Genomic DNA, 989,679 nt, shown 5'->3' with positions numbered 1-989,679 from the left:
AATATACTATGTAATATATTTGCACAAATTACCACATTCTCAATATTAATCATTTATTTTACAATTTTGTGTCAATATATTTCGAGCTTAAATCTATCTCTGTTCCTCGTGACAAACCCGTTACAATTTGTTAGATTTTTAGTGCGATATAAACTTCATTCAAAAGTCGAGAAAGTAACTCGAGTAACACTATGCCGTTGTAGTATTTCTGTCTTGCCTTTTATCTGTATCTATTAGCACAGTTTGTTACAGAAAATGCCTACTTTAGCTCTACGTTTTCTCGTGAAGTACTTTAGACGTTAATATCAACGTTAATGCCATTGCAATTCGACATTTTAGATCGAGATTGATCGAGAATTAAATAGGACGCATATATATATATATATTTCTCTATTTCACTATTAATTATGATTAATAATCATAATTATATATATATATATATAAAGTAACATTTGCTGCCAGAAAGTAGAAATGATGAGATTAAGAATGGAGATTTCGTAAAGCGGCTGTTTTCATCAAGCCAATCAAGTCCAATTCCCCCCGAATGTAGCTCGTCGTAATGTTGCATAACGCGGTCCAATTGTCGCCCAAGAAATCCTAGTATTCCGGTGGAAATTTGCGATCACCCGAGCGACACGGGTAATAGGATATCTGCCCTCAGCCCTCCGCAAACAACGGCGCACGAAATAACACGTGGCTGCCAAATAACTATATTGCGATGCGGCGAAGGGGAGCAAAAATTACCTTGGGAAGTTACGCACGTGTGTAATGCCCGATCTTCCTCAAATGTACATGGTATAGGGCTCGGGAAATGTTATAGATAGACGCAGAAACGCTAAATTTAAATCCGCCCATTGGTAACGCGTACATAAGATAATAGAAAGGTTAGTAAAAATTGTGTCGATAGTATATATACGAGAGAGAGAGAGAGAGAGAGAGAGAGAGAGAGAGAGAGGGACGTATGAATATGTAGAGTACGGAATACGCGTTGCACGATGTTTGCCTCACGCACGATTGCGGCGGGTTAAAAATATATGACGATGAATTTTAACTCTCGAAGGTCGACGGACTCTGTCCCACCCTCCCAACGTTATCAATTCCGTCCTATTAGAGGGGCACGAATTATACACGTTAGCGTATAACTCCATTATTAAAATATGTATATAGCCTCGTAACGCGTATTCTAATATTTTCCATGTTTTTGTGATAAAAAGGAGCTATTTTTTTAAACGCGGGTCACCAGATCACTTGGCTGTCTTATCCAATTCTTTTCTCTTCTTCTGCCTTATGTCCATTTCCATCAATGCGGATTAACTTGCCTTTTATCTTTTTCTAGAGCTCTATAAAGAATAAAAGGCAGGTTAAACCGAGATTAAAGTTAATCCGCATTGGTAGAAATAGACATTATATACAGTAATGCTTGACCCAAATTGAAGGCGCCGCGAGTTCATCAAAGATAAATTTCCGTTTCCGTAGCACAGATTTGCAACTGTATCCCCCATTCATTCCCGGGCTAATGGAACGAATTTATCATTGTCTCTCTCTAACAGTCCGCGAATTGTAATCGACCGGAAAATATTGTCGCCGTTGCAGACGCGGTTGTGAACTCGGCTGAAAAGGTGGAGGGCCCGGGGACGCAAGGAGCCAAGGAGTCGGTGAACGACTCGAAGGACGAAGACGGATCGGACGTCGCTTCGACTCTGAGCGGCCTGCTCGCCGGTCTTCCGACCTTGGCGGGCTCCCAACGCCTCGCCAATTCCCTCAAGCAGAAGTTCGCCAGTAACTCCGGTAAGTCGGTGAAACGCCGTTTTTTTTTTTACATGTGCGGCCTTCTTTCGTACGTCGGGAAGACTCGTTGCCCGTAGTGGAGCCCGTCGATCGATCGCGTTGCGCCATTAACGAGAGTCACGGTGATGACGACGATTGACAGGCGCCATTTCGCAAACGCGCGAAGAATACGCGGAGGAGCCATCGCGTCGTTCCGGACGGTCGCCCGAAGGTCCCGGCTTAAATGTTAGTTCGCGTGTTATTATAGTAATTTGCTATCGACCGGGGCGCGCGTCTTTTTACCGTCGTAAAAAATTCCTGACAAATTAGGATAAGATAACGATAGAGTAAATAAATAATGAAACTGCAAGATCCTCCGATAAATAATTCACTTCTCGAAAGAAATAAATTGGATCAGGTAGATTGTTAATCCAGATTGTTAAAATGTTAGGAAAAAGTTGATAAGTGCACTTTTTGTTAACTGCACTTGCCAATCTTTTCCGTCAGACCGCGAGATATTACTTCAGTTTCTTTCTACGATCTTCAGATCTTTTAAGAAACACTCTTTAAATTATTTCATTACGCTATTAAAGTATAATTTAAATCCGCCATTTTTCATCGTGCTTTTGCGCTATGCTTCTGGTAATTAAAAAAATATATAAAAGGCGAGGATATATAGGAAGGAGATTTAACAAAATTAGTAAATTGCGTCTAAAAGAATACCTACTTTAGCGCAATTATTTTTTTTCATGGAGTTACTTTAGCTATTAATTTTTTCTAGCTTTGATAAATAACGATAAATAAGATAATGCAAATTTAAATAGTTAAATCTTTACATACAATAGTTTTAAATGGAACCCATTTAATATACATGTTTATTTTTCTTATCTTAATTGGTCATTGTTTCAAACTTGACAAAAAAAAACAATATCGTCCACAATTACTACCGAGCCATTCCCTTCGACACTAACACCCGCGAAGTGATTAGCGATGACCCCGATGACAAGCACGTCACATCGATCCTCGCCTCTTGTTTTCTCAATACTTTTTTTCGTGCTGTTTTTATCTCCGCCGTAATGCGATACGCAATACACCAGCAAGGCTCGCTCAGGTACATAGAGTCGATCCCGTGACGTCTTATCGTGGGGGAGCCTCTATCCGGTATCGTGTTCTCTTTCACGCGCGCGAAGGGGAGCACAGCCTACGAGGAAAAGCCAAGCCGAGTGCGGGCGAGCGTTTCCGCAACGTGTTTCTTTCCCGCACGCAAGACGGTAGTTGATGCGTTCATGGTGCTCGCGAGGGTTACAAAGTTGGGGTCGGGGGGTTGAGGGGTGATGGGTGAATGGATATCGTTTCGCGCTGACCACAGGCCGGGTCAGGGCTCCCCTATCTTCTCCTCTCGGCAACTCTTTCCCTCAGTCCCGAGTCGCTTCTCCGAATCCGCGTTCTCGCGAAGCGGTTTGCCGTCGCGCGTATAGAAGCGCGCGCGGAAGCGTGTTGCACGCGAAGTCAGTTTGTTTCCGCGAGCTAATCGTTGCCAAATCGGTGATCTGTTGTAGGTTACCCCCGGCCCGGCCTGATGCGCGCCGCCCCAATCGCGACGATCTTGTCGTCACGCTCGCTTCCCGAGGTCGCACGACTGGTTGTGACCGCGGTTAGTCCCTTCCACTAAGACACACACAAAAAGACCCAGAAGACGCCGGTCGCCCCGCGGGCGGCTACACCTAGGAACCATGACGACGATACCGATACTCAACATGGAGTTCGGTGAGCTCAAGGAGATCATCTGGACGAAGCTGCAAGAGCCGAAAGCTCAGCGCAAGCTGATCCTGGTCATCGTCTCCGTGGCGCTGCTACTGGACAACATGCTGTACATGGTGATAGTACCGATTATCCCCGATTACCTTAAATATATCGGCGCGTTCGGCGAGGTCGAGGAGGAACCGGTCAACGCTACCGGCGCGCCTAGTCATCACGGCCAGGACTCCGCCACGGGGGTACTATTCGCGTCAAAGGCAATAGTGCAACTGATGGTGAATCCGTTCTCCGGCGCGCTGATCGATCGGATCGGCTACGACATTCCGATGATGATCGGTCTCTGCATCATGTTCCTCTCGACCAGCGTGTTCGCGTGCGGCAAGAGCTACAGCGTGCTGTTCTTCGCGAGAAGCTTGCAGGGCGTCGGCTCCGCGTTCGCCGACACCGCCGGTCTCGCTATGATCGCCGATCGCTTCACGGAGGAGTCGGAACGCTCGAAGGCGCTCGGCATCGCACTGGCGTTTATCAGCTTCGGCTGCCTGGTCGCGCCGCCGTTCGGAGGTGCCCTCTACCAGTTCGCCGGCAAGGAGGTGCCGTTCCTGATCCTGGCGTTCGTCAGCCTGGCGGACGGCTTCATGTTATTGTTGGTGATGAAGCCGATCAAGCAACAACTGCAAGATCGCCGTAACAATGCCGCCAAGTCAACGATACCGATCTGGCGGCTGCTGATAGACCCGTACATCGCCGTGTGCGCGGGCGCCCTGATGATGTCCAACGTCGCGCTCGCCTTCCTCGAGCCGACGATCTCGCTGTGGATGGAGGATAATATGACGCACGACAACTGGAAAATCGGTATGATCTGGTTGCCGGCCTTCTTCCCGCACGTGATCGGCGTCATAATTACCGTGAAGATGGCTAAGCAGTATCCGCAATATCAGTGGCTGATGGCGGCGGGCGGCCTCGCGCTCGAAGGTCTCTGCTGTTTCATCATACCGTTCTCCAGCTCGTACGTGGTGCTGATGATACCGCTGTGCGGCATCTGCTTCGGTATCGCGCTTATCGACACCGCGCTGCTGCCCACCCTGGGCTACCTAGTGGACGTTAGGTACGTGTCGGTGTACGGTAGCATCTACGCGATCGCCGACATCTCGTACAGCTTGGCGTACGCGGTGGGTCCGATCATAGCCGGCGGGGTCGTCGAGGCGATCGGCTTCACCGCCCTGAACTTTGGCATTGCCTTCTCGAATCTGCTCTACGCGCCGGTCCTCTACTACCTGCGTCACATCTACGACTTCAAGCCGTTCCAGGACGAGGCGAACGTGCTGATGCAAGATCCGCCCGACAAGGAATACCAGACGTACGTGTTGCAGGAACAGCGGCCGATCACCGGCGAGATCGGCAACCATCTGAACCAGACGCGTATGGAGACGAATATCGATCAGGGCTACGATCAGAACTATCAGACGGCGGGGCAGATCGGTTACGATCAGCGCGCCGGCGGTTATGGCGCGCAGAACACGATCGGCGGTTACAACCAGCCCGCTCACGAGCAGCCGCCGGTCTACAATCAATCGGCTGGCTACGCTCAGCCCGGCGACTACGGTCAACAGAGGAATTACGCGGCCGAGCGCCAGGATCAGCGGGGTGCTGCCCAGGCTGACGTGAACCCCTTCAGAAGGCCGGATCCGGCGGATCAGCGGCCGGCCGGGGACAGCAACCCCTTCAGACAAGGGATGTTCTAAAGCGATGTCCGTCGCCGAGTGTCGCCGTAGCGATCTAACCGATCGCGCATGCGCGTCCCCTTCGCTCGAGAGTGTGTTCGAGAGTCTTCGTGACAGGCTTCCACTTATATCGGCAAGAAAAAGAATCGACGTCATCGCGGAGCACGGCGGCTCGGCGGAACTCCCGGGCAGCGATGGCGATCGGGACGCGCGATCAGGGGGGGGGGAGGAAGGATCGCCGATCGCGCCGGCGCGGCGTTCCGCCGGATCTCGATCGTCCTTCGGAGTATCGTCGGTGTTTATCGGGGATGGCAGGTGCAACGACTTCCAAAGTGATTCCCTCGGAGCTCTCGCGATGGGTTCACGTCCGCGAACAGTGAATCCTGATGGTCCTGGCTCGAGCTTCCGTGCGCAGCTGGTAATACGAGTCGCGAGGAAAGAGGGGAAAGGAAGAGACGGGATAGGAGACGTTGAGAGAAGTGGAAGGGAAAGCACGGTCGGATAAGCACGCGGAAAGGACAGTAGTCGTCTTCGTCGGGAATAATAAGGACCTTAAGGAGAATAACTACATCGAAATAAAATTAGAGTGAGAAGACGGGGGGATGTGTCGGTGCTATGGAGGAAAGAGAAAAGAGACAACGTTCTTTGCAAGAAGTTATTGCGCGAAGTGTAGACGGATCGAAAGATAGAGGGAGGATTCACGGCCGCGACGAAGGCTTCCCATCAGCAAGGACCTTCGCTCGCGGATTGCCGTTGGGCAAGTCTTGAGTTTTTAATGCTTTCGTTTGAGAACCGTATATTGCTGAACGGAAATATCATATCACTAATTAAGACGTCAGAAATCTAGGAAATAAGGCTTTAAGTTAAGTAGGCGATTGTATAGTTGTGGGGTTGTGATGAGGGCGGTCGATTTGCCCCACGAATCGCTCTGTATTGGCAAAGTACTCTCATCTCTGCTTCGATTTTTAAATACTCGTTACTAAAACGCCATAGACATGTTAATAGTGAAACTTATATTACAAGAATTGTTTTCGGTGATTCAAATAAAACGCGTATATATTCTAAAATTGTTATTTGTTACATATTCTATTATTAATAAACAATGGGTATAAGCATTACGAACATTGATGGAAATGGCAGGTTATTAATTAAAGCTGTTCTACTAAAAAATTTTTATTCCAGGTAATTTTCAATGTCTGAAAGCTTGTCCTTATACTCATTCCTCGTCTTTAAAAGAGATATGAAAAGAAAGTTATTTCTGCTATTTTTGAACAAAATCTAAAACGATGTCTCTTGCAATATTACCAACAAAACACACATATAGCGTTAGAATTCTAAAGAAGTCGACTTCTATTTTGTTAAATAATTAAAGATTGATAAGTTAACTTTATAATATAATTCTAATATTTATAACATTTCACGATATTTTTCCCTAATTATCTGTTTCTTCGCTTCAGTGTCATACGATTTCTTTCGCACTAATTGAGTACTTTGCCGCAATAATGGAGCAATACCAGTACCAAAGCGCGAGCGCGTTAAAGTAAACATATCTGTATTTTTATGAGATTACTTTTCTAATTGTAGGGATATATATTTCGTTCGAATACTGGTCACAGGGGGGGGGGGGAGGGAGTTTGGTTCACGCGGCAAATCGCGTGTGATATCTAGACGTATCTAGGCGTGCATAATAATTTCTATATGTATGTAAATATATCAAAAATTTTATTATGTGTCGGAGTGACTTGGACGCAAGGTTTCGCGGTGACTATCGCAAGCTGCTCTCTCAAGATGCATTTCTATTTATTTTAGATACATTATTTACTCTATTTTATTTTTTTTAAATTATTCTAGAGATATACAGCAATGCACACAAGCATAATTATTTTTTTAAGCACAAAGCAGGGTGAAAAAGAGAAGATAAAACAAAATTCCTTTCTCGAGTTATTTAGAAGAAGATTATTTAGATATATAAAAATATTAAAAATTTGCTTTTACGATTTTTCTCGGCGATAGCCGGCAAGCCTTACGGCCGAGGGCACAGCACACATTCGTACCTACTCGTCAATACTAAGAAACATCGGGAGAAGCAAATAAATAAGTTGTTAATCAACTATAGCACTATACACACTATACCGGCACGGCGATTACATCGCCGGCGTGTTGGACGCGAAAAGAAGAGGTTCCTCGATCGTCAGGGAATCCGTTTCGCTCGCGTCGATCGGACTTCAGGACCACTCGCCCATCGTCGCGCGGATCCTCGAGAATTGATTCGCGAGTGCTTTGAGTTAATTCAGTGCCTGAACTTTGCAGTTTTTATCCCCGTGGTCGCGTAGTACGAGCGAATAATTGTAAAGCTCTCCCCATAATAGATATATATCCAAGCAAGTAACCCGACCTAACGTAACGTAGATACACTCTCTATATTAGACCGCTATACATATGTACCTAAACATAGGCTACGCGTTTCTGTTTTATAGCCGCGTGGAAGAGAGAAAGAGCGTGTTTTATTCTCCGCAATGGCATTTCGTTTCTATGAGCTGGCCTCTAAAGTTAAGGATTTTACCAGGTAACGGCAACGTCTGGCCTGGTTGATGGTTATCGTCGCGATTCCGCCGAACAAATCGAGCGAAGGTCAATGCAATAAGATCTCGAAAGTAATTAGATAGATTTTGTGCTTCTCTAACTCTTTAATATTGAAATGTCATTTTTAGCTGAAATCTATAGGTTATTAAAATAATTAGATATGTTAATCAAATTCTAGGATACATTCTCAACTGGTAACTTTTGGTACTTTGATAAACATTCTTTTTTTTCGCTCATTATTTTAAGAATTTACATTTGTGACGTTAATCTCTTATCTTTTCGATTCGAGACCAGTGAGAAATCGAGTTTACAAATGTTACAATGTTAAAGTGATCATGATAATTATCGGCAAGGCGTTGCGTCAGTTGCACTACGGTTATACATACACATTCACACATATACATATATATATATATATATACATATATATATATATATATATATATATATATATATATATATATATCGTACCTATATAAAATTATATTCGTAGCTTCTTCTGCTCTTGTAAATATATATTACGCGCGAAAGTGAGAAGAAAGAAGCTTTTTCCTTTGTGAATACGTCGCGTATTGAGTGTCCCGAAACTGTCACTCCTCTCTTTTCCAGTTACGAATTTTTTTTATCTTTATCTTCGTAAGAAAAGCTCAAGCTAGAATTCTGTTAAAACTTTCGCTTAAAATTGGATTTTATTTGCTTTCTATCTACACAGCTTACTATGCGAAATGATCCGTTCCATTTTCAATCGCGCTTACGTTTCGATCGAAGCCACGATAATCGAAGCAAGCATCGTTGCTCGTTCGACCTCTCTAACAAGTCGTCTTCGTGGTCTTCGATAGTGGCAGTAGTCCCGGGGCACTCGGTATATCTTGCCTACTTGTATCATATCGTTTGTAAGTGTTGTGAACGCGACGGTTGTGTGTACGTGAGTATAGAATCCTCTTTCTTCTGCGTCGGGACTGAAGGCCAGTGCTGGGCAAAGGTGTTATTGTCCTGACACTAGGAATAGAATCTGGGGATTTTAAAAGTGAAATAGAAAACTGAATCTTGTTGGAACGAGATAAGTTTCTCTTTGAATAAAGAAGAAAAGACATATACATTTCTCGCGTTCCTCGAAAAATAGTGAGTTACTTCTTTAAAAACATAGTAAACGCATTAAAAAGTTTTTTGTTTTACCAAAAAAAGGATCCTTTATTGGAAAAAGATTATTTTGTTCCTGAGAATTATTTTTCTCTCGAAAAAGGAAATTATCGCTAATTTCATTTTGCTTTTGAGATCCTCAGCTAATTACAATATATAATATGAAAAACTTACTGTTATTGTACACATACACAAATTTCGTTAAGTTTCGACGATTATATGATGTATCATTTGTTATAACTGTTAAGTCGGAGTGGAAACGACAAGAATTTTCTTTATTGTGTACAGAAGATTCCTAAATTCCACATATTAATAACCTGTAGATAATTATCGGACAATTTGCGGATAATTCGTTGCTTCTTCTACGCTTGAGAAAAAATTCTAAATTAAGAAAGCGGTTTGGAGTCTTCAAGATATTCATCGATTTAGGCTCCTAAACTGCTAATGCGTAAGTAGCTTCCTCGGTGACATACATAATACGTTGTGCAAAGCGAACGGAGCGCAAAGTGCGTTCTGTATATATCGAAACCTTGCTCAGCACTATCGGGAACGACGTTTAGAGTGAAAACGCGGGCGCTAGTTTCCCAACGATATTTTTCTCACCTCGAAACCGAGTCTAATTCCCAAGTGTTGCGAAGAAGGGAGACGGCGAGATGGGAGCAGTCCGTTACGACAGAACATCGCAATACGCGAGAACACATATCACAAGATGAAGGGAGGGCGGAACGAGGAGAAATGGTCACCGGGATTATATGTATCTAATTATCCGTGCATAATGTATATTATCCGTGCGCGATGAAGAAGCGATCGTGCATCCAGAGATTATCCGTAAGCGTAGCGTAACTTAACTGCAATACATCCGCACTTTGCGCGTAACATACTCACACACATAAAAAGACACACATGCATATACATATATATATATATATATATATATATATATACACAACACGCAGATACATAAAACAGGTACATACACTCAGTATACATACATACACTCGTGAATTCTATACTTATACGCAGAGACACACACATGTATGTATATTTATTTGATGAAAAACCAAGTAATTCGAAATGCGTATGTAATTGAAATCCTATGACACTGTAATATTGTTGAACCGGTTATTAAAGATGTCATTGTTACCGAAGAATACCACGTGTTGCACTTTATGTCACGCCAGTTCGCCTCAGTTTTCTCGTTTAAGGAGTTCTAGGGTCCGGCCGAAAGAATCTTTTTTAATTTCGGCCGAAACTGAAAACGAATATTCGGTTATGTGTAAATTTTTGCCGAAACCGAAACCGAAGCTTTCATGGGAATCTTAGAAAGGCTATATGTATATGTATACGCGCCCATATACAAGAGGAAATGGTGGTAATATGAAATCCCACTTTGTTTTTGACCGATTTCTTGTAAATTATAAGCTTAATTTTTTCATTCCTGATATGCTTAAATTCTTTATTCTATTGGCAACCCATTTCTAACTTTCAATTTATAATTCTCCACTTACAAGAAAAGTGGTGTAAAGATTATCGAAAAGTTGAGTCGTAAGTCATAATATGCTGGTAATATATAGAACCCACTATTTTTTAAGTGCGGAAAATATAAAAAAAAATCACAAAACGTTGAATGCTTTTCAAAAAAAGTAATTGATTAAAAACAAACTATTGTGAAAGAAATACATAATGAAAAATATATTGTCCTATCAAAAAAGATAATTATATAATAAAATAGTTAAAAGAGGAAATTCATTATCTTTCGTCTATCGGCAAAAATCACATACGTATTCTTTTTTTCTCTGCTCCTGCACACTCATTGTGAGCTCAGACTACATTGAATCCACAGACATTGACCCAGTACCTTAGGGGTCCATGATACAAACATTGACATCTTGAAAAACAATAGCGACTACAGCAAAATGAAAAGGGCTAAATATTCTTAAACACGTGGAAATATTAGATAATATCATATATGTTAAGTGTCTGGCTCTAAAAGTTATCTGTTAATCATGGATAGTTACAAATAAACAAAGTTTTACGTACCTTTTGAAAGGTTTGAAAATCGACAAAACAGAAATAGGTTAATTAATTTACCGCCATTAAAGAATCAATGAACCTACACAGTTGGAAAACTTGTGTTAAATTTAACACAATAAATCACATGTCCCAAACGTCCACTCAAATTTTTGTGTTAATTTAATATAATATGGATGTGTTAAATGGTAACACTGATACTATGTTAATATTTCAACAAAAAAAGAAATATAATTGTGATCGTAATTTGAAGTCAATTGGGTGTACAATTAACATAACTTTTATGATGAAATTAACATATAAGAAATGTTCTTTTTACATTTTACAAATGTAAACAACTCGAAAAGAGTATTGATTTTACTCTGTAAGAGTAAAATCAACACTCTTTTTCTGTAAATTTTCAGACATTTAATAAATACGTACAAATTGTGTTACTTTAACGTATTTTTTAAATCATTTTAATAATTTTACATTTTATATTTGTTAAGTTCAGTTAACATAGCAGACATATGTTAAATTTACACATGAATATGTTTATTATTTAACACAAAAACTTTAACCAGCAGATTTTTTCACAAAAGTACACAAATTTTCCAACTGTGTAGCGCTCTTATCGCCTAGAGAGCAACCTAATAAATAAGTTCTAGTTGTCACCTTTAAAGTACAGCTAAATATTCTTGAGATATTGAGGGGTTCCATATTATTACCTTCTCCTCTACTGTACACTTTTTATTTACAAATATCATAATTTAATTATTAAAATAATAATTACACATATTATCATAATCCTACTATTAATCCTATTATCACAAATTGTAGTATGCTATATACTATCCGCAGTATCACAATCATGAATCATATTATTTTAATAATAACAAAATTTCTAAACATAAAATAATAATATTTTTTAAATTACTCTTTAGAAAATCTGTGGAAAATAAGTAGTTTCGGCTACGTCGCCAAAACTCTCTTGCAATTTCGGCCGAAACCGAAACTCCGATTTTTGGCCGAATCTGGCCAAAACCGAAAACGAAATCGAATTTTCAGTCGGACTCCAAAGGGTTCTCATTCAAATATTTATATAATCATAGAAACAAATAATCTTTTCGGGTACCTACTATTTTTTATGTTTTCGAGATTTAAGTTGTAATAGTCGCTTTTTTCGAAAATTTTGATTCTCATAAACATTTCTTTCACTTTGAAGCGTCAGTAATAGTAAGTAAAATAAAAATATTTTAATAAAATGCAAATCTTCATGACACATGATCTGGGAGAGGAAAAAGGTACAAATGTCAACTCTTTGTAAATCCATCTTCGCTCGGTATCAAGATCATAATAGGATCGCTTATCCTCTTCGTTCGCTCACAACACGCTCGAGAGAGAGAGAGAAGCAGCCGACAGGCCGACTCATATCGGTAACGCATACCGCGGGATGCTGCAAAGGGTTGGTCGGCGAGGAGGAAGAGGAGACGGGGAGGCGAGGAAAGAGCTTAAGCCCTTAAGAACATTGTCGTGCGGCACGCGCCGCGTGGGATTCGGGCCTAATGAAAAAGCGAGCGAGAAGAGAGCGAGGCATTCACGGGGATGTCTGCGGGGCCCTAGTGTCACCGTAACCCCATCAAAGTGTAATAATATTTATATTAGGGTGCAGCCCGAGAAAAGAGGGAAGGGTACGCCGCGCGCGATGGGGCTGGAGGCGAGCGAGATGCTTCGTTCGGGGCGTCCACCCCATCTGCTGTACCGGGTGTCTCCTGGTAACGACTGGTCCGCGACTCGTTCGTTCCGTATAGATATCGATCGTGGCCCCGTTAACGAGCGCGCCGCATCGATTTATCAAACGAGGTATATACATGGGGTACACTTGAATAATCGTGCGCGTTTCTTGCGCTGTGTAAACAAAGGCCGGATCACGATTACGTGAATTTTGCTGGCGTAATCCGGAACCACGAGTTTTAATAGGAACGTGATAATTTTGCTGGTTTACTTTTTATCATTGTGAATGAAATTGATTTACATTTCGCGCGTTGTATACTCATCGTGAAAGGCGTGTTCGCCATTCTCTTGCCAAAAAAATGAAATGTTTTTTTCTCAAAAGAACGTCACTGCGTGAATTTTCAACCTGTGATCAATTACACGAGAAGATACTTTGATAAATTAATTGGCATTTAGAAAAATTTAACAGAAGCTTGACGTAAAGCACGATTACTGACAATGAAACATTTTATCTTGAAATCATATAAAAAGTATGAAAAAATGGAGTATTTTATTATATTTAGAAATAAAAGCAGAGAAATGATTATTTTAGTTAATATAAGACGTATAGACCCAGACAGCATGCGGTTTAAAAGACGTTTTTACGACGTATTTTTTTGGCATGCGTGCTGTCTGGTCGTGAATGACATGTGCTTTATTACTGAACATCTTGTACAATAGACAAAAGTATGATTTAAAAAATGCAACGAATTATTTTCTAACTTATCATGTCTAATTATAAGCATAACAATTCATTTCAGAACCATTTTAGTTCTTCGCTACGTAGGTAGGCCAGTAAAATAGAGTCTGAAAATAGAAAATGGATAGACAAGCCAATTTTTTTAGAGTGTGTGGAAGGTCATAGGAGATGCCCGAATTCACAAAGTTCCAACAAAATTTTCCTGTGCGTCGGCGGCCTTCTTGAAAATAGGGGTAAGTTTGAATATCTCGGCTCCTATTGGCCGAATTTTTTTCTTTTTTTTAGTTTTGTAGAGAAAAATATTTGCTACAACTTTTGTTTGAAAAATTTTTTAATAGCTGTCAAGGAAAAAAAGTTACATCCAAAAAAGTGCCGTGAATTAGGGGTTGAACATTTTTTATTGACACTTATATTGCCCCTTGTTGGTTTTATAAAAAAAATGTTCAAATAAAACTTGTAGAGGACTCAATTCTCTACAATTTTTGTATATCTGCTTTTGCGGTGACTAAAAAAATACCAGAGATAGAGGACGCCAAAGTTGAGTGTGTCAGCAAGACTGTACCCAAAAAAGAACTTTCTTTGCAAACTGTGTTTTCGGTTGAATTCTGGACAGTAGACAACAGAGTAGGTCTGCGTAGCATCGGTTTTTGCGGGACCAGATGCTTTTGTGTGCTCCGTCGACAGTTGTGTTATTTTCGGTCAGTCGTAAACTGTATTTCGAGCGTTTCGGAGTGAAACTCTACTTCAGTGGTGGTGCAGAAAAGAGTTTTATAATGTACGACAATTCACAATAAAACCGCGAATTTTCCCCACGAAAAATAGCATTTACTGGACACAGTCAACTTTGGCGCCCTCTATCTCTGGTATTTTTTTTAGTCACCGCAAAAGCGGATATACGAAAATTGTAGAGAATTGAGTTCTCCACAAGTTTTATTTGAACATTTTTTTGATAAAACCAACAGGGGGCAATATAATTGTCCATAAAAATGTTCAAACTGACTGCACTTTTTTGGTTGTAACTTTTTTCCTTGACAGTTATTAAAAAATTTTTCAAGCAAAAGTTGTAGCAAATATTTTTCCCTACAAAACTAAAAAAAAAAGAAAAAAATTCGACCAATAGGAGCCGAGATATTCAAACTTATCCCGATTTTCAAGATGACCGCGCACGCACAGGGAAATTTTGTTGAAACTTTGTGAATTCGGGCATCTCCTATGACCTTCTACTCACCCTAAAAAAATTGGCTTGTCTATCCGTTTTGTAGATATTCGGTGTTTTTGATGCTAATTTTACTGGCCTAACGATAAAGCGTTCGTTGTGCGCACCACTTATTTTGTGAGAATTACATAAGTCATACATATAGGTATACTTCGGCCGCATATAATCATCTTCTCAGATCTTTACGTGTCCCAGATCGGAAAGTTGCCCTAGATTAAGGTTGACGCGTCGGTGAGCGGTTTTAAGGCGCGAATATCGATTCACTTCTATTCTCGCTGCCTATAGCAGTGTCTTGTATTTTTGGTATATTCGCGGAAAATGGGACTGGCATTTTTATCAAACTTCTGATGGTTTTTTTAGCAAATATTTTTGTAGCATCGAACTTTTTGTATTAAAAGTTTGACCTAGATTTCTTCGTCCTGGGTATACCTTCAATGGCCCTAGTGATTGAACAATGTCGTCCTTTCGGAGACTTCAACGAGGTTTTCGAGGACTTCAACGAATCGCGACAGTTTGAATTTTGAATGATACGTGACATTATGAAATATAAACAAGAATGAATAATTAATAAAAGTAACATGCATCTTTGAAAGAAAATTTGAACAATTAAAACTTCGATGTTTTATTTATTTTATTCACTCTTAGAGTATATAGAATCGCGGACAATTATTATTTTTAATATATTATCTCACGTGAACACACAGAAATAAAAAAAAGGGGCAGTGAAGACTTTCGTGGTGCATGATTCCAAGGTATCCAATTCCAAAAATGATGCACCTAAAAAGAAATTTATTTATGCAGAGAAAATATATGAAAGAACGTATTTCTCTTTTATTATCGGATATATCACTCTCGCTCAAAATTTTACGTCAACTCTTCTCGAACCAAATTATAGTTTTATTAGGAAGCTGTTGTTATACGTAATTTATTTTGAAATAATCAGTCGCGTATTATATAAAATGCAAAAAATTGGACGCAGTTCTGTAATGCGGAACCAACTCCAAAACCTAACTATTTTATTAGAACAAATTTTGCGAAGCATTAAATATATAATGACCGAACTATAATCCTCTTCAAATACAATTCTATATGTTATATGCGTTTTTAGAAAATTTTCTGTTTACTTGTGAAGTATCACTTTGCAATACAGAGCTAAAACTCACGAAACTCACTTGGTTCCTTATTGCACAACTGCATCAAGTTACTCGAGTTTGTCAGAAGGAATTCCACCAAGAATATCTCGGGAATTCGGCTCCAAAGCGGCAAACGAGCCGACAAATTGGATTCGCAGGATGCTGGACGTTACGTCGCGCGAGATGCGCGGTCGGGATAAGGTGGTCCACCACCGAACTCGATTAGGTTTCTGGCGCCTTCCCGTGTCTGCCCCTCGCTCCTTATCCAGATCCCCGCGACCCTTTGAGATTGGCCAGGCACGATTAATTGACGGTAGTCCCTTCGAGACTTCTCGACGAGATTCGAAACGACAGCTACGAATTCCAGGAGGGTGCGAAGAAAGGCATAAGGGTGTACGCACTCGACGTGGATCCGTGTCGGGTGTCAGTGCTTTAAGATTAAGTCATTTAGCTTAACTTGTTGATCATAAGTTTATGTTACGCTGTCTTGGAACGCGTCGAGAGATGCGAAGAAGAGTCTTACTACGTAATTAAGGCGCTACGTAATTAAGTTGAGAATACCTCGAATTTTGAGCGAATTTTTGACGGAATTATACAATTCTTATTACAAAAGATCACTTTATTACAAAAGAACGATATCTCAGGAGCTTATTTAACCGAAAGGTCTGAATAAAGAACTTTCCTAATTATAAATTTAATTTCCGATATTTCATAAATAATTAATAATTATTTTTTGGAGGATTATTGTAATATATCGTAATAATGGCTGTAACTTTTGTTTACGGAATAAATTATAAGTGTCGGCAAAAAGTTTCTAATGTTCCTCAAATCATTTCATGCTATTACATTGTACGCGAATAGACGGTCTTGCGTTTCAAATATTTCAATCAGTTCACTAGCGTTCCATTTGTCTATTTTGTATAATTGTGCCGGATGGCAAAAGCGGAGATTCCATGACATAATCGTGTTACACGTTCATCGATTACGATACGGCCGTCATTATGCACCTCCCCCGGGTATAAACCCATTTATCATGCCGATACGTGCGTCTATCGTTAGTGACCGACCGTTAATGCTTGCTAATTAATGATCCCACGGCGACCGCCGTAGTCGAAATTCAGGACGGGATCTAGAATGAGAACTCTGCCGCCATTTGTCTTCGGCAGCAGAGTTGCGTGTGAGAAATGAAAGTGAAGCTACGTATATGATGTCATCGTATCGCGTTCAAACCGTAAAAGCAACAACGATTTCGAGAGAAGAAGAGAGAAGGGCAAAGGAGAAGGGAATGAGAGAACGAAGTGTCAGAACATTGTTATAATATTCATTTTAAATTAATTTATTCCGTAAACTCAAGAAATAATAATTATTATATTTATCTTAAATTAATTTAGTCCGTAAATAAAAGTTATGGCTATTATGATATATTACAGCCATTAAAAGACACTCAAGAAATAATTATTAATTATTTATGAAATATTCGAAATTAAATTTATAACTATAATTAGGAAAGTTTTCTATTCAAACCCAGTGACATTTATCGTTCACGACATAGAACGCGACCTATATCCGCGATAGGCTAATCTGGGAAACATAGCGCGACATTTCGAAAGAGCATGTGTTGGAATTAGAGATTCAATTCAGAACTACGGAAAATATCCTGACTTGCAGGATCTGAAGGATTTTCGCCGATCCGAGCCGCGATCGCCAATCAGTCAGAGACGGAAAAAACCTAGAGAGGAAAAAGACGAGTCACGAGTGGCATTCACGGTGGCAAAAGAAACATTGATTGAACGCGGAGGGTGCCACGCCGCGCGCCGGTGTTGTTGAGGACCGATGAGGCGAATAATCGGATTTAGGGATTATCAGCTCTCTTCGGAACCGGACCGCAACCGTCGTTACCGGTACCGTCATCGATTTCGGAAGTCATTAGCGAGACAAACGAGACAACGGTGTCACAGTCATCGACACCGAAAATCGTCGAAACATCATTTACCTGGATATAATTATCTTCGCTAAGTCCGAGGGTTTTAAATGATATTTAAAGTGGACCTATGACATCTCGTTACATGTTTGCAATATCGATTTTTTTAACGATCTAGCGACGTGTGAAACGAGATATAACATTTCTTTTTATAACACTACACGTTTTCTTGTCAAATTAATAATCAATTTCTAAAGACCCAGTTTCGAGGTACGAATCGATAAGAAGCTTTTTTCGAGTTAAGTTTCAGAAGCCTAGATATATTAGAGAAATTCCAGATAAATCTATACAGATAGGAAGAGGATCGTCTCGCTTTAGAGAGACCATAAAACCGTAAGGTCTAAGACTCGCATTGCTACCGGCATTTCCGGTAGTAAGCTACCGGACACGCTTTCACGCGCGTTTTACGCCGAATCCTTTTATCACGGCGATAAATTTCCTTCGGCACGCCATATACGCGTGAACCCTCCGCCACTCCGAACCCTGGATAACCCCATCGAGCGTACGTCGAATCGGTATCTGCGGTTCCTCGCACCCGGGAAAAATAGGGATCCAGATAGGGATGCCGCGCGGTGCGGCCGATAATAACGCTAGTTTATCGCATGATTTATCAAGCGCGATCCTATCGCTCGGCACCGCTCCATGAGAGACATCGGTGATGGAAAGGGGGTCGGGGGAGCATGCTGCTGTGACAAATTGTCGGTCCACGGGAAGGGTGAGAGAAAGAGAGACGCGTCGGTCTACGCCTACATCTGTTTCCGCGCTAATACCTTGTATAACTCTTACGAGGCCGACGACTTGGGGGACCGCTACGAGCGGGGGAGCGCAGTCCGGAAGTGGGAAAGAGATAGTACACGAAAGAAAGCGAGAGGCGAATGAACCATTCTTGTATCGTCTATATACGTCCCGGAGATATATCGCGACTGACCTGTCTCCGCGAATTTTCGCGACTGACCGGCGAAAACATAAATAATGCATCCCGCTTCCATCGATGTTTCGCGATCGCGAATGTAGACAGTCGACATGTCGATTTTTTTTCCCCCGAACAGCCATCCATCATCGTAGGATCCGCGCGGAGATGACCTGTGCGTGTCACGCGCGGTTTCCTTCCTTTCTGGATGCAAAAGGAGGCAGGAGAGAAAAATGCATTTATCGAGATGGTGCGAAGAATTTATTTATGCTGTCTAAAAAATTATATTTTAAATAAAATTAGTGATATATGCTTGGAGTTCTCTGGACATAAAATTGAAAACCTTCTTTCTCGATGGAAGAAGTACCTATATTAGAATCTTTAGTGATTACTGGATGGAATTTAATATTTCGAAATAATATGCCCTTTTCAACTTTATTTGATAAATACAGAAATATGTATATCTTCTTCACTTAAATGACTTTTTTAAATCTAAATATCCAGTTTAATGATAAAATATAATATATATTTCTCTCGAATATTTTTAAACATATATATTTATAGGACAAGTTTTACGCAGAAAATTTTTAGAGAAAGAGAGAGGAAAGGGAAGAAGGAGATAACGGAGATGCAGTTTAAAGTTTGCGTCATCGCGTTGATAGATGTGTATGCTGAAAAGCTGAGGGAGGTTTAGACAACGTGCGCACCTGTGTCTCTGTAAGAGTTTTCTTTGAATTCTCTTTGTATTCCTGCAATGTTAAACTTCTGAAATGCGTGTATATATTCATTCAACTTTAGCTCACGTTACAAAATTCTTTTTATTTGCAATTCACGTGCGTAAAACAGCATTAACGTAAAGTGCACATTATATGCACAGGAACGTTCAACTGAACAAAAATATGCGCTTGATAAAGAATTGTATACAGCAGAAAATGCAGTTACTGCCTTAGATTCGCGTGCGCATCTTACATTTAGCGTTTAACCCATGGGCACCTTCTCTTTCTTTTTAATGCAGGAAATGATTAATTGATCAAGAAAGAGCATCATGAAACAAATAAATACGCGTTTAGTAGAAAATAAACTCCTGTAGATTCTAATTTAACTTATAATTATATATATGGATTGTAATTCACTTTTAATTTAATTATGTCTTAATTTTTTTATAGAATATAATTCATAAATCCACATTGAAGTATTTGAAAACAATTTATAAAACTATACAAAATATTTAAAGTATTTGTAATTATATATATTTACAGAATTATTGCAATTTTTAGATAATAGATATAAATCAAAATAAGCAAATAATAACAAGGCTAATTAATACTCTGTTTTCCTCATATCTCTAAATATTTGAACCAAGTTTAAAATTAACCGTCGACATCTTGAAAACAATTATTATAATCGACCGATTTCGAACTGGTACCATTCTTTACGCCCCTTACTCGAGACATCTACCAATCCCGTTTTTCGTCGCCGTTGTTCAAAGCGGATCTCCGAAACAGTGCTCCTGACATGCCAATCTAAAGTTCGCAAAAATTCGACGTGGGGGTGAGCAGCGGGAGCGAGGGAGAGGTGGATGCTGCTCCACTATAGTAGTATTCGGACGCGGCCCATCCAAGTATCCCCTTCAGCGCGCTACGACTCGCGTGCTCTATCTGCCGTTGGTCGCCCTGAGGCCGACTAACCCTCTATAGACGGGACCGAGGAGAACGGGGCGAGGGGCTCCGTAACAAACGCGGATCGTGTAAGGGGTCGAGGAGATAAAATGAGATCGTGTCTCGGGGCCGGGCGGCAGGGGAGCGGTTACAAGACAGAAGAGAAAAGAAATTGGTACATCGTCCGGGAAGAATGAGCCAGCCGACCGCCCCCGCTCGTCGTTTCCGATGCGAATATCTTGCCGGTGGATCCGGCGATGGAGAGGGCATTGTCTTTGCCGCGAGGAGCGATCAAATCGCCCGATTGTCCTTCGACCGACCTTACAACGCGAGAATCTCCTTCATCAGGAGATATATATTACAAAAGTTTCATCAAGAGAGCAGACTGTTTCTTTTTCATATTTATATATTATATTTTACATTATGTATTAAAGTATCTGATTTATTTTCTGATAATTTATTTATTTTTGCGAAATGTTTAAAAAATTGTAACTTCCCAGTTTTTTTTAAATTTTGTAGCTAAAATTTTGTTAATTTATTAAAGATTATGTAATGAGAGAGCTTCAGTAGATTTAGGAGACATTTAATTTTTGAAATATTAAGACGTTTATTGAAGCGATGTGAAAGATGTTGCCTGCAGTCCAGTTTTTCTTAAAGAAACTGATATTTTAAGTTCGTAGAGAAATTATAGACATGGATACACGCTGTGATTAACGGCATACTTTAGTCTAAATAATACTCGATCGTAAAATTTACATTCCACATAATCGCAAGACATCTCTCTCGAGTAGGTGTACCGATCATTTTGTATCTCGAAACTCGTCGGTGTTGCGTTACCTCGAGGGAAACGTACCACTATGTGCTTCTCTGTCTCTGGCTCCACTTGAGTAAGCTGAAACCGCTTCGTTTACGACCGAATGAGATAGCGCACGACTTCATGCATAAGTCGTAATAGCGTATTAAAGTCTCTCGAAGTAGCATCCAACGGATGCGTATTTCTCGACCACGCGCGACACGGTTGAGTCACAAACAATGTGCAAGCCTTGCACTCGTCTTTCCCATTCGTAACATCGTATAAGCATCAGCTAGCATGACTCCGCGAATAACGGGTTTTAAACTGCAAATTGATGTGCAACTATTTCCGACTCTAAAATTGTTACTTCGGTATTGAGCGTCACAGCCGACGCGCACCATAATTAACACAACTTTCCTATTTTTATTGTTTCAAGTGGTACTTAATCGTTTTAAAAAATTCCAAAAGTATTGGAAACTGTAGTGCTCCTCGAAGCCTAGAAAACTCTATCATAGTTCTAAAACTGCGGTTGAGATAAAAGTTTTCATAAATAAAAAATTTGTTCAGTAACCATGGACTCAACATAAAAGGGATAATAAAAATTTAAACAACGAATGATCGTTTAAAAGTTATAACTATTAATCTTGAATAAAATTGAAGGCTTTAGTCTAACTCATCTTTTTTTCTCTCTTTGTTTCCTTAAAAACATAACTTGAATTTTCTCTACTTTAAGGAGGCTCTTACCTCGATCATAAAACGACAGATCTTTATGAAATTAAATTATGTTGTAAAGTGAACCACAACGAACCGATGCCCAAAACTTTAGCATAGGTTGACGATAAAAATTTTAAAAATATCAGTATTGAAATTCGCATTTTTAACACAGGGCATATGGTAAACACTAAAATTTTTACCGGAAGTGATGTATTTTCTTGGCAAGTTTGCGAGCCAGGTAAACAAAAAACTAAGGAATTGTAGTTAAAATAATAATCTTTATAATGATAAGAAGAAAACTTGGTGTTGACGATGAGTTATAAAAGATATTGTAGTTTTAATATGACGTACGACAGATTAGGCGAATGATCTTCCGAGTGTCAAAATCGCGCGAAGTTTCAAATGTTGTATTACACGTAAATAAGTAAAATGCGTTTTTTAAACATCTATATAAACAATAAGTTTCAATTATTTGCCAATCAAACCTTGAAAATCAAAAAGTAAACAATGTTAATTATTCTTTCTAACCTCACTTGCACATGTCTTTTCTCTGCGCTGTATGGTAGCGGCATAATTATTCTCTCGCGCATTGACAACCTTTATTTTCGAGAATTTTCCTTTCATTTTCCCTCTCAGCATTCTCACGTTATATCTTTCTTTTGGCTCCATCTCTTCATCGCATCAATCGCTACAACGCTACACGGCTACACCTCACTTAGCTACAGACTGCTGCAGACGACGTTGTAACACGCGCATGTTATTATTCTGCTCTTTAGCACTGACGTAGTCAACTGACTTATTGTATAAATTTTAATATTTACACTAATAGAACATATAACTTACTCTTACACTATGTAAAAATCATTATTTATTTTTTTATTTAATTTTCCGATAATTTTATAACCAATTATTAATGATAATTTTTCGGTTGCTACATTGATTAGAGCAGCCGGGTAAGAGCCTCCTTAAGGGATTAATATAAATAAACTTTTAAATAAGACGTTGGAAATGTTTAATGTCTAAAAAAAGTATAATCCCTTCGACTTGGAATTTTTATCAAAGAGACTACAGTGACATACCTACACTTTTTCTACAGATTTTTCACATTTATTAACGTTCTGCGTAAATGACGGAAAGAATTATTAAGTACTTTTCGAAAAAGAGATCTGCCATTTTCCGGGATGGCCGGCAATTCGGTCGAATTACGAGAATTGCTCGCTAAACGAACGGCAGAAATAACCGGGAAGTGCGCTTGCGGCGCGAATCGCTCGGGAAGCGCCAAACGACCGCACTTCCGGTTCGTACGGCAAAGTGTTTCCTGCGCCCTCCGCCGCGAGGGGCGGCAACCCCTTCGTATTCCTAGATGGTTGCGGGTTGGGGTAAAGGGCAACAATGCCGCGAGCAACCACTCGAGCGCCCGGGCCTTTGTCTGAAAATCTCACTCTCGGGCTCTCTCTCTCCTTTCCGCTTCACCCTCTAACCCTCCGCCCGTTCCTCTACGCCCCCGCGTGTCTCCATTCCTCCCTCTCAGCTCTCCCTTTCACCCCGTTTGCCTCCTTTAACGGCGGGACACGTGTGATTGCTGTTCCTTTGAATTTTAAGAAAAAGGCTCCCGTGGGTACGTCTTTGTCTCATATATCGCTTTGGCATTTTGATCAAAAGAAGAAGGGGACGAGAGAAGGCGGGCATTGCTACTTTTCTTCTTGATTATTAAGCGATTGAATTTTAAAAAAGGTGATAAAGTCACGATTCATGACGCAAGAGTGCAAGAGTGTTGAAAGTTCAACTCTTTTTCTCTCTCGATATTAATATTCGAATAATATTCAAATCGCGTTATTTAACACGAATTTCCATTTCATGGCAAACTCATTAATCGATTGTAAAATATTAAAAGCAATAAACTGCAAATTATATACTTTTATGTTGTTTGTGTGGAAAAAAGGATGAAAGTAATTTAAAAAAACAATCATGCGGAAGTTTAATAAATAATGTCTTTCTGATACGTATAACGAACTATAAATATTATACATCGGCTGTTCGGGCCTGTTAGCCGAGTCTATATGCAACATTGACGACAGCCAGTGGCGTTTCCGACGTTACACGAGCGCGCGCGAATCTATAATTTACCTGCAACCTAAATAAACATTTTGCATTCCTGAACGAATACCGCATATTTGCTGGCAATTATCAGCAAGCTGCGAATTTCTAATAGCTGGCCGAAGTTTCGCAACGCGCGCTAATTTCCGTTCTCGAACTGCCACTGGTCTTGAAAGTAACGACGATGCAACGGAGATCTCTCGCTGTCGTGCGCAATCGGCATTAAGAGTTACGAAACGGGTTACAGAGTCGATTCGAGTGACGAAAGACGCAATATCACGAGTCGGCGAGCGAGCGAGAAATTATTCGCAACCATTTGTCTGTAAAATCGCCTAGGGAAGACACAGAAAAGTTTGAATTCGTATTAAGGATGTATTACCTATACCTTCCCAGCCAAAAGTACAGTAATCTGAGAAATCCAATTATATCGGTTGTATGCATACTTTAACGACTTACTACTATTTCATATCATAACAAGGACATTAATGTTACTTATTTAAGTGATTTTAATCAGTTTTTATTATTATTAACAGCGTATTTGTAAATATTCTTAAGGATGTATGTCCGTTCAGTCAAAATAAAGGGATCAAGCTGAAATTTACAGAGATTGTGCACTTATATGTCCTAAAAACCTGTGTTAAATTTCAGATCGATTGTCTGACTCGTTTAAAAGATATTAATTTTTTAATCAAAATTAAATTAATTATCAAAATTAAAAAATTAATATCTTTTAAACGAGTCAGACAATCGATCTGAAATTTAACACAGGTTTTTAGGACATATAAGTGCACAATCTCTGTAAATTTCAGCTTGATCCCTTTATTTTGACTGAACGGACATACATCCTTAAGAATATTTACAAATACGCTGTTAATAATCATAAAAACTGGTTAAAATCACTTAAATAAGTAACATTAATGTCCTTGTTATGATATTAAATAGTAGTAAGCCGTTAAAGTATGCATACAACCGATATAATTGGATTTCTCATATTAATTACTGTACTTTTGGCTGGGAAGGTATAGGTAATACATCCTTAATTGACTTTTGTCAAATAAAAAAGCTACTTATATGATTCATTAGGAGACCAGGATATTAATTACTTAACATGTTTACATTTATATATAATACAATAATATATAATATATATTTTTAATAATTTGTTCAAATAACTTTAATAAATTTGGCAATCAGAGCCAGGCTATATAATTTATTATAATTCCAGAGAAAAGGTGAAAACGTAAGCTAATTTTATTTGTTCTAGATTAGAATAAATTATATAGCGCACGAATTACCGCGCCTATATTTCTAATTACCAAATTTACTAAAGTTATTTCATTTTATTCAAGAGAGCCTTCATATATTCTTATTTAATAATTTGTATCAAGTATAAGGGGGAGAACCAATTCATTAAATTACATTTCCCCAGAAGGGAAAAATAAAATTTGCCATAAAATTAAATACTCGATTGAAACGACAGACGCAAAAATTGTTGCTTGCTGATACTTTTTGCTAATAAGATGCAATTAAATATTGAAACTAGCAATAGTTTACAGTTTAATAAAAGTATCTCACGATTCAGAATAACACATTCGAGAGTGATATGTGAGTGACGTACTGCGCCATATCCCTCTCAAACTCCCTCCGTTCCTTCCGGGGAATAATGACTCGCTCGAAAGGAACGACGTGTCTCCGAACAGAGGAACGAGGAACATCTGATATCGCGCTTTTGTCGCGCGGCCGTGCCATCAAGAACGCCCCGTAAAAGCGGACCACCCCGCCTTATGAATAAAGTAAAGCGTCGCACGACGCGGCATGTCATTCGACACACCAACGGTTCCCTACGACGATGACGACATCGACGAGATCTTTCCGCCCTCGCTCGGTCTTCCCGCTTCGCACGCGAGCTGGTACCATCGCCGGGTACTATGTTGCGTTATGAGTATCAGCCTGCCCATAAAACGGCATTAGCGCTACCCCCATATGCCGGACGACCGGCTGAGTTTATTCGAACGACAGGGAAAGGGCGATCCTTGCCGTCGAGGAAAACTACTTTGACGATCATCCTAATTCTTGGTTAAAAAAATATATGTATTTTTTTTCATTGGCCAAGCAGAATTATGGAAATAGAGTCGTGGCTTTCTTGTTGATGCATAGATATCGGGGTTTTTCTAAAAATATAATAATTTAATTTAATTTAATTTATTTATGTATAAAAACGGGATTTAGAGAGATCTCTTTAGTACACATAGGTATGCTAGTTATAATTATAACATTAGCAAAAGACGCAGAAAAAATGCTGAAAAGAAGAGAAAATAACAAATTTACAACTTACAAAACAGATGAGATCTAACGAAGACAGTAAAGTATTGAACGTTTAAAAGAGATGCTTGAAAAAAAATCCATGCGATTGGAGAATTTGTTCGCCAATAAGCATATCCTATTCAAGGGTTTGAATTTATCACAGAAAGAACGGTGCAATTTTTCGTAAAAAAATTAAATTATTATAATCTATTATTTCTAAGAGACCTGACTGTAAATAATATATCTTTACTTTATTGAAAACGTCGATATAAAAGACCGAGTTTTCCTGCATTTATGTAGTAATCTAAACTCGATGGAACTATACCGGGTCGAATTTCTGGTCCGAAGTTCATCCGGTTTGAATTTCAAGTTTGATCTGACTTCTAGATAGGCACTCGACAATTTTATCGTTTAATTCGATCACGAGTGATGTTGATAAAAGCGTTTGCGAGCTGCTAAAGCTCGCTCAGAGGGCACTCAGAAATATAGAACCGTGAACAGAAAACACGAATCTGTCACAGCGGAATGATCGCTTTTTCTAATCAGCTGGTACCTAAACGCGTGAGATTTTATTCGACTTTATTGTGAGTGTTACTAGAAAATACTGGGTATTCTGGGTATTGAACGAACAACGGGCCGATAAAACGAACTGAAAAGTCTCGGATTGGTTTGGCGATCGTAAAAATTTCTCGTTCTACGCCGTAAAAATTCCTAACGCGGTTCCTAACTACCGCGATTAAATCGTCGAAGGCTGCGGTTGATTTCGAGAAAAACGGGATGAGACGATCGCATCCTCTTCGTACGAGCTTCAAATGGCGTCGGTCGGACACGCATATACTCGCGGTGAAAGACTTTATCGAGAAGAGAAGAAAAAAAAACCGCAAACGTGTGATCGTAGTGGATAAAGGGCGTATGGGACGCGGTTCCCTTCCGTCTTCTTCTTGCCTAAGGCACCCCTTAAGCCTTGGTCCACCCCTACGGGGTAATAGCGGACCGGCCGGGGTGGCCGCAGTAACGACGCGTCGTCAGTTAATCAAGCCATTTCGTTCCTACGGGATTGGAATGAGGATTCGGCCGGAACGACCATCGATTTTCCTTCGGCCGCAGTCGTACAACTTTCCCAACTTCCGAGAGAAAGTTGGAATCCGCATCTTCATTCGCTTCGGGACAATTTACGCGCTTTACCGCCGTCAGGTGAGGAAAAAGGAAGCGGCAATTAGATCGAGAAATACAAGTTAAGTTCAACTTTGCTTTAAATATAATTTATAATTTTTTTTTTAACTTTTACCTAGGACTGCGCGTTTCGGGAAAATCTGGAATTTAAATATATACTTTTAATTACGGTCTCCGGTTTAAGTATACCTTCCGAATTTAAGTACACTCCCTAACGAAGTGGATACAAAGTAAATACAAGCGTAATACTTATGTCGCCTCGCGAATATCAATAAAGGCATACGGTATGGTAATCTTGTTGTACCTTTACGGCGAGGCGAGTTTTAATCCACTTACAGAAGTTGTAGCTCGTCGCGAAACGAGATCAGAAACTCCAGCATTTCAATAGAAACGACTCTTGCAACTTTCCTTATGGTTGGATCCTTTTAGAATTTGAACTTCAATATAAATTATAAACGAGCTCAAATTCCCCGTTAATAAAATCGCGTGGAAAAATCCCGAGTTACCGAAGGATAGTCTCGACGCTGTACATCTTCCCAATTAAATCTAAAAAAAATTCTGTTAAAGCAAAAGGTAATATAAATTTGAAAGAAGCATATAAGTTCGTCTTTTTCATTATGATTTAATTAGTTGAGAATTTTTAGTGCTTTTTGTTGAGAAAAGGTTATCTTTGAAATTAAACGAGAAAGCTTTTGCTACAATTTAATATATTTCTTACTAAAACCTTTTGTATCACGTACATTCAGCTATTAGCACATTATTTTTTATTAATGTCGTATTAAATTACATTATGTCATATTAAGAAGAAAATGCGTGATATTAGCACATTAGCACGTGTATTAACAAGGAAACCGCAACTATCTCCCGTTCCACCAGTCCTGGTCAACCAGACTTGGCCAACCAGAATCTCCAGGAAGATGGAGTGCTCTCGTATTGCGTCGCTTGGAAGACCGCGGCAAGATCGTCTCCGGTGGTCACTGCGATGGTACGCGAGGCGTATCTCGGTCGAGCACCGAGTCCATTGTCATTGAGATTCCTGGGCTGTTCCCGAACGGGAAGAGGGATGAGGAAAGGGCGCGCACCGCGCGCAATTTCCGCCCATCGGGGGAGAGACGCGCCCCAAGCCCCTCGTAATCCCGCGACTGAAAGCCTCGTTTAATATTTATGATTTATTTCGGTTTAATTCGACGTGCAAACGAGAGGCGTATTTGTATTCAGCGGCTGCCTGCCTGGCTGGCTGTCCCGCTCGCTTTGCGACGTCTTAATCCCTCGAGACCTCGCGATACTAGCTTCAAGCATCAGAGTTTTACCGCGACTCGACGGGAGGAAGACGTTTTTCCCTTAGTTCTAATCTGAATGCGCTACGAATTCTCGCCAGCTCACGAATTGCATTGTCCCTGATTTATGGCGCGTATTGTGCAAGAACGAAGTTGAAACAGCAAATAATAAAAATTTATTAACATAAAGCACAATTCGCAGTTCAGTATTTTTAAAAAATATTAAAAAATAAGAAATTACAACAGCTTTTACATTAATGGATTAAGATCTTGCGATTGTGGATGCAAATGCATCCACAATCGCAATTCGTCAAAGTTTCGTTTTTTGCAATTGATAAAAATTACCATCGAAGAAAAATTGCCTTATTTTTTGACAAGGAGATACCGACAAGAAACATTATCGAGGATTTGACATGCAACGCTTATTGTATTTTCCTTTATTAAATTTCTGAAACCTTCTTTGTTATCCGCGCGCTGGTTATCTTTGCGGGAAGGTTAATAGCGACAGACGCGATCTCCCCGCTAATACAGAGCGATACAAGTTTCGAGAACGCGCGGCGGCGACGAGTTTACAAGCGCGGCGGAATCGTCGGCGTCATTGTCCCGGCAACAATGGGCGATAGAAATGCCTTCACCCTCGCATCCGGCAGGCCTCGACGCGGGGCCTAGGGGAGAGAATTACCCTCTGCATTAACTCGCGTAATTGAGATTTATTAATCCGGCGGCCGGTTAGTGGCCGCGCGCACCAGCCATATCTTGTTCTCCTCCCGAACCGAGGTTGGGCCGTAACTTTATTATTATTACGGAGCGAAGTATGTGCACTCGTCCGTAGGATTTTTCAGGGGGGCAGAAAGGCGTTTGTCATCCCGAATGAATGAACAATAAGTTCGCACCATTCTTACTTCAGCTCATATTTTACACGCGACGCGCACCTGCTTCGATAAATAAGAATTAGAGAAAAATCGACTTTTATTTCCGCGACTACGATTGTTACACCTTACCGTTTTAAGCTTTTTTTTACTCTGGAATATATTCGAATATATGCTCCAAGGTAGATTTCAACCGCTCACAAATTTGCGACGTAATGCGTACGGCAAGAAAGTACGTGTTTGTGGAATAATGCGGTTACCGGAGGGTAGACTACGGGTTAAGCCCGCAGGGAAGTTTCATATTGCTAGATTAAGCGTTCGACTTTCACCTTAGTTCCTCTCCCTTCCTTCATCTCTCTCTCCGTTTCTCCATCTTCTCCGTTTGCGTCTTAAGCCGGACGGCCCTAAGTTGTAGGCGCGACTTTCATTAAACGGCTCGATGACAGATCGCTTGTCTTCGTTCGTATTAAGGGCGGCACTGAAACCGGATTTAGGCGGCGGTATTACGATTTGGCGACGCGACTGTCCTTAATTCAAGATCTTGAGATTTCCCGGCTACGTGACCGCGTTTCATTTGTACGTTATCGCCCAACGATAGTAAATGATTAAGGCCGGCTTGAAGGCTGCGGAAGGATACCCCGTGCACTTCCTCTATCTTTAGAAGCGCAGAAAAAAATCTTCAAGAGTAAAATGTTATAAATTATAAGGCGATTTGATATTAAGATTTAAATTCTATAATATTGATGTAATAACTGTAATAATATGCATAAATACACAAGTAATATAATAGATATAATACTTTTCTTTCTTTCTTATTTTATTATATAGAATCTTGAAGACTTAACTCTTTGTGACATGATGGATCGCTCAGCGACCCACCTTTTTCCGCTCAGTTTTTAATTTATCATAACGAATTTCTTGACGGTAAGTATCGATATTTTGTTTTCTTAAAATCCCTAATACATGAACAAGTGCAAGCATAAACAGAAGTAAGCAATCGTAAATTTTTATTTACATAATTACTATAAATAAACGAATAGTCAAAATTTGTGCTTTTTATGAAAAAAATTTATTTTCCACTAAACTATTATCAATATCGAAACAGCAATTTAGGCACTTATTTAAGACACCTTAAAGTATTTTTCAGAATTTTGTCACATTTTTTTGCTGTGTTGTTTTCTTTTATTAAAAATTAATGATTTTTGAAAAATATGGAAAAATCAATATTTTCTACTGTAAATCCAAATAAATAGTTTGAATATCTTTTACAATGGTGTCCTAGGGGTGTCTTAATGGTGTCCTTCAGATTCAGCGATCCAAAGAAACCCCATGTACTGATTTTCATGAAAATTTTTTGATTATTGGTCTGCCATATTAAAATCGTAAAAAAAATCAGTTTGATACAAAAATTCGTGACACAAAGAGTTAAGTACGCGAGCGTTTCACGTCGACACAGTTCGCTGTTTTGTCAGACACTAGCCGAATTCTAGTCGGCCCGCTCGTCGAGGAAACAGATGGCACATCGCACGCCGAAATGAGAAATGTCCATCGATGTATAATGCAATTGTTTCTTGCTTCTTGCAGAGGGATGGCGAGACTCGGTGTTGGGGGCCCCGCGTCGTTTATTGGTGACTCTCGGCAGTCTCTCCAGGGACAGCTCGCCATGTCCTGCCGCGGTAAGTCGCCGCTTTGCTCGTCCCTTATCAACAAAAGCCCCCCGCGATCAAGCGACGATCTTTATTTGCCGTGCCGTACGACAAAGAGCGAGATACGCGCCGAGCAGAGGGACTCGCCGTGATCGATAAGATCTGGGAAGGAGTTAACTTTCTTGTCGTCTTACGGCAAACACGACGCGACATAATGCTGAATATCACGATCTTTGTGGAAAAAGAAAACGGGATCGCAATGCAAATGTATTTGAGATTTGAATAACAAAATTTTGAATAAATTCTACGTTACGCTTAAACGTGATTTATTTTCCAGTAAAGCTCCAGAAAGAATATTTTATTTTTCTTTGTTTAAAAATTTTCACAAATTTAACAACGAGAAAGATCGGTATACCTCTATTTTAATAAACCAGTTTCTCGAATATATTTTTTCGTCAGCTCCAAAAAGAATACTTAATTTTTCCTTCTTTATAAATTTTCAGAAATTTAACAGCGAGAGGGATCGGTATTTCTCTATTTTAATAAACCAGATTCTCGAATATATTTTCTCTCTCTCTCGTCAGAAATATAAACCCGCCGACCTTTTGTCGTTTTACAGACGTCCGTGTTTTTCCTTTTAGGAAAGCGTTATTCTTAAAGTATAAAAAACGCGACGGTTGTATCCTTACGCTTTCCGGCCTGCCACCTTATTTTTTGATGTTCGATGTGAACGGAAGAAATTGCGCCGTATTCGCGAAATTTGCGACGCGTCCGTGCGAGAAATTATGAGATCGTACCGTCACGACTTTCCGCAATGTCATGCAGTGAAAATGGCGTCGTACGTGGAATGTATAAATTTTCGTTAGCATTTCAACGCGATTACCGGTACCAATTGTGTCGTCAAAATTTATGGTCCTGCGTATTATGCATGCCCACTGCGCTGGCGGGCAAATAAATCAGAGTTGCGGTAATACAATTGCATCCACCAAACGCTACCAAACGACATCATTTCGTTATCTTTCGACATCGATAGATACGTCGCATCGGTTTTCATTTTTTTAGCATTTATTGTTAAAACATGTCGAGCCTATTTTTTAATTTTGCTTAAATAACGGAAATGTACGCTGCAAAAATATACAATTTCTTATAATAAAGAAATTATACCGGTATAATCGCAATAAATTTACATCGGATCGACGTTACGTCAAAACTTACGAGGCGACAGCAATTCACAAACATGAGACAGGATATCTAACAAATAAGCAAATAGATATTCGATGCCAAGGCGCGAGGCGTGAGAATTATACGCTGCAATATCTCGAAAAACGTTTCGCGATTTCGACTTGGCGAGAGAGCGAGAGAGCGAGAGGCGGATTTCTCTCGATTCGCATTCCGTACCAAGGAGCTCGATCACGTTCGCGACCGCTTCACCTGATCTCGAGACCGCGTGCGTTCGAGCGGGCTCCGACGGTGATCCGTGCGCAATAAATTTTGCCTCTCGGCTCCCTTCCGAGCGCTCGCGCGCGTCTGTCGCGCTGGTAACGAGATCGTATCTGACGCGCCGCATCGCGCCGTGTCATTTACATACTCTTCGCCCCGAGGCAACGCGCGACGAGGGGTTGCGCGTTTCGCCTCGCCTCGTGTTCGGCCTCCTCGGTTTGATTTACATTTCCAGCGTGGCGGCCGCCGAGGATCAGCGGCGTGCCTTCGTGGTGACGGATGTGGGGGATTGGCGCGGATAACGAAAAGAAGCGGCCGCGAAAGTCTCACCTGCCCGCCGGCGCCGCGCCGCGCCGCGCGCCGGCAGGGTGGGAATAGATGCAAATTTACTTGTGAAATATATCACTTTCGCTCGACGGCGCATTTCAACGAGATGTCTCGCGTTTTTGGCACCTTCCACGCTAACGCCGACTCGGTGTTTACTTTCGAATTATTTATCGCTTGTGAAGCCGTTAATGCGTGCGAAAATTACAGTGCTATTATCAAGAAGAAATTGCTTTATTCGCGACTATAATAGCCTTTTTTATTTTCCTCGCTTTAATATTATTCCTCGTTTATTCTCTAATGTTTAAAAAGTATATGCTAGAGAACATGTAACGGTTCTCTTCTCTCTCTTGTAATAAATGAAAAAAGTTAACAACGGCAAGGAAAACTTTATTGCATTTTTAAAAGTTTGTAAGCATCATTTTCAAAACAAAGTGCGTTTGTTAAATCATTATTAAATTTCTTTTGTATCATAATATTATTCATCAACTTTTTACGACTTCGGACTAGAAGTCATGTATTACGGTCATTACGAGGTAATTAAGAGGGCAAGGAAAAACCCAGTTAATTTACCTGGAAAATACTGCGCGAACTTTGAGTTATACTTGTGCTACGTCGGAACAGGGAAGAAGAACATAAGTATGTCCGCTCACGAGTCGGGATAATGAATTCCATTAGGACAAGAACTCGGTCGAGAACGCGATCGCCGTTAGTGCCGGAAGAAAAGTGCCGGACACGAGCGTGGTGGAAATGTCGGGAGAAAATAGTGAGTCGGGTAAAATCGCCTGCGGGAAGTTCGTCGGCAGGTCTTACTCCCGGGAAACTTTCCTCGTGCGTGGCTTCCCTTGAGGAAAACTTTGCCCGGAAAATCCCACGCATGAATGTATAAAAAGGATACTACACATTTAATAATGATTTTTACTCGACCCGATTGGTCACATTTATTAAATATAATTGTCACGATAACGTTTCGACCACACACACATTGTATGTATAGTTTTGGTATTTCTCAAGTGTGTAAATCTATAAATCACATATTCAAGCAAAAAACATGTAAATTATTTACTAGCAGAATAAAGTTTATTTTTTGTTTGATACACGCATTTGTTATACGTTCGCGGTATTGGTTACCTTACGTGTAGGATGTCCCACATCTGAAATGTTAGTTATTTTTAGTATTTAGAGAAACAGCCTACGCGCAAATTTATTTATTTCCCTTCATGTTTTTAGTAAATTCCTATTTAATGTTACTTGTTATTTTATAATAATAAAATAAACTGGCTTATATTTACATACTCATTTACAATATTAATAGATTACATATACATTTTTAATGCAATGCAAATTAATTGAAATAAAATTATTATATATTAAATATAGATATATTAAAATAAAAGTTTAATCAAGAGAAATTAAACCAACTATGACTTATAGCATAGACGAAAATATAATATATAACTAGATTTAAAAAAATATATTTGCAAAATTTAAAAAAATCGAAAGAATATGGAAGACTTCTTTCCTATATATTTCAATAATATTGTAAAAATATAATTAGATATATCGCTAAAATTTGGAGCGTTCTTAGATAAAAAATTACAAATATGCCCTATATAATTTAAAAAATAATTAATAAAATTATAACAAAAAAATTGTAAATTAATAAACAAATGATAAAAGATAAAAGATAAAAAAAGTGGCACAATAAAAGTTTCACGAAAATGGTGATTTCAAAGTTTCGTGCAAAAATGTACAAGTGCACGAAAACAATCTTTAAGATCCATAATGTTAAAATAATAATAGCTTATTAACAGTCGAGCGCCGGAAGTGCTCCGTTTAATCCGAAGTATCTGCGCGTACTTGCATACGTGAGAAAAATTTCTAACGATTGATTCTATGTTTTGTGCCAAAAGATACAAGTGAGGACAACCTTTTATCAAGATTACGTTAAAAGAATAATAATTTATTAATAGTCGATCTATTTTTTTATCGTCATTTTAAAGATTGTTCTCTTCTCGCACTTGTATATTTAGGCACGAAAAATAAAAAAACACCATTTTCGTGAAAATTTTATTCTGCCACCTCTTTTATTTTTTGTTATTAATTTTAAATTATTTTTTTTACAATTTTATTGTTTGATATATAAATACATTTCTTTTTGTAATCCTCATTAGTACAAATTTTTAACGTTCGCTTCAAGAACGCTTCAAACTTCACAATTGGATATATTGAGACATTCAATTAATCCTTAGCGAAATTTCAGTTTAATTTTAGCATTTCATAATCTTGCGCCGATTATCTTACAATTAATCTGTCCACATTCTAATAAATAATCGTTCGCGGGTCGCAGGTGTCGTCGAAAGAAATTGTGGTGAACCCCGCCGTCAACTATGGATCATTCAATAAGGTGGAGTATCTCTCGCAACTCGTCGCTCTTAAAGGCAATATGGGATCTCACCACTCCGGTATTAAACTTGCACTTCACGTATTACGCGAGCACTTGATCGTGCCCACGTGGCCGCGTACGTGTTTTCCATCAGCTGCCGTTTCCATCACGCTATTCCGTTGTCGAGCCAAATGGTGTGCGTTGTTTATCTAAACGATTGCACTGAAAACACGCGCGTTGCAAACGACACGTTCGACTCAATTATCGATTACTGCAGCGTACGTTGTATCGAGAATAAACACGCAATACACCGATTCACATGATGTTTTTGTGCGCACTCTGCAAAGCTACCGAAAAGAAAGAAGAGTATAAGAGCGTCTTCGTACACGTAAAAAAAAAACTAGATTATTGGCACTACGTAAGTCACATAATATGTAAGTCACACGTGCTCGTTTAATAATAAGAACTGCATTAGGAGAAAATATTTAAAGAAAGAAGAGAGAATTTTTGAGAAAATATATTAATTAGTTTCAAATTCGTCAAACAAATTAAAATCGTATTGCTATTTCTATGGAAAGCTTGAGCTTCCATCCAATAGCTAAACAGTTGCACTTAAACACTTAAGGATGCGAGTCTATAAATTTTAATCCCAGTCAACGCATCGATCATTGCCCATTCGTTCAGGAGAGCCACACTGAGCGAAATTCCAGACGCCCATAAGAAAATTACTTTCGCAAGGGGAATTGCGCGGAGGGGGAGCAGAAATAGGAGAAGGAAGAGGGAGAGCGACTCGCGAGAGGATGAAGGTATTCGCGGCTCGTCACTTCCGATATTGGTTTTATATTGGATTTTCGCTCCTGCTGCGCGACGCAAGAACGGCGACGTCTTTGATTTCAGCCGCCGCGCCGTCGGGAAAAAAAAGCGTCAGCCAATCCCGAATTAGTCGGTTTTGCTCTTTCCGGAAATGTAAAAGGGCGCGCGCAAGGAAAGGGGGGAGGATGGGAGTACGCGCGGCCACCGGGGGGTCCTCGGTATCGATCGGCAGCCCAGGTGTTACCACGCCCAGATATCAATTAATTCGCTCACGTGAAACGCGAGAGAAGATCATGTCGGTTGATGATTGATCATGTTGATTGATGGATCGATTGATTGCTCGATGACAGCCAAAAGGATTAGAAAGTCGAGTCACTTTTGTTAGCGAATTAACCTTATGCACCTCTTACGATAGCTGACATGATCTAATAGTAAAAGCTTTCTAAAAAAAAAAGTCGAAAAATTCGGAATATGATCAGATAATTACTTGACCAGTATGTTTAATAACTCACTTTTATTTTCAAGACAGTTTTCTCGAAATATTCTCAATTTAAAATATTATTTGACATCAACTCTAATTTTATAAGAAAGACCACGTTTCTTACCATTGTCTTAGCCTCTTGTGTTATTTTATATTTCTTGTGTGTATATATTCTTACTGTTATTATTTTTAAGTTTTAATTTATTCCAAATAATGTGTTATTTATTATTCGTTACAATTGCGGCTTTATGGTAGATTAATTCCGTTTAATCATTAATTTATTATTTCAGTACTGAAAAAGACTAACAATAAGTGAAGTTGAAACGTTTACCGTTTATCTAATTTATTTATTTCTAATTTATTTTGCTCATATTGTTGGCCCATTATATTCTGTCGTTTAAAATAATTGATTGATGCTCGATCATTCTTAAAGCGTTTTCAAATCTGCGAAAGGCGTTCGTCTGTAAATCGTCGAACCGAGATCTCATCAATGATTGGGATCGCTGTTCGTGATCACGACACGCGTCGGCAAGTGGCGGCTTAACGTTGGCGAGCCGCAAGTCCACTTATTCTACCTGAGTACTCCCGCGATGCCCCTGTCCGATCCCCTGTATTGCATTAAACACGGCCGAGCGGTCAGCTTTACCTGCGGATAGGGATAGAAATGTTTGCCAATGCTTCTTTGTCGTGTGCGCTGGTATCTAATTATATGCTAAATATATAATGTCCACTGCATTTCAGTATCGAGAATTTAAAAAAACATATTTTTGAAGATAAATATTCTCCTTGAATTATTAAATCTTAGCACGTCAGTAGCTTTTATGGGTAATAATAATAATAATAACTTCCGGAGATTATTTTTAGAATGTACTTTGAAAATTATATTAATTAATTGCACATAATATGCATGTCTATACAATCTTGTTTCAAAAAATTCTTTTATAATACGTATTAATTATTTGCACCTTGCGGGGTATCAAAACAGATTTGGAAAAAATATCAAGAATGGGATTTGCGTGATACAAATATCCCATTAAATTTAAGCGCCCCTACCTGCACGGACATTGCGGTGTTTCTTAAGAGAATGCATCGTCACGAAACGATCATAAATAATGCGTTATCGCGAGATCCGATAGCGGCTAATTTATTTACGAACTGCCGGGGTACGGTGCATGCGTGAGTCACGTGCCATCTGTCATCCGGTACCCGTTCTATTATGACACGTGGAGTACACTGCGTTCTATTATCCGGGATGACCGAGTTTTTCCGCAGCCCCCCCACGAGCGTGATTCGACAAACGCGGCGAATAGATATCGATAGAATTACATTGGAGACGTTTCACGAAAGTAATCGACGAGATTACTGGCGGGTGTAGAAAAGATCGCGATAATTGATGAACTCCATCAAATCAAGATAATGATTTTAATTGGTTAACTGTAACTGTTTTATTTCTAAATAAAAATTTTATTTCTTGAATTATTATATAAAAATATTATTCAAATCATCTATAAGTTGCTTTTATTTTATATTATTTGAAGCTATTCTAAATCTACTTTATTTGTGACAATTTATTTATTTATTTATATTTTACTATTTGCATTTGATCAAATCAATTATATTAGAAATTGGATTGTCAATAGTGTAAAATAAATTTTTAATATCTATGTCAAGCGTTAATATCCAGTGCATTTATTTTTGCCTTCACGGATTAGATAAATATATTACATTTCTCTACTTTATATTTTATGTTTCTTTGTCATATTATTACTTCATCCTTCTTTTATATTTTTGCATTGTGTAAAACTGCGTTTTGCCGAGCGTAAGGCTCGCAGTAGAAACTGCTGCTGAGGGTCAGACACGGCCTGCGCTCGAAGAACATATCGTGTCGTCGTTCACAGCTTTTCGCAGCGTTTGACACACAAATCTTATTTACCTCTTATTCAAATAATGTTGTACCATTCAATCACATCTCTATTCGCAATGCAATCGTATAATTGGTTGCGAAACAATTCCGTGGTCGAAATAAAATGTTATTGACTCCTCTTTCAGTCATTTGTAAAAATAAAAATCCATGAGGCAAATCCATCTCGGCGAGAAGACCGAAACCATGTTTTTCATTAGACTTATAAATAAATAAAAAACTCATCGAAATTCGATCTCGTCTTAATAATAATCGATTCTTTTATTTACGTCAGTCGGATATAAAATATAGAATGCGAGAAACGTACGCAAATTTGTTCTACATAAATGACTCTCATGTCTGAATTTATGTCACAAATTACACTTGTGATTTATTACACTTGTGATTATTGCACTTGTGATTACTACACTTGTGATTATTACACTTGTGATTATTAATTGCGAGTATAATTAACGAGAAAAGTTCACATTTTTAAAATTCTAGAATAATATTTACAATTATACAACTTCCTACAAATGTTTCACGTTAAAAAATAAAAATATAATCACGAGAGACAAATTCGAAAAGTGAAAGGAAACCACCCTGTGAAGATATGCCGTTCCAGATTTCAAACTAAGTTCCCGGAATTTCTGCTGCTTTTAAACATCTCATATTTCTGCACGAGCGAAGCTAATACGAAGCTAATCACATTAAAAGCAACGCCCGACACGAGTACTAAATGCCGCATAAATTCCAGCGTGAGACACAAAACGCTCTCGGAAATCAAAGAGCTCTCTCGCTTGTGCCTTAATGCCCTAGCTTGCGATAAGCACCGGTAACTACAGATTATTACGAGGAGATGTCTCGAGATGTACCGTCCGGCGCGGTACGATCCATTCTCGCTAATAAGCGCGATCGAGGGAGGAGAAACGAAGGGATGACGGGCTCGTCGAACTTCAAAGCGCGGGGCTAGTGTCGCTAACTAAACTCCGAGAGAGAGAGTGAGTTTGCCGTTTCCAATCCGAGTCCATTTCGTGATTAAGCGCAAACTTCTGAAGCTGCCCCCGAGGACGTGCGTAAATACGCGCAACACGCTTACACGCAATACACGCACCCCCCGCTCTCGTATTCACGAGAGCGCGGCTTCACGAACCCCGGAAAATCGCAAAGTTCGACCGTCGACGAATATATAGATACCGAAAAGATAGCCAAGCTCGAGTCGATTCTGATTTTATTCGAGATATGGTGGATTCATGTGCGAGAGGAAAACCTCGCGCCCAGGTGAATTAAAAATTACAATCCAGCAACAATATTTTTCACTAAAATGCAGTTTTCTATTATAAACTTGAGTTTTATATCCTATTTCTTGTTTAATATATACAGGGTGATTCAGAAATACTTGTACAAACTTTGGAGGTAAGTTCTCCACATAAACAAAAAAAAGCCATATACTTATACATGTGTCCGGAAATACCTGGTTCGTACCAATATTTCTGAATCACTCTGTATATAATATGTATTTTTTGATAGTTGAGGGCCGAATCGATTGCAGAAACCGAGAAGGTCCCGTAAACGCGCGTGGCGCGCAGGGTTACGCTCGAGCGTTTTAAGGCGTTTAAAGTTGCACGAGCAAAAACAAATTATCAACGAGGCCGACGACGAGGGAGGGTCTTCCCGATGGGTCTCATCGATATCGGGTTGCTAATGGTGTAAGCCAAACCGGCTGCCATAAAAACGCGCGTCGGGATAATTGAAGGGTGGGCCCTACCGTTATCTAGCGACTATTCTCTCTTTTTCGGTTTCTCTCGCCGATCCATCCCTCTCGTTCCCACCGTCTCTGTCTCTCTTAAATACTGCGCCAAATTGCTCTCCGACGGAACTAAGCCGTACGGAAATTTATGCTTCCGCAACCGGATGCGTTTCTCGCGCGCCGTTCTCATTATCAGCGTGATCGTTAATCAAGTGTTCCACTTGCATCCAAGAAGAGGATGTCGTTTCCGAATAATCTCGCGCACAACGAAAATGGATTTCTCCACAAGCAATGAAGACGACGTCCCGGATCTGCGACATTCTTCTTAAAATAGACTTCTTAAAATAAATATCGAAATATCTTCTACTTCTCTTTGATTATTTTGAGGTCGAGATTTTCTCGAGCAAAAGGAAAAAGTAGTTCGTGGTAGGTTTTAATAATTTTCACACATCGGGATTAAAGATAAATGACTTTTCTATAAATTAAGTTTTATGCCGGGCAAATAGATTAAACTTTCAACTTCTCTTTTCTGAGAAAAGCTTAATTCTAATAACTTCTCTCGTTAAATTTCATTCAAAATGAAATGAAAACATATCGAGCAAACTTTTCACGGATATAACTGTACTATAAAGATTAACTCAGGTCTTTAATGAAAATAGAAGTTTCCGATCCTTTATCTCGACTTAGAGGTTATTTTAAGTCTTAAATCACAATAAAGAAATCTAAGAAAAATGTAATAAAATCTAGAACACGAGTATAAAAGCTATATTGTGAATCTAATATAATTATTATGTAATATATTATTATAATATATTATTATTACATATTATTATTACATATTATTATTACATATTATTATTACATATTATTATATTATTATACATATAATCGTTTTAATTATTATATTGCAATAATATTTAATATTATAAGACTTTAAATATCATAATATTATACAATACATATTATTTTACGTATATATCTTTTTATATAATACTACGATCAATATAATATGATCTATTTTTTATGTGTATAATCTAAAAACCTTATTCTTCTTTTATATTTTTCTGTGCTCAATATTTTTTTAATACCAGGAAAAAAAGACGCAGAATAAAATCGTTTTGCTTACTCATGCTACACGATAACTACACTCCTGGGTGCCATAAATAAAAATCGGGAAGCTGCACGAAAAAATTTCGAACACGCGAGTCTACGTGACTTCGATGTAAACTGATTGCTCGATGTTGAGAAACGCGCATGTTATTTTTTTTCCTCCAAGGTTACACGTTTTCCGCGGCTTAACATCAACATCGTCGAATCCGCCGACGCAAATCGGGAAGACAAATTCATTGGGGGGTGCGAGACATTCTTCCATGGGGGTCAAGTTCTCGGTCGCTTCATTAGAAACGCGAGCATAATCCCCACCCGCTTCGCTCTCCAATTACTGTTCGCCCGTTCCTGGTTCAGGCAAAGTTCAGGCTCGAGGCAATAGCGTAGAAACGTTACAGTCGCAGAGAGAAATTTACAAAGCCTAAATTTCTGTCGTTTGAAAATTATCGACGATGAAAATTCCATGGTAGATAACTTTGATTTATCGTACAATATCGATTGAATTCTGCGGAGCTTTAAATAATAATTTAATAAATGTTAAAGCAAATTAATATTTCAATATACATATTTTAAGAAAAAATCTTTTGAGAATATATGTAATAGTATAATATGTAATAAAAGCTTTGTGAAGAGCTTTGTAATGATATAAATGAGAATTGTGCATATTTTTCTCAAGAATTAAATTAAAATTTATGCGATATATTTTATTTCCCTATATTATCCTCATAAATCGTTTTACAGAAAATAATTAAATTATTCCCTCGGAAATTATACCCCGAGGGCAACTCGGTAGTTACGCCATTGCAAAGGAGTAGAAAAACCCTCACCGCGCCCTTCGCCCTTCGTACAAAGAGTTTGTGCGCGTCGTTCACGCAAAATCCGTAATTGCTTCGCACGGTTGCACATCCCCGACTGTTTGCCAATTTGCTCGGTTTGCCGCTGTTTGCGTTACGCTGGAAACGCCGCGGCGATGTTTCATTCCCTCAAAATTATTTTAACTCTACGTATGTGTGTGTGTGTGTGTGTGTGTGTGTGTGTGTGTGTGTGTGCCAGGTTGATCTAAATGTGTTTAAAAAATTTTTCCTATCGTATAATTATAAGTCTAAAAACATATTTTTCCTTTGCTGCAAAAAACAGGAAATAAGAATTTTTTACTCTATTTATATATAGAGTGGCATTAAATCATTATCAATCCATATTATATAATTGAGTTTTAAACATCTGACATTTTTAAATTATAAATCAGAATGCTGAATTTCCTTTTCATTAAATCAAATTATGTAATTTCAAAATATTTTGTACATATTATATCAAGCTGCACTTCAAGAAGTGGAGCTTCGAAATGCCGAGGCAGTTAGTCCACTTCATCACCAACGTTCCTCGACAAACATCATTAATTCGCGAGAAAATCGCGCTAACGAGGAAAGAAGAGGAAGCGTTAAGGGGTCCTTCGGCAGGACGAACACTCCGGCGTCCTTTTTGAGTCCGTGGAGGAATATCGCGAAGCGGAATATCTCTCCGTTGCGCTCTCCGTTGCGACGCGTAATCTGACTTTGATCGTCGTCATTCCTCCGGAGAAATAGGCGCGAACTTTCGTGCCCCAAGCAACTGGTCCGTCCTCCCTCGCGTTGCCGGCGAAAAACTTATTTTCTCCTTGAAGAGGAGACCATCGTGGGAAGGGGGCAGTTCGTTACAAAGGCGCGAGCGGGAAAGCGTCCCCGAGAGATTATGCCAGGCGAGTTGCATCGACTCGACCGACGAAGAAATGAGTCTTGATGAGAATCAAATAATATTTTATTCCCCTTTGTGTCTTTTTTCTTCATAGATGTTTAAAAAAGATACGATTAATCTCTTCAAAAATTAAGGAGACGAATCTATAATTGTACCATAGTGAAAAATTATAATGAGGGATTTAACATAAGAGCCCTTACAGAAATTTAATACTGTAAGTGATTATTTGGCTAATAATTAATTACTTATTTCGAGTATTAAAAGCACTGTTTTTAATGCTTTTAATACTCAATAAGTAATTAATCACTAGCCAAATAATCACTTACAGTAATATTAAATTTCTGTAAGGGAGATATAACGGGAATAATAAACGCGACACAAATTCGAGATTTATTTTTTAATGTAATAATTATATTTGTCCAGGAAATTACTTTTATAGCTGTATTTAGACAGTTACAAATACGTTGACCTTTAATTACCAAGTTTCGACGAAGGACCTCGTTAGAATGTTAATGCAAATTCATCTCGGTCAGCAATCGTGCGCGGGCAATATCGCCGTCATAAACAGCAGTTAAAATAGCAGTTACAATTCCAAGTTTACCTAGAATCAGTCGGGCGATAATTGCGCAACGTGTGTTTACGGCGATCGTCGGCGATACTAATCAGCATGGTCCGAGTCCGCGCAACGCTAGACTGGCTTCGATCAAGCACCCTCGTTTGCTCGACTCGATAATAATCAATCGGACGTGGCTGCCATTCGAACGTACTGAATTCGAAATAATTGCCTGTCCACCCTCCCTTTCCATCCCTTCCTCCCTCCCCCGCCCTCGCCCCGGCGCCCCGCGTCTCTTTTCCTTTCTTTCCCGGACGGCGGGTAGCGGGAGCGCGTAATCCGTTCGGCATAACACATTTTCCAGCGAATTATCAACCTATTAATCGGCTAATTTCTTACGGTCCGCCGCTCATTGTCTCTCCGTTCGATCCCGCTGAATTATTTTATCTCCGCGGTCGGCGTCGTCGCGTTTAAGCATCTGTCTTTATTCCACGACTCACTGAGTATCGGCGATCGCGATATTCATTTTTTATCGTATCTCGTTGAAATTTAAATCTACTCAGTGGAAAATTATAAAGATCTTACTTTGCATTGTCTCATTTTACATTTTTTTTTAAATCAAAAATGCACGTGATAGTTTAACTGCAGACTGCATTATTTTAAAAATTATATATACGATGTATAGCTGTATAAAATATTAATGCAGAAATGTTAAAACAAAAACCTTTTTCGCACATATATGGAAGATCTTTAAAATTTAAGAATTGGGATGTCGAATTGACCTCCCAATTGCTGCACCATTATTAACGCTACGAAAATATGTTTGTGCGTCGAGGAACAGAAAAAAAATGATTTATATGCTTTGTGTCACGTGATACGGTGCGCGATAAAGTTAAAAATTAACTTCGCGCGGGGGCGAGATCGTCTCCCTCGAATTTTCCATCCGCGAGCGCATCTCAGATAATGTGTACTTACCATCGCGAGAGCGGCACCTCGCAATCTCCCGCGGAAGTCCCCGGTGGACCGTCGCGGTATGCAAACAAGGGCAAGATAGGTCGAAAAAGCGGGATAGAACCGCCGCCGGGTGTGGTAGTGGCAATGGTGGACGACTGTCGACGAGGGGAGCCCGAGGTGGTTGTTCCGCCGTCTAGCGCGCGGTGCAGCGGGAGTGTTACTAATTGGAGGGGCACCGAGGGGAGGAAACCTTGTTATCTCTTAATTGCTACGACCCTCCGCGCTGTTTTGCATCGATAAGGAGCGCGAGTCGAACCGACGCGGCGGCGTTTGTTTCGCGGACCATGTCGTTGCGCTTATCGATCTGACTCCTCGACAGGATTATTCAGCCGGATCTAACGATCCTTCTCTCAACCCTTGACTCCCGCCACCCCTTCCTTTTTCGTGTCCTCGCAATGCGATCGTGTGACAGCTAACTCTCGTGGTCCTTTTCTTCTTCTTCTTCTTCTTCTTCTTCTTCTTCTTCTTCTTCTTCTTCTTCTTCATAAGATTGTGTGTTTCATCAAACACCATATATAGTGTTCATTTCTTAATATATCCGATTATTTTCGTGGAAAACACGGGTAAAGCGATTCTTAGATATACAGAGTAGTGCTGGGCGCGGATAGTCCGAATTATTTCATTTTTCGAATATCCGAATATTCGAAAGAGGAAAATAATAAAGGAATTATCCGAATATTCGAAATTATCTGGATAATTCAGATAATCCAGATATTAAACGGAATAGAAATCAATCTTATACAATAAATTTTCTGTGAATTTTTCGAATGAAAATTTCACTTTAACAACGTAAATACTGACACTACAGTTTAAAGTGGTGATTCACTCCCTTGGATTGAATTTCCACTCTTTATATAGAGAGTTTGAATTTATTCTAAAGTTGAGTCAAATTCACTCTATTCAGAGTGAAATTTTACCCCCAGGAATTGCCAGAGTATAAATAAAAATAAATAATAATAATCTGTTTAGCATCAGATAATATTAACGTATTTGAATTTGACTTATTTTTGTAATTATTGTTAATAAGCCGAAAAGTAAATGTTTTTAAAAAATTAAAATTTCTTTCTATCCTTGCATTCAAAACAATTTTATAGTTTTCCGAATATTCGGATTTTATAGGATTTTATTCGGATATTCGAAAAATAGGTCACAAATATTTTATAACGTATATTATTCAGATATCCAGATCGTTCCAGCTCTAACACAGAGTATATCTAAAGACAGTTAAGTCTGTAAAAGATTGTATCGGGCGCCGTAATCCCGATTCATCGATACACCACGCGGGAAGCGATACGCGATTCGGCGCACGAAACGAATCCGGGGAGCCGGATCGTAACGAGTTCGATTATCCTGGCGCGGCATGAGTCAGTCGTTCCTGTCCTGTTCCTGCAGCCTACCTCCGCAACGCGACGCACGCCCTCCGTTTCATTCCGCCCTCCGGTATAACGGGTGTCCGGATTCCCAGGAGGTTTTCCGCCCCCTTTTCAAGCCTCATTGCTATGCACCGCTCGAAACTCCGCTAACGACCTTACACACCCCCGACCCGCGACCTCTCCACCCCTTCCAAGGCCATCTCGCACACCGATTTTCTCGTATCCAAGATCGCCTTCCGCTCGCTCGGCTCGGAACTCGGAACTCCTCGCGCGCGTGCGACCGCGGCATCGTGCCCTTTGATCGCGACGCGACAAAGTTCGCGAATCGTTCAAGAACTTGCGTGGATGAGTTTCTTGACGCGTGCGCGCGAACACGGGAGTACTCCATTTAACGGAATAATACGATGGGAAAGTTTCTCTCCTAAAGGAAACTTGGGGATCGGTAGAATATTGAAGGAGTCGAAGGCAGCATAAACTGATACTTTGCAAAATTCAAACGAATCCTGCGCATCTCTATGTACAAAGTTCTTAAATTTTCCATGACTTCCACTCGCGTGGTTTTTCTTCAGAATTAGATGGAGCATCGATTGTTTTAACAAATAAAATTTATTTCTTCCGATAAGACTGAAAGAGAGGTGACTGCGCGACAATTTACTAGTCTCTTATTTTTATAAAAATGTTATTTATCGCAGTATATTGTGTCGAGAATTTCTTTATTTTAACGTACTAAATTAAAGTGTATTATAAAATACTCGAAGGAGCGTCTATGACAAAATGGCCGGCCTAAGGGCTAATGAGTCTACAAAACACGCGAATCTACTAAAAAGGGAATAAAGTCTATCACAGGGTGACAGTGAGTCCTCTCCTTTTCTCTCTTTCGTCTCGTTCTTCTCTCTTCTCTCTTTTGCTCTCGCACGAGCTCGCCGGAAACACTCAAGCTGAAGGACGAGGGTGTTCGGATCGCAAAGTTGGTCTTGTTAGGCCTGCAAAAGGGGATTCCGCTCAACCAACCGTGCTAGCCTTAAGGGCCCTTACTCCACCAGAGGCACGCTTCGTTTCTCGATTGATTCTTTATTTTACAATCGCCGTGGCCCCGCGCAAAGGGCAACGAATACACGGCCGGCGCGGCGCGGCGCGACGCGGCGCCGGCGTAGGGCACAGGACACGCTTGCCCTGTCCGTGACCCTTTCCGTCTGCCAATTTCCGGCCGCCCTATGTCATCGTTTTCCACGTCGCCTACTCGTCTCCGGATTCTGACTATCGGACGTCGCGTTATGCAATAGTAATCAAAAGTTTGTAATACATGTCTTGAACTCTAAAATGGAGAGAGAGAGAGACTGCTCTCTCAAAAATGCTTTGCTTCCCATTAAACGTAAATTAATAGCTTTACTCTTTCTCTATCTTCTTCTTTCTTTATTTGTATTAAAAGTATGGATTACACTAATCAATTACAATAACAGAACAAGATATTATTATGTATAGATACAAATATATATACAATTATTATATATATATGTATACAAATTTCAAAAATATATTTTTTTTTTCTCGACAAATATACATATGCATACATGGCTTAATTTGAGCACCTAATGTCTATGTCTGTCTCTCGTTGCTCATCGCGCATTGAACGTAATTTATTTCAATCTTCTTTCTTATCGCTCGTAGTAATCGCCTATTTCCGTTCGATTTGCAGAAGGAGGAGGCTCTACCGAGTCTTCCGGTTCCGGACCTCGAGACGACCTTGCAGAAATACTTGGCGCAGGTCGAAACCATCACGCCGAGCCACCTGGAAAAGACTCGAAGCCTGGTACGAGCCTTCCTCTCGGGTCCTGGACCGAAACTCCAGCAACGTCTCCTGGAACGTAGACAGAAAGTGACCAACTGGGTGAGTAATCATATATCTCACACAAACATCAATCCAAGGACGATAATCGCATTTTCATGAAATTTTATACGTAAGTTTAATGCGTAACTTTAAGAATAAATAGAACTATGTCTTCATGCGTTGGATTGAAGATATTGATTCAGGGGAAAATTGCGTTTAAGATTGTACTGTTCCGAGTCACGATGCTTTTCTCGGATTTACGTATTACGGAACTTTCTTTGTAAGCCGTCAACGTACCAAGATCTTGTCTACTTCTCTATTCCGTAACATCGCTGAAAAGACATCGACTCTGCCGGAAAGCCGAGTCAGACGGCGTAATCCGTAATACGGCCGTCGCTTTAAAATAAGGGTCTGTCGCGAAAAGGAAGACGAAAAAAAAAAGAAAACCGCGGTGTGTCACGGTCATGGGGATCGAGCGGGAGAGAGAGAAAGAGAGAGAGATCCTCTCCGCGTCTAAGTGGCACAACACCATTTTCGTTTCAAGCCGCGATGCCTCGGGAGAATTTGCTTCTACACAGGGTGGTCGCCTATCGTTTGATCGATCGTAATATCTGCGAAAATGAGATCGGCCCTGATGCTCATATAGGAAAAACGAAAAAGTTTGAAAATCTAAACGAGACTTTGAAAGATGAAAACTTAAGTAACGCTTTAAGACTTTGAAGAAAATGTTTCAAAGATATAATTTCAAGATGTAGCGTTAATATAATTATTAGCAATTAAAAGAAGTGGAAAATTTTAGATTTGCCGGAATTCTTTGTTTTCTAATTTTTCGAAACTAAAAAGTTATCGACATTTTATTCTCTACTAATTAAAACTTTCTTTAAACAAATTATTTTATTTAAATAGTATTTATATTAAGTCTTAAAAAATTAAATATAGAAGCAGATTCTTTTTACAAACTTTGTTTAACAAATTCTAAAACTTCGAATTAAATCTAAGTGGCCTCTTACACACGTACAGATATAGGGATACATTCTTTTTGCACAAATTCTATTTTATTTAAAAATTAGGAAGAGTAAGAAACAAATTATCGAGATAGAAACTTTTACACGTATTAATTTGTTTACATAATTTTATTTAAAATAACGTATATACAATAAAAGAACGCAATAGGGAATAAAATTGAATGTATAGATTTCTATGTCCAATTGTGACAATATCTTATTTAAATTCTGATACTAGAGAGGTTCTCATTCTTGGACAGGAAATATTCTACATATTAAACGTGCGAATAAGTAAACACCCCGTATATTCCGAGCGAGCTTCTGGAAAGGTCCGTAGACGGAGATCGAGTATCCGCGCGCGAGTATCCCCGTGACTTTTGCCGTCTCCCTCATCCCGTACGGTCGCTCCCGTGGGATTCCCGGTTCGATGCATGCGCCGGCTATAAGCCGCGCCTCGCACCCCCTCGTCGGCCCGAGCCCCCCCGTGGCACATAAATAAATAAATAAATGGATTTACGCGAGGGCCCCGGCGCCTCCCTCCTCCCCGCGCATTACTCCTCTCTTGCAACGCACCGGTGAAAGGGGATGGACGTAAGGGTCGCCCGGACTGTACCGGAACAATGCAAATATTGTCAGAGGAATGAGGACGGGAAGGGTGACACACGCGGAGTCGCGTTGTAAGAGATTGCCGGGCAAAGAGGAACCATTATTAACACTGATAACCGCGTCAGTCGAAATATTCAAATAACGTTTCACGCTTCACTCGAATTCGGGTTCAAAATGCGTTTGTTTTCGTATTTCCGGGAGTATTTGTCATCAGCGTGCGTCAAAAACACGATAATGACATTCGTTATAGATAAACGCATATACGGAAGCCGTGCACAACGCGCGCGGCATTTTATTTTCAGTATAAAATAACTTTACATTAGAGGGCAAGAGAAGCGCGTCACGGATATACATTCTATACATAGCTGTCGAGAAGAGACGAATTGCGACGATCAAATATTTACGGACAACGTTACGCTTTACTCGACTCCGGATAGCGGGCACAAATGTGTTTATTTTTGCATTTTTCAGCAAAAGTTTACGCTCGGTATAAAATACCTCCGCACGCGAAGGTACAAAGGATTACGTAGGTTTTGTAAAATTTCCGTGCTGGAACGAAACGTGACAACCATACAACAGAGGGACGATTACAAGTATATCTAGACTAATACATTTTATTTGAGTATTTTAAGAAATTGAATCCCCGGACGTTTCTATTTCTGCAAAACTTCCATTGCTTTGTAAAATTTATCTTGTATAAGATATTTGTTTGTCACTTGTATATTTTCAGCATAAAGTATATTAAACGTAATTGAACGTTTTATTATTATTCCGAAAATAATAACAAAATATAATATCTGCTCCTATCGGAAAATATCTTTCTAAAGCGATATTTTTAACAGATATCTTTTTATCGCATCTCATATATATTTTCTGGAACGTTTTAATATATCCGTTACAAGGTAGATTAATTCACCGCAATTTTATCTCCGAGGAATACATTTATCGCGCTGCGCGATAATGCCTCCCTCTCTTCACCCCCTTTCCGCGGTCTTCCGCAGAACCATCTTATTTCTTGCCACTCCGAGAGCAACTCCGTCCTTCTCTCTGCTCTTTCTCTCCCATGTAATTTTTCTAATTTAGCCGAACGGCCCATTCAGCATCGAGGCGGGAGCAGCAGGCCGAGCTCGAGGCTCGGCTCGCACAATCGCCGATCCGGGTTTTCGATTTGCCAGCATACATCCGGAAATACATTTTCGTTTCTCGTTTCTTTAAGGGTCGATCTCTCGCACTCCTGCCGCCGCGCCCTCCTCCACCCTCGTTCCGAACGAAGTGTCGCGAAAAGCCAGACTGAAAGCAATTTTCTCGCCAGCGGCGACTGTCGCACGAATTGCCGCCGCTCCTTCGATCTTGCTTTCCCTTTCACGCTATCTCTCCATTCATCTGATCGATGGGAATGCCTGGCCGCATTATCCGGTTACGCGTTTCGAGATGGCATGACGCGCCGTCTTGCAAAAGCGAGCGCCGGTCAATCGAGAGACTCGTCGACGAAATTGTTCGGTCTTTCCGGAAATAATATTAGGCTGAGACTATACGTTTTAAGTCTGAAAATAGCGTGATTAGCTAACAATAAGGCGAAGAATTGCATAAAATTCACTCTAATAATATTATTAGGCAACCAAGAGCCAGTCTTGACCATATTAACGGTGTTTTTCCTTAATTTAATTTGATTGAATATCAGGTTGGTTCTACATATACTGAGATTTACGTTACAAGAAAAAAACTTCTATTGTGAGTCCACGTTGTTAGACGTGTCTTTGACTATAAGAGGTTGCGGCATTGATTAATTCACCTAGGCGTAAATCTTCATCCCCTTCATCTCCGCGGCATCTTCTCTTTAACTCTGATATTCTTTTCCGCGTTTGTTCTCCGTTTGATAGCCGTCGACTTGGCGGGGGTGAGAAAGGTATGAAGGCGTCGTAGAGCACACAGGGGTGGCCGAGCCTAAAACCTCGGGTCGGGTTGTGCGCTTCATGGTCGTTTCGGGCACAGTCGCGGGCGAGTCGCGATGGCGACGGTAAGCTAATATTACGGTGCCCCGCGGCGAACTGGAAAATCTCATTGGGGCCTCCATTATTCATCCGCAAGCCCGGGCCTGCCGACCCCCCTTCATTCGTTCGTTCGTTCGTTCGTTCGTTCGTCACTCGGTCCGTCTGTCCGTTCGTTGCCTCATAGTTTCCGCGGTGATAAATTCAATTCGAATTACAAACGCCCGGGATTAATCCCCCGTTCCCCTCCCCCCGTCCCTTCGTCACGCTCGACCTTTCTCGCATTCTCCTCGTACACAGTTCACAACTGACGCGACGACTCTCGACGAGGACGATGCGATTAAAACGCCTCGTGACTACCGGAATGAGTCGCCCGTGAATTTGCAGAGATCTCCCGGAAACTAATTTTGCATCTCGTTTCAACTAAAATTCTCTCGCAAAGCAAGATAATGGTATCTCGCAATTATCTTTTGAATAGACTTCCTTTTTAAAAATAAATGACATATTAAGCCACAAATTTAAAAATTTGTACAACGAATTTGCGTGTTATCACGATAAAAATATGTAATTTCGTTACGACGCGTCATTTCATTTCTACCTCTAAAGGCAGAAATTCGCTTGCCGAGGAAAAAATAAAATTTGGTATTTTTTTTCATTAAAAAGAAATCTGCTGCAGATTAACCAAAGATCTACCATTAGAAATAATATAATAAAAATGAAACAGTTTGACAAACGCAGCACAAATTACTTCGACAAAATTAGGTTTAAAAACGTTATCCTAAGATAAAAAAAACAATTTTTAGCGAAAAAATGTTTATCCTTTTATTTAAATTATTTGTAATTATTATATCTTGGCAATATTTGCATCAAATATAATCAGATATATACGTACATATTTAAGTGCGTGTGAAAGTATAACGCCGTCGCCCGCCGCAAAAAGGATTAAAGTAGATGTATCCTCCCCGCGTACGAGAGGGAGGAATAAGCAGATAGGATGGAAGCAGGTGGATACCGTTTCAGAAATATCGCGAGCACGTGCAAATGGCCGCGTGTCGGGACTCAGGAGGGATCTTCCTCTGCGGGGAACCGACAAAGTCTCATCCCCCGCGAGAAGCTGGGAAAGGAGTGAAGTACGGAAAGGAGAAGCAATAAACTTTTATGGCCGTAAGCTCTCACTTGCGCGGACGGTCGTGCCTGATGCTCGCGAGCATCCGAAACTTGGGAGAAATATAATTTCATTCCTACAGCTCGCAAAATTGTTGCAGAGAAAGATATCCGAGCGAGCCAAGAGATAATTTAACGACACGATATTTGCAGAATAAATCAAGGACTAAAAGTAAGAAAGTACATAGACAAGGAAAATCTTTTTCAAATTTATTTTACTGCCGTGCAACACAAAAATGTTTTATACACCGTCTTAAAGATGCATGTGGTGCTTTCGCAAAGAACTTCTTAAAACGTTAAATAATAAATCCGGAATTGAAAATATAAGTTGCCCACTGCGCTCGTAAATGCCATTAAACGATTCTTAAATATTTTAGAAAAGAATTATAAAGTGCCTTAGTCTGTTTAAATCGTTCACTTTTTAATTTTATAAATGCATCGTTTATTTAAGATTTCGTAAGTGAAATGATAATGTGTGATCACTTAATTCACATTAAAACTCAACGGTGAAACTTCTCTCAATAGTTTAGAGTGAACTACTGATTCGACGAAGTCCACGCGAGTATTTGTTACATCCGCTTTCCGCGGATAAGAACGGCAGAATTGCTGTCAAACTGAACAGCCAAGAAGAAAGGAAACTTTTCCGAGGGAAAACGCACGCGAAAGGAGGAAACCAGCTGATCCCACGAAGCCGAGCGTTTACCGTAACGAGTGGATCGAAAGCTAAACCGAGCTGGCGCTTTTTCGAAAGAGGGATGTCCCCGTCCCGTGGAACGTAACTTTTCTTATGAATCCCTGCGGACAGGAGAGAAAACGCGGTGGTGAACGAGGGTGAACCCCGTTTTACTCCGCGCGATTCACCGAGCGCCAGAAGAAGGGACTCGCCTCGCGTAAAAAGAAAATATTTCTCGTCGACACGCGAGAGGCGATACAAAGGATCCTAGTTGCGCTTCCTTCCTTCCTTCCTTCCTTCCTCCGCGTTTCGCTTTCCCTTTTTTTTCTATTTCAGGTCTCGCTTCGAGAATCTTTCGGTGCGGCAGGCGATAAAGTTGAAGTCTCGACTAAATCGATATACCACCGCGCCGGGATGTATGTACCTTTTTTCCCGTATCTCGTGTACCTTTATGGCAGCTATTTGTACGATTTTTTCTTTTACGCGGACGCTCTTGTCTTCTTGTCTCCGAAGACAAGAGCTTTGATCTCAATTAGGTGTATACTGCTTTAGATTAGATTCGTTAATTAATCATTAGATATTAGATATCAGATACATAAAGTCAGTAAAAATTACAAATATTTATTTAGCAGTCAAATTTATAAAAAAAAGTTATAACTATTAATCAGCAGAAAATCTCATCATAGTTATCCCATTAACGCTATCACGCCGAAGTACCTTATTTGCAACAAACGTCGATTTAAAGGCGTGAGTGTAAAAGTGAATGAGAAAACAAAATTACTGCTTATGTCCCACGTTATCGGAGAGCTCGAAAGGATTAAAGACGTTTTCACGCTTTCGAGCCACACTCGAGTATCGACGATGCTCGAGGTTGAGCTCGAGGTGATTACTGACATGCAATCTTGCGCTGTAAACCGCGGCAAATAAATGTACAAGGTGTTAGAGAATTACGGCACTTTTTCTCAGCGCTATACAATTAAATTATCGATTGAATTTGATAAGGTGATTCACGTCGACCCAATTAAGCTTCAAAGACATAAATAGATGAAAACCTTAATTGTCTATAACTAATCTCAAATGGATTTTTATTAACAGTATTATTATCGCGGGTTCTTAGTTTCCAAAATACTTGATATTGAAACTTTTACGCCAAAAGTCACACAACGATGTCTTACGGGACTATTTAGCAGGTAAGTTCCACGAAAATTCGTCAAGCAGCTTGTAATTAAGTGAAAGTACGCAACTTTCGATACATCCCGTATATGCCAGACGGTAATATGCACGGCATTGCGACTTCATAAATAGCTGCTGGCTTGACACGTTCGAAGATAAACACATACATGCGTCACGCTTTAAGATGCGAAGATGCGACCCGCGGTAAGAGACCGTGCCTCTCTTGTGGTTCTCGTGCCGTCAGATATATTATTATCTCGTGTCATCAGATATAATATTATCCTACTTAAATTGAAAGCTAATTGCCAATAATTTGTCAAAAATTGTAATGCTAATTAACAAGCAGTGATTAATTAAGATTGTATTTTTAGAAAATATCTTCAATTTATTGTCAAGAAAATCCCCGAAGAAAAAAGAATAGTCGAAGTATCTATTATAAAATATCCCAGATAAGCGTCCTTTGTTACAAAGAGATCAGTGCAAGAACTCGAAAAGAAGTTAAAAAAAGAGTGTGCAAATTAGAAACTTGCACATTGTTTCCTTGTCATTTTTTCGCTTATAAAGCTCCCTCTAGAAGACACACATTTTTTGAAAAATTAAGACTAAAATCTAAAACACTGTATAAATTTTTATAAAAATGACAGTAAATAAAAGTGTTGTACTACTTTACTTGTATGTCAGAATGCAACGCTGTAGCTCAAGCAGTTTTTGAGTTATAGAGACTTTTGAATACATACACACACACACAACATACACACATACGGGACATTTAAAAAAAAAGGTGATTTTTCGACGTTTTAGAACATTCTAAACACATTGGCATAGAAAACTGAAAAAAAAGAAAATATTTATTATAAAAACAAAGCTCCTCTATAAGGAAGCAAAAAGTAAAATTGAATAAATTAAATTAATTTGATTCAATGTAAATAAATCGTATATTGTATTTAATGGAACCTAAAATACGAAAGAGATGATCGACATGGATGACCCGTTTTCGCAAACAATCGCACATCTCTTGGACGGTGTCACTTGCTAGCCACTTGACGTAATCTTGGCAATTTAAATGTTTGTCCCCGACACGCAGGTCCGCTACGGGGCTGTATCGCGTATCGCTCGGCTTGGGGACGCGCCGGTAATCCCTTGTTGAAACAGTGCTAAGCCCTTACGGATTGTCTGCGGGATACACTACGGCGATACGACAGCGAACGGCCTATCCGAAGGGCGGCAACCCCTATCCGATGTTTTCGCTCTCGCGGTTTGTCCTATTCGCCTCGCCTTTTACTGCTGCTCGTTAACCGCGCTTCACGGATGTGTTCCTCCACGTCTGTTCGTTCTAATTCAACTTAAAATCGCAGAATGTTTTTTTTTAAATTTTGTTTTGTTTAAAAATCAGTCGCGAAAGCATGCTCGGTGCTCGATGAGACACCCTGTACAACGGAGTCTTTATAGTTTTATTCTACTCTTTTCTTCTTCCATTCTCGGGAAATAAAAGAGCGAAATGAAAACAAGCCCAGGAGACACGAACGACCGATGGGAACAAAACGAGGGCCATTCGCGAAATTGGCATATCACCGATATGTCTGATGCGCGGTGGATAAATCGTTCCCGCGCGAATAAGGGATGCACAAAGCCAATATCACGCGGGAGATTCACGATGCACGATAGACAGAGGTGAATGACTCAATGATCCCGAAATATCCGCAACTCTAATTCGACAAGAAATACCGCAAAGCGGTGATTTCGCAGAGATTCGGATGGTTATTTCATAAATTTATGTGTGTATATAAAAAAGGTGTGTTTTTTGTATATACATTAACAATTTAAAAATTTATGTAATCAAGAATCTCACAGTTTGGAATCTTAACAGATGAAGAATGCAGGCTTTATAAATTTAACGATTTAGAAATGAATTAAGAGTTAAAAGAGTTAACAGTTAACCAAGAATATGAGATTAAAACTAATCGCTAGACCAAGTACGTAAAATTTCAACGATTAAAAAGAATGTGTATGAATTGCATGTAATATTTCTCGCTTTCAATGCAAACCAGTTTTGCGAAATCTTAACAGATAAAGAATGCAGGCTTTATAAATTTCACAATTTGGAAGTGCGAATTAAGAGTTAATAGTTAATCAAGAATGTGTGATCGGAACGAATCGATGGACCAAGTACGTAAAATTTCGACGATTTAAACTAGAAGGAAGTGGGTACGAATCGCATGTAATATTTCTCGCTTTGCAAACCAGTTTTGCGAAAACTGACATGGATGAGCATTGAGCTGAGTGCAAATTTAGTTGCACACGTAAAACCTCTTGGAGGATACTTCAACGACAGTCTCTAACGCAGTTTCCGGAGAAGCTGATTAAGTCAAGGAAAATCGTTCTTCACTCAAAAGAGCAGCCTGTGCGAGAGATCCGGGATCTTCTTAGCGCGACGCCTCCTCTTATATTCCAGGAGCACTTAAGAGCGCAAATATTTATGGTATCTTCCAACGAGAAACAAAACCCTCCTCTCCGAGAGAAGAAGACGAACACGAAGGAGGAGAGAAATCCGTCTCTTCCTCTCTTTTTCTTGTTCTCTCTCTGTTTTTCTCTCTCTCTCTCTCTCTCTCTCTCTCTACCTCATCGAGTAGATATACCCCGTGGGATTAACCTTTAATTCTATCCCGTCTCGACAGCCCCTTTTTCGTCCTTGAAGAAGGGTCCTCGGCGTGCGTATCAAATGCTCTCGACATGGGCCAGGAACAAGACCGAAATGAAATTTTCGAAATGGCTTGACGAGCGGCTTGGCTTACGAGATTGGCTGCCTTTGCCACGTCACCCAAATGGTATTATGAGCCAAGAAGAGGAATAAGACAATACCGGTTTAAACGAAGAATTTATAATTCTAAAAGATGACATTATTTACGACGATAATAAAAACTATTTTAGAACAGCTTAGCAAATGAGTCACGTGATAAATTGATTACTCGTATGATAACTGAACTATTAATTAATACTGCACAAAACACAGTTATAGGAGCTACGAGGGATGTTTTCATGAAAATTGTGCAATTTACTTATTGTTGTTGATTTACAGCGTTATTGCCGCTCGATGGCTCGAATTTTAAGAAATTACGATCTAAAGTCTCAATTTAAAACTCTGGCGTTGTCACGCGACGCGGATTCGAGGGACAGACTTGTGTTGTGCGAGCGCAGTCGGGGAAATCGTTCCCGAGTTCGAGCGTGTACATGCAGGAAGGGACGACGGCGGCAGGGCAGGCCAGGTGGATCGATCGCAGGTTGCTTCCGGCGGTCCACAAACCTTTGCGAGCCACCGTGCACGCGCAAGCCTCCTGCCCTTAGCCGGAGAAAGGAAGAACTCTCGTGTGTATCGTAACGCGCGCGCGGAACGGAGAGTTTGCAGGCCGGCGTTGTTTTAATTCGTTCGCACGTAGCAACATCCTTCCGCAGCGTTGCGCCGCGGCGGCGGCGGTCTACTTTCGAAATCTCTCCGTGTGGCGGATGGTAATTAAATACGCCGATGAACGCCTTTGGGAAAATTCAGACTCGCGTAACGCAACTCGTTAGGATTCAGAAAAGAGCCGCGGTCGTCGTTTACTTTCACGCAGCGTGACTTCGTCACGGTTTGGATAAAACGACGGCTCTCGCGAGCACGCCGGAAGAAACGTCGGAGTTGCGCTAAGTTGCGACATTATTAGAACATGGCAACGACATATTTGTCGAGTTTAATTTTCGACGACGGAAAAAAAGGAGAATGTAAAGAATTTTATTTTGCACGAGTAGTCTTCTGCAGAGAAGAAGAAATCCAGAATTTTGCACATTATCTACAGATATGAATAATTTCATACAATAATTGATACCGAGTATGGAGAAAAAAAATTTTTTGGATACGTTAAAGTATTATTTTTCTAACAACAAATGTATATTCTGAGAATGTTCAGAGGATATCGTAAAATATAAAATATTATAAGGATGTTCTCAGTATATTAAGTACATCCTTAGTATATTCTATAGATATACAGGATATTATTGCTGTTAGGGTTACTTAGATTATTAAATTATATTTGTAACATTCAGCAATAACATAAGCTCTATTGATGTCTGTCAAGAGGAGAAATGGTTATCTATGTAACGCGCGCGCGTATTCAGAAAGTCACTCTTCAAGTCCGAAGTTCTCCCGTCTGATAACACAGGCGAAACTTGAGCCATTATTACCGAGCCATTATTTCGCCGAACGACCGAAACGTACAAAGATGCGTGTTATCGTCCATTGGGAGGTGAAGGAACGAGGGATTGACCCCGAACGAGGAGTATTCGACGTGGTGATGCGCGCGAGGTGCAGGCTCGGGCTTCTCGCACAGAGAGGTATCCTCGATGGTGACGATGAGAGTGCGCAGAATCCGGGGTAACGATTGCAGGCAGGAGAGGCACAGCCGAAGGCGGCCATAGCGCACGCAGGTAAGGCGAGGTAAGGCTCCTAATTTGGGTCACCGCGACCTCGTCCCAAAGGCCGGACTTGCTAGAGGTTACGACCCGCTTAAAGAGCCGGATCGATTCGCATCGACCGACCTGGCTGGCGCGAGCAAGCCGGACCGCCTTTATCTCCGCCGTGTACCGGCGTGGTTTCGGATCGAAACCGAGCCGCAGCATCACGATCTCCAGAGATAACACGCTGCAGATGTGCAATACGTCGCGAATTACATTCCCCGGGTCTTCGTAGCGGGTATCTCTCTGAAGCCCGTCTCGTGTTACTCAAGCAAACAAAAGCTGGAATCGAATCGACCAACATTGAAGGAGTTTCCCTTCGCTCTTCATTTATGCTGATGCTGACGTATGATTCTTACATCGTGTTCTCTCAGAATGATACCTCTACAGCTTGCAGCATACATTTCCGAGTGACGTTCCTGTGGGATCGCCTGGGCAGTAACAAAAATTGATGCATCTCTATACGAGACAAAATGGAAAATAGGAAGATAATAGAAGACAGCCTGAAAAGTTCCAAAGACTCTCTGACTCAAAACGTGTTGAATTTTCTCAATATCTGTCAATAATTTAATATGAACAATGATCTTCATCGTAAGATTATTAATCGTAAAAATCATAATACGTCGAATAAAAAAGCTATTAAGGGAAGACTCGCAAAGTTCGAGCGACGGCGAAACTTACCGTCCTTACCGAGCTTACGGATTCTGCGAATGGGAAAGTCTCCCCGAATCCGCAAAGCGCCTAACTAAAAGCCCAACTACACCCTGCGAGGGGTTTCCCCCTCGTGCGTGCACCTTTCCTTCTTCCTCTACCGTGGAAAGAAACGCAGACATGGCAGAGAAGGAGGGACGGGATGGGAGGGAAAAAGAAATTAATTCGAGATTTTTCAAGGCCGCGCGGGGACTCGCCCCGAGATTGAGAACATACGCTTAGTTAATCCTCGCGGTCGCGAGGAACTTCCTGATCTCGTTTTCCTCGCGGATCAACGGATCCCCGTGCACGCCGTCGAAGTCTCCTCATCGAGGTCTCCGCAATCCGGCTTCCTATTCCTACGGCCAGGATCGATCCCGGCTTCCGACTGCGAAGGATGCCCATGAATCTTCCATGATGAATCGCTGTGAGCTACGCAAGCTGGGGAAAGAGAATTTTCTGTTCGATATTCTTAATAATTCAGGACAAATAGGATTGTCAAAAATTTATTTACACTCGCAGAAAAATTATTCAGTTTGTTAAAAAGGTTATTTACGTCGTATATAGGCGAAATTCCTTTCTGCAAAGACTTGAAAAATTTATCTAATTATACACAGGAAAAACAGAAGTGTTAAATCAAGACTTATATACTTGTATATAAGCAAGAATCTATAATCATGAAATTAGATATAAATTGCGTTAAACGAAGAAAACTTGTTTAAATAAAGGTATTTATTTATATAGTTTAATCAAGAAAAAAAGTTGAAATTCTTATAAGACGATTAAAGATTCTTGCTTATATACAAATATGTATATAAGTCTTGATTTAACACTTCTTTTTTTTCTGTGTAGAATATCAATGAAAATAATTTTACTTGAAAATCATCAATTGCTTTTCCTCTAAATTCTTCGAGACGAGTAATTATCGAAAGTTATGCAAGCGATTTGATAGATGGGATCTTTACGATAATGAAAGTTTAAGTACCTTTCCATTAAAATGGCGAAGAAAATGAGATTACATTCCCGATATAAATGATAGGCAATTACTCAGCGGAGTTCCTCATCCGATTATCTCATGGCGAACAAAGAATCGGAACTAACCGTAATCGCCGGTATTTTCATCGCGACAAAACGCACATGATTCCCACATAATTAACACTTTCGCGTCCACGATAGCTCGCGCGGAGTGCGTTCGCATGTCGGAGTGTGTTATATGCACGCGCTATATACGTATACACTTTGTTGCGATCTGCGAGCGCAACAAAGAGCTAATAGGAAAATAAGAGCCCTGAGCTCATTACTCGCTACATTAATCCATTAGACAAGGCGCATGCACGGCGATGTTTATCCCGGAGACTGGCGCACGTTTTGCAAAACGCTCGCCGCATATTATCATCACGATCATCTATATTAATTCGTTTCGGTACTCTCTCTCTCTCTCTCTCTCTCTCTCTCTCTCTCTCTCTCTCTCTCTCTCTCTCTCTCTCTCTCTCTCTCTCTCTCTCCTCTCTCTCTCTCTCTCTCTCTCTCTCTCTCTCTCTCTCTCTCTCTCTCTCTCTCTCTCTCTCTCTCTCTCTCTCTCTCTCTTATTTTAAATCTACTTATTATATACAATAATACTTTAAAATTTTCCCAGATTGCTTCGGGAGGTCTATAAACGCATCGCGGATCTTTTGCAAGCCAGTTTCGTCCGCGGCATTGTATACTCGACAATTAACTACATAACGCTACGAAAATATGTCAAGTTAATTAAGCTGAGTAAACTGGCATAATTAAGTTTGCTTGTATACCAATTTTGTGTTTTAACTGGGCAGAAAAGAGGTTGTTTTGAGGCGCACTCCCATATTTGTTGTCAAAATGTGCTAATGGAAAATTGAACAAAATCCCGGCGTTGTTGTTACAATATCAGAACTGCAACGCGGGATTTATTTAACCGAAAATTAAACGAATTTACTGTTCACTGTTCCGTTCCAATTGCGGTCGCATATTACAATCGACATCGCGGGACTCGAACCTAATGTCTAATCAAGCGATTTGGAATTAATAATACCGCGCTCAGGCGGAGCGGATGCAACCCGTAATTAACTCGCAAAATCGCCCCCGGATTGGTTTCTCTGTGCGATTGCGAGCTTCAGCCTCTTCCATACGGCTAACGATATTAATATTATCCGAGTTGCAACATTAACAATACCCGGATTGACGTGTATGTGTGTGCACGCTGAAACGATCCGGTCTCACCTCGCCGTTTTTTGCGCAATCGATTCTACGTGCATTTTGTAGCACTTCGTAAAATGCGCTCGTGATGGATGCGCGGATAGTATATTTCAATTTTCAATTACATTTTGTAATTGGTACGTTGCGTTGGTACGTAATCGTAACACGATGTTGGGCATTAGCATTTCGAGCAGGTCAGAGTATACAGTCGTAAGCGGGAATTGCGCGTAGAGCAAAATACATTCCGAGACGACGAGACGAAATTGCATCCGCGGTCGTTGCAATTCTACGCCGGCCTCGCTGCATAATGCCTCTCCCAACGAGAAATGCTTTCCTCGAAGCGCGCGATGGCCTTTCCCTGCAGGTCAGGTGTTCATTTCTAAACATGCCGTTTATTTCTAAAGTTGCCGCGCATATCGGTTTCGAGAAATTCTGAAAGCTTTATGAACAGAGATATTACGAGCCATGATATAATATTTAACGATAAACGTAGTCGCCCGATTCCCCTTTCATGACATTGATCGCACTCCAAATGTGCGCAGATAAGTCTCTCGAGTCTGGGGCGTTAAGGACGTTATAAAAATGCATTTCTGCATAGAGCGGCATCGATTCGTACCATTACTTCGTCCTGATACCTTATACTTGTGTCGCACACGTCGAACGAAACGTCGAAAATAAAAGTCAGCGAGTTTAACATCGAGTTTAAATAATATATCGATATCTATATGACAGGCACGTCACTCTTTTAACGTGTCGCGTTTTACATTCGGGATCGATCGCGTCATGCGAAGGGACGTGTCTCTTCTTTGTTTTTCTAATTTCATCGCGCGCGTACCTCGGGGAACTTCCCTACCTGCGGACGCGACCGGGGATGAAGCGTACCGAAGGGATGAAGCGAGAGGTATCCATCGATTTGAGAGCGCGTAAGAGTTTCCCTTCATGACCCGACCGTCGCGCGTTTTCACCGTGGCTAATGAAGTATCGCGTTAAACGGGGGAAACTCGATACACCGTGTACACTCGCCGCGCGAGTTGTCTGAAATACGAGCGGTCGTAGTAGGAGCGCTCGAGGGAGCCGCTGATGTTCGGGGTTCGCCAAAATTTCGCCAAGTTTGGTGACATAGAACGGCGCTGGAACGACCGAGAAGGTACACGAATAGATCAGAATTATTTGTCCACGGGCGTTACTTTGAACGAGTATAGAGCATTCGCTTGTTAAATGTGTGAATCAATCCGTGTGAACACGTGCGTAAAGCACATCAACTACCTATTTGCCCCAATCGTTGTCGATAATTGCAACAGAATATCGGTTGTTTTAACAACGATCAATGATTGAAGTAACTAGAAGCAATTAAAAACATTCGGACACGTGTGTTTTGCTCATTAACGTCACCTCGTGCGTGCATCGCGTCGCGTGTATACTACTGCACTGTACACGAGATAATTTATCCACACAAGCGTTACACAACGTCGGAAGTATTTCAAGAGCGCGCGGCGGCGGTCGAAATAGATCGCTGCGCGATTGCGGGTTTTAATTTTAAATAAAACGCGTATACTCCGTTACGCGACATCCGCGGGCGACGGACGTGGGACGTGGGGCACGCGTGCGACGGCGACGACGGCGCCCGCACGCGAGCACGGAAGCGAGACGCGGCCGGACACGCACTCGACGGGTGGTCGATAACGCCGCGTTTGCGCCGACCCGGCGTAGGAGGACGCGAGCGAAAGGGAGCGAGAAGGAGAGACGGGGAGAGACCGGACCAAGGGATCAGAGAGAGAAGAAGAGACGGTGAGAGAGAAAGAGTGATGCGGGGAAAGGGCGAGGAGCCGACGAGAGAATTCAGGCACTGCCCGATGGCAGTGGCAACTCTCGCTCCGCTTGCTCGCTCGCCCTGTGTTTCAGCTCCTGTTGAAATCTCCGTAACCCGACACCCTCCCCGAATGCCGAACTTCAACCGAGCGGGGTTGATGTCTCCGGCGGTCACACGGTGCAACCGTTTCCGCGACTTTTTGATTCCTTTTGGGCCTCTTCACCTTACGCGACGGACATTTTTACCTCTTCCAAATGACACTAATTACAAATTGCGAATTGCGCGTTGCATAGATAGACTCGCTTCAGCGGTCCCTCGATAATTCGCGGCGCGAATTAATCGCAAGCTTATTTCAGCGGTTCCCGATTTGTATTTCGTAATAGCGGACAGTTTAATTCCTATAATTTCGCGCGCCTCCGCGAGAAGCCGGGAACACCTTTCGATTACGCGACAGCGCAACAAAAGCGAGATCGTTGCTATAATAATTACGAGGGCTATTATCTGATAGGGTTATTACACGGCATTACACTGTTATATTGCGCCGCGACGTAATTGCACGAGGACGTAGACAGATCCTAAGTTTTGCTCACGTTTTGCGCGTGACACGACCGTGTCTCTCGATAAGGTGAACCTATCAGGCCGATAAGACGACGGAGCGCGGAGCGCGAAGAGCGGAGGGCAACCCTTATGAGAATCGCGTAACGATTACGGCGAAGGACGAAAGTTCGCGGTAACCGGGACGACCGCGAAATTAGCCCCGTCACCATCATCCGTCATTCTTGCTACGGCGGAACAAATCGTCTTCCTCGACACCGCCCTCGTCTCCGCGATGAAACCAAATTCTCGACGAATTATTCGATTATGCGGCGTGCGCCCTCCACGACGCCGTCGACGACAATTAATAATGTTAATACTGTAATACTGTTTATTCGCGCGCGTAAGAGTACAGGTGTATTTAACGTCTTGCTGAAGATAAGCGGAGTAAAAGGCATCATTAAGATTTACTCCGTGAAATTTCACATCGTTTATCTTTAATCAAGGATTGATGTAACTTCTCATCATTTTTTCACTATTTGTACTCTTTTTCACGTTGTTGGACCGATAAGGAGAAGAGGAAGGGAGGGATTAACTATAATTAAAAAGTAATAACTCGTCTTCCTCGCGTTTCCGACGTCATCAGCAATTAAAGCGTCTAAGATATCGCTCGCCGTTAGTTCGCAAGAACCCCTTTGCTCTCTCACCGTAAAAAACATATTTCCGGAATTAAACTTTCCCAGTGAAACCTTTGCTGCGTGAAATTAGGCGAATTTGCTGCTGGAGGTCTTCCGGCGATCTCGTGCGTAGGCGCGATAAACAACGAGCGAACAAACGCAAACATCACCCATCAAATGATGCATTGAGACGTTATTGCGCCAGGTGTTTCCTCATCGGGAACGACGAACGTGGATCTCCTCTCGTAATTCTGCCCGCGCTGCTCGTTAAGCCCTCGCGTATCGCGCCATTACGCGCGATGAGCGCAGACACGCGGTATCCGACGTGTAGGAGTCCTGCGCAATCCCGAGGATTTTATTTCGCGAGATGCGCCGCGCGCGATGAGCATCATCGCGAGAGATCATCGCGATGATAAATACCCATTTCGTCGCTGTACACATAGTGTACATGTACAGCTCGCGGTTAATTTTCCTTCCGCTTGTAGCTGCGGAATTTTTACACCTCGTAGCATTTCGTCACCTACGTCGGAATTACTCATACCATCAATTCGGCTGATTTAAAGAAGAAGAGCCCTTCAACAGCGTCCAATGGCTTTGTCAAAAAGAAGATATCAGATCAAATATTAGACTTAGAGATTAATGGGAAAAAGAAGGATAGAGAAAGTGCGGGTATTATGGACCACCCTAAACTTTTTCCAAGATAACTTGAAAAGTATTAAAGATAACTGAACTTTGTTTTCGCTGAGTTGTAATGCAAATATAACAAATGTTCGTTACAACGCGTTCCTAACAAATTTTGTTTATTTATAGTGAGTTTAATATAATATATTAAAAGTTAATATATAAAGTTAATATTATAAAATTAAATTAAATTATAACAATAAAAGTTAATTTTATAACAAATTTATCGAAAGTAGATTTTTGAAGGGCAATTTGGACTATGTTGGACAATGTAAACACTTTATTGATCTTGCAAAAAAATATTTTATCTCGTATTTTGATGCATATTAATGATCAAATAGTCTATAATAATTATTATATTATATATTTATTATATTATAATTTATTACAAACTCTAATTTTTATGCTTTTGTAACAATGTCAAACAAATATATGTAACATATTAAAAACTTTTACTTATAATAATATATACTTATAATGTATACTTATCATAATAATATTACTCCTGAAAGAAAGAAACAATAGAAAGAATACAAAATGCAATACTTATAAAAAGTAACGAGTTATACAAACTACCCTGTATTATCTGATATCGCTATTTTTATCTTTTTGTCGTCCACAATAGAAATGTACATCATATGACACTTGTTAAATAGACTATACTAAAGTTCCATCTTAGTTTTACATGCAGCAAAAAGCGACTAAGAATCTGTGAAGTAGATTGACTGCAAATTAAAAGTTTATAAACTAACTTTACGCAGTAAACGATACACACCAAATATTCAATTTAACGTATTAACTCTATGACACCTAGTACTACATTGCCGCTTTGTACGTTAAGTTAAGGGTCCAGCAGCTAGTAATTCCACTGCTGTCCACACACTTAGGGCCGATTGTTCCAACCTGTTGGTAAACTAACTAATAGTTAAATCATATATATGTCTCTGTTTATTATTTATATTAAACGAAGATAGACATATGATTTAACTATTAGTTAGCTTACCAACAGGTTGGAACAACCGGCCCTTAATAGGCTAGATATCGTGATGGTTCATATTGCCCCCCTATCTCACAATACTCGCACTTCCTCTAAGTCAGTGTTTTGCTGCATGTCGCGAGTTAAGCGTTAAAAATAATTCATAAATTACTGAAAAAACGTAAATTACCGCATTGTTTTCCCAAAAAGCCGTCTCATTTCTACAGATCGATTCTTTTTGTAATGCTTATTAAAGTTACGGCTGAAATGTAAAGTCATTCGTTTCGCATTCGAAGCTCTCGCCGTGCGATGCGGAGCGACGTTATAACGAAACACTTGGGCTCGGAGATGCATAAGGAGATGCGACGATCGGCGAGCGACGATTCGACGGGTAATCCATATTCCACCGGAGGATGCTCTAATGCACCGATCACGTGCGCCGGGGTCTCATTAATCCGCGGAGAACGGCGCGCATCGCGGAACACCGAATGCCGGTTTCGCAAGTACTTATCCATCTCGCGGCCGCGGCCGCGGCCGCCGCGCCGAGTTGAAACCGCGTCGTCGTGTCACTGACTGATCCTGGAAGTCTTTCTCCACCGACATGTGCATCAGGAGTCGTGAGATTAATCGAAGAATAAACTTCTTCTCTCTCTCTCTCAGCTATCCCTCTTTCTGCTTCTGCAGTATAATCCTTTTCTCTTTTAATCGGTCATGGCTGTTTGCATTTAAAATCTACGTAAAATTTACTTGAACCTTTCAATATTATTAATAGAAATAACTTCCTTTGATAAGGGATAAACATCACGCTCGTCTTATTGCTTACTATTATTGCTAAACGCCGCGTGTATTAAATTCACACGCTCCATTATGCAGGACATATCAATCTAATACTCGGGATCTTTAATTAGAAAACGTGAGTGTTAGAGTGCTCACAAAGTAACAACCGCAATTACTTAAGCATCTGGTAATTGTTCGCGTGATTGCGAGGGATTGCGGACGGACGCTGCCGACTCTACTTTCACAGAGATCTCCGAGACGTGTGAACGGATCGCTATCGTTCGAACGCGGCTCGCCGACTTCGTCACGTCAATGGGATACTTACTACCCCATGCGTATCCTTCCAGGAGCACCAATTACGCGTGCTTACGTACGTACGTATCGTGCCATGCGTGCGCGCGTGCACACACGTGGGCCCGCGTGACGCAAGACGTTAATAACGCCACACGAGTGTCTTTTTGAAACGTGCATGGCTGCAGCGTCGGGATAATTGTAAGCAGCGCGGTCGTTACACGCGAGTCAGCTAACGCGTTTCATTTACGCGACTTAGGGGGAGGTGGGCGCTCGTTAAACCGGCTCCCAAGCAGGAGTTGACAGAAACCGTTCAATCTTGAAACCGGAATTCTATTCCTACACAATTTAATACTCAATAACAAATATAATCCGACAGTACGCGTTTCATGTCGCTCGTCGCGTGCATATACGTGTTGCGCAGCGCGTTGCACGTGCGCATCCGCGTATCCGTGGCGCAACGCGTTGTCGAAACATATTCGTTCGTGCCCGAAGGAGTCATTCGGCATCGTAGTCGGCAGTCAAAGCGACCGGCTGTCCCCGGTCGGATAAGTCTTGTCCGCGCTGCCGAGTGCGGACCAGCTCCCGTTCGACCCCCTCGACGCGATGAACCGATTTGCGTCTGCTGCGAACGCGTTGCGCTCGACCTGCAACTCGTTTTGTCTTTGCGCAATCCGGACTCGCAGCGGAGACGCGCATTCGAGCCGAAGAGCAGCGCTCGACATTCGTACTTGGGAGGGGTAGACGGAGTGAATCAAAATAAATGATTTTTTTTAGATATATTTAATTTAAATAATGGCGTAACACCCACAACAAATGTTTAAATGTCATAACAATTACGGATTATTAATTCTTCCATAAAATATAGTTTCCTAATAAACAGAAAATGGTAGTTAACGAAGTATAGATAAAAAATATCCTTCCACGTACAATCAATTCACACACACATGTGGAATTACATATTTATTTGAACAATCTACAAATCATTTAAACCATGAGCTTTATATTCTCGCATTTACAAAAACCAGTTTAGTAATTTCTGTAAATATATATCCATTATTTAAATTAAATTAAACTCTTTTGGGGAAAAAACATATTCCGTAATATAAAATAAAGCTTTTCTGGCGAAGATGACAATAATCATCGATTTTGTAGCAATTTTTTAATTCACAGCATGGCCCCAAATCAGATTTCAATCAAACCAATATAAAATTTTGAGCTAAAGTTAATTCTGTTAAATTAAATTCTGAAAAACGAAATTTTTCTATTGTGTCTAATAATTATTATGTTGATTAAGAAATGAATAATGCAAACGATGCCACTCAGCTTCTCTGCAATGCCTATCACACGCGATTTCATTATAAAATGGCGTAACACCCACATCAAATGTTTAAATGTCATAACAATTATGGATCATTAATTCTTCCACAAAACACAGTTTCCTAATACACCTAATACAAGCCTCTTGTTACGCGATAGATACATTCCGCGTGAGAAGAAATTGCATTATTTGGAATAAACCGCCGAGTATAAAAAAATGGTGCTATTTGGAAAAATTTTCTTTTTACATGGTTTTTTCACTCGGTATGTATCTATCGTATAAGAAGACTTGTATTTATGCCAACCATTTGAAAAAAATCTTTTGTAATATGGATTGAGAAAATGGATTATGTTTCACTTCTTCAGGATCTACTGGCAACATATGGAAACTTTAAATAAAAAGATACATATATGTAATTAACCAAACAAAACTTTATTTTATTATCACATTATTTATGACTTATTTTCCTACATAGTCTATCTGAGGTATTACTCGTTTTTCAAAATAATAAGTATGGAGGGACATGTGTCTGATTGAAAAATTTTTATTAATTTGTTATTAGAAATTTAAATTAAGTTCTGTACATATACACGAGAGATTACAAAATTTTTTCGAGAAATCGCGTAATTTAAAAAAAACCGCATAAAAAGAATCGCGCATAAAAGAAAAACATGAAAAAAATCGCGCAAAAAGAGAGTTGGGTGTAAACAGAAAATGGGAGTTTACAAAATATAGATAAAAAATATCCTTCCATAATTATTTAAATAATCTACACATTATTTAAACTATAATCTTTATATTCTCGCAATCTCAGCAATTTTATAATTAATGAAACTCTCATCGATTTCTGTCATGGACAAAAAATTCGACCAAACCTGTCCTCAAATTTAAAAATGGAAAAATGTCATGTCTATTTTTTTCAGTCGGAAAAATTCACATCCGGTTTGAAAGAAAAAAATCAAACTGACGAGGTGTCTCGCTGCTGCCGTGCGCGCAATCCTTTGTTCGCTATATCGCCGAAACTATACATCAGCGATCTAAAAAAAGAACGCAAGTGCTCCATCGACATCCCCGTTGCGATGTCGAAACGGTGTCACTCCCCGGTCAAATATAGCCCTTTATACACGCGAATAACGCGGCAAAGCTCGAGCTCGTAAGTTCTATCTATAGGCGATTCGAAAGCGGTGCTCGCGATACGTATTGTATTGACGTGGAGACGGATCTCGTGAAACATGCATGCACGCGAGCTACGACACGCGGCACGTCACACTGACCTAGAATCGCGCCAAGAGAAACAAGAGGTCCCGCTTCTCAGGGGGATGATACAATTACGACCGCGCATGCACGCGGATTACCCGTGTCTGCGAGATGAGATTAAAGTCGCTGGCCCCGATCGCGAGTGGGCACACGTCCCGCCGCTGTCGAATCACCGTACTCGGTTCTTCGAGCAATTTCAACTCGATTTTCCACCGACGAAAATACCGAAGATTGTCTCTTGTCGCAAGCTTTCGGCATCCGATAGACACTGAATAGCTTAGCAATTGATTTTTCGACGAAGAAATAAGAAACATTTTCGAGGAGTTTACCACTCGGAAAAGTCGCGGTTGCGAAAATCTCGAATTGAATCGAGAAACCCCGGAGATTAAAGGAGATTTCTCTGAAATCTCGTAAAACTGTATCGTGACGTTAAATACGATCATGACGTTGAAACATCGACGGAACAGAAGTGTCTCTGCGGAACGTAGGCGTTTAATACGTATACGTTTTCTCGCGAATAAACGAAAGACGTGTTTTACTACGGGTTTCGTGCGAGAGACAAGTACCGGGGAAAATATTTTCTCTGACGCGACACAAAAATATATTCGTTGCGTCTTCTCGACAGTCTCGTTATGTTTGCGAGAAAGTCCGTGACGTTGATGCCTCTGTCAAACAGGTTGTAAAATAAATAGAAGATATCTCAAACATCACGAAAAAGACACATCACGTAGACAAATGGCGAAATTTACTTGGTTGTAATTGTATATGCGCGTTAAATGGCTGATTAACGGTACGATGTGCGCAGTATCCTAACAAATAACGTGTGTAACTACTACGGAAATACACGATCATTAGCGCGATCATTAAATGTGTAATTAACGAGTCAATCAACGGAAATTTTAAAGAATGTTGCTCTGGGAGATCCAATAAATTATTAAAATATTCTTTTCAATCAAAAATCCAGAAATAAAGAAATTATTTACAGTAATTCTGTAAAGTTTTAATGTTTCGATGATTTTTGTTTCTCTCTCAGTATTTAAATTTATTTATTTATTCTCGAGATCTCTGCTGCACTTTGCACGTAATATAAATTGCTTCATATATTTAGATGTTATATTATATTAATACAATAATTTAAGATACTCCTAAATAACGGATTTTAACGGCAATTCTGCCATTTCCCGTTTCAACGTGAGTGATTTTATCGCGCGGAAACGAAAATTGGCGCCGCAAAACTCGATTGTTTAATCCGCATTTAATGACGCGTCGGGGCTGATCCCCGATTGCCGAGCGCGAAAAACGACGTCGCGACGCCGCCGGAATGACGTTGAATTACGCAACGAAATTACGCGCGATTAAAAAGACAAGAAAGCGACGGTTAAAGTGACAGTAAAATTAAATTTCGTGCCGAACGATGAATGTAATTTACAACGAGGAGAAACGTCCGAGTGTGTTTTAAGTTCGGAAACGCGTCTGCGGGACTTTCCTGATGCCTTCGAGACGTACGCTGGATATTATTATCATTAGTTGTCTTATCGACTCTAACGAATCGCGCACGATAACGCCTGGCTGATCGCGGGTGATTTATTTCCGGGAAGTTCGCAGCACCCCCGGCCACGTATTAGTACCTTCTCGCAAATCATTGCTTCGCGAAATAATCACGCTCGCTTCACTACCGGTGCACTCTCGGTTGCAGCTTCCCTCGAGAATCTCTTTTCGCTAATATATTTTATTTTTTTTTCCACGTGGCAACTTCCGGGTATGCTTTCACGCAAGGCTGCGCGACGTCATCTCGGGTAATTAACGTGATTGTTATTATGCAATCTCACGATGATATGCTTTATCGCGGATTTTCTGACATAAAGATCGTCGGCCTCCCCGTTGTTCCTCGTCATTGGACCGCAGAAACCTGACTGCTACATAATTTTTAATCGCAGTCATTGCTGAATGACTTTACATTTAACTGTAACTTGTAATTAACAATAAACACCCGCTTGACTGTAATTAATAATTAATACAAATTTATACGTCCAATTGTACACAAACACATGCTTGTTACTTGCTCATTTAACGATGCATTAATTTAATTCCGTCGTTTGCAGGCGACAGAATGGTGGCTAAATGACATGTACATGTCCGTCCCGCTGGCCCTGCCAATTAACAGCAACCCCGGCTTGGCCGCGAAACCGAAGAGATTTGCAAACCAGCAGGAAGCCGCGGTATTCCTCGCGCGATTTCTCACCGAGCTGCTTAATTATCAGGAATTGCTAGACAGGTGAGATAATGAGGCGCTCACCGCAATTTTCCGCAATCTTGCTCGTTTATTCTACGTGATAATCCGAGATGTGAATCGTTCAATCGGAACTTGCAAGGTTTCGCTCAGTCGCTGAATACTGCAGCGGGTGTATTCGGTTCAACCCCATTAAGTTCGGATATAATGTATCCACCTAAAAAAAGACATTAAAAATGTAAAAAAAACGCCAAGTATATTTTAGACAAAATAATTTTATAAATAATATTAGACAAATAATGAAAATATTTATTTAAAAAACACAAAAAAATAAATATAATGGCATGAAAAAGAAGTGAAATCAAAGTATTATTCCAAGTATATTTATTAGAGCAAGTAATATTATTTAAAAAACAAAAAATATAATAAATATAATGGCATGAAAAAGAAGTGAAATCAAAGTATTATTCCAAGTATATTTATTAGAGTAAGTAATATTTCGCAAGATATATATTTTGTGCGTGAAATTAAATTTAAAGGAATATAAGTACAATATTTTATAAACTATCTCTCAAAATTGCTGTATATACTTAATATAGGATGCAGAAGACATTTAAAATGTATGAAATACAACGACATAATAAAATGAGAAGATATAAAATACAATAGATAGCGTAATAAAAGGTGCAGAAATTGAAAAGGGTTTAGTTGCATCGACAATAAGCACCAAATTATGTGAGAAACAACAATCGTTCTCCTTCCTGTAAAAGATACGCTGTAGCGTCTCACTTAATAATTAATAATATTATTATATTATGAAAGGAGGATATATATGAAAGGAGGATGTATCGCTTCCTGTATCTTGTTAATCGCTTACGAAAGGATGTATCTCTCTTGTATCTTGTTAAAAAATAATCTTGTTAATAAATTATATACTTGGCGTGAGACGCTATCGCGTCTCTTGATCTACAAGTTTCGCTTTAATCTTCGACTTGTATTATACGATTATTTCGTTTGAAATGACCGTTGACACTGAAGCGAGCGCAATAATTTATCAATAAATCGAGGGAGAGACGCGACGCGACGTGCCGATCTCGTCATCGTCTTGGTCGTCGGGGACAAAAAGAAGCCGCGCTGAAATCAATTTAGAGAGAGGACGTACGTCTGCGAGGAAATCCGGCTCGTAAGATCCATAGAAAGCGAGCATAAAGAGGAAAGGGACTCGCGAGAGAGAGAATGAGCGGACTCAAAGGATCCTCGGAATCCTGCATCCGGACGAGAATAAGCCGGCGCTACGAGAGTGTTCCTTTCTTTCAAAAACTAACGCAAATTCGCGATAGGGGGGCGCCGCCGGTATTCTCAACGACGAACATAGCTCGTCTCGTTTCGCGTTTCTCCCTCGAAAATAAAACGAGAGAGAGAGAGAGAGAGAGAGAGAGAGAGAGAGAGAGAGAGAGAGAGAGAGAGAGAGAGAGAGAGAGAGAGAGAGAGAGAGAGAGAGAGAGAGAGAGAGAGAGAGAGAGAGAGACAGAGAGAGAGAGATCCGAATGGTGAGAATAATGCAGTCAATGGAAAGTCGATCCTATTTTTTTTAATTCTCTGGAAGCTCACATTTTTTTAAATGCTAAAAATTCAAAATCATGAATAAACAAATAAACTGGATAAATTCGATCAGGTGGAAATTTACTGATTTTCTCGCTATTATGATTTAAGAAGATCACAAAATCAATACTCATGGACTCGTACGCTTTTACTGTTCAAGTAAATTTTAATTTAATTCATTCGGGCTGTTTGTAAACCTTTGTAGACTCGTTCGTAATAAAGAAACGTACGCAAATGAGACAATAAGCTCTGGATTTCGAATAGGTCCGGATTGGAGGTTGAACGTGTGAAATCCAAGGACGGCAAGACCATGCAACCACTCTGCATGGCGCAACATTATCAAATATTTCGGATTTATCGGCGGCCCGGTGTAAACAGCGACGAGCAGATTGTCCTGGACAGAGCTTCCTCCGGCGACCACATTATCGTCGCGCACCACAATCAGGTGGGATTCAATGATGGACAATATATCGCATTAATGCGAAATGATTGACGCTTTAGAAGAATGCATATTTTAGGGTTTACTCATCGATTAAATTAATCGTAATTATATGTAGCAATTGATTTATATTCGATTATCTCTGAAAATTCAATTGATGTGCTAAATTATCAAAAGTAAATAAAACCGCGAACAACACGGTATAGGAAGACAATTCGAGATATTTTGATCATTGTCACGATCTTCGCTCGTCCTGTTACAGTTTTACAGCGTGCCGGTGAGGGCGTCGGACCGAGGCCGGATCACAGAAATCGAATTGGTCCAGCAGTTACTGAAGATCATGGAGACCAAAGCCGATCCCAGAACTCCGCCGGTCGGAATTCTCACGACCGCGAAGCGACCGGCCTGGGCGAAGGCGCGGGAGGAGTTGATAAAAAGTGCGTATAACGTATGACACGTTTAAAGGTGTCCACTGGGTATAAGCATTTATATAGCATCCTATTCACGAAGAGAACATCGTGCTTTAAGCGCCTGATTCAGAAACTCTCTCGTGCAGCGGATTTTAAAAGGAGGGCAGCGCGCTTGTAAAAAATATTGCCTAAACTTTTACAATTATAGTAAAGATAAATATTGAAGCGGTTTAATTGGAGTGAACTCGTGTGAGTCTCTAAATTTTTTTAAAGGAGAACTTAAAATCTCACGTTTTTATCGCGTCGAGCTTCTTCGGGGTGTATCGCTATTATCACCTTTATAGAAACTGGCAGAGGAGATAAAGAGCTTTATTGATCCATAACGCGTGTAACGTTTGGTTTTTATTAAGGAATAAAAACACAATTAGTTCAGCTTCACGTTGCGATGCAGCGCGTTCCAAATTGTTAAAATAATTACGTGTCATCATATCATAGTTGATTTTGTTGATTTTTCTCTCGAGATCTGTCATTGTGCGCCACGTGCAAAATAAACGCCTCGTGCCTCGTAATTTTATCCGTTGTCAGTGTTAAACGATTTATTCACGAAGCTCCGCACTTACAGTTTATTTTATCGTTAAGAGAAAGAAAGAGAGGGAAATATGATAATCCGGTTATCCAAAAAGTAGCTCGCCCACCTTCGGGCGACCCTCGTCGCCACGTGCCCTCGGTATAATTATTCAGTCGCGTTCACCGCGCTTCGCCAATATTCGCAATATTCCCATTAACTCCCTAACCCGACCTTGCTCAACGAGAACCTACGACCCACCTACGCCTGCAAATCGAATGAACGGCCGACGCTAACGAGCTAACGGCGACCCACGTTCGCCGTTGATTAATTAAAGGCAGGAGCGTCGCGCGAAGACAACGAAGAGATTGTAGCTCTCGTTAATATGGCAAGTCCTGGCCGTTTCGTTCTAATAGATCTCGTCCTGTAAATACGCTCAAGTTTCGTGTTTACGAGGTAAAAGTTTTGCACGATAAAGCTACTTAGACTTGTGTTACATAAATTTGATCGCGCGTCGAAATGAAAAGGGACGAGCTCAGACGTCTTCGCATCGCTGTGAAAATTAATGAAGGTTTTTAAGATGTAAAAATTATGAGCGTATAGATATTTCTGATCGAAATTTTAACATCTAATATTCAAATCCGTAGTGAAGTAAATGGAATCAAACGCGGGAAAAAAGGATTTGCTATTATAGCAAAATTATATAGTTAAATATGGGATAACTAACATTTTTTGCTGCGAGAGCTAATTAAAGCAATAGTAGCAAAACCTTTTGTTGCAATACCAAAAAGTTTTGCTACTGTTGCTAAATTAATTAGCTCTCACAGCAAAAGATGTTACTTGTCCCTATAGTATAGCAAATCCTTTTTTTCCGTAAACTTTCTAAATTTTCATTTGATTCCCATTATTATTGCAGCGATTCTTTATTATCGCTTTTTTGTAATATCATGCAACACACGCGGATGCTACCTACGGGATGCGAAAATCGCTATCGCCGAAGCTGATTTGTCGCCCGAATTAACGAGACTGCAAAACGACTTTTAGACGAGCGCAATCGTCACAATCTGGAGCTGCTGGAGCGTTGTCTCTGCGTCGTTTGCATCGACGACGACGTGCTGCCGACCACATTTAACAATCCCATGAAGAAGGAGGACCGATGGATCGGCGACCGAGATTACGCGAACGTGCTTCATCACGCTCTTCACGGCGGAGGATCTCGGCACTTGGGCGCGAATCGCTGGTTCGACAAGACTTTCCACGCTATCCTCGGCAAGGTATGTTTAACGGACGTACGTTTAAACTGCTACAGCCGGCTGTCGATCTGCGAGACCCCTAAATGCGCTCAGCTAGGTTTCGTATTTATAACGTAAGTTTTATTGGCACAATGAAGCTATACTTATATTTATGTAACTTTCATCATCCTCTTTCCTGCCTCAAAACGAAAATACAACTTCACTCATTTGCAAATTGCTACGAAAACCAATAAAAGTTTCTGAGATATAAAAAGTACGAGGGTATATATATATATAGGTATTTCAGATCAATTAAAAATTTAATTTCTCCAATTCTGAAGTGAACTGAAGTGAAGTAAATGGAATCGAATTTTTTAATATTTTTTTATTGTAATCTGATCGAAACCCAAGCTCGGCACGATTAGCGTCGTTTGACGGAGCTCTCTATCATATGTAAATTGGGAAAACGCACAGCGCGATGTCAAATGAGCACTTTTCCGAGAAACCCGACAATCAACCAGACAACAATCCGCGACGGTATGTTTTCCGCGGACGCGCTCGGCCGAATTGTACTTATCACTTTCACCGCTTCCAAGATGACTCTTCGATTTGATTGGTGTCAGGGTTCACGGGCAAAATCGCCGTTCGTGAACTGCCGCGCCGCGACGTTGCGGCACACACGTTGCGCGCTTTCATATATGCCGCACGACGGAATGTGTTTAACCCCTTCCTCGTCGAAACATTTCCACAGACGATAAAAATGGTCCCGCGCATTCGTGTCTATCTCCGCATCGCGTCTCATTTACGATTAATCGGCTAATTAATCTCTCGCGGCGGGAGATATCTCTATAGCTTCATTTTATTTATTAATCACATTGCGTAAACGAACGAGATTGTTTGATCGATCGTTTCCTCTCTTTTAGCCGTTTGCATATCATTTATTAGTGCTTGATATAATAACAATATTTGTAATTAATATTTATAATTCATAGACAAACGGTCATACAATAATGGACTTTGTATAATAATAACAATGAATATTAACAGAATAATAACAATGAATATTAACTTATAAATTTTAATTGTTTGATATATACATAACATTTCTTGCGCGTATTTCTGTATTATCCATATTTATTAGATCGTATTTTCACTAAAATATTCCTTTTTTAATTTTCGCGAGGTTGAATTATATATTTAACATTTATAATGCAGTTTAATATCATTTGCGTTTAATGTCACTGGCTTTACCTAATATACATACGTTGTATTTTCCACAAATTTCATTCATTGTTTCTACATTTCAACATTTCAAAAAGGATTGTTATTTCTCGACATGAATGCATGAAGCAGAATTCTGTTCAATTTTTTCGTTTGTACTCATTGTTAGAGCCTTTACCCCAGAATTATGTCTTACTCCTTTTTTTTATCAATGATCGTTTTGCACACACAGGACGGAATGTGGGGATTGACGTACGAGCATTCCGCCGGCGAGGCACCGGCCGTCTTCGCGGCGTTCGAGGAAATAACGGAGAAGGTGGACTCCATGTCGCCGCCGGACGAGAATTTGGTGCCCTCGCATCTGCCGGCGCCCGAAAAGCTGGAGTGGTGCCTCACCGAGCAGAGTCTGAACGATATCCGAGAAGCCATGATGAACTTCGACGCGTAAGTAAAAGAGATAAAGAATCGCACGGAAAGCTCGTTTGTTCACCTGCGACCAAATCCAATTCTTGTGAAAATTGTTTTTGAAAAATTAACCGTTAAAAACGTGACATTCCGTTTATAAATCTGCACTTATAATATTTCTTTCTTGTCTTTCAGACTGGTCGAAGATTTGGACCTCTGTATTCTGTGGTTCGAAGACTATTCGAAGGAGTTTGTGAAAGCCTGCAGAGTCAGTCCGGACGCGTACATACAATTGGCGCTTCAACTTACATATTTCAGGTAAAGTATATCGGAAGTGATGAAGAATTCTCCTTTAACTTCAAAATTTCACACACAAAACTGTTTTCTCTCGTTGATTCGTTCGCGTGGATTGCGTATATGCGTTTTTAGCCCTAGCTCGTCACATTCCGGTCCAGTTGACCGTTGAACGTTTTTCGGTTTCCTAGTTTTCACATTTCCTTACAATAAGTTCAATTTAAACTCAAATCACTCTCTAATATTATCATAAATATCTTATTGAAACTCTGTATTTCCAATTCCTATAAGTATTACAAGTTTAAAAATATGTCTATTAATTAGAATGAAAATGACAATGCGACAAAGTCAAGTGGTCTCACGGACCAGAGTGTGGCGAGTTAAGGACTCGAAAATGTGACCAGCTAGGGTTAAAAGTATTATATTTCTGTGGAATTTGATAGCAAAAATTAGATTTGAGAACAGAATCTTATCTGAAAGACTTTCTTCTATTTCTCTATCACGTGGAGAAAGCCCGCATGCAGTTGTTGATAAGTTTTTGAAACCGCGCCAAGTCGTCGCCGTTTCACCGTCATGATCTCGCGGTGTTCGCAGACTCCACGGGAGATTGGTGGCCACTTACGAGAGCGCCGGTATCCGGAGGTTCGCGTTGGGCCGGGTGGACTGCATCCGGGCGGCCAGCCCGGAAGCGTTGGCGTGGGCGAAGGCCATGTGCCAGGGGGATCCGCACAGCCAGATGAATCAGCCGAATAACGCCGTGGACGGGAGCCCCAAAAGAGTTCAGTTCACCATTTACAGTGTAACTGAAACTTGGCATTTTTCCTATGCGATTCTCGTGTCGTGTAACACACACAGCTCGAGTACACTCGACAGAACTGCGACAAGGTCGAGCGGAATGCGTTTACCTACTTTACTTTACTCCAATCTCGCCAGTGCTTTGATTCCCGAAGCGTTCCTTGCCGTTTGTGTTGTAAATACAAATAAATTTTATTTCGTATGGATTATTTTGCGTAAGTTCTATGATATTTTTTATGATAATAATTTAATTATAGGATAATTTAATTTAATTAGGACAGTTCGCGCAAGATAACGAAACCTTAGCGAAATTTTGCTGGATATGCGCTGGTCTCGAGAAGATTAAATGTTGAAAATAACGGACGATACGATGTTCGAGCACTTACAAAATTTTCACGACTCGATAAATCGCCGGTTAAAAACGCTATTTTCAAAAATCTTGCTTCGAATACTTTTACTACGTAGTAACTACTACGTAGCAAATTCGTTCATATATATCACGATGCGTCTTTTGCAGTGCTACAAAAAGTTTCTCAGCGGTTGGTCGTATTGCCCATTTGCATTGCCAAATGCACCCACCTACGAGAAGGTTTCGGTATAATATCTATGCTGTTTTCTTTCCGTTTATAGAGTATCTTGTCCTACATTATTATAAAAAATTATACATTATCTTCATTTAGATTACGTCATATCGTTTCTGTTACAATCTATTTTCGCCGTTCATTGGACATTTATGTGTGTTTATGTGATATTTTTGCAATTATGGTTTTACACCGACATACGATACGTTTATGTGATATTTTTACAATTATGATTTTGTATCAACATACGTTACGTTACGTATATGTATATACTACACTACGCTTCAGCTGATCTTTATCTATAAGGTGCACGAAGTCATCGGTGTGTAGAAATGTTATGTACGAGTTCCTGTATTTTAGTAAACGTTATTTATATGTGATTTTTTTATTTATGTTATATTGAAAGACGCTCAAATTGTATCTATAAATAACGCTTCTGTCTCTCCGTGCGTTTATATTTTCTCAATGTATAAAAGCTCCAAAAGAGAGGAAAACCGCCGTTACAAAAACCGTTTGTCGTGTAAGGTCCGCAAGTTTGGCCGGACGAAAGGAAAAATAGGGAACCCCCCCGAGGAAAAGGCAATCAATTAGACCGGGCCGCCGCCGGCCGGCTCAGTTCGCTTGTCCTTCGCGATCGAGTATTTGCACGATCCTCGAGAGGCACCCGGGCAGGTTCCGCGGGGATACTCCGTTTGTTTCCCTTACGCGGTTCACCCTCATTCGGGAAATACTGCGGCAACGAGCTGTTGTTTCTCATTTACCTCGGTTGTTTCCCCTTTAGCGGAGATGTTGTCTCAGCCGCTCTTTTTTCCCTCGCTCGTCGTCATTTCCTGTTCATAGTATAAGCTGAACTCTCTACAAAGATATATCCCTTCAAAATTCGCGGATACATCTTCAAAATTCTTACAATTATAGTTTTCAAATTTGATTGATTTGCTTGACTAGTTGATCCCCGCAAGCACATTTTCCTTGTTTTAGGGAAATTATCAACTTATCTTTTGCATTATTTATTTGTTTAATTTGGCGCTTCTTGAATTTTATTTAACACACGTTTCAAGAACTGATTTAATGAACGTCGATTATCTTCACGCTCGATGTTGCTTTTCACCACGGTGTTTCAAAAGCAATAAGCTCGTCACAAAGTGTCGTCTACTTCACGAAATAGTAATAGCTGCAAAAATAAAATTCACTGTTCATATTAAAATCGGAATATCATGAAAAGGAACTTACGGTGCAAATTAGCATGAGATGTAGAAATATTAGTTTAAAATTCATCAAGAAATTTATTGGAGTAGCAAATCCGTCTTGTTAAAATCAATGGAGCGTACCGATTCCCTTCGTGATTTCTCCGAGCTTCTCTTTGTCGATCTTCGATATGTGTGATCGGGAAAATCTTTCGTCAAACGAAGGCGCGAATCGCGATGGATTCAATTGAACGTTGCTTCCGGCTCGCTTCCCCAGGCGGAAAGGATCAAGGAGCTGTTCGACCTGGCGGTGCAGAGGCAGACGAAAGAGATGAACGACAACATACACGGCCAGGGTATCGACAACCACCTTATGGGGCTGCGTTACGTGGCGAAGGAGGCCGGCGAGCCGATCCCGGAGATCTTCACGGACGAGGCTTACGCGATCGTTAATCACTTCGCCCTCTCGACGTCACAGGTCAGTGATCAGGGTCGGTCCACCGGCTCGAGCCGTCATCGGCGCCAATTTTGCAAAATTTGTGACATGATTGCCTTTCAATTAGCTATGAGTGCATATTTCGCGAATTTTCTCCTTGGTGAAAAAATGTCTCAGAATTTTTCATATTATTAATCAGAATTTCTATAACATTTTTCAGATTTTTCCAAAATGCTCAGATTTTTTAGATTTTTTATATGAATTTGAATGTTTTTCAGACAAATTTAAACAAAATAATAATAAAATATTTCAGATTTTTTCCATCAACACATTTTTGTAGAAATCTGAAGAAATATGAGAAAATCCGCGCAATTTATCAGAAATTTTCATATATACTGAAATATTCCGAAAATCCTCATCCTATTATTTCTGAAAGTATCTAAGAAATTTTATATATTTTTCAGAATTTTTCATAAGTCTCAATTCACAGAAAAAATATAAGACATTTTTTTCATCAGGGCTGTTACAATAAAAAGTATATATTTATAATGTTTGAGGAATAGGATGTCACAAACTCGAAATTATTGGCTTTTCCGCGAGAGAACGATGATAAGTCGCGATAGTCTGAAACCTATTTTCAGTGAGAACGTTCCGCCTCTTGATTGTCTATTATTATGCCGATACACACGCTATAAAGATCGTTTATTTAAAGTGGTCTATCACGACGAAATATAAGTCAAGATCCCGGACATGCCGTAAGCATGGTTATAAAGATACTTAATGGCTCGGACAGCTCGAGGTCGACGCGAGATACGATCAGTTTGTTTAAGATAAGTTACGTAACTGGGAAGATGATTTACATCTTAAGATCGACGCGATCTTAATTAACATAGAATAGAAATATATTCGCTCTATGCGCGTTATTCCAACGTACTTAATAACCAGTTCCCGGCAGGATATTTCCTCGGTATATGTCGCATAAATATTACACAAATAAAAATTACACGATCTTACTAGTGATTTTGCAAACTCTTAAGTTTTGTCAGTGAAATTGTGAGCTGAAATTTTTATTAATTTATACTTATAAATATAAATATAATTATATAAATTTATATTTATATTAATTAATAATTTTTATTTATATCCCGATTTTTGGATTCCCTAGAAATTTTGCAAAAAAACCAAGTTACACGAAATCCTTGCGACATATACATTCTGCGAGACTCAAATGTCTCTTTCGATTCGTTAATTCCTTAATTTACGCTAAAAGAAATAAAGATACATCTTCCTTAGCTCAGTAGTGGCGGCGACTGACATGAGTCTATGCCGACGTTAAAAAGGACAGGGATACATTTTTGTTGACTAACAACGTGACGCTTGAAATGAAGGTAAGATCTGTCCCGCAGGTAACGACGAAAAACGACGTGATCGCCGGATACGGGCCGGTGGTGCCGGACGGCTACGGGTGCGCCTACAACGTGAGGAAGAACGGCTTCATCTTCTCGGTCTCGGCCTTCCACAGCGACGGCAGGACCAGCGCGATGCAATTCGCGCAAACGTTAGAGCAGAGCCTGCGGGACATGGCGGCTATGATAAAGAATTCGAAGAAGTAATAGACGCGCGAAGCGACAGCTTCTCGCGAAACGCAGCGCAGATTCTCCGATAAAGCTGATCCCGGCGGGGAAACGTGAAGGGGTGAAACAGAGGATCGTCGAGCTTCGCGCATCGCACGATGCGGTGGTTCGAAACGCAGATCGGACCCGTAAGATGCACGATCGAATGGCGTCGAGGAACACTTTCCTTCGTTCACCATATGTCTCTCGACGTACTCCATTCGAGAAGTCGCGTAAATACGAAGCGGCATTCCTCACATATCATCGTTTAATTTCCCGCGGTATAGATCAGTCGATTACTCCGTCTCGAACGAAGTGGACAGCACGACTTTCGAAGCACCCTTGCATGAAGTCATGTATGAAAGTATAACTTAATTGTCGCGTAATGAATTGAGCAACGCGAGCGTAGACGTAGCCCAAGAGAGATTTATCAACTCGTTCTCGCACAACTTCTTAGGTATATTTTTGGTTTAATCTTTGTATAATCTCTGGAGAATATACAAAGAGAGAGAGAGAGAGAGAGAGAGAGAGAGAGAGAGAGAGAGGAAAATTAGCGAAGAGGAGAAGCGTCGGCGAAGCGCGCTTGTTCTTAAGGTGTCCTTCGTTGTATGGGCTGGTATTAGCGAATCTCTCGTTGTCTGTTTTCTAAAAGAATATGTACAAAACGCATACACACACATACACATAACACACACACACACACACACACACACACACACACACACACACACACACTTGAGCGTTTACATAATCTTCGCAGTGACAGCGAATTAAAAATCCTTCAGCAGTAGTCGTATAGTAGGCGTCGTATGTTATAGATCGATCGGTCGTTTTAAAACTCTAGTCCGCTCCAGGAGAGAGAGAAGAATAAAGTTTCTTCGAGCGTTATGCCCGGGCGCTGGAAAAATCGCTGAAACGATAAAAATTACTACGTACTCTTGGTCGAAAAGTCGAAGAAAGATAACGCATCACCAGATCTTTTTCTCCAATCGAGTTTCCGAAGAGGATAAAGCTTGAAGTTTACCCAGAAGATAAAGCTCAATTCGCTCTTCTTGCTCTGTTCATTGCTCGCGTTCTCGCAAACGACCGACTTGCCCCAGTCTTCTTTTTAGGAATCCAATTTGAACTTTTGTCATTCCATGTGGTTGCTATTACAGTTCTCGCAACAGTTATTACAGTTGTTATTACCAGTTATTACAACTTTCCAGCGCGCGGGACTCGTCCATCGCAGAAACACTCTAAATGTGGCCAATCGTACGTATGTTGGCGCCCGCACAGTAAACTCTTGTCCAATTCTTAGGTAGGTCGGCGGATCGCATCGCTCGACTTCGTCAAGAGCCGATCGATCGTCGACGGTATAGCTCTATCTGTCTATCGCGCTATTCTTCTACTCCCCCTACGATTTACCATAGCTGACTACCCCGTGCCGTGCCAGGGTTTGCGACCGATAAGACTATAACTATATACATACGGTTGATTCGACAAAGTCGCACGTGTAATTAACGTAATAGTGATTATGTATGTGTCATTAATATGTAACAATATTTGTGCGGTTTCTCTCGGAGGATTATTGAACGTTTTCTCAATCGCAATCTCCTTGGCCAATTCGGAAAACAATTTTTCTTTGGCGAAAATGTTGATGGAAGTTATCACTTTTCCAAATTTTATTTATCTTTATTGGTTTTTGATAGATTAATCTTCGAATCCTGGCTAGCTAAAGACTTTAGGATAAAAAATAAATGACCAAAATCTGTATAATTGATCATTTATTTTTTATCCTAAAGTTTAGCTTGCTAGGATTCCAAGATTAATCGATCGGAAATCAGAAATATCACATTTTTGTTAAGGAAAAGTTGATTCCAAATCGGCGAGAGATTCGGAAAAAGACATGCAGTCATTTTGGGATAATCTGTACATAAGTAACATAATGGTAGCTGTATAGTATGATATAATTCTGCTGAGATCGGATTTTAATGCCTCAAACACAAGAAGGTGAACTTCGAGATGATATCGGTCCCAAATCTTGGTATATACTGATCTCACGAAAAACGGGAGGAAACAGATTTCTCCGACTCTGCACAATTTAGATAAATTTATCGCCCGACGCGATTCTCATGCATTGTTACGCTCGCGCTAGATCTGGTAATATTTACGTATTATTGTTCATTTTAATGGGATCATGACAGAGAGCCAAATGAGAATTTCTAAATGAGAATTCTTAAGAATATACAAAGTGTCCCATTTCTATGTTATTTAACTCTTTAACTCGTTTAAAAAGTCTATTTTTCCATATCAAGGCACTTATAGCTCTTGAATAATCAGTGATTAAAGATAAATGACGCGAACTTAGTTTCAGCGAAGGAAGGTAAATAACAAGATCAATTAATTTTAAATAAACTTAACTTTAACAGAAGCTTGAGTTTGTTTTGCAACGTTAAAAGCTTATCTATAGATTGCGATAAAGCGACGATCCCTCTCAATGTTTCGCTAAAAAATTTAATTTTAAATTAGCTGAAGAATCTATATGAAAAATAATATGATAGGAACGAGATATCCTATATTTCTTCACAAAGATTATGCCTTTATGAAAATCTATCGCATATCTATCTATAAATATCACATACATATCAGATATCAGATATATACGCGTAGTATCGTTCCATTATACATCTCATGATCCCATTTCTCTGAACAATATATAATATATGTTTGATTCGTTGGATACAGAGGCGTATCCGCATTTCTTCGACTCCGCGATTTAGGTAATTTTAGGCGATCTGTCGCGCTCGCCTTGTCCTCTCGTACTGGGATATTGCTGTTATCAATAGCATCGTGTGCTTGTGTGTAGTTGTAACAGCGATTGATCGAGAGGCATCATCTCTATAAGATAAAGTCGCGGCTGTAAGCTAAAGTTTTTAGATATCAACGTTTAGTTAGCTTCTCGATAGTTCCTCTAGTTAATTAAGATATAATTAATTGCTAGAAAAAATGTGGGAAAATGGGAGAGGCTTTGAACGGGGCTTTTCCATCGTCAGATTCGTATGAAAAAAATAATGCACTGTCGTACACAAAAAAAAAGATACTTTGTATCGAAAATTTTCGATCTGTTATCATATCTTATCGCGATCTGTCATTTCATCAATACTGACCTGTCACGATCGATTTCTTGCGCGTCTGAAAGTAAAAAAATTACCTGCGACTTTGTTATATATCGCATCTCCCTCATCTTCGTATCTCATGTTCTTGCAAAAGTATTGTTAACGTTAAATGCGATAGATTTATTCGTGTTATTCATATTTTATGAAGTCATCGGACTCGAGTTTTAGCTTTATTACGTTAAATTTGTTAGGTTCTTAAAGAAAGTGGGTCGGTGGATCTGCAATTAAAAGTTACGGACAGTTTTCGTATTCCTAAGTTAGCCCTGAAGGAATTCCGCGTCGTTCTAGTTCTTCCTTGTTGAGCTTTATCTATGTTATCATTATTCGATTTGTTGTTATGTTAGAGTTACACGAATTTTACGGAAGTTAATCGCGAAAAGTACGAGAGAGCACGGTGCCTCGTTATTGTTAGTGAAAGGAACAGAAAAGAAGATACGTGTATATTACGACAACGCGCGCATTCGAGAATCATAGAAAAAATAATGTTGTATCTATTAATATAGTATTAATCTAATTGGAAATCATCTTGTTAATTCAATACGTCATGCTCTTGTTTTAATAAAATAAGTGTTTGTTTCACTGTTATTGAATTAACAAGATTATTGCCAATTAGATCTAATATATGCTGTTAATACAGCATTATTTTTGTTTTGTGTACGTTCGATGGCGGAGAGCGTCGAGGCACTTCCTTTAATTTCCGACGAATTTCGAAACGCATCGGTGTTGTAAGAACGCGAAACGTTGTCCACAACGGACGCCCGCGTTTTTACAGCATTGGTCGAAAGTCATATCGAAGAAAAGGGAGCAAGCTTCGGCCCTCCGCTGCTGAAGGTAAAGGTACAAACGTGTTTTCGCATATGCAGGGTACGGTCAAAACGTACGCCGTTGAAAGCGCTTTCTCGAAATCGTTGCCCTGGTGGAAAAATGTCAAAATTTTTCATATTATTAATCAGAATTTCTATAAAAATTTTCAGACTTTCTCAGAATGCTCAAAATTTTTCAGATTTTTTATACGAATTGAAACGTTTTTCAGAACAAAGTAATAAAATATTTCAATTTTTTCCCGCCAATACATTTTTGTAAAAATCTAAACAAATATGAGAATATTTGTATAATTTATCAGAAATTTTCATAGATACAGATGCTGAAATATTCCGAAAATCCACATCTAATTATTTCTAAAAATATCGGAGAAATTTAATATATTTTTTCAGAATTTTTCATAAGTCTCAATTTTTACAAAATTTCTGAGAAAATATGAGAAATTTTTTCGTCAGGGTGAACCGCACGAATATTGGATGAGTCTTTGGGTTTATAATTGCAGAGTTTATATTATACATATATTTTCGACGCGCGACCTACGTCCGTTTCAATTGCATCCTGTACAAGTACGATGTACGCGCGCGCTAGGTGTTCTATATTAGATTCTAAGAAAGAGGCATACAAATACCGCTACTATTACTGCATAGTTTAAAGCCAGGAAGTATGACTAGAGATATATATACTTTACTTATACATATCGCGAAACCAATTGTGATCGCACTTTTGCGGCCAAGAATATCATATGCATATCAGGCGAAAGCCAATGTAGCGACGATCTTATTCTGGGATATAATCACATATCCTGATAAATCGTTAGAAGCACTTACGAATGTAATTACGATATAACTCGAGAGTTCTAAGTAGCAAATAGAAATATATCGGTGCGTTATACTATTCGTTGTTTCTGGGGTGTTTCGTATCGCGTGAATCGCAACAGAGATTCTAATTCGTGACTTTTTAAACACTCACACACACAATAATGCCTTCGCTTAGTCAATAATTAATTGAAACGTCAAATAATTTCCACGTAAATTGATAAATATTGTTGGGGAAACACAAAAACGACATTAAATATTGATTCGTAACTAATTCATTGATTTAAATATGTATTAAATATGAAACTCATATGTATTTAATGTTGAAAGTATAGTGAGGCAGGTATAAAATATATATTTCTGGAGTAAGCAGATGACCAAAGCAATAAAAATATATAATGAACAGAAAATAGCACGCGTTTGAAACTGCATTTAGATTGGTAATATAATCTGGATTAGTATTTAAGGATCAATCTCTCGTAGCTCCAAAAAAAGCTATTAATCCTATGTGAAATCGGTGTCTAGTTTGTGAAACGTATGGAAATTATTGTTTCCACAAACGTGTTGGTTATTAGAATACACATTTTAAACTATGCGTTAAGACTGTTAATGTTAGCGTCGCAGGGTGATAAGAAGCGCAACAAAAATGAAAGTATTAATATATAATTGTAGCGTATTCGTGTGAAAATAGCGTTGTAATGTTAATAGATGTAGGACTCATCTTGTGACAACTTGAACAAAGTACATTCATAGCAAATTGCATTCTTAGGCATCAATAGAAACGATTCTTTTTTTTTCTACTTTAAAACGTGACGATTCACGCATGCGACTCGTAATCGTTATATAGGCGAAGGTAGCTTTCATCGTTGTTGAAGTGTTTATTGAAGACTTCGTGGATATATATATATATATATATATATATATTGTATATTATTAAGCTTTCGGTTCTTCGGTCAGTGCTTGAATCTTGCAAGTGTAGATGCGAAGTATAGATGCTATAGTTGAAACGAGAATTATCAGGGCACACATAAGAATAATGTTACATTATAATATAATATACTTTAATGTCTGACTAGTACGGTTGTCCGGAGCCAATTTTTGAGGATTGACTCAAGTTAATCCTTGACTTCAGTTCCTTATGTAATATAAATTATAGCTTTTTATTTCGGTCTTTTATTTCATACTTTCAATTCTTTGCACAATGTATTAACATTGTTATTAACTCTGCTGTCCAAAAAATTCTACATATATATATATATATAATTAATTCAGATTTCCTTTTATTTTCTTTATATCTCTCTCATATAATAAATCTAGAGGAAAAAGTTAAATTTTTGTCGTAAAACTGAACATAGGTAATAATAATAATAATAAAGAAATACATATATATAAAACAAGAACGAGGTCCGATAGACCATAAACTGAAAAGTTAAGACAAACTATAATTTCTAATTATATTTTTAACGTTACGTATGAAATAGTTCATACATAAGCGTATGTAACAAAGACTCTGACGCAAATATGTTCAAAACTCGATGGTATTATATTTGAAGTCTGATAGGTAGTTTAAACAATTCCTTCAGTTTGCATAGAGTTTTCTTTACTTTTAGATCATGTACAACTGATTTTAATTCTTGTGCGAGCATCTAAAGTTTTCTATTTAATTTGAAAGATTGTCTTCGTTTTCGTAAGTGAAAGATTGTTCGATCTTTTTGCTCACGTTTATTTATTATCTCAATCAGATCTGTTAAAAATATTTTTCTGTTAAATAAACTGAACCCTTGAGCGTAATTGATCTTTCTAAAGAGATAAAAGAGATTGCTCGGATAAGAATTAAAAATCGTGGCATAAGTTATATATACCTTCGTGCGTAAAACGTTCGATAGATAAACGAAATAAATACACTCGGCTTACCGTTCGCGCGGAAAGCATACACAGCATACCTCCGCTAAGTAATTGACCCATGTCAAAGTATGTTGTATCACATGTGTACATTTCCTCGTGCAGAAATAAAACTCCATCGGAATATATCAGGTTGTTCGTTGTCTTTTCTTTATTGTTCGTCATTTTATTTAAAATAGAATATCCATTCTATAATAGTAACAAGTCATTTCGTCTACGAAATAATTATACGTATAACATATAGGCATAAGACACGCATGCATGAAGCTGCCGTTATTGTACCTTAAAAGGTGCCTTAGAACAACGTTTACAATTAATCACACCTCTTTTTAGGTCGCAACTAGCACTAAACACGAATGCCTAAACATCCAGGTGAAAATGCGAAATTTGACGTAATGTGAGTGTCGGACAGCCGCATTTAATACTAATTGAGGTGAGGTGTGGATATAATCCTCGGAATGTAAAGTATCTTGCCTCTATCGTTTGTATCAGTCATACATTTATAAGGAATACACAGCACTATGCTAAAGCTTATATAAACGATAAATGCAAGTATTATAAAACTATATTTTGTATATATATTTTTAGGTATATTTTTAGATAAAAATGAAAAGAGATGTATATTTTTCACTGCATTCTTATATATACTTAAACACCATACTCTTTATAAACATATACCACTCGACTGACAATGAGTGAAAAATTATACATGCGATCATTTATGACAATCGAAATTAATTACATTTCGTTGCAACGCTTTTGGAGTCTTTCATTTTTTAGCTCAAATTATTCAAGTTATTCTAGTGTAGCTAACTCACATAAAAATCACATAAAAGACATAAAGGATATTCCAAAGCTGCACTTTCTTCCCACCAGGGTAATCCTGGTGTAAAACTACATTGAATTTATTCACAAACATTAAATCGACGCCACTATTAATAATAACATTTTTAATCTTTAACATTACATATCTTTTTATCATTGAATCTACTAAGATTCTCTATATATATTAGGGGCATTTTGTAAAATTTATTTCAAATTAATTGTAAAACTAAATTTTGCTATTTACATTTTTTTGCATACCTATGTACATCAATATCTAATTTACAACTTTCAGTGCTAAAAACTTTGTTTCTAGTAATCTTTAGCCTCATCATTTAACAATTGTAATGGAAAGAAAGTGTACTTTGGGAAGCACTATATAATTAAGCTTAAGTAACATGATCACAATAATATTTATATGTTACACTGATTTTGTCAGTAGATAAAATATTTTCAGACTGCCTTGTTTCTTTGTATAGCCTGCCGCAAATATTACCGGCTATTATATTTAACATAATATTATGTTTAAACAGTGCCGTTGAAGCTGAATAAAACACATTGGATTGATGATTGATTGCTCAGAAGAGCTTATAGCGAATTCAGGCGCTTGCACTAGTGCACACTGTGTGCGTACTAAGGCTTGTTTATAATCTATTCTTATATTTAAAGTCGTTAAATACACATTTAAAAACTTTTTAGCCAATAAAACAATCTGTAATATCTTATATGGATGCTGTACAAATCATTTTACAGACTAAGAAGTATTTAAGATGATCTGTAAATATAACAATTGATTAAGAACAAGCCTTAGTGCGCACTCAGTGTGCACTAGTGCAAGCGCCCGAAAATTCGTTATTATTCAAATAATACAATATAACAAATGAGTAGAACAGTTCTACCGATTAAGTACGAATGCAAAAGCCAGTTTTGCATCTCTGACGGAGATCGTGTACTACAAGAAACATAGATATGAATATTATCTCTCTAGATTGAACGTCATATGAATTCCGTTTGAAATCTTTTCTTCTTAGCGATTTTACCGCAAACTATATCTTCGCACAGATCACAAGTAATTGACTTTGTCTTATTTTGATTTTTCTTATGATATATCTTGCTCGATCGATGAGAAAAAGATTATAATTATTATTTAAAAAAATTAAAAGATTAAAATTCGTGAGTACTTACATCCGCCTGATAACTCTAACGCGGCATCGTTAAATCAGCGTTAACATCTTCGTACTCTCCACGCGCGAAAGAGTGCGCGAGGAGATTATTTGCAGTCAACCTTTTCTTCGGATCGTGTTGAAGACACTTCTTCACGAGGTCTATACCTTCGGCGGAAAGATTTTTCGGAAGGGCTGGTGTTTCTCCCATTCCGACCTTGGCATAAAAAGCAAAAAATCTCGAGTTAGTTAATTAATATTTTAAATTTCAATAACATTTAAAATTCGATTTAAAAAAATAAAAATATGAGAAGAAAGATTCAATTCTGAATTCTTAAACACCTAATCTTCATTTATCTTATCGTTATTTCAAACCATCAAAATAATTACTTTTCAACTTTATAATAATGCATTTAATTGTAATTACCTTAAACATAATTTGATAATTTGAATCATAATCTGACCAAGGCCGTCTTCCACTCGCCATCTCGATGATGCAACAGCCTACCGACCAGATATCGGCGGCTCTACCGTGTCCACTACTTTCAGACTTCATAAATACTTCTGGTGCCATATAAGCTTTAAAAAATTAAAGAGATAATTAAAAATACAAGAATTGTGAAGTCTTTGAACAGTTTGTTAAATTTTTAAACGCAATTATATAATCAGTTGCAATAAATTTATGAGATTTTACTACACAACAATTAAAATACTAACCTTGAGTACCGACAAAGCCTTGGAGTTCCCCAGGCATAGTTGTGTGTGCTTTAATCTGCACTGCGCTACCGAAGTCGCCGAGTTTCAGACAATTACCTTCGTCTGTTAGAAAAATATTTGCAGCTACGGAAAGAAATAAATATTATATAATGCATAAAAATAGCATGAATTTTACAAGAGATTATTTTATTCAAATGTAACTACTTTTGATATCTCGATGAACTATTCCGTGAGAGTGCAGCGCTGCCACAGCTGAAAGGAGCTGATGAGTGTACTTTCTGACCAATGATTCCGGCAGTCCATTACCGCTACCTGCCACTAAGCTCTCGAGAGTTCCCTCTGCGCAAAATTCCATGAAAATCAACATCTCCTCCTAAAAGTGAAATTTATCGCAATAACGCAATAATCACGAGTTGATATATCGTAACAACAACTATGTTATGTTTATCGTACACGATGAATTTCTAGTCCGTAATATCGCACTAAATGCTGATGCTGGATTCCCTCGAATATCTGTAATTCCTCGGCGACACGCCTGATCGCTCTGCAATCGCCAGGTTGCAGTTGCACCTCTTTCATAGCCAACAATTCACCGGTTTGATTGTTCACCACGGTATACACTTTGCCAAACCTTCCCTGACCTGCATAATAAAATTCACTTATTAAAATATTGTTACTAAAAATTATAATATATTATAGTTAATTATCTATTAATACAATAAATAATTCTTTTACGTGTTTCAGGTGATCGTAAAACATACCTATTTTAATACCTCGTTGCCACGTGAACGTAACTCGTCTCGCCTTAATGTGAACTCTATCTACTGCTTTCCTGTCGATGACTTGTCCGATGAGTTCCCGGCTCCGCAATCTTTCATCGAGCTCGTTCTCCACTTTCCTGAGAGCACGGATAACCCTCTCGTGCCTCTGCGTGCCTCGCTCAGGCGTGTTTATTGTCACTGCGAGATTTCCGTCAACCATGCTCGGCGAATTACCTTTCTTCGCATTGACTGAAAGTTCGGGCGACTTCAAAGCGTCCCGTGGCTTCTGAGAGATGCTGATGCTCGCGGTTCTAGGGCGACCATGGTGCGACGGCGATGAAGCTCTTGATCGCGACAGTTTTCTTAAGTCTGAAAGCAAATATTGCTAATGATCGTAACAAAATCTATTCATTTAATCAAATTAAACTTGATTTTTAGGACAAAATTATTCATTTAGAAAGTTTCAAAAACTTTAGTAAATTTAAATAACGAAACAGACGTCTAAAGTAATAAAATTGATATTTATAATTTCTGTTAAACTTATAGTCATAAAGATAAATGGCATTTAGAAACTAATCATAAAAAAGTTAAAATTAACGATTGGAAATTTATAGATTACTTTCTGTTTCTGGCGTCGATCCTGTAACTGACACGGTTCCCACCACATGAGATATGCAGCGATCCATACACATCTTTAACTCCTCGAATTCCTGATCGGTGAGATGCTTCGTGTTGTACGGCTCGCACACCGTTATTAAAAATTCTAGACCTTGATTCGCCCACCTGGGCCTCAAGCCGCGGCCACGCTCGCATCGCGTTCTCACAAACTCCATCCATAGTAGTGCGAATGATACTAAACCCCGCGCCAGAATGGCTTTTTCTTCCAGCGAAAATAGCTTGCACATCTCTTTGTGAAAATCGAAACCCATCTTGTAAGCTTGATGGAGAATCTCGCGGATTCTCGATCGTAAAGGCATCTGGTCGTTCTCGGTATTCGATTGCTCCACTTCGTTGGCTTCTCTTTGGAAATCTTCGATCACCATTGTTATACGATGCCTCAAATCCAGGACAATATCCTATAGCGCCAAAAAAAAACGTTAGCTTTTCAACAGTTATACATATAATCGTTTATTTAATCTTACCTTCAACAGTTTTAACGATTCTTCCAATTCCTGGTCGGAAACGGGCCATTTTTCGATGTCATGTTTTAAGCATTTGGCGAGATTGATACTCTTCACAATCTTCTCCCGAGTCTCCACAAACATTCCTTGCCACTCGCGGCCCACAAACATCAGATGGAATCTAAACATTAATTCACTACAGAAAAAACAGTTTACAAAAGCATTAAAGCAGAGACGAATAAATGAAAATTTTCTCTTACTTGCTTGACAACTCATCGTCCTCTTTCTCTTCGGAATTCGCATTCTCCCGGATTTCGCGAGTTCGTTCGATGAGAAATTCATTCACTTGTTTAATCATCGTACGCGCAATCTTACTGCAAGAAACACACATACACACACACACACGTCTTCAATATCAAATATATAAAATAATATAAATTAAAATATAAGAATTAAAAAATACTTAATAATAATGTAACTTTCGTCATTATTACGTTACACTAACATTATTAATTCTATTTAGTTCATTCTATTATTTTCTCAATGCAAATGATATAAGAAATATCTAGCTGATATTATACTCACTAGAATTTCACGCCAGCAATCTTGTATCCATCGCTTATATTCCCAGCGATGGATTTGACAAACAACCACTCATCCATAATCAGATTTTTGTGGAAACTGTCATGTTGCACCATGTCCACCCACTGCTGAAGATAATCCAGGTACACCTCGAACACGGCTCTCAGACTCTCATCGAAGTACTTGACATCCTCCTCGAACAGACACTCACAGCCAGTTTCATCGCTGGCGACGGCAGCACAAGAGTGTGCGGTGAATCGATCGCGATGGATGCAAGCAATCCTGAGACCCTCGCGAAGCTCTCGCATGAGCTGTCGAACCGACAACGGACTCGGCTGCTCCGGTTTCTGCTCCAATCTCATCCTTAAAAATTCATGAACCACATCCAGAGGCACACGCGAGAGAAACACAAAAGCTGCCCTAGAAAAAAAATATTACTATTATTTTAGCAAACTATCTATTTTAACAGATAGCGCAACATATAGCTTAACATCCTCAACACTGCTTCTGAATTCGATTCAAACAAGGAAAATTTTCTAAGCTATTTCAGAGTGTACTTAAAAATTTTTTAAAAACAAGAGAAAGCACATTGCTTAAAAATGGTCTACACTTTTTTTTTCTTCAAGCGTATCATTGAAAATACAGACATTTACGTCCTTTCAGTTTAATTCAATTCATCTGGTAAAAGTACAAATTTGGTGTTAAATTCGAGTGCCAAATCAGAATTTTGAGACAAAACAAATCATTCTTCAATACCTGAACTAAAAATATTAAATATCAAGAAATCTTTTTAATTGGAAATTCCACGCACCTGTATGACGGTAGATTCAATTCCTTCGCTTCAGAGCTCCAAATACCATATCGTCGTAATTCTCTATCACCTTCGTATTCTTCATTTGCATTACTATCGCATCCCTCACAGTCATTTTTCTCCAAAGTTAATCTAGCTTTTCTCAATATAGATGTATGTAGTCGATCCAGGAAATTCAAACTCTTTCTGAGACCTCTCGTTTTCAATACATCCTCAATGTATTTTCTAAACAGATAAACAAAAATTGTCATCATATAATTCGTGTCATGTATTTATACCGTCATAACTAAGCTTAAAACTTTAATTAATTAATTGTTTGAAAATAAAATAAAGATACATGAAATTTTTTAATAATTTAAATAATAAATAATTTACCAATAAATTTAAATTAAAAGCAGAAATTAATATATTAAGTATATATTTATCAAAACACATACCTATAAGCGTGTCGATCAAATTCTACCAAGTAGAAATCGAGTCGATCGATTCTTTCGTCCTCAGGACACGAGAACGAAGTTTCCGGAGTAGGTGGCAGTGATTGCGATATAAATGATAAACCTCCGATCGAAGAATTGTTGCTGTTATTACTGTCGGAGGGACTGGAAGTTTCGTCCTGTTGAGGTAATTCAAATCGCACCATGGATTGTCGTTCCGCGGAATCGACAGTATCTGAAGATCGCGAACTAAAGATAAGAACAATCGATTACCTAACTCCGAAGCTTCTGTACATACATCAAGAGAAATTCCAAGGTATCTTCTGTTTTAAACACATTACAAACCGAACAAAATTCAAATACAAATAGTATAGTCTTAAAGTATTGCCAAAGCAAAGTTCAAATCAACGTACCTGATCCCAGAGTCGTTAAACTCGTCCTGTTTCTTTTTGCTGTGCAGCATCATGAGTAATCTACCTAGTATCAGCAATTTGAACCGGTGGTGTTTCGTCATGTTGTACCAGAGACACATAGCCTTTACTCTATCAGTGAACTCTGGACTCTTATACAACGGGTAATTAACGGCGAACGCATGGGAGGATGGATACAGGGCTTCCGCAGTTTCCAAGCGAGCCAGCAGACCTTCCACCTGCTGCAATGCTTCTCCCTGCGCACGGGCGCACGCACGGCAGTACATAGAAAGACAACCCGGGCATATACTCAGTTCAATGTTAGCGCTTGAACCGGAATTTGTGGATCGATCACTCATAACGTCGCCAGGGCTGACACTCGAGCCTCCCTCTTGGATGTCCGCGATGGGATCGTATCTAATGCAATAATTGCGTTCTCTTAGCACTATCGGTGTGTAACTGCTGTTATTCTTCTCTTTATACCTAATTAAAATTATTATATATCACAAAATTGATTCCCTTCAAGGAAAACGCCCCCGCTCACCTATATTCCATTATTTCTGAAAGTAAACCCTCCACCACCTCTCGTTGGCGGCATAGATATTCATCCTGCGCTATCAGACTACGGTCCGCATGATGCGCTTGCAATTCCAACCATATTAGATCCTTTAATTCGTTTTGCCATCTAGTCTCCTCGTGACTCATCTGGCGACGACAATTCCGTTCTGTACTTCCCTGCTCAACAAAAAAAATAATTTCATCAGTAATAAAGAATATATAAATACGATATACTCTATAGACAAGTACATTTGATTTAGCTCAAGTTTATTTCGTAATCAGATATTCACCAACTTAATTAAGAAAGAGAATGTGTCGTGAAAGATTTCTCTCTCCCTCAAACTTTGCGTTCTTGGCGATTGCGCGCGCAAGTTTTCCTCATTTATCAACACGCTCCGTTCGCTGACTTCACGCTCCACCTTCTTCTCCTCCACGTCAACGGGCTTGGATCGCAGGCAGCGAAATCTATTTCTGGTCTCGACCTGAAAAGAAGAGCATATTTTTTGACTATGTGCCAAATACGTTCGCAAAAAAGGTGAAAACGTGACTGCGTTGGGATAGCATAAAGTTTGACGGGCCAGGAAAAACAGATGATTGATCGATTTAAATGTACACTAATCACAGGCGCAACTGTTGAGTTTTCCAAACGCGGCCAATACTCTAAAATCACTTCTTTGCCTTGTCGAACCTTGATTTGATTCGGCGTCGATACCGCCACGTCGCCGGTGTATCTCTCGGCATAATTGTGGGCAGCCTCCACGTCGAGCTTCAGGTCCCTTTCGTTGCCACGCAATAGTTTCAAACTTCTCTTGCACTTCCTGCTACCCTCCTTCGTGTCCTCCTTCGTCTCGTCCTCATTATCTTTGTCAGCTTTATCGCACATCTCGTTGAAGATGATAGTGTCCAGGGTGTTGCGCCTGTGGATAGCCGTCCTTGGCCTGGCTTCTTTCTCTATTAACTTGAGATCGCTAGAATTGACAAAAGACTAAAGATAGTTCGCACACTTTGTCGCCACACAAGAGTGACAATTAAATTAGCGACCGACTTGATTCATATCGCGAAAACTTCTTCCGCGAAGCGTAAAAGCGATTTCCACACGTTGAAAATTTTTCTTATGTAATTTCTAATTTCCGAAATCGTTCTATATCTTCCGTCTTAACCCTTTATAGGGCGAGACTCCCGGAAAGCAAATATTAAATTATTTTTTTCACCAACCTCGTTGGTAGGAGAAAAACGTTAACGATCGTTATTTTGACCGTTCCTTATTGGTCAATTTGGCGACCAGTGTGCTATGAAGGGTTAAGATCGCAAAATGCATGTAGAGCACTTTATATATTACAATTATTCGTTAAATTCGTTTATGTTTAGCTGTGAAAAAATGTTGCGCCGAATGCAGTGCATCTGTATACGTAATAATTATACGTATGTATTCCCAACAATTCTTCGCGCGGATTTAATTTGCAGCTTCGTTGCACGCACCTGCCCGACGAGAGCTTCTGCTTCATGTGCCTCTTCTTGCGACTGAGACGTGTCCTGGGCGGCGTTTGTCCGTAAATATCCGACATCGTATGCAGCGACTCTTCAAACTCGTTTGGCGGACTGATTGAATCATCCTTACTACAAACAAGATATTTAATCGAATGTGTGTTTTTTCCGCCGGAAGGTTTATCGCTGATTGTCATCGGGGAAATTTGCAGAGACGGGACGTGTTGCTTCAGAAATAAAGCGTTATCGTGAATTCGTAAATTCTCACGCATTTTAGATCTACGCGCGATTCTTTTCGGAGAAAATACTAAGCGTTATGAATAAAGTATCCAACTCCGTTTAAGCGAATTAGTATGTTAGTAGTTCGCTAGCAGAATATTGCGATGGACAGGCATCAACTACGTTCCCATTAAGCTCATATTCTGCCCGCGAAAACCGCCGACGTAATCTGACAGAAAAAACCGGGCAGAATCTGTCATTTTTCCGTAATCATTTAAATGAAATATATAATATAATATTGAAATAAATGAATTTGCTCGGTTTCTGCAGTCACTCTGCCGTCAAATTCTGTTAGCGGATTCCGTTGCGTTTCTACTGATTTGCTGCTAACAGAATTTGTAGTGAACACTTTGCAAAACCCGTTTCTGGTAGATTTGGGCTATCTGGGGTATTCTACAGAAATTAGAAAATATAACAGTAAATTAAAATTAATATTAAAAAATAAAATAATTAGTAGAACATTTATATTTACAAAAGTATGCTACTGCCAAAGTAACAATTATTACAATAATTCAATATCTGAAAGATATCTGAAAGATACAAAATGTATATAGTATAAAACAGTATTGGTGTTTGGTGCGAATAAATAAAAAGGTCTTTTTTCTGGTGCGAGCATTACTACTACAGAAAAAGGCAAGAAACAACCGCGAATATAGAAACTCTTCTTTAAATCTTATTTAAATTCTTTTCACGGAATTATTAAAAGGCGACAAGGAATCACGAATTCGTTCGCAGCAACCGACGAAAGAGAAGCGACGATAATCGTCTCGCGCGATAAATCGTCGGCGCTTCGTCGCCGACGGAACACGGGATCAGTCGCGGTCGCGACTGGCCGGCGACGACGGCTGACGACGGGCGCGAACAGCGCGCTGGCCGAGCCGCCGGGATCTAGTTTGACCGGTCAAATTCGGCCATCGCGCGATAAGTATGTAAACAAAGAGCGCCTCGGCGATAGCGACGGTGGAGCGACACGCCGGTGTCGTTCCGTCAATCCGGAGCCCTCCGGCCGTCGCGAGTCGCGAGTCGCGTCGAGCCACGTGTCGCTGGCCAGACACCCACCGCCGAGCACCCACCTGGCGTGATCGACGTCCTCGTCGTCGGTGGACCCGTTGCCGGGGATTTTCGCGGCGCGACTCGACTTAGGCCGACGCAACATCGTCACCTCGCCACGAGAAACGCGCGCGACGTCGTCTTCGTCGCCACTCATCGCTCGTCGTTCGTTCTGCGACTTCTACCTACGGCTCCGTGAATTGCGGTGCGCAGGCGCGGCGCGCCGGCGCGCCGCCGACGATATATCGATTATAGCGCCGATATATCGAACGCGGCAATTTTTGAACCACGCGAGAATCGAGGGTTGAACGTTCGAAAGAGAGATATTAGGTGCTTTCCATTTACGTCAAAACTCAGATAATTCTCACTTGTGATGTCATTCTGTCTTTATTATTCATTAATTGCCAAAAAGGATAGAACGACGTCACAAGTGAGAATTATATGAGTTTTGATGTAAATGGAAGCACCTATTATTCAACAAATGCTCTCGTTTCGGATAGCAGAAAGGTCCAAGTTCGAACTTTGGAATGATATTTTTCGCAATAAATTCCATAGTTTTATAAGAAGCTTATTTACGTCAAACGGTATATAATATTGAATTATCAATGTAATAATGTGCAATAAGTTTTCGGGTTTGATAGAAAACCGCATTTGTATAGTAATCAGCGCATGGTTAAAAATTATATAAAAGCATAAATGTATAAAATTCATAAAAATTGTTATTAACCTGGAAACACCTGATTTTTAATAGTATCGAAAAAAATAAAACTCATATCACAGTAATTTTTGTTTCTTTTGTTTTTTAAAATATTTTTTGGTTTCTCCTTTTACTTTTTTCAGAAAACATTGAGTAAATCTCCATATACATATTGTCCTCAAATACTAATAAATTATAGAACAATAAAAAATATGCAAAATGTAATTAATAACAATGACTTTTAATTGGGTTGTAAAAATCTTCCCAGGTGACCATTTATGCCAAAAAAATCAGGCGTTCATTCCCGGGTTAAGCGTAAAATTCTGCCTGACGTCCGAAAATGTTAAGAAAAGAAGTTGACTCAAAGAAAAGATGTTGACTCTTCATATACAATGTTTCATCTAAAAAGAAATAATTTTTATAAATTGATAGAATAAAATATATGTTAATGGAATAAAATTGTTGTTTAAATGACTAGATTTCCCGGTAGCTTTTGGCATCTCGTTCTCCAATTCTCTGTATTGAAATTTAAAGACATTAAGAATCTCTGCCAGATCATCATTCAACTTGTGTTTGATATGATTTTTTTTATTTAAACAATCTCTAGCTTCCTCAGGAAAGTACAAGTTTCCATTATATCCTCGCACCAACAAATAATATTGTTTTCGTTAAAATACAAATGTCTATGCATCTCTGCATCGTGTGTACATGTCTCGTATCTTCGCTGGTTTGTTTAAGTTCTATAACATTGCTACACGAGGATCCTCTCACGGATGCAGGAAACGGAAAAAGGACGCGTTTGAATTCTATTCATTGCAACGCCACCGAGTTTTGTGTCTCAGAGCCTGGAAAGGAGGAAGACAAAAAAAGGAATGAAACGCATGTTTGGCGCCAAATACACACGTTTCGATATGTTCCAGTAAGGAAAAAATGCTACAGCACCATGTGCACGTTTCTACGTGTGTGTTGGGGTACCTTCATGAGGGACATACGACTACACGGCTCGCTACTTTAAGATCTACTTTCTGCAGCGGAGTGCGAAGAACTGGATAACGTTATTTAACTCTAGGATGCGCTTCAAGGATCCTTCGAGAAAAGTGACTCTAAACGGACCGTTCTTCTCGTTGAAATTTCCCAGACATCGAATCGTCGAGATCTGAGATCTTTTTATTTCCAAAAGATCTAGATATCGCTTCTCACGCCGATTGGGCAAACCCACAGTTTTAATTCGCATTACATTCCAATTTAAAAGATAGTTGTGATAAATGAATCCGAGAGTTCGTTTCTATCTACGTTTGAATTGACTTCGTGTATGATTTATAAATGATTTAGCATCCTAGAATTAAAAGCACGCTCTAGGGAACAAGTGAAAGCACAAAATTTTGCGAAGAGAGGAAGAAGGTCAAGGTGCGATTTCCAAATCGAGAGTTCGAATCGAATATCGAGTAAATCGAGGGGGAAAAAAACCTCTTTTCGGGAAATTTATCTGGAATGTCTCAATAAAAATTCATCGGTTTCGCCAAAGCGTTTAATCGCCAAAAAGTATCGAGACGAACTTTCAAGTTTGTTCTCGCCTATCATTCGTTCGTCGATTATCAAAATGTTATCTCTTTAATTAGTAATAATCTTGCTTCTCATTTCGTTCACACGTATATTTGGTCACAAATCTGTACACTATTAAATGGAAAGAATTTGAAAAATTTGGAAATAACTCTTATCAAATCACAATTCTCAAATACAATGTATTAGCGTGTAGAAAAAATTCCCCTACAAATCCGCAGGCAGATAGAATAGATTTAAAAAAAGCAACTAAGCATAATTTGAATAAAAAGATTGGATCATTATTCAAGTATCTCTGTAAACTTTTTTTTACCGTAAACTACGACCAAATCTACGTGCTGGATTATCTTAAGAGTATAAATTGACGACTATAAAATGCTTTAGTTCTCGTTCAATATTACCTGCATAATAATAATAAAATAATAATAACGCTACTAAATTGTAAACATTAATATTAATAATATAACACTACTAATTTGTAAATTTTTAATATTAAATATAATCAAAAAATATCTATCGCATTATTACTCCTGTACTTTTTCCTCCTTTCGGCTTCGCGCATATTATTGTAACGCGCGGATAATGATAGTAATGTAGCAAAGTACAAACTCTTTCGTGATACGGCGCGATCGTTTACATTACTTCGCGATCTTCTCTTCTACGTAAAGCTCACACATACGCCTCATCCGTATCACTCCGCTATCGCTCTTCGTTTTGCATTCCGTCATATGAAAAATTGGCAGCGTCTCGAGGTTCGAGTTTTCGTTAGTTGTAATCCCGTTGTGTATACAGAATATTCTCTTAAGGCGAAAGATTTTAAAAATTACAATGGCATATGATTGCCATAAATGTGTTTCCTCTATCACTTGGCCTCTCTCTCACTCTCTCACTCTCACTCTCTTTCACACGGTTAATTATTTCCCTTATCACATTCTCTCCCTCTCTCGCACTCGTTCCCTCATTCTTTCGGAAATCTTGGTAGCTAAAGCCATTCGGCGAGTACCGCGCGGTTCAACCTTATGTTGAAGGTATGCAGAACAAATTCTCTCTATATGGCGCGATATCCTTACATTTCTTTCTCTCTCGGCTAGTCATTATATTAGTACTACTCTTATAGTACTTCGATATATATATTTATTTATATACTTATATGTATATCAAGTAAAGGCCACGAGTGTGTTCAATATAAAATCGCTAAAGTGTTATCGAAATTCGCTCGTACGAAAATAGTTCGGTACGGTTTTACCAGTAGTAATAGGCCATGCCATCGTGTTGAATCGCTTACGTTTATTAATCCGGAGTGACAGATTGCGCCGCAATAGTGATTCGCGTGTGATGCGCGAGGGGACAACTGCGACATGCGATTTACAAACGACGACCGAGACATTTATCTTAAAAGTATTGCAATTTTGGAAATGGGTAAATTAAAGTATTGAATTTTGTAAAAGAATAGATTTCGAAGATTCATATCTGTTCGCATAGGATCACCAAGATTTCCTCTGAACATATACACGAGATACTTAACCAATAAGTAATATTGTTCAAGAAGACTCTAGGCTAATATAAAAGACGAATAAAATTGGATGTCGTGAGATGTCCCCTTGCTCGAAACGGTCGCTTCCCAATACGAACTTCAAGGTGGATTACGCCTAAATTTCTATCTAACTCGCTACAATATGAGCCACGTGCCTTATCTCGATTCCTCTATAGTCGGTGTTCGACGTAGTACCTAACTTAGATATCGCCGGTCAACTAGCGGCTGTCGAGCAGCTTTTCCGAACGTACAATCTGTCTACAAATATGGCCCGAATTAAGCGTACAAAATAGAAGAAAACCGTCCGTAAACAGGTAACGACCGCGATTGCCGTCGCGACACATCGGCCGAGATGCGAGTGATAGTCATAGCGTTTGATGGCTTCTCGAAAGCGAATCCTCATTATCAAGGACGGACAATACGTGACGGCGCGATAAGAACGTGACGGATAGGAGGACACCGGTAGATAATCAGCGGCGAAGGATCGGCATCTTGCGATACGAATAAATGACCGGCAGTAATACTTATTGTGAGGCGAGACCAATACTGACACCTCGGTGATCGAGATATTGGGTCCATCGATGCGCAGAGAAAGGTTTAAGTAACGGTAACGGACTGATTCAATACCGAAAATTTTCTTGTCACTTGGGCGCAAAGTGCCTTTTATCTTGTCGAAACCAGAATGATAATATCGTTACGCTAAATTATTAGAGTAATAATAATATTCAGAACTTAGTTTTTGCTACTAGGAGACAGTTAAAGTAAGGGGGAACTATCAGTTTCACAAGCAAGGCACTTCTGCGCGAAGTAGCGAGAAAATTTACTCGCGCTCCTGAGGCATGTGACGATTCCGCTAATCGTGCAGCGTTAACATGGAAGTATACGTGGAAGACGACGCGAGTCACTCGCTCTCGTCGCGTTTCTCACCAAAAAAAGGTGAGAGCTTTGATTATCGGTTTTGCGTAAAGGTATAGAATCGTCATCAAACTAACGTGGAATATTGCTCATAATTCTCGTTATACGATAATCACGGTTGTCATTCGCGCAAATGTTGAGAAAGATTGAAGTTTAATTGATCGGAAATATATATGTCTGTTGTTATTCAAATTATTCTATTTATACATTGATTGTAGAATCTATACTTCTCTCTATTTCTCTCCCTGTCTTATCTTCTATTAATCGCCTTCTCTTTTTCTCTTTTCGTTATCGTTAGCATTTTACTGCATTCCCCGCTTTCGCAAAGTCAGGTGAGAAATTGAAGGTAGGAAAGGACATGTATAAGGTAAGTGATTAGATGCACGCACATTAATTTACATGTTCTCGAACTGATCAACGCGGCGTTTGGTGTTCCCTTTGCGAATCTCGCGAAGTGTCTTGTACTTATCGCGGCCTTGGCGCACGTTTTCCCTGTGAATCTTATCCATCACCGTCTCCTTGGTTTCGTCACGCGACTGGGCAAGATCTTGTTTCAATGCCTGTCAATGAGAGCGTTCCATTATAGCAGTGCATACAAAATCTCTCGTGAAGTTTGTGTCAAATCGCATAAACGTATTTTCAGATTTTTTACTAGAGGAATAAACGGTTAAAAGCAGAAGTTTTAACTATATAAAATTACAAAGTTGCTTAAAATGAAAAGCTGAATAAAATATATTGAAATCAGATATCAAATATACCTTCAATTGGTCGTGGAGACGTTCATTTCTCTCTGCTAAAGTGCGTCGCTCTTCGACAGGATCGATTATTGACTCATCAGTCGCGAGGTCCTTAGTAACATCTCCTTGAGGAACCTCGTCTTCACCTTCCTCTTCGCCCTCTTCATTCTCCTCGACATGATGATGATGCGGAGTCTGATTGGCCTGATATTGTCGGTCAGCTTCTTCTTGTCTCATTCTTGCATAACAAGTGATAAACATGCAATTATCCTCGATTATGTCAACTAAGAAACAAAGAATGAGAAAAAAGAAGAAAATTGCTCATACTTGGCAGCTTCGAACTCGGCCTGTAACCTCCTAGCTTCCGCGTCCTTAGCCTCCACCTCGGATTGTATGCGTTGTACCTCCTCCTGTTTGGCTCTTATCTCCTGCTCGAGTTTAGCGCGCTCCGCAGCCTCCATCTCGTGCGACAGTTCTAACTTTTCCATCATCACTGTCAATTCCTACGTCACACGCAACACACAGGTTACAGAGAAAAAAAGCGTGCGTAGACACATTCATTGAGCAACATATGTAATTATTGGAATTATGTAAATTAGATAAAAGATAAAAACGACATTAATTATTTATTGGTAGCGTAGTGATATAGTTTTTCTTTAAATCATGGTTAAATAGACTCACTTTCTGGCGATTCTCTAGCTCTTCCTTGGCAGCCTGCAATTGTTTCAGCTGTTCCTCCAAGCGCCGAATCATTTCCTGAGCTTCGTTCAACTCAGCCTGCCGCCTATCCATTTCCTCGGCCATGTTTCTTAGCCTCTCTTCGTATTCTTGTTGTTTTTTCTCCGCACGCTCTCGGGCAGCTATCTCCAGTTGCAGTTTCTCTCTCTGTTGCTGTTTCGCCATTTTTTCGTCTCTAGCTTGAGCCTGAAGGAATTTCATCACAATCGTTACAATCTCAGAAGCAAAATATATGTTATAATTAATTAAAGTAAATCTTAAACGATTATATAATCAGCCTTTAGTTAATCGTTAAATTAAAATATTTTAATTCTAGATAGATGCAATATGCTATAATGGTTACGTAAAGTGATGATCAAATATTGTTAACGATAACGTTATATAATCAGCTTTAGATAAGTATATGCATCAATAATTATATATGTTTTATTTATTTCGCGGCTCAATATCAGATATAAACGTAATATTCCTACCTTCATCTGCTGCACGTCGATCGTGTCCGGCTTACGTCTGCGCATGTAAAGCTCGTGATTGCCCATGCATAGCGCAAGAATTCTCTTGTTAATCTTGACTCTGGCGGCGAAAAATACAAAGTCCGGTGCCTTCTTGTCGATTGGCTTGATTATGAATTTCTTATCGTTGAACGAGATATTCCGTATCTCGGACCAGGGGAAGCCGATTTTCGGCGTGAGCTTATCGTCCTTCTCATAGATGTTCAAACCTAAAGCATCCACACCCAACCAAAGGTCTGTGCCCTTCTTGTTGCGAATTTCAAAGTAATTCACACCATACATCTCTAAGTCCTACGGAAAGCAAAAATAAAGGAAAATACTAAAACGATACCAGTAATACTAATCCAAGAGTAGCAGTATTCCATAAATTTTCGCACGGTAAAATATTTCCGAATGCAGAAATAGAGTCTGCGTAATATTCTCGAAAAGACGGATTAAAAACCAATATCTTGTAAATAAATGTCGAGTTAAAATACGATATTATACGAGTAATTAAAAAGTATAATCAAAACGCGTTGCTGTTACACAGATGCGCAGACCTTCAGGAATGGATTGCAGCACCAACGAGAATGCTTTACATAAAATTTCTAAAAACAAATTATTTCTAATATAGTTTACGTAAATAATAAAAAATTAAAAAAATTTTGCAATCGGTAAATAAATATTGACGTGTATGTCATATCCATTCCCTCCTGAAGTCTTCGCCATATATTTCGGTTTTCTTGTACACGTTATTTAACAGCGAATTGATACCTGAGCAATTTTCAGATACTCCATCATGGCGTCCTCTCGCAGCATACCACGATGTTCCTGCCACCAATTTGTAATAGAGCTGTCCCATTCCTCTTTGCTCATTTTATGTTGGTCCACAACGCGCTGTGGTAACAGCCGATCATTCGCCAGGAAGCCAGCGGGATGGTTGCCCTTCTGATAGTCTCCATGTCTCGCTTGAACGGCATACGAAGCCAACAGAACGGATGTTTCCGGTGGGCAATATATTTCATCCGTGAGAATACCGTTCTTCACCTGCAATCAATTAAAATATTGATATCGATTATTTAAGATTACTAACGTATTACTATATAATTAATTATTTAAACAGCAATATCGATTAACGTAAATCTTTCTATATATATAAATGAATGTATGTATGTATGTTTGTCCGCTAGGCAAATCTACAGTTTTCAAATTAGAACAATTAAATTTGGTATACTATCTCATGATATTCTAACTTAGACCGTAGAGGGTTTAGGGAAAGGGTCTGAGCCCGGGGACAAGGGGCCCCCATACAAAAGTGTCTAAAAAAGGTTCATTTTTTCAAAAAAAAAATTTTTTGGGAGTAAATATTACTGTTCGGGGAAAAGAAGGAAGAGCCTTTGAGCCCGCGCGAAGTGCGGGCGAAAAAGCTAGTATATTGTAATAAAATTCAATAATCAGATTGCGGCTTATTTTATAAGCAATTAATAAAATATTTATAAATTAATATACAAAAACATTAAGATTTTATTTTACGATCGTTTGAGATGAATATTATTCCAAATTATAAATAAAATTCCGCTAATTTCACAAGACATCGTTATTCTTAAACACTGATGTATCTGGCTGTTTCAACTGGGCAAAAAAAAATTAAAAGCGTATTCGGCGCGAGGATGAAATGATGAAAGACGAGAAGAAGCAAATCAGATAAACGAACAGTCTGATGCACATGGCTTATAATCCAACCGACGAATGAATGAGATGCATTGTTTTTATGTTAGATCAATTTGCTCTGTACCTCAATCATAAGTTTCGGAATTACTTCGAGAATAGAAGTACCAAATTGAAAATTGTTACTAAAATCGCGAGTGGAAAGAGAGAGAAAAAGAAAACGAGAAAAATGCATAAATAATTTTTTTTACCTGGAGGTAAAAAAGTCGCAGCGTAATGTCTTGTATCAGTTCCTCGGCGACGTCTTCGGGATAGAATTTTGCACGAAACTTGAACTGCAGTGGAGTCTCCTTCTTGACTTCCTGGCTCATCACCTGCAAATATCGGAAGAAATAAGTGACTCAGTCGAAAGTGTCTCTCGTCTTTATCACACTTGACGCTCAAACGTGTAAAAGCGTGCAAAGTGTTTATGAGTCGCGTCATAAGATAATAGTTGGACAAACAAAAATCTCGTGACGTAAAGATATTCATGTCCATATGGATAAATATACATGAGACATGAGATTATGAGTTGCATGAAATAGCAGGAAAATATTTTTCATTAAAAGAGTTGTGATTTTGCATTAAGGAAATTGATATGTTAATCTTACATTACGTCTTAGAGTATATTATTACACTACTAATATAATTATTTCAAGATATTTTAATTTAATTTAATACATCTTTTGTATCGCAGTAAAAATTAATAAAGTAAGATATCTAGAATATCTGTTTCCGCTATCAAAAATTTCAGTTTTGTTCCCTCGTAAAAAATGTCGTTATACTTATATAAATTCTTCTCCATATTGTAATACCTCGTCACATATATATTCGCGCTATATTGTCAACGTTCTTATCAAGGAGTTCATCATAATTACGTAATGCGTGCGATATCAGTATTGTAGATACGATCGAAGTTGAGTATCTACCGCCGCATTTCTTAAATACAGATAGTTAAAAAATCGTTCGTCATCGTACAAGAAAACGTGTGATTACGGTAGAAATACTCTAATTATCTACCTTGATGAATACACATGTTTGGCAGTTGTGCAAAAAGTCAAAAAACTGTTTGTCTCAACTTTCATACAATTCTTATGCCAATTGAAAACATTATGCCGCTACGATAATGTAATTACGTAATTGTATTATTGTAAAAATAGAAGAAAATAAGGTACGCTCTATTATATTAATAGAAATAAAGTCTTTGTAGTAATTCTTATTTGATAATAAAATTTTTATAAGATAACGGAATTTCCCGTTACAGCTCGATAAATGAAACTGACAATCTGTCTAAGAACGAAGATGATGTTTTCGATTCATCGTGATACATCAATCGCGTTTTGTTGTGTTACGTTAAAGGCACTCGAAATGATAAGTATCGCGAAAGTTATTGGAGCGCGAAAGTGTCTCGAGCAGCGATTTCGTACGCGAGGAATGCATTTGCCTTAGTCACTCATTATTCATTCTCGCGGGAGTCTTATCCAGATGTACCGCCGAAAGAATTTGCGTCACGACGACGACGACAGTCTCGACTCCGTCGAGTTTGTGCTCCTCGCATTTTACCGGAGCAACTTATCTGTGTATTAACGAGGAATAAAAAAAATGTTGCAGCAGATAAGGAACCGCGGCGGCGTTCCTGGTAGCTATCGCAACGACAATTAACACCACGTTTTTCCGCGATATCTCGAGCGTAATGTACGAGAATAGCATTGCGATGCGTAATTATGTAACGTATACCTGTACTACTGAAAATCAAATTAAGCAGAAAGGATTTGGTGACGCGAGACTCTTTATTCCGCTACGTCATCCTATCCTTTTTTTACAGCAACTGCCAGACACATGTAATGAACCGTTCGCGATTCATATTATTTCATAAAGGTATGAGAAGCAAAAACATAGTTCGCGCGTACGTCACATCTAGTAATATTGTTTCAAAAAACACACGTGAGATTATTACATTATCTTGTGTCGAGACTTGCATGACATAAGATAATAAAATAAAAATAAAACAGTTATAATACATGACAGAGATAATAAAATAATAATTCAAACAATTATTCCAATTATATCATCCTGCGATAAGTTAAGAGATAAATTATATCTTATAATGGCAAAACATGGCAAAAGACAAAGCAACTTTTGCTACTAAATAAATTGTAAAAATTTTCGATCGAACGTTTAAGCGATGTCTAATATGATCCTATCGAATTTTGTCTTTTTGTGTGAAAAAAGAAAAGACATTCTCTGTTATCTTCATTTAAATTTTAAAATAAATTTCGCTAATTTATATTATTTTTTGTGCTGTATATCTTGTATAATTGTATAATATATCGTTGCAAATAAACAAACAAATTTGAAAAGCTTAGGTATATGCATCTCATGGAGATAATAAAAGCAAAACGACACTTATCTCTCTGAATAATTTAGATGTGTGAATAAGTAAAGTGCTCTTATCTGAGTAAGAATTAATGGGAACTGCGAATTTATCGTCTAGTGATTAATTCGGCTAATATATCAAACGCCAAGGACGAGAGTAAAAAGATCACCGATGACGTATTATCTCTATCTACTCAATTCGGGAATTCAAGTCTGGGTGCTGAGAACACATCGAAATAATATAAAAGGATCAGAAAACTCTTTGTGATCTTACGTGGCAGATTTTTCGAAGACCGCACGGAACCACCTGCAATTATTTACCAATATCACATATTGCCCTTACACTTAGGGTGTTATCGGTGCATCACATGCATTTAATCGAAAATATCGGTTTTCATGTTTAGTGTCACGAATAAATAAAACGAGATTACAATAAGCCGATAATACTAATATTTTAAAACCGTATTTAAACAACCTACGTAATTTGTGACAATTAAAATTTCAAATAACTTTCTTTACCAATGAGTAATACCAAAAGTGACGACTAATGTCCATTTCTACCAATGCCGATTAACTTTAATCTCGGTTTAACTTATATTTTTTATCTTCTTCTAATTTTCAGAACTAAGAAAAGATAAAAAATAAATTAAACCGAGATTAAAGTTACTTAATCTACGTTGGTAGAAATAAACATAAATGATTTTGACGCACGCAACAAGCGCGGCTTAACGTTACTTGCATATCTGTCGGACGAAAATAACAAAGAATAATTAGATTACGAAAAACTCGATGCATGCCTTTTTGTACGCGAGATACAGTTTCTCGCGAACAAACAGATCGTCAAAGTGGCATCCGTGCATTAGATGCGTTTCAAGGACGGCATTTAAAAAAACCCACCAGTCACGATCATGATCATGATCATGATCATGATGTAACGGCATGGAATCGCCTTCTTATTTATCAAACAACATATGATTTGTTATCGCTACTTTTTCAGACATAAGGTACGACAAATAGTTGACGCGACGTCTCGTTTGACGGCAAGTACAATCTCGCGTCTGTCTCATAACAAGACTACACAATTTATGAAAGATTTATACGAGTCATGGGGCAGTATTCATCGATCATCACGTTATTTATAGTCGTAGCTCCTGAATAAAAATTTCTTTATTTATACACATACTCGCTATAAGAAATTCTTATTCTTAAATGACTTTGAATACCCACTTCCGGACTCGATACTAAATATATATTTCAGAAAAGGATGTCTCCGTGTCGTCAAACGTGCATCGCGTTTCGTTGGCATGCAGCACAACACGCTGATCAAACTGTTCGCAACTTACCCTAGACAAGAACGAAAGTCCACTCTTCCAGTTGTTAGTATTGCGGTTGGCATGCGTTCAAAGAATAAAAATACAGTGATGTTAAAGTATTGCGGTATTAAAACCATTCTGTGCGTATCTCGGCCACGAGAGCGCGTCCTTGAAATTATCGGGTCGGCATTCGAGGTATGTTGCAGATTTATGGTAAACCAGGTAAATAGGATGCCACCTGCCGTGTCGTACAATGACAATAATTTTAAGGACTGCCGTGGACGAGAGAAGGAATTTAACTCAAGTCAGCGGAAGAAAGTGTCACCAACGTAAATGCTAATTCTATATAATATAACGTCTCATAACATAAATAACTCGTGTTATTATTCTCCCTTTTGTGTGAGAGTATAAAACCACCGACAAATTGGAAAAAAATTCCACCTAACATTTAAAAAATTAATTTTTGTTAATTTTGTAGTGACAAAATTTGTAACTATTTTAATGGGACTATATGGAAATCAGAATTCAGCTTTTTCTTAAGTGATAAATTTGCGTTAAAATTGTTTATCCTTATATCGTGAATAGAAAAATTCATGAAAATCGTTAATTATTAGGGCTCTCAGTTTTAAAAATATTCCTTTCTGACCGGATAACAGTCCTCCTAAATTTGCTAAATACCAAAAATAACGATGAGCTACCAGTTCTTAAATCTCTTGTGCTCATCGATAAATTAAGTATTGATAGGTCAAATTGAGACGGATAACGACAAATTTTTTACATCACAGTTTAAATGTCATTTGCCTGCTTAACAAAACTAATTAATTACCAACATTATAAATATTTAATGTTAAAATTTAATTATCCAATTTTATATAAAATCCCAATCAAATGTCTGTTGAAATAAAGTTTAAAACTGAAAAAGACGCACGTTCTTTATCATTTTATATTCTTAAAACTTGATTTAAAAAAGCCTTGGGTACAATATTGAAGTCTATCTTTAATAGAGGAGTATTGTTTTTCTAACTTTTAATCCATAAGTTTTATAAAAGAATCGAAGAAATCTGATACAGTTCCATATATCTTTCCCGAGATATTCATATCACGAATATATTAACATTCTAAAGATCGCGATCAAAGTCGCAACGCATTTTGAATTTAAAATAACGAACTGATTATCAGATTTTAGTTTCTATTTTTATCCCTCGATCAGTGCGGTGCAATCCGGGTTTGCATGCGTGGCCCAATATGGTCTTTTACAGCATTCGCGCGATAACGGAAATACGGCATGAGAGACGCGGAGAGAACGGGTCGGAATGACACGAGGAAAACGAGAATGTGCCAATCGCTAGAGATCCTGCCGCGTTTACGTAACAGCCAGTCCACAGTCCGCGAGGTGCGCACCTGCGTGAACCCGTGGTCTTTTTCGACTCGCAACCTGTTACGGAGATCAGGCACGATGATCAAGCATTCCCGCAGGATGTAGCCCAGTTATACGGAGTCCTTGAAACGACACGTCCGTCGCATACCTCGAGACGAGTTTTACGCGACGCCTTTATCACACGCCATTACGACTGTTGTCCTCTGACAGTGACATACTGGCGTGATAATGAAATGAGGCATTGCTGCAGTACGGCTTGACAAAAGCGCAGAGACGAGCGAAAAATGCTGTTTTCACCGAATTTTGTCGAACAATAAAGAGATTTTTTAAAATTCTCTGTATTTATTTTATTACAAAAAGGAAGATAATAATAAGCATTGTCGATCTATGCATGATAAGGATACTAAATTTTTCAGTTATGCGCTTAGGAAGTAATGCTTATCCTCGACTTATAACCGAGACCCTAATTTACTTCCGATCCGCAACGTGCGAATATACTTTGCCATTTTTATTTTGCAACTGAAGAAGAATTGACTTGTCAATGACTTAATTCACCACGCTCTGCAGGATAAGTTGGTGGCGTTAAATCCACGCCTATGAAAAATATTACGACGCGCCGTGCTTCACGGTCACTACAACGAATTACGATTCAATTAGCGATAAATTTATCGCGCGCGTTAATTGCGAAACGCGCGCGCGTCCAAGTATGGATGGAAGCATTAGCCGTACCTCATAAGTTACTCATTATCGCAGAATTCCAGTCATGTCAACCGTTCCAACTTTATCAAGATACCCGTGTTTTAAACACCGATAAAATTGCCATTTCGTGCCACGTATTAACAATATTACGGCAATGTATATCACCCAACTGAAGCTTTATTTGATGAATCAATACCGCACACTGAGAATGACGATTATTCGTGTAATTTGCAGACAATTTGCTTCCTGAAGAAACTAGGAATTATGATTCACTGTATAAATATTCAAGGATTACTGAAGCGAAACCATGTCTCATTTTGTTCCCGTCTATAATTAGTTAAAGAATATTTCTTGGATGTATTTCTGCAACTTTTAATCTTGAAAGAAAATAACTTAATAATTTTCTTTCCTTCCAGCACAGCATCGACGTATGCGTATTATTTTTCTTTAGCAGTTTGATTCGCGACGGTATTTTAGCGTAAGAAAACATTGAATTGCGCCTTGATGGAGAAAGAACGCGTACGACGTAATCTCAACAGGCATATAACGCTCGCAATTCACGCGAGAGCCGACCTCTGTTAAAGGGTTAATATGAATCCTAATTGGGAGAAAGTGACGCACCATTGGAAGGCTTAAGAGAAAAGTCTTACGCGGAATAATCGACGATTCCGCGTACGACAAATTAGTGCAACGCACGAGTTTCTTAAAAGATACAACTTTAGAATGAGAAAGCTGAGATGAAAGGACAAAACGAGAAGACAATGTTTCGCTTAAGTAATCCCTGAGAGAACTTTAATATAAAAATATATATATATTTTCAGAGATACGTTATATGTGTTATGATTCCAGTGAATTTTTGCGAGAAAAAGGAATATCGACGCCTTGACATTTTCATTCGATGCCGTAACTCTTTTACTTCGCCGATCATAAACAATCAATGATGAAGCTCTTCGTGCTTTCCCGCGAAGCAATTCCTTAGGCGGCTCCTCATCGCGTGACTCATCAGACGGTATTTTCATACTTACAACTGACGTAACACGCTCGATTGGATCGTTTAATAAGCGACACGCGTATCAGACAATGCGCGCGGGGGTGGTCGTCGTCCGCGTTTCTCTTTCCCGTTTCTCTCTCTTTTATCGCAATCGCGACGCGATAACCGGTCCGTTTCTGCGAAGACCCGCGGCACCAACGTCCTCGTTTTCTTTTTTTCCTTTTCTTCAACAATCTGTACACGCCTAGCAAGTCTTGCGAAACGGCTGACTCGTCTGCGGATGCTATCTTTTTCCCCCGAGATGAGAATGCCACGCAACGGAGTACACCGAAGAATACATCTTACGGAACATTCCAGATTCATCGCGTGTCATCTCATAGATTTCTCGAGGCTGTAGTGAATCTTCTTTAAGAAAAAGATAGAGAGATTGCGGATAAAAAAATTTTTCAAAAACTGAATTTCCCAAGATAAAAAACAAACACAAATAAAAATTTATTATTATAAAAATTTATTAGATTTTAATTTTAATGTTGCAAGTTGAAAGATCGATGACCTATCTCGACATTTTCACCGAGGAAAACGTCGATTCCAAATTGCTCGAAGAATCCACGGGTGAAAGATGGCCTCGCCAGGCCAACTCGGAGCGCCTTATTGGCCTTATATATCCCTCTGCACAAAGATGATTTTCCACCTCTGCGTATACACATCCGTACCTGACCCCGCACAGTACTTTCTTCTGTAATTGATTTATTAATCTCCAATTCTTTGCGATATCCTTTTACTATGAAGAATTAATAATAAACAAGCAAAAATTAATAATTAAACAAATAAAAAAGAAATTAATAATAAATAAAAGATAAAGAATCTATTTCTTTAAAAAGATTCTTTATTTTTTCTTTATTATTATTAGCTTATTTTTATTTGTTTAATTATTAATTTTTATTTTTTTATTATTGTCTGTTTTTTAAATTTTGATTATCCTAAGATTCCTTTCACTATTGTCTTAGCCATATACAAAAATGTTCCCCCTATATACTGACTGACCGACCATTACCTGTGGTCGTTATCCCTCAATCATGTCCGCAATTGCTCGCGTTAGGGCAAGTCTAGGGAACGAAAGGATCCTGACCCTTTCGGGATCTTACCAGGCCGTCGTCGAACTCGTCGTCGTCCGTATCCGAGTCCGTATAACCTCGCAGCTTTCGAACTTTCTTTTTCACCTCCTTCTTCACCACCCTCGCTATCGCGCTTTCCGGCTGCGTGCAATTGTTTCGTCATTAAGGGAAAATTTAATAAAAACGTGCGCTTGACGCCAGCTGGCTTATTATGCGGGGATGCGAGTGGAATAAACGAGCAAACTACATACTACGCAACGATACATATATAAACTACGTCGAAAAAATGAGTCACGGATTAATTGATGTATTACTACACAATAGTCGCTGCTATCTATAACAACAGATAACATAATTGCATTATCTAATCAGCGGTGATGCTAAATTAATGTCTTTCGGAAATCAGATTATCGAAATCATCAAAAACGAATCTGCGGCGAGTCTCTGTAAATATGAAACACCTTGATCCTGCTACTTGTGACGTATATGACTCGCGAGTATTTTTAACGTTGAAATAAATTCTCAGAAAGTGAGAAACTTCTCAGTGCGTGTAAGAAAAATAATGAAAAAAAGATCTCTTAATGGTTGCGGCATAAACAGACTCGAGGACGTGATTGTGTTTACAAAGATTTTAATTACATTTAAATGCAAATTCTTAAATATCTGAGAAAGATCTTCTGTGCATAACCAAAACTTATAAAGCGAAATTAACGAAGTCCCGCTTTCTCGCTTCAAGTACAAATCACATTAAACGGTTGTGGATATATCTCCCTCTCGTGTTAACACATTAACCTATATATTCTTTCCCATCTTTGTTCCCCAGCAGCTATTCACCTACGTTGGAATCTAGCTCTAATGTTTTATTTATTGCATGGAAGTGTGCTACCGTCGACGCATATCTAAAGTACACGTTAAGGTTCAACGTACGAACAACGATGTTGCATAAATAGCTATCGTGATTCACAAACGCGACAAATTCCGCGGAAAAACGACTCAAGGTGCTTTCGTTTCTCTATACTTATTTCAATATAAAAATAAAGAATGGAGCAACTTTGACTCGCTTGATTTATTTCTACGTGATTCGCCGCAAGAAATAGAAATCTGAATTTATTATCTATAGCAGGGGCGAAACTACTGTTGTATATTTATGAAGACAGAAATATAAACATTATTAAAAATGTACTCTGAAAATGCTTACGTCACTTAAAGGACCTCGTGGGATAATTTTATCGCATAATTAATCGAGACTAGAGTCAATTTACTTTAAATGTCACCTTATACGTGACATTTAAATGAAGACGAGCCGTATAGAATAATTCTACGTGATAGACGCGACTGCTAAAACGAGACTGCTACGTGAGAACAGGCATTGCCACGCCAGCTGTTTCGCAGTGGCCTGGTACCACAAGCACGTGCCTGTATTCCAGCCACCGCAATTTTCACCTGGCGAGCACCTGTCGCGTCGGTTTTTCCCCGTTTTCCTGTTCGGAGGCATAGGTTCGAAAGTCTAGTCGCGCGAGAATCGCGCCCGACTCGAGGCAGAACGACGAGAAATCTGGATGTGGTTTTTGTCGACGAGATAACCACTGAAAAAAAAGACAACCGACGAGACGAGCGACCAGTGGCGACTGTGTCAAGGTGAAGGAGCGTCGTCTCCGGCATTAACCGGTTGGTGAAAGCCGATGAAGAGTCTGGCTTGATCTACGAGTAACTGTACATGGACTCGAAAAATTGGAGTCGACTGATCGCGAACAGGTAGCAAAACCGGACATGCACAGTCGCTCGCCGAACGCCGGATGTTAATCCTTCGGGCGATGTGAGAGCCAATTCATATATCTTCTAACAGAATGCGATCTTTGAAAATCGCCTAAATTCAACATTTATCAAATAATCTTAATAATATTTAAGTACAAATTTATTATAAATTTTTAGATTTAATATAGATCTAATATACATCTATGTAATCTAATATAGATTATTAGATTTAATATAAATTATTTAATATAAAATAAACTTTAATAAAACTGTAGTAAAAGGAAACACAGAAGATATTTCAGATACATTAAAATGAAGAAAATAAATTCAATAATTTGTCTTCCGAATATGCAGAAAGAAAATCCATCTGGAATTTATCTATCTACAAATATTTAGAGGTTTGGAAAAAATAATAACGTGAAAGAGAAAAAAAGATTTTAAAAGTGAATTTCGCGGAAGCATCACGCGATTTTTTAATCGGCGATTTCTGACAGAAATGAGGAAAGTTTGCGAACTTCTCTGACGTCTTTGAAGACCAAGTCAGAAAAATCGCGCTCCTGGTCGTGATCAGAAAAAGAAGCGCAAAGACGTCGAACACGTGTCTCGCACTTGAAAGACGATGACATCAGCATTTGTCACCGACGAAGATCTAAGAAAAAGAACTCTTTTATCGCCGCTACGCGAATGGCGAGACAAAAAATCTCGCCGCCGCTGATTCGTGCACGATGTCACGCCGATTGAACGAAACTTCCATCGGAGAAGATATACAAGTGAGAGAGAAACTGGAAACAAGTTAAAAATACGGATAAAGAAAGAATATGATAAATAAAGAAAGAGAAGTGAATTGAGGATCTCTCTAAGAGAGGTGTTGAATCAAACGAGCGGATTAACGTAGGCATTCACCATCCCGGAAGATGTTAACGACCTCCCCAGTGAAATGCAACGTGACGACGTACGTAATTAAAAGATGTTAAGGGAATATAATCCTAGAAAGTCTCGACTGCCACGTCCCAACCGCGTCTAAGAACAGGTTTCGTGCGAATCGGCGCAATGTACTTCACGAACGGCCGCTATTTAGGATCCTTGCACACAACATCGACGGGATACCTGGCTGCGTGCAATTCCTTAGGAAGTCGGCAATTACTTGGTACTTTGCGCATTAATTCCATACACTTTATGTGCGCGTAAGCGTAAATCTAATGCACGGTCGATCGCGAAAAAATGCAACTTACACGCGCGAGATCGATAGTCTAATACGCCTAAACCGAATTAGACTATAGTTGTATACAAAGGAGAAGTTAACTCGATCGAGAGTAATTCTTGGCGATTGAGTCTTAAAATCAAAACAATGGCAATCTTGAAAACGCGTTACAAACGAGTTTCTACGAACAATATTTATTTTCAAAGTATACTTTCTTGCTTCGTGGAACTTTCAGATACACGCTTGTTCCTTTCCGTGTACTTTTTTCACAGTTGAACAGTCTTCCTTTCTCAAACTGTCATTAATTGTCAACGTGATTATAAGTTGGGAAAGGAATGGAAAATGTGAAAGATTATTAGCTTAAACGCAATGTACATATACATATGCAAGCGAATAATTATTCGTTTACGTATTACGTTTTCTGCTCTAATGCGATTCCAACTATGGCTGCATTCCGATATTCCGATTTACTGTCAGCAACTGTCAGTACTGAAAATTTATAGTATATGTATATGTGACGTACAATATACAAAAATATAGATTTTTAGTACTGACAGTGAATATCGGAATGCAGCCATAGTCTATATTTTTAATCTTATACACAGAAAAAAAATAAGTGTTAAATCAAAACTTATATACTCAAATTAACGCGTCATTGTTTCATATGTACACGACAATCTATAATCTTCTTATAAAAATTTCAACTTTTTTTCTTGGTTGAACTATATAAATGACTTCAAGCAAGTTTTCTTTTAACTTTAATGCAATATAATCTCATTTCAGGATTTTCACATTCAGAATATTTTCAAATAAAGACTATTCTTTTTTTCTGTTGTATACCTTGGGATATTTCCACAATGCAGGACTACAATTTTACAAAGCGGACACTATTCTACGAGCGGTCAGGTGTCACCCGACTTGACAATTTGGAGCATCTCCATTTTCTTTCATTCCCAACAATGTACGCGTCGATACGCGCGGGTGGATCTCGCGTGTCACGCGACGATGATGGCACAGCCGTTACCGGCGTTACCACGGGGCTCAGTTTTCACTGCCATCAACACCGAAAATTGATCACGGTGGAATTTCGCTCGCAGCCGGGACCGCCAACGAACGCGAGCTTCTCGACCGATTTCAATCCTCATCTTAGCTTCTAAAATGATTCGTACGATAGACCGGTGATCCTTGTTACGCAAATTATCGCTCCTACGAATTTGCATCTGAGGCAAAACGTGATTGTTTAAAATGCCATTCGTTAACATTGCCATAAAATTACAGTAATATATCATTTTTCATGTTGATCTAAAAGTTAAAAAATGTAATACTAATTTTAATTGTATATTTAAACGTACGTTATTAACCTCGATACAAGTCCAAAGAAGCTCGCTTCTTGGAGTCTCCAGCTAGACGTCGGATGAGCTACGAGACGGGAAGATAAAATCCGGTTGGAGGGCGGTCGAGGAAGCAGGAAGCGTTACGGGACGAATACGTAAGTATATCCTACCTTCTTGTAGAGCTTGATCCAGGTAAGGTCGCCCTTGTTGTCGGTGTACTGGAGACCGAAGAACCACACCTCGCGCAGCCCGATCGTCTTGACGACCTGGTCGAACAGCTGCTTCCCCGTGGTCGTCTGCTGGATCGCAAACTCCAGCTCCGCGTCCATCGTCGTCACCCTCACGTTCATCTTCGCGGCGCAGCACATGCAAACAAAACGGACGCCGTCAGGTGGTGCAAGCGAAACGCGTCACCCGGTAGAAACGAGGACTCAACCGTCGCGTTATTACGAGGCTTCTTGTGTCGCTCCAGAAAAAAATTAATTCATGTCATATTTTACTTCTTACGTCAATTTGTGCTCCTTTATGTTTTTTCCTAAAAAATTTCCATTGTTTAAAAAAAAATTCTAATTCAACTGCATTGTATATAGAAGACTTTCTGTATACAAGTATAAAATCTAGGGAAGCCTGCGTTGCAATTCTGACATATCCATCGCGATATAGAGAATGAAATTCAAACTAGTCTCGCGCTGGTAACGGCCGGCTTACCATCTTGCCGCCGGCGACCATGTCTGCGAGACTCGTCGAACACCTTCACAGCGAGGAAAACCACCGATTAAAAAAAAAGTCGCGAGACTATATACGCGGCGAATACACACGGACTCGAGACGCCGAGAAACGCGACGCGACAGCGATTCGATAACGTCGACGGCGCAAAATTAACGGATCGTGCTAACGAGCGTGCGCGATCGGCCTTCGAGCCGGTCTCCGGAGTCGCGGGACAATGGGGCCCCGAACCACAAGTGCAACTGACGGCGCTCCTTTCCCCTCTCCTACACGCGGGGACGCGACGCGACGCGACGCGACGCGCAACGGTGCAACTCTTCTCCCGCTCTGAGCGCGCGCGGCGCGCGAACGCGGTCACGTGGGCCGAGCCGGTCGGTGGCAGCGGCGGCGCGGCAACCAATCGCGGCGCGCCGCGCGCGCTCCGGCGATAAGTACCGGGTGCCGCGGAAGGAAACGACCCCGCCTGGCTCCAACGTTTTTCGGAAACCGGCCGACGCCGCGCCGCGCCGCGCCGCCCGGCCGATTTGCGAGAACGCGCGACCGTTGCAACCGTTCTCTCCTCGCGCGCGTGCGCGCGCGCACCCGCGCTGATTTGATTGCATAATTTTTCACTTTTGCCCCGAGATTTCCTGAGAACGCGGAAGTTTCTCTCCCCGCGCGCGCGTACGCGGGGGTCTCTACTTATCTCCGTGCGATGTCTAGACGCATACGTTGCTGGTAAAATGTAGAGCGTAGGCGAACGTCGCTATTCGTATCGAATTAACGCAGGATACGAACGAGCGAAGGATCCTGTTTCACTGAGGCTGACGTTATAATGTTGCTGGCGGGCATTTCAGCGACGCGCGACGCCACGATTCTCTCGCGTTAAGCGGGGAGCACACACCCCTGCATAACGCATAATACGTAAGCATAAGAAAATTGATTGGTCCATGTACATGTGCATAAGGAAATAGACCAATCAATTTTCTTATGCTTACGTATTATGCGTTATCCAAAAGTCTGTGTTCCCCGCTTTAAGGTCAATCCAGACAAACTTGCATAGGTGCATAAGCATATACATAAAGAAACGGATTGGTCTATTTCCTTATACACATGTACATGGACCAATCAATTTTCTTATGCTTATGTTTATGCGCTATCCAAGTTTATTTGGATTGACCTTTAAGCGGGGAACACACAGACTTTTGCATAACGCATAATACGTAAGCATAAGAAAACTGATTGGTCTATTTCCTTATGCACATGTGTATGGACCAATCAATTTTCTTATCCTTACGCATTATGCGTTGTGCAGAAGTGTGTGCTCCCCGCTTTACGCAGCTTATAATACTGCTTATAAATTTTATTTGCAACAGGTAACGAGAGAGAGAGAGACCGACATCAAAGTCCGAGAGCGATCTCTTCACGGTCTGCGTTTCTCATCTGGGTCGCCCCCGATCGTCGCGAGTCACGTAGAGTTTCATGAAAAACGGCGTTCTGGAAAAAAAAGATTTTCTTCCTTGCGTAAAAAAAATGCGTAAAGTCCAGTGGCCTCCTTGAAACGACCGAGCAGGGCACTCGTCGACCTCTCGGATGCGTTAAAGGCCGATGCCTTTCACGTTGCAACACACGCGATATCGCATTCCTTACGTCGCCGACCTACACGGCGCGATATGTCCGCGACCGCGCAATGAAGCGTGCAATGAATAGAAAAACGACCAAAAATTCTCTCATGTCCATTTCTATCACAATTACTACGTTTACGCGAGCGTTACTTCTGTAGTAACTTACGATAATTTACTCGTTTACGCGGAGTGTATTATCGTAAGTTATCACAAAACCCCGTTTACGCGGAGGAATTATCGTAACTACAGAAGTAACGCTCGCATAAACGTAATAATAGGAGATTAACTTTTATCTCGGTTTAACTCCTTATCTTTTCCTAATTCTTAGAACTAGAAAAAGATAAAAAAAGGGAGTTAAACCGAGATTAAAGTTAATCTATATTGTGATAGAAATGGACACAAAAATCGAAAATTTTCGTTCGTTTTTCTATTCTATTTTCTAGTTCTAAGAATTAGAAAAGGATAAAAAGTTTTTAGCCTCTTGTTGTGACCTCATATTCGTGCAATGTATCCTAGTGTTCATTATGTTCTAATTTTCTTTTAATTTATAATGCGTCACCTTTCTTATTTTTACAAATTTTAATTTAGTACTGAAGAAGATTTAATGAAGTCGAAACGTCTACTTTATATCGATTCTAATTATGAATAAAGTTGTAATATATCTTTTATTTATCTCGTATCGTTGGCCCAATATTCTTTCATATTGCTTTGCATAAAATGAGTCTAATATATTTAATAATTTAATAAAAAGTAAGTTAACTCGAGATTGAAGTTAATCTGCGTTGATAAAAACGGAGATTAGCCGTCGTTGATGCCATTTTGTGCACGATTTTTAAAGACGATTGAAATTAACTAAGCGTTTAGTCTTTTCCTTGACTCGAACTGCAAATCAGTTTCGCGTTATGCAACGCGGCCGCTTCGGTTTTATGCAAATGAGTATCGGTCTCTTGATAGACGATGCCTTCGCTCGTTTCGCGCAAACAACTGTACTGACAGCTGTACAACTTTGAAAGAGCGAGAAGCGCGAAAAATAAAATGAAAGTAGCTTCTTCTTAAATCTGAAAAAAATAGACGTACCGCGCGACTTGGACGAACAAATGTCTTTTGTACGTACGCGTCGCGAATTACATAATGCAGTTACATAAAAAAGAAATTTAGTCGTAAATGGCAGACGAGTCACAACACGTCTGCATATGCATAATGGTTAAAAATTTTTTACACATGAGTATTCATTAAAGCCGATTATAACGATAGATACCTTGCGTAATGTCGACAAAAAAAAGAAAAAAATACATCTTTAAAAGCGGTTGCACCTTCACGGCAAGGAAATGCCGCAGTTTCCGTTCCATTATTCATCGGTCTGCTGTATCGAACGGAAAGATGCATATCTTCTTCCGTTTTATTCGAGTACAAAGTACTTACATGTCTATCCGGTGACCCGACATCGGTCTAATCGCGACTTCAATGCAACGAGTACGACGTATCCGTTCGTGATTTACGGAGAAAAAAACTACGATTATCTTCGAAGCGATTATCTTCCGTACAAAAAATTAAATTAACCGAAATTACGATTGGTCTTCACCTCTGCCGATTCCTCTCAAACAAATGGGCAAACGGAACCTCTCGAGACTAATCAACTCCACTCTCTCTGCAGATCTCTTAATTTTAATACCAGAAAATACTGTTAATTAGTTTATGATTTCTGTTTTCTTATTTCATGGAATCGATCAGATTATAGCTTCCGAGAAGTTCACATGTCGCCAGCATCGCGCGATGTGTGGCTGCGACAAGTTGCGCAAACAAGTCGGATACCAGTCTTCCCGCACAGAAATTATTGCAAAGTGAACGCACGAAGTTTTAGGTCGATGTAACAGCATTCCGCGAACGTGTGCAGATCGCGAGTCGCGACTCGGAAATACATTCGGATTATGGATATCTTCCCGATATCTCGTCTCGATATCTCGTCTTGGTATCTCGTGCCTCGACGTTAATGTCTTCCACTTCGTATACTTCGTATTCTTTTAATCTTTTCCTTGCAGCAAAATATCAATTTATATCAATTATTAAAGCGCGAATTGTGCCTCAAGTTATTCTCTGTGTCGGAAATTAATTGTGGATGCAACCGCAGAACCGCAGTTTGTTAAATTGTCTTCTTCTAAGATTATCCCCAAAATTTTTAAGGCTCCTGGGCTCTTTCCCGACATCTCATGAGATGTGACGTCAGAAGCGAGAAATGTTGAGAATTGACACGTTGAGAATTCTTGCGTAGTATTTCCAAATAAAAAGATATTTGCTTAAAATAACACTACAGATCACTTCAGCACACTTCGAAAATACTCCGAGTTGAAGTTAAATCTACCCCTTTCCCTTGACAGTTAATAAACAGCCGTAAAATGAATGTAATACGAAATCTAGTCATGTGCCTGCGCACAAGCCTGCATCGTATCACATTCGGTAGACTTAACCTCAACTCGGAGTATTTTCGAAGTGTGCTGAAGTGATCTGTAGTGTTATTTTAAGCAAATATCTTTTTATTTGGAAATACTACGCAAGAATTTTCAACGTGTCATTTCTCGCTTCTGACGGGACATTCCAACATGGCCGCGACGAGTACCCAGAAGCCTTAATGCCAATAAGACGGTACATCGATTTAAAATATCTGAAGTGAGATACATACCGACTTCGGCATCGTGGCTGTTGTTTTCTTGTACTAAACAGCGGAACTATCCCTCTGAAACAGATATAAAGATTGCTGATTAAAATCTATTTACTTAAATAAAAATGAGTGATACGCTCTGGAATTTGCGAGGCGCATTACAAATTCTTCAAGAAATTATTCTAATTTCTTGGGTACATCGGCGGAGTTCTCGTGATTTTTAGAACGTGATTCAGAACGTCTCTTTATACCTTGTTAATGTCACACGACATGTTCAGACATGTTGGCAGATAATTACAGTATTATTTGATCGGTCGTTTAATTACAATGGACTCGATTCGTTCTTGAGATACTAAGTAAGATGCAATGAAATCGTGTGTGCTTCCAGAGTATCAAAGATCATTCCAAAGTATCAGACATAGACGTACATATAATTAATCAGGTGTAAACTAGACTTAAGAAAACTGAATGTTGACTTTATGTGAGGTAACGCGATTCAACAAGCGACGCACGTCAATCGTTGTCGATTGTGAATGTTATCAAGACACCGATAAGCTCTTAGAAGACAGATCATATTTTCAATTTTCTAATTTTTAACGTCACGACTTTTAGATAAACGCCGTATCTTACGGTATCTAACGGTAATTAAACTTCAAATCAAACTCAAAGCGAAGTCCATTCAACGCGAGATTAAAAACAGATAATTCCATCGAACGTTTTGTCATCGATTCTAGTAATCGACGATACCTGTTTTTCAAACATCGTGGTTCGTCACATGCTATTTTAAGTATGTAAGTCATAATAATAACTCGTCATAATAGCATTTCAAGTATATAAATCATAATAGTAAAGGCTCAAAATATAATAACGACGCTGATGTAAGCAATACAAAGATTGCGTAAGTTGTCCTTTTCGCTTCGAATCTCTTAATTTAATTAATGAGATAATTATATATGAAATTTTATGTATGTTTATATATAATATAAACGACCATTTTGCAATTCAAATCGTTTCGTGTGTCGATATCGGTACGTGTATTGATTAATTAAAGACAAAAAGAAAATAGAAAAACTAGTAAGATGAAGTAAAAAAATATATTATATTATAAAATCGAAAACATCTTTTTACCAAGGACAAGACTAAGTATAATCTTTACTGACAACGTAATCAATTCGCGCAAGAGTTTTAACGTCACTATAACTACCGACGTTAAGTTTAATCAACAGCGACGCTTTAAGTACCGGATGCAAACCCATTGTCAGACGAGTTACTTTCACCGTAATGAAGATGCAGCCCTTCAGTGACAAGGATAGCTAATTGTTATCATCATTACCATAAAAACTAGAAATGGATAGCTTACAATTATGCAAAGCTAACAATTATGCAAATAATTCGTAGTGCTACGTCATGTGTGCATCCGGTATAATAAAAATAAGTCTGATATAAATTTTGTTCGATGTCATGATTAATGTGAAATTCGCCTGATTTCCAGAAGTAAACAAAAAAAAAAGAAAAATCGGTTTGAAATAAACTGGATATCGCTGGTCGCTTTAAGCAAATGAATAATATCACGCTTGTAGAACTGGCAGGTATAGCCATATGAAGTTACATAAGCCTGTCGTTGCGTGCATGTTACGCCTCATATGCAATACGGGCATTCAACTACCTGTTACTGCTCGTTGCTCTAATCCCCGCGAGCTTTTCCTATCTTTCGGTAAACTCGTCGGTAAACTTTCGGTAATTCCCCCTTAAGGTAGTCGCCTCGTCTGATGGCTCTTTCCAGCGCCGGATTCAAAGCTCCGACACACAAGCGGCCGTCGGCGCGTCGGAAACGCAGGGTGGGGACAACGAGTTGTGATGCAAATCCGCGTGACCGACATCCGCCGCGGCCGAGGAGTGCCCGATCTGTCCCGTCGTCTAGCATTCCCCCTTTATCTAGGACCCGACCCAGCGTCCAGACGTTCGTTGAACCGCCGTTATCTCCCGCTTCTCGGCACTCGTCGGCGAAAAGACGACGTGGAGAATGGGATACCGCGCGTCTATATCGATAACAACAACCGGAAGCGACAAACGGGCGAATAATTATAGTAATTGAAAGAAATCCTCTCTCCTGATCAGGGTTCCTTATCAACTCGATGAAAATATTGAAAACTCATTTTGACGATTATTATAAAGGTTATTATGCGATAGCGTAACGTATCAGCTCGTCGCTATTTAAGCGACAATTGACGAACCGTCCTTACGAAATACCTTAATAAGCTACAATTGTATAACAGCTATTTATATATGATCGTTATATCTATGATATGAAATGATACTATGTCCGACCTTGCTGATACAAACGGTATGGAAAAAAAAGAAAAAAACCAGGCAGAGTGGGACCTCATACGATACACAATCGCTCAAGCGTTACGTCTATTAAACGATTATTTGTATAACGCACTATGGTATCTCGAGCGTGGCCGGGCATTAGAAACACGCTATCGATTGTACTACCAAGTTGCGCTATCAATATATCTTAATTAATCTCTAATGTTTGACGCTCGTCGCAAATTGCGCCGCTCTCGCGATAAAGGCGAATTCCAAAGTGATCGAGCCGGTATTAGGGCATCGCCGACGCCGGATACCGACCGTTTAATTATCATCCCGTGTTTACATTCGATGCAATCTTGACATTCGGCAAATAAAATACGGAATCACGTCGCGGCATTTAAACGCTTATCTCCATTTAGCGCCACTTAACGCTGAGCTGTAACCAGCATTTATACGAAATGTAATGGCTCGGCGCGTCGAAGATCTCGTAACGCGCCTCGGATCGCTGTTCAGAACCGACGTAAGATAACAATCGCGTGGGCGTTTCAATCGCTAAATGTGCGACAAAAATACGAGTCCTCGTACGGCTCTAACAACAACCTGATCGTCCGTTTCGAGGCCGTTCATCGACAAGCTGTAATCCGCCGATTATTGATCGTCAATCGCATCGATCTTTTAAGTTTGTAATTAACTTTTAATTTGTCGTAATATACGACGGAATATAGGAGAATGTAAAGTAAATATCTCTGAAATTAACACAATTATTAGTTCCCACTTGACGATTCGGCGAAACCTTCGAGAAGAGTAGCCGATTTTCATTAACAAATTAACAAATTTGCGCGACGATTTGTCGTAACGGATTGCCGCGATAAAATCGTAATTTACGCCGAATTCAATATACATGTAATTAATAGCCGACGTGACGAACATCCGGTCTCCTTCCCCAGAGAAGCACGACGATGATTTTTGCGGAACAAAGCCCGGAAACCGAGGTTCCCTCAGAGAAAAGTGCTGTATTCGATTCTCCTGTCTTCCAGAAGTACAATTTAATGTGCCATTAAGTCTCACCGATTCCCACAAAAAATACGAACCTGATTTAAAACTCAGTTTTAAAAACTGTAGGAATATTTTATGCGGACCGTATGTAAGGCTCTGCGCACAATAGAGCACATATTACAAATAAGAATAAATATTAAATATTAGGCTATATAAATATAGGAACATTCCTGTAATAAATATTAAATATTAGAATATGTAAATGTAGGAATATTCCTATTTGTATTTTATATTTTATTCGTTTACATTGTTACGTTTAATTATTTTTATTTCCAATACCTAATATTTAATATTTATTTTTATTCCTAATATGTGCTTCATTGTACCTTATTGTGCAGGGCCTAACATTATGATATACCTAATAACGAATTAAAAAATTAGAAACTTGCACATTGCTTCCTCACAATTTTTTTTCGCTCACGAAGCTCTTCTTCTGAAAAAGCTGACTTTAATTTTAAAGTAAAATTAGATTGGCTTCCTCAAAGCTTTGTTAGCAAAAAAAAGTGGTGAGAAAACAATGTGCAAGTTTCTAATTTGCACACTTTTCTAACTAAAAATTTAGAGATTATATTATAAAGGTAGACAATATATCGAAAGATATAGCAATCATATCTATCCATTGAAGAATAGCTATTTCGAACTCTAACAGATATAAATGCATTTATGCGCACATATGAGTAGCAATCACTTCATTTGCACTTGATATGTATACATTGTAAGACACACTACTGCTTGCCGTTTTGTAAAATAATAAATTGCCATGTCAACTTCCGATATCCATTCAATTAGCAGCGATTTTCTATTATGAAAAGATTTACTTCGCTAAGCGCAGAATGCAGGTAGTTGAGCTGAGTATTTTTTCTGTTGAGTTTTTCTGTTTGTTATTTGAGCTGAGCATACATTTTATTATATACTGCGTTTAACGCAGAATGCATTAGACATTATCACTTATCACTGCGCTCCGCGCAGAATGCATTTTCACAGTAATCACTGCGCTCCGCGCAGATTGCATTTTCATAGTAATCACTGCGCTCAGCGCAGAATGCATTTTTACAGTACTACTGCGCTCAGCGCAGAATACATTTTCACAGTACTACTGCGCCCAGCGCAGAATGCATTTTCACAGGAATCACTGCGCTCAGCGCAGAATGCATTTTCACAGTACTACTGCGCTCAGCGCAGAATGCATTTTCACAGGAATCACTGCGCTCAGCGCAGAATGCATTTTCACAGTACTACTGCGCTCAGCGCAGAATGCATTTTCATTTATAGTACTACTGCGCCCAGCGCAGAATGCATTTTCACAGGAATCACTGCGCTCAGCGCAGAATGCATTTTCATTCATAGTACTACTGCGCCCAGCGCAGAATGCATTTTCACAGGAATCACTGCGCTCAGCGCAGAATGCATTTTCACAGTACTACTGCAATCAGCGCAGAATGCATTTTCATAGTACTACTGCGCCCAGCGCAGAATGCATTTTCACAGGAATCACTGCGCTCAGCGCAGGATGCATTTTCACAGTAATCACTGCGCTCTGCAAAGAATTTCTCAAAAAATTTAAAATTTTATAAAAAATGAACTCCACCGACTCTCGCTCAATTAAATAACAACTTAGCTTTAATAATACCCTACATTTTAAAAAAATGAGTCTGATATCTCTAGAATTACAAAAGTTGGAGCTACCACAATACTTCTAATACCACACGCGCGCGCGCACATACGAACATTCTTTAAAAATGTATTTTTCGACATTTTAAAACATTCTGAACACATTGACATTAACATTGAAAAAAAAATGTTCTCAAAAACAAAGCTTCCTCTATGAGCAAACAAAAAGCATAATTATATATTTAATATATAATTATACAATAATTTATATATTTATGAATTTAATACATATTTAAGGAGGTTGGTTCGTTCTCTGTGCGGGGAAGGGGCGCGCGGCAGGGGAAAAGCATATAGGTTAGATTTTCGTCGCGTGAAATAAACGAATTTTAGCAAATAAATATGTGGAATGCATTTAATTGCTGTTTCTTAAGGTTTAAAAAGAGTTGTTTGTACAATTGAAACCCAAATACGTTATTATCCACATTAAAATGTGGAAATAATAAATGTGGTCCTGTTTTATTTTTACAATTTCTTGATAACTATAAAGACGAATCATTTCAGTCTTCGAGAAAGTTCTTCCTAAATATGTAAAGAGTTATTTGCACCTATTTTCACTAAATTCTTATCATTTTTAATATGCTTTCGTGAGTTACATTACAGGTTAGGTAACATTTCTGCTGTGTCGCCCGTGTATAAGAGAGAGACAAGAGTATAACTTCAATAATTAATTACTCGACAACCATGCAGACGATTGTCTTCAACTTTGGCATGGACGACAGATTCCCATAGACGAATATTCTCCGTAAATTTGAACTAATTCTTATCAAATTAATTTTACTAACCACCCTCCTTAAATATTATTTAAATATACTGCGTCACGTTCTTAAATAATTGTCCGTCAGGGACAAACGTCTGGGTTTCCAACGTTTATGTTTTACGACGACTCGCAAATGATTTAAGATTGACAGTGACTGAAATATCAACAGTTGTGCGGAAGGAAGCCGCACGGTCTACCACGATAAGCTCTGTCGATTCTGTGTGTCCGAGAACGATAAACTATCCTATCCGTATGAAAAAGAGAGAAAGAGAAAAAGAGGACCGCGATGATTCAATTCCGCCACAGAATCATAAAATAACGGATGACATCACCACGAAAATATATTACACAAGGTCGAAACGCGCACTGACACTGGGGACCAATAAATATGAACATGCATGACGATCTAAAGGCATCAATTCAAAACTGTCAGCTTGATGGATACCTTCGACGAAAGGCATATAATTCATAATATTCATTAACACGTTCGATTCTTTTATTTTTACAAGTGTAATCGGAAGGAATTTAACGCAACTGATTAACATCCCAAAATGATTGCGCGTACATCAACTTACTGTTAAAATATTAAAGGATAAAATTTAAATCAATATCTTGAGTTAAATAACATTTTTTATCTTTATCATGTGTGTCAAACTTTATTATTTTTACAAAAAAAAAACAGTATTATTTCAACTCAATTGGTTTAGTTAAATTAACATTGTTTTAATTAAAGTAATGACATATATCGACACAGTGGCGACTTACAGGTTAAAAGTGACTGAAATTAAATATAATTTGACACTGACTACGTTTACACAGTGGCTTACAATTTGGTTTTGCAACTACAGTATACTATTCGAGATCCAAAAGTTTTCTTCTTTTAATCATAATAATCATTTAAATAGGAGTTCCTATTTAAACGATCATTATGATCAAAAGAAGAAAACTTTTGGATCGAATAGTATACAATAGTTGCAAAACTGAATTGACTATGAATTTAACAGTGTATGTCATCTGTCGAAAAGACCGATAAAAAATGCAGATAAATATTATATTTTGCGTAAAGAAAATATCTATATGAAGAATATCTTTGCACGCGTGAAGAAAGCTCGGCGTTAATATAGTTTTCAATGTATATCGACGTGCCAAATTAATTATCTCCGTGCAGGAAGCGTACTTCGACACGGTATTTCGTATTCCGCTCGGGTCTTCTCTCCGACACTGAACCGTATTATTCGTGACGATCGCGATAGGCGTGAACGCGAGATGAGCGGCGCGGCGGCGGCGGCGGCCACGTTGAAACGCTACACGTGTGACGGGAATGAACGTCCAAGGATTTCTCAACGAGAAAGGCGCCGCGGGGCGCGCGAGCGAGCGTGCGCGAGGGGAGGGTACACCGTCGTGCAGGGATAACCTCTGTACGCTTCAGCGAGAGAGGTGATGAAGCCGTGTCGCGGGCCACATGACGGGATGGGGTCCCGTCCAGGTCCCGTATCCGGGATGGATGGGAATCTCGAACGAACCGACACAGCCGCCGCCGAACAGAACACACGACACCGGCTTCCCGTCCCCTTCCTTTCGCGTCGTAACGCGCATAACTCTCGACCAGAGGGGCAACGAAAGTGGAGAACGCGATTCGACGCGTTCGTCGAGTTGTCAACCGCGATTCCTTTCTAAATCCGGAGCTTCAGGTGTTTTATACAGGGTGTCGCTCACGCGAGTTACCTTAACGGGTCTCTTAGAGAAATTTCTCAGCGAAAACTGGGATACTTAAAATCACGTTCGTTTGCCAACACGTAATTTAGATTTCTAATCCAAGATTGAAACTGAGAGTTTTATCGCTTGGGATTTTAATCAAATTTTAATTCTATTAAATATTTGGATTTTTAACAATAATATCGAAATGGAAGTTTCGTTATATAGTTAGCTCGAGATTAATTGAAGAATATACATTCGTTGATGTTGATTTGCCATTCTAAACCGTTCGCGGAAATTTGTCAAAATATTTACGCCCGAACACATCAAAATATTTATTACAAATATAACTGCGCTGGCGAGTTTGAGACACCCTATAGACGGAAAAGGAAAATATACGGGTGCAACCGAATTAGTTGGTCGATTAATCAATTTATCATTCTATCCTTTCATAAATTCCTTCACATTCCTAGTCCCCTAATTTTTAATACAGCAAACAGAAATATGATTAGACGCTTATCAACAATTGTTTTGTACGATCAATTTGCAATTTTCTATTTCTTCAATCGTGCTTCAACTTCGATACGGAAGAAGAAACGTAGTCGTGGCTTGCTAACCGAGCGAATTTCGTCACGTCTGATTTATGTCCATTTCCACCAATGTAGATTCCAATTAACTTTAATCTCGGTTTAACTTACTTCTTATCCTTTTCTAATTCTTAAAACTAGAAAAAGATAAAAAAAAATAAACTAAGATTAAAGTCAATTTACAGTGGTAGAAATGGACATTAATAATTTTTCGTCCTTTTACAAGTCAAATAATCAGGAGCGTGTATCACTGTTGATTATTCATCGATTAAATATCCGTGAATACTTATATACGTACAAATATATGATCTACGAAGAATGAAGAATCGGCTAAATCACGAGGTGAGGCGAGGCCGAATCGACGTCGGTAAAACGTGGCGCACGGAAAAGAAAGAAAATTAAGTTACACGCAGTAAGCTCAACCGAGACGTCGGTACGATCGAACCGGTTTCCCGGCGAAGCAACCTCGATTCCTCGTACCTTCCCGGTGATGATATATCACGCGCCGAACTCCAACGTGCACTGTGAAAGAAAGAGGTAAAAGAGGCGGCCTGGCTTCACGGCGACCGGCGCGGCGACAGCGGCGTCGTTACGAGGTCGACCCCGCGAAGTCGCCTCGGTTGACCGACTCCCGGCTGCGGCGGCTGCCCGTCACGCGTTTCTGAATCACGCGTGATTCAGGATCCGCGACGCCGCGCCGCGATCGAAGACGGATCGAACGATCGCGATCGTCTCGATCCGGGTAACCGACGTTACCGGCGACGATCGGCGACGACCCGCGCGCGCGCACGCGAGCGCCGGCGGCGCTCGAGCTCTGAATTCCTTCTTTTTTTTCTTCGCGACGGCGAGAGACAGCGAATCGGGGAATCGCGAATGTAGCCTTTTAGCGCGACGACGTCGGCAACGGCGACGGCAACGTCGGCGACGGCGACGTCGGCGACGTCGACAGCGCGCTTACCTGATTCTGCTTGCACGCACCCGTGGTTCCCCGTGACACGTGTGCCGCACCACATCCACGACGATGGCCCGCCTGGCGCTCGCGCTCGCGCTACTAAACTCCCCGCGACAGCCGGCGAAACAGGAAATCGCACGATCCACACCCAAAAATCCCGTCACGTTCGGAAAATACTGACACCTCACTGATAATATGGCCGCCGCCGCCTGACCGTCCGTCCGTCCGTCCGTTTACGCGAAGCGGTGGTCGCGCGGGAACGGGAGGGGGAACGGGCACGAATCACGCGCCGCACGAAGATGCGCCGCACGCGGTTCAGAAAAGCTCGAGAGACGCGAGACCGCGAGATATATTTCGCGCCGTTCACACTCCCGTTTAGTTTCAATTCGCATTGACTGCAGTCTATTGGTCCGAGTCGTCCGAGAATGGATTAACGTTTAATCGATACCGAGAAGAGTGGCAAAATTGTTTAATATCTTCGCTGATATAAAAATCGTTCCACATTTTTTTTAATTAAAAATTTATCAAACTATTTTTTTCGGAACTATATTAAATAAACAGAAAATGTTTATTATTTTCGACAACAATTGGCTAACGGGTGCAATGACGAACCAATTTACGATGTTTCGACCCTCGGTTTGCATCTTTTTCAAGTAATCTGAACAACAAACAATTCGGATCCGAATTACTTGATAAGGATCCAAGGAGAGGATCGAGAACGTCATAAAGTCGTTTGTCATTATTACACTCGTTAGCCAATTGTTGTCGAAAATAATAAACATTTTCTGGTTAATCAATAAACAATTATTTCTATATATTAAATAAATCTTTTTAACCTACTTTTCTTTATATTTTGCAAATGTGCAGAATTGGGAAGAAAGTAACGCATTTACCTTTTTTTCTGTTTGTAATAATAACGGTAATGTCATTATATTCTTATCTCTTTCTCCGGTCAAATAATACACTTCATAACTGAAGTGTCATGATCTCATGTTTGTCTTTATAAGACAAACCATGAGATTCTCTTGGGAAGATACTAGAGGTAGTTTCCCGTTGCTTTCCTCTAGGATTTTCTGCAGGGTTATCCTATCCCTTAGGATATATACAGGGGTTTTCCTGGGCAAGATACTCTCGGTGGTTTGCCATTGCCTTCCGAGAGGTGGCGATCAAATAAAAACAGACAATTTTCGGTCGGATTTGAACTTGGATCTTCGGCTCTTGGCACAACTCTCTGCATGATTACCACTATATTCTTATAGTAACAACGAATTCAATCGTTAATTTTATTTTTACTTTATAGTTATCTCTATTTAATAGATAGCGCGTATTAGGTACTCTTGATTAAAATAGAAATATTCCCTTCATCTTTTCCCGTATTACGCAGTTAACGAATCAGTTGGCCCCAGTGTATATGTAATATGTACTATAAATGTTTAGTACTGGCAGTGAATATTGAAAAAAGTTTTGATAAAATTTGCATATTTTAATTACAATCTAGATTCCTATAAAGATAAATATTATATAAAAAATTAGAAAAATTATTTAGATATGTTTAATATGAAAAAGCCAGATGCTATATATAGAGACTAGTTTAGAGTTTGAATATTGATTATTAATAATATAATTTTAAAGTCAAATATTTTATTTTAGTATTACAAAATAGTAACGAAGAAGTAACGAATCGTTACTTTATTAGTACCAATAACGGTAACACGTTACTTTTTAAAATTAGTAACGATAACGAGTTACTTTTTGCAAAAAGTAACGGAAACGGTAACACATTACTTTTATGAAGTAACGTTCCCAACTCTGCTAATTATCCATGTAACACATATATCTAATGCCCGCATCAAACTGCGCATTGAAAATTGAAAATTACGAACTGTAAAGACTAGAATTTGGTCACTAACATTAATCTACTTAATTGTTCTAAAACTTCTAAAAGCATTGAAATGCGTGGACGTATAATATCTGGATCACAATCTGGATAGAGCTTATTTCCGCAGGGTTGAAGCTCAGAAGAGAAAAGGAGATTGAAAGTCTGTTGTAAGACTCTGCGCACAATAGAGTATATATTAGGAATAAAAATAAATATTAAATATTAGGAATCAGAATTAGAAATAATAATTAAATGTAACGCACAATGGAAAAGAATAAAATATAAGGTATAAGATATAAGTATAGAAATATTTCTTACATTTACATATCCTAATATTTAATATTTGTTACAAGATTATTCCTATATATGTATATATCCTAATATTTAATATTTATTCCTATATATTTAATATTTATTCTTATTTCTAATATGTGCTCTATTGCAGGTGCACAGAGCCCAAGTCTGCACGAGTGTTTCAGACGGTGATGAGGAAATTCAGAGAATGAGGCCGCGGCTTTTCGGCAGCATGAATGATAGAGATACGCACATAAAGCACGAGCTGCACGCTGCACGTGTCCGTGACGTCCGTGTGCGTCCGACGCCGCAAGGACACGTGCTCGTACATACTGCCGAGAAACCGCGGCCTGCCGCAATCCCATTCTGGCGTCACTGACTGTCAAGGAAAAAAGATAGTTTTCGGAACATTTTATTAAAGCGATCTGAAGGGTTTTTTCATCCAAATATCTTTTCAGTTGAAAATGGTACGTAAGAATTAATTCTCAGCGTATCATTTCTCAAGCGTCGTCTACAATACACGGAGTAAGCGTAGAGTAAGGAATAAGAGTAGGCAGGAGTAAGCATTATAGCCTGTTGCGTCCTGATTGACCGAGCGTAAGTGTAAGAATAAGAGTAGGAGTAAGAAATAAAATTAATTTATTTCGCTTACGCCTTTACGCCAGCTCTCTTAAACCGAAAATAGCTCTCTTACGCCTACTCTTACTCCTTACTCCACGGTTACTCCGTGTATTGTAGACGACGCTTCATATTTCACGATCTAACTTGATCGTGGCATGCAAGTATCCAGACTAGTCAGGAGGAAAAAACCTTAAAATACATAAATTTTATTTTATTCGGTACACAAGGTGAAGCATTTATAATGTTAATGACAAATATTTTGTAAAATATGCATCTTATGAAAAATGTTTCAGACAAAAGTTGTATGGTTTTAAGGGGGACATAAGATGGTGGCAATGATTTGACCTTGGATAGTCGTTTAAAGGTCACGTGAAGGTCACCTTCAATTTCTTAAATAAAACTCCTTATATTTCATTATTACATATTTTTGTAGCCCTTGTCGAAAGGTTTTTAAAACACTATAATAAAGCTCTCTTTCGTTAAGAATTTCCTGAGATATTTTAAATTTTGTCACAATACTTTTAATATAAAATATGAAATATCTCGTAAAGTACTCACTTTTCGATGATTTTACCAGGATACTTTTTTATATGTAGAATAATGAAAGAAATCGATTGTTGTAAAAAAGAAACAGAAAAAATTATTTTAAAAAATTTTTTGTAGACGCATAGAATTTTACAAAATTGCAAATGTAAAAATTAATATTGCTATCTGATTCCTTTCATTATTCTACGTATAAAAGTATCAAGGTAAAGTCATCGAAAAGTGAATACTTTACGAGATATTTCATATTTTATATAACAAATATTATAACAAAATTTAAAATATCTCAGGAAATTCGAAAGAAAGCTGTATTGTAGTATTTTGAAAATGTCTCGACATCAGTTACAAGAATATACAATAGAAAATAGGAGTTTCTATTAAAAAAAATTAAGTTGACCTTGAAATAACCCTCTGGATTTGGATCCAAGGTCAAATAAAGGTCACCATCAGATAATCCCCTCAACACTGAACAACTTTTGTCTAAAAAGTTTCCTTCTAAAACTGAGTTTTGAGATATTTGAGTGGATTAATTAAAATGGCCCACCCTGTATAACAGCCTGTTTCATCTTCCAATTAATTGAATCGAAAAGATCTAAAAGAATGTCCAATTATACCAAATATCATTATAGTACTCACACGCCAATTCTCGTTTTATTTTTCATAATTTTTGTTGCAATACAAAGGATTCGACATCACGTGATGAGACAACTGACTGGACAAGCATGGACAATTTGAACTATTTTGTTCACTCATCTTCGATGCAGCAAAAGACGATCAATAATCCGGGTTCCCTCACCCTATTATGATCGTTACGCTTCGTCATTCGCGAAAATTTAGGATCGATGGACTCTCTCAGGTAGCAAAAGCAAAAGCTGCTCAGGTAGCACGTTGGATCTGTTTTCTATTACTGAACTGGCTGCACCTAGTTCAGAGTTTATCTTTTTCCTTCCAATGTGGAGTAAAAAAGATAAACTCCGAACTAGGTGCAGCCGTTATTTCGAGTCAAAATAACGTTTTTTACGTTAAAATGACGACATGACGATAAAAATTACGTCAGCTCGCTACTCGCTACCCGAGTCAAGCACTTCATTGACATTCCAGGTGTTTTCGCCTATCTCGCATTCCGGTGCCGCGAGTTTCTTGGACTTGGAACCTCGGAGGTACGCGCCGAGCCGAAAGGCTATCGGGTATACATATTATATATGCACCGCTGGCTGGTATCGTGCGGAAGATTACGCGCTCGTCATGCCTGTTCGAGAAACGTGCGACTATCACACGCTGTGACGTCGAACTCTATTGTTTCACCTACCTCCGCCGGCGATGTTGATCTATCGAAAATGTAAGTGAGCTGCAACGCGCGCAATTAATAAATAATTATAATAAGCCGAACTGATTGCTCTTTTTTGCGCAACGCGAGAGATATGCAAGTAATATACGAGTGAAGTATTATACGTCCTCCGTTTCGTCCTCAGTTTTGCTCGCTCATTCCCGCTCGCTCGATCCTCGCCTTCGGAGTCTTCGGACCGAACGTCGTACTGCGGCTTTTCTGCATCGATCTGCAACGATATGATAACCTAAACGTCGCCACTCGGATCTCGGAGATAACGATAATGTAGGGAACCGATCGACCGCTCGTGGTAAAGTTCAGGGACGAATTGGATTATTACGTCTCCAAATAAGCTCCCCTGTCATTAGACAATAGACCTGTTTATTTTAACTCAAAATTCATGCATGGTTCGGCTTTCCTCTTTTTCTTTTCACGCTGGAGAGAAAAGGAGAAAAGATGAACTGTGCAAATTCAGCTGAAACGAGCAGGCCTAGTGGGTCTGTTTTCTATCGCTGAACTGAACTGGCCGCTGAACAGTTCAGAGTTCATCTTTTTCCTTCCAATGTGGAGTAAAAAGGATGAACTCTGAACTAGTGCGGCCAGTTCAGCAATAGAAAACCGATTTATCACGGATCGTTCAGATACCAAAATCGTCATTTGAAAATGAAACGGAAAAAAAAAGGAAGAAACGCGGGGGAGGAGAGACGCCGCGCGCTCGCGTTTTACGCGACGTCATTCGGCGTTCTGGAATCGTGAGAATCGTCACCGTCACTTGACGTCGGGAGATCGTCGAACGATCGCGAACAGTAGCGAACTCGATCCACGTCGACCAAGTCGGTCCGTTTACGTTTACGTTCCGTGATACCGGTAGGGATTAGGGATCGTCCCCCCTCCTCACCCCAACGTCTTTTCTATTTATCTCTCATTTTCGTCTCTTTTTTTTCCCCATTTCGAGTTTCGGGGACGACAAACCGGGGGAGGACGATGAGCCTGAGAAGCGGAAGGGTAGATTCGCTCGAGCATATTCGGTTGCAAGTTGTCGCGCGAAGGTGTCCGAGTTAACCTCTTCAGTCCGTCGCGACGCGTTCCTCGAGTCTCCGCTGCCACTTTTTCCCCCCCTCTCCTTCGCGTAGCTTCCACGCGGTGACACACACGGAGACGGCACCGAGACGAGGCGAGGCAGACCCGCCCGCACTATCACCGAGAAGCCTGAAGCTCAAGCGAATCGCGCCGCCAATCGCGGTCACGGACGGCGACGGGTCCACGCGGCTCGACCAGATACAGCACACACCCGGGGAAGATCGTCGCCGCGAGGAGGCATTATTTTTGGGAACCACGCGTTCCGCATAAATAACATGTGCCGCCCGCGGGCCTGATGCCTTGTCGCGTGCGCGCGCCCGCGCGCGAAAGAAAGGGAGATAAAGATAAATATGGTTAGTCACACCGAACACGATTCCTTACTCAGCCGCGGCGCCGAGACGCCGAATATCCTCTTTTTAGGTACTATGCTCGGCTTCACACGTGGACCTCGTGGCCGTCCATTGGAGTCACGCCGCGACGCGACGCCTGGCCGACTGGCCGTTCGGCCGAGGGAGAAACCGCGGACAGAATTAATCGTTTGCTAATTGACTTGTCCGGGGAAGCGTTTGTTTATAGAGTTCGCGGGGGAGATAGCGAGAGATAAGAGCGACGCCATGTGATGTCTGAGAAGTGCTCTCGCGTTAGTGCTCTCGCGAAGTTAATGGCAAAAGTTAATTACTAAGTTATTATGTCATTAATGAACTGATTGTCGTATGAGACAGCTAGGTACATCAATTGTATTTCCGTTAATAATTAGAGACGTGAGCGAGGGATTTCTGGGGAGAGTGAATTGTTCATCTTTGAAGCCGAGGACAAATTTATACCATGTTGCTCAATGTGTCATAATACATATTTGTGTTGAAAGTGGCATGTATAAATTGTATTTTGTCACAGATTCAAATCAAATTTCATTCGTATTATATCTATATATTATAAATGTAATAAGACTATTAAGTATATTCAAATATCTTTGATATCAAGTTTGTGAAATAAACAACATTTGGTGTATTATACGTGACTTTTTTTTAATTTAATAATGTACATTAACTTATCTAAAATAAAATTCATGTATCTGTTGATATAGGCGAGCAGATCGAGAAAGCGTTCGGTGGATGAGAGTGACACGGTGGTTCATATAGCAGTGAAACGGTTCAAGTACTGCCGCATTATGTTTTGTTGGGGTAGCACTATTCATGGAGAGTTGGGTTTGGGTGGTATCGAGGATGAGAATATCTTCATGCCGCGGGAAGTGGATTTTACAGAAGCGAAATATGTTGTCCAAAGTAAGGCTCTTGAAAGATTCTAACAACGTAAGGTCTATAAAAGTTCTGTCATGAGAAGGTTCTGACAAAAATTAAAATTTTAGTTGCGTGTGGAGAAAATTATTCTGTAGCAATTACAAAAGATGGTCAAGTGTATTCCTGCGGCAATAACGACTACGGACAGCTTGGTCATGAGAAGGCGAGGAAAAGGTTACGTGAGTACAACCAAAACTTTTACAATTAAATATGTAATTTAGATATCTCCTAAGCTGTAAAATTCTTTAACTTTACTAATATATATTGATTTTTTTTTATATAGAACTGATACCTGGCCTGGATGCATTTGTGTTCAGGAAAATAGCGTGCGGTAATTGTCATACGCTGGCTGTGAATGAATGGGGACAACTTTTCAGTTGGGGTTGTAACGTAAATGGTCAACTAGGTAATGTATATATTTTATTTTATTTTTTTTTATATTAATATATCTCAATATATTGAGAATGCTATTTTTTGGACATTATAAACATAATAATCGTGTGTTTATTGTCTCACAGGATTAAATATTGTCGAATCTACAGAGCGTGTTCCACGTATGGTAAAAGTATTGGGTGCAAATGTGATAGTGCAAATTGCATGTGGCGTTGAGCATTCGATCGCTCTGACCAATGACGGAGAGTTATATGCGTGGGGTAGTAATAGAGAGGGACAATTAGGATTAGGGTCCTACACGTCTAACGAGATAAAACCGAAGAGGATTACCACATTAGCTGCTGTACCGATTGCATTTGTCGCATGCGGCGGTTATCACACTGTAGTTATATCAAAATCAGGTTAGTATTATATTGGCATTGTGGGTATTATTCGACTTGACGCGTACTCAAACCTTGTGTTCGTTATCGTCTCGCAGGAGCTGTATTCTCGTGGGGAAGAAATACCTTTGGACAATTAGGACTAAATGATACAAAGCAGAAGTGTTTACCATGTCAGCTACGTACTCTCAGAAACTCGAAAGTATGTTATGCGACCTGTGGTGAGGATTTCTCGGTGTTCTTGACAATGGTAAATTTTATTAAGCATCGGTCAATATTCTGCAAGTTAGAGCATCCAAAAATAACTTTTTCTGTGGTTATTTCAGGACGGTGGAGTGTTTACGTGCGGTGCTGGAATGTACGGTCAATTAGGTCATGGGAATAACTCGAATGAGATTTTGCCGCGACAAGTTATGGAGCTGATGGGTAGTACTGTTACGCAAGTGAGTTATAATTTATAAAATATATTATTATGCATGTGATTAAGATGTAATTTTACATTGTGACGCAACTATTATGTCATGTTAATCTTAATTGCACACAATTATATATTTATTAATCTATTAGACTCTAAAATATTATATATAAATAATATGTTTTGTGCAGGTATCTTGTGGCAAAAGGCATACGCTCGCTTTAGTGCCGTCTAGAGGAAGAGTTTATGCATGGGGCTTGGGTGGTGCTGGACAGTTAGGTAACCGTTCTCCGCAGAGTGCTACAACGCCACAAGTCGTCCTAGGACCATGGTCTTCACCAAGCGGATCGTCGATGGTGCTCGACCTGCACTATAGCCCTCAAATCGACTGTGTTGTTAAGCATATCTTCAGTGGAGGCGATCATTGCTTTGCTACGATCAGTCAGAAAAAAGTGTGTTTTCCCATATCGTCACGCTCTTACGGCTTTTTAGTTTATTTCCTTTCAAATTTACAAGTTTAGATTAATTGGTTTTTTTTTCTTTCAAAAAAGACGAAAAATGAGAGAACGCAACAGAATATTTAATTTCGCACCGTTTCTATGATAAAATACGAAAAATTATTTCTACTTAAATATATCTACAGGATAATATAGAACCAGATGACTGTAGAATATTAGGGTCGACTTCCCAAATTCTTACAGTGACTGAGGAAAAGATAGGCGACTGTCAAAGGATTCCACCAGGTTCACCGGTTAATCACGAATTAATGACGTAAGTGAAAAATATTGCATACTAAAGAAAATTATACAATCTACTACAGAGATGTTCAATTAGGCGCTTGCGCATTTCCTTGTGTTTTTTCTCTTCGTTTCCCTTCGCTCCTTTGCTAGACAGATCTGACTTGATGAATAAATTTGCTGCAGCCTCGATTATCGCGTAGATATCAAGTATTTATGATGTTTTTCAGGTATTTAGAAACTGTATTCAAAAGTCAAGCGTGTATAAATGCGTCCTTTTTACTCAGCAACGACGCGCATTATGGATGTTCGAGCAAAAATCACGGGATTGATATCGACTACGCGATCAGATTATTCGGAATTATCTCAGAACTGGACAATAACACAATTCAAGAACTGGTACATACATATATAAGGGATACAGGTAAAATCTTGATCGACGTTTTAAGTGGCGACATCACGCTTTTATTCTAGATTTTCACAAGTGTAACTGATAGTCTGATACCGTCGTTTGTCGACTCTCCGCCCGATGTCGAGTCTTTAAGAGTGTACTTAACACTACCGCTATATCATCGCTTTGCCAATCTGTCAAACTACAGCTCTCTACAAACGCCCTTCTGCAAGGCGGTGTTAAAGCTGAAGGCCGAGGCTTGCAAGGTCGTTGGCATATGGTGGAGTGCGGCTCCGCCGTATTACTTTGAGAGACTCGTGAGAATGTACAAGTCCGTAGTACTCCATTTTGTGAAACAGTCAACGGCTGACAAGGTAAACTACGTGCAAGAATATTCGCGTGAGCGATAAATGATTTGGAAGTAAATTTTGAGATTTTCACGAATTTCTTTGGTAATCCTACGGCTGCGTTATAGGTCCAGCAATCAAAATTGATTTTGCGACTAGTTCTTGCTTCTATCGTAAAAGAATAAATCGGTACAAATAATATTTTTACAAATACACAAGATATTTGATGAAAATCTCATAACTTTTCTAAAAAGAGATAAAGATTTTTCTAATACGATAATGGGAAACATATTTTGCAGATTATTATGTGGACTGAGAGCCTACAATGTGCTCTGCAATTGTTAGCATTATTGTATAAACTAAATGTCACAGCTGGTATACGAGTACCCTATGAGACCTTTCACTTGCCAGAATTATCGGAATATGTAGACATTAACCGCGACTACCTCAAGTGGCTGACAGAAGACGATCGGTCTTATGTAAGTGATCCTAAGATTTTCAGTGATGCTTATTGCTGCACATACATGTAGCATTATAATCCTTATAATTTTTCAGTACCATAAAATATATTTTTGCAACTATCCTTTCCTATTTGATGCCGAGGCGAAAACCACGTTGCTTGAAACCGATCAAGCTATACAGGTAACTATATAGAAGAATCTGATATTATTTAGAAATAATCGTATACGCATTGTTAACAAACTATATTTATGTTAGATGCAATCCGCGATGAATGAAGCAGCGTCGCGGGTTGTAAGGGATCTGATGCTTGGTACAGCTATCCTAAACTTCGAGCAGTACAGTCAATTTGTAGTACTGCACGTTTCACGGAACAACATAGTCAACGATACCCTGCAACAGTTGTTCAAGTATGATTCTAGCGAGTTAAAGAGACCACTTAGAGTAAGTATCAAGCTTTTTAAAGCTTTTTAATGCCTTAAATTTAGATAATTAAATACATCTGTTGAGAATTAAATCTTAAAAGAGATCTTGATCTAGAGATTCTAAATCTTCTATGTACAAAATTTTATAACGCGTACTTAACTTAGCGCGTATTCACATTCTTCCAGGTTAAATTCCGTGATGAGGAGGCTGAAGACGTTGGTGGTGTGAGAAAAGAGTTTTTCATGCTTCTCTTTGCAGAGATTCTTGATTTTAAGTATGGTATGTTTAAAGAATATGAAGAGACGAGGACGATCTGGTTTAGCTCAGACTCGTTAGAGGAGGAAGATATGTATTTCCTAATCGGCGTTCTCTGCGGCTTGGCCATTTACAACTTCGTAATTATTAATTTACCATTTCCGCTGGTCTTGTACAAGAAACTTTTAGGAGAATCAGTCGGGCTAAGTGATGTCAAGGATATGTCACCGACAATAGCTAGGTACTCTACTCATTCCAGAATCTATACGTTGTTAATCTTATATTAAACGAAATACCATTAAGTATATGCATTGCAGAAGTTTAGAAGATGTTCTGAAATACAACGAATCCGACCTGGAGGAAGTATTTTGCTTGAATTTCGTGGTGACCAGGGAAGTGTTCGGCGAGATAAAGAACTTCGAATTGATACCGGGTGGTGAAAACGTTCCTGTAACATTAAAAAATAAGTACGTAAACATTGCATGCATGTCAGCACCAATGGTGATAATAGAGGAAAAAGAAGAAAAGGAAAGCAAAAGCTTTCATTTGCAGACAACAATACGTGGACCTTTACGTGGACTATATATTGAACAAATCGGTGGAAACGCAATTCAAAGCGTTTCACAAAGGTTTTCATAATGTATGCGGCGGAAGGGTGCTGGAGTTGTTTCATAGTCACGAATTGATGTTGCTTTTGATCGGCAATGAAAATTACGATTGGGAAGAATTGGAGAAGAATGCCACTTACAAGGATGGCTATACCAAAAGTGATCCCACTATCGTGCTCTTCTGGCAGGTCTTTCACGAACTGTCATTAGAGGACAAGAAGAAATTTCTACTTTTTTTAACGGGTAGTGACAGAATACCTATACATGGTATGAAAGCTATAAAGGTGAGAGAAAACAACATATTGAAATTTAGTTAGAAGACGTGAATGCGTGACCTTATGGAGAATGTGTGTCTTGTCTTTGTAAAGAATTAATATGTTATTTGCTACCTCTGTTGCAGATAACGATACAGCCAATGACTGACGAACGTTTCCTACCGGCTGCGCATACATGTTTCAATCTACTCGACCTACCGCGTTATCAAACTCGCGAAAGATTGAAATACAAATTATTACAAGCTATTCAACAAAATCAAGGATTCTCTCTTGTGTGAGACCACGACGCGCCTTTTTCATGACTCTCATGAATGTACGATAGCTTTATTCGATACTTAAATCTATCGTCAATTTAACGAAGACACAGAGAATATTCACAAAAAATAGCAAGTTCCTTACAAGCTACATTAACATTAATACAATTCGTTCGCGCATAAATCTCTCGTTTCGACTTTTCAAAATCATTGAAAGAAAAATGAGTTTATATTATTATTTATTAACAAACGTACTATAAAAAAGCGACTAATATAAACATATGCCTAAACAAGCTCAATAATTAATTACATACTGTATAAATCAACAATGAATAGAAAAAATGTACAAATTGAATATTCTTTTATTGTGATAACACTGTTTAACAAACAATTACTTTTTTTAAATACAAGGACGAAAATAATCATTTTTTATAGTTTTTTGAACGACCCCGTTTGCCAAATTGCTCTATCACATAATTTTGAGTTTGTATTTAAAATTGCAAAAAGGACTATTTTAATATATTTTAGCATATTATAACTATGACATGTGGCGTGCTGGAGAAGTTTTATTGTAATCAAAATTAAGTATGTTGTAGGACTTTCAATCCTCAAAAGGAATTTTTTGTTAAGATATACAATATTAAATATGGCGTTAATTGCGGAAAAGCTGTGAATTAGATAATTAACGATTTACCAAATAGCTTTCAATTAAATTTATTCGTTTATTACGTTTATTCAAACATAAGGGTTTCTCAGGTCACTGAATACTCATCTGACGTCAAAGTTAATAAATTCGAAATAGAGGAGTTAATACAACGGATATCAAAAGTGAAAGTTTGCCAATTTTTAATTTTGATATCCACCACTTTGAATTAAAAAAAAGTAGAAATTTGACAATTTGTAATTTTAATATCCGCCACTTCGATTAGTATTCAGCGCCCTGAAAAACTATGGAAAATGGTCATTCTTGTACTTCTTTTGTTGAACAGTGTAAATAACTCATGAATGTGTTATGAAACGAGTCAAAAGAAATAAACCTAAACTTTTAACTTTTTGAAAATAAAAATTCCGAGAATAATACTGTTTTAAATTAAATCAATTGCAACATCAACTTTTATTACATCAAATTAATAATAATAATAATAATATTGATATAAATAAAAAGGCATCGATTGATCTGAAAAGAGAAATGCATAGTGTTAATTTATAAATGTATTTGAGTCAAGAGAAGACGATACTCAAAGAAAGTTATCTAGTTTAGTAAGAACTTTTTTCACGCGACAAAACAAATTCCATAACTTTTTAAGAAACGTATTCGATATTTTTCGCAAACACGTTGTTAATTTGAGATTAGGTATATTTTCGAGCTTGCCGTATATACGTGAAGATTTAAGATATAATAAAATGAAATGAATATATATGTATACATATATGTTCATATATATATATATATGTATACATGTAGCTAGCATAGTAATTTCACATGACACTTGCGGCAAAATAGCATTGCTGAAAGGAAAGCATTTTAATAATATTAATTAAATATTTTAGGTTTTATTGCGACACACCTTTTTGATGGGAGTGATTTAGATAACTCGAATTGCACATTCGAGCCATATTCTTTTGCGAGACTTGGTATAGAAAATATTTTGTAAATTGTTACTTATTGTTAGATACGTACCTTGTATTACGTGGAAAACAAAAAAAATAAAGATCGTTATCTACCTCTTATATCCTAAATTTCATTATGAAATTTAGATATGTGCACATGTCATGTTACATTTTCAAGTATAGTTTACAATAATGATTATAGGCGTGTTGTCCAGCATAAATTGCGATATTTATTTATTCACATCGATATGTTACATTATTAAAAATTATTCGTCAGTTAGTTAACGGACAGATCATTGCCAAGTCGCATTATCAAATGCGTTGCCTTTCAGTATAGGTAATTCAATACATCACCTTCTATCCGAATACATTGTTCTGTACTCTATACGATTCGATCGATTTATTTCGCGGATTCTTGTCTATATTCAACGTTCGTTACTTTTCCATATATCGTCGTTGCCTTCGCAGTAAAAAATACAATCTGCCACTATTATTCTGCCGAAATCTCTTGTGATCCGCCATTCTTGTGATTCGTATGGCAAGCGTTAGTCTTGTAAACCTGTAAACCTGTTTGGAGCGTTAATTCTATCACAACAATGTTGAATCGCGTAGATCAGAAATTCCCAAACTGAGGATGTTCTTGTATTAACAAGCAAGAACCTCTAAAGAAATGGTCTTACGCGAAGAAATAAAATAAATTTTTTAAGGAAATAAAATAAATTATCTATATTTTTATCATACTGTTTTATTATAAATGTAAATATACCTAAAGACCTACTTTCTCGGTTTGCAGACTAAAAAAAAAAAAGAACGCGATGCTCACAAGCGTGGGAATCTCCGAATGATGATGCTCAAATAATAAACCGAATGCTGTAAAATAAACCAGATTTTCGGTAATTGTTATTAGTTTGCGCTACCCTGCGAAGATGAAAGGTAACTGTTCAGTCTCTGTATACACAGGTTCGTTGAAGCTCGAAATCCAGATCGGAAGTCTTTCTAGAAACCCGAGAAACGCATGACGTGTGAAATTTCTCTTCAGCTGTCTGAACCACATTCTGGAAGAGCGACAGCACGGCAATTCGTGCGCAGAATCGTGGCTTCTCCCCAAGAGTGTAGAAAAGAAGAAATCGCGTTTCAAGACGAAATTCTCCACTGTGTGAATTTCCTTTTTACAGCCCCTCGTGATTTTTCGAGATTTTATTCCACGAAGAAATCATCTCTCATGCGTTTCTCCGACTCCTCGCGGATCCCGGAGGATCCGCGAACAACGTCCTGAGTGTCCCGGTCGATGAGAAACTCAGGGCGATGCCTCTCGTGCTCGAATGCGTTACTCGGAACGGAATATTCGCTAATGATGGTAAGCCGGGGTGAAGTACTGGGTGCCAGGCGGTGTTCGGTAGCCCGGGTAGGTGCTGTTCAGGGCGTGTTGCGCGAAGAAACCGCTATAGTCCTTGTGCACTCGACGGGGCCTGACAGCCGGACCCCTCGCGAGATCCATTCTGGCCCGGTTCTCCGCCTCGATCTGGGCCTTCACGGACGCCGGCGGCCACTTCAGGTCCCCTCGCATGTTGCCCGTTGCCGGAGCCTTCGTCGCTGCGGGTTGGGCCTGGTACACCGGTGCTGGTGCCTGCGGATCAAGAATGAATCAAGGAGACTGAAAAAACAAACAGAAAACGGCGACGAGAAATGTCGAATAAACTTTTACAATATCATCCCGTTTCAGATATGTACGTTTGTGCTTTGAGAATACTTTTACTTTGCTTCTTCCCTGCTGAAAAATATTTAATCCATCAAAGTCGATAATATTACACAATTTTGTTCTATCTTATTTTCATCTTTTCCATCCTTCTTTTGCAATTAATTTAAGCTAATTTTAGTTTTTTATTGAATTGTATCTACCTATGGATTTACCATAACTCAGAAATTAACTTTTAAAATTTGAATTATCAGTTTAACTCAACTTGTTTTATTTCTCATAGAAATATATTTTTCTGACAATTTTGACGACCCCTCGAAAGACGAATTGACATAAATGCATCTATCGTTTGTATACCTAAATAAACATTTAAACTCTATGTTAATTATTTGTTTATATGACAATTATATTAATTGGACAAATGATTACATCTTCTCGCGTATCTTTAAGACGCGAGTTTGGCGCGATCCCCAGAGTCGCGAAAATATCTGAAAGGACAGCATTCTCATTAGTGACGCAGGAAACGATTATTCTTTCGAAGTCGAGAATCAGATTGGAAACAGATCGAGCTAGATGCGGGATATTCTTAGAAGTAAATTTCGGACAAGGGAGATGTAATCGATGCTGCGATGGAGTGACGAGGATGTATATTTAACGGCTGATATGCTGCCAAAGGCAAACTCTCACTGAGGAGAGCTTGCGCGAATATACCCTCGCAAAAATATTGTATCGCACCGCCGTTTCTCCGGTGCTATCTCGGTGTTCTTTCGTCGCATCTCCTGGGCAACCCACGCCCGATATTAAACGCGTGATGTTTTGGAGGCGCGCGTAATATTTTACCACGTTATTCTTAGCCAGATCAAAGTCGCGCGCGGGAGGTGTAACATAATCTCGAACATATAAATATGTTTATTAACCCGTTAATTGCCGAATCCTCCCGTGATGTAACACAATGTTCCGCGCATATGTGATCCCGACTTCCGATATTCGCTTCGACGGATTTCAACACCGGATTGGATCGGCATGCAACGAATGATCAAAAACCAAAAATGTGCGTGAAATGTTTTTATGAAGCAAGATAAAGAAACTTAACAAATATATATATTTTTTCGTAAGCAATAATTATTTATTAATATAAATTATTATCAGTTATATTTATATATAATTGGTAATTGTACAATTTGTACATAATATAAATTGTTATTGTTATTACACTAATTATTTGGCGGCGAAATAAGTTCTCCGAGCTCTCACCTGCGAGATAGGCGGCTCAGGACGGAGGACGATAGTGGAGGGTGGTGCTTCGAACGCCGCAGGGGCGGTTGTATAATAGCCGGATGGAGTCTGCTGTTGCCTCTGCGGTGCCCGGTCGTAGGGATCCTGGGGGTGCTGCTGAAAAAAAAACGCGGAGGACGCGTTAATCAGATTCAGTTCACTGTCGTGAGGGTGTCACACCCACGCGAAGACATCTACGACCGTACCAGTTGCTATTCTGCAAATCTTCCGAAATCCTATCCTCGCGAAACTTGGCTGAAAACGTCTCACGACTCGTGCGAGAGAGAGAGAGAGAGATATATATATATATATATGAGAGATAGGAAGAGAAAGAACACATGCGTGACCAATAATTTATCTCCCACATAAACAACGACGGCGACCGATGCTTTTTACATCCAAGATCACCAAGCGCGTTTGCCACGCGCCGTCGTTTCTTACCGAGAATCACCGGCTCTTCTTCCAAAATTGCGGAGGACGACCTTCATCACAGTCACATCCATGCGAGCATCACTTACCTGCCAAGGCTGGGTCTGCTGGTGCTGTTGCTGCTGCGGTTGCGGCTGCCGATGTTGGCTCGGAAACGGGGGATGCTGCTGGGAGAGCGGCGAGGTCGCCGGGGGTGTCACGGGCGCCCAGCCCCTGGGGTTCGTCTGCTGCTGATAGTGCGAGGGCTGTCGCAGGAGCGTGCCGCCAGGACTGACCGGCGACGGGGACGACGGGACGGCGCTCTGTGTCGACGACCGTGCGACCGTCGAGGGCGGTTGGGGTGACGGACCTGACGAAGGACTGCTCTGGTACGAGCCGAGATCACCGTGCCCACGGGTCTTACCGGAGGAAAACAGATAATTTTGTAGGCTCGAGCGAACGCACGGACTTGGTGTCCGTCGTCCCGAAGAGGATGGGGATGATCGCGCGCGTGTTTGAGGGAGGATGACGCGCACAGATTTACGAAACGACGCGATATAATCATATGTATGTCTATATTAATTATTTTATTTAAACTATCTTTTTCTCTGTGCCGAATATTCTTCGAGTTCTTGACATTATTAACACAATTTGGACAATAAGAAATTAGAAGCTGACAGTTCTATGGAAGTTGAAACTTAAATAATAGGACGGAAAGAAGATTTATGAAATGGATCTATATAAGATAAATGATTAATCTAATACATGATTATATATCAAAGAGTGATCACCGAAATTCGAATTATAATTAAATCTATAATAACAATCTTATGTCATTATATATAAAATAGAACGTGAAATACTTTGACGAGAGTTAGAATAAGATAAAAAAGAATAAACTCTTTCTAATAATTATATAATTAATTCATCATTATCGATTATTCAGATAAATTATTAAAGTAATTCTTCGTAATCTGGCCGCGATTCGCTCGAGCCAAGCACCGTCGGTTTTATCAAAAGGGACGGGCACCAATTCGACAACAATCTATCGTTTTCGTTTCGTTTCCTGCAAATAATTCATCGGTGGACCTGCCTCGACGACCGCAATGGTGGGCGTATTCGCGCGTTCAAGAGCAATATCGGTTTTGCTCACGATGATGTTCGGGTGTTGTTTCGCATCGTAAACTTTTCTAACGATATCGATATTCACTGCGTGCACGACTCGTCGCGAGTCAGAGATGGAACGACACTTCTTCGTATCGACTTTTCATTTAATAAATAACATAACAATATAAAATATTGATCGCTATAAAATTGTTGCAAGATTTCAGATTTTTTCTTGAACGCGATAATATTTCAATCAATTTTTTTTTATTTGCAGCTTAATTTTTCCGATATTTAGTGACAATTAAAAAAAAATTAAAAAGATGAGAATTAAAAAGATAAGAATCGGCTTCAATTTCATCGAGGAGAACGTCGGCCAAGTTTGCTGACTTAATTTAGAAACTCGCGCTGTGTATATCGTTATATTTGTTCTCCATCTCTGCTCCGAGTGAAACAGGGTGCTGATACGCATACACAGAGAGGAACGAACGTGAACAATACATAAAAGAAACACGTAAAGAACATCGTTGCACTCACTCTACACGCATAGCAAAATGCAGGAGAAGCTACATCGCTCTAAATGGAGATAAATAATATTACGAAAAAAATGCATACAACATGTAGACAATCAAAAAAATTGATATTTATAAGTGTCGTGTGTCTCCGCAATGCAAAAGTGTCCGTGTCCTTTCGGAGGTACTTAAAATTATCGCGATCTAATCGCTTGCTCGATTATGTTCGTCTATACCCTCGTCTCCTTCGTAATGAAATGACAAATGTTGTTACGGCTAAAAAAAAAAGCAGCGAGGCTTCTATGTCAAAATTTGATTTCTATATTTTTGCTTGTAATATTTTTGTAATAAATATTATTATTACATATATATATATATATATAATAAGATATTATATAAGAATCACTATGACACAATTAATTCCTTTTTTCCTCTTCTTATTGATATCTTATTATATGATAGTCTTATTATGATATCAATTTCACTTTCAATGTATTAATTTACGTTATCGTACGGAGAAAAGAAGAATTGCAAATTTTGTTTACCGCTGCCTTTTTTGCCGTATCGCAGCAGCGTAATAATGGGACAACAACGAAACCTGATTCTTTAGCGCGAAAATATGTACACGCATATCTGATTATCCGTGATATTACCTTCGCTTGGACGGGTGCTTGCTCCACGTAGTCGAAGTCTTGATCCTCTGGAGGCGGTGGCCAAGCTACTCGTTTGAGACCTAAGATAATAATAGAGTTTCGTATAAGATACAAAGGCTCGTTGGCGCGACTAGGTTCTATGAAATTTCTTCGTTTACGACCGCGATATATATATCTGTATTAACCAATAAGAATCAGAGACCAATTCGCTTAAATAACATATGACTTACATAACAAATAATAACATACGAGAATATATATTACGTTCTTTAGAGACGAGATTTAAACGGAGAGAATGAAAGTATTTTTGGATACCAGACATCTATAGATTAAATCTGAGAAAATAGATATCGTATTACCAGATTTTTTATTCTAAAATTGTAAGGCACAATCGATTCCGATCGATGGTAAAAAGAATATCACTCATTTATCTGTCACTAACGTCGTCAATCACCATGGTGTCGCGTATATTCGTTCAATCGCATATTCTCATCGAATCGCTGTCATCAATTTTCCTCAACGACGCACTTAATCCAACTTTATCTCATCACAGGGACGGATCATAGCGGTGTCGTCCTTTTTCTGCAATTTTTATCATCCCGCCAAAATAGTGACCTAATGACGTGCAATTTTAATTTAACTGTGTCACGCAGCTTTATTCGTATCATATATATCGATCGCGTGCATCGCGAGGGTGTCGCAACACGAGCGACCGAGTATTGCGACATCCGTATATGGGGTCGCGCGTCGTTAATCGCGCAAAGTGCAACGCGAACACATATTTCCTGGCAACTAATAAACCCTGCCTGGACTCTATAATACGTCCACATACCGATGCGATTCCCAGCGAGCTTGCTGGTTCAGCCGCGACGGTGAGGAGAACGCGACTCTGCCAAAACGCAAACCCGCCAACTACTAACCGCTATGGCGGAGAGTCACCTGTACCTTGCATTATCGTGGAAACTAGCTGGCTACCGATTTTAGAGCCTTTCTGGTAACCGGCCAAGGAGTGGGGTTTGACATTGTTCCCGATCGGGGAGGGGCAGCCCGCGCCCCTGAGGAGGGTCGCGAAAAATTTCCCGGGGGATCTCTACATATCGCTACACCCACCTTAATAACTCAGTGGACAAATAACAAAGATCGTAAAATGATTTCAGAATAATAAATCTTAATATTTCTTCATATAATATGTAAATTTAGACATGATTATACTTAATTAAGTATATACCATTTATATAACTTAATCTAAGCGGATTCTCGTTTTAACAGCAAGGCGCAGCATCTCTCTCGGCGAATTTATCAAGAGATCCCAAATACGCGCGCTTGACATTCGGACACAATGAGTCTCTGATCTAATTAGGAACAATTTTTAGGGGTGAATTAATGCGGCGCGCTCGACAAAGGGGACCTTTCTCGAGCACAACGCTCGGCGTTCGGCGGACTGAGAGGCTCGTGTGCTTTGCGAAAGCGCGTTGCCAATCTGGTAAACTCCACGTCTTTGAGTCGCGGCCAGAGAGTAACGGTTGTGTCATGCTAAATTGAAAACGTATTGCCAGCGATAGCGGCATTAATTCAGGGAGCTCATGCCGTCCTCGACCAGGTGATCGATGACCGAGCCATAAACAGTTCGCGAGGATATTTGCACCTGGTGAATCATCGCCGCTCTTATGACGAAGTGATAGACTTTAGCGCGTGGATTAAACGTAAGCGGACAGACACTTAACCCTCAGTTACCTTACGTTTTCACTACCCGTTGTTACCTCACCAGGGTCTGAGAGACCCCTGTCGTCTTCTCCAGCTTGTATCTCTTTTAAAGATCTACAAGACTGTGTAAGTTAGATTATTCCAAATTACAAAATGTAAATGTTATTAAAAAAAAAAAGAAAACTTGTTTTTCAGAAGAAGTGAAAAAATTTGCTTTTTTTCAAATTGACGTAGTACTGACTAAAAAAAGATACAAGGGTTTTATGAACGTTTTAAAAACCCTGCACGTTTTAACAACGTGATCTTCCTAATCCCAAGTTATACCTTCTAGGAACGTATAATTGTTGAAGAGGCACATCTTTCTTCACTTACCTGGTTGACCTCCGCGCTGTCTCGCTTCTTCTTCTTCGAGCATACGTAGAACCGCGCTGTTCTGCAAATTTGCTGGCTTGGCCAACTGGCTGAAGTCGATCCTGGAAAGAGGGAACTCCACGTTTAAGCTCGGCTTGTTAATAATATCTCGAATGCTGAAGAAATATCCATTTACATAGATAAAATAAAACGCAACTTCTTTTTGTTTTTATTAGCTCTTTGAAGAAAACGCCGCGACAAATGTGGATGAAACGTCGATTATGTATGCTTGAAGTATTTGATTTTACAGAATACATGCATAACAGATAATATAAAGTATGCATTATAATTTTATGCAGACTTATATGACTGGGAAGACGATATATTTTCTGATAGCAGTGAAACGTTTACAAACAAATACTTTAAAGCCGAATTTTTACAGTGAAAGAAAATATAGAAAATCTTCCGCCTTCCGCTTCATATGTTTGCTTCTATCTTTCATTAAGAACATTAAGAACTTCACTTTTACTATCCATCGTTCCATTCATTATCGGTGAAAGTCGACCATTAGCATTGAATAGAATGCGAGGTGAAGATTCTCCGTTCGCGTCGACAATTGAATCGTGTAGAATCGCGAGAGAAATTGCTAAGTCGGTGAACGAAATCGCAAACTTGCAGAAAAAAAGAAAGAGACTACTCAAGCTCGCGGTGAAGAAAAAATTCGCGGATTCTCAGCGGAATCCGCAGATCTTAAGAACCGGGAACCAGTGGTCGGATCGTCACCTCTTCGTCGCGATCATCTCGACAGGAGGGAATCCCGAAGCGATAAGGATAAGGAGGACGATGACGACGCGGCGAGAAGAAACGGAGCGGCGCGCGTCCGCGGTCCGTCAAACGCGAAACTAAGTCAAGTACGAAGACGCGACGACGCGGCGGCAGCGGCGGTGCGAGCCGTCGACTTCGCGCAGGCCGTTTATTTCCAACCGGCCGGTGATTCGGCTCACCGAAAATAACTGACGTCGCGAGTGGAATCGATGCCGACGGCTGATTCATGCGACCGGCGTCGCGTCGTCGCGCGACCGGCCGACATCGGCCGATACACGGGGATGATCGCACGACCGCACGACACGTGAACCGCGCGGGGTCCGACGTCCGACGTCCGACGTCTGACGCTCGGTGATTGACGCAAGGTGGTCGCCGCGTGGTTCACGATGTTCGAGAGTCATCCGAGTCGATCGCGACGATCCAAAGAATGGATTGGAATCCGGTCCAGAATGAATCAAGGGCATGTTATTTGAACTGAAATAAATAGGATAATTCCTCGTGAAACTAATAATTGTTCTAAAATATTTAAAAACGTAAAAATTTGTGGAGTTTGATGTAATAATTATCTATGCCTAAGAAAGACAATAATAAGTGGTTAATTGATCGATAATTCGAGTGGGTGTTGTTCGAAAGAGTTGAGCGAATTACAATAGATCCAGATCGTTGTATGAAGCGAAGACGTTTAGACGCATAATCTTTTCTTAAGTTTGCCAAATAAATCCTTCTTTTCTAAATACCGATTTGTTCTTTCCGGTAAATTGACTTCAACATTCTACATTCTTATATATTTGATAGATATTAAAATACTAAAAACCAACGATTAATTATACTGCATTTATCGTTCAAAAGTTATTGCTATTATATTCTTTTGTAAAAGTTAATTTTTAAGATCGTAAGATGATTTTAATGTTTTACTTATTCCATATGTATCTTCTTTATTTGGTATAACTTACCCGACTGCACCGTTAGCCAGAACTTGAGTCTGCCTATCCAGAGTCTCCTGTATCGCCTGTGGCGAGTACAAGTTGATAGGAGAGTTGAACTGTTTGTTCACAAGTCTTGCTTTCTGGGTGGTCATGTTGATGCCTTAATCGATCTATTCTCGAATTACTGTAATATTAGAAAATATTATTGTAGGAACGAAATATGCAAAAGTGAAAAATGTTAAGCGATATTCTAGGGAGCTCCCTATGAACCATAAATAATTAAGTTTGACTATTTCAACCTGACAATTGAGGAACATTTTTCATAGAAAATCCTTCAAGAAACCCACTTTACTTATTACTTTATTATATAAATACGCATCAAAAATATGCACATTAAAAAATCATAAATTACACGTTATTCTAAATGTTACTACAGGGAAATTACTCGCACAATTAGCACGATTTTGTCACTTTAAACCGTATGAGTTCACATTTTATTTTCAAAATTCTATAGTTATTGAGTTTTACGAAAACACTTTTCAATTATATGTAATAACATAATATTAGTACAACTATCTTATTACGAATTGATGGATACGATGAAAACTATCCTAGTTCGAGCACACATATTTTCCCTCGTTTATCGTAATTTCGAAGGAACGGTACCGTATATTACTTATATAATATTATTTTCCTAAGTGTGCCGCAAATGGTACGCGCGTCATTAATCTGCCACCGTCGCGCTATTTGCACGCGAATTCTGCCAGAATTTATCAGATCCTACATCTATGTATATGATGCAAATATGTATCGCCTGCGAATGAAAACTGAGCGCGGTAATAAATAACAAAGGCAATTTTTCGTTTTACATGCAATAACCAGCTCTGCTTGGCGTTCCCCTCATACGCGATTGGGGATGACGTTTGTTTACGTTGGCACGTTTTGCGCATCGATAAGAGAAATACAAAAGTTGCAAGTGAGGACTGAGCATGATTTATCATAAGCTTATAAAAAAGGTAAAAAGTCATATATTATTAATTTATTATCATATCATAATTCTTTACTTGCGTTAAATTTTCATTTTTTATTTTATTATCATATCTTGCAGAAAATGCAGACTGTCAAAGTAATTTGATAATAGATACCAAAATCGATACAATACATGATGAAAAATACACAGAAAATGGGAAAAACTTTAGCTAATGTTAAATCTTCTTGGCAGACAACGACGCTGAACTGACGCGAATAAAATTAATTAATAAATTGCCATGAAGAACGGCATTCATTAATCTGTCACGATGCGATAGCGACGAGTTCATGTAACGTAACGAACGGTGTATATTCCTGCCTCGACACGAATATGAGTCACGCGTATACTCCAATTCGACCGTAAATCATGCGAGGCTGAAGAGCAAATTTCGGCAAGTGGGTCACGAGCTATCGTTTCCCGATGGTCGTTCGACGATCGTTCCGCGATTGTTTGATGGTTACTCGATTCCGCGGGGTATTCTATACGGCTCGCTAGAAAGCGTGTGGCATTAAATTCCCGGCCTCGTGCCAAGAAATCCGTGCAGCGCGCGCCGTTGAAAGATATCGCGCGTTCAATTCGGAGTAAAGGAGAGAAAATAATCGACGTTCCTCGCGCGTAATCTTGTCGTTCTCGCATCTATAAAACGAAAGAATTCAAAATTGCTCCCTTTCTCCTCCTTCTCCATAAATCGTTCGGTATAGAGAAAATAAACAGGCGCGTTTTCTTCGAACTTTACACTTCGTTCCTCGCTAATTTTTATCTCACTGTTGATACAGTTTCTGAAACTGTGCACCCCGATTAATCCGAGACGCACGTCTGCCGGGTCGCCTTCAGTCGGTGACGAGACAGTGTCATCGCGAGTTCGCTGACACACGTGCGCGTGTCTTCGAAACAGTCAGGCACTTTCCGTTTATCGCGTTTAACGTATTGCGTAAAAAAAATGCGTTCAAAATAACCCTTTGCTTCGCCAGTAATAATTAACAAAATAGTTATTTAATTCGGCCTAACTGGTCATCTTTATTGTCACGACGTTTCGATCGGTAATTGGTACAATAGCCACAGTTTTACCGTTATGACTTAGATTAGCACTCGATAAGGATCAAAACCGGTGGTCGAAATGTCGTGACAAGATTAACATTCAATAAAGCTGGCCAGTTAATTAGATCAAATTAAACAACTATTTTGAAAAACATTACATGTCGCGAAAGGTATCTTTATCATTCCCTCGCCGCGTCTCTTTACATCCTTCACACAGTTCACACTTTTATATCTCTTCGCGCGTAACTATTAATTAATTTAATTTAATTCTGGATACTCTCACAATCGGAGGCCAATGTGGCGCGCAAAATCTTTTTTCAAGGTTTCCCGTTCTGATTTATCGAGGTCGCAACGCTTTTTTTAAGCAGGATTATATGTCCGTCCTCTCCTATCTACTCGATAAACATCCCGTACTTTTAATGATTCTGTTATGAATCTTGTTTCTTCGCTTAAATTAAAGAAACACGATGAAGTAAGATTTATTAAATGTCTCTTCTCGCGGAACTGCAGCGATCTATTTCTGATGCATTTTCCTTGCGATTTCGCACGCGTTTCGCATTTTATTCATAACTTGGAACGTATTTATATCCCCTAGTCATAAACACGAAAGCTACCGTTCTCACGTTTCTTCCTTTCCGCTGAATATCTCATATAATTTAAGACACGTTTGCGCGCTGCAAAATCACCCGCGGCAATAAATTTTCGTGGCAGTTACGTGTTTAATATCTTTTTCTCGTATACGTCTAACATTTCTAAAGAGAATTGGCAATAAATGTTCGCTCATATAATTATCAATCAAATCTCATCTCGCTGAGAAGCTTCTAAGAACGGTTGTTTATACTATTCTAACAGCACGGACAGTTACTGTATTTTATTTAAAACAAAGTTAGAAACAAATCTTCAAAAACTCAAGCCGTTATCTCTCTAATGATTAGAGCCTCTTTCCCTGCCTCTTCGATTTGATTACGCTCGATTGGTACCTGGACAAAACATGGACCTGGTTTAACACCCGAAAACCTCGGATTCTCGCTGACGCGTCCCTGCTGGGCGGCCACCGGTGCCTACCGCGGTTATTTTTGCCTACAAAATTCCTCCGAATATATCTACATCCTCTCCTCGGAGCCCGCGCGCACTTCGCGGGTCGTATTGAATTACATTAAAGCTCGCACGTCGCGAGAAAAATCGGCCGACATCGATGTCGATCTAACAATAGCGCGTATCAACCCGCGTTGTCGTTCAATGCCGAGGTTGTTGACAAATTCCTCGCGATGTTTTCGTGTTAAGAACCACGTGAGTTTTGAAATAAACACTGAAATACAGAGCACTGTTTAAAAGTGCGCTTGTACAAACGATAAGTGCTAGTCTACAACCTTGCTTTAAAGGATATTTAAGCTCTAAGCCGTAAGAAATTGACCAATCACAATGGAATGTGAGGAGAATACTCTATTGTGATTGGTCAATTTCTTACGGCTTAGAGCTTAAATACCCTTTAAAGCAAGGTTGTAGACCAGCACTAAAGATTGGTCCCCCATCACTCTTAATCAGCGAGACAAATTTGATCCAATGATATCTAATTCTAATCGATTTATGTCTATTTCCACCAATGTAGATTAACTTTAATTTCGGTTTAACTTACTTTTTATCTTTTTCTAATTCTAAGAATTGGAAAAAGATAAAAAGTAAATTAAACCGAGATTAATTTGAATCTCCTCAGTTTTATTACTCGTGTCCGAGCGTGGTGACTTCTCTTCATATACATGTGTTGCGCACGTAGATTATACACATTGTATAATCTACATTGGTAGAAATGGACATTAAAGATCAAATAATAGCTAAACGGAAGGGGGCATTCGGGATCGAACTCAAAAGCGCGATTATCGAAGCAATATTTTCTTTAAAAAATCTGCGAAAATGCATGGTGACAACTGGTTTTCGCGTCTCCCGGAATCCACGGAGAACCGGCCGGTTTCCTTTACATAACTCGCATCTATTCCAAGCTACGACGGCTTTTGGATGACGGCGTTTGCTCGACGTCGCGGCCCCGTCGAAACTCTCGTCGACTTCGCGCGTACACCGTGCCAGATCTCCGTGAAAAAGAAAGATCACGCGAAACGCGACCGATTCCTCGAGATTCTCGATCGTTTCTTCTCGCAGAGCGAGCACGGAACTAACGAGCGCCGATATTTGGCTGCTGCGTCGGACAAATGTGATAACGCCACGATAACGATACAATTAAAAATTATATTTAATATTAAATAATTATAAATAATAATTTAACTAACACTCTCTGAAAGTGTGATTTTGCTGATTATCCGACTAATTTCCGGTTTAATCAAGATTCTTCATCGTGATCCTGGAAGAACAGGCTTCAACCTTCTAAAAATCGATTGCAAAAACATCGAAATTAAATTTCTTAATAAAGTTATTTTAATAAACACTCGTCGGAAGGATGAAACGTTATGTGTGTTCTGCGAGTAGGAATAGCATTAGCCACTATGTAAAGGATTGTCAGTTTACCAAAGATTGGTTTATAGAATTAGGAAGAAATAAGGAAGAAATAATATAGATAAAATATAGAATAATAAATTAGACAGAGTTAAAGGAAAGGTGTTGAAACAATTATGGAAAGAAAAAGATTCTAAAGCGAGGAAGAGTAGATAGGACTAAGTATTAAAGTTGCATGGAAGGTATGAGTGAGTTAAGTTATTTTGTAACCAAGTCCACTTCTTGGCATAAGCTAAAGTTAATAAAGATTGATTGGTTGATAATAAATACTCGTTAATTGAACTCGACTATTTTTTGTTGCAGAGCTATGCTCGCAGAATTTTCGTGTGCCACGAGCGGGCGCGGGGAAAGGGTGATTTTTTCCACATTGCGGGATTATCAAGAGACACGGTAGTGTCTCGCGCCAAGTACGCGCGGAGCGAGACCGCACCGTGACTCTTTTACGCGAACGCACGAGTTGCGAGTACCCGAGATTTTTTCGTCAACGTGACGCGCGACGTGTCGCCTATTTCTGGCCGATTGTTTCAACGATACGATTGCGTGTAACAACTTTTGGCCGTCCGAAGTGTTGTGACGGATTCACCCGCGGTGTTTAAAACTATGCGAATAGACGGGGCGGCGCGCCGAGAGAGCGTTGTCGTGTAAATTTCAATCACCACCTCATCTACAAGAATGACGTTGAACGTCACGTTTTTTGGCTGGACGAACCTGCCTCTATACAATACGTCCCGCTGACTCACGAGCTCGTGGCTAAATTCGAGACACTTTTTCGACGTAAACGATCGTTGTGCTTTACACTTCATTTATAATTGTTTATTACGCTCTGCACGATTTATGTTTTACGAATTAATTACACAAAGACATAATTTACGCGCAAAGTAGGACAGATGTGGAGATTAATTTTCCTTGATATTTTATTTAAGTACGTACGATTCTGAATTTTAAACCGTTTCATCGAAAAATTGAAGATTAAAAGAAAATTTTGGAAGCGTTCCTATAATTATATATAGAGATCCGCAATTAAATCGATTTAATTGTAGATCGTTATTAATAGAATCCATAATTTCTATCCCCGTTGATTGTAATTGATTACTAACAACGGCTTGGCCTAGTTTCTCTTGATAATTAGGCGGTTAAACGCCAAGATGGTAATTGAGTACGACAACTGCCTTGTCAGTTAAGTTGCCAATAATAGGAAGATGGTGTGATCGATTGATCTCTAAAAATCTCTAAAATGAGGCATCTGTGGAAAAGAAACGTACAATAATTTCATCATTTCTGAACCTTCTTTCCAAATTTTAACTGCACGCTATACAATGATTTATTTTAATAAAAAATATATAGACATTTGTCGTGTTTGTTCTCTTGAATTTCCTATCCCTCTTTTTATTTTCAACACCGTTTTTGAATTCCTACATCCTTGATATTCTGTTATCAATTTTTCACGCTTCCCTTGCACCACTTTTGCGTCTTCGATTTTTTTCCTGCGGCTTCATCTCATTCTAACATATCCTCCACTTATTTTCCTCGGTTTTCCTGTCCCACCTGATTTCCCGTGTCCTCATCCGCCGCGGATCTCTTCCTTATTCGCGGAACGCGATCAACGAGACGGAGACGACGACATGCGTGGTGCAACGAGAGAACGCGGCACCTACCTTCGCGCTGATATACGTGGAGCACGCGGGTTCTCCTCGGGTGGCGAAACACACTGGACCCACGGAAAAGCGAAAGCACCGGAGAGCAGCAGAAGACAACCGTCGTCGGCCCCCTCCCTCACCCGGAACCGCCGCCGAAATTGTTCTGGCCCCCCTCGGCACCTTCCTCCGCCGCTTTCGGTTATTTTCGACCCCCGAGATGCTCTCTTTCTCTCCCTCTTCGATCTCTCCCGGTATTCGACGGATTTTCTGGCAATCGCGCGCGGGAAAGCCTCACCCGCGTGTCGTTTCCGAAAATCTCGTCTACGCGATCCGATCGTGAGCCTGATCAGAACACGTCGCCAATCGCGCAATTTATTTTTAACAAAGACATCGCAAAAAGATCTAAAAAAGCTTCTTTTCTTCTTTTTTATTTAGAACAAAATATTTGAGCGACTGACGTGTGAAACATAAAATCGCATATAAATCGCGCGAATTTTATTAGAATTTCCGCGGAACGTATTTCGCAAAACAACTGTAATCAAAAACTTCAGCCGCTTTGCACTTAATTAATTTTACTGATTTTTCGAACATTTCACATTATATATTACATATTACAAAATTATCTGAATTTTCTAAATTCCTACGCTCTCTTTATTCTAACTTGATACTTTTCTCTTTTATATTATTCACTACTATATTCATTACTACTGTTACTCTAAAATAAATATGAAACACATCAGAAAATTTGAGACACAGGAAATGCCAGAGCCGAGAGCGTAAATCATTCGTGAAAAATTGAGCACTTTAACATTTTCGCGAGTACTTAATAACGTGTAAGATGCCAACTTTTCGCACATTTTACGCGCAGATTATAAAACTTGATAACTTGACGACAGGTTCCGTAACTAAGGCCGGTATTCATATAGTCGGATCTTATATTTAAGACCGTCTTAAGTGCGATCTTAAGATGTTATGAACCAATCACAGAGCCGTATTAGCATCTTAAGACATTACTTTAAGACAGTCTTGAAATAAGATCTGACTATGAATACCGGCCTAAGAATCACTCGTTCATCAGCAGTCTTTTTGAAAATATTAATATCAATAATTGCTATATATAAAAGTGTGTTATATTGATAAAATTATTAATAATTAATAATTTATATTCTACACTTAAAAAAAATTATTATTTGCAAGAAAATAGATTTCTTTAAATTTAGTTTCCTTAATTCAAAGAAGTATTAGGTAGATTTAATTTTCAAGAAAATTAATTTCAAGAAAATATTTTAAACTCAGAAAAATGATTTCTTAAATCTACCCAATACTTCTTTGAATTAAGGAAACTAAATTCAAAGAAATCTATTTTCTTGCAAATAATAAATTTTTTTTAGTGTACACAAAACTATCAACTTAATCCGTTGCGTACATACTTAACAATTTTTTCGTTCGTCGCGTTCATCAAAAGATCCACGTTTAATAATTATCCCCGAGTGTTTTTTATCTTGCTAGCGATTCGAGGGATAACGGAAATTGACTGTATATCCACGTAATATCCACATTCGATAACTCCGAGAAGTTACGTTTGCCGACTATTTGGCGCAACATTGTTAAGTATATTCTACGCCGCGGAGAATTGAAGGGCCGCCAGCGCTCGCAGCCGGTAAATCGTAACGCTTTGTGTAACGTATCGCTCTCGTTAACGTAAACGAAAATAAATCAGTCCGAAGTGGCATCGCGCTTTCGCCTTGTTTCCACAGTCTGTTCCGGTTTGTGTTCCGACGGAGAAACGCGATATTACGATTCCCACAACATTTAGCGTTCGATTCATTGATACTGCCATTGAAAAAACGTCTGAGATCAGAATTGTTGTAATAACGATGTTATCAGTAGATAATCTACGTTTATCAGCAGACAGATATTACCATTATTACGAAATATGACTTTATCCATAATTTGAACGCGAGGTATATGATAAGTGATAATTTTGATGATAAGTGAAGATTTTCCGAAATAGAAATGATAGATGGATAAAGCAAACTTGATACGAGATGAATCACTTGATAGGTGAAGATATTCCGATGATATAATTGATAAATTAATAAATTTCTTTCTCTCTGACTCTCTCTTTTAATCATAATAACCCAGATATAGCCCAGATAATCCTTATAAAATCGAAAAGGATTCACCTTTTCAAATTCTTTATGATATCGTGTAATTTGTTCGAAATGAATTGAAAAAGAATTCCTTTTTGATATTTCAAAAAGAGCGCTACTGCCACGACGCGGCTACATGTGTCAATACCTTAGCGTAATAAAAAATTCTCACGTTCTAGGATAAAATGCAAACCTGCGAGACACTGAGGGCCACTTCGTCCAATTAAGTTAATCGAAGTTCGAGCGAAATTGCCCTGAGTTGACTGATTGTGAGTGCGATCCACTAGATGCTTCAAACGCTTCAGAGGATTATTTTGTCATTGTTTATTTGATAAATAAGAATGAAATGTTTCCAAGAGCGTTTACAGCGAGTGGATCGCACTTACTTTATTCTAATATTTTTTATGATATCTCCGAGATATCATACAAAGTACGGTCCACTTGACGCTATAAATGCTTTGAAGCGTTCTTCTTCTCCTTCTTTCTTCATTGAAAGAAAGGAGAAGAGGAATGGCAAGATGCACTAGTACATTTTATGTTCTTTCTGATACAGAAACTGGATCAGAAGATTTTTGATAAATCATGAAGGATTCTTTCTTATTCTTCTTCAGATACAAAATAGCGCTCAGATGAAGCTCCATTGGAATAGTATCTAAGCATAATATCGAATTTATTGCGAATTCTTATGGAGTAGAAAAAAAAATTTCTTTTGTACATACCTAAAGAAGGACTCAGAATTGATGACATAAAAATAAAGGTAATTGTTTAGATGGGGGGGATCACCTTGGATGACCTTGATATTTTAGTATGTTGTCAAGGTCACCCTCCTGAGTGACCTTCAGAAGGTTTCAGCCCGCGCTTGTTATTCGTTAAAAAGTTATTAACAAAAAAAGTTTGGAAAATATAGCAGCTATTTTAAGTATTGAAAGGCATAAATGACTAATATATATATATGTCATGTAATAATTGAAAAATATATAATAAGTACACGCGAACCTAGGTTCACCCCTACCCCCCGTTTTTGTAGATTAGTGACGCGTTTTAAACAGTTAAATACTTTTAAAGCGCGTCATCTAACCTATGTAGATTAGTGACGCGCTTTAAACAGTTAAATACTGTTAAAGCGCGTCATCTAACCTATGTAGGTAGTATTTAACTGTTTAAAGCGCGTCACTAATCTACATAGGTTAGATGACGCGCTTTAAAAGTATTTAACTGTTTAAAGCGCGTTACTAATCTACATAGGTTAGATGACGCGCTTTAAAAGTATTTAACTGTTTAAAGCGCGTCACTAATCTACATAGGTTAGATGACGCAGCTTTAAAAGTATTTAACTGTTTAAAGCGCGTCACTAATCTACATAAGTTAGATGACGCGCTTTAACAGTATTTAACTGTTTAAAGCGCGTTACTAAACTAAACAAAACTAAACAAAAACTAAACAAAAAAAAGTGTATGCGTGAACTATTTCGACATATATATTAGTCATTTATGCCTTTCAATACTCAAAATAGCTGCTATATTTTCCAAACTTTTTTTGTTAATAACTTTTTAACGAATAACGAGCGCGGGCTGAAACCTTCTGAAGGTCACTCAGGAGGGTGACCTTGACAACATACTAAAATATCAAGGTCATCCAAGGTGATCCCCCCCATCTAAACAATTACCAAAATAAATTACTTTAGAACTTTTAAGAGTCATTTTAGAACAGAAATGATACGGAAAAAGAATTAATTTCATAAATCGGGAATTTAAAAAGAATTCTTTTTCAATTCTCCTTGCTCTCTATCTGGGAAGATAAGATTAATATGCCTCTTAAAAGATATATTAATTAAAAATTATGAGTTTAGTATATCTCTGAAAGGATATATTAATCTCACAATTACTCATAAAATTGAATATTTTGTTAAAATTAAAAAAGAAAGAGAGAGAGTTCTTAAGGAAATACAAAAGATAAATAAAGTTTCGTCATCTCGTGCCCCACATTGCTTCTCGAAATATCCATTTATATATCCGAAGATATTTCAAAGTAAGCTTCACCCCCGGAACAGATGTTCGCGACGAGCGCCGATAGCTTCCGTTTGGGAACGTCCAGTCATCGCAGCGACTTCAAACTCTGATTAATGGCAATGGATGATTAATTCAATCGACAGTATTGTTTAAAGTAAAATTTTTATATGATCCATTGTCCCTAATCTTTTTTCTGTTAAACAAAAGAAATTAATAATTTTATGTTAATAAAATAGTATACTTGATAAGTTGATCATCAATTAAGTTAACCGGAGTTTAATCGAAGTAATATAATTCTAACGTCAAAATTTTACACAATAATACAATTTTACCGTTAATTACTTCTCAGGGCGACTAAACTCCGATTAACTTAATCAGCGAATTGCCTAATTTAAAAGCAAAATTTCTTATTATATGATTTCGTTTTTCTCCCAATCTTTTTTCTATATGTTAAACAACAAAAAAGTTAATAATTGTATCCATGTTAAAATAGTACAGAGTACAGATACTGCTACTTCATAAGTTGCTCGCCGATTAAGTTAATCGGAATTTATAAGTAAAGCAATTAAATTTAATTCCTATAATTGATATTTGAGAGCCACGATTCTCTTTTAACGTATATCCTCTCAATCTCTCTTTCTCAACGACTTATTTCTTATTGAGCTGATTATATTCGCAGGTGATTTGATATATTATTCACGTCGTTACCCTGCAATATTATATGAGAGCTGCTAATGAAATTACAGTGTTCAGTTGCTAGCAACTTGCGTGAGACTAGCAATTCGTACCATCTCGATTTCTGCATTACCGTCTCGAGAAAGAGATCCGTGTTTGCAACCAATCGTGCTGCTGCGCGCGTTCGGGATCTCACCTTCTTAGTACACAGACGCGATATATCGTGGCTTATTGTCTAAAAATTAAAAAAAAAACCGTACGTTAATTAAAATCTTGCGTAGCCATTAATTTCTCAAAGAAACATTTTTTCTGCAACCCTTTCCCCCGTATTGAATATCAATATCGTTAACGATTTCTCGCGGAGAAATAGTATCCACTACTTTTGATTATATCGATGTGTCCGATGTGTCATGCTTTCGCTGGCGATAATTTACACTCAGTAGTTTCATAGCATAATTATGGGTGTATCTTTAGGGTGTGTCCTTCAACGATGCGAAACGTGAGGGCTGAGTAATTTGACATGGTGGGGACTAATTCTCGCGCAACTATATCTGATGTAGGGCGATTTTGACCAAATCCGTATTAACTTATATAATGATTAACTTTATCAATATCTGTGATATGTTATCTTGTAAATGTGGATAAAATTATTAATATTTTGTTATTTATAACATAGAAAAAAGAAGAGCGATTTAATTTGGGTTGTATTCGTAGTCCAAACATTTATAGGGGTGACTCCGATTATATCCATATATTTTGTGAACATCAATTATAGAATTATTACATTAGTTTTTTTGTTTAAAGTATGGAAAAGAAATTAGATTAAGAGCAACGAATCGTACACTTGGAAATTCCATTTTAAGCAATTCCACCGGTTTAATTAATCGCTAATTAATTAAATTAATCAGAATTCGGTTCAAACGCTTTAGATTGTTAAACGCATTATTTTCGTTGTTCTCCATTGCCAAAACGAATTATCATACATGCGTAAAGGGAAACTAATTTTATACATGCAGTTAGAAATTCTGATCGCATCGATTCCGCCGGGTGAATTAATTGCCGATTAAAGCTAATCGGAGTCGCCGTCGGTTCGATAATAAAGAAACTAGATTCGCGAAGAATGGATTAAATGAGATCAGCCTATCCGTCGATACGGATGACCGAGAAGAGACAAGCGCGGCGGCGGCGGCGACGCCTTCATTTTCCACGGCGGTTCTTTCCGCCGGCGGATCTTATCCCGCACGCCACACGACGGGATGTTGTCGTCGAGGATGAGACATGCTTCGTCACCGGAGCGCGCGCGAAAGGGGCCCCGCGAGAACGTGGCATGTGTTGCAGGGCCGCGCCGCGTTTACCGGGCAGTCCATTTTTTCGCGCCGGAGGGAGGCCGGGCAGGGCTCGCATTTCCCGCCGTTGGGAAGAATGGAAAATCAATAATCGCAATCGCCCTTACCGACTCTCGCGCGCGCGGGGCAACGGCGCGGCGCGGCGCGGCGCGGCTGGCGGCGGCCCACTCATCTTATGCTTGCTTCTTCCCCTCCCTCCCCCCTCCCATCCCGCCGGCCGGTCCACCCTGCTCCGGACCGCGGCGCTGCCGCGTCGTTCGCGAACGACGCGCTCTAGAAAGCTCGTCGCCTCGTCGCTCTACTCGCGCTCTCGTTCCCTCTCGCTCGCGCGCCGATCTACGCGTCTCTCTCGCTCCTGCGGCGGCGCGGCTGTCGTTACCTCCTCCACCGCAACGACTCCACACAGTCCACACCGTGTGGCGCGCAGCGCGCAGCGCTGCCAGTCCGCCGTACGCGCCCGCCATTGAGGACGACCGCCATTATAGATTCCGTTGTGAGTGACCGAGTCCTGTTGGCGATTTGCGACTTTGCGATTTCCCACGGAAAACTCCGTCGCGCGTTTTCGACCTTACGCCGCCTCCGGTCCCGTGCACTTGCCGCGAATTCGCGGAGGGCGAGACGGAGACAGAGCGAGGGAAAAGGTGGGAGAGGAGGGGAAAAAAGGGAGTCGAACAGATAGATCGCGGGCGGACGAGTGAGCGAGCGAGCGGCACCCACGGCCGGAAAGGGCGCACGATGAAAACGTACAGCAGGAAAAAGGGCGACAGCCCGAGCAACGTGATCATCCACGTGAACGAGCTGTGCCGGCTCTGCCTGGCGAAGGAGGAGGAGATGGTGCCGATCTACGACGACGAGACCGTGCCGATGCCGTTGCGGATACTCTCCTGCGTCAACATCGAGGTGGGTCGCGGGCAGCGAGGAAGTTTTACATGTTACGCGCGCGAACGCGATCGCTGGACGTTCCGTCCCGTCGGAACGACGCGTCGTCGTCGTCGTCGTCATGCGTCGCAATTCATCGCATATATTCGATTGGGCCAGCGGGCGATAATAATCGGCGGCCGGGAGCGGCTCATCGAAAAATAGGAATCTAGTTTATCTCTCTGCGCACCGCGCGCGCACGGCGTCCTCTCGCATTATCTCCCCCCCCCCCCCTCCTCCCTCCTCGCCGCGTCGTGTCTATTCGTGCACGTATACGTACACATACCACACGTACGCACGAGCGAGAGAGAGAGAAAGAGGATTAGAGGATGTGTATATATATATGCGCCAACGTCACACACCGATCCGCTCGGCGCGTATGTGTATGTGCATACGTACGCGCGCGCGCGCGAATGACACCGCACACGAGATAGGATACGTTGCGCGAGGCAACTACCGGCCTTACCGAGTTATCGACGAGCTATGGGCGATAGGTATAGCGGGGTGCCGGCCTTTTATGCGCGCCGCCTCATTACAGAGACCTAGAACCGCGCGCGCGGAAGCAGGCATTCCGCTTACCCTACGGATTTATAGAGATCTGTAATTTGTTGGCAGTATGTCGGACGTGTAGCGTCCTCGCCGTAGCGATGTAAGATGTAATCTTCCTTCGGGGGAAGCGCCGTCGCCGCCGTCTAGAGACGCGATATATTGTCCTCCTCGAGCGGCGACATCGTCTCTCGATGTCGACATAAACTGCGGAGGACGCCCGGGCTTCTTGACGTTAGAGATTTTTTAATATTTTAAAGACCTTCGTATCAGCCTTTACTGATATTGTACTAATGTCCATTTCCAAGAATGTAAATTAACACTTTAATCTCGGTTTAACTTACTTTTTATCTTTTTCTAGTAGTTTCTAAGAATTAAAAAATCTATGATGGAGCAGAAGTGGACATTACTACACTATTAGTATTTACTATACAAGAGATCAATAATTATTTATCAATAATTTATATTGATATAAATAATAAGGTACATATTTTGATGTTAAGCTCTATCTATTAATCTTTGGATGATATTCATGGGGTCTGTTTTCTATTGCTGAACTAGTGTACACTGTACTTAAAGTGAAATAGGTATATATGTTTGCAATTTGGCGAAAGTGAAAAGGAAAGTTCTAGTGCAGTCCAGTATAGCAATAAAAAACAGACCCCTATGTCAGATCTTATATTTAAGATCGTCTTAAGCCCATCTTTATGCTGTACAACTCATTTCATTGGCTATGGAGGATTTAAAGATGACCTTAAGACAACCTTATGTATAGGATCTGACTATGAATACCGATCTGTAATCATAATTGAAGATAATAACTTGGGCACCTATGATGTTTCAGGTTTACGAGCAGGATGGCCTGCCTAACATGATATGTCATCCCTGCAAATATCAGTTGGAGAAATCCTATCAGTTCAGAAAAAAATGCCAGGCCGCGGACGCCAAGCTCAGAAAGCATATGAAGTTGATACAGCAGCTGACCGGGCAAGACGAAGAAGGCGAGAACCAGGATAGCAATAGGGACGAGTCCAAAGAGTCCACAGGAAAATCCAAGCAGGTTAAGCAGCTGTTAGCCGATCTAGTTGCGACTAAAGGCGACAGTGGCCAGACCGATGGAGATCCCATCGAGGTGACAGAGGAGGAACTCGTCGGCGGCTACATCCTGGGTGTGTATTACCGAGGAGTTTGTTTCGCTGCATCACCGCTCTGGACCTTCCGCTCTAAATCTTCCAAGCTGGTTTCGTTACAATGACAATTTTTGTGGGAAGGGATTGTAAGGTCCTTGCCCAATTTTTTACTTTGGAGACTTGTATTTCAAATAGGTTTCTATTCCGCAAAGAATGACGCAATATCGTGATTTATTTATCAGTTAACTTGGGATTAAGTTCATGTTTCGCAGTTTCTGTTTTTATCAGAATGGAGTATTTTCTTACCCAAAATTCCTATTGTCATATATGCGGGGCGTCAAATCTGGGAATCGAACACGGATCTTTTGACAGGCGACTGTTACAGCATTGAGCTAGTCGACACCTCTAGACCGGAAAGACGATGAACATTGAGAAATGTCTACAAATATTTGGTTCATATACAGGGCGTATCTAAAGGTTGTTGCTAAAGTTAAGGGGTGTATAGAGGAGTTGGAATAGAGCAACTTTCGATCAGGAACCCATATTCTCCGAAGTAATCTTGAGTCAGTACAAGCCTGTGAATGTAAGGAACTACATTACAGACATACCTTACATTCACAGGTTTGTACTGACTCAAGATTACTTCGGAGAATATGGGTTCCTGATCGAAAGTTGCTCTATTCCGACTCCTCTATACGCGCCTTTTTGGCAACAACTTTTAGATGCACCCTGTATATGTATAGTCGTTTAATACGCAGGAATGAATTCCGAAAATCCGGAGATGGAGGAAAATGTCTCGGAAGATCCGGAGAACATCACATTAGTACCCGCCGAAGAACGAACGGCGAAGGCGCGATGCACGATAAGGACGACGCGCATCAAGCAGGAGCAGGAGTCCGATGACGAGGCGGAGGAAGTGCAGAGAGCGATCGCGAATGTCGATCACAAGAACGTTTACATGATGGAGGTCACCAGCAACAATTCCAATCAGCCCGACTCGTTGAAGTTACAGCCTTTGGGTGATACAATCGGTAAGGAATGTACGAGAATATGTTTTATCTGTAACAAAAAAAAAGGCAAAATACGATTAGAAATTACAAATGGCAAATGTGCATTGTAGTCGATGGTAATCCGGAAATGAAGGTGTTTAAATGTGACAAGTGTCCAAAAGCGTTCACCCGAAGAATAATGCTGAAGAGTCATCAGTCGGTGCATTCCACGCAGAGAGGATTCACATGTCAGGCGTGCGAAAAGTGGTTTCCGACCAGATCCGCGTTAGTGAGACACGAACGCACACATACTGGTTCGTATCGTTTTGTACTAATCTCATTCGATCGTAGAAAAAATCTAATTCTTTATGAATAGCCTTACCACTATTCTTAGTAGAAGTAGTCGCGTAGCGTACGTTTTAATAGCATTGAAAAATGCGTAATTATTGAGTTTATTATAGAAATATATAATCAATGTTGTCTCTGTCTATACTTACAGGCGAGAAACCGTTTGGTTGCAACATCTGCCATCGTGCTTTTGCGCAGAAGGAGATTTTATTCCGACACTTAATGACACATTCTGGCCAAAAACCGTTCCAATGCCAGCACTGCGAGAAGAGCTTCACGCAGCGAGAGGCACTTAAGGTGCACATGCGCCGGCACCAGAAATTAAATCCGAATGATATTCAGCTACATCATTGTCAGCTTTGTCCAAAAGCATTCTGTCACGCGTCAGGTCTCAGCAGGCACTTGGTTACGCATACTGGTAGAACGTACAAGTGCGTCGAGTGCGAGAAGACCTTTACGGATAAGAGCTCGCTACTGAGACACAGTCGTATCCATGCGCCCAAGAAAATCATAGCAAATTGAGCAAATGTCTTGCTCAGTTTGTTGTGATTTTCCTGAGTTTAGTGGATATGAACAGTTTCTTTGAACCGGCATCTATGTCGAAATTAAACCTGCAGTGAATATTGTCGATATTAAGACCTGGGCTCTCGCCGCGACCATGTTAGATCGTGACGTTAGAGGCGAGAAATGACACGCTGAGAATTCTTGTGTGCCATTTTCAAATAAAAAGATATTTGCATAAAATAATACTTCAAATTATTTCAGCATACTTCAAACATACTTCGAGGTTTACCCCTTTCCCGTGACAGTTAATAAACAGTCGTAAAATAAATGTAATAATGAATGTACGAAGTCGAGTCATGTAGGCTTAAGCGCAAGCGCATGATTAGGCTTCGTATTATATTTATTTTATGGCTTTTTATTAACTGTCAAGGGAAAGGAACCTCGAAGTATTTTTGAAGTGTGCTGAAATGATCTGAAGTATTATTTTATGCAAATATCTTTTTATTTGGAAACGCAAGAAATCTCAGCGTGTCATTTCTCGCCTCTGACGTCACGATCTAACATGGCCGCGGCGAGTACCTCTTAACGAAAAAAATCTATAGATTTTCAAAGAGTTTATATGGTTATTTCATTGAGATGGGCTTAGTTGTATAATCATTATACAGGGTGTTTCTTAAGTAAGTACAACAAATTGAAGGGGATATTTTAGGCTTATTTTAGGAAGAGAAACTCTTATAAATGTATGCCCTAAACTGCTTTGTTTCCAAAATACAGGGTGTCAAAGTTGTGAAAAAAATGTGAAAATTTCGAAAATCTGGAAAACGTTTAAAGGTATTTTATTTAAATTTAGTATGCGTGATATTAAGAACCATTTTCCAGTACCGATAAAACTAAATAATTTTTAGATCTATCAGGGGCATGCGTATGGGTAATTTTGTATTTTGAAAACGAAGCAGGGTAAATTTTTACAATTAGGGCCCCACTTCCGATGACCTTGAATTTGACAAATATTGTCAAGGACACCCTCCCCGAGTAACATGCAAATGATTTTAGTCGGGGGTCGCTTTTTATTAAAAAGTTATTAACAAATAAAGATTGAAAAATATAGCAGCTATTTTGAGTATTGGAATCTGTTCTATGTATTTTTGCCCCCCGAATCCAAAACTGTTGATAAAATTTGGGGGTCACTTGTATTTACTAAGATATTGTGGTAAATATTGACATAAAATCATTATTTTCAAAAGTTAATGACTTTGTGGGGTAGACCTTGCTTCACCTTGCACAGTAAACATAATTCTCGTGTTCTCACAAAAATCATGATGTGTGTGCCCTGCTTTAACGAAAATCACAACTTTTATAAAGCAGGGCATACACCCCCCAAATTTTATCAACAGTTTTGGATTCGGGGGGCAAAAATACAAAGAACAGATTCCAATACTCAAAATAGCTGCTATATTTTTCAAACTTTATTTGTTAATAACTTTTTAATAAAAAACGACCCCCGACTAAAATCACTTGCATGTTACTCGGGAGGGTGTCCTTGACAATATATGTCAAATTCAAGGTCATCGGAAGTGGGGCCCTAATTGTAAAAATTTACCCGAAGCAGTTTAAGGCACATGTTTATATGACCTTTTCTTCCTAAAATAAACCACGGAATATCCCCTTTAATTTTTTATACTTACTTAGAAAACACTCTGTATGTAATTAGTATATTTAACGTTAAGGAACATTAAACATACGTTTATTTTAGTCACCCTTGTATAAATATTAGCGAATCTTATAATTGGGGAAGTTAACCCAAATCATGTATTCGAATAAAATGTATATACGAAACGAAATTTGAAATACAAAATTGTAAGTAAAGAATACATTACAAATTTAGACTGATATAAAGTTTTGAAAATATAAGTTGCATTTAAATGTAATAAAACAGATACTACGTAATGCAACATGCAAAATGAAAACATGTATGAGCAAATATTCAATATCTCGTTCACTTGATTGCAACTTATACAAGAATGATTAAGATAAACCCAATAATTAATTTTAAGTCCCGAACATTTTTTTTATTCAATTGATAAGGTTTTTTTCTTTGCGTGATTAAATTATAGCATATAATTGTTTTTTTAATACTAAGTGCAATTTGAATCAGGCATGTGCAACGTATTAAAAATTTAAATTACGTCACATAGCTAAATATAGCATAACGGCAACAACATTGAATGCATTAGTATAATTTTAAATAATTTAGCTTTCTCTTTAAGGCAATGATCATATTCTTATATATAATTTTTATATTCGGAAGATCACATATGATTATGTATCACGTACCCCTTTGCGATGTAGAATTTATAACTATTCATAATTGATGTATATAGTTCTAAATATAAAGCTATATATTAATGGAATTATGTCATTCATGTGCACATAAATGCTATTTTATTATAACTATCATCCTTATAACCACCTAGTCTAAATCTTCTAAAAATCCATATTTTATGCTATATATAGCCATTCATATACTGAAGTCCTATTTAAACAGTGTGGGGGAGAATATTTTGAAACACGAAATTTACTCGATATATAAAAGGAGAGAAATATTGCAAAATCTTATGTACACGGGAATAAGTTGTACTGACGAGTGTATCATGTACGTTTTATTCAAATCTATTTTGCTGGATACGCGCACCTACGGTACTCCAACACTGTAAAAGTATTGCTATAATGTAACAAAATGCGCGGCAAGGCGGAATAATGTGGGCTATTAGATTACAGGGATTAGTTCTACATATACATCTCGTTACATCATCAAATACTGAAGAGTGATAAATGCAAGAGTGCAAATGCATATAAAAATTGCTTGCTACGTTCGCGAACTATTATAGCCAGTCGCAGCGTCTTGTGCGACAGAGCTCATGTCACATTTGTCGGGGAAATGTTCACAGAAATGCAATATTGGTCCGTTAAATGCAAATTATGCGTTGCGTAAAACGTTAGGAAGATTGAGGATTAAATACGCTTTTTGCTTATGTAATGATGCGGTAGTACACAAAACGACAGGGAATACTTTTATTAAAAAATCCGTTTTATTTTCTTTCTTTTTTTTTTTTACGATCCTGTGCACTATTACATATTGCCGATATGATTTACGTCGCAACAAGTCGCACACATCAATTCTGCCAGAAGATGACTAAAATCTTTTTACAACTGTTTCTCTATTTGTTTCTCCCATTAAAATCCGACTATGTCGGACAATTTGTACCAAAAAACAATGAAAAATTCTACAACAGTTGCGAGCTCCGTCACACGATCTGTGCTGGACCTCTACCGGAATTGGATTTTCAATGGTTTCGCTTCCTTTCATAACATCTGCTGCATCAATTGTTCTATTTAGTTAAAACAATAGCAAAGGGGGAAATGACCGTACACTTCATGGGGTGATTAAAACACGTTTTGCTTAGTTAAAAATATTCGCGCGTATACTATAAAACAATGAAGTCTAATTCCATAACGAAGCTGTTCAATTAGACTAATATGATTTTTAAATATTCTAAAATATTTAACAATGGTTGATCTATCGTCGATAAATGCATCCGATCCGGCATTGTATTGCAACTGCCTTTCGTGAAACTCATGAACATGACACGCGAACACGCGTTCATGACACACAAACGTCATTTCCTTCTTTGCTATACACATTCCAAGGACACATTGTCATTAATTTACACTTCTTTTCCCTCCTCAATGATTAATAATTCTAATGAAGGTACGTACACGAAAGATCGATCGGAAAGTCGATAGCGTCACTATTGAAATAAAACAGGCTTACGTAAATTATCGTGTATAATTCGTGCAGTCTGATTAAAAATTTGCTCATTTAGCTGATTAAGTCGGAGTATCGAACTTTCGTGTACGTGGGAGGGAGCTACTAAATACAGCTAAAAATCTATGAGACTGCAGTTACATTTCCCGAATCTGAAAACACGTATAGCGCCCGTTTATACATTTTCTTCAGATGAAAACTTAATCCACTACAAGTTTCTCTTCTTCTTACTGGTTTGTAAGTAGTCAGCGTGTATCAGCGAGGAAAAAATCGATTTGCTGTTGCCAGACTGAGTTAACTCACAATCAGTTCAAGAAAGAAATTCTTCAAGACCTGAACAAGGAAACTTACAATGGGCTCCATAATATAGGCTCGGTTCGCTTTTACTTGCATAATGCGCCCATTATATCTAGATGGTTATTGTGCCGTATTGTTAAGAGATACCATCACACGAAAAACCGAAAGAGTGAAAGGAAGAAATGACTGTTCATACCCGGTGTGTCGGATTATGAACGAGATTTGTACTATGCCTGTCGTCACATATATAATGCGGTATTCCATGGCAAAAAGAACTAGAAAGAGAACTGCCTATACCTAGTCCTCTCTATTGCTAAGCATTGGCGTAAGAAATCGGTGGCTTCGGTGACGGTAGCGACACGGGAATTGAAGTATCGCGGACGAAATTGTTTTTTCTTCTTATTTGAAATAACACGATTACTTCTCTGAGAGGAAGATAGAAAGGGAGATAGAGTTAGAGAAAGAGAAACAGAGATGTTCTATCAAATATCTAAGACCGAGAAACGCCGAGACCAATTTAAAATCCATCCTCTCATCAATCGAGAATCAGCTTTTTTGGTTGCTCCCATGTGAAACCGTCTCGTCCAAAGTGACCGTATGTGCTGGTTTGTTGATAAATAGGGTTGCGAAGGTTTAGCTCCCTACAAAAAAGATAATTACACTCTTAATTTATTTATCTTCTTGTACATTTGATGTATTATATCACATTATTCAATAAATTATATCACACACATCATATAGTCGTTGCAATATATCATAAGTAAAACAATATTTATCATAACAGTTTGCGTAACACAAGTTATATTAAAGTTACGAGAAAAATGTTAAAATTATTTAAGTATACGTACTTGACGATCTTTCCGGGTCGCAAATCGAAGTTCTTGTTCACTATGCCTAGGAGCTCGTTTTGAGAACGCGTGGATGTTCCATAATCGAAAACTGTGATAGACAATGGTTCCGCCACTCCAATGGCATAGGAGACCTAATATAAGTAATCGTAAATTTTTTCATAATACAAAGATATACAATTTTCTTAAATTTTATTACAAAATAGTTGTGGAAATTTCTTCTTTTATTTGAACAAGAATAAAGCTTGACGTTTGTGAGTTTTACCTGTACAAGACAGCGTCTGCAAAGGCCAGCCTTTACCAAAGACTTGGCAACCCATCTCGCAGCGTATGCAGCTGATCTGTCCACCTTCGTAAAATCTTTACCGGAAAATGCACCACCACCATGCGCTCCCCAACCACCGTACGTGTCTACGATGATCTTCCGTCCGGTAAGACCAGCGTCACTCTAAAATTTTAAATAAGAATGTATCAGAGTAACTTGCAAAATATGTTGCACATTTTTATTCAAGATCGATTAACATCTGCATTGATTACATTATATAATACTTGGGGACTTTAATAATACCTGTGGACCACCGATAATGAAAAGCCCGCAAGGATTCACATGGAAGATTGTTCTCTCGTCTAAATATCTCGCGGGTATTACTTCTTTGATGACTTTCTCCATGACTGCCTTCCGGAGTTCGTCTAGACCGATTTTTTCGCTATGTTGCAGCGATACCACAACAGTATGGACTCTTATAGGTACGCAGGCTCCATGGTCCATGATATATTCGCAGGTTACCTGTCGTATACATAATTACATACGTCTTATATAAATTATACATTAATTTTTTAAGTTATTAAAATATTGTAAAAAAATTATATTTAATGGATTATTCTCAGCTAGGTTTTTATCATCATAGCATTCAAGAGTAGCAAATACATAAAATACATCATTGAATAATCATCTCACTGTCCATGAACTTTTTTTTCTTATTGTCTAGGTCTCTGAGCGTGAAAAGTATCGGGAATGATTAGATTAGAAATTTTTCGACTTCCAGGCGCATCTTCCGACAAATTTTTTAAATTCCATATTAATACTGACACTCTTCCGCTTGTTTTATCTTATCAAATTTATCGAACTTTGCTCTTTGTAAATTAAGATAAATAAGAAGTATATACAAACATATGAAAATCAAACCTGTGTTTTTGAATCTGGACGAGCCCACCATAGTTCGCCGCTTCGTCTTAGCTCGGCGATTTTCTGATTCAATTTATGTGCCAGCACGACCGTCAATGGCATACATTCGTCGGTTTCATCGGTCGCGTACCCGAACATTAGACCCTGATGAAAGAAATTGAGTTATTCCAGCTAAAATTTATAAGATATAAGCTTCAAGCATCGAACAGACTTTGTACATATAATTTCAAATATGTAGAGAAATTATTTGAAATTACGTGCCGTCAGAATATAAAAGTAAACATTGTATTTTTATGCGTAAAAGAAAAGAAAGCTTAATTAAAAATAGAAAAGCTTTTGTAAAGCGTAAATTATTACACAAGTATGTGGTATTATACAGTGTGTCCCATTTTAAAGTTTACAATGTTATATCTCGCGAACCGATGATTTTATTTAAAAATGTTTCAGACGAAAGTTGCATGGTTTGGAGAGGGACACATGATCCAGATGTGAGTCATGTCGTAGATGTCATCGTTTTCAAGAAATTTTGAAGGTGACTAATTTCTTAAATGGAACTTGATTTTTTCCTTGAGATAAAAGTTGTAGATCTCGTCGAGACGTTTTCGAAACACTGTAATAAAGCTTTTTTTTGTTAAGAATTTCCTAAAATATTTTAAATTTTGACTCAATATTTTTAATGTAAAATATGAAATATCTCATAAAGTATTCATGTTTTGATGACTTTACTTTCATACTTTTATACATAGAATAATGAAAGGAATCGAATAATAATAATATTATTATTTATAATAATAATAATAATATTATTGTTATTATTACTCAAGGAAAAAATCAAGTTCCATTTAAGAAATTTCTTGAAAACGATGGCATCTACGACAGGACTCACATCTGGATCATGTGTCTTCCTCCAAACCATGCAACTTTTGTCTGAAACATTTTTTCAGTAAAATCATCGGTTCGCGAGATACAGCACTGTAAACTTTAAAATGGGATACTCTGTATATATCTATGAGAAATATGAAGCAACATCTAATAAAAGGTGCCATACAGAACAGAACAGAAGTGATATAAATATGACAAAAGGGATATACTCATTAACAATTTAGTTAACATTAATAAACAACTTAATTTACAAGTTATTTACATTTCACACACCATTAATTACATAACCAACTAACTAGTTTACATAACGACTACTTAACGAATTAGTTTAAGAGTCTGGTCAGTGGCCAATCTCCTTTGGTTACAATTACTTAACAATAAATTCTTAACTACAGGTTAACGTTATACTAAGATCATGTTAACCTACTAAAGACGTTATTAATCTACAATAATATAAAACATGCAAGTGCTTCCAAATCTATGGAACCTACAATAACGTAAAACATGCAAGTGTTTCTATATCTATCTACATGAAATTTCTTGCACTAATTGTATATATCCTACACGCTCATTCACTTCTTATATATCATATCCCGCTAAACAATCAACGACAGAATAACATTTGTAGCAATGCATTCAAACTACCGTGATAATGTAACAAATATGTGAAGAACACTCAATATGTCATATACCACTTCCACCTCTATAGTGAAGAAATAAAAATAGGCCAGTGGGGTTACAAGAAGAAATGAAGAAGTGAAATGTTACTTATACAACTACTGTAACTTGTACTTAGTAGCGCAGGAGGCAAACGGTCAAAGAGAAGAAAACAGGAGATAAAAAGAAGAGGAAATTCAACGATGGCAATGCTAATTGACCTGATCTCCTGCTCCCACTTCCTCGTCGCTACGGTTTTCGTGAACGCCTGCCGCGATATTTGGTGACTGAGCGTCGAGCGCCAACAGAACATTGCACAGCTTGTAGTCAAAACCTGTAGAAATCATCGTAGTGAGACAAAGATATTCGCTGCTGTTTTACGCGTCGACGTTGTCCTTGCACGAAATTCCGCCATTTTGGTGCGTTGGGTTTTTAACAGACCACGTTGATCCCAATAATCCTGGAGTGACTAAAACTAATACAATGGCTGCATGTACGAGTTCGGGCACGGAAACTTCACGAAATATCGGAGATAATACTGAATCAAATTCTTTTGAAACTATCTAGTGCGTATTATATTTTTTTATAATTTTATAATTTGTTTATAATTAGACAACGAATTTATTATAACGAGTGAATTTTACGCATATGAGTGTATCCGAACATAGTACATACAGCCTCACATTCTATAAACATGATAACTAATATCGGCACTTTGTTGGAATCGCATTCCAGTGCTTTGTAAACCATCTCTCCGAGACATCTCTGCCAAATTAGAAATTTCTCCTGCACGATTGACGTAACATTGCGAGGAATTTTTCAAGAGATATTTTGCGGTATTATCTTACAACGATAATGCTTAGATAACTCGCGCAGGTGCTTGCATTCTCACCTGCGCACACGCACGCACGCAGGCACACGTAAGATGTAACACACGCTTGTGACACACAGAATAGCAAAACACAGATTTGAGAACGTCTGAAGTTTAAAGGAGGTCAGAGGGAAGAGGATAGTAAGAAGCAAGAACATGGGGTAGATCGTTGACATTTAATTATTTTTGGCTGTTCTGTGGCACGGGCTGAGAATGGGTTATGTACCTGGTCACCTGCACCCACGTCCATCTCTTGCCTGTCCGTATGGACACCATCCGCGATATTTGGGGATTGTTGTTCGATCGCCACCAAAAGGTTCAACGTACGCCAATCGAATCCTGCCACGATATGCTTACGTTACACAGTCTTTATTCATTCTTTTTGCATGATCTTTTTTTTGTCCGAAAGGTAATGAGCAGGATACTGATTATCCGAGCGATCGAGGCATGGAGGATCCAAGTCAAACATCTCAATGTGTGTGTACAAAGAAGAATCCTTATACTCATCTTAGTATTACCATTAATGTTCGATATAAGAAAACAGAAATCACAATGTTTGGTGCTTGAATCTTTTGCGCCATGATTCGATCGTGTTGTCGTGACAATTCGATGAAGGACAATTGTATGAGGCGAATTTTACGAGGACGAGGGAGCTGGCTATCTATTCAGCCACAGAGCATGCATGTGTTACATGAGTAATGATTAAAGTCTCTTTATCGCGAGTGTAAGGATTTTAATTTTTCTCGCGCAAACATAGAATTAACATCCAACAAAGTGTCAGACAATCGGAGAAAGTGACAGACGTGCATCATTGAGACTAAGGGCAGATATAACGCGCGTATCGCGTCGGCCTGTTGCTGTACCTTTTGAAGAATCGTCGTAGCCGATGTGTTGCACTGTATCCCGAACGATCTTCTGATAATCCACCACAGCCTTTGATGTAATCTCCCCGCACAGAAGTATCATCCCAGTTTTCGTTACGGTTTCTATTGAAAATAGAAAAACTCGATTAAGTATAGTGTAACATCTACATAATGAAATTACATATAGAATATATTTAAATGCGATTATATTGAAGGAATGTTATATAAAGTAAATGTTAAGGCAGCTATATATATATATATACTTGGGAAAACATTTTTTTTTCTTTCAAAGATTGCTCGTTTCAATAATATATTGCAAATGCAATAGATGCAGGAGTCAAAAGTTCCGGCCTAGAACTAGTTCAGGGCCGAACAAACTAATGTATAAATAGAATACATATTCATACATGATACGTGTTTAAATGCCTGTAGAAATCAGCACTGTCTTGGCGAAACTTACCGCATGCTACTTTAGCGTCGGGGTCTTGTGTCAGGTGTGCATCTAAAATGGCGTCACTTATTTGATCACACATTTTGTCTGAAAAATAACATAAGACATATAAATATATAATACTAATCAAAGTGAATTATTAATCAAAACCATTAGAGGATTTCTAATATCTATAAACATGATTAAAATATAATTAAAACCTTGTAAAGAAAGTAAATATAAATGTAATAAACAAAAAATGAGAGAGAATAAAAGACCCCGCCATATCCTTATGGAAATTGGGTTTCGGTGACATTAGCTGAAACTTTGGAAATAAATAGTTTATGTAATGCTGATCAAAAGTCACAATGGGCAAAATTCACAATAATCTACCGTTTAGATGCTATCAGCGTTCATAAGTCAAAATAAGGTGTTATTTCAGTACTATTGTGGTACAATGGATTTCGGTGTAATTGGCTGAAACTGTAGAAATAGATAGTTTATATGATGCTGATTGTGAAAGTTATAATGGGCAAGATTCACAATAATCGTCATAATCGATCGTTTAAGCGCTATCAGCGTTCAAAAGTCAAAATAAGGCATTATGTCAGTACTATTGTGGGACAGTGGATTGCAATGTATTATTCTACAGAATCACACAACTTATTCTTCTTGTCAATACAAAAATATGTATTTATGTGGAAAAAAATGTATATGCATGTATGTGAATTATGTTATAAGATTATAATTCATATATGTATATACACATACATGTATACATATTTTCTTCACATAAATACATATTTTTGTATTAACAAAAAGAATAAGTTGTATGATTCTGCAGAATAATACATTGCAGTCCACTGTCTCACAATAGTGTTGACATGCATAACGCCTTATTTTGACTTTTGATCGCTGATAGCATCTAAACGGTTGATTATTATGAATCTTGCCCATTGTGACTTTTGATCAGCATCACATAAACAATTTATTTCCAAAGTTTCAGCTAATTTCACCGAAACCCAATTTCCATAAGGATATGGTGGGGTCCTTTATTATTATATAAAGGAATAATAGCATAATAATTAATTTTTATTCTGTCTGTATTATAATATAATTTAAGAAAAGCAGCGAATCGCTAATCCAAGATTAGTTCGCCTAAATTGCTCACGTAACTCGTTTCTTTCTTTATCTTTGATATAATTAGAGCCGAGATGTAGAGAGGAAAAACAAGTCATTAACCGCAGAGATAATTAGCAACGTACGAGCCGATTGCGAAAAATTAATTTTACTATTCGTTATTTTTGAAACAGTTAAAGTTAAAAGACAAGAATTACCGCATCAAGATGTGTAAAAATTAGCTACATACAAAATCGAACGTTTAAATAAATTCGGAAATAGTATTGCGATTTTTTTAGAATGTTGGTGAAATTTCACGACAGCCATCTTGGATTGGGTATCAGAAATAAAGAAATTTACACGAACAATTGTTATATATATAAATCTTCATAGGCATTTTCTTTTTAAATAAAACTATTTGAGAAGAGAGTTGCATGAAGCACAGACATATGGAGCACCGCAAAACTGTTATCAGCTTCATAGGCCGGATATTCATAGTAGGATCTTATATTTAAGACCATCTTGAGTACAATCTTAAGATGTTATGAACCAATCACAGAGCCGTATTAGCATCTTAAGACATTACTTAAGACATTACTTTAAGACGGTCTTGAAATAAGATCCGACTATGAAATACCGGTCATAGAATTATTATGTTCTTAAATGTTAATTTGTTTATGTATTACGAGATTACTTTATCAAGTCAAAGCTATTTCGAGCTATGATCTTTTTACGATTAGTTGCAAAAGTCCCTTGCGCGATTTCCCCATTCCTGACATCATATCCTGTAAGATGACTAATACAGATAACGTTGAATCGTTGATATAATCGTGAATTATAAGGCTTACGGTTTAATAATGAATCATTGGAAAAGCATTAAAAAAAATGTGATAGAGAAAGAAGAAAAAAGACGCTGATTTCTGGCTCAGTAATGAATAATAATAATAATAATAATAATAATAATAATAATAATAATAAACGTTTGTCAGTCACAAACCCTCTGTGATCAATGGCGGTCGTTTAGAGAGCGTTTCGGTTGGAAGTAGAGAAAAAAGGGGTAAGAAGAAGAAAGCATTGTGTCTCAAAAGGAACAGATGGTCGTGAAACGAGAGCACTAAAGCAGCACTTCATATGTCGCGCTTTCGAGACATGAAACAATTTTTTTATTATATATAATATATATAATAAAGATACTTTATGTGTGTGTGTGTGTGTGCATATAAATTATAAATATTTTAATTTTATATAACTTAATATGATCTTCGCGCATTCCATAAATTTCGGATACACCTATCAAATGCCGCATTTGGCGATTGTTATCATTGAGATTAGGACATTATCAGTGTATCTAGAGAGTATTAGATAAAATAGATATTTGACGAATATTCAGATTTACGCGTCTAGTCTAAAATAGTGTATCTGCGTTTGTAAATAAAGAATAATATGTTTGCGATTAATAATTTCAATAGCTATGAGAAATTAAAATAATTGGTTAATTCCTGTGCACCGGTCCTACTTTTGTTACTAACATACATTACGGCAGCTTTGTTAGTGCCCTACTTTTTACATCTTTTCCATATTCATGTTCTTTGTAATTATTCGACTTATCATAAACAAATGTATGTAATGACATGAAATTATTATTATTCACTACGACCAAACGTCGCAATTTCAAGCGTCGGTCTCTCACTGACTCTAAGGCCAGTTCTGGAAGATTCCAACAGGTATAGGACAAAAGGAAGCACAAAGCGAGAAGGGGGGTCCCCGAAGCCTGTTCGTGTTATTCAATCATAGCTTCATGTTTCTCTTTCTCTCTTCCCAAGAAGTCTGCGATGCCTACAACAATCAAGTTATATCTTATTTCTACTCCAGAAGCAGACAATCGGCACGATAACGATTTAACGGTTCAAGTCAATCGATTCCGAGAAGAAACATCAACAAACATTTGAGCGGCGTCGACGAGCGACCAGCCGCGCCACCTAGGTCGCGAACAGAATCATCTAGAAGCTCTTGAAAATGGCGAACTTCCTTTCGCGCATGACAAACGATCGCTTGATGCACGCAGACTGGATTCGTAGAAATACCAGTGGATTCGTGACAATGAAGCTCATAATAACGAAGCAATAAGGAAGTAATAACGAAGAGAATTCGTAGAACGACCGCATTCCATCTTCCCGGCCGGTCTTGCCTTAGCAATTAGCTGTTCCCTTTTCTCTCACAGCCCTATCACTTCTATCTATAACACAGAGAACGGTTGATCTCGATTAGCCTGCGTTAATGCTAATGCATGCTAACGTAATGCATTTTTACATATGAAATATACGTAACTCAACTTGACTTGTATCGATTCAGCAGCATCTGCGCTTCGGTGAACGTTCAAGAAAAGAATCTAGAATGGGAGAATTTTTCGGGTTTCATCAAGCTCGTTCCAGAAAGAGGCTTTTACCAGGTAGCAGAGACCTTGTATCTGTTCCTTGTGTCTCCGTTGCATTTTCTGCACTCGAGAGGAAACGAGTAATCAGACGCAACAGAGAGAAAACGGGATAAAAGGGACGGAAGGTTCAACTGCAAAGAGCCAAGCTTCTAACGAAACTATAGTCCTGTGTCCTGTTTCCAATCGGTTAGGCGTCTTTCGTATCTATATGTATCTCGAATTTTTCGGTACATATTTGGGGTACGTATCTCGGAGCAACGGTCTCCCCTATCTAAAATGAGATGCGGAAAGGCGCCGCCAAGGCACGGCACAGCACGGCACGGGTCCATTCAGGCGGAGGCCAATTTCGGACACGACGCAACCGGCGTCCACCGAGCCGAGCGCGGTTCGCGCGCGCCGATCGCAGCGCGATCGGCGCCGCGAGCACATGGCGGTGGCGCGCCAGCCAGCGGCAATGTGCCATGCCCGGCCAGGTCACGCTGCGTCGGCGAGAAAATATGCAGAAACGCAGAGATCCCTTTGCGACCCGTTCGCTCGGGAATCGAGCAAACGCCTTTTTTTAGAGCACAATCCCGGCCGGGAAGGGAACGATCGGCGGAGTGTCACGGGAAGGCGGGAGACGAAAGACGTGTATGGGGACGTGTATGCGTCAATCGAGATGAGATCTCGATCGGGGGAGAAGATGAAAGGGTAGGTAGGTAGGAAAAAGCGCGCCCGGGATCACGGAGACGACTCTCCTCCATGATGGTGGTAGTGGCGGCGGCGGCAGTGGTGGTGTGGTGGTGGTGGTGGTGGGAAAGCCGCAAGAGGTACAGGGGGACGTAGAGCGAGAAACAGAGAAAGAGACAGATAGAGAGAGAGAGAGAAAGATGAAAGCTTTTCCGACCGATAATGCAGGGTCGCCCGATAAGGCCCGGCGAGGGGGTTGGTCGTCTCACGGGTGGTGGGAGGGGAGGAAAGACTGCTTTTCTCACCTGGGTGTCCCTCGCCGACCGATTCCGAGGTGAAGAGGAACGAGGTGTCCTGCTGCAGCTCGGGCGGCGCGTGGCCGTTCGCGTAGCCGTTCATATGGTGCGCGGTCTCCGGCATCTTCCTGCGTTTCGGGGTCGTCGCCGCCGTTGTCGCCGTGTCGTCTCTCGTAACGGGTGTAGTTGTCGTCAGTCGTCACTCAGAATCGTTGGGGGGGCAGGTGCGGGGGAGTCGATCGGTCACCGCCGCGCCGTCGAGCACCGCTGTCGTGTACGGCCGCGAGCGAACTCGTCTCCTCCACTGACTCCACGTGCCTCTGCCTCCTCCTCCTCGACGCCGTCGTTGTCGCCGTCCTCGTCGTTTCCACTCCGCCGCGCCTCGCTCCGAGTTCCACCGAGCCCGCTTAAAGATCGGTGGGGTGCAATCGAGCCGCGTCTCTCTTCACCAGGGCTGTACCCCGCGTGGCTCTTCTTCGAGAGGATAGACGCGACCGAGCGAGCGAGCACGGCGTGCGCGAGAGGGAGAGCGGGTCGAGTGTCGGGTGTCGGGACTGTCGGGAAGTGAGCGCGCGAGCTCCACACAGGCACACGGCACACCGCGTAATGATCGGGGAGTTATCGGGACGAATGGGACGAGACGAGAGACGACTCAGACGACGCGCCGCGGCGCGTAGCGGGAAGTGAAAGAGACTCCCCGCCGCCTGTCGTCCTCTATTTATAACCTCGGTCCCGCCTGCCCGCGCGGCCGACAGGCACCGCGGTCACGTGACGCGCTCGGGCGCACGGCGCGGAATTCGAGTCGGGATCGGAGATCGGACGGACGACGCGACGTCTCGAGCGCGTGTCTCTCTCGCCGCGTCGCGCCGCGCCGCGCCGGTTTTGCCGCTTCGCTTCTCCGGTCGCCCTCCTCGACTCCACGTGCTTCTCCTGCGAAAAAACGAAACGCAAGTTAGAGGTCAGAGTCTCTCCGAGGACGCTTGCTGGGGATTATTCTATCGCGAAACTGGATAATCGCGTTGGCGATTATTCCTCTTGGGAGAGAAGTAATTTCTGAAAACGTTTAGTTAAATGGTTTGTTTTCTGAAAGAGATGCAACGTTTTGACGAGTTTTAGAGAACAGATATACACTGACACTGATGCTACGTCATTTTACAATTAGTAAGATGAATTTGTATAACTTCATTGCAATTTTATTTTCTATATATATATATATATATTAAATTATACGTATACTCTGATAAAAAATTTTCTCATATTTTCTCTGAGACTTATGAAAAATTCTCAAAAAATATATAAAATTTCTCAGATACTCAGAAATAATTAGATGAGGATTTTCTGAATATTTCAGTATCCGTATGTATTATACATATACAGTATCCAAATGAAAAAAATTTTCTTATATTTTCTTAAAATTTTTGTAAGAATTGAAACTTAAGAGAAATTCTGAAAAAATATATAAAATTTCTCAGATACTTTCTCAGATACTCAGAAATAATTAGATGAAGATTTTTGGAATACTTCGATCAGTATCCGTGTGTATGACAATTTCTGATAAATTACGCAGATTTTTTCATATTTATTCAGATTTTTACAAAGATGTGTTGGCGGGAAAAATTTGAAATATTAGCATTTGCTATTTTATTTGAGTTTTTCTGAAAAACGTTCCAATTCTTATAAAAAAATTCTGATAAGTTCTGAGCATTTAGAGGAAGTCTGAAAATTTTTATAGAAATTCTGATTAATATGAAAAATTCTGACACCATTTTTCCACCAGGGTATATATATATATATATACACACCGGCAAAAATTTGAACTCACCGGAAATAAATGCAAAAAGTCAAGATTAATTGTTAAAATAAATGATTATGACATTATTTCTTAGATTTCTCAGACAAAAACGATACTGTATATTACGTAATTTATTTAGTTACCCAAAATGCATTTATTTTTTTTACAACAAGCACAGATATTTATTCATATCTATATTCACATAGGAAATAGGAATGTAATTATAATTATAAATTATAATAAAAATTACACCATTAAAAAACTGTCATTAAAAATAAAAAAATTGAAATTTTCGTTTAACTCATTATAGGTAATATCTTGTTAAACAAAATAATTTTTATTCGAAAGATTTATTTATAATTCTATTATTTAAAAAAATAACTGACAATGAGTGTATACACTTAAACACCCTGTATATCAAATATTTTCTATATTGCCAAGTATTTCAACAGTAAATATGAATATTTAATCATATTAATGCGCTGGCAAGTACTTCAGATACTAATATATCCGTTTATATTATGTTCGTATACATGAAATACTGTAAATAAAAGTATAAAATTGTATAATATGGTCAATTTCTATTTCCTTGATTGAAAATTCGCCGAATTTCCTGTCTTTAATTTTCTAAATTATTACACATAACAAGAATATGAGAATTGCATTGATAAACGCTATTTTTATATAATTAATATTTATTAATCGCGTAGTTATTTGTATCAAAAGATCTACCCAGCATTTTATAACGAACACTTTGAAACAATTATATTATTCTGTCAATCTCGCGTACATCAATAATTTCTCGAAACTGTCACGCGAGTAAATTAATTTTTCTATATATATTATATTGTATCATTATCTAATATATTTATTAATTATTTCAATTATCATCTAAAAATTATTAGCATTATGTTTATTATTGCAACTCTCTTTGATGAAATAAAATCAGTTTTGCTTTTAAATAACGATAGTCCAACTGTCGAATGTTAGAAGTTAGAAATTTGAATTCTTAAATCCGAGAACATAGATATCTAATAGATAGCCCGAAGGTGATGACACTATGAGAAGTTTACAATTTGTTTTAATACATTCAACGTTCCTCCTGGTTTATCAACATGACACTATGATCTCGACGAATAATCACTTAGGATTCGCTTCGTCATACTTTACATTTGGACCTTTTCATATTGCATCATGTGCCGCGGGAGTGATCTGCGAAAGTTGCAGGATAAAAATAAACTGTCCGTATCTCCAACCCCCTCGCGGTTTAACTCTAAACAATAAGTAGAATTTTCCGGATTTTTGCTCTCAATGTGCGCGCAATTGCGGGAACGTACATAGAAACCGACAAGTGGAGCTTGGATGCTTACCGATAACACCGGTCAAGTGCTTATCAGCACGTGATTCCAAGTCGCGTTATCTTTGGAGTGCTTGAGAGCTTCCAAAAGGGCGGAATTCCGTGTTGCCTTGTTGTAGAGCGTTGTCGCGTTTTCCTGACACAGCCGGAAATGTAATTTGCGCAAGACACAAGATGAAGCCGCGGTTGCGAAATTTGAGCACAAGACTCAGAGAGACCAACGTTATCGTCACTCGACTCAGAATTGCACTATACGAGAGTGTGCAAGCCGGCTAGACTTTTATATATCGCTCTCGGAGATATTCTCGAGAAATTCTTGAAGTGGAGTGGGATCGGCGGACGCAGCTATATTAGGATGTTGAATGACACACCAGTTTTACAGTAAATTGCACAAGTGTTTATTTGTTCTCTCGGGGTGATATGTAAATATAATTGTAAATCTGTCCAACACACGATATGGAGATGATTTAGAAGTTGGAATAGAAGCTCGATTGTTGTTTGGATGATTTAGAGATGAATAGAAACTGGATTTATTCATCTAAGATTATTTAAGACCGAGATTTGTGGTACATAAGATGACTTTTGATAAAGGATTTATGGAATAAAACAGTTTTCAACCGAGCTTGAATCCAAAAATCTGTAGGAAGCTAAATAGCTTCAAATCAAATTCGATAGAACTAAAAAGATCTAAAGCGAGCACTTGTATAATTGACAACCTATGGAACTGTTAAACTTCTGTGTAACTTCGAATTGGAAGGTCTCGAATTAGGAATTCGACTAAACAAGAATTTGCAAAGCAAGGCATCTATAGGATTAAGAATTTTTTGTGAAATATGATAATATAGAAAATTAATAAAAATGAATTCTGTGTTTGCGGAAGCATACATTTAATTTTGCAAAAACAAGAACCTTAAAATCAGCAATTAGAAAATGTATCAACAAGTGACATCTTCGAATTTGCAATTATCTCTTTGATAAAGCGTTATATATATTTTTTTAAATTATTGGTAACGTTTTGCTTATTGTGAATCTTGTATATTTATTTTCTCAACAGATCGACTCGTGGAGAAACTTAATATGCAATACACGGATAACATGATGTAATCGTTAATGACGTTAAAATTGCCGATCACTTCATACGTCATACAGTACTCGTAATAGTGACGAGTTGCGAATCATGTTAATGAACATGAAACGATTGCGTGGCTGACTAGTACTTAAGTTTCAACGCGATAGTGATTATCACCTAGTATCTCAGATACTCGATATAAATAGAAATGATTTTCTAGCTACTTAATTAAACAAACAGCATTCATTAGCTATAATAAATATAGACATACCTAATTAGTATTAAATATAAATCTGCGAATCTAAAGAAATTTTAGAGATTGTCGCAATTTCTTCTCGTGTCGACTTTCCTTCTCTATCGTGATAATTATACATTGTACATATACATTGTGCATTTTTATGGTTTTCCTGAATTATCATAATAGTACATCTATAACGAAGTTCAAAAGTTGGTAAATTAACATAATAATTAATGTGTATTATAAGTTAATTATCGTCGCTACAAATTGATTTAGTTTATTGATAAATGCTTAATCGACAATTACCGTTTTCTAAAATTACACGCTTTGTATTTAATACACGCTTGAATAGAACGATAAATGTTATAAATTTAAAATCAACTATGATTTTATATAACTCAATCGCAATAAACTCTTTTTAATTGTTTGAAATATCTGATAGTCATTTTAGAATAAATCTCGACCAGGTTTTGCTTGTGAAAATGTTTAAACAAATTTTTAAAGTGTGCACACGCGTGCGCGTGCGTGTGTGTATGTGCGAATTGATTTGATTTGTATCTTGCTGAAAATGTCATCTGTTTGATGACTTGTTTAATAACTGTACTTTGCGATTTATATACTTTGTGACGTTGCTTTCTGTTGAAAAAGCTTAAGTGGCCGGTAAAAAGGAAATTTTCATTTCATTTGCATTGCACGAGCAGTGACACTGATTGTGAGCCACACTGATAATAAATTCAACAACTCACGATAATTTTAGTAACAACAGAGATTTAACGGAAAGCAAATAAGGATCCTATACATTTTATCTCCTGTCGATGGCGTCAAATGTTATTTTTAAAAAATACATATATGTTCTCTGTTTATTGGCTCTGCTTTACAAACAACTCGTCTTTGTCGTTAATTTCATAAAAAGAATACGCCAAGATTAATAATAAATCATGATTTTGTAATAACATTGCATACGCGGTGTTGTAATAACGATACACGCGCTGTCTCTTTTTGTATTCGCCGAAGATTATTTTAATGCAAAACAATCTCCGAAGGAGGTGGGGAGCATAATCAGTGTGACGAAATTCTCGATTTTTTTATCGCAATTAATGTAGGATTATTACCAGAGCCTAATTCGTCAACAGTGATTTAGTTAGTTGATATCATTGCTTTGTATAAGGCGATTTTTGTACGTTTTCGCTTTTCGATAATTTTATTTATTTGAATAAAATATATTTTGAAATTGAGCAACTATACTAGTAGCTACAGTGAAAGCAAGTCGACATGAGACAGTGTACCAGTGATAATATTTTTAGTGAATACGCATTGCTTAGTGCTAAAAAGTGTTTCTACTTAATTTCAAGTTTAGTTTCCAATTTAAAATTAAGCTATTTCGCAAAAAAAATTACTTAGCTAAATTCTGTCGTTTCTGCTCTTTCATGATAAAAAGCCGTTTAAAATTTGAAATCTTAAAGGAAAAGATTAGAAAAAGATTTGTCGGATACGTAACATACGTAAGTTACCTACATATTCTTTTCGTAATATCATCTCGAGTATGATGTTGATAGCTATTTATAAACTTTAAGATACTATTATACATATACTAATACCATTATGTTGTAGCAATGACGCAAAATATAAAATATGGGCCCTCATGATACAATGTTAAAAACAAGTATTTTGTACCGTGATATATAGTATCAGCAATTTAATATTTAAAGCTAAGAATACGATATAATCTGCATCAGTAGCAACAGATAACTGAGTACTGGCGGCTAAAGTGCTGACTACATAGAAACTTATATGTACACGTGCACTGGATAGATCTTAAGTTCGTTAATTCTTCAGTTCAACATTGCGATTCAAGCGAAAAAAATTAAATCGAAAAAATAAACTGCATCTTTTTGTGCGAGGTCTTTGCTTTTAAGAAAATTAAATTTGAAAGTTTTATGTTCAAACCTGACCCATGTACCTAATTGAATAACTTGGTTGGCGCGTCTATATTTATTTATTACTCTGCATTCTTTACTTATGCTACATTTTATTTTTGGTTGTAAATGTTAACATTGCAAGTGCAGCATTAGATTATTAGATTAACTTGACTACTGATTAACATTCATGTGAATAATCAGATATTTTTTTTATTATACGAAACATTACAAACAAATTTTTTTTAATTCGCAAAATTTTTAATTTTTTTCTTACAATTTTCCACTTTTCTCTTACAATTCTCTAATTGCAGAAAATTATAATATGAAGATGTTTTTACATTATCATATCTAAATTGTCGGAATTTTCTGCAATTGGAATTTTTGGCGACCTAAAGTATCATTATCTATCTATGTATATGTAAATTTTCTATTGTCAGCAACAAGATATTGATGTAAAATTATTAATACAGATCATTGACTGCGACAATATTTGAAAAATGTCACAAGAATTGAAGCAGAATATTGGAAAAGCGGGAAAGGGAGAAGAGAGCATGGTTGTATCTCAAAAAAGCAAATATGCTTGAAGAAGAAAGAAAAGGAATGTAACAGTACACCTATGCGAATGTAATTAGATTATCAATTTTTCATCTCGTTAACATAAAATCAGTCGATAAATTATAATCGTTAATTGCAACGCATGATCGAAATTTGACATTTCCAGCACAATTGCGATTTGTTACTGTGCTTCTTCACAGTTTTGTATTAAAATCGATCAAGTTTTTTTTTTACTTGCTGACAATTAATTAATTATTTTATTTGGCTGTTCGGTATGCAATTTAAAATAAGATATCTTCCTGCGATAATAATAATTTTTATCAGACCGCGTTTGGTCATTTATTTTTTCACATTTTTTTGCAAAACTATGCTAAAATTTGCATAAAAACATGTTGCTATAAACATTTGATAAATACAATAATATCAATGATATCAGCAGGCTTTGTTGCAACATGTAATCCATACAAAGCTGTTTGTCTGGATTACTTGTAAAATAACATGCAAGATTAATGGTAAGTTTGATGAGCAAGTTTCCTGATTCTTATTGAATATCGCACTTCTCACTCGTGATTCATTGGAACAAAAGCACGTGAATCCTATTGCAAGATGCTTGACACACATACATGTTTTGATAATTCCATTATCGTTACTACTTTGCATTCTTTACTCTATATTATGCACTGTCTGAAAGCTACTGGACGCTCCCTTCATGAAAGTGGTATCAAAGTATTCATAATCTTCAAGTCACAAGCGATTAAAAATTAAAATTTTTTCGCGAATTAAACTTCAGAGAGTCAAATGAAGAATAAGACTAGATTTTTGAATTAATTTTAGGTGGATATAACAATAGGTGGGTTAACACATTTTAATTTAAAGCGCATTTACAAAGATTAAATAATACAAAAAATTTGCAATTTAAAAGTTACAATAGTGATGACTTCCCTTGGCATTTTCGCTAATAAAAAATCAAATCGACTTAGATTGACTACAAAATTTTATTAAAAAACATGAGTTTAAGATATAATATAATTATTTAATAAAAAATAAAAAAAAATAAATCAATTTAACCCTTAAATGCCACACCTCTCAAGAATCTCGTAAATGACACATGGGGTCTAAAAGATCCCAGCATGAAAAATGTCTCCTTACTTATTGATTTTTTGATATTTAGTTATGAAAATTATTTTCAATGTTGTTCAAGGCTTAGAAAAGAGAATAAAATGCTTATATTGTTAAAATTTCAATTTCAACATAGTATAAAAAATTAAGATCGCCAACAGTTAAAATGTTGGCTCCAAAATCAAAAAAATAAAAAATAATAAATTAATAAATATGAGCTCCATATTTGGCGGGAACATTTGAAAATATATCATTCTAAAGGGTCTGGGGTCCGCTGGACCCCGGGTGGCATTTAAGGGTTAATAAAGAATATAATTAAGGTAATGCTGGAGTCGTCTGTTTTACCGACATTTCTTTGTCGTCACGTAGCGTCGTATTAATTTGACAGAATTAAAAATTCTTTTCCAGAATTGCAGTACATACATCAATGATTCAGGGAAACTCCGATTTGATATAGAAAACGAGAAAAAATTACGGAATTATAGATTTCCTTACCTACTTTTATCCTAATATGGCGTCTCAAGTTACAGCGATCGCTGTCAGCTCATCACAAGATGTGCTTCATATAAAATATATACCATTGATACGAACGTGAAAACGAGTTTCCCTGAATTGCACAACAAGAAAAACATCGATGAACCCTCCAAATCGAGATTAGAAGTCTAATATAAGAGTATAGTGTATATGACGATTCGTGTGTATGTGTGAGTGCAATGTAGGTGCTATCCTTGTCTATATGTATATCCTTGTCTATACAAGGACAGATATAGGTCGATAACATAGAAAATGGTAATTTTGTCGGTTATACAGACGGCTCCAGCATCACCTTAATTGTAAAAAAACTTGATGTATATCTCAGTATTTTATGATAAAGTACAAAAATTTTAATTATAATGAAAATTTTAAATTTCATATTTAATGACGCATTGCATTTTAAATTAGAAATAATTATTTTAAAAAATAATTATAGGAAAAATGCAATTGCATTGCAACACATTATTTAAAATAAACAATAAATAAATAAAATTTAATTTATTGACGAGGGAGATAAAAACTATTTTCGAATCTGTGATTACAATGAAATAATGAGGTAAGTGAATAATTCTATTACGATAATTTATTCTCGAAAACTGCTTTAATTCTTAATCGTAATGGTATAAAATGGCCGGACTAGCTATCTCACCCAATTCGCGTGAGATAATATATTCGTCGAATCTCAGAGTTTTATTTTACTGAATAAATATTTGCTGACAAATAGATTTATGATGATATAACTAATCAAATATTTAAGATGCCAAGTTTCAAGATATTTTAAGAACTTTATCAATATGTACATCCATAAATAGTAGCATATATTTATAGATGCATGGATTACTATGCATATATTTGTTCAGTATAAGTAAGAATTCGATGTTGCCTCAATGATATACGTAAACCCATGTAAACCAATAAATACCTAATTACTTTATGCTGATGTTATTGTTGCGGAAAAATATTTTAATTTAAATTGCATGTCAAAGAGCCGAGTGAAAAATTTCATCAGTTGTCCAGAAAAAAAAGATTTAATCTATTTACGTCAGTTTAAAGTTTAAATAATTTAAAGTCAAAAGTTATCGAAAAAAGCCACCAAAATTAACTTCTTTATTATAAAATTATCCACTTATCTTGTTTATTCAGGATTTATTCGGGAATTCAAATAGCTTTTCGCTCGCTTGTCGATGGTAAATTTCACCTGTTTAACATCGCGGTAGTTGCGTTTAAGCGTCTCCTGATCGCAAATTAAATCAATATCATTCGCGGGTTCATCGAACCGGCAAGCGCAGCATACGTGGTTATCTAATTAACGTAAATTTTTATCGCGTTCATTACGCGGTAGATACATCAAAGTCGAACAATTGATAAAGTGATCCTCTGTGCTCGTATCGTTATTACATGTAATCAACGTAAATATGTATCACTGCATGATGTTTATATTTTGAAGATTTCAGTTGACGTACGGAAATAATAACGGTAATTCGCGTTTAGACTGTTTGCATTTATATATTATTTGCTCAATGTAAAAATGAACATATCTCGTATTACGATACACAACAGGGAAAGATGTTCAATTAGTGAAATCTAAGATTCGACTATTTTATTTTACAATACATTTTTTATCGTTATATATATTTATAGTAATTATTATTTAATATAATTATTATTATTATTTTATATAATAATTATATGGTTAATAATATGATTATATAATATAGTTAATATAATGTAATCATTTAATCATTGATATAAATAATTATATGATACAATATTTATGTGTTAATTATTATTTATATGCAATTAAAAAATAAATTTTGTTAAATCACTTTTTGATAAGAAATTGCACGTACATATACAGACTAATCTTCCTTGAACGGCGTTTCATATATGAAGCTCTATTTTCAGAAACAAATTATGGTGCAATCGACTCATTAAATGATGTATGACTTCCGCCGTGAATGCGTGTATGCTTTATACCGATCCTCATTTGCCTGTGGATTCGAAAAGTGCATTGTTTCATGATTTAAGATTTTGCGAATCCTCGCGAGTGAGAGTCAGTGATGAGAAAGGACGAAAAATTCACGCGATAAATACGCACATGTTGACTAAACGAGTTCTTCAGCTCGCATATCTAATTCTGGAAAAAAAAAGGCACCTTGTCTTATCGTTATCCCGCGTGACCGCGTTTTAGAGATTTAGTAATCTCTCATAAATATGATAGATATCGCGCTTAATTCCGCGAATCTAACGGTTCTTTACAGAAGATTTCTTTGACCCCGAACGAACTCAATCTCAACACAGCCAGATTTCGACGATGAAAAATCATCGGAGATCATCACCTCCATGACTCGTTACGACATTGGTCACAATATTATTGATATCCGCTCCACGAGTCAACGTCACGTGTTCCATCACAAATAATCGATATAGCCTTACAACAATTACATTATATCTACAGCAAATTTACAACGTTATAGGCTAATTGCATTATCGTTATCTGTCACACGAGTGTAATATGATACACGGCGATATTGTATTATTTCCTCGTATAATTCTCGTGTAATGCGTGTGCAATGAGTCATATTTCGTTTGACTGCACAATTTGACCGAGCCGAGTATAAGCATTATATAACAATCGACACGTGGCTTTTACATAATCCTCTTTCGTATATTCTGGATAATTCACAATTTTTTTTTACATCTGAATAGAACGGAACGCTGGAATAGGATAGTGTCACCGCGGGGTTGCAACGCGTGAAGAATAGGAGATATTCTGTTATATATCTTCTATTTTCGTTCAAGCGACGCAAATCGAACAATACGCTTTGTCATTGTAATTAATTCCTTTATCAGTAAAAAGATTTGAAAGTAATATAGGATTGTAAATTTATTGCGTCAGTGCTCTACTGATGATACATCTGCCTTCATTATTTAAGCGCAAATTACTATTTTTAGCGTAAAACAGCATAGTTCACGGCTAGCGAGAAATTTATTCTATTCAAATCTATTGAATAATGCTACTAACATTTTTATGTCTACTGTAGTATTATACTACTATAGTAGAGGAAAGCGCCCTATTATGAGATAGGATCCTAATATGAGATGTCGGGGTTTTTTCATGATGGGTTCAACAGATGGGGCCTATATAGGGCCTTTTAGCTTAACATATCTCATATTAGGATCCTGTCTCATAATAGGGCATTTTCCTCTACTAATACTACTATAGTATTATGATTAGACATCGGATTTTTTATATGCAGATTGGTGAAAAAGAGCAATTAATAACTAAGATTTTGTTATTTATAATATTCAACATATTTATACCTAACATATGTTGCAGTAGAAATATGATGGATATTATAAATAACATGAATTTAGTTATTTAATTGCTCTTTTCCACCAACCTGCATATAAAAAATCCGATGTCTAATATACTATTAAATAAGTATTATAACATATTGTTAAAATGTGCAAGTTATAAAAAGTTATAAAAGGTACCTTATAAAAGATCCCAGAATCGAAGAACATTTTCGTGATTATGTTTTAAATTTTGGAAAAGGTATATACTCTACTTATAACTTATTAGACATATCAATATTATGCTACGACTTCCAGCAGAAATCAATACGAGGTTCTTTATAATGAATTTTGGACCACCAAGAGTATAGTATTTAATCTGATACGAAGTTTAATCTACGATCTAAGGTGGCTGCTAATTTTAAAATCGTAAGAGAGTTTCGACCTACCGTTATACGTATATATACATATATATATACTAACGAGCACTGATAGCGCGTTGATTCGTTATCTTCGGAATAAAATTTCAAAGATATAACATGAAGAGGTTCGGCGTTTCCGTGCGATGATCGATTACGATTACGTTCCTTTATAAAGTCGCGATGATCATGATTCGATCGTGACGCCGAAAAAAGAAAATTTCTAACAGAAAGTCGCTAACAAAATTGCAATTGCAATCGTTTTATTTCTGCGAACTTTACGCTGCTACAACCAGGTCAGTTCGGATATTTGCGGTTTGCCTCCATATATGTACTATATAGAGACGCAGAATTTACTTTCGACGCGACTTCACATTTAAAGCGGATTGAAGCGGACCGAAGCGGACCCTACGAATTATGAATTCAGTATCGAGCTCCGAATAGCACGGAGACGCTACGCCGCATATATAGGACACGGATTAATCGCCGTTTCTCTCTTCACCTACAAACGTCCCGAAGTGAAATTACAAAATCATCGACTTCTTTTGCATTCTGTTATATAAAATTGTTATATAAAATCATATCGGTTTTATCGGGCCGATATTAACTTTGTTGGATCAGAAGTTCGGCGACCCTTGATACCGGTCTAGAAGACCGCATTCGCCAATTGGCGCTTTCGAAGATCAATCTAACGAAAAGAGAAGAGAGAACGACAGGGAGAAGAGGAGAGAACGACGACGAGAGGAGAATGAAGAGAGGGAAGAGCTCACTCGTCTCAACCTTGACCTCTGACAACCCCCTTTTTCCACCAACCCTCCCCGAGAGAGAGATTTTCTTCTCCCCCCCTCTCTCTCTCTCTCTCTGTCTCCCCTAACTCACATCCTCCAGTTCCAACTCCTTATATACGTCTTACCTACGCGGAAAAAACCGTCGATCGATGCCCAACAAGAGGCGCACACCGCTGCTAAAAATAGAAGTCTCCTAAATGTTGAAGCAGACCCCTCTCGCGTTCGCTCTCTCATCCTTAAATTATACTTGACTGAAGACTGTGAGAATTCGGATACTGCGCAGGAGAAGAACTGTGATGGAGCCCCTGAGAAACGTTTTAATCCTTTGCCGCTATTGCTTTAATGCCTTGCCCGTTACGTTTGAACTGATTTCAGTTTAGTGTCGCGTGTCTTTCGTGTACTTAAATCTCGATGATATTAAATAATGATATTCTAGCTGCCGCAAAGTGAACGATCTTATGTAATTAGTTGTAAAATAAACTTTGTATTAATAGGTTATTGAATTAATTATTAAAAGTTAATTAATTTTGAAATTTGTTAAGTTTTGATAAATAATAATTTTCTCGATATTTTTAATAACTTCATATTTTTCAAGAAACAATATATATTATATATCTATTTTTCGCCACCCGTATACAAGTCTAGAATATTTTGTATAGGGGAGACCGGGGCAAACTTGACACTAGGCTTTTTGTCAATTTAAATCTATCGTAGAAACTTGCCTTTCCTACTGTAAATGCGTCTTTATGTGCCAGTATTATCAACGGAATTTGGTGACATTCTGAGTTATGGTGTAATTTTTAGCGTGACATAAACGTTTTTGATGGTGAAAAGTGATTTTTCTGATCTCTCGAAAATTTCTACTCTTTCATCGAGCTTTACTCTTGCGAATCTACCGGTAAGTGATTTTGATGGGAAATTCGATGCTCTATACGAATCCGATAATAGTTTTTGCATATTTTCAAAATTTTTATATTTTTGAAGTGACAAAAGTGAAAAACGACGTACGGGGCAAAGTCGACGCCACGTCGTTTTATCGGCTTCCAATAACAAACAATGCTTGTCATGCAGCTATATGACCCATGACAAATGTGTGCGCACGTCTAATTGCGAATTTACTTGCATAAATTGTTTTTCAGACATGAGTTTAAATAAAAATAATTGAATGTTCAACAATTTTTGTTCTCATTATTTCCAATGATTGTTTCCGGCATTTTTCAATTTGAAAATTTGTCTTTGCGTCACTTTCCTGTAGTGCGATTCTGTAACTCGTTATGCGTCGTTATGTGCTCATAACGACACTTACGCAGCTTTTTTATTATATAGTATACCTGCGCAACTGTCGTTATAAACACAACGGCAGCATAAAGAGTTACAGAATCGCACTACTGGGGACAAAACTAAGCAACGTACGGCAAAACTTCCTTAAGCAATTTTGTACCTGAAGGAACACTCTTTAAATGTGTACCATTAAATTTGCTTGAAAATTTTAATTAATTGTTAAAAGTTGCCTTTGAAGAAATCGTGTCGAGTTTGCCCCGGTCTCCCCTATCTTAAATTTTTAAATCACACATAAGATTCATTCAACTAGTTTTATGAAACCGTAATGTAGGCCTCTGTACTTGTACATTTCACCATACGTGAGATGAATATCACTCGTTTCTTTAAATTGAAAACATTGTCAACACTGTTACAGTAAATTAATGAACCAATGCTAATACTGTTCAGTTGAACTGCTTCAAGCTCAGGTAGCACGTATCGTTTCCGAAATGTTTTTCAAACGCTTATAAAATGTTACGTACGTTGAAATAATGTATATAAAAGCAACATGTGCTACCTTGAATATTGACTTGATTGTAGGTACGTTGTCTACTTGTCTCTTACTGTACTCAAGTATATATATATGAATATAATTCTGAATATTTTTTTTTAAATTTCTATCAGATGAGTATTTTATTAAAAACGAAAAAAGGTGGCTTTTCGTAGACACTATCAGTATGACAACACATGCGGAATTATTTATCTCTCTCTCAAGTACTTTATTGACAGCAAATTAAAAACTTTTTCTTCAATTTTTTTGTAAAATAGTTAACTCAATCAAATTACAAGGGAAACGCCGTAATCGGTCAGGATTGGATCTTGATTGTTTGAAAAAGCTGTTCAGAATTAAAAATCAGGCACTCATACCAAATTTTGAATCAATCAGCCTACTTTGATGTTCGATTCATGGCATACCTTACTAATAATAAGAAAAGCAAGAACACACAGAAAAAAAAGAAGCGTCAAATCAACACTGGATATACTTGTATATACGCAAGAATGTATAATCTTGAAATGAGATTATATTGCGTTAAACGAAGAAAACTTGCTTGAATGAACTCATTATATAGTTCAACCAAGAAAAAAAATGTTGAAATAAAAAATTGAAATGTTGAAACAAAATGTTGAAATTCTTATAAGAAGATTATAGTAATCTTGCGTATATACGAAACAATCTACATCTTCTTATAAGAATTTCAACTTTTTATTTCAACTTTTTTTTCTTGGTTGAACTACATAATGACTTTATTCAAGAAAATTTTCTTTGTTTAACGCAATATAATCTCATTTCAAGATTTCCAACTTTTCCAACGTTGAAACTAAAGATATTTTCAAATAAAAAATATTCTTTTTTTTCTGTGCACCAAAGTATGCCGATTGATTCAAAATTTGATATACGGGCCGGATTTTAATTCGAAACAGCTTTCTCAAATAAAAATTTTCGCTATCTTTTACTGAAAAGGCACTTTATCTACACCGGAAAAGGCAACTTCACTGCGCGCCGTGTAGTACAGAAATGAGATTTTAGTGGACATGCATTCCTATACTCAAATTACTTATTATACCCCCCCCCCCCCTACAAGCACACAAAGTCTGTCCTCACCTTTTTGTTACCCTGTATAACATACACGAGGAAATTAGAAATAAACGAATATGAGAAATGCGATATATATATATATATATATATTATATAGGATACGTGTATGTAAAGGAAATGTTGTGAAAAATAACACCTCAGCCAGAATTGGAATCTGGACCTCCCTCATTCTGTGACAGGCGTCACAATAAATTCGACCACTGAAGGCCACTTCGACCAAATTCCGATTAACTTAATCGTTGATTAGTCCAATGGAAATGACCAATCGCATTTGTCAATCTGTTTAATGCGAGCAAATGTGATTGGTCATTTCCAATGGACTAATCTACGATTAAGTTAATCGGAATTTGGTCGAAGTGGCCCTGAGGCGTGTGGTGATATTTATCACAACAATGATTAATAAGGAAGAACGTCTTTATTGGCGACGTATATAAACAATAAGTGAAAACACGACCGATAGGCAATCAAGATCCAGCTCTGATCGATTACGATCTCTTAATTTTAAGAGAATATTCAGAATAACTATATACTTCACATGCATAATAACTAAATAATTATTAAAATTTAATCTGAAAAATTAATTTGCACTAATAGATAAGTCTTACATTTAATTATCTATTAATTAGACAACCATATATATTTACGTATGACTATAATATACATGCTATAATTTACAATTATTCATAAATAATTTGGAGTTGATTAATTAGTTTTTTTAAATATCTCGTGATGTAATTTACGCGAAATTGTATTCATATATCTATAATTGTAAGTAGACTCTCCAGACTTTCAGATCAGATAAGTAAAAACGATAAATAAATTATGACTAAACAGCACGTCAAAGTTTTGTCTTGTTAAAAATATGTATTCGCTTTAGGATTGATTCTCACTATCGGTCACGTCACGGTCCGGTCACGAATCCGATTAAAAATTGCTATCATTAAATTCAATACTTTTTTAAGTTTGCATTTACACTGCCGGTCACGGTCAAGTAAAGCGACGATCACTTGACCGCGATCATTCTTCCGGAAGATATCTAGACGGTCAACAGATGTTCAACCATGAAAGTGAGCTCCTCTTTCTCGTCTGAAGTAGACGAAAAACTAGTTGAATATATCAGTACTAACAAAGTACAATTTCGATTTGTCGTCTATAAAAAAATTCTGGATATTAATGTCCAGAATTCTTCTTCTCTTTTTCATTTTTTTTTACGTTTCAATAACGTCTTTTCTTTTGTCACATTTCCACGCTGTGTTCTTTGTCATCCAAAATTAATGCAATTTTAATAAGCAAACACCCTTGTGGGGAGCATTTTTATACAAAGTAATGATACGAATAGCACTATAACTTTGACCGATAGAAGATCGTCATATGACCGAATAGTGGGAATGCACTGAAAAATCCATGACCGCGATTTGACCGTGATCTGATACTTTTTGATCGTGACTTGACCGTCTATTAGTGAGAATCGGTTTTTATTATTATCTAGACTAATCTAAAGTTAACTGTCAGTCGTTAAATTATTTTATATGAATCTTTACACCATTATTTCGAAAAACAACCGACCGCGACGGTAAAATAGACGCTACTAGTAATATATATAGTAGTCGAGATCTTGCTATGATCAGCCACAATTCGTGTGATAATACATCTATTTTTATCTTCGCAATGCCGATAAGTCCCTTTTTTTTACGAAAAATAAAAAAAGTTTCCATTATTCTGCTCCATTTATATTACGAATATAGTATATGTTTTGTTCTTATTATTTATTTTTTCTTATAGACTAAATCGTGTTATACCTACTTTCCACTTTTCCCCAATGTTTATAAAATTATTACTCGTAAAAACGTGTAATATGAGTGTATATAATGAGTAAATGTATGTGTAATAATCGAACGACATCAGTGAACGATCGTTCATTATCACCCCATCCGCGCATCATTAGGATTCGTTCACGCTGCAATAATTCGTTAGCTATTTTTAGTCAAACGTTTAATTTTTAATTTATTAATTTGCGAATTAAAAAGACAAAAGTCCTCAGAAGCAGAGAGCGCTCTATTCTGAACGTTATCACCCTACCCGCGTGATTATGCGCGAGAAAAGAACACTGAATACCCTGGCGTTTTTGCGTTTTATATACTCTCTCGGAGTGTTGATCCACTGGGTGATTCAAAAAATTCTTATCTTAATTCAATGTCACATTAAAGTTTGGTTTTTCTTTACGGTATTTTTTAGAACACAAGCCATATCCAGTCACCTAGTTTTTGAATCTTGGATTAAAGAAGTAACAGATAAAATATAAAAATATAAAAATTATAATTAAACTGTAAAGAAACATCAATGAAACATCATTGAGATATTATTGTTAACATAAAAATCGTAATACATATTCCAGTGAATGCCGACAACATTACTGGTTTTGCGACTGTCGCAATCTCGCGGCACGTCGTGTAAGTGATTCATACACGGCAGAAAAATGCAACAGAAGATAAGTGATCACGTCGCATGTTACGATTCATAGATCCTTGGCGAAAGAAATCATTGAAGATCAGTTTGATTCGGTAAGAATCAGCTGATTAAACATAAGTTAATTGAAGAATTGATGAGTTGTGAGATAAGCAATTTTTTTAAACTTTATGAATAATTAAATTGTTTCTAGATTTATATAATATATATTATTAATTTCAAGAAAAGTAACAGAAAGTTAAATTAAATCACGTTTTTAATTGTTTCGTAATTTGTTGATTAATTATTTCTGTTACTTTTATATTTTGTTTTAAGGATGTTCTATAGGTACAGTCCCAACCAAAAGTATGCAGGAAATATTAAAAACTCTGATATTAATTCTCCAGGGATCCAAAGACAAAAAAATGTATATAAATAGTTACGGAACATCTAATAGAATGTAAAAGACGTAGATTTAGTGACTGTAAATAACTGTTACTACTATTTTTTTCAAAAAAAAATTTCGAAAAAAAAATTGTAAATCGTTTCAAATTTTGTTGCTATATTTTTGTTTGTTGATGATCTGCTTGTGTGTAAAATATTATTATATTTTTTAATGTTTACACTTTTCTCTGTAAAACCCTTTGTAAAACGGATATTCAAGAATTGATAACTTTTTATCTAAATTGTGAATCGATTTGAAATTTAGCCCCGAACTTTGAAAGAGAATACACAATATGATATTAAATTTTCGTCAACTTCGTTACATTTTAACTAACTCTTTAGAACACCCTTAATTTAATACAAAAAATTTCATTTTTTAATTTAATGTCGAAGTTGCGTTTTTCTTCTTTGGTTAATCTATTTTTCCAATAAAACCGACGTGTACATAACACTATAGTGTGATATGCCGCTTTAGATACGCGGAAAATATGTAAAATAGATTACATAAGTTAATGATACGAAATTATAAATCATATGCATTTAAGGAGGTTCCGTCGCTACAAAAAAATGCAGCCAGTTTCATGAAATTTTAATATGTTGTTCTAGAATGCAAAATAGAATTATGTGAATTTTTGGGGAATTTTTCGCCGTCCCATTTTGAAAAAAATCTACTCCAAAAATTGTACTTTTTAACATAGGTTCTTATGGGAAATGACATATTGCACACCTTCAGAATGAAATAAGTGCAAGAAAAAATGCAAATGATAAGGAAAAAAAAATATGCATATGTAACTTAATAATTTACAAATAAATGAGTGAAAGAAAGGGGAAGGCTACCGCACATTTCGTGGAAAAATTAATTATTAAAGCATAAATTGCTTGATTTTTCGTCTGCTAGACTGCCACGGTCGTGAACGACGTGAACAGCAGCACGCACTATACACGCGGCGACCAATCAGAGCAATCCCCTTCACTCTCACTACTTCAAACGCAAGTGGGCTGTTAGCAGAACCCCCGCGTCCCACTACTCCCGCCGATGAAGCAACCGAACCTCCTTAAAAAATGAATAGCTATACGAAATTACGAGTGTAAGGTGCTCGTTACACATCTTTCAAATGTTTTTATCATCAGAGTGCGAGCAATACCGTAACTAGATACCTTCGGGACTCTGTATGTCAACGTTTAATGCATCGTCTTCCTCTCGAAAAGGATAAAGCATCTAATATTTTCTAAGATTTCTCGATGTTTGTCCAAACAATACCTATAATATGTACCTATGTACAATTGCAGTCTATTACGTCACAAGTAACATATATATATTATTTGCATATTATTCAGTCAAATAATATTTTAATGCTGCCACTACGTTCTGTACTTTATTATTTACTGCAATCGAAGATCATGGATTAAATGTCAGATGCTAAATTTAATGTGTTAAATTTAATCCATCATCTTTCATTGTGGAATCGTGAATAAAACACAAAACGTAATGTCAGCGTTAAAATACTTTTTGACTGAATAATATACAAATAATACAAGTATATTACTTGTGGCAAGTAATTTAGAAAGGTATAAATGATAACAATTTTTATCATAATTCTACCGACATCGAAATATGATGAATACAAGAAATTTCTGGCATTAATTTTGTCGCCTTTCCGTGCTAACAGCTTTGCAAGATCTGTTTTCGATGTACCTTTTGCTATCCAAGTTTATACACGCGCACAAAGATCTTATTTATTAATTATTTAATTAATTAGTTTTAAATATTTCTATTTTCAAACATATTTAATAAAATTATAAATAACTCAGATAATTTCATTAGAAATCTACGCCGCTTTCAAGATTGATGTGGAATTACCAAAGCACAATTTGTGTGCATGTGTATGTATGTGTATTATAATGAAGAAAGAAAGGATCGATTCTTATACAATTTATTCGACCCGTTTGATTGATGTACCACGTACGTTGCACATTAAAATAAGTCGAAATGCGTTTTACAGCGAGTCGTAAGCTGAGACAAAAAAGGTAATTTTATTGTAGACAATAATGTTTAATAAATACAGAAATATATATATATATATATATATATAATATATATACATATATATACATATATATAACAATGATTTTTATATCACTATGATGTCACGATCACGATGGCACGTGTGCTTTTTGACCTTTATCAGATAGCGAACGTATGCAGATGCAGATAATTAAAATGTAAATAAAATATTTTGCTTTACTTTGTTGTAATAGTGTAATAAATACATTTTTAATGCGAAATACTTATTTATGAGTTTGTATCAGCAAATCGATGAATGAGATTGATTTTTCCTTTATAGGAGAAACATTCGCTGAATTCATGCTGAAGACAACTCCATCTTTGCGAAAGAAGATTAGCCTTTAATGAAAATCTACTAATAGCTATTGTCTTTTAGTTACCTAATATACGCCGTATTCGGGATTGACGTGTAATTTTCAACACAATATTCATCTATTCTTATATACAAGACACAGTGTATAAGATACCTACATCACTACAGCATTTGTGTAGTCAATATTATACCAGAATTAAGTTAATAATTTTAATTGTATTTTACGCGTACGCGTTATTTAAATATGTCATAAAAATCGCTTTAATTTTTTGCTTTTCTTTTTGTTTGTCCGCGTCTCGGGTAAAATATACGCTAATCGATTCTGTCGCCGACTACATGACTATTAAATTATTGCTCAATCTTGAAGGACTGTATCTAATGACCACAACATCATCTACGAGGACATCAAAAGATAGTCTTATTTCATTAACTTCTACACTTTGAAATCTCGATTTATTCAAGGTTCCGGCGGCGCAAAACAAAGTAGCCTTATTTGCGATTGACTGACAGCACGATCAAGATCTCGGATTTTCTACTGCATCCGAGCTTCATTTGCAAGTTCGATTCCACGATGGATCATTGGATACCTCGATCTTGGACGGTGCAACACGCTTCTGCTGCAAAACACCAAGCTTCACAGTTCGGGCGTGAACGCGGCGCCGCGGCGCCGCGCCGTCAAAACCAAGCGACTTCTGGCTCATTGTCCGCACCCCGAAGAACAATGTGGAGAAGTGGTGGCAGTTCTACTGCGCCTTGCTGCATATATCCGTGTTGGCATCGGATAGACAGACCGCTCTTGATACGCCCTTTAACATCATGCTCGTACGTGCCTTTCGAGAGTGGTTTTTCGAGGCTTTCGGTACGTATGTTAACCATCCAGTAATACGTTATTCATGCCATTACTAATTGTAAGAATTTAAGTACATTTTCCTCGCTAGTCGAACGACTGTTATTTTATTACAGTATGAGATGTGTACTTTATTGAATTGACTAATTACAATATAAAAATAGTCATAACTAAAATATATAATTCTTTACAATTTGGTTGATTAGTTCTTGAGTTATATATAAGCCAAAAAAAAAGTTCAAATTTCTAATTTGTACACTTTTTTTATTATATTGGCAATTTTTTTGTTTATCCGCGTTTTGTGTAAAATATACGCTAATTGATTATTCTGACACCGACTATCATGACTATCAAATTATTCCTCAATCTTTTGAGAAACTGGTTTTTAATGACCACAACATCATCTACGAGGACATCGAAAAATAGTTTTCAGTTTATTAACTTCTAGTATTTGGAAATCTCGAATTATTCAAGGTTCCTTAATTGTTCCTTGCGTAAAACAAATTAGCCTTGTTCCCGATTGACAGACGGCGCGATCAAGGTCTCTGTTATTTCCCACTTTATCCGAGCTTGTTTTGCAGGTTCGGCCATGGGCCATTGGATACCTCGATCTCGGACGGTGCAAGACGCTTCTGCTGCAAAACACCAAGTTTCACAGTTCGGGCGTGAACGCGGCGCCGTCAAAGCGAAGCGACTTTAAATTTTGGCTCATCGTCGGTTCCGTATCCCGTAGAACAATGTTGAAGTGGTGGCAGTTCTACTGCGCCTTGTTGCATATATCCGTATTGGCATCGGATAGAAAGACCGCTCTTGATACGCCCTTTAACATCATGTTCCTCCGTGCCTTTCGAGAATGGACTTTCAATGCTTTCGGTACGTATGTTAACCAGTAATATGTTATTCATGCCACCGTACGATTTGCAAGAATTTACTTTTTTTTCGCTAGTCGCACGACTGTTATTTTATTACAGTACTGAGATTTTCCAATTCCTCTTTTGATATAAGATGCAGTTGAAATCAGAATGTCAAATTACATAGCCGTGCCATACATTCGAGATCGCCCAAAAATAGATTTCTTTTATAACTAAAATATAGAGCAGTATATGAGATGTGTACTTTATTGAATTTTACTAATTACAATATAAAAATAGTCATAACTAAAATATAATACTTTTAATTAAAGAGAGATATCCACTAAAGTCCGACCGAAACAATTTTTTTTAATTTCGCCCAAAACTGAAAACGAATATTCGGTTATGTGTTTAATTTTGGCCGAAATCAAAAACCAAAAATTGAAATTTTCATGAGAATCCTAGAAGGGTCATATATGTATACGCGCGCACATATACATAAGGGTTGTTCAAGTCAAACCAGGACTTTTAAGAGTACGAAATAACAGAACGCATTTATAGAAGTAAAAATTACATTTATTTTTCGATATTCGGACAATAGTCCCCTGCTACATTTATGCACTTGCCACAGTGTTTCACTAATACCTGGATACCAGTAGCAAAAAAAGATTTGTCTGTACGCCGGAGCCAGGATCGGACAGCGTGTTTTACTTCGTCGTCAGTTCTGAAATGCTGACCTCCCAAGAAGTTTTTTTAAGGTCCGTAAAGATGAAAATCGCTCAGAGCGAGGTCTGGACTGTGAAGCCTTGTGTCCACGATGCTAGAAATTGCTCCGAGATCTTAGACGCAAGGCTTAGGGAGGATAAGACAATATCTTCCAGCCAAGTTCCAATAATGTGCAAGTAGTGCGATGTGCAGTATGATGTACAGCCATCTTTAAATTGTTTGCACCATTCAAATGCTTTACTGCGACTAATTGTCTCATCATTGTACTGTGCTTGAAGTCTTCGTAAATGTCCGCCGGTTTCACAACTTCATTCACAAGAAACTTCATAATAATTCGTTGTTGTCCGCCATTTTGCATAACTCAATTGATTCGAGAGAACTACGCCACATACCGATGATAGACACTTGCCATTTACCACTATAAAAAAAACTCGTCGCGATTGCATTCGTTTTATATCATGTGCAATTAAAAGTCCCGGTTTAAATTGAACGACCTTCGTACTTTTTCTTTATAAATATCCTAATTTAATTATCAAAATAATAATTACACATATTATCATAATCCTATACTATTACAACCTTATTATTACAACCTATAGTATGCTATATACTATCCGTAGTATTACAATCATATTATTTCAATAATAACAAAATTTCTAAACATAAAAATATTTTTTAAACAAGTTTTTGGAAAAATCTGTGGAAAATAAACAGTTTAGCTACGTCATCGAAACTCCCTTTTGATCGAAACCGAAACCCAACCAAAACTCCGATTTTTGGTCAAAACTGGCCAAAACCGAAACCGAGTTTTCGATCGGACTTTAATGTCTACCTTCTGCTCTTACAAATTTCTTCAAACGATCTGGCTTAAACTCTTACAGCAAAGCAAATGAGTATCAACACAGCTATTTTTAGATGAAAAAACTTGTTTTAAATCTCTTATCTCTTATCTTAAACAAGGGTTATCCGACCTGTGCGCAATATTGGCACGTAAAGACTTTACAGTAAGAAAGGCAAGTTTCTACGATAGATTTAAATTAGCAAAAAGCCTAGTGTCAAGTTTGCCCCGGTCTCCCCTACATAAAAAAGCTGCACAAGGACACTAAAACGATAACGATAATTTTATTATCATTCAAAAATAGAGCTATTCTGGTAAAGATAACAACGTCAAGGTTTGCATGCTGTGAGCGTTTAAAGCCCGATTATTTGAAAAAATTTGTATAAAAGTAAAAGATGAACATTTTTAATTGTTATGATTATTCTTTTATTGTAATTAATTAATTCAATAAAACAAGTATCATATTGCTTTGTATTTTAATTATAAACTAAATCCATTTCTTTTAAGAACAAAATTTATAACCGTATATGACCGTATGTCTCTATATGTATATAGAGGTACTAATTTCTCTGTAAATTGTAACTTATAACTTGTTAATCTTGCAGGTAGGACAGGAATGGAGGAAAAGTATCTGCAAGCAGCAAGAAACGCAAACAAAATGCAAAAAATAATTCCCGACAATGTTCCGTTCCCTTGTAATGTGACAGGTAGAAAAAGAACTCTATTATCATTTCTTATTTCCTTAACAATAATTGTTCCTCTGATCATAATTGTTTTATCTCTTTATAATTAATACTATACATCTGCATATAAAAATACAGTTATTAAAAATGTAAAGCTTCTTTACATGTCAATATAGTTTTTCTTAAAGTGAGGCATTTTATTCCTAGTTCAATATTTTTAATGTCTACGTTTCATATCTTTGCCTAACTTAAATTTTTTAAAGCAAAATCGTTACACATCGTTATTTCATTGCAATTTTTTTATTTTTCAATATTACATATATTAATAACAAAATCTTTTAGAGATATTACATATATCAACAACAAGATCTTTAGATTAATAACAAGATTAAGAACAATATCTTATATAACAAATTAAAATTTTATTACAGACCATCAAGGTTTATGTAACTAAAGAGTGTGATTTTATCTCAGTCGCTAATAAGAACGCATATGTCGACGTTTTCATTGAAGAATAGTCGATTCAAAGTTGTACAATTAATTAAATTGTTATAAAAAAGATAATAGAAATGCGAAACATTGTGTAATTGAGGAGTGCTACACGACTGAATAAATTTCAGGTGGCCGATCGTCAAAAGTGCCAGAGTCGGTGCATAAACTAAGACCGGGTGATATCGATGTCATTGCCGCGTTGGGCGATTCTCTTTCGGCTGGAGCTGGAATCTTTGCAGGCAATCTGCTCCAGATTCTCATAGAAAACAGAGGAGTTACCGCGGCTGGTGGAGGCCAAGGCACGTGGAGACAATATCTAACTGTTCCCAATATCATTAAAGTAAGGCAATCAAATCTTACAATGTTATAACATTTATTATTGAACAAATCATAGCATGCAAGATACAATACGAGAAATGGAGATTTAAGATATTGATGGCAGTCAATTATGGCAGTTAAATCAATCAAATCTTATATAGTAAAATCTAACGTTCGTTGCATTAACACTGCAAATCCAAGTGTGTCATTTTTACAGTCATTTTTACATTTAAAAAATTAACATAGAGACGGACACTACAACAATAAGTTAGGTAAGAAAAGTTGAATTACGTCTTGAGGGGGAAGGGAAGGGAGTAATGTAACACTAAAGGCTGATCTAACAATGTGCGCGTGTACAAATTAGTCATCATAAATTTTCATTATATTAGGAATTCAACCCCAATTTGATAGGATATGCATTGGAAGACTCTTTGACGACTGACAAGGCATCGCAATTGAATGTTGCCGAAACCGGTGCTCAGTCCGGAGATATAGTTTACATGACGGATATTTTAGTCAAGAGGATTAAAAACGATCCGAGGATAGATCTGCAGAAACATTGGAAGGTTCGTTGAACTAGACAAATTCAATTTGTTGCAAACACCGAGAGAAACGAGAGGCAGCAAATGTCATTACGTAAACTGCATGTTTTATTGTATGTAATAATTAAGTTAATTATCACCCCTTATAGTTTTAAACTGATTTTCCTTGCGATAAAAATTTGACGGAACTACTTATCATTTGTTATAATTTTTTAAATATTTCCGAGATTTTCGTTAATATGCTGTATTTACAATTAAATATCTCGCTTTGCTGTCAAAAATTTTGCATTCCTATTTATTAAACATATATATCGACGATAATAAAATTTAATTTGCAGTTCATCTCGCTGATGATCGGAGTCAATGACTTTTGCACTGAAATGTGTTGGACTCCATCGCCTTGGTCAATTCTTGAAACACATAAAACTGATCTACTCCAAGCTTTGCGGACGTTAAGAGATAATTTGCCGCGAACCTTCGTGGCATTGATTCCGCCACCACATTTAAAGGCTTTGGTCGAGACACGTGAAGGAAGACCATCGCTCAATTGTTTCCTCACATTGGACTTCGAGTGTTCTTGCATGTTTGGTCTCACATTTCGGCGTTTTAGATCTATGTATTACGACATTATGCGACAGTAAGCGTAATAACATAAAATAAAACGGAAAATAATCTAGAGTATATTATTTATTAAATGTTAATATATAATTATTTTCGGTAATGCAAAGTTATCTGTGTTTAATTAATCCGATACGACATTAAGTAAAAAATACGTGTTTGGCAATCTGCGACATTAAAAATTAATTTTAGCTTGTTCCGTTGAAAGTATCACTTATACCGTTGAAAGCAAATTGCGGATTTATTAAAAATTTGGAAATATATTTTAGGTGGCAGAAGCTAGATATGGAAATGGCAACTTATCCAGAATTCCAAAGAGATGACTTTACAGTCGTAGCTCAGCCTATCCTGGTGAATTTCAGTATTCCACTTGCTTCAGATGGGTATACCGATATGACATATTTAAGTAGCGACTGTTTTCACATTAGTCAAAAGACCAACGCTCTTTGTAAGTTTATTAAAAATTTCCTAAAAAGAAATTTGTTAACTAATAATTAAAAAACTGATCTTTCATATTTAAAACGCATTTTATTTATAGTTTTATATTTAAAAATTTTATATTATAAATTTTTATATTTTACATTTTATATTTTATATTTATATTTTATATTTATATTTTATTTTTATATTTAAACCTAAACGTAAAAATAAACGCGTAAGATGCACTTAATTTTTCATATTCTATATATTATAATGATGTAATAATGTGAGAAAGTGCAATAATCACCAGTAAATTTGATAAAAGTGTTCAAATAAGTTTCAGTCAAGTGGAAGTAAACCAACTTTAAAATGTGTATTAAAACTATTTTTAGTTGTTCAGAAATGATCTAGAAAATAATTCAAGATCTTCTATTTTTTGTAGTTGCAAACAGTTTATGGAACAACTTATTGGAACCGGTAGGTGCCAAATCAACGAGATGGAGCAATAATAAATTTCACTGCCCGACGCCGGAGAAGCCTTATCTGACTACAATGTTAAATTCGAAGCAACAAAGTGTTACTGAAACTGCCGCTGCGATTCGAACGAGAAATATTGGCGCTTAAGAGAAAGTATCGATAGCGTTATTAGGTCATCAATCATAGTTACAATGTCGCAAACAACTTTAAACAGAGTCGCAGTGTCAATTATTTAAACGTAGACAAGATGGCATGGTGTATTCATTGTAAGAGGCGTCTTTCGGGTTGGGCAAACTGAAGCACAGAGACAGTTTAACTGGGTTCAAACTAATGTATTTATTATACATTTTAATACTTAAATCGTACGTGCGCTTTCAAACAAACTCTCTACATCTCTACGTTACTCTCTTGTTTACATTCTCTTGATTACATTCTGAAGATTGATTTGTTCAAAGAAGAATAAAAACTGTTAACTCGATCTGCCGATGTGCCCACTAAGACCTTTAGAAGCGATATGCATATCAGATTGTTGGAAAACAATGGCGGCAGCGAACGTTATATGGACGATGGCTATGTAATCGTCGTTTGTCTCGCAGCTTTAAAAATAAATCTGTTGCATCAGGGAAACATAAGTTTCCCGATGCTAATTTTTCACGATTTACATACTAATATTCCTCTCAAAATGATTATAGACACCGATGCTAATTTTTACAAAATTTTGAAAAAATTTATTATCCGCAAAACTTCGTGATTTTGGATTTCAAATTTATTTTATATTTGGATCCACATATTTAATGCGAAACTTTATTTTCAAAAATTAAATGCAAATTGATGTTCTCGCTCTCGCCTGTAAAAGATCCCGAAAGTCGACCTAAATTTTCTTAATTTCTTGTTTATTTCTTTAATTCTGCTTCAGTTAGTTAAAGAGTCATTTTAGTCATCAGTGGATTAGGCCTACAGGAGATACACCACTTAAAAAAAAAAAACGCGTCAACAATAGTATCTCATGGGTGACCTAGAAAGCTATTGTAAACATATATGTTTACGTTCCTGGAGCCCTGAGCCTCGAGCGACTCGTGGGTCATAGGTTGCGCGCGGGATGGCGAGGTAGGGGAAATAGCGCTAGGCAGAGCCAGCTAAAAATCGGCCGAGAAGTGCATTTCTTGCAGTATGGACTATGGACTAGAGTTCCTATAATAAGAGTTAGGACACCGTTATAGCTTTGTCTCACTCCCACTAACTTCTTCTTGGCTAGAAAATGGCGGACTGGCGGGCCAGTTATAGCTTTGTCTCACTCCCACTTATAGCTTTGTCTCACTCTCACTAACTTGGCTGAAACATATGGCGGACCAATAAAAAATCATCATTACATTGGCTTAACTCTTATTATAGGGACTCTATAGTATAGACTTGAACTTGGCGCCACCTCTTATATTCTTATATACGATGAAATAAAAAAAAGTGCATTTCTTGCCGAGCTCTGCTGTAATAGATACGTTTTTAATGCGAAATACTTATTTATGAGTTTCTATCTGCAAATCGATGGTTTCAGAATAATCAATTAGCGTATATTTTACACAAAACGCGGACGAACAAAAAAAATTGCCAATATAATAAAAAAGTGTACAAACTAGAAATTTGCACATTTTTTTCTCTTATATATAACTTAAGAACTAATCAACCAAATTTTAAAGAATTATATATGGAATAGGGGTAGAAAAGATTGAAGAACATAATAGAATTAGAAAAAATTGCTAATATATTATAAAAATCAAACGGGCACACGGAGAAAATTGCTACGGTTGTTACAACAACATTCTCTATGATTGAAAAAGAAATGTATGTGAATTTAAGTTAAATTGATATTACATTGAATGTAGCTGTTAAGATATGCTCATTTATACAGTTTTCATAACCGTATAGTTCTTACGATACGTGACATTCGGTTACAATACCCTCGTATATGGTTGCCTCAACCAAAGGATTATTGCTATCTCTCTTATGTGGTCTGCAGCACAAATATTATGGTTGAGAGATCCATAAGATATAGCTGCACGGTACAACACTGAATCACTGATTGAGAGTTTAGTTCCATTGCGCGCGCAAAAGAATTTCTGCATAGAATAAAGTGGATTTGATAAGAATTTGATAAGGATGTTTTAACTTTATAAATATACTTTTTTCATAAATATATTTACGAACACAAAATTTCATAATGAGTCGACACTGATTTCTGACATTCACCCGACATTAAGAAATATTATATCATATATCCAATTCAAAATTTTATTACTCTTTTTAAACTGAATTTGTTTCTTAAGATAATTTTTGAAAAATTATATATTTGCGCTGATTATGACATATGTAGACTATATATAACACTTACATTAAATTAAGAAGTAGTCTACCACGTAAGGCAGTTGGCTCACGATCCAGAGGTCCCGAGTTCGAATCCCACCAAGGTAAGTGTTTTTTTCAAATACGAGAAAATATTTATAATTATAGACTGCATCTTAAGAAACAAATTTAGTTAAAAAATAGTAATAACATTTCGAAATAAATAATTTTTTTTATATTTAGCATTAGTACCTACACATAATCATTATGGTTGTAACATCCATATATTATGGTTGCAACATCCATATAGTAGCTACCTTCACTAAGGTTAGGGCAACCATATAGGTCACTTCCAGAGTACTATGGTTTCCATAACCCTTTTGTATGGATGGGCGAAAATTAACATTATTATTCTGTTGTAGCAACCGTAACTTTTTCTCCGTGCACAGTAACAACTGTGCCGCAACCAACAACGTAGCGGTACGTTAACCGTCCTTTCCTGAATACTTTAACATGAACTAGTGGCAGTAGACGTAGTTCTACATTGTTGGTTGCGGCACAGTTGTTACTGTGTCCGTTTGATTTTAATTATATTGGCAATTTTTTTCTAATTCTATTATGTTCTTCAATCTTTTCTACCCCTATTTCATATATAATGCTTTAAATTTTGGTTGATTAGTTCTTGAATTATATATAAGCGAAAAAATGTGCAAATTTCTAATTTGTACACTATTTTTATTATAATGGCAATTTTTTTTGTTCATCCGCGTTTTGTGTAAAATATACGCTAATTGATTATTCTGATACCGACTATCATATGACTATCAAATTATTCCTCAATCTTGAAAAACTGTTTTCTAATGACCACAACATCATCTATGAGGACATCGAAAAATAGTCTTCAGTTTATTAACTTCTAGTATTTGGAAATCTCGAATTATTCAAGGTTCCTTGCGTAAAACAAAGTAGCCTTGTTCCCGATTGTCAGACGGCGCGATCAAGGTCTCGGTTATTTTCCGACTGCATCCGAGCTTGTTTTGCAGGTTCGACGATGGGCCATTGGATACCTCGATCTCGGACGGTGCAACACGCTTCTGCTGCAAAACATCAAGTTTCACAGTTCGGGCGTGAACGCGGCGCCGTCAAAGCGAAGCGACTTTAAATTTTGGCTCATCGTCGGTTCCGCATCCCGTAGAACAATGTTGAAGTGGTGGCAGTTCTACTGCGCCTTGTTGCATATATCCGTATTGGCATCGAATAGAAAGACCGCTCTTGATACGCCCTTTAAGATCATGTTCCTCCGTGCCTTTCGAGAATGGACTTTCAATGCTTTCGGTACGTATGTTAACCAGTAATATGTTATTCATGCCACCGTACAAATTGCAAGAATTTACATTTTTTTCGCTAGTCGCACGACTGTTATTTTATTACAATACTGAAATTTTCAAATTCCTCTTTTGATATAAAATGCAGTTGAAATCAGAATGTCAAATTACATAGCCGTGCCATATATTCGAGATCGCCCAAAAATAGATTTCTTTTATAACTAAAATATAGAGCAGTATATGAGATGTGTACTTTATTGAATTTTACTAATTACAATATAAAAATAGTCATAACTAAAATATAATACTTTTAATTAAAGAGACATATCCACTAGAGTCCGACCGAAACAATCTTTTTTAATTTCGACCGAAACCGAAAACGAATATTCGGTCATGTGTCAATTTTGGCCAAAACCGAAACCGAAAACTGAAAATCGAAATTTTCATGAAAATCCTAGACGGGCCATATGTATACGCGCGTATATGTATACGCACATATATACTATATACAAGGGTCGTTCAAGTCAAACGGGACTTTTAAGGGTACGATAAATAACACAAACAGAACGCATTTATATAGAAATGAAAACTATATTTATTTTTCGATATTTGGACAATAGTCTTCTGTTACATTTATGCACTTGCCCCAGCGTTTCACTAACGCCTGGATACCAGTAACACAAAAAGATTTGTCTGTACGCCGGAGCCAGGATCGGACAGCGTGTTTTACTTCGTCGTCAGTTCTAAAATACTGACCTCCCAAGATGTTCTTTTAAGGTCCGAAAAGATGAAAATCGTTCAGAGCGAGGTCTGGACCGTGAAGCCTTGTGTCCACGATGCTAGAAAGCGCTCCGAGATCTTGGACGCAAGGCTTAGGGAGGATAAGGCAATATCTTCCAGCCAAGTTCCAATAATGTGCAAGTAGTGCGATAAGCAGTATGATGTACAGCCATCTTTAAATTGTTTGCACCATTCAAATGCTTTATTGCGGCTAATTGTCTCATCATCGTACTGTGCTTGAAGTCTTCTGTAAATGTCATTTTGCATAACTGATTATCAATTGACTCGAGAGAACTGCGCCACATACCGATGATAAACACTTGCCATTTACCACTATAAAAAAATTCTTCGCGATCGCATTCGTTTTATATCATGTGCAACTAAAAGTCCCGGTTTGACTTGAACGACCTTCGTACTTTTTCTTTATAAATATCATAATTTAATTATCAAAATAATAATTACACATATTATCATAATCCTACTATTACAATCTTATTATCACAACCTATAGTATGCTATATACTATCCGTAGTATCATAATCATATTATTTCATTACATGATGTGGTATAAAACATGAGTGTGGAATTATTCTAAAAAAAAATTAACTTTTTCACCGTTTAGTTTCAAAGATATCACTTTGCAAAGAATAAATAATACGTCTGCCTTCAAATTGAAATGTTTGTGATTTCTCAGTGAGGTTATGTGGCACCTGTTTACATTTAGCAGCATTTGCTATGCACATTACTTTTTATGCAACGGCTTTTTTTCGTTTGTCAAGACTTTTTTTCTTGATAAACCGACCTTTCAAACGCAATCGATCTGACATTATTCGAAAGGGATAGAACTGCGATGTTGCCACGATTAACGCGCCGTTTCGTAAGTGAAGTGGTGTATTCATACAGGAGCTGTTTCTATGTGAGCAGGTTCGGACTATACAGATTCAGTCAAAAGTGTCGCTCCGGTAGGATTGAAATAAGTGTTGAATCTCCCTATCTACTGGAGACGAAACTTTTAGTTGATACGTGTACCGACAGAACTACCTTAAATCTCATATCGAGGTATTGAAGGCCGATCTATTAACTACAAGTGTCCTTATATTGTCGTTGAGCAGGTATATTATATACATACCTATATACATAAAAAAGCTGCACAAGGACACTAAAACGATAACGATAATTTTATTATCATTAAAAAATAGGGCTATTCTGGTAAAGATAACAACGTCAAGGTTCTACATGCTGTGAGCGTTTAAGGGGGCTTTCTACTTCTATTGCACATATTTTCAAGAATTTTTTTTTTATAGTGAAATGTATTGAAATATCTCGAAACTTTTATATATTTTCTCACATATATTGAAGTACATAAAAAAAAATTTTTTTTGTTTTTCTTATTTATGGCGACAAAATGGCAACTGTAAGGGTACCCCATAGAAATCTGGTTGACATGATATCTCGAGTTAGAAACGTCTGAAACAAAAAATTCAAACGGGATATTAAAATATAAGTAAGTGGCTATAGCCGGTACTAGAATTAAACATTTTGGGTAAAAAGAAACAAAATGGCGGACTTTTGAATATCTCGACCCTTTTTTTGCAACTAAAATTGTTTTAAAAAAGGGTTAAAAATAATTAAAAAATTATGATTCTAGTACGGGCTGAAACTACATATGTGCTGAACAATCCCTGTAAATTTCAGCCCAATCGGTTAAATAGTTTCTCCAAAATCGTGTCAACCAGATCGAAAAACGAAAAGTGTTTGTACACTAATTCTACATATATATAGTTCACGAAAATAATGTTTTTAGAAAATCGAATTTTTCACCAAAATAGAAGTAGAAAGCCCCCTTAAAGCCCGATCATTTGAAAAAATTTGTAAAAGTAAAACATGAACATTTTTAATAGTTATGATTATTCTTTTATTGTAATTAATTAATTCAATAAAACAAGTATCATATTGCTTTGTATTTTAATTATAAACTAAATCCATTTCTTTTAAGAACAAAATTTATAACCGTATATGACCGTATGTCTCTATATGTATATAGAGGTACTAATTTCTCTGTAAATTGTAACTTATAACTTGTTAATCTTGCAGGTAGGACAGGAATGGAGGAAAAGTATCTGCAAGCAGCAAGAAACGCAAACAAAATGCAAAAAATAATTCCCGACAATGTTCCGTTCCCTTGTAATGTGACAGGTAGAAAAAGAACTCTATTATCATTTCTTATTTCCTTAACAATAATTGTTCCTCTGATCATAATTGTTTTATCTCTTTATAATTAATACTATACATCTGCATATAAAAATACAGTTATTAAAAATGTAAAGCTTCTTTACATGTCAATATAGTTTTTCTTAAAGTGAGGCATTTTATTCCTAGTTCAATATTTTTAATGTCTACGTTTCATATCTTTGCCTAACTTAAATTTTTTAAAGCAAAATCGTTACACATCGTTATTTCATTGCAATTTTTTTATTTTTCAATATTACATATATTAATAACAAAATCTTTTAGAGATATTACATATATCAACAACAAGATCTTTAGATTAATAACAAGATTAAGAACAATATCTTATATAACAAATTAAAATTTTATTACAGACCATCAAGGTTTATGTAACTAAAGAGTGTGATTTTATCTCAGTCGCTAATAAGAACGCATATGTCGACGTTTTCATTGAAGAATAGTCGATTCAAAGTTGTACAATTAATTAAATTGTTATAAAAAAGATAATAGAAATGCGAAACATTGTGTAATTGAGGAGTGCTACACGACTGAATAAATTTCAGGTGGCCGATCGTCAAAAGTGCCAGAGTCGGTGCATAAACTAAGACCGGGTGATATCGATGTCATTGCCGCGTTGGGCGATTCTCTTATGGAAGGACAACAGGATAGAAGAAGTCAAGGAGTTCAAATATCTGGGGTTCACATTTAAGAAATGCAACACCGATGAAGCACACATAAAAGATATAGTAAGAAAAGCAGCAGCAGCCATGGCACAGATTTGGGGAATAGGTGAAAGGAAATTTGGAGGAGACTTTGACAGGAGAATGATGATGTTTAATGTCATGGTCAAAAGCATACTCTTATACGGAGTAGAAATATGGGGATGGAAAGAATGGAAGGAGATAGAGGCACTTCAAGAAAGATACATAAGATGGATATTAGGTTTAGACAGATGCACGCCAGGCTATATAGTCAGAGAAGAAACAAAGATAGAACAAATCAGTATAGAAGCTGGAGGAAGAGCTCTAAAATACCAGGAAAAAGTAAAAGAAATGACTGACAACGAAATACTGAGAGAATGCAGAAGAGAAATTAGCAATATAGAATGGGAGAAGACACAATGGGGCGGCCGGATGCAGAAGTTTCACGAGGAGGGCGGATTAAACCAGTGGACAAGAGAGGCAAGAGAGGAACAGGGAAAAAACACGACAGAAGAATGGACAACCAACTACAAAGAGAAGAAATTGGAAGAGAGAAGAAAGAAGATGGAGGGATCGAAATCAACGAAAGAATACAACAGGTGGAAAACAAGTGAAAGAGCGAAATACTTGGAGTGCAAAGGAAAAGGCATAAAGATGAAAACAATCGCAAGATTCAGATGCGGAAACGAATGGAAAGGTAATAGACACTGGGAGGAGGAAAACAAGAAAATGTGCAGGCTGTGTGAAGAAAGAGAGGAATCCTGGAACCATATACTAAGGGAATGCCCGGAATCAGGAATAGCCAATCCGAGCGAAGAATTTATAATGGCAGAAGATGGGAAAGGAATAGAATGGATGCTGAAGCTGTGCAATAAAAGGAAAGAGAGGGAAAAACTGAAGAGACAATAAAGGAGCGTAGAAAGTAACATAGTAATATAGGAGATGTAAAATATGATTAAGCAAAATACATAACATGTATCCCGAGAAGGGAATCATTATCCTAAATAAAAAAAAAAAAAAAAAAATTAATTCAATAAAACAAGTATAAATTCCATATTGCTTTGTATTTTAATTATAAACTAAATCCATATTTTTCTTAAGAACAAAATTTATCGCCGTATGACCGTATATGTAGGTACTAATTTCTCTGTAAATTGTAACGTACAACTTCTTGCAGGTAAGACAGGAATGGAGGAAAGGTATCTGCAAGCAGCAAGAAACGCAAATAAAACGCAAGAAATTATTCCCGACAATGTTCCGTTCCCTTGTAATGTGACAGGTAGAAAATCTATTATTATTTCCTATTTCCTTATCGATAAATAATTGTTCCTCTGGTCATAATTGTCTTGTCTCTTTATAATTAATACTATACATCTGCGTTAAAAATACAGTTATTAAAAACTGTGAAGCTTCTTTACATGTCAATATATTTTTTCTTAAAGTAAGGCATTTTATTCCTAGTTCAATATTTTTTATGTCTACGTTTCATTTTTGGCTAACTTGGATTTTTCTCTTAGCAAAATCGTCGCACATAATTATTTCATTGCAATTTTTTATTTTTCAACATTACATTATTAATAACAAGAATCTTATATGTATAACAAATAAAAATTTTATTACAGAACAAGGTTTATGTAACTAAAGAGTGTAATTTTATCTCAGTCAGTAATAAGAACGCATATCCCTTACAGAAATTTAATACTTGAGAAATTTAATAAGTGGCTAGTGATTAATTACTTATTTTTAGTATTAAAAGCAATAAAAACAGTGCTCTTAATACTCAAAATAAATAATTAATCACTAGCAAAATAATCACTTACAGTATTAAATTTTTGTAAGGGAAGTCGATGTTTTCATTGAAGAATAGTCGATTCGAAGTTGTACTATTAATTAAATTAATTAAATTGTTATTAAAAGGATAATAGAAATGCGAAACATCGTGTACTTGAAGAGTGCTACACGACTGACAATAAATTTCAGGTGGTCGATCGTCAAAAGTTCCAGAGTCGGTGCATAAACTAAGACCGGGTGATATCGATGTCATTGCCGCGATGGGCGATTCTCTTACGGCTGGAGCTGGGATCTTTGCAGGCAGTCTGCTCCAAGTTGCCGTAGAAAATAGAGGAGTTACCGCGGCTGGCGGAGGCCAAGGAACGTGGAGACAATATCTAACTCTTCCCAATATCATTAAAGTAAGACAATCAAATCTTACAACGTTATAACGTTTATTATTGAACAAATCTTAGCATCAAAGACAAATACGAGAAATGGAGATTTAAGATATTGATGGCGGCCAACCATGGCAGTTAAATCAATCAAATTTAATTAAAATCTTTAAAACTATAGTAAAGTTTAATACTCGTTGCATTAACACTGCAAATCCAAGTGTGTTATTTTTACAAGCATAAACATCTAAAAATAACACATTAGACTGAAGCTCTTTTTACATATTTCTTTATGTGTTAAATTACGTCATTTAATATTTTAATCGTATTACATTAAAAGTTAGTTCGTTTAATCGTGTTAAAATGACGTGATTTAAAACAGTTAGAAATGTGTAAAAAGAGCTTTACCTAAAATAACGCATTTGGATTTGTAGTGCTGTTATATAATAATTATATAATACAAAGAGAAAAAAATATATATATAGACTTCTTTTTGCACCATTAGAGCTATCGCGTGTCTTCATGCGAGAGCGGCGAATTTGTAGTTAGCGGAGGGGGACTTTTAGGGGAATTCCCTCTTATTTCATGTGCAAATTTTATATTTCGTAAAATTCCCCTAAGGTAGTTGGGCGTGATGCTAACAACTTTACTTTGTAAAATAAAATACCAGGATATTAAGCAATGCCGAGCGAAAAAGTTATATAATAATAAAAGTTATATAATAATGTAATATAATATAATATAATATAATTAAATAATTTAAAAACGGCCAATTTTCGAGCAATTAAAGGAAGTTGAAAATATATTTAATAATTTCAATAAAAATATACAAACGTTAACGTTTCGAGCCTTACTTGGTGATTATTATTTTTTATTTAGAATATAATTAATGTAATATAATATAATATAATCAATATAATATAATATAATCAATATAATATAATATAATATATTATATAATTCAGGATGTGTTATATCGGTTGGTGAGATCGTTATCATAATCATCATTAAGCAATATTTAAGATTATGACCTCTTTACTTGCTTTCTAATTTTTTTCTTACTTTAATAAATATGTCTATCTAATCAAAAATTGTTTCTTTTCTTTTAATTTAGTTTATATCAAATAACCTTAGAAAGTTTATATGATTAAAATCACGATTTTGTGACAGATTGAACAATAATTAGAAAAGTTTACGTAGGGACGGACACTAACCATAAGTTAGATAAGAAAAGTTGTACGTCCTGAGAGGGAGAGAGGGGAGTAATGTAACGCTAAAGGATCTAACAATGTGCGCGTGTACAAATTATAGTCACCCACAAATTTTCATTGTATTAGGAATTCAACCTCAATTTGATAGGATATGCATTGGGAGACTCTTTGACGACTCACAAGGCATCGCAATTGAATGTTGCCGAAAGCGGAGCTATGTCCGCGGATATGGTTTACATGGCGGATGTGTTAGTCAAGAAAATTAAAAATGATCCAAGGATAGATCTGCAGAAACATTGGAAGGTTTGTTGAACTAGACAAATTCAATTTGTTGCAAACAGCGAGAGAAACGATGGGCAGCAAATGTCATTACGTGAACTGCATGTTTTATTATATGTAATAATTAAGTTATAATTATCCCCCCTTATAGTTTTAAACTGATTTTCCTTGCGATAAAAATTTGACGGAACTACTTATCATTTGTTATAATTTTTTAATTATTTCCGAGATTTTCATTAATATGCTGTATTTACAACAAAATATCTCGCTTCGCTGTTAAAAATTCTGCACTCTTATTTATTAAACATACATATCGATGGCAATAAAATTTGATTTGCAGTTCATCTCTCTGATGATCGGATGCAATGACTTTTGCACTGAAATGTGTTGGATTCCATCGCCTTGGTCAGTTCTTGAAATACATAAAACTGATCTACTCCAAGCTTTGCGGACGTTAAAAGATAATTTGCCGCGAACCTTCGTGGCATTGCTTCCACCACCACATTTAAAGGCTATGGTTGAGATACGTGAAGGAAGACCATCGCTTAATTGTTTCCTCGCACCGAGAATCCTGTGTTCTTGCATGTTTAGTCTCACATTTCAGCGTTTTAGATCTATGTATTACGACATTATGCGACAGTAAGCGTAATAACGTAAAATGAAACGGAAAATAATCTAGAGTATATTATTTATTAAATGTTAATATATAATTATTTTCGGTAATGCAAAGTTATCTGTGTTTAAATAATCCGATACGACATTAAGTAAAAAATACGTGTTTGCAATGTGCGACATTAAAAATTAATTTTAACTTGTTTCATTGAAAGTATCACTTATACCGTTGAAAGCAAATTGCGGATTGATTAAAAATTTGAAAATATATTTTAGATGGCAGAAGTTAGATATGGAAATCGCAACTTATCCAGAATTCCAAAGAGATGACTTTACAGTTGTAGTTCAGCCTATCCTGGTGAATTTCAGTATTCCACTTGCTTCAGATGGGTATACCGATACGACATATTTAAGTAGCGATTGTCTTCACGTTAGTCAAAAGACCAACGCCCTTTGTAAGTTTATTAAGAATTTCCTAAGAAGAAATTTGTTAACTAATAATTAAAAAACTGCTCTTTTATATGTAAAACGTATTTTATTTATAGTTTTATATTTAAAAACTTCATATTATAAATTTTTATATTTTATATTTTATATTTATATTTTATTTTTATATTTTATTTTTATATTTAGTGCATGCAATAATCATCAGCATATTTTCCAAATGTTAACCAGTTTGACCAGTTTGATCAGTCTACGAAATTTAGATTACCTAATTCTAACAGTTATATTATAGCATCGAGTTCCTATATTAGCATAAATTTTTAATTAGTATAAAAAAAGTTGTGTAAATCTGATAAAAGTGTTCAAATATGTTTCAGTCAAGTGGAAGTAAACTAACTTTAAAATGTGTATTAAAACTATTTTTAGTTGTTCAGAAATGATCTAGAAAATGATTCAAGATCTTCTATTTTTTTGTAGTTGCAAACAGTTTATGGAACAACTTATTGGAACCGGTAGGTGCCAAATCAACGAGATGGAGCAATAATAAATTTCACTGCCCGACGCCGGAGAGGCCTTATTTGACTACAATGTTAAATTCGAAGCAACAAAGTGTTACTGAAACTGCGATTCGAACGAGAAATATTGGCACTTAACAAAAGGCGGAGACAGTATCGATAGCGTTATTATGTCGCAAACAACTTTAAACAGAGTCGCAGTGCCAATTATTTAAGCGTAGACAAGATGGCATGATGTATTCATTGTAAGAGACGTCTTTCGGGTTGGGCAAACTGAAGCACAGAGACAGTTTAACTGGGTTCAAACTAATATATTTATTATACATTTTAATACTTAAATCGTACGTGCACTTTCAAACAAACTCTCTACATCTCTACGTTACTCTCTTGTTGTTTACATTCTGAAGATTGATTTGTTCAAAGAAGAATAAAAACTGTTAACTCGATCTGCCGATGTGCCCACTAAGACCTTTAGAAGCGATATGCATATATCAGATTGTTGGAAAACAATTGGCGGTAGCGAACGTTATATGGACGATGGCTATGTAATCGTCGTTTGTCTCGCAGGTTTAAAAATAAATCTGTTGCATCAGTGAAACATAAGTTATAAACTTTCACGATTTACATAGTAATATTTCTCTCAAAATGATTATAGACACCGGTGCTAATTTTTACAAAATTTTGAAAAAAAATTATTATACCCAAAACTTTGTGATTTTGGACTTCAAATTTATTTTATATTTGGATCCACATATTTAATGTGAGACTCTATTTTCAAAAATTAAATTTATAAGAAATAAAAAGCGTTCTTCCTTAAGCGACGATTCCTTATGCGGTTTGCTACATCTGATACGCAAATCGATGTTCTCGCTTTCGCCTGTAAAATCGTCGCACATAATTATTTCATTGCAATTTTTTATTTTTCAATATTACATATATTAATAACAAGAATCTTATATGTATAACAAATAAAAATTTTATTACAGAACAAGGTTTATGTAACTAAAGAGTGTGATCTTATCTCACTCACTAATAAGAATGCATATCCCTTAGAGAAATTTAATAAGTGGTTATTTGGCTAGTGATTAATTACTTATTTTTAGTATTAAAAGCATTAAGAACAATGCATTTAATACTCAAAATAAGTAATTAATCACTAGCAAAATAATCACTTACAATATTAAATTTCTGTAAGGAAAGTCGACGTTTTCATTAAAGAATAGTCAATTCGAAGTTGTACAATTAATTAAATTGTTATAAAAAAGATAAAAGAAATGCGAAACATCGTGTAATTGAGGAGTGCTACACGACAGAATAAATTTCAGGTGGCCGATCGTCAAAAGTGCCAGAGTCGGTGCATAAACTAAGACCGGGTGATATCGATGTCATTGCCACGATTGGCGATTCTCTTATGGCTGGAGCTGGAATCTTTGCAGACAATCTGTTCCAGATTCTCATAGAAAATAGAGGAGTTACCGCGACTGGCGGAGGCCAAGGCACGTGGAGACAATATCTAACTCTTCCCAATATCATTAAAGTAAGACAATCAAATCTTACAACGTTATAACATTTATTATTGAACAAATCTTAGCATCAAAGACAAATACGAGAAATGGAGATTTAAGATATTGATGAGATTTAAGAGATTTAAGATTTAAGTTAAATCAATCAAATTTAATTAAAATCTTTAAAACTATAGTAAAGTCTAATACTCGTTGCATTAACACTGCAAATCCAAGTGTGTTATTTTTACACGCATAAACCTCTAAAAATGACACATTAGACTGAAGCTCTTTTTATATATTTCTTTATGTGTTAAATTACGTCATTTAATACTTTTAATCGTATTACATTAAAAGTTAGTTCTTTTAATCGTGTTAAATGACGTGATTTAAAACAGTTAGAAATGTGTAAAAAGAGTTTCACCTAAAAGAGCGCACTTGGGTTTGTAGTGCTGTTATATAATAATTATATAATAAAAAAGAAAAATAGATTTTTTTGCACCATTAGAGCTACCGCGTGACTTCATGCGAGAGCGGCGAATTTGTAGTTAGCGGAGGGGGGCTTTGAGGGGAATTCCCTCTTATCCCATATGCAAATTTTATATTTCGTAAAATTCCCCTAAGGTAGTTGGGCGTGATGCTAACAACCTTACTTTGTAAAATAAAATACCAGAATATTAAGCAATGCCAAACGAAAAAGTTATATAATAATATAATATAATATAATGTAATTAATATAATATAATATGTTATCATATATAATTCAGGATGTTATATCGGTTAATGAGATCGTTATCATAATCATCATTAAGCAGTATTTAAAATTATGACCTCTTTACTTGCTTTATAATTTTTTCCTTACTTTAATAAATATGTTTACCTAATCAAAAATTATTTTTTTTCTTACAATTTAGTTAATTATATCAAATAGTCTTAGAAAGTTTATATGATTAAAATCACGATTTTGTGACAGTTTGAACAATAATTGGAAAAGTTTACGTAGGGACGGACACTAATAATAAGTTAGATAAGAAAAGTTGTACGTCCTGAGAGGGAGAGAAGGAAGTAATGTAACGCTAAAGGCTGATCTAACAATGTGCGCGTGTACAAATTAGTCACCCACAAATTTTCATTGTATTCCCTTAGGAAAATTTACTTAAAGTTTTTTAAAGTTACTTAAAGTATTTTAAAGTATTATAAAGTATACTAGCCGTAATAATAGTATACTAATAGTATAATAGTAGACTAATAGTATACTGACCGCCGAGCGTAAAGTTTTCTTTAAGTTATTAACCTCAATAAAAACTTTATAAGCAAGTCGCAAATATACTTTAAATTTACTTTTAACAAACGTAATACTTATAAATATACTTTAACTTTACTTTTTATAAAGGTAATACTTAAAGCTGATTTTAACTTATGCGTGTTGTTTCAACAGTATACTTAAAAAGACAAGTTCCCTTTTTCACCATACTTGCACCACACGAGACATTAAGAAATATTATATCATATATCCAATTCAAAATTTTATTACTCTTTTTAAACTGAATTTGTTTCTTAAGATGATTTTTGGAAAATTATATATTTGCGCTGGTTATGACATATGTAGACTATATATAACACTTACATCAAATTAAGAAGTAGTCTACCACGTATAAAGGCAGTTGGCTCACGATCCAGAGGTCCCGAGTTCGAATCCCACCAAGGTAAGTGTGTTTTTCAAATACGAGAAAATATTTATAATCATAGACTGCATCTTAAGAAACAAATTTAGTTATAAAATAGTAATAAAATTTCGAAATAAATAATTTTTTTTTATTCCGGGTGAATATCGGAAATCAGTGTCCTCTAGTATTAAGAGGACTGTAATCTTAAGTCTAGTGTCTCATGGTTAGAGGATATTCCTCTAGATTTTAAAATATTTTCTTGAGACCGTATTTCAGAGGAAAATCCTCTAAAATCAAGCGGGAGCAACTAAATGACAGAATATTTTTTTTGGGGTGATTAATAGTAATTGCATGAGTTAACTTAAAGTAACCTTTAAAGTATATTATAGAAATACTTAAAGTTTGGTTCGAAATCACTTCTAGTTTATCAATAGTTTATCAATAGTAATTTCTTTGGTAAACTTTCTAGTTTATTTTAAGTTTTTTTAAGTAAATTTTCCTAAGGGTTAGGAATTCAACCCCAATTTGATAGGATATGCATTGGGAGACTCTTTGACGACTCACAAGGCATCGCAATTGAATGTTGCCGAAAGCGGAGCTATGTCCGCGGATATGGTTTACATGGCTGATATGTTAGTCAAGAAAATTAAAAATGATCCAAGGATAGATCTGCAGAAACATTGGAAGGTTTGTTGAACTAGACAAATTCAATTTGTTGCAAACAGTGAAAGAAACGAGGAACAGCTATTGTCATTACGTGAACTGCATGTTTTGTTGTATGTAATAATTAAGTTAATTATCACCCCTTATAGTTTTAAACTGATTTTCCTTGCGATAAAAAATTGCCGGAACTATTTATAGTCTGTCATAATTTTGTAATGTTTTCCGAGATTTTCTTTAATATGCTGTATTTACAACAAAATATCTCGCTTTGCTGTTAAAAATTCTGCACTCTTATTTATTAAACATACATATCGATGACAATAAAATTTGATTTGCAGTTCATCTCTCTGATGATCGGAGGCAATGACTTTTGCAGTAAAATGTGTTGGATTCCATCGCCTTGGTCAATTCTTGAAAGACATAAAACTGATCTACTCCAAGCTTTGCGGACGTTAAGAGATAATTTACCGCGAACTTTCGTGGCATTGCTTCCGCCACCACATTTAAAGGCTATGGCCATCGCTTAATTGTTTCCTCGCACCGAAAGTCCTGTGTTCTTGCATGTTTGGTCTCACATCTTGGCGTTTTAGATCTATGTATTACGACATTATACGACAGTAAGCGTAATAACGTAAATAAAACGGAAAATAGTCTAGAGTAGGTTAGGTAGTCCAACAATGAACCAGTAGTATACACTATGAACCATTGCGATATTTCATAAATATGACGTTACCAGAGTGTGCTTGTTGCATTATATGCAAAGACTCGCATTTGAACTCCTCTTCGGCTCCCCAATCGGCCGGCAAATCACACGAAGGACGGCCGTTTAAGGCCACATTTTGTGAATTTTGACAAACTAAGTTTTTTTCGTAAGTTTTACGTATTTTTCATGTTTTTGTTGTTATATCTATCATTTTTTTTCATTATTCTATAGTTCTATAGTTTTGTGTGTATATATTTGGCTTTATAATTCTGTAAACAACTTAATTTTTTCTATTGCATTATTTTATCGTATTTTTTGGAGATTATCGTAAAAAATGTTATATGGTTTACAATAAACCATTTTGTTCTTTACTATAGTTATTGGTGTTATAAGTCTTATTAAACTGACTAATTGCTACAATAAATAATAATCTAAGTGACAAAAAGTCTGAATAAAAATAATAATTTTGATTGTAAGCTTCAAATAATAAAAATATAAACATATAATTAAGCTAGCTTTAATTTAAATTCATACTATCCTAACCTTACTTATCATGTCTTATAATTATCTCTTCCCTAAATAAACATATTAAAACATAGTAAAACTAAAATAACACTAACAATTCACAATATAAAACATGTGGTTCATTGTTAAAAATGGCTAGGTTTATTGTGTATACACCCCTGTATACAATAAACAATAAACCATTTAACATTGCTTTAAAAAAATCAAAATTGTGGCTAAACTTTAAAAATAACTTATGAGTCATCTTATACGATAGTAGCCAACTAAATTCATGACCTGCGTAGGCAAAAACACAGATCTCCAACTCAATAATTGAGAGATATAAGCCTCTGAAATTTACATGGTTCATTGTTGGACTACCTACCCTATATTATTTATTAAATGTTAATATATAATTATTTTCGGTAATGCAAAGTTATTATCTGTGTTTAAATAAGCCGATACGACATTAAGTGAAAAATACGTGTTTGCAATGTACGACATTAAAAATTAATTTTAACTTGTTTCATTGAAAGTATCACTTATACCGTTGAAAGCAAATTGCGGATTGATTAAAAATTTGGAAATATATTTTAGGTGGCAGAAGCTAGATATGGAAATCGCTACTTATCTAGAATTCCAAAGAGATGACTTTACAGTCGTAGCTCAGCCTATCCTGGTGAATTTAAGAATTCCACTTGCTTCAGATGGGTATACTGATATGACATATTTAAGTAGCGATTGTCTTCACGTTAGTCAAAAGACCAACGCTCTTTGTAAGTTTATTAAGAATTTCCTAAAATGAGATTTGTTAACTATAAATAATTAAGAAACTAATCTTTCATATTTAAAACGCATTTTATTTATAGTTTTATATTTAAAAACGCATTTTATTTGTAGTTTTATATGTTTAAAAGTTTTATATTTAAAATTTTTATATTTTATATTTTATATATTTATATTTTATTTTTATATTTAAACCTGAACGTAAAAATAAACACGTAAATAAACGCTAACTTTAAAATGTGTATTAAAACTATCTTTAGTTATTCAGAAATAATCCAGAAAATGATTCAGGATCTTCTATTTTTGCAGTAGCAAACAGTTTAAGGAACAACTTATTTGAACCGGTAGGTGCCAAATCGACAAGATGGAGCAATAATAAATTTCGCTGCCCGACGCAAGATAAGCCTTATCTGACTACCATGTTAAATTCGAAGCAACAAAGTGTTACTGAAACTGCCGCTGCGATTCGAACGAGAAATATTGGCACTTAACAAAAGAGACAGTATCGATAGCGTTATTAGGTCATCAATCATAGTTACAACGTCGCAAACAACTTTAAACAGAGTCAGTTATTTAAGTGTCAATTATTTAAGCGTAGACAAGATGCCATGATGTATTCATTGTATTAGAGGCGTCTTCCGGGTTGGGCAAACTCAAACACAGACTGTTTAACTGGGTTCAAACTTTCAAACTAATATATTTATTATAAAGTTTATAATACCTAATAAATCGTACGTGCGCTTTTAAACAAGCTCTCTACATCTCTACGTTGCTCTCTTGTTGTTTACATTAGCAACGTTATCAATATTAAATACAGCTGAACGTACAGCTTTGGCCATACCTGACTTTAGTCCGTGCGGATTTTTAAAGTGTGTTTAATAGTTATTATAAAGTTTTGTTTAAGTATAAAAGTAGAATTAAATTTAGTAATTAACGCAAAACATATTTTTTAAAACTAGATTTAAATCAATTAGTAATTAATTAATAATTAATTATTTAATTGATTACTAAATATCTAAGTTGTTTTATTACGCCACGATCTCAGATTGCTTGATATGATTTATTCGTTTTTTTGAAAGCCTTTAACATCAGACGCATTATGACGATTATATCGTGACACCTTTGTTATTATTGTTACATATGGTCCTTTAAACTTGGGAATCAGCTTCTTTAAAGCTCCAGGAGTACAGTCATAATTTTTAATCATGATTAAATCTCTTGTCTGATATTGATGTGCTTCTTTTCGTCTCTTATTTACTTGAGTTTTATTACGCTTTTGACTTACTATTATTTTCTCTGCTGCTTTGGATCTAATTAATTCTAAGTTTCTATTGTTGTCATCATATGTATCTTTTAAATAATTCGCTATTTCATCGTAGACTATGCCTCTCTGTGTGAATAATAATTTACTTGGAATCTCGCCAGTGTTTTTGTTAATTGTGTTATTAATATAGAATTCTGCTTGAGAAACCAATATTTTCCTTTTTTGAGATCAACTAATTTAGCTAAAATATGGGTACAAGTATACGATTGATTCGTTCTACTTGTCCATTTGCTCGTGGGGAACTAGTTGCTAGGTATTAATTTTATTAATATATGTTTTACGTTATTTTTCGTTAGAAAATCTTGAAATACTTGCGACGTAAACGCAGTACCTCTATCAGAAATTAATACTTTTGGAATGCTATAATTGTGCTCCGTTAAATAACGTAAAACTTCTTTACTCGAAGTAGTCTTTGCAGCAAATAGTTTTACATATTTAGTATAAGAGACATTTTTTATCGATATAGATCCTACAAAATCAATATGTATCTATCGTATGAAATGGGATATTACCTTTTGAATAAACTATTCATGAAACCTTCTTTTCGTCCATTAACAGAAGTAAAGGCTATGCACTTTAAACAGTTCTTAATGTGCTTTTCTACTTTTGTTTTCAAGTTTGGAAACCAATAGCTACGCATAATATTACTGACAGTTTTCTATACACTGTAATGCCCTATTTCATCATGATATTTATAAATAATATTGCTTTCCATAGATGCAGGTACATAAAACAATAATCTGGAATCTTTTTTTCCGATAAATTATTTTATTCCATATTTCAAAATAAAGTATCTTCCGTCTTTTCAAGTTTCTCACGTAAAGTCTTTATCTCCGGATCTTTACTTTGACCCTGCTAAGAGCATCAACACGTTACATTCAATTTCCTGCACGATGTTCGATTTCGTAATCATATAGTTTTGTAATTCTAATGCCCAACGAGCGATACGAGGTCTTTCTTATTTAAAGTGAGTCGAAGAGAATCACAATCAGTTACAATCTTAAATTTTATTCCATACAAGTACTCTAAATAGTCTAAATCTCTCTCTCGTGGAAGGGGGGGGGGCGTAAGGCATAAATATTTACAACTTCAATATATAGTATCTGATTGATATATTATATTCAGTAGAACAAATTAATAATATAGTCCTTGCTTGCAATTCAAGATGTAATTAGTAATGTGAATACGCACGGCCCAAATATATTCGAAAAATGTTTTTGGATAAAAATTTAAAGGATCACAATTAAAGCAGACAACAGTTTGTGCTTTTGGTTAAAGCAGAAAATACTCTGTAATACTTATGCTTTCTACTATTCTCTACTTTAACAAAGATTATAATTTTAAAATATATAATTGAACGAAGTTGTAAATAACATATGATCTAATAGTAAGAAGCGAAATATATATTCATAAATTATTATTTCTTCACTTACTAACATCGTGATATTTTAAGTATTAATTATAAACAAATGGAACATGAGCGATATAATTTTCGTTCTGAGAATCTTTTTTATTACCCAAAATACACAAAATTTGAAAATTTCAAAGGAATCGGAGAGAGTGCCGTAATACTACATATTTACCTACGTGAAAATTAGTATTTAGGCGAAGATAAATTAATTTCTTTTGCAATTTTCAATTAAACTCTGCAAAATATCAAGTTGTTTCTCATCGTTAGTTGCAGACGATAGCCTGCCTGACCTAAAGCGATTTTTTACGCTACACCAGTATCTTGAAAACGTCATATTGTTTTCAAAATAGTGGACTTATTAAATTGACGATTCGGATACGTGTCATTAAATAATCGAACGACATCAGTGAACGATCGTTCATTATCACCCCATCCGCGCATCATTAGGATTCTTTCACGCTGCAATAATTCGTTAGCTATTTTTAGTCAAACGTTTAATTTTTAATTTATTAATTTGCGAATTAAAAAGACAAAAGTCCTCAGAAGCAGAGAGCGCTCTATTCTGAACGTTATCACCCTACCCGCGTGATTATGCGCGAGAAAAGAACACTGAATACCCTGGCGTTTTTGCGTTTTATATACTCTCTCGGAGTGTTGATCCACTGGGTGATCCAAAAAATTCTTATCTTAATTCAATGTCACATTAAAGTTTGGTTTTTCTTTACGGTATTTTTTAGAACACAAGCCATATCCAGTCACCTAGTTTTTGAATCTTGGATTAAAGAAGTAGCAGATAAAATATAAAAATATAAAAATTATAATTAAACTGTAAAGAAACATCAATGAAACATCATTGAGATATTATTGTTAATATAAAAATCGTAATACATATTCCAGTGAATGCCGACAACATTACTGGTTTTGCGACTGTCGCAATCTCGCGACACGTCGTGTAAGCGGTTTATACACGGCAGAAAAATGCAACCGAAGATAAATGACCACGTCGCATGATATGATTCATAGATCCTTGGTGAAAGGAATCATTGAAGATCAGTTTGATTGATTAAAGAATTGATGAGTTGTGAGATAAGCAATTTTTTTAAACTTTATGAATAATTTAATTGTTTCTATAGATTTATGTAACATATCTTGAGGCTCCTGGTCCCTGCTTAATATAAACAGTGATAAAATGAATGTAATGCAAAGCCTAAAGGCTTATGCGCAGGCGTATAAACGTGCATAGTTAAGCTTCGTATTATAATAATTTTACGATTGTTTATTAACTGTCAGGGGAAATAGATAAAACTCGGAGTATTTATGAAGTGTGCTGAAGTGATCTGAAGTGTTATTTTGTGCAAATATCTTTTTATTTGGAAATACCATACAAGAAATTTCAACGTGTCATTTCTCGCTTCTGACGTCATTAAATAAGGACAGCATCAGCAGGGACCAGGAGCTTTAATTTCAAGAAAAGTAACAGAAAGTTAAATTAAGTCAACTTAAATAACAATAATAATAATAATCTCTAATATCTCTACGTTTTTAATTGTTTCGTAATTTATTGATTAATTATTTCTGTTACTTTTATATTTTGTTTTAATTTAATACAAAAAAATTTTATTTTAATTTAATGTTGAAGTTGCGTTTGTCTTCACAGTATTCTTGTCTTGATTAATCTATTTTTCCAATAAAACCGACGTGTACGTAACACAATAGTATGATATGCCGCTTTAGAATATGCGAGAAATATGTAAAATAGATTACATAAGTTAATGACACGAAATTGTAGATCATATGTATTTGAAAAATGAATAGCTACGAATGTAAGGTGCTCGTTACACATCAAATGTTTTCATCATCAGAGTGCTGCGTGCTGTCTGTACTGCATCGGTAGTCAAGAAGCTGAATACCTTGAGCATTGCCGTAACTAGATGCACTCGGGACTCTGTATGTTAAAGCTTAATGCATCCTCTCGAAAAGGATAAACCATCTAATATTTTCCAAGATTTCCAGATGTTTATCCAAACAATATAATATGTACAATTGCAGTGTATTACGTCACAGGTAACATATACCATTTGCATATTATTCAATCAAATAATATTTTAGTGCTGGACACTATATCTTGTGCCTTATTATTTATGACTCCAATCGAAGATTATGGATTAAATGTCAGATGCTAAAATTAATATGGTAAATTTAATCTATCATCTTTCATTGGAATCGTGAATAAAACACAAAACGTAATGTCAGCGTTAAAATACTTTTCGACTGAATAATATATAAATAATACGAATATATTACTTGTGACATTAGAAATGTATATGTAATAACAATTTGCTATAGTATTTCTGCCGACATCGAAATATGATGAATACGAGAAATTTCTGGCATCAGTTTTGTCACATTTTTCTGATGCTAACAGCTTTGCAAGATCTGTTGTACTTTTTGCTATTCAAGTTCATTTAAACGCGCAAAGATCTTATTTATCAATTCTAATTATTTAGTTTTAAATATGTTTCTATTTTCAAACATACTTAATCAAGTTATAAATAGCTCAGATAATTTTCTTAGAAATCTACACAGCATTCGAGATTAATGTGGAATTTTCAAAGCATAATTTGCGTGCATGTGTGTGAATGTATGTATGTGTATTTTAATGAAGAAAGAAACGATTTTCTTACAATTTATTCAACGCGCTTTATTGATGCACCGCGCACGCTGCACATTAAAATAAGTCGCGACGCGCTTTACAGCGAGTCGTTGAGCTGAGACAAAAAAGGCAATTTTATTGTAGACAGAAATTGTTTAATAAATACAGAAATAACAATGATTTTTATCGCTACGGTGTCACGATCACGATGACACATACGCCTTTCGATCTTCATCGGATAGCGAAAGTGCGCAGAAAATTAAAATGTAAATAAAATTTTTTGCTTTATTACTTTGCTGTAATAAATTTGTTTACGTTTTTAACGCGAAATACTTATTTATGAGTTTCTATCTGCAAATCGATAAATGAGATTGATTTTTCTTTTATAGGAGAAACATTCGCTGAATTCATGCTCAAGACAACTCCATCCTTGCGAAAGAAGATTAGCCTTTAAAGGAAATCTACTGATAGCTATTTTCTTTTAGTTACCTAATACACGCCGTATTCGGGATTGACGTGTAATTTTCAACACAATTTTCATCTATTCTTATATACAAAACACAGTGTATAAGATACCTACATCACTACAGCATTTGTGTAGTCAATATTATACCAGAATTAAGTTAATAATTTTAATTGTATTTTACGTGTATATACGTGTTATTTAAATATATCGTAAAAATTGCTTTAATTTTTTTCGTTAACGTTCGTCCGCGTCTTGTATAAAATATACGCTAATTGATTATTCTGACACCAACTATCATGGCTATCAAATTATTCCTCAGTCTTGAAAAACTGGTTTCTAATGACCACAACATCATCTATACGAGGACATCGAAAAAGAGTCTTCAGTTCATTAGCTTCTAGTATTCTGAAATCTCAAATTATTCAAGGTTTATTGTTCCTTGCGGCGACAAACAAAGTGGCCTTGCCTCCGATTGACAGACGGCGGCGATCAAGGTCTCGGATCTTCCACTGCATCCGAGCCTTCTTTGCAGGTTCGACTCCACGATGGGTCATTGGATACTTCGATCTCGGACGGTGCAACACGTCCTTCTGCTGCAAAACACCAAGTTTCACAGTTCGGGTGTGAACGCGGCGCCGTCGAAGCCAAGCGACTTCTGGCTCATTGTCCGCACCCCGAAGAACAATGTGGAAGTGGTGGCAGTTCTATTGCGTTTTGCTGCATATATCCGTGATGGCATCGGATAGAAAGACCGCTCTTGATACGCCCTTTAACATCATGCTCCTCCGTGTCTTTCGAAATTGGACTTTCGATGCTTTCGGTACGTATGTCAACCAGTAATACGTTATTCATACCATTGTACGAAAGAATTTATATTTTCCTCGCTAGTCGCACTGTTATTTTATTACAGTGCTGAAATTTTCCAATTCCTCTTTTGATATAAAATTAAAACCACAGGCATTAGTCCATTTGACGTTGTCTCCACGTAAGAACACGGAAAAAAGGTTAGCTACTATAGCAAATCTAGTCCCCCGTAAAATATTAAATAACGTTTTTTGCAGCGAGAGCTATATTTTCCGTAAAAGCAAAAAATGTAATACGTTACGTGTTTCTTTCCATTTCACACTGAGAAGATTTTCAGACTTTATACAAATCCGCACATATGAAAGATGTTCAAATTTATTATAATAAATCTTAGAAAGCAAAAAATCTCGTTTAAAAATACTTATGTATATGCAATAGACATGTATATTTTAGTAAGTCGCAGTTTAACTTGGTTACTGATATGTGTACATTTAAAATTTCGTGTGAAGAATTTGATAGTTAATTAGAAATGAAGTATTATTACAGTTTAGAAAAACAATTTTCTCAAAGATATAATCGTCAGAAATTGCCAGACAGTCTTTTCATGCATTGTACACATTACGCCAATAGGTATATTCTTATTTGTCTGTTACCGCCGATATAGTAAGTGTTGACATATCTAACTTTATGATAATTTGAGTGTACGAGTTGAATAAAATAAAAATGTCTTTTGAACTCGCATAATAAATGATCATGCGCGTTAGCATCAATAAAGCCTTGAAAAATGTTCAAACAGACACTAATTGACACCTAGTTAATACTATTTGGCACTTGTCAGTTTCTACGAAGATACTGTGACATTTTCAGCGAAATATAGTAAGCGTATAATATAACTAATATACTATAAGCATGATAAATGAAATAAATGTAACAGGAAAATATATACCAATTTTATTTCTCTCAGGCAATATTTTTTTACAGATTCTTCAATCATTTTTCGATAATTCCTTAGCGAAAACGCTGAAGATTCAAGAATTTTTGAATTACGAGCATGGAAGAAGAAGAAAATCTTCTCACGAATTAATCTTCACTGTAAATCCAAGTGTATTATTTCTACACGCATAAACGTCTAAAAATGACACATTGACTGAAGCTCGTTTTACGTGTTTTGTTGCGTGTTAAATTAATACGTTTAATCGTATTAAATTAAAAGTTAATACGTTCAACCGTGTTGAACGACGTAATTTAAAATGACAAGAAATGTGTAAGAAGAGCTTCAGTTAAAATAACACACTTGATTTTGCAGTGTTTAGGAGAATGATATAAATTATAAAATTTTTTCATTCTTAACTAATTTTAGATGGACATTACTTTAATATAACTATAATTTAAAGATAATAATTGATATTAAACTAATTTATAAGGAGACTCCAAAATTGATTTAAAAAATATCTAGTAAAAATTATGCACGAGAAGTAAGATATTTAATATATTTTCACGACTTGCGTTTTAAAAATCGTATTTTTTTTTTCATATTTTACACAGACATAATCGTGATCCTTTTCCTTAATGTATAAAGCAATATAATCATGTAATTAATCGGTACACACCCTATTATTATTATTATTATTATTATTACAGGTAATTTTTATTGACTCATGTTGAAAGGTTGTTTTACTGTTTTCCTATTACAAATGCGCGACATTTTAATTGATAGCCAGTGTCGGTTAAAACCTCTACGTGACAAATCATGCGTGTCGCCGCGAGCTGTCTTATTATACAGATACGATATTCGAGGATACGACACGCGAGACAATACGAATGGTACAGTGACTTATGCTTCCACAACATGTCATGCATTTGCATTGAGAATAAAACGCGTACGTAATTATCTTGATTTTTCCGAATAGATAAAAGCGCTTCGAACAATTAAACTATCATTTAAACCATAAATATGCGAATACATACGAAACTGCAAAAATACGGTACGATATGATTTTTCAAGGATATGTAATTCGCGCGTTGTAGTGTGTAAGATTACCTAATGATTATCTAATGATAATCATTAACCCTTAAATGCCACACCTCTCAAGAATCTCGTAAATGACATATGGGGTCTAAAAGACCCCAGCATGAAAAATGTCTCCTTACTTATTGATTTTTTGATATTTAGTTATGAAAATTATTTTCAATGTTGTTCAAGGCTTAGAAAAGAGAATAAAATGCTTATATTGTTAAAATTTCAATTTCAACATAGTATAAAAAATTAAGATCGCCAACAGTTAAAATGTTGGCTCCAAAATCAAAAAAATAAAAAATAATAAATAAATAAATATGAGCTTCATATTTGGCGGGAACATTTGAAAATATATCATTCTAAAGGGTTTGGGGTCCGCTGGACCCCGGGTGGCATTTAAGGGTTAAGTTCTTTTCTATTTGCGCATTCAGGCGATACTTCTTGAGTTTTTTTTGTCACGGAAAATATTTTAAATAGATATCGAGATTCTATATTCTCATGCATTTGCATTGAGAATAAAACGCGTACGTAATTATCTTGATAATTATAAACCATAATGTATAATTGTGTAAGCTTATTCCGTGTTTTTTGCTAGCTAATTTCGATTAAAAAAGAAATAATAATGAATATGCGTACAGTGTGTACGACGTAGTCTGAAGGAAGCGATTTTCTTTCCGGTAAACGCGGCAAACGAATGTAACTCGCGTCTCCGCGATACTCCTTCCTATTTTGTTTAGGTGCTCTTCTGCATAATTCATTGTTCTGTCCGGTATAATTCGATGCACGTACCGCATTACATTTAGGATCGCATTATTCTGTACTTTATCATTATTTAGCGACGGTATTTCTGTTCGTTTTGGTAAATATTTTTCTGTGTTTATTGCAGCAAGCTGCTTTCGCTTTTTTTTATATTAATCGCATGATTCGTACATTTGAAATCAGAATATCAAATTACATAAATTCACAGCGTTTTGCTATAATGCCTGTATACCAGTAGCACAAAAAGACTTGTCTGTACGCCGGAGTCAGGATCGGACAGCGTGTTTTACCTCGTCGTCAGTTCTGAAATACTAGCATGCCAAGAAGTTTTTTATAAAGGTCCGAAAAGATGAAAATCGCTCGAAGTAGTGCGATGGGCAGTGTGATGTACGGCCATCTTTAAATTGTTTGCATCAAATGCATTCAAATGCTTTACTGCGGCTATAATTGTCTCATCATCGTACTGTGCTGTCTTTAAGTCTTCTGTAAATGTTCGCCGGTTTCACACCTTTATTCACAAACAACTTCATAATAATTCGCTGTTCTATATATGAGTTAACACTGTTGTCCGACATTTTGCATACTAATTATCAATTGACGCAAGAGGAGCGCCGCATACCGATGATAGAAGACCACTTGCCACTTACAACTATAAAAAAACTCGTTGCGATCGCATTAGTTTTATATTCTGTGCAAAGTTTCGGTTTGACTCGAACAACCCTCGTACTTTTTCTTTATAAATATCATAATTTAATTATCAAAATAATAATTACACATATTATCATAATTCTACTATTACAATCCTATTATCACAACCTATATACCTATAGTATGCTATATACTATCTGTATAGTATCACAATCATATTATTTCAATAATAACAAAATTTCTAAACATAAAAGAAAAATATTTTTTAAACAAGTTTTTGGAAAATCTGTTGAAAATAAACAGTTCGGCTACGTTCAAAACTCTCTTTTGGTCGAAACTGAAACTCAACCAAAACATCGATTTTTGGCCGAAACTGGACGAAACCAAAACCGAGTTTTTGATCGGACTCTAATGTCCATTGGATGCTTTTACAAATTTCTTCAAACGATCTAGCTTAAACTCTTGCAGCAAAACAATGAGTATCAACACTATTTTTAGATGAAAAAACTTGTTTTAAATCTTATATCAAGGTATTGAAGGCTGATCTCTTAACGACAGTTGTCGTTATATTGTCGTTGAGCAGGTATACTATATAGTAAAAAAGCTACACAAGAACATTAAAACGATAACGATAATTTTATTATCATTAAAAAAATAGGACTATTCTGGTAAAGATAACAACATCAAGGTTCTGCATACTTTAAAGCCCGATTATTTGAAAACATTTGTAAAAGTAAAAGATAAATATTTTTAATAGTTATGATTATTCTTTTATTGTAATTAATTAATTCAATAAAACGAGTATACATTTCATACTGCTTTGTATTTTAATTACAAACTAAATCCATTTTTCTTAAGAACAAAATTTATGGCCGTACGTATGACCATATGTAGGTATTAATTTCTCTGTAAATTGTAACGTATAACTTGTTACTCTTGCAGGTAGGACAGGAATGGAGGAAAGGTATCTGCGAGCAGCAAGGGACGCAAACAAAGTGCAAAAAATTATTCCCGACAATGTTCCGTTCCCTTGTAATGTAACAGGTAGAAAAGGAAATTTATTACCGTTTCTTACTTCCCTATCGATAATTGTTCCTCTGGTCATAATTGTCTTGTCTCTTTATAATTAGTACCATAGATCTTAAATTATTAAAAATACAGTCATTAAAAATGGTGAAGCTTCTTTACATGTCAATGGTTTTTCTTAAAGTAAAGCATTTTATTCCTAGTTCAATATTTTTGATGTCTATATACGTCTCATGTTTGGCTAACTTGAATTTTTCTTTTAGCAAAATCGTCGCACATAATTATTTCATTGCAATTTTTGTTTTTCAATATCACATATATTACACAGTAAAAAATTTTGTGTCAATGGAAGTCCACTCTCAATTTTGTGTTAAAATAACTCATTCATCGTGTTATTTTTGACATTTAGAAATGTTATATCGACATTTATAACATTTCTAAATGTCAAAAATAACACGATGAATGAGTTATTTTAACACAAAATTGAGAGTGGACTTCCATTGACACAAAATTTTTTACTGTGTAATAACAAGAATCTTATATGTATAACGAATTAAAATTTTATTACAAAACAAGGTTCATGTAACTGAAGAGTGTGATTTTATCTCAATCGCTAAAAAGAACGCATATGTCGACGTTTTCATTGCGAAGAATAGTCGATTGAAAGTTGTACAATTAATTAAATTGTTATAAAAAAGATAATAGAAATGCGAAACATCGTGTACTTGAGGAGTGCTACACGACTGACAATAAATTTCAGATGGTCGATCGTCAAAAGTGCCAAAGTCGGTGCATAAACTAAGACCGGGTGATATCGATGTCATTGCCGCGATGGGCGATTCTCTTACGGCTGGAGCTGGAATCTTTGCAGACAGTCTGTTCCAGATTGTCATAGAAAATAGAGGAGTTACTGCGGCTGGCGGAGGCCAAGGCACGTGGAGACAATATCTAACTGTTCCCAATATCATTAAAGTAAGGCAATCAAATCTTACAACGTTATAACGTTTATTATTGAACAAATTGCAATATGCATAAAACAATATGAGAAATGGAGATTTAAGATATTGATGGCAGCCAAGCATGGCAGTTAAATCAATCAAATCTTAATTAAAATCTTTAAAACTATAGTAAAGTCTAATATTCTTTGCATTAACACTGCAAATCCAAGTGTGTCATTTTTACACTCATAAACATCTAAAAATAACACATTTGACTGAAGCTCATTTTACATGTTTCTTCATGTGTTAAATTACGTCATTTAACATGTTTAATCGTATTAAATTAAAAGTTAATACATTAAATCTCGTGTTAAATGACGTGATTTAAAACGGCAAGAATTTTAAAAGAAGTGCTTTAGCTAAAATAACACATTTATATAGGATTTTGCAGTGAATGTACGGTAATAATGTAAAGTCATAAATGCACTATTGGAGAACATTAAACATTTTTGTTACCGTACGCACTTGTAAACATACGTGTATTTCAGTTTCCGCATATATATTTCATAAATTTAATTTTCGACTACTCAAAATTTATTGCCGATTATGTAACATTCCATAAATTTCCATGAAATTCCATATTCATTATATAATTTTTTAATAGCAATTTGTTTGATCACAAAACTTCATATGTGAATATACTCATATATGAATATAAATGAGTAACTTGAAAAATCACCACCATTAGGATAGTTTATCTCTTCGCGAATTTTTTGCGAAAATTGTGCGCGAGCCGCGACGCACGATTTGTCATTATCAATTTTGAAATATCCCATAATTCTCGGCGTCGCGTCGGTAAAACAATGACAAGGCAATCGACATTTTCTCCGTAGTACGTAATGCAGCACCTTTCGTTTTACGATTTAAAGAAACGTGACAAACGCAGAAAGAATTGTTGCAATAGGATCTCAACATGACATTAACATATCATCACAATGTTGGACTGCCTCTTCTTTATGGACTTTCGTCAATGATTACCTCCGATCTTCAGTCGCGCGCACGCGTCTTATACTTTAGATAGACATTATACATATATTATGCATGTAAAATTGCAATTTGCTAACTTTTAACTTTTGAACGGAGGATTACCAACAGTGAACCAACACAATCATCAATATCATACCTGACTAATAGTAAATATCGTTATATGACATTTTAGAAACAGATTCTTCATTGTAAAAATGAACATTATATCTAGTGTACAATAATGTACATGTAAGTGATTTACACATTATATCTTCCTAAAATATATTTTTTCTTCAAAGCTCGTATTATACTCACTGTAAACCCAAGTGTGTTATTTTTACACGCATAAACGTCCGAAAATAACATTAGACTGAAGTCTTTTTACACGTTTCTTTATGTGTTAAGTTACGTCATTCAATACGTTTAATCGTATTAAATTAAAAGTTAATACGTTCAATCGTGTTAAATGACGTGATTTAAAACGATAAGAATTGTGTAAAAACAGCTAACACACTTGGATTTGCGGTGCTGTTATGTAATAATTATGTAATAAAAAGAAAAATAGACTTTCTTTACACCATTAGGGATACTACGTGACCTCATGCGAGATCGACAGATGTGTAATTAGCGGAGGAGAGCTTTGAAGGGGGAATTCCCCCCTTGTCCCATGTGAAAATTTTATATTTCGTAAAATTTCTGAGGTAGTTGATGCTAACAACCTTACTTTGTAAAATAAAATACCAGGATATTAAGCAATGTCGAGCGAAAGTTAATATAATTCAGGACGTTATATCGGTTAATAAGATCGTTATCGTAATCATCATTGAGCAATATTTAAAATTATGACCTCTTTATTCGCTCTCTAATTTCTTTCCTTACTTTAATAAATGTCTTTATCTAACCGAAAATTATTTCTCTTCTTCCTACTCTTATTTTATATTAAATAATCTTAGAAAGTTTATGATTAAATACATGATTTTTGTGACAGATTTTCACGATTTTGTGACAGATTTATAATTAAAAAAGTTAACATATGGACGGACACTGACAATAAGTTAGACAAAAAAAGTTGTATTACGTATTAAAGGGGAGGGGAGGGGAGTAATATAAATAACGTTATAAGCTGATAAGCTGATCTAACAATGTGCACGTGTACAAATTAGTCACCCACAAATTTTCATTATATTAGGAATTCAACCCCAATTTGATAGGATATGCATTGGGAGACTCTTTGACGACTCACAAGGCATCGCAATTGAATGTTGCCGAAACCGGTGCTGAGTCCGCGGATATAGTTTACATGGCGGAGATATTAGTCAAGAGGATTAAAAACGATCCGAGGATAGATGTGCAGAAACATTGGAAGGTTTGTTGCACTAGACTAAACAGATTCAATTTGTTGCAAACAGCGAGAGAAACGAGAGGGGCAGCAAATGTGTCATTACATGAACACGTTTTATTGTTTGCAATTAAATTAATTATCACGCCTTATAGTTTTGAACTGATTTTTCTCGCGATAAAAATTTGACGGAACTATTTATCGTCTGTCATAATTTTGTAATGTTTTCCGAGATTTTCGTTAATATGCTGTATTTACAATTAAATATCTCGCTTTGCTGTCAAAAATTTTGCATTCCTATTTATTAAACATATATATCGACGATAATAAAATTTAATTTGCAGTTCATCTCGCTGATGATCGGAGCCAATGACTTTTGCACTGAAATGTGTTGGACTCCATCGCCTTGGTCAATTCTTGAAACACATAAAACTGATCTACTCCAAGCTTTGCGGACGTTAAGAGATAATTTGCCGAGAACCTTCGTGGCATTGATTCCGCCACCACATTTAAAGGCTTTGGTCGAGACACGTGAAGGAAGACCATCGCTTAATTGTTTCCTCACAACGGACTTCGAGTGTTCTTGCATGTTTGGTCTCACATTTCGGCGTTTTAGATCTATGTATTACGACATTATCCGACAGTAAGTGTAATAACGTGTAACAAAACGGAAAATAATCTAGAGTATATTATTTATATGTAATTTAATTTAATTATTTTCGGTAATGCGAAGTAAATGTGCTTAAATTATCAGACACGACATTAAGTTAAGAATATGTGTTTGGCAATGTGCGACATTAAAAATTCATTTCAGCTTGTTCCGTTGAAAGCAAATTTGCAATGCGGAGTGATTAAAAATGTGGAAATATATTTTAGGTGGCAGAAGCTAGATATGGAAATCGCTAATTATCCGGAATTCCAAAGAGATGACTTTACAGTCGTAGCTCAGCCTATCCTGATAAATTCAAGTATACCACGTGCTTCAGATGGATATTCTGATATGGCATATTTAAGTAGCGATTGTTTTCACATTAGTCAAAAGACCAATGCTCTATGTAAGTTTACTAAGAATTTCCTTATATAAGAAGAAATTTGTTACCTAATAATTAAAAAACTGATCAGTGATCTTTCATATTTAAAACGCATTTTATTTATAGTTTTATATTTAAAAACGCATTTTATTTATAGTTTTATATTTAAAAACTCATTTTATTTATAGTTTTATATTTAAAATTTTTATATTTTATATTTTATATTTATATTTTATTTTTATATTTAACCTAAACCTAAAAATAAACACGTAAGATGCACTTAATTTCTCAGGTCACATTTCTAAATATCATAATGATGTAATAATGTGAGAAAGTGCTATAAAAAGGCTAGTATATTATCCAAATATTATACCAGTTTGACTAGTTTGATCAGTCCGTAAAATTTAAATTGCCTAATTGCAACAGTCGTTTTGTAGCATCGAGTTTAACTCTGTTGCATTTTTTAATTAGTATTAAAAAAGTTTAAATTTGGTAAAAATTTTCAAATATGTTTCATTCAAAGTTAACTAACTTTAAAATGTGTATTAAAAATATTTTTAGTTGTTCAAAAATGATCTAGAAAATGATTCAGGATTTTCTATTTTTTTTTGCAGATGCAAACAGTTTATGGAACAACTTGTTGGAACCGGTAGGTGCTAAATCGACGAAATGGAGCAATTATGAATTTCGCTGCCCGACGCCGAAGAGGCCTTATCTGACTACAATGTTAAATTCAAAGCTACAAAGTGTTTCTACTGAAACTGCCGCTGCGATTCGAACGAGAAATATTGGCGCTTAAGAGAAAGTATCGATAGCGTTATTAGGTCATCAATCATAATCACAATGTCGCAATCTTTGAACAGAATCGCAGTGCCAATTATTTAAGCGTAGACAAGATGCCATAATGTATTCATTAACTCTTTAAAGTACAAAAATGGAATACGGATAGAAAATTATTTCGTATTATGCCGATTATTCCACAATATTATAAAGGATTAAATAATGTCAATCTGTCAAATACTTTATTATCTGCCATTTCTTGTAGATTTAATATATAAAATGTATTCAATTCAACTGAATTTAATATCTTTAAGATTATATTGTAAACAAAAGGTATGAATGATGCGTTTAATCTTTAATATTATTTCTGAAAAATAGCTCAAAGAGAATTTTTCAATACATACACTCTCTTCAACAATACACTCTCTTTCTCTTTCTACATATACGTATATGATACGACACTGTAAACGAGTTTGAGAAGCAAAGTTTTATCGTAACATCGGCTGTAGTCTCTTACTCACTCTTGCTCACGTACCTCGTCTACCGCCTAGGAATACGAAAGAATGCAGGGGAACCGTAAATATGTTCACATCGCAAAAGTGGGGGGAGGATCACATCGATGGGCATAGGAGCGAGTCTTTCTTCGACACGCTTCATTCATGTTTAGTAGTGTCATCCGGTAGTACCGGCGAAGAGAATCGGCGGAGCCTCTTACCCGTAATTGAAAAATCGCGAAGATTTTTACATTTCGAAAGCAGCGTGATTTATTACAAATTCGGCGCGACAGTTTGGTGCTTAGATAATTGATTTATCGTTTCCTGTGTGAATAATGACACGGATAGTTTCTACGTGAAAGGAAAGAAATGTTAGTTATTGAACGTCTCGTGCCTTGGAAGGGTCAATTTTAGACGCGAGAATTATATTCAGTGAACAAAAAATATATAATTAAGATGGAAGATAACAAGAGTTACACGGCGTTTGATTGATCTCGTGACTGTAATGATGCGGAATAAGAAATCATCGGAAAGCAAGGTATACTTATATATGTATGTTCATATATTTAATGTATCCGCTGCGTAATTTAAATTACAATATTGTACATATTATACATTGTATATTGTATATGCCGTATATGGTAATTTACAGTATTGTATAAATTAATAAATTGAGTTTGTACAAAATAGACTTATTAAAAACATACTTAACCAACATTGTTAGAAAAGTTTTAATTACATTTGATTCGCGGAAATGATTTTTTAAATGTATGTGCGTGTTCTAGTGACAGTAAAAAGTTTCCCGTGTACTTGTGTATACATACGTAACCCGATATTCTTATGATGTTGTTCCTACTCTTTTTTTTTCGTGTATAACAAATGACAAATTGCATTTTCTAAAGGTGTGAAGAGTGATTTATGAAAATGCCCAGGGGGCTGAAACGCGAACTTAGACACCAGCGAAAGTGTGCCTTATGTTTCTTAAAGGGGATTCCGTAAAGCGACGCTTTCAAAGTCTTTGTCGACTCTTTCGGTTTTTATATCTTTGTAAAATTATGCGAAAACATATTGTTCGTCGTTCATTCCCGTTCGTACATTTCGTTCGAGTAATTGAGTGACAGCGGTTTCTTTCTCCCCCCCCCCCCCCTGAAAAGATAGTCATTTTCGATATATTATATAATTAATGATGTAAGTCAGAATGTGACGTAAAAAAGAAATGTGAGTTTAATGTGCGTTTAATCGAACGGCTTATGTAGGGCTAAACCAAATTTAGTCAAAATACCGGAAGACGTTCACTTTCTCTGAATCATAGATAACGAAGCTAATGAGGCTACGAAGGATTGAGACTCGCGACTATTATAATATCATTGCAAAAAGAAATGCTTTTTTTATCTTACCGATTTAACGTCGTCTTTAAATTTATAAAACGCAGTGCATGCCGTAATGTTTATTCCAAACCAATCTTATTGTCGACATAAATAATATGTACAAGAAAAAATTAATATTTTCTCTATTTTTCTAGATTTATTAAAAAATTACCAAAATAAATTTTTTAAATTTTAATTGGCGTTTTTAATCATATTTTAAAATATAATTAAAGACATTAAACACAGTTTCGTTGTAGACTTTTGCTTGGTAAAAATACAGACAAGGCTGCACTTTATCTTAAGCGGAAAAAGACCTGCAGATTGTAAATTTTTTTCTATTATATCTAACAGTGAGAGAAGATTGGTCAGGAAATTGTCTATCGCACGAAGGATTATGCTAGACGGCTAGACAACAGAGATTAGCTAAACAACTCTCTATGTCACGATGAGCGATCGCCGTTAAATAAACGAGAATCTGGTCGCGGCTTTATAAATATGATATTTCCGCTGGTATGTACGCGTAAATAATGGTCTGTACGTGTACGTCAAAGTTTGCAGTTCTCTTCAGTCGGAGACGCGGAAGAGCTATTAGAGACGCTCGCATTGTAGGATTGGAGGGAACGCGCCGATGGCGAGCGGAAGTCTCGTTCGACCAAGTCAAAGGCCGAACAAGATCTTCCAACATGGAATGATTATCACTCGAAGTCACAGGAAAGTCTGAAGAAAATTGTAAGGGGACTTTCTTTGGTAGCCAATTTTTGAAACGCTCGCCAATAGCCAAGAATTATGAGAGTCGAAATAATTTCCTTGCTCCTGATCGTCGCTGGCATCCATCCGGGCAAGTGCGATCTCTTCATGGATTTTTTGCGCAGCGTATTTCAAGGGGGAAGGGTAAGTTGTTATTGAAATTGCGCAGAATTAAGATTTCAGATCGATATTCACATTGTTAATACTTTTCTTTTCCTACAAATCATTCTTTGCGTTTACCACGTGTATTTTTCTATTAATATACATATAATTTTGTATTATATAACAAAAAATAAAAAGTTATTTATATGCAATGGGGAAATATGCGAATATAAATTCACGTAGCAAAGCCATGCGAGGAAAGAAGCTTATTTCGATAATATTAATTTCCATGTGAACGGAAGTGAGAGTTATCGATCCTGCACTTGCTTCGGCAATGGCTGACAGGTGAGGGTTTTTTATTGCAAAAAGATTACCGAAAATGTTTTAGCATGCAGGAAGTCCCCTGTACGTCCGTGCTAGACGAGAAATCGCACGTGATTTGCGAGTCAAAGTCAGGCCTTGTTTTACGTGGACGTTTTGTAATTTCTCGCCAGATTCGTGGAAACATTTTCGTCGGATACGAGTAAAATATGAATGCGTTATTAATCTGCCAAACAGAGAATTCTCACGCGCCAATTCCACGGAAACCTGTGCAAAAGTAGTATATATCACGTACGAAAATCATTGTGCGTTCTGTAACACGCGATATTATACAGTCCGACTACCAGTGTAGTAAACTTTTGATATTATTATTAAAAGATCCAATAAGAATGAATTACGATGTTAGGATGTTTAACGTTACGTGAAACCAGAAAGTGCGGACGCAATTCGAAAAGAAAAATGCTTTGCATTCTGAGCAATCGGAGAAAGGCCGGAACGTTTCTTTTCGTCGGCCTTGTGACCCGCGGAAAGAACTCCTATCGTGGCGGATGTGTTCAGGGCCGTTTTTTTTTAACACATTTGAGTTCCTATAAGTATACTATACATTGCACTCTCTATACCACTTTCCAAAATTTCCAATCCGTCCTTCGACATTTCGTAAGTGCCACTTTAGCCTTTCCTTCATGAAAATTCAACACGAAATAGGCATTAGAAATTCACAGAGTAAAGTCAAGCTAAACGCTTAAATTTTAATGATAAAAGTATTTTTAATTAATAAGTATTTTTAATAAATTATTCTAAAAAGACAAACTGATTAAAATGTATCGTAATGACATCGTGGCACAGTATCATGTGTAATAATAAAAAATGACTAGTACAGACTGGCGCTTTAAAAGCTTGACAAACAAACCATATTCGACTGTACAGTTAAAAGAGTTCTAAATACGTTGTTCCTTTTTCGGCCGATGGTGTATGACCACGACAAATTCATACGCCAGTATTTAAGTCGTGGCGCGACGCGGTGGAATGCAAATCCAAAGAAAGCAAGAGTGTACACGCGTGTCGAATGCTAAATGCGCTAATCGACACCGGCTTAAATGCTCTGGCAGAAAAAAATCCCAGGTGAAAAGATTGTCCCGAGGATATATTCTTACAACTGAAATAATGTATTAAATACATATTTGCGCAGAGCATTTGCAGAGAATCAAGCATGTTTAACTTACAATTAGCAAGAATATTTCCAAAATATCTGCAGTTACGGTAATTTTGCTCATCTTCCATCAATCACAACATTTTTAGATTCCGTAACAATTTTAGTTCCGAAAATTTAACAAAATTTTAATTGGTCATTATTCACTAATAACAGTAAAATTATATGAAAATAAAATCTTTAGGTTTTTATACTGTACACGAATCTACAGTAGTTATTCCTTATTAATTTTTATTCCTTTACATATCTTCTTCCAGATAGCGATCAATAAGGTGAATATTATCTTTAGCAAGCTAATTAATGACAAAAATGCTTCCTACTGTATCTACTGTTATCAAGAATTAAAGTTATCGTGACAGTTACGATATATTATTATGTATATAATCAAACTGTAAATCGTATTCGCGAGTTGCGCAAACTCAGATTACCGAAGCGAGTATCTGAATGATGAATATCACTTTAATGAAGATACGAATCTCGCGTAATTAGATATTGTGGTCGGAGTGACATTAAAGCGCACTAACTTCATCAAAGGAGAAATTACATCTTATGCGTTATGACCGTTCGGTCGCGCAAATTTTATAAGAAGATATGATTAACTAATCGTAAACGAAATCATACATTAATTTTTGCATTCTGTCCCGAAACAATTCCGCATAATTGTGGCCCACGCGCAAATATTTATAGCTACATCTAAATATAATAAAGTCTATATGAACACCTTCGAACATGTGTAAAATAAATGCGGATGTGCGAATTATTTAAATCACATAATTTTTAGGACAAAATTGATGAAATGGGAATTTCATATCCTGAACGGTATGGCGGCGTACGAAAACAACCTATAATTCCTGACAACGTCCCGTTCCCTTGTAACGTGCGTTTTGGCAGGTATAACTCTCTGCAATTAAAATTAATAACTTTTGAACCTAGGCTTTAATGCTTGAAAATTGATAATAATTCCACATTTATTTTTTTCTCACTGCTTTCTTTTTCTTCTCGTTGACATCTACGATTTTTTATATTCAACTACATACTTATATTTTCAGCGTAAATAAAGCTAAAAAATACTGCAATTTAAATTTTACTTATTATCAATAAATATTGTCAATAAATACGATTTATCGTCGCGTTTAATGATAAATATGAGTTTAAATAAATGACAAGTCTGGATAATTCCAACGTTTTTCTCGTGCATTACAGGTCCTTGTCGATACCAGACAATGTTCATCGATTGAGACCGGGCGACATCGATGTGATCGGTGGTCTCGGTGATTCCTTGGTCGCCGGAAGTGGCGCGTTAGAGGAGTTTGCGATAGGAACCTTCATCGAGGCGCGCGGAGTTAGTTGGTGCGTCGGAGGCCAAGGGGATTGGAGGCGGTTCTTCACTCTTCCCAATGTTTTAAAGGTATACACTATGCACGTAATATCAAAAAATGTCTCAAGGTCATTCACGCGTTGCACCGGTCTTTCACCGCCATCTCATCAGAATTCAGAGACCGAGTGAAAGAATTTTGCGAGAGTAAACGTACGTTCTTTGTTCTAGCACGATATGTTTCATGCGTAACAAAAACCTGATATCCTTCATCATCGTGACATATCGTTGCAGGTGTTTAATCCCAAATTAACAGGATATTCCACCGGAACGGGAGAGTTTATCTCGACCGCGGCGAAACTGAACATCGCCTTTCCAGTCGCCGCTACGGAGGATGCGTTGCAGCAAGCGAGAATCCTGGTGCAGAGAATTAAAAGTAATCCGAAGATAAATGTGAAGAAACATTGGAAGGTAATAAACCTTGATAATCTCTTTATCGCGACGTACGCTTGTCGGTGGAAAGAAACCTTGATTCTCCCTCCCCCTTGAATCTAATTATTCATATTTCCTGTATTTCCAGCTTATTACGATCCTATTTGGGGCTAACGACATTTGTTCGGCGCAATGTTACGCTCCGCAACAATTCTCGCCGTTGCGTTACGTCTTGCATTTACGAAGGACGCTCGATTTCTTGAGGATCGCACTACCCCGCACGCTAGTCAATTTGGTTCCAGCCATAGGTGATTTAATTAATATTTTATTAGTAATTTTTAATTTTATATAGGCGTAAGCAGAAAAAACGTACACATTATTATTGTAATATTACCAGGTTTTCTAATTCTAATAGCTAATGCTCTCTCTCTCTAAATTATAGATCTTAAAATGCATGATCTTATAATACATTACAGCATATATTAATTACGATGTACTTAAATTTTTCACTCATGTGCTTATATTTATAATTATTTTTTAACAGATGTCACAGTCTCTGTTAGAGTAACGCGAAGTACTATGTGCAATATATTGCATCCCCTCTACTGCGCCTGCATGCACAAGGGTAGTCAACCAGAAATCGCAGCGTCGAAAATGTCACGACTCTATCAGCAAGCCGCTGAAACTTTAGTATACTCAGGAAGGTATAATTGATGTTCAATATACGTAATTAAATGTATCTTACTTAATCAATAAGATTAATTTTTTAAATTCTTATTTCGTCAGAATTTACTGTACCTGAGAGAAGTTTTTTTATTATGTTTGATATACTCACTTTTTAAATCGTATTTGCGATACGTTATATCTACAGTTGACGCTGTTTATTCGTAGAGATTACATACTCGACAACTACCGCGAATATGGAATAGTTAAATGTACGTTCCAAGAAAAATTAAATTAAGGAAAAAAATTTAAGAGAAGAATATTGTTTTTTATTTAAAATGATAAAATATGCAATATTGTGTATGAACATATTTAACATATAATTTTAAATAATTTTTTAGTTATTAATTGTTTTAAAAAATCTACTTATTTTGCTTTGCACGTTGCAGCTTTTTAAAATAATTCGTGTAATCATCCATTGCCTCCGCTATTTTACAAATAAGATTTCTTTCTATATAGACGGATCGTTTCCCATAAAGAATTCACAGAGATCGTGGGAAAGCTTGTTTTTGTGACCAATATCTTTTACGTGGCATCATTTATTTCTGCCTTTTAATTCGCGTTCAGCTTTATCTTTTGCCGATATCATTCTTCACGGGACACGACACGATGTGCAGTAGCAGTACATACTGAAAGATTGAATAAATTCTGCCTTTTCTACTTATTAAATACTTTGCTTGCCTTTGAAACAAAACACTGCGCACGCATTGTGAAAGAGCGCGATAGCGCTATTTTACATTGCCGCATGATATCTTGCATTCTCAAGGCGGCAATGATTAAAATGCAATCACGTTGCAGTGATTCATATCCGCGAACACTGAAATATCTACCGCGAATAAAGAAGAATAATGTCTGGGCACAGACATGTCGACCGCGAATAGCGGATCCGCGAATATGAAGTCGATTGTACATCCATCCCATACAGCACACTTAATTGTACAAAAGCGGGACATAAGACGTCTTATGTCCCGATTTTAGACATGGTGCTGTCTGGGATTCGTATTGATAGAATATATGTATGCACAAACTTAGTAAAAACATTGTTATTTTGCTTTATAGATATGATAATTCTCCAGACTTCACCGTAGTGTTGCAGCCATTTATTAAATTATTCAATGCACCTAACGCAGATCCTCATCGTGCTCCGCCGATCGACTCCAGTCTGGTCACATATGACTGTTTCCACTTCAGTCAGAAAGGACATGCACTCGGTAAGGGATGATTCACTTTTATCATGATACACATATAAACGCATGTTCTTATTTGAGCGAAACAATAAGTTAAATTGAATGACGTTATTTGTGGCATTTATCGACTGAACAGCGCCTATCGTCATCGGAAAAAATGCCGTAATGTTAAAACGGTTGCACCTTACTAGGCGAGGGAATTTTGTGTGCGCGTACCTTGGCGCGTACGTCGTGATATAATATGTGTGTGTGTGTGTGTGTGTGTGTGTGTGTGTGAGAGAGAGAGAGGAAATGATAGTCTCGTTCTGGTATTTTTTTTAAACTGTGTTATTAATACGACTGAAATACTCTATTATTAAAGTTAATAGCAGTACAGATTGTAAAAATTTCTAACTTTATACATTATTTAAAACTTGGAATTTTTTCTATTTCATGCAAATTTAAAAAAAATTACTAAGATTGACATTAATAACATCAGTGCATCGACTTGATCATTACGTTTAATTACACAGGCACACACAAAAAAAAAGTGTCTTGGCCGAGACACTACACTAGTGTATTCCCATGTACTTTTTCCCGCTGAATCCGAATCCGAAGTCAGATTGGCTAAAATTTATGAGATAACCACAAAAAAATGCTCAAAAACACGAATTAAAGGCAAAAAAAATTGTTTTTTTGTGGTTATCTCATAAATTTTAGCCAATCTGACAATTCTGACTTCGGATTCGGATTCAGCGGGAAAAAGTACATGGGAATACACTAGTGTAGTGTCTCGGCCAAGAAACTTTTTTTTTTGTATGCCTGTGTTATTATTTCCTTATATTATTCATTAGGGTAAACTCGGGTAAGATGGCCATACAGGAAAGATGGCCAACCTATGTTCTTTCAATCTAGCTCGCCATGAAACATCGAATGAACATGGGTTGGCCATCTTTCCTGTATGGCCATCTTACCCGAGTTTACCCTACTCATAAAGTTTTTAAAAAGATGTATGGATTTTAATCATATTCAATTAAACTTGCTCCAATCCCTAAATAATTATATCATTTCTGTTCTAAATAATTATTTATTTATGCTCGAAAAATTAATACGAAATGATTTACATAAACACAATGTATAAAAAATGTGTTTAATCTCAGGATTTTATATACATATTAAATACGAGTACAATATATGCTGCTAACTTTGTTAGACACGTTTATATTCATATATTCGTATTCATATTCATATTCATATTCATATTCATAAATTCATTTGGATATTATAACATGAAGATGACATTTCAAAGTTAACTTGCCATTATATAACAATTCTATTTGCGCTAAGATCAATTCGTTAATAATTATTCAGCGATTCAGTTAAAAGTAAATGAATCATTTGAACACCGTCACGGACAATAAAATAATCATCAATCCCTCGCAGCTGGCTTGTTGTAAATGCGAGCGCGCGTTCATTAACGAGCGTGGATGGTTAATAAATATCATTAAACGCCTCTTAGACGGTGTCAACAAGAGTCATGGTGAAAGAAAACGTCATACCAGCTACTGTTGGCGATATTATCGTTTTTATACGGAAATAAAATAGAATAAAACATGCGCAAAGAGTATATATTCCGCGTGATATAAATTCGCTTCTGGTCTATTTTCAGGTGCTAATCTTTTGTGGAACAACATGCTGGAGCCAGTCGGAAATAAAACAGAAAAGGGACTGCCCCGAATATTGGAGAAGGTGCTCTGTCCTACGGAAAACGCGCCCTACATCTTCACGAACGTCAACACGCGGTTCTTCCGAATGACCGGCAGACAAGATGGAATTGTGCCTAGATAGCATAAGGCTCGGTAGTAATTGATCTCAATTTACGAGAGAAATTATTATGAAAGAATTTATTATACGGCAGCAATGAGAGGCCGATTATTCGAGAGAGATAATGCATTTGTTATCGATTACTCGCATAAAACTTTTAGAAAAAAAGTGAAATATTTTTAAAAATAATATAAATATAATAACATATAGTTTTAATGTAAATTAAGAATTTCTATTTGTATGCGTTCGCATAATTGATGTGTCGAATAATTGATATTTTATTGTCCTAGTAGATAACAATTAAATGTACTCGTCATTTTCTTCAGAATATTTTTCAGGAGAATGTAATCGCGTAGGATCTGATGACACTTGCGTTTCGAGAAATATTTATGGGCTATAAATGTGTAATTTGATGCATAAAAAATTATTAACTAATCAAATACTTGAATAAAAGAAAGATTTCAATAAAGTATCTCTGAGAAAGATTTCAATAAAGAACCGATTAATTTTTACAGACAAATCTATAAAAAACTGTTGTGTGTGTGTGTGTGTGTGTGTGTGTGTGTGTGTGTGTGTGTGTGTGTGTGTGTGTGTAATAAATATATTCATGTAATATATTTATTCATACAATCCTTTCATTATCAAGGTAGTTTGTACATGGCATTTTAAACGCGTTGGAAAAGTTTTTCATAAACACATACATTGAACTAGAATAATACGAAATTTATTTGCGATGTTTTTCTCCGAAGAGTCACATTCCTAATCGCACAGGTAATTATTTTTTTGTAGGAAACATTTTTGGACCGGGACATATTCAAAGACCACGTGGCCTAGGTCTAGACTTTGATCAGTATGCCTGTTATAGCGGGGTCCAAAGTCCAGCACGTATAGCAAAATATCCGGTTAATAATATATTGCATGGAATTTCGAGCTATATGTAGATATGCGTCAGGAAGTATCTTATTTGCATACATACCAAGGGATTTCCCCGTACCCATCCGAACGTTTTTGCCATTGTGACAAATACATATATCACTAATGGTAAGAACTAGGCAAACAGTAAAAGGAGTAATTTAGGAGTTTAAGTATTGTTTCTGATACTCACACACACACACACACACACACACACACACACACACACACACACACAGTTAATTATCTTCGCAATTAAAAAATTAAAAGGATTAAAAAGAAAAGATAATTAATATTTCATACCATTCTCATTTCTAAAAAAGAAAAATTGTCTAACTTTTGTTTGGCACGCACTTTAACTTTGTAATTGATGAGCCACGTCAAGATCCGACGACTCCTCCATTTATTAAAGCGATTGATCTAGAAGATTGATATACTTTTTAGAAGATTGATATACTTTCAGTTGTCTCTAAGTCGCTCCAAGTTTTACGTTTTTTTTAAATATATTTAAGGCCGTTTCCGTCACTTCGCGAAAGTTGTCGTCTGCTTCCTGACCTTTCCAAGCTTACTCGATCCTTCAAACGAAGGACCTAAGTTAACGGATTACTCAATCTTTCTCGCATGGAAACTTTTTCAAGTATCATCGATAATTCGTCAAACTTTCGGGGCCACTACATTTATGTTTCCTTATCCCGCGCCAAGTGTGTCGACTCCGCTGATATCGAGATAATAATAAGTTTACGCCACTCCATCCACGCGTCCTCCAATCTGCTTGAATTGACCCTAACCGACTTTTCGGGCATTCGCATGACCGAAGCGCAGTTATAAACTGCGCGTAAAAATGTACTTTTTACGTACGCGACGATCTAAATAAACTTTCTCGTGCAACTTTGCCGACGGAAATTATGGAATTCCATTAAAAAATTTTACGTGATCTTGAAAGCTTATTTAAAATATAGGACATCGAGTAATTTACGAGCGGTTTTACGACCTGTATAACGCAACACGACGGTCGCGAAAGGAGCGAGAGACACGTCAAGGTTCTAACTGTTGCATGATCTTCGAAGAACTTGACCCTGGTTGCGAGAAGCCGCCGATAATTAAGCGAATTCAATCGTCTGATCTGCGGTTTCGTTACGAAATCGTCGGTCATTGACCTGCCCGTTTGAGTCAGGTGTCTCAATGCCTGGTACAACTTCTTTTCCACCTTTCTCGATTTGATTAATTTATTATCGTTTGCCTAGATAGTATAAACGTATTTCCCGTACACATTTTCTTCTTACGCAATTTGTATCCTTTACTTAGTTTTGCGCGAATCTAGCGATATATTATCTCATAGACTAAATACTCACTCGTGTGAGAACGTGATTAGCTTTCTTGCGAAGTGGAAGCAAAGATAACGATAAGCCGTAAACAAGAGCATGTAGAATGATAGCGCGTGGAAAAAGCAGGATCTGCTGTGTGACGTTATATAAACTCTCAACAGTTCTTACAGTTCACAGAATTATCATCATTATATACGTACAAAAGAAAATATAAAATATAATTATTATCTCGATTGTAATAAGTCAACGTTCAATTTGTTACATAATTTCTTTGTGACAATTCTAGGAGATATGAGGCAATTCTAAGAGATTATTTTATGATGTGCAAAACTTCGCGTATCTTTTGAGTAATTTAAAATTATCTTCTTTCAAATCGTCGGGATATTTGAAAGTTTTTATTTATTGCTAATTTAAAAGTATAGAAGACTTTTGAAAGTAGATTTTCGTTAAAAGAAATCAGTTCCAATTAGGTCAAGGAATACAATTTCTGACCTATTTTAGAATTTTCTCGTAATATAATGTTGTTTAAAAAGTATTATGTATGTGAAACAATACATAAATCTCGAGAGCGTTGAATTTTCACGTAAAGACCACGTCACGGATTAAGGGAATCATTACACCGCACCGGCGAAAAACTATACCGGGAATGTGTTTGTGTCAGATTGCAGTATAAGTGGCGTGCATTGCGGCAAGGCGTTAATATAAGTGGTTGCAATCTCGGCCCCATCTTCGTGATCGTCCGGAAGAATTGCTCCTGCGGCGATCAGTTGGGAGAAATCTCGCGTGCGCAAGAGGAATAAAAGTAACAGATTATAACACGACGAATGGCAAGAAAGCATCCTTAAATCTTTTTCCTGTGATCTTCATTTGCATTTATAAACGTTATTGATCTTATCTCACTTCACATGCGTCGCTAGAAAATCTACCGTTATTTTATTATACATAATATATTCGTAATAAATGTTTCTTGTTTCTTCGTTACGACGATTGATAACTAGTTTAGCCGGATTTAGTAGGCCATTCGTCTAAACCAAGGTTAGGTAACCAGTTATAATTAGTAAAAAGTTAAATTAAAAAGTTAAAAAATTAATAATTTTTAACTTAGCTAATATAAAAATAAGTTAAATTTTAACTTTAACTAGTTCATTTTAAAATACATAAACTTAAACTTATTAATTGTAACTTGACTTATAATTAATTTAAAAAAATTAACTTACCCAACTCTGGTCTAAACTGTCTAAAGCTTCCGACATTTTAAATGTTATAGCGTTTCCTATTTTTTACGCGCGATATAATTTTGAGAACGCTTATGTAATTTACTCTTGACATTGCGTGAAACGCTGTTTGCGGGCAAAAATGACATAATTTGCACTGTGTGCTCTCTTCAATGTGTGCTAAACTAAATAAAGTAAAAATCAAACAGAAAGTACTGCTATGCTTCTCTCTCTCTCTCTCTCTCTCTCTCTCTCTCTCTCTCTCTCTCTCTCTCTCTCTCTCTCTTTCTATCTTTATCTCTCTCTCTGTCTCTCTCTCTCTCTCTCTCTCTCTCTCTCTCTCTCTCTCTCTCTCTCTCTCTCTCTCTCTTCTTTCAAAGCTTATATTTATCTCATCCTCTGGAAATAATCAAAGACAAAAGAATTAAATGAAGATCTTGCGGTGCATTTAAATGAGTGCGCGGATGTCCAGAAAAGACGAATAGGTAATTGTGTACATGGAGGGGATCACCTTGGATGACCTTGATACTTTAGTATGTTGTCAAGGTCACCCTCCTGAGTGACCTTCAGAAGGTTTCAGCCCGCGCTCATTGTTTATTCAGAAGTTATTAACAAAAAAAATTTGAGCAATGTAGCAGTTATTTTGAGGATTTAATTGTAACCCACAGTATTAAAAATTCAAAGGTATCATAAAAGTGTGATTTTTGCACTCTAAATTTGTGTAAAAAATTAGTTATAAAAACTCCTTCTAAAATATAATATGTACTTATATCTTTCACAGATACTGAATGCATAGCTTGTATAAGTGGAAACGTAAATTTCCGTATGAATGAAAGAAACTTTAAAAGAGACATCAAGTTACGAGATTTGTGTTTATGTAGAATACGGTTGTATAATGTGTAATTATAACAGTGCTAACGTCAGAAATCTACTGCCATTGACTTAAAATTATTATGTTTCATTAAATGCAGATTCATCGATACTACGTCAGTGAAGGAATCTTTAGAATTAAAATTCGGATCGAACAGAACTATCGAGGTTTCTCGGTAATATTCCTCAGGAATGTTCCAAAACAATCAATCATGTTTTAATGATAGCCTGGCTCTGTCTCCGGCTTTTTCCTTGATATTCATAAATTTAAATAACAAAGTTAGTTTATAATTTAAATAACAAAGTTAGCGGTGAAGTACATTTAATATTTCTTGCCTTAATTTACATAATTTTTATCACGCAATCAATATTTTATATTTTTTATATGTTTAACCAAATCGCAGGACGACTTTTAAACTGCTTGTACTAAAAAACCAGACGCTGTTGTTAAAAAGTAATTGATTATTCTGGAAAAATCCTTATAGATTACTTAAGACAGATTTCAATTGCAAATTTCATATTACATAAAAGCATATAACACAGTTAATGATTGTATTGATTGATTGATCATTACTTTTTGTCCGATGATCATAAGACGCAATTGAAAGTTCTAGAAAATTATTATAGGTACTTGATCGTCACATGTTATATAATTATAGGAAAACGTGGGACAGAACTGTACGAACAGTCTTTAGGCCTGTTCGTTTTAGCTGAACTTTTTGCACAGTTCATCTTTCCCTTTTTTTCTCTCTAAGGAAAAGAAAAAGAGAAAAGATGAACCGTGCGAACAGGCCTTTTATTTCTGCCATCTAACGATATAATTTGCGGGAATTTCTCGAAGCTACGTTAGTAAAGAGTTATCTACTCCCAGACGGCAGTTAGTAGTCATTCCTGAAGCCTTAAATCTTAAATGTAGCATCATATTGTTATGTTTTTGCCACAATATTGGGAATACTTCTTCCATCTCATGCGAGAGAGAGAGAGAGAGAGAGAGAATTACTTGTAAATAATTTCTGTGTATACTATGTTATGATATACTTCATTTACTTCTAACCCTGTGATTTTGTCTTTAAGTTTTAAATTTATCCTGTCACGATCACTTAATCTAAAAATAAGACTGTAGGGTATTATTCCGTTCTGCCCCACATGTTTTCTGTAGTTGTTTTACTTTATTAAAATTGGAGCTAAAAATGAGAAAAAAGTCAAGAAACCAATAAAAAGATGCCTTGCTTTGCCAAAAAGTGATCCGAAAAATTATTCACCTAAAAAGAATAAAATCTCTCGTGCTACTAAAAAAAAGTATAAAGCTAACCAGTTAATTTGTGAACCAATGACGTTCTATTAAATTAAAAGCGTTATTTTTTTGCTATTGTGATAATGTAACTTGTGACAAAATTAATAAACAAAGGTATCCTCCATTTTTTTGCCCCATCTATAAAGCAAAACGGAGCAAATGACATTTATTTGTTAAAACAAGTTAATTTAAAAAGAATTATTGCAAAATTGTAATTCAATGATTGTTTTTCGTTTTTGATGTAATAATAAAAGCACTTATATCATAAAACAGAAAAGTTGACATTATTTTTTATAAAATATTTGTGTTCAAACATTAAGTACCTTGTTCTGTCCCATGTTCCCGTAATTGATTTCAGATTGGCTTTTATTGTTCTTTGTTGAGCTAGCGCAAATAAGTGAACGAATAAACAGTTTGCTTTAATAAATGCGAACGTGTTCACACTTGCTTGATCTGGATTCTTTCTTTCATATTTATGGGAACATTGCATATTTATAGGAATATTGCATTATTTTTCTGCTATAAGATAAATCTTATATAGATTTGCGTGCGTGATGCAAAATATTATTAGACATCGCACATTATTCTTTAAATTATCCAATTAACGTGCTATATAATCAGATACGCTATCTATAAATCTTGCTGGTATGAAACAAATTATGAAATCCTGATCAGATAAAACAATATAATCATTGAATAATAAAGATCATTGAATCTATTAAGGTAATTAGAATACGTTTATTGAAAGATAATATAATCAATGCGTCTGTCGACACCTTAGATTTTTTTTCATCAAAGATTTTTAATAAGCAATGCTATTGCTGATCGTTATGTTTCTGTGTATCGACATGTGTTTTATTAATAAAAAAAAACTCTAAATCTCACGATAAATCTCGATTTCGTTAAATCGTGGATCACGAGCGAGAAATTTCGGCGGAACACAATTAGCATATGCAGCCTGTAAGAAACAAACATGGAAGTAGGGATACTACGCGGTGAATATTAATTGATTTCAGCCTACTTTTAGCCGCGCTGCGTTTGTGGTGTAAAAATATTCGTTGAAAAAATTATGCGCGGAGGATCATGAATAATTTATCTCGGCTATCGGCGATATCGTGTCGTCTAAAAATACCTGCAATTGGCCCTACATGGACCCTAATTTCGGCTAACTATAGCTTCTCATTGATGGTACTATATAGACTAAATTATTTTCTTTATAAGAACAGATATATATATCGTCACGTACGATGACTCATCTACTATATTAAGATTTAATTAATCTGAAGTTAATGAGATATTTTTCAATAATTCTCTAATATGTGTTTTTTTTACTTTTTATAATATAGTTATTAGACATCACAGACGCGCACTTCGCTCGCGCTACTTAGCTTTAACATTATACTATTACTATTACATTATTAACCCTCGGTTGTTACACCTCCTTTTTTTCGAACATTTTTTAAAAGAATTTTTTTGAACATGATGCCACTCAAAAAGTTAATTTTTTATAATGAGAATACATTCTACAATGTTTGAACTTAATTCTAGAATTTTTTGCGATCCACTTAAACTGCTAGTTTTTGAACAGCATGCAGCTGTTTGAAAATTGGTTGGGGTCATTTTGACCCCGTGTGACAACCGAGGGTTAACCCCTTGATACACGCACAACAACTGTCAAAATATACGATGACAAATGCTCACGAAGTAAGCGCAGTGAGAGAATCAGCATCGCGGAAAAGTGGCAACGGTTCAATCTCTTACATGCCTTCTTTAAGAGCGAAATAATGAAAAAAAAATAAGTATTGAATGGTTTTCTGATCGTACGCATTGATTAATCAGTTAACGATTTTTATGACATTTATTCCTATATAAAAAAAAGTGAAATTTTGGAACAGAATTGTACTATAAAACTGATTATGGATAACTCACATATCAGGGTAACGTTTATATCAGGTTGTAATGTACCAGTTCTCGTCCGATCACTGAAGTCAAGCAACGTTGAGCACGGTTAGTACTTGGATGGGTGACCGCTTGGGAACACCGTGTGACGTTACCACCCAATTTTTTTTTGCATTTTTATTATTTTTTATTATTACACAGACGCGCCGTACGCGCGCGTTATTTAGCTTTAATATATTAGGTCTGTTTTCTATTGCTGTACTGCTGAACTAGTGCAATAAGCTAGAGTGAAACAAGTACCTATATTTTGTTTCACTCTAACTTACTGCACCAGTGTGCACTAGTTCAGCAGTGCAGCAATAGAAAACAGACCTATTATACTATTACTATTACTATTACATTACACTATTAACCCCTTGATATATAAAACTGTCAAAATATGCGATGACAGATGCTCACGAAGTAAGCGCAATGAAAGAATTAATCAGCATCGCGGAAAAGCGGCAACGATTCAATCTCTTACATGCCTTCTTTAAGAGCAAAATAATGGAAAAAAATAAGTATTGAATGGTTTTCTGATCGTACGCATTGATTAATCAGTTAACGATTTTTATGACATTTATTCCTATATAAAAAAAGGTGAAATTTTGGAACAAAATTGTACTATAAAACTGATTATGGATAACTCATATATCAGGGTAACGTTTATATCAGGTTGTAATGTACCAGTTCTCGTCCAAGTTCTCGTCCAGACGCGAGCGAGTGCGCACGTGGATAGAGAGTATTAGATAATATAATAAAACAGGTTTGAAAAGAGCGAAGCAATATTCAATATTCATAATTACTGAATACTGCAAGAAGAAGGAAAATTAACGTTGAGGGAAGAGGACGTGGTGAAAATAGACAAAGAAAACACCAGAAATGGTCAAAGAGAGGAAACTAACCTCCATAATGCAAAGGGCATAACAAGCGAGCAGCATAGTGATTCAATAAAATATACAAGAGTGCTGGACGGAGCGATAAAAAGGAAGTACAGCGACACAAGGGAAACAGCAGAGGGCAATACAACCAAGAAAATGGCATATAAAGTAGACATCAAAAACAGATTCTCTTTACTTGCTGAGAGGGATGAAGGACAGGATAGTGAGGATATGGACGCGGACGACAGAGATAGTGAAGAGGACAATGTGCAAGAAGTAAAGACAAGGAAGCCGCCACCGCTAGTTGTACATGGCAGCGTTAAGGATCACAAAGGATTTGTAGAACTAATAAAGCAAAGAGTGGAGAGTAAGTTCTACATGAAATATCGTGAAAATCACGTACAAGTGTTCGTGAGCAACAAAAAGACTATGACGAACTAAGAAAAGTATGGCAAAGCAGGGAGGTTAAGTTCCACACATACACGGACAAGGATGAGAAAAGGAGAACATTCGTGCTCAAGGGCTTGCATGAACATGCAAAACCAGAAGAAATCAAGGAAAACATAGAAGAGCAAGGCCTAACAGTATACAATATTAGTATAATGAAAGGAACCAAGAAACCAATCTATATGGTTTCATTGGAAACAATAAAGCTGGGTGCGCTTAAACTAAAAGTGCAGTACCTATGTTACACGAAGGTGGACTGGGAGTATTATATTAACAAAAGAAGATTAGCCCAATGTCACAGATGCCAGGAATGGGGACATGCGACAATAAATTGCTATGCGGATCCAGCGTGTCTGAAATGTGCAGGGGATCATTTAACTAAAGACTGTATAAAACCCAAAAGCGAACCGGCAAAGTGCATAAACTGTAACAAAGACCATCCTGCTAATGCAACTATCTGCGAAGCGTACAAGAAGAGGCTAGACTGGATTGAAAAGGAACGGACCAGAACGAAAGGAAGCAGAAAGGATATGGGCAGACAGCAACAGAAGGAACCAGACGTTAACGACCGGAAGCAATTCCCGGATCTGAGGACAACATCGGAGACACGACAAAAGGAAAGCTGGAAAGAAGATAATAATATAGATAGTTATAGATCAAAAGTAATGCAAAGGGATACAGGGAGAATTAGGTACGATAGCAAAACAGATAATGACTTTAATGATTTTCTAAGGTTAATGGAAGAATTCAAAAAATTAAATGAGCATATCAATATTAAAATGATGTTAAAAACAATGAAAACCATCAATGAAAGGATGGAAGCATGTAACAGTCAAATAGAAAAATTCCAGGTAATGGTTGAATTTTATCAGACATTAGAATCATCTTCATGCGTAAAATAAAAATCTGTAGTTGGAACGCGAACGGTGTTAGGCATAAAACATGCGAACTCATAGAATTTTTAAGCAGAAATAAAATAGATATCATACTTATTAATGAAACAAAATTAAGTGCTAATGATAAATTTAAGTTAAGAAACTATACATGCGAAAGATATAATAGACATAACGCGGCAGGAGGAGTTATGATATTAGTAAAGAAAAATATCCCTTATAAGGTAATCAAAATTAAGTCATGCGTAATAGAAAATGTATGTATCATGCTTGCTAATGGTGTGCATGTAGTAGCGGCATATAACAGACCATCCATCCGTTACACCAAAAAGGATATTGAAGTATTACTAAATGTAGCTAACAAGGTAATAATTGCAGGAGATCTCAATTCTAGACATAAAGCTTGGAACTGTCACATAAATAACAGGAATGGACTTACTTTATATGATTATTGTCAAGCGAACAACTGCAGTATTGTGTTTCCGGATGAACCAACACACTATCCAGAGAATGGAGGTACGCCTACAACAATAGACATATTAATCAACAAAAATATCAATAACATAACGGAGCCTGTAGTTCTCGATGAGCTGAATTCCGATCATAGACCTGTGTTATTTGAAATAGGGCAAATAAATTGCAATAATGAGTTTGAGCAAGAAGTGTATAAATATAAAAAGCAGATTGGAAAAAATTTAGAAATATATTAGATGAGAGCATAACAATAAATAATAAAATAAATACAGAACAAAACATAGAACAAGAAGTATCTAAACTAGTTTACAATATAGAAGCGGCGCTTAAAGAAACAGTAAATAAAACCAAAATAAAAAGTGAAGAGAAAGAACTGCCTGAGGAAATATTAGAGTTAATTAAACAAAGGAATAGAACTAGAAAGCTCTGGCAAAGAACTAGGAATCCAGCTCACCGAGATGATTATAGGCAACAAACGCGAATGATTAGGGATGAGATTGTAAAATATAGAAATAACATATGGACACAAAAGCTATCAAAAATTAATGTACATGATAAATCGCTTTGGAAAATGACTAAAATATTTAAAAAGAAACATCAACCTATACCTACGCTGGAGGATAATAGTACTGAGGCATTCGATGACAAAGATAAAGCAGAAATGATAGCGACGCAATATGAGAACGTACATAATATTGACTTAATTAATAATAGTGTACAACAAGAAGAAATTATTAGAACAGTTAAGGAATTTATAGATAATAGTGAAGTAAAATTGGATGAATACAAAGGAGCTTTGACTTCACCGAAGGAAATCTGTACTATTATCCAGAAGCTAGCAGCACTTAAAGCACCTGGAAAGGATGGGATACAAAATATAGTTCTTAAAAATTTAAGTAGAAAAGCTTTAGTCCAGTTAACGTACATAACAAACGCGATTTTTAAAATTGGGCATTTTCCACAAGAGTGGAAGACTGCCATAGTAATACCAATACTAAAACCAGGCAAGGATCCGACCAAACCATCTAGCTATAGACCGATTAGTCTCCTATCAAGTATTAGTAAGGTAGTAGAGAAGATAATAGCGACTAGAATAAGGAAATATGAAGAACAAAACAATATAATAATAGATGAACAATTTGGATTCAGAAAGAAACACAATACGGTACAACAAGTAGTTAGAATAATTAATGATATAAGACTTAATTATAATAAGGGTAATGTTACAGTTATGATGCTTTTGGATATTGAGAAAGCGTTCGACAAAGTATGGAGGGATGGCCTAATATATAAAATGATAAAGAATAATTATCCTATTTATATTATCAAACTAGTATATTCGTATTTAAGAAACAGAAAGCTGCAAGTAAGAATAAATAATACTTACTCTACAGAAAGAGATGTTAGAGCAGGTGTACCACAAGGCTCGGTACTTGGTCCACCTCTGTTTTCGATATATTTAAATGATATAGATAGATTTGAGAAAACCAAATTAGCGATGTTTGCGGATGATACGGCGTCGTACGCACACTCCTTTAGCGCGATAGTTGCGGCCAAACAGATACAGATACACATTGATATGTTACAGAAATATTATGATAAATGGAAAATAACACTAAACGCAGCGAAAACAGAAGTAATAGTCTTTACGAGAAAAATCAAAGATTCACGTATTATACAACCAATAAGAGTATACAACCAGACAATAAATTGTAAAAGTATTACTAAATACTTAGGAGTAAATTTAGATCATAAGTTGACGTATAAAAGACATATCAATATAGTTTTAAGAAAAACATACATGGTAATGAAACAACTTTATCCATTGTTAGTAAGAGGCTCTGCAGTTAGTAAGCATAACAAGGCTTTGATATATAAGATGATATTAAGGCCGATAGTCACATATGCGGCGGCAGCTTGGTGCGGAACAGCTATAACGAATTTGTTACCTATACAAAGATTCCAAAATAAGTGCTTAAGACTGATTCTAAACGAAGGTAGATATTGTAAAATAGTAGATCTACATAAACAAGCGGAAATACCATATATAAGAGATTTTATTTATAGTATAGCGGAAAGATTCTACAACACACAATTAGAACATAATAATCTAACAAAAGATATAACTCAGCTTAGAGCTGATAACATGCCAAAACACTTTAAGTATGAAGTGCCTTACCAAAAATTAAATATATATAAAAAAAAGCAATATTTAAGTAAGTTCAAAAGTGTTGCAAATGTTTATTGCACTAAATGTTCATCTGACAAGTAGGTTTTTTCATGTTTTTCCTACAAAGCATATTCCAAAGGATAGGTATATAATGTAATGAGAATAAAGTAAAAAGTATCGGAAATGGACATAAGTTCAACTTGCATTTAATTGACAAAGTAGGTTAAGCTAAAATAGGCAGGAACTACAATGTATATAGTAAAATAATAGTGTATTTATATGAGTTAATAAATTATCCTCGTTAAAAAAAAAAAAAAAAAGAAATGTACCAGTTCTCGTCCGATCACTGAAGTCAAGCAACGTTGAGCACGGTTAGTACTTGGATGGGTGACCGCTTGGGAACACCGTGTGACGTTACCACCCAATTTTTTTTGCATTTTTATTATTTTTTATTATTACACAGACGCGCAGTACGCGCGCGCGCTATTTAGCTTTAATATTAGGTCTGTTTTCTATTGCTGCACTGCTGAACTATAATAGTGCAATAAGCTAGAGAGGGACAAGTATCTATATTTTGTTTCACTCTAACTTATTGCAGTGTGCACTAGTTCAGCAGTGCAGCAATAGAAAACAGACCTATTATACTATTACTATTACATTACATTATTAACCCCTTGATACATAAAACTGTTAAAATATGCGATGACAGATGCTTACGAAGTAAGCGTAATGAGAGAATTAATCAGCATCGTGGCAAAGCGGTAACAATTCAATCTCTTACATGCCTTCTTTAAGAGCGATATACAATTTTCGTATTGTATTTAATACAAAATATTAAAAATTCTTTTTTTCGGTAATAAAATATTTATTTCATCTTAAATCAATTAATTTTGTATAACGTGATATAAAATTTATCAATAAATATACGGATAGATAGATTATGAAAGATTCGGGTAAAACTGACTATAAAAGTAAATAGATTAATAATCATTAACGCATTTTTTTTAAAATAAATTAATTAAAATATGTTACGTAATTGTCAAATATTTCTTTTATTTAATATTAGATTTTATTTAATATATTTAATGACACATTAAAAAATTTCTAAGTATTATTTTCTTTCATCGACTTATGCAATATTTAATCCTGAAAAGAGATACACACAGAGAGGCCAAACGCAGATCTTATATTCTATTAAATCTATATTTGGAGATGGGATAAAAAGGAAAATAAAGTAAATAGCTAAACAATGCAAATTTTTTCCTATTATGTTATTAATTAATTTTTATTTGACATATAAAATACAAAATATGTAATATTTTGCTCCAATTTCCATTGTTCATGAAATATGAACACTACAACAAAATTAAAATAAAAGTTTTATATTCTAAAACTGTTCAGTTCTTTACTTGTTACGGCTTTATTTTACTTTTTCTTCATTTTTTTTATCTCAACAATGAAATTTAATCAAGGACAATATGCTTGCTTTTAAAAGAAATTGTCGAAATAACAATATTAAAAAATATTCTATATTCTTATAGTGTTTTCTTAATTGCGTTTCCTAAAAATATTATCTGTATATGAGACCGGGGCTAGACCGCTAACGGGGTAAATCCGCCAAATCAAATATCTCGGAACCTGTATATTGTGCGAACTCGCTATTAACATTGTAAACGCTGCTTATGGTACCCATGTGACCAACGGAGTTTCGGCAGGTTACCTGCCGTGTTATGATTTTTACGAGGGCAAACGTGTTTTCGGAAGGTGAAAGTTACATTTTCTGCGCGTGGAAATTTTGTAATATCTGCTATAATATTTGCTCTCCAAATCTCGAGGTACGTGATTATAAAGAGTAATGCATGCTGAACACGAATCCAGTGTAGTTTTTTCATTATCGTTGATGTCTAATATTTCGTGGGCGATCAAACCTGAAACTTAAGTTTGGGGTTAATCCGTTAGTAAGCAGTCCGGGTGCATTTCCAAGGCATTTCCGGGCATTTCCAGGCTCACTGCATATGGAATATGGATGAGACGGGAATTACAACCATTCAGACACCGAATAGAGTCATCGGACGTCGAGGAGTGAAACAAGTCGGGCGAGTGACTTCTGCGGAAAGAGGAACCCTCGTAACTATTTTTTAATAACGTTTTGCATAAAAATTTTAAATAAATTTTTATATTTTTCTCTTAAAAAACAATTATTAAGATGTATTCTATCATTTTTCAGGATTAGATGTACGTATATGTATTGAAAATGCAGTGTAACGGTTAAACCCCGGCATTTTTGAGATTTCAATTTTTGCACCGTTGTCGTTTTTGCTCTATACCGGTTAAACAAAGCGACGTAGATAAAAATTTCCTGTATAAATTTTGTAGCTAAAGGTTCACTCTTTACAGTGGTATACCACATTTAACTACAATTATTTATTTTGTTGTTAAAAATCGGCACCGAAAAAAAACTAACGGTCTAGCCCCGGTCTCCCCTATATGTATATCTGTACATGTGTACGTGAATTATACTTATATGTATAATAAACTTAATTGCATATCGGGATGAAATATTAAGTCTAATTTGTTCTCTAGTCCATCCGTTTTAAGACAATGGATCTATGAGATGTAATTATCTGTAATGCTTTTTCAATAATCCTAAAAAGTTTTAATTATATTTTATATTTATGATTTTCATAAATCTATCGCCTCAGATTATATAAAATAAAGAATAATTCCACACTCACCAATACACGATGTACAACAGCGGAGTTGTAACACTATTGATCTGTAAAATCCAAACATAAAATCCAATTTATAACAGTGCCTAAAGTAATCAATATTTCTAAGAATGATTATTGCATGCACTGAATTATTTATTTATTTTTTACAGTAAGAATATATCTGATAATTAATTAATTATGTAATTTCCTAAAAAAATAATTAATTCCGTAATAAATAATAAATAAGTAATAAAAACAAACAATTTCGTAACTTGCCAGTGATGATTAACGAATATATTTCAATTACATACATCGACTTAACTGGCCACAATTAAAACAAATCACTAATTACTCATTACAACTCATTAGCGATTTGTTTTAATTGTGGCCAGTTAAGTCGATGTAATTGAAATATATTAAGTAATAAAATACTCATCTTATAGTTGTCTCGCCCCGAATTATTCGATGTCTCCCAGGCCTCCTGTTTGCTTTTCAAATTCTTTCGTTGCTTCTTCATAACATTCACTCGCGAGACTATCGATTAATTCTGACACGTTAAAACACTTCGTACAAGCACTTGCTAGATTCCGACGGAGAATAACAAGGAAGAAATGGGATCACATACAAAGGCGCGCTTTATTATGCACAAAGCGTGAGAATTGATTAAACGAGTTAATATCGTAAAAATGCTTACTTTTCGAAAAGTACAACTTATACTACAATGCGATAACCTGCCGGCTCAAGATCTGAATGAGAGCGCGGTAACGCCCTATGTGTAAACATAGCGTGCTGTATCGCTTATACCCATAAACAACAAACATCGAGCGTATACCAGCCGCTATGAAATATTCATGAGAAATACTACGTATATTGAATATTATATTTTTCGCGTTCCAAGAATTATTAATGTACAAAAGTATAATATTACTTTCCAATACTAGCACTACTCTGACTTGTCTGCGTATTTGCGTATTACTACACATTCTCTGTCTAAAAATGGTAACCCATTACATTTCCACCGGAATATCAAATTAAAATAAATTCAAGCGCGATATAAAACGTATTGGTCAAAGAGATAATTATATCCGCGAATATTGCAAAGTAATAATTTATAATCCCTTTCTCTTAATATTTTATTTCAATTTCTACAGTAATTTCTATATACATTCTACATACTGTAAAATGAATAAATCATGCAAAGCACCCGCTTCGGCAAATCGCTTCGATACGTTTACGAGTAATCGTCGGACTCGATTAATTGCGCGAGCTGATAATCAATAGTTCTAAATAATCGTAGAGAATAATCGTACTTGGCATATCTTTTAACATTTGTCGCGATAACATTCCATTCCATTCCACCGAATAACGTGATGAAATACGCACGATTGCCAGCTCGAGATCCGAAGCGCGAATGATAGCCGATAGCGCGGCGACACCGGCGACCCTCTGTGTAAACACAGCGCGCTGTACCCATAATAATAAACGCCCGCCGAGCGCGTACTGCTACGAAATATGGGAAATACTACGTACGCCGAATATTTTATTCCTCCACATGAATTATTAATGTATAAACGACTGATAATAGGGAGTTTTTGCAATACCGTTTTTCAGATACAGTAAATGACAATAAATTATACAGATACGTTCACCGTCTAAATTTACATTAGGGATTTCGTTACGGTAATCATGACGTCGACGGTAACCGTGATCCTTATTCTCTTAAAAATAACGTCGGACGTTAATTTGAAAAGCGTTACGGTAAACGTATGATGTGCATGCGCAGTTTCACCTTCCGATCGATAACGTGAATTTAGACGGTGAACGTAACTATGTAATTCAGATACGTTTACTATACACAGAAAAAAAAGAAGTGTCAAATCTTGTATACTTGTATATACGCAAACACTTGTATACTTGTATATACGCGTGAGAATATATAATCTTGAAATGAGATTATATTGCGTTAAACTAAGAAAACTTGCTTGAAGTCATTTATATAGTTGAGTATTATATGGTTCAATTAAGAAAAAAAAGTTGAAATAAAAAGTTGAAATTCTTATAAGAAGATTGTATATTCTTGCGTATATACAAGTATATCAGTTGATTTCATGATTTGACATATCTTTTTTTTCTTAAGATTGCAAAAACTCCCTAATATATCACGAAGGTTTCCTATACCAGAATTATTCGTCTATTTGCACATTACCGTCCCTTCCAAAAATAGTAGGTAAGCTAATTACATATCCATCATATTAAATTAAAAGAAATTCAAGCGCATATAAGATATATTCAAATTCAAATCAAAGAGATAATTACCGTCTGCGAATATTGCAAAGTAATAATTTATAACTTTTTTCTTCTAATCCTCCGATTTTTACATATGTGTAGAATGAATGGATTATGCGAAACATTCGCTTCGGTAAATCGTTTTGATACGTTTAATCGAACTACGTCTTTGTCGACAGTAAGTAGGGGGTAACATTGGGAGCACCAGATGCAACGAAAACATGTCACACTTTGAACGTTTATATCTTCGAAACTAATAATCGTAGAGTAATGATTAATACGTCATTAGATAGCTTATATAGTCCCATTACCTCTTGAAAGTTTCAAAAGTCTCAAAAAGCTTCTTAAATGAGGAAGCCAAACAATTATAAGCAAATAATTATGCTCAGGTCTCAACCACTTTCAACTTTGGCAATTTAATATCAATTATTGGCAACTTTTCTAATTTCATTATATTCTTCAGTCTTTTCTACCCCTATTTCATATATAATACTTTAAGATTTGGTTGATTAGACCCAGCTTTATTAGGCTTCTATGTATGTACGTATTCCTAGCAAATTTTAACGTATGTAACTCAAGAACTAATCAACCAAATTTTAAAGAACTATACATGAAATAGGGGTAGAAAAGACTAAAGAATATAATAGAATTAGAAAAAATTGCCAATATAATAAAAAAAGTGTACAAATTAAAAATTTGCACATTTTTTTGTTATATATGACTCAAGAACTAATCAACCAAATTTTAAAAAATTATATATGAAATAGGGGTAGAAAAGATTGAAGAACATAATAGAATTAGAAAAAGATTGCCAATATAATAAAAATCAAACGGGCACAGTAACAACTGTGCTGCAACCAACAACGTAGAACTACGTCTACTGTCACTAGTTCATGTTAAAGTATTACAGTTGACGTAGCCCTACGTCAACTATCCTTCGCTGAATACTTTAACATGAAATAGTGACAACTGACGTAGCCCTACATCAACTGTCCTTCGCTGAATACTTTAACATGAACTAGTGACAGTAGACGTAGTTCTACGTTGTTGGTTGCGGCACAGTTGTTACTGTGCCCGTTTGATTTTTTTAACACTTGTTGCAATCACGGTACGTATAGTAACAAGGCGAAATTCGGAGCGATATGCGCAATTACCCGCCCATTTGAGATTTAAGGGGTTATCATACTTTGGTCAGCCTGAAAAGTGAAGGTCTTTTAGGCTTAGATTGCGGAAAAAGTAAAAATGCGATTTATTTCATGTTTGACAGTTGATTAATACATATTTTAAGTTTTCTAAAATTTCAAATTTTATTTAAAAATATTAAGATTTGAATGAGATAGGACAAATTGTATAAAACGTGTTTTTTATGCACGAATGAAACAGAAAAATCAATTTTTTTCATTAATTATATTTTACTGCCTTCCAAGCTTCGTTTTCTTAAAAACTAACGAAAAAAAGTATTTAAATTTTTTCTTAATTTTTAGCACACAAATTTTTATTATAGTTTTTAAACTAAAAATGTTACCAACAGAATCGTCGGTCGGACGAAAACTATTGTTTCTCTAAATGTATGTTTCAAATTTCAAGACAATTCGTCAATTACAGCCTGAGATATATCATGTACACCGTTTGGAAAAACATAATTTCGAAAAAAATGCGTTTAAAGTTTGACTAGTTTTTTCAGTTATATCATACATTTTTTTATCTTACCGCTAATTATCGATACCAGGACCGGTTTTAATCTGAGCGGGGTCGGGTGCAAATTAAAAAGCGAAGTTTACATTTATATCATATAATTCTTGTCGAAATCTGTTTCATACATATATATTTCTTATTTAAAAAAAAAAACATACATTATACAGAAAAAATATATTACATATGTGTAATAAATAACAAAAACTCAACTTTTTTCTTTGGTATTTTTAAAGATATACAGTAAATTTAAAAATGTACTTTTTTTGCTTTTGCTGCGAGGCATCAATTATACTGAAATCAGTCTGATTGCTATGCCTGACAGTTTTTCTTGCGATATATAAGAACGAAATAATACTTAATTAATTTTAATTTTAAACATTATACATATATAAGTAATAAATCTCCACTTTTGTTTTTGCACACGGACAAGCTTATCGGACGGTCCGATTGGCTATCGTACTTGGCTGGGATAGAGACATGTGTATAATATTTGCCTTATAGCAAATTCTGTCTTGGTTAATCCGGGGCCGATCAACCTAACCGCCCCGCACCTCGCACCGTTTGCACGCCCTTAACGTCTGCAGCCCTGATCGATACCTGCTCCATACAATGGACCTTCCTTTTTTTGTGCAGCATTCTCCAAGGATAATCTAGACCTTCGTCGTTCAATTCGGCTTTCTTTAATTGTATAGATAGAACGCTGTGCCGCTCGATCCGTTCGCATATTTACCTGCACCTAGGTATAGGTATACGCGTCAAACTCGAAGAATATTTTGAATATCCACTTGGAACTTTTTGCACATTAATTTTAAGACTTTAAACTATTTTTTAAGCAAAAAAATTTTTCGATTTTTTTTAAAATTTATAGTGCGGCGCTTGTGTAAGCACAGCACGGTGTATTCATACGAACAAACGTCATATTCAGATATTTGCTAACCGCTATGAAATATTTTTAAAAAATACGCTGAATATTATATAAGTTCCAAATAAAATATTAATGTATAAACAATTGATAATATCAAAGCTTTCCGATATTAGAATTACTAAATTTGTTTATATTACTACACGATTTTTGTTCATAAAGGATTTACTAGCATGATAAACAGATATATCAAACTTAATATTACTAATTAATCGTGCCGTAAATTCTAAGCACAATTTACATACTTAATCTTATATCTAATCACACACGATTCTGTGCAATGACGTGACGAATAATGAGATCACGAATAAAAAAATACTTTTAATTCAACGTCTGGAAATATGAATATATGGATAATTCTCAAGATAACTTAAAGAGAAGAATACTCACAGGTTAACTTGGGTTAACTTATATCGAATTATCATGTAAGAAATAAATAAGATAAAGAATAAGTGCTTGGATATTTATTATAGGGCGTTTTCGCACAAAACTGACGGCAAGAATAAAATATTTGTTTATTTTTCACATAATTCATCGTATAATTTAAAAATATTGAATAAATGTAGAAATATAATCAATTATCCCTCATAGCAATTGATTAAAAGTAAGTGCATTCTGAGAATGTTTCTAATTCTCTTTTCATTAAAAACTTTGTGAAATATTTTGTTAAATTGTTAAATTGTGTGGTCAATTACAGTATAATCATTCTTCTTTTATATAATCTCCACGAGATAGAGAATGGATTAATAAAAATAATGTTATATAAAAACAAATATAATAAAGGTTATCACGATTGACTGAGCATCGTTAACTATGCGATTGAATAATTATCTCGTTTCCCGCTTTTATCTGTCTGAAGATAAGACCCGCACGTGAACGCGTGTTCATCGGCCTGTTAATTGAACCGATGAACTGTATCGTTTTGAGTAATAAATTATAATGTCGCGCATTACAATCGAGACTTACAATTACATTCGCAATCCAAACGAATATGCAAACTGCATCTTTATTTGTATTCAAGTCCTTCAAGTACGATATAACCGATAGATCAAACTCCAATTAAAGCAATCGCTCTCTTCCTCCTTTTACCCTAGGCCTAGACTATTGCGTTCCTTTCGATTGCAAGGCCGACCGGCATGTTTTCATGCAGCATCAGATGAGCCTACGTAACACCTTATACCGATTGTCTTAGACATCAGACTTTGAACTTGCGAATTGCGATGCGATCACTTCCGATCGAGGTAATCAAGATGATATATAGGACTATAAAATATGTACAATCTCTTCATTTCTAGTAATTTATAATCAAATTAATTGTATATGAGTAAGAGTGCAGGAAATAATACAAAATACCTTAAAAAGAATGTTAAAAATAATGAAAGGTACAATAAAAAGGAACAATAACGTGAATTATACAAAAGTCAAGATAATTAGATAATCATATCTTATAGCTGCATTTTTGTAAATTCAAAAATACTTCCTTGATTAAATTAGAAATTGAATTTCAACTGAATTAAAAAAATGTAGCAAATGACGCAGTCAAAATTATACGATAATATATTTCATCAAAATATTTGCTTTCCGTTTGTATCGCATTTCGCCAAAATAAAGCCGTATCACGTGGCGTGACTCGCGATAAATAATGCAACCGACAGATTTACACATAAATTTTCGTATAAATAAATTATCATCCGCGTTTATATCCAAGACTGTCAAAATAATCCAATGATATTGCGTGTTATGCCGGCACGATATTTGTCTGAAAATTGGACCGGGAAAACCTGTATGATAGACGCGAGATATTTATAATGAAAACTGAAACGGAAAAAACCTGCGTTATAAGTGTGAGATATTTACCTGAAAACTGTGACGGGAAACCTACGTCAATGTATACTTAGAACGGAGTTTTATGAGATTTAATTTCTAGCCGAGATTATAGTTGGAAAAACCGCGTCTATGTATATTCCGGTTTATCTGATTAAATCGAACGCACATACTGTTATTAACTATACGTAATAAGCTGACATGCATATGCAACATAGACGTAAACGGTGAAAAAAACAAAAACAGAGTCTAATTTAAGAAAGAAAGATATCATACACAGTTGTTTCTAGTGCACTGACATAATTTAACGCAGCGAAATGTCGAATAAGGTTACTCATAAACGAAAAGTCGCAGATTTAAAAATCGAATTTATACATATGTAACAGCGTTCCATAATCCGGACTGGAGTAGTGTTTTGATTTTTTACGCGTTTTTTTATCTTCTTATTCTTATTAATGAAGAATGCCTCGAAATTTTGTATAATGACAAGTAATTTGAATTTATAATGCTGCAACAAGAATGTCAAGTATGAGAACCTTTTTCAACGAAGACGTTCTTGACATCGAAATATCTCACATCATTAATGAATAATAAAAGTGAAAGCAAAAGTAATAAAATTTGATTAGTATTACGATCGGATTGCGATTATAAGTTGCTAGGTTGTTACTTGTAAGATATAAAGATTTTTCAACGCCTTTCGATAATTGCGCGTCCTCGATTACGGAATTAGATATCGGTTCGATGATGACGATAATCTCTAATCGCGTCTAAGTGTACTGTAATACTTTTTCTTAGTTAATCGAGATATCCACGTGACATACGCAAGCTGCTATAATTAATCACATTATTTGACGTTAACAATAAGAACGTGGAAGAGTCTAATGGCGATCTCTGAATCGCCGCGAGTCAGAGAGACGGGAGGGGTAAGGACGTGCGATTAGGAATTAAATCATTTTTCAAACAAAGATATTTTACAAAATATTTGGTATTTATTCAAACTATCGTACAAAACGATCGAAATAAATTATATGAGAATGGTTGATGTGCGATATTGTGTAAATGTCAATCCCATGACGGTTGATAGCTAATACTGGTTTTGACTAGTGGCCTAAAATTGACGGTTGTCGGCTGGCGAGAGGAATTTATTTATCCTTCAGAGCCGTAGACATTCTGACGAATCTTAGGGTTCGAACTAATAATGGCACTGCGGGAGGTCGATGATGATGAGTCCAGGTCATGGGCTGTAGTGTGAAAGGGTCCAGTAGACAATACGAGAAGAGGAAGCCGTTTCTCTGCTGTTTCTTTTAACATCAAAAAGAATGTCTCTTCAACTGATTTGCAGAGGTCCGACTGCACACGATTAACGGCCATCTCCGGATTCCTATGGTCGCTTCGAGAATTCCTGACGGTGGCCTTCGGAGCCTCTCCTCGATTCTTCCAATGACGCGATTTTTGTGTCATCTCGTACTTAATTGCTAATCTTCCGACTCTTCTTCTTCTCGAATGGCCGCGTTGCTGGCGTGAGTCGAGAAGCGACGAATCGCCGCCGGAAGCCACGCTTTATGAGCGAAATTCAGTTTGTGAGCGAGATCAGACTCCGCGTTGCTTCTTCCCTCGATCGATCGCTCCGCCAGAAGGACTTCGGCCGCCGGCAATCCGCACGGCGGGAAAGTGCCACACGTATCGTGCGTAACTTAAGTTAAACATCGTAACTTGAATATCGATGGCACGGACGATCATCTTGCCGTGCGAGAAACAGCGCGAGGATTCTCCTCGCGGCGGTCAGGAGATTACTTCCTGCCCCACGGGAGATGACCTCGATGACTGTGCGTCAACGTGTAGTACCGTCCGAAAGATCCATGATTGCCCTTCGAGCTGTCGTTGCTGCTGGAGCTACAGACACTCTCGGATCTCCGGATAGGCTTCTTCGTCGGGTCCAGCAGGCGATCCAGCATCTGACGGATCGTGCTGTGTTTGCGGTTGAACGGATTGGTGTACATGATGCCAAACTTCTTCTCGAGTCCTCCCTGAGCGCGAAATCTGGCCGCGAATTTCTCGCGTTGCTCCTTCTTCTCAACACTCGAAAGGGCTCGCTCGAGATGCAGCTGGTGGAAACTCCAGCGATCGCCGTCCGTTAGCACTTGGCACAATCCGCACACTTTTCACTGCGACTGTCGCGAGACCAGAGAGATTAACGATGGTCACGCCGACTTAAAACTTGAATTCAGAGCTCGAACGAATCGACTGTGTACCGTATAAGCTCTTGCGAGTGAATGCGTGGACTATCCGGCCGGCCGGCTTTATATAGCCCCGCGCCCCGGTGCGTACTCGGCGGCCTTCGGACGAGCTCGACTGACCGACGTCAACTCTTGGAGTTTATGCGACTCGTTCCGAATGCGCAGGTATTCGTGCCGGCGATCCCGCTGCAAAGTGCAGTCGCGTCTGCCGGTATGCGTGAGCGCGTGAGGACGTGTGCGCACAAGGGGATAGTCCACGTGCTAATCCATTCGCGCCATCCACTCGTCGGCGCGTCTTGTGGTAAAAAAATAAACCTCGGGACTTCCCTGACCGAAAGGAGACAACGCACTTCGAACTGGCGCGTAATAAAAAGTTATGGTGTACCATAAGTTAACTGTTATATAGTTTCGTGTCGCGTTAATGATATTCGTCGGCATCTTGATTGTTAAAAAGAATCATCATGTAAAAAATGTTACAACAGTGGACTCTTGAAAAATTTGAAATTTTATTCCGACTTGGATCCGATCTTTTTCCTAACAAATCAGATTAACTTAGAAAAATTAGATAAATTTTTCACACCAGAAGATATTATACATAACCCTGATTATTCTGATGTGATATGTTGTGTTGAAGGCAATGTGCCTTCAGCACAATATGACTTTGCAATCTCGACAAAAAAATCAGATAATAGGGTCATAGCAATGAATATTATAATTGGTCCGATAAATAATGTTCTCATTCAACAGAATGAGAATAGGAATGTTGCTCTTCTACGGGATAGATATTTCTCGATTTTTCCGGAGTATAAAATTTACGCAACGGTAAACACCGGCGAGTAATTATTTATTACTGTGTTGAAGGCAATATTCTTTCACATTATTACTCGCAATCTCAGCAAAAAATTGAATAATCAAGTCATAATAATAGCAATGGATATAATAGGTGCAATAAATGACGTTCTATTCAACAGAATGAGAATAGGAATGGTGCTCTTTTAGAGGATACTTCGACTTTTTCGAGAAATAAAATTTTACACCATCACATAATGGTAAAACCCGGCGAGTAATTCACTCGGAAACTACCTAAGATTTGCATATCAAGACGCGGAGTTTATCTAGTTTCTGACGTCTTGCGGACGTCCGGTTAAACACCGGCAGAAAAATCCGCATTATTCTCATTCGAGTCATTGTATTACATTAACGACGTCTAGACTGATTTGTTTTGCTTGTTCACGTTCTTACGTGCATATTTGTGGGTAAAAGATACATATCAAAGTTAAAAAAAGGTGCGCCAAAGCGAAAACATTGATTTGAAAAATATGAGTTTTTATTATATCACCTATGTTTACATGAATATATTAAAATTGATAATGTAGATGTAGTTGACACTCTGAGGTCGTTAAAAAATTCAAACTTGCAACATCTTCAAAATAAGCTTCTATATTTATGTCTTCACTTACGTACCGGTTTTACTTATCCGCTGACATTTTAATCGTTGCTTTAATTAAGTAATAATATAGCGTCTTGATGAATTAAATAAGTCGATTAAATTAGATCAAATGTAAAAAAAATTAATGCAGTTCTATTTCAGTTTATTCTCATTCTAATTGCACAAATAGAAAATGCATGCTTGTATAAGTTTGCTCTCGATGTTTTTATGCCTTGTACGAAAATGGGAACGATACAAAGTATTCTACGTCACTTAGCCGCACCTATTCTTTTCATGTAGTCAACAGACTTATTAAAACGATTCGAACAACGAGATACGAAGTGCAAAGAAATGCGTGCTTCGACTATTCGTAGACCCCACGTCAATCGCAATTACTCGAACGAGGATCTAAAGCAAATTATAATAAAAGCGCGCTACTGCATCTTCGGAAATTCCATTTGCACGTTGGCGCAGTTATTACAAAAGTCAATGCAATTCAACGGAAAGTGAGATATTTCTAGATATTGCTAAATAAATGATAGATCTTAACAAGATATTGCTTAATCTCATTAGCGAAGCCGTATATTAACAATCAATTCAAAAATAAGGAGCATCGAGCCGTAACAAGGTGTAAATGTTAATGTATTGAATAAAGTTACAAAAACCATCGAGCCGTATATTAACCTTTAACAAATCAACTTTATAACGCCGAATGCGATTTATGAAAAGAAAAGTCCCAAATATGCAAGCTATGCAAAAATTATGCGCATAATTAATTATTTCTATCATTCATAATACTGTTAAACAATAAATTACGTTTTTCGAGCAAAAAAACAATAATCATATATGTCTCATAGTTTTTTGGACGCTGAATACGAGCTCGTTTAAATCACATCATAATTTTGAGAAATTTGCAGTTAAAGTTGCGAAAATGACTATTTAACCCTATTTACATAATAGAGAAGTTTTATTGCAATCAAAATTAAGTATGTTATTAGGGCTTTTAGCCCTTAAAAGAAAGTTGTGTCGATAACATTGAGTCTATTGCGTCAAAGTTGCGACTTACATAGACCATTAAGGATCTATGAAATATTTTTAAATTATGTTACTCAAAGAAGGATTTTAAGATCGCTGAATACTAATCTAATGTCAAAATAGATAAATTCAAAATGGCGGAGCCAATATAGCGGATATCAAAAGTAAAAAATCAACAATTTTAATTTAAACAGTGTAATCATTCAAATAAAACACATGAAAAATGTATAAATATCATAAACACAGAGTAATTAATGAAGGGATGATGATTAAAATTTGTCAAAATAAAATGTAGGTACTTTAGTAGATCAAGAGTTAGGCAGAATCTTTATTTCATATAAGTTCATGTTATTTCATATAAAATATTGTAATTTAATAATAAATATTAAATATGGAATATATACAATGTATAATTTTGTTCATGATAAAAACGACCCATGATTTTTCTATATAAGAAATAGTTATTAGAAGATCGCATTATCCCGTTGGCAAATTTCGAGGTCAAAGGCAATTTCCATCCTCAGAAGGATCGATGAGAAAAGAAAGAACGGCTGTTTGCTACGTTGGAATAACTCATCTACCAACGTACAAAAAAATTTCTACAGACTCCGTAGCGGAATTCACGTACTATGAGTAATTATGGTAATTAACAGCTTATAACTAAGCCGATCAGCGTGATTGTTTTCGTGTGAATTAACACATGACTACCGCAAATAGGTATAATTTTATTATCTTGTCAATCGATTGCGACTGTAAACGCGTAACACGCGTAGCACACAATTTTATTTATACGATGTAACAGAAGTTTATAAGCTTCTTAACAGACTTCCGAAAAAAATTATTACCATTGGAAATATTCCGACCAACGTACGAGTAATAGACGAGTAATAAACGATCAATTATACCACGATCGATTTATCTATTTGCGTCATCCACCTCTTTTGCGGAAAAATCTTATTACGCGGAAAAAAACTTACGGAGGTAAAAAAAAACTAATTTCCAAGATACAAAGATTACACGTTACTTGTTTCTGGAGTCACGCAGCTCGAAGGTTCGAGAACTGTCGAAGCAATCGGTAGGTTCCGTTTTGTATATAAGGTAATTTACGTGTAATTGCAAGCGAGAGTTGTACGATTTTGTACATTGTAGCTAATAACATGCCAATCGTACGATGTTATCGTACATGTATAACGTCACATGCATCGCGTGAGGCATGACGTTTCGTGCCATTAATAATAGATCCATCCAGACGCGGATCAGATGTTTGTTCGTTATAGAACAATCTGCTTCAGAGATAAAAGCGTCGTACGATCTCAACGAAACTTCAGCTTAACACTTGAGTGTTTACCGCCTATGATTGCGTCTCATTGTACAGCGAGACGTACTCTCGCGAAGATCTATACTTCAAGGAACCGCACGTGGCAATAATTGCTATATGTTGACACTGTCGATTAGTCTTGAAGTTAATTCTGAGCACACATATAACTAAATGTTCTATGAAATTTTATACTTCTGAAGCTGCCGATCTTCATATCGCTTCGAATTAATTATTGTAAAAATAGAAACTATGCGATGAGAATGAATGTTTACATTTCTTCAATACTTGACGCAAGTTGCGCAATCAAACTTGCAAGCGGAATTTTTAATCTTAAGACGCAAATGTGTTGCGAAGATGCCGGGAAAAATGCTGGAATGAGTTCGATATTTTTCAAGTGTCCAACGCGTAGAAATAATTGCTCGAGCTAATGTGCGACACGTGTCACAAGATAAAAAAGGAAAGAAAAGCTCATAGTTTCATCGACCGCAAGGTTACGTGTTTAATTCGATTTCCTAGCCGTTGTGCCAGCTCTGAATTGCTATTATTTCGTAACACGTCGGCTTTATTGGCTGTCGAATCACGCGTTGAACGTCAGAAACACGCCTACGATGACATGCCACGCGAGTAAATGCGGAATATCGCATGGCGATAGAATTTATCGCTTGAACTTTAGCCCGGTGGTTAGCGCCGGAAACCGATATTTCAAGAAGAAGAAGCGATGCGACACGTAGCGATTGAAAATGCTAAAATCGATCTGCTGAAAATACAAGCGATCCTCTGTAAATCGCTATGCAGTATCGTTATCGTTATATTGTCGTTGCGTAGCTTTTTTATCATCATTATGAGCACATAACGACAGCATAACGAGTTACAGAATCGCACTACGGGTCCGTTATCGGAAAATGGAAGCGCTGCTGACATTAGATCTAATTGTAAGCTATATCGGGTCTAGCTAGGTCACGGGTTATCGTGTACATAAGCCCGAAAGAAACATACATGTGCAATTAAACAATTAAGTTGCCTGATGTATTGCATATTTAAGGTATAATGTAATTACACTTGTACGCGTGTATTTCCTCTAATACAAAATGCACACAACACACTGATATTTATCTGATGCATCTAATTTCCTTTGAATAAGATATTTATAAGTAATATCCTTCTCTCTCTAGAATCTGAAAATCTAGAAGTAGATACGATAACGAAATCGAAGAAGCGGCAAGAGCTATAATAAATTTTCGACATACGTCCTGCATGTGTGACTCTAAGAAGAAACAGCCGGAAATAACTGATGTCTTTTATTACTGAAGTCACTATTGAATACTAATGCACTCTTACAAGTAGCCTCGATGATACGCGATTATGGCGGATTATCTTTATACACGCGCCTCATATCTAAAATCGCCACGAGCGATTGCGGCCTTATTTCGCTGACCCCATTATTCACGATCGCAATCGCCGCTAATGAACGGTGTGCTATCGTTAGATAAAACTCAGCTTCCTTTTTCAAATATTAGGTCTCTATAACTGTAGTGAAAACCGGAAAGTCGCCAGCTAATTTTCAAACGTTATCACTCGTATTCGAAAATGTATTCCACCGATGGCGCTCTTGACTTTGTCTTATGAATATGAATTTTATCTTAATCTCAACGAGCTATAAAATACATTTACACGAAAAAAAAATTATAGAGAAATTACATTTGCATCAGTTAACTTCTATTTTCTTCTTCTGATGCAAATTGACGGTTGGAAAGAGTACCGAGACGCTTTAAAATATTAGTACTATAGCAAAAAAAATATATCAAATATTTGTGAAAAAGAGATTTATCAAATAAAGTTTTACTTTACTATTATAGAAAAAGAGAGAGAATGAGAGATTTTAGAATTATGTCTGGTTATTGATGCATGTTTTTCAAATACCAATTTTCAGAGATGAAAAGTTCATATATCCTTGCATTCCTTGCGATTCTAATTCACAAAAACTGTAGCTTATTATCGAATCTAATTCTTTCCACTTTTAGAAACGCGGACGAAAAGCAGCTTAGCGAATCGCTAAGAGGTCAATCGACGCATTAAATACCTATTGACCCTCGTAAGCTCGTTTATTGGTTTAATAGGTTGCATAGACAAGAATAAGTTTGAGCGTGTCTTTGCACTCGAAGATTTTGACAAGCTGCTAAAGAAATATTTCACAAGCGCTTTCGATAAGAAAAAAAAACACTCATTAATCTCTCTAATAAAAATAATTTATATAATAATTGTGAAGATACATTTTTGATATTAATTATTATTTGCGGGGGGGTATTTTTCGCGCTTTAACTTTTTGATAAAGTCTATTATCATGTCTCATATGATTGTGCTTACAATTAGTTAGTTCAAAAGCTTTCATATTGTTTTGAAGCCAGATTATCGCGTTGTAGGTCGACGCACCAGACCGGATTAATCGAGCGGAATTTTTTCAGCGAGATACTCTGGGGTGGCGTGAAAAGTTTAAAGCGATTTGGATAAAACGAACCAATCTCTCTCGCGCAAAAAAAGTGGAAACGTATACATCTCGGCGTACATACATCTCTCCTTCGTAATTGTACAATACAACAGCTTTTTCCGAAGATTAAAATACTTTTTTCTAAAGATTCCTTTCTACTTGGTGCCATTTTCTGATATCATATTTTTTATAGGTAGAATATTTTTCCCAAGAACTTTTTCCCAAAGATTTAAAATATACAATAGTTTATTTTTCAAGATTTCTTTATGCATGATAATTTATGCTTGAAACTGATTGCTTTGTAGCTTTGAGACACACTCGAGACATAATACGTTTAACATTATAAAAGAAATTTGCACTTTGCCCAATTAAGGCTCCTAGGTATTCGCCGCGGCCATGTTAGATCGGTAACGTCAGAGGCGAGAAATGACGCGCTAAGAATCCTTGGATGCCACTTACAAATAAAAGATATTAGGTGAAAAAAACACTTTAGACTTAGCTCACTTATAAAATGTTCCAAAAAACTATTCTTTTCCCTTGACAGTTAATGAACAGCCGTAAAATGAATATGATACGAAGCCCAGTCATGCAGGCAGCGAGTACCAAGAGCCTCAAGGCCTTACGAATTGCCTTGCAGCACGTGAGATTTCTACTTCGAGATAAAGTAATTAGATAAAGGTAATTACGAATATTTCTAATGAACAAAATATAAAAATATTACAACACAATGCGATTATAAGGCGATACAGTATTGCTTTATTGCCACGTAATTTAATCTTTTTTAATAAAATTAAATTGTAGCCCGAGGTAATTTAATTTTCTTTAAATATAAAAATGCAGAAATAGTATGCGAGAATTAGGGAACTCTGTAAATTCTCGTATTAAATCCATGCATTCCCATGAATCCCGGTGAATCCCCGTAAAGGAGAGAAACCTCACGAAAAGATTATTTACTTAAAAAGTAAAAAAAAAATGCGCAGTTTGCAGTCTCGCGAGGAAGAGAATCCGGTTCGCCAGATATTAGGATATGCGCGAAACTACCAATAAATAAAAAACAAGTTTTTAAACTAGTTTCACGATCCTCGGCACACGTGGAGCCAAGAAAAAGAAGACGAAGTAGGGTGAATTAATACATATAGAGATTGCACCCATATATGAATATCCTATATATTGGCAAGATACGAAGTTAACAATATATAGGATTACATATGTCGTATATAATTAAACCACGATTTTGGTCTGTTTTGGAGTTTGCAATTCCTGCGAGATAAAAAAGAGACTTGTGCAATTTCTCCACTTGATCGAAATATATAAATATTTCTTTTTGTTTCTCGGATACACCCCAGAAAACAAAAGGAAATTAAGACCATTAATATCCGGTATCGTTGTAATCGCGAAAATAAATTTTATAAATAAAGTAATATCGCATCGCGAAGTGTTGCGATCAGAAATTAATCGTAGAAAGTCTGTATTCTTTTCGTGTTTCAAAATGCGCTCTTGATACATTGCAAATCGAACGCTAAGCAAATTCGTCTCGTTTGCATCGGCACGCTCGATTAAATTACCTTGTGCGCACGAGTTAACGTCACTGTAATTATGATTAATTAACTTGCTGCGTCGTTGAAACGAGACGCACTTGTGTGACGCTTATGCGTTGCGGATAGTAACAAGTCTTGTTGTCACGGCTTCTTACAATTAATCGATAAAAATGACTCGTCAAAATCAAAACTAGAAACGTCTTCAGAGACAGACGAGACAGGATTAACATCCTGTCGAGTGTCAATCGATTTCTTGTCGACTGTCTGGAATAGTCTGGATAGATTCTGCAGGATTTTTATCTCGCGCGTGTCTCACAAATATTTAATCTCAGTGTTCTTTGACTTATGTCCATTTCTATCAACGCAGATTAATTTTAATCTTGATTTAACTTACCTGTCATCTTTTCCTAGTTCTAAAGGCCCAGTTTCACCAACGTCGATTAAGGGCCAATTTCACCAACCACGGTTAGCTTAACCGACGGTTAAAGTTAGCAGGATTGACCAATAGAAAGCAGGGTGGATTCATTTCTATTGGTCAATCCTGCTAACTTTAACCGTCGGTTAAGCTAACCGTGGTTGGTGAAATTGGCCCTAACTGTAACTTTCGATTAAACTCACTCTTCGTCTCTTTCTAGAGGGACAGTTAGAAAGAGATGAAGAGTGAGTTTATTCGAAGGTTACAGTTAATCGATGTTGGTAAAACTGAACCTTAGAGTTAGAAAAAGATAGAAAGTAAGTTAAACCGAGATTAAAGTTAATCTACATTGCTAGAAATGGGCATTCCGCATTAGAGCGTTATTTTTTCTTACTTTTAAATTTTCGATATAAAATATCTTTGCAAATACGCGTTGCATAAAATAAAAATTTTCTTGAACTAGAATGTACTGTAGAAATTGGGAATGAGATTCGGTATATCCAGCGTATATTTATGAAGATAAAGTATCTCAGCGAGAAGTCATACACTTTCAGTCGCTTATTATTCAGAAAGAAAGTCCTTTCAGTTCTCACGTTTATGAGAACTTTCTTTTTCGTTTTGAAATTTTCGACTCAAGAATTTGAGGGCTCCGCGTTTTGTACATTCGAGTCAAAAGCTATTCTCTGTTAATCACTTGAATATTGTTATCCATTTTCTTCCGTCTATTCTGCGAATGCAAAAATGCAAGTAACGTTTCACGTGACGTCTGTCCACAACGAAACGATCGATACGTGTGTCATTAGAAAGTCGTTAACTCGAAATCCAAGGCCAATCGTGATATGGGCGTACGTTAGGTAGGTTCCTGACCTACCCAGGGTGTGTGTGCTGAGAGAAAGAGAGATGGAGAGAGAGAGTAAGTGAGAGAGAAATAAAAAAAATGTTCCAGGTCAAACACGTGCGTCAGCAATCGTAGAAACGTAGATATACTTAGCCCATGCTCGTGTGATTCTTGAAGTTGTCAGGTACAGTTAAATTCTACTCCGCAAAACTTTAGATCCTTGACGAGATTCGAGAAAAGCAGCGCACCTTCGATCCATTTAAGTTAATGGTCAACAAAAAGATAATGTTTCACCTCGTAAATAGTGTTTTATCGCGCAGTAAGAAAAAAAGAGGGAAAAGCAAAAAGAAAAATGGGATAAACGAAATGACGTCGAAGGAAGAAACAGTTGATCTCTGAACGACAATTATAGAGTACAGAAAAATATGTTTCTTGTTGAAGCTACTGACGTGAGATATACGAGCGATAACACAGTGAAATACTATTGCGATCTAGAGACGCGATTCGCATTTGCGTGAAATATGTGACAAAAACATTGTATTGCCGACAGCGATGTGATATGTGACTACCATTTAAACGTAATTTCAATGTTTTCTGCAAAATCAATTGGCAGAATATTTATATTGCTAGGCGCAAAAAGTGCACTATAGAGTTTTCTCGTAAATCATGTTTATCCAATCATGATTATCTGTGTCATATTAATAAAAGATTAGTTATCAAGTTATTGTCGAGATATTAAACGACGAGATAATGTGCAACAATGCTTTTCCGGTAATAATAAACCGAGTTGAATCTTGGAGACAAACATAAATCTGCAGTGCGATTCTGCGAAATATCCTTCGAATGGTTTTTCCTCGAAAAAATGCGCTGATGAATATTATAAATTATTAATAAATGTTTTTCCGTTATTGTTTCAATAAAGAATAACAATATACTCCATAGTTTTACAAATTTCACATCAATTGATTTCATCAAGATCAAATTGTCCGTGACATAAATTTAGGAGATATGCAGACAAATGTTTGACGGGATTTAAATTCTCGCAAAATTTCAGAAACGGGAAAGTCATACATTTAACATTTCTTAGCTGTCATAAAGATTGACAGTTTCTTAAGGCCCCCGCACAATGAAAAATATAAGGAACAAGGAACAGATATTAGCGACTAGGACTAAGGAATCAGGAATAAAACTGGATCCACAATGAAAAACACAGGCAACAGAAACAGGGAATAACACAGGCAACAGATTTTTAACCTATCGGAAGCCGTGTATCAATGCTACACCAGCTTTATTCCTGATTCCTTAGTCCTAATCGTTCCTTATATTTTTCATTGTGCGGGGGTCTTTATACTTCCAATATTTTTGTATTCAGTAATCTATAATTTATTTCTCTTATTTCGAACGCTTTTTTATTTATATCATATTTCTATAAGCTATATAATTTAATTATACTTTTTCAATTGCCGGATAACACATAACTTGTTGAATGCTCGTCGATCAATCGAGATGACGAAATTGGACAAGAAACGGGAAAAAATTAAAACGGAGAGATAACATAATCATCAATTTGTATCTTATAATTTATGTATCTGCTTAATTATAAACATATTACGGGAGTGGCAAGTATCTGATTAATCAATATATAATTACGATAGTGAAAGTATAAAAAATGTTTTGTATACGTTATATACGATATCAGCGATCCCCTTATCCTTATCAGTCTCTTTTCATTCGCGACAAAAGGTGGAATTAAAGTAATTTTAGATTCTGCAATCTCTACGAGGGGCTAATGATATTGTTGAACCGAATGTCGCGATAGGGTCGCAAGTGCAAGTGCACTGCAAGTACTCGCAACCTTCAGTCTAATCTAATGTTGCAACAGTTGGACTCGCCTGTCATAAATCACTCGTGCGAACGTCGCTCTTATTTTTATCGAAGGTATAGACATAACATGACATTTTTCACGACTATGTGGTATGTCAAGCACTTTTCTCTTCTTTTCTTTGACTATCGCGATCATGTTTGCCATTATCATATTCCCCCCGTATTAATAAAATGTAACTTTTATTAGGATACAATTTTATTCACCTTGCACGTCCTCTATTGTATCTCGATAACTTAATTTTTAAATTTTACATCAATGGATAATCGTATACTTATTCGACGAGTATTATCAGCAAATCATATTTTGGTATATTAACTGACTATTGAAAAGAACTTATATATATGGAGGAATAAAAGCCATAGTGGTGTAAGTCAAATTTTTTAAAATATTGACTCTTGTGCATAGATGCAATCTATACAATATACAAATTGCATCTATGCACACAGTCAATGTTTTAAAAAAATTTGACTTACACCACTATGGCTTTTACCCCTCTATATATAAGTATGTAAAAGAGTTTTAAAAGGAAGAAAAAATTATACATTACTGGAAATATATATATATATATATATATTATATCCTTTTAAATATTATTAAAATCAAATTTCCCTCCTAAACAAAAGTGTTAATTAACTCAATTCCAAGGTAAGGTAATAATTTGCAAACGTAAGATTATTATTAATTAAAATGCGGCAAAATCGGCAGAAAGATCGGATATCTCAGATCGAGATGAGAACCATGAATGATCTGCGGTGACGCGCGCCGCGCTGGGTAAACAATTTTATTGACAATACGCACGAGCGATCGCAATTACGTATGACGTAAGAAGTGACACTTGTGACTTTTGTTGGGAAGTCGGTAATAACTCTCTTCCTTCCGACTAACGGTTCTTTCCCGTACGTTCATGATAAAAAAAATACGACAATTGTAAAAATCTATCACGCGGGGAAACATCCGGAAACATCTGTATATCGAATATGTATATCTTTTATTATCGATTTAAAAGTGCTATTATAATCAACGTGCGCGATAATAATGAATTTCTTCTTGGACGATTTTACTTAATCATCATTTGACGCGATATTTAATACATGCAAAAAAAACACGTGGATTCTATTTTCCTTGAAGTAAGTGGCAATTTCTTTTTTTTCAACTTGTTTTTCTCGTCTACTGATTTGTAGGAATTAAAAATAAGTTATTCTATGTAGGAATTAAAAATAAGATCATTTTCTGCATTATGGTTGCGAAACCTGTCTTTTTCTCGTTCCCTCGCGATATTCTCTCTTTGTAATCCTAACGGCTATCTCGATTAAACTTCGATTAACTTATAAAATAATATCTGTATAATTTTGTTGTTTATTAATTTTTTTTGTTTAACATACAGATATAAGATTATTTTTGACGATATTGATATTAGAATTGTAAATAAAAAGTTCCAGGAATATTATTGTTAAATAGATTTATCATCCTCCGGCACTGCAATCGAGCAATTGTAATACAAGATGCATAAAATCTATTAGTGAAGAAACGCTGTGCTAATGGGCAATGCTAATTATTTAGTTACTCATTATTTCGCAGATATATATATATATATATATATATATATATATATATAGGAGGAATTGTGCAATATCTATATATAATAATATATCACAATTAAATCGAGGGCATATTTCAGAGTCTAAATAGAATTTAAGATCATCAAATTAAACTCGTTTTTTAAATTACTTTATATTATTTTATAAGTATAAGACTATTCTACAAATTAAATTTTCATTTGTTTCATGTTTTATGTACTATTACAGCGTAAATATTTCACAATATAAAATATCGCTACATTCTTTTCTAAAACAAGAATTATAGAAATACTTTTCTCTTTTTATTATATATATATATATGTATATATATGTGTATATATATAAGTCTAAAGATATTTTAATACAAAAATCAAATTCTTCAAATAATTAAAGATATCGTAACGTTAAATTTGGGACAACGAAATTATTTAGTTAGAAATGTTGCAATTATAGGCGGGCAATTCTGCCAGTTGAACTAATCACTAATTAAATTAATGGTTTGGTCGAAATCACTTTAAGGTTTGATTTTGATCAAACTCCGATTAATTTATAAACTAATATCTGTATTATCTTTTTAACATAAATAATTATTAACTTTGGTTGTTTAATACATGGAAAAAAGATTCAATTAAGGGACAAAATACAGCTAGAATGTTTTTAGCAATTCTGCCAATCAAACTAATCACTGATTAAGTTAATCGAGGTTTGGTCGAAGTAGTGGACGACTTCAATCCGAAACTCTGATTAATTTATTCAGTGATTAACTTATCAAGCAATATATTTTTGTTAACATGGATAAAATTATTACGGATAGAATTTTTTTGTTGGTTATATGGAAAAAAATTAGACTAGGGAATCATGACGTAGCTAGAAATTTTGCAGCGAGCAATTTTGCCGGTTGAATTATCCACCGATTGAGTTAATCGGAGTTTGGTCGATATCACGGCTTGAGTCACTTATTTTGGCGCTTCTCATCGCGTCGCGCGATCTTCGCGACGGAGATTGAAAAATCGTTCAAAAGATTGACTCACCATATCGCTAGCAATCGGGATTGATAAACGCCGGGAAGATTCATGATTCATTCTACGCTCCGGCTGGCCGGCAACCATTACCCGCCATCTTGCGGATTTTCCGGGCGCCAAACGAACACGTTCGGCGGCGCGATGGCGCGATATATCTCGTTGCGGTTTCGCCGCAATTTACACAAGTTGTTTCATTATTTCCTTGAAATGTCGAAATGTTTTTTTCCTCAGGCGAGTCATTCTGTTATACAGAAAAGATCAGCAATTCTCATTTCCGGTTACTCACACCGAAGAAACCTCTTCCTGGAAGAGAGACAAGATTTGAGATACATATCTTCTCGGAAGAACCAAAACGTTAATAAATAATCGATAATAATTATCACCGGCTTTATCGCGACATTCTTCTTCGACAAAAAGCTACCGTTCGGTCAAATCGAAATGAGAAACTGGAAATAAGCTCGAAATTATATCTCACCTCGAGGCAGACAGACGCGCGTTTTCTCGTCGCGGATCCCGAACGACTTGAAGTGCGCCGTGTGCGCGCGCGCGCGCGCGCGCTCGAGGTTGGCAGCAGTGCGCGAGATTTGAATCGGCACGCGTTTTATTACGATCTGTTCTCTGTAGTACCGCTATGTTGCACTTTCTGCACTTAAAATGAGACACACATTACATACATATGGTCTGTTCTTTACAGCTGAACTGGCTGCACTAGTTCAGAGTTCATCCTTTTCCTTCCAATGTGGTGTAAAAAAGATAAACTCTGAACTAGTGCAGCCAGTTCAGCTGCAAAGAACAGACCTATATATTAGACTTTAGAGGTTAAATGAAAAGAAAGAAGAGACGAGATAAAAGGTGTAGAATGTTTAGTCACAAAGAATAAACGGAAAGTCGGCCCAGCGGGCCCAGTCAGCTGTTGATTGCGGCTTTCTCGCGAGGCGAAAGATGGAGAAGAATTCGTTCGCGTCGTCCTCGAATTATTTCGACAGACTGCGGTGTAAGACGCGCGAGATCGACGGAGGCATCGAGAGGCTCGCCGAGACCTGGAAGACGCCGCATCTCCTCATCGGCGGCTACGCGGAGCGCACGGCCGAGACCAATGCCTGCCTGGAGGAGTTGTGGGAATCTATCCGGAGTACCAGCGTGAGTACCTGATCCCAGAGATCGGGTTATAAAACTTCAACAGTTTCTTTACGTGAGATAAAAATATCATAAACCAATGCGACAGATTACTTGACTGTGATCTTTTTATTTTGCCTGAAAAAGTATTATTAATTGACATTAATCCTAGGAGGCCTTCACGCGCTTTTCTCTCATTAAAATTGCATGCATTTAAAAATTATATTGCTGTATGCATGTATATTGATTTGTATATTTATCTTAGGGCTGGTTGTTCCAGCCTGTTGCTAAACTACCTAATAGTTAAATCATATGTATGTCTTTGTTTATCCTTTACATTGGACAAAGATAGATATGTGATTTAACTATCAGGTAGCTTACCAATAGGTTGGAACAACCGGCCCTTAAAGTAATATAAATTACATTTTAATTTTGTCTTAATTAAATCCAGGATCTTAATTTTGAATCTGAAAAATAACTGAAAAGATTAACTAAAACCAAAAAGAAGTAAATTATTGTTAATAATTTTATCGAGTCATTCTAATAAATATTATAACACATTTTATATTATTTTATTATTTTCTCTTATAATCACTATATAAAATATAAGATTTGATTAATCAATCTAGTAAAAAAACATTACATTTTTATAATTAAATCGTGGGGTCCTAATCAAAATTTTTTTATTTAGACCGCAATTGATATTTAAGGATAAAAAGAGTTGCTCTTTCCAAAAATCTAATCGGTGATAGGGTGGAATATCTGGAAAAGAAAGATATAAAGGTTGGAAATAGAGGCGAAAAGAAAAGTAAGTGACTTTTGCCTTTTTACTGACAAATATTCAACTAATAAATGATTTCATCTAGCTTTTTGAGTAGAATTCATGTTATGGATCATTCAAACAATAATTATATCAATTTTTTTCTATTCAAAAAGGTAGATGAAATTATTTATTAACTGAATACTTGTCAGTGAAAAGACAGGGATTACTTACTTTTTTTACCTCCACTCTTTCAGCCTTTACATTTCTTTTTCAGATATTCCACTCCATTGCCGATTAGATTTTCAGAAAGAACAACTCTTTTCACTTCTAAATACCAATTGTAGTTTAAAAATTTGCATTAGGACCCGAGTTACAATGATTTAAAAGAGAAAAGTTTATGGGGACCTCCTAGAATAATTTCTTTAATAATAGGTTAAGGAAATGATCATTTATCTAATTATAATTTCATTTGAGAGCGTTACAAATTGTCATATTTCTGTTATCAAACGTTAATGTCGTTGTATTGTAGGACATTATTATTATTTATGCTTGGAATCATGTATAAAATAAGATATCATTAGAAGCAATGTATTTTTTACTATAAAGAAAATTCTGAAGTGAGTATTTGATTATATAGTATGCAATTAATCATTAATAGAATGCGGCAGAGAAACTTAAGTCGGAGTTGGAGCCATCGTTGGACGAGACAGATCAGTTGCTGGAGGAGTCACAAACAATGTACGAAGACTTGAAGGAGCAGTGCGACAATTTAGACATTGTTCTAGCGGAATATGGTTATCATTATGAAGAGAGTAACGGCGGTTCAGAAAATCATTCACGGTACGGTATCACCGCTTATGTGTCTATCAATTGATATAATAAGTTTTCGATCCCCAAGAGAGAGATTGTTACTGTGCATTTGCAATTTTACCAAACATACAACAAAGACATAGTTGCTGTGATGTTTTCTTCTCTTTTAGAAACGTTAGTCAGGATTGTGCAAATGACAATCTTTTAACTACTGAAGAGATGCCCGACATGGAAGTCGAGTTTACGCCGGACTTGACATGGAAATGCAAGGCTAAATCCAGAGAATCAGACAGTTTGAATGGGAGTCAGAGGAATCCGATCAAGGGTATCGCGACGCCTGTAATCAAAAGTCTAAAGTCAGTTCTACAGTCAGAGATTCTTAATAGGAAAGGATCACTTTTAAACGACACACCTGTGCAAGAATCAAGTTACTCGAAACAAACTACAAAAGTATTGAGAAGATAATCTGATACCGTAAAGTTCTTAAGATTAGACGGTACTACTTCAACCTTTATACGATCGAAGATTTCCGAACAATTTACGCGAACCGATAACAGCAATAAGTTTTGCAAAAATCAAGGGACACAATTGTGGCTGCATTCCGATATTCACTGTCAGCAACTTTCAGTACTGAAAATCTATAGTATACGTATAAAATATAGATTTGCAGTACTGACAGTGAATATCGGAATGCAGCCTGTGTCTTGCACTTATAGTATATTCCATGAATAAGAACTAATATATCACTGAAAAATAATGTTTTCAGAACTTGATACACTTTCTGCTTTTCCAATTTCTCAGCGACATAAAAAAGGAAAGATGTGCCTGTCTAGATAAACGATAAAAATAATGATTAGAAAACAAATATAAAGTAATTTATAATTTATTTTAATCTTTCTTGAACTATAAATGCATATATGTTTATACATCGTTAGTATATGAAGCTGGAGTTACTTTAAGGTTACATTACAATTTTACTACCGTTACGATGTAATAGAGTTCGAATTAAAATTAAAACAGAAGAAATTAGTTTTTACAGATTTTTATACATATTTTTTGTAACAAAGAATTTTGTAATTAAGAAGTTTTATAATAAAAAAGCATACGAAAAAAATTGAATCGATCTTTATTGTGCTGCAAACAATCTTGCATGGATCAGATGGATCATGGAAGTGGAAGCAATCTTAACCAAACCGACTCAGCCTAACCTTAAAAGTGCGAAACTATTGTTGAGGAGTTGTCAAGAATGACGCATTAAATTCTCGTTATTGTTTGACAATATAAATTTCCAGATTGCTGATTTTCAGTCCAAGTTGGAGCAATAGATAACATATTTTATAATGAGTGAGATAAATATTATTAAGATGTTTTTTAAATGTGTATACATTTGATCCATATATTATATTTATATACACATGTTTACAGGAAATAAGAATCAATTTTGTCAGCACAAAGACGTCTTTGAACGAATGAATTATTTATATCAGGTACGAATAATTATGAAATTTGTCATCCTTCAATAAGCGATTTTTACTTACCTTATTACAATGTCCAGATAGCATATGCTGATGTTATTTATCGACAAATACGACGACAAATGACATCAGCTTGCTACCTGAGTAGTTTTTATCTGATGAAATACGAGATACTTTTGACGCTATTGTCATTTAACATTTCTTTGCAGGCTAGTCATCTAATGGCGTTAAAGAATCGAGTTGCGGCGTCTTACTTTGGCAATAATATGGTAGCTTGTGCCAAGAAGGCAGTATTACGCATGTAAGTTTCTAGATGACTCATCAATCTTCTTGAAAAAAAAAAGGTATTATTTATAGAAATTGTATTAATGATTTGTTATCTTAGGGAACCAAATTTGAAAAGAACTATCTGTAAATGCTGTCAAAGTCCACTTATACCTGGAGAGACAGCTAGAGTTAGATTAGTATCAAAGCCTGTAAAGAGTATCAAATGGACGTGTTTAACTTGCATGAATACAAAGAGATATCCTACGAAAAAAGGATACAAAATATGGCTCGATCAGCCTGAATCAGTGGTCGAGATGTTGGATTTTACACCAAAATCAAAGAATAAGAACAAACAGAAACCTGGCTCTGGAGACACTCCTGAGAAAGTAAAAGAACAAACTAAAAATCATCCTACAAGTTGATCCATTTTGTAAACGTCAATATACAAGCAGAGAAAGCCAATCAAGTTCAAAGCAGATCCACTTTATAGACTAGTCCAAGATCTGGTGTACGAATATTTTTTATTAATGACTTACATAAAATATGTTACAATATTACAATAAATTTGTAATTAATAAAACAGATACTTTTGCTAACTGGAATATTCATAACCATCTAGTAATATCATGATACCGATAATAGTTTTACATTAAATGTTCTTAGAAATAACTCGATCGTAAGTTAAGTTACTGCTGTTCTCGAGTAGTTGCGATACGTTTTTATTTTTTTTTTTTACGGAAAGTGGCATCCGCAGGGAATTCCCGAAGGTCACGATCTCTGTGTTCTCAGCCGAGGACGGTTTGTGAAGTCGCTATTAAAGTGTAAAGTCGACACGGTTTTTTCGAAGGCAAGATTATTTCGCCGCAATGACACTGGAATTCGCTGCGAGCGTCATTATACTTCATCTAACTATGATATGACTATGTCCGCCCACCGCCAGCGACTCGTGCAAAATCATTACGAGTTTAAATGTTAAATCATCACACTCATGCTCGGGCGCAATCAAATCACAGTTCAATCGGAAAGAAGAGAAAAATATCAGTCATTTAAATGTACTACCTTAAATAAATATACGCTAGTACGAAATTAACGGTATTTAACTTAAAAACTATACGCGCTATCTCGATTATAAACGTCCTTGTTGTGCGTGTAGTAACAATGGCGCAATTGTTTGTTCACCGAATACAACAACCGCATCCGTGTAGATGCCGAAAACGTGGCAGTGATCGTTGTAGAACATCCGTACGAGATGCGTTCGTGTTTCGAACGCACGCGTACGTACCCTTGGAAACGCATAAATACTAAACTAACGAGGAAAAATAATACGAAAACTGGGCTGGACGGAATCTACACATTCACTTATATACATATATCTGTCGTGCCAAGCTTCGGTCGTGTAGAGTTATCTCACAGTATTCTATTTTATCTAGCTTATATTCTTCTCTCTTTCTCTTCTTTTGCCTTCTTTTTTTTTTGATTCTCCTAAAAAGTAGATTCTAACGATAAAGTCAGACGGGACCCCAGGTTGGCAACGCACACATATATACATGCACACACCAGCTACAGGGATTAATTACTCCAGTAATATTGACTGTGTCGTTCGTCGTCACTCTTCATCATGAGTCCTTTCGCAAGCTCTCGTGGAAGAGTTTGAACTGAAAAAATGGCAAACGGTCACGCAAGTGAGAGAGAGGGCGGATCTCGCGAATGTCGTGTCTCGTGTTTGTGTGTCGTGTCGTGTCGTGTCGCTCTTCTCGTACACGCGTCTACTCGCAGGACAAACCCGACCAATATCTAACTCGGTTATTGTCAAAGAGGTGTGTGCATGCGAGTCGCCCGAAGTACGCTCCGAAGAGGCGCGTGCAATGAAAAAGAGCCGCGGACAAAGAGGTACAACGTACGGCGACGGAGCTTATTTTAGAGATAGAAAGGGGAAGGAGAGGACGGGCTGAGCGCGCCCGCGTATCAGAGCTGATTTATATTAGCCCCGAAACGAACTGGGGCTGGCCGTCGCGGTCGACTGTCAATTGCGGCATCACGTTCGGGGAAGGCTGGAATGTTGATCCTTGAAAACCCATTGCCGATTCGTATAACTGAAACGTAAAATGAAAAAAATTCATATCCACTAAGCGTGACACTTTTTTTATATGTATTTGTTCTTGAAACAAAAAGACACACGGAATTAAAGCAGATATTCTATATATCTATAGATGTATATATTCTTTTCGTTACTTCTAAGTCGTGTATCTGTCATTGATCGTTGTAATTTTCATTCATGTTACGGCCAAAACTATGATCTCAGAAAGAGAATCACCAATCAGAATCTATCGGTGTAACGAGGTGCCTGACGGTCTGTAATGCTCATTAGCTTCATTCGACTAATCGACTTACATTGTGATTTCCTGGAAGTGTCGTGTAATCCGGCGTGGTCGGACGATGCCTGTTCGTAGGCAATGGATGCTGGATGGTTGCGTAAGTGTTATCTTGGGACGTGTCACCCATGCCGACGCTTACGCCACTGCCGCGTCTCTCGCCGCCGAGACCGCCCTCGGGCTCGCTGAACACTTGCATCGTTAACTCCTGCTCCTCGTAGAGCTTCAATTTTCTACAATCGAGAAAAATACCTCGTCATGTATCTTCGCGTGAGACCAATGCGTGTGAAGAAACGAGACTTACTGTTCGATCCACAGGGGATTCTCCGTCGTGTTCAATTCGTCGATGATCTGTTTCTTAATTAGGCCGTCCTTCTTACGTATATCATTTGGCACAGTTATTACCCTGAAACATCATTGACGTACATGTATTGGATGTATAAGTGAGAGCACATTTGGAGCCTTGTTATTCTTACCAATGGCGTAAGCAGCAACAAACTACTGTAACAGTGACAGCGCCTACGAGTAAGACAACTAAGAGAGCTATTAAAGCAGCGAGTGCAGGGTCGAACGGTTCCTCTTGAACTCCAGCATATGCGGGCTGAAATGATCATAAATTACATATATTTCAATAATTATAATATTATCAGTTCTTACATCACAAAGAACTTAATTTATGCAGTTTACAATTATAAAGTAAACATATTTGTACAATCGCGATAATACTTACCACGACATTCTCTATGGCAAATCCGGCGTAGTAGTGCTTTAAGAAATCGTATTTCGCATCAATAACTTTGAGCACGTGGGGTATCGGCGCGATGGTTTGAGTTTTCGGTTCGACGACGTGCAAATACATATCGCACCTAAAAAATAATTTCATATAAATTGTATGTGATATATGAATATTATTACGACAGAACAGATTGGGAAAGAATTATATATCCGTGTGCAATTACCATTCTCTGCGGATATGTCCAGAAGCGTCAACGTGATATCTGATATCATCCACTACGACTCTGCTTTGCGTGGCGTTGGATAACTGCGAAACAATTTCGTCGCGCACGCTGTTCACGTCCTCCGGAGACCGGGACAATATGACACGTATTAGCTGAGATGGTTCAAACACCCAGACCTTAAGAAAAGATAAAAATTAATTAAAATGACGAAATAAAGACAGATATTTGACGCGGCAATTGTGTCATGCGAAAAATCTTACAATTCAATATGTTAATTATTATTAATAATGTTATGTGTTAATATTAATGACTAATATCAGAGAGAAGACTGAGAGCGGCCACGTCGGTGATCTAGTGAGTTCTGAAATTGTGGACGTAAAGGCCCCCTTGCACAATGCCAGGCAACAGGCAATAGGATGTATCAATTTGCAGAATGGACGATGATACAGGCAATAGACACAGCATTTCTGTTACGTTGGAAATTTTCAGCATTTCTGATTTCTGTTTCCTATTCCTAATGAGGGCCTTTACAACCACAATTTCAAAACTCGCTAGAGTTGCCGGCGTGACCACTCTCAGTCTTCTCTCCGCTAATATCAAGTATTAAATTATAATGACAACTGTAAAAAGCTTACATGAACTCTGGTCATCGCATATCTTTCTGGAATGGCCGTCTCCTTGGCGATGACTTCAACGATAAATCTATCTTGATTATACTCTGCCATATATCCGCTCGTAACGAGTTTGCCGTCCTGCGTGACGTTGAATGGGCTTGGCACTATTGAGCCGCTCGGCTTTTCTGAGCCGTATTTGTAAAGATTCGCGCTGGCGACGTAGTAATGAAGAGTACCGTTGTCACCGACATCTAAGTCGGACGCGGTTACTTTGGTCACAAAATCGTTTATATTCGCCATGGAATTTACGCCGGCATAATAATCGTTGCGCTCGAAGATCGGCGGATTATCGTTCTCGTCTAGCACAGTTATTGTTACGTTCACGTGGCCGTGCTCCGGATTGTGAATTAACGGCCGGCTGGCTTGCGTGGGATTGATATAAAGATCGGGATCGTTGGACGCGAGAATAGAGAGAATGTATTTGTCTCTTGTCTCGCGATCAAACGATTTATTCGCATAGATACTTCCGTCAGATTTATCCATGTAAAAGGCGTATCCTTCGTTTCCTAAAGGAGCGAACAATACACGTAAGATACTTGAACCTTCAATTGCGAAAATATATATTCAAAATCAAAATATCGTAAAAAGACTAATCTTTCTATCAAATTTTTATCAGAAAGTAACTATCAAGAAATTATAAGAAGTATAACTAAAAGAAAAGTGTAATATATTTACCTGCTTCTATGTAATAGTAAACTTTGGCATGTCTGCCCTCGTCTTTATCTTCCGCTGTAACTTTGCCAATGAAGTAACCCTTCGGTCGATTCTCAGACACGTGAAAATTATACTCCTCGTAAAATTGCGGCACGTTATCATTTGTATCGACTAACTGAACTGTTAATAGACGCAGGGTCTCATACGCCGTAGGACTGCCATGATCGGCCGCTACGAGAACAAGCTGAAAGAAAATGTACATAGAATTCCAGTCGTCTCGTTAGAAAATAATTTAACATATTAAGTACTCACTTCAAATTTGCTTTTGATCTCGCGGTCGAGGATAATTTTCGATCGAAGTTCTCCGGTCTCTTGGTCTATAGAAAATTCCTCGGTTTCCTGAACGTTCCTATTGCCGACTTTTAAGTGATAGCTAACACGACCATTCTCGCCGGGATCTCTGTCGATTGCTTTTACAGTTAATATTAGATAATTCGGCACACCTGCATTCTGAAAATTAACCGCCTATTAATATATTTCGTATAATAAATTCATATTTCGTATATTTTAATTTTGACTTGACTATAAAATCTATATGCTCTTTTTCTATTTTCGATGCAAACAGGAAACATTCTTATATGTACATACCTCTGGCACTTCCACGGTCGCGTTTGTCAGTTCCGGCATCACAAACTGCGGTTTATGCTGATTCACAGGCGTGACTCTTATATCGACGTAACATCTGTCCGAATGTGGACCATTTCCGGCGCCGTCGCGTGCTTCGACCTCGATCCTATAAGAACCGGCTCTGCCGAGGAGGGCGGCCGCGGGATACAGGATGCCCGTTTCGCGGTTTAACGAAAACGATTCATTCTCGTTTCCGTTAATGATTGTGTACCACACTTCACCGTTTGTTCCTTCATCTTGATCTACCGCTCGTACCTTAAAAACATCATAATTTGTTAATTTTTATCATAAGCCTTAAAAAATTAGTTAATTTTAAATAATAAAAACGAAGAATATTGCAAATTAAACATTGAAGATTAAAAAGTATGACTTCTATCGATATTTTCTCTATGAAAGGTTGACTTCAAGTTTTATATATATTTTTTCGGGCATTTTCCATATTAGAGAAGCTTAATTATAGCCTCGTATATAATTTAATGAAAAAATTCCATGTCTATTTGTGATAACAGTTATTACTTTCGGATTGTTCAACGTGATTTTAGTAATACCTGCAAGATGGGTGCCGGCGGATTAACGGACAAATTCTCCGCAACGGAAGCTCTGTAGCTGTGTTGTGAGAATATCGGTCTGTTATCATTCTCATCAATTAATTTGACAACCACCCGTACGGTAGTGCTTCGACGCGAATTTACATGGGCGCCGTCACTGGCCATCACCGTTATGGTGATTTCCGGTGTCACTTCTCTATCGAGAACCGTAGCACCGCCCACAGTGATCTCTCCGGTTTCATGCCCTAAAAATTGCATAAGATCGTGTGAATGTTGAAAAATTAAACGTCATATATCATTGTATATTGCTATATAACACTGTATAAAAATATTTACAAAACTAAAAAAAATATTTAATTTTCTTAGTTTTATTTTTTACTAATACAATGCAATCGATCATGTTTGCTAGCTTACCGATGTTAAAGTCAGCAGCATGTTCGCCAATCAGGCTGTAGCTGACATCGCCGAAAGGTCCCTCATCGCCGTCCGTAGCTTTCACAACGGTAACGCGAGTGCCAGGTGGAGAATTCTCTTTCACCGATGCATTGTACATGTCCTTCTCGAACTTCGGATCCTGATCATTCACGTTGATCACGGTAACGGTAACTTTCGCGGTCGCGGAAAGTTGCGGCACTCCGGAGTCGTAAGCGACCACTGTGAATTCTAATTGCTTTGTTTCTTCGTAATCGATCACCTGACTGGTTCTTACGATTCCTGTGAACAAAGGCATCACATTCGAAACAGACGCACTCTTCCTAGTAAAAAAAAAAATAGATCTGGTGTCTCGCATTCATTAGGAAGCATCCAATTTATTATCAATTATTTCTATTATTTGGTGATTTGTTTATTTCTTGATGCAAAGAGTAAGTAATAATATAGATCAATAAATTATAAGGCTATTAAAACATTCTCTATTTACAGAGAAATTATTTTAAGATCCCTTTAAACACATCACGTATAGTAAAGTGCTGCTTTAGCGAGCAAATTGATTTTCGGCAGTGACTTTCGGAACATGCTTACGTGAAACTGACATGGGGATTCACGACGAGCAACTTACCGGTAATATTATCAATATTGAAGTAAGGGCTCGGCGGATCGATGGCGTAACCCGCTATGTTACTATCAGCGTCTGTTGCCGTGAAAGCACCCACGACAGCGCCAGTGGGTTGCTCCTCTTGCATCTCTATCAGATACCGTGGATTTTCTCGGGTCCACGGCTTCAGAAATTCCGGCGCCATGTGGTTCACGTCGATGATAGTGACTACCAGCTTGCCTATTGAAGATTGCACGATGTATGTCAAGAATGACAAAGAATATTTCGTATCATCTTTTTGAAAAATGTATTATTTACCTCGTCCCTGCTGCAATGTGGGTGCCGTGGTGTCGCTTACGACGATCGTAACGCTTACCGTCGCCGCTATATCACGATCCAAGGCCCGAACAACGGAAACCTGTCCGGTAGCGCGGTCGACCGCGAAGAAATCCTACGAGAGCGAAGAAACGTGATAAAAAGATAAAGATAAGCTATGTATGAAGGTAAGAAAATATTTTAAAAATAATAATATAGTACATTATAAATCATATAAATTATTACATATATATTTTATATCTTTATTATATATTATATAAATTACAACTTCTATAAAATACACAATTGATCAAATTACGAATTTACACCAAAAATTTGATTTTTACGAGAAGATATATAGTGTATTTACTACACGTATGAAAGTAATTCACGAATTTATGTGGATCTAAAGGCTTTCAAACGAGAGTTAAAACGAAAATGTTTCTCGTACTTTAAAAGATTTGCTGTCGTTGACGCGCTGACCATTTCTGTCAATAGCGGTGATTGGCTCGGAAATGGCGAAGTTCAAAGCTTCGAGATTCGTGCTGTCCGGATCGGTGGCTTTCAATGTTGCGAAAACGGTACCGATTGGCGTGTCCTCCGTAACTTCGGCCCGCTGCGTTTCAGGCGTAAAATACGGGGCCTTGTCGTTGCTGTTCTCCACTTCGATCATCAGTGTCGTCGTTCCGGTCAGGCTTGGAGTTCCTGGAATGAAATACGAGGGGTCGTGGACATGAGCGTGGAGTCACTTGCAACAATTTTAGCGATTAATTGACGTTAAATTGCTCTTCGCAAAGTAAAAAATTTAGTTCCTTCGTGCAGAGTAAGCACGAATGTTACCATTGTTTAATTTTTCCAATCGTTCGTGATGATAATGTTACCTTTGTCAAACGCTATCACTTCTACGTGATACGTGTTCTTCTCGTCGTAGTCCAATTTTCGAGACACCGTGACCACGCCGGTGGTCTCGTTAATAGCAAAGTCGTCGAAAGCTCCTTTCTGTATTCTGTAGACCAGCTCGGCATTGACTCCGCTGTCGGCGTCCGTCGCGGTCACTTCCTCCACTACAGTTCCTGAAAAGTCGAATGCGGTCAACTACTAACTTAATCACGATTAGTTCACGGTAAATGGTAAATGAAATGGCCTCGCGGCGAGAAACGTAAGTCCTCCTAGCGGATGGGCATCGTTCAGGGCAGATATCCCATATCCGATGACCTTGATTACACCCGCGAGAGATTGCTCGTAATTGCGCAATCGAGGACACGCACGATCGTCGTTAAGCGTAATCCAGATACTTACCGATCGGAGATATCTCCGCGATACTGGCCGTGTATATGTCGTGCGGGAACACGGGCGCGTTATTGTTAACGTCGCGCACGGTGATGTTGACGAGCGCGGAATCGACGAATATGCCGTCGCTCGCCTGTATCGTCAGGGCGATCCAGTCGTGGGTGGCGTTGGTCATGTCGACCGGGCTCTTGATGGTGATCTCGCCAGTGTCCGAATCGACGGCGAACAAGCCGAGCTCGTTACCGCCCACCAGAGCGTACGTGATCTTGGACGTCTTGTCCTTATCGCGCGCTTGCACCTTCAGCTCGGGCTCGAATTTCTCGGCACCCTCGTCCACCACCGCGCGATACTTGTCCTGTAGGAAGCGTGGCGGACTGTCGTTCGCGTCTACCAGGCTGATGCGCAACGAAACGCTCGTTGTCTGTCCTTCCCCATTGTCGTCAGTTGCCTAAAAAAAGAATGTCACGTATTTATAGAATTTTTGCTGATTTTCTACGCCAGTAAACATAACTAAATTTATTTTTAAAAAATGCATGGAGAACGAAATCCGTTTTAGATAATATAAATTTAATCAAACTACATAATTCGATCGACTCAATTATTATCGCCCTCAGTTTTTAAATTTTGTAATACTATAGTATATATATTCTAAATATAATATTTTATAATGCTATCAGGCTTGTTAGTTGTTGGTATCGCAATTGTGAGGGCACCTTGTAAGTGAGAAAATACTCCGTCTGCTGCTCGTAATCCAGACAGGGCGACGTGCCGGGCGTCGGGCAGGGCGCGGCGGTGATGGTGCCGGTTTTCTTGTCGATCGCAAAGTGCTCCGCGCCCTGGCCAAGTAATTGGTAGACTATGCCGGCGGTGCCGAAGCTGCGGGACAGAGAATCGCAACGTAAATGAAGGGTGAACGTGCTTTGATGTCTCCCGGGTACAAAGCGCGTGCTTAACGAGCCCTTACCGCCCGCTGTCGCGATCCTTCGCCGTAATCGTTATAATTGGGCTCCCCGGGGCCGCCGTCTCGGACACCGTAGCCGTGTACGTGGGGCTCCCGAAGGAAGGAGCGTTGTCGTTTGCATCCGTGATGGAGATCGTTACCGTCGCCGTGGACGAGAGCTTCGGGTTTGTGTGGACTTCCTCGGCGACGACCTGGTAACGATAATCGCCACGTTTATTTTCCGCGTAATTTTCGCGCGCCGTTGTCGGCTACAATTAATTGTCTCGAAGAGAAAGAGAGATAAAGAGAGACGCTACGACTCGATATCTTTCTGATTATAATCATATATATTTATAATAATTATTGTACCAAATCATAGATAAATATAAAATAATTATTAATACAATTATTAACGATCAAGTGAATTTTATTTTAATCGGATTACGTTACATTTTGCATTTCTATATTAATTCCTATTTATTTTAAGTCACCTCCTGGCAGAGAATTATTCTCCCTTTGAAGGAGATATTGATTTAATTTATCCAGCGTCTGTAAAAACTAATTGAGAAAGGACGAGAGAGAGGTAAATGCCTCCAGCTCCACTTACCAAGATAATGAATTTCCGCTGATTAGGATTTTCGTAATCGAGCGAGCCGTTCGTAACGCGGATGTTCACGGACGTGCTGCCGGTCGCCAAGACGGGCTCCACGGTGAACGCACCCGTTATATCCTCCAGACGCAGGGAGAACACGGAGTTTAATCCCTTAAAGTGAAAAAAAAAACGCCACCGTCTTATTAATTCCCATTCGCGAAACACGTGCGGGATTTCCCGCGGCCGAAAGAGGCGAGGCGAGTTCCGCGCGTTGCGCGCGGAACAATGGAAAACACGTTCAACAATGACCGGTCAATACGACTGCGACAAAATAATGATTATATCCGATCGAGGCTTTATAACGCGTCATGAATTATTTATCCATGCCGTTCCATATTGCGCTCGCTACCATTAATACGCGGGACATTTAATAACCGAGTTAAACACGCACGCGGCGCTTTTCCGATCGTTCGCTATTGTTCCCCGCGGGAGCTTTACAAAAAGCCGAATATATTAATGTAAATGTTACGTACGTTATAGCTAGGCGTTTATCGTGCGTGCCGGATTAACCCTTGATTTTACGATGACGGATTTTATTGACCGCGCGCGGACGCGGAAGCTGCGGGCTCCGGTCCCATTTTTCGCCCCGAGAATCAAGAGAGCGCGAGTCTTGCTCCGCATTCGGGTTCGAACGCGCGCGACAGGTAATATCTATCGATATTAAATCGGTCCTGGTGCTCACCACGTCCGGATCTTTCACCGTCATGTCCAGATGCGGCAACGGCGTGCCGTCCGGCACGTTCTCCGGGATCTCGATGTTGTACTCGCGCCGATTGAACGTGGGCGGCTCGTCGTTGACGTCCTTAATCGTCACGGTCGCCTCGGCCGTCGATACCGTCAATTTGTCGTTGCCGGGTATGCCGTCGATCAGCTCGCGGGCCTTCACGATCAGCGTGAGCACGCCCGTCGAGTTCTCCAGCGCCTCTCTGTCCAGCGGCTTCGCCGTCCTCAGCTCGCCCGTGTCGTCGTCCAGTAGGAAGTAATCGAACGGGTCTGCGGAGAAGACGGACGGTTCGACATTCGTGATGTTTCGACATTCATGAAGACCTTCTATTGTTGCACGAGGAAGCTCGTGCATGCGCAATTAATTCTGTAATCTCATCGAGTCGTTTTACCCGAAATTCTGCGTTTTATCTGTCTTCAACAGAATTTCGGGTAAAACGTTTCTACTCCCTGGGAAAATTAGATACTGTTATACTAGGTAAAAACAGAATTGTGCGCCTAAACGTTGCCATTATGTTTGTTTCATCCAAGTCTATGCGGATAAACTAACGTTAGTTTGGAAGTTCGAATCCAGTTCGGATGAGAATACCGCGATTTTGTACTTATGATGACAACTTAGATATGAAGGATGAGGAGGAGGAGGAGGAGGAGGAGGAAGATGAATACTCACTGGTGACTAATTCGTAGATCATCTTCCGCGGCATGCCCCTGTCGCCGTCTCGAGCCTTTACGGTCATCACAAGAGTCCCGATGGGATCGTCCTCGCGCACCACGCCTGTCAGCGAGTCCAGGAATTCCGGCGGGCTGTTCTGAATATCCGCCACCTTGATCTCGACACCGGTGGTTCCATTGTTCAGGCCGTCCTGCGGATAAAATTCGCACGTTCGAGTCGACTCCGGTGGTTTCCTTTTGTCCGATCGAGAGATTCGGAACATGCACGACACCCTGACTCCGTTCTCACAATATACAGTCGCGAATCTCCATACTCTTAATTTTATTCTTTCCGCTTTCCCTTTCACATTTCTTAACACTAAAATTACCGAACCTATATCTATTTCTACCGAAGAAATCAAAATGAAAAAGAAAGAGAAGAAGAACAAACAAATTTTTGAAATTAAATATTTGTATATTCCAATAAAATTCAGAGAAAATTTCAGAAATCGTGATGTTTTAAAAATAAAGATAATAATTATTTAAAAATATGTCAAGTCATTTTGACCCCCTTAGTAGTTCTACTATTAAAAATGTAGATTCATCAATCATAGAATATAATGTAGGACTGTATGCGGAAGAAAATTGTCTCCTAAAATTTACCTTCGATTAATCATGCTTTTCTGGTGTTGAGAATAGAGAAGAGACTCGAGAATTAAATATTTAAAGTCACATGTCACTCCGATTTGATTTATCAAATATTTTTCTGATAAATTTTGAGATAAATTTCTCGAGGCTAGTTTCGGTTTATAAACCAATAATAGAATATTCAGAGTTATCCTTTCCGAGAATAAAACGTTCAAACGTGATAAGATCGTCGGTTCGCGCTATTATTTATATTGTCGATTGAGATTTGCGAGAGTTTTAATGAAAAAAAGTAGAGGTCCTTCGAAATAAAAAGATCTAAAATCTTAACCGGACTTTTGTCGCGACGATTTATTTCGCACAGTCGTGAAGTTTCAGTCGTAATTTACGTGTCCGTTCATTTCGCCGCTGTAATTATGCGCGCTATCGCGAACGGGACCATCTTCTTGCACGGCAAAGGGGATGGCACTTCGGTCGCTTCCGGAGAGAGAACGCGTAATTAAAATCAATCTCCGCTGCTCTCGCATACAGAAAGAGCTCGTCGTTCGCGAGCGCACGAAGTGTCGCAAGTAACCGCAATTATCTCTTTATCTCGCACACGTGAACGCGCGAGGATGACATCTCATATTGGAGCGCGCGCGACGTTGATTAATTAATCCTCGCAGGGATCCCCCCCTCGGGGATCCTCGATTATTGAGAGAAATCAACGATTTGGCTGTAAGAACATACATATTAGCGATTTTCGGATCAATCAGTTTTAAATTCCGGACTGCCGTTCATCGCCGGCTGAATGGGAATCTATATTTTCAAGATCATAATATAACACTGTTCATAGTGTCAAATTATATTCAATTTGAGTCATTTTTAATCATTCCTAATATAGGTCATCACTCCTACTCAATATGTCGTTAATTTAACTAAAGCAATTTTAATGTAACTAAATCAATGAAGAGTCCAAATAACACTGTTTTCTATTAGAATAATACATTTCAATACACATGATAGTTAACAATAACAAAATGTTATTTAACTCAAAATATTGGTTTAAAGATCCTTTAATATTTAACAGTGAATAATTCTCATATTTTGGATTATAAGGCGCATAATATGATAGCGTCGCATAAAGAATATTAAATTCAAATAGAAAAAATGAGAAGAGACTCGATCTGCAATTCAGTCGCTACACAGCAGCCGACGTTGTTTTTTTTTTCTCTTTTATTATACCTATGTAAAGATCTGATGCAAAGATTGCGGGGCAACGTCGCGTCGCGTCGGCGAGAGAGACGAGGATCACAGATCGCATTTAGCGCTAAATGCGCGACGAGAAAACGCGCCATTACATAGCTCGTACGTGCCCGTACGGCGGGCAAATATTTACTGTTTTTCTTCAATTTCGCCGCTATATTCCTCAGATATTGCGGCGAAAGGAAAATACCGCGGAATCGATGTACGGGTGAGAAAACCGCATCGATCATACGGGCACGTTCGCGGTGTAAGACCTAAATGAGCTCAATGTTTGCCGGTTTGCGCGGCGCAACGTACGTTTTCGCGCACGAAAACGCATAGTAAATCACGATTCCCTTTTTAGTTGGCACACGGGGAGAGAGAGCCGGCGGGCTTAGACCTTTTCCCACATATATATGTGTTTACGGTGTATTTTAACGTATCGGAACGACGTCGACGGGAATCAAAGGGTAACCGAGGTAACTGAGGTTTCCTATTTCCGGGCACCGGGCCCGCCGCCCGCCCCGCACGGTCTGCCTTTTATCTGTAAACCCTTTGAAGTCACGTAAACTCGATAGTGTTCTTCACGCTCGCCGGAGCTCGCGGAGTTCATTTTAAATAATATGATGCCTTTCTACCACGGAAGAAAGCGCTTCGATCCAACCGGCGCTAAAGCTTCGTGCTGCATACGAGAGAAAAGAATTCAGATTAAAAGAAGGTCACGTTTAATATGTAACAGACGCAATCTCCAATCTGCTAAAGTGGGACTGTAGCGTCAGAGAGGAAGAAGAGAGAGAGAGAGAGAAATGTTGTTTAAACGTCGTCATAGACGTAATTATCGAGAAACGTTCGAGCGTTAATTAACGCTGCCGCGAGAATCGCTCGTTTCGCCACTGAACGGACGGTTGGGGTTTAAGCCAACCCTGGGCCGACAACAGACACACGCGGGTCCGTCCGACGCACGTCATTCTCCGCGTCCTCGTTAGTTCGCAAATTCGCCCGTATCCCGAATTCGCCCGCAATCTCGCCCGTGTTACGGTTGCGCATCCCGTTTACGGACGGGTTTATCCGACGTGTTTGCGAGAAACGGGCCGATGCTTGGCTTTCCTTCGCGGCGCGCATAATTAGAATCAATCCACAAATTGAGGGAGAGAATTCAGGGAAGGGGGGAGAGAGAGAGAGAGAGAGAGAGAGAGAGAGAGAGAGAGAGAGAGAGAGAGAGAGAGAGAGAGAGAGAGAGAGAGAGAGAGAGAGAGAGAGAGAGAGAGAGAGAGAGAGAGAGAGAGAGAGAGAGAGAGAGAGAGAGAGAGAGAGAGAGAGAGAGAGGGGGGGGGAAATACTCACGCTCGCTCGCAGCAGCAGCTGATAGAAAGGCCTCTCCCGGTAGTCAAGGGGTTGCCGCAGCACCAGGGCGCCCACATACGTGTTCTGGCTCCTCTCGACGTTGACGATGCCGAACTTCTCGCAGGCATCCAGGAACTGCAACAAAAGTTGAGTGTTATTGCGCTTGTATGAGTTAATCACGACAAGTACGGCCGATCGCCTGGCATATTCGCCATTTTGGCGACGTATGAAGCCGGAATACTTCGGCAAGTATTCGCGAAGTTTTAGCGAGGATCCAGCGTTAATTAACCGATTTGTCGTTACATTGAGTACCCATCTAAAAGTTATGGCACCTTGTCACTTAATTGGAGCTCTTATGAAACGCTCTATACGTTTCGTCAAATTCGCGTATACACTGAGAAAAAAATACTTGAAAATTTATTTGTGGAATATAAGGCTTATTTCTGTGAAATAAACTTTACATTCCACAAATAAATTTTTGAGTATTTTTTTCTCAGTATAGAAGCTTACAAATCTATAAAACCATATTTGTTAAATCACACAGGAAATTTAGAAATTGCTGGCGCAATTTTCATGCGTGTCACGCTCTTTGAAATAAACGAAAAATATTAACGCGGATCCAGACATCACCATATAAATGTCTGGATGTCAAATGTCCACAGATTCAAAATAATTCGCGTTAAACAAATTCCGATAAAAAATAATAAGCGCGAATCGCGCGTGTCTCCCCAATTTATAATAAATTTCTGGCAAATTTCGTGTTTGCTGCGAGCGGTCGAGTTGCCGCATCATCGCCATCGAAGCCGCGGATCGTTAATGGAAAATTTCACCGTTGATTCCGATTTCGCGGATGATTCGCGCCCCAGTATTCTGAGCACTGTAAACATTAGTTACGCTTAATGACTGGACGCAATCGCGTCCTATTCGGCCAGTGCAGTGCAGCGGCGTCGCGTTTTCGCGCGTATAACGAAAACGAGGGAGGGCATTAAAGTTTGCCGCCGTAAAGCCGGTGGACCATTAGTTAAAAGGTTTTACGGTTTTATTGGTCGCGCCTAACGGCTCCGACCGGGAATTTATCGAGCGGATATGACGTAGAGGGTGGTGCGTTATACGTACTAATATCCCGCCGCGCATCTTTCCCGGGAGGAGCGCGAGAGAGAGAGGGGGTGCAGAAAGAGAGAAAGGGGGGTAAAGCCAGGAGGCTGCAGGCAGATAATTTTAACGGGTCGCGAGATGATATACGAATTGGATCTCTCTCTCTCTCTCTTTTTTCTCTCGCGAAAAGAAAAAAAAACGCGAAAGCGATACGTTGCTCGGTTTTTCCCGTCGACTGAATTTTCGGGGCATTCCTTCCTGCCCCCTTTTTGGCGAAACGAACGGCGCGTATCGCATAACCCATTGCGTGTTACATCGATCGGATCGGAACCTAAAACAGAAAGCGGTTTTCAACAGCAATTTTCCACGGTAACGTGTTACAACTTTCCGTAAATACGATCCTCGGACGTGACTTAAATTTTTCACAGACTCGCGCGAGGTGCAATGGAAGCAAAAACTTGATGGAACTAACTATCCGAATTGGATTTGTGCTAAATAAAATGTATAAAAAAAAATTACGTTTCCGGATATCTCGGTATCTAAAATAGATTTTCGACGATATTTCCTTTCCGTGTCGAATCAGCAGCTTAAAATGTAAAGTCGCGCTTTATTCCAAAAGCGGGGTATCTCCTGCATTTTATACGTTATTTAATTGTTTTAATCCTGCTACGCACACTTGATATTTGACGATATAGTAGGGAAAAAGGCGAAAGAAAAAGAGAGGGTAGCGATATCTCGAAATCATGGAGAGATAAGGTATTTAAACTCACGTCTGCATTTCTAATTGTAAAGCGGGATAAGTATCGCGCTCGCACATACTGGAATATAAACCCAATTTCATCGCCGGTTAAGCTACCGAAGAAACTGCTGAATTCACATTCTCCTACGCGAGGATGGTATAATAAAATTTCTCCTTATATACGCATCGGAACGATTATTAAATTTGCGAACGCGCTCCGTTATGCGAGCGCTACTATACGCGCCAGCTCGCGCGAAATAGGCCACGCGTTTTCCGCAGGGGTTAACGTCGGGCTCCACAACGATGATTGCGAAAGTCCGACTACTACCGGGAACTGGCTGCCGCCGCCGCCGACGTCGTCGACGAGTCCTCAGCTCCCTCGGGCGTGCTGCTCGGCGTTGCGAGACGAAGCGAGGTGAGGCGAGGTGAGGCGAGGTGAGGCGAGGCGAGGCGAGCCCGGCGTTCCCTCATTCCCCTCCTCTCTCAGCCTCTGAGTTTATTACAGGATACGAGGTGGATAACTTAATGGAAAACTGTGAATTACAAAGCGTCTCGGCGCCCGATATTCCGCCTCGCCTCTGCCTCGTCTCGCGGACAAGGGGAACACTTCATCCGAGCTCCTCTTCATTTACGTGAAACACCGGCACTTGTACATCTTTTATCCCGCTGTGCAACCAACTGCATCTCAACGAGGGAGCGGCCCCGTTGCAGCCCCGATCCCGATACTGCCAGCCCCGCGTCGCGTCGTGGAGACCGAGACGACCGAGACGACGGACGCGGACCGACGACTTCTTAATAAATCCTTTGAGCGGAAAACAACTCCCTCTCTGGCAGCCTGTTTATTATCCGCTTTCTTTCGCGCGGATGCGACCGTCAGCGACCCGATAGCAGAAACGAATTTAAAAGGGATCTTTTTCATTTTTTTCTTCTCATTCTCCTATCTTTCTTTTTCCTCGAACACTATCTGTATATACTTTGCGATAGAATACATAATTTAATTTCGATACCGATTGAAAGTAATCGAGAAGGCGGAATTTTCAAATAAACACAGAGAAAAATTACATCCCATGAAGTTTACGAAATAAACCGCAGCTCGCTGTTTGCGGTACTCGAAATAAAAAGCAGTATACATATTAGCGGGGAGATTGTTACATGAATCCATGTGGGACCTGTCAGGCCTCATTACTCCTTTACTCGATCAGCAGTTCGGAAGAAGAGAAATAAGGAAAAAAGTGACTCGCGTTTCTTGTCGGAAAGCGCGCGCTTCGTAAAGATATTAAGTCGAGAGAAATAAAGAGATAAAGAAAGGGAACACGCTGTTGTTCTCCAGGTAATTCTATCAACGACGGATTTTCCAAGACGATGGATCAGAAGGGCACGGCTCGTCGGTTGAAATTTTCCTCCACGGGAAATCCCACGTGGGATAGGGCGGCAAGAAAATTCGATCGCCGCGCCGCCGCGCCGGGGAGAGACCGGATAAAAGTATCTTTCACGGGACATTACCGCGCGCGCTAACGCGTATTAATGACTCACCTGTGGCTGCGGGACGCACGTTAGATCTATGATGTCACCCAGCAGGTCAGGGTCCACGACTCTGATGCCCGGCAGTATGGTGGAGCCGACCGGGGTGTCCTCCTCGGCGACCGCCTCGTACGGCACACCCAGGAAATGCGGCGGATTATCGTTCTCGTCCAGCACGATCACGTAAGCGTCGACGCCGACGATGTTCGGTTGCTGCCCCGCGGGCACTTCGTCCTCCAGAGTCACGCGAAAGCGTATCGTGTCGTTCTCCTGGAAACAGAAAAGAGGAACTCGCTCGTAAAACGTTGCAAAATTGAGCTCGAAGCTTTCAGCTCGCGGGAATTATGCCGTTAACTTTAAAGACGGTTTAGAATTAACTTATAAGAGGACTGACGCTTAGCGTTCTTAGTTCCAAGTTCGAAAGCGTTAATATTTTTGTCCTTAAGCTCGAAAGCGTTCAATTTATGCGTTTAAATTAAAGGTTCGGTGCAAGAGCGGGCTAATTCCATAATTCAAGTATAAAGTCGTAAAACGGACCTTAGAAATTATGGATTTAATCCACTTTTCGCCTAAATCTTCTTAACACTTTGATTGCCAAGCTAATTTCGAGTATAAGTTTTGGGAGAACCAAGCTCGAGAAGTATGAAGTCGTATATAAAGTATGCCAGGCATTGTCAATCGCTAAGATACATCTATCTTTTTGCCATGCCGCAAGAAAAAATACAGAAAAACGGTAATGTATTCCTCTATATGTCCTATAAGATCAAAATTAAGCTTTGTTTGATTGAGAATATCACTCAAAATTAATGTAATTTTATTTTCAATCATTAATTATATTATAAATATGATATTTAAATTGTTTTTCATCAATATCTTTGTAAATATTGATTAAAATAATTTCTGATTGTAATAAATAAAATTGTTATCCATCTTTAGATGATGGGGCCATTGCGGAAACTCATTTAAATATGAGTAACAAGGTAGTCAAAATGTTAAATATCTTTTGCAGTCGTTTAGTGATTTTACAGCACGTATTTTGCATCTAAATCCTTCGCAGTGACATCGCACACCCTCGTATGTGCCAGGATACACATGCGATTTTAGACGATCCCTCGCTGGGATCAGGAACTCCCTTCTCACGCTAAGAACTTTACTGTATCCCTTACGAAGCCTTAAAAGAAGGCGCACGGGTCTCGAACGTGCCTCGATTCGTACGTGAGAGAGCGTACTTTCAAGCATGCTGCCGTTTTACGAGATCGATCATTTGCGAACGGCTCTTCGCAAAAGTCTCATCTCTGGACCATCCCGAGAGGAGTTTTCTTCTCTCGACGAAGAGAAGTCGAGAGTTGTGTGTGTCGCAGCAAGTGTGGTAAACGCTCGGCTTTATTGGCGGATTTGTGCGACGGAAACCACTCCACTGTATACGGGAAGAAAGGAACAAATCCGTCTCTCCCGGATTTCGTGAGATGCGCGCTCTTTCTCTTCGTCGCTGGGAGAAATTTCGACCGTTTTTGATGAATGCATTTTTCATCGCGCGCATTGTTATACGTACTTTATCGTGAAGAAACGTGCCGCGCGTTTGCTCCTCGATGGATAAATACGTTATCATGTTGGAATATTCCCAAGCTTACGAATATACAAGTCGAGTCTCGAGACTCTCATTTGAGAAGAGAGCCGAGAGCCAATTTCTAATATTGAAAAAGCAATTCCAAGTCTGCATCTTTAAGCTACTTTCCGAAAGTTCCGTAGACAATTTCAGATCTTCGTCGCGAAGTTTGTCGAAAAATGACAAGAAGAAAGGCAGCTCTGAAAACGAGATATTCCTCCGTCACGTAAGATAATAGAAGCGTTTTTATTATAATTAGTTCTAATAAACTAGTATGATCAAAAAGACAGTTATTTATTGTAATATTAGGTTTTAAATGGACAACGGAAATAACGTAAAATCAGAAACTGCGACAATTTGTTGAAAATCGTAATGCTCGAAAGCAGTTCGACGAAAAAAAAAAAAGAAATACAAAGGCTGCGAAGTGTCGTTTCGAGTAGGTGCCGCTCGCGCGGAAGTTTGGAAAAGACGGGAAAGTGGGTAGCACCGAGGATTTAGTAGTAGCTAACGAGGTCGAGGGTGGAAAGATGGCACTCAAAGTTCTTGTCAAGTGTGTACGTGTACCCAATTGCGCATGCATTAGAATATATACATATTTACGCGGTAGATAGTCTCCCAAAGGCGTCATGGTAATGGAGAACAATAATAACGGCGATACACCTGACGGCGAAGTTGAATTTGCTTGTAACATATTACGGGGCAAATGCAGATACGCATTCCCTCGTAAGAAATTGATCGCGGTCTCCGTCGTTGCGCGGAGAGAGATTAAAAAAAAAATCAAAATCTTTTACTTAAATTAAAAAGAAGGAAAATTGTTTAAAGTCGAAAAATTTGCTGTAAAAATTTAATAAACCTTTTAGATGATCTTAGTCGTATGAAAATCTAGAATAATTCTATTTATAATTTTATATATTACCCAATATACATGTGAAAAACAGACATATAAAATAAATATTAAAATTCATGTATATATACAAATATATTATATTTATTTAATTATAAATAAAATTTATGATATCGGACGCAAATTATAGATCGTCTAAAGGGGCTTAAAACATAGACGGCAATGGTTTTAGCTCTTAATTACGAAAAGCTGTATGACGAACAAACATCGTAAGCGACTGTAATAATGCGGCGGAGTGATTAACAACGGCGTGCGAATCGTAACGCATCATAATGTGCTTGATAGTATACTGTAACGTAACAGCGGCGTTATCATACCCGCCGTGCTCTAATAATTACAACGCCAAACATCGAAAATTACCAGCGAGGCGGATAATGATGCACGCAATATTCGCGTAGGTAGATAATGTCGATAATGTTCGTGAACGCGAACGAAATCACTGAAAAAAAGATTCGGTAATAATCATCTAGTCTGGATCGTAGTTACTAAGTGCTTTAGTGAAATAGTTTCAACTCAATGTTTAGGTGAATATAATAACATAATAAATATTAACAAATAGTCATGTAGCAAGGTTTGATATTTGTTTCCAAAGACTTGGTGATTATTAGCAATTTATATGGCACACATTATCAAAAAATAATTTATTACATAAAATCATATTGTTTAGTAGTATTTTACCACATTATGTGATAAGTATTACCAAATATTACTTTTAGTTATAGTTACCAAAAGCTATGGTAATTATCAAATTATTTGATAATTATTACCAAAGTATTTAGCATTATTTTTACTAAGCCATCTAATTGTTTCAACTGCATAAAAAATCAGTTTTGCTAATTATTTTGTAATTATTATCAACCGGCTGGTAACAATTATCAAATCTGTTCCCACACAGCACAGGATATTCTGAGGGACACTTGTGCATCTGCTGGATATCCACCGGATATCGGATATCCACCGGATGTCCTACGGTTATTGAGATATCTCAAATGTTTGTAGGACGTCCCTCAGATAAAGTGTGCTGTGTGGGTTACTACTTACCAAATATTGCGCTGAAACGCACAACCAAATGCGTTTGTTAAGTATTGCAAGACTTTTTTTCAATGCGTCTATACAAATGGCTCGATCAAAAGAGAAAGAGAGATAATTTTATATATTACTCAATATAAAAGATAGAGAGAAAACGAGACGGTGCGAGACTGATACTTATTTTCGTTTGCAATTGCATCGATTTTGCGGAAACTCAATGCATAATGCGTGACACGTGGGGGATGCGTATGTACACGCACGTAACGTTTGCACGCTGTAATTTCAACTTTCAAGCTGACTGCGCTTCCTCTGCACGAGTTTCGAGCTGAACCGAGGTATTCCGTCTTGCTGGAGATTATGGAACATATAATAATTCGACATCCGTTTGGAGGGCGTAAGAATAAAAAAAATTGGTTGCACGTTCAGATTTCTCTTGTAAAATTAGCTACGATGTGTGCAAAATAACAATGCGTCGCAATGTTAAATAAAGAAAAAAAAATCAGATCTGCTAGGACAAAATTAGCGATCGAGTAAATAAAAAATGTGACAAATACACGGTCGGGCTGGATCTTTTGTGCTTAATAATATTTTTCCAATTTATTTTTAATTATTATCGAATTTATTTAAAATTGGCGCGCAGTTTACCGAGTTTGGAAAAAGTCCTATACAAAATTTACACAATATTCTTATTAAGTTATTCAGATCCAGTCTGTACCGTAAATGGTATTCTTCTCTCTAATTGATTGTATGTACGAGTATGTTATAACGGTCCTGTTTCACTTATTATTATTGTTTCGAATTTATGTACAATTTTCTGCTTAGCAAACTACGGCGCCGAATACTGTCGGTTTTGAAACACAATTCCAAGCTGAAGCCAGAATAGAGTATTATCACATACTTAATTAAATATACACCACCACTGGCTTCAGTGGTCGAATTGGTAAAGACGCCCGTCCCGAATAGTATAGGGAGGTCCAGATACATCGATTATGTATCTTGAAATGAGATGAAAATTTGAAAAATGAACAGATTTACTAGATTTCAACAAATAAAACCGTAGATACTCCAGTAAATTTTTTCACTTTTGTAATTTTTATCTCGTTTCAAGATACATAATTGAATCTCGGGTTCGAATTCTGGCTGGGATGATATTTTTGGCAACATATTCTTTGCATTTCTAAAGATATCAGTATTATTAAATTCAGTATTAATTAAATTATGTGATGGTACTATTCTAGTTTTAGCTTGGACTGTGGTTCAAGACCGACAGTAATCGGCGCGTACACGGAGAGAATTTTTGTTATATTTTACCCTTAAATTCACTTCAAACTTGGGACAACTTGGCAACCAAGGAATTTTTAAAATATACAAGACATTTTACAAACGATAAAAATTACCAAGCAGATTGGTAAATTTTGAAAAATTATTGAAATTTCCTAGATATATTTTAGTAAAATTAATCAAACATATTTTATATTTTAATGTAATAGATATAAATATTTTTTATTATGGTGCAGGATATTAATTAGAATAGCTCGCATAAAATTCTTGGTGGTACATGGTGTCCCACAACTACCATAATTTCAGGGTAAATTTTAAGAGAAAATTCTCTCCGTGTAGTTTGCAAAGTAGAAAACTGTACATAAATTCACGCGAGAAATATTATTAGGCACAAAAAATCCAGCTTAACCGTGTATTGGCATATTTTCTAATTACTTGATTGTTATCATAACGGTAATGTCTCAGTTATTAAAATTAGCGATGTCTCACTGTTACTATTTTTTAATGGCAAACTTCTTGGCTATTTCGCAAATTATACAATCGCTTCTAAATAAAGTTATGTTGGATATCTCAATTCCAGTGCTGCAAAAACTTAACAGTGTATTAATAAATTCATCAAAATATCTAAAAGTACACGTGCATTTCCAAGAACCTAATATCCTTTTTCGGAACAGTCCGAATTATACATTCCTAATATAGTATAAAATCAGGACAATCGGGCATTTGTGTGATTCTACCTCTCCGATACGATCCGTCTTGTCCTAAAACTTTATGAAAGATAATAAATTGAACTTCTCGATTTAGCACCAACCTCGAATCCGGGGCGAAGGCTACAGGCAAAGTATATATAGCTCGAGATTGCGGGGCGAAGTTTTCACAAAAAGGAAACAAAGTCCTTCCGGTTCGGATGACCTCGCACGTAAAACGCCTTATCGTAAACTCTTCGCAACCGCGCCGGACCTCCCTCGTAAATGCGGACAGCGAAATGCGACGGTCGAAATAACGCGCGGCCAGCGGTATATCAGCGGTGGGTCAAGCGCGGATAAGCGGGTCACGGCGAGGGGTGAATTCCTCGGAATGGAACTGCGGATTTTCATCCCGCGTCCATCTCCGCGAGAGTCGCATCGGGCGGGAAGATTTCCAGCTGCGAGTCCGGTTGGCCGAATAGAACGTAAAGAAACGACGGCGTTATTATTACGCGCGACGCGCGCCGAACGGCCGGGGAACGTTGAAATTACTTAAAAGCCGATCTGCTGTCCGCTTCGGAGTTCACGGTGGAATTTCCGAAAAATGTTCCCTCGACCCGCCCTGGACGGTGCCGACAATTCGCACGCTACGACGGCGACGGCTCGATTCGTTTCACCGTTTAAACTATCGACACTCGCGCGGTGAATGTGTCACGAGCAACTGGGTCGCTGCGTTTGACTCGCCGCGCCGTATTCTGGTTCCCGCTGATAATTGTGCGAGATTAAAATTAAACGCGCAAAGAGCTTTTAATAAAACATTTCTTTAAAGTGGCTTTTCATTTTACAAAGCTGCGGCGCGTTCTTTAGAACTTTGAATGACTTTCATCATTTTCAAAAAGTACATTATTCCGAAAATTTCGGAAAATACAAAGGGTATTCAGTGACATTAATGCTACTGCATAAAAGCGTCCATTTACTGCATGCCATTATTATTTTCACATCAATGGCGAGCCGCTCGAATAGAGTCTTTTCTAACAATACGCACAATGAAACCCCGCAAAAAATTTTGTGATAAGGTTCTTTCCGAAATATAAACGATTTATTTTTGGCATAAGAAGTAGGAATATCTACCATTGGAAAATGATACAATTTTTTCAACATGTGTTTATTAGTATTTATTGTGATTTTGAATTAATTCTGAATAAACGTATTTTTCAGTTTATTTACGATTGGAAGAAAAAAAAGGAAGTCAAAATACGGTGATTTCCTCGAGAGTTATAATGAAAAAAGTAGAGGGGGCCTTCCAACTCCAGTGTGGTATCTACGTATGCGAAAAATAAGTATAACTATAGAGTTAATAACGACATCCAAGAAACGTGTCTCTTCGCATATCCGATATTTGTCGTATATCAAGCATTGCGGTGATGCATTAAGGGAACGATATGTGATTGATACAATGGCTCGCAACTGCAGAAAGTAACCGCATCGGCGAGATACGTACGTGGAAAGGGAAACGGGTAATTGAAATGGCTGGACGTCGGGCGAAGTTGCCTGTTTCCATTTCGTTTGCCATCTTCCGTATCTTCGCGTGCCTTTGAGCAACTTCCGAAGCTTTGGCGAAAGATAGACGGGCGGACATACGTTTCCGTTGCAAGGGGAAAAAAAAGGAGGAAAGAAACGAATACGAGGAAGAAACGGACCAACTTTCGCGATTTTCCTTTACGGTCGAGAATGCGCGCGGAAGCGCTATACGTTCTACGTTCGATAGCACCCTAATTAATTTTAGATTATTCTCAGAGCAGCCATACCGCAGCGATTTGTCCCGCGGAATGAATAATCCCGCCGGAAACGGAGATTTAATCGCTCCGACGACGGCGGTCGTATATTTATGTGGATCAATTGGAAACAAAATACTTTGACGGCCGTTCCGTTCTTCGCGTTCGCGTCCTTCATTTGCGATATTAAAACTATAATTCACGCGCAATTGTGTGCCCGCGTACTTGGGCGGAATCGCGCATCGCGGCGTCCGCGTCGCGGAATACACGGATGTGGGATGCAGTAAGCGCGGCTAAATGACCGACGAAAATCGAATAACTCGACGGGCATTTCGTACCGGCTTGCGTGCGACATGACAAACACCCAACACGGTGTGGGGTCTTCGTTCCGGCTTATCTGGGGGGAGGAAAAAAAGTCGCTGGAGAAAAAAAAACGCGGTTTGCCGTCGCGCCCGATGAATTACTACGCGGCCGGCTGATATGCGATCTTATTATTTGTTGCAAAAAAGAGAGAGAGAGAGAGGGAGAGAGAGAGAGAACGAGCACGCTGCGCGTCCATGAGTTTCGAGGCTCGAAGATAAGTTTATAGCCCGCGCGTTGCTCTTTTTCGCGCTAATATCGAGATCGTTTATTTTAGAAAGAGAACTGTATTGCAAAAATATTAAAAAATAAATTTTCCTTGTACATGTTGCTCTCTTTTTTCGTACATAGGTGTGTGTTTGTAAAGAAAGAAGTTTAATACAAGCACCGATGCTAACGTGGCAAAAAAAGATTTGATAGCACAGATTATATAAATCTTTATTTAATTTTTTGTGCGCCTTTATGCACCTATTACATCCGATGAGATTATCTTTAATAAAATATCCACATCTGTTTTTCTCTTTATGTAAAAAGTGTTTTAACGTACTGTCGCACTCTCTGCCAATAAATAATGATATTATTCGCGTTATGCAAATTCTTTTTATAAAAATATGCCGATATAATCCGCGTACAAACACGAGTGCGTTTGTTGAGGCACACTAATTAATCGTTACTCAACGTCCAATGTCCACGACGCGAGTTCACGAGAACGACCCCCGCTTATAACGTAACACGCTCGTCGATTATTCGGCATTAATGGTATTATCCTTCCGCATTGCCTCCGCGTATAAATTGATCTGGACCGATGGCAATATCTGCGAGTGGTACTTTACACATCTACGGCATCTATATATACGGCAACGAGATATGTATCGAGACGCGCGCGCACATAATCGGATCTACGTTCTTATAGAACTTTCATTTATAGCGATTTCATCGTTATCGTTGTAGGTTTCATTATTGAACCTCCATCCTTTATTTGTTAGTTCTCGACTGCGTAGTATAGAAAATCTCGAGCTATACAGAATTATATTTCACTGTATTTTGTAAGAAGTTTTTTCTTCATATTTTTGTAATATGTGTAATTAACAAGAATATATAATCTTGAAATGAGATTATATTGCATTAAACGAAGAAAACTTGTTTGAATGAAGTCACTTATGTAGTTAAACAAAGTTTCATATAGTACAATCAAGAAAAAAAGTTGAAATAAAAAGTTGAGATTCTTATAAGAAGAATATATTATTCTTGCGTACATACAAGTATATCAGTGTTGTTTTGACACTTTTTTTTCTGCGTACGAACATTTTTGGCTCGTTGCTTCTCCAAAGTCGTCATAATTTAATTTCCTACGATCCCTGCATGGGTAATCGCGTTACTTAAGCGACGAAACTTTTCGCTTACGTCGCTCACGCGATTCGTCAAAAATTTAATTCGAAGGAAGCCGGCTTGGCGCCGGGGTCGGTCGGCACGCGCGCTGTTTAATGCAGGCAACTTTCTATTTTGCCAACGCAACGGCCCCGTCCGCGTCCGTGTGCTCCCTGTTCGCGCTCGCTATTGGAACTTTAATCTGCACGCGCATGCAGGGCGCAGCGGCGGCGGACGCGCGTCGCGTCGCCTCGTCAAATGCAAAGCGAAACGAGCGCGAGGTACTCGTGACAGAGCGTTTGACATGACGACAATTCCATCATTACGCCGGTCGACGGAATGCAGCCACGCTTGTGTGAAAAGCGCGCTCTAACTTTTCGCTCCCCCCCCTTCCCCACCTACCTCTCATTTCCCCGCGCGCGCATTCCGCGCCACCATCGATTATTTATTCGGATTAAATGGGAAGGAATTTTACGTTCGAACGCAATCGCATTTGTGCCGGAGGGGCTGCATTCTTTCGCGAAATTTCCGCTCGCGATTACGTGATTCAGAGAACTTATATTATTGAAATTAAAGGAAGAAATGCGCGGCTGCAATGGTTTAGTGTTATACATATATACATTTAGACGCGATATACTCGATACCGATCCATTGTTTCAATATTTCATTGAATTCAACGTCGTACTTTTTGACACGTTTTAGTTGTAAAACAAAAATACGATGACTGCTGATGCAAAATAGAGTTTCAATCGTATTCGACAAATAGTGAGCTATTTGAAACCGTAAATACGATACCGTATGTAAATACGATTCAAAATGTTTGTTCATAAAATCATTTGCCATATAATGTCGGTATGAGATAAACTTATGCAAATATAACCGTTTGTTATCTGGGTTTTTTTGTTCAATAATTTATTTAAAGCTTGATAAAAACGTATCTAAATGTCAGGCGATATTTCTGTAGTTTATTAAGTAAATATTACGAGTGACAAAAATAAGAAAAATTGGAGCAGTTTTCAGTAAAAATGGCAATTATATTTAAAAAACATCTATCCTGAAAATTTAGAACTTAATATCAGGTAAAAAATGACAGATGAAAAAGGCAGATCTCATCATTTATTAATAATTCATTTTCAGCGATAAAGCATTTTCTAAAAAAAAAAAGAAATAAATAAATGAGTTCAATCAAAGCTAATATAATATCGCTCTTTCCAGAAATTTCATTCGCATTATTGGACGAAAAATGACTCGCGTTTGATTGCGTTACAATGCACGATTTCCATGGCTTTAGCTGATATAATAAAATTACGTCCTACAAAAGTTCTCCTCGCAAAATTACGAAGAACAATTACGGTTAATTGCTTGTCCGCGACAACGTCGCAATACGAGACTCCCTACGATTTTGCACAAAAATTAATTGCCCGAAAAAAAAGAAAAGAAGCGAACGTTTAAGGAAATAAAGATCGAATAACGAACGTGTTACGTAACATTATTTTCGATAATACGCAGTCCGGTGTCCTTTCTCAAAGGGAGGCTAAAGTGGATTTGCCGACGCCTAATACACCAAAATTGCGCCTTTGAAAAATTCCTTTCGTCCAATTACTCGCGCAATTACCGCCAATTATTCCCTGTATCGCGACGTCACAATGCAGAAGCTCCGAGCGGGCCGAGCTTTATGCAAAATCGAACGTCCGTGTGTGTGTGTGTGTGTGTGCGCCTTTCCCTCGGCGCATCGATAAGAGCGTGAATTCACGCGATAATTGGGACTGACGGCACGCACGCACACACACACACACACACACACACATTACACATTACACGATCCACGATGAAAGGTGCACACAAACGGCAGACGTAGCTTACCCCTCCGCGCCCAGCCCCCTCATCGCTAATTCAAATTTAATTTCGTGCGAATTAAAAGTTTCCCCTCGCGCACGGTCCCACGTGCGTTTTAATCGTAATTGGCTGGCGTCTGCGAGCTAGCTGCCTTCGCGTCGGCTCGTTTCTCGATCGCGGAATATACTAGATGTACGACGTCCGGGTCGAACCCCCAGGATATCCCGGGAAATACGCGATCACACTAGTTTCACTTTAACAGGTCGCGCGCACGTTTGCGACTTGAAATCGCTGAGCTGCAATTTTTATTTCGCACGTATCCTGGCGATATACCGTTCCTGGGCGATGTAACTATCGGCTAACGAGCGCGTATCGCGTTTTTCTCGTCTTCCTTCACCGGCGATCGTGATTTCGGTCTGCGAGTTTCGTGACGTACGAGCTCGGCGAACGGCTCTAACGTCCGTCACAAGCGAGCAAAAATGTAAAAATTAAGACACGACAAAAATTCCGTGTCCGATACGAAGAAGCGCGTTCATCTTAGACAGAGGATTGATCTATATTCTATATCCATGAAGTTTCCTTGTTGGATTAAACTTGATTCTAAAACTTCTACCTTGCCAGTAAATAATTAACAATAAAGATTTTATTCGACCTAACTGGCCAACTTTATTAATTATAATCGATATAATAAACTTGATTATATCGTAGGATTAACAGAAGATTGATAAACTTCGCGAGAATAAAACTGCAACGGATAAAAAATATGCGCACCTGTTAAAATTGCAGGAATTAATATAGGAAACATTACTCGATCGATTCCAAAATGCTACGATTGACTAGAGTTTTAAAACAAAAAATTGCGTATAGAGATTGGGAATAGGGCAACAAATTACAATGATATCAAAAGCTCTAGATTCTCTAAATTTCATTCGATGACGGTAAAGCTGCTGCACGACTTGCGAGAGAGGGTGTCTCTTTCCGATTGAAACGCCGCGAAGAGATCGCATGGTGTCGGTTACAGATCGGAATTTTGAGCAAAATGCCGCGCTGAACGGCGTTGTCGACTATCTGAGCGGCAATTCGTATCGCGGGCATGTCGGCTGCACCGGCACCGAAATAAAACCGGCAAAAGGGAGGCAACGCGGCGGCGCGCGGCGGCTCGCACGCGCACCCTATTGTCCGAGGGGATCGCGATTCCGTGCACGTAGTCGCGATACACGACGCCCGCGAGGAAGAGGTAGCTCTCCCTCCCCGCGGGAGGGGATGGTAAAAGCATTGTGTCCTCCCGAAAGTAGTTCCCAGTCTGCGGTCGACAGGAAGTCCAAGAATACCGGGAGAATTATCTGGCGCGGGCGTAAAGGGAAGAGTCGTGACGAGAAGGGAGGAACGGTCGCGTGACCGCGCTACTTCCGGGAGGGAAGAAAAGCCGCCGAGGTTTGTTGCGAGGTACTTTTGCGAGGGACCCCTCGAGGGTCAGCGATAAAGCTACACGCGGAGGAAAGAGTGTCTGCCGGGACTATTTTTTGGATAGGGTGTATATCATACTTGGGAGCCGGGGGTGTGAGATAAGTCGAAGCTTAACGCGTGACGACCGGTCGCATTAGGAATAATGACGTCAGCGATCGCGTGAAATACTGCCGTTAGGTCGGAAACGTGATATCGCGAATTTTCCGTGTCATGGGCAGAAAAATCGTAGATACGCGCGAATAATTTGTAGCGCGACAAAAATGAGACAGCGCTAAACGGTCTCATATTTAGCAGATACGAAAGGTAAGAAGAAAGAAAAAAAATAAAGAGGAGGAGGGAAATGTGAAATTTAAAGTGATAGGATACACGAGGAAGGTAACTCGGTTATTTCCGCATCTCTCTGGGATAAGAGAAATCGAGGGGAATTTTTGTTCGCAGATTTGGGTCGTCGAACAGGTGTGAAGTTAAAAGATAGACGGCGGCGACGGGGTAGCCGGTCTAGCTCGCAGTGGGCTCGCAGCGCGACGCGCATCTCTAACGAGGGTGCATTTGCAGGGCACGTAGATGGCAAGGCACATCTGTATGTAACGAATGCAGCCGGTCGCAACCGTCGCGCGCTGTTTGCCGCGTGCACTGTAAATGCTTTCATAAAGTTACACGTGCTCGCAGCCTCCGCTCTGCCGTAAGCGGCCTTCGTGTCGCTGTAAGTAATGACGAGGATATCAACGGCGGGTCGAAAAGGTGAGCCGGGGCTGTAAGGTGAATTGAGGTAAATGCGCTTGTATTCGCATACCGTTGCAACGAAGAAATTGCAACGCAGAGGAGAAACCGTTCCGCGCAGACGGCAAAATCTTGATCGCTCTTAGTGCGTTTGTTCTGTGTGCTCGCGACTTATCATTACCTATTTCTCGAGCCGAAATAATAAACGATAAAAAAAAGTACGTTAAAACTGCTGCAAATAAAATGTGAATTTCAAGTCGCGTTACTGAAAGGAGAAAATATTTTTGAGAGTGAAGTACGAAGATTAATATTCTTTATGCAATTCACTGACGCGCGTTTGCAAATTCTCTCGGGATTTTATTCCATTTTTTTTTAAACTTGCAACTCTTCGTAGGTCGCTCAAGTGGTACCGCGTGGTAATACTAAGCCGAGGTGCAATTAATTACTCGTTTGTCGATATTACGCTGGACTCAATTTTTCTGGCGGAGACATTTGATCGACGCCCGCGCTGCGCCGTAATAATTCACTTTTAAGGCATGGTCTTCGATCGACCGACTCCAGTTAGCGCCTCTTTTTTCTCTCGTTCTGTTCAATTTCTTCATAACATGTGGAAAATCAACGTTATTTTTATATTGCATTCTTACGTATTTTATTGTTACATTGACTACACTGTTGGAAAATTTTTGTAGTTTTGTTAAAAAAGGTCCTTGTTAAAATTTTTGTGTAAAATAATCAACACATACATATGTAGATTCAAGATATGCTTGCTATGTTAATTGAACTTAACAAATTAAAAATGTAAAATTATTAAAATAATTTAAAAAATGTGTTAAAGTAACATGATTTAAATGTATTTATTAAATGTGTTAAAATTTACAGAAACAGAGTGTTGATTTTACTCTATAACAAAAGTGAGAATAAAAATTTACAGAAAAAGAGAGTTGATTTTATTTTACTAGGTGCGCAACTAAGTTTCCGGGTTTTTTTGATCAATAAAAAATGGAAAATTTCAAGAGAAATACAAAAAATGGTTTATTCAAGGTATCGTCCCTCGCTAGCTATACATTTTCGCCATCTCTCTGGCAATACATGAATACCGCGACAATAAAACGACGCGTCTTTGGACCGAAACCATTCATCCAACCAATTTTGCACTTCTTCGAAATTGGTCAAGTGTAGCCCAGCCAAGCCATGCGCCATCGACCGGAACAAGTGATAATCGGAAGGCGCCAGGTCTGGCGAATACGGCGGGTGCGGTAGCAGATCCCATTTCAGCGTTTTGATGGTGTCCTGGACGATGGAACTGCGATGGCACGGAGCGTTGTCGTGCTGCAATATCACTCGTTCGTGTCTCGTGTCCCATTCTGGCCGTTTTTCGAGCAATGTATGGTTTAAATTGATCAGTTGTTGTCGGTAGCGATGCCCATTGACAGTTTCGCCCGGTTTCAGCAGCTCATAGTACACGATTCCTTTCTGGTCCCACCAAACGCAGAGCATTGTCTTCTTTCCAAAACGATTTGGCCGTGCCGTCGATGTTGATTCTTCACCAGGTGAAAGCCACGATTTTTTGCGTTTGGGATTCTCTAAATATATCCACTTCTCATCGCCAGTAACAATTCGATGAAGAAAACTCTTTCTTTCATGCCGCAAAAGCAAAATTTCGGAAGTGGCTCTTCGATTTTCCATCTGTCTCTCAGTCAACTCATGCGGCACCCATTTTCCTTCCTTTTGAATTTTTCCCATGGCATGTAAACGTTTGGAAATACCTTGGTGAGTCATGTTTAATGCCTCCGCAAGTTGATCTTGTGTTTGCGTATCATCTTCATCCAATAACGCTTGCAGATCGGCGTCCTCAATTGTTTTTGGTCTTCCGGAGCGCTCCTTGTCCTCAGTGTCGAAATCGCCACTTCTGAAGCGTTTAAACCAATCTTCACAGGTAGTTTTCGATGGTGCATGTTCGCCGTAGGCCTCCTCAAGCAAACGACGTGCTTCAGCTGCATTTTTTTTTCAAGTTAAAGCAGAAAAGCAAAGCTTCCCGCAAATGCTGTTTATTTGGCACAAAACTCGACATCTCCGTTGTTAGAAAAAATATTTTTGCGTTGCAATATGTGTTTATATAACGACTGGTTATTGTTAACAGATGTCCAAGCTATAACTTCAGACAACTTCAGACATGTAAGTCGAGTACATGTGTTATTGGTGCCATCTATGTGTGAAACCCGGAAACTTAGTTGCGCACCTAGTACAATCTTAATTTCAACATAAAAGTTATGTTAATTGTACACATAATTAACCTCAAATTACGATCAGAATTACATTTCCTTTCTGTTGAAATATTTTAACATAGTATAGGTGTTACCATTTAACACATCCATATTATGTTAAATTAACACAAAAATTTGAGTGAACCGTTTGGGACATGTAATTTATGTTATATTTAACACAAATTTTCCAACAGTGTAGAGATCAGACTGTGCTGCCTTCCTTTAAACTTTTTACTCTTTAAAGCATGGAGATGAATACTTTCAAATTTTGTGGGAAATAAAGTGATAAAATAATTTGATTTAAAAAATCATAAAAAGTTATTTGCGATATAATCTGGAAATTCGTCAGATAAATAGTAAACACAATAAAGTGAAAAATTAAATTTGATGGAGTTAAATTGAACAAAAATCAAGTCAAGAAAATGTGCAGCTAAACTTCCGCTATACATTTTGTTATCTAATTCACAAATTAATGGCATTAAAAATCGTAATAAGAGCAAAGCTTGCACTTTTGCACACGTAGTCGTATAAGATGCAATCTCGGAATATCGTCTCTTTCGAGAATATTTTAACACTTGGTTCATCGTGAAATGTTGGTACGAAATACATCTTTAAAAGCGTATTTCCTCCCCATTTCCTCCCTACTGATACGCGTCCGCTTCCATTTGTACAAAGTCATTTGGCTGCGTAGTGTAACACACCGGATACTGTTGCAATGAAATTATTTAACGGCCGGCTAGCAGCGCGCTGTAAACAATACTCGGAAGTTCGCATTGCAATCTGCCAGGACAAAGGGCCCGGCCGTCCGGCTGCATCAGGGCTCGGACGATGTGTTTTTATTGCCCGGCACCCGGGTAGCCGGTTGACCATCGACCATGAACGAACCGCCTCTTTCTGGTCGTCTCTCGCGGTGCTTTCGTCAGCAAGCCGCCGGTGTGTCGCTGCAATTGTATATCAGGTGTGCGGCACTCTTTTTCAATAAATCCGTCGCCGTTTGACGATCGAGTGACCGCTAAAAGGACGATTATACGACACACGGGCGCGATTTCGCGTTCGAGTTTGCCGTGTTCCGGCAATGAGAGTGCGCCCCATCGACTATCTATTGTTCTCCGGCCGGTACACACATTCTCGTTACGAATAATCCTGATTTTATTACGGGAGAAAAAGATGAGATTGCATGTATACAAGAGCGTGATTTTATTACCAAGTTTGTAGACAGGTGGATAGATAGAATTTATTTCGAAGCTTTGGGACAAGAGTCTCCCTAGTAGAATAGTAATTCTCAACAATATCAGCTGTAATTGGTAAGTTGAGTGTAACAATGTAAAGCTTGAAACTTTGTTATTTATTCAAGGAGATGTAAACAGACAATATCTCTGAAATAACTGTAAATAGTAGATTATTTGTTTCTATCCAAATTTTATCGGTCAAAATATTGCTTCGTCATTACTTTTAAATTTATTCTCTCAAAACATTGTTTTCTACTTACTCGCTGTTATTGCGCCCAAGCTTTCAATTGTCGATTGTAATAACAACTAGAATTTAGAGCGTTTTCAACGCGGCGATAAAATTGGGACAACGTTACGGCAAAAACTGAAGAGTCATTAAAAAGTTTCAATTACTTTTTCCTTTAACTTTGCACTTTTCATTTGTAGGCAGGTGCGGAATAACACCAAGAAGTGCGAAGTACAAAGTGCAACATGAAAAAGCGGAAAAGAATCACGAAATAGGGCGTATAATCGATATTATGCGAAATCGCGTGAAATTACAAATACAATACGAAACGGAATCGGAATTACATTCGAAACCGAATAATCTTTTTACGATACCACGCGGGGGTAAGCTGTGATTTATATCTATCGGAAAATGATTTTCTTAACGAGACGCTCGCCATCACGCGGGTTTTAAAAAGTTCCGGCGGCACAATGGAACGCGCTGTATCCATTAATCGGCGGCATAATGCATCGATAACGAAGGGAAATAAGAAACCGGGCTATTACCAGGCGTAATCTACGGCTGGAACTTACTTCGCGCGAGTCTCGAGGATCGAAACGACTTCGGGGATAAGGAGCCATTCTTCCACTTTGGAGCCAGAAAAGTTCGTAATGGGAATACGATTAAATTGCAGTTGGATTGCTAGAAAAATATTGCCATGCGATGCACGAGAAAGTCGTTAATCTCTCACGGAATTCAAACAACGCTCGAACATTACGCCCGAACATTACCCCGAAGACTTTTATGCCTATCCAGAAGAGAATTCTCGCTCGTATATTAGACGAACGTTCATTAATCTTAATCGCATATTTTACACCTAGTATTATTTAATATAAATCTCTAAATCTGGACGCACCTGATATGTGAGACCATCCATTGCGTATTTTTCTATAACGCCAGATAATATTTTTTTTCCTTCGCAATATCCTTGTAGGAATGGAAAACTAAATTAAAAGAATGAGTATTTTATATCGAATATAAATCGATTCACACACAGCTACTGTATATCATATTTCGATAACGAATTTGCTCTCGTAAAATATATATTAAAACAAATTACACTTCGCTTTTACCTAGATCATACGCTTAATAGTGTGCGCAGGCGATAATAAAATTATACGCCACCGGAATAATTGACCGCATATCCAACCAATTATAGGATATTGATTTTCCTTTTTCCTCTTCGAGTGCTTTAATATACTGTGCTCGGATAGTGCCTCTCTCAAGCGAATTATTGGCAGGCTGCTTCCTTTCGACAAAGGACAAATTGTACGATATCCTTATATATCTGTAATAACCACTTCGCGTTTTCAGATTCAACTCGTAATAGTAAAAGCACACAATTTAAAATATCGACTTAAAAGTGACATTTTTTACGTTTAATTTCTTCGCTCTTTATATTTGACCTGGTACGGAGAAAGCAGTTAATTTCATCTTCTAATTTCCACTAAATTTATGCGCCGGTCCCGCGATGTTAAATTATGAAACGGCAAAATACAAACAAAATGGCAACATTTAAAAAAGCAAGCTTTTCGACGTTCTTCGCACGTTTTTCGGGAATTTTATGAGTATTCTATGAGGATCTCTTTGGTGGGGCAATTCAACCCTTCAACGCTTTACAGCGTCTCTTTCATCCACCTGCTATGCTTGGTTCAAGTTTGTGGACGCCCAGTCTCTGAAAGTCAAAGACAAGCGTGACACGCGGCGCCGCGCCATTCGTATGCTACTTTTCACTTTGGCAACAAATATGAAGCCGATGCACCGGCTGACACCAGTCCGAAAATCTCTAGTTCACGATTCCGATCCCCCTCTTTCCGTCGTCCCTCATATATCCGCGCTCTCTTTCGCTTCAGGATTAGTTGAAAAGTCGAGAGCTACGATCGCTACGTGCTTGAAATGGGGAAGTCCATCCATATTCTTTTCGCGCTCGCCTTTTTCATTTATACGGGGAGAGCGCCTCTGCATAAACGCACCGAAATTTATGGCCGAGAAGAGCCTCATTTCATCCCTTTTCTGTTCCGACGAAAGTGAGTGCCCACCCAACAAGCCTCCTTGTTGGTCATCCCTCTGCCTGTTCTCCAAAACGATAATTAATTATACACGAATCGAATTTCTCGATCTATTAAGACTCGGATCCGTGGGAAGGACCGAGATTTATTCTACGTTCTCATCGAACGAAAATCTTAATGGCCTCTCTATCTTTGAGTTAAATTATTATAATTGCTTCCGTGTATATATAGCACTCGACCTTAATTTTAATGACAGTCGCACCGTCTCTGACGAGCGCGGAATCCATTTTTTCATTAGCGAAAACATCGAGAAAAATTATCGGGCACTATAATTTTCCAATTTTTGAAGATAATCTTGTACCCTTTTTATCCTTTTTAAATTAATTAAGATTAAAGGCAAAATTAAATTAGAATTTTGTTAAAATAAACTTCATTTGACATTTTGATTTTGAGGCTATCGTTTCGTCATCTATTTACTTATAGATATATACATATCATGCGGTAATATTATTAATATATTTCATATCGCTGATGGACAGGAATAATATTTAATATCTTGATGGAGTAAGAGACTCAATATATTTAAATGCATTTATACATTACATTTGAAGTGTGCAGAAATATGGAACTCCCAGCAAATACGAATTTCGAAATTAATTTACGATGTCATTTTCGTCGTGGAACGAACGACCGATGCACGTGTCGCGAGTTAGGACTTAGTACTTAATTAGTCGACTCAGTCATATTACGACTGCTGTAACCCATATTAAATACCAACGTTCAATCGTCCTGTCGTTTCTCAATTTAGTCGCCGCAATTTGTAAAACTTTCAGTCTCGACTGGAACTGTATAAAATAAATGATCAAAGTCGATTTTTTTTCGTTGACACTAATAAATGCGCTAAATGACTCTAATAATAATAATAATAATAATAATAATAATAATCTTTATTAGCGGGCAAAAATTCCCTTTAGCATACAGTGAGAAAAAGAGAACATACATTTTACAAATCAATACGAAAAGCGTTTTATATCAAGCCAAGACTCTGGATTGAGTTGTTAATTGAATGTTACGAGAAGAGTCGAGAAAGCTTCAGTTTGAAAGTTGTATAATAAATAACCGATGCAAAAATAATATATCAGATTCGACATTAATTTGAAATTCTTTGGCAAATTTGTAGACTTTGGAAAACGCCGTTTCTCTGTCCATTTCAGATTTAAAACATCTTTGCAGTAGATATTCACGTAAAGCAGCACGTTCGCGTCTCTTCGATATTCGATTCGCTGGGTCGACGAGAGATCGATATCATGGTCAGTCGTCGCTTCACGAAAATATCGTGCTGTCCGCGACGTAATCGAGTTTGGTATTTGGTATCCGATCGCTCTCGATCGGCAACTGCGAGCCCCAACGAACGCCGAATTAGCTGCAGTTATCTTTATTGCTCTGTACAGGCCCCCCGTTCATTTCGAGCGCTTGACAAACGCGCTCGCAGGGAAGAGGAATGTGAATGGCCATAATAACATGTGACGTTGCGATAAAACTTTGTTAAACAACCGGCAGGCCTGGATTTGTCACCGTCGCGAGCGCGGTCGCGATACGTATTTGCACACGGTTGACATCGTTGGCCACAGCCATGTGAGCCATGCTTTATCCGCGGCTATCAACGTTATTTACGTTAGCCTTCGTTTAATTGGTCCAGCCCTCATAGAGAGAGAATAATTAACGCGAACCGATTAAACCGATTACCACTAGTCAGCCTCTACTGATCGCTTAATAACTTCTTTCTATTCGTTATGGGATAATAGTCTCCTCCGTTTGTATGTGAAACAGAGTTGTGCTTATGTAAGATATTTTGAAACCCATTATTATGTCCTGAGTCAATCTTTAGATTCGAGCCAAATCGAGCGGCTTTTGAAGAAAAGTCGCGAGGCATTCTCCGACGTTGTTGTTGTTGATAAACGGACACTACTCTGGGAACAAAAGACGATTAAGCAACCCACTTTGGGGCCCACGACTAGTAATCAAATTATTTGGATTCGTAACCCTAATAAACCCCGCGTAACTAAAAATCGTAATTAGCTAATCTATCTATTTCAAAGATTTTTAAGTTATACTAGTCAATTCTCTCAATTGGTTCTGTCGATATTCAGTTACGCAAAGATAATTTTCACTTAAGGGGCACTAACCAAATTGTTAAGTTGCTTAACTGCGGGAAAACCGGTCAAAATTTCTCCCAGAGTACGGAAATCTCGGGCTGAGTCATACGGATGTGCCTTCTAGAGCTGAATTGTACCTACCTATAGTATTGCTACGAATAATTAGTTCATTTCCGCAAGACTTGTGCCTTTATCTCTGTGTGTACAGGAGTGCGTGGGCGCGGGATTTGGAAATCACGCGAGCGACTCTCAGGCGCAACCGTATCACCTTAATTTTAATGACATTTCGGGAAACTTCGTATAATCGGTGGAATAATTTCGTTTAAATTCGATAACAGTCCACGACGGAATCTCGAGAGAGATCGCGAGCGCCGTTTACCCATTTACCTTACGACGTGTTACAATTATGTTAGTTCAGCCTTCCTCAGCAAGAAGATGGTAACTCGCGGCTAACGATCTTGCGAGCACCCGAGAAAGGAAACGTTTACCTCGTACTGTGGCGTGTCTCCTGCGTTATCGCGCGTACCATAGAGAGTTGCTGAGACAACACAGCGCAGTTCCGCGACACTTGCCGCGCGGCAAGATAATAATAGTACGGTATATATTTTGTGCGATTTTATATCTTGTGAATTCATGTAAAAATCGTCCGCGCCATACGAATGGCGAACGCGTTGCGCGTCGCTTCTATTTCACACACACACACACACACATACACACACACACACACACACACACACACACACACACACACACACACACACACACGTAGAGATGATATTTTCGCAATTAAGTCCGCCATGAAAACTCTCGGAGGTTCGCCGGCGGCGGGCGGCGGCAGCGTGCAGTAATCGCTTTCGATTCGTATTTGCGCGATGTTACGGCCACCGCGTACTTTCTCTCTTCTCGCGAGAAGCGAGAATCGCGTAATTCGCATGATCGGACACGGGGTGCTTCCCTTCGAGCGACAACGAGCTGCACAGTAGTGAGTAGCGTCGCGATTTTCCATCTCGATTGTTTCCGGGAAACAACGTTAGCGAAACGTTTGTTTTCGTATGCGCCGCTGTCCATCAGAAACTAAAGGGGAATCAAAATAACTGGCGATTTCTCTGCGGCCTTTGTACTCTCGGCGTACAGTTTCGATTAATCCCGAACGAATACCGAGATTTTTGCGCCCGTTATTTCGATGCCCGCAATCAAAAGACTCGCGTTCCGATATACGGTGCTAAAAAAAGCACGAAAATACGACCCTAGGTAAACAAAATGTAAAAAAAAGGGTTACCGATGTTGGTATCAAACGAGCGAGCTTTAGATAATTGATTTACCCGCGCTCGCTATCTCGATACTTTTTTCTCACCCCCTAAAAGCAATTATTTTTAATTCTGAGTAAATAGTTATTACGCAGCACGAGCAGTCTTTTAGTACACACATTTATTACACATTTATTACTTGGTTTCTTCGTTAACGTATCATTTCTGAATAAATAATACCGCCCATTGTAACATTTTTCTCCAAATGTACTTTGTAGCTTCGATTGTTATGTATCATCATTCTACACTCTACAGGGTGAGGTCGTAAATAATCATACATATTATTTTTAACTATAAGTTTCAATGTTCATTCAAGAATATTCATTAGATAGATAGTTGTATATTTCACGTTCGGCACAGTTTTTTGCCTCTCTTGAAAACTTTACTAATTGTTACATAGATGGTATTGTTTATTTATTGACAATATATATTTTTTTAAATTTTATACGATATTTTTGTAACGCAGTTCGAAATACATAAAACATAAAACACTTTGATATCGATTTATGTCCAGTGTAAAGCTACGGCAAGTAATAATCTATTATTGCCCAAAAACAACAATAAGTGCAGTTGATGTACGTACGCAATAATGGCGAATATTTCGGCGATGGCGATACAACGCTCGTAATTTTCGCATTGTAAACTAACACAATAATTAGATTCCACCAATATGCCAATGAACTGTTCCGCTAAAACGCGAGGCACGATTTTTCGCCGTTAGACGAGAAATTGCAGAGCGGGTTCCGCAAAACAGTTTCCATTCTTCTATCTTCTTTTTTCCCCCGAGATAATTAGACGTATTCAAATGAACCCGGAAATCCTTTCACGTTGTAACTTCAAGTGAATTTTGCACGTGCTTCGGCTAATTTTTCCTTCGCGGAGCGCGAACGTCATGTATCTCGGGCCACTGCAATTTGCGAATTTTTCCCCTCCGCTGAGAGGCGGATTCAGAAGCGCGTAAAACTCTCTTTGTTATTAAAACGAAAATCCAAATTACTTGCACTGCATATAGAGGTATGCGAAAAGAAATACATGAACATTAATGAAATATTCTCGCTTATAATGTATGATATAACACAAAAATATGTAAGTAACATTATATTATTATCAGTATAATTAACATTAGTGCATAAATTAGACACGTGCAAGTTAATGTCCATAAAAACTGTAATCTAAATACAGAAAATAAACGTAGCTAATAATATAAATAAAATCAAACTTAATGTAAAATGTATGGTATAAAAATAATACGAAGTAATAGTGCGTAACACAGAGTTAAAAATAAAATAGGTCATAACTACCATTTTTCCTCGGTTTCTTTTTCAGTGTACGTGACAGAAAAAATATCCGCCTGTCTTTACTGTGTAATTCTACTGCAATAACTCTTGTCAGAGATTCATGCATTTAACCGTGTCAAAATCCATCCGACTTGACCCGAAAGAATCTAGTGGAGTGATATATTGTTCGCGAAATTGCGGATGAAACGTGGCGCGAACGAACGGCTGTTTGGGACTCGGAACTTCCAAATGTGTATCTACGATCGGGCGGCCGCGCCGTCGCGCGCCGGTTAGTGTATCGCCCGCCTGCGGTTCGGGGACCTCGAAACTTTTCTCGGACGAACTTTATCGTCGCTGATTTTTCACGACTTCCACCCGTCAATGGAGCGACACGCCCCTGGGAGACGGGAATGTCGCCGGTTTGCCGAATCTTTAACGATGGCAGGAGATACAGTACGCGACAAGTGGTTGGCACGAACAAAAGAGATTCTGCCATGAAAAATCGGGTTCTTTACTCGTATAGAAGATATTGGTTGCTATTTAGAAGACTGTATTTCCACACCTCGCGTGTTACTCACGTAAGGTAGGAAAATAAGAATACGTCCAACGCGATACCAATACCGATCGACAAAGCTCTGATGGCTCTCGTGGCTTTCGAATTAAACAAACTCGTCGCAAATAAAAACGCGTGCGTCAATTATTCCCGTTGATAATTCCATCGAAGCAGATCTCGTCGAGTGGGGTCTCGTACGTGCTGAGCTCCGTCGCAAAAGGGATTCGGATTCGCGTATATGCGTGTAACCGGTTATTAATTTCGATCGTGAAAGGGGGACGCGAGGGGGCGAATCTCGCCTAATGCGCTCACGCATTACACGCGCATTCGGAAATCAGCGCGGGCACGTGCGAATATGTTCCGAACCTATTTAGCTAGATTAAATCAATGGAGAATCGGCCGAGATGGATCAGCGTACGAAAATGGATCCACGAAGCGCGCGCGCGCGGCAGTCGCATTATGTCCCCGGGACATCGTAATCGCATTAATTGCATTGACCGACACCGTGAGCACCGGTGCACAAACGCGGTCCGATTGCGACGCGCGGCAAGCCGGACGCGCGCGGCTGGGAATTCGCGCCGCGGACAAGTTCGGCGACGGAAAATTTCCGATATTTGTTTCGCGCTCGAGGTTGACAGGCTCCATTCCGAATTGATGGCGACCGTAGTATCGAGTGCTGGCTGTTGCTGCTGCAGCGGAAATGAATCCAGCCGCGAAGCAGATGGCTCGCGCGAAATATATCCAAAAACCGTTTGTAGTTCGCGACGTTATTTTTTTTTTGCGAATGCGGTCAGACGAGCCCTAAAAATATGCTTTCTAAAATATTCCACCTAAAATGGCGGCGTCTCGTCCGAGATTGCTAAAGATCTATGCATGTGCAAAAATGTGAACAAATGTGTCTTGAAAAAATTATTCACGCCAACCGGTTCTGCGGATTCTCTTCGTGCGACAAATATGCAGTCGCAAAAACATCGTAGTGCTAATAATACGCTTATTTCGAACACACAGGAATGCATAAAGACCGGATTACCGGTGAAATCATACACGAATGAAAAATATCCGCGCATCCGGTTTGTAGGTATTCAATCCTATTGAAGATTATCCCACACAGCATATATATGAATCGTACGAATCGATCGGTCTCGCGCTAATATTTATGATTTGGAGGTAGTTAGCTGTGATTAACCTGATTTCCTAAATTCCTGTCAATCAGAGATGCGCTGTTTCCAAAACGTGGTCGAATACGAATATGTCAGCATTAGTGATCGCGTGGCAGTTTTACGAAAAAAAAAAAAAAACGTATGTAATAATCATTACATGGTTGTCGAATAACTCAATAAAGAAACGGTTTACGATAATAATAGAAAGAATTAAATCGAAAATAAAATACTTATGTATTCGCACTGGCAGGTGAAAGAGAAAGGAATTGAGGACACGAGATTTGCTGGACTTCGGCTTTCGCGAAACGGATATGAGAATAATCGATTTGTCGAACAGATTAATAATTAAATAATTCCCCGATCATCCTTGATAAAAATAAGTATATGAAAAGCAAACTAAATCGGTATTCGTTCAATAACTTCGTGTCGATTAAAATTAATCAGATGTGAAGATTAAAATACATCGCAAATTTTTATTTTTAAATTAAATTCATGCCATTTCGCGCAATGGCTTGATTAAATGCCAGGTGTTTAATATTCTTGCTACTAAGTATGCTTGATAATAACTAATTACTTGGTCCCTCAGCCTCTCGGGTGTACAGGGACGTGCTGAAGATAAGACGACACTGTCTACGAACTCAAGCGTGTCCTCTTAGCGCTTAAGTAGTTGTATGAACCTCATAAGCAGTATTCATGACGCTGTTTACTTTACAGTGGTATAAGTAGTATAAGCGATGTAAATATAGCGTGTACTACAAGAAACTCTCCGAAACAAGATAAATTTAACAAGAGCGGAGACGACTGTTCGGATGGATAAATTTGTAATCAGCTTCCGGCGACAGCTCTTGATTAATTTTAATTGTCAATTTCCCTCCATCAACCGTTAGTTTCTGTCTGAATTTAGACAAAAAAAAATTCGGTGAATTGCATTAACCTGAATTGTTCCCATTTACGTAGAAGCTAAATTTGATCAAGTTGTCTCTGTCAATCGCTTTTAAGGTCAATTTGTGATATAACGGCGATATGTATACATTTATTAGAATTAATAATCTTTTTTCTTTTTCTGTATTGCCGGAGAGAGAAAAAAGATCTAGGAGAAGACAAATATAAAAAAAAAAAAACTGTGAGAGACAAACGACGTCGGTGAAGTCGCGCGGAAGATATTGCAATACGAGCTTATATAGAGTACCGCAAGAGATAGGGTGGGTATCTGTCGCTCAATTAAGGATTGCAATTTGCGTGCAAGCTCTCCCGTCCGATAAGGACGAGCCCCGAGTCGAGTCAAATCGAACGATGTCTTACCTCGCGATTGAGCGGCTTCGCCAGAGTGATGACACCGGTGCGCGGGTTGACGACGAAATGGTCCGTGAGTTGTATGCCATATTTCACCGGCGATCCTTCGGGATCGTGGCCCTTCAGGACGAACACTTCCGTCCCGACCTTGGTCGATTCCGAGAGCGGCAGGCCCGTGGGGTATCCCCCGGCCTCCAGGATAGGTGGCTCGTTCACGTTGTTACCCGCTGGAACAGCAAAAAAAGAAACGTTTGTTTTCGAGAGTTTCTGTTGTTGGCTATATTGATCACCCCACACGCCCGCGAAATCCCTTCCTATGTACCTTAGAGCGGGTTTATTTATTCTTCTCGTTAACTCCCCCTTACACGCTGCAAGCTGCGTTCGCTTGAAACGAAATGTCTAGGGTGTCCCGAAAGTTATACCCTCGCGAAAATAACTATAAAAGCACGAACAGTTTCAGCGTTGTTAAACTCGGAGTAAAAAAATAGAATAATGTTAGAATAATGCATGAAAAAAAACCATATTTATTCATTACTTTCATATATGCATTTAAAAAAAATTTTTACTTGTAGATTAAAATACATGTTTGTTATAAAACGAATAAAAAAATAAAAAATTTACATGTCGATTATTCTATTTTGTCTTACAAACATATTCCTCTTTTTTCGTCTGCAACATATGTCAATATTTGAAACTGCTGATTTCTACGATTATAAGATGATACCATAATCAGAACCTGTGTATTTAATCATTGCGTTGAATCACAATAAATTCACGATTGACGCTAAGGGTGTATTGGGGTCGGCGCATTTATTGTGCATAAATGCTATCGGATCGATATAGATGATTAAGGCTACACGAGCTAAGTAGATTATGATTGATGTATCCGTTGCGCGGAAATCGATTTTTGCCCGCCAATATCGCCCGCCGGACCTGTCGATAATCAATTTCGCTGCGAGATCCGGGGGCTTAGTGTTTTCATGCTCCTTTTGCAACAGGCGCAATCAATACGGAAATCCCAATTCAGTGCGTTGAACAAGAAAATATATCGCGTCGTCAAAGAAGCTTTCCCGGTTCTTATATCACATTATATCATTATATCGTTTGAGGACGAAAACAAGACGAGGACAAGGGAGAAGAACGCTTTATCACGAGAGACAAATGCCTTGGAAAACGAATTCTTGAGCTTAAAACTTAATAACTCTTGTATTTCTCTGCGAAGGTAGAAACTATCGAATTATCAATATCTCAAGAAAAGCATTTATATTCCACACTTTGTTCTCAAGAAAGTAACAAATTTAAACGTCGATATTTTACATTGCACATTTAAATGAAACGAAATAAATCGTGTGTTTTGAAGAGAAGTTTTTTTTTTCTTACAACGTTCGTGTTGAGCGTTTTATAAGCAGATAATACATAACATTACATATTATCTACACTCGAAAAAATTACAACGAAATATTCGCCTTTTCTTGTGTAATTACGTTCTCGCGGCGTAAAAGTTACTATAATGAAAGAAAATACGCCGAAACTCGCGTAATCAAAGTATCGGCGGACATATAAGGAATGGAATCAGTGGCGGGACACCCTGTACAATCACCTCGTCCCCGGGAAACATTGGATGAGCTTTGTTCGCGGCTAGGTCACGGTACTTCGGGACTCAAAAGAGCCCGGAGGTCCCAAGCCGCTAATTCGACGCGAGCACCAGGGCTCGACCCCGTAAGTCCGAAAAGTCGTAAAACTATTACCAAGTTGGGGCGTACGAAGTAGCCCCCGCAGCCGTGGAAACTTCTTTCCGAACTTCCGCAGCTTCCAGCCGGAAATTGTGGCGGACGTAATAGATACATCGCGGGCTTTAAGATCGGCCAAACGGGGCTCGCTATACTTTTTTACGGACCCCATTCGGCGCGAGGATACTGCTGCTGCGAGACTGCAGCTGCGGCTTTCCATGCCTCTCTCTCTCTCTCTCTTCTTCTCTCTTCCTCTTTCTTCTTTTCTTTTCCTCCCTCCCTCCCTCCCTCTTACTCTCTCTCTCTTTCTCTCAACAAAGGTCAAAACGAAGGGCGACGACAGAAAGGAGCCTCTTCAAGTAACAACGATAATCGTTAAAGGGGTAACGACGTATGCGATCGCGATCTCATTCCTTTCTTCGCGGTTGCCGCTACCGTCGCAGATTCACGGTCGCTTAGAATTTTTGCCATTACGTGTCGGGTTATACGGCGCCATCGTAAGAAGCCCAGACTTTTACGGGAATTGCACGCGCCGCTCGTAAGTAGGAAAATCGTGGGCAAAGTACCCGCTGCAGTACAGCGTCGTTGACTCAAAACTCATCGAGAAAGACCCATTATGTTTTAAGATATCTCAGGACAGACGGTGCAGTGAATAATCGGGGAAAAATTATCACTAGCGACTTTTAAAGAATTAAAAATATTAAATTATATTTTTCTGTTAGCAGAGCTGTTATATTTGGACGAATGATATTACTTCTGTCATCAAAAGTGTAACGACATGATTGTTTCATTAATTATTGATTAAAAGACGTGACAGAGACTTGCATGATAAAAAAGATATAAAAAATAGTAGAGGTAGAGGTAGTTTATTATATGGATTATATGTATGTGTATTGGTACATGCCAAAAGTTGTACAGTGTCCTTTACACATACAATAAGATATTTCACGGAACTAATTGAATGTAATTGGTTTTTATGTACCTAATGTGTTATATATTAATTCTAAAATTATATTAATTATAAGATTATAGAGGTTTTACAAAAAGGAGAATTCTTATACAAGAGTCCCTTTGATTTCTTACGATGTTGAAAGCACGGAACAACGGGAAGGAGATTCATGATTCAGTATGACTCCGAGAAGTTCGTCAGTAGAAGAGATAAAGCGAAGTCTCTGTGCTGAAAGTTCCCGCTGCTGCTGCATCGAAGAAGTAAGACTGTTAGAAACCGCGACGGTTGTACGCACAAATTTTCCCTGATCCATCAAAAGAGAAGCGACGGCAACTTTTCTCGTGGGAAGTTTTCTTCAAACGCATTTTGTAAATTCAAATAAGGAATTCGAGAATGACGCGGCGGAGACTGAACTTTCTTTGAGGCGGGCGAGCGCGAGTGACGGTCGGTATCGAGCATCACGAATGACGCAAATAACCGAATTACCATAAATTTTCAGTCACTAACTACCGTTTTGTAACTCCGTATATCTCCCCTCCAAATTAATCGTTGAACTTTCGACCGACACTTTTCCGGATCGTCGCCTACATTACCCCTGTCTCACGCAAAGATAAAAAATCGTCGCTAAAAGAACAATCTTTATGCTCTACGTGAAAGGAAACGTTAAATACGTTACGTTACGTTAATTAATACGCTAATGATGAACGACGAGGAGCAAAAATTTCAGAGCGCAAAGAGAGTCGACTGCAACGTCTTTCTTCACACAATGCCTTTATACAATTATCTTACGAATCACTGAAACTCACTGAACCGATTTGCTCGGAGTCTGCCTTACGCGATCGCGGGCAGGGGAGCACGGCAACAATTCCCGTTATAATTGTCACCTTAATTGCGCGAAAACTCGCGGAATAATCGGCGCCGCGAGGATTTTGTCGGGGTCGCGAAAAAGCTGGTTATTACGGGGGATTGACGGAAATCGAAAAGCGAGATAAGGCTGAGAATCGGTGACTACCATTCTCGCCGCGCGACTCTCCTCTTCGAGGTTGAACTCCATCATGCAATCGTGGCTCGGGGCTGCGATCTCACCTCGGCAGACCGTCGCGTCGCCCGTCTCTCGCCTCTACCTCCTCTCTAGCCTCCGCTCACTAATCTTCTCCATTTCCGAATCGTCCTTCCAGCGACAATTCTTCGCGCGCGCGCGATAAGGAACAATTTTCGCGTTGTGAGTCCCTTTTTATTGCGCCTCCTAAGCGCACTTATGATCCGCTCTCTTCACATAAACCGCGTTATTGTCGACCGTTCTGTTCCTCGTCGCGCCATTAACCCTAAAGTCGGCGATATATCCTGCGAAATAAACGCGTCTGTTTCTCACCGCGCGGAACCGAAGCTTTTTCGAGCGAAAAGACGGCGTTCTAAATCCACTTTACGAATATTACGTTATCAATAGTTTTAAGCGTCCACGATTATTACAAGTTTATTAAAATTCATAGACGTTATTTAGGGATGTACGTAATAAAATCGTATATATTTTATAATTTTATAAAATTTAATTATATTCATTAATTTAACGTAGTAAAATTATAAATTCAATCTTGGGAATATGAATGATTTAGAAGAACATTAATAAATATCGATCGTTTGACTATTCTCGTTAAAACTTGTCATAATCCTGTAATATTTCCTTCCTACTTTTATCGCAATAAATTATTGGTTGTCCATCGTAAGTTGAAAATGAACATCATAAAGATACGCGTAACTATAATACGAAAGATTAATGCGATATCGTAAAATGGAAACCAGCGGAATCTAACGCGGGTCGTTGTCCGGAAATTGGACTGCGCGAAAATAAATCTTCACTAACGTAGAAACCTGGTGCACGCATATAATATTGATAAATATCGATCCGCAATCGGTCGGGGGACCGTTTTTTGTTGTAATATATATCGCGTCTTTCCACGAGAGGAATCTCTTTACTTCTATCACAGTAAATTATCGGTTTTCCTCGAACACCGTTAATTTATTTGCGGAGTAAATTATTGCTCTTCCTTTTTCCTGTTGTAACATATTCGAAGCACGGAAGAGTGACATTTCGTAAATTAGATCCGAGTACGATTCGGGAACGCGCAGCTAATATGACAGATTAATAAAATGTCGTTTACGTTAAGCTTAATAAAATTTTAGTCGCATGGCCGGAAATTGAGTTCCGTGGAAATGCGAAAATAAATCTTAAGGAGTTACACACGTTTGACTGGCCTTAAAACTAGGTCGAAATTAACGAATTTTTATTGTAGGTAAAATTATGTTTTATTAAAAAATGAAAATACATGTCTTTTGTAATAGAGTAGTCTTTTGAAAATATCTCCTAAAAATTCGTTACTTTTGATCGAATTTTAGACCTGTCAAATATATAATATGAAACCCCTTAAACACGCCGTTATCTCGTGCAGAAGAACACGCCGCGTGAAAAGACAGAAGATGAAAAGAACTGTTGGGAATTGGTTTCGTCTGTTACTTAGAGGGTTTGAGCGAATCCAAAAGGGAGGGCAAACCGCTTGGCATAAAGGCAGGGGCGGGGGGCCATTAGCTTCATTTCATCTGAGTCAAACGTGTCAGAGCGTTTATATGACAAGATAGATACCTGTGGTGGATTCTGAGAAACGTACGGATACGCCGTGCTTCTATAGCTTGTAAAATCCGGATGGAACTCCGGATATTCAATTAATTTTCTCGGTGGATACATTCGAGTAATATATGTGGTAATCCAAATAAAAGCAATATTGTGTGTTACTCTTGACAAATAGCGACAGTTTTGAACATTTCTTCGAAATCTAAATGACATAAAAAATATTTTCAGATCCACATACTAATGATGAAATTCTTGAGTAAAATTCTTCAGATTTTTAAAAATTAATATTAAACAACAAAATTTTGTTATCTACACTTTATGTCTTACGAAAGAATAATTTAATAATAATATCGTAGCTAATATATTAATATCAATTAATATATAGATACTGGTATAATCAATTAATATATATTATAGCTTTATATTAATACGAGTTCTCGTAGAAATATATTTTGTCGAGACGATGCATAATTAAGATATAAAAACCCAGCAACATCGCTTGAGATTAATTACCATAAAATAGCCGTATTTTCAGCGCGGCAGGAAATTAACAGGTTCCTCCGGTGTTATCGCACCGCTAAGATGTCCAACAATTAATTCATCGCGCGCGATATCCCCTTCTGTTTCGTTACTTCTGGTTTTCACAAATTCCCGCGGAACCAAGGAAAGTCGGAATTTAAAGCCCGGAATAAATTAGCAAACATTAAAACGGTAGCGCAAGTACTAATAGCTTACGGCTCTCTATCGCTAATAAACAAACAGACCGATATTCGTCCTTACGAAATTCATCCTTACTGCGAATAATATATGACGTTTATCAAAATCTTAGATTAAAAAGATCCAAATTTAGGAAAATGGAGGACTTTGTTTTCATGATCCTTATTTATTTCGACTATATTCCTGTACTCATTTTCTTCCTGTAAGTTGTAATTATTCGTGGAATATCGATGTCGCAAACTGATAATGTGCTAAATCCTCCGATCTTTCGCTCCTTGATCTTCTTCTTCCTCTTGGATCAGGCTTGAGCTTGTTTTCCCAACTTTATGGCACTTCTTCCGAGACCATTGTTGATCCTGTGAGCATTTATTTTGTTTTACCACGGATAGGCTGCTCACGATCCCTGCTATAACACCTATTCTGAACGTCAAATAGAGGGATTCTCATGGCGAGATACTCTCGGTGGGGTTACCACTACCTTCCGAGAGGTAAAATAAAAATCTAGAATTTTCGGCCGGATTTGAACTTTGAGGGTTTTCGATTTATTACAGCAGCGCGCGTCTCTCTGCGCCACGATCGCTCTTTGATATTTAATGTTATCGCTCTAAGAGCCTGCGTGACGTAAGAGCCGCGAGGATCTTATCCTTGAAACACGAGGAGACCTGTTTGGAAATCGATGAAGCTGCCGGCCACGCGATCCTGCCGGGCCATTAAGCCAAGGAACGTCCGACGCGTTCGAGGGAATTGGATAAACAGCGCGCGCGAGCGCGCGTTTCCGACATCTACCTCCAAAAATGACCATTCCAGCACGGAAACCGAGAGTAGTCTTTCGGGCATCGCACTACGTAGTTACACAAGTAATCCCCGCGATATCGACCGATCGCTGTAAGCTCGCTCGTGACGGAAATCGGATTTTCGGAGGACGCGCGCGGCCATCCTGGCGCGTCTCGCCATCGAGCAAAGTGCTCCGCCGAAACTGGCTACGAGAAGCGCAAATAAAAAAAAGGCGGAGAGAGAGGAAGGAAAAAGATAAATGGATACCGAGAGATAGATAGGGGAAATAGAAACGTAAGGCAAGACAGTGCCCAAACTTTCGCGCCGGATGATGAATATACATGAAGAACGAAAATGGAATAACAATAACTTTGGTGTTTCTTATTCTGACGTAACAAATAATCGTAATGTAGACAATGTAGAATGTGGAGGGTAAAAATATCTTCCCTGATATTTTGCCAAATATTTTGAAGTGAAACGCGAATAAATGAAATAAGTGTAAATTAGAACAATATTTTTAGTTATTAATATGTTTATTTTAGTATCACGAATATAATTGCACGATTCTTTTGCGACTGAGAATGCGATTTTATCGTTTCGAGGAAATAGAAGAAGGGAGAGAAACGGTGTGTGTGCGCTGCGGGAAAAGAAACGACGTGGAGATAAGATTCTTTTTGGGATCTCGGTAAGGCTGGCTGCCGGCTCGGGGAATTATTTTAGACTTGTTAATGCAATTCCCTTGAAAGCTCGCGCGATACACCGCCGAATAGGTGCGCGAGGCACCCAGGCCACGTCGCCGTGGATCCGAAGTTCGGAGGATAAATGTAGTGGTTGGCGTTTTACGCGGTATCTGCAGTCCCTCATGTATGCGCCGGCATGGCGGCGCGGGCGGCGGGGCAGCCAGCGCTCCGAGAGAGATTTTGCTACAGCCGTATGAGCGATGCCGTGGGAGTGCAGCCACTTCGAGATGCCGCCTCCTCCACTTTCTCGTGAGAAAGCGAGGGGTTTCGTCGTGCCGCGAGATATTGCATCGGTCTCCCGCGAGATATCCAGCGCGCTTTACATCCCCTCGCGGGATGAAAAACGTAATTCTCTTTGTTGCGCGACATCATTTTTTTGGATTACAGTTTCAATACGAATCGAACTAATGTTAAAAGAAATACTCGCGATTCGTAAATAATTCATCATTTGTCGCGGTTTCAAACATCGCGCGTGGTATGAATTTTACAAAACATCTTCTCTCGTCGTTGGCGAATGCGCAATACGGCTTAAATGCATATGTAAGTCAGAACGCTGTGCCAAGGAGGAAGGGTTCCGCGTCGGCATCGCGGCCGACTCGTACTACTTACGTAGATTCTATTGCGAGTATAGGAAAATAAATTGTCGATGCAATCGCGCGCTCCTCGGTTCTCTCCGCCTCTCGAAGCCGCCATGAATTTCGCTTATCTGACAGGCCTGGAATCAAATCTATTCGCTTCTACGAGCTTCATATACAATTTATCGTCGGGAATCGACGGGGCCTGGGCTATAGACAAAAGGGCCGGGGAGATACGTACCTCGCGATACAAGGTATTCCGATACATTTCCGATACCGGTGAATGGAAGTCGGAATCAATGGCGGCGTTACGAAATCATACACGCGGATTGCCATTGTGAAAGTCCGAAAGGTGCGAGATAAATGCCCGTAGAAGAATAATTGACACGATTACCTTCACATACCGTTACAGGCTATATCCTGCGCGTGTCAGAACAAGTTTTACAACACATTGTTATCCCCGCGTGTGTAGCGCCGCTCAGACGGCGCGGCATCATTAATCTCGCTCGTTAGCGAACTCGCGCGACAAGTTGTCGAAGCAAAATTCTCAACGATAAATTTCATCGGTGTTACTTCACCGTGCTGCTGCTCCGCCGTGTTTAGAATTGCGATCCACTTCGCGATCGGTATATTGTCGTTGATGCTGTATAGGCACGAAGTTGTTCACCAATACAACAATAGCCCCGTGAATGACAAGCCGTGCGAAGTGTATATCTACACACATGTTTGAATTAGTATTGTATCTATTACGATATTACGAATGGTATTGCGAGTCGAGTAAAGATTTGTTTGATGTAGAAAGCGACTGCGGGAACGTTGCATAAACGCGTTTATATTTTTTTGCAAATAAATGTTACTGTAAAAATATTCAATCGGTGCGCACATTCTAGTGATCTCCTGCATTCACATTTTATTTGACGATCGAAAGAGACATAAAAAAGACTTTTTATCTTTGCAAAGAAAATTAATTTTGCGAGTGAAAAAAGGAATTAAAGCAATAAATGCAATAAATGCAATAAATGCAAAGGGATGTATTTTGACGTAAGGGATGAATTTTTTAAAAACTCTTCCGTGATAACAATAGTCGGAAACAACTATTTCTTTATTTTTACCGAAGAGACGAAATAACTGTATGAGAAAGGCAAATGTAGTCCAGAGTTTATCGACAATGCGAATTTATGCCGGCTGTTTGCAACGAGAAGAAAGCAAATAGTATCGATAAATCGAGCTAGAAAATCATTATATGCAAGACAGCGGAAGAGTTATCGACTGTGATATCGAACGCGAACGCGAGCATTGATGCGACATGCGGCTAATAAATGATATTTATCAATACTATAAAAAAAAAAGATATTGGCAAGCGCGGTCTCGATTTCATCTTCGCCTTCCGCTCGATATATTCCCGCGGAAAATCAGTTCCGTGCACTTTTATCATTTATTAATACATTATACATAATAAAAGAGAGTACGTAATATATTATATATTGGAAATTACACTTTTTATACGCACTCATTCGATACGTGGCTCTCATTGTAATTAACTGTTATATTTACATTAAATTAAGCATTCGAAATAAAGGCTGCATCATATGTTATAGAAGGATATCGATATGGGAGCTAATATATATGAACATATAATATCACATAATTATTGATATCGTTCTTCATCAAAATTTAAATTTACAAACAGATTTCTAATATTGATATTTGATATATTGAGGCTTTAATTGAATACGCTTTCAATGTATATAGTATTCGAAATTTATCCCAATATGGCTCTTTCAATATTGCTCATTACCATTGTTATTCTTTAGAATTCTATGATAATTAATAATTACATATTGTCTCGGCAGTTATTTTCTCTTATGTTAATCATCTGTTCGGCTGACGGAGCTGCGAAATAAATGCGCGTCCGAATTCGTTCTTGCATTAGGCAGAAAAGGAGCGGGACGTGATCCGAAGAAGCTGTCCGGGTGGTCGTTCGGGCCGAAAAGGTCCGAGAGACCTTAATGGGAATCCCTGGCGGCAGCGCGCGCGGATTTGCATGGTGAACGGGCTTTTCGGTCGTCGGGGAATCCTATAGAGGGTACCACGAACAAGGGGGAGGGATCGGACTGAGACGAGCAGTCTCCGGGGTAACGTTCCGCCGCGCGCGGAATTAATCGCACCCGGTTACAAAAGAAACCCCGTCGGCCATTGTGTGTCCGGGTCCGAGCTCCCCCGTCCGGGATCAAAAATAATTAGTTCGGGAGAGAACGCCGGCGTTCTCCATCCGTCCCCCCCCCCCCCCGTTCGTTGGCTCTGCGTGCGACCAGAAACCCTTATCACGTACGAATCCTCACCCGTTCTTGTCACTTCGGCGAGAACTACGTGCGCGGATTGCAATTCGCTGACAACAGGTGAGGAAATAGCAATACTTTGTTGGGGAACCATTTTTCAATTTAACCGAAGTATTTCTTTTTCGATTTTGGAAGCGCGGGGAAGCACCTAACTAATTGGAGTAGCCAACTTCTTCTTTTTCCTCTTCTTCTTTTTATATACTTAAATACTCTAATAAACACTAATATTTCTTTAATATAAAAATTAAAAAGCTTTATTTTTTAAATAAAATGTGTTGTATATTTATTTATTATGCTTTTCGTATTGGTTTTTTAGTATTTATTATATTTTTATATATATTTATTATTTATTATAGCGTGATCTAGAATTTGTAAGAATTTGTAAAAACAAAGTTTACAATAAAAAAACCAAAGATGTCTTGTAAACTCAAGAGCAAAAATGTCTCTAAATATTACGCCACCTACGTCAACCCTAAAATGTCAAAGTCTAAAGCGGACAAATAATGAACAATTTACGAAGTTTTGTTCCCCGACAACTCCAGAGCGGCCGCGCAACTTTCCCGATCTATCTTGCGGTCATGCGGCCTTGCATATTTTCGACAGCGATACCGGCGATATCGATTTCGCAGCTGGGCTAGCTGTCGCGGGAAAAATTTTTCGTTAGATGGACGCGTAATATTACACGCGCGCTGAACTTGGTTGGCTTCGTCCATCATCATCGACAACCGCACGACGACCGCGAGAATCGCGGACGAAGTTTCCGGGCGAGCGCGAGATGCGAGAGTCGACGTGATAGCGAAACTTTTTCGGATTGCCGAGCGTGGAAAATTGCGGAGAGGCGTAAAAATTTTTGCGAGCCGTAAAAAGGATGATTAGAATCGTCCCACGCAACACTCTTGCCTGGTGTCTTCGTAGAAATACCTTGTGTCTTCGTGGCGCGTGCTCGAAAGATACGCTCGGAACGATATCGCGAAGATTCGCGATTACTGGCGAGGCGAATCGCGGGACGCGTTTACCGACGTCTTTCAAAGATCCGACCAAATGTAAAAAAAAAAAGAAAGAAAGAAAGAAAAAGGAAAAAAAGGAAGTTGCGCCGCGCCCGCCGCGGTCTCGTCCGGAAACTTTCTTGCGGCTGACCGCGTTTTACCAAGACGCTGCACCTTAGAAGCGGCCTGTTCTCTTACTTTTAAAAAATTACCAAAGTTTTCTCGCGTGGTCGTAATTCTAGGATAGTATTAAAACTCTAGTATCTGGCCGCGCGTCTGCGGCAAGTTTAATTTAGCGATCGGGATTGATCGCTTTTTCAACTTGACAGTGTCATCGCTTTTAATGACGTTCTCTCTCTCTTTTTTTTATGTCATGTGATACCCGTTCGTTTTTTCGCTGTGAAAAATGCACTCTGGTTTTCAACTCATACTGCAAAAGTAATTTGTCACATTTAGCCTTTAGTTAAACGAAAGGCAGGGAGAACATAAATCCGCATAGAGTTCTTTGAAATCAGTGGAAAACACAATTAATCGTATTGGTCAGCGTACGTTCATTAATCCCAATTAGAGATCCGAATTAAAGGTGAAACAATTCGAAGGCTCGAGATATTAAAATGTTATCACACGTATTATCTCGGACATATGACACACGAGCTGTTCGGATATCGCGTTTTATTGTACAGTAATAAATAAATTTACAATCAATTTTAATTTTTTTCAATTGGTCAATGTACGCCGTAAAAAAATTATCTATGTGCAATATTGACATTACTGAGATTTGTTTTTAATTTGACTGATACAATCCGGAATTGGATACAGAAAAGGGTTGACGGCTTTCGGCTCCACGTCTTGCCACATCTTGCATTTTGCGCAAGTTGGGACACGAGTCACACTTGAACAACTTCAGTAACGAATGGAGCATTTCCCAGTCCTGGATGAGCAACGCAATCCCTGGGGAAATTAATCCCTGAAAAATCTCAGAAGCAACATCTTCTGGAAAGTAAATTCTCAAAAAAAAAAATGGGGTGACTTGTACGCAGTACCGGGAGGGAGCGAAGATCGCGCGCGCGTTCGTGAATTACAAATGAAACGAGATCGATATTCTCTTCGGCGGAATGTCGACCCGATGCAGCTCGAATCGCGGTCGTGTCGCGTAAAAGTGATGACGTCACATTTTCTCTGGTCACAGGTAGTATTAATACGCCGCGGTATACATGTTTCTCCAACCCTCGATTAACTTGGTAAATTTTCGCGAGTGGAATCGATTAAAAAATATTCATCGCATTAATGAAAATTCTGCAAAATGGACTTAGCTTTACAGGAAAACGTCTAAAATATTAATTACAGTAAAAAAGAAAGAGAGAGAGAGAGAGATAAAGCTATATCAATTGTACGTAATATATTTACACCAAAAAGAAGAAGCAGAGAAAAACGTGAAATGCGAGAGCGATATCGGGAGCATCTTTCAACTCGTAATACACCTCAAACTTTCATTCGGCAAAATTTACTACACTCGCATTTATTGTTCGCTACTTCACACGGCGGTGCATTATTAATGGCATCGTACCGTTTTCGCGCGTTACCTTTCGGGTCCGCGCAGAAGTACACCCGGGGTTGCCGCGGGCCTCGTAATGGCGAATACAAACTGCGGCGAAATTAGCCCCCCGAGAAAACGCTCGCCGGGAGCTCGTTCCGGCGCCAGCAGATAAATTCTCGCGAAAAAACTTTGATACCGCAAAGAACTGAAAATCGGGGTCGCGCACGCCCGCGCACGTCCGAGGGGTGTGGAAAAATGGCGCGAAGCAAACACACGTACGTGCGCGTCCCCTCCCCCCTCCCACACACATACACACACATACACACGTATACATCCAGGGTATTCGAAAGAAAACAATACCCATCGTTCTTTTTATCCGAGAGTTTATTTTTCAGAAGATTTTTCTTCCGAGGATTGTTTCCAGGGGATTATTCCCAAAGACCGAGACTTTTTTTGTTCAAATAGCACGATATCTAAGGGGGATTCTAGCGCGCTATAAACGATAACACGCTGTCGATGGATATGAATAACCATGCTTTATCCTTCCCACACGTGTCGCGCTACAGCAATCTATCGGAATATTTTATTTCGGTTTAAGTAATCTAATGTAGTCGCGATGCAAACGGCAGTGCAGAATATTTTAATTCGCCTCAGGCGATGAGAGGACAAAACGTATGGTGTTTATCACACGAAATAAAAATTTGAAAACTGCAGAGACATACGAACTACGTAAACTCACGAAATAAAATAAAATTTTCTCGAATAATAAAGCTAAATTATTACTACTATTACTATTATTACACAATTTCGAAGAGCTTCTTAAGGATGTTTTACGTATAGCTGTATATGTAGTATAATTTTGTTTTCTTGATTAAACAGTGTAAAGCTAGTCTCAGAAATTATTTATAAACAACATGTTATCATTGGGACAGAAAAAGCGTAAAAATCGCAATTTTGTCCCATTTTTGTACTTGATATTGTTTAAATAAATTATTAAAAAATTGAAAAAAAAATATTAACAGAAAAACTTAAAAAATCGTAATTGCAATTCTCGATGTCATAGAAGTGTACCATAAAAATTTCATTCATTTTTACTGTACAGGAGCAGAGATACATATTATGATATTTACAGGGGAAGTATATCTATATATACATATATATACAATTTCTGTAACGTTTAAAGCAAATATCTCAGAAACGGGTCAGACAATCGATCGCAAATTTAACACAGGTTTTTGGGACATATAAGTGCACAATCTCTGTAAATTTCAGCTTCATCCCTCTATTTTGACATAAGCGATAAACATCCTTAAATAATAATATCAATCTTCTCAGTTAATTAACGAAAACAAATTTATACTTGTCGTGACGGAAGATATTTCTGTGTGTACTCACTTCAAATAATCTTCGGTTTGTCAGAAATTTTCGAACCTGTTGGAACTCCATTTGTCGATATGTCGCAACTTACATATAATGTGCTGAATTCGATATTTTGGTTGAATTTGCAGCGAGCAAACCGTTTCATCAGCGGGAAACTTGCGCGGGTGAACTTTTTTGGCGTATTCCGCAAGACGAGTTCATTCCGATGACTACTAAATGAAGGCTGAAGCGCGGAAGCGGACTTACGATCGTGCGAGGCGAATGGAAAATTGAGCTAATATTCTCGTTCGAATAAAACCACGTTAATCCGCCGACTTATGCGAGCCAAGTAATTGAAAGATAACAGCGAACCAATTTTTTTTTTTTTTTTTAAGAATAACCACAATATTCGGGACGTACCGCACGTTATTGAATATGCTCTTTATCGTAAAGCCTTTAATCGATTTGAAATCGATTTCCTCCCTAACGAAAAGAAACAGCCCTATTTGTATCTCTATCAAGCCGTGCGATCTGCGTTAACGAGGTGAAAGAATTACAATTAAAATTACGGAAGAATAATAATTAAAATTATTGATTATCTGCCATCGTTTACCTAATAAAAGTTTCGTAGCAATGGCAGTTTTTCACGTTAATGTGGCACTGTGTGGCACATTCTTCACCTAAATTAACGCATGCCATAATATCGAGTATGCATTTTTTATTTCCTCAGGTTTCGCAATTATTCCGTCGCAGTAATGTACTCTATGATGCGGAAAAAAAAAAACTCCGGCACGTGATAAAACGGCGCCATAAATTAACGTCAGTGTCACAGCCTCTCCGGTAAATAATTCACGAATGCGACGACGATCTCTCGCGAAACGGTCCAACTGTTTCGAATATGTTGAGGAGCCGGAATCTGTTTTGGAGTTTTCCAATCAGGGCGCGATGCAAATATTTACGAATTTACGGTACGTCGCGTCGCCGCGAAATTGGTGCCGACGGCGCTGACGGCGAATTAAGATAATTTGCATCTAAAGCACTAGCCGCGCATCTCAAATTTAATCCGTCGGAAGCGCGCAGCTTCGCTTCCGCGAAAGGACGTATAGACGACCAGATTTATGGACGCATTTAGAAAACAACGTTCAGAGAATGCTTACAGAAAAAACTCGAATATTAGATTCTTGTGACTTTCATAGTGAGAGCAATAATTCCAAATAAAATACGAAATAATGTAAAATGATAATGACGTAACAGTATATAAAAGAAACGTGCAGCACAGAATTCACATCTAGAATTCACGACGTGGGTTAATTTTAAAATACTTCGTCGATAATTTTCTCTCCTTTTTTCGACATTCTGCGGCGTGTCTCCGATTCGCAATTTCCTCACGTAGCCGCAGTTTGAGAACCAATGATGGGAATTGCGGCACGCGGAAAAGATGAAAAGGTCGGGACAGATACAAGGTGTCGCGCCGTTGTTCGCGTTCCCGACAGCGAGGAAGTGGCGGGTGGAACCGGAGCGGCGCGGCGCGGTGGCGTGACGGACGTGGTGCGATCGCGGGCGCGAAAATGCGCGTTGGCAAGTTTGTGCATTTTTCAGAAAACGCGAGCCCGCCGTGCGGCGGTAAAGTGACACGAGATAGACAGGATACCTGCGGTGCGCGCGCCGCGCGGCAGGCAAGCTCCCTGTCTGTGCGATCGCGTGTTTTCTTCCGTGCCTCCCGTACCGCATCCCGAAAATACCGACAGCCCGATTCATACGACCGCGACCCCCGGAACCTTCCCGCCGCTCTTTTATACTCTCTCCGCCCGCTTTATTACTTTCGCAATTTTCCGCCGCGCAGCCCGGCCGAAAGTTGCTAATGCCGGCATTACCCGGAGGAAGCCGCAACTTCGACGTTTCGAGAGACTAACGGCCATGCGGGCGATATCCGACCGAGGATGGCTATCTGCAGGTCGTTCTGAAAGATGAACGCGCCGTAAAAGTGCCAGAGATTCCCGAGATCTTTACCGAAAATCTCGCGTTTATTCTTTAATAATACGAATTTTAATTCTTGATTATTTTTACATCGGCTGCATTAAAATACTTGCATTTCATGAAACAACAATTTTCTAGTGTCTTTAATATATTAGACGCTTTGATAATAGAATTTAGTTGTGAAAAACAAGATTAAGATAGAAATTGTATTTCAGACATTAATTTGTCAGTAAGAATATAGAGAAGCGTTGATAAAATATTCTCGGAGCTAAACCGATTAACGAAGCTTATTTGGACAGGTGAAGAACATTGTTGATTGAGGTTGCATTATATTTTGGAATATCGCGAGGAATCCGATCTTGATATTCCAATTTTCTGTTTGACCGTATTTCAAGTGGGAAAGTTTACGAAACCCTGATTACGGGCTTTTTACACGCTGCCTCACGTATTACGTCAATAACGCGTATGTAGAAGTTCGCAAATAACGTAAAGCAAATTTCATGCGAACTCCCTAGAGCGTCGAATACATTTGGCTTACCAATCAAATGACGATCAGCATTTACTATGAAATTTACGTGCGATATTAATATAGAGCTGCGATATTAATGCGACCTCGTCGCTTACTGGCGGCTTATAAACAGAGTATGAAAGTTTGATTAATGGTTTGAATGGAAATCGCATAGCTATTCAATACTTAAATATTTTCTATTTTTTATATTTTAATCTAATATTTCAATCTATTTTATTTTCGTGAATTTTGCGTTCTAGTCAATAGTTTTCTATAGTTTTCTTAGTCAATACGAAGTTAATGTTCCCTTAGCAAAATTAATTGAATAATATCTTTCTTAATCTTTTTAATTTCCAATATCAAATATTTTAAACATTATATTAAAATTAAATCTAAAATTCCATTTGAATAAAGCCAGCTTGGAATTGAATGAGAAATAAGGGTTTATCGCATATGACATAAAAAAGAAATCTTTCCATATTCATGTTCGTAAGAATCTTCTTAGCATTTTTGTATTGTTGAAGCAATCTGGAAAATTAATTATAATTCTTCAACATTTTATATAAGTTCACATTTATACATTTCCGGCATTCATGGGATTACGTTTTAGTCAACGCTAACAGCGACAGCAATGTAACATAATTCAGTTCCCACTAAATAAAAATGCAATCTCTGTCTGCTCAAAACAACCCTCGTTGCCACACATACACGTCACTTGTGGCAACTCGCATTAAACCCGCGCCCGCGCTGTCGTCGCAAAAAGTCGCCGCGTCGCGGTACGCCGGGGATAAGTGGCAAAAAGATCCTCGCACACGGCCGCGGAATTAACAGCGGGACGCGGAAAACGCGGGGGGCGCGGGGCGTCGTAAGTCGGCAATAATTCAAGAGTCCGCCCGCACACGCGGTTCGCGGTTAGAAAAGAAGAAAGGGGGACGCGCAGGACGAGATTCCGGCGAGTAGGACGAAACCAACGAGTCGCCGCGCGCCGCCCTTCGCAGCCGAGCCGCGGGTTTTTCCGCCGCGCCCGCCGCCTCCGTGGCGTCGTTCTGGGACCCGATCGCGTCTCCGACCAGCGAGGAGTTTTAATTGCCTTCGCAGAAGTGCTTTTCGTCCCTCCACCGAACGAGAAAACACGAGACTTCCACCTTTTTCTTTCCGCTTTATTTTCGGACGGATCGAACAACTTGTCAGTGTCGCGAACGAAAAACGATCCTTCACGATTAAATGATATTAACTATACGGTACTCTATGGTATAAATGATGTTATTTTCCTAACCGTGGTAAAGTGGCAATATACAAATAGTATACTGCTTGAAAAATATTTCAGTATAAATACAGTTACAGAAAATAATTTCAATGATATTGTCTGACAGTATTCCAAGACGAATGTAGAGCAGATGCAATATTTAACCAATGGACAACTACCACAATTCTTCAACATAAAATATTCAGCGACCAAGTTCCGAGATATCCAGCCACGTTTTCCGAAGCTTACCTAAAAATAAAGTTTATGCACAGAGGTATTGACATTTCTCAGAATACCAACGAGGGGGAATTAATCTATGAATGTCCCACGTCCGCCGCATTGAATGCCGTTCAACGACCGTTCGGTCCGTCGCGCGACGTTTCCACTCGGACCTTCCTCTCGTCGTCTCTCGGCTAAATGGATGCCGAACGGAGAAACAATTAAACAGTCCGTTCGCCAACGAAAACCGATGCGGCTTCGCCAAACTATGTTTCGCGAACTCTTGCGTCCCATTATCGTCCCCATTTTAACACCCTCTCGCGCCCTGCCGCTCCGTCGTCGCCGTCGCCGTCGCCACCGCCATCGCCTCGTTCTCCGTTAAAAGTCTCCAGAATCCCGAAGAGTGCTTTCGCCCGAACGCGCTACTCCGCCGAACCTTTAGCACTGAAGCGCGAAACTTTTACCACCTTGCCAGCCCGTCGTATCCCGCCGGTATTTTCCACTCCTTCCGTCGTTTCTCCGCTCTTTTCGTCATCGTTGCGGTCCTGCCGCAAGCAGCGGGACAAAGCAGCATTCAGATTCACTCGGTGAAATTAAAGCTCGTCTCGCGCACTTCGAAACCTCTCAGCCGGGAAATTAAAAGGGGGCCCGCTCTCTCACTATGGATGACGACGACGACGACGACGCCGACGATGATCCGATGATCGCAAATCGACAAAAATCGAAACACACGAAAATGTTGCAGGTCGCTGTTAACTCCGCCGCACCGGCGAAAGTCTCGCGGAAGAGTCATCGGGAATTCGATGAGTTTACACGCCACGTAATATGAGTAATTATGAGATTCGTAAGGAATATTTTCGAGTTTATTCAGCGTAGCGTGCATTTTTATTGATATCTCATTTTGAATATTCATTCGTACATTAATTGGATTAAATTATTCGTTGATACGATTAATTTCAGCTCTGCTGTTCATTCGAAATACCTCATTTCGAAATCAACTACCGTGATGTATCAAATTAATATCCAAAATATAGAAGCGCCTGCAATAAACGGTCTCGCGCGAGCTAACAGTTTATTTACGCGGATTGTAACCGAACCTCATACTTCCTGAAATGAATGGCATCTGTTTAATTAAAAGTCCGTGCGGTGCGCGCAATTGGCCTGTTATTATGAACATGATCTACTTCCTGGGATACATTAAACTAATAATTTCGAAGCTCTAGCCAACGCGTTTATGCACACGCGTTGTAAACTATTACTAAATTTGGGGATTACTGCAACAGTTTCTAACAAATAGCTTCCGCAATAAAGTTTATACGGTACGCGAAATTAAATTGTTTTTACGCATCCCTATCTGTAAAGGTATATACAGCTTTAATGTATCGTGACAAATTTAATTGGAATACGCTCGCAAATTAAAAGGCGAATGTTCATAATTAATTATAAAAAATACTGAAATATGGCCAATAAAATATTTCAATCAAAAATTCTTATCGTGTCTTTTAATTTTAACGCCGATTACGAATACCAATCAATTAGTATTTACTTCCCATCCTGCTTTAGAGCAGAACTTTTATTGGAAATAATTGCAAATTTTAATTATTGAAATATCTGGCAAAATTAAGTAAAAGGAAAAAAGATATCCGACGTACTTTAGGAAGAATGCGGAAAGAGAGGATGGCGCCCAACGAGATTCCCGCTGAACAATCGACTGCGCCAGCGGCCGAAAATTTCGTCGATAAAGTTTGCCGAAACTATTCGTTAATACCCCCCGCGCGTCGGACTAATTTCCAAATGAGAAACGCATACACGGCGACGGCGGTGGCGGCAACAGTTTACTCCACGCAAACTATTTCGCTGAAGCCGTCTAGCCGGAAGCTGCGGCGGCGGAAGCGCGTTTGCGAGCTCGCCTCGCGTTACGATAAAACTTAACGAAGCGGAGAGGCCCCGTGCAGGAAACGACACCGCTGCTCGCGTACGCGCGAGATGCCTGCCGCGCACCGGCGAAATTTGCATCCGAAGACGTAGAAATGGCTGCAAACTATGACTCGAGAGTACAGCACTATGACTCGATATGATAGACCCTATTGGCCGATAATTCACGGGAGTTCACGGCAATTTCGCAACCGGCAGCCGTTTACGACCCGTGTCCAGGGAGTGTTTTAACAAAGAACGCGTCTGATATCGTCCGCTGGTACGCAAAGGTACCATCGTGAAGCCAACGAACTTCTCCTGGTGCATCTCGCGCGCGCGCGCGCGATACAAGATCTTCCTCTCCGGTGTCGTATCGCGCTCTTTTACGCAAATAATACAGAGTTACGCTAAAGTGCAATTCGCTCGCTGTCGTTTAAAGGATGCTTCTCGCGCTGGACTCTGTTCGCAGAATACAGCGACACTTAAATTCACGCGATATAGTGCGAACGATCGTCCACGTACGGAGCGAGGTAGCCATGCGTTCTATCTTTCTTCTGCCTTTCCACCTGAGGCTCTCCAAAACCGAATAAATAATGCTTGCGCGAAATTGCAAGTTATTGTTAAGTGCCGGCACGTATAAAGTTACGTTAGTTTAGTTTTAAAACGGATTCGTCGTAAACATCTCGGAACGTCGCGGTACGGTATCGCGTATACCTATCCTCGCGCGGCTTAATAAATTCTGTTACTGAAGTACATCCACAGCAGCTCTAACGTTATTGTCGAGCGAGACGCGAATATTATTCGCAGCTCGAAAGTTGTCCCCGCCATCCTCGAACTTCGAAATGGAATTACAAGTCAACGCGGAGATAAAACTTCCTTCTTAATTAAGAATATATATAAATAAGAAATGAGCATTTTTTAGCTTTCGTAATCATGCCGCGCCTATGGGATATACATCAAACACGTATCTAGATTTTATTCTTATTATTCTTAAACCAAATTGTATCTTGTCTCCATTTTTCCTCAAATGTTTATTCCTATTATTCACGCCCTATCCCTCGCAAAAATGTATGTATACGGATGTACACTATGTGTGAGTGGGTCCGTGGATTCGCTAACAATAAGCCCAAATGACTGGGCGTGGATCAGTCTTCTCTCTGCGGGAAGGTAAAAATTGCGGAAACGATGTAGCGGGCGCGAGCTCTTGCATATTCTATGCGAAAGTCCTGTCGCGACAACAGAAGTACGGCCAGAGGTAACTCGTCTGTTTACCCCAGGTTCCCGTGCCGGTCTCGTTCGCGCAATAAACGAGACACGGCTTCCGGTCGGCCCCTTTACTTTTATTTGAGAACTGAGATTTCGTAGCTTTCAACGAAGTCACTTTTCTCCTCGCGCAGTGGAAACGATGTTAAAACGTAAATAATGAGTAATGTTATTCCGTGTGCCAAGTAAATGCCGTAAGAAAGAACTTACGTAGATTTAGAAACTCGAAACAACAGAGACGAGAGGTTTATATATACTGTGTAAATAACTCCATGTAAAAGCTGTATTAATTGTAAGAGACACACTTTTTGTGTTTTTTAATGCTGTCCAAAAGAATGCTCTAAATTTTTAGCATGACTAGTATCGTTGCGCAGAAATTTTTATGACATTATTAAAATTATAAAATATTAAAATTATTAAAATTAAAAGAGAATATATAAAATACGATCTAGTTTTGATATTTCAGTCATTTCAACCATGCTAAAACTTATTTTTTTTGGATAAAAAGATAAGGAAGCGGATATATTCTTTGTCATTTTAATATTCTAATTATGCATAATGCATCCTGTCTTGTAATTATTTTAGATATTTTCGTCCAAGTGTTATTTTGAGGTAAAATTTTATGATTGCTACGTCCATGAGGGCCAAGTCGGCTCTTTGAGTAAAATTCGATTAGAAAGATCCGCGAGAGAAGAGAGAAAAGAAATCTCCCTCGGTTCCCGACGTGGAGCTCGAGCTAACGTTCAGGAATCGATCGTGAAATTTATCGCAGTTTATCGGGTAATAACCGGCGAAAGAGATGACGGGAAGTCCTCGCGGATCCCGATGTTGCGCCATGTACCCCGCCGCATCGATCGTTTATGCGCGATCTCGTAAACTCTGTCATTTTATAAAGCTTCCAGCGGATTTTTCGTTTTATACGTGTAACACAACGATCGAGCCGGCCGATAAATCGGAATTTACCGAAAACGATGCGGTGACAAAAATTTCAAACGCAAACGCAAATAGGCACTAAGTATCCCATTTCATTCGCTTTTGTTCGAGAGCCTTTGACGCTTTTGAATTTCTGCAAAAACACACTCCACGTGATATACACAACGCACTAAAAAAACCACCACGTATTAATTACCTTTATTTGTCGCAAAAAAAAAGAATCTTTCAAATTCACACGCAATGAGATTTTTTCTTTCAGCGAAGGTTGAAACAACATTTATTGTAACTTCAATGTTTGGTATCGAATATCTAGCGCGCCACGCTTTTACGAGGGCGATCGAACGCGGGAACGAAAAATCCGTATCGCCCCCAATGTAAATGGTTCCCGAATGACCGATTCGACATTTGAAACTATGAACACCCGATACCGCGCGGCATCGCGTCGAATTTCGAGGAAACATCTCGTCTATTCTTTCAGTGCGCCAACTACACGAATTATTACAGCCGATTCAGGTAATTAAACGTTCTCGGATATAAATTCGTTCTCAAAGCAAGAAATGATGTTATACAAACGATATCCGTAGTAACGACACTATCGCATTTACACTGTTGGAAAATTTGTGTTAAATATAACATAAATTACATGTTCCAAACGGTCCACTCAAATTTTTGTGTTAATTTAACATAATATGGATGTGATAATGGTAACACCGATACTATGTTAAAATATTTCAACAGAAAGGAAATGTAATTCTGATCGTAATTTGAGGTTAATTATGTGTACAATTAACATAACAATTTATGTTAAAGTTAAGATTGTAAGATAAAATCAACACTCTTTTCTGTAAATTTTTATTCCCATTTCTGTTATAAAGTAAAATCAACACTCTTTTTCTGTAAATTTTAACACATTTAATAAATACGTTCAAATTGTGTTACTTTAACATATTTTTTTAATTATTTTAATAATTTTACATTTTAAATTTGTTAAGGTCAATTAACATAGCAGGCATATGTTAAATCTACACATGTATGTGTTAACAGATTATTTTACACATTAAAACAAGGACCTTTTTTTAACAAAACTACAAAAATTTTCCAACAGTGTATCTGTCGAAGGCAAAGCACCCTTCTTTATCTCGTTTCTCTCCAGGTTTTGTTTTTCGCACCGATAATTCGTTCCTGACGCTCTGTTTCATGGAATCGCATAAACAGTAACAACGTGTCGTCGTTCGCGAACAGAAGGAAATTACACAAGCGGGTGAGATGGGGTAGATAAAATTTCGTTCTAGAACTATTGAATAATTCACAAGGTGGAGTAGACACACGGCCATCTTTCGGAATCGCGACTGTACGGCAGCAAATCTCCCGATAATCGTTCAATTGTTCAGAGAGGATTCTAGGCCCCTTTCCCTCCTCCTTCAATCCTCTTTTCGGCCGCCTCTTCAACCCATTCGAAGGCAGAGCCTCGCGAGGTAACGGGGTAAGCCGAGCCGCATTGGATTTCAACGACGGCGGGGCTATTCGCGAGTGAGGAGACGTTGAGAATACTCCGAGCGAAGGAAAAACGGTACTAAGGGAATATTTTGTCGAAAACCTTGAAAGAAAAAAGATTAAAACGACTAAGAATAATATATCGTTAAGCGCTATATGTAGCTGGCTGAAGAAAATTCTGCTCTCTTCCATCTCTTATTCTCCAAAGAGGATCTCGTTAGATCATCAAGCTCTCTCTTTTTAATTTAAGATTTCAAACATTCGCTACGCTCCAGTTTCGCGCGTGTTTTTCTTCGAAAGTCAACGGTTACTCCGCGTCGGTAGTTTGGAATATAAACAGTCCGACGGACAAGGGAACGGTTTTGCGAAACTCTGCTTTAAATGGGCTTAGAGAAGCGAGCGAAATCCGCGAGAGCGGATCTGTCCGTACCCCCCCCCCCTCCCGATGCATCGGCGCGATGCATCTCGACTGCGCGAAAACAACGCTATCGAGACACGGTCGGTGCGGCTGGATTAATCGAGTTAATCGTGGAGAATTTACATTTTACAAGGGTCTCGCGTTCGCGTCCGCGTCCCCGCGGCCCCAGATAGATTTTCTATCTGTCGGGCCGATACGCGCGGATTCGACATGCGCAATCACGTCACCGTCGCCTCGATGCGACTAATTAATGCGGCATCGAGTAATGCAATTCGCCGCGGTCAGATGAAAAATGTCCGCTGCCGTCCGACCGACGCGGACGGGACGACTGGTTAATTATTCCCCTCGCTACGTCGCTAGTTTAATCTTTTTGCCTCTACAACCGTCCACAACTATGGACACAATTTTTTCCAATTTGTAATCCTCGTATGTAGGAACGACTCATGAAAAATTCAGACTTTTCTCGTGCGGTTCTATTTTTTTTTCCGTTTGCGCGTCTCGCAATAAAAATGGTTAAATCAAGCGATCCGAAAACCTGAACAATTGTACGTGTTGAGGATGTCTTATGGAAGAGAACGATATTTGCTTTTGCGACGAGAAAAAAAAATGCGAAATATAGATTTGCAGAATAGGCGTGAAAGCAAGAAAGAGCCATATCTACATGAAAAATAGAAAAGAATGTATAAAATTGACGCGGCTTTAAAAAAAGTAGCGTAGAAATTGTATGCAGAGCTCTATGTTTTTATTCATTTCCGAAGAGCTGTAGAAAATCGTTAATAAGCAATTTTTGATATATAAAATTATTTTTTACGTATCTCAATGCACAGAATAAGTCGTATAATTTTGCGATTTATTTTCGAATTAAATGATAGATAAAAATAGACATTACTGTAAAATAGATTTTCGGATATGTAAAATTTCATGAAGAAAAATTAAATATATTTTTATAAATGTAATTTTTTGTATTCTGGATTCTGGATTGTTAAAAAAATTAATTCACATGAAAAGATAATTAATATAGATAATTAATTATTCTTCATTCTGATAATTTCACGCATTGTCACAAATAAATATAGATCTTCGTTTAGATGGTAGCGTTGTTTCAACTTTAATACACATGCGTATGTAATGTAATTACTGCACTAATTAACTGTATGGAATGAATGAGTGTCGGGTGAATATTATCGGGTTGCAATAATTACTTTAATGGTCCCCTGGAAATTAATGAAGCAGACGAATAGATAATTGAACTCGCCATCGGAAAAACGTCGCGAGCGTATAACTCGGTAAAAAACATTGCTATATCTTGAACATAATATATATCTACATTTTTTACCCTTTCAATTGATATAATGTTTGTATAATTATTCTCTGTTAAAAAATATTTATTAATGTTAAGGCGGTTTTATATATACAGGGTGATTCAGGACAACCTCTGCGACAAACTCTCGGGAAGTCAGGAACAATAGATCTCGCAGAGAGGACCATTTTCTGTAAAACAATCCATATTCTCTAACACGTCGTTTAGGAGCTACACGATCGCGCATGCAGACAAGTCTTAGGTGACATTTATTACAATTATGAGATAAAAATTATTCAAGTACACTTGGTTACAAGACAGTTTGCAGAAGGTGTTTAAAGTGCATTCTGCGCCACAGTTGGTCGCAACATGACCTCAAATGTTTGATAGAGTCCGACAATCAGTGTTAAGACGGTGTCACGAATGCAATCAGGTTCAGGGTAGAGACTCTGAACGTCTTCTGTAAACTGTCTGCAAGTGTACTTGAAACAATAAATGAATAATTTATCTCATAACTGTGATAAATGTCACCTAAGACCTCTGCGCGGTCGCGTAGCTCCTAAATGACGTGTCAGAGAACATGAGTTGTTTCACAGAAAATGGTCCTCTCTGCGAGATCTGTCGTGCCTCAGAGTTTGTCGCAGAGGCCCTGAATCACCGTATATAATACTAAAAAATATATATGCTCGCGCGTCCAGGGACAAACATAATGCGAAATAATATCGTTCATTAGTAGTGGAGGTAAATTTCATTACGATAATCGTGAATATAGGATATGTTAATGTACAAAATTATCACATAACGATACCGCAATGGAATTTCTGATGATATCGGTTAACGTTTACGTGAAAATTACCAGATATTACCTTTATCGGTAATAAATCTATTATTGTTTGCAGTTGATTATGAGCCAGACAGCGCTTAAATACCGCCAAGATATTTGCAAAGCTCCGGAGTGTAACGGAACTCTAATATTTCTCTTTGGATCCGAAATAAATTCCCGGCGTTCTCGCTTATCAGCACTTAATTAAAGTTAGCACTCCGCGGGAGTGCGGGAGAAACTGCATTTCCAGGGGTCGATAGACGACGAAGCGCAAAACTGGGACATTTGCATTACAATCTATCTTCCATTTGAAATACAAGTGTAGTGCAACGTAGATATTTTACGAAAGATTTAAATTCAAAACATCGCAAATTACGGTTACGCGACGTTATTAGTATCTTCCAGCAAATTTATATCCCCGTTGTAATTAGAAACAATTACTCTCATAAAATCGAATAAAAAATTTTTGAATAGATAAAGGACCTCGCACTGTTCTTATGGAAATTGGATTTCGGTGAAATTGGCTGAAGCTTTGGAAATAGATAGTTTATGTAATGCTGATCAAAAGTCACGCTGGGCAAGATTCACAATAATCGTTTAGGCACTATCAGTGTTCAAAAGTAAAAATAAGGTGTTGTTTCAGTACTATTGTGGGACAGTGGATTACAATATTATTTTGACCTTCGAACGCTCATATGTAGCACTTAAACGGTCAATTATTGTGAATCTTGCTCATTATAACTTTCAATCAGCATTATATAAACTATTTATTTCCGAAATTTTAGCCAATTTTACCGAAATCCACTGTCTCACAATAATACTGAAATAACACCTTATTTTGACCTTCGAACGCTGATAGCGTTTAAACGGTTAATTATTGTGAATCTTGCCCGTTATAATTTTCAATCAGCATCACATAAACTATCTATTTCCAAAGTTTCAGCCAATGTCGCCGAAATCCAATTTCCATAAGAACTGTGCGAGGTCCATTATTTCGCGAATGTGTAATGTCTGCTCACAAACGTCGGATGCGACGAGAGCAATAATTCTGACATGCGTCGACTCGTCGCTTCTCCGACAGGCCTGCAATCAGCGTTTCTGCCGAATACAGCCGTACATCATTTTTTTTTCTCGCGGTCTCGCTTGCGCCGTCGCGTCGATTCAGCGCGATCGCTTCCTCCAGATTATTAAACCGCGATACTTCATCGGGCGTTATCGCCGCGTCGGCGATAAGCGTTCGCCGCGCGCTATCTTCGTTGTTGCTGCCGCCCGCGGTCGGTCGTTCCTCCTCGTCCTTAGTTCTGCTTCATCGCGCGTTCATCCCTCCCTCCCTCCCTCCCCGTCGCCCCCATAAATCTCACGCTCTTCGTCATTGATTTCTGCGCGAGTGCTCGCCGCACAAATAATTCCCCGACGTTTTCCTCCGACCGCTTTGTTCCGCGCGCGACCGTGCGAATATTCGCATTCGTCATTCTGAATCCGCCCGAGTATTCGCGACGACAGGATTTTTCCTTCCGCAGGATGGAGTCCGCGTGACCCTTGGCAGGACCATTTCTCAGAGAACTACTATAGGGCTCGCTCTGTGCGCGCTACCGCGCATTGTGTAACTGTTTAATGGTGTTTGATAACGGGTAATAAATTCGTAACGCTTACTTTTTTCTGATCGCACGGGAATAGATATGTCAAAGTAACACGTTATGCAACGTGTAAGAAAGTGTTCTGCTCAATCGCGATTAACAATAAAAAAAAGTCATGCGAGGCTGAGGGGTTCATGGATCGCTCTCTCACGTATTAAATGGCCGCGAATACTTCTTTTCATTATGGCGCAAAGTTACTCGTTGCCGGTGCAATTTCAGCCCATCATACCGCACCCGGGGAAGATCGAGTGCACCACTCTCGCAGTCCATTGAACGCGCAGGATGAACATCCTGGCGCGCTCGCAGTCTTTTGAATTTCCATCCGCGCGCTGCTGTAACGGGGGCGCGAAGAGAAGAAGGTGTGGAGGGTAAATAATCATGGGTCGTTACGCGGGGCAAGATAAAGGACCGCGCCGCTCGTCGTTAGGCTCTATCTTCGGGCGCCGAGATAGATCGACGTAACGTCGCGTCGGGTTTACGCTCGTGCCTCCCCTCGGGCTTCCTCCCCTCTCTCTCTCGCTTCCCCCCTTTCGAATGAAAAATAACACTGCCACCCCCGAGAGATGAGCGCGCGCGCGCGCGCGCGCGTTGTTCGCTCGCGCGCTGAATTGAAGATCTTGATGGAATGAACGGGTAGAAATTCCATTATACCGAACCCTCGACTGTCCGAACGGCGTTACCTAATGGAGGGAAGCGAGCATTTTATGCGAGATAACGGCCGAAGCGCGTGAAAATTGGCGGACGTATGCGGGATGACACTTGACAGAGTTGAGAGATGAGCAGAGCTCGTAAGTTACCCGTCGCTTATACATATATGTGTACGTACGAGACGTGAACCCCAGAGTATTCGCACATAATACTACGCTATGCGCGTTTATCGCACTTAGGTACACTCTGGTACACACGGTAGCTACCTGATGATATTCGGATGGAATTGTCGGATTCTTGCACGAAGATCCCCAATTACGGATGTAACGGAGGAAAAGGAAGGCACGTCCTCCGCATGCGATACGCACGTATGCCCGCACGACCGAAATCGATTATCGTTTCGCGAACCAACGTAAACGTCGTTGCTTTCAAGGAATTGGCTTTCGTTATTCGAACTCTCCTGTCATTTCTGCCCTTTGATGATGCGTTTCCACGAAGGTCCGCGTAAGCTATATACGGTCCCGTAAAAGCATGATACTCCGCGTATATTTACGTTAGCTCGTTCGATGCACGATGCGAGTGCACATGCTACCGTTGAATTTTTCAGGTTCTAAGCAGAAACGAGAAATTCGAAAGAGCGAGAGCGAGAGAGAGAGAGAGAGGGGGGGGGGAGGAGAGAAGGAAAAAGAGGGTGGAAGCATAAACTTTTAACGAGATGGGTATTGTGAATTTGAGGCTTTTTATGTTCATGAATATTCATTGAACGAAATCACAAAAAATGTTATTTATTAACCTTCTCTCTCTTCCCCCCCCTCTCTCTCTTTCTCTCTCTCTCTGTTTGTCCCGATAATGGTTCTCATACGATTATTTATTATTTTACGAACGCATATACATTAAAAGAATAAAAGTCAATGGAGAAAAATATTTTTCATCCTAGATAAATTAATTATTTGTCATGGAAATGTAAAAGCGTATACATATAACATCAGTGTAAATTCCTGATATTTACGATTAAACTTATTCCACATTGTACCACTTTTTTCTTCAACAGCAAACAAGATGAGAAACAGTAATCGCTAGAGGAAAGAATAACTTTACTGAAAGGCGATATAAATATCGAAGAAGCAGAATATTCTGAACGACCATTGTTCTAACGAATGCATTGTTCGACGGGAATCGAAACGGCACAATTGCAGGCATGATAACTTAGCGCAGGCGGTGCGTCGAAAGTTTTTGCCTGAAAACCGGCGAGGATCGACGGCAGCAGCGGCGAGAAGAGAGTTCAAATCGGTCGGGTCCCGACGACGAGAGACGCGGTAAAAGTTTGACTAGCACCGGCTACGCGCTGAAGAAGGGCGAGGATCCTCCTTCCACAGCAGATGGCGGTGAATTTCTGTTACGTTAGTATTGAAAGAATCGCGAGAGGCTGAGGCGAGGAGACGGCTGGAAAATACCATCCCTCGACCGGATCGTCCCGCGGAATTGCATTGTCGTTAGCGACAGATTCTCGGGCTGCCTCTGGAAGTACGGGAAATACCCTCTCGAATACCCTTTCTACTCCGTTATACCTTCGATTCTTCCATAAGCGCGCGCTGTCCATGCAGATGGTCCTCCACATTTCTCTTTCACTCGCATGACATTTTCTTTCATTCCTTTTAGTCCGTGAGTCCCGGATAAAAACACCTGACAACTATTTTTACCAGCTAATCATGTTCACACTGCTTAATACTGATTATTTCGCTCATGGTGAATTTTTTTAATTTTATTTAATAAAACGAGAGAGAACGATATTATGTACATTATTGCGAGATTATTTGCAGATAAGATGGTAATTAATAGTCGACTAAAGTTCGACTAAACTTAAACCGCTCAAGCATGACAATATTGCGAGAACTAACGACGCTTGAACTAATATCGTTTCCTAAGCTGACTAGTGAGAAGGATCATAACCATGCAAACCTCGACCACCATAAACGACCCTCCAGAACGTGGTCATCTTACAGGGTGTAACGGCGGAGCTGCCGGAGAGCTCCGAAATTAGTGCGCACCACGTCAAATGCAGTTTACAGTGTAAATGGACTTCGGGATAGGGAATGCATGCGCTCGATCGATATAGCTGGTGGTCAGTACACTGTACAGGTAAATATAGCCAAATTTCCATTAGAACATTACAGATGGAACTACGCATTACGCGTTACAGTGATTAGAGAAATTGAATTGGGTAAAAGATAATCGAAGAGAACGGGAATGAGATTGCCGTTAAATCGGAATGTTGTTCGACTTTAATAATTAATATTACTCGTACGCTACATGTATTATAAAAAACCGGCTTTTTATAAAATATTTATAAGCTATTTACAAAATACGACTAATGTGTTATTTATTTTTGGGTGCGCGAGAATGACGAAACATTTCGTATCTTGTTTTAATCTTGCGCGATATGCAGCAGCGGTAACAGTTTTGGCATGCAAAAAATTTCCAAAGGTAGGTATATTCGATATAACTCAAAATACCAATATCGTTTTTCAATATATCCGAAATATATCAAGAGAAGATACCTCGTTATATAAAAAATAACTATAATATGGATTATACACAGACCTAAATATAAAATCGAACAGACGTTGTAATGAACAAAAAATACAGATCCTGTCATTTCGAGTGTTTTTGTACCGTGTAACGACTGTAACAAAGGACCGTCCACTGTTGACTGCTAAATTCGTGTGACAGGAGCACATGATAGATGATAGATGGTTGACAGCCAGTTAAATTCACCAAATTCCACGTTAATTCACCGTACCGCAAGAATGTCAAGTAGATATCCGTTATCCCACAGCAGGAGCGAAATGTGTAACGATAATCAATTGCGACGTTGAATCAAAAGGAGAAAGTCTAAAAAATTTTTTTATCTTCAATGTAGAAGTGCGTATAGAATTTAAGTTGTATGTTGTATTACCATGCATTTAAATTGGATTCTTTTACGTTCGCATAAAATTGTGAAGTAAGTTAGTTTCTTCTGACAAATACGCCAGGATTTTACAAATGTCGGAATTTGTTGTCATTATTAAATTTTCCTCAATTAGCGGCGTAGCTTTATATTGATCTCTTTACGTTTAATGCGCGCGCGCACAAGAGAGAGAGAGAGAGAGAGAGAGAGAGAGAGAGAGAATAAACGAAAAAATATTTTATAACACGATTCCTAAAACAGAGATCTCAATTTACGAAAGACATAACATGACTCGTCAAAAAATATTCGGCACGAAATATTTCATCGTGGAAAAAGACTGCAGAATCTAAAACCATCACAAGCTGCGTTCTGAAAATTCTACGCGCTGATGGCTGCTGGACAGCCACGAACCCTCCGTACACGCTCTCGCGAGATAACAAACAATCAACTGTGTGCTTAGGATGCTTTCTACCGCCTCGATAGCCGGAATCCGGTGGATTTGTATTTGCATGCTTATCACCGAGTCCGGAGTAGATTGTTCCTGCATGCGCATTTACCGCGCTTCGTGCGATAACGTATAGTGCCTTCCTGCTAAAATTTTGGTGGCAAAGCAGCAAGTGCAGCGGAGGTAAACGTTGTAGCAAAAATTGAATGTCCGCTTGTACTGTTATCGTTAGCATATTTTTGCAATCTCGTAAAATGTCAACTCAAAAATTGCACTCCGATTGCAAGAAATTCTTTAATTCTTCCGCGTTTTTTACATACTAACAGATGGCCAAGAATATTTAATAATAAAAAGTCTTGAAATTCGATAATATCCGAATTGCCATTTTTAAGAACACATGAATTATGTCACTTTAAATGATAATTAAATTTTCTTTGCAACATATACTTGTGTAGTATAATTTTATATTATAAATACAAACATATCTCTGTAAGTTAAATTATTCGTTTACTATAATACGTTATATCTTGAGTCCTAAAGATCCCTAACGTTCTTCTGTTGCATCGATGAAGAAATCATACATGCTACCCATAACTCATAATCCGTGACTTTGATTCCTATAAATGTGTCAAAGGGTTAACGAATAAATCTCGTTAGTTTCTGATTCATCGCGAATGTGATGATTCATCAACGCTCGACCAATTTCCGATCCATCTTCGTTGCCTCGTACGTAACAAGGGCCATTAGGTCGACGCACGGCTGGGATTTCGAGGACCGGGCCGGAGTTTTGTACGGTCGCACGGAAAATAGCGCGTGCATTCCACCGTTGATGGAGTGCACTTACGTAAACGTACGCAGGTGCGCCTAATGGCTTCGTGTTTACTGCCATAGCCGCAGCAATTATGTCGTCTACACATTAATTTTCAAAAACCCCGATACTTACTTATCGCGTTCCGATCGTAGAACGATAATAAATATTCGAATTAAGAATATGAAAAAAAAAGACCGACAAAGAGTCATATTGATATTTAAAAAATGTCGGGAGCAACAGAGATAGATATCCCATAAATAAATGCGAAGAAAACGGTGCGTGATTGCTCGTCTCGACGAGATACGGGTGGAACCTCTCGTTTTCTCGCGACTACACGACATGTGATTACGGGTCGCGGCTGGCATTCCGGATAATATTTGTCGGCGAGATCGGAACTCGCGCAATCAAGTTCCGTAATATCGACGAGCGACCGGGCGGCGTGAGGAAACGAGACAATTGACCCGACGGTGGTGGCGGCCGCAAAGTTTGCTCGCCCGCCTCGCGAACGGGCACCACGTTCCATCGCCTATTGTATCAGGCGATTCCCCTCCCCCCCCCTGCGACGATCGCGGTACCGGGGGAGCGTATTTGAGTTTCGAGCGTGAGCCGTGATAAATTGCCGTGGTAAGAACGGCGTTCTTCGAATTCCGTCCTAATTTTCGCGCGAACGACGACAAACGGCGACAAAATCTGTGGACCGCCGCGCGCCGACGAGAAAAGTTCCGCGCGGCATTCGTGATTGATGAAGCGTCAATGAGAATACGACGACGACGCCGGTCGACGCTAACGGCGATTCAATCTCGCCCGGCGATAATAAGGACCGCTCTCGACTTTCGACGATCTGATTTGTATCGCACAGCTATCGATTATCCGCCCGCGGTATTTGTCTCTTGCCCGTGGAGAATAATTATCCGTCGAGATGCGTTAAATAATGGATCGGGAACGAAAATTCGATAGCAAAGAGCCGTTGAAATGTCAAAGACGATATCCATATCCGATATCCGTTGATGAATAATCAGAATTTCGTAACGTGTTCAGTCGTTCTTTTGTTAACTATTTAGTTAAAAAGGTCGAGCGCGTTTAAATTAAAAACTAGCTATCTCTTGATATCTACGTCAAGAAGAAATCGATTATATATATATATATATATATTTAAACAATATAAAATATACTTTCTCAAGCAACGTTTAAATAATATGTATTAGTTGATTTTCTTTCATCTACTTGTTATATTTACAAAGAGGTAAAAAGTATTAACAGCTAGGGGCAATCCGTGCCAGATGATTTTAAAAATCATAAAACTTGATAACTGATATTTTGATGGACGCATACGATGTTATAAGATATGCCGGTAGCGTCGAATATCATAGCGGGCACATAATGGTGTCCATTATCGTGGCACTCGACCACACGTTCTCCGCTCTTCTACGGAAAAAAAGCGGAGAAGACAGGTACACACAATATTTTCAGCAAGATAATAAAATCCCCCTCTGATGAAATAATTTTCGCGAAAAAGAACTGGGCGATCTCTGAAATTTTCAGCTTTCCACATATACACGAAATGACGTCGAAAGAAAACATGTTGGAAAGTATATATCAGGGAAATGCAAATCGAGAAAGCATAAATATTTATAAGCGAAAGAAAACCTACGGTTGCGTAACAGCGCAGTTACATTTATTAAACGCGAGGCGGCCTCACGAAGAGAGTGCTTCAACTATCGCAATTAGTTTCCCCGCTCGTGCCGTCTAGGTAATTAACTCTTGTAAATGAAAGTTTTATTAACAGCCGCTTCTCTCCCGGATTGCGCCGGTACGAATAACTCATCCGGTATAATAAATGCCCTCCAAACGCGTAAGTACGCTTAAATGTCGAGTCGTTTGAACGTGCCGCGTAACACACACGCAATGAGAAGTAATACGGCGAATTTAACTGGTCGGTCACGAGAATATCGACAGACCGCCTTTGTGCGTGTGTATTTCGCTAAAAGTATTGATTGTCCTCGACACATTGAAGCGAAGAAAGTTATACGATGGAAGAAGCGCGTCGTTAATTATCCCTTATATGTAAAAATGTTAACTCCTAATTATCTCGAAATATCATCCAGCATACAGTAATGTATGCAACTTATTTTTATCTTTTTGCTTTTATAATTTCATCATAAGTAGTGTATGAGGTCGCAGTTTTGCATACTCATTACGCATCAGATAAATGATAAAAGATAAAGTCGCAGCGGTTTGCCAACCTCATTAACATAGGATTAACATTCATTATTGGGGTCAGAGTAACTCTGCCATATCACGTTAACTTCCGCGGTGGTCGCGAGTCAAGTACGAGCATGCACCTATATGTGATATCTTCATATAGCTTCAAACGATTCGGAATTACTCATTGTCAGTTGGATTCAATTTTGTAAATAGGATACGTGCGCTTTTAGATAAACCGTTTTTACACATATCAAATAGGGAAAGGGCGGAGTATTTGAATAATTTTAATACCCTGCACACCCTGAATAGAAAGCGAATTGAATAAAGTATAGAGTAACAGAATAGAAGATTTTCTCTCGATGTACTAAAAATAGATCTTCCCAGCACCCAGTAAAAAGTATCGTTTCTCTTAAAGAAGAAAAAACAAGATGAAAAAACCATTCCATTGTGTGATACGCGATATCTAAATTATTCAGATATGCAGATGCAATTTATTCACACTTGATACCGAAGGAGGAAAAATACCGGTAACCCCGTTAAATTTAAACGTTTCTGTTTCCACAGATTGAAAATCTGCGAACCATCGCGACACGACCGAAGGGCTGGGAGAGCGGGAGACGTGGGTGGCAGGCTGACGGGGGAGAGGGGATAAGCACGATCGTAGGTATCGCGAATGTCTGGCACAAACGGCTCGTGAAAACGAGTTGAGAAACTCCCCCTGGTGCGCGTCGGGGGAGCTTTCGAACCCCCGGCGGGCGTCGACAGCCCGACGGGGAGAGGGCGCGAGAGACGAGGGTAACGAGGCCCGTAACCGAATTTCCAGATCGTCCGCTTTTCGACGATCCTCCTTCCGGGGACGCGCGTCGTCGAGATCCCATTCTCGCCAAGTGGAGCGAGAGATTATGCATTGAACCGCTCTTCCCCCCCCCCCCCGTCCGAGGAGGACGGAGAAGTGCCACTGATTGCCTGAGTTTCGCGTCGAGGCGACGACACGCTTAACGGGGGAGGGAATTGTCGTGTTCGCGGATCACCCGCCGGCGAAAAAAGGGAAACGCGGTCGGAAATCGCGGATAGCGAAAGGAGACCAGCTTTAGACACTAAATAAAAATTAACTCATCAATTAGAGCGATGCTCCTTTAATTTGTGATATTTCTCTTATAATTCTTGTATTAAAACTGTTATTTTAAACATAATTTTAGTTCTTAGAGCAAAGCCCCTGGAAGAAGAATTTTAATTATTCCTTTAAAGCCATTCAAAATTAACTTTTTCTGTGGTTAAGGCTTCCTATTGTTAATTATTATAAAAGCATGCAACATGAAACATCCTAGAATTCAGAAACTTACTAGGCTAATTCAATATTCAATCACTGCAAATCCATCAATGTGTGTTATTTTAACTGAAGCTCTTCTTACACATTTCTTGCCGTTTTAAATCACGTCATTTAACACGGTTGAACGTATTAACTTTTAATTTAATATACGATTAAATGTGCTAATTTAACACGCAACAAAACATGTACAACGAGCTTCAGTTAAACGTGTCATTTTTAGACGTTTATGCATATAGAAATAACACACTTGGATTTACAGTGATGTCGTTACTCTAGCTTAAATTTGTTAAAATTGTGTATGGATATAATTGGATACAACGAGGATACGACGTATCTCCGACGGTTGTTTTCAACTTTCTTGACGCACGGCTGATATTTATCAGAAATTTTGGTGACGACGGACGGGGTGAGATCGTCACAAGCCGCTCCGCGCGCAAGTTCTCGACGCGTCGTCGCTCTACCGTTGTTACAAGATTTTTGGCGTCAGATGGTCGCGTCGCTCGACACTTTTTCAACGTAGTTTCCGAGCAGCCGGGAGTTTTTCGATATTTTTCAATGCCGTCAACACCATGCCCCTTCCCGTACCTCGGCTCATCCGCGCGCGTGGACGAAGATGAAGTGGCGTTCGATGCCCCGAGAACCGAATTATACCGGAAATTCGATGCTCTCAGCACTTTCGTCACGTTGAGCCCTTCGGGGTCAGGGGCGCAGGGGGAGGGCGGGATGGATGAGGAGAGCGAAACCCCGAAAGTTCGCTGCCGGCAATTAAGGACCGCTCCTCGAACGTCGAGAGTCACCCGATCGGACACCGCGGAAGCCGCAGGCATCCTTAATAAGGATGTTACACGGACAGGCGAACGGAGGCGACACCCCGGAATTCCGTTTAACTCTCTTGCCGCACGTTTTACTTTTACTTCGACTGACCTCGGGCGCGGAATAACGCGCGAAGATAACGGCTCTATCTATTACAGTAAATTGCGATCTATCATATAATGGCGACCCCCGCGCCGAAAAGTACACAGGGCGCAATTGTGCATAATGCGGCTGTGCGAAGCGTACCCTCGGGAAGATGATTATCCGATACAGCACGGCCGAAGGATTAAACGAATCCGAATTACATTCATACTAAACAGAGAATGGAACGACGAGTCGGAGAACGGTTAGTTTTCCGCATGGCCGCGAGGATAAAAACGGCGGGCGGCGGCAACGTCGTCCACGGCGCGGCGGGCGAGAGACGGTCGATGAAAGGGGCGCGCGATTTAGGTTCGATTGTTTCCTCTCGACGCGGCAGCCGTCGCTCTTGTACGAGAAAGCTACGAAAATGCTCTTATCGCAAAGAGGATTTTCCTAACACCATTGCATCCGCCAAATCTTCCGTGTCGGACGTATACACGAAGGGTAAGCATCTCCCTCTAATCTTCGCCCCTCCTACCCCTCCCTCCCTCCCTCGCTTCCACATGCATATCCTCGCACACGCCACCGTGGCATCCGTTCTCTCCGCGGTGCTTTACAGTTTATTCCTTCGCCGATAGAATCCGAAATGAACAATCGCAGTCTCGGTGCCGTCGGTGGTTTCGTCGGGAGATGGGATGTCCGAAACCTTGCAAAACGACTGATTGTGAGTAACGATGACAAATCATCCCTTCATTTCAAAACGACAGCGAGGATTGTTTGACTTCGAAGTAACATGATTTCCCGCAGTTGAGCCGTCCACTACTTTTTGCGCCATCAATTCGAGCTATAAATAATGCAAATTTTTGAAAGATATAAATACTATAGGTATTGGTTGTGTTATACTGAAGATATTTACTTGCGCATACGAGGAAAATATCAGGAAATCTGTCATCGCAGACATTCGTTTTAATATTTTAAATTTTCCTATTCAACCTATATAATTGCTATTATAATGCAACAAGTATAAAACAGTGTAAATATTTACAATAGAGATCATTTTAAATATATTAAATGTATTCTTATTTTAAATTTTTCCACACGAGGCAATATTTACGTAATCAGAATAAATAATGAAATCGTAATAATTGAAATTTTAAATAATTTGTTACATCATTAAATATGCATACATTTATTATAGATGTTGTAACTAAATGAACAACAAAATGCAAGCAAATAATGCCAGCGTAGGGATTTAGCGAATCCCAGCGTTACCGTCCCTGAGTAATCAGGTAAAACGAGATATCGAAGTGGGATTTATTAAACTATATTTGTTTATTAATGAATATTTATTCACACCGTACAATTTCTCTCTGAATATTTTCATCGTATACAGCACAGAGATTCAGCAAGAATTCGCAAATTATCGCCATTTTTGTTTTTGTTTACAATTTAATAATGCAAGGAATAAAATAATATATATATATATATATATATATATATATATATATATGTATATATAGGTAATCCAGAAAACCCGGATAGCTCATAAAATATGGATATAATCGTTATAAAATTGACGAAACCTTGCCTTGGTCATCGCTTAATTCCAAATCGATCTCATTTTCATGTAAACTCTTTTATTCACGATAAAATCGGAAATCGGTCATAAGTTCAAATCGCGTTATATATATCTCTTTCAAATATCCGGAAAAGTATCTTATCGAAATGCAGCGTAGTGCTTTTAATTATAAAACTTCAATAAAATTCGAAAGGAGAAAAGTCTATTATGTGTGTCATTAGTATATTTGAGTATTATTTAAATTACGGTACCCGTTACTACGGTTTCTTTTTGCAAAGGGGGCGGGAAACTTCTTCTTGACGAACGTCCCACTGATACATCTTCTTATGAAGATGGAACCGATATAACTTTGGGAAAAGGAAAAGGAAAGAAGTTGAAGTTTAAATTTAAATTGAGAGATAGAAGTCGTATGGATCGGGATACACAGAAATAACTCGCAGGAAACCGGTGACGGTGGAGACGAACGAAAGTTATTATCAGTCGCAAACGGGAGAAAAATTAAACGTTTTAAGATAAAACCGTATACTCAACTATCTTCAAGTAACTCGGTAAAAATGAACTAACTATGAAAAAATACGAGAAAAACAAACATAGAGAGAAGCAATAGAAATTTGAACATGAAAGATAATGATCTTATCCTATCATTAACGTCTATTATTCATCAAGTTTGCTTAAAATTATGCACGCGATATCCAAGATGTTAGCCAAGTTTGCATAGCTTCTTTCATTACATTATTACGTTATTTGGCAGAAATAGCGACTCATCTTTTGTTAACTTTTCTCAAACGTTATATCTTTCATAATTCCGCAGCTCCTAGCATTAAACGTACTTCACTCTTTAAAACTATTAAAAATACCGTCTTAAACTTCACTTTATTTTATATTTGTATACAGTTAATTTTGTTAACAAAATAGAGGATTTTCTTAACAGAATATTATTTTTATCGAATACTGTAAGTTGATAGAGACAATTAAAATAGGCAGAGTATATTCTACAGAACCGATATCAGCAACAGTGTGGATCAATATTTTTTGATGGCTCTTTCCGTAACGATGAATGCAATGAAAGTATAGTGCATTTTATCAAACTCGTAGTTTTTTTTATATGTTCCAAAGGTTTACTCGGATCAATGATCTTTACAATCGTCATTGCGAAGCACTCTCTATGGAATGCGTCGACATTCGACAATTGATAGCTTTACATTTGCCAATAAAACCACGTGTAAAATTTGTGACGCACTTCTCTTTCGTTGTTAAAAACAAATTCATGTCGAAGCGTTACACAAACATAAACACTACTGGATAGTCAAATATAACGGGCATACTCCGAAACGATAAACAATATAACAAGTATCTTCAAATATTCCGTTATATTAATAAACTGTTCGATTAAATATTTAGACGGGAGCTCCATTTCATATCATCGGATTTGCATCGTCGTAAATGCGCAGAAACAATAGCCATCAAAATCCAATATCACCAGAATTATGCTGCTTTACTAATCTTCGTTCAAAATTCACGATGTCAAAGGTAAATGTCTAACATTATAGCTTAATGTATTTAATCTACAATTTAATTTCACAAACTGTTCTACATAGTATACTTCAATTCATTTCCTCGCGATAGATGCATTTTTGCACAGATTTCTTCCAGCAGAATTTCACATTCTCTCTTTTTGGACCCACAACCGCAACAAACGACCCCGCAACTCGGGACGAGACACGCGTTCCCGAAGCTAAAAACCAAGGGAAAATTATCTCTCGACGTCCGACGCGTAGCCGCGTTACTGAGCTACAGCGCGTTCCCCCTTGACGCGACGGCGACTGTTTTCCGCACCTGTCGGAAAATCCTCTTTTCGCTCGTGCCCGCGTTTTCGGCGTGATGATGAATAAAAGTGCCTACCTACATACGCTTCGAAAACGCGCGCGACGTGCGCGCATCGCCGACGTTATTAAATTCCTTTCTATATTACGTTTCCTCGGGAAGCGAATATAATCTGGCCGTTCGCCCCCTGCGTCCCCGGCCCGCTCCCTCCGCGTGAACCGGAAGAAAGGGGTTTGCCTTTCGCGCGCCAGGTAATAAATATAACCCCCGAACAAATTGCTTCGGCCATTTGACATCGCGCGCGTCGGCCTCGTGCGACGATTTAATAATAATCACGTACAAGAATGCGCATGTAGATTCACCCCCCTGCTACTGAATGCGCCCCGTTCAGCTCGGCCCTCGTTACTCGTCCGTCGCATCTATCCCGCCGATGAATGGAAACTTACGTCGCCCGGATATTGGAATTTCCTCGGCGAATTATACTCAGAGTTTAATACCGTCATTTGCACATTACCCTCTGAGAGACAAATATTTGCAAATAATAGCTTGCGAATTGAATTCGTGAATTAATGACGTATTGCAATAACGGAAAGTATAGGGGCACCGTACCGCTAATAAAAACCTATCTTTTCTATCAAACATCCTGATCAAAGTATTTTTGACACATAACAAAACGCGTATTTCTGTTAATTAATTACATTGCGTTTTATCATATTTATAAAATATGAAATCAGAAAATAAGATAATCTCTTTTCATTTGGAATTAATAATCTCTTTTCATTTAAAATTCAATGAGAATATTGTTTACCTAATATTTTGAAATTATTCTTTCAATTGATTCTTAACTTTCACGTAATTATAATTTTCAAACCAAATATGACGATATCTCATCGTTGTAGCAGACTTGATTTCGAGTTGGACAATAGAGATAATATTCTAACTACACCAACGATCTCGGGATCGATAGTGCATTGACTTCTGGCACGCCCGAAGTACCCTGATCCTGATGTGCGTACAACTGAAGCGCACGTATACACGCAGCCGTGCACACACACGCACGTAATCGCGTCGTCAATTGGATCCCCACGCTAGAGATGGAATCAAGCTCAATATGTACTCATGAATCTGAATCAATTCAATAGCAAAGTATCGTTGCATTGAAATCGCGTGTGATATTCGGAAAAATTGCTGTTTCATTTGGCGTATTATATTTACGGAGTACTTCGCTCGCGAGGGAGTACAATCAAGCTCCTATTGAAACTCAGAACTGGCTATAGTCGTGATTTATTAAAAATGTGTTATAAGTACTTCAAATTTTGCAGAGATTTGTGTTTGTGAAAATAATACTCGAACCTTATTGAACTTGTGTGCATATGAATTATTATAATTATTATTATAAAAGAGAGAATATTATTTTTTGGGAGAGAGAAGAAAAGAGATTAGTAATGATTACAAAATAATTCGTTTGCAATTATCAAAAGATCCAAAAGTATTGTAGTCCGCAAGTAATTATAGCTATAATCATACTTACACACAGCATTTTAACCTACTTTTTATGTACTTTATAAATAGTTGGGACATATCTCGTTAAAATGCTGTCCAACTTATAAATAAGCTATTTTCTAGAACATTCATATATTAACGTACATTTTCTCTGAAAATTTAATTATTCAAAGCTTAAACTATTTTTCGAAATATTCATAGAAATTCCGATATAATTCATCATATATTTGATTGCAGCCGTTGTTTGCACACAGGCGTTTCAAACACGCATACACACACAAAGTGCTATATTGGCGGTAAACAATTACGTTCAACTGGGTGCACTAATTACGTTCGCATTCCGGAGCGCACCGTCATGCGTTTTCAATTGTACGCGAGCACCAATTATCAAGTCGCTTTCGGTAAAATCGGATTTCATCCCTTGAATTTCGTCACGAGCACGAGAGAGCCTCTCTCGTTTCCAACTTCGCGGCGCTACTTCGAACCGGAAGTCCTTTAACATTTCACGATTAATCCCTGACTTCGTTCCCATGTCGAGCCGGAGAGAAAGAAAAATCCCTGCAGTAAATTATTTCTGAATTATTTCAGAATACGTCCGTTCACAGATATCCCCTGAAAGTTTTGGAATCGTCTACGATTCTGCAGAAACAATTCATAAAAGAATCAGCTTTTCTCGAACGATAAAAGTCAGAAACAATCTAAAAGTGATATCAAGTGTACACATGTGTGCCTTTCCCGACTATCAGCGATCACCCTCAAAAGTCGGACCCATGGAAACGACGCGGACCGGGGAGGTTTCCCGATGAAAAACTGATACTTTTCGGCGACCCCGGGAACATCGTTCGATCTTATTGCCCTCCTCCCCGCCCGCCCCCGGTATAATCTGCCGCGGACGCGGCCCCGGGGTTGCCACGGACTTGATTGATGGCAGCGTCGGTTCATTCGCCGAGCCTCCTTCCGTCTCTCCCGCAACCAGCGAGAATATCCCCGATACGTCTCTGGCAGGCACGTACTACAATGGTTGCCTCGGTTTCCCAGGCGCGAGAGCGCGGTGACCAAGGTTTCCATGCGAAGGGGGGGGGAGAGGGGGGGGGTAGGTAGGAGTGCGACGTGGGGTACCGCTTTTCCGTCCGCGGAACAGAGACGGAGAGGGAATCGCAGTCGTGTCGCGTCGAGAGGGTGAGAGGATGCCAGCCGTGCGCAAATTACTTGAGGTTTCCGGCAACTGGCGCTAATTGAATTCCCCGATGAATCGAAGTCTGCATAGGGCGCCCGGGCGGAATATTGGCTCTTTTCAACGGGGCTTTCAATGGACACTTGGACCGACCGACCGACCGATCGGCCGGCCGGTCGACCGGTCAGCCGACTGACCGCCCCCGGTGTAGTTCAGCTGAGCCAAAACCCTCGACGCAGAGAATTAGAAAGCGACAGAGAGATACGGTTCATTATATTATGCGCTATCCTTCCGCTAAATACGAATTTACGTAACGGCTACGCGAAGAAAATGTAGTTTCAAATATAATGCAGATATTTCATCGCGTACCTCCCCCAAATATTAACGATACAATATATATCCTGCGATGATATTAGCAGTATTTGTTTAAAGTACACGAAGCAGCGGCAAGTTGAGTTCCCGTTGCGGAATACGACCTCCGAAAAGCAAAGTAGCAAAAGAGCAAAGGCGCTACGAATTATGTACCCGGGGCGATTAACCGGGCGACGTGACGAGAGACGCGGTACGTCACGACGACGACGTGGCGAACACGCGTCTGCAGCGCGCGAGATAAAGGCCACGGCTCTACGGTAGATAATTACCCTGTCTTTAGCTGGTATCCCGTATGCACGCGTTATCAAGGCGTCGGGATAAGGCAGACGGACAGGGGGTTAAGAGAAGGAAACAAGGAGGAGAGAGAGAGAGAGAGAGAGCTCTGCGCCCGGCAACTCTTACTCTCCGCGTCTCTCCTTTTTCCGCGCGCCGTCTCAGCCCGGCAGCGCAAATTAAATGACCGCGAAGGCGCTTTGAAGTCGGGGGCTCGCCGTGAGAAGCGAGTAATTTATTCTGGAGTCGCGAGTCGCGACGCGAACAACGACGACCACGTTTCGTTGATTACGGCGCGCCAGACGCGTTAATTCGCGAGCAGCAAAACGCAGCTGGCGGTTTCGCGAGCGGAGATACAAGCGTATATGTTTTTCTTATTGAGACACGGTGAGAACTTACGCCAGCTATTACGCCACGCACTTTCGTTGCCTTCGCTTTCGAGGCAACGCTGCGGTGGGATTCGAGTAACGTTCCTGGGTTTCACGCTCTAAAATTTTCCAATTCAACGGAGATTAATTGAACAAATTGTTAAAATAAACGAAAGTTCGATCCGCGACAAAAATTAAACTGTGCAAATATAATAAAATAAATATACAAATAACAGATAGCGTACATTCAAGTGATAACGTTTTCAATGCATATAAAATAACACATTCGTCGAAAAATGGATGCGTGTAGTTTTCGATTTATAATAGTAATAACACCAATACTGTTTCGGCGGGGATTGTTACTGAAATTGGTTGCCGCGAGCTTTCCAATACCCTCCCAATTTCGTTCCAATATACGATTGCACCTGTAAAATCATTCAGCGAAACAGAAACTTGTCTCGACGAAATACAGGTCGGCGGCGCAGCAACGCGAGGCGATTTTTTAATAAAGTCAGAAATGAAGGCGATAACTTCACGCTTACTCGCGCGTGTCTACGTTCCTTTTTAAAAACGGGATACGCGCGCTCGGTACGCGCGGTGAGGAAATGAAGTGAGGCCGCGTCGCGGATTAACTTCCGACCGCGTTGAATAAATAACCGTTTGTCTACTCTCAAGTATGACCAACGGTCGCATTTCGCGCCGGAATCTCAGCGCGAATTCGTACCCCCAAAAAACGGGGTTAAAACGTAAAATCTCCCACTCGCCGTGGCCCGCTAAAAAAAAGGGAGATTGTTAATGCCTCGAAATTGGAGCAACCATGACAAAAGTTCCACCGCGCGCGCTACCGGTAATCATGATACACGACGCGCCTGCACTTCTCTTCCATCCTCCTTTTCCCACCCGTTCTTTTTCCTATCTGGCTTTTACATCATGCGATCCTTCGTAAATCCGCGTCGTTCGTCTCGCTGTCGTTTCGCGGAACCGCTTCGAAGACGCGAGCGTCTGCCGGCGCGGCGCATCGATCAGTCGAGCAGCGCGCGAAGAACGCATTGCGTTACATGACGGAATTATATTACGTCGCATCTAATGGAACCGCCGCGGAGTTGGCTGTCTCGGAATTCTAAACAAAATAAGAACATATCCGTATAGATGTAGAATAATGATGATGGAGTTAGATCCATCATCCTTCATCCCAGAATACGGAGACAGAATTAGAATGGACTGGAATTTCGTTTCGCGAAGATGTCACGTGAACGACAGGTGCTCGCGCGTCGAGACATCAAACATGAAGTTTAGCATATGGTAAATATAAGAGAAAATGAACTTCTGTCGATAGAAACGCGCGTTTCAACCGCGAGGTGGAAGAAGTAACGTGCGAGACGCCGAGATCCGTATCCGTGTCGCGAGATAAATTGCCGAGTTTTGGCGTTAAACGTGCAATTTTTGTAAAGGTAGAGTGCTGTCACGAACTACGATTGTCTGCGATTCAGGAGAATCAAGGATGCGCGACGCGGCAGTAAGTTTACCGAGAGAGAGAGAGAGAGAGAGAGAGAGAGAGAGAGAGAGAGAGAGGAGAGAGAGAGAGAGAGAGAGAGAGAGAGAGAGAGAGAGAGAGAGAGAGAGAGAGAGAGAGAGAGAGAGAGAGAGAGAGGAAGAGAAAGAGATACGGATCTCTTAAATAACCCCATGTATCTCGCATTCATCCTGCATCAGCTTGCGCAAGTCCCGGCCATTTTTAAGCGGCGACCTCCTCGCCGAGACGCGGATATCCGCCGCCGCGCCAGTGCAGTGGAGTCCGCCTCATTTTTGTTTAAAAGTAATGCGGCGATTTCCCCGCCGGCTTACCTCGGTTTTTCTTTTAACAAAGAGAAACGTCAAGGAAAACTAATAGCGGAGGGATAACGAGCCGAGGATTACCGAGGCTTAATGCCGAGGAAAACGGTACCGTCGGATACATATACCGCCCAAATATGATGGATTACTTCCAGAATTGTATAGCGCGCATTCAGCGGCGCGCATCGCGTGCGCTTTATGCGATTCTTCGATAACTGTTCGCGGTAGTTAACACAATCGGATAAGGTGTTTTGCTCTTGATGGAGACAACATGATTATTGATTATTCGGGTCTATAAGTCTTTATTAAAGATATAATTTTTGATTTATAATATAGATTTTCGCTACGCTTTGATAGCAGATTTCGTCGTTCAATGTTTGAGAGTAACCGATTTTAATAAATTAAGCCTATGAAAGCAGACAGGAAAATTTTCTTTATCCGCTTAGTTTTCCTGGATTTTACCCGAATACACTAAATTTAAAATGTAATCGTCAACAAGCTTGAGATTAAAAATTTTTAATTAAATTTTACCTTTACGAAGTAATTGCTTTCAAACCCATTATACAGAACTCATATATATACGAGGATATATTTATAATTTTAAAGCACACTGTACATCGATAAGTCATTATCAATAGTGTATGTTAAAACGTTGAAAGAACGATAAACAAAAATACCAATCTACGTTGAACCGACCATTAATAATCTGAATTTTTCGCGCACCGCGAGAGGTAATACAAGTACCTTGGAGAGCAGCTTTAACAGTAAACGTGTACGCAATGTGTGTGCGCGTATTTCGTATCAACAAACATGGAAGCCCTCCAAGAGTTTCGCGCCAATCAAAGAACTTGCGTTCCTCGTTAGCGAAATTTCCAGTGCGCGCTTCGGAATACATCGTCTCTCGTTCGCTAACTGCAATGGCGGACCATACACGGAGTCGAACTACTGACAATTTGTGGCTGCTTAGGGATAAGAGGGCTCCAACGCTCCGAAGACCTCGCCCAAATTTCACCACACGTAAAACGGTGAGTTCGTAATGAAATAGTGATAGGATCAAAAATCCAAAAATTTAATTCTTAATCTTAACGATCTTTGATAAACAAGATAATTTGTCTCCATTATTCTAAGAGATATGTATCATAAATCGGATATTTAAATATACAACATTCAATAACATTCTATTTTTAACGAAATTGGATATTTTAAATCATGTATTTTTTGCGGAAAACCAAGTTTAATTTGATATCTAAGTGAGATATCTGAGTAAGATTTTTAATCGTAGAATTGTTAACTATAATGGTAAGATCTTAAAATAATAAAGTTCTTATTTTCGTTTAAATGCAATATTATTAATATCAATAAATCATCTTTTTTTTTCTCGCACATAATTTTCCCAAATATATTTTATAAACTTTAATTTTAAGTAATTTTGCTTACAAGTGAATGATCTTAGTCTTGCTATGTTGTACCGTAAAAAATATTTAACAAAATCCAACCGTCATAAATTGAGACTGACGTGTCGCAGTATCGCGTATAGGATTGTAAAATTGTAAATCGTAAATAAAATTATCGTAATGCGTTACACGAGCGAGGAAACAGACGGAAAACGGGTACAGAGGAGCCGGAGGGAAAAGTGAGAACGAACGAGATGTGATTGAGGCGGAGGATCGAGCGTGCGATCGAGCGGAGGCGAATGCCGCGCGTATTATTGAACGCGGGATGCACTCTATCCGGTAATACGCTCCGTCGCATCCGGCGTTATCGGAAACTCGTTGCTCTGCCTCGTCGGAGCCGTATTTAACGGTTGGACCGTGAACGAGTCGCGACGCGCTCGGAAATAGCGGACAACGGCGACGACACGGAGAGTGATGGTCAAAGGGGGGACGAGAGAGGGGGAGGGGGTTCCTTCGACGTACGCGCTAACGAGTAAAGCCACGTAACTAGCGAGCGCATTGTCGCGTTTGAACGCACAAGGCGCGGTTGGTTGAATGCATTTGTCATCGTCGCGTCGTCGACGAGCCGACGCGACGCAACGACCCTCTCGATGGCGAATGACGGAATTGCTGACGTGCTTTTTCAACGCGCTTTTACGTCCCCTTTGATTCGCATCTAGTTCTTTCATAGCTCTGCCCTCGGATTTGTTCGATTTTATAACTGCAAAGCAAGACAATAGAATCGTGTTGCGCGTTGTCACTTTTCGCTCATCCGACATCCCTTTAAATCTATATGCATTTAATCCTGAATTGTGCTCTCTCTCTTTCTCTACGAAATTCTATTGCAATCTATTGTAGCGTAAATCCTCATAAACGGCTTAAAATAGATCACACGTAAATCCCGTATTCATCGTCAATATATCGCTGCATTAACCTTATTTTTTTTTCTTAACGAATCGGAAAAATGGAGTTACGTGAAATTAATTCCCATTTATCATGTAACGATCGGATCGTTCGGAAACGACAGTTCGCGCGGAATCAACGTCGGGGCGGAGAGATCGGGGCGAAAAAAAAGGATAACAGATCCGGAGAAAATGATCGAACTCGATCGAAAGCGCCGAGCAGTCTCGCCCGTGGAGTACATCGAACAGACGCGCTGAATGATTAATGCACTCGGGCAAATACTTTCAGCGCATGAGGTTTGCCGTGCAGCAGTTACGCCACTGCACACCGCCGCGCCGCTGTCTGCCCGCTGCCGTTGCCGTTGCCGTTGCCGTTGCCGTTGCCGTTGCACGCGATGCACTCGGGCGCGCCATTAGGACACGATTGATCACGTGTATTTGTAACTGCTCAAACGTTACCCGCCGAGTGATCAATCGTGCAACCAACCCTTCGACAGGACCGACCGACCGACCGGTCGAATTCCGAAGTACCCTACTACTCGCGACTCTCGCCCCAGCAGTCAATGATCTTCTTGAGCGGCGATGCGGAAACTGCGGAACACCCTGAGAAGAGGGTCGTGCGAGGGAATTTCCAGAGCCGAGCTCTGAAGAGCTTTATCTTCTCTTTCTCGAGCGTGAGAAAGAAAGAGAGGATAATAAATTTCCCGGTATCTATACGAAAATCAATGGAAAATAGCGCCATAAGCATTAATAACAAATGAGCAATTTTGTCAATGTTCAGTCAAAGAAGATGCGAGAGCTATAAAGAGATTTTGAACAACCTTAAAACGATATTGATATATTCAAAAAAATATACAGACTATATCGAAAAAGTTGACTCTCTAAAATACGACGGCATTTTAAAATAAATTTCGAGGTAAAATGTCTGTCTTTGAAAAATAAGATGTTAAGCACAGAGATATAATTAAAAATAAAATAAATTATGTTTCACAGATATATTAATATAAGAGAAATAAAAATCTATTACTCCTTTATATATTTTCGATAAAATTATTTTAATATATCGTCAGGATTTTTTTAGTAAATAGGAGGCTGTTGCACAGTTTCCGAAATAATTAGAATATTATTGTTTTCCGATAATGCCGGCAGTATTTGTGAGATGGTTCTCTCGGGATTTACTGAATGCGCGTATCAATACGCGTGCTCGAAATTTTTTAAAGCTGCGAACGGTGTTACTATCGATCGAATGTTTTTTGATGCGAAAGAAAGCGTTTTAACGCGAAGGAAAGTGTTTCGGTGCACAACAAGATTCCATATATGTCGCTGGAAACATAATTCTCGAGGAACGACATATCTCGCTTCGGCACGTTCGACCGTTTCCTCCTTGCAAACGCGTTTAACATAAATTATCGGGTTGACGCCTCGCGAGCGATCACGTAAAAGTCTCGCCGCTGACGAACCTACCGACTCGCGAGAATCGACATGGAAATGGCAGCGCGGTTAATAAGGAATGAAAAATAATGCCTTAAAAATGCGAGGGTGATATGCGCGAATAATAAATATCTGGCCGCTGTAACCGAGAGTAAAACACGAGGGACAGGAAGAAAGTAGGTGGCAACAGATTTACGACGACCAGCTTTAAGTGAAGAGGAAAAGAGGGAAGAGGTAGAAGAGAAAAAATATAGAGAGAGAGAATGTGAAAGAGAGAAAAGGAGTACAGAAAGTGGAAGGGAGAATGTATAGAGAAAAAAAGGGGGGAAAAGTTACAAGAAGAGAATATGAGAGAGAGAGAGACAGAGAAAGTAAATGAGTGAAGAACTGAATGAACAAATATTGAGTACATTATATCTTCAAAATGAGGGCGAAAGAATAAAACAGGATTATTTGTATCACGAAACATTTCTCCAAAAGACTGAACCCTACAAGAGTAAGATGAATTACACTAAAATATATTAACGAATAGACATTTAATTAAGAAAAAAGAAACTAGCGAAAATGAAAGGGAAGAAGCGAGCAACATGTAATAAAGTAAATTTTAATATGTAAAAATTGAGTAAACAAACTGAAAATGACTGCAAGACACAGGAACGTCAAACTTTCGCGAAACTGGCGAAATAAGCACATAGTCCTTTGCTACATTACTTGCCATCAACGTTAATCGCTATATGTATGCACATACACACACACACACACATACACGTATATGTATATATATATATATATATATATATATATATATATAAAACTGTACGCTATATTTTTATTTATAAAGTTATATATGTATATTATGTACATATATATACATATATAACTTTGGGTTATATATTTGTAACTTAGAGAAAGAGAGAAACGATGTTAGAAGAAGATGAAGAGGCGTTAGAAGGGAAAAGCTTCGCTCGCTTCCTCCAAGAGAAACCATTTCTCGACTTCGCCGAGATACGGTGATGAGGGGAGCTGAGTTGCGCGGGCAGTGCGGAAGAGGAAAAAGGCGAGAGCAGATGGAAACGAGAGAATAAGGGAGAGCGAAAGAGAGGACGAAGGGTAGAGCGGGGAGAGGCAGCTCGCTAGAAGCTTCCTGTTCCCCGCCGGAAGGAGGAAACGCCTTTCCTCCATTCTTGCACCCCCTCTCTCCCCCACGTGCGCTACCTAACCATCTTCTCATGCCTTCTCGTATCACTAAGGTACCCGGTACTTCGGTCTCGTTCACGACATATTTAATATAATGTATATCTTACGCATAACAAATAACGCTTTTCTCGTATAAACACACATATTTTCTAATTCTTTTTATCACGCAAATAAATTTTATCGCGGTCGAAAAGAAAGAAGTGTCCTCATAAAAGATTGACAACATATATAAGGTTGTCGTAAAAATTACTTATTCATAAAAATAAGTCCCTTTTTTTCGGACGTGTTTCTAGAGATATCGCGATATTCTACCGAGCTTCGCGCAAACCCCAATTCTACTCCGGCAACATTTCGCTCTCAGAATTCAAACGTGCACGAGTAGTAAAGCGACGGGTAGGATGCTATAACTTCCGCGTTCCCGAGACGGTCGACGAGACTTCTGAAACGGCCTAAGAGAAATCAAATAAAATTCTCCTCAGCGACGAGAGGAAGAGCATCGTCGTCGTCTGGCGCTGGTTATGGAGCGCCGTGCACGTGCCTCGACGAGAACGCGAAACGGAACGTCGCCATCCGCGTAACACGATCTACAGATCGCGCGACGCGCGACGTGCGACTGAATAAATTCGGCAAAGAGAACACGCGTGGGACGTCATACAGACGCGCGGAGGAGACAGACTTACCCGTGCAAGTGGCCAAGAGACAAATCGCCAGCAGAACCGCTCGCTTCCTGGGCAACCTGCAAGCAGAGGAGGAGAACGGTGATTATTGATTGAGCCCTCTAGGCCAATCGAGAGACGAATCGAGAGAAGGGTAACGCTCGACTTCGAACTCGGCGGCTATCAGACTTGCGATTAGACAGATTAATCTCGCGTCATGCTCCACGCGCACGCTGGAACGCTTAATTAATTGCACATTTGTGGCTTTCACGCGCGGATCTCTTGCTCAAAATACCTGCCTGCTCGCAGATGTTATAGAGTTCGAGCGTTACTCCTCTGAAACCGTCGACTTTCAATTCTTACTTCTAAAACACTTTGCGTTCTTAATCTATGTTATTGCAGAGAAGGATGAAGAAACAGCAATACATTTCAATTTTTACTGTATCAATAAATAAATTATATGAAAAAAAAAAAGATATTTTATATTATTCATTATTTATACCCGTAAATTTGATAGGCAACTAACGCAATTATTTCAGCAATTATTTGGAAAGCTCCAATTAATATTATATCAATATCCAGTTGTTGATGATCGGTCGCAACAGAATAGAAAATATAACAATAACGTGCTTCAATTTGCTATACGCAAAATGTACGAATATCCGTATTAATGGTTTTCAGGAGTGATACGATAAGCGAATCAATCGACGAATAGATGAATAGATAACCGCATTAAACGGATTATATTCCGTTGGAATATCTCGGCCTGTGCGCCGATCCAATAACAGGTATCGCGTTTGCAACTGCAAGTTAAAAATAAAATCCCAACAATCCCGACTGACATTACAGAGACGAGATACGGCATCGTGTCAGCATTAAATTTCGTTCCGTAAGTGACGTATTTTTAAAACGTGGGATTCGCAATTTTTCATTGGGTTATAAATATCGGAGCTGTGTGCTTGTTTCTAACTGACGAAACTCGGTTATCCACCGGCGGGATTGCCCGTGCTTAAATAAAGTTATGCAACGACACGGACACGATTGTAAATTTGGCTGGAAACTTTAATGAAATTGGGTCAAAACGACGGCGGAATAATCTCAGGGTTGAAATTGCTGCCAAAATGATCGCAAATACGGGGGGTATTGTCATGACAAGCGCATATACATCGCGGTAATTATGCGTTGTCAACTTTTCATTCTGCAATTAAACTGCTGTATTTGCTTAAAAAGGTAAAATAATGAAGTGACAAAACAAATATTACAAAGACGTATCTAAATAAAGCGCAAGAGCTTTTCTCGAAATCAAGTCTCAGAGAATTACGATTTAAGTTTCACATTAAAACCATTCGCCTATAGTATTTGATTATTAAACTACTCTATTCTCTCTTCTTGCAAAATGTGGATCTACAACAAAGTGATGAATATTCAACGGTATAACGGAACAATAAAGTAATGAATATTTAGCAAGAAATAAGTACAGACTGAAAGTTGCCGCTTGAGTTCTCAAAACATCGAGCAGGACTAGACTATACAAGATGTTTTTGAGAGAGAGAGAGAGAGAGAGAGAGAGAGAGAAGAGAATTCTTACTCAAAGTCTTTTTGATGATAAAGTCTTTTAGTGTAACTACGAAACATTTTGTATTTCCAAATGCTCTTTACATATCATTAGACTGGCCAATCAAACAGTATATTATTTCCTTCGGTGCGGCGACCAGGCGGCAAACCAAGTGGCATTACCTGGCGGGTTGACCATAGGTATGTACATGTCTGTTACATACTGCCATGTCGGTTACATAGGACCGCCCGCCAGTTCGATACGGACCGTCCCATGACATGAACGGTAAACAGTCTTGGGTTAATTGGTGATATCGACTTCGCGTCTATACCACCGAACGAGGGGAAAAATGAGCAACAAGTCTTATACGCGGCTCAACCTCTCCTGGCCCCCCCACCCTGGAAAAATTTCAACATCCCGCGGGAAAGTTAGCGTGGAGTGTCCATTTTATAAAGTACTATTCCGCACGGCAAAAAATTAAAGCTGTTTTTAAAAGAGGAGAGCGGAGCTCGTTCTTACGCGAGCAAGTTGTTACGATGTAATTTTACAGAAATTTACTAGAAGCAGCGCTACTTAGAGGAGGCAAAAATGAGAGAGATACCGCCCCCGCGTACTGCAGCCCATTTTAACCGCAGGTGTCGTTGGCAAAATAGACATATACAACAAATCTTGTTTAAAATAACACAGTCCAACGTATACACTATGTATAATTAAAACCGAGTTCTGCTGCAATTTCTTAACATTTTTAAAGAAAGTGTAACATAAGTAAGCGATTGTCAGACAAGACGTATAGATATAGACAAAAAAGAATAATCGTTCAAATTTATATAACAAACTAGTCTCTTCTTCATACAATGAGAGACATGTTACATAAAATGGGTTTTTGTACGAATATATACATTTCGTGTTACATAAATAAAGGTGGGTTTTTTTTACACCGAACGCAGGGTAATAAATCATGGTTATACTGACCATCGCGCAGTTATACTGACCACTTGGTTTTACGAATCTCTATTCGGAACAATCGCCACGCAAATTAAGTTGATTTTTCCCCCTATAACGTAATCTTTTTTTTTCATCCTCGAGCAAAGCATGATGGATTATCTCTTGCGGCAGGTTCTCGAAAGTGATCTATTATCGTATATATTTTCCCCATTTTTTATATTAAACGAAAAAAGCAACACTTCACAATTTTCAATTTCTCCATCTCGAACGTTAGAATTGATCTCGTGAATTGATCTCGTAGAACTGTCAGGGCAGGGACGATGATCCCAATCAGTCTACCACGCATAGAACCTTGATACCATAGTACCAAATGCATTGAAATATATATACGTCATATCGCCATATGTGCCTCGTATCACCTTCGGACACTTGCCCCTTCAATTACGATAATGGTTATAGGTTTGAGTATTGCTCACGCTAATCGCCGTGGGAATTAATTTGAGCGTTCACACGGCTATCTTAGCGTCGCTATGATAGCGTCACATTACGTTAGATAGGTATCCCATTAAAGCGGTCGCGCGAATTGCGTTTTACGGCGTCACGTGCGCCTGCACGCGAGGATGCACGCGATCTCGCTTTAATCGTCGTGACGAACAGCGGCGACTTTCGCTCGTGTTTTTCGTATTAATCGTTTTAATCGTTTCATTTGGCCGCCGCCGTCGCCGCCGCCAAACGCCATTATCTGGCGCAGAGGAGTTAGCAGAGATAACATTTGCGCGAGAGATAACACTGTGGCATTCAGAGTGACGTTTCCATTATCTGCCACATGCACCCCGCGGTGCCGTGTCGGCACTCAGGACCGACTCGAAATATGACGACGTTCCTCATCAACAACGTTCTCGAAACAAGACGCAAGATAGATCGCACGGTGTCGTAAGAATTGCGTAAGCCAAAAATCGCCAAGTCCGAAAGAACAATTCGCAAAAAGCAATCTGAATAATTTTCACATATTTTAATTAGCTGTATGTATGTTTAAAAAAATTTAAATTTGTAATTACGCACACGTTCATACGCAAACTGTTGTAAAACTCATAGAATTTGAGTCTCGTGTAAAAAATATAACGTAATTCAGTGCGTACAGGCGTACAGACTACATCAACGTTCACCGTGCACGCGCGAATGTTTTAATCATAGACGATAGAATCAGTGATAAATAAGCTGCGATGGACAGACAGCTTGTCAGCGTATAGATAGCGATCGCGTCTCGCTAACGATTATGTCCAATCGTTATTACGTCAAGCATCTATACACGTCGCAAATTCTGAAGTAATAACGTTGATTTAATCATGGCTTAATGACGTATCGATTTGTGCTTTATGTGCTTTATAGATACTGAAGGTATTTCCCATCCGCGGGGAAATCTAGATAGATCTAATTAGATTCTCGCGGATCTCTAACGACATTAGTTACATATAAATGTTACTGGACCACCGCAATAGCGAAACGAAATAGAAAAGCTTTTAACCTGTAATAAAACTTTGATGACATTCTACTGTCTATTCGGTGGCTCGCCAAATCAAAGTACGAGGTATTTCAAAATTGTTTTTGACGCGGATTTAATTCTGAAATCAAAACCAAGATCTTTAATTATTTCACAATCACTTGATCCGTTTTTTTTTTAACGACCAGCTTACGATACCCTATTTTCTATTGCGTTTACAGGATTATTGCTGCAAACTATCGTTCGGTGTCTTTCATTTTCACGCAATGAATCTATTGTACAATGTTAAATTATACAAATCTTGTCAATGCTCGAGCATGCGCACAAATTCACACGGATGCATGCAAAGCACTATGTGCTTTGGCGAACCGCGCGAACTGTTTCGCGGTCAAATTTGCAAATGGTCACGTGCTAATCAGTTAACGCGCGACATCGCAGTTACATCAGCACAATCGCAGATAGTGCACGCGAGATAGTTGTGTCGCATGCGTTCGTGCTGTTACAACGAGTATCGTGGTTCTCAAAGCAACGTCGCGGAACGAGCATGTCTAGCTCTAAAATATATATAGGACGATCATCATCTATAAAATAGGTTTCATATTACTTGAAAGTTTTACGCGTCTAGGTAAAAATGGCAAACGTATAATAAAAAAGTACGTTATTATAAAATGCATAACCGGTTATAAGAAAGTTTTCTCTTCGAGATCGCGTCAGATATTTCACATGGTAATATCTCATTTTTTAACAGTTATATCACAATGTCTAATGAGTATTTAATCCGACGACAATCTTCTGACCTAAAAGTCCGCGATGATAAAGTTCAGAGTGAGAAGCCGCAACGAGAAACGAAGCGGGTGTAACGAAGTTCATGAATCAGCTAGATTGACATTATGGCACGCATTCCGTCTCATGCGGAATGTGTGTTCATACATTCTCAAGTTAACCGAGCTTGAATTAATCGCATCAACTATTAACGTCCTGGCTTGTCCGTGCAACAAGCAAATTGCATTAATCGCGACTATCTCGCGTATAAGGTGGAAGAGATACGGCAGCCGCGCGATGGCTGCGGCACTCTCAGCCTGCACTATTGAGACCGATCGGAAATTATGCAAGCTCGAACTAAAGTTAACACGTCAAGCTCGGCTTCATCGCGACCGCGACGTTCCGATGATGCATTACCCCTGACAGACCGGAATTCGATAGTACGAGGTTAATGAGATAACTTGCGTCTTGCGCTTACGTTGCATCTTCATGCAGAGCTTCGGCGGATCCGTCGAAGTATAAAGGAAACGTGATAAATTTACATTAATACTGGCTTATCTATTAAATTTCATGAAATTTATCTTTTTTATTTATGCAAAAGTTAAAATTTATGAAGGTTTCCTATATAAAAATTGTCTTTTTTAATGGAAATATACATATATCAGATTGTAGAGCGTTTTGAAATATTATTTTATGAATTCTTATTTAATATCCCTCATTATAAATATCAATAAAAATTAAAAACACATTTATTTATAATTATTCTGTTTTTATTCTGACAAATTATTTATTCGAAGCATAAGTCTATCAAAGTGTTCATCATAAATAATAAAATTAAATGCTATATTACGTAATAGTAACAGTGATAGTAAAACTAAAACAGGGAATGGACTATGTCATTAATTCATCATAATCAACGTAAGTGCAGAATATATGCAGCCAGTAACGATCAGTAAGTGTAATTAATTAAAGCTGACACGCCAAACGCCATTACGGAAATAATATCATCAACGGCGATGAGGGACATAATGACTCCCCGTTGTCAGGTGTATTATAACGCAACGAATTGCAGCCGCGTTTTAGTGCACAAGAGTGCAAATATGCCAGCGACATGGCATACGAAGATGCTACGACGGAACCGCTTGTTAACACCGCGCAGTAAACAGCCCGCAGAGCGGTGTGTTATGTCGCGCCATAACCCAGTTTTCCTTCCGAGCGTGCACGTTTAATAATGTGCCGAGTTAATTGCATCGATTATTAACATCGTGGCCAGCCGGGCGGCGCAAATTGCATTAACATTGTCGCCGTACGTACGCGAAGCACATTCTAATACCGTCGGGAGACATTAGCGAATTATACACTATCATAATTTCAACCTGATCCGTAAACTCTTTCACATACACGTGATTATTATAAATTTTCATTCGTCCATCGATTGCAAAATGGTAACGCAGCATACGAGAAAGTAATGAGGAAACCTTATATAAAAAGATATAAAAAGAAGAATGGGGAATATATACTATGATCTTTTGACAGTAAAGAATAAAAAATTTTGACACCACGAAAATTGATTATAATGCTCTCTCGTTTCCTTTTAAATTTCTAATCAAAATTATTTCGATAAAAAGCATGAGAATCAATCTTAGTGTAATGCGCAGAAATTTCCACGGTAATGAATACATCGAGGATGATATATAATCTATCCACAAAATGTCGTGTATCCTGAGATATAATAGCTATGCCTTTCTAAACCACTGCAGCCCATTTTCCGGCAGCTATTTTCTTTGCCTTCATACGTCGCTCGACGCTGCACGCTTCGTATATTATTGACCGCATCGTAAATTGACAGGCGGTGCATACCTACCGTTGGTGTTACAACGCGCGCGCAAGCGGTCTGGAAACGAGCGTGTGCGCGCCAATTAGTTGACGTTAAACATCACCACCGTCGTGCTTATGCGGCGGCGGCGGCTACGAGAGTGCCTGCGGACTACTCCGTTTACTTATCGATGCCGTTCAGCAGCAAACAGAGGCACCTAAGTTACTCGCTACGGGGAACAGACAGCTTTAATAAAGTTCAACGTGGATTGTGTATACCCGGAGCGCTGTATTACGCGCGCGCCCGGCGTTAGGAGGTGCCCAAGTATAACGCAAACTTTCATTATTCAGATGGGAAGCGCGCGAAATCCACCATGCACAACGACGACGGTAAATTGCGGTCCCCCGCCCGAAATTATCCGTCGAAAGCTCCGGCGGATCATCTCGGAGTAATCCGGTCCCCGTCGCGAGACGCGTTTTCTTTTCGCGGCTTTCTGTACGCAATATCGCGGCTATATCGGCGCGTCGACGCGGCTTAATCTCCAGGATTTGAAAATTTTGAAACATAGCGCGAGACGCGAGCTAAATATCTCTCGTTTTTTAAATTATATCGCGCTTATGTCTTTCATACGGGATTCGCGGTGAATATTTCGCTATCTGGCATTTTCTCGTCGAAGATATTTTATAACGTTTCCACGTCTCAAAGAGTAGATTTTCTATCAGCGGGGCCGGTGTGTACACGGAGGTCCCGCTCGCTAAACTCGCGGCAAAGCACGTATGAAAAGATACGTGCTGGTCAGCGCACAATATTTCCCAGCTGCGACACGCTCGTAATTTATATAAAACGCGAGAAGCAACATCTTGAGGGCGCATCCTTCTCGTTAGATGCAACAGGGGCACCGTCGCGCGTCGGTCGCGTCGGTGCCGGATTCTGCGGACGCTCGAAATCCTTTCATCTCAGCGAAGTCTGCGCTGGGGCTCTTGCATCAAACAGATTAAATTAAGAATACACGGGAGCGCACGGAAATTCATATATTCCTTTCGACGACGACGACGACGGCGACGAAGCGCTCTGTAATTTGCCGCTTCTTAATTAAGTTATCCTCGGAACGACGTCGCCTAGCTTTGTGTGTCGCGTTGTACGCGGCGCGCGACGCCGTATTGTTAGCAACTCTCCCCCGTGAAACGGACATGTTTAATAAAGGCCCTGGCGTTGATTGCATAAATTATTAACGTCTACCAGGATAACGCGCTCGTGCACGCCCGCATCGACACGTCCTGCACGAGACTCGTAAGTCTCTCTCGGAAATTTCGCGCTGCTGCCTGCCTCCTTCACGCGGAATGACATCTCTAACGAGACTTCTTGACACTCGCAGAGAACGGAAATGTCGGCTAAATGCCAATAAGGACATATCTGAAATTACAGCGAGAAAGAAAATACTTAAAATTTCATGTTTCCTGAAATATATAGGTACCGTTTCCTCGGAATATCATTTTCCCCATTTATTGGTAGGAGAGAAAAATCTCTTTTCAGCAGTATTCTCTGCATAACACGAGATTTTTTCTCTCGCTGCAATTTCAAATATCCTTACTGATATGTATATATCAGTGAATACACGTATTGAGCTATATTTGTAATTTCATATTTACAGAACCCACATTATCAATATTTAGCTCTTATCTAGCTTATGCTACACGTATAATACCCTGTACATTTACAAGACATTGCCGTGACTATACCTCTGTAAATACATCCGCGAGATGCGCGCGAGCTACAATGTGAATCATATCTGGATATATCTACATATTTAACAACATCGTTCGCGGATAAGACGGAGGCGGATCCGACCCGAAAGTCGGGGGCTGCCGGTTCGAGAAGACGATTATGCCCAATTGCGTGGAATGAAGCGTGCCATTAACCTCGGAGGCGTACATTTTCCGGTTTTCTCTTCGGCTGCTAAATAAAATATTAAAGACGGATTCTCTCCAGCCGCGGCGCGCCGCGCGCCGCGCGCCGTGCAGTTTGGCACGTCGCGGATTGTACGGGCCGCGAGAGCGAAAGCACGCCACGGACTTAAATCCCGATTTCCAACTTCTATTTCCTATTTCCACGATTTTATTTTCCACCTAAGTATTTCTCGGTGCTTGTTCCCTCTTATCTCGCCGGTAGGGCACGGAATTATCAAACGATTTAACACTCGCCGGGATCGATTTATCGCGCCGCTTATCCGGCGGACGTTGCATTAATCAGGTTAAAGTCTGTTCGGCGTCTCCCGGCGAGCAATGGCGCGACGAGGAAACGACTTTATCAACGACTTTATCAGGATAATCGAACGAAATCGCCTGACCGGAGCGTTGTACTCCGCCGCGCTTCGCGTCCGTATACCTGACGAAGTGCCGGACCATCTAGCGACGAGCCTGACGAAGTGACTATTTCCGGCGCCGTACCTCGGTCCCGTGAATCACAATCGACAGAGCCCAGCCAATTCGGTATCCGTAAAAATTGCGGCTCCTTTCCGTGCCGGGAAGAGCTCCGAGAACGGCATTATTCGCGTCGCCCGGCGACTGCCTCTGGAGATAGAATTTAGAGCCATTGCGCGCGGAATAGTAGTATAGGTCAATAACAGTAAGAGTCCGACGCGTACCATTCTTCGTCTACTTACAGTCCCGCAAAGAATCTAAAATCCTTTGTCCGTTCCAATAGTTATTATTTGATTGTGTGACATCAAATGAAATGCCAATTAAAGTATACAAAGAGAACACATAGTGAAAATATGCCTCTAAAATACCAGAAAACGAAATTAAGAAAATACAACGAAATAAAAAAAAAACATTCTTACAACGCAGGTCTGCCCTACAAATTTAAATTGTAGATTTATATTGTAAATCCGAGATGCAGCGTAACATGAATTTTCGTCAAAATATGCGAACGTCGAGATATAAGATTGCGATACAATACTGATAGCCTAAATTTCAAAAATTCACTCATCCTCCTTGTCCACTTCCGCTCTTTCATCTTTGCAAGTATCGAGCGGGAGTAATTTTTGTAAGATTTCACTAGAATGGTACTTTGGGGTGCCAAATAGATCCGGATTCGTGCATACATATTGCACCTGATCCCTGGTGACCGCGCACGTTCAGTCATGTCGTAGGAAATTAAACGTCAGATCGCACCGCGATATTATGCGCCGTTCGTTTTAAGCCTTTGGCCGTGTTGAATTATGGACACATTCCCGAGTACGTTGAGTACATTGTATTAAGCGAAATTGAGATTTAATTTTCGGCATTTCTCGACAGATTCTCGAGAAGAATGACCGCGAAATTATTATCGATGTCTATGCTTACAATTAATCCTAGATCTCATAAAACGATATTAAAATAATATCCCAGAGAATTCTATAAAAATATTATATAGTTATAATAAAAAAATATGAAGTTTGAACATGAAAGAGTTTTATTATTTCCTCTGTGTACTTTTCGTTAATTAAATATAACTTTACGTTCTCTTAATTTTACTAAATTTAGATTTAAATGATTAACAATATAAGAGGGATGCAAAACGCGAAAACACGAGTTTCTTTATCGCATTTGCGCTGTAATCAGCTCGATATCGTGCTGCTGTTTACGTAGCATCGACGAAAGAATGAACATCTCTCTTCGCGATTCTCACTTGTTACAGTACTTACAGGGTTTCCCTTCTCGAAAAACCATTAACGGAAGAAAATCCATTCGGTGCTTGCTCCCTTTTCGTATCGCAGCGTCGATACATCGCGAGTAGCTCTCGGCGAAGCGCGATGCACCTGCGTATTTCGCAAAATATTTCAACTAATTAGAGGCGCTGTTCTTCTCCGCGCTCGCCGCTCTTTTTATTCCGCCGCGCCCGCGCTGGTCCGTTTCAGCGGTCGAGCTGTATGATCCACGTTCGCGAGGAAACCCGCATTAACTTCCGCGCATAAATTGTGACTTGATAACGCGTTCTTTTTTTCACGGTGCCCAGCTGTTCCATGACCGTGCTAATTGCCGCAAAAAATATGCAGAATGGTCTCATCTGCACTCACCAGCGGATGACCCTTCAGATCTAGCGAATGTTAGAGATCAAAGGAATTTACCATCGAACATTAATTTCTCAAGAGCCTCGGCTTTTCCATTAGTTTATAGCTAATGTAATTTCAACCTAATGTTTAGTTGGGAAAAATCTTTATGAAAGAAACTCTCTGAGGATTCTTATTTAAAAAAAAAATACCATTTTCCTATACTAATACAAACTGCTGTTTTCGTAGCATCAATAAAATTGCGATTACTACAGAAAATATTGACTGCACGTGTAATGTCAAAATTAAAAAAAAAAGATAAAAGAATTCTCTCGCGTTTCATTGTAACGTGGATGGTTTAACCCGCGCCCAGATCGTCGTTAAATCCGGGCGCGTTTACACGCGCGCAAGTCAAACACGCGCGTTCGATGAAAACGGGCCAGCCAGCGCCAGCTTGTACGTTTTATGAAATTGTTTTATATCACGCTCGCGAAAAATACGAAATATTTCACCCGGTGTTGCGCCGATCTTGCGCCGCGCCGTTCCGTCCGATCGGACTGGAAAGTCGGAAGCTTCCACACAAACACACACACACACACACACACACATCCGGTTCGCTTTATAAAATCTGCCGAACGGCGACATGCCGAAACTTTCGCGATGTGAGAACGAAAAAGTTCGCGCGCGAGCTCAAGTGCCGAGATTCAGCTCCGTTATCGGGCAATAATATATAGCGACGTTTTGTCTCTTGAAAACAGAAGTTATGTAATCATATGAGTTATATGAATCAAGAGAAAGAGAGAGACGAATTTATTTTTCGACTATTCCTTTTTTTCACCGTGAGAAAATTTTCTATCTCTTGAAAAAAATAACTCACAATAAATATAATATTTATAAAAGAATCTGTTAAGTCATATTTGATCCGGGAGCTAAGTGATTGTATAAATAAAACCTCCTTCGCTCTGAGAAACAAAATGGTTTGCGGGATAGGGGGTGGTTAACGTAAAACATTAATTTTTAATGAGATTTTGCCGCACCGTTGTATGGTGCTTCGTTGAATTAGACTCAACTTATTTGTTATGGCAAGTAACATCCAATTATATGAAAGCTGACACACGCTTATTTTAAATAATACATCACAGCTCTACCTTTTACTTTAAATACATGATTAATAATGTATTTTTATACAACACTTTGTGTAACAAACGTGGCGGCATACATCTCCTGGAGATATTAAGTCAGAGCCAGAATTGATGATCTCGTTAGGCGGGAAATCCCAGGGGGTTCGCAGAGGTAATAGAAAAGGGAGAGGAGAGGTCAGTAGGTAGGGAAAAGGGAAGTAATAGATATACACACCGCTGAATAGGGTAATGCAGCTAGAAACTCGGTCAACCCTTATCACAGCTGGAAGTAAATCCACCACCATCCCGGCTTTAATCCCCTTTTAAATAGTAATTAATACGTTCGAGTTATTGCGGTAACCAATGTAATTTAGAGAGACGCACACTGCGTGTAAATCCCGACTCGACCGTTCGCTCGTCCAATGAAACATTCAAGCGACTCGGAGAGAATTTTAATCCAAACTTCCCATTTCATACGTTTCCTCTAAATACGCCGATTCCTCTCGCGACCTAAACATTTCCTCGAGATGCCACGGAAAATTTGTCTCGCGCGAAGGAAAGCTCAAGTCAGATAAATCGTCGCGACGTCATTCCAGACTCGACAAGAAGTTACAGAAACACTACGACAAATAATCACTATCGATGGCGCTCTAGTACGAGCGCGCAGAAAAATGGAAAACGTGACGTCGCGTTTTACCAAAGTGTGAAACGCTCGCCAGATATTCGCGTGGAAAATTTGTTTTCCGCGAAATCGCAGCTGAGGATCGGACAAATGTGGCATCGTTTCCACGAGCGCGCACGACAAAAAGCAACGCGAAAAATGCGACAAATGATACCGCGCGTGCTATCAACGCCAATCGGGAAAAAAGGGATATACAAAACGCGACTTGTATAAATGTCATGTATAGCTCGAGCGGGTTGATTGCGAGCCTCGCAAACAGCGCAGCGCGGAGTCCGGCGCGGCGTGGCGCGGGCATCCCGGCGCTCTGCGAACCCCTTTTAGCCTCGTTACGCGTGAAACGCGAAACGCTTTTACGCTCCCGAGGACCGCAATTGGATTTGAGCGGAAGGTCTGCGGACGCGTTTCCGTTTACACAAAAGGAATCGCGTATTTATGCTTTTATTAGCGCGGCGCTTTCTCAAAGGCATGGGAGAGACTCCGCCCGGCTTTCATAAGCGCGGTGAGTTGCAACGCCCGGGCAGAACCGCGTTCTACAAGGCCGGTAATTATGCATTGACTACTTAATGGATGCAACGCAGGCGAGGCCACCCGGCGGGATCCGCGGATGCATATAAGCTTTTCGCCTTTCGGGAAACTTCGTCGGCTTGTGCCAGCCGTGTGTTTGTGCGAAACGACGGAAATGTGTGCAATCGTGAAAATACGAGAAAACGCGGCTGCACGAACTTTCGTTCTTATTACGAGCGAAGCTCGTAAGCAATCGACCTTGTAAAACAGAATTGTTTATGGCTTATGCTTAAACAATAAAAAAATATTTCGTAAAAATATATGCACCTGCCAGTCTAATACTCTCCCCTACGTCCGTGAATCCTTCTATCGTGTGAAATAAATTCTACATACCCGCATACCCTACCTTCTATAAATATAAAAGCGGATCTTTTAAATCGATCGATACAAAAAGCATTATTAAACCAATTATTACGTCATATGTGTCTTGTATCCTACACTAAAAAAAAAAATACTTAAAAATTTATTTGTGGAATTATTTCACAGAAATAAACCTTATATTCCACAAATAAATTTTTAAGTATTTTTTTCTCAGTGTATTAGAAGCATTTCGTTAAGAGACCGGCGAGAACGCTTAAAAGTAAATTCAAAGAGTTTCCTTTAAAACGCACAATTTCGACTTGGCAAATAGTACTCACTTTATGCCCATAATTCGAGGTCCGGCACAGCGGATCGTTTCGCGATGAAACTTTTATAAATCCCACGCGGCGCTTTTAGCTTGCAGAGAAATCGCGTTACCGTTCCGCAAAATATTCTATTACGCTACTTGACGCAACGTAAGTACAAAGAAAAGTGAGCGGTCCTATTTCAGAAATTGCAGATAAATTGTGACGCGCGGATTAAGGCGTTTCGGATTTACGCGAAGGAGTAGAGAAGAATCCGCGACGAAATTTAATATCGTTCATGATATTGTCACCGAAAAGTCTCATATCTGCGGAGCGCGATCAAAAGTTGAAACGGAAGGAGTCGACGGAGATACGGAAGTGTCTCGCGAAGATTTGTCTCGCCTATGAGAATTTCGAACGTCCGTTCGCGAGAATAACGCGATCCCCCGACGTGATTTCGTGATTGTGCGATGCAAGTATTTGGTAACTGTGCAATTCGCGTTGGAACACCATGCGTCTGACGCGCGGCTGAGTTCCCGTGGGCATTTCCCTGCATTTCCCGCGAGTAACGCGCGAAAAGATTAATTGGCGTGCGATTTAACGACCCCGACCTCTTCTTTGCGCGCGCGAGAGCGAGCTAATTATTCTCCATATACATCCTACGGAGGTCGACGTTCAAATTTCGTGGTCGTCGTGAAGAACGGAACGACGAGTAGCGGTCGACCTGCGGGCCCTCTTGTCTTCTTCCTCTCTCGGTCACTCTCCTGTCGCAAGTGTTAATTAGCAGTTTCATGCCGTCCGGCTTAATTGAATGCGATACTGGCCGCAGCCAGCCACTATATGCAGAATATTCTTCCGCTCTTATCTTGGTTTGTTCCTCCAGAATTATAGAAGGAATAATGCTGGCACATTTTACAATTCTCGATGTTTACTGATTATTATGTAACGCATATTTAACATGTCCGTTTTGGAGATATTTTAAAATTATTCTTTAAAACGCATATAAAATTATTATTTTTTATAATAAGCGTATTACAGCATGTAGCGAATTCTAAAATTAATTTGATGTCAAATTTTTATTTAGGTATAATCCAGTAAAAGAATAAAGAATTGCGAGCTATATACACTTCGTGAAAGTAAGTTTTTTGAAAAACGAACCTCGTTCGATTTTACTCTCGCTTGGTAAAATTTCTGCTCCAGCCTCATTATATAAGATGCGCGAAACGCGCGTCGGCCTGTCGGCTGATTCGGACGAGATGCGCAGCTAATGGAATTGCAATGCCCGTAGTCGAGTAATGAACCGTACGGGCCGTGGCTATCCGTGCCTACCTACGTAACGCGGGCGCTACATTGGAAACATCAAACGCGGCGCGTGTTGGCGGCAGATATCGAAAATGGATATTAAATTTTCAATGTCGGAGGCGGACGTTACCCGACGGAAACAACCGCGAATCGAATTGGACGCGCAATGTCCGGGGCTTTACGAGGACCGGGCAACTCTCTCGTAGCGGAGCATCACGACGATGTGGCCCGTTAATCCGATAAAAACTCATTATGAAAATGTCAATGACAAAACTCCACGCCACGGGAGATCCGCCGGCGTTTTTACGTCATTATCAGGAGAAAATGCGCGCGTCGTTGTCCTCGGCGATGCCGAGGACAACACAGGCGCCAAAGAAGACGTGGACAGGATCTTGAAACAAAATAAGTAATGAAAAACGCGAAACTTCTATATACATACGATAAAAAAAATCGAAATAGGAAAAATATGTAGAAATAAAAGAGATAATTCCGATTATTCATAGTTGAGAAAAAAAACACGCGCGATTTCGGAGGATTACATCAATTTCAAACCTGTTCGGACTGTTCGAAGTATACGCGTGCGGGATCTGCTTCGCTGCGGCTTACGAAACACGCCAGAATTTACGGGCGGCACGCGATGCGGCGTACGAAAACCGGTTTATCTATGCGTTCGCCTAAGTGCATTCAGCAGTAACGTCCATATTTGACCAACGTCGAAGCGGCCTGTTGTGACTGATAATAGGCAGCGAAACACGTATCTACCACGTCACCAGTTCGTCGTCTCTCGTTTCAGTTTAATTCGCGCGGCTCACAAACGTGGGCTCGCATTTAACGCGGGTCCATCTAAATTCAGATTTGACGCTACGTGTGGTGTACCAAATACGCCGAAACAATACGCGATCGTTTAGTTATAACACAAATCTCTCTAAAGTTACTATTTGCGCACAACATTTCTTTTTACATACCTTAGGAGCTTTTGAAATTCCTGTAATGCAAAATTTCCGCAACTAACTAGAGCACACTGAGAAAAAAAATACTTACAAATTTATTTGTGGAATATAAGGTTTATTTCTGTGAAACGGATGCAGATTGGATATTTCTGTGAAATAATTTAATCCTTATATTCCACAAGTGAGATTTATTTCTGTGAAATAAACCTTATATTCCACAAATAAATTTTTAATAAATATTTTTTTTCTCAGATAAGAAATAAAGGCATTAAAGCTGTCATTAAAGTTGAAGATTGGATTCCGCACTTACCACAGCTTAACATGATCGGTGAGAAACATTTTAAATGCACGGTGAGAAATTAGCGGATGACTATTCATAGACAATCTCCTCTGTCAATAAAACAACGGAAGCGAGTCGTCAGGGACGAAATATTGACGCGATAAATTCGCCACACGGTCGAACTCGTGCAATTTTGATTTTCGAGTATGCGCCTTGTCAGCCAGTTAGGATGGATCGCGTTCTCACGCCTGGGGACAAAATATCCATTTCGAACTAATTCCGCATGTACAAATCCAATCTGCAGTCGAATAAAACTGCCGCCGTGCGGCATCCGCTCTGTCGCGTTGACGTATCGCCTTACTGGTAAGTGCAATTCGTTTCGATCACTTGGAATCGATACCGCTCGCGATAATGGCAGCATCAGTATCGGCCGACAAGATATCGATCGGCTATCATTTTTCACGCAAGATGGAGGAGACATAAGTAGATATTGACAGACGCGCGGATATACGCCGATTAATACGACGTGTCCAATTTCCCCCATGTCAATCGTTAATGACGGACATTTTGAAGAACGTAAAAATGGTTTTTCCTCGATGAAAACCGTGCACAGAGCGGAAGAACTTTATGAGGACGATCAAATCTGAAACTTCACCTTCTGTAAATATCTCTACCTGAGATGTTTAATTAATTTTAAGTTTCTCAAGATATATTATTTTTATTTCTATACAGGGCGGAGCATTTAAAGTGTGACAAGCTGTTATCTCTGAAAGTATTGGTTTATTAGAAAAATGTTTCAGATAAAAGTTGGAGGGTTTAAAAAGGGCCAATAGAAGATCTTATTAGATTTTGAGTCTGAGGTTTATGTTGGGCCCAGTAGGGTCCAACTTGAATTTTTTAAATAAAAACCTCTACTTTTTATTGCACTGTTTTTTCTGCTAATTAATTTGACCAACTTTCGTCTGAAACAATTTTTTATTTACTTAATATTTTTTTAGATTGGGTCCAACACAGACCTCGGACCCAAAATCTAATAAGATCGTCTATTAACCCCCTTTAAATCCTCCAACTTTTATCTAAAACATTTTTCCAATAAACCAGTGCTTTCAGAGATAGCAGCTTGTAACACTTTAAATGCTCCATCCTGCAATATAAGCAAGTATAAGGACAGAAATAGTATATCTTGAGAACCTTAAAATAAAGTAAACTAAATAGTGATAAAAATAAAATAAATAAATTTTGGACAAAATATTAGCCAACTATATATATAGTTAATATTTAATCAAATTGCCTATTCAGTATTTTTCCAAGCGTCCAATGTTCATGTTAAAAATGAAAAATGTACACAATACTCGCGATGCAATGCGAATCGTGCGTTTTGCGATGTTTGAGGTTGTTGCAATAATTAAATCTCGCGAATCAAAAATCGCCGGAGGGACCGGATTCGCGCTAATTACTGCGCATTCGCGCAAATGATCGATAATATTGTTGCGACACGTCTCACATGCCGGAATTTCCGTATATAGTTGCGAGACCGTGTACTCGCCACTAGTTATGTAAAGCAGACACCGTCGCGGTACAAAGGGGAGCCACAAAAGATCGCGACATGTTCAACGCAGTCGCGCATATTGAATCACATACCGTGTGATTTGCATACGAATTCGGGTAGAAGTCACCGGTAGCAGTCGCCACGGGGCTGATGTTGACGATATTGCTGACGATGATGATGACGAGGATAGCGCGATACGCGGATTATCTTCGTCGTCACAGGTATAGCCGGAAGGGAGCGTCATGTCATCCCCGCGGATGACATTCCGCTCCCTACCATAGATAACCGGTTTCCGTTATGAGTGCTTCCTGCGGGCCTCGCGACGAATGACAGATAACCCACCACCGTGTACGTGTATGCACCGGATAACGCGGTATCCCTCGGGATAGAGACGTCAAAGTGAATCCTGCCAAGATACACCGGAGGATTTGCTGCCGCGCTGCATCGACAAAGACGACCCTTGCCGTCCGGTTCCCTGTAACCGCAGCTACAGGAAGTTAAGCCAAAAAACAGGGAAGCACCCGGTGGGTAACCACGGATCCGTAGGAGAACGACCGAACTTTCAGCGGGATCAACCTCAAAGTCGACGCGATGTTTTCGAGAGCGTGTCTTCGTCGAGCGCAAACGGATGGATCGGGATCCCGATAGATCGGCGCGGCCATTCAATCAGGTGATATTGAACGACCACGCGTTATCAGCTACGAAGCTGATAGATTTTGAAAATAAATGTGGCGATGGCAATAATGGATGGCAATAATGGATCAATTTAGATAGCATCATTATTAAATATCTGCTTAATAAATGCTGATGATAAATACAGTAAATAATGACTAAATGCAATTTTAATGTTACGTCATTATGTAACTGGTAATTACTAAATTGCATTAAATATTATCAAAATGGCGTGTAATTAAATTTTGATAAATAATAAAATCACAGGTGTATAAGTGAATAATGACTAAGAATATAATTTAATGTCGAACAAAATTTGTTTCTGATCGACAGAAATCTTCAGCGCTGATGCGCTTTGACGTTATAGAGAACTGCTATACGTGATTTCAGGCAGAATAACATTTCACGAAATTTCATATAATGATATGAAATATCTAAATTCCGAAATAACATTGGCGTAACTGAGTTTCAGATTCAACTAGCACGGGTTAATATCCGACGGAAGAAAAAGTAGCGGTTCTTCGTAAAAGTATACATGTTTCCGGACAGGTGCGCAAATTGCGGAGCGAGTTTCGATGTTTGCGCAACCGAATCCGACCGCTGAGTGAGAATATTAAAAGCCGTACGTCGTGTTGACGTATCGACTTGTCGGAAAGCGCCGTCACGTTTACGCCCGAAAAGCGGGTGCGCGAAATACGGTGAGATTTGGAGCAATTTTCTGTGAATTTGTGCAATACGCGATTTTGCAACTCGAATATCGACTTAATAAACAAAATAAACAGGAAAAGCTGATTAATTATTAATTATCGGTTGATTACCGTATTAATAAACCAGATAAATGAGAAAAACTTAATATATATATTTATTAATATCTTTTTAAATGTTAATTTATTGTTCTCTTTAAATTTAAATTTTATTTTTTTATACTTTTTATATTGTGGATATGTCTACACTTTAAAAGTTTTAGTTAAATATGATCAAACTGCAGTGGGATGAGGATCAAGTGGCCATGCTTAACGTTAAACGCGCGATATAAATGTGAGACGGCCGAATTAAAAGAGCGCTAAAGCGAGACTCGAAGGGAACCAACGGGGAAAATTCTTGTACTATATATTTTTTTTGCGCGGTACCGAGTGCGCTCCTGGCCGGAGTATCTTTCTCGTATTTTTCAAAAGCGACGAAAAAAAAAAAAACGCGGACGGTAGCATTAGAACGAGTCACTCGCCTGCGTGCATTTTCCAAAACCGTACATTAAAACCAACTATAAATCCCCGACCTGGATTCAGTTCCGCTCGCAAATTACCGCGAACAAACGATGCCGTCCACTCTCGCGCCTCGATAAAATTTTGTGGTCGCGACGATGTGTGATAAAAATAGAAAACCGGGAGAAAAAAGAACGCGAGAGAAAAAGGATCGTCTAAGATAAAAAGAATATTCCATAGACAGCGATAAATAAAATATTAAGAATAATATGAGAAATATACGACCGTTATGATGTACGAACAAATTAGATTAAATAAAATCGCCATTTACGGTCCGAGCTTGGATCTTGGTAGTCCAATTATTATATATATATTTTTTGTGTATTACACACGTACATATCTTTTCCAACATTAGTAAATTGCGCGCCGACTATAGATTTGTCAGACTTATAAAATAGTTCCCGTTGATTAATATTAGATAAAATATTAAGAAACATCACGATTGCGCATAATTAATTAAGAAGCTATCATATATGTACATCTGCTTGCAACATATGAATATAAAACACAAAAATTAAGGATACAAATTAATTAAAAGTAATAACTAAATTAAGTGAAAAGCAAATTCTCTTACATTGTCCTCAAATATAAAGAATAAGTTAACAAAATAGATACAGAGAGGAGAAGAAATCGAGATAATTACGTTATTGGACGTCTCGAATTTTTGGTAGATTAAATTCGAAATTATCGAGATGAAAATAATGTGATTTGCAGTCAACTTCTACGATTCAACACAAGAAAATGGAAAGGCGGGAGAGGGGAAAAAGAAGAACCAAATACTTTTCGTCGCCGCGAATAAAAGCGTCCACCGTTGAGCGATTCGGGGATGGTGTAATTTAATCTAGCGTGGAATATTCAGGACCACTGGCACGCACGTCCACACAGGGTGTGTATTTACCGGGCAAGTTTACATCATGTGTGTGTGTGCGTGCACGTGCATGTGTGCATGTGTGCACGTGTGTGCACGCGTACAAACACACGAGCGTGGGCAGCGGGCGGCACACGCTCTCCAGGTAACCAAGCGCGGCGTTTCCGGTTCGAGTGTTCCCTGGAATTTGCGGGACCGGGATGATATTCGGAGGGCGATTTCCCCCCCCCCCCCTCCGGCTACCCTCTCTCCATCTATCTGTCTCTCCACTCGCACGATTTCTCTCCGTTCCGCGCGCACGAATTTAATCCGCGAGGAATTTCCAGAGCGAGCCAGACGTCCTGAGTGCAACCTTTGAACTTGGGCCCATGTCCAACGATTATCGACGCCCGCGATTGCGAGAGGCCGTTCGGATCCAGTCGATCAAAACGCGATAACGCGTTACGCCGGCATACGGGTTTGTGTATCGGCCATACTGCGACCAGACGGAGGTTTTAATCCTTCTATAGGATTATCGTATACGCAGCAACGATCGTATCAAACAATTTCTATTTCAAAGAATTGAAAATATGTTCAATAAAATATTTCTAAATTATCCTTCTATATATTTTTCCGAAGAAAAATAGTCAACTTTTTACTAATAGCTTTATTCTTCTTTTCTCTCGCTCGCTTTTTTTGTAACCTCTGTTGATGGCGAATCGCTTAACTGTCCGACATAAAATCAATAAAATCATTAGGTCGTTCCATAAAGTTTTTACACCTCGCCATTAAACCGCGTGAGTAAAAGTACTAAGATTTATGAAAGCATTTTATATGTGCGGTATGATATACGGAGCTCGCGGGGCATTTGAAAAGTTTTATTCTACTCGATCGTTTTATGTGGTTTAACGTTAAACGCTCGCGATTGAATGTCATTAAAGATTGTCGTTAATAATTCGCAAGATTTAAATATATTTTATGTTAGGCAGAGCTTTCAACCGGGATGATTCAAATCAAATAAAGGGGTTGAGACATCTTCTCGCAAGTTAGGTAATCGGACATCGGCGTCGACGAGCGTCGCCGGTAAGCCATCCATTTTCAGGGCGAAAGGTTGAGGTACAAAGGTTTAATGAAGCGTGGCGATTAATGTAAAAGCTAGCGGGAGCAATTGAACTGTAGAATTTAACGGTCTACTTCGCATTGAATCTATCGACTCGTCTGCTTTATTCCCTTAACGTTAATCTTTGCTTCGTTAACATTTGATTCAGGCAACAAATAAATGAAAAATAATCTATCGCCAAGAAATTTTTCTCTATTATTATGCCACGTCATTAAGCAAAATAATTTTCTTTCTTAATGAAGCTTCGAATATTTTTGAAGGAAAATTGATCGCAGAGTTATGAAAATTGTACAGAGATACGTAGATACAGAAATTCTTTTCGTATAAGAAAAAATAACTTTACACAGAAAAATTATAGAGAAAGACTTTTGCATTATTTAAATTATTTTAAAAAGATAAAAACTAATCTATTTTCAAAAGTTATTTTTAAACGTTTCCAGGTATATACTTTAAGTAATCTACTTTTAATGCAATTTTTTTAACGCTTTAATGCAATCAACCCTTAAAACGGACTGTTGTTTTCCGTCAACATAAACCGGACTTACGAGTTTCTCGTGCCGGCACCTTATTAAATAATGTTAATGTGCTAAAAAAATTCTGAAAAAATTCACGTAAGTTAATTAAATGTCCAAATAATGAAATTGGCGAAAAGCTTATTTTGAATATTTGATTTTTATCGTATTTTGAGGTTAATAAAAACCTGTAGTTAATCAAAATAAATATAGAATTATTGTCGTTCAAAAGAAAGGTAACTATTAGGTCGCACGAAAACAAAGGTATATTTTAGAAAAGATAAAGACATGAAAAGGAAAAGAAATATTTTTCATCTTTATTTTGTGTTTATATTATTAGATATCTTATGAAATAAAAACATATAAGAAAACATATAATAATTAAAAACATATATATGTATATACAAAATAAAAATATTACACTTTGTGAGCCTTTCTCTTTTTTAATATTTTTTTATTTTTTATCTTTTAATATATTTATTTTGGTCAAAAGAATTGAATGCATACACGTTTATTTTTTTATTTCCGTTTTGATCAACAAAAACTGGACTCATAGGTCTTTCGTGTCCGTCATCGATTTCAAACAATTTCAATCGCTCTATATACATATAAACAAAAACTGACTGATGTCCACAAGCTTCTCACTCCACCGCTAACTTTTTTCTCACAGACAAGAACCGTCTACAAACTTGTGCGGGTTTTCGAGAAATCTTTAGTAATTGAAATCGCTAGGGTACGAAAGACCCATGAGAGAAAGTCCGTTTTGAGAGATTACCAATTATAATGTAAGAAGCGATTAGCCGAACACGCTTGCTATATCCATCAAAGAAGCAGTCGCGACGTCGCGACATTGCTTTGAGGGGGTACGAAACGATAACTTCGAGACTCTCGCCACTGAATTTCGTTATGACGTCGAAAAGTTAGACGGGTGCCCCTCTCTCCCTTCCATATTATCGGAGTTTCATATTACTGGACGAAGTTTCTGCTTCGCAGATTATCGAAGCCAGATACAATCCCCCTGCATTGTATTGGCAGAATTTTGCGTTACTTGACCAAATTGTTGCACAATCTGATCTACGAGGGAGCCTATACGTTCGTCTCAGAGCATTCCGAATAAAAACGGACGATAAAAGGATCAGAAATAATTATTCGACAAGCCCGAGGGTGAATAAATTTAATCGAAGAAGTTAGTCCAAGACGCGATAAATTCACTTTCAACAAACAATAAGCTGGTAATACAGCTGAATATCTTACACGTACACGACTATTCTACTAAAACTTTACGTAGTCGTGCTGCCCATGCTGGGAACAGCAACATCCCACCCATGCAGTTCGCGCTCCAAGATCTTGTGTGTGTATAACCTTTCTCACCCATACGCGAAAGACAATTGTGTATGTTAGTACTTTGCAGATTTACCTCTAACGAAAAGAACAATGGCTTCGCATAAAAATCGATAAGATAGTATAAAATTATCATAAGCATAAGATAATACCGCGCAATTTTCAAGAGTATAGTAAATATACATTTTTGAGACAACTCTAGAAATCATAACTTTTAAATATTTGTTGCCCCACTTTGTTGCTCAAGATCGGTGTAGCAACACCTCCGAAAAGATCCTCATCCTCTTCCCGTCACAACTGACAGTCTCCACCCTGGAAGACGCTTCTGCCGTAATAATCAATGCTACGAATTCGCATGCGACTGCGTTGAGAATTAACATTCACGCCCATACCAGACGCCTTCGACGACGTATATATTCGGCGTCTCGTTTTCGCTGTCTGTACGCTAATTGTGAAGTAATAGACAGACTTACACGTAGACACGGCGGCGCCGCGCCGGGTTCGTTTGCGAGAAACAAGGAGCATTAAGCGTAAACCGCGCGGTAACATTCCGCCCATCTTGAGAGTGTATGTAACTGGAAGTTGCGGAAATGAGTTGACGGAGAAACTGCGGCGGAGAAGGGGATGTTACATTATGTACAAAACACACGCAGAAACCGTGGCGCGCGAATTAAGGCGCTGCTGAAGAAAGAGGGCTGTGCACAGCGGGCTGTGTATACGTTGCTCGGTATACAACGATCCACCACCATCTCGCTTTTACTCAATCACGCTATTCGTTACTGCGAATTGTGATATAATTACCGCAAAACGCAATTTGTTTACATTTTCTATGGTTAAGACACTCTCTTGCATGTAAAATAGCTCTTTTTGCGGTGAAAAATCGACTTTCACAGCATTTAAAACGTAATTCAACGTCTTGCTCGTAATTTATATTTCTAGTACTCATTAAGAGACTCGATAGAGAATGATTGGAAGCGAGGCACCCCGTATTATTGCCGCTCCATACCTCCCGCATAGAATTCCAATCGAACATTTACAATAACGCTCGTTAATCAAAACTTTGATCACGTCCCAATTAATTTATTTATCGCTGCAGCATTATTTTATACGTTATACTCGTAGTTGCAAGCGTGCAGAATATTATTTTATGCATTGTCACGTACGTGTCTTTAGTTCGATTAGCTCGTGCCTGCAAATTACATTCGAGCAACGTTCGACGTACTCTTCCGGCTGTATAATTTTTCGTGCTTAATTACTATAAATATCGAAACGCGCCACGTTTGCTTCCAATTAAAAGCAAATTACGATTACTGCATTGCACTTTTGTGCAACGCGATGAATCGTATCCTCGCGCACGAGCTAATCTACATTGTTATAATACGCGCAGGTCGCATCGCAAAATTGCAGTTAACGTTTTAAATAGAATTACAAAAACAGAAGGAGATATGAACGTTCGGCGCGCGCGTGTTTTTGATAAAAATTCAGGCGAGAAACCCGGCAAGAGATAGATACGTTTATTCATTGTGGAGATAACGATGACATATACTCTCGAACAGTCTGTGACTTTTTCGACCGAAATTCCATGTTATTTTGTTTTAAAATAACATAGAATTCCGGTCGAGTGATCAGTCCAGCCGGAATGCATCGATTTTTTAAGGACAAATTCGACCATGCTGGCGGCTCTGATCGTAAACTGATACGAGCGAGCGCGTGTTCATGGCGTGATCGGCCGGCACGTCTGCCTATCACGGACAGACATTCGCGTTATGCAAAATTCACTGATATAACAGCGACGCTGATGTCCGAACATCCGGACAGACAATCGTACAACGATAGTTGAAATCGATTATCAAAATTTATCGAGCGAGGGACGGAACGTCATCCTCTAGGGCAGTCTAGGGGAATTACGATATTCCAATAAAACGCATCAAAAATAAACCCGATGCGCGATTATTTGATGCGCACAATACCTAAAATTGTAATATAATGTTTGAAAAAAAATTCAACAGAGTTTGTATCACTTCGAGCTACCGTCAGAAACAAACCTCACATAATGAGATGTTAGATATAAATCCGATATTAAACATTACGTTTATGAGGAGAAATACGGGAACGGGTAACATTCAATATTTCCATAGTCAGCGTCGAATTGTCACTCAATACAGCTGCTGGACACCCAGCAGCTACATTGCTCCGCTGAAATTCGGTGGCTTCAATTACAATGGAAACCGGCCGGCGCTCGGCGCGGCGCGGTGCGGCACCGCGTCGGCGCTGAAATTTATACGTTCGCGTAATTATGCCGGCTTGTAGTAACATGGAGGCCACGGCATTATCGAGCCGTGATAACGGTCGGATGCCAACCAGCCAGCCAACCAAACAGCTAGAACAAAGCGGTCCATCGCCATAGTTAATTATAATCAATACCAGCAAGCTGTAATAACGCGTAATGATATAGGTGGGGACAATATCCTGAACTGGAGAACGTTCATTGAACGTTTTAATGAATTTCGCGCGAGCTCTCGCGAAGAAGCTCTCGCAAACTTCAAGATCCTACTCATCGCGAGCCGGAGGGATGAGATTGCACCCCCGAGTTTAACTTTGCGCTGTAATGCGCGCGAGAGCTATCGCGGACGAACAGTGCGCGCCGCGTGCGAATTCAGAACCGATTCCGAGTTCCCGTGGGAATAGTAAGGGCGAAATTTCAATTCAATCGGACAATACGCTCCACTTCGTGTAAAAGTATTGAAAGATCGCTAAAGTGCGCGTAAAATTGTCAGATAATCCCTAACTTATTCGAAATTGAAAATGGAAAGCAGATTCAGATATCTATGTAAATCCGGGGATCATGCGCGTGTGCGAGAAAGAATTATTCGTTTACTACATATATATGTTTCTTTAAAAAAGTATAAAAATGAAAAATATATATATAACTGTCAAGTCTGTCTTGCGGAAGAAAATTTTGACCTACAGAAAATTGAGGTTTTTACTAATAATCAGATACGGAATACGACAGAGTGATTATCGCAAGCATAGTAAAATAACTGCAGGCCGAGAAGTCAGCATCCTGCATCGATGCAACGTCGCGTGGATTCGTTACGATCTTTATTGGGCTTTAAAAACGCGGAAAATGCCTCGGTTCGAAAGCTCCTTCCGTTATCGTCCGGTGTTACAACGTGTGACGAATTACGGCGGCATCGTAATAGCACGCTAACTGCTTTTTACTTTTTATTATCGGTTATTACCTCGTCTGGTTACTACGATAAGCAAAATTTATTTATGAAGGCATTTTATGCCAGGGAAACCAATACCATTCATATCCCCATTGGGATACCAGTACCAATTCAAAATTTCGTCTTCATCTACAGCCACTTTAGATATTTTAACGAACATTGGCATTCCCATAACGTACGATTACGACTAAAATTTTCAAATAATTATTCATACTATTTTCTCTTTCTCTCTCTTTCTCTCTCTATTTTCTAATTTTATTGTAAAATAATCTATACAGATTATCCGCAATAATACGACACACGTGTACATTATGAAATACGATAAAATATTATTTCGCGTACTAAAAGTAAACATAAATAATTTTGTTTTTTAAAGAAAGTTTCGGTAAAAAAATACTTGATTTTTAAGAAACTGGAATATAGACTATTGCAGCACGTATCTCGGTTTACTCTTAGCAATTAAGAATGAAAAACAGAAACATTTATAATATAGAGGTAATTGATCATTTATAGTGGTACTCCGTACTGCACGATTGCTCCATTAACTTTACATCCATCGTTTCCATCATAATATCACTTTTCGCGAGCGAAGAGGATTTTAATTTCCGTCCTTCATCCTCCTTATCCGCTCTTCCGAGTCCCTCGCCACTTTCCTTCGGAACGATACGACATCGTCGTCGATCGAGCCGATCGCCGGGAGGAATCTCTCTTATCTCCTACGACAACAACAACGACGACGACGAGAGGAGCGGGCGAGGAGCAGAAGGAGGAGGTCGAGGAGGAGCAGAAAGGACGAGGAGGACGACGAGGACGACGATAACGGGGATCAAGCCCCGTGTCGGGCTTGTGAGAAACAGCCATATCGATCGGGCATTGCGCATGGAAGCCAGAGAGCGTTTCGAATCATCGTGGTCGAATAAGCCTGTGTCGAGCGCTCTGGTACTTCGCTCTGTCTCCTTTACTCTCTCGTTATCCCGTCCACGTTTGCCGCGGGTCCTCCGTCCTCCCCGCTATCTCGTTCCGTTTCCTCGCTCCATGCGTCGCAGCGTCGGGCCCCGACGACGACGTCGACGGGGGTCCGGATAGACTCACGACAAGATTATCCAGTTAACAATGCGCCAAACTCGCCCCGAGATCTATCCTGCATTATTGCGGAACTTTTCCGTAGCCGTTTCCAGTCGGCGTGCTTCCTTTTCGGCTTCTTTGATTCTCTCTCTCTCTCTCTTCCTTTCTTCGACGAGGAAACGGCTTCTTCGCGCGCTCCTTAAAGTGAGAGGTATTACCTTGCCTCTCCGCGTCGCGTCGCCAGGACGACGACGTACTTCTCGAAGTGTTGCTCTTCGTCTTGTTGTACTTAGCCCAAAGCGATAGAGAAAGAGAGGGAGAGAAAGAGAGAAAGAGCCGTTATCCTTCTTCGCAGCATGATAAATTCGTACGTCCATTAAGCCGTACGCGGCTAAATCGATTACGCAGCTGTGTACAGTACTGCGGTGGTGATGGGTGTTTCGCAGCCGTAAATCACTAGCCCCATCGATATATAACGCAAAGTGGACTGATAGATCCGTACGTCCATAGATTCGCAGATTCTCGCTCATAATTGGATACAATGACCTCAGATTTGATGAACGACCTACCGCCACTCTCCCCTTTCTTCTCCCTGTCCCAGACAAATATAACAGCTCCAAAATTGTACGGCACGTAACATGATTTCGCAAAGCAGTATTTATATGCTGTTGAAACTCTCGCGCTCATACATATTAAAATAATAGTTAATTAATTTTATGTTTTTTTTATGTCACTCCAAGTTTCCCACGCTACCTCCAAGTTTTTTTATTTTAATATATAATTGACGTATTCCTTAAAACATATACTCTAAAGTATTTTTTTCTACGTCTTGTGCATCTTATTAAACTATTGAAGTATCAGTTTTCAAGAAAAAGATTTTCTACAAAAAAAATACTCTACCTTCAACTACCGGTTTAACGTCCGTTCTCTAATAGCTTTAATTTTCCGCGATTTAGTTTATTACAGCTGGTGGAAATTAACAAAAAATTTCACGTAAAGATTTTCTATACGATCAGCAGAACTCGAGTGTGGACTTACATTTTTATATCTTTATTTTTATAGCTGTAATAAAAAATGCAGGTCTCGCAGAACGAGGAGAACTCGGAGGTCGTGAGTGGCGTACGAGAAACGTCAAGGGGGCGAAGAAATCCGAAGAAAATGGACACGTTTCCGATACTTTGGCGTGAGAATCGCGCATCGCTGATCGCGAGCTTCCGATTTGCCGCACGATAGCTTCTTTAGCTCTGACGAGTCCTTTCATTCTCACTCCGGGACGGCTGCTCTCACGCGAGTGAGGATCATTGATCCTCCCGCGGCGAGAGAGAACATACAGTGTAGCGTGACTTCAATCCGAACGTACTACGCGGTCGAGGAGATTATCCTTTCCAGGAAATCGGAAACAGAGTCCGCGAGCGTGCAAGGTTTGTATTTCCCTTACTTCTCTTTCGGGAAAATCGAGACGAGCCGTCGCAATTTCGTATGATCGAACATTCCCAATTAACGTACGCAAATATTATATGTACGCTTGCGACCAATCCACGTAAATACCTATTAATCGAAAATATTCTATATGCATGCATATCGCTATTCAAAATTATGATTTATGTTATTAATTATTAAAATTAATTTCGAGACTTGATTGCAGCATACATATTTTGATTTCGCAGCAATTCATCATTTTTTAATAATTTAAAATGAGTATTCTCATTATTTTTTCCCCCATGATGTAAATATTGGGCTACATAAGAAGAGCAAATTTTCGAAGTTAAATAAAAAAAGTAATATAACGAAGAATTAGATTTCTACAAGACTATTATACTTGTGTGAACTTCAACGTTGTTTCGTAATCACGACGCAATGTATTTTATACTTATGAAAAGCATTACGTATTGATGGCACAATTCCCGATATAAGATAAACTAATTTTTCAGTAAGTCTTGCTTATTTGAAGGGATTACAATGTTGATATATTGATAATATACGAAGCCGCGCGTACGTCGCGCGAATAAAAATTGGCGAAAGCTCGTTAAGCTTTTCGCGCCCGTCAAAATAACGAAAACGAAGTGGTACCGCTCAAATTTCAGATAAGACCGTACGTGTTAATTATAATTTCTCCCGTCGCGTTTTCCTCCGAGGTAGACGTGTGATTCGTGTAATTGCGATTGCGCCGTCGTCCCTCCCGCGGATCAGCGGACGGATGAAATTCCGAGTTAAAATTTCTCCAACGACGATGTCGTTCGAATCAAGATGAAAGAAAAGAATCAAGATAGAGGAAATGAAAACCGACTTCTAAAATTTCATAGGATGCTCTACCAGAACGAAATGAGTTGTAAGATTATATACCGTGCGTCCCGCGAGTCCATGTCATAACTTCGGAATCTAATTTCCGGAGTTATCCTGAATTAAAAATTCTACATAAATTCTACGTGAATATGGGTGTCCTAGAGTTAGGAACTCGAGGAATTATTCAGGATCGGATCCATGTTCACCCAACGTTCTACAGTTGAAATCACTTCGAGAATCTAATCTCGAAGTTACGACATGAAGTCCGCGGAACACGTTGTATAATTTCACAGCTCCCTTTTTTATGTCTCCCTTTCGCAAAAGCGTAAATTCTGCTCTCCCTAATTTAACATAAATAAAATATTATATAATATATTAACAATCATAGTTCACCCCGCAAGAGACTGATGGTTTATAAACGATGCTAAATAAATATAAGAAACTTTACTTCATTAAATCATGGACAGTTGAAAAATTCACAAACGTACTGTGCAATTCTGAAGATCAAAGATTAGAAACGTCAAGGAGCGTTTGCGAGACAATCATGCGAGAGAAATATTGTCAAAGGCGATTTCCGGTCGTCGGTCTTTCTCCGTATTCCCGGCCGAAGGCAGTTCGGTGCGAATTTTTACCGAGAATGTCGACGTCGCGAATGCCGTAGCGCCTTATCGAACACGCTGTATTCTACTGAGACAACGAGAAACAATTCGCGTGTGAGTTCGGACCTTCGAGGAAAACAAATTTTACTGTCAGCCAACCGTATAGGGTTTTCGCTTTTTCCCCGCGACGTGCTCGGTGCTTGAAACACGTTGACATGTCCCGATGCCGGCAGGAAATTATATTTTCGCTCGTCGAATGAGAATGTACAAGAGATCGTTCTCGCAAGATACCGCGTGTCAGATATCAGGACACGTACTGGCGACGAGGGCGGAGAAGCGAGAGACGAGTTTTTCGCAGAAAAAGGAACGTAGCTCGGCTCAGCTAGACTGCAACAAGGAACCCTCTGCCTTCCGATTCTGATAAACTTTAAACACGTCGAAGTTATTAGGCTAAATCGAAGAGACTGTATAGAATATGTTTTAGTCATCAAATATCGATAATTATGTTATTCGATATTGAAGGTTAAATATCTTACTTTTTATTAACTGTATTAACTGCTTACGTTGAATTTTCCATAGTTTAACGTAAGAATTAAAACGATTAAAATATATGTAATGTCGGAGAGTCAAAATGGAGCTAAGGTTATCGATTTTTACACTTAATTTACCACGGAATAAAGTGCATTATGCACAATGCAATCTGCACTTTCAATGTATGAAAAACGAAATGACACAGAAGCTAGTCTGGCCGATCAGACCACCGGGCGAGTGATATGAATCTTTGATGAAAAATTTCAAGTGGATACCTGAAGGCAGCTTTACGCTCCTCCGCCTTGCATCCTACGGGTGGGTGTGGTGTCTCGTCGAAAAATGAGACGATAAAAGCGCGGCCTGAATAAAAGTCAAGATGTTTTCGTTTTACATACAAACGCAAATGCGAGCAAAAATATGCACGGCAAATTTCAGAGATCGGCTCACTAGAAAATTCTGCTTGTCTGCCGGAATTGCGTGGCGTTTTTTAAATTTTCCAATCGCGCGACTCCCAACCGCCTTGGCGATTCGCGCGACGCGCGCTTGCTTTATTTATCGCTTTATCACGTTAACGTTGTTTACGTTTTTCGCTCGCGTTCACATTTTTCGCTCGATAATCATTGGCGCCAACGTTTCCTTTTGGCCCTTTTATTTCATATTCCACTCGTCGCGTCGCGAAATCGCACCAATAACGAGAAAAAAGCGCCGTTTCAACTAGGCGACGAACAAATTCTCGCGAAATTCCGCCAATTACCAAATCCGCGCACGCGTCTGTAAATAAATAAAATTAAAAAAAAAAAATAACGCGTGCATGGCTTGACGGGGCAACAATAACGAGATTTCGGTGCAGCTGAACGTACCGGCGTGGATTCGCGGACGTGACGTCTCTGGCTGAAAATTTTAGCTCGATAGTCTTTGGAACAAAAGGCAGAATCGAAGCGAATCAAAGTATTAAAAAATGTTACTTTTCACAGCAAACTGAAACAATGCTATTTTACTAGAAAAAATATACATCTGCGCGAATTTGCTATTACAAATATATTTGCGAAAGAAAAATGGATGATACGGAAAAAAGCCAATCTTATTTTTTCTACGAATAAAACAAATTTTTACCTTCCGGAATATTCGAATAAGGAAAACATAGAGAGGAGTTTGGAGAACGAAAGATCCTCAGTTTTTGTTTTTTTTAATAGAGCGTTTCTCTCCGGTTTCTAAAATCTTGTTTCATATTTTCAAATGTAGGATGTATGGCTCTGAAGTTTTGACATTTCTTATTGTGCGCACCCAGCGGGAAGATTCACTCGAAACGCATGGTGTCGAAGTGTCTCATCGCAGTGACACGCAGCGTCGTACGCTCGAACGTCGGAGATATACGCGTGGAAGAAAGGAACAGTCGCTCGAGATAATCGCTCTTATTGTTGCCGGGAGAGAATTTTGCCGCCTGCACGACTAGAATGACTCTCGAAAGTTTCGTCGATTGCGAGAGAGAGGATGAGCCGCGGTGGCGGATCATTTCAGACTCGCGACTGCCTCGCCCTCTCGCCCTCTCGCCCTCTCGCCTTTCTCGACAGTCGCGAAAAGTCTTCGGGGAAACAGCTGTATAGAAGAGACGACAGAGAGAGAGAGAGCTGGCTTGAGGGGGAAAAATGAAGAAAAGCGACCAGAAAAAAGGAAGGAAAGAAAAGGGGGACGGAGAAGGAGAGAACGAAGAAAACTCTGAAAAGCATTTCCGCGTCTCCGGGAAAAATTCGTTATCGAGAATCGAGGAGTTTACGCGAACGTGCGCGCGTACTTAAATGAGACGGGGGTACACGTTAATGCCATATCGACGGGTCTCTCTCGCCTGCCTTCTAGGCTTTAAAAGAGCAAGTACCCGAGAGACCGAAGGCGGAGACTTTCAATGCGAACAGCAAGAAACGCGTGAATCCCTCGAAAATGAAGGTCTAATGGGTCATGACTTTTCTCTTCAAGTTTTTCGCTTAAAGCGGTGCGCCGCGCCGTGGCGATATCGAGGAATTTTTTATCATCGCGGGTTGAATAATTTTATGAGCAATATTTTATAAACCATCATTTTAATGGTTCTCGCGGAATGATCGATGAGTCTATTTCTCGCGCAATCTATTATAATCTCTTTATCCTTAACGTAAGTAACGTTTTTGAAACGTTTTTAAATCGTACGAGTATATAATTATCGCATTTTTATGATCGCGTTATTACCGTGCTTCAAATTAGATATAAACATTTATAAAGAAAATAAATGTCGCCTACGAATTTGGATTTATTGCGAGTATTCATCATTGTGAGTTCACCAAACATTTCGGAAATCGCATTCGATTTATCCTGAAAACGCGCGCTTCCCAGTTGCGGTTTTTCCGCAGAGAAGCCCCGCTAGTTATTTATTATCTCGGCCTCGCGATCCGATTGGAAGGTCTCGTTCGTTTCGATCGACTGCGGCCGAACTTGCCGACGTGGAAGTTTAAAGCGGTGTGCGCGCCGACCTGACAGATCCGATTTAAATTAGATCCGGAGTTGGCTTAATGGTCACGTCTGCAGCGCGCACGCCTATGCATGCAACTCCTGAGAGTTATTTATTGTCTCGGTTGGCTGGCTTGTCGATGAACTAAGCAAGCTTGAATATAGGAGCACCCTCTTACCATTCGTAAACTCCGCGGATGCGACTCCGGGGAAGGATAAAATTTATTTATGCGCGCCAACAAGATTTACCGACAAATGTATATAAAGGAAGCGTATAACGCTTGCATCGCTCTAACTCGAAATACTGTTCCTTCATCCAGCAGTCCTTTGTTGCTAAAAATAAGATTCGCAGAGTGCACTTCTAAAGTTTCCTAACTACGTAAAAGCGTCTACGTATAGAAATATATTTCTTAACCTTAGTTTGATAAAATCTAACTAACGCATAATAAAACATTAGTGGATTGTTCAAGGGAAAAAGAACGTAATTTAATCTAATAAATTACGATTTCTAAAAAAAACTAATTCTTAATAGCTGATGTGATCCTTTTTTCCGTTGTAAGTAAATGAGGGCAGAAGGGAGAAGATCGATTATAGCGGACTTCTTAGAGATTTATCAGGATCGTTGCAGCTATTTGCGTTGATAAACGATGTCTTTCGATCTGACAGAATCCCCACGGGTTCATCTCCTTTTGCGGAATGTGATCCAATTATTCGTCCAGAGTTATCTCGTACCCATCTCGGTACCCCTCGAGAACGAAGGAAGTTAGCCATGCAGTAAGGTCGACGAGGGCGGTCTTCATCTCGGAGCGACAGGGCTGCGAGTGGCTTCCTCGATCAGTGGAGATCTCTCGATCGAAAGACGAAGAAGCCCGATGGTCGATGAAGAAGAGATGATCGCGGCGGATAAACGCTGTATCTTTCTTAGCTTCCTCCCTCTTGCCAAGAAGTACGAGCGGAGAAAAAACGTCGACAACGCTGTCGAAGTGAGTGAGAAGGGGGGTCGAGATAATAACGACGTTCCCTACTAATAAAAAGCGAAACGGTGATACCCAGCGTTCGTTGGAGAGAAGTAGCGCTCTCGTCCTCGTCTTCATCCTCGTTGTCGTCCTACTCGTCGTCGTCGTCGTCGTTGTCGTTGTCGTCTTCGTTGCTACTCGAGACGAAACGAGAGGTCCACCGAGGAAAATTGTGTCTCTTGGAAACGTCAAAGAAGAAGAGAGAAAGAAAGAGAAAGGGCAGCGGAGAATAAAAAGACGACGGGGCGGGATGGAAATGGTGTCAGTCTCGATGGTGGTGGTGGTGGTGTAGTAGTGCCCGGGTGGTTCTGGTGGTAAGCTAGAATAAAGTCTCGCGCGCGCACGGGGAGGCCTGGAGAATTTACGATACCCCGTGCCAATAGTCGTTCGAGGCTTTCGCTTGCTTACGATTCGCGCGAGATTGGGCCGAGGCGAGGGTCGGCTAGTTTTCTCCTCGTCCTCCCGTCCGCTCCTTATTCCTTTCGCCCTCTTCCTGGGCGGAAACGCTTATCGTTGAATTACGGGCGCGGGGCACGGTTAAATTTTGCGGAGCGGACAAAGGGGCGATTCAAATTAAACGCTCGCCTTTTCCGACTCCGCCGAGTCCTCGTCCTTTTACCTGCCTGCGCGCTGCCGCTACGTTGCCGCCATCCCCCGATAGCTTGCTCTAGTCCTTCTCTTTCTTTTGGCGTTTCTTGGTTGCAACCCTTATCCCTCTTCTCGTCTATTTCGCTCCGCCGTTGCTTTCAGAAACGGCTGCCTTTCTCCTGGGCCGTTCAGCGCCATCCCCCTCGCCAACCTCCCGGCTGTCTTTCTTACGTCGTGTGTACGAGGGTAATGACCGAAGAGTGAAAGACAGAGAAGGAGAGAGGACGAGAAACAGAGAAAGAGAGAGAGAGAGAGAGAGAGAGAGAGAGAGAGAGAGAGAGAGAGAGAGAGAGAGAGAGAGAGAGAGAGAGAGTCGCATGTACTAGTCCCCTCTCCGCTTTCATCCACTTTCATTAGCGGCACCGCGAATCCTCGGCATCCCTCTTGGTGTAGATTACGAAATTCCTGCGCACGGGAATTATCTGCCGCAAATCCTCGCGAGCGAGCTAGAAGGAGCTTCCGTTTCGTTCATGCGACGATTATGGATCTAGTAAAGGAAAGTACCAGTGATAAGCTTGAAGCCCTGCCCTGTGAGCAGTAAGAAGCAATTGCATCCGTTTATGTCCATCGTCGCGGCAACGAGAGTCCAAAGAAGTTGAAATTTTGCCTTTTACTATATATAGCTATATACTATTTACTATATATAGCTATAGCTAGAGATATCAATTACAGACAAGATTTCTATTTTCGGCAAGATTTCTATCATTCCTTGTTCAATTTGTAAATTAACAAATAATCTGTATATAATGAACTTGATATACAATATTAACTCAGCTACCACCTTTGTCTGTCTATCTATTTTGTGTACTTTGTCTTTGACAAGCGTATAGAATCCGCAAACATGCAGAACTCCGTATTTCGCTGTTTGCATGAATATATTGAATTATATTAAAATACATCGGATGCCATGGTCTTGTGAGAAGCATATAAAATATAAGATTAAATAAAATCGCGTTTTCTTGACAAGAACTTGATTATTTTCTGGAATGTTCAATATATATGTATATATTCATACCTATATATATTTTTTATTATATGTTACTATAAATATGTCTCAATGTGTAAAAATTGGATGACGTTTCAATACGTTATAAATAAAAAATTACTTAAAAATTGTGATAGTAAATTATTTGACATTATCATACAGGATTGCCACAGAAAATGAATTTCGAAATTCCCTAACTTTTCCATATTTTGCAGACAATAATGGAGACTTTTCCATGACCGATATGTAATCTTAAATTTTAACATTTAGAAACAGTAATTGCAGGAAAGATAGCTTATACTATTAGAAGCAACACAAACTTGGAAGTTTAATAACATAATATAATTCTGAATGCAAATTCAGACTAACAAAACATAAATAAGTATTGAAAGAAAGAATCAGTTATGAGGAAAAAGGGCAATTGAACAAAAGCACTAAATAAAACATAAATTTTAATTATTTTGTTGATTAACATCGCAAAAGAGAAGCAGTAAGGGAAAACGAAACAAGAAATGAACGCAAGAGCGTCTCAAAAGTACCTCTTCATAGTAACACGTAAGAAATTACTTGTAAAGTGCACGAGTTTTGAACGCATTTGATTATAAATGTTAGATATGATATTTAAAAAATTATAAGTACTCTCTCTAACAAGAGCACTTATGAAAATTGTGAGCAAAGTTGAAAATTGCAGGCTCTTTTACATATTTACCTGATTTTGCCAGGTTTTTCCTGGCCATATTAAATTTTCATGACTTTTCGGTTTTCTCGGTTTTCCAGGTCTGTGGCAACCCTGTTATCAATACTCGACTGTGAATTATTATCTACGTTCAAAAAGTATAAATGTCAAATATTTGCGATAATTTTCATACCACGAATGATGTGATTAAAATAATTCTGAAGAATCTTGATACATTGATATATCAGCAGGAATAACGAGGATACAAGTTGCTAAAAAACGCTTGCTTGTACCGCAAGAAATTGTAACTACGTATCGATATTCTACGGTATTCTATTATACCTATACATATTTTAATTATGTTCCGCGAAATATCTCACATTTTTGCAAAGTACTTCCATGGACATTCTTTCTGTCATACTCATCGTAGTTACGCAAATTAATAGCGAAATATGTTTTACGCGAAATGTATTGTGAAATTTTTAAATCATTATGAAGGTAAAATAGACTATATAATTCGTTACAGAGTAGAAAATAATTACACTGTTGGATTTGTACTTCTTGTGGAACAAAATCTGCTGGTTAAAATTTTTATGTAAAGTACAACATCATAAATATGTATATGTAGATTTAACATATGTCTGCTATATTAATTGAACTTGAATATAAAATGTAAAATTATTAAAATAATTTAAAAAATATGTTAAAGTAACACAATTTGAACATATTTATTAAATGTGTTAAAATTTACATTTATAGAAAAAGAGTGTTGATTTTACTCTATAACAGAAGTGAGGATGATTCAGCATAAGATTCAACATAAAAGTTATATTAATTGTACACACAATTAACTTCAAATTACAATCAAAAATACATTTTTTTCTGTTAAAATATTAACATAATATCGGTGTTACCATTTAACACATCCATATTACGTTAAATTAACACAAAAATTTGAGTGGACTGTTTGCATGTAATTTATGTTACATTTAACACAAATTTTCCAACTGATGTGTACAAAATAATACCTACTTTTAATGTCATAATTAACATGTGACACACATTCAAAGTTTCTTTTTTATTAAACTAAAACGTGGCGTCTATAAAATCAATAGGATAAACTGCAACTCTTTAAATTCTATTCCAGTATTATGGAAAATATGCAGCGATAGCTGAAAAACTGGCAGAAAAGCGCATATGGCTGAGGAGCCGATACGAGCGTAATGTCCAGAATGAAACATTAATTTACTGTAGTAGCAAGCATATACGAGTTACGAGCATATGACAGGAACTGGATTATCCGGATGAAGCTTATTCTAAAATTTTCATTGTTACGAATGTATTATCGAAAGCGTCAATTATTATTTATGATAAAAGCTCGGTTAATGGATTACGTGAAAGAGGGTCGCACAGAAAGCATTGCAAGCTCTGTCCATGTGTGCGTGTGTGTGTGTGTGTGTGTGTGTGTGTGTGTGTGTGTGTGTGTGTGTGTGTGTGTGTGTGTGTGTGTGTGTGTGTGTGTGTGTGTGTGTGTGTGTGTGAATCGATAAGCATATCATACAATTCCACTAACAATTCCTTCTTCTTGCTTCTCTTTTTACTCAATGTCTTTTAGATGTTCGCAGAGCTCGGATAATAGTTCTGAACTCTTTACGGGCAAATCCGGAAATTATTAATCCGCCGTTTTTATAATCGGAAAATAGAATCTGAATAAATCAGATTTATCGGTCAAAATGGAAGAAATTAAATATCGGTCTATTACTCCCTCGGTGCTTCTGCATTCGGATCACCGAGTATTCACGATAACGAGCCACTTCGATATAATGACAAGCACTTCGCGCAGCTTTTATGAAAGTGGGATGCACTTCGCTTGGTGGAAGTATATAGATGTCGCTCGCCCTGATAAGGTCTAATTGTACCTTTTCGCATAGTACTTATTTTTATATGCGTGACATATCACTTGCTTGCCGTAAAGATTCCCAAAAATGCAGCGTAAGAATCGATTTTTCCTAACTACAAAATGCGAATTGTATGTACGCTAAAAAAATATTTAAAAAAGTTCAATTAAAAAAGATTAGTACGTAATTAATTTACTTATAAAAATTTAATTTAGATTTGTCAAACAATTTGTAATTAGAATTAAGAAAGCGTGTGACGTTTGATACATCCTGTATGCATAACTGCTACAGAGAGAAAACGTTTGAGAGCCCCTGGCGCTCGGACATTTCGCGAAACCGAGAAAGCTACATTTCGTTCGCTTCTATGTTGCGCGGGGCCATTTTGATCCCGCACAATGGTACCAGGTTCGCGTTTCACCGCTCATATTTATGAAAATAAAATCGGGAGAGTGGAAACACGTATATAAAAGAAAGAAAAGAGAGAATTAAAGACGACTGTCTCGGCGGAGAGCGAGCACCGATCCGGATCGTCGACTATTTACGGCTCGAGCGGAAACTCGGTCGACGGTTTTCGGTCCTCCGAGCGGAATAGCTTCGGCGAAATTGGACCCGCACGGCGACGGCGACGGTGACGGCGAACGGCCGACTCCACGATTTTCCGATGGTCAAGAGGTCAACATACGAAGCCACTATCGTTGAATTGGCAGCGGGGGAGGGGAAGTCACGGTTTTTCTTATAAAAGCGATCCCATCGACATCGTGTTATCGTCGATAGTAAGTCGTACATTCTCCGAGAATATTCCTCGATTTTGCTCTCTCTCTCTCTCTCTCGGGACATATTACAATATCGATTATCGCGAAAGAGAATCCGGATCCGAGATCAAACGTGAAACAATACAAATATTATCACGACGCTACTATTACGAACTAACGAGATGCATCAACTTTGGCAATTTATTTCGAGACTAAATTTGCATTTTTTTCACGCCGATTTGATATTAAGGTACGGTTCACCGAGCTGATCTCGAAACTTCGTAAAGACACTCTGTGAATTTCAAACTCGAGGTATTAAACAACTGAAACCGATATGGCAGTACCTAATACCGGCGCTACGCGGAAAGAGTGCCGCTTCGCGAGACCGGCGATCCATCGGCGATCTTGCACTTACGTTTGTGGATTTTGACGCGACGCCATTGAGTATTCAGGACGGCGAATGGCAGCGCCCGGTTAATGACTCTCGGTATTCCGCTGGAAGTGCCATCCGTCGAATTGGAATTCTTCATTGAACGCGCCGACGACGAGCTTACGAAGTAAAAAGGAGGGGGGAGAAAGAGAGAGAGAGAGACCCGATTTCGCGACGGAAACTGGTTCCCTTCTTGAACTATTGGCTGCCTTTGGCATTTGCGAGGAATAAGACCCCGCCGGTTCAAATACAATCGAATTTTATTAACCGCGCCGGATAAAGAGATAGCTGATACGATTACGCGACTCGTTCACCGTCTTCTTAACGGCTTACTTCGCTTCAATTTAATACACTCCCCCCGATGTAATTTTTTTATACGCGTTCGAAATAAAATAAAGTTAAGCAAAGCGGAATGTTTCGCGAAACCGCCAAGGTTCCTCGGGTGAAGCCTTCGGCAAAGTGATGAGAAGAGGAGAGATATAATCTTCGAACTCTTGCTCACGATGATGGTTTATAAATTTTCATGGAATTGTGAATTTTATTGTAGAAGTTTGAAGCCATATCGCGCGGAAGACCTCTATGACAAAATATAAATTTCAAAGAAGAAAGACTATTTGTCTTCCGACTTTCCAGCTATAACATGTAATATAATTTTAATCTCCTTTTGTCGAACTTTGTATTAACTACCGTTGCAATATGCAAAAGATTAGAAAACAGTCTGGAAAATTTGCATTTTGAGGAAAATTTATGGATTTATACGTCACAAAAAATCTCAATTTACAGATAAAATATTCGTTAATATTTTTCTTTTAAATTATTGTTGGCAGTTTTGTGATAAGCGAGCGATTTGTGGCTTTTTGTACTCGTCAGGGTCTCTTATTTAAGCAATAGTGTTAAAGTGAAGGATAGGAAATAGCGCGGCGCAGAGCGGCCATATCGGTAATGATCGCGGAAAAGAGAAAGCGTCAGATTTACTCTTTAATAAGATGGTGGCAATATCTTAGGCGCCGAAACGCTTTGTTACTCCAGGAGGAGCGATGTCATTACTTGCGAACAGGTCGCTTTCATCAACGTCTCTCTCTCCCTCTCGTGAAAAAAGGGAGTCTGTATAATATCATACCATAAATCATGCGGCGGTCACTGCCAGAATGATACATCAATTAGACGGAAATGGAAGCGGTTGCGCGCGAGCTCAAGTTGAGGAAAACAAACGTGATAAAAAATGATAATTAGAAGAGGTCCGTTCCTCGAGAAATGAAAATTAATGCGAGATAGCTAATACGAATGAATTCTGCGCCTCGCTAGTGCTATCGCGAATTCCGCGCGAGTTTTGTTCTCGAAATAGCGTCAAAACTACTTACTACGAAAAAAGTTATAAGATTCTGTAAATACTACGGATAAGAAAAGAATAGAGTACAATTTGAAAAACAATATATAAAATCTTTACTTTAAATCTTGAAAAAAAAAATGTATTCATTATATAATCTAAGAGACAAATTTAATATATAGATAATAACTTCAAGATAGAGAATCTCGAAAAAATGGACATTAGTTTTTTATTATACTGTTTTTATTAGTCCCGTCAGGCATATGCTAGTTGCGATAATTATTTCCTTGATTCAGAGAGAAAGAAAGAGAGGTTGGCAAACACTGCTGTTTGATAAATAGGCGGTCCAACAATTGGCAAGAATTTCACTCGCAGTCACAGTATATCGCGTTGTTAATGTTGACTGCGAGATGGTTGTGGGCAATGGGAACACGGACTGTTAGTCGTTACATTGGTTTCATCGCGAGGGGAATGCGTGCCTCCGGTACTGCTATGTCCGCATAGTAATACGAGCGGTAATGCAGCGGTGCCCTTATTGTAAATTACGAAGGGAGTGCTTAATGCGTTGCCGTAGGCAATATGCACTGCAGATTTCCCACACTGCGATGAGAAGCGATCGAACTGAGAGATGTAATAATTGAATACTTAGTTACACAGATCGATGAAACAATTCTCGGATTGTCTGCTGACGGTACACATTAATTAACTTGCAAATGCTAACGTCCGACCGTCCGTTCGTTCAATGCGCACATGGATAAAACGTACTTCGTTATACGACTCGTAATTATATTTGTAGATGTAACTCTCATGAGTATCCCATTAAAATTGGAAAAAATACGTTTCAGTAAACATATCGTAAACGGAAGATCAAATAAAAAATAATTAAATATAATTAAATACCACATATATAATTACATATTATGTCTTTCTCGCGTTTTTTGAAAGTGGAAATTGCTAATCGAAATTTAAGCTCCAAGATCTAACAAAAAGTCAAAATGCTATTGACGAAATTAAAAGAGAAAGAAAAATCGATCCTACATCGTTAATTACAATAATAACAATCGGTAGTTTTACGAAACAACATGCTTTTCAATTGCTTTCGGGAAGCCGAAAGAAATGACGAATGTAACCGTAACTATATAAACGCGAATACCTTTAAGAAATATCTAGCTATATCGCTTTAGCCGATTCCTATATCGATTCTATTACCGAGCGGATATCTTTCGCGCCAATTCCATAGTCATTATCCTCCATACTGTGCGATATGGCCAGCCGATGTCCAATGGGACAACTGCATAACGCAATAAAACGTCGATCGACCGTACGGCGGACAGCTTGGTCTGAGCTTTTACGAGTTCGCTCTCGCCAGCCAGGTCCAATCGTCGGATTATGGGGAAATTCGGATCACCGCCGTACCCTGTGCACGTGTCCCTCTCTCTCTCTCTCTCTGTCGAGAGAAAATTACGCCGCGAAAAGCACTTTGACTCCCGAAACGCCCACCACGGTACACGCACAGCCGCTTTCGTTGCTGGGAAGCCAAAACACTACTCAATCGTAAACAGCATGTTAGAGAGGCGGCTCGCTTTTATAGACCAGTTTGCAATTTGCGTAACTCGAGAAATTCACGATAAAATGATTACGGTGTGCGTACTCGTATTTAACTCGATAATAACGCGGGCTAGGAAGACCGTAACAAATTATGTGTTAATTACATATCTGAAAAAAATATTCTTGACGAAGATGAACGTAAAAATTACTTATACGATGAAGATACAAAATATGAAAAGACCGTGATAAAATTACAAACGTGGCAAAACTTTCTCTGATATGTAACTTTCCTGGGAATTATCGTTTACAAAACGAAATAGTTGCGGCAATAAATTCGCAGAGATACGTAAACGTAATTTGCATGAAATGCCAAAATTCAAAAGCACATTTTAATCGTGCGCGAGAAACGATAAGTCCGCGGTGCGGTGAATAACAGAGGAATGCATCACCGAAGATACATCGCCGAGTTTATTAAAGTTAATCGCGAGCGCGTATGCCCCGCGATCTACTGCGATCGTGCATATATAGAGTCGGCTGATTAAACAGATTGTCATACGTTGCTTATCACACGTACTTTATTTACAGATGTATAACGCGGCATATAATAAATGCGCATCCGACCAACCGCGCGGCCCCGTGTTCGCTGGTTCGTCTGTACACACGCCGTGTCGGAACGATGGTACGATGTATGTTTCGGGAAGTTTGCCCGACGCCATGGTTATGCATTCGGGCGTCGTCGTGGGGCCAGTGTCATCAAATTTTGCATAGCCAGCACCTAGCTTTTATTCGGTCGCGGTCCAACTGGTTCATTTGCATTCAAAATTCTCCGAGCAAGAATTTTCGTCTCTTCCCTCCCTCTATCTATCTATTTCTCTCTTTCTCTCTCTCTCTCTGTGTTTCACTTAATTTTTTTCTACCGCGAGACAATGAGCGTCCTCCACGGGACAATTCCCGTTGAGAGATAGTCGAAGGGGAAAAATCTTATCGACACAGGAAGAGACAGTTAAGAAAAAGTAGTGCGAAAAGTGCTAAGTTAAGTTCGGCACAAGTTACCACTCGTCGTCGATTTTGTCAATTCTCAACGAATTGGCCAACGGCACGGTCGTTCGCTTGCAATCGGGAAGGATTTAGCTGGCGCGGCCAGAAAGTTTCGACGGCGAAATCTTCGCAGACGACCGTCTCGAGTCAATTTAGAATTCCTCGCGATGTAAACGCATTCCTCGCTTCGTGCTTGTGGCACGACAATTGATTGCATTTCATTGTGATAAATGGAGAGGACGCGAAGGGACAAGGTTTTGTTTTATTGGGTTGATTCATGAATAAGTTCCCTTTTACTTAACAAACTGAATTTTTATATTTATAAAGCGTTTTAACAATATAACTACTAATTCGTAAATGATACACTCTTAACTGCTTGCAGCAGATAAAATAATTAGATGGACCGTGGGTAATATATTAGTTTCTCAGAAAAAGTAATTCAGTAATTATATGTAGCAGAACTTATTTATACATTAACCCAATACATCCAAAAATCAAAAAGAAAAAAAGAAGAAGAGAGAAAGATTCTTTTCCCAACGACAGTTGTTTTTGTATCAATGTAAATGTTCATAAAGTTAATAATTAGTTTTATAACAGAATACAGAAGACAGTTTCAACGCGCCCTTTCAATTCTCTCTGCTTTGCAGCAATCAAATTTTGGTAATAAATTATCACACATATATTTACGAAAATGATTTCTATATCGGTAGATTTATCGTCGCCCTTTTTTGGCCGATGTAATCATATTCCAATCATCTCTCGGGCCGTAGAATCCGCCGTAGCATATCCGCGATGCCGCCGAGGCGAACCGCACCGGATGCAGAACTGTTACGACCTGACTACGACGGTCTACGAATGCTGACTCAGGGTCAAGCGACGGATTATGAGAACTCGTGTCACTCTGGCCGTTTCCCTCCGAAAACGTCCCGACAATGCGCTTAGTTCCTGCTTACACACGTGTAATTTACACCCCAGCCGCCGCGCGCAGAAGTTCCCTTCTGTTTGCAAACCCCCGTCTTCCGTGTCGCGCGGTGACAAATGAATGTTTTAAATGCATAAAACAAGGGATGAAGCGTGCCATAATAATATATGGTATGTAAAAAATATAAAGTGATATAAGCGTGCAGGAAAGATGCAATTTCTAATCAACTGAAAAATTGAATTGCTCCGCAATTCAAAGATATAACTGTAAATATCAGTGTGTATTATATAATGCCTGTATTTATAAATAGTATCAATTATATATTTAAAAATACCCCTCTCCTCGCTACGCTTATATGATTATATAACAGTTACAACCAAACGATCGTAAATAGCTCTGATAACAGAGCGATATTGAAGATACAGATGCATTCCGCGTGCGAGACGACTTTACGGATGACTCTCTACCCCTCCTCCACTTCGTCCCTTTCACTCGCAGATTTCCATTTTCGCCGTTTTACCATTTTCACCATTCCACCGTTCGCAGATGGTGTACCGAGTGCATCGTACCGCGCCGGCAAACAACCGCCCCTCCGGTTTTCCCGAAAGGACTCCGCTGAAAGTTTCGACTATTTCGCGCGATAACCATCGCACCGCCGCTAACTCGCTCATGCATATGTGCGCACACCAGTATACGTGTATCGGTCTATTTACTGGCGTGTACGTGTGTGCACGAATAAATACACACGTGGACGCGCGAGCGCGGAAGGGCGTGGGAGGGTAGAGAAAACGGAAAAGGAATATCTCTCCTATTTACCCGAAATGCACTGCGTTCTTTGTTCACTTTGCACGCGTTTCTTCGTTCAAAATTGCAAAACGTGCAGTATAAAGCGCGGTTCACACTTAAACGAAAATAACAGTCACGTTAAACTCGAATTTTAACGTCACCATTCGCTATAGCGAGCTCTGTTCTGCGCTCGCTTGCACAAAAGAACTTTTTAAAAAACTCTTTTCATGGGTCATTAAAATATATGGTGGACGGTTGCTGGTCATTTTATTCTACAATTACCATTTTGGCGTAAGAATGGGCTAGCTGTTATTATTACATTTTTCAGTAATTAATTTAGTATTTACTGATATTACTATCATATACTGATTTGTATTTGTAACGTTGTAAATTGATGTTAAATTAAAATAACGAGACTATCATATCTATTTGCTCGTTTAGAAATATTGTTTTCGAGTAACTTCAAGTACCAATGAAATGCCGAAGAATTGCAGTGTGCCAAAGTGCAATTAAGAAAAAAAGAGCTGCAATATTGCGAAATTCGTCGCATCTTATCACAAAGCAAACCCCCGCTCTTACGGCAAATATAATTTTCTTTGTCTCTCATAACAAGTACAATATTACAATTTATGTCCTTTGCAACGAGTATTCAAGGATGTTACATCGATCGTGCAGCGGAGCAGTAGCATAACGTAAGCCGTATTAGCGAGCCGTGCGTTCAAGAACGAAGAGTCCGCACTTGGAGAGAAGTTTCCTCGGGAAAAGCCGTCCCCGTCGCGTCGGAAAGCGAAGCAATCGCGTTTTATTCCCCAAACTTGATGCTGCACTTGGCCTGACTTTGTGCAACCTGCGAGGTTGCACCGTCTTCCCGTCTCGCGGTTAACGATTCCGATTGCATTCGAATGCATTTCCGCGTTACTACGCAAACCGCTCACTGTCGTGCGTTCGTTCAGTATCTCGGTCGGTCTCTCCTCGGTCGACCGCAGCATTTATTCGCGGACTCACGGCGTCACGCAAAAATGCGGATTATTCTGTGCGAGGTGCTTTGAAGTCGCGCGGAATTCACATCCGCGGAATGCTAACTACGTACGACCTTATGAACGATTATGCGCGCGTGGCATCCCGAATAACGTGCCGTCATATGCCTATACCGACGAAAATAAAGCGTTAGCGCAGCATCGTCTTTATCTGCGTACATTTTATTAACAAGAATTTAAATGCAATTTTATGGTAAGAGTTTGTCGTTAAACCAGCAGATTGTTACACCGACTTCATCGTATAAAGATTTACAGACGACTAACACTGTCTAGAGCAATAAAAGGTGTAAAGCAGTCGCGTCTACCCTAAACAAGTACTTTTCTTCATTAACATATAATTTTGTAAAAAGGTATTATTGTATGTATAATATTATTTTAAGTCGCACAGAGAACTACATTATTACAATAAAAATCGTTTACGGTAATGAAATGAAATGTAATGTAATGAATATATAATGTAATGTAATGTAATGAGTATAATGTAATAAAAAATTATTAAAGATTTGTTTTTAGGTATTAGGTATTCATACTGTCAATTCTCATAGGTGTATATCAACTATTTATTTTAATCGCTTGACTGAGAATTTTGTGCATTTTGATTTAATGCTGCTTAATATTTTAGTTTATATCATATGTCATAGTTTCTCATAGATAAATAAATTCATTTTTTTAAATTTTTTTTATAGAAATGAAATAAAATGTGATACCCGTTGGAAAAATATATTGCTGAGAAATTATGAAATTTTCAGAAACATTCAATAAAAAATGCAGTTGTTAAAAATTATTGCAACCGTAATTAACCTCGCACTCTCTTCCATGTTTTTTTTTTTTACATATTTATTTAGCTCGTTTATTTTACATAACGTGTAAATTCACGAGAAACACGTGTCACGTGTCCCGAAAAGTAAATGCTCGCGATATATTCGCCAACTATGTTAAATTTAAAAAAAAAGAACTTATTTGAAAATGTAACAGAATAGAGTTTCTCTCGCTTTAAAATTTTCGCAAAAGTGAGGCACATTCTGAAACTTGATAATGACGATCGGTAGTACAAAGAGGCAGACCTTTCGCTTCGGCGAGAATTTCCCTCTTGAACTTTCCCGGAACATTCTCAGTAGCTTTGTACTGTGACATCGTAAAAAGACGCGAAAGAAAAGGCCTTTTGTACGGTATTACACCATTGCACCTGATACTTTGCGATTTGCACGCTACATAATCTTAAAGATCCGTCCATGTGTCTCGGCGTGAGCATTACACGAAGCGTGAACACGAAAATTGAAATCATTTCTCACAGTACATATTACGTTTTTACACGCCTCATAAATAACGCTATACAATCCGCATTCTGATACGCCGTTCGTCAATCTTGTCGTCACACACTTTGCGTGTTAAAAAAAGAGATGATTCATAAAAAGAGAATTTTTTTTCCTTGTCGGCGGCTGTCAATTCGCGATTGTTACCGCGTCGATATGCGTGCTCATCGATGCCACGTCAGGCGGTATCCGCGAAAAAAAAGGAACGACCGACAAAAAGCAGTATTACGCTCCATCTCTCATTACCAAACGCGTAGGATTTGTTCGCCGTGCGAAAAACGCCGACGCGCGCGCGCGCACACGCGGAAAAATCAGCGGCCGCGCAAATAGAAACGAAAGAGACATACGCACCGACGAGCGCGCTGGATGAATTTTTAACTTGATTTCGCAAACGAGCGAAATGAAAAACGCGTCGACGCGTCAACAGAAAAATTGCTCGGTACTGAAAACTTGCCAATCAGACGAAACGTCAATTCGCGCCGCGTGTACGCCAGAACAAAACTGTATCGCATAATTTCTTCCTTTTCTCGTTTCAGCGTCGAGTGTTTTAGCATAAAAAAATTGAGTATTGAGGTAACAAGATAATAATAAAATGCATTTATTACGCAAAAAAGTCCAAATACATATTATCTCTAATAATTTTTCAAGTATGCTATATATTTTTATTATATAATAGTTTTCTGACCATGTGATTTAAAATAATAACATACAATTCTTATATAATTCTACAAAAGATTTTTTTAGCAAAATAAAAATAATACCGACATTTTTCACCATAGTTTTTATTGTGAATATTGTGTCGTGTAAAAAACGGTGACGATGATGTTAGAAACTATATTCACAAATAAGTACGACGTGTCTTACGTCGACTAGGAAAGAAGTTCAATGGATTGAAAGCTTTGTATATCTGTCGGTGCATATGCGAAGTACATAAGAGGACCATGCGGGACCATACAAAGCCTCAGCTACATGTCTTTTTGCAAAGTTACCTAATTTCGCAATAGCGGATCAAGCGTGGTTCAAAACGACAAAGTCTTCGGGAAACTAGCAAAGTCGTTTCGATACAAGCTATCATATATATAAATTATGTTTCAACTTTTTCGGATCAAACAGCTTTCCGTCGAGAAATTTCGCTTCAAAACTTACGATTTAGAATAAAAGAATATATAAAATTAAAATTATAAGCCTTTTCTTCATCGTATATAAGATATCTCGTCTTTAAGAGAAAGACCTATTAAATGCAGGTCCGTTTTTTTTGTTTGAAAATCAACTAAAACATGTAAATTTGCTGAACTCCTTCTGAATATATCTGAATAAGATAAAATAAATGTCATAAATTTTAAAGAGTATACCATTTTTATTACAAATATTTATTATTTGTTATTTTGCTCACTAAATAATTACAGTAGCACTTTTACGATTTCTTCCATCTGCTGGAAGACGAAAAAGTTTGCTCGCAGTAAAATATTGAGAGAATTATTTTATGGTTTCGCGCTGCGATATTAAAAATCGCTGAAAACATGAAAAAGCTGCGTTCCGCTTTGTTTGCCAGAAAGCTTGTTCTATATTTCGCCCGCTATCGATATTTAAAGCTTTTTAATCAAAATGACCTGGTGTTATTCCGAAGCAATTCGTATTAATTATCAGGAAATCATTATGTTTTAAACCGCACGCGACGAACGTAATCGCGTAGGTAACACGAAAAGCGATGCACGCGCGAAAAATGCTTTTCCGACCTTTTAACCCACTTCAAACGGTCATTTGTAAAACAACGTAAATCACTTTGCTCAATTCAGTTTTTACGATTGCAAGATTTGATTTTCCCTTAATCAATTTATATATTTTTCGCAATTTTTTTGCACAATTTATAATATCGCCGTACGAAAGTTAAATAATTTTTTAAATATTTTTTACTGCACGCTAGCTCTTATCTCTCGATACATATAAGAAAAATGAGAAACGGATGTGAAAAGTGGTATTATAATTAATCAGGTAGCAATGAGTAATTATAAGGTACCTACTTATAAGCAAAGATTTAAAATAGAGAATTTATTTCCTAAAATTTGCATGGCATTGATTTTGCTTCTATCAGGCATACTCAAGAAATTCAGACCGTTCAGACGTCTTATTGTTAACTCAACTTTGTAAACCAGAGAGATGAATCAGCATTTATGTAATACTAAAGTACTAGCAACTGTTGCGAATGTATTAATATTTATCAGAAAGATTAATGAATAGTATTTTCCAGATATCAAGTTTCAAGATTTCTGTCATTTTCAAAAAGCATTAATAATATCATGAATTTTTTAGATATAATTATGCACGTGCAAGTCCACTTTTGAAATGTGAAAAAGCAGAAAATAAATAATTTTGTTTCAAAAATTCAGAAGTATCTAATTTATGTATTTACAATATTTATATGTTTCAATCTGCGTGTAAAGATGTAAATAGGTCAAAGTGCTTGAAAACGTCAAATAATCTGCTCTGCAGAGAAGTCAAATTTCATGAAAAGTATGAAAAATTGGCGCGCTTCAGGCTTAGGCAAGTTGCCAACGGATGCAAATAGGCTAACGGCGAAAGCATCGCGCAGACGCACAACTTCGATGCACCATAAAACTTCGTTTGCACGGTACAATCGTGACGATTAACGACGACGAAACTCAATCGCGCAATCGTATCGATGAAAATAATCATCGATTTACTCGCCGTCGATGCCAGTTCAATTCCGACGAAAAGCCCACAACGTGACACAGAGCGAGAGAGAATGAGAAAAAGAATATTCACATTCCAAGAATAAAATATTCACTTCGATCCATTTTCGTATACATTTTTTAATTGTCAGTAATGGAATGGCGTGCCTTTTAGCATAACCTACCTACCGCATTGGCTAAAAGCGTATGAAGCTTGTAATAAACTGTAGTACAACATTTAATAGCTTAAAAGCGTGCAGCACTTTCAAAACATCAGAATATTATTTATATTATTAGTCCTATGTATAGATATCTAATATGATTAAAAAATATATATCTCTTTTCAGAAAGTTTTTGGAGAGTACCTCGATACTACTTCAATTACGAGAAAACATCTTCCGCTTTCCCGTGTTCTACCGAAATACGAAAGATGGATAGAAAGTAAAATAAAAGCTCGAGGAAAGAGTACGCTCTCGATTCTCAAGCATAAACTTCCGCAAAGTGCGGGGGCGGCGAGGCAAACAGATGCACGAACTTCTGTACGCGACGGTATCGCATCGGAAAAGGCGAATAAGCGATTTTCGAAAGATGTAGTTTCCAAGACAAGAAAATTGTACCAGAAGAGAACGGCAGAAGGAAGAAGAGAAATCTCCGTAATTTAAAAAGAAAATTCTACTGTCAGAGAATATTGTCAATAATATTTTATCGGACAGATGATTTTGCGTAATATTGAAAATATATTGATTTTAAAGATAACCCATGGCGACGGCTGTATCTAATTAACGTTACCAATTGCTTTCTTGCGCACTGATTCTGATACGAAAAGCTGGTTTTATCGTGGCGCAAAGTTACTCGGTTTCGCGATGGCGGTTGTTGTTGCGCGTAAACGTCACAGCATCCGGCGTCTCGTCGGCAAACGCGCGATAGTGAGAAAAGGTCTTCAGCGATCGTTTTCCTCCCCTTTTCTCGCAGCCTCACCAATCCCTCCCTACTGCTGCTGCTGCTGCTGCACCCCGTTCTCGCGAGGAGAGACGCGAGAATCGATCCGGCAGCCGACGCGAGAGAAGATGCACTCTACCACGACGCCCGACGACGACGACGACGACAACGACGACGTCGACGTCGACGTCGACGTCTCCTGTCGGGCGGCGGTAAGCCACCATCACCAGCTACCTAGAGACCCCCGAAAATCTCTCAAAGTGAGAGAACTCGATTGAGGACCGGCGCCGCGCGCCGCGACGACGTCGACGTCGCAGTGTAGACTTTGTCGATCTCTCAGCAGCTCTCGCTGCGCCTTTTAATTGCATCCATTACGATGGATGCCGTTTCCTCGTCTTATCGCCACGCGACGCTTCTCGCATTTAACGACCACCCGTCCGTCACGCTCGACAGTCACCTTGCCGCACGTATAATCTTTTCTATTGTACTACACTTCATCTTCATTTTACTTAATTACTAATTTAACATCTTTCGAAAAACTGGCGGTGATTAGTTTCCACGGATTAACAGTGAGAAAAGAACGAAAGATAAAACATAAGGTACCATTGCCGGTCATTAATTCGTGAGCAATTGTGGGAAATTAAAATTTCAAGGGAGAAGAAACAATCTATGTGGGCCGCGATGCGTCACATAAATAATTACCGGCAAATTAAATAATTTGTTTGTCGTAATAGATAATGATAAGTCGCAAAAGTTACTCGCGGGTTATTTTCTCGTGATTTCCTCACTTCTTATGTCATAATACAGGGCGATTAATGTAGATATTAAGGAGTCTTAATAAGCCTTCTCTAATTAACAGTCTCATTTTTTTATATTCAAGCGGCCCGTTTACTTTCTGCGTCATGTCACTGGACTCGGCTACATATTCATCGTCTTAAATTGATACCTCACGACGTAAGAATGTAATTTCTTGATTATGAATGCCACGGCCAGCCCAACAACCGGAGGAACTGAAGTAACGGTGTGTTCGCGCGACGCGCGTTAATATTCATGAGACACTATCATCGCGGCGCGCACGAAGCTCGCTCGAGACGACATATTGGTCGCCAGCGGATTACGCGTTTTATTATAATAAATAATCGTGGCTATAAAACGTGCCCGTCAACCGCGTGATGATGCATCGGATGCGGCGCTTAAAAAACAGCCCGTAAATCACCGGGAATCGATACGGTGCATCCGGCGACGATAAAAATCGTACTATCGCGCGGCGCGGCGCGGCGCGGCGCCCTATCAAATTGCGCCAATTTTAACAGGCGTCTCTAAACATTTATGAATTTTATTCTAAACCAAGTGGAACAGAAATTCCGTCCATTTGCATTGGTTTAATATATATCCCCCGCGTGTGTGAATCGATAGCGTTACAATTCCACCGTAAAAATCACGTCCGGCGGGACGTTTCGAGCTTATGCCTGACGTATTTCGCGCGTTTCCGCCGCGTCCCCGATAAAATATATCACCGGTCGTATCGATTTCTCAGGCTACAGCGGACACAATGAAAAGCGGAAAATCGAATTAATTTACACTTAAAGCTTTGAATGATCGGTGATTGAAAACCCGGATTTCGTCACGCCGTCGAGCGTTGCGAGCTCGGATTTGAAATAGGTTAAAATTGAATTCCGAGTTCAAAATTTTGTGCTCCTCATGTTTTCAGTTTAACGAACAATTTACATTTACGCGTTTCATCGTTATCTTCGCTAGCTACAAATAAGATATCTGCGATATTTTCTCTGGAATACTTTTCTCAATAGTCAAATGCAATTCCTTTAAAAAATTCATGTAAGTACGAAGTGATTATTATCGAGAAGATCACGAACGTGTAACAATTTTCAACATATAATTGCATTATCATTGTTACGATTTCACACGAGAATATGATAATATACGTGGGTATTTAACGGATCAATTGATTACTGATGAATGAAAATCTTGATAACAAGCCACACATAACATTCGAACAGACTTGTGATACATGACACGCGACATATTCTGACCTGGCAAATACATTCGTCAATTATTGCAGAATTTAACTGTTGCGAAAATTGATTGCGCTTGCCAAACACGGATCGTTTACATTTCATATCGCTTAACGCGCGAATGCCGTTTTATCATATTAAGCGAGCAAACTAATTCCCGTGTCGTATAATAAATGTCACGCGAAATGCAACACGGAGTCCTTCGTTCGATTAGTGCTTTAATAAATGCGAATTAAACAGAATTTTTCATGCTTCACCCGAATTCTATATATATATACTATAGAATTTACTTTTCACGATATGTAGGGTCCGCGTTTATTAATAATGTCGGCTTAGCGTTGGAATAGATGGAATCGGACAAAATAAAATATGAGAAATCTCACTAATATCGGAAATTTTTTTAATGGCAGATTCTTTGATAAATTTGAAAAATTAATTTCCTTATATATAGATATATTTTTTTAAATTTTAACATTTCGTGTATACGATCACGCCGCATATATGCAGCAATATAAAAAACGCAATAAAGAAATGAAATTAACCTGCATTTACAAATTAAACTTATAAATCAAAAATATATATGGTAAACATGCAAATACTTCCGTCATATTTTCCGTGATAAAAAGTCAGCTTAAAATTCGTCAAAAATCCCGTATGAAAAAATCGTCCGGATCACGTGAGTGGGTAAACCTCTATATGTCGCGAATGTGATGGAACGAATGAAAATACACGCTCGCTTACGCGTAATTTTAGTAATTCGGTATTTATTGCGAATGAGCGCGTCGCGTGAAAAATCGCTAAATAGCAGGTAATTTTCGCGCTGGCATCCACGACGGTGTTTCACGCACGTGTTTCGCGAACGCGATAAAGATGCTGCGCGTTCTTTTTACAGTAAAAACGTAAAAAAATATTACACAGGAGAATGCCTGTGACGTGTTTCATAAGATATGAGCAATCACCGGGAAAGATGGAAATTCTGAAAAATCCTTGGATGATACTCGGCGAAAGCCCAAACAATATCTTCCGGCATCTCCTCCCTCGAACGTAGGGCAGAAATTTGCCTTTAAGATGGTATATGATGGTCGTTTTAGCTACGTACATGTATCTGCATATCGGTGACGTCAGAAGCGCAAAAATATACCAAAATTTCCGTGACGAACTACGCTTTCATGAAAGCATGTGTAGTCATAAAGAAAAATTTAAATTTATACGAAACTCTCGAAAACATATTGCCGTAAAATTATCTCATTATATAATTACATTATGAGTGCACATATAATGAATAGTTCAATGCAACCCGGACATCTTGCGTGCATTTATGCGTTCTTAATGTATATTGCAAAGCCGTTCCAGATACAATGACCCGCGATATCAATGCTGAATTCAAAATGTGTATGCTGACAATATTACATCGATCCCTGAATTATTATAAAGGCCACCGTACAACTATGGCACCATTATTATCCAATGTACTGCCATTGGCGACCATAAATAAAACCTATATCCCTCGTACCGACCGCTCCTCGATTATTATCCACGGAAAATCGAATCGATTACTCCCAGGAGGCCCTATTATATCGATATTGTTACCGCCGAAGCTCAAACATTATTATTAATGGAGAAGTCTCTCTCTTCATAGGTAATACGGAGCGATAATTTAATTCGCCATTCAATATACGCTAAGCTGTAATTGCTGGACGCAAAAATGAGGACATTGTGACGTCATCATCCGACTAATAATTAAAATTATGGACTCGTATTACGACGTACTATAACACTGGTCGACGTGTCAGATGGGGATTGGGTTTTTCGAGTCGTTTCCTGTAGATTTTTGGCCGCTAAATCCGAATCTGTCAGTGAAATGTTTCTATCACATCTGGTTTTTGAAAAAATTGAGGTCAAATGTGCAAAAAAGTGTGTTTTGGCTATTTTTTATAAAGTACAGGTGATGAACCCGATATGTTAGAAAATTCGAAAAAAGCTTAAAATGAAGGTTAGACAATATACTTTAGGCTAAGCAAAGTCATAATTAATCCGCAATTATCTATCGCGAGCTACAATATTTCTTTGTTGTAGAGTGCGCTCGCGCTTACGCCTCACCAGCCGTATGGCTGAGGGGAATCAGAAATAAATACTTCAAAGTACATACACTTGCAGATTAAATCTCAGTGTACACTAATCTAACATTGAAAACTGAATAAAACTTGTTGAATAAAATATTAATTCGATGAGTCAATAACAAGAGGGATTGACTTTTGTCAACGAATGTCGCTAAATTCAGATATTTGTATACCTACCCGCATTCGATTTTCAGATTCAACATTGAACGATGTAGCTGCTGAGAATATATTTGGCAGCGTGATTGCGAAAGGATGGTGGTGTATTTTTCACGTTACTGCGACAGGTGGACATGATCGATGGTCAGATGTGCTCTTTGTGCAAATCGTGACAGTGTAAACTAGCGATGGGATCAAAAGTTATAGTCAAACTGTGAATATTCTCGATCCAAAACCGCTGTGGTGAGCGAGATTAACCATTTAAACGAATTATCAATAATTTTAACTAAAAAATTGTTTGCAACTGTTTCTATATTTTCAAAGTATTTAATTATACGAAATTATATTTATTGATATAAATTGACGAAGAACTAACGATTGTAGAAATTACTTTTCTTTCTTGTAATATTTTGTACCTTTGCCTTTTATATATGATTTATATTTTATTATAAAAAATATGGAAGTATGTGTGTGTGTGTGCAACTAGATTTTTGACGAAAATAAAAAAAAACAAATCTTTCCCCTTCCCAATGTCACCCTGTCTGCAAAATTAAAACGAACGATGCGACACAAATAAGAAAGTTTCGCAAAAGATAGCATGAGAATTTCCCTTATAATCGTTACAACTCTCGTTTAAGAACGATCAAATAACTAGCATAATATGCAGCGCGTAACAATCTTCCAAGGAGAATTTAATTACTCCCACTGGTTTTAAATGTAGAAACGCAAACTGAGGTCCGCCAAATCAAAGGATATTTCCATTACGTTAAAACTCTCTTTGAACATTTCTCTCTTAATTATATTCTATCCCAGGACATTTGATAAAAGATTGAATACGTAATACTAGATTATAGCTTTGCCTCAAGGCTAAAAGAGATATCTTACATATAATAAAGATTATACCTATTAAGTAAGTGTTTAAAACGTCACTAAACTTTCTCATTACGTCAAATTTTCGTTTGGGACGTTCATTTATATTATCTTCCAGACATTCCTTAAATAATTAAGTCGATATAATCGTTAAATTTGTGTTTCGTAGATTAAATATTTTATACCCGGTAAAAATAGTATAAATATGCATTTAAAAAATTAAGCTTAAAAAAAACTTATAAAAAAAGAAACCTGAGATTTTTCTTTTATATAAGAATTTTTATCTTCAACGTTTAATTATATTCTTATTTTACTCGATGAAAGATTAGATATATGATACCAAATATAACGTAGGCACTTTTTAAAACAAATATTTTGTCATATACAATAAAAAGAACTACGCCTAAATTTAAAGGCGTCAATAAATCTTTCACTAACTCTCCTAATTACATTTGAATTTTTTCCTCGAATGGTCTGAGCCATAAAAAGTTAAGTACACAACGCTAGATTGCATCATTATCATTTTACGAGGTGCGAGGGACTTCAGTCGATGGAGCGAGAAAGTCAGCGAGCGCCGGAAAAGAAGGATGACGAAAACAAGAACAGCAGACCGTCGCAAATAGCAGATTTTAACGGCGATTTCTGTCACTTCCGAACGCGCGCAGGAGTCGGAGTTCCCTCTTTAGGCAGGGCAGCAGATGTTCTCTACGACATGTTCTCGCACCAGAGAACTTCCCTTCTCCGAGGGAAATGCGCTTAACTAGCCGTCACCGCCCGATGCTGCTCGCCGTTTAAGTCTCTCTCCCGACTAACCAACCACCCCACCCACCTTTGCCGCCCCTACAGAGACCCTAAACAAATCTTCCACCGTCGGGAGAACACCCCTTCCACGTTTCTAAGATTCGCAAACCACCCGCACCGAGCCGCCCTTTCCTTACGTGGTGATATTTTCCAACAATTTTCCGTCGCGCGTTCCGAAACAAATAAAATGAAATATTCCGTAGTTAATATCGGGGTACTCGTTTCCCTAATTTTAAACCTTTCTCCGAGACTAATACCTTCGTTCCACAGTATATTATTATGAACGTAATTTTACTCATTCGTATAATCTTCAAATTATACAGCAATAAAGAAAAAATTGGGGAACCATTATAATGTGTATATTAACATTATTAAACAATTTAAAAGATTAATTATAGCTTATTAATCCGTATTGACGTCAGCACAATTGACGTCAGCTTAATTCACGGACAAGTTTTGAAATAAGTCCAACAAAATTATGTTGAAACCTCGCTAGATGGAATCGTTAAAGAATGAAAGCGTTAGATGTTAGCGTAAGAGAAATATTTCCTGGTGTATTTGTATGATGTAATCTCACACGATGAGAAACAGTATCTTTATAACTTCACGTTAAAATAAAGATGAAATTTGATTACCATATTCTTAAGGAAAGATATATCAGTATTGTTTCGTATTCTTCTTTCTGTGAAAATCTCCGTGCATTGCGTCATTGAAAAAGTATTGCTTTTTAAATTAAAGTTATTAAGATAACTTAATCTGCGAGTGAAAATAGCCATTCTCGAGAGCTTTATAGTTGCTATAATACTCAACTGTATTATCACAGTCAGATAGAAATAAAAAATGTCCATTATATAGCTCAATCATTTTTAGTCGCAAATTAAATTTCCGTTTTTATCAGCGACAATCCAATTAGATACTGTTTTCAAATCGAAAAAATCTCTGCCGAAGGTTGTTAGCGCGACTTGTGCACGGTGAAGAATCTCGGTTGGAATTTTCTCGTGATCTCTCGGATTGCGGGGAAAATTTACAAAACGCGCGCGGCAATTTCTCAAGCAGCCCGCGAACCGCCCGCGAATGCAACGAAGCTGCGGGGACGAAGCGCTTTCGCACGTGTTACATCTGTTAGTTCCGACTGCGACGCCAACGGTCGCGTGACGAGAATTTCGCTGGGAGCGAGGAAATGCGCTTTTAACTAACTGTCACCGCCCGATGTTATGATGAGCCACTCTCCGCGAGCCGCTCTCACCCTCGCAAACCGCGAATAAATGCTCGCCTCGTCGACGACCTCTCCGCGAACTTACAATTAGTTGAGTCCTCGAATAACTGCAGCGATCTGCAGGACGTAATTATCATATTTCCATACGCGGCGCAGTTTCCAAAAGCGGTTTACGGTTATTTAACTATGTGTATTCCTATGCATTCCCTATATCTCTCTGAGACCAACCAATAAACCAATTAATTACTCCCTTTATGGAACTATTGGTCAATTTTAAATTTAAGATTCTTTATCGGATGCAACCGCGTTTTTAAATAAATTTACAAAATTTGTTCAAGATATTTCGAAACCATCGTATAATACTTTAAAAACATATTCCAAAAATTAAGGGATTAGAAAACCCTAACAAGAAAATGTCGAGATCATAATAGTTTCCTACTCTTCGCATAGCTTTTAAAATAAATTCAACGTAACTGTGTTCACAGTCTCATAAGTTGATAAAAACTTTGGTCAGGTACTTTTCGAAAACTCCAAAGTTCAGTTATGGAAGATAATACTCGCCAAAAAAGAGGTGAGAGTCAAAACGAATAATCCTGTACTATCAGTATTGCTGTCAATATGATTTTTTCATATTCTCGACACATCTTTACACATCTTTATAAATTTCAAGTCAATTTAATCAAATATCCCCTTTCTATGTTTCTAACAGATTCTTATAATTATTTTTTATATAATATATAAGAATTACTTTAATTATTAAGTATTTTAATATAACATGCAACTAGATAATTCTGTGATGTACATACTTAATGTATATTATAAATTCTTTTGTTCTACGATGGAATATTTAGTGGATCTTATGTCTTACTTTATTTCATATTATATAAAATAAAGTTATAAATAAATATGGATTGACACACCCAGAGGCCTTGAAAGAGATTAAAACAAAATTTAAGCATTTTATAAGAAAATTGTAATTAATAGTTATTTTTTACATTTTTACGCGGTTTTTGTGTTAAATTCGTATACTACGTGACCGTAAAGCATCTCTTGTGTCTCTTTTAATCATCTTATGACATATACATATTTAACAAGTCTATTGTTCCAGCGTTATTTTTTAATGTCAGTTTTATAGAATATTCCATCTTAAAAGAATAAAGGCCAAATACCTCAAACAGAATATTTGGGAACACATTTGCGAAAGGAAAGGAAAAGAAATAATTAATTAACACGCCTACTAATATACAAATATTAACGATTTTTCCTTAGTGTGTTTAACGAATATCAATTTATTTCAATTAATTTATTTCAGATAAGTATTATACAAAAATATATAATTTTGTTCTAGCCTTCGTCGTCCATGAAATGTAAACACCATGGAGAAACTCAAATAAAAACTTTATATTATAAAAATATCAGTACTTTATTTGTTATATTTAGTATAGTTTATTTTTTCACTAAAAAATATTTGTAAAAAATAAGCTTGATATCATCTTTCACTAAAGAATATTTCTAAAGAATAACTCAAAAAATAGAATCAGTTATTATTAATGCATATAATAAAATTATTCAAATTGATATTATTAGTGTATTGTATTCATGGCGTTTTTTAGTTGCGTTCCTGAAAATCATATATATGTACAAAATACTTTAGTAAAAGTTGTAAGAAATAATATCATTATTACGTTTAAAAGCAATTTTTTTTTAAATCACTCTATTTTTGTTTATTACTTTTTACCAAGTTTGCTTCACCTTTGAAATATTTTCTTGAAATATTTCAAAGGTGTATTTCAAACTGAGATATTTTGTAATTAGTTTTGTACGTGTAAAACACAAAATCAATACATGATGAATACGTATAATCAGCTCTATTTTATAAGCTTCTTATATATGTGCAAAGCATCTTCGTATACATAATAAATCAATAGTATGATTATACACGTTCAAAGATGGAATATTAATACTAATATAATCTTAGTCCATATTATAAGACAATGGATCTGTGATATATTAGATTTATCTGCAATCCTTCTATGCTCTCTCTCTCTCTCTCTGCTGTTTCTTAACTTAATACATGTTCATGCGTTTGCATGTCATGTCACAGATATCTGATAAAATTTTCACAAATCCATTATCTTAAGTTAAAATTAAAAGTAATTAAGATTCACCCATACGACAGCAGTGAAGTTCTAGTGCAAAATGCATTGAAACAAAAATATATTTACATTATAACAAACCGCACAAAATAATATCTCGAGAAATAAATATTGTGCGTATAAAATAATATAATAATGTCTTGTAGAAATCTTTTTTTCAATAAATTTGTTAAAATTAAAAAATCTACAGTTATATAAGTAACAAAAATAATTGGAAATTTCAAACATGTATTGAAAATACTATGCGTATATCTGTAAAATGTTCGATTTATTATTTTAAAAAGCTAACTGTTCTTAAAATATTGTAAAATCAGAAATATTTTATATGCATTACACATGATTATCGTGGAAAGAAACAATTAATTAGTAAAATAATAAATAATTAATGAATAATAAAATACTTACCTTATCGTTGCTCCGCCGTCGTCCGATGCCTTCCCCTCCTCTGAGCTTCTCTCGTTGCTTCATCATGATACTCACATTCACTCGCGAGAGAGCTGTCAATTACATTGCTCGACTCTCTGCGTAGCATTTCCGATGCACGCCTTATTACATTACGATGAAAGGGCTAATGCGAGGAAGGTGTTGTGCAGTTTCCGACGCCTCGCAATTAGCCGCTGACCGATTAAGAGAGTGATCGCGTTTTACTCATCTGTGTACTTACCGCGACGGTGTCCCAAGATGTAATGCAACGCAAGACGACCTCTCAGACTTATGGGTCAAGGCTCGACGCGCGAGTGATAAACACTACTACCTTGTGTACTGACAACGCGCTGTATACATCGAGTACCGAGCGTCGAGCGCCGAGAGCTGTTTACATGAGGTAGTTAACTCTTCGGGGAAATATTTTATACGTTACAAGATAAATCCCCACGCTGAATATTCCGTCTCTTACATTTAGGATACATCTCCTACGCGTGGGCTAAGGCGTCATCGTGATACATTTTGCGCTTTATTTTATAATCTGAGTAAGTATTATATATAATATATTTATCATATATTTATATATTGTCCATATACACAGAATATATTATATATGTAACCTTGTATATTGCAAGGTTACAAAAGTAACGAAAGATATTATAAATCCTAAAATATTTGCTTTCGGATTTTTTGTTAAGTATTAAAGTTCGAGATAAACGTGAAAGATTTACTTGTCAAACTAGGGACGAGGCTATTAATTTTCGGTGATTGCGCGAGAAGAGATAAGTGACGCGCGAATTTCAGGAGCAAAAATGATTAACTGCTTGTGTCATTAAGCGCGGTAAATACGTCCCTAACTACCAGTCGGCCGTTCCGTGCCACATTTACTTCCTACATTCTCCGACCCTGCTAAACAAATGTACTCTCTTTTTTCGTGGGCAACCCTTCCCGAGAACTTAATCAAGTTTGCTCGTAACTTTTAGTTACGAGCACCCACTTCGAACGTTGAGAATCGAGAACTGCTTTCAGGCGAGCCTATTGTCGTGTCCCTTTCTCGCGAAAATGCTTTTCATACGTTTTACTTAGCTAGAAGGCCGTTCTCACACGTCGGCCTTTATAAGAAAGACAGCGTGAATGATAGCGATCTTTTTTAACTCTTGTTCGGATAACGTAATTTTTTACTCGAGTGTCACATAAAATTTTAATAGAAATTCTTAAGATACATTCCTTCCTTCTCTTAAGAAAAATGTCTAGCTTCATATTTTCAATTAATAACGTGGTAAAAACGGTTATAATCATAATTTTAATCAATATTTAGAATATTCCATAATCATTATTTAATAACATTTTGGAAATTCCGAAATTCCTTATATAAAGACAAAGATCTATCGAGAGATGCCCAATACTTAAGTTTCCATATTACAATTTTCAGTTCTAACTAATCTCCGTAATACGTTATTAAAGTATTGTACGATAATTGTAAGATATTCTATATAGGAGAGAGAGAGAGAGACAGACAAAGAGTATCGGTTGAAAATAAGTATTTACGCGAATAAGTCAATTCAGCTTTGCAACTGACTTAAAGTTTTAATTCATTCGATGAAATTCATTACCTTAATTCCCTTTCCAAAATTAATGGATGCTTCGCAAGGGTGCCTGATTACAGTAGGGTTAATCCCCTAACTCTCTAAGCTGGTAATGTAAACCACAAAGTCTGGTTAAAAATAATTGAATCACGAAGAGTTCAATTAAGAAACATTTGCGAATAACGAATGCATTATAAATAGCGATTCGATTTTTTAAATAAATATTGTGATTACAAAATATCTACACAATAGTAAAGAGTAGTTTAATATATTTGTATAAAATATTTTAATATCTCCCACACAAATATAATATATATAAGCAATAAATATTCTTCGACAAACTCGGTGGAACTTGTTTGTGAACAAGTACATAAACTTTTAGGTCGCGCGTACGGACTTTAGTCGACTGTCGGTCGACGAGGCCCTTCTAAATATCGCAGTCTTTAATCCGTAAATGTGTTGTAATTAAGGCGAGGCTGGGTTAAAGTCCTTGTAATGGGCGAGGCGCGCAAAGCCCACTCCAATTTCGGTTGCTAGGAAACTAATCTTCCGACACTTCGTGGATACCGCGCATTTCGATTTGCCGAGTAGAAATTACTCCGATCTAACAAGTGTCGATGAAACTTCGGCTTAGGTTGCAATGGAATGCACCAGTTACGCCATACACGATGATTATCTATCGACAGGACGGGTTTAAGAACTCTGGACCAATCATACGTTACAGCCATGTTACGAAGTTTTCACGTGAAGTCATATATAGTATCGTTTTCCATCGTATATTGCAATAAATATTATGTACAGAAAGAAAAAAAGCTGTTAACTAAATAATTTCAACGGATAATTATTTTTTTAATTGAAACATTTTAATATTTGATTAAAATTACATCATGTTAGATTTAATATGTCGTATTTAATTTAAATACATAAATATTTTAATTAAAAAAGTAATAAGTTGAAAATATTTAATCAAATTAACAACTTTTTCTTCTCAGTGTACCATAAATATCGCTTTTGTGGCTCACTTGACTTCATAAAGGAACGAAGTTGCATACAATTCATTTGTTAATAATTCAGAATAAAAATAAAATCATTAAGAATTAAGTAAAATCTTACGTAAAATTTTAGATAAAATTGTCAATTCGCCATTAAATGAAACAAAAGTGTACGTTAATGATAAGAATGCAAAAAATTTGACGAGAATTATTTTATGTGATTATAGTTTCCGTTCATATTTCAAGATTTAAAAATAAGTAAAAATAGATTCTTCGAAAGCGTGATGATTAAAATAGCCTTAAATAGCCTTAAATCAGCTCCGTACTCTCATCCTTGCTTTTACGAGAACGCGAGATGTGTCGGGACAGGCATGCCGGCTTAATTCTTTAGTTTTAGGTATTATCGCTTGGCTCGTGAGGGCTTGAGATTCTAGTGGCGACTTAAACCGAGATTAAGTTTAGCGTAAAAATTCTCAACAGTTCATCGTACTCACCCCAACAGTCGTCTCAGATATCCTCGACTTCCGCATTCCTCGCTGAAAAAAAATGAAATATTTTATCGTTAGTGAATGTCATACTTTCGCACTATATATCTAAATGTTTACAAACGTGGAAATTAATTCTGCGAATAAAATAATTTACGAAACTGAATCTGCGCACGCGAATCCGCTTACGAATAGATCAGTTTCTAAATCTACAGATCTACATAGACCATCCGCTGTCAGATTGACGGTGGCACGCAGCCGAAGGAAATCATCGGGGAAAATAAACCGGGATCGAAGGAAAGTACATCGCCGCGCAGCCTGTTTCTATCGCAGCCCGTGCTCTGCGGAGAAGGAAAGAAGGGAAGAAAAGAGGACAGACAAACGAGAAACGCACCACTCAGCGAATCGGAGTGCCCCACGTTGAATTTCCCTTGAGAAAATCACCTTATCCCCCAACCTCGATCCTTGTTCCCGCAGACAGGAATGAAATATCTATTTGCATACGCGAGCCTCGGTCCCGCGGCGGTCTCTGAACTCCCCCAGCAAGGTAAATAACGATCTGAAATTCTCACGGCGGCATCTTCGATGGCGGCGGCGGCGGCGGCGGTTGCGAATTGAAGGCTCGCGGCTACGAGAATCGACGAGGGAACTACTTTCTTCGATAAATGAGTTATTCGCCATTTAGTATTCGTCGAACAACGGTCCAGAGTGGAAAAGGCAATGCGCGTTCGTAGAAACTACTTCGGATCCCGTAAATTTACATACACTGAGAAAAAGAATATTTAGATCAAAAAAAAAAATTTATTAGGTAGGTTATTAGCCTCCTAATAGCTAGAATTAGATATTTTTATTTAAATTAAGTAAAAATATCGAATTCTAAATAAATATGTGTATTATATATTAAGTAAATAAGCTTTTAGGAGCCATCTAATGAATATTTTTTCGGATCTAAATATTTTTTTCTCAGTGTACAACAGACCTATATTGCAAGTACATACAGAAAAATAAGATATTTTCATAAATTTTCAGAATAAAGAAGGATTGGCATAAAAAAGGCTATGTCAGGGATTAAGGAAATCATCTCTCGGGTTTCTCGTTACATTTTTCGAAAGGTCTTGGCCTTTTGTTCTTACGCTTCCAATTCCCTTGATAAGACGTCAGTTCCCATCATCCGCGAAACAGCATAACGGAGCGCGACGCGATCCTTACAATTTTTTTTACCACTAGACGTTATATCGACATAATCTTCAATAAACGCATAATCTCGCCGGCGCCGTCGTATGCATTACGCGAAGGCTACGCCGCGCAAAAAGAGATCAAAGCGGACTTTACGATGCCTTTATGTCGGGGTTGGTAGCTCGGAGCTAAGGAAAGAGATTAAACGCAAACACGAATGGTACAACGAATCGGCTAGGTAATGTCGAAGCGTATTGACTTACGTCTATACGAGTGCTACAAAGAGACATATATCAGTTACAGAACTACGCTGTCGAAGCAATTTCGACCGAACCTTCTTCCGCAAGAATGTCATACGAGAATCCTATATGTCGCTATATGCGGATTGCGGATCCGCATACGCGGATCTTTCTCTAATTTTCGTTTTGCAAACTTCGAGTTTAATCTTCCTTAATGAAAATCTTGTACCAGAGTGTTTCTATATCCTCCCACCCAAGATGTTACAATCTTTACTTTAAAGAGACACGTTGAAAAGTCAATATTTTTAACAAGTATTCCGCATATAAATTTCTTTATATTACGCACTATACTTTTGAACGATAAATTTTCCGGTGATGTGAGACAGAAGGAATGAAGACAGCGGGGAAATATATCGCCGCATAATACAATATCATACAATTTGCTTTGTGCGCGGATTAATACTATACAGTGCATTGTGCGAGATGAATACGGATGATATAAAGCCAGAATAGATTAGGGCACTGTTGCGCGTCAATACGCCATAGAAATCCGGTCCACTCGGTGTCAGTATCTGCAATCTATTGTGGTATCATTTTCGAGTGCAATTCGGTAACTTCATTAATTAGACAATGGTGCGTTCAGCGTGGCGTCTTAACGAGGAACGACGGTAATTGTCACAGTTTCGTGACCAATGAATGACCCTCTTAGAATCGCAGTGATCCGCAAATCCTGGGTGTAACGCGATTGAGGGAAATCTAGCCGATCCTTGAATCTTTGGATCTTTGAAGTTAAACGTAATAGAGATTAGCAACATAATAAAAAATATTTAAGCCCCGATTTTAAAAATAATCTAAAATATGATATATTTCTTCACACACACACTCACACACACACATTCTTACATTAATCACCAAAATTATTATACTAATATAAATAACACATGGTCTGTTTTTCCTTTTTAAACTTCTAAGCTAAAATACTTTGTTATACTTTCCAATATTAAATTTAATAAAAGGAATTACTATTAATTCTCAGAAAAAAACCAACTTGGTCCGTAAATATGTAATTTAATTTAAATCGTAAACATGATAATGTATTCTAAATAAATAAGAATAAAACAAAAAATGTATTGTATTAAAAACTGTATGGTATCGTAATGTATGGTGATCGATAATGAATCAATTAATATCATATTTTTAATTAATGGATCCTAAAGTAAAAGAACGATAAAAAATGACTTCATACAGCATCCGAATTCCGAATATTAACCGATACTTTCTCACTGTTAATGTCGTGGAAGATAATATCGGGCGACGGATATATTAGGGCAATGCAGTAGAGGAGTGTCGCAAGTAAAGTGTCGCGCGTGTCTATGTGCGCTCGCGCTAGTTAAAGGTTTGACTAACGTGATCCAGCGCGTTAGTTATGATAAATGGCCAGACAGTCGGCGAAACTTTGGCTTATAAATCTATCTTACTGTCAACCTTGCACGGCCTACGACCGCTGACCGTCCCCGAGGCAATGGATCGTATAACCCGTCGTATAACACATTTGCCAAAATTTCTCGGATTCGGGATTGCGGTGGATATCGTGTTGTAAGCTCAATCCAAACTTCCGTGCTTAATACGCGAACAAATTTGTGCGCGTCAGATTTAATTGACATGAATTAACCACCGATCTGTTAATTATCGCGACATCCGTCAAGAAGATGTAAGATATATAAGATATGAATAAAAGAGTATCAAATTCCATCTTAAAAAATGCTGAGATTAAAATACGCAAGACGTTCTATTATGCGATGTAAACGCTGATTTAATATATAATTATTTGAAAGAAAATAGAGATACAAATGTAAAAAACTTATTCTTAGTTGAAGATTAATTTTTATCTCGCGACAGAACTACGGTCTCGCAATTTTTCTGGCCGCATTTGCGTGGCGTCGAATGAAGCGTCGGACGAAGGAGCATAAGCGAGAAACGCGAGGTCCCTCACGAAGTCGGAAAAACTCACACAGCCAGTCTGTGAGCATACTTTCGATTAGTCTTTCTCGCGAGGAATTTTTCCCTTAAAGTCGCAAATGGAGCTGTCAGTCGCGACGACGAAGCAACAGCTTTATAGTGAAAGTTTCCCCTTCGACTACGGGGAGGAGGAGGAAGCGAACTGTCGTAACACACGACGCTTCAAGATCTCGAAGTAATGTCGGTTGTTACATGCGCGCTTCACCCACGCGTTAACGTGCACGTTTGGTATGCAAAACTCCAAAATGGCTCGCAGCTCTTTATTACATCGCAAACCGACACCTCCAAATAAGAGGGAGAAAATTAAAGACGAGGGGAAAAAAACATTTCACTTCCATTGGTCCCTTGTCTTTGCGTGAGCATTTTAGGGAAGAGAGGCAAGAGATAATATGAGTTCGGAATTACTACATTTGTATCTTTGGTTTTTAAAATGCGCGATATTACGTTAATAAAAGCAACAGTTATATCAATGACGTATTATTTGACAAGTCCGGAATTATAATTTTTAATTCAAGGAGATTTTTGTTTTTCGCTTGTTCATAATTGTAATATTATTAACTTAGTTTTTTTTTTGTTGAAAAAAATTACATCCTGCAATTGCATTCCGATAGAAAAGAATGGTTAACGGTACCAAGGAGATACCTTGTTCAAGTAAAATGTGGAGTCTAAGCGGATCAATGTCCGCAATCACTTTGTTGGCAAGCCGCGAGTGTGTCTGATTTAAGGGTTAAGTGAACTGGCGATCCACTACTACAGTCACTAACATACATTTCACGATGGAGAGGTAACACAGGTCTCGAGACAAAAACACGGGCGAAGGAACGAACGATAATCTCGTGGAGCAAAAGTTGAGCGCGTCCCGTTTCGATCAGAGACCTCCCGTATCTCGCAATTTTGGAAGAAACGTTGAACTCGCAAAATGATAAAAAACGGCTATAGGATATAAAACTCCCTGATGCGGAAAGAATATGCATTGTAATATAAGCGTCGGGCGCTGCGACGTCTGGAGCGAATCCCGAAAGCTTTCTCTACGAATATTTTCGTGACCATCCAACGGATTGCAGACGCGGTAAAATTTAATTAGGACGCATCTCTTTAAGAAGCAAACACTGAAAAAAACACTGTGTCCGCACTTTACCAACTAATGTTGTAGCGAACAATTCATTTTACGATTAGAGGCTTACGGATGAACGAAATTAATTGTCTTTTACACTAAGGAAAAGACAGTGAACTTTATTTTTCTTAAACTCTTTCTATTCTATTTCTTAATTAGGTCAGTTATTTGAGAAACAAGATAAGTCGCTTTCATTCTTCAAAGTTACACAATTGTTTCTTCCAAGAAATATTACAAAATAATTTCTTTAACTTATTTATTTTATATGACTTTTTATCTCATAACTTATTTATTTTATATTACTCTATATGATCTCTCTATATATAAAAGTATATTTCTTATATATTTTTTTCGATGTTTTACAAATAAAACGTTTAAATTTTTCCACGATATAAACTTCCTTCATTTATTCTATTTTTCAAATAAGAGTACATAATTTCTCTTAAATTCCATTTAAATAAAGAGAATGTTAAAAAATCTGAATTGTTGATGCTACATACACATTTTCTATATATATACTATTTATATCTAATGTCTCTGTCAAGAAAACAGTGTATTCAAATTAGAAAATCATTAAAGCTTTGTAATACTGATTAAAAATAATTTTCCACAAAATAGATTATATAGGAACTACTTATGTTCTATATCTTTTCTTTTCCGCCATGCTTCGCAACAGGATTAAGCGTACGGGAACAGCAGCGAAAATTAATTTTCTTCTCGCATCTACTTCACATTATTTACTCCTGGTTATGTGTTAATAGAAGATGACGTTACATTAACGGGCTCTTGCAATTAAGAAGATCTAATTGTATGATAATCCTTGTACATCATGCGTTATATCATAAAGAACATTTATTATAAATGTAGAACCGTAGCTTTTCCTGATCGCAAAGATAATAATATTATTTATGATGGACATATAATTATACGTATCTATTACATATATTACGAAATATTATTATTTAAAAAAAATTTGAAATATAAATCTGAAATCTAAAATAGACTTTCTAATAAATTACTGAATTCTATCGCATTTATTCTACGAAAGTTGATATTATAAAGAAATTGTTCATTATACAACAATCGAGCGCGTATAAGTAAACTTTCTACAAAATGAACGGAAATCATCAACATGTCTCGTCGCTCGTTGAAAGTTCCAACTTAATTAACATGGAAATTCGTTACAATTCCCCTGCAGATCGGACATTGCTGCGGCTTGCGCGACTGCACCTACTCAAGCACGCGCGATATAATCCTGAGCGCGAAGAGTTAATTAGTTCATAATTCTCCGCAACAATGCCTTTATTAGCGTGGGTAGGCAACCAACGGCGTAACTCACATCCGAAATCAGCATTATTAAACAATGTGTTATTTAACAATCGTACCAATGTTTTTTTTTTTATTCGTTATGCCCAGAGGATGATAAAAAAGAGACAGATATTTGAAGTAATAAAAGTAAAAAACGTATATTAATACTTTGTAATATTTCATCTCATGTTTGGTGATATTAGATGTTTATCTTCCGTTATTGGAGCAAATACTGTGTGACGTGTGATACAAGAATTAAATGGTCTAATTAAACATCTCACGTTAATTGACTATAATTGCCTCTGCTTTAGCGCGCAAACTGCTTGTTATCCGGCACCTCGAAGATTTGTGCGTTCCTTCATTCACCGAAGCAGGGATTCTCTTATCCGAGCGGATAACATCAAAAGTTTACGAGATTCGAAAGCGAAAAGCGTAGATAAGGCCGCGGAGGTACCTATTTAACCTCTACCCTTTGTCTCCCTTCCACCCTTACTCTCTTTCTTCCTCGCCCCCAGTGGCCCCAGTGCGCGATCGTATCTTTCTAATTTCCTCCTCGGTCTATCCCATTAGCTAAAGCCGATCATTAACGGAAGTCGATTGGCTTATAAAAGTAATCAAAGCGGAAGCGAGCAGCTTTGTAAATACTCGACTAGCGATTTAAATCGCGGCGATTACTAAGGAATATCGAGTAATAGTAAATCGCAGAGAGTGAATCTACACCAGTTATCGATCACCGAATCTTATGTTTGTAAGCAAATTTGCAAGGCAATCATATATTTTATACCGCAAATCGTCGTTTTCATAACGAGTTTTCTCCCCGTTATGCGTTATTGAGAAAGCGAATATATATTCAAACATTATACGATATTTTTCGTCACTTATGCGCGAGTCAGATAAAATGGAAGGATTTTCAAGACTCAATCGTCGCAAATGCATGGAAATATTTAAATGATCACTCGAGGTGTTGCAGCCTCTTGCGCCTCGATAAAGCGCTTCAACCTTGCTTGAATAATTTCCTTGAATTCTCTCTCTCTCTCTCGTTGGACGATTCGAAATTTTAATCTCGCCCGGCGATGCGCGACTGTCGGAGTAAGATTAACTCTGTTTTTCACTTTCACCGAATTAAAATCCATTTTCATAAGCGTTCGCGCGCGCGTCGCGCTCCTCCGTGGCCGCCTAGCGCGACGCTTTAACTCAACGCAAAACAACGGGACCGTAACTTTTGATTAAGATGACCGAGGAATTAAAGTCCCTCCGCCGGCAAGGGAAAAAAAGCAAAACGCGCGAGTCAGAGTCAGTGGAGAGGAGAGGAGAGGAGAGGGGAGGAAGCGGGGAAAATTTATGCGCATTTACGTGAGAACAGCGCGGTTTCCGGCGGTTGCGCGCGTGAAAAAGGGACGGCGCCGCGCGGCGGCAGAAAAGAGAAAGATCGTGTAAAGAGAGAGGCGAAATTCTAATCGCCTCTCTTTTTCTCGCCGCGCAATGGCCGCCGCTTTTTGAAAAAACAAAAGAGGGATAGCAATTTCCTCTCTTCCCCATCTGGCGAAAGACGATTTCGTGATCAATCGGTGAATACCTTACGAGCGTCGAGCCATCGTCCTCGGGATGCAAGGAAGAGATTAATACGGTCTTTGATGCTGCAATATAGTGAGGCCAAAGCGCCACCTCGGCATCGCCTTTTGTAGCCGGTAATTGCTACTTAATGCTTAATTGTTATTTAACTTGAAGACGTAAAAGACCCTTAATACCCACGTCAGTTATCTCGGATTATGAACCGAGGAGAGACTTCAAGAAAATACAATAGAAACTTCATTGAAACCTTACTTAGTGAAATTTAACGTTGAAGGCAGTAGTGAGAGAGAGAAAATAGCAAGTATAGTAATAAAAAAATATAAAGTGTTAATTAAACTTTCGCTTCAAAGAAATCGTTTCGTCATAAAATATCGCGTTGTACTTTTCAAAGATTTCTCTGGAAGGTTTTCTAAGGTAATAACAAGTAATAACATAAATAATATACTACTGTAAAAATACTATTGAGTTCTTGAGATTGCTTTTAACGTTTAATTGTTAAATAATATCCGATGTTTTTATCTGCAAAGAGTAAGGTCCATCAAAGACGAACTGTCTTAACTGTATTAACGCGAGATTCACGACACAATTTGATTTAATCCCGCGGGGCAAGATAATTCACATGGACTGTACGCGATCGTACAGTCGAAATAGCGCTCTCCTCTGCCCCTTTTCGAATAGCGGACGATATCACGGATGTATCTTACAAGATGAAGACGACTTAACGGATTTCAGCTCGCCTTTACGTACGTATAGCGAAGGCGATTACATCCGTCGGATTACCGAAACACGCGACTACGCTCCTACTGTTCCGACGGTTCCTTAGAATATCCCTCGACGAATTTGTCTTTTAGGGTAAGTGCCGGTCTTAAGGTCGAGATTCCACGGGGTTACGTATGTATGTACTCGCGTCAGGGGGTTGCGGGTACGCCTGTACCACGAGCAAATCCACCGGGTTCAAATTTCATTAAGCCGTAATCCTCGAAGATCTCGCTCTTCGACTGTACACGGTAATTTAGCAGATTAAGCGACGCGCCGTACGTCCCCGAGATAACGTGTACGCAAAGCCGCGGCCCTGGTTAACTCTCCTCCGCTGAGTCCGCCGGAAAATAGCGGGAAGAACTTTGAAGATGCGCAAAAGTTACGCGAAACTTCACTCGAGAACACCTTACGACATTGTTTAAAGTTTAATCGCGGTATCCCTCTCAAAGGAGAAAAAGATGCCATAGAAAGAACGAGGTAGAACGCTTTCCTTTTACGGCAACGGTGTTCGCTGAATGTGAACTATAAATCTTAAATTATTTTTTTTACTATTCGCGGAACTTTTTTGTACAGAACAATCTCAAATATCTAGCGAGAATCTTCGGAAATTTTCTCAAAGAATACTTTTCATTCTTATGTCAATTAAAATGTGCTTTGACCAATTAGGAATCGATTTTTCTTTAATACCTCAAAGCAAGATTCAATATATAAAGTTTCTAAACTTTATAAATAACGGCAAGTTACGTGTAAGTACTTTGTATATATTTTTGAAAGGAGATCGGGGCTGTATAGAGTATAGAGCTCTGGGGGTATGTCGTCCATGTACTATTTTTTAGTATTTATCTTGAGAAAAACAGTGGATATATATAAAAGACCGCGAAATAATTTTTTTAGATTCTAAATGGTTCTTTTAGATTCTAAAAAACCCATTTCGCGAATGTTTATCTATGTTATTTATGTCCCTCTCAAGATAAATACTAAAAAGTAGCACATGGACAACACACCACACACCCCCTGGAGCCATATAGCCCCGGTCTCCCCTACAATTAATAAAAAAAAGTTCTATCCTTTCATGAAAGTCAAGCGGACTTCATTCCTTTCGGATATTTAATTTAGAACAACTTGCTCATCAGAATAAAAAAAATGGAATCGCGCGTTAATTACGGCAGCGTTTTATCGCGCAGTAGGATCTAGATAATCCACTTCCGCTCGTACAATTAGTTTGCCTGAGGTAAAACAAACATTCTCCTTTATCATTAATTACCCGCTTGCCAATCTCATCGACTATCACGATCAAACAATCGATTCAACGTGATCAAACAAAGTAGCGAAGTTATACTCGGCAACGTGATCACCCTAAGTATTTGTATTATTCACTACATGATACAATTTATAATCAACGGAATATTCCGATTATTTATGTATTATTGAACATAACGGCAAATAAACCATGTATATGAACTAATCCTTCTCATAACATTATTGAAGGCTATCTTAGAAAAAAACTGTCTTAAATATATGAAACTCATAACAATTACGATTATTTCAAAATATTTTTACTTAATTATCTTGATTCAAATCAAGATAATTAATTTATACATATTTACATATAAATTATACGTTATACATATTTATACATATACATTTATTTTTAAATTTATCTCTTATATCTTTATAATGTATTTCCTGTATCTTCCTGATTGCTTACAAAAAAATTATAAGCCATCAGTTCTGGGATTTTTTAGAAGATATGAGATATTTTATTTGCTCCTTTGAATTACGCGAATTTTAAGTGTTCAGGGAAATGTTAAAACTCTATTCTAAGATTTACATGAACCGTGTCGCACAAGTTAGATGCAACCAATCGTGCAAATGTGATGCAGACGAAATAAGACATTGCGTCAAAGATATAACGCGTACAAGGAATTTCAAATTCCTCTGGTACAACTTCAAATCGAATTTCTCATCATATAAGATGTGAAGTTCCAAATGCTTCTACGAATTGCTCTCACATTCAGAATCCCAAGTCCGAATTATCTGAAATCTTTCATGTAGTTATCTTTCGCAGACTATCTTGCGGAGGATCTATTTCGCCGAGCGATAACGTGTCATAGAACTAATTGACAAGAGAAGTACGTGGAAAATCCAGTTACCTCGAAAACGGCAGAAACTACGTAGAACCGTCGAAAGAATTTATATCGAGTAATAAATCTTCTCGTGCGAGATTATTATTTGCGATTTAAATAGAATTAAAGGCGTAGCTGAGAGTGTTTAATTGTCACTGTTTGTTTTTTAACAAACTGAGTCACATTTATCTCAATTTATATACATGTATGTAAAGCCTCATAAATCTATGTTATGGAAGCAGTTGAAGAACATCTGATATTTCACGCGACATGACACGATTTGTTGATATCGCGTTTCCTTTTCCCTCCAAGCTTCCTAAATGCAGTCAAGCCACGTGTGTGTGCTTCGCCCCGCCTCATCCAATCCAATCGTTATCATCGTATCGCAATGTAAGACGTGTATCTTCCCAATCCAATGGGCGAGCCGTCTTTGATAAGGCACGTTGACACTTAGGGCTGTAGCACCAGGTCTGATCAAGCATACCCGAATCCGATCGAAATGCGAGTCACGCGCCTAGTAGTGGCGAATCCGGTCCTTGTATGAGGTCATTCGCCGCCGGTGTATACAGTATCTAAATACGAGTGTTATACTTGCTTGATTACACCTTTGATCCTCTCGCCGCGTTCCTCTCATTAAGCCGTGCCGCGTTAAGATCCTGCCACAGCATCCCGGCGAGCGAATTTATCGTCGCGAAATGCATTTCCGCATCGAGCCAGAGCCTGTGGCTTAAATTTCATTACAGCGATTACGCGCGGCGGACCATAATGCACCGCGAATAAAGCCCGTGTCGCGCGCCGTGCACAGGAGACAGCGATACACACTATACGAAACTCTCGCGTGGACATTTCCTCCTTTCATACCGAAATACCAATAATTTTGGATTTACTACCTTCTCTGCATCTCAAATATAGATATAATATAGTCCAGAATCGCCGCGACTAGAAATGGTCTATAATGATAATTTCTTGGACAAATTTTTGTTCTCTCCTTTCTCTTTCTCTCTATCAAATTTTACTTTTTCAGAATTTTAATTCAAAATTTAATCGCTAAGAGATGTTAAACATTGAATATTCAAAAAGTTGTAACAGATGCCGACGATTCTCGAACTCTTACGTAAGGAAACATTCATCCAAATTAATTAAAATACCCACAAACAAATGCTCCGCCTCGGAGCCTTACGTAACACTTGACTAATTACGTAATTATACAATATTTCGCTAGAGAACATACATTTTGCTAAACCGCGATAATATCAGCAATGCGTATAACTTTCCACATCGAGTGAATCAAACCTAAGGCAGTTCGCGAAAGCGTCTGTCGAGCACGCCTGTTCTTCGTTATTTAGTTCCGGGGGAATTTAGTGGACCAAGTGATATTACCAACTCTGGGATTATTTAGAAGCCCGCGGCCGCAAGGTCTCACAAATTCTGGCGCGCAAGGTGCGAGCGTAATATACTGTACTGCATCCTGCTGTGCTGCTGATGGCGTACGTATTTACGGACATATGTTCCGCAGGAATCGACGTGCTCGCCGGATATGACATCTCGATATTCGCACTGTTTCCCCAATGTATATGTACATCGATTAATATCTATCTCTATCGCAAATTAACGCAAATATTAGTACCAGCTATGTAACATCCCGAATAAAATCTCGAATAAAAATCTGATAAAGTATTCCCGGCTCTCCGCGCGGTATTGCGCGAAAAACGTGCGCGTCGAGAAATTCGAAGAATTTCAACATATTTTCAACAAGCTGGACATGGCAATATATTTCTGCTGTCCTGCCATTCACCTGTGAATGGCATCGCAGTTATTGCCTCGCACAAAGTCTCTCGTTATATACCTCTACCCGCTATCTTTTTTTCCAGAGAAAAAATTTTTTGAATAGACGCACAGAGATTTAATTAAAAATTAATGGCAAAGTTCTTTCACAAAATATGCAATTCATTGTGAATATATTGTGAAACGTAATGCAGCGCGTAATTAAAATGGGGCATTTAATTCAGTACGTGGGGAGCAAACTTTCCTTTCTCGAACTTTGAGAGATACCGCGAGCAAATATATTCGTAATATTTTCGAGACTGTACACCTTGAAGGAAAGATTCATATCTATACAATATATATGTAATCCTGCTCAGTACGAGAGGTACCGCAGGTTCGGACATTTGGTTCACGCACTCGGTCGAGCGGCCGGTGGTGCGAAGCTACCATAATTATTCCTCAAAGGATATATTGTCTGAGTAGATTGTTTCGTAAGCTTTATTGTTCAATTCAAAGAATGCGCCGTTCAAGTTTTATGTAAACCTTCCAAAACGCTCTCGCACTAAGAAGATTCGTTCTCCGGGAGAAAACTCGAAGAAGTCCGCGCAACGCAACGGCGCACGATGTTATTCCGTCTACTTAGAGTTTTGCAGCGTTTCATGCAAAGCGAATGCAAAACACGCCGCCATCGCTGCACCTGGACAAACTCCGACTAGCAAAAACGAGGTAGAGATCGTCGGCGATGTTTCCGATGGGACGGGGTGTTTCGTGAACTAGAAATCTACGTCCGTTCGTCCGTGAGACGATATCGCAGACATATCACTCGCGATTTCTTCACATCGCTCTTCTTCCCGATCCTTCCTCACGAACTCCCCTCGCAGCAACTCGGGAAATCACCGATGGCAGGAATGAATAGAATATATGGTAGTCACGAAATATCGTGCGCCTTCGATAAAACGCGCCGTCAACCGAAAAATATCCTATACCGGTTGTGCCTGCGCTACTCTTCAGATACCGATACGGAGCCGTAAGGTAGAACAAGGATCCTAAATTCATCCTCATCGTTCTCAATTTGTCCCGAGAAATCGACTCCGAATCGATCAAAGGAGATTTCGCTGAAATTAAGATCGGCAATTCTGACACGATACGTGAGTCTCGCCGTCTTTGATTCGGAGCAACAAGTGCCAGTGACATGAGCGCTAAGGAGTTAAATATATAGAGAGTGTGTGTCCGTAGAGTATAAATTTTTCTTCCTCCCGATCCTCTCTGGTTATCGAAAGATATCAGTCGCGCTCCGTGAACCCGTTCGGGACGCGTTCGAAGGCATTCCGAAATGTAGCGGATCGTGTACGTGTCATACAGTCACGCGCACCGGAAGTCCACACAGCAGCACGTGCACCCCGCGCCCGTCTTCCTCGCACATTTACCCAGTTCCTCCTCCGGGAGACTTTTGTCGCGACTCGAAGCGGCGGGCCGGAAACGTGACATATCGAAGTCAGTGTTTTATTTTTGTTCTCTTTTCATTTATGCGAGGCAACGTCGCGCGTGTAATACATAGTCGATCGAAAGTTCAACAAACTGTGTGTATGTAGGGACGTCGCGTCAATAAACAATTTCGGCGGCTCTGCCACTCTTTCAGTGACAAAACTCACTCTCGCAGAGTTATCGAAACATTCGAGTGTGCGCTTTTTTTTTCTTGTAATGCAAATGAAACACGCGCGATAGTTCGTTAGAGATTGTCCGAAACAATTGATTGCACTTCAGGTTAGCGCGGTACAATCTACTCTCGCCGATACATTTGGTGCTTTTTTTATTGAGTGTTATTTTATTGAGAAATAGCGGAGTAAAAATGCGCATTAGATAATAAATAAAAATAACTCTTCAAGAAAATTTTAGTTAAAGTCACTGAATATGTAATAGCGTTTTAGGCCACTTTGATGTATTAAATTTCCCAGAAATTGCACATGTGCTTACGCCGTTACTCGCGTTAAACGTTGACGTTATTCATAATTAGTATAAGTAGCTTTAATTGAGCACGTTTAGAAAAGGCAATTTCGCAAAAGCTTCAGAAAACTTCTATATTAACATTACGTTCATAACAAAAGTATGATGCGTAATATCATATTTTTCGTTTAATTTCAATCTCATAATTGGATGTTTATTATACATATATCATCAATTTTCGAGATATACAAATCAATTTCTGTCTGTATAACTATAGTATCCACAATGTTTATAATTTATATATATGAACCATATTAATGTATTCATGTATTCATGTATTCCACAATATTCATTGTTAAATGCGCGGTTAACCAGAAACACTGCACATAATGCGCTGTCTCATACATGTTTAACAACATAATACCCAGAGTTCTTTTTTCAATTCAATCCCTGCGCAATAACTGTGTTATCACGCAAAAAGTCAAGAATATTCTCCACGGCGTATGAACATAAAGCGGTCAGTGAATTTGTTGGCCGGCCGCGAGAGATGTGCCTTTTTATCAAGTGTCGTTAAAGCAAATGGGCTTAGTCGTATAAATGCACCGCACGTGATCGAGTTAAAATTTTATGGAAGCTTTCGCGAGCTTCATCCGCGCGAGCGAGCGCGAGTAAAAGGATTATTAACGCGAGTATGGAGAATTGAAGCTCTTTCTGCTCTCGAAAGTTCCTTAACATGCCTCACAGAACTTCGGGGAACATTGTACATTCTCGCAATTTCTAGCTGCAATTTTAAACGATACCTCTCTGTCCCCCTTTTCAACATTTCTTCCAATGGACGTAGGTAAATTATATAACAATACGATATTAGCCAGGTTCTTCATTATACTTATTTAAATGATGAAATTTTGCATCGGAGCGAAGAGGTTTAAAAATTCAAACAAACGTTCAAGATTGCCAGAATTTGAGCACAAACTTGGACTTCCGAATTTTTGGGAGAATATCGACTGACGCGAGAAAGATGATGCGCCGGGGTGAGATCTTACAGGTGACAGGTTGACGAAAGCAGGGAGAAATCGCGAAAATGGATCCCGAAAGTATAGATTTCAAAGACATGACATATTGGAGTCACATCGTTCTCCCGTAGCTTTTCATTCAACCACATGTCCTGCAATGACAAACTCGTCGATATACCTGTCATATATGAACGCGTAACGAGTACACCTGCACCTACGTGACTAATCCCGTTTGCTTGTTTGCTTGTTTAATACAGGAAACCTTTCCGAGTTCGCATATTTGTACAACACGATATATAATTCTTGATACACTAACCAGACTTTTTTTTAATAAAAAATAAATGTTTCAGATAAAACGTTCTATAAGGTTATTGAAATATCGATAATTAATTTATGTAGTTGAAGTTTGGAGCGACCTTATAGCAAAAATTAAAAATTTGTCCTAAAAAGGTTTATAAAAAGAAATATATATCTATATATAAAACAATAAAATTACAACAACAAAAAACAAATTTAAAATTAATAAACAAATAACAAAAAATAAAAGAAGTCATAGAATAAAATTTTCACGAAAACGGTGATTCCTGAGTTTTGTACCAAATTATTAAAAAAAAAAAACGCTCCAGGAACGTTCTAAACTTCAACCAGCTGATAATTTTAATTCTCCAACGATCAGTACATTAAAAAAAAACCAAATTAAAAGCAAAAGTAAAAATATAAATCTGCCGATATTTGTCCCGATTTGATTTTAATAATATTATAAGTGGCAGTTTTACAACATGACTATCTACAAAGAATATTATTATATGTCTTCTCATCACAACTTATATTTTATTATTTGACTTTTCCATACAGAGAAAACAGGATTTGCGATTAATTTTAAATACATGTTGCAACTAATACCTAATGCAATCAATGAGTGTATCGCGATTTTTATATCTTTTTGTTTATCGGTTCTTATTACACTGAAGATAATCTAATGACAGACCGAATGTACATAAATTATAATAATAGTTTATTAACTTATTCAGCTACAGCCAAAAAGTGGACTTGGTTTACAAAATTTTTTTAACATTTACACGAGAATTCACACCATTACACTACTAACCTATTTTATCATTCATACATTGCACAACTCAACGGCCTATCCATCTATTCTATACTCTCCAACCTTCTTTTTCTCTCTTCTTTTTCTTTCCCTAATCTTTCCCTATAAACTTTCTTCAATACATTTACTTTGGTGGTGTCTAAACTCATCATTCCAGAGTCTCTCCAATCTTTCCTTATCACATTCTTACCTAACTCAATAAACCAATTCTTTGATGTATAAATTATAATTTTAATAAACGACACGAATATCCTGTTGTGGCTTTGAATCTAGCTTCTTATTGGTTGGTTTTTTCTAATCGTTTGAGCCTATTAATATTAAAAATATGATATTAAAAATATTCTATTAGATAATTAAAATTTTAAATGTCATAATTTTCATTTTTATTAACAATTAAAAGATAAAAAATGTTTTATATTTTATTATTAAAATAAATCTTTTAAAAAAATGTAGTACAAATATTAGATTTTTCGGTATAAAAAGCAATGCAAGCCGTGTGCATTTCACACGCAGTAGTACAAAATTTTAGAAAATTTCCATAAAATTTGTATCAAATATGAGTACCTAAATATAAGCATTATTTTTCCCCCATAAGATTACTTTTCCACAATACCTTCGGTTTTGTTATCTATGATGTTTAATGAGCAATAATCACTCGCATGTTGTAATCAATAAAGTATACCAGACGAGTCTTGAAGGTCAATTCCTAGTAATTGTGCGATACAATCTTACGGCTTGACGTCACCCATACGTCTTGCATTCTACGAAATCTCTTTCTTATTCGATAATGTCTTGCAATGCGTCGCAACTATGTAGCACTGCAGAAAATGCATCTCGTCACACAGTAACTTTCTACAATTCGCATCGCCTCTCGATCCTTGCAAACGTTGCTCTCGCAAACTAGCACACTTGTAACCCGGTAAAAGTGCACTACGTAAAGCGCCTTGGATCTTACAATCTTGCAAGTTAAGCGAAAAAAATTGTGCCACATTTATCATCACGTTGACCTTAGGAGATATCGTAGTAAAGTCATTTGTCGTAAATAATGTAACGAATAAAATAATATCGCAATGTATGTTGTGTGTTGGAAAGACATACAGACTACATTGTAAAAATTGTTCAAATATAATTTTCGGTTGCAGTTTAAATTAATTTTAGTAATCTGTGTGTGCGTGTGTGTAATTATTTTATCTACACATATATATAATTATTTTACTTAAAAATACGCGTAATTAAAATCAGTATGATTATCTTTTTCATTTAGATAAAAAGGGAACAAAGATATCGAATAAGTTTTTATTTGGAAAAATTCTGAAAGAACGAAATAATTGAATAATTAATTGTATTTTTTATTACCTTTTCTTTTGTAGTTTAAAATATAATATAAATAAAGATAGGATCGCCAAATCAGGGTCAGATCTAATCGACATCGTCGACGTAATCGGGCCTGCAGGTCACAGACGCAATGCAACGTTATTGCAGGGCTTGACGCGTTAAATGACCTAACGAGTGCGTTGCAGACGAGATATCGAGGTTCATCGTCAGAGTTAAGAACGCATTTCACCGTGCCACCTATCGCATCGCACCGCGAACGTAGTCAAAACGGACGTAGCTCGGAACAATGAAACGACATCCCCCGGGAATAGGTGAAACAGGTGAAACACACGCGGATCGAACGGGTTATCGCGATATTATCAACGTCTAAAACTCGGCGCGCACTCTTATATGTGCGCGTTGCTGCAATTTCTCCGAACTTGGTTTTCAACAATCGCGCGTTAGTAGATATAACGCACGAGAGAATATAACATATAACGCACCTACGTCGAGATAACGAGTCCGCGCGCGAGCACCGTAAGGTCGGAAACGTTACGCCCGCAGCTGTATCGCCTTTCATTATGCAACTCTACCGCGTAGAAATTCCCACGATGGTGGATAACCGTTCCCGACAAGAATGAGATCAAAGATTCATGGAAGCCCGCGATTTTTTCCCCCGAGCACATAAAGATGAATCGAGTAAAAAAAAAAGTAAAATTCATCAATGTCTGTACCACACGATTATACCTCAATTCGCGCTAAGTGTGGCGGATTTTTAAATTGAGATGAACAAAATTAATGGATCTTTTAGTCGGATTATAGCATTCCGCGCTAAATATGGAGTACGTATGCGGGCTTACAAATGTAAATACGGTCAACATATACGGTGGATATGGCAGAATATTTACGAACTAATAGCGTCTCATTTTGAATAACTAATGCAAGCAAATAGGGATAACGCTTTATTCGGGTTTTACCTCGGCCACAGTTTAAATGGAATTTTATGAGCGATTTTAGTATGAATGTTGCCTCATAATAGACTGAAGTACTAGTATTAGTATTTACGGCGAGACTGCTTTGTGCCTATATCTCTTGCTACTAATTAAATTTCAGTTATGACCCGATGTTTACGTGAAAATCCATATACAGCTTGTAATTCGTTTGTTGGAATATTATCTCACGAAACGAAAATGCAAAACAATTATAATTTCTGGTGAATTCATAGGCTAAATCCCGGAGAGTATGTAACGAAAAAATTAACGGTGCTTAGAGAGTTCTGATCAAAATTGTCCAATAGAGAGAATTACTATATGTTAATTTATATTATTATAATAAGTACTCAATATTTTGAATAGATAGTCTTTTGAACAAAATCGCAGTGACGTAAGTTGCTACGTAAAGAAAAATATTGAAAAGCAAGAACTAGTAATTACTAATATTAGTAATTAGTAATTACTAATATTTTTATTACTAATTATATTATCTTTTTATTTGTGTATTAATTGTCTTAGTCGCGTTGCAAGGAAAAATATAATTGGACAAGCAATCACTCGACAAACATAGTATATAGCTCTCTTTTAAGAAATAAGTGTCGCGTAACGATATAAACGGTTACTTCTACTTCATCAAAGAAATTTCACAGATAATCCCACACTCTCTAGAACGCGAACAGAAGCGAAATCTTCTCTATTACGTAAATGGAATCCATGAACGGAGGCAGAGTAGTTACGCTCTTAATAGATGCGGCTTTAAAAAGCGAGAGCGAGGCTTAATGAGGCGAGTTACGTGTCTATCTTAGGCCTAATGCCTCGCGATATCTCCGCTCGCTCTATGATGCAAAGAATACGACGGGAATAATATTCACAGGAGAATAATATTCTCGCTCTTGTACCCTACATTTGCCTATTACGCCACGCATATAACGTGCTGCGAAAAATTACAATAGACACGGTATGGCATAATTTAATACGTCACGCCTATAAGATCGCGTGTTTGCGGTAACGTGCATAACAGCGAAAGATGTACAAAAATAGTTGTAGAAAGTTATCAGATATGTATAACAGAAAGAATATGTCGAGCATGTGTACGAAATGAACCAAAGAATAAATGTAAAGAGATAACAGACATAATAGTGAAATTTTATCGGGACAGTAACCCCGAGATATAGATTTCAATCAACACGCAGCAATGAAAGCGCTTGTTTAATAAAAATAATTGATATGTGTATTATACTAAAAATAAATTCAAATATCGTTTTGTTCGAAGTTTCCGGTTAGACAATTTGAACTCGAATTCTGATAACGGCATATATTACGTATCAGATATCTCCGTTACATGTAAAAAAAAATATACCGGAATCAGTACCTCATCATGTTACGCGCATGAGATTAGCTATAAAATAGCTGAACCGTTAATCGATGAAATTGTCAGTATAACATCAGCGCCTGCTAAACTGCTACAGTTTACATAGAACGTACATGTTACCATAATTCATACCATAATTATATTTCTCCACGCAATACACCAGTATTCTAGTTAAACACGATAATTAATTCATAAGTAGGATCTTGATGTAACATTGAGAGATTTAAGAATAAAAAGATTGCAAATAACTCCTTCTGTTCAAAGCGTTCACAATCGAAATACTTTCAGTCTGTGGATTAAAAAAAAAGTAACGACGAAAACAAATCCAGCAATTCATTACAACATATAATCCGCCGTAACTAAATTAAATGACAAATTCTGTTACATTGTTTGTACGCCTCTGACTTAACGAAGTTTAAACCTTTTATGCAGCATATAAAACCGAACAAGGGCGCATCGACAACTACCAATAAAACGGAGAGGGTAGTACGCGTTACATCACAATTGTATATACAATTGTTTTACAGCTCGGCTTTCCACGGCTCTGCGCGATTTATATCTCGCCGTTGGCTTTCGCGCGACTGCTATTTTACCGCGGCTACGTCGCCGGAAGCGGTTCTTTTTACACCGAGAGGCCGGAATAACGTCAGCCCGTTATTCCTGACGAGAAAAACAGCCGTAAACGCGCTATCTTCGATTGCGCGTGCTCTCTCTCTCTTTGCCAGATATTACCGGCACTAATCCGATAGTTATCCGTGAGTTTTGCCAACACACGTAGACTCGCTGATCTCGAAGCATCTCCTCTATTTCCACGGGGATTTCTTGCGCGCCACTTACAAAATTAGGAATTTGTTATTAGCGTAATAAAATAAATCATTTGCATATTAATAGTGAAACAAGTTTCCAAGCCAGAGGAGGCTTGGAAAATTTATTACCGCGGCACTAATCCGATATCCATCCGCGACTTTTACCAGTCGGTAGACTTATCGACCTCGAGAAATTCTCCACGGGATTTCTGTACCACTTAGGAAATTAGGCAGAAAAAAAAACGCTATTAAGTAATGCAAGATAAATTATTTTAGTATTAAGACGTGAGATTCTTTCGTACCGGAAAAAATCCGGAAAAAGAAATTCATTCTATCCGCGAGCAATTTCTCGGGATTTCAGAGCTGTGACTACTCCACGATAATCCGAGACACGTGTAACTCCATTTTCCTCAGGGAGAATAAAAACCGACGCGATACGATCGTCGTTCGATCGTTTCAGCCGTCGTCGCGAGGATTTTACGGTGCTTGTACACAAGCCCCAACCATCGCCCATCCCTCGCCATTCTCTCACCATTCATTAAATTCTATTAGGTACCTCGTGTCTTTTTCACTCCCGTTCCGGCGCAGCATCGGCGCGGCGCGGGCGCAATGCATCTCCGAATCTTATAGCTTTTAGATGAGGTATTTCATTTTACTACTCGGTGGGAAACGAGCAGAGTTTACGGACCGAACGGGGTAACCCGATGCGAAAGTCGCCGCACGACTGATTGTTGATCTCCTTTCCGTTAACGGTACGCAGATTTTTACGAGGACTCTGCATCGCGACGTGCATCTCGACGTCGTTGGCAGACGAGTAATTACGTTATCAGCGCTGAACTTTATTAGCATGATTCTAATTGGGTCGCGATTCTTGACGAGAGAGAGTATACGCGCTACACAGCGAAAATATTGATTGACACAATATCTCAGCGTTCTCTTTACGAAATCTTTCATTTAGATAAAGTAAAAATGTTGAGTACAAGTTACGTCAATGAAGACGTCCAATATAATCTCTTATTGCTCTTAAAAATATATTATATAATTTCGTTCATATTTAATTAATTTCAATATTAAAATTTGTTTTGCGTGATATTTATCCTGAATTTATCTTAAGAATTATCTTTAAAGGTAGACTGCATGCGTGGTAATTAGCGATAACATATATGGTTATTGAGAAATAATTTCACTATTATATCTGTTATAAACAAACACGTTTTGCGCGAAACGCGGCAAGCTTTCGCCGATACTCTTTTACACGCACTCTCGTCTCTCATTTATAGTTATATAAAGTACGATGTCCTTTCGCCTATTTTCCCATCTAGCCATCCCTCTTCGTTCTTTACCTCTTCGCTGTAACGCGTTCCTATTCCACATTCAGGTATGAGCACGTCGGCTTGTTTGGGCGGGCAGCATACGGTACGCGTGATCGTCGACACGAATAAGTGTGCAAGCGAATGCCTACCAGCCTACCGCGAATGCACGTGCAACTCGCGGAGATACACGCTGGCGTTACGAGCGTACGTTTGTGCGTACGGTATATATACGTGTGTGTGTCTTTTTAAGTGTGTACGTAAGCGCTGATATACGGGAATACGCCGAGCACCGCGTATAAAGACCGTACACATGACCGGCGTTGGACCGTGTATGTTGTATGCGGTTACGACTGGTGCACGGCGTGTATGACAGGAGACACCTATATACGGTCGCACATACGTACAGGGTGTATACGGGGTGTACCAAAAATGACGTGTATATGTGTACATAACAGCCGCGGGGAAACTACCTGTTTCTTATGTGCGGAAGAATATCTTAGCGTTTCGAGAAAGTTATTAATAATTTTACGTTGGATTACGCGCGCGCGTGTATGTGTGTGTATACATATACATATAATAATTACATACAATATATTTAATGTCTGTGAGCGATCGTAAAAACAAACTGCGGAAAGTAGACTTCAGAAGCATAAATAACAAAATTGTATTATTCGTTCAGTTCTAGGTAGATTTTTATACTTGACAACTGCGCGGCATAAGAATTAAGTTAAAAAATATTTAAGGCAGATCGCTAGACTGATTATCATAGTAATAGTATTGCATAATAAACTTGATAGCAAATCATGTTTAACGTTTAGCGCTAAGTCTGTCATTCAATCGTGCTGCCCGAAGACATTCACGAACGACGACTTCGGGAGTCTTTCTTTATTCGGTCGCACGCTGCGATCCGTTAGCACATCCTCTGGGTCATCGACCACGCGGCCGCTACGCGTAGGAGATCGCGCACAGGCACAGGTAGCGATGGCCCTCGACCCAATACTCGCTTGCAAATTGTGAAGCACTGCAAGCGATGCTTGTTAGGGTGCCACTGTCTTCAGAAAATTGTATCATTACCGTGCACCTGAATGTACAAGCAATGCACTATGTATCACGATATATTATTATGTATTGTTTATTATCAGTTCTCTCTCACTATCTCACTCTCTCTCTCTTTCTCTCTTTCTTGTAACAAAAAATAAAATAAATATTCAAAAATAAAGACAATCGCTTTCAAGTAAAAATGCGAAACAGAAAACATATATTTTACATTTTGTATAATTAATATTGTATCTTTGCTACGAATGTCGTTTCACAGTATTTTCCACGATCTCTTGTAAAAGTCTATATTCTGATTTCAAGTGAGTAAGAAAAAGCTGTAATATATACGCTTTCTTCGAACAAATACGCTTACTTGCTTCATCAAGTACGAGGGAAAGTATGGCTGCTACATTTTATTCATACGATGCTATTTTCAACGACACGATTGTTTGACACTAGAAAATAAATGACTATAAGACTGAGATCATTGACATGTACGGTAGCCATTAAAAAAGTTCAATGCACGTTTTTTAAATTATTCGACACGACGCGCGAGAGCATCGACACCATCACTACCAGCAGCTCGCGTTCGCGAGTATCCTCCGACGGATCCTGACCTCGCCTCGAGCTCCCGTGTGGTATTCCAACTTGAGATACCCCCTCGAGTAAAGGAGATACTTCCAGTACGAGTGCGTGGCATACGAATCCCACAGGATTCGGCGCGTTATACGAGGTGCTCCGACAAACACCGCGCGTGCAGAAAAATTATTTTTCCACCTCTGCGTCACGCAAAATTACATAGAATGTCACTGAAATACTTGAGCAGACTTTTGGATTGAGTCTTTTGCGTTAAAGCGAAGGAGAACGTTCGTATAAACGTAATTGTGTTAACTGAACAAAAGTAAAACGATCCACGGAAAAAAGGGATTTGCTACTATAGCAAATCTATTTGTTAAATATGGGACAACTAACATTTTTTGCTGCGAGAGCTAATTAATTTTGCAATAATAGCAAAACCTTTTGTTGCAATATAACAAAAAGTTTTGCTATTATTGCAAAATTAATTAGCTCTCGCAGCAAAAAATGTTAGTTGTCCCTATAGTAGCAAATCCTTTTTTTCCGTGGAGCGATACATTTGAGAGTTATAATATATAAAAAACATGATATTCGACAGTAAACTTTTAATACGTTTTTAATACGTATCATTATAACTGATATGATTCAAGATTCAAGTGCAGTGTACATTCTCACGTAAATGTATAATATGCCCAAATATTCTAACCACATCCATTAAACGTAAAAAAAAGCTTTTGTACAGAATTCGGAGCCTGCATCGAAACGTTAACGACCCAAATTAGAGTTTAATAAGTCGTGTTCCGCGACTCGTGTTTCTGTGTCGTTTACAAAATTTTTTCAGTAACCATTCATGAATTATTCGACTGCTTTGCATAGGTTTTTCGTGGCACCCCGTACATGGCATAATACCGGGAAAAATCCACCGACGTAAAGTTTAGCCGACCGGCCGGCCGTACGATAAATCACTTTCCGGACACTCGTACATCTGTTCCAGTAGTCTCGGATCATATCTATCATATCCAGCGCGTTGAAACATCCCCGTGTGCTTCGTTACGAATGCCACGGGCTGCGTTTCACCCGTGCTCTTTTCCCTCGCCGCCATTTTCCGCGAGAATGTAATCGTGTGACGTGATTTCGGTCGATTAACCGCTACGGCTTACAATTAGAGTCGGACTTGGTGTCGCAAGAAACTTTCGTGGAAGCAAAAGCGCATTGTTGTCGAGCATATTATTGAATTCGGAGCGCGGACGCGCATTTAACATCGCGATTTAACAGAGCGCATTACGTCCGCGATTTGAATATTGAATGTCAACTTTTAATTCGTCGATACTGTTGCAATTCCTATTAGGAGATCGTCATTTGATAGTCCGAGCACGACGGAATTGCGGAAGAATATGCGCCGAGGTAGTCGGAAGACATGTTACGCACGTACAGAATAAATGCCGCGCGTTTGTATTTCCGTCTACGATAAAGGTGAAGCGACATGCCGGAGTAACGGTTTAAGCTAACGTTGCTCACACAGTATATCGTCGGGGCCCCCAGGATCGTGTCTAGTCCAAAATAGCCACGGCAGTACATTGAACCTCTCTAATCAAACACTAAATTTAGAAACTTCAAGATATTTATTTAGAAACTTCAAGATCAAGCATGTTTTCTCTTTTAATTGCAAGTGTAAACTTTTAATTATTTATTCGTTAATCAACTTCAACTAGAACCCTACTTGAAAGTTCGATATTTGATAATGATCGATATTTTATGACAAAAATATTTCACGAAACTTTCGATTAGGAAAAAAAACTTCGACAAATTAATCGAACATATTGTTAAAAGAAAACATCGCGTGGTCTAAGAAATTCTGTTCACCCCTGCTAAAATATATAATTCTCAAGTGCATTTATATATATCTCTCTCTCCAAGAAACCCAAACTTATCGATATTTCTTCGAGTAGCTTTCTCTGCGAAAAAACGTAACGCGATGTATACTTTCTAAATTTATAAAAATATTAGCTAAATGAATTACGAGATATCGCACTCGCATACTAATTCATGTGTTGTGCATTATTTTCACATTAATTCCATTTCAAGCGCAGGTTAATATCGATAGAACAGACCTGAAACGCGACCGCGCTTAATTTAATAACGACTATATACGGGCGCATGAGATTGAATTTATGAAGTCGCAAACTTCCAGTTTTACGTTCTAACGAGATTACAAGTTCGCAACCTTTTCATTCCGGCAGAGCCGAAATGGCGCGAGGCGCCTCATATATAAAACGCCCAAGCGGAATTCTTTAATTTGATCGTAATAGGAGACGTGATAATCTCTTTTGCGAAATTCCATCAAATTTCGTTCTCCATTGTTTTATACCTAACATTTACAAAAAATTAAGGAGTGTTGTTTTTGGAGTTCTGGTAAAACGATAACATTTTTTAGAATTGACGGAACGTGATACAGGGAATGGTTCTTGTGAAATATAGAACTTTTCTTTAACGACACGCTATCGTGGAGATTTATTACTTCAAACTTTGAATTACCATTATTTTTCAAATTTAAGACGTAATGTTTCAGTAAGCTTTTAACTAAGCTTGAAATTAAAATTCTATTAACGTAAAGACCACTTCAAATTGCACGATAACTAATTGCATTATTTATGAGCTTCTTTAATTTGAGGGAAACCCTTCACTTAGCAGTTGCTCGAAACTGTTAATACTTTGATGTTTCTGCTCGATGAATTACGGATCAATATAAAATTCCATAAAAAACATTGTACTCATTTGTTAGATGTAATTACGACTAATAATTAAAATTGTTTATCAATGTGCATTTATGGTAGATTCAATTAAAGCTGGGATTCAAATTCAAGCAACAGATTTTTTACAGATTAAAAAAAAATCGGTTTCAATTTATAATGTTAATAAGCTCTAAAGCGTTTCTAAAAGCGCAACAAGGTATCTGTAATAATGATACCCGTTATATATATAGAACGTACTCTCCGCGAGAGATATCTATCACGCGAGCTCGTTTGTAGCCCCCTTCCGTAATCACGACAATCAAGTGCCTATTTCAGCAATACAATCAAAGCGACGTATTGTTTGATTAGTCTGACAAAGATAGGAGATTGATAGACGTCTTAATGGCGCGCACAGAATATGGGAGGTCAAATTCATAAGCAGCCCCGAGGCTTGCATTCAAAATAGAACAATCAAAAATTGCAGCAACTCATTTGCATTGATTAGATGACGGAATAGATACGTCAATAGAAAATACAAGAAACCTCGTTATAAAGCGAATCATTCAATCTCATTTCTCGCGACAGAATTTTGCAATTTTGACTTGGAAACCGGTCCTACCTGTTTCGAGCAGATATATAATTTTCCGCGAAGTTTATTTCAGAATAACAAAGAGATCTTTCGCATAAATTAAATTCGCATTAAATTGATGTTGAAAAGTTTTTTATCATCCGTCCGTTAAACGTTTCCCGCATAAAATCTCTGCTATTAGCATAAAATTTCCGACCCACTTCAAAATATTCGGTGATCAGCCGCTGCAAATAGAAAATTAATATTTCGCAATTTCGCAAAGCTTTATCACGGGGGCGCTAATTAGATTTTAATGCTATTTATAATTAACGATCGAGGCCGCATAAAAATTACCAAAATAATGTGACCGGCAATATGGAGCTTTTTCAATATAGCGAATGTTTACCGGCGGCACACATTCAGACCGATTCAATATCGTTGCACTTTGAGTTTCAACTGTTTTAATCGTTCGACCTGTATCCCACCTGTATTTCATTACTTTTTAGTCAGACTCACAATCAGACCCGGTATTGCCATTGTTACGGCCATATTCGATTTCCAACAGCAAGTTAAACATATTGTACTCGTTTCGAATTCATCTTGAAACATATTAGAAACTGCGTAGGACGGGAAAAAGCTTGAAATCTATTCTAACAACGACATTCTGAAGACGCATGTTAGCTCTTATGACTTGCATTCGAAAACACGGTGTTTCGAGCATTTGCAACTCTTTCGCGGCAAACCGGCGGTCGAAGTTTCCCGACCCGTAGACCCGGGACTTTCGTTCCGAGAACGATTCCGTGTTCGTTCCTGCATGAACACGCGGCCAGGAGATCCCTTCCACGCGGAATAGGACTTTCACCGCGCGGCGTTCGCCAGCGCCTCGATGACGATCGGCCGACCTTGCGTGCCGCGAGTACTGGTATTCAGATTACGCGGAACCCTGATACCAGCTCGCTTCAGTATTACAAGTCGATGAAAGATAGATCGGAGATCAAATCAGAGATCCCTCGGTCGCGAAACGCGAGATTGTTTCGACTCGAATGACTCACGTAATGACCGATGCGAAAAATTTAACTTTTCGATTCTTATTCTGTGATAATTATCTATAGTAATAAGTTGCACGATTGTAAATAGATGTGACTTTTACATGAATTTCGAGGATTGAAATTGAAACATTTATTTGAAATTCCTGCACTTATGAATATATAAAGTCATCTTATACTTATATACTTACCAATAAGAATTTTCATGTGTATTACATTGTCTTTAAATCATTTAAATATCGTCATTGTCTGCTTATTAAAAAAAGAGCTATATTACATTCAAATTAAGCGGCAGTTCGTATTTGCGAGATTTCTTGAATATATTTATTCGACCAAAACTTGCGTCGTTGCAACGGAAAAGTGGGAACAGAAAGAGGCAGAGGCAACGCGAAAAGGACGAAATTTCAAGCTCTGTCGTGATATTCGGTTTCAATTAAATCCGAGGATTCGCGCGCTTAATGAAAAATGTGCCGGGAACTTTCCGCTTGAAGCACTCTTCTCCTTCTCAGGGAACGATTATTGCCTCGCGGATGCACCGGTGCATCTCTCTCGGAAAGCCGTCGTTTTCTAAGGCTTTATAAAACGATATGCTCACGTTCCCTCAGAACTCAATGGCAACGGATGAATATCGAAAGCAAATCCGCTCGCTCGCTCGCCCGCACGTTTTCTATAACGTGCGATCCCGCTTCTGACTTTGTTTCGTTTTTAATTCGCGGGTAACTTTCACACGTTCGCAGAGGACGCAACTGTTATGCCAGACACGCTCGCGTGAAAAAGGAATAACCCAGCAACAACGTTCGCAGACCTATGGTGTAATTTCTTAACCCGTCCCGCATCCTGGTAATTTTACGCGCGGAGTTCCGTGCCATTCTCTTCCGTATGAAAGAAAGATGGCAGGAAACAAAGTGTAGCAAGAAATCGTGTCCGTTTAAATTGATAGAGATTGTTGCACTTAATAGAAATTATTAAAAACCTACAAGCATCAAGTAATTTTAGTATTTAGTACATTTAGAACTACTTCCTTGGAATTATTCGCGAAGGAATAGAGAAAATAAATCTCCCGGATACACAGGAATAATCGATGAAGGATCGCTTCGTAAAGTTGATTAAAAGCCGTTTTCGTCGAAACGACTATAAAATCACACGGCAAGATCGATTTTTCAAGTACGAAGTTTTTGTAGGACGCTCAAGGAGTATTCACAAAACACCGCGGAGCACCAAGAGTTAAAAAAAATACGCAGCGATATATCGTCGATTTAGCGTGTTTGTCTCGCGGAGTGGTCGAGGGTCGCGCTTGCTCAAGGGTCGAAAAATCGGTCCGGCACCGGCGACGGGGCGCCGTTTACGCGTGTTTTAAAATCAATGGGTGGTAAACGAGGACGCGATCGGCAAACAATACGCCCCGGCACGGAATATTGCGCCGCGCCGCGCCGCGCCGCTGCAATAACTCTGTATAACTTTGCTTTTACCTCGGCGAGAGCATACCGCCGAAATACGGCCGGGTAAATATTTGGATGCTTCTCCTTCGTATATAAAATATAAAATCCGCGAATGCGCAAAAAAACAACCGAGCGATATACGCGTTCTCGTGTTATTTTATCTAATTATTGCGCGCGCGCGCGCGCGACGAGGTAATCGCTGATTGTTTATTTCCATTAAAATGCGACGGTAACTTTTAAAGCGCTAAACGAGTTTACATCGCGCGGAATATTTCGTTTTTCATCGTGTACACGCCCTCGAATAAAGTAGAAAAAAACCTCTCTGAAATTTACTTTAATAACGCTCGTCTTGTACCTGTATATAAGCACCGTGAAAAATCTTGCTGCTTTTTTAGCGATATATCGTGGAAACTTTTACAAAACCGACGTAAATTGGAACAATTATGCAAATCATTAGACACGGCGAAGAACGAAGCAGTAATTATGAGAACGAGGATACCTTATACCGCTTCTCGTTATATTATTTCAAGGGTTAACGCGCACGATGCTCTCCAAACGGCAGCATATACACGGTGTTGCACCGGGAGACCGCACGGCGATCTCGGTTCATTATCGCGACTGCTCGCGAGGCGAACTTAGACCGCGAGTTCCGTAATTGCTCCCAGCGAGGTGTTACATCCGCGTGCGCGCGAAAACAAGCCCGAATTGAGTAAGGCGTTCGTGACCGGCGAAAGTTTGCATTAACGATATTACAGCGCCCCGTGGTGTGCCTGTGTAAATAGGATTCTGTCGAGTGGTGCGCATTTTCAAAAGATGGTCTTTCACAAGATTAGACTGCACGGTTTTAGTTTGGATAAGACTCGGCGCCGCAAAAAGGAAAATTGCACGCGTAATATCACAGCAGCGAGATCTTTTGAATTTGCCAGTGATAAAACTGGCGATGGAAAAAAAATTCCGATAAAACGGGCCATTACGGATAAAAATAATTATAAAATGTACGGCGTTACGTTATAATTATATTATGCTGCTCGTAAAAAAATTTATATCGTTAAAACTAAAATAGGATATCGGATTTATGATATTCGCGCTAGTAACATTCCAGATATTATTTAACAATCATTGTTAACGCTTAAAGGTTATTCGAATGTATATCAATTATTTATTATTTTACGTATGGGAACATTCGAATGGGGAAATTGTTTTTTTTTTTATGTAGCTCAGCTTTGTGTCGGTGAAATTCATTTATACATATATGCAATATTTTACAGTTGGATGTTTCCTCTTTTTTCAGTTCACAAAATTAAATGGTATATAAATATTAATATGTAGGTTATACGAATCGGAAACCGGTGGCACACAATGAGGAAGATTAATTAACATGGATGTAAAGCACGGTTCAGTGCAAAATCCACTGCATTTGAGAGACTAGAAATATATCTAAAAATTTTAATATATAGCCGCTTCTCTACAGCGAAATTAAACTTATTATTAGTAGAATATCTGACAAGTTTGACATAAATTTCCTCAATTCCGAGAATCGAGAAATCATTATTCATTTAATTTTTCATTATTAAACATTTTTAGAACTAATGTCAAACTGAAATCTCTATTTAATAAAGCAAAATCCATTTGGTGAAACTAAATAAAGGAAAAATCTTTATCTATTTAAATCTGTAAAATATAGCTCACTGAAAACCCCCATTTTCAACCGTTAATAATTCGCAAGCTATTAATTTTAATACTTTGATACTAGAAGCTTTCGATACTATATTTTATGACTTAAAATTCGATACTACATTTTGCGACTTAAAATAAATCTGTAATTTATATCCGCCAAAAATATCCGCCTTAGGTCATTCTAGCTCAGTTTTGTACACAAAAACACGGAAAAGATATATTCTCAAAATGATATTTGAATCTATAAAAAAGTATATAATTTTGAGATATTTATAAGCAAAATGCTAATTCAGACACTTTTTCGAGAAAGAAGAAGGAACGATTTCTTACGCCAATTATCATTATCATAATGCTATAGAGTGTAATTGCATTGATCGAGCATGCAAACGTATTTTCTTTCATACCAAGGTAATCACAAAAGTGAAAGAGAAAGCAAATTTGAAATTAATAGTTTAGCTACCCCGCCCCCTTTTTTTCTTTCACGTTCTCTTCGTATCCTCTATCTACATCTCTCCGTAGATCCGTTTGGGTTGCTTTTTCCACTATTCTCTTTCACTCTCAAGAACCAAACCCGGCTTTTCTAATTCTAATGCAAAAAATGTAAGGGCGCGCGGCTAAAACGGATAGACCTCACGTTCGGATCACGTTCAGCGTGCATCGCATGTAAAACGCGGCCGCTATATATACGCGAAAGGGCGAAGGGACTCACCGAGCGGCGACGGCTCGTTCCGCGTGTCTGCCCGTCATCCTCGAAGAATCCTAGGCCGGTCGTGCTGCGTGGGAAGACTCACGGCGGCGAGCAGATTACTCCATGCCAGGTGCCCGTGCGGCGCGGCGACGGCGACGCGCACACCAGCCTTCGAAGAAGCAGAAGAGGAGACGTTTCTCTCTCGAGCGGGCTCCGTTCGAGCGGGACGGAATGAAACGTGCCCGCCGTTTCGCACGCGAAACCCCAATTTTATTCCGAGCGTCACGTCGCGACTCGCGACGTCCGAGCGCGACGAATCTCGTTCGAGCGGTCGGAAGTTAGCCGCGTCCGCGCGCGCGAAGTTCACGGAATTCAAATCCAAGCTCGCTCGCCTCGCAAACGCGACGTCGCGTCTCGCGTCTTTCTCCTTCTTTCGCCTTCTTTCCTCCTTTCTCCGCGTAAAATATCAATCAATTCGTTTGTCTGTTTCTCTAACCGTGTCTCTTAATCTATATGAAATAAGCGCAATTTGATATGATATGTTAGACACGCGCGCGAAGGTGATGCGGCGCTCGATTAAGGAACTGAAGAAATTACGCTTTGATCGAGTTCCTCGCTTTCGATTACATTCGTAAAAGATCGAGTCAATTAAGCGAAGACTCGGTGTACTTTGATTTACTCAACTTCGTTACTCGCGAAAGTTGCGAAGGTAGGCGTTTGCAATTATCTACCCTCCATTTGCCCGGACGCGACCATAATTGCACGCATACACGTTCGTTAATCTTTACCGGCTCGGAGTAATTAATAATTAATCATTCGAGTTTGTAGGCGTAATTGGCTGGAATTTAATCGACTACACGGATAAACTGATTCGTTAGACATCAAAGTAACTTTAGTAACTAAAATAACGAATATCAAATATTACCCCCAAGTTACTTTCGGAAAAATATGAAAATGAATATCGTTTGATACGACGAAAAGCAGATTTCGCCACGACGCGACGTAGCGTGAAATATTTATCGATCGAATCCGATAAAGAGAAAGAGCTTCATCGACATTCTGTAACTTTTCGCGTTCGCTAAATTCAATAAATGTTGTTTAATGTCCTTTCCAATTGTTATAATAAATGATTACGTCGTCAACGTGCAGTCAACGAAAGAATTCTTTTAACATTTACGCTGTTAGATTAAAAAAATTAAGTTGAAAACGACAATGTATCAGAAATAACACTGCCCTTTCTGTCAAATAATACCCCAAACTATATTTCTCTCTCATTTACTTTCCGACGAATGTTCTCGTCGCAGATTAAAAAATAATTCACGATGTTAGAGAGATATTGAACAATTATAAAATCAATTAGATATTAATTATAATATAAAAATATGTAATAGATACAATTTGAATTATATTTTTCAGCTTTTCACGTTCATCAATCTCAAGCATCAAGCGTCAACATCGACATTCGTGTATCCTCAATGTAAGCATGGGGAAATGAAAAGAATTACCTGATATAAGGACTATTCAAAAATTGTTACAACGCGCCTTCAAAATAGCGAGCGAATCACCTGAACAACGTCACGCAAACGAAGACCGGCTTCAGCGGATGATTTTGTTCGCCCTGTCCGAAACAACACGGAACGACGCGACGTCGAGCGAAGCGAGCGGGAAAGGAAAGGAGAGACGGCGCGCGCTCTTTCCTTGAACTCTCGGATGCGAATTCCGCACGCGGCTGGCAGGCTGGCACTGATCGCGAGCAGGAGAGGATCGCCGGCAGGAAAACCGATCACGAACTCGCGCGCGCATTCAATTCAGATGCAGATGACGACGTGCGTACCGGCGTCAATTTCACGCGACAGCGAGGTAGATCGGATGGACGCGGCAACCTTCAGGGCGGTGCGCGTTTTTAAAACAAGTAGCAACGAGACGCACGCACGCGCGCGCGCACCTTTCTCGATCTCTCTCTATGAAATATGGAAGGACACGCGTCCTGCCGGGAGATACACACTCTCGCTCCTGTCCCACGCGACCTGTCACCGCGAGCCGAGTGCGCGCCCGGATCGCGGGGGCAGCGAGGTACGCGTCTGCCTGCGCGCGTGTGCGTGCGCGCGTGTGTCGCGCGTGTCGCAGCCGGCCCTTACCGAAGGACTTGCTGCTCCCCGGTGCGACGACGGCGTAATTCCCGGAGCGACTCCGACGACAAGCACGATCGCGAGCGTGTGTACGCTGCTCCAAGCCCCGCTCGGGCGACCGACCGACCGAACGAACGACCGACCGACCAACCCGACCGTACCCGTGAAAGGCGACTGCGACTTCACTACTCCAAGCGCCGCACCGTCGCGGGAGTGGGGGCAGCTCCGAAAACCCTCGCTCCGTTTCGCTCGCGCTCGCCAATGGCGCGGGCACTCCTTCCCCTCTGGCCTCCCGCAGCTATCACGCCCGGCGACCAGCTCAACGACAGTCGCCGGGGGGGGGGGGGAGAGCGTGTTAGCTTCGCGCGTCGCTCGCCAGACGGCGCCACCGCACGGGCGCGCCGCGCGCCAAGCTTGCACAGGATTCAGGGCCGTCGTTGTTACTCCGCAACGCAGGCATCTAAGTATGCATCTACATAATTTCGATATCCGGGCAATACCTGATGCCATCATGACGGAGTGAAATCGAAGCTTATTTATAAACTCGATGTACATATCCCACACAAAAAAGTATCACCTACTTTATCTCTCTCCAGTATTTTTTTACTTTGAGATAGGTGTATAAATACTCGCGATAAAAAAGCATGCAATCTTTTTTTCCTTTGACGAGTTCGGTCTTTCAACGATTTAATATTGCTTGTGAAAATATAAGTATAGCTTCCTTTCCTAAAGAATAGAATACGAATTTTTTTCTAATTAAAGATCTTGTATAAAGTATCATAGTAATTTATGATTTGTGTGCAGAGTTTAATAAAATTTATCTTTTATTATGAAAATGAACGTTTTACATATGGTGCGAAACCGTGTAGGTACAATAAAAATTATGCTAAATCGTAGGATTAACTAACTGACAAATATTGTTAAAATAAGAAAGAAAAATGTTTGGAGCGGAAATGAAAATCGGCACGTTCTTACATGTGCAAATAAATCTTCGAATTATTCGGTCGAATCGTTACATCTATTTCAGATTATTTTACAAGAAACGAATTCAGCCTTCGTTATTATTAAGATCGCAATATCTAGAAAATTTTGTTAATAGAACTAAACATTCCACAATCTGGTTCTTGAAATAAAAGGCTCATTTAATTTCAGAAGCTCACAAAACTCAATATTCATGTATATGTTACACGAGTTTTATGTATGCAATTAAAAAACTATGTACAATCGAGTCACAAAGTTAAACTTTCAAACTTTGGAATCGTTGCTATTTATTATCGGAACCCTATGTAATAATCATCGTGATTCTAACAGGAGGAAAGCGCAAGAAACTTGTAAACTGGTGAACGTGCAACGAGAGACGATTTAATATCTAAGTAGCAGATCAAAACTTTAGTATGTACTTTTATACGAATTTGGCCAAGTGGAGTTATTTGATTCCAAAATTATATTGGAAGTTATGCGTATAAATGTCCGCTATTTCTTCTCCTTCTCTTTTGTCGTGATGAATTCGACGTAAGGAAATCTTTACTGTTTATAATCCATGTATTATAATTCTACTGACATAAATGTATATATGTAATAAATCTAAACACACTAAAATTCATCTGAAATAATTAACTGAACTGCACAATTCATGTATATTCATGTGTACGAGATTGTGAAATGAGAGCGTTACTACTTGGGAGCAAAAAACCTCCTTCAGTGGCACATGACGCGAGTCAAAGGCGAAAATGAGACAAAATTAACGATGGCGGTTTGATAAAGTAATCGAGTTTCGTTCATAATGGTAAATAATTAAACGTGGTAATTAAACAGGCTTTCACACGTCCTCTGATGTTACCGCGATGTTCAAAAATTGCAAACTGTACCAAAGACTGCCATCATCTCGAGCCATGCTACAACGCATCGCTCGCAACACACAAAAAAAATTTCCTACACTCGGCCTAGAATCCTCTCTCTTTCTCTCTCCCTGTCTTGTCCGTTTGTCAATTGTCAATGAACATTTGTCTTTTCTTTAACTCTCATTTTCTTTATCTATATTAAATTATATCTCAATATACTGTTTTATTTATTATCTATATATATATATATATCTATGTATATATCACGCCAGTCTCGCCTTCGATTTAGTAACCTAGGTACACTTTGTTGCAACAACCACTGGACCAACTCCTCCTCCCGTTTGCCCACGAATCTTGAAGTGTTCAATGTCAATTATCGCTAAATTATGCTGGCTTCTGCGAACCCTTCTTGCCGATAAGTGATTTGTGGATATGTGGAATAACACCTGCAATCAAACAATGACATATATGTATAATTTCTTTCTCGTATTCTCATTGGTATAATTTGTACAAAAAGAAAATATCACATTAGCGATAAACTCTATGTATGACAGAAACTCTGAATATACTGCTACGTACAAAATTCATTTTAAAAAAATGATAATTTTCAAAATTATAAACTGTTTAGAACGATTAAATTGTACTAATGATGTATAATTATATTAATTGCATTTATTAATTATTATTGCAATTATTGATGTATAATTATATTAATTATAAATTGTATTATAATGATGTATAATTATACAAGTTATAAAAAATTTATGAGAAGAAACGTACCTCCTCCTGCAATAGTTGCCTTAATGAGACTATCTAATTCTTCGTCACCACGTATAGCGAGTTGCAAATGTCTAGGTGTAATACGTTTGACTTTCAGATCCTTTGATGCATTTCCCGCCAACTCCAATACCTGAGCAAAAAGGGAGCACAATCGTTTAATGAACCATTTGAAATAAAATAAAGTACATCGGTAATAATTTCATAATTACACAAATAACGGAAGTAATAAGCTATATAAAAGTCATTATTCGTCAATTGAGGAATTTCTTGCAATTTTAATTTCAATAAATATACAGGGTGACCCATTTTTAATTTTTCTTTAAAATGTATTGTTCAAGAAATATTTGAGATGGGCACTTCAAATGGATCACCCTGTATATCGTCTTTAATATTTAATCAATTTAAAACGCATTTAAAACTCAAAAATAAAAGCGGGAAAGACAACCATGTTTTTAGAAACTGAGACGCTATCGTATTCGCCGGGATTATAATGACTGTTCTCTGCCTGTATTTTAATTCTTTCTCCCTCTCTCCACCTCTATTCGATGTCCGCTCTTTCTTTGGGTTCCTCTTCCTGAGTTTGCATTGATGAGAACATTATTTGATATTAATATTTAATTATTTAATTATGTATTTACATTGTAAGCAATGTACACTGGCGCCGTTAGCTATAAACTTGAGGGGAAGCTTTAGAAACTAAAAAAAAAAACAAGAAACAACATAAATAAGAAATAAAAAGAGTGCAGTTTAAAGTTCAACTTATTAGGGTTTTCAGGTTACACATGTAAACATTATTTTAATTTATTCGAATTTATTTATCACATAGGTATTTGCATCTATTGGGAGGAACTCGTCTCCCTTGTTCACCTAACGGCGCTCGTGCAATGTAATTGTGCTGTCAGTCTAAATTTATGTCAAATCGTATCGTTTCTAATTGTAAGTATAATGAATAATAGTTAAATTATAATTCAACGATTAAAGATTAACGACATTTCCTGATGATTCTTTACAAACGCACTAAGTATTAACATTGAGAAAAGCATTGCGATACATTAATGTTTCCCTTAATTAACTTCGATCCTATCATCACAAATGATCTCGTCCATTTCGTCGTTATCATTTGTAATATTTACTATTCTTTCTACGTATTTTTAGCTTGAATCATTCTTATCTATCTATAGATAATTATAAATATTTATAGATATTTATAGGTCTCCTTTCGTCTTAAATATTCTGACAATATTCGACAATTGTCGAATTATTGTTTGCATGAAATTCTCTATCTTGCGAGATATTACTCCGAACTTAGTGGAGTCTCGATTTCGGTCTCGGTTACAATATCAGTTACAATCTCTCGTATTCTCTCTTTCGCTCGCGCTCGCTCTCTCTCCCTCTCACACATACACATATATGCTCACTTACCTCGGCCGTAAGGTATTCCAAAATGGCCGCGCTGTACACCGCCGCAGTAGCGCCTACCCGACCATGACTCGTGGTTCTATTTTTCAAATGCCTGTGAATTCTGCCTACGGGGAACTGCAATGAATCGGTCGCATTAGCCCGCGTTTTCTTTGACCCCGGAACGCGAATTTCGACGAGGTTGACGAGAGTGCTGCGAGCCTCGTGGCCCAACACCCGGTATATGTTCCTTACGCGTTGAAAGACACTGACGTCACTGTTACGCAGAAATGTATGTAATACGTGTGTAGTGATATAAAAAGCTCTCTCTCTCTCTCTCTCTCGGTCCCGCACTTGGACTTTAGGTTTCAGAACGAAAAAGGGAACGACCGTTCGACCACCACGTAGTTATGGTAAAACTTAATAAACATCATAACCGACATCTCTCCCCTCTCCACTTCTCGCGTACGTTGTCAAAAATATATACATGAGGTACACTCGACTTTTGAAACGAGACCGAATATTGTGTCTAATTCGGACGCTCTAAGTTGCGCCGCAAAATTTTATTTTGCTACTTACATTATTATATCAAAGATTATATCCCCGGTGTGAAGATATAAGAGGAAATATTTAAAAAATTAATACTAAGTTTGTACCTTTAAATTTATACTTTTAGATTTATGCCTTTAGATTTATTTATGCTGAAATATTGTTGAACAATATTGCCTAATATAACTTTACTATAGGCAAGACGCGAGAGAGAAACATGTAAGAATGCACAAAGAATATATGTTTTCTCCCAAAAATAAAAAAACAAATGAAATAACTAAAGCGTTATAAGTAAAGAATAACGTTATAAATATATCGTTTATCACCGAACGATAAATCTGATAAAAATAATCAGTGAGAAAACTGAACGTCGTTATTAAGTAAAACATTTTGGACGAAAAACATTTAAAATATTAATTAGATAGAAATGATAGAAAAATTTACGTAAAGCTCATTAATTTGTAAGCTCCGAACTTTCAAAATTTTCCGTTTTTGTTCGGGAGATTTCGAGTCAAGACACGAAGTACGAGCAACTTGCGATATGTGAGCTATATTTGGAAATGCGTTCAAGAGTTAATAATTATTTTAAACAGTTCCTAGTAAAGCAGATAATCGCTTGTCACGTGTTAAGAAACACCCTATATATACCTAGCGAATGAAGACGGATAAAACTACGTAAATGACGTTTGATCTGAACGTAGCGCTCATAGCGCCAATAATGTTCTCGGCGGATTCAATGCGTTTCAGGGGCGATTTCTCCACGGGCGCGTGAGGCTCCACAAACAAAATTTACTCCAAAAGTTATACTAATAAAAAAAAATAATTAAAAATACTAAACAAAGTGTCAAAATTAAAAATTAATGTATTACGTTCAAATAACTTGTTACTATCAAATCCTCACAAATATGGCAGTCTTAAATCTATAGTTTATTGCTCGCTGAATATTTATATCACTTGAAAATCGTGTATCTTACAATCTTTGACACGAGCAGAATCGATATCAGTGATCATGATAATAAATAGTAACTGACCGCTGTTACACGTCGGGTTTAATAACATCGGTGGTTCTTAGGCTGGCAAATCACAGCTATTCCCTTCTTCTGAAGAATGAGTGTGATTGGCTAGTCTAAGAACTACCGATGTTATTAAACCCGATTAACGGCGCCGTGTAACAGCGGTCACTGACTGGCGATGAAACTAACGCGATATTAGTCGGCAAGGTATGCATTAGTTTATAATTTATACGTTATTTTGTTATGTGCGTTACATTTGCGTTATAATTAGTATAACGGAATGACACGAACGGAAATTAATTTAATTTGGTACTCCAAAATTCGATGTATCAATAACGATATCGATTACTCATGCTAATAATTGCAAAATTCCGAAATTTTTCTTCGCGCCTGGGGGTCTTAATCCGCCACTGAGGACACGTCTAGTGACTTCTGCCGGAACCTCTGCGTCAGTAACGGCCGAACGTTTTCCGGACGGGGTCGGCTCGCGTCTACTATCCGTCCGCGCGACATCCGGCCGCCGTCGGTCACGGCGGCGTCGGTAGCTTCTCTCTCTCAGCCGAGGCTGAATATCGAGCGATAAGGTGACGGCACGGATTTCCGCGACGCGTTCCGCAACGCGGCCGGGACGAGCCCCGGGTTCCTCCTCCGCGGCCGTCTCGTCGCCGGGAAGTCGCGTTCATTCGTTCTCGCCGGAACGTCCCGGGCACATTCCGCCTCGTCATTTCGGCATTCCGCGTTGTTCCGCTGCAGGGAACGCTATTTCTTTCTCTCTTTCTCTCCCCTCCTTCACGAGAGCGAGAGAGAGAGAGAAAGAGAGAGGAAAATTCCCGCTCTTCTCTCGGCTCTGTTCGCGGAACCCGCGCGAATATCAGACCTCGTCCCGTTCTCATGCTACGAATATCGAGCGGGACGATTTGGCTCGCTCTTTCTCTCCGTCTCTCTCTCTCTTTCTCTCTCTCTCGCGCTCTCGCTCTCTCCTTCTCCCCGCCGCTCCTCTATCTATCTATCTCTCTCTCTCTCTCTCTCTCTCTCTCTCGCACTCCCGTCGCCTCTCCAGCTTTTGGCACGAAGTTTCGTCATCCGACGCACGCCCCGAGACGCGTTTAAGAACCTCGCTCTAGAGCGTATCCCGTCCGCTGCTCTAAAATTCTCGCTCGAAGATTCTCCCATGCCGATCGCGTAGGTGGCTGGTCCCCCTCTCCCCTACCCCGCCCCTCGCTCTCTCTGAAGCGCGGTCGATATTGTTGCACAATAATTTTGTCACCACTGATACCGGGCTCGCGATCGACACGTCGAAACGTCGCGTTTCCAGAGGGAGACTGGGTCTGCCATAACAACGAGAATTTTGTGTACCGTCGGGTTGTCGGGAAAAATTTAAAACCGCACCTGAGTCGAAACCTCGCGGATCTCGCGCACATTTGTCACAGAACGCAGCTTCGGCGTTTATCGAACACCCGGCGTTTTCGTTTTTTTTTATTGCAATCGTTTATTTAACTCGGAGATAAGATTAACGATTTAACGAACAATTAATCCAACAATTGGCTGGAACTTTTATTTTCACAAGAAGCACCATTCGACGAGTCGTAAGTAGCCGGGCAATATCCGGCTATCGATCGAGACTTGTTGAATACTTGTTTAATTTTTGCGCGATCTGTACGCAATCCAAAGTACGACAAAAGTATAATTCGCCTCGCAGAGAGTTCCCCCGCCGGCGAAGCGTCGTCGTCTCGCGGAGCGAGGCACGGCTGTAATCTCTATCCGAAAACGCGCGATATATCGGAAGCAATCTTATTTGCCAAATGTTACTGGGCGACGAAATTATCGCGCCGGAATATCGACTCGAGCGGTGGCGTATATCTGCCCACCGCGTCCGTCGTCGTTTGCGTTGCCGCTAAATCGGCTAAATGTAGCCCACGTACGTCGCGTCGCGTCGGTCTCCTTGTAAACAAAGGAGGACCCGATCGCATTCAACGTTAAACACGGATACGGCTTCTGCTCATCGGCGTGACACCCGGGACGGTTCAGTTAAATATTTAAACAAGAGACCGCGTGATCTCCGGCGTCACAATTAAGAATTCTAATCGCGATCGTGGAAACGCGACGCCGCCGTCGATAACGTATCGAATACGGGCTAGGAACTTTTTAAATAAATAACGGATAACCGGCACTGGCTTGATCTCGCGGACACGTTATTTTTATTCACTTCTCTTTTTTTTTCGTCGATACTCGTAATTTTGTCGCGATACGCGAAATGTTTCGCGAAAAATTTAAAAAGATTGTTTAATTTAAAAAGCACCGCCGCGGTGCTTCTATTTTAATCCACTTGAACGGTGAAAATAAGACACTGTTTAATTATCAACTTATTTAATAGTTTACAGTAATAACAAATCGAAGCACGGCGTATATTTGGACCTGTGGAGATAAGTTTCGAAAAAAAAAAAAAAAAAAAAATGCCTCGCTGGACATCCCGTTTATTTCCATCCCGCATTACGCAACATCGGTTTTGTTGGGCGGAATTTTGTTACACGGATCGTCAAATTGCGTTAGCGAAAATTGCATACCGCGTCGAGTGGGATGTATTCCACGCGCGCTGTCACAGGCAGATAAAATTTACTCCGAGCGATGATCTCTCGAAAACAACGCCCTTTGCGTTAATTAGTTATCCGATACGGACAATATAAAACGAACGACGCGTCGCGATCGAGGAAAACGAGTCCCGCGTTTCGAATTTGCGATTCTCGCGCCCCGTCGGTTCGATCGACCGTTCCGATGCGGAATCGTACCCCGCGTCCTTAGGGGCACGACAAGGAGAGAGAGAGAGAGAGAGAGAGAGATAGAGATAGAGAGAGAGAGGGGGGGGGCTAAGTCGACGGATAAAACGCGATTGCACGCGCGCGATCGATGGATATTCGCTGTCGCGACGAACGTAAATACGATAAAAAAAAAACAAGCCGGCCGCCGCTCGGGCGAGTACCGATGACAATCGTCGGTCGCGGCGATCGCCCGGGGAGAACGGAAAACAACAAACGGCGAGAGCCGCGGGCGCGGGCCGCGAACGGAAACGACGCCTTCGGCCGGCGTTGGTCAGTTGCGACGCTCGTCCGCGCGGAAGTCCCGAGTTCCGGAGCGAAAACCGATCGTCGATTAACGGCGGATCGCTGAGGTCGCCGCGCGGGGTCGAATAATCGCACCGAAACGATCCATCCCCGGGCGGCGGAGGGAAAAGGGCGAGAGAGAGAGAGAGAGCCGGTCGGTCGGTCGGCCGCGTTTGAAAACGGTCCGCGGACCGCACGCGAGCAATTCGAAAAGTAAACCGTTCCGCACGGCCGTTTCTCGAAGGTTCGGCGCGGCGCGGGTAGAGCGAGAAACGGGGCACCGCGTCGCGTCCGCGCGGCGCGTCCGGACGGCCGGGGAGCCGCCGAAAACCCGCTTCGCCGGCCGCGGGGGCCCCCGAGAGTCGGCCGGGCTTTTCGCGCCAACCATGATGATTTAACCTGCAAAGCCGCCGCGGCGATGAAGCGCACGGGGAGGAAGAAACGCGGACGAGGTGCCGGGACGTGTGTGTATGCCGTGCCGCACCGGGGAAATCCGCGTGCTCCGTTCGCCAATCGATCCCCCGCCGACGGGTGTTACGTTAGCCGTCGTTGGACGTCGGCGCGACTCACCTGCAGGCCGGCCCTAGCCGAACGCGAGACCGCCTTCGCCTTCGCCTTGCCGGAGTCCTTGCCCGCCTTACCGCCAGCCTGTTTCGGACACGAAAATCACGGTTAATTCGCGAGATCCAGCCGCGAAACTCCGTCAGGGGACGGAGGAGGGTCCGCGGCGCGCGGGGGCGCCGCGGGCGGCCGCGGATGGCCGTCGTGCGCGTCAAAAACTCGCGGATACTCACCATTGCGCGACGTGGATATTCGGCACTTCACACAGCACGAAAGACTTACGAGCAGCCACGAACGACGCCGTCTAAACGCGACGAGCCCGCCAAATGCGCTTGGCGCTGCGGGCGCCTCCCGCGGTCGTGCCACGTGACCGCGCGTCAGCTAATAGGAGCGAGGCTGCGGCCGAGCGGGGCGCCGCCTGGCGGCGAACTCGCCGAGTTATCGCTCGAGCGATAAACGGCTCTCGCAGGGCAGGCTCTCGCTGGCTCTCGGCTCTCGGGGCTCTCGTCTCGGGTGGCCCGTGCGCACCATGCGGCATGCGTATGCGCCAACAATTCTCGCTCGCCTCGGCCTGCCTAGTGCCTGGTCGTACGTCCGTCGTTCCCTCGACGGACCACGCTGGGTCGTATGAATAAAAATGAAGTAAACAGAGGCGAACGAACGCGCGGCGCGTTCGCTGTAACTCGCTCGCGCGGGTATCTCGCTATAAAAAACCGAGCAAATACCTTAATCGTGTTTAACCGAGATGACGAACTATTATCTTAACTTAAATATTACAACGATAAGTTATTGTAGCTAATATCGCCGGGTGTTGCCAAGCATATGGTATACGTCGCACGAAATACATTAAAATTTAGTTATCGATTTTATTTTCCTTGCGTATGTCAGTTATGTTTTTCTCTCACAATGTATAAAACTCGTTTCTGATTTTTATGAACGATAGAAAGAATTAAATGAGCAGAGTAATGTTTATGTAATGATTATGAAGAAATGTTTTATACATTAATGTTTGAATTATCGATTATAAACACAGATGTGTATATCAGATGGGATTACATCATAAACAATCTGTTCTTCACATCAATAGTATCGCGTAACGATTGTGTTATCAACAACGATAGTTCGATTATTCTCGTGGTACACGATATGTTTGTGAAACGGTATCAGTGAAATGTTATCGATAATAATTAATAAAAGTATCGTGCAATAGCATACATTAATTTAAAATCAATAATTTTCGTTAATTGAAGGCACATTTTTACATTTCGGGGACATGCATGACTCGTGAATGTAAAATAATAAACGACTGTTGTAAAACATTCCGTAATACATTTAATTAAATTTAAACAGATGTGTCTCCGGCGACAAAAAGAAAATAATAAAAGAGAATATGAATTTGAGGTAATGTCAAAGAAATGTGATATCACGTGAGAAAAGCTTGACGAACAGTATTACATCTCTTTATTGATGAAAAAAGGCAGTGATTTCATACAAAAAGTATCGCATATAGAAAATCGTGCGCTACGAGGCTTCGAAATTATACTATAAGGAGCGCGAGCGAATCGGCCATTTTATCTTGAACCCTTTATGATAATACGGCAATATCCTTTCTCGAAAGAAGAATTTCCATAGTGATGAGCTGTATATGAACCATATATAGGACGACGAGGCGAGCAATTTGCGGGCTTTCAGCGGAGTGATCACAAAATGGCGAACAAGGATGTAAACATCTACCCCCATGACGCAATTCAAACAATCCGAATCTGCGCGTTCGTCGATAGAGCACCCTGTGTTTATTTTTAGTCTCGCGATGTGTACGGGCGTATTTCCTGACGAATCTGCCTTCCTTCAAGCGACGGATGGCAACTTTCTATCCGCAGCTTGAACAAGTTCTCATTCATCTATTCATAATCAATGAGGAATTTCATTTCATTCGAATTCAAATCATCCGAATGGTGCTCGAAACGGAGATTTTTTTCCATATTCCCGTAAGATCTTCTGCTTGCCTCCGAGGGGGCGAATTTTCTGCATTTGCACGCGAATCACGTGTCACATTCGATCTGATGCTCGAATTCGAATTAATTGCATCATGCGATTCCATAAGTATCAAGGCGCATCGACGAGCGATGAGGGCGTTCGATTACGCGGAAATTCGAATTCTCCCTGCCGGGTCGCGAGATCAGCCCAGGCTCGCGAATCAAATCGCCGCTGGGCGACGACGACGTTGCCTGTATTATTGAGGAGCGATGTCGAAAGTTCGATGGTCGGTTGGCATGGGTTGGCAGGCCGGCACGAGGCCGGTGCGTATCGGCATCGATGACGATGCCTCTCTCGTCCGCGCCGCGCGGTATCGACTCGTCGATGCGCGCGGGGCCTGCGCACTGGCGCGCGTCGGTGCACACGCGCGCGCGCGTTGGCGGGGATTTTTCCCGCCATTTTTACCCAGCCCCGTCTCGCCGTCCCTGCCCTAGCTTTACCCTGCCCTGCGCGTCACCTGCGCCCTTCGCGCCCTCCTCGACCGTTTCCGCGCGCCCGCCGCGCCGCGCCGTTCCCGCTATTGTGCTCCCCTCGCGTCCCGTCCCGCTCTCGCGCGCGCCGCGTCGCTCGCGCTGTCCTTCTTCCGTGGAGGAAGATCCGGCGCGGATCCTCTAATATTGTTCCTGATTCGCCTCCGCCAGCTCGTCGCACTTGTCTTCTATATCATCCTGAAATCATCGTCATTACCGTTATCACCATTGCAATTAATAAAGTTAAGGCCTCCGCACAATATATGAAAAATATAAGGAACAAGGAACAGATCGATATATTAGCGATTAGTAGGACTAAAGAATCAAGAATAAAGTTGGATGCACGATGAAAAATACAGGCAACGGAAACAGGGAATAACACAGTTATTCTGTGTTATTCCCTATTTCCGTTGCCTGTATTTTTCATCGTGCATCCAACTTTATTCCTGATTTCTTATTTCTAATCGCTAATATCTGTTCCTTGTGCCTTATAATTTTCATTGTGCGGAGGCCTTTATATGCGACGTCTTGAATGTTATCGCTGGATATGCATCGAGCCTGATTTGAATATTCCTTCGTGTAGCTTTGATATCGTCGTTTACAATTGTATTAAAAAGTAGATCATTTGTTCATAGAATTGATAATAATTAATGTTACTATAACAATGTTAATATAGAGTCCATATAAAGAATTCTTTTACATTTGTATGGCAAGATATTTTCTTTTATCTTTTTCCCTGAGAGAAGGAATATTCTTTATGTTCCTTTTCTTTCTTAAGTAGTAACGTTTCTCAAAAGAATAATTTGCGCGAGATGTAAAGCTTGCTGCTCGCAACTAAATATAAAAGTCAGTTTGAGTAAAAAAAACTGCATACAGAGTAAAAAATTATTCGCGTGTGTTTGACATGGTCGTTAAAGGGTGTGTGTGTGTGTGTGTGTGTGTGTGTGTGTGTGTGTGTGTGTGTGTGTGTGTGTGTGTGTGTGTGTGTGTGTGTGTGTGTGTGTGTGAATCTATTGTTATTTTAAGAACTAGACTCAGCGATTATCTTACTGTGTGCCTGTCTAATCGCCGTCGTTTATTTTTTGTATGCAGTTAATTAATATAACGAACAAAATAAATCCTTATTTTACAAATTTCATTTTAATGATAATTGTATTCATGTATTTAAACACGTACAGTTAAATACCAATAATATAATTGTGATATTTACACAGAAAAAAGAAGTGTTAAATCAAATATACGCAACAATGTATAATCTTCTTATAAGAATTTCAACTTTTTATTATAACTTTTTTTTCTTGGTTAAACTATATAAAATTTCGTTTAACTACACAAATTACTTTATTCAAGCAAGTTTCCTTCGTTTAACGCAATATATAGGTTGGGGAAAAAGTAATCCATTATTTTAGCCTTGAAATAAACGAAAAAATAATGGATTTTTTTTTCCCCAACCTATTATAATCTCATTTCAGATTATAGATTCTTGTGTATATACACTAGTATTTAAATGTTGATTTGATACTTCTTTCTTTCTGTGTATATGAAGATATTTGCGAAACAGTTTGAGATAAATGTATGTGTCCATCACGTCTAGAAAATTAATTCAAGTTTCCAAGAATCCTCGTAATAAATTAAAACAATTTGCAAGATTTTAATATTCGCTTATATTTCTCAAGAAAAATAACAAAAGGAAGAGGAGGTACCTCGTCGAGCTGCAGACATTTGCCCCACTCGATCAACGTAATCTTGTGATCATTATTGGCGTCGCAGGAGTCGAGGAAGGGCGCGATGCAGTGTTCGAGGGCCATCAAGGGCGCCTTGATCGGGAAGAGCTCGTGCCTGGACACCGATCGGTCGTGCGGGTGGCCGTCCAGGTCGCACCACTTCCAGATGGCTGCGTTCGCCCAGCGCAAAGTGTGATTGGTCTCGGCCTCGCGTTGCATCTTCAGGTAATGCGACGGCAGTTCCTGACGGTCCGCCAAATCGCGCATGATGTTGAACAGCCAGTCGCGCATTCGCCTAGGAAAGTCGGCCATGTCCTCTTCCTTGCACATCTGCGCGCGTTAAAAGGTTTAGCGTTTATATAAGTGTAATCGTATAGTCGAAAAGCGCTTTAAAAACATTGCCTTTGATATTTTATTATCGATATAGTTTATTTTATCATTTTTAATATTATTTTCAGTCGGGAATCGCTGAGGTACGTCAGTTAACAGTTGCAGGGAAATGTTACTCGATTACGGTTTATTGCGTGAAAATAATGTAGGGTTTTGCTTGCATGAGAATTACATTCCGCGCACACGTATACGTGACAGAACGATACTCACGGGCATCTGTCGGCACTCGCCGTAGTATTCAATGTGGACATGTAGATAGTCGGGGCCCCTGCACCTGGCGTCACCGGTATCGCAGAAGCAACGCGCCTGATAGACCTCGCAGTCGCTGCCGAAGGTCTCATTGTAGTTGGTGCAGACCTTGCGACGCGGATCGACCTCCTCGTTGCAGAGCTCCACGCAAACGCACTCGGCCGTGCCCTCCTCCGTGTTCTGAAATCGAAGAAATTTCACATTCCTTTTTGTTCCTGTCTACTTTAAAAAGAGGACGAAATCCTTACTTCAAATTTCAATGTATATCAAGCATGTTTTTTTTACTTCCACATTCGGCACTTCGATGCACTTCGGCGATTCGTTTAAATATTGGAAGTTGACGAAACACAAAGTCTAAGAATATGAATAAACAAATAAACATTGAATTTATAGATCTTGATATAGGAGATTGATTTATTAAATTGATTTAATTTAGGATAAATATCAGGAAGAGTAGAGAGCATTCTCAAGCTGCGCTTATTTATTTTTGCACGCGTTAAATTCACGAGAAACATCGTCATTGATAGCCTTGTACATATATACAGGATGTTCCAGGTCAGGTCAATGAAACCCCAAGGTCTTATAAGAAATTGAATTGAGAAAAAAGCTTCTATAAACATAGATCTAAAAACGCTTCCTTCAAAAATTTACTTTTAAAAAGAAATAAAACAAAGAGGTTACATGAGACCATTCAGAAGGATAACAATTCCATTAAAAGTAAAAGAAAAATAATTTTCCACCAAATTATCAAATCTGTTCAAAATGATGTCCCTATTCATTAATGCATTTTTGGAATCTACGCAATATTGACTCACTGCAGCATCGTGCTGTAACACGTGCTGCAATATAGAGCAATTATATTTGACACGTGATAAAAGAGAGTCGTCTTATCGACGACGAACCTTGCAAACACGACCAGCGCCGCAATGTTTGTCCACGCACGGGTCCGCCTGAAGCAAACGCTGCTGCTTCGATCCAGCCTCGTTTCTGCCATTTTCAAGAGTGACCTCAGCCTCCTCCGCCGTCGCCGCCTCCTCCTCGGCTATTTCGTCAGCCTCCAGCATGTTCATGATCTCATCTTGTGCGGGTGCCTCTGTCGTGGTCGTGCGACGCCGATATTTCCGTCTGCGCTGGAAACCGATTGATATAAATTTCGATTAATACTCTCTTTCTTTCTCCTTCCTTTGTATTTTATAACATTTTAAACTTTAAACGGTACGAAATGAACGAGTAGAGCAGAGTATTATGAAACTGTTCGAAATGGGTTTTGATCAGAATTATTCCGTTAATTATTCCTAGAAAACACAATAGAAATCTAAGAAATAACTAAACAATTCCGATAGAAATCTATTCCGAAAAGTTCCATAATACATGCCCTGCACAAAGTTTTCGGTACTGCTTGCGTTTGCCATTTTTCTTCGAAAGACAGAAAATGTTGAGAATGTTTCACGTTGTGGTGCATAACATTTGAATTATTCAAAAATCTGTGCTTTTTCCTATAAGTGTGTTATATCTAGTTTTATGTATAATCAATGTTACTACAGTATAATATTTTACACAACTTACAAGTAAACCTACCCAAGTGATATGCTCCGATTTCTTTTAAATTTCTTTTAAATACAAATGTAAAAGTACCAGAAATCCAGAAATATTTCGTTCATGTCTTTCTATTTTTGTTTATAAGCGATTTTACGGGCAGTTAATCTCTCTTCAATTTTCATTCTCCTATCACCAAGTACAACAATGATAATGATAATGTACAAGAAACACAAAATGTAATGCAATTAAGATATGGGAGATTTTGAATCGCTGATTACGAATATGAAATAAGATTTGCAAAATTATTTGTCGAATTAATTAAAAATTGAAAAAATATGCAATATAGTGACATATGTTATAAAAGAGTTATTTGAGTGAGAAATGATTTTAAATATGGCAAATCAAATTTGTGAAATAAATTGTTTTAAATTATTCAAACAATGAACGGTTCAATAAACGGTCATTCAGTTTCTTATGAATTATCAATGTACTTATTGATGATAGGAGAGTGAAAATTGAAGGGGTATTAACGTATTAACTGGCTGTAAAACCGCTTATCGGCAAAAATGGAAAGGCATGAGTGAATTCTCTTGCTTGTCATTCGAAAGAGCTTGTTATTATTTCGCACATTAATTCTTAAGTGCGTTATTGGTCCTCAATATACGTAATGTTTCAATAATTTTTAGTTAGTACAGAAAACTGCGATAGAGGTTTATAAAACTATTATTTTTTGATTATTAAAAGTCGATATACACGACTTTGACGTACATTTACATAATAATACTCTTAAACTTTCAACTGTTTTGAAAAATAGAACAATCAAGATTATTACGAGACGAAACATACAATGTCATGTGTTTATAGAGTCCAAGTTCGAGTATTTCGGCTTCTTGCAGCCAACGTATTTCGTTTCTTTGTGTATGTAATTTGCATATAATTGTGTATGCATGTAATTCACAAAAATATAAGGAAAGTTAGAAAAAAAAATTTTGTTTAATATTGTTCTGAACAGGACACTTTCATAAATTTTTTTGATAAAAAAAATGTGGAACGTTTTTTACTTCAGCGAAGACGTTAAGCATTTTTGCTACTCTTCTACAGTATCGTTCCAATATGTTCATTTGCGCGTCCGGCATTATATATATGTATATGTATTCATACACGTAGCTCATACACATTAGTGTTACTACAGTGTAGATACGTTCAGTGGGTACAAAAGGTTCTTGAAAACTAGCATATATACTATAAAACAGGCATGAAAGCATTATCGAGAAAATTGTCAAACTGGAATAGCCAAGATTTCAGAGAATCTTGAGTATAATAGCCATCTAGTGGTTGGTGAAAGACTTACTAAATGATACTAGACGAAAAAATCACTATTTGTCACGTGTTTTCTTACTTGTATCACGAAAGAAAATCACTTAAAATAGCTTGTTGTTACGTCGCACATTAATTTGTAAATGCATTATTTGTCGCCGATATACGCCGATAACATTTTGTTAATTTTTACTTAGCACAAAAACCTACGAAAAAAAAATTAAAAGTCGATATATACGACTTTGATGTAGATCTACATAATAGCATCTTTATACTTTCAACTGATTTGGAAAATGAATTAATCGATATTATTATGGGATCCGAGTATTTCTCGTTTTCTCGTAACCACTTAATTATAACATACACAGAAAATATACAATATTTTTACACATTATGTGTACATATTATATAAATATATAGTACATATTTTGTATATAGAAATTTAAAATTTTGTAAATTTAATGTTTTTTAAATGGTCTTTAACGTTTTTGTAAAAAAATCTTAAGCTCTTCTGTTATTCTTTTCTGTATATGAAGTCAATTTGCAAAATTATTTAAATAATTAAGAATTAAAAAAAAATACAGTATAGTGACATATGTTACAAAAGTTATTCGGATAAATGATTTTAAACTTGTAAAATGAATTATTTTTAATTATTTAAACAAACGATTTACACAAATATCAACAACAAAGCTGAAAAAAATTGAAGTGCTTTGTAGTGACATAAATTATGGAGGATTTTTGGATCGCTTATTATTGTTATATACTACATGTTATTGACGTATTTCTTTTTTATTTTCAATTATTTAAACAAATAATTTTACAAATCTTCATATTTGTGATCAGTGATCCAAAATCTCTTATATCTTGCATTTGTGTTTCTTATTATTATCATTATTGTACTTATTAATGATAGGAGAATGAAAATTGAATATTAACAGGGTATTAACTGTTCGTACCGCTTATGGACAAAAATGGAAAGACATAAGTGAAATATTTCTCATACTTCTACATTTGTGACAAATTTAAAACAAATCGGAGTGTATCACTTGAGTAGATTTACTTGCTAGACACAGCGGAAGAAAAAAATTTTAAGAGAACCTGGATAAAAAATTAGAATAAATTTAAATATCATACTTTAATTTAAATATCTCTTGTTAAACTACAATAAATTTGATAAAATCGGAAAAATTGTATGATATATGTTAGTAAAAGACAATTAATAATACCTGGGCAGACACGTCCACTATCAGGACCGCCAGAAGCAACGCGACCAACAGCAGCTGCAGCTTCGTCGACATTGCGATCTCTGCAACAAATCGATATAATGAGTATGTGCGAGATGCTTCTACATCTTAAAATAATCAATCTAATCTAGAGTAAAATGGTCTCAATCCTAACGAAGTTCGATAGCATCTGGAGCAATAGTATCGTTATTATTCCAGACACGTTCCCGTTACTGACAATTTACGAGTCTCGTAAACTATGACCCATTCGTTGGGGGATTGGAAGATACATTACGTCTTCGCGAGTCGCTCTAGAGAAGTTTGGTTCAAACGTATAATGATCAAATTAACTATCACGATTCAGGAAAGAGGACTTAACGTAAACTATTTTCGTTCTCCGCCTCTCTCTCTCTAAGTAAGACTCGAGAAACTTGGATTATAAATCACGAGAGAGCCTTATATTTGTCGATCTGATTTCATCTCTCGAGTAGGAATTCACTTAGAAACTTCTGAGAGCTCCGAAATTCCGTATGTAACGTGAAAGCAGCGTGTCGAGTAGAAAAGTTGAGCTTTTTCTCGGAATAGATCCAAGTCTCTCTCGGTGCGCGCCGAAAGGGGTTAATATCCCCGAGCTAAATCGGGTGCAAGCGGGCCTGAATGCGTGTAAATAAATCAGCCATCATTTCTCGCGCTTTATTGTCGCGGCGTTTCCAGTTGATGTCGGCACGAAAGACGAATCACATTTCCCTGCGACACTCGTATCATTTCAAAAAATCGACGACGTAATATGAGCACGCATGCACGCACGCACGCACGCACGCACGCACGCACGCACGCACGCACGCACGCGCCGATCAACGCGAGCGCGGGTCAACGCGAGACCAGAGATAAATCTCGCGGGACCTTAATAGGAGCAACGAAGCGATAACCCAGATACTTGAAAATTAAGTCGCTTCAGATACATCCGGACGCGAATGAGTCTGATCTGATCGCGAGCGCGCTTTCGTGACGAGCGCCTTTTCTTCGCACGTCTCGTCACGCTCTCGTTGCCTTTCGCGGATGATACAATCGGTTTACGCGTCGCTGTCTTCATTGCTGCGCTTTTAATAACGTCGAAGGACGCGTGCATGTAACGTAGCGTCAGCGATCGGTTGCCGCCTTCGTCAGCGATGAAATTTGAACGCGATGAAATTTGTGCGAAACTCGCCTTGTTATAGATTAGATGGTTATAGGTAATCCTTGAAGATCTAACGCGAGCTACTTTTAAACCAAATATAAATTTTAATTAAATATTTAATTAGAGAAAACGTCTTTTACGGTCAGGACTGGATCTTGGTTGCCTAATAATATTATTCGCGTCAATTCGATAATATAATTCAAGCGAATAATATATTATTAGGCAACCAATCCAGTCCTGACCGTAAAAGGCATTTTCTCTAATTGATTATATATCATATCGATCCTGTTCCACTTATTATTATAATTTAAATATTCTTTAGGATATAAACGTTACGTAATTAATAATTATAAGATACTTTGGAAGTTAAGTCAACTAGGATACGCCAATTCGTAAGATAGATATGAGATTTAGAATGTTTCTTATTTAGACTCCAATTATATTTTATCGTATCAATCTTTTTTTATTTAATACACAATCAATCTATCGTTTAAACTGTTTAAAGGATAAAAAGGAGCGAGAATGGACTCGGATGAAATTCGCAGTCTATATATACGGTCGCAGCAACGTAAATATCCTGACGATTCCGTATATAGGCGTTAGGTTAATAAAACACCAGGGTTTCCTGTTGTGGGTTGAATACATTACTCGGTTTACCGCCGAGTGTTCCGTCCGATTGCTTTTACCGATTCGAGATGTTCGCAGTTCGTTAAGCCGGCATTTCGGTCAGCTCGTGAATTCGGAGAGCAAAGCACACCATTTTTCCGTTTCTCGCCAACATAGGGAGATTATATGATACGAACAATCGGAACCAGACACAAAATCAAAGCCATTTGTATATATATTGTATATAGCGTATTGATGTGTTGTATCCATTTTCACTAAATTGTGTTTCTACATAGAGAGTCAAGTTTTTAAAACAAATTTTATAGAAAAACGGAATTAATACCGAAGTAAAAAAATCTGGTGTGTAATAGCTACTCCCGAATCTTTGATTCGAATAACATATGAATGATATCTTTATGTGCCAACGTAAACAGTAAACAAATTTTATCAAACATGAATTTAGATAATAATACATAATCCGCTTTGCATTTCTAATTTGCCAATTTAATTTCTTGATTCTCAAAATTCTCTTCGTTGCCAAACCGGGCATTGAATCAGTCGTATCAGTGTCGCAGAGTATACATTTAATTCGGAGAAGTTAATCTTATCGAGCATTCGCGACTCCGCAAAAAAATTACGTAACACTTCATTGCGACCGCTATTAATACGTAACCGCGTAGCCGCGGACCGAACGGGAGGAGGGTAAGGGTTTCCATGTGACGGGTTAAGGTCTTGAGTCTTCTCTATATGGAGAACGTGCCGGTCGCGATCGTTCCGGCGGTCATCTCGGCGTCAAAGCGCGTCCACGGTGCGTCGCGCGGTTCTCCGGAAACGTCGTCGGTTCTCCAACGCGGCCGCGCGCGTAGGAATCGCACATGGCCCCTTTTTTTATCGCGCGGTTCGCCGACGTGGGCGAACCGCCTCTGCAAGTGGACGAAAGGAACGAAAATGTATTTCCGAATAAAAAGAAGCCTCGTCTCCGCTGTTATTTATTAAATTTGCACGCGATAACGGAGTTCGCTCATCACGTGGGCCAAAACGTGGAGACTGATCAATATGTGCGCGCGCAATATACGCAGATCCTCTATAATTATATTTATATTTACGCAATTGAATATCGAACAATATGTACAAAAAAGTTAGGAGTAGGTACAATTTATTCCAAAGCGCAGTGAAATGAAAAGCAAATTGCATGCGTGAATAATTGCAGAATAATAGTGAATTTTAATGAATTAAAATTAATATGGACAAATATGAAAATGCTTTCGGTTTTGTTTTCTGAAAAAAGAGTAAATATATGCATTATAAATACAATAAAATACATATTTGCATTTATATTGATAAAAAGCTTTGCAAAATATGCATGGATAAGCGTTTGTACAGAATGTTCTATCCGCTATCGATATAATAAAATACAATAATGTAGATAGAGTCATGTTTATGAAAATTTTATTTTCATCAGCTTTCATCTATCTAAATCAGTCATTACGCCTATAAAACGTCTAAACCCATAAAATGGGGAACAAGATGAGGGAACGCTTCTTCCCTATCCATCTTGTGTGCCAGCTCCGCCAACGCGGAATTAAAAGTTAACTAGTTTGCAGACGAGATACTCGAGCTGAATGCGTTGATTCGATTCATCTCGTTCAATTTGCTCCTCGTCAAGCGGAAGTTTATGCGCGACTTGATATTATTACGAACAATAAAATGTATGGAACGCGTATGTATAGCCCTTAATGGAAAATTGCTCGTAAATCCGTTTCCGTAAAATAACATGGAGAGACAAGATCGCAAGAGATTGTTGCAAGAATTTGCGTTGTACGTGACTCAACGATATTTAATTGATTAAAAGAATTTTCAGATATAGAAACAATTTTATCTGTATAATAGCTATTTTCATCATTATTTCTATTATTCATTTTTGCTTTTCAAAGAACGATAGATATGTGTGTGCTCCCTTTTGGAGGAATAAATATTGAAAAAATAATATGCGTAACGTCTTCTTATCGATTTTAGTCTTGAACTCCCAGGATATCGTGCGGTATAGCGGGTATAGTATCGCGGCACGGGGAAGAGGTCGAATGAATGGTCTCGCTGGAAATAACAAGTACAGAGCATCACTTCTATTTTAAGTCGTCAATGGAAAATTGCGAATTTCGCACTTCCAATTTACGCTACTTGTTCACAAGTTGATTTCACTTCATTCATAACTTCGCTAGCACTTAACAACCGACGTAACGTAATGTAACTTTAAACATAACGCAAGATTTTTCAATCAACGATCGTAAGACATAATGATAATAATACGTCTTTTTCTTAATTCACACCACGATAGTCGCCTAAATGAACAAAGGATGTTGATTTCCGTCCCAGAAAGGACATGATTTCCGAGAAATATATGACAAGAGATAAGTGTTAGTTGCGAGTACGCCCACTGATATAAAACGTCCATCGTATGCAGTTCTGCGAGTGACTCACATTAACGCTACGTGAATTAATACGGTTGAGATACTTTTCTCGCGGTAATTTCATTTGGAGTACATTTCTTTCGAATTTCCATTTTATTTTACTCGAGCTATGAGATACTTCCAATCTGATAAAAATTGCCGATGTAAACTCAAGAGGCAGAAACTAGTTCTATACCAGAAAAGCTAGAGGAATCTTGTTAAAATGAGAAAACCACTAAAATCATCCATGAAAAGGTTCCACGATGAAAAAAGACCCTCTTACAGATTTGAATTCTGATTGCGAACTACCTAGTGGCAGTCTATTTATTTCCATGCGTGTCTACGTGCGATTGTCGTCCTTTACTCACATACATCTAAAAATAAATCTAAAAATAATTTTCTTACTAAATAAATAATAATTTATATGTATAAATTAAAAATGTTCAAGAATGCCTAATATCGTTACTTGCAGTAAACAATATATTAGATATTAATATATGCTTGTATTAAGAGTCGTCACTTGCTTAGATTAAGTATTTTAAATACGACATTAATGTAGTTCTAAAATATGTTAAAGTTGACACGCAAGATATTTTTTATAATCAACACGAGCAATCTTCTGCACTATGCAGTATAATTATCTATTTAAATATGACGATTTATATATTACATTAATCGGCAAAGACAACAGCGGGTAGAGCGCGGAAATATCTTGAACGTAGAAGCCGCACAGTTTTCTAAAATAATATTTTTGCAAGGCGATGCGAAATAGAAAATCACAAGCCGATCGTACCTCGCGTTGAGTTTTCCTCGCAAACCGCTCCTGTCGTTCACGCGGCTCTCTTTCTCGGCAACAAAGATCGAGAAGAGAACAGCCCTCCAAATCGGTCGCTGGACCGGTACTGACTGCGTTCGCGAGGCACATCGCGGCGCGCTGCGCTGCGCTGCGCTGAGCGGAACGCGCGGCCAGCCGGAGAGGAAAGATGATCTCATCTCTTTCGCGTTTTTCTCTCTTCCTACACCCCCGTCCGATCTTTCCACCGCACGCATATGCGTATGTCTCGCCGTCACATTTCTTACGCAATGCGTACGACCGATCGTCTCGGCGATATCTCGAACATTCTCATTCATCTCGACGAATTTCAACATTGACACCGTGGAAGGATTGATCTGTCTTGCAATCAGAAATTCGGGTCAAAAACACTCTGATGAAGGGTGGAATCAGTAGTCTCCGACAGATGAATAATCAAATTATAACTAATTGTTTTAACTACGCCTAAATTCGTTCTGAAAAAATTGTATCGTATTTTAATTAAAATAAGGAATTTACACGTCACAACTAAAATGTAAAAAATTAAATCTTCATATAAATGTATTTTCAACCGCGGCTTCAATATCCCAATCGAAAGTTTGTTGAAAAATAAGTAAAATAAGGAGAAAAAAATGAAAAGTCTACACTGTATCTATCTTTGCCGAGATTTGTCCGTATTCGAAATATTATTTTATGACAAATTAGAAATTCTGTATGTCGATTATATTCACGTTTTCCTCATCGTACAGTTTATTGTCAATCGCCGTCGAATGCTGATGAATCCACGGTGTTCAGCAGTTTCGACAAAGCCGATTATAGAGGAAATGTGATTCCATGCGCAAAGCCAGCTAATAAAGTTCGTGCCAAACAGGTGAGCGTGTTGCGATAAATAAAGAGATGCTATGATAGGGGTTGGTAGTATAAGGTAAGTATATATATTATACTAAATGCAAAAAGTTACAATACATTTGATGTTCGTTTTTTTTTTCACTTTTTTCCCTCCTTTTAACATTAGCCTCTCCTCCCTCTTTTATCGCAGTAACGTCGTTTTCAATTGGCTGTATACACACAAACTGGCCTGGCAGACCGAAATAATAAATGTATGCTACAAAAATTCATAACTTATCGACCGCCGTTCTTCAATCGTTATTACATATATAGTTATTTGTGTTTTCCTTCATATCCTCTCTCTCTTTCCTTCGTTCGTTATTATATATTTATCTTCATTACTATTAATATTAATAGTTACTTAAAAATGAAAACATTCACACTAAAAATTTGCAGAGCTCTCTTTCAAGTTAATGTAAAGCGATGATCTCGCGTAACTGCGGCTTTGAACACGTTGTACTTGAACACACGGATATGCACATGGATAAGGACGATAGTGAAGTCAAACGGCGCGTGAGCGTATGGTGTGTAGAATATTTTATATTTAGGTGGCACGCGAAAATCGGAAGTCATAATCTGCGATTCCAAATACTAAACGGCTATGTCGCTCAGCTTAAAATACTCTCTCTCTCTCTCTCTCTCTCTCTGTTTGCACAATGATTGATAAAGAATTATCGGATGCATAATCGGCCTTAAGTTGGGATAAGAATAATGGAGAACGGTCTATCGGTTAATGTACAAGAGGATCTAGAATGACAATTCTCTCTTAGCCATACAAATATCCATTTAAATATGCTCTACATATGTATACAAAGTTGAAGCTGCTGGCGCTTCAATGTCTTGAAGTCTCTCTTTCTAGTGTCACATTTATATCTCGCACATACCATGAAAAGGGAAACATTTTACCACTGCGGTATTAATTTAAATCTCGATTAAATCGACGAATATATCTGCTAAACAAAGTGCAAGTCACTTCTGCAAAAATTTTGCCTTAACTGAGTAACGAGCTGTACCTAATATCACCATGCTATATTCGAGTTTATAATTCTTTCTTTAACACTTGGACTGTCATATTACGGTATACGTACACGATACTTATATTTCCTTGGGAATTATGGCACTTGTATGTGAATGACTATCTTACTTTAATTCGTATTTGTCGTTCGTAACGTGACTGAAGCGTGAGACAAGGGTCTTAATTGTACCCGGATGCCATGGTTTCCAAGAAATTGTGGGGTGAAATTTCAGTCGAAGTGTTAAACGAATTTGTAATAAATAAGCGCGATGTTCAACGTGTTCTATTTTGTATGTTTTATATGGTTTTAAGAGGATGTTGTGTAAACGATATAAATGTCTATTAACAATTGTTTAAAAATACAAAAGAAAAAGATACTTTTCAAGTTGATTGTTAATAGGTCAAGTACATTGAAATTTTTACATTGGAATAAAATCTGTTTATAGTTGAATGAAAGTGACATGAAAGTGACCTCAATCGCGCATTTCGCAATCCTCTCTTTCATAATCACATAAGACACACGCAATATTTTGTCGTAAGGAAGAGAGAAGTGTGATAAAAGTTAAGTGCTCCATCCTGTATGTTTCTGGTTTAAATTTAATGATCAAATTTTCTTTTTTCTCTTTTTTTTAAACAATATTAAAGTGTGCCAATTACGTGATAACTATTCGACATAAGTCCGGAAATACATTTTCCGCGCGTTTCTAAACTAACTTATAAAGAAAAAGGACTCGAGGTGGTTCGAATCTTCGTTCACATCCTACGTAGCGTTCTTTAATACCTATAACGGAAATATAGATAGGCTTACGATTGTGAGATGTTACATAGTCCGACGGGAACGCATGTTTGATGCTTGTCGGTTTTACTTGTCCTTTTACATTTTCGTCCCTAATTTTTTTTAAAAAAGCAAAAATCGCAGCCACGCGAAACCTATCCCTTTATCCGCGTCTGCGTCAGAGCGGCCGCGTTATCATCGCCGCCATTGTCATTATCATAGTCAGTCTGTCATCGTTATCGTCGTCTCGTCATCGTTATGTCGTCACCGTCCCGACTCATTAAATTTGACATCAACATCGCGCAAATAATACTACATGACAAATATTAATCACTAGAGTGCATGCTTAAAAAAATTACGTTAAATGAGGCGGAGCCCTGAAGAGAGGGGACGCGGTCGCCGTGTCCCAGACGCGGGGTATCACGACGAATTTTCTTTTTTTTCTTGTTTTTTTTCGTTCAATTACAGACTACTGCGGATGTGGAGTCGCGCTCGTGCGTGATCTACGTTAACAATCTCCACGATGATCTTGATCACAACGACGAGAAATACAAACTAACATAAATTTTCTTTCTCTCTCTCTCCGTCTCTCTCATACTCTTTCTCACTCACTCACTCACTCAATCACTCTCTTTCTCTCACTACTTATTGCCAAGTGCAAATTCTCAATGTCCTTTTCTTTCTCCAAGACATAAAAAAAGAACATTAAAATTTTGCTTTTGACATTACTTTCTGCGACAGTGTCGCGTGGATTTCAAACTCTCGATCGCTTCAAAAATTTCGATAGTTTCGTAAAGGAATGAGGCTGATAGGCCAGGAGAGATGCATCGCCCAATCTCTCAATAATCGCAGAACCCCCTCTCGCGCATTGCTTGTGAACGTTGTTACTGACTAGAACTCTCGTTTCGCTTCATGCTCTAAGCGGTCTACGGCATATGAATACTGCGTCAAGAAGTGCAAATAGATAAAACATTGTCCAGAGAGAAATTGGTGCGTCATGTCCCGAAAAAGATGTAGCTCCTGCAATGGTTTACACAGCGCGGAAATGTTCTGCGTTGTCGCTACGTCGGACGCATTTCCGCGCTCTGCGCCGACTGCGGTTCACATTTAACGCTCGGCGTAATGGGAGTTCCGCGATTACCAGAAGACGTTATTGACCTTCGTGAAAACGCGATCGATAATTTAACGATCGAGCGACACAACGTAAGACCATGCGCGCGCGCGCGATCCTTACTAACATCATCTAAACGAAAGTAATAATAAGTATGTATGCGAGGAGGAAAGGGAGGTAGAATAGAAAGATTTTACAAGAGAGGACAGAGTAGCGCAGAAAGATGTTAGGAGAATGTAATTGTTCCTAGAAGAAAAGGGATAGGGAAGGAAGGTGAGACCAGGAAGAAGGTAGGGACGAACAAAAAGTTCCGAACTGCAACGAGACGAGGCCAGGATTGTATGCTTATATACGGATGGAGCGAGAAGAAACGGCGAGACCAGTTGCTGCAGTCTAGAAGCATTGTCCTGTCTACGATCGATACCGGTCAATCGGCGATCGGCAATATAAATAAAGGAGATCGTAGAAGAAAAGAAATTGCCGTCTTTCTTTTTATTTTTTTTTCTTCTGCCGCGTGCAACCGGGACACAGTCTTGGGATCCTCTAGTCGTTTCGTCGGAATTCGTTCCGTACGATTGCTATCTACGCCGATTCTTCACCTGGGGCAACAGAACAGTTTCGTCAGCGGCTGATGAGTCGACTCGAAAGCGTACGAGATGCATGTCACAGCACCACTCCGTGGTCCTTCTTTCGCTTCGATCTCACTTGATCGCCTCTCGCTTGGTTACGTGGTGTGTGGGTATATGTGTGTGTGCGCATCGGAATTCGCTCCGCTCCCTTTTCGTCCTGCGATTTGGCGAGCCGGAGGAAACGCGCGGAGTGACGAATGCTGCGCACTAACTCTGTAACTGCCTCACAAAGAGTTCCGACACAATTTCCCGATTTCAGATCACGTCCCGTCGCCTCTTTCCGTCACTAAAATTTGCCACACTCCGACAACGTTCTCCTGTAAGCTCTTATTGAACTTGTCGCACGGCTGCACGTGTTATGTGTATGCGTTATGTGTCTATGACTGCGTTTGTGAATACTTCGCGACGCAAAGTCCTACGGGATTGCCCGATTGTCGATGTACGAAGGACGAATTCGAACCGATGATCATCGTTTTCCTGACCGATGATTTTAGATACACACACCACTGAGGTCAAAGTCTCGCGCGAGGAATGTGAGCCTCGTCCGAGACTTCGATTGGTACGCCATCCATGTTCGAGCTCATATTTCGTACGATTTCTTTTTGAGCTACGTCAGCTAATATCGATTGTTGTTGTTGTTGCTTGATAAACGTTGTTGCAAGCGACGTTTAAGCACATGAGTTGGCGTCGGTAATGAGGTCGTGCGACATACGAAATAGTCCTGGATTCCACTTCTCGAAATGAAGATGACAGATGCGTGATGATACGGGTGACTTTATTCAGTATAGACGAAATTAGAAGGGGCGACTGTTGCATAGTTGTGGCTGGTATTAGCGACGGTTTTGGTAACCCGGATTACTCGGATTGCCTGGCTGTCGCATACCTCCCCTACCACCATCGCCACCTCGTGTAAATCCTCCACGGCCACCTCGTGCACCATGCTGTCCGCCTCTCATTACGCCTCCGGGTCCACCTGATATTAGATCAATAACGAATTAATAAATAAAAAAATTGTACTAATCAGTAAATTGGAGAATAGTCCGGAAATTACCTGGTCCACGCTGTTGTTGCTGTTGCTGTTGTTGACCGCCCATGGAGCGCATACCGCCATCGCCGGAATTCAATCTGCCGCTACCATCCAACATGGGCCTAGGTCTCACCTTCTTTTCCTCCACATTCAATTTTTGTCCACCCTCGTCAGGATAATAGATAGGCTAAAGCAACGACCGTAATGAAAGCAACAAGTTCCATCTTTATTAAACGCGACGATATATATGTCTAAGAGACGAACTTACCAGGGAATTTAACACCTTAGTCACAACCTGTTGATCCTCGAACGTGATAAATCCATAATTAGGTACTCGAGCGGTATTATTTCCGCCTTGCGGACCTTTGCATCTGTCGTTGGATTTACTGTGTACACGTAATTCAGCGACTCTACCGTAACGCTCGAATACCTGGCGCAAATCGTTCTCAGAAGCGTTGTGTGGTAAGTTGCCCAGGAAAAGTTGATGAGCGTCGCTGTATTGTCCTGGTCTTGTGCCTCGACGTTCTCCATCTAAGATATATTATTATATGTAATAATATGTTAAAAAAACAAAATTCTATTTTTAAAAAAAGAAAGAAAAATGAGAAATTAAGGGGATCCTAAAGTCGTCTGTAATACCGACATTTGTTTTGCACAGATATCTTTTTTTTTGGCTTTACGGATTTAAAAATCCTTCTCCAAAGTTGAAGCATATTCGGAAATAAAGTCCACACCACGTGATTTTATACCGAGAATAAAAATAATTTTAGGAACTGCATATAACAATGCGTCAACTTTCGAAAACATTTGCTTTATATAAAAATTCTACAATGTATTGTTACAAAAAGACTGTGGCGTGGACAGCGGATTACATCCAAAAATACGATACCGTTGTCAGAATTAGGTTTAGACTCTAAACAAAAAAGTTATCTGTGAAAAAGCATTATTGCAAACGTGCACTAGCAATGATGACATGGAAGAGCATGGAAGAGCAGTATTGCGTGTAGCGAGAGATGGCGCAGCAATCGAACAAAGACAGATGCCTCTTGTTAGACAAGGACAGATATAGATATATAACATAGAAAACAGGATTAGAAATGTTGACATTACCGACGTCGAGGAAGTTCGGCCTCCACTATAGGATCCCCTTAAGTAATTACGAAAATTAAGAAGTAATTAATACAAAAGTACAAAAGTTTGTACAAAAGTAATTAATACTTTTGTATTAATTACACAAAAAATAATTAACACAAAAGCAAATACAAAAAATAATTAACATAAAATCAACCAAGATTTATGGGATCGTGTCTTAAAATTTATTTCCATATTATTTTAAATATGGAAGTTTACATTCTGCATTAACCACCTTTTAAATGCATGATCTATCTTATTTCTTTTTACCTGGTCCCCTTTGTATTAGTCCCCTTTGTCCTAGCCCCCTTTGTACTAGATCCCAGTACTTTTTACCTCTTTGAACTAATCCCCCTCTTGGAACGCGTTGCTGCTGAGGATGTTGTTGCTGTTGCGGCGGTTGATTTCCGCCCACTCGATGCGCCTGTTGCTGAACTGCAGATACATTATTGGACACAGACATAGACGTCGGCCCGTTATTTGCAGGATGCAATGGCGATCTGTCGTCCAAACGTATATTCGTCATGGGTGGCTACAAAGAAAAAGAAATTTATTTAGCCTCTTCTTCATTGCAAATCATAACACTACGTGAAACAAAACTTACCGGAGACATAGATAACTTGGGAGCTTGTGGGCTAGTAGCACCAGTAGTGGCGCTTGGAAAAGACGCCTTTACCAAGTTAGCATACGTCTTGGGCCCGCTACTGTTGACAGTGGTGCTAGATACCTGATGTTCGGGTTCGGTCTCTTGTGCGGATGCAGTAAATGTTTCTGTCTCAGGCTCGTTCCTCTCCTCCGTCTGAGCCTGCGGCTCGTTCTCGCTCTGCTGTTGCGGTTGCTCCCCATTGCTTAGCTCTGCCTCCTGCACGAACTGCGATTGAACAGTTGGCTCGGCTATGTACGGATGTTGCTGCGCCGGAGGCGGTGGCGGCGGTTGTTGTTGCTGCTGCGGTGCTTGTTGATTGATCACCTCCTCATGCACCGTTCCGTTCAGCACTTGCTGTATTACCGGATGAACCTAACGATAAAAAAAAATAAAAAATTACGAACAGGATTATATTATAACCTATGGTAGATAAAATCAAACAACAGATAAACTTAATTCTTTACTAATTTAAATCCAAATACAGAAAAAGAAAGAACTGTTGTGCATTTATATGTATAAACTGCTTACCAATCCCAAGTGACAGTTATTTTTTTGACTGTAATATGTCATATTTGTTACACTAACATGGGGTTGAGGTGGTGCAGCGTAATACATCGGCTGCTGTTGCTGCAGCGGAGGTTGCTGGGTCGGAATGAGAGGCGGTTGAGCTTGCTGCTCGGCAGCTTGAGTAGGAGCCGACAGTTGCTGCACTTGAGTCTGATGTTCATCTTCCTCAGGCTCAGATCGACCAATTTCCTCAACTTCTCTCTCATTGCTCTCACCACTATCCCCGGCACTCACATCAGCCTCATCCTCATCCGGGAATATCAAGTCTTGATAACGGAAGATATCATTGTGCACGTAATACGTTTTAGGTGCTTGCACGGCCAATACGAAAGTCTGGGTAAATCGACGCATCGGTTGCCCAGCGTTAGACAGTTCACCAGATACCTGCATAATAATCAAAGATAAATATTTAATTACACAGTAATAATCATATACTTATTGAAGAAATTAAAATCACAAATGTCAGAAGATTAGATTATTTTATAAAAATGTGTTATTTTAAATAAATTAAAGCATGCATAATTATTATTTAAGAAGCAAATTGTGCTATAAAACTAAACAAAAAAAAAGTAATAATGCCTTGAAGATAGTGTGATGTTCAATATCCCAATGCATATTTGAAATTTTGCCATTGTATTCTAATACAATTCTAATAAGATACAATTGTAATCATATCGTTTCTGGTCTATCTTATATAAAGTTGACATAATTTACCTGGACAACAACTCCATTTTCAAGAGTAAGCTGAGAATCGACCTGGCTTATCTTAGCATGACAATCGCGAAAATTCAGTTGTTGAATCTTCTGGTGTATTTGTTTTTGACCGATCGCTGGGGTACACTCTCGATTAGAATCCAATCCGCCGTGCACGAAGGAAGAATGTTGATTGTAGAACCTAATCGTAAAATTCGTAACAATTATTGCGATGATCAAAATATTCCTTGACGGGGAATAACGCGTGGCTGCGAGGAAAAGCGGTCGATTCGTAGTCGACAGATCCTCGGTTCAAGCCTGACCCTCACCCTATATACATATGATTAGATTTATAAGAGAAATACAAACGCGTCAATACGCATGACGAACGCGACGCGTTTTACATAGTCAAAAAAATCCAAAATATTATGAAGGAAAACATTAGAGGAGACTTATGTGCTAGAGACCCTGTAATGAGACAGCCAGTTTTGATTGGTCCGCCAGTTTTGTCAAAAGCAAGAGAAACAGAAAGTGAAAGAGATATAAGAGAGAAAGAGAAAGCGATATGAATGTATATCCTTCTCTCTCGCAGGATTTTGACAAAACTGGCCTTATGGCCAGTCTCTTATTATAGGGTTTCTGTTGTGTGCAGCTGTAGACAGACGGCTGTTTATCAATGGCTGTTTATTATTATATCTTAAATAAAAGCTTGAGCTTGTTCCAGCTGATAGGAAATCTATAGCGCAGATTAAATTTAAAAAAAAGTCTAGCTTAGATAACTCAAGTATAGTTTTAGATAACTCACCTGTGGAGATGGGCAGGCGCCTGATTCAGCAACGTATAATATTGTCGGACGAACTCGCGACCGACACTCTGTGGAGAGGGAGATGCCTCCATGACCATTTTCTTATTTTTTTAACTCCTAGAGTATCTTTTCGCTGGAAAACAGCAAACTAAACGTTCAAATGTAAAATCTTAAAATTATTAAGGCAGATATCTGAAACAAAGAGAAAAGTACATTCGTTAGAGACGGCATCGCAAAATAATTATTAATTAGTATAAAATTGTGGATCAAAACTAAAATTATTAAATTGTGTAGAGAATTTTGATACAACTTATAATATATAAATATATTATAAAGTTTACTTATGTATCAATATAATACTTGACAGAATAATTCAACGTGTGTACCAGTACAATATTAAAGTTATTATTATTAATTATAATTTATAAAACCGAATAAATTATGTTTAATTAAAATCTCAGAACACGTTGTTTTAACAAAAACAAAAATATTTTTTATTACATATATAAATTTTAAGGAAAAAAATGTTTTAAATTACAAAATTTCTTTAGCAACGTTATTAATCATGTGTGTAACTTTGCGACGTAAAAATGGATATTACAAAAAAATGGATTAATACGAAAGAAACCATGCGGGAGTTTCTTCATCTTGGAGCATTTTTGGCAGACATTTTGAGAAATGTATTAAACACACGCACATGCACACAATGATAATCATACAGATATATTCAATGTACTATATAAATATTTGATAAAACACATTGATATTTTACAATTCCATTTCTATTCGGATTTTAAATTACTGGCTGATTTATTCAATGCCTGTACTACTGTGCCACGAATTATTTTCGTGACGATGAAAAATTATTACGGCGATCTCCACGCGGAGCCCGTACGATCCTCGAATCCTCGAGGTACACACACGGCCGTTTATCCCTCGCGTGTAGCCCTTCGTCTCTGAATCGTCCCTGGCAACCTCACTCGCGGGGAGATTAAATCCCCCGAGCCTCCCAAAATCCCGTCTCGTTACGCAGCGCGCAAATAATCGGAGCGATACGAGCATGCGGCAAACACAAAGGGATAGGCGACGCGCGTAGCTCGGCGGAGCGCATGGCAAAATTTTCGCATGCCACCACCTCTCGTCCTCTCGCGTTCTCTCTCTTCCTCTCCTCTCCCCCCGCCCTCGGGCTCTCTTTTCTTTGTCTCCCTCCCTCCCTCTCTCTCTCTTCCTCTACGATCCCGACACCGTGCTGGATGCTCGGCTCGGCGTATATCCCGCAAGCACGTGTCTCTCAAGCCCGAGCGGAGCAGGACGACGTCTCCTCCGGACATCCCCGTCGCGCGCGGAGCAGGACGACGAGAGGTCCGCGAGTCGCCGAGGGAGAGCACGCCAACGAGAGCGCGGATGCGACGAGAGGGAGGGAGAGAGAGAGAGAAGAGAGAGAGAGAGAGAAAGAGAGAGAGGAAGAGGGAGATAGACGGAGAGAGCGCGGTCGCGCCCGGTCGCTCGCGCAAGCATGGCGATGTTTCCCGATGCCCCGTGCACGGGAACACGCCAACGCGGGCCGAGACGCGACGTCGAGGGGCTGCCCCGGGCGGGCGGATCGCGACGGCCGAGGTTGGGGGTCCCCGCGACGGGCACGTCGGATCTTCCTGGGGTCGCGTCCGCGGGCGACGCGATTCCCATCGCGGTGGAAGGCGACCACGTTCTGGCGTGCTCCCCTCGTGCTCGAGGAGGGCGACCGAGCGAGCGAGCGAGCGATCACCTCGACGAGCGGGCGATACCTCTCGGTTGCTCTCGGTCCTCGCGGCGACCGCGAAACGACGAAACGGCAACAATAGAGAGCGTGGGGGGAGATGCCTTACCTGGGAGATTCGGGCGCTCTCGCGTGTGGCACGGGGACGCACAGCTCTGTCTCGGGGGGGGAGCACCTCGGCACGACCGGCAGAGCGGCTGCTTATCGCGCGGGAAGCCGACGGTGTTGTGTCGCGAACGAGGTTCACGCGAGGGGAGATTGGCGATGCCTCGAGCGAACGAGCGAACGCCACAGACACGGAGCCCACAAGTTGCGTGGTGTATCAATTATAAAAACAGTTCGCGGTTTTCGGTACGTATTCGTCGGGTAAACGCGGCTTATACTTGTACTGTGTGTAGTAGTGGTATCGGCGGCACTGTGTGTCAGCAAATGCGCGCAGAGCAGCGCCAGAGGAACTGGCGACACACGGTCCACGGAGGCGTCGTTCAAGACACAGACGGGCGCATCAATCCGGCGTTACCGGAAGCTACCCGAGCGCCGGCGTGGTGGAAACGGGAAGCGACGAATCGCCGACGGCGATTGGCGCTCGTGATGATGTGCCCCGGCGGCCCCCGGCACGTCAAATCTGGCCCGCGCACGCGCTATCCCCTCGTCGTCGCCCCCCCGCCCCCCGTTTTCGAGCTGACCGACCACGTGACTGCTCTCGACGAGCTGAAAGCGATGAAAACGCGGCTTTGGAATCTTTCCGCCTTAGGTCCTGCGCACAATAGAGCACATATTAGGAATAAGAATAGTGATATTTTAAATATTAATTATAAACAAACGGAACATGATCAGAGACGATTTTTTCTTCTCAATCTTTTTTACAACCCAAAATACACCATATTTTTTAAAATTTTAAAGGAATCGGCGGGAGGACGTTTATATTCAATATTAAATATTAGGATCTATAAATATATTATTACAGGAACATATAGGAATATTCCTGTAATAAATATTAAATATTGAGATATGTAAATGTAGGAATACTACTATGTTTATACCTATCTTATATTTTACAATTAGTCTTTTCCATTGTGCATTAGAGGGCTTCCGCACAATGAAAAATATAAGGAACAATAAGGAACACAGATATTAGCGATTAGAAATAAGGAAATAAGGAAATTAGAAATAAGGAATAAAGCTGGTGTAACATTAATAAAATCTATTGTCTGTATGTGTTATTCTCTGTTTCCGTTGCCTGTATTTTTCATTGTGCATCCAACTTTATTCTTGATTCTTTATAGTCCTAATCGCTAATATCTGTTTCTTGTTCCTTATATTTTTCATTGTGCGGGGGCCTTTACGTTTAATTATTATTTTTAATTCCAATTCCTAATATTTAATACTTATTCTTAAATATTCAATTTCGAGAAACCGATGAAACCGACTCGACGGATGTCCGTCGCTTAAAAGGACAGGGCGCGTTTGCAATCTGCGCAAAATCGTGCCGTTCAATCAGAAGTGGCCAACGACATGCAGGTTTGTTCGGTCTGCTGCGTTTTGCCTTCTTCTTGCGCGCAACATGGGATCATTTATTTAGGAATCTGTTTGTTATTGAACTGGCTGCATTAATTCAGAGTTCATCTTTTTCCATCCAGTATGGAGTAAAAAAGATAAACTCTGAACTAGTACAGCCAGTTCAGCAATATAAAACAAATCCAATTACGCGATTGACTATAGATTTTTGCTTTTTCGTTAGCTGTATATTAGCTACGTACGTTAGTCATATGAAATAATCATAGGACTTAATTGAGTCTGAATTCTCACACGCAGAATATATATTTGAAATAGATATAATAGGCTGCGGTCCATTTGATGCTACAAATGCTTCGAAGCATTCTTCTTCTCCTTTCTTTCAATGAAGAAAGAAGAAGAAAAAGAACGCTTCGAAGCACTTGTAACATCAAATGGACCGCAGCCATAAGTACGTCATAGAATTGTATCGGAGTTTCCTCCAATTTTCAGTCGTGGAACGCGGACAACTCGCTTATTTCACTTTTCGAAATTCCTCGTTATACTTTGGCAAACGTATTTCATCATATTTCATTTATAGTAGCTTCAAAGGACACGTCTGAATATTTTATTTCACAAGTGGCCAGCTTCGACAAAGAGGCAGACGCAGGTGGAAATGGACAAAAGTGACAAAGCAACGTAGAAATAAAAAGAAATGAAATGAAGAAAATATAAAAAAAAAATGATTGAAATTAATAGAGTAAAAAAAATAAAATGAAATAAAATTCATTTCAAAAATAAAATAAAATAAAATTTATTATTTCTTTTTTATAAAAATGAATTCCGGCATCTCGTCGACGGTCCCTGGTGGTCCCTGGCGAGTTTAATTGACCCCGTGTCCGCTAGGAGCGCTGACGCACGTTTTCTGCGTTCTCGATCGCGGCGCGGCGTGCGAGTCCTCTCTCCCTCCCCCTCCTGCCCGAGAGTCCCCGGTCCCCCGGTCCCCGCCCCCGCGGCCTGGTTGCGTCGCGTGAAGTTTGTCTCGGGGAGCGAGTCAGCGAGCGGCGTAAACCGGGGCGGATTCGCCGATTTGGGACGCTGATCATGTAGCTTGCCGCGAGTCTTGGCAGGCGCTCCCGTGGCTCTATCAACGTAGGAACTGGCTCGCACTAGCAACATTATAACAAACGAGCCCGTTCGCGTTCCATGACTTCCCCACTCGATCACACGTGAGTAGAACGCACTTTGGAGTAGTTGGAGTAATTGGACGCGCTCCACCTCGCGTCGCCTCGCGACGCGACGTGACGCGACTTGCGTTCGCGCGAGATGTGATTGACCGTCCGTCCGACCGACCGCCCGTCTCGCCGCGAGATTCACGTAGAGCCGAGGCTTCTCGACGAAGCGAGGTCGGACGGACGGGATAACTCGTGCACGTGAGACGCGTCCGCGTTCCCCGTCTGTTTGACGGCACGGCAAACGTAGAACATGGTAGCGTGATTTTAGGTTAACAGAAGATGACAGTATTAGAAACGGAGGAAGACGCAGATAAACGCTCCGTTCCTCCTAGAAAGAAGTTCTGCCTGTCCCTGTCAGGTCGCGGACGTGCAATCCCCATCGTCGTCCCGCAGCCCCCTCCTACATCCACGAGAGGGGGCCTTCTGGATAGAACAGATCTTTCGTTTAGTATGCTTCTTTCATTTATTTGTAACGATATCAGCTTGCCTGTGTTGGCGACCGATATGTAATTTCAGCAAGAGGCACATCTTTGATTGTACAATGATTTTGATAAAGGTACAAGCAAAATGTTGAATGGCTATCGAAATCAGCTGAGCAATCACCAGGATGGAAGCTACGACATGTCTGGTACCAGTACGGAAGGATTAAAGATAGCCACCTTATGCAATCTAGGAAATACTTGCTTCCTCAATAGTGTATTATATACTTTAAGATTCGCGCCTTCCTTTCTGCACAATTTACATCATTTAGCTATCGATTTGTCTAACCTAAACGACAAGCAACTTCAGACAAAAGTAAATACTAGATAAATTTAATAGATCGATTTGTTGAAACATTTGTAGTTTTTTTTTATCTAAATGTATACATATCTAAATTATCAATATTTTTCTTGTAGGCCAAATCTTCTTCATTAGGTAGAACCGGAGTATCGCTAACATCGAGCAGTAGTCGTAGCTGGAGCAGTAAAGATCTGTTGGCGCTAGCTGGATCAACAGTAGAAGCCAATAAACCACGTATTCAAATAGCTACTGAGAGATTACACGAGCTCTTTATGGCATTGCGAGCATCGGAGGTGAGAGAGAACACCGAACCGTACCAACCGGATGCTTTTTTACAAGCTCTTAGGTATGTATATTATTGTCGAGGTATTGCAGAAGTGTTTTGCGTTCACATTATCCTTATATTGGTTTCATTACAGAGAAGTAAATCCGATATTTGAGGGAAATCAGCAGCAGGATGCACATGAACTTCTGGTTTGCTTGCTCGACAACATCAGGGAGACTTTCCAATTGTTGGTCAGATACAGAGAGAGCCAATTCGGTCAGAGCAACGGCGGTTATCCTGAATTTACCACAAACCATTCCGCGACAGAGACACAATTGGAGAGCGGTTCTGCTAAGAGGAGCCTTCGTAAGTCCAGAAAGAAGAAGAAAATTACGAGCAGGGGGAGTTCGGTATCTCTCGCGCAGCCAAACGCAAATGGCGTCGTAGGATCCGCGAGACCATATGAGAACGGTCACGCAGAGTTCGCCGAGAGTAACGGCGAGATAGGGTTGCGCAAGCCGGAGAGCAAGAAGTGTTTTATCTCGGAGGACTTTGAGGGTGTCAGCCTATTGCGCACAACGTGTCTCGAGTGCGAACACGTGACGGAACGGAAGGAGACGTTCTGCGATATATGCGTACCCATTGACATTGATCGTTCAAACGAGAAAGGTGCGCACTTAATTAATTCTTGCTCGCTATATGCGAAGTAAAAGTAGAAATATGTTATTACTATCATTTAAGCTCATATGACGTATGTTTCTAAGCTCTGTCTGTGAGATTTTCATTAATAGCTCAAGTATTTTATATTCTAGAGTTAACTTGCAATTCATAATAATGTGACTTTTCTTCATAGATGATGATGGTGAATTGGTGGATAGCAGTGAGGTATACAAACGCGCTGTAGTGACTAGTGAACTGCTTTGGGGTAGGGATAAATACTGGTGTGCACGGTGCCTACGATATAATGAGGCTCGCAGAGCCGTATGTTTTCCCTCTTTACCCAGACTCCTTATCTTGCAGTTGAAGAGATTTTCTACTGCCGCTGGGTAAGTCTCGTGTGATCTTTCAGCATTAAAAGCAACAGATATTATATAATTGATAATTGATACCAGTAAAATATAGCTCAAAGTTTGTAAAAGTTATCGAAAAATGTTTTTGAAATTTATGACAATCATAAACAATTGTATTAAAATTACAAATGTTCCGCTAGTTATTAATTTTTTTAAGGGTTTATTGCATATTTAACTTTGCTCGAGTCACATTGAGCTACATTTATATTACATCGATCAAGAACCTTTTGCGATATTCGCATCGCGATTACGTTGAAACTTACGTTTTCAGTTCGATGGAGAAAATCAATAATCATATGCCAACGCCGTTTACCTTGCAATGCTTCTGCGAGGAGTGCAGTAACGATGAGACCCATGGGACGACAGCTGGTGGCAGTACGGAGACGCGGCATGTGTACAAATTATACTCGGTCATAATGCACCAAGGTGCAACGATGACCGCCGGGCATTACGTCGCTTACACACGTTTACCCGACGAATCTGCATACGCGGAATATTCCCAATGCGATCGCGACAATAAGCGGCAGAACTCGAGCCAGGCGGGCGCCGCGAACGCAAACTCGTCATCGTCGTCTTCCTCCTCCTCTGACAAAGCGACAGGCCTCCTCAAGTACTTCAGGAGCAAGCCTAGCGCGAGCGAGAACAAGGAGCAGCTAGTGAATAGGGTCGGCTGTCGTAGCATGGATTGTTGCGGCATCAGGCGAAATAAACAGGGCGTCACTTGGCTGGAGTGCGACGACGAGGCGGTGCACGTGATCCCGCTGCGAGAACTCGAGGACAAATTGGCGCCAAATGCGCGGAATTCCGCCACCCCCTATCTCCTGTTCTATGTGAGGTCGACGACGTAAGCTGCCGTTTCTCGTCTCCTCGCGTCGGAAGTTCAGTATCAAAATGTCTTCGTTTGGAATGCTCCGAGCGAAGCAGCAGCGAACACACGATGACAAAAATGGGCCTCGTTCTTCCCACATTGCTCTCTTCCTCTCCCTCTATTCTCCAACGATCGTGCTGTGATGTATCGCACATTCCAAATCACCCGAGTTCTCTTCTTCCTGTATACGTACCGCATCGGGCTTTAGAGACGCGAGCGTGTATTATTTTCGTAGGTAATAAAACTACCGCCAATCATATTATGTACATTAGATTCCCGTCGATCGGACGGTTATACGTCGAGCTCACTTCTGTACATGTAACGAAATATCTTCGAGCTCGACGTAACGAATTACGGAGCGAGCATCGCAATTTCGCGCGTAGACGACTTAGCCTTAGTTGGGACGTGGAACGTTTTATTATTGAGTTATCTGTAAAATAATAAAAAAAAAATTATGTATTCTTGACACACACCTGTCTACCACATGTGCTTTGTACCGTATCGCGAGATGGAGGCACCTGACCCGACCCCCAGGAAGTCTACCGGCGACTTTATACCGATGGACGTCATTGGCGACGTAGCTTGAATATTTTAGAACGTCGTTTATTGCGGGCGTCCATCGTTCCGCGGGTTTCCAATATTATTAATCGATCACGCGCTGGAAAGTGGCACGATTCAATTTCCAGCTGTTAGCGTAAATAAGAGTACACGTCGCGCGTAGCGTTTAATCAATTATGAATTACAACGCAGCCCGTAACGAGGAGGCTGTCGATGCGCGATCGATGGAAATAAATTCTTTTCATCGTCGTAGCCGTCCAGCTCTTGCTAATGACCCGGTCAGGACGGGTTCGGCGGAATTTTTATCTTCGCCGAATACGGCCGCTCGGAATATCGCGTGTACACATATGATGAAATATTTGTATAGTGTCAGCTCAATCATACGTGGCTACATCCATATATCGATCATTTCCATAGGGGGTCAGTAGTGGAGTAACGTTCCACCTGTCAGTCGGGCACATAGTAGTTCCTACTACTTGCAGACGTGATACATTCAGTAGTTCGTATCTCTTAGGTGGAGCACGTTCCTACTCGGCTATGTTCTCGTCGACACTCCTCGAGTAAGGCAAAAGGCAAGTGGATAGAATAATGGAACAACCTATTAAACGATTTTATATTGGAAGATCTAATTGGTGAAATGTACAATGAACGAGAAGCTAATTGGCGATTAAGAATTTTCCAATATAGCATTTGTTAATTAATTTGAAAAGAATTGTATATATGTTACCAACAATTTTTTTTATATGAATCATTCTTTTTCTTATTTTTACTTAAATGCAATTGACAGTTAATTTAAGTATATCTTTTATAATGTGAGTGCTGCATTAATTTATATATCGGTATTTATATTTTCACTGTATTATTTTTTTCGCGTATTATTTAAAGCAGCACTATTATTAATAAATTTCTCACAAAGAATCTATTGTAATTTTATTGTATTTTAATATTCAAATTTCACGTTCCAAACATTTATGTTATTTTTCGTTTAGCATTTCTTAATGAATTTTCCTTTTTATGTGCATTTTTCCGAGTACACGACGCGTCCGAAACACATTCGTCCGTAACTATTAAACGTCGAATTCTTTGTCATTATGGTGAGTAAAGTAAAATCGCAGAAAATAATTGTATGTTGACGTGAACACACCATCCTCACAATAAAAAATTGCGCAAGTCGTGCAGACGGCAGTCCCTATCGCGGAGGACCTGCACTGAGAAAAAAATTTCTGCATTTTAGTAAATATTAATATGCGAACAACTGTGACTCCATTTACTAAGTAAAGAAAAAATTCTTTTTGATTAGTATATACATATATGTGTATTCACCGAGAAAAAAAATACTAATAAAAAGGAAATTTTTTTTTATTTTAATAAATGGAGTCACAGTTGTATCCCTCACAGAAATTTTATACTGTAAGTGATTATTTGGCTAGTGTTTATAATTATTTTGAGTATTAAAAGCATTAAAAACAGTACTTTTAATACTTAAAATAAGTAATTAATCACTAGCCAAATAATCATCACTTACAGTATTAAATTTCTGTAAGGGATGCAAATTAATATTTACTAAAATGCAGAAAAAATTTTTCTCAGTGTAGCAAAGCACCGGCACGATGCGTAAATCATCTCCTCCGCTCCCCTCGGCATTAATCGCAATAATTTTATCCTCCGCGATAAAAATCTCAATGGGAATTTTCAAGCTTTCTCTTTCACGCGCCGCACATATCGCGTACATTCCGTTTCGCTGAACGGGTGTAATCGATACACAACGGCCGCGAAGGCACCAAACCAAACAGATGCCGCGACGTGACACTTCTGCGCACGCTGTATTTACGAAACGTCATGTGTCATCGAAAAATACACCTCGTTTCCGTCGAGGAACCATTCGCCGACGCTATCGAAATGAATCAACCTAAATACGTCCGTATTACGTTTCGCCGCGCGGGATACCTGGTTTCGACGTCTCTCCTTCGCGGCGCGTTTAAAGCTACACATCGAAGATCCGCAGTAGGTCACTTATCACCACGTGTAATCGCTTCCGAGTCTGCAACTGCAACGTAGTACACTGTCTCGTGATTCTCGTGAATGGTATACTTATGCAATACTAGGGTGAACGATATAGGCATGGGAAAAGGGAAATATCGCACGCGTTATTTGATCGCAAAATCGATGGCGCGTTTCGCACAAGAGTCGCCGAGTTAACGAGTCGAATGGAAGATATCGGCGAACATCTTTTTAAGTCGTGGAGCAAAAGCACACATTTTCCTTTAAATTTTGTATATATAAATTAAGTTTCGTATATTTATCTGTTGTTATCGCTTTTATCTGTTGCTCACGTAAAATTAAGGAAATTTCAATATTTTATTGTTTAGTTGGCAAACGACAAACATTTTCTCAAGACGTTGTCTTTGTTGAGTAAAATTGTTTTTAAGAAGAAAAACTCTATTTTTAATCAACAACATTTGGCAATGTCGTGACAATTCGACCATTGGTTTTGGTCGGATTAATCGTCACGTTTCGACCATGGGATTTGGTCTTTTCTAAATTGATATAATCTTTGATACTTAATAAGCATCTCATTTTTATTAAATTAAATTATTAAATTTATTACGAAAAATATTTATACAAAAAATTGTTTTTAACTCACTTTTTATTATCCAAATCGTTATTCATATTCTTACAAGCGTCTTTTAAACGAAAGTCGCTTTATGAATTATTTCCACACATTGACTGCTGTGCTTATTGCAGGAATATTTAAATCGAATTAATTATCATTATGAAGCACCAACAAGTAACCGTAGACATGACGAACATGGTGTTCACCGCTTGCTCCTATCTGGCACTCGCCGGAGCGGTCTGGATATTTTTGCGGCTCATCCAGGCCTGCTTTTGGCTGCCGAAACATCTGAAAAGGCAAAATGACGTTCAAACAATGTTGCAAGATAAGGTGAACTCGACTATCTTTCAACTCAATTTGATCACTCGTTTTTTTTTTTTAGTCAATGCATATGCGCAAATCAATTTACATTATTAATGTCCATTTCTGTCAATGCAGATTAACTTTAATCTCGGTTTAACTCACTTTTTATCTTTTTCTAATTCTAACTATTAGAAAAAGATGAAAAGTGAGTTAAACCGAGTTTAAAGTTAATCTACATTGGTAGAAGTAAATACCCAGGTAGCAAGCACTCGTCATTTTGACGTCAATTGACGTCAAAAGTCTGTCATATTGACGTCTTTTGACGTCAATTGACGTCAAAATGACGAGTGCTTGCTACCTGGGTAAGGATTGTAAACATTAATCAAAATTAGCAAAGATTGATCTAATTCTCCATCTTTTAAAACGGTTTAAAAAACGTTTAATATAAGAGCTTTTTAATATTTCGTAAGATAATTATTAATAATTTATAAACGTATGGGGTTCTTTAGGTGGAGAGTTACGAAAAATACGTGCTAGAATGCGAGGAGAAGGAAAGGGCGGAAATGTTGGATCAGATCGACGATGGGAAGAAGAGCCTCGAGATGTCGGAGAAGTGGAAGGAGCGAAGGGAATGCCTCGACATGCTCAAGCGAGAGCTGGAAAGAGTTCGCGACGGTAAAGACATGTCCGATTGGGACGCCTTGCTGGAGGAGGAGCTGAAGAAGCACGAACTGGAGTCCAAGTTTCTGGAGGAGGAAGAGGAAAACTCGAAAAACGACGCTAATAAAGAGAAAAGCGACAGTGAAAAAGAGGTAAAGAAAGTTGAGTTCGATACCGAACCGAAGAAGAAGAAGTAACGAGACTGTCTGATGTGTTTTGAAAGTGCCTTACTGAGACTTTATGATAACTCTGTTTCTCGTAAAAAAAAAAAATTGCATGAAAACAAAAATCTCCCCTCGAACAAATAAATTTTCTGTATTAAATACTCATATGTGGCGCGCGATAATCAAATAATTCAAAGATGTATGTGCGGTCTCGGTACGATCCGGAGGATACCAGAATCGTTTAAGTAATTGCTATTTTACTGATAATCTAATATCACACTGATAAACCAATATCATTACATAAGAGCAACGCGCCGTTATTAAAGCGAGAGATATGAAATAATACATTTTTCGTGTATTTCCAAGTACACAAATTTTTCTAATTTACTAAACTGCGCGCCGATTTTTTGTCGGACTTTAAAACACAGTTCTCGTTGGAATATTAAAATCCCCTACGCCTCTGATTAATTGATGCTAATAAACCTCTAAAACACTGTAAAAACTTTTTGGCTGAGGTAATATTTTTCGCAATAAATTCTTTACAGTGTTTTAGATGTTTATTAGCATCAATTAATTGGGGAGGGGTAGGGGATTTTAATGATGAAACGAAAACTGTGTTTTAAAGTTCGACAAAAAATCGGCACGCAGTTTAGTAAGTTGGACAAATTTGTGTACTTGGAAATACACGAAAAATTTATTATTTCATATCTCTCGGCGTGCTGTTCTTATTTGCCTTATGTAATGATATGGATCTGTAATAATGTATCTTGAGAGCGTTTTCCTAATTATTGATAATCTATGACTTTATTTACTTTGTTATAATATGTAGAAGACATAGTTTTATTAATTCTCGTTGACAAATGGAAAGTAATTTACATTGCGAAAATTATATGTAATCGATGGTATTAGTATATCTTTTGAGTAAAAACGATCGCATTACAATTAAAGAGAGATAAACAATAAGCTTTAACTAAAGTGCATATATAAAATATGTTTCCAAAGCATAAATTACAAATAATCATTGTTTTTACGTATATATATATTATAATTAAGGAAAGTGATAACTACTCAACGTTTAATAATTATCCAAGAGTGGAAGTGAAGTTTAGACTTTAGACGTACTTATAAATCACTGAATTCGTTTCGCCGTTGTCGCCATTCCTGCGATCGATATGCAGAACAAATCGTGAACGTCTACCTCGACGGACTCGTACCTGCTTTTAATACATGTCACGTTTATCGATATTCCCTCTACGTGCGTATTAATAATATATATCATCCATTTACTTAATCGTCACGGAGTTGCGGCGGCTCTCCCTTAACAGATCCCAATCGTAAATAATGCAACCGGCATTATATTTACTCACATATACAGGGTGTTAAAAAAAGCATTCAGCATTTATATAGTAGATAGTAGACTTAATACTGTGTGTACCTATCTACCACATGAATTAACACCCTGTATATGTAGGTATATCTCAGCGTGACGATATTAGCGGCGTTTACTTCTGCGTTCAAAGTTCAAACGTGTGGATATTTTAGGAAAGGTTTTAGATAGATCTAGAAGACACGTTTTCGCAACTAATTGTAAGAGAATACATTTATTATACATACAAAGATTATGCTGCAATATACGACAATTTGTAAATTTGTATACGGCAATTCGTTGACTCTGTGTTTTTATATTGTAACATTATTATATATGAAACGTACATGCAACACACATATCTAATCTCTATTGTAGAATCAATAAAATGAGTAATTAGGATATTCGAGAACTAGCATTTCTGTTATGATGTCTCTTCTACGTAAATTTACGAATAACTTGACAAAAACCCGGTACAGCTGCATGACCTATCGCAACCGTTTGCAACAGTTTGGCTTTCGGCGTTCGAACGCAGACATTATTTCGAGCGCTGAGCTGTTCGATGAGCGCAGCTGCTTACAATTAATTCTACGATTATTTTCCAACTTCGACAGGCAGGTGCGTGCCATCGCCTTTTACCTGTCGGTGTCGTCGCGACGAAAGTCAAGGTTATTCGATGAATTTAAAAAGCAGCGTCGTTTGCTGGCGCGGCTCCAACTAGAGTGACGACTATTTTCTTCGGCGACGGAGAGCTTTAGAAATGAAAGGGAGATTTATCAGAAGTACGCCGCGCCATTTGGTGCAACGTGCCTCGAATTTAAAAGTTCTTCTGATTATTCTACTTTAAAGAACACATTTCGGTTTATTTTATCCAATTAAAATTTTTTTCTATAAAAATATATGAAAAATATTTAATTTTTTAATATAAAAATGTATAAAAATATATATAAACATATGTGTAAAATATGCCGATATATGTTTTTCCTTTCTCTTATGTGTTCTTTGTTCGCATATACACTGTAAATCCAAGTGTGTTATTTCTACACGCATATAAACGTTTAAAAATGACACATTTGACTGAAGCTCGTTTTACATGTTTTGTTGCGTATTAAATTAACACGTTTAATCGTACGTATTAAATTAATATGTTCAACGTAATATGAAAATGTTTGAAAAATAATTAGAAAAATAACTTTGCATTGCTTTTTCTACAAAAAGTAAAATGATTATTAGATCTCTTTATATACGACTATAACATGTATATATGTATATGGACAATTTTTCTCATTTCCTCAAACTTTACTTTTTGTAAAAAAAAAACAATGTAAAAATTATCCTTTTAATTATATATTCTTTAATTCTTCTTATTATTTTTCCTGTATAAACACAGTAAAAAATCATGCGTCTATATGTTAAAGTTTTCTAACTAATTTTCTAACTAATAAAAAATTATACGTGTGTAATTTTTGCGCAGTCTAGGCAGTAGCCGGGTGCTCCTTGGCAGATTGTGCAGAAATAGTCGGTGGGTATAAATTTTCTTATTCGCAAAGAACAATTGTGACAGTACAGACCCTCGCGCACGATCTTTCCTTCTTCTGTTAGTGTTTTCAAAGGGTGTTCAACTATACCGGGGTCAGAAGCAGAATCGAAATCAAAGTTCAATAAATGTCTTATTATTATTAAACGAAAATCGTAAAGTGACACCTTAAATACTGAATATTTATTGTAGAGTTGGTGCGCATTTATCATCATGAGTTGCAAAATATGTACAAATATTTTAGAATACCACGTAAAAGTTTTTCTTTCGCGAGGGTAATTCCTCGGGTAATTCGCAAGGGCAAGCATTTGATCTTGCCCGCCTATGCCCGACATATATTTATTATAGCTAATTATTGGCAGCGGTTTTGACTTCGTTTCTTTTCGTTTATTTTGTACTTTAACCATGTAATTTTGATGTTCGTTAGATATATAAGCGACATCTCTTTTGTCCTTCCACTTACCTATCATTATACCATTCGCATATTTCGCGATAGTTTCCCCTTTCTTTAATTTTTTGTCTCTCACCTCCGTCGGAAAAGATTTTCCATTACTTCTTATCGTTCCGGTACAATACGTTTTTCTATCAGTAAGACGCTTCATTAGTTCGTAACTATTGTAATAATTGTTTATATACAGGCTGTGCCCGACGTCTAACATTCCTTGAAGTAAATTCATAACAACCTTTTCTGAGTGGCCTTTTCTATCACGATCATCTAACATGCCTGTGTAGGCCATCAATTTTAAAATAATGCCTTCAGATGTTGTGAGCATATATAACTTAATGCCATATTTATGGTACTTGTTTGTCGTACATTGTCGTCCACGCCACAAAATCATCGATTCGTCCAAGTCCAAGCTAATCTCACGGCCTGGAGAAAATATTTCCGACATTCGCGAATTGAAAAAATTCACAATATTTCTAATTTTGTAAAGACGGTCAGCCGAAGCTACTCCATCATTGTCAGGATTTTTTGCAAAGTGCAACGCTCGCAGTATTAATAAAAAACGATCGCAGCTCATTCTATTCGCGAAGATAGCTGAGCTAAATAGTGAATCCTTCCCCTTCCAATAGTCCTGTATTCGTTTCAATCGGATATTTCCCATATGCAGTAGTAATCCTAAGAACACTAACATTTCATCCATAGAGACGTCTTTCCATGTTGTAACTCGGGATTTTTCTTTCGTTTGCGGGCGCAGAAATATTTCAGCAGCATACCTGTTTGTCTGTGTAACTATTTCACCCAGATAATCGTAAGTCAGTATATGAAAAAAATAATCATGACAATCTGCAATAAATTTGCTTTTAACAGATTGCAGTAAATTTTCAGTTTTCATAAAGTAGAAACGCTTCATTGATGTTGAATCATTTTCCCAGATTATGTTCTCTGATACAGGAGGCACTTGTTGTTGTGTTAGCACCGGTACAATATTTTCTTCTATATCCGAACTTTCAGCATCAGAAGTTTCCGGGGTATCATCGAAGGGAACACACTCATCTTCGCTCCCAGAATCAAAATCACCGTCAAGATACAGGTCGGACAATTTTTCCAAAATTTGTGAAGTTTCTACTTCTGTTAAGGAACTTTCCAACTTTCTTTGTTTAAGGCGTGAAGGCCCTGCTAAATTATCATTTTCATCAGCCATATTAATTGTGATGCCACTGAAAACGAATTAAAAAAATTAGAAACCGCGCACATGGTAATTATAGCGTATAATATTACCTTTATTCAATGCCCGCACAATCACATGCAATACATTAGAGCTATAATGCCGAACTAATGTGAATATATACATACATATTTTGTGAACATGTAACCTATCACGTGATCGGCACCTGACTGAAGGTACCGCATCACGCGCTGGCGCGTGATTGGCAGAGAACGTGTCAAATAATGTTAAATTGAAATAACGTTCGTTTATTCGAATGCTGGCTAATCAGCAGAGACTGCTATAGAAGCGCGAACTTATTCGCACTTATCTTGTCTACTTATTATTATTACATTATACTTAAAGTCAAAAGAACAAATATATATAAATCTGGAAACTCTAGTGGTGGGGGATGGTCGTCTTAGCCAGTCTTAGCCTTAGCGACGAAGAAAATAACTCGCTTTGTGACCGCAAGATTCGCTGCCATCGGTCAGTGTACTATGTGGTGGGACAAGGACGGAAATAGTAATTAGTAAATTCAAAATCGTGAATGTCAGATAGGCAATAATTGAAGTTCCAAATGTGGAAAGAAATAATAAATAACTTTGTAAAGAATAGAACGTTATAAATCTTTTTATTCGTTTCTTTATAAGGACAAATCACTGACCGAGCGGTACTGAGGGAATAAAAATTCTGCGTGAAGCATAATATTGCGACTTTCTAGTTTTTAGATTGCTAAATGAACAATATAGACAACAGGATTTTTGTTTTACAATAGCTAGTTATTTCGACCAAGCTCTTTTCCTTCCTTTATTTTGAATCTAATTATAATAAAACAATAAGAAATAATTTACTTTGTGAGATATATATAATATGTTATTCTATGGAAAAGAAATATCTCTCTTCGAATACAAACGATATCAATATAAATTATTTCTCATAACGAGAAACATATCTAGAGTTTCATTGTACATACATTGTTAATTCTAACCGACACCGGATCATAAAAAAAACGGAAGGCCAATTATACGAAGAATCGGTCATAATGAGGTCACATATATTAATTATCCATTTACAATTGTATTTTTTATTGTCTACATTATTTCAACGATATATTAAAGCAACATAAATATTTTGGAAACCAAAAGACGCTTTTATCTATAATATAGCGTACGATTTCTTTCTTCATTTTTATATCATTTTTGCGTCATTTTTTATCAGTGACTTTTAAGAAACAAATAAAGTCATGATGATATCCTAATGATATCGTTATGACTTCTATGTTCTACCTGGGATAATGCGGAAATTAATAAATTGACAATTTATTCTTAATTTACAATATTTAAAGATGACGCGTGATTCGGTATAAGAACGGTCGACTTGCGTATTAATTCTGATTCTCACCTCATGTATGCCTCGGTTTTATAAGATTAATTAGAAAGTTGAAGGCTATGAGTAAAGGAATATGAAGTAAATAATAACCCGTTTCGAAAATCCATAGTTAATTTACAAGTCACAATATTTACATAAATCCACTAAAATACTTTTCTCAGCACATGTCATTGTAAAAAATGCATTTGAATTAAAAGCAATTAAAAGATTGTTGTCATGTGTTAATAAATTCTTCCTCGTTAAAACGACCATCCCCCACCACCAAAATCGGTCTGAGTTTCCAGACCTGTGTGTAAGACCGTGATATAAAGTATAGTGTCAATTGATTAACATTTATTCTAATTTGCCAACAAGTAACACAATAAATGAGTTATCTTAACTTAAAATTTAGGGTGGACTTTCTGAGATATGTGAAAAATGTTACAATTAACATTTTATTTTTTACTGTGCACAAACAGAAATTATATGTATACATGAGAAAAAATATATCTCATCATGGACATATTATATGTATATAGGATTTATTTATATTTTTATATAAAACATTTTTCACCGGAGATGCAAAATATGATGCGCGACGTGAAGCAATTAAAAATGTTTGTAGAAAGACAGTTTATTTTCGAAGTTAATTACTTACGAAGCAACATTTAATTCGCGAAGAAATCGTCGCCTAAAATTAAAACAATATGAGAATTATGCGCCATCTTGTGTAAAGGGCGACTGTAAATGTACGGCGTATCCTACTGCGTACAAGATATCGCTCTTCCTCCGTCAAGATTATCTCAACTTGCCGCATGGACAAGCATCAATATGGACAGGTATTGATTATTCCATGCAAAATATCATGTAGCCATTTTGAAACGCCTGTCAAGAGTACCGCCATTACAGTCATTGGGAGCTTTCCAGCAAGCGACACAAATCGACACAAGTATCGTTTTATCTTTGTTACTCATTGCCAAAAAAGAAAGATAGAACGATGCTTGTGTCGACTTGTGTCGCTTGCTGGAAAGCTCCCATTATAATAACTTTCAAACTTGCGGCGAACATTATATTGAGATTAAATTAATAAGCATAAAAAAGTATCAAATAATCAACAAAACAGACTGATGTTTAAACAATAATAATTCGATTCGCGTTCATATAACAATAACATCTTATAAGACTTTCAATTTACGAATTCTCGATCGAAATCGCGATCAGATCTATTAGAATGATCGATCTGAGTCGTTCTCGACGCTTAATTTCGTTTTCGTTCTCTACTTTCTCTCCATTTTCATTAATTTCTTATTATTCTCGCTCGTTATTCCGAACAAGAGCAACTCGCACGCGCTGCGCAGTTATCGACGTCGTAGCGGCGAGTTTACAAACAGTTCGCGCGGTCGCCGCTAGATGGCGGCGGCTGGACGAAACGACGACGCGCGGGACGCGCGTCACTGCGGCGGGGTCGGCCAGCTGGCGCCCGGGGTGTCTGCGTCGGTCGGCGATCAGGTGGTCGCGGGCGCGGAATGGGCGCCGCGGAGCGGGACGTAGGCGCAACCTGCCTACACGGGAATGACGTGCGTCCTCCGTGTCCGTCCGTCGTTTGTGTCGAACCGCCCGCCGTATTATTGCGAGAGGAAGGTCGAGAAGGCTCTCGTCTTTGATCCGCCGCGCGGCGTCGTTCCCGCGCGCCACGCCAGCGGCGGCGATGCCGACCACCACCGGCGCGCGGTGCGTCACCTTCGTGTGAAATACATCGAGAATCGTCCTGCGACTTACAGGCTCGTCGCGAAGTACCCGCCGAAGGGCACCGGTGAGAAAGAGTGCCATGCCGCCCGCGCCGCGGTGCATCCCCCCACGGACGAGGCGAACGGCGAGAACGGCGACGACGATGGCTCCGCGTCGTCTCGCCAGATAGGACGCACCGCTCCCGTTAAGTAAGTCCCGAATTTAATCTGACGTAGTCCTACTGTCATCTCGTCCCGTCGCGAAACTCGTCGACTCAACCCTTCCGCGACCCTCCCGTCGCGGGGGGTGTCGCGTGCGATGATCCGACGCTGAGATAAACGCGGAAGGTGCTGTCCTATTCCATCGTTCTAATTCTATTTCGATTCAGCTTCGGGGCTATTAATAGCGAGACGAGTTTCGCGACACGCGACGAGCGTGTCGCGAATCGACACGCGCCTGGCGATTTAAATCCCTTTCGACGGGGGGTTTTTTAAAATGCCTCAGCGCCTCTCGCGCATTTAAATGCGTCGTTGGCCGATTTGTCCCGAGCGCATTCTTTGTCCCTGCATTTTTGTGTATATATTTTGAGAGTGTCACGCGAGGAATCGCGCGTCGCGTCGGCGCGAACGGTTTGCGCGTGCAGTCGCAACTCTTCCCTCTCACCCCCCCACCTCCCCTTGCTTTTTATTTACATATCGCATGCCGAGAAGAATGCTGTCACAACTCAAAAGTATGCCTAAAATGTTACCTACGTGCTATAATAGTGTTACAAGTCTATATCTGTACCTCAGAGGTAAAGAACCGCATCTCTAGTTTTTGTCAAAATGGAGTTAATACATTTTTCAACATAACAGGAGCTTAAATTGTATAATCGTAAAGCGTCTTATGTCTATTATTAGATTATTACTAGTTCCTAAGATACAATGTTTAGAAAAAGTCGTAATAAAAATGTTTATAGTGCCTAATTTTTAAACCAGGTATAGCGTGTTATTGACAGTTGTACTATTTATTAACTATTAAAAATAAATCAAGTTGCTCCTTTTATTTTATATCTAAAAAAAATATTATTTCCCTATTTAAAAACTTCAAATCCTGTTTTCTCTGAATTCATAATAATGGAAATACATTCTTTATAACAAGCAAAACCTCGCTGCATGAGGCAGATGTCGTTATTCTTTTATTAAACTGGCTATGTTGCGATTTCCTGGATGAATAGCGTCACAAATAAATTGACAAGTGAATCACAGCAGACCTCTTCAAGAAACGGTATAAATTTTATTATAACAAAGTATTATAATTGTAATTGCGTTAGTTATCTCACAATTCAAAAAAATTGGAATAAGTTCGTTTAGTTTTTCTTTCTCTCCTGAAAATTGTGAACTTTTGAGTTAAACTCAAAAGTTGAAATGACTAGGCAAAATACCTCTATTTTTTTCTCCCTTTCTCCCTTCTTTTTTTAATATCATGAGACTAAATATAAAATTATAAATACGCGATAGAAATTTAAATTACTGATTTAACTGACTTCATTGACGATGCCATTGCGTGTCCAGGAAACTTGTACGAATACCGACAATCGATTCCGCTTTAAAGATATAAGTACTCTTGTGAATTTCATGGGGCGGACGTGACATTGGGGGATAATAAGGGGTTGAATAATAACAAAGTCAGTCTTTTGCGCATGATGCATTGCGAGCGTCCATGTTACCATGCACACGCCGCGGCGCTTTCGGCTTTGCATGGTATAGGCGCGGAGGAGGGCTCGCGATCAATCGCGGCTTGCGTGTCTTTTGACGATCTCGACGCAGAATCTCAACTTAGAAACGGTTAACAAAACGTCGGCTAACAAAACGTGAGAAGGTCAAGGACGCGTGACCGTATTTCTCTCGCGGAATAAGGACGGGACTTATCTCGCGGCGCTTTCAATTCTCACGACGCGGATACATTTATCCTTCCGCGCGCAGCGAAAGCCAATTTCGCGGGGTCATGTTTCAATCGAAGATCAAGGTTGGATTTACTGCTTTCTCAGATTTCGAAGTCAAAGGTAAAATCGGAGGGGTCCAATCTGATCATTTACCGATCGCTTTCTACGTAAAATTTGCATGTATCCTTTGATTAAGTACAAGATTATGAATATTGACTTTCAGTTTATTCTGACATACCTAATTGTGTAGAATTATAGATAACTTAGATTGCTATCGACACAATTAGCAGAAAAATTCGGTAGAATACATTTAGAGGAGTAAAGGTATTGATTAAGAAATAATAACATAAGGCATATTTTGTATTTTGAGTTTTTAATCTTTAACCCTTTCACTCCTTTAATCATTTTCATCTCTATGTATATAATTATTAAGCATTTAATTATTAAGAAAGGATTTATCTCAGCGCCTTCGAGCCTCGATTCAAATTATCTTTCGCGGCTGGAAAGCCTCGCCGAATCTTTTTTACGAGAGAATATTTATCTCCATTATTTACATTTATTCTATAAAGAATAACGCGACTTCTCGCGAGATCTACAGCCGTGTATAATAAATACGCGCGAGTTGTCGAGCCTGCACGACGTTCGACCATTGACGCAGATACGTTGATTCCGCGCAACGTTCGCAGCGTTATGCGTTATGTGTTATGCATTATAATGACATTGCCGATCGCCGTGCAGGGTCAACGATTCGACGGACGACGCTTTGTGCGTTCTTGAACTTTTTGTTACGCGGACAATAAGAGCCTGCACACGGCTGTCAGGTGACGGACGCGACGTCGGAGGTCGATGACCGTTGACCTCTGACCGTGTATGTGGCATCATTGATGCGCAAGCTCCAACGCGGAATCCATTTCTGCTATGACGAAGTTGTCGCGGATACATCGAAGCGTATCGAAAGGGTGAATTCTCCGATTGTTTGTCTGTCGGGCGCTTCCCCCGACTTTATTTCGCTTTGGAGATAAAAGGTTTTCGCGGGCTGAGCTTGTCGGAGGTGTAAATGGAGAATAAAACTTGTGGCTCTCGGGCTAATGAATGTCAACTTCACTTGGACAAATTGCAGTCGAGACCTACTTGCTAGGATGTTTAATGTAGAAAGTTAGACTATGACAACTAATGATCTTCCCCGGCTTTTCCATTAAGCGATTATCGACGTCTGCCTAGCTAGTCTCCTACTTAATTAAAATTTAATGAATAAATTATATAATAATGCGCTATTTATGCGTTCTCCAAATCCATAAGAAAAAAAATTTTTTGCACTTGTTTTGCTTAACAAAAAAAAAAAAGAAAGTATTTTTAATAACGGAGGGCTGAGTAGGCTGCCAGTGAGCTTCCCCACATGTTAATTACAAGCGATTCTGAGAAACAAATATCTAGGTTTTATTTTGCGTTAATTATGCACTCTTACTTCAGAGTAATTTCAATCTTTGCGCGGCATCCTCTAAAGCAGTGATTCTCAACCCATGATCCGCGGACCACTTGTGGTTCATTATCTTAAAGTTCATTATCAAGTGACCCGCAGCTACGTTATCATCAAAATCAATGAAGCGGAATATTTTTTTCTTATGAATTTGGAGAGCACATAAATAGTGCACTATTATATAATTTATTTGTTAAATTTTGATGAAGTGAGGGGCTAAGCTAGACAGACGTTGATTTTATCGAGGAGAATCGTGGGGTTTTTTAAAATTGTTGTAATAGAACTTAGCATATTTCTTTATACATAATAGCAGGATGTTTAGAAATTCGCAAACATTGTTCATACAAAAATTGAAATAAAAAGGACCAATGACCAAGCAACAATAGTTGTTAAATAATTAACTTATTAATTTACATATACAATATACATATGTGATGGCGATCGTGGCGCAGAGAGTTGTGCGCTGCTTTAATGAGCCGAAGATCCGAGTTCAAATCCGACCGAAAATTGTCGGTTTTTATTCGATCGCCACTTTTCGGAAGGCAATGGCAAACCACCGAGAATATCTTGCCCAGGAAAACCCTTGTATATCCTAGGGAATAAACCCTGCCAGAAAATCTTAGAGGAAAGCAAACTACCTCTAGTATCTTTCTAAGAGAATCTCATGAATTGTCTCATGTAATAGTCAACGTTATAAGGACAAACATGAGATCACGAATAAGGTGGAAAATAAGATAGAAAAGTCATAATCTAATAAAATTATCATAAGAAGCCACATATCACAGTTTGAAAGCAAATCGTTTATACAATTATTTTCTAGTCGTGTGGAATGACTAGGAAACGTTTGGTAATATTTTTTTAAATTGTTTGATCGTTATTTTTATTAAATCGTTATTTATTGTCTTTGAGAAAGTATTATTATATTTTATGCGCAATATAATAAAACATTACAGAATTTGTTATACAATTATTATTAATTGTTATGTTAATTTATTATTATTTATTGCGACGAACATTGCTAAGAATTTATAACAATGTATTATTTTATATTGCTAAAATTATTCCTGTTTATACAATAACATATCCGAATATTTTGGATTAACGTAAATATATTTGAGAAAAAATTGGCTGTTTGAAGAAAAATCAACTTTAATGAAGATCTGCTAAAATAAAAACACTCTTCTTTATAAATCGACCCCAAGCTATCGATCAAGCCTACTTAGAACTTGATCCGTTCACTCGTTATTGAGATCTCAACATCTCGCGTACTCGCAATTCGTCGCGTCGCGTAAAAGAGTCACGGTGCGGTCTCGCTTCGCGTGTACTTGGCGCGAGACACTATACCGTGTCTTTTGATATGAATTATTTTTCGATATATCCGAGCAATTGCATATATAATTGAATCAATTTGCTTCGTGCCCTTTTGTTTCATTCTTCAAATCGCGGGAGAGTTTCTCTTTGAATTCCATTTGAATTCCATTTCGTATCACGCTCGTTATGCAAATTGCATGCAATGAGTCCGAATGAACAATAACTAAATATATCTCGATAGATCGTATTTTCGATAATTAACAACATCATGACATTTCAAAAATTAATAAGATCGTGACATTTCAAAAATTAACATGAAAATTTATCAATTTCTATTCGATAGTATGCAAATGTACACGGAGAGAATTTTCTCTTAAAATTTACCCTGAAATCATGGTAGTTGTGGGACAACATGTACCACCAAGAATTTTATGTGAACTATTCTGATTAATATCCACCATAATAAGAAATATTAATATCTATTTCATTAAAATATAAAATATATTTGATTAATTTTACTAAAATATATCTAGGAAATTTCAATAATTTTTCAATATTTACCAATCTGCATGGTAATTTTTATCACGTTGTTTGTAAAATGTCTTTTGTATATTTTAAAAATTCCTTGGTTGCCAAGTTGTCCCAAGTTTGTACTGAATTTAAGGGTAAAATATAACAAAAAATTCTCTCCGTGTAGCTGTATAATACTGTATTTTTGAAAGAGCAAGAAGAACATAAGCGATGAAAGAATAAAATAAAAATTCCTTTTTCACAAAAAATTGAAAACGATGCACGATTTTAAAAGTTTAAAGTAATGAACGATTTATAATATAAACTTTGCTTTTGAAATAAATAAGTATAGATAAATTCGATCATATTGAAACTATCGTATAAAATTACATATATAGATTTTCAGTGTTTATCTTCAACGTTTATTTTAAAAAGTACAAATTACAGTTATATGTTTTAAAACTACAGTTATATGTTTTATTATAACTGAGATTCGTGTTATATAATTTTCAAGTTATAAACAGTTAAAATTGACCAACGATATCACATAAAAATCGCGACTCACATTTGTATCGATTACATGCGTATCGAGCTATGTATTCTGTTATTTTCATAGTTTAGTTGATTTTTACTCTTAAGTTTTTTTTTGTGTTTTCTTACGTGCAAATATTTTACACATTACAGCAATTGACATCATCCATGTTAAAAATAAAGTTTATCTTTATTTTGAATGTAAAATAAAAATTATAATTTATTACTATTACAATTCCTGAATTGCTGTGTTCGCAAAGAGTGAAAAGTTGTGTGATTTTAATGAATATAAGTCGCCACATTTCTTGCAATGACTTAATTTCATTTTCTTGATTTCTTAAAAACACAGAACTTCCTCTTGGAACGTGAAAATTTGGCAGGAAGTAATAATAATAAATTACCTTACGTTTCTGTTTGGAGCGACATAAATTTTATTCTTTAAATAAATGTTCGATCTAATGTGCAAAAATAATAATAGTCTTATTCATCGAAATTGATTCGAAACACGTGAAACAGAAAATACAGGATGACAAGTTATTAAAACTAAATAGCTAAATATTTTGTAATAAGTAGACAAAATGAAATGAATTAAACGCTATATACGGTGAAGAAAACTTATTATTTTTATTTGCATATAACGAAAGAAAGAATATATGTAACATACACATGTTACAAATTGTCAGTTATTTAGTTTTAACAATTTTTCGATTGCCACCCTGTGTATAATCAGTGTATTTTTATCTTAAGGCCCTTGCACAATGCCAGGCAACAGGAAATAATTGTAATTAACCAAAAATTTGTTAATTACAATCTAAAAAATTCGAGTGCTATGACTGGTTGGCAACAGGCAATAGGCACAGAATTTTCAACGTGACGGAAACTCTGTTTCTATTGCCTGTGTCACTGTTTATTCTGCATTTATACATGATTTCTGATTTCTATACCCTGTTCCTATTGCCTCTTGCCTGACATTGTGCAAAGGCCTTTACAATAAGTTAAAGATCATCGGTAACGTATTTGTTTTGCACGCCACTCGGCGATTGTTTTCGCGCGACGTATGGCGCGCTGTGTTTACGCGGAGTCGTTTTATTGTCGTTCGAGACTCGGGTGGACAGGTAGCGGCTCCGAAACGTCGCATTATGTTTTTCGAAACGCCGCGCCGCGCGCCGTCGCGACAAGTACTCGGGAATCTCAAAGGCTATCACCATAATTGCAATTAGTAATTCTCGGACCGCGCAAACACTTGACTTTCGCGATTAAACGACTCGAGGCGACTTATCGTGATGTAGGTACCCACTTTGCATGATTTGTTCGTCTGAGGTGAGAACGGGAATTACTTTGTGATATTCCAGTTTATTCATTCGATAAACGAAGATAAAAAAAAAGAACGAAAGTATTAAATTATTGCGATATTTATAGGTGATGTGCTTCTTTAATAATATTCGGATTCAAAGCCGCGCTTGTTTTCTCGTCATAATTCGCCTATATTCATATCAAGAGTACAACTTGCGGAATCATTCAAGCAGCGACAAATCGTGTTGTGACGACTGTTCATTGATTAATACTTGATGTGAAGGAACGGAATATTTCGGCGTGTATTTATTTCGTAATATTTAACGTCATTTTTCGCAACGTATACATTAGGTACTGCATGCGGTCACTTTGCAATTCATGCGGCGAAACTCAGGCGAGCAAACAGCGACATGATCCGCTTTGCGTATCTTCGCATTATTATTCGATACGCGACCGCGACACGTACCATGTAGACCGCGACACGTACGCCAAACACGATTATTCTCTATAACTATTAAAGTTAGCGAACACCGGATTGTATTTAATGGACTTTGGCGATCCGTAAGTGTATCGAGACAATGGCTATCTACCGAAGTAAATATCTCGCGTTAATCTTCCGTCGTGATACAGTAAAGTGTACGCCGCGAGTGATTAACATCGGGAGTACCGTCCAAGTATCGCGCTCTGGTCATCGTACTTTAATGGCGCGTAATCGAAGTAATTAACTGTGTTTTCGCGAATGACTATGAGTGCCGTAATAAAGGAGCAGTAATAGTGGAATCTGAGAGGAGGAGGAGACCTGGATGGCATCGGGCGACGGCGGAGCAACCATAGGGTGAGTAATTTATTATTTATTTATATTATTTATTACACTTGCGGGATTATTTTTTAAAAATTACATAATTATTTTGTCGAATGTTTCTGCTCAAAAAAACGAATGAAGAATTTAATGCGCGTAATATTTACTTCTTGAAATATTGATTATTTTAGTAAGTCTTAATCGCTTTGTCTCAATCGCTAATCTGAATATATTTGTATTTTACAGATCAACGTAGTTATGTTACGACTCCGCTGTTGCGCATCGTGTGTCGGTGAGTGTTAAGTTATTCTTTATTTTAATTTAAGGTAGGGGATCTTTGGAAATTATCATGTATATATAAAAAGTATAATTAAAAATAAAAATTAACAGCATAAAAAATATTACAGATAAATATACCAATTTGTAGATCTAATGCTTTAAAATGGATGGGCTAAAACATATTAATTCTGTTGAATTATTCTGTAGAAATTTATCCGTAGTTTTTTTTACATGAGGATGCAAAAATACACATTTTTAAATGTGTTAAATATCATGAATCATGAAAATATAATATATTAATAATAATATTCATTATATGTTTTTTACTTATTTTAATAATACATTTGTATATAATTGATTAACCTTTTGACTGCCGGGAAAGCAACTTTTGTAGCTCCAAACAAATTTCGAAATTTTACGCAATGTGCATGTTATTTATATAGATAAATTTTTGGGAAAAAGGGCTATTTTATATTAATGAAAAAAAAAGCCGGCAGTTTAAAGGTTAAATATCTGAGCTTATTAATTAAATAAATTATAAAACAAATAAATATAAATATTATAAAAAATGAAATTTTTAGAATATAAAACTTTTATTTGAATATCTTTATGATCGATATATATTTATATTTTATAGATTTTGAAGAACAAGATATTTATATATATGTATTTACATATATGTACATACATTTTTATACATATTTATTACATATATTTATTTATTGTACGTATATTTTTATATGTATTTATGTGAAATAATAAATTGGTATTTATGAAAGCATAGCAGGGAAAAATTATTAAGGTTTAGCTATCTTTATTTTTTTCTTTCTCCTCTTTCCAAATATTTTTTAAATAAAATTTGAAATCTATTTGATCTCTTTTTTTAGGAGTTAAATATTGCATAAATTGAGGTTGGAATGTAATACTCAGATTTTTTCAATATGCGTACGTCATAAGTCAGTAAAAGAATAGGAAATATTTGAAATCGCATAGTATATTTCAATTTATCTATTACATAAAACGCGCAAATAATAATTGCATTTTTTAATAATATATCAATTTTATGTTAATCTTTTATAGATCATCCATCTATATCTATTTATTTATATTATATCGTAGTGTATGCAAGATTACTATATAAAAAAAAAATACAAAAGATAAGATCAGCTGAGTGGTAAAATCGATATTTTAGCTGCACGAATTAATCATAGATGATAGGTTGATACTTATATAAGTACAATTGTAAACATATGAATTTCGGTTGCGATTATTGATTAAAATTTAGAAACTATATTTTCTTATCAAAACTTCTGACTTAATTGATTTCTGGAATACGCTTTAAAGTATTATACAGTGATTGTAGGATATCTTTTAAAAATTATTTGCTGACACAGTATAGAAATTATTTCTCGTTGTGCAGGTGCTTTGGTATGACTTTTTTAGCTTGTGTTATAAAAGATTCTCTTTTTGTGAGTCATTAACGGTAATTAGCTCGTATTTCGCGCAGACCGCATTTTCTCTTTTTACAAAAAATTTCTTCTCCCTCTATCAAGCGATAAATCTCTACCCGGTTTTTGTGAGAGTGGCGCGTATCGATTTTTCAATAAACGCTGTTTTTTTTCTCACCGTGTTTCACCGACGAAATCTCGATATCGTCGATGTATTACATCAATGCCACTGTGTGTGTGAATACGCGTATTTTTTCCGCATAAAACCTCGGGGCATTCGACGCGCGACGGTTTCACGATGTGCGAGCGTATTTCAGTTTCAGTAGAATTCATAAATACGGTGGGATGCATAAACACGCGATGTTTCACGTGTGAAATTGCACGTCACTGCGTTCGGCGGAAACGCTCGCAGCTTCCTCTGCCTCCCTTATCATATATATATTTACTCTCTTGTTTAGCGGAACGGAAAAATCCGCGATTCGCACTGTCATGCAATTTGGCGATCAAATGAAATCGAGTATGACGTGGATGATATTAAACTGATTAAACTCGTAGCGCGTTTATTTGAATATATCAAATAAACAAGACTCTACAGGATCAAAGTTACGTTCACATTTATACTATAATTCAGTTGATATTTACGTCATTCTTATTAAATTTACGAGCTTTAATATTACCTTAATGTTAGCTTGTTTTAAAATAATATTAAAATTCTCTTTAATTTTCAAATTTAAGTAAGCCAACTTCTTGCGGATTGCATGTTTAATTCTTACGCAATTTTAGTAAAAATGTGTATGTAGTAAAAGAACAAATAGCTAAATCCTGGCTATCTAAAAGCTGTGTGCTTGTCTTTTTCAGACGTGATTAAAATTTGTAGCTTGGAGCTGTGCTCTCGCTATAATATTCTAACCACTAAGACAAGCGGCATTTTTGGTTGAAGATTTAATTTTACTAGATTTTATTCAGGTTTTACTTTGATGGAAGATTTTACCTTAAAAACGTATGTTAACTTTAGAATGCGGGAAAAATCTACTCCACTTCAAAGAATCTGTGGATGAAAGACAGCCTGTATATTCACGAGGGTAAATGCGTAGTTATTCAAGGAAAAAGAATCGCGTCTGGACATTTCATTAGCGAATACTATTTGGATTAGTCCGCTCCAAATACGTCATGTATCGAAAGCGCCGCGTACGTGCAATTTCCTTTGACTGCATGCATTTATCGCGGAGCTTGCATATGTCATTCGCGACGATTCCCGACATCGGAATTTTCCGTGTGTAAAGCTGTCTGACATTTCTAATTAAATCATCATTCTTGTTAAGAGGTTAATGGATAGCGTTTCAAGAAGGAAATTATATATGGGTGCGTCTGTATATTGCATTCCACGGGTACATTTATGTCGGAAATACGAGTCTTTATACGATACCTCTCAAAATCCGGCTGATATTTTAGTTACAGATTATTAAATCAACATAGTTGCTGGATTTTTATCGTAATAGAATATTATTTATTTCTTAAATTTACCTTAAATAAATATTTTATTACAATTTAACTTGAAATTGAAAAGAATTTAATTTATAAAAATCTTTTAAAGTTTTATCTATGTCGGATAAGTCGTTATTATAATTGAACTTCTATAAAATTAGAAGTAGCGTTTTCAAAGTTTTGATATAATTAATAGAAATCTGATTCTCCCTTAACGAGTTTAACATATTATTATTTATTGATAGGTACTTCATAAAGAATTCCATCAATTGTATTATTTATATTATTATATCAAAAGTTTGAAAATAGAATGACGTTTTTACAGATATATATCACAATCGGCAGTTTACCATAAAATTGTCATAAAAACGGAATATATGTAAGATAATTTATTCTAAGGATAATTTATTGCGAGTACATTAGATACATTTGTCGGGAGCGAGCGCGTTATGTTATGTTATCGTTCGGCGACCGGTAGACGACTGTCGTTCCGGCTCGTATTTTCGACAGGCCCGGCACGCACACACACGCGGTCGAGGCATGTCACCGGTCTGCTGATCCTGATCACGTGAGAGCGCGCTCTCAATATTTTCAAAATACAGAGAAATACCACACTCGGCCATCCTGGTCAAGCATCTGTCCTCAGATGCGCTCGCTACATTTTCTTCATCGAAAAACTCGTCTTCATAGGGAATCCAAGACTTCATATACTCGGCTACCGTTACGGTCTGTCTAGGTCCGTCATGTCCGTCAACCTTTTCGAACAACACACCTTTCGCCATTCTCACGCGCAAACCTCTCCCCTTCATCGTCATGACAAACGCCCGACAATCCGCTACAATTTCAAATTGTATCCCCGACAAATACACGCTAAACTTCTTCAGGGACTTGACGATCGCGAGCACTCCAAGCTCGTGGCCGGTGCGCCGCATTTCCGCGGGCGAAGTTCCGCCGCTCGCATGGTACACTGGATGCAGTGCACCGTCTTCGCCATCGCGCTGTAACAAAATCGAACCGTATCCATACACACACGCATCCGCACGCAATTCTGTATACGCTCCCACATTATATAACCGTACAACAGGCTGATTACTTAGTATCGCTTTCGATTGCCGAAACGCCTCCCGCTCCTTCGCGGCAAATTGAAACTCTACATCCTCCTGCAGGAAACGACACTTTTCCCGATCTAACAGCAATCCGCATTCGCTCGCCGCACGCGATACCGGCTCGAGGCTCCGTAAAGCCCCGTCTACAATCAGTCGGAAGACGCTTGTCGGATGTCGCTAGCCGTATGTCGTAGCCGCTTGTTCGACATACCAATCTACAATCGAGTTGGGTGTCGTTAGTCGTTACGGTGGTTTATCAGTTCGAGATAGGAGGTTTATAGGTTAATGCTTGGTTGGAGTCGAAATTGTGGACATCATAATGGATATTACTAAATTGGTTGCGGTTTATAATAATTTATTATTGGCTTGGACACAAATTCAAAGAATACGAACAATTTTAAAGAAAAAACATAAGCTCTCTCGAAGATGGTGGGTAAAACCTCATCTTTCCGTAGAAATGAGACACAATTTTGGAGCTCATCAGAATTTATTTAAATATTTCAAAGCAAGTGATCACGAAGAGCTATTCAAGTTCACAAGGATGTCTGTTGAACAATTCGACATGTTGCACAATTTATTGAAACCGAAGCTCGAAAAGAGGAGTCACAGAACTCCTTTGGCGACAGAACTTCGTCTCGCTCTTACATTGAGGTTATAATATTAAATTTTGTAAATTATTTTTTTGTAAATAATATCAGGGCGCATTTTATTCAATAATTATTCCTTATTTTTAGTTATCTTGCTCATGGAGACACATATGATACATAAAGAATAATTTATTGGTTAATTATTTACTTTCTATGAGCAATATGCGATGATAAGAAGAGTAGTGGTCGGTACAGATGCCACTCTTTACTTTCGCTATATCCTGATCCTGATGGTGGCAGTTTTTTTTTCCTTTCTTCGCGGCCAAACATGTCTCGAAGTGCTGACCATCGTTTCTCGACATTTTCAGCTTATATAAAAAGGTACATGGTTTGGTATTGTTTTATTATAGATAAATAATGTATAACTAATATATTTGAGAGAACAGGTTGAAGCCGCTCGCGCAATCAGTCGACGGCATGATCAGGTCATCCTCGTACAGCACAGTTTTGGCCGTGATCAATTCTCGGCATTGACGTTCGCGGGTCCCGGAAACTTCGCTATTAAAGATCTCGCGTATGGACTCTCGAAGCACCGACGGAGAATCAGGGAGAGGATAATGGTCCTCACAAATCTTTTTGTTAATCGACCTACAATCAACGCACAGCCTAGTCGATCCATTTTTCTTTTTCCCTAAAACTATCGGGCTGGCGTATTCTGAAAGAGATGGCCGGATTATGCCGTCGCGCAGCCATTTGTCAATTTAAGCATTCACAGCTTCTCTCTCCGCCGCGGACAATCGCCTAGGTCGCTGATATACAGGTTTGTCATCTCTTAAAATTAATTTCATACTTACATCGACCGCGCGCGTCGCAACCGGCTTATAATTTTCAATCATTCGTTCTACGTCTTGTCTATATTCGTTATTAACAACACACGTTACAATTTCATTCGCTTTGCGCACGTCATCAATCATAAAAATTTCCGGCAATTTAGAATCGCATGTAATATCGTCTTCGAGCTTCGAAATTGTGATTTTACCTTTCTTAATATTCGTCTCTACGGTGTCCAAAAAATCACTTCCGATTAACAGATCATGCGATATCAGCGGATCCGCCACTACATGCACTGTCATCGGATACGAATGACCGTCTATCCCTACCTCGCTGCAGAACTTGCCGAGTGTTCCACCCGTTCCCGAGCCGATACCGCGAAATCGGGTTTCATCGCCTTGTAAAGGCGGCGCGCCTATCTCAACGTAACTCTGCTCACGCATTAATGTTAGATTGCTACCCGAATCAATCAACGCAGCTACGTCGTACCCGAACAACGAAACACTCTTGCAGCATCTGTTTTGATCCGACTGCTCAATACTGCCGACACCCTCCGCCGCGTCCGCCTCCCTTGTCACAAGTTGATTCTTAGAACACTTCGCTGCAATGTGTCCAAATTCGCTACAGCGAAAACACCTTATGCCGCGACTCTTAGACGGACACTTCGCACCAACGTGACCCCGCTGGCCACAATTATAGCACCTGTCACTACCCTGAGCCTCCCTTCCGTCGGTCTTCTGGAATCTGGAACTCCTGCCGTCGAATCTCCCACCGGAAGTGCCGTTCGGTTGTCCTCTGGGTTGAATAGTAATCTTCTCAAATGCTTCCAGCAATGTTGTCGTCGATCCGAACCTCTGTATGCGGGCTTGATCCCGTAATGCTGGATCCGATATACCGTCGATGACGTAATCGAGGATCTCGTCATCGGGAACAGGGACGTGATTAGCCAATATTACCTTATCATGTAAATATTCGCTGAATGCCTCGCCCCGTCTCCAAGTTCGGTCCTCGAATTGCTTCCTCATGGCGACCTTGCTTCGCCGATGAGAAAACATTGCCTTCAGCTCTTCCAGAAGTCGGTTGATCGGCAACTCGATATGCTCCGATTTCGAATGGAACCAATCGAGTGCCTTTCCTCTCAGCCGTGATCCAATCAGGACCCTCGTCGTGTTATCATCGAGACCGTACGTCGTCTTGAGAAGCGCGACTTGCTTCGACCACTGATCGTACGTGTCGGCACCTCCATCGAAATAACTGAGTAATTCGGCTATTATGCTCACGTTAACTCTTGAGGGAATACTTGGCGACACCTCTCGTCTTCGCACAGGCGTAGGTGCATCCTCCGCGTCACGCCGCAAAAATTCTATTTCGCGCCGTGCCAGATCAAGCTCACGCAGCATCAATTCTTTCTCCTTTCGTATAAGCTCCATTTCTCTCTGCATTGTGCCGTCCGCGGATACACTTGATTCCGCCAGCGTCGAGCGATGCCGCGCACGCTCATCGCCACCGTTACCGTCGTCACTCCCACGAAGGTCATTCGTCTTTCCGTCATCATTTTCGTCTTCACTGAGAGATACCTCCATCCAGACACCCTCCGGATCCAGCGCCATCAATTTGCCAATCAGCTCGGCCTTCGTTCCTCCTGCGCTCTGCCCCAATGATTTCAGTATGTCCTTTAACTCGGCCACCGTGAAATCACTTGCGTTCCTCGTCGCTCGACCAGCTTTACTCATATTCTCGATATACCGCTCCGGGCACTCTTCGTCTTAAAATCGTCTTAAATCGTCTCAAATCGTCTTGAATCGTCTTCCGGTCGCTTCTTATCGACTTTGCACCGTATCTCTTCTTCGTCTTTAACTCGTCTTTCTTCTTCGTCTTCAACTCGTCTTTCTTCTTCGTCTTCAACTCGTCTTCATTCGTCTTCAATTCGCTGCCACGGCTGCCTCATATCGCCCGTTATCCGACCGCATTTACTCGCAATCCCGGACGAGCCCCCAATTGTAAGATAATTTATTCTAAGGATAATTTATTGCGAGTACATTAGATACATTTGTCGGGAGCGAGCGCGTTATGTTATGTTATCGTTCGGCGACCGGTAGACGACTGTCGCTCCGGCTCGTATTTTCGACAGCCCCGGCACGCACACACACGCGAGGCATGTCACCGGTCTGCTGATCACGTGAGAGCGCGCTCTCAATATTTTTAAAATACAGATCCCACATATAGGTACATAATTGTTTTATTGTGAACTGAATGTGAATAAATTAAACGCTTGCTCTCGATCTTGGTGTTGCGTTCTTTGTTTGCCATTCTAAACACTCGTGTTATCTCGCAAAATATAGTGATATAGAGCACAGCAGTTCGTTAAGGAATCAGTCACTGACTGACAGACTGCGATGGAAGTCAGATCGCGGATAGCTTGCATATTAGCAATTTCCTCCGGCTGCCTTCATCATGAGGCAGACTGTGTGTCTCATTCACAGCGATTTTCCCGGCATCTATATCGGTTCTCCGTGTAGAAAGTCGACTATCACGCAGCTCCGTTCTATCGATCCGCAGCAGCCAGGCATTCTGCATCTCTCTCTTCTCCTGACGCACACATACATACACGTTCTTCTCTCTCTCTCTCTCTCTCACTCTCTCACACTCTCTCACACTCTCTCACACATGCTCTTCATCCATTCGTCGCCTTCCTCTCGCTCATCTCTTCGCTTCCATTCGCATTACACTCACGCTGGATTTTCCCTCCCTCATTCGCAGTCTCTTCGTGTAGGTACCTGTAGGCGACGAACAAGGAAGCGAGTTCCACAACCTCCGTTTTCCTATTGGAAAGTGATGCGAGCAGCGACGAGATGGATCCTGACGAGTTATAGCGATCTCCGTCTGCTCGTCGCGATAGACGCTTTGATATTATTCGCGGCACTGTCACTCGATCGAGGATTGATTCTCTCGCGAACTCGCACGTGTGATAACACATCCACGGAATTATTTTACGTTGGGAGAGATACGCGTGAGAAATATTTCCGGGACAGGATACTTCCGGCAACTACATTCCGAAACAGTTATAATAATATAGTGAAAGGAAATTGGATTAGAAGCTAGGAGACAGACCTGATTAAAGATGATAAAATTGTATTGATTTTATTTTATTTTATTGCATATGATATATATATAATAAATTCAAAATACAGCTTTCTCGCGTGAATCTCGTATCAGAAGCAGGTGCAATGAAGATCCGATTTACGTTCTTTATTACTCGCTGTCATAAAGAAACGAATGGAAAGTACATTAACTCAGCAGCTGCGTCCTTTACTTTGCTTCTCCTTGATCAATTTTCTCGGAAACGTCGCAATAGCATTATAGCTCGTAATAGAATTCGCGACTATCGAGAAGCTCCTCTAGTTTGAATATTTTTCTGATTCTTATTCCGATCTTTCTTGGCAGACTGCAAAATGCAATTTACAATAAGTTGTATAGGAAATCAAGTCGCATTTTTAACGCAGTTGTCAGAAAGAAGCTCGCTTTTGAATTGAACGTGATTTATCAGCTTAAAAGATAATTGATTTTTTTTATAATAGATATATTGTGCGGGCTGATATTAATAGAAAGTATAACGTTACATTTAGCAAAATTACTAACATAAATATCTATTACAATAATACGTTCTATCAATTATACGTGTATATTTAACGGTAATCGTTGTTATTAATAATCAAATATAATATTTTGGATTAAAATTAATTAATCCGATTGCTATTATTTACGTTATTTTCTGACATTTATACATTTTTCTGCACGTTTTATATATTAAGTTTTATTAAATTGACAATTTTGTAAATAAAACTTTGTTTTTTTAGAGAATATAAAAATAAAGAAAGAAACATATTTTATTATTTCGTTTCTAACATCATAAAATATAGCCAGGGACATTATATATTGAACATCTGTGTGCATCAGCGTTGAGATTTTAGCGTCGTATATATTGTAAAATTGTCTCATTGAAGAGAGTGTCTTCAAGTGACTTCGCACATTCGTTTTTGTCCTCGAAATTGCGCTGGTTTTCTTGCCGAGCAACATTTTCCTAAGATAACTTTCAAAGCAGACTTTTCGGGTAGCTGAAAACATAAGGGAACTTTATCTAATAGCGCTCTTCTGAATATGCTAATTGCTTAATTGCTCTCGTTGTAGAATACTTGCACCTTTTTCATTTTCCTTCCTGGCAAAGAAATATAAAATGTGAAAAATTATGAAACGGATAAAAACGGAGATATTTTCCTTATAAATTGTTTTCCAAAATATATTTATCATATTATATAACGTGTAGTATCTACAGAAATATGAGATAATATATTTCGTAATAAAGCAATAAAGCCTTAATAAACTCCTTTGGCTCAGTTTAACGCGCTCCACCTTTGACCCTAGCTACTTCAAACAACTCGGACGACATTACGCTTGAGCCGACATTCTCGATATTTTCGTAGCTTCCAGATTCTAGAATGCAGTGTAGGTTGCCCTTTTATTTATAGAAACCGACGGTGTCAACGGCCCAGACCATGCACTCGCTTCCCGAGCTCGCCTCTAATCTTGTCTCGAGAAAGGGCTGCGATTATTCCTAAAAGTAACGACACGAGAAATATCTTTCTTGAAGAGAAACTTTCGGTCTTTTTTAGCAAGAATTTTATTGAAAAATTCTTGATCGCGTCAAATCTCGTTTGAGCACGAATCGCGAAAATTTGTATCCCACAACTACAATTTCCGTTTCTTCGAAACATGACGGTTTCTTTAGATCAAAATCATGCATAAATCGTGCAGTAATTTCTATGGTGCAAAATAACGCAGGATCTAATTTTATTTCTCTAAATCTGTTCCCCTTTGTACTTCCTTAGAAAGTCGCGATTTCTTAAAACTTCGAATATGATTGCTTGACATCTAATGACAGTTTTACGTCACGTATAATATGTGTGTGTGTCTATGGATCGTTTGCCCACGAGCACGCGTTGCAGTCGCGAATTTCGCAACCGCAAGACGGAGCACATTTGACCGATGACGACGCCAAGTTAGGTAACCGAAAGTTGCAATAGCGCGAGAAGTCAATCCGGCTTGCCAGAATACCATCTGGAAGCATCGAGAACGAGTGGTGATCAGTCGTTAGTCAGCCCCGTGTACGCGACGACGCCGACGATCGTTTTTTTTCTGAGCGATCGACGCGGGGCGATCATGGGCGAGGTGTATTCCATCTTGCGCGCGATCGAGGGATGGAGAGACGGTGATGACGCGGATCTAAAGACTGTCCAGCGGAAATGTTCCGTAGCGGGAGGTAAAACAATTGATCGCGAGATCGAACCCGAGCGATCCTGCAAGAGCTTCCTCGCCGACGAGCCGGTTCTTCGCGATCTCCTGTACGGTATACCCACGGAGCACGATCTCTTCGAAGTCGTGTGCACGATCAATCGGCTGGTCTTCTTCTACGTCATCATAAGATGGATCAATCTCGAGCTGCGGGTCTTCTCGTGGGCGGCAGCTCCTATGTAATATAAATTCGTGAAATTATGCGACTTATTTGGGGAAGTGCAGAGTGTTGCTCGTTGTTCGGTCACTAGAAGAGAACGTTTAGATAGCTTCGGATAGCTTTGTTTTCATAGAGAAGAGAATCGTCAGGAAAAATTAGACTGCCTTTGGTACAATCGATTTGGGGAATTATTAGAAGAATTGTGAGCCAACTTAATTGCGAGTGTTTCCATCGAGCCGAAGAGGAGAGCCGTATAACCGAAATTTATAGGCGCACAGTTATTTACGAAGACTACTCTGTTCTATTATCTCGAGAATTAATTTCGTCACGCGATTACCACGACTTTTGTCAACTTGCTATTCCATTTTTTGGTATTTGTGCATAACTGAAGGTAAAGCTGAGTTATGGTTATTGTTGAGAAATAAATGTGTTGATTTATGTTTGGAGTTTTTAATGCAAATAGCGATGTTTTTCCCTAGATCTTGTTAGTTAGAAAATATTGATTTTTGCGACAGCACGTTCCCTTTTTTATAAAATTATTTTTAGAGACAGTGAAATGTTTTTAAATGAAAGAACGTCTCGTTATTTACGTAGGCGAAGCGCAGTAAATTATGCATCTACTTCTACGGGCTGTGTTATGAATACAGCGAAAAATCTTTCTGAGTAAAATAACTAAAAATCTAATAAAAATAATAATAAAAGGAATATATGCTAAAAAGATACAGTAATAAAGAGGGAGCTTGCCGAGAGAGAAACCGAGACCTTTAAATAACATACGGAGAAAAAGTATGATAGAAATGGAAAGATGTACAGTACGTCCGTAGGTATTAAAAAGAAAGAAAATAATAAAAATATATAAAACTTGCCGTAAAATTATATTTCTGCGAATAGAGTTATATTAATAACTGCGTTACCTTTATATAAACTGGGACATACGTTATGTAAGACTAATACTATAAATAATTTGTTGCAACATGTTTTATATGCGTTGAGTTACGTACGTGTACGAATTTCTTCGGCGCCAGATATATTTTTATCTTATGGCGAACGAAGCGAAAAGAACTCGATGCGATTCTCGAATTAATGACGCGATCTTATTTTCGTACGGCTGAGTGACAATTTTCCAGGGACGTTTCTCAGAGCTCGATAAATTCTCGCGTTACTTCGAAACGCGCGGATTCTCGGATCGATGCGTCCCGTTTCGCCGCTTGTACCGACAGAAAAAGACACACGAAAGTCAGATTCTTCCCACTCTCTTTCCAGATACAGATATTTTTAACCGTATAATGAATTTAACATTGATTTGTACATTTCTAAAACGTAGGACACTATAATTGTTAGAGAAAATGTTTCCCGCTTGAAATAGGATTTTACCTATTTAAACATTTCTCGTAGAACGCGTAATTTATCTGAAAATTTGCGAACGTAAGGGTCGCAAAGTCATCTCGGCGACTTTCATTGCTCGTAAACAAGTTCCTTCCACGTTTTTTGTGTACCTAATCGATATCTGGTCCGAGAACAATGCTATCTTACGAAAACTTGCTCCGTGACTATTTGCGCATCGTTGTGTAATACAACGATACAACGCCTATTTATAGCGTGTAACAACAGGAAATGCGGACAGTATATCGATTTGTAATGTCATTGCATTTGTAATATCGCCGAAATGACGTGAGGATATTAATGTCCATTTCAATGCAGATTAACTTTAATCTCGGTTTAACTTACTTTTTATCCTTTTCTAGTTTTAAGAATTAGAAAAAGATAAAAAGTAAATTAAACCGAGATTAAAGTTAATCTATATTGGTAGCAATAATGGATATAAGTGAGCGTAATACAAACGTATGAATTATCTTTTCTTTTTTTAAATAAAGATTTATGATACTTTGAGCCTGATGTGTTCCACAGGCCATCTTAATTACAACACTCAATTCAATTCAATGGCGCAACAGTCCGAGTCGGACTTAGGCCTCCCCCAAAGTCATGTGCTTGCGGTGCGCACGCAGGTTGTACACAAGCACATGGGACCTACAGTTTTAACGCCGAATCCGAACGGCATGGTAGAGGGGGTTTTTAGGCAAGGGATACTCTCCTGACGAGCTGCCATTCCGTCGAGGAGGAGAGACAAGCGATACAATTTATTTATTTTGGTTCTACCAGGACTGGATTCGAACCTGAGATCTTTGGTTTAGCAGACCAGTGCGCTGTCTGCTACGCCACGCTTGCTCTCAATTACAACACTACAATAGTAATAATTTATGAGAGACTGACGCCCGATTCCATGCAAGATATGGTTGCTCATATTGTTCGCGGACATATTTCTAATTTTCAAGCCGCTCACGACGAGATACGGAATACCGAAATTTACGGCCCGTGAAATTCAGCACAAATGCGAAAGTGCAAATTTGAATACGACGTAATATCATACTGCAACCCGATAGCCACTGAACGTCATTTCCATATTATGTTACACGGTCTAATTACGGTGTTATGATATCCGTCTGAAATTATGTCGAAGACGTGAGGCACAAACAATTGTGGTCGCGCTGCACATTGAATTTCGTAGAAGCGTTGGATCAATGTGTCGTTTACCTTCCATCGTATCGTTGTTATACGCGCGCAAAGTTCACAGACCGAACGCACTTTTAATCGAGTTTTAACTCAACTCGACCACGACAATGGCCATACGCTTCAGATCCTCACGTGGCGAGATCGTCGTGTGGGATCTACGCCGGGGTGACTCAGCGCCCGGAATGCGAGGGGATCTCCATTCCTAAAGCCTTGTAGGCGTCAGCGTGATGGGAAAACGCGTGCGATGCACGCTTCTGGTGTGTACGTTTTACGTTTTACCTTGCTTTTAAACCGACGACGTGTGACGCGTGTTTATGGCCATTTTAACTCAGCGGCGCCTCATTAGGCCGGATAATTCTCCTCTCCTACGCTCGCTTGAAAAATGCAGCGATGTCCTAATCGAGTTCATTCAAATTTCACATGTTACATCGCGAAACATTTACGTCGAGTTTTCCGCTGAACGTTGTAGACATATTTCACGTCTCTTTATTTAATCCCAAAGTTGACAATGTTATGAAAAAAAGTAACGTTAGTTACTTTCCGCTGCATTAACTCGTAACTTTTTCTCCTTTTCTAGCTAGAATATATTTTTGAATTTTCCGTATATACACATCTAATCAGTCTGTGGTGCTTCGTTTTCCTCGCAACAACCGTCTGCTAAACGACGTATGTCACCGTATATGCCGAGCTTTATATCTTATGAAAACAATTTGTACGGGGTGTCTAATTTCAGAGTCCACACCAGCACACATCCCAAAGTGCACATGTCTCGCTGGGAGGTGGCCTATTTCTAGAATCTGTCACGTCTCGAGTCTGAAATTCGCAATTTAATTTTCAAACTTGATATGTCACTTATAATATTACCGGTGACGCTTGTCAAGATATCTCACGTCCAGAGTTCATGCTGCATTAAGCACGAAATCAATCTCGCGACATCGTATATCTGTCATAATGGTTATATTGTTAATTTGACAGTAAACAAGCAATGAAGGTTGTCGATTATTTTGCAACGATTGATGCACCTCGATTAAATTATTATAATTATAAGATTGTTATAAAAATCTCGTAACTGGAAAGTTGCATTATTCGAAAAAGATAAAAACTATCTAGATATAAATTAATATGTCATTTGTTTTAATACTTAAAAAATTGCTTTAAAAATATGCTATTGATAGTTTTGATAATTATATAAACATAATATGTTTCAATATAGAGAGATACTAAACATCATCAATTGTGTGCTTTTCGCTTAATAATGAGATGCTAATCCGATTATCGATGCAAATTATTTATTACATTAATTACTCTTTTGTCATAAACTGAAATTAATGATGGCTAGGTTGATTTAAATATAATCGGGGATAAAGGTACTGCTATCAATAGCAATATCGGCGAAATTACGGGAACGATCGGCGACATGCCGTACCTCGCGTGACCGAACAGGTATCTCCGACTTTTGGAGAATTTACAGCCGCCTGAGAGTGGCCTGAGTCGAAGGTTCAAGGATACTGCGGGGAAGCCTCCGTGTTGATGCGCCCTGAAAAATCGCGTAACGGTAGAGCGTGCGAAAAAGAAGCAGAATTATTAGGCCGGTGCTGGCGTAATTCTTACTTTGTAGCACGTGCGATATCGCGAGATAAACGGATCGCGAGGAGACACAATTCGCTTCGCGACTCCCGTTCCGCTTCCTTCTCTCGAGCTCCGAATGGCACGTAACTCTTTCACGGATGTAACGAGAGAAACGGCGTGAACGCGAATTATCTGAACCGGTATTTTTAATCCTCGGTTCGCGATCTCATTTAATAACACGAACGGTCTCGTCCGACTTTGTTCGTTCTTCCGCTTTGTTCGCGACTTTTCTTCTTGATCCGCTCTTCCGTCTCTTTGCAGCTTCGTTATCTTAATATTTTGATGGATGATTCTTTAACTCTTATTTCCAACTCACATTTCTGACACGTGTTAAAAACGAATTTTGTTTAGGTCGGCAACTACGTCGACTCTGAATCAGTTAGGAATGTCCATGAGTTGGAATGTTTGATTTTCATATAGTAGTAGACACGGATGCGTTCCGCATTATATGAATCCATGTTATACGAATCATAAATTATACATATATGGATTACGTATGCACATATGGAAACACATATATTATAAAAGATGTAAAAATAAATGTAAAATGTAGAATGAATATTAAAGATGTAAACAGTAAAATATTTTCTATTTTACTTTAAAACAAACATACTAAAATTTTTCTGTCGTGTTATACGAATCCGTATTATATGGAGATCTACATGAGATGGGCAGCGAATAAAACAAGATATAGCAAGTACATTTGTTGCTACTATTGTTTGCATTTTTCTGTACATTATATTTATTACTCGAGATATCGTTCTCAAAATAATATTAATTCCGTTCACGTCATCGAGGTTATAAAAAGAAAACGAAAACTTCTAATTTTAGTAAAATGATGTAGATACGGATATGTATATTAAATTAACGAACTATATATCACAATCAAGCGCCAAAATACATCGCGTACCTACTTAGGCCTATTTCGGTCTGGGCACACATTTCTGCCTCGTTCTTTCGCATTAATGGAATACGATGGCTATTATCCCCAAGAGAGGCTACTAATGGGAAACGTTGATTCTTCTCTCGGATCTATCTTATACGTATATACACATGTGAACGCGTAAAAGGCTTTTATCATTCCAATCGCGAGATGGAGGAATCGCGAAGGACTCTTGCAGTCTCAGTGAAGTACATTTTATTGCCGTTAGTCAAATGGTGAGCGCATTACACATCGCTTTATCGTTCGGTTCTTATGCTAAGTAGGAAAACCGATATCTTTACGTCATGCTGCCGATGTTAACCAAGGCGAAGTGCCACATGAATAAGAGATACTCTTAGTCTTCTTGCATTGCATCGATTTTAATTGACGTATAAGTATAGATATGTGATATAGTGTGAAGTATATAAATAGATTGTGAAAGAACGGAAAAGTATATTATAAACGTGTACGAAAAAATGTACATGTCTAATACTACGCTATATCGTAAATTATTTATTCATTACAAATGTCGTCGTGGAATGTGTTTCATTGATCGATTGGCCTGTTATGAATGGCGAACGTAATTTAGTAAGGGTTAAATTCAAAGGTCGAATTTTAAGTGATACACTCACTTTTTTTGCTTACCACTGACGTATATCTTGAACGCTAAATTTACTTTAACTGCACCCGTCCATAGAAATTGCTATTAAGAGAAATTTGAGTAATTAATTAAAACCCCGATATATCTTGTTTAATTCGATTATTTTGGGGTCTACGTTGAATTCGCACTAGGTACCCATTAACCATTATCTCAGTTTTATGAGCGTTATACGAACTACAAACTGCATGCATTCCGCAGCTCTCGAATGCCACTCGGTGCGGTTGCATTTCGTATCGTTTTGTGGCCGCGAGCTTCGGCTACGAGCCAGACTTTGGATAGAACCATATTAAGAGCGTAAATGCAAGTGATAACTGAAGCATTAACTTGTTTATCTTGACTTATACGAAAGGATAATCCACGAAATACGGTTCAGAAATTCGACGCGACATCTTGAAACATCTTATTTTCATCCTATGTATTATTTGATGTACATAATCCTATACTATTAATTTCGGAATGTCATTCTTTAGATTGTAAAAAAATGTTACTTAAATGTAAGTTTGAATCTGTGTGAAATTTCTGAGCTCTACCTATATATTCTTGAATTTCATTAGTGCTGAGCTTTTATATATTTGTTGTTTTTTGTATAAAGAAATGTTTTAGAAGAGTCTGGCATGCAACTGACACTGGAAAATGAGTCTGGCATCCTCCCAAGTCGTTGTAAAAAGTCGATTTGTAGAATCATTTGATTAGAGCTGTAACTTGTCAAGATGGTAGTTTAAATATATAAAATTATAAAAAAATAAGTCTGGCTACTTGTACTGGCTGGAAAATTGGTCTGGCACCCCCTTTAAAGTCGTCTGCACGAGCGCGCCGGTAGCTCGTTGCCCGCCGTATCTCTAAATATTATTAACGCATTACTCATTGAAAAAGATTTTTTTTGTCCAAAAGGAAAAACGTAAACGATTTCGTGCTTATTAGTAGTGGAATAATGTGTAATTAATTATGTAATAATCAGAAATAAAGTAATTTAAAAATAAAACTATATTTTAAAGTAGTCAACATTATGCAAGTATACGCTTATAAAAAATCAATTAACTTTATTATTAAAATTATTAATTTATTCATCTGGATAATCTGTAATCAAACTTTCAATTTCTGAACTTTCATTTTCATCATCGGTGAGCTCGGTGTTGTCGGTATCGTCATCGGATTCTTCTTCGATTTCCTTTGATTGAGTACGTTCATGATCTGAAAATAATTCAAAGTTGAATTTATTATTAAAATTACACGATTTTAATAAGCTGCGATAAAAACAAACTTTTACGAACTAAACTAATTAACTCGTTTTATTTGCAAAAAATATAAATTATTATCTTAAAATCATATTTCTAAAGTCATGATTAAAGATTTATTAACAGTGTTTAAACCAAAATTCTTTATATTTTTCTCCCGACTGCTGCCAACCTTCGGTTGGCGAAGACGAGGGAGTATGCGTTTTTATAAACTAAAATATTATAATATTATAAATGAATAATAAGTTATTATAATGATAAGTATCTTTATTAATTTCAAATTATTTGTTGCATCATTATTATAACTTTATTATTAGTTTATTTATTTAAAATTAATTTTGCATTCATTTATAATAAAATTAATTTATGAATATACCTTCATTTTCTTCCTCATTCGATTCAAGTAATATATCGCTCACGAACGGGGGGCAGTTGAACTCCTTCGAACCAAGTAAGAAAGAAGTTGACGAAAAGTACGAGTTTACTTGGTTCGAAGGAGTTCAACTGCCCCCCGTTCGTGAGCGAAATATTACTTGAATCGAATGAGGAAGAAAATGAAGGTATATTTCATAAATTAATTTTATTTTAAATAAATGCAAATTAATTTTGAATAAATAAACTAATAATAAAGTTATAATAATGATGCAACAAATAATTTGAAATTAATAAAGATACTTATCATTATAATAACTTATTATTCATTTATAATATTATAATATTTTAGTTTATAAAAACGCATACTCCCTCGTCTTCGCCAACCGAAGGTTGGCAGCAGTCGGGAGAAAATATAAAGAATTTTGGTTTAAACACTGTTAATAAATCTTTAATCATGACTTTAGAAATATGATTTTAAGATAATAATTTATATTTTTTTGCAAATAAAACGAGTTAATTAGTTTAGTTCGTAAAAGTTTTGTTTTTATCGCAGCTTATTAAAATCGTGTAATTTTAATAATAAATTCAACTTTGAATTATTTTCAGATCATGAACGCACTCAATCAAAGGAATCGAAGAAGAATCCGATGACGATACCGACAACACCGAGCTCACCGATGATGAAAATGAAAGTTCAGAAATTGAAAGTTTGATTACAGATTATCCAGATGAATAAATTAATAATTTTAATAAATAAAGTTAATTGATTTTTATAAGCGTATACTTGCATAATGTTGACTACTTTAAAATATAGTTTTATTTTTAAATTACTTTATTTCTGATTATTACATAATTAATTACACATTATTCCACTACTAATAAGCACGAAATCGTTTACGTTTTTCCTTTTGGACAAAAAAAATCTTTTCAATGAGTAATGCGTTAATAATATTTAGAGATACGGCGGGCAACGAGCTACCGGCGCGCTCGTGCAGACGACTTTAAAGGGGGTGCCAGACCAATTTTCCAGCCAGTACAAGTAGCCAGACTTATTTTTTTATAATTTTATATATTTAAACTACCATCTTGACAAGTTACAGCTCTAATCAAATGATTCTACAAATCGACTTTTTACAACGACTTTGGGAGGATGCCAGACTCATTTTCCAGTGTCAGTTGCATGCCAGACTCTTCTAAAACATTTCTTTATACAAAAAACAACAAATATATAAAAGCTCAGCACTAATCAAATTCTTCCAACATAAGTGTTTTTACGACAAGATCACAGGCGCCGCAACGCCCATTCCAGCGAGACAGCGCAGCCAGACTCTGCATTTCATCAACAACACTATTAAAACAAGAGAAATTACTTTGTTCCAAGACTAATCAAATCGCTGACACTTTTGTGTCGTTACCTCCCGGTTTCTTGATTCATTATTCCTTATACGTATATAGGTACAATAATTATTGTAGGCCGAATTAGTTCCTAGAGTTTTTGACATCACTTAGGAAACACCTTGTATATAAATCAATGGATAAATCAACACCAATAACAGTGGTTACTTTCAGGACAAAAATAACAGACTGTTACTTTCATTCCGACTTATATTTTGCCAGAATTGATCATTTTTATAAAAAAACCAACGTCTAAATATTATTTTCATGTACTAAACTACTTAAAGAAATAGTTATTAATAAATAATGAACAATAAATAAGGGAATAAACTAAGTTTCTCATGAAATATTGGGAAACTAAAAAAACACAAAGTATTTACTTTGACCTTATTTTTACGGCATAGACGCAATAAACGCACAACCTTTTATCATTGAGTTTCGAACGCTACTGAGGAAGGAGGAGCATTCAAAAAACGTTACATAGCAACAGGCAAATTCATACATGAATGTTTTTTTTTTTTAGTAATCGCGTTTGTTACGTTCATCCCACATTACTTTTCTCCCTGGCCTCCCCTACACGAAAAAAGACTAAGCATTATTTTTTAAATGGCTGAACTTAATGGAATAATAATATTTTTTTGATCTTGCGCAAGTAGAACATCGGATGCCTCACGCTTTTGCTCCAGCGAGCGGATGATAATTATCATAATGCACTCGCACTACTTCCTGCCGCTGCTCGCTCGACGATACATAGTCGCGCAGCCTGCAACTGCAGTGGCAGTTTCGTCCTTGTGTATCTCGGTCATGACGCGGCGCATGAAGCTCGATCGAACAAACACCCACGTTCGAAGAGAACTTTTCGTTCATCGCCATCAGGAATTTTTGCGCAGTCTTTCATCCATTGGATGTCTCAGAATCTCATCTGTAGATTCTGAGTAGTCTTTGAACAACTCGTAATACATATTTTCATAACATAAATGTCGGAGCATTATTCATATATAAGTAGTTAAAAATCGAGATATTTATATAAACTCATAAACTCATAAACTATCTTTATTGCTTATCCCCGCAGGGTTTGCAAGTCGTTTTTATAAGGAACGTTATCTAAACCTTTACACTACTACCCTTTCTCCTCTCACTTTAACCCTTTGGACCAACGGCTTAACGTCTCTTTCCGAAAGACGGAGCCCAGTTTTCTCCGCACAAGAGCCTATCTTGCACGGAGGGGCGCAGCTTCGGAAAAACATTCCATGTTTACATGGCTCTAGTGGACTCGAACCTGGTTCCTCAGATTACGAGTCTGGCGCTCTACCACTAGACCACACTGCCGCCTATCTAGATATTTATATAAATAACACAAATTGGTTATTATATTATGCGATTTCGATTAATCGTAAAAGATAGGAATGAGTATAAAACGTTTTTAATTATTAAACTGTTAATTTCTTTGTTTCGACAAGAAATTTTTGTTAGAATATACATGATATTTTTACTAACGTATCCTAGAAACTAGTTTAGCTGAAGCAGCTCACGCGCTCAGTTGAAATGTGCTTTTCCTCGGACTGAAGACGAGGGATCTGCCAAGTAGATGTGACTAGAACGATGAGTGTTGGATTTATTTTGAGTTAACTCACTCAGTTGCGTCTCCCGCTTGTGTTTTTCTCCGATGTATTTCCTTCCGGTAGCTAAGAAAAATGTCACCACAGTCGCGATCTATAATAACTCGCTTGACTCACAATCAGAGATTTTTAGGCAGTTTTGTCACCACCGAAAAATTATTATTTGTCGATGATATCTTGCGCGTGTACTTCTTTAAGAATCTCCTTAAAAAACCATTTAGTAATGAATTCGTATTTAGCAAAAATCGAAATTTATTATAGATGTTTCTTCACAATGCACCGCAATAATTTTTCAATTTGTTGAAATACGCTCTACGACTACGTGATAATTGTTATATCGATAGCGAGCAATACATAATGATGCATTTGCTACATAAAATAACTGTATATACTATAACATCGTGTCTTGGGTCGGTTTACTCGTATCATCAACCTCAAGCTCGTTCTGGCGTAATTAATGGCTTCATCCTACCGTGCAAGTTGGCGAACGCACATTAAGGCGAGGGATAGTAATACTAGGTGTACGCGAACGCGAAACTCGGCACTTGTTATCGCAAATCTACCGCGGAACTTCGGGTCTACTCGAGAAATGTCCATATGCATATATTCAATAAATTACTGACTACCAGTCATTAGCATTGCATTCGTGTTGCAGATACGCGAAGAGATAACCTCCTATTTTTACAAAGAGCGTGAGAAATGAAGCGCAACGAGCTTCGGTGGAAACATGAGAGAAAGCAACGATATTTGGTAAAATAAAATTGACATATTTACGACAAAATATCTAATTTATTATATCGAATAGAGATTTAACGTATAGAAAGCGAGGAACTAAAAAGGAATATGAGTACAACAGGATTTCAGCGAATTCCAGGTCTTTGAGAGGATCTGGAGTTAACTTTGCCGCGTGGCAATCTCGTATTCACGCTCCGTTTACTTTCCGTATATTTAAAGCGCTAAGCGATTCATTCGCACATCGGTATCTCGAATTCTAATTCGCGAGTGTAATGATTCGCCGCAAATGAATTAACAAGCCGTTTTTACTAATCCATTGATTACTTAATTGATCGTAGGAAAGTGCTTTAATTACGATGTGGAGCGGCCTATTATGCATAACAGTTCATGCACCCGCGTGTTATGAGGCAGGCAAGACAGTCGATTACCCTTTATCTCAATTTACCCGTGATTTTTTTCGCCTCGCCTTTTTTTAGCTCCATCGTCTCGGAGAGCTTTTTTTTTCTATCCCCCGCAACCTCTTATCGATCCGTAATCCATCCGTTTGGAAATGTCTCGGTGTATCTTGGGGGATAGGTCAGGCGCTTCGGCAGGTACTATGTCGTGAGGTTGAAAATAATAGCGTGACGTCGGACACCCGACGGATTCCGCAGCATTGCGTCATAGATTCACGTCTGCCACTGATTTATCTCGCGATCTTGCGCGGTCACGATATCCGTTATCCGCCGAAAATTTTCGGCGAACTTTTATTAGAGGCAGAGAGCGGTGATATTTCAGTGGATATCTCTCAATAGAAATAATATCGATATCTGTGGGAGTTACATTTTTTTAAACGTTACTCAATCTCTCTTCGCTCTTCGCGCAGTGCTTTTAAAAAGCTTCTATTTCACGAATTCACCGCGATATGAGGATTCCTATTCAGCTTGGAAGGAAACCTTTGAGGAAAATTAGATCGACAAATTTTATGAAATATTAACTTGAATTTCTTTTAATTTCAAGTATCTCTTTTTTCGAGAAATAAAATAATAAATTCCGCGTTATGAAAGCCGCAAAACATAAAAAGTTTATATTGTATCTATATTTTATTGCATAGCTTTGTGATGAAATTTTACTGATGTTGAAATGGTCGTCAGAACGCTTTAGATATTAATTCTTCGCGTTGCATCGCGCCGAGCAATGCTCATTCGTTGTTAATCAATGAGCTCGGACGCGAAGCGAAGTTGCGTCCAACTCGAATGGAATAATAAATATCGAGAAGTGGCATTGACACGAACGATGTTGTATTTTATACAAACTTTGCATCCTCCGGGTGTTACTTATTTTCATTCAAATACCGCGGACGCGGTATATCAGCGTGTCTATGCATGTATGAAAGCTCGCGCTGCCGACAGTGTCGCTATTGTACGAGCAAACAGGTGTTCTCTTATTCCGGTGACGTCGTTGTCGCATCCGTAAACCCAACATGTTTGCATCATCATGTCCGAGCGGGCGGGAAGAGAGTTTTGATCACGTATTAATGTCCGCGCTCGTAAACCGCCTTATATGCATCGATATCGTGGATATCCTGATATGTCCTTAATGTGAATCGCTCGTTACACAATATTATTGCACAATTAAACCGCGACGCGTTACCCGCTTATTATAAACTTTAGCTTTTACGTGTTGTATCTGTCTTTAAAATACATGCACCGTGCTCCGTATCTTGTTTTTAGCATGCACGGATAATGGACCATTATTGTTAAGCTACATTGCGGAACGAGATTCTGCGCGCAGCCGTATCCGCAGATTATTTTAGGACGAGCGGGGTGTTAAAATCGACTATCTCTCGAAATACCGGCGACGTGACGTCGTGCCCCGTTCGGTTCGCGAGTCGCCTACCCACGTAGTTTTATCCTGCCGACACGTGTTATTCCTCGTGCCGGAGGTTGAGAATACGGGAATACGGGTATGCGACGGCGAGGGTTGAAGGCACGGCGAACCGATACGGTTCGCGGCACTGGCGACAGAGCGGTGCTGCGATCCGGGGGTGGCGATGGCGATGGCAGTGTGGCGGTGGTGACGGCGGTGGCGGCGGTGGCGGGACGAAGGCGGCGAAGCCCCGCGGCGGCGGCGGCGGCGTCAGAGCCACGTCGCCCGGCTTCATCCTCTTTCGCCGGAGTCAGTCGGCTGCCAGGCGCGACACGAGCTAGACTACCCGGTGTATATACCAGTATCCATCCAGACCTTCTTCGCTGCACTTCGGCTGCGGTCGGTCGATCCCGCTCCCGCTCCCGCCCGTTCTCCTTCTCTCCCTTTTCCTCCTCTCGTACGCTCGTGCGATCGTTACTCCGAGAGCGTCCGCGAGCGAGGACCCGCGGCGGCAGGTGAAAAGCCCGACGCTGCTTGTACGTTCCGCTGTTTCCGACGCGCGACACACAACGCACCACGTTCGACGCTCCCGCCGCGACGCCTGTCATCGGCCAGCACATTGCCAGTCGACGAACACGAGGAGATAGAGCGGTAACCGCGAGGCTTAACATTGCAAGAGGAGACGCGTTGACGTTCGAGCGACGTGGATAGACGAACCGTGCCACGATATCCCGACGGGAACGGATATCTCACGGGAGTCGAAACGAGACACTGCGCTCATCGCGAGAGATCCAAACGATAATCGCGTTCCAAATAGCGCGTTGCGTATTGACATCGAAGAGCCTGGGATAAATCGAGGAAACGTGCTCCGACTGTGTGCTCCGATTGTGCTCCGCTAACGAAATCCTGCCCGAGGTGAATCAGTGCGGATGTTTTGTGACTGAGAAGTCTAAATAACGGCTATAATCCGAAACAAAATTTACTATTATAACTGAGGAGCTTGGATTAAGTAGAGGATACTCAACACTGTATTCTAGTAGTGACGAGAATCGCAAGATAAAACGGGTCAAACAATCGAGCAAGTCCGTAACCGCGAGCTACAGTAGGATAGCTTGATTGAAGAGATATCGGGACAAGTAGCTGGATTAAGACGTTTAATCTCCAAAACGAATCGAGACGGATAACGGGCAATCTGATAGATATCCATCCCGAGACAAGACAAATTGGCGCAGCGGATTAGTTGCGCGGATAGCTGAGTTCAAGTGACGATCACAAGCTGAATAGGATAACGCGCTTAAGCAGCTTGGGATATACCCCTCGCGTAGCTGGGGGATCAATCGGCAACTAGCTTAATTTTGGAGCGGGTCGAGACGCGCTCGAACGGGGGAACGCACATTCAGCGCGAGATGAAAAATAAATGAGCGCCGGGATCAAGCGGCTGAAATTTTCAATAACGTATCGCTATACCGCGTGCCCTCATAGAAACATATACATATTCAACACGAAACGAGACAAGTCTCGGCGCGGTGTGGCGGTGGACGCGATCAGCCGGTCGTTGCACCTCGTCTGCTCGCTCCGGTAAATCTCCTACGAACGCCTCTTCGCGATATACCGTTATCACCACAACACACCGGATCGGACGAGGCCTCCGCCTCTCGTGTTATACGTGCGCGTGAAGAGAGGCCCGCTTCACGCCGACCAGCGCGAACCGGATACCCAATTCCGCTCTCCGAGGCGAACGAGGACGCGCTCTCCGAGCCGAGCGTGCGTGTGTTTACCTTTGGTAGAAGATCGTGAATCGGAATTTAGGAGGATTTTAAGCGCCTCCAGCTAGCCGTCAAAGATATACGAATGTTCGCGTGCGCGGAGCGGCATTGAATTATCCTAAAAGGCAAGTGCGACAAATCCCGAACCCGTCGCGTCGTAGAGAAGATAGGCGATAAGCCGAGCGAATATATCGGTGACAGCAGGAAGAAGCGGGCGATTTCAGTTCCCCTTCAGAGACCATCCGGAGTCGAACCCTAACGGAGTGAAAAAGTGCCGATTATCGCGTGGGGAGGAGGGCAGTCGAGCGATACACGGGAAAATTCCTACGGCCGTTATGCGCACGCTGACCGAAGCGATGAAGCATCGCGCGATCAGCTGACTAGTCGAGCTGTTCGGCGGCCGCACCGCTGATAAGGATAATACTCGGGACGAGCATTCCCAGCGACGCCCGCCGCCCACTTGCTCTGTCATGACATTTGGCACGCCGTTCCACACCGAGAAATCGCAGTTGGCCAGCGAGAATTCCGCTCGGTATGTATGCCTCGCATTCATGACGACGTCCCCGTGCCGTTTGATCCTGATTCCTGAAGCGAATCTCGATCCGGTAGCTTCGAATCAAAATCGAAATCTGGCTTTTGATCGATCGCATTGACGTGAAATATCATAACTTGTATCTTTTACGATCGCTTTTCCTCAGATCGCTCGGAAAATTATAATGTAACGATGAAAGTTATACTTACATGAATATACTGAGAGAATTAAAAAGGGTATTAACATTTTCGATCAGTGAATAAAAGATTTAACAAAAGAACGGCAATAGAAGAGAATGAAAGTTAATGATTTACGACGTACATAAATTTATGTACGTCGTAAATCATTGTTATCATCTTTCATTCTTTTCTATTTTTCAATATCATATCTCATTATTTTATTGTAGTTCTGATCTTTTGAACTACGACCTTTTACGCGATATCGCGTTATATATTAAACAACTATGAATAAAAAATTGTAGGCAAATATAGAAAGTATGTAAATATATGATTTTTGATGGAGTTGTTAAAACTTTTGTAGAATTTTTATCTCACGATAAAAATTGCATACAGTATTGTTACAACAAGCAATGTCTCACAAAGAACGACAAATGCACGATGATTGTTGATGTTTAGGCAACTTATAGGCTTTCTCGCTTCTATATCGTGCACAAGAAAACGTTTATATTTGCTTTTAGCCAGCATGAGGTTTACTCGTTGAAAGGAACGCACTGCCAAGTCATTTTCTTCTGATTTTACACGAAGCTCTATTTTAGGATAAACAACACATGTGAAATTCCCGTGAATATTGCAATTAATTTGAACAATTTTAATGGGTAATATAATTTGTTTAGCTGTATAGCAATTTATCGTGAATAATATAATTTATCGCAAATTTATGCAACGCAAACAATTAGCGTGAATAATTAACGATGGTACGTCAACAGTTGTTTATTCCTTTATTAAATGCTTTTATTTATTAGTCGAAAACGCTGATACCCTTTTTTATTTCTCTCAGTATATTCTGTAGATGTAATTTTTATCGTCACTTTATATAATTTTTCAAGCGATCTGAAGAAAAGCGATTGCAAAAATGCGCTTTGTCGCGAATTCGTCCTTCGCGGAACGTGACTAGTGTCTCGATCATACTTTCTGCGTGAACGGCGCACGTGGTCGTGTGTGTTCACGTGCGAGTTCACGCGAGAAGGAAAAGATCAGCGTGCGATGCACGTATATGTTACGAGCGGTGAGTAAGAAAAGAAGCGAACGCACGAGGAAGAATGCGAATGAGAAAACACGCTCAATTCCCCGTCGACATTATTAAACGCTCTTTGTTGGCGCGCCTCGATATAACGCGGCTGCGCCGCTCTGCTTTTTCGCGTGGTTACGTAAAACTTACCGGTGGTCTCCGGGGGAACGATAAGTTTATTCACAAAGAAAGGATTAACCGGACCACCATATAAATTTCCCGGTTCCCCTCGGCCATATTTCCGTTAACACTTAAGCGATTTATTACTCGCGCGAAAGTTGCACGAAAACTGCACTCCGTTGGAAGATATTTAACCCATTGTTTCTATATGAGCACAATGAATATTTTTATGGAGATTGTGAAATATGTTTATCGATATGTCTACCGCTTTTAATACGCATTCACGTTTGCGTTACAACTTGCGTGCAGAACTTTAATATTAGGTGTAGAAAATAATATAGAGATTAAAATTGATATGAGTAAATTTAAAAAATTCTACAATGCGCTAACTTGCTCATTGCAATGTTAGATATCAATTGAAATAATGTATCCGCTACAGAAATAGCTAGCAAATATTTTTTAGATGGAATTACTGCAAGCGTCTTCCCAATTTTTCTGCGACATGATTTCGTTTACGAGATTCGCGAAATCAAATAATCCTCGCTGATAGATTCGCAGTAATGCCATCGAATTGAGGCTGATCAGCGAACTAGAAAAATCCGGCAATACCGCGGTAGTGGAAAAGAGGCAAGGTCGCACAGTGGGATTGATTGTTGTGATCTTATTATCTACGACACAGCCGTACAATCCAAATCAGGGATACTATGAACCGTGATGTTTTGTATATATTCGAAGCGTAATATTGAAATATTCAGATATACCCAGCGTACGAATCTTTTTTATTTATTGTTAGTCACAGAAGAAATACACTGATACGAAAATACATTCGAATCATAAAAACTGACGCAATTTACGAACGCATTACATAGCATTCGTTATCATAGTATCAAATTTTAGAGACGTACTCTCAATGACATAAGATAAACATAAGATATTTATGAGTAAATCCCTATACATCAGGTGAAATGTGAGATTGGTAAAATAAATTCTAATGAATACATGTCTCTTTGAATGCTTTGAAGGCGTATTTGAAATTCGTTATCGATAATTTGTAACAAAGAATCGCTTGGGAACAGAAAATCTGTCAGTCATTAGTCCAACCGACAGATATTTGTTCATGCGAAAGAAATGAAACGATAATTATAACTGACATGGATAAAATCTAGTGAACTATATTTAATTCTTTTATAACTTTGTATTGTGCATGTGTGAAGCTTTTCAAGATCGGATTATAGAAATTTCTTCCACTTACTCGAATATAATATTGTATATAAATGTATTATAGAAAATCTCGCTGTTTTGTACATGCATTTTTTAATTTCAGATTTAATTTAGTTGGTTGTCGTAAGGTAACGAAACATGTGCGGCAAAAAAAGTTTTTTAAAATGAATTTATAATAAGGATTTGTAAATTTCGCGGATCCGTTGTCTTAGAGCGGGGGGAAAAAGGTCGCATACTCGTTGCGTCGGGCCCCGGTTATGGCCATTGCGCCAATTCAGCCCGACATCCGTCCACGTCACGCGCTCGCATGTGCGGACAGGCACTTCGCTTCGCGACTAAATACTCCCGTTAGGGCCACGTTTTCGTGCCGCTTTACGGAGATAAAGAGGTCGTTCATGTCATATCGAATTGAAGCGTTTTGCAGCGCCTTTTGAATCGTGCCCAAGTGTCGAAGCTTGAAAAAAATATATATAAGGACGCTAAAATTCAATAGGCAACCGCGAGCATTTTTATTTGTCCAAGTACGAAGGTATATTATTCGATGTCTTTGTCTCCGATGGTATTGACATCGCGCGATATCGGACGTGACGGTAAAAATTTCTGGGATATTCGATTCACGAAGATTGACGGAGACGAATGATATGAATTGTCAAGTTATACGTTCGTTCAGCAGAAGGGTATATAAAATAGGATACGAAAAGGATATAAAAGTAAGTTTGTTTGGAAGAGTGCCACGATTGCGACGCTGTAAACGTATATAATTCTTCCATTATCTATATAAATAGTATCTAATGCGTGAAAGTTCGGACTTTTATTTACAAAGTTGAGATTTATTCGACGCGGCTCCGCAAAGCGCGATTCCTGATTATGTCACGTGAATGATACGTATATTTGATACTCTTCCGTGTAGTATGTGTTTAATTACATCTAATTATTTCTCCTAATTAAACGAAAATTTAATTGGGTGATACGTAACGTAGAGGTTAAATCCTTCCCTAATGATTAGGTCATTGTTGCAAATTACGTTGTTCAATCGGGATAATGAAACGTGCCATGAGTTATAAAGCATAATCAAGCCGGGGCGGTCAAATCACGTTGATGCGTATGAAGCATAAATCAATAAAAGTGACTCAGTTCTATATTTCACGTGAATATATGAGTTTAATAAATAAAGATGGATACACAGGGAAAATAACATAATACGAAATAACAAATAAGGATTAATATGCACGGATGTGTGCGTTACGAATTAGCGCAAAAGCGGTCGGTATTGTTGCGCTGCGTTATTACGTTTGCCGTTGCTGCGAAGTTTCCCATTGTGGCAGGACGCGCACATACCGCACCCGTAGAATTAAAGGGTCAAACTGCCAGCCGGCGCCGTGCGTGTTCAGGAAAGCAATAATGACCGCATGCACGCCGCACGGCCACACGCACAATAGGCACATGTTTTCGTTCTGCGAAAAAGCGCCAATTCGCCTTATTTTATCAACTCGCGCGTTGCGTCGCGCATTGTTCGCGCTCGTCGCGGCGGCGGAGAGGGATAGTGACCACGTCACAGGATGCACGTGACGAGGCTGGTAGCGGCCGACGACGGGAGCCGCTGCTGGAGGTTGCAGTCAAGGCTGTAGAAAGGCACTGCCGGTTGTGCATCTCGCTATACCGAGCTATACCGAGCGGTCGTCGAACCCGTGCGCGTTCGTCGCTGTTTGCGCAAGGTCGTTTTACTTAGGTTCGTCTTGGTCGTCGACCAAGTCGACGCGCGACTAAACACGCCTACGGCTAGAGCGATGAATCGAGTAGGTGACCAGAGGCGCTTGGGATATAAATCATACATAAGAGGAATCTCGCGTAATCCTTCGACAGCCAATCTTCTTTGAGTAATTTGTCGACTTTTCTTTACGTTTTCTTATACGTATATCGACGCATGCCGTATAAGGCATCGTTTAATTAGGAGGTTAATCACTCGATCCGAAGCGTGATCGTTGATTAATCGATGACATACTGAGATAAAATATAACTCTAGAATAATAATCTATAATATGACTTAAAAAAATTAAGCTACTAAGAAATAAATATAAAACTTATATAAAAAACATGCAAAGCAAAATATTAATCTGAGACTTTGTTAGGAGGATATAGTATAATATTAAACATTGGGTGATCGCAGTAATTAGTAATCTTAATTCTTTGACGCTTCCGTTAACGAAAAATGGACTTTAAATTGCTTAAAGAGCATGTCATTAAGCGTCGCTGCGGTAGATGCGGGATAGGCTTTATAAGTGCTACATGAAAGAAGATGAAATAAAGTCAACGTAGAGAGCTATTTCTATGGAATTAAAGTAGCGTTAATTTAAGTTTAATTTTCTGTCGGTGTGCGAGCGAGCAGTCTAGAAAGGGAGAGATGTTGTAGCGTGTATAAACGTTATTGCGAGAGTCCGATAAGTTTGCTCGTTACTGCCTTTAAATCTCGGTTGTTAGGGTTTATGAGGTTATCTAATGAGTTTTTCAGAGGATGAGCGAGGCAAAATATTCTCGCAGGCGGCGCGTCGGAATTAGCGATCAATTTGCTCGTCGCAAACGAAGAGTCTTCGAAGACGGTTAATGCGTTACTTGATTGGTGAGCCGTCATTAATTGTTTCTTCTTGCTCCACATTCGACTTTCCCAGCTCAGCTCCTTAAGCGTATCGCGGATGCGGATACGTAGTGTGACACGGGCTTTACAGTCCGCTCTCTTCGATTGAACTCTTTCTTAAGGTCGTTCCTTTCGCGTCTACTAAATCTACGTCTTTAATCAAGACTCTAGGTCTTGACGTCATTAAAAAGAACGACTTTTGGGCTTAATTATAGTTTATAAAATGTAGAGTATATAATAAGACTTGCTCAATTAAGAAGATTGGTGAATTAAAAGGACCGAGATAAATAAAAGAGCAGAGGCATAAGGCATTTCGATGTAAAATACAAAAAGCATAGGGCAAAATAACATAGGAAGAAATAAATAGATTAATAGAGAATTATATGAGGAGAATTGGAGAATTATAGGAAAGAAATGGTTAGGAAAGAATACTATTTATTAGGAATCGTAATTATCATAATTATGTTATTTATGTACAATAAAATAAACATTTTTTAAATTATTTTGAAAGGGTAATATTTGCGATTGCACTGAGAAAAATAAAAAGGATAGATAATTTTTGGTTGTTTTTAATCAAGCGATAAATTATTGTGTAGTTTTTATGGCGAAATTGCATTTAATTATCGCTACTTAATTATTTTTCCGCCAATTTGCGCGGGGAAGCACAATGGGCGCAGCCGGAACAAACTTCCTTTCGCGAGATCATTACATAGGTGTTTTCAATGCACGGCGTGCGATTCCTTATGGTATTCTATCGTCGATCTCGCTCGTCAAGAAAATCTAGTTTGCCATAAAGGCGTGAATTTCTTTTCTCAGTATTTCGTGCTATCTTTTCAAATAGCAAGCGGTTCGGGAAGTGCACGTTAATAAGATCGAACACAAGAAAAAGGAGTTTCTCGCGTTGTTAAATTTCCGCGCGTTGACGCAACGATTTCTCTCTACACTTCCGTTGTTTTATCTCGATCGATCCGGCGGTAGAGTTGTTGCTGAGAGCGCATAATTTCGTTGCCAAGTTTACTTTTACGTAAGCCCCTCTTATACATGGCGATACGGTTTGTATTATCTTACAGTTATATAGCGTTTGCAGCGTAGCATACTTCATAATATTTTTTATTACTTTTATTATTCTATTACCTTGAAGCTCGACTAATGATTGCAATAATAATGTTCCGTTGCCGCTCATGAATAACGCATGCATTGATCAATTCCGTTAGATCCTCTCGCCATTGACTGTAGTAATAATTCTATTATCGCGCGTTAACTGTACGTGCACGGACCAGTTACTTTGGGTGTACTATTGCGCTACTAAACTGACGGAACCTACGGTAGTGCTATGAAAAATAATTAAGTACAGATTTCAGCGTTCGTTAAGAGTGTACGAGCGTAACTCCCTCATCATAGCACTTGCCTTTCCGCTCGTTTTATCAGCTCGTTCATCTCCGGCAAGATAATGAACTTGGCGTGTCTAATATATATCTTCCATCGCGATAGAATCATATGGTTGATGCGTGGAAGATGAACGGACTTCCTGGCAGAATCTCGAGCAGACGCGGTAAGTCATATTTTGTGTCCTGGCGGTAAATTATTCTGCCGTTTCGCGGTCTGTCGTCGTTTTAACCGCCGTTCATTACGTCAGGTGGAGGAGGCTTCGCTTATGCCATTAGCGACGCGGATCGACCGACGCGAACCGGACTCTCGGCAGGTAGACTCGATTAACTCGTCGCGTCGCTCGGGCAGAGATCAATCGCGGCCTCGAACTTGACACACCGCGTGATTCGCGTCGCGAGTAACCAGTGTCTCTGATTTCTTGATTACTATACTGTTTCTCATGAGGAGAAAAAATCAATTTAGATTTCTTGAGGAACAAGACAATACCATGTTTCCCACGTCTTTTTTCTTATAAATTTTTTAATCAGTTTCTTTACATTGACTTTATCCTTAACACTTGCAATTAATACTGAAAATTCACAATGTTTTCTGTGAATTTTCAGTACTAAGATTTATTCTTATTTTTTTTTAATTTAATTGCATATCTTTAGTATATGAAGTTTATTTATAAATATCACGTTAAGTAATCAATTTTTAATTACTGAATCTAACATTGCAAATTAATAAAAATGTAATTCTTATGAACAATGGTATTCGCATATATTTCACTGAGAATGATTTTGTTGAAGCTTTATTAAAGTCCGTTAAAGTCTGTTAATAGGAAGAGTCTAGCAATATTGGAACAACTTGTATAATCTGGAGGAAGTTAGCATCCCGAATTTATTACACGATGTAATCTCCAACTTGTAATTAGGTGATGTACTTAACCGGATGTATTTTATTATTAGATTAATTAGATTATGCGTCGTGTGTTGCTTAATGTAATATTTTTGCACCGATATCGTTACATTACCTCTCAGTGTATAAAATACGCTCAGTAAAAACTAGTCGAAATGAATAATTATCTTTTGTTTTCTGAGTTTCGCACGAAGAATTCAGGAAGTGACGGCATCGCCGAAATATATGAATGAGATTTATGGCAATTGCATAAGAGATGTTCGTATCTGTGATAAGTTAAGGCAAGCATGCAAATGTGTGCATATGTCGTTACCGTCTTTCGTAAATAATGCCGAGTTTTGTTCACGCGAAAATATGAGAGATTTATCATCATTAAAATGCACCGTATTGTACATCTTACGTAAGGCTTATAACGTTCATGCTATGCTTCATCTTCCTACTGAAAGTAGTTACTTTGTTAACAACTGATTATATCATGATGACGCGCAGTATATAAAAATTATTATAAGAAAAATAAAAAAGAATAAGTATTACCATTCCAATTGAGGAAATATACGATTATATTTTCCAAGTTTAAATGCGATATACCAATACAAAATTTTCTAAATAAATTTTAGGAAATCGCGTTTTTTTTTTAAATGAATTAAAGCCATGTTATCGTAAACACATTGAAGTACGGTCAGTATTTATTTTAAGATTAATATTGTGTTATTATTAATGATCTTGATAAAATAAAGATAGTCCTTATCACACACACATACACACACGCAGGACTATTAAGAAATAGTAACCGTTCTAATGTTTCCACATTCGTAAAATAGGCACTTAATTTATAACCTTCCGAACATCGATTTTTTAATTTTGAACGTGGCATTAAGCTACGTAGCATACGCGTGGTGGGCACCTATTTATAATCAGTTGAATGAGAATAAGTGGCACACTCATTCTTGTTGCTTCAATTGTTATCCCCACCTCCGTTGCTGTTCCCCTCCGATCTCGATGACCTGAAACATCCGGGTAAATGGGGCAGAGGGCGAGGCGAGTCAAGATTCGCCCGGCTATACGGGTTATCTCGCCGACATCTTTGGAATAAGGTCATGTTGATCGTTACATGTCCTCTGTGCCATCCGCTAAATCATTGTGGTGATCGTGTACGTGCACCGCGTGCAAGACAGAGCGTCAAATACCTAAAATAGGTAATTTGAGCGATCAGAGTCACAGTAAATACGTCTATCGGTCATTTCTATTCGGACGACTCACGTACGTGCCAAATTTTCTTAGCTTGAATACAATTAGGAATTATGACTATGTAACAATTACATGGCTCATAAATCTAAAAATAACGTGACTAAATATCTAGCATGTTTTCTAATATCGTACTTGAACTAGAAAATTATGAGCTTGGCAAACGAAATATATAACTTTTAAGTCATTTATAATAAATGTTAGAAATTATTTTTAAACATTTATTGCTTTCACGATTCAATTAGAGTTAATTAAACTTAATTAATTTCCTGCTGAAATAATTTTTTGCGAAAGTTACGTAAAAACTTAAAAAATGTGAATAAAATAAAATTTTTTATTATAATATACTACTCAGGATATGTCTTGAGTAGTGTTGTAATAGCAAGAAATATGTCTCACACAATTTAGAATCTGAAAAAATATTTTAGTGTTTCTATTCTTCGGCGATTATGCGATAAAATGCATGTATTATCCATGCAATATATATATTATTTATTATTATCGGGAACGAAAGACGCAAAAACCTTTGACTGTCGGGAGATAAAACTTGAATTTTATACATTAGATAGCGCGGCGCTAAGCATTTTCTCATGTAATTCTCGTAAACTTTGATCGACGGAAGTACGAGTGTTATTAGCATAAGCTGCGACGTTGCTGGAAAGTGAATCGAAACGCACCGAACGAGAGACGCTATCGCTTTTCTGGAAAATTATTTTATTAATAAAAACTTTTAAGAACACTTTTGATTTCAATTTATATACGTTCCATTAATAATTAGATTTTTTTTAATGACGATTTTATTTGGTTCTATCAAAAATGCCGTATATCACAAGTGAAATTGACTCGCTCGAGTTTTTGCTATCGCAACGCAAAACAATACCATGTAAATAAGCCATTTATACGGTGTTTTTTTACGCTATTTATTGCATGTTTATAAATTTATTAGGAAAACATCGTGCTGCAGGCAGTGTATCTTCTATCGTATGATATCTGTATACATATAATTTACGCTGTTTGCATATTCTCATATGAAATAAAAATGATAAAAATTTGCCATTTTATCAGCTGTTATCGCATCAAAGTTACTGCAAAAAAAATTCAGCAAAATCGTCGGACATGCCAGTGCCAGTAATTTTTTAGCGGTTGAAGCGTCCGTTGTGCGAACGTCGATACAATTTGTTTGGAGTTGTACAATTTATTCAGAATTGATGTCAATACGTAGAGATTATTGAGACTGTTTTGTCGTGCTGTTTTTGGCTGTTTTTTAAGAAAGAGAATTAATCGTGAGTGATTGAGTTTATCGTTCGATGGTTAATTTACAACAAAAAGCTATACAATTTTCTTCGTAACTCGAAATGATTCGGATTAATTGACGTCAATTCGAGACTAATGGAATTAACGCCAATTAATCTACCATTTTACGAAGCTGTAGAAACTAGAGAGCAGAGAAAAATGACTATTTCAAGAATAAATGTTTGTGCAAAGATGAATTATAATCTCCATTTGAAAATCACTTGAAATGAAAAAATTTCAATTAGGAAAACAGAAAGAAATAAACATCACTTTTCGAGAAAACTTGATAAAACTCTCGCTTGTTAATTGGAAATACGTTTTAAAAGGATGCACATAAATGCGCGTAAATAGAAAGTGCACGTGCAAAGAAATACATTTATACGAATGGAAAATTATGTCATACGTTTAACGCATTGCATCACTAACCGTTGCTCTCGTTGTCGAAGCAGTTTTTATCATTAAAGTTTTGTGTACGTTATCCGCGCTATTCACTGCGAATGGCGCAGTTTGGCGTCTATTATAACTACAGGAGATTATATCTATCAGCCACAGTAACGAGCTATCGCCGATGTACATTATTCCGCATTGTTTATCGTTGAAAGTTATTCATCGAAAATACTATAGGACCATAGGATATTACGCGTTTTTACGTATGTATGTATCTATGTATGTATTCCCAGCGAATACATCTGTTGCATAATAAAGACAATGCTGTACCGCGGCTGGCCACGTAAATGCCACACGTGTGTTGTTACAATATTCCAAACTAATTCCCTTTGTCGTTCATCTCACGTCCCTTTAATTAATCTCTCGCGGACTCGGTTAGTTGTATTTTCTCTGCAATTTTTTCGGCATATTGAAGCTAAATGAACAAAATTGTTTCTCGGTTCTGGACGGTTGTTTTGCATATTAACTGATGATGCATTAAGCACGCGCAAGAGGTGGATCAATAAATTAAGATTATTGATACTGCGGTCGTGGCGCGGTCTAGTAGAATGATCATTTCATCACTCGGACGGAACCTATGCTATTTGTCAGATCAGCGATCGGCAAAGGGCATTCGCGTTAATTACCCTGTCCCTGTGGAGATACGTTATCGAGTCTCGGCTTCCATGTCGAATTAATAACTGCCCATGATGGTGGCTGATTGATTCAATTAGTCCGTCGCGTAAACGTTACAATTTGCTAGGAACGAACTTTCGTGCAATTTTATGCTCTAATCGTTTATCATAGTTGAAAAGGTCGGACGTGTCTACGAGGAAGCTAGTCTTCCTTATGGAGCTTTGAAGCGTGAATAAGATGTTTAAGTTTGATCGTCGGTCGGCAGGAGAATGATGTATGAGACGTTTAGAGAGCGAGAGATCTATCGTATGAAAACTACTTCATGTATAAAGTCATATTTAAAACGGAGTTTATTTTGTTTTATTTATAACATTTTATATATAATTTTTATTTTAAAAAAATTTAGATAATAATCTTTTAAGTTTAAAGATCTATAATATAGTATATAAAAATATTATAAAATAATTAATATTAAAGAATATATTATAAAATTATATTAATTAAATTATTAATTTATAATATTAATTTATAATAAAATTGTAAAATTTATAATAAAAAATTATTAATTTATAACATTGATATTATAAATTACTAATAAAAAATTATATTTTTTAATTGCAATTACATTCTTGTCTAGATTTTAATAAATAGAGTTGTATTTATTAGAGGCATATTTTAATTGTTAGTAGAAATTAATAATTGCAGTATATACTCAAGAGTTTTGCATGAGAAGGAATGAACGAACGGCTCAGTGGTCTAGGGGTATGATTCTCGCTTTGGGTGCGAGAGGTCCCGGGTTCAAATCCCGGCTGAGCCCGATTTTTTTTTATTCTTTTAATGTGAATTTTTACAAACTAAGACTGCATACGAAAAAACTAAACATTAATTTTTGGAAGAAAATAATTTTTTATTTAGTATATCATTATAATGATAATTACATTTAGTAATCATTACGATGATTAACATTTGGAGAGGCTCGGTGATTTAGAGATGTCCTTGCTTTAAATGCGATAGATGCCTCTCGACCGAGTTCAACTCTTTATCTCTTATCTCAGCTTTTTCTCGATTTGCAAAGCATTGCTGTCGAAATTTCGCGATAAATCCGATTCACATTATAAATCACATTACTCGCAATAAAATTATATTACTAATGCGTCGTTATCATTAGCTCTTTTATTATATAATTGTTACCCGAATGCGACCTCACTTAAAATTTCATAAAGAATGAATGTCCCACCCCATTTAGTGGGTGATCACTCATCCACGCAATTTTCACCGGGGAGTCTTTATTACAGCTGTCGTAATTAGTCTCGCTCGTTGTTGCAGGACCGGCAGCATGGCAGCCGAGGAGGGAATGCTGAGTGGTGGCTTGGGCGCGAAATTGAAATGCCCGACCCCCATATCGCGGTTGAGGGTGGAGAAGATCGAGGGCGGCCTGATGGTGGCCGGCGTGGTAATAGCGGCGAACTGCCAGATCGCCCTTCCGGCGTTTGGTACTCTCTTCATGCTCGTCGGCGCCGTACTCACTGGTTCGTATATACGTCTGTCTGCTTTGTTTATTTAAAATTACGTCTGTCTTTTTTAGTCGCAGAGTAATATGCGTTACATTATAAATATACAAACGTAAAGAGTGCGGATAAAAAAGCTGGATTTATCGCGAAACTGATATTCTGATGACGTTACAAAGAGCATCTTCAGAATCGTTACGAACATTGTTTTTTTTTTAAGCTGTATTCTGTGTCAAAGCGACTCCTCGGGTATCTCGTAACGTAACGTTTCTCTACAAAACATATCACATGCCTTTGTGGATCCCGTTACACAGGTTTTTTCTAAAATTGCAGACCGCATCCTTGATTCAACATTCAACGCGAAAATGTAACTTTTATCTCACCCTTGGAGGTACACTTGTTTTACTGTAGATAAATAAAATTTCATATCAAACGGACATACGGACGATTAAAAATGCAATATAAATGTCACAAATTCGTCAGGAGATGTTATAAAAGTGACAAACAAAATGATAAATACGATTTATTATTCTCGCAAATATTTTTGCAAGATTTTCCGCTGCAGGGAAATCCCGTTTTAACTGCGTCTCATAATTTTGCGGTGCAATTAGAGGTGCGCTCGTATAAATTACGATATTGCAAAAGCACACAGTGTGCCGGACAATAGTTGCGCAGGGCGCGACTCTTGAATTGTTGAATATTCATCGATCTCTTAATTTTTCGTTTTTTCCCTTTATCTCGTAACGCGTCGTTTGCATTCGCATTTGCATCTCATGATCGACCTGCAAAATTTGCGGCGGCGCAGTTCTGACAATCCAGCTGAGAATTGATAGTAGTTTCGACTGTAACGAATGAATATCGCGGAATATATCGTTTTGATTTTAACCTAATTTATGACTTCGATAATACATAATTTTTCGCAATGTCAGTCGGCGCCGCGCACAGACGATCAATCATTTTCAGATTTTTTCTTCTAGTTTGACTTGTATTTGTCCGCGCGTTCGTATCTATAGAGATATGGAACACGCGTCACGGCGTGATTTAGCGGATGAGAATAATCTCAAGCTTTCCATTTCGGAGAAAGCATATAAGACTCCGTAATCGCATGTGGGTCACTTAGAAAGGAGAATTAGTATTTATTTTGTTATGAGATATCATGATTATTCATTATCGCTTAACGAGAAAGTGTGTTTTCTGGACCTTATTGTTTTTTTTTTCAGCGTTAATGACCATATTTATTATTTGTTTTATAATATCCATACAGAGAATGTTATTTTGCCTTTCCTGTTAATTACGGACAGATTAAACGAGGAATTAATTAGAAACTATTAATATACTAGCTTTTTGGTTGTTCTAATTTGGTTGTTCTAATTTGAAAACTGTGAGAGTAGAATAATAATATCACAAATTAAATTGATCATCAAATTCTAAACGCAACTGATGCTAATAAACATTCTTTCCCATCAGACCTTTTCCCCTCGCTTCTACCTCTTCCCAAAACCCTGTACGGGCTAATTTATTAGACAGTAGACGATGTTTTTTCCCCGAATAGTAATATTTACCCCAAAAAAAAATTTTTTTGAAAAAAGGGACCTTTTTTATACAATTTTGTATGAGGGCTCCTTTTTTATTTTTTATTTTTATTTTTATTTTTTCATATTAATTTATTCTTCATCGACGCCATCCCCGAAAAATTAGAAAAATTTTAGAACCGGTTTCTCAAAAAATCGGTAATAATGCGATTCTCAAAATACGTCTACGGTCTAAGTTAGAGTATCATGAGATAGTATACCAAATTTGGTTGTTCTAATTAGAAAACTGTAGATGTGCAATGTGCATAGCGGACAAACATACATACATTCATATATATATATATATATATATATATATATATATATATAGAGATTACATATTTTTAAATAATATTTATCAATATTTTTTCTATACAGAAATTTTATCTTAATTTTTTTAGCAAAGATAAATTATGTATGCCTGTAATTACATGAAGAAAATAAACTTCTTTGCACTAATTTTATTTTGATTATTAAAATATTTTTAAAATTAAATAATCTTATACAATCGAAAATAAAGATCTTTCCGTAAGACTCTGAAAATCTTTTATTTATTTATGATAATAATGAGAACGAATAATATAAAACTGAAATTACATGAAAGAGAAATATATTTTGAACAACGATATACGCGATATACGCGATTATTAACATTAACACGTTGTCGACAGTGGATGTAACGAAGAGAGATATGTCTCAAGTCAGTATTCGTCGTTACATACTAATCGGACTGAAGCCTCCAATGACATTCTATAAGCGGATTAATTATATAGAGAAGGAAGCCATATTCAGTAAGCTGAAGCAGTAGTAGAGTCGTGCAAGCAATGCGCAAATATTGTAAATTTGGCGAGCAGTATGCAATGCATTTAAGTAAATTACGTCGCAACTGAGTTTGCTCTGATTTTATTACGCTCGTGAATATTAATGTCATTGTTTACGTTAAGCTTGAAAGTCTCTCGCAAATATAACAATATTTTAATCTTAATATTATTATTTATTATTTATTTCATTCTTAATCATTGCCTTGCGGCTCTGGATGGCTTTCAGTTTATACATCTGTATTTTGTACATTTCAAATTTTAATCTTAATATTAATTTTATATTTTATATTATTATATTGATCTTATAAAAGCATTCGATAATACGTAGGTATTATTCAGAAATGCCTTGCCGATTGATCTCATCAGACGTAGCGGAATTTAAAAAGTGAATTTTAACATTAATCAATATTAATGTATTAATACGCGGAAGACTTTCGCGACTTCTCTAAAGGTGCGAGAAACTAATTTCTCGTTCTTTCTCGTGTTGAATTAATTTGCGAGGCGCTATAGTTTGTTCGCCGGGGCGCTGACCCCGCGGAGATAGATACGGCTTTCGTATCGCGAGGAAGAAGAGGCAGAAAAAGAAAAAGAAAAGTAGAAGAGGGCCCAGACTGTTCCACCAAGCAACAGCTGGCCCGTCACATCTCCCGCCGTCACTTCTCGTGGCCACGTTTCTTCACATACGAGGTGCCGAGAGTTGTTACCAACCGATTTATCAGAACCGGTCTGTCCTCTCTTCTCGTCTTCCTTTTTTCTTGCCGTCGCCGTGCCAAGACCGGTCCAATAGCCCATTTCCCTTTCGTTGTTTCTATATTTCTCTCTTCCTCTTGAACGCTCCAGATATCGCTCCGTCTTTACCGGTTATTCGTGCCTCGCGTTAATGTCTTTGTTACGTTTATTGCGCCGAGTCAAGTCCCCTTTGATAGAGTCAAGTGAAACGAGGATTTTGTTTTTAATATACAGATGAAACGGGTTTAATAGATACATTATTTTGAATATAAAACACTGAATTTTTTTGTGAACGTTATTATTAATTTATTTACTATTCGCATTTTCTTAACATTTTTAAGTTTATAATTTATTTGAGATTTATAAGTTTTTATATTTTTTATAGTCTTTTATATTTTTTAACTCTATTTTATACCTATATCACTTTTATTTATACATTTTACGTTTTACGGTTTCGTGTTACTACAAACCTTGTTGCAGAATAAAATACTTCTATTTTTACAACGATAATAAACACTAAAGGAAGGAAAAAATAAATTAATTTCGTATAGTAGGAGGCATAGTATTTATGTAACATATTTATTAGGTATATATAATATTAAAAAATGTATATTTTTTGGAATTTATCGACATTGCTATATTCAAAGTACTTAAAATTTCAAATATTTTTTATTATAAAAAATTGAAATTAGTGTGTCGATATTGAATTTGAATTGATATTGAAAATTAAATTTTGTATTAAATATTATGAATAATAATTTAGAGTCAGAATAATTTAAGAACTTTCATTCTAGATGTATTAGAAATAACATAAAGTAGATCGTAGATAAACACGTATTTGCGTTATTTTATTTATTCGTTCATTTTAATCTGAATGCGTTACTGCATTTTAGTAGCTCGCTTACTTATCTTATTTGCGAAATAAGACAAATGCAAAGAGAAGTTCGTCGGATCTGCGCATGCTGCTGCTGACCGCCTATGGAGCGTTTCACCAGCGTTATCGATTAAAATATGCTCGAAGGCGAGCTCTCTGCGGCGAACGTATTTATGTTCATGATTTCCGCTACTTTGCAGATGCACATTTTCTCTCCCAGATATGCCGCTGACATTTTCGCTTCGCAATTGGCGGGGATAAGACGAGCGTTATTATAACGTACACCGAGTTTCTTTTCTTTAAGTACATAAAACTTCGTGCTAGAAAAGTTTTCTCATTCGCGTCGTAGTCACAATGCCGGTAATTCGGAGCGGTTCGAACGTTCTCGAGCCAACGCGATTACGGAGCTTCGCAAAGTGCGAAGCGGCTTTGCGGTATATTGTACACGAAACACGCGAAGAAAGCATAAAGTCTTGGTTCAAATTCGAATGCAGCGCTTCCGCGAAAGTTGAGCACAACGAGATCGCATCTGAATAAATTAGATCGTTTAATCACTCTCGCAGTTAAGAATTATCATCTCTTAACAGCTTATTCAACATTATAGAGAAACAAAAATAGATTATACTTTATTGTACAATTAATGGAACTAATATACATGTGAGAGCTTATCTTATTATTATTATTTTTTTTAATATAAAATACGATTCTCGTCTAGTTGAAGAATGAAAAATAAACGATGAAAAATGTGAGAAAATATTAAAAGGAGACAGTTTTAAACGTAATCAACTTAACAGTCGTTATTTAATTAACTTTCACGATTAATTTTCGATTCGCCCGTTTCTCCGTTACAGCTGCTTCTTATCGCGGCCCCGGCGAGGACGAGGACAAGAACTCGTACGCCGCACGAATCGCCTTTACCGGCAATTCCCGTATCTTGGGGCCGATCTGCATAGTCGTGGGCGCCCTTATGCTCGCGCTTGGCGTGCTACTCTGCATGCTCACGAGACGGGCGAGGCGGAGGGAGCGCAGGGTGGGCTTCCACTGCCCGCTCCATGGGGATTTCTACCCTCTGAGTCCGGTCCAAGGTATCAAGATGCTCGGTGAGTCGATTTCGACGTTGTTCGTCTGTTAAAGGACATTTTGTGTAGATAAACGTTTCTCAAATTAATTGAGATAAGAAAAAGTCTGCGATTATATATCATAAATTTCTATCATTAATCGATTAATCTGAATTGATTTAAGAAAAAATTGATTATAAATTGGTTCAAGTTACTTTTTTATTCTGCTTAATTAATTGCCTTGAATTATTATTTATTTAAAATTAATCTTTAAATTAAAAATTTTAATTTAAAATTATTTTTTAATTAAAAATTTTAATTTAAAGATTTAATTTTTAATTTACCTGCGTTTATATATTCTTATTAGTTTGCTAAGTGTATTAAAATGCCTATTGTTTCCTTTAATATAATTCTTGTAATAGTCTTTACATCAGAGTTTACTTCAGAATTCAATCTTTTGAAGAATAACAATGAAAATAACTTTTCCCATTGTTTACTTCATTGTTATCGCAAATACATCGACGCGCTTCTGAAGACAAAGTAAACTATTCTGTGTAAACGTAAATACTGTCGCGTGATCACCGAAACTCGTTTCACATGTTTCCAAAGTCCTCGCAGTGTCTCGTGATCGTTTCTTGTGTGCACTTATCCCTTCGTCCGCGCGACGATAAATGCGCCGGCAATTTCGATGAGCCTCGAAGAGCGGAATAGCCGCTAAAATGCTTCCCGAGAGAGAAAAGATGCTCTATGCTTCTTTCCAACATCGCCAGTCATTATTGTCGTGTCACGCGATGCCATTACACTTTTTTATAGATGTTCTGTCAAAATTACAGCTAAGTGGTACGATCCACTTTTTGCGAGAAATACGCGTCGCCAGTTAAATTACATCTGCAATAATCAATGTTAGAATGTGTGAGGTTGGCGAATGACTTACTGCCGTTTGCCTTATTCAATGTTGTTTTCACTATTTTTGACGATTATTTATTCTAACTTTATTTTATATTTTACTTAAATCTTCTGTAACACAAGTGATATGTCAATTATGTATATTAAATGCTTGATATATCGATAACTGATTCAGCTGATCGTAATAGCGAATGTATGGGATACCTCGCCTATTTTGCGAGTTCATTGTACAGTACCTGACAATACCGTCTTAGGAAATCTATCGGCCTATGTTATTTTATCGTCGCGAACGTGCCAGTTCGTGCCAATTGCCTCGAATTCAGGACGAGGCTGGATCAGCCAGGGCGAGGAGTAGGGTAGCTAACTGGATTGTCGGAATTCAGGCTAATACGACTCTATCAGATTATTGCGTGGGTCGATCGCGCACGTCGCGAATGCTACAAGTTTCCGCATTCGCCGAGAGATCGAGAAGTCACTTTAAATCGTCTGATAACAAATCTTTAGCACGGAGAATAGATTCTTTATTTTCAGACCTTAGACTTGGGAGAATCGTGAGAAGCTATATATATAGATATGTCGTGAAAGTAATGAGAATTATCGATTGCTCGACTACGAGAGATAGACGGATTAACAATGTAATTTAGTGTGAGATGTCAGGATATGTTAGATCACTGTCGAACAAGTTTTGTAACGGTTATTTTGCCATCGGACACGGCTGATTCGAAGGCCTAAATTTTTCAAGTCTCGAAAGCAGCGCGGCATCAAAAATTCATGAAGCTCTGGAAATTTAGAGCTCGCACCAGTCGCATCTCGACGGGAAACACGAACTTCTGAGAGAATTGTTGCTGCAACGCTCGCATGTGACAGTTGCTGCTGCAGGTAGGAACTCGCGCGGTGCAACGGCAAATAAAAATTGCAAGACAGCCAGTCTCTTCGCATACGTATCTCTGGCTAGACACGAAGCAACATAATGTTTCGCACTTTAAAGTAGAATTGTTGCGTATTTCTATTTAGAAGGATCTTATTTTTATAAAGTTATAATGAAAAGGTAATGAGAGCAAGATACACATATTTATTTAAATTATTAAAATTATAATTATATATAAATATATAAATATATAATATATAGGTATCTCTGATTTGATTTTTATTAAATAAAAGTCAATTTTGATAAATATTTCGGTAATGAGTAAATATATGTTAACAGTGCAAGGAAATGTGGTTCCGATTTGATTAGTTCTTGATTTTTCATCAATCTTTCCGCGTATACGTACGTTCTTACTTTAACTTCAAGGTAGTTTTCCCATGCGTTTCTGCACAATGATTTATTCGGGTCGCAAAGCTCAGAACTGGACTGATTGCCCAGTCGCAATTTCTTTCGCGGCGTAGCACGCAATAAAATCTTGTTAGAGCCGAAGGTCACTTTTGCGTACCCCCTTGTGCGAAATGTTCCACAGTAACGTGATTCATACCGCGGATGGCTACAATTATTAAGCTTCATCGATGTGATGCGAGACCTAGGAAGCATTATCCCACAAAACAAGCCGGTAGCCTGTTTCACAGGGATTCTTTATTCCACAATGTGTCGTTTAACATGATAAAATGTGAACGACTGAAAATAAGAAAATAGAAAATATAAGACGAAGCAAACATGACAATCATCTCGATTTTGACCGCCTTCTTTTCGCGTCGTACATGCAAATCGTAGAATCGCTAAATGAACGAAATACCGTTAGTTGTAGATTGATGAAATATCGTCGACGTGGCGCAAAATGTTGGAATCTTGCATAATCGAATATGCACACTCGAATGCAGCGGGAAATGCAATGCCTGCTGCTGATGATACCCCAGATTTCGCGAATAGTGCGTCGGCGTTCGCGGGTGAGGAGACTGATTACGTTAAGGAAATAAAGTTGTCGTTGATGAAATTACAGGCATCGACCTTCGCGCGCTTTACGCAGCATGCAGCCATACAATTCTTTCGATGCCGATGTTTTTTATTACGAGATTCTATTTATTTATTTTCTTCTTTCCTGAATCGAAGATATCGATCACTTGTGACCTTAAAATTACGATTTCGCTGTCCTTCGGAAATTTTAGATTTTCCACGAAGAGCTACCCGAATCTTCTTTTCTCTCTCTCTCTCTCTTCAATATTTCGCTTTCTTTTTTTTTTAATCTGAACACGCGCGTAATTGCTTATACGTGAAAGAGATAATTACATATTGATGCATCAGTGAAAATGTATTCGGAAAAGAATTCCAGCTGTAGAAGCGTCGCGCATGTAAGGGAAAGTTCAGAGAAAGATTGATTTCACGCTGCCGAGGGTCGATCGTCTCGATCATTTTTCGTCGCGCAGAAGTCGACGATTTCCCGAGGAAAAGAGCTCTTTGCATCCAGAACCGTGGAACGTATGCAGTGCGACGCTTGTGCATCACTTTCAATTCCGTTTCCATTTAATTTTCAGCCCGAGTGAATCGTTACTCTTTTCCTTCCCTCTTTGTACGTTCGTCGATTCAATTGCGTTCCTTTTCACGCGTCTCGCATTCTCGGCACATCCGGAGCGTCGCGCTATATGCCGCAGACGTCTCATCGCGTACGCCAAAGGAGCTTAGTGTATTCTATCAAGAGGACGGATTCTCGTCTCCCATTTTCTTTATGGTAGCGCTTGGATATATCCTTTGTACGGTCCTCGTGAGTTTGATCATTTTCTAGAAACCTCACACCGACAATGAACGCGATATTCTCACTTCGAAGTATTCGAAGCAGGCGCGTAGACATTCCAAAATAATCTATTAACATGTAGTTTTGCGAAAACGATTGTAACTTTTAACTAAAGAAAGATAATTAATGATGACAAATATATACTGCTGAAAAGTTTTAAAATTATTTGATATCTTTGATATTCTTATTTAGACATTTGAATTTGGATATTAAGTTATTTTATAAAAATTAATGACTGAGTTTTTTATCATGTCGAAAACGGACGAAAAAGGAGGAACGAGATGAATATATTTATTGAAGACTTAGATACTAAAACATCCATGCTTATAAAAATTAAAATTTGCGAGAAAAGATGTTGGTTTATACATGATAACTCTTCGAAAAGTATAACTATCTACTTTTTGATCGATTTTTCAATAACATTTAAATAGCTATGATTTTTGATCAACTATTTTCTTTATCAATCCTACCCTAGCTGGAGTTTTCTGACGTGAACTATGCGATAACATTTTTCAAACAAGCACTTACACATGCTTTGTATGAAGAGTAACATGATATGCTTTTAGAACCATCGTCGTAATTTCAAGCGCGACGAGCACTCGTCGTGCGAAAACAGAAATCTCGTTCTCCATGGCGGCGTCGGGTAATAACAACCGCCACACCGAAGCTCCCGCTTTATGACGAGACGACGAAATTACGTCTGACTCCGCGGAGCGTGGCTAAACACAGCTTGTCTCGCGGAAGAGGCCGTACAAAAAAAAACGCGGGCAAGAATCTTACTCGGGGATAGACAATCAGAGCGATGGATGGCATGGAAAGCGTGACCGGCGACGCGCTTTTAAAATTTTCGTCTGCGAGTAACGCTAATTCGAACGCAACCGGAAATTAAAAAGGAAAATGAAAAAACAAAAGTGAACTCGAGTATAGTCGACGATGACACTAATCTAACAAGGGAGGGGTCAACCCTCGGGGTCACCGATTTTGTCGAAATTTTACTAAAATGTAGTATTGATATATGTAGAAGTGACAAATGCTGTACGGAGACGATGCGCTTCTCAACCGTTGCCGAGAAATCGCGATGTACTTATATTACAGTATACATCATATACAATATATTTATTATTATTATTATTACTTTTAGACAAAAAAATGTTTATGATTATAATTTTAAAAATGTGCATAAAATGATTGTAAAATATTAGCGATTTTGAAAGTAAATAAAAAAATATATATTGGCGGGGATATTTACATAATATTAAAAAAATTGTATGTATATTTATTGGTTTATTTATTAGTTTTGTATAGGTATAAAAAAAAGGTTACAATAAAAAAAGGCGTACAAAAAGAGAATATTATAATAAAATGATTGCGATTATTCGTCGTCTTGCTCTGTAACTTTACAAACTTTAGAGTGATTTAAATAAAAAAAACAAGTGAAACATAGAACTGACTTACACCAAGCACACTTTATAAATCCAATTTTTTCGCAAGCACATTTTGTTTTTAATAATGAGACAGGAAAACACACGTCATTAACATTCAAAAAGCTCGGCCGTTCGCTCGTCAGTTTTGATGCAAACTATGCGTATTTAATCATAAGTGAAAATACCGGAGCATTTAACTGATGCAATATTAAAGAGTGAATTTTTATAACATCTTCACGAGATGCTATTTCTCTTTTTTCTTGTAGTAATATAGGAGCCTTTTTTTATTGTAACCTTTTTTTATACCTATACAAAACTAATAAATAAACCAATAAATATACATACAATTTTTTTAATATTATGTAAATATCCCCGCCAATATATATATATATTTTTATTTACTTTCAAAATCGCTAATATTTTACGAACATTTTATGCACAGTTTTAAAATTATAATCATAAACATTTTTTTGTCTAAAAGTAATAATAATAATAATAAATATATTGTATATGATGTATACTGTAATATAAGTACATCGCGATTTCTCGGCAACGGTTGAGAAGCGCATCGTCTCCGTACAGCATTTGTCACTTCTATATCAATACTACATTTTAGTAAAATTTCGACAAAATCGGTGACCCCGAGGGTTAACCCTTCCCTTGTAAGCTGCGAAGAGCAAATTTTAATCCCTAAGTGCGCAGCTTTGCAAGCACGTGCAAAGCGACTTTTCGATGCTCCGTGTACTCTCCCTTATGAAGTTCAAACTAAAAACGCGAAATTGTACGTTTAAGTAAAGGGCCTTTTCTGCATGTACTTCATCGGGTGTCCGATAGGACAAAAAGGGTAGGCAAAGGGTCAAATTAATAAAAAAGAAATTTGTTAATATTTTTTCAAAATTCCTTAACCAATCATTATTTAAAACATACTCAGAATGAAATTATGAAATAAATTTTAACAGTATGAATATCAAAGAATAATAAATAATAATTTTTATTAATATTTTTTATACAAGCTCGAGCCTTTCATGTTTTAATTAAGGAAAAATCGGCTCCAGATTGCTCGAGCGGAACATCCGTTGGAAGTTATCGGCGAGGTTCTGCTCTACACTCTGATGTATATTTTCACAGATTGTTGGCAAGTTTGCTATCTTCCGCGCTAACACGGATATCTCGTGAAGCGTTCACGCTTCGATAAATTCATCTCGTCGTTGTCGGAAACTCTCCGTAAATTCGATCTTCGCGTAGCGCAAGCGAAGTATGACTCGGCGATAAGTTCGTACGCAATTTTCCTGCGAGAGCGTTCGCGGGGCGATGCGTTAAGCCCTGCCTCGAGAAGCAGGAGGAAAGGAAGAGAGTCTACCTATATCGCGCGTCCGTAGCGATCTCTCCTTGACGTCGTCGTCGGAAATGAAGCGGAAAACCGGTGCTCATCCGTTGTCGCCGAATCGACTTCGCTCGGCGACAGGACCGATCGTGTCTCGATCTAAATGTAAATTCGCCATCGGCAGCGCAGCGGGCTCGTCTGCGGGAAGTGTAGTCTTGGTGCATCGGCCACGGCACGAATGCAAATCGCATAATCGCGACGTGTAGACGTTGACGTGGGGCGAGAAGACGAAGAAGTGACCGCAAGGTGAAATTTAATCGACATCCACAGGTCGTTTCCGTGACGCAATCGAGTGCATTTTTCATGCGACAGGATTCAATTGTGCGACACGCTTACTGCGAAGTATCGAAGCGAGGGAACGGATAAAGTTTCCCACATATACAACGTACTTTGTACCAATCATTTATTTTCGAACATTTTTCCAAGGTTTTCCGAGATTGTTAGGATTCACCGAGATTGTTAGACTTCTGTCGCTTTCAATATAACCGACCCGTAAAACTGTTCGCAAGAACAACAGCTTCGCTATACTTTTAAAAAGGATGTAGACTATTTTCTTTTTAGTCCGGAAATTTTTTTCAAAAGTAAATTTCGAATTAATTCTTTTGTAGATATATATTTATTTGCGCCATGTTACTCTATACATCTTACGAAATAAAAACGATTGAGCAAAGGTGACTATAGCCCGTCAATAAAAGATGCAAACGATCGTCGGAATAGGTGAGGCTGCATTAGACAATGCAGTAGTGATAACGTTAAGGCCATCGACACGGATTGCTGACTGCTAATCGGGAACCAATGACGGCGGGCATCGCTGAATGTCGTCGATGGTAGTTTAGCAATAGCATTAGCGAGCTAGTTTGTGCAGGACACGGCAAACTGGGTCGCGCAGGGTCCATGACATCTGCTGCCCTCGCTCCTGCTCCTCTTTCTCCCCGTGCCTCGCCCTCCCTCTCCCGTTCCTGGGGATGTGGGTCTTCTCCGTTTTAACTCCTTTCTGCTCGTCCCTCTTAACGAATACACTATGACGATGTCGGATAATGTCGTTACCGCGCTTCGCTCTCCACCTAATCGCATTTCGCATTTTACCGGCGTTCGTGAACGTCACTGATGATAAACGCGACGTTTATTATTATCGAGGAAGATTCGACGGTAAGCGCGCTCTTAGACCCTCGCGAGGGCGTTCCGCTCATAAAAACGACTGATTTGTGATTCCATTAGCTCTTAGTTACTCGTATTCCATTTTCTAATAGTATGCATGAATCAGTCGTATAAAGGAAATAACACAAATCTAGAAATTAAATTTTTGAAAACAGAGATGTTCAAGTTTAATCTCGTAAATGGCAATCGAATTAAATCTGTTTTAGCAAGACTTTAATAAATATGTATCACGCAGACAAGTAATTTTAGACTGTCATGGACAGACCAGTAAATTAAGGTCTGATTGTTCCAATCTGTTAGTAAACTAACTAATAGTTAAATCATGTATACGTCTTCGTTTTTCTTTCAAATTAGACAAAGACAGACATATGATTTAACTATAATTAGTTTACCAACAGGTTGGAACAACCGGCCCTAAATCAAGTAGAAATAGAAGGGTCAATCAAAGACCAAAAGCTTTTAGGCTGTAATTAGCCTTTCTGTCCCTATTGGGATCGTCAAGCCTTTTCAATTTGCTTTATCCAATATTAATTATCGAAAAGTTTGTGCTTCGGATTGCTTGTTTGAATTTCATTGAAACGACGAATTTAATAAACTCACGCTATCCATTAATTCTCAGTAGATTGAGTAGATTGACCTAGTAGATTTATATATACGAACTTCAAGTGTGCAGTAATATGATACTAACAAGAAACCACGAAAAAAAAACCGTACAAAGAAACTATCTGTTTTTCAAGAATGATACATTGGCTTGCACGAACTGTTTCGTAACCGACTGGCGCGTGGAAAAATGCCATTCCGTCATTTCAATATTCAAAATAATAATGTAGATTTGCGGCACGGACGACGGACGGTGCCTTACAATTTAGACGACAGATGTTGCAGCCGCGTTCTCAGGGCCGCGCGTGTATAAACGTTGCGTCGATAAAATTTTTTCTCCTATACCTCTATCTGCATACCCGCCACCCAACTACGCGACTTACCGTCTGACTTTCTCCGGTTCTTCAAGTATTGAAAGGTTTTCCGTGGGCGAGTAGACGATGTGAAAGAGAAAGAGAGAGAGAGAGAGAGAAAACGGCGGTTTATGACGACAAAGTGCTAGAGTGCGAGGTAAACTGCCGCGGATGAATATAACGTCGTTTCATCGACGTAGGCTTCCTGGTCAGTTATATAATTTGCGTTGGACGTCACTCTTTTCAACTGCGAATTTTTCGGATAATATAGAGATGATATTTTTTCGGTAAAAATATGGAAAGTTGCCTCTGGATAAAGAGGATTGAAAACCTTTCGCAGAAAAGAGCGAAATTTTAAAAGCTAAAGATAATAGAGAAACTTTTTCTTTAATTAGGACTAGATTATTTGATAAATTTTTTCAATTTGTTTCAAGATTTAGTATGACGTATTTTCTCGGCGGTATAGTGGGCTGAGTTTAAAAATTTTACAGAACTCAACAATGTGAAGAGAGGTCTTGTTAAATTAAATAAACTAAACTAATTAGACACACGTGAAAATGCAACTTTACGTTCATTATGCATCACAATTTTACTTTGTTTTTAACGTCTTTTCCAATAATCGCATTTCATTAATTAAGCCGCTCTGACATTTTGTTAATTAGAATATTAATTGTAGCGTTGTAATTAAATTGCTGCATATACAGTGCACACACATCTCGCGTTATTACTTTAGTAATACCTGCGTCAGATTACACGATGCTACCTGCATGATAAGGCTATTGTGCTAGACGATAAGCCATAATAATGCATCAGCGAATTTTATCCATAAATGCAAAGGTCGGATAATCGGCGCATGAGGAAGCTTATCGACTCTTTTAATACATATACGATGATGATAACAAAATAACCGTTTTCAAGTAGTGATAACATTTAGAGTAAACTTTTGAAAAAATACTCTATATTTACCTGTGGAAAAAGAAAAACACTTTCTATTTTATATATAAATATTTTTTTAAATTTCGTAAATATCTCCACAAGTTGGGTCTACGAATAGTCCTTTCGAAATTATTACCTTCAACTTTCTCTATGCTATGTTCTCAATTATTCCATCAGGATTCTGAGCCGTCGATTCTATTTCCCGTAAATGCGCAGCTGTTCCACAAGGGACAGAATTGGCGGTCGGCATTATCCCGTTCGTCCTATACCTCCGAGGGGCTGCATTAATTCCGCCGACGATCGAGGATATTTCGCTAATAGTTCGCGATTCGTCAGATCGTCATTTGAACGCCGATTGATCTTCCATGAGGACGCGTTTCGCCGCATCGCTCACAACCGTGCAATAGTCGGATCTGATGGGATATTTTATTTTGCTGAAAGGTCAGGTTTATCGTATGCTGCAGGGGCACACGCCAACCCTAGCGCGGCGGTCAGAGATAACGGGCGAGGGAGACGGTGATTAATACGGCATAACGTAGCGACGCGGGCTAGCCAGTAGATTTAGTCTTGGCCTTTACCAAAAGTGGGTCGCCCACTTTTCGGCGATGCCCGGTCAACCAATTAAAACGCTACCTTCGGCTACCTTCCTTCGACCTATTCCAATCAACTATGTCAGTCGGTTAAGCAATTAAAACGGTGTTATTTCGGTACTGCATATCTATACGTATACGCGTTACAGTTTATTTTCAACGATTCCTGTTCTAAATCTGTTATGCATACTTACATATCTGTTATGCATACATGATATATTAGCGTTTAAAAATTGCCAAGAAGATACTCGATCAAATTCTCGTTAGGAAAGAAAAAGGTCAGCTTTAAATTTATTAACAAAAAAGTTGCCCTATATGAAAACTGCAAAGTGTGTGAGACATTTGTAACGCGCGGTAGATAAAGTACCATATAGAGACTCTTTTTCTATTCTTTTCTTGTTCTTTCCAATACTTTATAAAATAGATCTCGATATTACAAGTAGTTGAAGAGTTCCATTTGTCAATTTCAATTTTTTAATCGCTTCTAACGTTCTCTAAGATCGAAATAACCGTCGTTTCTCTTCGCTCAATTAAAAGAAAAGACGGTAAAGGCCGATTGTCAGATATATCCACGGATACGTGAACGCTGGTAATCGATCGGCGGTTCGCCGCGAGTTTATTGAGATCCTGGACGTTGGTCAGGAACAAATCCCGGTGGATTGTCGTTTCCAGGCCTCGCCGTCTCATCCTTCTTTCTTCTTTATCGTCCTCCCACGACGAAACTCTCTACCAGTCTACTCGAAGACCTCATCTCGGGACGAATATCGAACGGTTTTCCGATACTTTCGGCCTCCGGATTGTGACTTCTTCCTCTCCTCTTATTGTCCGCGCGATTTGTACCGACGACAGCGCAATACCCAGTATTCCACCGCCGCGTTCACTCTTTTCTGCCATTGTCGGCTTTACGAAGCCCGAGAAATTCTGACGGACGTGAAATGACGGCTATTGACTTTGAGATTAAGCGATCCTTGCGTGACGGCTATACGACGGCCAGGCACGACATAAACATTCATGCTCGTACACTCACACGTCCGCCGATAAATCGAATTTAGCTCGAGAGCTTTTGTCCAGACGCTATAAAAATAATGAATGGCCGAGGGAGGATAATTGAAATTGTTAAGTTGTGCGTGGGATTGGATAATAACTGGATAATACTGTGGAATTAACAGTTGTTATCGTAATCATTAAATAATATATTGGATGATTATTTAATAATTAATTATCATGAAAGAACTGATTACTAATTTCGTTATTAAAACTTCACGATACTACCTCGTATGTTGAAAATTCTCTTTAAACCTTTTAAAGCCTACGTCAGCGCAGTCTTTACCAGTCGTTACCTAAAAGATTTTGTAATTTCCTGGAAGGAAAAATTAATCTCCCCACTAATCGCCGTAACCTTTCACCTTATTGAATGCTTGTATTTAGAGAGTCCTGGGAGGGTAGAATTTCGTTTACGTAGACGGTAGACGGTATATCATATTGTTTTTTTGCGAATATAAAAATATACAAAAGAAATAAGCAGGTTTTTTCAAATATCTCATTGTCAAGTAATATTTATTAAGAAATATATTATCATAAATCATTTTATTAATATAATACGTTTTTCATCTGAAGGAATATATTTACACAAACATTTATCGATGTTTGCTATATAAAATATTTTTGTCGCAATAAAATGACTCTTCGTGCTATCGACGAAGAATACACAGCATCACATGCACATCTATTCACCTACATCTTCTCGCCTCGCGGGGGGTGTTACGACATCACCGTGCAGTCATGCATTTGGCAACAGCCATAATTTTTTTTCGCGTTCGTACGTGTACATACCCGTGAAGCGTACATAGCTGGGAACGAAAACGTGGGCCCCCACCGGCTTTGTCGACGCGCGCTGATCTCCATTGTTGGGGAGACCGAGAATTGCAGAACCGCGAGTATTCCGCGCTGTGTGCAGATCCTCCTCGAGTTGAGAGTCCGACCGCGTTACAAATTTCATGCTTGTACTTGCTCACCGCCCCACCGCATTGCACCACGACGGCTTGAGCGGCTTCCTTCCTGTCTCTGAATTATCCAACGTTGATGTTGGAAGGTAGCTAGCAAATAGCAATGCCAGCATTTAATTGGCGAGCGACCGTGATCCCGGGGATGTCCAACGAGCATTCCTGAATTTCGGACGTAATAAATTTCGCAAAATTATACACCCAGTTAAAACAAAGGGTTCAAAATTCCGAGAATGCATTCACGTTCTTTATTCTAAACACATTCTTTCCTTTATCGGCACCGAGTCGAGTTTCCGTTAACGATGCTATAATAAACAAACGTCGGGATGTCAATTAAGTCTAGGTATATATCTCAGAAATGCATTCTCGAATTTTTTACATCTTTTTTATCTATATATCTTTTTGTATATGACGTTTAATCGGTGTTTAAAGATCCTTCCATTTAACCTTCAAACAGTTACGGAAAAAAAGAGTCAGAATATATTTCGCTCGTAACGACATTTTAAATAATCGTGCCCCCGACATCAGTACGAAACGTGATCGCAATTTATATCTCCCTTATCGAACGATGACACGCGTTATTTACAGTCCGCTATAGCAACTAGTGTCAAACGAAGAGCGAATCCAGTTGCCGTCTGTAGTGAAGATGCGATCGTTCCGTCTGCTAATGTATGGGGCTCCTATCTCTTAACGGAAATCTAAACGACCGAGAGAGACGTTCTACGCGTATCGTTTCGTCAAATCACCAACAATGCCGCGTATATTTAAATGGCCGGTGGATTCAAAAGAGGTCGCGAAAGCTCCCCTTTGCATACTAAACGCCGCATTATCCCGACGCTGCAATAACGTTACCAATACGGGAGGAGCGCATAACGATACTCCGGGCACGGTACGCGTGATAGGCGTGCAGCACACATACCAGCACGGCTATCTCATAATGGTTCCTGAGATGAATATCGAAGAAAAGTCGTACAAGGGCCAAAGGACTTCCTTACGTTTCTTCCCTGAAACTTTCGTAATAACTTTCGTAGGAATTCCCTTGATTTACCGATGGACTTTTCTTTCCTACGTGCAAAAATTTACTAACTTAGAATTTTCCAAGTTGGCGTTCTTTTGTAAATAAAAATTTATTAAAGGTGATATATATTAGAAAATAATGAGGCATTTTATATTCTACATCTAATTTGCTTTTAAACACCGGGAAATTTTCAACGAATAGTATTTTCACGTTCGTATACGTTTATCATTTTATTCCCAGCTCTTATTCACATGTTGCTTAAAGTTAAGCGAAACAGTTTATATTTTCAAAATCGTTAAATAAAGCTTGTTAAAAAAGAGATAAAAGTCCCTGTTTATAATGATGTTGAGGTAGTTAAAAATACCAACAACTTTTTTACCACGATACGCTTATAGACTCGGAATATATTTTGTTGCGAGGCATAATCTATTATAATCTGTCTATTATATTTATACATACCTATTATACAATGCGTTTCAAAGCACCGAATGACAATCTAGAGATAGATTCTTTATCAATATCATAGTGTAATATCAGTTTAATTAACTATTACGTTTGTAACTATCTGACATTCGAGTTTAATATCTTTTAAAGTAAATCTCAAATGAAATTTTTGTTGAAATAAACTATTTCAGACCAAATACAGTGTGTTATATAATCTCACTTCTTCGAAATTCGAATTATCAAAAGCTCCATAATTGTATTTCTATTAACAAAAAGTTATTTCAATTTCTCAAAAACTCTACCCTCGAGACTAATTAGTTAAACAATTTGCCGCTGATGTATCTGCATGTTTCATCAGTGCATCGGTTTTCGGCGCTCGTTCCTAAAATAACCAGTGAGATGTGTGTTGTTTCAGGGGTATCTGGCAAGGACGTGAGCGCATGGCCGAAGATCCCGTGTCTGAGAGGCCGCACGTCTAGCAAAGGCGGAAGCGGTGCAGGAGGACCGCACGTAGGCCCGCCGCAATGTCCGCACTCCGTTTTGAGCAGCACCCGCAGCTCCGTGAGCAGCTCGCCTTTGAGCCCGTGCCCGACGCCCATGCCCTTCCTGGTGACCTCGGGCTCCGTCAGGTGAGTACAGCTAACATCTTCCAATATATATATATATACATCATATATAAATTACCCCCGGTGACACGCCTAATACCGAGATTCGATTTATTAGCGCCAAGCTTGGCAAAACCGACGGATTTCAAACTGCGTTATAATAGAAAATATATATCACTGTAAATGTCACACCGCGGAGTGTAAAAATAGGACGCGTTCCTGAAGTTTGATATTGGGTTTTAGAAACGGCTTTCTTGCCGATTCCGGCGTCGTAATATTTCTTTCATGTTTTTCTTTATCAAACAATTGCAAGTTTGCTTTCTTTCTTTTACCGAACTCGGAGCTATTTATTTCCCGCGTGGTTGTCTGCGTGGAATAAAGCTAACAAGGGAAGGGTCAACCCTCGGGGTCACCGATTTTGTCGAAATTTTACTAAAATGTAGTATTGATATAGAAGTGACAAATGCTGTACGGAGACGATGCGCTTCTCAACCGTTGCCGAGAAATCGCGATGTACTTATATTACAGTATACATCATATACAATATATTTATTATTATTATTATTACTTTTAGACAAAAAAATGTTTATGATTATAATTTTAAAACTGTGCATAAAATGTTCGTAAAATATTAGCGATTTTGAAAGTAAATAAAAAAAAATATATATATTGGCGGGGATATTTACATAATATTAAAAAAATTGTATGTATATTTATTGGTTTATTTATTAGTTTTGTATAGGTATAAAAAAAAGGTTACAATAAAAAAAGGCGTACAAAAAGAGAATATTATAATAAAATGATTGCGATTATTTGTCGTCTTGCTCTGTAACTTTACAAACTTTAGAGTGATTGAAATAAAAAAAACAAGTGAAACATAGAACTGACTTACACCAAGCACACTTTATAAATCCAATTTTTTCGCAAGCACATTTTGTTTTTAATAATGAGACAGGAAAACACACGTCATTAACATTCAAAAAGCTCGGCCGTTATTTGCTCGTCAGTTTTGATGCAAACCATGCGTATTTAATCATAAGTGAAAATACCGGAGCATTTAACTGATGCAATATTAAAGAGTGAATTTTTATAACATCTTCACGAGATGCTATTTCTCTTTTTTCTTGTAGTAATATAGGAACGTTCCCTTTTTTTATTGTAACCTTTTTTTATACCTATACAAAACTAATAAATAAACCAATAAATATACATACAATTTTTTTAATATTATGTAAATATCCCCGCCAATATATATATATTTTTTTATTTACTTTCAAAATCGCTAATATTTTACGAACATTTTATGCACAGTTTTAAAATTATAATTTAAAACATTTTTTTGTCTAAAAGTAATAATAATAATAATAAATATATTGTATATGATGTATATACTGTAATATAAGTACATCGCGATTTCTCGGCAACGGTTGAGAAGCGCATCGTCTCCGTACAGCATTTGTCACTTCTATATCAATACTACATTTTAGTAAAATTTCGACAAAATCGGTGACCCCAAGGGTTGACCCTTCCCTTGTAAGCCTGACTTGAATTTCTCATCGAAGAAACATTGCGAGAAGCAATACTTAGCGATAAGGCCTTCCGCAATTATGTAAATTCGCAGAACATTGCAGAGTTCCGTTTTCGACATAACAGCGACATCGCTGTCGTCCGCGTAAAGGCCACGTCCACTCAAAATAGGTTTTATACATATTTTATCAGACGTTATATCCAGCCATGAGACAAACATAGCTCGGCAGTGTAAGTCGCACAAAGTTCATCCGGGCGGTAGTCAATGTACGTTTTAATTCATTGCTGATCCATTATAATTTCCTGCCACGTACGTCAATCGTCATATTGATTCCTTGATTTTCATCGCCAGAGGCGCGTGACTGATGAGACAAATGACTTTTCTATGACTTAATCATGACTTCAGGGAAGAGATCATTTCGATAAAACATTTCTTGTTTAGTGTTATTACGCTTGACAATCAGTCCATTAATAATAATTTAATAAATCCATGATTATACATTACATCCAAGCATTCAAAAGGAATTTATACTTGTTCTTAGAGCAATTAAATTTATAACAAATTGCTTTTCATCAGTGATATTGAATTTATTTATTCAACTGCTCTTTCCTGAAATAAAAAAAATGACGACAGCAATATCGCTGCATTTGATATTAAAGTAACGTTGCACGATTGATGAAGGTACGATGGCTAACGCTTCCTCTTTTATTTATGCAATCATTTTTTATCGTCTGGCATAATGTGATAACAATTGATGTTGTGGGAACTGGAAAAACCCGGAAACGCGTTTGCAATATTATGTTACATAAATAATGTTATATATATGTAATACTATATTTATTTCAACTAATAATACCCGTGCTATTCTACGATATCTACGCTAAATTACTAGAAACACTTGTACTAGAAGCATTAACGAGTTGTTAACGTTTAATTGCGATCTTCTACACTCGCTATAACGATTACAGTTATTTCCGACTATAATGATTTTCGTTAATATAATGTGAGTGCAAGAGTCATCAGCAACTTTTTAATATCACTTGTTGTGAGAATTTTATAAGAACTAATATTATGTTTTTATACTTGCAAATTTTTTATATAAATGCACAAAGATAAATTTTGAAGCGGTAGCTTTCAACTATTCCAGTGATATATAAAGTATTAAATTATCATAATATACACAAAGTTTCTGAGTTTCATCTCTCATCTTTTTTTATGCGAGTAAAATATTCTACGCTACTTAAGGTAAGCCGTAAAAGTAACGCGAAGCAGGCGAGATAAATGCGCTATAATTTTATGATGCGTTGGTGCCGACTCATAAATTGGAACAAACATATTACCGTAGATAAATGGAATAAGAACAAGAAAAAGCCCTTCTTTTCCGCGATATATGAGCGCGGCCGTTAATCGCGCATAGTTTAAGGGATGAAGCTATTTTACTTAGAGTTATGAACTTGCACAAAACTTGCCGTTCAGCTTACGCCAAGTTTGGAATATTCTCTCCAAAAATTGTGTACTTTTAATCTTAAAACGTATTAAATCAATCTATATATATATATATATATATATATATAAACAAATGGATCTCAATTTTTGCCAAAATCTGTAAATCTGTTAAAAGCTTCTGTTAAAGCTGAATTTGTTTTATTTATCAATCTATCCTGTTCCATTTCCGACGAAAATTTTTCCAGAAGACCTAAGGGATGTCCCTTCGCGAGGGAACCGATCCTTCCGAAAAGTTCGCGCAAATTCAGCGGATGTGAGCGGAGTAGCGAGTTTGTCGGATATATAACTTCGACATCCTGACATGCCCGCTCGGGTCTGAATGAATAATTCATGGCATCTCTCAAAGCATTCAGGGCCCCCGCTGCAATATCGATAACCATCCACTTTGATCAACTATTTCCCGTCCCGTCGTCCGATAATCGTTTCGCGAATTCCCGCGGCACGAATGCGAGATACATTGGAATCTATTGCAGATAAGCAGGCTTGTCGTTAGTCAGCGTTATACGCTGATAAATGTTTTTATGTACTTTATACATTATATTTTTTACCTTTGTGCATTTATATAAAAAATTCATAAATTGATTTAAAACCGATTTAACAATTTTTATCACTTTAAAATTTTTCTGTTAAAATATTCAAACGTATTATTAATTTTCAATGGCCTATAATAGCTTTTTGCGATTCTGAAAATACACATATAGCAGAAAATAATATTCTTTATTTAGTTCTGTATAAATAGATTTTAATTTAGTAAAATTTTAATTTTAGAATTTAATTATCGAAATGTTTAACATTGGAAACGGAAAAAAAGCGAAATCTTTTTTGCGAAGCGAAAACTACAAAGAACAGATTAGTCAAACTTGATTCGATGTAGTCAATAATGTGACACGTATTTCTTTGTAAAAGAACAAGATATTTTTTTAGGATATCCGCTTATTTTTGTCGCGATATTTCTAACGGATAATATACCGTTCCGCATGCCTTGCGTTTTAATCGTGTTTGGAGAAATTCTATGAAGAAATCGCTTATGCCGTTACGCTCGTGGTCGCGTTTAAAGCCTTAAAATAGTCGCGGCTCTTAGTAGAACGTGGGACAAGAACGAGACGTTCTTTTCGCGTCAGCGAAGGGCAAAAATGCCTCGCGTGTAGAGGCAAATTGAATGCGTAGGTGTATCTACAGCGCCCGTACTTATCGAAGCTATCGATTGGCTCTTTTGCTCCGCTCTCAAATTCAGGAGGCTTTTCGTCAACTTGACAAATGTTAACGGCGCGAACGAGGCAGAGGCGGAAAGAGGGCGAGAGTGTGTGAAATCCATATATCTGTTATGTAAGCCGTGATACGTGCGCGAGTTTTCATATGTCGGCCTGCAGATTTTTCCGCGCTCTCTTTGGAATCTCTCGTCTAGAGCGCAGAATCGCATGCATTTCGCATTCCTCATATTGATAAAAAATATCTTCAGCTCCTTCCCAGATAGCACGCATGTCTAAAAGATGTCTAAAAGATGTCTAAAAGAGGTCTTTACGGCGTCTTTTAGACATACGTGCTGTCTGGGTTTTTATATTGATGACGGGAAGCTAATCGCGTTTTTCGATATAAAGAAGAGTCAGTTCTCCTCGTAAATTGGAGTATTTATAACAGTTTTTTTTAGAGGCATGATCGAAGTTGGATTTAATAGCGCGTTTTGGCGTGTACGAATGTGAGAGTGATTAACGTCTTGCGTGCAGCATTAATCACGTCTTCGTAACGATCCGGTAGAACCTTGCTCCGGGGCAACGAAGTGTAAAGTTCTTAAGAACTGCTATGAAAAAAAGAATAGATTCTATGCGTCATCTCGCGGTCATTAGGCATATTTAATCGAGGACTGACGTACTCGAGCAAGTTGCAGCGTACTGAAACTGTGCACGAATATTCCGAGAGTTTCTTTCTCATTCGCTCTAACTTATCTTTATGGAATTTGACAATGTCATTTTTTTCCGAGGTTTCTCTCAAAATTTATTTCCATATACCAATGTTTTTTCTCAAGTTAGGCGCTTAGAACAAGACTAAAACCCAATTAATTTTTTCCAAAGACTGTTACACAGTTTTACATCTCTCAAAAAAAAGCTGCAACAAATATTTCTTATTTAACTTTTCCGTGACAATTTTGGACGATTTCAAAGCTATCGGAGAAACTCGAGAGAATTGGTTTATCTCTCTATAGGGTCGCTCCATCCCCTAAAATCTATATCCGCGCGAAGTTTCAAATCTGTTTGAGTTTACGGGTCGCCAAACTTCTCTTGTTAGTCTCCGAAACCGTCTCTTGTTGGTCCGAAACCCCTCGGCTAAGTGATTCACTTGTATTCCGCGAAACGTAAGAACAAAGTCACACGTTGAGTCCACCCTTGGCGACACGTTCGGAAAGAACTTAAGGGTTAAGACAGACGAGCCGCGTGCATGCTTCTGTGGGCAGCCTAATTGGCAATTAACCGATGTCCGTGTTCCAGTAGCGGCATGGTGCAAAGCGTCGGGGCCAATTTATCGCCGGCCGAAACATTCGGATCGATCCGGTCGCTTTCGGTGACGAGGGAAGTCGCCAGTTTCCCTCTATCGCGGACGCCCACGCCGCCCCCGCAGCACAGGTAGGTGAATGCCGTTTATTTTACTAATACTTGATTCCGATGTGTATATTCAAATACGAATACCGATAGTGCGGGCAACGCACTTCGTGAAATAAATTCAGCGCCTCCGCAAATGAAGCAGTCTCTAATTTTAGCACAAATTGAATGTGGTAATGTGAAAATTATTCATGTGAGTCACGTAATAGTTCAATAAATAAATACGAATTCCGACGAGATTCTAATAGTTCCACTTGTTCATTTATTTATGCTAAAGATAGCACTATTAAAGTCGGTAAATGTTGAAGCATTATTAATTTAGTCAATAAATGTTAAAAGTAGCATTATTGACTACGTTTACGCGGCTGCTTGTAATCCGGTTTAATAACTACTGTATACTATCTGATCCATAATTTTTCTTCTTTTGATTATAACGATCATTTAAATATGAACCTATTTTGATATTCTAAGCATTTGAATTAATTTTCGATATTTATATACTAAAAAAGTTGTAGTTCAAGTATCAAAAAGGCTCATATCTAAATGATCATATTTATGACCAAAAAAGAAAAATTTTGAATCGGATAGTATACGGTACTTATTAAATCGGATTATAAGCCGCTGTGTAAACGTAGTCATTAATTTAGTCAATAAAATGCATGAATTTTCTGCCATTGTCCTTTAACCCCCAGTCCATAAGATCGAAGCCTATCGTTTCATATTTCGAAAAGACTGAATTTGCAATTATTAGAAAAAACTAAACTAAATCAATAAATATATATATCTTAACGGATCTATAACGAATTAAAAAATCCTAAAAACGAATAAATACAAAAGAAAAGATTAATTTACCCAGACCGAGTTTATCTGAAAATGCACGAAATACATCTGTCTTACGGACTGACGGGTTGACGCGGCCGAGGCGAACGTACGCGACACTCACGAGACGAACGGCGGTCGTCGTTGCAGACCGTCGGCGGTATTGGCGACGAACCCCGAGGAACTGGTGGGCGTCGGTAGCCCCCTGAGGGAGGCTTCACCCAGGCCGGAGGTGCGCGTGGTCGCGCCGTCCCATCGGCCACTACCGACGTCCGCCCTGGCCGCAACGAACCAGGTCGTCTCCACGGCGAACCGAAAATCCGTCAGCATACTGCTACCCGAGCAGAGCGGATGACAGCAGCAACAGCAGCGACAGCAGCAGCAGTTGCTGCATCAGCAACAACATAAGCAACAGCAGCACGGCTTCGTGCACCGTTGCGACGAGCAGCCGCTCTCGATCTAGGAGAATCTTCTCGTTCGTCGAGACGAGAAGAGGACGCCGATGCGGCTGCGACGATGAAAACGACGCGTCTCGCGTTACACGCCGATCCGATTCGGGTAACTGAGAATTAATTGATCTCGTCACGTTTCTCGTCCGCCCCGATCTTGGGCACGGTCTCCGCATATACGATGCATGAGTAAAACTGTCTGACGAACGACGGAGGTGAGTGATTGATGACTGGTTAACGTCGGTTAATGGTCAACCGCGGCTCGACCGGCCAAAACTCCGTTTTAAGTCTGACCGTTTTAGATCGCGATCGACCCGCAAAACCCCCGAGAGGGCTTGAACTATCGTCGACATTAGGAAACGAGGGACCTCGTGATGAAAATCCTTCATCACTTTTTACCGCTTGATTAACGATACTCTACGCGAACCAATATTTTAAACTATCGTGAATTATCATTGCTTATACGGAGACATTGTCTGATGATATCTCGACTAGAAACCGTGCTCGGTGTCTCCATAGTCTGATACTCGATGGCAAATCGTCAAATTACATCGCACAGGTTTATTACGTAATTGAAAAAAAAAATACGATTGCTGGGAATTTTCCAGCACTATACAATAATAATATTTGAAAAATAACAACGACATTGAAAAATTTTGCGTTTTCAAGCTGTGGCAGAATCGATCGCGCTTCTATTTACTTACTCTGTCGCATTATTAGAGCGTTATTGTGCACTGTTAATAATCTAAAAATATACACAGCTACTAATCAGAAATGCTATTTGACACGCATCTTAACCTTCGAAAATTACATATTATTAACAAGCATCATAGTGCAAACACAATGATATGCTGTGTGGAAATCTACCAGCTAGATAAAAATATAGAACTGTGGTTTAAGAATTCATCTTTTGCCTGGAAAGCAAAATAAATGAATTTTCACCGAGAAAACGTATAAAATTTATACGTTCGTACCACGTTCGTTTGTTATTTAATTAAAAACACGTTGGTGTTTATTTTATACGTAACGAAATTTGCATGTTCTACTCTACAATAACAAAAACTATTTCGCAAATTAGACTTGACTCACGGTACTTTTGTACGGCCCGTCGATAAAATAATTTTGATAAACATTTACAAGCTTCGATTGTTATTATCGATACGCTTTCTCTTTCCTTTTTAGCAATTATAATAAAATAAAATATTAGCGGTTATAATAAAAATGAATTTTACAAACATCGTTATATCTCTTTCGATCTGAAAGCGAAAAGAAATGAAGCTGAGCTGTTATTTTGGATATTGGATAATTTTTCTAATAAAAAGAAACAATAATTTATTTATGTTAGACAGATTATTCTACATTATATAAATATGGAATTGTAATATGTTAATTTTTGGTTTACTTTTTATCGCGAGACCGTAATTTTGCGAATGCATGTTCGCGAATTAATACCATACGCGAACATCATTTGCCTCTTTACGCATTAAGGACGTACTATTCTCAGCAGGGCGTCCCTTTCTCGCGCATCGAAAGGGCTAATGTCTGGGGAGGGAGACACCCAGCACGGTTTTGCACTATCAGCGCATTAATTAAGTCTCAGTTATTCTCGACTCGCAATCGAGCGATACGCCTTCCTATTTACACTACCGCCAAGCTCCACCGTCTCGAACATTTACATCCCGGTAGATATTCGTCGCAACGGAGCGCGTTTCTGGCCAAAAGTAGTCCTTAAGGTATTCTCGCGCGCGATTTACCACATCCCCTCGAGACATCAAACACACGATCCATCGAAGTGAGAGAGGTCGAGATTAATCCGAGTCCCCTCCTCTCCTTGTCTTGCTCTTGCCCTTTCACACCTCTTTAGCCCTGCAGTACTGAAACGCGGTCTCGCGGATTATTAGATTTTTGTCACAGCAGCGATTTAGGATCAGCGAATAAATACGTTTGTACGTTGTTTATTATTACATTTTTTATTCCGCACTCTGAGAGCTTAATTTATCAAAATTTTTTAACAGCAACGTAAAGTAAAATTCTGAAAAATAGCGACATTGACTAACAAGTTGTAAGACAAGTATCCTAAACCGCATTTATCAGCGTAGGCGCTATATATTCACAGCATCTTTTGCTGACTCAACTTCCAAGAACGTCTTTAGTATTGGAGGCAGGCTGAAGGGGACAACTTTCCCTCTCTCTTTCTCTCTTTCTCTCTCGCGACCAAATCTCCGATATCGGTCACGAGAATCGATATCGCGAGAGCGGTGAAAATTCTCGATTGATTCAGATAGGTAAATACGTTAACTAAATAGATAAACCGGTGCGGATGATACGGATGACGCTGGCAGATGTTCAAAGCTTGCCCAGACGGGTCGATGAGATTTTCGGTCCAATTCGCGCAGGATTGAGATGACGCTCTTCTTTTTAATCCAGACGGATTATCCCCGACCTGGTTCATCTGATTCAACGAAAAACACCTAACCGGCATTTACGCTAGGTAGTACGACAGATTTCCCCGGTGCGATCCAGCACGTAAGTTCAGCCTTTTTTCCTCGGCATTTGCATTAGCTTGAAATAAATTGGCTTTCGTAATAACTTGACACTTTTTGAAAATTCGTTTAGTAAAATATGATGGGAATTATAATTTAGAGAAATTTTTGTGTCATATTTCACATTTACGAGTTTGAAAAACGACGTGAATCATTTGTCGCGGTTGAATGTCACTATTGAATTTATATAGGATCATTTATCACGTTTGAAACGTCACTGACGAACATTTGTTTCTATTTCGCGATCATAAATAACTTGCGTGATTTCTGACATGAGAAGCGCATGTCTAGAGACTGAAAAGTTAACAATTCTGCATGAATATCGGCATCCCCGGGAAAGATTGTTTGGAGTATTGATTAGTTGAAAAAGTCAGGATGAAACGACTAGCAAAATGACTGTATAACTATTGACAATCTATATAGAAGATATTCGTGTTGCTATAAATCGTGGAAAGAGGCGAGAGGAAGATTTCGGGGATACTTGAGTAAATTAAGAGATCAAAATTTAATAGAACGCAAACGGCTGGAATCGGGACTTGAAAAATTAAAGTGATGGAGGAAATCTCAAGAGAGCGGAAATCTCGAACACCTAACATTTTGTAGCAGTGATCTTTGTACGTGTTAAAGCAAACGCTTCAAGGGTACATTTTATGAGAGAATAATTAATTAAACTAATTAATCTTTATTTTATTTTTTTGACTTACGTAGAAATGAAATATATATTTATAGTTTGAACGACATACTGCTTGGATTTGTAATGTTTAAAAATTTAGAATTTTAAATAATATATCACTTTCGGCTCGTTATCGGGCAGTATGTCAAATAAATATGAAATTGAAGTTGTTTTCAGTTAAGATATCTCAATGCCAGTACGTTTTGTTCGAGTAAAGATAACAATTTACTATGATCTGTTTTTTTATAAAGTTCGTTAAATTCTACTCTCCGTTACTGTTTGCTGCAATATGTACACACACAGATCTCCCTGTTCCACATCACGAATTCGAACACGACAATCAATGAATCGCGAAACATTTCTATTTCAGTATAAGATCGCGAACTCGTTAAAGTCATCGAGGTTTTGAATTTTGCACATTACCACCAATCCCTGTCATTCTCAAATGTCGACTTTTCTCTCGGAACTCACGTTTGGATCGAGCATGAAAGGACACGCGTTACGTTTCGTAGATGGTCGATGTCAAAGAGACACGCTTTGTTATCTCGATAATAAGGCGAAAAGCGAAATTCTTGCGGCGCTGTTGGCGCTTCGCGATGAGAAGCAAGATGAGAGCAGGTTTTAACGAGTAACACGATCCTTAACATGACACTGGCCCACGGCAATCGGATTAAGTGCTTTTGATGGAATTGACCGAAACTGGATATGGGGTTTTTTGTGACGCTAATTAACACGTATCGTTCCGAACATTCGCGGAAGATATAAACGGACAGATGGGTGACAACTGAAAATGTGAGCTTTATTACGAGAGAGAAAAAATATTATCCCACAGTGAATATCACGATTAACGCATTTTTCATCATTAATTCTAAATTTGGGAAATTTAAGGAAAATAAAGATTACGATTAAGATTATGTTATAAAACATAAAGGAATCGAAATAATATAGAAAGAATATGATAAAAATAAGAAGAAATATATGTATATATATTAATACTTTTTCAATAACTTTATTAAAGGATTATTAAGATAAAGAATATTGTATAATTATCGCGACGTAAATGTTCAATTATATATAGCAAAAGATTTAATTATTATTTAAGATGGAAACGTATCTTAATCAATGCTAAGTTTAGAGGCAAAACACTATGTCAGTTGAGCGATATCTGTTAAGAGGCGTCCCGATGGCACTCCGTAGAATGGTGCTAGCCGGAATATCAGGCAATTTGCGTTGATGACTCTTACTCGTAAGAGAAAACGATGGGTACTAATTGCATAGTATATTTAAAGTAAGCGTATAGTCTTTAAGGTAACACACGCGTTTATGCTCATAATTTTCTGCTTGCTCGACGATGCTACGATCGATTCTCGATCACCCCCCCTCGCGGATTCGAGACCCTCCTCGAGCAGGCAGCCGAGATTTTAAGTAAGACTCTAGTCCTGTAAATATACGTATATAAACGAAGATATCAGTCGAGAAGCGTGCGACGAGTTTAAAGCATCTTCGAACTCATTTCACGCTTATGATTGTATCGACGAGGAAGAGATATCGCAGATGTACGCGCTTTATGAGCTTACGGTTGTATCGAGAGAAAAAGGATATTGTTAACTCTTTGGGGATACGTTGCCGTAGAAGAATATATATTATCCCTTTACAGGAATTTACCATTTAATCGTTATTTTGTATAAAAAGATTAAGAGGAAAGAATCTTAAAAATCGGTCTTTTGTACTTTTTATTTTAGATATATATACTACGTAGTGTTATTTATTTTTTAACAAACGCAAAATCCGCTCGAAGAGTTAACAAATGGATGTATATGCGCTTCTGTCCATCTAAAAGAATCGAACCTGTGAATCGCGAAAATCGCACGAGGCGAGGTATATCGATATCGCGGATCCGGATACTCAGACCAACGCCAGAATTTAATTATAAACGCGCCCTTGTGTGTCCCTTGATATGAATAACGAAGATTAACGACGCTACAGCTGAGACGGGCGATCTCGGTATATCGATCATCGTAACGCCGGCGGATGAACTCGTGAACTTTCGCCCGTTTCACAATTTCGATTCTGTTTCGGGGCTTTAAAAAAGTATACGGTGCATAATCCGGAGATCCGCCTACGTGCTCCTGTGTCAACGACGTGCTAGTTATTCCACGGATTTGATCGAGGACCTCCCACACCCCCGGAATTGAGTGACTGTGTCGGCCGAAACTGTCACGAACTGTTTCGCCCGAGAACTCGAAGCGGACGCGCTTGAGTTTCTGGATATATTCGACAATATATTTACATTAATCGTAACGGTCTAGTAACGCATACACGTGTATGTAGCTCACTCAATAGCATTTGTTCGTGCTGTCGTATAGGATAATGATCGGAGGTGAAAAAAGATGTTGCGTGTGGGCGAGTAATCGCGCAGGCGGTTCATCGAAATCATTTGATCCACGAGTAGAGTCGGTGATTTCGACTGGACGCCGTTTATTTTGAGGATGGCGCAAGTCGAATTCGATTTAAAAAAAAAAAGATTATATAATCCGTACTCGGCTATCGCATTTTAATCCCTGATTTTCAGGTCGGAACGTCTGGAAATGCAGAGTCGCCTTGTATCGGCGTAATTTAATCCGGTGTGTTCACGGTATTCACTCTAAATCACTTCGATAAGATTTCCATGGATTTGATTTGTGCCATCGTCGTAATAAGCGGCCCTAAGTCACGATATGAGAGACAAGGGAAGCGTGTGCCAAAAAGTAGGACAAATTTCTCTTTGCGCGGGACGAAACGGATGTTTCGTGTATCTTCTTCTGTTTTGCTCCATTTCGTCCCACTGTTCCACTTTTGGCAGAGCCTAGATACGGCATCTGGAATGTAACGTATAGTATCGCTGAAAATGAAATCCACAATTGGATGGATTCCAGGACGTTTCCCCGCGAGAATTCTCATCAATGCTGGCCCAATGTCTTCAACAAGATGGAACAGTGGGATCGGGGTGGGGTAAGCTCGTAAAGAGCTTATGAGAGACACTTACGTGAGAAATTTGCCGAGAGCGATGCTTTTACTGTTGAAGAGATTCAGTGCAGCAGTGGGCGAACTCTTTTCGGAATTGGAGGAAGTAAATCTTACAGATATACGTCTCTTAATTTTAACCTGGGATTTTTAATTCGACAGAATTGAGATTAATTTCCTCAGATTCTCAAAGCAATGCGTTTGGCCATGTGTTTTCGCTAAAGCGTTCGACTTTACTTCAGCGATACAGGTCAGGTCGAGTCATTATGCTCAAGTTTCAATAGAGAGACTCGATCCCGCATTCTCTCGCTCCGTTCTCCTCCAATCGGTCGATTTTGTTTTTATTTTCGCGATGTTAATTTCCGAGCGGGGTGATTCGAATGAATTGCTTCAACGTCGGCGAGGCTCAAGGTCAGAAATTAACGCGACTCTCGTCGCTCTTCGTCGGACACATCCTTCCCCGGATGGCGGAGAGTGCATTCTCACGTTGCAGTCGATGATGGCAGAACTTAGATAAGTTACGTAGATAAGGGTGATACGTTTTTTTTTCTCTTCTTTAGGCGAATTGTGATAGAACGCGTAGGCACGTAAGCCATAAGATTGATTCAAATGACTATACTATAATTACGATTTTAATTCTTACTTATATGAAGCCGATAAGCGAGCAAGTTTGCCGAGTGCAATTTGCCGCGAGCGATTCGCGCGGTAAGCGCCTACCGTGCTGTAAATAGAATTAATTTCTCCGCGATCTGATAGACGAGTTGAAAATAACTTCCTCTCGCTTTTGTAATTTCAAAGCTTGCGACGCTGCAACGCGAAAGTGGATGAAATCTGCTTTAAAAATCAATTTGCAATTAAAGTTTTTATAAAGAGTACATTCGTTGCAAACTTACAAAGTTAATTGTTAAAAAAGATAATATTTTATCTCTTAAAAGGAGATAATTAATCTATGCTGATGAAGTCGTTCCTAATTACATTAATTAATAATAACAGTATAATTACCTTGAAAGGTAAATGATCCTCCTTCACAGAAGATTAAGCGATTTACGTCCATTTCCGCCAATGCGGATTAACTTTAATCTTGGTTTAAATTACTTTTTATCTTTTTCTAATTCTTAGAACTAGAAAAAGATAAAAAGTAATAACTCTGCATTGGTAGAAATGGATGCTAGTCCGATGGCATATCCGTGAAAACAAACTGACAAACAGGCGGACCGCACTCGTTCGACTCTTGCTTGCCTAAAGGCTTCCACGTGACATAGATGTAAACGTACGATTTAAAGACGTATCGTCATGTCGAATCGAGTCCATCCGGCGGGACTCGTGTGACTCGCATTCACGGTACTTTTACGATATACAATATAAGTATACATATAGCCAAGATATATAAAATTTTACGACACATCAGGATGAGTTTTATAGCTGTTGATTATTATAAAGAGGCTGATTAAGTTTAGATATCGTTCCAGTGTACTCGATACATTTGATATAATGCAGTTAAAGATATTCGTATGGTAGATACGCGTTATTATTATTATCATCATTACCACCGTAGTTATACCTACCTTAAGATAAATACCCGACAATTTTGTCCTCTTTCTTAGCCGCGTTCGACGCGACGCTGACGCCACGACGAATAGAGAATAAACGGAGTATCTTTAGAATAGAACGCTTCATCTTATCTATTACGATTAAAATTCGATAATAGTGTCATTGTCATAATATGAATATCATCAACTCCATTGCTTGTTGTATAATAAATGATTGACGGATGACTATGTAATACAAGAAACCATCGGCGAAACAATGAAGCTAATAAGAAAATTTTATAACTCTCTCTGCATAAATCGATATGTAGGTCACATTGGATACAGCGAGAATTTATTTTAGCACAAAACAGGACGCGCGAGCCTGCGGAGCTCATTGCGACGGAATTCCGCTTATATACAGTCGGTCGCGGATCGGCACAGCCGGTGCGATTTTATACTTACGCTCGTAGCGATCGGCGACGGCAATAAAAGGAAGAAGCAGTTATGGCCTATACGCGCGTGTAGAGACACGAGGAACCGAACATAACACCCAACTGTATGTCGCGCATGAGTCGTACCGCGAGCTCGCGCGGGCATATAATTTCCGTTAAAGCGCGTTAGGAGACGTGGGACCGAGCGACATTTGTCACTCGAGCGAATCCGCTCGAAGAGAAGAAACCTTCTTTAAGGATAGCAAATTTTTTTATACCGAACTGTCGATCGGTCTCGATGTCGCTTGACGCGCTTCGCTTCCGGATGCGTTTAATTAGTATCTATTTGATGAACGATCGAATCGTTTTTTTTCTGCCGCGAAATCGGAAGTGCTCTGGGAGAGTAACGCAGCGGCGAACGATCGAAGGCGTCGCGATCGCGAACGAGGCGGATGCATGAATCTCCCCCCCCCCCCCACAGGCATTTTAAGAACGTTTCAAGAGAGACCCAATTAGCATAGTGAGATCGTTACGTCTGAACATTGATGTCATCATTGTCGCTATATGATTATTATCATCGCGCTATCTATTATCGTCATCCGCCGCGACGACGCGGTGACGAGGTAGTGCGGCTCTATATACGATATTCTGTGTCGATACCTACACCTAACTGTATATTAACAATGATCATTGTGTAAGGAGTTGAAATTCCAGTATAATAAAATCGCTCTTCATACTTTAGTCCTTCTACTCTCGACGATGCTCCTGATCACCGTGCGAGGGCGAATTATCTACGTCATCTACGACAATTCTACGATACATCTCTGTAATATCTTTATATTCTTAGGAATAAAAAGAAAGTCGATATCATTATTTTTCGATCACCGAATGCATTCTAATGTAGTCTAATTTTATTACTAAATTGAATATTTTAACTCTCGATCACTCTCTCTCGAAGAAAATTAGAACGTTCCATTTCTTATAAATAGGAATAAAGAAAAGCAGGTTTAAGATAATTTTTCTTAAGAAATTATATTTTCCTTTCTGCTTAAAGATGTTTTTCTCTATTCTTTTACAAAGGATACAAATCAGTCAAATCCAATGTCTTATTAAACATATATTGAATTCTTCAATATATTGAATATATTGAATTCTCGCTAAATCGTTCTCGCGGTTCTTATTTAAATATTAAGAAGAAATATTAAATATTAAGAATGAAACGTAACATCTCTTGAAATATCGCGACATATGCAATTTCGTATGGGTATTTTCTACGAGAGATGGAGGCGGATTGGCCTATCGATCGACACTGACGACGAAAGCTGATCTATATTCGAACGTTCACTATAAATTTGTCATAAACGAGCGATCGGGCCGTCACAGAAAACTGGAAAACTTCTCGCAAAGCTCTTGTGTAAGAGCATCATCCCCGCTACCCTAGCATTTACAGTGACTCATGAAATATAATGTATTTGTTCCCCGGACGCATCTATTTATTTGTACATTATTTCACGGAATAAATATATACATGTTTTTTGCATCCTCAGCCCGCGTCACGTCCTTACCGCACTTTCAGCTAGATAATAAGCAACTTTTCATTCAATCCGATTGTCTCTTTCAGAGGCGAGATTTGGAGAAAAAAGATATTAGAGCCGTCAAATATATAATATTTCCTTTTTATTGTCCTTTTATAACGTACATACAATCAACAACGGTATTTTTTCTTTCATTTTTTTTTCTTTTTTCATGTAACCCGTGTGCCAGCAATTACTTCTCAAAAGGACACGTTAGACGTCTCGTGGGTTATTATATAAATAACGGTTTACAGTGAGAATACAATTAGATAGCTGAGTATAGTATTAACAAACCTTACACTATAGAACGTCCGGCCGATATACCTCGACGAGACATAATAGATCAATAGTGTAATTGTTATATGCGAGGGAGGGAGGGGTAACAACGAAGGTTTCACAGGGTAATTTGTAACATTGTAAGTACAGAAATAGCAATTACGCGCTCGCGAGGAAAATAGATAAGATCGCCACGCGAATATACATATATATATATTTTACGTATCAACGTTAGGTACATTTTGTTTAATATTTCTCGTACACGTTATAAGTACGCATCACAGATATGTCGTTGTTCGTGGAACGAAAAGAAGCACGAATGGCGACAACAAAGATCGGCGAGAGCACGGTGTCCTGAAAATGATATGCACCAGCAGCAGAATTGTATTTTCAAAAGATTCGATTTTTCTGTAAAAAAAAAAACATGCTTTGAAACAGTCTTCTGCTATAAATTTATAATTATCGGTTTTTAATAATTAAAGTAAACGAATTGAACGGTGATTAATCTGCTTTTTAAAGAACACACGAGAAATTTAATAGCAAGACTTCACTCCCAAAGGATCAATTCTTTTTTAAAAAACGTGTTTTGATACAATAATTAAAAAATTGAACGGTGATCAATCTGGTTTGTAATGAACGCGAGAAAAATAGCAAGACTTTATTTTCAAAGAATTTGATGCTTTCTCAAAGCATATTTTGAGACAGTCTTTTACTATAAATTCGTAATTACCCGGCTCTAATAATTAAAGTAAAAGATTGACTGATGATCAACTTGTTTTCTAAAGAACATGAGAAATTTATTTTTTCTTAATTAAAAGATTAATTTTTGTCAAAAAAATAAACTTAACTATTGTTATTCTGAACTCTTCAATTCTAAGAATTCGTACAGCAGAAACTTGAACGAGATCTACGTGAGGATAATAAGTGAGTAGTATCCTGTCGTTCGGTGTGCCTCAACTTTCGTGGAACATCTTGTATATTTTATTGCGGGCACGTAAAAATAATCCAAAGCATAACCGTTGACATCTCGGCGCATGTTACAATTGTAAAACGAGTGTTCCCGACAGAACGGTCCGCGAGGGGAAAAAAAATACGGTAAGTGAAAATAAAAAATATTGCTGTTTGTTTAACATCAATAACGTGCCGGAAAACATAAAATAGGAAAACGGCACTATTTTGCAATAAATCGCTATTGATACTATGTATCCGTAAGTCCTCATGCCGTGATGTGAACGACGAAGGCAAATTGTACGCACCGGCCAGCAACAATCTTAATGAAGACGTATCGCACAACTATACAGCTTCGCTCTCTACAATAATAGGATATTAATAATGATAACGAACACGACGTAACGTGGGCGCTCAGGACTGGGCAGTATTTCAAATTAATACGCAGTTTCGCGTTATGATTGACACGAAATTATGAGTGAAATGCAAAATATTCTTTATATTTTGCATTATGAATAAAATCTTAATATTCTTCGTTGTAAAATATAAAACGTTACGAAGCAATTAAAAATTCGTATCTTGATTTTGTACCTGAAAAACATCTTAATAGCATTTTGCCCAACCCTGTGGACAAAATTATTGCTGTCGTTAAAATTATCTTCGCGTACTGCCTCGCAAAAGAGTTCTCGCTATATATTTTATAATTTATAATAATTTAATAATTTCTTTATTAAATCATCTCGTCTTGCATTTATAATATTCGCTTCGCGATTATTTATGCCTTCTGCAATTTAAATAATGCATGAATGCACACGAATATCAAATTCATTCGAAAATATTTATTATAATTTTATGCTGTATTTCATGAAAGTACCACAAATATTTAATGGCTAGTAGCCTCTTTTTCTTGATGTGAAAAGTTAAAACTCTTCATCGTCTTGCTTTTTTTTATTTAAATGTTTGTTAAGCAAAATTGTAACATTGAACATTTGAAATCACTTGAATATTGCATTTGCTGGTCAATCTTGATCAATACTTACAGAGAAGTGTCAGCGTGGCGACATATACGTAGATACGTTATTGCAATTGACAATTACATTACTCGTGATAAATCGGTCAGCCTCATTTTAGCTCATTGCTACAGCGTATATTGGTCACAGCAGGTTTTCTTTCTTCTTAAACATCTGAGTTTCATTAATCCGGAACACATACGAGGAAAATATAATTTGTTAGACGAGAGAGAGACGATGTGTTAAAACTTTTTTTTTTATTGTAGTTTCTAATCCAATTCCCATGCAATTTAGGGCATGACTACGAATGTGTTCTCAACATCCATCTGTCGCGCGTATGTGTGTACATATGTAATGCATATAGCCTCCGTCCACGTTACGGATAACAATCGAACGAAAAACGCGCTAGATTCGACTATATTTAAGTATATATATTTTTTATATATGGAATGTGTGCTTCTACCAAACCGCTAAGAGTGCGCTAATACATAGATTCTTCACGTCGCCGGGTGTGTATGTCACGTGCCGGCATACGCACGTAGCGCTAAATTTACAGGTTCTCTCGAAACTGCTCTCGACGCAACACGCAAATACCTCATAATAAACCGCGAAATAGGTCCGTTAGCGGATTTCGTCTCTAATTTCTCAATACAAATCCCTGAAGATTTACGAGAGAATCTCATCGTCGCTCGTAATAACGAGAAAAGGAAAAGAAAATTGTCCAAAAGTCGTGCGTTTAATCGGCGAATGCGCGAACGCGTGTACGTTTTTGCCAGCGAATCCTAAAATTAAATCACTACAGAACTACGCGAGACCGGTTGCACCATTTTGATCAGCGCCTTTACAATTTCCTTGTTTCACACAGCAGCGATTATAATTCTGCACATCTTGGATATATCAAGTACTTTTTGCCGATCTCTCTGAACAACGAGAGAATTTAAGTTAACGATTCAATTGTGTAGAATTTAATATTGCAGATTAAAAGATATATCTTTTTTAGTTATACGATCAAAGATCGCGCTGATCGAGGATGATGCAACCCGGCCTTGAAAGATATGTGGTCGAGTGGAAAAATGTGCATCGTTTTCGAGCGCAGTTCGTTAAGTTGCATTCTGCACATTTTGTACTTGGGTCACCGCGCGCGAAACGAGCGGTGAAGCTTTGGCGGTCTCGCTTCGGTATTGATTAATTTTCACGGAGGTCTCAACGCATTCTCAACGTGGTGTGCGCAACGGCGGCGTGCTTTCTCGCGATGCGAGAAACTGTGTTTAACTCTTAATTACAATTACATTATTATTATCAATTATCTACAGAACGCAGGGGAGCTCTTGTCAGTGAAACAAGTTTAATTTGAATATTCAACAAAATTGACACACGCACAATAAAATGTAAAGCAAGATTGCGCAATTTAACTGTTACAAGTCAACTGTGCTCGGAAGTGTCCTCATCCAAAATAAAAAATGTTGTCTTAAATATTCCGAATGGAAATCTAGTAACTAACAGGGAAGATTTAATTAACGGAGAAGCAGATTTGAACAATTCGAATATTGTGCATAAAAATAAAACATTTGCGACAGTTACATTCTTCAAAGAGACGCCAAAAATATCCTATTGTGGTGCACGATATGTAAATTGTTCAAATCCATTCCTATGCTCAAATCCTTCGTCTTTTCTTCTTCGTCCTCTCCTGTACGCCGTTCTCACGCGATTTTCTCTTCGCGAGCAAAAATAAACGGACGCAGCGGCTTGCGCGGCGTAAGTTAACCGATCCCGTAGTCGAGCCGATCGCACCCTGGGGAGATCTTCGTGGCCGCATCTTCGGGTTCGTTCGAGAATTATTTAATCGTAATTCTCCGACTCCTGTTGCACCAGTTTGAACCGGCGCGGACTCTTCACGTACATGGAACCGTGTTGTCCCTCCAGAGAGAGGCGGCCCTTGCGTTGAAGGTACGTAGTGATGTAGCGTGCGATCAGCTTCTGCGGTCGCATCTGCCATTCTTCCAACACCTCCTTGGGCGCCAGAACCTTTGCAAATCACGAAGATCAGTTAGACGCGAATCTCGATCGATTCAAAAGAGTCGAACGACCAATAATATTGACCAGTCACGTATTGAATTATATATACGAGGAGCGTTCAATTATAATGCAACACATTTTTTTTTCTTATTTAAGATTTGTTTCATTGCAGTTTTAAATACATCGTATTTTCCCCCAATTTTTTGGCTACAAAAACCGATTTTTCTGGCCTTACGTTACTTAGAGAGCCTGTGACCACTTAGCTGGTCTGCCTTTCAGTCTACTCAGCCATTTTTTACTTTGGCTATGACCTTCTTGTCACTGCCATATCTCTTCCCGCGAATTGTATCTTTCAGACGACCAAAGAGATGAAAGTGGATCAGAAGGTGCAAGAGCCGGGATGTAGGGATCTGTCGTTCCTCATTCAGAGTGGTACCATAAGGCCATAAAATTGAATGGAGATTATCTTGAAAAATAGGTTTTTATGTAGCCAAAGAATTGAGGAAAAATATGATGTAATTAAAACTGCAATCAAACGAACCTTGAATGAGAAAAAAACGTGTTGCATTATTTATTGAACGTCCCTCATACGTAACAGAATTAGCCTGAATAAATCGGCACAGCTTTACGTAACTGCGAGCTGAAGCTTATGAGATCTTGCCCTTTCATAATTTCATGCATGACGCGCAATATATACCGGCGCATTTGCCTCGTCGCGAAATTATCACAGTTTCGCAAAGTGCATGTATAGATGAGAATACAGATGATACCCGGCGATAAGCCCCGCAACGTTCGTGTGACGCAAAGCTCGTGTGCGGCATATATATTAGATGAGCGCACCGAGAGTTCGGTATCGAAAATACGTGAGTCACATATATATACCTGGTCGCCTTTGAGCCGGTCCAACAGCGTCACACACACGACGGCGGATTGGATGCCGGCGTGGTGTGTCAGCGCGGCGAAGCAGAGGCTCTCCATCTCGATGTTCACCACGCCGGCCTTCTGCAGCTTGGTGAGGTACTCCATCTTGTCGGCCTCCGTGAACTCGCAGAACGCGCCGTCCAGGCGACCCTGGCCCTCGTAGAAGTCGTTTGAGCACATAGTCTTGCCGATCACGGTGTCGTAGGGATCGTCGCGGTGGGCCAGGGCCTTCAGGTCGCGGGCCAGCGGCCGGTCGAGCTTGGCCGGTCGACGTATTAGATTTCCGAGCACCATCTGCAACGCGTGACACTCTCGTTTAACATTCTTGACATTTTCATTTAAGTTTCTGTTGATGATTTATTTTTACTATTCAAGCGTACAATATATATTTAACTTAAATGTAAGCATGCTATATATCTTTGAGAAAATGGAATAAAGGGGAAAAAATAAATTCATCAATTTAATTATTTATCTTGGAAAATATACCTTTGTACATTTGAATAATTTTTATAAAAAATTACAAACTAGTCACTTTGACTACTTTGATATTTCTAATGTTAATTCTTTTATGATTCTTTTACGACTTACGTTATAAATCATAATTACAAAACAGTTTGCGCGCAGGCAAAATGTAATTAATTAGTTAGAAAAATATAGAAACATAGCAATATAAAGCTTTGCGAAACTTATATCGGGTATGGATTTTATAAAATCACTAACCAATTCCAGATAAGGTTTCATCGTCTCATCGAGGGCTTCCTCTGAGATGATTACCGTGCCACCTTCATAGCCGACACCACCGCAGGTGCCGATCCTGATGAAGATTGGATCCCTTACTTTCGCGTGGTACATCAGCTTGATAACTTCGTGGAGCAGAATGCTAACCGAAGGTATACCCATTCCGTGCTAAACAGATAAATATGGCACTTAAAGTGTGACATTTTCTTTTTAAATGGTCGTGTTGCCTTTTACTAATTTTTCTCTTTTATAGAATTCAGTAATATCTACCGTAAATACAACTAAAATAAGAAGAAACCGGCTCTATTATTTCGGCATGTTTCGTACTAAAACTCCACGGCGGGCGTCAGATACATTCGCTCGTAAAAACGCCAAGACGTTTCTGCCATAAATAATTGCTTCCAGCAATCAGCATGCCTAACGCAATTGCATCCTGAACTCCGCTCGGCTCGCTCGGCATAACCGGGTGCGTAATTCGCGCGAAGCGAGACGATGAAAAACGGTTTGATCGTCCAGGCGTGTAAACCGCGTAAGTAAAGTGCCTATTATAACAGCGGAGCAAGGCAGGTGCCGAGCGTGATTAGCGTGGAATGTTAGCGGGTTCCATTGCCTGCCAGGAACGGATTGTATATCTCGCTACCCTCGGTATCGAATCTAGAGATACTAAAGATATTGGACACTGCGATATTTTTCTTTTTAAAGATATATCATGTTCTCTTGATAGCGTCATTTATTGCTGCGATACACGCTCTGCAAAAACGGCACTTATTCTATTCTTCGAATTTGACATTATTATTGCTTATTTAAAATCAATTTTCAATTTCGACATAATAATTTTGACATTTTCACTTTAAACATTTGGTTAAGAAGTCACACGAGCAATACTGTCAAAATTATTTTATTATTCTTCTATTTTTTTAAATTCATAAAAATATTAATTTTGTAATTAATAATAATCCAATATTTAAAAGTATCGATGCTATAAAAATTATTTACTAATTATATACTACGATTTCTATTTGAGGCGTGGACTCAAAAGAGACATCAAGCTGGTCGAATTATGCGAAAATTAGTCACGGCTTGAATGAAAGGATAACAACTTTCAAGCATCGCGAACACGTTCGTCAGTCATTAACGCCGCGATTAAACAGGTAGCATTCAATTATGCAAAGGTAAATTTGCTCGAAACTTAGCCGCAAAGTTTCCAGTATATAATCCATTCCACATTCCAATCACAGTAGCGCAGCACGAAGTGCTTTAAAGAACCAAACTATTTGGCCGTCTACATGACTTCGCTCTTTCCTCGATAATTAAATCGACAAATAAAATTATTGTCGAAGGGAAGGGAACGCGTTTCGCAGGAAACGTTCGAAATGTGAAAAACTTACGCTGATAGAGAGGACCGGGCCGACTTTGAACATCGAATAGCGGTAGGAATTTTTAGTGATGTCGAGAAGAGTCGTTCCGGCTGGCAGCTTGTGACCTATCTCCTGCATAATGTAATTAGCGAAATGTTCCATCCTTTTCGGCGTTCCGCCCATGCAGACAAACTGGAACGAGAGAAGAGCGCAATTGTACTCAGAGATTTGATATGGAAAAAAAAAGTGAAGACTCGTAAGCCGATTGTTCAAATAATAATTGTTGAAGTAATAATTGGAATAATAAGTGGCTGAAATAATGTGACCGACAAAGAGAGAGCAAGGCGAGTTCATCGTTAGGGTGATGTGACCTGAATCTCGAGACGCCCTGATTCATCTTAAATGTCAAAGATCATCGGTTACGTTAGTAAAAATAAATGAGCGGCGGCCGATGGTGTAATCGCACGTCATTGAAGTATATTTCGCGATTTATTGATGTTGCCGGACATCACGAGCACATCGCGTGACATCGCGACTAACTTCGTGTGGTCACGAGTGGTGTGTATTCCAGTTTCTGATCCAGATCGAGCGTCAAGTGCAAGGCGTAAGGATGCATTGACCAATCGATTATTGACAAACGTAATAAATACCCACCGGGATTGTTGTATGAACTCTTATCGCGGGAAGTCAGAGGCCCATGCAATATTAATAAGTGATGTAACAACTTACGTCACATTGTTTCGTTGTTTATGTGCGATAAATTTAGCGTAACTGTATATGTCGAAAGGAAGACAGATTAGTAATTTTAATAGCCAAAATTACGCTTGAGTTAAAGAGATCTTCAAAAAGTATAAATTAGAGAAAGAGAAAGAGAGATTTCTATTAAAAAAATTTTATATTGTTTATTTATATATTATCTTTCCAATAATTAAAACAGAGAAATGTAAGAAAAAATACATGTGCAATATACTATATAGATACTGCAGTATCTCTCCCGTTGATAATTATTATTTGTGTAATTATTACGTGACTTACTTACTTTTGATCAAAAAACTGCATTTAATATTTACTATCGCGTATTATATCATTGAAGTGAGATAACGAGAAAGCAGGAATAACGCCAGATGAAAATACGTAATGTTAAGGAGAAAAAAATAATGATAAACTGTGATAACGACATATGCGACGTAATACGCGACATATGCGATATATGCTTCTGATAATCATTTGAGTCATACGAGTTCCATAATATTTAATATGAAAATGTATGAACGTTTAATTTAATAGAGCTACATTTGTCAAATTTATACTAATAATAATAACATATTTGTTATATTAAAATATATTATCTATTACGACATGATTTTGTAATATATTGCAAATTACAGATACCTTGGTAGATAGTTATAACAATTATGTGACGTAAAATATTAATTAAAAGCTATTAAATTAATATAGATAAAAGCTATTAAGTTAATATAGATAAAAGCTATTAAATTATTATAAAAGTGATTAAAACAAGAATCTTTCCTATATTAAACTTTAGGCGTGGAAATAGATAAATTTTGTGCATGTTTTACGGATTTCACTTTAATAGATTTTTAATACCGATCTTAGTTACCGAGACACATTGAATGTCACTAAGTATCGAAAAAATTTTTAAAAATTGCAAAAACGATGGCGTCCAATTAAATTTCCGTTAAGCGGAAGTTGACACAAGATTAAAGAATGAGCCAATAAGGTTTGTTCAAGTATTTCGCTCAAAATTCTTTATGTAAATATACTTCATCCCTTTGTACAAATATAATAGAAATTTATTTGACTTACCTTGATGTCACCGAACATCTCAACCAGATCGTGGGAGCCGCTGCCGAGTGCGAGATGGTACAATATGTCCTGATCCATGAGTTCGATATTGGGGTTTCGTAATCGTACGGAGCCATCGCTGTACCTGCGATAGATGCAAAACGTTTGACTTACATTTTATTGCAGGGCATTTTAAATCCTACGTTCTATCAAAGAGCTTTTGCATAGTTACTAATACAATAAAGAAATAAAAAAAAATAACTTCACCCCAAGATGAATAACATGTATCATGATGTATAGCAACTGCATCAAAATATTTGATTAACATTTCCGTAATATAATACGCGCTACGAATACGACGAATTACCTGCATTTACGAAATGACAATTACCCGAGTTTATACAAGCATAATTAGCGCTCAGAATCGTTAATGTTTATGATCTGTAATGTTTGAATAATACTGTATAAATCATCATCGTATTTCTGTATAAACATTTAGTGCTTATTGTTAGTATGCAAGCAAGAAAATTTACATTTAGGACACATAACGTTTTAGATTAATAGAAAAATTGGCGTAAACGAGAAATATAACGTATTTGTGTAATATGTGTATAGTTCTCCATTTTTTTTTTTTTTTCATAATATAGTTGAAGATAACGAATAAACTACCGAAACCGTGTCTTTATACCGTAAAAACTCTGCGTTTGCGTAACCTCTGGATTATCGCGAGGCACGAGCGAGATCCGATTAAATTGCGGCGATGGCCTTTGACATCGCGACGTCACGAATTTGATTCTATCGGCGATCGAAGGGACGAGCAATTGCATCAGCGTCGAAAATTGACTTCGTTAATGTACTCGTAAGCCTAATCAGCGTCACCGCCCGCCGACGGATTCGCGCATCGTAATTAATTCATCTCCGCGCGTTCTACGGCCGAATAATTGTATTTCGCTTCTGACGCCTCGGAGATCGAAATGTTCGCAACGTAATCGTGATATATAGAAAAGAAATCCCTCGCGACGTGCAACAGTTCGATATTTATGGGAAAAGATTCAATGAAATGTGACTCAACGCCACTTTGACACGCAAATCTAGGAATAAAAATATGAAGGAATTGTGGAATTTAAAAAGAGAGAGAGATGTCAGAAGCAATATCTACAAAGATGTCACATTTCAAACCCAGAAATGGGTCAAAATAAAGCTGAGCGGAACAGCAAAGTTGTGGCTGTTTGCTCATTTTAAGATTCGCTGGATTGTTTGTCTTTCCGACTACCTCGAAAAGTTTTTTGTGGAAGAAAATACTCGTCGCGCGTCGATAGTTTCAGGTTCAGGTTCATCCATTGTTCCTGGACGCCGTAATGTAAATGTATACAGTACACCCTTGTTAATCCTTGACAGACTGTTGTCGATATTAGTTTCGATTTACGAACGCGAAATCGCGTCTATTAATCCGTTTAGTCGCGATGAACGCTAACGGACAATACTCACAAGTCATATTTATTACACTTTGACATCTATTGCACGTATCTATGTCCGGAGAAACCGTAAAGGAAAACGCCACAATGGAGTTTTCCTCAGAGATTATTATTTAAATTGGTTTCGATCATACGCCAACTTTTATCACACGGTTACACGAGGCATTTAAATGAGAGCGAATCTTTCTTGTTCATGGATGAACAAAGAAATGTGTCTCGAGAAAGATTCATTGTATTGAGATAAGTTTAGTATTCGATGAGAGACAAACATAAACATAGGAAAATTTGTGCTACAGTACTTAGTCTTCTCGTCAGTACATTCATCTCGTTGTCTGTGTGACGTGTAACACTGTACACGCTGTAACGGTCTCCTGCGAAATTTTGCATGCATAATCAGCGAAGATGCTCGTCAATTTGCATCTAAATGTCTCACTATGTATGTAAAATATTCAGGGGTTACCATTTGCGTTCCTTCAGATATAAATTGATAAATATGAAATAATTATAAAGTAAATTTATGCCTTTAATGGAGATTTAAAAAGTTCTCTCGGCCACGTTTTAATATATATTCTCAACGATGTGGCATTTACCTAATTCTACTAATCCAGCTTCGGATTACGTTTCTGACGACGTAAAGTTCAGCTGAAATTAACTGAGAAATAAGTTTCGATATCTAGATCGAGTTACTTAACAAAGTAAATAAAAGACTCTTAAAACTGATTAAACTTTAATATTGCAGGTGCATCAAAGCTTCCTTTTCCGATTAATCTTAGATTATGGAATTTAATTGAAAACTTCAAGATACCAAGGTTTGTTTTAATGTCGATAATTAGAAAATTATAATGACGAATAAATATGCTCTTCCGTATATCTTCAAATATAAATAATCCGAGCAAGAAATTTCTTCGAATCGTCTTCCCTTTCCGTTATTAGATAAAAATCGGAGAAGAGAAACCCGGTGTAATCTAATATCTGACCGGTCGCATCTTTTTATCTCTTAGACACAGCTGCGACTGGTTCTTTTCTCCACCTTATTATATTAGCAGATCAAAAGATTTCTTCGAATTCTTTATTTCCTTTATCGATTATCGAAGAAGGGAAATCCAGATAAGCTCCGAAATCCGTCATTCTTTCACTGATCATAGCTCCAACCGCCGATTGCCTATGATCATTGTCAACTTGATATATTTAAATCTTTGAAAAAATTCTCATCGCTTTCTGTCATCCAAATAGAAGCAAGAAATTTCTTCGAATCGTCTTCCCTCTATCCGTTATTAAATAAAAATCGGAGAAGAAAACCAGTTATATAATCTGATATATCTGATCAGTCGAGTCTTTTTAATCGCATGCAGCTACGACTGGTTCTCCATTTTATTATGTATATTCAGCAGATGAAGAGATTTCTTCAAATCCTCCATCTTCTTTATTACAATTATCGAGCGAAAATCGAAGAAGATGAACTTACGCAAGTTTCTAATTTGTCTTTTTTTTTTATATTAATCGCAGCTTTAATTATCCGTTGCCTATTATTATCAATTTGATATATATCTTAAAAGAAAATTCTTGACGTTTTCTGCCATCCTGAGATATCTTCGCTCGAGGAACTACCCAAGGTCTCCCGTTTTGCGTTATCTATCTTTTGTACTTCGCGACAGGCTTTCCATTATTCTCTTCACGCGAGCTCGACAGAAACTATGCTCTCACGCTCGAATAATATAGGGAATGTGAAGGTACACAGTCTGTTGTCTATGTCGCGGAGTTGCGTTCGCCATATTTCCGTCATTACCATCAAGCAAGACACAGCCGTGCATCTTCGTTTCAGAATAGCATTATCGTTCGATGTTCTCTTCTTCGCGCATTTCGCAATAACTTCTCATGTTGCATATATTAAAGAAGAAAATAGCCGGGTTTTCACATCTTATGTAGCATATATGATAAATGTTATGAAAACGAATGCATCTTTTTAGCTTATTAACCCGCAAATGGCCGCCTAAGATGAACTTTACGCCTTAAAAAAATAAAGCTCACGCCACAGTAATTTTTATGCGCGCTTATTTTGTTTTTCAAATATTTTTTTGGTTTCTCTTTACTCTTTTCAGAAAATGTTGAGTAAATCTATATACATATTGTTCTCAAATAAATTATGAACCAATGAAAAATATGCAATAATATGTAATTAATAACAATGACTTTTAATTGGGGTGTAATAATCATCCCAGGTGACCATTTATATTAAAAAAAAAAAAAAAAAATTAGGCGGTCGTTTTCGGATTAAGGGATGATTATCGTATATTTCTGCTTTTTTCTTGCGATGCATTGGATATGGAAATTAATAGATAATGTAACTGTAAATAAACTATTGCTATCGAAGTAATAATCTCATTAACGTATGTAATACACTATTTGCATACGTATAATATTAATAAATCAATTAAATAATAATTTATTTGTAATTACGTAAAATGTTAATGTCGTTGTTATGATCTATTACGTATTAATATTGGGATATTCTATTAAAGGATTAATCTGTCATAGACTCTATCCATCATAGGATTAATATGGCACATAAATGATACATATAAATGGTACATACATGATACAAGAGAGATGAATGTACATAAATGGTACAAGAGAGATTATAACATTTTCAACAAATAATGTATATGTACAAAAGATATACATATAGAAATGTACCTGGCATACATATAGAAATACACTAGCGTTCGCGCGTATAATCCTTTATCGCCAAAACGTGGTGAATTAATGCCTGTCAATATGAAATTCAAAAGCGCAAATATTCCATTTTCTCATGTAAAAAATTTCAGATTCGCATTAATAATAAAATCTACAAAAGCTGCGAGAGAGACTTGTTTGAACACAATTTCCAATTTATTTTACGTCACTTTCAAAACATAAGCAGAATTTGTGTTTTGCTCGACATTTACAGTCTATTTTTTTTCTTAAATAAAATATAGAATTATGACTGAAATGAATGGTGAACTTAGTGGCAAACGAAAAATAAGGTTCGCGTATTTTTTCGTCAAGTCACGAGTCGCTTTATGGCATCCACGAGCAATCCCATATTATATTAGAAGGAAAATCGATTCTTGCGGTCAGTCGAGTTTGTTTGTTGAGATCCGGCCGCCAGTAGGAAGAAAGCACCTCTAACCGAACTGCCGTACTACCTGATCTTCCTGTCGTGTATTCCTGTCTGCCAACTTCACGCAGAGAAAACACAATGATCCAACTCCGTATCGTGAAATGGAGTTCGACTTAATGGAATGAAATGGAAAGAGCGACCTTTCAAACATCAATCTCTCTATTTTCCTATTTTGTTGCGTGTATTTTCTATAGATTCTGTATTTCGACAACAAAAAGTAAAATTGCGATACGTCAATAAATGTTCTCGTTTTTATAGATTTTAATTAATCAGTGAAATGACGTAAAGATCAAAGTAACAATCGCACACACATCTATTGTATAATTTTCAAATTTAATCTTCCGACAATAACGCTACACTAGATATAAAAAAATGTTATAGCACTTTTTTAATTAATTCTCATGTAAAGAATTTTTCACTCTCTTTTCAAATACGTTTTGTTTGAAATTTTAGAGTATTTTAGACAATCTGCAATTGAATAATATTATGCAAAAAGAAATTAATCCATCAACTCGAAAAAAATAAATTACATATGTAGTCGGGTTAGTGTAAAATTCTGTATTTTATAAATTAAATTTATTCCAAATTAGTATTCGGTGATGTAACTTATTTTTTACTCATTCCAGTTCGCAAACAATCGAAAAACAGGAGGCGAAATAGATCTGCGGCTTCTCTGTCTACCTGATCCTAAACCGATACTCGAAACGAGCCGGATAGGCTCCAGTTTTCATTACCTATAAATAAAAAAAGCGCCCTACCTAACCGGATTGGGCGACTCTTTGGGCTCCTTGACCTTGTCCTTCTCCACCGGTGGCTTCAGCGAGCAAACATGTTCCTCCGACTCGTCCAGAGTCCCGTTCTGACAGTCACACGTCGGCATCCCGATTCTTTTTCGAAGCACAGGTTTCACCACCTCGAAAATCGGCGAATCGCCACGCGGTTTCCGGTCTTGCAGGGTCTCGCGAAACTGATCGGTCTCGATCTTCGCCCGCGACGTACGCGTCGGAGAATTTCGAGGATCACTTCGCGGTTCGTTGACGTAGACGATATAAGATAGCACGACGTAAGTCGCACGTTTCGTGACCGAAACGGTGCCGGTCGGCGATGTTCGAGAATAGTTGGCGGCGGTCGCGACGAGGATCTTTATACGTTGCTCCGGCAGGCATCGTGCCTCGTTCCCACCACATCGCTGCCAGTCGCAGCTGCCAATCGCCGGACACGTTTTCCTCGGACGCTGACACATGCGTAACCGGTCGCAATAACTGGCCGGTGCAAGTGCAAATCGTGGACCTTTGATTGCAAACGTGCGGCTCACGCGCTGTTACCGGTAACGGCGAATACGATGGCATATTAGGGGTGTCTGGCGGATCGGGGTGGCTATGATTTAAAGGCAGTTTCAAAGACCAAATCGAGGGGACAAGGACGGTTTGCGCGTGGAATTTTTTTCTGCTTTCGAATCTTATCCAAACGAGCGAATCTGTGGTAAAGGTGAAACATTCTTATCACGCATGTGATAAAAATGTACGCAGAACTTTGTTTCTCGGCGTGCTTCTATCACTGCGAATGTCGAAGTTTCGATTGGACGGTATAAAGTATTTTTTGCGCAATACAAAGATACAGCTACATTTTATTTACACTTCAAATTAGATTAGACTTAATCAAGGCAATATTTTGTCTATATTGCTAGCCATTTCTTCATTTCATAATTGACAATAACCAGTTTTTAATAGTTCGTCTCATTAGCAATTCATATGAATTCATTAGTTTCTTCCAGCCAATAATAAAACAATACTTTAATATTAGCAAACATCAGGTCGAGATTGACATATGTTTATTTTTACCTGTAGATTAACTTTAATCTCGGTTTAACTTACTTTTTATCTTTTTCTAGTTCTAAGAATTAGAATAAGATAAAAATAAATTAAATCGAGATTAAAGTTAATCTGCAGTGATAGAAATGGACAATAGATATTCGATTTGTTGTAACTCGGAGTAATGGCTGGAAAAGTTGTGCCGTCATAATTTCCTCGAGGTCTAAATTTATCCCCTCTGCAGTGCGCGCGCGTTACCTAAAAATTACTTTATATATTTATATTATATAAACTTTTTGCAATAAATTCTCGAAATAACTAAAGTTCGAGATGTTTTGATGTAGAAATTAATAATCCGTGTCTCCTTATTGAAAAATGGTACGTAAATCAAAACCTCGAGGAGAACAACCTTGAACTCTATACACCCTATATAAACGCCCGTCATTTTAAGTCGATCTCGGGCGGAATTGCGTTCATCGGATTTTTCGCGTTTCACGAGCTACAGAACCGCAAATAACAGGAATGAAATTCACCGTTTCCCTTTCCAGCCAGAGACCGAGAAATTGGAGTTATTCTCGCGCGACTACAAGGGTCGTCGGAGACGTTACGTAACTAAACTCCCCGATCCACGGATTGCACACACATTGCACCTGCCCGCTCCGAGGAAACATAGTTCGAGGTTCTTTCTTTTATTTCCGTTTGTATGACCATTTCTTTCGTGGCACGTGGGGGGCGTGTTTCTCCGCGGGGAATCTCTCACGAAGGGTGAGAGTTCCATCCGCAGGGCTTCCCCGAGCAATTCGTTTATAAATTGTTCCGAAGCTTCCCGCGGGATACCGATAAATAAGTGTCATCTCGACGGGCCGGCTGCAAGCTTTCTTAATAAACGCTCTGGCGAACCACTTTTATTTCCGCTATGCGTTTCGAACCGATAGAGCGCGAAATTTTATATTGCCGAGATAAAATACGCTTCTACTATACTTACAATGAAAAAACTGTTTTTTTTTTTCGTCAGAGAAACTACCATACTTTTTCTAAATACTAAAATTAAACTAGAATATTATATTAATTTTTGATGATAGATTCTTCGCTAAATTTCGACTTTCTCTTAATATAAAATCAGTGTCTCACGATGTATCCGAGAGATAGATCTCTCTTGGTTATTTAATTATATTCCCAATAACGGACCACTTTTATTTCTGGCTTTAAGTTATGTCTGTATCGAGGCACAGGACACTTCTTCGTTCTTCATATTCCTGGCATTGATGGTAATAGAATTAACAATGACCTCACGTCGCGATGACGTTCAAACACCTATATCTTCCGTATTTCTTAAGCTTGGTCGCTGTTCATTTTGTCGATCACTTTATGCCGAGGAAAAACATTGTCATATATTCACAAGTCACAAGTCATTATTCATATTTTATAAGCGAGTCTCTCACTCTCACGAGATGGTCCGGAGCAACAGACAGGAGTGTCGGTCGCTCGACAATCTTTGCACCGCGAGACGGTGTTGGATCGTGGCTACTTTTAGACCGACGATGCCGACCAATGCTTTACTTGCTGCGTCAAATGCATTTGAATCGTCTTTTGGCAAACGGAAATAGATGCACGAACTTAGAAATATCCACATATTTAATATCAATACATATCAATACCTATACATCTCTGGTATAGATCAATAAAAATAGGTATGTATGGTTTAATGAAATATCAATAGCGTATAATGTTGACGATTAACGATATTTATAATTAACAATTGAAAAGAAAGGGATTTCTCGAGCGAGCTAAGACTCCAGAAAAAATATAAATATAACAAAATCAGAATTTTTAACTCATGATTTCAAATTGATATTTTATTTCATTATATAATCATAAGTTTTGTATATATCTTAATAAATAATGATTTTGTTTAATTCTATATTACTTTAATAAAATCTTTTAATCCTGTTTTATGTTAAATATATTAAATGCAATAGAAAATATCTTTCATTTCTTATTAAAAATAATCAACTAATAATAAAAATGCATTCGTATAGTGAAATTTACATAGATTTAATGCTTAACTATATCGCTTAATTATATCGATTTATAAGTAATGAAAATCTATGTGAATAAAAAGATTTCTTCAGAAAAGGTTCTTGACTGAAGCTGATTCTTCTGAGAGATCTGTCACACGATATTATATAGAACGCGCATTTATTGCACTTTTGATAAAATAGTATACGCCGAATAGATATCCATCTTATGCAATTATTGATTATTTATATAACCAAATACTTTTTTTATAGCAGGTCAATTATAGGTTCGAATGAATTATAGATTATGATCAGTAGTAATCATTGATCAAGATTAATCCAAGAAATATAGTTAGGTTTAATCATTTTATTAAGAAAGGACGCTGATAATTTCGAGATATCGCAATGTCTTTAATTAACTGCCTAATAAAACTAATAGACATAGGATCATGACAAAATGGAATGTATCGTCAATATTTTAATTTATAAAAGTTTGGAACCACTCAAATTATTAATAATTATTTGTCATTAGCATTTGTTTCTTAAATTCTATGGCTTGTCGAAACAAAAAAAAACATTTATTCCGCTCCGCCAAATTAATTAATTCAATTAACACGTCCAATGACTTCCAATTTAATTACAAACGCGTGTAAACTTCTTCCCGCTGTGTTGACTTTCCGTCCGCTCCTGTTCTATTTATTTCAAGCTTGCAGTTCTTCCTCGCGATAGAAGCGGCGCCTCGTACAAGCGAACCGATCACGTCCCTTGTCGTTCTCTTGCCCAACCTATCAATTTCGCTTCCTATCGCACGCGTGACGCACAATCGCGGACGCTTTTACGGCCTCCATCGATTTTGGATTTAATCGATGGCGTATGAATTGAATAAGCCGTATCGTTCCGCGCCAGGCAATGGCACCCCGGGACTGATAGGAGCCGTCGATATCCCGCCGCGTCAAACTTATTTATTACGTGTATTTATTATGTGTATGCGATCTGCGTTATCAGTCACGTGCGCACGCGAACGCAGCCTCTCGCATTCGTAAAATCGGGGGCCTAATCGACAATTACGATTGCATAATTGGTGTCGAACACGAAACGTATAGTGCAATGTGCAAGAACGAGCGTGATCCGCATTATGAATGTCAATATAGCATAATGAGACGTGTCATTAGCTCCTAAACCACTAATGACTAACTGAACAATCATTTACTCACACGGTGTCAGGATGCGAAGTACCATCAGCGTGGCAAACGCATACACACCCCACACGTTGAACTTATTGAATACTAATTACGGTAAGAGGTTTTAAGGTATAATTTTTCTATTCTCGAGATTCTATATTATCAGAATAAAATTATATTGCGCTTAAAATATTAAATATTATTGTCGTAATCATCAAATTATTAAAAATTAATTTAAAATCCACGTTTAATGTGTACATAATAATAATAATTTTAATGTATCTCTTAAAATGCGGTTATTTTTATTAAATATAATAAGATTATGAATCTAATATAAAAATAAATTCTATTTTAAACCCTAAACAAAATTTTATTTCTAGAATAAAATACTTATCATCTTAGCTTCTTCGTAATTTTTCTTAAATTTAATACAGTGCGGGATATATAATTTATATCATGGAAATTATGGAGCTGTAGAATGCAAATAATTTTTTAATATGTAAATAATGAATTTAACCCACATATACTACTAATATTAATACATATTAATATCTCTATACATATTAATATATCTTTATACCACTTCCATGTAACATTATATTATAATTGCATTATTATATTCTGTATTTATTATAATTTATTATCTATTTATGTTTATTATAATCTAAATTTATATAAAAAGCAGCTTTCTCGAGTTTCACTCGCATAGTTGGAACAAAGAGATAGAAATGCACATATCAGAGAAGAGAGGAGTACATGAATAGTGCGAAAGTATCTATGAACAGAGTCACCTAACAAGCGGGAATGTGTTTGACTGTTGTACATAGAACATTCGAGTACTCTAATTCTATCGCTTTTAGGTGATCAATGTGTCGGCATTATGCAGGGAACGCGTTATCACGTTGCTCCTGACCTCTGACCTCATTTTCGTATACGAGCTTAAAGTGGCACCGGTCATATGCGTTAAAATATAAGATCGCGTATATTTCCTCGAATTTGAAGATATGCAAAATTTCTTGTAATTCCTCGCGGAATGATAAAAATGCTTTCCCTTCTTTCTCTGCTAACAAGACGAAATCGACAAGGAATCAAAAACGTAGATACTAAAATTCAGTTCAAAATCTAATCAATACTAGAATTATATTTTTTAAATTACTGCTCACAAAAATCCAATTAAATGAAAAATGTAAATTAAAACCATCGCGGGCACGTACCGCATCTTTGCATTGTAACTTTTTAACGAGCAGCTCTTTAATCATGCAAATAAAAAACAATGTTATAATTTGAGAAAACGTGTATATAAACGATATTACGTTCAAATTCGAACAATAGACTCGCACTTGCTAAAGCCCGTATCAGACTACGGATTGGGATTGAGATTGGATTGAAATTTAATCAATCAGAATAAAGAAAACTGATCTCAAATTTACTGAACTTCGCTCTGATCGGTCAAATTTCAATCCAATCTCAATTTCAATCCGTAGTCTGATACGGGCTTAACGGATTCATTTTGTATCCCAATATAATACATGATATGTGTTTCCTCTACATGTCAATGAAACCAGTTAAAATCTCGTCGGTCTCAATCGGAAAATGTATACGTGTCGATACGTGTCTCCGATCTCTCCGATCTCAATCGAGTCCATTCTCGTGCTCTACGTAGTGATTCTGTATACATTTCGATAGAGCACGAAAAAACTTGGGAAGTAAAATAATGTGCGCGAGAAAGATTTACTTGCTATTTTATATCAAGGCCATTCTAAATTTGTCCCCGCGCTTGGAAATTATATGATGCATCAAGCGAATATCGTTCCTACGTAAATATATGTTTGATTACATAATTAATGTCCGACGAACGAACGAGCTCCTGCTGGCGGTACCGTTGAAAAGCTTCAGAAATTATTGATCCTGTTAACGGCGTAATTAAAGTTCCAGTGTGAACAGGCTTATTTTACATTACGTAATTTAACACGAACGGCGAGATTAATAATTAACAATTTATCGATCGCCCGAATAACGCAGATTACGAGTGACTGCACGATTGCAAATGTTTCCATGATTTTGCTGCATCCGCGAATCCCGTACTTATTTCAGTACTTTTTTTATTATGTTAATAATAATTATGGGTAACAATAGCTATTACTAAAAGAGAGATTAATTATTATTAAATTGTATAAATTATTGAATTATATATGACAATTATATTTTACAATATATATTCTATAATATTATAATTAGGTTTCTATTTCTTCTTGCGAATATAATTTTACGATTTTGTTTATGAAAAACGAACGCGTGAGCGCTAAAAAATTCATTAGCAAGTTTTGTGTGTACGATTTTTGCAGTGCGATCACATATGTTCCAGCTTCAGATTGATTCTGCGGTTTTTACGCGATCGAAAGACGGTAATGTAATTCCGAGAAATCTCTGTCACTATCCAGATACAGAAGATCATTATCACGTGCCACTTCCTGTAACTATGGCGACCAAAACATCCGGATAGGGTATGGTATGCTCAAGGGAGAAAATTATATTTATGTCGGAAAAGGATTACCGCAAAAGGCAGAACATTTGAGCTAGCAGCGGTCATACACGTGGACCGAGTATACGAGCTTCCGGCGATTTTGGTTCACGTTCTACATTGCGTTCTGAATCAAATACGAGTACAATGAAAGCCAACGTTTACAAGTACAGGACTTTTAACTTCAAATTTAGATATAAATTAAAAAGTATTAAAATTAAAAAGGTAAATGTTATACCAATGCCTGGACACGTACCTATATGTCTGGACATTTTTATCATTTTAGTCCTTAAATAAGTTATAACGCGAATTAAAATCAAAGAATCAAAGATAAACATATTTTTCTTGTATTATATTTTTATCTTTGATTTTAATTCGCGTTATACTTATTTAAAAACTAAAATGATAAAGGTGTCCAGACATAGGTCTTAAATGTCGCGGTATTGGTACATTTATCTTAAACAAGATTATAAAAAATTATGAAGAAATTCTGAATGAAGGTAACGTCGCAAAATCTGGATTTTTTGGGGAAAGATATTGAAATATTGTTCGAATTAGTAATAAAATTATTAAGTTATTTCTGTTATAGCAGAATCCGACTTTTTTCTTTTGATTTGAAAAGGAAATTGTCCGGAAGATCAACCAGATATTGTGCGACTCCAATGGATTTCTGACGATGAGACGTGGATAATCTCCTATGCAGGTGAAAAAGCACGAAGGTAAGATATCGTAAAGATTTAAGCCAAATTATAATTAAAAAATATTAAACAAGGAAAAATTATAAATTAACATTAATATCAAAATTAATAAGAAATCTATTCTATTGTAAATCATGGGAGTAAACTTCAAAATATGAGAAATAAAATATTTTCTCGTTATTAATGCATTAAAAAAAGCGTATGATCAAAATAAGAAATAAAACGACAGAACGCCATTTATAATTTTATTTTTAGATGATACTTTTTAATAATTAGAATTCTGAATATTTAATATCCAGTCTCTCCCTTTCAAAATTATAACATAAATAATATATATATCTACACATTAATAAAATAAGAAAAATAGAAAATTAATAAAGAGGAAACACATATCTTGTTGCATATTCAAATAACTAACTAAATTAAAAAAATTAAACCCTCATTGCCGGAAAGCTCATTGTGTAGCGTATAATGTTGTGAAATGAATATCGTGTCACAATATACTGTGCATAATCCGCGTAGATAAAAGAAAAAAGGGGGGAGAACACTGCAACAACTTTACACATTCCCCGAGGGAATATTGGAGTGTATGCAAAAAGGTACGACCTAGTTTTACAGAATCTTCGTAAAATATTGTCCATTTTTGTTGAGGATGCTCGAGCAATTTCATTTGCATTCAAATACGCACACACTGCTAAAAGGCTTCTCGTCGTGCGACATCCCGTCACGTTTCTCGCATTCGTGTCCGTCGATGACTCGTTCTTGACTATATATCTGATTTATTATTTATTACTTCAGCTCGCTTCGTCCGATTTACCTCGCTATCTATTATATTATTGGACACGGCAAACATGAAAGTAGCGATAAGAAGCACTCTGGAATGGCGAGCATCGAAAAACACCCATGAATAAAACGAACATCGTGTCTACACGATGTGGAATTATTGAGTTGCGGGAAAGCGCGCAATAATACGCTCCAACTGTTGAAATGGGGGGAATTGTGACTTCCGATTCCGTCTTGTACCAATTATTGAGACCGAGTACTTTACTTACTACGATGTTTTGAAAAATATTGCAAGGTAGATATATTACATCTGTCAGAGGATGTTTACTTTCTCCAATAAAGTTAAAAAAAAATAAAAATATATACTTCTTCAAGGATAGAAGAGAGAAGGATTTTTTCAAAATCTTGTTAGCAAGATTTATTAAAGATGTGATAAAAAGAATTTTAAATGTCTCTCGGTTATACGATATATATAAAAATTTTCACGTTTTATATTTATAAAACGTTTTATATATATTTACAAATTACTATTTAGAAATATTTTATATTTATGTGTGTAATGTATCGTATAACTATTTTATTGTTAGAGAGTAACTTTATTTGTGATTTACGTGAGAGAAGGTTAAGTGGGTAGCAAATAAAAGCGGAGGAAGGTTTGCCTTCAGCCCTTTGGAAAAACGACTTGATACTACTGCGTAAAATAACAATGCTTCGTGAGACGTATCGCGATAAGAACAATTCTGGAACGATTCTGGGGTCTGTTGTACCCTAGCACAAGGGTTGACGCGCAAGGGGACGCGACTGGTACGTAGAATATAGAAAGGGGCACGATCTTCTATGTTCTTATTAATAGAGTCGCATCGATCGTCCACTTGGTTACCAACGGAAAGCATGCAAGTCAACGTACACGTATTCATGCGTTTCATTCGGCGTTTCTTTCGCTCATCGTCGTCCGCGGAAGTGTTTCCTGACAACCTTGCTTTTCTCTGAGCGACCCCACTTCTCAAATAACCTAAACTGCGAGGCACGATGCACGATAGAAATTCGTCAATATGTTTATCGCTTATTTAATTTATTAAAACAAACGTTTTCGTTATGATTAAAAACAAAATAATAATTTAATTGTTATAAAAACTTTCATTTAATTTATATAATTTGAATTTTATAAGGAAATTTAATCTAATTGTTTAGGGGAACTAAGAAGGAAAAATGTGTTTTTTAGTTAATTTTAAAATTATATTTTAACAACATTTTTATTTCAGTCTGAGCTACAATGAAGCATGATACTAAAAATTAAAAACTTTTACTGAGCATATCTCTAAAATTATATATTTAAACAACATTTTTATTTCAGTCTGAGAGCTACAATAAAGCATGATACTAAAAATTAAAAACTTTCACTGAGCATATCTCTAAAAATTGTCTCGAAATCTGCCGTTAAAAAGTAATATGTCGATATATAATATAACATAATTTATATAATTATAAACTGCCGTGTTAATTTTTAGGACACAGCCTTTGTATTGTTGCGGCTGATTTCCTCTTGCATAACTCGATAACTCCGGTTGATTTAGCGGAAAGCTTTTCAATGGACACTGCGTATGACACAGTTGCAGTTGCCCTAATTAGACGTGCCTGTGAATGACACCTGCTTTGAAATAGGGAGAGAAAGAGAGAGAAAGAGAAACCGCGCATAACTATAAATCGTTTAGCGACATAAAACGTACTTGACTGATTCTGACGAAGGCCGCCGGTCTGATCGTTGAAACTCGATTCCGATGGCACGTACGGCATATATGCCGTATATAATAAGGTGTATCCGAAAAGAAGAATATTACGTTGCGGTCTACCTCAATGTCTCATCCTAATTTCAGTTTTCTAAATTTAGCGACTTATTCATTTTTGCACCGTGAATGTGGTCGACTACTTAGCATGATTGCACTTTGCAGACATAATTAAAAAAGTTGATAATCTAAAAATATAATTGTTGTAAAATACTAATTAAAAACGCGGAACCCTTTCTCCATTAAAAATTAGTATTTAAAAAAATTGTGTTGCTGGCATTGAAAAAGAATTCGTTAATCTGTGCTATTTTTATCCGTAACTTTTATATCGCAATTATCTTTTTTAGGTCACTTCTTTTGTCTCTTGCGTTTAATCTTTTAATCGCGATCTTTTTTATTTAAACATTAACTTTAAGAGAAATAAATAAAGTCTGATCGATTTTCTATATTTGAAAAACCACTATTCAGATTATTATTTGTAGAAGTTCAAAAGAAACATCAAGGATGAAGCTCTCAATAACAATAAATAAACCAACAAAGGCAAATAAGAGCTAGTTCGCAACGATGGTCGGGCGACAGTAATAAAACTAAAATTACAATAATAAATTAATTAATATAATACAGTATTACAATAATAAATTAATTAATATAATACAGTATATACTGTATTATATTAATTTATTTATTATTGTAATTTTAGTTTTATTACTGTCGCCCGACCATCGTTGCGAACTAGCTCTTATTTGCCTTTGATTGGTTATTTATAAAAAAAAAAACCCATAGAATTTGTTTCTACCAGCGTTATTTTATATACGCTTATTTCCTCGATAAATCTTTTCCATTGAAAACGCGTCCTGTAAATACATCCGTTTCTCAGTTTTAATTAATACTGGAGTGACAAAGAGTCTAATATAGGTACACAAAGCGGAAGAGAGAAAACGTTTAAATCAAGACATATTAATATCTTAGTATTATACCAGAGATATTGCATGGAAGAGATTATATTACAGGTAATTGTTCATTTTTACGAATATATTAATTTCTTATTAATGATAATATCTTTGGTCTGTCAATTAACCTAAATAAATTATGTACTAAATTCAGGCAAGAGTTTTTATCGTTGTCCAACATTTCTCTCTCTTCTTTTAGTCCGATGAGTATGTATACTTTGCATGCTCGCAAAATACACGTCATCCCTCAAAGTATTAAATGTTGCGACACACAACGAGACACATTACGCGACTGCGACTGTCACACAAAATCAAATTCCTCAAAAGATGTCCGGCAGGACGTTAAAAGCACTATATTCTTCGAATTTTGCAGAAACGAAGGGAGAATACACGTCTTTTATATATCGAAATAAAATAAGAAGAGACTGTTACCACTGCGAGACTTTTACATTGAATAAACGCATCGAAATAAAATGTGACATAAAACACTGCGAATCAGGTGTGTTGTGTGGAATCGCGTCAATTATCCTCGAATCCTTAAAACCGTTCGATCAATCTAATACACAGATTCGCGATTCGCTCCAAGATCCGCTCAGGGTCAGCGCGAATTAACGCGGTGGCGGCGGTTTTCGCTCGGGCACTCGAGCGAAGGGCGGCCGCGCGATCGACTCGGACGGCCAGCCCAGCCCTTTTTCGCGCGCCCTCGAGGAACGCGTGTGTGCGAGACTACCCTCGGAGTGAGTCATTGAGCCTGAGCGGCGGCGGCAGCGATTTTATCAGATTCCTCCTGAAATTCCTTATCGAACACGAACTGTCAACTCACTCGTCGAGCTCCTCCTCGTCCAGCAGAAGACTCATCCTCTTCGCTTCGGAGCAGCGCGCGTCGTGCGATGTGTGCGGGATACGTTATCGGGGAGGGTTGATTCTCTCGTCACACTGCGGCAAGGGTGTAGTCCTCTCGATGATCTTCCGCAGGACTATAGCCGCGGAAACGCGCCGTTACTCCACTGGCGCGTTTCCCCCGCTCCTCCTTCCTCACTCTCTCTCCCTCTCCCGCTCTCGTCCTCCGTTCTCGGTCTCTCTCCTTCCGCTTCGCTCTGTCCCCCTCTTATTATCTCGCGGTTTCCTCCTTCCCCGCCCCTATGCCGTCGTGTTCGGCCCTTCTCCGATTCACGTTGTCACTCCTTCCTTCTGCCTGTTTCTTGTCCTTCTCTCCCACGCATAATTGAGCCTATCTTTCTCTTTCTCTGGCTTGCCTTCTCATTCTTTCTTGCGTTTCGCTCTTTCTTTTTCTCCATCGCAAATTGCTCTTCCTTAGCTCGCACAGTTTCCTCCTTTCTCTCACCGTCCCCCTTTCCTATGTCCATCTCTTTCCCTCCGACTGTGCATTCTTCTCTCGCTCACACAGTGTCTGCCTTCCTCTTCGACTCGTGTTATCCTTCTCTGGCACATAGATCAAAGGTACCACCACGGCCAGGTGGTGGCATACTCACCCTCTCTTGGTGCATGCGCACTTCACGTACAGCTGCTCCCTTCTTTTAATTCCCTACCCTCAGCTGTTCGACGCACGCGGTAAAGATCTCCGTGTGGCCTATTTCGCAAAGATCGCCACAGGCTAGCCAATTAAACAAATCTGTCAATAAACTTGACAATTGACAATTTATTTATTTGTACAAAGTTGAAATATAGAGATGTTATTTTATAATTTTCTACTTCGGTATGTTCGACGAATACGACGATAAAGGGACGTTCGATTGTGACGGGATAATTCGCACTGTAATTTTATAAATTTTCAAAATGACTTATCGTCGTATAAATTCATCGAAACGTGAGGTAAATCATAATTGAATGAAGGGATATTTTGTATTACGTTTACACACAAGAAGTATTATATTCAATATTATTCAGATATAAGAATCGATTTGTATTTGTATTTAAATATTTGTAATTATTACGTCACCGTTCTTTTCAATATCATATGAGAATGTCCGATGAAAATTTAAAGTTACACCTTTGAAAATGATCGAAGAACACTAATAATATTTCTGATTTTTGGAAAGTGAGATAAATTCGTATACAAATTCGCCAACAGATACGTTATCTAGCTGATTACGTCATTTGATTGTGGAATGTTCTTATATGATGTAGGAAAGAATTCATGCGATATGTTCCATGTAAGAAATTTGCTGCTGTCATATTTCTATTACGTCTTCTTTCTTAGCAATGCGCATTTTATAGATATATTGTGAAAAGGTCGGAAGTCATCGTATTCCATTTCTTGTTGTGCTTAAATCAATTAAAAAAATAAATTTTATTAATAAAATATATATGTAAATACGATCAATAATAACATATATTTTAATTGTAATTTTGAGAAATGCAATAAAATTAAATTATTAATATGAAAAACTTGTCCTATAAATAAACACATTCCTCTATATTTATTTCCAATTGTATTAATAATATTAATAAAAATTTTAAGAACGGCAATTTCTAGACTTTGAAGTTTAGAGATTTCAATGCGAAAAGAAAATCGAATAGTCAAAGGTACTAGAAGAATATAATTGCCAACGAAGTTGCACTACCTAAAATTCTAAGCATTTTTCAAATATTTCCGAATTCTTTACATTTCCAAGAATTTCAAATAATAAAAATTAAGAAAATCGACAAAATACCAAGAGAATTTAATTAGCAAGAAGATTGTACTATTAAAAATTCCAAAAATTTTCTCAATTTCTACGAATTTCCTACATTTCCAACAATTACTCTTGGAATCTACATTTCAAAAATTCCAAGAATTCGGGATTTCAAATCACAACATTTAAGAAAATCGACAAAGTATCAGAAGAATATAATCGGTAAGGAAATTGTGCTATTTAAAATTTTAAGATAGAATTTTTTTAATTTCCACAAATTTTCTAAATTTCCAAAAATTATTTTAATTTCCACGAATTTTCTAAAATTAAGAATTTTCTCAATTTCCAAAAATTGCGATTCCAAAAATTCGGAATTTTAAATTGCGAAAATAAAAAAAATCAATAAAATATCAGGGGAATATAGTCGGCAAGGAGGTTGCCTATTCAAAATTCCAAAAATTTTTCCCAAAAATTCTAGGAAGTTCGTGATTTTGAAAACTTTTAGTTTCTTTTTCATTTTTTTTTTTTACGAAAATATTGTCACAATATATTTTTGCAAGAAATATAAATGAACGGTATGAGACAACGCATGGGTATTGGCGTTGTAAATATGCGGGATGGAGAAGGGATCGCTGTTGCGATTGAGGGATGAATTCTCTCATCACACTCGTCAATACTACTGTCACAAACTGTGTTTATTTTTATCATTAATGTATATTATTTATTATAAATAAGTTAGAAACATTGATTTTGGGCTTGATAGGTGTTTACAATTTTATACACAGAGAAAGAATACCCAACATATTTTACGCTCTCAGAAGGGTGGTGTACGCCTCCTGACGAAGGAGAGATGATTTACAAATGAACCTAACAGCCCCTTGGAGACTTTTACACGTCGTTTACTCGCCGGTTTCTCGATTAGGGTTGTACAAAGCCTAGTAGTGTTGCAACCGATCTCCTTTTTTTGTGTTTATTTCTCGATAAATTGTCTCTCACGCACGCACAATGAAAATTACTCCCTCGCCTTCTTTCCGCCTTGCCTCCTCTCTCTTTTCTCTTGCCAACCCCTCTCTCCTTTTTTTTTCTTACACGCGAACGTATGCTCACGCAATTGCACAAATACGCATACACATGCACAGAGACGCACCCACAATAATGCACATACGCATATACACACATACTTTTTCTCTCATTCACTTATTCGTATTCCTCACTAGCATCGTTTTGCACTTCGTGTCCTGCACACGCGTTATCTCTCCCTCCCTCTCTGCCATCATCCGTTTTTAGTCACGCGCTCTCAATGAAAACCAAGCAGTATTACTATTATTAATTATTATTACTATTATTATTATTTTATCATTATAATTATTATAATCATTATTATTATAATTATTAATGTTATTATTCAATATTATTTGTTGGTATCCGCTTAATATATAATATATTATCCAATGTATTTATATATATACTTTTTTTTTCTTTCATATAAACTCAGTGTTCCAACCAAGGTGGGTGTGACACAACTAAGGTATATGACACATACTGCCCGGTGTATGTGCGTGCGCAACGCCGGCGGAGTCCGGTGATGTTCGGGCCGTATGGCACGGCATCGTGCCCGAACAGGAAACCTCCCAGACTCGGCCGATGTCACGTAGAGAGGAGGATCCTCTCTATCGGCGCGACGTACTCTCCGGGTTCGCGCGCGGCTCCCGCTATCCCTCGCGATTACGCCTAGTGAGACCGCTCTCGACTCGGGGAAATCGTCTCGTAACACCTCGCATTACTGTGAGCAGAGTTGATCTTTCACCCCTCGCGTTTCCACCCTCGAAAAAAAAACCTGGCAAGTTCCGGCTTGTCATTTCTCCTCGTGGTTTCCGCGCTTCGTCGTAATTCTTTTCGCGATATGCTTGAAAGATCTCGATTTTGAAATCGAGCGAGACGAGAAGAAGAATCTTTCGTTCTCATCCACCGACAGTGTATTTATAAAATTTCGTTCCTTCCTTGTATCATTAGGTATTCCGTTCCTTTCATCGTATCTTTCAATAGAGAAAGAAACGTTTACACAGCTAATCTCTTGCCTCTTTCTTCCGCGCTTTCCTTGCTAATTTATTATACTAATTTGCAGAACTTTTTTCTAATTTCTTCAAATTCAACGTTAATTTATTTCGTTAATCACCTCTTTCGTTCCTCATTCGTCCGCTTCCACCCATGCGTCATCGGGGAAGGAGGGAAAGTGGCGAAAATCGCGGCTTCGAAAAGATATCGAACCGTCGGAGAGTACGAGAGCAACGGGCAGCGCGCTAGCCAGCATATGACCAAGCGCAGGCAGTGAGCAGTTCATACGTACATATACTGTATAACGTGGATACGGAGCGAGCGAGAGGCATGAAGCCCCCCTCTTCCAAAGGAGAGGGGACCCATGATCTTGGCTGCGCGCGGTGGCTGTGCCGTTGCGTGGATAGGCGAGGATACCCGATGAAGGGAGAACCGCGACGAACCCCTCCTTCCTCTCATCGCGTTTTAAGAAATTCACCCTCGAAAAAGCGCGGGGCGATGCTCATTTATAAGAAATTCGCCGTTCTTAAAGAAATCGTCCTCGCAAATCGAGACGAGATTTCCTCGTTCCCGAGAATATCGTCGGAGTCTCGCATTCTTTGGGAATTCATCTCTGCAAGAACGGAACTCCTCGTTCCCGAGGAGGTCCTTGTCCTCGCAAATCAGGACTCCATACTCCGGAGGAATTCGCTCGCGGCTCGAGGAACGTTTTCCTCGCGCAACCCGCACGCACAGCCGGCAGAGAGAGGAGACGGCAGAGAGAGATATCTGCGGGCTCCTCCCGCACGCCTTAATTACCTAAGTCACATCGAACAGACGCTATTCCCTGCATTATCTTTCGCTTCCGCAAACGCGAAGTTTCCCTCAAGTCTCACACACACACACACACACACACACACACACACACACGCACGCACACTCTCTCCCTCTCTTTCTTTCTCTCTCGCACACGTTTTTACTTTCTTTCTTTCTTTCTCCTCTCTCCCTCTCCGCCACCGCTGCTGGTAATCTTTCACTCTTTCTCTTTCTCGCTTTCTCTCTCTTTCTCTCTCTCTCCCTCTCTCGCGCTCTAATCTATGTTTCTCATTCTTTTTATATATTATATATAACAATATTTATATGATGAATTTTTAATGGTTCGAGTCACATGCAGAAAGAACTTTGAGTCATTTCTGGCACGGATAAAAAGGAAGAAACAAAAACACTTTGGCTTTCGCGAAAACTCTAAACGTAGGATGTTCTCATAATTTAGCGTTTAGTACACTTGAGAAAAAAAAAGAAGAAGAAAACAGAAAGAAAAGAAGAAAAGAAAAACAACAACACCACACTAGTAAATGGCACTAGAATTGCTCTCACTTGTGTCATTGAATCTAATTCGCGATTAAAAAGCTTGTTTTTTTATTTTATTTTATGTTTTTTCGTTCGCTCGCCTCGCCGTTTCGCCTCTTCAGTTTCTTCTTCTCTGTTGAGATCTCTTGGACTCGAGACGAACACAGACGGACGCGCCATTAAAAATCCACGCGGCACAGCCGCGCCGTGCGCCACGCTCACGCACGTGAGACACGTGATTCGCCATCGTTCGTTCATTCATATATATATATAAATATAAATACATAAGTATATATATATATATATATAAGTCAGACAACGATGCCCGGGACCGTCAGGTATTGACGCATCCTTGGCCCGGGAGTGGAGCGCATTCGCCCGCGATATCGACTAAGAACTAATCTACAAAAGAAAGGTAACAAATCCCAAAACGGGAACCGATGTACGAGAGAACCGAATCGACTCGCGTGAGTTGGTATCGACAGTGAAGAGATTTCGCTTTCTTCTCATATTCCCCTTTCCTCCGCCGAGAAAAAAGAACGCGTAACGCTCGTGACGTTTTTAGGTCCTTGTTCGCTTTCTTATCTCGCTCCGCTTTTATGTCCTTCACAATTACGTGTATATTACGCGTCTTAACTACTTGTGCTGGTACAACACTCTCGGCGCAACGAAGCTTAACGCGGCGCGCCGCACGTTGTCGATATATGCGTTGCGTATGCATGCGTATACGATGGCACCACGAGTTTTTGTCTCGTTTTTGTCTCGCGATGCCTCTTCGTCGTTCCTCACGTCGTTCCACGGATCACGCTCGCGAGTCAACGGAGTAGAGTAGTCTCGCACTGATACATTGGTCAGGGTGCGAGAGAAACTGGTCGAGTCCGCTCGGATTTGTAGCGCGCTTCGCCGTCTAAACCAGATTGTACTCCTTCAGATTGGACTGTAGAATGGTGTCTTTCACCGCCGCGAACACGAATCTGATGTTCTCCGTATCTGTGGAATAAAAAAGATATGTATTCAAATACCAGAATATACCTTTTAGACTTGCTCAAGAGAAACGCTTAACTGATTGCATAAAGCACCGTTCGGTATCATGCCATGAATGATTTTCTTTCTTCTCAAATGAAATTTTCAACTTGTCGTTGTGATTTGTAATAACATTTAAACTTTGCGAGAGACTTCTAATACACATACGCCACTAAATATATTCGTAGAAAATTGATATTGAAACTTAAGACTAATGACGGTGAGCATTATACTTGTTTGTAAGTATATCATACTATACTATGCTAGTTAGTGCTATATAATATAAATTATTTATTAATCTTTAATAACTTCAGGATATTGTTAAAGATCTGTCTTGAAAGAATTAACAAAAAAGCGCAAAACAAAGATCGGCACTTACCCCCTATACAAGAAGCTTCAAACCCTGGGACAGTCATGACACACATGCAGCATGCAATTCCCTTCAAGATACTTTTTGTAGCATTACGAAAGAGAAACCATAAACACAATATAATTCCCTTTTTCGATACTTGTTTTAAATAAGCTTAAGTAGTCAAAGATTAATAATGCAAAAAAATTGAAGAGGTTGTAGTAATTATGTTAGTATCCATTTAAATATTTAAAATATTAAAGTATAATGCATATTAAAGCGCGAACAAATATATAAATAGGTATTAAAGATTTGTTTCATTAATTTCATTATTTCATTAAGTTCAAAGTATTAGAATACATATACATAAATAGTAATTTTACAATCGTTATAAAAATATTGTATTATCTTCATATAAGGAGCGTTTGTAAAACGATTGGAACCTTAACCACAAGTGGAATATTCTATTTTTGCCAGACTCTATGATAATACCTATAATAGACATAAAAATACCGCAAGGAGCCTTTGTTTATTACAAAGGCATATTAGTAACGCAATGTTGCAAGAAATGGATTAATTTAGCAATTATTAATAGCAATTATTAGAGTAAACATCAATTGTTATATCCCTTTTATTTAGAGTTTACAAGGGTTTGATAATATATTTTCACTAAATGTATATTGTAATATATTGTTGTCAACGATAAAGCTGGCAGTTATTTTCGAAATTTTCGAGAGTAAAGTTGTTGTATTCGCAGTCGACGATCGATCGCCAAGAATGATACTAATGCTACGGAATCAATTTTAAAGAGCAACATATGATAACATTTAACAAATAATCAACAATTCATTTTTGCAATAATATCTGTCAAGCAATCGCTATACCATTTGGTTACTCCTCGTTGATTGAATTATTCTAAGGCAGCTTTGTCATACAAATCTGTCGTACATCTACGTCATTCTCGGCGTCAAAATATTCAATAACATCGTCAAGAATCTGCGTATACTCGATAATATCTGTACAGTCGCGTTAAGCAAGATTAAACTCCTTAAGCGCGGTTTGCATGATCGTATCCTTAACTGCGCAGAATACAAGCTTGATGTTTTCCGTATCTGATGGTTAATTCCATGAACGCAGCATGCAAAATATAAATCGAGCATCATTGAGATTGGCCTGCACCATTTTACGCCTTTGAAAAATCAACCTGGTACCAAATTTATCGCGCGATATTTGTATATTTTTTTCTAATATCGTATAATAATCTATAATTCAGTAAACACTGAGAAATATACACACAATATTTATAAAACTATACATACTACGTAATTTATATTAAATGTAAATTGCACTAAATAAATTTGAAAAATTAGAATTGTGCTAAAGACGATCAATATATTATTTGTAATTTATCTCACTTCTTTGCATTCATTTCTCTTTTTAATAAGTATATATATAAAACTACTTAAATTAGTTTATCTTGTCTTTTTGTTTTTATGCAATCTTTTACATGAGACATAAATATATCTCTTCTTTCGTCCTCTTCATCGAAAAAAGATGTCTTTCATACATGTATATAGGTTGATTTTTCCACGGTGCATTTATAACATTTGATTACACACCTGATTATACGGGAGACAGGCAACATACAAGCTCTGGTACAAGACACAACACATCGAAGAACTGTTATAAAGCGAGAGAAATACGGTATTTTTGTACACAGGAGTTTATCAAGAGGCTAGCCTACCTGTGGCACACGTAAAGTGGGAATAAATAATCTTCTCGCTGTCTGGATTCAATTCAACGAACATCTTCAGGATGAATTCTCTAGCTTGTATAGCCTCTCTTGGCCGACCTGCGGAATATACAAGCAAGGAAGGGGCATGGCATTACTTACGTTCATCTACGAAGCGAGTACATAATGCATAGTCAATATTTTTTAGCGGTCGCTCAATAACAAGACGATTAATTGATACGTATTATTGAGGTTTTTTACTAGGTGTAAATACAACAAAAGATAAGTTGGAATCTGGCCAAGAGAGAAAACTTTTTCGTGTTACAGGATTTCTAAGTGTTTTACAAGACAGGAATAAATCTGCATCTGGAAAATGTCGCCGCGCGACATCGGTTTTGCTCATGTGCACAGCATAACGCGAAATGCAGACGGATATCGATCTATTTTAATGGAATAATGTTGTACTCCACTCAAATCCAATATACGCTCTCTCCAAGGACAGCTTATTAAATTAGTCGTAGTGAACATCAAAGAAGCCTTTCGAAAGCCTCATTAATAAGCTAGAAAGCTTATGTAAGAACATCGAGTATAATTTTGCAAATTCGAACCAGTTACTTACACGTTGTAGTTCGTAATAAAGTCTGAAAATCTGTCGTCGCGAACTAAGAATTTCAATTTAATATAACTTTCGCTGGATACTTAGAATTTCAATGTGTTGATGTAACTTTTGTTGGACATTCAATAATTACATAATATTTTACAAAGTTGTAAATTACAATACAGGATGCGACGAACGTTCTAATTATTGCTATTAGATTAACTAGCTTGAATCTACATACAAGTTAATTTTAATTTATCAAGATTACGTGCTACTGATTATGCGCAAAAATATATATAGGTTTGGCATTAAAATAGCCTTGCAAATAGATTATTACTAATAGTAAATAACCACGTGAATTCAGAAATATCGGAATGGCAAAGTTACAATAAAGAGCATGAGAGCCGCACGAAATATCATTACTAAACTGTTCGACAAATAACTAGAGAATCTACATTTTCTGCTCGGGACACACTCAAGTATTCGGACAGACCTGTCGCACACGTAAAGTGAGAGTAGCACATTCGATCAGGATCGGGATTAGAATTGAGATACACCTTTAAGATGAACTCCCTGGCCGGCACATCTTGTTGTTTCGGGCCTACACCATAGAACTTATTTATTTACCAATATCACAATTAACAATCTCATCACTTTATTCAGCCTGTACCTCGAGGTAAATTAACAATTTTACTAAAGAGCAATGTGTTTTGTTTTAATTTTTGTGAGAGCACTGCAATGGTGCAATAATGCAAGAACTTCAAATATATTTTTGTCTTTTGTTAAACATCTTGCGTGGGGAGTTATTTCCATTTTTAAATATGAGATAAGATCTAATCTCTGACTAATTAACAATCAGAATAAATATTTAGCATTTTACGTTAAATGGTTAATGATAATCCGTTTGCGGATTCTATTTGTATTTGTAAAAAGAGGATGCTTTTGATATCATAACTTACCATCATATTCCGGAAAGTAGTCGACAAGATGAGAGTACATAATCTTTTCTTCTAGCAGATCTTTCTTGTTGAGAAACAGGATAACAGAGGAGTGTTGAAACCAGGGATATGTTATAATCGTTTTGAACAGTGCTTTACTTTCTTCCATTCGATTCTAAAAAGAAATCAGACACAGGTAAGTTACAACAGCGTTGAAATTCATCGACAATTCCATCCATGAATGTATTGTAATTACCTCGTTCTCCGATTCAAATAGAATTTGATCATATTCACTTAGAGCTACTAAAAATATAATTGAAGTAACGTTTTCGAAACAATGAATCCACTTTCTTCTTTCCGACCTCTGTCCACCGACGTCTACCATCCTGCAAATAATATTCTGTTAAACCGAGTACTGTTAATAGCATATAAATGAAATATAGTCGAATCTTCGTATTTTTAATTTGTAATGATCTGTTGAACATCTCTTCCCTAATGCAGTTTAAGTTTCAGATTTCTGAAAATTTAGATTTATTGCTATTAAGAATTAATGTAGAAATCTACGGAAAAAATTGTATTTTAAAAGACTATTTTAAAATATTTTTAAGAGAAATATTTTAAAATAGTCTTTTAAAGAAAAAGATTCTAGAGAACTATTCTAGAGATAATAAAGAGAACTATGAAGATTCAGCTATATAATCTTCCCGACTACTGAAAAGTGTAGTCTATCGAATATAATTTCTACACGCTTTTCAATGTTTAATGTCAAAGTCAAGAAACGCATAGGACGAATCGGGTCATAAGATGAGTAAGATGGCCCTTAAATCTCGACAAATTCAACGAATCACATGCAATGCGTCGCTATTGTGACCTACGCGTTTACTATGCTGTGTTCTTCATTCTTTATACATTTTCAGAATCTTTTGTAGTTTGCAGTAAAAAAAATACAAGTAAAATAATATATATATATAGAAACTCTCTTTATATCTCTTTCATTAATAATGTGCGCTTGTAAATTACATTTTATTTAAAAAAATAGACTATTATGTATTGTATCATAAAAATTAAAAAAAAATACTTAAGCTCTCAATTTTATTAATAATCTATTATAAAACAAGCCAGTACATGTTTTCTTTTTTGACCCAATTTTGATTTACTCTACAAAATCCGCAAAACATCTAATTGTACATTTATAAAAAAGGGTACGTATTTATTATTCCCAATCGTAACTACGTAATTACAAATGATATTATTATAAAAATTTACCGCATGCACAGTAGCATTATTGTAACGATACACTGAACGAACAAACAAATAGCGAACGAATAGCGAATGTAAATTTAAGTTGTTAAAGTTTGATAATAAATTATTTATGCCATAATAAATGCAAACGCGGTACGTTCGTTAATGTTTAATTTAATTTAATTCATTCATGAGACACATTAAAGAAATAAATATTAATTTCAAATAAATTTATCTTTGCATTTGCTGTCCGTCCGCTTATGCCACCCATTTTAGCTAAATAATCTAATGTTAAAAAAATATAAAACACATAAAAAGACATGCAAACGTCGAAGCTTCTTAATTATATATATATATAAAATTATATATATATAATTATATACAATGTAACTCCTGTTTATCCTTCTCCTTTCTCGGGAAAATGAAAGAGAAAAGGATATCCATTATAAAATTATTTAATTGGATGTTGAATTTTGTTCCAATTTTTGTAACAACTAATTTTAAATATGTTTGTGTAATTAGTAGTAGTTTTATTAACAGTTAAATTAAAATGTTATTGAAGCGGTCGACTTAAAAATAAATTCTATATTAGGTACATCTTATTTGCATTTCAGAAGTTTAATTCCTTAAAATGTATTTCTATATTCCCTAGATTTTCTATTGTTCTAGACTCTCAATTATTCATTAAGAAAACGATTTATTTTAAATTTATAAAAAAAAATCATTCAAAATTATTTCAATGAGAAAAAGAAAAAGATTTAATTGGTTCACATTGCTTCCTAAGTATGGATATATCTTGCGATGCTAAAAAATGCAAGTGCATGTTCGAAGGTTTAGAATTGGATTGAAAGACTATTAGTACCTAAATATGATGGAGTCCAGATCAAATGGATATTCTATAATTCCGGTGGTGGGAGCTCGTGCCCGGAGGATGTCTTGCTCGGTCGGAAGGAAATCGGGCTTTTCGATACGCTCTAGGTCACTAAGATAACTGCAAAACGAAACAAAAAGCTGCTGTCTGGAAGTGCATGCCATGCGTGGTAACTTAAAAAAATATATATATGTAATCAAAAAACAAGGGAATATGAAACGTTTCGTATGAAACAATTCTCATACATGCTTGTCCAGTGGTTTAGCCTGAAAGAATTTTTTGACGCTGATGCCGAGTCCTGAGACTTACTTTGGTACGTTTTACGACATATTTTTGTTTTCGAAATACATAATTTGTATATACATCACACAGATTTCTTTAAAATACAAAAGCAAAGTCAGTTGTGTTCGTATATTTAGATCTCAGATAAAGTAGAGATATCATATGTGTAATAATCACATACATCCACAAATTTCAATTTTTATCAACATTAGATATAAAAAAAGAGTTAATAGTTTGCTAGTGAATTTCAGACCTTCATAAAACAGAAACCAATTAAAATTTTTCATTTTTATCTATGGAATCAAGTCAATTCAATGAGTATAGGCTTATCGCCAATTAGCTTTGTTTACATTTAATGGAGCGTAGTCACAGGACTTAAATAGCATCACGTAGAACGGGGGGGGGGAGATAGGTGAACACTTAATCGAACAGCGAATCCCAGGTGCAAATCACAGAAAACGAAGAAAAAAAATGCAGAAATGGCCCGATGCAGGGTGGTTTTGCAGGCGCAGGCAGGCAGCTCGCTCCTTCTCTCATCATCTTCGTCGGCCGACCCGAGAGACACACATACCTAAATCGGATCTCTTCCAAGTCAAAGGGATATTCAATTATACCGGTGGTGGGCACTCTCACACGAAGAATGTCCTGTTCTGTGGGGAGGTAGTTTGATGCCGCGACTCGATCTATCTCCATTAGGTAACTGAAACATCGTGTTCTCAATACCCGGTGTACAGGAAGGAGATGGAGAACAAGGAGGAGTGTGGAAGGAAGTAAAAGCCACCGTGAGAGAATTAAATCGTGTCCGGTGAGCGCGTGAATATCGTAAGCATTGCTTCGAAACGCAAACGCAAGATGGATCAGGTGGGCACGTGTTTGAACAAGATTCCGAAAAATCTCGGTAAAAGGTCTCTGAAATGAAGAGCTTGTTGAAAGGCCTTAAGTCAACTGTCCTCCTCTTTCTGTCGAGAGAGAAACTGAATGGAAATATGTTCCTACACACACGTTGTGTGTTATAAGACACGTTTCTGTTCAAAATTGAACTAAGCCCTTTCGGAAGTGAGCTGTTATGCTTGCGTGTTCGGGAGGCGGAAGAGATACAAAGTATCTCTTTCATGTGATCGTACACAATTCCGACAAGAAATCTTTCTTGTTAATTTAGTTTTCTCCTTTCGCTCGATCGGAATTGTACAGACGCACTGACGAAATAAAATAATTTGTTTGCAAAACGCAGAAGTGTTTTTGATGCTTTTCTCAAGAGAAAATCCCTAATTTGTTGAAGACAAAATCAACGAGAAAATGACAAAGGTGCGGTGAACCTGGGTCGTTTTGTTGTACGACTTCTTCGGCGAGGAAGGTCCGGGATGTTACAGACGGAGGAACGGAAGGATAATCTCTCGGTAATATGTGTGGACGGAGATAACGCGCGTTCGGTTCCGCGAATAGGAGACGCGGTGCGATCGGCAGCTGGAATACTCACTACTTGGCGGAATCCGTGAGCTGGTATTCTCGTCTACGATCGTAGCACTCCTGTATACCCGCGTCCGCCCACAGGTCCTTGATCGCCTCCACGTACGGGCTCTCGAACGTCGTAACTGTTTCGAAGTCGACGCTCCGCACCAGTTCCGCTTTTTCCTGGAAAGGGAGAGGAAGAGAGACGTATGAGTCTACGGAAACGGCGAAGCGGAACCGCGACATATGCGATTTATGTGTTATACGATTTCCGGTCCGGCGCGGCGTATGTACGGTCGGGACGTAAGTACGATATCAAGTGTGCAATACGAAGTTATCATTAACCTTCTGATATCCGACGTGTAAAAAAAGTTAAGTGCGCAGCTCTGCATATATGCAAAGCGACTTTTCGACGCTCCGTGTACTCTCTCTTATGAGGTTCAAACTAAAAACGCGCGGCTTTGCACATCTGCTCTCATATCATCACAAAAATCGTGCAAAGAGGGTGCAAATGGTTCAAAGAGTTTAAATTTGTAAAGAATTATTTTTTTAAATATTTTTTAAGATTCCTTGAGCAGTCATTATTTATTTTAAAAAATACTCAGAATGCTATAAAAAATTGCACATTTAAGAGTTAAGGCTTTAATTAAAACTTTAACATGAGGCCTGACCTGCGTGCGATCGTAATGACGGATTTAAAACATTTGATATTATATTCAAGGTATATACACCTGGAATTGAAAACGCAAAATTAAACATGCGATAGGATCTGTAAACTAATTAAAGAAAGCAAAAATTATAAAAGGTATATTTTTGTGTCAAGATGCTGCCTATTTAAAGTCATTTATACCGACCGGCACTCCAATTTCCAAAATACATCGAAGAATTAATAATTTAACGCATTTTGCAATTTATTGCTGCCATAAAATCTTCCTTTAGAGACTTTAGACCAACTGACCACAAGCAATTGGCCAGGTAGTGAACGATACGTACTATATTCGAGGAATCGCCGTACTGGATCTTCAGGAGATCCATCGCCCGGATCATGGACTGCATCGCCATGAAAATGTTTTGGTACACAAGTTTGATAAACCCTCTCTTGTCCTCGTCCGAGTAGCCGGAACCGTGGATAATCCTCATCTGCTTAATGAAGGTGGACTTGCCCGACTCGCCGGTACCTGCGACAAAGTTTCGGGTCTCGATTAGCTCCGCTGTCAAAGTAAATAGATAAGCACCGGTGTCCCTCCCTTAGGGAGTGAGAGACCGTGCGGAGATTTCCGATCAGATATATCCAAACTTTTTAAACGAGATAACGGGACGCAGATTTTTAGCGATAAAATTAGCAGATAATTAACGAATTATTAAGACATAAATTATTTAACTTTGCAGTAACGAGAACGAGCGTTCTGAAATTATTAATTAAAAAGATAGAAAGGCGATATTGAAATCTAGAGAGACAACATACTGCTCCGATTGATTATTTCCACTTCAATCGGCAGAACACAACGAAACGTCGCAAATTAACAGGAAGCATCTACGCGTCGCGCGTAAAATTTAATTCCACTAAATATATACATAATATATACAAATGTTGATTACTTTGAAAAAAAAAAAAAAAATTCTCGTGATGCCAGTTTCTAGCATTCGAACACGTTCGCGACTTCGCGCCTTGCGGCTCGCGCGAAGATTGTCCGCTTCTGGGAAACAGTGGGACGCGACTATGTCGGTCAGATGCAAGTGGAGGGAGGGGGGTTGCTGCCAGCGGCGGCAGCAGCAGCAACAGCAACGGCGGTGGTGGTTCTGGCGCTGATGCTGTTGCTGGCGGCGGCGGGGCGGCGCGGCTGTGGGGTGGCGGCGGCGGTGGTGGTGGCGAGCGTGTAGGTGGCGCGTGTCGCGTCGCCACCGTCGTTTCCTCACGAAATCATGAATGAACGTGGCCGCACGCGGCCGGCGCGACGCGCGGCGGTTTTCTTAACCTTACGAATATCTCTCCCAACGGCAGGATAACGATGCTGCTTTGCATCGGGAACGTTACTCGAGTTACTCGGCCTTTCCTTGAAATTAAAACTTTGTGAAAGAACATGATTCCGGACTTCCGTGTTTAATCCTAGCTAGCCACACTTATTTTCGAGTCCTTTTCGCCATACTCCCGCGGTCCGTGAGACCGGAGCGACTCTTTCGCATTGCCATTTTCATTCTAATTAATATTTTTAAGCTTGTGCTGTGTAGAAATTGGAAATACAGACTCTGAATAAGATGTTTATGATAATATCAAGAAAATGATTTGAAAATTTAAACTAAGCTTATTATAAGGAAACTAGAAAATCATGTTATTATGTGAAAATAGTCCACTGGAGTGTAGCGAGCTAGGGTTAAGATAAATCATGAGAGATACAGAATATCGGCAGATAACTTTTAATAACGCTTAAAGATAACGATAGGACATTTATTAAGTGATATAAAATATCTCATAAATTCATAAAATACCCTAATTGATAGATAAATTAAGAATTGAATAAGTAAAAGACTTTCGGACTGAACGGAGGAACGTTTAACTCTTTCAGGATTATAAAATACATATACAAAAGCTATTGATGGAGATAATGCTACGAATGCATTCAAAAGAAATTTGGACTTTACCTACATAGAATGGTAAAAAATTACTACAATAAAGCATATGCAAAACACTCAATTGTTCATTACAAATTGAGCGAGGTTTTTTTGGAGTTGAAAAAATTCAATAAGAGAACGAGGTAAAAGCCAATAATTCGTATCTAAAATAGACCTTGTAAATTATGAATTAAACTCATCCGTTGCTCTTCAATGCTAAAATCTTTCATTTCAAATTTCTGATACTCCTCATTATCGATTCATTTAGTACAATATTTACAAGTTTCGATCGATAGCTTCCCTGGAAATTTTTTTCAGCTTCGTCGAAAGATCTATCATTAAAATTCAACGATCGAGAAGAGAGGCGCCGCGCGTTCCGGGTATATCAGTATACTTCGAGATTCGAGGAATCCCTCCCAATTCCGTCCAGATAAGGAAAGGAGAAGTATGTTTGCTGCTACCCAGTGCTGTGTAATAATGTTGGGCGCGTAACCTGAATCGATCTTCATGCACGCGAGGGACACGCTGGATGCAGAGGAAAGAGCTTTTTATGCCGCGTCGCCAAGAAAAGACGCTTCTCGCGCGCCCACAAGCACCGCCTTTCTCCGCCTTAATGAGGATGCAAAAAGGCCACCGGGCATACGCGGTGCGCCTTTTATCGATAAAGACGGCCGTGTGTTATCAATCGAAAAAACGCACGGGATACCCCTCTCCCCCTCCACTCGATTGGGAATTAACTCTTCGCGCCACGATAAAAGAAAAAAAAACAGCTTTGCATTAAAAAAAATTCGAAAGTCGTTAATTGAAATTGTCGTGGGATTTCCTTCACTCGTCGATTACTCTTCTAACGACCGTGATCACGAATTTATCGTGTAAAACTTCAGGATACTGTGTGGAAGCGAATTTTTAGAAGCGATCTTTGAATGTTAAGTGGAAATTATACGCCACGCAAGATAATTGTGAAATTACTACACTAGATAATCCTGTATTGTCATAATAGTAATTTCACAATTACTTCACGCGAAATTATGTTGTCTTTCAATAACAGGAAATGTGAAAGGCAAAGTCCAATTTCTTGTGCGGAAACGTTATCGGTTTCTGGTTATTATGTTCGGGGCAATCTAGTATTTTTTTTTTAATTAGAAATTACATAAAGTCTGATTGTCTTCCCGAGATCTACGAGGGAATATCAATCTCCCAGACGAAGAGTCTGTTTAGACGCGTTTGTCAACTTCGCTGAATCCCGGACTCGCTTAAATCCTAGCGAGTTATTGTGCGATGACGAAACTTCGCACGTGCAACAACAGCGCGATTATACCTACGATAGGGAGAACATGGTGCGTTTGTCGTGCTTGTTTGCTTAGGTGCTTAAGATTCTCTTTGAAGTCTATATCTTCGCGGAGTTACGGCTCTATCGCTGATCAATGCCGACGATGATTACACCCCGGTGACTGCATCGCGCGCTAATTTTCTCGCGCGAGTCACGCTCAGTTATTATATTAATCGCGGCACGATTAATTAAACTAGGTAATTCCCCGTCGGATCGCTTTTCCAGAAAATTGACCGGAGAGTGGCGGACTTTCTTTATTACTTAATTTTTCTACTTTGAATAATCGTCATCACCGAATCCACACTCCTGCGAAATTGTAGTTCCATTTATATATTTACTTCGGCGTCACTGTATTTTATTGTATTTTCACATAAAAGATGCATTTGAGTGTATTCAGGCAAATCAAAAAAGTGATTTTGTTGATTTTTTTTATTCTCCCAATTTAAAGATAAAAATACTAAAATAAATATCAAGTTGCTAGGATAATCTTTTCACCGACAAAATTAATCTTTCATCTCTACTATATATTAGTGATATTCATAAAAAATAAAATCTCTTTCATTCGTCGACGGATTTCACGATCACTCTGTATAGACGCTATTTCAATTTCACGCGACGCGTGTTCGTGGCGCGAGTATTAACGGGTTAATATTAGCCTCGCAACAACATTCTCCGATTGTGTGGGGACATCGGCTGGCGTTGGCAACGACTTCGCGGGATCCCAATCGACTGTTGAACGCCAAGAGGAAAAGCGAGGTGAAGCGTAGGAACAGCGGGTTAATGAATGAATGAGAACCGACGGTGGGCGGGACGCACAACCCAGGCTGTCTTCCGGTATTCCTTCAACGGCGTAACTAAAGCTAGAACTCTCGTTCAACCCGGGAAAGAGAGGAGAGAGAGAGAGAGAGAGAGAGAGAGAGAGAGAGAGAGAGAGAGAGAGAGAGAGAGAGAGAGAGAGAGAGAGAGAGAGAGAGAGAGAGAGAGAGAGAGAGAGAGAGAGAGAGAGAGAGAGAGAGAGAGAGAGAGAGAGAGAGAGAGAGAGAGAGAGAGAGAGAGAGAGAGAGAGAGAGAGAGAGAGAGAGAGAGAGAGAGAGAGAGAGAGAGAGAGAGAGAGAGAGAGAGAGAGAGAGAGAGAGAGAGAGAGAGAGAGAGAGAGAGAGGAGAGAGAGAGAGAGAGAGAGAGAGAGAGAGAGAGAGAGAGAGAGAGAGAGAGAGAGAGAGAGAGAGAGAGAGAGAGAGAGAGAGAGAGAGAGAGAGAGAGAGAGAGAGAGAGGAAGAACTTAACCCCCCATGGAATTATTTTCCCTCCGGGAAAAAGTACGCTGACTCCGCTGATCGAAACTCCCGATCGCGGCTGGCAGTACAGACGCATTTACGAATTCATTTCTCCGGCCTTCTTGCCTTCGAAAATCGTTTGACGCGATTAAGACTTAGGTACTCAAGCCAGCACTGATCTCAGTTAACGTTTTAAAATAATGTTTTATTTTAAGATTCGCATAAAGAGACATGAAAAATCTTGCAAACTTTGATATCGTGAAATCTAAATTTTTAATTTTTCCAAGGCTCCTCCGATGTGAAAGATCTTTGAGGATTGATGTAAAAAGAAACGAGTAGATATAGAAAAAAATTAAAACCCGACGATTGGAATTGCAAATTACGTGTTAAGAAAAAAAAATGTACAAATGCGAGAATCAGGAAGACATGGTATTTAAGTTCGATGATTAATTAAAAAAAAAAAGTCCCCTTTCATATATGCGCTGCCTCGCGTTCCTGAAAACAGGTTGCTAGGAATGGATTGCGGTATATACCGAAGTATCCGTTCTTTCTGCACGACAAGTCCGACCGGTGTGTATTCGAGAGACATCCTGGACGATCATCAAGGACAACGACGGATCAGAAATACGCGGAGATGAGAAAACAACTCGGCTAAAATTGATTTCACAACGCGCATAACTTTTTTTCTTGTTTTCTTTTAAAATATATATGTAATTGTATTAAAATGTAATATAACTGTGCGGTTGTACCGCGCGCGAATAAAATAAGACAAATTCTTGTACCGTGCGTGGATATATGCTGAAGCTAAATCTGGGAAATATATCTATGTAAATCTATGTAAATCAGCCTCGTATTCCGGATATATTTAGATGCCCGAATAATCAAATGTTTCTGCGATTCGACTTTAAAAGATTTAACTACTCGAATTCTCGATTCGAATTATAGGAGATTAGATGAATCGTTTAAGATTGTCATTTTGTTTTATAAACTTTATTTTAATATCGTGCTTCTTTTACGGCACGTAAAACGTTTTTATGCCACGTCATATCGTCAAGTTCTTCTGAATCTTTAACGTTTGCGAACAATGTCTCTTTTGCATATATTTTTACGTCGCACTGACAAATTCTAATTTTACCGATAAAATACAAAGACGCTTCCAACGGTATAAAATTCGATTTCTGAGACCGTTCCGAATGCCGGTAATATTTGAAATTAACTCGAGCATTCTCAATTAAGAATCGTTACATTCGAATTTATTCGATTAATTTCAAGTAAGGTGACTATTCGATTATTTTAATTTCAGTTAAGTTGTTCTTCCGGCGGATTCCGCGACGCCCCTCGCGCGAAAGGACGAGGCATCGCTCCGCCCTGCACGACGACGACGATCGACACCCTTCTTCTTCGACGTATACCGTTGGCGGGCGAAGGGAAAAGCCCGAATCGACGGACGTGTACGCGCCAAGCGCGGAAGCTTTCCGGGGCGGTGGAAGCTCCGCCGTCGCCGGGGGTGGGTCGATAGATGCCGACGTGGAGAGATAGGGCGAGAGGGAGAGAGAGGAAGATAGATAGTGAGTGCCGGTTAGAATGAGAGAGGAAGGCAGAGCACAGGGCTCTTTCGTCTCCCAGGCCGCAGCACCACCGCGCCCCGATATTTGCGCGCCACCCTTTGCCGGCACCTTTAGGCGGCACTCACACCGAATTGCACACGTTGAGTTCGTACCCGGATGTGAACCGTCTCAATGGGTTGTGGAAATAATGCTGGACATGCGGGACCACTAAAAATTTCATGAGAAACGTACGAGAAACGTGGGGAGAATCTACCGGTTGCGTTCCAAGATACATTTCTTACATCATGTATATTACAATAGATACTATTATATTTTCAATAATTGCCAAATAATTTCTTCCTATTATATATAATTTCTTGATATATTCTATTTCAATGCATAAAAATAATTATAAAAAATGGTTTATTACACAAACGTATAGAAAATTTAAATTTACAATGTACATTATTTTATGTAAGGTATTCACATATATAACCGTATGTAGAAAAGATTAATAAAGATAAATATATTTTAAATACATTTTGCTAAATTGTTATAAAGAATTTTTTCATATACGGGGACATTAAAAGTCTAAGAATGTGATGGGTCATTTTCATAATTATCGGCATATGTGCCGAAAAGTAGAGTAAAATATAATAAAAAATCATAATATTATTACATATACATGTACAGAAAAAATAATAAAAAATAAATTCAAATGTTGAGAAAATGCAAATATTAAAGTTCCTATAATTTAACTGTGTCATGTGATACTCATGATAATGTATACCGTGATAATGCATAAGATTTATGAACTTTTCCTCCAAAGATAACCCGAAACGCACCGACAATGATTCTCTGAAAATCATGTTTTGTATGAATTGCGTACAAAACTTTACCCGCGAGAGAGATATCCTCCTTCGTGTTTTCCGCGAGGCTTCCGCGATTACGAATATAATTTGTAAACCTAAAACAATGTTTTTCCTTTTGCATTATTATGTCGTACGATTCATTTTTACTCAGCCCGAAAAATGATTTGCTATTTTATTCGACGCAATCAACTCGCGCGAAACGTCATTGCGAAATAATTCCTCTGAACATAACGTAAAACAAAGCGTACGCGGTTCTTCCCCGGAATTAATTTTTACTGCGCGATAAATATACAACGAAAAATTAACCGGCACAAATTCAATAATGCGAAATGTCGAAATATTATTTCCCATGTTGTATATTTTGCGCAACAAATGACCAGGCACACACACACCCCGTATAAGAGGCCGGCCAATTTTGACGTCGTGTCGGTCACGCGTTGATATTTTAAACGTATCGATCGAACTTGCAAATACACTCGCGGTCCCCGGTATCGCGGTGAGTGCCGATTGAATTAGCCCGTTCGCGAATGCGAAATATGCAAATCACTAAGTATTTACGCAATTCGTGTAAAACGTTACACATGCTATGATAGCCCGGACTTCCATTAGCCGCGCTCAACAGCGGTAGTCTGCTCTTCGCTAGCGATACCCGGTATTAAACGTTGTTACGAGCAATTAAAAGATTACACCTAACAATTTTGTAAAACATTAAGTAACTGTAAAAGTATACTGAAAAAGATATTTAAAATACCGAATGTGTTTATCGAAAACCGTGAGCTTCCTGATCCGTTTGACATAAGCAAACGTCATCGATATACGTCATCGGTATAAGATGCATGTTTTGATAATAGCATAAGATGCATGACAATGTTACAGAGCTCAACTGTCGCGACTCAGAGATCAGCACGCGATAAACTTTTTAGCAACTCCGAAAAGATTTAGCACAGTCGGATTTAATACAATCGGATTAGATTTAATATTTTGACTTGCGAATAATCCTTCCAGTTTTTTCGAATATCATCCGAAAAATTGGATTGTGTGAAACGGCTCTGTAACTGCGAGAGATAAAAATCTGGGGAATTATTTTTCCGGATAACGTTTCTCCTACAAATTGTTAGATTTTAATATTCATTGATTTTGCTGTGAAATAACTCACTCTAAATTTTCAATACTAAGATCGATTACAATGCTATGTGTATTTGTTCCTGTATAGACAGTTTATTATCGGCGAACCATCTACGACAGAATCTGAAATAAAACCGGATAATTATTTTCCTATAGACGACATTTGTTCCACTTTTCAGATTCTAATATTTATCGATTTAAAAAAGCTTGATTCTAAATTTTACAACGTATAGTACTATTTGTTTTTGCTTTACACTTTTTTGTCGGATACTCCAGTTATCTCTAGTACAATTCATTGTCGGCGAATTATCGATAGAATCCGAAATGAAACAGCGATTGGCGAACACGTTTGAAAGAGATCCAAATGCCTTGGGACCGTTTTTCGAAACTTAAGCAATAACTTCCGTTGATATATTCACTGGCGTTTGATAATTTCACTCAATCGCGAGAAGTTGTTAGCGGTCGCATTATCGACATGTGCGGATGTGTGGTTTGTCTATACATGGTTTTCCGCGGCGTTATGACAATGACAATACACGCGTGTGATTATCGTAATTTAATTTATCGCTTCTTGCTCATGTGTTTATTCGAACGTTGTGCCATGCCGCGCCTATAGCGCATTGTATCGAACGTAGCGAATAGATGTATAAAAATGATACACCATGTCTCGCAATCATTCACTACTATCTAAAAGTACTTGAAAGTTCGAATGTAATCTACGCAATTAAATTAGATTATTAATTATATTATATTATATTTATACTATATTAATTACATTTTGTATTATATTATAATTAATTAACACATCGCATGAGGAAAAAAATGCAGATTAATTTAAGTATGAGGAAAATCCAAATAAATTTAAGTATAAGAAAAAAAAATGTAAATTATAATTTAAGTATGACGCGCAGTCAAAACTAAAACGAAGCTAGCTCGAAGGAATAAAGGATTAAGCTTCAGCTTGCGAACAAATCACGCAGTAAATTTAACAAAGCACAGAGATCACGAGGCATCCCCTAAACGGAGCTCCGTAAGTTTATTCCGTTTGCGAGGATCGTGCGTAATAAAATATTCAAAAACCCTCGTTTTAGCGCGAACAGAAGCAGCGAGAGAGAGATATATTGTCCAAGCAATTCGGCAAAATATTTTCGTTATGTGCATATACACATGCACATACCACGTATGCGCGTACGGCATAGCGAATAACACATCAAAATACAACGGAACACACCAATTATACACGCCAATAATTATACACACATTTTATGAAATGTAAATTATACACTAATAACAGCGTACGATAATTAACATGCCAATATAGCGGTAATTAAATTGAAAAATAATAAAAATAAAATATATATACACACTGAGAAACCCATTTTGTTGAATCAACTAAATCTTTGGTTGGATATGAAGCAAACCAATTCTTTAGTTAATATAACAAAAAATTTGGTTAACATAACAAAAATTGTTTAACATAACTAAATTTTTTGTTATGTGAACCAAATTTTGCTCCATATCCAACCAAAGATTTAGTTGATTCAACAAAATGGGTTTCTCAGTGCAGTAACACATGAGTAACGTAGCGTCTAACGAATATCTCACAAAGCTTTAATTAACAATATACTTTCTTTAAATATTATATTATTCAGAATTATTCTGTTCTAATTTCATTTCTGACGCTTAATTCGCAAAAATCTTTCATTTTTCGATAATTTTATTAAAGAAAGATCGATTCCAAAGGAATACGTAAAAATTGCGACTAATTTGGAGCATACACATTGCTCTATTGCAAAATTGAATCCGACGTACATTTGGGCTTCTCGTCCAAAAATGATTTCGAAAGCACGTACCTAATTCGGTTACGGACGTCCCATCATTATCGTGCGACACCCTGTTTGCGAATAAGCCTTTGTTTCTCGCACGACTATTGCTATTAATTACCTATAATTATTATTTGAACGCGCGATACACGATAAGCGACACATTCGTTCAGTGGCACCTCATCCCGATCCATTTGATCAGTTTAGAAACGCGCGGCGTTAAATACATTTTCCACTTTAATTAAACGCCGCTTAAGCGCCGCTATCGAATTACTAAAATTACAGCCTTCTGATCTCGCACTGTCCCCTTCGAATAATAATTAACCGATTAAGACCTTATAAACATACGTTAAATCTCCTTAATTTTTCAAAGACAATCTACAATAATGGCAATTTAATCCTTTCGCGCCAGCGTGTCCACTACATTCTAGTACATCCTATATTAACCAGTGTCTGCCCCTCTCCTCTTTGAAATTGATGAAAGAAAATAAAGCTAATTAAACTGCAAGGGTTATAAAATCCAAAGGTAAAAATTAACGTAAAAGAAACAACTAAAATTGTCTTTCACATTGAAAGATATTCGTAATATAGAAATAAATTTACAAACTTTACTTTTTTGTTTCCCCAAACGACCTTTTCTTTCGGATAAAACATTGGATGCCGCGGACGCTCTAAAAAATTAATTCCAATTTAAATTATCCGCGATTCGTTCGCGAGCAATGTTGTATACGCGCGACACACAATTCAGGGAGGGGAATGCACCGGGAGGTATTGAGAGATCAATTCGGTACAGCCTTCCCATAGAAATAATTGTTTATAAATCGCCGGCGTGTGTTCATGCCCTCTCCCGCTTTCTTTCTCTCCAGGAGTAACATCATATCGTCTGTCGTCGGTGCACGCGCACAATGCACGTGAAAAGTTGCGCGCGCGGCTGTAAAAGTCTTGTCGGCGGAGGCCTTTGGCGCACAATCGTGACATTATTTCCCGTACTGAATGCCAACGCCGTTAGGTACATTGTTCAGGCGCGACTGAATGAGCACCGATTAAAAATAAATGGCTATATAACACCGCTGACGTAGGGAAGCAATTTTAGTTATTAAAGAGGGACGCTCCCGGAGAAAAATAAAATGTTGCGTCCGAAGTAAAGGTGAGGTATCGATAAAATGACCAGTTTTTCTGCGACTCGGAGCCCGATACCCTTTCCCTTCCCTTGCGTAAGAAGGGTAAATTACAATTAACCCTTGAAACGTCACGTTGGAGTATAATGCGTCACGAGCCTTTAGAAAATGCGGTGAAACTCCCGCGTGACATTCTTCGCTAATTATTTTTAAACAGTGATTTTTGACTCGCCGATATCTCTATACTCAGATTCCCAAGAAATCTCTTCGACCTATTATCCAGTGACGAGAGATATACGGAGAGAATTGATTTGCGATTGAAACCGCTGTGCCTGTTAGACCCCAGTGTGGCGTTCGAGGTTGACTCCTGAAGCGTGACGTTTGAGGATTATCTCACTTCAATTAACATTATTGTTTATTTTAACCAATATTGGGTATTTAATAAAGAAAAGAATATGTACTCGTTATTTGCGTAATTACCGCATCTGTAAGGTGTCCTATAATTGCTCTTATTTTTTATGACATATTAAAACGATTAAAGTACAATTTTTTGTAAAATGTTCAATAGGTTTCTAGGAGAACGACTCGCATAAAGTTTCACAAACGCCAACAAAATGCATCCGGGTTGGATCGCTCAAGTGGAAACGATAATTCAAATCACATTTCCGCTGCCGCGCTAAAATTAATTTTGACGGTGCATGCGGAACGTTATATGATCGACGGAAAACGCCGTTTAATACTTTCCGTACCCGCTTGCCATTTGCACAACAATTTTCGAATCGTTTTCCTTAAAAAAAAAAAAAAAAATCGTAGATATTATTGCATAATCCTTCCGTATTTAAGGGGTTACGCAAGATGTTCAAAAGGAAAGGTCAATACTTCCGGAGATGATAGTAGCGGCCATTTCAAGCGAAAGGAAAGAGAAGTATTTTGAACCGAATAAGTAACATTTACTTGGCCAGTCAATAATTAACCCAATTAAGAATTTAATCGACTGTACTGGCAACGATTATAATCATCGTGACAAATCGTCACCGCGTTTCGACCAAGGATTCTGGTCATTCTAAAATTGATGTAATTTTAGATGCTTATAATATAAATAACGATTATAATCGTTACCACGATTATAATCATTGCCAGTACAGTCGATTAAATTCTTAATTGGGAGAAGTATTTTGTTTAAGTTATCGCGTGAGAACTTTATGTAAATAAATTGTGAGTAGATAAATTATTGGCAATTGTTTCCATAAACATATTTGTATAATAATGACGGTGGAAAACGTGCGTGATGTAAACAGGAAACTTGCACACAAAAAGCACAATAAATCGTTTTCTTTCACGTTAAAAATTGTTGTTTACGTCTGTCATCGATTTGATATTACAGCGTATTGTACATTTATGGAATTTTTATCCATATAAATAAGATTTATTTTCGTTACGCAGAAAATATTTCTATGTAAAAAGCAATTCTATTTTTTCTCTCTCTCTCTCTCTCTCTCTCTCTCTTTCATGCTAAATTGTATCTTTCGTTTCTATTTCGCTTGCGAGAGATAACGCAAAATATTGCCAATTTCTGGCAAATTTTTATGAAGTTATACAGATTGTCCTAGAACTGAACAAATGGAAGCAAAAATATCTCGTGAAATCTGGAGTCTGTTCTCATTATTTATTCCAAAAAAGTGTGACGGTACTAATATAGTCTTCGAGCTACAAGATATTTTTAAAAATGTTCTTTTCGTAAATTAAGTTTCACAGATATAAAAAAATTGGTTCTTCATTTATGAAAACGATTTTGTCTTAACAAAATTAAGATGACTGATATCGAATGCAAAAATAATAGCCGTCTTCAAATTTTCGCTGAATACAAAAAATTTACAAAAAAAAAAAGATAATATTGTCTATTTCTCGTCAATATATCGGGATGGCCCGTACAGTTTTTCTCTTTTACATGTATTTTCGAATGTAATATACACAATTGAAGTATCGACGGGTCGTGGAGTTACATTCCGTGCGGAGTCACGCACGCGTTTCGATGTTTACGCGATCCCCGTCTATATAAAAGCGATTAACGCGCGATTAACGACCGCGTGTTTTCAGCGATCGCGTGATTGCGCAATCAGCGACGGTGTTTCAGCGATTCAATGAGCTCTATTTTTAAACCCTGCTCACGGCCCGAGAAGCTCCACGGGGCTTTTTATCGGCTTATCTGTGTTTATCGCCTACCGCGAATAGGAGAGGAAACTCGCGTTATTTGTTGATCGTTAGCATGGCGATTGTTCGCCGCGTACACGTGGAATAATTTGGCGGCTTTTATTCCGAGTGTAACATTATATGTGGCGATTATTTTTAGAATCCGGTGCCGGAATCTCGAAACGAGAGAAGAAAAAGAGAGGAGGGAGGGGAAGAAGAGCTCCCTATGGAAACGCACGTGTCCAAAAAGGCATAGTTACGGCTAATGTGCGTTGGCTAATATATCGAAGGTAAAATATCGATACTTCGATAGTTCAAAGTGTCATAAGTATTCTTACATGAGTCGTGGGGTGCAATAGCGATGTGTAAAGCCGTGAATAAAAATGGATAAAAATATAACTTTTATATATACCAGGACTACTACATATATATGATATATATGACTGCGGCCTAATGTGAACTCTTAGATTCTTCATTTTATGATGAAAAGGTGACGCGGTAAAGTCACTGTATTTTATATTAAACAAAATTGGAGAGACAAAGGATCTTAATATCAAAATATCAAACCATTTATAGTTTTTCTGCTGTGAGCGATTAAAAATGAGAGGCTTTCCATAAGCTAAGCTTTAAAAAGCCAAATAAATAATAATCTTATTCGTTTTTAATAAGCATTTCAGTATAATGAAACTTTAATTTGTTTGTTAACTCAGATGTCGAAATTAATGTCAAAAATTAAAAAAAAATTTAATAGAGAGTGATTTTCTTTGATAGATATATTTATCAAGAAAAAATCGATTTGAGGAGAGATTTGTCAAAGCTTTTGCAGCAATTAACTCAGTAAAAACATGATATCTTGTAATCCAATATAAATGCATAAAACAGACAGGTATAATAGGTGGTATGTATAGTGCATATAGCATGATTTCACTGTGAATTGTTGATTTCAACGCGATTATCATAAGGAATCATAAATTCGACCAAAACCGAATATCGACGTCTTGCGACTGTCGCGGCAGTGAGTTAGCGCCGCTAGTTCGCCATTTAACGCGAAATAGACGGAATATTCGAAACTGGGATTAACGTAATATTCCGCTCGATCGAACGACATGCGCTACGGAAGCATCCATATGGACGCATATACTATACATACACACATACACACACACACACACACACACACACACACACACACACACACACACACACACACACATACGTGCACAGCGAGTGACACTTATATGTGCAAGATCCGTACGGAGTGTATGCAGATGCTCCCGATATATCGAACGCGCGTAAATTTGCTGTAACTTGCCAATGAAGATAATTAAAGATTATCTAGGATACATCGTGGAACAACGTTCTCCTCCTACCACGCGGCCGACTAAATTGATTGTCGCCCCGTTAAACGACAATACGCGATAAGATTCATTACTTGTCGTTACTCGCCTGATTACGATGTAACACGTATATAAAAGCGGTCGCATTTGTTAGCGCCGCGAAAGAGGGGCGAAGCAAACTGAGTAAACAGAATGAAAATAAATACTGATGCACACACGCAAAAAAAAAACCGGCTTCGTTATCGTCTGTCATCACCTTTTTTACCATATGTACCTCTTTCTTTCTGTTTTTTTTCCACTTTACATATGTATATTTTATCTTATCATATTTACTTTACGATTTTACAGTTTTCGTCTGCTGCATCTCTTATGCATAACGACGGTTAGCATAATATTTAATCCTCCGTCTGTACACGGAAAGAACGGTTTTGCTGAAGTATCTAAAAATTTAGCTATAGATACAGACCTGAAAATAATTTTGTTGCACCATCAAAATAATTATAGTAGGTCCCTGAAGTATGATGATAATGCTGTGAATAATTTTGACATTTTAGCAATCAGTTTGAGTGTTCTACATAATTATTTTGATGGTGCAACAAAATTATCTTCAGATCTGTATCTAGCTAAATTTTTAGATACTTCAGCAAAATCGTTCTTTCCGTCCACGGTGGTCGAGCCAAAGTGATACCTATCTGCTCGTAATTGTAAAACTTGCAAGCCTGCTAGAAAATATTAAATAAACAATGATTATCGAAATGACTATAAAATCGTCAACTACAATGTAGACAGATGTTTTGTGATCTTTTTTCAGATTTTTCTACGTACTTTACGTACTTTAAGATAAGGAAAAATAGCGTCAAACGTGACAGACCCACGTATACACTCCAACGGTGCAAAAGAAAACGTATACAGACGGAGGGTTAAATATCGTCAAAATTGTTGATTAAATGATTTTTTATCCCGCTTCTATACCTCGCGATGAGGAACTCGGAAAATGTTTACCGATTTCCCTGGTTCTCTTCGGTATCCTTCGACCAGTTTTAACTTCTCGCCGACTCTTTTCCAGGTTTCTACGGTTTCCCAGACTCGCAGCAATCCTGCATGATGTGTCAAACGCACGGCGAAAATAGCGTCGCGCGGAAAATACCTCGGCAAGGACCTTCGCGGGCTAATGCACACGGATTAAAAAATAAAAAATCGATTTTACGATAGGCTTATTTATAAGGGCTTAATTTTAGTTATTGCTCGCGCCGCAAATTGCCTAAAAATGACGATCTCCGTTTCGCGTTTAAAATGACATGGCTAATAGATTTTTGATACAATACTCCTTACAATACAAAACAGGTTCAATACTATCAATTGTTATTAATAATTATGTTAATATTATTTGCTTAAAACGGTCATAAAATATTTTGAGATGTTTATGGCGTTCAAAAATTTAACATGAAAAAGAATGCGATTATAATATTTGAGAAATTGCCATTCCATTGCAAAAAAAATGTAAGATACAATTTTATTGTAACAATGTACCAAAGTCAGATAACAAAATTGAATGACTGCTATTTGTAGAATATTTTAAATATGAAAGAGAAAACACAGAGAGAGAACGTTTTATCTCCAAACATACAATTGTTAAAAAATGTAGATTTATACAAAATTTTATTTTTGGTATTTCCTCATAAATCTTCAAGTATAATATATTATAATGTGATGCACCTCCGTGAGATATAATATAAATGCGTTGTAGTAAGAACGTATAATTTTTTAAGAACAAGGAGTTGATTTTTTCTTAGAGAAGATTTAAATGGATTGGTAGACTTAATTATGGAGTTATTTACCTCACTGAAGGCCTTCGCGGCTTAACGCACACGGATTAAAAATAACAAATCGATTTCATGATCGACTTATTTATAAGAGCCTAATTTTAGTTCTATACGACGACGCGCGACAGGACTTTCCTAAAGTAAAAATTATTGTAATTCAATTATGTTTTTTTTTTTACGAGATAACGGTAATATTCATAAATATAATAAAATATTTTGTATGCGTTATCTACCCCTTCCAAATTTATAGAATATATTTTTATCTTTTCAAGCCCGGTACACACAGTCCTTATTATCCTAAATGTTCTAAGAAAACCTATTTTAATTGTAAAAAAAAAATATATATATATACAGCACGTGTATTCTCGCGTCGATTCTTCGAGGAAAGAAATTCGGACGAATGCGGCATGGCTTGTTTAACACGGTGCATTTCGTTAAATAACGGCCATTCAGCTCGCAACCGTTTCTGTGCCACATTGTTCGACAAAAGGTCAGCGTGGTAGTAAGCCAGACCCGGCGCGGCGGGCACGCGGCTCGCACGCGGCTACGGAAGCGACCGCAATCTTTAATGTCACTACTTCCGGGGCCGCTGTTTACGAGCGCGCTAATAATACTCGGACGACCGGCACGGCGGCGGCGGCCGACTCGATACTACAGCGCGAATTACTACCAGCGGAATTTACTCCGGTGCTTTTTTTCCACAGACCGTCCAGAAATCTGCCCTTGCAGATTTCGCAGCTCGAGGTCAGTCAAAGCCCGGCATAGTCTAGTCACGTTCGAGCCTTTTCTGAGAGAGAGAGAGGGAGAGACAGAGAGAAGGAGAAAGAAAGAATTTTCGGCGAAAATATTTCGGAAATACTTCAATGAATCCGATGAATCGAGCTTGGTACGTCAAAAATCTTTGCATACGTGAGATGCAAAAAGGCGCGATAGCTGAAGATCGAGAGCTTAATTGGCGACAACTGGAGCTCTTATGAGAAGAAATGCGACCGAGAGAATCGTGCCTCACTTGTCACGCCGCTCACGTCTCCGCGACCGGAAGAACAGAGTCCGAGAGAGAGTATCCCGGTACTTCTTTCTGTGGTATCTCCGTTACTTCGATAACGGAAAAAGACAAAAGGTGGAAGGTGTGCCGAGATTATTTGAGGATTGAGGATGACGTGATAGACTGAGATCATACTTGTGACAAAACTCTCACGGATTGGTCAAATAAAGTGCCATAGCCGGCCTGCTCGTATCTTCGATTTAAAAAAGTTGCTCTAATTATAGCATTTAATTCTCTTAAATCGGTTCATGACTGCTCGTATAAACGCAGGATGATTCATACCTTACGAAACGTTAGGAGAGAGTTCTTAATTTAATTCCGATATGAAAATCTGTTCCAGAAAATTTAACAGTTATATATTTTGACTACATTAATGTTTATTTGCAGTAAAAGATGCAAACTACTTTTATCATAATAAAAAGATTTTAAACGTTTGTTAAAAAATTAAGTTTACTTAAAATTAAATAAAAAAACAAAGTCTTATTTACATTCCAATTACATTCTTATAGTTTAATTTTCGACGAAACCTTCATCTTTAATCGTCTTACAACTCGAAATTGTTTTTATGCCTCGCCATCTTTATATAAAAATTTTCGTCACCAATTTAAATAGAATAAATATTTTATATGTATATTACTTGCAAAGCATTTTGTGCAACAAATAAATTCTTAATATATAAACAAAATTTTGTCCCTCCCAAATTCAATTTATATTATTTATAAAATACTTTCACTATCTTGTGAAAGCTTCAGACCAAATGATCGTTGATATTAGAACAAAGTTTCAAGATAAAAAAAAGGCAAACATCTGCCGAATCATATAATGCTTGGGGAAAAAATTAACGATGTTTAATTAACGTGGTATTATTAGAATTATCTTGGTGCGGCAGATTTAATAAATTCTCACGGAGTCACGAAGTGGCAGCCACTCGCAATCGTACGGCGACAAAGAACTCGTCGCAGGATCACGTATCGTCCAATCGGGGTGTATCACGCGTTTAGCGGATGCATTCCACAAGAAAGAACGCGTACGCGCTCTCGATAACCAACGGAACGCGAAACCGCGTCAGGAATCGCGCGAATTGTTCTTCCAACCTCGCGCGAATTGTTGTGCCGCGAGCAGCGCGGATGTGTGTGTATTGTGGCTGCGTTCGGGGAGCGCGCTATTAGCGCTATTTGCTTATTCTATCCTTGTTTTACACCTGATGAGCGATAAATATAGAATGAGGCATCAATAGCGCTAATAGCGCGCTCCCCGAACGTAGCCTGTACGTGCATGCGTAACGTACAGCAGAGCGTGGCCGCGTACAATCGTCGAAATTGGATTGCCGCTGGCCCGCGATTTACAATTTCGCCGAGTCGACAGACACGACGTCTCCACAGTTCGACAACTCGGGAACTTGGCCGAGCGCCCCGAGAAAGGACTGAATCGGCGATCGGCCGGCGCCACATTAATTGAACCCTTTATTTTCGAAATTGGATTTGATGAGCGCGAGCGCGAATCTTAGGAACTCACGAATGTCCGGATTGTCCGACTGAATGGCCGATAATTCGCGGTAATTTACAACGACATATTATCTGACGAAAGTTTACGCTTGAGTCGGACATCAAAAACATTGAAATACGGTTCAACTTATAGTATAAAAAAATTTATATACACAGTAAAAAATAAGACGTAATTTTAACATATTGTACATGTCCCAGAAAGTCCACGCTAAATTTTAAGTAAAAATGACTCATTCATCGTGTGTTACTTGTTAACAAATTAGAAATGTTAATTAATGACACTATACTTTACATTTATATTTGTTCTTTTGACTTTATTTTTCAAGTTATATTAACACATGATATTAATTATTTTACTTGAATTGTGTGTAATAGAAACACTTAATTTTAGTAAATTTAATTATTTTGTATGTCAAAGTTTATACAATTATTGGAAAATTTACTTTAACTTTTGTTTATGTGTTAAAATAACTTTAAGACGTGTTAATTTTTAAAAAATTGTGTTAAAAAAACTCAAAATAATATTTAATTTCTAAATGACATACATAAAGTTATACATACGTTAAGTTATCATGTTGAAATAAATGTAACACATGAAAATGTTAAGAAAATAATAACATAGCTGTTGTATGTTAATTTTACATTGAAATAATAATCAAATCTTGGTAACACAAGAAAATTTTAACATATGGACCGCTATGTACACACGATTTTTTACTGTGTAAATATATAAATTATATAAATATGTATGTGTAGTCTATTTTTATCTATTTTAATAAAGATTTATTCGATTAACTGGTCACTTCATACTGGTCATTGCACTTGTTAAATTCGTAATGTCAAATTATACTCAATTTGAGTCATTTTTAACCATTCTCTACTCCTACTGCTACTCCTACGCAATATGTTAATTTAATTAAATCAATGGAGTTAAAATAATACTTATTTTGCGTTCAAATAATAAATTTCGACACACATGACAGTTAAAAATAACAAAATGTTATTTAGCTCAAGGTACTGGTTTAAATTTTCATCCTTTAATATTCAACAGCGTGAAATTCGCGGAATTGTAACGGATGATAACATCCGCCAAAATATTTTCTGAGCAAAAGCTGATCGCATAATTTCAAAGTATACGATATCAAAAATATAACTGCGAATTTTCCAAGACACCTTATATATACGCGATTCATTGAAACGTGTCCAACGATGACAACGACGATTAGCTGTTGCTCTTCCGCACCGGTGCATCTCCGCGCCAAGTCTATTAAATTCGAAAGTCTATTAATTTCGAAAGCGGATGTCAGATAAGGGTGCAAAACAACGGTTAAACATCGAGAGTCATGATTTTTCATTTCAGGGGACATTATCTCCGAGAAAATCCACGATTAGATAAAAGCACAGCTGTAATAAACGAGAAATAGTGATTATCGATAATGAGATGATTATTGGACGATTACGGAATTGATCAACAAACGCAGACGACAGTTAATTCGCTACATATAAAAATGATTTGTAAGAATTCTGATTAGTCCCAAGTAAAAATCTAGTGATATAATATAAGTATCTCGAAATTTCATGGGTCTACGATGTGCAGATTACTATAATACTCGACAGGAGTTTGATTTTTATCCGTTAAATTGTAAAGACATCTAATTTTTAGTAAAAAAAAAAAAAAACTGAAAAAATATCTAGGTATCTATTATGCAATTTCAGACGAAAGAAATATTGCTGCATTGACCTTCTGTCCTCGAATCGATTTCATCGAATATTTTGCAGATATGTCTTCACTTCAAGCTTGTCATTTTTAAATAAATACACATGTATATGTGTAGGAAAAGAGATTTATATGCTTGATAAAAATTATATTAAAATACGCGCAATGTATCAAATGCGAACATATAAAATGCGTGTCAGAAAAGAGCAGGGCCTGTAAATGCAACTGGTTTTGCGCGTTGAAGAAAAAGATATATACGATCTTCCGTACGATCGAGATGATAAATCTCGATAAGGGGACGTCGCGAGTGCACGCCCAGTGCTGGTGTTTCGTTTCGCGGAATAGGTGGGTAAATATGCACACACGCGGCTCGCGTGAATCACGAAACCGCAGAGAGCACGTCGGGGAAAACAATGCGACTTCTCATCAGATCGTAAGCGAGGCGAATTTAATACGCCGAGTCGGCGCGACGCAAAAGGGCTCCTCCGAGCTGGCGCTCGCATTACCGATCCGTGGTGCGGAGATAAAAGTTGACGTATCAGACGCTGTGATCGGGTGACTTTTAAGACTTTTTACACGAGCTTTATGAACTATTACCAATTTGCGCCTTCCAGATCTACTTTCGAAAATCTGTGAAGTAAACCCCTCTGCGTAAACTTTTATTAATTTTTTACACCGCTAAAGATGGTTCAATGTGGAGTCGAAACGTCCGAATTAAATTCCTATTCCTCGTTGAATTTAAACAAATCACTTTTAAGCCGGTTTTACAATACGTCGCAAATGATGGCAACTGCTAGTTGAAAAGTGTTATTTCTGATTGCCGATTGCCAGTTACTGTCGCCAAAAAAGTTAAAAGTTTGCCAACTCTCTTTTGACAACCGCAATTGACAAGCGCAACGTGGAAATAACACTTTTCAACTAGCAGTTGCCATCGTTTGCGACGTATTGTAGAACCGGCTTTAATCTAAAAACTTAACGCACAAACAACCACGTTATACTCTCACAGCCCATTCGTTACCCCAATTAAAACCCTCTGATTCATGTACATTTAACGATAGGATGATTTAACATATTTGACGATTAATTAATCACAACATTTAAAAGATCTTCCGATCCGGCATGCATCAACTCCGATTAGCAAGGTTTATTTCAGATACGTCTCGGTATTTACGTGGAATCTTATAAATAACAAACTCGATCCGTCCCGTCGCGTCGTCGCGTCGACTCGTTTAAAAAGCTAAACATCAAGACGTTATACCGTGCCGAAAAGTTAGACGTCCGACGAGATTGTCACTAAGAAGAGATCGGCGGCGGTAACGTTCCGGGGACACCGTGTATAGTAGGCAGCGGTACATCGCGGAGCGGCGCGGCGCGGCGCGGCGCGGCGGCAGGTCGGGAAAGAGCTGTCAAGCGCACGCCGGCCGCGCCGATCGACCTCGTGCACAGGACGAGAAAACGTACGTGACGCGCGGACGTCGCCTCCCGGGCGGCGCCGGCGTCGGCGTCGACGTCAGCGTCGGCGTCGGCGTCGGAGTCGACGGCACGCGGCCGCGGCCGGCGCGCCGCGCCGCTCGCGAGAGGCGCGCATGAATGAAACGGGCTCGAGCGGACTCTTTCTAAAGGAGAGGTACATAGGGGTCAATCAGGGTAATCTCGCCGACGGCCAGTGGCAAAATTAATAATCGTCATTCTCTCTCGGACGACGACGGAATTGACAGTCGTGCTTCGACGAGCCTTACGACGTCCGTTGAACGGAATTTTTTCTCTCTCGGATCGTCTATCTCGATTATTATTCCGCAAAACCGCTGTCGGCTCGCGTTATTAAAAAGGCGTCTTCCTGCCGCCTGTCGTGATTATTCAGTATCGCGGTTGATTCGAATTGGCCACGCAGCCTGATGGAAATTCCGTCAACGTTGCGCATTTTTCTACGTAATAATAGATAGCGGCGTAAATCGATCCGCTGGAAAATTGACTATTCGGGATATCGGTGAATAAAAAAATTCCATTAACAGACAAATTACGCTATATATATACACCTCACGGAGAAAGAGATAAAATCTATAATTGTGCGTCATGGTTTTTCGCCGAACTTTATAAAGCTCTCGATCTACGTAGATTTTTAGTCAACGATAACGGTAATGCTAATGCCAGATTTACACGAAGCCGGGAGCACGTTATTCACCCACCTGTTCCGTAATCATCTCTCTGTTACTACCCCGACTTCGCCTCCCTGTCGACTTCGAGCGAAACCGGCGTTCTACCTAAGATTTAAGTCGCCGGTAATATGGTGCTCGGCGAAATTACGTCTTCACAACCAGCGGTTTCTCGGAAACAAACAAGTCTCCGTATACGAGGTAAAGGAAAGGGGGGGGGGGGCTATACACACCTATATCTGCCTCGATCGAAATAACAGGGAGAGTAGGCAACTTGCTGCTACTCGCTATACTAATCTCCCTACCGGGTTCATACAGCGTTATCGTCCTTCATTAATTTCCTCCAACGGGGAGGAAAGCGAGCGAGCGAGCGAGCGAATGAGGCGACTTGCCACACTCGGCCGGTCTCTGCTTTTACCGGCCTCGTATTCCCGACTAATGCCGGGGTTTACGCCGCGGATATAGTGGGGAGGCAAGTCGAGTGGCAAATTACTCGCTTTACCTTCCCCGGTAAACGACGGCACGGCAGGCACGGCACAGAAGTTTAAGCCGGAGTAACCAACCCGGCTATATTCCTCGCGTGCGTCGGAGTTACAATTTTCGCTATTTTTGGAGTAACCTGCCCGTTATACTGCTCGATCCGCACGGCCTACGTCCCCCCCCCCAATGTTTTCCACGGTGCGAAAAGATGATGGGGCGTGATGGGAGCGAGAAGAGCAAAAGATTTTTATAGCGCTCGGCCCCCGGTCGGCCGGCCGTTCTATCGGCTCCGCGTTCTATCGGCGCTCAGCGGCGCCGGCGGCGGCGGCGGCCTCCTTCTTTCTTTTTATGAGCAAATGACGAAACTCACCGAGCAGGAGCAGTTTGAGTTCCCGCCTGGCATCCCGCTTGTCCCTCCGCAGCTGCCGTTCGATTTCCTGGTTGATGCGTTTCTGTTCCTTCGCCTCTTCCGACAGGCAGCACGCCATGGCTCAGAACGGCGGAATCCTCCTTTGACGGAGGAGACGGAGGCGAAGAAGGAGGAGGTGGAGGAAAAGGAAGTGACCGAGGGGCAGGAATATCGGGGAGGTCGTGGACGAAGAAGGAGGCAGGGGGAGGAGGGGTATATGTACGAGCGATTCGCGGGGACGGCGAGCGCTGCTGCTCGCCGACCGGCGGCGACCTTCGTCGCGGCTGCTGCTCCTCTCCTGTCTCTTTCTCTTTCTCTCTTTCACGCACGCGGCCGCCGATGATGCGGCGCTCCCGAGAAACGCGTTAAGATGCAAGTCGGCGATCGTCCCGGTGGAGACGACGGGCGGGAAGCCGGGTATTGTCTCGCCACCGCGGCGACGACGGCGGCGACGGCGAACGAGCGACGACGACGACGATGACGCCTCGTCGCCGTCCTCGTGGTCCCCGTCTTCTCTCTCTCTCTCTCTCTCTCTCTCTCTCTCTCTCTCTCTCTCTCTCTCTCTCTCTCTCTCTCTCTCTCTCTCTCTCTCTTACTCTTTCTCTCTCTCTCTCTCCGTCTCTCACGTCCCGGTGGTGCCTCTCTCACTCCTCCTCGCCGCCTCCCACTACCGCTGTTTCTAATACTACTACTACTACTACTACGGACAGTGGACACCACCGGCGACGGCGACGACGACGGCGACGACGGACGACGACGGTCACGTCGACGGCAGCGGCGACGACGACGATGACGGTGGTGTTTCACTCACTTGCGGCAACTCACCACCACCACTGCCACCACCACCACCACCACCACCACCACCTCCTTCACCTCCTCCGCCTCCTCCACCTTCACCACTGCCACCACCACTGGCACTCGCACGGCCGGCACGACGACGGTCACCACGACGACGGCGACGACGACGGCGACGGCGACGGCGGCGAGTACGACGACGACGGGGGAACGTCCCCGGCGGCGCACCCGTGTTTCCCCCCTCAACGACGGCGGCGTCTACGCAGCGCCGCTGCTCCTGGCGGGGCTCGACGACGCCAGCGACGCATCAACGCGCGTCTACGCGCACGCACACGAGCCCTCGCGCCGCCTGCGCCTCTGTCGTCCACCGACTACTCGCCCGCTCCGTCTGCTCCGCTCCGATCTTTTTTCTCTTCTTTTCCTCTTCTTCACTTTCCTTCTCTCCCGTTATACGCCCTCGTCTCCGCGCTCCGTCCCACTCGCGCTCGCGCGCACGCACGTTTCGCCCCGAGTGCGAGCTTTCGTCTCGAGGCGCACTATGCGAATCTTTCTGTGTGCGTGTGTGAGCGCGGTTTATATATGTATATAATTCTCTATTATGTACCTCTCTTTCTCTGTCTATTACTCACGCGCGCACGCACGTAGCACACATGTAACCACCCTGGGCGCGCACGTTTCGCCTTTCCCACGGGCACGACGTCGCCGTAACCTCGACGGACGTTCCCTCGCAGAGGGCGAGGTCCGTCTGTCCCTTTCTCACTCGCTCCTTCCTTTTTTCCGTCTCTCTCTCTCTCTCTCTCTCTCTCGCTCTCTCTTTCTCTTCGCGCACTTCTTCACTCCCTCTTTGCACTTCCTCTCTCTCTTTGGTTATTATCCGTGTTCGCTGTTCTTATCCCGGCGCGCGGCGATGGAAGGTAACACTCGGCGCGCACGGCGGAAGCAGCGCCCGGTTGACAAGCAGCCGGTGACGATCGACGAATCCTGGATGGTCGCTCGCGCCTTCTCACCCGCGTAGTACTACACGCACGGCGCGGCCAGAGAGAGGCTCTCGAGAGAGCGGCGTAGCGGCGACGTTCGGCGATCGGCTCCCCGGCTCGCGCGGTGTTGGGTGTGGTAACCCACCGGCGCTCCGTCTCCCTCCTCTCTCTCGCTCGCTCTCTCTCTCTCTCTCTCCCTCGCTCGCTCACTCACTCCTCGCACGTTCTCGCTCTCGCTCGCTCCCGCGCGGGCCCGCTTTTCTCTCCGTCCCGCTCGCGCCGTGACACACGCGAAAAGCTGTCGCTGCTGTTGCCGCCGCCGCTCTGTTGCTGCTATCGCTGGTGGTGCTGCTGTTGCTGTTGCTGCTGCTGCTGCTCCGACGCACCGAATGACGCGAGAGCGCGACACGAGGATACCACGAGACGAGCGCGCGGCATACGACGATGCGCGTGGTCACGTTAGCGACGACGACGAGGACGGCGACGTGTCGGACCGCCGCGAGAGAAGGTTCACCGTGACGACGTCTCGTCGTCTCTATCTATCACTCTTTCTCTGTCTATATTACTGCTGCTGCCGCTGCTCCTGCTGTTGGCTGCTGCTGCCGCTGCTGCTGCTGCTGCCGCTGCTGCTGCTGCTGCACGAGCGCCCACACCTCACGAGCGGAGCAACTCCTTGCGACACGCGCCGCGCCCGTCCGGCGCGCAGCTTTTATGAAGCGTCGCGCGAGCCGTGAATCCTGTTAGACCAAACCAGATTGGCGAAGCCCCGGCGACGCGGCACCCACGGCAGCCCAGCTCTCCTCTCGCTCGGTACGCTCGTCGCTGGCTTGCCTGCGTATCGGACCCAGCACCGTAGGGCGCGGGGGGCGCGCACGTGTCCGCTAACGAGATTAAAATCGGCGAATAGGAGGAGGCGCGGCCGCCACCCGCCGGGGAGGAGGCACGGAGAACGTAACGGCGCGGCGCTGCGAGAGCCGCCGGTCACCGCGCTGCCTGCCTTACCGACCGATCGTCCGCCCGATGATGGCGCGCCACGGCGAAAAGATATTAACTCGAGATTCTCGAGAATATCGCGCAAAACGGTTTTACATGACGCTAGAAATGCGAAATCTTCGATCTAACGCGAATGGAAAATTAAATGATAAATTAAAATATTTAGATTCTTTTTTTTTAGTGACGATTTATCGCGTTTTTATAAGAATTCTTAAAAACTTTTCTTAAACTTAATTCTCGCGTTATGTTGCTGCTTTGCATTATTTTTACTTGTCTAATTTTATCCGTTTATCTTTTCTTCCTTGTAGCGGCGTTTTCTTCCTGCTTTCTTTCCGTTTCCATCGCGCGACGCAAATCGGAAATTCTTGTCCACTTAGAACGACTTGTTTTCCCATTGGCTGTTCCGCTCTTGAGGCTCTCGTCCAATTTTTTATATTAAACAAGAAGCCGCAATGCTGAAAGACAGAAATTGTTAGCTTTATTAATAAATTTGTCGCCTCAATATTTGAACTTAATTAAAAATTGCCGTTAAAAAACGCACAAGAATTTCGAAACGTCGAATTAAGTTGAAAGAAGTTTTGAAAACATAGCGCGTTCCACCGACTGACGTTCCCTATATTTCATCACGTACGTTTCTCTATGAATCAGTAAAAACGCATGTCACAAAACTATTGCCATTGTTTGACGAGAGGATTAAGTTTAGCAGATGAGGCTTCACGAAGCCTATAATATCGACACATTTCTAGAATACAATATGAACTCTTAATAAATCAAAGTTCTAAAAAAATGTATTTGAGGAACGTCGCGTTCGCGATTATTTTTTATCCACATCAATCAACTTAATATATTTTTAGAAAAATTTCTTCTTCTCTTTTGGCTCGCAAAAGATTGCAGCTTTTCTTAGACATACGATATAAAACTTGGTTAAAAGTAAAAGTGAAGAAACTTATATGGTAATCGTTGCACAATAATATGACAGTTTAAGCCTTTTCAAACGATAATGAATAAATGTTGAAAAAAATTAGAAAATACGAGATAGAAAGAAATGATCACTTACGCGCCCATTATAATGAATCTTTATTTCCACTGTAGATAATAATTTTTTAGCCTTTACTTTTGTTTTATATTTGTATATTTTTGTCCTTCTAACTGCGTTTTATATTAGTATATAAAATATTAATTCTTAAATGGCACACGTGGATCATTCATGCCCGTATATCGTCACTTCAAATCTTTCAATCTTTCTTTTTGGAAAAAAAAACCTTTTTAATGATATAAATGACTTTTTTTTTTATGGAAAAACAGCAAAATTTAAGTTACTCTCCAAGCATATTGAAGGGGCAAATTGCGAACACGTGTGACCCATATATGCTATTAGAAGCTTTTTGACAAAATAAACATTTCCTTTTCGCTAAATTCTTGCTCATTATGCATATTTGTAAGTATATTTGTCAATTTGAATGTTGAAGATTTGTTCCTGTGTCTATGACGATAGATAATGAGACTATGACATAAAACGTCTATGACATAAAAAATATTGTTTTATTTTACTATCGATTTTCATTATTTCATTACTTATCTTTTTTATAAATTTTTGTTTTAATAATAAAATAAAAATCAATTTTTTCTGTATTTTCTGAACCTTTTAATGATCAAAACTGACTCAGACGTGAAGTATTTATCATATAAGTATCTAAAGTCCTTTGCATTTGCACGAGATGATAGAAAAGTATATCTTCATATATATTGGATACAAGAATGAAGAGCTGTCGTTTCACTGCCCTTTCCAATATATGCGAATATCTAAGCGCTTGCCACGTCTACACGAAATAATAATGTCAGTAATATATCGACATTTTAATTTCTGTTTAGACGAGGGTGCTTTCACGTCGAGAAATTTGGTCGTCACTTCAGAATTCTTTTAATACATGGATATATTAGGTAACACATTTATTGTGTGTTTGAATGTCATAAAAAAATATTTAGTGCATAATTAGCGAAAGAATTTTTTCATATCCGTTCTTAGTATTTAAATGCATTATTTTCTCCACTTGATGAATACTTCAATGAAGTTTTGTATAATCATATAATTATTATTGCACATGTAATGTAAATTGCAAGCTCCAAAGAATTAATTAAATCTGTTCGAGATATCTTTTTTTAATACAAATTTGTATAGACTTGCTTTTCTTTTCTCCTTTTCCTTTTTAAAATATTACAGTATCTTTCGGGGAGAAATTTAAGAAACCAAGAGAATTTATTAATATTTCTGTTAAGTTAACCAATTAACTGCATAACAATCAATCGTCGAAGCCAAGTGGTTTCTCTCACAAAAAGGGCACTCGAACTTTCCTATTCTTTCACAGTTTTAGCCAGCATGATAAAATAAAAAGACACACAATTTCTCTCAAAACTGATATTTTCTCTTAATGCTAACGCTGTAAGTATGTACGTGTATATATGTATATTATTATTACAACACTATTTATTACACAAGATGCGAATACAAGATTGTTTCGGCAGATCTAACGAGTATTGATCGAGTCTACAAAAAGTTTCGGGATTGGATCGTTACGTATTCGTTTTCTATCCTGACAACATGTGAATAGATACGGGAGCGATAATAATTATAGCAACATATATAATAACAATAGTAATAAAATAATAGAATAATAAACGCTCTCTCGTCGCTACCCGATTTTCTACATACATGTACATAAGATTTTCGGATACAAGTGTGAATAAAACCTGCGCAAAATAATTCACAAATAGACTTCACTGACGAAAGTCGCGGTGCTCCAAAAGGCGGAGAAACAAGAAAAGAACTATCAATCATAAATACACAGAAGCTATACTCTCATCTCATTTATACATTGTAATATTTATTTCTCTCACGTATCACCTTTTCGATATCTATTATTACGTCGTTGAAAAATTTGGCATGTAAATTGTGGCGAGATTTTTAATGGGAGCTATTGCTAGACTCTCGAACATTAGGCGAGTAAATAGAACCTTATATACCTTACGAATGCAGACAGGTAGTTGGACCTTGCAAATTTTACGACCACCCTTCCCATTGAACGGGAGGGGAAGATTTCTCAAGTGGCGCGCGTGTTTTTAAAACTTGAAGATGTACGTCTCTTAGCAATAAATTTTCAGTGGCCACAAAATTGTCTCGTAAAATACTCTTAAATCGTATGTATAGATCTATGTACAATTTCATAAAATAATATTAATTTAATATATAGATTTCGTTTTATATTATATAATATTGCATAATCGTTGTGTACGCGTGTACGTGTGGCGCGTGTTTCTTGTTGTGTACGTGTTACAATATATTATTTAGTCGCTTAAATATCTCGTTTGATTATTATTCATGATGTGTATTCGTATGTTTGATATGAGAGGGTCAATCCCATATATATATATTTTTTTTTTGACGAGTAAGAGTGAATGTTGGCACAGACAGTGGCTGGGTTAAGGCACTTTGGGGTGATTGATTCTCTCCGCAGTACCTCCAGCATAACTATCTTATCGAATTCTCCCCGCTCCCTCCCCCGCTTATCCCTCCTGCAGCCCGTCGGCTGCTCTTTCTCTTCTTCGTTTACGTTTACCTACATACACGTCGTGCGTAATATTATCTCGCATGACCGCACGGCTCTTATCTCCCACTTAATTACGCGACTCTTTAACTACTTTAAAGTAAAATACGCTGTCTCTGATGAGCATTGGAGTGTAAACGGCGAACTGAGTTCAGCTCTCACAGCGGTTTCGTGAAGTTCGCCGGGAACATACCCTTCTCAGTGGTGCCTTCCTTGATACCCATTAACCAGCCTTCTTCCTGTAACGAGCAATGAACATCGTGAAAAGAAATGTCGGACGTGTTAACGCGTTAGATAATAGATATTGTAATAGATGTTGTCGAGTCTTATTTATATTCGGAGGCTTACGGACCTGCTCCTCGGGATCGTCGTACTCCACGACGCGAATAATCTCGCCGACGTCGAACGACAATTCGTCCACATCCTCGCGACTGTACTTGTAAGTGGCTTTAACCCTGTATAAAACGCCCGGCGGCAGATTGTCGGTTGTCGCCCCTATAGAGAAATTAGCAGCATTTTCATATTCCGCTTCTAGAACGATCGAGTCCGCCCCGTTAGTCATGGACCTGTCTGTGATTTCGTCCGCATGGAGATTTTGATGTGTACCAATTATGTGTAAAGTTTCGCTTTATTCGTCTAACTGCATAATTAACGTTTTATTTTTGCAACTAGGTCAGATTAACTACGACCTTGTTTTTGGCAAGACCATGCACAAAGGGGCAGGCAGCGTACTACTATTGTATTAACAATCACCCGATACTGTAAATTCAGTAACATTCGATTTAATTGTTACGTTACATACGCGCAAATTTACTTGGAATCTATTGAGCTCAATTTTACGAAAACAAACCAATCGATTATCGTTTATTTGTTTTTGTAAAATTACGTTTCAATTATTCTTTTATTTCGTTTTCATTTTAACCACGATCTCTGTTATTTAATTATGCAGATATTTTTAATATTACAATAAAATTAAATTAAAATATTGTCTTTAAATTATTAAAGAGAAAAATTTGAACATAAAGTATCACTTAATTAAGATCATTTCATGTATGCGACTTCAGCTAAAATCGCTAAAATCAGATAATGTCAGGAAACAAGCACATTAAAGAACACGGCAAAGTTTAAATTAAACGGCAAGCGGCTTACCGACTGGAATATCGTACAGCTCCTCGACTCGTTTGGAAGGCGCGACTGTGTTCTGCGGCGACGCATCTTGATTATTGAGAGAATTATCATTGCTGTTAGCGTTGCTATTAGCGTTGCTATTAGCGTTGCCATTTATCTGGGTGGTCGGCGATGTATCTCTGGGCGCAGCGGGCGCGGTATCGTCCAAAGCTGAAACACGCGAGAGAAAGCACACTCAAAACTGAATGCCAAGCCACAATACGGCCTTCCGGAACTTAAAGCCTTTCGGAACGTTTCGCGTCTTGTTCTTCGCGTAACAAGGACATTACAGGCATGCGAGTATTAGCGTCACATATATATATATATATAATTAGTGCACACGCGCACAAATCCAACTTGAACAAAAATACAGCATAATAATTACCTCCTGAGATATTGTTCTGCGCTGGCTGTGTATTAATTATTAGGCTGAAATATAAATCAGAGTTATTAGTATTATATAACTATTACAGCTCTTGGTTTTACACTTTGTATAATTATTATTCTATCATATCATATTTTATATAACAACCGCTTCAATATCTCGTTTTATGCGATAGCAAAATTACGTTTATCTTTTGAAATTACTGTCTTTATGTAACTCCTCTTTGCATTACTTATTAATTTCGATTTTACAGAATCGATTTACTTACGACGAGTTCGCGTTAGGCGACTTCGGTGATTGCGGTTCCGTGCTTTTCTTCAGTGTGTAAGATCCTCGCTGACTTTCATTAGCCAATTTATCGACGATCGCTTCTAATTCGGAATATACCTGAGAACATAAATATTAATAAAAAAAAAGATATAACAGCTATATACATATATATTATTATACTATAGAATTTTTTCTATTTCTTTCTTCATTGGAATGTATGTAAAAGTTAAAAGATTTACTATGGAATTCTGTGAATCTTTTAATTTTTATATAATTTTAATTTAAAAAACCAAATCAAATTCATGTTAAAGTCTGCTCGAAATCAATTAGAATACAAAATTCTATAGTATTAAATCTTGTTTAAAAATGCTTGAAAGAAATATTTTTAAAGGGACTCATCTCTGTTACTAATCTTTAATATTTTAGATACCTTGGAACTTTCAGTGTGAAACACTTGTTCCGCGGCAAAGAGCGTTTGCAGATTTGTGACGAGGAAAAGAACGCGCGAGTCATATAATGCCGGTAGTTCGTCGTGCAGCTCTGAATTTAGTTGCTCATATGTACGTTTTGCTTCCTCCAGCAGCTCCTTCCCCCGCGATACTTTAAGCTCGTCCCTCTTCTTTGGATTGCACTGCAACGATTGGAAGTTGTGTCTCTGACTATCATAATCCACCAATTTACGCCCACGCTTGTCGACCTTTTTCTGGAAAATCGATAAAATCCTCGAAATATAGCAGTTATATATATTTTATTACTAATTTCCTCCTAAATTACTACTTATCAATTCTGATTCCGTCGTAAATATCGTACAAAATACCAAGAACAATTTCCAATTTGTTTTTAATCTTTATTGCCATTTTGATAATTTTGAAATAACAAAATATTATTTATTTTTTTTATGCCAGTGATCATCAAAACAGGAACGTCGTGATTTGGTAAAAAAAAGTGTACAAGAAGAATGAAATAAAGATTAATTAATTTATACTCTAATCTAATTGCGATTAATAGAGTTTTACTTTTTATGGCAAATTGCGAGAAAAGAGTATTATTGATATAATGAAGAAACCTGTTTGCAACCAGTCGAGGGTTGCACGGAACGTACCCTCATCTCCGGGAATTGGCTTTGATATGTGTTGAGCGGTACAAGAACCTGGTCCGCGAGCTTGTGAGTGAAATCTTGCCACAGCATGTCGAGATTTTGTGCCTGCACGTACAACAGATCGTGTCCGGTCCACTGGCTCTCGTAGATCTCATTCAACGAGTCCATGAGCGTCTTCGACGCGGCCTGCACCGCTGAAAAAACGAAACGTCGATTCGCCCTCGTTTACCTCGTCTACTTTTCATTGGCATTTTAATTGTCATTTGGAAAATTACTGCTAATGGAAAAACGCGCTAGAGGAAGAAGATTTATCCTCTCAAGTCGAAGACACCGCGTAACGCGGTCGTCGGGAGAGACGGACAAGTTGTTTCGTAAGACGTGGAGAGAAACTTTTTTTCACGCCGATTTTCCATCACGGCGACACGTGTCTTTTTGCTTCAGGAATAAACGCGCGACGCGGGTGACTACTTTCCTGACCTACATCTAAACCTCTCCTAGTGCATTCACCTACAGCGATAAGCCGATTGCTTACAAATTCCTCACTCCGGCTCGCGTAAAAGTTGCAGAGTGGCTTTATCGCTTGCGTCGAATTTCGATGTTCGGAATGCCTCGAATTGCAAGAAGAGAGACGAGACGACACATATAATCGTTTACATAAATCGACATAACATTTGATTTATATATTGTGACATTGCAATAAAATTTTTCAAATATTTCTTTTAATTATGCATTTTTTATTTGCGCTATTTTAATTAAACTCCTAGATACAACATATATCAGAAATATGTTATATTTAAAATCCAAATGATATAAATAAAATAATATAAAATGCTTTACCATAAAAAATACCAATCTCCAGTGACTCGACGAATTCATGTGAAATAATTATAGGCGTTTCTAACAGACCTACTCTATAAAATAGTTACTTAATATTAGTCTATCAGCAGAAATAATTACAAGCAGTGCTCATAGCTACATTATAAATTAATTTTAATAAGCGCCAATTTTAATAGGCGCCACTGAAGGCAGTCAACATCGTTCATAGCGCTAACATACTCAACTAATTAATTCGTCGTTAATGTAAATTACGTAATCGGGTAAGCAGGTTGCCATAATTCTCAGTATGATCGCTTTTTACTCGGTTCAACGAGTGGCGCGCGCCGGCGTCCTCATTAGTTTCTTTTTTCTCATCTGGAACTTGGACTCGGAGGTAGAGCGGCGATGGAAATCGCGAAAATTATGCGATGAATCGTCGGCGATCGGATTTGCAACGCAAATACGACGGACATGCTTTCGTCGTATTTCGCCGCCGCGCTGTCCGCGTTTACGGTTTCGTCGCATGTTACGTTCCTACCGACACGGTTTCGCATGCGGGTATTTATGCGTGAACGACGCTGGCTGCGTCCCGTCCGCCGAGTGATAAAAGGAAAGCTAAGAGACGCTAACGCGAGTCCTGCGCACTCCGAGATTAACACGTACCACGTACCTCTCCCAAGGAAGTCGTCCGCGACCGCGTCGGCGACGTTTGCCTAACGGGAAACGGCGGCGTCCCCGAATTTGTCGTGCCTATATTTCTTTTCCGCACGTTTTTGTCGATTTTTGGCCGCGGGTCTCCAGCGAAAATTAAAATTCGTGGTCAGCGGTACGTCGAAGCGTACCGATATCCCTGAAAGGCCAGAGGCTATAAAAAGCATGCGAATAACGAACAACGTCGCTGTAGACCAGCCAAGCGTGGAAAAGTTGTTTGCGACTAGCAACGATTCGAGTGGGAGGGATTAAAGATCGGATGACGTTTTTCTATTGATTTCGCGTGTGTTTGCCAGTCCTCGTGTCAAGACTCGCCATCAAGGTGAGAGAGACAAGAAGCGCGACGTCGCGGCGTCGGGTCTCCAGCTTCTAAAACGCGTAATTCCACTCGCGTCAAGCAGATAGAAACCTCGTGGAGACCTGAAGACTTTATCGTTGCATCGAGCGTCAGTGCCAGCCGCTTTATAAATTGATAATAATTTTAATTAGTAATTTTTAGTAATAATCTAAAATTGATAATAAATTTATGCTATGAATCACAGTACGCTTCTACAACAACACAATATGTACATACATTGCGCGATTGTTAATCGTAATTACGCCATGATTTTTTCACACATTATAAATCACGGACAGATTAATTATTATTTATTTATTATATTATTATTTATGAAACAAAATGCGGAGCAAGAATTAACTTTAAAATTCGGATGATATACAAAGTTAAGTAAATAATAATATTTATTTAACTTTATCCGCGTTTACTGGAAAAGCCAGATGGATTGCCTTTATCAATTTTCGACTGCATCTTATCGATCGCACAGCGGACGGCACGTCGCCGCGGGCTACTACTGTCTTATCTGAAATATTTAACAATCGCGACAAGGCCGTGTGTCGCTTAATATTTCGGGCACGCCGCCGCGCCGCTGGAACGGCGCGAAAGATTGCGGCGCATTACGCGGGGAGTAATTCCTTCCTGCCGACTTCTCTCTCAAAGGTCGTTTCGTATGTGTCTATGTACCTCTGCGATGCATTACCGAATATACGGCGATTAAAATATTACGTCGGTTTCTCTCGACAGTAATTGATGCCGACGAGCCGTGCGCGGGTACCGCTGGTGGTCGTTATTCAACGTCTGCGAGTTATTCATCTGTCCGTCATTCATCCGCGAGACGATACGCGAATGGGAGTGTCTGACGGACGGCGAAAATCATTTTCCCCGATTGTCGATGACAGCCTTCGTTAAGTTAATCAACTTGGCGCGCACGACAGAGGCTTCCAATAAAAGTCTTTTCGGCACTTATTAGATGAAAGAATTACATTCAGTTACGTAACTTTACTTAAAATTCAAAATAATTTGTAGATATTCTTTTTATCCCTGTATATATGACGCAAAAATTTTGTTATCAGTGTATTTATTTTGCTGTCAGCATCTATATAATTTTTATATCGTAACGCATAGAGGAAAGAAAGAGGGGAGAAGACGCGCTGAGGAATATAAATTCTGAGCTAAGTAACGACAGACGCATTTATCTCAATCTGCAAAAAAGAGAGGACAGAGTACAAAGTTACGGAACAAGTAATTCAGCCTCCACGTGAGCTTGGCAACCGGGTCACGGCGATGCAAGGTTGCGTGAATATCTTTTTCCTTTTTAATACATGTTGCGTTTCGCACGGGTTTGTTAATTCGACGCCGATCCTATAAATACAAAGAATTTTACGTACTACTTACGTCACATGGATGTACGACAGAAAAAAAGAATTCTCGAGAATTTATGAAATGATAAGTATTTAAATAAATTTCAATTTTTGAAGAAACTAATATATTTTCATGTGCTTTTTATTAAATTTATATATCGAAAAAACGTAACTGATTAAAGAAAAAGAAATGTCGCAATTTTCAAACACTCTGTATGAATTATAGAAATTATATTCAAGATATTAATAGCTCTAGCAAGGCTCGCCAGCGTGAATAGCTATTCTCTGACGAATCGTCGCTTCTGCTGTGCAGTTTGTAATTATGTAATATAAAATTTTACATCTGTCAATTGTCATGAATACGTTGTTAAATAAGCGCTTACGTAAAATTCTAATGCCTAATCAATATCCGGCATATGTTCTAGACGCTGAATAGATAATAATTAAACGCCTAATCATTCGAAAGTTAAGATGCTCAACCGCGATGACGCATGCCACCGTAATTATTGCTATACATTCGAAACTCCATATAAAGAATCTCTTTATAGCGAATCGTTAAAATCTGTGTGTACACTTAAGCATCCGATTTATCGATAGTATCGCGTTTTCCCTCTGCACTACGTGTAAAACATGACAAACATTAGCGCGCCTAATAAATAGCAACTGCCGTTTAAAGGGAAGACGAGTTAGCTTCGCTCAGCGGGACAACTTACCTCGAACACACCTGATGTAATTGTTGAACTCCTTTTGCAGTCTGTTAGCGGAGTTCTGTTGCCTCGTGAAGTTCTGCAGGTGCTCGTCGAATATATCGTCCGCGGTTCGATCGACCTTGCCCAGATTCTGAAGAAACTGCAACGAGAAAAAAATGCGTCTTCAATTTTTAATTCGCCTTTATATATTAATCAGCCTTTTATATGTTAATCGCCTTTATATTTTGGCTGGATTCCGATATTTAGTGTCAGCAACAGTCAGTACCGAAAATTTATAGTATACGCGACATAAAATATAGAAAAATAGATTTTCAGTACTGACAGTGAATATCGAAATGGCAGCCATTACCAACATGATCTGCGAGTATCGATCTGAAGTGAAATTAATACGATAATTAATAAAAATTGTAATATACAATAGCAATAATAATAATACGGAATACCTTTATATATGCGCTATATAATGAATATGATGTAATTTATGTAAAAGATTGAAAGAAACATATAAAAGAGCTAAAACTTACAATGCTTCTATAAATAAATAACGGAATAAGTCGATAAAACATGGTCATAATTTATTGAATCACCGTACATTCATGTAGGTAATCGGAAAACTTTCTGACGGAGTTGAATGAAACTCGAGGACGTGTGTGTCATTTTTTGCGTGGGTCTCTTCCCACAAATGTTAGCCTTGCGTAGGTGTAAAGTATCTCCATATAAGATGCTCAATATATAATGCTCAATTTTTCTTCCTCAGACTTGTCAGTCTGATCGAAATTCGACTATTGAAAACAATTTTGGAAACGTGATTTTTTTAATGTCTCGTCTTTTTTTATCTTGAATATATTCATTTCTATTTATTCATTTACTGTTATCACTCGTGAACGGAGCCTATTTGACAAAATTGCAATTAAATACTATAAGTTACAATTTTGTCAAAGACTCAAATACTAATATAAATCTTATTAATATAATTTTTCTCGCGATTGCAGTGGTTTAAATATGTGTAAACAAAGCCATAAGTTAAGATCCAAGTTTCAATATTAAATATTTCAAGAATCTTCAAGTTTTCGTTAAAATAGTTCTTGCTTCTAACTGAGAAACTATTTATGTGTCATATTTCTGTTAAAGAGAAAATTTGGCTTAAGGCAAAAGAAATCTCCATATTTGTAAACTTCACAGAGTGAAGTAGGTATATCAAATGTGACATTTCTCGTGGTTGACTACAAATGCGGGTAAACGCATAGCTATCGCAAATGAGGCCTTTGAACCGTGCTCGTCACGAAACGATAAACACCGCCTGCATTATCATCGCATCGTGTAGAAGATCTGTGATAATCGCGCCTGTTATTTAAACTTTAATTAACATTATCTCACGGACGTACAGTGCATTAATATAAAAGCGTCAAAGTTAAAGAACATCAGTGTAAGTAGTTCACGCCTATTCCAAGTGTTAAAACATTTCCTATATTTCATGAATTTATTTACGAGATGCGCGATAACAGATCCTGCTAAACCTTATCGGTTCATAAAATAAAAAAGTGCTAAAATGGATACCGATAAAAATAATAATAAACAGCTAATTAATTTTGTCGAATGCGTGAAAGTGATTTATATTCGCGTTATTTCCTCAGCCTCTTCTGCCAAGTTAATAAAGAAATCTATCGGAGCCTCCGTACTCCACTGCCATTGTTATCGGCAATAAGGCGCGACGTGAAAGGATGCGGATGATGTAACAATAGCTATCGACCGCGGAGAAATTTCACGCCGGGAATGCCATTCGTCGATTTTCATTTACCTCCGTGACACCTGTACGATCTTCAATGGCGGGAAAGAGGTCGCCCTTTCGAGAAATTATCTAAAGCTATCAGCAAACTATTGGAAATTCTATTGATCTTCAAATTTCGAATTGAATCATGATACCTACTATAAAATGTAATATGTATAGAAAGGAAAGAAATTATATAGTATAATACCTATCTCAGATTTATCTAAGATCGTATTTTACATGGAGATATTTGAGAAATATTTTACTTTACATTATATTTAAATTTATTTAAAATTAGATTACTTTATTATTAAATTGAAAAAAAACTTTTATATTTTTTATTATCGCCAATTTTACCAGAAAAAGTATTAAGTATTTAATTAAATAATATTAAATAATGTATTTATAAAATAAATTCAACGTGCGTATTATAAATTTTTATAAGTTCACAATTCAATGAATCTTTTCTCATTTTGCATATTAAACTCTGAATATCCCCTCTATCTTCTTTTGCTAAAAAAGTAGCTTGATATTTCAGAGATTGGGAATTAGACTGGAACGCGAAGAAAGATGCTGCCGGCGCCCATGTCGACCGTCTCTCTTGGGCTGGGCCAGAAATCAAAGGCTGGAACGTCCGTGATGGAAATCGCGAGTCGGCCATTGCGTAACCACCTCTATATCGCCGACTGACTCCGTTCGCGAAGCCGGTGATCTGTCCGCGCCGCGCCGCGCCGCGGAGGCGAGAGGTACGCCGACCTTCTGCTATACATGCAGATCGTCCGTCCCGCTCTCCTCTCGTCCCGTTCGTCCCGGAGAAACGAGAGGAAATCGCGCGTCGCGTTGTATCATCCAGTAATTTCCGTTCTCCAGTTTCCCGGGGAATTAATCGCGCCGCCGGTTACACGCGGTGCGACTCTCGTAACGCCAGCGAGTCGGAACGACACACGTCGAACTAGTTCAAGCCTTCGTCACTTTAACCTTCCGTCGTCTATCACGACCTCGAATGAGCATTGTCGCAAATTTACAAATTGTACATAGTTCATCAGTATAAACGTGCTGCAGTATCGCGCGAGATAAATCTACATTCAGGGTGAGACAGACGAAATGATTAATTAGCTTTAGAATTTTCGAAATTAATCATCTCCGAGTAAGATTGATTTTCTTCCGAGGAAGGACAACGATTATCGAAGTTACATCAACCATAAAGGCAATGGCTATCTTTTTATTTATCTGACACGATAAAAGAATTGTCATACGATGATTCATAATGATGTTATTTCTGAAACTGATACGTAAAGAAATGGACATATCTGATACGGTATCATCTTTATCGTACATTAAAATCTTTATGGACCCAAACATTCACATAGAAATAATTTATTGCATAATTATGTCGATTCATCAATGATATAAAAAGATGTTGATATTATGTTTGTTAGAGATAATATCGCAGGTGCAATAAATTATGGAATTTTTATTTTAATTACCTTTATTCGACGAGAGCAGTTAATAAAACACATGTGTTGCACGCGTCCGGCATTTCGCCTGTTATCAGAGGCATAAACGTTTAGATTAATTCTTTCAACTACCTCTGTGGCGTTATTAAAGGCGGTTAACCCGTGCAACGATGTTATTTATCGCCTGATATGTGATTTATTCTAATAGGACGACCATTTATAAAGAAATTACATTTCGTGATATGTTGGAGCACGTACAAAATGCAGAACTAGAAAAGCTTGACATTAATTTTTTTCATCTTAAATAATAAATAACAATACATATCATTTTATTGCAATTGCACGTAATTAGCGATAAAATACGAAAATTTTAATAGGAATTGAATCGCGACAGGCTTATGAGACTCGGGTTCGGTCGTTCAGGAGAGTGAGAGATTAATCCTATTAACTCGCTCGTGCACTTTCAGGTCAAGATCATCCTGTCTGCCATATATAATTTTCTCGTTGCAGCTTTAAAGGTACTGTTGCTACGATTTCTATCTCGCTCCATAAAATTAAGACAGCAGTGGTCTCTCCTTAAATGAAAGAGGTTAAACTGGATATGCATCATTCAAGGAAATTTAACGTAGAAAATTCGGATTAAACGCTATGGTATCTATCTTGAACGTCTCGTCGTGAAGTCTGAAAGCTGACGTTTAAATTATCCGATACGTCAAGCGACGAGAGATATACCGTATATGATAGTCAGACAAAGAAAGGAGATTAGAGCGCGTGAGATTAAAATGCCTGTTGTTTTCGATATTTAATACGATCTTTTTATGAATCATCGACTACAGAGAACGTGCTCTCATCGCGAGATAAGCCTCGGGCGAGTACGCGTATTAGCGGAGCAACAAAAATAGTGTTATCTCGGAGTGAGTCACGGGCGGTGCCGCGAAAAATTTCGCCCCGCACGTTGCACTTGCACAGACGCAGCGCAAACATAAGCAGATATGCCACATCCTATTGGTTATACGGTATATCGGCTGTACCGTTACGCATCGTGATACTTGTTTCGCGAAATATTTTGTTTTATGAAAAAGAACGCGAGACTTTGTTATCAAAGATACCTGCCTATATATACCTCTACGGTATAATCAATATGCAAATTGTTTTCAAGCCTAATCTAAATCCAAGCGAAATTTACATATATTTCTCCTCAATTCTCGAGGATCATTTAAATTCCACGAAAATCATGTATCTTGCGTGTGAAATCGGCCACGATTCTCTATTGCAATCTTTATAAACCGAGATTAATGCATGCAACGACCCTGATTGGCACGGTATTGACAGGTACGTTTAAGCATCGGCGTCTGACCGACAAGGTGCCTACTGCACGATTGTGCGCGGTGTTTTCACCAGTCCGAGAGACACGAGACACGATTTTTGTCACGATTCCGTGTGCCTTCGTACCGTTATCCGGTTAACGTAGTCTCCGCTCGATACCTTCCTCGTATAACAGGTGAGAACGAAGACTGAACTCGTTTACACGCGTAGCCGACTTGCATATATTATTAATACAATATTATTAGCGTGCTTGTAACTGTACGAGGACTTAAGCATCGAGATGATACGAACATCCTGTCGATTGCGTAACTGTTAAAAAAAAAAAACGCTTATATTCAAACTTCACAAATTTTATAAATTTTACAAATATCTAAAATCCCGTAAATATCACCGGTTTCTGTAAACCTTGTTAATAAGCCTGAAATTATTATGAAATTCCTTTTTCAACGGCTTCGCTCGAGCGGAGGTAAATATCAGCACCCAATTGCGCCGCGACTCTAGAAACCTTTTTTTTTTTCCCCCGAGACATTATCCTCGACAGTTCGTTCAATTATATACTCGCTGCTTCCGGCGTTTTCTGTATAAATAGGAAAACTTTCTCTCGTGCGATAGGTAACGCGCCTAACAGGTACACGGAAGATTCCTCGTCGTGACTCGTTCGACTCTTACGTCGCGCATCCCGAGAGAATTTATACTTAAAATTCTGAGCCGGCTTTCCGGCGCGGCCGCGCGCGAATTTCTATTCTTGTGTGTGCTCGATTTTCCAGGTGCTCGACGCGACGAAGGCAGAGTTGTATGTGGGTACACGCTGTGTGTATTATTTTACGCGATAAGAACAACATATGGGCCAGAATTTTCTTGGAAAAGACGTCCCGACTCTCGTTTTACATTGGAACTGTATATCCAATTACCTTGGTCTGAATACCTCGGAGATTTAATCTGCGTCTTATAATACGACGATATGAGAAATAAAATATTATAAAGATAATGACGGCAACGAGAGAATTTTTTTTACTTTCTTTTAATTCTTTTATATATACACTACCGGTAGCTGAAAATAGGTATACCTACTCGCAATGATCGAGCATTGGAACGCGACCAATTACAGCTGTCTCGCTGCTGGTACACATTCGCGTGTCGGTAAACTTCACGTGTGTGAGTAATAATACTAATTAGTAGTGGTGGTAATTAATATACAGATGACATAAATAGATAGCGTTAGAAAAGAACTAGAATTCTGGGCTTTGAAGTCAGAACTGCATTTCCGTAACCTAACGTGAAACGATTCTTCGAAGGTTCAGGCTTCCTTTTGCCAACGAGTTTCAACATTAATTTATCGGACAATGAAAGTAAATCTGCATTTATGCACCGGGATGCTTCGGGGGATGCTGTATTTTTAATAACGCTGGTTCCAAATCCGAACGGACCCGGACGTGTCGTTTCCGAAATAGATGGTCCTCTCTCGGGTTTATTAATAGTCGAGCAGATGACGCGAATGTGCCGTTGCATCGCTATTATTGTGCCATCCTATGGCCCCGTTTCGCCACTTGCTGGTTCACATTGTGCTCCGGGAGAACCATTGTCGTAGAGACAGTGTCATACGGGAAAAAATACGAAGTACTTTTGCCGTGAGCGAAAATTATATAAATCGAACTTGTAATGCCGTAAGAGAAACGTCTAAATGTCTCTTCAAGTAGCATTTCTTTTTATATAAGGTTCATAAAAGTACTGTAATCTTCAATACAGATTAATAATTATGTAAGTTAATATATGATAAAATATTCTATTTAAAAAAAAACCTCTTCTATATACTCTAACATATATTAAATAATATATATCAAGATTGTTAATTATATAAGAATTCACGGCAAGCTTTTTAAATGTCATTAATATTTAACGCGATATACAATCTGTAAAATACTGTGATTTTATGTATGCAAAATGTGGCAAAAATCTAAAAGACGTGGGTCAATCCCACGATAGCGACCCGTTAACGAAAGTGTTAAAGTTTTTCCAGGATCGCGATGAGCGAGCGGAGCGACGAAGCCTTTTTTTGGCGTTTCGCGGATGGTGTTCTCGGCCGCGCCGGAGCCGTGTGCGCGGAACCAGTCGCGGAGACCACCAGGAAGGAACGAGAGGAGTCGGAATGTTGGCGCGGAGTTCGGACATCAACCTCTCGGGCAGTCGGCCCGCCGTTCGCCACGAGCGGCCAATCCGGCGCCCATCGGCGAACGGTAATTCGTGCCCGTACATGCGTACGCGACCCACGGCTTGAACCCTTTCTCGCTCTTCAATGAGAGAGAAAGAGAGAAAAAGAGAGACGTATAGTATAAGTATAATAGCTTGTACTTAAATACCTAAATACCATTCTTGTACTTAAATAAATAGGTATTTCTGCTGTGTCATAAATAGATATTGTGTGTATACGTTTTCATTACAAAGCTCATATCGAGACATTAAGTTTGAATTAATATTAATATTGGTATTAATATTAATTTATTATAATAAATACATATATAAATTATATTTATTATAATTTATTTGCTTTGATTGCCAGTTTTGCCAGGACATCAATATTTTCTGCTTCAAAAGCTGAATTCCGAAAGTTAGATGAATTAACATAAATTTTGTCCCTGAAATGCTCTGAAACTTTTACGCTGCCACGAAGTGAAGTGCATAATGACAGGACGGAAATATGTGGTCAAGGGCTGCCAATTGAATACGCATTATGAAATAGTGAAATTGCAATCTCTGACGAACTATACCGGCATAATCTGTCACATAAGTCGTCGGTGATCAACGTAAAATTAATGTGTAGAAAATCGTGTAAAGCCAAATAAATAAATAAATAATATAATATAATTATTCAAAAATTACTATAGATATTATAAAATTAGTATAAAATTTTCCTTTTATATTCTATAAAAGAAAAATTATTCCTACTTTGTCATTTATCTATAAATGGTAATGGCAACATTGTTTACATTGAGTTATCTCATTAATTCACATAATTGACATAGGCAACACACGTGGGGATAGTGAGGTGAGGTTAATACTAAGATCAACGATTCGTTAAGAAGACTGCAACTTTGCATACAAAGTTACTATACACGACATTGTGTGCAACATTGTGATAACAGGATGACGTTACAGTTTATTGCGTCGCCGTAAAATTGCTGTTAAAGTCACGCCTTAATAGTGGCATTACCACCGTTCTTTACTAATTATATTTTGCCCGGTATCTAAACCTGATATTGTAGGTCAAGGCGGAAATTTTACGAGCACTTCGTGCACCGTTAGAAAAAGAAACGATGCGAAGAATATGACGTCTATGCAGGGCGGTTACAGCCAGTTGTAACCGGTGCATCGCGACATGCATGTTAGAATAACATCGCAATACGCGTATCATTCATTATATGGTTATTATGAAAGTCACATATTATATATCTATATATTCCCTTAAGAATAAACGAGATATATAATCGAGTATGGCACAATTTCTTGCACGCTGACTTTTAATTAGATTAGATCTGCAGGAGACACACGTTAGATTTCCATATTTATATTATCGTACGGTTACATGTAGAAGATGGGATAACGCATATTATAAGAATATTGCGAATGGAAAAGCGGACTTTCCTTTAACAAAAAATAAATACCCAAACACTCTTTCGCTTTTTAATATTACATATTTCAGTAATTAATGATCGAATTGCAATTCTGCTATTACGAAATTGCATAAAGTGATAAGATATTTAATTATGCCATGAAATTATCATATGTATAACATTGCACGTATATTTCTCTTTCTTCATGCTACAGATCGGAGTTAAAAGTATGCCATTGCAAGATCGATAAAGAGCTAAAAGAGCAAAGATACAGAGAGAGGAGAAAAAAGAAGGTAAGAGCGCGAAGTGAACGGACTTTATCCTCCTGGGTATCCAGATCATGTGTTTTTTACATTTTACAAGAGTCGATCTATCTACCGAAACAAATGGTAGGTACCTCGCTAAGTCAATCTTTTTTTTTAAACATAGGCCCGTATTCATAGTCCATTCTTATTTCAAGGCTGTTTTAACTGTTTTAAGCAATATCTTAAGATGCTAATATGGCTCTGTGAATGGTTCATAACATCTTAAGAGACGGTTTTAAATATAAGATTCGACTATGAGAATACCGCTCATAGATAGTGATCCATCGTTGCTAACTTTTGAATACATACGAATAAGTGATTGAATCGAAACAATTGCCACTATAATGATGCAAACCACAATATTGGGTGATTATCAAAGTTCTATAAGAAAGAATTATATTTTCAGATACTTAATCGCCAAGGAATTTTATCTGTTTGACAAATGTAGACTGGATGACACGCGATACGTAATGATAATGGTAAAACGCCAATAGATTCAATCAAATTTCGTTACACCGTCGATACTCGTTATAACGGATTTTTGCTGTAATTCGTTACAACGGGATTTCTGGCAAGACATTTTGCGGGATCGGGCCGCTCTAAATTTATGGCACAGCAACAGTGTTTGCACGTACCGAATCTCGGGTTGCAACGTTGTTGGCCGTGCACCAGTTAATATACGCACCTATGAAAGCTTAACAAAATCTACGAAGTAATTGAGGAGATTCCTAGAAAATATCGCAGGCTTCTAATTTATTGAGTATGATGATGCTCCACGAAGAGACGCTATCGTAAATTAGTTGTGATTTACAATTTTACAAATTACCTCGCTTTTCTGCTAACACACTAACGAATGCCCAATAATTTTATATATTAATCATATATTTTTGGAAAATAGTGAGAAATTATACACGAACACTTGCATCTTTGGAAATAAAGTTTCTCATTTCAAATTATCAGCTAAAGCCATCGCAATAATGCTTTAAAAGTACATATATTGTCATCAGTTGATAAATCTTTGTTTTACGCACACACATACATATACACACAAACATATGTACAGTAGAATATTTATCTTTGAAAGTTTGTAACGCTTAGTTGGCTATTGCTTGGCGTTGCCTAGTTTTTAACGCGATGGCATTTATAAGAGTGTACAACAAGATATTAAGATACAGGCGCGCCGTTATCGTCCTTGCGAAGGAGCTGCATTCATACAGCCTCTCCTTTCTTTCTCACTTAGGCATCCCGGCTGGTTGAGCTAACGGAACCATTCGGATGTTTAGCCCGGCTCGAGCTGGTAACCGGCTGAAGCTGGTAGAGACGGAGAGAGAAAGAGACGGAGAGATACAAGGAATGCCGAAACAGCTGATCGATTACTCGGCCTCTCAAAAGGCAGATACGTTTAAATTTAATATCGTGCCGGTACTGTTATTCAGTCTGTCTCTCCAAATACCATGAATATCGACAACCGTATGCGGTTACGCGGAATGCGCCATAAAAACTGCATATTTGATGCTAAGACGATATTCTTTATAGAAGGATTTTATTGAAGGATTTTTTCTTCAACGACGTTTCAATGCTTCTAGTCGATTAAATCAATCGCAAGTTGAATTTTGGAATTTTTAATTTAAGATTTATCTGTGTAAAATATTTTTGAGAGACTATAGATGTGTATATGTCAATCCTGAGATTCAGTGCTTAGCTATTATGTCACAGGTTAACTAACTCAGTTGAGAGATTTCATAGCTCACTGCCTTTTACATATAATTATGGCAAGCAAGTCCTCGGAATGTGACTTATTGTTAGACAATGAGAATGGGTGGCACTCGTTAAAGCGGCGGCTGTTGTAAGGGAGACTGGCACGTGTAGAAATTACAAATTGCGCAGGTAGGTAATAATGTAAACGACCTTACATTATTAGATATACGCTCGTTCTATTGACACTTAAGTGTTTATTTCTACCTCTGTAATAACCGAATCCCGTTGAACACCGTTGAGCCCCGCGCCGTTGAGTGTGTGTAAGTTTATTAATCTACTTAATCCCTTAATTTTTTGCAATAAATAAAACAATATACAGAATGTTCCATGAATTTCATCCAGAAATCTTTATCTACAGATTCTAATTAATTTTGACTTGATTCTTATCGAGGAGTACAGTGTAAATTTTAGAAAGAACTTGCCTCTATAAATCCTTAACATTTTTAATGTAAAAAGACAGTTTTTAAACTTTTCTGCCCACCGTAAAGATATATAATAAAAAATAGAGTTGACGTTGCTTTACTAAGGAAATTATTACGTCAGTTACTTATGGAATAGACACAACATAGTAGATTAAACAAATTGTGTTATAACATCTTTATATTAAAAATCCCCTGCAAAATTAATAAATATGAACTCCAGAATTTGTTTATCCTCTTTTGATAGACAGATCTGCGTATTTGCAGCTCACGTTATACACTCTACACAGTCTACACTATACATTAGCATACGGTGCCACCAACGCACTGTATGCTAATTGGGCAAGTAATAGATGATCGCCGTATTAGGCACGACGAAGTCGCGGGATGATGCTTATGAAATCATCATTCATACAACTGGTACTTATTTGGTTCCCGAATTGTGGCAAAGCGTTCGGTCCCTTTAAGGTTCTCTTACGCTCATTCTAACGACGCCGAATGCGTTATGGAAATTTGTAATTACACGTGCGATGACACGTGTCTATGTAACGTTTATTAATCGCTTTACAATTATAGTCGTCTTATTTAACAATCATCAGTCACTGATGAAAATAAATGTAAATGCTAAGACTATTGTTATACTGCAATTTAAAAATTTTAAATATAAAGAGATAAATATAACCAGTAGGTATATATGGTTAATAATTTAATTTCTGATTTATTACGAACTAAGTAAAAATATTATTTCTTACGACTTTATTCGAGTTGCTAGGAATATATTGTTGCACACTTTGTTATGCTTATGAGTGACGCAATTAATTGCAAGTGTGATGCAACATCGTCGTTTTAATAATCGCATAAACAATTGAGAATTAGCGTTCTATTTCAAACTAACTGCTTCTTAAAGCACAGCAAATTAATACAATATCAAGGCCGATTGTCAGTCATATATGGGCATCAATGTATGTACTTATAATTAAAGCATTATTGCGATAAGTTCGTGTGGTTTGGCTCGGAAGTTTTGTTTCCAAAGATGATCTGTCATTTGCAAAATCTTGAACAGAATTTTCCATGTATTTGAAACATAACATTAAAACCCTTTTAGTGTTGTACTTGGTGACTGGATTTCGTGCATCTAAATCATGAGTATACCTACGTATCAGCGTTGTGATAATAACCATGTTAATATTAAAAGAGTTGCGTCGTATGCAGATGAAGGCTAACTCGATTAGCATGCTTGATTATACTGCTGCAAATAGCGAATAATAAATTGAGCCATGGCGAGATGTAATAGGGATTCCTCTCCGACCATGCGATCCGAAATTCTATAGCTGACGTACACAATGTACAAGGCTGCTCATTCTAGGAGCAGAGGTCGGCGCGTTTTAATTATTCATCGACAATTCGTGTACGTTCTCAGCAGCTGGAAATTGTCAGTCCAGCATGGCGCGTCACTTCGTTAATTCCCTTAATTTTTTCATTTCTAGAAAACACCTGCTTCTCCAAAACTTAGATAAATAATAAATAAAAATATGCATTTTATAAATTTTTAGCACCAAACTGTAGAATATAATTATGAAAATAAAGATAAAACGTACAACATTTGCAAAATATGTATAAGTTAATTTAGCCCACTACAGATGATTTATTATAAATGAACAATTTTCATATTCAGAGAATTAAAAAGATTTCCGCGTTATTTGAACTCTTTAAAAGCATATATCGAATTACTCGTTTTTATTTCAGAAAGAACAAATAACCGAATGACTGCAGAGGATTAGGTATATATATGAACACAAAGTCGAGAGTAATCGTTTCTTTTGTCTGCCTAAAATTTAACGATAATATTTTCCCAAGCGATAATAATCGCGATTCGAGCTTTCGTAACGATACTTTCATTCCTAAAGAAAATATATTTTGCGAAATTTCACACACCGTCACGCACACGACTCGCGATTCGAATTCTCTGATTCGCGCCGCATGCGGCTCGAGTCCTCCGGTATGCTTAACGCGGCTTAACCGTGATAAAAAGAGGCCTTGATAGCTCGTGCTACGCGCCGAGTGCACGAAGGGTTAAGGCACGTCGAACCCCCATTGTCAGGAGTGCGAGCTGATCAAACTGAATTGCCTTGACGATGCGGCACAGCGCGTAATCGAGTGGCAACCGCGGCGAAGGTCGAACGCGATTATGCGCTTCATCCGCGAAACGAATTATCCTCACACCTCTCGACTGACCCGGTAAAAACGTCATGAATGTATCTATCTTTGCATTTTGCAAACCGATTGAGTCAGAATTGAATTAACGGGAGGCATGGGTAAGTTAACGCATGATCTTTGATTTATGCCCGGATCGGCAAAGTTTTAGATTCTTGATTTCAACGATGATTAAATCTGTTATTATTGAATTCTTGATCTACAAACTTTTGACGCGTGGCTCCACAAATTTCTGGTCTTGCGATTTGCAGATTCAAATTAAAAATTCTATAATTTTAATTTTCTATACTCTTTAATACTACAATAGTAATTTTACGTTCTTGCTCAGCGTCAGGGAGATATTAATTGAATTTCAGATATACGCAAAAATTCGGAATATACCCAACTCCCTCGGGTTACTTACGATTTAATGCTTGCCATAAATCCTCTCTCCCGGAGCCAGACTGCTATAATCCAGCCGGTATTATTGCAGCCCTTCCCGGTTCCGTGAATTCATGGACCGCGTCCAAGCGTACGTTGGAGCCACAGATCCGAGAGTGACGCACGCAATCGCGAGACTCGATTCTCCTAATTGAACGCAATCAAATTTGTCGGCCACGCCGGTCGGGTCTATTCATCGAGCCATCACCCTCACGAAGCGGGTGTAATTGAAATTTTGCCCGCCAATAACTCCCCTCTTACATGACAAAAAGTATTCTCAGCGCCGCATTCACGCAAGAAGATGTCTATTAAGGCACAGTCACTTTGGCACAATCGAATTAAATATGATAGACATGCAAGGGAGATATGAAAATATATCCTAATTGATAACGAACAGAATTGGATAAGGCAAAATATGTACAATACTTTGTTAAATTTGTTATGCAAAGTGATACAGTGCTACATCGTTTTTTTTATAGTCTCTTTGTATTTTTTAAAGAAATTTTAATCGCAGTCGCAGTCGCATTACTCGTCACGATAATTGTTTGATTATTATAATGTTTTTAATCAGTAAAATTTCAAATTGCTTCTGTAAGTAAAATAAGTATAATTTAAATGTTTGAACAAATGTCTTTTAATTCGTAGATTATCCAAATTTTAGATTAAGATTTATTTGAAATTATTTCAGCAACGAATTGACGCGTATTCTCTAAACGCTTAAATTATTACAGGTTAAATCTGGGATTAGCTGGAACAAGTCTGACTGGGTATTTGGACTGCATGGACTAGCGACGCAAACGCCACTTCGCTACTGGGTTAAGTACCGCATCAGGATTACACATCAGTTCGCGCATTGGCAAACGAGGAGGTCAGGACAAGTCTGAGCCAGGAAAAGTACCTGTCTAAATCCAGACTCAGCCATCGTCCCTCTTACGAGCAGCATATAAATGCATCTATGGAAGAGAACTGAATAAATAAAAAATAATAATAACAATAGTTGCGTTTACCTTGAAAATGCACGCGTTTCTTAAATCATTTCGTTTTCGTTTGTACATGAAATTACGACTCTCTCTCCAAATTTGAATTCCCAGGACGTCCCAAAGTTATCTTTGCATCGAAGTAACGGCGTGAATTTGAATAAGATTGCTACCGCGCAGAGAGACGAATGTCTGATGTGTTACGTAAAACGCGGACTCGATACTTGATACTTTGAGACAAACTCGCGCTAAATGTTCTCATTGAAAGGTATACTCAGGTATTCGCCTGTCGCGTTCACTTTTTTGGCGGCTGACAATGGCGTCTGGCGTGTTCTCTAATATTAGAACTGGGTCATAACCCAGTACCGTGCACAAACATTGACGACATATAGTGTAAACCAGCTAACGTATTCATTCCAAATAAATAATCGTGCGGGTTAATCGAGTTAAATTGATTCGTTTAATAATTATCATGTTAACGATAAACTATATTGAGCTCTGAAATAATTAAAAATCGAACGCTATTGTGTCTAGTATTGGATGTGGATACCAAACCAGAGTCTCTATCACTAAAAAACCATCATTATCCTGCGAATGCTCGTCATTTGTCTCGTGCACGACCATTAACTTTCCTTCCATCGTAATTTTATTTGCTTTTTTCCCGGAGGACAGTCACCGTTAACGATTTATTTGTCTTCGGTAATGTATCCACTTACGGTGCAAATGGGCGTAACCTGCATGCGCACGAGCCGTGCAATTAGGCAATTTTGCATTTTAGCCACGGCAGGACAGAGTCCCGTTGAAGATTAATGGAATTAGGTCGCCTCCGAAAATGTAAAAATAGATAATAGTGACAAGAAATTATTACTATTAAAAGGAAAGAAAATTTAATTGCTACTATCGCGCTACCCTCGTGAGAACTTCTTACTATATACATATGTTAAAATATATACAGAAGACAGCTAGACAGCACCACTCGAGGCAAATAAAGAACTATCGATCTCCTTTTTCGATCAATTAGATAAAACAATTTACACGGTGTAAATCATGTGCGTTCGCGCACTTAGTATAATCGATAGACGCCACGCGGACGATCAACACCTAATCGCTGTCCGGTAGACACGCCTAACACCCAGTTAACCAGCTCTGCCCGCGGGGTTACATCATAAACCGTAAAACGCGTGTAATCAGGATTTATGTTGCTTATGACAAATCGAGTTTCGTATAAGGTTCGCTTTGAAATTCTACGAGGCCGTTTTGTGACCAAATCAACTGCTCAATGGCGTTGCAGCGACCGCCATGCGGATCAACCGGGATAATTCAAGTGCGAATCAAGTATGCAAATCGAGAAAACTCGCATGCGTGACGCATCGAGACGTCGCCCACGGTGGATTCTCAAGTAAACGAAAAAGAATGGAAGAATCAAGTAATTTTATTATTCTCCTTAATAACGGAAGATTTAAGTTTTGAGAGATTTAAAATATGAGAGAAGAGAGAGAGAGAGAGAGGGAAATCACAATGGCAAACAAGGATAAACGTCAACTCTTCAACATACAGATACAAATAAGTACGATACAATTTATTATTATACTAATTTATCTTGCCGTAAAAAAATAGAATAAAACGGTTTAAGTTTTGTTTCCTCTTTTTTAGTTAGTTCATATTCATGAAGCGGATAAATATACGCTCTTACCGTGCTAACAATCCAAACAAATAGCCGAGCAGGGAAAGCAAATTCTACAAGACATGCGGTGTGCTTTTCCGTTCTGGCGTGCGTCAAAGATTTTGAACAAAATCGCGCGCGGGGCGCGCGAGATCTATTTTTGCGCGGTAGCGCCGAGAATCCGCACGCGTCACGCCGGGTCGCCATTGCACAGATCATCCACCGTGGATCTAGATCCGCGCCGCGCCGCGTTGCCGCTAGCCGTGCAGCAGGTGATCTCGGCCTGGATTCGCAACCCAATTGGTCGGAACGAGCGACCGGGCGATTCCGTTCCATTTCCGCTTCCAACGGCGCGACGCGGCGGCGGACGAAACGGGTCGCGATTTCCCTCCTCCCGACACGATCGCGCGCCCTCGTCACTTCCTGTCGTGCCTGCATTCCGCGTATATATTCGACCGGTGTGTCGGTCAGCCACGAAGACGACGGCCGCAACGACGAGAGCTCTCTCTCTCTCTCTCTCTCTCTCTCTCTCTCTCTCTCTCTCTCTCTCTCTCTCTCTCTCTCTCTCTCTCTCTCTCTCTCTCTCTCTCTCTCTCTCTCTCTCTCTCTCTCTCTCTCTCTCTCTCTCTCTCTCTCTCTCTCTTTCTCTCGTGACTCGGGGAAGCTCCCGTTACCGTACGCGAAGATACCGCGACCGGCGCGGCGTCCGCACCCGGAGATCGAATCCTGTTCCTCGGACAGTCGTAATCGAGACCCGTTTCCATTTCGTAGCCGGCCGGATCGCTTCGCGATCGAACACTTGCGAGAGTTGCCGTATTACCGGGATATGTAACGGCGTTCTCGGCCTCATTGCGCTCGGATAATACCAGAAGTCTTGTAAATCAGCAGGAACATTGCTATATTTTGTACAAATGCATATATCATCTCTCACCTTGGTATTCTCGTATTATTACTTCCGACATTTGTGTATGAATTATGCAATTTGATCAGTATTAACTGCATTATTTTAAATACAGCTGATAGAGGATGAAATTAAGATTGTATTGATTCAGCATAGAGAGTTTGATTATATCTTGGATCTGATTTTAAAATCGCGATGTAAATTGATATATACTGAATAATCGACCATAAAATTTTATATACATTGATCTGCAAAAAAATAAGATATGCTAATTCCAATTAACGGCCTTAACCTTGCACACCGAAATTTCTCAACGGTTTTAAAGAAACAAATCTTAAGAAACAGACGAGGATTTCAACGATCTCCGATTCAAACGGACCTTCATAACGCCGTGAGGAAAGATTTGGAGACCGGAATATTGAACCGGTACCGAAGAATCCTGTTTCACAGGTGGCTGTAACAGATCTTTGCTCAACACCAACGCGTCAGGATTATCTTACAAGTTTTTCGAAGCTTAAAAAATTCTTCTTGGTAAATAATCTCTGTTTATCTTGTTATTGCACAGGTGTGACTGCTAATAGCATTAGCAGAAAATATGAAATAAAGCTTCTTGTGAACTTTACAGAATTTAGAAATGTAATTTCGAGAATTGTCAATTAAAAATCAATATTTAACTTCGGTTTGAGAATTCCCTCGAGAATTCCAATTTGAAAAAAAAGATTCTTTCTTTAATAAAGATATGATAGTAAATGCGCGCGTCGAGTCACCCTCTTTTGAGTAGTAAGTCTCGCCTGTTTGGTAGAAAATGGGCGAAAAACCGGCATAAAGTCGCGCGTTGAAAATCGGTGATCGCGGGAATTGATGGTTATTAATACTCGCAAGCCACAACGTCATCCGGAACATAGTGTTACGCCCGCGCGATTTCCACAGCTACGTATATTATACGTGAAACATACGGTACATGACGTATCAGGCAAATTTAGATTCAGAACCTAATTACATGCTAATTACACAATTACTAATTTGGCATTTTAATTTAGAATTTATTGTCCATGCATTATCAGTAGGAAATTAATATTAAAGTGGGGCATGCTGACTCTCTTCTGTACAAGTATTTCGAGAATAATTAATTGAAGAAATATATTCATATTATAATATACTATTAACTTCTTATTTTTAGTCATTTTATTCTTGTGTGGCTATGATATTTTGTATCAGTGCATCCGAAACCACTAAATATTTTCGACATCTGTTTACGATATCTTATAGTTATAATAATTAAGTATAGCAATTGATTCTAATATTTCTTTTTTTTTTTAATTACAATTTATGTGTTTCAGATAAGTAGTAGCCTTATGAATTAGCACTCTCAATTTTAATTATAGAAGCAATAAAATTGAGATTATAGTATAACAAATCAGTTGTTTCTCTCTTTCGTAATACTGTTTTTTTTTAAACGCCAATTTCTCTACAAATCTTATTTGAATTTGGGAGAATGCATAGAATAAATAATAAAATAAAGTAAAATAAAGACTTATATATGTATATAAAATATTAACATTTTTTAAATTGATGCAATGAAAATAAAATGCAATATCGATATCGATTTCAGTGCGCGCGAGGATAGATATTATAATTGTAATTTCGAAAGAGATTTCATTAAATGCATTCAACTAGATAGATATTTAGATGGATAGACAATTTAATAAAGATTAAAAAAAAGAGTTACGTCAATAAAAAAAGAAGGTAAGAAAAGAAACAAGTGTAAACGTAAAAACGCGTCATTAGGAGACAAACAGGAGAAGCAGGAAAGAAGAACGAGCGCAATGTAGAAACGTGTCGTTAGAAGGCAAGCAACGAGAACAAAAAATATGACATGAAGGGTGACGAGAGGCAGAAAGAGTCTGCGAACGACAACCGTCTCCGTCTACATTTGTCGTGAGCCGTATTTATAACGAGTCCACTGGACTCAGGCCAGCATTATCGACTCTCGACGACGATGTTTCAAAGAGATTGCGCCAAGCTTTGCTGAAGCGATGTCTTCGCGATGAATGTTACGCAGAGTAAGTGAACACGTGTAAATTCGGAATACAATCGATCTCTGAAATTTTAATACTTTTAACAACATGCTTGCAAAAAATAAACTATTACAGAATTGAAAAAATTAAATTAAAAAGAGATTAAAAATTTTAATTAAAAAATACATTATATTCTGTAATAAAATTCATGATTTCCTATTAAATCCTTAAATATCTAAAATGTAAAAAAATATATATAGAAAAAGGAAATAATTCTTCGCTTGTTTATTGCTTATTGATTCAAATAATAATTAGGAATACGATTAAAGCGTACTGCGTGATGCATGTAAGCAGGAAAAATCTTTTTCTCGAAAAGCTTTCTCGATTTTTTTCACAGTATCGCTGCGTTTCCAGAGAACAAACGAAATCTTTATCGCGCTTGTTACCTCGTTAATAAGTCACGGAAGAGGCATTGGACGAAAGACGAAAGGAATTTTTGGCGCACAGTGGGTGTCGCTAATTTTAGTAGAAAACCGGAGCGTCTATATGTGCTGCCGCACAGGTCAACATCGCAATTGATAGACACGCAAAATAGCGAAACGCAACGAAGACAGAAACTGGTTAAACAATCGATAACATCGATAAGTTCGATAATCGATAAAAAAAAGACTTTACGTCAATCGTCGCGAATAAATACAGACAGAGATCATCATTCTCGTCAACAGCACTGAGATTTCAACTTACCAAACCAATTTGAATCAATCATCATTTAAATCTATAAAATGCAAATCGTGGTAACAAAGTTGAGTTAAATCACTTTGCAAATACTTGTTGGAACAAAAGGTCGTTTCACAAATGCCTGCCAAATATTTTAATACGGAAGGTATCAAACAACAATGATAGTTTTATTAGACTGTTATTTCAGGGGGAATCGCATTTCCTTTCGATGAGAAGACAAGTGCATGTGCGCCTGTAAGTAAACGTAAGGGTTAAGCGCGTGGTCGATTGTCTTCGCGAAGGAGAAACACTAACGCACTGTTATTCGCGGCGTTATGTGTGCACCGCGGGACGCCTTTCTATTTGAGAAGAAAGGTCACTCGGATCCTCGGATGCTCGTCTCAACTGCGCCTTTCTTTCGATGCAGCTTCGTGCGACGACCGGACTCGTTTGGACTATCTCCAAAGAGTTCTCCAAAGTGATGACGAAATAACGGAGACGCGGCAATTAGCGCTCGAGTAATTAAAGCTCGGATCGCGGGGCCATTAAACGGCTGCCTCGTCTCGTCTCATTTTTTCGCGCTTCAAGATAGCGCAAGTTGCGCGTCGCGAAATATGCTGATATAAGGTGTATTCATATTCAAGTGACTTGCGTAACGTGTAAAATGCTAGCCGCTGTTACGCACGTTGATCTCAGTAACATGAGTAGGAGAAGCGAGGTTATACCGCGAGCTAAACTCAGAATTTCGATGTGCAAGGTCGGGGTTCGGCAAGAATTAGCGGAAAATTGCGCGATTAGCGTTGGATTTTCATTGAAATGACATAAAGGAAACATTATTCTGTGGTTATATTTCATATTTTATCGATAAAAATTAATGTGTTACCAAGATTCCAAGAGTCAAGGATCAAAAGTATAATCCTTTCTCGAATGATGCTGACTATATACAATTTTCTCGTATCATTAATCAGTCTGACATGGCAAAATCTAGACGTGTTCGTGATCGCTCCGGAGTAAGCGCGGATTGCAATTTTATATCAAGTATATATACATGTATATTATGTACACATGTGACTATATAACACCGCGATAGATGGAGGGGTTTCTTAGATGCCTGATATATCATTTAAGTAAAATAAGCGTAAATTATATCCCTACACGTAACAGAAGTGAGAGTAGATGTGCGCGCCAAAAATTACAAGTAATTATATAGCGAATCAAAACTAAACTAAAACGAAAAGTTGTAAAATTAATAACAGTTATGAATATTGCGGTTTATCCATTCGTTTGGTGGAAATTCGTTCAGGTTTGTACGGGTTTAAACAGGTTTGAAAGTTACTAAGCGAAATGGACCAACATTCGAAAGATCACGAAAGGCCAGTGGATTTAAAATTTCGATAGTTAAAAAATTTCGGCTTTTATTAATAACAGATTATTAATAAATGACTGTGCCGCGTGCTGAGAAATATTCTGGCTAGCTTTGAGAGCCGCTGTTGCGGCAGCGCGACGGAAATGTGAAACGCCGCGAAACTCAAAAGCGAGCTCGTAGATATATTTGCCGACTGTCGCGGGTTGTCCGGGAACGCGTCTCGGGGACGAGAATAGTAGCCGTCTCTCCCGGTCGTGCGGTGGGACACACTTAGAAATCTAACGAGTCTAGGAGAACGACGAGAGAGCAGCGTGACCAGGAGAGACTTCTTCTCCTTCGCGTCGCGAAGAAACCGGCGACAACCTTATAAGAACGTCCCGGCGTTTAGAACCCTGGCGGAAATAGACATCCGGAAGTCGATGGACAGCCGTTGCAGGAAATGATAGATCTGACGAGACGTGACGTCTTTGCTCCATTTTCTATGCGTCAAGGCTATATCGATGATTTCGCGTATAACATTTCGAAGCGCCATGAGTCGCGAAAGACTCTGTATTTAAAAAAAACGAGAGGAAAGAAACCACGTTTGCTGTTGGCGCCGTTTCATTGCGGTCCGCAAACGCGAACGTCTGCAAATTCTAATACGACACCGCAACTCGCACTTCTGCGGTGCGCGAGAGAAGACACGTCCGTATATTTTCGCGCTGCAGACTTCAACGTCAAATGCGCGGTTTCGGAGCTTCGAGACTCACGTTTAAAACTGTCCTCACATTCTCCACAATCGAGATTCGGAATTAATTTATTTGACTGCTAAATAGCAGCAAAGAGTTACTCGTACATTACAGCGGGAGCGAGTCGAGGAAATCTGGAGGAAAGTGCTAGTATTATTATTATATCTCTTAACATTTTGTTGCCATTATAAATACCATTATAGCGCGGTATCAATAATTTTGCAGCTAGAAGTCTATCGCTCGTGTGCACAATTAGCGACAGTATCGATACACGAGCTGCTGATTATCGGTCGTGTGAAGGCCCCTTAATGATCCTCGGCCCACACTAACTTTCTTCGCCTCGAGTGTCAGCTGAACCCTTGGCATGCGAGCGCCGATACGTGCGATCGAATCTACGGTGTTACCTCTTCCTACTTTGCAATGCGCGTGTATAATAGTTCCGCGAAAAAATGCCCGGCTGCACTTAATCCTTTCGCTGCTTCTGGCGGTGCGACGTAATCCCCAAGTGTTTTCGACGGAACATTCATTCCCTTTCGTGGCTAACAAATTGTGAGAAAGTTATGCCGATGACTATTTTATCAAGCGATATTTATCAAGCGTATGCCCGCGAATAATGTGAAGTTGTAAAAATTGTAATTTACGAAAGGCATATCGGTGTAAACGAGCTAATAAGTATTATTCGCTTCGTGAGCAGCGAGTTCGCCGTTGTAAAACGCTGCAGCGATTGCTCTACCGATTATCCTACGTGTGAGGAACGATCATTCGTTCGAGAGATAATTCATTAAGATTATTGAAGAAATTCTGTAGTACTAAAAGAACGAGATATACGCTACATTATTAAAATCGATTTAATTAAAAAGGTGTGCGATAACCGATAACGATCCCGGACTTACGCAACCGTAACGCAATTATGTTGGATCGTTTAAAATGCGTCGCGCCGCTAAAAAGTCGCCGCACAAACGTGTCTCCTACGTGTTGTTTCTCTTTACCTGTGCTATAAATACTGTGTAAACGCACTTTTCTGTCTCTATGTTGCGCGAAAGATATTGGTTATTGCTTTTAGTCACTCTCAGCAGATAAGACTATTATCAACGTAGTTAATGTTCCTTATCGTCCGTACAATTTTTACGCTATATAAATTTGAGACCTAATGGCGCACTAATACCGAAATAAGATTAGGCGTTGCGTCGCGGAACATTGAAAGGGATATTCTTCAAAAGTAATCGTGTTTCTGTGAAACGTTTCGGGAAAAATTCGAGTTCTCGAGTCTTTATCTGTGTCTCGAACTCAAACTCCGTTCTCGATTTAGGCAGGAGAATAACAGACTTAGTAGCTATAACTACCTTTAGACCGGTTCTACCAGATAAGTCGAGGCAGTTCTCTTTCTTTCCGCCCCCTCGTGTCGGTCCGGAATACAAATTAACTATTATTTGCAAAAAAAAAATATTGCTAATAATTAGATAAAGAAATCGATAAGCTGCTTTGTCGATTTTGCAACTCATTTTCTTATTGAAAATAAACGGGTTTTTCTACCAAATGACGCTTTCTCCGCAAAATTGCGCTCAAGTCATCTATTCGTTATTTCTTTATGTCAATATCTTCCTTTTCCGTTCGTCGTGCGGAGCAACCGGGAAGTCTACGATTTTAAAGGCGTGAGAGAGAAAAAATTGCGAACGTTTGTTATTCGTATACCGAGAAGTCCGCGCACCGATGGCGCACACGCGAATTGCGTGACACGGAGGAGTCGCTTACGCAATGCCCATGCGATGCATCAATGGTCCCCGACGCATCCAAAGCGCAGGGTTGCCGGCGATGCACGGACCTGCACCATCGCGGAGCGCGATCTATAATACACCTTGAGAGAAGTCTCTCTCGCATAGGCAAATTTCCGTAGCTTCAATTCGTATCGGCGTATCCCAGACTACGATTCGCGATTCTTTTCATACTTTGACAGATATGTACATTTTTCGGATAGTTAAATAAAGTTACGTTTTTGGAAACGTATCTATCAATATTACAAATGGCTTGATTGATAAAAGTATATAATAAAAAAATAAACTACGTATAAATATACAGGGTGTCCCATTTAAATGACAGAGTTGTAACTTTTATCTGAAACATTTTTCTCTAAAATGTGCCGTTCGATATTTGAGGTCGTCAGATAAAATGAGTAATAGCCTTCAAATGGAAGTAAATCGGCACAGAGAAAAACTTTAGAGCGATTCTTGGAGCGACGATCGCGGATAAATTGGCTAAAATAAAAGAATATTTGGCGCAAATAATATTGTAGGTACAATAGAAACGATTGTTCGGGATGAATATGAGAAAGAGGTAAAGAAATTCTCGACTTTTCTCTCCGCTTCGAACAATCGTTGCGAATGCAACGTTGTGCAAAGTGAAAAGTGGATCGCGTAAATGAATGACGTTTCCACAAATACGATCGTTGAACGGCACACGCGTGAAAAAAAAATGCAAGAGAGATTCTCTGCTTGCCGCTAGAATGAATCATCAAAAGTAGAACCATGTAAATAGCGTCTCATCTCGAGTGACTCGTGAGAATGTCGGAGGGTTTCGTTTTTCCCGTAAATGCGCGTGCATTTATATCATAATCGCGGGCGATCTATTCGTCGCACAGACTCGGCATAATGTAACATTCTATCCTGTATCTAATAGCTGTCATATCAGCCTCATTTCGGATCAAGGATAACCGACGTCGTTCTATGACGTGGGGATTAAATGAAAATTGTCAGGGATACGAGATAACTTTATCTTCAATTCCTGAAATAATAATTTGTTCTTTCTCGATCCCTCTCTCTTTTCTTGCTTGCTATAATATTAATAAATTTTCCACGTAGGACACATTGTAGCTTAAATTCTGAGATTATAGAGGATTCTCTGAAACCGTCAGAAATAGAGGATTATTTTAAATACAGGATATCGGACAATTGCATTAAACCCAACTTAGATGACCTAATTTGCATAAAAAATTCAAGACTCGGAAAATTCTATTAATTTTATATATATTATGTCATTTTATGTACATATCGTTTAATTTCATGTAATATAAAAAATGTTTTAAAAATCAAAATTATATACATATATAGAGTACATATTAAAATACGCATCAAGATAAAATTCTATTTATAATTTTATATGTCACGTACCAAAATGTGTAAAATTTTAAATAGAATTCCATCCCGAAATCTGAAATTACAGACCGCCTAAAGCGGGCTTTAAAGATCAAAAAAGTTTCATATAATTCATGATATTCATGATATTAATGTGGAGTACTTCCTGGATACGAAGCTTCAAGAAACTATCGCCGAGAAGAATCGGTGGATGCACATGGCGCCTTGGAAAAGCAATATTTATCGTTTGAGTTTAACGAAAATCCTGCAGTTAAAATAAATCATGCGACGTGGATCTTGTGCTTCGCGACCGCGTGAGCCCATTTTAGACGACCTACAAATCGCGTGCAAAATTAATGGAATTCTATTTATAATTTTATTTTGTGTTTGCAATACGAAAGACATTTGAAAAATTTAAATTACGCACATGTATAAAATCTATCAAAATACATATATACATCAAAATGCGCGGTTAAAATAAAATCATGAATAGAATTCCATCCTGAAATTCGAAGTTATAGATTGTTTGAAGCGGGCTTTAAGTTAAAAAAAAATGCGGATATACAAAATCATTTTCTTTCGTTCGACTTCAAAATTCCCGGTTAATTTCAGCGTCAACAGCGTCAATATTCGAAATATCAACGCTCAAGAGTCAGTCCTTTCCTGGATATAAAGCTTCAAGGATCGTCGGAGGATTAGTCAGTGGGTACACGTGGCACCTTGAAGAGGCAGTCTTCGACAAAAAATCGTAGATCATGCGCCCCGCGAGCACGAAACACGCGATCGCCGCCGATAAGCGCGGCACTGACGTGCAGTCAGGATGCACCTGTGCACGCGCAGTTTCCTACGTCTCGGGGCCCGGACCGGACACGGGTGGGAGTCGCGTAATTATCATTTCAAACGAATACCGCTACAGAGTTACTGCGCGAACGTGTTTACCGATTACGTAAAAGCTTCTCGCGCGCCGCGACATTGCGAGGCGCCGCGCCGCGCCGGCGAAAAAAGCGCGACGCAAGTCGCGCTTCCGAGGGACGCCGAATGTTTTGCTCCGCACTATTTCGCGGACTACGGAGCAAAATACAAAATCGGCGTAAATACTCGCTAGGACGAGGTCGTTGCTTTTTTTTTCGGCCGCTAACCGAAACTCGTCGTTCGTTGTTCTTCCATCGGGCTCTTTTATTTTTATCTATCGACGAGTGATTTACAAAATCGCTCATCAGTATTGCAGCGGCGTCGCATGCGATTCTATGCAAATGACAGAATATCCGATTGACATGTCGCATCGAGGAAACCTCACGGAAGCACATTTCCGTGTCGTGAGTCGAGCGAGCTAAACGTGACTACCAGATTGACGTACTCTCTTATCTCTCTCACAGATCGCACGAATTTTTCACAAAGAGTAAAGAGACACCGCGGTTCTACCTTCCGCACAGCGATCGCCCAATTCGAACGGGAGACAACCGCGATGTAATCGCGAGGCGTGATGCAACTGTCACGCGGCGCTGACGCGAAACGTTAACCCCGACGTCCGCGTCGTCGCGCGTCGGCGGCGTTCGGTCGGCAGACACGTCACGGAGGTTATGGTCAACCCCCGGTCGCTCGCGAGTTCTCGCGTTAATTTCCGTCTCGCGAGGACATGTCGGACGACTCGGACGTCGTCTGCGAACGCGAGTGCTCGAGGAGAGCGACCTGTCGGAAAAGACAGAGAGAGAGGGAGAGAGGGAGAGAAATACAGCGTGTGAGAAAGAGAGACACAGAGATACGTGCACTTACCTTTTCTTTCGCTCTGCCCGCGTGTTTTTGCACTGTCTTCGCGATTAACGCGCCCTTGCTCTCGGCCATGATGCTCCCGTAGCGTTGGTTGCGGAGTGCCGGAGTCCCGGAGGCAGGAGAGACGAAGCACTTAGAAATTCTCTCAACTTGTCGACGGCACGCAGCTTTGCGCAGGAGGGGGGGAGGCAGCGGCACACCAACTCGCGAACCGAAACACTCGTACCGAGGCGCGGAGAGGGACTGAGCGGGATGAACGCGAAGTCGCGAAGCCGTGCCGCCCGTGCGCCACCGCCGCACCGCCGGCGGCCATATTGGTGCGCGTGACCGTTGCGCGTTGCGCAGGCGTCGGCGGCCATGCCGGGCGGCGCGCGCCGGCCATGTTGGCGCGCAGCCGTTTCGAACCTGCACAGATTAGAATTTTCAATCGCGATCGGAAAGTCTCGTTCGACTTTAAATATCTAACTGTAATTTCGTTGAAATATATTCACCTCCGAATCGTCAAATTTAACTAAAATGGACATGCGCCGTTGGCAGCGAATATTATTTCCGCTTGAATTTTTTCAGAGTTTAAATGATCGATTAGCTTCGCTCTTGAATATCAAACTCAAATATTTATATTTCGAATTAGCTCGTATAGCTCAATCTGCAATTTATTGAAATCTGTTTAATAATTCAAAATTGTTCAATAATTTGAAATCTTTTGTTTCGAGCCTTAATTTAATTCTAGCCACGTACTTCCAACTGGAGGACGCTCATATCTGCAAAACGAAAGATGAATTAGAGACAAGAAATGGGAAATTTGTTTGATCTAGATTTCTATGTTTCAAGGAATATAACTAGAAATAATAAGTCTACGCGAGAAAATCTATGTCATACGTACTTTATAGAATATACATAGGCAAATTTAGGATCAATAAAGTATAATCGGAAATAAATTACAGATCAATTACGAAATGATTTTCCTTAAAATATCTTCAGTTATATATATTTTCACTTATATCTATGTATATCCGATGTAGCGAGACTAAAGCTCATAGTAAATGATCGGCGAGTTAGAATAAATATATAAAGGATATCTTCTGTAAAATTATCTAAAAATAACTTATAAGCGAGAATGAAAAAAAAACCAAAAATATTCGTATTGATAACGCCAAAAGCGCAATAAAAAAAAACAAGTGCAAAAGCTAGGTTCACTTGTCAATACATATCGGATACACCATCGTTGATTTGTAAATGGTTTTATTAATAAATTATCTTTTCTTATTTCGTGTGATGAGGATTGCTCGAAATAAACAAACGTTATGATAAAAATCCATTTTAACAACGGAACAGACAGACAGTACACAGATGTAATATATCTGATAATAGGTGATAGACAAATTTTCTTTTTTTTTTCCCTCTTACTTAAATGGTCTATCCAAAATCGCAATTGACAAAAGTGTTATGTGTGTGTGTATGTGTATGTACGTGTACACGTGTGTCGCGGGGCGCGCGGAATGTTTCTTTAATTATTTATAATTTAAATTCTTAATTATATTTATAATTTAACGCTTAATAAACGCTTCCGCGCGAGCCGCAATTACAAATTGCAGATTGGAAATTTACAGATTTGGACCTGTACATGTTCACATATACTCATTGTACCTAATATAAATTTGCTTTTAGTCTTGGAAAAATTGGATAAGGCCATAACCAAACTGGCGACAAGGAGGCGCCAGGTCCTCTCGATACTACCGCATAATTATTTTTTAAATTCTTTTTTTTTCTTATAAAACCGATCCTCTCTCTCTCTTTCTCTCTTTTCGCATTCTCACTCGCCATTGTACTCCCATCCATTCTCACACGATTACGTAGTTAATTGGTTATCCCTGTCCAAGTCTACTCGTCGCAGCATTAACTACATCGTCTGATCCATTCTGCGAGTCTCTTTATCTTGCGCCTGTCTCTTTTTCACGTGTTTTTTTTTTGTTCTTGCCCTATATCTAATTTTGCGTTTCTGACTTTAGTACAATTCAAAAGTGCGAAAGCGCAAGTGTAAATATTTTGTTTCTTAAAATCATACTTGTAATTTAATGTTAATCATAATATATTGATGAATCTCCCCAGATAGCCAAATGCAGAGAGTTTGCTGCCATGTTGCCAACAAGCAGCTTGTCGTTAATGCAACTAATTTTGACAAACTCGGGACAAGGTGAGACAGCATTATGCTTGTCGGGTTGAACTCATATGAATAATATTTCTATTAACAGCAAATTGATTGCAACGTGACAGCATCAATTTGTGAGGGATTTGTGACAATTTCATATTGTCAACACTTCGTTAGCAACGATATACAATTAAAAAACTTCATAGCTTGACGACATATACACAATAACGGATGGAAATCATTATATATGTGTTGTTGCCGTCACGTTTGCATCATGATGCTCAAGATGGAACGATGAATCATTCATTGCTGTCATGTTGCTGACATGTTGCAGACAACATAACGTACCAATATTGCGGACCGTTTGCTCTTGAAATTGCGTCAACTGATTGCATATATAAGCAGTCATGTAGCTGTATTTGTAACGTGTTCTACTTCGATGTCAGCAAATTTACAGCAAATATGTGAAAACACATGCAATGCATTAGTTTGCTCAATATGCTATATCACGCTTGGCTATCTGGGTCCATTACCTCTTTCAACTTCGCACTTCTTTATTCATCACGAAATGTATCAGCGCAATAGTAACTTCAAAGACAGAAATTAAAGGTTAATCGTTTTGACGCACACGATGTTGACTTTTGTTTCCTCTTAGTAATTCGTTCCAAAGACTGAGGCCTACTGCAGTTAGGGTCGATTCAGACACAGCCGTGCCGTACCCGTACCGTATCCGTATCGTTAACATTAGACAAGGCTGGAGACACATTAGACAAGGATGGAGACAATAGGAATCCTTGTCTAATGTTTCTGTCCGTGATACGGTACGGGTACGGCACGGCTGTGTCTGAATCGACCTTTACATAATGTTACATAGAAATCAATCAACATAATTTACTGTTTGTGCTTTGGCATACACAGGGTATCCTAGAATTATCGTATCTTCTTTTATTAGAAATAATATATCACATATTTCATTTTTTCATCTCGATAGAAGCTCAATATTCGGCACAAGCTCTTTAATTTTTATCATCAAATACTTGGAGAAGTAAATGATATTAAATTTCCAATAAAAGACTTACTTAAAACAAAACAAAGATGTTTCTTGATATTTACTGTTTCTCTCTTTTTTGTTAAAAAAGTATTAGCCTAATTATTATAGAATATATAGGTAAAAGAAAACACGATAAATCACGATAAATCTGTGATGCCTTATATACATATATGTATATACATATATATATATATATATATATATATATATATATATAAGAAAAAATCAAGTTATATAGCTGTACAATTATTTTCAGAAGTAGGAGAATATCGTAAATCGTAATAATCAAATTGATCCTTTTACATTATATTAGAGCACAACATTTACGCAATGCCCGAGAGTGAATAACAATAATCCTAACAGCCATGCGTCGGGCGGTCGATCGCCGTTGTACATAGAATATCTGGAACTTAAAACTTACTAGAAAAAAGTCTAAGTTAGGATAACACCGGGTCCGCGTTTATGTGCAACGCTCGACACGTCGAGGTGTATCGGAGAATTTCGTGTGTTCCACGTTATCTGGATATAAACGGTCCCAACTCTCGCTCCTCTGCTGACGGAATCACGCGATTGAAAACAATAATATAAATATTACGATATTATTTTCTATTCGCTATCCGTCTCTCGTTGATATCGGATATCTCCGTAATGTAGAACGTTCTTGCGAAGAACGCGCACAATTTGCCATCGTTCGCAGCGACCGTCCTGTATTTTTTTTGTTTTCTGTTTTAACGTACTCTTCCTTAATCCCCATCCCACCATCCCTTGTCGGATATATACGTTTACACGTATACGAGTAACATATATTTCTCTCTTTATTTTCTGTCCCAAAAATCACAGAGGCATATAATGCACCTCGATGTATGGTGTAAACCTGTACAAAAGTTGTTCCTCATTTACTCTACACTTATTCACGGTACAATAATAATGTATTTAAAATGTAACTTATGTAACCTTATTTACTGATTAACGATGACCGCATTCCAGCGTGACCAGCCTTTGGCCGACAGGAGCTAACAGACAAGATGCTCCTTCAAGTGTAAAACTCCGCTACCTCCCGCAATCTATTTCCGTCTCTTTCGCACGCGCATACACACACGCGCACTCTCTCGGCTCTCTCATACTCTCACTCTCGCCCTCTCCTTTTCCCTTTCTCTCGCGCTTTCTCCCCTCGATCTTCCTCCCACTCTATGCAACACCACTAATACTCTAACTCTATATACTCTATATAAAATATCGTTAGTATAACTAAAACTGTGCTGTGTCCAGCTGGAATGCAGCCCTATTTTTATGCCATCATTATCCGTTTCTTTCCCAGTTTTCCTCACTGCGCTTTTCATTCACATTCCGCTTCTATCATACGATAAATCTTTTGTTGTTACACAGACAATTTCCTCGCAGTCAATGATTTACTGATAAATTCATATCACTAACTGTAGTCTGTCATTGGTCGGTCGATTAGTTTGATTCCCAGCTGTTCACTCGGCATCGCAATTATTGTTATTATTTATATGAATTTTACACTCATTCAACAGTACCAGAGACAGCCCTCTCCCTCTTAAGCGTTCAAATTCTCTCCTCCTACATCGTCAATTTTTCTTTTTTTTCCTCGAACAGGAGATTCTTCTGCACAAAACACAATCGGTTCCATTATAGAAATAGGTTCGCTTATAACATGTGTGCGATAAGCGAATAAAAAAGATTATTTCGTTGAAATAATTACATTTCAATATTTATACTGCATATTCGTTTAAACTATTATTAGGTTTTAAAATTCTAGATATAAAAATAAGCAATAAAAATAATATAGATATCTGAGGATCATACCTTCTTCTTCCTCCTGCTCGTCGTCTTCGTTATCCTCATCATCATCTTCCTCTTCTTCTTCGCCCATATAATCCTCCTCGTCACTGTCCTGTATCCGATATATTTTATTTTTTAATTTTATTTTAACCTATTTCATTAAATAAAGTTAGACCATTTAATATGCTATATAAACAACCAATAACACCTGCATATTTTTATTATTATATTATAAATAACAAATGTTTAATGAGCGAAAAATCTCGATGGACATTCCATCAAGCATTCTCGTGTTAAACACGCTTTCGGTTTAACTTTATGAATTACTTAAATGTGAGATGAACTAAACTCACAATCTTATCCTTGTAGACGATATCTAATCCTGGGTCGTCATCCAGGAATTCCTCGTCTTCTTCATCTGAAACTATATTTCGATATGTTTAATATGCATATTGATATAACTATTTTTTTATTATTAATAAACATCCTATTAATCAAATTTTTAGTTACAATTATTACATGATTACACTCTCAACCAACCTTCTTCACTGTCTTCTTCATTGCCACCTCCTTCTCCATCTTCATTTCCATTGACTTCATCATCCTCCCCTTCACTGTCGACCTCGCAATCATCGGCATCATATCTGAATTCACAGACAAAACATAATTAGCCGCTTTGAGAAAATATAAACAAAGTAACAAAGCAAACTCAGTAGTATAATTTCATACCCGTCAAGATATCGTAGACTGGGAATAAGATTGAAGACTTTCTCCCTGTAATTATCCATATTTGTCACTTCATTGTTGAAAAGATCCAGACTCTTCAGGTTCTTGAACTCTTTCTGGAATACGGAAGGGCTTCGTGTTAGTGATTTTACTTGGCGATAAATCGGATAGATAGATTTCAGTTTTCTGTAACAAGCGCGAGAACTTACCAATGGCTGTAGCGTATCGAGATCTTTGATCTTGTTTCCACTCAGATTCAGATGAGTCAACTTCGGGCTCGAATCAAGCAGATTTAAACCGCCCGAAATCCGATTGTCGCTTAACTCCAACTGCACAAAACAAAGACAATTTACACTTGCGATAAGAAACTTATTTGTGCGATAAAGACAATTATTTTTTTTTCGAAATCGCTTATTCTTTAATATTTATATTAAAGAATACTTTAATATTTATATTAATATAATATTAATAGAGGAAAGTCCCCTATTATGAGACAGGATCCTAATATGAGATATGTTAAGCTAAAAGGCCCTATATAGGCCGCATCTGTTGATCCCACCATGAAAAAATCCTGCCATCTCATATTAGGATCCCTATCTCATAATAGGGGACTTTCCTCTATGTATATTATTTTTATGATAATCTAACAAGTATCTTGAATAGGTACTTTGTGATAAGCAAATGTATACCTTTTTAAGACTGGACAATTTTGGGAAGCCTTTTAGACTGGTAAGACCCACGTTGATAAGACTTAATGATTCCAGAGCGCTGAATTCATTTGTCAGGCCCACAATTTGCGTACTCCGGCAATTATCAAGAACAAGTTCTTTGATCTGTAACATGCACGTGAATCATATGATTATTTACGAGTGGCTAACAAACAAAGAAAGTCACATAAATATCAGAAGCGGTTTCCATGCAATATTAGCTAAATCGCAGCGTGCTTAAAAAATTATATTGCATCGTGCGATTTTTAATTAATATCAATTCTGAAGGAAAAAAATCGCGTGTGTAGAGTATGTATAGAATATATCCCAAATATTACTGTTTTCTTTAAAATATAACTGAAACCGAGAATAATCATGTTAAAACGTTAATAATTCTGAATTTGCGAATGACCGCGTTTTGAAGCGAGCGTCGATCATCGATTCGTGAAATCGTACTCGAATCGAGATCATGATCGGGTTCGCGCGGCCGCGGGAATCGCGCGAGTTTCTCGCTCAGGTTGCGGACAGACGGGCCGCGCGGTGACGGGCGCTTGCGGTCGAAAAAGTCGTCCCCCGCTAAAATTCAAACGAGCGATAAGCTTTCGCGGGAGATGGGCTATTTTATTGATCGGAGAAAGAGAAAGGCCAGAGGGTGAGAGAGAGCGGGACCGGATAGGAGGACAGAGAAGGCGCGGGGCAGAGCCGGGAAGGGCGAGGGAGATGGAGGACAGTGGAGAGAGAGAGAGGGGGGGGAGGGGGTGGTGGAGCGGCGTGACGGTAAGCGGAGTGCATGCCGCGTCTTGTTTAGCGGCGTCGGAAAAGCCGGCGAGCGACAAGCACGGCGGACTGCGGCACGCGACGAGTACGAGAGGTGGGGTTGGATAAAGGAGGGAGAGGGGGAGGGGGCGAGGGGTGGTCATCATCGATACCGGATGCCTCGATGCCGGAAGTATCGATATTTCCATATTACGTTATCGCGTCCATGATGTAATGAGGCAAGGTGTAACACCTCCGTTGGCGGTGCACTCGTTTCTATTAGCGAACGGCCAATCAGAGTTTCGTCTTTTGAATTTAAAAAATAAAAAGTGGTTTAGCCGCCCAGGCGTTCCATGGCGCCGTAGATTAGGTGCGCCGGAGTAGATTTTTGATTGGCCGCTCACATCGATCTCGCTAATGCCGCCATTACGCGCGATGTTTATACGGTGTCCTTTTTACATCGCGATTGCGCCGATGTTCTCTCACGAATAGTGTTAGAACTTGAACTACTGAGACACTCCACGATATTCCGATACATTTAGTACAATTATTTCTATAATGATGTAGATACAATCGGATCACGTTGATATGTAGATTGATATATCGCATTTTGTATTGAGCGATACAGATTATCATCTGTAGATGAGATTGATTCTTGTTCGATAAATAAAGAAATATGGAAAACAAATTATATATGTATATTTTTTATTCATATATTAAGTCATTATTTCTATGCTAAGAAATATCAAAAACTTAGCTTTTATCTTATCTATTATACATTTATCCATTGGAAATTAATATAATTGATCTCTATTACCAATCAAAAATGATTGACGACACTATTAAAGACAGACATTACACTATCAATACCCAAAGAAATAATAAAGCATATATTTATACATTTTTTCTATAAAAAAATTTGTATTCTTGAGGGATAAATCTGTATAATAATTTATATAATAATGTTATTATAATATCATTTATATAATTTTATATATAATAATTTTAATGCGCAAATTTTTTCACAAAACCAAAGTTAAACTTCATGAGCAAACACACAACGTGTTGCGTTTATTGGATTTAATTTTTGATCGAGTTACACATAATTTTTTCATCCTATACTCCTCGCCTAAATATCTTGCGTACTCCACGCGACCAATCGGCCGGCAGGTTGGTTATATATTACCCCCGTGTTGCACCGATCGTAGTGGTAACGTCACGAGGTGTCATAGGAGCGGATCAATGACAGTCACGGATCAAGGCAACCAGGAAGACGCGCACGTTACGCCGCTGTAGGATTCTTCGACATTTTGAAATGCGAAATTGTCGCGTGGTTTCCGTAACAAAGACGGATACGCTTCGTAATCGCACGATTACGCAACTGTGCGGGTTTTATTATTATCGCCGAAGAACGATATTCTCGTCTTACGCCCACAAATTCCCCCACAAGATACGCCCTTCTATGTATATTCATTTCTAAATCCGCGCGACGTAATATCAAATTTAAATGCAGGGCATGCATCCTTTGACCGCGTCGTAAGGATCGACCTGAACCTTCTCAACTTGGAAAATATCGGAGCCGCCATGTGTGCTCCGGAGTAGTCCCGGACTGTAGTACGGCACTGTTGCGTCCAAGATGCATTGCAAATGCGACGCGGGTGGTCAACGCGGAGTGGGTGAAGTTTCAGAGTCGTAAATATGTAAGAGCTGCTCGCGATTGTACCTAACACGTAAACTCGACATCTGTTTAACTTATGCATTTAGGAACGAGGATGATGTATAACAGTAAAGATATTAAGACGAGATTTGCCCCCGTTCTCTCGTTTTAATATAGAAATAACTACGCGGAATGTCCATGTGGCTATACACTGCTATACATACGGAGTTAAATGCTTTAACACATGAATTTAGACGATTATCGGAGTACGCTTCGAATATACGCATAAATTCACGCGTTAAGACGTTAAGACAGGTAGAATAATTTTTACGAAGAGAGCGCGCGCGGAAAAAATTTCTTTCCAAAATTGCGTCGCGTCACGCCGAAGCCCCGCTCTTCTGACGCCACACCCTAGCTACGGCTCTGCGAACGCCTACGCGCGTATATACAGAGAGACGCGGACGCGGACGCGGCGATGCACCTGAGAAAGTCGGGCGATGCCGGCTGACATCGGCTGAGCAGGCAGCTCGATTCGGCTCGGCGATGCGACGTGACGTTACGTTACGTCGCGTCGCCACGGTGAAAAAATTCGTTCGCCGTGGCCGCGCGCGAGGCGTGCGCGCGCGTGCCATTCGGCACGGCGCGGCGTGGCGGCCGGTTGGCGGCGGAGATCAGCCGGCAAAGTGGACTCGTCCAAGATGGCGGCGCGGCGATTGGCGACGCGTCACGAAACGCGATCCGGTGCGCACGGCGCCGCGGTGATTCGTGCTCACGCGTGCGCGTGCGCGCACGCATGCACGCGTGGAAACGCGAGGTGCGACGGGACGCGCGGATCGACGACGAGTTGACGTCGCGACGCGGCGGTGAAGGCGTCCCAACGCCACGCCGCGCGGCGCGGTGCAATGGCGACTTCCAGATTGCCGCGTGCACGCGCCTCGTTTATGGCGGCGCGCGCGCCTTGCCGTTTCATTTACATAACGCGGCCGCTGGCGACGCGCGCGCAACACGCTTTTTCGCGCGGACGAGGATCGGTGGCGACGCCTCGATGCTAAAAAATACATTAATCGGGTAAACATATGTCGCGTTAATTCTTCACGCGCATCACGTAACGATCTCTATCGCGATAAACGCGATATTGCGAGAGAGAGAGAGAGAGAGAGAGAGAGAGAGAAAGGGAGAGGACACAATCTACAGGAAGTGCAACAAGAAATAGCAACCCAAGGCAGTTCTGTCTAGCGACAAAATTACTTGGGTTGCTATTTGTTTGATTTTATCAGCATCTACGTTTTTTGATATAAAAAGCAAGACGTCTTTTTCAGGAACTTTCTCCGCGAACTGCGCCAGCAAGTGTAAAGTCCTTTGCACTTTAACACGCATCGATGACAAAATGTCAGGCGTTAAGTCGCCGAGGCGATGCTTACGTCGATATTTTCGGATTGACCAAAAGTACGAAACACCGTTAGTAGGTTTCGATATATCGAACTACCGTTGAGAACGTTTGCAAAGCTTCGAGTCGAGATGTATGTACGTTTTGGCGCTCGCTCGGGAAAGGCAACACCTCGTTGCGGCCTTCTTATACCGATCGATGTCGCAAATCGCAAAGATCCTCGGGAACGATTATTATCACTAAGCACTATCATACTTTTGCTTTATTACAACCAAGAAGAACCCATTTCAAAAAGAAAACTCTTATGAGAGACATGCTGTGAAATATTACATTTTAAATATGGAATTTCGTATCTAAGAACACAAGAAATAAAAAAAAATATAAAAATTCTAAATTAATTGGCATTAAAAAAGATTTAACTAAAAGTTTTAGTTTTAAAAATACCAAACTTTTAATTAAGGAAATATAGACTTTCAATCTCAAAGGAATTATTTATAATTTATATCATCTGTATATATAGCGTGTTCTTGCATTCTTAAATTTAAATGTAATTATAAACATGTTCAAAGTTGTTACAAGTTCCATTTTTTTTTTCGAACTATCTATATAGACCGTGTTTAAGATGTTCGATCATTATAAAGTTCACGAGGATTTTTATGGAAACGGTAATTACATATATAATCATAGAGATATTCGACGAAATAATGGTTCGTTCGATTCATTAAAGTGAAGTTTCGACAAGTTTACTTGAGAAACGCATGGTACATCTAAATTTCTAAATCATTCTCGATTAGACGATTCTCTTGTACATATTAATTTGATTTATAATATTAGTCGCGCGAGAAATACTCCGAAATTTTACAAGTCCTCTCTACTAATTGCCATTTAACAGACGTATCACACATATCTATCACAAAACTCGGGGGGGGGGGACGATTATTATTCGGTTCTTTGCATAGAGTCACGTTTAATTAATGGACACGGGTCGTAACCATTAATGGAGAATTTGACGCGTTTCGTCCGCAGTGAAATCCGTGGAAAATCCATTATCGAAGTATTTCGCTGATTAACTCTAATCACATTTATGGCACCGCATCGGCGCCCTGTCTCTCAATTACATTTTATTACCGTTAACATTCGTGTACACGAATAGCCCAATGTACATTCAAACGGATTGATACCGTTTTGCAAATTTGTTCTAAAAATATATTATCCCGCGGACTGATTTGATTTAATTAGCACTCTCTCTCCGTGACGTCGCAACGATTTTCGTTTCGCGTATTTAAACCACGGACACACATGTACGCGTTAGGTTACGTAATTCGGTGTACCGATCTAAGCAGATTGATTCCCGAGCAAGAACAAGCGATACAAATTAAACTGGGAATCACGGCACGATTTTTCACACAATAGCGCGAAGTGACTCAGTCCCGGGGGCATCCTGGAGATTGATATTCATTCGAGTGGATAATTTTGCACTTATGCAAAATTTATCGATAATTTTACACGCCCGTGCGCTCGTAAAAAGCTCATTGAAAAAAAATATTACGAGACACGCATTCATGTTTACGCGTTTATTCCTAAATATGCTCATTGTCACGGAAAATTAGATTCGAATCAATCCCGGATTTGGGTGTCAACCCGTTCGCATATGTGCATCAAATACATGGGTGTCAGTAAACGCCGGAAGGGGGATTCATGTAGAATGTATATGTATATGCTATACATAAATAATTGCATATATGTATATGTACATAATATGCTTCAGTGGTCGAATTGGTGAAGACGCCTGACCGATAATGAGGAGGTCCAGATTCAAACGGATGATAATTTTTCGCAACATATTCTTTACGGTTTCTAAAGATGCGTATTAGTTTCGGTGTTGTTAAATTGATTATCAATTTAAGTGATTGTACTATTCTAGCTTCAGCTCCAGACTGCGTTTTAAGACCGGTAGTATAACGGCGCGTGGTTTGCAAAACGAAAAATGTACATAAATTAATTGAAATATTATTAGGCACAAAAGATCCCGACCGTATATCGGCACATTTTTTTATTTACTTGATTATATACATGTACGTATATGACACATGTATCTTAAATTAGAATTGCATTCGATGTGTATATTCTGCGTAGTTCGCACAACACCGATACGGATTATATCACGAAAAAATCAAGTCGCGCAATAAGTGGACGCCACTAGTCTATTAGCGCGAAAGTAAAGTCGCGGCGAGAGAGAGAAACGAATTCATCTTCATTTATATTGCAACCAACGCTATCATCCGGAAGGAGGCGGAGAATCAAGCTCTCGATCAATTGTCCGCGGGTAAAGTCGGCCGACGCACAACGACGACGACGACGACGACGACGACGCTGGGCTGGTGAGAATCGACCATTAATCACGCGGAGCGCGCACCGGAGAAGCGGCCGGTGTCGCGCGTGCCTCTTCCCGCTTTCCACGCCACCGGAAAAATGGTAACTCCACTCCGAGGTCCTCGCGTGCGTGTGTGTGCGCGCGCGCGCGACGTAACTCGAAGCGAAATCTCTCTCTCTCTCCCCCCGCGTCGCAGCGATAAGAAAGCGAGCGGACAAACGGGCGAGCGGACGGGCGGACGGGTGCGAAGATCGCAACGAGGAGCAACGGGTTGCGCACGGTATAGCGGTAGCCACGCGAGCGTAGCCTCGTACCATTTTATTTCGGCGGGGCGATCGCGCGTCGCGCGTCACCCGAAAAATTTGGACGCGACGCGACGCGAGGCGACTCCGATCCGATCGTCCGCGTCGCGAGATCACTTCCGCGGGCGGGGAGGGCCGGCGATTGGCCGACACGCTGCCGACAGCAACAAAGCGAAATGAAGCGTAGTCGTGCCGCGAGGCGAGCGCGCAGGCAAATCAAGCGGGAAGGAAGGAAGGAAGGGAAGTCGGGGAAGACGGAGAAATGGAGTAGTCCGTGGGATATACGGATAGGAAACTGCACGCGGAGCGCGAGAGCCACGTTTCTTTTTTTATTCGCGCGAGGAGGCAGAGAGAGAGAGAGATAGAGAGAAAGAGAGAACGAGTTCTCTACTCGGCGCGGCGGTGCGCCATGCCATGCCCGTTGCTCGTTCGCGGCCATGCATCGTCAGTGCGTGCATATGCCGTCCCCCCCGATCGGCGACGAGAGGCCAAAGACGGGAGACGGCCACGCGGTCGCCGTTTTGTCCCGAAACGAAATTCGTTCGAACGCGAGAATGAGAAAGGGCGCGCGCGACAGAAAAAGAGAGAGGAGAGAGAGAGAGAGACAGACGGAAGTGTGCGGCCAGAACGGCGTGCCACATTAGCGAATGCGTGGTTGTTGTCGCCGCTGAAGCGTCGAGGCAACACGGCGGCGATTCCGTCTTTCTCTCTCCCTCCCCCTCTCTCTCCTTCTCTCTCTCTCTTTCGCGGGCACGACGAACGCCGCCGACGAACGGTTTAACGCGAGATTCGTGAGATTCCCAAGGCGGTTAATGACGACGCGTTGACGACGAGGACGCGTGGTTGAAATTTCGGGACGCACGCTGTGCTGGTCCATTATACCCGCGTAATAAAGCGGCGCGTGCGAAAACGCAAAGTGTCCGCGGGACCGCACGTCGAACACAGGGGGGGAGGACACGGGGGGACACACGTACGCACACACAGAACGCGCGGGGGAGGGAGAGGAAAAGATTGGTGCGGTAGAGATAAAGATTGGAGGCGAGGCGGGGTGAGCGAGGCGCGAGTAAAAGAAATTTTTAGGATTGTCTTACGTCGCCGGGCTTCTTTCCCCGCTTCTCGAGTTCTATCCGCTTCTCCATGGCCGGCAGTCGGCAGTCCCCGATCCGCTCGTTCTCGCTCCGCTCCGTACCGCGCAACGTATCGCCACCGCCGCCGCCGCCGTCGTCCGTCTCTTACTCCTCTTCCTCCGTCGCCTCCTCCCGCTGCGTCGCAACACCAACTACGTGTGCCAGCAACCTTGCTCCTCTCTCACTCTCTCGGGGCCGGGAATATAATATGACGGACGGACACGGCCGAGAACCAACACGTCGCTCGGTCACCGGGCAGTTGCGCGGAGTGCGCGGACGTCGAATTGCCAACCCGATCTCAATCGTCGCTGCTGCTGCTGCTGCTGCAGTGCGTGGCGTGCCCCAGCTTTGACGTGCGTGATGACTGGTGCGTCCGACGCGTTTCCCGTGTGGCGTGCTTCAGGAGGACACCAACAGTGAAGAGAGAAACGAGAAACCACCTTCGACACCCGCGGTTCGATTCCGGTCCGCAAGCCCTTACGCGCCGCGTCTCTACGTGTCTCTACGCTCGCCGCCGACTCGCCGGACTTGTGTGGCGGTGTCCTCCTCTCCTCTCCTCTCCGCTTCTCTCCTCTCCCGACGCCCCCCTCCCCGCCCGTCCGTTCCCGCTCCCCCACACGCAACACAACACAAGCCGCACCGGAGGCGGGAAACGAGACACATGTCTGGCACTACTTTCGAAGCGGCCAATCCGGACGTTCGGCGCAGATCGCCGCGCGCCACCTGTCGGCCGTCGCGTCGAATCCTCGACGGAGCGCGCCACACTTCGCCGCGTTCAAATATGGCCGCTGCGTTAACGTAGCGTCCGTAGCGTCGCCGCGTTCTCTACTAGAAATAATTTTGCCGTTTCGAGACTTCCTACAGATGCTTGATAACTTACTTTTTAATGAAAGTCTACAAAACTCACTACTACTAAATCGATTAGCGGAAGACGAATGACTATCTTATTGTATCTTTCGTTAAAAATGCATGCTAAATTGGTAAAACTGTCAATATTATGGCCAATATTTCTGGAATACTCTGTAGTGTAAGCAACGATACCTTAGATTGATAACAGACTAGATGATGAAGATGCTGTATTACATCACTGAAACAAAATCTGAATTAATCGGATTAATTAATCTGGTGAGAAATGAACGAACCAGATTTTTCCAATTAATGCAACCAGAATTTCAGTTATGCAACCAGAATTCCTATTAATTCAACTAGATTCTGGTAGATTCAACCAGTATTTTTTGGTGGAAAATGAACGAACCAGATTTTTTTTTTCCAGTAATCCTGAGGACTAATCTTACATTTAATTTTAATACGTGAAACTGTAACAGCTGTTTGGCAGATGCCAAATGGTGTGATAAATTCCTTGGAATCAACAGTCATAATGTACGAATATCTAGACGTGATGTATTCGACTCGAAATGCCTAATCGGCATTATGGATTATCATAATTGCTTCATGGTCATCGCAACATTTAACTTGCGTGGCAGTCGCCATTTTGACGATACTTTATATTGAGAAAGTATAAGTGCAAAAAACAACCGATCGAGAGTTTATTTAATTAGAAAAAAACTCAGATATCTTCAATATAACGCTATAATTAAAGGCGATAGACGATATATATTAATTGTTACTTTTCTCTAATTGATGGATTTAGAAGCGCCGTGTGAAATACTATTGTATAATAAAAACTATATTAATTGGAGAGCTCCTTTAATTGAATTATTCTAAATGAAAATTATTGTAAGCTTACGATTTATAATTATTCCTGATATTTTCTCCTGAGTAATTATATCCCTTACAAAGAAAAATTGTGTAAAAATGCAGATTATATTATGTGACAATTTAATTACACAATATTCATGAATGTATTATACATGTATAATAAATATGGAACACGTGATTGTGTTTCCTAAATTGAGTCTTTTTACGATCAAACTCTAATTTCGAATTTCATTTGAATCCCACATATTCGAATGCGTTATCGACGAAGCGATCGGAGTTCTAAAATTACCAACATATGCGATCGCGCATTCGTTGGTTTAAAAGAGTCGATTGATCGAAGTTTATCGGAAAAAAAACACCTTTCACATTTTTGTTCGTCCTAATTAGGAATTCATTATTTCTTAATTATTTCTTAAGAACTAGAATTAGAGTCAACAATATTATAATTTTATTGCTCATTATACGCGCAGATCAACCTGCCTTTCATTCAATTTATTCATATACGGCTCATCTAACAAATATGTTAACCATTCCGCAAAGTAAAAATATTGCGCGAGAAAAATAACGCAGCCGCGTAGCCGCGAGAAGTATACCGACGCAAGAAAAACTCGAATTCTCTCAAATTTCTATCAATACTGAGTATTGAGTTAGAAGCGCAATCTTATCGCGTTTTACACCGCGCGTATCGTTTCCAGGTAAAAAAGCATACCAGAGAAACCCACGCTCGCATCTCCCGATGCTCGGACGCGCGCGCGTAGGAAATTTTCGTCTCGTCGCTCGTCGCGCGAGAATCCGGAGGGGAGGGAAAGCGGAGCCGGAGCCAACTCGCTCGTGTGACAACTGACAACCTCCGTTTGTTTGACTCGCGCTCCGACTCCGAGAGCTTTCGGCTTCGGAACAGAGCGCTTGTCGCGCGGCTCCCTCGCCGAGCCTCCCGGAAGATCCCGGCGCGATACGCGCCACGCCGCTCGTGGCGATCCGCCACGCTGCGGGTGTTGGACACCGGCGAAAGGTTGAGATCAATATGCGCTCATTGATTGCACCGTGGCTGCGCTGTCGCGTCCGCCTTTCCGGCGCTGAGCAGCCACGACGTTCCCGTTTGACATTGAAAGCGATCCGGTCCGATTCGACCGTCGAAGAAACAATTTTGATCGTCGCACTGTCGCATCTCTGATCTGATTTACCAAATTTAGTTATCCGGTTTATTTTGTCACCTTGTAAAGGCTGTTGTGCATGAAATTATCGCGAGCGTGAGATACAAACGCCTCGGCCGATGGAGCGATCCCGTTAGATAACGCGGGACAATCGGTTTCTTCTTTGAACATTTTCCTAAACAGCACAATGTCCAAAATCGGGACATAATATGTCTTAAAGACGTCATTAAGACGTCTTTTTGTCCCGATTTTGGACATTGTGCTGTCTGGGTTGTATCTTTCACTCTATTTATACATCTATTTCGCTTCAAGTGCAGAAAGTACAATACAGTGCAGCTAGCTCCAAATAACGAACTATAATATCTCGTTTGCCAAGATGTTTATGTTTATACCTTACAGCTCGTCTTTCCTCTTTTTCTCTCCGACGTCTAACTACGACTGCGGTCCACTTAACACTACAAATGCTTTTAAACCATTCTTCTCCTTTCTTTTAATGAAAGAAGAAGAAGAAGAAGAAGAAGAACGCCTCAAAGCATTTGTAGCATCAAATGGACTACATGCAGCCTATACATCCGTTTGGCTTTAAGTGCAGAAAGTGTAACGTGGCGCGGCTACAAAGAAAAAAATCTTCTGTCACGTTTTTTACATTTAAATAACTTCGTAGCGGTCCCCAATTCTACAGAACAGTGCAGTGCAAGTGTTTGGACTTGCCGTGTTGCGAAATCCTGATAGAGTGATATTGTTCCGCAAGCTTGCGCCATTTGTTGCGTGGAAAGTGCATTATTTACAGGCGATCGAACGGCTGAGACGCGATTCTCGACAAAATGAAGGAGTTCACAATTTCCTATTGCAGCGATAGAGCTAAATGAAGCGCGCGTTGTTCGCGAAACGACTTTACGTGAATCGGATCCATAATCCCCCTCGAGAGTCTTCTTCCAATCAACCGCGGCTCCTCGCGAAGAAATCGCGCGTTTGCGAAAAGCGACGACACCGCGATCGGATTTCGAGCGAGCTCGCGCGGCTCGTTAGACCAAAATCTTCCCGGTTAACGAGCTTAATTATTACGCGGTCGTTACTCGAATAGTTAGCACGTTGGTTCTAGGGGGATGTTATTTATACGCGCCATGTGCATACCATAATCAGGAGCTTAAATCGCCTGTATGCGCGAAGCAGAAAATTAAGCAATCACGTGACTATGATAGAAACGAAAAAAGGGGGGCCAACTAAAAACAAAAAAACGGTTTTTTCGTTTAATTAATGAACCGTTTGAAGTGAAATAATTGATTTAGAACAATATGGTACAAAATTAGAACAGTCTGAAACAATTTTTAAAAATATAATTTTAAAAAAGGGTTAACTTTATTCACACAATGATTTTCCGATCGTCTAATGTCTAATAGCTCTATCAATTTTACGTCTCTTCAAATGTAATTATTACATGGAAGGGTAAAAACCACAGTGGTGTAAGTCAAATTTTTAAAAATATTTGACTTACACCACTATAGTTTTTACCCCTCCACATATGGGTCGAGTTTTTTTTTACACAGAAACAAATTTCCCAAATATCCTCGGCGTTATTCTCGAGAAAAAGAGATCGCCCTTTATAGAAGTCAAACTTATTTTCATATTTGGTTCTTATGTGTAAACTGTGCTCTCTTTTGTTCCGACATCAAAAATACGCGTGGTCGTATTTCGAGGTGGACGCGCGGATCTCGAGGAGTTCCCCGTATATATATATATATATCCACGTTCATTCATGAGGCCAATTTTCCCTCACACGAGCAAGCAGGCAGGTATCGGAGCCCTGACCGCACCGATGCGATGGCGACGATTGACCTGAGAAATAAGCAAATATGTGCACGCTAATGGAGATCGTTGCCTAGTCGCGCATGGATTACACGCGTGTCGTCGTATTTGTGCGGCCAATCAAATTACGCAGCTATAAATAGAAGCTGCCGTGTTACTTTCTTCAATCTCTGTCTTTCCTCCTGCGCGCAGTGTTACCTTGCTATTCACGTTCAGCCTCCTTCAGCCCTAACACTTCGGCTTAACACACATTTTAATCGATTAATTAGATGGTTGTATAAGATAAATGTATCAATGCCTGGACACGTATACATTTTTATCGCTTTAGTCCTTAAATAAGTTATAACGACAATTAAAATCAAAGAATCAAACATAAAAATATTTTTCTTGTATTATATTTTTCTTTGATTTTAAAATTCGCGTTATATTTATTTAAAAAGTAAAATGATAAAGGTCTCCAGACATAGGTCTTAAGTGTCCCGGCATTGGTACATTTACCTGTATACTAGAGAGAATTACTAAAATATTTTTTTTACATCCTACAACGCATTCAGCCTGTTGGATCTCAAAGAATGAAAAGAAGACGCTTGATATTTTCATCTTGAACCACAAGATTATATAATACTTAGACGGAAAGAGTATAATTAGAAATATATTGATATATATAAACCTTTACATTCCTTTTGCAAATAAATGATTCAGTTATATCAGATATAGCACTGGCAACACTATGAAAACTGCAAATTCTGTCGAAAACATTTATTGTGGAAAAATATATATATGTATATACGTGTGTGTATACATAATATTGATGTATATTGTATGTACAACCATATCTGTATTCAAATATATTTAGTTATATTAAACATTACTGATTGTTATTACGTCGAACAATCCTTTTATATTGAGCAGCGACTGTTTTAATCCTAACAATACTGTAGCTAAATGTACAAAATCCAAATAGATGCACGATTCTAAGTTACGACACTTGATAAATTGCGTTGAAAGAGTACATTGTACGTTAAAAACGCACAATTTTACAACGTGATTCTTAAATACACAGAACTTCGTCTCCGTTTATAGCACACATCTTTATATTGAGTTAGTTGCACCATATATTATCTATTCTAAGTTAAAAGATGCTTTTTAAGTAAAAAAAGAAGAAAGAAAGAAATACACTCTGTCGATATTGAAACGACAAATAAATTATTATCATCACAATATTTGCTAAATTCCGTTACAAATTGCTTTCTATTTACTCTCTAAATTTATGTTAAGTTATACGCTAATATGACTCACGAAGTTTTTATTAAAATGTTATTGCTGCTATATATATACTCTTTAAGGTACAAAGTCTTAAAATTGTTCTACAAAGCTATTTCCACAAATGTGTATAATTAAAAAACAAAGATTTATAAAAATAGATCGTTCTTATTTTTTCACGCATAATCATTTTGTATTGCTTAAAATAAATTTCAGATGTTTTCAAGCACAAATAATCGTATTTACTCTTATGTAATCAAGTGTGATCAAATCATGTGCGCGATGAGAAAAATATTACATTTGAATTTGATTAAAAACAATTGTGCTAAATAGGTAAAATTTAACCATGCGTACAATTTGTTCTTGCACTTGCTACGAATATACAAAACGAGAACGGACAGTGCTTATTTTAAACATTGTTGAAAATATAATAGGAATATTAACATTTCTATTTCTCTCTACACAATTGCAAATAGTATTTAAAGTTAAATTACAATTAAATTAACGTTATCAAAAATATGAAATTACCTACGATATATGAATGGCTTAAGAGAAGTACAATTATTTGCAAGGTATAATGTATGCAATTATGTGGTTGCAAGAGTTCGTGCAAAAACGTACGTAAAAATATTCCTATTTACATTTAAATTAAGATTATTTATCATTGTACAAATTGCGAGATATTCAAATGTTATACGAATGGATTCTAAATGGCGAGGAAAATAAGTTATTATTCTTAATTATTCTCGCACCAGTTAAGCTTAAAAACAGGAGAATCTGACGCTGGTATTTCGCTGCCTTTTCATGATCTTTAACGCTATTCAAGATTACGATACGGCATACTTGAGCTAACAGTTTTATTGCAAGTAAATTTCTAACCCGCGTTATTGCTCGCCATTTGCGACGCCGGTCCATTTGCTGGCAGGCTCGTAATCGAATCCGGAAGGAATCGTTTACGATTTTTTACGCATTGCGACGGTGCTGTCCGTATCTCTATGTGACACACGGTGTTCGGGCTCTCGTCATTGTTATTGCCGTTTTGCTTTTTCGACGGTACCACAGCGTCGAACGGTGTGCAGTACTTTCGTTTTAGATTATTACCTGCATCTTGCTTCATCGGCGCGACTGACGAACGCGTTTTGCGCGGTTGATAATCCGGCGTTGCCTGCATCTTTTCCAGAGCGGTCCGCAAGGGTAGCAAGCCGACGGCGAAGGGAATCTCGGTGTTGGACGGATACGCGAGCAGATCCATCTCGTTCTCCCAATAATCTAACGTGTCGGACATATCGCCCCACAAAGCGCGACTTATGCACTTGCATACATTGGATTTTATGGAGTGGTAAGCGGTGGGATGTTCCGCCGTCATCGATCTCTCCGTATTTTCGGTCTTAAATCTACTATGCATTTTCGGCTTCGGTTCTTCTCTTTCCTTATTAGCGGCAACTGTACACGCGGATTTGTTACTCTTTCTTACTATCAATTTCGAATTAGTCTTCTTGCTGTTGGAGCTCTTTTTGCTGGATTGCACTGCGCTCGCGATTGCGCTGTGATCCGGCACTTTACGATCCACCTTCCTCTTGCGTTTCGTTCTCGCGTAAGATTCCGTTCTGTTGGGGGAATTACCTTTTTTGAACGGTTTCTCGGTTCCCGAGGAGCTTCCCGAGGAAAGACTCGCAGCCTCGTCGCTCTCTTGTTGACTCAGTCGCGTGCTACGTCTTAGAACCGGTTTCGCGCAATCCGTGTCACTTGTTGGGGAATTTAGTCGCTCCTTAGCGGCATCTCGTTCCACATTTATTCCTCTACATCCGATCACCGTATGTTGATCGCTTATAGTACCACCTACTATCGATTGTATGCTTTCTGTACTCAAGCTTAAGATATATTCGGCGCTTTCCATATCTAAGGAAGTCAACAGAGTAACTGGTACATCATTAGCGGACGGCTCGTCTAGTAAATCTATGGAATCCGTAGAGTGCGGCGGAGTTGGCACTAAATTGCATTGCGTATGTACAAGCTTATTGCGAACTTCGTCAATGGATCTACGTCGTTTGGGCGTATAAACCTTGACGCATTTTCCTACCGTGCTAGGAACATCTGTGCTACTCTCGGAACAGCGCTCCAAGTCGTTTTCGACTTGTGGAAGGCAAGATTGCGACAGTGTAGAAGTTAGATCGTTTTCGTTTACGTCGCAGGAAAAATCACAGCATTGCTCGTACAAGATGGGTTTGAAATCGAGACTATGACAGCACGCTTCGTCTCTATTGCTGTTTGTGCACCTGGTTTGTACTTCGTTTACCATACCTACGTGTGTAAGTACGGTATTGGTAGCAGTGTCGCTTTGTATACTTATATTTACATCAGACGTTGAGAACAATGTATCTATCGCATCTCTCTTGCTGGCATCGATAGCGCTCGATTCTTCGTACAAAGTGTGTTCTAAATCGTGCTCGGTGCCTTCGATCATGTCGTTCTCTAAAGATTGATTCTTATTTGAGCTTATATCGTTATTGTTGCTGTTTGCACAGACCGTCGTATTCTCGTCCATGCTTAGCTTATCACATCTAACACAGACGTAATTATCCTCTGTGTGCGAATTGTTTGCAACTTTTAAACTACAATCTCCTCTCTGCTGTTTTAGGCAACTTTCAAAATCATCCAAAATTTTCTTGGAATCAACAATAGTATCGATCACAGATACCAATTCTTTAACCTGGAAAGAGAATAACGAATATATTAACTTGGCATACTAAAATAATTGTAAAATATTATTTCATTGATTAAAACAGTCATTGCGTACCTTAAAAATTTGTGCCGCAGTGTGCAACGATGATAAATGCTGATGAGATATCGTAGTTTCGCCGCAATACATGAATTCGACCATGGCCTTCAAAATTTCAAAGTCCAAGTCTTTTAAAAGTATAATTGGCTCTTGCCCCAAATCTTGTTGTAGTATTTCCTATAGTACAAAACAGAATAGAACATCATAAAAAATATTGAAGAGACGAAATTCAGTTAAAGAATAGAGACAAAATTGAGAGTTAAAGAATAGAAAGACGTAGAATGTCTATATAGAATGTCCATACAGAATGTCTAATATTTTAGAATATTTATCTTAGTATTCGCTTAGTACGTTTGTAAAATTTGTTTTTCAAACAGTCGGATATCATTTTGTGCAATAATGATTTATCAAGATACATATAGAAAGATAGTGAAATCATGCAGGAAAGATATTTACATATCTTGTAAAGTAATAAATATGTTTTTGGAAAACGGAAACACCTCAGTGTACATACTTTACTATCCTTAGATCATATAATTAGTTATTTAATACCTTTCTAAGTTCTTCGAAAGTTGTGAAAATGTATGCCCCTCAAACTTGGTTTCTTCAAATGTTTGTTAAGAACTACTGAAATTCCGATATACAAGGCTTTCTTTAGTTTATATGAATTTTTATATTATCCCTGCAAAATTGTTCGACTATAAGTACACTATATTTCCCAATTTTGAAGTAAATATAATAAGAATACCTTTCTTCTCTACATCACTGTTTATATATCAAATAAAAAAAGTCCAAAGTCTTTTTTTTATAAATGTAAAATGATGTTTGGTAGACATTCTAGTGAAAAATGGGTTAGTAAAAAAATCTGTTTGGCTTTGAACTAGTACGTATATAGCACATTTGTAATTGTATATACTTAAATCCTACATATATTACAATAAAATCTCTCTTTGGTATATAATAATGGTATGTATGGAACTTCCCTTGTATTCTTAAAAATGACGTACGAGAAATTTTGTTCATTACACTAAAACCAATAAATACGGATCATAAAAATATAATTCCAAATTACCATTACTTTACTTAAATGAGCAAACAATTAAATGTCCTTTTAATCAATAAATAATTCTATAGTTCTATAGTTAAATAATGTAAAATAATTAAGAAAAAATAAGACATCTTTGAAAGCTCATTCAATAAAATGTTAATAACACTGCTCAGTCATCAGTAGATCTGAAAGGAAAAGAGATGCACATCCAAACATTAATCGACATCAATATCTTAATAAATTTAATTTAAAATAATTTTCTGTAATAAGTAAATATAAAAGAATAAGTATGAATATAAGTATAAATAAGTATAACTCTGTATAACCAATTAACGTTATCGTTCTTGTAAAATGTAGGTCTCTTATCTCTAATTTCTATCTCTATAAAATTATAATCATATTTATTAATACAACTTCTTATTAATATACTATTTCACAAAATATTTGGAATAATCGAAGAAATATCTTATTGTCTTTTGTATACATTTGAAAATAATGTTTGATGGTATATCTAGAAAATGGCAAAACATGACCTTTGATCGGAGCACGTAAGTATTTTGTAAACACTTTTGCAATTATTAAATGTAACGCAAGTCTTGAATTTAAATGTGCGATAATACTTGCAATATTCACAAACACACATTTATTATACATATGAAAAATCTATTACTTTAATATAAAATGCATGTATACAAAAATATACCTACACATGTTTCTAGAAACAGGCACTAAGATTTAAATGTACAAATAATTAAAACAACATGTAAATGTACAAACACAATTTTCAAAACATACATATATAAATGTGATATGATTAGCAAGTAACAAAAGGATGTAGGGAATACGTGTATTCTAACATTTGTATACGTACCTCAAAGTATATACTATTTGAAGCTAAAACCAGCTTGTGAACACGTAGCTTTTGTTCATCGCAGATCAATGTGACATCGACTAGGGCCTGACGTGCCAAAAGACCACTGAATCTTTCTGTAATATATCCCGCGTGGCCGGCCCACTGCAGGACACAATCCTTTGGTATCTCAACCATGGCTACTGCAAAAGGAAAATTAATAAGATTAATATCGAATATATAATAAAATTAATGTCAAATATACAATAAGATTGACACTAAATCTGTAAAGAATATCAGATTTCTAAAGTTTTGCTCGTCAGGAATTCTTTCGTTTTGGACAGTATAAACTAAAAAAAAAACCCGTCAATGCCACACTTAATATAAAATATCAGTACAAAAGAATATTCACCAAAGAATCTACCAAATGAATTTTGGCAGAGCTGGAATCTATTATATAACACAGAAAATAGGACAAACGACAAGCTCTGATAAATTCAGATACAGACGTGAAACAAAGCGACGCGATATGAAGGAACAGAATCAGCTATTTTTCCACCAGTTATCTCAGAGTCTGACGAAATTCGAAGATGTCTGAGCTCGCGTTAAACGGTTAAACAAATAAAAAAAAATTAATCAGACAAAACTTTCCCTTTTTGCCTCTATCGCACTTGGAGCATACGCGAGCCCTCAAATTAAACACGTATGTACATACTTGTGCACGTTCGGAAGCTGAACAAACTGTATAAGTTTTCTAGCGATAATAACTGCCTTAAAAAGAGCAAAGCCAGATGAGACGACGAAGGGTGCCTTATGCCTTCTTCTCGTCGCAATGCCACGAAAATCGGAGTAACCGGACCACGCGATCTCGGGGAGCTCGGGGTGGCTCGCGTACTCACCGGTGCGGACGAGATCGTCGTCGACGTGCGCATCTGCGATCGGGCAACAGCGGCGTCCTTCCCGCGGTCGGGCATAGATCGTAGAGGTGAGACGCGTTCGTCGTAACGTCGTTGATACATGCGATCGCAGGTCGCTGATCGCCGGCAGTGATGTCGCGCGTTCGCACGTGTCCCGTCGAGGCTCATGAAACGCCGGCGAGAACGTAAGTCGGGGAAACCGACGGCCTTACACGACATTGGCCTCGCGGAGATTCTGAGCTCGCTCGCACCCCCGACGATCGCGTCTGCCAAGAGCACAGTAATAAGAGCGTATAGATGGGCAGATTCGCCTCGCTCGCTCGCTCGCCTCGCTGCCTCGCTCGGATAACGGATGGGACGCGCGTGCGCGAGTTGTCGGTAAGACGGGGTGATCGGTTACCGATCGATCCCCAGATCCCCAAAGTTTTTATTTCTTATTTTATAATATTATAATTGTTAAAACTTATTTTCCATTGCGCACAATATTTGATATACTGTAGAAAAATTATGCTTCTGTTATTTTATTTCGTATATGTTTAAAAAATATAAATATGATGGTTATTCGACTGTCGATAATATCTAAAACAGTATATGTTTGATAATACCAATTATTGGTAATTCGTTAATAAAAGTATAGTTAATTTGATTAATTGAAGATAACATCTAGGTATACAAGATTATTTTTTGTTAATTTGTAAGATGTCGCGACATGTACTTATCAAAATGACTTATTGTAATGTTGAAATTAATGAGTAATTCGCGTTACTTTCCAACTCTGTGTATAATTTACAAAAATATAAGGGAAATTAGGTTAAAATGATTTATTTGATACAGTTCTGAGAGAGAAAAGAACAGTTTCAGCAATTTTTGATTAAAAAAAATGTGGAACGATTTTTACTTCATATAATTTATAAAAATATAAGGGAAATTAGGTTAAAACGATTTATTTGATGCAGTTCTGAAAAGAACAGTTTTATAAATTTTTTATAAAAAAAAAATGTGGAACGATTTTTACTTCATCGAAGACGTTAAGCGTCAGTTTCGCCACTCTTCTCAGTCAGTATCGTTCCAATATATGTAACCATTATAAACTAACCATTATAAACTCCGCTCGTTTGTCCTAGAGTCGACGACGTCGCATACTTGTAGCCTGACACAGTGTTGCTATACGTGATGTACTCTAGGAAAATTATGGTTACATATCGCGACGTCATCTACGTACTCCGTAGCTCATACACGTGTCGCTACAAGTACGGTTTGAAGGTTCTTAAAAACTTGCATATATACTATAAAACAAGTATGAAAGCATTATCGAGAAAATAGTCAAAATAGTCAGGATTTCAGAGAAGCCTGACTAATAGCCATCTAGTGGCTGATGAGAGATTTACTAGACGACACTAGACAAAAAAGTGTTTCCTTGCTTGTATCACGAAAGGAATCACTCGAAATGTTAAATGCATTTTATTGGTCCTCGATATACGTAACATTTCGTAAAATTTTATATAGTTAGCACGGAAAACTATACGGAAGCGATTACAAGACTATTATTTTGATCGTTAAAACTAAATCTACGTGACTTTGACGCAGATTATTTGTATAATGGCACCCTTGAACTGTCATTAAATATTTTGAAATTAGGACAATTGAGATAAATTACAGGGCTACACTACACTTATAACGCCATGCGTTTAAAGGTCCAAATTCGGCAGCCAATTTCTTTTCTTTGTATGTAGTATACAGAGTTGGGACCGTTACTTCAAGAAAAGTTACGCGTTATCGTTACCGTTATTCGTTATTCGTTACTAATTTTAAAAAGTAACAACTCTGATATATATAAAATAATCATTTATAAATTTATGTAAATTAACGACCACAGACTGCTTTTCCTAACATATGTTAAATATATGTATACAATAATTACTGATCGAATAAATAACGTTATACCCCCGATAAAATCCCAACATTATATAATATTAATTTTATTTATCGAAACAAACTTTACATTAAATCTTAATTAAATTATCTCTTAATTACGAGCGATGCTTTCGTTTATTTTTTCCTGAGAAGAACGCGTACTCTTCAACCGTCTGTAAAACAAATGTGTCACGAGCGATGTCGATCTTTATTCGTTTTACAAAAATAAAAATTTAAATCTATAATACAACATATTACTTTTTCGAAATCGGCATTTCTAAATTACTCTATCTGTAAAAGGGGAAGGGGAGGAAAAGGAATGTTACATTTGTCGCATTTTTAATCACGCTGTCACGTCTTCCAATCGGTCGATCGGACTTTCCAAATCATTGCATTATGTTTGATTTAAGAATCGTTGCAGATTATACATCCACCACATCAATTTTAATGAAAATTAGATATAAGGGAACAAAGAGTTATTGTGCGATGCGATCTATCTATTTGTCAAGCAAGCGAAGATACCATTATAATTATATAATTATGGTTGAGAAAAAACAAATTGGATATCTCGGAGCAGGTGAGAGAAGATATAAGATTAAAAATACTATCTTTATAGATCGAGAACGCCGTAACGCCGGACTCAAGTTCGCTTTTTCATCCGTGGAATTGGCTCGTATCTTGCTGTTTGATTATCGTTGTACTGTTGATCGGTACGGCGGTCGTGGAAATAATGGGCGCGGACATCGAAGCCGCGATCGCCTCCAGGTCCTCCTTAGGTAGATTCTCCACGAGCCAGCTATCGATCACAGGCACGTTCTCCTCGTTCCATTTAGTCTCCTGATTAATGACCCTGAGCGCCTTCTTGATGATGGCGTCCGCCGATTCGAATTCGTCCTTGTGATCGATATAGAACTTGGTCACCATATCGTAGCCCTCCTGCGTGTTGAACGACGACGTGGCGAAATTGACGATGCCGTCCCAGAGGAAGGTCTTGTTCCCGAATTGCTCCTTCACGGTGTACCAATGCTCGAGCAGGAAGTTGAACAGGGTTTTGTAGCCGGTCGCGCTGCCGGTCATCATACTGAAGATCAGGTGGATGTCCGCGTCCGTGAAATTCTCATTCCGGTCCAGCACGGCCACTTGCAGCAGTCTGATGAGGCGGACGCGAAACCGAAGCGATATTAATATTTATTTATCATTAACGTATTTATTCATTTACTCAAGGAAATTATCTCGTCTGTCTTACGAAGAATATAGTCGAACAAATTTAATTTGCATTAACAAGACAAACACTTGCATTTAATTTTTCCTTATTCAAATAGCGTACGTATTCGAACTTTTAAGTGATCCATCTTACTTAAACGGCGCGAGCTCAGTTTAAGTAAAATGGATCATTTAACTAAGCTCGCCGGGAACGACGAGGAAAATAGTCCTCGAGAACTTCGAGAAAATTGCATTTAACAACTTGTTTGATTGTATGCTACGAGAAAGAGGATTTATTTGAAGCTGAAAGCTCTGTATATTTTGAATACCGTAAATTTTGTGACACTATACCGACCTTTCGATCTTGTTTGCATCCTTCGGACACCCGGCGAGGGTCTTCAGTAGGTAGGTGCGCTCGTTCTGCTTCCTAGCCAGACTGGTCTTTGGGAAATTTATGACGCGCTGCAGTCCGAACTCCCATTCCTCGTCGGTGCCCCATTTGAACACGGGGCAGAGGAATTTATTGGCGACCCTGCAAAGTGTCATTCTTATGAGTTCGTTAATAATGCTTTCCGTTATCGATAAAACGTGAGATTCTTTTAACAAGTTTGTTTAAAACACTTTAATTAAACTACGTGAACTGAAATGGTTGAGTATGCATATAGTAAATTTCTCGAGTAAGTTAATTAACCCTAGGTATACACATTTATTTTTCGCATACGTAGATGACACACTGGGGTCTGGAGAACCCCTGCTACATTTTTCATTAGAACTTTTGAGAAAATAATCGTATTTTGATTGCCTTTTTTTTCTTCAGATCGTAAATAAACTGGAAAATGTGCACGTTTATTCAGAATTAGCCTAAAATTATAATAAGTACTAATAAACACGTGTGAAAAATTGTAATCACTAAGTGTAGAGAAAACGTCATTTTACTCTAATTGCTTAAAAAATTCATATCTTCTTTGCTAATAGAGATAATCAAGAAAACTTTGCAGATTTTGAAAGAGCACATTTCAAAGTATAAAAAAAAAACAATTTACCGCTTAAATACTGGAATATTATCATCAAAATTACAAGGCTCCAAAAATAACAAATTTTCTAATTTCTATTTTATAACGGTTTTGCAGTATAAAAGTTAGGATCTTTGTTAAAAAAAACACAAATTCAATGACTTATAATGCACATATTTGCTTATAAGTTATTGAATTTGTATTTTATAAATTTGTATTAATAAAAAGAATAAAAAAACAAAATATAAAAAATCAATCATTTACATAGATTACGTCATCTGTTCAGTGCATTGAGTGCACAACAAAGATCGATGAGAATCACATTGGAATCACGAAGAATTATACACCGTAGGCAGACAAATTACGTCTTTTTATCTTTGTCACGTGGACAAAATCCACATCTTGTTTTTTTTTTCTAATTTGTCATCATCTCACGTCGCACATTTTGTCATCCGAATATTCGGTGCCTAACACGCTCTCAATGAATAGTCGTACAGACGTACGTAATGTCATCGATTGTAATTGTCGCATCATAAATGGCTTAATTAGCTCAATAGATTTTTCTACAAGTTTCCATTATTTATCCATAGAACAATATGCAAGTGTAAACTAAACTATGGTATACTTTATGTTCTAACGATCTCGTGCTCAAATCTAGTAAAACCGATAACAATATTTTTATGAAAAATAATAGGAATATAATTAGATATTGTTTTGAATATAGATTTACACTATAAACTCTAATAAAATGAATTAGAAAGTATACTTGCTTGTAAAAAAAAATGCACGAAATACATATTGGGGTCCGAGAGACCCCAGTTTTACTTTAGGTGTTAATTATACAGGCCCACAAAAAAAGAAAAGCTGTCTGCGCCATGGACTAGACCATGGTATTCCCATGTATTTTCGCCTGCTGAAACCGAATATGACCTCAGGTTTGCCCCTACACGTCAGGATTTTTTTCTACAGCCAAAAAAAAGGTGTTTCGTAGGGGCAAAACACCTTGTTTTTGACTGTAGAAAAAAATCCTGACGTGTAGGGGCAAAACTGAGGTCATATTCGGTTTTAGCAGGCGAAAATACGTGGGAATACCATGGTCTAGTCCATAGCGCAGACAGCTTTTCTTTTTTTGTGGGCCTGTGATTGCAGAACCAACAAATAACTGATTGGTTTGGCAGTTGCTGGCTATTGAAGAGACTTCAAACTTTGTTTACAAGGCGATCCTACCTTCCCCCTCCCCTATTTATTTATTCTACCAATGGTAGAGTTTCAAAATTTAACTGGGGTCCCGAAGACCCCAGTGGATACCTAGGGTTAATTGTTCGAGTCATAATTCGCTTTTTGACGATTTTGGACACTGACGGGTTTCCTTTATCCGGCTCCTCGTCGGTCAACCATTTTTTGAATTGATCCCTGGCTTCCTTAACGCAAGGTTCGTATCCAGCACGGCAAAGGAAGTTCTGCATAAGACCGCGCATGTGAGTTCTCCAGGAAGGTTCATTAGGTTTTGGATTATCTCCAAGTTGCAAGTAGAGAGGCTTCAATAAGTTTCGAATGTACGCCTGAAATTAAGTATATTTTATTTAATTACTTATCGAGGCACAAAATGTGATACTTTTAGTGAATAAATTGAAGTCGGAAACTGCATATATATGAAATAATGAATTTTAAAACAAAATAATAAAAATAATAGGAAAAGAAGAAGAAAGAAGACTAATTAAAGTTAATAAAGCAAATGTGTATACATGTGCTAGTTAACATTTACTGAGTTTACTAGTATAGATATTGTGCGAAATATGGTGTTACGTAATTTCGGGCGATCAATATTTAATGTGAATGTCTCCTTCAAATTATTTAATATATAAACGTTTAATAATGTCAACACTGATTGTGTCTACTGCGAATTCTGCTAACGTTAACATTGGATATATCTACACCTATTTTGTCATTTAACGTTGGTATTGAATATTGATTACTTTATTGAATCAGTAAAAAATAACGTTTTCTCACCTCGAATTTCAAATATACGTCCAAGCCCTCGATCCGCCGACCGACATGATGAATCATTGTGAATACCGGTTCCCAAACCACGTGGTTCTTTTCTTCCTTGAGGAAGAGAGTCATGTTCATCGCGATGCCGAAGCACAGCTCGCCGGCGTACGCCAAGTTCCACGCGTCGTGCAGAAGCTTCGCCCTGGTTAATGGCGGTATCTTCTCGCGATTTGGCCCTCGCAGATATTGCGACAACATCTTCCAGTTGCACGGGTCGTAATTCACCGGGAACATTCCTGCGAAGAAATATTACTAATTGTTAAAAAGAAAAAGACAATTTTTTGCGTTTTCGCGACATACGATATCTCTTAAATATCTTGATTTAATCTATGATAATAAATTTTTCTTAAATGTTTGAAGTTGTAACATTTATGGGATATATCAGAGAAATTAAATGACAATTGTAATACAAAAATGTAAAATGTAATATATCGAAACAGAAATCATTGTTTCAATAAATACCATTAATGTTGTAATTTGCCGTTAAAAAAATTACAAAAAATATCCATCTACCTATTTCTTCGGGATTGACAATGATGAAATTATTTTTGTTGGTGATGTCTGTGATAGTGAAATTCTTCGGTACGGTTTCTTTTTTCAGCCATACGGTCGGTTTGGTATTGTCAAAGTTTAATTTATCTTGTGCCTGCATCACGATCGGGATGTCCCATTGATATGACACTTTGGCCGTCGATTGCGGTGGTATATCTCTCAGATAGACTTTCTAGAAACGCGAACAAGATATTATGAAAGAGGATATACACAATAAGAATTTTTTTAAATTTTATTTTTTAGGAAAAATTTAAATTAAAATTTTCACACATATTATTGTCTTTTTATCTACCATAAGTATTTATGTAAATAATTATGTGTAAAATAAAGTGACAAAATATTTAATAAATTTGAAATAAGATAATCTAAAAATTTTTTAACTTAATGTACTAGATAGGAATTTTATAATATACTAGATAACTAACAATTTAATAATTATAATCCAAAAATATAAAGGTCTGCCAATGGGCGAATTTCACGAGCATTCGCAAATTAAATCTGTTATATATTTTATATTTTTGTTAAACAAATTTCGTTACGCAAATTACATGGAAATTACGACTTCTTCTAACTAATTTATGTGTTTCTATAGAAGCGAGGCGTCTGCAAGTATTGCGCAACACATGTTTGTAACGCACTAAACGCATTAGTCCTTGATTTTACTATTGCTTTGAAACGATGCGATTATTGTAACGCGTGTAGCTTCGGAGATTAAACATGCTTGTTAATGTAATCAGTTAACAAGCATTATTTCTTTATGACCAAGCTTATTAACGCTTATATTTCTTCTGCGGAAAACAACATATTTTGTTCCGAATAAAGAAACAGTGCATTTTACAATTAACTTAATGGTTGCGCATAATCATGTAATAATATTTTATATTATTATTTAAAGTAAAATATACGTTAATGTTTTTATCAAAATTACATCTTTATTTATTCTAGCATATACGCATTTTACTTTTAAATTTCTTAAATAAGTAATAAAGTATTTAATAATTTCTTCATCAATTTTATTCAATAAAGCCATTCAGCATAATAGAATCAGTATTACTGATCTCGCATTACTCTTTGTTAATTCCCGCCATTGAAACAAATGTAACTTCCGACGAGAGGAATGCTTCAACCGCGAGTAAATAGCATATACGTGGTCATCTTCGTTGCTTTATCAATGCGAAAATCGCGTCTGCCTTCCCGCGTCGCGCGTCCTTGCAGGAAATAACGCTTTTGTCCAGCTTACCTGAGTGAGATTAATTTTTCCAGTTTCGTAATCGCGAATGACCGTGACCAACGGCACTCTGTCCCGATTGATCCACGAAGCGGCGATGCCGTTGATGGTCAGACCTGGTGGCAGATTGTTCGTCTCGTTCGCCACGTCGTTCAGATAAGTGAAGATATCATTGGCGAAAAAGGTTCTGTGATTTCTAAACATGAAAGGCGATATTTCGAGATATATAGAGTCTGCGAACGATCTGTTGTGAAGAAAAATAGTCGGGAAGCAGTGCGTAACAAAAATAACTTGAAAAAATCTCAATTGCCTTGGGAGAATCCTCAACTGCTTACGAACTTCGATAAAAACTTAAAAACTTAATTTACTTTTGTATTATGGAAAGACGGACGTTTGCTTTTAGGTAAAAACGCTAAATTGTCGAATCTAATTGTAGAATCTGCTTCCCAACTAATTGATGGAGGCAATTACTACTCTTTCGATTGCTGATGGAAGAAATTTCTCAAGCTCCTCTGGAACAAGTCGCGCCCAAGAGTGTAATTAAGCATTCGGAAAACCAACTCGGCTGTAAAATTCAAAAGGTGAGAGATAATTAGTTTCATTAATTTATATAATCACTCAAGATTTTAATTTTACTTGAATTAAATACACAATTATTTGTTAGTCATTATTTTCTTTTTTATATTGTTATTTCTGTTTATAATTAAATTTTCTTTTTATATTGTGATGCAAATTTTTTCTTCGAATGTTAGCTTCGTGAGTAATATGGACCCCAAGCTATCGATCAAGCCTACTTAGAACTTGATCCGTTTCACTCGTTATCGAGATCTCAACATCTCGGGTACTCGCAACTCGCAACCCGTCGCGTCGCGTAAAAGAGTCACGGTTCGGTCTCGCTCCGCGTGTACTTGGCGCGAGACACTACCGTGTCTCTTGATATAAATTATAATATATTTTTCATCGTATTATAAAAGCACTTAATTATTGTAATTTATTTTAATTACCTTTTGTCCATGTTGCTTCTTGCCTGATGCCAGCCACTCTTGAGAAAGGTGCCGTTTGCGCAAATTCGTAATATAGAGGATACAACATCGTCATTGGCCATTTTCCTTGCGTCTCGTTTGGATTGAGCTGTTCAAAATACATAATTAGTTTCTCTGGAATTAACAATATCGCGATTTTTATTATAACTAACACAGAGTTTATAATATAACAATATTTTATAATAATTACGAAAGTGCTTCTTTAATATATTTACAATCGTAAAAGATATCACTATACAATTAAAAGTAAAATCGCAGACTTACATCGATTGTCGCCATGGATGCCAAGAACGAGTTAAGAGCTTTGTTAATCGGCGCATCGTTTCGCTGGTACGGTGTAACGGATTGACCGATCCATTGGTAGAGAAGCTCGTACGTAGTGGTCCAGATCAGAGAGCTGCTGAGTTCACTTTCCCTGAAAGAAGATATTTTATTTTATACATGCCACCTTTGCGGAGGTGTAGAATTATCCTTGTAGATTTGTATGTACTTGAAAAACATGAGACCCCAATTGTCGGAAGCTTTGGAAATGCTGTAAAGCGGAATCGCCATTACGTCCAATTTCGGTAAGCCGATGGAGCTGTTGAAGTAATCTTGTAAATAATTCACGATTTTCACAACTTTGTTGGGAACATTAACCAGCGACTCCATGAATTCTTTACGGCCCCAAACCTTCACCTGCAGCTTCTTTCCATCCATCTCGTTAACTTCATTTGTCGGCTCGATGTTCTGCAGATCCGAGATCATGAGGGCGAATTGATTCGTCGACATTCGAGGTGTCTCCGCGAACTCTTCCTCGATCTTGTCGGACGACTCGTGCCGAGAGCTTAAAAGAAGACAAAAATTAAAAGTAATATTTAATTATCAGTAGACTGGCTCCAAAACTAAAGCTAACAATTTATAAAACTCAAGTGATATTTTTTTTACACTTGGAAATCGATGCAGCCCGGCGTAATGGGAGTGAAAAAGTTCGATATTAAAAGTAATATTTAATTATCAGTAGACTGGCTCCAAAACTAAAGCTAACAATTTATAAAACTCAAGTGATATTTTTTTTACACTTGGAAATCGATGCAGCCCGGCGTAATGGAAGTGAAAAAGTTCTATATTAATTAGATGACAGCTCATGTGCATTCACTTGCAATCCATTTATTCCGCGTTTTCCGCGTCTTTCTATTAATTTTAGCAATAAATCCTCGCAATTTGTTAGATCTCAATTTTAGCCTCGATAGACTGTTGTTGTATAATTAAACGTAGGCTGCGATTGGACATATACGTTATTATCAGCATCAGCCGTAGAACTTTTTTTTTTGTTAGGGAGTCCACCAGCTAGTTCTTTATAAAAAAAATCATTATATAAAACTAGTCAATTGTACAACCTCTGATTCTCAAGTCTTCGGTATACGTACATTACCGGCGTGTTCGTGAGTGCCGTTAAGCCTTTAGGATACGATACAGTCAGCTTGAAAGTTGATTTATAGGGTGGCTCGTCCATGCAGGGGAACATCTTCTGCGCGTTGTCTAACTGTAAGTAAGTGGCGATGAAGGGGCTGAAAAATGAGAAGGAAGATAAGTAACGTAAACTTCATTGTCATTCTCACTGCGTTATTCCGTTATTTACAAGAAATCTCTTTATACTCTTTTCAAAAAAATGTTTTATTACCATACAAATGTCTTTAAATTTTTGTAAATTATGAATTACACGCTGTTATTTGGCGAAAAATTCGAAGCACACCGTCGTTTGTCGATTGTATATAATTTTCAAGTTTAATCTTGAAATGTAATGAAAAAATTGTTACTGTACTTACTGTTTTCGACCGTCGGAATCCAAATACGCGCTTTTATATAGGCCAGTAGTCTCATTAAGTGTAAGATTCCCAAGGTACGTGATGTCGACTTCGCAGGCAGTTCCTTCCTTCAGCATTTGTTCCAGATGGATAATGTACCAAGATTTCTTACTCTGCCGCTCGGTCCTTGCGATATTAAAGTACTCATCTGGCGACCTGTGTCACATGTCAAACATTGACAGAATGCGAGATTTTATTATGATTTCGAAGCTCATTGTTATGAACAAACAAATTGTAAGGAAATGTATTTGAGTTCTGCTATTATCGTTATATGAGAATGCAACTAGTAACAATAATTACTAGAATTCTAGTTGAGAGAAATTATTAGATTTATAAAAATTGCTGCTGTAAAAATGCGTACACTTTGCGCAAAAAGTCTAAATCGCTAAATAGCATTTTATATCTAAACTACGAAATTCTTGTGTTAGTTTAATTATTTCATCTGCTTACGCTTCATCAGCCGGTGATTTGATTAGTCTGATGGTGACTAATGAAATCTCAAGATTCGGATGGATGTTCAATGTTATCCTGTCGCTGATATCGTACGCGGTGAAATTGATCTTGACACGACCGTTAAACTGATTGCGCTCGATGAAGGGTATTTTGATATCCACGTGGTAACTGGTCGGCCTAACTTCGTTAGGTAATCTGTACTGACGCATTTTCGTGTAGTAGATATCGTTCAGGTCGATACTGCGCTTCCATCGGCCCTGCGATCAAACGAACAATTTTTTTTATATCCGACAGTCGGATTACCGTGATTACGGTAGATTTTTTTTTTTTAATTCGTTGACACTATACTTCGGCATCACTAATGCTTCGAGGAAGACCGGGCGATATCGCCGATAGTAGAACGAGTCCCGACAGCAACGTTGTCCACATCATGGTGAATGGCACAGAGTGAACCTGAATATTGTAGTTGGTATTCAATGTAAAATTATTTAAACGTTTACTTGCTTAGTTAATTCGATAGGAAGCGGTTTGGAGTCAAGTAAAAAGTTCGGTGCCACAACAGTCAAGATTTCTTATCTTTTTAAGAACTCGATGAAATTAATATATTAAGTTCAGAAGAATAAATTAGATTTTGAATTTTTAATTTCATCGTCGCGTCGCTAAATTAACGTAATTAAAATAAATCGGAGATAAAATAAAGTAACATTGTGCTAATTGAAGAGCGTAATAGTCCTTTCTTAAAAACTTGGAGAAAATTAAATTTTTTCAAAGATCTAAAAAGATGGATCAAGTCATCCTTGCACTTCTCGGTTGTATAATCTTAATAAAATTTTGTACTGCTTCCATGAATGGAGTATTCTGACACTTCGTAGAAAGGATTTACTTCGCGTTATGGAGAATCGCGGGTTAATCGATTCCGGGTGCTTACGGCGTGTTATCCTCGCGGCAGGCGTGCACGCCTGAGGGACGCAGAGGACGATCTGTCAGCGGCGCGCGATCGCGGTTTACCAAGAGCTTACACGGATATCACCGCGGTACCGCGGTACCGCTGTACCGCGCCGCGCCGGTTGACCTTGATACCCCTTTAAAAAGAGGCGACTTCCTCTGGGAAGAGACGAGTTCGGGAGGATTTCTGGGAACGACCGCGTGATAGCGTGGCCGCGGGCGAACTGTCGCCTGGGTGGTTCCACGTTCGTACGGCTTGGTGCGCCAAAAAGCGGCGGAAACGCGCGGAAAAACGCGCCGGGTGCCAGTCCCGCGTGATGTAACACCCCGAGAATCGGATTCAGATCCACTTAGGGCAAATCGGCCGGGGGGGATCGTCCATCCATTATTCAATTTGACGATCGCGGCCGTCGTGTTGCTGAAGGGGAGCCTAATCGCGGCGGAGTCAATCCGGATGCGACGAAGAGAGACGACGACGTCAACGGCCAATCTGCGGTCAACGGTGTCGACCATCAAATGGGGAACAAAGTGCGTCTCGAGCATCGCCTGTTGCAAGGACCTTGGCGCCATTGTGCTCCCCTTTGGACTCACTCCGTGCCAGCGTGCGTACTTGTCTGTATTACGTCGTCATCGCCGATGACACGTGCCGTCGATCTGCGTGCCGGCTCCTGGTACCGACCCCGGACCAAGCCCAATGTGCACTTGGACTACGATACCATATCGCCTTAATTGAACTTGATGGAGTGTTTTTGTTCGCGAGTTCTTCTGTCGCTGGGATTCTCGCGCAATAACTGGGTTAGTTCGAAGCTATAATCGAGGACGCGACAACTACGAATTCGACAATGTCATCTGTATGATATCTTATATATTTTAGAAGAATATTGACAATGAAATTTGGGAGACATCTATATGTACTTGAAGTCGGAGCAAAAATTAAAAAATATGCTCTAATTAAAAAGGATTATAAAAAGATAAATATTTATACAGGGTGGGTGATAATTCGTAGTACAACCGAAAATAAGGTTCTCGTTTCAAAATAATCGAAATTATAATAGAGTAATTTTTTTTTCGTAGGCTTCGTATGAGACTTCGTTTTCGAAATAAACGACTTTGAAAATCTATGAAGTACACGTGCATTTGACTATATCTCGACTAAAGGATCTCGCTATAGACTGCTATTTCTGATGTTTGTGTTTTTGTTTGGAGATATCAGTAATAATGAATCTTTTAATTTCTTACTTTAAAATTTATTTTAGAAACTATGGAAACTGTTGGCCTTCTTGTTGAATACAAAGTTGTGCTCTTTTAATTACAGACTCATAAATTTTTGCGTTGTCTATAGTAGCAAGCTGCAGCGGATGCATTACCGCCATAAGCTTGTTCTCGGTTGTACTACAAATTACCACCCACCCTGTATATAAAAAATAAAATTATAACAAAAAAAATAAATTTAAAATTAATGAACAAATAACAAAAGACAAAAAAGGTTGCAGAATGAAATTTTTAAGAAAACGGTGAATTCTATGTTTTGTGGCAAAATATACAAGTGCACGAACACAATCTCTAAGATAGAGGATAACAAGAAAAAATAGTTTGTTGACAGTCGAGGTCCGGAACATGCTCTTTGAACTAATCGGAGCACTTCCAGATCTTGACTGTTAAACAAACTGTTTAATTTTTGCAGATAGCAAATTTAGTTTTAGTCTTATATATTTTATTATAAAACACTGAATCACGGAATCACCGTTTTTATAAAAATTTTATTCTGCGACTTCTTTTATTGTTTGTTATTTATTTATTAATTTTAAACTAATTATTTGTTAAAATTTTATTTTATATATATATATATATATATAAATGTATTTTTTAATAATTTTTTAAATATAACGCTAAAAGTTTTTAATTTTTGCTTCAAGAACGCTCCAAACTTCAACTATATGAACATCTTGCATTAGTATTACTGCTGCAAATTGAAAATGCGATAACTTAATTTAATTTTGTTAAATGTCTAATATAGGGTAATCAGAAAAAAAATAGATAACAAATATCTGAAGAATATACTACATTACATGCTCAAAGTATTAAAAATTGTATAAAGAAAATATAGAAAAGCTTTATGGAAAAACTGCTGTTACGAAAGATAATAAAGCAAAAATGTTTAAATAGGATTATTTAGCAATATTTTAATGTTGTTTTCAGTTACAACTAAGTGTTGTCTTTATAACAAAAAATATTTATCACAAATAATAAAATTACTTTCTTGTACGTTATTTGAATTTTCTTTTCGGTCTTCTGTTTAACTCCTCTATTTAATCATCATTCATCATTCACATTTTGTGAAAATTAAGGAAAAAACTTATTAAGCTGGTCAACTTTATCTCCTGTATCATATTGTGTAATGCTGTGTTATCATACTGGACTTAGTTCCACGTGTCACGACAAAGGGGAGAAGGCTGCGAGGCGCGCAGAAAAGTTCCGATAGCGGCTCTAATCGCGAATTATGGCAGAAGCGCATAAGGATAAGGAGCGGAACGAACGTTGAGAACGACACGGAGAGCTGACGAACGAAGAGAATAAGTGGGGGAAACCCGCGAGTGTTTCTCGACCAACATCCACACACGGCGTCACAAGGTAGAACGGCTAATTGCAGTTGTACCTGCGTTACCTGTGCGCCGCCACGCTCGCGATTTTGTTTCCGCGTCGGATGCGCATTCGTTCTCCAAAGCCGCCTTTTCGTATTTTCGCGCATTTTCGTTGTCGTTCTTCTTAAGAATACCTTCGTATTATTCATTAAATATTTCTTCAAATTGGAACGATGCGGCGAGGATCCGTTAGCAGTTGGCAGTCCTATGGACAGCGAAATTGTAAGTGGATAACAGCTGTTTTTGCTTTTGCCATCGTTGCTTTTATGCCTATAAACTAGCGTTGATGGAATTACATCAGTTAAAATAGAAATCTTTATTTTAAAAAATGTTTATAGTATTTTTTTAAGTTAAATTTTGAAAATTATAATATCTAATTTTAAATCCTTATCAAAAAAATTTTTCTAAAACAATATTGCATTATACATTTTTTTAAGTTAAATTTATAAACTGAGATATGTGTGTTAGCTGTAATAAAGAAGTAAAGTGGAAAACTAACTAAACTTTGGAAAATTATACCACGTTGAATATTATTATTTTTAATAAAGGAAAAAAATGTCTTTGAAAATATACTTTTACTGCATAAGTAAAAAATCTTTTTTTTTTAAGTTAAATGCTCTTATCAGAAAGTTATATACGGTGTCTTTTGATAGTTAACGCTGACAATTATTAATTCACTTCCGTTGATAAATACATCCGTTATTTTAATTGTTTTATTACTGTATCAGTTGCATTTGTCAATTAAACATACACCGTCATATCTTCGATACTTGAGAAACAATTTCTATTTTACCAAATTCGTCTTTATTTCAGAATTTTTTTTAAGAATCGCTTAAAGAAGAACATTCAAATTAACTTATTCAAATTTTGCTTTATCGTTAAATGTACAAATATGAAATTGCTTGTATCGATATGAATGTGCCCGTAAATTAATCAACTAAATTAAATCATTGCGCCGAACCACTGTAGCTCGTTGATCGTTGACTTTTTATGACGGCTATAATCGTGCGAGATTTTGAGGGTACGGTTTTCGATCCTCTGTTACGTGTAATGCAAAACTCACAAGAACTTATTTTATTTATTTAGTAATTTTTGAATTTTTTTACTTTACTTATTTGATCATAAATTAATAACAAGCTGGAAGTCGGATTCAACATTTACAATTTTATATTGCAAGTATGTAACGATATGTTATTGTCAAATAACTCAGTCAGTTAAATGACTCATTGTCAGTAAAAAACCTATTGAATAACGCAATTAGTTATATTCAGACAAGCTTGTAAATATTCCATGCGTTAAATCATTGAAAAATCAATAAAACTGTCTCTCAGAACAAATATATAATCTTTTAAAATATGCATGTGCATGCACGTGGAAGCGGTGTCACATCAATTTCGAGTATTTCGAAATAATTCTCTCGCGCATTAATTATGTTATTACTGATGCTATCTGTTCGCTGTGTTACATGTGTTGCCAACTTTGAGATTACCTTCGATATTCATTCGTAATATCTTCGTTACTAATGCTGATCCCGTTGCAAGTTTTTACCAACATTTCAACATTTCGTGACATTGTTGCAGAAAAAGAAATTACATTAAAAATTAAATTGTAACATGATACTTTCGTATAGACTAGAATATCATAAGATTTAATTCTATATGGAAGGTATAAATACAGGAATATGTAAAAACTACTAGATTTTTCTCATTTAATGTTAAACTTAACAAATTTAGCTTTACTTTAAAATATTAACAATTGTACGTACAAGTAAAGAAATTTTACTTGGTATCTGAGTACTTGAGTATATCTATTGGGCACACGGAAAAAAATGATGCTGTATCAATAGCATCCAGTCACATCAGTGTAATTGAGATAAAATCTATTGATGCAACATCAATATTAATGAACAAAAAACAGTGTTTTAATAATTTAAATATTTGGTCCAATAAATATCCAATTGAATTAACTTATGTTTGTGGCAGCCCGAGACGTCGACGTTTAATTGAGCAATTTCATTTTTTCCCGTGCATCATTTGCATCTGTTGAAAATTCAAAGAGTTTATTTTAAACTTCTCTTGGTATAGACTGCTGTTTCGAATACAGCATTAAGATATTGACATTTGTTTATGTGACAGTCACGTTCACATGGTGTAACGAGAAACGTGATATAACATCGTCTTTGACGCTACGATGTGACATAATAATAGAGAATTTCCGGACAAGCAAATAATAAGAATATTATTTAAATAAATAAATAAAGAAGAAGGATTAACAGATCTGCAGATATTAATCTCAACATGAAGAAAAGATGCGATATGACATCTTCTAGTGTGCTTTACCCGTTTTGAAGGCATATCTCTCAAAATTTTTAGCAAAGTCAAAAGTGCATAATGCGTTTTATTGAAGACAAACTTTTTCAATTAATATAATATTTCAAATTTTACTTGTAGGTGCAAATAATGCTTATTTTTCTCGTGCTATTTTTCTTGGTTTTCTGTGACGATGCGAATTTATTTCATTCACTGTTGATGCGTTATAACTTCGTAGTATTTGATGAAATGCCATGCAAACAAATTTTAGCTGCATTCTTATACACGCGGTGAAGCAGTAACAGTGTACTATGGAAAGTATGCCTGTTTTTGTTGTGAATATTCCTCGTTAGAAGTTACGCCCGCTCAAAATCAATGCAGACCGTCGCCGCTAATACCGTGCGAACGGCACCGATACGAGCGTTATCGGCGCGCCGGTGATTACGCGAATGCTGGGAGTTGATACGTAGTCGGCCGAGGTGCACGAGTGCAGGACCTTGAAACCGCGTCTCTTGCCGCTTGTTGCGTTCACGGGCCTATCGCGGATTCCTGCGATCACGGGGAACCAATTTCGATGACATCATCCGCATATTATTCCGCGATTCTAGCGTTGCACTACTAACGCGAAATTCGTCGCGATGCGATGGATGCGCGCTCACGGATAATTGCAATTTTTTTTTCAAAACTGGTATGGACTGTATGGACAATCGGTATATGCGCCTCGCCTCGAGTCGTCAATTGTCTCAGCGATGCTTACAAGCCTTCTTTATAATTTTCGTAATTATTTTAATTGCTTTTAATTGCTTTAAGATTCTATGATTTAATCGATTGATCGTAAACTCGAAATTACTGGTCTCGATTATGGCGGCTTGTCATATTTCTAAGAAAATATATGTCTATTAAATAAAATATGTATGCTGAGAGGAACATTATCTGAGAAAAAGCGGAAATTTTCGTCTTCAAAGATTAATTTTAAAGTTTCTTTTACATTTATAAATATCTTTATCTTCTTGTTATTCTCCTTAAAGTGTTTATATTATTCATTTAGCTTATCTCTATCAATTTCTTTTGTAATTATAATATTTTTTAAATAAATGATCATAAAAACTTATAATTTTTTTAACATTTAAATTAATTATCTATTTAAATCGTTAAATATTTATGTGAGATAGTTTTTCAAGATATATAGACTATAATATAAAAACTTTCTAATTTTCATTTCTTAAACATACGAAACTGGAGAATGTAGACGTTTCTGCTTAAATGATTTTTCTCAAGCTTTTTAATTTATCCAATCAAGAGGAAAAATTAAATTATCGATTTAGAGAAGAGTAATAATATTTAATAACTTGTAACAGTTATAACGTGTCAAGTGGCCCGTTACCTGATCGCCACGATTGACGGTCAATTTGAAAGTGCTACAGCCTATTAAATAGGAACAATAGGCACGAATATTGAGTGCGACAATAAACGTGCGCATCTTTTTTATCGCGCCTCTAACACTTTCAGCTGACTGCATGATGCAGACGTATGAGGGTAACACCGCGCTGCCTCCGCCCTGCGAGGAAATTGTTCATCAACGAAAGGGTGGCTGGTTCTTAACGTACAAAAAGATTCTCTCCTTCGTTGCCCTGATTGTGATCGTTGTGATCGTCGCCGGCCTGATCGGATGGAATATCGGCACGATGCCCAAAACGAGAGTAAGTAATTTATTGTAACTTTAGATTGTTTGTCATTATTAATAATTTAGTATCATGATCACAATTGATATTTTGTTATAGCAATTTTAAATGCAACACTTTTGAGGGGAAAAATTAAAATTATAAAATAAAAAATGTTCACATGTAAAAGAAATTATTATTTTAAAGACATTATTATCTTATTGCCATCAAATTTTAATTAATAAATCAGTGCTGTTTTACATTTATGGCTTTAAAATGCAAAATAATGGAACATAACCCATCACTTTAATAATAATAATTTTTCTCAAACTTTGCGCTTTCTGTTAATTAGATGTACGATCCATTAGCCCTTATCGAGGACGAGGTGGAAGAAGGGGACGATGTCATTACGGACACGATATCGCCTTTCGTTCACCCTTCGAGATACAGTCTCGAGTTGACGCTGTCGAATGACGTCAACGCGACATCGAAGCTGAAAGGACGAGTTGTCATCGAATTTCGTGTGGACGACACCACGCCATTAAACAAATTGTCTCTGAATGCGAGAAATATCACGGCGACGCGTTATAAGCTGTCGCTCATAGAAGAGAACGGCGCGCGAGCAAAAAGAAGGCGTAGGAGACGTGCCGAAGATGACGATAAAGGCGGCCAAGTGAACGCTACTGGTATTTCTTTCGAAAATGTCGATATTTCTTATCAAAATTATTTTCTGCTTTTTTTTAAATTTTAACTAATAGGAATACCTCGCGATCGATACGAAATAGATAATAAAAGAATAGATAGATAGATAAATGAATTAATTAAGTGAAAAACTAACTACGTTCAAATAATTCAATATAATTTGGCTTATATATATAAGCCAAATAATGTGATCAACTAGTTACTTTAAATAATTTTTTAAACATATGTTAAATATATGCAAAAATTTACACTCTTAAGTGTTGTAAGTGAGACTAGTGTTTGTTGGATTTGAATCGCAATCTATGTCACGAGTGTGACTCGTGCTTGTTTCATTTGGATAATAATCTGCACCGCGAATGTAACTCGTTGTTATAAAGCAACGGGTTAACAAAGCAACAGATTTCTGGTAGTGAAATATGTGCGATAAGATGACGGCTAGCTTGCAGCTGTGTTAATATCTAGTACAACAGCGTAGCAGGTGGTCAATTGTGTAACCTTCGCGATAAATTCTAAATTAAAAAGAAAAAGTATTTTATTTTCACTGTTTTAAACGTTACGTAATTCAGCTGGTTAAATATCTAGTTTTATTCTTCAATTTATATATATAAAAAAACTGGTAATTAAACGATCACTTTGGAATTTATATGAAACTTTCGTTTCCTAGTAAAAATTACGTAATCGATTGTGTCTAATGTCGGACAACGATTTGTTTAACGCAGACAATGCTACCACTCTGGCTCCTACTGTGATGTCATCTCTGCAATTGGATAATGAAACAACGCGCGTCGTTGTTACGGATTTTCCTCTAGGAAACGTGACCGTTTCGGCTAACGAAACTTCTCCTTCGACGAACGAAAGCTCGTCCGTGGCCGATGAGAAAATCGCGGAATCTGTGAACGCGACGACGACGCCTGGATCGACGACGTCCACCACGGTAACTTCCGGTAACGGGAGCGTAACCGATGTGGAGATCCAGCGATATGAGGAAGATGCTAATAACGGATTACACGTGATATATCCGGCCGTCGCCATGAATCCGGGGACGTACAGCCTGGAGATCGATTACGAGATTGTGTTTGATGGAAAGGCGGTTTATTCGGTCAACTTCAGAGAGCCCGGTGAAGGAAAGTAAGTTTTTTCTATGATTATAGTAACAAGGAAAATTAATTAACTAATTGCTGATTATATTAGAGAACTAAAACAAAAGATATAACTATACTCATAATACTAATGAAATTTTTTGATAATTACAAAGTATTATAGAATTATTATTAATATTCTTTTGATAATATAAAAATGATAAAAATATGTTTTTATATATTTAATCTTTTTTATTTAACGTTAAAACTGTTCACTTTTAAAATATTTAATATTAATCTCACTTAATGTTAAGAAAAATTTCTTCAAGTATTATCGTTGTACTTGTATTTTTAAACGTGTTTAGCTTAACAGAACCATGCTTTAGTAAATTTTTCAACGATTCCACATATATTTTTAGTAGATCGTTAATCGGAACGCGGTTGAAACCCGTGGGAGCCTCGCATCTCTTGCCTATCTTCGACGACGTGAATCTCAAGGCTGTCTTCTCGGTGTCCGTGGCACGTCCGCGCGAAGCGCGAGTCCTGTCGAACATGCCTCTCAATATCTCTAAAGACACGTGCGTATATCATACTGTTAATTACAGCTGTGTCAACGTTGCGTGCTTAGAGGACTATATCTGTTTGAAATAGCGAGACTGTCCAGTTTCACTATTGTTTTCTCAACTGTGTTTTTTCAAGTGAAAACCGAAAAACATAGCATGAAACAAAAAATTGAAAATCGCCTGTAACTTTAATCATTCCTATATGGCAATTTTTAAATGCTATCAGGCTTTATTGGTTTTGATCAATTTGATCAGTTTGACCTTTTCTTATTTCAAATTAAAGTAAGATTAAAGTGAGTTAAAGTAAGATATTTTTTTCATTAAAATATTGATTCGGTGCAATTGTAGTGAATTAATTTCACGTGTCATTATTTTTTTTACATTCTTCTTCCCGCGTGCGCAATTTTTATGAGTTGAAGAAGTGATCATGATCAGTGTGTGACTTGTATCTTTCAAGATCGGGTGATCGAGTGATCGACACCTTCAGCGATACCCCGTTGCTCTCGCCTTACAATCTGGCTTTCGTAATGGGCGAGGTCGAGTCGTTGGGCGAGACGAAAACGGGGCTTGATAACGCGACGGGGGTGACTTTCTGGGGCGATCCGAAGAGGCGATCACGGGGGATTTATCTCCTCGACAAGCTCGACCAAATTGTTACACATTTGTACGACATATTCTCGATGCCTTATCCGCTACCGAAATTGGATATCGTCGCATTACCGTCGCGAATCGTCGATAACGCTGGAAGCCCGGGGTTGATATCATTGAAGTAAGAGAGATCATGGTGTTATTGCATTTACAAGAATACAATTAGATTATTAGCGAAATTATTTTGCTAGAGAAGATTGTAATTTTCTCATAAACTTCCAAGAGATAATAAAATTTCATTTTTAAATGCATTAATTTTAAGATTTTGTATGAATTAATTTCAGATTTTAATTAAAATATCAAATACAAAAAATTTTTAAATTGTAATAAAGTCTGACAACAAAATAAAATTCAAGCAAGATTTGGTTGAAGAGCAATTTTTAGTCGATATAACTATTGTATGAAAGATCTTTTGAAGAAAAAAATCTTATTTAAAATACTAAAATTAATTATTAAAATATATGCTTGCTATTTATATTAAAAAATTGCGACTGGATGCAAATGTATTGCCAGGCTAATCCATTATACTCTACAATGGTTGTACGTTCGACATTGCGTTATATCAAGCTAAATTGTTTTCAAGGCAATCGCTCTTCTACGCCGCGGATCGATCTCCCATGGTCACGAAGACGGACGCGTTAAGCGCTCTGATAAGCCTGATAGGAGAACAATGGCTGGGCGGTGTCGTGAACATGAAGAACTGGACGGACGTTTGGCTACTTGAAGGCTCCACTCTCCACTTGCGACACGCGATGATCGAGAAGGCACATAATTGGAATAATATTTACGACATCCATTAACTCTAAAAGTGCATACCGACGTCCGACAAACAGTTTTTTGTGCTGCAACATACGTTAAATTATATTAAACGTATACTTATGTCAAATTATATTAAACATAATTATATTAAAATTATGTACTTTTACAGTTAATATTAAAGCATATATTAATTATTTGAAAAAGGTAATTACGAGTAAATAAATAAAATGAATTTTACTTACACGGTGCAAAATTGCAAAATTTTTTATATACAAATGGAAAAAACAACATTCTTTATACGGGGAAAAAGATTTCTTTTAATTTTTATAATTGTTTTTATATTCTTTATTTTATATTAATATTAAAAATTGATTTTTTAGTATTTTCTTTCAATTTGGTTTACAGTTTATGTTTATGTTACCTTTTTGAAATAATTGATTCACACATTTCATGGTGTCTAGATAAGTACAGTATTTTCTTCCAAGGAAAGCAAAGTTTTTATGAGATTTTATTTTCAGATAGATTCGTCATTGGACTCTAATCATGCCTTTCTTGCTAATGTGCAATGGGATGCCATGGAAGAGGATAGCTACAGCGTTTCAAAGCCACTGCAATCGAACATAAATCCTGCTCATTTGGATTTTTCGGACGACAACGCTCGACATAAGAAAGGTAAAGATCATTTCTTCCTCGAGCAATGCTTGTGATACTTTCAAGTATCATTATGTTGCTTTTGAATACTATTGGCATTAGTATTTTACTTTCAATATTAGCTACATCGACAGTGGAGCTGTGACTATTCGAACATTTTAATATTTGCGCATTTTACACAAGAATGCTATTAAATAAATATGAAACAGTTGAATATTATTACAAGAACACAAATATCTGTATGTTAATATTTATAACTATCTAAAATTTGCATATTATTTGAATATTATTACAAGAACACAAGTATCTGTATGTTAATATTTATAACTATCTAAAATTTGCATTATTTATTTTAAATAATTTTGTAGTTAGTGAAAAAGTTTATATTGCTTTTCAGCATATTTTTTTCACTGTTCTACGCGACTTTTCCAATATTCAACAAGTATTGGAATCAGTATATCTCTCTGAACATGCGAACACGTGAAATAAATGTCGGATAAACTCAGCTTTACTCGAAAGGCAGTATCGAATATACGCTCTCGTAACGCTGATGCATAATGTGACTCTGCATTCCGATTGCTTCTTGTAGGTGCATGCTTGATTCGCATGTTGCATGGCGTGATAAACGATACCGCCTTTAGGAACGGCTACCGGAAATTCATAGCGAGGTGGTGGGTATATCACATTATCGTCGTTTTATTCCTCCGACCGCCGCGCCGGACCGTCGTACGTTCATTAATCGTGTAATCCCGCGGCATCGACGTTTATATCACTCGCGCTCTCGGCCGTATTCGCACATATGCGCGGTACAGCGTTGATTCAGTCATCGAAACGATAATCGACGCGTTTTACAGCGAGTTATCCCGCTGGCTTTATGGTAATGCCAGTCGTTGAATGTCACGAGCTGCCCGACCATTATTCCTCATGCTTCTTTATCGGACTCGTTACATAAGTGCACCTATCATCGATATACATATTTCGTATGGCATTGAACGTCGCAATGTCATACAGATAAAATTGTACAATCTTGTCGCGTGATACATACAAAGGGATGCATTAATAGTACTGTGCTCCACGTTTCGCTACAGAAAAATATACTGAAATATTTGTAAATTAATGTCTTTTTTAGGAACTATTCGACCGCGAACGTTGACGATTTCTGGGAAGCGATGGCGGAAGAAACTATCGGATTACCCATCGAAATCACGTTGGCCGAAGCAATGAACTCTTGGATTTCGCATCGAGGATATCCGATTGTCAGCGTCAAGAGGAAATACGAGGAAGGCACCGCTGTCATTCGACAGGTGCAATTTAAATTCTACGAATTAAATTGCGTACTTAATCTCCTATGGGAGATCATAATTTGCATAATTTGCATCAATATGTTTCTCGATGTAAAATATTTATTATCATCAACTATATTATATGTTGCACAGCTAAGATTTACGTATGAGCAAACATTATCTGACACTCAACCGACGTGGTACGTACCGCTTGACTATATTAACAAAACGAGCAATGATTGGTCATCTCCGACAAAGCTGTGGTTGCATTCCGAAGCGGAGATGGTGGTGCAGAACGTTGGCGCTCAAGATTCTTGGATTGTGTTCAATGTGAATAAAACAGGTTAGCTACATAATTTCTCTCAAAAAATGCATCCCTCAAAAAAATTTGGCTACGAACAATTAAGACGTTTTTATCAGAATGAGCAAAATATTTCTTTCATTATTATATATGAAATTATTAATTGTTAATTGAAATTGTTAATGTGTTAATTATAATTTCTTTCGATGATGATCTAATGAGAAAATAGAGCATTATAATAAGAGTTGAAGAAAGATAATTACAAATTTTGTTATTTTAAATTGTTAATAATGGGAGATAAGTAAAATTTATCTAGATATTTTCAGATATTTATTGGCAAGCAATTTACATCCTCTAATAAAATGAGAAACATTTGTTTTACTTTGTATTTTAATTAATTTCTGACGCTTTCCTTTTTCTTCTTTAATTATTTCTAATTATTATAACGCAATTTTTAATTTCGTAACAAATGATTCTTTCAAATTTTACTCATGCAGAAAATAACTTCTTCGCGAGAGTATGATACATTAAATTTAATATCCTCCAATTTAATGAAATTGCGAAACGGGATGCAAGTATCTGGCCCTATCGTTATTAATTGCCTTCAAGGTTATTACCGTGTGCACTATGACGAGGAAAATTGGAAGCTCCTGACGCAGGCTCTCGAGGAAAATCACGAGGCCCTTCCGGCAGAAACCAGGGCGTCGCTCATCGACGATGTGCTCGGACTCGCCGCGGTCGGTATGACGAAATACGCGACCGCTTTCGACTTTATTAAATATATGCAAATGAAGGAACGGCATTACGCTCCCTGGGGTGCTCTGATGCGTCATCTGTTGAAGTTGAACGGTCTCCTTTACGAAACATCTGGTTTTAGCGCCTTTCAGGTAACGCAGTATGCTTATGAACAGAAAATAACATTATTAAAGCAATAAAGAATTTCAAAAACTTAAGAAATCCAGAAGTTAAAATTTATTTGAAAAAAAAAAACAGGTATTTAAATTAATTTGTTATTTTTATCGCATTATTATTTAATAATAATTTACATTATTGTTGAATAGTAATACGATGAAATGACTTGATGAATGGATCGTTTACAGGAATTTACATTAAAATTTACTTCGAAATTGTACTCGGACGTGGGATGGAAAGTCGATGAGGGATCACGACTAACTTTGACCACTCTTACGATAGCTTGCGCGTTCGAGAATGCGGAATGCCTCGAATGGGCCAGGAGTCATTTTGCAAAATTGAAGGACCATTCCGATGCGGACGAAGTGTAAGTTTGATAAAAATGCCTAATTTGTAATTCGAAATTCGCTCCTATTTACATTCATACGACTTTCAAACAATAATGATGTGTGGCTTTATTACAGTCTTTGTACAAGTCGTTACTTTTTTTATTCCAAAATTTTGTTATTCAAATAAAATAGAATCCCAACTAATGTGCTATACATTTTTGCCTGTCTTTCTAAGATTGGGAGCTGCATTTTTATTAATATTATCGTCGATAGAAAATTTGTATTATCTAACAATAAATCACTAAATTGTTTCAAAATTTGAGATGAAAATTGCTGTAATTTTTTTCTTTCATGGCAATTACACCGAAACGTATAAAAAAACAATACTAATCCTATTTATATATACTAACCATAACGCGCAATATTATGCGCATAACATAAAGAAAATAGAAAAAAGTAATATTTGTATGATGACATTTTCGAATTAATTTTCATTTTTAAAAGAATGATTTTGATTTCACGGTCCATTTTGGAGGTAAAACTTTGATAATTTTGATTGCTTAGTGTGCCGGCGTACGCACGCGAAGTGCTGTACTGTACGATCGCACGATACGGCACGCGGAATGAGTGGAATTACTTCGTGGAAAGGGCAAACTCCACCGCAGATCGAGATGAAAAAAATCGCATTCTATCAGCATTTGCATGCTTCCAGACGCCGTGGATTCTGCAATCGTAAGTAGAAATTGTTAGTATAATAAGTTAAAAATAAGTAACATCATACATTTTTTATTATCGTTCTAATTTTTATCTGGAGGTAGAATTTTTAGAAATTGGATAGTTAATAAATAATAGATCCTCTATCTATTTCTAAGTAAATTTTTTTTAGATTAAATTTAATTCCTAGTTAGAGCAAGATATTTTATTAAAGTTAATTAAAATTAAATAGTGCGAAAAATATGTTCAGTAAAATTTTAAATAAAAAGTGACAGATTCTTTACACATTGATTCAAGAAAAATCTGCTAAAGTATTAAAATTTTCAAAAATATCCTGCAAAAATATAAAAACTTGACAGCATGTTTGCGGGGATATAATTCATGTTAATGTATGTTAGGGTACTTAGCGAGCTTCTCGAGGGGAAGATGTACGACGAGGAGGAGACGCAAAGGATCTTAAGAAGTTTTCCGCAAAATCCGGTCGCTGCGGAAATCGCCAGCAAGTTCGTGCAAAATAATTGGCAGGTTATCGTCACAAGGTACTTTGCAAACTTCTTATCTCTTCGTCAAACTTGTAAGCAGATTACGATGTTGTCTCATGTCTGTTTAGATTCTCCAAATGTCGCCCGATCGTAAAAGCTTTCGCATTGGCGATGACAAACGGCTTGATCAGCGAGGAAGACTTTGAAGACGTAAGTGTGATTTAATATTACGCGCAGAAATAATAATTTATACTAAAATAATAAGACAATAGGATAATTAATAATAAATGGATTCACTATAATCTTCATTTTTATGCTGGGAAAAATTTCTACGTTTCTTTCTTGTGTTACTTAAAAGACATTAAATCTTTTTGAATATTATAAAATTGCAATTGTGCAATTTTAATGTCCATTTGATCCTTTAGTTTCAGACTTTCAGCGAGGATAATCTCGAAAGCATAAAGATCGTGGGGTATACCATGGCGATGGTCGAAGCGCACGCTAAATTCGCGATAAAGTGGTTGAAGGAATCCTTACCGGAAGTGCAGGAGTGGTTAACGGCGAACAATTCCACGGAGACAGCGATATGAATTGTGAGATCTGTCGGGTGCAATAGGGATGAAGGAAACATCCCCCGCGCGCGCCCTGATAATTATCGATTCGCTCTCGTATGCGGCGGTTGGCACTCGCGCACGCGAAAAGAACTGCGGGGAACTTTTTTCTACGACAACAAGTTTTATTTCTCCGTATGCTTTTGTCAAGCATGATTACAAAACCAAGCAACAAGAATCTCGTCCTTATATCGTGTAGCCTTAGAACGACGGTCGTTAGTATATAATTAGTTAGTAGGTACATATTTAACAAACGATATACATAATAATCGTATCTAACGGTGATAATTATTATTCCAATGTTTACCGTAAAACTCTCCCCGTTCACGCTCACGTTGACGGCGCTCTATTGCTATACGGTACGCTCGTTTTATAACACACTATATGTTATATCGTTACAATAATCTATCCGTACCGTTCCTTACTCTCCTCGCCTTTAGCCTAACTCGTTAAATGCGGTTTAGTATGCGGTATTCGCAAAAGCTATCAAATACGCAGTTCGAGGGTTGGAAGCGATGATTTATCGTCGGTCGGGGCCTCGGCCCGTTGGAGATAAAAATCACCCGCGGTATTAAAATCGAAGTCTTGAACACACCGCGAAGTCTCACCTCTTCGCGCATGTCGAAATCCCTCGAGACGAGTTAAAATCGCAGAACTGCGCAGCGTCGATTTTATATATACTTCGACGACGTCCAATCCACTTTTTACAATGCATTTAGCGCTAAATGCGACTTTTCCTACACGTTTATATCGATTAACGTATCCTCATACTTGGATGAGCTACAAAAAAATGACATTAAGAATTTATCCAGACAAACTTGTATATCCGCATAATTATATGCATAAAGAAAATTATCCAATTGCATTTCTATCGTAAGAACGCGCGTGAAATGCGATTGAATAATTTTTTTTTATACATATGCTTATGCAGCTATGCAAGTTTGTCTGGATAAGTCTGTAGACAGTCGCATCTAACGTTTAATTGTGGCTGCAGTTTTCATTTTATGTTTGCATACGGGAATCTCGTGTTGAAGCCCAGCGCATTTGGCGCTAAATGCGCATTCTGTTTGCAAATAAAGTTTCTCGATATACGAGAATTGTTCTAAAAATGTCTTTATTTTCCGATCTCTCATATGTTGCAGGGGTTATTTTCGAAACGAGACATATCTTCCAACGAAGCATGTGGATTACATTGCACGTGAATATTTTTATCATAATTTTACTACGCTGACAATTAGAATTCATTAAAGACGTGTACGTTTTTAATCGATTTATTTTTATAGTCTTACAAAGAAGATCTATCGGAACAAAAAGATAATTCACTTGATATTAACACAGATAAATGTTTTCCTTTTACTTCTGAAAGCTCCATTTCAAGAGATTACGTCTTATTTCGCAAATAACCCCTTCAATTATCAATCGTTTGGAAAAGGAATCGATCGTTTATTGTCTTCATACAATTCACTCGATTTTATCAGACGCATTATTATCGGTATTGCGTGTGAGCGCATTGTCGACATTCTAAAACGATCGCATATACATATACACATCGGCACGATAAAATACAATTATTAACATTTTGTGCGCGATTACAAACAAACAAATGCGAATTTTCTGCGGTTTTTAATTTCGCACTCGTGACAAACGCGTTTCGTATGTCAAACAAGATACGTTCTCGTTCGTTATATTTGGTCATGCCTTTCTGCGTCGAGCGCTCTTTTTTTTTTCTTTCCACCCGAATATGGCGAGTTTCGCTCGGTGCATTTAATGCGATACTGTTCAGTACTTTGTACGCCAGCGTTGAGATAATTCCACGCTCTTTTCATCGTGACCAAACGCTAATTAATGGCGCTCGAATTTTCAATAATCCTGTATCGAGCGTCAATCGAATTCTATTGAAAACGGGATAAATGAAAAGAATTGCGCAAACATTTTTTAATGCAATACATCTCTTGCAAATTTAATATTAAAAAAATATTGCAGGAAGGAAAAACGTATCACGAATATATAGTTATTATATCATGACGAAAGATTAATATTGCATCAATTGTACAGAATTTCAGATTTGAAAGATTATGACAAATAAAAAGATATATTTGTCTCTTGTGCTTTTCTTTCATAATTTTTTCATTGATTTATGTCTTTACGTTATTGGCATTTTAGTTGCTGCTTTTGATAAAATCCAAATGGGTTTTATGCAAATATATGAATAACTTTTTATTGTTCAAAAGAATATTTATAATTCTTCTATTTGTAAAGATTATTTTTTTATAATATAACGATGCGAAGATTGTGAATTAATATTATTTACTAAAATTTAATGAATAATAAAAATAGTTTGGAAGGTAATTATTTAAATTATAGGATTTAATAAAAATTACGTAATTTACCATTTAGAACAATTAACGGATGGATAACCTATTGTGAATTATTTCTCAAACTTTATCAATTATTATTATTTCCCGTTGAAAAAAATTTCCAATATTTAATCAGACGAAGATCGAATATATTATTATCTCTGGCTAACAAAGGATTAAAATTGTTTTAAAAATTTGTGAAATGACGCATGTAGTAATGTGTTACAATGAGTACAATGTATTAAAAAGCCCCATACAATTTTTCGGGAAGATACCGATTTTATCTGAAAATCGTAAAAAAGGGCCCAATCGTTTATAACTTTTACTTACTCGCTACATCTCGTTATTTACACGGTATTTACATCTTAATCCTGTTAAATAATTTATTATCCTGTTAAATAGTTTATTATCTAAATGCGCATACCTCATTCGCTCTATTTGTCTCTTATTCGTTCTCGATTCGTAATCTAAGATCATTCTACCGATCAAATATTTCGATCACATCGACGTGATTTTCGTAGTTGGCGATGTATGTTTGCAGGACGTTGTCTACAACTCCATTGCTTTTCATTAATCATTTTATTGTTGACAATGACAACAAAAAAATTGAAAAATTAGTACTAAAAGTTGGTAAATTAGAAAAAATTAATGCACATTTAATGTACAAAATTAAAATATTTTCAATCTATTAAATATAAATATTACATCTATTAAATGTATGTAGATTGTTTAACTCGCAAGTATTTCAACAGCGTATTCATTTCTATTAAGATTCTCATCAAGAGAATCAGAAATGTTAAAAATTTTATAAAATTTAAAATGTATGCTCTTTTATAAATAATATTAGCATATGAATTTTTTCGATTTCTTCGCCGGAGTTAGTTTTTAAGAATATTTATAACAAAGTTCAAGTTTTTTTAATAGGTTCTAATGAGAGACGCTGCATATCAATTATTAAGAAGAATGACTATTAAAAATGTTAAAAACTAAATAAAATGTTCAATATGTAAAGAATATCATACTAAAAGTACCTTCACAAAATTTGAAAAATATGACCATATGATTTATATTTAAAAAATGTAAACCACAGTAATAAATATAAATATCAAAACGTGTATTTAATCAAAATTTACTTAAATAACAAATTTTTAATTTTGTAATACTCTGTATTCTGAAAAATGGAATTGTCTTTACTATTATCTCAATCTTAAATTACTATAGTTAAATAAATTTATAGTTAAGTGTCACAATTTAATCAATTTGAATTCAAATAGCGTTTATCGCCATTATCGCTGTCGCAATAAATACGTGATAATTAAATTTCGATGAAACAAAGGAGCTAGGCTAAAACTGGCTTCCTTATTTTTTTCAGTTCATCGGAAGCTAATGTTGAAATTAGAACACTGACATATTGTTTCACCGCATTAATTAGGGTTTAAATGCCATCTTCGCTATAAAATCGTCGTCGACGCGAATATTACCAATCGCGGTGTCATTTTATAACAAGTAAATATATAGCTCTATCATAGAAAATGTGTGCGTTGTTTTCCTAACGACCTAGTGCGGAGTAGATTTGTTTCGCTTTTTCTCTCTCGCTAGGAGAATAATTCCTTGAGTGTACTACGATACTAAATGCACGCCTCTTTATTTCCCACGAGTCTGCTAACGCTTCGGCGTTCACTGGACGATTTTCAATCGAGTAGCGATCACGTTCACAATATTCGGCATAGATCGATCGGCGTCGATCGCCACGTGGTCAGTCAGGAAGAAACATTTGTTCGAGTCTCGAGAAGAAATTATTTTGCGTAAAATTCCTTCTCGCTGATCCGTCCCTCGATTGATTGACGAATGAAAGAAGCGATCGTATGCCGGAAATTGTTTTTTCCTTAAACGATCGATGGCCATTCGAATGATGGTGCAAAAACGCTCTTAAAGTATCGGCGTTGCGTTTTAATGGCAGTAGTAATGGGGAATCTTTATTTTCTCCCCTCGCCGTAATAGTAATAAATATATATATATCTATATATATTTATATTTACAGTTCATCGTACTACAATATTATATCTAGAATGCGCGAAAATTATTACTCGTTAGTTATGACTAAGAGTCCTAAAAGACGTCGAAGAATCGGGTACATCGACGCGAGTATCGATCGTCGACTTAAAAGGCTATCGGCAAAATCGGTGAATCCTCTTGTTTCATCGAAAGGGAAAGTCAATTCTTTTGTGCTTTTTTTTCGTGCATGTAAATGTTGGTACCGGATAAAGCCGGGTATTTGTTTCAAGGGAATAATTGGTCGATTAAGCTTCTTGAGCTTAAATTAACCCGGGAACGGGCGCCTGGGGTGATTTTTACACCCCAGTATCGAAAAAATAAAGCTCATGGTAATTTTAATGTGCTTCTTTTGCTCTTTAAATATTTTTTTGTTTATTTCTCCTTACTTTTTTCAGAAAGTGTTGAGTAAATCTATACGTACATATTGTCCTTAAATACTAATAAATTATAAAACAATCAAAAATATGCATTATGTAATTAATAATAATGACTTTTAATTGGAATGTAAAAATTACCTTAGGTGACCATTTATGGAAAAAAAACCCAGACGCCCGTTCTCGAGTTAATGAAAGATTCAATATTGTTTTATGTAAACGAATAACACGTTACTCAGTATTTTCATCAATTCTGGAGCGTGAATTACATATAAATTCGTATTGAATTATCACAGAAAAAGTTCCATCTCTGAATTTCCTGAACACGCGACAAATCGATAATTTAGATAGGAAGAGGATCCAAGATTCTCCGACGTTGATTTACGTTTCTCGCGAGTAACAGTCCGCACGGGCGATTCGCGACAGACGAATCGTCTGACCACAAATGACAAGTATCATACATGACGCGTTAACTGTGTCTATAAAAAAAAAAACGAAAAAAAGGGCAATATAACAAAATGACGACTCACAGTGACAACGACCACGAACTACGGTATTGAACAACGGCGTCAATGGTTGTTCAATTCCCTACAACTATCAGCTTTAGAATTCGTATGCTTTACTTGTTCTTACCGTACTATCGGTTATTCTTTATCATACTCTCACGCGTTTCACTTTTCATTACAAAATACAATATATTTTTATTGGGACGAGGTAACGCGAGATGCGTCGGCGAACGCTAGATGTACGTTCTCTTCTTCGCGAAGAGAACAGCGAAGAGAAGAGGAAACGATAATATAACTTCACGTACAAATAAAGTTATTTACATCGCTTATCGGAAATGGGAAAAGGGAAAAGGGAAAAGGGAAAGAGATCAAGAAGAGAGCGAGAGAATTAAGTGACAGATACGAAGCTCGCAGAAAGTTTAACTATGGAAGTATAATAATTGATAGTAGAAAGATTATCAAAAAGGAAGATTAGTTGATTAAGTATTTTTGAGATAGTATTTAATTGAATAGTACTTCGCGTTACCGACGCGCTATCGGCTCGTCCGTCGCTCTTAAATATATTATACATATTATATACTCGTATAAACGGTTACGTTTCTAAAATTATCAACTGGTTATACACGTCGAGTAAGATTACGCCCTAAGGTCTGTGTACGACGAGCTAGCTACGCGCTGATTACCTAATTAATTCTCATAATGCGAGCGACTCCCGGCTCGCGTTGCAAAGGGCAAAACGCTCACAAAACGCAACTTTCGTCGTTCGAGGCGAAGTATTATTCGCGTACAGATTGCTGCCATCGCGCGTATTGCGATGGTACTGCAGCCTCTCATTCGCATTTTATTGTAATGCAGAAGCTCGCAAGCCCCAAGCTTCAGTAAATTGCACACGCTGCAACAAGCTACGGAATTATTGATATACAATGCGTTTAATGTAAAAAACGTTCGGAAAGAAAAAAACCTTTGCTCACATTAAGACGTTCTTCATTGTAAAATGTGCGCGCAAGATGCTGCAGCAGTGCAACCGCATCGCGATGTCATCAACAGTCAAAGCTATCTTTGTCTCGTTCTAGATTATAAATCTACAACGTAGACTGAAATATGAAATATGACATTAACTAATTTTTCGCGTTAATCCCTAATTCACGTCGAGCTTTTACTATTCCGCTCCCTATTCGAACGATAACTCAGCGCCCGTTCGTACACGTTTCGACGAACGACAGGCGGAGATCGGAAGCTCGATCGTCGACGTTCAGTCCTCGTTCCCGAGGCGACTAAAATTATACTATACAGTGTTTACACCGTAATGTCCGTTAGCCTGATGTATTACCCGATTAAATAGTGGCAGCTTCGTATTACGATTTACTTGAGCAGACTATGGTAGGTGTACGTAGATCTTCCTGCGAATCTCACGTCTATTACGCGAGCGACGCGCCCTTATTTGGGTGACACCGAGTGTAATTTGTTCGAGCAACGAGTTTTCTCGCCCCGAGTTTTCTCGTTTCAGGATTTTCTAACGTATACATCGTCTTCTTTCTCACCCTTCGATCGACACTGTCTCTCCAAATAGACGATGTTTATTTCGCTCCTTCGGTTTTCCTCTTTCAAAGGAGCTTAGCATCCCACTCGTCGTCTTTAAAACCGTCGATCGTATACTTTCGATCACTCTCTTCGCAAAAATCGGAGCCCTTTTACCGTAATTTCGTCATTGAGGATAAGGAGGTGGAACTTGCGGACACTCCTAAAGACTAGGCCCGGGACGTCTGGCCCTTAGTCTTTCTCTACGGTGCAGGGCTCGGGCATGGACTACTGGGGCGGACACTTCACCACCGTCGTGGTCGCGAATTCGCTGAACTTCTTGTCGATAGGCACCCGATCGTCGTAAAGGGTGGGCGCTTGCAGGATGATGCCCGCGGTACCCACCAGAACTGCCAGAGTGAAGATCCAGAGGAACAGGCGGTCCAGCACCATCGCCACGTACTTCCAGTCCTCCTTTACCTGCGCGCAGAGAAACGATTTCTTTGATTTATCGAAATATTTTCTGTTGATAGTGGCGAATTAAGACATATACACACCCAATCTAGGTATATTCTATGTACAATATATATAAATATATGTGTACGACTGTATGTATATGTTATATTGTGTGTGTGTGTATGTATATTAATAGGAAAAAAGCAATAATTGTTCAAGTAAAATTTTTATTCAAAAATGTCTCTCTACTTATTTCAACGGATATACCTTAGTCGAGTCTTCGAGCATTTTGGTGTGTTCCGCGATGAAGCGCACGCAGATGCAGGACCTGTGCACTTCCGGTGGACAACGGGAGTGCGAGAAGGCGGGTGGGCTTCGTAGCGCGGGGCTCTTGACTTCCTCTATGCCCGCGTCCCCGGAGACCGAGACCGAGAGATCCTCGCACTCGGTGTGTAACGGTAACGGTGGTAAAGGGGGGCCATGAATCAAGCAGCTGCCTCCGAACCTCGCACCGTCTGTAAGGCTGAAGCAATCGGAGAGCATAACACTGTTAGATATGTTTCTCTCTTCCTTCTAGTAAGCATTTTCATCACTATTATTATAAACAAGACAATATTTTAAGATCATTTCATTTAAGAGTTTAAATTTATAGTTATAATTTTATCCGTGTATAAGTTTCTTGTAGACAAGAAGATATTTTTAAATTATGTTTTGTAATTATAAACATTTCTAAGAAAAATAATGAGTCGTTAAAATAGGCGTGGCAAATCTCAACAGAGCAACGTAAGGATCAAAGAGCTAATTAGTAGGAGCACTTTCTAATTGTCATAAATACCTGGAAGGCGAGAGATCTTCCTTTGACGGAGGACGGCTGTGGAATCTCTTGGGTGTGAGGTGTTCTTCGCTGTCTTCCTGAGTCGACGGATGATAAGGATAATAACAAGTCTTCTCCTTTCCTCTGACGGTCCTCATTAGCACTCTGCCGGAAGCGAACCTGCAAACATAGACAATCGGACGCGGAATTTTAATGCGGGTGCCACGTCCTGAAAAGCGACGGGCTAGCTGGCGGTGACTATTGCCGAGACTAGAATGTAAGGTCGCGCCAAGTGTCTACAACATTATTGTTACGACGCAATCTCCGTGTAACGAAATCTCTGATTGCGATTTTTATCGCTCGTACACGAAGAACATGTAAGCAACGGCTTATTTTTCGTCTGAGGTTTTCTTTACACATTTAGTATTTTATAATATTTTCCCTAATTTTCAGAGCTAAAGTGTATTGATAAAAAAGTTTAAAATTAAGATTTTTTCAAATTAATTAGAATAAAAATTAAGAAAATCTTGTTTTTTATTACATTAATCGTATTATATTTTCTGCTAAGAAAAGAGGAATAATGGATTCATACGTATTTTTGAATAATATACATTTTCTGCAATTACATTTGATACCAACCTGCTAGTTTCAAATTTATATTGAGGCCTCCTCATGACTAGGAGTCGCGGAAGAATGTGTATGAAAACTCTCTTCACCCAGGGTGCCATTCTGTGCGTTTGTGGTGAACGGAAGTGAACATTGAGAACGACCACGGTAACGCATATACTGAAAAAAATAAGAAGACAAAGTCAGATTAATTATACGTGTATTATAAATAAAATATTAAATAAGTGTTAGCAGGATATCTTGTCATTATGTATCAGAAGATTACTTTGTTACCCACAATAATGTAAATAACATTTAGATAATATATGCCTTTGATCAAATGTAATTTAGTAACAAGCTTTGTTGTATATAATAATGTATAAATATTAGCGTAGAAATGTTAATCCGGCCGGTACGAATAATATACTCGTACTAAGTTCATAATTATTGCAGCCTCAAAAATAATACATGTTGTATCCGTTTCGCACGGCAATGGTAATTAGACGCTGACTGCAAAATTATTACCTGCGGCACTTAACGAAGCTCTAATTAAATTGTTAATAAACACTGCTTCATTACGGCGAAGATCTTATAATCCCCGTTAAGCTGGAAGAGAAGGCTTCCTACGCACGGTTTCAATGTGTATGGCTCCACACAGTGGAGCCGTACCACTGCAATTTTAACTGCACAAGCTTTTTAAGCCGGACGTTGTAAAAAACTTTGTTATTTTGACAAATACTAGTTTCCAGAAAAAAGAGAAAAATAACGCATTAAGTTATAGTTGTATGTATAACATATACCATTATGTATATTGAGCAAGTTTTTAGCTTTAAACAGATTATATAGGTTCTTTTACAGCGGATAATATCCAGAACTTTTAAAAAAATGATGGATGCTTGGCAGTTAAATTTTTAACTTACGGGGAAACTTTAGAAAATTTCCATTTCTATCTTCCGCATGCACGTTTCTTAATCTCTTTCGCGAATGACGACAAAATTTTATAGTTTTATGATACTGTCTGTTCTAGAAATCGGTCATTAGGTCACCGCGAGTTTATCTTGGCGAACGGGGGCAAATTGCCATAACGTACAACCAGAATTGATCTCGAAGGCGGGATGGAATGTAAATCATACGAGACTATTCATAACGCGGATCCATTCGGCGATGGGAGATTCTAGCTGAGCAAAGGACAGGCCGCGGTTTAAATTGGATCCACTTCCTTTGACACGGCTTCAAACCATTTATCGGTTCGGGTTACATCGCCGCGGCGGCGACGTAAATTCTCGATCCTCACGTCTGTTCGCTTTTTATCATTCCCGACGAGCTCGCGCGTTAGTCATCCCGGCAAAATGTGCCATAATGCTCGCGTATTAGCCGTTCTCCATGCAGGCTATCTTCGCTCTAAGCGTGTAATCCCGAACGACGGGACGTGACAAGAAAGACTTTTGCGGTAAAACATTATAATCACTAATTCTCGAGATGAATTTTTATAGGAAATAATAAAAACATTTATTACAAATGTTTAATAATACGATTGGTTATTACAAAAGATTTGTATATAAATTATTTTTTTTATTCTTTTACTTTTGGATATGGGATATATTAATTTTATTGTCGTATATTTAAGCTCTTCCTCGCCCCTAAATATTACATAGTATATACATATATGTAAATTTCAATAAGTTATGTATTAAATAAAAAATGAAAGAAATGCCTTTTGATAAAGAGAAATTTTGCAGAAATATGTAAGCAATCGTATTATACGTACAGATAATCAAGACTACTGCTAGGTCGAAGATGCGTTCACCAGGCTAATGCGCCAAGGATGCCACGCGCGGAATCCCGCACACATCCTAACAGAAATTCATAATGGTGCCGATCGAAGGAGAACGAAGTGATCCTCTTGAAATTCCAGTGAGATGGGAAATTTGGCGCTATGTACGGTGTGGCGGACATTGCGCATTTCTTCACGATTATAAATTCCTTTAAACTTTAATTTCTTGTCTTGGAAATAAGATTCTTCTTCGTATCTCTTTAATTTTCTGTATTAATATATTATGATAATTATACCTACCTCAAGTTAAGATTCTGTTAAGATATATGTCACGCCCGCTTGAAACTAAACAATTAAAAAATAAAAATGTGTTACTGTCACTTTATTCGCGAAATACTACGCGGCATTCACGTCTATAATTCTTTAAGTCTTTCAATCGCACGTAGCTTAATAGCTACCAATATCTCGGTGTTCTGGAACGAACTTGGCATTCTTTTCTATTTGTTCCGCAACGTCCGCAATCACGGGAAATGCGCAACACCTAAGCGCTGTACATCCCAGGATTCAGCTCTACGGGTGGCTGGAGCCCAGCCTCAGTGAACGCTGCTACTGATTAATGTGTCACACCTACGGCATCCTTGCAGCGTCCGAAGCTATTAGGAGGTTTCCACACACACACACACACACACACACTTACACGCATACACACACATGGGAAGACACGTGGCTTCCACTCAAACAACGGCCCGCATGCTGTCGGCCCAATTCGCCAATTTGCTGACTCTCTCGTCTTCAAGGAGAACTCGCCGCTTTACTCTTCGTTGCCCAAGTAGATCGCGTCATCGATTCAACCGGGGGGTGCGTCTTAAGGCACGAGACTATATCGCCCCTGTGGAAACACGTTCAACGTCCTCCACGTCGATAATGGCTGACACTCGAGACTTCGCTTTCAAGTTTCAAATCGGTGGACTTCAAACGTTTCGATGTCACATCCACGCTCCGATTATTCTATTTTATTTTAAAAGTCCCTCTCAAAGGAACTTATAATTCTTTTCTGACCATTATAATATTTTCATGCATCTTTGCGTATTTTTTGGGGTGAGTAAAATCATGTTTTCTTGTTAAGAAGACAATTCATGCGTAAAAGGATTAATTCTGCTTTTATATTAATGCTGTTTAAGAGATTAGTGATATTCATATATGAGATAATAATAATTATAGTTATTATATATAGTATTATAGTATAGTAATTATAGTATTATGATAATTGTATAAGTTATTATAGTAATATCATATATGAAGTTTAGTTGAATATTTTTATTCTATACCCAGCCAGAAATGATTAGTCAAATCGACATCGATTTGATGGTCGCTGTCGAATATTGGGTGATATTTTTGTTATCTCTGATCTCATATTATAACTGTTTCTATGCTAATTGAGCAATTGCAAACATTTCTATTAGATTTCTATTGTCTTTTGCTCCTTCCTTCCATTCTATATCGAATACACAGTATAGGTATGTATATACTGTGCTTTTCGATTTTGCATCAATTTGATATAGAACTGTCCGAAAGACAATAGAAATTTTATAGAAATATTCACAATTGCGCAATTCGAGATCGAAGATGACAAAAATATCACTCAGTATTCGATATTCATCAACGTATCAACATCAAATCGACCTCGATTCGACTAATTATTTTTGGGCTATTTTAAATCTCGGAAATTTGTGCATCTAATTAAGAAAAACTTCTATAATACACGCAACATTATATAAAAATTACGTGCAAAAGTTGCGTCATTAAAAAAAGGGTTGCCTTCATTAATACAGCTTCGTGAAACGAGAGAGACTTTCTTTAACGAAAAGCTCGAATATCAAATATTTTCTTGGAAATAATAACTCGCAATGGCTGCCAGATGGTTGTTACGCTTAACCAGGTCCCTTTTTCCTTTCTTTATTTCTCTCTTCTTTTTTCTCATTGAAGACCAAATCCGCTCGAGAGGTAAGCAATCTTCATCTCGCGCTCGTCCTGGCTCGACTTGGCCGCGTAATCCAGAGAAATATTGCAAATTCGAGAGCTACCGGGAAGTAAAAAGCCTTTTGCTGTTCTAAGACGTTCGCGGACGTGGAATGAATCGTGAAATCGCAAAACGCTCCTCTACCGATTCTCCGAGGAAAAGACCATTAAGTCTCGGATGCGCGTAGTCTATTGCTCGTATTTGCCAGTGTGTATCTAAGAAGAAGAAATATGCTCTCCTCCATTCGCGCGCCCTGGCGAGCTAACGCACGTTTTTAAAACCAATTTACATACTTCGCGTTTGAATTAAAATACTTGAGAAGGTATCCCCCCGCTGAGAAGAGTTTGGCAATAAAAAAAGCACATCTTCTTAAAGAACGACATTTTTTATTGCTCTTAAAAAAGTAAATGATGACATTACGCTTTACGCACGAAGCTCCCCCGACATGGAAAATAAGATCGTGCGTGTGGTTTTCTTTGGTGAGACGCAAGCGTGTCGAAGGGAACGCTTTCGATCTTCGCTGTGAATCGGCCGCGTCACGCCGAGGAAGCGACGTTGTACAAATTTCCAAGTCGCTTCATCATCGTCGGCCATCAGTCACGAAGAAAAGAAGTGTTGCGCGAGACGGAAAGCATGGGTTCGAAAAAGCTTTATAAAAAAAATATATTAGAAAAGGGGGCAAACGCGGAGAAACGCTGAGAGAAATTCGTGAAGAATGAATGTGGGAGATCGCGGGAGAAAAATCTTACGACATAATCGCGTTACATCAGTATATAACAACAAGAGTTTTCGATATTATGTTTCAGAGACGGTGAGCACTAATAAATTATTCGTACAACGATTTTTTTAAATGTTATTTGTTAAATGGCGGTTTATTGGTTTAAAATTATGTTTCTTTATTTGTGCTACAAATTTATACTGTATTATGAAATGTACAACGATAGCTTATATGCATATATAATTATTTATGATTGCTATGCTGTACGACGTTGTGTATCCTCGACAATCTGATAGGATGAAGTAGAAACTGCAGAAATACACAAATCAAGAAGTGATTACACCTTCCGGGACGAGCGGTATATTCTCAGAGGCGACGAACGGGGGCCATAACTGCGAAGCTACAACAGAGGCTCTACAGCCAGGTCGGGCCAAGCAGGATGTAACCTACATCCGTATGATGCATTACACCGGTACACTTCCGACGTTCGCACGTTTTCTTCGTCGCGAACTCTACGCCCTTTCGGCGAATCGAAATATTTCTTCGCGGGGATTTCCCGGGACCGGGTTTGTCTGTTCCTCACGGGTCTCTCTGTGACCCACTTCGCGAATTCATGTGTGCAACCGGCACGTACTGTTTCGCAACCGTTCATCTTCGGGGCGACGACCGCATGAATCGTAATCACGTTCGAAAAAGCTGTTCGCGTATCTCGAGCACGTAGACCAGGCGAGTGACCGGAAAGGGAGGGGGACGCGGGGCACCTACGGCGTCTCGGCTGGCCGAACTGCAACGGCAAGTTTCCACGGCACGGGACCGTGAGATGCTTCCCAACAAAGTTTCCGGGAGAAAAAGCGGGAGACGGGGACAGATAAGTGCCGTATACTTTGTTTTTTTGTCGTTCCGTTATATCCCCGCCCGAAGATGCGGAAGAGCGATTAAAGTTACCAAGCGCAAGTATCGAAGGCGAGCACCTTGAGAATCATGGCGCACTTTGTGAGCCATATTGTTCGCTGTGTTAACGTAAGAAAAAGTTGATCCCTTGAAACTTCCAATCAGGCAATTGCGCGCTAATAATGCTTTATATAATAACACTGACATAATAGTCCGCAGTTAGTCTCTGCGTTTGTTTCATTTTATCGCTGTATACAAAATAAAGTATTATTGTACCAAAAATTTTAGAAAGTAAAAAAATGTATCATTATTAAATCTGTAAATGTTAAAATTTAATTTGTTTTAACGCTTCAATTTTTTATCGACCTATTAATTAATTACTGATAGTTTCTTCTTCATTAAAGTGATTTTTTTCTTAATATTGATGCTTAGAAAAAGCGTGACGTTTAAGATATACTCTGTAGAAGTTTTAATATGTGCAATCTCTGCTTCTTGTCAAGCATTAGCAAAACTTAATAAATATATACATAATATATATTATATTTAAGTAAATGCATCCACAAGGAGAACTTCCTTACATTGTCTTGTGGAATTTCCATTTAAATTAAACTCTTAACGTTTAGATTAAATTAATTAATGTTACCGTGTATTCTTAATGCGCGATTTAGCAACAGTTTAATTAAAGTTTCTAAACAGACGCAAGAGAACATTTCCGTTCGTCGCAAAAGATTATATCGCGATACTGATACGAGACGCAGCGCGCGCCAAATTTTATTTCTGAATAGAATCTCACCCGGCAATGTAAGGAGTGTCCATATTTGCTGATGCGCGAGTATCCGCTGTTATCCGTCGGCAAATATTGAATTCGCAAATGAAACGTAAACGTATTAATTCAGGTTAATGCATTCCGGTTGGTGTGGTCCCGAGGTCTTTAGCGAAATTATTTATCGACCGCCGCAACATCGCTGGAAATTGCATCGTGCTTTGGAGTTGCAACAGAATTCATTACATCATAATTGAAAATATAAGAGACAATGCAAACGGAAATGGAAATAAATCGATAAAAACGACGGTTCTGATTTTCGAATAATTTAAAAACTTCGAAATGATTTATCTCAATCGTGTGTGTCGCTAATCAACTTATAATATGTATATGTACTAGCTTGATACCCGTGCTACGGTATGTAACTACTTTAAATAAAAAACCAAGCTGATATCTCATCGGGCCTAAGAGATATTGAAGAATCCAAACAAAGAAAATACATACTCTTTTTCATCCCCTTCGGGGTCGAATTTCTAAAAACCTCTTCCTAGTGGGTGTTTACGTCATGGAAGAAATATAACTCCCCGAATTTCATGTTTCTAGGTTTAAAGGTTTGGGTTGGGCGTTGATAAGTCAGTCAGTCAGGACATTTGTTTTTATATATATAGAATATTTCGTTTTGTATCTTTATGTACATGAAAAATATATAAATTTTTACGTGAAGCTTAGGTTTAGGTGATTACTTTAAACATATTATCAATGTGTATTGAGAAATATTTTTCAATACTCACAATCAGCAATACAAAAAAGTCTAGGTATCTTGGAACCAAATGATACTAAAAATCTCTTAAAAAGAGATGTAGGACCAGAGTAGTTTGATACATGTTTGGCACACTTTATACTCTGTACTACCATGAGAAACAGGGAGATGGAAGGAAACAGTAACGCGCGATTCTCAAGGATCGCAAAAGTTTGCCGTTTAATGCATCGATCGACGCCGCGACGGGGCCCCGCGGCCGCAGGGTCCGAGTTTCGAACTTGTTTAAAGTTCGGATGCGGTCCTATCAGTAGCGTGGACACGTAGAAACTTTCTCGCCTTTTTCGTTTTCGGTTCTCTCTTTTTTTTTCCATCGCGTTGTCCACGTTACTCGGTCGGGCAATGTATCGGCCCGCGGCTTCCCTTTCATCCCTCTTACGACGTTTCTTCCTTCATTTTTCGCGTCGGCGGCGGCGGCGGCGCGGCGACTGAGTTCTGAACTTGCTCGGAATATTTTTCCACGCCGGTCATATTGGATGCCGCCGGGCAATAACGTTTTTCAAGCCGGTCCCTCGCGTGGTAATAAATCCTGTACGATCGCCATTGAATATTTAATAACGCGGTATATCCCGCGAGCATTATTGCGGCGTCGATAGAGATCTGGTAATTTCATTTAATGCGACGCGCAGCATTTTCCATTAAAAAAACCAATGCACAGTTGAGCATAAAATTTCACATGTGCCAATAGAGCGTCAATTTTAGGACACGTTTCGATCACCGCAATCATTAGTATAAAAGTTATATTTTATTAATAAATTTAATTAATACAAAAAATCCGATACAGGACGTTTGGATGCTGGTGCGCGAGTTTTTCTTACAAGCGCGATTGCTGGAGTTACAGAGACGTGGTCAAAGATTAATTTGAGGGGGATTGCAATGGTTTTACTTCGTTAATGGACAATGCGTTGCTTGTACCGCTATTCATTCGTATTTGTCATAAATCTTCTTGTCACGAGCCAGTATCGGTTTCGAGAAGTGCTTCGTCGTTTTAGTCGCTCAATCACTGTAGCTGGCATCTAAGAAGAACGATGGCTATTCGCGGAAGAACGTACCATCTTTTATTCCTCATCTTTTTGCTCTATCAATCTGTACTTGAATTTAACCCGTTATGAATCCGGCTGTATCTATCGGGTTCGTAAGAATAAGAAATTCCGCATACGAATGTATATGCACTTTTCCAGTTTCCATCGGCGGATTTTTCCCGAAAATTTCGGGAAATATTAAACATTGTTATTGAAAAAATAATTTAATATTATCGTTGAGTTAAGGCTCTGTTGGAAATCCAATCGGAAGGAAAACGGGCTAATTAAGAGCCATTCGCTGTTCACGATGCGAAAGAATATTTATTCTGTATTTAATGTTCGAACGTTTCGGTCCCTTTTTGGACCATCTTCAGCATAATCGTTACCGAAATTGTATTTGATGTGTTGGAAAAATGTGTAGAGTGACGCATACTTTCAACCAGCGTTATTTATTTAATATTAATATTGTTATTAACACTTTAATTATACGTATACTCGCGATCTCTCTCTTTCTCCTCTGTTCTCTCCTGTTTTATTAATTTTGTAAATATTCCCGTAAATTTTAGGAAGATGGAAATGTCGATATAATTATTAAATTATTATAATTGTGTTATACGGTAACATTAACAATTTATTTTCAAGAGAAATTCATAAAATCATGTATTTAAACACTTTATATCAAATTATCTGAAACAAAATCTCGAAATAGCAGATTTCGTTACTTTAAAAGAATGACGGCTGAATTTTCTCAACAGTTTCTGTGTTCTGCTATTTTTAACTCGTAATTGATACATGACGTAAACGCAATTTTATTATACATTTTTTTTACCGAGACACAGATATCTTTTTCTATATTTAGATGTTTTTTCTATCAGTGTCGTTTTTAAGATCCCTGAAAGTGAATCGACGTTTACACCTCGTCGGCCTCTCGTCGCATTTTGACATAAAGACGCCGTCGCGCGAACGAAACTTTTAATAGAGAGGTTGACACGAGCCGTGGAACGTCGCTGCCGCTTACAAGCGTGACAAGTCGGAGAGAGCGGCACTCAAGGCGATGAAATTTACTTAGCAAGAGTAACGACATCACTGTCCACTCGGAAAAGACACTCGACGAACGGGAGCGAGTCAGGTATAGTATCGGAGAACAGCGAAATGCAAGAGAAGGGAATTTGAAGTTAGATCGTGCATTCAGCTCTATATAATGAGCTGAGATTTCAATTTTATATAAACATTCGTTAAAAATTACTAATAAAATAAGAACTATTAATTGGTTTGAAATAAATTGTAAGTAATTTAGTTTAAATTTTTAAATATTCGTACTATTGTATAAATAAATTTGAAGTTATAAATCAATTATGAAAGTAGCTTTTAAATTATTTTACCATTTGCCATAAATTATATTGCATAGGTATTACTGTTCTTTCAGCGTGTCGGGATCTGTTATTTCGAAGTTTGGTTTGAGATATCGTTAGATTCTATTCACCAAGTTCTCGCACATTGTGGAAAATTTTGTTATTGGGAAAAGTTATGATTTATTTGTATCTATTAATCGAACAAGCAGTAACATATCATACCGTATTGCGTCATAAAATTGGTTCTCTATCTCTCGTATAAGATTTATGATTTTGTCATTTAAAAGATTTTATAAAATAAAACGGTATTTAAATATAAAACGAGGAAATAAAATTACAAAAGAATCCCAGGGGAAGAGCTAATATTCGTATATAAAAAACGCATCAAATGTAATATGCATTTAAAATTTAATGGCTCACCCTCGTTAAGGTGAGCAAGCAATTTAACAAATTCGCCGCGCGAAATAAATTTTCCCGGTAAATCTCATTGTTTGCTTTAATCGCGCGCAATAAGTTTGCACGGACGTTAATATCTCCATGTTCGTAAATTTCTGCGGATATTTTAGTACTCATTATAAATCGCCCTAAATCACATTATCGTGCGCATCAGCGAGAAAAAAAAAGAACGGATGCGCGCGTTCCATTTTCAAGCGTCGTTAAAGCCCCTTTTAAGACGGTGTTAAATTATCGAGACACGTCAATTCCGCGAGAGACGGTGTCTGTAATCGCGCAGACAGGAACGCAATAACTATTTATAGCGAATGCATTTTCCATCGCGATTGTAAAATCCTGACAAGTTACGCGATTTTACCTCGAACCATTTACGAACATTCATTTGCATCTCACACGCGAAATGCCACGTCTATAAAGCACAAGCACGCATATATCGCACGTTGCCATCAATTAGGAAGTTTCATCGAGTTCCATCGACGCTTTAGCATAAAATTTCACAAGCAATAATTTGCAAATTATTCTGCGAATAAAATTGTAAAATTAAAAGATAGTCGGATAGTTAATCCTCCTAATAAAATTTATTCGGAATTTATAAAAAAAACGTTACCTTTTTAATTATGGTTATTAAGTATTGATTGAATTTTATAAATTCTGTTCTTTATAACATCTTAATTATTAAATAATTTATAGATAATATATTCTCGAACATGGTCATAATGCAATTTTTTTTCTGTTCGCTCAATATGTCTTTTAAGATTAAAATTAATGCTATATTGCGCTCTAAATGACTTTCGTTAAAAGATGAGCTTACAAACACTAATGCCGTCTTAGTAAGTCAAATCAAGCGCGAGAGAAAGGCACGAGGTGACAAAATTCAGTTACTTACTTTGCTAGACTAATATCATTATTGCCCACTTGAACGAGTAGAAAAGCCCCGCGTAAGACGAGACAAGTGATTACTCGTGCGAGTCGTCGACCTCAATGCGGCGGGTCTTCCAGCCACATTAATATTTGCGCGAATGTCTTAACATGATAAATTAGTGAGATCTTGTCGAGCTGCGTCTCGAAATAGCTTATATGAAATAGCTTACATTTTGATTATTGCATCGATGTTATTAACTAATTATTTTTGCAGCTGAAAAAGAATTTAAAATTTCATACATATAAAATATAGAAAAAATAGGTATATCTTTTTTTATATCTTTCATACAATTTACTGACTACAATAATATATCTGTATTGTATAATATTTTTATAAAAATATAACTATTTCACACCTCTCTAACTTTTATAAATTAACCCATGTCTCTTAATTATAACACAAATTTTACTTGAGATAGAATTAGAAGTATATTTCAAATGCGCGTCGTATATATCAAATAAAATTTATAAAATGTTTTGTCTGTGAATTTTATTTATTGAATATTTATTCATTTATTATTTGATAAATATATTCATTTATTATATGATAAATGTATTTATATTAACTTATACATATTATATACACTTATGTTTGTAATATTATGAACTTCATATCAAAGAATTATTCATGCTCCGGTTAGTAAAACATTTGATTTCGCACAATAAAATAATTATTACATTTATTATACTATATTTAATTATATCTACTGTGTGTCAAAAGGCAATACAAAGCAATAAAATAAAATAAAATAATAAATCGGTTAGTTTTATATCTCAAGGATCAGTGAACTTTATGCTAAAAGAAGCACGATAATAAGCACTTATTTCTAGCAAACTTTCTCGAATAATAAAATGCTTCTTCAATTCTCCTGCGACGACGCACTTGCACAATGTTTAAGTACCAAGTATTTCGTGACCCGTATCAAGAAGCAGAAAAATATTTAATGGCTCGATGAAGGACTACTAAAACGCGGGCCGAAACATTCTTAACCTTTTTGTAGTCGATTTTTACTGTATAAAGTGCAAATTTTAAGTACTCAATAAATAAACGTAACGAAATTTTATTTTATTTCTTGTAACATGGAAGTCATTATGAAGACTTATATCAGAATTATCGCACTTTCCTTCAACTGTAAATGTATACCTTCAGATGTTTTAATGTTCTTAACAACTGTTTGATTTTTATATTCAGATTCTTTGCCGCAAAAGTTATTGTAAATAAAATAAATCTAGGTATTCCTGACTATTACTTTTAAATCCGGTGTGAATCTCTGGCGGCTCTTTTAGGAATAAAAGGATTTCTCCAATGTATTCGCGCAAGGAAGTTATCTCGTATGGTTCTCGCAATGATCGATTCAATTGTATTAAGTTATTTTCTTGGTTATTTCACGCTCCTATTCGTTTTCATATTACGGCACAGTGCGGCACCTGACAAGTCGGAGCACGTACACGTTGCCGAAGTACAATATCGTGTACAGCGCGCGCAGCTGCGCGTTTCGGAAAACTCATACCTTTCGTACGAATACAGTGACGTTTCTCCAGGCAGCACGGTTGGGATCATCCCTTACGAGTTTCGCTTATCGCGGAAAGGATTGCCGTGTCCTCCTGAACGGCGCGACGGGGGACGCGAAGGGGTAGTACCAGTCAACCGCAATCCGAGATAAACCTCGATAGCGAGTGTGCACGTAAGGATTTGTAGCCCCCCCCCCCCTATAGCTATATTCCCCGCACGGATTTTCGGCGCTATCATTCGTTCCGAGCTCCAATGAACTTGCTCGATAGCGAGACGAACGGCCAGAAAGTTTTCCCCGAAAAACGAAATCTGGCAACGGTCCAAGGGTTTACTCGCTACGGGGTCAAGTGAGATAATTGAGGTCCCATAATTAAATGCAAAGTGTAAACATCGAACATTACGATATTTGTGCAATAATGAAATTGCATATATATCAATATATTAATAAAAAAAAGAGAAAGAAATTTAAAATCAAGTTAATAATGTTCTAATGTGTTTTTAATAATTATATATGTAGGAATAAAATCACCATTATTTTATTAATAAATTTAATATTAATAAAAACCTTATCGAAAAAAATGTGTTGCTAAAAATTTGAGTTTAAAAATTGAGTTTGAGTATTATATTTTAGTGTTTTAACATGAAATATACTTTCATAATCTATACACCATCTCTTTATTTTCATTCCCTTCGATCCGTGAAATCGACAAATATCCTGCGCTATTCGGAGCAGTGAACACGAATTGAAATAGGGCATTAGATATTATCTATAGATATGTAATGATTCTAAAAATGGGACGCGGGTAAAAAGTGCTTTAGACCATAAATCCGTTACGTGTTGAAAAAGGTAGCGTTTCCGCCGCTCGTTTTTATTTTCCAACCCTTCGCACTGAAAATTGTTCACTCGCTTGGGTAGCAATTTAGACCGAAAGTAGCTCGAGCTATCTCCCTGCCTGACGAGAATGAGGAAACGAAAGTGATGTTCAGACGAAAGAGCTCAGTTCGATTTCTTCCACCAACTCAGTATTCGCGATATCTTTCATTTATTCGCGAACTAGACGGACTCGTGAGAGAATACAAGGTGTTCTAAAGTAAAAGTATTTTAAGAACCTAGTATATGTAAAATAAAAATACTTTAAGATCGGTTTGTTTAGATTATGCGTGTGAATTTTTTTAATTTAAATTCAGATTTATATAAATTGTTTAAATTATAAAAAGGCGAGAATAAATAGCTATATGCTTGTTAAAAAATATTTATCATTTTTATATCAATTAAAATAAACTAAAATTGATTCTATAGAAAGAATTATTTAAGAAAAAGAAATTTTTCATAATTTTGTTTATTTTCAATCTGATCGTATAACACATTTGAATCAAGTTTATTTAAAGTTCGTCAAAAACTGCAAAGTAAAGTTTTGTTAATTCACGAAATTTTTTGATTCTTGCTTTAAATACAAAAATAATTTGACGTCTTGATATCGACTGAATTACTATTTTCTATTAAAGATCCATCGATGATTTTGATACACCCCGTAGCGTATCTTATTTTTGTATGCAGACGTATGCGGCCTTCAAATTCGACACATTGATGTAACTCGCATGCATTACGATCCCCAATGCACGGGATTTTGATGGATATCCGGGAGAGCAAATAGAGCTCTCCTGGCATTGCGTGTCGCCAGGGATTTATGCCACTCTTTCTTCGTAGCCCCGGCGTTGTCTTGACGGTAACGGAAGATATCCGGTGCTATTAGCATCAAGCTCACTGCGAGTTCCATAATAAACTATAGTATAGTAGAAAATACAATTCCCCGAATACATGGCAGCCGTCACGAACGTTACATTACATTACGCACGTTACATTCTGCTTTGAACTAATAACTTTGCAGAATACGTGTAATTTTACATTTAGCTTAATCATCTAATTTACGATTTCGTAAAAATGTAGAAAATTCTGAAAATTTTGCGAGAAACATTTTAAGAACTCGCTAGAAAAAGATTAATCCAAACTTCAACGCTACACGTTTATGGTTTTGTGACAATTCGACATCTCGTATATGGGCCGTTTGAGCCTTTACGTCAATTTTCGATGTCTCCACTTTGCTCGCGCGAACTATAGAGAAAATATGACGATTCGCGCTCGAGAAATTCGTTTCGTCAATTGACGCGAATAGCTTCCGAGGGCATTACTCGCTCGAATGGGCACGCGCGAAGGCACAGTAGTGGCGTCTGCCAATCGGCTGTAAGAAATAACGCTGCGATGCATAACGAGATGCAGAAAAGTATTCGCGCGCGTGCAAGACGGCCAGATGAGATCGTAAAGCCCGACTTTTACGAGCGACCTTAAAACCCGATCGAGTAATTATGGTCTCCATATGGGGTCGCAGTTTTTCCGGCCGCATCGCGTCGCGGCTTTAACACCGCTCTCATTTTTCCTACCGTCCCCCTTTCCTCGATCTCCCGGTCCCCCCGTGCAAATTAAATTCGATTATTATTCGGCTTCTGCGCGAGGATTCTCGTATATCATTCCCGCGGGCGAAAAATGGCTCCAACGCTTTCCGTGGGAATAAGCGAAGACAGATAACCGCCGCGCGCGGGAAATTCCTTATTCGCCAAGTTATTTAACGATGAGATTGGCTTCCGCTTTTAAAGGATTATGAAGAACGGATGGGCGCGAATTGGACATATTCGATTAATCTTATGGTAGAATTCACAGAGCATTATAAAGAGGTGAGTGAAATTAGCTCTCGTAGATCTGCTATGTGGTAATTTAATTGCCCTTTTTTGGAAAGAAGATAATGACATTTGGAGTAATCAATTTAGGTCTTACTTACTTAATTAATGCTAGTTAATTTTATATAATTATTTGCTTAACCTTATCATTGTGAATAAAAATATATATATGTAGTATTCTCGCTTTAAGATTCGGTTTTTGAAAGGAGTGATATATTCGGAAAGGAGTGCTAAAGAAATGTAATAATGATCTTTGCTTTCTCTTTAAGTGATATCGTCGTCCTGATTTTGAGCACAGGTGCATGGACGCGATCGATGCACTTAGGCAAGCCGGTATCACGATTCGGAAATCGTGCTACGCTAAAATTGGATTCTGTTCCCGCAGGAACAGCCGAGGTTCGCGGTCGGCGAACGGAAGTCTGCCAGCACTACCTCCGCCTTACATCTACAGGCTGGAATTTCCAATTTAGTTGTCGGGATAAGGAGGCAACCATATTTAGAGCGGACCTGGCATTAAATCGGGAACTCAGGGAACGCCTCGTGCGCTGTTTCTCGACAATCTAGACGAAACGTGGCGGCATCGATTTCCGGCTTGGAGAGGATTACGCAGTTGTTGCCGGATAGCTGTTATTCAAATTTTTATGAGAAACCATTTAATTATTCAAATAACGTGATGTTTGAGCGCAAATTTTTGAAAGATGTCAAACGTGATCGTCTGCTAATCATAATCAATGTTACAGTGCACAGAGTTTAAGCCCGTGGCGTGTTAATCAATATTCCATATTTTCGCAAAAATTTTACTTCGAAGCTAGATTTCGGATATGTTCCGATATACATTCAATATTTATGACAGGAGCATTTTCTCCTTTCGGTAATTTCTATCGCGGAGGGGATTTTTAACTTCGCGATGATGAATGTATCGCGACAGCTTGCGGAAACATATCCAACGAACTCACGTCGCGAAAGTCGCGAAAGCCCTTTTTGCCCTTCCATCAAAACTTCACGCTTTACGACTGCGAAACGAGTTTTTGTTGGAAGTGCAGATATTGCGGGCGTTCTTTATATGAGGCACAATCGCTGCAGACAATAGCGAAGTCTCGGCTTTGCGTTCTTCACCGAAGTGTGCTTCTTCTTCTTCTTTTTCCTCTTCTTCTTTCGTTTCTTTTCTCTTTCTTCTTTTGCCCGACTGCATCTCGCGCTGATTCCGGTTTATGAGGCTCAACGGAGGGGGTACCTAAATGCCGTATTAAGTGATCGATACATCTCCGTGAAAAATAAATGCAATTCAATCAAGACAGCTTCTCTGAAACTTTTTCGTCGTATAAATCAAACTCTGTTCAGAATTTCCGAGCATGTAGATAAACTTTTTGTAAAAGCACAAATATAGCTCAAGAAAAACGCTCTCTAGATATACCTACAATCAATTTGAAACATAAGGCAAATAAGACCCGATTTTATAGCAAATAATAAATCAAATTTAATATACAAATATATAAAAACGAATTACAAACGTTTCGGTCTTAAGGTTTAGATCCCCTTCGGTGTAACATTCAGTTTGTGCGTTTTGATTTTAGCTTAAAAGCATTGTTTCGTTATTGAACACAAACACGGAATAAACCTTAAAACCGAAATGTTTATAATTCGTTTGTACATTTTATATTATTTTATATTATTTATTATTCGCTATAAAATTATTTTGCTATTATTTGCCTTATATTTCAAATTGACAAATATAGGTATAATTCTAAATATTGGTATATACGTAATTATTATCACAGTTCATAAATGATTCCTGCGCGAATAATATTATTGATAATTTTCTATACACGCGGACTAAATCGATGTGAGATGAAAGGATCCGCCGCGTACAAAATCATGTTTTCGTCTCGCGATTCTGCGATTTACACGAAATTAATCTTCTGAAATGTGCTCACAGTCGGGTGGAGAGCGACTTGTATCGATTAATCTAAAGTGCTTGTCGGTAAGATATCCGGTAATTTCTTCATCGTAGAAAAATCGCGACAACTGACGCAACGACGTAGTGAGACGTAGTCGGTCGTTAATAACGAGCGAGCGAGCAGTAAAGCAACGAAATCGTCATGCTCCGGTTTACGAGAATTTGTTGTCGGCTTTAAAATCCTGGTAGCGGCGGCGGCGGCGGCGGCGGACCGCGCCGAGTTTGGACCGAGTCCAGAACGACTAGCGAAGACCTCGCTACCCGCCTTTTTCTTTCCGCTCCATAAAGTGAATGTCGCGCTTTGCCGCTCTTTGCCAGGCCGTGTCCTCGCGCCGCAGAACCGCTAGATCTTCCATCGCTACTGTTCCGTGATTTCCCGCCTTTCCCGAAATCGTCCTCTTCCGTCCACACGAATACCTCGATGGAAAACAATGCAATTTGCCAGTGATATTCAGCGCAAAAATTTGATAAACTCGAGTTAGTGAACATTTAAACAGTATTTCTGAACGCAATACATTGAGCTAAATTTTCATCCTGCACGCTGAGATGTAAAGAAACGATGGAACAAATTCTTCAAGCACAATGACGAAAACAATGGAATAAATAACTTTTTAATTTCCTTGTGGTTTTTGGAGAATTTAATTTTATTTGATTGGACTATCGATTTGATCCATTCAATTTCTCTTACGATGAACCAACCAATGTGATGATTCCGCGGATATCCGATTTTCTGGGATATTCTGCATGCATATCGTTTTAAAAGCAATAAAATGTGAGTTTAATGGAACCGGATTATAGACACACGAACCCTTTAATGTAAAAAAAAGAAAATATTACACTGAGTTATCGTTACATAGCGCAGGTACAGTTCGTTTTTCATCATTTTGCTCTTTAATCCTGTCTCTTTGGCCTGGTTAGTTCGGAAAAGCAGAGCCGGGGAACATATCGTGTGCCGTGGTGCCGCGTAAGAATGACGAGGTGGAGAAACCGGCTCGTTAGTTAAATGTCGCCGGTATGAAGCCGGCAAATGCTGTCATTAATATTGAAACGAGGTTCCTTTGAAAAGGATCGCGCGCACGCTAGTGCGCCTGAGGTATTTTCAAAAGGGTGCGAATACACACACACTTCTAAAATTGATGCCGAAATGTCGACGACCGGCTGACCGGTATATCAAGTATCCGGAAATAACGCGAGTGCTATAGAAAAGTCAAGTGCGGCTCTATATACATTCTATACTTGCCCCTTCTTTCAAGCTTAGTTATTAGTAATTAGTACATAGTAATTAGAAATTTAGCAATTTCTAATTGCAAGTTATACATAAGTTATCTTGTTTTTGATAAATTATAATTTATCTGCTTTTTCAGAAGCGGTAATTAATAGTTGCTATAATAAAATGTCATCTATGTGCAACAAACTTAACCAGGAAACGGTTAATATAAACATTTTAAACATTTTAAATATGGTTTGTTATAAATTAGAAAAGAGATATTAATTAACATAAAAAGACATATATGAAAAGAGATTTAATTATTTTACTAACAAATTACGACTTAGAGACCACTTTGATAATTACCGGCAGAATTATACTTTACTTGATGTTCTTAATTGTAAGAACATCAAACCTGCAATGCAATGTACTATTAAACGTTGACTCGTACTACTTTCTGATTACGCGAGAATCCGATTAATCATTCCGCAAATTTAATTATCGTTAAAATCAATGATTCTCTATCAGCGGATCGAAGGTAAATATCAACTTTTATCAACCTGAGAAGTTCGGGGATTAGTTTCATTAAACATTGACTCGTACTACTTTCCGATTACGCAAGAATCCGATTAATCATTCCGTAAATTTAATTATCGTTAAAATCATTGATTCTCTAGCAGCGGATCGAAGATAAACATCAACTCTTATCAACCTGAGAAGTTCGGGGATTAGTTTCATTTTTGCTCAATCTGCGGGCGATTATGGTTTGGCTTTCGGCAAGAATGTCGCACTCGAAATTTCGTGTGTTTCGAACGACTACTTATATAGGATCGTCTTAATTTTAAAACTTCAGAATAGAGGTTGATCGGAATATATAAATTGATATAGTGCAACTATGCTGAATATTGTAGAAAAAAATTGTTTAGCCTTAAGATAATTTAAAATCCACTTTTATATTTAAATAGATAACGTTATTAAATTCTAGACCATTCAATTATTGATTTGTCACCATCACTTCCCACTCAACGATAATTTTTCGTTTATATAGCTATAGCAATAGATGCTAATTAATTAATTATTTAATCGATTTTACCGATACCAATCGATTTTTATAAATAATTCGTTGTATGTTATAATTAAAATATATTATCATAGAGAATAACATTGTATTACTTTATTATTGTCACTGCGATTTTCAAGAACAATCGTTTTTACGCTATCTAGCTCGATTTGCTTAAACATCCGCATGACGCAGTGAAGTAGCTTGTCTCATTTCTACGTAACCCAGATTCGAAAACAAAAAGCTTCTGTTTGTCTGCACAGTATCGCGATGTCGGATCTTCATCATCCGATGGATTTCGGGCGCTCGAAAACGCAACGGTAAATAAAGGAAGCATACAAGAAAATTATCTTGTTTTCGCAAATTATATGCAATGTAAAAAATTACTTCAAATTTTATCAATATAAAAGACATTTTAGTTATTATCGTAAATTACGAATGCACACAAAAATACCTTTTCAAAGCTACGATAATAAATTACATAAAAGTAAGAAATTATTTATCGTGTAAAATTCCGAGTAATATATATGTTAATATCGTATTAATGATAAATTACTTTATATTTTAAGTATTTTTAATAATGTGTTAATATTATTTTAAAATTTTGAATATACGTTATTAATTACATCATATATATTACGCTAGATTATGAATTTTTAATTAACTAGAAAAGACCATCTCTCTTCGCATTAAATTGCATTAAAATATTTACGAAAGCATTGAGCAAAATTTCATATTGAACACAACGCTGTTCGATGCTATTAATGGTATACAATAGTATACATGGTATCGCTTATACAATTTTATTCATTTTATTAATTAATCCCTGACAAATAACAAATAGATAAACAAGTATTTGCGCAGCGAATGTTTCTCACGTACCGGAAATTATACTGGAAAATGGAGAGAGACAGAGAAAGGTAGCATTTTCATTGTAATTGGTAAATATACTGCATATATGTTACTCGTCGAGAATCTCACTTTTGATATTAATTAATTATCTCGTCGGCCGATAATAGTCATAGGACTATTATCATGGATTTTACACGAGAAATAATGCATAGCCGTTGATACTGCAGACAAAAAACGTTTTTAAAATGTAACTAGAATTTGTTGTTATAAAATTTCATCACATGCTTTTATACACTAATGTACATTGCTGATTAGTAATACTAATTTAGTTAGTGTTTCTCGAATAAAGTTATATAGATACGTGTTACATTATTTCCAGGCATTATTCCTAACTCTTAATCAAATCGCAAAATTCAGATAAAAAATCGCCTATTATACAAATTTGTTGACCGACGCCACAAATGCGACTAAAGAAAATTACGAAAAATAAACAATTATTTTACGTTTTATAATAATAATATCTTAAAAAGATATAAACATTGGAAATGTAATTTATTATCTTTGAAAATTGCAGGCAATTTGTTCATATAATGCGACATTTTAACTGAATAAAGTTTTTATAAACGCAGAGAGATTTCTTTTTTTGTATGCAGAACTTTAATTCTTTTAGGAAGGAAAGTAAGTTGAAGTTCAAATTAATTAAGTGAGCACTGAAGTGGATTATTAGCAGCAGATTGGCAAAGAGTGTCGTCAGCGTAAATGGGGATGTACCCGTAGCCGGAACGAGAAGCCGGATGAGCGAGAAAAATCATTAACGACGACTTCATTCGGCTAAAAATGCCACCGGCTAAATGCGACGCGATTTCAAATTCATTTAGTATAAATTTTGCTACAAATTCATTTAATATCAATATTATTGCATAAGGCAAATAAGAGCAATACGCCGTTATTAAAGCGAGAGATATGAAATAATAAATTTTTCGTGTATTTGCACAAATTTTTTCAATTTACTAAACTGCGCGCCGATTTTTTTTGTCGAACTTTAAAACAGAGTTTTCGTTGGAGCATTAAAATTTCCTACCCCTCCCCGATTAATTGATGCTAATAAACATCTAAAATACTGTAAAGAATTTATTGCGAAAGATTTTAATGCTCCATTTTTCCTTTTTCGAGAAATAAATCGAATTTCTCTTTTACTTCAATGGCTCTACAGCTGAAGATTGAGCCATGTCCTCTTGAAGTTCGGCCTTTATCAAATTCGAGGCCTCCCTTTCTGGTTTCTTAGAGATACACTCTCGGTGGGTTGCCATTAACCCTTCCGAGAGGTGGCGATCAAATAAGGACGATTTTTGGTCAGATTTAAACTCGGATCTTCAGCTCATTAAAGCAGCGCATATCTTTCTACGCCATAATCGCCACCTTAAATTCTATTTTAAAAAAATATTTGGGTAGAAGATAATAATCGCAATTAAATTAATAGTTTTTCCTTACTCTTAGACAGTCTTAGATAGTTTCTTCAATCTCTTTCTTATATAGCTTGTTCTTACCAATCTTCATCAATCTTCATTCAATCTTCGTCCATAAGACAGAAACACCATAAAGGGATTTAAGTAAAAATTTTATGTTCTAAAAAAAAATCAGCATTCTACTTCTCATAGTTTCATTATTTCTTTCTGTTTTTTCTTATTTTTTTCATTTATCTCATTGTCTGAGAAATAGACTTGTAAATTAAATTCGTTATAATCTATTTGACGGAAAATTTTAATGATAAAAAGTTGATCGAATAAAATTATTAATGTATTATATCTATATGGTGTTCCGTAAAGTAGTTATGTAACTACGTTACGGTATGTAACTACTTTAAATTAAAAACCAAGTCAATATCTCATCGGGCCTAAGAGATATTGAGGAATCCGTGAACACGCATTTTACTTCTTTTTACTCCCTTAGAGGTCGAATTTCTAAAAATCCCTTCTTAGTGCCCTAGTGGGTGTTTACGTCATGGAAGGAACATACTCCCCGAATTTCATGTTTCTAAGTTTAGGGGTTTGGGCTGAGCGTTGATGAGTCAGTCAGTCAGCCAGTCAGGACATTTGTTTTTATATAGTAAAAATTATAGCGGTTTAAAATAATTAATATATCTAGAAGAATAATTGTCTAAAAAAAAGTTATAAATAATTAATTTGCAAGTAACAGACATAATATAAAATAATTTGCTCTCTTTACGGTTTCTCTGCCTCTCTCCAATGCCCCTCTCCAGGCTATTTCCTCTCTTCCTCCTCTCAGATTCATTCGTTTCACTCGTGCAATGCAATACTTGCGAAAAAAAGATTATTTACGACCGCGCATACGAATCACTAGAGTAGAATAAAACGCACGGCATTCTGCACGGCATTCCCGATGATAATTACACGTGATGGGTGCTTCACCATTGTACATTGCGACGGAATCTCATTGAAACGCGATCACGAAAGGAGCACGAGAAAAATAGCTTTATAATTCGCTCGACACCCGCAAATCTCGCGAATTTCGCAAATTTAGCCAAATAAATGAAATGTCAAACAGCGGATGGTTTCGACAAATTACGGTGTGTATAAATACCGAATTTATGCCACACGCGGTTGACAAATATTAAAATACGGTTCTAATTACGACGGTACTTATTAATTAAATGTATTGCAACAATGAGCAACGCTCGATTGCGTTTCGATTCGGATAAATGAAAGATTCAAAGTCTGATATATCCGAATATATATATGAAATATTCAAAACACGATACAATACGAATATTTATCTATGAATAAATCGCGCAAAACTTGATTCTGAAATAAAAACTACTAAATTTATAGTTGTTAGTCGCGAGAGTTAATTAACTACTCGCACTGATTGTTTGCAGGTAAAAAACAATTACATGGTTTGATCGCGATCGAGTCTCGAGTAATAATGCTATACGATTGCACGAAGTTTGTGCCCACCATTTGCTCGCCAGAGTTTCGCTGCGCGAATGACAACGCGGCGTACAACACGACTTTGTTGTATGTCAACACAAAGAATATGTGCAAGCCAATCTTCCTTTACAAAGTATCGTATACGTAAAATAAATGTATGTCGAATATTCTATTTCGCGCATTTCAAATGATTTTTCAATACACATTCGATATAACGTAATTTCGTTATTTAAATAACGTAATTTTCAGGAAAATTGCATTAATAAAAGATAATAATTACTCACCGATATACGACATAGAAGTTGTAATTACTTTGAGATTTCCAGGTCCCTTCTCTTTCTCAGATTCCATTCGTTGCGCTCGTACAACACTGTCGATATTACTTGCACGCGACCCGCGCTTTATCACGTATTTTACATTACGACGGAATTCCATCAAAACGCGATCGCAAAATTAACGCGAAAAAAAGGAAATGTAAAAGAAATGAAGCTTTATAATCTGCTTGATATATGTATATTCGGCCGCTTATATGTATATACCGCGCTTTTAATCCGAAAGTAATAAACAAATTATGTTTCAAATCAGCGAAATCAAATTAAGCTCGATGCAAGATACGTTCGAATTTAAGCATGATTAAACAATTTTATTATTTCTCATCCGCATATAAATCATCCCATATAAATATCGCAATAAAACAATATCATTATAACTCTTATCCCCAGCTGTCACTTGAATTCTTAAATCTTAAGCGAAACGAATAATTTGTGCGAAATATTTGCTTTGATAAAACTAGTCACGTACAGTCAATTAATCGCGGATGCTGACTGATTATGCTGGTTAATAGTCGAGCTAATTGTTCGTAGGGAATAATTGCTTTGGCTTCTCCTCGTACTTGACATGATCACGTTCAGATACCAACACATAATACTACGATATGTGGAGCGACACGCGCCGTTGCCTGCGTGCCGTCTCGATCCGCGAATAACAATGCAGTGCGCGGCGGCCTTGGTATTGGTACTACCGAGGTCGCGCGCTAACAAAACAACACCAAGGCTGACCAACACATTTACACAGTTTCGTTCCAACCAAAGATTCAAAAAAATTATTACTATGGAATATGCCATTTCCTGTATTTTTAATCAATTTTGATAAGAGAACTGTTATTGTATATTGTGCACTTCGTTTCGTGGACTTGTAAGCGTAAAATAATGGTTGACTCTGTTCGATCAAAAGAGTGTCTTAAAATAAAGAAAAAATGTTATTTGAATACTAATTGATGAGAGAATTGCCTCGATCTCGATATATGTGTATAAATGTATATTACTAATAGTAATATAAATTTTAAATGTTGCATAGGAATTATTTCCTTCTTTTAATGATAATTTAAATGATTGATATTATTTAATTATTCCATTTATAAATAATTAATTAAAATAATACAAACGTATTATTTTAAAAAATTAAATTTGGAAATAAAATAACTATTCAATTTAATATTGCTAAAATATTCACATATCGAGACTCATATATTCATAATTATGATATATTCATATCAAATTTAGTAAAAACAAAATAATCGCCTAATATGACAATAATAATATCTTTCAGAATACAAAAGTGTCATAATAAAAGTGTCGTATTTTGTAAATCTTAATTATAGTATTTTAAAAATCTATTTTTTGGATTCAAGTCAGATTTTTCATGTAAAAAAAAGTAATCGTCTTCTTCATAAGTTATTTTCAGAGAAATGTAATAAAAGATTTAAAAAATTATTAACATGCATACATATTTGATTTTATAATTAAGGATCAATTATTGAATTGCACGAAATTCAGATTGTGTCTCAAGATAAACTTTATCTGAATTTTTTAATTGAGTCATAATTGCGCGCAAGTATCATATGTAACAATTAAATATTAAAATAATTTTTAAGATTTATTAATTAAATCGTATCATGTTACGGATCCAATTTTATGAGAAGTGCTTTAAAACTATTTTAAGAGAAGTATTATAATTCTAACCATCTCTCCTTTTCTCTCCCTTCTCGGTTTTACTTGTCTCTCCGCGGTTTTATTTAATAGAAAGGAATTCTCCTTTTGCCGAATATTTCCTGGTAAAATCACATTAATGGGTATCATGCCTCCGTCATCAGGAATGCGTACGTGCTCGGTTTTGGGATCGAAAAGTAAATCGTGCTTGCTATTTGTTACTTGCTCCATTGCGCCCATTTTCGAGAAACTCGAGTCCTTGAGATACATCCCTACTGAATCCTTACAGATGTGCCGTATGCGTGATTAAGACAAATAAAAGTAAAACGGCAGTGAACTGGAGGACTAAAGAAAATTGTGATTGAAAAATTTACGTAACAAGATACAAAAACGACCTATATAAATTTTTCCTGCAAGAAATAGAAAGAAATATATATTGGATACGAGTCCAAAAATGTTTTTGGATTCCAAAAACTGTAGAAATATATTCAGATGCAACAAAATCAGTATAGAATTCGTAAGATGGATTGTAGATCTAATTACAATCACATGTCTTACATCTTTGTCGCGTATTTACTGCTAAACCTCTTTGAACGTAACTCTTTAGATAAAAAATATTTGGCTCTCTATCATAGCGAAAGATATCCCAGAAGTGGACAGTCATGTTTTACACTTAACTGTTTCGCGTGAGAAGAGAAATGCATTTTAAAGAACAGCTGTGCGAACAATGTTGTTGTTACAGAAATCAACGTTCGTTTCGAGGGTGAACGAGCGCGATTCCAACCTTTCGTCGTTATTTTTCCTCGTTTCTCGCTGACAAACACAAGTGTCATCGTATAGCCTCTTTACGATCCTCCACGGAGTTACATTAATTGCTACGGAATCGTTGCTGTCGTAAACATGAGCTGATAAATCGCCGCTGAAGCGTTAATCGATAACGTTGATAGCGCGCTAACACGACAAGAAAATGCGATAATACGAGCGAAAATGGAACAACGCGGGAAATGTTTCCTACGATTGTGCGGAAATTACTGAAAATTGTTTCTGTATCACGTCTAGTTTGTCGCAATCAGAAACGCATTTTTCTCTCCTCGGCTGTGCTAAATTGGCAAAAGTGTCGCGCGAACGTAATTTTCCGCTGTGAAGCTCTCCGTCTTATTTCGCTTCCGCGTCGTGTCGGAGCATTTACCTTATCGAGACGAGTATCATGGCGAATATCAGGTACTTTCCAAGCAGCGGCACAACCAACGACGTCGGCGGGATGATCTCGACGACCAGCAGAAAGAACACGTGGAGACTGATGAGAATCGAGATGGAGAGCGTTACCTGAAATTGCGAGACATTTGTTAAGAAAAGTTTCATTATATAAGGAATAATGTGAAATATAAAGTTTGTTTTATTTGAAATGATCGCGTTTATTATAGTAACAGTATGAAGTTATAAATGTCCAGTCATTTATATCTTCCATTGAACTACTTTGTACGATTAAGATGTAGAATTTTGTAATCGTATAATATTATAATCGTATTAATAATTTTATAGAATTATGCAATTATACTTTATATTTAGAATTTTATGGATTTGTATATATAGTTTGTTCTAAATCGAATAAATAAATTGGTATGTAACGTTCTTTTCATATATTTTCTTATCTAATCTAGTAAATAATTAACCTTTGGTTAATGTTTTGTTTAAAATTGTGTTGAAAGGGAATTAGTCAATCATCTTTTAATTCATGTTTTATCAAATATATCAGAATAGAAGTGCAGAAGTACAAGAATAAAGAAAGATTATTTTGCTACTTCTGTTACTTTAAGACGAAGAGAAATATGAAGAACAAAGAACAAGGAACAAGGTAGTTCAAAGACACATGTTGCCTTTCCTTCAAAATATGTCTCTTGACAGGCAACAAATTCGTACCTATTCGAAGGGGCCAGGATAGTAAAGGGTCGCGGATAGTCGAGTGGAAAATTCGTATTTATGATCTGCGTAAAGAATGTACGAAGCAAGAGCCAGAAGGATAAACGGGTCGGCCCCGTGAGGTGAAAGTTGCTCGCTGACAGAATTTATATGTGCCCGTGATCCATTTGTTTTAATAAAACTTGTAAACGAAGGACATCGGGCACGTACAGCCATGTCTCGCAGCGGTACTACTTTTGCCAAGTATGATAAAAATAAAAATGAAGAAGTACAACGGAATAACGAGGAGCAAAGTAAAATGAAATGTTTTTACCTACCATTGCAACACTTGATAAATGAATCTAATTTAATACGAATGGAATCGTAACATACACTACAGCAATATTAAGAAATAAGATTTTTCTCGAGGAATTAAATAAAATAATTAAATAAAAAAAAATTATCATAAATAAATGTCGTATATAAAAACTATTACATTTTGAGTTAAATTTATATGTTTAATTCATATCACATATATTTATATGTCCATACACGGACCAAATACATATTTAAAAAAACATATAAACAAGTACATTTAATATCATAAATTAAACATACAAATTCAATTAAAACACGATGCACTAATTAAAGACATATTGTCATATGTATCGACATACTTTTTTATATTCTTTTGTAGCGCTAAATATAACCTTATATTTATAGTATAATTATAATTATTAGGAGTTTTTAGAGTTACCTAATATCGAAACTGTGTAAAAGATTAAAAAATGTCAAATTGCAAAGTTTGTTTGAAATGAGATTTGTTTGAAAAGTATAATTGTTCCTAAAACAAGTGCGCTTCGAGCAAATATTGCATTAGATAGTAGGATATACCGTAACTAAACAAGAAACATTAAACAATTTTCGTGAAGAATTTATCAGGCACGTTGCGGAAGTTAACTGGGTTAACGATTACTTAAAAAAAAGGGGGAAGAAAAGGGTCTTCTTGCGTGGAACAGTCTCCACGTCCGGGATTTTATTATACTCTTTTATGTCGGACATTACATAGGTTGAAGTGCAACTTGTATGAAGTTGAAAAGTCAGACATGTACTTTCCAAACTGTAGTAATTTTTCTAATATTAAACGAATTTTTAAAGAAAGTGTAGTAATAAAAAAGAAAAATAAAATAATTTTTCTATTTAGATGTTAAATGCCCGCCATAAGAAATACTTAGGTTTTAATACAAGAATCAAAACAAGAAAATTTTAATTACAAATTTACATGCTACATTTTTCTAATATTCTAAAAATTTAGATGTTATTGCAATGTTTATAGTACATGTATATTAAATATTTTAAAGTGATAAAATATAGAAATATCTTTAATATCTTAATTCTGTATTATATGTACCTATATCTCAGAATTTTTAAAGAAATTGAAAAATCGCTTCAAAGGATTTGAATTCAACTACATTTGCTGCAAATCCGGGGATTATGTTACGTAATATTCCTCTTAAAAAAATAAAAAGTGAGATTTTTTACGCGAATTTACTGTAACCGTGATCACGTAACTTTTTTTCAGAATAAAATTTGATTGAATAAAATCCATGGAAGATTTCAGGCGATGAAAAGTGAAATAAATGTAAAAATGCGCTGACATTTGCGTGATCGATCGTCTGGTTCCAACTAATATCTGGAAAAATCGCATATATGTATCACGATTTGAAAAAATAAAGATAAATATTTTAACAATTTAAATTAAATTATAAAAGTTACGATTGCACTTGGCTCAGAGTTGTCAGTTTAATTAAACTTTTCGTCTCTGTAGCTTTAATATTATTTGCGAGGAAAAAAATTTTTAGAATAAACTCAATTTAATATCATATGTGCGTTGTTTGAGTATGTCCCGCGATCTTTCACGAAACCGGAGATCGTTTATCTGTCAATAATATATCTATTATAGGATGTATAATTGTTTTGTATAAATGTATCGTTTTGTATAAATTCCCGTGAGATAATTCCCGATAAATAATTTCCGACGAAACGTATTTGCGAAAGCATATAGCACGTTGTCAGCCTATATTTCCCTTTTAATTGGCTGCGACAGTCGCATGGTTTTTTAATAGCGCTTTGCGGCGTTTTACGACTATTAATTTACACAGTACGGCTCGTCGTTACATGGAACTATCCATCAAAGCTGCGTTAGTGGTCAGAAAATGTTTATATCTCTCTTTCAAAAATTTTATAAGCTAATGTAGTTCTTTCAGCTTTCGCAATTTTCAATTCATTATCGCTACTTTCATTAAATAATATATAAATTGCCGACCTTTATTTATTTAATTTTTATTTGACCAAAATTTGAAGCATGTATATGACATTTATTTTATAATTTATATTATAATTAGTTATTACACTTATTACATAATAATTTGCAGTTATTTTTATTATGCATTTGTCATTTGTCAATTTTTATGTAAGAGCCAAATAAAAAAATGATTTGCTTGTATATTTCTCTTTAACGAGCATTTATGTTAACTTTTAATCTCTAATCTATAACTTTTGTCGTAATGTACCAGTATAATTAACATACAGTTGTTTAAAAATATTTCTAATCATTAATCACGCTGTGAGATAATAGCTTCCATTATGACTTGGATGCTAAAACGGGTCGTTTCTTTTCAACGCATTTTCCGTCGATTACATCGGAATTTGCCGCACTGGCTCAGTAATAAAAAACCAGTTTACATTTTCCAGCAACCACGAATGTATAACACGCGATCATCGACGGTGGGCTCTTATCGGGCAGCAAGTCGGTAGCTCTTATTGCAAATTGAACGCAACGCGAGAGCGAACGAGGGAGGGGGCGAGGGCGCGCGCTTCATTTTTACTGCGGTTTCACTATCGCAATGGCGTTTCATAGCGATTAATTTAAAGGATCGACCACGGGAGGCGCGATAGCGTCTATCGGGCTGCTGCCCTGTCGTTCGCTCTGGCGGCTTTCATCGATGCATTCGGATCGATAGCGTACCCGGTTACTTTCCATCCGACCGCGCCTTTAATTATTGTTGCCCTCTGCTCCCCCTGGCAATCGCACGCGTATCTTGTCGTTGTTTCTACCAAATGTTTGAACAAACGTTTCCGAATCAATTTCGCATGATCCGATAATTGTTGTATATTGCGGGAATATAGGTAACTTTGTCCCGAATTCTCCGGTTCGTAAAATATCTCATCTGAATTTTAAAAGACTTTTTATCGTTCTTATTATTCATGATACTAATTACTTGCTTCCGAAGCCTCAGAAAACTGGTTCCTAATACTCTGAATAAATTCATACACAGAAAAAAAAGAAGTGTTAAATCAAGACTTATACTCTTGTATAGGTATAAGCAAGAATCTATAATCTTCTTATAAAAATTTCAACTTTTTTTCTTGATTAAACTATATAAATACCTTCATTCAAACAAGTTTTCTTCGCGCGCGTTTAACGCAATTTATATCTCATTTCAAGATTATAGATTCTTGCTTATATACAAAAATATAAGTCTTGATTTAACACTTCTTTTTTTCTGTGTATATAATTAAATAAATTAATCATAGAATTAGAGTGCTTGAAAAAACGTTCAATAATTCTGTTATACAATAAAAATTCCATAATCCGATAAAAGAATAATTTAGATGTTTTGCAGGAGCTTGTCGTAAGCCGCGTATGATCAACAGAGATGTGAACTAATACTGCCTTGTAGCTTGTGCCTTGTCACAGCACAGTCTGTTCGTCATGGCATATCCGCAGTTAAACAAGATCCGCGTATGTACGTTGACGCACGGTTGACGTGACACGTCGTGTTCGATTAACTTGGTCTTGTAAAATATGCGCGTGCGATACCGGAAGTGTAGGAACGGAGAATCTGCCGATGAATGGAGATACGTTTCGGAAAATGATGCTACTCACGTTAGTAAAATGAAATTTTAAGCAAATTACCCGTAAAGCAAGTATGTGTTAATTATTTGGAAGTTTTTTAATCACCTCAGTGATTACTCTTTCACGATTAATGTGATGTGTAAATTAAAAGATATTATTACACATTATTTATAGGCATTGAGAAAATCCATGTTTGACAATTTTTAAATAAAATCTTTTCTAAAATAAGTTTATATATTGTATAATACAAAATTACTTTAGATAATAAAGTAATTCTTATAAGAAAGTTCTTATGAGCAATATGCAAGCAAAAGAAAGAAGATTAGTTTGAAGAAAAAGCGTATAGCTTCCCTCGTGTGACTCCAAATAGAAAGTTGCTGGCATACTTTCGGCTGATTATATTACTTTTGGCTTACTTGTCCTCAAGCGGGGTTGTTTGCGTAATTAACGTGCAGGTGGAATGTCAGCCCGCAGCGAAATTGGCTCGCCCGTGAGCGCAAATCGTCGAATCACGTTGTACGTGTATGGGAACACGACGGAATGTTATAAGGCAAATATGATTATATTGTTCGCGGATCCGCTCTCCCTCTCTCCCTCTCTCCCTCCCTCTATATGACATAATAATACTCGGCGGTATCCGTCATCCATTTTCCCCACCCGTTACATCCGCCCCGCATCAGTCAAATGATAATAACCTTCGAGCAACATCTTCATGCGGCATCCCAGATTGCGCGTAAACGACGATCCACGCGTAGGATAGTCGTTTACGAACTTCTTGATAATCTATCTCCCGTCGTAGTTATGTCGCAACATATAACCAAGTCTTTGCATAAAACAGTCGTTTGACGAAAATTAACAAAACTTAACATTCGAGAGTACCAAATTTTCGTGTGTAATTAGGATAAGCTCAAAAATAATAATTTTGAATAAATCAAACACTAACTTCAGAATTTTTTGTCTACGTCATATATTCAGCTATACATATATTTTTTGGATGTTTTCTCTTTTATAATATCGCCCAGTTTATTTAACCAGGACACGAAGTTTCAAAGTTTCTTTCCTATGGATTTATGAGAGATAGATTTATGCTGCACACGGTAAACCTGATTTTTTCATTAAATATCTTCGTAAACGCGACGAGGTGCTCAACCGAATAAATCTAAAAATGACGATAAAAACTACTGGGACAAAACAGTGCGGTGTACAGTCATGAGGCATGTCATAAAAGGTGAAGCGGGGAATGCATGTGGTATGCAATTTCGGTAGACGCAGTGTGGCTGCGGGTCAATCACCGAACCGCGATATTGCTTATCGATTCCCTCTGCTTGATTGACATGCCTAGAAGCTGCAACAGACGCTCGCGGCTTTATTTTTTTTTTTGGTTCGAAAATCTGCAACCAAATTTATTTTCCTTTTTCTCTATCACCTTCCATCTTCCGCCCTACAAATATTGAAAAATCCTGTCGGTTTTTGCGGTGTACACGGAATATTCGCAGTCTTCCGCGCTTCTCTCATCATTTATACCTTTCTAACGATGCAAACTTAGTAAAATAATGCATTCGTTGGTGTTAAACTGGGAGAGAAATGCGCCAGTTGTGCTCGCCGCAAAATATTTCACTGTTATGCAAGAACAAGAACAAACTATTATTAAGGACAGCATGACGCTCTCAAACTTGCAAGAAAACTCTAAGTGTAAAGGTGGCTTTATACAACGTCGAGTTTAGGCCGCGGAGCTTCTGAAGTGTGTGTAACTACCGTGATAAAGGTCGCCTTTAATATTTCCTCGCATCTGGTAGCATCTGTCCTCCATGATCTGCGCTATACGATGCATCAAAAAAGATATTTTTACCGACAAGATTAGCATTTTTATGGCTGTATCATATTTATCGGAATCAATTTTTCTTTAACATAAATCTAAGAAAGATATAATTATTTGACATTTTATTTATTATTAAATTAAGTACCTGAATGTTCAAAATATTAATTTCTATTAAAACGCGTACTGTCTCAAGTTACGAATACGCGTGAATTGTGCTTTATATAATATAATATTAGGTAAGAGAAAGAGAACTTTATTTGTATTCTTGTAGCTCCGTTCCGTAAAACTGTTTTAGCTTTCGATATTGATTATTGACAGCAGTAACTATGCCACGATACACGAACAAGCATTGCATTTTTTAGTCAGGTATCCGGTACATCCCGAAGATGCGCGGCGACTCTTGGCACCGTATAACTTCCTAGCATTTTTCCGACATGACCCGGAAGATCCGTGTCTCGGAACGCGAATGTTGATAGCAAAGTCTCGACTCGACAGTTATCCGGACGAGAGACGCTTCCGCGAAAAGTCGTTCGCAAATTCTTCGCGTCACTTTCTTCGCTGGTCGCGCCTTGCATTCGTAGCACGTCTCGCGCGATGCATCCCGCGAAAATCTTGCGAGAAATTATGGAGTGCGACACTTGACAGCGTAGAAACAAGCGTACGCACAATCGGGATATAGTTTCTCAAACGGTTATAACATATCTCTCGAAATTGTGCGAATTAAATCCGCGCGAAAGTTCACCACCGCACAAGAGATTTGACCGAACGATAAAAAGTGGCGTAAGTTAGGGCCCATGCACAATGGGAGAAATAAGGAACAAGGAATTGAACATAGAGAGAATTTATAGTCGTATCTTTTTTCAAGACACGGTCTTGAAAATCACGCTCTATGTTTAATTCCTTGTTCCTTATTCTTCTCATTGTGCACGAGCCCTTACATGTTATATGTGTATTATGTATAAATATATTGCGCAATGTTTCATTGTGGACATTGCGAAAGTACGTGGAACGTATCCCGTGCTTATATTTTTGCTTGAAAATGGCGGTAGCAAATGCATAATGGATTGGCGTTTCTTTCTCGCGTCGCCTGCTTCTCGGAAGCAAAATCAATAAACGGTTAAAGATAGAATGAATGATTGACTCTGTGCGCTTTCTCGCGTCCCCGTCAAATTACACCGCTGTATTTCAGTCAAAAACGCCGAATATCGGAACGGTATATCTACCGTTTGTAATTTTCCATTTTCCGAGCGAAAGCGGCGTTTAAAACAATTTATTCGAAAAGTACGAATTAAACATAGAGAAGAGCCGCGCAATTTACAATGCGACCGACATTACAAATGTGAAAATTCTTTTGGCAATTCCGTCGATAATTAATTGAAATAATTATACAGGTAATTAATAAAATTAATCGATAATTTTAAAATTAATTTGCGCGAAAATAAAAGTTTCTAGCGTGCCACGTATAGGAAACTGCTCGACAAATTGATATTTTCTTTCAGTCAATGAAGATTCGACACTGAACGGGTTAATGAAAGAAGGCAAACATGTTGCCTCGTGTAAAAACATTCCTATTACGCCCGGTACTTCGGAATACAATCGACTGTCGCCCGTTTCTTCTTAACGACGGATGCTAATTGCACGCGCGATCGATAGTTCTTCAACTGCGCGCAAGTACGACTAATAGTTATGCTTTTTCAGCGAGAAGGAGAGAGGCACGAGGGAGAGAAAGAGCAAGGAGAAAGAAAAATTACTCGAGCGCGAGTCCGCGCGGCCGACCCAGCGGAAGAAACAAAGAATTGCCGGCCGAGGGAGGTCGGGAAAGGAAAAACATTTTACAATGCCAGTTCACCGAGTAACGAGTAACCTTTGTGGCATGTCGCGAACGTGCCGGGGAACGTTAACGGAAAAAAAAACGCGTGGGGAACGTACGGCACGGGGCTTATGTCACGCTATACGTCGATAACTTCGCGCGAAGAAGAAACGCTTCGGGAAGAACGTCAGCTGTAAGCGTCATTCTGGCGGGATAAACCTTTCTTAAAAATATTCCTTCGCCGGAGGGAGGAAACGCGTATATAGGATCAGGCACGGCACGCATGTTGAGTGGATACTTAAGGACATCTAAGGATATCTCCCTCTCCAAAGAATATCTATACCTACAGAATATATCCAAGGATGTTTATCTGTTTGACAGAACGCGCAGTTAAGAAGTGTCGAGAAATGTTGAAGAGTCTTAAAAATATATCAATGGACTGTCCAGAATATCCGAGTGACGTACGGATATCCAAGTGACACTAAAAAGATATACAAAAATATTCAAAAATATCCTCAAACACTTATTCCTGTGTGGGAGTAATCTTTTTGGTACTACATGTTATACACACTGCATTGACAGCGCGGAAAAGGATCTATTCTCGGGCGAGAACGGCGCGAGTCGAGATGGTGGTAAGTCGATGGCGGTGGAAGACGGGGTGGAGATGAAAAATCGCCGGCGCCGTCGAGCCAAAAGTAACCACCTACTAGCTCTTACCTGCAGATAAGAGTAAATAACGAGGCCGACAGACACGCGGAAGAGAACTAATTCGCCGCATATTTCACGCACGTCTGCCCCGCGGCCGCTTCCGAGAGCGAATAAAGGGATTAATCGTTCGGTCCCTTTCTCGCTCATTCTTTCTCTTTCAGTTATGTTTATTCGCTGTTATGTATTTCTGAAAATATTATCCAAAAACAGGATCCAGTACGGTATCCTGTTTTCGGATAATATTTTCCTGAGAATGATATCCTGTACGATAATTATTAGCATAAACTTTCACGAAATTTTTTGGATTCTCGATTGCTATTACGTTTGCGATTTAATTAGAATTACAAGCGCTAATGTAATTAAGAAAGAAGCAAATCTTAGGGTACTGATTTTATAAGCCAATTTTTAACAAACATTAGAGAAATATGAAGTAAGAAAGAAAAGTCAAAAATGGATATCCCTCGTATAATATAAATTTATCATTAATTTATTGTGGGTTTAGACTGTTTAGAGAACTAAGTAATCAGAAGTACACATAAAAATGCGATAATAAACGCAAATATTCATCAACGAGAAAGGCTTACCTTTTCGCCGCTGTCGCTAGGCAGGTAAAACGTGAGAACCGTAAGAAACGATATTCCCATGCAGGGGATGATGATGTTCACTGTGTAGAAGAGGGTTTTCCTCCTCATCGTGATGTTGAACGTGATGTCCAAGTAGGGCTCGTCGCAGCAAGTGTAAAACTTCTCGTTCCTGCGAGAAGAAAAGACGCAAGAGACATTGCGGTTAATCGCCGGATCGATGAACGAGCAAAGGGGCGCGCGGTAGGATTACGGCGATGAAGTAAAAAGAAAAGAGAAGAAAAAAAATCGCCCAAAGAACGTAAAAATTCCGCTATTCTGGGCGCGGCGAGGCGTTTGTACCCCGACAATAAGTACGTTTTAAGTAAGTAGGGTCGGCGGTGAGCGAGACTTATGAGGAAAGTTTCGCGAGGTCGTATAACTCCGTCGAAGATCTCTCTAAGTCGGTAACTCGGTTCAGACTTCCCTACATTCCCCCCCTCGTCCCCCAGGTCTGTCCCCTCTATTCAGGCCGATGGTCTCAAACTTGAGTCAGTGTGTCTTGTGTCGTGAATAAATTTGAATTTATTTTTCGAACATTCAATTTTTTTTTTTACACAAAAGTAGATCCTAAATACACAAGAAAATTACAAATTGAACGATTGACCCAAATTTTGCTACCCTCCTATACATTATCCTCTTTCGGGATGTGATTGCGATTGACTTTATCTACTCGTTGGATTAGAATTTCTCGCGAAGGGTCCAATCTTCGGTACGTGACAAATAAAGGGGCGTTTAAATCGAGGGTGTTATCCGCGGCAGTTTCGATATCCCTATAATATGGGAGATATAATACCGAAAGTGTTCGAACATTAAAGCATCGGATGTCTCGGAATATCTTAAACATCTCTAGTGGCAAGTCACCTCAAGTGTCTGCGACAACATCCATTTTACTACTACGGCAGCTTCCGAAAGCAGAACCCGATTCCCGTTTGCATCGCGGCATGCTGAATATCGGGAATTGAATCGTGCCCAGAAGCTTCGCTTATGCCAGGCGAGCATATTGAATATCAAGACGCGTTTCATAAGGAAAGAGAAAGGAGTCTCTTTTATACGCGCTTTGAGAGAGATTCCTCTGCCATATTTGAGGATCTTCGGGATTAGATTGAGATTTTATCCAGAGAGGATAGATGAACTTTGTGACAAATCTTATATTGAATTTTGACACAAGGCGATAAACCACAATTCATGAGATCTCAAATTCGAATCTCTATTTAAGAATTTTATGAAATATATCGCGTATAAACGGATCCAATAAAACTCCGATCGGTTTTTTTACAATAATATATATATATATAGAGTTATTTTTTATATTATATACTAAAATGCAAACAGCGATGTATCAACATAATTCTCCGTATTCGAGGATCAAATAAAATGGCGCGCAACGGACACTTACCGAACTGCAGGCACTTCTAAAATATCCCATTCTACCGACATGTAGAATTCGGATAGGTCAACTCCCACGTCCACCACGTTGCTCCCCAATTTTTCGTCCATGTGTCTTAGATCGACCTACGTGACAGAAAAAGCGGCTGGCATTAAGCTCGCGCGCGTAGAAAGCTCGCCGTCGTTGAAAACGTTCGAACTCCATGCCCACGTAATTCATCTCTGACGTGCGAGCGTGCAGTCGGAGAGCTAGTGAAGCTTCTTATGAAAACGTATAAACAAGATAAAAGGGATTCCATTACTATATGTATCTTTCCAATATATTTCCTCGAATCTTAAAAGAGGATTTAACAAATATATCGGTTCGTCGTGGGCTTCGGTCTGCAACTGCACGCACGCGGTAAACTGCTTAATTACGAACAATAATAATTCTGAAATAAACTTTCAGTGCATTGTCTTGAGATGCACTTGGTGTTCGCAGAAGCGCAGAGGGAGCTAATTGTCAAGGAATGAAAAAACGGAGCGTCGACTGTGGTGGTCCGCAACAACAGGACACTCTAGAGCAGCAACTAGATCAGCGGAGTATATCGCCTTTATATACAATATCGATATCTATGTGTGCACCACATTGCAGAGTAAAAAGAACACGCAGTCAAAGAAAGAAACCAGACTAGCGCACTCGATTCGGTTTCACTCGTCAATTCAAGGCTGTAACAGTAGCTATATGCGCCTAACGCTAACGAGATGTTTCCATTCAGCCGCGACTTTTCGGTGTGTAAATATGTCTCTTTTTTAGAATCATTGACAGCGACTTTCGACCTGTAGACTGCCGTGGAAGCTTTGTGTAGCTCAGAAAATGGAAATCCTTACCCAGAAGAAAAATTAGTTCTCGTGTAAATCTGAAACTTTATCCTCCCCAATTTATAATAATCATTGTCATTTTTTCCGCGGAGATATTACGCGAGCTCCTGACTATCTCTAATAAACTGTCTCTTCGTACAACGTTTTATTCTTCCGACAATGAGTTAGAGGCGACATCGGTTATTTCAATATACTGCGAAATTTTTATCTCGCAAAATTAAATTCTACTATTCCAGGAAAAAAAAACCGTATAATTGTACTTGCTGTAATTTGTACAGTAATATTTTTATGGACGTGAACTTTGCGATTTACTGTGTAAAATTTACTGCATGTTATGATTATGACGACAACTATTGTGGGACCAAGTTAACCGATGCACAAATAGTTGCCTCATCGGGAACAATTCCGCCGTTAAGTTTCTAACATTGTCTTCTCTGTGAAGCCATTCGAGCGACATGCAGCGAGATTAAAGCCATCGGCGGCTTTAATGTTACGTAAGTGTCTAACCATTGGCCCAGGCGATCGCTCGCTCTGCAGTGGTATTACCGTGAAATACCTCGGGCAGACGCATCTCCGGTGATTCGAGTAACGGTGCACTTGCGGACGATACTTTGTCACTGGCTGCGGGGCGAGATTAAAGCCGGCAAACAATTTCGATGCAGCGCGCCCGTGATCGCGGTTCCGAAGGATGCAATCGCCCCGAATTGCCCCGAAATCTGACGAGCCAGTCGGCTTTCGCGACGACACAGAGAGCCATGCACTATTGTAAATCACGTTCGTCTGTTTTTTGCCGAGAGCGCAATTTTGTTACAAATTTTTTTCACGGGACTGTTCGTCTTTGAAAGTTTCAAGTGTATTTAATGAAAGCAGCTAAAAAGGAAACTAATCAAACTTGTATCTCTCCTCTCCCGTCCTGTATCAATTTATGAAATTGTGAAAAAGCTAAACGACTACAAGAAAACTCGAGTAGATTTGTGATTTTCTACGATCCACTTCTCCAACTTAAATCCGATAATTGTCTGTTCCGATAAGAAAAGTTTGAATTCCGAGATTAAATTCAATCGTTGTGTGAAATGATTTAACGAGAATAAAATGTAAAGTTTACAAATGAAAATTGGTAATGTATCTAAGAAAGGATTTTATCTCGCTATGTAAACAACATACTCAAGGATTTTAAACCCAATTATGCAGACGTGTGGCTTAAAATTCCGCTAAAACGAGAATTATACTCGCGAACGCGCACTTCGCACCTGTGCTACGGAATAACATTTCACTTAGGTTCACGCGAAATCGAGGTGCTGCAGACGGAATTAATTAAAGGCGGCGTGTACCGGGGGTACCGTACCATCTGATCTTGGCGAACTTCGCTAAAGATCCTTTGAAGTGTAGACAGGCTGCCACATTAATCTCGCGGGTGTAGTCGGACGAAAACGGAATTTAAAGAATATGCGTTATCAGTCGAAGCACGTCGCGCAATCCTTTTTCTCTAAAAATTGCGTTATCTTGCACGTCTCGTAATCGTTACGTGTGATTCACCCGCTTCGCATTTATCTCGCCAATTTACTCTCCCGTTCCACGAAGAAAATCTACAGCACTTACTCTCTCTCCCCTCCGCGGTATCGCTTTATTACAATTATTATTCATTTGACGTTATATTTCTATGCATTCATCTAGCTCTAGCATATACTCTTGTATTTTTCTGCTGTATTTTAAATGTCGTTTTCGTAATAAAATGTTTTGTACATAAATTAATTTAATATACCGATTATTTCTATTATATATATATAATAGATTATTAGCACTACAATAATTGCTTAAAATATAAAAAAAGTATATTCTCATTCAGCCTTATCTTTTATCAGAAATTATAAATTCCTCAAGTCGACGGTGAAATTAAAATACGAAGAAATGTTTCGAAGAAAAATTTCATTGCAATGATCAGTATATTATCTTTGTAGCTCTTCTACTCGGACTTTTTGAAAAATAAAGAGTTCCGCGTGGCACTTTTCCAAACTGCGTTTGTTTCAGACTAACTGACGTACAAAGGGAGATAGAAGCCCAATAGGAGTCCGACGATTTGTGAACGTTTTCTCGCGACTTGGGAAGAAGAACAGACGGGGAACAGACGTAAGTTACAAAGGACGCGAGACGCGCGTACTTTTTAAGCAGTGATGAATGTCGCCGGAAGATCTCTCAAAGTTGCAAGCTCGGAATGGAATCGACTGGTACAAATGGCTAGGGCGATGTAACATCGGTCAAACGAGACGCACTTGAACGTTTCTCGAACTCTTTTTCGAGAATGTTTCGAATTTCGCAGTGCCCGCTGGCAACTTCGCGACTGGTATAAAAAAAAAGAAGCACAGAGATTTTAAATAATATAATCTTTGTCGTGAATGCCGAAAGACTGGCGCGGATGTTAAAGGATACTCGCAGAAATAATAACGCGTGAGTAGATTGTTTATTGATTTATTTGAGAAGACGAATCCTTCTAAAGGATCGCCGCCAAGACAGCTAGTTCGCCGATACGTTGGAGATTGCTTGACTGAGATAGTCATGGCAGTTCCACGTGCTCCACTTATTGCATCGTCGCCTATTGCTTTTGTTATACCGCGTATAATCGATCGCGAAAACAATTTTAACTTCACCTACATTCGCCGGAGGAAACGAAAATACCGCTTTGTTTTCGTCACTTTTGGTCTTCAAACACGGCGAAATTTTGCGAACTTGCTTGGAAATTTTGCATGATACATATATTGAATTTATCGCGCTTCGCGAAAATCGATCTCTCGCACGGCGCACGAACCTCGAGAATAGGAGCTTTGCTGATCGAAAGATCAGTGTTGATCTTTTGATGCGATAGAAGGCGAGCTTGATGTGATGGAGGATGGGTTGAAAGGGTGATTCGATGAGGCGGTTTAGATAGCCGGGCTTACGGTGTCTAGACACGGCGAGGGAAGATATGTGAGGGGGGGAATGACGGCGAAAGGCGGTACGGGGTGTACTGTATTCAACCATGAAGAGCGCGCGGGTTCTCGCATCGTGGGCGGGTTAAATTGTACTTTGTGGCCGTGCGAGAGCGAGCGCACAGTCACTTAACATTCTAAAATACTCCGCCGGTTTTTTCCTCGCGTGCGTTCCGCTCGATCGGTACGCGCCGTATCGTAATGCATTTTAATTGCAAACACTTTCACGATTGAGAACAGAAAAATTTTGCATTGCAAATACAACAGATGAATATAGCAATAGGTAAATAGATATTAGTAGACTGCGCTGTTCTCGATGTCAGAAAGAATTCGTCATTTGCGAGAAATTCTCTTCCCTTTTTTTTTTCATTATAAAAGTTGTATCAAGATCAATAAAACCTTAATCAGAAAATAGCAGCCACCCTTTTCCCCGTTTTCATACTTTCGCCTGTCTCCTCTCATTTTTTCTGCAAAATCGACAATCCGACATAGAGATGAACGCCAGCAAATATTTAGACGCAAGTGTACGCCGCGTTCTTAAAATATTTTTTCTTTAGCAAAAAAGCTCTACCGTGACAGGGCCAATAACATTGTGAGAGACTGCAGTTGCCCTTACTCAAGATCTCTCGTATTTCTGTGTCTGTCCTCTTTCCTTTTTCTACTCCGTGTCGCCATTTAAACGGGAGGAACGCGGACCAAGTAATTTCGATGCGTCCACGTCGAGTCGACTAATTGCGTTTCTTCGGGCCCGTAGCTTTTTGCCGGCGGGCACTTGACGTCGACGAAGAAGTTACGATGGGCGGACGAATCGATTTCGTAGGACAGTGATTTTTTGTCGTTAGCTATCGGTACGGCGCTCGCGGAACGGCCCGGCGTATGATGAATTGCGGCCGAAAGATGATGGATGCCGCGACTGCCGTCCTTTTTCTTTTCACGATCCGCTTCGTCCTTGTCTCACTTTCGTGCTTAATCGAGAGACTCGGACAACGGAGATCTTGAATTATCTCCGAAAAGTTGGCCGCATGATGAGTAATTGAAAGAAAGATTCGCGAAGGAACGGACGGACCGCCGCGGTGCAAGATGAATAATTACGAGATTTGCGAGATTTGCGAGGTTTGCAAAATGAAACTCGAGATTTGTGAAATTCTCATTTTATGAGGAAAACGCTTTTCTCTAGAACAAACGTACTTCATTCTAAACAGACTTAATTTCATGTTTTATTCTTTGCCTACAATCGTGAAGATTACGTGAATTTTAGGAACGCGAACCCTCCGAGCGCGTTAAAAATATAAACGAAGCAGATTCAATTTTTTTTTAAATGCAAATTTAAAGTATCTGCACGTTAATTATTTATTTTATTTATAAACTCCAAATAGTTGAAATATCCAAATTATCCAAGTAAATGTAACTAAATGCTTTGAAATCCAATTTTATTGGCATGCATATTCAAATATTTAAATAATAAGAGAAAACAAGACCGCTATGAAACACAATCGAATAAGATACAAGCCGTTTTCGGTCTAGCTTAGATCTTAGGCAGCTCAATATTAATTTTTCCGTATATATAATATGTATTATTAATAACACATATATATATTCCAACGTTTTACTGCGCGCCGATCACAGCCGGACTTGAAACACAGTTGTCGTTGGAACATTAAAAAATCCTTTCCCTCCCCACAATGAAATCGACACGATTTAATTATTTAAAAACTGTGAAGAATTTATTGCGAAAAATATTACCTCAGCCAGGATTCGAACCTGGAACTTCCCTCATTCCGTGTAGGGCGTCGTACCAATTCGACCACTGAGGCAGGGTTTTTTAATGTTCCAACGACAACTGTGTTTCAAGTCCGGCTGTGATCGGCGCGCAGTAAAACGTTGGAATATATATATGTGTTATTAATAATACATATATACGGAAAAATTAATATTGAGCTGCCTAAGATCTAAGCTTAGACCGAAAACGGCTTGTATCTTATTCAAATATTTAAATATTGTAACTTAAACGTATTTTTAAATAAAGAATTTATTTTACAATTCTGATGTCCTTGTTCTTTTACAATTTGCTACAAAAGTAATACTATGGAATTTCTTAAAACATAATGTCAAACATATAATGTGCTCCATTTATATTTTCAACGTTTCAATTCTCTTGTCATGTCGCTAGCAAAGGACGCGGCGTACGAAAGTTGACGACAATCTGAAAAATCTAACAGCTGCGGAATTTTCGCGACATTTGCACGGGAGTCTCTTGAGTGGACGACGCACAGGCCGTGCAAAGTGGCTTGCATGATATTAGCTGGCGCATAAATTCCACGTGTTTGCAACCGAATGAAATCATAGTTTGCATAATACCATCCGGCAAACGCCCCCGGTTTCTGCAAGCGTGAACTCGAGCTTTCATAACTGCGTTTTGTGCTTTCGTTTGGCTGCACAGGCGACCCAAAATATACGAACCTTTCCAGTTCTGATTTAATCCGCGGGCATGAAGCGCAGAAAATAAATTGCCGTTTTCAGAAATGAGCAAAATGGTATTCCGCTACCGAATTCTGACCAGAATTTCCCTGCAATACTAAAATTTTCTATTTTTTTTTTAAATAAAAGTGTAACCTTTTAAACAAATAGAAACATTCTTTGTAGAGCCCGAAACGACAGCTGAATCGCTCGAATACGCAAATACAATTTTTTCATCGTTGCAAACGCGATTCATTTATCTTGTCGCGATGGTTATCGCGACGAACGAAAAAAAGATTTATTTATATCGAGCAATGAAAAAAATTGTTATCGAATCGAATAAGGCTCGTCAACGTTGATCTCTAAGTTTTGACAAACTTGACGGTTCAATTAAATTTCACGAGGAGACAGTTTCATGTTTGAAACAAAGTTGATGGTACAAAAGTGGCAATAGTTGGACTCTTGAGAACATTTATATCAAGCTATAAATCCATTACGCGCGTGCACTTTTTAAAAATATCTCTCTCTTTTACCTTTTTAGCTTTTTATTTTTTTATCTCTTATCACGAAATCGGTCTGATTGAGAGTTGAGTTCGTGCACTGTTAACGCATTCATTCATCAAGCAATCCATAAAAAGCAATAAAAAATTTAATTATAATAAATATATTAAAATCATATTAATATATTTATGCCTGGAAAGCAATTGATCTACATAATCTATTGATGTTCATCCTTTTTAAACACGTGGTGGTAATGGAAAGACAATATTGAACGAAAAGTGATAAGAAAAATTACGCCACGCCTTCGAATACGGCGTCGAGGATTAGCTTTTGAAAAAGCCTCGCCGCACCTGACGTTGACACTGACAACCACTAAAATGGAGGAACTTTGATGAGAAGGATGAGAAAAAGATAAACTCAGGAAGACGATATGCTTATATGGAACAAGGTTGTTGCGTGTTTACCTTGCTTTTTCTCTGGACGATGCAATCGTTAATTCGAATAAATTTTGTACCATATGGGAATTGCCAAACGAGGAATCGCGAATGGTAATGCAAACATTTCGCGAGGAAGAATACGAGAGAGAAAGCTGAAAAGCCATTTCTAAAATTTTAAGAATATTTGTAAAATAGATTGTAATTGCATCGAAAATCTAGATTGTACCAGAAGATTAAATAAGCCTAGTTCAACAACTCGCTGTTTCTTTCTAATAATAGTGTCACATGGCGGAGAAGGAAAATATAATTAATTAAAGCGAGCTCTGAATAATATTGAACTGCAACTGGCTTTAAAGATTTCTCTCAAGTGCCTTTGTGTTTCCTGCACAGAAAAAAAGAATATCCTTGAATTGAAAATATTTTTAGTTTCAACGTAGAAATCTTGAAATAAGATAATATTGCGTTAAACGAATTAAGAAAACTTACTCGAATGAAGATTTATACAGTTAAACCAAGAAAAAAAGTTGAAATAAAAAGTCAAAATTCTTATAAGAAGATTATAGATTGTTGCGTATACATATATGAAACAATGATGCGTTAAATATATAAGTTTTGATTTGACATTTCTTTTTTTTGTGTGTAAATTTTATTTCCGTTTCTCACGCCTGTCAAGCCCGTGACCTCTCGTTTATGTAATCGAGAATGTTGCTCGTGTATCATCGCCTAAGGGGGAAGTGGCCTTACCGGAAATAGCACCCCGGAGGAGCAGGAGATCAAGATAAATCGGGCTAATGAATTCCACGTTGGAACAGCGTCGCCCGATCGTTGGCAATTATCGAGCGACCCACATTTTAAGTTGCGGAAAACTCTCGCGGATGCTAAACGCTCGTCATCGGTCTTCTATAGAAGATAACGATTCGATCAGTAACAGGCGCCATGTTTTTTCCGATAAGAGCAGCATTATCACGCGTCGATTGCATACAACGGGGGTATACTTTCAAATAGTCGAAATTTCGATATAGTGATGTTAAAATCGAATAGAATATTCTTGGATTTGACATGTTATCGCTGAAAGTGATTGGACATAACTTTCTTAAAAGTAATTGAGGAAATTTTATTATAAAAAATTAAAAATAATTAGAATATTTTGAGCTCTGACGTAGCTCGACTAAAAATGATATGGTATCTTTGAATTTGCATTTATCGATTGCGAATGAATACTCCCAGATTCGCATCTGTTAACTGAAAGTGACAGGAATATTTTTGGAGTTTTTCTCTTGTTGACTAAACGTGGTCGAAGTATTTTCGAATCTGATTTTTACAGACTGAAACAGATTTGAATATTTCTCGTTAAATTTACAGACACAAAATATATCCGACTGCGTTTGCATCACCCAAGGATTCGGCTTTTTAAAATCTTGTCTCATTATTTTACATGGTGTCCCGCAAGTAATTGTCTCTACTTACACATGCTTTTACGCATACAATCCGTGCATAAATCTAAATACATATCTTGCGGTTACTTGCGGGCCACCTTATAAAATACCGAACGAGACTTTGGGAAGTTTAGCCGTTGCAATGCAAATTGACCGAATGGATTAGCATTAGTCCCGGATTGGATTAACTCCCGGGGCTGATTGCGCTTGATTGCAAATAACATTATTATTCGTTATCCTCACGAGCAAGTCGGTCCACGAAGTTACATCGATGAGTGAGAGACGTGCTTATTCTGATTGGATATACGCTGAATTTTCATGTTATTCACGTGGTCTCGATAATTGCCAGCGACAATTTCTCAATCAGCACCGCGCAGGGACGTTTTGCCAATCATAGACTGATTGAAGAGTAGCGAGACAGTTCGACGAGCATGTTTAACGGAATGCAACGTCGAAATTTACAATTTCCGTGTTATTTAATTAAAATTTTTAATTTTGTCATTACAATATTTTTTAAAACAGCATTGTACAATCATATATCTTCAGCTTTCGAATAATGGAAAATTAAAATTGTTTAATAGAAAAAAATTTAGAAAATAGAAATTTTATTCAATTTGCTCATGCAGAGCGTTGAAAATTTTGCAATTGTTTAATTATAAAACTAAGTTTTTACGTAAAAGGGAATTAGCAGAAAGAATTTTCTATAATCAGCGTAAGAGTTCATTGCTTATTACGGCAACAAAATTCTTGGAATTTTGCAAAGAAGATGATGACGAGGACGTCATCTTATCTGAATGACATAAATCGAAAAGAAAAATACACGCATATATTCGTCAAATAAATTCTTGCATTCATATGCGTCACCGCGCGATATCGTTATAATCAGAAAAATCTATATTCTCTCCCAATATTTGCATCTTTAACATATATAATACTGACTTATTTAAAAAGAATAACGATTTATTTCCAGAAAAGCATTTTTATTCCTGTAAAGATATAATGTCTCACGGATGTACTTTATCAATAAAATATACTTGGCGCGAGATACTATAGCGTTTCTTGATAACTTGATCGGAAATAATAAAACATTCCAATAAGAGGCTCATTCAATTTATCGAAGAAGTATAAAGATTGAAATGTTCTATTCGAAATATTTATGAAATGTTCCAGTTATTTAATTTGAACTCTATAAAAATTAGTTTAAAGATATTATATATGAAATAAGAGATAAAAATTGAGATATATTCTTCATTGAAGAAAACACAAGTCCTTACTTTAAAGGCAATCAAATGTAGTGAAGACAATGCTTACAATTAGCATTTAAAAAATGTGCCAGTTAAGAGATTTTTCATGCAAGTAAAGCCCCATCGACAATAATAATCTGTGATAAAATGACATTCTTCAATCTAAAACTTTATCGATATAATGATACAAATCAAGATACACGGTAGTGTCTCGCGCCAAGTACACGCGAAGCGACACCGCACCGTGACTCTTTTACGCGACGCGACGACTTGCGAGTACTCGAGATGTTGAGATCTCAATAACGAGTGAACGGATCAAGTTCTAAGTAGGCTTGATCGATAGCTTGGGGTCGATTTATAAAGAAAAGTGTTTTTATTTTTCTCTTACGTGCCCTACGAGCGGAGATATTGCGATGCAAAGTCCAAATGTGAAAATTTTATATTAAGATACGTCGTCTATATAATTAACACGATTAATACTAATTTATTGCTAACAGCAAGCTGAATGAGAAGTGTTTGGCTTGCTCTGATAAATTTCTCCTATCCCGAGAAGATTCCCGTTTGTCACATATAGTCTCTTTTTCCCGCGGCAATTTTCCCCAAACGACATTTAAACGCCGTCAAGGGAGATAACGTGGCGATACACATCGCCGAGCGCGGCACGTAGTCCGTGGAGAATCCGGGGGTGGCTTTATCTGCGAGGCACTAAGCCGTAGCTTCGACGGATGCACGTTTCTGTAGTTCGCCTAATTGTGCTAGGGTGGGTCGGCGACCCGAGTGCGAGTCCGTGTGCGAATCAGATTAGATCGTAAGCACCTGCACCCGGGGTGAGCGCTGCCGTGCGGTCCCGAGATTGCGGGAGGGGGGGGGGGGAAATTCGTGTGGAGTGCAAGCTTGCAGACCGAGCTCGTCTCGGCTGTCCCCCCTCTGTGCTCTTGTTATGTATGTATTAATCCTCGTTATGCCCGTGTCACACTAGCGATTGGCGATTGCGTTTACGTTTGCGTCTACGTCTTTTGACCAATCGGAACGGAAATCGCGAATTGTAATCGCCAGCAGCTACTTTCTGATTGGTCAAGAGACGTAGACGCAATCGCCAATCGCTATAGTGTGATACGGGCATTAGGCAACCCCGACCGCGGACCTCGCAATATCAATCATTTTTCTTTCTTCTCGAGCGCGCGCACGCAAGGAACGCTTGTTATTCTGAATCACCAATTTAAGCGATCGGCTTCTGGATAATTTTGTTATTTCGGTCGTTTCTTGTGCGCAATAATGGCATAAAGATCGTGCCAGAAGAAGACGCGTTTCTAAGATGCGGATAAACATTATTAAAGAGAAGCTTACGGATACACGAGGAGCTCTTTTCTCAAGAGAATTTTCGACAATGTTGTTCCTTAATAAATGTGGATATATAGAGTGATATCAGAGATATATTTCTTGATTGTTTCTGACGAAAAGCGAGAAAGTGACTTAATTCGTTGCGAATGGAGTTTCTTCGAATAGAATTCTTTCGAAAAGATGGAACACTATTTCACCGGCAACGGAACGGAACTTTTTTTCGTAGACATCTCAGCGAACTTGCTAACGAGTTAGCTGATTTCCAGTCAGATTTCTTGGCTCGAAAGTTTCTCGACTAAACAAAAGCGCGCGCTGAATTATTCTCGCGTCTCCATAATATTCAATCTGTTGCACTAGCAATTTAACAAAGAAAAGCAAAACCTTGTTTTCACTCAGCGGTTATATGAATTTCTTCTACCGCGGTTTTCGAGTTTCATTTCCTGGAGATTCAGATGTAATATTTACAACAACGAAAGATCACGTTTTTACAGCTCGTGGAATGTATATGCAATGCGAGTAGTAAAAGTAAAATTACAACGTTACGTATATAGGATGGATCCAGGAAATCGCAATTTGATGTTAAACTAAGATTATTAATAATTATTCCAATATCGGGTTTGCGAACTTATCAGTTTGGAGTTTCGGTGTTTTATCAGATTATATAACGTTTACCAATAGAGAAAACAATTATTTTTTAATTTAAGTATTTTGATCAATTTATAATTCGATTATTTCTTTTAATATCTCTCACAGTGTTACAGCATTGTAATATCACAAAGAAATGTGAACCAATTTATAAAATTAATTTAAAAAAGTTTCTTCAAAATTGAGAGAAAAATCCTGTGGTGTCTATTTTCTAAGAGAATAAACTACGATTTCTCCCGTTGTCCATCGATCACGCTCCAATTGCGCGATAAAACGTCCGGTCATTGTTTTACAGACGATAGCCATGAAACCGTGAAACACAAAGTACTTCCAGACGACGCACAGCTGCTTAGCTAAGCCGACATTAAACGGGCAGCAGTGCCACTTCGCCGCGAAATGTACGCGGGTCGCAATAAAATCTCGCTTTAACCGTTGCAGACGACTTGAACGTAAAAGTGGAAGAGGGTGCACGTAAAGGCGACGGATCGGTGAAAGACGTCTCCGAGACATCGTCGTTATTTAAGTGCAAGTGATACTTCAACAAAGATAAATCTCGCTATGATTGCTCTCAAGTGTCCAAGTCGGGGTCTGCAGCGCCTTTGTACGAAGGACCGTACACCGGAAACACCGGGCGTGCATAAATCATGACGCGAGGTGTAACGCGCCGCGCTCGCCGCTTTATAACCGAGTTTCAACGCGACGCGGACCGCGACCTATTTTCCCGCGAGGGAAAAGAAAGCTCACGAGTCCAATTCGAGGTGGGGGGAGAAAAAACTGGAGGCCCCCCGGGCCAACGACGCGGCGGATGCGGAAGTAGAAGTGGAGCTGAAAACCCTCGCAGATTTTCACACCCCGCCGAACTCGGCTCGTTGACAGATCGCTGCATTTCCAGCGCGCACGGCACGTTAGCATCAAGTGCACGCGATTATTGGAATGTTTCTCGCTTCCGTTTTACTTGTCCGAGTGTTAATGAGGGTTTCGCTCGATATTTTTATCTTCTCCGCGTAATAATAAATAACGAAGATAATCTGATTTAAGAGATTGTATTTAAAAACCTCTCTAATTATAAACATAATGCAACGGTATATTAAATTTTGATAATTTTTCCATATTATTTATTGTATAAAAGTAATTTCTATGAAGTCGTTTTTACGATCAGGTATCTATCAAATATTCCTGCACTGCTAATTTCATCGAATTTTTAATACCCCATAATACTTTCATGACATTATTCTCTATCCACTCGAGAGAGTTACTTAAAGATTGAAGAGACGTATCCCGAGGGACAAGACAAACCGAATTTTTGTAGACCTGGATGGAAAAACGACTGGGGGTGAATAACGTGTTACTTTGCCCCTCGCATTCGATAGGAGAAAACTATGAAACTACACTTTTACGGAATTCTGTCCCTTTGATCGTGGCGATCTACCCGTAAAATCGAGGCGCTCCTTTGGGGCGACGGAAAACAGTAGCCTCTTTATCGACTCAAACGTTTTTCTCTAACGATATCGTTGGAGCACAAATTGATACGCTCTCCAGTATACATATTTATGCGACACCTCTAACGCCGAACTTACCTACTTGACTCTGAATTTTAATACCGTTCTCTCTCATATTTTTCTAAACCGTATGTGTAAAGGTGGCGTCCAGTGTCCCGCGCGAGTCTTTTAGCAAAACGCACGAGGAATATCAATAAAGAACCTTTTTATTTTGCGTGAATATTTCTTGCGACCGAAGCTATATTTTAAATTAAAAATAAGAAAAGATGACATCGGAGAGAGATGCGACCTAATTTCGCGGACTTTAAAAGATTAAAAATAGAATATTTATTAAAAAGAGAGGCGATAACTGATTCCGATGGAAATAATGACATGCCTTGTACAACGATGAACATATTATCTCGCGTGTCCCATGTGTGTTTGCCGTATCCTGTATAAGTTATCGACTGCGGCGTAATAGTAATACGAGTAAACTGGGACGTTTGGTGGCAAACGGAAATTGGCAGTCCGGTCCTTTCTCTAAATCTCGGGCGATAAAGCCGGGCTATTAAACCGTTAAGCCGTTAACGCCACGATGCACCCGCGAGAATAGCGTAAAGGACGCGCGCTTTCTTCACACCTGCCGTGTCCCGGGCGACACGTTTATTGCCCCTCTTGTTGCGTTACAATCACACTTGCAGCCCTTCTAGAGACAGAAAGCTTTCCTAGCGCGCAAGCACATTAACGCTTTCCTACGCGCAACAACACATTGAGCTTGCGGTAATTGGCTTTTACTATCGCATAACGCACACTTACATACACCCAACAATAATATAAACATACATATTTATGTTTTGGGAGAGTGTAAATGGATCGTGTAGTGTTGAGTAAAACTCTGCTTCTCTACGGGATGGTCCGAAACTTTCGCGCGGTGGAAACATCTAAGGAAGAAGTATGCGAACACATCTCTAAAATGCGATACCTTCTAATAATAGACGCGCTAACTAACTTTCGCGCTTCTAATAAAGTCTAGTCGTTTCGTTTGAACGCACGACTCCCGCGAGCAACATTTTGGATGTCCATTGTGTTCTGCAGTTTGACCCATGTACAAGACAATGTCTAGATTTGATTAGAGAAACGACGCGAGGATACGCGTGTGGCTTATTCAAGGTGCCTGGCAGTTTCGGAACAGCCTGTAACGTGTACACCGAGTGTGTATGTATATAAGATTCCGTGTACTTTGCGGAATATATACGTGCGAATACGTGTGCGTGTATACGTGTGAATGTGTGAACTGCGTGTACAACACTTGGCTGCAACCGCGGGGCGCGATGCATCCTCTTTTTTAATCTTTCCGCCGCGTCGCGGTCCTCCGCACGGGTAAGTATCGCAGACCTCGCTGTGCAACAAATAAAAACTGCGAGATTAAACTCTGTATATAAGAGATTTTCTTCTCTTAGCGAACGTTTTAGCACTCTTTTTCGCGCACAAAGTTCACGGGGGTAAGTGCATACAAGGTGTGTCTTTAAATTATATATCGTTATACTTGAATAGCGTATTCTTTGACAAATTTGAAATTAATTTCCTTTTAACAGAAATTAAATCAAATTAAATGTCAATTCTTTCGAAAAGAATTCGTATTAAAATCGCGTATCGTGTCCCTAGTTTTGCTAGGAAAAAATCAATTCCAAAGTTAAAAAACGTAATACCGTAAATCTCGACGATTTAATTACAAATCATCTTGCACGCGTGCTGGCAACATCTTCACGTAATTATATTGTTCTTCTACCTCGGAAGGATAAGAAAGATAATGGCAACGCGACGTAGTCAAATTTATTAAGGAAGTAAAATGATATTATGCGCCGCACATACGCACTTATGCTCGCTTATCTTACACAAAGCCAAGCCACTTCTGATTGCATCGCGAGCGCCGCGGGAAAATGCATTTTCGGCATGACACACGTAAAGTATACCCGTGTATGTGTGTGCGTGTGTGTATATTGATGCATGTCGCGTCTGTGTGTACGTGTAAGTGCGTGATAAAAGCGAAACGTACAAAAGGCGCCGACGCCACTATGGAAAGTCGAGCCCCCATGGAAAAGGTATAAAATTCGTGTGCATTATTCGAGAAGGAATAACGACGTCAATCGCCACTTTCAATATATAAAGATCAAACCGATATGTACACTATGGCCCATATTCTCAACTCTCTTTTATTGATAAAAGCGCGCTTTTATTTCTAAAATGCTATATAGTATATGTAACGTGAACTATAGCATCTCAGAAATAAAAGCGCGCTTTTATCGATAAAAAACAGTTTGAGAAAAAAATATGGGCCTATACATATATATATGTATATATCGAATTGATTTTTTTCTCTCTCGTTTGTTTCACGTTGTTCGTAACACACAGGCTACGTACACTACGTACGTAGTCTTTACGTTACGTACATACAGATATAGATTTTCAGTAGAATTGGCAGTGAATATCGGAACGCAGCCACAATTGTACAATCGGGTTGAAGATGTTCCGTCTCCAGGAGACGCAAAGTTCACGCAGCCATTTCTTGCAGTCATCTTTTTATAGCCGTTCAATGGTAGGAGCGATAAATAATAACGTTCGCATTAGATTTGATTTCCTCGGTAAAAAAAGACACGGAGAGAAACGCCTGAGGCAGACGATCACGGTAATACAAAAACTCTCTCTCCTTCCGTCCGCCGATCCTTCTCTATCCTCCTTAGATTAGTGCAACTCGAAATAGTCTGATTTATGTGCGTTCAATAATAACGGGAATTGCAGCGGACGTATTATCGATGATCACAAAATTCGAACCGATGCACTCAACTGGATACTTCTTATTCTTGTTTTCAGATGGATCGTAAATCGACGTAATAATATATAGACATGAGATTGAGTCGTGTTTCGTTCTATTCTCGGATCTTGCGAATTGATTGAATGAGTTTAATTTGCTCTCTCGGTTGTGAATTTCTACCGATAAAACCCGCTAAGAGAACCGCACTTGGATATCTTTAATTAATTACAATAATTTACAATCGTTTCCTTCAAAACATGCAACGCATAGTATTATATGCATTGTGTTTATTCATGTTTACTGTTGTTTCAAACTGAGCATTTCTTTTGTGTTTGTTCTTCGCGAAACATAACAGTTTTTTTTTTTTACGTGAACTCCAAAGGTGTAAATCCCAATTACGAGAGCTCGTAATTCCGAAAATACGAAAGAGAGAGACACGGAAAAGCTTTTTTTTCCAAGGTACTGTATCTACGTAGAGATGGGTAGGAAAACAAGAATAAATTCTACAATTGCGAGCTCTTTCTGTAATCATGAGAAACTCTCGCGATACTTTTAGTCACTAATACGAACAGTGTTAACAAGTCATTATTCTAACTGTAAAATAAAAATCTCTAAATTTCACGCTATAAAGTTTCGTAATTAGTGTAACAATATTAAAAATTTGTTTTCCTCTTTCCTTTTCTTATTATTAAGTCAATCTATAAATTGTAGAAGTTTGAAACAAGGTAAATAGATTGCAGTTTATTGTTTAATTAATGACGTATACTTCTTCATTATCAATAGTTTATCACGATATGATCGATCGGTAATATTCTTACTTTTTCTGTGTCAAAAATCGACTACAAAAAACGCATCTGCAAATCTGCATAACAAACAAACATAAATTTTTACACTGAGGGAAAAATATTGTAGAATCAACAAAACAATTTTGTTGATTTTTCAATTTATTGATCCAATTATTTATTTTATTGAATTAAGTACACGTCTATTATTTGAACAAAATGAAATAATTGAATTCTGAAAATGGTATCATACAAAATCATTTTTTTTAAGTTAATGATAAATTTTGTTAACTCAATAAAATAATTTTGTTGAACCAAGAACATTAACGTTTTTAAAAATAGTAAATTTATTCAAAGAAATATTTAGTTAATGTTATATTATGTATAATTGATAGTATAAAATATTTAGTTAAAAAGAACAAATCAATATAGTCAACAAACAAAATAGTCAAAAGAACAAAAAGAACAAAATATTTTGTACAAATATTTTGTTAAGCCAATCAAATCATCTGCTTGGCAACATACAATCTTCCGGTTTTATTAAACCAACAAAATTTTTTTTGAAAAAAATAATTATTTCTCTCAGTGTATGAATTGCTGCGGTAAATATCTTCTGGAGCGGATTTAGCGCCAGGATCGAATCGAATGAAAAAAAAAGTTTTTTGTAAAATGCCGGCCGATTTCTGCTGAGAGCATCGATCCAGAATCTCCGTCCTATATATACGGACGTTCGGGTGTGACGGAGATGTGCGCATGGCACAGCTTGGATGTACATTCTAATGCGCTGACAGGATTTCACGCTGGGCGTGCGATCGACGTATTGCGGATCCTGATGGCGTATAAGGTCGATGGATAGTCGACGGCGCGTCGCGCTCTCGGTCCCGTCCTGTCCCGTCCTGTCCCGTCCCATCGCATCGTCTCGCATCGGTTGGTGGCATGGCGTGTCGGTTGTTCCGGCAAATATCGGACTGCGCTCTGACCCGGTCACGTTGACATGAACCACTCAACAAGTCAACGACTCGCCGCTGCTAAGTTAAAGCCGCGAAAGCACTATACTTTCCCCTAAGGGCCTCTTAAAGGGGATGCGCCCTTTTCGCGCTCGTGCGCGCGATCGGAGAATTCCCACTTCCCGATGAATATCTTGCGGCCCTCCGTCCTGGAAGCCCGGTTTCGAAAGAGGACGACTTTTTGACGGGCGCGATAGCACCAGAAGTTAGCGCGGTCAATCGCCACTGCTGTTTCATTTCGAGTTTGAGAGAAGTTATGAAAGCGCTCGTAAAAATGCCAAACGAAAAAGCCCGCGGAGTATGTCGCCGTTTTCCGATTCTTTATATGGCTTGATAAAAAATATCGCACATAAATGACACATTAAATATAAATTGCAGTTTACGGCATTGATCGGAGAGATGTCGAATTTTTGAATAGCTTGAAATGCTTGAAAATGTTTTAAACATTTACCAGAAAATTTTTAAATGGATGTAACGCTTAACATACCTCGTCGATTTAGCTGCCGTTTTCGCACGCACGCCAAATATTATGCCAATATTTTATGTTTTAATTTTTTTTAGCAGATATATAATGATATATATAATCACATATATTGATTTAAATGTATCAAAGATTTAAAGCATTTTATTTTTGTCAGCAATTAGACTTGAATTTATAGACGCTGAAAAAATCTACACAATCAATATGCGGAGTGCATATATCTGCAGACAAAAAGAAACAAAGAGAGCACAATAAATATGCATAGATATGTCTATGAATATGTATGCGCAACATTTTTTTTGTTACACACTTGTATTTCGGGAAAAAACACGGCTTTCTCGCGGATAAATTCTGTGCTAGAAAGTTACACCGTTTAATCTATTCGTTTAATAAATCTCCATTCTTCGACAAATACTGTAAGCTGCAATTACAAAAAAAAAATGTTATTTATTTAAGATGTGTTCAATAGAAATGACTGTCATCAGCGCAGTTTTAAAATCGGTCGTAAATTCGTTAAGAAAATATGTGAAGGATACGCGTTACAATCTGGATATTTCCTCTATTTTATTTCGTTACACATATATCGAACTTCCGAAGATATAATCGGATCTGAGGCGGGTGGTGGTGTCGCGTATTGGAAAAGGAATTATTGTGAAAGGTCTTAATTAGTGACGCGAGCGAAGCGTATGAACTTCGCTTCACTTATCAATTTGATACCGACATCGGTCATCCCGACTTTGCGCGCCGTTATTACGCGTTATGTCGCTAGAAATATAATTTTTCAATGCGAGACAAAGCACGTTATCACAAACCGTTGATTACGAAGTTGCGGCGTGTTAAATAAGATTAACGGATCAGACGGATTTTGATCCCGTTGGATATCATTTAATTCTTTTATATTTTTTTGTAACCGCGCTCTCTTTATGGCATGTTTAGTAGGATGGACGTATCAATAAATTGATTAATAAAAATATTGTTATATATTCTTCTTCCTTACTAAACGCATAATTTATAGTTCTGTAATCGTAGTGTCTCGAAAATGTAACTTTATATTATATATCAGTAAGGCTAAAGTCGCAGAAATCTCCTTCGTAATTTTTTTCCTCATTTTCTACGAAGCTTGCTTCTGAGTTCGATCAGATTTATTGCGAATTCGCTGCTTGGCTGCGTTAGTACACATCGGTGCACACTAAAGGTTATCGCACACACATTTAGCCAAGTCTTGACCGATGAAACTTCGGGCATAAATTCCGCGAACAATATGGTAATTCAGGCTGAGCAGCTCGATGGTCAAGATGGTAACGCGCCTTTGCGAATATTACCATACGCTTTTATATCAATTTGCGTCTGACTTTTCACGTGTTTTACGCGATGCCAATAGGCGCTTTGTCGAATTTACTATCGGACCGTCACGAAAAGTATCGAAATAATCTCGCGCGCCTTAAGCGTAAAATTTATTTCACCGGAATAATTTCAATTTCTTCGACATGTACGCTTTTCCCTCTTCGCCGATATATCAATCGCATAACTATAAAATCGCTCCGTTGTCTCGTATATAAGAGCTATATTGATTTCTGGATCCGAACGCGCTACTTCGATTGAAAAGGAAGAGAGCGAGCAATGGCTGAACGTTTCGTGGAACGGGGGTCTTTGCAGGAATTCAGGAAATTGAATTATTATCGTCTGTTCGTCCCGAAACTCGCGTATGTCCGTCTCGGATGACTAACCCGGCAATAACTCGCGCAGGAGTTGCGGCGTTTCCACGGACAATCGACGTCGCAGTAGAGCGGATAAATATCGGAGCCGCCGGAAATCGCTCGGCCGCGATATTCGAGCGGTCGAGCGAAACGCACGGTTTATCCGGATGTATTTTTTTTTTTAATGGACACGCGAAATCGACCTACGGATTAACCGAAACAATCAAGTCGTTATTTTTGGCAGCGAATAACAAAATTATACGGGACAAATTCGTACTTTTATTTATGAATATTTTTAAATAAAATAAAATATAGGTACATATTACGCGACATTTTCACGTCCCGTATATCTTTATAACAAACAAGAATTTCCGTTCATGAATGCGAGACGTCTCGTATATTCTAATCATTATCGAGCGCACCGATATCGCGACGCATTATTAATGGCGTCATTATAGGACGAATAGCCAAATTATTCGCTGATAGGTCACGCGGACGAGGGAGCGCACTGACCCCTTGCAACCGTTTTATTTATGCAACGCGCAAATTGTTCGGTGCTGTGTTCGCCGTCACATAATTACGCGAGTTATCCATTTATTGAATAAAGCGTCGGTGGAACGGCCGCGCTTGGAACAAATGTCACTCGAAATAAATCCCGTTTTACGTCCTGAAGAGTTATGATAAGAAAGTGTAGCACAGCTGGAGTCAATTCGCGAAAGTCACAACGCTGCGAATCGCTCGCGATCTATCAAGAACGTCAGATCGCCAGCCGCAACCCGATCTCCCTTTCGCGACTCGAGCTTTATTTCATGTACCATCTGATGACACCAGAAAAGAGACGAAGCCTGGCTCGACTGGCATAGATATGCGCGGGAATGAGCGGATAGAAGCCGCGTACGTGCACTGGAATATTGATCCGCCCTTTATCGTATAGCAATAAAGCACGCCGGCAGGAGGAACACGGAGAGACGATACGTGAAAAGTCGTATTATCTCGCGATGCACGACTCCGGAATCGTCGGGCTGACGAGCGCGAATGAAGTACTACGTACCGTGCACGTTCGCAAGTATTTTTTGCGCATCTCTTTTTCCCACGGCTCTTCATGCAATTTCTCGAATTGATTTTCCGTGATCGTTATGAATAAGAGTTATGAACAGCTTCTGAATTATATACAATTAATTAAATATTAAAAAATATTTCTTGGAAAGATTCTAATTATAGAGACTGCAAGTTGGAATTGATTAAGCTTCGTTGTCCCATCATTCAAAGGGACCTGTGTCTATTATATCGTTTTATCGGTCTGCGAGATACAATTTTTTTTTTTATTAACTCCAAGAAATTTACAATCTGTCACAAAATGACATTCAGTAAATCTGATAATCTATTCAAAATATCATGAAGGATATTTTCCCATTGGAATATATCCATTAGAGATACAATACAACGATTTATCTTGCGGAATATAGCGCTTCAGTTAGCGCGAGCCTCGTATAATCCGATTGGCGGGGACTAACGAGCGATGCGTCGCGCTGCAAAAAACACGAAAATTCCGCGACGGAAAGTTTTAACGATGGGAGCCCGTGGGAGTGTGCGGGACTTACGGATGAGCCGCGAATCAAAGAGGACACGCACTAAATAACACGTACGTTGACCGTATTCACGCGCGAGCGCATGAATCATGGAAATCGTTTAGCGCGACAATTACACAATCATAAATCCGCAAGCCTTGTCTTGTAAGCACATAGTAATGTTACAAATGTGCGATGTAGTGTAAAATTATAAAATTTTATGTATGTATGTTAATTAACCATGCTTCGTATTAAGTGATTAAGAACGTGATTAAGAACAATGCGCTACAGTTTAAAACATCTTCTTATATATCCGGACATTGAAAAGTGCATTAATTGAAACTGCTATTTGGAGCGAGAAGTAATAAGGATTTCCTTGATATCAATTCAACACCAATCTTGACTGACATTACGTAAGAGCTCATGCATAATGCTACGATGGAGTCTTTTCAAAAAGCTGGAAGAGCGTACGTCTCGCTTCAGTCCGGTTAAAAAGTACCGAATTTATTCAGCTGCTAAGCGACTTTTAATATTACATATAGCAGAATGCAGTAAATTGCTCTCAAGAAAGGGAGAGGCACTTTACGTCCAGTCCGTATTCCTTTCGCGGGGAGGGGGGGGGGTGACACAAGCGTGTTTTAATCGCGAAGAGATAAATTCGAAAAGCACTTCGGCGCGCGGCTGGCGACTCTTTCCCGCTATCGATCGCGTCTCGATCGTCCTACTTTTCCCGCGGGCACGGTCTAGACGAGTAAATTGCGTTGTCGACGCGCGTTTAATTGCGCGCTCAGCCCGGATCAGCGTTGGTCAAATTCGCAATCGAGTGATACGATTGATAAAATAACAGACCGCTCGTTTGGATGCTCGATTAATAGAATGTCAAACTAAATGGCGGATATCGGAGGAATCCGTTAACTCAGTCTATTTCGCGCGTTTCGGGGTATATTATGAACTTTCTTTTTCTTTCCTTTGATACCGTACGTTTCGATTACGATCCTTCGTAAAAAATACATATGTACTTTTAATTAGTTTTGTGGATATTGAAGCAGTTCCATAGTGTACAGTTATTATTAGATGATAAAGTTGTAAAGACAGAGAACGTAGATACTCGAAAGTATCGTAAAATAAGTTATGCGACTCTTGAATAAATAGGAAACGATCAAAGTTCCGGACAAATTTATTAGAGTAGATATATGGCAATACGTAATATAAGGAAGTCTGTTAAAAAAAAATAGATTAAATAGATCCTATTACAAATCTTGCACTAATTATTTCTAATAATTTATTGTTTCCTACTTATACAAGAAACTGTGCAATTTTCTTTCCGTCTTGTCTTTACATGTTAGAAAATTTAGCACCAACGATGACGGACGTAGATGAGGTGACAATTCTTGCGAGATTGCCGCACATAAAAGAAACGGAGTGTCCCCGGTATTGGCACAACCGGATGCGTGTGGCTAACATGTCTCTCGTTTCATGTGTCATGATGTGCCGATTTTTGTCGCGATATTTTATACCTTTCCCACGTGTGTCGAGTAGTGACGCCCTTGTGTGTTTTTGTAAAGAGAACAAGCTAGAGAAACAAACAGCTAGATTCCACAACCGGCGTTATCGACAACAGTTTCGTAATCGTGGCTTTATAGAGTTCTTTTAAATTCGGCATCGCTGCATATTGTAAATGGCAAAAAACGAGGCGCGACTGACCGGAAGCGGATATTCGCTCCCTTCGGCATGTGTATCGTGATCGAGGCACCCTTTGGACCTTCAACGTATCGTTTTTTTTTCCTTTGTCGAAGCGAGGATCGGAGGAGATTATGTCTTTTTTCGTATTTGACGAGTCTCTCTTGCAATAAATACAAGTCTTCATCCACGTGGCAAATCGTACATTATTAGCAAACAGATATGAACTATTATATTATATAATTATTATGTATTTATAAAATGAAATTTTTATATATCAAATAGCAGATCTGTCAAAATGAGAAGTAGCTAAATAATAAATTGAGTGTATCGATTGTCGAAAATTTCAAGACAGTAAATGACTATGAGACAGAAAAACAATTTACATTTTTCCATAATTTAAGATTACAAAATCAATTTATATCAATCGATTTATATTATTTTGTAAAATATAAGCAATACAATGACACGCAAGATATTGCAACGTATCGTCGGAGGGATGACGATTATTGAAGTCTTTTCCTATCTGGGTTACTGTCTTTCTAATCACGGAATTAATACGCAGTGCAACAGGATATACCGCTTAACAAACGTGGACGGTGCGATCCCGTCCGACATGTAACGGTAAATCTCTCGAATCGCCGGTACGCGCACTCCATTACAGTCTGACATAGTGGACATCGGATAAGCTCGTCGATCCTCGCCTAGACAGCAAACACGAGCCGCAAACTGACGGATGCGTTTTAGGTGACTCGCGAGCCCGCCGATTTCTCGAACACGTCGTGGAATGATAATGAAAATGAGCCGACCGCGCGTCGTACCACGATGGAATGGTGGTCAATAAAATAACACTGCAGTCCACACCACGTAACAATATCCAAATATATGCACACATATATAGGGTGTCCCAGGCGCCCCATATTCCTTGTTTCATCTACGAATTTCTCCACCAATTTAGAGTAGATCTCTCCGAGAACTTCAAAGCGCTGGTAGAGTTTGAATTATTGAAAAAACAAACCAAGCATTATCGTGCGTGCGTGAATGAGTAACGATAATTCACTCTTCATTCAATTTCAATAATTTTTATTCAAGTGGGATAATTGCAAAGGACATTCATTCAAGTCTGTTCAATAGGCTCAACTTCAAATTGGTGAAGAAATACATGGCAGGGAATGCAGAGTATCTGGCGCACCCTGTATACATGCGTAGACGGATGAATATAAATATATACGTAAATATATCACGTGACGTCCAAGATTAGCGCATCGCAAGAAACGATTACGGGTGTCAAGGAGGCATTCTTTGACAAAGAGAACACAAAATGGTAAAAAAAAAGACGAGCTAAAGGATAACGTTAGAATAGACCGATGATGAGCAAAGTATTCTCGAGACTAAATGCTTGGAGACTGCGGTTTCTCGTGCTCGGTTGCGTTGTGGTAATGCGGCACCTTAAAGCCGTCATAGGTCCAGGAGCCTAACTTCAAAACACAGGTCTGTACGTCGTACGGAAAGAACTCAACGTCGATGGAGCAGGAGGATTTATATACGGCCGGCGGTTGCCAGACGACCAATCCCGAATAGTAGACCGTGGCCTTGGTCATCAGCGTCACCTCGTAGTTGCCGTCGGCGCTGGAATCACCGAAGAAACGAGCCGAGCGTGATCACGATTGGCTCGGAGAGAAGGTCTCCGGATGCTGCCATCCTTTCCCTACCTCTTTCCTCTCTTTCCCTCTCGCTCTCTCTCACTCTCTCTATCTCCACTACCCTTCTGTCTCTTCCGATATTCGACTTCACACGTATCGACAAAGTGAATCTTGCTCACGTTCGCACGGTTATCGTGGGTACTTTCACTGCTTCGCGAAACGTCTCTCTTCCGACTGTCCAGAAGAGACTTCGAAACGGAAAACCGATACGCGTCGACTGAGTCGCGTGATCGATAGCTTCGGAAATGTTACGGATTCGCGTATCAACCTCACTCGAGAGACACTGGTAACGACAATTGACTTTACTTTTGATAAAAGTAAAAATTAAAAGCTTTTTTTTTGGATTTTAATCAATGAAATCATATTGATTGTTTGACCCTTTTGAGTTATTATCGTCATCTCGTGCTTGATCCACGACGATTCACTACCTGCACAATAAGTACGACCGTATCATCTCGGGCTATATGGCAGCATCCGTCTTCTGGGGGTGGTTTTCGGATACTTCGTATTCTCCCTCTCGATCGTCGGAGACCCACGCGACGAGCCAATCGTCTGTGATCTACTCTACGCTTAGCATCTATTTGATCGCCGTCCCGCAGACGCATCCCGTAGACGGAGCCCGTGTCGGATCCGCGTCTCGGACATTTGGCTGGCTAATTTTCTCAGTTAATCGTTCGGGGGCTCGAGGGCAGGGGGGGGGGTTGGTCGGGGAGGGACACGACTTAACGGCTACCATGCGAATTTACCTTGAAGCCGTCATAGGTCCACGAACCGAACTTGAGGACGCAGGTCTGCTCGTCGAATGGGAAGTACTCCACGTCGATCTCGCAGGATGACTTATATATGGCCGGCGGCTTCCACTCGACCAATCCTTGATGGTAGATCGTGGCCTTCGTGGCCAAGGTCACCTCGAAGTTGCCGTCCGCGCTGCGAGCGAGCACATTAGTGGTTCTGGGCGCTGCGGCGGTCGAGCTTACTTTGTACTTCCGATTCGATACCAAGCCGTCTTTTTTTTTGTTTTTTTCTTTTTTTTTAAATTTATTTCTGTACGTGTGTGCATGTATATACGTGTGCGTTTTCACATGATTAACAGTATCCGCTAAATAGGCAGATAGAGATCTTACGTGAACGTAAGCAAATCTGTTAGTTTTTCTGGATTTGATCAGCAATCGTGGGTAAAATAGATCCGCGCAAATAAAAGTGATATTTCCGAGAATCCGGCGCAACTTCAACTCGGATATAGGAATTATCTGGCTCAAAGCGTTCGCAAAATCGGATTGGATTATCGCACAGGCTCTTATTTCGATCCACTAAGCCCGAAGGCTGGGGGACGTCAATAATCTGGCTTTGCAACTAGTTAATAATAGAAAAGCAACTCGTTATTTCTTTCTTATTGTTAGTTATTATCCTATCCGTAATTTGAATAAAGAAAGAAAGTTTACTTGCTAATAAATATTTATTATGTATCTCAATGTTTCCAGCTTATATTGTATTTTATGTTAATTGAATGATGCGTATACAAAATTACTGATTAATGAAATTTAAAAAACAATTGTTTTCTTTCCCATTTAAATTAAAAATTTGCAAAGAATCAGTATCCTGATGAATGTACCGACGACAGTTATGATAGACTATGTCCATCATTATCAAATTATCCTCACACTAACCACTCAATCGCTATATTTGTGAAATTGGATGGCTTAGCAAAGTTTCTAAATTGAAGAACCAGCGGATGCTAGCCCGATATAACGGAGATATATAGATATCCGTGGTCGATAGCAACCCGTTTACTGTCGAGGATCGCATCGGCCACGTGGGATTGCCAAGTAAACTAAGCGCGATGGTCGAGTTTCCCGGAGTCGAGGAGAGAATCCGGAGGTACTAAGTCATCGCGGATGACTGCGGTGCACCGGGATTATTTTGCTATCGGCTTCCTTTCGTCTCTCGTGAACTATCTTCGGTCCCGAAAGTTACGATCAAGTCAGAAAGTGTAGATCACTAACTCGAGTTTCTAAGCCGGAAAGGAGTGGGAGGAGAATTGTTGCGAATTGGAAGAAAAGTACGTTTTACACTGGCCTTATAACTCAGAAAATGTCGATCTTGTCTTATTGAAATATGCGCATCGAAAAATTATTATCTTTATTCGTCTATTAATAATTTTATTAATAGTTCTATTTAATAGTTTATTTAATAGTTTATTAATTGTTTATTTATTTAACATGTGTGTGTCTTAACCAAATTTCTTGCAACGCAACTAAGGTTTTTACGTTTATAATATGGCAATCGAATTAAAAACAAATAATTAAACAAATTTTTAAATATAATATTAATATTTTAACATAAATGTAATAAAATATACCATATCATAAAAATAAGTAGAAATGAAAAAACTATAGGTACTCTATTTTCTTGTTTTTCCAGACAATTCTACAATTACTTGATACACATATATAATAAATTAATGAAATAAAATAAAAGTTTCATTTAAATCTTATTTAAATTTCGTTGGATGTCCCACCGGGGGCGGCCATAAATCAGCCTTTACACATTGCTCAACTTTCCAGTGATACGATTTCGCCTACAGACAGCATTGATTGCATGGACCGTCACCGTATTGGCAAGATATTTCTCGATCTCGAATGCGTCGCCACACAACCCTCCGGGGAGACGTGAATTGCATTAATAATCCAACCGAAACCTGCCTCGGCGAACAGTTTACCCGACCGACTTATCCACTATGTGGGCATGGACCTTTGTTCGGTATTTGACGTAAACCAAACAGGCGTGTGTTTATTCGTACAAAGGGAATGAATGTAGAAATCGCGTTGCTTTATGTTCGCGCAATCATGGCCCGACCGTTCCAATCTTTCGTGTAAATACGAGCGGCCACTTGGCAGATATATTTAACCGAGTTGTACTCACACAACAGACACAGGTATTGCAACGAAGAAGATCGAAAGATTTACTCGAGGCGAGATTCAATTTCAGCACGCTGAAAGTGTTTTACGAGCGAAAGATCAATGTTTAATTAATAAATGTTGCTTATCAATCTTAATTATAGTATCATATTATATTTATCGAAAGCGTTATTCGTCTTCCTTTTTCGCCTAAACATTCGTACGAAATTTAAAAATTCAGCCCGTTTTATTGTACAAAAGACCAGTTTGTCATTGTAGCTATCGCGCCTGATACATTTTAGTTTGCCCTCCGCTTGGGGAAAAATGCATTTTGTCCGCCCACGAGGATATATTTTTCCTCTCCTTTCGCATCATTCGTATGAAGTATCACAGATCTACGTGCAAATGCACAGATGCTTCCCCATCCTACGTGTCTCGAATTTCGGTCGGAAAGCGTAGCCGGGTTTCCCCTTTACTCACGGCATGTGGTTCAAAACGGCGACATCGAGAAAGAGAGAGAGAGAGAGAGAGAGAGAGAGAGAGAGAGAGAGAGAGAGAGAGAGAGAGAGAGAGAGAGAGAGAGAGAGAGAGAGAGAGAGAGAGAGAGAGAGAGAGACAGAGAGATCGAGGGGCAAGTTCGCTCATAAAGTAAAGAGCCTTAATTGAAGCTACCTATTTCTCACATAATTGTGCTACGCACAATACATCGAGAAGAACACCGATTTTCATACGAGTCTTTGAGAGGTAAGGGTCAATCCTCAGACACGATCTAATGGGATACATCATTTCGCGGGATATCGGGGCTACGATGCGATGTGTAGCCATTGTTGCGTGAACCCCCTCACTTATCGAAATCAATTTACGACCCGGTGGAGATTCACAGAGGTATCGATTTGTCTGACGGCTGTTTGAGAGACGTGAAAAGGATGACGGCATCATTACGATTGACGGCCGATCGTCAAATATCGTTAAATATTCTTGATGACGCAATTTTGTAAACTTTTGTATTGCTAAACTCATATACATCAAGATTTAGAGCGATTGATCTTAAATCGATTTTAATATGAGATATAATTTAAAACTAATTTTAAATCAAAATTATGAGTCAAATTTTAGTCTTTTATAAAAATAATTACACACTAATTATGTACGTATAATACAATTATTTTACTTAACCGCGCGAATTTCATATGATATTAGGTAATACAAATTATTGGAACTGCATATGTCCCTTACTCTTAATATTCTGCTTGAAAGCTCGAGAACGGTTAAACTGATTGTGATCGACACGCTGTACGACCATTTGTTCAAGATCAAAAACGATAGAATCCAATTCTTGTTAATTCGGATCAAGTGCCACTGCACATTTCGATTTCGAGCCTACACCAGCGTTATCCCGCCGCGCTCGGCAATTTGCATACGCCCGCCTGTCTTCTTCTATCTCGAGGTTCAAACGCGAAATCGCAATTTCCTGCAGCGAGAATCCCCAATGATTCTCGATGAAGGCTCACGTGAGAATGTGTGTGCGTCGCGATGAAAGCCTTTTTCGAGGTGCGCTTCGTGAAAATAGCGCTTCTCGTGTTGCCTATCAGCCGCAAAGTGATATGATACCGCGCGCGTTAGGGTATGTGATATATTATATACCGAATGCCCTAGATTCTTTTCCTTTTAATGGAAGATGCTTGAGGTTGAAGTAAGAAGGATGAGAAATAGCCATTTCGGTATGAAGATAGACAGCTTCTTACGCTTGCGGTAAATTGAACGATTTAAAAATGGGTAATAAATAATAAAATACTATGGTTATTACAAAGTACTTAATAATAGCAATAGATATATAGTAATAATAGTTATTATGTTAGCTAAAATTGAATATAAACTTAATAAAGTTAATAATATAAACTTATTAAAAATGTAATGTAATAAAGATACGAGTTTTAGTTAATAAGATACGTTATGAAAAAGAAGAAGCTGCTGTCAGATTTTCGTCAAAAAATATGTTTTTAAAGGAAGCGATTAAAATCGCATAATTGCATGCGAAAAATAGAAACTGCTGCGTGGATAAATTGTTTATTTCCGTTTTGGTGTTGAGAGATGCTCATAGAGTTACCGTTAGCGTGAAAATCGCTCAGCCTAAAACGTTTCCACGGCGTGTCGATACGCCGCCCTCATTTTCTGGTGCATCGGATGCACAACGAAAAAAAAACTCGCGTATCGCACACGGGAAATAATCGACGAATCGAAACGAATCGTAATAGAGAGAGGTGCGTCGACGGCAAAATGAAAAATTGCTTGTACCGGGGCAGTCTGTCGAGGTCTCCATTATCAGGAAAGGTGCAGGCACCGATATTTCATGGAATTAACCGGCGGCGGCCAGATACAGCGGCCCCGACGCCGGCTGAAAAATAGCCTCGCCCTTAACGTTTCCGCCGGAAAGCGTTCTGACGTACAACTGAGAAAATTCTATCAAGACCCGCCGAACGGAATTCCGGTGTTGTGTAACGATCGTGGATAAACTCGAAGATTAATCGCGAATTCCTGCGTACGATCGTAAAAGATATCCTTTCACTATTTTCTTCTCTCTTATCTTCGCTTGTTTGATGTAAAAAGAAATCAACAGAAGTTATAGTATTCTAGCTTAATGAAGAATAGCGAGTTTTCCAATCACCATGATAGCGCATATGTTGGAGCTACTATATCCGTGAAAATGATCAGTGGATTCGGAAAGCCTGCATCAATGCTGCCAGACCCAAATTCAACCCCGTGATATTTATCATCCCTCATCCTCCCCCCCCCCCCCCCCCGATACATCGACTAGCAGGTTTCTGGCCGACGTTGTTGGGTTCTCTCTTTCGAATACTTTATTCGCTTCTATCCGTTCTACTTCGGGCCGTCGAGATTTTCCGCAAGCCGTGAGTGGAAAAGCGGCGCGCGAGACCGCCGATCATAAATCATCTCTCTCAATAGAAAGCTCCCGCGTTTGTCGTTCTCTCCGGTCCGCGGCAATTTATTTAGCCGGATACCTCGCGCTGTCCTATAACAGCGCGGCACCGTGATAGGATTAACCGCACACGACCGTCCGTCGTGAAGCGCTCTCACACACGGATGGCAATTGGTACCATCCCGTTCTCCAGATCGCCGCTGTCAGCTTCTTCCCTTGTCCCCTCCACCCCCCTCCCCTTCCTGAGATTAAAAGAGGACGGAACTATTGCTCAAGGGGTTGGCAGCCCGCTCGCTCGTATCCCGCATCAGTTTTCATCAACGACTCGGACTTCAATTTCACTTAACCTTTGACCCTCCATGGCCCACCCCCGCGCTTCTCAAAACGTCACCGCCTTCACATACAATTCACCATCGAATCTCCGGTCCCCGATATTATTTCCACCCGCTGGTGACAACGGAAATACCTGTCTGGCTCGCGTCTATTCACGTCTGTCACATTTGTCCTTCCTTTTTCTGCGTAAATTATAATTACATAAAACAATTGAGTTTCATTTTTCTTCAGCAAGATTTAAATAAGCCAGCTATACAATTGAGAAATTGAAAAAAGCTTTTGCGCAAGATCAAATCTAATTTAGATCATAATGATAAATTGCTGCTTTTTACACATAGTTGTTCTGTCGTTTAGACATAATCGCGTCTACGTTGCAGATGCGGCAAAATTACAATGACAATATTGCAAATCGATATTGCAATAATGCATTACTATTAGAGCAACTTATTAGTCAGGAAATTAATCGTTATGCAACGTTATTGCAACTCGATGGGATTCATTAATCTCAATCTATATTGCGGACTAAAAGATTCTACCGTTATACGAAAGCTTCGCTTGTCATATAATAATATAAATTGCTTCGCAACTTATTACAGTATATTGATAGTGAAAATTGATATACCGAATAGCATCCGTTAGCCGTTTTGATAAGCATGCGGTGTATCAAACTTTTATAATAAAGAACTTTCTGCTACTTTTTTCCTCCCATAATATAGTGTAAAACTCCTGCTCTTCTCCAAGATTGCGCTACTCCTTTGAACCGTTCAATTCATCTGGGCGATCATTTTTTTTTCTTCCGCGCGATTTCGAGATCAATTTGGACTGGCGAGACGGTAAAACGGAGTTTGAGTCATACCTTCCGTCAAGACGAACAACCGTCGGCGCTATCTTCGATATACGAAGAACTCGATTTGCTGGAAACGCGTCGCGGGACGTACCAGTGTCTCTCGATCGGGCGAGATTGCCGGCACGGCGCGGGCGCGCCGAGGGATATTCCCCGGGGAAATACTCGCGTCGTTATCTCGAAATTCGAGATTGGAAGTTTCGCTCGCGTGGATCGCCCGCGTAAAAGCGCTACTCGTCAATCGCGTGAGATAGAGATTGTCAGCTCATCACATTGTTCCGGAGATATCGAATTCCTAACCACAGTTAATAAAACGCGTTCTATTCGCTTTGTCATCGAAACAACTTTTGACATGCCGCTTTTTTTTGTACGTAATATAATTTTTAATGTAATATACGGTGGATTAAAAACGTATTTGCACACCCAGTTTTCTTACAATAACTTTATTCGAAGGAATAATACATAATTACGAATTGTGTCCACAAGTAACTTATTACATATAGTAATAAATTATTTATAAACACAATTCGTAATTATGTATTATTCCTTCGAATAAAGTTGTTGTAAGAAAACTGGATGTGCAAATACTTTTTTAATCCACTGTATATTAATGTACGTGTTATACAGCAGACACACAATTCAAAATATTTAATTTCTCGTGACAGATCGAGAAAAGTACAACTTCATTCACGGTGAAGAAACAACGAGAAAGAGGACAAGAGAGAAAAATACTGCAACACGGGAGGTTGGATAAAAAAGATCTCTAAATTATATTGTAATTAAGGGCCCTTGTAATCGGAATCGCTGCTTATACTAATGACCGGACGTGGTCGGGAACCAGAACGAGACGGGGGAAAGGGGGGGAGAACGGAGGAAGGGAAATACGAACAGAGAAATTCAATTATACTCCGGTAATATCGCCGCAGAGTCGGAAGTTTAATCGGGATTGCATCTCCGTCCTTTCAAAAATCCTTCTTTCTTAACTTCCTGAATTTAAGTAGGCAATTAACCGACCATGCCCGGGTCAACCAGTGTCATACGAAAAATTACTCTTCATTTTTAACCAAATATTATCATAATTCACGCATAATTCGTGGGTCCTCTTCTTATTGAAGTTAGAAGTAATATATTACTTCTAACCCCGATACATACTAAATCGAAAATTACTCAGTATATTAAATTAAAATATATGATAAGGCAATAGTTTAATTAAGTTTTGAAAATGTTTACGGTACGTCTTTCTCAGAGGTAGATATTTAAAAATTCAGGCACAGAGATGCTTTAGAAAGCTAGAGGAATAATAAAATAAGCTATATTACAAACCAAGCCATAGTACCTCACTATGTTTAGCCCACCGCAAGATATTTTTTTTATTTATTCATCTTTTGATAAAAGAAACCGAATAAGAGAAGGTTAATGGAAGCCTGTGGTATCGTCAACGATTCTTTGTATACCTCACGTTACCTCGCGTGCTACCCGAGAAAACCTAGTTCTAAATGTTACGTGTGAGAGAAATGAATCGTCGGTGGCGCGGCGGTGCTATTTATCTGGTCATTGTTGAGCAATGTCGGTGTGCCTCTCGCCGAGAGATACTTTTGAGAAGAACCCAGAAGAAACAGCGAACCGTCTCCAGGTTTAGCAGACGACGCGACGCAGCCATCGATTTTTCTGACGCGTCGTGTGAGAAAGTATGACGAGCATGGAGCATTTCTGCTATTTATTCATGCTTTCGGGAATTTAAGAAAAAAACGTGGTTATTACTTTACGATTGAAGAGCTGTATAGAACGACATCATTTATATTATATAAAATAAACCATTATAAAAATAAACTAAATACTTTTTCTTTAAATAAGGTCTAATTATTAAGGATAATTAATATTTAGGATGCATATTAATTTTTATGTAAGAAAATCGATAGAATTATATATAGAAAGACGATTCAACGAAAATATATTATATATAATTTCTTTAAAGATTAAGTTATATACTCTAATTTTAGATTCTTTGATTAATTATATGCTTAAACACGTCAGTTTTACCATTATTTATTAACACCTTTGTATGAATACGTCTTTTATCCATCGCACGAAGAAAAATGTTTTAAAAAGAAGATTTAAAGAGGGATAAAAAACACACATAGAACTGTATGACGGATGTTCATGCGACAGACTTTCGAAAACGAGAACTTGTTGAAACGTGCGAAATCTGGTGCTTAGATTTAAAGTTAGGGGAATCAGGTCTAAGGAACGAAGGATGGCTGAGGGTGGATAAAAAAAGAAGGACAAGACGAGCTCTTTGAGTATCTCGTTACTCAGCTTCCGTTTCAACCGAGGATATGCATCGAAAAAGATTGCCCGAGGCGAGTCGAGATACATAAATGAGAAAAAAACTGATTTAACAGACGTTGTGCTTGAAACCTTGCTAAACGGATCAATACGATGCCTTATTCCTGAACTCATTTATGTAGTCGTTCAGGCGTGCAACGTAAAAATTTCCAGTGTTCTCTTTAATAAGTCGAATATTAAGTCAGTAGTAGTGGTCAAGCATTGACAGCCAATGCTGTCTGCTCTCGCCATTTAACAACGAATTTAACGATTTAAGAATTTTCTTTCTAAATTTAAATCAAATGCAAGTTTGACGCGTTGCTGTGCTAAATTATTTAACGGTAAATATGTTTCAATGCACTCCAAAGTTCAAATAATTTATCACTTTTAGTGTTGGTACTTAATAAATTTTCAATATACAAGCCAGAAAACGTATTGATTGTCAAAACGGAGCAATTAAAGCTAATATTGCCTAACTTCGTCGGCCCTCAAAACACTAAACTAACTGTACAGTATTGCCATACCAGTACCGGTGCATATACTTGTTTGTCAGTAACGGCGTACATCTCGGAACAGTGTTACGGTCCTGTGGTCAAAGTTAACTGACACAACGCTGACAGGCCGGTACCGGCATGACTGGCGAAGATATTCGAGTATGCTTGTAAATTTCTCAATATTTGAACGAGGCATGTCGGAGGAAATATACGCGTTTGCTCGAAACTACATTTGCAGACTTTTTGATCCAGTCCATATATCGCGTTCATATATGCTTCGAATATTCCAAAAAGGTTTTTATTTTCAAGCGCTGCTGATTCAGTGAATCGTGTAGATCTTATTTCTAACACGAGACCGCGCGCCCGAATAAAACAACGAGATGCACACGACTGTAATTGAGTTGCGTTTAATTACGCGTTTCCCAGCGAAAAATAATTTCATTTTCCCCAGAAACGTTCATGCGGCGTGTTCCGCGTTTAATCCGAAATTATACGACCGCCCCTGAATCCTTGCTCCGCTTCCGACACTCCGAATGTCCAATCGGAATTAATCCGCGCAAATTCATATTCGATGTAGGAATCAAGCGATTATATTGGCGATCGTTACTTACTCGGAGATTGTAGCAAGCAGAAATAAAATGTTTGAAAAATTGATGTATAAAGAGACGAATATTTGCTCTGCTCTCCAACACACTATAAATACTTACTTCGACGTTGCGCTTCGTTACAAAACTACTTCAAGTTGAATGTTAAAGCGTAAAGAAAGAATCGAACAAATATTTGTTAAGAAGAAAAAAATCAACTGTAAGTTCAAGAGAAATCGTTATGCGACTTTTGATACATCCGGTGTATTCAACGCTTTTATAAACCCTACGGGCAGGATTCCTTCTTCTGAGAGTGCTAGGGTACAAGAGGAAGAAGGTTCACGAGTGTTGAAAGTCAATGCGGGCTTTCAGAGAATATCTCTTCCTCTTTTTCTATTTCTCTTTCTTGCTACAGAACAGAAACGACATCGCTGTGAAATCTCTGAGAATCTGCAGAGAAAAGAAGAACGTGTGTGTAGCTGTAAGAACAATATCGATACATAATATAATATCCGTTACTTAACTTGTCCAACGCGATCATATTCTGAGATATAATAATTGTTAACTTTCCTTCGAAATCGACTTATAAATTCTCGTAACAGCAGAGAGAAACATTTACAGTTTATCTATTAAGAATTTATCTATTAAGGATAAACTGTGAAAGTAAATTTTCTATAATTGTATTTTTAATTCTATTAGAGGAATAATAAATTATCGTTATTTGCATCTTCAAAGGATATTATAAATTAAAATATAAAATTATTTTTAATTTTCTTTCTCCGATTGATAAACGGATGTTAATAATCGAATCGCGAAGATCACTACGAGAATAAGGTCATCAATGGACGGTAACGAAGCAAGATTCGTACAAAGCGAGAGGATCAAGCGAAAATTCCACAAATCACGTGGTCGATTATTTCCTTCGGTTCCAGCTACTGTTCCCCCGGGTGCTATAAATTTTCGCCAGACGTTCGCCTCGACTAGGCGCGCTGATATAAAATTTGTCAAGGAAGATCCTAGCTCTTCGAAACTTTTCTTCTACTAAAGTCGCGCGAGGACTTCCGAAAGTGCATGTGACGGAAAGATGGTCTTGTGAAACTTCCGGGGAGAGCTCCGGTTGACGCGCGAAATCGACAACGTTTGCGATGCCGAAAATTCTGCTCAGTTTTTCTTAAAACAAATTATTTCAGCGAAGATGTATGTGAGATTGTATGTTACTTGTTTTAAATTAAAACTATTATTATAATTTCGTGGAATTGATTACAACATAAATAGGAGAAAGATGATAAGTTGATTTATAATACCGATGTGTCCGCAATACAATATATACATTTTCACAGTTTTATGTAAACAAATCCAATTTGTTTATAAATAAACAGATCTGATCAATTAACCCGTAAACGGGCGTTTGACTTTTTTTTAATGGTCATCTGGGGTGATTTTTGTACCTCAATTAAAAGTTATTGTTATTAATTACATATTGCATATTTTTGATTGTTCTATAATTTATTAGTATTTGATGACAATATTTATATATACATAGATTTACTTAAAATTTTCTGAGAAGAAAGTAAAGAAAAATATAAAAATATAAAAAACAAAAGAAGGATGTTAAAATTATTGAGAGAGAGACGTGAGCTTTATTTTTTCGATACTGGGGTGTAAAATTCACCTCAAGCGCTCGTTCTCAAGTTAAAATGCAAAGTTTAAGATTCTTACTATTCGGAAAAGTAATTTTATGCCACAAAAATGTAATAAATATTATTTTAAGAAGTTTTCTTTTCTCGCCTTTTGCATATCACGTCTAATATTTTTAAACGAATAGATAAAATCTTTTATCCAAATTTTATTGCTTTCCTCTTAATGCTGCATATATACATATAACCTTCCTAAAGTGCGAGCGCTTTAGATCTATCTTGCATTCGCACGATACTTCTTTTCGAATCTCATTGTGAAGCAAAAGCGAGCGCTCTTACACCTGACACTTCGCAAGATTTTGTACGCAGATGTCCGAATGAAAAATTGATCACCAAGCATATATAACACGTTGAGATACGAAGCGTCAAACAGACGTAAAAATTCATGTATTGAAATATTTGTATAGTACCTCGATACAACTAAATGTGAGCATAAATGTAAGTTATTTTATATTAATAATATACAGTGTTATAATCTAAACCAGGAAAAGGAATATAATCGAATCGAATTAAATATAAGATATATATAATAATATATAATAATATATTAGAATAAATTCTATTAATCTTACATTAAATCATACGAAATTTTTACTTTTACCTTAGAAATATTTAACGAAGAGAAATCGCGATTGGACAAGAAGGAAATTTCGTTGCTGTAAAGAAATTGAAAAAATGGGAATAAATTTTTCCAGTGTACGGAAAAATCTGGGACGTGTCATCAGATTTGGAAGAGTTAAGGAGAGACATTTGTCGTGGCTAAAAGTAGTCCTTTCGTCCTTTCGCTACAAAATGTCCTCGACCGAAAGGATGGCTGGTGTTTCGAGCCCTGGGATATCGACCTCCTGCGGTAAGAGACCATCCTGCTTATATTCTTTACGACTGGTCTCTCCGCAGGGTGTTCCTCCATTCTACGCGGTTGCCTGGAATAAGTCCGGCGGTAGTCCAGTCAAGTTGAGCGTGTCCACGGAGGCCTGCGGGGACCTCATGAATCTAAATCCAACTCTCTGTTCAGGGTGGGTAGGTACTACGACTGGAGTTCGCGAGTTTTATGTGTATAAAAGTTGAGCACGCGTGCGCGAGTCGATCCCATCGTCCGAAAAACGACAACAGAATTCCTATCACGATCTGCTACCCACCACGCTTTGATATATTGTGCTTTTTAGTCACGTTCTGCAGGTGATCCGATGCAACATATCCTGATTAAGAATGCGAGGAAAGATTTGACGGATCACATTTAATGGATATTTGTAGTAAGAAAAGCAGCGAATTTGAATTAAACGAATATATACTTTGTATAAAATGTTTCAGATCTTTCTTCTCTGGCGAGCCGTTTTTATCTTCTTTGGTTAATATTGGTTAATATAAAATCAATTTTTTCTTAGAAAAAACATTGAGAAAGATCATTTTTAGTCACAATCTTCTAATATTCAATATTGAACATTTTTTGTAATTAATTCCCGAATTGAAAGACTATTAAAACAAAATTTACATGATATTGTAAGAGGAATAAAGTTTCATTATATGTTTAAATCTTTTTCAAGTTTCTTCTGTTTCCAGCTGTTATAGTCTTTCGACGTTATTGTTGGAAAGATTAACTTTATATTAGACAATTCTTAACTGGAATTTCTAACTAAGTGTCTGGAATATTCTGTATTATTTGTTTAACCAACGTTTTATACACGTTCTCCTTAACTATGGATTTTATGCTGATTGTGAGTTTAAAATTAATTTTATTTTCGCGATGTGTGGAACCAGCAAAAATAGCAAAAGAAGAGCAGACTGAGCAACGAGATTTTTACAATTACGAAGAAAAGAGAGTTTTTGCGATATTGTCATCATCATTTTTTGACGGAGATTCTTTTCTAGAGAGCTCCTTTCATTTCTGGGAGGATTCTGTAATGATACATCGACCGAAAAACATGCGCAACGCGCTGTATAAGCCTGATAAGAAAATAGCATTTATATATGCGATCTTAAAAGAGTTGTCTCTTAGAACGTTAGTGCAGTTTTAAGAAGAAAAACGCGGACTCTTAAAACGCGAAGACGACAGTCTCGAGTTTTTATTGCAACTTTAACGCACTGCACTTAGGTCCCTTTCATTAAGCGAAAAGCCAGTTATAATTAAGTCATTAGAGACCAGTTTCGCATTTAGGACAAACAGTATTTGCCCGTAGACAGTGTAATTATAATCTACGACATTATGAGCAACTTTAATTAAATATCATAAATAATGAAGATGCATGCTCACATTCTAGTTTCTAGTCTGTCTTCTTATATCAATACAGCAATATAATTAAAACGCTTAGTAAAACATATAAATGTTTTCAATTCTGTACAAGTAAAAATAATGTTTTAAGATTAAAACGATTTGAAATATTTTACATAAAAGACTCTCTCTTCGTAAATGTGATCATATCCATTAAGCATAGCGTTTTAAAGGAGAGATGTTGCTATTATTTGAACATAACATTACGTAGTTTTATAAATATACGTTAATATAAAAAATTTATGGTATAATATTTTTATAACTTATGCCATAATGCCATGACTTGTGTTGTCATGATATCTGATTATCGAACATTGCATTTCGTCTCTCTTCGGAGTAAAATTTATTAATCGCCATACTTTTTGATCTGATTTGTCATTATAGGAGAGCGTAATGTGACATTGATGCTACTTGTTCGCGTAAATCGATTGTTAATTCTCTGAATCTCATTAGCGCGTGCAGAGTAGGAGGGGAGGGGGGGGGGGAGGAGACACGTTATAATTCGCACCAGGAAATAACGTCGGTCAATTATACAACGCGCCAGCATTATTTCGAAGTTCTGGCGCGAGTCCGTGCCATACTGGCAATTGAAAATCCATTGATCTCCTTCATTACGTTCCTGACACGTTCGTCGAGTGGTCGATAATTGCTTCGTGTAGCTGCAGTCTCTACGAAGCATTATCGCTATGGGGCAATATTGGTTTCCATTATATTATACATTCCGTTTATAGAGTAGTCCATAGAGGAAAACGGGCATTTCGAATATATAAAGATTGTTATTACTTATTTAATTGCAATTTGTTACCGGCAATCGTTTCATTATTTTCCATTGTTATTATTAATTGTGTATGACGTACAACGTCTCATATACATACAGAAAGAACATACAAAAGTCTCTTTTTCTTCATAAATAAACTTATGCGTTTCAAACTCTGCATAAACTTTAAATATTAACGTTTGATATCTTCATTGTACGCAAATAAATGAAAATCTTAATTTAATTACATGCTTGCTGCGATAATATTGTTAAAAAAGATAAAATTACTTTCTACACAGTATTATCTTAATGCAGCAAATACGAGAGCAGTGTACTTGGTACTCCGATTTAATGCAACGAAATCGAAATGCAACGAACACGATTGTTCCGATCACAATGTGGAAACCATTTGCATTGTAATTAAAAGAAATCTATACCGCAATACAATGAGTAACAGTACTGAATCGTATACGAGTTTAAAAAACTCTTCCAAATTAAACTCCACGATTTGGAAAATGTTAAATCTTGTCAAATATTATTTGCGTTTTCATATTTTAAAGTAAAACGATATGCACATGAAAATATTCTGCTGAAAACAGTAAAATATTATCGAAATATCAATAACATATTTAGCTTGTTTCACGTTTCGCGTAACACCATTTTTTTCGTTCCGACAATTACCGATACAAATAAATTAAATTAAAATTTACAGAATAATTTTTTTAAAAAGATACAATCAACTTGATTTTCAAATAACACTTTATACTAATAAGAGAAAAATATGCAAAATTATTTAACTTAACAAAATTCTATTTAACAAAATTTTATATAAAGTTTTAAAGTTTTAAAGTTTAATTTAGCTAGAGCAAGCCAAGCATAAATTTACTATTACGATCAAATGTTAGTCATTATCTGCTTCTGGAGAATCGAATATTGAATTAGTGAATTCTTCATTATTTCCGAATGGTCTGTTCTAAATTACGCAATGTACGCGGATAAACGAGAATTTGTACATTTGAAATAATTATGCCCGCTGTATCGTGGGAAATGGCACAAAGTATTTAATCACCTGCAATACTGTTATGTTGAACAAATAAGCGTGCTGCTTGTCCAGCTGTTGCGTTGCGCGGAAGGTTTCTATAATAAGCATCGGATTACACACAATGGATACATCCCTCTAAACCAAAATACCTTATAATGCTGTAATTATTATAATTGAGCAATCACATACTTTATGAATAATTAAATTTAGCAGAGAAAAACAGAAAAATAGAAAGACAGAAAAATGGAAAGGACAAGTGATTCTAATCAATTGATCGATAAAAATTGGATTGCTACTATCTTACTTAATTTATTCATTTTTACACGTCCTTTCTTGCAAGATGCTTTGTTTTACAACAGAGAATTTAAAGAAGATGAATAATAAATGCTTAATTATAGGTAATCTACGCTATCATTCTAATTAAACTTTAATTTAAAGGAAATAAAATGAGTTTGTAAATTATAAATATAAATTATATAAATTATTTGTGAATATTAAAATTTTCCAATAATGCAGCAAATGGAGAATGATGTTATTAGGGTAATGACGCGTTCAGTCCACTTACCGCCGTGTTGACTGACGACGAGATTAATTCTCGGAGGAGTGTGCGTTCAGATCGATCGCTTAAGAACTTAATAGGCTAGTTTAAGATTGCCGTTGTCGTTAGCGAGACTCAGGCCATGATCCCGGTTATTATAATATTCACTCAATTTCTCAAGTGGATAGGTACATTAGGTACATCTATCCCTATCCTATCATTTACAAAAATACTTTAAAAAATGAGTTATAGTGTTAAATTCTGCGATATAATGTTAAAATAATTTTCATTCTTTCCTTGCAGTATATTTGAAGTTTTAATTTAAAATTAAAACTATATTTTTCTGGAATGTTTCTAATACAAAATTTTTATTTAAGTTGATAATGTATAAATTTTAACGTGTTATTCTTTCTCTTTCCTTTTCTCTCGTTAAAATGTTATTTTAAGATATTAATTTAAATTGTTAGACCTTTTTATCTTACCCAACATTATTATTACTGTTTAAAAATTTAATTGTTTAATTGATCTTGTACAATTCTTTTTAAAAAATGTTCAGTTTTATGTAAAAGAATTTTAAGAAAAACCACTACTTCCAAGGTGAAAGATAAAAAATAGGATAAAGCGTTCAAGTTTAATTGCTGACAGGAAGCTATAGCTTTCTCGCGAGAAATGGATTCAACGGGAGTGCTAAGCATGGGCGTGAGAACTCGTGAATGACTTTCATCTCGATAATGCGTGCAAGAAGTTTGAACGATGCAATATCGTGTTATTACTTGAAGTGCACAGAATTGCGGAGGGAGGTACGTCTGATGTAGACCGCGAGCATCTTAAGGCTTAATTAAAACGTCATCCATCAACCTTCTCGACGGAGTCTCCCTTTGGCTACTCTCAAAGTTGGAGCAACTGTGTATCACGATTGGAATTTACCCCATCGTTCCTATTTCAAAAGATTCAAAGCACGCGGAGCAAATTTATTAGACAGTAATTCCATCTATCAATATCTTTTGTTGAATGTTTGTTACAAAATTTAAAATTACAAAAGAAATTTTGAGAGAGCGTCAGAGATACTTTTTATTACAATTTTAATTTAAATTCAAAGACATGACAGATTCTAAGTCAATTGAAAAATTCTAACTCGATTTTTCTTTAGTAAAAGTTTCATTAAACAAGATGTTTTGCTTACAAATCATTAATTTTTTATATCAATTTCTCGCGAATTGAAAGTTTAATTCGCAAAAATTGTTTGATTTTAATTATTTAATTTAGTTATAATTAATATTGTGGTATCTTCGTAAATTAATTCCAAAATGCTTAAAAGTTTGAGAAGTATATTTGTCAGAGAATATATTTGCGGAACAAACCCCTATTTTTTAAATTACTAGCAATAAGTAATAAGGAAAAAAGTGGGCTTTGAGAATCAAACGCAATTAGTTATGTAACAATTAATTAACAATTCAATACAAAGTTATAAATCATACGTTTTTACTCTACTTTGAGCCATATTCAGCGAAGCGGTGATAGATAAATTATTTGATAAATTATTTAAAAAAGCTCACTTTTTCCTTTGTTATTTGTTAATTTCAACATCAGGAATTTTAGGAGTTCTTAGTTAATTATCCATTCATTTAAAATTTCTGTTTGCATCGCGTGGAACCGCAATTTAATCCAGTTTTTCACTCCTTGGTTCGTTCGAAAGAGTTCTTATACACAAGATCCGTTGTTTTCTTCGGGGTAACCGATAAGTTCTCTAAATAACGTAAACCTCCTAGGAAATTGGCGTTGCTGTCGTCTGATCCACTGTTCCTGTCCTCCAGAGGAAGGAAAAAGCCTCAGGCTCTTAATTAAACAATGTTTCCGTTTCCCTTTACCTTCCTTCCTCCGTTTGCCGATCAGTTGGCAAGTGTACAAGGAGAGACAAGGGATCGCAAAGTAAATAAAATAAAACAGTGAAAATATATACTAAAAAAACAGGTAGATCTAACTTCCATAATTGAAACAAAACTACTCCACATTTTCTGCCAAATATTTTTTTTCTATTAAAATTCACGTGTCGTCGCTTTTTAAGAAAGGTCAGCAATAGTGATACTCGCTTCGGTGACGTAAAAATTCTTTACGATCATTCGATACGAATCAGAATAAAAGTATATTTTTGGAATACGCGGTCGTTCAATGTTTCATGCTCGAACTCTTGACTTGTAATCGTCCGTTCCGAGAGACTTCCCAGCATTTCGACATTTCTCTCCCAGGAAAAACTGACGTAAAAGTTAATAAAAATATTCTCCAATAAAAGTGGTATGCATTTAATAAACAAGCATTATTGGTCGATATAAAAAGAATTGAAATTGTTGACGATATAGCGAGAAATATAAATAGAAGAAATGTTATTTTCTGACGATAATGTTCAGTTTTCTCGACTACTTTTTCGTACTACGAAATCAAAAGACAAGAGAACTGTTATTGCTGTATCTAACGACTGTATCGAACGACTGTAAAATGAACTCCAAGCGTTGATATAATCTCTTAACTTCGTTTGTTAGTTAATCCTTTTATTTTCTAACTCGAAAATTCGCTTTGAGAGTGCTACAGCTCGACTTTATATCTCGTGCATTGAAACCTTTTAATATTTGTATCGCCCCCCCCCCCCCCCAATTATGATACATTATTTCTGTTTTAATGAAATGAGTTTCTAGGTGCCTCTTACCAATATTTCTTTATATATAACTAAACATTAATTTCTGTTATAAAACATCATAATTTGATTCACTAGTTTTAACAAATTAATAAACCAAAAATGTCCTAATCACCATCTTTGTCCTTTTTTAAGATTTCATTATTAGCAATCATCAGTATGTTAATTCTTTGAAACACATAATTTCTAGACAATTTAATAATTAATACAATATAGAATATTTCGCGTAAAAAAGAATAAGACTTGATACTTTTTGACTGATTTGACTTATATGCAGTTATAGAAATTAAGGTTTTTAAAATCTAGTTAAATATACACTCATACATTTTTGTAAAATTATGCTTCCTTCGTATTATCCCTTCTCGAAAAATAAAGAATTAAAAATTAAGCATAAAACCAACACGAACATTACGAGTATTTTCAAGCTCGTCAACCTATGCAAACGCCGTTGAACGATTCATGGAGACGCGCGGTGTTTATGTATGCAACTGAGGGTGCGTAGGTATGTTATCTCGCATTTCATGCTACGTGCATCTGGCAGCACGTATCGTCAATCCCGTCGCTGATGCGGATCCTCGGGACATTCGCGACTGGAGCGAGTTCAACCCCTTTCACACAGGTCTCGGAATATAATAACGCTGTCCCGGACCCACGGTAACCACTATACGATCACGCTGACAATGGTCGGCGATCCGTGTCGGATCTAATTTACGCTTGCGCTTATGATGCTGAGACCACCCTCTGCTACCGTCCGACTTGCAAGTGTCGCTCTCAATGGCTCAAGATATTTTAATATTTCCACAACGCCGCAAAATTTATTATGCAAATTGCTATATCGCGCGAAGTATATATTTTTAGAAACAATAGCGCGCGAGATGCAAGTGCGAGACAATAGCGTCGACTCTAATGTTTTAGTAATTAGTCTTTCACAATGTCCGACTTCATACACATATGCATAGGAATAAATTTATAGTGGTTATCAAACAGATCGCGTCTCTCTCAACCCGTCTAGAGCCCGGGCTACGCAAGAGCGTGAGGTGACGTAAACATGACGTTTATCCAATATGCAACGCTTGATTTAACACAAATCTGCTAATATATAATGGTATTACACCGACTGTGTAAACGCGCGATCATATACCGGCAACGCGGGAATTCACGAGACGTACGCGCGTAAATTCACCCGCTTTCGTGTAAAGCATGTTAATCGTTGTTTATCGCTGCTTCATTATACAGCCGTGATCCGTTAACCTGACACGGCGTAATAACTCAGCAACTTCATGATCGAGTTCGCGCCAGTTAATGTATTATAATTGAAAACGGATACTCTCGCTTCGAGAGACGGCATTGCTGCAAAAGAGTCATAGATAATAAGACATTAAGTGCAATATCGATCGATCAGAAATCTACCGCTGGGATACTATATACACGCTGAAAAAGGTTGCGAGTAACGGAGTTCCCAGTCCGATAAATTTAGTATAGTATTTCACTCAGAGACTTCAGCCATATGAGATATATTTAAAAATCTTCCAAACAACCACTCTGTTTCTCGATCATTTTGCAAATAGAAATTACGAAATGAACTCTATTTTTCATTTATCTCAAAATGTCGGACATAAACTATTTTTTATAGGTCTTATACGAACTAACAATAAGTCTGATTGGTGTCTGCGAACGTTGCGGAATAATCGATATCTCATTCCAGACGACGCAGACGGCGACAATAATTTCGCATTCTATATATACGGCTCTTTTTCAATTAACTATACGATTATATTGATCGCAACTTCGTCCCTAAATTCATCCTTTGAATACCGACGCGCGATATACATTCATGTTTCGATCGCCGCGAAATAACGTGCCGCTTTTATCGCTTCGCCTGAAATTATGTCTCCGCGTTAAAGTTTTATTAACGTAACAGAATGGTGTTCCATACTCGACAATGAGAACGCGACGAAAATAGTGTTCGTAACTTTTCGCGTTAAAATCGAGTAAACAATCGCCATAACGATTTTATGCTCCTGTCAGACTGATCGCATCGCGCCGCATTACGATTCCTTCATAATTGAAATATCAGAAACGCCATGTAAAACTCATAAGTCTTGATTTTTGTGAAACATCAAATAAAAACGTGAAATAGAAGCGTGTTTAAGTATCAACGGGTAATAGAATGATTTAACTATTAGGTAGTTTACCAACAGATTGGAACAACCGGCCCTTAATAGCTGAGAAAATATTATGTTTGTTGCAAGAAGCACCATTTATCTCACAGTTATTGCCGCGACGCACTTAATCTTGCTTTTACTTCAAATTTTTAGTTACCCGTACCTTGTCATAAGATCGAAATTTTCGTGATATTTCCTTTGTAAAAATACTTTTTACACATAACTTCTAATAAATAGTTTAATATTAAATATCATAAATTTAAATTCTTCTCTATTATTAAAATATCCTATATACGAATGAATAAAAGCAGCATTTATAGAGGTAACGTTAAAATTATATTTCCTATTTACGTAGATAGATACGATCCAATGTATAAATTCGGCGGGGGAGATGATATAATCGCAACACACACGGTAATGCTTTCACGAAGATTCGCGATATCACATTTCGGCCGGCTCTTTGTTGGCAGAGTTTACGGTACGCCCAATGAGAATATTTGGACACGGTGAATGGAAAACCTTTAGAGCCGGCGACTCGCAATGAATGCAAATATGTGCGAAACTCAACTTTATTTTTCGACGAGATTTAACATAGCTTTCACGAGGAAACCGGGTCTCGCAAAAATCAAATGACGAATAAATTAAGTTAACCATTCAATAAATTCACCTCGCACACCGCGCAGACTCTTAAATATGTGATAAAAAGGTTCATTTAGTTAAGCCTTTACTCCCGGGCAATAATGCATCCTTCGTGCCGTAATTGAGAATTCAGCGTGAAAGAAGCTCTCAATTAAAGTCCTATATATATATATATATATATAAGGACAGCTATCTCTGCCTAAACAATATATTTTACTTTATCGATAAAAATGAAGGGGCTAGATTTCACACGTTCTACAGTTCATAAATGTTCTCGTAACTGGCACCTGCAAGATTTTACAATGCTATTGACCTCGGTGCGCGCGCACAAAGACTTTTTCAACGAAAAATGATTTTTCCCGAGAGCATGACACACTTATACGACCTCTTTTATATCAAGTCGTCAATTTACCGCGTATCTCCGCGTTTCAATTTTTGAAAACGTTTTTCACCCCGAGAACGTGGACACGGAAGATAGCGCGAGTCTCCGCCGCTTAAATTTCAACGTGCGAAAATTTCAATCTCCCTGCAGCCGGGATATATACGTACACGTTGATACCTTATCCAGATTACTCGTAAACCATAGCTTAGAAAGAATTCACGTAGAAAGGTGTGTCGTTTCCGAAAGGACGCGTTACGCTCTCGTCCATTTTTTAAGTCCGATATCTGGCCGGAACTCGCTTTCTGACGGCGCCTCCAATAAATTGCGGCCGCCGAGTTGAGTGGTTGTTGTGAGAATTGTTTATGGACCATGGTACATTTCTTTTTTTTTCTGGGAGCAAGACGTGCGTGTAAATGTAGAGGAAAAGAACTGTAACTATATGTATTTGCACGAAAACTAATGACGATTTTCGTTTATACGTCAGGCTCATTGAATAATTTATGTGCTAATGCAAAATAAAACTTCTTACACAGAAATTATCATATATGTATTATAATTATATATCGCAATTGAGCACAAAATATTCCTTACGCATTGTTATAATTTACCCAATTAATTCTATTTTATTTAAATGTGTATTTTTATTGGCTTATTTGCTTGTTATATTAAATAAATAAAATCAGAACCAGATAATATCATATCGAATATAAGATATGTAGTAATAAATTTGTAGTTTTTATTGAATTATTTTATATCCATCGTCTTTAATGTAATTATACTCGAAGAGTAATATGCCATGGCAAGTAAACGTAAAATAATCAGTGAACTAATGGCATTTATGAGAAGAAATGCCTTCCGATTATTGTTGGGGATCGAAGACTGTGTTTTTACTAAACGACGTGCTATTACTAAGAAAAGAAAAAATATTTTGCCCTTCAATTCATTAATGGCACAAATATTTTCATACTAATAAAAGGTAGAAATAGTATTTTCGTAGATGCTCTCCACTATTAGATTATTATTAGGATTGTTTGTCATTAACATTAACTTCGTTTAAAAATTTGTATGCATGTAGGGATACACAATAGTTCCCAGAATTATTTTTTAAAAAATATTTGAAACGTACTTACAGGTTTGAAGCTTCAATCATCTTCGAAGTACTTCCCATATGATTTATAGAGAGTACTCCGAATGCAACAATCATTAATGCAACAATCCTCTTTCACTTCAGAAAACACTATTTAAATTCCTCTTCTGGAATGCTGTTAAGAGCTGCCAGCGATTCTCGTTAAACCTCGTTTTTACAAACCATAAATCAGCAATATTATTTGAATGCACTAAAACGATTGCATAAAAGCTTGCAAAAATGTCCTGAAAAGTGGAAGAGTGGTGATTGGTTCCTGCATCACGACAATGCCTCTGTCCATACGGCCTCGAGCGTTCACCAATTTTTTGCTAAAAATAAAATGATAACTGTGTCCCACCCGTCCTACTCATCCGACGACCTCGCCTCTTGTAATTTTTTTTACATCCACGAATGAAGTAGCAACTTAAAGGGAGGCGTTTCACTGACATTGGTTCAACAAGGTTCAACAAGGTTCAACAAGAATCGCTGGCAGTCCTTAATAGCATTCCGAAAGAAGAATTTCGACAATGTTTCCTGAAGCGGGAGGTGGCGTTGAGATTGTTGCATTAAGTCACATGGGGAGTCACTTCAAAGGAGATAAAAAATTCAGACCTGTAAGTACATTTTTAAATACTTTTTAAAAGATAATTCCCAGAATTTTTGGGTACCCTCTCGTATATTAGAAATCTCGAAAGAGTGAAATACATTGTTATCTGAATTCGATTGTTTTTCAAGCAAACGACACTCGTTTAATGCTACGCGACGAGTGATTAATTTCTTTTAAAAATAGTATTGTATCGGAAACAAGTGCGCGTTTTAACATCGCGATATTTGAAATATTCCGTGAGCAGGTACGGACAACGTTTACTTTCCGCTTCATATCCATAGTGCTTAATATTCACGATCTATATATACGGTATGTAGATTCGATATCAACGGTGCATTCACCTCGAATACAGAAAAGCGCAGGCTTGTACGCGAATTATTAACGGTCTAAAATTGATATAAAATGCTGAGTAAATTATTTAACCGATAGAATTCTTTCTTTGCCTATTATACAGCGGAAAAATCATTTTTTTCGGCTGTACAATAGTAGGAAAGTGTAAAAGCCGTTATATATGTTTCAAAAACAGAAATACTCTCGGATATTGAGTTTAACATTGAATGCTCTGGTGGCATATATATGGACTTCTATTATTAAAATCTCCGAATATTTCGCCAGAGCAATCAAACATTCGATTAATATTAGAATTTGATCACTATCATCCCGTTTTGATTGAAATTAGAGCCTGTCGATTTCAACTTTTTTCATATGAATGAAAAGATAATATATATATATCTACAACTGTTCACATCATTGAATATGGATATTCTTACAGTTTGAGGATTATTGACCGTTATTCTCATAATAATATTTTGTTATATCATATAAAAGAAAGAGATGAGTGAGAAAAAATGCAGGAAAACGTCGCAAAAATACGCATATTAAGAAAATTGAATTACAAGCAATAGAATAGGAAGCAATAGAGCAATACGAATAGGAAAGTTTGACCTCATTCCTAAATTTTACAAAATCTTGTCACGCATTTGAATGCATAATCAAACAAGATATTAATCGCGATAATAATGTCGTTTGCAATGTTAATAATGAAATAAATAATAAATACAGAGGCTATAAATTTATTTATTATTTAGGTAAATTAACGGGATATTAATTCGAAAGATCGTCTGCGTGCAATTTTACCACCGCTTTGACGAACAGACACGTATCTTCGTTTAATTTCGAGAGATAATCGAAAATTGTTTTTTATAGTGATTGCCTAACACACACAATCGCGTTGTCTTCTCGATTCATTGTATCCCGAATAAATCCATGTAAGATTGTAAATGAATAAATCCGTGATTAATTGTTTATTTAACGAAAGAATTGAGGCTGTTCAGCACACAACATTTCTTCGCGATTCCCTGCGGTCGTGATGCCTCGTTTATCGGGGCCCGTTCGCGCAAATGTTTCGCCGCAGCGCCCATGTTTCATGCGATATGAATAATAATCTATGGGATGACTACATCGCTCGCATGCCTGACACGAGCGTGAGCTAACACAGGATTTGTAATCGAACAACTCGATTTTTCGACATTTTTCTTAATCGATAATACAATCGCATTTTATAATAATATAAGTCAACTAAGTAATATTATAACCGTAATGTAAGCTGCAAATAAATATATCTTGGATCATTTGTAACATCGAAATTATATCATTCCAATCTCTTTAACGTCCCCGAACGTCGACATTCATGAACGAGTCGTTCCTTTACATTTTTTGACACTCGCGGCGAAATAGCGATTTAAAGCGTTAATTGCGAAATAATGTACGTCCAATTACAAATTCCATGGCAATCTGACGAAAAAGCTCGCGTATAAAGTTAGCTCCCGTTCGTTAGGCGACAAGAGCGGCAAAAGTTACGCAAATATGTGAAGACAATGTCGGTGGGGAATGTTGAGGGCCCGGTATGTAATTACAAGCGAGAGGGCGCGCAATTTCGCGGCTTTAACTCTTCGCACTTACGAGGCCAATTCTGCGTGCCAAACGTTCTACCCGGTAAGAGTGTGCCGGAAGTGTCTCAATTATCATGGTAAAAATTCTCTCGGGACGATTTATTGCGCAATAAATAATGTTATTGCCCGTAGTAGCAGAACGTTCGGCGCATGTTTTATTCAACGGCCACTCGGTACTCGGCAAAGGCTCGGAGGAAGCACGTGAGTCGTCGAAATCTTTGAGATAGAAATTTTTTGATGTATCTCGTCATATTACTATATCATCATAAATTTTCATCTTTCGTCTTCATATTTATTGCGCTCATGAAAATATTTATAACTTCACTGGTATATGTCGCGCGTATGATTTGTAGGATTATTGACAAAACTCTATATATTGTAATGTGCTACTTTAGCATATTATTCACATTTTAATGAGCATATATTTATTTAATGAGGAATATCGGGGTTCCTGGTAGTCAATAAAACAATAATTTATATACTGCGTTTATTTGCAGCATTTATATACTGCATTCAACAATTGTTAATAGTACCTATAAATATATAGTTTTCTTACACACAATACATTTACTGCAAAAAATAATTTTTATTTAGCTTTTATTTCTTCATAAAAACTGGGAAGGTCCTTGTATATAAGCATTTTACACGCGGCTATTTTACATAAGTTATATTTTAACATAACTTTTTTCTTCTAATGTGTCAACATTTTTATACGATCGATCCTAAATAAATAAAACGCGCGCGTAAAGTGGTTTTCACATACTGTTAATGATCTGATTGAGACTTATTTTAAAGATATTTTTTTAAGATTCACGAGCTTCCTTAAAATCGCCGCCGATCGAAATGCTTCACATTTTTCCGTAACTTTCAAAACGATGCCGCGGCGCGAGTTGTACCGCCCGCATCGAATATACCGTCCTACTTTGAAATGCAATATGCACGACAATCGTACCTCTCTTGTCGAGGTCGAGTGGACACTCGTTTTTCGTTTAGTTTCATTATTCATCGCAAACAGTTACATATCGGTACGCACATGCACTATCGATTTACTGGGTGACAAATTTAAAATAATATAGATTCATCGGTAGCGTAAAATTACATTACATAAAAAACAATTAAAAAATAAATATACACATATAGAAAGCTAATTTTATTTTCGCTGCGATTCAAGAAGAAAAAAATAATCAATCTAATTTAAATAATTAACATTGTGAATGATAAATCGCAGTTATTTCGATTCTTAAAATTTATTCGAACTATAAATCAAATTAAATTAAATAGTTACAAATCGCCGTAAACACATAAATCGTTATTTTTATTTCAATTTATCCTAAATGAAATAACGTACCATATGAAATTTAATTAAAATCACCATGCGATCAATATCGCGGATTGTCATATTGTGTGCAATAAAAAAAAAGAACCGCGTGCACAATATTTCGACACTGGTCGTAATTTGCATCGCGTGTCCCACGCAAAACCACCATGTGTTAAACGTGTGTTCGCTCGACCCCCAGTGTCTCTCCATTTCTCTCTCTGCCTCTCTCACTCGCTCTCTCTTTCTCTCTCTCTCTCTTTCTCTCTCGGCAGCATGCTGTGCCACTACGATATATACCAGATCAATGTGTATCCATAATAATCAAAATCCGAAACAAGACGCAGCTGATGAACTCACTTGTTGTAGAGAACTATGTCGGGCCGCCATATATGATCGGACGGCACGTGTAACATGTGAACTCCACCGTACTCCTTCGGCTCCCACCGCAGTTTGTAGTCGTACCATGACTTGAAACAGCCAATACAACAAATATAAACATATTATTGATATGCTGCTGCGTGTTATTAAATCGCGTAGTCTGCAATACGACTAATATGGAGTTGCAAATAAATGGAACAGCGAATCCATTCATATGATAAATGTAATGGCGATTTTCCATCATTATTAAAATGATAACAGATTCTTTGTTTAATACTCTGGTATCAATAATTTATGAATAAAAAGTAATAAATCTTTCGTAAACAAAGCTTCATGGATAACAGAATTATATTTCTCAGTCAATTTCACAAGTAGTCAAGCGAAGTATTATTTTAACGTAATTTTAACTTGGAACTTAATTACAGAGACATATAACGTTGAAAATTGAAAATCATGATAAATGACATCGAAATTTGTAAGAAAAATTCCCTTTGGCCAATAATTTAATATGAAACAATACGATATAGGTAATGGATATTAATGCGATAATGGATTATCATCGATTATATAAATTGCATATTTACAAATATTATAATTATATTATATTTTGCATTATTTATAATTTATTGAAAAGAGGAGTTCATGTATTCAGTGAGTCAATTCTTAAGAAGTATTTCATTTGAGATATTAATATGCGATAAACTGCATGCAACGTAGTACAAGTTGGATAATTCTAATCTACATTTTATTTCTTTCTTCTTTTCCAGCTAGTTGTCACCCTAAAGCCCAAACGTAATTTCTTATGATAATGATTTCTGTTGCTTGTTGAAGTGGTAAAAAGCCACATTCCCCGAAGGTTACCGTCACGGACTAAAAACCCGAGAGACAGTAGTGCATCGCACTTTTCCCCGCAAATATTTCTCGTCGGCATTTTCCCTGAAAAACCTTTCTGATTCGAGTGAGAATTTATTCCGTATGGTCGGCGAATACTCGAGCAAGCTTCTTCTGCGTGTTTTCTTTCATGTTCTCTACGTTTTTTCGTTCTTTTGTCTGTGAAAATTTTTCACAATAGCCTTGTCATTGTAAACTAAAATCTATTACAATTTCCTTATAATCTATATAATTCTAACATTAAATATTCAATTAAAACTTGAATTAAAATTTTGAAAGAGAGAAAGAGAGAAGTCTAATTTTATTAAATATTTAGGGTTTGTTATTTAATTAATAAAATAAGAAACATCTAATATGTTATTTTGTTTTGTTATAATATATTTCTGAATTATATATATAAAACAAATCAATTATAAAATTAGATTTTATATAATTTATACCGAAAAAGATTAAAATAATATTTTTTTGTGAAGTATTTATCTAATAATTTTCATCGAAAAAATGTTCAACGCAACAAAATGGATTTCTTTTTGACAAAACAGTTTTCCAAGTTTTCGCTTGATACCAAAAAATCATACGAAATATCATATAATCTGTATACGAGTCACGTATATTTTCCTCCGTGAACACATGTGTACAGACAGTTTTGCCGGACACACGCCGCGCGCATGCTTCCAAAAAGGATTCGAATTTATCCCGGAAAGGCGTCAAGTAAAAATCCAATAGCCTCACATTTTCATGCTTGTTTCTCTTCTTGACATTTCCAGTTGATCATACATCGTTGCACAAAGTTTTATCGCATAATAATAACAACGCGTGATTTTCATGACACAATTTTGTATTTGGATAATTTTATAGTCGAGTATTATGCAAATGGAAATAGAAATTTTACTTTAAATGACGAGTCACAATTGTTTTTTAAACGCAATTCCTAAGTGAGCGAATTAAATTTGTCGCATTGTTGGTTAGTAATTGTAATTATTAATTATATAATTATTATGTAATCACACATTCATCAAACAATGATTAATAAATCATAGAAATAGAAATAACCAAATATGGATATTCCTGTTATTCATTGCTTGTGATTATTCATTACATAAATACAATCATTAATCACTGATTTGAATATCCGGCAACGAGACATATTATCATTTTAGTTTCATTCAATTCTAATTCAGGGCGTCTACGAGAATCAGAATTAAAAATAAATAAATTTTGGGAAGAAAGGAGGGTAATAAATAATAATAATAAATAAAAATATAATCAATTATCTTCAAAACAGATTACATCATTACATGGCTCGTGAAATTATCTTGTGAATAGTTCGTAATAATTGGACATAAGAGAGGAAACTATTGTGATATGAAATTCATCCTTTGCTTCGCACAAAATAGGGAGGAAATAGCTGAGGGTTGTGGCTATTTACATGTCTATTAATCACGACACATTGATGCGTACGTGTATACGTACGACAGCAATCCTAATTACGGGAAACATTCACATAGATTCGCGAGGCACTCGACGGTTCAACGTTATGCGTGCACATATACATCCTCAGGCTTCGCGGCTTCGTGCTGTTGTGCCATCGCTAATGTAAACCGCGGTTCAAGCACCATAGCTAGTAATTAGTTCACCTATGGATCAATTATTTCAATAGACCCGGTGCTCAGTCACCGATGCTCGCAGATTTCGAAATCACGTGGAAATTCATTGGTTAAAATACCTATCCCCGCAGCCTCCTTTTGCGCCTAAATTTCTGTTCAAAAAGATTAATTAACATTGCCAAGTAATATAGTAAAAGAATATCTTTTACTATAAGCGTCACGCGGATAAAAAGATTCTATTATTATTCAATAACTCCTCTACTTATAAAAATAACAATATCTTTTTATATACGAGGTAAATTTAATAGCGGGATATAAAATATCTCCGTATTAAAAAAATTGATGTTTTTTTAAAAATTGTGTTTTAAAAAAATAATTTCACGATGAAAAGCCCATGGACACGGTACGTCATATTTATGTCTAACGCGCTTTCATGTGCCGTCGCTGTTAAAAATTTGGCACGCGCTCCAGAGTTTGACATTCGCGGTATCATAAATTATTTTCACGCCCTGCGTTAATACCGCCATTAATATATTTAATACACGGTACGACGCAACTGCTCGTTATACGGTTTATGTATTTGGAGGGTCTGTATAGATTATGAAGTACGTTGATTTATGGACCAGCATCTGGGTCGTCGTTAAGTAAATATTCATATTTTGCACGCATCACACGTTACACCCATGTTAAGCATTCTGTCAGTATGATCGATTGTACGATGTTTATGCACGTTTCACTAATTAAGGGGAAGATAAGGGAGAGGTGCGCGCGATAATGATTCTTGTCGCTATTACGCATCGAGCAGCAACATGAAGCGCTGACAAATATACGTCTCCATAACGTTCTTTTAAATCTTAATAATTATGAGAATTCTTTATTATATCGCATTATAATAAAATCGTAAATGGAATTCTGTTGTGAATTATAGATTATCTCAAATAAGTCCTAAAAGAACTAAGCTTTCAAATTATTCAGTCGGCAAAAACTATTCCGTTCATGAAAGAGCTGACGGCAGTCGCTCTTTGCCGAGCAAGGGTTATCAACCCCATTGAGTCTACAATTTTCCCTCGCTCATTCGTCCTTTCGTTCCTCGGCGTTTCCACTCGCTCGATTGCGCCCGGACATGCTTGCACGTGTACATACATAGGCATACACTTGCAAGTACATGCGCGCGTATTACAAGGAGAGCGACCGGAGGAAACATACGTGTTCTGTATGCCGGAAAATATCGAAGTAGAAAATTGTGCATTGGGATTGCGCGAGATTTCATGGATTTTGTTCGAGGGAGGCAAGTAGCCTTCGAGAGGATATCTCAAAGGTTGAGGGGACAACAGGATAGAAGAAGAATGAGCAAGGATCCATCGGCATATAGTATCTCGAGCGAACTATTTTCTCGATAACAAGAAAGGAAAGGAAACGATCTGCCTCGAAATTTTTGCAGCGTTGAAACACATATGTACGAAACACTGCAAAATTCTATCACATAAATCGTGTTCTATTTTTTTTTTATTGTTAGTAGCCTTTGAATCACAACCTAACCGTGGCTCTGCTTCTTTGAGCTTGAGAGAGGAACAAAGCACAAAGGATTGAGTAGTTCAGTTTTGGCAGGCCGACTGATCCCGAGATAACAAAGCGCGATGTTTACGCCTCTGCGAGCTTGTACATTACGAAGATCTTGGAATCAAACCGATTATGTATTGCGCGAAGAAGAAAGTAAAATGGGCGATTGTAAATACCAAAATCAAATTGTCTAAGGAATTATCTTCTATTCTAAAAAATTACCCTTGCTTGTATATTATTTAGAGATAAAAGAAAGACGAGAGAAAAAGACACATAAAAAGATCAGTTATAAAAATTGTAAAAAAATGAAGAAAAAAATTTAGATTTAAGAATACTTGCGCTTGCGCTAAATTATTTTTGTAAATTATCTTCACAGAGCCATGTATATATAGCAAGCAATTTTTTAACTGTTTAACTGGCGGAATTTATAAAATAATTAAAAAATGCCATTTGATAGAATTATAGTGTTAACTCGAAAATAAAATTCTCTTATAAATTTTTCAATCTGCGAAAATGCTTGTTCAAAGTAACAATAATAATAATCGATAAAAACAATAATAAATAAATGTATAGAAATACAGTTACAATATACACTGCTCTCTTTTTCCTATTATATCCGTATTAATGAATATAAAGTAAAAATGTTAAAAATTAATAGCATTAAATAATTTATTAAAAATTTTATTTAATTTCGTTTAAAATTTTACTTGTTTTCGCTGTAAAATTCAGGTTACTCCAAGTAACTTTTGGAAAAAATATGACAGTACACGGACACAGTGTCAACACGTATTAACGCTTAAAAACTAAATCCTCGCGAATTTCACCATTTATGTAGCCGTTGCTACGAACTGGTCGTAAATTACGTATTTAGACAGCACCGTGCGAAAAAGCAGTTTTATGGCAACTGTGTGTATAAATATTAGCATTTTCGCGCGTGGAAAATGGGCGAAACTCGGCGGCTGCATCAGACGCGTCCGAAGTGTGCTAAATGTGCTTCCTAAAATTCCAGCGGCCAGGATCGCTATGTCACGCAGTTAGAAAATGCACGCGAGCAACGCGATGGAAATATTTGTGTAACACCTAAACCACGTTACATCCCGAAACATAGTTAAATTATTATTGCTTCATGCGTTTATCTTTTCTTTTAGAGTCAAATTTTCAAGTCATTGTCAAAGTCATTAGACTTACATATTTTTCTGTATGCTTCTATCTACACAAGCATTTTCTAAATTGATTTCGAAAATTGCGTGATATTAAAATGTGTTTTAATGATAGAAATTTCTACTTCACGAATTAGGATTTATATACGTGCGGAACATACATTTCGCCTTTTTCGTAACATAGATACGGATATTCCGGCGCGAAGAAAATTTTGTAATTGGCTGCATGGTAAATTCAATCAAAATATGACTCGGTTTCCTTGCAGAATACAGTGGGAGTAATTTTGTTCGAGAAGAGAGCTCGAGGAGATCCTCTCGTGAGAGATGAAACTTCGTGAAAATTCGATTGCCCCGCGGTTGTTAATTAGCGGCCAATTATCGCACCGAGTCTGCAGATGGTGCGGGACCCAATGAGAATTTCTTCCAGACAGGATTCAATCAGAGTATTGAGAGATCTGAGGAGAGTTCAACGTTTTAGGGGACTGTTCGCGAATCAAGAGAGATTGGCGAAAAGTATATATAGTGGCTGGTCCGCTACTGATTAAAACGATTGTCTATGTCGACTTCAATCGATTGGATCAAAAGTTTAAGTGCAGAGACATATCAGTCCCGTGCGGTTAGTTAAGTTTTCGGGTTTAATCAAAATTAGAGCACAATTGAAAAATCGATATCGAATGATTGAATAAATTTCTAATCAGATTGGAGTCAAATTTTATGCAATATAAAACTTTAAATATATTTAAAAAATTAGATCAGAACATATATTCGAAATAAAATTTAAATGTTAGGTATTTATGCCTATTTTTTAATTTTGCAAGTTATTTGTTTCCTACTCTATATCTATTAATATATAAATATTTTGACGTGGACAATTTAATCTGGTTTCATTTATTACGAGTCCGCCTTCGAAATCTCAGAAAAAAGTTACATGTCGCCGCAATCAGCAGAAATAAATTCGAGCGCGAGTACGAGCGAATGTTTATGTGCGAGCTGCATTTTCGTGTCGGCATTGGCGAACGTAAATGAAGTTTAGATTTATGTGTTTTTCGCTATGCTTTATCGTGAGATGAGAGGGGAAACTAGCAGGAGAGGGTGGAATGTCGGGGTTGTTTTCGGGAGCGGAGTCGATAGCACCTCTCTCGATGCAGCTTCTCCCTCTGCGACGATGCAGTTTCCCTCCCTCCCTCCTCTCACCCACCCGAGTCCGGTGGGGCATCCGCCTGAAAAGTTACGCGAAACCAATCTCTCGTTTCGAAGAAGCTCCACCGAGAATTTCGAGCGACGACGCGGCAATTAACGTTCGCGAATTGAATCGGCGATCTCGAGAGAGAGGAGCGCGAGTCAGCGAGGTTGCAAACTTTAGTCTTGAGAAGTTAAAAAGCAATCCTGATAAGTGACGTTTTCAGTGATTACGTCGCGCCGATTAAAGGAGAAATGGCTCCGAGGTGGAACGGCTTACACGGGCAAATTGATACGTCGCTAATAATTTGCGATGTTTTCGCAGGTATTGGTCGCCAGTTAGAAATAAAAAGATATCTCGTTCGCGCGCGAGACAAATGACCGATCTTGCGCGGCAGCTCGCCTCGCTCTTTTCGAAAGTTCCTTAACTCTCTAACTAGTCGCGCAAGAGACCCCGGAAAAAGTTATATTTACGCATCCCAGAGGAACCCATAACTACATAAAGTTTAAACAGGGAGCAAGCTTGCGCGCAGCTAACTGGACTAGTTCTCCCCCGTGGTTCGACGACAAGTCTTGTTTTATTTAACACCTCGGTCAACGGCGTGCTAAAAGTCGATGTTTCGCACGGAGGCAAACGTGCCGTCGTAAAAGTCGACTTCATGGAAGATGGCGATAACCGTTTTGGTTCACGGTGCACGTTGATACGACGATCGAAGTTCTCGTCCGCGAACATGACGGAGGCGTTGCTTTCTAGGAAAACGCGGAAGCTAACTTCGACATCTCCTTCGCGACATTACCGAGACACGTGTATCGAAAACCGCAAAGTTCTGTAAGCGTGACTGTAATCGCATTGTTCAATACTCCACCCGAACTAAAACAAAAAAGGGTACATTTTGCGATTGGAATATTCCTTCCAAAGAGAAAGTATAAATCAATAGCAAACGGATAAATTACGTTGTGAGGTAGAGGGATCATGCGCATCGAGAAAAGATTTGCAAGACTCGCAAACAACGTTTGCTCAACGTTGCGAGAAAATTTACTTGGCGCGTCGCGGAAATCTTGTAAACACCTGAGAAATCTGATTTATTGTAAGCGGTCGGTGTATATATCAGCGCGTACGTCGTAGACAGCGCGCATTTCCGGCGAACGCGGGCTTCCTGCGGTAACAGGATGTCGAAATGCGAAAGTCTTCGCCGTTCGCTTGGGAAACCCGATTTATTTATACAACGACGTCGGGTTAGGAAGCGGAAAGGATAAAAGATTATCAGTCACCTGGAGCGTAACATGCGTTGTCGGCATGCTAACTTTGTTACTCGGTATCGACACGGAGAATCGAAAGCCAGACTGATGAGAGCGAGCGACCTCAAAGTGCAAAAAAAAGAGGAGGAAAAGCGAAGGTAGAGACAGCGATGGGAACGAGAAGAAAATAATGGAGCGGAAAAAGAGACAAAGAGACAAAGAGACAAAGAGAGAAAGAGAGCGGGAACTGTGAGCGATGGATAAAGTAGGGAAGAAGAAGAAGGAAAATCGAGGTGGCAGTAAAGAGAGATGTAATGGGCGAGGAAGCAAAACAATAAAGAAATACGAGGCTAGAAAATAGCGGAGAGAAAAATAAAGGCAAATTTAAATCGAATATATAAAAACGTGAACAGAAGGCAGAGAAAAATAAATAATGAACGATACGTGATTAGGATGAGATATTAAAAATGAGAAAGAAAGAGGCTGCGAAACGTAAGTAGATCAAACAGTCAAGAAATAGATAAAGGGAAAAAGAAGTGAATGCGAAGCGTATTAATTAATCCTTGATATTAAATAAAGAAGGATCATTTAATATTAAAAATCGCTGAAGGCAAGGAAAAGAAATGGATGTACAATTAAAAATATTAATGCCGTTCATTTTACACTCGCATTTACAAAGAGACTTTACAATTGTAATTCATCGTTTTTTTCTTTTTTCCACATAATGAAATAATTGAGCTGTACTAATTATTGTATGAACAAAGATATACAAAAATGTTTTAAATATTAGAGAAAAATTAGATTGCTGAGAGCAGAAAAACATAGCCGAATGAAACATAAGAACAGATAGTAAATATAATGTCTGATGAGCAAGTAAGTGATATCCGAGCGTTAAGAAAAAAGCAGAAAGAGAGAGTTTGGGCGAGAGTGTGTGAACAAGGTGTTTGTAGATAACAGGATTGTCGACGTTGTGTCGCTATATCAATTTATTTTCGACATATTGGCTACCGTCTGTCTAACCCGTTCAAAAAACAAGTTCTGTTATGGGATAAGCCTTCACTCTTATTCGAGATATCGGTTCCACCACGGAAAATCTAGAATATAATTTTCTTTTCAGAAAACTCAAATTCACAAAACACTGAGAGAGAACTATATAAAATAATAGCTCGAAAATAAGCGTGCGTTATTATTGGAATTAATTGAAAGAAAGAAAATTGATTAAAAGTTAATAACGTCTTTTTGCTCTTTTTATAAATATATTTAAAAATAAATTTATATATCGATTAACTATTTCCTGAGATATATACAATATAGATATATCTATACAAGGTGGAACGGTTAAGATAAAGATCGTTCTATTATCGAATAGGCGATTAATCAAATATTTCATGTTGCTCAATTATTCACGAGAATGCCGACGTAAAAATATTGCATCCTAAAATTAAAACGAAATTTCCGCACGTCAACCTCGATACTTGTGCACAATTTATTAATAATTCTATTTCCATTAACAATAAAATCGATTAATCGTTTACAGTTCTCTTGCTGCGCTGTTTTATTAAAAGCGGAGACATATTTGCGTGTCAACAGTTCTGCAATATCTTTTCTTTCCTTTTTTTTTAAACTGCAATCCCATTGTTTGTATAATTAAGCAAAGTTCCCATCTCGTTGCGTAGTTTAATTCGTTTTCGTGCTCAGGCAAGGAAAAGTAATTTCGCTTGTGGATTTGTCGATATGTACGAGGTCGATTTTACGGCGAAATTAAACTGGCAACTCAAACGTACGAGAAAAGCTCCCTCAGATATTTCGCCATTTCGTCAGAATAAATCGCGCAGGTACCGCCATGCCTTCCCGTATTACGTAAGAAACTTTGTGATACATATCAGGAAATGTTACGTGACGAGTCTCTCGATATTTCGACATGTTAATATTTCTAAAGTTTAAGAACCGTGAAGTACAACGAAATGGTATATACGAGAAAATTACCCTTTTTTTTCTAGACGGTACATTTACAAATACTTTTTCATGTTTCATACTTTTGTTCTGCGAAATCTTTTAGCATAATCAGATTTTTTATATGTGCAGATTAGCGCGATGCTTCTTTGTATGCCGAACCTATTCTGTATGAAACTTTATCTTTACGCATGGACAATGAAACAGACGTGGAAAGGAATGAGCGCGCGTAGGAAGATAAGAGAAAGAAATAAACTTTTTATTACGAGCCTCCGCAAACAAAAGACCTTAATAAAAACAGAGAAATTGTGTATTCGCGTAAAGTCTAAAAATTTTATCTGAGAATTACAATTTAAATTTTAGCCAAGAAATCAACACAATCGTTTGATTTACAACTACTATATACAGAAATGTCTCGACTTTCAATCGCTAGTGAATTAGCATCGATATTTGTTCATTTTTGAGCTAAACCAAAATAAAATTTCGTAAACAAGTGCAATAACAATATTTTTATAATATGTAAAAGTTTTCTCCTATACTGCAAGTCCTAGTGTGTTATTTTAGCTAAAGTTCTTCTTACACATTTCTTTCCGTTTTAAATTACGTCATTTAACACAATTTATTGAACGTATTAACTTGTAATTTAATACGAATAAACGTGTCAAACGACATAATTTAACACGCAAGAAATATGTAAAAAAATTTCAGTCAAATGTGTCACTTTTTGACGTTTATGCGTGCAAAAATACACATCTGGTTTTGCAGTGTGCGCTCATTCGCTCATCAACAACTATCGCGAATTTTGCAGAATGGTATTTTTCTTTTCAGGTAAGACTTATCACTTTTTCTACAGCAATTGTCAGAATGGGTGATTTTTTACATCATTGAAAAATTATATCTTTTAGTACATACCTCCTCAGACCTGCTCAGTCAGTGTTAGGCGTCATCAATTAAGTAATCTTTCGATCGAAGATTACTTAATTATCAAACGAGTAGTTATACGTCATTGAAGAGTTGCCTATTTCCTTTTAATTTATCGAATTTCTCTTCTTCAATGGCACTACACAGCTCAAGATCGAGCCATGGCCTCCTGAAGTTCGGCCTTCATCAAATCCGAGGCCTCCTTCTGATTTTTTAACAATAATTTTTTCTCACAGGTTGTTAGCCTAGCGCCCAACCCTCAACCTGGAGGATCCCAAATATAGAGGAGTGCTCGTGACAAGAGATACACTCTCGGTGGATGGCCATTAACCCTTCCGAGAGGTGGCGATCAAATAAGAACCGACGATTTTTGGTCGGATTGGAACTCGGATCTTCGGCTCATTAGAGCAGCGCACGTCTTTCTGCGCCATGATCGCCACGAATATATCGAGTTTACCAGATAACATTTCAGTTAAATTAATTGCTGTTTATTGACGATCTAAGTCGTCGATGTTTGTTTTTCTTATGTTAGTAGAAGTTCGACCTTCAACTAACGTTTCATTTACCGTCACAATCATGCATACGTCTAAATGACTTGATAATACGATTAAACGTGTTAAATAACGTAATTTATGTAACTCATGAAGAAACATGTAAAAAGAGCTTTAGTCAAATGTGTCGTTTTTAAACGTTTATGCGTGTAAAAATAACACACTTGGATTTGCAGTGTATTTCCATCTCTTTTTACATTTTCTAAAAAAAGATATTAATTTTTGTACAGAATGAAATTCGACAATAAAATTAAATTACGAGATGTTAGGGAAATTTATGACAAATAATACTGACGTTTAAAAAAAAAAGTTTTTATGTTACATGGATAACATCAGAAACCCAAATTTCGTTGTCACTGCGTGTAGCATGTAGCAGCACTGAAAGCGAATTAGTTACATGGTTATATATCTATGTACATGAAAGCATCAGGGACTCTATTAGAAATTAGTATAATTTCTAGCTGAAACTTCTGTGTTAATTATGAATGTTTCTATGTTTAATATTACTTTAAATTAAAATGTAGTTTCCTAATAAAATAATGTCACTAAGTACTTTAAATATATTTTCCATCAAACGAAATAAAAATTTCCCTGACAATTTAATATTTGGTTATGCATAAATATATTAAACCGTAATATTGCATAATATAGTATTATTATGACTAATTTTATAATCTTCATAATCATTAATCAAGAATATCCACTTAAATTTTTGTTCAAAATTAATAACGCTTTATTAATTTCCATCTATATTTTAATCTAGTATAAAAAAAACTGTTTGTGTCTTTCATTATATTTTGCGTGATAAAGATTTGTCGGCTATCTAAACTAAAGAATAATTGAAAATGAAAAGCGACATAACGACAGGCACGGTATGGATGAGCCTGAGCGAGGCGGAGTGACAAGTAGTGCGCGCCGACACTAACAGCAGGCGAGGTTGTTGGCGGCCAGTCTGCGAGGGTGGAGGGTGGATTCGACGTTGAAGGATGGCACGTCGCTCTGCGAGACGCGCCGGGAATGCTTTGCCATGTACACGTACAACACGCGTTTAGACAGAAATGTAACTCGTGTTGCAAACGGGCTGCGTCCCCCCGAACCAGACGATCCGCGGACCGTATGGCCGGCGTATGAATCGTTTTCGTACCGCGGCGACGAGTAACGTTCGTCGTTCGACGGACCGACATACGTGTGTACCTTCGCGATTTTATCGGATTTAACTATGAAACTATACACGCGATGCAACGTCGAAGCCGCGTTTTGTTCCGGAACATTCTGCATGAGTGAATTTTGTTGTAATTGAGAGAGCACATATATAAAGCTGTCAGGATGTTAACGGCCTTTTTGAAGACAAATATAGTTTACTAAGCCGCCTGGCAAAAGTTCAGAAGTAATTTCAATATAGCAAAATATCGAAAAATGTATCTTACTGAATATAAATTCTAACTTAAATTATTATAAAGTTAAAACACTGCCGAATGCAATCTCTTCCAATTGTAATTAAAAATCTAATTAACGAAATCTTGGTTTCCGATGTTTTCTATGTAACATAAAAGCTTCCTTTTTTTAAGCGACAGTATTATTTGTCGTAAATTTACCTAATACCTCGTAATTTAATTTTATTGTCCTCCAAGTTTTAACTATATATGCTTATACAAATATTTTTGTCGCGTGAGTCGCGCCTTATTGTTAATTAAATATAATATAAAAATTTATTCCAGAGATTTATCTCTTTCAATAACGTTCTATAGGTACATATAGGATATCACAAAATCACGATACAATGATATAAAGCTCATTATAAAGAATAATTAAAATTAAAAATTCTAATGTGAAAAATTTCGCAATAGTTTAGGAATTATAAATGATCAAAGTTGATTAATAATATCACTCAGAATTCCTGTTATCAAACATATACCCACGCATACCGATCTATCATCTATTAATTTGTACAAATCTTTACAGTAATATCGATTTTACTACTTAGCTTATTTTTAGTAAAATCGAAAGAAAAAGTTAGTATAATAAATAATTACATTAATTAGTATTAGAATTTAGAATAAAATTTTATCACTAATTTTACTAGTAAATTTTAACTTTTACATAAAAATTACTCAACCTGTTTTTATATAAAAATTTAAATGATTAACTAATTACACACTTGAGAAAAAATAATCGGTATCTTAGACGATGCTAACAAGTTTTGTGAAATAAAACACAAGTACGATAGTCCATTCAAAACAATGCAAAACGCAATTCGAAATATATTCAAGTTTATACATTGAAAAAATGATCATTATCCATAAATTATAAATACATAAATACGGCACAAGGCAATAATTAAAAATTCTCTTATCCTACAGCTTCGATTTTTAGTCAAAATAAATAAATATTCGTTTCGATAGACAGCAAGCATTTAATAATGTAATCAAAAATATAAGGAACGGAATATTTGGCTAACACACGCGGCTCTTGACCGTGGTTTTGACTCACGGGGTAGAGCATTGTTCATAGTGCGTGTCAAGGTCTGGCACGACGCGCGACGCAATCATTCGTTCGCTGACGCCCGAACGAGCCGATAGTGACATTTTTCAATAATTTATTACTCATTTACATGGCGCTCAATTACTCAAGCGTCATGAATTACTCTCGTTTATACGAACTACTCATAAGATTAGGCAAAAGCTATATGTCTCGACGCAGATATTTGTTCGTTTGAGCTAGAAATCGGAGCGATAGAAAACGAGAATTTCAAGTCATCGTTTCATTAATATACTTACGGCCAATAATGATGTCAACGACGTTTTTAAGATGTACGACGGCACATCGCGTCGCCCCGCGCGAGAGCTGGAAGCTGAAAGCTCTGGCCTTCCTAACCTAAATTCTGTCAGTCGACGCCGCGATGTCGCGCCGCACCGCACCGAATATGTACGTACGTCAAGGAAGGTGGTGGTGAAGGAGGACGGCGCGGCGACGAGGGCTACGTTCGGGGAGCGCGCTATTAGCGCTATTGCATATCATTCTATCTTTATCGCTCATCAGGTGTAAAACAAGGATAGAATAAGCAAATAGCGCGCTCCCCGAACGCAGTCGAGGTATCCCCGATCCTGTGATTCCCGTGTACACTGATTCTTCGGATTTCGGATATATCGATTTTTCTTCAATTATACACGTAACCTACCCCACCTATCATTTTCAAATCGGAAAGCGCGGAGTAAAGTCTGTTCTACAACTAAGATGTCGGAACGCAGCCGCATGCATGGTCCAATGAGGAAAAATCGTTCTCGAAAAAAGAAATTCTCTCATTGGGCCATCGGCTGCGTTCCGACACCCGAGTACCCGACTCCGAAGTCCGACGTACGACTTACTGTGTAGAACCGGCTTAATGCGTAAATCCGATCCGTGTGATGTAAGTAACAGGTAAACGGAATGCCGCGTGGCCCGCGTGTAGTAGACTGTGGTAACTGATTGATATATAAAGACCAGAATACATTACGGAATCTGTATTTAAAAAATTAATACATAGAGAATATTTCGTAACGGCTGGCTTATCGGCGTTTGTTTTCTGTGGTACAGGATGCGTTGTGCTTGTAAGTTGCGCGTTGCTTTATTATTACTTACTCACGTATCGGTACGAAAAGTATATGCCTTCATTGCCTTCGTATTATTATAAAGCTCGATATGCCGTCGTAGCAACTATACTATATAAGAGACGCTCGACGTGATTATTTCCTTTTTCAGCTCCATTGAATGATTCCCGTTTGAGAATCATGTATGTACGCGTGATTGTAATTAACGGTATTTACACGAGTGTTGTGCTGTATTATGCGGCTGAAACCAAGAAATCTGAGAGGAGGAGGAGGTCTGGGCAGCATCAGGCGACGGCGGGGAGCAACCGGGGTAAGTATCTAATCTCTTATTTACGATTCGATATTTGAATTATTTATATTAGAGTCACACTTCCATTCTTTATTTAGATTTTATAAAAGTTTATATAAAAAATTACTCTTTTTGATAATTATATAATTATCATGGCAATTAGTTTTTAAAACATTAGTTATTGTGAGCGCCAATTCTAACTTACATATTGTATATGTATATTACAGATCAACCTTTGCGTTATAACTCCGCCGCTGCGCATCGTGTGTCGGTGAGTGACAAAATATTTTTATTTTCAACTAAGCTAAAATACATTTAAGAAATATTGTATCAAATATAAAATATATAAATGTATATACATGTATGCTAAATTAAGAAGATACTTTATTAAGAAGATCAATGAATCAAATATTTTATAGATTTATGTATTATTATGTGTATATCTTAAACTGGATGGGCTATGATAAATTAGTAATACTTAAACTTAAATATTGGAACGTGAGCAAATATTCATCGAATTATATATTGCACTGACCATTTTGCTTATTTATATACTGGCAGAGTTACGACAATTCGAGTTTTAATTATTATTTAGTTGCGTAATGAAGCACCACAAAAATGTCAGCTATATATGCTAATAACTAAAGCGATCAGTGATTCGATAATAAAAAGCTCATAAAATAAAGCTTTATTAACGAATCATTATTGACCATTTGACTTATTTATCGGCATTTTTTGGTGCTTTATTATGCAATGAAATAATAATTAAAAGCTACACAAGTCGTTTGAAATACGTGGAAAATTTAAACTCTATAGAAATAAAACAAATAAAAAACATTTCAAAACAAAAATATTGATAAAAGATAATAGATAATAATAAAGTAATTTTTGTAATAGTAAAATTGTTTTCTAGTATAAATATTATTAGCAATTGAATTTCATAAAGATATTATTATTTTTTTTTCATAATTTTTTTGCCAAGCGCTTTATGCTATTTTTTTTAGAAAATACAATTTTTATAAAATACAATATAGGACACCATGAAGCTAAAAATGTTAATTTTAATATCAGATGCATAACAATTAATTAGAAGGGTAAAAACCACAGTGGTGTAAGTCAAATTTTTTTACATATTTTCTCATGTGCATAGATGCAATTTATATATTGTACAGATTGCATCTGTGCACACAAGAAAATATTTTAAAAAATTTGACCTACACCACACTGTGGTTTTTACCCCTCCAATTAAACTTTTAAATTTATTATTTAGATAAGTGATGATAAACAAGGAGAAAAAGAGATGTATTTTAAATTAATTATAAATGCAAGATTATTAAGTAGCAATTTATAAAGTTTATTATATCTACAATGCACTTTATAAAGCTTATAAAATCTCTTATATAGCGGGATAAACGATGTATATAACTGTTTTCAATTATTAATTCATAATTAATGAATCATCTAAAGTAAGTTTAAGCATATGTAAGCGCAATTATAAGCGCAAGTATGAACGCATGAACTTTACGCGAACTTTAATCGAACATTAATCTTTAATTTTAACTATTATCATTAGAAAATTATCGTGATCTCGACATTTTTAAGATTTTTAATTTTGATTATAATTTTAAGAATATTTGAATAATCTTCAGAATATCAAAGCATTGTACGGTGATTGTGGCAGGTTTTGTATAAAAAAAGAATAGTCTTTTTGTGAAGGCAATTAGCATTTTCCTAGAAACCGTTAACGTCTAGACATTCCTGAAGTCCGTTAACGACGATGTTTTGAGAGCTTTGCGCGTCGTTTCGCCGAAGAAACAGACCGTAATCGCTATACTAATCGACGCCTTAATTATTCTTCAATTATGCGCGACGGTGCGCTACCCGCTGTCTAATTTCTCTTACCTTATCCTGCCTAGTATTTTATGGTAAACGGCCACAACGTCACGCAGATACATCGGTAGATATATATGTATATATACCAGGTATAATACAAGAGTAATTTGCCGTTCGTGTAACGTGAAGCAGCGAAACAGCCGTTGTTTCCCAAACGCGAACGTTTCGGTTACCTCGTTAATTTTCTCCTTCTATAATGTTCCTTCTAATGTTTGTAACGGTCCAATTACGCTTCTGACTCTTTCTTTTCTACCAAACTTCGCGTATCGCTGCAGTTCGAAAAACGAGTGTTTTGTTTTAAAATACTTTACGCGCGCAATTAAATGCTGATTAAATAATATTGTTGTATCACGCGATTATATTATTTAAATTAATCTTTATTAAAGTTGTGCAATAACGTTAGAAATGCCAACGTTTTATAAATAATTATGCATTTGTACAAAATCGTAAGAAAAATGTTTCAAGGAGTACGTTTTACGAATTAAATATTTGAAAGAAAATTATTTATCGCTCACCTGTTCGACCCAGAGGTTCGTCGTCATGATCTGGTTCTTCAAATTCTGTAACAAAAACGTTTTCTTAATAAACATAAACAGTATACATTTCTTAATTATATTATCGTAAATTGATAATCCGTTTGCAATTATATATTCTATTTTATATAACTTATTTTAATTATTCTTAATTTAATTTAAGATATTTTTTACAATAATTTGCAATTTAATTTGTATTAGATTTTTTTAATTTTTTATTAGTATACACATTTTTTGATCGATTTATAAAATCTTTAATGCAATTAAGGTTTATTTTAGAATAATTATTTATTATTTATTATTACATAAGAAATAAATCATTTGACGTTCTCTGGAAATTTATTCAACTTTCAATAACAATTCTTACAACCCTATTTGGCAAGCGTTTGGCAACGGATCTCGATAGAAAGTGTAGGACATTCCTCGTCTCCTTTTTGCACTTGTCACCCACAGTGCATTGTAATTTCCGAATTCAACGTCGCCCCTCGACTAATTGGACCAGTTAGCTGCTCAGGCGCATAGATGGAACTTGCAGCCGTAATCCTAGAGTTATGGACTGCTAGTATGCGATTTTGGACTTTCCGCTATTTCGCGAATCCTCGACGTTCACAATTCAAGTTATACCACACACGGAATCTATCCGCGCCCTCATCTGTTTGCATATGCGAGCAAATCTAATCCTGATTGAATGCGAACGATGTGTGCCGGAGACAAGTACATTCTCAAATATTTCTGCGATATTGATTCAATGGCTATTGACTTTTGGAGATACGATTATTAATTACTTATTAGTAAAACCGTAGGCGTTGCCATCGATACCGTCATAATTATTGCAATTGACAAAATTATTATCAAAATTATATAGGAGAAGGTGGTAATATGGAACCTTTTGTTTTTAAGCTATTTCTTGTAAACTATAAGCTTAATTCTTTCATTCCTGGTATTATATAACTGTATCAAGATTCTCAATTCTTTCATTTTAGATAACATCATATACTTTAAGTGTCTGGCTGTAAACGTTAGCTGTTAATCACCAACAGTTACAAAGTTTTATCTACCTTTTAAACGTTCGGAAATCGACAAGTATGTTTCTTACTTTATTGTTATTGTCAAACTAGTGAATCTAACGCTCTTACGGCTCAAAGGGCAACTTAATAAACAAGTTCCAGCTGTCACCTGTAAAGTGTAGCTCAAAGTTTTTAAGATATTGAGGGGTTCCATATTATCAGCAAGGTTCCATATTACCACCTTCTCCTCTATTGTGTCAACATTATTAATTTGATAACGTATTATTATTGCATTATCTGATATTCGGATATATTATGATATTTATTACATATAAAACATTCGGTCAATGATTTATCTTCTCGCGGAATGCAATTATATAATTGTTGTTCTCACGTTGTTTTCGCTCTTTTAATTTCGCAATGCTAATGCGCCGCGGAAATTTATGTACAGCCATGAATTTCCGTTGTGTGTCGATACAATAAATATATAGACATTCACGATGTTGGGCGCTTCCGTTGCGACATCAATGAGAAGGTGTCCGACAAGGTAATCATCGCAACATAGTCGCATCGAGGGACGGTATTGAATGGATATTCACTCTGGGATGAGTTATCCTCCGCGATAGGAAGGCAGATTGCATTCATATGCAAATGTAATAATACCAATATAGCTTTGGTCTGCGAGTTTCGATGAATCGCGGATGTAAATGTAACGAAGGCCGGATGTATTATCGTGACGCTATCAAGAAACATTAACATTGCTTCCCGCGGAAAGCACAATTCGGTCTATTACTTATTCTATAATTATTATATGATACTAGAATTCTATAATTATTCTATACATAAATTCTATAATTATTATGCTATTAGAGACGTATTAAATTAAAAGAATAAATAAGATAACGAAACAAAATAATATAAAAGGATCGTTTCCTTTTGGATAGCCGGCATTATTAAAATCCGCATATTTTTCTATCGTTGTTGCAATTTTAAAAAATAATAAACTATGCATATTGCATTTCTCCAATGTATCTGATTAATTTTCTATATTTTTTACACTAGAAATGCACCGCTAACAAGAACGTTTATTTTTCCTGCTGAAGAGAAACGACGTTACTTTTTGTTTGTACAAACGATGTTGCTTCCTTTTTTCCTTTCAACATTTTGATAACAAGCGCAGATTGTTACTCGCGTGACTCCGTCGAATCGATTGAATTTTCGCGAGATTATATAGGACTCGTCGCGACGATGCGCATTATCGCGATTACAGGGGAGCAAAGGCTAATTAATTCGTGCGTATCCGATATACGCGCGCGTGTTCGCCCATTCGCTCGAAATTAATGTCATACTGATTGTAGCCGTGGAAAGCGGAAAACTCGCGTTGTCTGTTTGTACGAATTTCCGCGCCAATGCGAAAACGTCTGCACTCGTTGATGTGAATAATCGATTTTGACGTGAAACAGTGTCGAGAGTACAGCGGTAATAATGATAACAATAACAATAATAATTCCATGCTTCTTAGCGGTATTAATGCCTGCCAGTATTAATATAACAGCATAATAATGATAAATCTAATATAATGATATAGTAACTTAATATTGACATTATTGTGGACTGTCAATCATTAATGATAAATAATGTCATAGTTTGACTTATGATATTATCACCTAATTAAACTGACATTAATAATGTAATGACGTAATAGCAGCAATTGTTCATTGAAGTCAGCGCTGATACCCTTCACATTGATCAGCCACGACGTGAACGATTCGAAAAATACCAGAGTAACTCCGAACTGTTCTGCATCAATACCATGACGTATTGCCGATTGCGGGCGGGGTGAAAGGTAATTAGCAAATTACTTTATGTGTAATTAAACTCTGATTGCGGTGGCGAGTGGACGCGCCGTACCGATCGCACGAATGTACGCGCGCTACCATTAGCGCGAGCGTGCTATATGTTAATTGATTCGACCATACGCGACGGCTTCCGGTACCTAGGTGGATATTAGACTCGCGTTGTGCTGGCCATGTGGATCGTAAATTGAAAATTCCTGTCGAGTTCTCGCGCAAGAGTATCCGCCAACCGATCGTTTCTAATTAATTCTCGCGCGCTATACGGCATGTCGTATTCGGCTCTGTCGGTCAGTTCAGGAAAGGATGGATTGCTTTTGCTTTTTAGTAATTACGGCAACAATGAAGACGGTAATTATTGCGCAGGAGACATCTGACACCGTGACCCGTGAGAAATGAGAAACGAAAATTGTTGCCTACAATTATAGTTCATCAATTAACGTAATTTTAAAAAAACTTCGTATATTTTAAAGATTCTATATCTTTTTGTAGTCATAATATATTGGTTGAAGCTATAGAAAGTTTAATATTACTCACTATAATAAATTACTCTACCGTAAAATATATATTTTAGAAAATCCGATTTGATCTCCGTCCGTTCTTTTACGAATTCACTCAAATAGAAATATGCGTTCCTCGTATCGCTACAGTCACCCTTTGCGATATTGCGAACGTGTTGCAGCTATGAGAAGGATGATCGTAGGAAAAGTGAAATAGTGAGTGGCAAGCGTTATCAGGCAGATCTAATTTGTATCGCTCTTCGAGTAGGTTGTCACATCGATTTAACTCGATTTGGTAGCAAATAAGTTTTGCACCTGCGTGAACTTTTCAACAATAGATATAGGAATGATAAAAAAAGGAAATAAAACACTCAGAACTGAAGCTTTTCGCATCAAGTAAATTTTCAGTCAGCAAATAAGTAGATTGTTTTGTAGCATTGCGAACATAAAGAATGTCGGCTTTGAGTATAAGTTAAATTAATTGAGTGGACGCGGGAGAGAAGAGTATTTTATGTACAAAGTTTGCACGCGCGCGTATTCAGAGAACTATAAATTATATTTTTATGAACGATTTATATTCTTCCGAAACGTAAAATATTAATTGGATTGAGCGGATTTATATATTTCTGAATCAGATTATTGAGTTCCAGCGCTGTAACACGAGATCCGAAATTAATTGGTGGCCATAAGTCACACGAACGGCAAATGTTATGAAGTTGACAGTATGACAAAGAACAAAGATAGCAAAATGCTCCCCGAGAATAATTTCTTCATTTCTAACGTCGTAAATCAAGATGACCGATTGGAGTAGGATTAGAGTGACAAAAATAGATGTATGCTCGGAACGGCTGGCACCAAGAGATGAATAATGCTGTTTTCCGGCGTTGAATATTTAAGATTGTTGAATATTCACGAAACACGCAAAACGTTTCGGCGCGCGGCGTGACAACCACGAATTTACGTGAAGCGTAATTTTTTGCTCATAACTGGAATTTTTTAGTTATACTAATCGCAAAAGATTTGGAGGGATATAATTATCAAGTCCGAGATCTTGTAACGTGGTAAAGCTTATGCTTGAATTTTATTTTTAATTAAACGTATTAAACGTTAAATAAATTCTTCACATGTTTCGTTCTGTTACTTGCAATCACCGACGAGTGGCGGATAACATATTCTATAATCTGCTATTTTATAACGATTAGATATACGTATCTATATCCATTTGCGTACGTTTCAGAACATATAATTATATTACTTCCAAACGTTCCTCGATTATACTCATCGAAAGAAACTCAATGTGTTTCACGTACCATGTTAATGAACGCATATCGAACGTAAAGTACCCAGTTGCGGCCGACGTGAATTTGACGTGCGCTATTCAAACGCTCCGCGAGCAATGTGATCCTCTAAATGCATTAAACCGCAATAATTAAGAGGCATGTTGACGATCGGAAAGCTGCACTGCGAATATCGATCAAGGTTTAATCCAATTTTCTTTTTAATGTGTATCAGCTGCTGGAAATGAGTAGAAAGACTTTTCACGTACCATTTCCACGTATCTGATAAAATATTTTACTACGGAGATGTTACATTATTCACGTGAGATACATTTACTGTTAGAGTTATATAAAAATATTATAGTACTAAAAAAAATCACTGATTTTTTGAGACGTCTTTAACGTTATTTATTAATATTTACATTTATTTGGCAAATGTACAATTTTCAAGAATTCTCTTTTGAAAGCACTATTTAAATGGTAAAAATACACCAGAGAGAATTATTTCACTAGGGATATCTAGAAGGAACTTGGGTCAAGAAGGGAAGCTCGTTTATTTAAAAGTTTCAGGTGGAAACGGCGCATTAAATCCACTCGGTGCTTTTAGGCTTCTCGAAGCTTTCATGTGATTCTTATACTGTTTTCAGTTTCTCCGCGATATTCACGCGACGAGTAGAGCATGTCAAGTTTTACACTGTAAATGTAAGCGCGCGGTTCTAAGTTATTTTATTAATGATATGTGGAGAGATTTTTCATATACGATTTCTACAGATCTGATAAAATTTTTTACATCACTGTATATTATATTATTTACTCGTTATTACAATAAGTTTTAAAAAAGTTATATGAAAATATTATAGCATTAATTTACTAATTTTTCTAAATGCCTTTAATATTATTATTTATTAATATTTTTTACATTTGACATATACGAAGAAATCTTATGGAACGTGTTTAAAATATATTTGGTATAGATCACTAAAACTAGATTTACTTTTTTAGAATTTTTGATTTATATGAGTCATCGATATAAACGAAATTATAAATGGATCGGAGAATAAAAATTGAAATATTTAAATCGCAATTGAAAGCATATTAGCTCTTTTAATATATGTACATCTTTCAAACTTAGGCTGCACTTGCCCAAGATGCATACAAAAAATAGTGAAATACATACACACACACACACACACATAATTTTAAATTTAATATATATATATATATATTTAATATATATTTTAAAAAAATATATGTATATGTGCGTGTGTGTATTTTACCATTTTTTTGTATGTACCATTTTCCTGACGCATCTTGAGCAAATACAATCCAAGTCTGAAAAATGCAAAGTTGTTATGGAATCATAACTACGCACGTAAAAGTCGATATAGTCGATGCATAACAAGATGATTTTTATTTTATACTTGCATATGTGATTTGGCTGTAGCCGTGAGTCGTTGCACATGAATAATGTAAACTGAACGTCGCGATGCAAACGCATGAAAGTCGGAAAGCCGTTCGCGACGGAAGTCTTCCGCCACACTGCACAGTTGTCAGTGTCAAGCTGTCACTTGCAATCATTATTAGAGGGATTGATTATTCTTGTAATCTTGTGAGTAGTGAGGCAATTAATAAATTACTTAATCATGATTAAGATAATCACTAAATATATAATGTTATTTAAATTAATTTTAATCATGCATTACATTTATATAATCCAATAAGTAAGTATTATGATTCATCAATTGTTAGTAATTACAAAGTAAAATATTACCGTAGTTATTAAAGATCTTAAATGATCGATATACTAACGTAAGTTAATTTATTAGAGCAATTAGAATACAATTATATGATTAATTGTTTAATTAATTAGAAAATATATATTTACTTGAAGGTCTTTTGATCAATTTTCTAATTAATTGCATAGTATAAATATGCAGGGTGACACAAAAGTTCCCGGAAATTTTTTGAAAACACTCAGCAGTTACAACGTGGTGTATAAATTAAAAGTCTACAGAACATGAAACTTTATTAGAATATTAATAAAATTAAACAAAGAAAATTACAATAAATGCTCAAACTTGTGTCCTTTGGCTTTAATAAATTTTCGAAGTTGCTTCGGAACATTTGTTCATAATGGTCGGCGCACTTCTGGGTGGTAATTTTATCCCAGTTACGTCGCAAGGCTACTTTGAAGGACTTTGTTGTTTTAAAGCGAACTCCAGAGATCTTTTGCTTCAAGATCACACGAAAAAGTCCATTGGGTTCAAATCCGGCGAGTTTGGTGGTCAAACGTCTTTGCCCCAAAAACTGGGAAACAGTTCTTAGCACGTCGCGAAAATCAACGTCGCCAGCTACCAAGAGACCGTTCTCCTTGCCGTTCTCCGAGGCGTTTTGATGCCATGGGCATCGGAGCATTTGGTGGAGAAGGATTTACGCTCCAGCAAGATTGAGCATTAGCTCATTCGGCGCGAACAACGATCGCGACGTGTGAAGAGCTGTTTCCCGGTTGTTTGGGGCCAGGACGTTTGGCCGGATTTGAACCCGATGGACTTTTTCGTGGTCTATCTTGGAGCAAAAGATCTCTGGAGTTTGCTTTAAATCAACGGAGTCCTTTAAAGTGACCCTGCGACGTGACTGGGATGAAATTACCATGTAACAGTGCGCGACCATCGTGAACAATTTTTCGAACCGGCTTAGAAAATGTATTAAAGACAAAGGAAACAGTTTTGAGCATTTATTGCAATTTTCTTTGTTTAATTTGGTTATTAATGTTCTAATAAAGTTTTGTGTCCTGTGTAAAGTGTAAATTTTTTATTTATAAGTATACCAATTTGTAGCTGCTTAATGTTTTAAAAGAAATTCTGGGAACTTTTGTGTCACCCTGTATATTATTAAAAATCATCTTGGTAATATTGTATCCATTGCACGATGTCAAATCACGTATACAATCTAGCATACAATTAAGATCTTACGTTAATATCTTATGTAATAGGAAGCAGGTTAAGAAAATTAATAAATGTATTAGATGGCATGGTGTCAATTCTTGTGTCGAACCACAGTTATATTCGCTTTTCAGCAATCGCCGTATGCAATCGTAATTGAATATCCAATTCGTATCGGCAGCCCTCGGCGTGGCCACATTTTTACCCAGCCGCCCCTATACGTACCCACGAGAAATTTACATATTTATGAGCAAATCCCAGTCTTCGTAGAACGCTTACAAGGAACGCGCTCTTCGTGTTTGTATACGTGTATGTATACGAGTACTCTCAGTGAGTGGTCGTTTAGTACAGGTACACAAGCGAGTAAGCTCGCTATTACTTGCAAGAATTACCCGTCAGTTTCATTGCATACATATCTACTTATACGCGTTTAATTGCATAAGTCCGGGCCGAGCGGTGAAAGCCGAAGTGAACAGCTTTTCCCAAATTCATATAATCTTTTTCATAGTCGAGTTTCATCTCTTGTCTAAATAGCGCGGGATTCGATGTGAAACTCGAATGATAACTTCTAAATTCTTCAATTCGCTTCTTAAAAGTTCTTTAATTGAATTAATTGGTCGTTCTAACTTTAACGTTTTATGTTTCTTAGAAGTGTTTTTAGATGTTTCGTAATTAATTACAATCGCGAGCTTTTGCGGGCACGATGTGACCTGCCCACTGGTCAATCGCGATACTGATCGTCATTATCGTGAAACTGATAACCCACTTGACGCTTCTGCATCGGCATCAGGGCGCGTCGTAGTGCTGAAGGATATATTTCACGCTGGTGTTTGCTCGGGATGGTTATCGTGGAGGAATTCCGGTTTCAGAAGTAGGGATAAACAGATAGTGTTTGATCAATGAGCGAAAAGGGAAGTACGTAGCACGCGAAGGGAGAGGAGGAAGCCAAAGGGTGAGGGCGTCTGCAAAAAGGTGGAGAGAAGAGATATCGGTTTTGCGCTAATGTTACAAGAAAAGTTACTCAACTAATCTCGTGTGTCAATTGCGATACCCACAATAATTCGAACGCTTAATCGTATTATGTAGCACAAAAAAATGCATAATTTCGCGCAATAAAGAAAAATTAATTTGTTCCAAGATGTCAATGTTGCAACTAATTGTCGCTAGGTACCAAGAAAGAATTAAAATACTGAAATTACAATACCATCCCGTAATGAGATAATGACTTTGTGTAAATTATTGTAGTTGACTTTAAGCTAGATTATGTTAGAGGCGAACAAGAAAATTGCGCTCGGAAGAATGCCAGATATCCAAGATCGATCAAGGGTGGAAGATTAATGAAGATCGAAGTCACTGATATATATTAGCGAGCGTGCTAGACAGGTTCTTGCCGTAATTTCACATTCCTGAGCGACGGAGGCGAAACGACGAGATTCATTATGATTTCCATCATCTGTCGTCTGACTCTCGTCTTCGTCCCTTAGACAGCTCGATTAAGCCCAGCACGATCGTGTCAATCTCGTTGACTCATCTCTAATTACGTTACGTTTCTACAATTACGGGTTCTCATATATAATATTACTCTTCCGTTAATTGTAAGTTGAGAGAGAGAGAGAAAGAGAGAGAGAGAGAGAGAGAGAGAGAGAGAGAGAGAGAGAGAGAGAGAGAGAGAGAGAGAGAGAACTCCCGATGTCACTAATTATATAAGTCAAGTCGAGCAAGATATATCTTAGTTATATGTTTTTACGTTTAACGCTTACTTTCTTTACAGTTTGAAATTTTATCTAAATTATAAATTTGTTATAATAAAATATCTATATATTTGTTATAATAAAATATCTACATGTAGGAAATACATATTAGATATCAAGTAGATAGTCAAACTGAATTAAAAATCGTGTATAATATTTTTTTTCTAAAGAAAAATTCTAAAGAAAATAATTTTGTTAAATGAATAGAAGAAATCTAAGGGATTTAAGGCGTGTTAAGCTCTTCGCCAGATATCGTTATTATTTCGCTTATGCTAATCCGGTCTAACGTGCACCTTCTGGCCCATTAACTATGCTAAAGTGCATAATCCTGTGTATGACCTGTAATATCGTTGTAGTAAGGGCTGATCAGCGGCTTTCCATTACTACTGGACCAACCTGCACACTCATCCGCGGGGCCGTAACTCGGACTATGGGAGTTCGAGCACAGCCGTTAGATATTCATATCGAGAGGCAACACTCGCTGGTTTCTCGCCATTTTCATGGATTAAGAGCCGCGTTCATCCCTTTTGATGCTTGACGTATAACCCACCGCTTATCCTACGCGAAATGATTTTCATTTACGCGACGGCACGTTCGCGTATCAAAACGAGGATTAGGTAGAATAAGAATAATTCTCATCTAGTTGATCTACGCACTTCATCACTTAGCTGTAATGCAAATCTGTAAAGTAGAAAGAGCACAAGTCCAGAAATTTATTTCTTTTTAGGGCACACTGATAGAATTATGTGAATTCGTATTATTAATTAGTAGATAAATTAGATTCTATGTTTTTTTATTGACACATTTTGTTTATTTTGTCGAGAAGTTGGTCGGTTACACACAAACACGCAAGTTTTTCCGGTGAAAAAATTATTTACGGGCTAGCAAATGGTCTCGTAGCAAGTGAGACGATTTAATAAATAATTTTTTAATGCCACGCGGTGTTTCTTTGAGCGCAGTAGCTATAAGCGAATTTTTGATATTTTGTAAGAGATAGTACGATTACAATAAGATGAAATGAAAAATAAAAAGTAAGATATGGTATTATTTATATCCTGCGCATGTATTTTTCATGGAATAGGTTTCTTTAGTAGCAAATATATAGCAGAATAATTTCTAAGAACAATATCTAAAGGTAGAAACTTTCGTTTATCGAACTGTACCATCTAAATTGTTAATGCGCCCATTCTTGCAATGTACTCTTGAACTTTCAATCTCGATTTTACAATGCGTGATATATGACAAGTTTCTTTTAAATAGTCATGACCAATTGCAAAGAAAGATATTGCTGTTATAACGTATTCTTACATGCCAACCACGTTGAATTTGTTTTTGCGTTCCCATACAAATTACATTTATTGATGAATAATATAGTTTTAATTGTTTTCAAAATGGATCGAAACATTTCTGATAATTTTCTTTTTCTTTCATCTTTTTTCAAGGAAATTTTTCCCCACTCGCGCCAATATCTGTTCACTTTTAACTTTTAAAATTTTCTAATAAAGAATTATTTGATTGGATTGACAGAAAATATTGCTCTTTATACATCACGCCCGGAATATCGTAGATTGGGATTAGTTTTAGTGACAGATTCTTCGATTAGATTTACATCGCAATTTCTAATTCAGAATATTATGGAATTGAATTTCTATTGTTTTTGAAATAAATGGCTTTAAAATATCGCTAAATGTCGTTGACACAACGCAGAGCAGCATGGTTAATCTAATGATGACGCATGCACCCGAGAGGCATCCGATGAGCCTAGCCACAAAGCAAACGCCCGGTCCAATAATTACGTAAATACCGGCGCCCCGTTGTCGTGGCACTACGTCTGGGGATGATGTACAGGTCCGTTAGGGGATTCTGATATTTGCACCGTAATGGCTTCGCTGCTAAACGTTCGGTATTGCCTTGATTTTGAACGATTAACAGACACGGTTCGGTTTATAAATTGTCGAACTTCTTGTTCATCCATCTTCAAAAGTTGACGAGATCTCAGGTACATTCTAAAGCAGATTGAAGCTCGAAAGCTCAATGTTCGTCGAAAATAGTCTGGGGTCTGATAAATCGCGCGCTGTCATATAATTGTGTTCGTTTAACAATACGAAAAGATAAGACTCCGTCAATTTCCTTGCCCATTTTACGGTCGGGGATTTCGGTCACGAAACAGCCGTAAGATTCACAGGCGCAAATGAATACCTCTCCGTAAAGTTCCCCAAAACTTTCCGCTTCGTTCGCGCGCGGCGGTACGATTTAAGTTGCTGTTATGCAACGCAGGAAACGTTCGCGAAAGTTACACGAGCCAAGTACATCGCGGACTACCGTTAACTCTAGCGAGACACGGTTTCAAGCCTAATTTGCGAGGTTCATGAATTTAAAATATCTTCCGTGTATCACGACCAAGTTGGCATCTAATTAAATTCTATCGCTCTTGTCCCGAAGAAGATTTAAAGTTAAGATCAAAATTCTGTTAGATGTTTCTCCTTTCTCAGTACTGACAGTAATGTCATTGAAGAAGGTAACGTGCTTATCTAAACAGACTTATCTAAGTGGAACGTTACAAACATAAACCAAAGGAAAAATATATTTTAGATTACTTGTATATATAAAATATTATTTATTTATTTATATAATATTAATATAGATATATACGTATATATTATATAATAAATTGTACTAAAAGTATATATTGCTTACAAAGAAAAAAAGAGATAAATTTTTCATTATTTAAGTGCAATAATCTCAAAAAAGATATAAAAGAAATTTATTTTATGGTTAATCTATTGGTGCCATTAATTAACATGTACATAATTTTACTGTCATTACTATTGCATTCTATGTAATGAGTAATAATAATCATGTATCTTACGACTGTTTGGTATAAAATATATTCGTGATGGGTTCGTACGTCAAGTGCTACTATATTACGTATTACAGCGTTGAGAATAACACGAATATCCCGAGGAAATTCAATGAGGAGTCGCAGTACGACGGGAAAGTTTTCTCACGGAAGAGTCGCGAGAGTGGAACAGGGTCGAGAGGTGACGCCGCCATTATTGTGCAAATTAAGGAAAATGTAAATTCTTTATCATTTGCATCGCGCGTAACGTCGGAGAATATTCAACGGCGACTCGGGACACAAAAAGAATTCGTCGGACGATTTCTGCGAAACGAAAGTAGTCGACATATTACCACGGATTTCCCCGGGATTATGAGATTTTTCGAAGATAACACGTCACTTTGACGAAGATTTAGGACATTTTTTGGGGAATAAAATGTTTCTTTTTTATACAAAGAGCATGTTTCTTAACGTGTAACTTATATGATGTGTGATAAGTTGAAATAATAAGAAAATTATGGTATATACGTTGAAAGAGAAAAAATGCGAATTATTTGTTCTTATTTCCAGAAAGACAACTATTTCAATTACACGTTGTACTCCGATTAAACATAATCAATATTGTGAATAATTCCCAATGTAGTTTTATTAAATTTTACATTTGAGATCGAATTTTTCGGGATTCGTTGCATATAGCCTCAGGTATTTTGAGAAATCATAAATTTTCAAGCTACGAACACCACATTTTCGCCGCTTTATCTCACTCTTCCAATTCTGAGATTTTTTAAATCTCGTATTCGCGTATGTCATCCCGAAACCACCGATCGATAAGTGGCTTCGATCGTCGTGTTGCGTTAGCGTGCAAGCTATTCCAATTCCCGGACAAGCTTCATACCGATCTAATCTGATTCGGGTTGACCTCCGATTTAGGAATGCCCGGAATGCTAGCGGCTCATGTACTATGGCGCTCACATTCACGGTCTTCACCATCCACGAATTGCTACGTATACACATAGCGGTTTAGCGCGGATGGGGTTCCGCAGCCGCGGCGCGCAGCGCGGCGGTGGGCCACTTGTGTCATTAACGCATATCGATACGGATACATAATTCCGGTTTGTTCCGATCGTGCCTCGATACCCGCGCGCGCCCGTTTATTCTATCAAAGAAATTACGCTACCGGTCTACACCCAATCAGATACACCGTTGATACGATGCAATTTAGGCTGACCTCCAATTTAGGGCAGTTTCAATCGAGCATTGAGCAAAATTCGCGAATACGCCGTGTATGAAAGAGCAAATATAACGTTACTTTAACTTTTGGCAGTGTTTTTTTTTTTATTTACTTTAACGATAAAAATGCATTGCAATTACGACGTTACTGCTTAGATTCGTATGGAGTTGTTCTACTTCTAAAACATCTCGTCAATTTGTTATTGTTACTTGCTACTTTGTCTTGGCAAAGATGTTAAAACAGTCTTAGCTAAAAATAATTAAAAACGAAAGACTTCTGCAAATTAAGAGCTCCAGAGGTAGAAGTAAATAAAATCTTATTCTGCAATGTAATTACGATGATTATGACTATATTATTATACTTTAGCAGAATTTTAATTAAAGTGCTTCTTACATTAAAAAATTACTTCTCTTTTCTAATTCTAATGTTCTATTGCGCACAATAATGTCGTAATAAATACTGCGATGCAGCAATTTTTGTATCCCACGGGCTAAGTACTTTCCTTTCCCTTTTTTTTCGGTCCGACTTTCTTTAATGTAAATATTCATACGCCTGAGTGTTACGCAGCCGCGGGTCGCAGATGTACTGCTAGGAAATGAAAATTGTTAAAGGAGTCTACGTGAAAATATTTAATACCACCGTGTCCGTATTCGCCGTCTTTTCGTGTTCTTGGTACTTTCGCAGAAGTTTCGCCGCGATATTCGAGAATCGAGATGGACTTTTTGCAAAATGTTAAAACGATGTCCGATAGAGGAATTACTCTAGACTTTAGATTCCGACGTGAAATAATTGTGAAATAATTGTGCCCTCGGTTTTAACGCTCGTTTTGAATAAGTGCAAGACGTGACAAACAATTAACTCGCATACCATACTTTTATTTTGTCCCCCCCCCCCCCCACAGCGGACCGCATTAGCGTTAAACTACGTGCCCGCTGTACTTTAATTAAACCCGACTATATACCGACGTTCTCGTTACTTCTCGACTCTAACGCGTTCTGAAAAAAAGGAAGAGACAGTCTGCCGCAGAAATTGTTGCCAGTCGCGTCGCGCGCGTTTTGAAGCAAAAGTTTATCATCGCAATGGAGCGAGACTTTGCTTTGAGTATCAGAATGAACATTCTCTTATTGTTAGACTCTACTTTGACATAAATATTGCTGTTACTTTGTTGATGTCTGACACTGCAAGACTTAAATTCCTTTTCGCAGAAAATATATTTTACTCCAGTGAGTAAACGGTAACTAGAGAAATATAACACGATATTACAATACCTATAGTATAAGATACCTATAAAAGTAATTTATTTTACGCAGTTAAAAAAATATCTGATTAATTTATTGTATTTAATAGAATAAATAACTTTTTCCCAAATATTTTGTTCATTGGAAAATTGCAGATTTAATTGAGCAATAAATTAAAAAAAAAAGAAATTTGTTACACGCTTGACAAAGCGACTATGTAATACTCTTTTATCATTCGCTGCAATATTGTGCTATGGCGAAAACAATCCTTTCTCCAAAAAAAAAGTTTCCATTTCCATGACAATGCGGGCTTCCGAGCGTTACACAAAGAACAGTTTCGCTATGGAAATTCACGAATGGACGTGAGAACTAAGGGGCGGTCGATCGCACAAATGAAATGATATCGGTGCCAAGAGGTGAGAGAGAGTTAATTAAAACACTAAATTCTGCGAATTCAATTAGCGTGTTTCGGCCTGCGCGAGTTTTTTTTTTTATAAACCGTCGCGGAAAAACTCGCGACGGAGAAATCGCACGGCCCAAACGGCGCGGGCGGGTGGAAGTGAAAGGCGCGTATAGGGGCGGGTAATATTTTACGGGCATTCATTACGTCGGAAAGAGCAGGTGACTGCCGTTTTTCAATATTTGCAATGGGGTCCGATGTCTGCAACACGGCTGCCACGCCGCGCCAGGAATGGAATTCCCGATGGGCGTATCGCATTCGCCCTGTGAGAGCGTGTGCCCGCGAGCAATGCGAAATCTCCGCGTTAAAACCTTCTCGGCATCTCCGATCTCCGTTTATTGAATGGAAAATTTTAACTTTAATATCAGTCGTTTGCAGACGCGAACGATTTCAGGAAAGTTTCCGCAGATATTGCCTAGCGTGCCTCGACAGCTTTTCAGATGCGGGATATTTGACGGTAACGTCTGTGACAGTATAATGTCTTTCTGTTGTTCGCTTCATTCTCAATGTTAAGTAAAACAAATGTGTTTGCGTCGGAGAAGCGTGATAAACTAAAACCAGTCTTGTTAAAGATCCATCGCGTACACATGTACTGCGTTTAGTTAGTTGTTATTATTAGAATTACGGCAGCAAGTGATAGCTGCTGGATACAAAAAATCTTTTTATTCGATAAACTTAAACATACAAATTGCACAGTATAAACAAATTATGATGTCTCATATTATCTGAGAAACTACAATTTATATATTGCACATAACGCGAGGTACCTCTCGCAAATTTATTTCCGCGAACAAATTATTGACGCGACACATTCTTCCAATCCGAATAAAAATTTCTGCTTGACTAATGCGTATCTCTAAATGCGGGTGTCGCGTCGCACGTATAAAGACCCCACGCATTGTATTTCCGTTTGGATACTTTTTCTCCGCGTAAACACGCAAAGGAAGTTGCTCCATTCTTTCTGCGAACACTCCCATTTAAATGAGTGTTTGCGAAAAATTCCTTTCCGCAGCTTCTATGCTCTAAGCGAAATATTCGCCTGTCTGATGGCAAGCTTCGTGCATATTCCGCGAGTTGGATACAGATTGCAGTTTCTTTGATGACGGACTCGCCGTTGCAAAGACGCGTATTTTCATGCTCTTAATTACGCGTTGTAAGTTATGAACTCGTTGGAAGATTCGCGAGGTCGTTCACGCTCGAATTAAATTGCAAGCATTGCGAAGCTGACTAGTGAGAGTCTCATATTTGTCAAACTGTTTTATTTCGCCGATATACCGTCGAAATAGATCGCGGAAACGTGACGATACGGCGAGAGGCAGGGAGATTGCGCCCTCAGGATGCGAGCTACGATTGCATACGTCCTCTTCGCATTTTTCACAAATATTACAGGTTACAGGCAACACCGTCGCGTCGCCGTCTATCGTATTGATAAGCGCGAATCTCTCTTCGTCGTCTGCCGCGCCGGGGTCGCTGACATCGTGTGTTCGGTCTTACGACCTCCTATGTACGCTTCTGGGACATTATTAGCCCTCGGGACTTTACATCGTGCCGAGGCTCATTGCCCTCTCTCGCTAGAAACACTCTCCTGAAAGCGCCGCGCCATCATGTTCTTGCACGCGGGACTTATTTCCTAAATGCGCCGAGAGGTTTATGGCGCGACGTGGAAAAAGAAGTAAAAGGATAGGCTTGGGGAGAGTCTTGAATGGGATAAAGAAATGAGGTACGTTGGTATGAATAGCCGATGTGTCGTTCGAACTTACGAGCGTTGTGCGCGCGATACTTGTTTCAAACGAGAGAGCTTGAGCCTGCTTAATGTACTCACCGTTTCCAATTTTGTCGCGCAAAAGAAAAAGAAAAAGAAAAATTAAATTTAGTCAGTATAAAAACTTAATGTGCGTTTGCAATTATTCGTTATTATTACTATTAACGACTGTCTTAACTTAATATTAATCATATTTTTCCGATGGTAATTGTGGAATTTGAAAGTATCTGCTTTATATACTTCTTCGTTCCAGTTTTATGCATATAAACGAAGGAGAATCTTTCACATACGATGTTTTCACACTCCGCGGCACTATGTTATTGAGTTTGATATGATCAGACCTCGTTGAACTTTGGATCTGGAAGGAAGCGGTGATATCGTAACGTTCGAAACGACGGAATTTGTTTCAACGCCATGTAAACACGTACGATCGGGAGAAGAAACTCGGAAACAATAGTTTTACATGAAAAAGAATTTTCTAAATAAAATTTATTTATGATAAATTCGTGATGTAGAATGACATTGAATCATTCCAATAAATCCAAATATAGATAAATTATTGATCGATTATTGATAATCTGTTATTCATCAATCTTTTTTAAATTAATTATATGAAAATACCTCATTAAAGTTCTTTTCAAATATATAATTTTTGAAAGTTTCAAATATATTATAAAATATATTTCTCAATTGTACAATGAAAGAGTCTGCATAAATTTTAAAGGTGCTTAGTTTAATTTAAATCCAGTATTTTTATGAATAAATTCATTAAACTGAATCTTTACTTAACATAATTTGTATATTTCCTCTTTCGCAAGAGATGAAAAATATATAAACAAATTCATCTTGAATATATTAAGAACGCAGGATATCAATGGAGAACGACATTATATAATTTCATGGTTGAAAGCGGAAGTACTTATCACTTCGGCCTTAAAGGAATTCGGGGATTAAATGCTACAGATTTGACATATTAATGAGAATCATATAATCTCTATTCGTTCATATCTAGGATAAGCATTTGTTATGCCGTGTTATGTACTAACTAAAGCCACTGCTATGTCTCATTAAACCGAAATACTATTTTATTCCGTCAAATATGTATGTCTTTAATAAAATATGAGGTTACAGTTTTGTCTCTCTTGAAAACTTTATTAATTGTCAGTATTGTCACGTAGGCAGTATTGTTTATTTATTGACGATATATATGTATATAAATATATTTTTATTACATTCCAAATTTAATGTCTATTTTTTAAAAGTGTGCAGAATATTTTAATTAAAGCTAATTTATAATTATTTCGACCTAGGTCTCATTCTACCGCCATCACTTATAATTAACGTATCAGAAATTACAAAATGTTATAAAATATTTAATAAAGTTAACTTAAATTTTACCTTTAAAAGTTTAATTAAAATTTATATTTTTTATTAATGCTTTCTTACCATATTTTAAAATAATTCCTTATTAGTTTTGGATTGTATCTAAAATATTTTTAAATATTAATTAAAATCACATATGTCGAGCGAAGTAGAAAATAGGAATTGGATGCGGTAATGCGAATTTAATATGTAGTTTGTAATTAATTGCAGTATTCGCTTGAATTATGTGTTAATTAAATGATAATTTAATTTTGTCGTAATATATTAAGAAACTTTAATTAACGCTTCGACGTTTGTTCTGCTGTAACTGTTATTCTGTTTTAACATATAACATATAACATATAACATATAACATATAACATATAACATATAACATATAACATATAACATATAACACATAACATATAACACATAACATATAACATATAACATATAATATATAACATAGAACATGACGGGATGTTTTCCTGAGTGTCATCATTTGGATCATAATTGATTAACGGCAATCATTACATAAATGTGATAATTAAAATAATGCGATATGTTTCTTGATTCGTCAAAACAAAATTTTTTATTGCATTTATATACGCGATATATATTTATTTTAATTTAAGATTTTAGAGTTTATGTTAAGAAAAACAGATAACATCTCTTGTTCTTTACACTCTAAAAATTATTTATATATTTAAATATTTATTATAGTAACATATTTACATAATTACAACTACAAAAGCAATTATGTACTTGGAGATTAATACTTCCATATTCAGAACGTGATTTAACACACAGCTTAACACATGGACGTGATATTGGAGTGGCGATATGATAAATTAACCGCTTATGACTTTAATTAGCGAATCATTGTCTGTTACTTCGTGTCTGGCAGCCAGATATATAATTCTGCCCTTTGCACGCAACGAGATCACGCGGCGCGAGTCGGGATAAAACGTGTGAGGGCGCCAAAAGAGGGAGGCAAGGGCGAGGGTTGAGTGCGTGGAGGAGAGTGGTAGTGGGCGAGCATTGGGGAAAATTACTGCCCTAGTTAGAATCCGCGTCGAGAGGGAACGATAAGAGGGCGGGAGAGGAGGGGAGAGGGGGAGTAGGATATGACGAAGGCACTCATGCGGTCCTTTACGTACGTGACCACAATAAGGACCACTCTCGGACAAGCCTATATATCATACTTCTGAAGTATATTTGTCACGATTACGCGAAGCCATTCTGACACATTTTTGCTTTTCGAGAATCGATCTAAATCCCTCATTAATATAGAAAGCATCAGATTATTCCATAAGTTTGTGCGCGTTTAGGCAGATAAATTTATTAACTCAATTAACTTAATTTTTATATAGATGTAGGAAAAAATCAAATTTAAAATTATCAAATAAAAAAATGTAACATTTTTTATAGTTTGAAAAATGTTGAATGCGTTTTTTTATTTTGTTTTAAAATTTCTTAAAGATAAGCACATGGCTTACGATATATTAAGAATGAATTTATGGAGTGACTTGACATGAGCAAATGGAACGTAAGTTGCGTGCACGTTAAGACTGAAAAGACTAAGAATCTACTGAATGATGCAAAATGTCGTTGTACGACACAAGTCGTTTTACCTACAATACGACTCTTACGTAAAAGACATCGGGGTGTAATGTAAAAATGTATTATGCAAATCTCTTAGTCATCTTCATACACATTTGGCACGAAGGTAATGTTGCATGTGTTTTTAAAAACGCATCTGGGCAGAAGTAAAAGGATAGTGTTAGCTTAAAGACAAGAAATCATATGGCGATTGCAATTACCATTAGATTTAAATTTTAGACTTGTCTTACAATTTGGTGTATTTAGAAAAAAAGCTGATAATAATTATTAATTTATCTTGAAATTAATTTATATTATTATGAAACTTTTTCAATACTTAATACTATATTAGAAATCTCAGAGGAGTTGAAGTTTCATATTAATTACATAGAATTGCGAAGCAATTGCTCGCAATTTAATCGTGTAATGATAACACTACACAATAAATATAATATGATTCTAATTGTAGTAAATTATGGTATTCATTACAGTAAATTGCGCGTGCGCGTACGTAAATGCATTCTCGAGTTAATAATAATTTCGCAATTGTCAAAACCGCAGATTTACATCACTGAGAAAATATTATAACATATGTCATACGAGAGTGATAAATATAAAGATTAATTACTTTATTATTTATTCAAAATAATTATTAAAAATATAAAATATTTGCTGTATAAAAATATTTGCTAAAGTTAAACAGAAAGAAATAAAATGAAGAGCGGTATCAATAGTGTTAATGGACATGCAGCAGTTAATTAATACAATGTTATTTTCTTGGTACGCTGCTATGGATATATTCGTGAGACATTTCGAGTTTTGCTCTTCTTGTTCTCTCATTTTATCTTCTCAACACATTACGACGTTACATTTGTAATCGGTATGTGGCTTCAGGCATCCGGAGTAATTCTAACGCAGTGCACGCGGGGTAATTTAGGTCGTACGTGACTCGCGTTATGGGACATTGTTGCTCTCGGTAAAAAGAAGTCGCGCCGTATTCAAATTCTAGCACGTGCCACCGTTACAACGTTTTCCAAACCGCAGTCCGGAAAGTCAAGGCGCGCCCATTCTCAAAGAAATACATTTTTTCTCCTCCGTCGTTTAAAAAGGTATAATATTTCGACTGCCAGATTAATCTAGGTTTTTTTTTCGAAAATAATATATTAAATCTAAATTACACGAAAGAGGTGTATTCCCGACTGTAATTACGAAGATGATATTTAGAAGATATTCAAAATTAATTTTGTTAATTGCACTTGATATTTGAGAAATGGACGCTCCTATTTCCTCCCTCAAAGTTGCATTCCATTTATGTACATTAATATCTCGATACGACGACACTTGTATATACAAACACAACGATGCTTGTTTGCTAATGCCAGAATTAAATTTAATTGCAATAGCATCTCGCTATACAGTTCTTATTACTGGTAGTTCTGGATATAAAAATGAGAGCTCGTTTAATGGCCTCTAACACGCGGAGTACACAATGGTGTGGATTAAGCGCGGCGGAAGACGAGGAGGCGGGGGGGGGGGGAGGGAGATTAGAATATCCCCGCTTCAGCGGATATCTCAGGTAAGAGCGAAGAGGACGGGCGACTTCCCTAGATACTCCTCGTTCTCGGCATTACCCAGGGCTTCCGACGAAATTATTACGAGCTGAAGGGGAGTTTCGGTGGGTAGCCGCGCGGAGAGTAATTAAATTTCGGCGGGTATATGCGCGCTCGGAACACACACTGGGTGGAGAGGGCGAGAGAGGGTGTCGAGGATGGCATTTGTAGCTGCAGTCGCCGAAAACAGGTACAACGGGCGAAGCATGGCGGCGGCGCGGCGGCGACGGTGGCTCTGTTATTACGGACTTAAATAATCTCGGAGTAGCGGAGAGGAGTGACAGAGGCCGATCCGGCTTAGTTAATTGAAAGGAGGGGGAATGTCCTTATTCCGGGGTGGCGATTATCGTTGATTATGTATAAACGCATGCGCGCTTATACACGTATAATTGATTCTCTTAAACCGTTTTCCTCTCCTCTTGTATTTCTCTATTCTTGTCATTCCTTCCGTCCTTTATGCGACACGCATCATGATCTCTCGCGAGCTACGCGAGCCTTACGAGACTTTTACAGGCCTTTTTATCGGGAAGAAGGAAATGCAAGATGCGGGAGATGTGCATTCGCATCTATTGTGCATTGCCGGTGTAAAAGGACGAGGCGATAAAAAAAAACGCGTAGTGAATCATAGACGCTTCACCGGTATGGCCGGGAAGAACAGAATCGGACGTTCGTGCGATGGTTTACGAGAAGGCGCCTCGCGGAGATGTAGGTCAGGACGAAAAGGGGAAGAACTGACCCAGCAGAAATGCGAACACGGCGAGCGTGCCAGCGGTTTGTCGCGCGAAACGAAGGAAAGAGAAAGAAAATGAGAGAGAGAGAGAAAAAACGAAAGAGAGTCTATTGTATTCTGGGAAAACTCACCTGCCACAAATAGAATTATATAACGACTGAAGAACTCGATATACAGAAAAGTCGCGAGTGCCAAAAACATAAATATTTCAGGAAATATATCTCTTTGTTAAATATTTTATTTATTGCAAAAATATATAAAGAGAAAATATAACTTTTACTCGTTTTAAGCCAATATTTCCAACTTGACAATTATAATACAAATAAGTTGAAGAATAACGAAAGTATAACCTATAGTTTCCCGAGAAAATAAACGAAATTATTTTTCTGCGTAATTGAAGTTTATGCATGTAAAGCTTGCGTAAAGCTGTTAAAGGTGCGAGGGAGAGGAAACAAATTACCACCGGCTCAAAATCCGCTCGATTACGTTGCACGTTTTCTGGCTTTCTTGATAGTATCATTTTTTAATTGTGTTGTGTGCGTGTTTTTATTATTTATTATAAAATAAATAAATTCAAAAATAAAGAAAGCTTTCTTTTCTTTAAAGATAAATGTTTCCTTTCCCGATTTTGTATGTCGTATTTATAATAAGCAGGGCATATTTGTCTTCTTCTTCTTGCACATCATTAATCGAAAATTCGTGTAACCGTTTTTTCATGGTTCACCTTCGCTAAAGGGACACGAGAAGTTTTTTCTCCTACATGAAACGGCGTGTCATGCGAACTCGACATAATTCACAAATCGATTTTCTGTCGAGGAACGCACAGATTTTAACAGTTTCGGAAGCGCGAGATTGGAACGGGCTTAACGCGAATATATGACTGCGGATAGCGATATGCCCATTGGCCACGTGTTCTGGCCATAATTCTTTGCGGATCCCTCGCTTAGAATGGTAAGTGTCGTACTCTGGATAATTTCCAAGTGGGACGACAATAACCTGATCCGGCGTCGGCGGTAAAAACCTTGGATAATAAATATTATATCTACATATAATTGCGCACGGCAACAGATGCGAGCGGTTTGAGTATTATTGCTATTGCAATTATAATACCATGCATTACCGATTAGAACGAATTCATCCCGACACCACCTGACCCTTAATTAATGATGCAAACATATGGGCACTTTTTATCCATCATTCATTATTAATTAATACGACACTTCTCGAAAAGAATACTTTTCCAAATTTTTTTATATAAAGATTTATACATATTTTAGAAAGCATTATCAAAATAACAGAAATGATAAAATAATGAGAATAAATTACAATTTTGTCATTAATCTTATACAATTACAATCGTAATTATCCCCCTTAATTGGTGCTGGCTGGATCACTTGAAACTCGATGGACATTCGTTAGTTTTCAAAAATTATATACTCATACACATTCTCTTTACATCGCAAGGATGTAAAAAATTAAAAACTCGAAAACTGCTTTTTATTGCTGCTTTATGTTCTATATTTATACGCAAACTGACTTTTTGATTATCCAATAAACTATACGGATGAAGTATGATCCAGCTACACAGAAAAAAAGAAGTGTTAAATCGAGACTTATATTCTTGTATATAAGCCAAGAATATATAATCTTGAAATGAGATATAAATTGCGTTAAAGAAAACTTGTTTGACTGAAGGTATTTATATAGTTTAATCAGGAAAAAAAAGTTGAAATTTTTATAAGAAGATTATAGATTCTTACTTATATACAAGAATATAAGTCTTAATTTAACACTTCTTTTTTTTTTCTGTGTATATACAGTTCTCCAAAGGATACGTTTTAGATGGATTTAAATACATATTATTACATGATGATAATCTTTCGATATTGATTTAACTTTCGGAAGAGATCCCACGATGATGAGATTTAGATCTGTAGAATGTAGCAACTTGGCAATGGAATTTTTTCTCAATCAAAAGTTTTCTAATAGACGGTAGAGACAACATCTCTAGAAGTCACGATTCAGTTCCGGACATCTTAATGGAAGAGAAATTCCGGAATTGTTATCAGCAGTGGGGTAGGATCGCTGAATCCAGCGTTTGCATTCCCAAGCTGCGTACTTCGAGAAGTAGATACATAGAATGTTAAACTATAATTGAGTTGGATAAACAATTTTGATATGCGTTGTTCTCGCTCAATTCTTTTAAGACAAAAGCATCGTAACTCACGTGGATTGATCGTCTGAGATTGCTGATTCGTATAGGCATTAAACGCGAACGCCAAACAGTAAAACATACGAAATCGACGGCACGTAGTCGGCGAACCGATATCCGGTCAGGTCGTAATGATAAACCCGATTTGCATTCTGCGCGACCTCCGCGTGATTTAAACGATTCTGCCGGCTCGCTTGTCGTAGGCGACGCGATTCGACCAGTCCACTCCGAACGGGTAAATAAATGTCGGTCTGGCAAATTGAACGGATATCCTTGCTCCGATTTCGTGCAAACGATGCCGAATTCGAGGGTGCTGTATTTGCAACGCGTATGACCGTGGCCGCGTGAATCCGGTGCATCAAAGCTCTCGTTAACAAAGCGACAACAACATGATTTTAACAGTGCTATACTTCATAAATACTGAGAGTCACATAAATAAAAGCTAAATGTTCTTAACATGAAGTAGAGATTTGTTTTAAAGTAAAGTTGAAAGCATTCTATATTTTATATGAATAATTTTTTTACTTATGCTATGGCGTTTGTTTTATGCTTTCAAGTATATTTGCATGTAAACGCCATCGCTGTCAGAGCACACTCATGCAAGTACATACAAAATTATAATATATAATTTGTGTATTTATTTTCTCTGCATATTTGCGTGAAAGATAATACTTTACATTTAAGCAGATGCTTTACTTGTGGTTTTTTAAAGCTTTGATAAATAATTCCAACTCCTAATGAAGAAATTCTATATCTCCATTTTATCTATGATCTATTATTATTTATTATATATTATATATTATGATCTATCTTGTAAAAGAATGAGATCCATTGACCGTAAAGTATCTGAAAATCGTTAGACTCATATTTATAAATTCAAGTATTAATATGTACATAGTAAAAATTAATTCTTGAGTAATATTAATTAAAAGTTCATTATTAATATACATTAAGTTATTAACTAATTTACTGAAACACGTATTGTTGATTATGAATACATGCATTTACGATTCTGTGTGTCGTAAATGGTGCGATGCATCGATGCACCGATGCATCGAGATACGTGGTTTGCGCGACGAACGGTATTGAGGCCAATCGAGTTGGCTGGTCGCCAAACATGGAAATATATTAACATACGAATAAGTTCAGATATCCGCCGAGCGGCCGAGTAACGCGTTTTATAGCTCACCGCGTCCGTACATCGAGCGGACTTCCGGCTCTATCGCCGATCTAGTCCTGAGCGAGCCAATGTTGAAAAGCATGACGAGACTTCTCGCGTTTGCAAGTTTGCAAGCGGAATTCTGCCTCTCGGCGACCGTCTGCAGATGACACGATCGAAATTTCTGATCTCTATGTTTACAAGTTGAATCGTAACCATTCTGATAAATTGAAGAACGTCGGCCCGATAGTTTAAATGCGTTTTGCAAATTTTTGTGACACTCTGATAACAAATTCTAATATCAAAATGTAAGAAGAATTATTCGTTTAAATCTGAAATAGAATCCAAGGAATTTTACATTGCAGAAATGTTTATAAATCTTGGAGTTTAATAATAATAATTTAAAGTTACGGATTAAGAAAACAAGAAAGGCTTTTTAGAAAGACAAAAGAACTAAATTAAATTCGAAAATAATTGTATTTCTATTATTTTGATTCGTATAAAAATTCTTTTGATTTTACAAAGCATGCAATAATTGTTAAAATTATAATCTAATTATTAAAGAGCGGAGTTCAAACTAATGCAATTTTATACATGTAAAAGTTCGTACAGTCTGACTTCGATCTTTGAATCGTAGAATTGCTTTTCATTCTTCATTTGGTCTTACATTTAAATTTTCCAAAGTTCCAGGATAGAAAACTTTTATTTAAAAAACCGGATCTCTATAATCCTACATATAGGTACCGCATATATTCAAGAAGATGAAATTAAATAAAACATATCTATCCGATAAATATATATTTAAATAAAAATTATGATATTTCTAACAATATTTGCAACAAATAAATACACCGAAAAAATCATATTCTACGTTATAGAATAATCCGATAAACTACAGAGTATTTCCCACTAAAATAAGCGCCAAGTACAATATCCTAAAGGTGAGAGGATTTCCCTCTAATAGGTAGTATAATAAAATATTCTAATGAATTAGAATATACCAGATACCTCTAATATGAGTAAGTAGCTTAGTAATAGAATATATTCTAATAACATAGTATACATATATCCTTTAGTATATATCCTTTAAGGACGTTCTCCGGTCCTTATACTAGAGAAAATCGATTTTCTTAGGATTTTCTTGAAACTGTGAATATACGTTAATTTAGGTGTGCTTTATGCGTGGTATAAATTTCAGTACCTCTTCCGGTATAAAACATAAAGATACTGAGCCTCAAAGTTTCAAAAAAAAATTTAATTTTAATTTTTTTTTAGTTTTGGCATTTTTTCCTTATAGAACTCGACGAGAGGAGCAACTTTGGTCCTCTTGGCCAATCTCGTATCTCTTACCGTTTGGCCTGGAAAACCTTTTCATTAGTAAAAGTTGAAACTTTGAGGCTCAGTATCTTTATTTTTTATACCGGAAGAAGTACTGAAATTTATACCACGCATAAAGCACACCTAAATTAACGTATATTCACAGTTTCAAGAAAATCCTTAAAAAATCGATTTTCTCTAGTATAAGGACCGGAGAACGTCCTTAAATGGGTTAAAAAAGGGTACTCTTCTAAGAGTTAAAATACAATGAAAAAAATAAGGAATTACACAGAAATTAGGAATAAAGACTTTAATAAGATAAGGATATTCCTTATCCGATATATACCAATTCTTTCAAGTGAGCAAGGCCCTTAAAAGAAGCTAAACATTTGTTTGGTTCATAATTTGACTTTAATCTGCTCCTTTTTTTTACCAGATGTTGAGTGTTCGCTCTCATCGTCAGTGTCAGATTGTGCTGATATTGAGCTCCCAGCTGTGGAATCTTCGAAACTCCCAGTTTCCGAACTTTTAGATATTGTCTAGCTCTTTTTTCTCTCTGAACGGCCTTAAAAACAGAATAACACAAGTTACAGAAATGAAAAACGAGGAGTTCCGTACCATCAACCTGCTGAGCAATCTGACAAGTTACTTGGTTAGCTGATTTACCTATTATAAAAATAGCATTGACAAGAGGAAAACATTAAAAAAGTCAGACTTGGTAGATTAGCATGGAACTCCTTAAAGTTGATAGTATTTTTCATAAAAGTTGTACCGTATCATGTATGTATCATGATTGATGATTATCAACAACAGATACATAGCTCATGCTGAGAGTGAGATATCACATGCTAGACGAATACTTGTTTTGGTAGTTAGTTCTTACCTGATCAGTTTCTTCACATGACTCGACTTGCAACACGGGAAATAAGTTTTCCTCCTCATTCACAAACTCACTATTTTGAATATTTAAAATAAATGTCTCATCAATGTCTTTCAAAGTTAAGCTCTCTGTATTTGTATAACTCTCTTCAATCTATGACGGAAAATTTTTATTAATGTGTACAAACATAGAAATAATAACATGTATTGGTAATTTTTACATTAACCCTAGAAAGCTAATACTTCGTTAAATTAACGACGCGTAAGTATAAAATGTATATGGCTAAGAAAGCAAAGCAAAATGTTGTTTTAAACGTAACAATGGACGTTAAATAAGGTCAGAATTTTTTTGCTTCTTTACAATATTGAAAGAAATATATTTATATTATTAATAATCATTAAAAAATACCAATAAATATCTTCTTTTAAAGCAAAAAAGAATGGTCATCAAAATGACAACTACGCGTTAACTTTAATGTTCCTGATATCTAATGTTAGTTCTCTAGAGTTAACGGACACCTCATCGCCGATGATCTTGACTTTGTTATATATGTTATAAGAATGTTGATTAATGTTTACTTTGTTTTAATTACCGGTCTCGTACCATTAAAACACGTATATTAATCAATATCCTTGCAACATATATAAATTAAGGTTAAGGCAAAGTATCCGTTAATATAAATAATTACCCACATGTATTCATGCATGATGATACTATAATATACCTCATCGCCGATGACCTTGACCTTGTTATATATGTTATAAAAATGTTGATTAATGTTTACTTTGTTTTAATTACCGGTCTCATACCATTAAAACACGTACATTAATTAATATCCTTGCAACATATATAAATTGAGGTTAAGGCAAAGTATTCGTTAATATAAATAATTACCCACATGTATTCATACATGATACTATAATATACCTTTCCTGATGCGGCATTCTTTTTTAGATTTAACAAGCTGTCTTCAAAGTCTGCCCGAAGGCCAACTTCTGGGATAAGTTCTCTAATCAAATCTTGCGTGAGCTGTCAATCTCCGTATTGAATTTATTTTTTCGTCTACAGCAAACAATCAAACATGCAATACATTTCAACACAAAGCAGCAAAATACATAATATCCCGCTCAATAATGTAACTGTAATATAATAAAATGTGATACTTATGTGATACTCACACTTACATACTTTTACAAGAATTTCAATTCGTATACTTACTCTCAAAACGGCTGATTAATTCACATAAATTATGCTGAAGCAGCCACTCTTTCACTTCTTCTTCTTATTTTTTATTTTTTTTTATCTTCTATTTTTTAAGAACAGCACTAGGTTACGTATCAGATATCACCACCGTATACTACAGCGCGGAGCGCGAACAATATACGAGCTTGCGTGAGCGCGAGTGTCATTTTTGACCCCGCATTAACCGATCACCGAAGTAGCATTTTAGAATATTTTCTTTATTTTAGAAACTATTCTTAACAGGAGACTTTTAAAGGGGAATATTCTAAATTTTTTAGAATATTCGATTAGAGGAAAGCTTTACTTGTAACATAAACCTTTAGAAAGTTCATATTAATGAATATAGCTCTCTGTCAAATCTCTATTTTTATATTTACGACATAATACATAAAGCAGCAACGCACGCGTTAATGATGGTCATTTAGTCATATCGAGCGCGTAAACTTATGTTTCAAACTGTCGCGAGATTTGTGCAAAAGGGTGCATATATAGCGAAGGTACATCGTGACCGCCCGGTAACTTTCGGACGCTCGTCGGCTCGAAAAGCTTCGTAATAGGCTTGCGAGCTCTTATCGGCGAGCTAGGTCGTTACCGAAATGGGGAAAACTTACGATTTACGAGAGCACGGTAAGTTTACCGAACGGCTTCGTCGAGGCGGAACCCGCCTCGCCGACGTGATAGGGTAATTTCCTCGGTTTCTAAGAAGACACGAGAAGCGACGTTGATTTCCCTGCTACCTTGCGAGATGGACGCATCATTTGTATATATCTTGCATTTAAATGACTTGGCAAGTCTAAAGAAGCTTAGAAATATAATGTGTCACAGGAAATGCGATAGGATTTGCACCATATGATAAGAAAATAAGAGATTTTTATACACAATTTTTCGATTTATATTTATTTTAAAGTGATATTTTTAAAATATATATTATTTTCAATTTATTGTATAAAACTACACGCAATGTTTGTGTTGGATAAATGTGAAATGTTAAATGACGGTGAATGCGGAGCATAAATTCGAGCCAATGACTTTAATGTGCGCCTTTAAACAACGATGTTACATCAGGCAGTGAAACGGCTTGAGCAGATAAGCTGGATACATTGACTGTATAGGTAAAGCAGCTCGAGTTTCGCCTCTGATACCGATGTACCTTGATGTAAATGTGATTTAAACGTGATTTACTGCAACTGTTTATTGATTTACACACCTGAGAGAGTCACTAAGCTGTCTCGCAACAGATCTGAACTTGAATTAGGTATGATTTATATCCTTTGTAGACGATTATCCGAAAGAGTATTACACTATCAATTTGACAGTAGTTCTCGATAGAAGCATACGATTTCGGTCATTGAACCAAACGAAAGTATTATTGCCCGTGTTTTTACTTTAAATTGTTTTCTCACAACAAAAAGACTTAATGTAAAATAATATTGTTTTAAATGTTAAATTATTTGTTTGGTACCAGTTTAGTGCCGTTTGATTTGCCGTTTAAACAAATTCTTTTTATTGAAACTAAAATAATTTCAGAAAATTTATTTATCAGATTATCATGTAAACTACGGCATGAGAAAGAAGCGTGATTTATTCTCGCGGTATACGTCGACGAAGGGAATGCGTTTCCGACTTGAAAATTCGCGATCGATAAAGCGTGCTTGTCAACTTGCGCTAGATACTCCGGTTTTTGCTCGTTAATCGACAAATGACCGTACAATTTAATTCAATTGTGCCCTCCGCTCACGACAAATACGAATTATGCGTCCATTTATCGAGTTCTTAAAAAAATCCGCGAAAAATTTGCAAGAGAGACTTATTTATTTCGACGTATATAGCGTAGGAATAATTTCTATATTATTTTCGTTTCTCAGATTATCAATTGATGATGATCGCGATGAGAGTGCAGGTATTTTAATATCCGAGAAATTTAAATCTCATGGATGTTAGTTGTTCGTTAGTTAGATCGCGTCATGCATACAGTTATACTACTGGTTTCCCAAAACTTCGCTCTCTCTCCTTATACGCTCTCACAATTTGACGACACCGCCGCTCGATTTTAATTTGCAGCTGTCGATTGTTTCTTCCCTGCATTGTTGTCTCTCTTACGTGCGCGTTTATTTTTTCAGCGAAAGTGGAGAAGGTACAAAAGGGAACGCATCGGCATCGCGTATCGTCCGTCGAGTTAGCCATCTTTCGCGATAGCTCGCAGCATCCGCGCAAGCTACTCTCGGTCTACATTGTCCATCGATGCACGTGCACCCGTTGAAAGATAGCCGGTTGTTGCACGTATTGTTACAACCAGCAGCTATTACGTCGCATTGTCTTCTCGTGGCAGAAATCGGACAGCTTTGTGGCGCGGCTTTATTTTCTGCGGGAGGGAACTCCGTCCATTTGCAAGTTGACCCTGAGGAAGCTCGCAAACGCGATGCTGCGGCGTATCGATTCCTAATAAGCCGAAGTATCTAATCACTGCGATGCGGTGGGCGGTGTAATATATCACGATCATCCATAACACGATCTCGTTTCTCCGACCAATCTCCGATTTCAGCGAACATCGAAAACTTTCCCGTAACAATTTCTTGTCACAGCTAGACCCGTTAGATGTTAAATACAGTCTTTTTTAAAAATTGAGTTTCTTTCTTCTTGTACTTAAATTTGCAAATAGAATACTTAATGAGCAGTTGTAAAAAACGCAAATCGCTTTGCGCGACTTCCAACGCGATGAAACTGTTAAGGCAATTTAACTGTAACGCAAAGGAATAATAATGAGCAGGCGAGAAATAAGAATTTTACACAACGTGATGCCTCCAACTAGCGAGACTTCCATTTCACTTGACACTTTTTCTTTGTTCGTTCTCCGGGTGGTTCGCGACAGTGGGAAAAATATACGCGTAGGTCAGACACGCTTGAGAGGAAGTTGGAAGCCATCAATCTTTTCTAATAAGCAAGAAGTACTTGCTGCGTACTTATACATGCATTTAACTGGCTGACGTGTCAGTCTCAGAATTCAGAATGTAGCGCAGCAAAAATCTAACATCTTGTAAATTAATTTTGAAAGAGAAAATGAGCCAATTTTCATATTTTACCAAAAGTAAGCGGAATAAAATTTGCATATCGCAAAGACGGTTTCTGTAATTTTTCGAAATATCAAGAATGAAAGAAGGAAAACCGGAGGAATACATTTCAGTGCGATCTCGGAATATCTTCGCGATCTCCGTAATGGATATTAAAATTCGTTATACAAAGACGCTGCGGTGAAGCGCGAGCAATGGCAGTTACTGCGTTTACCCGCATTGCCGAGTTTCCCCGAGTTATAAATCGATGGACAACGCGCGATATTACCATCGGATAAATGTTTTCAAGCGGATTTGCGAGTCGTGGAAAGAAAGGAGTTACGAGCGTACACGTAATCGGATTCACGGACGATATAACGCGCGCGCTCCACGATGCTTAACTCTGTCCGTGGAATTAATAGTTTGTTTGGCCGAGACAGCGCCAGCGGCCGGAAACGCTCATTCATCACGCCGATCATCTCTCAGTTCCTCCGCCCATTTCGCGATAAAGTGGATCGTTCCGATCGAACGGGGAGGCGGCTAAAGATAAGAAGTCCCTGTTACGATATTCCAGGTAAAGGTATATGGCCCATTTCGATTTTTACGTTTTGCAAAATTGATTGGACCTAAAAGAGCCGAAGTTTTAGGTTCTCGTTAGAGACACGAGCTCTCCAGAAGGAGAATAATTTTGCAGAGGAACATGTAACAATTATAACGCGGCGCGATCGATAAGAGACGCATTGACTTTCCGTAAGCGTCACTGGAATTTATATTACGATGGGAAATATTTTTAATCACGAGATCCGTGCGACAGGATCGTGTTCGCTTTTACGTAACGTTTGTAATTCATGCCACGCTGTCGCGGAATAAAATCATTGTTTCACAGGGATTGTATCCGGTATAACATTCAATATCGTTTGGTATCGATGTTTCAAAGGCACGTTGTTATACTGATAAACGACTGACCAAAGGTCGATTTATCGAGATCTTGCACGATCATTACAGCAAATCATTGCCGTTGGTCTGTTTCTAACCGAAATAGTTCGTGACTGGAATTTAGTGTCTTTCGAGCCATTGACCATCATGCAAGGCGACTAGCAGGCTTCGCCGGAAAGAGTAACTTACGACTTTAAATCGTAGTATCCATCGAGAAATCATTAAATCTTCAGAGCAAGTCGATGCAAGGCGAGCTTTCGAATTTATTTTGTGATTAATAAAGCATAATACATTAAATTAACTTTAAACTGCTTGCGTGAGGTTCAACAAATAATATATTGTGTGGTTTTTATTCTCTTTTGACATTATTCTTCGTTTCGTATTAATAATCGTATAACATTTTAACATTTTACTTTCTGACTGACTGATATATGTATGTTCAAATTACCAATGCAATGTTAAATACGGTACATATCGTAAAAATTTGTTGTATAATTGTATACTATTCCTCCTCTTATATAACATTATTTTAACAAAATATTTTAACAGGATATTATGAAAATTTTAATACAAAAATATCAAAGTCATAGTAGTATCTATTTTAAACAATCAAAATTGTCATATCCAATAATAATCCATTGAATTAATTTAAAAAGCAAAAAATAGATTATGTAGCATAAATTTACTTTCTAAAGTACGAATATTAAGTATTTAGGGCTAACAAAAAAATGAATATTATGTGGTCTTGATACTTTTATTTTCGGCGTATCATTTGTACGCCGAGATTCAACAGCGTGAGTTGTTTTGTATATTATCGCTAATTGAGAGAGAGAGAGAGAGAGAGAGAGAGAGAGAGAGAGAGAGAGAGAGAGAGAGAGAGAGAGAGAGAGAGACGCGCGATCATAATAAATACTAAGAGACTCCTAGATTATTTCCTTATCTCTAATTACCATCCATGATTTATTAACTACTGTGATTAACGATTCTCATAAGTAGATCAAAACAACAAATATTTATCGAGTTTTTTCTGCGACTTTTTTAATATAAAACAATCGAAGAAAAGTGAATTATAAATTATCGTTTTAATGTGCCATATTTACGAAAGACGTTTATTTTTTTAACGACGTTTGCATTCAAATTTTTCATGATATTTTTCGTTGCGCTTTGCATTTCCCAATTTAATTCGCTTATTAATTTTGGATTAAGAGCACGAAATAATATACGAATCGCCAAATCGAGTTTACGAAATAGTGAGGATTTGATAACAGCTCATTTATCATAATTCTTTCGAAGAGCAAGGAAAATAATATGTAGTGTTTATTTTATAGTATATCAAACCATTTCGTAGGAATGTCAACTCGGCTGATATGCGGTCTACTTGTTTGTTTATGCGGCATTAGCGTACCTACAGCATGCCGCTATACAAAATCGCCGCGCTATTCGTACACCAATGCTCGAGCAGTGTAATAGCACCGCGAACCACTACGCGGTATCATTTTCTCTCTCGAAACATAATATTAAACTGTTATTATATTTTACGATGACTATAATAAGCGACCATTTGCACATGAAATCAACGATTCGTAAGCATATGTAAGCGACTCTTTATCGAAATAAATATTTCACGCAATGCCATGTATATACGAAGCATCGAATAAGAGATTCAAGTAATGAGAAATCATTATATGTATACATATGTATTTAATGGATAGCTTATTTTAATTTTAACTTCTAATTTAACTTGGAAATGTCATGCAAAGTGTCACGCGATATGTATTTTGATAGATAGTTCATATTACGTGATTGTTAACGCGGTAATTATCTGTATTTCAAATGTTGCAATGATAATTCACGTGATTCATGTGATTCGTGTGATTCATGTGATCAACCTGAGAAGAGGAGGACGAGACCAACAATATCGCTGTTATGCATCGATTGGTGAGTCACAAAAAGACATTTATTTTATTTCGATAACGAAATGTAAAAATTGTATTATATACATATACATATACATATACATATATGTGTGTCTATGTGTGTGTGATATATGCATTTAAACGTATTTTTACATATCATGTTAGCAATAATATAAATATTGTAAATCAATGATAAAATATACCGTTTATTGTATCATATATTCATTTATTATATTCATTGGTGCACGTAAATACCAAATAACTAACATTGAAAGTGTTGTAATTTTGAAATCCGCATTGAAAGCCGTATTGTAAAACTTCTACTTACGATAATTATTTCATTAGCAGTACTTTTGGATTCGATATTTAGCGTAACATTAGAATTATTCGTCGATTTAAATATAATTCACTTACAAATTAATATTTATTACTTATAAATTAGAGGTAAAACAAAGTAAAAAAAGCATTAGATCGGAGTAATGACGAATTCCCATATATCAATCACTTGTTTAAAATTAAATAGTTAAATAAAATATATTTGGCATTGATTTTATAATTAAATATTCTGCAACTTCGTCGAATTGATCGATACTACTTATTTTTTTAAGTATACCAATAATTATATGATTTTTCGCTGTACTCGCCCTACGGGTACGTATGACTTTGACGAGATAGGAAGGTTCAGTACTCCGAGGGTGTAAAAACCCAAAGACGAGGAAGCTATATACTCATTGCATATAAAATCAATGGCAATGACTCTTATGTGATTTGCATGTCAGTTTTCACCGACAATCGCCACCGAATATACAAGCAAACCTCGGACGGTTTGTCGTATCACGTTTTCGGGAGTGCCGTGTAAAATGTCGCGCTAAGACTTATTTGCTCTCGATCGTGACTACCGCATTTTCTTAGTTTTCGGGCGTACAAAATGTCGTATACGATTCTAATTAGCATATAACCGCGTTTTTCTCACATTCTTGGATGATATCGCTACTTCTCGTGTCAGATGGACAAACGCGTTCGTCCTAGCGGGGAATCATAATAACTCTCATTGTGGAGAGTTATTTTTCATCAGTTCTCACAAGATCCATCTACGATGTCTAATTTGGTGTCCCGTTGAGATCTCGGAATTTCTTTTACAAGGCTGGAATTAAACACGGGTTTTTTTACGGTTCTCGGAATCTGTGATTTTTCACCGAATTAACGATGACTAATATTTGTATTCTAAAGTCGATTTTAATTGAATAATATATAAATTACGTAAAAGGTATTAATTGAAAAGTATATTCTGAAAGATTTTCTTCTTTCTTTTTTTTTACATGTTCTTGCATTAAGTGTAATGTAAGTGTATAAGTGTATAAGTGTAACGCACTTATCTTGAATTTATTTTAAAAGATATAGAAAAGACACGTGCACAACTTCTCTATAATTTTTTCCGTATGTATAATACGAAAATCGATAATTTTTGTATAACAATAAAAATTTGCTATTAGTAGATTAGCAGTAACTGTGTAAAATTCTCTGTCCGCGTAAGGTGAAATGTGTCACTCGCGACGATCCGAAGAAGCGAGAAAATATTTTTGTCCGCTTTGAAATGGCTACGATTCGGGTCAAACCGCGGAGTCGGCCGGATATCGGAAAACAACGCGAACGCGAAAGAGATGAAGCGAGGAAGAGGGAACGATGGATGTGCTCGGAAAAGATTACGATACCGAAAGACGTTTGTTCAGGGGGAAATGGATATCGAGACCTCCCCGATGCGTGCACCGTGGAAATTTCTATTGATTCTCAGTTAGGTTGGATTCCCAGCGCAGTTTCCGCACCCATACCTCACCCTCACCCCTTAACCCTACCCATCTCATTCTCCGACCGCCCTTCTCCTTCTCCCCCCCCTCCCTCCTTTCGCGGCTTGAAGTCCTTTCTCCTTCTGTTAGCCGATATCTCGGTCGAAATGGTTTCTTGCATAGGTACCCTTATCGAGCGCATCCTACTCCCGATCTTCTCTTTCTTCTCCCTTTACTTTTCTCTATCTCCACACCGTGCCTCTTTTCTATCTTCCGGCGACGCTCGACTCGATAAGAGAGGATCGAGGATCGCTTCAAAACTTGCACAATGAATATCAAATAAACGAATCCATTTATTTCGGTAAATTTTAATTTCCTATTACGTTTGCCAGCGGAATCGCATCTCGCATTTTAGTTACAGTCGCGTACTCGTATGGGAGTTTATTAACTGACATGATTGTTACATATATTTGTTTTGCGCGATTATTATGACAACGAATTACCCTCATATCGCGTGCCAGCAGCTGGAAAGATTATCGACCATGAACCTTTTGTCCAATATTACGAATTACGAAGATAAAATTATATCCTCTGGAATTAGTTTTGAATAAAAAAGATCTTTATTTGGATGAAAAATTCAAATAAAAATTAATGTAAAAATTAAAACGAGTAAATTAAAGTTACGCAAGTAATACACATAAATGGAAGAACTTTAATACGTTTCGGAAAGCCACGGACGCGTATGGAAATGCATCGTACTGAGTTGAGTACTTGAATGTCGACGGAGAAATACGTAGTTTCGAGTCGTAAAGTCGTAACGTCGGTCGTTCCATTATTAGCGAGCCATCGGTGTAAGTTCGTTCGTCCAAGCGGTCTCCTAAAGTGCGCGGTGATAACATACTCGGAAGGGAACTCCGAAAGGGCCCTCAATCGTAAATATCGAGATATGACGAGACAAACGTTCGACGGAGTGCGTCAATATCGGCTAGCTCTGGAGGCACTTTGGAACAAGGCACGTTCGAGCCCGATCTGCAAATTCCACCTCAACCACCGCCGCGGCCGCATCTCGCCATAACGTAACGCGTTTCGCTTCCGGGTGTTATCTCTCGCCGCTCGATGCACCGCGCGAATGCCTCCGGCCGTGTATGCACTTCGCTCTTTGATGGGAAAGCCGTTCCGCCAATCCGTCGTATTTCGCGCGCGTCGTTTTATTTGCCGCACGCGCTTACATCCGCGGCCGCGGAAATGTTTCGCCGCACGCGAAAAACTGAGATTGAAAGATATCAAACATCCGTCGATATTTCTGCTGCGGCGTAGTACAAACTCGAAAATTAAATTCCAAAATTGATCGAGAGAGCCGGGGAAATCCACCGTTTCGGACTGTCGAAGCGTTACCCTGTCATTTCTGGTATCCTTGGTATCCTCGGTATCCCCGGTATCCTTGAAAGAATCCTCCAATTCTCTCGCTTTGCCGGCGTCTCCTCGACTCTTTTCGGTTCTACTTTACGTTCTCGATAACGCGTCAGTGTTGTCGAGGGACTTGTCATGAGTGACGGCAATGCACCGATATACCTGTTTTAAATTGAATTTCGAAAAGCGGCTCGAATATCGAGGACACGGACTCGTTTTTGTTTGTACTCTCCGTGCGAAATGTCTTGAGACTTTGTCTAGCTCAAGAAACTGTTGAAAATACATCGCCCATCCCAAAGGGTTACTTATCTTACCGCAGCGACAAGATGAGTAAGCTTTCGATCGTATTTTCAATTTAAACACTTATCTTTGTAAACGTCACTCATTTTACATGTATAAATATCGAATTCGCAAAATGTTTTACAGTAAAGTAATGATATATACTGTATATCTGTGGCATTTAAATTAATTTCGTTTCCCCCCGAAAGCAGTTACAAAGCAATGCTTTAGCTGCTAACATGAAAGGAAGCATTCACGGATTACCTTCTCGTTTATTTGTCGAAGGCTCATAGCAGAATATAGATAATATAATATGATGTACATATCCTCGAGCAACATAATACTGCCGTGCAAATATAAACGGTGGCAGAAGGATTGGTACAAGTTAATTAACAGAACGTTGTTAATGTTTTGCATACAGACGTATGTGGTAGAATGTTTTTTCCGAAATAAACAAGGTGAAATTCATTACATAAATTATACAAGAACGGTGCTTGACAATATAATGTATGATATATAGATAAAATGGCAAATAAATCGAGTATAAATGAGATAATATGTAAATTAAATAATAAAACATGACAGATAGTAATATTATGTGTCAAATTGTTTTAATAATTTGTGTGCTTAAAATAGAGAGATTGCTTCCGTTTGTACAATGTATGGCATAAACATACAAATGTGGTGGAAATTACATCACAACTGAACGGTAAACTGGATAAAAATAATGTGAAAACAAAGTTTGTTATTTTTTGTGAAGAAAAGTCGATTGTTTTCCATCAAAATATTAGTAATTATTATGATCCTTCGTATTTAATTTCCCTCTTCAGTAAATATTTATGAAGAAAAAGCCACAAGGAAAATATCGTAAAACAACGTGCCAAAATTGAAGTGCATTAATCTAACAAACAAACTGTATATCTTAAATCGATTAATTAGTGAATAAAATTACTTTTTATCCGAGATCCAAACACGCTCGTAATAAAACAGGAAACAAACTTTTATAGAGTCATTGTTTCGTTCTTACCCAGACTTTTTACATAACTTTATTTACTATCGCGACCCTAATCAGGTTTACTTTTCTTTCTACCTGAGCGTGGATTCTTTTTTAGCGAGAAAATGACGTCCCCTTCTTTTCTCATCACGCCTCAGTCATAAGATTCTTCCTATCTGGCACCCTTAGAACGTTAGAGCAACCTGATGGTACACCCGGCTACTTCTATGGAGCGTACGAAACATTTCAAGGGCAATTTCCCGATGAGTTCTGCTCATTTCTCTTTTTTACTCCCTCAAGACACGTAGAGCGCCTTCGGGAAAACTGCATAGTGGAATTTTCAGAGTAACGTATGTATCCGACTGCTCTCATAAATTCTACTAGTAACCGATTTTATATCGTCATATATCTTTGCCGCAACTTAAATATGCGAATATTATTAACGCTTATCTCGCGATATTAGTCAATAAAATCATATTTTTTATTTTTATTTCCACGATATTAAATAATATTTTTGCACTTATACAAAATACAGCGCAAAAGTAGCAGTATGGTCTAGTGGTAAGGTGCTTTTACATAAAGCACGGTTCAATCATCTTAAAAAGAAATAAGGGTAAAAGGAAAAAAAACATTGTTAGAACGCAACATATTTCTTTACTTCTCATTAACCAACGATCTACAGCCATGGCACATGTAGCTGTAGGTCGTTGGTTAATGAGAAGTAAAGAAATATGTTGTGTTCTAACAATGTTTTTTTTCTGAAATGTAGCTATAGATTGTCAGGTAGTGAGAAGTAAATTACTAATGTGATTGTAGATCGGTAGGTAGTGGGCAGTAAAGAATTATGCCATGCTCTAACAAATGCTTTTTTTAAATATACACCATTTTAAATGAATATTCGTATTTACATTGGCATTTAAACATGGCACATAATATATCAATCATTTATAGTTATGATATGGATCTCTCTGCGCAATGTCAAAGTTAGGAATTACTTGATTTGTCTTTTTAATCATATGAGAAAGCGAGTAAAAAACATACAATTCATGAGTAATTATTTGTTTCGCTTATATCCTGGCATGGTAGCAAATGGAGGATGCACTTAGCAGTTGCCAGCTATGTGTAGCTATGTGACGGTTTAACATCTTCCGAAAGACGGAACCCAGTTTCTTCGCACGAGAGTCCTCCCGTTAATTTCTCCGTGCGGAAAGGTGCAGTTTAGAATATTGAAATTCCTGTGATCAAGTGGACTCGAACCCGGTTCTTCGTAGTTACGAGTCTGGCGCTTTACCACTAGACCACACTGCCATCTTCACACATATCCAAAAAGTGAATATATTAATATTATTTTTATATACGCTAACGAGATTTAGGTTTCGCAAATTAATTACATATAAGACGAACGTTTCTCGCCAGTGAATCCGCAGGAGAAAATGCCTGAATTTTGGTTACTTAATTCTCACGTAATTAGAAAGCGAAGTAATCAACTTCACCGTCAGATCTCTTCTATACCGGGTAGGTATTAATACCATTAGACAGCGTTACAATATAATATGGTCCAAACAGACGAGCTGCTACGGGGTGCGCCACATTAATTACAAGCCCAACATTATTCATGTAATCAGAAACTTACTTCTGGAGCGAGATTAACTTAATTACGAATAACAATGCGGCCTCCAACTTTAATAATTTATTTAATTAATAAAAACTATGTTCCGTGTTTTGTAATTAAAATATTTTAAATACGCACGACGTGAGTCTGATGAGTCTGGACATTCCCATTTTTAATTCGCTTAATTTTTACAACGTGAAAAATGTGTGCTAATTTAAAAGAGTCATAATTTTTTAGCTCTTAATGTCTGCCGTAACGCATAACATGTAACGTGTGTGTGTCTGAAACTTTTATCAAACATTTTACCCTCCTCGTCCAACGGACTTGCATTAAGTGCAGTTGATTTAGCACTTCGCGGTGAAATTCGGATCTCAACTTTGGGAAACGCCAAACAACTGCTATGCAGCAAACATAGTAAACGTGGCTGCTCGTATAAAGCACAAACCGACCGACGTCGGTTGAGCTTCGGTTGCATTGCAATTTGTTTACTGATGCTTTTGCTACAATTTAGTTAGAAGCTTTTATTTGCAATAACAAATAACAATAAAGTTTCGGCACAACGTGAAATTTATCTCGAAAACTGATCATCTTCGAATTGAATAATTCAATTCATATAAATTGAATAATGTATGTAATATTATGTACATGCTTTTATAGTACAAATTAGTAAAAGTCGAGTCAATTATCGTTTATGAATTAAACGATATATATATATAATAAATTTCAAATATTATTTTAATCATCAATATATTTCAATATTTATTATAAAGTTACATGAAAATTTATCCCTGATATTTAAAGATTAATAATTGTTTTGGCAAATAACTTGCGCTAATATATTTATATTAATTTTGTTAAAGTAAATAATTTCTATTTGCAACAGAATTTTAATCTTTAATAAACAAGACATTAATAGGATCTTGCGAAATGTATCGATAATCGACGGAGACAGCAATTTTGTCGCATCTTCGATAAACTGTAATATAATATAATATTGTTAGTAGACAACGTTGATATTGCCGCAATTTCAAACTGAAAGCCGCTACGTCGATCGCATAATCGACAGCTTCCGTTTTCGTATTAAATCGCGAGTCGCTTAAGACTCAGCGAGTTTGAGAAAGTTGTTCGTCGGGTGACGAACTTATCGGTCCCAGCTTAAAAAAACCCGCGTTTCTGAAATGCTTTGTTCGCAAAATAATTCCAAAGACGCGTGTTTCAAATTGATAAATAAATTTTGTGTTTTTAAAATACTTAAATAAATTTTACATATTTTTTAATCAGTTTGGAGTTTACTTTCCTTTAGAAAATAAATAAATATTGAAAATATTTTTTCTAAATAGTTAAATTATAGTTCAATAACAATTAGAAATAAAAGCTTTTTCATAATTTAAGTTCTGTGGGTATCAAAATCTTACTCTGTTTAATTTCGAGCAGATTTGCTGTATAACAAACTTTTGATTTAAAACTTAATTTGAATATGCTAAAGAAAAGTTCAGTTTCAAATTGATCTACGATGTTTCAAATATTTCAATACTTCTGAAAAAGAGAAGGAAAGAAAAGGAGCATTCTGCGTAATATTTCGCCGATAATTTAAAAATAATTTGGTTCAACTTGATTGCATTACATTATCTCACTTTTTTCTTTTATATATCGTAAAGTTATATTAAGACGTTTATATTCGTTCGTTAATTCTGTTCACGGTTTACCTCTATCCACTAGATGGATCTGAGGATTCTCGTAAATAGTCATGGAACACAGGTGCAAGTGTACACGGTTCATTTATCGTGCGGTTAATGACGGCCGTCGGGAATTTCAGTGCGCTGCGCGCTGGCGGGAATCCCGGTGGATTTATCCTTTAATGATTCGCGTCTAAATTAATTGAGAACCGTCGAGGCGTCTGGTCGCATACCGATGGATGGCTCTTATGTTCGCGGTTTACGAGAATGAGCTCGGGGTTTCGACTTTCGTATCAATCCTCCGTGTAACGCGAGAAGGATCCCTACGCGAACGCGATCGAATGTATTTTCGATTCGATACTATTCGCTATTCCTGCGGGAACACGAAGCGCTGGGAGACGCCGCGTATTTCCCGACGAAGGGCTGATTTCGAAATCGACTTTGACCATCTGAAATTACGAGTAATACGATATCAGTTTATGAGCATCAGATCTTTATTTAAAAAAAGAAAACGAAAAAAAGTCTCGCCGCTCGAGACTTATTGGGATTTGCTTTCCAAAACGCGAAGATTGATACAAAATCGATTTTCTGATATTTATATCGTCGAAACACCCAGGAAGGTATAAAAAGAGAATTACGGAATAAGAAAAGCATAGCCGATACGCTCAAATATAACGATATTTTACTTTATTACCACGTCAATATACACAAAGCAAAATAGTAAAAAATAAAAACTGAAATAATTGGTAGTTGATAATAGAACATACTTAGTTATAAAATTAATCGATAAATAAAATAATTAAAAGCTGTCATCGTAATAATGCAACAAGCCAGGAAGGAGGATCGATGATAGAAATTCGAATTGGGAAGATATGTATGTTCGCCGCCCTTCCGAAGGAAACGGTGAACCAGGGAGCTTACAGGACTTTCTCGTGACAAATCGTCGGCGTTCCGGAAATGCACGGTCGCATTTGCGATACTCGCGAGGGCACGTACCGGTGGAGAACTTTTGCCATAAACATTGCTCATTCGAGCGACGTATACTGAAAGCCCTACTTGTTTATATTTCCCCGGGCATTCCACCGTCTTCCTCTACATAACCGTCCCTTTTGCTCGCGTCTTGTCACTTTTTCGTATCTTCCTCTCTTTAATCAGCATTGGCTTTAATATGATTGAAGCTTCTTTTTAGTGCCGTAGTAATATAAAGATGTCCCAGAGACTTTTTACTCTTGACTACGGATTCTCTACCGGATTTCTTCCTTGACGAAAATTCGATTGGGTCTGCCATCGTTTTTTCAGAATTTCTTAAATCGAGTCTTTGCAAAGGCGGAGTGCGCTTGACATTAGTCGAAAAATAAAATTTCGTTACTACTAAATTTAATTTCGTTACAACTATATATATTTAATTCGTCGAGGGATAATCAATACGACGCTTCGTTTCTTCGAACAAAAATAGATATTTAAAATTGGACCGCGAAAAAATTGAGACAACGCTAGACGTTCGTAAATATATCGCTTCTTTATTGACGCGGTCGTAGCAGACGCGAGTCTGTATCGCCGCCGCATTTGCAACTTCAACTCAAAGTTTCGGGATCGTGCCAAATATCAAAGCGAATGCATCAGGCACGATATAACGAGGCCTTCGGCGCGTCGTTATGAATACCAAAGCACCGGACGCGACTGGCAAACGCCACGTTGATACGGAAGAGTTCGAGCGTTAGATCGCGATAAATTGCGACATACGCCCTTCGTAATGCAGATAAGAGAGCCTTGCGACCAAGTAAATTAGTTATCGTGTGTCATCTCTCCGATTTAACGGACGCAAATTTTTCGAAACGGTTGTTCGTAACGCGAAAATTACTGCGGCCCGTTGCACAAACGTTTCATCAAAGTTCTTACTCATGAACGCAGAATTAATGCGTGTAAACGCTATCGAGTCGACAACATTTACATTCGCGCAACCGAACGAAAATTTAATTAAGATAACACGCGACGGCAGGCGGGAAACTTTAGAAATTTGCGGGATGTACATAACGCAACGTAATTTTGACAGGGTGACGATATCGTTTTAGTAATCAATGCGACCAGCCCGATGAACGCGTCACGCTCGAATCAACGCACCGTCATTCCAACAATATCCGCTTAGCCTCAATAACGACAGAGATACTACGTGCTTTCTGCAATTGTAATCCTGATTACATATATTAACCGCGAAAACAGAATTTAATTTCGAATCGCGTAAAATGCGACACGAATATATACATATATAAATTTTCTTGCTTTCGCGCACAATGCAACCGGATGACTGCAGCGGACAACAAGCGCGGCTTGATTTACGTGATGACATTAAAACGATATACATTCATATACTCGTATGTGCGCAGGAGGTAGGTACTCCCGTATGCAAATTTCTCGCGTACATATCGGCAGGTAGCGGGTAATTTATAAATTTATGCGCGACACATAAATCGAATGGCCGAGGTAACGACGACGGCGACGATGAAATTATCTCGTTTATGTCGCGTATCATCCGATCGTGTGTACGCCGGCGGACAATGGCCGTCTTTTTTTTTTCTAACACACGCCGCTGAACATTGTGCCTGGTGGCTCCCTTTTGATAACATTTTGATAACATTAATGCACGCGAGCGCACGGGAGATATGGGCGACCTTTATGTTGTGCCGCGTCAATCAATCCTCGTCGGCGTGAAATCATTACTCTTCACGCCACGACTAATTAATTTTAACCCCGGCTCTCGATCGAGCTATTTTGCGAAGAATGCGCGATTGTACGCGAGAATAATTATTGCGCGCCGTTCGCGCGACACGAAATCGCTCGGCGCTTTAATCCCGCCGCCGCGCGCCGCGTTTCAATTCTTTCCCCGCGAGGAAAAATCTAAAAGTCGATAATCTCCATTCGCTGGCGAGGCGCCGGCGATTTAACGTTGAAATTTCCGGAACAATCATCATCACTTCGGGACTCAAAGTGGATGGATCGCCTTGCCCCGTGGAGGCCTTCGTAATACGCTTTAATGAACTCTAATGGAATCCAATCGGCAATCCTCGAGAACTTGGAGCCGCCCCGTGCCGTGCCAACACGTTCGCGTTCGTGTCGGTAATACCTTCGCCATATATCGCAGTGGTGCAGCGCAAAGTGCACTGCTTATGATAGATCGTCTCGACAATATGGAGGCAGAACATCATATACGCGTGATATCTAAGACGGGATCGTAAATAGTAAAACGTATATAGATGGTAGCACGCGTAAGCACACGTGTTATACATATGTATATATATATATATATATATATATATATATATATATATATATATATATATATGCGTTATCGTATCCGCACTTATTTGCCAGTACACGAAATCCAAAGATTTCTGTGCCACCTCTTCCAATTAGCGCTCTTTGCGGTCTTATGTTGTTTTTCCTGCTATACTATATAAGGTACTCCGAAAATTTACTAAGATATTTAATTAGATGAGATTTCATGGCTTATAACGTTTAAGATTTACTTTAAATAATGTATTGGTACTTAGTGAAATATGGATTTTACATTATTCACTAATTTTTAAAAGTCTTTTAATTCATCGATTGCGTTCTGCGGGGAATTTTGTCTTTAATACTGACCAAAATTAATTAGAGATAAATTAATTATTATTAAAGACAAAAGTCATCCATTATTCTTTTATTTCCTGTAATTTAATTAGAAAGTTAATTAACGATATAATTACCAAGGGGAGCATATATATTCTCAAAATAATAATTTCAATTAAATTTTTATATAAATAGAAGTAATAAAAATAAATCATGCATTAATGCATTTTAGCTTAAGTGTTTAAGTGTGTCGAAGAGTAATCGTTAATTATCGAACATTCGCATGCACATATTCACAAAACGAGGATATTCCATAATAAATTATGAAAAGTTATTTTCCTCAATTCTTTACTAGTTATTAATTTTAAAAATAAGTCAGTCTAAAATAATGTAATCTAATTTTTAAACAACTTTTCTTTGCTTTTACTAATAATTTCTTTAAAGTTAGAACTTTTACGATTCTAATCTTTTATTAGCACAAGGAAAAATAAATAACGAGATATCTTTAAGAGAAAGAGAGAGTTTTGTAAGAATGCGATGCATCTTCCTCGCTCGCCACTTCATTTGATACAAATGGAAGAATTCTTCCCCGCGAGAAGATGCGGCTGACGTCGAATGAAACTTTCACGAGGTTCTATAAAAGCACAAGGAATTCTCGAGACGTCGGCCAGGAATGCTCATGGATCTGGCAGCGCTGATGGATATGCCTCTTAAGCCCGATAAAATCGGATGCAATGACGTCCACGCTTATTTCGCCGTTCTTTCTAGCTTCCACCCATTTCTCCGTCTTTATTCGTTAACTTTTAGCAGCCTTCCTCCGCGCGCGATTTCGCAAGCCCCACGACTCTCGCAACCCCCGGCACCGGAGAAAATTGGCGGAGCGCCTTGCAGGCGCTCGTAAAGCTCAGGCTATCCTGAGAAAATGAGAACTCGCGTGATCGCGCTTTGATCACGCAAGAAACCGCGGTGCTGATCGAACGCGGCGTGAAAGCATCCATCAGTGACTCGTGAGATATGGCAAAGTATCGATTCGATGCCGTGCACGAGATTGTACCCGCAACGATGGCCGCCGTTATGTTGAGGCTAAACTACCTTTTCGGTAAGGTCGACAAACTGAATCTTAAGATGATATTTTTTTTATCATTTAATATACATGATGGCTGCAATGTTCTTTTCTTGGATTAATCGTTAATGACTTCTGAAATCAAATGAAATTATTTCTTAACATTTGACGTAGTGTGGCTATACTAGAACAGCAAGTCACAATAAAGTCAAAACAACTGCAAAATGACGATTTTTGGTCATTTTACCATCATTTTACCATCATTTCGACGTCATTTTGATTTTATTGTGACTTTCTGTTCTACCTGGGTAAGACTTCGTATTAACTTCAATCTCAACAACTTGTATTTCATTTTTGCTTCCTCTTTCGTGAGGAACGAAGGTAAAGAAAGAAATATTTCTTGACTATAATTGCATTCTATTTTGGAAAAGTCAGAAGTCTATAATGGATTTCGGATATTGCAATTTGTAGTTGTATTGCAATTTGTTTATAATACGCGGGACGTTATAACTTAAAGCCGGTTAGATTTTAGTGCGGCGCATGCAAAATTCCTTTAACATAATGTATGCTTCGTATAACATGTGCTTCGTATAAAGTTTTACCTCGAAAGAAGCCGCGCTCGCAGTTTTCGCGCGCAGTCGACAGTAGCATGGAAGCCCCCACATTTTACAATGTTAGCGGTCGCATAAATTGCCATATAATTATGCGCTGCGCGTGGATCCTCTGGTTTGGGAAATATAATTACGGGCAGAATGAGTCACGTGGAAATTCCTCTGACACACGCGCATAATTACCGGGTCTATAAGTCCGGCCGAGAAGGACTTCACAGTAGATTTACCGAGTTCCGGCATTAAGTCAAACGGCTTCCCGTACATCCTATTGTAAAAGCAAAATGCGAGAATATCCCTTTCCGCGAATTACATTTGCGTATGACTGAAATTGCGCTTCCGGAAGGGAGCAAGGAGTCACGAGGAGTCACGCAAATCGACTGTGGAAGTTTGACTAATTTGAGAATTATTATACCAGGAATAAATTCCTGATGAGTTTTCTCTCCGAACGAGTTCTTATCTTATGTTCTAAAGCAAATTGTTCCTACTATAATGTTGATTGAACGTTAAGCAAGTCTTATTGTTAGCCAAATTATAGTTACTTTTTAAAAAAATATGCAGTATCTGTGGAAGTATATTCTGTATTATGTAAGTATTGTGTTAATAACGTTTAGAATATTAATATTAATAATATTATTAATTCTCCAGTGGGCGCGTGAAAATTTGGAACTTAAAAGGACGCATGGGATACAATTTACTACTAATATTAATTATTGTTAATATTAATATATATACATCCAGTGAAGGAGTGGGATGTATTTTGCACTCTGCATGGTTCATATTATATAAATATTAAACCAATTAATATTTTTTGTTTTCTGTTTAATATTATTCATTGTTGTAGGTACATATCTTAATTTAAAGCATATTAAGAGGTTAAAACTTTAATTTTAATGTTTTTTTGATAATAATTGGTTCTGTATTGAAATGAGTTTAGAACGCTCATGTTTGACGAGCTGTTGTGAGGTGTAAAATACACGCTTACTGGAGAGTTAATATTACGTCGAATATATTACTGGCGGTTCTGTGTATCCGCAAATTTTTCGCCGGGTGGTTTACGAAAAATTTTTAGCTCCTCTATGAAATGTTTTATTGCCCGTTTTATTGCTTGTTTTTGTACGTTGCGATAAGCTCTCGTGATATTACATGTTACATATATCGAATTTCTACGTCCGGATGACCGAAATATGAAGAAAGGACTATTGATACTTCGCGCACATTGATCCTCAGAGTTTCAATTTTTTTCTTTTTTTCTAAAATTCCACAAATTTTAATTTAATTTTTTAATTTTTAAAATATATTTGTTTTTATTTGCTTAGTATTACTTTAATGTATTAAAAAAGGTAGACTTAAGAAGTCTGTTTGCTCTTTCATGTAATATAATTTTCCATTGGAAAGACACATAACTAATAGATCATAAATGCACTTGACAAAACGATCTATCGAGTATCAATATTAAATCGGCGACTAATTTCAACAGATTTCAAAGAGAGAGGCGCAACTTAATAGCTTAGCTAATTAGTTTATGCACGTGTTATTAACCGTAAGTGCTTTGTTGCCAAACAGATGTAGGAGTTAATCGTATAGATATGAACTTCTGGCAGAGTTACTGAACAAGAAGATATTCCCTGATTCTCATTATACGTTTGCCGTCGTGTATCGCCCTAATGATAAGCAAGTGTAACACTATATGCTACTTGTTGATTGATTTTACATAATTTCTTATGATATAGCTTAAGCGATTAAGTATTATATTAGATATTATTACTTGTACAAAATTTTAAATGTCACAAATATTTCCGTAAAATTAATTAAGTGATACCTTTAAATATTATCTATTTTGAATATTATTTTTCTCGCGATTATTGGATACAATTATTGATCTTATTAAAATATTATATATTATAATACAATTTAATTATATTATTAGTTAATTGTATTATCAATAATAGTGTAGTCTATAATTAATAGGATCTTAAATGATGCTTTTAAGAGCCTTTATCCATACTCCATAATTTCGCGAGGCACAATCGTAACTAAAATTTTGTCAAAGTTCAACTAAGTAATTATTCCAATTACTCAAGTTTCGTGCCATTTTCATTTGCGACAATTTGGATTTCTATAGTAGTTTCTACGGGAGCATCTTAACCTGAATCGCAAATTAGCCATTCTAAAATGTCCGTAGACTTTATAAGCTATTGATTTTATAATAGCTGTAACACGCACTTTAATACTTGCACAAGTTTAACCGTCGTCCTTGGAGACTATGCAATATCAGCAAAGTTTGAAGACACTTTATACAGATACTTTGGATATAGATAATCATTACCGCTTGGTAGAAGTAGAAGAAATTATACATAACGTTCTTTATGCTTTTACGATCAAACCAAAGGAGAATTGGTGGCTAAACATGGCAAGGATTAAATAAATAAAATAAAGTTCTTATAAAAAAATTAAAATTATATTATAAAGTATCTTTATAACAAATTTTATTTTACAATTTACGCTTATCTTTTTTACTCTTTAAACAATTTCTGTATTGTGAAAATTTTTATATTCTCATCTTTTATAACGAATTATCGATTTTTTAATTATTGTTTATATTGTATTCTTAAAAGATAATTAATTGCCGCTAATATAGGTTCGCTGAAAATCTTTAAAATACTACTTTAAATATATTTTGATTGATGACAAATATACTTGTCAATTATTGTACCAATAATTGTTTATGATCATAGAAATGATCAGAAAATGGCCAATAAATAATAATCGTCGACTATTGTATTGTGGCAGACTCTTTAATCATACGTGTCAATAGCGTAATAAAATTGTCGAGCATGCTCGTGATAGCTATTGAATTATAGCCCAGTAATTATGTCAGCAATGGAACTTTATTGAATTTTTATTGCAGAATATTTTTCAATTTTTCAACAATTTTTAACTTTCAAAGAAACGCTCACTTACCACATCGATGAGCTGCGAGAGCTTAAGCTTGATGCATACGCGCAGCACGTCCGAGGTGTTCACCACGGGGCGCACGAGTTTGTTGTAGTTGGACAGCAGATCGTCGTAGAGGCGTTTCGCGTCCGGATTCCCGGCAACGGCTCCGTGAACGACCAGCGCCGAGAGGAACCATACGCGCAGCGTTTCCCCGATTATGGGGGGCATCATGGTCCCCCGATTCCTCCACCGTGAACGACACGTCCGGCCCCTTAGTACCCTCTTTCGACCGCGCGAATCACGTATCTATGTGAGAAGATGTAAGTCAGCCGCTGTTTTTTTCTCTCGACATTCGCGCGACACGAGCACCGCTTGGGAACGTCTTAATCACATGCTAATTTTATTATTTATCGTTAGAATAAATTACAGTGCGATATAATTGACACACAATTCTATCATTGATTTTTACTCTCGGAAATTAATCAGCATTCTTAATAAAATTCTTGAAATTCGTATCTTTCGCAGCTCGTTAATTAATTCTCGGATTAAACTTCTTTACAATTAGTTCCAAGTGTATCTTATTACTCAGGAAAATTTTCAAATTTAATTAAAGAGTTGTGAGAAAAAATGGGGCTTCTTGTCGAATTTTAAGAAAGAAATTCACAAAATAGCCCCAAATTGTTTAATGCGCCGCAAGAGAATGCATAAATCCTGATATACCATGTTATACTAACACACAAGCGAAACTTCAAGTTAAGCCGCTGTGTAGTTACACCTTGCCAGGTGCATACTATATACTTCGTTATGGACGTTACGTGCAATTCCCGGTGTACAGTATACCATAGACTGCGAACGGTACAACTTGGTCCGCGGGCGGATTTATGGGTACAAGTAACGAGTTCAACCCTCTCTCTTCTTCCCTCGCTTTCCCCATCCCCGAGAGTCGCGCAAAAAAATTTCGTTGCTTTGAATATGAAAATAATGTCGTTCAGTGTAAAATGTACATTTTCGTCTGAAATTTAATTTTTAAAACTGTTATTCTTTTGGTTCTTGCCTTTTGTTCTCTCGCTAAAGCTACAAAATGTTCGTGGCCGCGAAAGGTTTACCCGCTTTGCGATGAATATTACAAACTTGCAGAGTAATACGAAATGCGATGGTAATCTCAATCCCCGACGTAACTACGGCGATACGAGCAGTAAACCGGAAGTACGACGGCGAAACGATCCTGTGATCCCGAACCGCGATGCGTAACGACGTTAAAGTGTTCGGATGGAATCGGGCCGATTAACGGTGAATCGACACTTGGCATAGTGCGGGCGTTGATTTTCGACGCGCATTAGGGCGTTAATTCGGCGGCTGCAAATCGCGCGCCGTCATTGATCGAGAATTGATCGCACACTTCGGAAATTGTGAGGCACTTTACGCGGGCATTTCGTCCGTTTCGACCGGAGTATTAACGGAGTCCAAACGAATAGAACGGTCAACCGCGTTATTACGCGACGATTTCATCGCGAATGCCATGATTAAGCGAGTTAACTGACCAATTTTAAACTCGGATGAAACGGATTTATCCTCTTTTCTTTATTACGTAAACAAGGATGTTATTATGACAGAATTGCGACGATTACAGTAAATTCATGCTCGATGCTCGCTTTTAACGCTTTTAACATTTTATCATCAAGAAAATGATGTGATAAAGAATTATCTGAAGGAAGTTTGATTTGCAACAAATAGAGAGATAATTTTATGTTCTGTAAATTTTACGAGTTTAACCTTTAAATGCGCAATTTTTCGTAGCACATTCTGAGTACTTTTAAAATAAATAATTAGCTTCTGGACCTTCCCATCCAGAAGGGTCAGAGAAGGTCCTTTCGGTGTGCAAAGCCGAGAGTTTTTGAATTTCATAAAGGAGAGTATTGAAAAGTCACTTTGCATATATATGCAAAGCTGCGTATTTAAGTGAAACTTATACAATTTACTAATGGTTAGACTACAACGTTATAAACGTGTAACGTAAGTAAATAGCTTGTTCAATACGTAATAGTTTTCATTTTATTTTACATTTTACAACAAAATGATATCTTAACATAATTATTTTGTAATTACTACGGATGATGTCCGTGGGAATGTTTGTGATTATTAATTAATTATTATGACAAAACTAGAGAGAGAGAGAGACATCTGGTCTATTTTCTACTCTCCACATCTCTACATACTCTCAAGACTTTTGTATCCTGAGATAAGAAAGAGCACGAGTTTATATGCGCATTTACCTAATACCATTATGCAACAAAGTTACTAAGCGAGATAATAGAACCGCCAGTGAAACAATATTTTAAAAGCTTCCGTACTTTCCGCGAAATTTTTTATTTACAGAGGAGACAACCGGCGCCGAGATGTCACTTCTATGTAACTAGTATAACAGATGCTTAACCCAAATACAGTTCGCTTAAACTTTCTGGTCCACTTTCAAAGAAAATATTTAAAAATCTAAGTAACCTCAATTTAGACACTTATATATGATAGATAGCCTCATTCTCTCCCTTTCTCTCTTGTATAGAAAAAATTTTTTAATTTGCAAGTAATAACAGTGGGCTTGTTATTAACGCAATATTATTAACGCGGTCATATTTGAGCCAAGCATTAAATTACCTATCATTGCTGCAAATCGGACTTTTTATGTGAAACAAGCATGATCGGATTATATCGAATTGTTATTCTGAAATTCTTGCCGCTATTGATTGAATCGATTATAAGCAGTTCCTTCCCCGTTAGGTGAGCGACTTCGAGACCGTAACTCATGTCCATGTCGACGCAGTCGTTGTGGCCGATACGCGGGTATTAACGACGAGAATTTACGTGAGTACATACGCCCAGCGAGAGAGAGAGAGAGAGAGAGAGAGGGAGAGAGAGAGAGAGAGAGAGAGAGGGAGAGAGAGAGAGAGAGAGAGAGAGAGAGAGAGAGAGAGAGAGAGAGAGAGAGAGAGAGAGAGAGAGAGAGAGAGAGAGAGAGAGAGAGAGAGAGAGAGAGAGAGAGAGAGAGAGAGAGAGAGAGAGAGAGAGAGAGAGAGAGAGAGAGAGAGAGAGAGAGAGAGAGAGAAGGGAGGATCGATCAACGCTCTGGTCCCGCCTTGTCTGCCACCGCGCGAATGTCTAATTGCTGTTGCACCGCTAACTGGGTCAACGGTATATTATTTCGGATTAGCGAGCTGAGGAGAGCCGACCTCACGATGTTGTCATCAGCTGGGAATTCGCCTAAGACAAAACTGGAATACACTGAGGGCCCCTATTCGATATTAAAACCGCCATCTGACAGCATTGAATCCGAGAACATTGAGTCTGTCTTGATCTTTGTAGTAATACTTACTTTTTTAGTTTTTCAATTCCTAAATTTTCCGTTTCTAAGTTATATCTTGATTGAAATAATTTTAAAACGTGCCCTCTCTAGTATGTGCTAACTGTAGAAAACAAGCAATGAGTTAAAATAATCGGATAATATGTTTTATATAGAGATTAAGTATTTTTAAGTGACACCTGTCTAAGTTATCATTACATAAGAAAATATTTTACTAACTTAATAAAATATTTTCACGATTAGAACAGAGTTATTGATCGATTCCACAGTGCGTATAATTCGCAGCATTGAGCAATTCGATATCGTACAATCCAAATGGATTTTAAACAGCTCCACGATTCAGCACAGTTTGCTCGCTTTCATTGCATACCTCTCTCGCGTTTCCTCTTTATTTTTCTATGGACAAAGTAAATTACTTTATAGCACCCTTTGTAATCGCTCGAGCGCCTCCGAGTAAGGATCGCTTCTAGTGCGCGAATTCGATGGAAATCGAGACAATGAACTCGGTTGGCACTCGATACCGACTGTAAGATTAACGATCGGAACAGGCAGAGTAGTTTTTCCCGTGCCTATTTGCATTTATAGTGCGAGGCAATCTTCGAGATCGAAATTAAAATAACATCAAGAGATCGATCGTTTAGTGCCTTTACGCATATAATTTTAGCACGTGTGATATAAACATTTGTTCCATTAAAAATTTCAGCTAAAGCACATTATATTTTGTTTAATATCAAATAATTATGATACGACGTCGTCGGTCGCGGCGATATCCTACATATATTTCGCACGCGCGCGATATGTTGCGGATTAAAAAGTTATCATGTGAAAATGGCACGTTGTTTTCAATGACGTCTATCTCCGAAACTATTTCAGCTTCGACAGGGAGGGTGAAGCGCGGTCCGTGGGAAATAAAATTGAAAACATTTGATCGGCTATATCGAGCCAACGATCGCAAAACCACGTGAAGTTTCTATTCTTGACAATCCATTAGCTCCCGACTGAAAAGGATTCCACGGTATCGCACACCGTAGCATTCGATTCGGACGCATAATTGAAAAGACCCAGAATGTACTTTGCTGACGATGAAAGTTTAAGCGAAAATCTGTCGATCGGGTCAAAATCCGTCAAAGCTCATGGGACTTTTTACAATCTACTACTTCAATTATTACACATGCAATACGTTTTTTGAAGTATCCGCGCGCAAATGTTTTATTTTTTAGGAAAAAATCTGTCGCAAAAAGATTACATTAATGCAAATTTTTAAATCTCATAATTATATGTAGTTGAAGAATCAATTGTTAATTTCCCCCTCCCTTTCTCTTTCTTTTTTTCTTTGTCTTATAAAAAATGATCGTTCAGAAAATTATTATTTTACGGGTATTATCAAGTAATATTATAACGAATAAAAATGAAATAGTAAAAAAAACGCGTAGGATAAATGATGGATTAAATTGTATATCTTCGATACGAGATGATAGAATACAATCAGAAGAATTTCAGGGGGATATTGAAGTTCTTGGTGAATGATATTCAGGATTAGAGCGTTTATTAAACTTCGATAAAAATCGTGGCGCAATTCCAATTCGAATACCGAAAGTTCCGCATGCGGACACAATGGAGAGGATTCCTCACGGCGGAGGATATTGAATCCGTCGTGCAGAAGGTGGAGCGTGGGGGGGGGAGGGGAGGGGAAGCGAGAAATAATAAAAAGAACGCCACGCGATATCGCGTGTCCGAGAGCAGCGAAATGTTTCGATAATCGTCGAATCTCAATGAAATAATTTCACGACGGTTTCAACACCGCCGCCACCGCGGATATCGCGCGAATCGCGAATTCCTCGCATCTTTCCGCTACTGCGCTCCGCCGCTCATGCTGTCTGCGATTAAAGTTTATGAGAATTTAGATTAGCGTAGCAGCTGTCGAGAGAGCGCGAACCAGTCCCGCAACTTCGCTCTAATTACTCGCGATTATATCTTACGCATGTTTGAATCCGCGCGATAAGTCTCGGAGAATTATTCATGCAAATACGAAAATTATCCCTATTAATTTTCTTATCTCTTTTTTTTCTCAATTAAGATTTATTACATAACGTAAATTTAATTTTATTTCTTGAAAAATATTAATCATACAGTTCGCCCACATTCTGCGACTTTATGTTAATATTAATTTAATTTTTTGCTGAAAATTGGTGTTAATTCGAAATCAGCATCCCAAAAAATATATTTTGCAATTACAGCTATAAACAATTATGCATTTATATGCTGTGGAAAATAAGACTCATTTACAAAATACATTATACAACTTTTGCAGAAAATTATATGTTACAAGAATCAAAATATGCAAAACTATTTGAAAACTTTTACTTTTCACTATTATAGTTTACGTAAATTTACATGTATTTGATATTTAGTAAATTTGCCTAAATTTTACTGTAAAATCCTCTTCATCGATATATTTGCACGCATGCATATTTTCATAGTAAACGCGTTTTCCAATCCCTGAAGATTTCTATTTTGAATAATTTCCATAATTTCCGCGTACTCTAATAGAACAACATAATTTGCATTCAAAATCTCTCAAAATTTGTGCTCCGTCTATTTTCCACTGCTTAAGCGCGTAGTAAACGCAGAGAATTTCGCGACATCCCCCCTAAGAAATATGCATCACGCCTACCGGGAACCACGTAGCGTCGGGGCGCCCGGCAAACCCGATGATTTCGGTCGGAGACGGGGAATCCCGGGTGCCGTCGTTCCCAAGCGGTGCCCGCCGTGGGCGACGACAACGATGACGAAGGGGATGAACGGGGGGGGGTGGTGACACTGACCTAACTTCGCGCGCACTCCAAGCCACGCCGGTCTCTCGCAGCAGCTCTCGGGACCGCTGCACACTCGCACGCACTGCACCCACGACTGAAGGTAGTCGTCGTCGCGAGCCCGTGGTCGAGGGGGTGCGCCGAGATCTCGATCGCTTGGAGGCGCCACCGGGTGCGCACCACCGGGCGCAGTGCGAGCCCGCGGGAGAGACGGGCGTCTGGGAGGGTGATCCCCGCCGACGCGGACGCCGACGGTGGGGTGGATTCGCGATGGAGGAATCTGGACCGAACTTGCGCGTACGTTTATGCACGAGGAGACCAGCGCGACACAGTAACCGCGAAGACATCAGCTGGAAAAAGCGCTCCGCCTATACGCGAAGAGGGTGAGAAAAGGGTTTCTCTCCGTCGAAAGGGTTGAATAGACTTCGATCATCTCGCGAGATGACGAGAAATCGATCGCCGCGATGCATGGTTTTTCTTTACGTCGGGAAAGTCCGTTTTTAGGAGACGTCGTACAAAATGGAGCAGTGATCGTTGTTCTGAAAATTTGCGTTGACGATGAAGACTGTAAAATAAGATTTATACAACATATAATACAAGAAATCGTTACATTCATAAAATATGTTAAAACTAAGAAAAAGGTTTAAGTTTCATCCATCTGAAGGGATATAAAAATGACTCGGCTGCTTTCATTTCAAAGGAAAATTAATAAAAACTCTCTGCATTGTTTTCTCCCGGATTATACGTTTTTAATCTTTCATCCACAAAACAAATGGATTTGAGTTTTGTTGTTCCCATTTGACAGAAGCGGGTCTTTGCGAGGAGTAATGTTTTATTTGGGTCGCACAATTCAGCGCTCGTATCGTTAACAAGATCAACCAATTGCACTTGTAACATTAATTGCTTGATTCTTCGAGATTACGGTAAAACCTTTCTGAATGATAAATCCCGCCATAAACACAATGCGAAGCGATTAATCGTATTATTGCTGCTTGGATTATCTCGCTGAAAAATCGGCTAGTTTACAGCAATGTCATCTGGCAAATACCTGAAACAAAAATAATGCTTTTACATGGAGACTATAAATTTTCGTAATCTATCTCTATAGTGAGATAGCACTTTCTTTCATCATATCTGTATTATTCGTGATCTATGATGCGGCGGATATTTCACACAAATAGTAAAAACGTCTTTCGGACGTTACATAATAGTTGCCTTTGATGAACGAAAAATCTTTGGCCAGTGAAAATGACATGGAATAAAATTATAATCGGTAAAAGTGCAATATAATTTTTAGATATCTCATACATAGAAAATATCTCCGCAAAATTTATTAGTTCTTTGCGTGGAGTACAAGAATTCAGCTTTCAAACTGTATGGTAAAATTGATGTATCATATTATTTTAACCAACGCCTAAATTTGCTGTACTATTATTACAAAATGTACACATACCTTCCCTTAAATAAGCGGCCGGTATATAATGATATTGGAGAGATACGCGGCTGGGAAATACGGATAGCGCGCAGGCCAGCCTCGCGTAAATTTAATTTAGCGTCGCTCATGAACCTAGTTCGCCATTTTATGGCATAGACTAAGCTAACTCCATGAAAAGCACCGGGAGCAGGGCAACGGGTGTTCCTTAGCTGGAACAATGGATAGGTGTGGCATTGTATGGCGGCGCATTAACCGGCATACCGCGACGATCCCTTTAAACCTCCGGTACGAAACATCCGGCTTCCGGCAACGTGCCGACATATTGATGAATTAAAATTGCAATAGCAGAGAGGCAGAGGGTGAAAGGGAGGGAGAGAGAGGGGGGGAGATACTTGCTTGGTCTTTACAAGTCAAAGACGAGCCGGACCGAGTAAAACAGGCGTAGCAGAGTGAGTCGTCTCGATTCGGAGTAGCTCATTTATCACCGGACTTTGAACGCCAATCTCCCTCTCGGCAAATAGGAAAAAAAGCAAGGAAAGGAGTTGGCGGGGAGCGGAGGATAAAAGGGACTGAGAAAGTTTGGCGGGTTGTTTGTCAAGAATTAAAACTTCCTTCTTAATTCATCCGACGGATCGTTATGCTGGGCACTTCAAACGTGCCCCAGAAATTGCCGGATCAATCTGTACTTCGTTCGTGATGTAGATTGAGATTTATTAGTTCTTAGTTCTTAGTTCTCCTGTTTACTTTTATATCTTGAGGGGTCTTTTTTATAGACGTTTTCCAAAAGAACGTATATAACTTCCGTTTGAAATACACAGCAAATTAGAATAGTTCTCTTCAAAAGAGAAACAATTGGAGAGAGAGAGAGAGAGAGAGAGAGAGAGAGAGAGAGAGAGAGAGAGAGAGAGAGAGAGAGAGAGAGAGAGAGAGAGAGAGAGAGAGAGAGAGAGAGAGAGAGGGAGAGAAACGTGTGCTAATCAAGAAGTGAATTCCGTAACGTTGTGTTCTGAAATTTAATTGTCATTGTATTATGCGAATTGTCGGAGTAACATGCTGCTTTATCTCAAAAGGTGCCTTTCGCATCTATTCACGAGATGTAAGCTTAATTCCGTCGCGGAAAACGCCAACCGACAAAAGGCAGTATCCCTGTCAACTCCTCTTTTTACCAGGACGACGTATTTTTCTCTTGCCCATTGTGCCGCGTTACACATCGTGTGTCGAGCGATCGGATAAACGCGAGGAGATGGAGGTAGGTTGACGCGGGAGCTCCATATTGAAGGGGACTTGGCAAGATTCCAGTAATCTCCTTGAATCACCACCATCGGCGTTATCTACCTACGCCTCACGATTTCGGTCTCAAACGGGTTGCCCGACCGATTTACCGTTGTCCAATGTGTACATGTCAGATGTGTGTGTGCGTGCGCGCGCGCGCGTGTGTGTGTGTGTGTGTGTGTGTGTGTGTGTGTGTGTGTGTGTGTGTGTGCGTGTGTGTATCTGCATGTGTGATGTCGAGCCGAGCACGCCGAGGTGAAAAATGTCAGCCGGCGTTACCGGAATTAGAATCCGGGGAAATACAAGCCGGAAAAATACGCGATTGTGCCATCGATCTTGCGCTCGTGTCTACTTATGATACGAACACTCGCGGGCATCTTTCTCTCTTGCTCCTTGTTTGTGTGCAAACGCGATGCAAAATAGAAATAAATCTGTCGGCAAAAGGACCGACTACACTTCTGTAGCTGTACCACGTCCGAATTAAATAAAATGTAGCGACTGTCATTCGCGATTGGAAAGAGAAACATGTCTAATATTTTATAATTGTTTTCTTACTTTTTGTAGCGCAAAACTGCGCAGTATGAAAAGAAAACTAGATTAAGAATCAAACAATAAATCAAATAAAACCTTCTTTCAGACGTGAATGGTTCTAATTATTAAAATTGAAGATATAATGAGTTGAAAATCTTGTACGATATATTATTAATTTTCTACAGAGACAATGCCCAGTTACGGTTAAAATCTCATTCATAATACAAGAGCTACACCGTGAGTATACGTGCTTTGAAGTAAGCGCAAGACGGAGTAAATTGAATATTTTTCAAGAAACACTCTCGCTGACCTGGTAAAAGTTAGATATTCAAGACGACGGAATTTTAAGCTAGCTCGTTCCCGGCGCAGAAACCTGATTGGAGTCAAAGTGTTCTCGATGAAAATTACCTTCGTATTACCGTCGAGATTTTGCTTCGTATATGTAGTCAAAGCACTCAGCGGATACGCTCGCGAGCACAGAAGTTACTATTAATTTCAAGTCCGACGCAGTTCGCGATGTTTCAGCGGCAGGAGTTTACTCAGTTTAAATCGAGTTATCGCTATAGAATTTCCAAACTGTGATCCGGCTCTCGCCAAAGCCACAGAGACGGCTATCCCTTTTATTACCGACGAGTTCGGACATCATAATCCACGATGTATACCGTCGACTCTCAGAAGAAACAAATTCGTTAATTATTCTTTATGGATAAAAGTTGATTAATGGATTGGTAATTTGTAGATAAAAACTTGTCTGTCGATTGTGTCAGTAATATAAATTACTGAACGGGTCAATGGGACTTCAGTATACGCAAATTGAATAAGTGTGTTCTCACTAATTATGATATTATAAATAGTTATCGTTGGAGATTTCACAGTTAAGTCTTGTTGTTGCTGTACTCACTGTGCAATATATATGAAGATTCGGCTTTGTTTCGTTTACCAAAGTAGAACCTTCCCCGAAAGTTTCGCGTTTTGTTTGATAGCTCTTTCGGGGGCAAATCTGTCAGAATCAACAAAGCGGCCTCGCAAAACGCGCGAGCTGCTTCCGCGGGGGAAAGTGCGCTGCACTCGATGTTGATTCAGGTGTCTGCCTTCAAACTTCGGCAAAGAAGAAAATATCTCCGCCAATATATGCCTCTACAAATAATATTTTATAGTTTAGCGCAAACATATTTCTTCGCCAGTGTCGGTCAGCGGTATGCAATACTTTTTTCAATCTTTCGATCTTTGCGTGGCGAAATTTCTAATTAATCTCCCTCGAAATCGCGTTCTCCTGAAATAAATGATGTTTTTTTATTTCAGATAAATATCGACTGGTTCTCGCATTTTACTGCTAGATGAACTCAATTGAACGGAGAGATGATCGAATGGTCATCGATTTAATTGAATTCATTTTGCATCCGGCACGGGATTAGGAGGATATTTGATTAAACGATCACAATTAAAATTCAGTGAATTCAGAAACCTGTCTGTTCTTGCTAAAGAAATACAGTTCTGTCTCGATGAAACAGTAATCTCTAATTAAAACATAATGTGCTTAATAGAAAACTCTATTAGTTACGTATCATTCCATTTCCATAGTTCCATTTCCTTCTATGCATTATTATGTAATACATATGTATAATTATATCACTAGAAATTATTTAAATCTAATTAATATTAAATGTTGCAAGTGTCACTCACAATCAGTTCTGATGTAAAATTTAATTTGGAAAGAAAGGAGATCAAAATAAGACAATAAAATATATTGAAAAACGATACTTACATAGCGTAAGTATATATATGTACATTATGCAATATATTAATCTTTTAAAAAGAATTACCATTTGTGAATGCATGTATAGCTGTGTCTTTCAAATGATTGCATAATGTTCAATTGATTGGTACCGTGATGTCGGCGTCCCTGATTGTCCACTTTGCTGATATTACCGGACTAGAGCTCTTCACACATCTCTATAAGCAGATAGCTCGTGTACACGGCGAAGAACGACCAACGGAGGCAGGATTCCGTAGTGATTCGGCAATCCTGGAGAACTGCAGGTCTGCTTGCATTCAGATGCCAAGCGAGAGCAACTCGACAAATTGCGCCAGTAAGCTTGGACGTCTGCAAGGACCCCACTGCAAATTTCAACAATTCGACGACGGTGCCAACTTGTCATCGAGGTAACTCCCTTGCGCACTTTCCGCCGGGATTTCAAGTGTGATTGATTTGATTGTTACTAATCTGTGATTCTTGAAAGAGGCGCTGACACCCTTTTTTATAGACATCTGCAATTGTATTATAATAAGTTATGACAATGTTCTTGTGTGCTGTATTTTTTATATAGACTTTTTTAAGTTTTTTAAGCTTCTTAGATCTTTTTAAGCTTTGCTTTTAGATTTATGCTTAATTTATTATTTTTAATATTTAATATTTAAATATGTATACTTTATTTTCTTGTAATTTAACAAAATACAATTATAAGTAAAATAACTATTAGGCGATAATAATCACTAAGTTGGTTGCGTAATAAGAGACTTGATTACAATGATAATAGTGCTAATAAATAACTTCTAATTAATGTAACCAAATTAATTTGTTATTAGAGAAATTAATCAATTGTGAACTATATATTTAACACATAAAAGCTGCTACATTATTATTTGTGGTTTATCGATGCAAATGCATTTAACCTAATAGCACTCAGCCGAATTATTCTGAACTCTATTAAATATCGTACCACCGTTGATGTATGAAAGTTTAAATCAACTAGCAAGATTAGCTGGTAGGTTAAAGGCACCATTTCTAGAAATTTGTACAGTTCGTGTATATGGCTCTCATTGAGATTTATGAATTTTAAATGTTCTTTTCTGACCACTAAAACATCTCCGTATATGATTCGTTAGCTCATCACACAAAAGTTATTTATCTTCTTTCTCAACAGCATTTATGGATATATTTTCTTTAAAATAGAGAATTATATATATTTAACAAAGTGTTTTGAACGTTTAGGATCAAATTTGTAAAATTATTTCTTTGTTATCTAAACTGCTTTATAAAAAACACATGATCTAATTATAATTTATTTGTTAAAAGTGATGCCGAGCCTTAGCCCCGTATCAAAAATTTTAGTTTTGAAGCTTTATACTATAAACTCTATATTTTTTATTAACTTTAGCTTTCAGAAAAGCATATATCTCTCTCTTTTAATAATATATCTATTTTTTTAATAACATAAAAAAATCTAAATCGAGGCCTAAAGTTAAAGCATCTTTTATCTGTGCTCAATAAATGTGCTCATTTATGTCATTACGTTACGCGATCTTATTGAAGGCGGATAAAGTAGAGAACTCCGCGATGTGTACGCTTCTATTTCAACAAGTTACACTTACCAGAAGAAGCATAGTTGACTGTTATCAGCTACTGTACAATTATACCGGCGCGATAACATTACAGAGTTTTACGATAAATTCTTATCCGATTTATAAGACTGATAATCCATCCACCTATAATATTCATCCATAAAATCATCCATCTATAATAAATTTATGAGATCGATAATTATTCATCACAATAAATTTATGAGATAAATAATAATCATTCACTATGATAAATTTATGAGAATTTTTTATCAATAGCACAAGGAGAAATTTAATTTACAATACCATGAATTACATACAAAATCCAAGATCTAACATTGCCGTAAGATTCCTATTTTTATTCAAAACACGAGTTTTGGTACATCGAGAAATTATGTGAACTGGGAGTATGCAGATAGCTCCGTTAACCATTTGCAGTGAAACCAAAGTGACTCACCAGAATCATGACAGTTTCGGGTTAGGTTATTTCTGTGATCGCACTAGATTATTATTTTAAAGCATACATAGATATAATACGATCTAAGCACATATGCTGAATAGTATATTAAATAGGAATATAAAACATTTCTAATTTTAATTTTGGATTAAAGTCAATAAAATTAAAGATTTGTTAATAATAAATTTCTATTTTATTTTTAGTCAAATCCTTCTCTAAACTTCAAAAATATCTTTTTTTTTAAGATATACATATGGAAATAGAAAAAATATGGTTTGCAATACAGTACAATAAATATTAATCACGATATTAATATTATGCATTGTCTTGTGACAAACAAAATACAATGACCTTTTGCTATAATTTTATTAAAGCAGCGTAGATGGTTATATAAAAATAAAATCACACATCAAAATAACGTAAATTCTTTTATCGATAGCAATAAATTTTTATTTTTCGGCAATCATGTACAAATCATTTTGTGGAATGTATAATAATGCGCGTAATAAATTATCTACATTTGTGCATCGTTTCTCTCGGCGAGGTCATTGCAGCCTCATTAATTTACTGTGCTGGACATTATCGTGATCGATAAATTAGCAGAGTGACTATACTCTTGATAATCGGTAGCACAGTTATTTTGTGGTTGACATGTGCTGTCAGATAAATATATTCTCATGTGTATGTATATGTAGTCATGTGTATGTTCATGACGGACAATTCGATAGCTTTATAAATTCCTGTTGTCTTCAAAATTCACAATAAATTAAACGTAAGCAAAAACCATATGATCGTATTAATTTGTTGTCAGAATATAACATGTTTTCATGAGTGAAACAATTATAACTTCGTGTAAATTCTTCTTATAAATATAGCTTATAATATAGCTCATTCACACCTAATTTTTATACGTTAAATAAAAAATACAATTAATAGTGATTTAGAATCAGATATAATCAATATTGATTAATATTTAAATAAAGATATCGTGTGAATTACGATCATTAAATGCGATTTTAAAAATTATTAATATAATCCGTTTTTCCGTTTTAATGTATCTGACTAGCTATTTTAATGTCTTACAGTTCTTATATTATTATTTGCAGAAAAGCGTTGATAATTCTGCGATACCGCATATAAAAGGTTTATATTTCAACGTCACGTTTCCAATATCAGGGAACGCAAATAAAATCTGTCGCAAAAGTCCACGGAGTGATACCTCTACCACCGATATCTCTAGTGATTAATATGTAAACTTCCACACCGTCATCCCAAACATACTATTTACGAGTATAGGTGATATCGACGACGTCGATTTTATGATGGTATTAAAAATATTATTGACTGTTGATATAAATCACGATTCGTATTTCACAAGTAAACTGCTCTAACGCACTGTCGATTAGACGCTTCATATGGAGCTAGAGTTTAATCTATCTATTAAACTTAAGTCTATAAAACATAAAAATACTAATAATTTTATCATCATAGCAATAATTAACAATTAATGTAATAACGTAATAAAAATTATAAATTTTACGATTAGTTGTACAATGCATTTGACAGCAATCGTAACATTTATTCCATAATTTTGTTTCTATAACTCCCAGTAATTATTTAACAATCACGTATCGAAAATGGGACAACTTATTTCTTAGACGAGAATCTCTTACCTCTCTTTAACATATCAAAATTAAAATATAGACATTGTTATATATGTCATAACAATATTGGACACACAGCATGAAACAACGCGCTATATACCACAAACCGTTTACAATCGCTGGCGAATGTTTTTAACGATTAGTCCGCACTTGTGATAACGTTTACATTTATGCAAAGATACAAAACGTTTCCACTTTCTTCTTGTTTCTTCTCTGTATTTATATAACTTTTTGCTGATTACAGAGAAAGAAATCTCTTCTTCGATTAGGTTTCAAAAGTTTTTATTAATTATCACCTTATTACCGCTTTTGCACCCTTTTACGATAGATTATAACTTTCGTAATGCATCCTGCGATTCTCTTTTGACCTCTCAATCCGTAGGTTCCGATTTGCAACACGTCATTAATTTATAATTGACCGCATCCATCGCTTGGTTCAGCTGTTCCTTGAGTTCCCGTGCCTTCACGTACACTTCCTCCCTCATCAGATTATAGCACATGGCTATCAGGCCCATGCCTAGCAGCAAATACACGAAGTTGATGATGAGCTTTGTCTGGCTGTCCTGCGTACTTTGGCTCCAGCCTGGAACTAGGTCGCCCATGCCGATTTTGCAGAGCGAAGTGACGCAGAAGTAGGTACTGTCCAGGTAGTCCCACTGTTCCCATTCGGCGAACATGATCGAGCCGGCCAATATGTAGCCGAATATCACCCAGAGGCAAGCGGTCGAGGGCACGATGATCCTCTGTCCAGGTTTCCGTTGACCGGTGCACTCGTACAATCGCGTGTACAGCCACTTAAAAGTCTGCGCGAGCACCTTACCCATGTTCAAGAAATAGAGCACGTACAGCGGAATGCCCAGAACGGCGTAGATCACAGTGGCACCTTTACCCATTTGGGTCTTCGGCACCAGGCTGCCGTAACCGATCATAGTGAACACCGAGAGGCAGAACATCAACGCCGCGGGGAACGACCATTGATCGACGGGCGTTAGGCCGTTGCACTTGTCCTTCTGTCGTTTGGTAATATTTTCCTGATAACGTTGCAGAATACTATTGGACACCATGTAGAAGGTGGTCCGGTTGAATATGTTCACCGACTGATTGCTGGCGGTGCTGAACCACAGCTCGTCGGCGTATTCCTGACGGATGTATTCCCGCACGCACACCGACGCCGTCGGATCGACCTGGCCTTCGATGCTTATGAAGCCGAAGGCACCCACAATGGCATAGCCCACCACCAGGCCGCCCACGCCGACCTGGGTGCACATGAACTCCACCAGCTTTCGGCAGCAGTCCTTGATGCGCTCCCGAGGATCGATCCCGGTCGACGTCGAGGACGAGTCTCGGCTCCTCAGAGAGGATCTCATTGGGATGCCGCGCGGCATGTTTCGACGCGAGAACTACTACGAGTTTCCGATCCGGCACGAAGAAACTCACATGGAACACCACCTTGGCTGATACTCGACGACTCTCCCCGTGTGCCGCTTTTCTATTTCTGGTCGGAACGCCCCGTCGCTCGCTTCTCGTTTCTTCCTTCGAGATTCCGCTGTCTATCGGTCTCCGTTTCTCCACTTTTGTCGAATCGTACTATACGGCACTCTGCCACACTGTTTCATTCTCGTGGATTACTTCCACGAGATTAGAATCGCTGCAGTGGTTTTACGTACGTTGTTTTAATACGATTTTGCGAACGATAATCCGCAAAGTCAAAGTGCACTGTTGTTTGCATTGTTTTAAACTTTAGATACTGAAGCCGGATTAAAATAGATTTCTCTGGGTTTGCAGTTTGTTTAAATTCTCCAAGCTTCAAGAAATCATGTTATTGTTGGATAAATAATTTGATACTATGTATAAAAGTTTTAAAACGACTTACCAATCCACTACTTTAAAGAATTTTAAGATGCGCAATTTACGAAACTTATACATATCTTCTTAGAAATTCTACGAATGTCAAAAGTTTAAAATTTTGATAAGAGATACGATATTGTGATATTTTTAGATAACACAACATTAACGTATATGTACCGATATTTAGCGAAAGAATAGCTCCGTTATGCAGTCACTAACTACATGCAACTAACTCCATCGAGTTTACTATTTTTACCAGCATATCTACATAAACGGTGTCCGGTAAATTCGAAGGAACGAGTGTATATGGAACTTGAAATAGTTACACGCGGTAGTGGCTGTTGCCAAATAGTATGCTGCAACACGAGACAAATAAACAGCTTTCTTTAATTGTAGACAGAGACATTTCATGAAGAATTATATATAATTAACCACATTATTATTAGATATATGTCGTATTATAAAATATACCGATTATAAAGAATTTTTTTATCCTTATTGTAACTTGCCTTATCGCAACAATTTTGAAACACACTGGAAAGAATGGTTGTAAAATAATATCAAGTGTGATAGGAACTTTAGCAGCGCAGTGTGTCATAATCATCAGCATTCCAAACAGCATCACGAGTATATCGGAACTTGAGGGGGAGATAGAGAGAATCGTGTGACATAATAAGCCGCATCAACGTGAAAGGGGAAGAGTTCCCCTTTGTTTAATTATTTACCCTTTGCAAAATTATACGCGAAATTACATACATGCATAAATATAATATTGCTGCCCGCGAATATATGCTCGCTTAGATTTTAATGAATGCGTCCTCACGTCAACTTAGATAACTGCTTGCGTAGACTGTAATGGATGCATCCTCATATGAACTTAGATAATCTTACCAGGAATTAAACATATTTGTCAAAGTAATCGCTTTTAGAAGCCTACGCGTTTGTATTATGAAGATAAGCGAGGTATTTAGTAAAGAAATGCTACATAGTTTGACATTCGACATACCAGCACAATAATAAACTTTCTATAATAAACTTGATATAATAAGACAGAATAAGTTAAACTAATATAGTATATTACTTAATGTAACATACTTTTTCTGATTTATTTTGCTCTGTAATTACTTAATGTAATGAGTTAATTATATAAAGTAATAAGTTTATTACTTAATGTAATTACTTAAAAGTTAAACTAATTAGTGTATTTATAAAGTAAAAGGAACTAATAGTATTTTATGATTTATTATAATTTTGAACGGAAAAATTATTGTAAGACTTAAAATACTGACAAGTTTACTTTATTACAATCTGCGTAATCAGCTTCATGCTTTGGAGGCATATATTCCGGCATCTTATAAATGCTCTTGAGGGTGTGCGGAAGAAGAACACCGCGCCTTTCGATTTCGAAGAATCTTAATAGCCATAATGTATATCACTTTTGATGCATTAAGAATGACGAGAAACAGGGCGGACGTGTCACGAGAAGCCTGATTTTATGTCGACGTGCCTAAAAATACCTAAACTTATTACGAGTAATTTGAACTCTCGACATACATTTGAAAATTGCTCCAACATCTTCAACAGTGTTTCGATTAAAATTACTTCTTTCTGTTGAGCGCCGAATAGAGGTAAAGTAGAAACAGAGTTTTAAAAAGAATTTTATTATAAAATTATTTATAATCTCCAATAAAAAGGCAAATTTTTGATTAGCGAATTTCGAGGTCGGCTTGTCGTTTCTATTTATCACGAACCACATCGCAATTAGAAAAGATTTTGCAATTAAAAAAGATTTCTGGTCGAAATAACTTCGTTTTCTTGTCAGTTATAATGGACATTTGAATGGCATCCGAAACAATTAAAAAGTTACCTGGTCGCTAAATTAGAAAATCAATTTCAATTGCACGCTGTAATTGGACAAAATGCGATTATCGCAAAGGAGATTATCCGATTCCTCTTTTTCTATTCTTCGTTCTTCTGTAAAAAAAAAAATGCTGAATTTGCGAAAAATTCACTCGAGCGCACTCGCGGTTCTCAAATCGACTGATCAAAACTGCAGTTTCGCACGAGTTCGATACGGTAACGCGGGGGTTGGATACATCAGCCTCTCGGCGAGGAATCTGCCAGGTAGATCAGTCGGACGATGAGCGTCGTCCAAGTTGTGTCTCGGCGAAATAACAGGTGTACCGTATGTGAAAATGGGTTTAGGTCACTTGCTGATGGTCACATTGACGTTACTCTGCACAGGTAAAAACATTTCGCGACTTTTCGATAAAGTTTTGCTCCCTTTTATCTTATCTTACTGATTATTACCGGCATTTTAAAGACATTAAAAAATGTTAATTTCTAAACGCATAAGTTAGAACGTATGCAATATTTCAAATATTGAACACAAGTAAAACAAAAGTAAAAAATAAAAGTAAATAATTATTTATACACATAATTAAGTAATAATTTTTACACATAATTAAATACAAAATAAAAGGAAATAATTATATATTTTTGAAAAAGAGAAAGAGAATAGTTAATGCGTGAGTACATATATTAATCTTATTCCGAAACAGCACAAAATTTCGTTTAAATTAGCAAGAATTATTAGTTTTTATGTTGATATTGTCATGTTTTTTTTTATCGCTCGCAAAATTAATATTTAATTTAACACATTAATTTGTTTTTTATTTTGTTTCCTCAAATTTCTGAAAAATATAACCACTAAAAAGATTTCTTGTTCTTTTAATATCGTAACTATCTATTTGACATTTAAAAATTTTTAATTATGTTAATCGCTAATAGAAACTGGCTTGTAAGAATTTATTGCTTTATTATACCCTTTTTCAAAATAAGAAAGATGTATTGCACTTATAAATATCATTTCGCTAATAAACTTATTTCTGTAAATATGACTTCTGAGAATGTTTGTGTATGAGTGACTTGATGACGATGACTTATTTTAAGTGAATGCAAGATGCACATAACATGGCGGTAGCGCTGCGCTTATACTTACCTGCTGACCGAATACTTACGTCGATCGGCTGATGAACGCATATAAACCGCGCGTCTAAATTTAAGATTTGGACCATGCTTTGTTCGCGAATTTAATTTTACTTGGTTGATCGCTTCAGCTAACGCGCGATGACGGCATTGTTGCGACGAAAATGCAACGTCTTACTCGTTTGTCACAAATTTTAATTACATTACGAATGTTAATTCACAAAGTCTTTCTTTTAACAGTGCGTTTGGTCACACTTTTTGCGCCGGCTTTGAAGATAGAAAAGAAAAAAATTGCAAGAAGTCTCAGGTATTATAATCAAAAAGAATAGGTCTGCAATCTTTATGCCTTTTTCCTTCTCATTATGCGTTTTAATTTTTCTCAGAACGTATATTACTCGTGGCAACGATTGATACATAAAAGTGCATTCATTCAATCAGTCAATGTAGATTGAATGAATCACTCTGCAACGTTCGAATCACGTCCGAATCACGACCGTTTAATACAGATGAATGAACGCATTTGACTATTTGTACGAAAAGTAATCCACCTTGACGAATTAAAAGGGAGAGCGAGTATTCACCGCTCCTCTTTACGTTATCGTTAACAGAATGCGCTGATAATCAAATGGTCGGTCGGTCGGTCGGTCAGTTGCATACTGCGATGACTATGACCTGACATAGCCCGTGTATACGTTAAATCTCATGCGATAGCTCCTAGTATAAACTCGGGGTTATCCAGTTAGATTTACGTCGCGTTCATCAGTCGTACACTCGTCGTCATCGCGCTCGTGTGTCACCCATCGCGATAGTCTCAGGTGGTTCCCTGCGATGCGTCTCTTCTGCCTAATCGCTCTTCTAGGTAAGGGCTCTTCTACTCTGCGATAGCTGATTCCCGCCCGTGATTACTCTTTTGTCACTTCGCTTAATCAGAGAAAATATCGATTAAAGAAATTAGTATAGACACAAGAAGAATATCTCTCAGAATATCTTCTCTTATTAATGCATTTGCCATTTCTTGGGTGTCTGAAATATTTGTAATATGATTAGATACTTAATCTAATAATTTATCATTTTAATCATTTTTCGAAAATTTTTGCAACCGTTATCTAGTTTTGATAGTCAATTCATAATATGTAAATGGGGAATAATTTCATATATTTTTCTCATTCTTATGTAAAAGCTCACTTCTTTTTTTCAAGACTTTTGCAAATCCGTGAGTATATATTTATTTAAATTCTCATTACTACTGTTTTATATAGTTTCTCACGAACACAGCTAAGCGATATTAATTTTGTATTTTTTTATTAAACTCTATTTTAAATTTCCAAAAATATCATTATTAAATTTTCCTATCAAAAAGCACTACTACTTGAATAAATTATATGTAGAAAAAATAATATTTATTATTTAAAAATTTATATGATAAAAGAATATTTCAAGATAAATATTTTTACTGGAAAAAGTATTTTAATCCCAAAGTTTGAGATTGTAAAACTAGTTTTTTCTCCAAATTTGATAATGATGAAACTTATGTGTTTAGAGTAATAGAGGGAAACAAAAGGATCAATTTTTAAAATTCTATCGCAATAGGTTTGTCGAAAAGAGTAATGGTGATTTATTAAGAGGTAATGCGCCAATGTAGTGCACAAAGTAATCACTTTTTAACAAGAGAAATGCACGAGAATCGTAGACGAAGGCTCGATATGTCTATAATATCGAACTATATCTTAAGCATCCCTAACTATGAGCGAAACTCGTATATGCCGATTAGCCGGTCTTACGCCCTATCCCCGCAGCGGAAGCGTGCATTATGCATCATTAAAATCTGCGGGTCGTTTGAATGATTTGGCCGTTGTTGCGGCCGGTGCGCTGATCTAGAAAGCGCCGGCGTTTATCCGCCGATTGTGATCTAATTGCCGGCCGCATGGACGGCTTTCGCGGACCGATCGCTTTATTCCTCGCACCGCGTCACTTTCTTCCCGGCCGCGACGAGAATCGGATTAGGAATAAGTGCGAACAAATTCGTCGCGGTCCGAGCGGTCAATGAGGTCAATTCTGTTTCCTGTCGTGCGCGTTCAATTACTTATTAGGCCCAATGGGACGGACACACGCTCGCGATATGGCGAACCGTTCGCGTGGCAGTGACGTGGAAATAATTATATTTTATTAACTGTTCGTGCGAACTCGTGAAATTGATATTGCGAGCACGAGGTCAGCGCCGGCTTTAGATCGCGATTATTATAGTGCTCACGTTTCTCCGCAATTTGTCTCATTTGAACGAATTTGCATGTAATGCTGAAACCGCGGCGAGCAGCCGGATTGAAACAAGTCGGAATTATTACATTGAGGCGTACTGTTAATTATGGAGATCACTAACAGGAATGTATTACCTTATTATGCGCCTATCAGTTTGTGTAAAATTAATTTCAATGGCAATCATAATTACTGTGATCGATAGTATTATTAATTGAGTAGTAATATTAATTGAAGACTAATGGCGTTAATATTGACATTAATATATTTGAGAGTTAATTTGTTTTATTTTTTCAATATAGTTGAAATTTATAATAAGTAATTATTTAAATATTAATAACATAAATAATAACACAAATTTTTCCGAAAAAAGTCCCAGATGAAAAAAAGTTGTTCTATCTAAAGCATAAACATTATTATTTTGTGAATACTGTTTAAAGTTAACAATTCGATGTAAAAATCATTCTCAGTTAGATATGTTTGTTTTATTCATTTCTGTATACAAGGTTAACTCGATTAACTATTTTAATTGTTTGTTAGGATGATCTAATAACGCTTAATTGTTGCGAATTTTATTTGTGCATTGCATGTTTTTAGAGTTTTAGAGTTTTAGATTATACCATTACACTCTTAAAAGCTTATTTCTAGAGAGTATAGTTATTTGTTAAAAAAGGAGTATCAATTTTAATTCAAAGAAACTAACGAGTATTATATAATTACAGGTTTACAAACATCGGAAGCATCTGACTGGGGATATTGGGGCAAAAATGGTAATTATATAATGATTACGACGAAAGTTTTATACGCTGTTTACATATCCATGCAAATGTATTTATAATTCACCTATTAACGTCACACAATGCCGAAGGTGCATGAAATATTTCCTAAACTTAAGCTTTTATCTAAACAGAAATTAAGCATTATCGATATTAGGCCAGGGTCATGGAGAGAATGATATGCTTCCACATATCATTAGCTTCCTACCTTGCCAGACAGTTTTATCGGAAATTTTAACTATGCAACACAATAATTTTATCTTAATGATGATAAACCTTCCAAGAATGTACGAAGAAAGTACCGATTGATAAAATCGATCAAGTGAATGAGAAGTGATTTCATGCGATTTCAATATCGATGTTTGCGGAATTTTAATCGCGATAAGCATAAAATGTGATACAATTTTCCTCATCTAGCTTATATGAAACTTACATTCAAGTCATTAGCGACCTAATAACAGCAACCTTAAATGTCAGTTAAAAGTATTTGAATACCAAAATCAAGTATGTGTATATTAGTATAACAAAACAGCTTCTAAGTAAAAATATATTATTCGATAATAATGTACCGTGAGACTTGAAAATACAAGTAAATTTTCTGGGGAAACTTTATAACTTTATTACAATTTAATATATTTATACATGTTTATTATACTAGAAGAATTTGATGCGTTTTATCTTATATGTTTTAACTACGAACATCAAATATTATTGCTCAAGTGGTATTTAAAATATAAAAATGTTTTTTTTTATATTACAATCTCTCTTCAATATACTCCTGAATATTTTATCTGTTATCCGAATATTTCATCATTTAGTATATATCTATATCTCAACATATGTGCGTAAATTAATATTACTGCGAGTTTAATCTATGTATTTTATAATTATAAAATTTTATATAGATATGTCTTCTTAGTTTCTGTTACAATTTTAATTACTGCAAATAAAGTAAAGAAGGCAAGTCACACGATTTGCTCGATCAAGAGGATCCGGGAGTAGAAGGTCTTACACGATTCTCCATTAGATCAGGTCTCTTGAGAGCAATTACTTTGCATCAACCGTGACTGTCGTCGACAATCATCTTGAATATAAGGACTTTGCACTTCAGAATAGGCAAATACCGTGACGTACCTCTCGTTATAAAGTTATTTAAATAAAAGATACGAATAGACAGAAAATATATTATGAAAAATGTAATATATGAACATATGCGTATGCAGACGAAAAGTGCAAAAATAAGATCATTATCAATATACGCGAAAAACTGTACATTAGGGAATTTTATTACGGATGATATATATCTTTTTTATTTCTTCCGTATATGCTGTGAGTCATCGTTGTCTTTCTGCTTCGAACAGTAATTCGATACTAACCAATCATAGCGCGTTAACGTATCAATAATGTTAACATAATTTCGGAATGTATTATCAATATACGTGAAAAACTGTACATTAGGGAATTTTATTACGGATGACATATATCTTTTTTATTTCTTCCGTATATGCTGTGAGTTATCGTTGTCTTCCTGCTTCGAACAGTAATTCGATACTAACCAATCATAGCGCGTTAACGTATCAATAATGTTGACATAATTTCGGAATGTATTATTATCATTAAAATAGCACGTTCGCACGTTCAACGCTGCTGCGTCAATGTTTTAGCGCAAAAGTGTTTTAGAATGAGATAACATTTAACATAGACGTGTCCGTGGCTTAGATTTTGAAGACCCATAACATTAAGAAAGTATTGATAATTATTAAATGTATCTATATGTTTGCGCGGCGCGTAAGAAAGAAAATGGAGACGTAATGGGACGCACTTGACATTGACACTAATACCTAAAAGCGTATGCGACACTTTGTTTAATAGCCAAAGTATAACGATAAACAAAGAAAACAACTTAAACAAGGTTTAAAATTTATAAGGAAATTAAAGGCGAGAGTGTTTCGGATCGAAATCGCTAACGTTACATTCTCGTTCACCGTATTTTTACTTCTCGCGACCGAAATGACCGATTGACTTGACCACTGCCAAACGGATGATTGACAACGACAGACTGACGAGTCGCGAATGGCAAATGGCAAGTGCCATGGTGATTGTAAGAAAGTGCCAGAGACTACGGGCCCTTGGCAACAGTTAGCGGGAATGATAGACTAATATTATAGATTTTGCGAAATTGTTATGACAAAGTTTCAGATGCACCGTTAGCGATTATCTCTCGTCTAGGTAAATATCGATCGCCGAAGAGGCTGTGCCGACGAAGTTCCTAGAATGACTCGAGTTTGCAATGATATAAACCTCGACTTTGATAAGACTGTCGCGATACCTTTGACGAGTCTAGCGTTACTTTTTAAGCTATGAATAATGACGCTCGTAATCTCGAACACTATACATAAATTATATACCTATGTAGATTTTTGTGACTGTGAATAATAATATAACAGCACATTTCTATTTTTTTCAAGTAGCAATAAACTAACATTTTATTATTAATTTAAGAATAATTTATATCTTGCTGTAGTTACAATTGTATAATTGCAATCATATAAAAATTCCCATAATTATGTATGATGTCGGCAACTTATTTTGATATTATCAAACGCAGAAATATCTTTTAAAAAAGATACCTTTTAGAACTTTTATGGCTCTTTAAATTGTAGTTCTTTTCAAACTTATACATCAATTCGGTTTTTAATGTATTTTTTCCGTAGTAATAGCAGATACTTTATAATATAAATATTAAATTCTGTTACACTTTGTAATAAGTGAAACATACTGCCTACATGTTACTCAAGTTTGTAAATGGTTGCATAGGACCAGAAAACTGGCCGGGAATATGTACGACGGGAAAGAGGCAATCACCGATTGATATTGTGACGGATGATGCCATAAGAATTGATCTCGGTGCTCTTAAAACCTATCGATACGATTTCGCGTTTCCTAGCACGCTGATTAACACTGGACATTCCGGTAAGTATAAATAGATTGTATTACGTTACTGTTCCAATCAGCGTTCTGGTTGAACATTTCTTTAAAAACTTTGTCCAATATGAGATATTGAATCAATGAGCACGAGTCCGCAATATATCCCGCAATAATACAACTATATTTCCTATGTACTTTCAATATCTTTCAATTGAAATTTTTTCATAGTGCAAATTCAGTTTCATAGCAGTGTGCCAATCCATCTCAGTGGCAGAATTCTGTCATCGGTATATATTCTGGAACAAATGCACTTTCACTGGGGCGCAGAGCATACCGTGGACGGTTTACGTGATCCATTGGAGTTGCATTTAGTGCATTACGATAAAAAGTATGCGAATTTTAGCGTAGCGGCGCAACACGAAGGCGGAGTTGCCGTGGTCGCTGTTCTATTTGAGGTGATGATATGTTACTCGTTTTTAGTGTTTTTACTTCTTTCTACAGTGGAAATTCTTTCAAGTGTACACGGACACAACATTAATTAATGTTTCGTGTTTCGTTATCATTTTCGTATAGTTATCATTAGATGACAATCCGGATCTGGCGCCGATTGTAGAGGCGACGAGGCTGGTATCGCATTGGGTGGGGCACAGCATGGCGCGCATAAGGACCAAACTGATACCTTTATTATTCCTACCAACGGATCATACGACTTATTATCATTACGAGGGATCGTTAACTACACCCGGATGCCAGGAATCTGTACTGTGGTTTGTTATGACTGAAAAACTCAAAGTGTCGGAAGCGCAGGTAATTTGAATATAAATAATAAATGTATAGAACGTTTGTTTCTGTGAGCATTAATTTTTTTAAGATGTTACATATTAATATTTTCTTTTTACTTATAATTATTCTACTGGAATAATAAATTAATAATAATATTTAATCTGCTTGCAGATGAACGTATTCAGACACGTGGAGAGCAGCAATGGCACGCTGAAGTTTAATTACAGACCTGTTCAAAACCTCGGAAACAGGAAGGTGTACCATCGCCTAGAGGGCTATAGTAGCGCGTCCTCGAGAATTCCCAAGAACATGGTCTACATAGTTCTCAGTAATCTTCTAGTCAGACTTCTACACAAGAATTTTTAATGTGAGAACTAAGTGCCAAATCGGACTTGATGTTACAATGTCTAAAATGCGATATGATAACTATGTGATATACATAATTTATTGCACTATTTTGGAGAACGAGATGTGCATTTATTATGATTAATATACTACACGATCGTATAACTGCATTATTTGGAAAGCAATGTTTTTCACAAAAACATTGAGAGCTGTGAGATCATAATTAATTAATATTAATATATGAAAAGAGATAAAGGTTACAAATCGCGAAGAATCTCCTTCTTATATATGTATAATTTGCTTCAAAATTCTGTGAAGATATACTAGATTCAAATTTTCCATGTTGTTAAATTTTTAAGTATTAATTCGTGTATAAAGAATTCTTTTTGTACAATCTAGGTGATGTAACAAATATAGCAGTATATTGCTATTTAATATTACCTAATATATTTGTAACATGCCTAATTGATATTAATAATTAAAAATTATCGATTTGCGAGCATATGCTAAAACCAAACGCAAAATGAGAGCGCATTTTTATAAAAGATATGTTCACATTTGTATGTATATGAATATAAATTATATATGTTAAATTTAATTGTATATATAATTATATATTATGCCGACTTATGTAATTTTATCTATAATAATAATGACAGATTTACATATAGCCAAAAATGAAATGGATCTAAAATCATCTTGATAATTAAGTTTTAAATTCTGCTTTATTTTATATTTTTTTTACAAAATCTTACAAATTAGCTCTAAATTAATTAAAAATTAGAAAATTATATTCTTATATTTCATAACTAAAATTATTCTAGTTTGATTTATTTCTTACTGATAATAAAGATATCCAAAAATTGGAGAAGATAATATGAAAAAAATAATTAATATATGAAAAGATAATTTAATTAAGAGATACCTTTAATTAAAAACAAATTATTAGGATCACGAAATTCTTATTCTTAACACGTTTCTAAAATTCTTCTATTAAAATAATAAACTTACCGTAAAAATAATCAGTCAGCATTCAATAAAAATGTATACATTAATTATACCGTGGAAAAAATAGCCTCAAATCACTTTAATATTCGTAGTTCGTTTACCGTCTAAATTTACATTAGGAATTTCGTTACCGTAATTATGACGTCAACGGTAATTGTGAACCTTATTCTCTCAAAAATAACGTCGGACGTTATCTGAATAGCGTTACGGTGAACGATGTGCAGTTTCGCTTTTCAACTGATAATGTGAATTTATACGGTGAACGTATCTATATAGTTCAGATACGTTATCATATCTGAGAAAGACGATATTGCAAAAACTTCCTATTGGATGATAGTGTCAGATAGTACTAATAATAATTTCTGCGACGGTCTCTGGTTTCCAGCAGTTCTACAATGTTCGACCGAACATAAGATAATTGCCGCGACAATGTAGGGATTAATACGACGGACTTAATAATCATTTATGCTCTTGATAAACAGAATAAAAAAAAATACAGGGCTACATTCAACGAACTGTCGCTCAATGTATAGTGAGCTCTCTATGTTTCTATTATTATAATGCAAAACCTCACGAAATTATTATCTTTGTCAGAGACGTGGTTTGACAACACTTAATATTCGATATATCTACACGTCAATGATCACAGGGCAAGCAGAAATAACAGAGAAATGGAATGAAGGGAACGAACTGTCACCCTTCGCCGTTCGACTGATCACAATGCATCAGTAACAGACAGGGAGGAATAAAGGGAATGACAAATTCCTTGACATAGAATTAAGTATAATTGTGGAATACTAAAGGGAAATTCACTCATTTTCACTTATGAAGAGAGAAGCGACAGCGGCACGCGAGACAGATATTATTGGAAAAGAGAACGCGAACAATTGAAGTTTTAATTCTTACACGCTGCGTTTCACCACGACATTTCCGATATTTACAATACACGCGAGTACGCGGCACAAACGAAATGGATTTCAGAAATGCGAATCTTTTCAACAGTCGAGTGAACGTGCTCTCGGGGAATTTATTACCGGTAGCAGCCGATAATTCGCGATTTTCAGTGATCTGTCGCGCTCACAGCGTCGTCGTATGGTTAATAGAATTGGTTCATACGATTGCGTTCGTCTTCGGGCTTTTCCTAGCACCGGAAGGGAAGAGTCTGAAGGACGGCACCGTCTGCGCCGTGGTCACTTTGGAGGCGTCTTTTATGCTTACGCGTCTTTACTCGCGCAAAAGCTGATGGAGGAATTCGTACGGAAGATGAACGGTACTTGCAAAATGCGGATGAGATTATGACGGATATCGTAAAGTCGGCCATAAAACCCATAGTAAAGCCGTTTCTGATATACGGAGTGACTAGCGCGATATCCATCACGATATGGACCGCACAGCCGGTTGCATTGGTCTTCGAGAAGTCTACCTTTTTCTATGGAGATTACAATTTGCCAGCCGCTTTCAGCGCCGAGCCGTTCTCCAGCCGCGTTCTGATTCCCTCGACCATTTTTATGACAATTGGCAGCGTTTATCTGTTTCTTAAGAAATTCGGCGTGGATGTGTACATGATGCACTTGGTATTGATGTTAACGGCCCAGTATCGATACACGGCGGAAAAGCTCATGATACTGTTTCGGGATCTGCAAAACTATCACGCTGAATCTCAAAAGGAACCGTATCGTCCTATGGAAGATCGATGGATGGAAAGAGAATTAAAAGAATTATGTTCAGCACCAAAATACCGTTTTAAAGTAAGTCCATAATAATGTGATCAGCTGATCACTAAAGTAAAATAAGCGTTGAATAATGGAGTGAAATGCGTTTGAATCGAGCTATTAGAATTTTTCTTTGGCTTTTAATTAGATGACAACACTTTTGAGTCAGTGATGACGTAAGGAAAATAAAAATCTTTAAATCTTCTTACTTCTTACAGACCTTCTTAATTTTACTGTTTAAGAAAATATTAAAGCTTTTATTGGCTGCGTGGCTTTTTACAATATTTTATACACTCTGTTTTTTCTTACAGCATGTCATTTATATTAAAAAAACTTCTGTCAGTAAACTTCAGCTTACTCTATATCAACAACGTGTTTCGTTTCTGTTTTATAGGTATCTTACTAAGCTCAGTGAGTAATAATAACTGATATATATAACTGATTATATAATTATAAACCATTATTCTATAAAAAAATTTACCTTATAAGTATAACTATTAATATAGATTAATAATTTATCATACGTGCTTGCCCATCAAATGACTTGTTTTTTAAAATTAATGGATATTTAATGAGTATCAAAGTATAATTTTTTAAAAATTACTTTTGCATAATATGTTATATGAATTAGATTTTTATTTAATTTAAAATTTAAATTGAAAACTTTTTCAATTATAAAAGTTAAAATGTGTGACCTTGCTTCTAAATACATTTATTCTTTATTTGAAATATCGCTATATGCACTTTCAGGTACCATCAATGACTTTTGCAGAAGGAATTTCGGTCGTCTCATTTACTATCCGGTTCGCTAACACAATTCTTTTGTTGTGTTCTTCTATTCAAACATTATCAGACGCAGTAAGATTTATCACTTTACATTACGTAAATTACTTTTATTTTGTAAGCAATATTACTGATATTGAAGAAGATACTAATAATTTTTTGAATTTATGTGCGTCCTAATCACAGATTATACGGTTTTTAATCATTACAATTATGTTCAACTATAATTATGTAAATAATAAAAATAATTATGAAGTATATACGTCAGTGACAGGTGTAATATATGTAATTATAACTACAATCTATGACATTCTATATTTTTGTGCTAATTATAGAGTACTGAAATAACGGATAAAGCATTTAATGAAGGCTGGTATCAATTTGGACCACCATAAAACGTACATTTATATTACTGATAATGGCTAACACCTGGAATGCAGAATTGCAGCAATTGGAAAGTTTAACCTGTCACTGCCTTCATTCATGACGGTAAAATTTATATCTCTATTTCTTACATACGTCTTGAAAGTATTTTAAGCCTCTTACATCGTTTTTTCTAATGGTGTTTTAGATTATAAATCAATCATATTCAATTGCTCTCCTGTTCTTAAGAGCGACATAAAAAAAAACGTTTTTTTTCACACATGTTTAAATTCGGTAGATATTAAAATAAAGGATGGTTACTTGAAACAAAAACAATTAAGACAAATATTGTTTTAAAAATACGTAGAATGAATTTGTGTTTAGCATAACATTTTGAAGATTACGTTATAATATATAATGATAGCAGCAATGTATGGAATCATTATATTGCTAAAAAATTAATAATTGTTGCCTATCACTTTCCTACTTAATTTCCCAAGTAGAAAATAAAGAAATAACTAAATTTAAAGATTTAATTTGTTATATTTATAATATTTGTAACACTTACTTCAGCAAAGAAAATATCAGCACATATAATTCAAGTATCAGATTGTATTGAAAAAATAAATGTCTTTATATATTAATTTACGTCTAATTTTTCGGAAAAATCTGTGCACGACGAAAGAAACATACTTGTACAGTAATATTGCCAACAATATTAATCCTTGTCATCTTATATCATTCTTTTTCTATTATTGATATTCTTATCACGACTTACTTTATACTTAGTGGTCCGTAAATCGGCGAGCTTAGAACATTTCGTACATTCGATGTTAATTTAAGTCATTAGATTAGTCATCGAAATATTCTTTTCGACGGCTGTTGGGATAATGCTGCAAAACCTTCCGTATTTCTGGAATGAACAGAGTGCTATAAGATAATTGCTATCTCATATCGAGAGTGAACTACGTTCATAGTCACAGTTTCGTGATATCTAAATAAAGATCTTCTGTTATATTTAAAGATTATATATTATTAAGATAATTATTTATAAACTCTTTTCTACTTTTCGGAAAAAGGATATAAGAAAGGATATAAGAAATTATTTTTTAGTCAATACTTATATATAGGCTTGTAATACGATTTTGGTTATAATTAATCTGATGTATGTATCAATGACCGTGCAATGATCATAGGGCATATATGTCAGTATTTTGAAAGAATTGTCATCCACCTTGTCTATCACATGCATATCATAATTATGCGAACCACAAAGAATAGAAATTTAAGAAAAATAAATAAATTATTCTAATTAATAGTCGTCTGCAAGTATATAACTTTCAAATTGCAACAGATTCTT

General features: G+C 38.0%; 32 protein-coding genes, 4 long non-coding RNA genes, 1 other non-coding gene and 3 pseudogenes across 74 annotated transcripts; 21 read left to right on the top strand and 19 right to left on the bottom strand.

Moving 5' to 3' along the window:
• Positions 1–1,649: 1,649 nt before the first annotated feature.
• Vacht (Vesicular acetylcholine transporter) lies at positions 1,650–10,120 on the top strand. The gene is made up of 2 exons (XM_071708571.1): positions 1,650–1,788; positions 3,327–10,120. The coding sequence occupies exon 2, from the start codon at positions 3,501–3,503 to the stop codon at positions 5,265–5,267; it is 1,767 nt and encodes a 588-aa protein (XP_071564672.1). The 5' UTR covers positions 1,650–1,788; positions 3,327–3,500; the 3' UTR covers positions 5,268–10,120.
• Positions 10,121–47,849: 37,729 nt separating this feature from the next.
• On the top strand, positions 47,850–90,076 carry Chat (Choline acetyltransferase). 2 transcript variants are annotated; one of them, XM_071708573.1, is made up of 10 exons: positions 47,850–47,983; positions 72,347–72,519; positions 74,341–74,521; positions 74,778–74,952; positions 76,535–76,764; positions 78,176–78,387; positions 78,544–78,666; positions 79,237–79,420; positions 81,480–81,680; positions 83,045–90,076. In XM_071708573.1, the coding sequence occupies exons 2-10, from the start codon at positions 72,371–72,373 to the stop codon at positions 83,249–83,251; spliced, it is 1,662 nt and encodes a 553-aa protein (XP_071564674.1). In that variant the 5' UTR covers positions 47,850–47,983; positions 72,347–72,370; the 3' UTR covers positions 83,252–90,076. The 2 variants fall into 2 exon arrangements, with proteins under 2 accessions (XP_071564674.1, XP_071564673.1); XM_071708572.1 differs by having other exon boundaries at positions 79,237–79,441.
• Mekk1 (mitogen-activated protein kinase kinase kinase 4) lies at positions 90,077–100,344 on the bottom strand. 3 transcript variants are annotated; one of them, XM_071708559.1, is made up of 18 exons: positions 100,165–100,343; positions 98,807–98,944; positions 98,016–98,295; positions 97,618–97,809; positions 97,314–97,504; positions 96,773–97,252; positions 96,363–96,608; positions 95,926–96,150; positions 95,118–95,534; positions 94,793–94,906; positions 94,554–94,713; positions 94,031–94,487; positions 93,412–93,780; positions 93,104–93,291; positions 92,855–93,023; positions 92,651–92,773; positions 92,361–92,512; positions 90,077–92,150 (listed from the first exon to the last, which is right to left on the bottom strand). In XM_071708559.1, exons 1-18 carry the CDS (start codon positions 100,296–100,298, stop codon positions 91,971–91,973), a joined length of 4,215 nt encoding a protein of 1,404 aa, XP_071564660.1. In that variant the 5' UTR covers positions 100,299–100,343; the 3' UTR covers positions 90,077–91,970. The 3 variants fall into 3 exon arrangements, 2 of the variants coding, with proteins under 2 accessions (XP_071564660.1, XP_071564662.1); XM_071708561.1 differs by having other exon boundaries at positions 96,773–97,186; positions 100,165–100,342; XR_011718429.1 differs by lacking the exons at positions 90,077–92,150; positions 92,361–92,512 and having other exon boundaries at positions 92,855–92,989; positions 100,165–100,344.
• A 1,061-nt stretch (positions 100,345–101,405) lies between these two features.
• Positions 101,406–134,929, bottom strand: Moe (moesin). 3 transcript variants are annotated; one of them, XM_071708569.1, is made up of 10 exons: positions 134,706–134,929; positions 125,690–125,743; positions 120,853–121,032; positions 108,733–108,855; positions 107,588–107,860; positions 106,796–107,125; positions 106,266–106,508; positions 105,912–106,087; positions 105,606–105,822; positions 101,406–105,407 (listed from the first exon to the last, which is right to left on the bottom strand). In XM_071708569.1, exons 2-10 carry the CDS (start codon positions 125,699–125,701, stop codon positions 105,243–105,245), a joined length of 1,719 nt encoding a protein of 572 aa, XP_071564670.1. In that variant the 5' UTR covers positions 125,702–125,743; positions 134,706–134,929; the 3' UTR covers positions 101,406–105,242. The 3 variants fall into 3 exon arrangements, with proteins under 3 accessions (XP_071564670.1, XP_071564669.1, XP_071564668.1); XM_071708568.1 differs by lacking the exons at positions 125,690–125,743; positions 134,706–134,929 and adding an exon at positions 121,391–121,720; XM_071708567.1 differs by lacking the exons at positions 120,853–121,032; positions 125,690–125,743; positions 134,706–134,929 and adding exons at positions 111,171–111,203; positions 112,240–112,263.
• Positions 134,930–139,119: 4,190 nt separating this feature from the next.
• Positions 139,120–148,412, top strand: Herc4 (HECT and RLD domain containing E3 ubiquitin ligase 4). Of its 5 annotated transcripts, XM_071708562.1 has the most exons (20): positions 139,120–139,375; positions 139,509–139,673; positions 140,497–140,796; positions 141,528–141,726; positions 141,810–141,920; positions 142,025–142,147; positions 142,260–142,535; positions 142,613–142,764; positions 142,841–142,957; positions 143,121–143,381; positions 143,573–143,700; positions 143,897–144,065; positions 144,141–144,431; positions 144,704–144,883; positions 144,960–145,046; positions 145,122–145,307; positions 145,475–145,785; positions 145,862–146,011; positions 146,097–146,436; positions 146,553–148,412. In XM_071708562.1, exons 3-20 carry the CDS (start codon positions 140,794–140,796, stop codon positions 146,703–146,705), a joined length of 3,237 nt encoding a protein of 1,078 aa, XP_071564663.1. In that variant the 5' UTR covers positions 139,120–139,375; positions 139,509–139,673; positions 140,497–140,793; the 3' UTR covers positions 146,706–148,412. The 5 variants fall into 5 exon arrangements, with proteins under 5 accessions (XP_071564663.1, XP_071564665.1, XP_071564666.1 ...); XM_071708563.1 differs by lacking the exons at positions 139,120–139,375; positions 139,509–139,673 and having other exon boundaries at positions 146,553–146,740; positions 148,233–148,412; XM_071708564.1 differs by lacking the exons at positions 139,509–139,673; positions 140,497–140,796.
• Positions 148,413–148,499: 87 nt separating this feature from the next.
• On the bottom strand, positions 148,500–164,134 carry LOC139773822 (uncharacterized). Of its 4 annotated transcripts, none has more exons than XM_071708574.1 (7): positions 163,975–164,134; positions 157,774–157,930; positions 156,017–156,117; positions 153,941–154,020; positions 151,782–152,090; positions 151,243–151,380; positions 148,500–149,919 (listed from the first exon to the last, which is right to left on the bottom strand). In XM_071708574.1, exons 2-7 carry the CDS (start codon positions 157,896–157,898, stop codon positions 149,641–149,643), a joined length of 1,032 nt encoding a protein of 343 aa, XP_071564675.1. In that variant the 5' UTR covers positions 157,899–157,930; positions 163,975–164,134; the 3' UTR covers positions 148,500–149,640. The 4 variants fall into 4 exon arrangements, with proteins under 4 accessions (XP_071564675.1, XP_071564677.1, XP_071564676.1 ...); XM_071708576.1 differs by having other exon boundaries at positions 151,243–151,377; XM_071708575.1 differs by having other exon boundaries at positions 163,865–163,981.
• A 6,435-nt stretch (positions 164,135–170,569) lies between these two features.
• On the top strand, positions 170,570–176,985 carry LOC139773815 (uncharacterized). Of its 3 annotated transcripts, none has more exons than XM_071708554.1 (5): positions 170,570–171,039; positions 172,448–172,772; positions 173,492–173,773; positions 173,854–174,036; positions 174,222–176,985. In XM_071708554.1, the coding sequence occupies exons 1-5, from the start codon at positions 170,875–170,877 to the stop codon at positions 174,590–174,592; spliced, it is 1,326 nt and encodes a 441-aa protein (XP_071564655.1). In that variant the 5' UTR covers positions 170,570–170,874; the 3' UTR covers positions 174,593–176,985. The 3 variants fall into 3 exon arrangements, with proteins under 3 accessions (XP_071564655.1, XP_071564656.1, XP_071564657.1); XM_071708555.1 differs by having other exon boundaries at positions 170,571–171,039; positions 173,492–173,764; XM_071708556.1 differs by lacking the exon at positions 170,570–171,039 and adding an exon at positions 171,722–171,837.
• Positions 176,986–177,641: 656 nt separating this feature from the next.
• On the bottom strand, positions 177,642–192,281 carry Sam-s (S-adenosylmethionine Synthetase). 2 transcript variants are annotated; one of them, XM_071708558.1, is made up of 10 exons: positions 192,115–192,281; positions 188,962–189,882; positions 184,465–184,542; positions 184,005–184,127; positions 182,492–182,604; positions 180,732–180,875; positions 180,114–180,332; positions 179,811–179,993; positions 179,546–179,679; positions 177,642–179,338 (listed from the first exon to the last, which is right to left on the bottom strand). In XM_071708558.1, exons 2-10 carry the CDS (start codon positions 189,074–189,076, stop codon positions 179,233–179,235), a joined length of 1,215 nt encoding a protein of 404 aa, XP_071564659.1. In that variant the 5' UTR covers positions 189,077–189,882; positions 192,115–192,281; the 3' UTR covers positions 177,642–179,232. The 2 variants fall into 2 exon arrangements, with proteins under 2 accessions (XP_071564659.1, XP_071564658.1); XM_071708557.1 differs by lacking the exon at positions 182,492–182,604 and adding an exon at positions 183,368–183,480 and having other exon boundaries at positions 192,115–192,275.
• A 17,800-nt stretch (positions 192,282–210,081) lies between these two features.
• On the top strand, positions 210,082–217,692 carry LOC139773814 (phospholipase B1, membrane-associated-like). Its single transcript, XM_071708553.1, has 8 exons — positions 210,082–211,082; positions 211,652–211,943; positions 214,091–214,192; positions 214,789–215,000; positions 215,368–215,544; positions 215,859–216,157; positions 216,408–216,586; positions 217,001–217,692. Exons 1-8 carry the CDS (start codon positions 210,795–210,797, stop codon positions 217,180–217,182), a joined length of 1,731 nt encoding a protein of 576 aa, XP_071564654.1. The 5' UTR covers positions 210,082–210,794; the 3' UTR covers positions 217,183–217,692.
• A 2,466-nt stretch (positions 217,693–220,158) lies between these two features.
• On the top strand, positions 220,159–230,962 carry LOC139773811 (phospholipase B1, membrane-associated-like). Its single transcript, XM_071708551.1, has 7 exons — positions 220,159–220,707; positions 223,572–223,673; positions 226,388–226,599; positions 227,910–228,086; positions 228,403–228,701; positions 228,951–229,129; positions 229,596–230,962. Exons 1-7 carry the CDS (start codon positions 220,572–220,574, stop codon positions 229,769–229,771), a joined length of 1,281 nt encoding a protein of 426 aa, XP_071564652.1. The 5' UTR covers positions 220,159–220,571; the 3' UTR covers positions 229,772–230,962.
• On the bottom strand, positions 230,437–299,709 carry LOC139773812 (uncharacterized). Its single transcript, XR_011718427.1, has 3 exons — positions 299,492–299,709; positions 299,026–299,319; positions 230,437–230,510 (listed from the first exon to the last, which is right to left on the bottom strand). It is a non-coding gene; the product is annotated as an uncharacterized lncRNA (long non-coding RNA).
• Positions 230,955–237,322, top strand: LOC139773784 (phospholipase B1, membrane-associated-like; the record flags this gene model as incomplete). Its single annotated transcript, XM_071708501.1, is given in 6 exon segments — positions 230,955–231,170; positions 233,313–233,489; positions 233,804–233,982; positions 233,984–234,082; positions 235,270–235,448; positions 235,768–237,322. Coding segments are annotated over 6 exon segments (1,032 nt in total), but the record flags the coding sequence as incomplete, so codon positions are not given.
• Positions 241,802–251,909, top strand: LOC139773800 (phospholipase B1, membrane-associated). The gene is made up of 7 exons (XM_071708532.1): positions 241,802–242,132; positions 246,483–246,584; positions 247,327–247,538; positions 249,720–249,896; positions 250,214–250,512; positions 250,746–250,924; positions 251,515–251,909. The coding sequence occupies exons 1-7, from the start codon at positions 241,997–241,999 to the stop codon at positions 251,697–251,699; spliced, it is 1,290 nt and encodes a 429-aa protein (XP_071564633.1). The 5' UTR covers positions 241,802–241,996; the 3' UTR covers positions 251,700–251,909.
• On the top strand, positions 252,580–261,873 carry LOC139773801 (phospholipase B1, membrane-associated). The gene is made up of 9 exons (XM_071708533.1): positions 252,580–252,712; positions 254,093–254,432; positions 256,703–256,812; positions 257,125–257,329; positions 257,531–257,707; positions 257,817–257,976; positions 258,213–258,372; positions 259,451–259,602; positions 261,227–261,873. Exons 2-9 carry the CDS (start codon positions 254,328–254,330, stop codon positions 261,403–261,405), a joined length of 1,248 nt encoding a protein of 415 aa, XP_071564634.1. The 5' UTR covers positions 252,580–252,712; positions 254,093–254,327; the 3' UTR covers positions 261,406–261,873.
• LOC139773823 (5S ribosomal RNA) lies at positions 268,933–269,052 on the top strand (annotated as a pseudogene).
• LOC139773785 (uncharacterized) lies at positions 275,392–276,269 on the top strand. The gene is made up of 3 exons (XR_011718425.1): positions 275,392–275,634; positions 275,759–275,926; positions 276,027–276,269. It is a non-coding gene; the product is annotated as an uncharacterized lncRNA (long non-coding RNA).
• A 117-nt stretch (positions 299,710–299,826) lies between the features above and the next one.
• LOC139773807 (uncharacterized) lies at positions 299,827–303,050 on the top strand. Its single transcript, XM_071708545.1, has 3 exons — positions 299,827–300,156; positions 301,554–301,735; positions 301,876–303,050. The coding sequence occupies exons 1-3, from the start codon at positions 299,959–299,961 to the stop codon at positions 302,168–302,170; spliced, it is 675 nt and encodes a 224-aa protein (XP_071564646.1). The 5' UTR covers positions 299,827–299,958; the 3' UTR covers positions 302,171–303,050.
• On the top strand, positions 302,901–304,049 carry Rpp21 (ribonuclease P protein subunit Rpp21). Its single transcript, XM_071708549.1, has 4 exons — positions 302,901–303,049; positions 303,131–303,192; positions 303,390–303,481; positions 303,566–304,049. Exons 1-4 carry the CDS (start codon positions 303,046–303,048, stop codon positions 303,867–303,869), a joined length of 462 nt encoding a protein of 153 aa, XP_071564650.1. The 5' UTR covers positions 302,901–303,045; the 3' UTR covers positions 303,870–304,049.
• Cad87a (cadherin 87A) lies at positions 303,950–498,408 on the bottom strand. The gene is made up of 29 exons (XM_071708534.1): positions 498,231–498,408; positions 496,114–496,261; positions 464,399–464,440; positions 399,972–400,027; positions 348,068–348,285; positions 321,526–321,783; positions 318,159–318,293; positions 314,965–315,157; positions 314,254–314,564; positions 313,527–313,682; positions 312,944–313,131; positions 312,693–312,855; positions 311,989–312,427; positions 311,571–311,762; positions 311,141–311,394; positions 310,693–310,825; positions 310,399–310,614; positions 309,756–310,055; positions 309,342–309,586; positions 308,755–309,048; positions 308,419–308,616; positions 308,128–308,350; positions 307,414–307,958; positions 306,779–306,954; positions 306,550–306,685; positions 306,296–306,420; positions 306,124–306,225; positions 305,839–306,052; positions 303,950–305,540 (listed from the first exon to the last, which is right to left on the bottom strand). Exons 2-29 carry the CDS (start codon positions 496,149–496,151, stop codon positions 305,424–305,426), a joined length of 5,667 nt encoding a protein of 1,888 aa, XP_071564635.1. The 5' UTR covers positions 496,152–496,261; positions 498,231–498,408; the 3' UTR covers positions 303,950–305,423.
• LOC139773813 (uncharacterized) lies at positions 461,413–497,775 on the top strand. The gene is made up of 3 exons (XR_011718428.1): positions 461,413–461,726; positions 461,805–461,871; positions 497,509–497,775. It is a non-coding gene; the product is annotated as an uncharacterized lncRNA (long non-coding RNA).
• A 619-nt stretch (positions 498,409–499,027) lies between the features above and the next one.
• His2av (Histone H2A variant) lies at positions 499,028–507,851 on the bottom strand. The gene is made up of 5 exons (XM_071708550.1): positions 507,695–507,851; positions 507,471–507,548; positions 502,265–502,378; positions 500,843–500,972; positions 499,028–500,508 (listed from the first exon to the last, which is right to left on the bottom strand). The coding sequence occupies exons 1-5, from the start codon at positions 507,695–507,697 to the stop codon at positions 500,447–500,449; spliced, it is 387 nt and encodes a 128-aa protein (XP_071564651.1). The 5' UTR covers positions 507,698–507,851; the 3' UTR covers positions 499,028–500,446.
• Positions 507,852–508,905: 1,054 nt separating this feature from the next.
• On the bottom strand, positions 508,906–522,246 carry Sparc (secreted protein, acidic, cysteine-rich). Its single transcript, XM_071708543.1, is given in 7 exon segments — positions 508,906–510,166; positions 511,672–512,022; positions 512,293–512,511; positions 513,234–513,461; positions 516,417–516,496; positions 521,437–521,452; positions 521,454–522,246. Coding segments are annotated over 7 exon segments (1,290 nt in total). The 5' UTR covers positions 521,793–522,246; the 3' UTR covers positions 508,906–510,109.
• Positions 522,247–522,366: 120 nt separating this feature from the next.
• Positions 522,367–532,982, bottom strand: Rin (ras GTPase-activating protein-binding protein 2). Of its 2 annotated transcripts, none has more exons than XM_071708539.1 (9): positions 532,607–532,982; positions 530,742–530,933; positions 529,958–530,138; positions 529,262–529,627; positions 528,635–529,048; positions 528,367–528,562; positions 527,168–527,430; positions 526,924–527,086; positions 522,367–526,845 (listed from the first exon to the last, which is right to left on the bottom strand). In XM_071708539.1, the coding sequence occupies exons 2-9, from the start codon at positions 530,837–530,839 to the stop codon at positions 526,703–526,705; spliced, it is 1,824 nt and encodes a 607-aa protein (XP_071564640.1). In that variant the 5' UTR covers positions 530,840–530,933; positions 532,607–532,982; the 3' UTR covers positions 522,367–526,702. The 2 variants fall into 2 exon arrangements, with proteins under 2 accessions (XP_071564640.1, XP_071564642.1); XM_071708541.1 differs by lacking the exon at positions 532,607–532,982 and adding an exon at positions 531,612–532,531.
• A 1,602-nt stretch (positions 532,983–534,584) lies between these two features.
• Usp1 (ubiquitin specific protease 1) lies at positions 534,585–538,675 on the top strand. 3 transcript variants are annotated; one of them, XM_071708537.1, is made up of 7 exons: positions 534,585–535,220; positions 535,484–535,674; positions 535,783–536,021; positions 536,123–536,352; positions 536,426–536,940; positions 537,125–537,317; positions 537,613–538,675. In XM_071708537.1, the coding sequence occupies exons 2-7, from the start codon at positions 535,506–535,508 to the stop codon at positions 538,187–538,189; spliced, it is 1,923 nt and encodes a 640-aa protein (XP_071564638.1). In that variant the 5' UTR covers positions 534,585–535,220; positions 535,484–535,505; the 3' UTR covers positions 538,190–538,675. The 3 variants fall into 3 exon arrangements, with proteins under 3 accessions (XP_071564638.1, XP_071564637.1, XP_071564639.1); XM_071708536.1 differs by having other exon boundaries at positions 534,587–535,220; positions 535,495–535,674; XM_071708538.1 differs by lacking the exon at positions 534,585–535,220 and having other exon boundaries at positions 535,538–535,669.
• Positions 538,676–538,812: 137 nt separating this feature from the next.
• On the top strand, positions 538,813–544,278 carry LOC139773808 (uncharacterized). 3 transcript variants are annotated; one of them, XM_071708548.1, is made up of 3 exons: positions 538,813–539,339; positions 541,547–541,711; positions 542,194–544,278. In XM_071708548.1, the coding sequence occupies exons 2-3, from the start codon at positions 541,568–541,570 to the stop codon at positions 542,539–542,541; spliced, it is 492 nt and encodes a 163-aa protein (XP_071564649.1). In that variant the 5' UTR covers positions 538,813–539,339; positions 541,547–541,567; the 3' UTR covers positions 542,542–544,278. The 3 variants fall into 3 exon arrangements, with proteins under 3 accessions (XP_071564649.1, XP_071564648.1, XP_071564647.1); XM_071708547.1 differs by having other exon boundaries at positions 541,513–541,711; XM_071708546.1 differs by having other exon boundaries at positions 538,813–539,861; positions 541,513–541,711.
• On the bottom strand, positions 544,091–547,191 carry LOC139773805 (piggyBac transposable element-derived protein 4-like). The gene is made up of 2 exons (XM_071708542.1): positions 547,135–547,191; positions 544,091–547,073 (listed from the first exon to the last, which is right to left on the bottom strand). Exon 2 carries the CDS (start codon positions 547,055–547,057, stop codon positions 545,324–545,326), a length of 1,734 nt encoding a protein of 577 aa, XP_071564643.1. The 5' UTR covers positions 547,058–547,073; positions 547,135–547,191; the 3' UTR covers positions 544,091–545,323.
• Positions 547,192–549,988: 2,797 nt separating this feature from the next.
• On the top strand, positions 549,989–632,970 carry LOC139773799 (uncharacterized). 2 transcript variants are annotated; one of them, XM_071708530.1, is made up of 6 exons: positions 549,989–550,368; positions 596,971–597,173; positions 601,999–602,247; positions 616,160–616,373; positions 621,867–622,001; positions 622,947–632,970. In XM_071708530.1, exons 1-6 carry the CDS (start codon positions 550,004–550,006, stop codon positions 623,149–623,151), a joined length of 1,371 nt encoding a protein of 456 aa, XP_071564631.1. In that variant the 5' UTR covers positions 549,989–550,003; the 3' UTR covers positions 623,152–632,970. The 2 variants fall into 2 exon arrangements, with proteins under 2 accessions (XP_071564631.1, XP_071564632.1); XM_071708531.1 differs by lacking the exon at positions 549,989–550,368 and adding an exon at positions 582,538–584,537.
• Positions 596,390–596,461, top strand: Trnap-ugg (transfer RNA proline (anticodon UGG)). Its single transcript has one exon. It is a non-coding gene; the product is annotated as a tRNA-Pro (tRNA).
• Positions 632,971–633,084: 114 nt separating the features above from the next.
• Positions 633,085–659,449, bottom strand: LOC139773798 (uridine phosphorylase 1). Of its 3 annotated transcripts, none has more exons than XM_071708527.1 (7): positions 649,503–649,559; positions 647,465–648,024; positions 642,093–642,216; positions 640,296–640,457; positions 638,890–639,075; positions 638,131–638,463; positions 633,085–637,257 (listed from the first exon to the last, which is right to left on the bottom strand). In XM_071708527.1, the coding sequence occupies exons 1-7, from the start codon at positions 649,542–649,544 to the stop codon at positions 637,072–637,074; spliced, it is 1,593 nt and encodes a 530-aa protein (XP_071564628.1). In that variant the 5' UTR covers positions 649,545–649,559; the 3' UTR covers positions 633,085–637,071. The 3 variants fall into 3 exon arrangements, with proteins under 3 accessions (XP_071564628.1, XP_071564629.1, XP_071564630.1); XM_071708528.1 differs by having other exon boundaries at positions 647,465–647,940; XM_071708529.1 differs by lacking the exons at positions 647,465–648,024; positions 649,503–649,559 and adding an exon at positions 659,276–659,449.
• On the bottom strand, positions 656,953–658,084 carry LOC139773786 (uncharacterized). Its single transcript, XR_011718426.1, has 2 exons — positions 657,446–658,084; positions 656,953–657,353 (listed from the first exon to the last, which is right to left on the bottom strand). It is a non-coding gene; the product is annotated as an uncharacterized lncRNA (long non-coding RNA).
• A 2,316-nt stretch (positions 659,450–661,765) lies between the features above and the next one.
• On the bottom strand, positions 661,766–699,981 carry Galphaq (G protein alpha q subunit). Of its 5 annotated transcripts, none has more exons than XM_071708523.1 (9): positions 697,277–699,976; positions 673,950–674,134; positions 672,985–673,139; positions 672,079–672,207; positions 671,217–671,345; positions 669,369–669,498; positions 669,134–669,287; positions 667,589–667,696; positions 661,766–665,462 (listed from the first exon to the last, which is right to left on the bottom strand). In XM_071708523.1, exons 1-9 carry the CDS (start codon positions 697,392–697,394, stop codon positions 665,380–665,382), a joined length of 1,191 nt encoding a protein of 396 aa, XP_071564624.1. In that variant the 5' UTR covers positions 697,395–699,976; the 3' UTR covers positions 661,766–665,379. The 5 variants fall into 5 exon arrangements, with proteins under 5 accessions (XP_071564624.1, XP_071564623.1, XP_071564622.1 ...); XM_071708524.1 differs by lacking the exon at positions 661,766–665,462 and adding an exon at positions 666,458–666,956 and having other exon boundaries at positions 697,277–699,981; XM_071708522.1 differs by lacking the exon at positions 671,217–671,345 and having other exon boundaries at positions 697,277–699,975.
• A 1,159-nt stretch (positions 699,982–701,140) lies between these two features.
• On the bottom strand, positions 701,141–737,369 carry Amph (amphiphysin). 5 transcript variants are annotated; one of them, XM_071708514.1, is made up of 9 exons: positions 737,085–737,369; positions 710,542–710,677; positions 706,607–706,797; positions 705,935–706,207; positions 705,503–705,621; positions 705,235–705,278; positions 704,832–705,020; positions 704,035–704,252; positions 701,141–703,921 (listed from the first exon to the last, which is right to left on the bottom strand). In XM_071708514.1, the coding sequence occupies exons 1-9, from the start codon at positions 737,151–737,153 to the stop codon at positions 703,841–703,843; spliced, it is 1,320 nt and encodes a 439-aa protein (XP_071564615.1). In that variant the 5' UTR covers positions 737,154–737,369; the 3' UTR covers positions 701,141–703,840. The 5 variants fall into 5 exon arrangements, with proteins under 5 accessions (XP_071564615.1, XP_071564616.1, XP_071564618.1 ...); XM_071708515.1 differs by having other exon boundaries at positions 704,035–704,213; XM_071708517.1 differs by having other exon boundaries at positions 704,035–704,177; positions 737,085–737,365.
• A 579-nt stretch (positions 737,370–737,948) lies between these two features.
• On the bottom strand, positions 737,949–751,655 carry Mapmodulin (acidic leucine-rich nuclear phosphoprotein 32 mapmodulin). Its single transcript, XM_071708520.1, has 8 exons — positions 751,085–751,655; positions 743,500–743,643; positions 743,020–743,139; positions 742,814–742,926; positions 742,625–742,728; positions 742,438–742,508; positions 742,109–742,196; positions 737,949–741,907 (listed from the first exon to the last, which is right to left on the bottom strand). The coding sequence occupies exons 1-8, from the start codon at positions 751,130–751,132 to the stop codon at positions 741,840–741,842; spliced, it is 756 nt and encodes a 251-aa protein (XP_071564621.1). The 5' UTR covers positions 751,133–751,655; the 3' UTR covers positions 737,949–741,839.
• A 4,888-nt stretch (positions 751,656–756,543) lies between these two features.
• LOC139773793 (uncharacterized) lies at positions 756,544–762,774 on the bottom strand. 4 transcript variants are annotated; one of them, XM_071708505.1, is made up of 4 exons: positions 762,639–762,774; positions 761,761–761,942; positions 759,860–760,018; positions 756,544–759,772 (listed from the first exon to the last, which is right to left on the bottom strand). In XM_071708505.1, exons 2-4 carry the CDS (start codon positions 761,935–761,937, stop codon positions 757,937–757,939), a joined length of 2,172 nt encoding a protein of 723 aa, XP_071564606.1. In that variant the 5' UTR covers positions 761,938–761,942; positions 762,639–762,774; the 3' UTR covers positions 756,544–757,936. The 4 variants fall into 4 exon arrangements, with proteins under 4 accessions (XP_071564606.1, XP_071564609.1, XP_071564610.1 ...); XM_071708508.1 differs by lacking the exon at positions 762,639–762,774 and adding an exon at positions 760,394–760,523 and having other exon boundaries at positions 760,590–761,903; XM_071708509.1 differs by lacking the exon at positions 762,639–762,774 and adding an exon at positions 760,394–760,468 and having other exon boundaries at positions 761,761–761,901.
• A 1,845-nt stretch (positions 762,775–764,619) lies between these two features.
• Positions 764,620–775,136, bottom strand: LOC139773792 (aminopeptidase N). The gene is made up of 15 exons (XM_071708504.1): positions 774,890–775,136; positions 774,310–774,414; positions 773,959–774,218; positions 773,470–773,664; positions 773,071–773,211; positions 772,152–772,487; positions 771,926–772,076; positions 771,623–771,749; positions 771,093–771,183; positions 770,631–770,814; positions 769,352–769,562; positions 768,797–769,074; positions 768,149–768,348; positions 766,129–766,305; positions 764,620–765,720 (listed from the first exon to the last, which is right to left on the bottom strand). Exons 2-15 carry the CDS (start codon positions 774,391–774,393, stop codon positions 765,225–765,227), a joined length of 2,931 nt encoding a protein of 976 aa, XP_071564605.1. The 5' UTR covers positions 774,394–774,414; positions 774,890–775,136; the 3' UTR covers positions 764,620–765,224.
• A 2,348-nt stretch (positions 775,137–777,484) lies between these two features.
• On the top strand, positions 777,485–792,653 carry LOC139773791 (endoplasmic reticulum aminopeptidase 1). Its single transcript, XM_071708503.1, has 17 exons — positions 777,485–777,770; positions 781,367–781,557; positions 781,871–782,204; positions 782,940–783,348; positions 783,719–783,877; positions 784,320–784,631; positions 785,094–785,274; positions 785,788–785,941; positions 786,510–786,591; positions 787,050–787,224; positions 787,357–787,546; positions 788,114–788,391; positions 788,605–788,783; positions 789,310–789,477; positions 789,858–789,998; positions 790,070–790,151; positions 790,367–792,653. Exons 1-17 carry the CDS (start codon positions 777,722–777,724, stop codon positions 790,529–790,531), a joined length of 3,249 nt encoding a protein of 1,082 aa, XP_071564604.1. The 5' UTR covers positions 777,485–777,721; the 3' UTR covers positions 790,532–792,653.
• Positions 792,654–794,921: 2,268 nt separating this feature from the next.
• On the bottom strand, positions 794,922–963,988 carry Nachralpha4 (nicotinic acetylcholine receptor alpha4). Of its 4 annotated transcripts, none has more exons than XM_071708510.1 (12): positions 963,847–963,988; positions 957,691–957,972; positions 906,804–906,848; positions 889,438–889,547; positions 862,231–862,411; positions 836,402–836,517; positions 834,967–835,135; positions 825,417–825,553; positions 799,272–799,418; positions 798,654–798,812; positions 798,086–798,341; positions 794,922–797,842 (listed from the first exon to the last, which is right to left on the bottom strand). In XM_071708510.1, exons 2-12 carry the CDS (start codon positions 957,895–957,897, stop codon positions 797,651–797,653), a joined length of 1,719 nt encoding a protein of 572 aa, XP_071564611.1. In that variant the 5' UTR covers positions 957,898–957,972; positions 963,847–963,988; the 3' UTR covers positions 794,922–797,650. The 4 variants fall into 4 exon arrangements, with proteins under 4 accessions (XP_071564611.1, XP_071564613.1, XP_071564612.1 ...); XM_071708512.1 differs by lacking the exon at positions 862,231–862,411 and adding an exon at positions 861,230–861,410; XM_071708511.1 differs by lacking the exon at positions 963,847–963,988 and adding an exon at positions 963,696–963,839.
• A 7,304-nt stretch (positions 963,989–971,292) lies between these two features.
• On the bottom strand, positions 971,293–975,528 carry LOC139773788 (TWiK family of potassium channels protein 18). The gene has a single exon (XM_071708502.1). It carries the CDS (start codon positions 973,915–973,917, stop codon positions 972,904–972,906), a length of 1,014 nt encoding a protein of 337 aa, XP_071564603.1. The 5' UTR covers positions 973,918–975,528; the 3' UTR covers positions 971,293–972,903.
• Positions 975,529–976,520: 992 nt separating this feature from the next.
• LOC139773789 (carbonic anhydrase-like) lies at positions 976,521–985,123 on the top strand (annotated as a pseudogene).
• Positions 985,124–985,841: 718 nt separating this feature from the next.
• Positions 985,842–988,625, top strand: LOC139773787 (uncharacterized; annotated as a pseudogene).
• The last annotated feature ends 1,054 nt before the right edge of the window (positions 988,626–989,679 follow it).

Source organism: Temnothorax nylanderi, unplaced genomic scaffold, assembly GCF_030848795.1.
Source record: "Temnothorax nylanderi isolate EJ_2023f unplaced genomic scaffold, tnyl_v1.0 TNYL_tig0069_pilon, whole genome shotgun sequence".
NCBI lineage: Eukaryota > Metazoa > Arthropoda > Insecta > Hymenoptera > Formicidae > Temnothorax > Temnothorax nylanderi.
This window is presented reverse-complemented; position numbering and strand designations above follow the sequence as displayed.

Excerpts from the sequence above, each read along its gene's own strand:
- LOC139773807 (XM_071708545.1), top strand. The coding sequence starts at position 299,959 with ATGGAGAAGAATTCGTTCGCGTCGTCCTCGAATTATTTCGACAGACTG. Across the intron at positions 300,157-301,553 it reads AATCTATCCGGAGTACCAGC|AATGCGGCAGAGAAACTTAA; the intron begins GTGAGTACCTGA and ends AATCATTAATAG. Across the intron at positions 301,736-301,875 it reads GGTTCAGAAAATCATTCACG|AAACGTTAGTCAGGATTGTG; the intron begins GTACGGTATCAC and ends CTTCTCTTTTAG.
- LOC139773801 (XM_071708533.1), top strand. The coding sequence starts at position 254,328 with ATGAGAGTCGAAATAATTTCCTTGCTCCTGATCGTCGCTGGCATCCAT. Across the intron at positions 256,813-257,124 it reads TGTAACGTGCGTTTTGGCAG|GTCCTTGTCGATACCAGACA; the intron begins GTATAACTCTCT and ends CGTGCATTACAG. Across the intron at positions 257,330-257,530 it reads CTCTTCCCAATGTTTTAAAG|GTGTTTAATCCCAAATTAAC; the intron begins GTATACACTATG and ends ATATCGTTGCAG.
- Cad87a (XM_071708534.1), bottom strand. The coding sequence starts at position 496,151 with ATGACGGGCAGACACGCGGAACGAGCCGTCGCCGCTCG. Across the intron at positions 400,028-464,398 it reads TATCTGAGACGACTGTTGGG|GTTGCCCAGGAAGCGAGCGG; the intron begins GTGAGTACGATG and ends CTCTGCTTGCAG. Across the intron at positions 312,856-312,943 it reads AAGGATCGCGACAGCGGGCG|CTTCGGCACCGCCGGCATAG; the intron begins GTAAGGGCTCGT and ends TCTGTCCCGCAG.
- LOC139773808 (XM_071708547.1), top strand. The coding sequence starts at position 541,541 with ATGAAGCACCAACAAGTAACCGTAGACATGACGAACATGGTGTTCACC. Across the intron at positions 541,712-542,193 it reads AAACAATGTTGCAAGATAAG|GTGGAGAGTTACGAAAAATA; the intron begins GTGAACTCGACT and ends GGGGTTCTTTAG.
- LOC139773791 (XM_071708503.1), top strand. The coding sequence starts at position 777,722 with ATGCGGCGAGGATCCGTTAGCAGTTGGCAGTCCTATGGACAGCGAAAT. Across the intron at positions 777,771-781,366 it reads GTCCTATGGACAGCGAAATT|CTGACTGCATGATGCAGACG; the intron begins GTAAGTGGATAA and ends TAACACTTTCAG. Across the intron at positions 788,392-788,604 it reads CTGGTTTTAGCGCCTTTCAG|GAATTTACATTAAAATTTAC; the intron begins GTAACGCAGTAT and ends GATCGTTTACAG.
- LOC139773792 (XM_071708504.1), bottom strand. The coding sequence starts at position 774,393 with ATGATGTGGACAACGTTGCTGTCGGGACTCGTTCTACTATCGGCGATA. Across the intron at positions 771,184-771,622 it reads AGAAGCAACATGGACAAAAG|CCGAGTTGGTTTTCCGAATG; the intron begins GTAATTAAAATA and ends TGAATTTTACAG. Across the intron at positions 768,349-768,796 it reads ACGTATATTTGAAATTCGAG|GCGTACATTCGAAACTTATT; the intron begins GTGAGAAAACGT and ends ACTTAATTTCAG.
- LOC139773798 (XM_071708527.1), bottom strand. The coding sequence starts at position 649,544 with ATGGTAGTTTCTCTGACGAAAAAAAAAAACAGTTTTTTCATT. Across the intron at positions 648,025-649,502 it reads AAAAAAACAGTTTTTTCATT|CGCGTGAGCCGCACGTTTGC; the intron begins GTAAGTATAGTA and ends TACCGGTAACAG. Across the intron at positions 639,076-640,295 it reads GCCCGGTCCTCTCTATCAGC|CACGGAATGGGTATACCTTC; the intron begins GTAAGTTTTTCA and ends TTATCTGTTTAG.
- LOC139773788 (XM_071708502.1), bottom strand. The coding sequence starts at position 973,917 with ATGCCGCGCGGCATCCCAATGAGATCCTCTCTGAGGAGCCGAGACTCG.
- Galphaq (XM_071708524.1), bottom strand. The coding sequence starts at position 697,394 with ATGGCGTGCTGCCTGTCGGAAGAGGCGAAGGAACAGAAACGCATCAAC. Across the intron at positions 671,346-672,078 it reads TTGGAAGAGATCCGATTTAG|TTATCTTAGTGACCTAGAGC; the intron begins GTATGTGTGTCT and ends TTCGTTTTGCAG. Across the intron at positions 669,288-669,368 it reads TATTTGAATCGGAGAACGAG|AATCGAATGGAAGAAAGTAA; the intron begins GTAATTACAATA and ends ATTTCTTTTTAG.
- LOC139773800 (XM_071708532.1), top strand. The coding sequence starts at position 241,997 with ATGTGGAAGTGGTGGCAGTTCTATTGCGTTTTGCTGCATATATCCGTG. Across the intron at positions 242,133-246,482 it reads TTGGACTTTCGATGCTTTCG|GTAGGACAGGAATGGAGGAA; the intron begins GTACGTATGTCA and ends TTACTCTTGCAG. Across the intron at positions 250,513-250,745 it reads TATTACGACATTATCCGACA|GTGGCAGAAGCTAGATATGG; the intron begins GTAAGTGTAATA and ends AATATATTTTAG.
- Herc4 (XM_071708562.1), top strand. Across the intron at positions 141,921-142,024 it reads GAAGGCGAGGAAAAGGTTAC|AACTGATACCTGGCCTGGAT; the intron begins GTGAGTACAACC and ends TTTTTTATATAG. Across the intron at positions 146,437-146,552 it reads ATGGTATGAAAGCTATAAAG|ATAACGATACAGCCAATGAC; the intron begins GTGAGAGAAAAC and ends CCTCTGTTGCAG.
- Vacht (XM_071708571.1), top strand. The coding sequence starts at position 3,501 with ATGACGACGATACCGATACTCAACATGGAGTTCGGTGAGCTCAAGGAG.
- Nachralpha4 (XM_071708510.1), bottom strand. The coding sequence starts at position 957,897 with ATGATGCCCCCCATAATCGGGGAAACGCTGCGCGTATGGTTCCTCTCG. Across the intron at positions 889,548-906,803 it reads CGAACCTCTGGGTCGAACAG|TCATGGTACGACTACAAACT; the intron begins GTGAGCGATAAA and ends GGCTGTTTCAAG. Across the intron at positions 797,843-798,085 it reads TGCTCGAAGACTCGACTAAG|GTAAAGGAGGACTGGAAGTA; the intron begins GTATATCCGTTG and ends CTCTGCGCGCAG.
- His2av (XM_071708550.1), bottom strand. Across the intron at positions 502,379-507,470 it reads CGGCTAGGGCCGGCCTGCAG|TTCCCCGTAGGCAGAATTCA; the intron begins GTGAGTCGCGCC and ends GATTCATTGCAG. Across the intron at positions 500,973-502,264 it reads TGGAATACCTTACGGCCGAG|GTATTGGAGTTGGCGGGAAA; the intron begins GTAAGTGAGCAT and ends CTTTTTGCTCAG.
- LOC139773822 (XM_071708574.1), bottom strand. The coding sequence starts at position 157,898 with ATGACCACCCAGAAAGCAAGACTTGTGAACAAACAGTTCAACTCTCCT. Across the intron at positions 154,021-156,016 it reads ACAGCGCGGAGGTCAACCAG|GTCTCAAACGAGTAGCTTGG; the intron begins GTAAGTGAAGAA and ends TTATTATCTTAG. Across the intron at positions 149,920-151,242 it reads CTGAGCCGCCTATCTCGCAG|GCACCAGCACCGGTGTACCA; the intron begins GTGAGAGCTCGG and ends CTTGATCCGCAG.
- LOC139773811 (XM_071708551.1), top strand. The coding sequence starts at position 220,572 with ATGTTGAAGTGGTGGCAGTTCTACTGCGCCTTGTTGCATATATCCGTA. Across the intron at positions 223,674-226,387 it reads GTTCCCTTGTAATGTGACAG|GTGGTCGATCGTCAAAAGTT; the intron begins GTAGAAAAAGAA and ends AATAAATTTCAG. Across the intron at positions 228,087-228,402 it reads ATCTGCAGAAACATTGGAAG|TTCATCTCTCTGATGATCGG; the intron begins GTTTGTTGAACT and ends TTTGATTTGCAG.
- Chat (XM_071708572.1), top strand. The coding sequence starts at position 72,371 with ATGTACATGTCCGTCCCGCTGGCCCTGCCAATTAACAGCAACCCCGGC. Across the intron at positions 76,765-78,175 it reads TCCACGCTATCCTCGGCAAG|GACGGAATGTGGGGATTGAC; the intron begins GTATGTTTAACG and ends TTGCACACACAG. Across the intron at positions 78,388-78,543 it reads GCCATGATGAACTTCGACGC|ACTGGTCGAAGATTTGGACC; the intron begins GTAAGTAAAAGA and ends CTTGTCTTTCAG.
- Usp1 (XM_071708537.1), top strand. The coding sequence starts at position 535,506 with ATGACAGTATTAGAAACGGAGGAAGACGCAGATAAACGCTCCGTTCCT. Across the intron at positions 536,353-536,425 it reads GCTTTTTTACAAGCTCTTAG|AGAAGTAAATCCGATATTTG; the intron begins GTATGTATATTA and ends GTTTCATTACAG. Across the intron at positions 537,318-537,612 it reads AGATTTTCTACTGCCGCTGG|TTCGATGGAGAAAATCAATA; the intron begins GTAAGTCTCGTG and ends TTACGTTTTCAG.
- LOC139773805 (XM_071708542.1), bottom strand. The coding sequence starts at position 547,057 with ATGGCTGATGAAAATGATAATTTAGCAGGGCCTTCACGCCTTAAACAA.
- LOC139773793 (XM_071708505.1), bottom strand. The coding sequence starts at position 761,937 with ATGGTTGAGATACCAAAGGATTGTGTCCTGCAGTGGGCCGGCCACGCG. Across the intron at positions 760,019-761,760 it reads CAAATAGTATATACTTTGAG|GAAATACTACAACAAGATTT; the intron begins GTACGTATACAA and ends TTTGTACTATAG. Across the intron at positions 759,773-759,859 it reads CTGCGGCACAAATTTTTAAG|GTTAAAGAATTGGTATCTGT; the intron begins GTACGCAATGAC and ends TTCTCTTTCCAG.
- Sam-s (XM_071708558.1), bottom strand. The coding sequence starts at position 189,076 with ATGCCGGAGACCGCGCACCATATGAACGGCTACGCGAACGGCCACGCG. Across the intron at positions 184,543-188,961 it reads GGTCGGCGAGGGACACCCAG|ACAAAATGTGTGATCAAATA; the intron begins GTGAGAAAAGCA and ends GTTATTTTTCAG. Across the intron at positions 179,994-180,113 it reads TCATTATCGGTGGTCCACAG|AGTGACGCTGGTCTTACCGG; the intron begins GTATTATTAAAG and ends TTAAAATTTTAG.
- Amph (XM_071708514.1), bottom strand. The coding sequence starts at position 737,153 with ATGGCCGAGAGCAAGGGCGCGTTAATCGCGAAGACAGTGCAAAAACAC. Across the intron at positions 710,678-737,084 it reads CGGGCAGAGCGAAAGAAAAG|TTTCTTCAGAATCTGGGCAA; the intron begins GTAAGTGCACGT and ends TTCTCGTTGCAG. Across the intron at positions 705,279-705,502 it reads TCGCCTAACGCGAACTCGTC|CCTAATAATTAATACACAGC; the intron begins GTAAGTAAATCG and ends TTTATATTTCAG.
- LOC139773814 (XM_071708553.1), top strand. The coding sequence starts at position 210,795 with ATGGATCATTGGATACCTCGATCTTGGACGGTGCAACACGCTTCTGCT. Across the intron at positions 211,083-211,651 it reads GTGGTTTTTCGAGGCTTTCG|GTTCGGCCATGGGCCATTGG; the intron begins GTACGTATGTTA and ends CTTGTTTTGCAG. Across the intron at positions 211,944-214,090 it reads ATGGACTTTCAATGCTTTCG|GTAGGACAGGAATGGAGGAA; the intron begins GTACGTATGTTA and ends TTAATCTTGCAG.
- Mapmodulin (XM_071708520.1), bottom strand. The coding sequence starts at position 751,132 with ATGGAGAAGCGGATAGAACTCGAGAAGCGGGGAAAGAAGCCCGGCGAC. Across the intron at positions 743,140-743,499 it reads AATTGTCCAGTCTTAAAAAG|TTGGAGTTAAGCGACAATCG; the intron begins GTATACATTTGC and ends TGTTTTGTGCAG. Across the intron at positions 742,197-742,437 it reads TCGTCTACAAGGATAAGATT|GACAGTGACGAGGAGGATTA; the intron begins GTGAGTTTAGTT and ends TATCGGATACAG.
- Moe (XM_071708568.1), bottom strand. The coding sequence starts at position 121,411 with ATGGTCGCCGGCGGCAAGATG. Across the intron at positions 106,509-106,795 it reads TCGACGTGCAGCAGATGAAG|GCTCAAGCTAGAGACGAAAA; the intron begins GTAGGAATATTA and ends AAATTCCTTCAG. Across the intron at positions 105,823-105,911 it reads GCCGAGTTCGAAGCTGCCAA|AATGAGACAAGAAGAAGCTG; the intron begins GTATGAGCAATT and ends TTGTTATGCAAG.
- Mekk1 (XM_071708559.1), bottom strand. The coding sequence starts at position 100,298 with ATGAGTGGCGACGAAGACGACGTCGCGCGCGTTTCTCGTGGCGAGGTG. Across the intron at positions 96,609-96,772 it reads TTTAACGACTCTGGGATCAG|TTCGCGATCTTCAGATACTG; the intron begins GTACGTTGATTT and ends TCTTATCTTTAG. Across the intron at positions 94,907-95,117 it reads ATTGCTGGCGTGAAATTCTA|TAAGATTGCGCGTACGATGA; the intron begins GTGAGTATAATA and ends TGTTTCTTGCAG.
- LOC139773815 (XM_071708554.1), top strand. The coding sequence starts at position 170,875 with ATGAAAACGTACAGCAGGAAAAAGGGCGACAGCCCGAGCAACGTGATC. Across the intron at positions 171,040-172,447 it reads TCTCCTGCGTCAACATCGAG|GTTTACGAGCAGGATGGCCT; the intron begins GTGGGTCGCGGG and ends ATGATGTTTCAG. Across the intron at positions 174,037-174,221 it reads ACACGAACGCACACATACTG|GCGAGAAACCGTTTGGTTGC; the intron begins GTTCGTATCGTT and ends CTATACTTACAG.
- Rin (XM_071708539.1), bottom strand. The coding sequence starts at position 530,839 with ATGGTCATGGAGGCATCTCCCTCTCCACAGAGTGTCGGTCGCGAGTTC. Across the intron at positions 529,049-529,261 it reads CTGCACCACCTCAACCCCAT|GTTCATCCGGTAATACAGCA; the intron begins GTTAGTGTAACA and ends TTTTATCGTTAG. Across the intron at positions 527,431-528,366 it reads AGGGGGATTAGTTCAAAGAG|ATGGAGAACGTCGAGGCACA; the intron begins GTAAAAAGTACT and ends AATATATCTTAG.
- LOC139773799 (XM_071708530.1), top strand. The coding sequence starts at position 550,004 with ATGACGTGCGTCCTCCGTGTCCGTCCGTCGTTTGTGTCGAACCGCCCG. Across the intron at positions 597,174-601,998 it reads CGTCGGCGCCGTACTCACTG|CTGCTTCTTATCGCGGCCCC; the intron begins GTTCGTATATAC and ends TCTCCGTTACAG. Across the intron at positions 622,002-622,946 it reads ACGCCGCCCCCGCAGCACAG|ACCGTCGGCGGTATTGGCGA; the intron begins GTAGGTGAATGC and ends TCGTCGTTGCAG.
- Rpp21 (XM_071708549.1), top strand. Across the intron at positions 303,193-303,389 it reads GAATGAATTATTTATATCAG|GCTAGTCATCTAATGGCGTT; the intron begins GTACGAATAATT and ends ATTTCTTTGCAG. Across the intron at positions 303,482-303,565 it reads AAGAAGGCAGTATTACGCAT|GGAACCAAATTTGAAAAGAA; the intron begins GTAAGTTTCTAG and ends TTGTTATCTTAG.